Below are 1,020,030 nucleotides of genomic sequence, written 5' to 3'. Positions count from 1 at the left end.
GGTTGCCTTTAAATTATATAAGGAAAGGTCAATTTTATGCTCACTCCAATTAGTTAGTCAGGCTGCCAGCATTGGTCACACTTCACCTATTTAACGATTTGGGAAAAGGAGATAATATCATACTGCAGGCATGTGTGTACCTTGTTTAAATATTGTATGAAAATTAGGAGGTGTGTCAAATTTTCTGACTTGCAATTAAGTTCTGTTCACAGCATGTCATAGAGTCAAAGAGTTATAGAGATGTACAGCATGGAAACAGACCCTTCGGTCCAACCCGATATCTCAACCCAATTTAGTCCCACCTGCCAGCACCTGGCCCATACCCCTCCAAACCCTTCCTATTCATATACCCATCCAAATGCCTCTTAAATGTTGCAATTGTACCAGCCTCCACCACTTCCTCTGGCAGCTCATTCCATACACGTACCACTCTCTGTGTGAAAAAGTTGCCCCATAGGTCTCTTTTATATCTTTCTCCTCTCACCCTAAACCTATGCCCTCTAGTTCTGGACTCCCTGACCCCAGGGAAAAGACTTTGCCTATAGCGACTGACTGTGTGGAGTTTGCACGTTCTCCCCGTGTCTGCGTGGGTTTCCTCCGGGTGCTCCGGTTTCCTTCCACAATCCAAAGATGTGCAGGTAAGGTGAATTGGCCATGCTAAATTGCCCGTAGTGTTAGGTAAGGGGTGAATGTAGGGGTATGGGTGGGTTGTGTTTCGGTGGGTCAGTGTGGACTTGTTGGACTGAAGGGCCTGTTTCCACACTGTAATGTAATGTAATGTAATCTAATCTAATTTACCATATCCATGCCCCTCGTGATTTTGTAAACCTCTATAAGGTCACCCCTCAGCCTCCGACGCTCCAGGGAAAACAGCCCCAACCTGTTCAGCCTCTCCCCACAGCTCAAAGCCTCTAATTCTGGCAACATCCTTGTAAATCCTTTCTGAACCCTTTCAGGTTTCACAACATCTTTCCAATAGGAAGGACACCAGAATTGCATGCAATATTCCAAAAGTGGCCTAACCAATGTCCTGTACAGCCGCAACATGACCTCCCAACTCCTATACTCAATACTCTGACCAATAAAGGAAAGCATACCAAACGTCTTCTTCACTACCCTATCTACCTGTAACTCCACTTTCAAGGAGCTAATAACCTGTACTCCAAGGTCTCTTTGTTCAGCAACACTCCCTCGGACCTTACCATTAAGTGTATAAGTCCTGCTCTGATTTGCTTTCCCAAAATGCAGCACCTCGTGTTTATCTGAATTTAACTGCATCCGCCACTTCTCAGCCCATTGGCCCATCTGGTCCAGATCCTGTTGTAATCTGAGGTAACCCTCTTCGCTGTCCACTACACCTCCAATTTTGGTGTCATCTGCAAACTTACTCTCTGTACCTCTCACGCTCGCATCCAAATCATTTATGTAAATGACAAAAAGTAGAGGACCCAGCACCGATCCTTGTGGCACTCCACTGGTCACAGGCCACCAGTCTGAAAAACAACCCTCCACCACCAGCCTCTGTCTTCTACCTTTGAACCAGTTCTGTATCCAAATGGCTAGTTCTCCCTGTATTCCGTGAGATCTAACCTTGCTAATCAGTCTCCCATGGGGAATCTTGTCGAACGCTTTACTGAAGTCCATATAGATCACATCTACCGCTCTGCCCTCATCAATCCCCTCAAAAAACGCATTTAGGTTTGTGAGACATGATTTCCCACACAAAAAAACATGTTGACTATCCCTAATCAGTCCTTGCCTTTCCAAATACATGTACATCCTGTCCTTCAGGATTCCCTCCACCAACTTGCCCACCACTGAGGTCAGGCTCACTGGTCTATAATTCCCTGTCTTGTCCTTACCGCCCTTCTTAAACAGTAGCACCACGTTAGCCAATCTCCAGTCTTCCGGCACCTCACCTGTGATTATCGACGATATAAATATCTCAGCAAGAGGCCCAGCAATCACTTCCCACACAGTTCTCGGGTACACCTGATCAGGTCCTGGGGATTTATGCACCTTTACCCATTTCAAGACATCCAGCACTTCCTCCTCTGTAATCTGGACATTTTGCATGATGTCACCATCTATTTCCCTACAGTCTATATCTTCCATATCCTTTTCCACAGTAAATACTGATGCAAAATACTCATTTAGTATCTCCCCCATTTTCTGCAACTCCACACAAAGGCCGCCTTGCTGATCTTTGAGGGGCCCTATTCTCTCCCTAGTGACCCTTTTGTCCTTAATGTATTTGCAAAAACCCTTTGGATTCTCCTTAATTCTATTTGCCAAAGCTATCTCATGTCCCCTTTTTGCCCTCCTGATTTCCCTCTTAAGTATATTCCTATTTCCTTTATACTCTTCTAAGAATTCACTCGATCTATCCTTACATATGCTTCCTTCTTTTTCTTAACCAAACCTTCAACTTCTTTAGTTATCCAGCATTCCCTATACCTACCAACCTTTCCTTTCACTCTAACAGGAATATACTTTATCTGGATTCTTGTTATCTCATTTCTGAAGGCTTCCCATTTTCCAACCGTCTCTTTACCTGCAAACATCTGTCCCCAATTAGCTTTCAAAAGTTCTTGCCTAATACAGTCAAAATTGGCCTTTCTCCAATTTAGAACTTCAACTTTTAGATCCGGTCTATCCTTTTCCATCATTATTTTAAATCTAATAGCTTTATAGCCGCTGGCCCCAAAGTGCTCCCCCACTGACACCTGTATCTTGCCCATACAAAATGGAGAATGTTGGGGCTTTGCTTTATTAAATAATCATTTGTACGTAAATCATCGTATCATTCTTTGGTAAGTATAATTTGTTTTATGTTTTTAATTACACTTTTCTGTATATATTGTTTGCTTTTCTGACTAACCTTCCATTTCTTTTGCTGACAATATTTTCCTTCATTATCCTTTGTTTCTACAAACATTTTAGTTACAAGGACAGAATTCCTTTGGGAATTTTTCTTCAAGATGAGCAAGAGGTGTCCCTTAAGGAAAAACCATGTGGGCGTAGAAAACTTGCAATGTATGTGCTTTTATGAACTTTCTAAATTGTTCAAATAAACCCGTCAAATTATAATTGTTAAACTATATCTCATGTTCTGAAGAAAGTTACCTGCATCAGTTAAATCGTCAAAGAACCAGTAGAATTCATAAATAATAATTTTTAAAAATTGTTTATTCCTTCTTATATCCATTAAAATGTAAGTCTTGTTGTATTTAGAAGTGGTATCATGTTGCAGTTTTATTAATTCCGTTGAAAGTAGATTTTTCACCAAAAGTATGCATCTTTGAATTTTTCTTGGTCCTTCCCTTGTAGTTGTCTAGTTTAAAATTACTTGAAATTATTTTAATAAAGATACTGAGATAATTAATTTCATTGCTTTACATTAATTGGGTCTTAAAACTTTTAAAATATGTATACCAATGTGTACTTAAGAAAATGTACACAATTTGAATCACCATACCTTCCCAAGTGAATACAATTTGTGAAATTGTGCAAATTTATATTGGGGACATGGCTTATTTGGTATGCATGGACTAATGCAGGCAAATTAAACTACAGCCAATGTGAAAGATTGTGTAAATCAAAATGATAAGTGGTCTTAAATCTTCTATCAATTTTATAAAATGTTTCTAACATTTTCCAATATTTTGCAATGAGTTTTACAAATTCTTCCTGGGTTTTGTTGATATTTTCAATAGAATCTCTCCTCTGAGGTCCTTTGTTTATAAACCAATTCACATGAATAGTAACATTTTGTGACTTCAACTTATTTAGCTTGCAAGGCATTTGATTTTCATTCATATTATGCTACAGGGAAGGTCAAACGAATTTATAAGTATTATCTCCCAAAGATACTCAAGACATTTTGAATGTCAATTGGATAGTTCCCAGGGTTGGATCCCAAACAGGACAGCCATCAAGCAATGTACCCATATCAATTCCCCCAGCCTCCCAGTCACCGCCCATTTCAACTCCCCCAACCACTCCTTTTCCGACATGACCATCTTTGGCCTCCTCCATTGCCAAACCACAGCTCCTGTTGAAAGAACAACACCTTATCTTCCGCCTGGGCACCCAACAGCCCAGAGGACTCAATATTGAGTTCTCCAATTTCAAATAACCTCTCTTTCCAAACCCTTTCCTTCCATTCCACTGGTCCCTGCCACTAAATGGATTAATTCCTCCCATTGGCCAACCAAGTCGTATCCTTTACCTGTCTTCACCTATCCCCACTTCACCACCCTGCCTCCGCCACTCTCTTTATCAGCAGTTCCTCCCACACCCAACCCCACTCCTGAAGAAGGGTTGCAGCCAAAATGTCGACTTCTGCACCTCCTGATGCTGCCTGGCTTGCTATGTTTTTCCAGCCTCCTGCCTGCCTACTTTGGATTCCAGCACTTGCAGTTTTTTTTGTCTCTTTTTCCATTCTACAGCAGCTTTGAGATATATGGCACATCCTTGAATAAATTTATAATTTGGATTCACTTTTATGAATAAGCTACATTTGTACACACTTTGTGTCAGATTTCGTTTTGTGCTACAATTTTGTTAATTTTTTGCTACTTCTAAGGATGCCTTCTTCTCTATACATGCCTTTCAATCCTCCTACACTAGGTGGCGGTGCAACCATTCTCTCACTTGACCATATTTCAATGTATTTTAAATGGCCTGTAAATGATTTATCAACTTTATAGTGCTCACAACAAATATTCCATTTCCACAAACTGCCCCAGTTTTCCAATATTTTTATGACACTGATATATAAATCAATGGCGCGCTATTGCAGTTCAAGATACAGTTCAAGAAAGGCTCATCAGCATTAAAGGATTGCATAGTTTAATTTTATTGTATTTTATATAATCTGTGAAAAAAATGTACCTAATATTACTTCAGTTTTTTTAAAAAGTACATGTGCAAGTTCTAGTAAAACATTCAAACTTTACCTGAAAAACCTTTGAATCAACAACTTTATGGGTGGCACAGTAGTTAGCACTACTGCCTTACAGGACCAGAGACCCAGGTTCAATTCCTGCCTCAGGTGACTGATTGTGTGGAGTTTGTACATTCTCCCCATGTCTGTGTGGGTTTCCTCCCATGTTTCAAAAATGTGTAGGTTAGTTGAATTGGCTATGCTAAATTGCCTGTAGTGTTAGGTGTAGGGGAATGGGTTGGTGTGGCCTTGTTAGGCTGAAGGGCCTGCTTTCATGCTGTAAGTAATCTAATCTAAAACTTGTATTTACATAATGCCTTTAATGCAACAAAATCTAGTGGGATTCACAGGGGTATCATAAAATCACATTTGACACCAAGCTGCGTACGGCAATTCTAAAGCAGATAACCAAAACGTTAGATTTTAAGTAGTCTTAAAGGAGGAGAGAGAGAGAGAAAGAGCATGAAAGTTTAATAGAGGGAATTATGGGTTAATTGACAATGCATGGCCACTGATTGTGAAACAATTAAAATCACTGATTTTCACGAGGTCACCACCATGGAGTTGCAGGGTTGTAGCTGTAGGAGATGACTAAGTTAGGAAAGTGGAACACGATGGAGGAATTTGAACATGAATGAGAATTTTAGCATTGAGGCACTTTTTGAACAGAAGCTTATGTAGATTAAGAAACAGAAGAATGAAGGATGAATTTGACCTGATGCGAGTTTGGACACAGCCAGCTTTGTATGACCATACTGAAATATAGCATCTAGATCACAGTTCAGTGTATGCCATGCGAGTAGAAATACCTCCATATTGATCTTTGAATATTCAAACTAGCAGATAGAAGTAATCAAAAGTTTTATTTCCTGATTCCTTTTAAATCAAGTTACATTTTTGCCACATTTATGTATGATTATCGATAGCATTTTATTTGTTTATCATTTGCTAATTTGATCGACTGACAATTTGCCTCAGTTGAATAGTTAAAAATGAACTGTTAGAATCATTATTGTGTTATTCATTGCAGCTAAAATGAAATGTTCCTTTACGGGACATCTTCATGACATCACAGCATCTGATCTAATGGCATAAAGGCTCAGTCTCTACCATACTAAATCCTCCTGCAGCATGACATGCGAGGGAAATGTGCTACAGTTTATACATATGAATTGCTTAACCAGACATTCAAGTACAATATATAAATAGATACCAGGAGATGTAATAAGGGTCAATACTACATTGTCCAAGTGTTGTTCTTTAGTTACAGGAGCTAACATAAGTAGCATCTCTTTTGCTATGAATACTTGCTTAAGTTAGAAAGTCCCTCACTTCATCTGCGGGAGATTGACTGTAGAAAAGATGTGGGTTAACATCAGTGGCCTTTTATATATAAAAAAATCTCTCAGACACCAAATCATAGTAGCAGCAGTCACATTATGGTGGCAGTGTGGTGCTAAGTAGCAGTAGCTGCTTGGAAAAGACTCCTTGATCTTGTTGTCAGATGTTTTCAAACCTAATTAACATTAGTCAGCTCTGGATCTCAAAGTATTTGCAAGACTAAGAACAGCATGGTTGTGAGTACTCATCTGCATATTAAGTAATCAGGATGCAAACCTACCTTCTTTCTGCCAAAGGCTAATGCGGTTGTGACTGGTTGAGCATGCAAAAGACAATTAGACAACCCTATGATTGGATCTTGGGCAAATGGATAGCTTCGAGTGTGAATGATACAGTGAGAAACTGTCTGACTGCGAAAAGGGCAGGTGGTGAGTGTCTCTCCCTCTCTGTAGCAAAAATACCTGAAGCAAGCCAGTTTTCTTTCTCCATTTCACACGCCCCACCCCGCCCCACAACCAGTTGCTGTAACCTATTGCCTTAAAGCAATAACTAAAAGATTGCATAGTTGTGTATCAACTGCCTCCTGTGAAGAAGTGAAAGTAACATGAAGAAAGAATCATCTCTGTGAACCCTGTGGACTGGTGCTATTGAACTACAATTCATAGTTTTTTTCTTATCCACCTACAAGACTAATGACTTTTGTTTTTCTGTGTCTGTCTATATGTGTGATTGTTGGTTTTACAAGGGGGTTAGTGTTTAAACTAGTAGAGCCATATGTTGATAGTTCATAGCTGCTTATTTGTGATTAGAATTTATTTATTTACAGTAAACAGTCATTCTTGTTAAGTCAATGTTTTCTGTTAGTTTGACTTCAATAGGCAGTTAGAAATTAACTTTTGTGGTGACACCTGTAGAGGGGTTTGGAAATCAGCACATTTTCTTAAATGGATCATAACACTTCATATTTCAACACATTCTTCAATCTACAATTACCATCAAGTCGGATTTTTAATGAGGAGTGTAGCACAGCATGAAGGGCACAACCAAAAATGAGGGGAAACCTGCTGAAGCTACAACTGGGATCTACATGCATACTCAACAGTAGAAGCAACGGGTGATGAACAGGATGGCTAAATGATTCCAAAATGAATAAATCCTGTCAAAGCTCAGGGGTATGTGCATTTTTGAAAGTCCAGGAAGGAAGGAAAGGCTGGTGAGGTAGCATTGGTCATACAGGATGGAATAAGTACAATAGCAAGAAACAATCTTGTATCAGAAGATGTAGAATTCATTTGGCTGGAGGTAAAAAAACAAAAGGGGAAAGCAGACACTGATTAGAATAGACTGTAGGCCCCCTAACAGTAGCTATATGGTGGAACAGAGAATAAATCAGGAGATCATGAGAACATGTAACAAAAGGAGTACATTAATCATGGTGACTTTAATCTTTGTGTAATTTGGAATGGTTAGATTGGCACAGGAAGCCATGAGGAAGAATTTATAGAGTGTATTTTGTTTCCTCGAACAACATGGTGTGGATTTAACCAGAGATCAGACCATTTTGGATCTGATATTATTCATTGAGGCAAGTTTAATAAATGATGTCAGAGTAGATAATCCTCTAGGAAACAGTGAGTATAACATGGTAAAATTTAGCCTTCAGTTTGAGAGGGAGGAACTAGGTTTGGAAACAACAGTGCTAAGCTTAAACAATGGAATGAGGGAAAGCTGGTCAGACTGGGAATGGGGTTTAACAGCAATGATGGTTGAGGAACAATGACAATTAAGAAAATTGTTCATGGCTCACAAAAAAATATATTCCAATGGGTGAGAAAGATTCTGAGAAGGGAATAAGCCGACTATAGTTAACCAGGGAAGTTAAAAATAATATCAAATTGAAAGAAAAAACATATTTTGTAGTAAAGACTAATGGTAAGCCAGAGGATTGAGAAACTTTTAAAAACCAACAAAAGACAACCAAAAAAAATTATTAAGAGGTAGAAAATAGGATCAGGACAGACAGCAAGAGATTCTTTAAATATATAAAAAGGGAAGAGCAAAGCCAAAAAGAACATAGGTCTTTTGAGAATGAGGCTGGGGAAATAATAACCGTGAACCAGAAAATGTCAGAGAAATTAAATAAATACTGTGCATCAGTCTTCACAGTAGCAGACACCTGCAGCATTCCAAAATCACTAAGTATTCAAGCGGCAAAAAAAAGAGGAACTAAATAATAACTATTGTTTAAAGAAAAAGTGCTAGGGAAACCAATAAAGAGTGATATGACCCCTGGTCCTGATGGGATGCATCCGACACGTTACAGGAAGTAGCTACAAAGGAAGTGGATCTGATAGTAATCTTCCAGAATCCATAGATTCCATAAATTCCAAGATTTTGGAACAGCAAATGAAACACCTGTACTTAAAAAGGCAAAGAGACAAAGATGGGTAATTATAGGCCAGTTATCTTAATGACTGTTGGGAAAACATTGAAGTCTATTATAAAGGATGTGATAGAGCATTTGGAAATACGTTATATGATCAAGCCGAGTCAGCATATCTTCAAGAAGAGTAAATCAAGTCTAACAAATTTAGTAGAAGTATTTGAGGAGGTAACAAGTAGATTAGATAAGGGATACACTGTAAATGTGATGTATTTGGATTTTCTGAAGATGTTGACTGAACTACAATAAGCTGACATCTATATTCAGTGGATATGAGGTAAGGAAAGTGAAATTTTGTCTTTATTTCATAGGAAATTAGATTAGATTCCTTACAGTGTGGAAACACGCCCTTCGGCCCAAATAGTCCACTCCGACCCTCCGAAGAGTAAACCATTCAGACCCATTCCCCATATTTACCCCTGACTAATGCATCCAACTCTATGGAAAATTTAGCATGGCCAATTCACCTAACCTGCACATCTTTGGACTGTGGGAGGAAACCCACGCAGACACAGGGAGAATGTGCAAACTCCACACAGACAATCGCCCAAGGATGAAATTGAACCTGGGTCCCTGGTGCTATGAGGCAGCAGTGCTAACCACTGAGCTACCATGCTGCCCTGGAGCATAAAACAAGGGAGGTTTTGCCAAAACTATACAAATACTGGTCAGAGCATAGTTGGAATACCATGAACAGCTTTATGTGAGAAACGATATACTGGCATTGGAATTAGTCCAGAGAAGGTTCACTTGGCTGATACCATGTATGGTAGGACTGTTTTATGAGGAGAAGTTGAGGAGGTTAGGCCTATACCTATTGGAATAGAAAGTGATCTTATTGGAACATACAAGATTGTTAAGAGACTTGACAGGGTATATTACTTCCCATTGTAGGAAGATCTAAGACCAGAAGGCATATCTCAGAATAAGGGGTTCTGAGAATATACAGCCCAGTACAGGCCCTTCGGCCCTCGATGACCTGTGAAACCAATCTGAAGCCCATCTAACCTACACTATTCTATTTTCACCCATATGTCTATCCAATGACCATTTAAATACCCTAAAGGCAGAGATGAGGAGGAATTTCTTCTCTCAGAGGGTACTGAATCTGTGGAACTCATGGTTGCATAGGGTTGTTGAGGCTGGGTCATGAGGTATATTCAAGGCTGAGATTTATGAATATTTAATCAGGAGCAAATTACAGCAAAATGCTGGAAAAATGCTGGAAATCACAGCAGGTTTCGGTAGCATCCATGGAGAGAGAGCAAGCTAACATTTTGAGTATAGATAGTCATAGTCATAGAGATATACAGCATGGAAACAGACTCTTCGATCCAACCCGTCCATGCCAACCAGATATCCCAAACCAATCTAGTCCCACCTGCCATCACCCAGCCCATATCCCTCCAAACCCTTCCTAATGCCTCTTAAATGTTGCAATTGTACCAGCCTCCACCACATCCTCTGGCAGCTAATTCCATACACATACCACCCTCTGCGTGAAAAAGTTGCCCCCTAGGTCTCTTTTATATCTTTCCCCTCTCACCCTAAACCTATGCCCTCTAGTTCTGGACTCCCCAACCCCAGGGAAAAGACTTTGTCTATTTATCCTATCCATGCCCTCATAATTTTGTCACCCCTCAGCCTCCGACGCTCCAGGGAAAACAGCCCCAGCCTATTCAGCCTCTCCTTTTATGCAACAGTGGGCTGTTGGAGTGCTGGGGGAGAAAGGGTGTTGAAAGAGCAGGTTAAATTTTCAAAATGTGAGAATGGCAGAACAATGGTGTGTTTAACTGCCAGACTTGAAAGAACAGACAGCCCCAGTGGAGTGGGGTGAGGGGAAAGAGGACATCATGACAGAGAATATAACAAGTAAAGCTAGAAGTAAAGGAAGGAATGAGAGTAGGTTCACAATCTGAAGGTGTTAAACTCAAGTTGAAGTCCAGAAAGTTGTAAAGTGCTAGTCTGAATGTGAGATGTTGTTCCTCCAGTTTGCGCTGTAAGATTGGAGCATTGCAGCATGTCTAGAACAGACAAGTGGGTATGCGAGCAGGATGCTGTTAAAATGACCCGCTATGGGAAGGTTGGGGTTATGCTTGCGAATGGACCAGAGGTGTTCTGTAGTCACCCAGTCTGCGGTTGGTTTCTCCAATGTAAAGTAGGCCATATTGGGTGCAGCGACTGCAATACACCAGGTTGGAGGAGGTACAGGTGAAATGCTGCTACACCTGGAAAGACCGTGTGGGCCCTTGGATACTAAGCAGGGAGAAGGTGAAGAGGCAGCTGTAGCACCTTCTGCAGTTACATGAGAAGGTGCTATGGGAAGGGGGACTGGTGTGGGTTGCTGAAGAATAAATTAGGGTGTCCATTTTCAGTCAGTATTTGAATCAAGGGTTATAGGGAAAAGCCAGGAAAGCAGACTTGAGAATTATCAGATCAGTCAAGAACTCATCAAATGGTGGAGAAGACTCAATGAAATAGTCCTGTGTTTTATGGTCTCTGCAGACCTAGCATAATGCTGATGATGGATAATTAGGATTAACACTTCCAAGGAATGTGAGGCACAATCTAGTGTAGTGGCTCTAAACCTGTCGGCATATTTACAATTTTAATTTGTACATGCATACTCATTATGTGGTCTGCAGCTTGTGTATTGGAGAGGTCACTTAGTGCACGTGTATGCGTGACAGTGTCAAGTTTTCCATGTCCTGTTACATGTTGGGAAGAAAGTTATTAATTTTCTTAAAATTTACAATCACAAGAGGTCTTGTTGTTAAATGCTGGCTTTTTAAAAATTCCATGTTGCAAAGTGACATAACTTACAGAGCATCAGATGACCTTTAAAAAGAAGGTCTTTCCCTAAGTTTTTGTGGCAGCATAGATGATATGGGCTGAATGACCTCTTCAAACCCAAATTTTTTATGCTCTTTTGGTGTTGCACTTTTGGAAAAGTGGGATGACAACAGATGTTTTGGAAGGGGAGAGAACGGTTTCAAAGAGCTGGTACCATTTTCAGTATTTATTCATAAACCCTTAAGAAGTTGTTCAGTCAGCAGTTTAGTAGGAATGGAATTATGTCAGTAGCAAACAACTTTCATGAACTGGAGATGCTGGTGGACTGGTGTGGACAAAGTTAAAAACTCACACATCAGGTTATAGTCCAACAGGTTTATTTGGAAGCACTAGTTTTCTTCATCAGGAGAATCACCTGAAGAGGCAGTGCCTCAAAAGCTACTTCTAAATAACCTGTTGGACTATAACTTGATTTTGCGTGATTTTTGACTCATGAGCATAACCTTGGAGGGCACACAAGAGAAGATAAATGAAACGGAGATGATAAAAGTTTGGGTCTTGGACAAAGGAGCATCTTAAGGAAGGCTGAGGAATATTGCGCATATTATAAAATACTGAGAGGCCATTGCATCATTGAAGATGTGCTCTTTCCTAGAAGACATTAAACTACCTGCTCCTATTGGATGTAAATAATGGCTTGCCACCATTATCCTTGGTGCTAATACTTATCTTATCAACAGTTGAAAAATGTGTTCCTGGAAAAGCACATCAGGTCAGGCAGCATCCAAGGAGCAGGAGAATCGACGTTTAAGCCCTTCTTCAGGATCAATACAAAAACAAATCAACTGGTGATCATGACACTGCTTGTGAAAGTTTGCTTTGCCCAAATCCGCCGCTACATCTCTGCCACTACTAATGACTACATTTCAGGAAATAGTTCATTAGAAAATAGCAGTCGAGGTACGCACAAATATAAAAACTCCTACATAAATGCAAGTCTTTCTGTATACCATTTATTACACAAAATCCTTGCACTATTTTTCACATTAGGCTGCTCTTGCACAACCAACTTTTTTTTAAAGCACTAGGCAGTTTTCAGAAGCAGCACTATTTGCATTTTCTTTTTTCACATTGAGCGAACAAAGAATCTTTTTCCATTCTCTTGTTTCTGTTCCCCGACGCCGAAGGAGCCAACCATTGCGATGTTTACCAAACGTTGGGCACTTCAGCTCCCAGAAACCCCAGCCCGTTTCCGGTCCTGCGGAGGATGTGACGTCTGGTTTATCGCCCCTGGCCCCTTCCTATTGGCCGAGAGCTGCTCAGGAGATGCCTGACGCTGCGGAGCAACCGAGAGCGACGAGCGATGGGGCTGTGAGTGGCAGCGGCGCCTCGTACTTGAAAGGCAGCGCAGTGTGACGAGAAGTAACGGCCTCTCCGTCCGACAGGTAATGGAAGCCGCCGGGCTCAGTGTCTGTTAGCTGCAGTCAGGCCACCGGGCTGCGGGGGGAGATGGGGGGGCCGGTTCATTGTTGACCGAGAGTGACAGCTGCCTCGGGAAGAGCGAGCCAGAGCCAACCGGCGAACGGTGGCTGTGTGTCCGGGCGGCGGGTCAGGCTCAGCTGGCGGCCCTCTCTCCCTGGGGGGGGTGTGTGTGTGTCTATGGGGAATGGAGGGTGGTGTGAGCGTGTCTCAGGGAGTATGGGGCTTTGCAGGAGGGAGAGCCCTGTGTCCGTGGGAGGGCGGACTGAGCAGGTGCTGGCGCCTCAGGGAGGGCAACGTCCATCCCAGTGCAACACAAGTCAACTCGAGTACGGTTCCCATTCCTTCTCCTGGAGGATGGCACCCCAAAGTTTTTAAGGGATGAGTCAATCGGATCCTGCCTGTGGTCAAGAAATCCAGTCGATGACTTAATCTGACCGCTTACTGTTACGAAAACTAGAGCGTTCAGACAAAGCATGGTGCGAGCCCTGGTGCCCATGAGAAAGTATGTGATCATTCTCATACTGTCAAATTCAGACTCGAATGGCTGACAGCCTGGACGCACCTCAGAATGTCAGTGGACTTTTTAGTGGACTATGAGCCAATTTTGTTCCAGCAAACACAGCATTGATTGGTAAATGGGATTTGCCGTGAATCAGGATACCTGCGGCAGTGTTCCAAAAAAAAACAAAATAACAAGAGTAGATGATAAGCTGGGCCACCCGCACCAACCAACCAACCCACCCAACCGCCCTGTGGCTGAACACTTTAGCTTCCCCCTCCCACTCCGCCAATGACATGCAGGTCCTTGGCCTCCTCCATTGCCAGACCCTGGCCACACGACACCTGGAGGAAGAGCGCCTCATCTTCCGCTTAGGAACCCTCCAACCACATGGGATGAATGTAGATTTCTCCAGCTTCCTCATTTCCCCTGCCCCCACCTTATCTCAGTCCCAACCCTCGGATTCAGCAACTTGACCTGCAACCTTCTTCCTGACCTCTCTGCCTCACCCCCTCTCCGGCCTATCAACCTCAACTCCTTCCACCTATTCGTATTCCCAGCGCCCCTCCCCCAAATTCCCTCCCCCTACCTTTTATCTCAGCCCGCTTGGCACACCAGCCTCATTCCTGAAGAAGGGCTTATGTCCGAAATGTTAATTCTCCTGCTCCTCGGATGCTGCCTGGCCTGCTGTGTTTTTCCAGCACCACATTTTTCAACTCTAGATGATAGGCTGCCCTATCAATCAGTACATTGCATTAGCTTAGATTTCCTATGGAAACAGGCCCTTCGGCCCAACAAGTCCACACTAACCCTCTGAAGAGTAACCCACCCAGACCTAGTCCCCTACCCTATATTCACCCCTGACTAATGCACCTAACACTATGGGTAATTTAGCATGGCCAATTCATCTGACCTGCACACCTGTGGATATGTTCATGATTGATCATCTATAATTGCCTATAAGAAACAGGGCAAAGTCAATCTGACCAATTACGCCTCTTAGGGGCAGCCTGGTGGCTCAGTGGTTAGCACTGCTGCCTCACAATGTCAGGGACCCAGGTATGATTTCCACCTCAGACAACTGTCTGTGTGGTGTTTGCACATTCTCCCCATGTCTGCATGGGTTTTCTCTGGCTACTCCAGTTTCCTCCCACAATCCAAAGATGCGCTGGTCAGGTGAATTGGCCATGCTAAATTGCAAACAGTGTTAGGTGCATTAGTTCAAGGATTTTAAAAAAGGGTAGGAGAATGGGTTACTTGTCGGAGGGGTGGTGTGGACCTTTTGGGCCGGTTTCCATACTGTAGGAAATCTAATCTAATCTACGGTTTACCTTTTGATCAGCAAAATAATGGAAAGGCCATTAATAGTGCCATCAGTTGATACTTAGCTGTTAGCTGACGCTCAGTTTGGGTTCCATCAGGGTCACTCAGCATCTGACCCCATTACACTCTTGGAACAAAAATGGATAAAAGAGCTGAACTTGAGGTGAGCTGAGAGTGACTGCACTTGATTCCACACTAAGTTAAACATTGCCTTGGTGTAAAAGATCGCTGGCAAAATTCAAGCCAGTGGAAATTGGGGAAAATTGTACATTGGATGGAGTCATACTTCACAGAATGATAGGTTGTTTGGTTGTTGGAGGTTAAATATCTCAGTTCCAGGACATAATTGCAGGAGTTTCTCAGAGCGTTGTCCCATACCCAACCATCTTGAACTGTTTCATCATAACCTTCCCTCCATCACAAGATCAGAAGTGAGGTGTGCCCTGTTGCATAAAGTTTTGCACCATTCATGAGTTATACTGAAACAGTCATGTCTTAAATGTAGCAAGATCTGGATGACATCCTGGTTTTAGCTGACAAGTGGCAATGACTGTTTCCAATAACAGAATTCAAACATTAGCCCATAATATTTAATGGCATGACCACTCAAACCCCATCAATATCCTCAGTGTTACCTTTGATCAGCAAATGAACTAGACCAGACATATAAACCTATCTGCCGCTACAAAGCAGAAGTCAGGAGTGATGGAATATACTTGATTTGATTGGGTGAGTGTAGATTCAATAACACTCAAAAGCTTGATGACATCGAAGGTGAAATAGGCTAGTGATTGGCACACCATCTAGACCTTAAATGCGCACTTCCCCCATGACCAGTGGTAGTGGTGTTTGGCATTGAAAAGTTGTACAGCAGTAACTCTCAAAGATTCCTTCATTAGCACCTACCAAATACCACCACATCCAAGTTTCCACACCAAGACATAACACTGTCCTGGCTTAGAAATATATTGTGTTTCTTCACTGTCACTGGGTCAAAAAACCTAGATTTCCCCCTACCTAACAGTTATGTTGGAGTACCTTCATGTCATTGTTTGAGGTGGTTTGTGTAGCTGATTTTGTTGATGGGCCACAACCCATATTGTTTGGTGGGAGGGAGGCGGGAGGCAGGAGGCAGCATGGAGACTATTGTAAAGATGAATCCTCCCACTTCCTCCAGACCAAAGGGGTAGCCATGGGCACACGTATGGGCCCCAGCTATGCCTGTCTCTTTGTTGGCTATGTAGAACAGTTGATCTTCCGTAATTACACCGGCACCACTCCCCACCTCTTCCTCCGCTACATTGGTGACTGCATTGGTGCCACCTCGTGCTCCCGCGAGGAGGTTGAGCAATTCACCAACTTCACCAACACATTCCACCCTGGCCTTAAATTTACCTGGACCATCTCTGACACCTCCCTCCCCTTCCTGGACCTCTCCATCTCCATTAGTGATGACTGACTTGACACTGCCATTTTTTACAAACCCACCGACTCCCACAGCTACCTGGATTACACCTCTTCTCACCCTATCTCTTGCAAAAATGCCATCCCGTATTCCCAATTTCTCCGCCTATGCCGTATCTGCTCCCAGGAGGACCAGTTCCACCATAGAACACACCAGACGGCCTCCTCCTTTAGAGACCGCAATTTCCCTTCCTACGTGGTTAAAGATGCCCTCCAACTCATCTCGTCCACATCCCGCACCTCCGCCCTCAGACCCCATCCCTCCAACCGTAACAAGGACAGAACGTCCCTGGTGCTCACCTTCCACCCTACCATCTTCACATAAACCAAATCATCCGCCGACATTTCTGCCACCTCTAAAAAGACCCCACCACCAGGGATATATTTCCCTCCCCACCCCTTTCCACCTTCCGCAAAGACTGTTCCCTCCGTGACTACCTGGTCAGGTCCACACCCTCCTACGACCCACGCTCCCATTCTGGCACTTTCCCCTGCCACCGCAGGAACTGTAAAACCTGTGCCCACACCACCTCCCTCACCTCTATCCAAGGCCCTAAAGGAGCCTTCCACATCCATCAAAGTTTTACCTGCACATCCACTAATATTATTTATTGTTTCCGTTGCTCCCGATGTGGTCTCCTCTACATTGGGGAGACTGGACGCCTCCTAGCAGAGCGCTTTAGGGAACATCTCAGAGACACCCGCACCAATCAACCAAACTGCCCCGTGGCCCAACATTTCAACTCCCCCTCCCACTCTGCTGAGGACATGGAGGTCCTGGGCCACCTTCACCGCCGCTCCCTCACCACCAGACACCTGGAGGAAGAACGCCTCATCTTCCGCCTCGGAACACTTCAACCCCAAGGCATCAATGTGGACTTCAACAGCTTCCTCATTTCCCCTTACCCCACCTCACCCTAGTTTCAAACTTCCAGCTCAGCACTGTCCCCTTGACTTGTCTGGACTTGTCCGACCTGCCTATCTCCTTTTCCACCTATCTACTCCACCCTCCCCTCCCTGACCTATTACCTTCATCTCCTCCCCCACTCACCCATTGTACTCTATGCTACTTTCTCCCCACCCCCACCCTCCTCTAGCTTATCTCTCCACGCTTCAGGCTCACTGTCTTTATTCCTGATGAAGGGCCTTTGCCCGAAATGTCGATTTTGCTGCTCGTTGGATGCTGCCTGAACTGCTGTGCTCTTCCAGCACCACTAATCCAGACTATTGTAAAGATGTTGGACTGGACATTTAATCTAATATTGTGCCTATCACACCTCTGTCAAAAACCTATCTGGTATAGGCAGTTAAAATTGAGCTCATGGAAGCTGACTCAGTCCCATTTGCTAGCACTTTGCCCATATCCCTCTAAACCCTTCCTATTCATATAGCCATCCAGATGATGCTTTAATTGTACCAGTCTCCACCACTTCCTCTGGCATCTCATTCCATATACGCATCTTCTGTGTGGGAAAAGTTGCCCCTTAGGTCTCTCTCTTAAATTTTTCTCTCTTGCCCTAAACTTATGCCTTCCAGTTCTGGATTCCCCCCACAACCCTTTTCTACTGACCCTATCCATGCTACTCATGATTTTATAAACCTCTATAAGGTCACCCCTCAGCCTCTGACACTCAAGGGAGTGTCCCAGTGGTTAGCACTGCTGCCTCACAGCGCCAGGGACCTGGGTTTGATTCCAACCTCGGTTGACTGTCTGTGTGGAGTTTGCACATTCTCCCCGTGTCTGCATGAGTTTCCTCCCACAGTCCAAAGATGTGCAGGTTAGGTGAATTGACTGTGATAAATTGCCCATAGTGTTCAGGGATACCTAGATTAGATTAGATTAGATTAGATTACTTACAGTGTGGAAACAGGCCCTTCGGCCCAACAAGTCCACACCGCCCCGCCGAAGCGTAACCCACCCATACCCCTACCCCTACATCTACATCTACCCCTTACCTAACACTACGGGCAATTTAGCATGGCCAATTCACCTGACCTGCACATCTTTGGACTGTGGGAGGAAACCGGAGCACCCTGAGGAAACCCACGCAGACACGGGGAGAACGTGCAAACTCCACACAGTCGGTCGCCTGAGGCGGGAATTGAACCCGGGTCTCAGGCGCTGTGAGACAGCAGTGCTAACCACTGTGCCACCGTGCCGCCCACGTGACTAATTAGGTTCATTAGTCAGGATAAATGTCGAGTAATGGGGTAGGGGTCATTGTAGACATGTTGGGCCAATTGGCCTGTTTCCACACTGTAGGGATTCCATGAAAACAGCCCCAGCCTATTCAGCCTCCCTCTATAGCTCAAATCTTCCAACCATGGCAACATCCTTGAAAATCTTTTCTGAACCTTTTCAAGTTTCACAACATCCTTCCTATAGGAGGGAGACCAGAATTGTGAAATTTGGAATACAAATAGATCAGCAATGATTTATTTAGTAGCAGAGCAGCCTTAAAAGGCTTTTCCTAATTCGAATGTTCATGTGTTTCTATTTGAGGATGAGAACCTTGCAAAAGTTCCTCAAAAAAGGAGGGATAAACCTGATAGCAACAGGCCAATTAACCTAACTTCAGTGATGACAAAATTACTATAGAGCAGGGGGAGTGATGAAAAAATGCATAATTTTCCCAATCTGGATCTTATTGTCCCTTTTATTCCCAATCACTTTTAAGTCTAGATCACATTTTCCCTTTCTCCTAACTCCACATCCTATTGATCTCCTTCCTTTTGTAATTTTCTGTTTTCTTTGTGACCAGTGAGTCACATGGGAGTGGTTGGAATGAGCACCATGGTTATAGTTTCATTGAGTTGGGCACCCCTCCATACTCTTGTTGAAGTGGCCATATCTGAGCTGTGTTTGTTCGATTGCTTAGCATGGTGTGGAGTGGTGTCAAAGCAGAACAAATTCTCATTTGAACACTTTCTGATAAAATAACATTGGTGCATCCAAAGTGATTCTATTGTTACAGATTGCTAGGGGTCCACGTTGTTGTGGCATCATGCACTGGCAAATCATAGTGTCCACAACCTCATGCCCCAGAAAAGTCTGTTTGTATTATAATAAAGAAGGTGGAAAGTTAGCAGTGCTTTGTTGCAGTGATTGCATTTTATTTCCAGTGAGAAACTTGATTTGAGAGCAGTGAGAACTCAGTCCTGCAGTCCAAACAATCATTCTATCACTAATTGATAACATAACTTCAATGCTAATGCACGTATCTTTTAACGTCCCAGTGTTAGAATTAGAGTTGACTACAGAAGTTGTTTAGGTTGACTCACCTGACAGCCAGTAAAGTAAATTACTTTTGAGAAACTTGTATTTTAAAATGTGATTAGATTAATCAGAGCAGTGATCATTCAAATTCATCAAACACCCTCTAGTCCATAATAACAGTGTAGACAAGCAATGTACAATAAACTAACAAACTAAATGAAAGAACCTAAAGCCTTGTACTTCAGCATGTTGAATTTATCTGTTTCAATTTTGCTTGTAGCCAGCATTTCTTCTGGGTGTAATTAAATGCACCTAATTTTCTGAAAATTTAACTTGTGAAAAGTTAAAAGAATTTATTACTTCAATTGATTAGAGCTCAGATTTATATTAGTAACCAAATACCATGCAGTGTTCAGACTTTTAGCCAATTTTATTTGCTACTTTGTACGTTTTATATTACAATTAGAAAACATTTCATCGAGAGAACTCAGTAAGGAATTGTTCGGTAATGACTTTGTTAACATTAGAAGATGTAACAACACCTGTTCTGACATTTTGTCTGGAGGCTGTCCTGTATGTGATTGGATCACTGACATTAACAGAACAAGGTAAAAACAATAACTGCAGATGCTGGAAACCAGATTCTGGATTAGTGGTGCTGGAAGAGCACAGCAGTTCAGGCAGCATCCAAGTAGCTTGGAAATCGACGTTTTGGGCAAAAGCCCTTCAGGAATACAGGCAGTGAGCCTGAAGCGTGGAGAGATAAGCTAGAGGAGGGTGGGGGTGGGGAGAAAGTAGCATAGAGTACATTGGGTGAGGGGATGAAGGTGATAGGTCAGGGAGGAGAGGGTGGAGTAGATAGGTGGAAAAGGAGATAGGCAGGTAGGACAAGTCCGGACAAGTCATGGGGACAGTGCTGAGCTGGAAGTTTAGAACTAGGGTGAGCTGGGGGAAGGGGAAATGAGGAAACTGTTGAAGTCCACATTGATGCCCTAGGGTTGAAGCGTTCCGAGGCGGAAGATGAGGCGTTCTTCCTCCAGGCGTCTGGTGGTGAGGGAGCGGCGGTGAAGGAGGCCCAGGACCTCCATGTCCTCGGCAGAGTGGGAGGGGGAGTTGAAATGTTGGGCCACGGGGCGGTGTGGTTGATTGGTGCGGGTGTCCCGGAGATGTTCCCTAAAGCGCTCTGCTAGGAGGCGCCCAGTCTCCCCAATTTAGAGGAGACCGCATCGGGAGCAACGGATACAATAAATGATATTAGTGGATGTGCAAGTAAAACTTTGATGGATGTGGAAGGCTCCTTTAGGGCCTTGGATAGAGGTGAGGGAGGAGGTGTGGGCGCAGGTTTTACAGTTCTTGCGGTAGCAGGGGAAAGTGCCAGAATGGGAGGGTGGGTTGTAGGGGGGCGTGGACCTGACCAGGTAGTCGCGGAGGGAACGGTCTTTGTGGAAGGCGGAAAGGGGTGCGGAGGGAAATATATTCCTAGTGGTGGGGTCTGTTTGGAGGTGGCGGAAATGTCGGCGGATGATTTGGTTTATGCGAAGGTTGGTAGGGTGGAAGGTGAGCACCAGGGGCATTCTGTCCTTGTTACGGTTGGAGGGATGGGGTCTGAGGGCGGAGGTGCGGGATGTGGACGAGATGCTTGGAGGGCATCTTTAACCACGTGGGAATGGAAATTGCGATCTCTAAAGAAGGAGGCCATCTGGTGTGTTCTGTGATGGAACTGGGCCTCCTGGGAGCAGATACGGCGGAAGCGGAGAAATTGGGAATACGGGATGGCATTTTTGCAAGAGGTAGGGTGGGAAGAGGTGTAATCCAGGTAGCTGTGGGAGTCGGTGGGTTTGTAAAAAATGTCAGTGTCAAGTCGGTTGTCATTAATGGAGCTGGAGAGGTCCAGGAAGGGGAGGGAGGTGTCAGAGATGGTCCAGGTAAATTTAAGGTCAGGGTGGAATGTGTTGGTGAAGTTGATGAATTGCTCAACCTCCTTGCGGGAGCACGAGGTGGCGCCAATGCAGTCATCAATGTAGCGGAGGAAGAGGTGGGGAGTGGTGCCGGTGTAATTATGGAAGATCAACTGCTCTACGTAGCCAACAAAGAGACAGGCAAATTTGGGGCCCATACGTGTGCCAATGACTACCCCTTTGGTCTGGTGGACGTGGGAGGGTTCAAAGGAGAAATTGTTAAGGGTGAGGACCAGTTCGGCCAAACGAATGAGAGCGTCGGTGGAAGGGTACTGTTGGGGACGTCGGGAGAGGAAAAAACGGAGGGCTTAGAGGCCCTGGTCATGGCAGATGGAGGTGTAATGGGATTGGATATCCATGGGGAAGATGAGGCGTTGGGGGCTAGGGAAACGGAAGTCTTGGAGGAGGTGGAGGGTGTGGGTGGTGTCTCGAACGTATGTGCGGAGTTCCTGGACTAGGGGGGGATAGGACAGTGTCGAGGTAGGTAGGGATGAGTTCAGTGGGGCAGGAGCATGCTGAGACAATGGGTCGGCCAGGGTGGTCAGGCTTGTGGATCTTGGGAAGGAGGTAGAACCGGGTTCCCGGACTATGAGGTTGGAAGCACCTAACCTCTCTCCAGTCATCCCTGCCTCAGCTGAGGGCCACACTCTCTCAGAATTGCAAAGGACCCACTCTGTACTACATCCTCAGGAGAATTCATACTCTCAACAAACAGTATTTCAATTTCATCTCAAACATCAAAAACTGTAAGTACAACAAAGTTTTATCTACCCACCTCCATAACCAGTGTTCCTCAAACATTCCAGAAGATTCCCCTGGCCTCGGAATTTACTCAGACGCCATTAGCCATGCGGCTGATGCAGCTGCCACCCCCACGCTAATTGATGATGTCACTTCCGTCCCCATCATGGCCACTCCCACAACCACTTCCACCTCTCACAATTCCTCATGCATCACATGTGACATCGCTTCCGCCCTTCACATCATCGCTAATGCCACATGCTCAGTGACTTCCGCCACCCCTACTGCCGTGGTCACCACACTTCCGCCCCCACCAGCGCCACTCACCTGCATTCTGCTGACATGCCCCCCACAGACCCCATTTCACTATCCCCACCCCCCAGAACCCTGAGGGGACCACTACCCCTGCTCATGTCTCCACCCCCATTCCCCACCATCACATCCACTCCAGTTACAGGTTCCGCCCCCACTCCCAGCTCTACACCCACAGCAGATCTCAGCTCCCAGCCCTGTCGGGTTTTCACCATCCCCCCCAGACCTCCCCCTCACTGAGGACGGACGAACGAATAGTCCTCAGCAAAGGACTCGCCCTCATCCCCCTCAATGAATTTAATACACGCCGTGATGTCGAACAATTCTTCCGTCGCCTCCACCTCAGAGTTTAGTTTTACAGCAGTTAAGATGTCAATTCGGACAGTTGCATGTTCCTTCTGCAGGGTGTGAGAGTTCAGGGAGACTTCCAATGTCCCTGATGACTACACCTGGGGGAAGTGCACCCAGCTGCAGCTCCTGGGAGACCGTAGCTGGAGCTGGGCTCACTCCAGGTCATCTGAGGTGCTGAGCGTTTCATAGATAAGAGTTTTAGTGAGGTGCAGACAGAGAATAGCTGGGTGGAAAGGCAAATGAAGTAGGCAGAGCATGTAGGAAGTCCCTGTGGCCATTCTCCTCGAAAACAAATATACCATTTTGGACCGTGTTGGGGGGAAATGACCATTTGGGGAAAGCAGCAGTAGCTAGGTTGATGGCACTATGACTGGCTCTGGAGCACAGCAGGAAAGGGTGAACGTAAACAGGACCTTAGTGATGGGAGACTCGATAGTTAGGGGACAGAAAGGTGACTCTGTAGCTGCAAACGGGAATCCAGGATGGTGAGTTGCCTTCCAGGTGCCAGGGTCCAGGATGTCTCAGAGCAGCTGCAGAACATTCTCAAGGGGGAGGGTGAGCAGCCAGAAGTCATTGTTCATGTTGGCACAAATTACATGGGTAGAAATAGGGATGAGGTCCTGCACAGTGATAAGAGAGCTAGGAAAAAAAGTTTAAAAACCAGGACCTCGTTGGTGATAATCTCTGGATTACTTCCAGTGCCATGTGCTAGTGAGGGTAACAACAGGAGGATGTGACAGCTGAATAGGTGGCGAAAGAATTGGTGCAGTGGGCAGAGATTCAGAGTTCTAGGTCGTTAGGATTTCTTTTTTTGGGGCATTGGTGGCCTGTTCAAGAGGGGCAGGATCAGTTGCACCAGAACTGAAGGGGACCCAATATCTTGGTGGCCAGGTTTGCTAGTGCTGCAAGAGAAAGTTTAAAGTAGATTGGAAGGTGGGAGGTGGGATCCTCAACAGCAGGGAGGCAAGTGCGAGGCTTGAAGGAGATACAGTAATCAGAAATAGGAGGTTGAAGTGACTGGTCAGGCTGGAACACAACAGGGAGCAAGGAATGCCTGTTGGATTAGATTGCATTTATTTCATTGCAAGAGGACTGACAAATAACGCTGATGAACTCAGGGTGTGGATAGATACGTAGGACTGGGATATTATAGCCATTACAGAAACATGGCTAAGGGAGGAACAGGACTGGCAACTTAATGTGCCAGGTTACATGTGCTTTAGGCACGACAGGAGTGGTGGAAGCGGGGGGTGAGTTGTAATTTTGATTTAGGCGATTATCACAGCAGTAATCCGATGAAATTACTGAAGGATCATCCAGTGAGGCTTTGTGGGTAGAGTTAATAAGGGATGGTGACATTATTGGGGTGGTACTATAGACCCCCAAATAGTTTAGAGAATTAGAGGAAAAATTATGTAGGGAGATTGGGAAGATTTGCAAGAGGAATATGGTTGGGATTTTAATTTTCCTAACATAGACTGTGACTGCCAGACTGTTAAAGGCTTAGATGGGATGGAATTTGTTAAGTGCATTCAGGAAAGTTTTCTCAAGCAGTATATAGAGGGCCCTACTCAAGGAGGAGAAAAACTGGACCTCCTCTTGGGAAATAGGACAAGATGGTGATGGAGGGGACAGTGGGGGAGCACTTTGGGACCAGTGACATAGTTCAGTTAATAGTTATGGAAAGGGACAAAACTGGTTCACGTTCTAAATTGGGTCAAGGGGAATTAGACAGGAGCTTATGGGGTTGATTGGAGTGGTTTGTTTGCAGATAAAGGGATGCCTGGCAAGTGGGAGGTTTTCAAAAGTGAGATAGCTAGAGATCAAGGTCTATATGTTCCTGTGTGTTTGAAGGGCAAGGTTGGCAGGAATAGGCAACCCTGGATGACAAGATATTGAGGCTTTGACCAGAAAAAGGGAGGCATGGCTTAGGTACAGCTGAGATCAAGGGAATCTCTGGATTATATAGGGAATACAGGGAGTTTACTGAAGAAGGTATTCAGGAAGGTGAAAATAGGGCACGAGATAGCCTTGGCTGAGAAGATTAGGATGAATCCAAATATGTACTTTTAAGTATACGAAAGGGAAAAAAAACTAGAGAGAGAATAAGGCCCCTCATGGACAAAAGTGGACATGTATATGTAGAACCGTAGGAGGTGGGTGAGGTTCTTAATGAATATTTCTCCTGTATGTTTACTGTGGAGAAAGACTTGGAGACAGTCTATATCACAGTAGAGGTGGTGTTGGATGTATTAGAATGTATGAAGGTTGATAAATCTCCTGATTCTGACCAGATATATCCAAGAACACTGCAGGAGGCTAGATAAAAAGTTATGGGGCCCTCGCTGATATTTTTGCACTATCGTTCGTCATGGGTGAGGTCCCGGACGACTAGAGGGTAGCGAATGTTGTGCCATTATTCAAGGGCTACAAAGAGAAGCCTCGGAGAACCCGAGGAGCAGGAGAATCAACGTTTTGAGCATAAGCCCTTTGTCAGGAATGAGTTTTGAGCATAAGCCCTTTGTCAGGAATGAGGCTTGTAGCCCAAGGGGGCTGAGAGATAAATGGGAAGAGGGTGGGGCTGGAGGGATGGTAGCCAGGAATGCGATAGGTAGATGAAGGTGGGGGTGAAGGTGATAGGTCGGAGAGGAGGGTGGAGCAGAAAGGTGGGAAGGAAGATGGACAGGTAAGACAGTTCAAGAGGGCGGTGCTGAGTTGGAAGATTGGATCTGGGATAAGGTAAGGGAAGGGAAATACGGAAACTGGTGAAATTTACATTGATCCTGTGTGGTCAGAGAGTCCTAAGATGAAAGATGAGGCGTTCTTCCTCCAAGCTTTGGGTGGCCCAGAACTTGCATGTCCTTGATGGAGTGCGAGGGGGGTGTTAACCATCCTATGGCTGAACACTTTAATTCCCCCCTCTCACTCTGTCAAGGACATGCAAGTCCTGGGCTGCCTCAACTGCCAAACTCTAACCACCCAAAGCCTGGCGGAAGAACACCTCGTCTTTCGTCTTGGGACCCTCCGACCACATGTGGTCGATGTGGATTTCACCAGTTTCCTCTTTTCCCCTCCCACCACCTTATCCCAGATCCAACCTTCCAACTTGGCACTGTCCTACCTGTCCATCTTCCTTCCCACCTATCTGCTCCACCCTCCTGTCTGACCTATCATCTTCACCCCCACCTTCATCTACTTATCACATTCCCAGCTACCACCCTCTGCCCCCAGCTCTAACACTCTCCCATTTATCTCTCCGTCCCCTTGGGCCTCTTCCCCCTTATTCCTGATGAAGGTCTCATGCTCTAAACATCAACTCTCCTGCTGTTTGGATGCTGCCTGACTGGCTGTGCTTTTCCATCACAACACTCTTCAACTTAGAAGGATATGGGCCAAGTGCAGGGAAATGTGATTAGCATGGACAGACATTTTAGTCAGCGTGGACCAGTTTGGGTCAAAGGGCCTATCTCGTGCTGTAGGACTGTATGGCTGTAAATAATATGTTGACAGTTTCAAAGGCGTCTCTGTTAAGAGTCTCTATCAGTGTGTTACATACCAGGAGGGCATGTGGTCTGGATTACTGGACTGACTGATCAAATAGGAGTTCTGATAAAGGGTCCTCAAGTATTTAGCATATCCATTTTGTTTCAGATGCTGAGCGATATATTCTCCATTTTTGACTTTTATTTGAATTAAACTTTGTTAGTTTTGGAATTTCCAGATGCTTTAATAAAATGTGCTAATTTACTATTTGGAAACATTAAATATTGATGTTTAAAGATCTACTGATACAGGTGAAATCATGTCTACGTAATAAGATTTTTTAGATGTTCTTATAATTCAGTTGTTTTTGTAAGTTTTTTTGTAGGATTGTCTGTCAGTTGCATATGCATTTTTGTAATTTTTTGATCAGGATGATTCTTAGTAATGGAGCGACAAATGTTTTACTTTGTAGCAGCAAGCAGTTGACATTAATAAGCTCGTATTGCAGAGGAGGGAATAGGTATGAAATTTTAACACTTTATACAAAGTAGCACAAAGGTAGGAGACAGAGTGGTGGTGGAGGGTTGCTTTTCAGACTGGAGGCCTGTGACCAGTGGTGTGTCACAAGGATCGGTGCTGGGTTGACTGCTTTTGTCATTTATAAAAATGATTTGGAGGTGAACATAGGAGGTACAGTTAGTAAGTTTGCAGATGATGATGATGTGGACAGCCAAGAAGGTTACCTTGGAGTACAATGGGACCTTGATCAGATGGGCCAAGGTGTGGCAGGTGGAATTTAATTTAGATAAATGGGAGGTGCTGCGTTTTGTAAAAACAAATCCGAGCAGGACTTGTACACTTAATGGTAAGGTCCTGGAGAGTTTTGCTGAACAAAGAGATCTTGGTGTGTAAGTTCATTGTTTCTTGAAAGTGGAGTCACAGGTTGACTGGCTAGTGAAGAAAGTGTTTGGTATGCTTTCCTTTATTGGTTAGTGTATCAAGTATAGTGGTTTGGAGGTCATGTTACAGCTGTACAGGACATTGGTTAGGCCACCTTTGGAAAACTGCATTCAATTCTGGTCTTCCTGTTGTAGGAAGGATGGTGTGAAACTTGAAAGCATTTAGAAAAGAGTTACAAGGATGTTGTCAGAATTGGAGGGTTTGAGCTATCAGGAGAGGCTGAATAGGCTGGGACTATCCCTTTCTCTGAAGCGTCGGAAACAGAGGTGTTTCAAAGTTCATCAAAACCTGAGGGGCATAGATAGGGTGCATAGTCAAGGTCTTTTCCCCAGGGTAGCTGAGTCCAGGACGAGATGCATAACTTTAAAGTGAGAGGGGAAAGATATAGAAGGGGCCTAAGGGGCAGCTTTTTAATGCAGAAATTGGTGCGTGTATGGCGTGAACTGCCAGAGGAAGTGGTGGAGACTGGTACAATTATAATACTTAAAAGGCATCTGGATGGGTATCTGAATTGAAAGGCTTGAGAAGAACATGGCAAAATGGAGGCAAATGGGTCTAGATTAATTTTAGGTTGTCTGGTTGGCATGGATGAGTTGATAACGCTAACTTTAACTTGGGACTGCAATCTTAGCTTCAGAGTTGGATTGATGCCACATTAGAAATGAAAGCAGCATATGGTAAAGTAGATAAAATATTATTTTAAGATAGCTGACCAAGGCGTAAACAAGTATCCTTTTGTATTTGCATCTGTAGAGTGTTATTTGTGGCTGGGCCAGATTTAAAGTTTTATTATTATTGTTCTTGTGAACCACAGCTAGTTTGAGTGTATATTTTCCATTCGTACAGCAGTCTGCCTGTCCACGTGTTGCTGTCTTTTACAAGTGAGTATGAAAAATTAATTTCTCAAGCTTTGTTCCAGAAGTATCAGAAAGTTAGGAGCAGTCTTGCCTGAATGAATTTTTTTTCAAAGTTTGAAAGATATGAAGGAAACTGCAAGCAGGGAATCAACTATATAGTCTTGAGAGTAGGAGCAGAAGGAAACTGAGTCTGAATTATCTTTTCTAGAAAGAGTAAGCTCCTCAACTTGAAAATAAGCTTTTTCTGAAAAGCAAGGTTTGGTTTAAATAGAATCAGAGTTCATAACCAAGTGGGCAGGAGGGAAAGGCTAGATGCAAATAGTATGAAATAAAGGTACTCAGTACTGGTGAAACTTAACAGCTCTGGTAGCATCTTTGGAGACAGAAATCGAGTTAATGTTTCAAATCTAAACTCAAAACATTAATTCTGTTTCTCTCTGCACAGATGCACCCAGAGCTGTTGCATTTCTCCAGTGTTTTTGTTTTGTCTTAGATTGTCAGCATTTGTAGTATTTTGAATGTTGGATGAATGTTTAGAGATGAGTAGAATGAGAGTTCAGGGCCAGGCAACATGTATAATGAAACTAACAAAAAGATAATGAAATTTAGACAAATGAAATGAGGACCTGTTCTTCCAGTGGTGATGGGGGCTGTTATCTACAACGTAATAAGAACTATTTAAAAGGGATTCCCATTTCAATAGTTTTCAATTTTCTCATTATAAATGTTTATGGAGACAGCTACTATTTTAAATGAGGATATGTGGATTTATAATATTGAAAATCTGTTGGAGAGTTTGTAAAAATCTTGCATTTTGCAATATTATAGACTCCTTTTATAGTGTTAGTCAGTGAGTCAAAAGATTTGATAAGGTTGTTGTGCTATACCATGAGATCACAAATTGATGGTAAATCACACCCGAGAGCAGGGGAAATTGAACCACAGCTTTCAGTTTGGTTGGTGGGAGCCCAATTTAAATTGTGTTCTTGTATTTTACTGATACTTTTGGGATTTGAATTTTACCACTGTTGCCCTTTGTAAATCTCACAACACCAGGTTATAGTCCAACAGGTTTAATTGGAAGCACACTAGCTTTCGGAGCAACGCTCCTTCATCAGGTGATTGTCAGGTGACTATCACCTGATGAAGGAACAGTGCTCCGAAAGCTAGTGTGCTTCCAATTAAACCTGTTGGACTATAACCTGGTGTTGTGAGATTTTTAACTTTGTACACCCCAGTCCAACACCGGCATCTCCGAATCATGCCCTTTGTAAAAGCATGGAAACAGAGCATAGAAGAGAGCAGTAGGAGTAGGCCATTTGACCTGTTGAGACAGCTCTGCCGTTCACCGTGATCATGGCTGGTCATTGAACTCGATAGCCTAATCCTGTTTCCCCCACCCCAGATCCTTTGATTCCTTTAGACACACGAAGTTTATCTACCACTTCCTTAAAAGTGCATAATGTATCGGCCTCAACCCTGACAACATTTCTGGCAAAAATGCATTAATAGTTTTGTTTTATATATACTGTTAACCTATGTATTCTGTTTTCAATATTATATTTAAGGTTAAGAATATACAATAAGTATTTGGGAGAAATGATGTTCAGCAGATGATATTAAGGAGTCCCATAAGATTTGATAGCTTGGACTTATGAGCTTTTTTTAAAATCTGAGATCTCTATAGAGGGATGCCCAAATGTTGGGAGAGCAAAGAATATGAGGCTTGTCTTGTTAAATTCCCAGACTCTACACAAAGTGAGGCAAAGTGTGGTAATGGACCTCAAAGCAGTAAGTGAAAATTGCTTTATGGTTTCTAATGGATCTCTTTGGACATTGAATTTGGTATTTATGATTGGCTCTTCATTAGGTGTGTTATGTTTTCTTTCCTTTATTTTCTCCAGTGCAATACAAACACATGTTGATTGAAAATCTTAAGTTTGATTCTGGCCTTTTGGTGATAAGGGTAATCTTATCATATTTGGTCTAGCATGCAGCTTGACTGTTCCTGGATAAGCATGAGAAAAATAAGTAGGGTCCTTTTTCTTAATTCATTGATGTATGTTGGCAACTGTTGATAGAAGCTGCAATATCCTCCAAAGTTGCACTAATATGTTGACACTCAGCATGTAGGTTTACATCCAAAATACTGCAAAGTTCCATAAAGCTGCTAACATTGGAACTAAACGGCAACATTGGGAAGAGAGACCTTTTAATTGAAAGTAAATAAACTCAGTAGTTTGGGCCCCCTCTTCACATTGAAGAATGCATGAGAAGTTTGGACTAAAATCAATGTTTTTCTTGTCCATGATTAGCAACAATAATTCCCGATACTAATACAGTATTAACTTACTGTGTATGTGCAAAATATGGATGAGAAGATTAATTTGCGTACTCTTCTTAAACAGGTTTTTGAAATTAACAGCATTCTGAACCAAACAAAAACACCAGTTATTTTTAAAGAACAACTTTATATTGTTAACAAACTGGAAGGCCTACGGTTAGAAGAGAGTCTAAGCTCAGGCTTAAGGCATCGGAGAGGAGGAATAAGAGACCTGATGTCAGCGCAAGAAAAACTATGTGACACTCCAAGTTCAGAGTTGAAAGAAGTGAATCCAAATGTAATCCATGAACCTGACTTACTGAATGTAAGTACTGTATCAAATTTAAAATGTTGAGTAATGGATTAGGGGGTGGTGGGGGAGAGGGACCCGTAGCTCTCTTTATTTCTATAAATGCTATTTTTCAGTGTAGTTTAATACTGGGGCAGTTCAACACAAGCTTTCTTGAGTTCTGATTGAAATGTTCTTGTAAGGATGAAATACACCTGTCTGACAAATTCAGTATTGCGCTATGTATCAGTCATTCAATAGCTTAATACTAAAGCAGGAGACAAGTCTGGTTTACGTGAAATTTGGCATATTTCTAATATGTTCTTGGGTATAAAATTAGATAATTTTATAATTATTATTTTTGAATAAGGATATATGTAAATAATTGACTAAATAAATTGCAGTCCTTTTGAAAATGGTAAATTCCACTTTATAAGAGAAATTTGGGTGGACTTGTTTCTTTTAATGATAGTATTCCAAAAGGAAAAGTTGCATTATAAGTAAGTATATTTTACATCTTAGTTAAGCTCTTTGTTGAACATTTGAGTTTTTTTTTAAACAAGACTTTAAACGTGCCTTTCGTAAGTCTTTATACATCATCCCTCGCAGAGTATGTGCTTCTAGATCTGTCATTGCTGCTTTGGAGCTGCCTCTTGAGGGTAAATGGGAGTAGCTGAGGGTTACTTTTCAGTTCCAGAGGATAACTATCTGGACTTCACCTTTGCTCCCCAAATTCTGTACCTGTCTTCAAGAACTTATGTTTGTGGAATATGTTGCTACTGAGGTTCTTTATTTGATACTTAGTTAAACTCTTTCTTGTTCTGAAAAATCATGTGACTATATGAATAGCTGAACATAAAAGGATCATCTTAGAGATGTAATCTAGATAGTCATCAGACTTTCGATAAAATGTAGTGAACTAAGGTTTGAGCTTATGGAGTGAGAGAATATATAGAATGACTAGAAAGTTGAATGCAAAACAGAATAAAGATTTAGTGTAGTTAGACTGACAAAAGTGGAAATGGTGTTCCAAATGCTTTAAAGGCAATTGAGTGCATTTGAATATTGTCTATTTATAACTTTAAATAAAGTGGAGGTGCTGGTATTGGATTGGGGTGCACAAGGCCAGAAGTTGCACAACTGTTGAAGTCAAAAAGTGTAGCCGGTCAGGTGGGGAACAGAGGAGTCGACGTTTTGAGCATAAGATCTTCTTCAGGAATGTGGAAGGCCCCAAGAGGGCTGAGAGATAAATGGGAGGGGGAGTGGGAGTGGGGGGAAAGGTAGCTAGGAATACGATAGGTGAACGAAGGTGGGGGGTGATAGTGATTAGTTGGAGTGGAGGGTGGAACAAACACTGTTGTTGTCCAACAGGTTTGTTGAAATCACAGACTTTCGGAGTGCAGTCCCTTTGTCAGGTGAAGTGAAGAAAAACATATAGGCACAGAGATCAAAAGATCATACAAATGGTGTGAGTGCACTGATGTATAATAAGTCTCTTCAGGTCATTGAATATATCAGATGGTGAGAGTAAAATGTCAACAGCTGAATATTAGGTGAAGAAGGTGACCTGTAATCCAATTAATTGAGGCAAGGAGGTAACTACTAAAATTTAAAAATATGTTGGTGCTGGAGGCAAATCAAACAACTGGAATAACATGATAGGTAGAAGAGTCACATGCTGAGGGTCTAACCAAATTAACCAGTAATCCAAAACTGTACAACCTAATTAAGTTAGAGAGATCATAAGTTATCAGGGTGGTGGTGTTAAAACAAGACAGTAAGGAAGCTTTTACAAATACAGTAAGGAAGATTTTGACAGGTGCAGAACAGTATGGTGGTGTTACGTATAGTGCGACATTAATCCAAGAAATCGGTTGAGGCCATCTTCATGGATTCGGAACTTGGCTATCAGTTTCTGATCAGCGATTCTGCATTTTTGTGTACCTCGAAAGCTGCCTTGGAGGACTCTTACCTGAAGATTGGAGGCTGAATATCATTGACCGCTGAAGTGTTCCTTGACTGGGAGGGAACAATCCCGTCTGGCAATTGTTGCATGCTGTTCATTCATCCCTTGCCATAGCGTCTGCATAGTCTCACCAATATATCTCCGTAAGAACGGAACACGATGCTCAACTCATCAGTTGCTAGTTTTGATGTGCCACAATGAAAAACTGCAATGACTTTCTCAGAAGACAGACACAGCACGTGGTCTATAGAGCACCATTCATTGTCCAGTATTTGCCAAAGTGGAGAAACTACGTCATGTTCTTTGCTGCCTTCAACATGTCATCGATGAAGATTAAAATCTCAGCAAGATCATCCTTATGCCCTCACTTCTCACCCTCAAACAGACTATTGTTAGCAGCAAAATACCCAGCATTCAGGAGGACAGTGACTACAGCACCACTGAACTCCTCCATGGCAACATCTGCAAGACATGTCAGATTGATGGTATGGATACTACCATCAGGTGGGAACACCACCCACCATGTACATGGCAAGTGCTCATCTGACCCAGCCAATGGTCTCTCTCATGCTGCAGGTGAGGATGTCCGAGGCATGGTATATTGGCGAGACTATGCAGACACTACAGCATTGGATGAATGGTCGCTGCGCAACAATTGTCAGACAGGAATGTTCCCTCCCATTTGGGAGGCACTTCAACTGTCAAGGGTACTCAGCCTCTGATCTTCGGGTAAGCAGCCTTCAAAATACATTACAACAGGATAGTCAAGTTCCCTACCCACTAAGACAGCCTCAACCATAATCTTGGGTTCGTGTCGTATTACATGTGACCCCACCACACTATTTTGCATCTGTCAAAATCTTCCTTGCTGTCCTGTTTAACACCATCACTTGGATAACTTATGATCACTCGACCTTAATTAGTTTGTACATTTTTGAATTACTTGTTACTTTGATTAGACCCTTGGCATGTGACTCTTATACCTATCATGTTATTCCAGCTGTTTGGTTTGTCTCTAGCACCACCTTATTTTTAATTATTTATGATTATCTCTCTGCCCCAATTAATTGGATTGAGGTAATCCAATTTACTTACCATTCAGCTGTTGACACTTTACTCATGCCATCTGATATTTTTGATCACCTGCATAGACTTATCATTCGACACTCCACCTAGGCCATTTGTATGATCTTTTGATCTCTGCCCATAAATTACGTGCCTGTATGCTTTTCTTCACTTCATCTGGCGAAGGGGCAGCGCTACAAAAGCTTGTGATTTCACATAAACCTGTTGGTGTTGTGTGACTTCTGATCTATAGTTTTAAATCTTAGGATGCAATCTTTGCACAGCACTCTTACAGTGAGCTTTTTTTCCTCTGTGGTGTTGGATCGCTGTTCTCCTTAAGGCTGAGTAGTTTGCTGCGAGCGATGGTCTGTTTGAGGGCAGGAAGTGTGGGCATGAGAATAATGTGGCAAGATCTTAATTTTCATTGGTGACATGTTGATAGGTGTATAAATATCAGTCATGACAATTATTAACGCCTCTGCTCCTCTTTGATGTGGTACATGGAGCCTTTTATGCCCACTTGAGATAGCGTATAGTGCTCAAATTTAATACCTCACCTGAAAGACAGCACCTCTTGTGTTATCTCCTCGACACAGCACCAGAATAATGGCTGGGACTTTTGTTCTTGCATTTCTGGAGTAGGACTTGAAAGCACAATCTCTTGGTATGAGTTTGAGTCCTAATAACTATTATGTTAAGATTGGTAAAAATGTCAAGTAGTGAAGACAATAGGTGAAGCTACAAGAATTTAATGTTTGCATTGTTGATTTGTATTAGATCAAAAGGTAGAATTCAAAATAAACTGTCACTAAAGAATCCAACTGGAAATAGATGGTTTCCCACAGGTAGCAGTTGGCTTATTTTTGATAACTCGATGATACAATATGGTATTTGTACTGGATTGGTTCTGACTACTGCATATGTATAATGGTCAACAAAAGTACGCAAATTAGAACATGATTTTTAATACAAGCTTGTTTAGGAATAAAGTGTGACTGTCTGGGTATTCATGTTCACCTTTGTTTCAAATTTTCAGCTACAGGAAATAATGCAATGCTGATTGTACAATTAAATGAATGTCTCTTGCATTTTTAAAGTTGGTAAGCTGTATTTAAACCCCTGCTCCACAATTTTACCCATTTCCAGCAATGTTTAGAGTTACTTCCATGCTTGGTCAAACTCTTGAAAAGAGAAAAGAGTAATTTATGAAAAAATAGATCCATGCAAAACTTATCAATATAATCTTACATTAATTGTTTAGTACGCTTGTGTCATTGCTCAGAACATGGAGAATAGGAGGTGGAATGTCATTTTGAAGTTGTACAGGTCATTGGTGAGGCCACTTTTGAAGGATTATGGGCTGTTCTGGTCATTCTGCTGTAGGAATGATATTATTACATTGAAGAGGGGTCAGAAAAGATCTGCAAGAATATTGCTGGGGCTGGAGGGTTTGACTTGCATTGGAAAGGCTTTTTTCAGTGGAGTGTAGGAAGTTGAGGGGTAACCTTATTGAGATTTATAAAATCATTAGGGACATAGATAAGATGAATAGGGAGGGCCTTTTCCCTCTGGTAGGGGAGTTCAAAATTAGAGAGCATTTTTTTTAAGGCGAGAGGAGGAAAGATGTAAAAGGCACCTGAGGGTGGTTTGTATGTGCAATAAACTTCCTGAGGAAGTTGTAGATGCAGGCACAATTAAAGCATTTAAAAGGCACTTGCACATGGATAGGAGTGGTTTAGAGGAATATGGGCCAAACACGGGGACTAGTTTAGTTTGAGAAACTTGTTTGGCATGGACGAGTCGGACTGAAGTGTCTGTATCCATGCTGTATGACTCTATAATAAAAGTTTCCTGATTTCTATCATGCATTTCTCAAGATACCTAACAACTTTTGGCATGCTAAAATGTTTGTGTCTTGTCAAAGGAATTGGGCATTGCTATTTGTAAACCTGGCCCCAATAGTTATATGGGTCCTAAATTTTGTTTTTGTTATGCAAGCATGTGGAATGACAAATGTGGTCCATCACACATCTGTTCACAAGTGTGCATAGATTATGCAGCTAGGTTGTATTATGTTAATTTGCAATCAGAAATTGTTGAAAGCTGCCATTGTTTCAACTTTGTCAGTTGCAGGCTATATTCTGAATTTGCACCTGACCTGTGTGTACATGAAGTGGGGATATATTGGGAGAGGGAAGATTTGTTTGTTCTGATCCACAAAGATTTAGGAATGGTGTTCAGTTTAGAGAATTTAAGGAGTTATGCTCCAAATTCTAATCGAGAGCCACAGTGGATTGCTATTTAAGCCATGTCCTCATTGTCATAGCAGCTTAGAGAATTAAATATGTGGTTCAAGGGATGGTGTGGCAAGAAGGAATTTTGAAGGGACTCGATATGACGCAAATTGAACATGAAAATAAGCTGTTTCAATTATACAAGGCAATGGTGAAACCACATCTTGCTACCAGTGTTGCACTCACCATTGCTTATTTAAGGAGGGATATAGGTGTAGTGGAGTGTTTTCAAAGAAGGTTTACGAGATTGACACCTGAAATTGAGTTGTCTTATGATACAAGATTGATCTGGTCAAGCATGTTTGGACTGGTGTTTAGAAGGCCAAGGGATGATTTGATTGACGTGTATAAGATAACGAATGGTCTTGACAAGGTGGAAGTGAAAAGGATGTTTACTCTTGTGTGCGAATCTAGAATTAGGGGACTCTGTTTTATAATTAGGGGTTGCCTTATAGGATGAGGTGAGTTTTTTTCTGAGGTTTGGAACTGTTACAGAAGGCAAAGAGACTTGATCATTGAGTATGTTCAAGGCAGATATTGATTCCCTTTCCCAACAATAATCTAAGGTTATCTGGGGTAGATAGGAATGTGAAACTTGAAACAAATAAATTGGAAATTGCCATGATCTTATTGAATGGCGGAGCAGGCTTTCAGGGTCAAATGGCCAACTCTTAGTCCTCGTTTATATGAACATGTGCTCGTATGAATAAAGGGAGAAAGCAGGAGCAGTTCCTTGGTGACAGGCACCACTGCAATGAATTATATAACTAGAGCAATGGATAGGGTCTTAAAATTAAAAATAAACATGTTGGGGGTACAAATGAAAGGAGTATGTTTTTGAAGGAAAGGAAGTTTAGAGGAAAAATAAATTTACATAATGTTGAGGCAATAGAACACGACGGTCATTTGAATAGAGAAAAATGTCCAGTACTAGAGGGCATAGGTTTAAGGTGAGAGGGGAAAGATTTAAGAGACCAAAGGGGCAACCTTTTCAGGCAGAGCGTGGTGCATGTATGGAATGAACTTCCAGAGGAAGTGGTGAAGGCTGGTACAATTACAACATTTTAAAGGCATCTGGATGGGTGCGTGAATAGGAGGGATTTAGAGGAATATGAGCCAAGTGCTAGCAAATGGGACTAGATTAATTTAGGATATCTGGTCGGCATGGACAAATTAGACCGAAGGGTATGTTTCCATGCTGTGCATTTCTATGATTCTAAAACTAGAGTTTGAAAGGAAGGGACAGAGATCTAGATCTTCATGGTATTGTGGATCTCTGTGAGAACTCTTCTTCTTTTTTGAAAAAAACAAAAGTGGCATGTGGATCTCGAAGTCCTGTGCATTCTTATGAACATTCCCTTTGTTGGGTTGAAACAGACTTCACTTCTGTGATAACAAGGGCCTTGTGTGGAAATTGCATCTTTTAAGAGTAGATGTAAATACTCTTCAAGGGTAGATAAAGGGTAAAGAATCAAGAAAGTTATCTAAATGCCCATTCCTTTCTATTTAAAAAAGGTTTAAAGATAGCCCGCCTTTGTCTGTGATAATTGAAAATAATTCTGTTCTAGCAACTACAGCTATTTGTTGATATTACTCTAAGAGCTATCATTATTCATGCTTGGCTACTTTTCATAGCCAATTAGCTCAGTAAAGCGTCCAAGGCTAATAGCTTCAAGAGGTTATTAAAGGATTATCTATCTGAAATTATGAATACAAAAATGTTTTGATTTTATAGGGAATTATGTATTAAAAGAGATTTTGTTGATTAGCCTCCTGTGTGGACCTTACATTACATGCTTTTTGAAAATCCAAATTCAGCACAACCAGTGGTTCTCCTTTATATGCTACAAACAGCGTCTACTAGAACTGCAATAATTTTGTTGAACATAATTTTCTTTTCACAAATCTATATTGAACTTTACCAATTTTAATATTTTGTAAATTGTTTGTATCACACCCTTTTAACAGGTTCTATCAATTTTCCCTGCTGATGATATCAAGCTGACAGGCTTGCAGTTCTCTATTTCCCCCTTTACTATAATTTTATCGTAGTGGTTGTTTGTTCTTTTCAATTTGATAAAGTGATTTGCATTTTTTGTCTGGCTATGGTAGCGTAATGGTTGTAACTGAGCTAGTAATCCAAATACCTGGACTAATACTTGAGCATGTACTAAAATCCTAGTTTTAATTCAATTGGGGGAAAAAAATGGAAATGAAAAACAGATTAGAGAAAGTGTTTCTAAGGCAGTCAAATTTGACGTGTCTTTCAGGGGAAAAACATTGCCTTCCTTATTTGGTTTGGCCTATATATGACTTCACTCTAGAGGATTATGATTGTCTCTCAGTTACCCTCTGAAGTAGCATAACAAGCTACTTCGCTATTCAAGCTGCTTTCAGGTCAAGTTGGATTGAACAATAAATAGCTATTTTCCAATGACTTGTTCTATTGAGGATCAATGATACATTCTCAATGCATGTAATACACTCTTCAGCTTGCATGTAATTCTAAACCTCTTTAAATTCATGAAATTGGATTCCCAACAAAATACTTAACCAGTCAGATTCCGTGGATGAAGGCTATTTATTGAAACATATCTGCCTTTATTATTGATAAGAATATGGCATTATTTGAAGCTTTGATGGTCCGTTAATTGTTGCAGCTCTGGGAACTCTCATTGCCTGGATGGTCAATTTTTGTAATTCAGTGTATGTACTAATGCTGGATCATAACCCTACTACTAGGTCTATTTATACCATTCAGGAGATGTTTTGGCATTATATTAAGCATTTAAACTATTCAATATATTTGTGGTTTTCTCCTATTTCTTGTTGCTTTTAATGCTTTTTTTTTGCCAACGTCCCCAATTCTGACTCTTTAATGGTTCAGATTGTTGGCTTTTCACAAGACTAGTTCCATCCGAGCACTGATCAGAGTTGTAGGACAGAATGTTTTGTACTTAATATGCACCTTGGAGTCTTTTTTTAATAAAACACAATCTATTTGGCTGTCCCTGTTCTATAATAAAAATACTTTGTAAATCGGTTTACATGTTGACTTCAAACTGAATTGCACATATTCTGTAAGTAAATTATAGAATATGTTTATTCAGTCTTTATGTTTACTGTCATTGTATGTTCATGTTTTTATATCCTTGATCAGGCTCAAATAGGAAACAATTGTACACCGCAGCCATATTATACTTTATTGATCATGTGTGTTTAAAATGGATCTTAACAGCTATGTCAACAGACTTGGTGATGACAGATCCTGCTATAGTCCTTTTTTTGGTGTTAACAAGTTTGCTTTGCACTAACAGTTAGTTTTCCCACTTCATTGTGTTGATTGTTCCCAATAGTTTACTTGAGTTGCATCATTAAGCCTTTGATGACCTTTATACATAGTGAACTTTGTTTCTGAAAAAAATCGTTAGTGCTGTAATCTGCATGCTGTGTGTTATGTTCAACTGAAGGTATTTCAGTAAGCACCAGTGATTTGAGATTTAATTTTGTCTGACTGATACATTGAAATAAATGCAGTTTAAATTTAAGAGGTCTAACAGGGAAGGTAAATGAACTCAGGACATGGTTAAGAACAGGGAACTGGGATATCATAGCAATTGCAGAGACATTGCTTAGGGAGGGACAGGGCTGGCAGCTTAATGGTTCCGGGATGCAAATGCTATAGGAAGGATGAAAAGGGAGGCAAGAGAGGAGGGGCATAGCATTTTTGATGAGGGATTGCATTATAGCTGTACTCAAAGAGGATAATCCTGGGAATATGTCCAGATTACAACAGGATCTTGATCAGATGGGTCAGTGGGCTGAGATATGGCAGATGGAGTTTAATTCAGATTCATGCAAGATGCTGCATTTTGGGAAAGCAAATCTTAGCAGGAATTATACACCTTAATGGTAAAGTCCTAGGGAGTGTTGCTGAACAAACAGACCTTGGAGTGCAGGTTCATAGCTCCTTGAAAGTAGAGTCATAGGTAGATAGGATAGTGAAGAAGGTGTTTGGTATGCTTTCTTTTATTGGTCAGAGTATTGAGTACAGGAGTTGGGAGATCATGTTGCAGCTGTACAGGACATTGGTTAGGCCACTGTTGGAATATTGCATGCAGTTCTGGTCTCCTTCCTATCGGAAAGATGTTGTGAAACTTGAAAGGATTCAGAATAGATTGACAAGTATATTGCCAGGGTTGGAGGATTTGAGCTATAGGGAGAGGCTGAATAGGCTGGGGCTGTTTTCCTTGGAGCGTCGGAGGCTGAGAGGTGACCTCATTGAGGTTTGTAAAATCATGAGGGGTAAATAGACAAGGTATTTTCCCCAGGGTAAGGGAGTCTAGAACTAGAAGGCGTAGGTTTAGGGTGAGAGGGAAAAGTTTAAAAGGGATCTAAGGGGCAACTTTTCATGTAAAGGGTGGTGCATGTATGGAAAGAGCTGCAGAGGAAGTGGTGGAGGCTAGTACAATTACAACATTTAAAATTCATATACTCGAATGCCAAGGAAGGGTTTAGAGGGATATAGGCCAAGTGCTGGCAAATGGGACTAGATTAGGTTAGGATATCTCGCTGGCATGGATGAGTTGGACTGAAGGGTCTGATTCCGTGCTGTACATCTCTATAACTCTGTGAATTAGTGAAGGTATATAATATCTAACTGCACCAACGAAGAGCCTCTGATGTCTATGTTCAGAACGTGACTTATTCAAAAAGTTTCTTATGCAGACTCCATTGACCTGTTTTTTGTCTTGTGAAGCATTTATTTGAACTTGAAAGCACACATGAGGCTCATGAGTGCGTTGTGCTGTTGAATGAGCTGTCTTTTGGACCTTGGATACTTGGACCTTTTCTTAATCAGTTTTCATATGGCTGTTCTTGAGATATGAATGTTGCTTGCTAGAATGGCATTTATTGGCCATTCTTAATTGTCCTTGAGTTAAGAATATGCTGATTAGCCCCCTCCTTGAACTGTTGCAGTTTTAGGGTTGAAGACAATCCCACAAAGATGTTAGATAGGGAATTCCAAGGTCTTAACACAGAAATCATGCAGTAGACCCTTCTCCTTGTTTGCAATGTGCTATCAGTGCTTCTCATAGAAGGTGCACACAGCAGCTGTGGTAATCTGTTAATGGAAGGAGTAAATGTTTAAGGTTGTGGATGAGTGCCAGTTAACCATCATGTTTAACAAAAAGAAATTACAGTAGATGCTGGTGATCGGAAATAAAGTTAAAATCACATAACACCAGGTTATAGTCAAATGGATTTATTTGGATGTCCGAGCTTTTGGAGCACTGTTCCTTCATCAGGTAGCAGTGCTCTGAAAGCTAGTACTTACAATTAAACCTGTTGGACTATAATCTGGTGCTATGTGATTTTTAACTTTGCCCACCCCATTCCAATACTGGCACCACCTCATATGAAGTAAAAAGTGTTGAGAAATTCAGGAAGTCTGGTAGCATCTATGGGGAGAGAAGCCATGGTAATGTTTGAGTCCAGTAACTTTATTTGAATGAAGAGATGTGCACAAGTTGAAGGCTTTATGCTGTTCAAAGAGGGAGATGTAAGTGGGACAAAAGGGCAGGTCACAGAAAGGTTAAGGGCAATTAGAGATCAAAAGTGTTGCAGAACAAAAGATAAGATGAGACACAGATGGTTGTTGAGGGTTGGAGCAGGGTATTGTCAATGTTCCATTCCACTTATCAGCTCACTTAGAATCATAGAGATATACAGCATGGAAACAGACCCTTCGGTCCAACTTGTCCATGCCGATCAGATATCCCAACTCAATCTAGTCCCACCTGTCAGCACCCAGCCCATAACCCTCCAAACTTTTCCTATTCATATACCCATCCAGATGCCTTTTAGATGTTGCAATTGTACGAGCTTCCATCACTTCTTTCTTGAGCTGCCTGGGGAAGTCATAGAGATGTACAGCATGGAAACAGACACTTCTGCCCAACTCATCCATGCCAACCAGATATCTCGACCCAATCTAGTCCCACCTGCCAGCACCCTCTGAACCCTTCCTATTCATATACCCATTCAGATGCTTTCTAAATGCTGCAATTGTACCAGCCTCCACCATGTTCTCTGGCAGCTCATTCCATATGCGTACCACCCTCAGTGCAAAAGTTGCCCCTGAGGTCTCTTTTATATATTTCCCACCTCACCCTAAACCTATGCCCTCTAGTTCTGGACTCCCGCACCCCAGGGAAAAGACTTTGTCTATTTATCCTATCCATGCCCCTCATGACTTTATAAACCTCTATAAGGGCACCCCTCAGCCTTTGAATGTTCCAGAGAAAACAGCCCTAGTCTATTCAACCTCTCCCTATAGCTCAAACCCTGGCAACAACCTTGTAAGTCTTTTCTGAACCCTTTCAAGTTTCACAACATCCGTCCGATAGCAAGGAGACCAGAAATGCACACAATATTCCAACAGTGGCCTAATCAATATCCTGTACAGCCGCAACATGACCTCCCAACTTCTATACTCAATACTCTGACCAATAAAGGAAAGCATACCAAAATGCCGCCTTCACTATCCTATCTACTGCAACTCTGCTTTCAAGGAGCTATGAACCTGCACTCCAAGGTCTGTTTGTTCAGCAACACTCCCCAGAACCTTACCATTCAAGTGTATAAGGCCTGCTAAGTTATGCTTTCCCAAAAAGCAGCACCTCACATTTATCTAAATTAAACTCCATCTGCCACTTCTCAGCCCATTGGCCCATCTGATCAAGATCCCATTGTAATCAGAGATAACCTTCTTCGCTGTCCACTACACCTCCAATTTTGGTGTCATCTGCAAACTTACTAACTATACCTCTTATGCTCACATCCAAATCGTCTATATAAATGTTGAAAAGTTGTGGACCCAGCACTGATCCTTGTGGCACTCCACTGGTCACAGGCTTCATGTCTGAAAAACAACCCTCCACCACTGACTCTATCTTTGAGTCAGTTCTGTATCCAAATGGCTAGACCTCCCTGTATTCCCTGTATTCCTTGCTACCCAGTCTCCCACTGGGAACTTGAAGATTAAAAAAAAGCGAATTACTTGTACCTCATTCAATAACATTAATCGTATTCATTGTTTAAAATGCAGTCTCCTCTACATCAGGAAGGCTAAATACAGAACACAAATGTAACTCAGTCATTTTGTTTCTGCTTTTATCCTCCTCCCTAGAACTTCCCTTTTGTTCTTCCTTTCCAATGTTCCTTAAAGCCTGTCATATCCAACTTGCCCTAGTTCCAAAAAAAGGTCATCAATATGAAAAGTGAGTTCATTTTCTTCCTCCACAGATGCTTTTTGGTTGGTGACTATTTCCAGAACATACTGGTGCTTCAACTTTTCTCTTTACAGGTGCTGACTGAGCTGTGCATTTCCATTCTTCATACTGAGTCCTTAAGTTTTCAGCTCACTAACATTAAGTGATGAACCTTTTTGAAAGCCTATCCTAAAGCAGGATTAAGTTTTGTCACCAGCAAGAAGAATTTATTTACTTATTTGCTGTGCTGCTATCCAGTTCTGGAGTCTCGTCCAATGCATGGCTGTCAGAATATGTGCAACATGCAGATTTAAAAAGATCACAGGATTAGTGTTTATTGTATTCAGCACTGCTATCATAATTTGAAACCAACTCCTATTATGTGATACTTACCCTTTTAATGGGGCCATAGACCTCAAATTCACGCCTCAGTTTGGACTCTGTTGTATTATAGTTCACCCTGGCAACAAACTGCTTCACTATCTGAGAAGTTGTGAATGCAACTGAGTATTGCAGTCATGAATGAACATCACATTTCTGATCTTATGATGTAAAGAAGTTTATTGATGAAACAGCTGAAAACATTTGCGCCTATGTCATTGTTGAAGAAATCCTCCCATTGCAAGCTGAGTTGAGATGATTGGCTTCAAACAACCAAAGCCATTTTTATGGCTGTAACCAGTGAAGAGTTATAGTCGGGGGTAAATGTAGGGGAATGGTTCTGGGTGGATTGCATTAATTTTTTTGGCATTTGGTCTTCTACATATTTACTGAAAACTGTATGGTAGTAATGGCATACTCGTTTAGGTTGGTTGCTCAGAGATCATAATAGAATCTTTACGGGGTGGAAGCAGGCCTTTCAGCCCATCGAGTCCACACCAACCCTCCCAGATTAACTATTGTGAAGAAATAAATTTTATAGATCAGCTTCCATTCCCTCATTTCGTATTCAGAATATTTTAACTTACTTTAGGTGCATTCAGCTTTTGTGAAAGAACATCTATTTGATTTTGGAGAAAAGTTGTTGCACTCAAAAGACAAAATCTGTTTGGTTAATACACAAAATATTGGGTGTTTTCAGGGTATCTGATTAAATTCCGAGTGGAAAATAGCTTTCTGAAATTTGAACTGCATTGCTTCACGTGCAGGGCTAAAGGTGACATCTTGAAGTGAAAATAATTATAACTTCACAAATCTTCATTTCGTATTCCAGAATTGTTTCCATAATAATGTTCCTTCACTTTGTTTACGTTGTGGGTCTGCTTTGGCAACAGTTGTAAAATTGGTGCATATACACAATGAATTGCTGCCGTGCCACACGTGTATATAACATTGTTGTGGTTCTGTTCGTCGAGCTGGGAATTTGTCTTGCAAACGTTTCGTCCCCTGTCTAGGTGACATCCTCAGTGCTTGGAAGCCTCCTGTGAAGCGCTTCTGTGCTGTTTCCACCGGTATTTATAGTGGCCTGTCTCTGCAGCTTCCAGTTGTCAGTTCGAGCTGTCCACTGTAATGGCCGGTATATTGGGTCCAACCGGAAGCGGCAGAGACAGGCCACTATAAATGCCGGTGGAAACAGCACAGAAGCGCTTCACAGGAGGCTCCCAAGCACTGACGATGTCACCTAGACAGGGGACGAAACGTTTGCAAGACAAATTCCCAGCTCGGCGAACAGAACCACAACAACGAGCACCCGAGCTACAAATCTTCTACCAAACTGTGTATATAACGTATGCAGAGCCTAGATATCAAACTTTAAACTTCTTGAGTAAGCTGAGAAATGGTTAGAATCCTGTGATTGGCTGTGAAAATTAAACATCAACTATTAAATATTTCAGTTGAAACTTGCAATTTAAAAAATTGCACAACTTCAAATATCTTTGAAACCCCAAAACTGGTTTTGTTTTAGTTTATTCTGCCAAAATCCACAATGGTGTTTTGGGAATATGTTACCAGTTTATCCTTTGCAACAATCAAGATACACTAGGTGAAGAAAAATGAATTGCTTCCAAGAATGATTTTTTAAAAAAAAGTAGTCTTTTGTATCTTTTAAGATCTAATTGCTTTTGCTTAAAAGGAAAATACTGGCCTTTTGTCAAGACCACATTCGCTTTAAGACACTGATCATTGGTTTATTGTGTTTGTTTCCTTGCTCTATTCTCTTTCACTTTTTCTCCCCACTGCTCATCCATCTCCAAATAAAGTGAATAACTGGCTGCTTAAACTGAATATAACTTTTCAAGTTTGTGATCACAATACATAATTTTTTTCCAGCGTAAGAGGAAGTCCTGTTTTAGTGATAGTCATAGAGAGATGAATAGCATGGAAACAAACCCTTTGGTCCAACTCGTGTGTGTCAATCAGATATACTAAATAAATCTAGTCCCATTTGCCAGCATATGGCCCATATCCCCCTCAATCTTTCCATCCAGATGCCTTTTAAATGTTGTAATTGTACCAGCCACCACCACTTCCTCTGGCAGCTCATTCTGTACTTTCTGCTGCCACTTGTGTGGACCAGCATTATCAATTTTAAGCATTTACAAGTTGAGATGTTGTAAATAATCATTTTTGTTTGTTGTCCCCCCTTTACAACCTGTATTTGCAAAAATGCTTGAAGTAATAATCAGGTCAGGCAGTGTTTATGGAGTAAGAATAGAGTTAATGTTCTGACATTAGAACTGGGAAAGTTTAGAAATTAAGTTTTTAAGCGAGTGAAAGGGGGAAGAGGGTGAACAAAGAACACAAAGGATGGTATGTACTCGTGTCATAATGAGATATTAAATGTCAGAAATGTTTGTGTTGTGAGGCTGAAGTGGTAATGAGACAAATTTTAAGAATATTTTGATGTGAATTGCAGAATGATGAACAGCTTCCATCTAAAAGCAGAGGGAAATTTAGTATCCCTGAATTTGCAAACAAAAGGAAATAGATGTGTACAGAGATTGTTTATACTCTAAAATAGCTGACCTCGATATTGAGTCCTGAAGACTGCAGAATATCTAATCTAGCTTATGTTGAGTTTCATTTGGAACATTGCAGAAGCTGAGGACAGGGAGGTCACCGTGAGAGCCAAATACAGAATTAAAATGACAGGAGATGGAAACCCATGGTCATGTTTACAGACTGAACAGGGTGATTACTATTCTGCACTTGTTTTCCCTGGTGTAGAGCAGATCTCATTGTGAACAGTAAATGCAATATAGTAAATTCACTGTTTTCAGCCGAAAGAAATGTTCGGGGCATTCTGTGAGAAGGAGGTTTTTAAAAAAAACAAGTATTAATCTCTGAACTTGCATGGGGAGGGGTGGGGTGTTGGAGGTGATTGGCGAATGCAGAATATTGAATAAACAGTAGTGGAGGGGCCAGTTTATCAAATAGGAGTGGACTCCTCCATTAAGGAAAGAGGAAGAATCAGAAAGATTGCATCATCACTGTGATAGGTTCAATTGGAAAGGAATAAAGAATTTTTCACCTATTCTACAAAATCAAAGCTGTAGCTAGAATCATGTGATTATCCCTAACAACAGCTTGATTTGGAGAATGCTGTTTCAATCTTCATAAAGGAAGTTGAAAATCACAGAACACCAGGTTATAGTCCATCAGGTTTATTTGGAAGCAATAGCTTTCGGAGCACTGCTCCTTCAAGTAGCTGTGGGTCCCGATAAAGGAGCAGCTCTCCGGAAACTAGCGCTGCCAAATAAACCTGTTGGACTATAACCGGAGTGTTGTGAGAGTTTTTTAACTTTGTCCACCCCGGTCCAACACCTACCCCTTCACTTCATAAAAGGAGAGAATGACATAAGTATTATGGTTCAATAAGGGAGAGCTGATTTTGAATAGAAGTAGTTGGCATCACTCAGGAAGTTGACCGATCCATGGATGCATCCTAGATTATTGAAAGAGAGCAGAAATTCTGATCTTGATCTTTCAGTCCTCTTTGGATATTGTATTTGCCAGAGGACTGGGGATCACGGATATTACAAGTCTAATCACAAATGTGAATTTTAGTAAACCTGGTAATGACAGGTCAGTCATCTAATATCCACTCTCCAAGCAAGCATCGTGACTTAGTGTCATTCTCCTGCCATTTTTTCCATGTCTTTCACTTTTTATTTTTGTTTAATTAATTGTCTGATACACTCTTGTATTAATCAGTGGGCTCTCCCTCCACCACACATTCAGGCATTTCATTCCAGACCTGAATCACTTATAGTATGAAAGTTTCTCATGCCACATTGGCTCCCTTTGCACATTACTTAAAGTCTGACCCTCTATTCTGGATCCTTTTATGAACAGGAATATTTCCTCCTCTCTACCCTATCCATTCCCTGTACAGTTTTGAAAACTTCTGTTTGACCTCCTCTTCGCTTTCTCTCCAAGGAGAACAGTCCTCTCCCTCTTCAATATGTCCTCGTAACTGAAATCTCTCATTTTGGAACTATCCTTGTAAATCGCTTCTGTACACCGTCCAGTGCATTAGCACCTTTCCTATATTGTGGCCTCCAGAAATGTGCACAATACTGTAACTGAGGTCTTAAGTGCCTTTTAAAAGTTCAGCATAATGTCTTACACTCAATGCATATGTGCCTAGGATACTGTATGCTTTTGTTAACTGCTATCTACACCTGTTCAGCCACCTTCAATGATCTATGCACATATACACACGGATCCATCTGTTCTTTTAGACCCACTTTAGCCTTGTACACACTTGTGTTGTCTGCTTATGTTCTTCCGAGCAAAATGCATTCCATTGGACTTTATCTGCCACCTTTCCCTGCACCCACTCTAACCTGTCTATGCCCTGTCAAATTTCTACAATGTCCACAATTTATGGTGTTTCCAAGTTTTGTGCATCTGTAAACTTTGAAATAGTTTCTTGCACACCAAAATTCAGAATGTTAATATATATCAAGAAAAGAAAGGATCCCAGTGCCAACCCTGGTAACTTCACTATGACCTTCCTCTATCCCCAAAAAAATTGTTAAAGATTTTTATTTGAAATGTGGGTTGTGCTGTCATTTATTGCTCATTCTAATTGTACAGAGGCAAATTACAATCAACCACATTACTGTGGGTCTGGATTCCCGTGTAGGTCAGATCACATGCTGGAGGACATTGCCGATCCAAGTCATTTATCAGTGTTGAACCATGACCTCTAGCAGTACAACCTCCCAGCAGAATACCCTGCAGTTGCTCTGTAACATTCTTGATCCTGGTACTCGGGAAGCAACATACCATCCGACAGATATGTGAAAGACCACAGAAATGCTTATCTGCTGTTCTATCTAACTAATCTCAAATTTGTATTGCTGTTCTTTCTGCCCAGCTGAGTTCTCATTCTACTAGCATTGTATTCAAAGGACCATCTTTCACCATTCTCACCAGCCCCAAAATGATATTTTCATCAAACGTGTCTTCACCTAACAGAACGTGGCTCTGACTGCACTCTCTTGGTGATCCAGTGCCCCCATCAACTTTGAAAATGGAAAACTGATTTGTGGGCAGGACCCCAGGGGATGCCTGTTTTTCTTGGACTAACTGGCTCCTAAACTGTGGTGTAGTCAACTCTCTCTGAATGTGTTATTAATGTAACTCAGTCTTGAAGGTGCAGCACAGTGACTCCACCTGCTTCTCAAACTCTGAAATCTGCACATAAAGTTTCTGTAGCTGCATATCATCTTGGTCACAAGCTGCATTTTAGATTTGATCAGGCTATTTTGCCATGTCTTAACTTTACTTCCTTTACATAAATTTTATTCTCCTTTGGCCTTAGGTTAGGTGATGGCCTAGTGTTATTATTGCTAGACTAATAATCCAGAGAGGAGAAAGTGAGGACTGCAGATGCTGGAGATCAGAGCTGAAAATGTGTTGCTGGAAAAGCACAGCAGGTCAGGCAGCATCCAAGGAGCAGGAGAATCGACCGTTTTGGGCATGAGCCTGAAGAAAGGCTCATGCCCGAAACGTCGATTCACCTGTTCCTTGGATGCTGCCTGACCTGCTGCGCTTTTCCAGCAACACATTTTCAGCTAATAATTCAGAGACCCAAGTAATGTTCTGGGAACCCGAGTTTAAATTCTGCATTTGAATTCAGTAAAAGTCTGGAATTGAGAGTCAAATGGTGACCACAAAACTGATGTTGGAAATATTTATTATTGGAAAATTCTATCTGGTTCACGAGTGCCCTTTTCAGGGAAGAAAACTTGTCCTCACTGTCCCGGCCTACATGTCACTCGAAACCCATGATCATGAGAGTGCCTCTTAACTGCCTTCTGGGCAGTTAAGGATGGCCAAAAATGTTTGCCTCACCAGTGATGCCCACATCCAATGAATGAATGGAGGAAAAAAAAGATTACTTGTATTTGCTCAGCTTCGGGATTGATCAAAGTGTTGCACAATCAACAAAGGCCTTGAAGTGCAGCCACCATTGCAGTGCATGGAACATGGTAGACAGTCTGCACTAACTTTCTGGGTTATGAGGGAGAAAGCTGGATATGGGCACAAATAGTGCTCTCTTGTTTAAGTACTGGCACAGGCACGATGGGCTACATGGCTGTTTTTCTTGTCTTGGTATTTCTTTGTGAATGAAGATTTTTAGGAAAGTTGTGCACATCATTTGCAGGTCTTTTGGTGCCTGGTCAGGCTTATCTGTGACTGACTAATTCTCCCACAGTGGATATAGGTGAAGGTGCAATTGCTGCTGGAGGCAGTTGGATTATCCTTCCCTCTTTTTCTGTTTCACAATGGCTCCTTGCTCTTGGGCAGTCAACTATCTTTTATCTGGGCAACGTGACCATTCAACACAGCTGGCTTTGCAGGAAAATAGCTTTAATGCTGGTGATATTAGCTTTATCCAGGATTTTTAGGTTTGTAAAACACTCCTGACACTGGATTTGGAGTTCACTGTGGAGACAGACTGGTGAAGTACATTGTCAGTAGTAAAAGACCTATGCCATGACTTGGCACAATATAGAAAGTTGGCGAGGACTGTGGCTTTGTCCATTTTGAGTTTGGTCTGCGGTTTGAGGCTGTGAATGCCTCACATTTGTAGATTCACTGTTTTTGGAGCCTTATTGTCTATGGCGGCTTCAATACAATGATGCTTCCCAAAAAAGTTCCCAGCTGGTTACCTCAATGACACTGCTTGGTGAATCTGTATTCTTCTGTAGGTGCATGCTAATGCAGGACATTGGACTAAAATTTAATGAAAACTGATGAATTGTACTACCTCAGAAAAACATGTTGTTAAATGTTGCAGGTCTGACTGGGCCAGGAAATGTACATTTATCAGTAAGAAGGTCACAGATGAGTGTTTCTCGTGTGAGCCTGAAGAAACCGGAGGTTGTAAAGATTTCCATCAATCCAGAAGCACGCACAAATTCCCTCATCAAGGTCTTTGGTCTTTTGTGCTATAAGATTCTGTGATGATCCAATGACATTCCAATAAAGTACTGATTTCTGTGGTGTGCCTGGTGCTGACTTGCAGGTTAATCATTAAGCCCAGTTCTGCCTATCCTGGTGATACAGGTGACTGATCCAACTTTTGTGATGCTTTTGAAGATAATCAGCAAAATACCATTTTGAAATGTTTGCCAACTCAAAAATAAGTCAATTAGTCTCTCGGCTCATTGTTTATGGAATATTGCTAGGTCCAAAGTTGCTGCCAGATTTGTCACATAGTAGTAACATGGCTCTATGAAAGTTCACTGATGGAAAATAAACTTTGTTTCTCTCTTCACAAATGCTGTCATACCTGTGGAGCATTTCTAATTTGTTTTGATTTTTAATTCAAATTTCCAGCATCAGCTATTTCTACTAAGAGTTTGGCCTGGCACCTTTTTTAATATTGCATAAAATGTTGCTTATTGAGTAACTGCCTGGCTGTTTGCTTTGAAATGGATTTTGTGACTTAGACTATCCATTTTTAGTTTCACAGCAAATCAGGGCTAGCTTCCAAGTCAACAGTCACTTTTTAAACTGAACACTTAGATGTTTGCCAGGAATTCATAACGCTAAGTTTTTAATTGTGAAACTAATTTTGTGACAGATAGTAGAGGTAGGTGTTTGTTATTCAGACATATTTCTGGAAGAGTTTAATGTTACAATAATTAATTCCATTACAAAATATATTTGGGTAATTAAGGTCTTTGCACAATAGCAATCCTCCTGTCTACAGAAAAATTATAGCCATTGGCAGTACAGTACTCGCATGCTGTTCTTCTGAAATACTGCAGCCCCAAGTATTGTATTTCATCTTACTGACTCACTAAATATGGCGTATATGCTGTAAATTTTGAAACGTGTTTCTTTGCTTTAAATAAAATCCTGCTGAACATTCTTATTGTTTCTGTACCCCAATGTTATTCTATGCTACTTAGTGTCGTAACAGCTAAATCTTGTGGTGATTTGAGAGTTGATCAATAATTCTGCCTTGGTGAACGAACATTTTGTTAAGAAGAATCCATAATAAGCTGGATCTCCAATATGTGTTTGAGCATACCTGAAACTTGTTAAATGACCAGGTTTAATAGGCTGCAACCAATGGTACAAACTTGGCCAGAATTTCCAAGGCAGCCAAATTAACTACAGCTTAGGAGGATTGTCACTTCATAATTTTTTGCAAGATTATATAATTTAAATGTGTGGGCCCTTACTTTTTTTATATGATCATAGACATGCAGTGAAGTTACTTAAAGGAGCTGATCTGTGCTTGGTTTGCATGGGAGCTTGCAGCTTATTTTGTGATAATGAAGCTTGGAGGAGGACTCCCACGTGAGTCTCAAACTCCAGTGGATTTGCAGAAGTAACATTCGGGGTTGAGTTTACCTTTTTTAAGGCAACAAAGATGACTTTGGAAGAGGATTGATATCCCAGTCTGGAATCCCTGACAAGAATCCTGGGCACAATGGATTGATGCCATTAAACTTCAGGCAAATGCTAAACTGTCAGTGATTTGATTTCGGGACGAGGTTGACCATTTAGGACTGAAGTGAGGAGAAATTTCAGGTTTCAGCAAGCTCTATTAGTCAGTTTTTTGTAATAAATAACATTATGGTTTAATCAAAATAAATCTTGTTCAAGTTCGATGCAGTAATTGGCTAACTTGCATATAGTTTTATATATATGCAAGAAGTATATAGGCTTATTTCTCTAAATTTCCTGAACATAGCTGTGCAAGGAAAGAGATAAATCACTGATTTTTTTGTAGATTTTGACCTTTTAAATAAAAAAACTTCTGCCAATAATATTCTAAAGTGTAAATAAATAAACTGAGATGTTCTAAAGTTAGCAAACCTGTCTATATTAAAATTAAAACAATATATTGTAGGTGCTTGAGTTATGATATAAAAACAAGGTGCTGGGGAAACTTCAGAACTGAGGTTTGAAGAAGAATCATACCAGGCGCAAAGCATTAACTGTTTCTTTCTTCATGGATGCTGCCAGACCTGCTGAGTTTCTCCAGCATTCTGTTTGTTTTCCTTTATCCAACCTGTCATTTCTTTCAGAAAACTATCATGACTTGGATAAACTTAGCTCTGTGAAAGGGAAATTATGTTGACTCTGCCAGATCTCATTGATTTTCTATGTATCTAACCATAACAATAATGGATTCTAGCGATTTGCTTATGAGACATGCTGAACTAATTGACTCATTGTTTCTTGTTTTTTTGTTTTTCTTGAATAATTATTACATTAGGCCTTTTCTAGTTTATGGAATTTTGGGAGATTTTAATCATGCAGCTACTTTCTCCAGAGCTGCTGCTTTTTTTTAGACCTGGAGACACGGGTCATCTGGGCCTGGGGGGGACCCTGTCAGACCTTCCGTCTAATAGTTTCCTAATTATTATTTTAGTGATTATTTTAGGTTCCTTCCTACCTCTTGATTTTCAAGTGACTTATAGGAGATTTCTTAGGCTTCTATGGTGAAAAGACACAGAATATCTGCTCATTCTTTCTGCTATTTCTTTCTTTTATTATCTGGATTTATCCTGTTTAATTTTAAACTTTGTGGTTTAGAGTAACTTACTAAAACTGTTTATATCAAACACTGTTTTATGTAAACTACTTGATGTTGTGTAAACATCGGCATTGCAAGGAAATCTCTTCCTTGTTTTTGAATCATTATTGCATCAGCATAGCATTTCAACATGTAGAGCAACTATCATCTCATAGTTAGCTCAATTGGCTAGATGGTTGGCTTGCAATGCAGAGTGATGTCAACAGTACATGTTCAGTTACTGCAATGACTGAGGTTACTATGAAGGCCCTGCCTTTTCAACCTTGCCTGTCTGAGGCATGGTAATCCTTAGGTTAAGCTCACCACAGTTGTCTTTCTCTAGTGAGAGAGCAGCCATAGTATCCTCTGCAATTATGACGACTATACCTTAGTATTTTCCAAATTCAAACTGTTCTGATTCAGTAAATAGACCGTAACTAGATGAACGAAGGAAAAATGACTTGCACAAAATGTAAAGATAGAACTAGAAAGGGGCTTACTGGAATTAATGTAGGAAAATGCTGAAACAATTAAAATGACAGTCATAAGGAAAATGTGTGTCCTGGTTAAAAAGACAAAACAACTGAAGCTAATAAGAATCAATAAATGAACCAGTGGCGCTGAAGCTGTTGTAGCACAGAGGAAGTGTCGCTACCTCTGAGCCAGAGGTCATATTCAAATTCCACCTGCCCCCTCAGTTATTGTAACATGACTGAACATGTTGATTAAAACACCAAGCCAGTAGTGATCTGTGGAAATATACTTTTAGGCAGTGAATGGTCATCTAGAATGCACTACTTTCACCAAACTTTCTGACAATGATAAAACTTTGAATGGAAGGGAATTGGATAAATAATAGGACATAATTTACAGGGCTATAGGGAAAGTGCAGATAAGTGAGACAAATTTGAGTAGTTCTGTCAGAGAGCTGATATGGGGAATCATGGGTTGATTTATCTCCTTTGTTTCAACATTCTGTAATAATACAATTCGCTGGGGTAATGTGTCGGAACTCGAGCGATACAGTTCACTGGGATGGTGTGCTGGAAGTTGAGCCCTACTCCCAGAGTTGTCACAAAATTAAATATTTTGAAGTAAAGAATTCCCAAACTTGTCACATTTTTAGATACAGATTGATGGAAAGTATGGACCAGATCTTTGTACTGAACAAGAATTGTTATTTATTACAAGTAATTAACCTACTTAGAAGTAAAGAGTTGTAAACTGTCAGTGTATAACACTGCAAATTAAAAGGAATCCCCTTAAACTCTAACGTATACACGCACAGGCAAACAGATAAGGAAAAACAGTTTATCGGTAGAGAAAACTGGGAGGTAGTTCAGTGGACCCTGTTCACAGGGTGCTGAAGTGCTCCTTTATAATTGTAATGCTGGTCAGAATGTTGCTTTTCAATCGTTTGTCTTAGATCCTTCCACTTGTTTGCAAGAAACACATGCTGGCTGATTAGCTTATTAAAGGTCTCTGACTTAGCAATCTAAAAATTGCAGCTTGCTTACAACTGCTGAAGGAACGGTGAACTGGTTTTCTTAAAGTTATAAAGTGAGTTTTGACTGCAAAGTGCAGCTCTTGTGCTGATAGAGATCAAAACTCCTGTCCTTACAGGTCGTTCTGCTACAGTGTGACATCTGTATTCTTCTGCACCCTCGCGGTATAGAACATCACGCTGTAGAAGATTGCTCATAGAAAATCACTATACCCATTCAGTAGGAAGTTTGTGTTATCCAAATAACATCTACAATTCGTCAATCATGTTATAGCCAATTCAAACTGATGCGTGTTATAGCAGAATGACCTGTACTTTGTTCCCAGCCCCAAGGTGTTCAATTTCCTGAGAACCAATTATGTGGTTGTTGGCAGGCAGAAGGATTTTGTCATCAATAATTTTCACTGTACAGAGACCAATCAACTACAAGTTGCCACCTAGCTGTATCTATGCACAGAACTCCTTGGCTCCAATTTGCCTACAGCCACTTTAATTATTGCTTGCTTAAACAGCATTTGCACAGTACTTGCTATGAGTATTGGGTTATTTGTTTCTTTTTCAAGTTCTTTCTCATTTATGTCTGCAATTTTATAAAGCTTAAAAGTAAAAAGACATGGTCTTCACAATAGTCAAACTAATCCTTCTGTAATTGAACAGCAAGAGGGCAAATGAGTAAAAACTAAAGGATGAAAATTGGCTTGAAACGGAAGCTGAGCATAAAATAATGGCAGATCACTTACCAAGGGGAATTCATGAGTAACATGAATTATCTCTAGCATAATGGGTGAATTTGCTGTTAATGACATGAAGTCTCAGGCCAAATATGTACAAAATCAATTAATCCATGAGCATGGATGATATTTAGTGGTTGAGTGATGGTCGTAAACCAACTATTGTAGCAATAATGTTGTGTTACTTCGATTCCTCCCCTGGAATTTGTCATAACTCCCATAAAGAACTGGAACAAAAAGCAACATTTTGGTTGGAGCTAACGTACTGAATTTTCTGCTCAGGGCAGGCATTCAGGTGCTGGTGTACTTCTGTACCTAGTTAGTGACTTTCTGCCTTAAGACTGTGAAGCAAAGCTCTTCTGTTGAGTATCCTCCAAGATGGTGCACTATGGTAGTGTATTTCTTCCTTCAGGGGTGTGGCCTCAATTATAAAGTACAGTATCTGTCTATGAAGTGAACTTGCATATTTTCCCAGGTTTTGCCTGTACTGTATCTGAACCTGATCAAGGTTTGGGGCAAGATTATTTTGCTTCAAAGCTCTTCCCCCAGTAGGGGTGGTGGTGGTTGTAAGGAAGCTGCTGCTCAGGAACGTGGCCTTTGTCAGTGGTGTTCTAGGAGCCTAGTGGAGGAGAGAGGTCAAGGTGCTGAGGATGACTAGATTTCAGGTGCTGAGGGTGACTAGATTTCAAACTTTTTGGATATTGGAGGAACAAGCTGAATGACATCACTTCGGGTGTCTTCATTTTCGTCTTTGGTCAGCATCTGCTACACAACCAAAGCCATCTGGGCTCTCATGACCATGGTACTTGGCTCCAAAAATACACAAGACTGAGGCAGCTCAGGAGTGCAGTGAGCTTTCAGGTCACCTGACTCCAGTCTATATGGAACTTGACATTGACCCCAGGAAATGAGTCCACCCTCTAGAACCTGTGCAGTATGATCTGAAGTGTCTTAAGGAAATTTCCTTTGTGTCCACAAATAGCACAGAGACACTTTCTATCTGGGCTGCTGCAAACTTTCTATTTCCTCACCTTAATCCATTGTCTGGAGATGCCCCGGAATAACGTCCCATTTTCTGGTAGCAGAAATTCCCAGTAGCAGGCTTGCTGGAGAAGTTCTCCTTCACATCTGTGATGTGCCATGGGGTGTGCTCCATGCAGTCATCGTATGCGATAGATATTTAAGTATGTGCTAGGCCATGTGTTTTGTGGCCCAGAGGCAATAATTTTTCTTGTTAGTTTTGAATGTTTTTGTTTGCAGCGCTTGTTTAATTATTAAATGTTTTTACATTTTTCGTCACATTTCAACCCCATGATGCTGATTTCTGGCCAACCTGTATATGGTGGGGTGGAGGCGAGGAGAACAGATTGAAAGATCTTTTGCTCTTGGACCCGGCAAGTCTAGATCAACAGATCCAGGCAGCAGACCATGATGGAAGTTGGAGCACTTGACTGTCTGTCTGTCTTGAGGTTACATGTACATTAGAGAGACCATGGCAGGGGAGGGGAGAAGAATGTGGAATCACCTGCACAATTGAAACCTTTGAGTGCCATAGGCCCCCAGGAACTGGCGTGCTTCAGCATCCTTGGTAATAATATTTTGATAAGTTTCTGTTGTAGTTTTCCACTATCCTTTTCATTTTTGATTTTGTCGCAGTGTCTGAGGCTGTTTGATTTGAAATCTATTTGTTTAAATGTGCTGTGTATCCCAAGGTTCTGTATTCTGGGCAAGAGATTTTAAGGTATTTAAAAGATGGTGATCATAACTCTTAAGATTTAAGGTAACTATGCAAAAGGACAAAGATGGACTAAAAAAAAGGTTCTGGATTGGGGAAAGGCTGATTTTTTTATATAAGGCAGGATCTGGCCAAAATGAACTGGGAATAGCTGCTTGTAGGAAAATCACAAAAGTCCTAGGAAAATACCAAGTGCCAAATGAACTTAGGAGAGCAAGGAGGTGGTATGAAAAAATACTGGCAGGTAGAACAAAGAAGATCCAAAGATGTATGAGTATATTGGGTGAAGAAAATAACCATAGAGTAGAAACCAAAGTGGTCATCAGTGTGTGGAACTGGCAGACATTGAGGTTTTGCATCTTATTCACTGTAGTGAAGGATAATGTAGGTGTAGATATCAGGAAAGGTGACTGTGATACACTGAGACGGAGGTTTTAAAATTGGATAAATGCCCCAGATCCAGAAGAGAGATAGAATTGCAAGGGCCCTGACCTTTAATTTTTCAAATCCTCTCTGGCCACAGGAGAGGTGCCAGAGAACTAGAGGACGGTAATGTAGTACCATTGTTCAGGGAGGTTTGTAGGGATAAGTCAGGGTACTGTAGGCTATTGAATCTAATATCAGTGGTAGAAGTAGGAAAATTTTTTTTAAAAAAAAGCTGATAGGTAGAATTAACCTCCTCCTGGAAAGGGCAAGGATAAATCAAGGATAATCAGCATGGCTTTTTCAGGGAGAGATTATATCTTACAGGTTTAATTGAGCTTTTTTAAGGAGGTAATTAGGTATGTCGGTGAGGATGGTGCAGTTAATGTAGACTACATGGACTCTAATAAGGCTTTTGACAGTGTTACATTGGAACACTCATCCAGATGGTAAAAATCCATGGAATGCAGGACAATGTAGCAAATTAGATCCAAAATTGGCTCACTAGCAGAGGGTAATGGTGGAAGGTTGTTTTTGTGAGTAGGAGTCAGTGTCCATTGACTTGGCGCTAGGTTATTAACTGTTTGTAGTGTACAAGAATGATAAAGTAAGAAATCACATGACACCAGGTTATAGTCCAACAGCTTTATTTGAAATCACAAGCTTTCCGAGTATAGTGCCTTCATCAAATGAAGTGAGAGGGAAGCACACAGAACATAGAATTTATGGACAGAGAGATCAAAGATCATACAAATTGTGTTAGGGGAGCGTTGATTGATTACTAAGTGTCTGCAGGTGACCAAGAGTGTTAGATGGTGTGAGTAAAAAGCCAATAGTTGAATAGGGATGACCGATAATCCAATTAAATGAGGCAGAGAGATAATTACAAAAAATTAAAAATAAGGAGACAAATCAAGTGAATGGAATAACATGGAACAAAAACAGAAGCTTTTGGAAAACCAGCAGGTCCAGCAGCGTGAAGGAAAAGCAGAGGAAGGATCACTGGATGCGAAACGTTTTCTTCACAGATGCTGCCACACCTGAGCAACCCCCCCCCAACCTAACCAACAACCTCTGCTCCTGATTTACAGCATCCACAGTTCTTTAGGTTTTCATTTGAGTGGAATAACATCTTAGGAATAAGAGTTTCATGCCTAGAGTTTAATCAGAATACTTTGATCAGTAAGTTTGCAAATTGCATCAAAATTGGTAAATAGTGGAGGCTGAAAACCTTAGGCTACAGGATGGGCTTGTCAGATTGGTAGAATCATGGCAAATGCAATTTAATTTAGAAAAGAGAGGGGTATTACACTTTAGAAAGACGAACTAAGCAAGGGAGTACACAGTGAACGGTAAGACTCTCGAAAGTACATCAGGTCCATAGCTCTTTGAAGGTGGCAGGTTAAGGAAGCATATGGAATACGTGACTTCATTAGCTGAGGTTTTGAATCCAAGAGCAGAGAGAGTTTGATGGAGCTATATAAGTTGCACACCTCTGTGCAGTTTTGATCGCCACATAATATGGAGAATGTATCACTAGGGAATCTTGTGTAGTGGTAGTGTCCCTATCTCTGAACCAGGAGGCCTGAATTTCAGTCCCTCTGCTTCAGCCGTGAAGAGAGACAAGGTAGACTAGGATTATTTGTCTGAGAACAGTGATGGTTGTGGGGGGTCCACTCGAGGTGTACAAAATTGAGTGGTGTAGATAATTAATGGAACCTTGCCTCTACCACGAGTTGTTATTGATATTTGAGTGTTGCTGTTGTGCTTTCAAGAAAACTGTATAAACCTGCAATTTGAAAGTAATTGCAGTTTTCAACACTTATATACTCACCATTAATTCAGTGTGATGCTTGTACCTTTGGTAAAGATAACTTATATATTTGTCAATATGGTACTCTCTACAGTTAGGACAAAATGGAATTTCTGACTCTAAGCAAGGAAACTTTATTGTGATTCTGAAGGATTGGGGATATATTGTTTAATAGGCTAGATGGCCCATAAATGGGATTTAGTGAGCTGGCTAAAAATCAGGGTTTCAGCAATATGTTTGAATGTATGCTGTTTTCTTTCAGGATAACATGGAATCTGAAGAAAGGGAAATGGTTGAAGAAGAAGGGTTCATGGGCATTGCACCACTTTTACCGGCATATCATGCTATGGAAAAGATGGAAGAGTTTGTTCACAAGGTGAGTTAATGTTAGGAATGTTTGAATTCTATCGCTGAAAAAATTTTGTCGTCTTTGTATTTCATGCTGTTGATCCTCCTTATAAATCTTGACTAAACCCAGTATTCATTCTAAATTTACTTGGCATGGTATTATCACCTCAAAATATTTGTTACGTAATCTTCATAGCAAATTTGACTTTAAACAAAATTAAATCTTAACATATGTCATTTTGCTGTGTGTTACTAGAGAGATACTCAGATATAGATGGATGGAAGAGTTTTATGAATTCTTTATTAGTGTGGTATTATTTGGTGGGCAAACAGACTGAAGCAGTCAAAGGGATGAAAAATGCTGGCACCAATAGAGAAGTATTTACAACACAAAATCTGTCTTATCCATCTATGCTTCATTTGTGATTAGTCATAATGGCAGTTCACTTTTGTTACTAGAACTTCATTGGCATTTTATTAAAAGGTGCAGTCTTTTAATGTATAAACTGTTGTTTAGTCCAATTATTTTATATCTGTTGATTAATTCATATCTGATTGTTGCTCATCATTTTTAAAAAAAATCTGATGTTGATCAATAATTTATAGAAGCCAGCAGCCAACCTAATGAAAAGATAAACTTTTAGTTTTTAGGCTTGCAGCCAGTTGGTAGTGTTTCAGTTTCTTTCATGCTTGCAACAGTCTCAAGTTAATTGAACAGATATTCCAAAATGAGTCTAATTTTATTTAGTTGCTCTGCAACTTGACTCACTGGTTCTAAGATAAAATAGTCTGCTATTGCTTTCCTATGTGTATTGAAATGCTCCAAAGTAAGTCTTACAGCTGGGCACTATTTATTTAAAACTGTGGGAAGTAACATGGCGAGATCTAAAAGAGCCAATAGCTGAAACAAGTCCACCATTTTAGTGTAATCAGGCCTTTAATAACTGCACTTCCATGTGCTTTATTATTGATTTGTGCAATGTGCAAGTGTTCTTCAATGTTTGGACTTCTTTTGGTATGACAGGTAGATAGACATAACACTGTCACAATCACAGGAAGAAATCGATACCTTGATTTCAAGACCAAGGTGAAATAATTCATATATTTCACAAAGGTTGTAACTGTAGCCTCCTTTTCTCAGGTAATCCAATACAAATAAATAAAGGCAAGTCTTCTTTCACTAGAATAGGAAGTAATTATTGTTGAACTTTATTTTGAATTGTTCAGCTGTGCCAAAACCATGGAATCAAATATAGGTGTTACTTAAATCTATGCACTACTGCATTTCAAATTTCATTCTGTTAAAGTAAAACTTGGATGCAAATAATTTTAATTTGACTTGCCACATTATAGGTTTGATTTCCAAGAGGTGCTATAATCGATAATAAAATGATCTGTCCTGAAACAAGGTCAAGAGAATATATCACCCATATCGCCTATTATCAGAACTCTTAATTCGTCATATAGTAGTACAGAACTTGAATTTTGATCAGACTTTTCATTTTTTGCTCATAACAATTGAAGGGGAAATCAACATGTCTCCTGAATGAAAGGAGTGTGCTGATTGGTTAGTAAGTGGATGCCGATTGTTAGAGAGATTGCAATGGAGAATTCACCAGATAGATATGACTAACTGTTAATTACTTTGTTTATGTTTTAAACGAGCCACGTTGACTCTGATCAAACATTGTTTTAGAAATGAACTATCACCACACTCTAAACAGCCTGTGCTTCCAAAATTCTTAATGTGGTGTCCAACATTAGATATAATTCCATGATTGGATGCATTTGTTGGATAATACAGAGTATGCAAATAATTAATCTCATCATTAATTTAGGATTGTCAGTTGGGTTTGCAATGTGGTGCATTTGTATGTATTTAAATCTGCATATATTAATACCCAGGGCCCTGTTCTTTTTCAGACAGAAAGAAAATGTGTATGTACTGCACTTGTTTCAATTCAAAATAAGTAACCGCTATTTACTGGTTCATTTCTCAGGGGACTTGGAGTCAACTTGCCTGGTTTAAAATTTAAGCAAAGCCTGGTGATTTAACTGTCTGCCACTATTAAGTTGTGCATTTTCCATTCAAATGCCTCAACCATTCAGAATCCACTTGATAACCAATCAGCACTGTTCTCTCAGACATAATAAACGTTGGTTTCCCCTTACAATGGTATTTTTTTGTGAATCATCCTGAAAAGTGCAAGGTGAAAAGATTTGACAAAATATGTATTCTTCAAAAACGCCAAGTATTGATTCTATGAATCCTCAATCTATACAAGTACAACTTTATATGAGAGTGGATACTGGCAAAAAGTAGATTTATTCATGGTCCGGCCCAACTACATATACCTCCTCATCTGTGTAAATGTTTATGAAGAAATAACATGGCAAAGCTTAGTGGTAAACTAGATGATTGCGTAACGTTTAAAAATCAATTAAAGACTACCAAAAGAAACAAAATAAACTCTGAGGCAAGGTTTGCAAATAATATCAAGACAGCCAGCAGAGCTTCTTAAATATATAAAAAAGAGGAGAGAACATAGATCCCTTAGAGAATGAGATTGGAGAAATAATCGTGATGAACCAGGAAATGTTAGGTGTTGAATAAATGCTGTGCATCAATGTTCACAGTAGAAGACACTAATGGAATTGAAATATGGATTTCAAATTTGTGCCTATGGGGCTTTTGTTAAATCCTCTTTCTTCTTAATTCCTGCTCCAGTTTACTCGGTCTCTAAACACAGGATAACTCCTCTCACTCTGGAATCTATTTTAACCAATGCTAGCCCTCTCTCATGCATACATATCCTTGGTCCAATATAGCAATTACATATGCTCACAGTACTCCAGGACTGGTTTCACCAAAGCCAAAGGGCAGTTGTAGCTGATAGACTGAGATTCCTCTTAAGTTGAAATGCTGCTGATGCTGTGGTGTGCATGATTTTGGCTTTTTGCAACTTAATATTAATTGACTGTGATATTTCTAAATGCTTATTAAAATGTGAATGTTATGAATCAGTCAAAGCTGATAGCCAACTAATTTTATAGCTCAGGCAAAAATGAGGACTGCAGATGCTGGAGTCGAGTGAGGTGCTGGAATTGCACAGCAGGTCAGGCCGCATCCGAGGAGCAGGAGAATCGACGTTTCAGGCAAAAGCACTTCGTCAGTTGATGAGATGACTGGTTTGCAACAGTGATACCAACAGCATGAGTACAAGTCCCATACTGACTGGGGTCATCTCAGCTTCTCCCTTTATTTTAGACTTGGTGACCCTAGTGTTAAACTTGTCACCAGTCATCTCCCTCAAATAAGGAAACCTTTGACCCTGGGACTTTGGCAACTTTTAGTTCATTTTAACTGATGTGTAAATTCTGTGGTTTATCAGTTCTCTTTTCCTGAGCAATTTTATTTTGTTGCTGATCTTCAGTAAGAATGACATAATTGCATATTGAAGGAAGATTAGAAATTGTGGCAAGAACCTGTGCTGTCGACACTCTCAATCTAAATGGTCTAATATTTGTGCCCTTCAGGTCAAGTGACTCCTCTATCACTATAATTTTTTTCTTGCCATCATTTCCTTCCAGCTGTTTCTGCATTCCCACCCGGTACATTATATTGATAAACTAATGCAGTTAAAGGCTGACAAAGGACCTGGACCTGATCATATACATCCCAGCCTGATAAAAATATTGCCCTAAAAGTCATGACCTGTAAACGTTAGATGGGTTAGTGATCATTTTCCAAACTTTTATCGACTCTAGAGCAGATTTTACAGGTTGGAAGGTGGAATATATAACCTCACTGTTTAAAAAGGGAGGAAGAGAGAAACAAGAAGTACAGACCCATTAATCTAACATTAATATTGGGCAAAATGCTAGAGTGTAATGACAGGAATGTTGAGACTGGGCATCACATGGCAGTTGAGGTACAACATGACTAAATGTGAAGTTATGCACACTCGTGTGGAAACCAGAGATGAATAGTAGTATTAAACGATAATATATATATCCTCATACCATCTTTGCTGTAAAGACTCTATTTCATTCACCCACTTCCTCCATCTCTGTCTCCATCTGTTCTGATGATGCCAGTTTCAACAAGGAAGCGTCTGAAATGGCAGCCGCCTTCCTCAACTGAGGATTCTCCAGCAGCATTGCTGACCGGGCGCTGAGCTGGGTCCAACCCATCCCCCGCACTTTGGCCCTCAACCCCTGTTCTTCCATCCCACAACAGCGATACGGTTCCCATGTCTTTATCTACCATCGCATCAGTATCTACAGCCAGACGATCAATAGCTGTTATTTCCACTACCTCCAGTGAAATACCACCACCAAACACACGTGTCCCTCCCCTCCCCTCTCTTCCATCCTTCCACAGGGACTGTTCCCTCTGGGGCACTGAGGTCCACTCTTCCTTCACTTCCAAAAGACCCTCCCCTCAAACAGCCCCACATCTTCCCCTGCAATAGCAGAAGGTATAATGCCTGTTTACTTCTCCATCCTCAGTATCCAAGGACACAAACACACCTTCCAGGTGAAGCAGCGCTTTACCTGCACTTCACACAACCTAGTTTATTGCATTCTTTGCTCACAATGTGGTCACCTCTACAGTAGAGAAATGAAATGTAGACAGGGTGACCACTTTGCAGAACACTTACATTCTGTCCACAAAAAAGACCCTGAACTTTGTTGCCTGTCACTTCAACAGTCCACCTTGTTCCCTGGCCAACATCTCTGTCTCAGGCTTGCTCCAGTGTTCCAGTGAAGCTTAGTGCAAGCTGAAAGAAACAGCACCTAATTTTTCTGTGTGGGAACTCTACAGCCTTCTGGACTCGATATTAAGTTCAATAAGTTTAGGGTTTGAGCTTTCCCATGTCCTTACCCCAAACCCCACACACCAGGCCTTGTTATCACATGGTCTGCTGTTACTTACAACCCATTGTTAGCCATTAACAATCCCCATCAACAGCTATTCACCCTTCTAGCCAGATTGTTGTTCACTTCTTTGTCTGTACAACTGTTCTTCTCTGTGGGCTCTAACCCCCTCTCCACCCTATCTTCTTTATAAACTGGCATTTTCTTAGCTACCATTAGTTCTGAGGAAGGGTCATTGGACCTGAAACGTTTACTCTGATTTCTTTCCACAGATGCTATCGGGCCTGCTGAGCGTTTCCAGCAATTTCTGCTTTTGTTTCTAGGGATCTCGGTGCCTTTGTATACTAGTCAACAAAAGTAGACATGCAGGCGCAGGAAGCAATTAGGAATAAAAAAGTGATATATCGGCCTTCATTGCAAGAGGATGAGAATTCAGAAGTAGAGGTATCGTGCAGCACTTGTATAGGACATTGATGAGGTCGCGCCTGGAGTGTGACATGTAGCTTTGGTCCCCCGAGTTGAAAGAATAGACTTGCCATAGAGGGAGTACAATAGAAGTTCACTAAGATGATGAATGGATTTGGCAGGACTGTCCTATGAGGACAGCTTGGATTGACTGGGCCTGTCTTCTCCAGAGTTTGAAAGGATGAGAAGGGATCTGAGAAAATTTTACATATTGCAAACAGAGTTGAATAGATTAAATGCCGAAAGAATACTTTCCCTGGCTGGGGAGTCTAGAACAATGCAATAGAGTTTGAATATTTAGGACTGAGAGGAGAAACAATTTCTTCACTCACAGTGAATCTGTGGAACACTTTTACTGCAAAAGGCTGTGGAGACTATATCACTGAATATATTCAAGAAAGATGAATTTTTAGATTTTAAAGGCATAAATGTTTATAGGGAGAAAGTGGAATTCTTGCACTGTGATGCAGGATCAGACATGATCGCATTGAAATGCACATTAGGCTTGAAGGGCCATAAGGCCTATTCCTGCTCAGAGTTTCTACATTTGTATCCTCCCGCCCCCCCCCCCCCCCCCCCCCGCACTCACTCACTCACTCATTCTCTTTTTCTGTCTGTGTCTCTCTCTCTCTCTCTCTCTCTCTCTCTCCATGTGCCTACCAGTTAGTCTCATTTCCAATGAATGCAGGACTAATTATAGCAGGAAGCCAGGACTGCAGCACCAAGGAAGTCTGAATGTTTTAATTACTGTGCACATAAGCCAATATGAGGAAGTTCACATTTTTCACCTTTTAAGAAATGAACTCCCAAGTTTAGCTACTGTTATTTTGAACTTAAATATGCTTTACATGTATCTGTCGAACTTTATTTTTGCAAATGTCTCTGGTCTTTGCAGAAAATTGGCTGATGGTAATTGCTGTTTCTTCAGTTTGTAAAACTTTGTTTCCTGAGTTCATGTGCATTTGTTTAAAATATGACTGTGCAACTTGCAAAAAGTTTGCTAACTTTGGTGATTTGTTTTAAATTTTTAACTTCAGATTCTTAAGCTAATTTAATTAACAAGAATGAAAAATTAACAAGATTTTTTTGATTCATGGATATAATTTTTAACGTAATGCCTGGATGGCAGCCTGGTGGAGAGGATTTAGAACAAAGAAACTTTACAGTCCAGGAACAGGCCCTTTGGCCCTCCAAGCCTGAGCTGATCCAAATCCATTGTCTAAACCTATTGCCCAATTACTTTGCTTCTGTATCCCTCTGCTCCCCACCTACTCTTGCATCTGTTCAGACTTACCTTAAATGTATCTACCCTGCCTGCCTCTCCTATCTCTGCTGGCAACGCGTTCCAGGCACCTACCACCCTCTGTGTAAAGTACTTTCCACGTGTATCCCCCTTAAACTTTTCACCTCTTAACTTGGACATGTGACCTCTCGTTATTGAATCTCTCACCCTGGGAAAAAGCTTATCTCTCTCCAACGTGTCTATACCCTTCATTATTTTGTAGATCTCAATCAGGTCCCCCTTCAATCTCCTTTTTTCTAATAAAAACAATCCTAACCTACTCAACCTCTCTCCATAGCTAGCACTTTCCATACAAGGCAACATCCTTGTAAACCTTCTCTGCACCCTCTCCAAAGCGTCCGCATCCTTTTGGTAATGTGGCGACCAGAACTGTACACAGTATTCTAAATGGGCCGAACCAAAGTCTTGTACGATTTTAACATGACCTGCCAGCTCTTATACTTAATACCCCGTCCGATGAAGGCAAGCATACCATAAACCTTCTTGACCACTGTATCCATCTGTGCAGCCACCTTCAGGGTACAATGGAGTTGAACTCCCAGATCTCTCTGCTTATCAACTTTTCCCAAGGCTCTTCCATTTACAGTATAGTTCGCTCTAGAATTAGACTTCCCAAAATGCATCACCTCACATTTGCCTGGATTGAACTCCATTTGTCACTTCTCTGCACAACTCTCCAGTCTATCTATATTCTCCTGTATTCTTGTACAGTCCCCTATGCTTTTTGCTACTCCACCAATTTTTGTGTCGTCTGCAAACTTAGTGATTAGACCAACAGTGCCCTCTTCCAGATCATGGTCACCTTTCTCCATTTCGAGAAACTCCCATCAACTACTACTGTATCTCCTGTTGCTCAAGCAGTTCTTTATACATCATGTGACTTCACTTTCTCCATTAGTTTACCATGGAGTTTATCAAACACCTTACTAAAGTCCATGTAAATGACTTGTTTGCCTGAGATTTGATTTTGTTTTGTGATCTACTCTACCTGTGTAGTTAAAAAATTACCCTTGTTCTCAAAATTAGAACTTGAATATTAGGCTTTGAAATGAGCTGCATTAACATCATAATGTTGTTTATGTAAAATGTTCCTGTTACAGGTATGGGAGGGGCGATGGCGTGTCATCCCCCATGACGTGCTTCCTGATTGGTTGAAGGATAATGACTACCTCCTGCATGGCCACAGGCCACCAATGCCATCTTTTCGTGCCTGTTTAAGAAGCATCTTTAGGATCCACACAGAAACCTTAAACATTTGGACACATCTCATAGGTAAGCTAAATAGAAGAACAGCTGATTCAGCACTTAGCTACTAGGTGTTGGTGTATAAATTAGAAGTGGCAAATATAAGAGTTTCTTGACTAAGTTGGATTTGGTTTGTGTTGTGGTTGATGATTTAATCCAAAATGCTGCTTAAGGAGTTTTAAGGAAGAATATTCTGTGTTGCATCCCTTAGGGTGCCACTTAACTGTTACATCTGCAGTAGTATAAGAAAATGACTCTAAAGATGGGTGTGTCTTCCATATGAATTTAGAGAAAGCTGAGGGGTGAGTCTTGATGCTGGCCTTATGGTGCACTGGAAGAAAAGATTATACCCATAGATGTCGCCTGAGGGGAAAGAATTCATATTCATCTTTAGTTAGACTTCAGTTAAGGGTACAGCACTGTACAGTTTTGAGCATCTCTTTGTAGAAAACATATTAAAACCAGAGAGGGTTGAGCATAATTACACCAAATGCAGATATTGTAGTTTGAGATATTACATAATTACTGATGGAGATTCTCACTTGACATATGTCTGTTTCAGGAAATGATCGACTACAGCTGAGCTGCATGTTTTTTTCTAGATCTTACACTATGGACGCCAATTTCTGAGTGTCCATTTCACCAATGAATGGCACTGACCTTACATTGACTGTTTCTTTCCACTGCTGGGCTACCTGCCATCTGATTTTTGTTTTTGTCTTATACTCTTCCTGTGTCCTTCCTATATATTTGTTTATTAGTACTCCAGAAAACAGCCAGAACTTGTCATATTATTGACTCTGACCCCAGTTAATTTGATCCTTTTGATGGCAGGCTCACCGTGGAGTTTGTTTGGGGATGTAGCAGTTGTCCATTTGGCTTGCAAGATCCAGTCAATGGAGTTGCCACTGATTTGAGCGCAATCATTGAGGGCTGGGGATTCTTCCCACTGGTGTACTTAAATATTCAGTACTCATACCTTGCCATAAAATGTCCAATACTCACCTCGAGCAGTGGAGATGTAAGGTGTTCAGCTGCTATTCTTTGCTTGCATAAGTTTAGATTACTTACAGTGTGGAAACAGTCCCTTTGGCCCAACAAGTCCACACCGACCCTCCGAAGAGCAATGCACCCAGACCCATTCCCTACATCTAACACTATGGGCAATTTAGCATGGCTAATTCACCTAACCTGCACATTTTTGGACTGTGGGAGGAAACCGGCGCACCCGGAGGAAACCCACGCAGACGCTGGGAGAATATGCAAACTCCACACAGGCGGGAATTGAACCTGGGTCTCTGGCGCTGTGAGGCAGCAGTGCTAACCACTGTGCCACCCTTTGATGTAAAGGAGACTGATGAGAAATACCTGATACACACACTTTGTATTTTCAGTCAGTTTGCTGTTTGTCCACGCTTGAATTTTCAACCCACAGACGTGACTCCCATGGTATTAGAAACCCTGGTGCTGATTTACAAAACATGGTGAATGTTGGTAATTGTTTATCCAAGATGTGTAAAACTATTGATGATGTCAGTGTTAATGGAGCGAGGAGCCTCTGTCCTGGTCCACAAAGTCTTGACACTGATTGGTTCTCCTGGGCCTGCAAGGAGTTTGGATTTACAATCTACAAGCTATGGTACCATCAATAAATAGGACTTCACGGACTTGGACATTATGCACTTTGGTCTCAGCACATAGTTTTGTCACTTTGAACAGCTTGCTTTCATCTCTGGCATAATGGGTTTTACTGAAAACATACAATAGCAAGTGAAAAATATGCCAAAGAGAGTTGGCATAAGGATACTGCTTTACCCTGCTGCTGATCTTGAGAGTGTCTGATGATGCTGTATTGTAAGTGATGGAAGTGTGTGTGTTCTCATGGAAAGAAGAATTTAAGTGCAGATGGACAGCTCTTTGTAGCAGCTAAAAGAATTGTTTTCTGTTATTGAGCTCCAAGGCTTTGAGGCCTATGAAGCCAATGTAGAGTGGTCAGTGTTGTTCACAGCACTCCTTCTGTAATTGTTAAAGTGAGAATATTGTGTCAACCATCGATCTTTCTGCACTGGAGTCATATTATGTATCCAGTTTGGGTGGCACAGTGGTTAGCACTGCTGCCTCACAGCGCCAGAGACCCGGGTTCAATTCCCGCCTCAGGCGACTGACTGTGTGGAGTTTGCACGTTCTCCCCGTGTCTGCGTGGGTTTCCTCCGGGTGCTCCGGTTTCCTCCCACAATCCAAAGATGTGCAGGTCAGGTGAATTGGCCATGCTAAGTTGCCCGTAGTGTTAGGTAAGGGGTGAATGTAGGGGTATGGGTGGGTTGCGCTTCGGTGGGTCGGTGTGGACTTGTTGGACTGAAGGGCCTGTTTCCACACTGTAATGTAATCTAATCTAAACATAACATTAGGGGCTGCAGTCTGGTCATAGCAATATGGATAAAGATCTTACCCATGTGACTTAGCAAAGAGATGCCTCAGTAGTTGTTGAAATCACTGAAATGCCCTTTTTTTTCCCCCCAGGGGATAGTATTTGATTCACATGTGGCTTTGGGAACAAATCTTTGCTTCCAGCAGAGGTTCAAAAACACATAGATGTGCTGCAGCAATTCTGGTTTTTCCCTTTTTCAGATTTGTGGTGGAATGCCACTTTTTTCTAGAGCTGTACCACTGATAAGACGGAGAAAGATCTTTGAGCTCCACTACAGTGAACTTGCTGTTTCTTCAAGTCCTCCATGGGAGGCATGCCTGCAATCGTGGAGATATTTTTCAGTCTACATTATATAAAGTTTGTGGTTGTGCTCCACACCTTTCTATCTCCTAAATCAGTTCAATGATGATCCTTGCCCTTTAATTGACTTCAAGGGGGCCAATTTGGTTGTTGCATGACTTATTGGTTTTTTAATTCCTCCATATGTCATTCGATTAGGTTCCCTAGTGTGGAAACAGGCCCTTCGGCCCAACAAGTCCACACTGACCCTCCGAAAAGTAACCCACCCAGACCCATTCCCCTACATTCACCCCTGACTAATGCATCTAACTCTACGGGCAATTTAGCATGGCCAGTTCACCTAACCTTCACATCTTTGGACTGTGGAAGGAAACCCACGCAGACACTGGGAGAATGTGCAAACTCCACACAGACAGTCGCCCAAGGCTGGAATCGAGCCTGGGTACCTGGCGCTGTGAGGCAGCAGTGCTAACCACTGAGCCACCGTGCCACCCCAGTAGCAGATTTCATAATGTTGCAGCGTTTCGACCAATGTTGGTTGTCTGCTGAGTATGGGTAATGGCAGCTCTGGGAGTATTTTACTTTTTATTTGTTGTGGACTGACTTGTTGCATGAGAGGTTTTCTCTTGGTCCGTTTCAGTCCAGTAAACCTCCAGTAAACGATCTGTTTTCCTCTTGTGACAAATTAGGCTGGAGGATTGGTAAATATAACTCCAGTGACAGACATTTAAGAGAATATTCTAAATACACAGAATAAATGCATTCCAACAAGTAAGGGAAGTTACATGGGCAGGCCCACTATTTGTTGTCAACTGAAAAGGTTAAATTTCAACTTAAAATTGTACTAAGGCAGATGGCAAGTCAGAAGAATTGACAATGTAAAACATTTTTTTTTTAAATTGAGGAAAATATTAGCATTTGAGAGCAAGCTAGCCATAAATATAAAAAGATAGTAAGAATTTCGAGAAAATTTTATGAAAGAAAAGAGTTGGTGAGCTTTGGTCCTCTAGAAAATGAGTTTAAAGAATTGATTATGGAAAAATGGAGATGGCAGATGAACATACATTTTGCATCAGACTTCACAATAGAAATTACAAATAATATTCAGAAATAATTATAAATTAGGAAACTGAAGGGTGGGAGGAATTCAGGAAAATCACAACCACCAGAGCAGTGGAACTGAGTGAATTGTCAGTCTGCAGCTCCAACACATGGCCATCATAGAGTCTTAAAATAAGTGGCGAGTGAGATGACTGTTGCAATGTTTTCAATCTTCCAAAACTCCCTAAATTATAAGAAGGACTTATTAAATCAAAGATAGCAAATGTCACGCCTTTCTTCAAAAATGAAGCGAGCTGGCAGGAAATTACAGACCGTTCAGCTTAACGTCTGTCAGAGAAAAAAATGTTAGAATCTAATGTTAAAGAAATTAGATTACTTGTGTAAGTTTAAGGTAATCAGGCATATTCACCATGATTTTGCAAAATGGAAATCGTAGTTTAACTAGTTTATTTGAGTTCTTTAACATGATGATGTATTCTACTTGAGTAAAGTACAGATACTGCAGATGCTGGAAAAACTGGTATTGTACTTCAGTATTTGGTATAGTGCAGCATTAATGATTATTGCGGAATATTCAGCTTCATAGTGTAGAGGACAGTGTATTGGCATAGGTGGAAGATTGACTGGCAAACTGGAAGCAGAGAATAAGCACAAATGGATCCTTTTCAGGTTAGTAAGACCTAAGGAGTGGGGTGTCGCAGGGATTGGTGATGTGACCTCAACTATTTACAATTTATATAAATGACTTGAATGAAGGGATGGAATGTGTGGTTGCAAAATTTGCTGATGACACAAAGATTTAGATTGGTTGAGTGCCACAAGTTGTGGCAAATTGAGTGTAATGTGGGAAAATGTGAAATTGTCCATTTTGGCAGGAAGAATAAAAAAGTGTTTATTTAAATTGTAAAAGCTTGCAGAGCTCTGTGATCTGGGATTCAGTCACTCGGTCACGTGTCTCGTTTCTTTTACCCCCTCCAATCATTTCATTCAATGAAGCGTGGAATGCTTCATTGAGATAGTCTGCATTGTTAGCAACTGCCTATTTTTTCTGAAGTTGCAAGATTCTTTTTTTTACTAGCTTGTCCTGTTTCTAGTTCAGATCTTCCTCATCTTTCAACTTGAAATCAAAATTCTGTTCATCCAAGAAATCTGAAATAACAAAAAAAATGCTGAATATATTCAGAGGTCTACTGCATGTGCTGTTTGCTCTTTGTGTCTCTTAAATGTCTTTAATCAATTGAACCACTTCATTTATTATTTGCCTTTAAAGACCTTGCTATAAGTTGTTCTGTTTCCTCTCGTGTTATGTTTTCCTCCTCCCCTTCATGCTGTTTCTTTATCAATACCATAATTTTTCATTTGTAAATACCTTAAAAATTATGAAAATTCGATGAAATCTGAAGAAAAGTATGCCTGAAATATTTAACTTGTGTGTTTTCTGTCCAGACATTGACTGACTGGCATTTTCTGTCTTTGTTTCATATTTCCAGAAATTAATTTTTTACTTTGAATGAACTTGGTTTTACTTCCTCTCTGCATTCAGGTGCTTTGTAAATAAACTTCTTTATGAATTTCTTTTCATCACTTTTCACTGTATATTTTCCTTTTATTTGTCTTTGCTTCTCTTTCTCTCTTTTGAAGGGCTCTGACATACATGGTTTGTTGAGAGTAACGAGGCTTGCTTAATCCCTGAGCTTTGTTTCCAACGATGGTGGAAATTAGAAAGAACTTAGAGACCAAGGTCCAAGAACTGAAATTGTGTTGTAGCTGAACCACTGAGGCTGGGTACTTCACATTTTAACCAGGCCCCTTGGATACTTTCAGCTCCCTACTCAATTACCGCAATCATCTCATCAGCCTCCTCCAGTTGCTCAGGTTGAGGAATGGTTGTCACCACAGCAATGGTTGCCTACCCTGGCACCTATGCAGCTGATGTCTGAAGAATCTTACTGTTGGATGCTTGAGCATGGAACAAGGAAGAGAACACTATTCTGAGTGAGGAGTGATAGATAATACAGCTGGGAGGATGAGAGAGGGAGACCCCAGTATAAAACGTAAGAGGTGGTCCCTGACTCTCTTTGACCCTGTTTCCCTATTTGAGCCAGAATTAGAAGATTGAAAGATTCCAGAGTAAAATGGTAAGAGGGCAAATTACTCAGTCTTTGTTAGACATTCCCTAAATATGGGGCACCCTCCATTAGATTAGAAGATAGCAGATGTCTTTCTGATGTAAACCAGCAAAGTTGGACCCTGACTTGGAGGCCATGAGAAACCCTGGTGCTGTGAACAAATTTGCGATTCATGTAATACTGCACATGCCTATATATGATTTATTATATATAAAAATGCTCCTAATTACACCATTTATTTTTCTTAGAAATTCCTGAAATCTGTCTCCCCTATAATCAGAGCTATGTTATTAGGACTGAAAGTATGAAATTTCAGTCCACAAAAGTTATAATGTACCACAGAACATTAATTGACTAATTAATTTTACAGTGTTCATTGATTCATGCTGCCACTTGTTGTTATTTATTTCTAAGTGTTTTTGTTTGTATCAGTTTGTTATACATATCGATCTTTTCTTTCTCAGGTTGTCTTTTCTTCCTGGGTCTTGGAATTTTCTACATGTTTAGGCCGAACATATCCTTTGTAGCTCCTGTGCAGGAGAAAGTAGTATTTGGGGCGTTCTTCCTGGGGGCCATACTCTGCCTGTGTTTCTCTTGGTTATTTCATACGTTCTACTGCCATTCAGAAAATGTTTCACGTGTATTTTCCAAGTAAGTAACCATGTGTAAAAGAACAATATTCAACTGATAACCTAGCATTCAAAATTTTAAGTAGCATTTTATAACTACTATAAAGGGTATTCTGGATATCTTGGAAGAAGTAAGGATTTTTTAAAAAATCCATCTCGAATTGAAAGCAGAACTATTGATTATAATTGATTACTAAAGCAAAACATCCATACAGATCTGTGGTCTCATTTACTTCTCCCCTTCCTTTCCTCAGTTTCCAAGAAAAAAATTGGAGTATGGACATCATGGAGTTTATATTTAATCAGATATGGGTTGCAACTGTTGGTTATTGTTGCCTGACCTTTCAATGCAGCTCTCAATATTAATTTTTCACCCTTGAATGTGCAAGTGCGTAAATACAGCATGCAGACTAAAATCCCCTTAATAGGTGTGTGCAAAATTAACGTGAGTTATGGAGATGAGCATCACGAAAACAGACCCTTTAATCCAACATGTCCATGCCGACCAGATATCCTAACTGCATCGAATCCCATTTTCTCTCACTTATTCCTCTAAAACCTTCTTGTTCATATACCCATCCAGATACCTTTTAAATGACACGAAGATTGATGGAGTAGCAGAAAGCATAAGGGCTGTCAGAGAATACCAGAGGATATAGATAGACTGGAGATTTGGACGGAGAAGTGGCAGATGGTTTTCAATCATGAAAAATATGAGGTGATGCATTTAGGCAAGACTAATTCTCGAGCGAATTATACAATGAACCGAAGAGCCTTGGGAAAAGTTGATGGGCAAAGAAATATGGGAGTGCAGGTCCATTGTACCCTGAAGGTTGCTGCACAGGTGGATAGAGTGGTCCAGAAGGCATATAGTATGCTTGCTTTCATTGGACAGGGTGTTGAGTATAAGAACTGGTAAGTCATGTTAAGATTGTACGTGACATTGGTTCAGCTGCATTTAGAATACTGTGTACACTTCTGGTCGTCACATTACCAAAAAGATGTGGATGCTTTGGAGAGGGTGCAGAGAAGGTTAACGAGGATATTGCCTGATATGGAAGGTGCTAGCTATGAAGAAAGGTTGAATATGTTAGGTTTATTTTCATTAGGAAAAAGAAGATTGAGGGGGGAACCTGATTGAGGTTTACAAAATCATGAAGGATATAGACACGGTGCGTAGAGACAAGCTTTTTCCCAGGGTGAAGGATTCAATAACGAGAGGTCACGCTTTCAAGGTGAGAGGTGGAAAGTTTAAGGGGGATACACGTGGTAAGTACTTCACACAGAGTGGTGGGTGTCAGCAGAGGTGGTAGAGGCAGGCACGGTAGATTCATTTAAGATGCGTCTGGACAGATGTATAAGTAGGTGGGGAGCAGAGGGATACAGATGCTTAGGAATCGACTGACCGGTTTAGATAGTACATTTGGATCGGCTCAGGCTTGGAGGGTTGAAGGGCCTGTTCCTGGGCTCTAAATTTTCTTTGTTCTTAAATGTTATAATTGTACCAGCCTCCACCACTTCCTCTGGCAACTCATTCCATACGCATGCCATCCTTACTGTTTAAAACGTTGCCCCTTGGGTCTCTTTTATATCTTTCCCCTCTCACCTTAAACTGATGGCCTCAAATTCTGGACACCTCCACCCTGGTGAAATGACCTTGTCTATTTACCCCATCTGTGCCCCTCATGATTTTAGAAACCTCTAAGGTCACCCCTCAGCCTCCGACCATCCAGGGAAAACAGCCCCAGCCTGTTCAGTCTCTCCCTATAACTCAAACCCTCCAACCATGGCAACATCCTTGTAAATCTTTTCTGAATCCTTTCACGTTTCACATCATCTTCCATATTGGAGAGAGACCAGAATTGCACACAATATTCCAAAAGTGGCCAAACCAATGTCCTGCAAAACCACAGCATGACCTCCAACTCCTACACTCAACGCTTTGATTAATAAAGGGAAACATACTAAACACCTTCACTATCCTATCTAGCCGTAACACCACTTTCAAGGAACTTTGAATGTGCACTTCAAGGTCTCTTTGTTCAGCAACACTCCCCAAGATCTTACCTTTAAGTGTGTAAGTCCTGCCCTGATTTGCCTTTCCAAAATGCAGCGCCTCACATTTATCTAAATTAAACTGCATCTGCCACTTAGTCATAGAGATATACAGCATAGAAACAGACCCTTCGGTCCAACTCATCCATGCCGACCAGATCTCCCAACCCAATCTTGTCCCATTTGCCAGCACCTAGCTCATATCCCTCTAAACCTTCCTTTTCATATACCCATCCAGATGCCTTTTAAATGCTATAATTGTACCAGCTTCCACCACTTTCTTTGGCAGCTCATTCCATACACTCACCACCCCATTGCCCATCTGGTCAAGATCCCGTTATAATGTGAGGTAACGTTCTTTGCTGTATGCTACACCTCCAATTTCCGTGTCATCTGCAAACTTACTAACTATACCTCCTATGTTCACATCCAATAATGACGAAAAGCATTGGACCGAACTCTGATCATAGGCCTTCGGTCTGAAAAGTAGCCCTCCACCACCATCCCCTGCCTCCTACCTTCAAGTGAGCTCTACTTCCAAATGGCTAGTTCTCCCTGTATTCCTTGTGATCTAACCTTGCTAACCAGTCTTATCACAAGGAACCTTGTCAAATGCCTTACTGAAGTCCATACAGATCACATCCATTGCTCTGCCCTCACCAGTCCTCTTCGTTATTTCTTTAAAAAACTCCATCAAGTTAGTGAAACATGATATTGCATGTACCAACCCATGTTGACTATCCCTAATCAGTCCTTGGCTTTCAAAATACATGTGAATCCTGTCCCTTAGGATTCCCTCAACAACTCATTCACCATTAATGTCAGTCTCACTGGTCTGTAGTTCCCTGGTTAGTTCTGACCATCCTTCTTAAACAATGGTACCATATTAGCCAACCTCCAGTCTACTGGCACCTCATCTGACTATCGATGATACAAATACTTCAAGGAGCTTCTCCAGCTTCCCACAGAGTTCTAGGGTGCATCTGATCAGATCCTAGGGATTTATCCTTATTTATGCATTTTCTGACATCCAGCACCCCCTTGTCTGTGTAATGTGGACAGTTTTCAAGATGTCACTATCTATTTCCCCACATTCTATATCTTGCATGTTTTTATCCACAGTAAACACTGATATAAAATACTCATTTAGTATCTTCCCCATCCCCAGCAGTTCCATTCAAAGGCCATCTTGTTGATCTTTGAGGGGCCCTATTCCCTCCCTAGTGACTCTTTTGTCTTTAATATATTTATAAAATCCTTTTGGATTCTCCTTAACCTTCTTTGCCAAGGCTGTCTCTAGTCCTTTTTTCCCCTTCTGTTTTCTCTCTCAAGTACACTCTGACTGCCTTTATGGCTCTTAGAGTCATAGAGATGTACAGCATGGAAACAGACCCTTTGGTCCAACTCATCCATGCTGACCAGATATCCCAACCCAATCTAGTCCCACCTGCCAGCCCCTGGCCCATACCCCTCCAAACCCTTCCTATTCATTATACCCATCCAAATGCCTCTTAAATGTCGCAATTGTACCAAATCCTGTGGCAGTTTATTCCATACACGTACCACCCTCTGTGTGAAAAAGTTGCCCCTTAGGTCTCTTTTATATCTTTCCCCCCTCACCCTAAACCTATGCCCTCTAGTTCTGGACTCCCCGACCCCAGTGAAAGGCCTTCGTCTGTTTATCTTATTCATGCCCCTCTTAATTTTGTAAACCTCTATAAGGTCACCCTGCAGCCTCCAACCCTCCAGGGAAAACAGCCCCAGCCTGTTCAGCCTCTACCTATAGCTCAAATCCTCCAACCCTGGCAACATCCTTGTAAATCTTTTCTGAACCCTTTCAAGTTTCACAACATCTTTCCGATAGGAAGGAGACTAGAATTGCACGCAATATTCCAACAGTGGCCTAACCAATGTCCTGTACAGTCGCAACATGACCTCCCAACCCCTGTACTCAATAATCTGACCAATAAAAGAAAGCATACCAAACACCACCACCACTATCCTATCTACCTGTGACTCCACTTTCAAGGAGCTATGAACCTGCACTCCAGGGTCTGTTTGTTCAGCAACACTCCCTAGGACCTTACCATTAAGTGTATAAGTCCTGCTAAGATTTGCTTTCCCAAAATGCAGCACCTCGCATGTATCTGAATTAAACTCCATCTGCCACTTGTCAGCCCACTGGCCCATCTGATCAAGATCCTATTGTAACCTAAGGTAACCTTCTTCGCTGTCCACTACACCTCCAATATTGGTGTCATCTGCAAACTTACTAACTGTACCTCTTATGCTCGCATCCAAATAATTTATGTAAATGACAAAAAGTACAGGACGCAGCACCGAGGAAATTTAAGGATTTACTCAATCTCTGCTGTCTGTGCTTGACATATTAAATTAGATTATTTAGTGTGGAAACAGGTCCTTCGGCCCAACAAGTCCACACCGACCCGCCGAAGCGCAACCCACCCAGACCCATTCCCCTACATTTACTCCTTCTTCTAACACTACAGGCAATTTAGCATGGTCAATTCACCTAACCTGCACATTTTGGACTGTGGGAGGAAACTGGAGCACCTGGAGGAAACCCAAGCATTCTCCCTGTGAAAACTCCACACAGTCAGTTGCCTGAGGTGGGAATTGAACCTGGGTCTCTGGTGCTGTAAGGCAGCAGTGCTAACCACTGTGCCACCATGCTGCCCACATATGCTTCCTTCTTTTTCTTGACCAAAACCTCAATTTCTCTAGTCATTCAGCATTCCCTTCATCTTGCTTTTCATCCTAACAGGAAATCTTGTCTTTGGACTCTCATTATCTCATTTTTGACGGCTTCTCGTTTTCCAGCCGTCCCTTTACTTGCAAACATCTGCCCCCCGTCAACATTTGCAAGTTCTTGCCTAATACTGTCAAGATTGGCCTTTGTCCAGTTTAGAACCTTAACTTTTAAATCCAGTCTGTCCTTTTCCATTACTCTTTTCAAACTAATAGAATTATAGTTGCTAACTCTAAAGTGCTCCCCCACTGACACCTCAGTCACTCGCACTGCCTTATTTCTCAAGAGGATGTCAAGTTTTGCACCTTGACATATTAGTACCTACATATCAGTAGGTACATTGACATATTGAATCAGAAAATATTAGTCCCCTTCCAATTTAGGTGCAATCTGTCCTTATACAAGTCACTTTTATTCTAGAAGAGATTCTAAGCTCCAAAAATGTGAACCCTTCTCCCCTGCACCAGCTCCTTCGTCACACATTCATCTGCTGTATCCTCCTGTTCCCACCCACACCTGCTCGTAGCACGATGAGTAATCCAGGTTGAGGTACTTAATGTTCTTTAATTTTTTTCTGGTCTTCACTGGTGCAAAAAATTTGAAGGTGAACTTGTAGTCATCATTTATATACTAAACTAAGCTTTATCTCAAGGGCCAGTGTTGTATCATGTGCAGAAATGTTCACAAATGTTTCTGAAGTTTGCTTCTGTTCTTTGAGGGTCAGTTAGCTTGGTTGACGAGACAGTCTTTGCAATGCAGTGAGATGGCAGAAGCATGGGTTCAATTACCATAATGGCTGAGATCACCATGAAAACCCCACCTTCTCATCCCCTTCCCTCACCTGAAACATAGTGACCCTTATGTTAAACTCAAATGAGAGAGCAGCCCAAGACCCATCTGGGACTATGATGATTTTACCTTTTATCTGATTCTGTTCTAGTTGTTCTGACTATTTTGTGTTAAAATAATGAGTTTATCTGTAGACTATATCCAACATCAAAAAGGTTTTCAATTTAATAGATAGGTAGAATTTAATAGAATCCCTATAGTGTAGAAATAGGGCCTTCGGCCCAACAAGTCTACACTGACCCTCCGAAGAGTATCCCACCCAAACCCATTCCGCATTACTCTACGTTTTACCCCTGACTAATGCACCTAACCTACATGCATGGCCAACTCACCTAGCCTGCACATCATTGGACTGTGGAAAGAAACTGAAGCTCCCGGAGGAAACCCATGCAGACGTGGGGAGAATGTGCAATCTCCACACAGACAGTTGCCTGAGCTGGTATCGAACCTGGGATCATGATGCTGTGAGGCAGCAGTGCTAACTGAGCCACCGTGCCATCCAATTTTTAATTGGTTCTTGCTGCCCTTGTTTTGTGGCAGATTTTGCAGGGAAACCCCAAGCTTTGCTCAGATCCAGAAATGTGACTGTAGTCTTGCCTGTTATTAGAATCTCCTGCCCTTGTTCCTCAGTAAAGCAACCTTCAACTTGTATGTTGTATACTATTTAACGTTTGGTGTACAAAGGATCTTGCTATGTCCCGAAGGTTTGCCAGCTTGTTTAACAAATGGAGTAGGATTCAACGCTTAGTACCGCAACCTGATCTCCCAGCAATTGTAAATGTTGGCTTCTCTGATAGAAATGAACTATCTTCAGTGGACTGCTTTATCAGTAATTGTGACTTGTCATTTAGTGAGAGATCATAATGTGTTTTCACTTTAATACCCACTATTTTTGATTGTGCTTCATAGCACTTTGTGTTTATTTGTGCTTGCTTTTCATGTCAATTTATCACCTATATGAATATTGTATTGCTACAATTAGCCTGATATATGCCCCATATCTTGTTTCCTCAGATTGGACTACTCTGGTATAGCACTTCTAATAATGGGCAGTTTTGTACCATGGTTGTATTACTCCTTCTACTGCAATCCCCAACCATGTTTCATTTACTTGCTTGTTGTCTGTGTACTCGGCATCACAGCAATTATAGTGTCCCAGTGGGACTATTTTGCAACACCACAGTACAGAGGTGTACGTGCTGGTAAGTTGATGAGTTTCATGCAACGTTTTACACAACTGTTTGCTGAAGTAACTTTTAGGCTCACTTGTTTTTTATTTGTAATGTTTTTATCTAGCTGCTCATTTTGAAATCAGTAGTTTTCTTTGCTATTTAGCTGTGCTTCAAAATAGTGTGCTAAATTTGTTTTAAAGAGAAAGCATATAGATAGATCATTGAGCTTATCAGTGCGTGGTATAATTTTGAAATGCTTAACTAAGTGTAATGTATGTAAGCCCTTTCATCCCTGGAGTATGATCGCTTGTTAGTTATGTTACCGGGCTTGTAGTCCAGAGAGATTTGGACTAATGATCCAGAGACACGAGTTCAAATTCCACCACAGTGGCTGTAGAATTGTATTGAATTTAAATTACTTAATTAGATCTGAAATAAAAAGCTAATATTGCTATTGATAACCATGAAGCTACTGGGTTATTATTAAAACTCATCTTGTTCAAGAATTTCCTTCAGAAAAGAGAGTTTGTCATCCATCCTTGCTTATATGTAGCTACAAACTCATAGTAATAGAATTGACTTTTTAACTGTCTTCTGAAATGATCTGCTAAGCTCAGAATTTGGGGATGAGCAATCAGTGCTGGTTTTACTGGTGACCTCTGCATCCCACAAATGAATAAATAAAGAACATGTGCGTTACCTTGTCGAGTAATCTTTTATAACAGTTGCCTATTTTGTGCTGGGTTTTAAGTACCATGCTGCACCTTGTATTTCTGTGGCTTGCATCATTGTCAAATATGCAGGTATACTCAATTTAGGAAAGAAGTGTTAGTGCAGTTGACTTTATCACTAACAACTGCTTTACCTCTGTGTAACTGAAATGTCCCTGCTGTGTCACTGTCACACCCTCCTCTTCCCTGCTCTCCCCCCCCCGCCCCACCCCCAACTTCACAGTTGCTTCAATGTCCAAAAACGCTGGTAGCCTGGAGGTAACAGTGCATTTGATAGTGAGTGTGAGCAGCTGGCGCTGGTCATATTGAATGGTGAAGCAGGCGCAAAAGGGCCAAATGACCTTCTGTTCCTATTTTCTGTTAACTTCAGCTTTGCTAAATACTACTTAGACATACTAATTGTTATGGATCAGATCAAACCCCCTTCACATATAAAAAGGAGATAGCCTAGACCCTAATTTTTTTCTTTATAGGCAAATGTATGGTGCTATTCCAGATGTAATTTGATTGATTATGCTGCTGTGCTCTCAGCAAAACACATTTCATTTTTACTCTATAGAAGAACTAATCTAACTTTAACTCTATTGGAAAACCTAACAGAATCATAGATTATTTAATTACTAAATCGTAATTGTTCTAATATAGTAAAATTCCATAAAAATTCCTTTGACAATGGCAAAGTCAATAAAATAGATTGCATGTGAGACAATGTGTTTGTAATCCAGAAGGAAAAAACATCAAGAGAAAATTCTGGTAGAGAGAGAGAACTCTAGCTTTTAGCTGTAGCTGAGAAAAATGTGTGGCAGCTTCAAACCCTGAAGAACTACTGCAAGCTAAACTAAAACACGAGTCCTGTGTGAGCCTGACTGTACCCATTCCAGATTCCTGATGAAGGGCTTTTGCCCGAAATGTCGATTTTCCTGTTCCTTGGATGCTGCCTGACTGCTGTGCTTTTCCAGCACCACTCTAATCTTGACTCTACCCATTCGTGCTGTGTTTATTGTTCCAACTTATAAGAAAACAAACCCAAGGCCTCTCAAGCTGTTTACTTTATTGGCTTCATGTAGACCACTCTGTTCATTTCTCTCAACCTCTCTTCATAAAAGAAAACAAGACAAAATATGCCTCTTAAGGCCATAGTATTGTCACGTAATGCAGATTGGGTAACACTACTGGAATCATTTACAGATATCAAGTATTGATGTTGCTTAAGTAACAGTAGTTTGTCATATATAGTTTTAATTTGCATTTAAATCGTGACTGATTGATTGTGTGTTTTTTCTTTTACAGGAGTATTTGTGGGATTAGGTTTGAGTGGAGTTGTACCTACTCTGCACTTTATGATATCTGAAGGATTTTTCAGGGCTGCTACAATTGGACAAATTGGCTGGCTATTCCTAATGGCAGCATTGTATATCACAGGTGCTGCCTTGTATGCTGCCAGGATTCCAGAGCGTTTCTTCCCTGGGAAGTGTGACATTTGGGTGAATAACTAGCAATTACTTTTTTTGGCTTTCTGTTCAATTTCTTTGGTATATTGGAGAATCTGCTGTTAGAATGTAATGTGTAGGCACTGTACATAAAAAAAAATTCAAGAAAATATTTTTAAACTGTTTGACATTTTAGTCACATGCTCCAAGCAATCAAATTAGTCCTTCTGACCCTCAACTTGTGTTTCCGATTCTTTTAAAAGAGCATTACTTCCTATCTTTACAGAATAACCATAAGCTTTTGATAGTTCTGTGTTAATTCCAACTTGTAATATCATTAGAAAAAAGATGGGAGTTCCTCACTTTTTATCAGGTTTATAATTGAAAAAAAAACAGTAAGCTAGTATTGTCAATTATAGCAGTAACAAAGATATCTCGATTCTTGTAACATATATGTTCATATAAAAATTCAGACGCTCTCTCTTTGTAGACATTTGGAAAGTAACATACCAGTAGACGTGTTGCTGAATGCTAACTGTGGGTTAGGTGCATTAGTCAGGTGAAATGCAGGCTTTCAGAAATTTAACAGGGATAGGGTAGGGGGATGGGTCTGGGTGAAGTGCTATTCGGAGGATTGGTGTGAACCTTTTGGGCCGACTGGCGTGTTTTCACACTATGGGGATTCTATATAATAAAATCAGTGCACTGCGTGATAAGCTAGATATTTATATATGGTTTATATTCTTTAAACTAGGTTGTTTACTTTGCTTTTTATTTCCACAGTTCCATTCCCATCAGTTGTTCCATGTTCTGGTTGTAGCTGGCGCATTTGTCCATTTTCATGGTGTCTCGAACCTTCAGGAATTTCGACATGGTGTTGGTGGTGGATGTGCTGAAAATGGCTTGCTATGAGACTGATCTTTAATTAGATGTGCAGAGAAACTATAATCAATGGAACTGGTGATAGAAATACTGAAGACCTGTTCTGATAATTCTTACCACAGTTGTAATTTGGGTCAGTCAGTCCAATATTGCGTGTTTCACAACTAGTGATCAGTTTTCTCATCTGTTTTGGATGATGCTATCTACACCTGGAAACGAATGGTAATCAGATGATCTGGGAACCAACTGGAAGAGTGCATAACTAGTTTGGGCTTCATTGGAAATACAGGACTACAACTGCATCAGAATGGTGTTTTCCACGACGACCATGGGTAGCCAAAGGAAGTAACCCTTGTAGTAGAGATGGACAAAGCCACTATGCTTGAAGTCAGCAAATGAAGGGTTATCCATGCAATTGTCTAACTAGTTGTAAAATCCCAATTAAAATATGTAAATTATAAATTATAATCTAGTATGTAATTTACATAAGTGCTGAATCTGAAGCAAAGTTCTGCTTTTATTGAATACCATATTTATTTCTATGAAAAAATATAAAGTGGAAGAAAATTTTGAAGGAATTAGTACTTCTGGCAGGGTCTGCTGCTTATAACAATAAGGTCCTTGTAAATAAGATTTCTAACTTTCAGTTAATTAGAAAATTTATATTATGAAAAGACTTTTGTACAGAGAGCATTTGCAAGAGTACCACACACTGTTAACTTACATTGCACAAATATTAGTAGACATCACTTCAGGTAGTGGAAAGATGCTAGTATACGAAGCAATGCAAAAAGCCTTCCTTGCGATGGCTTTCCCACTAAGTGTGCTGTGAGGCCTGGTAATTTTATTTTTTATTATGCCGTATGCTATGCTAATAGACAGCAATGATCGGTGAAATCAACTTGAAGCAGGAGTGCAGATTTCTACTGATTGTGCACCCAGTTCAGCTTGTAAGGAATTACATGCCTTTATATGTATGCATATGTTGTATAGACATATTCATTCATATACAAAAATTTAATTTTGATTGTTGTGATGTCCTTTGCATGGGTTGGGGGTAGGACTTGTCACTACATTTTGTTGGTTAGTTTGTTAGTCGTTGACGTAAAGTGATTCAACTGGATCAATGCAGTTTGCTTTCGGTTCAGTTAAGATTCGAAATCATCAGCTTTAAAACATTTTTAGCTTATTTTGTCCCCATGGATATTCCAGCAAATCTAAATTATTGAAATAAGCAGGTCTTTTATGGTTTCCATTATTGTTGTAGGTGCAAAATTGATTCCTTCCTCATTTCTGACTAGAGTAGTAGTAAAGAAACTGAACACCGCAGTTTCTATTTGAGATTCATGTTTTGAAATAATAAATCTACCCACTATAAATCATTTAACTTATTTATTACACTCCTATTGCATTCAAACATGATAGCTTCTGTTATCTACACAGCTGTAATGACAGCTACTTTTTTATGGTTGGATATTTTCAGTAGAAATAATGAAATTTTTAATTCTGACAAAGGATAGTCAAATTACTCCATATTGATTTAGTGCTTGCTTTGGCATTGGGCTACCATGAATTTTTTTTTTCATTCCCCCACACTCTTCCCCTTTTCCTGAATTGTTAAAGTTGATTTGGTGTTTAGATTGGTTCAAGTTGGACAGTTGATTCAAGTGCTTAGCATAGAGGAAGAAAAATGCACCTTGATTCAGTTGGCTGAGCGTGACTATTGGCTGAAATTATGAAGAAGCCTGAAATGCTAATGTGAAAGTAATGCATTATTGGCAAGGAGAGAAAAAGTGTAGTAAAGAACTGAAGTCTCTGCTCATGAGCTCCAGCAATCGAATGTACTTTCAGCTCGAGCCACTTGTACTTGACTCACCAGGTGTTGGGTTCATGAACCTAAAATAAAAAGCTATAGTGTTCTTTAAGGGAAATTTATTTTGGTTATTCTTACCTTTAATATTGCTTGATCTTATTGTTTCCTTCTCCACTCTATTTGTCAGAAGACCAGTATGTCATTCTGTCAGGCAGCTAGAATGAGTGCTGATAATAGTATCAAACGAAGAAAGTGCTCCTAGAGGCTGCAAAGTTTGTAGCGGTTTCTTTGACAAGACCAGATATGACATTAAATTAAACATTAAATGTAATGGGTCAATTTCTTATGTTTTACATAATATGTTTGGAGTTGGTTCAAAAAATAATTTGCGGGATAAGTAAAAATGTTCATGATATGTTCAAGCGTCAAGAGCCTATATTACCAAAATGAGAAACTGACTAAAAGCAAAATTTTATTTGTTTATTGAGTATTAAATGCACAATACTTGCTGCTTAGCTCAAATAAGATTTCCTAAGAGTTTGTCCAATGCCTTATTTGAATCAATTATTTTGCTTGCTGTGGGAATGTTTTATAGTCAAGAACATTTCATTTTCAAATACAATGAGGCCTTGTTTATTTTATTTTCCAATGCTTTACTTCGTGTCTCTAGATTATATATTGGCTGAGGGTGCATAATTGTATTTTTACTTGATGTAACATTCAATTCATCTAATAAAAAAATTATAATTTTTGGTTTGGTTTTGTCTCATTTTGACTTTATTGGCAGAGTTCTTCTCTTTCTCTTCCCTCTTCCAAGTCTGACTTGAGTATACGGCTACAAACTGAAGCAAGAAATTACTTCTCAGGTCCCCATTTTGCAGTGAGGCGTGGAGTGACTAGTGGCATTAGATTGGATACAAATAGAAAGTGGTGCTAAATAGATTGACATTTCTCAAAAGTTAATAAATCCAGATGGGGTTCATGTTAGGTTGCAGAAGGCATCTAGATAGACAGATCAGAAGCTGTGACCACCATTGTTTAATCTCTTTCTTAATGGGGAGTGGTGCCATTGGACTTGAAGGATTACAAATGTTTACATATCTGTTCATAAAAAGGGAGAAGGCTAAACCTTATACTTTCAGTTTGACATCAGTGGTGGAAAATCATAAAGCTGCAACATTAATCCAGAGGTGGTCTCACCAAAGCTCTGTATGATTGTAGCATGAATTTATTCTTGTGCTCCAATTCTCTTGCAATAAAGATAAACAAGTATTTTGCCTTCCTCATTGCTTGCTATACTTACATACTTGATATTCCTTGTACAAATATATCCATACCCCTCTGTATCAACATTTTGTAAATCAACATTTACAAAACCTTACTAGCAAAGAGAATAATCTCAGTTTCCATGTTATTTTCCCATCTGGTACCATGTTGTCCATTAAGTTAACATGGCTGTTTATGTTTGCAGTCTGTGTTCTCACAGCTTGAATTTCCACTTCAGTACCTTGTGTGCCATATGATTCAATGAAGCTACATTGTGATTCTGGATTTTTATTCTCTTCATTGTCTGAAGCCAAGTGCTGACAAAGTGGTGCTCAATTATTGTCTTGTTAACTGTATCCCCTTTTTAATAGTATTGGGAGTTCCTGCAGGGAGAATTGCTTTCATAAGTCAATGAGATGTGTTGCTTCAGTAATAAATTATTCTATAGATCACTCCAGACCCAACCATTCAAAAGCATCTGTGTGAAGTGCATGGTTGTTAATATTGACCACTTGCATTAACATTAATTTCAAAATTGCCAGTTACAGCTTGTAAAATGGCCCAGTTATTTTGGGCAGAAGCAGTTTTTAATTAATCTTGAAATATTTAAGACGTTGGATTTCATTTCAGATATTCGAGAAGCAAAATGAGGAATGTCGATTCTAACACTGAAAAGTTAGTGCAGGGAATTCACCTGCTATAGACCATGAGTTGCTGGATTAGCATTAAAAATCTAATGAGTCTGACTGGTTGTTCCTTCACAGGGTTGACTCCATTCAATCCCTTCAAACATCAGAAAGAAACAGAACAAAATTGCACACTGCCACTGTGGCATAGGCATTCTATCAGGATTCAATAATGTCAAAATAAATGCAGTTGACCCTATATGGTTCTCCTCATTAACATCTGGGGACTGGAATCAAAGTTGGGAGAACTGTTAGAGGAGTCAACCAGCTGTTTGTCATAATTTTATTTAGAAAACCATACCCATTAACAGGGCACACTCGCAGAGGAGTGCGCAGTAAGGTGGAAGTGATTCTAGCTGTCCTCAATATTGACACCTGAGCCATGAGGTTGCATGATGTTAGGCTAAACATGAAGAAGAAAATCCCTTGCTGGTTAGCACTGATTGTTTTCACCTAGTTATATTTGATGTTAAACCTTAGGGCAGCACAGTGGCTCAGTGGTTAGCTCTGCTGCCTCACAGCACCAGGGTCCCAGGTTCGATTCTAGCCTTAGGTGACTATCTGTGTGGAGTTTGTACGTTCTCCCCGTGTCTGCGTGGGTTTCTTCCGAGTGCTCCGGTTTCCTCCTACAGTCCAAAGATGTGCAGCTCAGATGAATTGGCTGTGCTAAATTGCCTATAGTGTTAGGTTCATTAGTGAGAGGGAACTGGGACTGGATGGTTTACTCTTTGGAGGGTCGGTGTGGACTTGTTGGGCTGAAGGGCCTGTTTCCACACTGTAGAGAATCTAAAGAATCTAATCTTGTGAGAGTAGCCAGGGCACAAAATGTGCTGAGGGGTGGACAATAAATACCAGCCTTGCCAGCAAATGTTATGTCTCAGTAATTATTTTTAGAAAGTACAGATTTCAAGAGCATGTTTAAACATATTTTTAAATTATGGGATCTTGCACCATAGAAAGAGGCTGTTATGCCCATGCATGTCCATACTGGTCATTTGCAAAAGCTATCCAACTTGTATCACTCCTCTGCTCTTACCCTATCGTTCTTTTAGAACATGAGAACGAGGTGCAGGAGTACGCCATCTGGGTCTTCAAGGCTGCTCCACCATTCAATAAGATCATGGCTAATCTTTCATGGCCTCAGCTCTACTTAGCTGCCCTCTCACCAAAACCCTTCATTCCTTCGCTGTTCAAAACATTCTTGCCTTTGAGAACATTCAATGAGGAAGCTTCAACTATTTCACTGGCAGGGAATTCCACAGATCTACAATCCTCTGAGTGAAGAAGTTCCTCCTCAAGTCCTAAATCTGCTCCCCCTAATTTTGAGGATATGCCCTCTTATTTAGTTTTACATCCTCCTTGCTTCTATCTTATCTATCTTTATATCTTTCTATAAGCTCCCTCTCATTCTTCTAAATTCCAATGATTATAATCCCAGTCTACTCAGTCTATCCACATAAGCCACTCCTCTCAACTTTGGAATCAACTAGTGAATCTCCATACCCAGCATCAGAACAAGTGAATTTTCTCTGGACTGCCTCCAATGCCAAAAATCTTTTCTTAGATTAGGGACTCAAAACTATTCACAGTTTAATTCCATAAGATGTCTATGTGAGTTCCTCAGAGAACTTTTATTTAACTAATGTTTCTAAACAACCTGTTCGGAGATGTTACCCTCCACCTAAATCCAGACCTCCCTGTCCGGGGATAGGGTCATCACCACTGTACAACAAGAGGGCCCCATGAGTTCTTCAGGGTAGTAACCTAGGCCCATACATCTTCAGCTGCTTCATCAATGACCTTCCCTCCATCATAGAGTCGGAAGTGGGATATTTGTGCTGATGATTGCACAGTGTTCAGCATCATTCACGACTCAGACACTGAGTCCATGCTCAATTACAACAAATCTGGACAATAGCCTGGTTTGGGCTGATAAGTGGCAAGTAACATTTGTGCCATACAAATGCCAGGCAAAGATCATCTCCAATAAGAGACAGTCTAACTACTGCCTCTTGGCATTCACTTAATCCCCCATTATAACAACTGGAGGTGGGGGGGGGGGTTACCATTGACCAGAAACTCAACTGGACTCACCACAAACATAATGGCAACAAAAGAAGGTCAGAGGCTAGGCATACTGTGACAAGTAACTTGCCGCCTGTCCACTTTCTATAAACCAAAAGTCAGGGGTGTGATGGAATACTCCCCACTTACCTGGATGAGTGAAATTCCAACAACATTCAAGAAGTTCAGGAGTGGAGGAGCCTCAGCCCTTGACCTTGTCCAACAGGTACGAGATTCTTGCTCCCTGTTCGGATGAGGAAAAGGGCTCTGGACAGGATGAGCCAACTGACCAAGGCACCATGGTGCAGAAGGCCATTCAAGAGGGGGGAGCTAATAGACAGGTAGTGGTTATAGGGGATTCTATAATTAGGGGGACAGATAGTATCCTTTGCAAGCCGGATCGGGAGTCTCGCATGGTGTGTTGCCTGCCCGGTGCCAGGGTGCGAGACATCTCTGACCGGCTTGAAAGGATATTGGAGCGGGAGGGGGAGGATCTAGTTGTTGTGGTCCACGTTGGTACCAACAACATAGGCAAGACTAGGGTGGAGGACCTGTTTGGGCATTACGAAGCACTAGGCAGGAAATTGAAGCACAGGTCCTCAAGGGTCATAATCTCCGGATTACTGCCCGAGCCACGTGCCAATTGGCATAGGGACAAGAAAATTAGGCAAGTAAACACGTGGCTAAGGGATTGGTGTGGGAAAGAGGGATTCCACTTCATGGGGCACTGGCATCAGTTTTGGAACAGGGGGGATCTGTACCGTTGGGACGGTCTCCACCTGAACCGATCAGGTACCAATGTTCTGGCGAAGAGGATAAATAGGGTGGTCAGTAGGACTTTAAACTTCTGAGTTGGGGGGAAGGGAAAGTGAAAGCAACAGGGAGTATGGAGGTAAATGGAAAGATAAGCAGCAGGATAGCATGTTTCCAGGCGGATTTAAAATTGAGGCAGACTGAGAATGCAGAAAAAAGCAAGGATAACTTAGGACATATGACTTACAACATCTCTAATAAGGAAGTTAGCATTAAGGCACTTTACCTGAATGCTCGTAGCATTCATAACAAAGCCGATGAATTAATGGCACAGATAATAGTGAATGATTATGATGTAGTAGGCATCACAGAGACTTGGTTACAGGGGGGTCAGGACTGGCAGTTAAACCTCCATGGTTTTTCGACTTATCGAAAAGACAGAGAGGTGGGCAGAGGGGGTGGAGTTGCCTTGTTAGTTAAGAACAAAATTAAATCTATGGTATTGAATGACATAGCGTCGGATGATGTGGAGTCTGTGTGGGTGGAATTGAGGAACCACAAAGGCAAAAAAACCATAATTGGAGTTGTGTACAGACCTCCTAACAGTGGTCAGGACCAGGGACGCAACATGTACCGGGAAATAGAGAAGGCATGTCAGAAAGGCAAGGTTACATTGATCATGGGTGACTTCAATATGCAGGTGGACTGGGTAAATAATGTTGCTAGTGGATCTAAAGAAAGGGAATTCATGGAATGCTTACAGGATGGCTTTTTGGAACAGCTAGTCATGGAGCCCACAAGAGAGCAGGCTATTCTGGACCTAGTGCTTTGCAATGAACCAGACTCTATAAAAGATCTTAAAGTAAGGGAACCCTTAGGAAGTAGCGACCATAATATGGTAGAGTTCAGTCTGGAGTTTGAAAGGGAGAAGGCGAAATCTGATGTAATGGTGTTACAGTTGAATAAAGGTAATTATGAGGGCATGAGAGAGGAACTGACTAAAATAGACTGGAAGCAGAGGCTAACCGGGAAGACACTAGAGCAAAAATGGCAGGAGTTTGTAGGTATAATTGAGGACACTGTACAGAGGTTCATTCCCAAGAAAAGAAAGATTAACCGGGGAGGGATTAGACAACCTTGGCTGACAAAGGAAGTCAGGAAATGTATTAAAGAAAAAGAGAGATCCTATAAAGTGGCTAAGAACAGTGGGAAATCAGAAGATTGGGAAGGATACAAAAGCAAACAGAGGATAACAAAGAGTGTAATAAGAAATGAGAGGATCAAATATGAAGGTAGGCTAGCCAGTAATATTAGAAATAATAGTAAAAGTTTCTTTCAGTACATAAGAAACAAATGACAGGCAAAAGTAGACATTGGGCCACTTCAAACTGATGCAGGGAGCCTAGTGATGGGAGATAAGGAAATAGCAGGAGAACTTAACAAGTACTTTGCGTCAGTTTTCACAGTGGAAGACAGGAGTAATATCCCAAAAATTAAAGGGTGTCACCGGGCTGAGTTGAGTATGGTTGCCATTACGAAAGAGATAGTGCTAGAAAAGTTAAAAAGTCTTAAAATTGATAAATCTCCTGGCCCCGATGGGATACACCCTAGAGTTCTGAGAGAGGTTGCTGAGGAAATAGCAGAGGCATTGGTTGAGATCTTTCAAGAGTCACTGGAGTCAGGAAAGGTCCCGGACGATTGGAAGATGGCTGTAGTAACCCCCTTGTTCAAGAAAGGATCAAGGCAAAAGATGGAAAATTTAGGCCAATCAGCTTAACCTCGGTTGTTGGTAAAATTCTAGAATCCATCATTAAGGATGAGGTTTCTAAATTCTTGGAGGAGCAGAGTCTGATTAGAACAAGTCAACATGGATTTAGTAAAGGGAGGTCATGCCTGACAAACCTGTTGGAATTTTTTGAAGAGGTAACAAGTAGGTTAGACCAGGGGAACCCAGTGGATGTGGTCTATCTGGACTTTCAAAAGGCCTTTGATAAGGTGCCACACGGGAGACTGCTGAGCAAGGTGAGGGCCCATGGTGTTCGAGGTGAGCTGCTGGGATGGATTGAGGATTGGCTATCTAACAGAAGGCAGAGAGTTGGGATAAAAGGTTCTTTTTCAGAATGGCAGCCGGTGACGAGCGGTGTCCCGCAGGGTTCGGTGCTGGGGCCACAGCTGTTCGCATTATATATTAATGATTTGGATGAGGGAACCGGGGGCATTCTAGCGAAGTTTGCCGATGATACAAAGTTAGGTAGACAGGCAGGTAGTACTGAGGAAGTGGGGAGGCTACAGAAGGATCTAGACAGGTTGGGAGAGTGGTCCAGGAAATGGCTGATGGAATTTAACGTGAGCAAGTGCGAGGTCTTGCACTTTGGCAAAAAGAATATAGGAATGGACTACTTTCTAAATGGTGAGAAACTTAATAAAGCCAAAGCACAAAGGGATCTGGGAGTGCTAGTCGAGGATTCTCTAAAGGTAAACATGCAGGTTGAGTCTGTGATTAAGAAAGCGAATGCAATGTTGTCTCTTATCTCAAGAGGGTTGGAATATAAAAGCAGAGATGTACTACTAAGACTTTATAAAGCTCTGGTTAGGCCCCATTTGGAGTACTGTGTCCAGTTTTGGTCCCCACACCTCAGGAAGGACATACTGGCACTGGAACGTGTCCAGCGGAGATTCACACGGATGATCCCTGGAATGACAGGTCTAGCATATGAGGAACGGCTGAGGATACTGGGGTTGTATTCGTTGGAGTTTAGAAGATTAAGGGGAGATCTAATAGAGACGTACAAAATAATACATGGCTTTGAAAAGGTGGATGCTAGAAAATTGTTTCTGTTAGGCGAGGAGACTAGGACCCGTGGACACAGCCTTAGAATTAGAGGGGGTCATTTCAGAACGGAAATGCGGAGACATTTCTTCAGCCAGAGAGTGGTGGGCCTGTGGAATTCATTGCCACGGAGTGCAGTGGAAGCCGGGACGCTAAATGTCTTCAAGGCCGAGATTGATAGGTTCTTGTTGTCTAGAGGAATTAAGGGCTACGGGGAGAACGCTGGCAAGTGGAGCTGAAATGCGCATCAGCCATGATTGAATGGCGGAGTGGACTCGATGGGCCGAATGGCCTTACTTCCACTCCTATGTCTTATGGTCTTATGGTCTAAGTTTGGGACCACCAGGACAAAGCAGCCCACTTAATTGGCACATTGATAAGCATCCACTCCCTCCATCATTGATGCTCAAGTGTATGCGATTGCTACTATTTACAAGATGTACTGCAGAAATTCACCAAAGATCCTTGAATAGCTCCTTCCAAACTGACAACCACTTCCATTTCGAAGTACAAAGGCAGCAGATACATGGGAACATCACCACCTACTAGATCTCCTCTAAGCCACGAACCATCCTGACCTAGACATATATCATCGTTCCTTTGCCTTGTGCAATTGACTAATATTCAGCTCCTCTGTCCTTCCAAAGTGTATGACCTCACATTTTCCCTTTTATTCTCATTCCAAATATTTGTCCACCTACTTAACTAGTCTATACCCCTCAGCTAACTCTTTGCGTAACTCTCACCATTTGCCATCCCCACATATTTTTGTATCATTGATAAACCCAGCTACAGACCATTTACTTTCCTCTTTCAAGTCACTGAGGTATATTATAAATAATTGTGGCTCCTGCTCCGATCCCTGTGGCACACTACTAGTTACTGGTTGCCATCCTGAAAACGACCCCTTATCCCAACTCTGTATTCCAAAAGTTAGCCAATTCTCTATCCATGCCAATATACTACCTCCAACACCATTATTAAGTAGCTTTATGCATGATACTTTATGAAACACCTGAAAATCCAGTTTTATTACATCCACTGCTTCCTCTTTCACTATCCTGCTTTACTACCACCTCAAAGAATTTGAATAACTTGGTCAGGCATGACTTCTTCTTCATGAAGCCATGCTGACTCTGCTTGATTATATTATGTGTTTCTAAATGCTATGATATTGCATTCTTTATAATAGGCTCTAACATTTTCCCACTAACATGGTAAGTTAACTGATCTATTACTGTCAATTCTTTTTTTGGTAGTTCCCTTTTTAAACATAGATGTTACATTGGCTATTTTCCAATCCTTTGAGATTTACCAGAATCTAAGGACTTGTTGATCTTTAGCCTCACTAGTTTTTCTAGCATATTTTCTCCACTGACAATTATTGTATCTATTTCCCTTCTTCCTTTCGCCAGTTGATTGTTAGTAATTTTGGGAACGCCATTATTGTCTTCTTCTATGAAGACTGATGCAAAATTTTTTTTCATCTCCACTGCCATTTTGTGGTTCCCCCATCATTATTTCCCCAGCTTAGATCTCTAAGGGGCCTTTTTATCTATAGCCTCCCCCTAAGGTATCAATCTTGCTTCTTCCTGAAATGTATTTCAAATTTTGGTTTTATCAACTACAGTATGCTAAAATTTTGTTTGTCAGTCTGACAGAGATCAGAAGAAAATAGTGATGTCCCAAGCTGTCTATAAAACAGAGCAGCACGTTATATTGTGATGGTGGAGATAGAGAGCCAAACCTCAGTTCATAGGTTGAGATTATAGGGTTGTATAACTTGATAATGTAACAATACATGAGCAGTGATGCAGTGAAATAGCAACACATGCCTTCTTCGTGACCAGCTGTTGGTATCTATTTGTTGATTGTTCAATGAAAGAATGGGTCAGGTATAATTAGCATGTTAACTGGCAGCCAATAAAGAGCCACAAATGGTGCACTGACATCTTTCACCAAAGGGCAAATACAGATGGTTCGATAATACGATAATACCCACAGCCTTTGTCAGATAACTTTGTACAAGATTGGAGCTCCCTGTATTACAACCAATGTATTACATAGCTTGAGGATTGGTTAACACATAGAAGGCAGAGTTGCGATTAATGGGTCTTTTTCAGATTGAAAAGCTGTCACTCGTTTTTTTTCTCTGTACTCATAGTATGTGGATGTACCTGGTTGGCCAGCATTTATTGCCTGTCCCTAGCTCCCCTTGAGAAGATAGTGATGAGCTGCCTTCTTGAACTGCTGCAGTCAACCCACAGGGAATTCCAGGATTTGAACCCAGTAACACAAGGAGTGCCATGAGGATCAATTCTTGAACCTCAATTATTTACTATCTTTATTAAAGATTTGGAAGAAGGAGCAGAGTACAATGCATCTAAATTTGCTGATGATACAAAAGTAGCATGTTAAGATAAAGAGATGGAAATCTGCTAGGTCACATGTCTAGGTTGTGTGAGTGGGCAAATACCTGGCAATTAGAGTTTAATATTAGAAAGTGTGAGGTCATGTACTTTGGTAGGAAGAATTAAATGCTGAAAATGTGTTGCTGGAAAAGCGCAGCAGGTCAGGCAGCATCCAAAGAACAGGAGAATCGACGTTTCGGGCATCAGCCCTTCTTCAGGAATGTGGCTGAAGAGCTTCTGTGCAGAGGAGATGACCTGGGGTGTGCAGTGAGAGAGGGACTCACTGAAATCCTTGTAGAGGGAGGAAGGGAGCTTCTTCAAGGAAGGCATCCTTGTAAGAGGATTCGCAGTAGGTTAAAATCTTCGAGGAGAAAGTGAGGACTGCAGATGCTGGAGATCAGAGCTGAAAATGTGTTGCTGGAAAAGCGCAGCAGGTCAGGCAGCATCCAGGGAGCAGGAGAATCGACGTTTCGGGCATCAGCCCTTCTTCCGGAAGAATTAAATGGCAAACTATTATTTAAATGGCTAGAGCTTCCAATAAAAGGTACAACACAAGGGCATTTGAATGCTCTTGTGTATGAAATGAAACAAAATATTTACCTGCAGGTTCAACAAGTAATTTAGAAGGCAAATGGAATGTTAGCCTTTATTGTCAGATGCATGGGAACATCACCACCTGCTAGATCTCCTCCAAGCCACAAACCATTCTGACAGGGAAAGTCATTTTACAACTGTGCAGGATATTGTTGAGGCTGCAACTGAAGCACTGGGTACAATTTTGATCCCCATATTTAAGGGCTGGATGTAGTGGCATTGGAGGCAATAGTTAAACAGATTAGGCCTTTATTCCTCAGAGTTTCAAAAAATAAAGGGAGATCTTACTGAAACAAACCAGATTCTGAGGGTCTTGATAGGGTTACATTGAGATGATGTTTCCAGTAGTGGGAGAATCTCAAACTAAGAGATATAGTTACGAAATAAAGGGACACTTATTTAAAACAGAAATGTGGAGAAATTTATTTTCTCAGAGAGTAATGAATGTCTAAAATTCTCTTGTGGAAGCTAGCTAACTGCAAGTATATAATGAGAAGCTAGATAAAACATAAAATATTGGGAGCTGAAGTGAAAAGAGTTGAGGCCTATACATTTCAGCCATGATCTCATAGCATGACAGGATTCAAAGGCTGAAGGGCTGAATGCCTATTCCTTCTCCCATTCTTTATGTTCTTAGATAGGCTTAAGCCTGCAACAAATTGTTTTAAAAATTGACCTTTAAAAAAGGTTTCACGTTTGCCAAGTTTCAGAGCTCTAAGAATATCACCTCATAGGAAATAGAGGAAATCTGCATTTCTTCAGATATGTCCCATCTCAAACCATAAGAAACTCTACTGCGGAGAGTTGGAAGTGATTGTAACTGTTAATTTTGTGTTAAAACTTGTTACTGTTTCATAGGAGCAACTTATCACATTGTATTATAAACTATATCAGTGCAGTCAGGTCAGGCAGCCTTTATGGAGTGAGCAACAAACTCTGACTTTTCAAGATTACATACTTGGGAGGTTAACTCCACTTCTCTCTTCACAGGTACTGTCAGATCTGTTGAGTACTGTACTTCCTGTATTTTCTGTTTCTTTTCAGACTTCCAGCACTCAAAGTATTTTGGTTTGAATTATATTAATTACATTTGAGCAAATAATCAAAAGTGGAGTAGTTCTGTGAAATGAATACTGGAAACAGAATTGTAAGAATTGTTAGCACTGCTGCCTCACAGCGCCAGAGACCCGGGTTCAATTCCCGCCTCAGGTGACTGACTGCGTGGAGTTTGCACGTTCTCCCCGTGTCTGCGTGGGTTTCCTCCGGGTGCTCCGGTTTCCTCCCACAGTCCAAAGATGTGCAGGTAAGGTGAATTGGCCATGCTAAATTGCCCGTAGTGTTAGGTAAGCAGTAAATGTAGGGGATTAGTGGTGCTGGAAGAGCACAGCAGTTCAGGCAGCATCCAACGTAGGGGTATGTAAATGTAGGGGTATGGGTGGGTTGCGCTTCGGCGGGTCGGTGTGGACTTGTTGGGCCGTAGGGCCTGTTTCCACACTGTAATGTAATCTAATCTAAAAGACCAACAATGGTACATTGCTCATTGTACTTTATATGTCAACAACCAAAGCTAATGATGTGGAGGCACAAATTTGCAGGAAATAATAGAGATGCAAGACTTATAATGTATTTGTAATGGAGATTTTATCAAAATGGAGACTGGAAAAGCAGTTGTGTAAAAGGCAGAGAGAGGGAAGTGTTTCAGCAGTATTGAGGAAAGATTTCTATGGTGACATGTTGCCAGTCCAACAAGAAAAGTTCTGCAGAATCAGGTGTGTTAAGTAACAGAATATTTAGGGGATAGTTATGCTTGTATTGTAATGTGGAAATAATATTCATAATGTTGGCTGTGGTAAAGGACAATGAACAATCCAGAGTAAGGATAATTAAATTAAAGAAAGCCAACTTCAATGAAATAAGACTCAATTTGACCTCAATAAATCAGAATCCAAAATTGGCAGGAAATACAAGAACTGAAGAACAGACTTAAAGAGGAGATGATTTGAGCACAGTCAACGTACATTCCCATCGAGTTAAGAAGTAAGGCAAACAAATCTAGAGCTCCTGTGGTAACAGGATAGATGGAAATTAAAATGAAGAAGGAAAAGAAGTGGATTAATGAGAACAAGGCTGCATATGAAAGGGTTGGAGAAAGAATTAACACTGTAATATCTTCCACCCGACCCCTTCTCTAACCAAAAATGAAGGGACTCTCGTGTGTGCTAAGGTAAGGAGTTTCAATTTATATTTCTTGTGTATGGTGTGATGGATTAAAAGTTTACTATTAGTTGGTTAGTTGAATAAGACCATAGAGAAGTACTAGAAATTATTTAACTCATAAATCTGCATAAAGATGGCTGGACAGGTGATGTGCTATAAGCTGTATGACGTGAACAACAGTGATCACATCTGCAGCAAATGTTGGTTGCTGGAAGAACTCCGGATCAGAATTGATGATCTGGAATCTGAGCTTCAAACACTGCGGCACATCCGGGAGGGGGAGAGTTACCTGGGCGCTTTGTTTCAGGAGGCAGTCATACCTGGTAGATTAAGTAATTCAAACTCAGTTAATGATCAGGGACAACAGGGTGTGACTGTAAGTGAGGCAGGTAGGGGAATTCTGAGTTCAGGAGTGCAGGAGCCTCAGCCCTTGGCCTTGTCCAACCGGTATGAGATTTTTGGTCCCTGTACCAATGAGGGTCAGGGCTGTGGACGGGATGAGTCAGCCATTCAAAAGGGGAGAACAAAAAGACAAATAGTTGTTATAGGGGATTCTATAATTAGGGGGATAGATAGTATCCTGTGTGAGCTGGATTGGGAGTCCCTCATGGTGTGCTGCCTGCCCGGTGCCATGTTGCAGGACATCTCTAAGTGGTTTGGAAGGATATTGGAGTGGGAGGGGGAAGATCCAGTTGTTGTGGTCCATGTTAGCACTAACAACATAGTGAAGGCTAGGAAGGAGGACCTGTTTGGGGATTATCAAGCACTAGGAAGGAAATTGAAGAACAGGTCCTCAAGAGTCTTTCTGGATTACTGCCTGAGCCATGTGCTAATTGGCATAGGGATAAGAAAGTTAAGGAGGTAAACACATGGCTAAGAGATTGGTGTGGGAAAGAGGGATTCCATTTCATGGGATATTGGCATCAGTTTTGGAACCAGAAGGATCTGTACCGATGGGACAGTCTCCACCTGAACCAATCTGGAACCAGTGTTCTGATGAAAAGATAAATAGGGCGGTCACTAGGATTTACACTAGTGAGTCAAGTGGAAGGGAAAGGGAAAGCAACTGGGAGTATGGAGTCAGGTAGAAAGCAGCAGGTTAGCATGTGTGCAGGATTTAAGTTCAAGGCAGGCTAGGAATGAAGCAACAAGGAATGATAACTTAGGACATATTACGAGAAATGTTGGAAATCATGAGGATAAGACAATTAGTATTTTGAGATTAGATTCCCTACAGTATGGAAACAGGCCCTTAAGCCCAATCAGTCCACACTGGCCGTCTGAAGAGTAACCCACCCAGACCCATTTCCCTCTGACTAATGCACCTAACACTATATGCAATTTAGCATGGCCAATTCACCTGCCCTGCACATCTTTGGACTGTGGGAGGAAACAGGAGCACCCGGAAGAAACCTATGCAGACACAGGGAGAATGTGCAAACCCCACACAGACAACCACCCGAGGCTGGAATCAAACCCGGGACCCTGGTGCTCTGAGGCAGCAGTGCTAACCACTGAGTCACTGTGCCGCCCTTAGGCGTTTTATCTAAATGCTTGTAGTATTCGTAACAAAGCAGATGAATTAACAGCACAAATCATCATGAACGATTATGATATGGTAGGCATCACAGAAACATGGTTGCAGGGGGTTCAGGACTGGCAGTTAAACATCCAAGGATTTATATCTTATTGAAAAGGCAGGGAGATGGGCAGAGGGGGCAGCGTTGCCTTGTTAGTTAAGAATGAGATTAAATCAATGGCTCTGAATGACATTGGGTCAGATGATGTGAAGTCTGTGTGAATGGAGTTGAGGAACCACAAAGGCAAAAAAACCATAATGGGAGTTATGTACAGACCTCCCAGCAGTGGTCAAGACCAGGGGTGCAAGATGTACCGGGAAAAAGATAGGGCATGTCAGAAAGGCAAGGTCATGATGATCATGGGGGACCCCAATATGCAAATGGACTGGTTGAATAATATTACTGTTGGATCCAAAGAAAGGGAATTGATGAAATGCTTACAGGATGGCTTTTTGGAACAGCTTGTGATGGAGCCCACAAGGGAGCGGGCTATTCTGGACTTGGTGCAATATAATGAGGCAGACTTTATAAAAGATCTTAAAGTAAGGGAACACTTAAGAGGCAGCGATTATAATATGGTAGAATTCAGTCTGCAGTATGAAAGCAAGAAGGCAAAATGGTGTTATAATTAAATAAAGGTAATTATAGGGGAATGAGAGAGGAACTGATGAAAATCGACTGGAAGCAGATCATAGCGGAGAAGATAGTAGAGTAACAATGGCAGGAGTTTCTGGGTGTAATTGAGGACACAGTACAGAGGTTCATCCCAAAGAAAAGAAAGATTATCCAGGGAAGGGTTAGACAGCAATGGCTGACAAAGGAAGTCAGGGAATGTATCAAAGAAGAAGAGAAAGCCTATAAAGTGGCCAAGAGAACTGGGAAATCAGAAGATTGGGAAGACTACAAAAACAAACAGAGGATAACGAAGAGAGAAATAAGGAAGGAGAGGATCAAATATGAAGGTAAGCTTGCCAGTAATATTAGAAATGATAGTAAAAGTTTCTTTCAATACATAAGAAACAAACAAGAGGTAAAAGTAGAAATTGGGCCGCTCCAAATTGATGCTGGAAGGCTAGTGCTAGGAGATAAGGAAATAGGTGAAGAACTTAATAAGTACTTTATGCCAGTCTTTACAGTGGAAGACATGAGTAATATCCCAACAATTAAGGAGAGTCAGGGGGCAGAGTTGAGTATGATAGCCATTACAAAAGAGTAAGTGCCAGAAAAGCTAAAAGGTCTAAAAATTGCTAAATCTCCTGGCCCAGATGGGCTACATCCTAGAGTTCTGAGAGAGGCGGCTGAGGAAGTAGCGGAGGCACTGACTGTGATCTTTCAAAAAATCACTGGAGTCAGGGAAAGTCCCAAATGATTGGAAAAACACCATTGTAACCCCCTTTTTCAAGAAAGGATCAAGAGAAAGATGGAAAGTTACAGGCCAATTAGCCTAACCTTGGTTGTAGGTAAAATTTTAGAATCCATCATTAAGGATGAAATTTCTAAATTCTTGGAAGTACAGGGTCAGATTATAGCAAATCAGCATGGATTTAATAAGGGGAGGTCGTGCCTGACAACCCTGTTGGAATTCTTTGAAGAGGTAACAAGAAGGTTAGGCCAAGGAAACCCAGTCGATGTTATCTTTGTAGACTTCCAAAAGGCCTTTGATAAGGTGCCTCACAGGAGGCTGCTGAGTAAAGTGAAGGCCCATGATGTTAGAGGTGAGCTACTGGCATGGATTGAGGATTGGCCGTCTGACAGAAGGCAGAGAGTTGGGATAAAAGGTTCCTTTTTGGAATGGAAGCTATTGACAAGTGGAGTCCCGCAGGGTTCAGTGTTGGGGCCGCAGCTGTTCGCATTATATATTAATGATCTGAATGAAGGGACTGGGGGCATTCTGGCGAAGTTCGCCAATGATACAAAGTTAGTGGACAGGCAGTTAGTGCTGAGGACATAGGGAGGCTGCAGAAAGATTGAGACTGTTTAGGGGAGTGGTCCAGGAAATGGCTGATGGAATTCACTATAAGCAAGTGTGAGGTCTTGCACTTTGGAAAAAAGAATACAGGCATGGACTATTTTTTAAACAGTGAGAAAATTCATAAAGCCAAACTACAAAGGGATATGGGAATACTAGTCCGGAATTCTCTAAAGGTTGATTTGCAGGTTGAGTCCGTGAATAAGAAAGCAAATATAATGTTGTCATTTATCTCAAGAGAGTTGGAATATAAAAGCAGCGACGTGGTTCTGATACTTTATAAAGCTCTCATTAGGCCCCATTTAGAATACTGTGTCCAATTTGGGCCCTACACCTCAGGAAGGACATACTGGAACTGGAGCATGTCCAGCGGAGATTCACACAGATGATCCTTGGAAAGGTAGGCCTAACATATGATGATCAGCTGAGGATCCTCGGATTATATTGGTTAGAGCTTAGAAGGTTGAGGGAAGATCTAATAGAAACTTACAAGATAATGCATGGCTTAGAAAGGGTGGATGCTGGGAAGTTGTTTCAATTAGGCGGGTAGACTAGCACCCGTGGGCACAGCCTTAAAATTAGAGGGGGTCAATTTAGAATAGAAATGAGGAGACATTTCTTCAGCCAGAGAATGTTGGGCCTGTAGAATTCATTGCCATGGAGCGCAGTGGAGGCCGGGACGTTGGGTGTCTTCAAGGCAGAGATTGATAAATTCTTGATCTTGTAAGGAATTAAGGCTACGAGGAGAGTGCCATCAGTCATGATTAAGTGATGGAGTGGACTCGATGGGCCAAATGGCCTTGCTTCCACTCCTATCTCTTAAGGTCTTATGGTATTATAATCTTACTCTCGTCATTCTTTTATTCCTGATATATCTAAAAAAGGTCTTAGGGTTTTCTTTGATCCTATCCACCAACAACTTCTCATGTCCCCTCTTGGCTCTTCTTAGCCCTCTCTTTAGATCCTTCCTGGCTAACTTATAACTCTCAAGCCCCCTAACTGAGCCTTCACGCTTCATCCTCACATAAACCTTCCTCTTCCTTTTGACAAGAGCTTCAACTTCTTTTGTAAACCATGGCTCCCTCTCTTGGCAACTACATCTCTGCCTGATAGGTATACACTTATCAAGGACCTGCTGTAGCTGTTCCTTGAATAAGCTCCATGTTTTAAGAGTGTCTATCACCTGCAGTTTCTTTCTCCATCCTATGCATCCTAAATCTTGCCTAATTGCACCGTAATTGCCTTGCCCCCAGTTATACCTCTTTCCCTGTGGTGTATACCTATCCCTGCTCATTGCTATTGTAAACATAACCAAATTATGGTCACTATGGCCAAAGTGCTCACCTACCTCCAAATCTAACTCCTGCCAGGTTCATTCCCCAGTACCAAATCCTATCTACATGCTGTGTCAGAAAACCCTTCTGCACACCTTGAACAAAAACTGACCCATCTAAACTACTTGAACTATACTATTCCCAGTTAATATTGGGGAAGTTAAAGTCCCCCATAACAACAACCCTGTTACTTGTGCTACTGTCGAGAATCATCCTTGCTATCCTTTCCTCTACATCCCTGGAACAATTCGGAGGCCTATAGAAAATTCCCAACATGGTGACCTCTCCTTTCCTGTTTCTAACCTCAGCCCAAACTACCTCAGTGGATGAGTCCTCTAGTGTTACCTTAGCTGCTGTAATACTACCCTTGATTAACAATGCCACCCTGCCCCACCCCCACCTTTTACCATCATCTGTTCTTGCTGACATATCTAAATCCTGGAATCTGCAACAACCTTTCCGGTCCCTCCTCTACTCTAACATTGAAATCCCAGGTACCAACCCATGCTGCAAGTTCACCCACCCATTCTTCCCTCTGTTTCGCAGCTGAGTACATAGCCCATTCAAATTATTTGAGCACAAAATATAAAATGACACTTCATTGCATAACGAAGAAGTACTGTTGTAAGTGCTAAAACATTAAACTGTGACCATATCTATCCCCTCTGTGAATGATCCCAAGATCAATAAAGAGGAGGGATTTTCCCATGTTAGCCTCATTAATTTATTTTTCCTTCGTCTAATTCACTAACTTTGATTGCCTAGTAATTTTCTTATTGCTGTTTGTAGGATGACACTGTACACAAGTTGGCTGCCACATTTCCTGCTTTACATTACCGGTTTCATTTTCAAATTAGTTCATGAACAGTAAAGTACTTGGAGATATCCTGAGGGCATGAAAGGTGCTAAATAAATTTAAACAGTTGGAAGTCTTCTTTTACTCCTTGTGCCTAATACTCTGAACTTTTAACCTAACCTCTTGCTCCTATGTGTGGCCTTAGTGAAAGATTTATGATTGGGACATAGCTCTGGAGGCTTTGATGAATGAATTACGTGTTAGGAATGCTGGCAGGAAAGATTATAATTTCATCTTCCTTTTCAAAAAACAGTTAGCCTGTCTAGAATCTGCCGAGATTAATTTTCTGGACAATGCCCCAAAAAATCAGCACTTATTTCCAAGGTGATGTGACCCTCAGGGAGATCCATCCAATGTGTTAAAACATAGAACATAGAAAATAGAACATTACAGAGCAGTACAGGCCCTTCGGCCCTTGATGTTGAGCTGACCTGTGAAATTAATCTGATGCCCATCTAACCAACACCATTCCATTATTATCCATATGTATGTCCAATGCCCATTTAAAAGCCCTTACCGTAAATGAGTCTACTACTGTTGCAGGCAGGCCGTTCCATGCCCCGACTACTCTCTGAGTAAAGAAACTACCCCTAATACCTGTCCTAAATCAATCACCCCTCAATTTAAAGCTCAATGTCCCCTCATGTTAGCCTTCACCATCCGAGGAAAAATCTCTCACTGTCCACCCTATCTAATCCTCTCATTATCTTATACATCTCAATTAAGTCAGCTCTCAACCTTCTTCTCTCCAACAAAAAAAGTCTCATTTCCCTAAACCTTTCCTAGTAAGACCTTCCTTCCATACAAGATAATATCCTCGTAAATCTCCTCTGAACGCTTTCCACATCCTTCCAATAATGCGTGACCAGAACTGTACATGACACTCTAGGTGCAGCCTTACCGGTGTCTTGTACAGCTGAAGCATGACCTCGTTGCTCTGAAACTCAATCTCCCTGCCAATAAAGGCCAATGCACCATATGCTTTCTTAACAACCCTATCAGCCTAGGTGGCAACTTTCAGGGATTTATGCACCAGGACACCGAGATCTCTCTGTTCATCTACACTGCCAAGAATTTTACCATTAGCCCAGTACTCTGCATTCCTGTTACTTCTTCTGAAGTTAACTACCTCACACTTTTCAACATTAAACTCCATTTGCCACTTCTCAACCCAGCTCTGCATCTTATCTATGTCCCACTGTAACCCACAACATCCTTCGGCATTATTCACAACTCTGCTTACCTTAGTGTCATCCGCAAATTTACTAACCCAATCTTCTGTACCCACATCCAGATCATTTATAAAAATAACAACCAGCACTGGTGGCACACCATTAATAATTGAGCTCCAGGATGAACATTTCCCATCAACCACCATCCTCTGTCTTTTTTCAGCTGCCCAATTTCTGATGTAAACCCCTAAAACACCTTCAATCCCAAAACTCCGTAATTTGTGCAATAGCCTACCATGTGGAACCTTATCAAATGCCTTACTGAAGTCCATATACACCACATCAACTGCTTTACCTTCATCCACCTGTGTTGTCACCTTCTTGAAGAACTCAATAAGGTTAGTTAGGCACGACCTACCCTTCACCAAACTGTGTTGACCATACTAATCAAATAATTCCTTTCCAGATGATAATAAATCCTATCTCTTATAATCTTTTCCAACACCTTACCCACAAATGGAGTAAGGCTCACTAGCCTATAATTACCAGGGTTGTCCTGACTCCCCTTCTTAAAAGGGAATAAGATTAGCTATCCTCCAGTCTTCTCATACTACTGCTCTCAACAATGATGGCATAAAGATCAAAGCCAAAGGCTTTGCAATCTCCTCTCTGGCTTCCCAAAGAATCCGAGGATAAATCCCATCTGGCCCAGGGGGTCTTATCTATTTTCAGATCTTCCAAAATTGCTGAACTTTGTCAACCTCAATCCCATCTAATCTTGTATGCTGTATCTCTGTATTCTCATTAACATTGCCCTTTTGCAATATGAATATTGACGATGACTATGTTTTATTAAAAATATATTTTTATTGAAAAATCATTTTTTAATATTACAGCAAATATACAACAATACAATTCAAAACAATGCAAAGAAAGATCACCAAAAATAAATGTAAAAAACCCAAACCGTCCTCATATACAAATGTATAAATATGTATCTTTAAAAATATAATAAATCCCCCAACTACTTAACTAAATAAATAATAACAAACAACTAATAAATAATAATAATAATAATAATACAGCTCAGCCAAACAAAATGCTAACTTGTGAATATCGGGAGTATTAATTTTCACCTATCCATACGTTCACGGTTCCCCCTCTCTGGATGTTGAACTTGTAAGCACAATCATTACGGCTATATAGAAGCCCTTATTAATGTGGCAGACAAATCTGTGTCCAGGTATTCCGAAATGGGCTGCCACATCTTATAAAAATTATTAGTTTTGTGGTGTACCATACTTGTGAGAAATTCCAAGGGGATATGCTCCATAACAATCTTCCACCAACCCAACAGGCCTGGGGGACTTTTGGATACCCAACTTAACAAGATATTCTTTCTTGTGTCGAAAAGTTTTTTCTTGTGCGCATCTGCAGGGAACACACTGGGCAGACGAAGAAGTAGAGAGATTGGGTCCTTCTCCATCCTTACATCCAAAATCCCCTCCATTCCACCCATCACAGCACTCCAATATGTTTGAAGCCTACCACAGGACCAGGGACAATGAGTAAGAGTGCCCATACCAACTCTACCCTTAGGATATGTTGAAGATACTCCTGGTTTAAATTTTGACAAATGGTCCGGAGCCAATCGGACCCTGTGGAGAATCTTTAACTGTAAAGCATGGGGCTTATTGAAAATTGATATCTTTCTTGCGTTTTCCCAAATACCTTCCCATGCCTCTGAGGAGACTTCAACACCTAGCTCTCTCTCCCACATACTGCAGAATCAATCAAACTCATCTGAGGGGGCACCCCCCCCCCCTACTGATGATATAAATTGCTGACAGAAAGTGTACTCTCAGCACTGAGCACTCTCCTCTCTATGTCGGATTTGTAGGGATCAATCAAAAGTGCAGTCTTTTTTTGAATAAAGTCCCTAACTTGAAAGAAAAAGAAAGATGTCCCTGTTAGATAGCTCGTATTTCCATGCTAACTGATCAAAAGATATCATTGTGTCTCCTTCAAATAAATCGACCGTGCAAGACACACCCTTAGCTGCCCAGTGTTTGAATCCCAAATCCATCATCCCCAGTTGAAAATCCGGCATACCCACTAAGGTGTAAAAAAAGATGTTTTGCCAATATTGCCTTCCCTCTGCCGAGTTGCCCTCCATGCTTTAATAGTATTGATAACTATTGGGTTATGGCAATATTCCCTAACTGTCCTCATTTTGTCCAAAGTCAGCAAACCAGTAAGGGGACACCTTCCCTAGGAGGTTTTGATATCTAACCATATTGAAAGAAGGTCTCCACAGGCCCAATCACTCACGTAGGATAAAAGTGAGCTTAGTTGATAGCTTTTAATGCCCGAGAAATCCATTCCCCCCCAATCTGTGAGGCAATTGCAGTTTAGCTAATTTAATGAGGGGCCACTTATGATGCCAAATAAAGGAGCTGAACCAGGCTTTCAGTCTCCTGAATGTTTGCTTATTGAAAATCAGGGGGAGCATCCGTATAGGGTATAACAAGCGGGGGAGAATATTCATCTTAATAAGCGCTATCTGACCCAACCACGAGACTGGAAGTGCCTCCCATCTTTGAAGATCTTGTTTGATTTTGTCAAATAATTGAACAAAATTAGTTTTGAACAGCTGATCCAGAACTGGAGTAATTAATATGCCCAAATACACAAAATCCCCCTGTGATCACTTAAATGGGAATCGAGATTCCCCCTTAACAACTAGCACCTTCGTAAGACTACTCATAGGCATAGTCTCTGATTTTGCAAGATTAATCTTGTACCCTGAAAAGGTGACAAACACACTGATGCATTGTATCAGGCGAGGCACCGAAACTGCTGGATTTGACAAAAAGATGAGGACATAGTCCATGTACAACGAAATCTTATGTAATTTTGACCCCACTTCTGGAGCTGATATTTTGGGATCATTATGAATGACCTCCGTCAATGGTTCAATCACCAATATAAAAAGCAGTGGTGAAAGGGACAACCCTGCCGGCTACCCCTAGAAATGTTAAAATTGCTAAATCGCACCCCATTGGTGATGACTGCAACGAAGCGGTCACTGTAGAGAACCTTTACCCTTCTTATAAAGACTCCACCCAAGTCAAACCGCTCCAGAGTACAGAAAAAGTGCAGCCATTCAGTTCGGTCAAGTGCCTTCTCTGCATCTAGAGAAATCACCAATCCTTGTATTGACTGTTTTTGACACACTTGAATTACATTAAGCAGCTTGCTAACAGCTCTTCATGAAGCCCATCTGGTCCTCTTTAACAATAGAGGGTAACACAGTCTCCAGCCTTAATGCAAGAGTCACTGTAACATCCTTAATCTTAACCAACAGGTACACTGGAGCGTGATCAGAGATGGTAATATTATCAATCATACAAGATGCCACCAAGTCCAGGGTTGCCACGGGGGTCAGAAAAAAATCAATCCTGGTGTGACATCTGTGCAGATTGGAGCAAAATGTAATATCCCTGCCTGTAGGATGGAGACATCTCCAGACGTCCACCAACCCGAACTCCACACACAGATCCACTACTTGTTTAGTTTGTACAGAGGACACTGGGGAGACTTTGGGCAAGCTGGCTACCGTGGAATCCATAAGACAATAAAAATCTCCCCCTATAATGATATGCCGGGACTAGAGACCGATCAGTTTAGAGAACACATCTACCAGAAATTTGAGGGGATGGGTTGGAGGGGAATAGACATTTCAAACACCATATTCTTCCCTGTTTATCAGGGCTTTGAGAATTACAAACCTCCCATGTGTGTCTTTAACACTCTAGTAACTTAAATGAGAGATTCCTCCTAACCAATATAGCCACTCCCATATTTCTGGCATTAAAAGATAAAAAGTAAACCCGATCAAAGCCATTCTGCTGTAGTTTCAAATGCTCCGTATCATCCAAGTATATCTCCTGTAACAAGCAATATCCATCTTTTCCTTTCTAAGACTCAAAAGTATCTTCTTCTTCTTAATTGGTGAGTGACCCCCCCTTGATGTTCCAGGTATACCATTTAATCAAGTCATTAGCCATAACCTTCTGCAGTAACACTTCGATTCTAGAGAGGAGGAACTCGAATTATAAATCGCCGAGCCTTAGTGTCACAAGATCCATTGAACATAAAAACTACATAAACTAAACCCACTACAATTAGCAAACCTACAAAGCTATCAAAGATTACATACAACAAAAACCAAAAAACAAACAAACATATAAAGCACCAATGGTGCTGAGTAGGGGAACTCACCCCCTGCCCAATGGGGGCATCTACCCATCCCATAACCCAACTTCCTATCCCGCTGCCAAGACTGTAGCCCAGACATTTTTAAATGCCTGAACAGGTTATAAACTACCCCTAAGTAGGCATCTAGCCATCCCAACCATTTTCCCTCCTCCTAGGTTAAGCCGCATCACAAGCACAAGCAGAAAAGCAGAAAAAAAAGAAAATGCACCATGAAATAGCAATTTGAGCAAAGAAATTTTGAAACAAAAGGGTAAGTACCCCACCCATTGCAGGTTTGTGAAGGTTTGTAGCTCAGGTTGAGGTTTAGGATGTAGCTTTGCTTGCTGAGCTGTAGGTTTGATATCCAGACATTTCATTACCTCATAGCCCTACATACGGATGAAAAAAAACCACCATTTCAACTGGGACAACACATCTATCCTGGGACAGGCTAAGCAAAGACATGCCAGAGAATTCCTAGAGGCCTGGCACTCCAATCACAATGCCATAAACAAGCACATAGATCTAGATGCCATCTATCAACCCCTCAGAAAATGAACAGGAAATGACATCACCACAAACCCCAGGAACCCCATCCAGGAGAAAGATATAAATAGAAAGCAGGAGACAACAGCTTCACTTCACTTGGAGGTCGCCACTGATGATGTTACCTAGCCAGGTAATGAAACATCTGGATATCAAACCTACAGCTCAGCGAGCAAACTTACACCCTAAACCCCACCCATTGTTTGGTGTAACATAACTTAGAAATTGAAAGTATACATCCCAACTGCCCCCGAATATAGTTTAGATCAGATTATTACCAATAGAAAAAGGAAAAGAAAGCCCGACTGGACTTCCCCTTTTTTTTTAAAGAAAAACAGAGACATACCCAAACAACTCAGATTAAGTTAATTTGTCCACAAAGTCTCTTGCCTTCTCCGATGTGTCTAAGAGATGTACGGATCCATTAAAGATGACCGTAGCACTGCCGGATACCTCAGAGAGCACTAGATCCCAAGCTCCCTGTCTTCTCTTGACCCTGTCATAAGATTTTCTTTTCTGAATCACCGTCATTGAGAAGTCCTGGAAGAACATGACCTTAGAGCCCTTGTAAACTAGGGCCTTTGGATCCTTCCCCTGGATTCTGAAAGCTTCCACGATTCACTCCTTATCTCTACCGTGATGAAACCGCACCAAGAGAGGATGAGGACATTGGTCCAGACCTGACTTCTGCGCCATGACCCGGTGAGCCCTCTCAATCTTTCATGCCAGCCTCCAAGTTAAGGAATTTTGGCAACTAGTCCTCAATAAATTCCGAAGGCCGCTCACCTTCCTTACCCTTCAGCAGACTGATGATCCAACTATTTTTTCTCCTGCTCTCGTTCTCAAGGTCATCAACCTGGTCAAGCAAATAAAGGATCTGCGTCTCCATGGCTTTGATTCTATTCTTGGAGGAACCAGTATCAGCTTCCACCACTGTGACTCTGTGTTCTACCTCATCTGTCCTTTTCTCCAGGTCTCTGAGCTGCTGATCATGCGACTGCAACATGATAGAGATTGAGACCAGCTTCTCCTCTATCTGCTTGCTCAACATCATGTGAAATTTTGCAAGTCCCTTCACCAGGACATGGTACAAAATAGAGTCCAAGCATCCTGCAGCCTGGCCTGTGGGCCCGGTCTCAGATGTACTTTCTCCCTCCTTCAGCATCTTTGGATGGCAAAAACCAAGGTAAGTTGCTCTTGAACAGTTTCTTGGGACTCCAGTGTTCTAGGATATTGTGGTGGTCCGGGTAGGGCAGGCTAGGACTTTGTCCCGCTTGCGATGCGGTGTGGAGCTCTGCAACATGATCTTCCTAGATTGCCGCCATCTTGGATCCCCCTGTTTATTGTTTCTGTACATGTAAAGAAGCAAGAGTCCACTTATTAACTCCTAACGTGACTGACATCACATCAATAAAGTGATGAAATAGATTAAACCACATAAGCACGATGGTAAAATCATAAAATACTATATGTAGTGCAGTGACCTTTAAGTTGTAGGACAAAGGTGAGAGAATTGTAGCTGAACTCAGCAATTGAATCATTTCATCTTGCAAATTCTAAACAAAAGACTGCATCATCTCTGGCACAGTGACAGTAGCTCACAAACATGACCTCAGTGAAATTTCACTGCCATGAGCACATACTCACTGCATACAGCCCTTGTAATGAGCCAATGATCTGCAGGAAAACATGTTAAGTACTCAAAATAAAAGTTCCCTAAACGAGGCTGCTCTTTTGGCTATCTACTGGAACTATTTCCGCAGTCATTTTGGAAGGAACCTCTTTGAAACAAGTTGCTGATGATGTTTCTGCTAGCCAGTAGCATCAAGTAGAAATATCATTGCTAACTTGGCAGTACCTGGGCTAAACTATCTTTTCTCTGAAAGTTATATGCTCAGGAAGTTCATTCTTTGGAATCGTCAAATTGGAGAAGATGTACCGGGTAATTACAATTCTGTTCTGAGCCACTCTTGTACAGAACTACTCCCATTGTTGTGTATTTGGTCAAATGTAAATAAAAACAACTAAGAAGGAGTACAGTATGAATGACTGCTGTCAGCATAAAAACTAAATTCTGGGATTGCAGGAGATCTGAAATGAAAACAGAAAATGGAACGCCCTAATAGGTCAGGTAGCATCTATAGATTCTTCTGACATCTTGAGGCTGAATTAATCTCCTGACTGCCTGCAGTAATGTAATATGAATTCACTCAGCAATGTAAATTTGAGATTCTTCCAAAAGCTTTTATGTCATTCATGCAAAATAATAGAAACATTCATTGTAATGAATCTGCTTAGGAAAAAATATTAATTCTAATGAATTTTCGTACAGTTTATTGTTAATTACATTTCACTTTGGAAGGAGATCAAATATCCTGCTCATAATTATCAATCCAGAGGACTTCAATCCAAATTCCATCATTGCAAATTGGAGAATTGAATTCAATAAATCTTATAGTTTGTGTCAACCCCTGCAAAATACACAAAAAATTTCAGGATTGTCTAAAACCTAACTGTTTAACTATTGTTCGTGAGAGAATGAAGGATATAGGCTTATCCACTATAGGCCTATAGGATAATCCAGTCAGACACTACTGAGCTTGACTTTTAATTTTGGATATACAATAAAAACTGTTTGATCTGCATCAACCATATTCCATAAAATAATTAAAAATAGGATTGGACCTGCAGATAGGAAACACAAGTGATGAATCTGGTATTAAGGTTTCCTGATTTAAAATAACTTTGACAACTGCCTGCAGATACAAAGGATAAATTTCCAGTACCGACTGGACTGGGGAGAAGGTTGAAAGAGTCAGAACTGAACAGCACCTTTTGGTGTGCCAGTACCAGTGCTGTGAAGAAATTGGAACTGAGTGCTACTTCATTCACAAAGCTGGTAGCCTCATTCTGTCCATGGTCATGGCCTAGGCCTCAAACAAGTTCGATATTTGACAGCCAAGTGGCTAATGTGTCTATTTTCTCAGAGCGCCAACTACCGAGTCCAGTAGTTCGCTTTATCTGGCCAAGCAGCCCGTGATGTAATGATTTACAGTGAAGCCAGACTTGGTTCCAACTCAGTTTCCAGACTTCCATAGTTATCCAGTGAATTCACACTAAAGTGTATTACTTAGCCACTGCAGGTTTATAACTAGCCAAATAGCACAATAAACTAAAGACATCTGTAAACATTCCTGGAATGGCAAACTCTTTTTGTGGTCTTAATAGAAACAAAAGATACACAGCTAATAGAACCATATAGAATTCATTGCAGCAAAAAAAAAAGCCTGAGTGGTGGGGCAAGAGGAAATGTACTGAGTTAGAGGAGACTGTCTCTAAAACAGCATCTGAAATAGTAAAGAAACGCATTACTGTTTTCATGCAAATCAACTGCATAAGTAGCATATCAAGCACAATTGCAAAATGTTTTGAAAATTCAAATTCCAACCGAAATGATTTGAAACACACTGTCCTGCAGCACCTAGCAACATACACCAAAACTGCAACACCTGAAGATTGCAGGCATAACTTATAGTTTATTTCATTTAATGGCAATAGCTTTGGCCTTTTGACTGGTGCAAATGCTTCCAAATAAATATAATGAAGGCTCTTCAACAATACTTCTTTGCTTCAGTGAAATAAGTCTTTGCAATACTTGATTTTGAACATAGAGATCTGAATGTGTGATACAATATAAAGTAAGAGGCAAAATATTTGAGAATCCATTCTGAGCAACATGGATCATTGTTTAATCAAAAGAATGACATCAGCCATATCGTATTTATTAGCGTTGCTCGGATTGAATCATGTAACTTGTTTGATAACAACATGGGTGTGTATGTGACCTTGGTGCACACATTATGGATCATGTTGGAACCAACAAAGGAACTGAGTAAAGTCTTGCAAATAGGCCATTGAAATAGATAAAATAGCAATGCTTCGGGTAATTATGTAAAGATTTCTATTGCTACTAAATACTTCTTAGTCCATGAATAGTATGATATCTATATTGGAGAGATAAGGTCATAGAGTCATTGAGATATACAGCACTGAAACTACCTTTCAGTTCAACTCGAAAATGCCAACCACATATCCCATGTAAATCTTGTCCCAATAGCCAGCATTTGGCCCATATCAGTCTAAACCCTTCGTATTGATATACCCATCCAGATGCCTTTTGAGTGTTGTAATTGTACCAGCCTTCACCACTTCCCCTGGCAGCTCATTCCATACACACCACACTCTGTATGAGGTCCCTTTTTAATCTTTCCCCTTTCACATTAAACCTATGCCCTGTCATTCTGGACTCCCCCAACCCAGGGAAAAGACCATCCCTATTTATCCTATCTATCCCCTCATGATTTTATATACCTCAGTAAGGGTTACCCTTCAGCCTCTGAACCTCCAGGAAAAATAGCCCCAAGTCTATTCAGCCTCTCCCTATAGCTCAAACCCTCCAGTCCCAATAACATTCTCATAAATCTTTCCTGAATCATTTCAAGTTTCACACCATCCTTCCTATCGGAGAGCAGAATTGCATGCAATACTCCAAAAGCAGCCGAACCAATCTCCTGTACAGCCACAACATGACCTGCCAACTCCTATACTCAAAGCACTGATCAATAAAAGAAAGCATACCAAATGCCTTCTTCACTACCCAACTACCTGCGATTCCACTTTCAAGGAGCTATGAACCTGCACTTCAAGGTCTCTTTGTTCAGCATCACTCCCCAGGACCTGACCATTAAATGTATAAGTCCTGCCTTGATTTGCCTTTCCAAAATGCAGCACTTCACATTTATCTAAATTAAACTCCATCTTCCACTCCTTGGCCTTTGACCCATCCTGTTGTAATCTGAGGTAACCCTCTTCACTGTCCACTACACCTCCAATTTTGGTGTCACCTGCAAACTTTCTGACTATACCTCCTATGTTCACATCCAAATCATTTACATAAATGACAAAAAGCAGTGGACCCAGCACTGATCTATGTAGAAATAAATTCTTCAGATTTCTGATATAAGACTGGCCTGGGGGAAAAGAAAAAAACATACAGCCTTAAAGCTGAACACTGTTAATTGTAGGGGAGAATACAAAATGAAGAAGCAGAGAGAGGGTGCTGTTAGAGATTGAATAAAACTCTACAAACCTTTGATGGTACAGGAGGTGAGGGACAAGCTGAATTAATTTAATGAGAATAAAGAAAGTAAAAGGAACTGCAAATTTATGGAAGTATAATTTGAAGATGAATTATACCTTCCACGTAGTAACTTACCCAAAGATTTGATATTTTCCCAACCAAATAGTGAGATTCCGATCAATTGTAGCACAGACAACTTTGACGCTGATATTTAAACAAATGGAAACTTCACCTAATCCTCACAACATCTGAAATTGTCTCAGAATATTTTACTTGAAAAAAATAATCGACTCAGAATCCTTAATATGTTTTGAAAGAGATGTTTAAGACTTTTTTTTTAAATCCGTGCATTAGAGGAAAGGAACTAAGAGACTATCATTTCGAGTGAGGAACAGTCTAATGTCTTGAAGACCCTCCTTAGCTGTAAAATTCTATGATTCTAATTTTGATTTAATTTTATTCCACCTCACTTGGTAGCATGCATTTAGAATCTACCCATGTGCTTTAACTGGAATTATGCAATGGAAACAGTCATAATGGCAATAGATTTAAGATTGCCTAGTAACTGAAACATGAGACTGTGCAACTCAGAATTTTGCTTTGTTACAAAATATACATCTGGTTGAGGGTATAAAGGAAGATTATTTGACTATAGTTTGATCAAAATGTTGTTACAGACAATAATCAACAGTTACACAGTATACACTTTGTTCACAGAAATTGCTCAACACGATCATTATTTTGTGAAAATTACTGAATACTAGAATAAGAAGAACAATAACAAAGGAAAATACTGTTCTCCTTTTCAGAAAGCTGTTTATGTCATTCCAAGGAATTCCGCCAACGATGAGGTTACTGTGGGACGTCCTAACCAAAACTCCAAGGTTCATGATTCAGAACTTTTGTTAAATTATCAGTTGAGGCCTTTAGCTCTAGAGGTCCAGATCAATCCCAGGTCTGTACTAATTTGGATAATTAATTTTATACCAAATGATAAGATATAATGTAAACTTCATTTCAGTTAAACGTATTGGGTGGTATAGTGGCTCAGTGGTTAGCTACTGCAGCCTCACAGCACTAGGGACCTGGGTTCAGTTCCTGCCTCAGGTGACTGGCTGTGCAGAGTTTGCATGTTCTCCCTATGTCTGCATGGGTTTCCTCTCACAATTCAAAGATGTGTAGGTCAGGTGAATTGGCTATGCTCAATTGCTCATAGTGGTAGGTGCATTAATCAGCGGTAAATATTGGGTCTGAGTGGGTCACTCCTCTTCAGAGAGTTAGTGCTGACTTGCTAGGCCAAAGGGCCTATTTCCATGTTGTAGGGAATGTAATCTCAACTATGCTTTTGAGTTTTGTGATTAAATGCTAAACACTGGAGTAAAAGGGAAACACAATGATATGCACAATGTTGAAAACTGCCACCTGGTGGTCGAAATGGAACTGATACAAAAACAAGAAGGAGGCAATTGATGCAATTGCAATGGAAACCTCCAGCTGCTACAATGGTAATTCTATCACTTCCAGACATTAGGTGGTGGCCTACACACTGTACTATGGTCAGAAAGATACTAGTATGGACATGGACATGTTATGTATATACTGGAAAGAGAGCACAAGGTGTCTAATTATATGCTTCAGGTCTCTTAAACTGGTGGGCACACAGTGGGCTGCATCACCTCCCACCAAAACGAACTTTGTCATTATTATGGAGCCCCTAAGTGATTAGATCTTTAATCAATGAGTTAATTTCATTATTTGTTTTCTTTGTTTTCTGAAATAATGTGTTTAATTCAAGAATCCACAAGTATCCTTTCAGGTCAGAATTAGTGCCATCGCAGAGTGTAATGCTGATTTGGGGGGTGCGTATGGAGTACACAAGCTAAGGCAATGTCATAGTTTTCTCTTGAACAGGGATATAGATTTGCCAATGTATCAGGCTTCCCAACGAAACAAGGAACCATCAACTGCACTGATATTGCTTTGTAGTTGTCCACTTCAATGAGAAATGCATCAAAACTATGAGGAGCTGCAATCCTTAAAGTGTAATTGCTGTTTCACCATTAACACACTAGTCAATGCCCACATGCTGGTCAATGCCCACCACCTTCCTTTTATGATTTTATCATGGAACAGTCAATCATTCCCACTATATTTAATTCACCATAATGAATTGGAAGTTGGTTGCCTGGTAATATGCTCTTCTTGCTGTGTGTATAACTTGTCTGCCCTTTGATACCAGACTACATGTGGACAGTGTGTACAAACCAGAAAACATGCTGCCACCATGAACCTCATGGAACAAACTTTAACCAGTGGATTACTCATGGAAAGTAGCCCAACATTTGTTTGATGCATCTCCAGATTTACAGTGTCTGCTGCATCTGCATAACCATTGATTTTCATTTAAGTGCAGACCGTGTGAGAGTACGTTGTAAGGAGGAAGAGATATAAAGACACAGTTGCTCTGCGTGGGTTACCAGTGAACAACTAATCAGACCGTGGTTCCTTAGAAAACATTTCCATATCACCACCACTTCTCAATTTCCCACCTTTTCATCCCAAGTTTCACTTGGCCAAAGTACAGAAATGGAAAACATCATATGATGAGCACTTCATCCATTGAATCATTCTTGGAAACCTCCTCTGGAATCACCCCAACACCAGCAGATCCTTCCTTAATAGAGCCCAAAATTGCTCTCAATATTCCAGTCTGATCAAAGCCTTATACAGTTTGAGCATTACATCTTCAATCTTGTATTCTGACCCTCTTGAAATGAAAGCTTAACTTTGCACTTGCCTTCTTAAATGTCAACTGAGCCTGCGTATTAACCTAAACAGAAACCTGAACTAGGATTTGTAAATCCCTTTGTGCTTCAGGTTTCCAAAGCCTTTCCTTGTTTAGAAAATTGTCTACACCTCTATTCTTCCTCCCAAAGTGCATAACTTCACACTTCCCCACATTGTATTCCATCTGCCACTTCTTTTCCCATTTGCCTAGCCTGTTCAAGTCCTTCTGCAGTCTGCCCATTTCCTCAACATTACCTATCCCTCCAGCTAACTTCGTGTCATCTACAAATTTAGCAACATTGCCCTCAGTTCCTTCATCCAGATTGTTAATAACATGACTAGTTGTGGTCGCAACATTGACCACTGTGGAACTCCACTAGTCACCGGCTACCATCCTGAAAGAGACCCCTTTATCCTGACTGCCAATCCTGCCTTTATCCTATTCTCTATCCTGCCTTCTGCCAATTAGCTAATCCTCTATTCATGCCAGTACCTTGCCCCGAATACCATGGCTTCTTATCTTGCAGCCTTCTCCGTAGTACATTGTCAAAGGCCTTCTGGAAATCCAAACAGATCATGTCCATTGGTTCTTCTTTGAATAACTGCTCATTACCCCCTCAAAGAATTCTAACAGATTTGTCAAGCATGACCTCCCCTTATGAAACAATGCTGACGCAGCCCTATTTTCCCATGAGATCCAGGTATTCCACAGTCTCAACAACCAAGATCAGGCAAACTGGTTGAAAGTTTCCTGTTTTCTGCCTTCCTCCCTTTTTAAACAAATGTGTTACATTAGCCATTTTCCAGTCCTCTGGGATCTTTTCCAACTTCTGTGATTCCTGGAAGATCGCCACCAATATCTCTACAATCCCTCAGCTATCTCCTTCGGAAGTCTGGGGTATAGTCCATCTAGTCTGGATGATTTATTCACCTTCAGACTTTCCAGCACCTTCTACTTAGTGTTGGCCACTACACTCACCTTTGCCACCAATTCTGTTAAAGTTCTGATATGCTGCTGATGTGTTCCATCATAAAAAGCTAATGAAAAGTATCTATTCAGTTCCTCCACCATTTCTTTGTCCTACTTCTCTAGCATAATTTTCCGGCAGTTCAATGTCCACTCTTGCCTCTTTCTTACTTTTGAGATATCTAAGGAAACTCTGACATTCTCCTTTTATGTTATTAGCTAGCTTACTCTCATATCTCATCTTCTTCCACCTTATTGCTTTTTTATTTATCTTATACTGGCTTTTCAAGGCTTCTCAATCCTCTGGCTTCCCACTAGTCTTCACCACATTGGATGATTTCTCTTTTGCTTTTTGCTGTCTCTGACTTCCCTTGTCAGCCAAGGTTGCCTCATCTTCTCCCTAAATATTTTTTCTTCTTTGGGATGAATTTCTGCTGTGCCCCCCAAATTACCCCCAGAAATTTCTGTCATTGCTGCTCCACTATCTTCTCTATTAGGCTTCCCTTCCAATCAACTCTGACCAGCTCCTTCCTCATGTCTTTGTATTTATCTTTACTCAATGGTAATACCATTACAACTGATTCTAGCTTCTCTCTCTCAAACTGTGGTCACTACCTCCTACAGGCTCCTTCACCTTAAGTTCTCTACTCCAGTCTACCTCATTGTACATCACCAAATCCAGTTCTCTAGACAGCTGCTCCAACGGAACATTGCATAGATGTTCCAGGAATTCCTTTTCTTAAGGTCACTACCAACCTGATTTTCCCAGGCCACCTGCATATTGAAGTCCTCCATGGTGCTTCCTTACATGCATTTCCTACCTCCTAATTTATTTTCTTCCCCCACACCCTTACTACTGCTAGGAGGCTTGCACACAACTCTCAGTGTATTTTTATCCTTTGTGGTTCCTCAACTCTACAGATTCTACACCTTCTGACTCGACATCACTTTTCGCTACTGATGTAACAAGGCAACTCTGCTCCCCTTTTGCCCATCTGCCTGTTCTTGCAATAGATTTTATCCTTAGAAATTTAGTTCCCAGCCCTTGTAGCCACCTCTTTATGACACCTAGAACATCATACCTGTCAATTTCAATCTGTGCCACAAGATAATTTTCCTCATTTCCTAAACTGAGTGCATTTACGTACACCATGCCCTAATCCTGTGTTGACTACCACCCCCAATCTCAGAGTTGTCCCCTTACCTGCTGTGCTTGAAGTTAGACTCCTGATCCATTCTATACTCTGTCCTGTTACTTGTTTTGGAAACTGTAATGACCTCTTCTGAGAAACTGACCCCGCCCTTAACATTTTCCCAATATTTTTCATGCAGCTGAACCCACCTCCCCACTGTTTAATTTAAAGCCCAGTCCATAGCTCTAGTTGTGCCATTCGCTGTGACTCTGGTCCCACCATGATTTAGGTGGAGTCTATCCCATTGGGACATCTCTCTCCTTCACCTCTGAATTTCCACCCTTCTCCCACACTAATCTTTTCACCATGTGTTTAGCTCTAACTTTCTTGACCCTGTGCCAATTAGCTCATATTCCAGAGATTATTATCTCTTTGGTTCTGTATTTTAGTTTAGCCCCAGCCACTCACAAGCCCTTAACACAACTATATGGACAACACCAACTGGATCTTTCTATTCCCATTCTCAGCAGTCCAGAGGAGATTCCTGAACTGAAAACACGTATATAAACAGAGATGGTTAGGTAAAGGAAGGTGGGATAGGGCAAAATGTAAGAAGCCCTTACCCACACCATCTGCATGAATTGTGGACACTGATATGGAGAACAGAAATCATCTGCTGCGTTTGTAGAGGTTCAATGCTCTTTTCACATGCCTGTTAAGTTACTAAATACTGCCAGATTCTAATGGTATTCATCAAAAACCTGCACAGACCCCTAGAGTTTAGTTGTTAAAATCAACTGATTCCAGAAAGATTTTCCAGACCTTCACCAAAACCTCATCTTTTCTTGTAAACAGAAAATGTACGAAATACGTTACTTATGTAACATGCTTTATGAGTCTTATCGATGGAGAAAGGTCAGATCACTTCTCCATCTCTTCACAATGGCGCAGGAATCAGATCACACTAAAGGGCTATAAACCCCTATACACTAATCATGATATACTGCAGTGCACTTGGGCACTGGTCTTAAACTAATTAAGATACAAAAGCAATTCAACTTGACAATTAAATATTCATTAAATACAACATAGATCCAGATTTTAATGCAGAATAGTTCTTAGACAATAAACGGTACCTCATTAGTATCATTCACATCCAGATAACAACTTCCGGATCATATAAAACCACTTTGCTCTCAACCAATAATTTAAATTTATTTGTTCTTTTCCTGAATCTGCCCAATTCCTAATTAGCATTGAATGATCCTCTTGTCAAAGCACGCTTTATGTTGTGAGGATTATTGAAAATAATTTGTAATTTATATTGCTGGAGTAAAACAATTCTAGAATTCAGCACCAAGGCACGCAGAGTGAAGTCTATTTTTAGAAGTGACTGCTTTGTGGGCACAGCTGTGTACATGCAGAGACATCCACTCACAGTTTATTTTTGCTCAAGCACATTGTAACTGCACATTCTGATGTCCTCTTTGGAAGTGGATATTCCTGCCATAGATTCCAACAAGTTCATTGTCAAGAGGCAAAGGTTCTACTTGACTTCACAATAATTCCAGGAACCAATTCCTACATCACATTCAGGAATATTGTTTATTTCATTTCCAAAACACCAAAAGTTAAATTTCTCACATGGATTCATAACTGCTCAGATATTTTGCAGTTCTATGTGGGTAACTTGCAGTTGGTGTTAACTTCACTCATAGCTTAAATCATTAAAACAATTATAACAACATTAGTGGCCAGTTCTATTGCATTACTAGGTGAATGGAAGTATAGGTTGCAAAGTATCTGCCCACTCTTTAGCACACTGGAGGTGGAAGGAAGCCAATATCTCCTCCAAAATTTGAAAAAAATGTATTAATAATCAGACTATCAGTAATAAATTATTTAGTGCGTAGTTATGGGTAGGCCATGGCCTAGTGGTATAATCACTAGAGTATTAATTTAGAAAACCCAGCTAATGTTCTGGCTACTCGGGTTCAAATCCCACCATGACAGATGGTGGAATTTGAATTCAAGAAAGAAGCTAGAATTAAGAATGTAACAATGACCCTGAAACCATTATTGATTGTTAGAAAAACTTATCTGGTTCACTAATGTCCTTTAGGGAATGAAATCTGCCATCCTTACTTGGTCTGCCTATATGTGACTCCAAACCCACAAAATCTGGTTGACTTTTAATTATCCAAATCCTCTGTACAATTAAGGATGGGCAATAAATGCTGGCCAAATCAGAGATGCCCACATGCCTTGAGTGAATAAAGAAGTTACTCTATCATATGGCAATATATTTGACAACAGATGTACCATTGTTCACTGTGCAAATACAATCCAGAGAATGAGTTCAAACCCTAACATAGGAGTTATGAAATTTACATGAATAATACAACTAGTCATTTGTGAACATGAATCAGATAAAATATCCGTGACTTTATAAAATCACAAATTAGTCTAATGTTACAAGGTTGGTGACTGTTAGAATGATGACTGTAGGAGGAAAACATTTAGGAATGTGACGTATCAGGTAAGGGAAGGTTGAGGTTATATGCTGGGACAATACTGATCCCAAGAGGATAAGTGCAACGGAAAGATGAAGATCTGGACTTTCAGATAGTAGACATTTAGCAAAGTCTACCCACCTCAGCTGTATCGAGTTTTAAATCTTGGATTGGTAACTCTGCATTTGCCAGAAGAGACTTGCAGTGTTTCAGTGGTCAGTACACCGTTGGCTGCTAAACAGACACAAGAAGATTACAAGGCTCGAATCACAAGTCTTAGATGTCTTCCTATTGAACATCATCTCAAAGTAGTTAAGAGTACAAGGCCAACACCAATGTTTGAGGTGTAGTGGATAGTGAAGAAGGTTAGTGGCAGTTGAAGTTTAATTTAGATAAATGTGAAGTGTTGCATTTTGGCAAGGTAAACCAGGGCAGGGCTTATACAGTAATGGTTGAGCACTGGGACTGTTACTGAATAAGGGGACCTAGGGGTGCAGGTGCATAGTTTCTTGAAAAGGGAGTTGCAGGTAGCCAGGGTGGTGAAGGTGGTGTCTGGTACACTTGCCTTTATTGGTCAGTGCATTGAACATAGGAGCTGGGAAGTCATGTTGCGGCTGTACGGAAAATTAGGCCACTTTTAGAAAACTGCATACAATTCTGGTCTCCCTGCTATAAGAAAGATATTGTTAAACTTGGAAGGGTTCAGAAAGTATTTACAAGGATGTGGCCAGGATTGAAGGGTTGGAGAAGCTGAATACACTGCTTTTCTTCCCCTGGAGTGTCACAGGCTGAGGGGTAGCCAAGGGCTCTTCCCCTGAGTAGGGGAGTCTAAAACTAGAGGGCATAGGTTTAGTGTGAGAGGGGGAAGATTTAAAAGGGACCTGAGGTGTAATTTTTTCATGCAGAGGGTGGTGTATGTATGGACCAATCTTGCAGAGGGGGTGGTGGAGGTTGGTACAATTACAATATTTAAAAGGCATTTGGTTAGATAAATGAATAGGAAGTGTTTAGAAGGATATGGGCCAAGTGCTGGCAAATGGGATTGGATTAGTTTAGGATATCTGGTAGACATGGACAAGTTGGACTGAAGGGTCTGTTTCTGTGCTGTACAACTCTATGACAATATGAGACCATGACTCTATAATTCAATGTCTGTTGGTGAGAGTTCCAAGTACCGTCAAGTCCAGCTTGAAAGACAAGACAGAGGAATTCACAATGCGATGGTCACAGCAGGTCTCAGTGAAATTGAGAAAAGGTAAGAAGGCCAAGCAGAAGAGGCAGCTATCACAGAACAGTACTATTTAAAAAAAGATTAAAGAAAATAATTAAACAAGAAGAGAAAGGTATCAATAAAGATGCCTGAAGTCAAAACATAGGTCATGTATCAACAGCAACAGAACTTCCTGATGAAGGGCTTTTGCCTGAAACGTTGATTTTCCTGCTCCTCAGATGCTGCCTGACCTGCTGTGCTTTTCCAGCACCACTCTGATCTAAACAGCAAAAGAACTTCACCTGGATCCTGACAAGGTCAGAGCTGGAGTAGTGCAAGAATTTGTTGGATTCATGAATTATTTGCAAAGTTCTTGCCTAATTTGATATCAGGATGTGAACCTCTATGTAAATTCACTTCTTAAGTTTTTGGAATGGTCCTGGGGCACAGAACAGGAAGCAGTTTCCACTCAAATCAAAAAATGAGCAGTGACAGCTTGACATGTCGTGGAAATCATTAATCTAAGCAAAATCATTGAATCGGAAAGACAAACGTCTTGTGATGATCAAACATTCACTGCAGGAACAACGTTCTTCAGGGAAGAACAAGTCCAAGAATGAGTGCATAGCAGACAAGCTGACAACAACATCTCACAGCATGTCAATAATAGCACTCTGAATGTTATAGACACAATGGACCAAATGCATGTGCAGAGACTGATGGACATGGGACGGACTAAAATTAAGGCAGTGCTTTTCATGAGTGATCATTTTTGATGATGGATTATATACTGTGGGTAATTTAGGAAACTTCTAACTATAAATGATGGTACTTGCAAACTTTTGAATTATAAGAGGCATGTTTGAAGAACTGCATTTGTAGACAGCACACCAGCTGACTTGCTGCAGATACTTTCCTAATCAATCTATTCAGAGAAGTTATTATTTATCTCTGGAGTAGGTGGGACTTGAACATAGGCCCTGGATTAGAGTGGTGCTGGAAAAGCACTGCAGTTCAGGCAGCATCCGAGGAGCAGGAAAATCGACGTTTCGGGCAAAAGCCCTTCATCAGGAATAGAGGCAGAGTGCCTGAAGGGTGGAGAGATAAATGAGAGGAGGGTGGGGGTGGAGAGAAAGTAGCATAGAGTACAATGGGTGAGTGGGGGAGGGGATGAAGGTGATAGGTCAGAGAGGAGGGTGGAGTGGATAGGTGGAAAGGAAGATAGGTAGGTAGGACAGGTCATGGGGACAGTGTTGAGCTGGAAGTTTGGAACTGGGGTGAGGTGGGGGAGGGGAAATGAGGAAACTGGTGAAGTCCACATTGATGCCCTGGAGTTGAAGTGTTCCGAGGCGGAAGATGAGGCATTCTTCCTCCAGGCGTCGGGTGGTGAGGGAGCGGTGGTGAAGGAGGCCCAGGACCTCCATGTCCTCAGCAGAGTGGGAGGGGGAGTTGAAATGTTGGGCCACAGGGCGGTGTGGTTGATTGGTGCGGGTGTCCCAGAGATGTTCCCTAAAGCGCTCTGCTAGGAGGCGTCCAGTCTCCCCAATGTAGAGGAGATCGCATCGGGAGCAACAGATACAATAAATGATATTGGTGGATGTGCAGGTAAAACTTTGATGGATGTTGAAGGCTCCTGTGGGGTCTCGGTTGGAGGTGAGGGAGGAGGTGTGGGCACAGGTTTTGCAATTCCTGCAATGGCAGGGGAAGGTGCTAGGACGGGAGGGTGAGTTGTTGGGGGGTGTGGACATGACCAGGTAGTCACAGAGGGAACGGTCTTTGTGGAAGGCGGAAAGGGGTGGGGAGGGAAATATATCCCTAGTGGTGGGGTCTTTTTGGAAATGGCGGAAATGTCGGCAGATGATTTGGTTTATGCAAAGGTTGGTAGGGTGGAAGGTGAGCACCAGGGGCATTCTGTCCTTGTTACGATTGGAGGGGTGGGGTCTGAGGGCGGAGGTGCGGGATGTGGATGAGATGCGTTGGAGGGCATCTTTAACCATGTGGGAAGGGAAATTGCGGTCTCTAAAGAAGGAGGCCATCTGGTGTGTTCTGTGGTGGATCTGGTCCTCCTGGGAGCAGATACGGCGAAGGCGGAGGAATTGGGAATGCGGGATGACATTTTTGCAGGAGGTAGGGTGGGAAGAGGTGTAATCCAGGTAGCTGTGGGAGTCGGTGGGTTTGTAAAAAATGTTGGTGTCAAGTCAGTCGTCATTAATGGAGATGAAGAGGTCCAAGAAGGGGAGGGAGGTGTCAGAGATGGTCCAGGTGAATTTAAGGTCAGGGTGGAATGTGTTGGTGAAGTTGATGAATTGCTCAACCTCTTTGTGGGAGCACGAAGTGGCGCCAATGCAGTCATCAATGTAGTGGAGAAAGAGGTGGGGAGTGGTGCTGGTGTAACTACGGAAGATGGACTGTTCTACGTAGCCAACAAAGAGACAGGCATAGCTGGGGCCCATAAGGGTGCCCATGGCTACCCCTTGGTCTGGAGGAAGTAGGACGATTCGAAGGAGGAATTGTTAAGGGTGAGGACCAGTTTGGCCAAACAAATGAGAGTGTCGGTAGAAGGGCACTGTTGGGGACCTCGGGAGAGGAAGAAACGGAGGGCTTGGAGGCTCTGGCCATGGTGTATGGAGGTTTAGAGGAATTGGATATCCATGGTGAAGATGAGGCGTTGGGGGCCAGGGAAACGGAAGTCTTGGAGGAGGTGAAGGGCATGGGTGGTGTCTCGAACGTATGTGGGGAGTTCCTGGACTGGGGGGATAGTATCAAGTTGGGTAGAGATGAGTTCAGTGGGGCAGGAGCATGCTGAGACAATGGGTCAGCCAAGGTGGTCAGGCTTATGGATCTTGGGAAGGAGGTAGAATCGGGCAGAACACAGGCCTCCTGACTCAGAGATAGGGACATGACCACTGAACTACAAGAGCTATTAGCTGGATTTCTGTAGTTATGCAACCTCTAAATGTTTATTGTAAATGTTTTTATTTCAATTTGTGGCCATTAAACATACTAAATGAAATAAATAGTTCCCTAATTTTATATTTGATTTCCTTTGGAATAAGTACCAAATTCCATTTGAGTTCTTAATCAGTTGCTGCACCTATGCACTAGCTAGTTGTAACTCAAGTTTCAGGATGTCCAGATCCCCCTGTACCTTTAAGTTTCTTTCTTTGTTTAAATAACATGTTGCTTTTCTATTCTTGCTGATGAAGTGGACAAATGCACATCTCACATTGTGCTTCATCTGCCAAATGTGTGGCCAAAACATAACCCAACTTAATCTCTTTCTCATCCTGATGTCCACCAGCAAGCTTAGCTTCCTATTTATCTTTGTATTATCAGTAAACTAGTCACTATCATTTTGAACCTTTGTCTAAGTCACTGATAAAGATTGTGAATAGTTGAGTCCCAGCACTTATCCTTGTGATACAACATTAGTAACAACTGTAAAATTTTAGGACCTCAGTAAATAGTATCTTTCAGTATGGTATGGATTTCTTACAATTAAAGCTAGTATAATTTCATACTTCCTATCTTTGGAGAAGTCTCACTAATTCTACATTAAAAAAAAGATAAAAATCATTATCACAAAGATTAAGCTCTCAATATTGACCTCACTAGATTCCTGAATCAATGTCAGGGAGTCTTCTGGCGTCATGTGTACCCCCATGTCTACACAAGTCTTTAGAAAGGATCGGGAAATAGCCCTCATCATGAAGTAAATTGAAATGTTGAACTCGAGCTGAATGGATGGACATGGAGTGAAGTAATCATCCAGATGTCTGGGGTACCTGTCCTGTATTCATTGATTAGAAAGTTTCAAGTAAATTGTTAATATTGGATAAATTACCCAGCCTTACGATAAAATATATTAATGAGTGTTTGGAGACAGGGTCAGTCCTCATTAGATGGCAGTCCTTGTCAGGTAAACACCCTCTTCAGATAGAAGATGGACCAGGGAAGAGGCATAGGCGATTTATGCATGCCAATTGGCAAGTGGATGGGTTGGCTTCCCATTCCTTGGAGGTCTGTGCAGGAAAAATGAGAGGAAATGTAGGTTGTAATTGTCTTAGCAAATTATGGCAAAATTTCTTTATTGGTTAGACTGGAGTAGTGTGGTCTCTTTAAAGTTTAATGCGATCTTTGGACCTATGCATTCTCCATTTTCCAGGTTGTTTCACTCTCCCAACCAGGAGTCAGACTCGTTTATTTCCAAAGCAGGCATTTATAAAATGTCACATTGACTGACTGCCAACAGATTGTGTGCTTTTTGAACAAAATAGGTTGAGATACAGACAGACTCCAACCTCACACCTTTAATGCATTGTCTGAGCTGTCACCTTTTTTTAAATCCACTGATAACATCTTAAATTATCATGCGGCTGTGACTTGAAAGAAATTCTGGGATTAGTCGAAACTTGCATCCCCATTCAAAGTGATTAAAGATTTAACAGCCATTTAAGCTTGTTTAATACATTACCTCAGTTGTATGACACTTTGATCTTTTGCTATAAATTCTGTGGCCTATGTACCTGTCACTAATCTGACAAAGGAGCAGCGCTCTGAAAGCTTGGTACTTTCAAATAAACCTGGTGGTCTATAACTTGATGTGGTGTGATTTTTAACTTTATCCACCCTTTTCCACCTCCACATCATGGCTACTTTTAGATAAGACAGTGCCACCCTATTGTTTAGTGTAGAGCAATTTATCAGAATCATTGTGCAGCATCCCTCCAGCAGCTACCATTATAGGCCCATATTGCTTCTTTTCAGTCAAACAACTCTATGCAAAGTCATTCAGTTTCTCCCAGTTTAACCTCTGCTTTGCCCATCTTTTTCTTTCACATTATATCCTCTGCAACATTGACATCCTATTCTCTGTTTCCAGGAAGGCCGGGAGAAAGATCAAAGACAATCTTCCTTCCTTTCTGAGTTTTAATGTTAATCACGTACTACTCATAATTAACAGTAGAGATTTCAAATGGGTCTTCAAGGCCTTCACAATTTCTCCATTTAGCTATTACAGTCCTTCCCTAACACTGATAATCTAAGAAAATTGATTTTGTGTTCAGGTTTTCTGGTTATCTCCGGGATTATTTCATAACTTTGCCACCATGATTGGAAGAAACTTGAATTCTGCCTCACACCACCTTTCATCTGCATAGAAACAAGGACTAGAACATGAGACCATAAGGCCATAAGAAATAGGAATAGAGGAGGCCATTCAGTCCCTTGAGACTGTCCTGCCTTTCAATGGGATCATGGCTGATCCAACATTCCCCATGATTACTTTACTGCCCTTTCACCTTAATCTTGACTCACACTGTCGTGCAAAGTTACAGATTGCAGTTCTAATGATATCTCTGATAGGAACAGAATCACTTATAGCCTGTTGTAAACACCAAGCTTTCCTTGTTCTTCAGCAATATTTAATTTTCCTCATGAAAATGTCAGTTGAATATTCCTCTAGGCCCTATCATTGCTTGACTCATGTCCCTGCTCTGTCAATCATCCCTCCTAATCGAATGGAGAATGTGAAGGTGCCCTGTTAATTGGCTGTGTCTGAGAAGATCTCCTGTACTGGCTCACTGCTGAGCTGAGCAAGGTCCCGATACCTGAAAATATTTAAAGTCTAGAGGTTTGCAGCCAGTAAATTCTAGCTATTCCTTACAGTGAGGAATAAGTGAGGACTGCAGATGCTGGAGATCAGAGTCAAGAGTATGGTGCTGGAAAAGCACAGCTGGTCAAGAAGCTTCCGAGGAGCAAGAGAATCGATGTTTTGGGCATAAGCCCTTCATCAGGAAAGAGACTTGTGGGTTGGGACTGAGAGATAAATGGGAGGGGGGTGGGGTTGGGGAGAGGTAGCTAGGAAAGTGCTAGGTGGATGGAGGTGAGGGAGAAGGTTATAGGTCAGAGGGGCAGTGATGGACGGGTCCGGAGGGTGGTGCTGAGTTGGAGGCTTGGGACTGGGATAAGTGGGTGGAGGGGAAATGAGGAAGCTGTTGAAATCCATGTTTATCCCATGTGGCTGCAGGGTCCCAAGGAGGAATATGAGGTGTTCCTCCTCCAGGAGTCGGGTGGTAATGGCTTGGCAGTGGAGGCAGCCTAGGGCCTGCATGTCCTTGATGGAGTGGGAGGGCGAGTTGAAGTGTTCAGCCATGGGGCACTAGGGTTGGTGGGTGTGGGAGTCCCAGAGATGTTCTCTGAAAAAATTCGCAAGAAGGCGTCCTGTCTCCCTGATGTTGAGGTGACCATAATGGGTGCAACGGATGCAGTAGATGACACCTGCACCCACCAACCCCACCGCCCCATGGCTGAACACTTCAAATCCCCCTCTCACTCCAACAAGGCCATGCAAGTCCTGGGCCTCCATTACTACCCGACACCTGGAGGAGGAACGCCTCATATTCCACCTTGGGACCCTGCAGCAACAAGGGACAAATGTAGATTTCGACAGCTTCCTCATTTCCCCATCCCCCACATTATCCCAGTCCCAAGCCTCCAACTCGGCACTGCCCTCTGGACCCATCCATCACTGCTCCTCTGACCTACAACCTTCTCCCTCACCTTCATCCACCTATCACTTTCCCAGCTAGCTCCCCAAACCCACCTCCTCCCATTTATCTCTCAGCCTTAACCCACAAGCCTCTTTCCTGATGAAGGGTTTGTGGCTGAAACATTGATTCTCCTGCTGCTCGGATGCTGCCTGACTTTTCCAGCACCGCACTCTCTTTACAGCCATTGGCATTGTACCCAGGGAGGTATCAACAAACTGAGACATAGATTTTGAAATATTTGCAACACTGTCAATTTGTTCTGTTCTGCTCCAAATTCAAGAACCCATCAATTTTCATGGTTGCAACATTCCTTCATGGACTAGAGCTCAAATTGATTATACAGTTGTCATCACATCCACTTAACCAAACTTGGTAAACTTGGAAATATTACATTAAGTAAACAGCAGGGACCAATGGATAATGTATAGCTCCTGGATTGTGTGTTACCAGACATGTCCTGCGCCTCTTCCATCGTTTGGTTGTGTTTAGAGTATATTTAGTTGCTGGACGTGATGTTGTTGAGCTCCATGGAATTGTTTGCAGGAATTCATTATTTAGAGCTTGATCCATACATATTTCAGGCAGAGTCTTCTACATTTTGGTCTAGTTGTGGTCATGGGTGTAAAACTGACCCCTAACACTCCATCACTGTAAGCAGGGAAGCCCACACGGTGATGTGTCCATCAGGGGCATGCATGGCCACTGGTGGGCTTTCTGCTGTGATCAGGACCCCAAAGCAGTCATTTCCTGTCCTACCTGAAGCACTTGCATCTCAGACATTTGCCACCATTGAGCTGCAAGGACTGTGTCACAGATGTAGGTGCTGGCAACCCAGAGGGCTAGAAACAATGGGCAAGGAAGGGAACTTTTCTGAGGGGATTGTGATGGGTCCCATTGGAAGAGGGTCAAAATTGAAGGAGAATTTGGCAGGAAAGTGATGGGAATCTCTCCGACAATGATACTCCTGATTTTTTCTCCTCCTGCTTTTTGGGAGGGACGTATTCTGCCTATTCTTGTCTCACTAGGTTAGAATGTCAGCTTCCTTACAACTCAACACTCCCTATGGGAATCATGTGCCTTTGATATCATCATCATTACTATATTAGGTTTCTGATGTTAATCCCACTATTCCACAACCACTGCTCCCTGTGTGTTGATAAGTTAAAATCCAGCCTAAAGCTCTCAGTTAAATTGGAGTCAGGGCTTCTTTTACAGACTGACAGTGATACTGGGTACATACCAGTCTTTATTTGGATAAAGTGAACATAGAACATAGAGCAGTGCAGCACAGTACTGGCCCTCGATGTTGTGCTGGCTTTTTATCCTACTCTAAGATCAGACTAACCTACGTACCTTCATTGTTTTATCTTCCATGTGCCTATCAAGAGTTGCTTAAATGCCCCTAATATATCTGACTTTACCATCACTGCTGGCAGTGCATTCCAGGCACCCACCACTCTCTGTGTAAAGAACCTACCTCTGACATCTCCCCTAAACCTTCCTCCAATCACCTTAAAATTATGCCCCTCGTGATAGACGTTTCTGCCCTGGGAAAAAGTCTTTGGCTATCTACTCTATCTATGCCTCTCATCATCTTGACACCTCTATTGAGTTACCTCTCATTCTTTTTCGTTCCAGTAAGAAAATCCCTAGCTCCCTCAACCTTTCTTCATAAGACATGTCATTTGAAATGGGAGCAGAATTGGTTTGGTTGTTTCAGACTGAGTTTACTTCTTTAGAGGTTAAAAAAAACAAGTCGCACTTTGGATAAGCCATTGGTGCAGAAACCCAAAGTCAGCTTTTGTTTCCTTTATCGCAGCAATACCAGGACCTGGCCTCACTCTCACTAATGTCAACAAACTCAGCACAAGGCAGCTATTGAATCTGGGACTTTTATCTATCAGTCATCCTATTTACCGAGTGAACTTTAACACAAGAATATGTTCATGGAAATGATTTAAGTTCCTTAAAATAAACCCTAATCATAAACATGTGTTTGTTTTTAGCCAAAAGAAAAAGCTTAAAAGGAAACATCTGGTCAAACCATACATTGGAAACTTAATGATAGGATGTGGGATTACAGATACACACTAGCATCTCAGCATGATTATCTCAATGAGTTTCACTGCAGGTTAAAGCTGTCTGTTCCATTGTTAATGTTGTTGACATCAGTGATATCCATGTTAGTAAGTTTCTGAAGCAAATTCAATCTAGTTCAACTAAGAGGTATTGAACTGGAGACTACAATTGGCTTAACTTTATTTAATGGGATTTTATTTCAATATTGCTCCCAGTTATTATGACTAAAGAGTTCTGTCAGGAATTTGTGCTCAAGATAAAATAACTAAAATATTTTTTTAGTGAGGACTGAAGGAATTTGCTGCTGAGCTGAACCCGGATGATGGACTACCTCAACCTGAAACAGATGTCAGAATACACTATTTCTAATCTAACTTTGTCCGTCTGTCCATCTGTCTGAATGCTCTACCCCCATCCATCTTTGTCATTATTACTGTGCAATGCTGAGGCCTGAATGGCTAACTAATAAGCTGTCTCTATTCACTGGTCTCTGTTTCTGTTCATGTGTTAATGTGTTGGAATACCTGAAAGATAACTTTTCCAATACAAGATTGCATGCACATCACGTGGTTTACTTCAAAGGGCTGCAATGTCTCTGTAAAGTGCTGTAAGACAATTTACCTTATTAGCAAATGAATCACAAGATTTTAATATTACGTTGTTTCCATTTTACACTTGGCAAGTTTTCTCATGTGGGTGACAATCCTTCATTGGGTGATCTGCAGATCTCAACTGTAATACCAGGCAAAAGTGAACAAGAAAGAAAACAAAAATTTGAGGCAGAATCGTTATCAAAGTTCTATCTCTCAGATCCTGATAGGTTTGCAAGCCCTGGAGGCCAGGATGCTGGGCTGTACAGTATAAGAAACAATTCAATATTACTTTTGGAGAACTTGAGCAGCTTTTAATCAAATAATTTCTGAAGACTAAAGCCTTCAAAGAGTCAGGTAATTTCTATCGCTCAGTTCCAATGTTCGCATAGTTTGTGGCTTTAGTTGAAACTTGTGATGTTGTTCCCTGTGCGTCTCTGTGTCACTCTATGTTCTACATTCCGATTGTCTTATCAGTATAACCAAAATGGTCTTATACCAAATAATTTCTTAGTAACCAGGAAATTGTTATCCTTGTATGGGAGCTATGAGTCGCACAGAAAACTGTGTCCAGTTTTAGACCTCTTCTTATGAGGCTTTGGAAAAGGTGCAGAAAATGACTATTACACTAATTCCTAGGTTTAAGGATCTTTATTGTCAAAATATGCTCAAAGAGTTGGGACTTTAGACTTTCAAAAATCACAAACATAGGGTGATCTGATCAAAGTATATAAGGTGATGAGCGGAATCGATTGTTTTTCAGTTGACAGTTTGGTTCAATTGAACAGGTTTGACGGAAACGAGAAACCCAATTTTAAAGGTTATATATGGCCAGAAACAAGATAGATGGCATGGCCACGATAAGCTAAATGGCCCCTTTCTGAGCTATAATATTTTATACTTGCCAAGTGCTAGTAGAGATTTGATGGGCTAAATAGCCTGATTTAATGTTGTAGCCATTCTATGATTCTATGTCAGGAAGTAGTTCTTTTCTCAAGAACCCCTGTAACCTGCTGCTGGCTTGTGTGGTGCATGATGTTTCACATAATCCATTGAAGTTTTACAGGAAAATAGTGAATGAGAACAGCTACCAAAAGCCTTTTTTGTTGTTTGACTGCACAGAAGGGAGATAGATTTAAATGTTTTCTCTCTTCAGGCTAGAAGATTCTCCTGGATTGTCCAAACACAAGGCTGTAGCCTCTTGAACCAATCATAAAGTTGTTCCTATGTTGATGTCTTTTGCACCCACACAACTTGTCCTGATTTAGAAAGCAATCAAATATCTGATTAGGGCAGCTTTGGCCAGAGGCACTCATTTGGTGATGATGCATTTAACATTCTCCTCCATTGCTTGAATAAGACAATATTATATATTCAACTCATAAGGTGTTCCAGTAATTGCTAAAAATAATTGCAAATACCTTCTTACACAGTTTTCTGAAGCAACAGTTTTTAAACTTTCTGATAATTTATTTCAGCCAAGTCTAACAAATATTTTGGCTGAAAGATTAATTTCCTGCAATTCAGGTTCAAAGCATTTCCTACATTTTCCACCTGAATGCAAGTTCTGCTTTTCTTCATCAGAGCCATGAGGGAATTTCAACACTTCAAAACGTACACTAAACACTCTAAGAAACACTGATATTTCCAGATGATGGTTGAACAGATCTACATTGGATACTAAAAAAGTATTAGTAGGAGGATACTCAACAACCATTCTGCATTCTTTAAGTTGTGAAAAGACTATCTTCTTACCTTTGGTCTCTCCCTCACTGGACAATGTTATCATTTACATAGCACAGTTTGAGAAATTTAGTCATGCTACGGCTGTGGACGCTGTTAAAGGATGTTCTATTCTATCTCATTCATTAAAATCTACCAAGTTTAACTGCATTTTAATATTCTTCTGCACATTGGGCAGAAATACCACTTTGAGCATCAGAATTTTAAAAATTTAAAATCAAAATTTAGACCTGATAGGATAGATGAATCTGTGATAGGACACTGAACAGTTGTTTCATATTCTGTTAATTGAATAAACCTTTGTTCACTTTTTTAATGACAGTGCACATTCCACATTATTTGATTCATTTCTTTTTAATCCCTTGCTTCAAAATATAACAATGACTTTTTAAATCACAATTAACATTTTCTTTTGAATGAGCTATCACCTTCTCTGCACCAACAAACTTTTCTTGCAGAGATCGTTACTGAAGTTTGTATTACAAATCTTCTTGAACAAAGTGGTAATATTTCTCCAAGGAATAGCTTCTGGAAATCGGGTTGTCATCTTCATAATTTCTAAGAGTATAATGATGTTGTGTTCATTTTGCGTAATTGTCTGACACAATCCATTAACACCTATTGTCAAGTACTTCACAAACTGCTTTGGATAATAAATGTGTTGGTTTGATTGTATCTGGCACCTATGACACATTTTTCAGAACTGCTCCATGTCTTGAAGTAGTCTTGGCCATGTAAAATACCTGCTTATCGATGCTTGAGTTTTCCCTCTTCCGACAAGTCCTGCTATAGGAGTTTCATGTGCCATATGTAATGTCATCTTGTGATATCTGCCTGGTCCAACTGTCCATTCCTTGTCCACAGTTCTGTGAGGGTGTCTCCACTTCCTCATCAAAACCCTGTTTTAAATACAATAACACTCTGGAACTCCTTCAGCCTTAGCTTCAACTTGAACTGCCTGTGCTAACTAATACAACTATTGATCTGCTTCCTGAGCTTCAATTAGTAAGGATATGCCAAACACTTCTGTTCCATTATCCTTAATCTTAAATAGAGTTTCCATTATCCTAACATCTGCTTGCAGTATTACTGCGACCTTAAGTGAAGGAAATTATTTAGTCATTTCTCTAGTTATACACATAATAGAAAAACACTTGGAATTTGTTCTTGTAATTGTTCTGTCTCTTTAATCTCATTCAGACATTCCATGATAATGGGTGAAAACCATTACCTTAACTCCAGCCAAATCATTATTCAGGAGTAAGCTGTTTACAGCTAATTTCTTAACAACTTCTACTAACAGTGTTCCAGGACAATAAATCATACTTGAATTGCACTTTGTACAATGGGGCTGGGATATACTGTCCACTTATTTTGTTTAATAATGCTTTGGCTTTCATCGTACTCTCTAGAGAAATATTGAACCTTTGTTGGCAAATGAGTTTGAGTATCTCCTGTGTCCTTTAATATAGTTATGGATGTAGCTGCATCATTTAAAGAGAAAGGAATTATCTTCCCTTTTGACTAAAACCTTTCATATCTCTCATCTACCTTATTCACCCTAACTGCTTCAGCAGTTTTTACCTCCAGTTTCCTGGTTGTAGTTGAAGCTACAATCTGATCCATAGTATTTTGTTTTGAGTTTCCTTTACTCTTTCACACATACAAACTTTAATAAGTCATAGCTTCATAGTCATAAAGTCATACACCACGGAAACAGACTCTTCAGTCCAACCAGTCCTTGCCGAACATAATGCCAAACTATACTACTCCCACCTGCCTGCTCCTAGCTCGCAGTCCTCTATACCATTCCTATCCATTTAATTATCCAAATGCCTTTTGAATGTTGTAATTGTACCCACATCCACTATTTCCTCAGGAAGTTCGTTCTAGATGTGAACTACCCTCTGGGTAAAAAAAAAATGCTCATGTGTTTTTAAATCTCTGTCTGCTCTCATCTTAAAAAATATGCCCCCAGTCTTGAAATCTCCCATCCTAGGGAAATGACAACTACCATTAACTCTATCTATACCTCTCCTTATTTTATAAACTTCTATCAGGTCACCTCTCAACCTTCTATGGTCCAGTGAAAAAAGTCGCAGCTTATCCAACCTTTCTTCATAACTCAAACTTTCCACAACCAGTAACATCCTGGTAAATCTCTTTTGAGCTCTATCCAGCTTAATAATACCCTTCCTATAATTGGGTGACCATGACTGGACACAATATTTCAGAAGAGGCCTCACCAATGTCCTATACAACCTCAATGTGACATCCCAACTCCTATAATCAAAGGAATGATCAATGAAGGCAAGTGTGCCAAGTGCCTTTTTAACCACCCTGCCTATATGTGACATAAACTTCAAAGAATATGTACATGCGCCCTTAAGTCCCTCTGTTCTACAACACTACCCAAGGCTGTACCATTAATTGTAGAAGCTCTATGCGTGTTTGTGTACAAAATGCAATATCTTGCATTTATCCAGTTTGAACTCCATCTGCCATTGTTCAGCCCATTGATCCATTTGGTTAAGATCCCTTTGGAATTTTAGAAAACCTTCGATGCTGTCTACTGTGCCACCAATTTTTGGTGTCATCCACAATCTTATAAAGCATGCCTTCTGTACTTTCATCTAAATCATTTATAGAAAAATAACAAAACAAAAGAGGACCCAGAACTGATTCCCGTGGAACACTGCTGGTGACAGGCCATCAGTCTGTAAAGCAACCATTCACCACCTGCAGGATGCTGGTTTGCACTCAGGAATTTGTTGATTTTAGGTGGTTCGAACCACCACCAGATCCCTGGTTCTGGACTCATTTAGGGAATGTGAAATTAAGAAGGTAGTAGACAGGTACTTCACAACAAAAGGACTTCTGCATTTATTTAAATACAAAAAGGTAAGTATAATACAAGAAATAAAAGGTAAATACAATAAACAATGAAATTAACATCAATTATGCAGAGTACAGCAATGAAATACACTACATATTACAACCTAAAACAACAGTTTCATCATGAAAACTTTAATTAGGCTGCCTACCCTTGGGGTCCCATGTTCTGTCACCACCTGTATTCCCCTCCTTGTTAGCTAGGTCGGAAACTTTGGGAGTTTAAGCTCACCACTGAGGAAAACGTGATTTTGAAGTACAGCTGGCTGTTCCCACATGCCATACTTAACACCTCGATGAAGACTTCAGACTGTGAAGGCCTTTAGGCTGGGTTGAATCCACTGATACGGTAGGAAGTTTATTGGATCAATCAGGTAAGTACAAGGTTTTCCTTAGTCTCTAGTAGTTTTGCAGGGCTGGTTTTCACCTCAGGATATGTCAGTGATCTTATAGTGTTGGTCAGGTCAGTGATATTTAGGAGTTTTTTGGTTCTTAGGTCTGCTGGTCATGGTCAGTTGCCTTTGGTTCCCCTGGCTCAGAACAGGCCTATGTCAGTAGTTCTTGGAATTGCTGTTGGGATTCCTTTTCTGGAGATAGCTGCTGGAATTAGCTGCTGGAATTCTTCTTTTGGGGATCACTGTTGGAGAATATCTGCTCAGGTGACATCAGGATCTGCATTTATACTGATTGAGGGACCCTTATTTTCATATCAAATCTGTACTTGCCATTGTGTTTGTCGAATTCCCTTTGAAGTCACTTGGTTTCCTGATTGTAAAGAGTTGTGTTAACGTATTTTAATTGACTTTGAATGTCTGGTATCTCTGTGAATGGATTTTGTTGAAGTTCAATGCGTGTGTAAGCCTCAAACTGTCTGCGCTGGGTAACCGGAGGTGTAAAGGTTAGTTCTGGATCAAAGTGTTAGATTTGGTTGATTGTTCTCCTAGAGGTGCAAATTAGAATTCCAGGTTGAACAATGGTCTCAGACTGAAATCATTCTGGCTCTGTGTGTATTTGTTGCAACCAGAGCTCAGGAATTTGTCCAGCATTTTAGATGTTAGAAAAGTTCAGAGTCTTCCCCATTACAGAGGAACCTTGATTATCTGAACGAGATGGGTGGACACTATTTCATTCAGATAATTGATTATTTGATTAATTGATTCAATGCCTCTCCTCTGGAGCTCAGAGTTTTCTGAAGTTTCCTTTTTCCTTGCTCTGCCTGCCTTGCTCCCTCTCTGCGTCAGGGTTTGTTTCTGAGCAGAGACACACTTGTGTCTAAGGGATCTGCAGCATTGTTGAAGCCTCCCTCCCGGAGGAATAATGTTCTGATGCAGCTTCGTTTGTGGATGTTGGGGTAATTGCTTCCGTAGTCCAATGAGTCACCACACACTGCAGCACAGAGGAACTATGGACAGCAGAAGAAAAACACCTATACAGTGTATTCAAAAAGACCGGGTACCCAATGAACACAGTCCACAGATTTCTCAGCAACAAACCCAAACAAGCAGACAAAACACATCCAGAAACCCTAGCCACTCTCTCCTACATCAAAGACATCTCGGAAATGACTGCCAGACTACTCAGACCCCTTGGCATCATGGTAGCCCACAAACTGACCAGCACACTAAAACAGCAGCTAATAAATTTGGAAGACCCTATACAGGCAACAGACAAAACTAACATCATTTACAAAATACCATGCAAGGGCTGTAACAAACACTACATTGAACAAACAGGCAGAAAACTAGCCACCAGGGTCCATGAACATCAACTAGCCACAAAACGACATAACCCTCTCTCACTAGGACCCTTAGATACGGATGAGGAAGGACACCACTTCGACTAGGACATCACATCCATCCAAGGACAAGCTAAACAGAGACACACACAAGAATTCCTAGAATCATGACATTCCAACTGGAACTCTATCAACAAACACATTGACTTAAACCTGATTTACCACTCATTGAGAGTAAAAAACAGGAAACGACATCACCATAGGAAATGACATCACCACAGAAAACAACATCACCAATCCAAAGAAATCCAAACATATAAATAGAAAGCAGGAATCATCAGCAGTACTTCGTCCGGAGGCTCACTGAAGATGTTACCTAGTATGGTGACGAAACGTCTGAAAATGAACCTTCCAGCTCAGCAAGCAAAACTACATCCAGATATCTGGTTTCCTCTGGTCACTTCATCTGGTTTTACTATTTTCTCACTATACAAAGATTCCCACCACATCCCTTTGCCTCAAATTTTGATAAGGTTTGTACAAACTTACACAATTCTTTACAGGACTTTAGATTATGGCTAGCATTTTCCCCCTATCAGAACTCTGCACAGCTTCTGAACTCTCCTTTTCAACTGTATCATTTTACACCAGCATTTATCACCTTTCTCCTGAAATACTCATTCTCTCTTTTTCTCTTCAAGCTCAGTTGTTTAAGTTCTCATTGTCTTTTTATCCCCCTTTCCTTATCTTTCTCGGATATCTCTGGCTTTTTTATTTCTTTTTCTATTACAAGCTGCTTTAATTTTTCTTAATGTTCAAACCATCATCACTTCAACTCAATATGATTTGAATATCTCATTATTCAGAGAACCTGGTCTCTCCTGTTTCTCTTTTAAACATGAAGACCATGCAAGTTTTTCAATTCTTTTCTTCTTGGTTTTGACAGGCAATTCCACCTCAAAATCACTTACCCATTCAATTTTGGGATCACCTTTGAGTCCATTAAGTAAGGCTATTCCATCTGCAGTTTGGAGTTAGAAGCTTCTAATGGTCCTTTTTTAAAAAATGTACAAAACCTGGCATTTATCCTTCATTACTTGCTTTAATTCCACATTGAATCCTATGTTGTCTTTGTTTCAAAATCTTAGCCAAGAGCCACCAAACTTTGTCAGAACTCACCAGGTTGGTGCTCTGAAAATCAAACCTCACTATTACTGAAGTAGTCATTAATATGAAAGTTTGATTAGACAATGGAATTGACCTAATTGTTTAATTCATGCTGAAAGAATAGAATTTTTTTTATTAACAAGAAATTAATTACTAAATCAAACTTTTAAAATCAATGGCAAAAAAGAAGCATTAATTGGTAACTTATAATTCCTCAACTTAAACTCTACCCCTTTTATTGTTCCCATATACGTACAAACAGACATACAAATTGGCAAGGTAAGACAAGTATTATTGGTGGAGAAGGAGAAATGATCAGAGATGCACAATTCTAGCACCAGGTTGGATCACAGATATCAATGAGTTATTTTCTTTTGGATTTCTAATAACTTCTGATTCTTTGCAAAGTCATGGATACCTTGATTCTCAGTCTTTCAGTCACTGGTTGAAGATTTCCCCTTTCCTTTCAGCAAGGAAAATTCAATTACTTCAGTTCAGGAAGGAGAGAGACAGATAGAGACAGGTAAAGAGACAGAAAGAGAGAGACAGAGAGATAATGAGACTTAGATGCCTTTTTAATTTTAAAAGTGTGGCTGCCTTGAGGAGCCCAATGTTCCTGCTGCTATTCTTATGGTCTTCCCACAGACTAGAAGCTTCACCTGAATTGTTCAAACACAAGGTTGTAGACACCAGCCTAGGAACCAATTGCAACATTTTTATTAAACATACACAGATGCACATATACTGCATACACCACATACTTACACAAATGTGCACACAGTGCTTATGGGTGGAAATTCCTCTTGCTGGACTTGATAGAGCTGTTACCTTAACCTCCCCAAGATGTATCCACTGACCTGGCACCCTTCCCACATGGTACTCTAATTAGCTGGTGCCCTAATCACAGAGCACCCTATCCATTTGGCACTTTACTCACCTGTCATTCCATTCCATGAACCCTGGTACATTACACATAGTCACCATATCCACCTGGTGCTCTCCTTACCTGGCACTCAGCATTTCTGGTACCCTGACATCTTGCCCTCCAGCACCTTACCTATCTAGCATTGTAGACACCAGGCATCTACTTAACATGCATCCTACCAAGCCAGCAGAGTAGCTACATAGCACTTTAAATACCTGGAACCCTACTTATCTGAACCCTGACTTTCTACCCATCTGGCATCCTGGCATCCCAGCCCACCTAGCACTCCATTCACCTGTCACCCTACCACTGGCACACTGACCGTCTTGTTACCTTCCATATTAGAAACATCACAAAGACTGTCTAAGTTGCTCTTTTTGCTGCTGCACATTTAGAGAGAGAAAAAATCACAGAATACAGCAACGATTGCCATTAAATAATGTGTGTGTTTGACTTCCCCCGACAATCCTGCAGTACCAGTTGGAAAGTAGGATTGACATGGCAATCCTAGTGTGATTGGTATTGCTCAGCAAATCTGGCCCATCATGTTACTGGGGAATTCTGTTCAAGATCAGTTTGGCACTTGGCAAACATGTGAGAAAAGCAATGATGGATAACAAAGCCTCTTGTGCTGCCTCAGAAACCTGGAAGCCTGTTGTTTTTATCACAGTGACTAGCCCATTTTCAAAGAACCACAGTTCTACCAAACAATTTGGTATGAATGACTCCCATTTAGGATGGGGCAGGTTGCTTGTGAGAAGTGCTGACTTCCTGTATGTCATGCTAGCAATGCCTGCACCAGATGTGCCTGGATGGCATACAGCCAGAGAGCAGAGTGTTCAAGGGAGCCTGCCAGTACAATCTCTGTGTGCTTTCTGCTATAACTCTCCTGGGCATGGCAATTGTCATCTCTGCAATTGCAAACAGGTCTAAATGCATTTTTAACACTTGGTTTATGACTGTGAATTAAAAACTTTCTCCACATAAAGACATCTTCCTTATCTCTGACCATACTTCTTTTGTATCTAATTTATATCACTATGCATTACTGATTCTGTTTTTAGATTTGTGCAATCATGAGATTTGCTGGTAAATACATTCTTGCTTCTGCATCTATTAAGATTGCAGAAAGCAAGAGGGATCTGTGAACACCCCCGTTTCTGCACAATCAGGACTTTTGCTTCTGAGGACCTCTGTTGGTGAAATGAAGACATTCCCAATACCTGTATGAGTCTGTCAGGCTGGGAGAAAGGACAACATTTATTTCTATTGAATTATTTACATTTACACACTTTAAGGTCATTCCTCTTTACCAAATACATACTAAATGTCAATTTTCACAATAATGTTACAACTGTCTGTAGAAACACCTTTTAAGCAAGAACTCCAAGGATGGGCTATAGACATACTGGGTTCAGCTTCTGGTCAAAATAAAACAGTAAACACAGTAGAAATAAGATGATAAAAAAAACTTTGTTTCAACAATTTCTTTCTTCTTGTTGTGGTTTAATCCCACTGGATTTGCTGAACAAATCCACTGTCGACTGAGTTCAGGGAAAACCAGATGAATAAAGACATTAGATCCCTTATTAGCATATGCAAAGAACCTCATGCCTAAATAGGTCCTGTGAGCTTCTTTTGACACCAGTGCCAATATGGTGCAGCACACAGTGCTTAGTCAGAATGGTATGCAACATCTGGCATATTGGCTGTTCCTGCATCCTTTATTACTCCTTTCAAATGGCCATAACATAATCAAATTTCTCGGCTGTGTGTTTTGGGGGGTTCACAGTTTGAATAAAGGATAGCACACCATCAATCTAAAACTGCATCATGTAATGTGGAAGGATCTTCCATCACTAATATTAATCTACAATCTTTTGTTGTGCTGGTTAAGACTGCATTCACCTGGTTCCATTTCTCTCCACCTTAACCAGGAAACTATCAACAATGTCTTCACTTCCCGTTCCGAAATCAGTATCTGTTATGTCCCTCAAGGATATATCCCTGAGCTCTTCCTATTGTTCATCAGCATACTGCTTCTCAGTGACATTTATAAAGACAAAACATCAGTTTTAAGATATACAATGAAAATGCCCAGCTTTAACATACCACCACCACTTTGGATCCCTCTCCTGTCTAAAATACCAGACTGCTTGTCTGACACATGGTACCTGATGAGAAAAAGAACTTTGTCAGTTAAATTTGGAAGGATTAATGTAATTTCCCTTCATCTTTAACACCATCAGTCTTCCTGATACTTGACAGAGAATCGGTGTACTGTATGCAACTTTAGTGTCACATTTGATCGTGACATGAACTTACATATCTATGGCATCTTAAAACTACCTTTTTCCAACTTCATAATATTGTCTGATTTCACCCCTGTCTCAGCTCTGCTGCTGCTGAAAGCCTCATTGTCTCCAAAATTAACTATTCTCATATTTCTGACTGGCTCCCACATCCTACCCTCCGGAAACTCGAGTCCATTCAAAACTCTACTGCCTATGTCTTGCACCAAACCTTTTTCACACATCAGACTATTGTTTAACCAACACTCTGATTTTAAAATTCTCATTCTTGCTCCCAGGTCCCTCCATATCTTCATCCTTCATATTTCTGTAATCTCCTCCAGCCCTGCAATTCCCAGGGGTTATCTCCCTTCCTCTAATCTGGAACAATTTCAGTCTTAGTCATTACATCACTGATGACTGTACTTCCAACTGCTTGGGGCCTGAACTCTGTAACTCCCTCCATAAAACCCTTGTCTCTCTGTCTCACTTTCTTCCCTGAAGAAATTCCTTAAACTTAATGTTGACTAGATTTTTTGGCCATCGTTCCTAATATCTCCTATGTGGCTCAGTGTTAAATTAATGACGCCTCCTTGGGGTGTTTTATGATATGTGAATGTAGGTTGTTGTTAGCGAAGTTGACACGTAAATTAAACTTTGCCCTTAAATGTAAGGCCAGAAGCCAACCTACTTTTGGGTCAGTGCTTCTATTGCTCAGAGACTGACAGGAGATAGAGTCATAGAATCATAGAGATGTACAGCATGGAAACAGACCCTTCAGTCCAACCCGTCCATGCCGACCAGATATCCCAACCTGATCTAGTCCCACCTGCCAGCATCCGGCCCATATCCCTCCAAACTCTTCCTATTCATATACCCATCCAAATGCCTCTTAAATGCTGCAATTGTACCAGTCTCCACCACTTCCTCTGGCAGCTCATTCCAGACATGTACCACTGTCTCTGTGAAAAAGCTGCCCCTTAGGTCTCTTTTATATCTTTCCTCTCTCACCCTAAACCTATGCCCTCTAGTTCTGGACTCCCCAACCCCAGGGAAAAGACATTGCCTATTTACCTATCCATGCCGCTCATAATTTTGTAAACCTCTATAAGGTCACCCCTCAGCCTCCGACGCTCCAGAGAAAACAGCCCCAACCTGTTCACCCTCTCCCTATAGCTCAAATCCTCCAACCCTGGCAACATCCTTGTAAATCTTTTCTGAACCCTTTCAAGTTTCACAACATCTTTTTGATAGGAAGGAGACCAGAATTGCATGCAATATTCTAACAGTGGCCTAACCAATGTCCTGTACAGCCGCAACATGACCTCTCAACTCATGTACTCAATACTCTGACCAATAAAGGAAAGCATACCAAATGCCTTCTTCACTATCCTATCACCCTGTGACTCCACTTTCAAGGAGCTATGAACCTGCACTCCAAGGTCTCTTGGTTCAGCAACACTCCCTAGGACCTTACAATTAAGTGTATAAGTCCTGCTAAGATTTGCTTTCCCAAAATGCAGCACCTCACATTTATCTGAATTAAACTCCATCTCAGCCCATTGGCCCATCTGGTCAAGATCCTGTTGTAATCTGAGGTAACCCTCTTTGCTGTCCACTACACCTCCAATTTTGGTGTCATCTGCAAACTTACTAACTGTACCTCTTAGCTCGTATCCAGATCATTTGTGTAAATGACAAAAAAATAGAGGACGCAGCACCAATCCTTGTGGCACTTCATTGGTCACAGGCCTCCAGTCTGAATAACAACCCCCCACTGCTGCCCTCTGTCTTCTACCTTTGAGCCAGTTCTGTATCCAAATGGCTAGTCCTCTGTGTATTCCATGAGATCTAACCTTGCTAATCAATCTCCCATGGGGAACCTTGTTGAACGCCTTACTGAAGTCCCTATAGATCACATCTACCGCTCTATCGTCATCAATCCTCTTTGTTACTTCCTCAAAAAAGTCAACCAAGTTTGTGAGACATGCTTTCCCACGCACAAAACCATGTTGACTATCCCTAATCAGTCCTTGCCTTTCCAAATACATGTACATCCTGTCCCTCAGAATTCCCTCCACCAACTTGCCCACCACTGACGCCAGGCTCACTGGCCTATAGTTCCCTGGCTTGTCCTTACCACTCTTCTTAAACAGTGGCACCACGTTAGCCAACCTTCTGTCTTCCGGCACCTCACCTGTGACTATTAATGATACAAATATCTCAGCAAGAGGCCCAGCAATCACTTCTCTAGCTTCCCACAGAGTTCTAGGGTACACCTGATCATATCCTGGGGACTTATCCACCTTTATGCATTTCAAGACATCCAACACTTCCTCCTCTGTAATATGGACATTTTGTAAGATCTTGCCATCTATTTCCCTACAGTCTATATCTTTCATATCCTTTTCCACAGTAAATACTGATGCAAAATACTCATTTAGTATCCTCCCCATTTTATGCTGCTCCACACAAATGCCGCCATGCTGATCTTTGAGGGGGTCTATTCTCTCCCTAGTTATCCTTTTATCCTTAATGTATTTGTAAAAACTCTTTGGATTTTCCTTAATTCTCCTTGCCAAAGCTATCTCATGTCCCTTTTTTGCCCTCCTGATTTCCCTCTTAAGTATACTCCTACATCCTTTATACTCTTCTAAGGATTCACTCGATCTATCCTGTCTATACCTTACATATGCTTCCTTCTTTTTCTTAACGAAACCTTCAATTTCTTTAGTCATCCAGCATTCCCTATGGTCAAGAGTAGTCCTGCATATCTAAACTCTGCTCTGATTTGGAAGAGCCGCTCCTTCCACAGATTGCTGAACTAATGCTGTCACCTTCTCACTAGGTGAAAGGCAGGAGCAAAACCCACGCCCGAGGTATAAGCTGAGAAGAAAACAAAATAGCTGAGCAAACAATATTTGATTTATTTAGCTGGCTGTAAGAAACACTTCACAAAGGAGTTCCCTTAGTTAGCTCAGCCGCAGGGAAGCTAACAGAGCACTTTACAGCAGGGTCTCTGTGTGAGTTTACACAGTCCCTTTGTTTAAAGCACATTCGCATGCTTTCTGCCAGTTGGCTTACGAGCAGCTCCTCCCTTTCAAACAGCCTTACGTTATTCTACCATAAATAGCCAGAGGTTTGAAGAGAAATCAGATCCTCATATCATTTTTAAAGACCTGAGCAGCTACTTCTCAACAGACTTTGAAAAACATTGGTGGAACCTGAACTACATGGCTGAAATTTTTGAGTTTTATTAACCAAATCATATTGGCTTCCTGTTATTCTGCAACTAAAATGTGCATCATTTAATCAGGATTTTTGGAAAAACAGGCAATGTTTGTCAGTCAGGGATTATTGCCTTCAGCAGACACATGCAGTTGTGGCATCACCGTATTTCCAGAAGACCAGGGACAGAATTAGACCATTTGCCCATCGAGCCTCCTCCATCATTTGATCATGGCAGATATGCTTCTCAACCCCACTCTCTTGCCTTCTCCCTGTAACCCTTGATCCCCTTACTAATCAAAAACTTATCTCTCTTAAATATACCCACTGACTTGGCCTCTAAAGCCTTCTGAAGAAATGAATTCCATAGATTCACCACCCTCCAGCTGAAGAAATTCCTCCCCATCTCAGTTTTAATGGGGCATCCCTTCACAGAGGCTGTGCCCTTGGATCCTAATCTCTCCCACTCGTGGAAGTATCTTACCCATGTCCACTCTATCCAGGTCTCTCAGTACTTGAAGTTTCAGTGAGAATTCCCCCCTTGTCCTTCTAAACTTCAATTATAGATCTAGAGTCCTCAACCATTCTTCATATGACCAGCTCTTCGTCCCAGGGATCATTTTTGTAAATCTCCTCTAGAGTGCCATGAAGTGCATCCTTCCTCAGGTTAGAAACGGCTTACAATATTCCAAATGCAGTCTGATGAGAACTTTATAATATCCTCAGCAGAATGTCTCTACTCTTGTATACCAAGCCTCTTGAAATGAATACCAACATTGCATTTGTCTTCCTAGCTGCCAGCTGAACTTAAATGTTAATGTAAGAGAATTCTGAACTTTGTGTTTCAGGTTTCATCAATTAGAAAATAGTCTGCACTTCTGTTCTTCCTGCCAAAGTGCATAACCTCACACTTTTGCATATTGTATTCCCTCTGCCACTCTCCTCGCATGTCCAAGTCCTTCTACAACCTCCCCACTTCTTCAGCACTACCTATCCCTCTGCCTTTGAGTCATCTTCAAATGTAGAACAGTGTATAATGTGAATAGTTGTGGTTCCAATCCTGATCCCTGTGGAATCCTGATCACTGGCTGCCATCTGAAAAAGACCCTTTTATTCTCACTCTCTGTCTTTTGTCAGTCAGCCAATCCTCTATTTGACCAGAAACTTTCGAATAACAAGTCCTAGAACACACAACTGTTAGCTCTCAAAAACTGCACTGTTACTGACATTAGGCAAAATACTTCTCTACTTAAAATATGCAGACGCATTGGTAGAATCAAAAGAGTAGGATGACATTCGACTGGTAGACCAGAAGCCCAGGCCAATATTTTGAGGACATGGTCTCAAATCCCACTTTGGCAAATGGTGATACCTAAATTCCATAAAAATCTGGAATAAAGAGCTGTACTAATGGTGGTCATGTGATGATTGGTGATCATTGTCAAAAACCCATCTGGTTCACTAATGTCCTCTAGGACAAAAATCTGCTGTTCTCACTTAGTCTGACCTACATGAGATTCTAGACCCACAGGAATGTGATTGATTCTTTACTGTCCTCGAGGCAATTAGAGATGGGTAACAAATGTTGTTTACCAGAGCGGTGAGGAGAGAAGGAGTGGTGAAGCGAGAGTTGCCGGGAAGGGTGAGTTTTCCCGCAATAAAAGGGACTTACCTCAGGAGTTGGGCCTCCATTTGCTGAGAGTTGCGAGGGAGGAGTGAAGGACTTCTGGGAAGTCATATATTTGTGTGGTTGCGTTACGTGAAACTCTATTCGGGTAGTGTCTCCCACCTATCCTCCTCCTCTAACCAAAAAAAAGGTTCTGTGTGCCAGATTGGTAAGGTAACGAGTTTATTTTTTATTCCATAGTTTTTCAACAGTCTCTTTGGGAATTTAGAATCATGGGAATGGAGGTGAGGGCAGTTGAATGTTCCTCATGCAGAATGTGGGAGGTAAGGCTCACCATTAGTTTCCCTGCTGACTACATCTGCGAGAAGTGCACCCAACTCCAGCTCCTCGAAAACTGCGTTAGGGAACTGGAGCTTTGGATCATTCGGGAGGCAGAGGGGGTTATTGAGAGGAGCTACAGGGAGGTAGTCACTCCTAAGGTACAAGAAAAAGGCAGATGGGTTACAGTCAGGGGACAGAAAGGGAACTGGCAGGCATGGCAGAGATCCCCTGTGGCCATTCCCCTCAACAATAAGTATACTGTTTTGGATACTGTTGGGGGGACGACTTACCGGGGAAAGCAGTGGGGCACAGGGCTCTGGCACAGAGTCTGTCCCTACTGCTCAGAAGGGAAGGGGGAAGAGGAGCAGAGCGTAGTCATTGGGGACTCCATAGTTAAGGGGACAGATAGGAGGTTCTGTGGGGACGAGAGAGACTCACGGTTGGTGTGTTGCCTCCCAGGTGCCAGGGTTCGTGATGTCTCTAATCGTGTTTTTGAGATCCTTAAGGGGGGAGGGGGGGCAGCCCTAAGCCGAGGTCCACATTGGCACCAACGACATAGGTAGGAAGAGAGATGGGGATTTAAGGCAGAAATTCAGGGAGCTAGGATGGAAGTTTAGAGCTAGGATGAACAGAGTTGTCGTCTCTGGTTTGTTGCCCATGCCACGTGCTAGTGAGGCGAGGAATAGGGAGAGAGAGGAGTTGAACATGTGGCTACAGGGATGGTGCAGAAAGGAGGGTTTTGGATTCTTGGATAATTGGGGCTCTTTTTGGGGTGGGGTGGGACCTCTACAAGCAGGATGGTCTTCATCGGAACCAGAGGGGTACTAATATCTGGGGGAGGAGGGGTGGGGTGGAATTCACGAAGGCTATTGGGGTGGGTTTAAACTAATCCAGCAGGGGGGTGGGAAACAAAATTGTAGTTCGAGTATAGAAAAGGTTGAGAGTAGGGAGGTCTAAAATCAAGATTCAGGGGTGCAAGATGGCACCAGCAAGCAAGACGTTTGTTTGAAGTGTGTCTACTTCAACGCCAGGAGTATCCGGAATAAGGTGGGTGAACTTGCAGCATGGGTTGGTACCTGGGATTTTGAAGTTGTGGCCATTTTGGAGACATGGATAGAGCAGGAACAGGAATGGTTGTTGCAGGATACAGGATTTAGATGTTTCAGTAAGAACAGAGAAGATGGTAAAAGAGGGGGACGTGTGGCATTGTTGGTCAAGGACAGTATTGCAGTTGCAGAAAGGATGTTAGTGGATTCGTCAACTGAGGTACTATGGGCTGAGGTTAGAAACAGGAAGGAGATGTCACCCTGTTGGGAGTTTTCTATAGGCCTCCGAATAGTTCCAGAGATGTAGAGGAAAGGATAACAAAGATGATTCTCGATAGGAGTGAGAGAGACCTAAGATAGGAGTGAGTGAGAGAGAGGTAGTTGTCATGGGGGACTTCAACTTTCCAAATATTGACAGGGAACACTATGGTACGAGTACTATAGATGGGTCAGTTTTTGTCCAGTGTGTGCAGGAGGGCTTCCTGACACAGTATGTAGACAAGCCGACAAGGGGCGAAGCCACATTAGATTTGGTACTGGGTAATGAGCCAGGCCAGGTGTTAGACTTGGAAGTAGGTGAGCACTTTGGTGATAGCAATCACAATTCTGTTATGTTTACTTCAGTGATAGAAAGGGATAGGTGTATACTATTGGGCAAGAGTTATAGCTGGGGGAAAGGCAATTACGATGCGATTTGGCAAGATTGAGGAAGCATAGGATGGGGAAGGAAACTGCAGGGGATGGGCACATTAGAAATGTGGAGCTTATTCAAGAAAAAGCTCCTGTGTGTCCTAGATAAGTATGTACCTGTCAGGCAGGGAGCGTGGGAGCTGTGGTTTATGAAGGAAGTGAAATCTCTGATCAAGAGGAAGAAGAAGGCTTATGTTAGGATGAGATGTGAAGGCTCAGTTAGGGCGCTTGAGGATTACAAGGTAGCCAGGAAAGACCTAAAGAGAGAGCTCAGAAGAGCCAAGAGGAGACCTGAGAAGTTGTTGGTGGATAGGATCAGGGTAAACCCTAAGGCTTTCTCTAGGTATTTAAGGAATAAATGAATGATGAGAGTAAGATTAGAGCCAATCAAGGACAGTAGTGGGAAGTTGTTTGTGGAGTCAGAGGAGATAGGGAAAGCACTAAATGAATATTTTTCGACAATTTTCACTCTAGAAAATGACAATGTTGTCGAGGAGAATACCGAGATACAGGCTACTAGACTAAGTGGGATTGAGGTTCACGAGGAATAGGTATTAGAAATCCTGCAGAGTGTGAAAATAGATAAGTCCCCTGGGCCAGATGGGATTTATCCTACGATCCTTTGGGAAGCCAGGGAGGAGATTGCCGAGGCTTTGACATTGATCTTTAAATCGTCATTGTCTACAGGAACAGTGCCAGGGGATTGGAGAATAGCAAATGTGGTTCCCCTGTTCAAGAAGGGGAGTAGAGACAACCCTGGTAATTATAGACCAGTGAGCCTTCCTTCAGTTGTTGGTAAAGTGTTGGAAAAGGTTATAAGAGATAGGATTTATAATCATCTAGAAAATAATAATTTGATTAGGGATAGTCAGCACGGTTTTGTGAAGGGTAGGTCATGCCTCACAAACCTTATTGAGTTTTTTGAGAAGGTGACCAAACAGGTAGATGAGAGTAAACCGGTTGATGTGGTGTATATGGATTTCAGCAAGGCGTTTGATAAGGTTCCCCACAGTAGGCTATTGTACAAAATGCAGAGGAATGGGATTGTGGGAGATATAGCAGTTTGGCTCAGTAATTGGCTTGCTGAAAGAAGACAAAGGGTGGTGGTTGATGGGAAATGTTCATCCTGGAGTCTAGTTACTAGTGGTGTACCGCAAGGGTCGGTGTTGGGTCCACTGCTGTTCATCATTTTAATAAACGACCTGGATGAGGGCGTAGAAGGGTGGGTTAGTAAATTTGCAGATGACACAAAGGTCGATGGAGTTGTGGATAGTGACGAAGGATGTTGTAGGTTACAGAGATACATAGATAAGCTGCAGAGCTGGGCTGAGAGGTGGCAAATGCAGTTTAATGCGGACAAGTGTGAGGTGATTCACTTTGGTCAGAGTAATCGGAATGCAAAGTACTGGGCTAATGGTAAGATTCTTGGTAGTGTAGATGAGCAGAGAGATCTTGGTGTCCAAGTACACAGATCCTTGAAAGTTGCCACCTAGGTTGACAGGGTTGTTTAGAAGGCATATAGTGTTTTAGCTTTTATTAATAGAGGGATCGAGTTCCGGAATCATGAGGTTATGCTACAGCTGTACAAAACTCTGGTGTGGCCGCACTTGGAACATTGTGTACAGTTCTGGTCACCGCATTATAAGAAGGATGTGGAAGCTTTGGAAAGGGTGCAGAAGAGATTTGCTAGGATATTGCCTGGTAAGTGGGGGAGGTCTTACGAGGAAAGGCTGAGGGACTTGAGGCTGTTTTTGTTAGAGAGAAGAAGGTTGAAAGGTGACTTAGTAGAGACACACAAGATAATCAGAGGGTTAGATTGGGTGGACAGGGAGAGCCTTTTTCCTCAGATGGTGATGGCTAGCATGAGGGGACATAGCTTTAAATTGAGGGGTGATAGATATAGGACAGATGTCAGAGGTAGTTTCTTTACTCAGAGAGTAGTAAGGGTATGGAATGCTTTGCCTGCAATGGTAGTAGATTTGCCAACTTTAAGCGCATTTAAGTCATCATTGGACAAATGTATGGACGTACATGGAATAGTGTAGGTTAGATGGACTTCAGATTGGTATGACAGGTTTGCACAATATCGAAGGCCGAAGGGCCTGTACTGCACTGTAATGTTCTATGTTCTATACCCAAGCTGGCAAACAAATCAGTACAGGAAGAAGAAAACAGAGTAACCAGTGGGGCAAAGGAAGAGGAAAGTAGAGCAGTGAGGGGAGCCCTGAATTATGTCAAGAGAAGGAAGGAAAGTGATGCAATGAGTGTGTTGTGGGGAAAATCACCAGTCTCAAAGTCAGAATTGGGATTCAACCACAGGGTTGATTGTACAAAGAAACCGGAGATCCGTGGAGATAGAGAGAGAGAGAGAGAGAGAGAGAGAGAGAGAGAAGTCCGGTAGCATGGCTGTCAGCTGCGAACCTTCTCTCACTCTTGGAGCACATGTCATGATAGTTTATACATTTCATGGTATAATGGTCCAGATATCGAGTCTTTGTGCAGCATGGTTTGTTTACTGAAAACATTACAGAGTCATTGTCAGTTTCATAGGAATGTTACAGAGTCACTGTCAGTTTCAGCAGCTACACAGAAGTCCCTTGGTCATGATCGTTCTTCCTGAGAAGGAAGATCATTTTCCATTACTGAAAATCTAAGTTTTTAACACTTGTATACAAGCAGTCTCAGGTAGTTAACATTTCTATTGAAGGTGGTGGCTGGACTCAGACACTTTGGTGGGCAGTAGACATTACTGATGTGTATTCTCTGTCTCACCAAACTTAAACTAATTATCTGTGCTCTGTGTCTATTATGCTGGTATCTTGTTGGCCTCAGGCAATATCCATGTATGCTTCGCTGAACTTTTCCATGTAATGGCTCAGTGGTCATTTTGTGTGCTAAGGGGCCAATTTATGGCTCAGCGGCCATCTTGTGTCTGAATGCCTCACGTCAGCTCCCACTTCAGGTGGAGCAGAGAATGGGCCAGCAAGGCAGAGGCAGCAACAACAGGCAGACTACTTCCAGATCGAGTTCCAATTTCCTCTTCCAATGTGGTACGGACACAATGAAATTATACATGGAAATGACTTCCTGTTCAAGTGCATTGGCAGGAGATCCACAGGATGAATGATGAACAAATAAAAGCAATTCTCAGAGAATGTTCTACACTGCTGCCTCACAGCACCAGGGACCCAGGTTCGATTCCTGCCTTGGGCAACTGCCTGTGTGGAGTTTACACATTCTCCCTGTGTCTGCGTGGGTTTCCTCCGGGTGGTCCGGTTTCCTCCCACAATCCAAAGATGTGCAGGTCAGGTGAATAGGCCATGCTAAACTGCCCATAGTGTTATGTGCATTAGTCAGGGTCTAAACACAGGGTAGGGGAATAGGTCTGGGTGGGTTACTCTTTGGCAGGCCAAAGGGACTGTTTCCATATTGTGGTGAGTCCAAAATTCACAATAGTAATGAATGGGATCAGTACAGCCAAACAGAAACCTATTTACCTTCAAATGGACATACAGAAGATGAAGGGACTGCAAGAAGTTTAACAAAGACTAAATGTAAGAAGTAACTTCACAATAGCTAAGATTTAGCACTGTCCAAAAAGGTTATGTTTGATCAATACTGAATCTCCCGCAGGGCTAAAAGATAAATGACTCTCTGTCACGAGTCTGTAGACTGCAGTCTTTCAAAGTAATATGATTTTAAAAAATTTTCCTATCCCCAGGAAAGCACTATTAATGCGGTGGAAGATGACATTGTTTGTATAACCCAAGAGGCTAATTCAGTCACTTATTCAGCCTATTCCTACTTGTCAGTTCAACGACTGATATTTGATAGCTTACCCCATTGATTCGGTTTGAAAGATCCATATAAGAGACAATAGTACCTTTATAATTGTAATTAAAATGGAAATAATAAATCCTAACAAATGACAGCACCAGTGTCGAATTCAGAGCTGTTAATAAGCAAAACCAATGAGAATTCTTCATGAATTGGACATATAACTAAAGGCATCCCCCGTGTGCCAAAACATGAAAATTATGAAAATAATCAACTGGATTTACCACACATTTCAAGAAAAGACTGGTGGTATCTAAATCTCTATTCTGTGCCTAGATTATGTTAACACAATCCCAATACTTCCAACCAATTCTAAAGGATTAGGAGCAGGAGTAGGCCATATGCCTCATCATTAATTCAGATAAGTGTTTATTTACTGTACATATAAAACACTGTTAGAAATAATAATAATGTCACATTGAAAATCATGTTATATGCTTCTCTTAACGCATTCAATTTTAAAATAACTTGCCTTCACTCTCCCATCCCAAGCCTCATAATTCTTCCGGATAATATCTTGAAAAATTGGATTGATATGGGTTTTCTTTGTCAAATAAATGGCATATTAACCATTATCATTAGAATAGAACATATTTACTGTTTTGTATTGAAATGTTGTGCCTAATGTCCAAATCTAGCCGTGGTACAAACTCGACACCAGTAGATGGTGCTGTAAAAAGAAGCAGAAGAAACTGTTCTTAAAAAAAGACAGCTATTGGGCTGCTGTACTATTTGTATTCTACTCTGCCTCTAGCTGGTTAATACTGGATTAGTGGTGCTGGAAGAGCACAGCAGTTCAGGCAGCATCCAACGAGCAGTGAAATCGACGTTTCAGGCAAAAGCCCTTCATCAGGAATAAAGGCAGTGAGCCTGAAGTGTGGAGAGATAAGCTAGAGGAGGGTGGGGGTGGGGAGAGAGTAACATAGAGTACAATGGGTGAGTGGGGGAGGAGATGAAGGTGATAGGTCAAGGAGGAGAGGGTGGAGTGGATAGGTGGAAAAGAAGATAGGCAGGTCGGACAAGTCAAGGAGACAGTAACTGAGCTGGAAGTTTGAAACTAGGATGAGGTGGGGGAAGGGGAAATGAGGAAGCTGTTGAAGTCCACATCGCAATTCTGAGAGAGTGTGGCCCTCAGCTGAGGCAGGGATGACTGGAGAGAGGTTAGGTGACGGCGCATTGCTGCAAGCGTGGAGCGGAGGATCCTGAAGGAGAACTGTTGCTGGTGTTTTTGAATCTGTAGTCTGTACTGTTTGTCCTGTTCGGGTCCGAACTCTGCTGGTTTAAAGGTGGTCTGGAGTCCGTGTGGGATGAGTTGGTTACGGAGGCATGCACTGAGGAAGCAAATGTGGCTGTGGTACCAAGTTTGTTTCACAACATGGTTGAAGAGCTTCAGAGCAGAGGAAATGACCTGGGAGTTGCAGTGGGAGAGGGACTCCCTGAGATTCTTGTAGAGAGAGGAGGAAAACTTCTTCAAGGCAGGCATCCTTGCAAGAGGATTCGCAGTAGGGTTAAAATCAACAAGGTAAAAACAATGACTGCAGATGCTGAAAACCAAATACTGGATTAGTGGTGCTGGAAGAGCACAGCAGTTCAGGCAGCATCCAGCGAGCAGTGAAATCGACGTTTCGGGCAAAAGCCCTTCATCAGGAATAAAGGCAGTGAGCCTGAAGCATGGAGAGATAAGCTAGAGGAGGGTGGGGGTGGGGAGAGAGTAGCATAGAGTACAATGGGTGAGTGGGGGAGGAGATGAAGCTCTAGCTGGTTAAGCCCCAAGAACCCCAGACCAACCAAGAATCTAGAATACTTCTGTATCTGCACTTCTTATCCAACTTAGAAGTTTGGGCATTTGGCCTTGGAGAGAGAAAATTGATCAGCTAAATAACTGCAGTCCACTGATGATTCTGGATTTTAAAAAAATCAAGCTCATAATATTTAAGCATGACAGCATAGAAAGGAGCAAAGGCAATGAACATGGGGGATAAACAATGTGACTTCAGCTTCCTCTGAAGACCACCCACTCCCTCCAACCACCTCCAATCCAAATTCAAACAGTTTGGTTTATGAAGAAATAGTCCCAGAGAACATTAACATACTGCCATAATAATGCTACAAATCATGCTGTATTACAGAGGAACTCCATTATGGCATGTGCTTCTTTACATAAGCACTCAAAGGCAGGTATGCTAATCTGCTCCAAACAAAGGGAAAGGGTGGGTAGCGTTACAACAACAACTAAGCCTTGAAGCAGGGAGAAAATAAGACAGACTTGGGGCATAAGAATATAAGAACTAGGAGCAGGAGTAGGCAATTTAGTTCCTCGAGCCTGAACCACCATTTGATATCATCATGGTTGATCTCATCTGGGCTGCAACTTCACTTTCCTGCCTGCTCTCTATCACCCTTCAACATGTTACTAAATTAAAAATCTGTCTGTTCTATCTCCTCCTTAAATTTACTCATGTCCCAGAATCCATCACATTGGGGTATTGAATTCCATATATTCATGATCCTTCAAGAGAAGCAATTTCTCCTTGTAGGTTTTAAATCTGCTATCCTTTATCCTAAAACTCTGAATATCCTTTCCTCATCAACTTTGTCAATCCCTTTAGTATCTTAAATCACTGAATTAGATTTCTTTTCATTATCCTAAATTCCAGAGAGTATAGGCCTAAACTGTTCAGTCTGTCTTCATAAGACAAATTCCTCAACTTTAAATCAAAGGATACAGTCAATGCATTAGGCCAGATGTAAAGCAAAGATTTAAAAAAATTTATTTGTGAGATGTAGGCACTGCTCTCTGGGCCAGCAATTATTGCCTATCACCAGATTCCATGGGTTCAAGTTTCATCTGCTTCAGCCATATATCATAACATGCCTGAACAGATTGATTAAAAATATTGATACAAAAATTGGAGAAACTAATTAGATTTAATAAAAGGTAAAACATGGAAATTAAAGAAATAAATATTATTCAATGCGTCTTTATGTACTAAAAGGATTCGGTGAGGAAATTGTTGAAACAGTATTCACATCTTCTAAAACACTTTGAATTCAGGAATTGATCCTTTGCATTAACTACAAGTAGTAAGAGAGATAAACTGTGAAATTATTGACTGATTTATTGGGGATATCAGTTAAAGATATGTTATTAAAATTGATTTCTATGTACAGATCATTGGGACTAACATTAGCTGGTCAGCAAGTGTCAGCATAGATTTGTAAAAGCTAAATCATGCCAATTAATCTCATTACGTTTTTTGAGGAGATAACTAATATGATGGATAGACCATCGTAAAGGATATTTAAATGGAATTAGAAATTAAACCCAGTTTTGTAAAGAATGATTGTTAATAAAAATGAAAGCACCTATTGGTTTGAATAGGGAAACAATTAGAGTGGGGATAATAGGTAAATCATTCAATTTGCTCATATGACTAATAGAGCTACACTGGATTCACATGTTTTCAATATGTTTACAAATGAAAAGGATCAAGGAATAGAGAGCCATATATCTAAGATTCCTGACCAAGTTACATAGTACAGCAGATTGGACCAAAGAGTTGCAAAGGTAAATTGGTTAAGTAAGTGATCAAAACTAGCAGATGGAGTTCAATGAGCAGAAGTGAAAAGTCAGTCACTTTGGTCATAAAAAAATCAATTAAAGTATTTTTCTAAATATTGAAAGTTAGAAAATGTGATAAACAAGAATTTTGGAGATTTTTGTTGTTTCTGTATCACTGCCTTGTTCATTCCTTCTCTTTCCCAATGTACTACCTCTGAACTTCCTTAAGCATATCTGTAACAGTCTCTAGTTCTGGTGGAAGGTGCTGTCTGAGCTGATCAGTACTTCTAGCATTTCTGACTATATTCTAGAAGACCTTGAAGTGGGTGGAGACAGATATACCAGAATAATACCTGGGCTCAATAAGTGGCTCAAATGAGGACAGAATGTATGGATGATGCTTGTGTTCTCTTTAAAAAGTTTATGTAAATTTGAGTTGTAAGGATTATTGAGATGATTGAAGGACCTGGTAGGTTTCAGAGCAGCAGGCTATTTCAGCCTTTGTGCCCATTCTGCAGAGAAACTATTTTCTCTGGTGTGGGTGTCTAGGACAAAAGGTTAAACTCTTAAATGGGCCATCCAGGCTTCTGTCAGTCACTGTTTTAATTCTTCATAAAGGCAAGTGGAAATCTAGAACTTTTGTCCTAGAAATGTGTAGATCAATTAAGAACTTAAATGGATTGATTAAAAATTGATCAAGCCATAGTTTTAAAGAATATAGAATGAAGAGCTGCCTAGAATGAAGATACAGATCAGCTGACTTTCAAATGAATAACCTATAAAATGTTGCAGAAGTTTTTAATGTGAAGTGAATGTCCCATCTGGGCAGCTTCAGTTTACAGCAGTCAACATTGTCACTCTGTAGCCAAGTTTTTAAATTGGAACTGATTGATGTTACTCCTGAACTTCAAGGCTGAAGATGTGACGCTCCCCTTTAATGTTAATCTTCATTGGGCAAATCATTTCCAGCTACACCTTTTGTGCACAGTGAGAATTGAATGAGGAGGGCCAGAGCTGTCACCATGACCCAATGTCAGGTGTACACTGTTTCCATAAGACACAGGAGCAGAAATTAGGCCATTTAGCTCATTGAATGGCAGAACAGACTCAATCCTGGCTAATAACTTTCTCATTTCTCAACCCCATTGTCCTGTTTTCTCCCTGTAATGATTGATACTCAAGAATGTATCTATCCCCATCTTAAATATACTTAATGACCTGGCCTCCAGTCTTTTGTGGCAGTGAATTCCATAGATTCACTGCTCTCTGGCTAAAGAAGTTTCTCCTCCTCTCTGTTCTGAAAGGTTTTCTCTTTCTCTAAGTCTATGCCCTTGGGTGCTAGTCTCTCCTACCAATGGAAACATGTTCCCAACATCTACTCTGTCTAGGCCATCTAATTTTTCTATTAGATTTCATGGCCTTCCCACCTGCAACCCCACATGCATCCTTAAACTCTGTTGAATATAGATCCAGAGTCCTCAAATGTTCCTTTTTATATGTTAAGCTTTTCATTCCTGGGACCATTCTTGCAATCCTCCTCTGAACATACTCCAGGGCCAGAATGTCCTCCCTGAGGTATGGGGCCCAAAAGTGGCACAATACTCCAAATTTGGACTGACCAGAGCCTTCTAGAACCTCAGAAGTACATCTCTGCTTTTATATTCAAGCCCTCTCAAAATAAATGCCATCATTACATTTGCCTTCCTAGTTACTGACTCAACCTACACATTTACCTTGAGAGAATCCTGGATGGACTAGAACTCTTAAGTTTCTTTGTATGTCAGGCTTCTGAATTTTCTTGTCATTTAGAAAATAGTCCATACCAAACTGCATGACCTTACTTTTCCCACATTGTACTCCAGCTACCATTTCTTTACCCCCTCTCCGAACCTGTTAAAATCATTCTGTTGCCTCCTCAATGCTACCTGTCCCTCCACCTATCATAGAATCCTACAGTGTGGAAACACGCCCTGCAACCCAACAAGTTCACAATGACCCTCCCAAGAGTAACTCACTCAAGCCCATTCCTAGTTATCCTATACTTACCTAACTCTCACCCCTGAACACTATGGGCAATTTAGCATAGCCAATTCACCCAACCTACACATCTTTAGATTGTGGAAGGAAGCCAGAGCATCTGGAGGAAACCCGCCCAGACACTGGGAGAATGTGTAACTCCACACAGTCGCATGAGGTTGGAATTGAACCTGGATCCTTGGTGCTGTGAGGCAGCAGTGCTAACCACTGAGCCATCATGCCACTCCTATCTTGGCATCAGCTGCAAACTTAGCCAGAATGCCCTCAGTCTCTTCATCTAAATTGTTAATGTATAAAAAGAAAAGTTATGGTCCCCAATATTGAGCCTTGTAGAACACCACTTGTTTTCTGCACAGACATCTATCTACCTGCAGCCATGAAACATTGTCTGATGATTCACCAATGGTATTAGTGCCTACTTAGTCATTTAAGTTTACATCAGAAACACTTTATGCATAAACAGGGATAGAGATGATCTGATGGGCTGAATGGCTTATTTCTGCTCCTACTTGTTATGATCTAAGACTCTTTCACCTGTACCAAAATATCCACAATACGTTTTGATTTCTCTCAATACATCTTGCACTCTGTGGTTTTGCAGATGGGGTGGAGGCCCTTTTAACCCAAAAGGTTTGGTAAGGCCAGACATGCTGAGGGTTTTCCTCTCAGGGCAAACTGCCCTTCCTCTTGCCTGAACTTCCAAGAGTTGGAAAAATGCAGGCAAGGTGGAGGTCCCAAACACCTTGACAGTGTCCTGAGTGGAAAGTGAACAGAGGCCAGTGTGTGGCTCCTTTAACTGTGTGTCTGTCACCATGTCTTCGGTCTTGAGTTAAAAATCAAACAACACCAGATTATAGTCCAACAGGTTTATTTGGAAGCGCTAGCTTTCGGTTTTGAGGACTAATAACTGGAGTGGAGACTAGGGGTGTGTGGCCGTGTGCACTTCAGCAGCCTGTGAGGGTGCTAGGCCTGACTGCCAATGACAGCTGCTAACCAGAACTTTGTGATGTCCTCTGCACTATTTACATCCTGTCCTTTCTCTGTGATCCTTCTGGTCTTTCAGCATTAACTATCTTGGCTGAATCCAAACCTGATCTGTTCTGCCATGAATATACTTCAGCTGTTGATTCACTACTAACTGTGCATGCTGACCACTTTCCTAAAGAGCAAGTTTCTCCACAGTTGAATGCCCTGACTATGGGATTCTCTTCACCTTAAGAAATCCTATCTTTTAATTGTATCTTGGTTGCACAAATGTACAGAATTGAGAGCTGTGTTAATGCAGTCAATAAACTAAGTTAATGCAAACATCAGTGAACTCATTCCCACCCTGACTCTTAAAGTCATAGAGATGTACAGCATGGAAACAAACCCTTCGGTCCAACTCGTCCATGCTGACCAGATATCCCAACTCAATCTAGTCCCACCTGCCAGCACCCATCCCTTATCCGTCCAAACCCTTCCTATACATATACCCATCCAAATGTCTCTTAAATGTTGCAATTGTACCAGCCTCCACCACATCCTCTGCAGCTCATTCCATGCACGTACCACCCTCTGCGTGAAAAGGTTGCCCCTTAGGTCTCTTTTATATCTTCCCCTCTCACCCTAAACCTATGCCCTCTAGGTCTGGACTCCCCAACCCCAGGGAAAAGACTTTGCCTATTTACCCTATCCATGCCCCTCATAATTTTGTAAGCCACTATAAGGTCACCCCTCAGCCTCTGATGCTCCAGTGAAACAAGCCCCAGCCTGCTCAGCCTCTCCCTTTAGCTCAGATCCTCCAACCCTGGCAACATCCTTGTAAATCTTTTCTGAACCCTTTCAGGTTTCACAACATCTTTCTAATAGGAAGGAGACCAGAATTGCATGCAATATTCCAACAGTGGCCTTACCAATGTCCTGTACAGCCTCAACATGACCTCCCAACTCCTGTACTCGATACTCTTGACCAATAAAGGAAAGCATACCAAACACCTTCACTATCCTATCAACCTGCAACTCTGTTTTCAAGGAGCTATGAACCTGCACTCCAAGGTCTCTTTGTTCAGCAACATTCCCCAAGATCTTACCATTAAGCACATAAATCCAGCTAAGATTTGCTTTCCCAAAATGCAGCACCTCGCATTTATCTGAATTAAACTCCATCTGCCACTTCTCAGCCCATTGGCCCATCTGGTCAAGATCCTGTTGTAATCTGAGGTAACCCGCTTCACTGTCCACTATACCTCCAATTTTGATGTCATCTGCAAACTTACTAACTGTACCTCTTATGCTCGCATCCAAATCATTTATGTCAATGACAAATAGTAGAGGGCCCGGCACCGATCCTTGTGGCACTCCACTGGTCACAGGCCTCCAGTCAGAAAAACAAACCTCCAACACCACCCTCTGTCTTTTACCTTTGAGCCAGTTCTGTATCCAAATGGCTAGTTCTCCCTGTATTCCATGAGATCTAATCTTGCTAATCAGTCTCCCATGGGGAACCTTAATTAAACACACATCATTCATAAGTTGCATTCACTTGGGGTTCAAACTATACATTCAAGGCCTCAGGCAACTGTCTGTGTGGAGTTTGCACATTCTCCCTGTGTCTGCGTGGGTTTCCTCCGGGTGCATCGGTTTCCTCTCACAGTCCAAAAATGTGCAGGTTAGGTGAATTGGCTATGCTAAATTGCCCATAGTGTTAGGTGAAGGAGTAAGTGTACGGGAATGGGTCTGGGTGGGTCGCTTTTTGGAGGGTCAATGTGGATTTGTTGGGCTGAAGGGCCTGTTTCCACACTAAGTAATCTAATCTTTTAAAAAATACTTTTGAAGTTATTCTTTCTATTCTTCTCAAAGATTTAAGGTGGAATGCACTTTGCAACAGTTTCTCCATCAGTGATAAACGTATAGTTACTCATAGCTGCTCTGATTTGTTATTGCAGTCTGTCACCATTTCAAAGTTTTGCTATTTCAGTAAGATTGAGTTCTGTTTCATATTGTTCTGTCTCATATTGTTTGACTGCTGTTGGGAGAAGATGGTTTACAACTGTTCTGTGATTTACCCAGCGATTCAGCTTAGTTCTTTGTTTACTTTTCCTTTTTCAGTAGTTTTTAGAAACTTTCAATAGCTCTGAACATTTGTGTTGCTCTTCTAGTAGCTTCAGGTCTTTTAACAGTTCCTCAAACTCTCAATTTCATCTCAACTTCTGACACCATGGAACACATTCAAAGAGTACAACATTACTTGCCCTCTGTCTTTAGAACTGCTTGTTAGATGGTTACTTGCAATAAGTGCCTTATGACAGTGGTCACATGACTACAAGCAAACTACAGCATTGTATTTCCATCCAAACAACATGCACACTGATGTAGGCTCATTGAACCATCACTTACAAACACATGTTCAGATAACAATCTACTCCCATAACCCACATATAAACTCTCAAACAGAGTCACAGACACCATTCATCCATTCACACAACTACTTTCACCCAGCTTTAATTTATTGGAATCCTGTCATTAATCAACACTAATGATTTGGCAGCCAATCTTTGCTCCCAGAGACTTCAGCAACCACATGCTATTGATAAGAATCAGCTGCTTTATGAAAAAGCTAAGGAATGTGAACATTTTTAAGCCAGGCCCCACAGGGTTTAATTTACTATAATTTGAGATTTGACACTAATGTTGGTTATAAATTTTTAAAATGAGAAACTATATATAAACCATTTGGGTGCAATTTTTGACAATGCTTGGTTTTAGAATCCCAGGATTAACTTGCCTATAAAGCATGGAATCTGAGCAGCTCCTTAGGTTAATTGCTACAGTTAAAAAAAAAAATTGGAAACTATCAAATAGATTCAAATATATTTCATTGTTATGCATCAGATTAGTGAAACAGACAAACTATATTATTTCAGTGTAAGTTCCCTGATTGTGTGATGAAGTACTGTTTAGCTGGTACCCTTACCCATTCTCCCTTCCTGGTCCTCAGCCCTTTTGTGTCTCCCTGTCACACATGCTGATGGCTAGCAGCTCTCCTTTCCTGCACACCCCCCCATTCTCCTGCCCTCAGAAGCCGAACCCACCTTCCAATGGACACACTGAGCACACGAGGGCTTAATCTGTAACATCCTGCCTTACAAAGACTGATGCTCCTGATATCCCCGATCCTCTGAAAGATTACAAATTCAGTGCCACGGGACCAAAGAACTGAACAATCTCAGCAAAAGACTTTCTCACAACATTATCAGGGTCAGCACTCCAGGAACAGGAAGCTCTGTGATTTATTTCTTGTCGTTCACGACCTGATACTGCCAAAATATAAGTAGAAAAGCAATCGCCAAAACAAGACTGGTCTGAAGCCAACTAATCAGCCTCCATTTCCTAAATCAAGACTGTTTCACATGCTGTCTCCTTTCAGGACTCCATTCTAATCTCTGCAGTTTTTCCATTTTTGTCACATCTGTTCAGTGCAACAGTGTTTCTAAGAGATACTTTTTCCCTCAATGGAAGACTCCCCCCCCCCCCCAGCCATTGGCCATGTCCAACCCATTTTGTATACTTTTGCCCTCTCCCTTTCCCTTACTTCATTTCATGCTGCAGCTGAGTTTCAGTGAGACTCAATGTAATCTGGAGGAACCAACAGCACAGCTTCCAATTAGACACTTTACAGCCTTTTGGACTCATCATTGAGTTAAATAATGTTGGACCATGAACTCTACCCTCCATTGGTTCTGTTTTGCTGCTGTATGTGCATTTGTTTTCCATAATTTTACTTTCAGGGAAGCCTGTTAGTCATTCTGACCATTCACTCTGAACAATGCTTTGTTCCTTCAACAGCTACTAAATGTCTTTTGTTTTTGACGTCATGACATCTTTTTAACTTGATGTTTCCTATCCTCTCCCTTTCCATTTTGTTCTTCCTTCTCCCACTTTCAATGGCCGAGAACCCATGAAATTGATACCTTTTCAATAACAAAAAGAACTATGGATGCTGGAAATCTGGAACAAAGACAGAAGTTGCTGGCAAAACTCAGCAGGTCTGGCAGCATCTGTGGGGAGAAAACAGTTAAAGATTTTGAGGTCAGGTGACTTTTCATCAGGACATGTCAGTTCATCACTTCAGAGTTACCAGACTCCGTGTTGGCTGTTATCTTCCCACTGCCCAAACCTGCTGGGTTTCTCCAGCAATTTGTTTTCATTGCAAATTGATATCTTCCTTCAGTTCTGAGGGTGAGTTGCATCTGAGCTGAAGTATTACTCTACTCTTGTTTCTCATTCTGCAGTTGCTGTCAGACCTGCAGAGCACTTTTGTTTTGATTTTTAGATTGCCAGCATGCACAGTACTTTGTTTTTATAACTGGATCCATTGTGATGACGGTCTTATGAATTGCTATTTGTGAAGGTTAATTTTGCTGACTATTTTTGATGTGATTTGCTGTGAGGAAGGGAAGCTTCATGTGGTAAAACAGATTTACCAAAAGCTCAATTGCAGGCTTAAGACTGTAATTACCATATTTAAATGAAGTCCCTGCTTATTGCAGGTATTTCTCACAGATCTTGATGGAGAATCCACATCAATTTGCCCTCAGGCTGACTTCTGGTGTGAGATATTGAGAGGAGGTGCTGGTGTTGGACTGGGGTGGATGAAGTTAAAAATCACAATATCTGGTTATAGTTCAACAGGTTTATTTGGAAGGGCAGTGCTCTGAAAGTTAGTGCTTCCAAATAAACCTGTTGGACTATAACCTGGTATTGTGATTTTTTTTACAGTGAGATATTGTAATGCTCTGTTAGACTGGTTAGGTGCCATTTCAAATCTATCAGGTAAAGGTACAACCTGATATTTACTGAACCTTCTACTTTTAGATCCAGAATTAAATAAGAGAATGTTATTTCAGATATGCCCAAAGAAAGCAATTTGAAAATGGAGAAGTATGAAAACATAGGAGAATGAACAGATGTAGAATACAGAAAAGGTACAGTTTTTAGCCAGAGTAGAGATTACGTAATTATCTGGCTTTAACTTGGCCTTTCTCCTACAATGAATCACCTGACATGAAGGAAGTAATTTATCCTGCAGTATATTTTTGTTTTGTACAGGTGATGAAGCCAGGTTGGTTAGTTTGTGTGGGATGGTGTTGGATCTATGACTAGCTCAGGACTTCACTATTTAATAAGGCAAACAGGCAGCAGCCATACATAGGAAAAATCTCAGGAGTAGTAATATGAATGCTAATATTTTTTCATTTGTGTAAGGAAAGGGGGTGGAGTGCTTCTGTCATCAAGAAACAAGTTAGGAGATTTCCCCAACCCAAGGGGTAATGAATCTATCTATATAAAGCTCTATTCCTTGTTACAAGAATATTAATCAATGACAAAGTCAAGATCCTTTTCCTGAATTCCTGTGATTTTAATAAATGTGCGACATGGATCTTTGAGCAACATATGGCATTAAAAGTTGGATATTATCCAGGGGAAATAAAAAGAAAGTTGTTCATCCAAACTGTTGGAGTATTCCCACTAAACTAAAGAGAAAAAACAGAAGTCAGGGTAAGGATTGAGCAAGAAAACTGGGGCCATGTGCAGGGTGAGTCGCTGTTACGACACCAAGTCATGTGTTAAATGTCAAGCAAAAACTAAATACGGTGGAAGCTGATGTTGTAACTTTTTCCATATATCAATGGGAAGGTTCAAGAAACTTCCTGCCTAAAATGAAACCTCTCCCTGTGACACCACAATTCAAATGTCTGAATATCCAGACAATTATGCAGATTAAAAAGAATCTAGGGTGAAGTTCAAGGAGATTTGTAATAATTCAAGAAAGTGAAATAGATATGGAGCTGAATTTTCTCAAACATTGGCCAATAGGTAATTTTGCAGATTTTCATGAAGGTGTTTTCTCATCTTGTTACTTATGCACCAGACCTGTAACAAATACTCTTAAAGCAACTAATATCCCAGAATTCAAGTATATTAATCCTTTAATGTGTTAATGCAACCAGTAATCTTGCACTACTTACAGACAGATCTCATGATGCTTCCCACAAGATTACATTGTTTTAAGGAAACAGTCCATGAAGACTCCTAGCTTCCAATGGGTTAACTTATTTCAATGATTTCCAATTAATATCAATGGTTGGATATGGGTTCAAATGCGTGGTTGCTCATTTTACCAATGATTCTGACATCAGTAGAAAAGTAAGGTGTCAAGAGGCGGCAAACTGTATGCACTGGGTTGTAGGATGAGTGTTCTGGCAGTTGGAGTATAATGTGGGTGAATGGGAGCTTGTTAACTTTGGCACAAAGAATAAGAAAGCATTTTACTGCTTAAGATCATAAGCTTGAGTAGAAGCAGGCCACCAGCACATCAAGTCTGATCTGACACTAAATGAGATAATCGCTGATCTGATAATCTTCAACTGCACTTTCTCGTCTTTTTCTTGTAACTCTTACAGATTTTAAAAAAAATTTGTCACTCTCAACCTTTTTAATTCTTTTGACAACCCTGTCTCTACAGCCCTCAGTGGTAAAGAATTCCTCAGATTCATTACCCTCCTAAGAAAAGAAATTCCTCCTCATCTGTTTTTCAATGTGCAACTCCTTTATTTGGAGATTATGCCCTCTGGTCCTAGGCTCCTCTCACCACACCTAACTTGCCATGTCCCCTAAGAATCTTGTGTTTCAATCAGGTTGCCTTTCATTCTTCTAAACTTTGGTGAGTACAAGCCCAACCTAGTCAACTTCTCCTCATAAGGTAATTCCTTCACATCCGGTGTCAGCCTAGTGAACCTGCTCTGGTCTCTATCCAATGCCAATACTGTATATCTTTCCTTAGATAAGGAGTCAAAACTGTTCAGTGTTCTGGCTGTAGACTGACTAATGTCTTGTATTGTTTTAGCAAAATCTTCTATTTGTTTCTTCTTTTTCCTGTAAGACAAAGGTTGACATTCCCTTTGCCTTCCCTATTTACCCTCTGATCTTATATGTTCATTTTTTTTTTGTTTTGCACATGAGGACTTCCAAATCCCTCTTCTCTTAGCTTTCTGTGGTCTTCCTCCTTATAAATAGTATTTGGCTCCTCTAATCATCTTGCCAAAGTGCATAAACGTACATTTTCCCACATTGAATTCCATGCATTATCCTTTTGCCCACTCACTTAGCCTGCCTACATCATTCTGAAGACTTGGACATTTTCACAACTTGCCTTTTGATCTATTTTCACGTATTCTATAAACTTAGCTATAGTACATTCACTTTCCTCATCCAAGTCTTTAATGTGTATTGTAAATAATTGTGGCCCTGGCACTGATCCCTTTGGCACACTACTTATTACAGGTGGCCATTGTGGAAATGCCTCCCCCACTTATCTTCTGTTAGTGAGTTTTGAGAAGATTTGTAGCTCAGGTTGAGGTTCAGGATGTATGTTTGCTCACTGAGCTGGAAGGTTCATTGCCAGATGTTTCATCACCCTATGAGGTAACCTCTTCAGTGAGCCTCTGAATGAAGCTTCATTTTGGAGGCTCTTGGAAGATGTTACTTAGTAATGGTGATGAAACATTTGAAAATGAACCTTGGCTAACTAATAGAAGACCAATCTTCTGTCCATGTTATGTATTATCTGCAATACCATTGCGACGATACTGCTTTAACAAGGTTGGGTTGTCCTTGATTTCCTTCAACAATATTGTGCAAGGCAGAGATGCTGAGATGTCTGGTTTGGATAGGGTTTAGCACCAATTTGATTATACTTCACAGATATTGCCTCAAGAAAAAGGCTTTCAAGCTTTTAACAAAGCACTTGTACAATGAAAGGGGAGTGGCCAGTTCTCCCAGCTCAGCTTTTCTTTGGTTTGGTTTGGGTTTGAGCAGTCTGTCTATTCAGAGCAAGCAGTCAGTCATGTTTTGTTTGAGACTGCTGTTCAAAGATACAGCTATATGGAAAAGGGGTTCCATGCTGAATCTGTCTGCCACCTCTGGCTGCCTCTCCTAAGACTGTGTGTTTGATTTTTTACCTCTTTGTCAAGGGGTGTTTATGGGGATTGTTCCAAGAATTTGGAACACCATCATTAAGTTTGGATAGTCTGTTAGATTTTTGGATAGGTTAAGTTATTCTATATTCTGTTCTGTGTTTTCATTCAGTAATCTTGCAAATAAACTCTGTTTTGTTCAAAACAAAATGGTTGGGCCAGCTGTATCATTCCTGGGATATGTGCTTGACACCTGCCCAAAACAAGTAGAAAAGTTAGGGTGTGGGCTACCTTCTTGAAATGTTTTGAGGGGGTCTGGCCTGCTTGATAACACCATGAACTTACATCTTAAGGTACCACACAAGGCTACTTATTATCAAATGTCTTCTGGAAATTATAAAAGATTGCATCCACTGATATTCCTTTCTTGTTACCTCCTGAAAGAACTTTGGTAGATATGTCAAGCATGATCCATGCACCACAGGATATATGAGCAGAATTAGGCCATTGAGCACATCAAGTGTGCTCTGGCATTCAATCATGGTTGATATGTTTGTCAACGCCATGCTTCTCTATTCTGTCTTTAACCCTTGATCCCCTTACTAATCAAGAAACTATCTATCTCTGTCTTAAATACACTCAGTGGCTTGACGTTTACTGACCACCCTCTAGCTGAAGAAATTCCTCCTCATCTCAGTTCTGAAGGGTTGTCCTTTCACTCTGAGGTTGTGCCCTTGGGTCCTAGTCTCTCCTCCTAGTGGAAAAATCATCTCCCTCATCCTTAGACCCCATTTAGCACCCATCCAGAGTCCTCAACAACTCTTGATATGATAAGTTCTTCATCCATGGGATTCTTACAAACTCTCCTCTGGGCACTGTCCAATGCCAACACATCTTTTCTTAGATACAGGGCCCAAAACTGCTTACAATATTCCACATACAATGTGACCAGCACCTTATTCAGCCTCAGCAGTGCACCCCCGCTTTTGTATTCTAGCCCTCTTGAAAAGAATGCTAACATTACCTTTGCCTTCCTAACTACTAATTGAAACTGCATGTTAAGCTTAAGTGAATCTTGAACTAGGACTCCTAGTCCCTTTTTTTTGTGTTCGGATTTCTATAGTCTTTCCCTTTTTTTAAAGAAAATAATCTTTGCCTCTATTCTTCTTCTTGAAGTGTATAACCTCACACCTTCCCACAATATTTTTACATCTACACTTCTTTGCCTTACTCTCGCGTGTCCAAGTCTATCTGCAGCCTTCCTGTTTCCTCAACACTACCTGCTCCTCATATTTCATCTTCTCAACCCCTTATTGCTTTTCACATTATCTTCTGGTGTTTCAAGGCTTCCCATCCTCTGGCTTCACACTAATGTTCGCCCCACATTGTATGATTTTTGTTTTGCTTTTATGCTGTCCTGACTTCCCTTTCTCATCCATGATTGCCTTATCCTGCCCTTAGTGTGTTTCTTCTTCCTTGTGATAAATTTCTGCTGGGCTTCCTGAATTGTCCCCAGAAACTGCTGCCATTGTTGTGCCACTATTTTCCCTGCCAGTCCCCCCTCCCTCCTGACCAGTCAATTCTGACCAGCTCATTCTTCATGTCTTTGTAGTTACCTCTTACTTTATTATAATATTGTTACATCTGATTGAATATTCTCCTTCTCAAACTGTAGCATTTTCTCTTCATGCAGCCATGCTGATGCTGCATGATCATATTATGTATTTCTGAATGTCTGCTATTACATCCTTTATTTATAGACTCTTAACATTTTTCCAATAATAGTTGTTAAGCTAACTGGCCTATAAATACCTGTTTTTTTTTTTTTGTCTCTTTTGCCTTTTTTAAATGAAGCATTTCATTGACATTTTTCCAATCCTCTGGGACATTTCCAAGACCTTGGGATTCTTGGAAAGGAGTTTCTCAAAATGTCCAGTGGTGTTCCACAGGGAGCTGTGTTGGGACCACTGTTTGTGATATACATAAATGATGTAGAGGAAGGTATAGGTGGTATGATTGGCAAGTTTACAGGTGACACTAAGATTGGAGTAGCAGATAGTGAAGGGAACTGTCCGAGAATGCAGCAGAACATAGACTGGAAAATTGGGCAGAGAAATAGCAGATGGAGTTCAAGCTGGGCAAATGCAAGGTGATGCATTTTGGAAGATCCAATTCAAGAGCAAACTGTGGTAAATGGAAAAATCCTGAGGGAAATTGACATACAGAGAGATCTGGGTCTTCCCGTCCCTGAAGATGGCAATGCAGGTCAGTAGAGTGGTGAAGAAGGCAAATGTCATGCTTTCCTTCATCAGATGGGGTATTGAGAACAAGAGTTTGCAGGTCAAGTGCATAAAACTTTGATTCATCCACATTTGAAATACTGTGTACAATTCTGGTCTCCGTGTTACCAAAAGGATGTGGATGCTCTGGAGAGGGTACTGAGGAGGTTCACCAGGATGCCTCCTGGTATGGAGGGTGCTAGCTACAAAGGCAGGTTGAGTAGATTAGGATTATTTTTAATGAGAAAGATGGAGGTCGGACTTGGCAAGATAGCGGCGATTCATTAGAACTGCCGTGGATGGCTCTGCCTAACAGCCAAGGCATATTGGTGACTTTTGCCATTCCTGGCTAACTTCTGAGAGAATTGTTAATTTGAGAACACATTTGTTCCCGTTTTTGTGTGAAGGATGCCAAAGGAAAAGGGAGTGAACAAACAGCAACAGGGAGGGCACTCCCCTACAGCAATGGGTACACCAGAGGCTGCAGCAATGACTTCTCCTGATCCCCTGAGGGACTTCATGGACTCACAGAAATTGGCGGTGGCGATGGCAAAACTTACTGTGAAAGTTAAGGCTGCATTTGAGGAGATTCATGCTCCGATTCAATCCATCACGTTCATACTGCAAAAGCATGAATGGGAGCTCCTGGCCTCATGGCGTGAATGGAGAAGGTGGAGGGTTGAACCATGGCCTCGGCGGTGGCGATTGAGTCCTCGTCGGGACGAATCCAGGCCCTGGAACAGCAAGTGCGGGCCTTGCGAGATCAGGTTGACTACCTCTAAATCAAGGTCTGAGGGTGAATCTGTGAATTGTTGGGCTCCCAGAAGGTGAAGAAGTTAGGCAGCCTGTCAGCTTCTTTGCACACTGGCTGCTGCAGTTCCTGGGGCTTCAAATTGAGTCCAGCCGGCTGTACATTGAAAGGGCCTATCGGGTGGCAGTGTGCAGGTCTGGGCTGGTACAGCATCCCTGCCTGGTCCTAGTGCACTTCCACACATACAAGGACAAGCAAAGAATAATAGAAGCATCCAGATTACTGGGGAAAGATCCACAGGCACTGCTGCACAAGGGGAATCTGAAAGAGGAAGTCCTTCGATGAAATGAAGTTAAGAGGCTGAGAAATCTGGGCGTCCAGTAATCCAAGGTTCCCGGTGGTGCTCCGTTTCAGCCACGAGGACTTAGTTTATATGTTTGACTTGGAGGATAAAGCCAAGAACCTTGTGGATACTTTAAAATAGACCTATTGGTTTGAAGAATATGGTTAATGTTTTTTTAAAATTTTTTTCCTTTTTATTTTATCTTTTTTTCTTCTTAAAAGAAATTTTGGAATATGTTCCTATTATATTTTTATAACTGGGTTTTATCATGGGGAAATTTTATGGGTGCCCTTTTTTGTTTTCCTTTTTTTTGTTTTTTTCTCTCTAAGCAGGTTGGGCAGGTAACGATCCAGGCTCAATATAGCTGGATATCAAGGCCTCTTAGGCAAAGGGCCCTCCTATTAATCTGTTGTTCATGGATAAGATGAGGACATTTATGGACCACTGCAGGAACCCTATTGTTAATAATACGGTCAAAGAATGGAGGGCAATGCATCAGAGTGAATGTTACTTATCCAAGACTTCACCACTCACCCCCATAGATGGTATGTCAGGGTTCCGACGAGGGACACTGGATTCAGGGTTCAAACTATGGGCAGCGAGAGGAATCTCGTTTGAGGGGGAGGTTATGATGTCCTTCAAGCAATTGAGTCGGAAATATGGGCTGCCCAGTTGAGAACTTTTCTGTTTTTTTTGGTTAGGGATTTCATCCAGAAGAAGATTATGCTTCTCACTAAGCCCTATTAGCCTGATAGAGAGGTTATTGCTAAGTGCCACAAGCACACTCTTGGTTAGTGCCTTCTACCACCTATTGGGTGGCAGGCCTGGCAGGATATTAACCGGTTACATAAAGTTTAGGAGCAAGAGCTAGGAGTGGAGATCTCCTCTGAAATGTGGGAGGACATGTGGGAAAATGCGTGAAAGATCTCAATCTGTAATAGGACATGTGCTGTGCAATTAAATGTTCTGCACAGGATTCATTTGGCACCAGACTGTCTGGCAAAGTTTTTAAAAAGGGGCATCTCCAATCTGCCCCAATTATAAAATGTAGGTACTCTTCCCCTTTGCTTCTGCACATGCCACAGGCTCCATGTTTATTGGAGCAGTGTGGCAGGGGAGATAGGGAGGGTATTGAGGAACGAAGTTAAAGTAGACCCAACATCTCTCCTTCTAGGTCTACTGAATTTATCATCATTAGATGGGCATGGGAAGAAGCTATTTAATATTCTAGCACACTGTGCATGGAAGACTACTCTGATGAATTGGGTGTCTGAGAACCTGTCGGACTTGCTGGGATGGCGAAGATTAATGATTAGATTAGATTTAGATTAGATTACTTACAGTGTGGAAACCGGCCCTTCGGCCTAACAAGTCCACACCGACCCGCCGAAGCGTAACCCACCCAGACCCATTCTCGTACATTTACCCCTTCACCTAACACTACGGGCAATTTAGCATGGCCAATTCACCTAACCTGCACATTTTTGGATTGTGGGAGGAAACCGGAGCACCCGGAAGAAACCCACGCAGACACGGGGAGAATGTGCAAACTCCACACAGTCGCCTGAGGCGGGAAATGAACCCGGGTCTCTGGCGCTGTGAGGCAGCAGTGCTAACCACTTATGCCACTGTGCCGCCCACTGCCACCGTGCCGCCCATTCCCTTAAATTTTCTCATAAATATGGTGTACCACAAAGCAGACCATTTTTATAAGACATAGCAGCCCTTTTTGAGTTATTTGGACACGGTTGTCTCTATCTTAACTAGGGCATTTAGTTAACCAGGATGGTTAGGTTTGATGAGCCCTGGGCCCTGGAAGGGGGACTCCCGAGTGAATACGGGTACATATACAATGCTCCTGTTTTTTGTTTGGGAGCTTTGTGCCCAGCATTATTGTTTTGTATTCTTGAGCATTCTTTTTTTTTAGTCACTTATGTATTGGTGGTGTTTTGCACAGTGTTTGGTTTTGTTTCATTTTATAGGGTAGGTTAGTAGTTAGTAGACAGTAATTGCATTAAATTTGTGTTTTTTAAAATAATTTTATATTTTGAGTAGAGTCAAAAAACTTTTGCTAACAAATATATTTACAAAAAAAGTTGAGGGGGAAACTGTTGAGGCCTACAAAGTCGAGGTATAGACTGGGTGGATAGCAAGAAGCTATTGCCCAGAGTTGGGGACTCAATTGCTAGGGGGGGCATGAGTTCAAAGTGAGAGAGAAAAAGTTTTTAAGTTAGATATGTGTGGAAAGTTCTTTATGCAGAGGGTGGTGGGTGCCTGGAATGTATTGCCAGCGGAGGTGAGCATGATAGCATCATTTAAGATATATCCAGATCGATACATGAATGGGCAGGGAGCAGGGGAATACAATCCTTAGAAAATAGGTGACAGGTTTAGATAGAGGTTTTGGATCGGTGCAGGCTTGGGAGGGCCTGTTCCTGTGCTGTAATTTTCTTTGTTCTTGTTCTATTACTACAAATGCATCCATTATCTTTGTAGCTACTTTATTTAATACCTTCGGATGCCTCCCATCATATCCAGGGGATATGTTGGTCTTTAGCCCCATTAGTTTCCCTATCTCGTTATTTTTAGCAATAGTTATTGTATAGCTATCACAATTGTATGTATTGGTAGTTATTTCCTCCCCTCCTTTTGCCCCATATGTAGTAATTTTTGGAAAGCTTTAACATCTCTCTATAAAGACAGATCCAAAGTATTTATTCAACTCTATTTCCTGGTTCCCCATTATTATTTCCCAGCGTCATTCTCCAACAAGCCTATCTTGACTTTTGATTCTCTCTTCCTTTTTCATATATTTAAAGAAGCTCTTGCTATGCATCTTAATATTGCCTGCAAGTTTCCCTTCAAAGTTTACCTTCTCTGTCTTTCTGATTGTGTCACCCTCTGGTTTTTCAAACTTTCCCAATCCTCTGGCTTACCACTTACCTTTGTCAAATTGCTTTTATTCATTACTTTTAACCAGAGAAGTGAAGAATGACCATGTATTTCATACCTAGAATTCTTCTTTCTCACCGGGTTCGATCTTTACATTTGAGCAATGAATTATTTTCTTAAACATCTGCCATTGTTCTTTAACCATCCTCCCACTCCACCCTGCCCCCCAACCCCAGTACTGGTGCAAATGCCCCATGAACTGAAACCCACTCCAACCATGCCAACCTTTGAGCCACTTATTTAACTCTTTGACTTTATTTACCCCCAATTTACCTGTAGCTCAGGTAAAAATCCAGAGATTATTATCTTGGAAGTTCTGTTTTTAATTTGGTTCCCAGCTGTTCAAAATATTTCCTTTTTTGTTTTGCTCCAAACGTTGTGAGCACAGCATGCCAAGAAATTGGTAGCACGCTCTGTCTGAAGTATATTGCAAGTCCCCCCAACAACACAAGTTATTGGGATCTCATCTTACAGCAGGGCTATTATCTGCTTCATGTTGGTCTTGGTTAAAGGGCTACGTCATATCTATGCTCAGTGTTTGTCAGGAGATCGCATAACAGAGTCAGAATTGTTGTGGACTCCCTTTGTCTCTCAGTAACTGTCCTTGTGAAACATCCTACCATTGAAACAAAGTAGGATCATGAGAATTGTCAAGGATATAGGCAGGTCCCAGGGTATTTGGCACAGACTTCTAAGATGTGGTAACAATGATCACAGAGGACTTGACCATTGATCAAATTGAAGCTTTTCTATTGGTTAAGTCAACTGTTATGGAAAAAGCCAGCTATGTTGGCACAGCTTAGTGCCCAGACTGCAGCACTGACCTCCTCAGAGGGTCAAGATGAAGCAGTGTGATCTGGCACAATTGCATCAGAAACCTTTTCAATACATTTGTGGGTTGAAGAATGAGAGATCCCACACAGCACCCCAGCTATCCTTTGAAGCAGCCAGTTACGTCACAAATTGAGTGCAACTGTCACCTTTAATGGCTGCTAGGATTGGGTGGCCACCCACCCCTTCAGGTGGTGTCCTTCACCAGTTGACAGCATGGTTCTATGATGGCGTCCAGGACGTCAATCTCAGGAAGGAATGAGCCTGCCACACTTGGAGGGAATGACATTGATAGACTCTGTATCTCCTGTACCCTCACCTGCTTCAGTTGTGGCTTTTTCATGTGGAGACTCTTCAGCCCCTGGGAATTGCTCTTGGTCCTATGCTTTTTTTTTCTTTGGTCTTCATTCCATTGTGGCCACAATGATTGGCAACCAATACTGTGGGTGAATCCATTGGTCAGAATTCAAATGAGTCTGTATGGGGAATGAGTAGAACAGGTTCTCATGCAGCCATAGGAACTTTCAGTTGTTGGAGACTGGCCTGACTCATATTGTTGTAGGACTTCATCCCAAGGTGCTAGAAAACATGAAAGCCTTGTAGCTCTCACCCTCCCATTTCCTCTTCCCCTATACACCACCCCCCCCCCCCACCCCGCCCATGCACCATCCAGGTCACCTGATGGGCCTCATGCCAAGTTATAGCCCTACTCCTAGCACGTGGTCCATATGCACCCCATGTCATCTACTCTACCTACTCTGTGGGCCCATAATGTTCAACATACCAAAGTATGGCAGTTCCATGTCCATATACAAACTATATACTGGAGTAAAATGATGAATTCTTGAGAGACAGCTGGATACATAAATATAAATGTTAAAATGTGAATAATTTTAACTTTCCACTATTTGAAAAAAAAAGTCCTTAATACAGACAAAAGGAAATGTCAATCATTCCGAGTCTAAGGTATCAAAGGCAATTAGCCCAACTGCTTTTGTGTTTGCTTTCAAGAGCTGATATTACAAGACATTTGGAGCTGTATGTAAAGAGCAGTGTGAAATTGGTAGATATTACGTTGTCAGTACTGTCAATTTATTGGGGCTCGGGTGTTTCAACGATCTAAAAGTTTGTTAACTATCAGCTAAGCCTCATTATATATTCTTTTGTGGTCAGTCCAGACCAGAGAATTGGAAAACCCGGGAATTGGCTCGGCTCAGAATCCCAAATTTGGGGCCAAGTAGCCGTTTTTAAGTGTATCAACCAGGCTCAAAGAAAAGAAAAGGAAAATAGTCTGTCCAGTAAGCCAAACTGCTTTTGTCTTTACTTTTCAGGTGTAAGAAGTTTGCGTTTTTCTGCCAGTAAGTGTTAAACAGGGCACCTCAGTCCTCAATAAAACTCTGAACAGATCACAAGACTCTTTGCTACTACATCTTACTTTTGAATTAAAGATGCATAAGGACCTTTATAAAGCCTCACATATCCTAAAGCTCTCTCACACAGTTACTATCTTTCAATGAGAAAGGAGATGAAATGTGTTCTCTTTGAGCAAAGGAAATGTGCTTTCTTCTATCATCTGTTATGAAATTGCTAATGTAACTTTTTAAACCAGTAAAATTATTCAGATACCATGTTGTTAAAGGTTTCTGTGATCTTTGTGATAAATTTTGGTTTTAGGTCATTGCAAGCAACAAAACCCAGCTAAATATCTAAATCATTGCCTATTCCAGCTAGCGCATTTCTCTAACACATTGATGCAAGTTCCCCTGAGACTGTATGTGCATGATGATGGTCTTGGCAAGTGGAACAGGTGCTTCAGTACACGTTGACCTAGTTCATAATATTCTATTGGTCACATTTTTTCTTCCAGAAAATACAAGGCACTTCCATGGAAAAACCTATTGATACTATTAATGGATAGTACCAATAATAGCATAAATATAGCACTTATATAAAGGTGCCTTCATAGGCAAGTGAAAAGAAAAAACACTTAAATTATAAACTTGTTTTAAGTTCTTAATGCAGTCTTCAAGCAGTAACTTCTTTAGAATCAAAATTATTTTTAAAACTTTGACTCCTGGAATCATGGGCAATGTAACTTTGTAAATAAACAATAACTGTTTGAGAATTGCATGAAGGCTATCGATAGTTGAATTCCAGAAAAAAAGCTTGTAGAAAATTTTATACATTAGTTAAAGTTCAGGGAACTTGTATAACTGCTCTCTCCCCTATCACAAGTGCAGCAGTCAACTTGATGTGGTGTTACCAGAGAAACAAGAGTAAGGCACATAATAGCACAACACTAGTAATTTCAGTAGCACTCCAGAACCTCTCCTCAGCATTCTTGAAACCCCATAATGTATCTAGGATGAATATACAAGCCCTGAAAATTATTAGAGATGCACATAAGCATGGGGTTGCAGACAATGCAAGCAGAATATTTGATTGGTTAACAGGTTTGTTAGTAGAATCAATCATAATGAAGTGAATAGTAACCCTGTTCTTCCAAACGAAATCTACTCAGTGCTGCTTTTTCATCTTCAAATGATGCAAACATCAAGGCCTGTTGCACAATTGAAGCTTCACAGCTGTGTCCTGGATGTGAGTTGCTGATATTGCTAATGATGTTTATCATGAATTAGCTAAAAATTCATGTGGTATAAATAGCTTCTGTTCAGTGAATGGTACAGCACAGAAGGAGTTGTTTGTCCCTCCAGCTTTATAATCAAGTGAGTAGAGGGAATTGGCCCCTCTTTTTTTTCCCCCTCCCACACCTCATTCTTCCTCCTGTACCTCTTCCTCACCTTTTGGTTTTTATTGGCCGTAACTGGCTTTGGATGTAAATTTAATAAATTTTAAAACCAGTGATTTTATTGGTGCCAGTTAATTGCTACACGTGATTTGGTGGTGGGAACAGGTATTCGGTTGTATTTGATAGCACTTTTGGATATAAGTAAACAAAACTAAAAACAGTGCACTGGAGGGGCTCTTGTGGCACACTAGTAGTGTCCTTAACTCTGAGCCAGGAGGCCTGGGTTCAAACCCCACTTGCTCTAGAAGTACATACAGTAATGACCATATCTGAACAGATTGCTTCGATAATATAACAACAGATGGTGGAATTTGAATTCCATATCGGAAATAAGAGAATAATAATAAGCATGAAAACATTGTCAATATTCAGAAGCAACATCCATTTCACAAATGTCCTTGAAGGCAGGAACTTGTTCCTTCTGGGGCTCCTGTGATATGACCATATTGTCCCTACTTCTGGGCCAGGAAATCCCCTGCTCATGAGGAATGTCATAACAGTTGACTGCCCCCCTCCACCCCCACCTCCCAACCCCGCTCCTGGCCTGTCACCATTTACTGTTTCTTGCTGTTATCTTTTAGATACTGGTCCAACTCTGCTCCTAATTCTTTTTGATACCGCCGTGATCTTTCAAAAGTGTTAAAGGCAGCATTCAATGCTTCCTCATTAAACTTGGGGATTAAATTTCAATCTTGAGTACCTCAGCCTTAAGTTTGATTTTAGTCCCTCTTTTCAGCTTGAGTTATTTTCAATTAAACTTCTTTGGGTCTTTGCCTTTCTCTCTTCTTTCCTTTCTTGTTCTTTTCTGTGTCTTGCTCCTTTCCCTTGTGCTCTCTTTCTCAATCCTGGTGTACCATTTCCTTTTTTCTGCTGGAATTCTAATTCTAACTTCTGATTCTGTTATAATATATCTGTTTCATTATCCCCCGTTTCTACATCTAGACATCTAAACATTTTGCAATTTTTGCTTTTCTGGCTTTCAGATAAATTGCCATTTCTATATATACTCTATTCTTCCAAGGACAAAGTTTTAGTTTTTTCATACGTTATTTCTTTCTAAGAAAGCATTAATGTATAATGTTCACAACTTGGCACTTTTAATATTAGAAACTCAAATAAATCTTATTGCAGCTCTTGAAGAAACAATTTATTTCCCCACCTTCGTTCTGTTGCTTGCCTGTGAGAACGTCCCAGCTGAGTCCTTAAACTTTTGAGGAGGTTGAAATGGCTCTTTTCTCTTTTAACCTCCTCAGTTGGCTGAAACAATTTTTTTTTTCTATTTACTGCACAGCTATCACAATTTAATTAAAATGTAGTTTTTTTTTAGAAACTGAAGGAGCCAATTATCAAGGTTCTCATTAGTGAAATAAAGGGGAATTTTAGTATCTATTAACCCTGGGGAAAAATGCAACATGTACAAGCAAACACCAGTTTGTAACAGAGTTGTACAAATAGGAAGAGCAATTTATCACTTAGCAAAATCACTAAGTATTAAGTTAAGACTATAACACTATCATAGTCTCAGCAGTAGTAGAATCTGTAGATGTCTTTGTTATTGGTGAATGTTTCTTTTCCTAAGTTGCTTTTGAATAACTATTGGTTTCAGAGATGATGAAAATGTAAGCAATGAGAGGAAAAGTTCCAGTTCCCATTGCCACAAATTTATTTTCCTTCCTTTTACCCTGCTGCTTAAAAGCAGCTATTGAAATATAATTCACTGTGTATGCTAGAGTTTGGCCCCATTATCATCATCTTGCCTCAAAAACGGCCATTTTAGTTTGATAAACCATTTCAATTCAGGGAAGGTCTCAGGGGTAATAATAAGATGATGGATGCTGAAATTCAGTAGACCATATTTACTATTATCATTACAACTCAAATTGCCACAGCTTTCTGGAAAGCTTTATTTGCCTTTTGGGATGGGCGAATCATATTTTTGAGTATTGTATTGCTGATACATAGAGATAAATAGGTTCTTGATTAGTAAGAGGTTCAAGGGTTACAGGGAGAAGGCCAGAAAATGGGATTGAGAAACATATCAGCCATGATTAAAGAGTGGAGCAGACTGTATAAGCTGTATGGTCTAATTCTGTTCCTATATCTTGTATATAAGTTGAGAAATTGTTTTTAGCATCTATGACCTTTCAATTGTATGCATTAATTCAGTTCCATTACACAACTGGACTTTTTCCTTTGTTTGTTTCCCATGAGGTTATTTCAGATTTAAAAGCCGAGTTACATTGTGCACTTACTGTTGTTGCATGGATCAAGATGAAAGCCATCTTGTGCAGAACAGAATCCTACAAAAAACAATATGACCATAAGCCATGTTTTTATGGCTGCTGGTTGAGGGAGAAATAATTGTCATTTACAAACTTGAATAGAGGTGTAATCATGGATATGGTTTACAATGGAAATCCATTTGCATTGTTTTGTATGGAAAAAGATTATAAAGCAAAACATTATTAAATTAATGTATCACTGGACATTAGAATGCTGAGTCTTAGACCATGAAGTAAGTAGTCAGCACAGTTTCAGGTTGCAGATTTACTTCCCATAGTGAGATGTATTTGCTTTGAGATGGAGAAGCTGCTGCTGACAGTTAATCACAGGTAGAAGTGCTAGTAAGTGCCAAGCAGACTAACTGTCTGCTTTGGCCACAGAAGTGTTTTGGGCAAGGAGAATCCAGGTTGCTACATAGAAGTACCATGTATGATGGTTCCACTTCAGCAAAACGAAAATCATGTTCCCTGCCGAATTGATTGATTCTTAAAGAAATATTAGTAACGTGATTGCACTTATGGAATCGACATTGATACAGATATGTTTGCACACTGCTCAATGGGACAGAGGGCCTGCAATTTGCAAGCATCCAATAACACAAATGAACAACTTAGTGTGGCATTTCCCACAGAAGTATCTGAAAATCTGTGACTGATCCTGACTATGTTTTCAGCATGTGATATCTCTTTGTAATAGACGTTTTGGCAGAACCTTGTTAACTCCGCTTCATAAATATAACTTTTTTTTCTAAACTGTGCCATGCTGAGTGGAGAGTTATCTCCATTTCCTCAGTGTTGAAAACGCTGTTATATTTAAAAAAAGAATTGATTCCTGGGAAAAGCATGACATTCTTAGCAAGTGAAGATTTCATAAATTTTCTCAAACCAAGTAAAGAGGTAGCAAAGGGGAATTTTCCAGGTTTAAGCTGCACTACTGGAAGAACGGCTTGTGGTAACTTCATAAAAGAATTTACACTCTAACAGACTCCAGAAGTAGCACCAGCCACTTATCAAGCAGACCATATCATCATTGACCAACAACAATTAGGAGTCCATCCAGGAGAAGAAATTGATTAAGTTTAATTTTCACTAATTAGAACCATTTGTTGAGATTGTTACATCATGGCAGTACAGCCTTTGTGCTGTTTCTTCAATTATACTATTTTGAATGTAAGAGGGGGAAAAGAAGTACTTTGGTGAACAAGAAAACAGTTTGAAGTCTATCTGAGCGAGTTCTTTTCTAATCTTAGCCTGTTTTGTTGTCCAATTACATATGTTTGCTAACAATTCAATAGAAATAGGCCTGAATGATTGCCTTCTGTGCATCTGTCAGAAAAGCTTCTAAAATAGTGCGTTGCATGTTGGTCAGCACTATGGTGTCATTGTAAAACAGCAACGGTAACAGCTACGCCCACATTAAGTAGAAGCAGCATTCCAGCCAGAGAAATCCCTGATGCTCCTCCACACTCCTCTGCATTTTCCTGTGGAGAGAATATAAATCATCATTAAAACATCTATTTAAGACCCTTTCTTCTGCTTTTAGAATTTGCTTCAGAAGATACTGATGCATGCTGAGTGTCAGATCTGTGCACAATGTCAGCACCTTACCCAACTGACTATGTGGCATTCACAAACCAAAACAGTGAACACTGCCAGTTTATTCAGTCATGAAATATTATTCAAGCCAATTTAGACCCTCAGCCAAGACAATCTCAATGACATTGATATGTAAAAAGAAATTGGTAGTTTAGCAGGTATGGAATGAATCACTTGTTTCCCTGTCAATATTCTGCCATCTCTTGGTCAATGCATATATGTTAAAAAAAATAGAACTTCAGGTTGTAACTGACATTGAAGTGACACCATTCAGACTGCTCTTGGTCTCAGAGAGGTATGACCTATTATTCTACTGCGTGAGCTTGATCTTTAGAGAAAGATTAAAGCACAATGTGCCAAGGAACTGACAGGAAAGGAAATTGTATACTACCATTTTATTGTGTTTAATGCACCAACTTATTGATCCTCTGAATATCCTCGCGTTTTCAAAAACAAATTATGCAAAATTTAAGTGTTTATCATGCACTACTTTCAATGATAGTGAAATTGTGATATTAAAACCTGGTACTAAAGAAACAACTGTAAGATTATAGCATCATTTCACTTTCTAGTACTTTTTTGCAAGTGGATTTTTTGTGGTAGAACAGAGTTTGTCTTGAATTGCATTTACCTCCGGATGGAATGCATAGCATGCATTGGGTCGACGCCTTAACTTTTGGGTTCGCATACGTTCACACTTCACTGATGCATTATTTACACAGGGGTCAAGGAAAGATTATGTAATTTAATGTAGATTATTAGTCACCTCATTTGACAACATTGAGCTCTCTACTGTAGAATTAGTAAATATAAATCTCAGACGTCAGTGAAACGTGCAACCTGCAGCAGATGTTCATGTGTTGCAAAGTTGTCTTGTGCTACTGTATATTACTATCATGATAGATTGACATTGCACTCTGCCTAGAAAGAAGTAGAGACTGGCTGGAGTTGACAGATGGCTGGTGTGTCATTGTTTCCTAGTAGTAGCTGATATTTCCCTGTGGAAAGGCTCTCCACAGTGCTGGACCCTGTTGCCAGGGTCAATGCCTTCAAATACAGTTGGTAATATTTTGAGACATACGGACAAATTGAATTTTGTGATCATAATTTTTTTATGCAGATTTAGCCAAGATGTGATGAACTGAAGTTGACGTAATTCTGAAGAGCCCACCCTAAATTAAGATTAGTTAAGAATTTGCATATTCAAGTAGTGCCATTAGTTCACCTGTAAGTGTTCCTTTTAATGTTATCTGTTAAGACTAGGTCTAGCCATCTCTCTGTCGATACAGTTGCATTTTATTGAAGCTTTTCAATTGAAAACGTTTTTGTGGTACAAGGAATGGTGCTAGTGGAAGGGAAACAACAAAATAAAAAATTTGACAAAGCAACTCCTGAGAATTTAAATGTGAATAGAAAATGAACACTGAATAAATGACTTTTGTCCTCTTGAACCTACATATAGTTTCTTGAAAAATCTGACCACTGATTGTACTCAGCAATTAGAAACTTGAACATACCTTTTTGTTTTCAGACATGGTAATTTTAAAAGAAGTTTTAGAAATTATTTTGAGATTGGTCAACACCAGATGTAAATCCAAACAAAAATCTTATAATAAAGTATGTTGCTCTGGCCTGTATCAGGTAGGCTTTTGCTTAATCTATTCTTCTCCCTCCCAGACCAGTTGAAATGCATATCCTGTGCAAAAGAATATCTTCTAGATTGTCTTTGTCTTTGTGTCAGGACATGGGACATTAAAGAATTGTCTCCACTAGCCATTTAAAGAATTACCTCCTGAGAGGTCTAAAGTAAAGTAAACTAAAGTGACTCCAGTGAAAACTCATTTAATTCACAATTAGCTCATCTGTTAACTGTGACTACCGTTTTAAATTTATTAATTTTCTGATGCAGTACTTGTCAAAGGCATGTCTTTTTGAAAACAACCATCTTATTCAAACATGTTTTGACATACCTGTATGGCAAGTGGGACAGACTAAACCCTGAAGTTCTAGTACTGACAATACTAGGTCTCTACCACATGACCCTACATGTACTTCCTTAAAGAATTGATCAACATGTTTAGTGATATTATTATGTATCTCTATAGTGTCTGGAAATTGAACCCTGGTCTCCTTGCCCACCTGTTGGAGCACTACCACTGCACCATAACAGTCTTAAGATCCTATACTTTTTACACAGAACTCGACCATTTTTTATTAATTTTCCAACCACCTTATTCAGGCAGATGTTCTGGAGTGTGTGGGACTTGAAACTAAGCCTCCTGGTCCAGAGGTAGGGGCATTACAATAATGTCACAGGATCCCAAGACCCTATACCAGTATTCTACTTCATTTCTTTCAGATGTGGAGGGCTAATAAAGGGGAGGTCAAAGTTCTGGCAAGAGTGTACTTATTAAGGAGGTCCGTAAGCTGTCAACTGACCTTTTTCCTTTTATTACAAATAAAGAGTAAGGAATCTTTTGATTTCTTATTAATGGAAGAACAAGGCCAAAAATGTGATCAATTTGGTTGACCACAGGTGGACACAGATTCCATTCCCCTCCTTTGTGCTTTTGCCAGTTTAAATTTAATGTAACATTGTTGCAATATATGTTTTTCTTATAAAGGATATATTTCACTTCATTTGGTTCCAGTGTTACTGGTGGGAAGATGCTGCAGTCACAGTATGCTTCAGTTGCTAGGAGGAGTAGATTACTATTTTCAATGTTCTGCACAACAAATATTCTGGAAAAGAGGAAAGTACACAGCAACTGTGAGGCACACAATTAGAAGGATATTTTCAACATTTTCTCCAGTCAAATCAGGCAAAGCATGCTGATCATTCTCCCTGTTTTAACTCCATCAGTGCACACTGGGGAAGAAAGGGGGATAATTTGGTCTGGGGCATTTACCAAGGCAAGGGGAGTTAAGTATTGAAGGGGATTGAGAAAGTGACAGTGAAATAATCAAATGCATATTATAAGTTAAAAGAAAAATTAAGCAGATGAGGAACATGATTTCAGTGACTATAAGTTTGTTGAGAACTTCCTTTTTGTTTGCCTGTGATTGTTGTGATGCTGTGGCTTTTAAGAGGTCATTTTGTCCAATATCTGCAGTAATTTGCTCCTACCTTATTTTGTCCTGGTTGTTTTTTTTCTTTTGAAGAGTTTTTAAGGCAGAAGTGATGAGCAATCTAGAAAAAAACACTACAGTAAACCGTTTTGAGAGGCCTTGAAGAATTGTTTTAAAATTTGAACCAACAGAAGCAGCCTGGGTAGGTGTGGCCAGATCTCACAAACTAAGATTTGTAGTTTTTAAAAAAAAAATAGGTTTAGCTTTAAGCAGTTGCTATTGTGGGCTTGAAGTAGACAGTTTTTCTTCTCTTGATTACAGTCAAAAGCTGGATTTCTCTTCCCAGGTTACTAGATTCCATGTGAGACAAAATCTGTTTTTGTCAGAGGGAGTGACATGGGATGTTATTATATTGGAACATTTAATTATTAATAGTTACTGTATCTATTATTCTGTTAAGTTTTCCAATAGAGATAAATTTATTCTAAGTGCTTTATTTTGTCCTTTAAATATATTGTTTTAAATAGTGTTTTGCTTCACACTGTGTAGTTTAATCAATCACATTGTATCTGGAACACAGCATGTTACATTTGCCTTTAGAATAAGAAAGTTAGGGTATAGGCTACCTTCTCAATATTTTGAGGGGGTCTGGTCGGGCCCTTAACACTGGCCTAGAAATTTTGTGTGAAAAGGGAGATGTTCTTAACTGTTGAAGTTGGTGGAGTTGACATAATTGATGTAACTTGATTAGTTGATCAATGCCCTTTTTATTTATGGTAGGCAAAATGGATTCATGAACTAAACACTTTATTCAGTACCATGCGATCTCTATATGAAAGATCATAAAGAACTTGCAGCTTGTGAAATTACCATGGATTCAGCTTTTGATTAAATTCTAAAATACTTTTGTTTCTGAATGACCAGATTAGCTAAGGAACCTGTTGGAAGCATTGAGGCCATGTGCTGATAATGGTCTTATTAATGGGGCCATCATCTGACACTTCCTGCATAGACTGCTTTGATTGGCTGAGACCAAACCGAACGAGATTGATGTTGCAGCTGGAATCTTTGGTGTTGCAGCTGACCGTTTTCTTTTTTTAAGACTGTGTGGATTGTTATAGTACATCTGTGTATGCTGGTACCACAATGTATCAACAACGTGAAAGGTTTCAAGTGTCATATTGACAATGAAGATGAATAATGACATTGTAAGTGATGTCAGACCTATCGTAAAAAGTTAGCTTAGCATGTGTGGACTGTATTTCACTGTGTCAACTTCCTGAGTACATCACTTTGTCAGGTATGTAAAAGGATGACCTTGCATCAAAGTCAATATTGGAATTTAGTGCATCTGGTCCATTCCTTTTTAGTGCGATTTCACTTGGATGGAGGCCAAAAGTTCAGCTATTAGGACAACATGTATTTCTCTAATCAACCTGTTCAGGGCTATTATTACAACTTTTCTGGAGCAGGTGGGACTTGAAGTCAGGCCTTCTGGTCCAGGGGTCAGGACACCATCACTGCATCACAAGAGGGTCGTACAGCATCTCTTTCTTCTAGCTGAGAATGGTATGACATGAACTCAACTGCTGAAAATGTGTCGCTGGAAAAGCGCAGCAGGTCAGGCAGCATCTACGGAGTGCTTTTCCAGCAACACATTTTCAACTCTGATCTCCAGCACCTGCAGTCCTCACTTTCTCCATGACATGAACTCAAGCCTAATATCTTGAAATTGACTAGAACATTGTCAGGATTTTTGGACTCTTAAAAAAGAAAAGAGGATTTTACCCTTTTTTTTCATTGTTGGGATGTAAATGTCAATGCCTCAGCTAGCATTTATTACCAATCCCTCATTATCTTTGAAGCTAGTGTGATCTGCTTAAACTGCTGCAGTCCATTTGGTGTCGGTAGACCAATAATGCCATGAGGGTGGGAATTCCAAGATATTGATCCAGTGAAACTGAAGGAACAGTGATATATTTTCAAGGCAGGAGGCTGGGAGGGGAGATGGTGGTCCCATGTATCTGCTGCCCTTATTCTTTTTAGATGTTAGTGGTCACTGGTTTGGAACGTGCTGTCGAGGAGTCTTGGTGAATCTCTGCAGTGCATCTAGCACGTAGTATACTGCTGCTATAGAGTGTCAGGGAGGTGGAGAGTGAATTAATGTGGATATGATGTCAGTCAAGAAGTTTACTTTGTCCTGGTTGGCGTCAAGCTTTTTGAGTGTTTTGGCGATGTAAGTGGGGAGTATTCCATCACAATCCTGACTGGTGCCTTAGAAATGGTGGACAAGCTCTGGGGAGTCAGGAGGTAAGTTACACATTCCAGGATTTCTATCTTTCAATCTGTTTTTGTAGCTAAAGTATTTAAATGGCTAGTGTGGTTAAGCTTCAGTTCATTGGTAACCCTTAGGATGTTGATAGCAGAGGATTCAGCAATGGTAAAGCTATTGAATATCAAGGGGAAATAGTTTGATTCTCTTTCAATGGTAATGGCTGGTGCAAATTTGTCTGCCTGTCTTTTGTCCAAATGGCTTGAAAACAAAGGTTTTTGGATTGAAATCATAGATTATTTGTTGTTTAATCTTGCTGAAGTACAGGAGCAGGGATGTGTTGTTGCAGTTATACAGGGTCTTGATGAGGCCACATCAAGAATATTGAGTGCAGATCTGGTCTTCTTTTCTGAGGAAGGATGCTCTTTCTCTCAAGGGAAAGTTCACCTGGCTGATTCTGAGGATTGTAGGACTGACGACTGAGGAGAGGTTTGACTAGGTTAGGATTGTTTTCGCTGGGGTTCAGATGAGTGAGGGAGTGATCCCATAGAGACTTTTAAAATTTCAACAGGATTAGACAGGGTAGATGCAGGGAGGATGTTCCCAATGGTGGGTGCATCCAGAACCAAGGGGTCACACTGTGATTTTGGGGTGGAACACTTCTCATGGAGATAAGGAGACATTTCTTCACCCAAAGAGTGGTGGATCTGTGCAATTCATTGCCACAAGAAATAGTGAATGCCAAAACATTGAATGGGATCAAAGGTTGTCGGGAGAAAGGAGGATTAGGCAATTGGGTTGGATGACCAGTCACAAATGTGATGAATGGTGGAGCAGGCTTAAAGGGCTGAATGGCCTTCTCCTGCTCCTGTCTTCTATATTTGTGTTTCTTTTTTCCCCCCCAAGTTTAATACATAATTAAATCTTTCGTTTTAAGCTGGAAAATTGGTGCTTCGAATTAACTATTCAGAGTCTGAGTAGTTGTTCCTAAAGTCTGATTTGGAACTGTTACTGTCAATTTTGAGGGACTTTTGAAGGTTTTAATTTTATAATGCTTGTGAATACAGAGATAGAAAGGCTGATTTGGATTTGCTGTCTGTCTCCATGTCTTCACAATATACAAAAGCAACAATTGTCTCAGTTGGTAGCATGGTCACTTCTGAGTTAGGAGAAAGTGAGGACTGCAGATGCTGGAGATCAGAGTCGAGAGTGTGTTGCTAGAAAAGCACAGCAGGTCAGGCAGCATCTGAGGAGAATTGACATTTCAAGCACAAAGCCTCATTCCCCAAGGGGGTTGAGAGATAAATGGGAGGGGGGTGGGGCTGGGGGTAAGGTAGCTGGGAATGCAATAGCTAGAAGAAGATTTACCTCTACACTACTGAAGCCAGGTGCCAACTTGCGGACATCTCCTCCTACTACCCCCTTGAACATGACTTCACTTCCCATCACAAAACCATCATCTCCCAGACCACCCACAACCTCATCACCTCTGGGGATCTCCAACCTAATGTTCTGGGAACCCAATACCGCTCCTACCCAAGCCTTTTCACAAACCTGACTGCCTCGGTTGACCTGTCGTCTCAGCCTGCTCTTATCTCTGCATACCTTGATACCGTGTTGTCCACCTTGGTCCAGGAACTCTCCACCTACGTTCAGGATGCCACTCACGCCCTCCACAACTTTAGTTTTACAGGCCCCAACCCCTCATCTGCACCATGGACATCCAGTCCCTATATACATCTATCTGCCATGACGAAGGACTCCAAGTCCTCTGTTTCTTCCTCTCACACTGACCCAACCAGAATCCTGCCACTGACACATTCATTCAATTGACTGAACTGGTCCTCATCCTCAACAACTACTTCTCCTTCGAATCCTCCCCCTTCCTTCAGACCAAAGGAGTAACCATGGGCACCCACATGGGCCCCTGCTATGCCTGCTTCTTCATTGGGTATGTGGAACAGTCCATCTTCTGCAATTACACTGGCACCATTACCCACTTTTTTTTCTCCACTGCATCAATGACTAGATCAGTGCTATCTTGTGCTCCCATGAGGAGGTTGAAGAATTCAATGTCACAAACACCTTCCACCCTGACCTCCAGTTCACCCTCCTTTTTTTTTCTCTCCTCCCGCCTTTACTTCTGTCCAAGGCCCCAGAGGATCCTTCCACATCTGACAGATATTTACCTATACTTCCACACACCTCATCTACTCTGTCCGTTGTTCCTGATGTGGTGCCCTCTATGTTGGGGAGACAGGATGCCAACTTGCAGAACGTTCCAGAGAACATCTCTGGGACATACACATTAAACAACCTCAGTGCTTTGTGACTGAACACTTTAACTTCCCCTCCCACTCCGCCAAGGACATGCAAGCTCTGGGCCTCCTCCACCACCAAATCCTAAACCCCGACACTTCAGAGGAAGAATGCCTCATCTTCCGCCTTGGGACCCTCCAACCACATGGGATCAATGTGGATTTCACCACTTTCCTCATTTCTCCAAACACCACCCCCTCCACCTTATCCCAGATCCAAAGAATAACTGGGAACTGCCCTCTTGAACTGTCCATCTTCCTTCCCACCTATTGGTTTCACCCTCCTCTCTGACCTATCACCTTCACCCTACTTTTATCTACCTATCGCTCTCTTGGTCCCCTTGGGCCACAAGCCTCATTCCTGATTCTCATGCTCCTTAGATGCTGCCTGACCAGCTGTGCTTTATCAGCACCACTCTTCGACACTTCTGAGTTAGGCTGAGGGCTTAAACATTTTAGCTTAAAATTGAGTGTAATGCTCTTGTGGAGAGCTAAGGAGTTGCTGCACTGTAGGAGATGCTGGATGAGACTTTAAACTGAGGCTCTGTTTACTCTCTCTCAGGTGGACATGAATGAATGAGCTTTATTGTCACATACTTGATGAGTACAGTAAAAAGGTTTATGTCACCACTTATAGTGCCATCTTGGGTATAAAGGCACCTAGGTACAGATTATTTTATAAGATGTTTGTAACTAGAGAGAGAGAGAGAAAACGTGTTCTGCAATGCAGAAATAAGTCCAGAACCAAGGTTTTCCAACCGATCCCATGCTGACATCTAGCCTCCAGTCTGTACTAGGCCCTGGCTCCAGGCCACACTGGGCCTCACTTTGAGGATCGTGAGTCTGAGCAATCACTCCATACCAGGTCAGGAGACTGCCTTGGGAGGTCACTAGACCAGGCCAGGACTCGATGACTGGAGACTAGGAGTCATTGCTGGAGGTCAGGAGTTGTCATAGGCTGGGACAGAGGAAGGCCGAGAAAAGAAGCAGTATGGTGGAGTGGACAAGCTTCAGCTGCAGCATCCTACTCCATCACCATCTTGGACCGGGCATGTAAAACCTGATTGCAGTACTTAGTTTTATCCTCAATCTTCATATACAGGTCACTATTTATCCCCCAGTCAACATTATAAAAATGTCTGGGTGGGATGCTTTTTATTTGAGGTCAGTGCAGACTTGATGGGCTAACCGGTTTCTTTACACACTGTAGGGATTCCATGATCCTACGATGGCTGTACCATAACTGAAAGTGAATTAAATAGTCTTCAACTGTTTTGTCAGCAAGCAGCTTCAGAATAAGATGTTGCTTGGAAGGTGCTCACTAACACAATGTTTTGGTTAGAACATTCATCTACTGGACAGTTCCAGTAATGTTGAACAGGAATAGGCCATTCAGCCTCCTGAGTGTGTTCCACCAATCAATGAAATGGCTGGTCTGTGGCCTAAATCCACACACCTACCTTTTGGCCAATTTTATACCTTAATATGTTTTGCTTAACAAAAAAATTATCTACGTCTGATTTAAAATTCATAACTAATCCTGCATCCACTCTCTTTTTTTTGTGAAAGAGAGTACCATATATTCTCCCACTTCTAAGTGTAAAATTGCTTTTGAACATCTCTCCTCGCCCTAATTTTCAGACTATGTCTCCTAGTTTTAGAATCCTCAACCATTTGGAAATGATTTATTTTTATCTACCCTGGCTCTTTCTGTTAATATCTTGATGACTTCAATCAGATCACCCATTCATCTTCTGAGCCACTGTGATACAAAGAAAATACATTATAACAGGGAACTACTTTGAAAACATCATGGCTAATTCCATAATTGGTTCAAAATACAACCTTAGTTACTGTGAGTAATGAGCAAACTGTACTGGATGCTTCATTTCTATCTAATGAAATAATGTACCAATCTTGTTTTGTCCACAGGCGTGCTAAATCCCTTTAAAGGGTTAGTGAGCCACTATTGATAGAAGCTGACTGTGTTTTCCCTCCAGAAGATGCATGATGTATCTACAAGAGTAGTTTATTTGCATACAAAGAACTGAAATGCCTGTATGAAAGAGGTGGAACATGTGATGGGGTCAGAAAAAAAAATCCTCCTCATGGCTACCATGCTGCAGATATAACAAAAGCTGGCCAATCATTTAAATGTTGTTTCCACTCTGTATCCCCTGTGAAACCAAGTGAAGAAAAGGTCTCTGGACTGAAAAATAATGCCAAATGGAAACACCAATTTGTTCTCCTATAAAACTTAAGGATAAACCAAAGAATAAGTATATAGCATTTTGCCCATACTAGAATATAGCATTAACAGTATGTCATCAGTGTGCCAATTCTGGAACCCAATCTGAATTCTAATTTATTTGACTTATTCCTACCAGCCTATTCATGTAATTTTGAGTGCCAAGACTTGCTCACTACCAGCATGTATTAAAAAAAACCTTTTACCAATATCCCATTGTAGCCACATTTTGTGTAGCATAAGTTTCTTAGAACTCTCTCATTGCTCCAAATGTTCCTTGCTATGGTGTGCTGAGTCACTGACACTGTTTTCTGTTAGTAAACGTTCTCTGTTTCTTAGTTTGAATCTGACACCAGAAAGAAGCCTGTCATATGAAGCATTCCAGAATCCTCAAACTTGGCCAGAAACCTACAAGGAGAAAGTGAGGACTGCAGATGTTGGAGATTAGAGCTGAAAAATGTGTTGCTGGAAAAGTGCAGCAGGTCAGGCAGCATCCAAGGAGCAGGAGAATCGATGTTTCAGGCACACCTTCCTCATTCCTGAAGAAGGGCTTATGCCCAAAACATCGATTGTCCTGTTCCTTGGATGCTGCCTGACCTGCTGCGCTTTTCCAGCAACACACTTTTTTCAGCCCAGAAACATACAACTCAATTCTGAAAGAAACAGTGAGTACCAGTGAGAGGGAGTGGTGGAAGTGGTACAAAAGTGGAGGATGGTTTGGGATGCTGTGGCAGCTGCTAAATAACACATTGCTTTGTACTTTACAGGATCTGTGTGTGTGTGGTTGTACTGACTTAATCAACAGGAACTGTTCAGACAGTCCTCTGGAGAATTTGTGAACTTGTGTGCATCACTTTTGAGAGATTTATCCATAAATGCATGAAGATAGGAGATGTTTTTACTTTTTAAAAAATTTAGCATGGCATATAGACAAAAGGCAATATACCTATGTGGATTGTGAAATGCCCAGGATCAGGCAACTTTGTCATTCTGCTCACCCAAGGCCAACTCCTTGCAGGTCAGTCTGGAGAGGGAGGGACCATCCTTCAGCAAGAAGAAATGAACTCTGACTCATGTGAACAACCATCTCAGGCAGAGAGAAAATGATAATTTATCTTTCCTTGCAAATTTAACCTACACAGAAGCGGAGCTAGAACTGTGTGAGAATGCAGAGACCTTCAATCTACATTCAGAAGGCACTGATCAGGCTAGCAACACTTGCCATATTCATGTCTGGTTTTCAATTTTGAGACTACAGAGTGAAATGGAAATTGAACTGTCATATAACTGAAACACTAAGTAATATGATTTGTCACGTGGAAGGTGTAGAAAATATAGCTGTGCACTTAAATCTTAAAACCATGATAACTTTTTCCAACTGCCTTAAAGGGAAATCATGAGTGCTTTGAAGGAGTAAACGTGCTGCGGATAAAGGGGAGCCTGTAGACATATTCTACTTGTACTCCCAGAAGGCATTTCAGAAGATGCCACATCAAGGGTATTGTAAAAAAAAATGCTCATTTTATAGGAGACAACATTATCATGAACAGAAGATTGGCTGGCAAAAAAGAGTATGTGTATGAGTTTTTGTTGGATTGACAGGATGTAATGTGTGAAGTTCTATGGGGGTCTGTGCGAAATCTCCTTTTCACAAATTGAGTTGATTACTTGGATGAGGGGAGCAAAGGCATGGTAGTTAATTTCGCAAATGATACTTTTCTTCTGTCTTGTGATGTTGTGAAGAAGATATATGGAAGTTACAGAAATAGGTTGTGAGTGGACAAAAAACATGGCAGATGGAGTGTAATGTGGGAAAATGTGAAGTTGTTCATTTTGGCAGGAGAAAAGCAATTATTCCATAAATGGAGAATTCGCAACTGTGGATGGATTTGAGTGTCCTGGTGCATGTGTTACAAAACATTTTTAGTGTGCAGGTACAGCATGTAATAAAGGATCTTACTTTTGTTTTTGTTTAATTACAATAAAAAGGATAACAACATTATGCTTTAGTTGTACAGGGCTTTGAGACCACATCTCGAATATATAAGTAGAGTTTTAGCCTCCTTATTTAAGGATGGATGTAAATGCATTGGGGCAGTTCAGAGACAGTTTACCAGATTGATACCTGAAATAGGCAGATTATTTTGACGATAGATAGAACAGGCTGGAATTTAGATTGAGAGAGAACTTGACTGAAGTGCATAAAATCATGATAAGGTGGATGCACAAAAGATGTTTCCTTTTGGTGAGTCTAGAAGCAAGAAATGCTCTATTAAATGTGGAGGCACTCTTCCAGGACATTGAGAAGATTTTATTTTCTTTCAATGGGTTGTGTAACTTTGGAACTCTGTCTCAGCAAACAGTGCGGATGGAGGTCATTGAATATTTTAAAAACCGAGGTGAATAGACCTTAGGAGAACCAAGTGTTATTGGGGTAAGTGGAAATGTGAAATTTGGAACACAAACAGATGCACTGAGCTTTTGCATGGCACAGCAAGCTCACAGGGCTGAATGGTCCAGGTCGTCTTATGTTTTACCTGTTCATAATCTTCCCTCTTTACCACCTGATCCCTAAGCCTTCAACCTAGTTCTGACAAACATTGCTCTACACTGTTCCCCCACTGAAAGCCAGAAAGGTGGTAACCATCAACACACTCTCCTGCAGTACTCTATGTCTTCCTATGCAATATTGTCTCCTACCATTATCTGTTGGTTGCCTCCCTTCACAATTATAATCCCTTTTGCATCAGAGTGCTCACTCTAATCCCCAGAAGTGACTTTCCCAAACATAGCAGTTACTCTTTTTTTACTTGCATGGAGTAGATCCTCAAGACTGACTGTCGTCCACCCTTGCTGACTGACATGACAGAAAGCTCTGACTAATGACTGGCTAGACCTCTGACTCATACCAGTGTAGCTCCCTGGCTGACATTCCTTTAATCCTTGGACTAGTTACATGGGACCTACTAAATTGACTGTGACTCCATATGGCCAGTTGACTATGTCCAAGTCCCTAGACTGATATTCAGCAAAGCCCTTGACTTACTGTGCCAGTATCCCCTCAGTCATCCTTGGTTTGGCTGAGGATGACTTCTCTGGAGCTTGAGGCATGGCCATTTGCTAGAAGCACATCCAATGTCATACCCTGTGGATGAAGTGTACAAGCAGTCTGTGTCCATGGAGTATGCCCAGAGATGCTGGAGAATGCTGGTCAAGGTGGAGGATTAGAAAAGGTTGTGGCTTCCAAGAACCTGCACAGACTTTCTTATTGGGAATTGTCTCTGTCTGCTTTCTCAGCACTACCTAGAAAAATAGCAATCTACACCTAAATGAGGTGCAATTAGGTAATAATTAATGTTAAAGCGAATAGACCCCGTACTGCTCACTACCAGGATTTTCTTCTTACTGTTAAAACCCAATGCACAAAATTGACCTTTTTATTCCCCTCAATCTTAAGAATTTCATTTTTCTTGCTGCATTTTCTCAATTGGCTTGCCATTTCTCACGTTTTTTTCATGGGGTGGGGAAATTCTAATTTTTAACAAAAGCAATGGTGCAACATGACAAATACTGGGAAACAACTGGATTCTTTACTTGAAGACAGTATGCATAAAATGTTAACTGGAAGGTTACATCACCATGTAGGACCTCTATAACTGCTGCACTCTTCTGTCTGAGTCATAGGCCTAATACATCATGAATTATCTCAAGGGCCTAGCCATTGACAGCAGCTTATGTAATGATTCCTTAATGATATATGTATATCATATCATATGTCTTTCTGTTCTGCAAGACTGTTCAGCAATAGTTATGAAATGATATCAACCAACCAATTATTTAGCTATTGGGAAAACTGAAAACCTTGTTCTTGGTCTCTGCTCCAAACTTTGTTCCCTAGCTACAATTCCATGTCTTTCCCATGCCAATGTAGCAGCCTACTACAGGCTGGTGTGAGGTCTGACATGCGGAAAATGTGACATTGACTTAATCTCTGTGTTTTAATTTGCTGCTGTGAGATCAAAATTGTGCACCCTCCTTAATTCTTTATGGCAGTTGTGGTCTCTGTAAAACTCCTCCCTTCTGTATTTAAAAAAAATAATTTGATTAATGCTTTCCTCTTGGTTATTTTTCTGAAAAAAATCTCAGTCTTCAAATAAACTATTATCATCAGAATAATGATAATGAATGATGTGAAATATTCTAATACATTCTTGCAAGTGATTTTTTTTTTCTGTAAGGAGGGAAACAGCAACTTGGGGAAAAAAAATCCAGCTTCTCTTCTGTCACTTCAGTTTACCAGCTCCAAAACAACAGCAAGTCAAAGCAAATTTTCAGTCAATGAATGAATCCCACTGAGAGGGGAAAAAAAATCTGAAGTTAATTCTATTCATAGTTTTACTTCACTCATGAATAGATGACTTGAAATGCTGAAACAGTTAACAAATTACAAAGACATGGATAGATTCAGAGATCAGCACCATCCCTTCTCATGATAGAGAAATGGTGAAGTGGTAACTGAAACAGACTGGCTTAATGATGTTAGAAATCAGTCTCATCTGAAAAAAATGACATAACCCTAATGCTACCATATTTGAATTCATGTAAGTAGTAGCTGAAAATTGAGGGAGGAAGGATACTGGCTATCCCACTGTAAGCCCCTCAAATGTAGATTAACGGACAACGTTGAACAAATAGCCCATCTATCCAAAACAGGTGCAATGATGCTTAATTATACTAATTTGGGTGCTTTGCTGGCTGTAGCATTCTGACAAATGAAGTGTGCACATGTGTCTGACATTAAGTAGTCCAACCAGCTAAATGGGCCGGAGGCTACTCATAAATACCACTTTTAAAGGTTCAAATACATTTTGAATTATTATTTTTGCAGCCCAGAAGAATGAGGAGTGTCCCATAGCTCCTTTCCTCCTCAAACCTCCAGCCTGATTCTCCTTTGGAAGTGTTCAACTATCATTTAGTGTAATAAACAATGTGGAGGGCTGTTTCTATGCCTGAAAATAAGGGCAAGGTGACAGGCTGTGAAATACTTTTACAATAATTTAGATACAGTATCAGAGGTTTTAGGTAACCTGCAATTGGAAGATGTCAAAACAAGACAAAAGAAAATTACATCAATTGTTATTGGTGGCAGAACACCAACATATAATTGTGTTTATTAAATGACTGACAAAGCTCGCTAAACTGCTTTTAGGAGCTTTCATGAATTACCTTTGCTAGAACTCAACATCTCATGTACTTTCGATTTAAATCTCATTACTACTATTCTCCATTTTTTTAAAAAGTAGTATTTATTTGGGAAAATTTTAAAGCCCATTGAGAAGATGGGTGACAATGCTGTGCAAGAGATGTTGTCGATAAGAATTAGCATTGGTACTGCCAACAACAAAACAATTTAAAATCCAAGCTCTAACCACCTAATTCAAGTCTAAATATTCTACTTTTTAACCAGTTGACAAGGGTAGAAATATATGGCAATTCTTTATTTCTAAGAAGGCAGATCAGAAGCAGTTTGCATAAGAAACTGATATACAGTTGGAGAGCATAGCAACTTTTTCCTGTTCTATGTTGTTTCAGGATTTAGTTGCCAATGTCTCAACTATAAGGTTGAGAAGATCTCACCAAGGCAGCCATGCCTTTCATATAGAATGAAAACTCCACAGTTTTTAAGTGTTTTCAGCTGAAGGAGCAGTAAGAATAAAGACAAGGACTTTCTCTAAAGACATTCTCCTATCTTCTACTTGGCTTATCCGATGTGTGGTGTTTCTTATTTCTCCATTTTGCTGTTTTCTAAATTAATTGAATTTCTGACTAATATTTGTTCTCATCCAGTTTTGTTTGTAGAGAAAAGAAACTGGCTTTGATATGCTGATCAAATGGAATATTTTTTTTGGGTCTCAGATATGGATTGCTGCTTTTCAATACACATTGATACCCAACCTATTGAGGAAGGCCCCTGCAGTCATATGGTGTATCAAAGACTGTCCTGCAGATATAGGTTCAGTTACAGTCCAACCATTCCAACATTACCAAGCTATTGCTCAACAAAAGCAAGACATATCTTAACAGAAAATATTACGTGCCAGTTAAGACAGGTTAATGAATGGAGCTGGAAATGCATTTTCTCATTTTATGTAAGAACTCAATGCATTTATTATTTCTAGACATAATTTTTGCATGCATTGATCAGCACTGGTTGTATATAACTTGACAATTATGGACTTCCATTTGACTCTGAATTGAGCTTCTGATCCTATATCTGCTTTGTCAACAAGATCACCATCTCCATAATGACTTAATTAGATTCCCTACAGTGTGGAAACAGGCCATTCAGCCCAACAGGCCCACCCTAACCCTCTGAAGAGTAACCCATCCAGACCCATTTCCTTCTGCCTAATGTATCTAACACCAAGGGCAATTTAGCATAGCCAATTCACCTAACCTGCACATCTTTGGATTGTGGGAAGAAACCATTGGCACCCAGAGGAAACCCATGCAGACATGGGGAGAATGTGCAAACTCCACACACAGTCACCAGAGGCTGGAATCGAACCCAGGTCCCTGGTGCTGTGAGGCAGCAGTGCTAGCCACTGTGTCACATGTTCATCTCTGCCATACCACAACTCAACTGTTTTTCAAACTTTAGCTGTGCCTCTACGCTTGACTGTTCAAATACTTTGTCTAAAGGTGTGGCGCTGAAAAAGGACAGCGGGACAGGCAGCATCGGAGGAACGGGAGATAGATGTTCTGAGCATAAGCCCTTTATCAGGAATGTGGGTCCAAGGGGGCTGAGAGATAAATAGGAGAGGGGTGGGGCTGGTGGCAAGGTAGATGAAGGTGGGATGTGATGGTGATAGGTCGGAATTGAGGGTGGAACAGATAGGTGGGAAGGAAGATGGACAGATGGGACAGTTCAAGAGGGCGGTGCTGAGTTGGAGGGTTGAATCTGGAATAAGGTGGGGGAAGGAAGATGAGGAAACTGGTGAAATCAACATTGATCCCATGTGGTTGGAGGGTCTCAAGGCAGAAGATGAGGCGTTTTTCCTCCAGTCGGCAGGTGGCTAGCATATTCCAATACTTTCCTGACTGACAACCTACATGCCATTTGCAACAGGATCAAATATTTATTTCCTTTTGGACTCGACCAGCATGGTCAATAGTGGTGCTCCAATCAGAATATATTTGCCACCATCCGTGCTTCCCCCGAGTGATGTTAAACATGGAGGAGCATTGGCTCATCAGAGAAGGTGGGGCTGGTATGTGGTAATCAGCTGGAGGTTTCTTTGCCCGAGTCTGACCTGATGACATGAGACTTTAATATTGAAGTCTCCTAGGCTGACTCCCTCCCAACTGTACACCACTCTACTACCACCTCTCCTCTCCTAGGTCTGTCCTGCCTTTGGGGCAGGATATATCCCGTGATGGAGTTGTCAAGGATATTGTGTGGGTTCTGTAAGTATGTCAGGCTGGTGCTTGAGACGTCCCTGTGACATCTTTACCAATTTTGGCACTAGTTCCTGGATGTAGGTATGGATTTTGCAGGGTTGACCTTGCAAGTTAGCATTGCTTTTTCTGGTGTCAAGGTCAGTGTCAGTTAGTCAATTTCAAGTTCATTCCCTTTAAAAAGTTTTCGCAGCATGCTTCAACCATTTCAAAGGACATTTCATAGTTAACCACAATGTTGTTGGTCTGGAGTTAATGTAGGCTGGATGAGGTAAGGATGGCAGTTTTCCTTCCTTCAAGGGCACTAGTGAATCAGATTGATTTTTACAACAATCAACAGGGGTTTCCTGCATTTTTGTCACTGTCCCTCCCTTCATGCTCCAGTATTACCAGACATGTAATCAAAGTTTCCCATCCAGAATGTGCTGCATTACTGGAGATCCTATAACTACTGCTCCTCTGGTTCAGCATGACCAGAGATGCTGCAGGGGAGCTTGATGAAGATGACCGGGGTCCTAAGCAGCTTGCACAGTTTTTGACTGTCATACTCCTTGAGTGTGAAAGGCCCATTTGTGACTGTGACTGGTGGGAGTTTTTGCCAAGCCTATCCATGGGCCTTCCCCAAATGGCCTCTCCATATTCAAACTTGCTGTGGGACGACAACATAAATCATCAGTTACTATCATTGTCTTCTCCACACATTTCAGTGCGACTGGCAATGTTATTAACTGTCTTTGCTTCAGAAAGTCTAGCATTTTTATGGTCACTATTACAATCCCCTCTCTACGCCGATTACTCTGGGTACAGTCACTGTCCACCAGCACAGTCTGTGTTACTAGATTATTATATTATAGTGCCTTTCCCATGCACAGTGAATTGCTCAGAAATGTGACTCTGATTCTGCATGGAAAGTTTATTTATTGACTTCTTTCTACCATCTGTTTGCTTGCCCACATGCAAATCTGGGACACTACATCTTGAGCAGAATAAACAATGACCTTATACAGAGGTGATGTGTGTTTCCATGAGTTAACATGAAAATCTTAGTCATGAACAATGTAGAAGAGAATGCTATAATTTAAAATACAAATATCTAATCTAATGATGAGCATGAACTGGGAAATCACTTGTGTAATTGTAATGTAATTGTTTGACTTTGATAATAAAAGTTTATAAGCATGTCAGATTAGGCTTTTGATTTAGATTAGATTACTTACAGTGTGGAAACAGGGCCTTTGGCCCAACAAGTCCACACCGACCTGCCGAAGCGTAACCCACCCAGATCCATTCCCCTACATTTACCCCTTCACCTAACACTACGGGCAATTTAGCATAGTCAATTCACCTAACCTGCACATTTTTTGGATTGTGGGAGGAAACCCACGCAGACACTGAGAGAATGTGCAAACTCCACACAGTCAGTCGCCTGAGGCGGGAAATGAACCCGGGTCTCTGGCGCTGTGAGGCAGCAGTGCTAACCACTGTGCCACCGTGCTGCTTCAGTTTTACCCTTCATTGCCTAGCTTTCTGGAATAGAACAGTTGTAACCTTAATATTTCACTCTCAGTGAAAGCATGTGTTCTAAACAAAATCAGTATAAAATAAGTAAATAGGTATTGAAAGTTGATGGCTTCAGAGAAAGAGCAGATACTTTCAAAATTGAGAGAAGATGAAAAAACCTGGATTAACATAGAATCCTATTAACTTTCAGCTGTGAAAGAAATGGGGTACAACTAGCCTCTGTCTGCTGGTTACAAGGGTCCAAATACAAAATAGTAGCACCTACTGTTTTCTAACTACACTGTGTTATACCGAATATGTCTGATACACCACAGCCTTCTGAACAATGGCATTGTTTAAGATGTAGAAAGGCAATACAACTTGAGGATGAAGAGAAAACAAATTTAAAACATGTATATAAGTATTATAGAATAATAGCTTGGTTTAAAGTGAATGTTCTGCTCAATACAATTTTCGAAAGATTACGAGAATGACTAAGGCTTTTGTCTGAGAATTGAGGTTATTTAAATAAACAGAATGCAATATTGATTCAATTAACCTGTTTTAGTTTACTCAACACCTTTATTAATATAAACGGCTGAGTGACAATTACCAGAAGGAGATTGAGTCTCCAATAAATCAAATCCACAATATTTATTCTCAGCCTTGTTTGGGTTAGTGTAGTTATGGCACAATCATTAATGCATTCTTTGATAAATTGCTTATTGAAGAAATAAATTAATTGCACATATGCCTGGGGATTACAGAGAATAAATTTTTAAAAATCCAACAATGGAGCTCTGAAGATAAACTAGCATGCAAAAAGGCTACAGTAATTGAATGATTCTGTATTTGGAAGATGAACATGAATATTACATTGATATATTTTAAGAAAATTCTGCTCTTCACCAGTACAACTTGTGATTTTAAATTACCACTGATATTCTTTATCTCACTCGTTGTTGTATGTTAAAGCATGACATTTCAATGTTTTTTATAAACTACACAATTACATTTTTTTTCACATAAAGCAATTGCTCTTTAATGGTCACTATAACAAAAACTACCATGACATCACAAATCATTGACACAGTTCACAGATGAGCAGGTGGGAAATAAAGCTACTTTTTCCATTAAATTAATGATTACAATCTACTATTTATACCTCTGTACCTCTTTTGTTTTCCCTATCGGTTCTCTTGTGAGATCCACCTTTCTAATAATTCTGTTTTAAGTACTTCAGTCCACAAGTCCCTAACAGCAAAGCTACCTTTTCACAAACCATCGTGATAGCCTATGAGGCAGCAAAGTGCCCCTAGTGTCAGTGAAGTCTCAGATGTGGGAGTTATAAAGAGATCATCTACCATGCATTGGGTCTCAGCACTTTGACATAGCTACATGTTCTGGTCAAGTAAACCTGCCCACAACATAGGCTATACCTTCATAATTGCTAATGCCAATCAGGATATGGTTCTGGTTTCTACCCTTCACTCTTCTCCTTAACACTTGGGTAGCCTTTTCCTCTGCAGTCAATGTCTTCATGTTACTACCCTTTGGAGTTCCATTTACATGTGTCTTATGGAATCGCTCTGCAATATCTATATTATCAAAGAGGAGTGATCTGCATAGGAAAGGCATTACTGCTGATAATGGGTACATATCCCATGGTCAACTATCTACCAAAGGAATGGATGGAAACCATTGTCCATATCCTTATTATTTCCTCTCATGCTTTTTCTCCATGAATGCTGTTGAATCAGTCTTTGTGTCTTCTTTGATGGAGCCTGCTCTTGTACTCACATATTCACAATCTGTCCACAAGCCCTTGTTATTAAACTGAGTCAGCATCCATGTACAGGAGCGCTTCACTGTTTATCTGCTATAATTGAGCAGTTTATATTGATAAAGGTGTTGGGTAAACTAAAACAGAATAATTGAATCAATATTGCATCCTATGTTTATTTAAATAACCCACTGAGAATATAGTTACTTATGTCGCACCGCTGGGGTGGTGCATTGGAAATCAAGCCTTACTAATCCCAGGGCCATCACATAAGTTAAAGATTTGATCAAAGATTACAAAAGTTCCCCAGATTATCTGTCTGTTTCAACTCAGGCAAATGAAAACAAGAGGTGGGGGGAAAAGAGGAAGGTTCAATGGTCCCTTCCGCAGACTTCACTGAGATGATCTTTTTGCAAGCCCAAACTTCCTGTGCTTGAATTTCTCTTCAGCTAGGGGCCTCCATTGCAGGAAGCACAGAATGACTGACTGAAGTCTCTGATGTATTGGTTAAAAGGAACCGTTTTAGCAACTGATGAGAGAAGATAAATGTTGTTTTTCAGGCTTCAGTTAATCTCTATTTCGGAGAGAGACATACCTCCCCTTTAGGAGGTCTGAAGGTTTCTTGTAATACCATCCACCCCACAAGTGATTCAGCTACCCAGGAGACAATCACATAGTTGTTGGCAAACTGATAGATTTTGTCATCAACAACTCGTCATCACAGCACAAACAAATAGTTACTTTTTGCTGGCCAAATTTCAGTACACATACCCTGGTGCCAGCCCATCTGCAATCCGCCATCTTCACTGGTTGAACAAAGCAGCAATGTAAACACTGTTTACAATGAAATTCAGTGTCATGCTTTTAAAAAGTCAGCAACCTCTTCCACAATACTTTTTTTGAACAATCCTTATCATATTTCGGTCTACAATCAAAAGTACAGAAATATAATCTCATTGATGAAATTGTTGAAAAATGAGCGTGCATCATTCTACACTGAGTATATTCCAAATTAGCTGCTTATCAAAGGCATAGTGATTTTCAGTGACAAAATAAAATTTAATGAGAGACAAAAATTGTTTGCCTTTGCTCAGATGTAGAATTTTGCCTTACAGATCACAGACTCAAGCAGCATCAGACATGCCATCTTTCAGTTGAAATGTTACATTCTCAGTTGGCATTAAATATTTCATTGCATTACTTAAAGCTGAGTACAGAAGATTTCCTGATGTCCTGGTTAACATCTATCCCTCAAATAAAACCTAAAACAGATGATTCAGTAATTCTCTGCCAGTTATTGTACGAACTGCAAACCCATTTTGAGGTGCACCACTGTCCCAAAAAGCTGTTGTATAGAGCCATATTTTATTTTCTTTACAAAATATCAATAATACTAGCTCAGAACATGAACCATGATTCTACAGAGGAAGACTATGTTGATTACCTTCCTGAGTTGATTCCTTTCGTCAGATCACTTATATAGTATTTCTATAATGCTGTAGTCATCTTAGTAAAATCTAATTTACCCCGAACGATTGTAATGAGTGTAGGTCACTTCCAAGGAAAGGAACCTAGCTGACATTACACCTGTTTCCTAAGGATAATTATACACAAACTCCAAAACATCTATTTAATGCTGCCAGCTACATGACTTCGCCCTCAGCAGATACTCTTTCCACATAAAAATCTTGTGGGATCATCAGTCAGTATTCCACTGCTGGATTAGTGGTGCTGGAAGAGCACAGCAGTTCAGGCAGCATCCAACGAGCAGCGAAATCGACGTTTCGGGCAAAAGCCCTTCATCAGGATGCTGCCTGAACTGCTGTGCTCTTCCAGCACCACTAATCCAGTATTTGGTTTTCAGCATCTGCAGTCATTGTTTTTACCTTGTATTCCACTGCGTTTATCACATCTTCTACGTGACGTTACAGCTTTCAAACCCATACTCAAATGTGTATTATTTATTTTGTGCACATGGGAGTTAATTTAACAAAAAAAAAGCTCAGTATTATAAGTATCTTCAAACTAACCCACAACCTGAGATATATAAACCTGCATATTTTGGTTCCCAGCTGCTTTTCCAATTTGAAAACAGTGAGATAGCACACCCTGTTGACAGCTCAGTAAAGCTGCAATTCTTCAAAAATATAATTAATAACAATTATATGGACGAACACTTGCATTTACATCATTCCTTACCAACTTAGTCAAATATCTTAAACCACTTCATGAAAGAAAGGAACTTGAGTGCAGTATTATTTTGATTTTTAAAAAATGAATTAACATATTGACTTCATCACACAGCTCAAACAATTGTATATTGCAAAAAGATTCCCAAATATTGCAACATGAAAATAACCTATCAATGAAATGATGATCATATTTGTAATAATGACGAAGAAGGTGTTTCCAAAGTTGTTTTTGAAGAGGAAGAGCACAATTGTTACCAGATTCAATTTGTAGAATGTTACTTTCAGGAGTTTCTCACCTATTTAATCTTGATACACAGCACAATATTTATTTGCTTGATTGAAATGGAAATGAAATTATTATACAGAAAATTACATAGATTAATGGAAGTTAGTGAATTAAAAATATAAAATAATGTTCATTAAATTTGTTTTGATGAAGGAAATCAATCGTCACACTATTATATGGATGAATCTTCATGAGTCTAGAAACAGACAGCAATGTGGTTGATTCTTTAGATGCTCTCTGAAATGACCTAGCAAATATCTCACCCCCTAACTCCCCAAAGTTTGTCCATCATCTACAAGGTAACAAGTCAAGAATGTAATGGAATGGTCTCAATTTGCCTAGATTGGAGTAGCATAAACAAAACCAAAAGTTGGTCACCACCCAGGACAAAGCAAAGTTAAAACTCACACAACACCAGGTTCATCAACCACCTAATGAAGGAGCAGCACTCTGAAAGCTAGTGCTTCCAATTAAACCTGTTGGACTATAACCTGGTGTTGTGTGATTTTTAAAATATTGTACGCTCCAATCCAACACCGGTATCTCCAAATCAGGACAAAGCAGCTTAAATCGAACTCCATTCACCACTTTTTTCATTCATTCCTTTCACCACTGATGTACTGTACCGGCAGCAACTACTATCTACAAAATGCACAATAGCATCCAAACCTGTGACTTCTGCCAAATGGAAAGAAAAAAACAGTAGATAGATGCATGGTACACCGGCACCTGCACATTCACATCAAAGCCACACACTATTCTGCTTTGGAATGATATTGTCATTCCACCACTGTCATGTGATTAATATCCTGGAACTCCTTGTTTACAGTACTGTGGATAGCCTAACACTGCGTGATCTGCAGCAGTTTAAGAGGGTGGCTTGCCACCACCACCTTCAGGTCAATTATGGATGAGAAATTAAGATTGGTCCTGAGAGTGAATTAAGAAAGTTGGATTCCACATAACTGATTTTTTTAAGTGTAAATCATTTGTCTGTTAGATTTAGCTCTCCAGTTGGTTTCATGGAACTATGGCAATGATGTTTGGTCAGGAAATGACATGTTTTATTTGGATGCATACATTCCAATTGAACAGTACTGGGTAACATTTTAGTGATGGCATCAGTACAAATTCAGGAAGAACCTATTGCAAATGTGCAGAGCATGCAGACTGATCCTAAAGTAATTTGGCACTCAATGCTCCTGACTGGGAGACCTCAGTCAGTCCGGATTGGGAATAGCATGAACAACATCATCACACTGAGCACAGGATCCCCCAGCTGTTTACCCTGCTGACATGTAACTGTGCAGAGATATACAGGTCAAACCACATCATTAAGTTCGCTGATGATACGATTGTAGTGGGTCTCATCAGCAGGAACAACGAGTCAGCATAAAGAGAGGAGATGCAGCAGCTAACAGACTAGTGCAGGACCAACAATCTGTATCTGAATGTGGACAAGATGAAAGAGATGGTTGTTGACTTCAGGAGGGCATGGAACGACCACTCTCCTCTGGACATTGATGCCTCCCCCATGGAACTCGTGAAGAGCACCAGATTTCTTGACATACACCTTGTGGAGAATCTCATCTGGACCATCAACACCAGCTCCATAAGCAGGAAAGCCCAGCAGTGTCTTTACTTCCTGTGCAGGCTGAGGAAAGCTACCCACCCCCCCACCCCCCCCCCACCCCCATCCTCAACAAATTCTACAGAGGGTTCATTGCGAGTACCCTGAGCTGCAGCATCACTGCCTGGTTTGGGAATTGCACTGTCTCGGATCGTAAGACCCTACAGCGGATAGTGAGGACAGCTGAGAAGATCATCGGGGTCTCTCTTCCCTCAATTACAGACATTTACTCCACACACTACATCCAAAAGGCTAAGAGCATTGTGGAAGATCCCACATGCCCCTCACTCAAACTCTTCTTCCTCCTGCCACCTGGCAGAAGATATTGGAGCATTCAGTCTTTCATGGCCAGACTGTGCAACAGTTTCTTCCCCTAGCCATCAGGCTCCTTAACATAGCATAATCGGACACTTTCCCATCTGAGATTCTTTTGTACAACTTCGAAGTGCTAGTAGAAAAATGTCTATTATTTATCATTCTTCTATTAAACTCTAACTTGTATGTTTTTCACTTCTTACGCACTTTATGCCATGTACGATTGCGTAATTTGTGCTGTCCATGTAGTACCCTCGGTCCTGCAGGAACACTGTTTCATTTTTACTGTATCAGTTGTATATGGTAGAAATAACAAATAAAAGCTAATCTACTCCACTCTACTCTAAAACCCTGTCTAAATCTTGCAGAACTGAGGATCAGAAAGGAGCCCCTTTCACTAATATTGTTCATATAAATCCCAATTGGAAGTGGACAACTCTAAGTGAGTTAGAGCTATGCAATGATGTAGGTGGTGAAATTGGTACAATTACGATACTGTTATGTTGGTGCTTCCTTTGGAATCATATACACGGAATATGAACAGGAACACTCTATGCACAATGTTGTTAAGATCTCTGTTGTTGTTGCTATCTCTATAAAAGTCATTGGTAGTTTCTAGACTTCAGTACAGTCATTAAGTGCTCTATAAAGAATGGTGTTAGACATATGAGACATTATGTTTTGGTCTCTAAAGAGTCTGCACAAACCATTGCTGCAGATATTATTACAATTGTTTGGATGCACAATGAAGAATGACATGACTGTAGCGATACTATGGTTTGAAGAGGTGTATTTGGTCCTTTTTTTAATGAAGAAAGGTTGAAACAGAGATGCTGAGCAGTTTACACCAAAGCTAACAAAGGAAACAGCTTGTGAGGCCTTGGGTTTTATTTTAAAAGTTAGAACAATAGAAGCAGTCTGGGTGAGTGAAGCTCCACTAACCCGCATTTTCACCATATCCCTTAATTCCTTTATTTTTCAAAATGTATCTATCTTAGCTTTAAAAGCGATTACTGAGGTAGTACCAACTATTTCCCAGGGCAAGGAATTCCATAGACTAACAACCCACTGGGTGAAGAAGTTCCTTCTCTGTTCAGTTCTAAACCTGCTTCCTCTAATTTTGAGGCCATACCCTCTTCTCACTACCAGTGGAAACATCCTATCTGTTTCTATTTTATCAATTCCCTTTATAACTTTGTATGTTTCTATAAGATTGCCCCCCTCATTCTATGAATATAATCCTAGTCTACTCAGCCTCTCTTCATAAACCAACCCCCTCAACTCTGGAATCAACCTAGTGAACCTCCTCTGCCAGTACATCCTTTCTTAAGGAAGGAGACCAAATCTGGATACAATACTCCTGGTGTGGCTTCACCAGCACCTTGCACAGCTATAACATTACCTCTCTGCTTTTAAAGTCAACCCCTTTAGCAATGAAGGACAAAATTCCATTTGCCTTCCTAATTACTTGTTGTACCTGCAGACCAACCTTCTGCGATTCATGCACAAGGACACCCAGGTCCCTCTGCACAGCAGCATGCTGCAACATTTTACCATTCAAGTTACTCATACCAAAATGTATGATTTCACACTTACTAACATTGTATTCCATCTGCCAGACCTTTGCCTACTCACTCAATGTATCTATGTTCCTCTGCAAAGTTTCACAGTCCTCTGCCACTTTGATCTGCAACTCAAATTTTGACACCGTAGACATGGTCCCCAACTCTAAATCATCTACATAAATTGTAAATGATTGTGGTCCCAAAACTGATCCTTAAGGGATACCACCAGTCACTGATTACCAGCCAGATTAATATTCATTTATCCCCACTCTTTGTTTCTTGCCAGTCAACCAACCCTTTATTCATGTTAATACTCTCCCCTAACACTATGCATCCTTCAGCAGCAGCCTCGTGTGTGGCACCTCATGTGCGGCACTTTGTCAAAGGTGTGACGATACTAACAAGGAGAGAACTGGATTTCCAGGCAGCTTTTGAAATTACTACCTCGATTGGAGTTGGTCACCAGCGAAGTAACCCAATGGATGTTACGGTGCATAAAGTAGTGGAAATGCAGCAAAGTACGGTAGCAAGTGTCGAATGCTATGGTGTGGCAAGTGCAGCCATAAGGAGTCAACATGTTGGATTCGAGAAACCAGTGCTACCTGTGAAAGTGGGCAGGTCACGTTGCGTGAAATTGCCGGGTACAACTCAAGCAAGAGTTAAATGGAATCAATCCTGAGGACGAGGTATAAGGTACACATTACCATTCAGGGAATAGGCAGGGAGCCAGCTGGGTCCATGGAAGAAACAAAAGGGCAGAGTCAGCAGAGTTTGTTAGTATGGGGTGAAATTGATTATTTCTTGGCTCTTTCCAAAGTAGAGGGAAAGATAGTAAAAATGAAAGTGGATATGAGCACTGCGGTGTCTCTGATTCCTGAATGAGTCTATAGGGAGAAGTTGAGGGCAATACAACTGAAGCCTTCCAAGATTACACCAAGGATATATGTGGAATAGGTGGTGCCACTGAAAGGCTACATACCGGTGAAAGTACAACCAAGGCACCAAATTGCCACTTTGGTGGTAGAGGGTGAAAACTCTTCAATTCTGAAGCCCCTAGTTATAAAAATTAAGGTTGAGCTGGGGCTGGTTCATAGGCTGGCAGACTCAAAGAAGAAATCCTAGACAGGTACAAAGATGTCTTCAAAGGAACGCTTGGGGGAAATGAATGGAGTTGAAATTAAATTACAGCTGAAGCCAGAGGCTCGTCCAAGGAATCTGAAAGCATGCCTGGTACCGTATGCCATCTGGCCTTAAAACAGGTGGTGTGGTGAGGATTTGTTGTGAGTTTAAGGTCACAATAAGCCCATCCCTGAGTGTGGATCAATACCCACTTCCACTCATAGAAGACTATTGAACGGAGGAATCTCTACTCCCATGAGAGGCTGATTATATCAACATAAATTATGGAATGGTTGTTTTCTTTTCCTTTTTTTGTATATATTTCTGATGATGGAACTAGGTTAGCCATAATACTTGTATAATAGATATAATTGTTGTATATATGTTTATTAAAGAGAGTTTTAAAATAATGGAAGAGAGTTGTTTTGTGTGTAGTTATGATTGCTGCCCCTTTCAGAGAGTTCTTGGATGACCTGAAGAGGTGGAGCTTGAGTCCAATCAAGAATTGTCTGTGGAGATGTGAGCATTGTGCATAGAGTGTTCCTGTTCATATACCGTGTATATGATTCCAAAGGAAACACCAACATAACAGTAACATACTTGTACCAATTTCACCACCTACATCATTGCATAGCTCTAACTCACTTAGAGTTGTCCACTTCCAATTGGGATTTGGAGTGCACAGACACCTCTCAGTGCAATATTGCAGTCAGACAGCTTTGTGCACGGGGAAAGCACCCATCTTACATAGAGCAGAATGTATCTCGGGGCTCTTACTTTGCTTTTGCAGTAATTACTCACTTGAATGCTCACAGCAGCTCTATCTTATCTTGCCTTTTAGCACTTTGCTGCCTCAGTTAGAATTTACAGTCTCATAATAATTCTGTCTGGTCTAACTGTTTAGCACAGAAACAAAGCTAGGTAGCTTGTCACTTTTGCCAGCATCAGTCAAATGGGTAGACAAGTTGCTGTACGTCACCAAGTCGCATTAATGTCCCATTCACATCATGTACCAGGATGTTACACAGCTAACACACTGAGTATCATTCATCCAAGTGGCCATGACTCAAAGTCTAAGGGGACTAGTTCTCAGTCAGGTTAAGGGGGCCATCATCAGTTGGAGCGAGGTCCACCACAGTCAGTCAAGGGCAGTGTCCGATCTCATTCTCTGGGCTTAGACATGGCCGTTCAGCTTCTTCAGGTGTTTAGGGTTAGGGATTCTGTATCATCATAATCTGGGAAATTGACCATGCAAATCAAGCGTCATTATTCATGGTGGGGAGCTGTACAGAGCTATACAGTGGTGTAAATCAGGTGGGGAGCTGTACAGAGCTATACAGTGGTGTAAATCAGGTGGGGAGCTGTACAGAGCTGTAAGGGACCTGGTCACTCATCAGTCAGTTCTGTCCTTCCAAGTCAGTCAATGAGATGGATCATGGTCAGCCCATGGTCAGGGGATATGGTCAGTAAAATTCAAGGTGAACTCTTCAGGGGCCAGTGTTCTGGTAGGGAAATTGGGGAAGTCAATTAGAGGCAGGATGTTGGGAATCAGAGGGGACAATAACTGTGATGGGAACAATTCAACATATAAGGGTGGGAGCCAACAGACCATTGTAGGATAAAACAAAGAATTCTTAATGTTGGATATCTGAAGTAAAAACAGAAGTTGCTGGAGAAATTCAGCAGGTCTGGCAACATCTGTAGGAAGAAAGTAGAGTTAATGTTTCAAGTCTGGTGACTCTGTATCAGAATTTTTAGCAGCTGGGAAAATGTGTATTTATGCTGAAGTTGGGGTTGGGAGTGGGAGAGGTGGAGAGGGGATGGAAGAGGTGAGCTGATGGATGAGATGGAGCCCAGAGAGAGATATATGAAAGGGGTAGGTAAACAAGGAGATTATGGATAGCAAGCCAGGACACAAGAAAAACTGAATGAGTAAGAATAAGAGCTAAGAGTAGGGGAAAATGGACAAGCTGTAATGAATGCAACCCATATAATGTTTTAATGGGAGTACATGTAAACGGGTGATTGTGCTAAAAGCAACCAGAACAGGACCAGGTGTGGGATGGGTAAAAAAACATGGAAGGCTGTAATCAGGCTCTCTTGAACTCGATGCTGAGTCCGAGAGGCTGTAGGGTCCTCAAGTAGAAAATGCAATGATGCCAGACCTGCTGAATTTATCTAGCTATTTTTTTTTTGTCCATTATAGGACAGGGGTTACTGCAGGGGGTACTCAGAGGGGTTAGCTGACTGTCGCCACCATCCTGGCTTGAACAGAAGACAGTGCACCACAATGGTTGGCTATGGCTAAACTGTAGATCTGGGGCTCTGGGGTAAAGTTGGGAGATGAAGATGTAAATGAATGAGTTGGTGGAATGTTACCAGGAGTGTAGAGAAGAAAGGAACATGGAGGTTTAGTTGCGAGGTTTGGATCCTGCAAATTATCAGCCTGAGTCTATAATCCTGTCTGTGAAGCACAAGCTGGCGTTGCCTTCCATCATCATCTGAATTGCAAATGTGCAATGGAAATAAAAAAAATGGCTGCCAGCATGAGACCAGAAGTGGACTGAGTAAGTGGTTTCATTTGTCTTAGCAAGTGGGTGACATGAGACCCTTCAAAGGGCAATCAGGCACTTACACACTGCAGGTTGATGACATCTGTAATTCTCGAGTTCTATATGTGAAATACTGTGTGGGTTGCAAAACCTGTTAACAGCAATCTTGACCATATCCTTGGTCATTGTAGATTGATCAAAGGCATCTCTGTGAAGCAGAAGTAATCACAAGCGACTATTATAGTGTCACCTGTAAGTTACAATTTAGTAAGACAATCCAAAGTCTCATAGGATGTACAAGAGTTGATTTCCACTCACTTTGCACTGTAACTATTTGCCAATGTGCTCTTTTATATGCATTGCTGCCTTTTTTTGGGTGATTTGGTGTTGGAGTCGCAGGTGAGATGCTTTCAGTCCCCTATGTCAAAGGGACATTTACATATATTCTATGGCTATCCTTGTCAGAGTTTTCCATGACCTGCTGTTTAGAGGACTATGCTGTGTGTGATGTGAATGGTGACAGTATCATTCTTAAGGCCCTGTCCTTTTTCTGATATTGCCCACTCAGGTTTATTGAAACTGTGACTAGTGGATCCAGACCCAGGAAAGGTCATGTCACTGTGACCATGATGCAATGAAGATGCAGAGAAATTTAGGATCACCGGATTTGTCAGCAAGCCCAGGAACAACAGCAACTTCCAAGGGCTGTTGAACAGCGTTCACAGGAAGCAGTCATAGTGATGATCCCCTTCGATTGTGGAGGGGTTATAGGAGGTCCAGAGTCTATCTTCCTCAGTGCCATTTCTTCTAGGTGAGTGAGGCAAATTGGCACCACAGAGTAAGCTTGTCTCGGGACACTATACATCTGCTGGATCGTACCTGAGACCTGAGCAGTCACCCTAGCCAGCGGCCTTTAAGGTGACAGTTGCACTCAATTTGTTATGTAGCTGGCGGCTTCTAAGGATCTAGTGGGGACCTGTATGGGATCTCTTATTCCTCTACCCACAAATGTATCTAGGAGGTTACTTATGCAATTGTGCCAGATCACACGGCTTTATCTCGATCCCCTGTGATGAGGCCAATGGTGCAGTCTGGGCACAAGGCTGTGCCAACATAGCTGGCTTTCCCCAGGTCCTGTGCACTATAGACTGTACCTATATTATATTGAAAGGGCCATATCATAACACAGCCAACTTCGTCAACAGAAAAAGGTCCAATTTGATCAATGTTCAAGTTCCTCAGTGATCTTAGTGCACCAGATAGGGCTGGGAGCTGCCTTGCGTACTCTCATATTCCTATTTTATGTTCACTGGTTCAGTGCCTTTCAAGGATAATTACTGGGTGCCTAGAGTCTGCTTTCTGCAAACATGGCTGTGAAATCCATTATACAACCCCTGACTGAAGCTGAGAGTAGATTCAATACAACCCATTCTTTGACCAGGGCCATCCTGGGGCAGATGAATGATCTCCTGAAGGAAAGGTTCTGATGTTTTGATCAGTCTAGAGAAGCCTTACAGTATAGTGTAGGCAGAGTGTGCTGCAAATTTCACAGGCTGTGCTCTATATAATCGGAGCAAGCATAAAGGCAATGTGATAGATTCCGAAGAGATGGGAGAGAGATCGCAGTCTTCCAAGAAGGAAGATGAGGACATTGAGTAGGAGAAACATCACATTGACCATGATAGAACAGAGCAGCATGAGCACATTAAGCCAGACAGGACGTAACTCACAGTCACTGTGAGTTGAGTGCAGTGATCATTCATTAACATAATTTGCTCATCCAGATAGCCCTCCACTGCACTACCTCCATTTCCTGTTCCATGGCTGTAACCCCCCTCCTCTAAATGCAATAAAGACAGAGTTCCTTTGTCCTCACCTCCACCCCACCAGTCTCTGCACCCAACGCATCACCTTTAAACACTTTCGCCAACTCCAACTGGACCCACCATCAAGAACATCTTCCCCTCTACCCCTCTCTGCCTTCCATAAGAACCATTCCCTTTGCCAATCATTGGTTTGCACCACTCCCCACCAAGCCCCCAGAACTCCCAGGCACCTTCCCCTGCAAATGGAAAAGGTGCAAAACCTGCCAGCAACACTACCCACCCCCATCTCCATTCAGAGCCCCAAACGGTCCTTCCAGGCGAGACAGAAGTTCACGTGCCTCTCCTTCAACTTAATTTGTTGTTTTTGGTGCTCCAGATGTGGTCTTCGATGTGGTTTTACCGAACACCTCAGCTGGGCCTGTAGGTGCCAGCCTGACCTCCCAGTCACTACCCATTTTAATTCCCCTTCCCACTCCCTCTCTAAAATGACCATGCTTGGCCTCCTCCATTACCATAATGAATCAAACTGCAAATTGGAGGAACAACACCTCATCTTCTGCCTGGGCAGCCTACAGCCCGGAGGATTCAGCATTGAGTTCTCCAATTTCAAATAACTTCCCTTCCCATCTCCTGACTCCCTTCCCAGTCCCTTCCCCCTCCTTTCCATTCCTCTGATTGACCCTTCCTTCCAGCTACCAACTGGATTCATTCTTCCCATCGACCAACCAGGTCGTACCCTCTACCTGTGTTCACTTATCCCCAACTTACCACCCTGGCCTCCCACCCCTTAATTGGCAGCTCCCCTTACACCCACCCCCAGTCCTGAAGAAGGGTTACATACAAAACAATGCCTTCTCCACCTCCTGATGCTGCCTGGCTTGCTGTGTTCTTCCAGCCTCCTACTTGTCTACCTCGGATTCCAGCATCGCATTTTTTTTAGTCTCTGGTCAAAAGGCAAGCAGTTCTTTCTATTCCCAGAGCCAATAGTTTTTTTTTTCATTTGTTTTTTCTTTGGTTTTCCTCTCATTGAACAAAACTTAACATTTTTAATGTTTGAAGATCTTTCACCATGTGATGCTACCGCATTGAAAAAAATGAGAAGACGTTTTGCTATGCTTGGCATAAAGGAAAGAATAGCTCTTCCTTAGACAGGGGACTGAAGTGGTATGACACTAAGCATGGGTAGCCTGTGCAACTTGATTGTTTTAATTGCAGTTACAATGACAGTTTATCAGACAGGTGATGATATGAAGTGACAATACACAAGTGCACAATCCTTTATCTGAAATGCTCGGGACCAGCTGGTTATCGGAATTCAGAATTTTTCGAATTTCAGAAGAAGTGGCAGTTTCACGGTGAGATATTTTAAAATCTTTCCGAAGAATAGACTTACTGTGAGTAGAATGGGCTGTGAAACAAAATTGAGGCCTGCCGGTGTTGGGCTACACCCCACACGTTGTACCTGAGTTACACTCATCGAGTGGATGTGGACTTGGGTTAACTGGTTGCACACCAAACAACCTTGTTCATGAGAAAAAACTTCACAAAAAAAACCTTCGGACATTGGAGCTTTTCGGATTTCGGGATTTTGGATAAAAGTTGTCTACTTGTACTTCCAAATATGAGTCTATTTCTAATGAAAAGTCACCTGTGCCATCTGTGTGCCCTCACAAATTATTCTTATTTGTGTCCCTCCCACTAATGTACCGTGAAGGGCTACTCATGGCCTGGCAATGAATAACCTGTTATACAGTTGAGGTTTTATATATAGCACCCATGGCATGCATTCTGGAAGTGCCCAACAGTAGTGAGGAGTTCTTCTGCTGGTGAGGCCACAATAGCATGAGAATGGCATGATAGAGGCATGGTACATACAGCATGAGGTGAGCAGGGTGATTATGACATAACTCATTGGGGTTCATGGAGAGGAATCCTCAATGAAACTTGCTGAAATTGTCACTCTGCTGATTTTTGGTAAAGTTCAGCTCTCTGATTCTTAAAACATGCATTTTTGACCAAGCTTTAGGTCGTCCACCCTCATATTGCGTTATGTGTCAAATTTGTTTAGGATTGTCCATACGAAGCGCTCTGTTTTTATTATGCTAAATTACCACTTAACTGCTCTTCTCTGAACTGGCATCTATATTCAGATAAAATGAATACCACAGTGCTAACACCTAGACATAATTCAACCTCGCCTTCCTCGAACCCAACTCACAACTAGTAAAAAATATCATTCAACTCCATAAACATAAACATACAGTCAAAATATAATTCCCTTTCATGCTGCAGACATAAAGCAACCCCTTTACTACAACAAATAATTTTCAAAATGCTTCTTAAAATATGAAAATCACTTCACTCCCTGCATTCCATTCTGGATTAAAGTTCTCATGACAGGCACTGATGAAAAAAAAATTTCCATTCATAGCGCTAGACTTAGACCAGTGAGTACTATTGACTGAAATCAGATTGTACCACTCTCATGGGATTGCATGTGGCTGGCCTCTTCAGCTATTCATAGTGATCTTCCAGCTTAGATTTCAGCCTGCCTGTGGGAACTCAATCCAATGGGAAATGGCAAACATGTGCAGCAGTAATTCTTACAGGCTACAGCTGCTATATTCAAGGTACAACTTCATTCTTGCTGGTGGAAAATCAGAAATAGCTGGAGAGAGGTAACACTGCCTTTCATTTTCTGGGATATGATTGCAGTTGCTTGGCAATGATTTTTTGGATGGTGGGGTTTCTGGCCTTTTTCCTTGAAGGGATAGTGGAACACATTGCTGCCAATACTGGCTGCTTTACAACAACTGAATTTCTGACCCTCAGTTGGGAAATAGACTCACTTAGAGAACTACTGTCCAATCTGATTGTCCAGCAGTCCTATACTCCCAGCAGTGGCAGAAGCTGCAGTGGATGTGATTGGGACTGTAAGCAATCGCTGTCTCTGTGCAGGGATTCAGGGTTAGATAGATATGGGGCTGGGAATAGGAAGTGAGGCTCATGGGTAGATTGGCAGAGTGGGTGTTGGGATGTGGAGGAGAGGCCAGGGACTGGGGAAGACAGCACCTTTGGGGAGCAGATATAAGCAAGGGGAGCCAGATGTTGAAGAAAAGATGTTGATGTGGGCAACCTCAGCCTCCCATCTGAGATATGCGATGGCTGACTGAGCTGAGCTTCATCCCTGCTGCTGAACTTCTACAACCAGTCTGAAAACCAAGGTGGGTTGGGAAACAACACTTAAGTGGCCATTGTGTTAAAGTATGGCCTTAAATTAAGACAAGGGTGAACTGGTTGGCTTATAGTTGTCACTTGTCCCACCATTACATTGAGGAGAAAGGTAAGGTCTGTGGGAGGCCAGTAGGAAGACTACATTGGGAATTTTTCCAGACCTCCCTCAACCCTCAAGGTTGGCGGCATGCAAATGTAAAATTCTGCCCATTGTGAAAAAGGTGCAGGCAAGAAGGTTGTTTATTTAATGTCCTTTAGAAAAGAATAATCTGCCATCCTTACCTTGTCTGGCTTACATGTGACTCCAGATCAACAGCAATACGTTTGATTCTTATAAATCCTCTGGAATGGCTGAGAAAATTGTTCTGTTGATTATAACTGTCCAAAGTTTGATAAAAGCAATTAAATTGGATGGACCATCCAGCATTGGCCAAGGCACCAGAAACAAGAACGGCTCTGTCAACTCTACAAAGCCTCCTTACTAACATCTGGAAACTTGTGCTAAAATTAGGAGAGCTATCCCATAGGTTAGCCAAGCAACAGCCTGACATAATCATCCTTTTGGAATTGTACATTACAGACATTGTCCCAGATTCCAGCGTCACCATCCCTGGGTATGCCTGTGTAACACTGGTCACTGGCAGGACAGATCAACCAGAGGTGACAGCACAGTGCTACACAGCATGGAAGGGAATTGCACTGGGTGTTCTCAACATTGACTCAAGAACCCATGCAATCTCATAGCATCAGGAAAAAATATGGATAAAGAAACCTGATGACAACTACATGCCACCTCAGCTGATGAATCTGTGCCCCTCTATTTGACGCCACTTGAAGGACACACTGGGTAGGTCACCTCAATGTCCATTCACCGAATGGCTTGGTAGCACCACGACTGATTGAATTGGCTAAGTCCTAAAGGACAGAGCTACTAGAATAGTATGTGTTAGGTGGTCAAGGAACCATGAAAAAGGAAAAGAATAATTGACATTGTCCTCATCAACTTATCTTCAGCCTTCAGGAAGGCTAGGAAGGTAAATAGTCCAGCAACTGACAAGGTAGCAGCATGGGAAATAAACCTGACCAAAATGTAGAAATAGATTCATTTTGCTGTTTGCAGAGACATTTGAGAATGTGGAAGGATGACAACAGGCAGAAAAATGGCAGAATTAGAAAAAGAGCTTCTCCCACTATTAAAATGTCTCAGTGTTCATATCATCATTAAATATTGTTCACAAAGTTAAAGAGAAGTTAATGTCTCCAAGATCTTAGCTCACTATGATCTCAAACTACTAACATTTCTATAGGCTGATGCATCAGCAACAGGAGCAGCATTATTCCAGATTCAGAAAAATTGCATAAAGGCTGGTAGGTATAGGGAATGCTGGATGACTAACGAAATTGAGGGTTTGGTTAAGAAAAAGAAGGAAGCATGTGTCAGCCATAGACAGGATAGATCGAGTGAATCCTTAGAAGAGTGTAAAGGAAGTAGGAGTATACTTAAGAGGAAAATCAGGAGGGCAAAAAGAGGACATGAGATAGCTTTGGCAAATAGAATTAAGGAGAATCTAAAGGGTTTTTATAAATATATTAAGGACAAAAGGGTCACTAGGGAGAGAATAGGGCCCCTCAAAGATCAGCAAGGCGGCTTTGTGTGGAGCCGCAGAAAATGGGGGAGATGCTAAATTAGTATTTTGCATCAGTATTTACTGTGGAAAAGGATATGGAAGATATAGACTGTAGGGAAATGGATGGTGACATTTTGCAAAATGTCCAGATTACAGAGGAGGAAGTGCTGGAGACCTTGAAATGGATAAAGGTGGATAAATCCCCAGGACCTGATCAGGTGTACCCGAGAACTCTGTGGGAAGCTAGAGAAGTTATTGCTGGGCCTCTTGCTGAGATATTTGTATCATCGATAGTCACAGGTGAGGTGCCGGAAGACTGGAGGTTGCCACTGTTTAAGAAGGGCAGTAAGGACAAGCCAGGGAACTATAGACCAGTGAGCCTGACGTCAGTGGTGGGCAAGTTGTTGGAGGGAATCCTGAGGGACAGGATGTACATGTATTTGGAAAGGCAAGGACTGATTAGGGATAGTCAACACGGTTTTGTGAGTAGGAAATCATGTCCCACAAACTTGATTGAGTTTTCTGTGGAAGTAACAAAGAGGATTGATGAGGTCAGAGCAGTAGATGTGATCCATATGGACTTCAGTAAGGTGTTCGACAAGGTTCCCTATGGGAGACTGATTAACAAGGTTAGATCTCATGGAATATAGGGAGAACTAGCCATTTGGATACAGAACTGACTCAAAGGTAAAAGACAGAGGGTAGTGGTGGAGGGTTGTTTTTCAGACTGGAGGCCTGTGACTGGTGGAGTGCCACAAGGATCGTTGCTGGGTCCTCTACTTTTTGTCATTTCCATAAATGATCTGGATGCGAGCATAAGAGGTACAGGTAGTAAGTTTGCAGATGACACCAAAATTGGAGGTATAGTGGTCAGTGAAGAGGATTACCTCAGACTACAACAGGACCTTGACCAGATGATCCAATGAGCTGAGAAGTGGCAGATGGAGTTTAATTCAGATAAATGCAAGGTGCTGCATTTTGGGAGAGCAAATCTTAGCAGGGCTTATACACTTAATGGTAAGGTCCTAGGGTGTGTTGCTGAACAAAGAGACCTTGGAGTGCAGGTTCATAGCTCCTTGAAAGTGGAATCGCAGGTAGATAGGATAGTGAAGAAGGCATTTTGGTATGCTTTCCTTTATTGGTCAGAGTATCGAGTACAGGAGTTGGGAGGTCATGTTGTGCCTGTACAGGACACTGGTTAGGCCACTGTTGCAATACTGCATGCAATTATGATCTCCTTCCTATCGGAAAGATATTGTGAAACTTGAAAGGGTTCAGAAAAGATCTACAAGGGTGTTGCCAGGGTTGGAGGATTTGAGCTATAGGGAGAGGCTGAACAGACTGGGCCTATTTTCCCTGGAGCGTCGGAGGCTGAGGGGTGACCTTGTAGAGGTTTACAAAATTATGAGGGGCATGGATAGGGTAAATAGGCAAAGTCTTTTCCCTGGGGTCAGGGAGTCCAGAACTAGAGGGCATAGGTTTAGGGTGAGAGGGAAAAGATATAAAAGAGACCTAAGAGACAACTTTTTCACACAGAGGGTGGTACATGTGTGGAATGAGCTGCCAGAGGATGTGGTGGAGGCTGGTACAATTGCAACATTTAAGAGGCATTTGGATGGGTATGTGAATAGGAAGAGTTTGGAGGGGTATGTGCCTGGTGCTGGCAGGTGGGACTCGATTGGATTGTGATATCTGGTCAGCATGGATGGGTTGGACCGAAGGGTCTGTTTCCATGCTGTACATCTCTATGACTCTAAGACTAGCCGATCACACATCATGGGCTCTAATAGAAACTGAACAGTTATTCAGCCATGGAAAAAGAAGTCTTTGATTCCACATAGGCACATGAGAAATTTTCCGACTATGGTTTGGGATTACAATTTAAGATTGAAAGCAGTCATAGCCATTTATATCCTTGTTAAATGCAAAATAAATCACTAAGATCCTGTTGTGATGCAAGTTTATAATATGGGGATTATTGTTTGTAAACCTCTTCTAAAGTAGAGGTAAATGGTTCTTTTCATTTTCATTCTCTGAAGGTAACTTGTTTTATGAGGATCAGAAATTCATTGTTTTAGGTGTAAGTTAAAATAGTATTTCAAAGAAACCATGTCATTAAACTAAATGAATACAGAAATGTCTTGGTGAGTTAACTGCTGAAGCATTTGCTAAATTGAGCTGTGATAAAAAATAGACCCTACAGATCCTCATCCCCAATTCCCCCTCTTTCCACATCCATGCTATCTCTTGCTCCTCCCCAAAACCTGTCATATCCCTCAAGGTAAGATATGGCACATCCATATCCATTTACCCATTCCATATTGTACTGAAGCAATGACCCTATAGTGGCATTTGGATATATGCATTGGAAAAACCTTTAAGGAAAAGGCCATACCTACCTCCACAATGGAGCAGGTTAAGTTGAGAGTGCTGGGTGTGGCCTTTGAACCTAAACCAGTCATCGCCCTTAAAAGCATGCCTGAAAATATGAAAGCCCAGGAAAGGAGTTCAAAATGTGACTGTGAAGGTTTTCCAAAGATCCAATATGCTAATTTACAGATCGTTCTGGTATAATACATGTTTTGTCAACATGAATTGGCTATAATGTGATTGATGAACTGCAGGTGGTGCTTGTCTACTGTTTCTGTCGAACGGGTATAGCAATGTTCTATTGTGAATTTGTACAGTGTGATTTTCTATAACGGTTTTCCATAGCATGATTTTCTATAGTGCGAGGTTGCAGAGGCATGCAACTGCCCATGTGATAGCAGAACAACCTGTATTGTATCCCCTTGACCCTATGTACTTACTTACATAATGTCAGTCTGTACATGAATAGGTGAAATATACTCTATCAATGTTCAGGTTACCTGCAGCCATTAACACCCAATTATAAAAGTCAAGACACATTTCTACTGGTTTTACTTTCACCTGTTCTTCTGACTCATGGTTATGAAATAAGGCAAAGGGCATAGAAACAGGCTATTCGGCCCAATCAATCAATGACTGCATTTATGCTCCACTTGAACCTCATTCTAACTTTTCTTATCCGAACCTATCATCATAACCTTTTATTTCCTTCTCCTTTGTTTTTTCTTCATATATTTGTGTAGCATCTCCTTACACGTATCCATACATTTCACTTTAACAACTCCCTGTGTGAAAATTCCATATTTTCACCAGTCTTTGGATCAAGAAGTTTCTTCTGAATTCTCTATTTAATTACTTGGCTATTTAATGTAGTTAAGCTCTTCACCACAAGAGAAAGCATTGTCTCTATATATTCATTCTATTAGACTGCTCAAAATTTTAAAGGCCTCTAATAGGTCATCCCTAAGCCACCTTTTTCCATGTGAGAACAGATTCACACAGTCAATGCTTTTTTGATTCATATGTTTCTGGTGACATCCTTGCAAGCTTTCTCCATAACATCTCCAATACCTCTCAATCTATTTTATATAACACGGTGAACGGAATTGCACATAGTTGCATGGAATTGCTCAGAGTGGTCTCAGCAAGGTCCATCACAGGTTTAAGACAAAAATCCTACTTTTCAGTTCCACCAGGGCCTTAGTCTCCATAGAGCTGATGGCTGCTCAGATTGTGTTGTACATGCATGGCCAGTTACATTGTGACACCCAAGAACACCAACTGAGAACCAACATCATTGGTGCCCACTGCAGTGCTTACTGGGTATAGTGAATCAGAATTTTAAATTCTTGGTTCAAATTAGGGAATCCTTTAATATAGACTGATGAGGGTTTCATAAGGACTATTACTACATGGCACATGTTGAAAAATTGCCTTCCTGAGGCCCTAGAAGCAAAAGGCCCAGAGGCACGCAAAAGCAAGAGGAGTGTTTTGGCAGTTAAGGAGAGAAACAAAGGTTGAGTTGGTAAAAACAGAATTTGGGGAGGGGAATAGTGGGAAGTGTTGGCTATAGCATCAGATGCCAAATAGGGAGATGAGATGCCCATAAGAGACTGGTGTGAGGGAACAGGAAGTGGTAAAGAAGGAATGGTAGGCTGGGATGCATAGGAGAAGAGAAACTGCATTGTTTAGATGTGATATTAGGGGAAGGACATACTGGTCAGAAAATAGCAAAAATATATATTTTGGTACTGGGTAGTCCCAGTACCTGGTTTTTGTGGTGGGGCTAGCTTAAGGCAAACAAATATGACTGAGGAGCTTCAAACAGGTGCTTGACCCCTTTATTTGCATATGTAAAGGGCTTTATGCCTGTTTTGTAATATTGCTTTCCCTTTCCAAATTGGCAAGAGGTGAACTCTGGGCTGGAAATATGTCCACACTTTCTGTTTCCCACATTGGGTTCGTGGTCAATCAGTTCGTATCCAGAACATGGGAACTGCATGGCCACATTTATTTGCCTGTGGCTATGAGTCATTTCAAATCTTGCTTTTTTTTTAGGAGATTCAACACTTTGACAAACTATATGGCTTAAAACATAAAACCTACCACAAGCTTTCTTTGATAAATAAATATTGTACGATTACTGTGCTGGAGTATTCAGAATTAGTTTGTAACTTTAAATTGTCTCTAGATTATCAATGAGGAAAGTTCCCTTTTGAAATAATTATTTGGAAAATAAGTGATTTAAATTCTTAACATATAGTAAGGGCATTTTTTTAAAGGCCACAGGTAAGGTTGGAGCTGGGACAGAATCAGTATGTCCAAAAATTTCACTGCAACTTTCTAACTAGTTGGCAATATTAATATGAGAAAGTTGGCTGGTTTTCCCTCTTCCCTGCCCTCCCTGTGGGTATTCTTTGTGTTTGCTTCAGATGGCTCATTTCCTCAGGATACAGTGATTGATGAATCTGGGTCACAACAAAATAGCTTTGATAGTGCATGGTGAAGAAGTAAAATTTATCAGAAAGATTCATTGGAGCAGTATCCAGTAAGTAAAAGCCCTCAAATATTTGTAAACTGATACACAGATCCAGAATGAATAATTGTGTCAAACTGTATCATTTCAGCCTTATAGAAATTATTTAAAATAAATAATTTTGACGGAGTTATTGTCTGCTCGACACAGTTAAGACTCCAAGTTGATGGCGTATCCCATAATACTTTGAAATACTGCAGTAACCTACATTCTTAACACTAAAAGAAGCATGATTTATGAAGCTGCTGCAAAAATAGAAAATGTTAGGGAATCTTTGAATTAAAAGCACTTTGTGGTGTAGTAGTTAGAAAAAACTAAGAAATCATTCAATTAAAAGCACTTTGTGATAGAATGATTTTATTTTCACACTCTGTTAAATATGAAATAAGTAGGTATCAATTTGGCATTAAATTCCAAGTAGAAATCATTCAAACAGTATCCAGTATGGATGCTGTTTCTTTGCAAATTCCCCCATAAAAGGTAACAAAAGGCCATCCAATAAATGTGAGACTCTCACAGTGTCCTGTTCTAAAATATGTCATGGTACATCTTCAAAATGACTTAGGTATTCACATATATTAAAAAAAACAGAAACTCAAATTTATACACAGCCTTTCACAACTTCAGGATATCACAAAAAGTGCTTTACAGATCATGCTGTTCTTTTGAAGTGTTGTAATGTGGGAAGCGTTACAGGCCAATTTACACAAACAGACTGTGATAATGATCAGATAATCTGTGCTGGTAATGTTGATTGAGGTATAAATATTGGCTTGGTCACTGGGGAATATTGCTCGGCTTATCTTTGAAATAGTGTCAAAGGATCTTTTATGGCCATCTATGAAAAAAAACAGGACCTCAGTTTAATGTCTTATCTAAAAGACAGTACCTCTAACATTTCAACTTTGCCTCAGTTCTGCAGTGAAGTGTCAAAGCTTCAATTTTTAAGCATGAGTCTCACGAGTAGAACTTGAACACAATCTTTTGATGCAAAGGTAAAAGTGTTATCAACAGAATCATGGCCGACACCGGGATGAAATCAGTTCCAGACTGAAATCCCAACTGATGAATCACCTGACCTTAAAGCAGAAAATATGGGAAATATTCGGCAGGTTTGACAGGAGGGAGAAAGAGTTAGTGATTTAAAATGGTGACTTTTCATTGTCACAACTACAAAGATACTGCTTGACCTATCAAGTATTTCCAGTGCTTTTCATTATAATTTCAGATTTTCGACATCCCAAGTGTAGGCATGATGGGTTGAATAGCAATCTTCTGCAGTGGAACAATTCTCTGATTCTGTGTTTTGATTTTGTAAACTACATTTTAAGAAAGTGACGTGTGCCATGCACTTTGTTTTCTGTGCCCATCAGTCTAATTGATTATTTATTCGTTTCGTACCAAACATTGATATCCTTGGCCCCTCTCAAATTTCTTCCTGTTCTCAAGGTGTTGATTCACAGTGGGTTCCAGAAACCCAGATTGTTTTTAGTATACAGCATAAATACTATTTCCTCTTTGAGCTTGGACATGACCATTTTCAGGCTGTTCACACCAAAGGGCACCACAACCTGATCATCTGATCATCAGTTCTCTACTTTCCAGCAGAGATCAACACAGAGTGGTCAGGAACCAGAACTCTGGCTTGTGTGCTTCACTCCCGAGTCACTTGATTTATGAGTTGGCAGTTGCAGGAAACATTGAATGTCAAATAACAAAGAATGGAAAGATAAATGTATTTATTATAAAGATGTTGTGAAGCAGTCAGCTTACAAACGAAGTGTTTCACAACTAGGTCATGTGATAAATTCATGCATATGACACAAAATGAAATGTAACAGCATGGATAAGAAACTCTGTTAACAGTCAAGACAAAAAGCACAGATATGAACCTGAATTTTCCCAGCTACTGACTGACATGGGCATTGCCAAGAAAGTTGGGAGAATTGCATGAGATCGGTAGTAAGGAGTTTCCCAGCTAAGTGTTGAACAATGAGATGAGATTCTCACTGGTGAATGGTGAAAGGCCTATTTACATGCATTAGCATCCATTTATGCCCATTTTATTACAACATTCCCATTCGCCCAGCCACTGGATAGAAATGAAACAATTCCTCACCTGAAAGTCAGAGCAGTTACATGGTGACTCCAGCTTGGCATTTGCTCCTGGAGCCCTCCATCCTGACACTAATATCCCAAGACAGTGATCACTTGTGCCCCTTGTTCATCAAAACCTCCAGGTCCCTGGGCAGGAACTATGCAGGGCAGCTGCAGACGATCAGTGTTTGATCAAGAATGATTCAGCAGTACCATGACAGACAAGCTGGTCAGGTCCTAAAGGACATAGCTGCTAGACTGGGTCTGTTGTAGGTCATTAGGGAACCAATAAGAGGGAAAAACAAATTTGACCTCATCCTCACCATTCTGCCTGCTGCAGATGCAACTGTCTATGACAATATCAATAAGACTGACCACCTCCAGGTCCTTGTGGAAACAGTCACATCTCCCCAGTAATATCATGCCAAATGGGACAGACTTCAAACACCTTAAGACTGGGCACTCACAAAGTGGGCCATCAGCAGCAGCAGCAGCAGCAGAATCATACTCTAACGCCATCCACAACCTCATAGTCTGGTATATCCCCACTCTACCATTATTATGAAGGTTGGGATTCAACCCTGGTTCAATGAGAGAGTGCAGGAGGGCATGCCAGCAGCAGCCATGGGATATTTAAAAATGAGGTGTCATCCTGATGATAATTATAGCAAAAGACTACATGCATGTCAAACAGCATTAATAGCAAGAGATAGATAGAACTAAGCAATTACACAATGAATGGATCAGATCTAAGCTCTGCAGCCTTGCTACATCCATTCAGGAATGGTGGTGAACAATTAAACAACTGACTGGAGGAGGGGGATCCACAAATATCTCCATTCACAATCTTGGGGGAGTGCAGCACATCAGTGCAAAGATAAGGCTGAAGCATTTGCAAAAACATGTTAAGCCCAAAGGGCTGAATGATCCCTCTTGGCTTCCTCCAGAGGTCCCCAGTATCACAGATACTATTCTTCAATCACTTTGATTCACACTACATGATATCAAGAAACAATCTCTGGATACTTCAAAGGCTATGGCTCTGATAAGAATCAAGCAAGAGTATTGAAGCATTGTACTCCAGAACTTGCCACACAGCCCTACAATTACAACACTACCATTTACCTTACAATGTGGAAAACTGCCCAGCTATGTCCTGTACACAGAACGCATGACAAATCCAACCTGCCCAATCTGCCTACTCTTGATCATCAGTATAAAGTTCTGAAGGTATCATCAACAATGCTATGACTCCTGACCACATGATAGCCTTGTTTCAAACATGGATAAAAGAGCTGAATTCCAAAGATGAGGTGAGAGTGACTACCCTTGTCATCAAGGTTATCTTTCACGGAGTGTGACATCAGGGAGCCTTAATAAAACAGGAGTGAATAGGAATCGGGGTCAAAAAGTCTGTGCTAATTCAAGTCATACCTGACACAAAGGGAGACTGCTGTGGCTGTTGGAGGTCAGCTATTTCAGTTCCAGGATATTTCTACAGGAGTTCATTAGTGTAGGGTCTTAGGCCTAACCATTTTCAGCTGTTTTATCAATGACCTTCCCCTGTAAATGACCTTCCCTTCATCATAAGGTCAGAAATGGAGATGGTCACCGATGATTGCAAAACATCCAACAAAATCTCAGATACTGAGACAATCGCGTTCAAATGCAGGAAAATGTTGATAATGTTAAAGTTGGGTTGCAAAGTGATAGGATAAAGTTTCCATTGTCTTCCTAGACCATAAGACTGCTCTCTGAAAGGGAAAGAAGACTGGTAGTGGTTTAACCTGAAGGTCACCATGTCTCATGTGAGAGGAAGGGTTGAGAAGGAAAGCCCTTCATTGAAACCTTGACTGGTGCAGGAATTGAACCCACACTGTTGGTACTTCTCTGTATTGCAAACCAGGCATGCAGCCAACAGAGCTAACTGACCCCAGCAAGTAACATGTACATTACCCAAGTGCCACGCAATGGCCATCTCCAACAAAACAAAATTTGGTCATCAATCCTTGACATTTAATGGCACCATATCACTAAAACTCCCCCATTAACATCTTGGACATTAGCATTGACCAGAAATTGAACTGGACTCATCATATTAGTACTATGGCTACAAGAGCAGGTCAGAGGTCAAATCCTGCTTTGCGTAACTTCCCTTCTGACTTCCCAAAGCCAGTCCATCATTTAAAAGGTGCAAGTCAGGAGTGTGATAAAATATTTCCTACCTCCTGGATGTTCAAAAAACCTGACAACATCCAGGACAAAGCGGCCCCCTTGTTTGGCATCATGTCCACAAACATCCACACTCTTCAGCACCAATGCTCAGTAGCATCAGTAAGTACTTTCTACACGATGTACTGTGAAAATTCACCAAAACTCCTTATTCAGCAAGTTCCAAACCCCCAAAGACTATCATCGAGAAGCATAAGGGCAGCAAATACATGGAACACCTTCACTTGCAAGATCTCCTCCAAGCCATTCATCATCCTGACTAGGAAATACATTCTCATTATTTTACTGTTGCTGTGTCAAGATCCTATAACTCCCTCTCTAATAACATTGAAGATATACCAACTGCAAAAGAATTGCAAAGGTTAATGAAAGTAGTTCACCACCATCTTCTCAAATTCAACCATGGACATGCAGTAAATGCTAGCCCAGCCAGTAATGACCACATCCATGAATGAATAGAAAGAAGACCAGAGCACGAATGGGCTTTGAGGTTGCTGGCATCGGGGTTCTGGGAGGTCTCAGCAGTGGCCAGTCAATGATAATAAAAAGCAGGAACAGCAGTAGGTTTGAGTTTGCTTCACTATTCAATGGGATCATGTGGCTTTTTTGATAACCCTTAACTTCACTATCCTGTCTTATCCCCATGACTGTTGATTCACTTACTGATTATAAATCTTTTTACCTCAGCATTGAATACACCTAATAATCCAGCCTCTGTCTGAAATGGTGATCCCTTACTTTGCAATTATGCTCTCCCTAAAGGGGAAATAACCTCTCTGCATCTACCTGTAAAGCTCATAAGGATTTTACATGTTTTAATGAAGTGACCTTTCATTCTTCTAAAGTCTAATGAGTATTGACCCAATTTACTCATTTTCTGCTCATGAAAAAATCCCCATGGATCTCATAAGAATCAACTTGATAAATCCTGTTTGGACTGCCTCTCATGCTAGTATGTCTTTCCTTAGATAAAGGGACCAAAACTGATTACAATATTCCAGGTGTGGTCTGACTTGTTCATATTTTTACTTCTGCCTGTTGTGAGTGGGAGAATATGATACGTAGAGTGCCATTTGGCCTTGGCACATAGGTAATGAAGCAAATTTGGAAGGATTGCTTGAGAAAACTTGGTTAGGTTCACAGAGAGAAATTCTCCATGCAGCTCACTAAAATTGACATTTGTCAATTTTTAATAAAGTGGAGCCCATGTTAACTAGTGAAGGGTTACCCCAGAGGTTAATATTAGATCCACTTTAGTCCTGGTGAATATCAATCATTTGGACATGGGTATATCAAACATAAAGTTAAAAATTGTTGATTGCTTATAATAGACAGTAAGGAGAGTGTAGACATGTTAATTGCATGGGAAAATGGCAAATGCAATTTAATATAGCTGCCGCCTAGCCACCTAAACATAATATGGACACAATATCAATTACCTAAGAAAGTTTTTGAAAATGATGAAGAGCTTTGATAAAGTGAAAAGGGAAATGTTTTCTTAATTGGATAACCAGAGACACAAAGTCATCAATTGAAAATTATCACTGAAAGAGAGGAGAGATGGTTGAACATTTTTGTTGCAAGGAGGATTGTTAGATCCTGGGAGAGGGTGTCATACTAGAGAGTGGCTGAGGCACAGACAATTGCAGTTTTTAAAAGGAAAATTGGATAAATATCTGCTGCAGAAGAAGGGAGTAATATGGGAAGAAAGAAGAGCAACATTTTACTTTTAGGTTGAGTCTGATGAAGGGCTATAGTTGATAGTGTTGATAAGTGAAATGTTGGTGTTTGACAATGTCCTCCTGCAGGGGGCACTGAAAACCAGGAAACCACAAGTTTTTCAACAATGATAACAAAAACAGAAAGATCCTCTCAGCTCAGGTTACAGGCACTAGACAATATCAATTAATATTAAATGAAGACTGCAGAGAGGATTTATGTGTGGGACAGGTTATCTCAGAAGAAATAAATCAATTCTGTCTCCAATTAATTTTTTGTCTCCTAGGTACAAGCTGCCTTCTGCTTTGCACTTTGCTCTTCTTCATATTAGGCAAGCTAAAAACAAACGAGGGCCTGTACTGTCTGATGCTGAATGCAGAGTCTGGATCAGCTACTGTGCTTCAGTACATATACAGCCAACCTGTATGTATAACCATATGTACCACCTCATCTCTATTCAACAACAGCAAGCTATGTTTATATAATGCTTTGAATATAATCAAACATTCTGAATTGTTTCTCAGGAGCACTATGAAAGAACATATGGCATAAAGCTACATAAATAGATATTACTTCAAATGCTCAAAGGTTTTAGCAAGGAGATGCATTTAAATCATGTCTTAAAGAAAGAGAGCTTGTCTTTATGGAAGCTTGTCTGAATCACAGGGCCCAGGCAACTGAGACATGGCCACTACCATAAAATCTGCAATCTTCAAGGTGCTGGAATCAGATAAATATCCGCATCTATGAGGGCTGTGAGATTACAGGAGGAGATTACAGATATAGGAAAGGCTGAAATTTATGAGAAATTTAAAGTCAAGGATAAGGCTTTAGAAATGAAAAAGTTGCTTGATTTAGAGCCAGTGAGTACAGAAGTGATAGTGAACCATATGTCCATGAGAAATATGAGGGGACTAGGACAGAATATCAAGGAACACCAGAATTAATGACAAAAGCAGCAAGAGAAGCCACAATGAGTGATATTCCATCTATGATTAGAAATGTACAAGTGGGACCAGATGAGAGCAGTCCTATTGCGTTGGAAGACTGTAGAGGGAGCATTGAAGAATATTTAAAGGAGAGGGAGAGACAGCACCAGAAGAGATTGAAACATTAATAAGATTAGCTGGAAAAAGGACCAGGAGGAAAAATTAGGCAGTCAGCAGTTTAGTAGGAATGGAGTAAAAGAAGCAGGAGGTTGGAGAGGCCTGAGGAGAGATTGAATTTGGAAAGGGATGTGACTTCAGGGTTAGAAGTATGCCAAACCAGGTAGAACCTGAACCACCTTTCACTCATTAATCCAAGTCAGTACTAGGCGAAGAGCCCATTCACAACACTTGTCATCAAGAACTAAACCTGCCCATCCACATTGCAGAGATACATTATGATTAGTCTTAAATTCAGACGATTAATTCTGAAATACTTATAACATTTTATATGGCTATTCTGAGCACATCTGACAATTCCTAACTGTTGCATTGTAAGAAACTCTTTTCACTGAGTTGAGTAATGACCATGTCCTGATTTTCCTCTGAAGGTCTTTTAAAATTAACAAACATTTCTAAAAATAGTTCATAATCTGCACTCGATTTTCTGTTTACATGCCAGGTACAGTTCAGTGCAAACTAATCTTCTCAATGTTTGGGAGAAGATTTGTAGCTCGGGTGCTCGTTGTTGTGGTTCTGTTCACCAAGCTGGGAATTTGTCTTGCAAACATTTCGTCCCCTGTCTAGGTGACATCCTCAGTGCTTGGGAGCCTCCTGTGAAGCGCTTCTGTGCTGTTTCCTCCAGCATTTATAGTGGCCTGTCTCTGCCGCTTCCGGTTGTCAGTTCCAGCTGTCTGCTGTAGTGGCCGGTATATTGGGTCCAGGTCGATGTGTTTCACTCATCCACAGACTCTATCAACAAACACATCAACACATCGACCTGGACCCAATATACCGGCCACTACAGCGGACAGCTGGAACTGACAACCGGAAGCGGCAGAGACAGGCCACTATAAATGCCGGAGGAAACAGCACAGAAGCGCTTCACAGGAGGCTCCCAAGCACTGAGGATGTCACCTAGACAGGGGACGAAATGTTTGCAAGACAAATTCCCAGCTCGGCGAACAGAACCACAATAATCTTCTCAATCCAAAAAGGGTGTTCTACCTTTAAAGCTGACACTTCAACCCAGAGCTTCATCCTCAAGATGGGAAGAGGAAGTTGGGCCATTTCCCAACATTGCAATTGCTCCAACTACCCAGGCTATATTTACAGATTGACAGCAGGGATAGGCTCGCCTGAAGTTGCCGCCTTTAGAATCAAACTCAAGACAGGAGCAAAAGCAAGTGACTGCTGAGATGGACAGGTTAGCAAGCCCATTGCTGTTCATTGGAACATTGGCCTCCTTAATGAATATTAGGCACTGTGTTGCTCATTCCTCACTTTTACACACCTCCATATCCCCTCCATAAACTTCTGTCACATCATGTCTCTCATCATCCCTCCCTTCGTATCTCCCTTTGCTGTATTTCTTCCTCCATATCCCCTTTGAATGAACTACAACAGATAGCTGTGGAGGCTAAGTCACTGAATATACTTGAGAACTGAATAAATAGATTTCTAGAGGCTATAGGTATCAAGGGTATGAGGAAAGAGTGGGAGTATGGCATTGAGGTATAGGATCATCTATGATCATTTGATTGGCAGAGCAGGCTCATTGGACTGAATTGCCTTCACTTGCTCCCATTTTCTATGTTTCTATATTTCCTTAATCTATGACCGTTCCATACCTCCCATTCTAGTATTCTAGAATACTTATCTAGTATTCACTATTGACAGAACTCATGAGCCGTACAATAACACTGGAAGTCTCTGAAGTGCTCTTGAAGCAGTCAAAATAAACAAAAAAATTCAAAAATCTCTTCAAAATAACTTTATTATTATTAACTATAGTTATAGCTTTAAATCAAAAAAATCTCTCATTCTACTGGACAGCATCATTGCCAGACCATGCTGAGTTGAATCCAGTGGCAGGATCTGGAGCTCAGTCAGGCATTTATAATGCAATTCTAAGGGGCAGCTGTGTCAACAAAACCTCTAGGGCTTAATACATGAAATGTTTGGAGAATCTGGAGCAAATGGCCATCAGCTCCAGTTGTTCTAGAAGCTGAACAGATGACAGGACTGCTAATGTCAAAAAAAAAAGTCAGATGGAGAAATTGAACAATTATAATCTTGATAATAACACTCCTGAAATGTAGAAGAGCTACTTCTAAACAGGGCCCTTTCATTTATCACTATATTAAAAGTATAGTTAACTTACCATGCAGTATTACATGGTGCCATGTGAAGTTGTTAACAGCTTTTGAATTTACTAATTCTAGACTATGCTTTGTCAAGGTTTAGAATTCATTTGAAGTACTGTGAATAACTTCTTCTAACAAAGAGATCCTACGTCATGAAAATAGTGGGAGACAAAAGTTCGTACCCTCACAATGGAATAGAGAAGGGTGGGATTGATTGGTATGGGTGAGTCCCCATTTGTCGATTGCTGGCTTCCTCTCTACTTGCTGCTATTTCTTGGAAGCTTCGCTGCATGAATGACCTTAATAATCTATGAAGTTTGGAAAGCATCCTTTTGTTAAAAGTTGAGCAATAAGATTCAGTTTCTTGAAATCAGCAGTACAGAAATAGGCAATGTCAATGACTGCTGAAGGGTTTGCTGGTCTTCAACCACTTGCCCCTGATTAAATGCCACAAAGCAATGCTGGCTGTCATTAATCCAAGAACCAGGTGCTGCCAGCCATTTTAAATGCCTCCTGTCTCTGACCCCATTGCTAAAGATGTTTACCTTACTCTCTCCAGAGCAACCATCATCTGCTTCATTGGCAAAGAAAGAATAACTCTTTTCAACTTCCTGTATAGCAGCTCCTTACCACAATCAATACAAAATGAATGCTTCCAGTTATTATGCACTCTTCCCATATCCATATGCTTTAAGTGTACATACACATATCCATTTTACTTATTATGAAGTTAAAAAGTCAATTGCATATTCTTTATACCATGATGTTTTGCTGTTACCTAGTTGTACTGTGGTGATGTCCTGATCATGTTGCTACCCATCCTACAACTCTTTCTACATGAACTCCTAACCACAGGGGAGGATGAACTTATCAGATTTCCAAGGCATGAAGCGGAGGTTGAACTATATCTCAATCTCTTGACATATAGATTTCAGAAGGTGTTAGTGTGAAATTTCAACAGCAATAGGAATGACTTAACTCAGTTTGCCCGCTGGCAGGCATTAGGGTAATGTAGAAGTGTTGTTATTTGGGGTCAGTGAGAGAGAGAGAGAGAGAAAGAGAGTCTATTGTGATCTTATTTGATCTCCAGAATGTTTCATTTTCTAATTTGAGGGAGAACAGATAATTTGAATGCCAACATAGAAATCTATCTAGTCTCATGCATATTTGGCCAGGTTGAACACTTTACCCAGTGATGGAATTGCCACTCTTGTCAGTCTGCATGGTCGGTCCCCATTTGTCGATTGCTGGCTTCCTCTCTACTTGCTGCTATTTCTTGGAAGCTTCGCTGCATGAATGACCTTAATAATCTATGAAGTTTGGAAAGCATCCTTTTGTTAAAAGTTGGGCAATAAGATTCAGTTTCTTGAAATCAGCAGTACAGAAATAGGCAATGTCAATGCCTGCTGAAGGGTTTGCTGGTCTTTGGCCACTTGCCCCTGATGTTCCTGAAATGATTGTGTCTGAAGTGATGAATTGGTAAGGTAAACACAGTGGCAGAATGCCAGTACTTCTGTTATTTCCACTGAGCCCAGTTCCAGGAGGGAATGGCTCTGACTCTGTAAGAAGATCCTTCAAAAATTGAAAGGACACACTGACAAGAAGAAGTCTTGGAGATTCATACTAGTGTGACATTGCTCTTTTTCTTCTGGAGAAATAATGTGAAACCCTTTTGATATGATGTGGAATAGGGAGTTATGAAATAATAAACTTTTTGTGCTTATCCCTCTTCTACAATGTTCATTTCTGTTGGATTGAGATGGCCTGAACCTCAAAGGGTCATAATCCATGATGGAGGGGTATCTTCCTTCCATTACTAAGTGTTGTGTTCTGTGATGATCTACTTCATTTTATAAAAGAAAAAGACAATGAGGTTTGTAACATGGAGAGAAATGACATGAGCAGAAAAATATAATTTATGGAGAAGAGACAGCATTGAGAGTTTTTGAGGTGGGTGTATTTGTGCTAGAACAACCAGCCAAGAATAGCTGGTGTGGGAAATGCAATTGCCACACTGATTCAGTGGTGGTCACCCATTCTTAGATTAGGTTTCAGCAAATTGCAAATACAGTATTATCGTGCACTGATTCTAAAGTATGTTATCTTTGACCTGGATTCACTCAAAGCTGGCACTGGAAATAAAAAGGGGAAAAATCTTTCTTTGTCAGGATATTTCAAAAGCAATTAATTAAGATTAGATTACTTACAGTGTGGAAACTGGCCCTTCGGCCCAACAAGTCCACACCGACCCGCCGAAGCACAACCCACCCATTCCCCTATATTTACCCCTTTACCTAACACTACGGGCAATTTAGCATAGCCAATTCACCTGACCTGCACATCTTTGGACTGTGGGAGGAAACTGGAGCACCCGGAGGAAACCCACGCAGACACGGGGAGAATGTGCAGACTCCACACAGTCAGTCGCCTGAGTTGGGAATTGAACCCAGGTCTCTGGCGCTGTGAGGCAGCAGTGCTAACCACTGTGCCACTGTGCCGCCCTTTAAACTTTAAACTACATTAACAGGTCCATCTGCTGTAGTGGGATAAATCTGTTGTAGAGGATGTAATAACATGGAATGAAGTGATTAAGGTAACAATTTACATCACAAAAGAATAAATATAATGCAATTTGTTTGAGAATGAACTGCAGGAACCAGACCACTAACCCCTCAAATCAATATTTTGGCAGAGAAGTTGGGTTGAATTTTAACCAAAAAGATACATTTTGGTCAGGTTGTGGTCTGGGATAACAGTCTCAAAGATTTGTTTCCAGATTCAAGGCTACCCCCAACCCACCCATTTTTCACTTTAATTAAGGCTGACAGGTAGATGGGTGATTAATCTAATCTAAGAAGGCGAATTTGGACTTTAACTAGGATAAGAAGGTTGAGAGCCTCACAGTTTTTTTAATCATTACTTGTAGATTCCTCTGTGTTTCCTGTGCTTCATTGTGATAAGTACTCATTGGATTTGTGTGGTAAGAGCTTTTACACCTACCTCATGAATCTGGGTGTCTGTCTCAGGACCTTCTATGATTGGGTCAGCCCCCTTCTCAATGATAATATCTTCAAGGCCACTGAGCTTATTGCAGGCTCTTTGACCTTTTCCAGCTAAATTAGTCCTCTGAGCATCCCTAACCCAAAATCCCTCATGAGACACCCCAGTCATTCAAGCAATGATTGGCTGCGCATATGATCGATTTGTTGTTCATCCTGCCATCTAATCAGCTTTCCTTCTTTCTTCCTCCAACTATCCCTCCTTTGCCAACTGAATTGTTTTCCTCTTTGCTGCCCCTTCTAATAAATCCCATCACTCTAATAAACCAAGCTTGATGCCTCACAGTTCATACTCTTGACCCTCTCTAGTTGTGTCCTTGGTATGGACCGACCTGCTGCTATGGTGGTCACTGACTTGGATCTACCTGACTGGGCACCAAGTCTGTCTTTGAGGTGGAGTGTCTTTTGGTGAACTGATCAGTGGTGACAATGATGTCAAGAATAGCAAAGCTCCGCATTATGTGAAGACCCTCCGGAATAGCCCAATAAAAATTTTGCCTGCTTTAGGGTGACAACAGATAGTTTGATGTATGCTATTTTCAAAGTTTGGGACTGAATAAATGTCCTATTATAGTCTTATGTTTCTATTATTCTTCTTCCTGACCTACTAATGATCTACTGCAGCTCCAAATGGATATAAAGCCATGAAACGATTTCCTTACTTCTGACAGTCTCCACATTCAATAAATCCATTTGCTTCTTTGATCGTGTGGTCATACACAAAAGCTGGGTACTCTGTATTGCAGGGCTGAAAGGCTTCCACTTTCCGGTGCTTATGACCTGCAAGAATTAAATTAGCATGTCTGAAAGGTTCAGGGTGAAATTCATACCAAATCAGTCTTTTCAAAAAAGGGGATTAACAAGTCAGGCCTGCACATTTTTGAGATTGCTTAGTGTTGGTGGTGGGAGCAACAGATGGGGGAAGATGCAAGCAGTTGCAGATCGGGTGGTGGGATTCTGGTTATGTGAGAAAATGGAACATGGGATGAGTTAGAAATGGTTGGGATGGAGTCAGAGATGAAAAGAATGGGAGAAGTTGGAGATCATGGGTTTGTAAAGGGGTAAAGCTTACCGAGCTTGGATGAAACATTCCTTGTGTGCTTGTCTCACAAGCATTTCTATCAATGTCTCCTTTTACCTACCAGATTTCCCAAGCCCATGAAACATAGCCCTCATGGGCTTTAAATTACATTCCTGTTGAATTGATGGACCTGGTGCCAAAGGATGGATTGGTTACCTTTCTGTCAAAACACTTATGAAAACAGGAAGTGATAGGGTTGGGGGTGAGTCAAGGTTTGGCTTAAATGTTTCTTTCTTTACATCTGTCTCCAACCTGCCTCCCTGGGAATTGAAATTCCCCTCTCAATGTAAGTATTGGCATTTAAAAAAAATAGTGCCAATTAGTAAGCATTGACAAACATTGGTTAGTACGACCTCCTGAGGAAGTACTACAAAACATATTAAGACTCAATCGTAATTGAGTATTCTACGTTCATGTAATTAATTAGAATCTGATCAATTTCTAACTAATGGAAATAGTTTGATTTTATTCTAACAAACTAGGAATGGCAATGACCTCATAGATATTGAATGTACAGTTACTTACCAAAATGGAAGACAGTTTTGGCTGAACAGATCACATCACATGTTAACAAAGGATGACAGCAGTTCATTTGATGATCACAGTCACAGATGGATGATAAAGTAGAGGGTAATGATTCATGAAGAAAATATGTATGAGAGAGGCAGAGACACAGACAAGAAACGATTAGGATCCAAATGATAAACAGACTGACAGCCAGAGGCTGGAGAGAGGATTCTGTGTTTGAGCGTATCAGGAAGACATACACAGCAACTTTTGCTCTTATAGAATATAAATGCAATGATCTTATCCATATGCTTATACAGCCATGAATACTTTTTAGGTTACTTTATTCCTTGCTTGAATTTGTTTCAGATAAATATATTCAAAATATCAATGTTCTGACTGCTGTTTTGCTTTGGGTTCAAATTGCTCTCTTGGGGGGATGGGGGGAATGGGGGTTGGTGAAGTTTGCAAAGAAAAAAAATTTGTTTCAATACTTTCTTGTCTAATTTTGTAGGTATCTGTTTGCTATGTACCTTCCTGAAGAGGAAACAGAAAAAACCCCAGCATTCTCAGAAATGCTGCATTGCCAACTGATGGATCCTTTTTACAGTAGGATTTGCCAGCTTGATGTTAGGTGAATGCTTATCAAGCAATGTTAGGCCAAAGACCATAATGCCAGGATATAAAAAGGCAGTTTGGACATTGTCTTTGTATACACGTATAAGAGATATTCACACTGCTACATACTGCAGTGATTTATGTTAATTAATGCTCACAATATGAAGAGAATAAAACAATAAGAAATAGAGACAGGGATAGACGTTATGGCCCCTCAGACATATTCTGGCATATAGGATGATCATGGCTTACTTTCTTGTCAGGGCATGGAATTTTATCCTTCCTCCCTCTGCCTGCTGCCCTCCTCTACCTTTTCTGGGATCAGGCTGGTAGTGAGAGGCCAAGGTGATAGTAGTGGGGGAGGCATCAGTGGACAGATTCCTGTGAGAGGCATAAGGGTTCAATTAAGGGCTCTTTCTGCTGCTTCTGCTATTTTACCTATAATGGTCAGTGCCCAGGCAAATGGTTAGACTATTTGCTAGCTGGCAGAGGAAGGGGTCTCTTGTTCAGGCACCCTGTGCAGATAGTCCTCCCCATGTATCCTCATGAGCCTGAATGCCATGCAGGCCTGGCCCTCACAAAGACACAAGAAAATGTCCAAGTACGGTGGCTGATAAATGGCAAAGAGCAACCTAGACAAATTGAGGTGGGATTGCCCTGATTTTTAAGACAGAGGAGGGGAAACTATCATGATGTAACATTCACCCCAGAGTCTTAGCTGATTCAATGTAATTACATCTTGTCTTACTCAGCTCCAGAGAATATAAGCCTATTTTACTCAATCTCCCTCTTGGGACAATCCTTCACCCCAGAAATAAATTGACTGAAATTTTACTGAACTGCTATGAGAGGACTTTTTGTATTAATCCTCAGGATGTGGGCATTCTTGGCTGGGGCAGCATTTATTGTACATCCCTAATTGGCCTTGAGATGATGGGAAGAAGCCTCCTTGAAGGGTTATAGTTCATGTGGTATGTGAACAGCATGAACACCTGCTGAAAAGGAGGTACTTCCAGGATTTTGAGGTCAAGGTACTGAAGGAATGGTGATATATTTCCAAGTCAGGATATTGAGCAGCATTGTGGGGAGGTGCTGGTGTGCCTATGTAGCTGCTGCCCTTGTCCTTCTCGGTGGTTAGAGGTTGCTGGTTTGTAAGATCTTGCTTAAGGAGCCTTGGTAAATTGTCGCATCTTGTAGATGCATTTCAGCCTTGTAGGTCCATCGATGCTATTTGAGGGAAGTCTTTGATGACCTTTGACCTACCAAATGTGGGCCACCTCTTTGTGGTTTATTGGTTCTGTGCTTTGCAAGGAACACAAACAAAGCCTGTATCATTCTGTCCATGTCAAATAATTTGAAGCTTAATTAAAGCTATTGGTTGCCCACCTACTTGGACGCCAACTTGCGGAAAGTTTCAGGGAACATCTCTGGGACAGACACCAAACAATCCCACCAACTTGTGGCCGACCACTTCAACTCCTTCTCCCACTCCGCCAAGGACATGCAAGTCCTGGGCCTCCTTCACTGCCACATCAAAACCACCTAACACCTGGAGGAAGTTCGCTTCATCTTCTGCCTTGGGACCCTCCAACCTCACGGCATCAAAGTGAACTTCACCAGTTTCCTCATCTCCCCTTCCCCCTCCTTAGCACCGCCCTCTTGAACTGTCCTACCTGTCAATTTCCCTTCTCACCTATCCGCTCCACCCTCTCCTCCAACCTATCACCATCACCCCCCACCTCCATCCATCTGTCGCCTTCCCAGCTACCTTGCCCAGCCTCCTATTTATCTCTCAGCCTTCTAATCACCACCCGCCCCCACCCCACATTCCTGATGAAGGGCTTACGCCCAAAATATTGAATCTCCTGCTCCTCAGATGCTGCCTGATCTGCTGTGCTTTTCCAGTGCCACACTTCAACTACTTGGAATGTGTTGCCAAATTGACTGGCAATTTGCCCCTGGAAAAGTCACCATGAGGTTGGATAGCTGTGGGAATGTTCCTGATGTGGTTTCCTTCTGCTTTCCTGGAAATCCCCCTTTCCTCTAAACCTGTCCTCCTTAAGGGTTACTTTCCCACTGAGTAAACTGGGATGCAGTGTACTTGATTCCTTCATCTTAGGTAATAATGAAGATTCAGCATCGATTCTGGTGCCATTCCCCTCATACTTACTAAAATGGCCTACTTAATCCTGCTCCTTTTTTTTGTCCTTTAACCAAGTCTTTATCGATGTTGAAGCACTACTCCCAAGCTCAAGAGCTCTTCCCTAACGACCTTTCCTGGCACCCTTTTGAAAATTTAAATCTACTATATCCACTGGTTCCCTTTATATAACTTTCTGGTTTATTTCCTAAAACAAACTGGAATAGATTTGCCTTTCATATAATCATATTCACTCTGTGAATTTTCAAAGTGCCCTGTTGTAACCTTCTTAAAAATGGATTACAGTATTTTCTTTTCTCATTCTTCGATAGCAAAGTTAATTTGCTAACTTCCAATCCATTGGGATGGTTTTTGAGAGGACCTCTGTAGAATACACACAGTATATCCATTATTTCTGGGACCATCGTTTTCAGAATCCTAGGAGATGGGTCATCAGGTTCAAATTAATTATTTGAACTAATATGATTTACATAAAGTTCTCACTCTCACTAGACTCTTGGCTCCACACTACCTCTGGCATGCTTTTTGTGTCATCTGCTGTGGAGACAGATATAAATATTTGTTAACGTTTTTCTCACTTCCTTATTCCTCAGTATAATTTCTCCTGTATTAGCCTCGTAGGAACCCATATTTCACAATAACCTCAAGCATATCAAAATTCTTTGACTTACCATTCACTAAACTTTCCCCATTCCACAGACCACAGAAGTTGAATTCAACAAAAAATCTGCAATATTTAAAGATACATTATTGTTCCTGAAAAGGTGTCATACAAGATTAATTCTTCAGATTATCAAAACAATCAGGCTATTTCAACATTTCTCAAAAGTGAAATTCCATTGTGTTGCAATAAAAATCCAAGTCCTATCATTATACATTATCACTTCCAGAGGGATGGCATGAGGCACTTTGGCTCTTTTCCTTTCCCAAACAATGAAAATCTCCCAGAATTTGGATTCCAAAGAATGTACTTGACAGTTACAAGTCTAATCCTCACACTTTTAACATTATATGGTTCTGTTTCAGGTCCAAAAGGGTATGCGTGCTACATATGCATATTTTTGCCATGAGCTGTACTAGAAATTATTCTGAACTGATCATTAGTGGTAACACTTGGGAGTAAATGCTGGAAGAATATAGAGGTAATAGTTGTTGAATTCAGTTTGTGTGTAACACTGATTTGATTCCAGTGGTGTCAAACTGAATGCTCCCGCTAACACCCTCTCTTAATCTTGTATAGCTGAACATGCATTCAGGAGTAGGAAGGGAATCCAACCAGTGCTATTGAGAAATTTGTCATGTTCTTTGAGTATTTTGAGGTTTCCATTGCTATTCAAAGCTGCCAAAGTCTTCAGAGACTGTTGTGATGGCAAAGGTTTTGTTTCTGATTTCAAGAAATTTTGCTCAGACCCTTTTTCCCCAATGATTGGATGTTGTAGTGTCATTCATTCTTGGCCTATAGCATGACAGAACATACAGAGATGGCATTGAAGACCTTCTTGAAGAGAAGAGGAGGAGGAGGAGGAGAGGGCCCTCAGTAGGGAGCAACTCTCCTACCTCATTCTTGGAGAGGAACTGCTTGCATGGCCTCTTAAACAGATACTCATTGAAATCAGTTATTGATTGCAGTTAACACTTCCTGTCACAACAAGGTAAACAACAGTGACAGACTCTGCAAACCCCTTTGAACATCTGCTGCATTATAAAGATTGCAGAGATTCCTGTCAAAGGAAAATGGCAATGGCATCGTGGAATACAAACTAGTTTTCCTCTCTCAGAATGAGATTAGATTGAAGTTACATGCTCACAAAGGGCTTTACCAGATAGCCACTGGGTTTTAGATCCACTGTCATATTTTGACTGGATGTCCTCTTAACAGAAACACTTTATAATAAAAAAATCAATATGTCAATAAATAATGCAAGATTATAATCTATTGATATAATACACTACATCTAGGTCCTTGAGAGTCCACTTTGTCAATAATCATGTTGGATATCTGGTCCCAATTCATTCACAGTGCCTGTCTGGTGCTTTGTGAATGGATGGTCATTCTTCTCCTGCCCACTTCCTGTACTGACATTTCCAGTGTTGAAGAATCTTGGAACCAGTTCTCGGCCATGTTGTGCCATTCTTGTATTTTCATTGGGTTAAATTAATTCTTGCAATGATTCCTAGCACATTCTCCTGACACAATTCACCTCCTTTTCCAACACATTTGCTAACATGATTTTATTCTGGCTTCTCAAAATTTTGCACTCCACTCAGGCACACAGACATTGTACAATGCACATTATGTAAACAAGCAGGCAGTCAGCCCTTTGTGTGCTGCCTGTGTCAGAAAGAATGAGTGTAAGTCCATCCCCCCACCATATTTAGGTCCGATTGAATTTTGTTTTTTAAACCAGCTAACTGATTTTTCTGAGGTCCGTGGAAATTAGTGGATTGTGAAGGCAGGACAGAAAAAAGAATGATATCTTTTGAGTTTGACATCAGTGTTGTGCTCCTGGATTTTATCTCTGGTGATTTTTGCAAATCTTAGATGATATTTGGCAGGCACTGAAACCTGCTATTGGGACTGCCAAGGTTGGCCCAGGAAGTGAAATCAAAGTTGCAAATGTTAAAGTGTAGTGCATACTGAAGGGAACAGCTGTGCTTTGAGAAAACCTAAAGAGAAACGCATGAATCTGGTTGAATTTTTGGAAGCTGTATTGTGAATGTTCAATTTCACAAACAGCAAGGAAATATTCTGGAATGCTTCAGTGAATGTATTTATGCCAAGTGTTGTTTTGCAGGTGGCAGTGCCAAGAAGGAAAGAGCTGGAAAGCACAGCAAATGATTCAGGTTGTCAAGAAGAAAGAGAATCACAGATGGGCATCCTACTTTGATGATGTGTGATTGAGCAGTGATCACAGGAAGTAAGGTTAAAGGATTACTTCCCTGTTATAGAACCAAACTGTTTTAGTGATGATGTATGCATATACAGACACTTTATGAATAAAATATATTTTTGAAATAAAAATAAGTCAGCATCACTAAGAGGAGTGGGTGAGGTGAAGACCATGTGACAGGCAGTTGACATCGTGCAGAGGGGATAGGAAGGGAGATGAGATGAGATGAGATGAGATGAGATGAGATGAGATGAGATGAGGAGGGAGGAGGGAGGAGGGAGGAGGGAGAGGAGAGGAGAGGAGGGAGAGGAGAGGGAAGGGTGAAGTGAGGACCCTGTGACAGTCAGTCAGTATCACTGAGAGCAGTGGGTGAGGTGAGGACCCTGTGACAGTCAGTCAGTGTCACTGAGAGAGTGGGCAACAGTTCAGCCTTAACACAAGGATAAAGGTGACAACACCACAGATCAATGAGCATAGGGTTTATGGGGAGTTCTATAAACTTTCAAAATGGGTTTTCAAATTGCCACTGTTATCATGTGTAACATTAAATCAACTATGCAATGTGTTGCCAAGCTGGCTTATCTGGCCAACATCCAAAGAAGACCTCCTGTTTCTGACACAGGAAATAGTTGGAAAAATGGGCCAAATTTGGTCAGTGGTTAATGACTGTCACCTGTCTGGCCTGGCTACTCTGTTGCAAGGAGGCAACTCCTCCATCGCCGAGGTTAAGGAGGTGCTGGGTGGGTGCCTCCTCATAGCATACATTTTGTAAAGAAACACTCTCCTGAGACTAATTAATGTGTAGGCCCCAGTGGTAAAGAACGAGCTGCTGGCTGTCCTCCCATTGCTGCTGGTGATGTCTAGGTGGTCATTCTGGCCGGGGAGTTTGTCTGCATCATCCATACAGATGGACGATCCAGAGAGGTTGACAGCAAACCTGACGCTACATCCAGAGTTCTGATGGCAACAGTCAAAGTCCTCAAGTTGCACAACGTCTTCAGCATCCCTGCAGCATAGATACACCTGGCCGCGGCCAGACGGGTCTATCTGCTCAAGGATAGATTTCCTGTTTGCATTCTGCACATTCTCAGTCAGATCCACCAATGTTAAGCTGGTGTCTCTCTCTGACCACTGCCTCCTATGGCCACCTGTCACCTACAGGATGATCAGTGGGCTGGCAAGGGAGCATGGAAGCTGAATGTGAAACCGTTAACCCCAGAAATCATTGAGGAGCTCAAAAGGGATTACACAGGTTGGAGAACTGTGAAGCCTCTGTTTGAGTCTCCAGCAGACTGATGGGAAACAATCAAGGGGAACATCAAGAGATTCTTTACCCTCAAAGGTGTTCAGAAGAGAGAGATGGGGAAAACTGTCCAAACTCCAGAAAACCATGTAGAATCTATTCCTGCTACAGAAAATGGGGATTAATCACACAGAGGATTTTCAGGAGGTGAAGAGCCAGCAAGCTTTTGCCTCACAGGCCTCCAGGATAATCTTCTGGTCTAGGGTTTGCACCGTGGAGCAGCTTGAGATGTAGTCATGTTTCGTCTTCCAGAAGGTGCACAAGGAGAGCTCTGTGCTCAGCAGCCTAAAGGAAGAACATGGTTTGGTAACGTCATCTCAGTCTGACATACTGAGGATCAGCAAATCCTTTTATACCAGTCTGCATGGCATGAAGCCTATAGCCAGCACAGCCTCACAGCCATCCCTATCCTCCATCACAGTGGTCTTTGACCTCAGTTATAAAGAGGCTGGACCAGCTGTTATCTCTAGTTGAGCTGTTCAAGGCCCTTGAGCCGTTAGAAAAGAATAAAACTCCCAGAAGTGACAGCTTACTGGATGAGTCGTATTCAGCTCTTTGGGACTTATTGGCTAGGACCTGCTGGTGGTGTACAACAGTATGGGGGTTCTGTCAGAGAACATGTGTGAATCCATGTGGAAAAGTATCATCACCCTCAGCTACAAGTGGAAGGAGGAGATGAAGGAAATTAGAAATTGGCACTGCTGAATGCAGACTATAAGATCGTGTCTAAGGGTCATAGCTAACCAGGTCAAGTCTGCTCTGGGATTGTGTTTCACCCCGACCAAACTACACTGCACTGCCAGACAATCTCTAAGAGTGAGTGAAGTAAATGTCTTTTTTCTGTCTGAGGAGAAAGCTCTCCTTCTGAGCAATGGGAGGCCCTTCAAGAGGCAAATGCATTAACCTGGCACTGACACAGTACAGGCGAAAAACATCTGTAATCCTCAAGTTTTGAATGTGAAATACATTGAGTGACAACTGTGTGGGATACAAATCTTGATCATAAGAAATCTTGATCATGTCATTGGTCATTACAGATTGATTATAGTCATCTCAGTAAAGCAGAAGTAATTACACATGACCCCAGGACCACTAGTCACAAAGACAGTCCAAGGTCTCATAAATTGCACAAAGGCACAAAGCTGATTTCCTCTTACCTTGAACTCTAGGTATTTGTTAATATGCTCTTACGTGCAATGGTGATGTGTCAGGTGGATGGACAAGGTTTAAATATTCCTACATCACTTACAATCTTCTACTGTATTTTTATGACATGGCTTGCTCTCCATTCTTTGGAATAAGGTCTGCTATGTCAAAGGTCCATGATGAGGTACTCCATGTCCCACATTATCAGAGTTTGTATTGTCCCACTGCATCAAGATTATACTAAGCTGTCATTACTGGATGATATGAGTGCTGACTGTTCATATTACTGAGGGCTATTCTGTTTGTGATAGTCCCCAAACGGATTAATTGGAACTGTGGCCAATGAATCCAGCTACAGCAGGAGTCAATGTCACTGTGGTGCAATGAAGGTGTAGGGGTATTGAAGAGGAACAAAAACTCCAGCCATCTTCCATTTCCATTGTGAATTTGCAATTCAAATATGGATGGAAAGCAACACAGATCACGCTTTGCTAACTTCCCCCCAAACTGTCATGCTCCTTTCTTAGCTGCATTCAGTTTTGACTGCATCAGTTCTGAAATTTCATACATTCCCACCTAATTCTTTCATCTCTCTGAGCCCCTGGCTACAGCTGAGCCATGTCCATAATCATGATGTGCTATCCCCTGCTGTGGTAGTGACTATTAATGAGCACACCTCTTGCAGTATCCCCTGTCTCCAATGCATTATTGTCTCCCATTCTTCTATGTTGAGTTGCATTCTTTCACAATTATTATTTCTTCTGTATTCCTGTGTTCTGCCTCCAGTCCCACAATTGACTTCCCCATCTTCCCAACCATAGAATACTTTCTTATAAAGACCAATGACTTTCAGTGAGCTTATTGTGGCTCTTCCCTCCAACCAATATGCAAGGACAGCTTCCATTTAGTGAGTCACCAGACCCCTAACTGATATCCGGGAAACTTCCAGATTGAGTTACCACTAATCCCCAATCTGGTTGGACTGGATCTGCAGGACTGACCATGGCCCACATTCTGGGCTGTTGTGTTATGAAACACCTGACCCTGACTGTCAAAGCAGCTGACTGACTGAGTCTCAGACCTGGATGAGATGAGATGATGTCTTTGACCTACTATGGTGACAGTCCTGACTGATGACAGTCCCACTTGACTTGATTGAAGATTGTGCCATTGGGCTTTGAGTCATGGCCATTAGGCTGAATCATATACAGTGTGCTTGCTGCATAGGCTTCTGGTACATGATATGGGTGCAACATTGATGTAATGCAATGCTGTGCAACAAAATGTCCACACACGTGGGATGGCCTGGTGGTTCAGTGGTCAGTATTGCTGCTTCATATTGCCAGGGACCCGGTCTGACTCCAACCTCAGGTGACTGTGTGGGTGGAGTTTACACTTTCTCCTCATGTTTGCTTGGGTTTCCTCTGGGTTCTCTGATTTGTTCCCATAGTCCAAACATGTGCACTCTGGGTGGATTGGCCATTTTAGATTGCCCATAGTGTCCAGGAATGTGCAGGCTAGGTGGGTTAGCTATGGGAGATGAATGGTTACAGGGATAGAGTAGTGGGGTGAGTCTGGGTGGGATGCTCTTTGGAGGGTCAGTGTGGATTTGTTGGGCCGAATGATCTGCTTCCACACTCTAGGGATTCTACGATTTTATGACTTACTGATTGTTGCTGATTACCATGACTTGTATCTTGGCTTTATGTCTGCAGGGCAAGACAGAATTACTGGGAGCCTGTAAGTTCTGGATGAGGTAGCAAAGCGCAGGGCTGTGAGCATCCAAGTAGATGCCAAGTGAATCAGTGCCCAGAAAGTAAGCCAAAAGTCATGAGGATCACTCTGGTCCAATCCATAAGATGGCTGTCTGTCCCTGGACATGAAGTGGCCTGGCAACAGTATTGCAATGGAAGGTGGCAGTAAACTCCAAAGTGCAGTATTGAAGTGGAGAACTGATTTTCATGTTAGTCTAAAATGTACGATGATGCAGTGATGAGGCTGGTGTGTATCCATTGCAGGTGGTCACTGCCTATGGAATGTACCTTCAGGAGTTGGGATCCTGGCCAAGATGGAGGCCCAGGGGAACAAGTGGTGAGTTCCAGGCACCAAATATCAACTCTGAATTTCACATTGGGAATTGCCACTATCAGTTTCTCTCCGTAATGTGGGAGAATAGCAAATTCATTATAAATGAGGTAAGAATAGTTAATGATGAGATGTTAATGTATGCAAATAGGTCTCTTACTGCTCACTAGCAAGATCCTCATCTCACCATCTGAAGCCTGGGCGAGAGATCAGACTTGTTTTTCCTCAAGGCCAAGAATTTAATTTTTCTGATCACGCCTTATTGCCCCAACTGACACATCATTGTCCTCATTGCTCAGGGGCTGGGATAATTCAGCCCAACATTTCTCTTCTATCTTTTAGCAGTCTGATTATTGGTACTACAATAGAAAGGTAACCATCCAAAACGAGACACAGAAATTCAATCTGGTCCACAGTTGAGCCATTTTGAGAGTACCTGCCTCCCAAGCATTCATTATTCAATTAAATAGCAAATAATTTAATTGACTGCTTGCTCAAAGAATTCACAGGGAAGACACAAACAACACGACATTTCTTAACCAAAGCCCCAAACTCTGAGCCACAAAATGTGATACAATGGCAAAATTCAGGGCTTTGGGCTTTTTTGATGATGTGCCAATTGTGTCATTTTCACAGAGGGTTTCTCTGTGAGGTCTAGAGAGTTTCCTGCCATATCTTATCAGACACACCTTATTAACCATCTATCCAGTCATTATAGCATCCCTCTTATCCAATTCAAGTCCTATTCTGGATCTACCGAGAACAACTCACCACTGCTGTGATATTCCAGATTAATCTGATGTCCTTGGCATTGATGCCATCTTTAATGGGCAGTTGTGCACCCACAATGGGCGGCACGGTGGCACAGTGGTTAGCACTGCTGCCTCACAGCACCAGAGACCCGGGTTCAATTCCCGCCTCAGGCGACTGACTGTGTGGAGTTTGCCCATTCTCCCCGTGTCTGCGTGGGTTTCCTCCGGGTGCTCCGGTTTCCTCCCACAGTCACAAAGATGTGCAGGGCAGGTGAATTGGCCATGCTAAATTGTCTGTAGTGTTAGGTAAGGGGTAGATGTAGGGGTATGGGTGGGTTGCGCTTCGGCGGGGTGGTGTGGACTTGTTGGGCCGAAGGGCCTGTTTCCACACTGTAAGTAATCTAATCTAATCTAATCACACAAGAATTGCTAGCTAAAAGCTGCCTTGCACAGTTCCTGATATGGCAGAGGGGATAACTTTAGTATCCTGCTTTGTGGACAGTGTCTGAAGGCCACACCCCAATGCTAGCATTAACAGAGGTTGCCACCTGGGTCAGTACAGTCTCAGCCACCTGAAGGTGTGCTGTCGGAAGAAGGTCCACTTCATCAGTGAAAGTGCCACCATCTTCTCTCTGCTACTTCACATTTACTCTATCTCTGTTATCATAGTTACCTCAGCAAAGGCTCATGCTGTACCTTTCTCACTACTGCATGAAACGTCTTCCCTCACTTAGTCTCACCATTGTAAAACCCGCAAACCACTAACCCTGCACACCATCTGGACTGCCTTCTCATTTGGACCTGCACTAACAATAATAGCTACTTACTTTTAGATTACTTACAGTGTGGAAACAGGCCCTTCGGCCTAACAAGTCCACACTGACCCGCCGAAGCGCAACTCACCCAGACCCATTCCCCTACATTTACCCCTTCAGCTAACACTACAGGCAATTTAGCATCGCCGATTCACCTAACCTGCACATTGTTTTTGCACTGTGGATGGAAACCAGAGCACCCGGAGGAAACCCACGCAGACACGGGGAGAAAGTGCAAAATCCACACAGACAGTTGCCTGAGGCGGGAATTGAACCCAGGTCTCTGGCGCTGTGAAGCAGCAGTGCTAACCACTGTGCCATCGCGCCACCCACGGTTCCCTAAATACCTACACCTCCCTCATTTCTGGAGGTAAAGAGCCCTCAAAGGGGCAGAAAGAGTCAAGATGGGTGGTAGACCACTGAATATTCAGCTCCTAACCCTTTACATGGAGACGATCCTGACTCTGACTGTCCCAAGTGGCTGATTGACTGTGTCCAAACCCCTAAACTTGTATCAGAAGCTGTTTCTCCCTTGATGTAGCTGTGGCCCGCTGTTAACCATGACAAGTTTCCTGGCTTTGTGTCTGTGCTAAACAGAATGGTAATACAGCCATACTGTAAGCCTGGTATCATTGACTGAGTGACATGATGCAAAAAGGCAAGTCAGGGATGCTGTGAACATCTAGGTCAGCTCAAAATGAGTGAATGTTAGGATAGCAAGCAAACAACTTGGAAATACAAGGTCCAGTCCATGAGCTAGATGCATGTCCTGAACATAAAGTGTCCTGCTGTAATGATGTTGTCATCGTGCCCTGAGGTGCAATATTGAAGTGCCGAAGCATCCTCTAACTTGGTTGGAGATGTGCCTTGAAGATTTTTCGAAGCTACACATGCTGGATGTCAATTTTGTGGATGTGGGATGAGTTGATTGGTGCCTGTGGAGTAAGCCAAGTGATGTTGCTGTCCACTTCCTTTCGGGTCCTTTGGAGCTAGTGGTGGTACCCTCTCTGACTTCCATGTCAAGAATTCTTGAAACCTTGTTTACTCGCTATGGATGGTAGGATAGGAAGCTCCATATTAATGAGGTGAGATTTGCAGTTAATGAAGGACAAGGGACAAAGGAAAGAAAGCAGAAAGGTTTCTGAGGACAGATAGGTGGTCTGGGTGACATGTCATTGTAAATACATTATAAGGTATGTCCTCTTTTCAATGACATGTGTGTGCAAATCTCTTTAGATATACTATAGATACAGAGTCCAACCATCCTTAGCATTACCTGATTCTCCATAGTCAAAGGAGTGAAGCAGTTTCTGCATCATATGCAGGCAATGGGTAAATTGCATGTATTTGCTGTCCTTCCAGATAACACAAAAATGCTACTGCATTACAAACATAAGTGGAATTAATGAGTAACTTGCAGGCTCGGATCAGGAGTGCTTGGGGTAAAGATTTGGACAGCTCACAGTAAGCTCATACCCAAGGTTCACAAAACATGTAGTGCTTGCAGGTTCTGATGAAGAGTCCCCAGCTAAATCCCAGCCAACTCATCTACCTAAGTCTTCATCTTCCCACTTCATATCCCAAAGACTTGGGCACATCAAGCAAACACACTAGATCTAATGGAGTACTGTCCCCTCATGGATGGCAGGGTACAGCTTGCCGTTGGTGACTCATCACCCATTCCCCAAATCAGTTTTTTCCCTATCATGGTATATTATCTCCTCTCATTTATATATTAAATAACTCCTCTTCAGTAATGTAATACCCTCTACATCCAAGTATTCTCACTCCAATTCCCACTGTCAATTTCCCCAGCCTCTCTCCTGCAGCACTGGCCTCTGATAACCTCCCCTGCCCCTGACTTTTAGTGAACACACTTCAAAGACTGACCACGGCCCAGCTCCTACAGTAACTTAGCCAAACAGGCCTGAATGATAAAGAACGAAATTTCTGACTGGTATCTGTACTCTCCCGAAAAATGTTCCCTCAACTCCTTTAATTGATTGTATTGGATGGACAAAGCTGAGTATTACCCACTCACTGATCTGAAGATGTATGAAACTCCTATATATCCTGCCCTGAATGGTCGACCAAAATTGAAGGCTGTCCTTGACTTTTTGTACAGGTCCTCCTGATTGAAGGGTGTCTGCTGATCTTATCTGAGGACTAATTTCCTTACACTTTGAAACATAGCCACTCAGTAAATGCACATGCAGTATGTTGGCCGTGTACACGACTTGCACATGGTCTAGATGTGAGATTGACATAACATGGTGCTGACTGATTGCTGCTGATAATCATGAGAAGCTGCTGTTTTCATTCCTGCAGCAAACCAATACAGAAATACTTTTATCCTTTAAGATCTAAGTCGAGCGGCCAAATTCAAAAAGTCAAGGCAGGGCAGGGATATTGGGAACATCCAGATAGATGGGGAGAGAACAAGTAAGCAGCTCTGAGATGCTTCTTGGTCCAGTCCATGAGCTGGTTGCCTGTCCCTATGAATAACGTGTGCTTGCCGTCATAGTCCAATGGGAGATGCTGGCTTGATCTAAAATGCAACATTAAAGTGTAGAAGTATACCATAAGTATGGTAGATGCCATGAGAAATGTAGTGAGGCGAGCACTTGTTGATGCCAGTGTCCATGGAGGTGGTGTGTGTGGCTGCTACCCTGGAGTGTGCCCTGTGATATGTTGCTGGGTGCCTGAGATAGAGGACCAAAGTGGTGAGTTGCAGTTGCCAGATACCTGCGCAGACTTTCATGTTAGAAATTCTCAGCTCTTTGTTTTTATCTGGGTGAGCAGGATAATAGGAACCTGCCTATTAATGATGTAAGATTAAATAGTAGTATGGGTGATAATAAGTGATGATCCAAGTTAGTAACCTCTCGCAACTCATTAGTGAGAATCTCATCTCAACACTCCTGTGTGAACTCATGGTATTAGTGGGAATGGAGGAAAAATTGACTGGAAATGTATCTTCTTAGAAGGGCAATGAGCTCTCTGACCTTATACTCATTCAAGTGCTGTCTTAATATCAAAGGTATCAATTCTCACTTTTCCTAAGGCAAAAAAGCTCTTTTTCTTATCAATGCTAACAGAGGTTTTAGTTAATGCTTCTGATGCAAAACACAACAGCTTTTAGAACAAAGGAATATTGCCAACAAAACAAGTTTTATTCCTGCAAAGAACATTTTTATTGTTGTTGACAGCTTCAGCCTTGTTGCACAAGTGAGATGGCATTTCTATCATTGTAAGAGTGGAAAATACAAAATTGGTTTCATAGTCTTTTTCACAGCAAAATACTGGCGTTCACTGCCATTTTGCCTTGGCCACTCTCTGAATCAGGTCAGCACTATGAGTTTTCACTTGTTATCTCTACGTATTTGCCTCACAGAGCCACTTGGAAAAGTTATAAGGATAGCATGCCAAAATTGTGTAGGAGTTGTCCTTTGTTTATTAGTAATATAAAAGGGTCATAAAACAATTCTATTCTGCTTGTCAATATACCAAACAAACATTCAGAAAATGATAGATCAGGTAACAGTAGTAAGTGATGCAACAGGCATTTGGTTATTCTCCTGCAACAGAAGTTTCAATAAACCTCAACAGAGTTTACATTACTGTTTTTTTGCAAACAAGTTTTAGAAATATTTAACAAATAGTATTCCATGAAGGCACTGCCTGTTTTGAACTATGGAAGATAGGTTTGATGGTGTCACACAGAGTGGAATACATAATAGCTTGTGAAGCATGCATTATATCAAGTTTGAGAATAATGAGTACGTACATGAACAAATTGCTCAGGAACCATTTTAGAGCAGCCAAAATAGTGTAGAAAGGCTGAAGAAAGAAGCAAAAAAGAAATTAGGTCCCGCTTTAAAAAATCCTCAGTCTGTAAAATACCTTAGCTGTAAAAGTGCATTGCATCAAGCTAGGAGATCATACTTAATTTACTTCTGTTGGTGAAAGTCATACTATTGAAGAAATGCTTCTTCAATTATTTTATGTGAGGATTGTTTGAGACTGAATCTGAAAGTGAATGAAATTATATTAATACGTCGTGCACAGCTGAAAAACTATGTTGACTATAACTCCCAGTTCTCAACAATTACAAATGCAAATTCCCCAGGAATCAGGAACACTGAATTTGTTCTAATAACTGGTTTGGAAACCATTAAAACACAACAAACCTGCCAGGAATGGATGAATCTGTAAAATCTAATCTACTCCAGGAAAAGTGCCTTACACTGATTGCTGTAGTCGAGAGTCTCGGACCTTATAAGTTATTCAGAAAGACTGGAGCCTATTTGTTTTGGCCTGCACTCCACAGTGCTCTTGGCTTCGCCCCAAACTAAGTACACATTGAAAGAGTTATTAACTATTTGCAATATTTACATTACAATAAACATTCACTGGCTGCAGATCCTAGAACCAGTTTCAGGATAAATTTAGAATTATCTTCACTTAGTGGGTTGTGTATGTGAATTTTGCTGACAAGGTTAGGTGGGAAAGTAAGCTGTGCAGCAAATGTAAAGGCATTGTAAAGAGATTTAGTGATTGGGAATAATGGTGGCAAATGGAGATGATGTGACAAAGTGTGAAGTTATTCACTTTAGTCAGAGGATTGGAAAAACAGAATATTTTGGAAAAGATAAGAAACTGACAAATTTTAGATCAGAGGGATTTGGGTTTCTTTGCACACAAATTACAGGGAGTTTGCATGTATGTGGAGCAAGTGATTAGAAAAGCAAACAGTGTATTGGTCTCTAACTTGAGGGAATTGCAAGATAACAGGAAGTCTTCTGCAATTATATACAGCTTTGGTAAGACCACACTTGTGTACAGGTTTGAATTGTTTACCCAAGAAAAGATAGACAGAGAGAGAGAGAGAGAGAGAGAGAGAGAGAGAAAGGGAGGTTCACTATATCAATACCTGGGATGTGATGGTTGTCCTATAAGAAGTTAGTAGAATAAACCTTTATTTTCTAGAGATTAGAAAAGTGAGAGTTGACCTTACTGAAATGTATAACAATCTTAGAGGGCTTGAAATATTAGTGTCAAGAGGTCTTTGACCCCAGATGAAGAGTGTAGAGCCAAGGGCAGGATAAGAGCTTGGCCATTTAATACTGAAATTAATTAGGAGGAATTTCTTCTCTCAGGAGTTTGTGCAACTGTTGAATTCTGTACCTGCAGATGTTCAATTATCAGGTTTATTTAAAAGTGAGATTGATAGATTTTTGAACACAAAATAAATTAAGGGATGAAAATGTTAGTTGATGTCAAATTCCAACTACGATGCTGATTGATGGAACAAGCTGTAGGGCCTGATGGCCTTATCTTACTCCAATTCCATAAGCTCTTGAGAAGTGTCACTAAGTATAGTGCAAAGAGCTGTGGTTAGCACAGAGGATGCAAAATTAGATTGGATCAGTTAAAAAACATAATTCATCCAACCCCCTTTGTTCAACCTGCATTGATCACAGTGTGGATACTGGAGGCTCTTGAATTACTTCAGAATCCAATGATTCAGAGAATCTGATGTTGGACTAGGGTGGGCAAAGTTAAAAATCACACAACACCAGGTTAAAGTCCAACAGGTTTATTTGAAGGCACTAGCTTTTGAAGCACTGCTTCTTCATCAGGTAGTGCGGAGCGGATTCGAAAGCTAGTGCCTCCAAATAAAACCTGTTGAATTATAAACTGATGTTGTGTGATTTTTTTTCACTTCAGAATTCAAAATGTTAAAAATGCCAAAACCCTTCTCCCTATCAATTTATTTGTTAAACTAGGTAAACTGCTCCTTTGGAGGTCCAGAGCAGACACAACAGGCCAAGTAACCTCACAATTAAATTTTTGCAATGCTCATCCGTCATGGTGCCATACATTTCAGTTGCAGGGATACGATTAGGTGAGTAATGACTAGGGTAGGAATAGGTCCAGTCAAGGATAGTAGTGGGAAGTTGCGTGTGGAGGCTGAAGAGATTGGGGAGACACTGAATGAATACTTTTTGTCAGTATTCACTCAGGAACAGGATATTGTTGCCGATGTGAATATTGAGTCACAATTAATTAGAATGGATGGCTTTAAGGTATGTAGGGAAGAGGTGTTGGAAATTCTGGAAGGGGTGAAAATAGATAAGTCCCCTGGGCCTGATGGCATTTATCCTAGGATTCTCTGGGAAGCAAGGGAGGAGATTGCAGAGCCATTGGCCTTGATTTTTATGACCTCGTTGTCTACAGGAATAGTGCCAGAAGACTGGAGGATAGCAAATGTGATTCTCTTGTTCAAGAAGGGGAGTAGGGATAACCCTAGTAACTATAGGCCGGTGAGTCTCACTTCTGTTGTGGGCAAAGTCTTAGAGAGAATTGTAAGGGATAGGATTTATGAACATCTGGATAGGAATGACATGATCAAGGATAGTCAGCATGGTTTTGTGAAGGGCAGGTCGTGTCTCAAAAACCTTATTGAATTCTTTGAGAAGGTGACTAAGGAGGTGGACGAGGGTAAAGCGATAGATGTGGTGTATATGGATTTTAGTAAGGTGTTTGATAAGGTTCCCCATGGTAGGCTACTGCAAAAAATACGGAGGTATGGCATTGAGGGTGAGTTGGAGGTTTGGATTAGGAATTGGCTGGCTGGAAGAAGACAGAGGGTAGTAGTTGATGGTAAAGGTTCATCTTGGAGTGCAGTTACTAGCGGTGTTCCGCAAGGATCTGTTTTGGGACCATTGCTGTTTGTCATTTTTATAAATGACCTGGAGGAGGGGCTAGAAGGTTGGGTGAGCAAGTTTGCAGATGATACGAAAGTCGGTGGAGTTGTTGACAGTGAGGAAGGATGTGTCAAATTACAGCAGGATATAGATAAGCTGCAGAGCTGGGCAGAAAGGTGGCAAATGGAGTTCAATGTGGGTAAGTGTGAGGTGATTCACTTTGGTATGAGTAACAAAAAGATGGGGTACTGGGCGAATGGTCGGATACTTGGTAGTGTGGATGAGCAGAGGGATCTTGGTGTCCATATACACAGATCTATGAAAGTTGCCACCCAGGTAAATAGCGCGGTGAAGAAGGCATATGGCGTACTGGCTTTTATTGGCAGAGGAATTTGAGTTCCGGAGGCCTGAAGTCATGTTGCAGTTGTATAAGACTCTGGTGCGGCCGCATCTGGAGTATTGTGTGCAGTTTTGGTGGCCATACTATAGGAAGGATGTGGAGGCATTGAAACGGGTGCAGAGGAGGTTTACCAGGATGTTGCCTGGTATGGTAGGAAGATCGTATGAGGAAAGGCTGAGGCACTTGGGTCTGTTTTCATTGGAGAAAGGAAGGTTTAGGGGTGACTTGATAGAGGTGTACAAGATGATTAGGGGTTTAGATAGGGTTGACCATGAGAACCTTTTTCTGCATATGGAGTCCGCTATTATGAGGGGGCATAGCTTTAAATTAAGGGGTGGTAGGTATAGGACAGCTGTGAGGGGTAGATTCTTTACTCAGCGAGTCGTGAGTTCATGGAATGCCCTGCCAGTAGCAGTGGTGGACTCTCCCTCTTTATGGGCATTTAAACGGGCATTGGATAGGCATATGGAGGATAGTGGGCTAGTGTAGGTTAGGTGGGCTTGGATCGGCGCAACATTGAGGGCCAAAGGGCCTGTACTGCGCTGTATTTTTCTATGTTCTGTGTTCTATGTTCTAATGCTCTTAATTGATTGTTTTTGTTTTTGATGTCATTCTGTACATAAACCTCATGCCAAAATTGGAGTTCCCTTTCCCAGTGAGTAAACAGCCCAGTTAGTTGTTCAATAAAATGGCTTGTGGGTGCGTGAGAAGGTGTTTATTCTGCCATTAATTCTAACTCAGCAAGCAAATGCATTTGTAGTGATCTTTGGAAAATAAGAGATAATTTTGCATGTTCAGTTGTTGCATTTGTGTTGGTAACGGTGACACATACCTTTACAATCTTTATGAATACAGCACAACAATCAAGAGTGTTAAATTAAGCACAACAGTGTCATTGTGGGATAGATACTCACACTGAGCATAGGCTGTGATCCACTGTGGTGATTGGTGGCCCCTTTGCACATCGCTTGGTAATCATAAAGTTTCACCCTAAGATTAGAAATAAGAACAGGCTTACTTATCAGCATACAGTTCAAAACAATGAAATAGTGCTAATTTTGTTAAAGCTTGCAGAGAAACTTGAAATGTTATAGGCGGAGACTTACAAAAGACCACTGTGATAATTGTCTATGCAGAACAGCCTGCTGAAAATGAAATAAAAGCAGAAAATGTTGGAAACTATCAACAGGTCAGAGTGTGGAAAGAGAAGGAGATGGAATGGGCAGATTCCTTCTATCTGGCAGAGGACAGGGGTAAAATCTTGATGGTAACACCTGAAGTTGATTTTCCAAATTGGCCCCACCTTTGAGCAAATGTGCCAGATGAGGCCGTGGCTAGCTGCCATACAGCAGCAGTCAGTTAGGCCACTTTAGGAATGAATCAAAAGCAAACGGTTGTTGCCATTGAGATTTCCTTACCTGCAGGCAGGCCAGGGAGCTATCACAGCTTTCAATTAACTTGTCCTCAATTAATTCCAAAAGTGATGGTAATGACTACTTGCTGCTGCAGGGCCGGCAGCTGCTGAGGTGTTAATCCAGCCTCTGCAAGGTTTGCTTGGAGGTGGGAGTACTTTGGAGGAACCAAACCTCCACAATAATGGCCTGACAGGTGTGGCCATGTAATTTAAATTTACACAAGTCATTAGAGAATATCTCCATCCTGAGATGACCTTACCATCCTGGACATGCAGCAGTAATTTGCATCCTTTGTTGGCAGTTCAAATCTTTGTTCCTACTGTTTGACCTTTCCACCTTTGGTCCCTTGCCCACGGTCCTTATTCAGCCACCAAATGCACAAGTGGCCTCTTGGCTGGCCCCATTCCAGAAGGCCACAATGTTACATGGCTAGCCAATGTCACTGAGGTCAGAACTTGCTTTTGTCCCAGTGATAGAAAAAAATTCAGAGTTGATAGAATTCTGCCAAAGGTTTCAAGTGAAAATTATCCGCTTGAAATGTTAACACTCTTTCCATCGCCACAATTGTTGCCAGGCCTACTTACCATTTTCAATATGTTGTATTTTTATTTCAGATTTCCAGCAGGCCTTTGTATTGCTATTGGTAAAGTCTGTTTGGGCAAGTTTAGTGACAAATTTTAATGAAACTTGTCAGTCCAAACTCGCAGGAGTGCTGAATGAAACCTTCCAGGATGATATCAGTGGCAGATAACAGTAAAAACTGTCAAGATTACATTTGTGTTCGACTACTGCACCATCTGTTTGATACCTTTTAAAGGTGCAACTGTGATACTTCGGCTATATTTGCTTTCCCATAATAAATCACTTCCTCCTCTTTTCGGATACAGGAAAAATGTAAATGCAAATAAAAGCAAATACTGTAATAAGGAAAGGTAAAATAACTTAAAACCTGCTGCTCATTCCTGTGAACATTGCTCACAAACATTTTTGCAGAAGTACTAGATGGGTGAATTAAGGTGCAGTATGAAACCTAAGAACAAGGTTAGTAATGGAGTCATATCAAAAGATTTGGGGGTGGGGGTGGGGAGTGGGGCGATGTGGCTGGATCGGTTACATATAGCAATCTATCTTGTCTTTTATAATTCTACTTTAGTAGGGCTGTCTGTGCATCATACTTTGTAAAATTGTGAAAAGCTCTTCTCTGCCTCTGTAATGCCCTTCTGCCTTTGTGTCAAACTGCCAGTTACTTCAATTTGAACATATTTTAAAAGTGCCACAAAATCGCATATTTGTAACAGACAGACTCTGAGTGAGGCTTCCAGGTTATTATGTTTCCAGATATGATACCTAAATTGTTAAGTTTGATAAGGAAGGATTAACTGGCTCCCCTTTATTCAAAATTGGAGGTGTAGTGGACAGCGAAGAGGGTTACCTCAGATTACAACAGGATCTTGACCAGATGGTCCAATGGGCTGAGAAGTGGCAGATGGAGTTTAATTCAGATAAATGCGAGGTGCTCCATTTTGGGAAAGCAAATCTTAGCAGGACTTATACACTTAATGGTAAGGCCCTAGGGAGTGTTGCTGAACAAAGAGACCTTGGAGTGCAGGTTCATAGCTCCTTGAAAGTAGAGTTGCAGGTAGATAGGTTAGTGAAGGAGGTGTTTGGTATGCTTTCCTTTATTGGTCAGACTATTGAGTACAGGAGTTGGGAGGTCATGTTGCGGCTGTACAGGACATTGGTTAGGCCACTGTTGGAATATTGCGTGCAATTCTGGTCTCCTTCCTATTGGAAAGATGTTGTGAAACTTAAAGGGGTTCAGAAAATATTTACAAGGTTGTTGCCAGGGTTGGAGGATCTGAGCTACAGGGAGAGGCTGAACAGGCTGGGGCTGTTTTCCCTAGAGCGTCGAAGGTTGAGGGGTGACCTTATAGAGGTTTACAAAATTATGAGGAGCATAAATAGGATAAATAGACAAAGTCTTTTCGCTGGGGTCGGGGAGTCCAGAACTAGAGGGAATAGGTTTAGGGTGAGAGGAGGAAGATATAAAAGAGACCTAAGGGGCAACTTTTTCCTGCAGAGGGTGGTACGTGTATGGAATGGGCTGCCAGAGGAGGGGGTGGAGGCTGGTACAATTGCAACATTTAAGAGGCATTTGGATGGGTATATGAATGGGAAGGGTTTGGAGGGATATGGGCCGCGTGCTGGCAGGTGGGACTAGATTGGGTTGGGATATCTGGTCGGCATGGACGGGTTGGACCGAAGGGTCTGTTTCCATGCTGTACATCTCTATGACTCTATGACCTGTCCCTTCGACCGGTTGCAACAAGTTCATTTGAAAAGGATCCCTTCCCTTGTAGATACTTTTCCCTCACCCAAATGAGCTTATGTTTTAAAAGGAACCATTCAGAGGAGGCTTTCTTGAGTTGATTAAAGAGTGGGTTTATTGGTTACCAAATGTGAGAAGAAATAAAAATGCCACACACATACACATAGATTGGAAATGAGAAATGAGTAAAGAGAGATAGAAGTTAGAAGATCTATGATTCGGTCTCCAATTGTTCCCTAAGGATAAATAACAGAATGTTAATAGTCAACCAGCTGATTTTCAGATTCATGGTTTTGCTTTGAAATATGACTCCAGTTTAGTTTATAATGCATTTCTCCTTTTTTTAAGTCAATCTATTTGAAGGTTTCTTGCCACCTTGTGAGGTGTGACATTCCATGGTTTCTGTCTCCAGACAATACTTTTAATTTTTAAACTGTCTGGCCTATTATTCCCATGTTACACAAGAATTCTATGGATAAACATTCAAAAGTGCTGGCTCTATAGATTTCAGTGAGATCAATTCTGCAGAGGATTCGTAATTCAAAATCCCAGCTGTAAAGAGCAAAACTGACACATTTGGCTCTGGAGATTTCTGTGTTCTGTGTATTAACATTGTAGGTAAATGTGATCATTATACCCTGGAGGAAGAGCAAAATGTTTCAATTCCCCATCCCATTGCCAATGTTATGGTGTAACTGGATGAATTCCAAGCACATACAACTGTCAGAGATATATTATACAACATATTTTCTGTCATTTGGGTCATAATAACCTGGTGCTGGGATGTGTCTCTCTAAAGTCAACAATACAATGGCAGTCGAGAGAAAAGTTAGTTTGTAAGATTGCAAATGTCAACAGAATTGATTGCTAAATGATTGATTCTATAAGCTGAACATAAACATGATACAACTATTTCTCCATTTTGAAAGTCCAATACTAGGATAAAATAGCTAATTTCCAGAATGAATAAGGGATGTAGCAATGTTAGCTCCCAGCTGAAAAACAGGACCATAATAATTTCAGACCTGCTTGATGGAATACAGTTCCAGAAAAGGAACAAAGGCTGGAATTTTACAGCCTGCCCCTCAGTCTTGTGGTTAATTTGGCTCTAGGGGTTGGTGGGGGTGGGGGCAATGTGACATAAAATTGAATGTACACTACCTCTTGGTGCATATTCATCTTGTTGTAATTTCACCAGCTCACTCGTGGACTCTCAATGAAATGACAGTTTAACTGTCTGCCAAGTTTCCTGATGGCCAGGCAAGGGGGAATCCACTTTTTGGGCTATGTGTCAACCAGACCCCTCCCTCAATGTATTCCACCCATGTTGCTGCTCGTCTATCCTGGCTCCCAACTCCCTTGTTCCCTTCCCCCTCAGTGGGGCCTGAGCCCCAGTGAAACCCCAGACATACAGGCTCCACTGCAACACATGTCCTCCTGGGACACACTGCAGGTAGTACGGTGGCTATTGCTTCCAATGACGTTGTTGGGACCAGAGACCTACTATCTAATTGTTGAAAGATCTCCAGTAAGGGAAAAGCTGTATGATGGTGGTATGGAGGTGGAAATCTTGCCTCGAGGCAATTAAAGAGCTGATGGTCTTAAATTTGCTGAGAGATGTTCTGACCAAGGTGGGCAAACTTGACTTGACTTTTGCACAAGCAAAGACCAAAATTTAGTAGAAAGAGTTTTGCAACTTGGAGTATTTTTCCAATAGAGAGATCTGTGTCCCACTGAATACAACCATATCCAGAAGAAAAACATAGAAAGCAAACATACCAAAGAAGTAACGTCTTTGCTCAGAATACTGACCCTGCCTTCCAGAAAATGTTTTGTTGACCGAGAGCCCACATCCCAGCTGGCACATCCTTAAGTATTGATCACTGCAAAAAAATGTGAGCAAACAATATCTTACTCAGTGAATAGCCCCATGTTCAGCAGTTGTGTCATCACTGACCCATCCACTTCTCCCAGAAACTTCCCTGTCTAAAAGAGAAAGGAAAGAAATGAGGATATTGCTTAATTCCCAAAGCCCTGATTCAGATACTCAGCAGCTTCATTCACAGCTATCCTCATTAAAAATTCATGGTGAACTTCAAACTAATAACCCAGAGGCTTATCCTCTGTAATTAATGTTAGTTGTAAACTTTTGACCAGACTTACATCCTTTTCTCAATTTCTCTTTTGAGCAGTAACCTGTGTTAAATCTATGGGTGGAAACAGCAACACAATGTAGCATCAGGCTGCCACACTTCACAAATGAGTGCCAAGACAATTAAGATGGGCTAGTATGTAGTCATGACAGCTATCATAGTTTTATCAGATCTTGTATTAATCCAACATCCAAAAATACAATTTCCAGTAATGGTCACTGGGGAGTCATTAAGAATGAAAATATTAAATGATCTTGCCCTTTCTAGCTTAGAGGTGCTTAAACTACTTGCAATGTCCAATTGCTGTGTCACCAGTGATTAGCCAACTTAGCAGAGGCTGGGAAACAAAACATGGACCTTCTGGCATGTTTGCCTTAATACAGCATGGTGAAATCATTGTCAGGTTACATGATGCGATATATGTATCACTGATTATAATGCCATCTGCTCGAGTCAGCAGCACCAACTCTGACAAATTCAAAATTTCAACTCCAATTTATCCCCAGTGACAATGCTTCAACTAGAGTGAAGAGTAAATTCAAATTGGGATGTTAATTTGACAAGAATTATTATATACCCAACTCATATTCCTTATATAAATTTAAATTTAGTCTGATGCCTTGTTCAAATTATTTATTAAAAATTAAACATGATTCTGTTCAAATAAACTGCAGTTACTGTAAATCAGAAACAAAAACTAAAAATGCTGCCAGATCTGCTGAGCCCTTCCAGGAATTTCTCTTATGATTCTGTTCAAATAGCCTTAATAAGTACAAGCATTCCTTCAGCTTTCACTGTTATCAAATATACTGGAATATTCTAGATATTTAAAATCAGGTTGAAATCCAGCCCACGCAGAAAGGTAACTGAGATGTGTAGCAAAATGGGATGAGAATGGGGTACAATGTGGTCCATCTTGACATTCGAATCATAGAATCATTGAATACCTACAGTGTGGAAACAGGCCATTGGCCTAACAAGTCCACACCGACCCTTCGAAGAGTGTCCCACCCAGACCCATTTCCCTACCCTAAAACTCTACGCTTTCCCTGACTAATCACCTAGCCTACACATCCATGAACACTATGGGCAATTTAGCATGGCCAATTTGCCTAACCTGCACATCTTTAAGATTAGGACTGCAGATGCTGGAGATCAGAGCTGAAAATGTGTTGCTGGAAAAGCGCAGCAGGTCAGGCAGCATCCAGGGAGTAGGAGAATCGACGTTTCGGGCATGAGCCCTTCTTCAGGAATGAGGAAAGTGTGCCAAGCAGGCTAAGATAAAAGGTAGGGAGGAGGGACTTGGGGGAGGGATGTTGGAAATGCGATAGGTGGAAGGAGGTTAGGAAGGAGATGTGGCTGTGGTAACGAGCCTGTTTGAGAACATGGCTGAAGAGCTTCTGGGCAGAGGAGATGACCTGGGGTGTGCAGTGAGAGAGGGACTCATTGAAATCCTTGTAGAGGGAGGAAGAGAGCTTCTTCAAGGAAGGCATCCTTGTAAGAGGATTCGCAGTAGGTTAAAATCTTCTAGGAGAAAGTGAGGACTGCAGATGCTGGAGATCAGAGCTGAAACTGTGTTGCTGGAAAAGCGCATTGTCTCACTGCACACCCCAGGTCATCTCCTCTGCCCAGAAGCTCTTCAGCCACGTTCTCAAACAAACTCGCTTCCACAGCCACATCTCCTTCCTAACCTCCTTCCACCTATCGCATTTCCAACGCCCCTCCCCCAAGTCCCTCCTCCCTACCTTTTATCTTAGCCTGCTTGGCACACTTTCCTCATTCCTGAAGAAGGGCTCATGCCTGAAACATCGATTCTCCTGTTCCCTGGATGCTGCCTGACCTGCTGCACTTTTCCAGCAACACATTTTCAGCTCTGATCTCCAGCATCTGCAGTCCTCACTTTCTCCTCGAAGATTTTAACCTACTGCGAATCCTCTTACAAGGATGCCTTCCTTGGAGAAGCGCTCTTCCTCCCTCTACAAGGATTTCAATGAGTCCCTCTCTCACTGCACACCCCAGGTCATCTCCTCTGCACAGAAGCTCTTCAGCCATGTTCTCAAGCAGACTCGTTACCACAGCCACATCTCCTTCCTAACCTCCTTCCACCTATCGCATTTCCAACATCCCTCCCCCAAGTCCCTCCTCCCTACCTTTTATCTTAACCTGCTTGGCACACTTTCCTCATTCCTGAAGAAGGGCTCGTGTCTGAAACGTCGATTCTCCTGTTCCTTGGATGCTGCCTGACTTGCTGCGCTTTTCCAGCAACACATTTTCAGCATCTTTAAGATCATCTCACTCCACCTTTTACATTTTCCATAAGTAGAGTGCCATGGTTCTTGTTAGGCAGCAGCAAGACATGAAATTACGCTCATTATTGATTGTTAAATGCTGTGTTGACAGCACAACCCACTTCAGCAATATTCAGACTTCCATTTTACCAAACTTGCCAAACAAGATCAAAATCAGGAAAACTCAACAAGGAAATCATAGCGAGGACCTATTGGATTCAGCTCATCTCTTGTTCTGAGACACCTCCATGTCAGTGACCAAAGCAAAGCCGAGGGCACGATCCTTGGGCACCAGCTGCATGCAGTCCTCCTCCATGGACGAGAGCATCTGTCATTAAAGAATCTATCTCAACCATCCTGACATATCTTATATACATTGGCAACTCTTGAAGCACAGACCTACATTGCAGGATGTACCAGCAACTAGCAATGAAAGGCTACAGCATGGACACTTTGTACACAGGGAATGGTACCCAGTTCTCAGACTGGACCAGACTGCATCTCAGTCTCTTAGTGTTTGCTCACAGTGGCTTCCTACATGTTCACAGCATCTCTGCCTTGCGTTGCCTTGTTTTGCTGTGTCAATTAGCACAGTCAAACAACAAGACAACTTGCTGCGCTGCTAAGCAGTCCTCAGTCTAGGGGTGCCCATCTGGCAGAACAACAGTATATCAACATAAAATCAATATATAAATAGTGATCTTAAACCTGCGCCATGTGCTCAGCAAACAGGCTGCAGAGGCAACAAGCTGACAGCCATCTTTCAAGACAAGTAGCACGGAGGCACTCAGCAGTTCAGGTGCTTCTGGCACATGATGTCAAGGGCAGCCTCTAATACCATTCAAGGGCAGGCATCTGGTGGGGCTGTTCCCAGTCAGGCTGCAGTCTAGGGAGAGGGCCACAACTGGTCCATTGGCTCCATGATGGCAAGTCCAGGGGGTAGGGCTGTTGCACTAAGGGTAATGCTCGTCAGGAGTCTGGGAATGTCTGTTGGTCCTGTTAGTGAAGGGGATAGGCTATGGTTAGTCTGTTGGGTCCCTTTATAGAAATTGAGAGGGAAGGGCAGTGGTGGGGGTGGGTGGGTAATGGGTGTACTGGTAGATTGGCTATGAGACTGGGCATTGTAGGCTCTGGGCAAGGGTACAGTGCAATTGTGAAGGGGGCAGCAGGATTTCCAAAGGGGGAGCAACTCCATCATGGCTGGGAAAGGTGGAATGAGAGAGGGGTCTGGAGTACCCTGGCTTTGGGGTGGGGGTAGGATGTAAATGATTATACTAAGCATGGACACCTTGAATGACAAGGATAGACAGGTTTAAATGAATGTCAAGAGTGTGGGTTGGGTTTTATGGAAGAATGAATCATCTGGGGTTGATGGGATGGGCCTTTAGGAAATGGATGTGGATTTTTGGGGCCCACCAGCCCGGTCAGGCTGAGGCTGTGAGCTCCTGGAGGAGGAAAGCTCACTGTCAACATTCATTGTGCACAACGGGAAGAAAATAGCTTCATATAATCTGGCCATTCTACAACAAGTAGCACCTCCGTGGCACAGCCACTGTGGGAGAAAACTCTTTGGCAGCTATACCTCTGCTAAGGGAACCAGCATTAGGGATCTTTATCAAGAAAGACCAAAGATGCCAGCAGCACTGAGTGTATGTGTGTGGTTTCTTCCTCTGCTTGTCGCTGATTCAATTGATTGTCAGTGCTGACCTGAATCCATTGATCTTTTTGTGACCATGAACTGCTGCTGAATGGTGCGACAATACTTTGAGTGCTGACACTACGAGACTCAAAAGCTAATAAATCTATGTTCACATCATCGACTATGCATAAATTTTGAATCAGAAGAAATCCTTCTTTACCTGTATCACCAAAGTGCTCTTGACAAGTTTTCTGCTATCTCTCCCGCCCACTATGTCTGGTTTTGCAGATGGCTGAAGGGAGCCTGCTTTAATGTGGAGCCTGTTGGCCCTGGAGTTCATTCAGGTGATTCTCAGAGGCATCTGTGTCTGGATGGGTCAGAAAAAGCAAAAGTCTTCTTGCCAGAGGCAAGCTGACCTTTCTCTGCCTGAACTGCCGAGGCCTGGAAGGGAGCAGGCAAGTGGAAGCCCCAGCAATATGTGCAGCCTCCTGCGTGGAAAGTATGGACAGCATCACTATGACCATGTGGTTCCTCCTTTTGGTGGATGATGCCACCCTGTCTCCTTGTGAGGATGGGGCAGCTGGCATCCCTCTCTGTTGCCATGCTTCAGTCCTGGGCAACCAATGACTGTGGTTCTGAGACTGCAGGTGTGGGTACACCTTTATATCAGCCCCTGACGATGCTAGGTCTGGGCCTGGATCTCTATGGTAATCACCAACCCATTTACAGAAGCCAACACAGTCAAATGATTCTTTGCACTGCTGCAGCCCTGGACAAGGAGGGTCATTGTGTCCTATATAACTGCCAGCTCTTGCTGCACCTTCCTGTTCATTTGAAAAAAAATCCCTGGTTGTTGAAATCTCAGACCCAACTCCAGCTGGGCCTGTGCAGGTTCCTAATCTCTAACAGTCCTTTGAATGCCAGCGACCTGAGGCATTTCTTCATCTGCCAGCTGCACAGCATTCACTGTAAAATGCTCACCACGTGTGTAACCCTCATTCTCCATCTTGGCTGTTCCCCCCAAGGTATCAGTGTCTGGTTTAGTGCAGATTGCAGGCACGGCCATGAAGATATTGTCTTTAAGGCTTCAGTACTTATGTCCTTAGAGATCCAGGAGGATGGTTCTTCCATGACCTATCATTTCTCCTATAGATGTTGTTAGAATACTTGTGGAACGTGCAAAATTAAAGCGAAAGAAAGTGTCATGGCCAGATGTTTGAAGACGTGCTCAATGACAGAGTGATAATGATGTTAATGACAGTGATATGCAGAATGGCACTTACCCGTTTGATGGGATATTTCCACATCCTTGCAGGATTGGTCCTGGTTTTGTCCTTCAAGAGCCAAGACTTTCTCCTTGTAGAGTGTGAAGATAAGGATGCTGGGCATCGCCCTCCCCTCCCCATTCTATTCCCCACATTCAGTCCAAATTCTCTTTGCTCTATTAGGACTCTCTTCTCCAGCAATGAGAAACGGTGTAGAATGAGTGAGACGGCAGTGGCTGGCACATCTGTTAGTGCTGCTGCACTTGAAGAAAGGTCTTGAAATATATCAAAGAACTGAGGAGGCAGCATAGAGGGCAGGTCAGGTTAGTGATATACAGGGCTGAGAGAAAACAGTAGATGAGGTAGTGTTTCAGGCAATCGTGAGGGTGGTGGGGCATGTGCCTTAGCAGGAGACTTGTCCAATAGCAGAGACAGCATGAGTGTGAGGTGGCAGAGAGAAGACCGTGTCACTTACCCTGATGGAGCAAAGAGGATCGTTGATTTTTCTTCTGCACTGTTAGCCATTCCTTCACACTCTAGAGATGGCACTGATCTAGGAGATGACCTCAAACCAGGCCTGCAGGGTCTATTGGCACAGCCTTCTCTGCCAGTCCTCTGGGAAGGGGACTCCTCTCCTGGCATTAATCTGTTGACCACGACCTCCAGCACCCTGTCAGAGAATTATGGTGCCATCTTCCCCTTCTCTGAAATGTTGCAACGCTGTACATACTGAGCAGGCAGCTTTGGAATGGCAGCATTCATCCAGGTGCACTACAGCCTGTTAATGGTGGAAAAGGGCATGGGGTTGCTGGTATTTTGGTGAATATTAGTTGAGTGGTGATTTGTGGGAATGGCCGATGGTGAGATGGGTCAGAAATCAAATGTGAGATACTCCATACGGTGTGTTAGACAATTAATGCAACAGTTTTGGTAGGATATGGTGTGAGAATTCACAAATCCCTTCAACAAGCATGGAATTGGCAAAAATAAAGGTGAGATTCAATCCTGCAGCAGTTTGTGAAAGGTAGAATTCTCTTCTGCAAAACTACCAATAAGTGGCACAAATTGGCAACCTATGAGGGTGCTGACTAAACAGTTGAGGAGAAAGGGGAATATAATATTGCTCCACTTGGTAATATTCTTCTGAGATTGAGATAAGGCTAATTGTTTGTCTATATGGAAATATACATCTACACCAACATGTTGACTCACATGGCACTTACTATAGGCTGGAAAGTGCATCACAAAATCTTCCAGTACTTAAGACAATGCTAGTCTAGGTGCATGGTACCTATCTCTGTCATGTTTCCATAAGTTTTGCCTAATTGTTCTTTTTTAAAGTGGAAGAAAACAGAATGTGAGTGAGAACATGAGAGTAAAAAGAGAAAAGTTAGAAGAGATGAAGAAAGAGTGGGAGACAGGAAAAGGGAGAGCTAGAAAAGAGTGAAACCTTGTTCCCAGATTACTCTTATCCCTTTGCTTTACTCAAAGGCAAGATAGATAAGGATCTGGCAGAGGTCGCTGCCTGCTACTTTCTACTCATTGCTTGTGATGTGTCTTTTTATGTTGGGGAAACCAAACACAAATCAAATGATCACTTTGCTGAAAACTCGGTTCTGTCTACTGCTGTGATCCTCAATCACCTCTAATTACTAATTCAATATTTCATTCCACTTCCACTCTAACCTCCGTCTTTGATTTTTCTACACTCTTCTGATAAAGATTAGCATAAATTTGAAAAGCAGTAACTCATTTTTCTCCTAAGAATTTTGTAGTCCTCTGGTCTTGATGTTAATTTCAACAAAGAAGACTTTAACTGCAGCTTCCATTTGATCTCTGGCTGTAGGTGCTAGTAATGTCAAATGGCTTTTTGACATTTTCATTGAGGAGGAAGGGACATGATGGCAATGGGGCCTGGGTTCCCTTCCCTGGGAACACTAATTGGTGGAATGATCCGCATCCTTGGTCTCAACCTGCAATAAGTCTTAACAGATTCCTGGGTCATTGGAGTTGGATCTACCACATAAATTCTCTACATTTTCATTTTACCACTCCTCCTTTAGCTATTAACAAAATTATTCTTATCTATTATTTCTCATTATACTTCTTTTGACTCATATTAGTGTCATTTGTGTAACTTTAATATCCCAACTCACACTAACAGCATTTTTGCTATTTAAACATCTCCATTCACTACTCAAGCACTTTAGAAGTTTTTCTCCATCTTCCTTCCCCTTGGTTGTTTCTTTAAAATGCTATTAATTTTCCAGTGCCGAGAATGAAACAAAGACCTTAAATCTTAATTTCAAATATTACCTGACCTGCTGAGTATTTCCAGCTTTTATTTTAAATACTAACACTTCAGAGGAATATGGGTCAGGTACAAAGTACCTTTCATTCATCCTTTATCTGCTTTCTTTTTGTCAGGAAAAATGTTCTAACAGCCTATTTCTATTTCCAATCTGGCCTACCCTAGAATCCTAAGCAGAATTAGTGACAGTTATTATTGAGTTATAGACAATTTTGCACTATGGTCTTAAACTTACTGCAGTTGACCTATTTTTCTAACTGCAGTAGATTGGATTTGGGACAGGCACATTGAACTTATTAGTGTTCATTTCAAAAAGAGAAGAAAACATTCATTCCACCTACTATGATTTAAGGTCACTGGTGAAAGGACAATATTTTGGCTTTGACACAGCTCATTTCCGTTTAATACATACGAGAGGTCACAGCAAAATTGTAAATGTTTGTGAAATGAAGGCCCTGATAAACCTGCCAAACTTGAGGGTAGGACAATGAGCCAGCAATCCTGTCTTCCAATTGGACAAATTCTATTTCCATTGTTAGGGGTAAGAGTATGGGGTGCAACTCACACATGAAGGAAATTTGAACTTTGCTTGGCCTTTTGTTAAACAAAACCCATTCTCGCTGCAATGTGGGAAAAAATTTAGAGTAGATATCAATCTTTTGAAGAGTGAAGAACATCTGTGACACTATCAAGTTGATTTGTTATTTAAATCCATAGCCCTTTAAAAGTAAAAACAAATTGTGATAGTAAAAGATAAAAGAAAGTTTCATAGTCACAATAACCGTTTATGGATACGATCTTAAGGGATATCATTATGTCATTACTAATGCTTGATTCCTTTTTTACATCCTGAAATTATCCCAGTGGAGGATCCTAAGTTTACATTTTGATTGTTAGCCCAATAATATTATTAAAGAATTAATTGCATTAGATATTTGATTATGAATACAAGTCTGTTAGATTTTACAAATACTAGCAGAGATTTAAAATTTTTGAAAGGGATATGAAGAATGGGAGTGTTTTATTATACTGATATAGATATTAATAGACATCTAGAAATTTATTTCATCGTAACATGGCTCCAGAGCTCTGCCTGTAGGTAAGTTGGCATGCAGGTCATAAGAGTAAAGAATGACGGGCAGGGTGGTGGGCATGAGTTATCATGAGCTACTATCATGGACTATTGGTTCTTAATTCATCAACCAATGGGAACAGTTTCTCTCTCTCTCTACTCTGGCCAGACCCCTCATGATTTGGAACACCTCAAACAAATCTTCTCTCAATCTTTAATTTTTCAAGCTTCTTCAGTCTTTCCACGTAACAGAATTTCCCTATCCTTGGAACCATTCTCATGAAACCTTTCAACATCTGCTCTAATGCTATCATGATATTCCCAAAGTGCAGGAACCAGGATAGGAGACAGTACTCCAACTGAGTCAAATCAGTGTTAAAGATATTTCAAAGTTAACTTTTCTGCTCTTTTGCCTAATGATAAAGTTCAGGATTCCATATTCTTTATTAACTGCTGTCTCAATCTGTCTTGTAACCTTCAAGAATATATACTCATATATACCCAGGTCCTTCCTATTCTGCACTCCCTTTAAACTTTACTTTTTATTTATATTGCCTCTCCACATTCTTTCTACCAAAATTAATGGCATTACATTTCTCTGCATTAAATTTCATCTGTAATTTGTCTATTCATTCCACCAACTTTACCATGCTCCACTCAGTTTACAATACTTAAATACATACATTTCATATTGTATAAACATTTTGAAACTTTCCCTTCACACCAGGTCTAAGTTTATATTACATATCAGGAACAGCAGAGATCCTTAGGCCAATTTCTGGGCAATTCCACTATTAACCTTCCTTCATTCCAGAAAAAAAAATTGTTCACCACGGCTCTATGGTTCCAGCTGCTCAGTCAACTTCATATTCATGTTGTTCCTGTCCTTTTATTCCACAAGCTTTCAGTTCACTCAAAAAGCTGTGGTGTGAACAAGGGTGTAACTTTTCAATGCTCCAGCCATCTGGTACTATCACTGAGTCTAAGAAAGGTTTAATTAGGAAATGCCTTGGAGTTGAGGAGTACATAAATGTGTTAATACAAAAAGGAACTTTTTCTTGATTGTAATAAGTATAAAGAGTATCATATGCAAGGTTTAGTACAACTTAGTTACTTGTTAACTCTATTCCTCTAGATCTTCACTTATTTTATGCCCTCTAGATCTTCACTTATTTTATGCCCTTACTAACTTGTGGCGTAAGTTTTACTAATGAGTGCATTTGAACTCTGCGATCCCTTGTTCCCCTAACATATAGGCTCATGCATGACGTTGTTATATTTCCTATCAAAACAAATTAATCTATGTTGAGCTTCATTTGCCATGACCAGGTATCTAGTTGCATGAATGGTGTGCTCAAGAATGATACCAGGCTGTAAAAACTGTAAATGGTACAATGATTAATCGATCATTGCTTGCTATCAACTGGTATCAGAACATTAGGAGATCCATTCAATGCTCATTCAGCAATAATTCAATCACACTTCCCCTGAACATGAATTCACTGCTAACATAGTCCTATGATTTTAGAAAGAACTGTAGTATGGCAATGCAGAAGCAAGAGAGATGAGATTGTTTCTATGCAATGATATATAACAGGTGGCATTACTCTGCTACACCTTGCATATGATACTCTTTATTCTTATTGCAATCAAGAAAATGTTCATTTTTGCATTTATGCATTTATGTTCTGCTTAACTTCAAGAAATTTCCATGATTCAATTCTCTACCTTCAATATTCTATGGGATTACCATGGACCAAAACTTTAACAGGACCAATAAACAGGCGACTGACTGTGTGGAGTTTGCACGTTCTCCCCGTGTCTGAGTGGGTTTCCTTCGGGTGCTCCGGTTTCCTCCCACAGTCCAAAAATGTGCAGGTCAGGTGAATTGGCCATGCTAAATTGCCCGTAGTGTTAGGTAAGGGGTAAATGTAGGGGTATGGGTGGGTTGCGCTTCGGCGGGTCGGTTGGGCCGAAGGGCCTGTTTCCACACTGTAATCTAATCTAATCTAATCTAATAATGTACCACTACAGCTAGAAAGACATGTGAGAAACTGGGTATTCTGTGGTAAGTACTCACCTCCTGATGCCCCTATCTATGAGACAAAAGTCAGGATGGAATGCTTTCCAATTGTCTGGAAGAATGCAGTTCTGACAATGTTCAAGAAGCTAATTTACATCCAGGACAAATAAACTTACTTGATTAGCTCTCCATACACTAAACTCATGGCCTCCACTGTTGACAAATCCTGGCTGTCACGTGCATCATCTACAAGATGCAGTGCAGCAGCCCACTAAGGCTTCGCTAAAATCACCACCCAAATCTGTGACTTCTACCATATAAAAAGATTGAGATATCAGGAACGGTTTATATGTCTGTTTCATTTCTGTTCTCATAGGAAAATGCAGGAAAATGGAATATTTTACTAAATAGCAATATCATTGTACCTTCAATATATAGACTGCATCAGTTTAAGAAGGCACCTCATCACCACCTTCAAAAGGGCAATCAATACTGACTTTATCAGCAACAAACATATTCCTTGGATGAATAACAACACAAATAGTCAAATATATTGAGAGAGAGAAAATAAACCAACAAATCACTATATAGTGCAAATCAAATTTGAGACAAGAAATTTAGTAATTTTTATTTCGATATGAATCCTTTTAGAGTCTTGTTGTGAATTTGAACACAATATGCGAGGCTTCTCAAATCCTGAATAAATGGCCAGGATTTTGGTGCATTCTAATATACTCTGAGCAAAAAAAACCATGGCCACTCATTGAAATGAAGTCATGTGCTTCTTGTGGATTTTCACAGGCACAGACCCTCAATGATAGTGAATGGATTGTGGCTATAGCACGCAGTAGTTTTTTTGAAAAAGGATTGTTGCTGCTTTCCTGCACTGTTATTGTGGCTGACAACTGTAAATAAGGCAGTTTAACTGCTGCGTGTGTTGTCATGGTGTCAATACTTGTGTTCCTGGGATGAGTGAGCCAATGAGGCTTTTGTTGTGGGATCAGCCGCCTCTGTTTCTTTTGTCTAAATTTCTATTCCCACTCCTAAATGCACTAATGGAATTATCAGAATAATAGAATATTTATGCTGAGCACCTTGCTGGAGTCAGATTCGCAGTGATTGGCAGCAACAATTTTGTAGTCGTAAATCTGCGGTTCAGTATTCCAGAAAAGCAGCAGGAATATTTAGGGGAAAAAATGGTGGCATGCAAACAGTAGCATGGAAAGTCAAGCAGGGAGGCAAATTCCAAGTTATCAAAAAATTGTAAATCCTAAATTCAGAAATTCAAAATCTGAAGAGAGCATAATAGAAAGAGAAAAGCTTTAAATAATAAGCAGCACATCAAAGGTTACAGAAAGGAGACCTATCGGATATCATTTTTATTTAGAGGTGAAATAAGGCTTATGAAGACTGGAATATCAGTATATTGATGTCTGCATATTACAATGACATATCTTTAATTTTCACAATCTGTAAAGCTGTTAGTCATATAAAAGACCATTTTTGACATCTTATATAAGAAACTTGGTTCTGATTTACAAATATTTCTCAAAAATATTTTTAGGAAGATGGAACAAAATCAAGAATTATATGCTTTGTTGTCAAAAATTCACATGGAGATTGGCCGGTATAATTTCTATAGTTGCTGTACTGCCTTTTGAAAGTGTTATCTGCCATAAGTAAACATTTTTCCTAAAGAAATTACTAATGCTGTGCAATTTCAGTGTATCACACTTTGCTGTATTACCATAGCAACCATCAATTAGATATTCCCATTTTGCTACTGTAAAGTTAGTGTGACTAAAAGCGTGAACATTCAGGAAAACTGATTCTAATTTACATGGTTTATGATATGTGGAGATGATGTGTAACCATGGTGACACTATTCAATCCCCAGAAATGCTGCTGACCCAAAGGAAAATCTTTGGAAGTATAATTATCCTTGCTTAAAGCATTCTTCTGTAACTTTTCTCACACATGAGCACACAGGCACTGCATTCCTTTCAATTATATAATTGAAGCATAGCCATTGACATCAGTAAAGGAAAAATATTAATAAGGAGACTGACATTGATATCCTTTTCATTTTTAAATTAGCTATTCTTTATATTAAAGAACATGAAAATCATTAAAACTGGGATAGCTGAAAAATTTAACAGATTTATAGAATGTGTGCTGTGGATGAGGAATTTACATTATCACCTGCCATACTGTAAAATGACCAAAAGTCTGGATTTAATTTGTTCAGTTGTGCAGACATTTAGACATCTAGACATCTAGTTGTATTTGTTATTTTCAGTTCTGATCAAAGAATTTCCTGTATGCCAGATAAAGGTTGTAATAAATCAACAATGTTAAATGTGCACTGTATTGTGAATTGATGACAAAGATTATTAGAGGCAGGAGCTTGGCTTTGTGTCAGAGATGAGACTTATATAATTGAAGAGTGGTGCCTATGGAAATAGATAGAGTGCCTTTAACCTAATAAAATGCCCCAAGGCACTTCACAGAGGCATTATAAAACAAACATAGTACCAAGCCATGTAAGGATATGCAAGGGTAGATGATCACCAGAGGAACTTGGTTAGCGAGATAGGTTTTAAGGCGTGTCTTGAAGGAGGGAACTGAGGGAAAGGATTGCTTAGGAAAGGAATTCCAGAGCTTCAGGGGTTGTATTAGAGTCTGAAAGGGTTAATACTGAGGATTGTCATAATGATGATGTCATACAGACTTATGGGGAAAACAACTTAACTTCTTGAAGGGTTGAGCCCTAACATTTGGTCCTCCTCTAATTCACTGTAAGAATTTCTATCAAATTAATGTAACCTGTAACTAATTGCTAACATGCAATTAACTATATCTTGTTAACAACAAGAGACTCTTCCAGTTGGAACAGGACCAAGTAGACCATGGTTTCCTACGTGTAAAGAAAATGGTAGCAACAACCTTCAGCATAAGCAACAACTCACAGCATAATGAGATGGCTTGCTCACACAGTACAGGGATACCACAGAGGTCAAAATTACAGATGTACAGATATCTGGAGCAGATTACAGTCATTGGAAGAGGTCAGGTCATGTCGGATTTTGTAAACAAGGATGAAATCTTGTTTAACGTGGAACCAGTGAAGCTCAGCAAGTGCAGGATGATGGGTGATTAGAATTTGGTGTGAGTTAGGATATGAGGTGTGGGCAGAGTTTTCGATGCCCTCAAATTTAGAAGGACTGAATATGGGAGATTGACAACGAATTGTGAAGTCAAGACTGAGGCAGGGGCCAAGATGGACACAAGGTGGAAAAAGGCAATTGTTGATGATGTATGGTTGGAAACGAATTCTGAGGTCAAATATAACCCTGAGGTTGTGAATGGTCTGATTCAGCTTCAGATAGTTGCTGGGAAGATGAACAAAGTTGGTTGCAAGGGAGTGTAGTTTGTGGCAAGGGTGAGAGGCTTAAGTTTTCTAAATATTTAATTTGAAGATATTTTTGCTCACTTCAGTATTGGATGTTGAATAAACACTGATAATATAAGGACAACAGAGGGGTTAAGAGAGGTGATAGCGCTGTCAGTGTACATATGGAAACTAATGATGTATTTTAAGGTGATTTCAGTGTGGTGCAGCATATGAAAAAATACTCCAGCAAGTCACAGAATATAGCTGGGTTAAAGAAATACTTCTAGAATGTTGCTGTTTTCAACATAAACCTTGTGATTATAAAACTAAGCAATGGAATCTAATGGCCCAGATAAATACTGTAATTGTCAATAATCTAAAGAATTTCATGAATGGTTAGTTAACTGGCATTTGCACCTCAGTGCAAACAGCATGGCTGACTCTTAGTTCAGGAAAAACAAAACCCTGGATGACTGCACTAATTGAGTGGAAGGTTGCATTAATGGTTGAAAGAGGCTAAAAGATTCATTTATAACGTACCATAGATGGTAATAGCCCAAGAAAGCATGATGAGGGCATTTGTATTGTTTCAACTTTGGAAGTCAGGAGGGTGTTATTGTACTAATAATTTTCAGCATTAAAAATTAAAAAATTTTATGTTTTTTTATACAACTTCGGCAATTTAGCGAATACATTTAAATGTCCTAAATACTTATTTGCATAAAATAATTCTATAGTACGTGTGCATAAGGATCTTGTCTTTCCTGGTTCACATTTGTTTCAAGGTTGTATCTGAGGTCAGAGGTTTCTCTTAGTCACCTCTGTAGCACATAGGAAGGAAGCAGGAGAATGATCACTTGCAAGAAGGATCAGCACCAACAAGGGTAAGTTGAGATGGATCAGCCCAGCAAGGGTAAGTTGCGATGATTGGCAAGTGAATTTGATTGCTATAGAGGATTGAAAATGGATTCCAAAGGAAGACAGGAGGTGGGTTGGTACCACTGAAGGGTGCAGTGAGAATGACATCCTGGATGTGATGAGAAAGGTGGTTTTCATCTGTCAGTCAAGATAAGAAAATGAGGGAATAACCAATGGTATCAGTAATATAGGCCTGTTATGTGGGTGTTGGCTGGCAGAGTCCTTACGAAGTTTTTAGTTCGCCGACAATATTTCAAATATCCCTTCAAAACATATAGGGTGGCATGTTATCGAGGAAATTCAGCATCACATGGCATTGGACCTGAACATGAACATTTAATAAAGAGTGAACAAAGAAACAGAATGCCATTTCTTTCACAATAAAAGTCCCTAACTTCCCTATGACCATTAGTGCATGCTAATTAAGAATTGCACCACTAGCTGACTAAGCTAGTGTCAACATATAATGGTGATGCATACATGAATAAAGTAAATCCAATATAAAGTCACATTTAAATTTTAACCTGAGCACTCTTGTTCACTTAATAAATTTTATATCAATGGCAAATTAATTCAGCAGGAAGGCTTTGGCTGTGATGCAGCACCTTCCTGTTTAACCAAATGCTTTTTTAGAGATCACCTCTGGTTGCACCATTTTGAAAACTTATGGCAGGTTTCACCACTGAAAAGCTTGGGACTCCAGTTTAATTCCACCCTCAGGTCGGTGTGGAGTTTGTACACTCTCCCCATGTCTGCATAGGTTTCCTCCGGGGCCACCAGTTTCCTTCCACTGTCCAAAGATTTGCAGGTTGGCTGGATTGGCCATGTTAAATGTAGGGGTACACAGGTTAGAAGGATTAACCATAGGAAATGCAGGGTTACATGGATAGGGCAGGAGGATGGGTTTGGGTGGGATGCTCCTTGGAGGATTGCTATGCATTCAATAGGCCTAATCGCCTGCTTCCACACTGCAAGGATTCTATGATTCTATGAAATGGGGAAAAAGCAAAAGAGCAGAAGTGATGCACCCTCCAGTTCTGTTTTCAGGAATGACAGGGCATTGGCAAAACTCTGCCATAAGGGCTGAAGTTTCTCAGTCATTTAGTAATAGTTATCTGGGTGTGATTCTAGGATTCCAGCTCTCGTTCCCCACATGGTCAGTTTTCAGCAGATTTAGCTTTTTTTCTCTCCTTGCTGGCTGAGAGTTTAGACCGATTCAGGCATGATTTCAACAGGAATTCTATTTTGATAAATGAAGTAAGTTGTTGACTTTACTTGATTGACATTTTATGTGGTTTTTGTTTGTAATTTCTTTTATCAATGCTTCAATTATTTAATGTAGGATTAAGAATTGTAACTCTCCGCAGTATCTGTTGTTCCCACTTAATGTTCTTTCTCATTTATACTGTTATTGGGTTGCGAAGCATATTTTCACAAAGAACATTTCTGAATGCATTTTTTTTTTCACAGCAGTTCCACACTGTTATGATATGGCTCATTGGTTATTTACATAATGCATGCTGAATTAAGCTATGTAAGTTTGTAATAGGAGCTTTGGGGATTGGGTGGGAGAGGGATGAAGGATAGAGGACCAAGCTAGTTTTTTTTAAGGTTAGGACAAAATTCCAAGGAACCAAGGCAGGCCTTCTAATCTGTGAACCTCAGCACTTCTGCAGCTGCCTTGGACCTGCTTCAAGGTCAACACTCCTGACTCCAGCTCAAACTCAAAGTGAAAATAGCATGATTCTGAACCCTTCAAACTGGGATGTGTCTGCCAGATCAGGAAAATTCCCAGCTTTAGCTACACACACCGATAGCAAATATCCAGCCCTAACAACACTGTAATTTGTCACAATTAGGAGTATGAACCTTGTTCATGCTGCTCCTGAGTCATTACGAGAACTTTCACATTGCAATCGTTGTCAAAGTATTTATTTATTGCTGATCCCCAATTGTCCTTGAACTATTCAGCTCTCTGTGCCATTTTGGAGGACCATATTTCTATGGGACATCATATGTTCATCAGATCAGATGAGGATGGCAGAGTCCCTTTTTCTAAAGGGTATTAGTGGAGCAAATGTATTTTTACAACAATGGTTACCTTTTTGCTATTTGCCACTTTTTTAATTCCAAATTTTATCAGATTTAAATTTCATTGAATTTAAATTTTACCATCGTCCTTGGTAGGATTTGAACTCATATGCCTGGGGCTGTAGATTACCAACCAGTCACATTGGCACTATGCTATCCTTTATAAAAGCACATTGGAGCATCTCGCACCTTCTGCTTATTTATTCTCATCTACTTAAACATTCACTACAAGGTATTTTTTTACCTATCACTGTTCTTAAGTTGGTGAACCAGCTGCATACCCTTGCCCCAAAGAGTTGCCATTCTTTCTATAATATGAGCCCAGGATTCTACCCTATGATCCAACTAACACCTAACCAGTGTTCTGTGAGAAAAATGGTGTGTTCCACTTTCATACTATGTATATTCAGTTATGCTGCAGATCGTGACCCCATGTTAAAATGGCTGCAATCCTATTGCACTGTGTACCCCTTACTGTATTCAAGTCAAAACCACCCCTCCATCTGAACAGAACACTTACCTCTTCCTCTTTCTTGGAGATCAGAATGAACCCATTGTTATCTATTAAGAAACAATTCAGAGCCTGTATAACAGATTAAAAGTTTTTAATTATGTGGAATGTTTTTGGTAGTTTCTCTGTAAATCATTTAAAGAGTTATTTTCTTCCAGTTTAAAAGATTATTGGATACTTACATCATCGTCACAGCTGATGGGGCATGTACCTTCTATGTTGCTGCACTGGAAAATGAGATGAAGTGAAATACGTAATACACAGGAACATCATATTAAATTAATATTAAAACACCACTCTTTTGAGGACATCTGTTTAGCAAATGTTTCTCCCTTTTGTTATAAACAAGGTGTAAATTATATCAAAATTTCTGATTGACATCATGAGAAAATTGGCCAAAGTATAAAAATGAGCATGGTCTTTCCCTGCCCAATTAGACACACAAGATTCTTCTCTGCTGCCAAAATAAACATTCTTGTTTGATCCACTGGCTGTCAAAATATGCTATTCCTTTAAGAGGTGTACTGCCCCATGAAACAAGCTGTCAATGAATGAAACAAGTAGAGCTAGAAGTCAGTCTATTTCATTTCAATTGATCAGGGACCAATTTAATGTTTTAATTCTTTGGACATTATTGTCTTAAGGCAAATTCTACCCCTTTGTGTGAAAGCAAGATCTTAACCATAGTAGTTGAATAAGTTATGTTTTTATTTCACTTTCTCCATTATATTTTCTGGATTTTAGAATAAGTCATCTCCCACCATAATTACCTGGATTTTCGACTCGAGCCAGATTCCATACAGGTCAGGAACACAGGAAATACAAACTTTTAAAAAAAATTCTTTCAGGATATGAGTATTACTGGTTAGACTAATATTTATTGCCTACCCCGAATGATGTGAAGGTGGTGGTGAGCCACATTTGAACAGCTGCAGTCTATCTGGTGTAGGTATCCACAGTGGTGTTCAGAGGGAGTTCATGATAAGTTTTTGACCCAATGACAATGAATGAATGGGAATAATGTTCCAATTCAGGATGGTGTATGTTTCTCTTTGGTATGTGGGCAATAGTTGTTTCTAACTTTAGGTCTGATCCTCATACATACTTTTCAACAAAGTAGTTTACTTACATCTGTATCATTAGACTGTACATGGAATAGTGCATGGCAGCAACAAAGAAGAAGAAACATTAGCTCAATCAGTTGTAAGAATCAGGGCAAATATATTTGTACACTTCAATATAAACCTGCATATTCTATTATACTCGCATACATGATCAGACCCGAACATGCACACATTACAAATCACTGAAGTTCAAAAAAAAATGCTAACACAAACCAAGGTATTCCATCAGACTTCAATAGATTTTATCATATAAAATACACTAACATCTGTTGAATGAAGCAACTAAATGAAACCCACCCTGTTGATTATCATGTTGTATATGCAACTAAACTGTGTCTACACCTCACTGCCAGTATTTGCTTTAAGTCTATGGTGTACAGACCTTTCTTGATCTAACACAATAGAGAAAAAAGAACAACGATGGTCTAACTAGAAGAGGATCTTATGTTGAAGAAGTAGTTTATTGCATGTTAGCAACTAGCTACAGGTTGCATTTAGATGATAGACATTAATACAGAGACTACAAGGAGGACTTTCTTAGACTGAGACCCAGACAGAGTGAATGTTGGGATGATATTTCCATTGGTAGGGGATACTAGGTCCCAAGGGTACAGCTTTAGAGGAAGGGAAAACCTTTTAGAATGGAGATAAGGAGAAATTTCTTCAGCCAGAAAGCGGTGAATCTATGGAATTCACTGCCGCAGAAGGCCGTGGAGGCCAGGTCATTGAGTCTAATTAAGACAGAGATAAATAGGTTCATGATTGTCAAGGAGATCAAGAGTTACAGGGAGAATGGGGATGAGAAACATGATTGAATGGTGGAGCAGACTTGATGGGCTGAATGGACTAATTTCTGCTCCAAGTCTTATCATCTTATGGACTTGGATGTTAGATCTTAATGCCGTGGTGAAGAACCATAACTATGGATCACCTATGGGTGTATTGAATTTTCTTTAGAAATGTGGCTTGCAGATGTAAATCCAATGACTCTCTGAGTGAGAAGCTCTGGAATGTCACATCTGATGAGCTGTCAATGAAGCTTAAAAAGGATGGTCTTAAAAAGTGAAATATGATATTAACTGAGTTGTCAACTCTTGGGAGTTACCTCCATCTTTAAGCATGATGGGAGAAAAGATAACATTCTGGGTGGATGTTTCATGTCTTTTCCTTTCAAGACTTCAAAAGAACAGAGGTTAAAAGCCAATTTAATTGTGGTTTCTAAGTGCTAGTGGGCTGAGATGCTCATGTGTGCCAGAGGGCTGAAGTATTCATGTGTATAAGCCTGGGTTTGAGCACTACTATGATGTGAAGGTCACAGTCAAAGAACCACCCACTAGTTACTCCTGTGTTGCAGGTAAAGTACTCTCCTTAACTGAGTGCTAGAAGTCGGTTAACCAGTAAACCAGTCAAAGCAAAGGACTTGTGAAAATGAGGGATAGAAATGGCAAGATTAGGGAACCATGGATGACTAGCTAAGAGGAAAAATGAAGCCTACATAAGGTCTAGGCAACTGAACATTGACAAAGCTTTGGAAGAATATTGGGAATATAGGACCAATCTGAAATGAGGAATTAAAAGAACCAAAAGGGGTCATGAGATATCTTTAGCAAACATGGTTAAGGAAAATCCCAAAGTTTTTTATTCATATTTAAGGAACAAGAGGGTAACTAGAGAAAGGGTTGGTCCACAAGGACAAAGGAGGAAAGTTATGCGTGGAGTCAGAGAAAATGGGTGAGATTCTTAATGAGTGCTTTGAATCAGTATTCACCGAGGAGAGGGACATGCTGGATGTTGATGTTAGGGATAGATGTTTGATTACTCTAGGTCAAGTCGGCATAAGGAGGGAGGAAGTGTTGGGTATTCTAAAAGGCATTAAGATGGACAAGTCCCCAGGTCTGGACGGGATCTATCCCAGGTTACTGAGGGAGCGATAGAGGAAATAGCTGGGGCCTTAACAGATATCTTTGCAGCATCCTTGAACACAGGGGAGGTCCTGGAGGACTGGAAAATTGCTAATATTGTCCCCTTGTTTAAGAAGGATAACAGGGATAATCCAGGTAATTATAGACCAGTAAGCCTGACATCAGTAGTAGGGAAGCTGCTGGAGAAGATACTGAGGGTCAGGATCCATTCCCATTTGCAAGGAAATGGACTTATCAGTGACAGGCAACATGTTTTTGTGCAGGGAAGCTCATGTCTTGCCAACTTAATAGAATTCTTCGAGGAAGTGACAAAGTTGACTGATGAGGGCTGTAGATGTCATATACAGAAATTTTTGTAAGGCGTTTGATAAGATTCCCCATAGTAGGCTGACGAGGAAGGTGAAGTCGTTGGGGTCCAGGGTATACTAGCTAAATGAGTAGAGAACTGGCTGGGCAACAGGAGACAGAGAGTACTCGTGGAAGGGAATTTCTCAAAATGGAGACCTGTGACCAGTGGTGTTCCACAGGGATCCATGCTGGGACCACTGTTGTTTGTGATAGATATAAATGATCTGAAGGAAGGTATAGGTGATCTGATTAGTAAGTTTACAGATCACACTAAAATTGGTGGAGTAGCAGGTAGTGAAGGGGAACTGACAGAGAAGACAGCAGGATATAGATAGATTGGAGAGTTGGGCAGAGAAATGGCACATGGAGTTCAAACCAGGCAAATGCGAGGTGATGCATTTGGAAGATCTAATTCAAGAGTTAACTGTACAGTAAATGGAAAAGTCCTGGGGACAGTTGATGAACAGAGAGGTCTGGGTGTTCAGGTTCATTGTTACCTGAAGGTGGCAACACAGGTCAATAGAGTGGTAAGAAGGCATATGGCATGCTTTCCTTCATCAGATGGGATATTGAGTACAAGAGTTGGCAGTCATGTTACAGTTGTATAAGACTTTGGTTCAGCCACCTTTGGAATACTGGTTACAATTTTGGTCGCCACATTACCAAAAGGATGTGGATGCTTTGGAGAGGAGCAGAGGAGGTTCACCAGAATGTTGTCTGGTATGGAGAGTGCTAGCTATGAAAAGAGGTTGAGTAGATTAGGATTATTTTCATTAGAAAGATGAAGGTTGAGGTGGGCGTGATTGAGGTCTACAAAATCATGAGAGGTATAGACAGGGTGGATAGCAAGAAGCTATTTCCCAGAGTGGAGGACTCAATTACTTGGGGTCATGAGTTCAAAAGGAGAGGGGAAAAGTTTAAGGGAGATATGCGTGGGAAGTTCTTTATGCAGAGGGCGGTGGGTGCCTGGAATGCATTGCCATCGGAGGTGGTAGAGGCAGGCACAATAGCGCCATTTAAGATGTGTCTAGACAGATACATGAATGGGCAGGGAGCAAAAGGATACAGACCCTTAGAAAACAGGTGACAGGTTTAGATAGAGGATCAGGATCGGTGCAGGACGGCCGAAGGGCCCATTTCTGTGCCGTAAATTTCTTCGAATTTTGTTCTTTGACAAAGAATCTTAACTAATCTGCAAAGGCAAGATTCCCAAATTATCAATGTTGCACTATCTACTCCTCACACACAACCCATAGGGACTGGTCCATATAGAGTCATAGAGATGTACAGCACGGAAACAGACCCTTTGGTCCAACTCATCCATGCTGACCACATAACCCAACCTAATGCAGTTCCCATTTGCCAGCTTTTGGCCCATATCCCTCTAAGCCCTTCCTATTCATATACCTATCCAGATGCCTTTTAACTGTTGCAATTGTACCAGCCTCCACCACTTCCTCTGGCAGCTCACTCCATAACCGCACCACCTACTGCTCCTTAGAATCCTGTTATATCTTTCCCCCCTCACCCTAAACCTACGCTGTCTAGTTCTGGACTCCCCCACCCCATGGAAAAGACTTTGCCTATTTACCCTATCCATGCCCTTCATGATTTTATAAACATCAATAAGGTCACCTCTCAGCCTCCGACGCTCCAGAGAAAACAGCCCCAGCCTGTTCAGCCTCTCCCTATAGCTCAAACCCTCCAACCCTGGCAACATCCTTGTAAATCTTTTCTAAACCCTTACATGTTTATATCTTGTAACTTTCGTCATTTTTTTGGACTCACTTCTTTCTAATTTGTGTTTATAGGTTTTGCATTATTACTTCTTCTTACCTTTAAATAAATTCACTCTTTTATTAAATCAAGTAAGCCAGTTAAAGTTACACCCTTCAATCAAATTCATTGTGTCTGGGAGAAATATATCCATTAGGCAGCCGATTCTTGAAAAATTAACTTTGTCGCAATCAATTGAGAGGATGAGTGGATAAAGAAGGGTAACCAGTTCATTTGTGATTCTTTGGCAATTTGGGTAACCCATCCTGAACTGTAATAACTTCGGGAACCTTGCTCAGGGTCTAGTTGTAACACTTGTTTGTTTGAGATCCGAGGCCATTCAGATCACAAGTCCATACTACATCACCATGGTGGGTGGTACTTATTGCACTCATGCAGGGATCCCAGGTTAGTTTCCACAATTTGTTACATTTCCCAAAATTGTTAAACTCCCAGGTGAGGAGGGATGAACTGGCTTCCTATCTTTATTCACCTCATTCTTGGTTAGTGGTAAAAAAGTTAATTGTGGATACCTTTCTCCCCAAATCCAACTGAATTATATTTTAAAATGAACCATTTTAACGAAGCTTCCGTTAGTTAACAAAGAGACAGTTTATTAATTTCTAAAGCTGATAATTCTTAGTAAGTTAACGCAGACCCAGAATAGAATTAAGTGATAAGTTCAAAAAGATAAAAGTTTAATAAAAACAAATGTACAGATCAGTGTCTGAATTTTTCAAAATTGTTCAAAAGCTTACGTAAGGTGGAGGAAACAAGGGTCTAGCACAGCTTTAGAGGATTACAGGCTTGCTAGAGAGGAGCTCAGAAATGGACTGAGGAGAGCCAGGAGGGGGCATGAGAAAGGCTTGGCAGGAAGGATTCGGGAGAACCCAAAGGCATTTTACTCATACGTGAGGAATAAGAGAATGATCAGGGAGAAGGTAAGGCCAATCAGGGCTAGCGTAGGGAACTAGTGTGTGGATTCTGAGCAGATAGGGGAAGCCCTAAATTAGTTTTTTGTTTTGGTTTTCATTAAGGAAAGGGACCTGGAAGGGAAATGAGAACTTTGAGGAGCTGGGAATCAGGCTTGAACAGATCAAGATTGATGAAGTTAATGTAATTGTAATTTTGGCAAATTTATAAAATTCATAAGTCCCCAGGGCCAGACCAGACTTATCCTAGGCTGCTCCAGGAAATGAGAAAGGAGGTTGCTAAGCCGTTGGCGAAGATCTTTGCTTCCTCACTCTCCACGGGAGTCTAACTGGAGGATTGGAAGGAGGCGAATGTTGTTCCTCTTTTCAAGAAAGATAATAGGGAAATCCCTTGCAATTACAGACCAATCAGTCTTATGTCAGTGGTCATCAAGGTTTGGAAAGAATTCTGAGGGATAGGATTTATGACTATTTGGAAAATCTTAGCATGATTAAAGGCAAAGTTTGTGAGAAGATTTGTAGCTCGGGTGCTCGTTGTTGTGGTTCTGTTCGCCAAGCTGGGAATTTGTGTTGCAGACGTTTCATCCCCTGTCTAGGTGACATCCTCAGTGCTTGGGAGCCTCCTGTGAAGCGCTTCTGTGATCTTTCCTCCAGCATTTATAGTGATTTCTATCTGCCGCTTCCGGAAGCGGCAGATAGAAATCAATATAAATGCCGGAGGAAACATCACAGAAGCGCTTCACAGGAGGCTCCCAAGCACTGAGGATGTCACCTAGACAGGGGACAAAATGTCCGCAACACAAGTTCCCAGCTCGGCGAACAAAACCACAACAGTGATTAAAGGCAGTCAGCATGGCTTTGTAAGGGGCAGGTCATGCCTAACTAATCTTATTGAGTTCTTTGAGGAGGTGACAAGACAGGTTGACAACGGTCGAGCAGTGGATGTGGTGTATATGGACTTCAGCAAGGCATTTGATAAGGTTCCCTATGGTAGGCAGTATGGGATACAGGGAGATTTGGCTATCTGGATTCAGAATTAGTTGGCTGACAGAAGGCAGAGAGTGGTAGTAGATGGAAAGTATTCTGCCTGGAGGTCAGTGTTGAGTGGGGTCCCGCAGGGCTCTGTTCTTGGGCCTCTGCTCTTTGTAGTTTTTATAAATGACTTGGATGAGGTGGTCGAGGGGTGGGTTAGTAAATTTGCAAATGACACATAGGTTGGAGGTGCCGTTGATAGTAACGAGGGCTATTGCACAGACAGAATGCAGAGCTGGGCTGAGAAATGGCAGATGGAGTTCAACCTGGATAAATGTGAAGTTATGCATTTTGGAAGGCCAAACTTGAATGCTAAATATTAGATTAAAGACAGGATTCTTGGCAGTGTGGAGGAACAGAGGGATCTTGGTGTTCAAGTACATAGTTCCCTCAAAGTTGCCACCCAAGTGAATAGGGCTATTAAGAAAACATATGGTGTTTTGACTTTCATTAACAGGGGGATCGAGTTTAAGAGCTGCGAGGTTTTGCTACAGCTCTACAAATCCCTGGTGAGACCACACTTGGCATATTGTGTCCAGTTCTGGTTGCCCTACTATAGGAAAGATGCAGAGGCTTTGGAGAAAGTGCAGAGATAGTTTACCAGGAAGCTGCTGGGACTGGATGGCTTGTCTTATGAAGAGAGGTTGACTAAGATCTGACTTTTCTCTCTGGAGAGAAGGAGGAAGAGAGGTGACCTGATCGAGGTATACAAGGTAACGAGAGGCATAGATACAGTCAATAGCCAGAGACTTTTCCCCAGGGCAGGACTGACTGGCATGAGGGGTCATAGTTTTAAGATATTTGGAGGAAGGTATAGAGGAGACATCAGAGAATTGTGAATGCATAGAATGCGTTGCTAGTGGTGGTGGTGGAAGCAGGGTCATTAGGGACATTTAAGCAACTGCTGGACATACACATGGACAGCAGTGAATTGAGGGGTGCATAGGTTAGGTTATTTTGTTTTACATTAGGATTAATTCTTGGCACAACATCGTGGGCCAAAGGGCCTGTTCTGTGCTGTACTTTTCTGTGTTCTATGTTCATTAAGTTGAATCGTTGGCTAGTTGAACACAATGGCTCTTGCGGTGGAGGTATTTATGTTAGTACTTGAACAGTTGGTTTCATGACCCTAAGTTTTGAAAATTGTTTAAGATTCTGTAGTTTTGAATCCTTTTGTCAAATATTGACTTTCAGCATTCAGGCTGAGAGAGAATCCCATTTCCTTATGTCCATCTGCTAGTTAGCTGACTTTCAGCATTCAGAGGGAAAGAGTCTGTACTGCAACATAGGAGTAACTAGGGAATAGTTCTTCAACTGTGACCTTCACAGCATGCTACTGCTTGAATTCAGGCTGCACTGACGGCTGTGGCATCTCAGATTTCATTATGAGGTCTGAATATTGGGACTAACTCAGGCTACAAAGGTCCAAAAAATGGGCTCTTACAATTTCCCAGGCTTGTGAGTGCATAAGATTTACAATGTGAGAATAGATTACTGAGACAATTGTGTCTCAAAAGAAGGGTGTTATTTTGATTATTCATACTTTTTCCCTCATCTTGTAAGATCTGGAGAAGAAGATGTAATTTGGATATTGCTGCTTTTCTTGTAGTTGGTTCTGTAATTTAAATAACGTAGGTGATAGGACTGATGTGGTCCAAAGCAAGTTGTCGATGCCATGTATATTTCAGTCAGGGTTTTTGCTTTTATGCCTGGGGAGAGAAACTCCCACTCTGCAGTGCTGTAGCCATTACTGCACATCACAGGATCAACCTTATTAACTCATGCACAAAACGGTATCAAATTACAAGGACCTGTTCCCATGGAAACAACTGCTTTTCAAAAGCTAATGTGCTGCATGCCTTAAAGGAGACCTCTATTACCTTTCTTTAACAACATAGCTTTCCTCTAGTAAGATAGTCTTATAATTACTGGAAAAAAGTCTTACAAAACATGAATTTAATTGGGTTACTTCTGTGATTATGTAAATTTCAGGGATTTAAACATTGAAGGTTTTATTTGAGTTACAAATGAACAAATATTAAGCAAATTCATTTTAAATTCTTCCTTATTTACTCTGTTTAAAATATAGTTAACACATCTTAAAATAACAGAGCAAGTAATTACATTGCATTGTGTTAAGTTTGGTAAGCAAAGAATTATAGGACTATGTTTGTCAGCCCTCAAACCAGTGAGTTTATGGGTGAGCAGTATCTTAACTCCCAGTGCACTCACCTTGGCTTCATATTCCTGAATGAACTTGCTTGTTAAAAAAATCATCAATCTCAAACTTAAAATGAGTAATTTAGTATCAAATGTAGTAATTAATTATTTTACTACTTTTTTGTGGGAGATAGGGTGAAACTTTGTGTTAAACAATGCTAAATTTCACTCAAATGATCTGCCTCTGTTTTTAAGGTTATGTTCCCTGGTCCTAGGCACCCCACCAGGGGACATAAATTATTTTCTTTACATACTGTATCAATTATTTTCAAAATCTTAAAAGCTTCAATAAAAACACTACTCAATCTTCATATTCCAGAAAAGCTAGATTTGTTTATATAGTCTCGGCTCTGAGTGAGCTTTGGTTATATTCTAGTGCTCAGAATTGTACACAATTCTTACAGTGGTCAAACAAAGGCTTTGTATTGCTGCAACAAAACTTTTTCCTCTATCTAGATAGCCTTAAAGGAATAAAAACTAACATTTTTGAATTGTTTTCATTCCTGATTAACACATTTTTGTGATCTGTTTACTTGAAATCCTGAGTCTTTTTGGACCTTCACTGTTCTTCACTTCTCACCATTTAAAAAAATATTCAGACAGATTCTTATGTTTGCCAAAATGGATGATCTCACACTTATATTTTGCCGCAGTCATGCTCACTTACTTAATTCATCAATGTCCATTTGCAATTTTATGCTCCATCTCCATTAATTAGTATTCCACTAATCTTTTTGTCATTGGCAAACTTGCTTATATTATCCTTTATCAGACAGATATTTTAAGCATGGTGAGCAAAACAAGTTTAAGTATTGTAAGAAATTCCATATTAATGTATACAATTAGCATAGTGTTAGGTACCAGTATATAATATAATAACATATACTAATACGTCATGGGATAGTTTCAAATTTTTGGTGTAAAAATGCACAATTGAAATGTGAACTGTTTTAAAACAAACACTATAATTACAAAGATTATGTATGCATGATCATCATGTCATACACTGAAGAACCCACTCCCTGTCACATAACTTCAACTCAAATAATTTGTCTAACAAATATATGCAAATCTGTTAAAAAGAATAGATTCCATAGAAGTAGATAAAGTTTTGAATAAATAATTCTTCTTTCTGCTTTGTTGATGGGTTCTCATGGTCTGAATGCAGTGAATATTCGGAGCAAAAGCTCAATAAAGGCTCGAAGAATTATTTGCTGTTTGTTTCACTGTGTGGTTGATTTGTTGTTCTACAAAGATCCTGACATTGCATAGTACAAAATGAGAAAAATCTATTCACCCATCAAGCATGCTGTTTCCATAAATTTATTTATGACTGTTAATAAAAATTAACAGGAATTCTCACATGTTTTCTTATTTTCTCACAGTTTAACAAGGAATTCCAAAGAAACTTGGTGCATCAATAGGCAACCAAAGTGGTTTCTGAGCCAAAATTAAATGACAATGTCCTGTCTCTGACAACTGTATGGATTCAGATTAAAAGGAATTTGGGATAGCATTGAGGGCAGAGAAGAAGCTAAGTAAAATACAATTCATAGAAAATAACCTGAGAAATCACTTATCAGCTAAAATTTCAGACTTTACCTGCTGTGTAGCCATCCAGAATTTCTGTCGCATTAATGAGAGATTAATCTGCACGCCAACAGCTGGAAGAAAAGATGAAATAATTAACCTTATGTTTGAATAAACTAATTGCCTCATTTTCTGGAATGATTTCAAAATACAAGGAGTCTCAGAGTGAAAGAATTAATCCACACTTGGGAAAAGGGGTGGTGAGAGAAATCTTGATGATTCAATAAATGTATATTAAAGCTGTGTTTCTTGTACAGTCATGGGACATACATTCTCCTTGTGCCTTGTTCACATAAACATTGGCATGTTGTTATATCCTGATGTAAAAATTATTTCAGTTAGGCAAACTATTACCTCATGGGAAAGGGTTGTTTGCCACTTACTGTAATAATGCAGCTGAACATAAGTAAACCAGGTGAAAACTTGCAAAAGACCAAAATTGAAAGATTGCAATTGCATAATCCACCATCTGTAGACTGCCTGATCACCATTGAGCAATTGCTGACATGAAACAGGTCTTGGATAATATTCAGACATTTTTTTGCAACTCAAAATGTGAGGTGATAACCATGAGCCAGAAATGAGAATGTCTCTTAATATTCAATGGCATTACCAGCACTGAATCCCCCATCTGCGAGTTATCATGGACAAAAACCTAAATGGATCAGTTAAATCAGTTATATGTGCAGGTCAGACAGTTAATTATCATGAAACTAGGCTCTTGAGTGTACTTCTCCTAGAATTGCACAGAGAGGGGAAGTATTCACTACTGCCAGGATCTCCTACCGTTCTTGCTGTGGGTACCATAATTAAAGCTCAGCAACACATCATTCAGGAACTACAAATCAGAAACTGGCTCTGACATTGTGGTGTCTGTTGGTTACTATGGAGGACACGAGATCCAGAGAAAAGGAAAGCTTTCTCTCTGCTTCACAGACAAAAATTCAGAGGTTTTAGTGGATGAGCCTGGAGAGGAGATTTGTCCTTTTACCTGTGGGTTGTCACATAAGACCTTAACTCCAAATCAAGCCAAACTGGAGGCAAATTTCAACTAGGTAAGTGTTGTGACCCAGGTGAAGCAGGATGTTCAGTAGCACAGTTGCTGGTTAATGTCATTCTGCACTTGCTAAGAGTAAGTGTAATATTGTGTCTGTTACCTCAAATTCACACTCACTCCAACTTTGCTACTGCACATGCCTATCATCAAGGCTATGGTCTCAAATATTGCCTGCATCATGTCAACTCAACAACACATCTACTTTAGACTCCCAAGCTATTAACCTTTCCCACTTACTCACTGGGGACGCCTCACCATTAAGTGCTCTTCAATCCACTTTTATCATAACCAATCCTTGCCTTTGTCAGATAGCAGGAAAGATTGATCCACTTCCAGACTGATGTCTCCACAGTACTTTGACTGATCTACTGCAAATGTAATTCTTAGACTGAGTGGAGAAAGTGTGACCCAATCCTTGGACTGCAAGAAAATAGATCCTGAAAATCTATTTGGGCCAAGCAACTGACAGTGTAGCCAACCCCTGGGATTGGAATCGGATGTTGCTTTGACTGATTGTGACTGTACCTGTCAAACCGCAGGAATTATCCAACGCTGCACAACAGGAAAATCGAGTGCAACATGGACTGAAGCATAACTAAATTCCACCCAGCTGTACACACCTGTCAGTCCCCCGATAGTTCTGAAATAAAGGCAATCATTCCATTTTATCACCACACAGGCCTCTTTATTTATTGCCATCTACAAAATAGCAGGAACCTGACAAGATAAGAGATGCAGTGAGCTATCTTCAAGCCCTCTAGAGGGAGTACTTTAATTCCTTTTCAGTTTGCAGAAATAAATACCTTAAGACAATTTCATGGTATTTTCTGAGGACAAATGATCTTGTCCTTATAGAATTGCATTTTTGAAGGTGATGACATTAAAACAATATATTTCAAAGATTGAGTGATTTAGTTGAGATCTTTGGGATTATACTATAGGAAGTGGCAAAACTGACCTTTCAGTCTCAAGGACTGAAGGATTAATAAGACACAAGTTTAAAAATATTAAAAAAAAGCCAGGTAAAATATTTTCAACTGCAAAGCAGGAATGGAAGACTTGAATTTATAGGTTAACCCTATGTTACAACAGATCCCTGGAGCGGGTGGGACTTGAACCAGGGTCTTCTAGCACAGTAATGGGAGTACTAACACTGTGCCAATGTTCCCTCTAAGCTGCATGGCTATGTGCATATTGCATTTGCTGTTTCCATGATGATCACACATCCGCCTACGTGGATCACACATTTCTAATTCCAGAAGTCCCTGCTGCAAACTGACCTTGGAGGCTCACACGAAAAATAAAGTTAGAGGGAATGCTGCACTGTGTCACAAAAACTTCTAGACTTGAATTTATATAATGCTCTTAATGATCTTAGGACATCCCAAGGAACATTACAGCCAAGGAAGTACTTTTGAATTGCAGTGGCATGGTAATTTGCAAGAAATAGTGCAATAAATTTATGCCAACAAATTCCCACAAACAATAATGTGTTAATGACTAGATAATATGCTTTTGAATAATGACTGAGGGTGAAACATTGACCAAGACACTGAGAATAACACCCCTGCTCCTTTTTTTTTCAAAATAGTGTCAGGATTTAAGTGATAAATGCTCAGGGAAGACAAAAAGTAAATTTTTGTTATATTGTAAGAGACATAAGAGTCGATGTACATGCAGCAAGGCTCTGAAAACAGCAATGAAATACATAGCCAGAGAATCTGTTTTTCTGATTTTGGTGGAGACACGCCAGCAGAAATTGCTTGCTTCTTCAAAATAGTGCCATAGGATCTTTTACACACGAGAGGGCAGGCAAAGCCTTTAAAATGTCACTCGAAAATAAACATCTCTGGAAATGTAGCAGTCCCTCAGTACTCCACTGGAGTGTTAGCCTAGATTTTTCTTGAAATCCTTGGCATGGAACTCAAACGCGAAGATTTTGAGGAGAGAGTGCTATCACTTAGCTATGTCTGACAACTATTGAAACTGTTTCAAAGGATGTTGTGAAACTTGCAAGGATTCAGAAAAGAATTACAAGGATGTTGCCAGGGTTGAAAAGTTTGAGCTATAGGAAGAGGTGGAATAGAACGGGGCTATTTTCCACAGAGCATCAGAGGCTGAGGGGTGACTTCATAGATGGTTATAAACATCATTGGGTGGCACGGTGGCACAGTGGTTAGCACTGCTGCCTCACAGCACCAGAGACCTGGGTTCAATTCCCGCCTCAGGCGACTGACTGTGTGGAGTTTGCACATTCTCCCCGTGTCTGCGTGGGTTTCCTCCGGGTGCTCCGGTTTCCTCCCACAGTCCAAAGATGTGTAGGGCAGGTGAATTGGCCATGCTAAATTGCCCGTAGTGTTAGGTAAGGGGTAGATGTAGGGGAATGGGTGGGTTGCGCTTCGGCGGGGCGGTGTGGACTTGTTGGGCCGAAGGGCCTGTTTCCATACTGTAACTAATCTAATCTAATCTAATCATGAGGGGAATGGATAGGATGAATAGCCAAGGTCTTTTCCCCAGGGTAGTGGAGTCCAAAACTAGAGGACATAGGTTTAGGGTGAGAGGGGAAAGATTGAAAAGGGGCCTAAGGGGCAACTTTTTCATGCAGAGAGTGGTGCGTGTACGGAATGAGTTGCCAGAAGAAGTGGTGGTGGGTGGTACAATTACAACATTTAAAAGGCATCTGGATGGATATATGAATAGGAAGGGTTTAGAGGAATATGAGGCAAATGCTGGCAAATAGGACTAGATTAATTTAGGATATCTGGTCAGCATGGATGAGTTGGACCAAAGAATCTGTTTCTATGGTGTACAGCTCTATGACTCTAAATGAGTCAAAATGCAAGTTGTCAGATATGTAAGAGAAGCAAGAAGGGGTTATTATTGGTCAAGTGGGATTAATCTATGCAAAACAGGAGCTTTTTGGTTCTTCTTATTCTTTTCCTGCTCCCAAAGGTTCTTGTCTTCATTCTAATAGGAGAATTAACTATCACAAGAAATTCCAGTAGCAGATTAGTTAGGCAGAGCAAGGTGGGCTGTTCATGACTAACTCAATAGGAAATCTGTATTCAAGTCTCTTAAAAGGCAAGGAAAACGTTAAATATAGCAGTGATGTTGTCTCGCACCTTAGAATTTGAGAATAAGGTCCATAGAAAATGTGGTTATATTTTCCTGGTTCTATGTGAACTATTTAGCTCAAACGTATGCATTTAATTTAATGAACATTGAGTATTTTGTTTTAAAAATGTGCAATTGTTACTTTTTGACAGAGCTTATGATAAGGAAATGCAGAATATTGTGTTATATGGGACATTTAGCTTCTCATAATATTACTGCATCCAGATGGATATGATATTTTCCAAAGTGCTACTCTCCTTTTGCTGTTCTCTCTTCAAATGCTCCTTACAACTAACCATTCACAACATGGTGAGACACAGCTGTTAAGACTAGGAAAAAATATAAAATTGATGTTGAAATCCATCAAAAGATTTGAGGTGTGAAATCAAAACAGATCAATTAGTTCAATCTTGCCTTGGTTCACGAGTGCATGTTATGTAATCATATTTATTAACTTCATCAGTGATTTGATTTAATTTATTGCAGTCACATGTGCCTAATCACTGGTCTTGTGAAATATGAATAAGGCCATTTCCCAATTTTGGAAATCTAAGCATGTCATCTCTGCCTGTGCTTACTGCCCATATTTTTGAATCATTGAGATTGGAAGGTCAGGAATCAGATTTCCTAATTCCTGAAACAGTTTTGGAGGAATACAAGTGCCGAGGTGGCTGATTGAAAGCTTGCTTTACTTCATTAAGTCTCAGTCTAGATTTCTGTGTTGCTCCTACTCCCCCTAATCATCGCTACTCTCTCCTCATCTCTCCAAGCCCTCTCTGTTCCCCCAATGAATCCTCTATAGCTAGTCGACTAGTATCCACTACGTAAAGACATCAGGTGCTGTGTAGTAGCAACAGAAAGTCCTTGACATGGACATGAAAAAAATACAGTCTAATAGAGTTGTTACAAAAGAACAACCACCATACTTCAAATACTGTAGAACAAATTAAACAAAACACTCAAATTGTTGCTTAGTTGTAAAAACAAGCAGGCATCTAACTGTACCAAACAGAGATAATACTTTAAAACTGTCAATCAAACATGCACACCAAAGTAGATGCCGCTTAAGCTTTTGAAACTAAGTTAAGCTTTCATAATGGCTCAGTTGTCAAAAAGAGCTTTTGGAACTGAAGATAATATCATCAATTGAAAAAGAGAAATAACTGAAAATCTGATTTTTCACAGTTGAAATGAATGGTCTGCTAATCAATACAACTCAAGAACAGATAGGTGGTTTTGTTCTCCAAGTACATTATGCAAATTACTTTCTTTTCAAATTGAAAATACCATAGTCATGTAAATCACTTCAAATTATTAAACTGGAGTTCCCAAGAATGTTTTCTCCAATTCTGAATAATAATATTAATAACATTTTTCCCATTGAAAAATGAGAAAACCCCAGCCCAAGTTATTTCAGTTGTTTATATATAATTCATTTGGAGATTTGGAAAGTATGAATGGGATGTGAGTATGAAGTCAATCTGGTTTCCTTTATGTAAACTGTAAAATACTGACCAAGGCTTTGCCAAATAATCTTTACATAGTTGTATTCCATTTCTTCCCAGTCACGTGAAACAACTTTGTGATTTTCACCGGCAGTAATGCCTTCTTGGCATCAGTAGGCATCTAAATTTGTTAGATATTTCCATTCTGCAGTTTTAGCTTTGAACCTTTACTTTTGTGGCTTCTATCCTTAGAAAAAAATACCTTGTGTGTTTGAGCCAGAAAGAACGATCGGCTGGCAACCTGCATTGTGCCTGATAACTGCATGCCCAGATTGTAAAGGCTAACACCAGTCTAAAATAGTTTACTGTGCAACCGAGGAATTTCAGGCTAGAGTAAATTTGACAAAGTTAGCAATAATTGCAACCATGGAGGGCTTAGCCAGTGATGCTGAACAATTAATATTCAAATATTTAACCTGACCATGTAATACTTCCTTCACCCCTTTTAGCATATATAACCTATATATCAAATTACATTTGAATATTGGACAGTAGCATTGCATTTAGATGCATTAATACTTATGTACTAATAGTTGTAAAATATAATTTAAAGCGCCATTGGCTTTATTATGAAACAAGTTAATAATTTTTTAATGGAAAAAATTATTGCCTCAGATTTCTGCCCAAAGGTAGACCTGATTCACTGCACCACACGTAGGGTAAGGGGTTCGGTTCTGATTTGCTGTGACAATGTGCATTTTTACATGTATATTGTATTTTCGAGGTATGATTAGTAATGGTATTAACTCCAATTTTCTTTCATTGCAAAGCTGAGTAGGAATATTTTTCCCACTCTTACTGCCTGACACTGCCACATTTTGGGTGAAATGTAGACTGACACTGAATTTGTTCTCGTATGAATGCGAATTTCTGGAATATCATGATCTGGAGTTAGACCTGAATGTAGGCCTTCTGCCTTGGAGACGCTACTCACAAGATCTCCACATTATTCAAATTATAGCTATGTTAATACATTTTTTAAAGAGTAAATTGTAGTACACTCCTGATGCTATGTTCTTCATAAGATTAGTCTCAGCATATTAAAATAAATAAATAATTTCAGTGTATACGTTTAGTGTGAATCCACTTCATTAGAATACTTCTGTTTCCTAAGATTCCATCCCTAAAAGCTTTTTAAAATGATACTGACTTTTGGTGTAGGGAGATTAGATTAATTAGATTGCATCTGCGCCAATCATTCCTATCAGGTTTTCTTTGTGGCAATTTAATTGGCTGAGTTGTGTAATCTAAAAACTCTTTCTCACATGATTTGTGACATAGAATAGATTTCAGAAGCTTCTCAGAATACTAAATTGAACTAGTCAGCTATAACAAAAACAACTTGCACTTTTTTAGTATTTTTAACATTACAAATCTTCCCAAGGTGATTTGTGACACATGGTTACAGATAATGGGTCACATAAGAAGATATTAAATGACCATGCTTGGTCAAAGATGTAGGTTGTCAAGAGTTGCTTAAAGCAGGAAAGTGAGGGAGAGAGGTAACAGATTTAGGGAGGAGATTCCACAGTTTAGGCCCTTCGCAGTTTAAGAGATGGCTACCATTGGTAGAATGATTAAAATCAGGAAAGCTCAAGAGGTTGGTAAATGCTGAGTAATAAATATTTAATTGAGTTGCCTGAAATGTGTTTAAAGATATTTAAAGTGGGTCCCTGGGGATGAAACAGTATTTACAGTTTCTGGGATATGTAATGAATTATGCATTCATATGAAATGCAAACACATAGGCTGCATTGAGGTTATACAAAAAATAATTATTTCTTCCATTGGCTCAGATCTTTCCAAATATAATCAAAGAAGCTAAACGCCAAAGATTGAAATATTTACAGTGGACATTTCTGACAGACACTCCAGATCCACCAGGATATTGTCAGAGGTTAATTCCTGACCTTTAAATCAGCTAGATAGAGTTCAGTGTTTCATACACTGATTTTCATTTGTCAAATTAGGCAGCTAAAGACTTTCAGCAAACTACAAAAGGTTTTATTGCGAATCTATAGTATAGCCCTGACATCAGTTTCCACCTTTCATTGTTCAAATTCTAACATGTCACTGGGGTAGAACTCAGCTCTTTATTAGTATTAAACCAATCAGAATCTCTAAATAGCAAATAAAAAACACTGTCAAGGAGGGGCTGTTTAACAAGAACAAAAATCAAAAACTAGAAATGAAAAAAAGCAGGACAATTAAGTGGGGATAAATCAAAATGGTTTTGAGAGGGAGATAATGCACCCCCAGTCCCTGCCTCTTACAGAGAAGAGGTATAAGGATAGCAGAAGGCACAGTGTGCTCCCTCTCTAATGTCACTTGGCTGTGGATGTAAATGCAAACGAGAGGAAAAGAACTCATATTTTTGTGTTTATACAATAAACCAACCATCAAATTAACAAAGCACCTAAAAGGTACTGCTGACAACAATAAAAATCAAACAAAACAAATAGAGAGATGGGATGAACTGAGTCAAAACAGTCTTTGAGGGTTGGACCCCCAACCCACATGACACCCCATCATCCCAAAAGGCTTTCGTGGATACTGGTGGACAGCACATGCATGGGCATAACTATGAAAGAGAGGCAGATAACTCCATTTTATTTTAAAGTACAAAATAGACTCATGACAGAATTTCCAAATCTCAAAATTAACAAAATTACTAATGCTGTCATCAAGGGAAAGCTCAACTTTTCCTTGGTTGCTCACCACCAAATCATCCATTAGATTAATTTAACAGTTAACAAAATGACAAGCACTGTCAGAGGCAGAGAGCTCAAACTTTTTTTTATTGTAAACCTACCAAACAAAGCACTCATTAAACAAATTGGGTCAAGTAATATATTAAGACATCAGCTCTATATTTTTATAAACATCACCAGATCATCCAGATAGAAATAAATTATCATTCCCAAATCAAAACAGGTAGAGCTTTTACATTCTTTGACCCTGTTTTTTATTCTGCTTTGTCCATGGTTAATAAACAGCTTAGCCAATCCATGCACCAAACTGTTATGGGACAGCCACTATCTCATATGGCACATTTAAATGAATCAGCAACTAAGATACTCATGGACCAACATACATTTTCAGCTACTAGCACAATATTTTCTTGTTTTTTATACTGATCATATTCATCCTTGGAACCACTTGTTTTGAGAGTTGCTTCAGACACTTGGTTCCTGATTCTTAGACAATTCCTGACATTGACATTAACAGTCACACTGGTAACACCTATTAATTGTTCCCATGGATTTAAGGAATTCATTTGTTGACAGCTATCACCTTAAACCCGTATTTTCCTTTTTCCTTTGATTTAACAATCTCTTTCAGTAATTTCATCCTTATATAGGTGCCTGAGAGTTAGTAATCAGAGTCTTCTATTCTCTGTATCACTGCAGAACTCTCAACATAGAGTCATAGAGATGTACTGCACGGAAACAGACCCTTCGGTCCAACCCGTCCATGCCGACCAGATATCCCAACCCAATCTAGTCCCACTTGCCAGCACCCGGCCCATATCCCTCCAAACCCTTCCTATTCATATACCCATTCAAATGCCTTTTAAATGTTGCAATTGTACCAGCCTCCACCACATCCTCTGGCAGCTCATTCCATTCATATACCACCCTCTGTGTGAAAAAGTTGCCCCTTAGGTCTCTTTTATATCTTTCTCCTCTCACCCTAAACCTATGCAAACATGACATGTGAGAGTAGCAAGAAATGTTTTCTTTTAAGGCAGAGCCATTTGTTCAAAAATAGAGTCATTGCCAAAAGATTGGAAACCTATCAAAACCAAAGATCTGAGATTTGTGTGCAATCTAATAGTTAAGTTTAAAGATCACTACAGACTGTAAAATTTCTAGATTGAATTTCTTTTGCCTTTTCTATAACCTCTCAAATTCAATGATACACTTCCTTCCAATGGACTGATTGCCCATCTCATTACAAATTTACTTGATAGGCTTCCAACAACACATACGTTTTGTAAACTCTGTCCATGAATCATATTAGAATTTTCCAATCCTGATCAGTATCTAGATCAACGACATCAAGTTCTGAAAATATTTAACTCCTAACTTTCTGGTAAGGATAAAGCAAAAGCCATGCTTTGTTCCTGCTTGGTTTGAGAAGAGACCAGAGACCACACCTCCACTTCATTCTTCCATGACACATCTAGCCCCAACTCCAAAAACACATTTTGTGACCCGACAGCATGACTCAAATATTTCACTTTAAAAAGTCACTGGGACCATTGCTTCCATCAGAAACAGGGATTCCTTCTGCATCCTTGATCATCCCATACCCGAAGTGATCAAATTTAATTTTCTTTTATCATGCTTCAATCACTAATATCCATACATTTTATTAGGCAACAAAGGGCTTTCAGAAGCTCAAATCTATAATATAGTTCTTACATCAGTTTGCACCATTCCCTTCTGTACCGTTTCCTTGTTCTTAAGCCAATTCCTTACTATGGAAGAACTGAAGTCTGAGATTTTCTAATCAACCCATTGGAAGCAGGTGGGACTTGAACCCGTATCTTCCAGCTTAGAGGAAGGAAGAACCAAATTTATTTTTTCATCTTTTTGCCATTATTTTATCTGGGTATTTTAGCACATACAACCAAATAACTTTTCCCGTCACCAGTAAATCACCAATGGAATTTTTCATCTATTAACCAACAGCAGTAAATCAGCTGTGTTTCCAATTGTTCAAATTAAACAACTGAACTGTTACTTTCTCCTCCCTTTGGCTTCTCAGTTTACTGATGCTTCTAAAGCATTCCTCCAAGGTCTCCAGGTGCTGTTTGCCTATTCTAATACCTCATTTGATTCTCCAGCCATCATCTGAGACTCTGGGTTACCGTATCCTTGGATTTTACCATGCTGCAAGTTCTAAGCCTATGCTTCCTTGCATTGATGTTGCTCTCTGCCCCTCTTTCTCTTTATGGTTTCAAGGTCCTGTCCCATTTTTAGCCACACTTTGGGCAGTAGACTCCACTCCATTTATAGCCTACACTCTGGACATCAAGTTCAGGCCTGGACACATTTGTTCCCTCTGCAGACATCAGATCAGTCTTCCTGGGAGTCAACCCAAGGAAAGCAATGGGCCTGGACAATGACCCTGGCCAAGCATCTAGATCCTATGTGGACCAACTGGTGGATGTATTCACTGACATCTTCAACCTCTCCCTCCTGCAAGCCGAAGTCCCCACCTGCTTCAAGAAGACCACCATCATCCCCGTACCTAAGAAAGCATATGCAATGTGCCTTAATGACTACCACACATTGACTCTGAACTGAATAATGAGGTGCTTCGAGAGGCTGGTCATGGCCCACATCAACTCCAGTCTCCCAGCCTACCTCAATCCCCTACAATTTACCTATCAATATAACAGCTCCACAGCGGATGCAATATCCCTAGTCCTGCACTCATCCCTGGAACATCTGAACAACAAGAACACTTACATCAGACTCCTTCTCATTGACTACAGCTCCACCTTCAACACCATTATCCCCTCCAGACTGATCTCAAAACTCTGTGACCTTGGTCTTGGCTCCGCCATCTGCAACTGGATCATCAGCTTCCTGACCCACAGACCACAATCAGGGAAGATAGGTAACTACACCTCTTCCACAATAACACAACACTGGAGCACCACCCACCCCAACCCCTCCCCCTTCCACCCAAGGATGTGTCCTCAGCTCCCTACTGTACTCCCTGTACATCTATAAGTGTGTTGGCAAATTCTAAAAGTACGCTCTCAATAAGTTTGCTGGTGACAGTGCGATAGTAGGACATCTAACAATGCTGAATCAAAATACAGAAGGGAAATAGAGGACTTGGTGATCTGGTGCAATGAGAACAACTTCTCTCTCAACGTTGGCAAGATGAAAGAACTGATCATTGACTTCAGAAAGAAAGGAGGAGAACACGCCCCCATCTACATCAATGGAGCTGAGGCTGAGAGGGTGGAGAACATCAAGTTACTCAGAGTGATGATAACTGACGCCCTGTCCTGGACTTCGCACATATTGCAATGGTCAAGAGGGCATGACAATGCCTCTTCTTCCTCAGGCATCTCAGGAAATTCGGTATGTTCATAACGACCCTCACCAATTTCTACAGATACACCATTGAAAGCATACTGCCCGGTTGCATAACAGCCTGGTACAAAGCACTACAGAGGGCGGTGTGCACAGCTCAGTCCATCATGGACTCCACTTACACAGCTCGCTGCTACAGAAAGGCTATTAATATCATCAGGTACCCTTTGCACCCCAGTAACTATCTTCTACTTCCTCTTCCGTTAGGCAGAAGATACAGAAACCTGAACACATGCACCAGCAGATTCAGAGACAGCTTCTTCCTGGCCGTTATTAGACTATTGAATGCATTCTCTAGCCTCAAATAATGCTGATTGTGCTAATGTTGATCTCTCTTATATGCCCTGCGTAATGTTACCTGTTTGTCTCCATCTACATCTTTTGTTCTGTCCATCCTCACTTATTATGATCTGCATGTACTGCTTGTAAACAAAGCTTTTCACTGTACTTCAGTACAAGTGAAAGTAAATAAACAAATAAATCATTTATAGCCCACACTCTGGGCATCAGGCTGTCTCCTACTTAAAGCCCACACTCGGAGTATCAGGTTCACCATTTTTCAGTCTGTGTTACAGGCAAAAGTTTCAGCCCCACCTCTGTGTCAGGATGTGCCCTTTCCAAGATGTGCTCCAGGCATTAGTTATACCTCTACCTTGCCAAGAACATCACTTTGATGACCAAGCCACAATGTCTCCTAGCCTACAGTGTGCAAAATCAACTGACTCTGTGCCAAAGTCAAACGTGAGCCCATAAGATCATTTAATATTAGAGCAGAAGTAGAACATGTGGCCAATTGAGTTTGTTCTGCTATTCAATGAAATCGTGGCTGATCTGATAATCCTAAAGTCCACTCTCTTACCTTAATTCCATAAACCTTCATTCCCTTATTCTACAGAAATTGGTCTCTTACAGCATTGAAGATACGAAACAATTCAGCCTTGACAGCCATCTGTGATAAAGAATTCCTCCGATTCTCCACCAGCTGAGTGCAAAAAACCTTCTTCCCCATCTCTGTCTTAGATGGGCAGCTCCTCACTCTGACAGTATGCCCTTTGGACCTAGACTTCGTCTTAATAGGAAACAATCTTTCTGCTTCTAAGCTGTCATACCTATTAAGAATTCTATATGTTTCAATAAGGTCTCTTTCCTTCTTGTAAACTTCATTGTATATGAGTCCAACCTACCCAACCTCTCCTCATACGAAGATCCCTTCATACCCAGAATCAACTCAGTGAATCTTTTCTGGGCTGCTTCTAAAGTTAGGATACCTTTCCTTAGATAAGGGGACCAAAACTGTTCGCAGTATTCTAGCTGTGTTCTGATGAGTGTCTCGTTCCAAGGATTATTGGAAGATTATTACCAATGTATCAATTATCTCTGTAGCTATTTCTTTTAAAATCCTAGGATGTAATCCATTCGGACCAGGAGATCTATTGGCCTTTAGCCTCATTAGTTTCCCAAGAATTTCTTCTCCAGTGATCGGTATTCTGTTTTTTCCCTCACCTTTAGCACCTTGATTGCTCATTAGTTTTGGAATGCTATTGTATTAGTATTCTCTGTAGCAAAAACTGATGCTGAATATATATTCAACTCCTCTGCCATTTCCTGGTTCTCCAGTATTTTTTCTCCAGCCTTGTTCTCTGAGTGGCTTATATTGACTGTTTCCTCTGTCTTCCATTTTATACATTTAAAGAAGCTTTCACTATTTGTTTTAATATTACTTGCTAGTTTGTCCTTGTATTTATTTTGTCCCTCTTTATTATTTTTGGTCTTCTCTTGTTGCATTTTTTTCCCCAATCCTCTGATTTACCACTCATTTTTGCCACATTTTATTACTTTTCTTTCAATTTGATACTGGCCTTAGGTTCCCCAGTTAACTCTGGTCAAGTTATTCACACTGGTATGTGCTTTTGCTATGAGTCAAGTGCTTTTTTAAACAAAAATGTGTCATTATTCATCAACGACCTTTTCTGATAAACTCCTTTCTCCCAGTTCACTTTAGCCAACTTTGCTCTCATGCTCATGTAATTACCATTATTTGAGTTTAGCACTGTTGTTTCCGACTCAAAGTTCTCATTCTCAAATTGAATGCTACACTCTAACATGCTCTCATCACTGATCCCTTGGGGATGTTTTATTCTGAGACAATGTGTCAAACCTGCCTCATTGCACATCACTAGATCCAAATTAGGCTGATTCCTGGTTTAATTGATAGCAGAATGTTCTTGGAAACTATGTTGAATGCATGCTATGAATTATTTCTTGTGGATATCTACGTCAGTTTGATTTTCTCAATGTATATGAAGATTAAAGTCACCCATAATTAATGTGCTGAGACACCAATGCCCCACTCACCACCTTGTTCATGAGAGAGAAAAGATCAGAAGGATGTTACGAAGATGAGAAGAGAAAGTGTGGGAAGATACACATGGTACATTAATAATCATGTATTTTTGTGTTGTATATTCTATGTAAATTAATGGATATGTAAATTATTTGTGGAGCACAAAGAGGAGATTTGATCAATCACTATGACAGTACGTTAGACACCCAAAATATATTCAGGCCATTTTAAATTTTAATTCCAAAGTGTGCTGATTTTAAGGGAAAATGCCATTGGAAAATCTGTGGATTTAAATTCAGTGACTGTCTGGCAAAGTGCTGTGTGAAGCATTTGTGATATTGCATATATAATACCTAAACCCGTCAAAGAAGCCTCGAACAGATTCTACTGCGAGGTCTTATGAATACAAAGATAATGAAGGGCTGATGCTCCTTAGCTCAACAGCAAGCCATCCAACTAGACCTTATGTCTCAAACTGTAGATACATTTTGAGATTTTCCCTTGGGTTAAGAGAAAAGTTTAATCTTTACTGGAGTAGACTTGTGGGATTAAATGCATACATATGTAAGCAGGCTAGGTTCAAGTATTCACGAATGTCACAGTCAACTATTTCCAAGTTACCCTATGTTGGTCATCAAGTCCTTCTCTAACTCCAAGTGCTGGAAACCAGTTATTAAAAAAAATTGAATCAAGCCAAAGGAACTTCAATCAGGCTATAAAACCACGAATCTCAAACACTCTACAAAATTAAGATTATGAAACTGACTGTTCATCTATCAACACCAATGCTATCACTAACCTCCAAATCAATAGCCATAATGTTCAAATATATATGCTCTTCACAAATAATTGAGACACTGATCCAGATTTTTTTAAAAAAACATTTAAGTCTTTGGACTCACCTCATTTCCAGTCTATGTGAATGTGTGTTCCACTATTAGCTTTTCTCATGTTCAGCAATTAATAATCTCACTGTTAGTTAATTCAAGAAAGCCTAGTTAAATTGGCTCCTTTTAAAATATAAATATATTTGGGCTGGTAGCAAGGTATCCATGAAGAAGAGGATTCTTCTTAATTTGAACTCATTGCAATCAACTGAGGGAGGGTGGGTGGATGAATAAAGAAGGGGAGCCACTCCATCCCTCCTCACCTGGGAGTTTAACAATTTAGAGTATCCTGCATGGAATAATATCAAATTGGGGAACATCACCGAGGTTCTGGTTGTAACACAATCGTGTCTGCACTGGCTCTTTGATTATTTATTTCACTTAGTGCCATTCTCCCCAAAACCTTACTCATTGTTTCTTTTAAAAACAAAGTCTAATATCCCCTTGGAAATGTCAGTAGAATCTGCCTCCACTGCACTCGAAGGCAGTGGATTCCAGTTCTTAACCACTCAATCCTTTCACAAGTGGGAACAGTTTCTCTGTATCTCGTCTATCTATTATGATTTTGAATCTCTCAATCTCCTCTCAGCCTTCTCTTACCCAAGGAAAACAATCCCAGTCTTCTCCATTCTATCATAGCTATACCCTGGAACTATTCTTATGAACCTCTTCTGCACCCTCTCCAATGCCTTTATATCCTGTCTGGAGTGTAGTGCTCAGAACTTCACACAATGTTCCAGCTGAGGTTAAACTAGCTCTGTATATTTAAACACTTCCACCTTGCCCTTGCACTCACTCAACACCTGCCACCATCAAAGATTTATGTACAAATAAAGTGGGATTCCATAAATCTTTACATTTTATATAGTCTCTCCATGCTCTTCGTAATACCATGAATCACTTCAAATTTATACCAATTATACTTCGCTATCCACCTATTCCACTAGCTTATCTCTGTCCTTTGACATTCTCCATATCCTCCTTATAGTTAACAATGACTCCATATTTAGTATCATACAAAAATTTCAGAATTATATCTTGTACATAAGTGGGTGGCACGGTGGCACAGTGGTTAGCACTGCTGCCTCACAGCTTCAGAGACCCGAGTTCAATTTCCGCATCAAGCAACTGTCTGTGTGGAGTTTGCACATTCTCCCTGTGTCTGCGTGGGTTTCCTCCGGGTGCTCCGGTTTCCTCCCACAGTCCAAAAATGTGCAGGTTAGGTGAATTGGCCATGCTAAATTGCCCATATGGGTAATGGGTCTGGGTGGGTTTCTCTTCAGAGGGTCAGTGTGGGTTTGTTGGGCCGAAGGGCCTGTTTCCACACTGTAAGTAATCTAACTAAGAAAATCTAACTAAGAATCTAATCAATGTTTAGGTCATTAATATATATGGGGAGAGAGACAAGGGGTCCAAAACTAATCCTCTGGAAACTCCTCTACAAACCTTTCTCCAGTTTGAGAAGCACTCCTTGATCATTACTCTCTCTATTTAATGTCACCCACTAAATTTTTAATATCTATTGGTATTGTCCCTTTTATTCCATGAGGTATAACTTTGCTTAAATGTCTGTTCTGTGACTCTAACATCAGTTATGTGATCTAAGAATATTTTTTGAAGTGCACAGGTTCTGTGAAATAAAATATGAAAATATTGATCAAAACTGTGTCAGATGATTGTTATATTTTGAAACTATAACCAATGTTGGGCAGAAATTTAAAAAGATTTCTTCCATCAGCAAATGAATAGAACACAGGAGCAGTCCCAAGGTCATCTGTGATCATTAATGTAAGGTTAAAAATAAATCTTAAACAGATTTTACTCCTGCTGCAATTTGGAAGTAAAAGAATTATAACTTCAATCGGTCTAATAAATGTGATGCTTTTTGTTATCCAGTTCATGTTCTGACCTATGGCTGTAGCAGCTGCTCCTCACTATTAAGTTGAATTATGGTCAGGGTAATTGCTTGCTTCTGTGCAGGGTACTGAGGTCTCATGTTGGAATCACAAGCATTAACGTTTTGTTTCACATTGACCCTCACCACTTCCAAAGAACTTCCCACAGGCCACTTAATGATCATTGCTCTTCTAACATTAATTTTGCTCACTTAATAGAGTATTTAAAGACCTTAAATTGTCAGATGCAAATTGGACTGCACTAGAATTATAGACTGTACAAATGACAATCTAAGTAGGCCATGCATGGAGCTGATATTCCCCTGGGGTGACATTTGTCAGCCTGAGCTTGGCAGTCAGGAGGGCAGCAAAAAAGATCCTGTTGGAAAGCGGATTCCTGAATTCATCTGTTGGTATAGTCGAGTAAAGAAAAGGTGTCAGCTAGATGAAAATTCAATCGTGGTCAGAACCTTCTAATCTTTTGTAAAAGGGTGGTTGAGGTGTAATATTTAACACAGAATTGTGATGGCAAAAGGAAGAAACAATAGCAGAGTATCAAATTTAATTTGCAAAAAGGGTATTCCACTGAATTATACAAATTTTAAAGCTTGCATCACTATAGCTTTAATGTAAGCGATATCAATGTAGCACACGGAACTAGTGTCAGAGCCGAGAATGTCAGATTCAACCTCACTGCAGCTTTGTAACACATTAGACTGTGGGGAATGAAAGATAAGCGCACTTAAAATGTGAAAGTGTTAGGTTGTATCTCCCCAGGTTATTTTATTTGCAATTCTTTGGTATATTTAGCAGCATCTTCCTTCGGCTCAGCAACACAATCAGGAAGAAAAGCTGGGTTTGAGATTTAGGATGAGAGATGGGAGTATGTGAAAAGGTAAGGCAATGCATTCATTTATTAACTTATAAGACATGTACATTGTGTATTTATTCAGATTTAAATAACACATTAAATATCAAAGTAAATCTAAAGTCTAATAAAGAATGACCAAAATGAAAAATGTAGAAATATTTGAAAGGTGTGAGAGGGGAACACCTTAATCAATTATAATCTAATTTAAATACAGGCTTATAATGGAGAGGGTTTGGGAAGGTGGGGGAGGGGAGATGTCATTTTTAACATTTTTCAGCAGTCTGGAGTGAGGAATCCTACATTCTGCATGTGCAGTAAATGATCTGAACAGTCTGTGCTTGATGTCTTAATGTAAAGCAGTAATAACAGGTGTCTTCATTTCCTCAGGAGGCATGCCATATTGATATTGTTGCTCACAGGGGTCAAGTATTGTTTAAATATTGTATTTACGGTGCATTTCAACTATCTCCTGGCATCAAAGTCATATGAGAAAATAAGGTTCACAGAATTCAAAGGAAGACTGATTTGCAATGGCTCTGTATCTCTATTCAAATGAAACACATAGAACATGTGAAAATTTCCTATCTAAATATTCCCTCTCCTTTTTAAGAGTGGATTGTGTAGAGATGGCAAAATTCCAAGTATGCAACCTGTGGCATATGAATTAGCCTAATATGGCATTACAGCCATGAAGGAGTGTGACAGTGTTTGAGATTTCATTCTTTTAGCAAAGCCCCATTTTCCTATTCTCCGATTCAAGTATCCATGAGGTGACCAGTGCACTGTTTATAGCAGGCAGGGAAATCTAATGTCCTAGCCAATACCTCTAACTCAGCCAATGCCACCAGAAACAGATTCCCTGGTCATTCATATTGTGTTTGTCAAAATTTCCATACTAAAAATGAGTCATCCTTTATTCTTATACATCCACCTTCATCCAACATATCTATAGGCACAAGAAGGTGCCAGCAATTTATGATTAACATCACAAACTTAACATAGATCAGAAATCAAGCTTGGGATCTTTGTGGTTCTGTACAATTTCAGGTGATGCATTGACACTGAAACATCACAAGTGAGTCTTGAGTGAAGTTTGGGAAGCATGAGGAAAGCTCAGCAATGTATACAAACCAACCAAAGAGATATTATCCCATCTATGTTCCAAAGCATGACATCCAAACACACATGAGGACATTATTGTCTTCGTTTGAGGTGTAATCTGTTGTATATGAACAGCAGGCAGAGAGTTAATAATTTGTGCTATCTGCTGAATCCCTTTCTCTCTGATCACTAATGCCAAATGAATGCTGCATTAGCAGCTATGATCCACACAATGTGAGAGCATGGTCACTGACAGCAACAGTACTGTAATACTCCCATCTGTCACATCATTGCTTTATATTCATTCTTTAGAACAAAGGAGGATGATATGATTATTTTTATTGGGAGACTCAACAAAACATCATTGGCTTGATTGATTCATCACATATCACTGTGTCAACCTAGCAACAGACAAGTGACTCTCAAAGTTTGGGCAATGTGTTGCTGGGAGATCCTGGCTCAAAGATTAGGAACATGTGAGAGTTATTGGAATATGTGTAATCAGTCAGAGTGATGTAATTTCACTCTAAGTTAAACCATTGGCCAAGTATGTGTAATTTCCAGTGCCAGATATTTCAGGTTTTCAGTTTATTTGTTAAAGCTGATATAGACAATATTCTGGATTAGTGGTGCTGGAAGAGCACAGCAGTTCAGGCAGCATCCAAGTAGCTTCAAAATCGACGTTTCAGGCAAAAGCCCTTCATCAGGAATAAAGGCAGTGAGCCTGAAACATGGAGAGATAAACTAGAGGAGGGTGGGGGTGGGGAGAAAGTAGGATAGAGTACAATGGGTGAGTGGGGGAGGGGATGAAGGTGATAGGTCAAGGAGGAGAGGGTGGAGTGGACAGGTGGAAAAGGAGATAGGCAGATAGGATAAGTCCGGACAAGTCATGGAGACAGCTACTGAGCTGGAAGTTTAGAACTAGGGTGAGGTGGGGGAAGGGGAAATGAGGAAACTGTTGAAGTCCACATTGATGCCTTGGGGTTGAAGTGTTCCGAGGCGGAAGATGAGGCGTTCTTCCTCCAGGCGTCTGGTGGTGAGGGAGCAGTGGTAAAGGAGGCCCAGGACCTCCATGTCCTCAGCAGAGTGGGAGGGGGAGTTGAAATGTTGTGCCACGGGGCGGTGTGGTTGATTGGTGCGGGTGTCCCGGAGATGTTCCCTAAAGCGCACTGCTAGGAGGCGCCCAGTCTCCCCAGTGTAGAGGAGACCGCATCAAGAGCAACGGATACAATAAATAATATTAGTGGATGTGCAAGTAAAACTTTGATGGATGTGGAAGGCTCCTTTAGGGCCTTGGATAGAGGTGAGGGAGGAGGTTTTACAGTTCCTACGGTGGCAGGGGAAAGTGCCAGGATTGGAGGGTGGGTTGTTTGGGGGCGTGGACCTGACCAGGTAGTCACGGAGGGAACGGTCTTTGTGGAAGGCAGAAAGGGGTGGGGAGGGAAATATATCCCTGGTAGTGGGATCTGTTTGGAGGTGGCGGAAATGTCAGCGGATGATTTGGTTTATGCAAAGGTTGGTAGGGTGGAAGGTGAGCACCAGGGGCGTTCTGTCCTTGTTACGGTTGGAGGGGTGGGGTCTGAGGGCGGAGGTGCGGGATGTAGACGAGATGCGTTGGAGGGCATCTTTAACCAAGTGGGAAGGGAAATTGCGGTCTCTAAAGAAGGAGGCCATCTGGTGTGTTCTGTAGTGGAACTGGTCCTCCTGGGAGCAGATACGGCGGAGGCGGAGGAATTGGGAATACAGGATGGCATTTTTGTAAGAGGTAGGGTGGGAAGAGGTGTAATCCAGGTAGCTGTGGGAGTTGGTGGGTTTGTAAAAAATGTCAGTGTCAAGTCAGTCATCATTAATGGAGATGGAGAGGTCCAGGAAGGGGAGGGAGGTGTCAGAGATGGTCCAGGTAAATTTAAGGTCAGGGTGGAATGTGTTGGTGAAGTTGATGAATTGCTCAACCTCCTCGCGGGAGCACGAGGTGGCGCCAATGCAGTCATCAATGTAGCGGAGGAAGAGGTGGGGAGTGGTGCCGGTGTAATTATGGAAGATCAACTGCTCTACGTAGCCAACAAAGAGACAGGCATAGCTGGGGCCCATACATGTGCCCATGGCTACCCCTTTGGTCTGGAGGAAGTGGGAGGATTCAAAGGAGAAATTGTTAAGGGTGAGGACCAGTTCGGCCAAACGAATGAGAGTGTCGGTGGAAGGGTACTGCTGGGGACGTCTGGAGAGGAAAAAAAACGGAGGGCTTAGAGGCCCTGGTCATGGCGGATGGAGGTGTAGAGGGATTGGATATCCATGGTGAAGATGAGGCGTTGGGGGCCAGGGAAACGGAAGTCTTGGAGGAGGTGGATGGCGTGGGTGGTGTCTCGAATGTATGTGGGGAGTTCCTGGACGAGGGGGTATAGGACTGTGCCGAGGTAGGTAGAGATGAGTTCAGTGGGGCAGGAGCATGCTGAGACAATGGGTCGGCCAGGGTGGTCAGGCTTGTGGATCTTGGGAAGGAGGTAGAACCGGGCAGTGCGGGGTTCCCGGACTATGAGGTTGGAAGCTGTGGCTGGGAGATCTCCTGAGGTGATGAGATTCTGTATGGTCTGGGAGATGATGGTTTGGTGATGGGGGGTGGGGTCATGGTCGAGGGGGCAGTAGGAAGAGGTGTCCTCGAGTTGACGTTTGGCTTCAGCGGTGTAAAGGTCAGTGCGCCAGACTACCACTGCGCCCCCTTTATCCGCTGGCTTGATGGTGAGGTTGGGTTTGGAGCAGAGGGATTGGAGGGCTGCGCATTGTGAGGGTGAGAGGTTGGAGTGGGGGAGGGAGGTAGACAGGTTGAGGCGGTTAATGTCCCGGCGGCAGTTGGAAATGAAGAGGTCGAGGGCAGGTAATAGGCCAGCACAGGGTGTCCAGGTGGATGCAGTGTGTTGGAGGTGGGCGAAGGGGTCCTCGGAAGGTGGGTGGGAGTCCTGATTGTGAAAGTAAGCTCGGAGGCGGAGGCGACGGAAGAATTGTTCGACATCACGGCGTGTATTAAATTCATTGATGCGTGGACGGAGGGGGATGAAGGTGAGTCCTTTGCTGAGGACTGATCGTTTGTCCTCAGTGAGGGAGAGGTCTGGGGGGATGGTGAAAACTCGGCAGGGCTGGGAGCTGGGATCTGGTGTGGGTGTCGAGCTGGGAGTGGGGGCGGAACCTGTAACTGGAGTGGGTGTGATGGTGGGGGGAATGGGGGTGGAGTCATGAGCAGGGGTAGTGTTCCCCTCGGGGTTCTGGGGGGTGGAGATAGTGACAGTGGGGTCTGTGGGGGGCATGTCAGCAGAATGCAAATGAGTGGCGCTGGTGGGAGCGGAAGTGGTGGTGATCACGGCAATAGGGGTGGCGGGAGTCACTGAGCATGTGACATTAGCGATGATGTGAAGGGCGGAAGTGATGTCAGGTGTGATGCATGAGGAATTGTGAGAGGTGGAAGTGGTTGTGGGAGTAGCCATGATGGGGGCAGAAGTGACATCATCAATCAGCGTGGGGGTGGTAGCTGCATCTGCCGCATGGCTAATGGTGGAATAGGTTCCGAGGCCGGGGGAATGTTGTGGAATGTTTGAGGAGTGCTGGTTATGGAGGTGGGTAGATAAAAGTTTGTTGTACTTACAGTTTGAGATGGAATTGAAATACTGTTTGTTGAGAGTATGAATTCTCCTGAGGATGTAGTACAGAGTGGGTCTCCTCTACATTGGGGAGACTGGGCGCCTCCTAGCAGACCACTTTAGGGAACATCTCCGGGACACCCGCACCAATCAACCACACCGCCCCGTGGCCCAACATTTCAATTCCCCCTCCCACTCTGCCGAGGACATGGAGGTCCTGGGCCTCCTTCACCGCCGCTCCCTCACCACCAGACGCCTGGAGGAAGAACGCCTCATCTTCCGCCTCGGAACACTTCAACCCCAAGGCATCAATGTGGACTTCAAAATTTCCTCATTTCCCCTTCCCCCACCTCACCCTAGTTCTAAACTTCCAGCTCAGTAACTGTCTCCATGACTTGTCCGGACTTGTCCTACCTGCTTATCTTCTTTTCCACCTATCCACTCCACCCTCTCCTCCTTGACCTATCACCTTCATCCCCTCCCCCACTCACCCATTGTACTCTATGCTACTTTCTCCCCACCCCCACCCTCCTCTAGCTTATCTCTCCATGCTTCAGGCTCACTGCCTTTATTCCTGATGAAAGGCTTTTGCCCGAAACGTCGATTTCCAAGCTACTTGGATGCTGCCTGAACTGCTGTGCTCTTCCAGCACCACTAATCCAGAATCTGGTTTCCAGCATCTTCAGTCATTGTTTTTACCAAGTTGATATAGACAATAGCAGCACCCTAAAATGCAGTAACATGGCAGCACAATTTAGAAGGGGAAGAGGATTCTATATTCACCATAGCTACTGTTGAGTCATTTTGCTTGAATTGATTCATGCCCCAGGTTTCAATTAAGGACAGTGATTCCCTCTCTAAAAGAAGTAGCAGATTGCTCATACAATATAACATGTAAATTATACTGTAAATCCTTCAACTCATTAATTTATGACAAGTATGTTCTTAGTTTTCAATACAACAGCTTTTCTGCAAGGGTACCCTAACATCCTGATGTAAATTAGATGGAAGATGAGTAAAACTTCAGATATTGATGTAAATAGCCAGTATCAGCCATTGGCATGGTAGAATACATATTGGAAAATTATAGTTTATAACTGCAGTGCTTCTAACGAGGTGGACCTCACAGAATATGAGTTCTCTGGTTGGGACTGTTAACTTGGTCCAATCAGGGAGCCCTGGCTGACAGAGATAAAGAGGAGTATCAGAGGTTGTGTTCTCTCTAAGAGCTGGCTCTGAGGAAGCTGGATTAGTGTCAAGAATTCTCCACATGTAAATAAGGGATGACTTAGTGACAGGATATTGGCCTCTGTGGAGTTATTTCAGTGGCGATGATAAAAAAAAAGCATGCTCCTTGAAGAAATTCACTCTCAATGGTCATCTTTGAGTTGGGGCAAGCTTTTCTGGCATCATACTGGTATTTGGGAAGCTTGACCCATTTGATCCTGCTGTCAAATTCACCTCAAATTCACCTGGACCGTCTCAGACTCCTCCCTCCCCTTCCTAGACCTTTCCATTTCCATCTCGGGTGACCGAATCGACACGGACATTTATTATAAACCAACCGACTCCCACAGCTACCTAGACTACACCTCCTCCCACCCTGCCCCCTGTAAAAACGCCATCCCATATTCCCAATTCCTTCGTCTCCCCCGCATCTGCTCCCAGGAGGACCAGTTCCAAAACCGTACAACCCAGATGGCCTCTTTCTTCAAGGACCGCAATTTCCCCCCAGACGTAGTCAACGATACCCTCCACCGCATCTCTTCCACTTCCCGCTCCTCCGCCCTTGAGCCCCACCCCTCCAATCGCCACCAGGACAGAACCCCACTGGTCCTCACCTACCATCCCACCAACCTCCATGTCCAACGTATCATCCACCGTCATTTCCGCCACCTCCAAACGGACCCCACCACCAGGGACCTATTTCCCTCCCCTCCCCTATCAGCGTTCCGAAAAGACCACTCCCTCCGTGACTCCCTCGTCAGGTCCACACCCCCCACCAACCCAACCTCCACTCCCGGCACCTTCCCCTGCAACTGCAAGAAATGCAAATCTTGCGCCCACACCTCCCCCCTTACCTCCCTCCAAGGCCCCAAGGGACACTTCCATATCTGCCACAAATTCACCTGCACCTCCACACACATCATCTATTGCATCCGCTGCACCCGATGTGGCCTCCTCTATATTGGGGAGACAGGCCGCCTACTTGCGGAACGTTTCAGAGAACACCTCTGGGACACCCGGACCAACCAACCCAACCACCCCATAGCCCAACACTTCAACTTCCCCTCCCACTGTGCTCCGATTTCCTCCCACAGTCCAAAGATGTGCAGGTTAGGTGAATTGGTCATGCTAAATTGCCCGTAGTATTAGGTAAAGGGGTAAATGTAGGGGAATGGGTGGGTGGCGGGTCGGTGTGGACTTGTTGGGCCGAAGGGCCTGTTTCCACACTATAAGTAATCTAATCTAATCTCACTCTACCAAGGACATGCAGGTCCTTGGACTCCTCCATCGCCAGACTATGGCAACACGACGGTTGGAGGAAGAGCGCCTCATCTTCCACCTGGGAACCCTCCAACCACAAGGGATGAACTCAGATTTCTCCAGTTTCCTCATTTCCCCTCCCCCCACCTTGTCTCAGTCAAATCCCTCAAACTCAGCACCGCCTTCCTAACCTGAAATCTTCCTCCTGACCTCTCCGCCTCCACCCCACTCCAGCCTATCACCCTCACCTTGACCTCCTTCCACCTATCGCATTCCCAATGCCCCTCCCCCAAGTCCCTCCTCCCTACCTTTTATCTTAGCCTGCTGGACACACTTTCCTCATTCCTGAAGAAGGGCTGATGCCCGAAACGTCGATTCTCCTGCTCCTTGGATGCTGCCTGACCTGCTGCGCCTTTCCAGCAACACATTTTCAGCTCTGATCTCCAGCAGCTGCAGTCCTTACTTTCTCCTGCTGTCAAAGACTGGGCCCAGTACGTGGAAAGAATATGGAATTTTCTATCCGGGCACATGAAAAGTAATAATTAAGGCTCCCAACAGCTTGTGGACTCACAGTTGTTTCAGTTATTAGGAGCCTAATTTTCCCTTAAGCACCAGATACTAAAAACTTTCAAGAGTTGATGGACTTAGTTATAGATTCTGTTGATGAATTTGATTAAGGAATACTACAATTCCAACCCTTCTCTAATTCTGAGATGCTATCAGTTTTACTCGGCAATTTCAGAACTAGGGGAGTCTGCAGGGATTTTTGACAAGGTTAAGATGACTGGCAGAGGCATGTGACTTTGGTTTAACCCTTAATGAGATGTTCAGCGACTATTTGGTATGTGGGATTAATGATGTAACCATGCAAAAGTGGCTACTATTTAAAACCAAACTGGACTTCAAACAGGCACTACCACTGGCATTTTCATTGGAAAATATGGCAAATGGAGCATATGAATTGCAGGGTATTCTGTTGGAAGTGGACACCCTCACCGGTCTGAATAAGCTTAGGGAACACCACTTGAGTGAAGGCAATTGCATAGCCTCACTTAGAACACATCCAGAACAGAGGGACTCTCGGTCAGCCCACAGCAAAACAAAGCCAACACCCCCGGCTAAACAGTTAAAACTTTCTGAAGGGTTTGGACTGGCAAGCCATTATAGTTGCTGCCGGTCTGCAAATTCAAGACACAACAGAGTCCCACAAGCTCTAAATTGAGTAAGAGAATACATAAGCCAGTATCCAGTGGAGTGCACACCCTGGAAAGTCCAGCTACTTCTGGTTTGGAACAGTTAAATGAGAACCAAACAAAATAAACATCTGGTTAAATGTGCACCCGGTTTTAATGGAGGTTGATACTGGCACAGCAATTTCAGTGATTCCAAAACCAGTTTGAATAAAATTTGTTCTGGGCTCCAACCCTTCATTTTATATAAGACCTCGACTAGACTGAGAACCCACAGGGGAACCTTTACAGATTAAGGGAACAACTTCAGTTCTGGTCTCTTATGAGTAGCAGCTGGTTCAGATATCACTGACAGTAGCAAAAGGCTTGGGCCCAAGCTTGGGACAAGATTGGCTCAACATTTTTCAATGAGAAAATGGTTGTCTAAGTGAAGTCCGAGTTAAATTTTTGTAAGATTTTCAGGAAGGTCTAGCCAAGGCCACCTTGCATATTGACCAGGAAGCAAATCCATGATTCTACCAGGCCCACCCAGTGCCATTTGCCTTGCGGGCAAAACTAGAGGAAGAAATCAGAAGATTGGAAATCATCAAACCTGTCCAGTTTGCGGAATGAGCAGGACCAGTCATTTCAATTGTGAAGCCTGATGGGTTGGTTTGCCTTTGTGGGATTTTAAACTAATGATAAATCACTTTTTGCAACTGGATAAGTACCCAGTCTCTTGCATGGAGGATTTATAAGCAAAGCTAACAGAGGAGCTGTCCTTCATGTCGCTGGACATGAGCCATGCATGCTTGCAATTGCAGATAGATAGGGATTCCCAGAAGTATGCTATAACTAATACCCATAAGGATTTGTACCAACATATGAGACTGTCATTTGGGGTACCATCAATCTGTGCCACTTTTCAGCAGACAGTAGAGAATACTTTACAAGAACATCTACCCCAGGTCGCCATTTACCTAGATGACATACTAATAACAGGGAAGACCAATAAGGAGCACTTAGAAAACTTGGACAAAGTCCTTAGCTGTTTCTCCCAGGGGGATTTATATCTTAGAAGGAAAAAAGCTGTGTGCCAGACACTCCAAGTGACTTATTTAGGTTACGAGTCAACGATACCAGGTTACATCCATTGGAAGATAAAGTGAGGGTAATCAAAGGTGTCCTGGCTCCCACGTCTGTATCGGACCATAGGTCTTTCATTGGGTTCGTGAATTATTACTGGAAGTTCATACACATCCTGGTCTCCAACCTGGCATCAACTCTTAAATACGTGTATATAGTTACAAGTTGGAACAGTGTCTGGAAGATGAAGTAGCAAATCCGGATGCATTGAGCCAGCTCCCACTGGCAGATACACTACCACACGGTACTGCCACTGGAACAGTCCGTAATGGCTTTAAATTTTCTGGACACACTTCCAGTCACAGCTGACAACATCAGATTATGGACACAGAAAGATCTGGTCCTGGCAAAGCTGAAACTGCTGATGGTGACTGGAGAAGCCAAAGGGCTGTTACAACCAGTGTTGAAACCTTTTAAGACCTGGACAGACCAGATCACAATAGAGGAAGGTATAATATTATGGACAATGATTGTCTCAAGCAAAGGTTCCCACCAGATACTGGCTGAACTCCACCATGTTCATTCTAGGGTTTTCAAAAATGAAGATGTGGTGCCCAGGATCGGATGCAGATATAGTCGCATTGGTGGGACAGTGCCCAGGTGCCTACAAGGTCAAACATTATCACCAGCATCTCCCTCACATTCATGGGAATGGCTGGGTAAACCATGGACTCAGTTTCACATTGACATTACAAGTCCTTTCATGAACACAGTGTTCTTAGTCCTTGGGGACCCTCCAAAAAACTGGATGTGCATAAAGTTTATTCATCAAACATGGGGATGATGATAGAAAAACTCTGAACATCTTTTGTAATGCATGGACTCTTAGAAGTGTTGGTCAGAGATAACGTTCCAGGAAGGATTTTGAATATTTCCTGAAGTCCTTTGGTATTTGTTAAAAAGGACAGCTCCATACCATCCATTATCCAATGGTCTGGCAGATAGAGCAGTACAAACTTCAAAGGCAGGCTTAAAGAGACAGCCTTCAGCTTCACTAGATACCAAACTGTCCCATTCTTATTTGATTATGGGACCACCCTCATGCAACAACAGGGATAGCTCCAGCAGAGTTACTAATGGGGACAAGACCCTGCACTAAGTTAAACCTGATCTTCTCAGACCTGAGGGAGAGGTGAAATGGCATCAGGTGTGCCACATGAGTTTGGCTAAGCAAGACAGAGAGTTTACTTCAGGGGATGAAGTTTGGTATAGGAATCACGGGAATGGCCCTGCATGGGTTAAAGGCATGGTCAACACAAGATCAGGTCCAATGATATATAAAGTTCGGCTGAGCGTGACAGTCCTGGATGAGTGCGTGCACCACATGAAAGCTGCAAAGTCACAAATGAGATGGGAACCAAACATGCCCAGTGCCTTGACTGTCTTTCCAACTGTTCCGGAACCTGGGGGTTCTCCCTCTCTGTTAAGTATTTCAGATACTTTGGAATCTGAGGTGGTCATAGCAGATGTTTCCACCTCAACCCCTTTGCTGCCTGAAGAAGAGAATAAATTTCTTCTGAGACGATCGGAGGTGAGTTACTGTGTGCTACATGCTGCCCTTACCAGAGGCAGAGTTAGAGGAACCTGACCCGGTGCTAAAACACCTCAGGAGGAGCTACAAAAATAGAACCGGCCCGTGTCCTCGGACACAGAGGGGGAAGGATGTAGTGATTGCAACACAGTCAGCTAGGTGGACCTCATAGAATATGAGTTCCCTGATTGGGGCTATTAACCTGGTCCAATCAGGGAGCCCTAGCTGACAGATACAAACAGGAGTGTCAGAGCTTTTGCTCACTCTGAGAGCTGACTCTGATGGAGTTGGATCAGTGTCAAGGATTCTCCCCAAGTAAATAAAGGGTGACTTGGTGATGAGATAATGGTCTCTGTGACATTAATTCAATAACTAAATGAAGAAACTTCTTATAAAGAAAGTAAATATCTAGAACTTAAGATATTTCAATTTTTTTATAAAGGGTGACTGTAGACATTGTAATTGATACATGTGACAGGATGAAATAATTGTGAACAGTTTTAACATCAATTATTTATGCAGTCAATAGATTGCAGTGGCTAAACAAGGTGGTTCACCAACACCTTCTCAAGGGCAATTCAGCATAAATATGTTGTGATGCCCAGTTATAGGAAGGATATCATTAAGCTGGACAGGGTTCAGAAGAGCTTTACCAGGATGATGCTGCATATGAAAGATTTGAGTTATGAAGAAAGATTGGGACTTTTTTCACTGGACTGTAGGATTTTGAGAGGCGATCTTATGAAGTTTATAAAATAATGAAAGGTATAGATAGAGTTAATGGTGGTTGTCTTTTCCCTAGGATGGGAGATTTCAGGACTACGGGGCACATTTTTAAGGTGAGAAGAGAGAGATTTAAAAAAGACTTGAGGGGCAAATGTTTTACTGAGAGAATGGTTCCCATCTAGAATGAAATTAGTGGGTCAGTTACAATATTTAAAAGACATTTGGATAAGTACATGAATAGGAAAGGTTTGGAGGGATATGGAGCAGGGGCAGGCAGATGGCACTAATTAAGTTTGGTTTTATGTTTTCCATGGACTGATTGGACCAAAGGGTCTTTTTTTTTGCTGACTGTAAGACTCTCTGACTCATTTAGCCAGCCAAGCCAACGTCACATGAACAAATAAAAGACAAATAAAAAAGTAGAATAAAATGTCTTTTGAAGAAAATATTTTAATCATTTTACTTTGCTCAATTAATAGCTAATTGTTTTCTTCTGGAACTATGAAGATCGCCTGAAGCATGGCAGGAGATTTGGAAAAGCCCCCATAGAAACGACAGTCCACATCTGATGTAGAATTTCACTTGGCTTTGCCAGGGAAGCATACCCATAACCTATTGTAGTTGCACATGCTAAATTGAGCCACACTGTCCATGGGGATAGGGCCAACTGGGATTCTAACCTTAAGAAGGACTTTTCTCAAGCAATCTTGGGGACAATGTAATTGTAGCTATTATTTATTCATCATTTATCAACAATTTTCTGGCAATTTTCCAAGAAAGCCATGATCCGGCTAATAGAGTAGAGGTTTATGCATAATCTCCTCAGATTTCCATTGAGGAGAGTGGCATAGAAGTGGAAGAAAGAGGGAAACAAGCCATGGAGAGTAAGAATGGGGAAGGGAGGAGGAAAGAAAGGTGCAGAGGATGGATAAAACAATGGAAGAGGAAGTAGAGTGGGAGATGGAAGAAAGAGTGAAAACAAGAGGCACAAACCTCAAGGAGAAAGGAGAAAGCACAGAGAAAGGGAACTGGAAGGAAGCAAAAAAGGGTACACTAGGAAAAAACAATTTAGATCAGTGGAAGAAGAAGAATAGATTGTTGAGAATATAGCCATTGGAGAAGAAGAAACCAACCACTATGAGTTTGAGAGGTATTGTTGGGGATTGGAAACACAGTGTTTTGTGGTTATTATAAAATAGGAAATGTGAAGTAATGTACAGTCTACACTGGAAGGAAGGATTAGGAATTTGAAATTTTGCTCAAAGGATGTGGATAAAGTATCATAGTCCAAAGTATCTTCCCATCAAATGGCCAGTCTAAAGTCATGGCTCTGAAGAGTTCATATTCTTGCTACATTGGCCCTAATCATTCTACCAATGTCAGACATAATCTGTGGGTGGAGATGACGAGTTCTGCTCTAGTTTCCTGAGGGAATAGATGTGCCAAATACCTGAGGTCCTATTAATTATACCTGAATAATTCTAGCTGTTGTTATTGCTACCATAAACATTGCTATCTAAGAACAGTGCTGTTTCTGTAGGTACTCCAGGCTGGTCTAGCCTCTACCATGAATCACTAAATAGGGGTAAATCAAAGGGAGACTGGAGTGGTGAATTACCTCAAATAACCCTTACTGAGTATTATATACTGATAGAAGTAACAAATGGAGTCATAGAGTCATCGAGATGGACAGAACAGAAACAAACTCTTTGGTCCAACTCGTCCATACCGACCAGCTATCCCAACCCAATCTAGTCCCACCTGTCAGCACCCGGCCCATATCCCTGCAAACCCTCCCTCTTCATATACCCATCCAGAAGCCTTTTAAATGTTGCAGTTGTACCAGCCTCCACTACGTTCTCTGGCAGCTCATTCCATACACACAACCTCCCTCTGAGTGAAAATGTTGCCCCTTAGGTCTCTTTTATATCTTACCCCTCTCACCCTAAACCTATGCCCACTAGTTCTGGACTCCCCCACCCCAGGGAAAAGACTTTGCCTATTTATCCTAACCATGCCCCTTATGATTTTATAAATCTCTATAAGGTCACCCCTCAGCTTCCGATGCTCCAGGGAAAACAGCCATAGTCATAGAGTCATAGAAATGTACAGCATGAAAACAGACCCTTTTGTCCAACCTGTCCACGCTGACCAGTTATCCCAACCCAATCTAGTCCCACTTGCCAGCACCTGGCCCATATCCCTCCAAATCCTTCCTATTCATATACCCATCCAAATGCCTCTTAAATGTTGCAATTGTACAAGCCTCCACCACTTCCTCTGGCAGCTCATTCCATACATGTACCACCCTCTGTGTGATAAAGTTGCCCCTTAGGTCTCTTTTATATTTTTCCCCTCTCACCCTAAACCTATGCTCTCTAGGTCTGGACTCCCCAACCCCAAGGAAAAGACTTTGTCTATTTATCCTATCCATGCCCCTCATAATTTTGTAAATCTCTATAAGGTCACCCCTCAGCCACCGACGCTCCAGGGAAAACAGCCCCAGTCTGTTCAGCCTCTCCCTATAACTCAAATTCTCCAACCCTGGCAACATCCTTGTAAATCTTTTCTGAACCCTTTCAAGTTTCACAACATCTTTCCAGTGAGAAGGAGACCAGAATTGCACACAATATTCCAACAGTGGCCTAACCAATGTCCTATACAGCCGCAACATGACCTCCCAACTCCTGTACTCAATACTCTGACCAATAAATGAAAGCATACCAAACACCTCCTTCACTAACCTATCTACTTGCAACTCCACTTTCAAGGAGCTATGAACCTGCACTCCAAGGTCTCTGTTCAGCAACACTCCTGTTGGGAATATACAATGATTGGTTTCTAGAATCTTGCTAATGGAGGAATGGTTACTGAATAAGCTGTAGTTTATTTCTAGTTTGCTCCCTGGAGGCGCATTGCTTAAAATTAGATCTCGTGCCATCGTGGTCATCCAAGATTATGATAATTTTAGAAATTTGATGTCACTCGCCATTTATAATATTTAATAAATGATTCACAATTCTCTGTGAATTTAGAAAAGTAATAGTGCCGCAGACAGTGTCGTGAAGAAATGATTTGAAAGGATCTTTGGGCTGAAGATCATTACCGCAGAGAGCTACTCTCTGGGTTAACTGGAAATAAAACGTAAAGAGATAGATGCAGTTTCAAATGTCAGGATGCAATTGGCCTAGATGCAGACGTGTTTTGCAACATAAATGTGCAGTGGGGTTGTTTCAAATATGAAAGCACGACATAGCTGCAATACTCACCTATACTTCATGCTGGAATTTTTCAACTTAGAATAATTCATTTTTTTTAGAATCCCTTTAAAGGGTGGTATTTTCCCACCTGAGTAGCAGTAAGGAGAGTAACTGGAAAGAAAGATAATTGAGTAGTCAATTGTGCAGCAAATCAAAGTTTTTAAATCTATACGACCCTGTCAATCTCCATATAAATGCAAAAATGGCGTGCACATCAAAAGTAAAAGATGAGCAACTATTAAGGATTCCAAGTTAAACATTATGCTGACTCTAGGATAAACGTGCCTATGGCAGATGAGGGGTGTGCTACTTTGTTTAAGAAAGTCTGGGCTTGTTCTGTTACAGAACCCTCATTTTTGCTAGAGCTGTTGTTATGATCTCAGACCAGACTGCCAAATTTACATTGTGATCTGGCCAGGGATCAGTAAGAAACTGTCATGAAATATTCCACAGGAGGCTGGAAGAACACAACAAACCAGGGCAGCATCAGGAGGTGGAGGATTCAACGTTTCAGGTATAACTCTTCTTCTGGAATGGAGGTGGGGTTGGGGGGAGTTGCAGATAAAGAGGGGAGGGGAAGGTTATGGGTTGGGGGGGGGGGGAAATGGTGATGTACTTATAGGTGAACACAGGTGGTGGGTACGACCTAGTTGGCCAATGGGAGGAATGAATCCGGTTGGTAGCTAGAAGGAATGGCGGAGGGATGGAAAGGAGGAGGTGGGGCCAGGAAAGGGTGTAGGAGGATGGGTGTGAAGGTTATTGGAAATTGGAGAACTCAATGTTGAGTCGTCTGGGCTGTGGGCTACCCAGACGGAAGGTAAGTTATTGTTCTTTCAATTTGCAATCTGATTTGCTGTAGCAATGGAGGAAAGTGAGGACGAATATGTCGGAGAGGGAGTGGGAAGGTGAATTGAAACAAGTGGTGACCGGGAGGTCAGGCTGACTCTTACAGGCCCGGCTGAGATGCTTGGTGAAACGTTCCCTAAATTTATGTTTAATCTCACTGATGTAAAGAAGACCACATTGGGAGCACTGGATACTGTAAACTAGGATGGAGGAGAGGCAGGTGAACCTTTGTTTCACCTGGAAGGACTGTTTGGAGCCTTGGATGGAGGTGAGGGAGTGGGTGTGCTGGCAGAGTTTGCACCTTTTACGGTTGCAGGGGGAGGTACTGGGGAGTTTGGGACTGGGGGGGGCAATGTTGGTGGAGAGGGTAGCACGAACCAAGGAGTGGTGGGAATTTATGGACAAGAATTTGTCAAAGTAACAGATCACAAACTTCTGCTAGGGTGCTGAAGGAAGTCAAGGCAGTGCCGCCCATAGCTTCCAGTAGAATTCAGTGGCACATAGTACAAGTTAGAACACCATCCAGGAAGCCAAGTGGCTAACACCGTTGCCTTGAGCCATGACCCACTTACAGATACATAACCGGTGGTGTCTCCCCGGAAGACTATGTTTTAGTTTTAAACTTCCCGGACACCCTTCCAGTCACTGCTGTCAATATCTGACCATGAACACAACAAAATCTGGTCCTAGTGAAACTAAAACAGCTGGTAGTAATAGGGGAAACAGAAGGATCATCACGACCCAAATTGGAATCTTTCTGGACCTGGCAAGACCAGGATGGCACATCACAATGGGGAGCAAGGGTGATTATCCCAAGTAAAGGTCACTGTCAGATATTATTTGAACTCCACCAGGGTCATCCCAGGATGAAGATGCTAGCAAGAAGCTATGTTGGGTGGCCAGGGTTGGATGCTGACATACCTGCTTTAGTGGGGCAATACCCAGAGTGGCCAACAAGAACAAAAATTACTAACAGCAGCATCCCCACATCTGTGGGAATGGCCAAGAAAACTCTGGACTCGGTTGCATGTCAACTATGCCAGTCCTTTAATGGGCTCAATATTCTTGGCCATTGTGGACGCCTATTCAAGTGCTCAGATACATAAACTGCGTTTGGCAAACTCAGGGATGATTGAGGAGCTGTGAGCATTGCTTACAATGCACGGACTCTCGGAAGTATTGGTCACTGTCAATGGGACATCATTCATCAGAAGAAAATTTGTATATTTCCTAAAGTTCAATGGCAATCAGCTCATAAGGACAGTTCCATACCATCCATTGACCAATGGCCTAGTGGAAAGAGGTGTCCAAACATTGAAGGCAGGCTTTAAGAAGCAGCTTACAGCGTCAACTGATACCAAACTGTCCCAGTCCCTGTTCGATTGTAGGACCACTCCATGCAACAACAGGGATAGCTCCAGCAGAGTTGTTAATAGAGAGAAGACTCCACACCAGGTTAAACCTGATATTCCCAGACCTGAGGGGGAGAGTGAAATGGGAGCAGGAACATCAATGCCAGCCACATGCTGCTTCTAAGTGAGAGAGACAATTTAAATCAAGGGACAAAGTTTGGTGCTGCAGCCATGGAAATGGCCCTGTGTGGCTATGAGGCAAGGTTGACACAAAGTCAGCTTCTGTCACTTACAAAGTTCGGGTAGCTGATACAGTCCTGAACAAACATGTGGATTATCTTAAAGGGGAAGGAGTAAAACCTACCTGCCCCTCAGAACAGCCGCAAAGTCAGTCTGAAACTATAGGTTCTCCCCCTCCGTCTAGTGTTGAGCAAATCTCGGAGTCCAAGATGAGTGTAGCCTTGATATCATTACCACCAGAGAAAGAGGAGGGAACTCCCCAAGATACTTCAAACAGAAGAGGTGGACCACGATCTGGTGTATGCCACCTGTGTCAGAGTCTGAATCAGAGGAACTGGAATGGGGTGAAAATGTCACAGGAAAAGCTATAAGCCAAAGACTAGGCCTACATCTCCGGACTTGGGTTGGGCGGGGGGGGGGCGGGGGGGGGGGGGGGGGGGTTGAGGAATGTAGCGATTTGAACCAGGTTGATTTTGTTGACTATGAGGTCATTGCTTGGGGTTGTTAACCTGGCTGATCAATATAACCCAGGAGAAACTCTGTCTTGTGAGTGGACTCTGTCGCTTGTGGTTTGCACTGTACCCTTATGTGTTTATTGTGTTTGCACTATCCCTTATCATGTAGGTTGTGATTGAATCATGTCTGCAATGTGCATTGTGTTTTGTGTAACTCTGGGGAGAGATAACTTTGCTGGGGATGTTGACTTGTTGGCACTGTTTTTTGGCTGTTTGCTGTGTATTTATATTTGAAGGATTGCAACGTAGTTTATTTTGTTGGTTCAGTGTGTTGCTCTTCCTCTTGTTTATAGGGGGACTTGAGGCATTTGTTTTTGAGACCCCATTTCTTTGTAGATTTTGTTTGACTGTTAACTGTTAGTGCGTCATGTGTATTGTCAATTTGTATAACATTGAATAAGATATATATAACCCAGGGGAGATTCTGCCTTGTGAGTGGACTCTGTCTCCTTGCACTTTGTGTTGTATCCTTATGTGTATATTGTGTTTGCACTATACTTTATTGTGCAGGATGCAATTGAATCGTGTCTTCACATGTGCATTTTGTTTTGTGTATCTCTGGGGAGAATTAATTTGCTGGGGGTGTTGTTATGTGGGTTTCCTTTTATGCACTATTTTTTTGCCTGTTTGCTTTTGTGTTTTTATTTGGAGGACTGTGATGTGGTTTGTTTTGTTAGTTCTGTGTATTGCTTTTTCTTTTGGTTATAGGGAGACTTGAGGTGTTTGTTTTCGAGACCTTGTTTCTTTGTAGTTTTCTTGCTTGTTTATTGAAAAAAAATATAATCCAGAAGATTAGAATCTGTTCAGTTCAGGCAACTGACTCTGAGCTGGCTGGCTACAGTCAATCTGCTGTGCACATGTAAATAACAGGTGTATTGATGATGGGATACCAGCTTTGGTTCAGTTGTTTCATAAAGTGGGCGGCACGGTGGTACAGTGGTTAGCACTGCTGCCTCGCAGCGCCAGAGACTCGGGTTCAATTCCCATCTCAGGCGACTGACTGTGTGGAGTTTGCACATTCTCCCCGTGTCTGCGTGGGTTTCCTCCGGGTGCTCCGGTTTCCTCCCACACTCCAAAGATGTGCAGGTCAGGTGAATTGGCCATGCTAAATTGCCCGTAGTGTTAGGTAAGGGGTAGATGTAGGGGTATGGGTGGGTTACGCTTCGGCGGGGCGGTGTGGACTTGTTGGGCCGAAGGGTCTGTTTCCACACTGTAAGTAATCTAATCTAATCTAATCTAATAAAATCATCCTTCCACCACTATTAACGTCCTTTCCTGAGTCCATGCTTCCTTGGTCTGTAGAAACTGAACTTCAGCATCCACTCGAGGCTACAATTACAGGTCTTCATGGTTAGCCTAGCCATGCTAGTCTTAATCCTAGGCTTTTTTCCCCTGACTTCTAATCTTACTCAGTTACATCAAGCAAGTACTACTTGGGACTTTACAACCCACATTCTCTCAGCTGCACTTAAGTATTAATGCTCATAGACTTCTTCCAAGGCTCTTATGTCTCCCCAACACAGAACTTGAGACCTTTCCACTTTCTCAGCTCTCCAGGACTACTACTTCTAGTCTCAACTCCAAACGTTGGCTGCCTACTAATTCCAAGAACCACTTCTGAAGTTCTAACTGTAGACTTGGATTCCTCACTGAGCTCTTGCACAGAATCTATGGAGTACTGCTAACTGCACCACTTCTAACATGGAGTCTGCTTCTTTCTCTCTCTCACACATCCTTATTCACTGCCTATAATGTTTCAAATCCTTTTCAGTGACTCCTGAACTGTTCTGTGTGACACACTGAAGACCTAAGTCTGTCCCTTTTGGAACTGTCTGTTCCATAAATTTTAACAGTCTTAGATAACAGGCTTGAGCAGAACTAGAAAAGGTTACAGAAAGAGGGTTTTGTCTCACCACATGACAAAACCAGATTGCAGTGTATAAGTGAAGCTTTGAGGCTTTGAAAAATCCTTCCAAACATGGGGATAAAATTATGTGCTTCTCGCAACATGTAAACTGTTGGTATTGATAGTTGATGATCAGAATTTTGAAATGTGAAAGAAAAGCATAATTCAATTAAATGAATATATCAAATTTTATTCAAACACTACCACACCATGGCAGTCTGTAAAATTTGAATTCAATAAAAATCTGGAATAAAAGCTTACCTTATACAATCCTGTAACAATTGTCATAAAATTGGTTCACTGATGTCTTTTAGGGAAGAAAAGCTTTGTTGGATCTGGCCTGCATGTGACTCCAGCCCCACAGCAGACAGTTGACTTTTAGTTGCCTTCTGGGCATTTATGGATTGGCAATAATTACTGGCACAACCAGTGACACTCACATCCCATGAATGAATTGAAAATAGAAATAATTCTACAAAGATAGTTTGAACCAGAACTACCATTTGGAAGGACAAGGGCAGCAGGTACATGGGAACGCCACCTCCTGCAGGTTCCCCTCAAGTCATATGCCATCCTGACGTGGAACTATGTTCCCATTCCTTCACTGTCATTGGGTCAAAATCTTGAAACTTCCTTAACTAACAACCTTGTGGGTGTAACTACAAATAAGGACTGCTGTAGTTCCAAAGGATAGCTCGTCACCACACTTTTAATGTAATTAGGGATGGGTAATAAATGTTGCCATAACGATGAATGAATAAAAAAACTTTCACATTGAAGCAAATCATCTGGCAAGATAATAATCATCTTGTTGCATATATAAAAACACCTTAAGTTCTTAAATTAGCATACAAATTTATTGCAGCTGCCATCTTCAGCCTTACCACTAAATCATTTTTCCATATTTAGCCATTACGTTAATGAACAACTGAGCCAATAATTTTAAAAAAGCCTATGTTGAATCCGTAAATTGTGCTAATTTTGCTGATCTCAACTGAAGCAGAAATAAGGGTTACAATAGCTTCTGAGCCACGATACAGCAAAGTGGTCAGGATTACTGGCCATGATCACTGTTAAGTCACTTCTGTAAACGTTTGCTGAAGATCAGGCTTAATCATCAGAACATCAGCTGTTCTGATGAAGAGTCACCGGATCAAAACATTAACTCCTTTTTCTTCCCACAGATGCTCCGAGACCTGCTGAGTTTCTCCAGCAATTTCTGTTTTGTTTCAGAGTCCCAGTATCTACAGTTCTTTGTCTGATTTCAGGCCTAATCATGCTTCTTTATTTTCTATACTATTTCCTTCTGGCTAACTTCATTTAACAATTTCAATTTTTTATGATTTGGAGGTGCCGGTGTTGGACTGGAGTGTACAAAATTAAAAATCACACAACACCAGATTATGGTCCAAGAGGTTTATTTGGAAGTACTAGCTTTCGGAGCGCTGTTCCTTCATCAGGAGTATAAGATACTAAACTTTTGCTATAAATTCTGTGTTTTACAATGTGATGCAACTGAAATTATATATTGAAAAAGACCTGGATTGTTTGTTAAGTCTCTCATCTTTTAGAATGACCATGTTGGTTTCAGTTCTTTCATGGGTGAAAATGTGTTGCTGGAAAAGCGCAGCAGGTCAGGCAGCATCCAAGGAGCAGGAGAATTGACGTTTCATGCATGAGCCCTTCTTCAGGAATGAGGAAAGTGTGTCCAAACTTGAGGACACATTTTCCTCATTCCTCATTCCTGAAGAAGGGCTCATGCCCGAAACATTGATTCTCCTGTTCCTTGGATGCTGCCTGACCTGCTGCGCTTTTCCAGCAACACATTTTCAGCTCTGATCTCCAGCATCTGCAGTCCTCACTTTCTCCTCTTCAGTTCTTTCATATGTAAATCCCAGAACTTCTCTTTTAATATTACATTTTCAAGTGAACTTTAACAATAGGTGCCATGTTGTCTCAGATAATGCACTGAAGGTGTGAGTTGCCCTGTGTGAGGCTCTGTGCGCCAATGTTCAGACTGATTCTATTTCTAAAAAAAGATTTATAGAATCCTACATGGATTCTTGCAGTTTTTGAGAAAAATCAAATTTAATTCTGCAAGTACAAATTCATCCCACAAACCTGTGTGTGTGTGGGAGGTGAATATGAGTGTCTGTGAGAGTGTGTGTGAGTGTAAAGGGGTATAAGTCTGAGAGGGTGGGTTGGGTATGACCATGTGAGAGAGGGTCTGCGTGAATGAATGGGTTTGTAGGAGTGTGTGTATAGTGGGGTCACCTGTAGTGTGACATGAACCCAAGGTTCTGGTTGAGGCCATCCCCATGGTACCAAATTTGGCAATCAGCCTCTGCTCGGCCACTTTGTGTTGTTGCCTGTCCCAAAGTCCGCCTTGGAGGATGGTCATCTGAAGGTCTGGGGGGGGGGGGGGGGGAGTACTCCGGCCTGGTGATTGTTGTGCTGTGTCCATTCATCCGTTGCCATAGCCTCTGCTTGGTCTTGCCAATGTACCATGCCTCAGGGTATCCTACACTAGCCAACATTGGCCAAGTCACATACATGGTGGTAACCATGTCAACACTCTGATATGTCTTGCAGTGTCTGTTGTAAACTGGTGGAGATGACATGGCATCTATTGTTACAGTTCACTTGAGAATGTAACTTTAAAAAAAAAGTTCTGTGATTTACATATGAAAGAACCACGGTGGCACAGAAGTTAGCACTGCTGCCTCACAGCGCCAGAGACCAGGGTTCAATTCCTGCCTCAGGCAGGCTGTCTGTGTAGAGTTTGCACTGTGGGTGGCACAGTAGCACAGTGGTTAGCACTGCTGCCTCACAGCGCCAGAGACCAGGATTCAATTCCTGCCTCAGGCAGACTGTCTGTGTGGAGTTTGCACATTCTCCCTGTGTCTGCATGGGTTTCCCCCGGGTGCTCTGGTTTCCTTCCACAGTCCAAAAATGAGAAGGTTAGGTGAATTGGCCATGCTAAATTGTCCAATGTGTTAGGTGAAGGAGTAAATGTAGGGGAATGGGTCTGGGTGGGTTGCGGATCGGTGTGGACTTGTTGGGCCGAAGGGCCTATTTCCACACTGTAAGTAATCTAATCAAACTGAAACCAACATGGTCATTGTAAAAGATGAGAGACTTAACAAACAATCCAGGTTTTTTTCAATATATCAATTCATTTACATCACACTGTAAACGTTTGCTATAAATTCTGTGTCTTATGATCTTATTCTCCACAACCAACTGATGAAGGAGCAGCAGTATGAAAGCTAGTGCTTCCAAATAAACCTGTTGGACTATAACCTGATGTTGTGTGATTTCTAAATTTTGTTGCTAAGTTTTCTTTGTTGATAATGCTATCTCATTTAAAATAAATTGTTTATTGTCAGTCTTTAAATGATGCTGATTGGAAAGTCAAACTGCATGTTCATAGTTATCCAACAGTTCACAGTCTCTGCCAATATGGAGATGACCAACATCAGTCTTTAATTACAGTCAATGTATTACGTCATGGGAGAGGTAACCAATAATGTAATAAAGCTTGATGGACAATAGGCTCATTTCTGTTCAGCTATAACAAGTGGAATGAAACTGCACAAAGAGGAGTGTGTGGATCAAAGGAATTTGTAGGATAGTCGGTAAGGCTCTATTTTTTTCCCTGTTTCAATCTGAAAATGATTAGGTCATCATTATCCCATACTGTTCATTGCCCAATGTGGCCATAACACTGCTAACTACTATTTCACATGATCCTGCACTTAATTGGCAAATATCATGCCTCCAACAAAAAATTGTCTGCCAAAAGTGTATTGTGTATATGTAATAAACATTTCAATAATAGTTGTGGAATTGATGAACAATTTATGTTGGGTTTTCTGATATATGATTTTGTCACATGAACTTATCTGTTGATAACGTCAAGCCAGAAGATTACCCCTCTGTATTTGTATGAAAATTGTGGAGTTGTTGGACAAGGATCCAATCTAGGAGAAAATGAGGACTGTAGATGCTGGAGATCAGAGTCAAGAGTGTGGTGCTGGAAAAGTACAGCAGGTCGGGCAGCATCAGAGGAGCAGGAGAATCAACATTTCGCGCATTCCTGATGAAGGGCTTATGCCCGAAACGTTGATTCTCATGGTCCCCCGATGCTACCTGACCTGCTGTGCTTTTCCAGCAACACACTCTCGACAGGGAGCCAATCTAGGTCAGCAGGTTTTTAATTCATTCATGGGATGGGGGTGGTGTTGACTAGGCTATCATTTATTGCCAATCCCAGAGGGCTGTTAAGAGTCAATCACATTGCTATGGTCTGGAGTCATATGTAGTCCAGACCAAGTAAGGATGGCAGTTTCCTTCTCTAAAGGACATTAGTGAACCAGATTGTTTTTTTAAACAATTAACAAAAGGTTTCATGGTCATCATTAGACTCTTAAATCCAGATCATTTTTTAAATTGTGTGAAAGGGTGTGATTTTTCTCTTTTCTGGAGGTGGCAAGGAAAGGTGGTGAGAAGGTGAAATATTGGGTAAAATGGCCTGTTGAGAAGCTTTTCTCAGCACCCCATTATTTGAGTTATTGATGAAAAAGTCTATGGGCTTCAATTTGCCATCTCCCTATTCACTGCCCAGTGGGGGGAGAAACATGGCTAGTTTCCCAACTGGAAAGCATGGTGATCTGCCTTTGGGTTGTGAATGGGCCTACAACTGCCTGAGTATGGGGATAATCAGAGGCATGGACAGGCAGCAAGAGGATGGCCTCTGAAACCCTCTGACTGGCTGAATTGCCAATGTTGTGACCTATGATTCACCCCAAATTCCACCCATATTTGCCTGTTAACTCTTAATGAGATGATTGGTAGATGACTGGGTGGGCTTTTGGCAGTGATGAACAATAAAGTTAGTCACTAATTCAGAAATCCACTCCTACATGTAAACAAAAGATGGAAAGATTCTGCTTTTATGTCTTAGCACACTTTGTGACTTGTATGTAATGTTCAAAAGATGCCAAACGCAATTTGATACTTAGAATTAAACATAAAAAATCTCTTCTACTTAGTGAAAGTTTATAATTTCAGTTTTTAGACATTTAGAGCACTAAAATGAGTAGATAGTAGAAGGATTACAGTGTACAGGAGTTTTGTGATTCTGAAACATGACTAGTCTCAATGTATTTCAACAGAATTATTGGATCTAAAAACACCTAAAACACTGTTTAAATACAAATAATATTAACAGAACATAGCAATTAATAATTTTCCCCAAATTTTCCCATAGTTTTTTATGGGGGGAGGATGGGAGAGGAGAGGGAAATTCACATATTTGAAACAATGAAATGAACCTTTTGCACTCAGTACTGGCTCAAATCCCACACTCATCACAACATTCTCTTCAACACGTTTAGGACATGGACATTGCTGGCTGGCCGGCATTTATTGCCTTTCAATAGTTGCTCTTGAGAAGGTGGTGGTGAGCTGCCTTCTTGAACCATTATAATCGACGTTCTGTAGGTTGACTCACAATGCTCTTAGGGAGGGAATTCCAGGATTTTGGCCGAGCAACAGTGAAGGATCAGTGATATATTTCCAAATCAGGATGATGAGTGGTTGAGAGGGAACCTTTCAGGTGATGGTGTTCCTATGTACCTGCTGCCTTTGTCCTTCTAGATGGAAGTGGTCATGGGTTTGGAAGGTTATATCTGAGGATCTTTTGTGAATTTCTGCAGAGCATTTTGTATATAGTAAACACTGCTGCGACTGAGCGCTGGTGGTGGAGGGAGTGGATGCTTGTGGATGTAGTGCCAATCAAATGTACTGCTTTGTCCTGAATGGTGTCAAACTTCTAGAGTGTTATTAGAACTGCACCCATCCAGGCAAGTGGAAAGAATTCCATCACACTCCTAACTTGTGCCTTGTAGAAGGTGGACATCCTTTGGGGAGTCAGGTGGTGATTTACTTGCCTCTGTATTCCTAGCCTCTGACCTGCTTTTGTAGCCACTATTTTTCTGTGATGAGTCCAGTTGAGTTTCTGGTCAATGATAACACCAAGAATGTTAACAATGGGGGATTAAATGATCCAATGAATACTAAGACGCGGTTATATAGAGCATGGATCATGACTTTCTGCTTTGTTCCTACAATGTCATTTTAGAAACCAATACACAAGGGACCCTCAGTTAAATTTTAATTTACTGTATCAGCTTACTTTATGGAATCTCGTTGACACATAATCATTTTATGTATTGGACTTGTGTCCTCTTTGAATTGACTTAAAAACTATTCTGAATTTATTGCACATAGGTCCTTACAGTTACCACAGACTGTTTTCATTTACAGCTATTGGTCAGATTCAAATCCAGGTCCTAGACAAATTTATACATTCTTCTTCCTAAACATTATAAAAGAATCGGTCTGTGAATATTTGAGGCTGCATGGATTAGTGTGTGTATTTGCTTTAGAAATATTATGTTAACAATGACAGCTCTGTTTTTTAAGTGCAATCTCTTGCCTTTTTGCACATTGCTTTGTGACTTTACTTTTGACATATATCCCTTTAACAAATCATGTTCTATGGCCTAATGGGGAATTGTCACTCAAATACTTACAAGGTATTGTGAAGATAATTGTTTTCGGTTTAATAATTGTTTTCGGTTCACCTATTACCAGTTTAATACACATTTTAAGAATATACCCACTTGTTCCAAAATGCCTATGAGGCAAAAAGTTATCTACTATTTTTATGACCAAGGCCAGGGCAGGGAGTAATTTCTTCTCCTTTCGTTTCTAAAGTTGATAGAATAAGAGTTTTATTTTTAAAAATGTGTTTTTTCAATTCAATATATACATAACCCTGTGTAAATCCATGAAGCTGGCCAAATCTGTGTTAGCAAGTAGAATTTGTTTTTATTTATTAAACTTACTGGGATAAAGGTATTAACAATAGGTAAAGATAAAAACTGTACAGAATCTTACAACATTTGCACACTGGCATGCAAGAAAAAGTTACAGGGTGGTGTCATGTTCATGATAATGGCCAAATAATCAACTGCTCATCAGGGACTGATTAACTCAGAGGGCTAGTCAATTTTAAATGGTTAGATGCAATATGAATTATGAAGCAGGCATTACAGCAAACAAAATGATATATGTTTGCAAACACAAAATAGATTAACTGCCAGTGAGAGTTGGCTTGGCACCTTCACTATGCTGATGCCACATTTTGACCAGGGCCATGGTGGAGCAGACAATAGAGATGCTAAAGGTTTGCTTCTGCTGTTTGGACCAGTCTGGGAGGGTGGTGGGAGAACTCCAATGTAAAGAGGACAGAATGTGCCATACCATTCTGACGTGCAGTGCTTTGTGCAATATTGAGTAGGCAATGAGACAATGTCATAATGCTGAAGAGTTTGGGGAAAGTGAACAGTCATTCCTCATGGAGGACAAGGACATTCAACTGAAGGAATTCTCCTTATGGATGACAGGATTTGGGTTTTACTTATTTCAAAAACATACCTTATTCATTAAAAAAAATTAACATATATATAGTAACTGGAGGATGTTGATTCTGTGCACAATCTTTACATATGTAAAACAAACAGCCCAAGGCATTTCTTACTTATACACAGCTATATTTATATCCATTTGAGGCACCATTTATATCCATTTGATAACTGAATGGACCCCAGTATAATTTCAGCAGAAAGACCGCAGACAGTAGTCGTTCCCCACTGTGCCTTGGCAGTAGCTGCCCCAAGCATTAGTGTGTCCCTCAGCACGTAGTTAAAAATTACACAACACCAGGTTATAGAGCATCAGGTTTATTTGGAAGCACTAGCTTTTGAGGTGCTACCTCTTCATCAGGTGGTTGTGGATAATAATGAAGAGGCAGCACTTTGCAGTGCGTTAGAAAGTGCTGGTGATGAGGCATTCTGTGAAAAAACTTTGACAGTTTGCTCAGGGAACAATCTAACAGGATCCACCCTCTCCTTTTCCTGCAGAGTCTCAAAGATAGTATATGCTGACAACTTTTGATAGACTTGTGGTCAAAGGTGTTTTTCTTTACAAATTTCTTTACAAATTTCTCCATGAAGGACAGGTGAGACAGAATAGTCCACTGACAGGACTTAGCTGCCTTAGGAGCTACAAGGCAGACAGGCCTGATTCATCCCATACTGGATTAGTGGTGCTGGAAGAGCACAGCAGTTCAGGCAGCATCCAACGAGCACCGAAATCAACGTTTCGGGCAAAAGCCCTTCATCAGGAACCCTACCTTTTTACCTGATTCATCCCATTTCTAGTAGGTATGATCTGGGTACAGAAGATCATCATGGACTGTGTTGGTCAAGATATCAGCATTTGGTTTGAATTGTAGGTGTGAAGTGCAGCCGTATCCAGTTTTTTGTGTTCCCTTTTGATAGCTGTCAATAAATGTTCATGTTTGGACTTGCTCATATGCTTGCTACATGTGATGTTCACCTGATGGACAATGACAAAATGCAAATAATCACTGGGCTTTGGAGAAGGCGTATTGGGGGCTCAAACAGGGTGTTTAGTCAGGAGATGTCTACATCCAGCTAAATGGTTTGTCCTTGTTAAACAGCGACTAGATTAAAAGGGTGGGTTGTATGTATGATGGAGTGTCAGTCATGTTAGATATGTGCCATGAGCATCATGGCTTTGTGACTCCTAGCAATACTGAATTGCGAATACTTGTCTGGATGCACACTGCCTGCTCAAAGGTGACATTGTTGCAAGGGATGCAGGTCTTTTAGTGGATATCTACTAAGTGCTGATTTGTTTGAGGAAAAGTGCTCATTAATATGGGGCTAGAATCGCGTGAAGGAAACCATAGGGGCAAAGTAGATAGTTTTTTGTTAAGATATGATGAAAATCTTGTTGGGCCTCATAATGAGTATCATTCAAATAACTTAATGCAACTTGCACTTTGGCAAAATAATCATAAGATTCCACCTTTTACCTCCACCTAAGTGATATATCCCAAAAGAAAGGGATAAACATACACTAGGTACCAAAATTCACTCTGGTATCAGTGCGGGTATGATTTCTTTATGTATCGATAATTGCATAATTAGATTAGATTCCCTACAGTGTGGAAATGAATGTGTCTCTTAAAGGTATACTCTCTACTGGCTGTGAGACATCATCAGATAGAATCATACAATCCCTACAGTGTAGAAAGACAACAATGTGTGCAATGCAAAGCAAAGTTGACTTGCAAAGGTTTTTTCAGCTTTTTATCATCAAATATTCACTATTTGCACACCTAATTTGGAAATATTTAATCTTTCCTTCACAATCATTGAATGGAAAGTGACTTGCCAAGATTTACAAGTAGATAAGTTATGAGGAGCTACTCCTCCAGGCAATGTTTTGCCATCACCAGCAGTTCTCATATTTGGGAAACAGATCCACACAGTCCCACACTCTCATGACACAACTGCACGTGTACAATGGACTATTGGAAACAAGGATGAAATGGTAGAAAATATGATTATTAAGTTTGTAGACAGTTATCCCAACGTAGATCAGGACACAGCATACAAGTGCCAGTGTTTGCATGAGCACATATGTTCATGGAACGATACAACTTCATAATGTTTAGCATAGGTCGTATAAAGGTGAAATGAGTACTGACCATGTCCTGTGAAGAAACAGACAATGTATTTGAACCACACATTACCAACCACCCATCACTCAAGATGACAACTCAAATATTGAAGCTATCATTTCAGACAACAACAAATGATATACATTCATTAATGATGACAGATAACACACTACAGAGCAAACTGAACCACTAAATTGTGATAATTGAATAAAATCATGTCATGTCTTAAGTCCACCAAGTGATTATCTGAATTACACAGACAACATATGTGTGCATCATTGTGCGTCCTCATATCAGGAAAATTGCTGACCCATTCTTTAAAGGAAAAAGGAGACTTTTTTATGGTATAGATTCCAGACACCAGATGCCTGTACCGTTAAGACCATTACATCTCTCTAACATATGTCAACTTATGGCAGAGATGAGGCCTGAGGATGAAAATAAAACTGTTGAGAGAGAGCGTAGTTGTATTATTATTCCAACTTGATGTACAAATAGATGAGTTTATAATGTTAGTTCTTCCAGATGGAGTTTTAAATATGTAACAGCTGCCTGTTGGGCAAACTATGGAGGCAATCTACAATAATAAAGGATCTCCATTGTCAAAGCTACCAAGGTGCCATTGAAACAGATAGGTCAGCATCCTCTCAGTAGACCTCCTTTGTCTTTGGCTGTTCCTGCAGACAAGATGTCTAATTGCTTCTTGTTGGTTTCAATTATCTTAATAGCAATCAGCTCGTAGCAATGTTGTGTAAGCAGCCATTTTTTAATCGCTTCTGGAGCTTGGCCAGCTTGTGGGTCAGGTGGCTTCTGCAGTTATTTTAAAACAGTGTCCATACTCATTTAAAGGTGTTCTCTCTCAAATGAAAGTTGCAGCCATTAAAGCAATTAATAGAATTCAAGACTAATAGTCTGTATGTTCTAAACTCACATAGCCAATTCTCTTTTGAAGACTCATTTTGAAGATTTCAGTCAGCATATCTTTATTCTCTCCATTTCTAAAAATGGGTGGCACGGTGGTTAGCACTGCTGCCTCACAGTACCAGAGATCTGGGTTCAATTCCTGCCTCAGGCAACTGTCTGTGTGGAGTTTGCACATTCTCCCCGTGTCTGCGTGGGTTTCCTCCCACAGTCTAAAAGTGTGCAGGTTAGGTAAGTTGGCCATGCTAAATTGCTCATAGTGTTCGGTGTTGGGGAATGAGTCTGGGTGGTTTGCTCTTTGGAGGGTCAGCGTGGACTTGTTATAATAATCTTATAATAATTCTATCCTTTCCCAGTTTTGTTGGGTTTTTTCTAAGAACATATCTTTAAGTTGGAATTTCCAATACTGAAAACGCTTTTACAAAGGATTGAATATGGGAATTTAGTCTAACTGGGATGTAATGGTGCCTTTGACGAACAAAGGTATTTAGTGTTTAGAATTCTTTTGTCCTCATTTTCCTCTCTCGCTTCATTTTCAAATTGCCATCTTAGGCTATTTTTGCGACTTCTAGCAGGATACTTCTACCCCTCTCTTCAACTGGGATCATTCTTTCTGCGACAGCCTCAATCACTCTTCAATTCCTCACTGCATGTAACTTCCCTTGCAATCGCCAAAGGTATAACATTTCCTATTCACTTCCTCCTTCCTCATTGTCCAAAGCCCCAGTCACACTTTTCAGGTAAAACGGTGCTTTTTAAATACTTCTTTCAATCTAGTGTGCCGAACATTCGATTATTTGATAAAATGCTCCCTGCCTGTGTCGTTCAGATAATCAGGGCCCTCCTGTCGACTGCTCACAATGTGGTCTGATTTACTTAAGTGAGACCAAATACAAACTGGATGACCAGTTTGCGAAGCACGTCCACTCTGTCTGTAAAAATGACCCCAACCTTCCAGGTGCTTACCATTTCAATAAACCACCTTGTTCCCATCTTAATAGTTCTGTCCTTGGCCTCCCTACAGTGTTCCAGTGAAGCTCAATTCCAGCTGAAGGAACAACTACTTATTTTCTGCTTAGGTACATTATAGCCACTAGGACTCAATATTAAATTTCACAACTTCAGAGTATAGTCTCTATCTCTTTGATTTGTCTTACTTCCCCCACTCTCCTCGTGCTGTGTCTTGTTTGTGAAATGTTGGTTTTTCTCTCAGCAGAGTGGACTCATTTTCTCCTTTTCACAGACACCATTTACACTTATTTAACACCTCTATCTTTTCTTTACTACCCACAAAACCTATTGAATTTGCTCTCCCTCGGTGTACACAGAAAGCCATCATTCTCGACTTCCTGACCAATCCAAAGAAAAGTCATACTAGATTCAAAACATTAATGCTGTTTTACTCTGTACAGATTCTTTAGACCTGCTGAGTTTCTCCAGCCTTTCTGTTTTTTTTATCAGTTTTCTAGCATCTGCATTCTTCATTAATTTTCTGGTGACTATTTAATACTGATGACCTCTAGTTATGATCTTAGATTAGATTCCCTACAGTGTGGAAACAGGCCCTTCGGCCCAACAGGTCCACACTGACCCTCTGAAGAGTAGCCCACCCAAACCCCTTTTCCCTCTGACTAATTCACTTAATTGACAATTTAAGCATGGCCAAAGAACATTTGAAAGTTGATTGGAGGCAGATGTTCGCAGATAAAGGGACGGCTGGAAAATGGGAAGCCTTCAGAAATGAGATAACAAGAATCCAGAGGAAGTATATTCCTGTCGGGGTGGAAGGGATGGCTGGTATGTAGAGGGAATGCTGGATGACTAAAGAAATTGAGGGTATGGTTAAGAAAAAGAAGGAAGCATATATCAGGTATAGATAGGGTAGATCGAGTGAAACATTAGATCGAGTGAAACGTTAAAGAAAGTAGGACTATACTTAAGAGGGAAATTAGGAGGGCAAAAAGGAGACATGCGATAGCTTTGGCAAATAGAATTAAGGAGAATCCAAAGGGTTTTTCCAAATATATTAAAGACAAAAGGGTAACTAGGGAGAGAATAGGGCCCCTCAAAGATCAGCAAGGCGGCCTTTGTGTGGAGCCACAGAAAATGGGGGAGATACTAAATGAGTATTTTGCATCAGTATTTACTGTGGAAAAAGATATGGAAGATATAGACTGTAGGGAAATAGATGGCGACATCTTGCAAAATGTCCATATTACAGAGGATGTCTTGAAACGCATAAACATGGATAAATCCCCAGAATCTGATCAGGTGTGCCCTAGAACTCTGTGGGAAGCTAGAGAAGTGGTTGCTGGGCCTCTTGCTGAGATATTTGTACCATCGATAGTCACAGGTGAGGTGCCAGAAGACTGGAGGTTGGCTAATGTGGTGCCACTGTTTAAGAAGGGTGGTAAGGACAAGCCAGGTAACTATAGACTAGTGAGCCTGATGCCGGTGGTGAGCAAGTTGTTGGAGGGAATCCTAAGGGACAGGATGTACATGTATTTGGAAAGGCAAGGACTGATTCGGGATAGTCAACATGGCTTAGTGCATGGGAAATCATGTCTCACAAACTTGATTGAGTTTTTTGAAGAAGTAACAAAGAAGATTAATGAGGGCAGAGCAGTAGATGTGATCGATATGGACTTCAGTAAAGCGTTCGACAAGGTTCCCCATGGGAGGCTGATTTGCAAGGTTAGATCTCATGGAATACAGGGAGAACTAGCCATTTGGATACAGAACTGGCTCAAAGGTAGAAGACAGAGGGTGATGGTGGAGGGTTGTTTTTCAGACTGGAGGCCTGTAACCAGTAGAGTCCCACAAAAATTGGTGCTGGGTCCTCTACCTTTTGTCATTTACATAAATGATTTGGATGCGAGCATAAGAGGTACAGGTAGTAAGTTTGCAGATGACACCAAAATTGCAGGTGTAGCAGACAGCGAAGAGGGTTACCTCAGATTACAACAGGATCTTGACCAGATGGGCAAATGGACTGAGAAGTGGCAGATGGAGCTTAATTCAGATAAATTCGAGGTGCTGAATTTTGGGAAAGCAAATCTTAGCAGGACTTATACACTTAATGGTAAGGTCCTAGGGAGTGTTGCTGAACCAAGAGTCCTTGGAGTGCAGGTTCATAGCTCCTTGAAAGTGGAGTCGCAGGTAGATAGGATAGTGAAGAAGGCGTTTGGTATGCTGTCCTTTATTGGTCAGTGTATTGAGTACAGGAGTTGGGAGGCCATGTTGCGGCTGTACAGGACATTGGTTAGGCCACTGTTGGAATATTGTGTGCAATTCTGGTCTCCTTCCTATCGGAAAGATGTTGTGAAACTTGAAAGGGTTCAGAAATGATTTACAATGATGTTGCCAGGGTTGGAGGATCTGACCTACAGGGAGAGGCTGAACAGGCTGGGGCCGTTTTCCCTGGAGTGTCGGAGGCTGAGGAGTGACCTTATAGAGGTTTACAAAATTATGAGGGGCATGGATAGGATAAATAGGCAAAGTTTTTTTCTCTGGAGTTGGGGAGTCCAGAACTAGAGGGCATAGGTTTAGGGTGAGAAGGGAAAGATATAAAAGAGACCTAAGGGGCAACTTTTTCATGCAGAGGGAGATACGTGTATGGAATGAGTTGCCAGAGGATGTGGTGGAGGCTGGTACAATTGCAACATTTAAGAGGCATTGGGATGGGTATATGAATAGGAAGGGTTTGGGCCGGGTGCTGGCAGGTGGGACTAGATTGGGTTGGGATATCTGGTCGGCATGGATGGGTTGGACCGAAGGGTTTGTTTCCATGCTGTACATCTCTATGACTCTATGACTTTAATTCACCTAACCTGCACATCCTTGGAATGTGGGAGGAAACTGGAGCACCTGAAGGAAACCCATGCAGACAAGGGGAGAATGTGCAAACTCCACACAGACAGTCACCCAAGGTTGGAATCGAACCTGGGACCCTGATGCTATGAGGCAACAGTGCTAGCCACTGAGCCACCGTGCTGCCCTGAAATAAAAAGATGACGATAAATGCTTGCGCTTGTGGGATTCATAACAGGAGTGCATGTGTTGTCTTACACATTGCCTGTGTTCTATTATTTATACATGATTGTAAATAATAATAGCGTCTGACATCAACTTGCCATGGTACATCTTTGAAATGATATACTTATAACCACAAGAATTCTACGCATTCTCAGTGACTTTCCACTTCTATTATTCATGAATAAAATCTCAAATGTCATGGCAATCTAAATAACCAACAAAAATGGAACTGAGATGCAGTCAAATATCTGACCACTCATTGAATAGAAAATGAATTGAGAGACATTTTTCATGCATGTTTCCTTTCTCGTTCTGTTCACAACCAGAATCTCAATCAAATGTTGCAATTTACAAGTATGAACATTTTCACCCAATTTCATTTTTGGAATAGGGTGTATTTGTTTTAATACTATACTAGAGACTATTTTAATGGCATAATATGGTGCATTTTTGCTATACATATACAACACCGAATAATTGATGCCAATATTGTATCAAATAGACAAAATTACTGCAAAGGACAACTTGATCATATTTCTACCATATGGAAAGCAATACTGATATTGTATAGAAAGAAACAGAATTGCAAAATGATCACATTAACATTGAGAATGCTGTAAATTTAGATAGCAACAGACAGCAACTACACATGGACAGTTTAATTATACATACACAGTCTAAGTATATCCTAATACCGTAATCTGCATTATGCAGTTGTATATACTATAAAAATGATGGTGTTACTGTAATCTATTGATAAAAATGCAAATGCATATAACAGGTAACAGTGCAGTAGACATTGTTCTAATTCTATTAATGATTAATGAGAAGTAAATAAATAATTGAATTTTGTTTGGCTAAATGTGATGAATGGTAGTTTGGTGTTTAAGTATCAATAAGTAAACAATACTCATTGATACATTGAATGAAACAAATAAAAACAGCAACAATGGTAAGTGTTTGGGAACAAAATTCTGAAAAAGCTGTTGCGTGAAAAAACAAAATTGTTATTCCTTTACTTGACTTGGTGCAATCAGTTAATAACACCAATGCTGTGAGAATGATCACAGACATCAGTCATCACATTGATTCTGCTGAAGTTTAAATTCATGATTTATCATATTGCTGTCTCTGTGTCATTGTTTTCACAGGTGGGGGGGGGGGGGTGGGGGGGGGGGTCAGTATTTGGGCTGAGCAGAAAAATGATTGCCAGGCAGGTGAAACAAGAGGAACAAGTATTTTAAAAACTGATTTGCATGCATTCACCAAAAGAAAACAAGAAATGACACCAGGTGGTTAATAAGAGCGAGAAACTTTGAAGTAATAATAATATCAGAGAAAAAGGACTGAATTTCCCATTTTTTTGGTAAGTGTTCTTTTTGGTGAAATTAAAAGCAGGCCATTAACCATGACTCCTGTTGATATTTCTCAAACAATAGTCTACTCTTCAGCTCATCATTTATGCAACCAGCTTCTTTGGTACTCAGCTTGCGCAATCGTATGGCAGCAGCAGCAGCAGCAGCAGTAGCAGTGACACGAGGGCTTTGTAATGTTTGCACCACTAGCACCTATTTAAAGCTCAACTCTACAGCATGTCAGAAACTGCAAGTCTGGATCTGGCCAAGGACCTGGTCCAGAAAGGAAAGCTTGCTTCCCACTTTCATATACATCTCATGTGGTTACATATGGATTGCTTGATGGGAAAAGACCAAAATCACCTTCCATTATCCTGGTTTGAAGATGAGACAAACAAACATGGGGCAAGAAGGACCCCAGTCATGGAAAGCTTTTGACTCATAGGTCATAGATTCAAAGAATAATGGTCCAAAGAATCATAGATTCAAAATTCAATCTCTCAATTATGCTACACTAACAAACATCATGTCTCAAATTATTAATTTGTTCTCAGTACTTTCTTAAAGAAAACTATTTAATTTGTATTTGAATTAATTAATGCTATTTTCTTTCACTGTTTCATGTGGAGTTCCTTCCATAGATTGACCACAGATCAGTTTTGAATTCATGCCCTTCAAGAGCTGACTATGTCTTCTCTCGACAGGTCAGGGTGAAACAACTGGTCATTCTCTAAATAGCCTTATTCATTTTAACTTTTTTTTTTCTTTTAGTTTTGTTTTTCAAAACTGAAGAGTTCAGGTTTCTTCAATACTATGAGTTTTTCAGTACCCTTCATGCATGTAGCCAATTTTTCTTTAAAATCTGATGTGAAATGGAAATTGCTCTCTGCACTATCTGATCAAAATATTTGAAAATAAATGTTACAATTAATTTACCTTTACTATCAAAACTATACAAATTATTTGATAAAGTTACAATGAATTCAGCCAAGGTGAAATTTCAAAATTATTTTTGATTTTAGAATCAGTAGAAAAATAATCTTGCTGTGGACCTCTATCTATCATCACATGGCCCACTGATTTTCATGTTACAAATGTTTTGTTTATTGATTCAATAGACTTCAATAGTTACACTTTCACTATTCTACTGTTGATCCACCCATGAGGCTGTACAACTCCTTTATACATGACTGAAAAACAAGTTTTCTTTTATATTCTTATCTGCTGTGCTGAGAATGCAGACTAATGCTAGGGTTAAATCCCACTAGCACAGCCCGCTCATTAAATTCTTACCCAGGTCACCATTTGTGACGACGGACCTGAGCAGCAAGAAATAGCAGTCTATTATGCAGTGATAGAATAAGGGTTTTAAAACTGAAACTGACTTTACCTCAATAATATTCACACAAAATGTCATCACGCAAGCAGCATCACATGCTTAGCAAGCAAAACCTGGAACCTGAATTTTCCTCTTCCAACCACTGGCAGTGTGACCTAGCTCAGCACCTCAAAAGATCCAACCTCAAGGGACTTCTGGTCTGCATATGGCAACAACAAATCAGGCAATGTTTTACACACCTTGTCATGATTGTATGTTCTTTTTATATTTGTGGAGGAGAAAGTGAGGACTGCAGATACTGGAGATAGAGCTGAAAAATGTGTTGCTGGAAAAGCGCAGCAGGTCAGGCAGCATCCAAGGAGCAGGAGAATCGACGTTTCGGGCTTAAGCCATTCCTGAAGAAGGGCTTATGCCCGAAACGTCGATTCTCCTGCTTCTTGGATGCTGCCTGACCTGTTGCACTTTTCCAGCAACACATTTTTCACATTTGTGGAGGACCCAATCTAGAATGTAAATTTTCATATATCATAAATAAACTATCATATTGATTCACTTAACATACCTATCTTTGATTCATTTATTCTGACAGTCATTAGCTCTGCTTTAGTATTATTAATGTTATAATCTATATAATACAATTCAATAGGTATTACAAACTTAATAAACAGCTATTGTGATGTTTAGAAGACATTCATAACCCATTCACATTTTGTCCAAATGGTTTAAGCCTTCTCACTTCCATAGTACACCCACTAACTACACTCTTTATTCCACTACTTTCAATTCAGTATGCTCTATAACGTATTGTGCACCGTGTGCTTCTTTTACACAATCAACAGCTGTTTTATGTGTGCTTTGCTCATAGATGAATGACCTGCACATATGAGACATCTGAATCACTGATCAAAAGGCAGAGAGAAGTACAACACCACATGGAACATAATCATTTCTGCACATATTTTGATATACAGCTGTAATCACAAGAATACATTTGAAAATCCACTGAATAAAATTATGTACATAAAGCAACAATAAGGAAATAACACTCAGGAGACTGCTTTGACTCACAAATACCAGCTTGGCAAAACTGGGATTCAAAAGGTTGCCATTGATTTTCCATGAATTTTTACTGTATGCTTTAAGAGTATTTCTAAATTGTCTACAATGGAAATGGAGTTTATAACATGGCAAATACATTGAAAATGCACTAGGGAGTTCAGCTTCATTCTGTAGGTGACTGGAGATGTGAATCTTGCAGTTAAGCACATTTATTTAATTTAGGTGAACTACCTTTGGATCCACTGCTGTCTGTCTATCTGGTGAAAAAAATCCCACATTGTTGTTTGTTAGGAAGATTCATGATTCTGACCAAGCAGCAATGTAGAAATCTTAATAGATCACATTGTCACCAAATTTCAACATTTAAAAATGGCACCTGGAATCTGGATTCAGAAGTTCCCACCCTCATGTTGACAGGTTTCAGATGTGTCAAGGAGGAAATGGGGTGAGGTGTTACTCACACGTGATGGATGGAGAAAGTGAGGACTGCGGATCCTGGAGGTCAGAGTGGAAAAGTGTGTGCTGAAAAAGCACAGCAAGTCTGGCAGCATCCGCGGAGCAGGAGAATCGATGTTTTGGGCATAAACCCTTCATCAGGAATGTGGAGGGGGGTTTGGGGAAGGGGGCTATGGGAGGGGGTGGGGCTGAGGGGAAAGTAGCTTGGAAGGTGATAGGTCTGGAGTATTGGGTCTGCTTCAGGGCAGAGGAGGTGACCTGGGGGGGTGCAGTGAGAGAGAAACTCACTGAGATCCTTGCAGAGGGAGGAGGAGAACTTATTCAAGGTGGGCATCCTCGGGAAGAGGCTTTGCAGTAAGGTTACAGTGACTCAGAGAAAGTGAGGACTGCAGATGCTGGAGATCAGAGTTGAAAAGTATGGCACTGGAAAAGCACAGCAGGTCAGGCAGCATCCGAGGAGCAGGAGAATTGACATTTTGAGCATAAGACCTTCATCAGAAATGAGGGGTACTAATGAAAGGCTCCTCAGATGCTGCCTGACCTGCTGTACTTTTCCAGAGCCACACTTTTCGACTCACACATGATGGAAGCCAAACTTAGCAAAGCCTTTTGAACTCAGTGCTGAGTCCATGGACTCCATTTCCTGCAAGGAAAAGGCCTAAGCTGCAGTCTGTGAGACACAATTTTTAGAGTGGATGTAAACATTCATGAAAGGTGGATAACAAATATTAGTATTGCTGGACTGAGGTTATTTAAATGTATTCAGTTCTATTCTTCATGCTGTAGGAAGAATGTTGTGAAACTTGAAAGGGTTCAGAAAAGATTTAGAAGGATAGTGCCAGGGTTGGAGGATTTGCGCTGTTGGGAAAGGCGGGATAGACTGGGGCTATTTTCCCTGGAGCATTAGAGGCTGAGGGGTGACTTTATAGAGGTTTAAAAAAATCATGGATAGGGCAAATAGCAAAGGTCTTTTCCTAGGGTAGGGGAGTCCAAAACTAATTTTGATGAGAGGGGAAAGATTTAAAAGAGTCCTAAGGGGCAACTTTTTTATACAGAGGGTGGTATGTGTATGGAAGCAGCTGCAAGAGGAGGTGGTGGAGCCTGGTACAATTATAACATTTCAAAGGCATCTGGATGGGTACATGAATGAGAAAGACTTAGAGGGATATGGACCAAATGCTGGCAAATGAGACTAGATTAATTTAGGATATCTGATCGGCATTGAAGTGTTGGACTAGAGAGTCTGTTTCGATGCTGGATATCTCTATGACTCCATGACTCTAAATCTCCAGCCTTTAAAAATTGGAAATAGCCTCTGTCAGTGAGATGCCTTGAAGGGGTCATGCATTGACATCTGTTGACTTGGGGCATGGAAGTCACACGCAGCATAATAATGGGGTGTATGGAATGAAGACGAGAGAAAACAAGAAAACAATTGGGCTGGAGTCCAAGAAAACAATCCACACAGCATTCTCATTTGTATTCAGGGTTACACTCCACCATGAAAACTGTGTCTGATTGTTGAGATTGGAACCAGGTGGATCTTGTTGACTATGAGAACCTTGATTGTGGTTGTTAACTGAGGCCAATCAGGAAATCCTTGGCTGACCAATGTGATCAGGGGATTACCTCCCCCAGGAGACTGTGCCCCATAACATGAGCCGCACCTGGAATTTTTGTTTTGTCTCTTTTAAAGATGTAAATTGTTGGGCCCTGTATCAACTGCTGCTGTACACCATCTCTTCTCCTTCATCCACTGCCTGGACACATCTTGGTGTACTCATTTACCACAGGGTAGTAGAGATCTCCATTGGAAGGCTCTCTATGCATGGATCCTCCCTCTTTCACTTGGGATTCTGGGGTGGAGGGTATTGCATGTGACAGTCTCTTTTAACTGCAGATTGCAGTGGTTCATGGACTCCTAGCCCAGCTGTTTGTTTTGTAGTGCTGTGGACCATGTGTATGTTGGGTGTGGGCATTTGCACTCCCTTTTTAGTTATCTGAAGAACCTTCTCCTCTGTATCTGGTTGCACTTCAGCCTTGTGCTCCTAATTTTTGGGTACCCGATGTGGAGGGGAGTGGGCAGGTTGGAGGATCTGCTCCTGGCCTGGCCAGGCTGGCTAATAACAGGTCCAGGCAGTAGGCTGTGGAGGGGATCATAATGGCTGACAGCCTTTCCCTGTTTTATGGTTATGTTCAGGCTCAGGTATCCCTGGAGAAGGAGCACACTGTCCACCAACATCCTTGATACCTTTCAGGAGAGGTGGGCACTGCAAGGAGTGGAATGCTTTATTTCCTCCTCCAATTAACCCTTATGCTACTGACTTTGAGAGTGAAAATCCAGCACATACTTCCAAATCTGAAAGGGCATGACATCAAGAAGAATCCTGAGGTGATGGTATTCCCATCTACCACGGGCCTTATCCTTTTGGATGGTAGAAGTCACTAGTTTGAGAGGTCCAGGTGAAGAAGCTTTGACAAGCCATTGTAATGCATCTGGTAAATGATACTCTGCATCCATGCTGCACCGTTAACAAAAGAAGTTAATATTTATGGTGGTAGAGCTGATAGAGCAGACTATTTTGCTTTGGGTTTTGTTGCTTTTGTTTTGATTGCCATTGGGATTGCATCTACATTGGTAAATAGACAGTATTCCACACTATTCCTGAATCCTACCTTGCAATGGTTTCGAAGAATCATGAGGTGAGTAACTCATTGCAAAATGTTCAGGTTTTAATTTGCTCTACTATCACAGAATTTATGGGGTTGGTCCCATTAGGTATCAGCACAATAACGACTTCCAGAATATTGATGGTGGCAGATTCAACAATGATTGAGCTGCTAAATGTCAAAAGGAGGAGTTTAGATTCTCTCTTGTTTGAGATGGTCATTGCACGGTACTTGTATACAATGAATGCTTCTTGTTCAGGTCAACATTGTGCAAGACCTGCTGCACATAGACAAGGACTGTCATTATCTGAAAAATTACAAATAGCACTGAATGTTGTCCAATCATCAGCCAACATCTTCACATTTGACTTCATGATAAAGGAATAATCATTGATAAAGTGGCTGTAGATTGTTGCCCCCCCAGGATAATGCATTGAATTTCTTTGAGAGATGTGCTGGTGCTGAGGTGATAAGCTTACAACACTGACAACCACCTTTCTTTATGATAGGTAATTAATCAATGAAAAAAGCCCCCTCATCTCCATTGATTTCAGACTCATCATGTCTCTCCTGTGTCATACTAGTTTAAATATGGTCTTGATGTCAGGGGCAGTCACTTTCACCTCTTCTCTGAAATTCACTTCTTTTCTTCTGTGATAAGGTTTGGATACTTGAGAGCATGTTTATGGTGAATTAAGGTAAAGGTAGTGTCATCATAGGTGCTTTCAAATTGGCAAGAGACCTTAAGACCATAAGATAAAAGAGCAGAATTAGGTCATTCAGCCCATCGTGTCTATTGTGCCAATCAACCCCATTTTTCAAACCCATTCTCCTGCTTTCTCCCATAATCTTTGATCCCCTCACTGATCAATAACCTATCTATCTCTTTGTTAAATTAACTCAATGACTTGGCCTCTGCAGTAACGAGCTCTACAGAAACACCACAATCTGGCTGAATAAATGTCTCCTCATCTCAATTTTAAAGGGTTGTCACTTCACCTTGAGGCTGCGCTCCAGGGTCATAGTCTCTCCTACAAGTGGAGACACGTTCTCCCCATCCACTTTATTCAGGCCCCTTAGTATCCTATAAGTTTCAGTCAGATTCACACCTCATCCTTCTAAACTCCATTGAATACAGACCCAAAGTCCTCAACTGCTTCTCAAATGACAAGCCCTTTATTCCCAGGATCATTCTTGGAAACCTCTTCTGGACCTTCCAACACTAGCCCATTCTTCTTTAAATTTGGGACACAAAGCTGCTCAGAATATTCCAAATGCAGTCTGACCAGAACGTTATATAGCCTCAGCAGTATATCTCTGCTCTTGTCTTCTAGCCCTATTGCCTCTAGCCCCCTTTCACGGCACGGTGGCACAGTGGTTAGCACTATAGCCTCACAGCGCCAGAGACCTGAGTTCAATTCCTGCCTCAGGCAACTGACTGCGTGGAGTTTGCACATTCTCCCAGTGTCTGCATGGGTTTCCTCCGGGTGCTCCGGTTTCCTCCCACAGTCCAAAAATGTGCAGGTTAGGTGAATTGGCCATGCTAAATTGCCCATAGTGTTAAGGCGAAGGGGTAAATGGGTCTGGGTGGGTGTGGACTTGTTGGGCCGAAGGGCCTGTTTCCACACTGTAAGTAATCTAATCTAATCTTTGAAATGAATGCCAATATGATATTTGCCTTCCTAACTGCCAACTGAACCTACATGTTAACCTGAAACAAATCCTGAATTAGGACTCCCAAGTCTTTTTGAGCTTCAGATTTCTGAAGCCGTTCCCAATTTAGAAAATAGTCTGAACCTCTATTTTTCCTACCAATGTGCATAGCCTTCCACTTTCCAACATTGTATTCCATCTGCCACTTCTTTGCCCACTTGCCTAGAATGTTCAACTTCTTCTGTAGCCACCCTCCTTCCTCAGAACAACTTATCCCTCCAACTATCTTGTGTTATCTGCAAACTTTGCAACAATGCAGTCAGTTCCTTTGTCCAGATTAAGATAAAATCTGATTAGTTGTGGTCCCAACATTATCCCTTGCAGAACTCCACTCATCACCAGCTACCACCCTGAAAAGGATTCCTTTATCCCTACTCTGTTTCTGACAGTCAGCCAATCCTCTATCCATGCCAATACCTTAACACTAACACTATGGCTTCTTATCTTATTTAGCAGCATGTGTGGCATCTTGTCAAATGCCTTCTGGAAGTCCAAATAAATCACAAACACTGACTATCCTTTATCTAACTTGCTCATTACCACCTCAAAACATTCCAACAGATTTGTCAGGCATGACCTCCCCTTGACATGTTGCCTCCGCCTTATTTTACCATGTACTTCCAAGTACCAGGGGCCTGAACATTTTCGACCACTGCCACACCACTGTGAAAGATGCCTACCACTCCATCCCCGCCCTCATTTTGAGAATTTCGACCACAACGCCATGTTTCTTCTCCTGGCTTACAGGCAAAAGCTCAAGCAGGAGACCTCCTCTCGGATACAGGTCCAGTGCTGGTCGGAGGAGGCAGAGGATCATCTCTGGTGCTGTCTGGAATCGGCTGATTGGGTCATGTCCAAACAGTCCACAGGTACCTTGGACGAGTATACCACCACTGTCACAGACCTTTAATCAGCAAGTGTGTGGAGGACTACATACTGAGGAAGTCAATCCGGGTGGTGTTCCCCAACAGGAAACCCTGGATGAATCAGGACATACAGGACCTGCTAAAAACCAGATGTGAGGCCTTCAGATCAGGAGACCCACTCAAATATAAGGAATCCAAGTATGGCCTTCACCGAGCCATTAAGACAGCCAAGGACCAATACCGATCCAAACTAGAGACCCAGACAGACATCCGGCGACTATGGCAAGGACTGAATGACATCACAGGTTCTAAAAAGAGACAGTGCAAGATAGCAGACGATGTCACATCCCTCCCAGATCGTTTCCTCACCTTCTATGCTATCTTTGAGCAGAATTTCAGTGGAGAGGTACACCTATTCCAACAAGTCCTGATGAACCTATCCCAACAGTCACTGCATCGGAGGTCAGATCAGTTTTCCTTCATTTGAATCCAAGGAAAGCGATGGTACCAGATGGAGTACCAGGCTGTGCACTCAGGGCATGCACAGATCAACTGGCAGAGGTCTTCTTGGACATCTTCAACCTCTTCCTGCAGTAAGCCACTGTCCCTGCCTGTTTCAAGACAGCCAACATCATCCCTGTGCCGAAGGAGGCTCGTACAGCATGTCTCAATGACTACCGCACAGTGGCCCTAACTTCGTTGGTCATGAAGTGCTTTGAAAGGCTGGTCATGGCATTAATGAACTCCAGCCTTCCCACTACTCTTGACCCACTCCAATTTGTCTACCGGACCAACAGATCCACGTCAGATACCATGTTACTTGCCCTTCAGTCCTCCCTAGAACAATTACGTAAGAATCCTACTCATTGACTACAGTTCAGCCTTCAATACTATTATCCCCTCAAGACTGATCACTAAACTTAGCGATCTCGAACTAAGCTTCACTCACTGCAACTGGATCCTCAGTTTCCTGACCCACAGGTCACATTCAGTGAAGATTGGGGACAATACGTCATCCTCACTAAACACTCAACACTTTGGGCAGCACGGTGGCTCAGTGGTTAGCACCGCTGCCTCTCAGCACCGGGGTCCTGGGTTCAATTCCACCCTCAGGTGATTGGCTGTGTGGAGTTTGCACATTCTCCCTGTCTCTGGGTGCTCCGGTTTCCTCCCACAATCCAAAGATTTGCAGGTCAGGTGAATTGGCCATGCTAAATTGCCCATAATGTTAGGTGCATTAGTCAGGGGTAAATATAGGGTAGGTGAATGGCTCTGGGTGGGTTACTCTTTGTAGGGGCGGTGTGAGCATGTTGGGCCGAAGGGCCTGTTTCCATCCTGTAGAAAATCTAATCTAATCCTGATCCAACACTGGAGCCCCCCAGGGGTACGCACTCAGCCTCCTACTGTACTCACTGTATACCCTTGACTGCATCACCAAATACCAGACTAATGCCATTTACAAGTTCGCTGATGACACCACCATAGTCAGTCGAATCTCAGACTACAGACGGGAGGTGGAAGACCTCGAAAAATGGTGCACTGAGAACAACCTAGCTCTCAATGCCAGCAAAACCAAGGAACTCATTATTGACTTTTGGCGGATGGTCCCCCACACATTTTAACAGCACAGAGTGGAACGAGTGGAGAGAGTGTCAAGCTCCTGGGAGTGGTCATCAACAACAAGCTTTCTCAGATTCTTCACGTGGACCCACTGGTTACAAAGGCCCAACAATGTCTCTTCTTCCTCCGGCAGCTGAAGAAATTTGGCACGATGGAGAATATCCTTGTCAACTTTTGTAGATGCGCCATCGAGAGTATTCTGTCTGGATATATCACCACCTGGTATGGCAACAGTACCATTTAAGATCAGAGAGTGGTGAACTCGGCCTGGACAATCACAAAGGCCAGCCTCCCATCTATAGAATCCATCTACCAGCCCTGCTGTCAAGGAAAGGCCGCCAGAGTTCTCAAAGATCCATCCCACCCTGGCAATGTCTTTCTACAACCTCTACCATCGGGGAGAAGTTACAGAAACCTGAACACATGCACCAGCCAGTTTTGAAACAGTTTCTATACTACTGTTAGAATACTGAATGGACTCACAAGCTCTTAACATTCACCTGTATCTGTGTGTTTTGTTTTTGCTGCTGTTTACCTCTTATTTACTTATCTATGCTACTTAATTCTGTGATCTGCTGTATTGCTCGCAAGATAAAATTGTGCCTCAGTACATGTGACAATAAATTCAATTCAATACACCACAATCTCACCCTTAATAATAGACTCTAATATATTACCAATCACCGGCGTCGTCAGGCTAATCAGCCTATAGTTTCCTGTCTTCTGCCTCCCTTACCTGGGGCCATACCTGATAGGTCACCACTAATGCATGTACACTCCTCAGCTATCTCCTTCCCAACTCTGGCATGTAGACTATCCAGTCCAGGTAATTTGCCTTAGACTCTTCAGCTTCCACTACCTTATCATCAGTGATGGCCACCACACTGACCTCTGCCCCTTGACCTTCTTGAAGTTTGAGTATGTTGCTGGTGTCTTCCACTGTGAAAGTTACTGCGAAGGAACTATTTTGTTCCTCTGCAATTTCTTTGTTCCCTATTACCACTTCTCCAGCCTCATTTTCCAGCAGTTCAATGTCCACTCCCATTCCTTTTACCTTCTAGATATCTAAAAAATGGTTTGCAATCTTCTTCTATATTACTGGCTAACTTATTCTCAAATTTCATCTTCTCATTCCTTATTTTTAGTTATCCTTTGGTGATTTGTAAAGGCTTCCGATCCTCTAACTTCCCAATAATCTTTTCCACATTGTATGCTTTTCTTTTGCTTGTATGCTGTCCCTGGCTTCTCTCATCAGCCATGGTTGCCTCATCTGCACTTAATATGTTTCTTCTTCTTTGGGATGAATTTCTGCTGTGCCTCCAGAAACATGTGCCATTGCTGCTCCATGGTCTTCCTTGCTAGGCTTTCCTTCCAATCAACTCCGGCCAACTCCTCCCTCATGGTTTAGTAGTTACCTTTTACACAACTATTGTACCATCACAAAATTCCAGCTTTGCCCTCTCAAACTGCAGAATGAATTCTATAATATTATGGCCACTGCCCCCTAAGGATTCCTTAACCGCCAGTTCCCTAATCAAAGTCTGCCTCGTCACACATCATTGAATCCAGAGTTTTCTATTCCCTTGTGGGATCTACCACAACCTGCTCCAAACAAAAAAATCTGTAGACGTTCCATGAATTCCTTTTATTGAAACCTGATACCAACCTAATTTTCCCAGGCCACTTATATATTGAGGTCCCCCATGATTATTGTAATAATGCCTTTCTTATATGCCTTTTCTACCTCCTCATATATGTTCTTCCCTATATCCTAATTAGTGGTAGGAGGCATTAAACTCTTATCATGGTCATCACGGAGAAGATTGGTGGTGGTTTAATCTGAGGGTTACCATGCCTCAGGTGAGGGGAGAGGCTGAGAAGGAAAGTTCTTCATGATAACCTTCGTGTCTCAGGATAGCACTGTTAATGAAGCCTCCACTACTTTGATGATTGAGAGTGAACTAATGTGTGATCATTGAGTGAGTTGGATTTTGTCCATTTTTGTAGGCAGCGCATTGTTAGGTAGATACCAATGTTATAACTGTATTGGAACAGTGTGGCCAGGAGTTTGGCCAGTTTTGGAGCACAAATCTTCAACTCTTTAGCTGAGTTATAGTTGGGGTCAATAGCCCTGGACGAGACTCAGACCTTTAGCAGGAAGGAAGAAAAGACTTGCATTTAAGACTTGAGACAGGGCAGAATTGAACCATTCAGCCCATCAAGTCTGCTTCACCATTTGATTATGACTGATATATTTCTCAACCCCATTTTCCTCCTTTCTCCCAGTAAATCTTGGTCCACTTATTAATCTAGCTCTATCTTAAAGACCTCAATGACTTGATCTCCACAGCCTTTACTATTTAGATATTAATTTTCATAACCCAAAGTGCTGTACAACTCAAAGTACTTTAGAAGCATAGTAATTGTTGCAATGTGGAAAGCATGTAACAGTTCATTCACAGCTCCACAAACAGCAATGTGATAATAATCAGAGAATCTACGTTTCTTTTCTGACATAGATAAATATTGGTCACAGCACCCAAGACCCAGAGATCCAGGTGTAGCTGTGAAAAGAAGATGAAGAGAAATGTACATACTACATGGATGGTGAACAGCTAACATTTAACCTTATTTTACATCTCTATCACTCCTCCTTTATCGCTATTATCACTGCCTTTGTCTTTTGCTGTGGGCATGCCCACCATTTGTTCTCCTTGGTCCTCCTCCCCCACACCATCCCCCTCCCCCCCCCCACCCCTGCCAACAGCATAAAAAACATAATTTTCCAGCTCCTTCAAGTTCTGAAGAGTAATCATATTCAACTCTAACTGTTAACTCTGTTTCTCTCTCCATAGATGATGCCAGACTTGCTGACTTTCCCCAGCACTTTCTGTTTTTATGCCATACGTCCAGTTTGGCAGCAATGTTATTCCAGATGTGGGAGGCACCATCAGTGGTGATACTCAATCAGTCTTGGAGATCATCACTGAAGTTCTCGACTCAGAATACACTTTGATTTCTTGCTAAACTCAAATGTTATTTCCAAATTAGTTGTTCTGTGTTGAACACAATTCATCATCTGAGAGAAGGTCATAGATGGTAATCAGTAGAAGATTTTCTTCCTCATTTTGACCTGATACTTTGAGATTAACAAAGTCAAATAAAGGACAGCCATGCCTTCCAAATGAGCATTGTTGTGCAGCCATTGGGAGTCTCTCCTGTGGGTGACATGCAGGGAAGGTGAAGGCAGAAACTGAAATGTTGATAAAGGTAGAGCTTTGTGAATATGTTTACATCAGAACGTTACTTGACATAGTGATACTCACATGTCACTGAATCATTTACAAAGTATCACTTGAAACCAGTTCTTCATTTCACCTTCATATGAGCTGGTATTTTATTAATTCGAGTCAAAGAGTTGAACAGCATGGAAAAAGACACTTCGGTCCAATTTGTCCATGCCAACCAATATTCTAAATTAATCTAGTCCCATTTGCCAGCATTTGGCCCATATTGCTCTAAACTCTTCTTATTCATGTACCCAAGCAGATGTCTTTTAAATGTTGTGATTGTACCAACCTCTACCACTTCCTCAGGCAGTTAATTCCATATATGATTCACCCTCTGCATGAAAACATTGGCCCATTTAAATCTTTCCCCTCTCACCTTAAAACTATGCTGTCAAGTTTTGGACTCCCCTAACATGGGAAAAAGACCTTGGCTATTCACCATATCTATGCTCCTTATGATTTTACATACCTCTATAAGGTCACCCCTCAGCCTCCAACACTCCAGGGAAAATTGCCCTAGGCTATTCAGCCTCTCCTAATAGCTCAAACCCTCCAACTCCGGCAATATCCTTGTGAGTCTTTTCTGAAACCTTTCAAGTTTAACAATATATTTCCTATAGGGGGCAGACCAGAATTCAATGCAGTATTCCAAAAGTGGCCTAACCAATGTCCTAGGGGAGAAAGTGAGGACTGCAGATGCTGGGGATCAGAGCTGAAAATGTGTTGCTGGAAAAGCGCAGCAGGTCAGGCAGCATCCAAGGAACAGGAGAATCGACGTTTCGGGCATAAGCCCTTCTTCAGGATTCCTGAAGAAGGCCTTATGCCCGAAACGTCGATTCTCCTGTTCCTTGGATGCTGCCTGACCTGCTGCGCTTTTCCAGCAACACATTTTCAGCAGTAACCAATGTCCTACGCAGCCACATCATGCTATCCCAACTCCAATACTCAATGCATTGACCAATAAAGGCAAGTGTACCAAATGTCATCACCACTACCCTGGCTACCTGTGACTCCACATTCAAGGAACTATGAACCTGCACCCCAAGGTTTCCTTGTTCGGCAACACCCCCAGGATCCTACTATTAAGTGCAGATGTCCTACCCTGATTTGCCTTACCAAAAATGCAACACCTCACATTAATCTAAATTAAACTCCATCTGCCACTCCTCAGCCTATCAACCCATCTGTTCAAGGTTCCATTGTATTCAGAGATAACCTTCTTCCCTGTCCACTACACCTCCAATATTGGTGTCATCTGCAAAGTAACTAACCATTCCTCCTATATTCACATCCAAATCATTTATATGAATAACAAAAAGGAGTGGACCTAGCACAGATGTTCATGGCAAGCCATTGGTCACAGGCCTCGAGTCTGAAAAGCAATCCTTCACCACCCTCGTCTCCTGCCTTCAAGCCAATTTTGTGTCCAAATGGCTAGAATTCCATAGATTCCATGTGATCTAACCTTGCTAACCAGTCTACCATGAGGTACCTTGTTGAGCACCTTGCTGAAGTCCATATAGCCAATGTCTACTGCTCTGGTTCATCAATCTTTGTCATTTCTTCAAAAACTCAATCAATTTAGTGACACATGATTTTCCATGCACAAAGCCATGTTGACTATCCCTAGTCAGTCCTTGTCTTTCCAAATACATGTAAATTCTGTCCCTCAGAATTTTCTCTAACAGCTTACCCACCACTGATGTCAGACTCATCGATTAATAGTTCACTGACTTTTCCTTACTACTTTTCTAAAATAACGTATATCCTCCAGTCTTCTGAAACCTCACCCATGGCTATCAATTATGATTAGAGGAAGGTCATTTATAAAGTTAGTGAGTATAGTTAGACCTAGAACACTATGTATTGGAGCTGAGATAACTGACCTCCAATAACCACAACCATCTCATTTTGTGCAAACTGTGACTGCACACATTGGAGAATTTTCCAATGAATCTATTTAATTCCAGTTTATTTATGACTCCTTGATGACACATTTGGACAAAGGAAACCTTGATGTCAAGGGCAGTAACTCTCACTTTTTCTCACACTGAGGGTTGGGGGTGGGTGGAAACTTGACTCCAAGAATGTTTAGACTGAGGCCAAGAGGACAATAGACTACAGATATTTGAGCAAAATAATTATTGTCCAGCTGAGAAATTCCACTAACAACAGATTTTTACTTTATCCTGAACAAATACTATTTCCACAATGTTTTGCTATTTCCCATAATCCAACAAAATGTGATCAAATTAGAACTGTCTTTTATGCAAAATGGAAATTTCCAGTAGACATGTTTCCTCTGTGTGCTCAAATCCATCTTACATTGCATTGGAAAGCACACAAATGCTTCACATTTCTTGGCAGATAGGTCTGAACCATCACTAACTACGGAGCTATTGATAAGCTGGAAAATAGCTTTAAGGACTGATTGCCTAACTTGCCTAAAGTCAGGCAGACCAATTCAGAAACAGGCCATCTGGCCCAACAAGTCCACACCAACTCTCCAAAGCACAGCACACCCAGACCCATTCCCCTTCTACTCTACATATACCCCTGACTAATGCACCTAATCTATATATCCCTGAACACTATGGGCAATTCACCTAACCTGCACATCTTTGAATTGTGGGAGGAAACTGGAGCACCTGGAGGAAAATCATGCAGACACTGGGGGAATGTGCATACTCCACACAGCCTCGATTCCAAGGCTGGAATCAAACCTGTCCCTGGCACTGTAAGGCAGCAGTGCTAACCACTGAGCCACTGTGTCACCTACATTCCACTTGTCTTTTTCCTTACAAACACATAAGACATTATTTTGCTACCAATGGTGGAAGAGCTGTATCTGTACACATTCTGATCACATTCCCACTCTCGCTCCTCATGGATAGAGGATTAGAGGATCAGTGATCGATTGAAGCCATAACCAACCTCATGATCTCCTCAGACTCAACTCCCTATATAACCTTTTGAAGTAGATCAAGCCCTGTGCAAACTTAATTATTTTCCTCTCTTCTATGTTAATATATATCTTAAAGATTTGGATGAGGGAACTAAATGTACCACCTCAAATTTTGCAGATGACACAAAGCTTGACGGAAGGGTGAACTGTGAAGAAGACGCAGTGATGTTGATATGTGATTTGGATAAGCTGAATGAGAGGAAAAATGCATGGCATATGATGTAAAATGTGGATAAATGTGAGATTATCCAATTTGATAGCAAAGGTCAGAAGGCAGATTATTACTTGAATGTCTGTAAATTGAAAGAGTGGAATGTTCAATGAGATCTAGGTAGCTTCATGCCGCAGTTGCTAAAAGTAAGCATGATGGGCAGCAGGCAGTAAAGAAAGCAAACTGTATATTGGCCTTCATAGTGAGAGGATTTGAGTACAGGAACAAGGATAATTTGCTGCAATTGGTGAGGTCACACCTGGAACATTATGTGCACTTTCAATCCCCTTAACTGAGGAAGGATGTTTTTGTTACAAACGGAGTGCAGCGAAGGTTTACCAACTTGATTCCAAGAATAGTAGGATTTATGTATAAGGAGAGATGTAGTCAGTTAGGATTGTATTCATTGGCATTTAGAAGAATGAAGGGGGTCCCATTGAAACCTATAAAGTTGTAATGGAGTAAATAGGTTAGGTGCAGGAAGGATGTTATGACTGGAGGAGGTCTAAATCAAGGACTCATAGCAAGGATAAGGAGTAAACCTTTTTGGATTGCAATGAGGAGAAATTTCTTTACCCACGGAGTGGTGAACTATCACAGAAAATGGTTAAGGCCAAAATATGATGTGTTTTCAAAAAGGAAGTAGGTACAGCTCTTGTAGCTAAAGGGATCAAAGGATATGGGAGGTGGTGGAATTAAAGTATTGACCTCAATGCTTAGCTATGATCATGATGAATAAGTGAGCAGGTTTGAAGGGTTGAATGGCCTACAATTGCTCCTATCTTCTATGTTTCTCAGATTCCCTATCGTATGGGCCTCAAAGTTTACCATTGTTATTATTAATTATTATTTTTCAACCTGTATTAATTTGTAAATTTACAGTAAGTTTAATAAATTAGTGATGATCAATACTGTATGAAGGGAAAATGTTCCTGTGTGCATGAAACCATGGAAACATCATGCTTCAGTAAGTAATTGATTAAAGATGAATAATGTAGGATGTAAAGTAAGAAGGCTGATCTAGAGTTTCATTCTGATTGGCTTTGTAAGGAATTTTTTTTTCTGGAAATACATAAACCACATGGAGTTCAAAGCAAATTGATTTGTGCTGGCCTGTCTGAAACCTGTGTGCAGCATCTTCAAATGTCTAGGATCAGCCTGGCCCAGCTGATTGCACTCTCATCTGAGTTCAAACAGCACATTAGTGTGGCAATCAAGGACAATTTAGAGCAATTTACATTGTTAGAGACACTGTCCTTCATGTCAGATATACAACTGTGTCCCATTCTACTTGTTCAGGGTAATATAGTATTCAATAATGGTTTGATATATAATTGCCATTATTCCCTCATGCAACACTTTTGGGACAATTTTTTCTGACATTTTCAAGGATCTTGCTGTAAAATATTATCTACAGGACAGGGTGAGTTACAAAAAAGGAGGGGAGGTGGTAGCAATATTGGTTAAAATATAATTACAATTTTGAGAAGGGATGATACACTAAATGGGTTAATGAATAAAGCTTTATGGGTTGAGTTTAGAAATAAAAAAGAGGCAGGCACAGTACTCAGAGTATACTATAGATCCCCAAATAGTGAGAGAGTAAGAGAACATAGATATACACATAATTCTGCCTGTAGGAACAGGAGGGCAATAATCTTAGGAGACTTCAACTATCCCATCAACTGGCTTTCAAAAAAATATAAGGAGCATTGAAGGTGAAAAATTCACATACTTTGTCCAGGATAAAAAAATGTAAACAATGTGTAACAAGCCAAATGAGAGGAGATGCAAATTTGGATTTAGTTTTGGGAAATGAAGATGGGAAAGTGACTGTGGACAATCATACCTAGGATAGTGGCCACTGTTCAGTTAGATTTAGTATTATTATGGAAAAGGACAGAAATAAATCAGGAATAAAAGTTTTAAACTGGGGAAAACAGATTTTCCAAAACTGAGAAGTAATTTGACTGAGGTGGACTGGACCGGACTGCAAAATGATAAATCAATGGTCAAATAGAGGGAGGCACTAAAAATGAGATCCTTAGAGTGCAAAGCAGACATATCCCATCCCAAAATAAGAAGTGTACTGCCAGATCTAGACCCCCATCATTGTCTAGAAAAATACAGAGGAAGATTAAATAGAAAAAGAAAAGGAGGGGGAAAGAACTTAACACTGCAGATGAGAATGGAAAGTAAGGGATCAAGTAAAGAAAAATATAAAGAGATCAATGAAAAGGCATGAAAAAATATTAGCAAGTAAGATTAAGGAAAACTCAAAGCCGTTTTACCAGTATATAAAGGGCAAAAGGATAAGTTATGGAAAATGTGTGACTTATCAAAGATTAAGAACGGAACTTGTGTGCGAGAATATGGGAAGAATTTTAAATGAATTTTTTGTTTCCATATTCACTAAGGAAAAGGATGATGCAGATCTAGTAGTCCAAGAGGAGCACTATGAAATATTGAACAAAATAATCATAACATGAGAAGAAGTGTTAGAATCCTGGAAAGTGGATAAGTCACCACGGCCAAATGGATTGTTCACTAGAATGCTGAAGGTGGTCAGGGAGGAAATAGTAGATGCTTTTCAGATTATTTTCAAATCTTTACTAGATACAGGTGAGGTGCCAGAGGACTGGAGAAATGCAAATGTGGTTTCAGACTTTCAAAAGGTTACAAAGGAAATGCCAAACAATTATAGGCCAGTTAGTTTTACTTTAGAAGTAGACAAATTGTTAGAGTCAATCCTGAGAGATTAGACAAACTGTCACTTAGAAAGGAATGGAACCATTAGGATTAGTCAACATGGCTTTGTTAAGGGAAGGTCATGCCTTACAAATTTGATTGAATTATTTGAGGAAGTGACAAGGAGGATTGATGAGGGTACTGCAGTGGATGTTGTCTACATAGATTTTAGTAAGGCATTTGACAAAGTCCCCACTTGGCAGTCTGGTCAAAAAGGTAAAATCCCATGGAATACAGGGTAAGGTGTCGAATTTGATCCAAAGTTGGCTTAGAAAGGGTGATAGTTGTTGACTGTCTTTGCGAATGGAAAGCTGTTTCAATTGGTGTTCTATAGGACTTGATGCTGGGCCCCTGCTTTTTGTTTTATATATGAATGGATTTGAATGTGAGGGGCAGAATTGGGAAATCTTCAGAAGGCACAAATATTGACCATGTAATGGATAGTGTAGAGAATAGTTGTAAGCTCCAAAATGATGTAGATGGATTGGTGGAATGGGCAGGAAAGTGACAGATGGAGTTCAACTCTGATAAGTGTGAGATAATGCATTTAGGGAGGTCAAACAGTAAAACGAAATTCACAATAAATGGGAATATACTGAGAGGAATAGATGAAGTGAGATGACGTTGGCAAGCAAGTGCATGGGTCCTTAAAGGGAGCAGTACATGTTGATAAGGTAGTAGAAAAAGGAATATGGAATATTCTCCTTCATTGGCAGAAGTAAAGAATACAAATGTAGGCATGCAATGATGAAACTGTATAAGACACTGGTGAGACCACAACTGGAGGACTGTGTGCAGTTCTGGTCACCACATTACAGGAAGGACATAATTGCTCTGGAGAGAATGCAGCAAAGATTTAGTTGAATGTTTCCAGGACTGGAGTTGTAGTTATGAGAGATTGGAGTGGTTGGGATTGTTTTCCTTGCAACAGAGAAGGCTGAGGAGTGACATGAATGAGGTATAGAAAATTGCGAGATGTAGGGGTACATGGGAGGTAACTGTTTCCCTTGGCAGCAAGTTTAAAAACCAAGGGTCATAGGTTCATAAGTGGCAAAAGCATTAGAGGGGACGTGACAAAAATCTTCTTTACACAGGTTAGTGAGTTTGCTGCCTGAGTTGGAGTCAGAGACCTTAAACTCTTTTAGAAAATACCCAGATCTATGCCTATGTGCTGTAAGCTGCAGGGCAATGGGCTGTGTACAGGAAAATGAGATTAGAAAGGGCATCTGGGTCTCTTTGGGTCGGCATGGACAAGATGGGCTGTATGACTCCCTTCTCTGCTGTATCATTTCTTTGGTTCTATGGTTATAAGTTGAAATGTTTAAGGGAAGTGATAAAATGCAATATAAATGTCAACCCAAGTCCTTCTTTTATAAAGGGAAACTGCACATATTCCAAGCAAGCTTTTTCTTTTCTCATTCATGCTTTCTGACATCTTAGAACAGCTATTTAAATGACACTGTACTTTGGAACAAAACGTTATACTTTTGTTGTTCAATAAGAATGCTTTTGGATATTAAAATAAATTGAATTTGAAAATATTGTATTTGGAAATAATATTAGGAGGGGTCATTGTAAAAATAAACAAACGGAACAGAAATATTTCCAATTATATGTCACATTATTTAATTTGACTCATCCATCTCTAAAATATTAGGAAGTGACCAATTCATCTGCCAGATCTCTGCTTTGTCAGCTGATCAGCAGTAAGTAGAGCAGGAAGCAGATCTCAAGTTACTATCTATAACACAGCAGCAGCAGTGGTGAAACTGCACAGTCCCAATACCATCAGAAAGAGAAATGTGCCAGAGGGCTTACTGCTTCCTAGTCAGCACCTTACAATGTGGTAACAACAAAATGGAAACAAGATCCAGCTGAGCAATTAGAATGAGTGAGAAATTGAAAAATCAAGGTGACATGTAAGTGCATTCAAATCTTTTGTTGCAATATGAATGGTTCAGAGAATGGTTTGGAGACTAAACATTAGAACAGGATCTGTGCCTTCCTCTGTATTTTCAAGAGGATTCCAAACAAGGAAAACATTTTGGGTCAATCCACAGCAGATCTCTCCTTTTGAATTATTGTATCACATTTGTTGAATGAGCATGAAGTTGCAATGCAGGGATGAGTGGCAAGAGCTAACCATGTCTTATCAGAAATCCTTTATTCTCTAAATTGTTTGCTACTAATTTCTGCATGCTCCAAAGTATTGTGATATTTCTGTTAAATTGTACTGTCTTTGAAATTCATACACTTCAGTCAATTTATTTGTCCCTGTATAATTCTGTAACTATATTGCTGTAGCATAGAAATCTGTACATTGCATCAAATCTTAGGGTCTATGTGCATATCTTAAATGTTTATTTTTATCTTGACTTCATATTTATGTGTGTCTATTGCCTTTATCCTTCCTATTTTTACACATGGGTTGGATGTTATCTACTGTGCATTTTATAGTTTATGAACAGACAGGCATTTGGATAATCACATTAAATTCAGTGCTGACTGTGCATCTGTGATATAGCTCTTCCCTCACCGAGCTGTATGTATAATGAAAATGGCTCGGTTAGATGCATTCCTTCACACAATATTTAGTTTCATCTTTATTGTCACAGGTGGATGTTTATGTAAATGCAGACCCTGGGCCCAAGCTTGCACTCAATGTATTCCATGTTATTTATCAATTTAACTGACTGTACAAACCAGTTCAACTGTACTTGAGGCTGTCCTTCAATCAGTCTGTCTGTACATATTCTTTTCATTTGTGGGTCCACATACCTGCAATAAGTACTTATCTGTAGTTACTTGCCTGCTAGTTTCTCTAGCTCTCTATTTATAGCCATAACAATTTGCCGGTGGTCATATATATATCTGTTTACTAGTCTGACTACATCTGTGTACGAGCACATCCATCATTCTATGTCTTGTAACTTTGCTCCTTTGTCAGTCTTCTGCTCTTTGCTTGACTTTGATTTTTCTGTGCTTGTGTTTATCTGTTAACGTCTATGTCTATTTTTATCACATCAGCAAGTCTGCTTCACTGCACCTATATTTACCTGTATCAATGTCAGACAGTCTTTCAGGACCTGTGTTTATCTTCTGATTTCTCACCCTCTTTGTACTTGTCTCACAGTCATCTTGTCTGGATGTACTCATGTCTATGTAAGTGAACATCTACTTGATATATCTTTACATTGTGGTTTAGTGATGCTATGTTTCAAAGTGGGGTGCTACAGTGAGGGATGTAATCTAAAGTGACTATTTAAGAAAGGCTGCCATACAGGGCATTAGAAACAGTGGTGTAATGTTAATCTGTTATAATGAGGGCTATCAAACATCATAATGATTAAGTTATAGAATGATCAGTTTATGTTAATTCTCAGTTGGAAGGGGAACAACATGTATAGGCAATTATTTGTTGATGTAAGAAATAATATGAATTATATAAGGTACTACAGTGAAGCAGACAATTACTTTGAATTTCTTTTCAACCAAGTGTACCATATGACTTTTGTATTTATAATCAAGTAAATATGGTCAAGAGCCAGTTAATAGTGATACGGGACTATTCAGTCAGATTCCAGAATACACAAATAAAAGAAATTGAAAGATTTTATCATAAACACGACAAAAAAAAGAAATACTTTTCCCAGTAATATCCTTTACAGACACTCAATCCCAGTAAAGCATCACTCCTATGGTTAAAATGACTTACTCAGCTGAAAAGGTTGCAAGCAGTTTCCTTATAGCAAATTTCTTTACATTCATCAGATCTGATTTTCTGCATTACTGTCTCTCCTTGATACACGCAGACACAGACTAACTCATTAGTCCTTCTGTGGTGGGCGGCATGGTGGCACAGTGGTTAGCACTGCTGCCTCACAGCGCCAGAGACCCGGGTTCATTTCCCGCCTCAGGCGACTGACTGTGTGGAGTTTGCACGTTCTCCCCGTGTCTGCGTGGGTTTCCTCCGGGTGCTCCGGTTTCCTCCCACACTCCAAAGATGTGCAGGTCAGGTGAATTGGCCATGCTAAATTGCCCGTAGTGTTAGGTAAGGGGTAGATGTAGATGTAGATGTAGATGTAGGGGTATGGGTGGGTTACGCTTCGGCGGGGCGGTGTGGACTTGTGGGCCGAAGGGCCTGTTTCCACACTGTAAGTAATCTAATCTAATCTAATCAATAACTGATTACCTTGAGGCTGCTAAACAGCACATCTGCTGTTATGGATCTTTTCTTCTGAATCAAACCTGATGGTGGCCTTTGGCCTCTCCTTCTGTAAGTTATAATATCGCAACATAGCAAACACTTGGGCAATTATCTCACGAGGTGGCTTGACAAGTCATTTTACCTTAAGTCACATTTTTCCTGAAAAGGTTGTTTTGATACAATACAAGATAGGAAAGTGGATTTGAAGATGTTCAGATTAGGTATGATCTCCTTGAATAGCAGATTTCATAGACTTGATGAACTGATTGGCCTACATCTTATGGTCTTATGTAACATTAAACCATATCCTCATTTAGTTGCTTGGGTAAACAATCATGGTACTATTTTCAAGAAGAGCAGAGGAGTTATTCCAATTTCCTGGTCAATATGTATCATACAATCAATATCACAAAATTAATTATCTGGTCACTGTCACATTGTTGATTGTGGGATTTTGTTAGTTGGACACTAGCCACTGCATTTCCCAAAGTACAATGCTGATAAGACTTCAAAGGTCCAAAGCTGTGCTAGTTAGGTGGATTAGCCATGCTAAATTGATTGATTGATTGATTGATTTGTTGTCATGTGTACTGACGTATAGTGAAAAACTTTGTTTACGAGCAGTACAGGTAGATCATGGTAAGCAAGCTGTACAGAACAAAAGGTTTAGACAGAGACATTGAAGTAACATTGCACAGGGTGTAGAAATTACCCATAGTATTCAGTGATGTGTAGGTTAGGTGTACTAGCCATGGGAAATGCAGGGTTACAGGAATAGGGTAGAGGAATGTATCGGGATGGGATGCTCTTCGGAAGGTTGGTGTGGACTCGTTTGGCCAAATGGCCTGTTTCCACACTGTAGGGATTCTATGGATACTTTTATTTGAAATATGAGGTTTATAAGATTGTTATATTTGGCACTTTATCTTTAAAGTTAAGATTAGATGAAGGGTTTCATAACCTTATCTGACATCTGTCTAACAGTAAACTTAAGTGGTTTAGTTGTCAGATATTGAATGGAACCCAAATTGTTTTACTGGGAAGAAAGTGCAAGATTTTTACAGTTACAGTCAATGTGCTAATATTGGATAGTTTGAGAGTTTCCAAAAAAAAGGTGTTGAAAATTTATTTTATTTTGTGAACAATTCACTATGATCTCAGTGGAGATAGCAGCAATCTTCAAAAATAAATTTTGACTTCCAGCTTTTAAGTATAATTTACATTTTAAATAAAACTATTCAATTTTGGAAGGAAAAACAAATCAAGTATCACTAACTTAAACACCATCTTTCAAAATCATTTATTATTTAAGATTAAATGCCACAACAGGACACACCCTGTTCCGCTTTTATTTCATCACAAATTCATCTTTATTTCATAAGATCTTGAGAGTTCTTCAGCTCTCCTGGAACCACACCAAGGTGTACCACAGCTTTCAGGAATTTTGACTCGCTTCAGTGTTGCTGTTATTCTCAGAGATAAGCAATTTCTTTGGGTGTTTTCACAAGTATCCATAGAGATGACCCTCTATCTCACTCTCAACACTAAATATAATTTTTGTCATCCACCTCAATCATGGACTTCACAATACTCTTGCTCAATACTTGCACATCAGAAAACATTTGTTTCCTCATTGTCTTCTGCTAATGACCTACAGCTGTTGGCAGATTCTCTCTCTCTGCTTGTCTCAATGGAGATTCCAGATTTACTTCACTACTTTTCTGTGATAAGGCACACAGATAAACAAAAAAAAAGACACTTCTCTGAAATATATCCCCACCACAAAGAGGCACTTTTTTTGGATGTCCCAAGTAGACATTTAAACTAACTGACTTTACTTTGAAAGTATCACTTTGATTCTGTGACCAAAGTGAAACATTTTATTTGTAATGGGGGTAACTTCTTACCAGATTCACTGACTCCATTATGAAAGAGGACTGACTACCTATTGTTTACTATTTTCACACCTCCAACTCTGACGCCTTTAAATAAACATGGATCATCCTTTGAATTGCAATTATATTAGTGGTGGTTTCCAGTTTCTCAAACCTCGCTTTTTTTTTGTTTATCTTACATTTAAAAGCTTAATTTCCAATATTAACATTTGTATTCCTAATATATGTGCATCATGAAATTACATTCAACATAAATTGTGCTTTAAAGTTATCAATATATTTCTAAGATGAGAGACAGTTGGGGTCTCAAGGATAGCTAATTACAATTCATAATTGGATACAGAGCCCATGAGATTCACTTTATGATGGTGCTGGATTTTAAGAAGAGAAGAAGTTAAGAAAACCCTGACAATTCTCAAACAAGGTTAATCTTCCAGGGCCCAACAGAGGGAGCGCAACTGCAGCAAGCAAAACACTATGGTTCACCACTGAAGAAAAAACAGAAAGCCCCAATTGATGAGGAGTTAAAATGAGATTGGAAGCTTTGACCAGCTTCAGTTACAAGAAGAATCTCTAATGGAAATGTTTCACTGTGAAACACAAACTGAGATAACACAGACTTGGAAAGGAAAAGAAAAAAAAACCCTGGGTATTAACAATGGTTTTAGATTGGGTCCAGAAGAATAGAATGTTAACTTAAAGAATAATGTAAAGTATAACAATGAAGTATGATGTCAGTTGTGATAGAAGAAGAAGTAGAATGCTCAGGTTTGTCATTTAAATCATAAATTGTTTACAAAAGGCAATGTTTAATCAACAGTGTTTTGTTATAGTAAAAAGTCTAAACACATGAAAATTTGTCATGTTATCTATGGAACTATTATCTGGAAGTTTGATTTTTTTAAAAATGTGTCAGATTGTAACACTAAAGTATTTTGAAAAATCAAAGGGCCATAAGAAGTGCTATATAAAAGCAAGTCATTTTTCCCCCTTTAAAACCTGCTCTGCATTCTACCCAAGGAACCAACGTCACTCCTAAAATGTGTTATCTAGAATTGGACAGATTAATTTAGCTGTGTCTGTGGGGTGTTTGATCATAATTTGCCAACACAAGTTTGTCACATTTCTGGATGTTAGAGTGTAATTTGTGAATACATGCAGTAGATTGTTTTCCTTTTTCTAAATTTTTGTAGTAGGATTTAATTTGTTTGTTCAAAACCATGGAATCTATTACATTACTTTCATAATAGGTATGTGGGATTTCAAGGTTGGTTTATTTTAAATAAAAAGAGGGCTGGTCCTTAATCAGAATGAACAAAAATTTAAGTAACTTGTTTGGGATTGTAACATGAATTGGGGGCTCTTGTTAGATTACCAATCTATAGTCAAAACAAATATTATCTCCGAGAAAAAAAACAAGAAAATCAATACAACAAATATCACTGAAGAAAATGTATGAGGGAAAATAATATGGCTAAAGGCTTATAAATCCCTTCGATTTGATAGATTGCAAACTTATAGAAGAGATCAGCAATAAATATGATATCTGTAAAAAATATGAGGACACCACCACAGCCCATAGTGTGTCTCCCATTAGCAACAGGATCTACCAAAGTTGTAGCAATGGAACTAAAATGTATGGGAGAAGGAAAAATGTATTTTCATCTTGCATTTCATAGATAATGCAACTGGATTTATCTAGCCTACAATAATATAATCTGATAGGAAAAGAATAATAAGAGACAAGGCAATGGTGAAATAGTTAGATACCAGGCTGGAGGCACTGGCTAAGTTATTAATTGATAATTAGGGGAATTTCTCAATGATGAATTCAATAATTCAATGAAAATATGAACTTTGAACATAGCAGTAGAATGTCCCTCTAAAAAAAGTGTGTGAAAGAAATCACATAAAAATAAATAAGCTTCATAAAATTCTAACCTGGTGTAAATTAACACTTGCCCTGACATTGGCAGTCTATGCAAGGAATTCATTTCAAATTATTGGGCACGACAGTCCATAACAATTTGTTTCAATGGGAAATCCAAAAATTCATTAGTACTGAGTGATCATTCCCTGGCTTCAAAAGGGATTACAATTTGCACCACTTTCTCTGAGCACTGCAATGCCCTGCAGGCAAGGAGAAGGGCATTCATTAAGACTGAGGTGTCAGAGGAATTTAAGTGAGCCTTGTGGCATTATATAAAGCCATCAGAAATAAATTTTAACAAAGCGACATATAATATTATAAAGAAGAAGGACAGAAAAATTGGAAAGATCTGGGTAAGTTTATAAGCAGTGGTGAGAAAACATTTTTACAGCAAAGAAACATAATTGTTAGAGTGCATTCTTTGAGGTTAATTGACACTGCTTGCACACTTGTTGAATCTGAACAAGTCATAGAAAGTGATGAGGCACATTATAATTCACAGGCACCCATGTAGGATAATAATATGGACCAGGTCATTCAGCTGACTGAATATAGTTAAAAAGACACACAGTTACAGGACAAGGCTTTTTGCCCCAGAGGACAATAACCAAAAGTTGGCACCAAAGTCGCACATATGCCAGAATGGATCAGTGAATGGAGAACTATCCCTGATCTAGGGAGAGCAGGAAAACCCCCTCGCATAAACAAATATTAGCTAAGTGTGCAAGATGAGGAATCCGAGGTAAGAATCCATGGAATAAAATTGTGGAAGGCAAGAAAGTGCAGTACAAGTTCTGAAATGGAACAGGAATGAACATGGCCCTTAGAATAGACTATGATCTTGAAAAAGGAATTCTGATCACAGCAGTGTCTTAATCCTGAATGAAAGGAGAACAGGGAGAGGTTTGAGAAGGTCAAGATTTATGGAACAGACCATGACTACCAAGAAGGTCTTATGACTGAGAAGTTGTAGTGTTTACAAATTAGAAGATGAGTTAATTAATAATGCAAACAAAAAGAGTTGGAGAGGGCGGCATTGTGCTCAGTGGTTAGCACTGCTGCCTCACAGCACCAGGAACCCAGGTTTGACTCCCACCTTGGTGAATGTGTGGAGTTTGCACATTCTCCCTGTGTCTGCATGAGTTTGCTCCGGTCTCCTCCCACAATCCAAAGATGTGCAGGTTAGGTGAGTTGACCATACTAGATTGCCCATAGTGTGAGGTACATTAGTCAGGGGTAAATGTAGGTGAATGGATGGGTTGCTGTTTGGAGGGTTGGTATGGACTTGTTTCTACACTATAGGTGACCTAATCTAAAAAAGCTGGGAAAAATTGGTGTATACAATGCTTTACCAAATAGGGACAACCAGCATAATCATAAGAATGGATATACACAGAGAAAGTGCTGCCTGATGGGGCACATACATTATAGTCAGACTAGCGCTTGGTATTTCAAAGAAAAGCTTGAGTAAATTTTCCTTCTGTAAAAAAAGTGATCTTAGCTCTTAACACCATACTCATGGAAAGGTAAAGCAGTCAAAGCAAAGGCTGCATCTTTTTAGGATTAAAATTGCAAAGCAAAGTATTTTTGAAACCACTTTAAAAACAGGTGATAGAGAAGGGACATTGTGCAAATTAAACAAGTGTACATACAGGTTATATGATGCAGTATTTCTCAGTTCAGTCCAAATTACTGAAGGTAAGTTGCATTCAGCTTAAAATAGACCCAGCAGTGTTCTGCTGATGTCACACAGAGAGACTGGCAGGCAACGTTATGATGCATGTTGATGATTTTTTTTTCCCAGGTAAAGTTCTCTGGAATTTGTATTTTTGTGATCAGTAAATTAAAAGGGAAATTAGTTTGTAAGTGACCCTTTAAATATGAGTTAGACGTTAAGCAGAATAAGTTAGAAAAGACCTCACATCAATAGTTTTACTTAGAAAATGTTAATTGCATTCTGATAATTTGGACCAGGTCCTTAAAGAAAGCTGGTGTTGCAGCCAAGGAAGAAACAGACCAGTTAATAAGTTTGACAATTAAATTGATTGTATATTGAGACTAGACACACTTCCAGTTTGAAGCACTGAAAATGAGTACTATGATGAAACATGACATTGTTAGGGAAGTTTTCAGAGCAAATACAACATTAAAAAACTTAAGGAAAGTGCACACTCAAAAATTTTAGCTTTAGGTGATCCAAGAAATCGTCCTTTGTAAAGATTGGTCAAATCAGTCTTCAAATGTCAACTTCAACTCCAACATTTTCTATTATTATTAAACAAAGCAATACTCTGAGGTACACCTGGGCTGCTCAGTCATTCTTGAGAGCTCATGATACAATTTATGTTCCCAATGGTTTGGTGGAAGACAAAGTATTAATGGAGGTTTTCATGGGAATTATGCCTCTAAATTCTTGTGAAAACTTAAATGGCAATGTAACTCAGTAAATCAAGCTGCTATTATGAGAATTGTTGCACGTTTAGCTATTGAGGGGTATATTTTATATAGGTAAGGATTTATCCAGTAGAGCTGCTAATATGGCACTGACTGTGCTGCAGCAGTTGCTTGATCATGCTAAACTTCCCAAAATTACTGTGGCCAAACATTAGAAGAATATCGCTATTTTTATATACAATTGAAGACAAACTGACCAATATTAAGAACCAATATTCATGCAAAAAAAAATTATGTACCTAATGAAGAGTGGGTATTGGTGAGAATGCTTCAATTAATCTTCAGTTAAAACTTAATGAGCCACAAGGATCAGATATATCATGGAAATACCTTGTGCTGGAAAAGAAACTGATGATAACTCAGAACAGTTGATTGAATGCTGAATTAGAAGCTAGCTTAACAAACTACTGGAACTTTGTCACAAAAAAGAACAATAAATATTTTGAACTCAGTTTGTGATCCAGACAATAAAAATGATGAAATGTGTGGCGAGGAAGACCAGATCCAAACTTTACAGCAACTAAGGACAATCTTAAGTAACAGATTAAGTTTAAAGAGCAGTCAGAATCCATAGAGGAAAGATTACAAAATGAGCAGAATGTCCATGTAAAATTGTCAAACTGTGTAAGAATTCTATAAATGACTTTGAAACAAAAGGCAACAGAACCCATCAAAGTAGTTGCTCAGCTGAATGAAGAGATCAAAAAAGAAACTGGGAAATTAGAGAGTAAGCAAATTTGGAGAAGCTTGAGAAAGCAGTACAGGCGAAGACTCAATTTTGATGCAATAGTTAGAAGAAAATGAAGGCATGCAGAAGGCTGCAGGCAATCTCACATACAAACTAAAAATGACTAAAAATTCCTTTGGCATTGGTTGATTCATCTTGTGCTGTTCAAGTAACAAAATTACAATATTTATTATTGGGGAAGTGATGTGGAAGATAATCTGGAAACTGGTGTCAATCAGATATACATACTTTCCCATTGCAAACTTAAAGAATAAACTGAAGGCATGTTTCCACTAACAGAGGAGAGTAAGTAATTTTAAATGTTATTTTGTATCAAAAGTTTAGAAACCTCGGCAAAAATAGTGTGTCAGAAAGGATGACTAATATGTATCCATATGTGAAGATAAAGAGGCTGTCAGATTGTTGGTTTCTAAAGAAAACTTAATTGTAACTGTTGGCCATAAAAATATTCTGGAAAAATGAACATGCAATCATTGATGTTCTTTCTAGAATTCAAAGGACAGGCATTTAAAAAAATGCAGACTCTGATTTATAGTGTCATGCAGCTTGGATACAGATCCTTCAGTCCATCTAAATTAGTCCCATTTGCCTGCATTTGGCCCATATCCCTCTAAATGTTTCCTATTCAGTTATCTATACAAATGTCTGCTGAATGTTGTGACTGTACCCGCATCTACCACTTCCTTTGGCAGTTTATTCCACATACAAGCCACACTTTGTGTGAAAATATTGCCCCTTAGGCGTCTTTTAAATCTTTCTTCCCTCACATTAAAAATATAGACCTTAGTTTTGAACAATGTTAATGACACTGATCTATGATTAGTACAGCTAAGTACAGCTAAAAATATCTCAGTGAATATTCATTATACAGTTTAGTTAAAAGATGCACTTAATACTGTTAAAGGAAAATGTAACATTAGGGTACAGCCTTGCAAAAAGAAAACATTTGAGCATTAGATGATCCCAAGTTATTGATTAAAACCTGTAATGATTTCCATTCCTATTAAACAAAAACAGTTCCAATGAACCAGGATCTTTAAGAATAAAATAAGCTGCGTGTAATATTAACTTCCATTATTTGTTCAATTTTTGACTTTTCAAATAATTAAACTGCGAAATTTGAAGTCCAACGATCTATCACTATGCTGCAAAGTTTACTTATCATATCTGCTTAATTTGGGCATTAAACGTGAATCCTCTTCCAAGACAGTGATAAATCCGAACTCTTTCTACCTGCAACATTTCCCTTGTTGCTACACATTGACTCCATGGGTTGATTCTAGAGTCATAGAGTCATAGAGATGTACAGCATGGAAACAGACCGTGTGGTCCAACCTGTCCATGCCGACCAGATATCCCAACCCAATTTAGTCCAACCAGCCAGCATCCGGCACATATTCCTCCAAACCCTTCCTATTCATATACCCATCCAAATACCTCTTAAATGTTGCAGTTGTACCAGCCTCCACACTTCCTCTGGCAGCTCATTCTATACACGTACCACCCTTTTGTGTGAAAAGGTTGCCCCTTAGGTCTCTTTTATATCTTTCTCCTCTCACCCTAAACCTATGCCCTCTAGTTCTGGACTCCTCCACCCCAGGGAAAAGATTTTGTCTATTTGTCCTATCCATGCCCCTCATAATTTTGTAAACCTCTATAAAGTCACCCCTCAGCCTCCAATGCTCCAGGGAAAACAGCCCCAGCCTGTCCAGCCTCTCCCCAGAGCTCAAATCCTCCAACCCTGGCAAAATCCTTGTAAATCTTTTCTGAACCCTTTCAAGTTTCACAACATCTTTCCGATAGGAAGGAGTCCAGAATTGCATGCAATGTTCCAACAGTGGCCTAACCAATGTCCTGTACAGCCGCAACATGGCCTCCCAATTCCTGTACTCAATACTCTGACCAATAAAGGAAAGCATACCAAATGCCTTGTTCACTATCCTATCTAACTGCGACTCCACTTTCAATGAGTTATGAACCTGCACTCCAAGGTCTCTTTGTTCAGCAACATTCCCTAAGACCTTACCGTTAAGTGTATAAGTCCTGCTAAGATTTGCTTTCCCAAAATGTAGCACTTCGCATTTATCTGAATTAAACTCCATCTGGCACTTTTCAGCCCATCAGCCCATCTGGTCAAGATCCTGTTATAATCTGAGGTAACCCTCTTCGCTGTCCACTACACCTCCAATTTTGGTGTCATCTGCAAACTTACTAACTGTACCTCTTAAGCTTGCATCCAAATCATTTATGTAAATGACAACAAGTAGAGGACCCAGCACCGGAACTTGTGGCACTCCACTGGTCACAGGCCTCCAGTCTGAAAACCAACCCTCCACCACCACCCTCTGTCTTCTACCTTTGAGCCACTTGTGTATCCAAATGGCTAGTTCTCCCTGTATTCCATGAGATCTAACCTTGCTAATCAGTCTCCCATGGGAAACCTTGTCGAATGCCTTACTGAAGTCCATATAGATCACATCTACCGCTCTGCCCTCATCAATCTTCTTTGTTACTTCTTCAAAAAACTCAATCAAGTTTGTGGGACATGATTTCCCACGCACAAATCCATGTTGACTATCCCTAATCAGTCCTTGCCTTTCCAAATACATGTACATCCTGTCCTTCAGGGGCCCTATTCTCTCCCTAGTTACCCTTTTGTCCCTAATATATTTGTAAAAACCCTTTGGATTCTCCTTAATTCTATTTGCCAAAGCTATCTCATGTCCCCTTTTTGCCCTCCTGATTTCCCTCTTAAGTATACGCCTACTTCCTTTATACACTTTTATTGATTCGCTCGATCTATCCTGTCTTTCCCTTACATATGCTTCCTTCTTTTTCTTAACCAAACCCTCAATTTCTTTAGTCATCCAGCATTCTCTATACCTACCAGCCTTCCCTTTCACCCTGACAGGAATGTACTTTCACTGGATTCTTGTTATCTCATTTCTGAAGGCTTCCCATTTTCCAGCCGTCCCTTTACCTGCGAACATTTGCCTCCAATCAGCTTGTGAAAGTTTTGCCTAATACCGTCAAAATTGGCCTTTCTCCAATTTAGAACTTCAACTTTTAGATCTGGTCTATCCTTTTCCATCACTATTTTAAATCTAATAGAATTATTTTCACATTTTTTTTTCCTCTCAAATTATTCCACTAAGATCAGAAATCCATCCACCAAGGATGTACAACCATAATTTGTTCAATTTCTGTGATGTCATGGATATACCAGTTCAGTGTCACTTCTTCACAGCATAGAACTATTGTGCGTCTCTGAAGTTGGACCGAAAAAAGCTCAGAGGACATCAACTGAAAGGAGTGCCACCTGTTATTTCCAAATTTACGTATTATCTTACACATCTTTGATGTTTGAAAAGTGAGCAAAACAAATACATACAGAAAAACTGAAGTATATTAATCTTACAATCTCAACGCTTTTTACTTGCTTTCATTATACAGGAATTCAAAATGATTAAATCAATAGATACTCCCAGTTAAGTATGATTTGTAGGTGCCAGTCTTGGACTGGGGTGTACAAAGTTAAAAATCACAACGCCACAATCCAACAGGTTTATTTGGAAGCATTAGCTTTTGGAGCGCTGCTCCTTCATCAGGTGGTTGTGGAGTATAAGATCAATCTTTCTCTCCACAACCACCTGATAAAAGAGCAGCTGTCTGAAAGCTAGTGCTTCCAAATAAACCTGTTGGACTATAACCTGGTGTTGTGTGATTTTTAACCAGTTAAGTCTTGCTGACATATACTGCATAGTTCAAGTTTTTTTGTGATCAAAGCTGCTTGTGGTCAAAAGAAAGAAGTATTTGTTCCAACTTAATTCAGTCCCCATTATGTAATAAAACATTTATGTTCAGTTAAGAAATAATGACTTGGAACAATTCGCTTATAAAGCTGTGAAGTTTAAATCCTAACCTGTCATGTGTATTTACTTTGGTTTGAGTTAATATTTTATTAGTTTATTAATATGATACTGTAAATGAAAAAAAAATCCATACAATATACAATTAGCTATTTGTTAGAGGTTTATGATAATAATAATAATAATTAGAATTTTAAAAATCATCAAGAAATCTTCACTAGAGGAACCTCGATTATCTGGCATTCGATTATCCGAAAATCAGATTATCCGACAAGATTGCAAAGTCCCAATGCTTGGCTAAACTGTCATTTGATTATCCAGAATTTAATTAACCGAATCAAATGCTGCTAGCCTGTGTCCATCAGATAATCGAGGTCCCTATGTATATTGAAGAATTCTCTCTTTCTTTCCTCAGTTATAAAGCCTAATTTTGTTTAGTAAAGCATCTCTTGAAACTCATGTCTTTGATAACTGCTTCTTTACTGCAAATTCTTGGTTAGTCCCTATCATGGTGCAACTTCTGCTTTGGAGATTTCTTTTAGATGATGGTCAGCCTGGGGAAGGGAAAGAGCCCCCTCCTCCACCAAGACCTGCCGTTCTGTTTCTGAAAACATTTGTGCTGTGGATCCAGCAAACTCCCAGGAGTCCTGATCCACTCTGAACCTCAGTTGTCCTCCTGATGTGTGGTAGAAGAATCTTCAATAAGTGTTTCCTGAGCAAGCTGGTAAAGATCCCGAAGGTATCTGTCCATGCTTGTGACATCAACTTTTGTGTGCCAGAATGTCATGCTCATAGCTGCCTGGACATTTCACTCTTTATACTTCTTTCTTTGCCTTCAAGAGCTAAAACATATTGGACAAGGGTTTTATTCCCTGATGTGAATCGCTGCAGACAGAAATCCATCTTTTCTTTTACTTCGTGTATGTTTGACTATGTATTTTGGGTTATTTTCATATTACAAACTGAGTGTGTCAACCAGTTTTGTGTTGTCATTGTTTCATTATAAACAATTCTCTTATCCAATGATTGAGTTTTTCTGAAGAAGTGAAAAAGAAGATTAATGAAGGCAGAGTTGTGGACGTTGCTCATATAGACTTCAGCAAGGCATTCGACAAGGTTCCACATGGTAAACTGATGAGCAAGGTTAGATCACACGGAATCCACAGAGAGCTAGCCATTTGGATACAAAATTGGCTTGAAGTTGGAGACAGAGGGTGGTGGTTGAGGGTTGCTTTTCAGACTGAAGGCCTGAGGTATGCTACAGGAACAGTGTTGGGTCCACTGCTTTTTGTCATTTAAATGATTTGGATGTGAATAAAGGAGGAATGGTTAATAAGTTTGCAGATGACACCAAGATCGGTGGTGTAGTGGACAGTGAAGAAGGTTGCCTCAGAATACAATGGGACCTTGATCAGATGGTCCAATGGGCTGAGGAGTGGCAGTTGGAGGTTTATTTAGATAAATGTTGTTATTGGTAAGGCAAATCGCGGCAGGACCTTATGCACTTAATGGTAGGACCTTGAGGAGTGTTGCTGAACAAGGAGACCTTGAGGTGCAGGTTCATAGTTCCTTGAAGGTGAAGTTACAGGTAGACAGGGTAATGAAGAAGGCGTTTGGTAAACTTGCCTTTATTGGTCAGTGCATTGGGTATAGTGATTGGGATGGCATTTTGCACCTATGCAGGACATTGGTTAAGCCACTTTTGGAATACTACATTCAAATCTGGTCTCCATGCTCTAGGAAAGATGTTATTAAACTTGAAAGGATACAGAAAAAAATTAAAGGATGTTGCTGGAGTTGGAAGGTTTGAGCTTTAAGGAAAGGCTGAATAGGCTGGGTCTATTTTCCATGGAGATTTGGATGCTGAGGGAGAGGGTTATAAAATCATGGGGAGCATGAATAGGGTGAATAGTCAAGGTCCTTTTTCTGGGGAACAGGAATCCAAAACTACAGGGCAAAAATTTAAGATAAGAGGAGAAAGATGTAAAAGGGATATAAAGGGCCCCTGCTTCACACAAAGGGTGGTGCGTGTATGTAATGAGCTGCCAGAGGAAGTGTGCAGGCTGGTACAATTACGACATTTAAAAGGCAGCTGGATGGGTATATGAATAGGAAGGGTTTAGAGGGATATTGGCCAAGTGCTAGCAAATGGATTAAATTAACTTAGAATATCTGGTTGGCATGGGAGAATTGGACTGAAGGATCTGTTTTTGTGCTGTACACCTCTATGAGTCTACAGTTATTTGTGTTTATTAAATATATATGTTTGATGGATCTTTTTATTTTAAACATGGGGTTACTTAATATCAGGTTGTAAATTTGCCTGTTGAGCTGGGAGATTTGTTCTCAGATGTTTTGTCACCCATGCTAGGTAACATTATCAGTGAACCTCCATTCAAGTGCTGGTGTACTGTCCTGCTTTCTATTTCTGTGTCTTGGTCTGTTGTGGTGGGTGATATCTGGTTCTTTTTCTGAGGGGTTGGTATATGGGGTCCAAATTGATGTATTTGTTGATAGAGTTCCGATTTGAATGCCAGGCCTCTAGGAATTCCCATGTGTGTCTTTGTTTAGCCTGTCCCAGGATGGATGTATTATCCCAGTCGAACTGGTGTCCCTCATTGTTTGTGTGTAAGGATACTAGTGATGGTTGGTTGTATCTGTTGGTGGCTAGTTGGTGCTCGTGTATCCTGGTGGCTATTTTCCTGCCTGTCTGTCCAATGTAATGTTTGTTGCAGTTCTTGCAGGGTATTTTGTATATGACGTTCGTTCTTCTGGTTGTTGGTACAGCGTCCTTTGGATTCATTAGGAGCTGTTTCAGTGTGTTGGTAGGTTTGTGGGCTACCATGATGCCAAGGGGCTGGAATAGTCTCGTCATCATCTTCGAGATATCTTTAATGTTTGGTCATGTGGCTAGGGTCTCTGGGCATATTGTGTCTTCTTGTTTAGGTTTATTGTGTAAGAATTGGTATATATATTGAATATACCTAAACAACGTAGTCTAGAACAACGGTTACCCGATAAGCACAGTCCACCAATTCTTACACAACAAACCTAAACAAGAAGACACAACATGCCCAGAGACTCTAGCCACATGACCATATATTTAAAGACATCTCGGAGATGACGATCAGACTACTCCGGCCCCTTGGCATCATGGTAGTCCACAAACCTACCAACACATTGAAACTGCTCCTAAAGAATCTAAAGGACCCTATACCAACAACCAGCAGAACGAATGTCATATACAAAATATCCTGCAAGGACTGCAACAAACATTACATCGGAAGACAGTCAGGAAACTGGCCACCAGTCCACATGAGCACCAACTAGCCACTAACAGAAATGACAACCGTCACTAGTATCCTTACACAAGGACAATGAGGGAACTAGTTTGACTGGGATAATACATCCATCCTGGGACAGTCTAAGCAAACACATTCCTAGGGCCTGGCATTCAAACTGGAACTCTTATCAACAAACACATCAATTTGGACCCATTTACCACCCTCTCAGAAAAACAACCGGAAGTGATATCACCCACCACAACAGACCAAGACACATAAATAGAAAGTGGGATAGTACACCAGCACTTCACCGGAGGCTCACTGATGTTGTTACCTAGCAGAGTGATGAAACTCCGAGAACAAATCTCCCAGTTCAGCGAACAAACTTACAACCTGAACCACGACCTGAGTAATTAATCTTCACAAAAACAGTGGGTACTAAATATTTTGAGGCCCAGGTAGATTGATTCTTGTTGAATCAAAGGAATCAAAGTTTATTTATGACAGATGGGAATATATAATTTGAAAGACAGTTCAGCCATTGAGTAGGCTTGATGAGGCAAATGGGCTAATTCCACTGCTAATTTGTGTTTGTAAATTTAATGTATATAAATAAAGCATATGATTTGCCACATCAGGAACTGGGTAAAGTGGAATAGTAGAGCTGGAGAAACTCTGTGCATTCCTCCCATCTCAATCATAATGGTAAAGTTGTAAGCATGGGATTCACACTCAGAAGGAAACTCTATCCTGCCAATATGTCAATCTTGTTCTTCCCCTCATCATATGAATTCCCCATTATAAATATAGGGATCCTCTTTGATGAGAAACTCAGCTGGATTCACCACATAAACACAGTGGCTACAAGAGCAAATCAGAAGCTAGGAATACTATGGCGAGTAACTCACCTCCTGACTCCTCAAAGCCTGACCGCCATCTACAAGGTCAAAACATGTGGCACTGGAAAAGCACAGCCAGTCAGGCAGCATCCAAGGAGCAGGAGAGTCAATGTTTCAAGCATGAACTGTTTATCAGATATGCCCAAAACATCGATTCTCCTACTCATCAAATGCTGCCTGACTGGCTGTGCTTTTCCAGCGCCACATTTTTTGACTCTGATCTCCAGTATCTGCAGTCCTCACTTTCTCCAACATCTACAAGGCACAAGTCAGGAATGTGATGGAATATCCCCACTTGTCTGGATGAGTGCAGTCCCAACAACACTCAAGAAGCTTGACACCCTCCAGGACAAAGAAGCCTGCTAAATCGGCACATCTACATGCAACCACTCCTTCCAACACTGATGCTCAGTAGCAGCAGTGTGTACTATCTACAAGATGTACTGCAGAAATTCAGCAAAGATCCTCAGACAGCACCTTCCAACCCCATGGCCCATTTACATCTAGAAGGACAAGGGCAACAGATATATGGAAACACCAGCTTCTTCAAGTTCCCCTCCAAGCCCCTCACCAACTGACTTGGAAATATATCATGTTTCTTTACTATTGCTGGGTCAAAGTCCTGGAATTCTCTCCCTAATGGCATTCTGGGTCAACCCACAGCAGGTGGACTGCAGTGGTTCAAAAAGGCGTCTCACCACCATCTTCTCAAGGGCAAATAGGGGTGGGCTATCAATACTGGCCAGCCAGTGATGTCCTCAATCCACAAACGAAGAAAAAAAGATCAGTTTCTGAGAATCTCAGCAATTTAAACTTATGCTTTTCCATTTGCCATAAAACTAAAATCTAAGTGGCTATTATATCCAAAATGTGATAGTGTCTTTTGCCTTTAGGCAATCATTCTCTGCACCTATATTTATACTTAATTTGGCAGATGGTGAAGGATAGAATTTTTAGAAGATTTATTTTGCATATTGTATGCTTTAAACCACTCTATTAGTTTGTTCCCCTGTATATTATCACAAGTGAGTCCACTACTTATACCTTGCACCTGAATGACATCAACACCGAATTCATAAATGTCACAGAGAGACAGCTCTTGTGGTGCAGTGGTAGTGTCTATACCTTTGGACCAGGAGATCCAGGTTCAAGTCACACCTGCTCCAGAGGTGTATCACTGCATACATGAACACATTGATTGTAAAACTAAAACATCCAGATTGACACATGTTTAGCTGTGTGTGTTTACATGCAGGCATTTACAGGAACAATGAGCTTCAAATTGTGAGTTGATTGCCAACTCAGTATTGGACACAGACTGGATTCATGAGCTGCCTGACTGGCAGACTGCCCACAGTATGCCTATCCTAACATAGCAGTCAATACAGGCCCAGCCAGAGGTCAGTGGAGCTGACTCCTCATCAATTTTTCATCTCTCGGCTCCTGTTGTGTCAACAGCAATAATAGCCTGATGGAAAATCTTGCAACTCCAGTCTTTAACATTTCCCATAGGCTTAATTCTTAGCATTTTACCTCCCTCCTTCTTTTGACACTATGTACAACACTTACTGCTTCCATTTTCCTGGTCCCATGTCCTGAAGCTGATTGGACAATTGTGGCCAATACCCCTCCAGACTTATCTCCTTTGTGCTATAAAAGACTCCTTCAGAGATAGTTAAATAAGACTATCTACTTCACTACCATTTCCGACACTAAGCATTCTTACATCATCCCTGAGTGACACTGCAAGTTTGGGCTGAATTGTCCAGTTTTGTACCATGAGTAACTATTAGCATTAAGTTTGAACATGGCCAAATTCGTTGATTTAAGAGACTTACAGTTTGCAAACAGAGACTTTAATCCAATTAATTTATGTTCTTAAGCTCTTAACATGGGCTTGATCCAAAACTACCTCTCAAAGAAAAAAGGAATGCTCCTGTGCTAACCCACTACAGAGATAACAGAAAAACTGCAGAGTGTTGAACATGGCTCAGTCTATCATGCAAGCCAACCTTCCATCCATTAATCCATTTACACTTCTTGTTCTTCGAAGAGGCAGCCAACAGTATCAAAGACCCCTCCCATAATTCTTTCTAACCTCTTCCATCAGGCAGAACATGCAAAAGTTTAAGCACACATACCACCAGGTTCGAGAACAGCTTCTTCCCTGCTGTTATTAGACTATTGAATTGACCTCTCAAATATCAAATCTAATATTGATCTTGTTTTTGGTGTACCTTCTTTACAGCCTTCACTTTGTATTCCTCACTCTGTTCTATTACCACATTTTCTTTGTATTTTATGGTCTGCCTGTACTGCATGCAAAACAAAACTTCTCACTGTACCTAAGTACATGTGACAATAACAAATCAAATCAAAGAATAAATCAAATCACTGCATGTTACCCACCGTTCAGTTTATACTATAGAAATTTGAAAACCTGAACTACATGAAAGAAAATTGGGGACAATTTTGAGGTCCTCTGTCAGGCAACAGTAGACATTGGCTGAATATTGCTGCATTAACATTTCCCCACAAACTGAATTCTTAGCATTTCACCTCCCTACTTCTTTTGACAAGGTGCATACATTAACTGCTTCCACCTTCCTGGTACTGTCCCATGTTCCAAAGATGATTGGAAAATTGTGACATTGTGTGCGTACCCCACAATTTCTACCCTGTCTCCATCAGATGCCACTTTTCATGGGGACCCAGACATCTACATGTTTCAACAGGAGCCATATTCAAATATGCTAATAGGTTTCCTGTAAAGTACAGAGCAGTGCCACTCAATTCTTAGGTCTCACACACTTCACATTCTCCACCCATTAACTGCAGGCAATGAGTGACCTAATCAGAGATCCTAAACAAGTTTGCAGAAGGTCAGTCATGAATGTCCATTATTTTGCTTTTTTCTCTATTCTTTTGTGGATCCAGAAGTTCTTTAGAACCCATGACCCCTCCTATATGAATTAATGCTTCTGACTAGGGAATAATATTTATAGTTTCATTCAAAATGGCTTAGATCTATCAGCAGGAACAGTATATAGCCATATAATTGCACTTTTTACCATATGTAAAATATAATATTAACTCTAGCAGCATGGTTTACTGCCTTTGATTCTTCACATTATATTATTTGCATTCACCACATTGCTGTGCAAAGGCCTCTTCCTGGGTTTTTAAAATAGTTTTAGAAAGTACCGGATTGTTTTATATTTAAAGGAACTTTTTCAACTCCAGTCCCCTGCCTTGGCTTACACATAGTATATGGCAATCCAAAACTTCTGCTAATGATGCTTTATAATTTACTGCTGAAAACAGACATGAGCAGACCAGACACAGGCTGGTGAGTTACCTCCTTTTGCTGGCATGGCTGAGATCAGTCACTTTGAACCTGTGGCTAAGGATTGGTGGTTGAGCATAATACAGTTTCATAAATGTCAAAGCAGGAAGAGTTGGAACAGGCATTCATTATTGCAATTTCACTGTATCAACATTTTCTAATTGGGCATAGCTTTACAATTAGCTGATTAAATTACACAGTTGGTTAAGAAAACAAAATACATTTAATAATCTACAAAATAATGTCTTCCTCTAGTTTTGGAGACCAAAGTACTGGTTTTATTACTGATCTGTGACATTGGATACCACTGTGAAACCTATTCCACACAACATCAGTCACAAGACATGAATCAACAACTCTAAGATTGGAAGTCAGGATACCATGTTAAATATGGAGCCTGTGACAAGTGAAGTAATGAAGCTGGGGATGAAGACCTGTTACACTTGTGAGTATACCTCATCCCTTTTGATGACCCTTATTTCACATGTTTCTCATTGTTCCTTGCAATATCCTTGATGGGATTCTGAGAATGATGAAAAGAGGAGGAGCAGGCAAAAGGAATAGAAAACACAATTTCAGCGCAGAAGGTGCTGTTTTCATCATGCTTATACCATTATGAACTTCGCATTTGAACTATCTGTTCTCATAACATTTTTCAGCTGTAATTTTCTTCAAAAGTTACTCTTCTCTCAAATTCGTCTTCATTTCATGATTAACTCAGCTTCAATAGGTGTTTACTTTAAAATAATCCATATAACTTTGATTTGAAGATGCTGGTGTTGGACTGGAGTGTACAAAGTTAAAAATTACACAACACCAGGTTATAGTCCAACAGGTTTATTTGGAAACACTATCTTTCGGAGCACTGCTCCTTCATCAGGTGGTTGTGGAGTATAAGATTGTAAGACACAGAATTTACTGCAAAAGTTTACAGCGTGATGTAACTGAAATTATATATTGAAAAATACCTGGATTGTTTGTTAAGTCTCTTATCTTTTAGAATGGACATGTTGGTTTCAGTTCTTTCATATGTAAATCTCAGAACGTTTAAAAGTTCAAGTGAACTTTAACAATGGGTGTCAAGTCGGCCCAGATAATGTATTGAAGGTGTGAGGTGCGCTGTGTGAGACTGTCTTTACTTTGCTCAAAACTGCATTAATCCCTGTAAGATTCTGTAAATCCATTTTTTAGATTAGAATCAGTCTGACCATTGTGACACAGACAGTCTCACACAGGGCACCTCACAACTTCAATACATTATCTGGTCCAATTTGACACCAATTGTTAAAATTCACTTGAGAATGTAACTTTTAAATGTTCTTCCATTTACATATGAAAGAACTGAAACCAACATGTCCATTTTAAAAGATAAGAGACTTAACAAACAATCCCGGTCTTTTTCAATACATAGCTTCAGTGACATCACACTGTAAACATTTGCGGTCAATTCTGTGTCTTACGATCTTATACTCCACAACCACCTGATGAAGGAGCAGTGCTCAAAAAGCTAGTGCTTCCAAATAAACCTGTTGGACTATAACCTGGTGTTGTATGATTTTTAACTTTGTAGAGTTTTGAAATATCCTTTTAGCTCCCCATACCCTTCTAACTTCTATTCTAAATTTGGACTATTTTGCCAAATCATACACAAATGGGAAAAAATATTTCATAGTTTTGGTCACTTCTTCAAGTCCCTTTTATCCTTTTCAGTTTCAGTGTAGTTCTAAGTTTTGAGGTTGGGAAAAGATAAAGAGAAGAAGCAGGATAAGGGAACACATTCAAGAAAAAAAAACACCAGAAGTCAGCGGATTGATTGAGAGTGTCCTAGAGTCATAGAGATGTACAACATGGAAACAGACCCTTCAGTCCAACCTGTCCATGCCGACCAGATATCTCAAACCAATCTAGTCCCACCTGCCAGCACCTGGCCCATATCCCTCCAAACCCTTCCTATTCATATACCCATCCAAATGCCTCTTAAATGTTGCAATTGCACCAGCCTCCACCACATCCTCTGGCAGCTCATTCCACACACCTACCACCCTCTGCGTGAAAAAGCTGCCCCTTAGGTCTCTTTTATATCTTGCCCCTCTCACCCTAAACCTATTCCTTCTAGTTCTGAACTCCCCGACCCCAGGGAAAAGTCTTTGTCTATTTATCCTATCTATGTCCCTCATAATTTTGTAAACCTCTATAAGGTCACCCCTCAGCCTCCAATGCTGAGGGGTGACCTTATAGAGAATTGCACGCAATATTCCAACAGTGGCCAAACCAATGTCCTGTACAGCATCAACATGACCTCCTAACTCCTGTACTCGATACTCTGACCAATAAAGGAAAGCATACCAAATGCCTTCTTCACTATCCCATCTACCTGCGACTTCACTTTCAAGGAGCTATGAACCTGCACTCCAAGGTCTCTTTGTTCAGCAACACTCCCTAGGACCTTACCATTAAGTGTATAAGTCCTGCTAAGTTTTGCTTTCCCAAAATGCAGCACCTCGCATTTATCTGAATTAAACTCCATCTGCCACTTCTCAGCCCATTGGACCATCTGGTCAAGATCCTGTTGTCATCTGAGGTAACCCTCTTCGCTGTCCACTACGCCTCCAATTTTGGTGTCATCTGCAAACTTACTAACTGTACCTCTTAAGCTCACATCCAAATCATTTATATAAATGACAAAAGGTAGAGGACCCAGCACCAATCCTTGTGGCACTCCACTGGTCACAGGTCTCCACTCTGAAAAACAACCCTCCACCCACCACCCTCTGTCCTTTGAACCAGTTCTGTATTCAAATGGCTAGATCTCCCTGTATTCCATGAGATCTAACCTTGCTAATCAGTCTCCCATGGGGAACCTTGTCGAACGTCTTACTGAAGTCCATATAGATCACATCTACTGCTCTGCCCTCATCAATCCTCTTTGTTACTTCTTCAAAACACTCAATCAAGTTTGTGAGACATGACTTCCTACGCACAAAGCCATATTGACTATCCCGAATCAGTCCTTGCCTTTCCAAATACATGTATATCCTATCCCTCAGGATTCCCTCCAACAACTTGCCCACCACTGACGTCAGGCTCACTGGTCTATGGTTCACTGGCTTGTCTTTAACACCCTTCTTAAACAGTGGCACCACCTTAGCCAACCTCCAGTCTTCCGGCACCTCACCTGTGACTATCGATGATACAAATATCTCAGCAAGAGGCCCAGCAATCACTTCTCTAGCTTCCCACAGAGTTCTCAGGTACACCTGATCAGGTTGTATTAGATTCCAGAAAAGGCTTAAATGATCAGCTATAGTCATTCAATGTTTCCCTGTCAACATAGCCTGCCTGCTGGCTGTAGTATACCTACGTGGTGAAAAATAATTTAGTCAAAGTCTGTAATTGGGAAAGAGGTGAAACACTTACTTTCACTACTTCCTTCCTATTTTCAGCCTGTATGGTGAGTTAAAGTTTTTTCCACTATCAATACATGAGAATGCTTTCATGTGGGTGTATGTCTGATGTTTGAACTCTTTCCATGTAGACAAATTTCACTCTGTGCAGCAATCCATTTTTATATTGCTTGCTATTTATTCTCCTATTCTATTTGTCACCCTTTGCTGGGTTGTGAACTCTCCCAATTCTCAAGCTTAATAAATTTCTGTTGCTTTTTAAAGCTTTTTCTCTTAATTTAAGCTTATCCATATCCTTTCTTAGTTTGCCTTTGAGTTCACATTTTTGGTAAGGCATTGATTTCTGAATGTAATGCAAGTTCATGTAAGGAATATTTCTTTAAATGTTCACTATTGCTTTTCTAATATCATACCATTTTTATCTAATTTCCACATCTAGCTTAGCTAACACTTGCTGCACACCTGTGTAATTAGTTTTATGTAAGCTTAACACTCTAGTTTCAGATGTATATCACTCTCAAGTTAAATATGAAATTCTATCATGTTGTGAACATCTTCCCCAAAAGGTCTCCTATTTTCAGATCACTAATTAACACTGTCTTATTACACAGAGCAAAGTCTAGCTTCTTTCTTGATCAGTTCCATAATCTGTTGTCCCAGGAATCAATCATTATGGGGAAAAGGCAGAAAAATGGAATTGACAATGATCAGATCTGCCATGATCTCATTGAATGGTGGAGTGGACGCAATAGACCTACTTCCGTTTCTACTTTTTGAACTTGCATGCCAATGGTGAATCCTTGAGATACAGTCAGAACAGGTCAAGTAAACTAGGGTGATGTAGTGGGGAGAATATTAGGAGTGTGAAGGTACTCATTAAATGTAATACTTTCCCATTACTGTGTATGAAAGCTTTAATTGTATTCCAAAGTTGTTTTGTTTCTAGGATTTTTGCTAATCCATCAAGAGTACACCAACAGTTCATTGCAACAAACAGCTGTAAAGAGCAGACCTAACTTCTTGACAAGACAAAGATAGGTAGCGCTTGTTCACTAGATTAGTCAAAAATTCATCCACCCACTCTCTGCAATATATGACATTAATAAATTAACAAATACAACCTACAGCTACCAAGATCCCAAAACTTCTTGCTTTATTGTCTCCATTTATCATTCACAAAAGTTGTGATGAGTGAGTTTACATGCAAGAACAACCATCTGTAACATATTTGAGACATTTTCATATTCTCACATACAAAAAGAACAAAATACAAATTGGTTATAAAATTCAGCTTTGAGATTTTATGAAATGTCTGAATTTCTTTTGCTTATGAAGCATTTGAATTATTGCAATTATTCCTGCTGTATCACTTTTGAGTCATCCCTTTCTGTTTGTGAGTTCACATCCAGAAGTATTATCAAATACATCTGAACATGTATTTCATCGCTAGCACCTAATCACTATGGTTTCTTTTCTCTATGAACCACCATCAGTCAATCACCCATGTTTCAAGGTGAATAATTTATGTGCAAAGCCCATTCAGGGCAATGTAAACCATGTTTGTGAGTTCATAACTTCTATTATCCATTCCAATTTCAACTTGCATCCCTGTGTCCTCTTGGTTTGATTGAATGGAATTGAAGACACTTGTGGCAAATTTTTGAATCTGATGGACAAATAACTAAGGTACTTATAAGCCAGTTAAGATCATTTTTTTATGAGGGTATTGTCCCTACCTTTTGGGCAGGTCGATGTTCAAGACCCAGCTGCCCCTGACAGGTTTTACAATGTGTTTGAACGGATTGATTTTAAAGGGAAAACAAAGGCGGCATGGTGGCACAGTGGTGAGCAATGCTGCCTCACAGTGCTAGAGAGCCACGTTCAATTCCCGCCTTAGGTGACTCTTTGTGTGGAGTTTGTACATTCTCTGCGTGGGTTTCCTCCAGGTGCTCCGGTTTCCTCCCACAATCCAAAAATGTGCAGGTTAGGTGAATTGGCCATGCTAAATTGCCCGTAGTGTTAGGAGAAGGGGTAAATATAGGGGAATGGGTCTGGGTGGGTTGTGCTTTAGCGGGTTGGTGTGGACTTGTTGGGGCGAAGGGCCTGTTTCCACACTGTAGGGAATCTAAGTAAAACTCTTAAATCTGTGAATCTTGTATTTTCCACAGAGTACCTCGTTCCTAAATTGTCAGAGGTCACCAAGGTCAGCGTACAGCAGATACAGCTTTTCAGGGAAAGTGAAGAGTTGGGAAATGTCCAGTTATTAAAATTGATGAACTCTATTCTCTGCACTTCTTCTCTTAAAGAATACCTTCACTTCTTGGCAAGTGATTGCCAATTTCTTGTCAATTTACTTGTCTAAGTCTTCAGTCACTTGAGCAACATCGCTGATTCCAGCCTTCAACATAGCAAGGCTGCAACTCATGCAGCTCCATCTAGAGCAGAAACAACACCTTCAGCATCAGCACTAGTAGCAGAGGTAACTCTTCTTCTCAGTTCTAAGATCCTCCACAGGGGGGAAGAAAGGTAATGGACACCAAGATACAGGTGGAGGGGGGGGCAAGCCCCAAGTACTGGGTTGAAGGTAGTGTATCACGACACTTCTGAACTCCAATGCTTCAGGGACTCAGACTGTCAAAGCAGGCAACTTATGACGTCTGTAAGCTCCTGAAACAAGACTTTCTACCCAATGAAGCAGGTGGGAACACATTGCCAATGCCTGATATTTCTCTAACTGGAGAGCCACCACTCACTCAGTCTATGCCTCTGCCAGATTGAGCACTGTCTTCCTAAAGAAGCAAAAGCAGAGAGGTCACAGAACATTTTTTTTTATTCTTTTGTAAAAGTTTGGTGCCATTCATTGGAGCAGTGTTTATTGTCCATTCCTAATTGCCCTTGAGAAGATGGTGGTGAACTGCTTTCTTGAACCGCTGCAGTCCACGCATTGTAGGTACAACCACATTACATGTGCGAGAGGGGGTTCCTGACCCAATGACAGTGAAGGAACTGTGATGTGTTTTCAAATCAGGATGGTGAGCGGCTTGGAGGGGAAATTGCAGGTGATGGTGTTCCCATGTTCTTCCAGATGGAAATGGTTATAGGTTTGAAAGATCCTGTCTAAGAATGTTTGATGAATTTCTGCAGTTCATCTTGCAGATAGTACACATTGCTGCTACTGAGCATTGGTGGAGGAGAGAGTTTGAGGATGTGGTGCTAAATGAGTGGGTTAATTTGTTCTATATGGTATCAAGATTCTTGACTGTTGGTAGAACTGTACTTGCCCAGGCAAGTAGGGTGTATTCCATCACACTGACTTGTGCCTTATAGATGGATTACAAACCTTGGAATGTAAGGAGAAGAGTTACTTGCTGCAGATTTGATTTTTGTGGTGAAGAGGGCAGGATGCTATTTGTGAATGGTTATCCTGTGGCATGGGTGTTGAAGAGAAACAGATAGGTCTGCAGATTATAAGATGCAGATGTAAGGTGGCTGCAGTGAGAGGAGATACATAATGTGTTAATCTAAAAATGTTGTTGAATAGAACACTTGGTGAGTCAAAGTGTGAGGCTTGGCACTTAAGAGTGTTATGTAACACATTTGTCTGATGCTGATTGTCTGATTTTCCGAGATTGGAGGGACCACACTCAGAGGCCTAGAGTCAAAGAGATGTACAGTATGGAAACAGACCCTTTGGTCTAACCTGTCCATGCCGACCAGATATCCCAACCCAATCTAGTCCCACCTGCCAGCACCTGGCCCATACCCCTCCAAACTCTTCCTATTCACATACCCATCCAAATGCTTCTTAAATGTTGCAATAGTACCAGCCTCCACCACTTCCTCTGGCAGCTCATTCCATACACGTACCACCCTCTGTGTGAAAAGTTGCCCCTTAGGTCTCTTTTATATCTTTCCCCTTTCACCCTAAACCTATGCCCTTTAGTTCTGGACTCCCTGACCCCAGGGAAAAGACTTTGCCTATTTACCGTATCCATGCCCCTCATAATTTTGTAAACATCTATAAGGCCACCCTCAGCCTCCGACGCTTCAGGGAATATAGCCCCAGCCTGTTCAGCCTCTCCCTATAGCTCAAGTCTTCCAACCCTGGCAACATCCTTGTAAATCTTTTCTGAACCCTTTCATGTTTCACAACATCTTTCCGATAGGAAGAAGACCAGAACTACACGCAATATTCCAACTGTGGCCTAACCAATGTCCTGTACAGCCGCAACATGACCTCCCAACTCCTATACTCAATACTCTGACCAATAAAGGAAAGCATCTCAAATGCCTTCTTCACTATCCTAGCTACCTACGACTCCACTTTCAAGGAGCTATGAACCTGCACTCCAAGGTCTCTTTGTTCAGCAACACACCCTAGGACCTTACCATTAAGTGCTAGGATTTGCTTTCCCAAAATGCAGAACCTCGCATTTATCTGAATTAAATTCCATCTGCCACTTCTCAGCCCATTGGACCATCTGGTCATGATTAGATTAGATTAGATTACTTACAGTATGGAAACAGGTCCTTCGGCCCAACAAGTCCACACCGACCCGCGGAGCGCACCCACCCCCCTACATTTACCCTGCACCTAACACTATGGGCAATTTAGCATAACCAATTCACCTAACCTGCACATTTTTGGACTGTGGGAGGAAACCGGAGCACCTGGAGGAAACCCACGCAGACACGGGGAGAATGTGCAAACTCCTCACAGTCAGTCACCTGAGACGGGAATTGAACCCAGGTCTCTGAAACTGTGAGGCAGCAGTGCTAACCACTGTGCCACCGTGTTGCCCATAAATATCCTGTTGTAATCTGAGATAACCCTCTTTGCTGTCCACTATATCTCCAATCTGGTGTCATCTGCAAACTTACTAACTGTACCTCTTATGTTCGCATCCAAATCATTTATGTAAATGACAAAAAGTAGAGGACCAAGCACCAATCCTTGTGGCACTCCACTGGTCACAGGCCTCCAGTCTGAAAAAACAACTCTCCACCACAACCCTCTATCTCCTACCTTGGAGCCAGTTCTGTATCTAAATGACTAATTCTCCCTGTATTCCATGAGATCAGTCTCCCATGGGGAACCTTGTCGAACACCTTACTGAAGTCCATATAGATCACATCTACTGCTCTGCCCTCAATCTTCGTTGTTCCTTCTTCAAAACACTTAATCAAGTTTGTGAGACATGTTTTCCCATGCACAAAGCCATGTTGACTATCCCTAATCAGTCCTTGCCTTTCCAAATACATGTACATCCTGTCCCTCAGGATTCTCTCTGACAACTTGCCCACCACCAAGTAATTGCTGCTCCTGGATTTCGAGGAAATCACCTCCAGCACCTAAAATACCTCAAAAAAAGGAGCAGCTGTTACAGCCAGAAATTATTCCCATCCTTCATCTTGAATTACCCAGAATCCTCTCCATAAGACCATAAGACCATAATACATAGGAGTGGAAGTAAGGCCATTTGGCCCATCGAGTCCACTCCACCATTCAATTATGGCTGATGCGCATTTCAGTTCCACTTACCAGCGTTCTCCCTGTAGCCCTTAATTCCTCTAGACAACAAGAATCTATCAATCTCCTGCTGCTTACTTCCTTGGTCATTCCATCCACACCTGCTTGTTTGGAGAGACTATCTTCTTCCTCCTGAATTGGGAGAGTTCACTTCAACTAGTTTCTCAAATATAATGGGATATTTAGGTATAAGTGAGTGTAAGAAACCTTCTTGGGTGCCTCTCAATTCCTCAAAGGTTAAAGTACCACCAAACCCTTGAGAGCAATGCTGTGATCCTTTAAATTAGAACTTTTTCTTTGACAGAAACACATATATCCTGGTAGCATTTCCTGGTTTTTCAGCAATCTCAAATGGCAAGCCAATAACGTGTGAAAAAGTCTTGGCAAAGTCTTCCTGCTCTCTTTTGTCTCAAAGTGATCATTTATGAATACATATCTAAATAATGCCTTTTATTACAAAACTATTAATTAAAAGAAATAATTATTCATTATAATATTATACATTCACGTTATAAATGTCCTAATATTCCTTGGGAATTGCACTATTCTCAAGTACAAAATTGCTAATAATTACCAACACATTTCAGAAATGGCATTGCTCTCTGTTTTATAAAACTGTTCACTATTTTCGTTATTATAACTACTCATGATTATTAGACATAGTGCCACTCGTTTAGGAAAGCTTTGGACCAGCAAGTTTTTTCATTGTCAAAGTTTGAGATTATATGTTTTGGGAATTAGGTATCTCATGATCTCACCCAGTGCTGACTCAGTTTCTACTCTTCCCATCCATAATTCTCCTCGACTTCTTTGTGATGGAGCTCAATGTAGATTCAGTGCAAGTTTCCCTACGGTCATCTGCTACATATAAATGAGAGCCAGCAAGAGTCATAAAGATTTTTTTGTGTAGAAAAGTCTCCCAGAGTTAGTTCTGCTCAGTTGGGCATTAAAGGCAAATGAAACGAGCTCTTAAGTGAAACATGTTCAGAAGTGAAGCAGGGCATTGTTACTTTTTTTTTATGTAGCCTTGCTAAGTTTTTTTTGTTAATAACTACAAGGATTTCAGATAATGTAAAACTTGTATCAGTTTTCCCCTAGCCCCTGTGAACTATTGTCAGCAACTGTTCCAAAACCATTATATTCAATCTCTGCAGTGTTCACCATAACGCATCATCTTATCTTCTCAATTTGCTTCCAAAAACTTCTTAGTTCTGTCGCTGGGCCAAGGAGGTAAGCAAGACATACAAATTGTACTTGGCTAGTGTTCAAAAATACAAAGGAACTTTGTCAAATTTGGATGTGAAATGGAAAATCCTTGCATTTGCTGAAGTTTCTAATTCATTAACACGTGCCTCTGTTTCTCCACAGGTCATTACTGCTTATTTTTTGTGTTGCTAACTATTGTTGAAGCCTTGTTAGCGTGTCCTACACACTGTTCTTGTAAAAACTATGAAGTTGACTGCAGCAATCTAGGCCTTGTGACCATTCCAACAGACATTCCATCAAACATTAAATTTCTCTCACTCAGCAACAATAAGCTCAGCAGCCTACAAGCTCTCACATTCAGTAATGTTACCACATTGGAGAAACTGGATCTGTCTAACAATTACCTGGACCAATTACCAGCAAATGTATTTGATTACATCAGGAACCTGACTGATCTCAACTTAAGAAATAACAGCATTCGAAGTCTGGATAAAAGCATCTTCTACAAGACCACTAACTTGCAAAGATTGGACCTTTCTGTTAATGGCCTCTCTCAGATTCCATTGCTCTTATTTGATGAAATGCAGAACTTGACTTGGTTGAACCTGGAAGAAAACAGGATGCCAAATCTCGAAAGGGAGGCCTTTGAGCCACTTGAATTTCTTCGGCAGTTGCAGCTTGGTGGGAATCCTTGGGAATGTGACTGCAGCCTGAGAGACTTCAAACACTGGATGGAATGGTTCCTTTACAAAGGTCAGTAGAACAAACTTTATCAATTACTTACAAACTTTCTGGCCACACTGGATGTAATTCACATGCACCAAAATGAAAACTGATTTCATTCACAATATATTGAACTTCACTGCAAAAACATCATAGTCTTCATTCTTGATCTGTGTAAAGCTAAATTACTTCTTCCAGAGGTGAAAACAGCTCAACTAACTGACCTTCAGTGACTCTAATCAGGAGACATCTGCCAGGGATTTTGTAGTTACTAAATAAAAATTGAGAAGGGGTTTTGTCTTTAATCCTTGCCACAAAATCCATTCACTTGACACCAACTCTATCCCTTCTACAGCCATTTTCTGAAACTAAATCAGTCTAAAACATTGGTATTTTAATTGGCTCAGAGATGACCATCTGACCCATAACTATTTCATCAGCTGGGCCTCATAACATTATATCTATAGCATTATCTATCTCTGATGCTGCCTCCGCTTAGTTGCTTTTAAAGCAACAACCTGCTTTGTTGTTATCTCTTGACAACTTCAGCAATCTCTAGATAAGCCTGCAATTTTCCATAATAACACCAATAAGTTGGATTTATCATGGTTTGATAGTTAGTGTCTGGTACAGATTGATGCCAGTGACAAACTTAAATCCATATTCCAACGGGTTCATGGAAGAAAGCCTCCTTGCTTTATCTCATACTTACAATCATACAGCATGGAAACAGACCTTTTGGTCCAACTTGCCCATGCTGACCAGATATCCTAAATAAATTTAGCCCCATTTTCCAGCATTTGGTCCATATCCCTCTAAACTCTCTTATTCATATACCCATCCAGATAACTTTTAAATGTTGCAATTGTACTAGCCTCTACCACTTCCTCTGGCAGCTCATTCCATACACACACCACCCTCTCTGCATAAAAAAGTTGCCCGTCGGGTCCCTTTTAAATCTTTACCCACTCACCCTTAAACCTATACTCTCTAGTTTTGGACTCCCCTATCCCAGGGAAAAGACCTTGTCTATTCACCCTATCTACAACCCTCATGATTTATAAACCTCTGCAAAATCACCCTTCAGCCTCCAATGTTACAGGGAAAATAATCCCAGCCTCTTCAGCCTCTCCCCGAAACCCTGCAATCCTGGCAACATTCTTGTAAATCTTTTCTGAACCCTTTCAAGTTTCACAATGTCCTTTCAAAAACAGGGAGACTAGAAGTGTACACAGTATTCCAAAAGTGGCATGACCAATGTCCTGTACAGCAGCAACATGACCTCCAACCCCTATACTCAATGCATTGACTAGTAAAGGAAAGCATACTAAATGCCTTCTTCACAATCCTACGTACCTACAACTCCACTTTTAAGAAACTATGAACCTGAACTCCAAGGTTTCTTTGTTCAGCACCACTCCCCAGGACCTCACCATTAAGTATACAAGTCCTGCTCTGATTGGCCTTTCCAAATTGCAGCATGTCACATGTAAATCTAAATGTAACTCCATCTGCCACTCCTCAGCCCATCTGATCATGATCCCATTGTATTCCGAGGTAGCCTTCTTCACATCCACTACACCTCCAATTTTGATATCATTTGCAAACTTACTAACTATACCTCCTATGTTCACATCCAAATCATTTATATAAATGACAAAAAGCAATGGACTCAGCACCTATTCTTGTGACATACCACTGTCACAGGCCTCCAGTCTGAAAAACAACCCTCCGCCACCCTCTGTCTTCTACCTTCGAACTAGTTCTGTATCCAAATGGTTAGTTCTCCTTGTATTCCATGTGAGCTAAACTTGTTAACCAATCTACCATGAGGAACCTTGTCAAATGCCTTACTGAAGTCCATATATATCATGTACACTGCTCTGCCTTCATTAATCCTATTCATTACTTCCTCAAAAAACCCAATTAAGTTAGTGAGACACAATTTCCCACATACGAATTCATTTGACTATCCCTAATCTTGCCTTTCTGAATATATGTAAATCCTGTTCCTCAGGATTCCCTCCAACAACTTTCCCACCACTGATGTCAGGCTCACTGGTCTATAGTTCCCTGGCTTTTCCTTGCCACCTTTCTTAAATAGCGGCATCAAGTTAGCCAACCTGCAGTCTTCCGGTGCCTCACCTGTGGCTATTGATGATACAAATATCTCAGCAAACGGCCCGACAATCACTTCCCTAGCTTCCCACAGAGTTCTAGGGTACACCTGATCAGGTACCAGGGATTTATCTACTTTTATGCATTCCAAGACATACAGCACCACCTCCTCTGTGATATGGAATCCACACAGTCTGAGGATTCGGGGTAGACCATTTAGGATGGAGATGAGGAGACATTTTTTCATCCGATGGAATTAATTACCACAGGAAGTACTTGTATTCAAGAGGCGGCTAGATATAGCAGCTGGGGCAAATTGGATCAAAGGTTATGTTGGAGAAAGCAGCATTAGGCTTTTGAATTAGACGATCAGCCATGATTGTGATGAATGGCAGAGCAGGTTTGAAGGGCCGAGTGGCCTCCTCCGCTCCTATCCTCTATGTTTCTATGGATATTTTTCAAGATATCGTTATTTCCCACATTCTATATCTGCCATATCCTTCTCCTCAGAAAACATTGATGGCAATTACTCGTTTAGTATCTTCCCCATTTCCTGTGTTGCCACACGTAGGTGGCCTTGCTGATTTTTAAGGGGCCTTATTGTCTCCCTAGTTACCCTTTGGTCCTTAATGTATCTGTAGAATTCCTTTGGATCCTCCTAACCCTATGTGCCAAATATCTCTTGTCTCCTTTTTGCCCTCCTGATTTCCCTCTTAAGTAAACTCCCACTGCCTTTATACTTTTCCAGGGATGCATTTGATCTCTGCTGTCCATATGTGACATATGCTTTCTTTTATTTTGACCAAAACCTCAATTTTGCTCGTCAACCAGCATTCCTTACACTTACCAGCCTTGACCTTCACCCAAACAGGAATATACTGTCTCTGGTTTCTCACTATCTCATTTTTGAAGGTTTCCCATTTCCCAGCTACCCCTTTACCTGCAAATATCCACCTCCAACTAACTTTTGAAAGTTCTTGCCTAATACTGTCAAAATTGGCCTTCCTTCAATTTAGAACTTTAACTTTTAGATCCGGTCGATCCTTTTCCATCACTATTTTAAAATGAAGAGCATTATGGCCACTGGCCCCCAAGTGCTCCCCCACTGACACCACAGTCACCTGCCCTGCCTTATTTCCTGAGAGTAGGGCTGAAAATGTGTTGCTGGAAAAGCGCAGCAGGTCAGGCACCATCCAAGGAGCAGAAGAATCGACATTTCAGGCATGAGCCCTTCTTTGGGCTCATGCCTGAAATGTCGATTCTCCTGCTCCTTGGATGCTGCCTGACCTGCTGCACTTTTCCAGCAACACATTTTCAGCTCTGATCTCCAGCATCTGCAGTCCTCACTTTCTTCTTCCTGAGAGTAGGGCAAGTTTCGCACCTTCTCTATATCTGAGCACTGAATCAGAAAACCTTTTTGGACTTAACAAATTTCTATCCATCCAATTCCTGATGTTCGACTTGGTCCTTTTCCCAACTGTACCAGTCTCAGACTTATTTCTTTCCTCACTATTTCCCTGGGTCCTTCTTACACAAGTGACCTCTACCCCAGAAGAGATTCCAATGATCTAGAAATGTGAATCCTCCTCCCTTGAAACCTCCTCAGCCTCTCATTCATCTGCCCTATTCTCCTATTCCTACCCTTACTAGCTCGTGGGACTTGGAGTAATCCAGATATTATTACCCTTGAGGACCTCCTTTTTAAATTCTTGCCTAACTTCCTATATTCTGTCCTCAGAATCTTATAATTTTCTCTTCCTATATCGTTAATTCTGGTGGGTGGGTGCAATGACTTCCTGCTGGTCCCTCTCCCCTTTCAGAATACTCTGCACTTTCTCCAACACAATTTTGACCCTGGCTCCAGAGAGGCAACACACCATTCTGATGTTTCATCAGCTGCAGCACATCTGTCTATGTCTCTGATTAGAGAGTCACCTATCACAATCAATTGCTTGGAACCCGTTGTATCCTAATTATATTAGAGCCAGCCAGTACCAGAAACCTGCCTGTCAGTGCTACATTTCCCTGAGACTCCATCACCCTATACATTTCCAAAACAGCATATTTGTTTGAGAAGGGGGTCGCCACAGAAGACTCGTGCACTGCCCATTTCCCTCTCCTACCTTTTTTAAAAATTACCCATCCACCTGTCTGTATCTTCAGTTTATTTTCCTTCCTGCAACTGCCATCCATTACACTCCCTAGCACCGTCAATTCCTCATTTCTTCTAACTACCATTCCAACCGATCCATGTGATCCGATAGGATTTGCAACTAAACACACTTCCTGCAGACATAATCATTAGTAACATGGAAACCCTCCCTAATTGCCCACATCCAACCGAAAGAGCACATCTCTCTACTAAAGGCCATCTTTGCATCTTAGCAGTCTACAGACCCAGAAAATAGCACAGTCTTACTGCTGTAAAAACACTGCTCCACACTAACTTAGTACCTACGTTCTATATTTTAAAGGCTTAATCAAGAGATAGATCTCAATAAAACATATAATCAAAAAGGAACTCACTCTACTGACTATTGTAAATTTACATAAAACTACAGTATAGTTACACTTTACAACTAGCCACTTAGCTGCTCCCCTGCTATGTGCTCTCCCACACAGGTTTCTCCAAGGTCAGCTGTGAATTTCATTGGTTGTTAATTTTTCTTAGATGACTCTGATGTTTAGAGATACTTGAAATCAATCTGGAATGTTGGGCCTCAAGCTCTATAACCACTTGTCTCTAACAGAGAGAGATTCCTGGCATGCCTTGTGGGAGCCTATAACTGTTTACCCAGAATTTATATTGCATCAATAACACAGAAAAACATCCCAAGGCATTTCATGGCAGCATTATTAAATAGAACTTGATACTGAACTATACCCAAAAAATATTAAGGCAGAGCTTGATCAAAGATTTAAATTTTATGGATTATCTTCTAGAAACAAAGCAGAGTTGAAAAGCAGAGAGGATTACAGGGGGAGTTCTAGAACATGGGACCTTGCCAGCTAAAGGCATGATGAACAATTATGAAGTATTTAAAATCAGAGGGGCCAGAGTTGCAGGAGTGAATACATATTAGAGAGTTGTAGGGTTGAAGAGTTTAAAGGGATAGGAATACCATGAAGTGATTTGAAAACATATGTGAGAATTTCAGTATTGATGTCGTGCTGTAATGGGAGTCAATGTAGTATACTAGGCAGATGGGTGATGGGCAAATATGACTTGGTGTAAGTTAGGACATGGGTATCAGAGATTTGGATAACCCCAAGTTTATGAAAGGTAGTATGCGAAGCGTGTAACGCAGCCAAGTCAAACATCTATTCCCTCCACCATCAATGCTCAGTAGGAACAGTCTGCACTATCTCCAACATGCACACTAGAAATTCACCAAAGATATTCAGACATCACTTTCCAAACCCCTGACCACTTCCATCTAGAAGAGCAAGGGCAGCAGACACATAGGAACACCCCCACCAGTAAGTGTCCCTCCAAGCAACACATCATCCTGACTTGGAAATGTATTGTTTTTCCTTTATTGTTGCTGGATTGAAATCCTGGAATTTCCACCCCAATGGCATTGTGAATCAACCCACAGCAGGTGGACTGCAGTTGTTCAAGAAGGCAGCTTACCTCTACCTTCTCAAGAGCAACTAGGGATGGGCAATAAATGCTGGCCAGTCAGTGACGCTCACATCCTACAAATAAATTTTAAAAAGGCTCAGTCTCTGAGAATCTCAGCAATTCAAACAAAAAAAAGAGAAAATATGATTAAAAATCTTGAGCAGCATGCCAACAATTTAACATTATACTTCCCGACAGAGTGCCATTACCTACAGAATGCCCAGAATTGTCCCAATAAAGTCCTCGTCCCAATAAAATAACTAAATATGATGAGAGGCGGTTAAAGAGATGGGAACATGTGAAATAAGTTTGCTAAAACTTGCTTAATAAATGTAAACATTGCCTACTTGAGGAAATGGTTACACTGGGAAAATATGATGTACTGTTTTGACTGGCAGAATTGAAGTCCTAATTAATTGATTACTCTGTCTTAAAATCAGGTGGAAAACTTGATGGAATTGAATGTTCTCTACCGAAAGACCTCCGTGGGAAAGATCTCAGAGCTGTTCCCATAGAGATGTTCAACTACTGCATCCAACTGGAGGATGAAAATAAATCCTCAGGAAATGGAAAAGCAGTCACAGGCCCTCCCTGTGTGAAACAGGAGGTCAGCACCCCAAGGCCACATTACTTTCACACTTCAGATTGCATAAGACAACGCTACCGCCCAGTCAGTGTCAGGCGAGCCATTGGAACAGTCGTTGTTGCTGGGGTCTTGTGTGGTATTGTTTGCATCATGATGGTGGTGGCTGGGGCATATGGCTGCATCTATGCCTCCTTGATGGCAAAATATCATCGAGAGCTTAAAAAACGACAGCCGCTGATGGGAGAGGGTGAGCAAGAGCAGGAGGATCAAAAGCAGGCTTCTTCCATGGCATGAGGATTAGGTACAAGATAGCATTCAATGGAAAAAGAGCTGTCTTCATCAGTTTTCTCCAGCTCTGGCCTTTATGTGCTTATTGCAATGTTGATACAAATATTGACTTGTTAGTCTCATCGCAGTATAGGGAAGCACAAATCATTTAATGAAACACATCCTACAGGCCTGAATTCTGCTTATTTGTTTTCTGAGGCTCGACAGGATGCATTAGAATCTAATAAGGAGAAGAATATAGAAAGGAGTATGGTTGTCTTGAAAATTCTTTTGCATGAAATTTATTTGAAAGTATTTAGAATTCAAGGCAAAAAATGGCTGTTTGAATCTTTGTACCTGCAGCTAACTCCAGTATTTGGAGGAACAAATACTGAAACTTTCAGTTTTTTTCTCGGGTTTTGTGTGCATGAAACAACTCTGAATTGCAGCATCAATTGCTATTCAGTATGGGAATCTCATTAAGCCATCTTATATTGTTCAGAAGGAAAGCTGGCCCTCATTCCAGTTGGGTAATATCTTCTGTAATTGTAAAATGTTGTTTGGTACTTAATGATACTTAACAGGTTATTAATAGGATACGCAATCAAACACACTTTTCTAAGAATTTCACTAGAGTATCTCAACTAAACTTGCGAGATATTTATTTGTCACTTTTAATTCATGATAGTTTGTCATACATTCATTTACCTGTCCTGTTTAATTCCAGTGAGAAAGACTTGACAAATGGGAAAGACTTTTCTCATCCAAATGGACACAAAATATTGATATTTGAGTGATTGTGAAGTTATAATCAAGAGGTTCAAAGGCAACATACATAGCAAAACGCTGCAAACAGTAGTGAATGACAGTTGTTCAACTAGGTACTCAATATAATGTGAACAAAATTATTTTTTAGGATTGAACAAGAGGGAACATTAAAAAGTTAATTTCTGACACCATTTAATGCAGTTGCAGAATTTTAATGCAGGGTTTTAGATGCTTTTTTTTCCTGATAATGTATGTAAGGTAATTAATCTCATTAAAATGCCCTAAAATTATGATAATGAAAATGTATTTTGAAGTAATGCATCAATGAAATAACAGAGAGAATTTTAATTTGATATTTTAGGAATGGGGGTGTAGGTGGAGATGACTTGAAAACCTGAAGGCTAAACTACTCTGAGGAGTTTGAAGATCCACTGTCATAACTGAGTGTGGGAATTGTTTGCGTTCCAGCATGTGGCAGGAATCCACTGTGGCATTTTACCTATGATAATTAAGGACTCTGGTCCAACGTGAGAGCTTTGAGCACTTTCAGAGAGCCAGCCCCTCAGCAGCTTTGGCAATGCCAATATTTATGGCTTGTCAATTCTGAGATTGTATCACCAAGCAGTAGGCCCTTTCGTACCCAGGTGCCCTTGAAGAGAGTTGAGATTTTTGAGGAACGAAGGACTAGGCAAATAAGAGCATTCCAGTGGCATCGCCTTGGGTGCAGGAAATATCATTGATGCAGGAGAGCCATTCCATTGAACATGCAGCATCCATCTCTGATAGCAGTGAGAACTCATTGTGAGGTTGCTGCCGAGCTTCCGACAGCCATGGTGGCTGAACTTCTTGAATTTACTTTATGGTTCCATTTCCCTGCCATATTGCCACACTGCTGCTTCCCAGCCCATCTCCAAATGACTAGAAAAATTTAGCCCCAGAAGTCTGTCTTTCCCCAAATGCTGCTTTGCACCATATAGTTTATGTCATGGACTAATCCCCCACCTGGAAGTTTGCTCAATATGTCTGTCTTGGTTTCCAATAACAAGACAAATATTTGAGGTGATATGATAAGGTATCCCACGCAGTGTCCCCATACCTGACACTGGAGAGGGTGTGCAATCCCATAAAATCCAGTTCCTGAGAGAGGGGATGGTCTGATGCTGGGGTTTGTGACTTGTCCTCCTTGCCTTCTGCGACAGAGAATTCCACAGAATAACCCCCCCCCCCCAACCTTTGCGTAAAGAAATTTCACTGTATCTCAGTCTGAAATGCCTACCATATATTCTGAGACCATAACTTCATTCTGGAACCCCTAGGCCAGGTGAAACATTATCCCTGCACTCAGTCTGTTCAGCCTGCTACAATTGTACATGCTTTAATGAGATCCTCTTTCATTCGTCTAAACTCCAGTAAATATAGGCTCAGTTTCCTCAAATGACAAGCCTGCTATCCCAGGAATCAGTCTGGTGAATGTTTGTTCTCCCTCTCTATGGTAAGCGGATCTTTTCTTCAGTAAGGAGATCAAAACTGCACAAAATACTGTAAGTTTGGCCTCATCAACACCCTGCAGCAGCAGGAAAGTATCCTAGTTTCTATATTACCACCCTTTTACAATGAAAGCCATCATACAATTTGCTTTTCTCACTGCTTGTTTTATCTGATGCTTGCTTTCAATGATCAGCGTAGGACTTCCAACTTCAACCTTTCCCAATCTATCACCATTTAAATAATAACCTGACATTCTAGCTTTCCCACTAAAGTGAACAACCTGACATTTATCCATGAAGATATGTGGATGAGGACTAGCCATAACCTCCTGGAATTAATTTCTTGAATCTGAATTGCCCACAATTTTTAAAATGTAGTTAATCGTCATTCTTGGCTGAGCCTCCAGAAATAAAGCATTCCTAATAAAATGATATGATGCCACCTAAGATTGGCATACTGTTGGCTACAAAAATTGTAAAATGATTATTCTCTGCTGTCCTGAGCCCAAGTAACTGTGCATTAAGAAGGGAATTTGGATAGTAGCAGTGCTAGGAAAAAAAATAGGGAGGTAACCAAAAGGATTATTTTGAGAGCCTTTTAAAAGTGATAAAATGTGCAATGGAATGAGGACCTTTGGAATAGATTTCCAGAGAGCAGGACTGAGATGATTAATATATAATAAAATAGATATCTGACAGTGTTGCAGGCTAAAATCTAAAAAAGGGTTTCATATTTGAAGAATAATGAATTACCAGGAATGGTTACAAACCATATAAAACCACATATTTGCTACAAGCCGACATAATCACGAAGACTGATATGAATTGCAAGAATGAAGCAAACATTCTGATCCCGGAAATTTCTATATTAAGCTCTTTGATAGTGTATTCAGATTTCTATATATCTTTCTAATTTCTTATGTATTTGTGATCCAGGACTTAGATTTTGTTGTTCTGCCTGCAGTAGCCAGGAGCATATTGGTAACTGATGTTACATGCAATACCTATGCTGCTGCATTAATGATTGGGACTTCACTAATGTCATTTTGTTGAAATCATTTGAAATTTAATGGCACAAAAGTCTGCATGCAGGAAACATGTATACCCCCTTGATTTCAGCTTCTGTCTCATGTATTTATTTTCCTCCCATATATGAATTGGGCCTTTGAGTAAAATTGTCTTTTTCTCCCAGCAATGCACCTTAAGATAAACCCACCAGTTTGTCACTTAAATTTCCAGCTCCAAGGATTCTTGGGACTTGCCTCAGGAAGATCATCATCAAATCAGACTGAACGTTAGTCCACTATCCATGTGGTACTAATAATGCAAGATGCTTCTTATAAAGGACCAAAGTGAAATAGATTTATTAAGCCTCAAGTTTCAGCTAAACATAGGTCCACAAGGCAACACAACATAGTAAGTTTTCCTTTTAGCAAAACCTAAAGAGTGTTTGATATAGAAAACACAAATACACACATATGTAGGAAAATATACTGTCCAAAGACTGCAGATAAACATATTGTTGGGAAGTGTAATGGGATTTTGCATTGTGTCCATCTTACACCGTAGATGGTGACTAATGTAACTGAGTGACAACAATGAAAAATATAACATTGGTATTTTGATGAGCCCACAATCTTCTGATCTATTTTAATGCTAGCTGCCAACAGAACAGAATAATCATCCAGCTGCTTCTTCCTTTATGTAGGTGTGTAGATGGAATATGGAGAATATCTATGCTGCCTATTACTCATGAGTCAGGAAGGATGCTTTTGGCTAATAATTGAAAGTTTTGTTATCAATTTGAAGTTACGGTTTGCATTCCTTCTTTCCAAGCTCACAGTTACCAGTTACAACTTTTACACCTTCTCAGAATAGAGTTGCCAACTCTCCACGATTATCCTGGAGCCTCCAGGAATTAAAGACTTTTTTGGATACTGCTGTGAGCCATCTATGGAAAAAAAATCATGTTATTAAAAATGTCTTTTTCTTTCTACTTTCTTTGAGCACCTTGTTATCAGCTGTAAAAATATTAAATGTGAGAAAGCAAAGACTGTTTGTCTTGACAGGTTGGCAATGAAAAAGAATCTCCAGAAATGCCCCAAACTGGAGTCGGCAAATCTATTTCAGAGCATACAGTCTCGTTGTAGGTATTTTGTTCACTGATTAGCTGTTTTCCTTTGCTATTAACCTGAAAGAAGATTTTTATATTTTCCTATTGACCAGGGCCCTATAAATTAATCAAACAATCTAAGTAAATATGTAATGGTATACTGACACAATTCTTCAATGTCAAGCTGAATCTAAAAAAAAGTTGTAAAAGAAAGTGCTAAAGAGAAAATGTGTGTGTTTGTAGTGGAAAGAAGGTAGGGTAGATGGAGAAGTTCACAGTATTGTAATTTCCAGCCAGTTTTACAGGAAGAAAACAATTTCTTGCATGTACACATTACACTTGTGATGAATGTTAATCTCATAATCTGCATCTAAAACCTCCTGTCAAAATGGAAATGCCTTATTTCCTCCTTCGAGATTTAGCACCAAAATTCTGACAACTTAATACATGGAGTACTTAATTTTTTTAAATAAATGCTTGATTTAGGAATTAGATCGTACTGTGTGTATATTATGGTTAAGAACTGATTGAGCTTTTTATTCATATGTGGAATAAAATATTGAAGAAATCATTGCTTTAACAAAGAAATTTGGATAAAATGCTATTTTTCTCCATGCTAGTGAAATTGTAAGAAACCCTCTTCTAGAATGTTCTGGATTTTAAAATAAGTCATTAAAGTTTGGATTTGCTTCTTCAAACTTGGATTTGCTTCTTGTTACTTATTCTTGGATCTTTTTTAAAAAAAACTCACTATCCTGTGGTACTGTATGTATGCACTCAGTCCTTTTGTTTCCTTTAAATGAAAAATAAAAAGATGTCTAAAAGAATGTCCTATAATAAAGTGAAGCAAAACTAAAGGAAAAGTCTACAAAAGGGCCTCTCATGGCATTGTGGTAGTGTAGCTTCCAGGTTCAAATCACTGAACAGTTTGATTAGAAAATTAAAAATAGAGATTTCAATAATAGCTTTATTGTCCAGCTTATTTGGAGCACAGATTATTTCTGAAATCTAAGTGTTTTTTGATCTTTTGAAAGCAGTTGCAATGCTGATTTTCTTCTGTTTATGGCTATATTTTCTCCAAGATAGCAAATTCAGTCTTTATAAAGAGCTACTTCATTCTTGTATTCATAAGACAATTAGGACCAGAGTACAATAGAGACACTGGACAAGAACAGGCAAAGAAAATGTAAAACTAGAGATAAACGACTGTAAGTCAATGGTATGTGCATGCATTGGTAGTGATAGTGAGGGTGGGGAGTCCAAAGTCTAATACAGGACCATGGAGTAACATGGAAGCATAATTAGTCGAGAGAAAGGGGAGTGGGGAGCAAAGTCACAATCACTGAGCAGAAATTGGAGCAGAGCATCAAAAGTGAACATTTATTTAAAAAACATCATGGGGTTTGCAGATGGCTGACCCTAAGTCATAAGGTTGAGGCCAGTGAGGCAAAAGTAGAAATTGGCTTTGATGGCAGTCTCCAGCGAGTGGGTAAGAAATAAGTACATGAAAAATTCAATATCGATTCTAAAAATACTGACAAAGTATTAATTGTAAACCCTCATCTGAGAAACAAACCAGGGAGAGAAAATAAAATGAAGTGGTGATTAGAATTCCTTTGCAGTGCTACGTGGTAACCAGAGGATGGAACTGCAGTGTTACAAATTGTTATAGGAGTTCTTATTACATAATTGTGGGCATTACCATTATAGGAACAAAGGATTGAATTTGACTGTAATGATTTTGTTATTATTCAGTCATTCCTTCGAAACAAGTGGCAACATGAATATAGCAACCAGCCAAATAGAATATTGCTCCATTGTAGCGAGAGATAATGCTAAAGTTTGCAGTTACCCTGGATAGTAACAGGACATTGTTTACTTGCTGTTATGTCATGGCATTAAGACTCTCCTTTGTTATAAAGCTTCCTTTGTTATAAAACTAATGCCACCTTTTTGCAGACTAGAAAAGGCTTATTTTAGCTATGTCAGTCTTGTAGTAGGTATGTATTTAGTAGTGCAGCATAAAGCAGGAGCAGAGGGAATAAAGAATCTGAACCATTGAAAACTCTGGATAGATAAAGGGTGGAATCTTATGGGGGTTCTGAATGATATGAGCTAGAGTACAAAATATTGCATTATCATCTGAGAAGTCCAGCGAGGCCTAAATTGACATTGGGAGCAACTCACTCCATCTTTTAATTAAGTTCCAGGTAGCGAGGCAAGATTCTCACTTGGAAGTAGTGAGTTAGCTTTGAAAGAGATTATTGCTTGTCTACAACTCTATTAATTGCAATATCATCTTGCAATATGCTTCTTCCACTCCTATCACCCACCTTGACCAAACTAAACATTGGGAATTCTCAACATGGAAGTTGGAGTGGTTACCGAGCTGCAAAGAGCCTCCATGCTGGTCACCATGCAACAACATCTCACAGCATGATCCACGGGCACCAGTCAAATGCACCCCTCGTCCACCAATATTGGCACCTGATGTTTGCTGATCCCTCAGAATCCTCATGGTCCCTTTCGGATCCCCTTGCAGGACATATTGACCTGTATTCAGGGTGCACCAGCAACAGGCATGGAAAGGTGGTGACATGGGACTTGGCGTGTAACAATAGGCATCCAACTCATAAACTGGATTAGGCTGCATTTTAGGGCTACTTGCCTGCTGGCACCGTGTATATTTTAGATAACACCTAATTGGAGGTATAGATTGTACTGGAATGAATTTCAACAAGACAACGTTAATAAGTTTGTAGAATGGGCAAAAATTCAGGACAACACACCCACCCTAGGACAGGCTAAACAAGGAAACGCATGGGAATTTATAGAGGCTTGGCATTGAATTCTACTCTGACTACAGTTCAGCCTTCAACACTATCATTTCCTTGAGACTGGTTACTACATTTAGTAATCTTGGACTAAGCCCCACTCTCTGCAACTGGATCCTCAGTTTCCTGACCCACAGGCCACAATCAGTGAACACTGGAGACAATATTTCACCCTCACTTACATCACTGGAGCGCACCTCCCCCTCCCACCCCCCCCCCCTCCCCCCCCAGGGGTGTGTACTGAGCTCCCTACTGTACTCACAATATACCCATGACTGTGTCGCCAAATACCAGACTAATGCCATTTACAAGTTTGCTGATGACACCACCATAGTCAGTCAAATCTCAGATGGCAATGAAATAGACTACAGATGGGAGGTGGAAGACCTGGAAAAATGGTGCACTGAGAACAACCTATCTCTAAAAGCCGGCAAAACCAAGGAACTCATTATTGTGGGATCAGTGGGATGTTACTTATACCGCCCTACACATTAACAGCACAGAGGTGGAACAAGTGGAGAGAGTGTCAAGCTCCTGGGAGTGGTCATAAACAACAAGCTTTCTTGGACTCTTCACGTGGATGCATTGGTTAGAAAGACCCAACAATGTCTCTTCTTCCTCAGGCAGTTGAGGAAATTTGGCATGATGGTGAATACCTTTGCCAACTTTTATAGGTGCGCCATTGAGAGCATTCTGTCTGGATGTATCACTACCTGGTATGACAACTGTACCATTTAAGATCGGAGATGGTTACAGAGAGTGGTGAACTCAGCCGGGACAATTACAAAGGCCAACCACCCATCTATAGAATCCAACTACAAGCCCCGTTGTCAAGGAAAGGCTGCTAGTATTCTCAAAGATCCATCCAACCCTGGCAATGCTTTTCTACAACCGCTATCATTGGGGAGATGTTACAGAAGCCTGGACACACACACCAACTAGTTTTGTAACAGTTTTAACCCTACTGTTAGAATACTGAATGGACTCACAAACTCTTAGCATTCGCCTGTACCTGCGTTTTGGTTTTTGCCGCTGTTTACCTATTATTTACTTACCTACGCTACTTAACTCGGTGATCTGCCTGTATTGCTCACAAGACAAAGCTTTTCACTGTGCCTCAGTACAATTGTCAATAAATTCAATTCAATTCAAACTGGAACTCCATCAATAAAACACACCAATTTGGACCCCATTTACCAACCTCTGAGAAAAAGAACCGGAAATGATATCACCCACTGTAATAGACCAAGACACATAAATAGAACGCGGGATAGAACACAAGTGTTTCACTGGAGGCTCACCTGATGATGTTACCTAGCATGGTGATGAAATGTATGAGAACAAACCTGCAAGCTCAGTGAACAAACTTACAACCCAAACCTCAACCTGAGTTACAAATCTTCACAAAAATCTTGAAGTACCATCATTTGTTTCTAATTAGGGTTAAAAAGTAGAGAAGTTACTTTAAACCTAATTGTCTCTTAGTTAGATCACACTTGGAGTACAATGTATAGGTTTGGTTATTGTAACATAACAAGGATATAGAGGTATTCAACTGGGCATCAAAACGATTTACAAGGATGAAACATCATGTGAGGGTAAACATTTCAGCGATGGTCAAACAGACTGGGCCTGCTCTTCCTCTTGTAAAGACTAAGGGTTATCGTAACAAACCTATTATGTAAGGTTTCGGGATGAGCAAATCTGGAGCTCCTCAATTTAATCCCCAATAAATCAAATTTGGTAGATTTGGAAGAAACTTCTTAATGTAGATAGTAGTGAATAATGTATAGTGTATTCACAGTATGGACCCAAGGTCTGCCTCCATGTCATAAAATCACAGCAGTTTGCAGGTTCACAAATAATTATGGAAGGTGTTGTTTCGGGCAGAAGATTCAAGAATAGCTCTTCCAGAATAGTCAAGTAGGCTTGAACCATTAATAAGATTTCACTCTGAATATTGTGCCAAACCTGCTGAATTTTCCAAGAATTATCTGGTTTTATTTCAGATTAGATTAGATTAGATTACCTACAGTGTGGAAACAGGCCCTTCGGCCCAACAAGTCCACACCGCCCCGCCGAAGCGTAACCCACCCATACCCCTACATCTACATCTACATCTACCCCTTACCTACACTACAGGCAATTTACCCTGGCCAATTCACCTGACCTGCACATCTTTGGACTGTGGGAGGAAACCGGAGCACCCGGAGGAAACCCACGCAGACACGGGGAGAACGTGCAAACTCCACACAGTCAGTCGCCTGAGGCGGGAATTGAACCCAGGTCTCTGGCGCTGTGAGGCAGCAGTGCTAACCACTGTGCCACTGTGCCGCCGGAGATATCTCCGGAGATATATGAGGAAATATGAAAGGAGGCTCGAGGGAGCATAACTGACACCACTGATTAATTGGGCCGAATGACCTGTTTCTGTACTGTATTTTTAATGTGAATTTGTGTAACTGAAACTAAACTTCAAAAGTACTTCATTATTATTAAAATACTTTAGGGCATCTTGAGATCATAAAAGGCAGTATATAAATACCTGCACTTGTTTATTTCTTTATGCAACTGACACTTGAATATAGATTCTTGTGTCAGGACTTAAGTAACTCAGAGATCTATAACTTATATTGCAAGTCACAGGGCTACTTGTATAAAATGTAAGAGAGGATGGAAGGGTGATGGAAATAAGTAGAAGATTCATTTATAAAGTTAACAAATGAGCAAGCCAACTTGCATTCTATCTCTTTACAGAGTGCAGGAAATGAGGGGTACAGGGTATTATTAATGCATTAATATCTTAAAGTTATGATCTGTGACTTATTAGCTCAGTTAGCTAGACCACTAGAATGTGGATGTAAATAACTCTAACACCATCTATTTCAATCTCTATTCTGATTGAAGTAGATCCAAGGCCTGCCTCCATGTCATAACAATCACAGTAATTTGCAGTTTCACAAATAATTATGGAAGGCGTGCCTTCGGGCAGGAGATTCAAGAAGAATCTTTCCAGAATGATCATAGTGGACTTGAAAAATTAACCATGTTTTTCTCTCCATATATTTTGCCAAACCTGCTAAATTTTCCAAGAACTTTTTAGTTTTATTTCAGATCTTAAGCATTTGCAGTATTTTTATTTTCCTTTTCCCTTTAGATGTAGTAAGAGCTGTCAATAGGTTAGAAGCCTTTTGAATAATTTCAAAGATTTTCCAAAAATTTCACCACCAACTTTGCTCTGATGATGCTATTGCCCCTTAATTGTCCATTTTAAATTTCAATGGGTCTTTATAAGTGGAGGTATAACATATAAAAGCTTGAAAGTTATGATGATCCTCTATAAAACCCAGGTCTGATCTCAGCAGAATATTGTATTCAATTCTGGGCACCACATTTTAGAAAGAATTGAAGTCATTAAAAAGGATAAGGAAGAGATTAAAGAATTCTAGGGATGAGAAACTTCAGTTAGATGGATACATTTCTGAAGAAGCAAAGAAGAGGAGACTTGATAGGTTTTCAATATCATGAGGGATCTGGACAGAGTAGGTGAAGAGAAACTTTCCATTTGGCAGAATGATTGAGAACCAGAAGGTTCCTGATTGTCAGGCGAAGTAATGGTGTTATGATGAAAATCTGTTTTACACAACCTGTGGTTAGCTGGTGAAATGCTCAGCCTGGCATTGTGCTGGAAGCAGATTGAAATGAGTTTTTTTTTTAAAAAGAAAATTATGTCATTAACTGAAGCAATAACATTTACAGTGCTACAGGGAAAATGATGAAGAGAGACATTTTGAATCAGTACAGATATATCAGACACAATGGCCTCCTTTTATGAGTAATTATTTGATGATTGTAAGACTTACACGTAACTTTATCGTCATATCACAAGAATGCTTCCTGGACATTTAAAATCTGCACCTGTAATTACACATAATTACAATGAATGGATATAAAGAAAACACTTTCATTTTGCCCATCTGGACCCCACTTCTAACTGTTTGAGTGTAAATTATTGCCGATTGAAAATGTAGGCTCTCAACTAATGACTAAGAAATCTCGCTCTACATAAACAAGATCATTACGGGCATTAAAAAACATTTTTAATGCCTTCTGGTAAATGCATTAAACCCTTGTGGACTGATTGAATTGTAACTGTTTTCTAAGCAGTCCTACATTAAGTATCTTGCTGTTTCAATGTAATTACCCAACTTGAAAATAAACATGATTACTGATTTTAGTCTAAATGCAACATTTCAGATTGTGTGGCTTCCTCACACTATTCATGCCTCTCAGTATTTTAAAGATCTTTCTAAATCTTTTCTTTTGCCAAAATACATCCAACTCTGAGATCACTTCTTTTAAGTTAGAATCCCACGTTTCAGAAGTGAAGGTGCCAGTGTTGGACTGAGGTGGACAAAGTTAAAAATCACACAACACCAGTTTATAATCCAACAGATTTATTTGGAAGTACTAGCTCTCGGCGCGCTGCTCCTTCATCGGGTAGTTGCGGAGCAATATCATCAGAGACAGAATTTATAGCAAAAGATTGCCGTGTCATGCAACTAAAACAATATATTGAACAAACCTAGATTGCTGTTAAGTCTTTTATCTTTTAGAATGGGTTGCAGTTTTTGGTTCATTAATATGCAAATCCCAGAACTTCTTTTAAGTCTCATCATGACCTAACTTAAGGTTTTATGAAAAAGATAACATCTCAGCTCAGATAATGCATTAAAAGTGTGAGGTTAGAGTCTGTCTGTATCTCAATCTTGAGTCAGACTGGTTCTATTTCACTTACACTGTCTCTCTCTCTCTCTCATACATGCACACACACTTATAAATTGATGGGGTGAATTTGCACTTGCAGAATTGCATTTGTAGATGCATTCTATTTTGCTCAAAAAGTACACAGTCAGCAGGCAGCCAATCCATGTAGCATTTTGTAAATTCCTACTTTGAAAATAGAGCCAGCTCCTGGAAATAGATCAAGCTTCACAGCTACATGATGAAGGAGCAGCACTCTGAACAAATCTGTTGGACTATAACCTGGTGTTGTGTGATTTTTAACATTTCAGAAGGCTAGAGTCCTGTGTTCTGGTCCCATTGATATTGCTTTTCTCATCTTGTGTTTCATCTTGTGACCGAATAGAAAGGGAGGGCCTTGAGGCCCTACTGTCAGATGTCCTGGTGCTAGGATGGAAGTTTAAAAGTAGGACCTTTCATGTAGTGATCCTGACTTTATCTATCAAAACCATGCATCAGCAAGATTAGAAATAAGAAGATGGTGAGAACCATTGAATAGTTTGATGAATGATCCAAAAAGGAGAGCTTCACATTCTTGGAACACTGAGCCTAGTTCTAAGATGCAAGGCACCAATTCTAAAGGGATCGATTGCACAAGACTGGACAAATGACATGATCCTAGTGAGCAGATTCACTAGTGTGGTTGGGAATGTTTAAAGTTGTAGGGATGAATGCTCCTATTTCAAAGGTGGAAAAGAGGGATAAGGTGCATAAGGTGAGTGCACCTCAAAATACTAGAGACGGGAGAGTTCCATCTAAGACAGCAAACTAAGAAAGACTACAATGAATGTAGAGACATGTTTGCAATGCTTGTAAGTAGATGCTGAAAGTGCAGGAGTTATGGTTGGTGAGTTACAAGCACGAATAGCCTTGTAGGAATATGACGTTTTGGCAACAACAAAATTTGGCTAAAATTGGGAAGGGCTAGATGTTTATTATTCAAAGATACTTAGAAAAAAGTAGGAAGGAGGAAAGGGAAGTGGAATAGCAGTACTTTGCACAAAATAATAATTTAGGATGGATAGAGGATTGGTTACTAATAAAAGCACAGAGTTGGGATGAATTTGGTCATTTTTGAGTTGACAATCTGTTACTCATGGAGTAGTACCACAGAGTTTAATGCTGGACCTCAACTATTTACAATCTATAACCTCAATATAAGTTCCATAAGTTCAAAAAGTTAAATATCCCTATGTTAGGTTAGTGTAATATAAACTAGGATATATAGTTTTTCATATTATTTATTGTAAATTTGGATGTTTAGATTTTCACTTCATAACCAGTGGGTTTTCTGGATGTCCAAAATTAACTAGTAAGTATTTCTGTAGCCATGGTCAGTTCTTTTAAAATAGTTTTGAGACCTAGATTTAGAGTGAATGGGTTTTGCGGACTCCTAATGAACTTTATTTTAGATTAATGTTTGGCTTAGCAAGGTAAATAACGGGCCCTCCAAGATATATTAGAGACTTCTGGAACTTTTAATTTTGTTTCTTTAAAGCAAAAGGACAAGACCCATAGTTTAGTGAGGGGGACCTTTAGGTTTCAGTTTTTACTTTGATTAGAGTAGTTCTGTTAAGTCCTTGTAATTGGATGGCTACATAGACCCATGCTCCTGAGAAGGGAAGGTTATAAAGTGAAGTAGGTTAACTTAGAAAGAGAGTTACGTGTTAGTCCCAGACCAGAAGTGTTGGGATAAAACCATCAAAAGGTAACCTAAAATTGAATACATTGAAGCTTGGGTATAGGTTAGCTCCGTTGAGAAGTCTTCTGCTGTTCTAGTCTAAATGTTAAAGTCACAAGTGATTTATAGAGCTTTATAAAATTATGAGGGGCATAGATAAGGTGAATAGCAAAGGTCTTTTCTCAAGGGTGGGGGAGTTCAAAATTAGTGGGCATATTTTTTAGGGTAAGAGAAGAAAGATTTAAAAGGGACCGGAGAGGCAATTTTTTCACACAGAAGGTCGTTCTTCCATGGAATGAGCAGCCAGAGGAAGTAATAGTTGCAGGTAAAGATACAACACTTGGACAGGTACATGAATAGGAAATCTTTAAAGGAAAATGAGCCAAATGCAGGCAAGTGGGATCAGTTTTGATTTGGGAAACTTGGTCAGCATGGATGAGTTGGCCCGAAGGGTCTGTTTCCTTGCTGTGTGACTCTATGAGTCTATAAATTTGCCCAGTTGATACTTACCAAGACTGACATATTGTACGAGTTGTGCTTTGGATTCTGAACCAGGTGTGTATTTTATTCATTTTCAATGTATAAAAGACTTATAGGATTAATGGGATATTGCTTTTACTTTAAATTTGTATTATAAGTAGATAGTTTGGTTTATTTTATTTAAGCTTCATTTCTTTTGTTAATAAACTTTCTTTAAAAGGACTATGGGCAGCACTGTGCGCTTATGTTTCATCAAGAGACCAATTTGATAAAACCAAAATAAGTCAAAATATGATCAAACAAACTAGGTTTCTAACTGTAATCTGACTTGTCCGGTAATGACAACAACAGGGACCATAATATCTTCAATTGCCATATTCTGCTGAACTACTATTACACCTTACTCAATGTACAACACCCCTATTATTTATCAAAACCAATCATACCTGACATTCATAGCTTTATCTCACATTCACATATGTGGTACATACAGCTTTTGTATATCAGCACCTATTCATTACCCAAATACTATATACTACAAACACTACACTACATACAGTGACATAATTTGCTCTCTCTTGGATGGACAAGGTAAATCTATAACTTCAGTTAGCAGTATGGATCCAGTTGAGGACAGGCACAGTGGAATGTTCTCATGTACATGGGGAGCATTATAGCTGCCGTCACTGGGGCAACTATTAACTGAGGCTGTGGCCAGTGACAGGGCTGTAACCACCAAATACAATGTATTCTCACACCTAGCTCTTTTTCACGCCATATGTTTCCTACATCTACAATTTGCACATTCTCTAAGCAGCAACCTCTTCCTTTTCTCAGTCTCCTCTCACCACAGCCTTTGTTTCTTGCCTTTCTCTTTTCACACTCAAGATCTGCAGTGGGGAAAAACAAAGATGAAAGGAAAAGAAAACGGGGAAAAAGCACAATCACTAATTCCCACATTTGCCATCAGCCTCAGGTGCTGACGTTGCATGACATTAGATAGTAGGTTGTAGAACACATTTCACATGGCCACAAGGCTTTCATTGTACATGCGTGGATATGTTGTCCATGAGTGAATGGGTTATGTACCAAAGTGGTCAGTGGATAGCTCTTGTTGTCTCATAGAAATCTGTTTTGTTAAAATAGCTTACAGGATACAATTTTCTTTTTCCAGTAGCTCCTTTTGAAGGTTACTTTTGAATTTTGGGGACCTATTTATCGATTTTCACAGACTTTTTCATTCTCACTGAGACCTTTATTAGGTGCTGCAGTGATATAAAGTACATTTTGTAGTTGGGTTGGTGCATGGGGAATTTGGATTTGTACAGAGGCAGAACTGGAAGAATTTATCAATATACGGAATAATTATCAATTGCCCATTAAAATTAGAACCACCACACACAAAATGTATATACATTTCCTTGATATCATAGTACCTAATCTGGCACAATGCAACAAACAGAAGGGAGAAACACTTTTCTTCAGAATAACTGATGTACACACCTACACACAAAATCCATCACACTGAACACCTCTTTCAGATTGGTGAGATCGCAGCTATTGCATTTTTATCACACATTCAGAAATCTGGAAGACTTTAACCAAGTATTTATAACCATTTTTACTGACTTTCAGATTTCAATTTCAGATTTAAATTTAACAATTGACACATTGTTGAATACAGGAGAAAGTGAGGACTGCAGATGCTGGAGATCAGAGCTGAAAAATGTGTTGCTGGAAAAGCGCAGCAGGTCAGGCAGCATCCAAGGAACAGAAGAAGGGCTTATGCCTGAAACGTTGATTCTCCTGCGCTTTTCCAGCAACACATTTTTCAACAGTGTTGAATACAATGGCATACACTACATTTTCCTGATATACTATCTTCTGAATATATGTAGCCTTAAACAAGCAGTTCATTATTCATTTGCAAGTAATTCATTACCTACATCATTTCACATTTTCCTCAATCTTAGCAAGTTGCATGGTCCCTTTTGCACAGGTTTGAAATTTTTCACTTCTCTATTCCTGTCAACTCCCAAACCCTTATAGCCTCCCTTTCTTTCTCCCCTGGCAGCCTCTCTCTTACCCATCCCCATTGCAACCTCCCTATCTTCTCCCTCATTTACAACTTCCCTGACCTCTTCCCCCATTGCATCTTCCCAGCTTGCTGCCTCCCTGACTCACATTTCTCACTCTGTCTTTGTTCTTCACCACTCTCCTGTAGCCTTTCCATTTCCCCAACCCCATTTTGCAACTGCCTTGCCTCCTCAATAGCTGTTGTAACCTCCCAAGCCTTTAGACAATTTTGGGGAAGGATGCATCAGCTGCTTCCATGTATTTCAGCATTGATGGCTTATCCAGATGATATAGGGATTTTTTTGTAGAATGAAAGCATCATGACAGCTGCCAGGATCTCATATACACTTAGCTTAATGGTCACACATCAACTTAATGGACACACATTGAGGATATGGAATGCTTCCTGGTTATGGTGTATGTCAGAAATAACATGTAGCATCTGCAAAACAATTTGTGTATATTCAATGACACTCTGCATGCATGAAAAACCTGGAAGTCTCCTTAATGGTGTTTCTCCATCTGTTTATCTCTGGTAAGAGAGAATGAAATGTATTCAGTTCCTTTGGGATGTCGTCACTGTAAGCTCTCTTATGCAACAGTTTATGGGAAAATTATAATGGGGCAAATATTACTTGCTCCAGCTTGGAAGTAGCAAGAAGCATAAATGTTCATGCATACAGTTAACTTAACTTTTATAGACAGTGTGGACATTACCCTCCTTTGGGACAGCAATTTTGGATTCACCAGATGGCAGATTTCAATGAGGTATTCCTAAGGCACAGATGTCTAACATGTGTCCTTACTAAAATTCAGGTGGGAGCATTGTTCCCTCAATATTCTAGGCTGACATGGCCAGAATATTGAGGTTGAAGAAACTTTTTCTCAATTTCCAGCCTTTTTCATTTTGTTGCAACTGTGTTGCAACTGCATTACAACCCAGTCATGCTGTAGGCCAAAACATATGAAAATTATTGGACCATGTCCTGGAGAAAGTGTATGTGCAGAATCCTTGATGGAACAAAATCCTTCAATGCATGCCACACCATTCCTTGTAGATTTCAGGAACATTTTTGATCATTGGAATCTCTTTTTGGGTAGAAATGACCTGCACAAGAAGGACGGATTGCACCTAAATGGGAAGGGGACTAACATACTGGCAGGGAACCTTGCTAGAGCTGCTCATGAGGATTTAAACTAGTAAGGGGTTTAGGGAGATAGTGAAGAAAGAGATCAGTCTGAGATTGGTACAGTTGAGAACAGAAGTGAGTCAAACAGTCAGGGCAGGCAGGGACAAGGTAGGACTAATAAATTAAACTGCATTTATTTCAATGCAAGGGGCCTAACAGGGAAGGCAGATGAACTCAGGGCATGGTTAGGAACATGGGACTGGGATATCATAGCAATTACAGAAACATGGCTCAGGGATGGGCAGGACTGGCAGCTTAATGTTCCAGGATACAAATGCTACAGGAAGGATACAAAGGGAGGCAAGGTGGGGGGGAGGGGGGGTGGCGGGTGGCATTTTTCATAAGGGATAGCATTACAGCTGTACTGAGGGAGGATATTCCTGGAAATACATCCAGGGAAGTTATTTGGGTGGAACTGAGAAATAAGAAAAGGATGATCATCTTTTTGGGATTGTATTATAGACCCCTTAATAGTCAGAGGGAAATTGAGAAACCAACTTGTAAGGAGATCTCAGCTATCTGTAAGAATAATAGGGTGGTTATGGTAGGGGAGTTTAACTTTCCAAACATAGATTAGAACTGCCATAGTGTTAAGGGTTTAGATGGAGAGGAATTTGTTCAGTGTGTACAAGACAATTTTCTGATTTAGTATGTGGATGTACTTACTAGAGAAGATGCAAAACATAACCACTCTTGGGAAATAAGGCCGAGGCAGGTGACTGAGGTGTCAGTGGGGGAGCACTTTGGGGCCAGCGACCATCATTCTATTAGTTTTAAAATAGTGATGGAAAAGGAATAGACCAGATCTAAATTGGAGAAAGGCCAATTTTGACGGTATTAGGCAAAACTTTCACAAGCTGATTGGGGGCAGATGTTCACAGGTAGAGGGACGGCTGTAAAATGGGAAGCCTTCAGAAATGAGATAACGAGAATCCAGAGAAAGTATATTCCTGTTAGGGTGAAAGGGAAGGCTGGTAGGTATAGGGAATGCTGGATAACTAAAGAAATTGAGGGTTTGGTTCAGAAAAAGAAGGAAGCATATGTAAGGTATAGACAGGATAGATCGAGTGAATCCTTAGAAGAGTATAAAGGAAGTAGGAGTATACTTAAGAAGAAATCAGGAGGGCAAAAAGGAGACATGAGATAGCTTTGGCAAATAGAATTAAGGAGAATCCAAAGAGTTTTTACAAATACATTAAGGACAAAAGGATAACTTGGGAGAGAATTGGGCCCCTCAAAGATCAGCAAGGTGGCCTTTGTGTGGAGCTGCAGAAAATGGGGAAGATACTAAATGAATATTTTGCATCAGTATTTACTGTGGAAAAGGATATGGAAGATATAGACTGTAGGGAAATAGATGGCGACATCTTGCAAAATGTCCACATTACAGAGGAGAAAGTACTGGATGCCTTGAAACAGGTAAAGGTGGATAAATCCCCAGGACCTGATCAGGTGTACTCTAGAACTCTGTGTGAAGCTAGAAAAGTGATTGCTGGGCCTCTTGCTGAGATATTTGTATCATCAATAGTCACAGGTGAGGTGCCGGAAGACTGGAGGTTGGCTAACGTGGTGCCACTGTTTAAGAAGGGTAGTAAGGACAAGCCAGGGAACGATAGACCAGTTAGCCTGACGTCAGTGGTGGGCAAGTTGTTGGAGGGAATCCTGAGGGACAGGGTGTATATGTATTTGGAAAGGTAAGGAGTGATTCTGGATAGTCAACATGGCTTCGTGCGTGGGAAATCATGTCTTACAAACTTGATTGAGTTTTTTGAGGAAGTAACAAAGAGGATTGATGAGGGCAGAGCAGTTGATGTGATCGATATGGACTTCAGTAAGGCGTTCGACAAGGTTCCCCATAGGAAACTGATTAGCAAGGTTAGATCTCACGGAATACAGGGACCACTAGCCATTTGGATAAAGAACCGGCTCAAAGGTAGAAGACAGAGGGTGGTGGTGGAAGGTTGCTTTTCAGACTGGAGGCCTGTGAACAGTGGAGTGCCACAAGGATCGGTACTGGGTCCTCTACTTTTTGTCATTTACATAAATTATTTGGATGTGAGCATAAGAGGTACACTTAGTAAGTTTGCAGATGACACCAAAATTGGAGGTGAAGTGTAGAGCGAAGAGGGCTACCTCAGATTACAACAGGATCTTGACCAGATGGGTCAATGGGCTGAGAAGTGGCAGATGGAATTTAATTCAGACAAATGCGAGGGGCTGCATTTTGGGAAAGCAAATCTTAGCAGGACTTATACACTTAATTGTAAGGTCCTAGGGAGTGTTGCTGAACAAATAGACCTTGGAGTGCAGGTTCATAGCTCCTTGAAAGTGGAGTTGCAAGTAGATAGGATAGTGAAGAAGGCGTTTTGTATGCTTTCCTTTATTGGTCAGAGTATTGAGTATAGGAGTTGGGAGGTCATGTTGTGGCTGTACAGGACATTGGTTAGGCCACTGTTGGAATATTGCATGAAATTCTGGTCTCCTTCCTATTGGAAAGATGTTGTGAAACTTGAAAGGGTTCAGAAAAGATTTACAAGGATGTTGCCAGGGTTGGAGGATCTGAGCTGTAGGGAGAGGCTGGACAGGATGGGGCTGTTTTCCCTGGAGCTCCGGAGGCTGAAGGGTGACCTTATAGAGGTTTATAAAATTATGAGGGGCATGGATTGGGTAAAAAGGCAAAGTCTTTTCCCTGGGGTGGGGGAGTCCCGAACTAGGGGGCATAGGTTTGGGGTGAGAGGGGAAAGATTTCAAAGAGACCTGCGGGGCGTCTTTTTCACACAGAGGGAAGTATGTGTATGGAATGAGCTGCCAGAGGAATTGGTGGAGGCTGGTACAAATGCAACATTTAAGAGGCATTTGGATGGGTATATGAATAGGAAGGGTGTGGAGGGAAATGGGCCAGGTCTTGGCAGGTGCGACTAGATTGAGTTGGGATATCTGGTCGGCATGGACAGGTTGGACCCAAGGGTCTGTTTCCATGCTGTACATCTCTATGAACTGTGGAAACTTCCACTTCTTCAATTGCTGAATAAGCCAGTAAAAATCAATTAGCAGCTAAACTTTAAGTCGTAGATGAGCCCTTTAAGTAGTGTTGGTGGCATGTCCTCCCAGCTGATGAATACAAATTCAGCTCTAAGAGGTTAAGATTAGAATTAGCTGGACTCACAAACTTCAAAATGTAAGTACTGTGATCAAATCAGCACTGACATCATGATCTGCCTACTTTCATAGTTTTGGCAGACATTCCCTATGTTTCTACCAAAGTCCTTCCTAAAATGGCATCCAGTGCAGTCAGCTCCAGAAGTCTATATTGTGGAATACCATTGCAGGACAAAATGTCACTTGTAGTACTCAAAATACAGCCACCACACATGCAAATTTTGTGGCTATAGAATTCAAACTAGCTCTGACTAAAAGGATAGAATTCATTCTTAGACTCTATTGTGATTTTGGTACTGTATATAGATTCCAGAGATGAAGAGAAATTCTCATAATGATCAGTACCTGGCTCTATTAATGAATGTTTTGAGTAAATTACCAATGACTAGTACTTTTTTTTTGTTCCCCGCATAGACCCTAACACATCACTGATCCTTAAAGTTCAGTATCAGATAGAATGCCACTGCTCACAGAATTGGGATTTACTTAAGAAAAATAAAATCATTGTCAGTTCTGCATCAGCATCCCAGCTTAACTCGTACACCCAACCCTGTTGCTCTCACACAGCTAGAGCTTACTCTTAACATTTCAGTAGCAATTCAACGTTAGATAAATTTAGCCAACACTGTGAAGTTGTACAATTATCACCCCCTTCCATCCAAAATCCCCACTACCTCTTCCCAGCAAATCTTGAAGTACAGGCATCAATTGCTGCAGCTCACGTATGGTCATTGGAAAACTTAATGGAGAAGGTAATTCTGGTATCTATGAACTGCATCCCAGCATGAAATATGAGAGAGAGAGGGAAAATAATTACCATTATACAAATTACTTTCTGTTGAGAGTGATGGAGCAGTGCTGAGACGTAAGCCATTAACTTGGGAGGCTGAACAAAGAAAAGATGTCAACTGTATTTGGAGTTTGATCTGAGTGTGTTGCTTATGGCATGATTCCTGGAAGCAAATTCAGGAACGGTGGATGCAGGTCAACATCCAGTTACAGAAATCTGAGGTGACAGCAGAACAAACATTTGAAATAACTCAAGACAAAAATTAAAACTGCTATTAAAAATACATCATAGTAGTTTTTAATTATAAGCCATAAGACGTAGCAAAATGCAGAGAATGATTTTGCCTTTTCTGAAGACACAAGGTAAATGTCCAGTCGTGGCACTGGTAGTTCTCCAAGATATTTTCTATACACATCCATTCTTCAGTTATAGCCCAGAGCAATAACCTTCGAAAGTTATTGATTCATGGGTTATACTTCAGTCAAGAGTTTTTCTTTTCTTACCACATACCAATATAAGCATGTTTCCAGCAAAATAATAATAGAGTGAATCTTGGCTGATTTTTTTACAATTCCAAGGCCAGATATATTGGAGCAATTGCAGTGACCTCATTGTGGTCTGATTTTAATATTAAATGCACAGAAGCAGCAGTAAGGAAATAAATTTGTGATAACTTAAGTTATTCAACACCAATGGATCAGATCTAAGCTCTGCATTCCTGCCGCATCCGGTCCTGAATGGTGGTAGACAACTTAACAACTCAATAGAGAAGGAAGCTCTACTAATATCACCATCGTTAATGATGAGGAGTCAGAATAACAATGTTAAAGGTAAGGTTGAAATATTTGTAGAATTTTTCTACTATCAAGTGTCAAATGGATGAACCATGTTGACCTCCTCTCTAAGTCCCCAGCATTACAGATCCAATTCCATTCACTCCACATGATATCAAAAAAGAGCTGAAGGCCCTGGATACTGCAAAGACTATGGCCCCTGACAACAGTACTAAACACTTGCATTCTAGAACCTGCTGTACTCCTAGTCAAGCTATTCTAATATAGCTACAATACTGGTATCTACCCTACAGCATGGAAAATTGTCTAGGTAAGTCCCATACACAAAAAGCAGGACAAATCCAACCTTGTGAATTATTGCCCCATTCATCGTCTCTTGATCATCAGTAAAGTGTCATCATCAATGTTATCAAACAGCACCTGCTCACTGACACCAGTTTGGGTTCCTCCAGGGCCACTCAGCTCCTGACGTCATCACAGCCCTGGTTCAAACATGGACAAAAGAGCTGAATTCCAGAGGTGAGCTGACAGTGATTGCTCTTGACATTAAGGTTACACTTGATCGAATGTAGCATCAAGAATCCCAGCAAAGTTGGAATTGATGGGAATTGAGAAGAAAATTCTCCACTTGCTGGCATCATAACTGGCACAAAGAAAGATGGTTATGATTATTGGAGATCAGTCCTCTCAGTCCCAGGATAGCATTGCAGGAGGTCCTTAGAATATTGTTCTAGACCTAACCATCTTCAGCTGCTTCATCAATGACCTTCTCTCCATCATAAAGCCAGAAGTGGAGATGTTTACTGAAGGTTACACAATGTTCGGTACCATTCTCTATTTCTCAGAAGCTGAAGCAGGCCCTGTACATATGCAGCAAGACATAGACAACACTCAAGATTGGGCAAGTAAAAATGACACCACACATGTGACAAGTAATGGTCATCTCAAATAGCAGTAAATTAAACTGTCTTTTTTTTTTACATTCAAAGGCATCACCATTGCTGAATCCCCTATCAATTCGCATGGCTCTCATTGACCTGAAACTGAAGTGGACCAGCCATATAAATAAAACAGGTTCAAGGTTTGGTCGAGGAATTAGGAATTTTGGAATGAGTAATTCATATCCTTACTTTCCAAGCCTGTCCATCATGTACAGGCAGATGTCAGGAGTGTGTGATGGAATACTCCATACCAGCCTGGATGAGTGCAGCTCCAACAACACTCAAGAAACTCAATACCATTGAGGTGAAACAATTTGCTTGATTGGCACCTTGTTGCCAATTTTAATATTCACTCTCTCCACCACTGGCACACAGTGGCAACAGAATAGATAATCTACAAAATGCACTACAGGAACTTATCAAGGCACCTCAGTCAGCATCTGCCAGATCTGGAAACTCTATCCACTAGAATGGCAAGGGCAGCAGATCATTGGAATGCCACCAACAGCAAAGATCCCCTCTAAGTTACAGATCATCCTTACTTAGGACTACATTGCCAAATCCTGGAACTCCCTTCATAACAGCACTATGGGCGTCCCTAGACCCCAACAACTACAGTGATTCGAGAAGGCAGCTCACCAGTATCTTCTTAAGGACAATTATGGATGAACAATAAATTGTGACCTAATCAGTGATGCTCACATCCCATTAATTAAAAAAATTGCAGAAAATATACTTCTGTGTTAAAGGGAGTCCCTGGAATTTTGTAAAAATATAGAGTGGTCTCATACAAAAAACAGGCCCGAATACACTACTGCTTACCCCACAGATCTGTGCTGTCTTTGTGATATTTACTCAGCAAACTGGATGACAAGAAAAAAAATTCAAAAATCTCATAAGAAAAGAGGATGTACAAATTTCATTTCAAGTCAATGCTGAGGCAGACTGCCTGGGGCATACGTACTGTAAGAGCAAACAAAAATAGAAAATTGTCATTTGTCTGTCAGCATGTAAACACAGTGCATTCAAACTGCTGCATAAAGCAAAATTACTGACAAATTGTTTTCATTTACATTGACCCCAAGCTTCTAACAAACCTGTCAGAGATTCAACTCTGTAAGTTCCCAAGGAATGTGATTGTTCAGAAGTTATTGTACTGAGTTCTTGAGGTTAATTTGGCATCATGCTATTATTTCTCGAAGCATAAACAGCTGATAATTGAATAATATTGTGCGACCCATATCATAATTTGTCTTTAACTTAAATCAAACTTTCATTTTTGTGCCATCTTTGGCTAACAACTCATTAATATTTGGCTGCTGTAAAGAAATGACTACAGAACAAATAAATGAATGTAGGAGAAAAAGTAAAAGCTGATTTTTAAAATACATGTTACTGTATCAGGACTAATGAGTGCTGTCTTACATTTTTAGTAAACCACATTACAAGAATACAAAGACCCCATGCAACTTTTCTCTCCTCCTTTATTTCCTGAATTGTTCAATTAACATTTAAACACAGTTCAATTGCATATGAAAGCTTAATGAATTTGAAGATCCAACTCTCAGCCTAGAAATCAGATGATCTCAGAATATTTTGCCTGATGAGACAGGTGGCAGGACCACAGTGAATTTCATCCCTAACCTTTTCCCTATGGTATTAGTGAGCATGGGTGCCAAATTGCGGTTCAGAAATTACTTGGTAGCAGTGCTCCAGCTGAGGTGAGCTAGGTGTAGGAGAAGGGATAGTCAGGAGGGAGGGAGCATGAACAGTGACTCATGTTAACATTGAGCTGGCTCCACATTAAACAAATTATGCACTGTCTAAACTTATAATTTCAATGCCAATATCTAGTGACATCTTCAAGAGCTGTTAGTTAGGTTATATGCAAATTAGATAATCCTGGATGTGGCAGACATCAACCAACCAATTACCTGTTTGCACCTTAAAACTATTGTCCAGTTAAAGCACATGATGGCCATTTTGAAAAATTGTTAAGGTTTCCTATGGAACACTAGAACCAATTTGGTGACAAATGTATTTCCTCTACAGTTCAAGTATAGGAGATTAGCTGCCTCATTGTACCCATTTTCTGCCCAGAAACTGGCAACAAAAATGGTCCAGTTTCTCCCCTGACTGTTTGACAGCTGTACAGAAACAAATGCAGGCAAATGTGTTATTGAATGTCATTAGATTGGCACAACTTAGTAACGTTTTAATCCTAACTGTAGATTTATTTAAAAAATCATAGTGACATATTTTTTTCCCACCAAATATGGTAATAATAATGATGATGATTAAGAGGAGCACAAAAATGCTACCAGCTTTCTATGTTTTTCTCACCTGGATGGAATTTATGGCAATAAAGATATTCTATGAGGTGATTCACAACTTCAGGGAATAACAAAGGCAGAATTTAACAGGGAGCAAGTAGGTGACATGTGGAAACACAAGTGGGCACAATGTTCACTCTAACCCAGTATTTTCTTTCTGTAAGAAACAGGCATTAGCCATCCAAGTAACAGCCAGCTAGTAGAAACCCTCACATCTGAAAAACTGAGTAGTCTTGGCAAGGGGAATAGGCCGATATATGGAATCAACTTCTAGTCAGCCATTTAAAGGAATAGTGGCAGTGATATTTTGCTTGAGATGGGTGCAGGAGGAGAAGATAGAAATCATTGTATAGAGATCCTGTCAGATCCATTCCGCCTAGTTCATTGCGTACCCCTGGAGGCTCTGAAGAACAGAACTTCACATACTGAAAGGACAGCACAATCGTTTAATGAAACCATCTTCTTTCCCATCTCACAGATGAGAAGAAACTCTCCTTTTCCAACAGGATGCAAGTGGATATGTCCACGTTGACAAAGAAAGCCTGGTTGGAGGTTGTACAAGTGGTCAGCCTGATTATTACCAAGAGCAGTAAACTAATTTATGACTCTCAATGCATCTGTCATTAATTTGATTTAATCATGGGCTGAATATTGTGAGTTTTTAAGCCTTTATTTATTCACTGGATACTTGAAAAGGTGGTGGCAAGCTGCTATCTTCTTAAACCACCACAGACCATGATGTGTGTGTCGCTGCTGTGAGTGAGTTCCAAAGTTTTGACACAGTGACAGTGAAGGAACAACGCTACAGTTCCATGTCAGTTTAGTGTGTGCTTTGGAGGCCAATTTACAGATGGTAGTGTTCCCATGTACCTACTGCATCTCTCTTTCTAGGTGGGAGAGGCTTTGATTTTGGAAATAGCTGTTTAAGAAGCCTCAGTGAGTTGCCACTGTTCATCTTGTAATTAGTAGACACTGCAGTCAGTCTGATGGTGGAGATCATTGGAGGTAGTGTTGGGTGCCAGCCAAATGGGCTGTTTTAGTCTGGAAAATGCAAAGCTTCTTGTGTATTAATTGAGCTGCACTCATCCAGGCAAGTAGAGGGAATTCCACTGCAATCCTGACTTGTGCTTTATGAACAGGCTTTGAACAGTCAGGAGGTACATTACTCACCTCAGAACTGCCTGACCGATTTTGTATCCACGGTATTTATATGGTTGGTCCAGTTCAGTTTTATGGTGGCATTCCACCACATTTGATGATGACCCACACAGTTGGAATATCTCTTTCCTGGAATCAAATTGCAGATGGGAGTTATTTCCTAGACAGTTATTGCCTTATGTGGCTCTGGCGATAAGTAATTTGAAGGTAATTGGAGCACTGCCTCCACACTTTTCCTTCAGGGTCATCTCTCCTCCTTAGATACATATATCCACACTCCATATGCTGACCTTTTGGTACCTTTCTTTACAAATTCTAACATTCCATTATGACCAAGAGACTTAAGATGTCAGATCAGACATTTAGTTATTCAATGAAATCAGGGCTAATTATACAGATCCTCAACATTATTACTCTTTCTCATAACTTTGATTCTCTTACTGATTAAAAGTCTATTTCAGCCTTGACTATACTTAATGACACACCCTCTAAAACCTTCTATGGTAATGAATTTCACAGATTGACTGTCCATTAAGGGAAGTAATCCTCCTCATATCTGTTTTAAATGTGCAATTGCTTATTCAGGGATTATACTTTCTGATTCTAGACTTTCCCAGAAAGGAAACAACCTTTCCACATCTACCTTCTCAAGTCCCTCAGAATCTTATATGTTTCAATAAGGTCACCTCTCATTCTTCTAAATGCCAATGAGTACAGGCCCAATGTACTCAATCTCTCCTCATTAAACACTTCCTCTATAATCAGGAACAACCAACTGAATATTCTCTGGACTGCCACCAACGCCAATATATCTTTCCTGAGATAAGGGGAGCAAAACTGTTCACAGTATTTCAGAAGTGGTCTGACTCATGCCTTATATAGTTTTATACCTCATTCCCTTGAAGTAAAGCCAACAGTCCATTTATCTTCCCTATTACTTCTGGACTTGAATGCTAGTTTTTTTATGGCTCATAAAAATGGCCCCTAAATATTTCTGTGCTGTAGCTTTCTGTAGTCTTTCTTCATTTAAATAACATGGAGCTCTTCTAAATAACATTCTTCCCACAAAAGAGCATAACCTCACATTTTCCCACATTACAGCCTATCTGCAAAGTTTTTGTCCATTCAGTTAACCTGTATCATCTTCACTACTTACCTTCCCACCTATTTTTGTGTCATACACAAATTTCATGATAGATGATGGGAGTCAATGCACTAAGTCGCTAATATATATTGTAAATAATTGTTGCCCCATCACTGATCCTTGCAGCACTCCTTTACTTACAGGCTTTCATCTTGAAAATGAACCCTTTATCTGAACTCTCTGTCTTCTATTAGTTAGCCTTTAGTTGTGCCTCAAAACATGGATCTATATTTATGAATCCTTTTAAACCTCTGTTCCCACATAGAACTTTCATAGAAGGGAAGCAAAGAAATGAAATGTGGATTGAAATGTTACATCATTCCAGCAGAGGCTGAGGAGAAGGCTGCTAATTTTGCCTCCCTAGTTAAACTACACCCCCCTCTATTCAATGATAGGGAGATGTCAAATTATGAAGACTTGGATGTATAAGTTAACAAGAATTTTAATTACCTAAAACTGTCCCAGAGGTACACTTAATGTGCAATAGCATAAAAAATGTTTTTACATAGAAAAGGAGGATTTGTTGGCATCATATGCATGGAAAGCTTGGCTCAAACTCCAAACTCCAAACCATCCAACCTCCTCCACCTGTCTTCCTAAGGGCACAGGTCTAGATGCTTTGCATCTTGTGCACCCAATTGTTTCCTGCGTTGCCCACTGGAAGCAAATGGTATTAACAAAGAGAGTGACTTAAGTTCTATCATTCTTGCATCAATAAAGGCTATGCACTGGCATAGCACTTTATTGTACATGGAAATGCAGACCATTCAGACAATGAATATAGGCACAGTCATGTCTAGACAAAGTAGGATAATGTGGTATAATGAGTAATGGATTGAGGAAATGTCCATTTTGAAGAGGGAAAGAAGGTAGTTGGGCTATGGTGTCAAGGATAAACAGACAGAGAAAACTAATATATTCTCAAGTGCCACCTGCAAGTATAAATTAGAGCACCTCTTGGCACACATCATCCCACCAACATCCACTGAGGTGCCAGGATAGAGAACCAAGCTATCCACATATCTGTAAGAATCCTTTAAAGAGTTATTCTGAGACTCAAAATTCCTAATGCTCGGTGACGAGAAATGGCACCATGACGTAGGCAATCACCATTGGCATCCCTGAATGTTTGGAAATACTTTAGCACCAGATGAAGCTGAAGCACTAGAACATAGATGAATTCATAATAACAACAGTATTTTGCAAGCTGTCTTTCAGCATGGAATACAGGGAGAACTAGCCTTTTGGATGCAGAACTGACTCAAAGGTAGAAGACAGAAGGTGGTGGTGGAAGGTTGCTTTTCAGACTGGAGGCCTGTGACCAGTGGTATACCGCAAAGATAGGTGCTGTGTCCACTGCTTTTCATCATTTATATAAATGATTTGGATATGAACATAGGAGGTATGGTTAGTTACATTGCAGATGACACCAAAATTGGAGATGTAGTGGACAGTGAAGAAGGCTACCGCAGAGTACAACAGGATCTTGATCAGGTGGGCCAATGGTTGAGGAGTGGCAGATGCAGTTTAATTTAGATAAATGTGAGATGCTGCATTTTGGAAAGGCAAATCAGGGCAGGACTTACTTAGTGGCAAGGTGTTGAGGAGTGTTGCTGAACAAAGAGACCTTGGAGTGCAAGTTCATAGTTTTTGAAAGTGGAGTCACAGGTAGATGGGATAGTGAAGAAGGCTTTTGGTATACTTGCCTTTATTGGTCAGTGCATTGACTATAGGATCTGGGAGGTCATGTTGCGGCTGTACAGGACACTGACTAGGCTGCCTTTTGAATACAGCATGCAATTCTGGTGTCCCTGCTATAGGGAGGATGTTGTGAAACTTGAAAGGGTTCAGAAAAGATTTACAAGGATATTGGTATGATTGGAGGGATTATAGGGAGAGGCTGAATAGGCTGGGGTTATTTTCCCTGCATTGTTGGAGGCTGAGAGATGACCTTTTAGAGGTTTATAAAATCATGAGGGGCATGGATTAGGTAAATAGTCAAAGTCTTATACCCAGGGTGTGAGAGTCCAAAAATAGATTGTATAGGTTTAAGGTGAGGGGGAAAGATTTAAAAGGAACCTAAGGGACAACTTTTTCATGCAGAGGGTGGTGTGTGTATGGAATGAGCTGCCAGAGGAAGTGGTGGAGACTTGTACAATTACAACATTTAAAAGGCATCTGGATGGGTGCATGACTCAGAAAAGTTCAGAGGGATATGGGCCAAATGCTGGCAAATGGAACTAGCTTTATCTTGAATATATAGTCAGCATGGGTAAGTTAGACTGAAGGGTCTGTTTCTGTGCTGTACAGCTCTACGACCCTATGACTTTATTTGCAGGCAGGACTTTTGTTTCTTCTTACTTTTCTTACATGGATCTATGCAATAAAATTCACTGTGATTATTCCCAATTATCCTCAAGATTATGAAATATGGATGTCCTGATACTTAGCAAACTCCCCCTACAAAATTATGTCTAAATGAACTGCACAGTATGGACCAATTCAAGAGTATGCGCATAATTACCTTTGTATTGTTCATTTACAGTTTCCAATTTCAGCACTCCAGCTGACATACACATTCTTTTGCTCACTTTCATAGGAACTAAACAGGCTTTGCTGATGTTATTCTGAGATTTTCCATACATTATCAACTATTGTTGTCCTTTACTATGCTCTTACATTTAGCTTGGCCATCATTTCATTTCATGTCATCTGAGGTGTCAGCATGGTCATTATTCTTAAATTTTCACTTCGTAAATGTCAGTTTTATAATGCAATAAGTGGAAATAATCAAATGAATGGATACAGGATATGAAGAAACATCTTTTCCTTTTCAAAGGAGTAGATGGTGTTTTGTTTAGGCACAGTGATTGATGGTGAACACTTGGGCTCAGATTAAGAAAACCCAAACGATAAACTCTAGGCTTTAGACTCTAGTATACATTCACAGTCCAGATCACCAAAGGTTGACTGAGACAGATGATAATTCTACTGAAAAAAAATCTCTAGTTAACTTTTCAACTCAGCAATTATCAAACAATCTGGGCAAATTAATATGCTCACCTCTAAAATTTATAGCTAACACACACAACTGATACTTTCATTATTTTCAGAATTTCATATTTCTCCAAATTAGCAACAGAAGTTGAGAAAATACTTCAGCAAATGATACAATTATCAGAGAAAGCCAACTTGACCTAGAAATGTTTCAGTGTTCCGCTAAAGCAAAAGTACACAGTATTACTGATTCATTTGTAATGATTTGTGAAATTTACTTGTAAGAGTTTGAAACAATTTAATAAGAATCTGTTTTTAAAGTTATTCTGTTAATTATGATGATTTCTCTTGAGCAAACAAATGACAAGCTACATATGTTTCAGTAAATGTAACGATCTGTATAAAAATCTTACAAGAAGTTATTGACAACAAAAACAAAAATCAGAAGATTTGGTATTGCAAAGTCAAATTCACTTATAGCTTTAATCCAAGATTTCCTACCTGCTGCAATGGCCATCCTTTTGCTCACAGTAACACTCACTGCTGTACTTGCTGTTATCATTTTACTTCTGTTCTTCTTTCCTGAAACTAGTAACCAAAACATGACCCTTAAATGGTGGATAAAATTACATAAATATACTGCAAAGAAACAGATCACTTAGGCCAATTTTTTATACAAGACTCTTCCCATTCCAACAATCTTCCCAGCTTTTCAGCACGTCTTTCCAACTCCTTTTGTCTCATGTATGTTTCATTCTGAAAGCAGGTAAGCTATTTGTCACAAGCACTTCTTATTGAGCAAATTCCACATTTTAATCACTCTGAGTAACTTATTTCTTCACTCATTTATTAGGAACCATCTTGCATTTATAGTAAGTGACATCATCTGAAAGCACGACACTGATTTTCACACGCACGCTAACATCATTAGTGACAGCATTATATTGTATACTGTCACTAACTCTCTTGAATCTCCAAAGCTGTTAAATTATCAGCCTAGTTATCCAACATCACAATGTATGAACAGAAATGTCCTCCAATTAAGTATTGGCAAGACTGAAGCTATTGTCAGAAACTGAATCAATCAATATCACGTTTAACCTCAATATGAGTTTCTGACCTCCCATTTGCACCATTGCTAAAACTACGTATTTTCACCTCTATAACATTCTACTACTACGCAACTCCCTAAGTGTATCAACTACTACTTGTGCTGGTCTCCCACATTCTATCTTCCATGAACTTGAGGTCATCCAAAACTCTGTTGCGCATGTCCTTACATGCAACAAGTCTTCTTCATGCAATACTGCTGTGCTTGTTGATTTATATGTTATCGTGATTGGAACCAGGTGTATCTTATTGACTATGAGATCCTTGATTGGGGTTGTTAACCTAGGCCAATCGGGAGCCCTGGTTGACAGATATAAGCAGGGGACTCAGAATCTCCTCATCACAGGGACTAATTCCGAGCTGGCTGGCCACAGCCGTAGACTGTGTGCAAGCAGATAAAGGGTGACTTGGTGACACGATACCAGCCTCTGTGCAGTTATTTCAGTGGCAATGGGAGTAAACAGCCTGTGCCTGAAAAACATTCACTCACGACAGATGTCACTTAGTTGGAGTAAGCATTTCTGGCATCTTCCCTTATTTGGGAAGCTTGATTCGTTTGATCCTGCAGTCAAAGACTGGGCCCAGTATATGGAAAGAATATGTTTTTTTCCAGGCAAATGACATTGGGGCAGATGAAAAGCAACAAGTAATCCTTCTGACTGTTTGTGGACCCGCAGCAATTTCAGTGATATGGGGCTTAAGTTTTCCAGAGGCACAAGACACTAAAACCTTTCAAGAATTTATTGATTTGGTTAAGGAATATTATGACCTCAAACCTCCTCTAATTCTGAGATACTCATGGTTTTATTCAGCTATTTGAAGACTGGGGGAATCAGGACTTTTGATGAGGTTAACAGAACTGGCAGAGGCATGTGATTTTGGGTTAACCCTGAATGAAAAGCTGAAAGATCTTTTGGTAGGTGAAATTAATGACATAACAATGTAAAACCGCCTACTAGCTGAAGCTCAACTGAACTTCAAACAGGCACTACTACGGCTTTATCATTAGGAAATGTGGCAAGTGGAGCATGGGATGTAAGGGCATCCCAATGGAAGTGAACACCCTCACATCTGAGTGAGCTTGGGGAACACCATTTGATTGTAGGCAATTGCAGAGCCTCACACAGGGCATATCCTGAGCAGAGGGGCCCAAAGCCAGCCCACTGCAAAACTCCACAACAAAGCTGAGCCTCGGCCAAATGGCTAATGTGTTCTTCAGGGTCTGGGCCAGCAAGTCATTGTAGTTGCTGCTAACATGTGCACTCAAGACAGCAAAAGAGTCCTACAAGGCCTGAATTGAGTAAGAAAACACATAGGCCGGTATCCAGGAGAGTGCACGCCCTGGAAAGTCAACCTGCATATAGGTTAGAAAAAGTAAATTGCTTAGCAACATCCAAATCAGAACCTATTAAAATTAATGTCTTTCTAAATGGTCACCCAATCCTCATGGGAATCGATGTCAGCACAGCAGGTCTATGGTTGCATAACGTGTCTTTAACAAGATGCACTCTGGACCCCTTAAGTTTGTGCAAGACCTTTCTGGTCATTCTGAGAATGTATATTGTGCAACTGTTACAGATTAAGGGTATAACTTTGATTCCAGTCTCCTATGAGAAACAGCTGGTGGTAATGGAAGAAACCGAAGGACCATCACAACCAGGATTAAAACGTTTCTGGGCCCAGTGAGACCAGATCACTGTAAAGGATAGCATATTACTATGGGGAGTAAAAGTGATTGTTTCGTGTGAAGGCCACCACCAAACACTGTCTGAACTCTGTCAGGGTAATCCAGGGATTTCCAAAATGAAGATGGTGGCAGGAAGCTATGTCTGGTGGCCAGGACTGGATGCTAACATAGCTGCGATGGTGGGGTAGTGCCCAGAAAGCAACAAGGTCAAAATCTACTGCCAGCAGGACCCCACATTCATGAGAACGGTAGGGTAAACCTTGGATGCAGTTACATGCCAACTATGCCGGTCCTTTCATGGGCTCAATGTTCCTGATCATTGTGGATGCACCATTCAAAACACAGGGATGATGACTGAGAAGCTGTGAACATCATTTATGATACACAGTCTCCCAGAAGTATTGGTCACTGACAATGGGACATCATTTACCAGCAGAGAATTCGAGTATTTCCTCAAGTCGAATGGCATTCAGCATGTTCAAACAGCTCTACTCTATCCATTATTCAATGATCTAGTGAAAAGATTGATTCAAACTTTGAAGGCAAACTTAAAGAAGCAGCCTACACCTGCACTAGATATCAACTGTCTCAGTTCCTTTTCAATTATAGGACCACCCGTTATACAATTACAGAGATACCTCCAACAGAGTTGCGGATAGGGAGAAGACTCCAGACCCCAGGTTAAAACTGATATTCCTGGAAGGTGAAACAGCAACAGGAACACCAATGCCAGCCAGATGCTTTCGTTAAGTGAGAGAGACAATTTACTTCAGAGGATGAAGTTTGGTGCTAGAACCATAGAAATAGCCATGCATGGCTATGAGGCAGGGTCTACACAAGATCAGGTCCGTAACTTACAAAGTTTAGGTAAGGAGGTGATCCTGAACAAATATGTGGATCATCTGAAAGCTGCTACCTTGCAAACGGCGCAAAAGCAAAACATATCTGGCCTCTCAGAACAGCCAGAAGGCTCATCAGAAACCAAAGGTTATCCCTCTCTGTCTAGTGTCGAGGAAATCTCAGTCTGAGATGGATGCAGTCTCGATACCATTACCGCTGGAAGAATCTCGAGACACTCCACATGCAAAACTACTACGGTCCAGTACATGCCATCTGAGTCAGAAAAACTGGACCTGGGGTGAAAAAGTTGCGGAGAAGCTACCTGAGAAAGACCAGGTCTACATCCCTGGAATCTGAAGGGGGAGGGATATAGTGATTGGAACGAGGTGGATCTTATTGACAATGAGGTCCTTAATTGGGATTGTTAACCTGCAACAATGAGGGAGCCTTGGCTGACAGATATAAAAGGGAATTTAGAATCTCCTCACTTCAGGGACTGACTCTGAGCAATGTACTGTGCACATGCAAATAAAGGGTGACATGGTACTGGGATACTGGCCTCTGTGCAGTTATTTCACATTTGGTTCCCAGTTAAACAAAAACACAATTTAAAAATTCGGATCCTTATTTTTAAATGTCTTCATGACATTACATTCCCTATCTTATAAGTTCATCCCATCCCATAACTGTCCATGACATGTGTGCTCAACTAATTCTGGATACTTGAACTTCCTGATTTTCATTGCTCTACTATCAGACATTCCATTTTCAGTTGTCTATGCTCCCAAAACCTTTCTCTGCTGTTTTCCTTCAGTAGTGCAGATCTCCCAATTTCCAGATTGTCTGAGGCCAGACAATAGAGTCATAGAGTACAGCACAGAAACAGACCCTTCGGTCCAACCTATCCATGCTGACCAGACATCCCAACTCAATCTAGTCCCACCTGCCAAAACCCGGCCCATATGCCTCATATAGCCATCCAAATGCCTTTTAAATGTTGCAATTGTACTAGCCTCCACCATTTCCTCTGGCAGCTCGTTCCATACACGTACCACCCTCCGCGTGAAAAAGTTGCCACTTAGGTCTCTTTTATATCTTACCCCTCTCACCCTAAACCTATGCCCTCTAGTTCTGGACTCTCCCATCCCAGGGAAAAGACTTGGTCCATTTATCCTATCCATGTTCCTTATGATTTTATAAACCTCTATAAGGTCACCCCTCAGCCTCCTACACACTAGGGAAAACAGCTCCAGCCTGTTCAGCCTCTCCCTATAACTCAAATCCTCAAATCCTGGCAACATCCTTGTAAATCTTTACTGAAACCTTTCAGGTTTCACAACATCTTTCCGATAGGAAGGAGACCAGAATTACATGCAATATTCCAAAAGAGGCCTAACCAATGTCCTGTACAGCCGCAACATGATCTCCCAACTCCTGTACTCATTACTCTGACCAATAAAGGAAAGCATACAAAATGCCTTCTTCACTTTCCTATCTACCTGCGACTCTACTCAAATGTGCAATGGGACCCTTCGGCTGTCTCAACACAAAGGAAGGTTTTTTGGGAATTGTCTGATGGGCAATTCGCTGCTCCCTGTGACCCTCTGAAAAAGTTGTCGATTTGGAGGTAGATGGCCAGTAGGGCCAACATCTCATGTGGCTCAGTGGTATACACTGTTTCATAATTCTACTGTGAAGTAACTTGGGCTGTTTTATTACATTAAAGATGCTATATAAACATAAATCGTTGCAGCTTTGGATTCACCTGTAAGTGGAAACATGATTTACACATCTATTTTGTCCAATCCAGTCATAATTTTAAAAACCTATAAGCTGACCTCTAAGTCTTCACTTTTCTAAACAAATAATTCTCAATTTATAGAGTTCCTGATAGCTATAATCTCAGGTCTGGTACTTGTCTTGTAAATTGAACTTTGTATTGCTCCAGTGCTCCTAAAATTCTTTCTTTAATTTGAAGACCAGAACTGTTCAGGCTGGAAATGATTTTCAGATCAGGTGATAAATTAAGAGCTCACCTGTTTTCCCAGATGGGCCTAAAGTTTCCATAACATTATTTCAAAGAAAATCAGGGGAGGTAGTCCTGGTGACTAGGCCAACACTTATTCCTTAATCAACATCATAAAATTAGATTTGTTAGTCATTATCACATTGATAAAATGGGATCTTGCTATGCATAATTTATCCACATTGCCTACTTCAACTGTGAATAGATCTGAAAGGTATGTTAGTGACTGTCAAGTGCTTTGGGATGTTTGTGGTCATGAAAAGTATCATATAAATGCATTTTATATGAAATCAAGTCCTGGAATATTTTAGTAATATAGGCCACACTTGCTGACACCAAGAAGCATGTGCATTAGCAGTAATATTTCTTTAGATAAAAATAAATACATATACCAATTAATTATACTACTTTAATGAACTGGTATATTGTGGTAACTGTATATTATAATGATCAAATAAAAACTGAAATGAAGTACAACTTTTCTTTTAATTGTCAACAATTTTAAGGTGAGAGGACAGAGATTTAAAAAAGACATGGGGTCAAATGTTTTACATGTTTACGCATGGAATGAACTTCCTGAGGAAGTGGTGAATGTGGGTATAATTACAATGTTGAAAAGACATTTGGGTAGACACATGAATAGAAAAGGTTTGGAGGGATGTGGGCCAGGAGAGGCAGATGGGACTAATTTAGTTGAAGATGCTTATGTTGTTGTGATCATTGCAATCTCTTCCATAGTATTTATGGGTGTATACCATCCACACCTGGCGGTTGATCCTTTATGAGGTTTATTAGTTTGTCAAATAATTTTTCCCTTCTAACTAAACAATATGAATGTTCTTTTTAAGATCATCATCTAGTATAGTATCTGTTTAATGATGTTCTTTAATAAAACTGAGGTGAAACAGCTGTTCATTTTAATTTCACCTTTCTTTAATTACCCGCAACTTTGACTTCATCCTTCTTTATTGGTCCTATTTTTAACGTTAATATTTAATTTGTTATTCCTGTGTCTACAGACATTCCATTTTCAAAGTATTTTTTGTTATTACTGTAACATGTGAATTAATCAAGACCCACCAAATTGCACCTTTGGCATATGTTGAATCAATCACTAAAATGCTAATTGATTCTCTTTTGTACCACCACCAGTATAAAAACAACTGTCAAAAGGTTTCTTTAATGAATTCTAAATCATTAATTTATTCTTACACTAATTTTTTCTTTAAAACAAATGGCAAACTCTAGTTAACATAACATTATAAGCCAGAATTAGTACAATACCACTTTAATCTCCAACACAGACACACACAACATACATAAAAGAAAAAGTCTGCAGAGAGTTAATAATTTTCGCAAAAAAGGAGCAAAAGAGAAAACACCATGTTGGTCAAGGGCCTGGAAGCAATAGATAGAATTTGATTTTTTAAAGTCCACACGGTTTCCTGTTAATAAGGCAAGCAGACTTAAACTAATAGAAAATCTTCAGACTAAAATCAAACTGGTTCCAAGTCTTTGGAAAGTGACCACAGGTCAACTTTTCAAGGTTTACACAGATATTTGGAAACATCAGCCTCCCACAACTTCAATGGAAAGAGAGGTGGAGGCACGTGCAGGTCATGGGGTTTCTTCTTTACTGACTTCAGTCCATAAAACAGGAACTAAGTCTAGAATCATTAGCATTGAGGACCCCATAGACTTTTCAAAGCCAAGTCTTCCAACAATTAAGGACCATAAGGACCTATCTCATCTCCCTCAAAACTTTCTTATCTTTTCTCCAAAGTCACTTGACTTTCTGTAAACAGTAGATAAACCACAGTGCACATTGAGGTGTTGACTTTATTTCCAAGAAACCACACCGTAAACCTTTTTAATCCAGAAAATATGTAAACAGTTCCATATAGAGTCATAGAGATGTACAGCATGGAAACAGACCCTTCGGTACAACCCGTCCATACCGACCAGATATCCCAATCCAACCTAGTCCCATTTACCAGCACCTGGCCTATATCCCTCCAAACCCTCCTATTCATATACCCATCCAAATGCCTTTTAAATGCTGCAATTGTACCAGCCTCCACCACATTCTCTGGCAGCTCATTCCATCCACATACCACCCTCTGTGTGAAAACGTTGCCCCTCATCCTCCCAATATCCTTAATAATTTGATTTTTATAATGTTCTTTACCTTCCTTTATGTGAATTTTCTCATCAGTTCTTCATATTCCCTCTTGTTCATTCTTTTATTATCAAAATTGTAATCCTCTTGAGTTCATTATATTTTCTTTAATGAGAAATGGCATTGCTGGCTAAGCTAGCAGTTGTTTTCTATCCATAATTGCCAAGATGATGAGTTGCTTCCTTGAATTGCTGAAGTCGCAAAGTGCCATTATGAAGGGAGTTCCAGAATGTAGATCCAAAGAACTGTGATAGCGTTCCGAGTTAGGGTGGAACATAATTTGGAATGCAACATGCAGATCATGGGATTCTCATGAGTTGGCTGCCTTTTTCCTTCTAGGTAGTAAAGATTGTGGATATAGACAGTGCTGTTCAGCAGCCTTGGTGAGTTGGTGCAGTACATCTTGTAGATGTTGTACAATGCTATCACTGTGCATCTATGTGGAAGGAGTTAGTGTTGAAGGTGTTAGATGGGAGTGCCAAATCAAGCAACTGCTTTGTCCTAGATGGTGCTGAGCTTCTTGAGCGTTGTTGAAACTGAACTAGGTAACGGAGAGTATTCTGTCACGTACCTGACAAGTGTCTTGTAGAAGGTAAAGAACATTATAAAATCAAATTATTAAGGATATTGGGAGTATATATTTATTGTTAAAAACTATATGAAAAACAGTATAGTATGGAACTGTTTACACATTTTCTGGATTAAAAAGGTTTACGGTGTGGTTGCTTGGAAATAAAGTCAACACCTCAATGTGTGCTGTGGTTTATCTACTGTTTACAGAAAGTCAAGTGACTTTGGAGTAAAGATAATACAGTTTGTCTTGTAACCAGACTTTGGGGAGTGAAGAGGTTATTTACTTGCTGCAGAATTCCTAGACTCTGACCATACTCTTGCAGCTACAGTATTTACATGGCTCATTTAGTTTAGTTTCTGGTCATTGGTACTCCCCAGGATGTTGATATGTTCTTTTATACATAGCCATATCATTAACATGTTTATTTTTACTTTTGAAAGAGTCCAGATACCACTGTCAGGTGGAGGTGGGCAATACAGTGGAAAGGATAAAGACAGACAGAATGAGGATGAAGGCATGTTTAATAGATCTGGCTATTAGCATTGAAGACAAAATTAGAACAGGAATAATAGGTCAATGAATTACACAATGTGCAAGAAACTGATAAGTGGTGTTTTGGATGTATTGGAAAGTATCATTATGTGGTGAACTGATCTCAAAGCAGGTTCCACAGAATTACACATGATGATAAAAATTCTGAGGAAGAGGATGAAGGTAAAGATGCATGTGAAGAAGATAAACCGATCTCAAGGAGTTTTAGTCTTGTGATGAATGTAGACTTGTTCTAATTGTGCAGCAATTGTGCTTGCAGGTCAATAGTATGTGGATTAGTTAAAATATTATTTTAAGTCAGTGGATCTGCAGTTCCCTAAGTCAGACATTACTGCATTCACCAAACAAAACCTTAGGCTTTTATCATTGTTAGAAAAGTAGCAATGGTATATGGTGATAAGAATTGGGGGAAAGAAGCAGACTGCTTTAAGGCTACAGAAACCATTTAACTACTTAAAGGTTTGAAAATCCTACCAAAAATGCAGACATGGTTGATGAAGTGTAAAAGTTGCCAGAATTGTACTGGATCGGTTGGTTATTCTCTCAGAGAGACTGACTGGTAGTGGTTTAACCTGAGGGTAACCATATCAAGTGAGTGGAGAGGTTGAGAAGGAGAGTCCCATGAACTGTATACAAAGCTAATAGAAGCGATCAGAGGAAGTTGTGAAGATTGTGCAAAGTGTCAGTAGACACTGCCATGTTCTAGTATATGCCTTAATTTGACACATGATGTTAATAAGATAGATCTATAGATAGAGATGTGGTCTATCTAAAAGTATCTTAGCAACTACATATCATAAAAAAGAATGAATGGAGATGGATTTCTGGCACCAGACAAAACTTGCCAAGGTAAGCTTTTCTGCCTACACCAGACTTGCGTTCCAAAATACAGAGGGTATATAAAGCACCCACAGCCTATCTAAGCCTGGACAAATGAAGGACTTTAACAGCTTCATTCTGCCTTTACTGCCATTTTATGGGCAACTGAAGAGCAGGTGAGAAAGCCAACAGCAAGACATTCAACAGCCAATGGTCTGATTAATTGTCACCTGCATGGTCATGTGGACAACATGGTATTTCTGCATTGGCTCTATTCTTATGCTTTTCACTGGGGTCATAATCCATCTCCTGAGTTGATATCTCTTGTCATCTAGAATCCAATCATCCAGTTTCTGGGTTGAAAAACCTTGGCACCTGGGAGTAGTTGAAAGATGTAGTAGTCATGATTACACCCAGGGTACCACACACATATGACTGTGTAATGATTTGGTGGAGGACACATTTTGCATTTTGAACAAGTATATCCTCTTGATTTACGAAGGATCAAGGCTAGCCCATATGTGCTCTACTTGCCACACAGGTGTAGTCTATAAATCTCTGCATGTTAGGAAAAGTTTGTAGGGCACAAATGCCTCTCATTCTCATTCTGTGATCAGCTTTGTCTGGTGTGTTGTGAATTTCCCAGCTCCATAAATATGGTACCTTAATAACCTTTATGCTTTCAATATTCCACAGAGATCCCCAGCTGCTGCTTGGAATGATCCTGCTATGTAGAATGTTGAGGCTACTGTCACCTTGAACATTGCCAAACTTGGGTGGCCTCCCAAACATCTGGAGCTTATTTACTCTGCCATCACATCACAGAGCACCATAGCATTTTGGTGAGATAATGCACTGGTGGTTGGACAGCTGTAGGTAGTTGAACCTCTGTAGACTCATTCAACAGGCGATGGTCTTCTGCACCTTCAACCTTGGGGCTGATCGGCTCCACCACATTCTGCAGCTACAACAATACCAACTTTCTCAATGGCTTGACTAAGCCTGATCTACCATTCAGGCAGAAGTGGGCACTGCAGATGCTGGAGATCAGAGTCAAGATTTCTGCTGGAAAAGCACAGCAGCTTAGGCAGCATCCAAGAAGCAGGAAAAATTTACCTTTCAGGCTAAAGCCCTTCATCAGAAATTTTTCAGAGTCAAGATTAGAGTGGTGCTGGAAAAGCACAGCAAGTCAGGCAGCATCTGAGAACCAGGAAAAACTGACGTTTTGGGCAAAAGCCCTTCATCAGGAATGATCAACCATTCATCTCTTCTTCCTTCACTCAAGTTCTCCCTCACTGAAAAATTGCTATTGTTCAACCTTACATTCCAGGACTCAACCAAGTGTGATGGCCACTCAAAGAAACTCAGCATTTATCACATAAATTTGTGATGTCAGTTCAAGTGAGATTTTCCAAAAGAGCAGCAGTATACAATCCTGAACCTTTACTGCAGCACTAACTGCTGCCTCCAACCTCCCTCACATTAAATGCAGTCTGACCTTGTTAAAATGCTCTGCCATCCTTATTCATCTGATAAGATTTACATCACACTCTTCCCTGTTTTGCCTGCACAGGGACCATAAGTTGTAGAAAATAGTGCAATTTTCAGGTGTATTCAATGTTTATAACATCAACGTGCCAACTAAACAGTCTTTACAAAATGTGACCAAGTTCCTGACTTTGGGGAAAGGCATTAATTTCCTTCCTAATGCACACATACATAACAAAAGACATAGCTTTGAGAAACTAACACAAATAAGTGGCATGAGAAGACACATTTACCAATGAGCTATGAGACATAATTACTAATGGTATTTGAAAAGCAATGGTTGAAAAGAACACTCACCCATGTCTTCCTCAAAGGCTATGGAGTAAACAAAATGTCCAGGTGGGTGCTCAGCAGCCCGTCGGTACCAGAGTGGAAAATGGTCCATTGTGAAAATACTATGTTTATCCTGAGTTGTGAAGAACTTTCTGTAAAATAACAACAAGTAGTTAGATTATTGAGATAACAACCCAAACTTTAATTCAGACTATTTGTGCAGGGCCTGTAGTTCATCAAAATGTTTTTGAATGCTGTGCCATCCAAATCTGGTAGGAATATCTGTGACTAATGGCCAACAGTGAGATTTTACACATCAGGAGGTTAGAGAGAACAATCTCTGGCATGTGATACAATCAGACGAGGAAAGGTGAACTGACTCCCTCTTGAACGGTCACAACAAAGGTTTAAGATCTTTTTAACATGAAGCTCTAAATCTCTCCAAGTAAAATAGTTCACCAATTTTTACTGTCATAGTGAGGAACCAATGTCAAGGCTTTCTTGAGTTCAAATAGAGCTGGCTTATTAATTACTAACTCCAAGGAAAATAATAAAGTTACAATGTCAAGCATACAACCTCTTTGCAGTCACTTGTGCCCTAACATCCACACACACACTCATATATAAAAGTGTATAGTACAAATGAAAAATAAAATAAATAGTTTTGACACCTTGAGGTGTTACACAATAGGTCTGCTGATTTTTTTGGACAACAAATATTGCTATATTGCTATATTTTAAGTTTTCTGTTTCCTCATGTTTCTTTCAAATCAGTATTGTTACCAGATATTTTCCCTCTTGAGACACGGGAAGAGAGAAAGAGAGCACTTTCTTCAACCTGTGTTTAGTTCTAAAATCCACCTCATCTTCTCTGTTAAAAAAAATCCCTTGAATATCACCTTGCTAGTATATTCCACCTGCTGAGTTCATTCTGCAGTGTTTCACAAAATCACAGAATTGTTAGAAGGAGGCCATCTGAACCTCATGCCTGCACTGGTTCCACTCCCTAGTGTGAGTTTCCTGACTTTTCCCCATATCCCTATCCAAATAATCATTCAGTGGTCTCCAGAATGCCTCAATTGAATCAGCTTCCACCACATTTCCTAGCAATACTTTCTATTCTTCATTTCCAGCATGTGGATACTCTTTTGACAGTACAAATCAAATAGGAGAGGAGAATCTTTTCACATGTCCTACTGTGGGTGGTTGGCAGGTTCAATTGCCCTTGGATAAAATAATATTTTCAGCTCAGACTATCTTTGCTAACATTGTCTAATTCATACCAATTTCATGAAACTTGGCTAATCTGTGATGCCAATGGCATTTTAGGCTTGCATTTTTAGCCCCATTTTAAAACATCTCAGCCCATAAGAATCCCAGGCATGAAATCAGCTGATAAGATTCAAAAATCAATAGTCCATATTTTATTATCATCATGACATTAACAAAGAGGTGAGAGAGGATATAGGGTTCATCATGGTCAAAGGAAGACATTGGAAGACCAGATCAGTGAAAATTCCTCTCCTGCTGCTGTACGTTCTCATTCACAGGTCACCAAAAAAGTAAAATGGACTAGATGAATGGAAAAATCTTCCAGTGAAACATTGGGAAGATTGAAGCCATTGTTTCTGGTCTTTGTCCCTAACTTCTGTTTCCTGGCTACTGACTCCATCCCTCTCCCTGGCAGTAGTCTACATTAAACCAGCCTGAAATCACACAACACCAGGCTATAGTTTAACAGGTTTATTTGAAATCACAAGCTTTTGGAGCACTACTCCTTTAACAGATGAAGTATTAAGCCAGTCTATTCATTGACTGGTGCTATATTTGATCCCACACTGAGCTTCCAACCTCAGATCTGCGCCATCTATTTCCAACTCTGTAGCATTACGCGACATAGCCCTTGTGCTTGCTCATTTGCTGAGGAAAATCTCATTCAAGCTTCCTACTATCAGTAAACTTGAGGTCATCCTAAACTCTCTTACCTATTTCTTATCTCCCACTATACTCAATCCTCTATTGCTCCTGTGCTCGTTATCTTACATTGGCTCCCAGTCAAACAACATCTTGACTTTAAAATTGTTATCCTCATTTGCAAATCTCTCCTAATTCTTGTAATATTCACCAGCCCCACAAACCCTCCAAACTGAATTGCACTAATTCTGACTTCTTGTGCATTCTAAATGATAATTACTTATAAAAGCCTGATACCGCAATATAGTCATAGTTTTGAATGCAGCAGGAAGACTTTAACTGCAATTTTAACAACATGACTGACCCTTGCCCACTGAGAAAGAATGAGCATGTTTGTGGGAGTGGCAAGGCTAATATCTACCCCTAAAATACTCAATTACTGAACACATTGTATTCATAATGGAACACTCCACATTCTGAACATTACAGCTCCTGCATAATGTCATTCTCACAGGATTGAACTTCATTATATAACCTGTAGGACTGATAGCACATTGATCCTAGAAATATCTCTAATCGTAAAGCTCATTCTTTATCAAAATATCTGATGGATGGATGTAATGTGTCCGAACTCTTGCAGTAATGACGTGAGACGTAGTAAAATTCCAAGTACAATAAGGGGAAGAGATTTGTGTACAAATTGTCTGCTTGTGAATCAGGCAAATTTTGGGATGTGAATGGAAGTGTCCAAGCAGAGTGATTTGGACATGTGTCCAGCTTCCTACGCAATAAAGTGGTATACCAGTGAAAATGAAAAGAACACATAGTCAGCCTTCTTGGTAAAGTAATCAAACCAGTTATTGCTGGGGAAACACTGCATGTGAGATGTATAATAATAGGAGGTGAAGAGTTAAATGTGGAGTTTTAGTTATCTTAAACTGAATGGTCACCATAAACAGAGGCATAATTGAAATGGATTTAACAATTTGTAAGTTTGCTTGCTGAGCTGGTAGGTTTGTTCAGACATTTTGTCACCATGCTAGATAACATCATCAGTGACCCTCTGGTGAAGTGTTGGTGTTCTGACCCACTTTCTATTTGTGTATCTTGGTCTGTTAAGGTGGGTGATATTATTTACAGTTCTTATCCTCAGAGGTGGGTAAATGGGGTCCAAATTGATGTGTTTATTGATGGAGTTCCACTTTGAATGCTAGGCCTCTATGAATTCCCGTGCATGCCTCTGTTTAGCTTGTCCTAGGATGGATGTATTGTTCCAGTCGAAGAGGTGTCCTTCCTCATCCGTATGTAAGGATACTAGTGAGAGTGGGTCATGTCTTTTGGTGGCTAGTTGGTGTCTGTGTATCCTGGTGGTTAGTTTTCTGCTTGTCTGTCCAATGTAGTGTTTGTTACAGTCTTTGTATGTTATTTTGTGAATGACATTTGATTTGCTGGTTGTTGGTACAGGGTCCTTTCGGTTCATCAATTGCTGTTTCAGTGTGTTGGTAGGTTTGTGGGCTACCATGATACCAAGGGGTCGGAGTAGTCTGGTAGTCATCTCTGAGATGTCTTTGATGTGTGTTAGTGTGGCTGGAATGTCTGGGCGTGTCGTGTCTACTTGTTTGTGTTTGTTGTTTAAGAATCAGCAGACTGTGTTTACCGGGTACCTGTTCTTCTTGACTATGCAGTAAAGTCAACTAGAATTCCAGCAATAAACACATCGAATTGGACCCCATTTACCAATTTTTGAGGAAAAGAACCAGAAATGATATCACCACCTTAAGAGACCCAAGACCCATAAATTGAAAGCATGACAGAACACCAACGCTTCACTGGAGGCTCACTGATAATGTTACCTCACATTGTAATGAAACATCTGGGAACAAACCTGCCAGCTCAGCAAGCAAACTTACAAGCTGAACTTCAACCTGAGCTACAAATATTCTCAAAGATCGCATGGAGCTCTCACTCCTATATAATGCAAAGAGAATGTACAGGGTCCTGGTGAGACTGCACCTGGAATATTGTGTGCAGTTCTGGTCTTCAAATTTGAGGAAAGACATTCTGGCTATTGAGGGAGTGCAGCTTAGGTTCACGAGGTCAATTCCTGGAATGGCGGGACTATCTTATGTTGAAAGATTGGAGCGACTGGGCTTGTATACCCTTGAGTTTAGAAGACTGAGAGGGGATCTGATTGAGACGTATAAGATTATTAAAGGATTGGACACTCTGGAGGCAGGAAGCGTGTTTCTGCTGATGGGTGAGTCCCAAACCAGAGGACACAGCTTAAAAATAAGGGGTAGGCCATTTAGGACAGAGATGAGGAGAAACTTCTTCACCCAGAGAGTGGTGGGTGTGTGGAATGCTCTGCCCCAGACGGCAGTGGAGGCCCAGTCTCTGGATTCGTTGAAGAAAGAGTTGGATAGAGCTCTCAAGGATAGTGGAATCAAGGGTTATGGAAATAAGACAGGAACAGGATACTGATTGAGGATGATCAGCCAAGATCATAATGAATCATGGAGCAGGCTCGAAGGACAGAATGGCCTACTCCCGCACCTACTGTCTATTGTCATATTGTCTATAATGTCCTGTTAACTAAATTCCCTGTATTAAGGTTAGGTATATATGTATATGTGTTTATGCTTGGTGGAAGGAGACGAGATATAAGCAGAGAGAGGGTTAAAAAATGTGCAAGTGAAATAGTATGTCAAAGAACCCCCTGTTTTTAATGGTCTCTGCAATCTTTATATCCAATGGTTCATTGTGGGTTCTACACAGCACCTCAACTGTTCATATTTCTAGGTTTGCTGAATTGGGTTCCTTCCAATACCATTGTCACAACATATGCATATACAGACATTTTTATACATTTCTGTTTAGGTTGAAAGACAAAGCCTTTTGTGGGAAATATCAACAGTCATCCAAATCATTACCATTGTTGGGATTTTTTCTGAGTTTTTATCATGTATCCTGCAGATGGAGCCATTGTTATAATGAAATTCTAGAATAGGAGTTGAGGTTCAGAATATTTAATATTGTTACGTAAGCTATTCATGAATATATACCTATACAGGGTTAGCATTTAGACTAATCTCATGTGATTAAGGTTTTTGCTTTGCTTTTACATATAAATGGTTGGGGATTGATATGGCAGCTAGAAATAATGAAATGGTTAGAGCTGTTCACTCCCAGGATGATTTAGGGTTTAATAATGTCAGGGTATAATTTAACTGACTGCACTGTTTACAGTAGTTCTTCTGAGGTGCAAAATTAATTCATGCCTGTAGATTATTTTCATTGCCACATTGTAAGTTCAGAGAAGCAAGATAGTTTCAAGATAAGGAATCAAGACAATAAGTTCAGCTTGATTAGTTACACACCTAGATAATAATTAGATTTACTATCCTAAACTTTGTAGAAACTGTCTCATTACTGGAGTCTTTGTTCACAATAACATTTGTCATGCCATAAATAATTAGTAAGGATAGAGCACATGCAAAGAGATCTATAAAGATCTTAAGATTTCCTTAACAATTTATAGAACATAGAACATAGAACTTGGAATATTACAGCGCAGTACAGGCCCTTCGTCCCTCGATGTTGCGCTGCCTGTGAAACCAATCTGAAGCCCATCTAACCTACACTATTCTGTTCTTGTCCATATGCTTATCCAATGACCATTTAAATGCCTGTAAAGTTGGTGAGTTCACAACTGTTGTAGGCAGTGCATTCCACGTCCCTACTACTCTCTGAGTAAAGAAACTACTTCTGACATCTGTCCTATATCTATCACCCCTCAATTTGAAGCAATGCCCTTTGCACTAGCCATCACCATCCAGGAAAAAGGTCTCTCCCTGTCCACCCAATCTCACCCTCTGATTATTTTATATGTCTCAATTATGTCACCTCTCAACCTTCTTCTCTCAAATGAAAGTAGCCTCAAGTCCCTCAGCCTTTCCTCATAAGACCTTCCTCCACACCAGGCAACATCCTAACAAATCTCCTCTGAACCCTTTCCAAAGCTTGCACATCCTTCCTATAATGCAGTGACCAGAACTGCATGTAATACTCCAAGTGCAGCTGCACCAGAGTTTTGTACAGCTGCAGCATGACCTCGTGGCTCCGAAACTCAATCCCTCTACTAATAAAAACCTACACACCGTATGCCTTCTTAACAGCCCTATCAAACTGGGTGGCAACTTTGAAGGATCTATCTACATGGACACTGAGATCTCTCTGCTCATCTACATGACCAAGGACCTTACCATTCGCCCAGTACTCTGCATTCCTGTTACTCCTTCCAAAGTGAATCACCTCACATTTTTCTGCATTAAACTTCATTTGCCACCTCTCAGCCCAGCTCTGCAGCTTATCTATGTCCCTCTGTAATCTACAACATGCTTCGGCACTATCCACAACTGTACCGACTTTAGTGTCATCTGCAAATTTACTAATTCATCCTTCTACACCCTCATCCAGGTCATTTATAAAAATGACAAACAGCAGTGGACCCAAAACAGATCTTTGTGGTACACCACTCATAACTCAACTCCAGGATGAACATTTCCCATCAACCACCACCCTCTGCCTTCTTTCAGCTGGCCAATTTCTGATCCAAACTGCTAAATCGCCCTTAATCACATGCCTCCCATGCTGCCACGGGGAAACTTATCAAACGCCTTACTGAAATCTGCTTACACCATATTAACTGCTTTACCCTCATCCAACTGTTTGGTCATCTTCTCAAAGTACTCAATAAGGTTTGTGAGGCATGACCTACCCTTCACAAAACTGTGTTGTCTATCCCTCATCAACTTATTTCTATTGAGATGATTATAAATCCTATCTCTTATAACCTTTTCCAACACTTTACCCACAACCAATGTAAGGCTCACTGGTCTATAATTACCAGGGCCGTCTCGGCTCCCCTTCTTGAACAAGGGAACAACATTTGCTATCCTCCAGTCTTCTGGTACTATTCCTGTAGATAATGATGACAAAGATCAAAGCCAAAGGCTCGGCAATCTCCTCCCTGGCTTCCCAGAGAATCCTAGGATAAATACCATCCGGCCCAGGGGATTTATCTATTTTCACACTTTCCAGAATTTCTAACACCTCCTCCTTGTGAACTTCAATCCCATCCAGTCTAGTAAGGTCAGGATCAAAAGATTGACAAAATTTATGGGCAGAATCTTATGAAAGCTTGACAACAATGGGGCATGGGGCAATTTGTAGCAAAATTGTGTAAGAAATCCAGTAAGGCCCATCTTGATGTTGTGAGCTACTCCATGTGCGTTTTTTGTGCGTTTACAATAGAAGGGTGAGTTTCTCATTAGTCAGTGGCTTATAAATCTATTGTAACTTTTAAAATGCTTAATTAATACCACAACCTGCATAATTAATTCAGCACTAAATGTGCTGAACAAGTCAGATGTTGAGAATTATTGACATTGGAAATAGAGCAGGAACTGGGTGACGTCAGTACACTACTGGTTATGTGCAGCCTCCATATTTGCTCAGTACCAAACATATCTCAGGGCACGATCCAATGGCACTAGCTACATGCACCCCTCATCTACAGACATTGGCATCTGAAATCTGTCAATGCCTCATGACCAACATGACACCTTTCCAATCCTCTTGTAGGATGCTTAGGAAGCACAGAGTTGCATTTCAGCAGCATTCCAATGCTGTTGCATTGGGATGCTGCTATAAGGACACTTTGCATTCAAGTGCAGGCACCAAGCTCACAGATTGGGTCAGACTGCATCTCAGGGATGTTCGCTTCCTTTCTTACTCTCCTCCCTGTATACTCACAGTCCATGTCTTGCCTTGTCATACCATGCCTCCAATGAGTTAATACTTCAGTCAGAGCCAACAGATGTCACTGCTGTTGTTCTGAAGAAGAACTCAAAATGTTTCTTTCTTCTCAGATGCTTCCAGACCTGCTGAGTTTATCCAGCATTTCATTGTTTGAATCAGTACTGCCGTATTGAAAGCATAGGCACAGAGGTAAGCTACTTATTAATTAAGATCTGATTGGGAGTTGGGGAAAGACATCTTGCTGCACACTACACTGAGACATCAATCTAATATCTACAGGATGTGACAGCTGCCTGTCTGGTAAACACACGGCACATTCATTCAACAAAATGGCCATGTCATGAAGTGGGTGGAGGCTAGTTGTCAGTCAAGGGGTGGTGAGAGATTGGGTGCTGTCTGTCAGGAGGTCCCAGTACCATCAGTCATGGGCACAGTTTGGCCACCATCAGTTGTCCACTAGAAATGCTCACACTCAGGAGATAAATCCGAATACAGTCTGGAGTTACAATGGTGAGTCCTATGGACTCATCATAAGCAGTCAGGGGAACTGCATATCATTCATTGCGGAGCTGCAAAGACAGCAGTCAGGGGTGTGGTCAGTCATATTTAGGGGCTGATAGACGCCTGGAGCACATACCGTGATGTCTATTCATTGATCGTTGTTGTGAAGTGGGGAGAAGTTGGCATAGAGTGATACAGCATGGAAACAGACCCTTCAGTCCAACCAATCCATGGCAACCAATTTCCCAAACTAGTCCCACCTGCCTATGCTTTGCCAATATCCGTCTAAACCTTTGCTATTCATGTACTTATCGAAATGTCTTTTAAATGTTTTAACTGTATCTGTACCCATCACTTTTTCTGGCAGTTCATTCCACACACAAACTACTCTTGTGTAAAAACATTGCCCATCATGTCCTTTTTAAATTTTTCTTCTCTCACCTTAAAAATATGTTCCCTACTTTTGAACTCCCCCACTCGAAGGAAAATACCCTTGTCATTCATCTTATCAATGCCACTCATGATTGTATAAGCCTCAATAAGGTCACCCCTCAACCTCCTGTGCTCCAGTGAAAAATGTCCCAGCCTTTCCAGTTTATTTTTATATCGCAAACCTTCCATTCTCAGCAACATTCTGGTAAATCTTTTCTGAACCCGCTCTAGTTTAATAATATCCTTCCTATAATAGGGTGACCAGAACTACACCAGAAGAGGCCTTGCCAATGTCCTCAATATGATGTCCAACTCCGTACTCAAATGTCTGAGCAATGAAGGCAAGTGTGCTAAACATCTTCTTAGCCACCCTGCTTATCTGTGATGCAAATTTCAAAGAATGTTTGTACCTGAACCCCAAAGTCACTCCATTCTACAAACACTACCCAGGACCCTACCATTAATTGTATGAGCCATGCCCTTGTTTGTTTTACCAAAATGCAATACCTCACATTTATTCAAATTAAACTCCTTTTGCCATTCCTTAGCCCATTGACCCAATTGATCAAAATTGTTTTGTAATCTTCATTGTCCACTGTACCACCAATTTTGGTGTCATCTGCAAACTTACTAACCATGTTTCCTATATTCTATTATAAAATCATTTATAAAAATAACAAACAAAAGTGGACCCAGTACCAATTCCTATGGAACATTGCTGGTAGCAGGCTTCCAGTCTGAAAGACAACCCTCCATCACCACTCTCTGTCTCCTGCCGTAAAGCCAATTTTTACTAAAGTCCAAGTAAACAATATGTACTGCTCTGCCCTCATTGATCTTTTGGTTGCACCATTAAAAACTCAATCAAGTTAGTGAGATATGATTTTCCTCACACAAAACTGTGCTGACTACCCTTAATCAATCCTTGCCTCTCCAAATGGTTATAAATTCTACCTTTCAGAAACACCTCCAACAATGTACTCACCACCGATGTCAGACTCACAGGTCTACAGTTTCCAGGCTTCTCCTTACAGCCTTTCTTAAACAATGGGACATCATAAGCCACCTTCCAGTTCTCCTGTACTTCACCCATGTTTATTGATAATACAAATATTTCTGCTAGGAGCCCTGCAATTTCTGCCCTAACTTCTCACAACTTCCTGGGATATGCTTGATCAGGTCTCCAAGATTTATCCACCTTTATGTTTTCAAAGATCTCCAGCACTTCTGCTTCTTTAATGCAAACTGTTTTAAAAATATCAATATTTAATTCCCTGAGTTCTCTAGCCACCATTTTTTTTCTCAACAGTAAAAACTGACATAAAATATTTATTTAATATCTCTCCCACCTCCTGAGGTTCAACACAAAGGTGGCCTCATTGATCTATTAGGAGTCCTATTTTTCCTCTAATTGCTCTCTTGCTCTTAATGTATTGTAGGATCTTTTTGGATTATCCTTAAGGTTATCTCATATCCCCAATTTGCCTTCCTGATCTCCACCTTTAAAAAGTCTCTACACTTCTTTACTCTTTAAGACATTCAGTTGATCCTAGTTGTCGATATCTAATATATGATTTTTCTTATTCTTGACTAGAACCTCAATATCTTTATTTATCCATTGTTCCCTAATCTTACCAACCTTGCCTATCATGCTAACAGGAATATAGTGCCTCTGAATTCTCGTTATCACACTTTGAAGACCGCCTACTTCTCAGTCATCCCTTTACCTGTGAACAGCCTACTGCAATCAACTTTTGATTGGGGCAGTGGGGCAATTGTTGTCAAAACAGGTGGTACAAAGCAGAGAGATGTGTAGAGATGAGGGCAAGGATAGAAACAGAGGAAACTCAAGGTGAATGGGATATAGGTGGAACAAAAGTGGAGGGCATGGCAGGCTTTGGAAAGACGTGTTTTTGGCAGTGACAACCACCAAAGCATCCACAGAGGGAATGTAGAGGAACAGAGTGGGCATCATTACAATATAATGATGGTGCTTAGAGTGGAGAGGAGAGAAGAGGCAAAGTTCAGTGTAATCGTAGAAATTGAACATCAGGGCAGGGCAAGTTGGAGGGGACATGGATGTGTATGCGTGAATGTGCATGCGTGTATGCATATGCACACATGTGCATGAAGGGGGGAGATACGTCATGACCAGGAGGAGCTCAGAACCTGTTGCTAACAGTTCCACTATGAGAAGCAATGCCAAATATCTCTTGCCATTCTCTAGATGCTCCCTGCAACTGCAAATGGCTGGGACACTGCAAAGGATTTTGAAATCAGAATCAGTTTGATAGATGAAAGCACAAGATCCATATCTACATTACAGAGGCAAATACATGAAATACACATTTGCAAAATCCAATTACCTTCCATTTGCAAACATTTTTTCACTTATTTGCAATGTAATGGAGTGAACGTGTTTAGGCTTCAAATGTTGGACAAAGGTGCATTGTAAATTGGTACTTGCAAATCTAACATTGCCATTTCAATGCAGTCTTAAAAGTAGGTAAATGCTGGCCATAAGTGTCCCATCACTTGAGGAATTTACATGGTTGCTGTGGAATAAGGGGAACATCACTATGTCATATCTAAGGTTATTATGATAGTAGACTCTACTGAATACAATTATCATTTGAATGATTGAAGTGGGCCTGCAATGGGAAGGGGGTCACAGCGCAACAGGCACTTTTGTTAATGTAATGTTTTGGACACTCAGCTGGCATGACACCTTCACTAAGTTGGTTCACAGTCTGTAACCAGGACCAAGGTGGGATTGGACAACAGAACTCTTTTTGGTATTGTTCCCCTGCTTGGATTGGTTTGGGAGTGGTGCTAGAAAGGTACTTTAGTATAGTCCAGACAGCATGTCATACCATCCTGGCATGCTGTTCTCTACACAATTGCAGCAGGCAATGAGGTAATATGATAGATACTGAGGAACTGGTGGAATGGGAGCAGTCTTCCAAGAAGGAGGATAATATATTTAAGAGGAGCAAGGTCTCTTTAGATGTGACAGAGCTCATCAGCATCAAGTGCTACAAGGCAGACAGGCTGTGATTGGCACCTTGTTATAGTAGAGTACAGTTGGGTTTGGTGAACCATCATGGAGTGTAAAATAGTTTTTGGTCATGATGCCAGCAATTGGTTTGCATTGTGAGGGCAAACTGCAGCCTTTATTCATTTTGATTGAGTTCACTTTCAGTGACTGTATAATAGCTTCTGTTTAGAATTGTGCAATTATTCACTTGCATGTGATGTTCCCTACTGGACAATGACAAGCTGCTCAGTGGGCATTGGAAGCACAGTAATGGTGATTTAGAGAAGGTGTTTGAATGGGATTCAGCTAAAGAAATGTGAGGCCTGGTGGATATACAGCAACTGAGAGGGTGAGTTTGTGTATGCAAGGGAGTGTCAACCATGCTGCCATGTGCCATAGGCAGCATTGGTTTTTGGCTGTTGTACCATTTTGTTGCAGTTGAGGAGTAACACTGGATTGTCAAGGCTGGTCTGGTTACACAGTGACCTTTTAAAGATGGCGTGGAAGCAAGGTATGCCAGTCTTTCGGCAGCTATCTGCTGAGATGAGAGTTGTTTTGGGAATGGCACGTGTAAGGTGCAACCAAAATTAGAAGGTACTAAGTAGTTAATAAGGTGAGTTTACTAGGTTACAGTAAGAAATCTCACTAGGCCTGAATGAAAAATTCTTCAAAATGCCTGTTGCAACTCATATAGAACCAAAAATTATTCAATCCAACGTGTCAAGTTTAGATTTCACAAGCAAAAACAAATGTCTAAATTTCTGCACTCCTTTCATTCTGGAGCTGTTCTTATCCATTCTTTAGAAACTTGCTATTAATGAAAACATAAGAAATAGGAACAAGAGTAGGCCAGATGGCCCCTCGAGACTATCCACAATAAAATCTTGGTTCACCTTTCACCTAACTTCACTTTCCCAACAGATCCTTTGACACATGAACAGAAATTGCTGGAAAAGTTCAGCAGGTCTGGTAGCATCTGCAAAGAGAAATCAGAATTAATGTTTTAGATCAAGTAATCCTTCCTCAGAGCCCTTCCTATATCCCTTGAGTTTGAAAATCCATTGCTTGGAGCATTGATTATCCAAACACTGGGTATCCACAGCCCTCTGGCCAAAAATTCATAGCAATAAAATGTCATTTTACATTAAACACAGAAGTTCAGTTATAATATGACATTTCAGCAGAGATGCTGATTAGGATAAACGTAGTAGCAAATGTTTCAGACATCCAGATGCACAACTTTGACTAGAGACACAACAGCTCAGGATTAAATATTTGAATTTTATCTGAATTTATCTGAGATGGATCACTATTGTTAGTGACCATGAAGGTATCTCTGGTCTGTACAGTCAGAGAACCTCACAGTGGCTGGAAATTAGCAGGAGGTAATTAACCTAGAAATGTATAGAACAAAATCCAATTACATTCTGCAGAGAGAACTAATATAATCCAGTTACCTACGTAAGTATCCAAAATATGAATGGTAAATAGGTACCACAGATCTCTATACGGTGCCTTTATACACGACTGTAGGAAATATTCATCCTTTGTACAGAAGATAAATTACCATTAATACAGTTGATGCACTTTGGATGATTCTAGATAAATTGGGAAAAGTAGGACTTCACATGATAATTAAATACATCAGTCCATAATTAAACGACTACGTCAATCTGACCTCAACACGTTTCAACAGTAACTCTGAGGAACACTGCAGCCAAGAATTAAATCAAGAAGTGCAGTCAGCAGGCTTTAATCAATCCACCTTCAATACATTCAATTTAGCTTCACAGGAAGCAAACCACTGGGTACTAATAAACTCGACAAATGAATAAATACAAGTTAAGCTTCAGAGACAGAGCCCTTCACACAAAGAATGCAACTTTAGATACTTTTTTTTCATGGGATTTGGGCATCACTGACTATTCCAGTATTTATTGGCCAAAAGTTACAGGCAAATAAAATATTTGTGCACTGAACTATTCAAAAAATAATTTTAAATAAAAGGCTTTGGGTCCAGCATAATAACCACAAATGAATAAATGAACTAACTTCAACAATACAGCATCAATGTGAAGGTTTGGGCTGAGGTTTACTAGATTGGCCATAGATAGAGAGAGTTGTTATTGCCATGGTGTCACAATTGATGTTTGGGTGGCCCATCCAGAAAAGGAGCACCCACCCTCTCATGTCATTGGGAGACGACCAGATTTGAATGGCCTTCCTAGGGCATTTTCCGCAATGGATAACCCCTTTGTCACTCCTACCTCCTTGCCCACCGATGTCTTCCCATCTCCCAACCCTGCCCTTAGAAACCTCTGGTTATTGTTGTTATTACTTTCTTCGCAAATACAACCTGATCTTTGATATGTCAAAAACATTCTGTTTTTATTTAGTTTTCCAGCATCTACTGCATTTTGCTCTTGGATCAATTAATCTTGTTGCTTTCCTCCATCAGCATCACACCATACCTACTTTTGTATAAAATCATGGTACCTAACTTTTACACTCCTTCAAGTCAGTAATGGGGTTGAACTGTCCAAAAACAGGACTAGGTCTATTGCCCCTTTGTTGTCATGATGCCCATTGCTGGACAGCTAGAACTATCCCAAGTTAAACGGGGACTGTATGTCACATCCAGGATCCAGTTACAGTTCTTGGACTGAATTGTTGGAACAATAATGAACATCAGATAGTGACTGTGTAGAACAGGAGATTTAAAAATGTGTGTTCACAAGGAGTGAGTTTGCTCTTGATAACACCTCTTGAACTTTCCAATTGGCGACCTCAGATATTTGATCAAAGAAGTAGGAGGTTGTAAACCACATTGTTATTCCACTTGATAAGCTAACTTAGTGGTTGTCACTGGACTCCAAGGCCATGAGATTTGGGCTACTTGTTGCATGTGTGTTCCTTCAAGCGCAATTTGATTTAGTATGGAAATTGAATGTCTACCTTTCCAGTTTAGCTATAAGAGTCTTGTTGAGAAAAGAATATGAAATGTATTGCATATATATTAATATGGAGGATGTTAAGAGAACACTATCCCCAGATCTATTGCTTATAATCTCATTTTTATCTCTTTACAAATTCCTTTCACATCATCACAGTGGATGATGCTTGTTGCACTCAATCAAGTATACACCTTCTGAACCCTCTCAAATCCAAATACAACACCCACACAAGTATTTTTCCCTCTTAAGTATTGTATTGTTATACAGTTGTTTGCATATTGATTATTACTTCTATCCATCTTTCCCATCTCCATTTGCAACCCAGGTATTTGACTTTACAAATTCAGATGATCTGGAAATTCCAATATTCTCCTTAAACATGTTCCCTGCAAATTTGGAACAATGTTAGTTTGATGGATAGAGACTTGAATTATCTTCCTGCTGGTCTGAATTCTGCAGTTCTTTCTTGAACATTTTTTATTTCTTTTGCAAAGCACTTGGGAATGTCTGTCTTTTCTTTCTAGCTGTTGTAGTCCTAGCTGAAGCAGTTGATTTATTTTTGCAATATCTTAGATCTTTGCACATTTGTTGCCTCTTCTTAATTATCCTCCATGGAGTTGTGTGCACCACATTTCAATTTGAATCATGTGGAATTTGTTACCTTTGGAGATTCTTGTAAGATAAGGACATTGGGTATTTTGGTTGAAATTGTCCCTTCTAATCACCTCAGTGTCTAATGTCAGACTTGCATTTGCCATAAAGAGCTATGCATTGTAATGCAGTCTGACTCCATTTAGTTGCAGATTTAATTGTCTGTCTATCACTATACAACCTCTTACATGTTGCTTTTTTGCTTGAACTTCATCTTGAGCTTTGTTGTAATTTGAAATATGAACTTCTTTCTGTTTGATAGCAATGGGAAACATTTAATCTTGACCACGAAAGTCATCTTTTTACATTTCTTTGATAGTGTAAAACCTAATTAATCTTGAAAGATTTTATTTTTTCTTTAAGCTCTAACATGAGTACACAAAATTTTCTACTGGCTTTTACTTTTGTTGTTTAACCTCTTTCAACTATTGAAAGAGATTGAGTTCAATACAAATCACTTCAAGAGTGACATTTTGATTTTGCAGTACATAAAGATTTTCTAGTAACTTACGTCCCTTATGTTGGAGAATTTCTTGTAGAGCACCTTGAGCAGTTAAGTACAAGGCCCATTGGACCATTTAGCTGAACTTCTATCAGCTGTAATCAGTATTTTTCAAGCAAAATTCTATAAAAGACAATAATGTGACACATGCTCCAGTGCCTCAATTGAAATTGATGAGATGCCCATTGATGTAAATGTTTTGTCTGGGTCATTGACTTTCTCAAGGAAAACATTGGGAGTAACCTCCAAAGAGACTGTCATCCCTCATTCATCTCTTTGTGTGGATAGTCGTTTCCTAAAAAAAGTCTTTACTCAGACCAGACTACGTGTTTCTTTAAATTATTCAAACTTAACTCCTTCAAGTATTTTAGTTAGCAATTTTTCCAGTTCTCCAATCCCAACTACACCCTCCACTATACAAATGTTCTCCTGTGGCCCACTTAGTTTCATCGATACAGCCCTGCCTCATGATATCCAGGCATTATGGCGGTGATGCCCAATTGGATTTGCAACTTTTCTTTTAAAATTACAGTTCTTGCAGACTGAATTACTGTGCAATTCAGGATGTTTGGCTATGACTCATGGAATCCTCACCATCTGGTTGACTCACCGGTTTAACTCAGAGTCAGGACCACTCCCATAGAGCACTGCTTCATAATGTGAGCTCTACCTTACACCTGCAGGTTTCTTTTATCCCTGCATAACATCTATCTGGTCGGAAATGCTTTGTATCATTGGCTTCATTCTTCATCTGTGTTGTGTATTGCCATAATGTTGCCACCATTGTGTGTGTGGCTTTCAATAAGTCTGAAGTGCTCTAGTATAAATTAGGATATCCACCTTTTGGCCTCACTGGAAGAGTCTTGTTTAGTAAGCACTGAGGTGTGTCGCATTACTGTAATTATTTACAGATTCCATATGATCGACCTTATGGTGAGGAGCACATTTACATCAGTCCTATCTCCTACAAACTCTTTTTTTACGCTGGCCAAGTCCTCATTACTGAGTGATATTTACTGAAGTTAACTAAATGTTAAGTCTTTCAGACCTAATTACAACAAAAGCCACACAATGCCATATTGCAGTTAATCATCTTATGTTCCTCTGCCTCAGGTAGCATTCAAATGAAAAAGCTGAAAAGAACTAAAAACGCCATGAAGGGGCACCAGGATGGAACACACCGTGAAAAAGGATTTTTTATGAATAGTGATGCATACTTTAAAATGGAATATTTAGTAAATATTAGTGCATCCATTAAGAGAAAGAAGCACTTAATGTAAATACTAATGAGGCCATTAAAAACACAGAAGGAAAGTTCTGTGTTCAGAAGAGTTTGCACTCTTAGGCTATTTTGTTTCATATTTTTGCAAGAATTTTACTTAGCAAGGTTAGATGGTTAAAGGGAAAATGCATGAATGCATCAGAGTAAAATGTACAAGGGACAGTTGCACTTTTATTTATAGTTTGGAGAAGGCAATATTTATCAGATATTGTCTAATTTGTCTTCTTTGAAATCCCATTTGCTTGTTCTTCAGTTGCGCTTCTGGAAGGCCTTTCATTAAACAAGGTAATACAAAATCCTGTGCAGCATCACTATTGTGGAGACTTTGATTGTTTACACAGCAATTCTTCCTCAGTATGCAGAGGCAGTGGAAGATTATGGTTGGTTCCACAATAACACAAGACCTGACATGGATCTCATTATATTTTGCAATACTGAAGGAGGAAATAGACAAGAGTCATTAGTTTGCATAATAGAGGATATCCCTTGTCATAATTAAATTGATAGTGCTTGTATTGTGACAAGCAGCAGATAGCAATCATGGAACCACATGGGAATCAAATAAATAAAGAAGCAGTTTGGTATATTTTTTAAACTTCTGACAGAATTAAAAGTCTTTGCTGTTAATTGTAAAGTTATGGCAAGATAATTGTAAAAGCTTTAAGGAGACTGCCAGTCAAAATTTAAGCACCCTTTTGAATCATGGCATGTAGGAGGGGATCAGGGATACAAATACTTAAGCTGTAGAAAATCCATGACAATTTTTACTGCATCCCTAATAAAGAACAACAGATGTTAGATTGTGTGGGAGGAAAGGGAAATCTGACTGATATCCTCTCCCAGTTATATCCATATGGGTCTACAGCAAATTTATCACTACCTTAATCAAATATTAACAGAGGCTATTTCCTGTCCTTGGAAATGATGATTAAAAAAAGGTAGACGTAAATAGATATCCTTTTACAATTTTGTTATACATAGCAAATACAGAAGGCTTTTTCATTTAATGCTAATCAAGTAATGCCTGAAATGTAAAGTTGCAAGTGTTGCCAACAGCTGAATACTTAATTAACTGCTTTAAAGCTCAATAGAGAAGCTTAACTAATCTTAAAAAACATATTTTGTTAAATTTCCAGTAAATTATGAAACCCTTGCTGCAATTTATCTTACTTTTAGAAGGATGAAATGTGAGTACACATATTGCTATATGATTTTTGTGATTTATACATATCGTATATATGAAATATTATTTATTTAAGTTTGCGTTTTAAATTTTGAGTTAATAATGTGTTTGTTTTCTGCATGCCTGAAGTTAATAGTTAACTGGTAAGTATTTATGTCACCATGGTGATTTCTTTTAAAACAGTTTGCATCTTAATGGGTTTGTGTCTCCTTAAGTACTTTATGACTTAGCAGGGTGAACCATTGAGCTTTAAAGTTTGTTAGAAATGTCAAAACTTAGGGAGTATTTTTAACTTAGGAGAAACACTGCTAGCTTGTTGGAAGAGATTTTGGAGTCAATTTTATTTTGCTTTGGGAATTTCTGTGAAGCACTTGTACAGAGATGCAAGAAAGGAAGAGCACTGCTGAGAAAGGGAGAATATAATGAAACTAGATCATCTCAGAGAAAGGTGTTAGTACTGTCTCCAAGCTTGAAGTGTTGGGATAAAACTCTGAAGAGGTTACTTGAAGGCGAATATATAAGCTCAGATATATGGTAGCTCTTAGCAAAAGCTATCAGCACCTTTAGTTCAGGAGTCAAAGTAACAGCTAAAATGGAGTTAAAGTCACAGTTACACAGTTACATTACATCTATCAAGATGTTAAAAAAAAAGCAATTTTGGTGTGTTTAAATTTTTTTAACTTTTGTGTGATAAGTAAATATTGATTTATTCTATTTTATCTTAATTTGTTTTGCATAATAAACTTCTGTTTTATTGTTAAAACAAAATCTGGAATGCTGCATGCTTGTCTTTCAGTGAGAGACCATCACATTAAAATGAAATCAAAATATGCTCTATCAAGCCAGATATCAGTCTGGAATCTGACTTATCCAGTAATAACATCGGTTCAGATAATACCAATATTAGATTAAATTGCACCTACTTGTTTGAGCTCTTCTCCTTTCCTATAAAGGGGTAGCTTCGCATCAAGCCTGCACGAGTGCCCAGGAAAGCCATTTCAATGCCGTCTTCATTATTTCTGTAAAACAGTCAAAGAAACTTTAGAATGAAGTTGACAAAATACATGTTTTTCTATGCATAATATCAGGATAAAAAGTCGGATTACCCTCACAGTGCATCCAACAAATGTCAGATAATAAAGGGATAATTGCTCAAGCTCTTAAATCAAAGTAAACCTGATTATATCATGGAGGTCTATGCCACTAAACTATAAAGGTAAATATAAAACATAAATCAGAACCTCCAGATTTAATGAATATTTTTCACTTTTTTTCTATTCTACATACTTTATAAAAGTTATTATTTATGATGACATCAAAGACTTAATGAATTAACAGAGCTTCAGACATACAAACAAATCAAAATATGGCAATCAACTATCAATAGATTAATGAAGCCATGGGTAAACTTAGCAGTAGGTACACTGTGAGTATATCTGCACTAGATGGCCTACAGTAGTTCAAGAAAGTGACTCATGCCTCCTTCCCATGGGCAATTGGAGATGGGTAACGAAACTGGTCTTGCCAGTGATAAGAGTGGGGTGCCAAAAAAGCACAGCAGGTCAGGCAGCATCTGAGGAGCAGGAGAATCAGCGTTTCAGACAAGAGCACTTCAGACAAGGATCATGATTCCTGATGAAGGGCTCTTGCCCAAAATGTCGATTCTCCTGCTCTCGGATGCTGTCTGACCTGCTGTGCTTTTCCAGCACCACACTCTCGACTCTGATCTCCAGCATCTGCAGTCCTCACTTTCTCCTTGCTAGTGAGACCCATGTCTCAAAAAAAAAGAAAAAAACAATCTGGAATGGAATAGTTGGCACCAACGATTAATTGGAACAGTAAGTGATAAAACAAATTAATCTAATGGGAACACTAAGAAGTTAATAATTTATTAAACATAAGTCAGCAATTACTCAAGCTATTCCATAACAAGAATGCTGGCAAATACATTCATAGATTGGCAGATACAATCAAATTACAGCAACAATTAATCAGTGAACACACACCTAAATGAATATATTCATGGAGCAGAAGCCCCCCTAATCTAGTCCCATTTGTCAGCACCCTGGCCCATATCTGTCTGAACCCTTCCTATTCATGTACCCATACAGTTGCCTTTCAAGTGTTGTAGCTGTACCAGCCTCCACCACTTCCTCTGCCAGCTCATTCTATGCACACACCACCCTTTGCGTTAAAAAGTTGCTCCTTAGGTCCTTTTTAAACCTTTTCCCTCTCACCCTAAACCTGTGCCCTCTAGTTCTGGACTCCCCCACCCCAGGGAAAAAACCTTCTCTATTTATGCTATCCATGTCCCTCATGATTTTATAAACCTCCATAAGGTCACCCCTCAGCCTCCGACACTCCAGGGAAAACAGCCCCAGCCTGTTTAGCCTCTCCCTATAGCTCAAACCCTCCAAACCAGGCAACATCCTTGTAAATCTTTTCTGAATCCTTTCAGAAAGGGGTTCTAAAACATACTTGACTATTGATGGAACTTTTTGTAATTGTCATACTTACTCAGAAATGTTCATGGCTATGGCTGTCCAGTAAGCTTCAAGTGGAGCAGTTACTACAGCATCAAAGAGAACTTCTTGCAGCAGCTCCTCATCACCTTCATAAATAAATAAAGAGTTAAAATGGATGTGAGCAGATAGGTGGGATAGTAGACAAATTTAAGTAGATAAATACACGGAAAAACAGACTTATCTAAATTGACAAATTGACATAGAGAACTCCATACTAGATTTAAAAATACTTGTGTCAACATGGAAAAATATAGTTCACAACTATTTGAAGGATATTTGCAATGTTGCATAAATATACCGATACTAATGAGACTGATTGATAAAGAACAGGAAGTGAAACAATATATAAATACGCCAAATAAACGGCATTTATGCTTTCTGAGTGTAAAATGCAAATTAATAAACAATTTAGATGCAAAACAAACACTTTTCTTAACCCTGTGATGAACTATGTTAACCAAAAATTTAAAAAATAATGGTTATGAGCAGAATCTTCCAAGCCCCTGTGGGAATTGGTGTGTTAGTTGGGAATATAGAGTGAGCTCGGCAGAAATGAGATTGTTGACATTGAGAATAAATAATCCAATTCTCCAACCAAGTTTTGAATGTCGAGATGAGAATCTTAATATTGAATGATGAGAGAATTATTTGCATCCATTGGCCTACATTAGCCATTAGCACCTAATCCTGCTTTATTGATAAGCCAGTTTCCCATTGTCCCACCAATCAAATAGAAATGAGATATTGATAATTCCCACATAAAAGTCAGAGTGGTATCTAGTGTCCAATATCAGTCCAGGGCTTGGACACAATCAGTCTGCTGCTTGGAACATTCAGGATCTGAGATCTGTAAGACTGCAGTCCATAGAATGGGCCACAGTAAGTCCTGCAGGTGGAGTTCAACCAGTAAGGGAATCATCAGTCAGAGAACTGCATAGGGATCAGTCAGAGATCCATTCAATCTGCAGTCAGGGCTGTCCATCCAAGTAGATCGGGGATGGGCCATAGTCAGTCTTGGGGGGGTTGGCTCAATGAAAGTCAAGGAAGATTATCGGGGATCATTGCTGAGGTAAGGAAGTATTGCAAGGTAATTCCAGGGATTGAAGGCAGAATGCTGGAATGTGGAGCAGACAATAACTTTGAAGGGATGAAACTCAATATATGATGGAATGATTTGAAGACCTCTTTCATATTGAAAAATCAATGGTTTAGTGGGCTTTTCAATCTTAAACCTTAGCCCATAGCACAGTCCAAGAACCTCCCACACACTCATTTTGCTGCAATGTTTCTTTTTCAACAATGGTGTGTCTTTTCTCTGAAACATAATATGTTATCTTTATTACTCAGCTAAGAGTCAACAACATTGCTGTAGGTCTGGGATTACATGTAGACTAGACCAGGAGAAAAAGGGCAGGTTTCCTTCCTTAAAGTACACTAGTAAATTGATGGTGGTTACATGGTTATCATTAGACTAGCTTTTTGCTCCAGCTTTTTCTATTCAAATTCAAATTTCACCATCTGCCAAGGTAGAATTCAAACCCATATCCAGAAAACATTACTGTGGGATTCTGGATTACAAGTACAAAGGCATTACCACTATATCATTGCTTCCCCATTTAAATCAGAGCAGGTCCTGATGGCTACAGCTTGCTAAATGCTGATCTCATCCATTGTGTGAATACTGCTTCACAACAACTTCTCTGCATGTTCCAAAGCCATCTTCACAACTGACCTTGCATCCATGCAAGTTGACTTTGACAAACCATCGACTTGCCACATTATCGTGCCTATTCTTTGACAAGCTCACACTTTATTTATGCAGATACACAAATGCACCTCAATTTCTGCACAGGATGCAATTTATGGGTCTCAGATTGTTTTCTTAGCATTCATTTGCTTTGGATTTGCTTGGATTTGCTTGCTGTATGTTCTTCACATTGCTTTCTTAACACATACTCACTAACTTCAGCACTGACTTACTGACTGCTAGCCTCTGCACATGATCTTGAGAGCTCAGTTACAGGCTACCAGTCTATGTATGACTCATATTGTTTTCTTCGAGCATAAGGCCTTTTTGTGCTCAGTTACAGGCTTCTAGTCTTTGCGGCTTGCTATGCTTTTCAGCTCAGAGGGAGAATCGACAGCTTGTGGTAGGGAGCTTGTGATGGAGGAGCATGACTATAAATTCATGGAAATTCTGAAAACATTGGAGAATGCAGGCCAACCTTCTAAGGACAATTGTGAATTTGCCCTAAATAGGCAATCTATCAGTACAATAGGGGGTGGTATGTCAGCTGTGCAACACCATGCCATGTCAACATCACACCTGGCAGCTTCCATGGCAAAGTCAGAAATCACACAACACCAGGTAGCAATATTGTGAAAATCAAAGGAACAATCTTTAACATCAGGGGGTACCACAACTGTCAGCCAGGTGCATGATAATGCCAGTGACCAGGGAGACATGTCCTTGCAGTACAGGAATTAGGGCACAGTCAGTCCTGCAGGTCAAATATAAGTAGTCTGGCAACTACTGGTAGGTCAGTCAAGGTATAGTGGAGCTATTTGGTCAATAATGGTCAGAGGACCCATCAGGAGCAATCCTTGTAGTCCTGAGGAACGCAGGCAACCTCAAGTCTTGGGAATGGGCTTCATTGTACTGCATCACTGAGAAAATGATGACAGTACCAGGAGTCAATTAGAGATAGTCAGGTGGGATCTCATAGAGAATAGGAGAGAACTGGGAGTGCCAGATGTAGGACAATTCAAGAAGATCATGGTAACTTTGGCTCCTACATGGGAAGAATGTAGGATCAGTGACTGCGTGGGCATTTCCAAGGTCATGGGTTCAGGGGGCAAAGTGGAGACAATAATACTTGCATAAAAGTGCTCAACAGAAATGGGGGAGGCGAAAAGCTCACAAGGGCCACAAGACCAACAATACTCAAGGATGGTGGGAAATTTATACACCACAAGTGGAGCCAGCAAGACACTCACACTGAATAAAAGTTGAAACCTTATCATGTCAGATCAAAAGTCAATTGTACAAAAATTTACAAAATGGCTGGAACAGCATGAAAAGTGAGCAGAATAAGTTGTTGTTACCTTCCTTCAGGGGTAGATTAAAACTCGGAATTGGAAACCCAACTAGGGTCAATTGCAGTAATCATAACTTCACTGATTCAGTAATGGCACCAATCTGGCTTCAATTTGCATTCATCAGTAAATCATCATTATCCAAGAGTGCATGTTAAAAATTATGACTTCAAGCAATCATTACTGTTATATTGTGTATAGCAATTGCCTCCTCTTCACGTCAGCTCAGCAGCTGCAATAAGAACAAGACACTTAAAGTGGAATCTGAATTTCCAGTTTCACAAACACCTTCAATAATGTGGAGGGCAATGCTTTGCAGCTAGATTCACATATGGAACTATAAGCATGTGAGGACATAGTTTATGACATGGAAAAGTGGTCTTTATTTGAGGGAGTAGGTGCTATCATGTTGGTTTACTGCCAAGATTCTATGCCAACAGGAAAACTTTGGTTGCAAAATGTATAGGTGGATAGTATCAAATACCTCAGGGCTCCTTATTAAGATGTGACATTGGGAAGCCTCTGTGGCACTTTGTGCGAGGGCAATAACACGGCTTCATTGTGATGGATGTGATAAGAGTTCCTTCAATAAAACTGTGTTAACATTCCCAAATTCCCCACAGATTATTTGCTGTCACGTGGAGAATGCAGTGGCTAGAGTCATTGTGACCTTGATGTATCCCTCTTGAAGACAATGTAGAAAGAATCAGTAACTAACACTTCATCAATGAACCCCGAAGCATAGCAATGACTAGTGGCTGCTGAACAGCATGCAGAGGGAGAAGCAGCAGGTGAAGCTTCACCAAAGAGGCAGAGGAGATGATTGACATCCTGAATCTACAGATCTTGCTGAGGTTTTTTTCAACTGTCTAAAACACAGTGCATGCACTGATTAAGGATATTCTAGCTATCATCTCTGGACTACATAATTTACTGGGGCAGGGCTGATGTTCAGCAGGATTGGATGGCAATCCCATTCCAGTGGTTGTCAAGGTCAAGCTGTCCTGAACTTTTATGCCAGTGGTTCATTTCAAGGTGAAATTGGGGACCTGTGTGGCACCTCCAATCGTCAACCCATAAATGTATCTGGGATGTAACTGATGCTATTTTGTCAAGAGCACAACTGCCCTGAGTTCCTACTGCTTTCCAATGAACTTGGACCATACAAGGCTAGCTGCTGGAAGACAAGTGCTACCCCCTTCAAACATGGCTAATGCCACCTTTGCAAAACCCTGAGTCTGAGACAGAACTAAGTTACAATTTTGCTCGCACTTCCACAACAGCCATAATGGAACAGACAATTGGCCTCCTTAAGATGGGGTTTTACTGCCTGGATCACTCCAGTGGAACTTTGCAGTATACCCCAGAAAGGATTGCCTGCAAGAAAATGGCATGCAATACCCTTGATTGAAGCAGCCAAAAGGGCAAAATGGGGGAACAACAATCTCCTGAGAATGAAGGTGAAGACAAGGACTTATAAATTCAGACACTTACAGCACAGCAGACATTTAGCCTACTGGGTCCCTGCTCATCAACAAATGTCTCATTCACTAATTACATTTTTCAGCTTTTGGCCCATAGACTGGAATAGATTTGAATGTCTAAATTGTGTTCAAATGTTGAGAGATTCTGGCTCAATCATCCTTTCAGGCATTGAATTTCAGACTCCCACCATCCTCTTACTGAAACAAAGTTCTCCTTAACCCTTCCCTAAGCCTTCTACTTCTCACCTTAAATCTAGACCTCCAGTTCTGACACCTCTACTAATCTTCTTATTCATTTATGCCCCTCATAATTTTATAAAAGATAAAGTTGTCATATCCTAGAAGGCTGCTCTCTCATGAGGGAGAGAAATGACTGTCATCAGTTTAGCCTGATGATCATCACACTTCAGGCAAGGACTGGGTTTGAGGAGGTAGGATCTTCATAGTAACCTCAAGCAGTTCAGGAACTGAACCTGCGCAGTTTGTATCTCTCTGCATTGCAAGGTAGCTGGCTAAGCAACTGATTAACTTATACACATTTAGTGGATTGCTACCAACCTTCACTATTCTCAAGAAAACAATCCCAGTCGATGCAATTTGTTCTTGTGTCTCAGATCCTTCTGCCTGAGCAGCATCGTGAAATTGACTAGGAAAATGGTCCACGAATGCAAAAACAAGTTGAACTCAAGAGGCCAAAAATAACTGAACTGAAACTCACTTGCTGAGTTTGGACTACATCTAATTGTTTAATGTTCCATTGTAGTGGGCCTTCATATTTGGGAAGTGATTGGGAAGACTGCATGTTGCTCTGGATCTCAGAAAGTTACAGGCTTGAAGCTCTGCTGCTCTCCTGTTATTTTCCATTTTGGCACTTTGATTTGCACTGGTTTGCACTGGTTGCTTCCTGGTGAATTTAGAGTCTTTCTTCTTTTGACTTCTATCTTCTGTCAAAGTATTTCTGTGGTTTGCTACCATTCTAGACTTTTCTTCAATACTTACTGTTTTTCTTTAGTTTCTATTTTATCTTTGCTATAATCTGCTGTCACTATGTTTGCCTTGTTATTGGTATGTTATGGTTTGACTCTCTTTCAACTAACTCTTCTACAATCTGTGTTCATTTCAAGAAGACCCTTTCACTTATTTGCTTGCTACTCACGCATTTAGAGTTCTATATAAGCTTACGGCGTCCTCTCCATGACATCATGCTCCAGATTCTTTCCACATCCCACAAACTACAAGCTTTCTGTTTTACAAGCTGCAGATGGTCTAAGCATGCACCTCCTAGTTTTCCTCCTTACCTAACTACACCATGACCCTTGAATCTTATTCCTTTCAGAAACACAGCAATTGTATTCTGATGATGCAGTGGTGAAAAAGCAAGAGGGAAGAGCAAAAAGATAGTCATGCAAGGAAATCCTATCAATTGCTCTAACATTCATAGCCATCAAATATGATAATTACACTGCATGTAATTTAGAAGATAGCTTAGAAATTGAATGTGTCCATCTTCCAAAGGCATTTTGATTTAACCCTTCCCCCCCTCACCTTTGATGGTCTGCATTCCCCTTAATGGGATTTGTTTGTACATTAATCAACCAGAACACATGGGTGAATTACTGATGGTGATTAATTGGAGAAAAAATACTATAGGTAATTTGGTGCTGGAGGGATAAAAACATTCAGTTCTGTGTAAGAGCACTTCTGGATATAAATGAAAGAAATAGAATGTGCACATAGGGGCTCAGATGCCAGATCTCCAGAGGTCAAGATCACACAAGAGTTCCTCATGTCAGAAGATTTGATTGCAATTCCAAGGATCTGACACACTTGCATGGTCACACAGGAGCTACACATTGAAAGAGTGTAATCCCTTGCAAATCATCTACATGTCATACATGTTGATGTGTGACACTCCAAAGCAATGTGTATGCAACTAAGGGATCCTGTACTATGGGGATACCTACAATCTCCACAAAGTCACGTGCCCAATCTGCCTAAAGAGTAAGAATGAAATATTTTCTACTGTATTGGAATACAGAGTCTCAGCAACCTCCTTTTGTGAAAGTTGATGGCAAACTTGGAAATGCTGCAAATGTCATCTCTTCTAGCCTTGAAAGATTTAGGTCCCTAAAATGTTACAGTTATGGTTTCTTCATAAGCATTGGTAATACCATCCTTGTCAGACTGAGGGTGGAACTCTGGCTGCAATCTAGTTCCACACTTCGATGATGATGTTCTTATCAAAGTGCAAATCTTTGACACTCTGTTTCTTACTGATGATCGGGTGGGTGAATTTCTACTTGAACCTCTTGGGTGGATATGGCCACCTCTCCACCTCCTCCCTCTTCTACCAGCTCATCTAGCTTTGTGTCACCTCTGTTCATTATTATGGTGAATTCATGCCACTGTAGGTATATCCAGAAGCACATAGTTTTGTGCAGAGTTCTTGAAGTCAGGATAAAGTCTTTTAGCAAGTGCTATACCACTCTGTAGAGAATTTAGCAACTTCAGAGAACTTTAAAATCAGAAAATTCCTCTAACATTGTAGCTGGTGAAAATCAATCTGCAATCTTCATGTGGAAGTAGACGATGATCGCTCTAAATAGAAATTGTAGGGGAGTCCTTTAAGCTGATTTAAGGAATGCATTAACTGGAGCATTGTTCTCTAAAAAGACAAGGCTGGCATTAAACTAGAACTGCACACTGATTAAGATCACAATCTGCTTACTCTGCATGCTTCAGGCAGAAGCTTCCTGCATGCATGATAATATCCTCTCTAAATTGTCCTTCGAGCAACTCATACTACAAATGTGTCAATGTTTTAGAGCCAAAACGGTATTCACAATAATAACAAAACAAACACTAAGGAACCAAATTCAGCACTCAGCCTCTATAACAACACCACTATTATGTTAATTTCAATATAACAAGCAGAAAGGATCTGGGCGTTCTTGTGCCTGAAATGCAAAATGATAGCATGCAGGTGCAGCAAGTAAATGAGAAGGCAAGTGGAATTTTAATCTATGTTGCTTTAGATTGGTGTTGAAAATAGAGACGATTTGTAACAACTGTACAACGTGTCAGTGAAGCCACACTTAGAATACTGTGTACAACTTTATCCTTTACAGAAGGATATATTGGCATGAGAGGGACTTCAAAAGAGATTGAATGGGTTGATTCCTGAGATGAAGGGATTAATTTATCATTAATAACTAAATGGCTAGGAATTTATTTATTAGAATTTAGAAGAATGAGAGTGATGTTATTGAAACATAGACGATTCTGAGGGGGCTAAATTGGGTAGAATCTTGAACTAGAGAACGCAGTTATAGAGTATGAGGACACTCATTTAAAAGTCAGAAAAAAATTTCTTCTTTTAGAGAGTAGTGAGTCTCTGAAATTCCCTACTCTAGAGAGCTGCAGAGGCTAGATCATCAAAATAATTTAAAGTGAAGATGAATAGATTTTGAAATATGGTGGAGTTGAGGGCTATGAGGAGTTGGCATGAAAGAGGAGTTGACGCTGCAGACACTACAGCCATGATCTTATAGAATGGAGGTTAGAGGGGTTGAATGGCCAACACCTGCTCCAAATTCTTTTGTTCTTATTTTGCTTGTCACACACAGGACCTGCCTCTTCAAAATACATCCAGGCAGTCATAGATAAATGGGAATTATCTATATAATTCTTCCAGACAGAAGGCTGCAGCAAACTATATTTGTAAGCAATATTTAAGGTGTAAAAGCTCACTAGTTATATCTTGTTATTTATCTCCACAATGAGAATGTCAATGCATCATACATCTTGGTTCATAATTTGATGTGAAGACAAACTCAAAGGTAATAGCACTTGTGTTATTTATGCACAAATGATACTACAACATCAGGGGAAGGCAAATGTGTGGCTCAACGTAAAGATCAAATATTTGCAGTCCTAGATATACTACCACACCATTTGTAAAAACAGCATCTATCTAGTTAACGATTGGAATGCATTGAACAATGTGAAACTGCTGTCCTTGCACAACAGAGATAAACTAAACAGAACACAGAAAGTGATTCTTTTCATTTCAGGCTAAGTACTCTTTAACCAATGAAATAAAAGTGTTAATTAATGCCTCTCAGGTACTGAAAATTAACTATTGTCACTACTGAATTGCATTTCTTCAGGTTTTCAAAGTTGTTGCAGATTTCTTAAAAATTCACAATCCTTCAATTGAATTTGTGAGGGGGAAACACAGTTCTTTGCCCTGATTACTCATATGCCAGATGCTGTTTCCTCTCGCTACAATGTTAAGAATGAGCTCAACAAATTGACATACTAAGATTTATAAAACCTAAACATGTAAGGGCAAGCGTAACTAATTGTAGATGCCATTTGATGCCCTGCCATGACAACTAATGAACCCCTGTGCTCTAGAACTGACAGCAGAGCAATGCTAATATGTGGGAGTTACATTGTAAATTCACTGGCAATGCAGAAGAAAGCTATTTCAACTATTCTTGATTTAACACATGAATTTCCTGACTGCTGCTAGATTCAGAACTTTTGTGGATTGCCTTGTTTCTCTGCATGGCACCTGGAAACTAACTGTTTACTGGATACAAAGTAAGGAATATCTTCCCCCAAAGGCATTTACAAGCTTAGATTCCTGTACCACTTTACAATAAGTAATCATTTAACTGACAAAGCTTAATTGAGTCTTTTTATAAATGCAGCTATTTTCAGTTGATGACACTAGACTTTCCTTGTGATGAGAAAAATATAGAGTTTTGCAGACTATTCAGTTGCTGTTGCTTACACCATCAATAGGGTCAAGATATAGATCATGTTCTATGTGATTATACTCACATTCTAAATCTGGTTCCTGTCCAGTAAGATAACGAATTACAGCCTCTTTTTGTGATAGTTTGCGATGGTCTGGATCAATGTCAGTTACACAATAAATCCTATCAGGAAGGGATAAGCAAAGATTCCATCAGTTACATTTACAATTTTCATCAAAGCCTGAGTTTTTAAATCCATTGGTGTTCAAAAATATATTAGCTTCAACTAACTACAAATATGGCATCCCTCTAAATAAATTAACGCATTAAATTACTGGTAAGAATGTAAAATAATACACCATAATTAGCCATGATTCATTGGTAGCTCTCTTTCTTTTGATTAGAAACCCCATATGTATTTTGATTGGTCCGACATTTATTGTTCTAATGAACAATGCTGAATACACTTCATGAACTCAACTTCAAGTCTATCATTGCCAATTTGATGTGTTCAATCTATATGATGATTAAAATTACCCACATTGGTTGGAAGCATCTCTTTTCAAGTTCCCATCTTTGCTTGATTTATGCTCTTGCCTGACTGCTTAGCTATTTTTCAGGACTATATAGTGCTCCCCCAAGTGACTTAATTGTCTTGCTATTTCTTGTCTCCAACCAGACTGATTCTATCTTACTTTTCTGAGAAGATTTTTCCTTAACAATAATAAAACAAAATTGAAACAGACATAAACTGAAATTTCTCTCCACAAATGCTGCCAGACCTATTGAGTTTCTCCTGTAATTTCTCTGTTTATTTGATTCCTCACTAGTGTGCGAATTAAATCTTTTATTATCAAATACCTCAGCCGCTTTTCCTTCCTAGGCAAAAGTGAGGACTACAGATGCTGGAAATCAGAGTCTAGATTAGAAGGATGCTGGAAAAGCATAGCAGGTCAGGCAGCATCCGAGGAGCAGGAAAATCGATGTTTCAGGCAAAAGCCTTTCATCAGCCCCCCATTTTTTCTTCCTGTCTATCCTTCTAAATTGACAAATTGCCTTCTATACTGTCATGTTGAGTAGACACGGCTGTGTTGCAATTTTAAAATAAAAATAACATTAGTGTGCACTATTTTAAAAGGCTAATGTTAACCTTTAAGATAGGTGTCACAGGACACCAAACATTTGGAACTTCAATTGCCCACATTTCTGGAAGCTTCTAAAAGTGGACTACCGAGGATAGCCTTAGACAAACTCTTTGTGGATGTCACATCAGCAAGTTTCAAGAACCATCCCAAAATAAGTAGGGGAATAAGATTTCAGACTTCTTCAGATCTGCCAGGTAAGAAAAGAAAGCTAACAACATTGATTATGCACAAGCAGTTGCTAAAGGCCTCAATATGTCTCTGTTGTATATCAATGGTCCTGACTATGGGAATTGGCAGCTGCTTCATTAATAGGAAAACAACTATTGATTGTTCTCCATGTTGAACCACTGGCTAGAGATCACATAACCAAAACTCTGCTTTTAAAAAAAAACTCTTTTGAGTGATTGTGTATAGAAGGAATAACAGAAGAAACATCACAACAAAAAAAAGGCTGTACATTGGGCCTTTACAGAGACAAAGTACTTAAAGCTTAAAAGCTCTTCAAAACCTTTTCCAAAAGTGATTAGTTCACTTGGAAAAGGAAAATGGCCCTCTAACTACAAGAATTACCAACACTGACTATCCTATCTACTTTGCAGCCCGAATTCCAAGGAATCCAGTCTTCAGGTATCTGGACTCAGATTAACTTCAACTCCAGAATGCAAAAGCTCCCCTCCTTCACCAGATTCATACATTCACATGAAATGTTATTTATGCTTGGTCTAATGCACTATAGCAGTGAAACCCTTTTGTTTTATTGCATCATTCTTGTTTATATGTGGCATGTATAAAATAGCCATAAACTTTTCCAGTAAATTGTGGGAATAAATAATGCTTCTTGTTTGAAAATCTTTTAAGTTCAAAGTCTATGAGAAGATTTGTAGCTCAGGTGCTCATTGTTGTGGTTCTGTTCGCTGAGCTGGGAATTTGTGTTGCAGACGTTTGGTCGCCGTGCCGCCCTAACAAGTCCCCACTGACCCTCCGAAGAGCAACCCACCCCCTCTGACTAATGGACCTAACACTATGGGCTATTTTGGCCAATTCACCTGACCTACTGTGGGAGGAAACCGGAGCACCCGGAGGAAACCCACGCAGACACGGGGAGAATGTGCAAACTCCACACAGTCAGTCACCTGAGGCTGGAATTGAACCTGGGACCCTGGTGCTGTGAGGCCGCAGTGCTAACCACTGAGCCACCGTGCTGCCTTTTCTTCAGCACTTTGTCATTATTTCAAATTTTTAGCACCGACAAAACTTTGCTTTTAATTTACTATTTTAATTCACTGCCACTTCTCTTCCTGGAATGTCTATTTTGAAGACATTCTGGCTCTCTCTCTCTATTCCATTTTACAACTTGTTTTTCTGCATTACTTTCTGTTTCTTCCTAGTGTTCGATAATGCGTCCACCAAATCTTTCATTGGTAACAAATACATCTCCTTCCTCATTGTTTGATTTTCCCCATGTAGTTTCTAACTGAAGTTCTGGCCTTTGTGTTCTGAATTCACACAAGAATGCAGAGTTTTCTGAAACATACAATGTTCATCAGACAGCTGTGCACCACCACTGGAACATTCTTGATCTCTGTTTTCAGCAGTACTGCCTCATGTTATTTCAAAGCACTCGTAGTCCCTAGTTCCATTTCATTCTTCACCACATTTGACAATTCAATAATAACTCTTTTTCTTTTTTTCACATGTGTTAAGGAACACAAGTTCCAACAACTGATGGATACCACTGTGACTCTGGATCTTTCCTCCTCCCCTTCCTTCTGACTGCATCCCTTTTTCTAATTCTTCTTCACATTGCATCTTTACTACACAATCTGACCTTTCACTTTTCAATGACAATTGATTCAGGTTCAGCAAAGGACTCAGGTTTGCCCCTTACTGCCTGCACTTCAATGAATTTCAGGCACAACATGACATTTGACTTGTCTTCTGTCACTTTTCTTTGCCTTTTTCTTTGGGCAGTGCTCCTCTCCTCACTCCATGGACTTATTCATCTATCTCCAATACTTTTCCTCAACCTGGATCTCTCCTTCTGCCTTGATCTCTTCATCAAGAACAGTCAATGTAACATTGGTTGCCTTAAATTCTCTGTTCTCCTCACCCACTCTAATGTGTCACCCTCTGAATTTGCTGCATTCTGTTCTCTCAGATCTAACTCTGGCTTGTTATCAAATCTTCCAATAAAAGTGCTGTAGTGTCATCTGACATGCTGACTTCTTCCTTGCAAAGGCTGAGTGGCAACTTCAGGCACTTTCTCCTGCCTCCTTTTGAACTATACCCTACACTATTTAACATTAAGCTATTTTTACTAGACTCTCAATGACCTCATCTCCTCTGGAACTGTCTCCTGCACAGCTTTCCACTTCATTGTTCCCCAACTCTGTACAGCTTGCTTCAACCTTCTTTCCAAAATACAAAAGCAGGATTGCCTTGGCAGACCATCAGTTCAGCCTGTTCCTGTTCCACTTAATTTATTTTTTCCTATCATGACTCTCTCCTTTCTCTCCTTGTCTAGTCTCTTCCCACAAAACTTGTGATTCTTCTGATGCCTTACAGAGATTCCACAATTTCCAGTTTTCTGGACTCTTCTTCTCAATCTTGGAAGAGCTTGGACATCTCTATCCCAGTTCACAATTGTCACAAAGCTAGACCTTTTTTTCTAAAAGCTGTTCCTTGGCTCAAGGAGACTCAGCCCTAGACTGTCACAGAGAGGTCATAAACCAGGCTGGGTTCTGATCAGACTGGTTTGGTACAGAGATGAAAAGGCTTTTGAGAGGCCATTTGTTTCTATGTAAACAGATAAGACTTCAGACCAAAGTGATCATGTTGTAGAAGTGACCTGTAGAATGAAAGGGGATTGGTCAGCTCTCTGGCTGAGCACTTTAGTTCAGTCCAGAACTGGTTGGGAGTTCAACAGTGAGCTGTGTGGAAATTCTCTCTTCTGCACTTCTAACTTCAACCTGTCAGCATCTGATCCTTTTTTGTACAATGTTTTAAAGGGGTTTGCTTATTGGGACTGTTGTGTATATTCATAACAGCATAATTAGCTTGATAGGCTAAGTTCTGTAGGGGTTCTTTATTCTGTTCTTTGTGTTTCATTGTGTAATTTTATGAATAATGTTTTGTCTGTTTTAAACCTGGTAGTGAACCTCACTAACTTACTCCGGGCAACTTTCACTGTACACTTACTGAAACAAATTGCAAAGTTATGGTCTGGGCTACCTGCTTAAGAATGTTTTGAGTGTCTGGCCTAGTCCATCACACAATGGTCTGAAGACTTGCTGCCTCTTCAATGAAAAAAGCCTGAATAGTCCCTCCTTCACTGGGCTGCGCTCATTCTCACTTTGAACAACTTCTCTTTTAGCTTATCTATTTTTTCTCCAGGTTAAATGAGTACTCACACAGGTCCAAGTTATGCTTGGTGGGGTTTGGGGGGATTGGGGGGTGGGGGTTTCTCCATGGAGTATATGGAATATTCATTGTTTGAGCCGTACTTGGTTCACCTCCCGCAACTCTAGCCCAATACTTTGATTATATCATTGACGCTGCTTCCATTCTTGTCCAGATTTGTAAAAACATCATCAATTTTGCTTCCAATTTCCATCATTCTCACCTTCTACAGAGAAGGGAATTCCACAGATTTGCAAACCTTTGGGTGAAGTTCCTATGCAACTCAGTCCTAAATGTGCTCTCCCTTATTTTGAGGCTATGCCCCCTAGTTCTTCCAGGTGAAATGGTGATTTACTTGTACTGCTTTCAATCTACTGTATTCACTGCTCACAATATTGTCTTTTTTTATACTGGTGAGTCCAAGCATTGACTGGATTACTGCTTTGTGATACACCTGCACTCTGTCTGCAAAAATGACCTCAACCTTCCGGTTGCTTTCATTTCAATACACCATCCTGCTGTCATGTTAATATTTCTGTCTCAGACCTGCTGCAAAGCTCCAGTGAAGTCCAATGTAATTAGCATCTCATTTTCTGTTTAGACACTTTATCGACAGCAGAACTCATCATTGTGTTCAACAATTTCCAACCATGAATTCTGTCCTCTATTTTGATTATTCCTCCCTCCCTCTTTCCAGTGTATGGGTTTGTACTCAGCAGAGATGACCTATTTTCTGCTATTAACACCTACCATTAACACCTCCTCTTCATCTATAGCTTTTCTGTACCAACATTAGCATTCCCTTTGTCTTTTGCTCTGGACATCTTTCTCATCTGTTATATTTGGTCCTCATCCACCTTTTCTCTACAGCATAAATTACATCACTTTGCCAGATGCTTCAATTCTGAAAAGGAATCACACTGGACTTGAAGCATTAAGATTGTTTCTCTCTCCACAGATATGCTCCATTTCTCTAGCACTTCCTGCTTTTATTTCAGATCTCAGCATCCATAATGGTCTGCTTTTATTATTTGCTATTTAAATGGTGGAACCCCCTGGCCGGCGTTGTCGAGTTTGGGCCAGTCAGTTTGAAAACAATCAGATCTTGCTCTGGGTTTCAGTTAACTGCACAAACTGACAGATTGAGAGTTTCTTTTTAAATAAACCCAAAGGTCAGAAAAAAATTCCAAATGACAGATTTCCAAAATCCCTCTGGTGGAAATCTGCCATTTGGTGGAAATCTGTCATCCCTGTTCTTGAATCTAACTCTCTGATCTAAGTGATTCTATGCCAATATGCTGATGATTCAAATTTGTTCTTAGGAATGTCTTTCTCTCTACCTACTCTCAGACATTGAAGATCTTAAGACAGTTGCATCTTGTGCAATAACTAGCTTATGAACTCTGGAGAGTGTCTGTTGTTGTTGGAGTTACAAGGTCTCCATGCTGTTGTTCAGATAATGTTACTTTTTTATTACTTAATTAAAATACACTCGAAATTACTATGCAATATTGACAGCAAGACATTAAGCTTATTAATTAATTAAATTGATTAATTAAACAGTTAATTAAATATATCAATGACCCAGCACTGTTGATAGCATTGTTGGGCTTTAAGAATGAAGTCAGTGAATTTAAATCATACTCCAGAGACTTGATCATTAAGGTAGACAGTCTACTGCCATGTTAAGGGAATGCTGCACAGTTAGGGCATGGGAGCAGGAGGGAGAGAAACAACCTTTCTAATAAAATATTAAACTGTGGCCCCAATTCCTCTCTCAGACTTTCCCAGGACACCATTAAAAGGAATGGGAGTATTCTTCCTTGTGTCAAGATCAACATTTATCCATCAAGTAACACTTAGATCATTAATCTGGCCAATATCAAATTGCAGGATGTGTGTTCTTGTTATGCATAATTGATTGCTATATTTCTATTTTGTATTAAACTATTTCAGAATATCCTGAGTTCTGAAAGGTACTCAATAAATATAAGTCATTTTCTTCTAGTGGGAATGTGTATGCCAATCACAAGTGGATATTAGTATAATAGTCTATTTGGCTGAAGTTCAATTACGTAATTGATCTTACAATTTGGAATTAAAATTATCTTACCATTCGTTTGCAAGTGTCAGGTCAGGTTGGTCTATGTCATGCAACCCTGAAATACAAAATAAAAAAAAATTAATTTGCCTAAATTTCTCGACATTATACTTTTTAAAACGACTCCCAATTGTGATTACTTGAAAATGAATGTTAGTATCTGTGGGTGCCCAAATGCTGCAAAACCTGCTGAGTTTCTCCAATATTTGCTATTTATATTTCAGATTTTCAGCATCTGCAGCACTTTACTTTTATTTTAGGCCTAGAATGCCCGGTGTTAAATATTATTGACTTCAAAGGTTACGTCAATTTGTTGAGAATGAATGTTTAAAATCTTAGTAAATAAGTGTCAGCAACAGTCAAAGGAAAGAGACAACATACAACATAAGAAATGATCGAGAACAATGAAAATAAGCATTTGGACAGCCCATGTTTTCAAGTCACCTCGCTGGATTCAACTCTGGCCCTGACTGAGGGGTGAAAGGTTCCATTATCTGCCATCTGCGCCTACGATGGTCCCCAACCTTTGTTTCTTTCTGCTTACACATGCTTGTGCATTGGTTACTGCGATACATTCAATCTCAGATATCTTAAATTTGTCTTACCACTGGATTCATATGTGATTGGCAAAGAGAGAAGCCTACCTTATTTTACCTTACTCATTTGCTGGTGTCATTCATTTTGTGTGTTACTTTTCAAATTTCAGTATACAAATAACCATTGTAAGAAAGAGCTGAACTTTCATTTGCTAAATATAGTGGTAGGTTATTGATCCAATGAACTGGGTTTCAGTATTCTGATTGATGTAAAAGGATTTTTAATGCTAATAGCCTATGACCTAATGATAATTTACTGTATTCAAGCAGTACATGCTCACCTTCTTCCACAGATATGTTTCCAATGAACAGAGATTCACCATGTCCTCTTGTAAGAACAATACACAGACTGAAAATAAAATAATTAAATTATAAACATGATATTATATCAATATTCTACCCAACCTGATAGTATCTTTATTATGAGCTGTATGAGGTGTTTATGTTTGTACTCAGGGTATGCAGAAGGTACTTGCAAATAGGCCACTATACAATAATTTTGGATTAATGGTGCTGGAAGAGCACAGCAGTTCAGGCAGCATCCGAGGAGGAGCAAAATCGACGTTTCGGGCAAAAGCCCTTCATCAGGAATAAAGGCATAGAGCCTGAAGCGTGGAGAGTTAAGCTAGAGGAGGGTGGGGGTGGGGAGAAAGTAGCATGGAGTACAATAGGTGAGTGGGGGAGGGGATGAGGGTGATAGGTCAGGGAGGAGGGGGAGTGGATAGGTGGAAAAGGAGATAGGCAGGTAGAACAATTCATGGGGACAGTGCTGAGCTAGAAGTTTGGAACTAGGGTGAGGTGGGGGAAAGGGGAAATGAGGAAACTGTTGAAGTTCACATTGATGCCCTGGGGTTGAAGTGTTCCGAGGCAGAAGATGAGGCGTTCTTCCTCCAGGCGTCTGGTGGTGAAGGAGGCCCAGGACCTCCATGTCCTCGGCAGAGTGGGAGGGGGAGTTGAAATGTTGGGCCACGGGGCGGTTTGGTTGATTGGTGCGGGTGTCCCGGAGATGTTTCCTAAAGCGCTCTGCTAGGAAGCGTCCAGTCTCCCCAATGTAGAGGAGACCGCATCGGGAGCAACGGATACAATAAATGCTATTGGTGGATGTGCAGGTAAAACTTTGATGAATGTGGAAGGCTCCTTTAGGGCCTTTGATGGAGGTGAGGGAGGAGGTCTGGGTGCAGGTTTTACAGTTCCTGCGGTGGCAGGGGAAGGTGCCAGGATGGGAGAGTGGGTTATAGGGGGGCGTGGACCTGACCAGGTAGTCACGGAGGGAACGGTCTTTGCGGAAGGCGGAAAGGGATGGGGAGGGAAATATATCGCTGGTGGTGGGGTCTTTTTGGAAATGGCAGAAATGTCGGCGGATGATTTGGTTTCTGCGAAGGTTGGTAGGGTGGAAGATGAGCACAAGGGGACCCCTCCCACTCTGCCGAGGGCATGGAGGTCCTGGGCCTCCTTCACTGCCGCTCCCTCACCACCAGACGCCTGGAGGAAGAACGCCTCATCTTTCACCTCGGAACACTTCAACCCCAGGGCATCAATGTGGACTTCAACAGTTTCCTCATTTCCCCTCCCCCCACCTCACCCTAGTTCCAAACTTCCAGCTGAGCACTGTCCCCGTGACTTGTCCTACCTGCCTATCTTCTTTTCCACATATCCACTCCACCCTCCTCCCTGACCTATCACCTTCATCCCCTCCCCCACTCACCTATTGTACTCCATGCTACTTTCTCCCCACCCCCCACCCTCCTCTAGCTTATCTCTCCACACTTCAGGCTCTCCGCCTTTATTCCTGATGAAGGACTTTTGCCCGAAACGTCGATTTTGCTGCTCCTCGGATGCTGCCCGAACTGCTGTGCTCTTCCAGCACCACTAATCCAAAATCTGGTTTCCAGCACCTGCAGTCATTGTTTTTACCCACTATACAATGACCCTGTCCTCTCTGTTGTGAAAATAGAAAAAAGCTGTAAACAGTCAGAGTGTGTGGGAATACAGGCTCCTTTTTGATGAAGAGCCTTCTACAATCATTAATATTTTTTGCTTGCTCAATACCCATCTCCGGCAACTGTCTGTGTGGTGTTTGCACATTCTCCCCGTGTCTGCATGGGTTTCCTCCGGGTGCTCCGGTTTCCTCCCACCTTCCAAAGATGTGCAGGTTAGGTGAATTGGCCATGCTAAATTGTCCGTAGTACTAGGTGTATTAGTCAGGGGTAAATGTAGGGGAATGGGACTAGGTGGGTTGCTCTTCAGAGGGTCGGTGTGGACTTGTTGGGCCCAAGGGCTTGTTTCCACACTGTAGGGCATCTAATCTAATCTAATAAATACTCATCCTGAGAGTATTCTCTGTGGTTGTTGTGAGTTATTCTGCTAGTTGGGAAATGTGCAGTGGCTGGTAGGTTGCTCAGAGAGAATATTTCAGATTAGTCTATCCTTCTTGCAGATTTTCAATATACTTTCAATATATTTTCAATTAACATTTTGCTTTCTATCCTCCATTGTACTGCCTCAAAGCTGAACCTCAAAGCTGAATTATGAAAAATAGCAGTAGTAATAATGGCCTTGAATTTGATAAAGTTCGGGAAGAACATACTAGACACCTTCTCTCACTCCACTGCAGTTCAATCTCCTGCCTGTTGCTTTCAAATGAAGCCATCAATAAACATTTGGTTTGACATTTTTAGTCACCAGTCCAACAGATCAGAGTATGAGAGTTGGAGCAGTGTCGAAAAGCAGAGAAGACTTTCCTATGTCTTCTTAAATCATTAACACACACTATTGCACTCCATCGTAGTGGGTGGTTAGCCCACATTATTCTCTTTGCTTTTTAAACTTGTTTAAGCTAAAAATATACCTTTATTCATAAGCTACATATTCTAGAAATTAGATAACCACAGAGATGGGAACAGAATGTCACCTGAAAGGCGTGTCATCGATGTGTGTGTAGAAATAGTCATTGGTTAGAAACAAGACACGTTTCTGAAAGAGTAAAAAGATAGATTTAAGAATAGTTGGATTTTATTGAATATTTTACCAGAGAACTGAAGAGACACACTTATATTTGTTACACCACGGAGACAGATAGCTGAATCAATTCAGGCTCTATGCCTCTTTATTTGAAGTGTCGTAAGATTAAACTGAAGACCCCCAAATAGTCACTGTAATGGTTCCTAGCCAGACTTTTGAATAACCAACCCAAATCTTTGGGTGTAATTAATTTCCAGACACCAGTTTCATATCTTAAACAAAAGACTTAACAATTACTTAAATGATTTTCACAATGCAATGTTTCAAGGTATAAATGTGCACTTCTTGGTTGGTTTTCAAAAATGTTGATCAGGGTCACCTTCTCAGTTCACCCAGGCAAAGGCAGCAACACCTGTTACTCAGCTTTCTACTCATTCGACTTCCAGAAGCTGGAGCATCAGATTAGGCAGGAAACTTGCAAATTTTCATGTTGTCTCAGCATAAACCCAGAACCATTTCTCAGAAAATACAGTTTTAAATAACAACTTTAATTGTGGTTCTAGCCTGATTAATTGATTCTACCTCAAGCATCAATTACTATTCAGCAACTGCCATCTGTTTGATTGTGGGGTCTTTTCCAGACATGCCAGAATCAATTACCAGATACTGACTTCGATAATAGCCAACCTCTGATGTCTGTTTAAACTAAAATACACTTCTTGGGGTCACTGGGTCTACTAGAAACTTGTTAATCAAGGTTCTGCCTGAAATTAGCCTCCAGGCTGGCCTTAAAACAAACAAAGCTTGTTTGATCTGTTCTTTTCCTTTTATCGCAGGCTGTTCCTAAAGTCCATCAGTCATTACCAGCTCTTAATTCAAAATTGAAAAAAGAATAAAAATAAAAAGAATGAAATATCAGTGAGGGTTCTAACACATTATGTGTTTGAATATGTACAGAAAGCTTTGCACATTAGCTCATTCAGAATATATAGATATCTTGACATGTTAACCATGTTATCCTCTTATAATTGTCTAGCAATGTACAAAATCAGCTATGTATGCAATTAGAATGACAGCATCGCACTCTTTATCAATGTGTGTTCTGCTGATCAACTTGTGGCAATCATTCTCGCAGTTGAGGTAAATGGTGTCATTTTGCAATTAATGTAATACTAAGATAGCTTTCCATACCACGGAAATTTGACGTTCTGTTAACTTGTTCTGTCAACAGTGGGTGCCTTATTCAGCAATGATTATAGTGACCTTGTAGTTATAGTACTGGTTCAACAAACTAAAAGTTGTGAATTTACTGTCACCATGGCAAATCATAAGGTTTAATTCAATCACTCTGCTCATTTATTGACTTGCATAAGATAATGAAAGTGGTCACATTGTTGTGAAAACCCATTTGGTTTACTAATGTCCTTTAGCAAGGAGAATCTGAAAGTCTACCTGAACTGACTGACATGTGACTCCAGTGTCTCACTCTGACATTAACTTAATATCTGCAGATCAACCAGGATGGGCACACTACACAAGTTTAGCCAGGTAAATTTTAGTGGTATATGCTGATAACCTAGAGATTATGTAAATGCTGTTCACACCTATGGGAGAGAAAATACACTCTAAATGTTTTGCTATTCCTCAGGAGTTTCTTCACAGAAAAGAGTAATATTATGGACCAGACCACACACCCTCAAAAATATACTAAGAAGATAGCCTACTCTCTAACTTTTAATTTAAAGGTAAATTAAAGACATTGTGTTCCAGATACAATTCAATTGGTGCAAAATCTTAACTTTAAGCAAAATGCAACTTATTTTTACACTACAGTTACAATACAGACAAAATAAAAAAAGAATTGACTTAAACTGTAACTCTGTTGAAATGCTTAACAAAATAATATACATTGTCTACTACTAATTAACTGTTTCATCCCATAAACACATCCTTGGAAAAGGTATATTCAGTAAAGTAGATTGTCTTGCATGCAATTCTAGCAGGAGGAAGAGAACCCAAGGTTTTAGATATAACATATAGAGGAATAAGAGTTTCCACATCCAGTTTCAAGAATCCAGCAACTTCTGAAGGCCACAACTAAAAACTCTGGTTCAGTGGGAGCATGACCCCATCCATTCAGGTAACGTCTATTGTTTTAATTTTTTTTAAAAATCCAAGGTTTCACAAGCTGTTTACTTTATTGGCTTTGAACAGACAACATTGCTACACTGTCTTAACCTTTCTTCACACAAAAAAGGACAAACTACATCTTTTAAAGACATAGTGTTGTCACAAGAACCTACTTCAAATGCTTTATCAGGGCCCACATCACTGGTTTTTCACCTTTAAATCAAACTCCAGTGTGAGCCAAACCAAAGCCCATTTGGGACCAATATCTCTCAGATGACTAAACACAGAACAACAACAACAGATCTGTATAAACAAACAAGTTAATGCAACAATTCTATCTTGTGCATCGACATTGCACGCTAAAGTAACTTTTATCATTCGCAACCAAAAATCAGAATTTATCAGTTGGATAAGTTACAATTTGGTGACAGTTACTTCAGACCCCAGACAATGACACAATTGTTAAAGGACACCATGTTTCGACCTCTGCTAGTAATCAAACTTCAGCAATTGCTTTCTGTTATATTTTTCAACTTTTGTAACTCCATTAACAAACAATAAAGTGACATCTGATGTATAATCACAATATTATCAATATATCCCTGAAGATGGAAAATCCTTGGATACCTGGAAGCTTTAGAAAGCTCTGATCTGCTGCAGATACTACGGTAGTGGTCAATTATTCCTGATATAAGGGTAAACTACCAAAGGGTAGAATATTGAAGCAGCTCTCTATTAAGAAGCCCACAAAGTGATAGCTGGTATATATCCCTAGTTCACAATCATATTGATTGGCTGTTATTTCATAAAGTGGGTGGGGTGGTAGAGGAAATAAATGAAGAGATTCTGCCAGTATCAGCAAGTCGGTAATTACAGAAAAATATTGGCAGAAGTCTATAGGTGGGGCACTAAGATGGCCTGCCTGTCATAAATGGTACATGATCAGAAAGGGTAGAAGACATATTATTTCACTTTCACCCTTTAACTCTTGATTGAATCACAACTTAATTTATATTAAATATAAAGTTCTACTTGCATGGTTTGCTGTATCTATTAATTACTAATCATAAAAGTTCACATCATTAGGAACAGTAACTGCTGTGTTGCTGCATTAGTCACAGTCCTGCTGTAGGTTAAAAGGAGAAGTGTGTCCAAATCCAGTTGAGAAGAAAAGCAATGAAACTGCAAGGAGACTTGCAGGAAAAACAATGTTAAATTCTTATGTTGGGATAAATCTACAGTTACAAGTGTATAAGGAAAGACAGTCAGAATTGTTTGGCACAGAAAGGTAAAAAAACACATATGTGCCATTCAGAGCATGCAGCAGAGGGAGGTAACTAAAGCAGTGGTTACCACCTTCATCTGAACAGTTGTCACAAAGCTACTCTTTTTTATCGAAAAGCTGTTCCTTGGCTCAAGGAAACTCTGTCCTGGATTTTTTTCAGAGGGGCAATAAACAGGGCTGGGGTCCGATCAGTCTGGTTTGGTACAGAGATGAAAAGGATTTTGAGAGGCCTTTTGTTTATATGTAAACAGATGAGACTTCAGGTCAAAGTGGTCATGTTATAGAAGTGACCTGTGTAATGAAGGGGGAGTGGTCAGGTCTAGCTTAGCTGAGCAGTTTAGTTCAGTCTTGAACTGGAATGTTCAACAGGGAGCTGTGTGGAAATTCTCTCTCTTTTCTGCCCTTCAATTTCAACTTGTAAGCATATGTTCCATTTATATTGGTTTTTAAAGGGGATTTGCTTATTGGCACTACTGTGTATCTTCGGAACAGCATAATTAAGTCTAGTTTGATAAACTGAGTTCTGTCGGGGTTCTTTATTCTGTTCTTTGTGTTTCATTGTGTAATTTTATGAATAAATTTTTGTCTGTTTTAAAATCTAATAGTTAACCTAGCTATCTTACTCTGGGCAATTTTCACTGGACACTTACCGAAACAAATTGCAAAATTATGGTCTGGGCTGCCTGCTTAAGAATGTTTTGAGTGATCTGGCCTAGTCCATAACACAGTGCACATTGTTGTATTGTTAGTCTTATTGTAGTGATGTACCCACAGTTTATACACTCAGTGGATGTCAATCAGTTAGATACTTCTCAAATTTGTTGCTTTTGCACTGATTTTTAGAGCTGCAGGGCTGGACACCTTAAGTCTTCAGTGCATAAGATCGCTGGCAATTTATTGTATGTACCTTCATTTCCTCATAAAATCATCTTTGACCTTAACTGTGCTGCGGTTGGGCAAGGAGAACATAAACACAGATTGGGAGAGAAATCACCAAACCCTTAACCAGTCTGCTGGTACTTGTAGCTATTCTTGCCAGGAGATTTGCTCTCATAGTATGCTGCAGATGTTCCAAGATATGAAATATCCCTGTGTGGAATTGTGATTTGTAAATCAAATTTGACTGAAGTAAATAAAGTCAAGCCTCACTAAACCCTATCTGGTGAGTGCAAGTGCACTTATTATAATTTCCAAAACATGAAGATGACATTACTTTGCATCCAACATAAATAGAACATGATAAAAATAATTGCATCTCTTACCCCTTCATCAACAGGTACTTTAACATTCATTGAAAATGATCCAGTTTCACCATTCACCATAGCTGTTCTGAGCTACATATGAAAGAGAAATTGCCAGAAAGTAAGTTACTTCCAGTTTTTAACAAACTTTATGCACTCCTGAAACCTGCCAAAGTAAATATACGGTTTTGATAAAGATGGTATAAAGTTGGCAGTTGAGGATGTCTGTATGGTTTAACAGCATCACCTCAGAGTGAAGGAAGAACCAGTAAAATAGCTTCAGCATACCTGGAATCTCATGATTCACGAAGGTCACAGAAACATGTAGAATTCACCTTTCACAATTTGGGAGAATGCTACCATGTCTGCAAACAACAGTGAACTATTCTGCTATTTTCAAATATTCATACAGAAAGCTCAATCAAAGAGCTAGGTATTCGTGTAAAAGCTGCAATAAAATCCCAAGGAAAAGCAACATCTTGGGGATATGGGAAGTTTAAAACAAACAGAAAATGCTCGAAATATTCAGCAAATCAGGCAGTGCAAACAAAAAACACAAAAGGGTAAGTTTGGGATACGATGGAAGCCTGGAAAGATTAAACGTCAGAAGGATCTAATGGCTCAAAAGGAGCGATAATGGGACAAGAAACAAAAGATGAGTCAGGAGCAGAAATGACAGCTGCAATCGAAAAGGAAAAAAGAATAAAAGAGTAAGAGTTAAGACTGAAACGTGCAATGAAAACTAACTAGATTATGGGCAGAAGCTGGAGTGAAACTGTTGAACCTCATATTGATTTGAGAAGGTTGTAAAATACCTACTTGGAAGTTAAGGTACTGTTCCTCAAGCTTACATTTAGCCTAAATAGAAATGCAGAGGATCTGAGGACAGAGAGGTCACTATGAGAAAAAGATGACAAAGTAAAATGACATTGGAAAAAACGGTCATGCTTTTGGACAGCAATATTTTGAAAGGCAGTCAATTAATCTCTCCTCAGTGTAGGGCAGGCTTCCTCTTGAGTAGTGGATACAGTGTATTAAATTTAATTCAACATATAAATCATTGTTTCAGTTGGAAAGAGTGCTTGGTAACTTGGATGGTGAGGACAGAGAAAATAGAAGTTGTAGAATCGGATGTACTTAGACGGAATAGTTCCATGGGAAGGAGAATGGGATTTAGATGTGATTAAAAAGTGGACCAGGATGACTGGGATGGAGTGGTCCTTAACAAATCCTGAAAAGGAAAGAGAGTGGTTTATGTTCTTGGTGGTGGCACATACCAAAAACCATGAAAATTGTTTTGTTACATGTTTGGGATTTAAGTCTGTTTAGCCACTCAAAATAATCCTACTGAAGTCCATGCAATTTTCTGCAAGAATTCATTACACATAGCTTGATCTATGGGTATGTTCCCTTCACTTTAGGTTAGAACTTCTGTTCGCTTCCAGCTCTCTCCACTTAATCATATGCTCTGATATCATTACTACATCATTATGTATGCTTCTGATGTTAATATAATTACTGTTTGCCTCCTCCCTCGCAGGTCAAGACACAAAAGTCAAAGAGTTATACTGCATGGAAACAGACCCTTTGGTTCAACTTGTCCAGGCCGATGAAGTTTCCCAAACTAAACTAGACCTTTTTCCCTGCACCTGGCCCATATCACTCTAAGGAAGAAGTGAGGACTGCAGATGTTAGAGAGTCAGAGTCAAAAAATGTGGTGTTAGAAAAGCACAGCAGGTCAGGCAGCATCTGAGGAGCGGGAGAGTCAACATTCCAGGCAGAAGACCCTCATAAGGAATTGTCAGATGCTGCCTGACCTGCTGTGCTTTTCTAGCACCACGTTTTTCAACTCCCCCATATCCCTCACAACCCTTCCTATTATGTACCTAATCTGCATACTGAGTATGTTTATAGTCTTTTGCTTCCCCAGTGTGCACTTTCAATTTCCAGCACAACGGATGGCTACGGTGAGTCCTCTTCAACTAGTGGTTCCAGCCTCTGCCTCTAGCTAAAGCCCCAAACATCCATATACCCTTCCATGTTGTCCTTCCCATGAGCCCTTAGGGTTTGCACCTCCCCAGGGTCTCCACCCAACCCATGAGCCAACACCTGCTCATCTTTCTGACCAATTAAGTGACCATGGCAGGTGTGATCACGCACTCTTCCCTCTTGAAGGCACAGTGCTCCCACATGTGGATGCATCCCCTTCTAACGGTATCCCATTCCCAAACATGATTTACCAAACTCTCCTTACAAATACAGTTGCCTCCCTTCACAATTGTCATCCCTCCTATACACAACTTGCAGCACCTAGTCTCGGGATTGTGATTCCCATGCCTCCTCCCTCTTTTACCTTAATTTTTGTGGGCAGATCTGATGAACTGACTATGGCCTACCACCTTAAGCAACCTAACTGGGCATCCCCTGACAAGAATTCTTCCTTGACTGGTTTTTGTTCATTGAATCAAAGAATCCCTCTCGTGCAGATATAAGCCATTCAGCTCACCGAGTCTGCCTATCCTCTTAAGAGCCAACTACTCCACCTTATCTCCATAACCTCACATTAGATTAGATTAGATTAGATTACTTACAGTGTGGAAACAGGCCCTCCGGCCCAACAAGTCCACACCGCCCCGCCGAAGCGCAACCCACCCATACCCCTACATCTACCCCTTACCTAACACTATTGGCAATTTAGCACGGCCAATTCACCTGACCTGCACATCTTTGGACTGTGGGAGGAAACCGGAGCACCCGGAGGAAACCCACGCAGACACGGGGAGAATGTGCAAACTCCACACAGTCAGTCGCCTGAGGCGGGAATTGAACCCGGGTCTCCGGCGCTGCGAGGCAGCAGTGCTAACCACTGTGCCACCGTGCCGCCCACAAGGGTTTGTTTCCATGTCATACAGCTCTATGACTGGCTGTATGGAAAGTTTAACGATTTCCCATGGTCAATCCACCTAACCTGCATATCTTTGGACTGTGGAGGAAACTGGAGCACCTGAAGGGAACCCATGGAGAAATGAAGAGAATGTACAAATTCCACACATACAGTCACTCAAGGCTGGAATTGAACCTGGATCCTTGGCACAGTGAGGCAGCAGTGCTAACCATTGTGCCACCGCACCTGATGTAGCAGCGCTTTTTCAGCGGAATTTCGAACCAGGGATCTTTCGCGAATAAGATGAATGTGACAACCACTACTTTATCGAAACTCTCATCAATCTCCCCAACAATGTCCTGCTTCACGGACTGGGTCACTGTGGAATTACAGACCTGAGGTTGAACCATTCCCTGGACTGCAGAGGAATGGAACACTGACAGAACAGCCTCATTGGATGCCTAATCATTGCCAAACCCCTAGACTGGCATTGGGGGATGCCCTTGACTTATTCTGCCAGAATGCTTGACTGACGTGTGCCTCCATTAGCTTCAGCCAGGACTGCTTTTCTAAAACTTTAAGGCTACCTGCTTGCTATGTGTTTGCTGTGTAAGCTGCTGGCAGATATGTAGATGCAAAACTTACTTAACACTCTGCCATACAGCAAGATGTTTGCCCGCTTGATAGGACTGCTGACCGCAAAGCAGATTGGCTGGTTGTGTAACTACATTAATTCATGAAAGCATGGATGCTCTGAGCATGCAAGTACAGTGTAAGTGAGCAAAAACTAAGAGAGTAAGTGTGCAGGCTTGAGATGAAGTCTAATCCAATCTGTCCCTGCACACAAAGTGTTCTTGCAGCAGCCTTTCAATGTAAGTTGTTGGTTGCACCGCAATGCACATCTGTGCTTCCTACGCAGCCTGAGGATTGTGAGGAGTTGGCAATTGTTGGAGGCTTTCTCTCCTTGAGGCCCAGGGAGACCTTACCTACCCTGCTCCTATGGTGGCCCTCCTTGCCAATCCAGCTTAATTCTACTATTCACCTTGGCTGGACAAATTGCTAGTCACCAGACGTTCACTGACATATTTGGCTCTTGCATTATTTTTAAAAGGCCACTGTTCATCCAAGCAAGCACTGGTGCTCCAATGTTGCCATACTCACTGAAAGAGGCTCTTTCTAAAGAAGGCTGAGAAGGGGAAAACGGTGTCGTGATTCTCAGGCAGTGACCTAGAAGCCACAGTGGATGGGCTGATCCAAAGGAGGGCCAACATTTTCCTAGATCACCAGACACTGGCAGTTTAGGTCCAGGCTGCCACTCAGGTTGCGCCATCTCCTTGCACTAGAGAGTCAGCCAACAGTGCCGCAACAAGATCATTGACTTTTCCCATTTTACCAGGGTAAGTGCCACACTTCTCTCACTGTTACATCACACTCACTATCTCTGTTGCTGAACCACCTTTCAAGGCTCATGCACTACCACTATTGCCTGTAATATTGTTGGTAACAACACGTTCAGAAAGTGTGGGACAACAATCTGGTGAGCACCTCACAGTGATGGCTGTCTAAGCCAATGGCACTTGGAGGATCCCTGGATGAAATCAGTCAGGCATTTCATCCACACATGCAGAGGAAGGAATGGCAACAGCTAGCAAGAATGTGGATGGCAATGGCTTTCACAGCCTAGAGCCTGTGAAATGCAGCAATGCTATGCAGATCCAACTGCCTCAAGAGAGAGGTCCAGGAGAGATAGGTTCAGGCACTGCTGGGTACATGTCCACATCTACACTCCACCACTTTAGCTACTGGTCCTTATTATCAAAGGTGTGGTGACAGGGAACCTGGCACTCACTCCAGGTGCTCTTTTATCAAAAGGATATACGGTGGTGTCAAGAGGCCCCTCTGGCCTCTCAGGAGTCTCCTCTCAGCAAATTCCAGAGGTGTTGGCCATCACCCCCACCCTTCTTGTCTCCCTCCAACCTTCAGAAGTTGAAGTTGCGGAGGGGCCACTTGCATCTGGCATGTCCATCACCAAGTCTGGGCCACCAGACATAAACACACCTGAGATCACCACCTGAATCTCTAGATCCAATACAGTCCTCCATTGACCTCTGGCAGTCTCCCTCACCCTAACTGTGGAACCAAGAACTACACTGAGATGTAATGAGCATAAGAAAAGAATCTACAGAGGGGCATTTGGTGGCACTGGTGACAATGCATTGTTTATAAAGTGTCACATTTCCATAAATGTAAGTAGCTTTGCAATGCATCTGCTTATTTGTGTCTCTGTGTAGCTTTGAATATAATTTTGCCAACACACCTGTCTTCAGTTCCATACAGGATGTCCATCTTAAATACTTGGTGTAGCATATGGAAGCAGGTGCATCTGGAGCAATGTGTTTTGCTGACACCATTGACCCTCTAGTCAAACATCTCTCTCATGCATCTGTATATAAAAGTATTGCTGTTTGAACGAAGTAGTCAGCAATAGTTGGGGCAAGGATGTATATTCACACAGGGAGCCAATGCATTAGGATTGTCAAGGTTTAGGGACCCTGCAGATTCTGCTCTTGTACAATACATATGTCTGTGTGTAACGTTCTTGCCCTCTAAATAGTCTCACATCAGTGTAACTTGCAACTCCATCCCTCACAGGTTAAGACACTTACCCAACCACTTCCAGGTGTGGTGACTGACATTTTCTTTTCTACTGCATAATTTCAATTTCCAGCACATGGAAAGTGGCACTGAGCTCTCTGTGGGCTATGTATCCCAGCCGTCACCTCTCAGTGTTGGTGAATCCCTAGAAACCCAGATCACCCTCCATAGACCCCAATAGCTTCACACCTTCCCAGTTCTCCACCCAATCATCTATATGAATTTCCACATGCCCACCTGCCTCTCAGTCCCTGCAGATAAAATGGCCATGCTGGATGTGATTATATATTATCCCCTACCTGAAGCCAGAATACTCCTGAATGTGAACAGAAGCCTGCATCAGCATTATCCTGTTCCTATCCATGCTTTACAATTTCCCAAGCATACAATGTATAGTTGATCAACTCCCCCCAACCCCGAGACCACTGCCCCTTATCCACACAGATAGGTTCCCCAGTCTCCTGTCAGTAACTGCAGCACAATCCTTGTTCCCCTCCATTCCACACTCCCACCCCAAGTTGTCTGGTGGATCAACCGACTGACGATGGTCTACCCCTCAAGTAATCTAACTGGACAGCCCTGAATGAGAAGTGTCCAGTGCCCCGACTGAGGTCTGTATATTTCCCCGACTGCATTAGCCCTACTCCCCAAACTCACCACTTTGGAACCACAGGACTAACCCTGACCCACTCCCAGACTAGATGAATGGACTCCCTAATCGAGGACAGCACAACTGGACCCCTGACTGTCCAATCCCATGGACTGATAAGACAGACTGCACTTGCCTTACATTGAGCTCATCGGAACTCCCTGACTGACTGATGTCCCTAGACTAAGGACTGTTGACCAGCAAGGCAATGTGCCTGGTTGTGTGACTGTGTCAATAGGCACTGCAAGGTGTGGCAGGGATGTTGCAAGCATGTATGGAGACTCTCAGTAAGTAAGTACTAAGAAGACAAGCTAGATACCATGAGATGCAGTCTGGTCGAATGTGTGAGCTGGGTTCCTGGGCCTGTGCACAAGAGTGTTCTTGCAGCAGCCTTTCAATTTTTGTTGCTAATGTGTCCTGAAATTCAGGCCTCAACTTGTGAAGCATCAGAAGTGGATCAGAGAGTTGCCATGAGAATCTTGAGGGATTGGCAACTATTGGTTGCTGCTCTCTGTGGCTGAAGGGTGGGTGCAACTGGTGTCCATGGATCATGCCCTCAAATGCTATTTGGTGCTAAGCAATATGGAGAGTCTTCACAGCCAACAATGAGATTTGTCACTGGGTGCCAATCCTGAATTCCATGTCAAGAATTCTTGGTATCTAATTTGCTCTCAGCAGGTGGCAGAATAGGAAACTGCATATTAATGAGGTGAGATGTACAGTTAATAAAGTCATTAACAAGCAACAATCCCCCTTAAATGGACAACTCACCATTGCAAAGTGAAAATTTTGCCTAGGCACCCACAGCTTAGTTAAAAAAGACAGAGAATTGTTCCTAACATCGAGATAGATCTTGGTCTCTCAAGCAACCTTGTCATATTTCTCTCCATTTATATACCTATAGTATTAATGAGAAAATGGAAACCATCCCAAATACCATCGGATGAGAAATAGGCAGTAGGCCATCATATAATTTTCCAAGATGGAAAATTATAGGCCAATCAGCTTAACCTCGGTTGTTGGTAAAATTCTAGAATCCATCATTAAGGATGAGGTTTCTAAATTCTTGGAAGAGCAGAGTCTGATTAGAACAAGTCAACATGGATTTAGTAAAGGGAGGTCATGCCTGACAAACCTGTTGGAATTTTTTGAAGAGGTAACAAGTAGGTTAGACCAGGGGAACCCAGTGGATGTGGTCTATCTGGACTTTCAAAAGGCCTTTGATAAGGTGCCACACGGGAGACTGCTGAGCAAGGTGAGGGCCCATGGTGTTCGAGGTGAGCTGCTGGGATGGATTGAGGATTGGCTATCTAACAGAAGGCAGAGAGTTGGGATAAAAGGTTCTTTTTCAGAATGGCAGCCGGTGACGAGCGGTGTCCCGCAGGGTTCGGTGCTGGGGCCACAGCTGTTCGCATTATATATTAATGATTTGGATGAGGGAACCGGGGGCATTCTAGCGAAGTTTGCCGATGATACAAAGTTAGGTAGACAGGCAGGTAGTACTGAGGAAGTGGGGAGGCTACAGAAGGATCTAGACAGGTTGGGAGAGTGGTCCAGGAAATGGCTGATGGAATTTAACGTGAGCAAGTGCGAGGTCTTGCACTTTGGCAAAAAGAATATAGGAATGGACTACTTTCTAAATGGTGAGAAACTTAATAAAGCCAAAGCACAAAGGGATCTGGGAGTGCTAGTCGAGGATTCTCTAAAGGTAAACATGCAGGTTGAGTCTGTGATTAAGAAAGCGAATGCAATGTTGTCTCTTATCTCAAGAGGGTTGGAATATAAAAGCAGAGATGTACTACTAAGACTTTATAAAGCTCTGGTTAGGCCCCATTTGGAGTACTGTGTCCAGTTTTGGTCCCCACACCTCAGGAAGGACATACTGGCACTGGAACGTGTCCAGCGGAGATTCACACGGATGATCCCTGGAATGACAGGTCTAGCATATGAGGAACGGCTGAGGATACTGGGATTGTATTCGTTGGAGTTTAGAAGATTAAGGGGAGATCTAATAGAGACGTACAAAATAATACATGGCTTTGAAAAGGTGGATGCTAGAAAATTGTTTCTGTTAGGCGAGGAGACTAGGACCCGTGGACACAGCCTTAGAATTAGAGGGGGTCATTTCAGAACGGAAATGCGGAGACATTTCTTCAGCCAGAGAGTGGTGGGCCTGTGGAATTCATTGCCACGGAGTGCAGTGGAAGCCGGGACGCTAAATGTCTTCAAGGCCGAGACTGATAGGTTCTTGTTGTCTAGAGGAATTAAGGGCTACGGGGAGAACGCTGGCAAGTGGAGCTGAAATGCGCATCAGCCATGATTGAATGGCGGAGTGGACTCGATGGGCCGAATGGCCTTACTTCCACTCCTATGTCTTATGGTCTTATGGTCTTATGGTCTTATATTATATTCCCATGTGAATAACCCAGGTCATTTAGGTATTAGGATCAGGCATGCCAAAATGCTAAAACAATTTTATTCACCAGAATTACACAAGAGTCAGATTTTTGAGGAAATGCCATACATGTCAGGTAAACCTCAATTAAACCTGTGCCTTTAACTTAATTTCAGCTTTTGAAGATTGAATATGACTCCGAACCAAAGACAGGAATAGGAATCAGTGTTATGAATGATTATGCCATAGTATTACCTAAAGCATTGCTTTTTGGAAAAATTACTGACAACGTGATAATAGACGAGTGAGTTTAATGTTTTAGAAAATATGGATTACCCAAAGAAATACAGTCAGATAGCAATCAAATTTTATGTTGCATATATTCAAGGAAATATTGACCAACTTAGAAAGAAAGCAAATTACATTTTCTGCTTATCATCCAAGTTCCAGAAGTAAGTGTCCTACTTTGAGGACTATGGCGAGAGCTTATTCTTAAGAATGTGTTAATGATTGGGATAAAGGAATTCCTTTGTCACTTTTAAGGATACTCCAAATGAATCTGCAAGATTTAATCCTTTTAAATGAACATATTGAAGTGAGGTAAGAATTTTAATTAGTTGTTTACTTAATTTAAAAAATTGATGAAAGCTTCCAGTCGATTCTTCAAATCCGAAGAAATTGAGCAAAACATTCAAGTTGGCCAAAAAGCATTTGCAGACTTTTTGACAATGAATGACAACTTGAGCAAAGATGAAGGCCAAAGTTCAACATTTTATTGTTGGAGAAAAGATGTCAGTGTATCCAGAGATTCATTACAAGTAGGTTTACATAAAATCAAAAAGAAACTCAATGATGTAAATCAATGATTTGGTTGCTTTTAGCCAAATCCAATGACTGTAAACATACTCCCATTAACACCCTGGGATCTGTAGTCACCTGCTTTCAGAAAAATGCTATTTAGGTCACTGTTCCAGAGGGGCTCTTCCACCTTGTTCCTTTTAAATAAAACCCTTCACAGGAATAACCAACAACACTTGCCTCTATTTGAAATCCAAATTCTGAAAATAATATATATCCAAGCCAGTGAAATCTTCTTTGCTGATTAGCACAAGTATGCTTGGTATTTTTTGCTAAGAAAACTAAATTCTTGGCAACTTTGTCTTTCCATTGATGCTAAGGATATGAAATACTTTATGTGAAAGTTACTGTCCCTTTTTATTTGGTAGGTATAAGATGTCAACTACTATAAAGCAATGTGCAGAGGGTACAGGCCTAGCAATAAACATTTCAGTCCTGCAGGTCAGTTTGTTGTTTTTCTATGACAAAATTGGTGGCTGCAAATCCAATAAGCTCTTTGTTAAGAGACAGGTTGGTTGTCACTATATATTTCAGGTGGCAGAATTGCTGACTACTTTCAGTGTTGTTTTGATGAATCAGAAATAATACCCTATCCAATAATAGACTTTCCTTGGCGGTAACAGTGACGGAGAATGTTAATACCATGGAAAATAAAATCCATGAGCCAACATCATCAGTAAGAAAAGTTTGTCTAATCGGGATTGCATGACTTACGATACTAATGTACCAAAATGTTTCACATTAAACCAATGAACATTATTCCTTTTTAATTTTGGTTCATAGAGTCATAGAGATGTACAGCACGGAAACAGACCCTTCGGTCCATGCCGACCAGATATCTCAACCCAATCTAGTCCCACCTGCCAGCACCCGCCCATATCCCTCCAAACCCTTCCTGTTCATATACCCATCCAAATGCCTCTTAAATGCCACAATTGTACCAGCCTCCACCACTTCCTCTGCAGCTCATTCCATGCATGTACCACTCTCTGCGTTAAGAGGTTGCCCCTTAGGTCTCTTTCCCCTCTCACCTTAAACCTATGCCCTCTAGTTTTGGACTCCCCAACCCCAAGGAAAAGACTTTGTCTATTCATCCTATCCATGCCCCTCATAATTTTGTAAACCTCTATAAGGTCACCCCTCAGCCTCCGACGCTCCAGGGAAAACAACCCCAGCCTGTTCAGCCTCTCCCTATAGCTCAAATCCTCCAACCCTGGCAACATCCTTGTAAATCTTTTCTGAACCCTTTCAAGTTTCACAACATCCTTCCGATAGGGAAGAGACCAGAATTGCACGCAATATTCCAACAGTGGCCTAACCAATGTCCTGTACAGCCACAACATGATCTTCCAACTCCTGTACTCAATACTCTGACCAATAAAGGAAAGCATACCAACCATCTTAAATTGCATCTGCCACCTCTCAGCCCATTGGCCCATTTGGTCAAGATTCTGTTGTAATCAGAGGTAACCCTCTTCGCTGTCCACTACACCTCCAATTTTGTTGTCATCTGTAATCTTACTAACTGTACCTCTTATGCTCGCATCCAAATCATTTATGTAAATGACAAAAAGTAGAGGACCCAGCACTGATCCTTGTGGGACTCCACTGGTCACAGGCCTCCAGTCTGAAAAACAACCCTCCACCACCACCCTCTACCTTTGAGCCTGTTCTGTATCCAAATGGCTAGTTCTCCTTGTATTCCATGAGATCTAACCTTCCTAATCAGTCTCCCATGGGGAACCTTGTCGAACACCTTACTGAAGTCCATATAGATCACATCTACTGCTCTGCCCTCATCAATCTTCTTTGTTACTTCTTCAAAAAACTCAATCAAGTTTGTGGGACATGGTTATCCACGCACAAAGCCATGCTGACTATCCCTAATCAGTCCTTGCCTTTCCAAATACATGTACATCCTTTCCCTCAGGATTCCCTCCAACAACTTGCCCATCACTGAAGTCAGGCTCACTGGTCTATAGTTCCCTGGATTGTCTTTACCACCCTTCTTAAACAGTGGCACCACGTTTGCCAACCTCCAGTCTTCCGGCACCTCATCTGTGACTATCAATGAAAATTAATATTTTGCATCAGTATTTACTGTGGAAAAGGATATGGAAGATATAGACTGTACGGAAATAGATGGTGACATTTTGCAAAATGTCCAGATTACAGAGGAGGAAGTGCTGGATGTCTTGAAATGGTTAAAGGTGGATAAATCCCCAGGACCTGATCAGGTGTACCCGAGAACTCTGTGGGAAGCTAGAGAAGTGATTACTGGGCCTCTTGCTGAGATATTTGTATCATCGTAACATAGTATCAAATTCAAATATCATCTCTTCAGTCACTTTGAATATACAAAGGCAGCATATCTTGGTGGAATTTCAACACATTCTGCCTCGAAGAATACTGTGTTAGGTACCCTGGAGTCATTATGGGCAGAAGTAGGAGGCTGAGCAATATGGACCAAGGCATGATTTGTGGCAGAATTGTGTAGGAGTCTGATGAAACCTATCTTGATGTCAGGAACATCTTGCTCCATGTTCTACTTTTTTGAGAAGCATTGTGGTGAGTTTCTCATGGGACAGAGTGAGATGCCAATTAACAGGGATTATTTCTTGTTGATTCTTTGTTATGGCTCAGTTTGCTTCATAATATTTCAGTTTTCTGTCTTACCAAACATGCTAAAAAAGCTAGACATTGCTAGATTTTGACATGAAAATCCGAATGGGTACCTGGCAACTTCAGCTCTTTGCTTCCTGTGAAGGATCTCCATATTGAACACAAGGCAGCAACATCGAAGGACATGCTACATTGGCACTACCAGAGCACCCTGTACCCACAGATATTGGACCTGATAGTGTGCCAACCTTTAAGAACACTCAAGGCACAGTGGCACAGTGGTTAGCACTGCTGCCTCTCAGTGCCAGAGCCCCGGGTTCAATTCCCGGCTCAGGCAACTGTCTCTGTGGAGTTTGCACATTCTCTTTGTGTCTGCGTGGGTTTCCTCCAGATGGTCCGGTTTCCTCCCACAATCCAAAGATGTGCAGGTTAGGTGAATTGGCCATGCTAAATTGCCGGTAGTGTTAGGTGAAGGGGTAAATGTAGGGGAATGGGTCTGGGTGGGTTGCTCTTTGGCGGGTCGGTGTGGTCTTGTTGGGCCAAAGGGCCTGTTTTGACACTATAAGTAATCTAATTATAATTATAATCCTGATTCACCAATAGGATACTTCAGCATTTCAATACAATGTCTCAGATTGCACCAGCAACTATTATAATAAAGCAAAGAACCGTAGGTGCTGGAAATTTGAAACAAAGTATTTAAGAAAATAAGTAGATCTGCCAGCATCTGTGAACAGAAAATGGAATGAACCTTCTGGTTTTTTTTCAACTATCATTATAATGTTGCTGTGAGGACACTGTGAGCTTGGGGACACTCATACCCAGTTCATGGATTGCACCAGATTGCATCAGGATGGGTGACAGCAAATAAGGAAAATGTTTCAGGCATGGTAGATCATGAGTTTTGGTGGCAGATGGGTACAGTCAATGAGACAGAGTGAGTGTAAGGTTTTGGAGACAAGATGGAACTTCAGCTGGCAAAGTGGAGAAGACTATTGACCTTCTTACATTGCTGTGCATTCTTCCAGATGGCTGAAACTGCTTTAACCCAGGTGAGAATCTCAGACTGAGCTAGCATGGTCTGATGCCGTGGCCTCCTCTGCAGGTCATGGGACAATGTGTACCACATTGTCTAGCAGGAACTTCACGTCACTAAATTACCCCTGTCTGCGATGTGCAGGGCAAATGTCAGGCATCATAGCAGGCAGCTCCAGGCTGACTGCGTTTGTCTAGATGTACAATGGGCTTTAAAAGATGGCACAGGCAAAAGGGATGTCAATGAATTCTGGTATATTTGCTGAGTGATGAGTTGTTCCAGGAACAACTGGGTCAGAATTGGATGTGAGACACACCCCAGGGGCATGGTAGATAGTTAATCATAGAATCATCAATAGAATCCCTACGATGTGGAAACAGGCCATTCACTGAATCCACACCAACTATCTGAAGAGCATCCCACCCAGACTTAAGCTATCCCTATAACCTTGCATTTCCTATGGCTAATCCACCTAACCTGCACATTCCTGGATGCGATGGGCAATTTAGCATGGTCAGTCCATCTAACCTGCACATCTTTGGACTGTGGCGGGAAACCAGAGAACCCAGGAGGAAACCCATGCCAACAGTTTCCTAAGGCTGGAATCAAACTTGGATCCCTGGCACTGTGAGGCAGCAGTTCTAACCACTGAGCCATAATAACATCATACCACCCTGACCTGGTTCCCTTGTTGGGATAACCTTGGTAAAATACAAGAAATCCATTTGCCTGACAGTAGAAATCTCTTCAATAAACTTGATGCAATTAACACTTAGTCAAAAAAAGTGAGATTCAGCTCTAAGATCTCATCAATGATATAAGCATGTCAATACTATTCAGGGAAGACAATGTGACACTCAGACAAATGCCCTTAAAAGTTTGCAAATATTATCCCAAAGAATATAAATGACAATGAAAATACACTGAGGTATGCAGTGTTATTAGGAAGTTTAGTAAATAAATTCAAAAGCAGAGTTGGATGCCCAATAGCAGTGTTCTGAAAACAGGATAGCATTGACAATTCTGTGAGTTATTTAAATTTTTGATGATGGTAGGGATAAGGTAACTGGCAGCCAGTGATACAGGAAGTTCTCCTATAACGGTGTAGCTGCGTTCCAGTGAAACCTTGTTTAATAGAAAATGACTTAACAGAAATAATGGGGCCAATGGGAAAAGTGGGGTTAGGGACAGACCAGCAAAAAATATCACTCTCAATCACTCAAAAATCACCCAAACGCCTAACACAAAGTATAACACAGTGTGAATGAAAGTTTAATTCATATTTATTCATGGAACAAAAGCAAATTTAACATATTACATTGAAAAAATATTGTTAATGCCGGGATAGAGGGTCATCATCATCACCAGCTTCAGGTGTAGTTGTGGTTGTGGAAGTGGGTGGTTGTGGTTGATTGAATTCTGACTGTTTCTTGGGGGTTGGTTTAGATTGTGTGACATGCAGATGCAAGAACAAATTAGAAAGGCAAATGGTATCTATCAGGGCAATGCAGTCCTGCAGGAATTAAACAGGACTCATACAAGAATTATACAAGAATATTCTTGTTTCAGAAGGAGAGCAATGAGCATTCATTAATTTAATTTTTATGATGAAGCTGCTCAATGTACCTCTCATGCACTGACAGCAGCTGACATCGGAGCATGCGTAGAAAAAATGTGTGCGGAATGATCGCTGGTGGAATTGTGCTATTGTGAACAGGGGTAAGCGTTCCCAAAATTACCATTACCTAACTCTTCAGCAATGTTATAGCCAAATCATGTTGAGGAAACACGCTTTATACAAGAATTACCTGTATTCGATTTAACATTTTTATGTTCCTATAATACTCAATGGATAATGTTATTTAAATTGAAGAACAACTTCTTAACATCTAAAGCACTTTACAGAAGTATAAGGAGACTAGAATTTGACACAGAGTCAAACGGAGATAAAAAAAAATTTAAGGAGGGAGTTCATGGCAAAGGGTCGAGATATCTGAAAGTAGAACTACCAATGGTGGGGGGAAGACAGTGTGGGCTGCAGAAGATCTCCAAGTTAGAAGAGTGCAGAGTTCATGGAGGACTATTACACTGGATGAGATAACAGAGTTTGGAAGGGCAAACATCACTGACACACTCAAACTTGAGAATAAGAATTTAAATTTGAAGTATTGATGGAGTAGAGGTCAAAAAAACAGGTATGTGCTGTGAGAGTAAGGCAAATGATAGATGAGACTACAAGGAGCAGAATTGTTGAGGTTTAAATACAGGAGCCAAGTAGAGAGAAAATTAGAATAAAAATCTCTCTGAAGGTAACAAATGCTTGGATATAAGGTTTCATCAATAGAAACCTGAAGCAAGGGCAAAGACACCGCTGCAGAGGTGGAAGAAAGGAAAATAAAAACAAAATTACTCACAACTTCATCTGTGTCTTCCCACTCCACCTCTGAAATGTCCACACTGTTGTAATTTGGTTTTGGCTTTACTTTTTTTCCATCTTTGTACTAGAATTAATAAGAATGAATTATAATACATCCAGAGGCACATTTATAGTAGAACAGACAAATTTATGGAAGAAACATGGCACAATGTATTGAACTCAAATGTATTTTGCCACAGTACTACACAATTGTCCTCTAACAATTCCATTTCATACTAAGTTCTCGCCATTTGGTATCTGGATGGAGAAGGGAAGAGTTAAGCAAAGATTCCCCAACAGGAACAAGCGAAAATGACTAAAGCCAGTTTTGTAAATTTCCTAATGGCAGATTACAGAACAATACTGATAAGGACTTGAGCCTTTCTGTTAGTATCTATTTCAAGATATAAGTAGCCTTATACTCCAAAATAGCCCTTACTCTGCTAGTGCACATTTATGGTGGTGAAATGCACTGGTCATGATCATCAGAAGGATGCAAAGTAAGCATGTCATGATGTCAGTATGCAAATGTTGATGTGACTCTTGTAACAATCCCACTTGAAGACAAGTCAGATCTGAGACTGAAACCTAGCTTGATTGATCATAATTTTAATTTTTGCGGATGGTTACTATGGTGGTTCATCACTTAAAACATCTACGCAAAGCTAAAGTTTTTATTTAAAATGAGCCCAAGTTATTGTATAAAAGAAAAGGAAATGATACATAAGACAGTTTAGAAGGATCTTAACATAAAATGAAACAAAGTCAATTTGGTTCTCAGTTATATCCTTTACAGCTGCTCAATGCCAGTAAAGTGGTTTTCCAATCTTAACTCTTCATTTTTTATTGAACTGTCTTTTTCTAAGTTTTAGGCTGACAGCCTTCTTTCCAATTTTGATTACCTAAGCCTCCTAATTTCTGACAGTTTGAAAACTCATATAAATGTGGAGACTTTAAAAACTAAACACTTCTGCTAAGGAAAAACTTCTCTCTTGAATTGAATTTTTAAAAAAATGCCCTCTGATCTGTTTTCTCTATATGTTGTGTCAGTTCAATTTTATAAATATTTTGTCATTTAATTCACAGGTATCCCGCCAGGTACTTGACTTAAATCATGTCTTATTTAGGAATCATGTCTTTGTTCCCTGTTCCAAATGACTTTCTGACGTCTTTTAAACAAAGCTAGCTTCACAGAACTGAAACCCCAATTCTAGTTTTACCTTTACCTCAAAATCCAAATCCCAAATTTTAACAGTAACTCATACTTCCTTAGCACAGTCCAAACAGCCTTTTTAATGACAAACACCTAGCTACTACACTCTTATACTACAACTGAAAAAGTATAAATCAGCAGGACATTTCTGGTATTTTCAGTAATTTTTGTAGCTGTTTCATGCTGTAAAAACCTACAGTACATAGTGTAACAGGTGCTGAAACAGTTTTATTTTGGCAATGTAAAGACTTTTGCACAAATCATTTGAATCCTGACATGGATGCACAAATTGGAATTTCTCTTGCAATATAGAATTATGGAGACATCACACAAACCACAGCAAGTTGCTAGAAGAGTGAGGAGGAAAGCGAGAAGGACTCTCAGCAGGACGGCATCCACAAAGTGTGTTAAGAAGAATGGGAAGAATTTAATGCCACACCTATTGGCAGTGTTGGCAGTGTTGTGGGGAAAAACACCAGTTTTGGAGTCAGAAATGGGGTTCAATGACAGAGTTTATTGCACAAGCAAATACTGGAGCTCTGGGGAGAGAAAGACACCAACAGCACAGTGGTCAGCTGTGAGTCTTCTCTTGACCCGGAGCGCACGTCAAGAAGCTTTTATACATCTTGTGATACAATAGGTCAGTTATGAGATGATTGTCTCTGTAACATGGTTTGTTTATGGCAACCATTGCAGAATCGTTGATAGTTTCGATAAGTTCTTTGACAGTTCCAGCACAGCCTTTGTTAATTTCCATGCGGTCATTGTTAGTTTCAGTGTAGATATTGTCAGTTTCAATGTCTGCGCAGAGGTCCATTGCTGTAGTAATGGGTGCTAATCGCTCTTCCTGAGAAGGATGATTACTGCAGCCCTGGCTATTGGCATTTCGTATTGAGTCTGTATCAAGCTATTAGCATTTCGGCAGGCAGTGTTTGTTACTCATGTGTATTCTCTCCCCCACCCACCTTAAGCTAATCAACTGGGTTGTGAGTGCATTGTGCTGGCATTCTGGTGGCCCCAGACAGTGCCTGTATCTGGTCTGCTGTTTCTCTCCATATTATGATCTGGTGGATATCTTATCTGTCAGGTTGGCCAACTGATGGCTCAGCTGCCATCTTGTGTGTCCGTGTGCCTAGCATCACCCCACCCCGTGCCATCTCCCTCTTCACTACCCCCTTTGTGGTCGAGGAGGCAACTTTGGAGATCTCCCGCAGACCACCCAATTTAAATGTTGAGGTAGGTCATTTCTAGGATCTTGCCCTCCCGAGGGGTCTAATGGAGTGCCAGTTTTGTTGGGGGCTCTTCCGTGGTGACACTCGCTGCTGGTACGGTTCTTGTCAGTAGCAACTTACAGCAGAGCTTTAAACACCCGAGGCCCACACAGACTACCAGCATGAGTGCAATGAGGAGAACTATCCCGTGTGCCAAATAGGGTCCCCAAGATTTACCTATCAACCAATTTAGCCAGCTGTCTGTAATTGTGGATCCCTGTCAAAAACGGTCTCGCCAGTCTTAGATATTCTTGATGGCTTCTGTAATATTATAAGAAGCATCAATAACATGGGCAATACAATTGTCACCAATAATTGTACAAACTTCCCCCTTTGCCGTGATAATCCACCCTGCTGTGTGTAGAATCTGAGTTCTCTTTGTTAATTGCTTCCAGAGCTTTTGAGTACTGTTGCCTAGGATAGTCAGGACACATACAAGATAATTTTGGTTTTTAGTGCACCCAAAGATAGAGATGCCAGAAACCCATATCCCAGTGATGACCCCAAACTGTGGAGGCCTGCCAGTCAGCACGGAACTCCTGACTGATGGAGTGGGTCACTATCCTTCTCCGAATATGTCCCCCAAAGAGGCATGGTACAGTAAGGGGTGCAATTGTCCCTCTGCAAACAGATTTGGAAAGTCTGGGGTTTCTGTTGCATAAGTCCCCTTAAATAGGAAAACAAATCCCATCGCCACTCGGTAACAGATATTGTCCTGCCTACCCATGTCACCCCCGACTCCCTGCGTCTAAAATTCCCTTAGCTGGGTTTTCTCCTATATCCCTGACTATTACCATGGACCAACTTGGAGGTAAAAGAACTATGTCCCACTTTGCCCTTCTCATTTTGGAAACGGCCCTCAGTTTCCCTGTGTTTAGCTTCTCTACTAGGGTACGTTTAATGTGTTCATTACTATGGACTCACTAACCCTAATGGCCAAAACAGCACCTGGGCAACCTGGTGACTACAGGCCCTTCTGTAGTTGAATAGTACCCTACGGGCCTTCTCCTGTTACTGTGGTCATGGGTGACCACTGCGGAGTAAAATCCTGCCTCATTATTACAGTGGATGTGAAACTCCTTGCTGGGATCTGGCAGCCCTAGCCCGGGGTTTGATATGAGCTGATTTGTGAGCTGACTATATGCCTCCTCCTGTTCTGGCCCCCAGGTTACAGGCTCCAAGGAGGCTTCCTTTAATTAATCTCTGGACTGGTTCAGCCAATTTTGCGAACTCGGGTATAAAGCTCCGACTGTAGTTGAATAGCCCTGTGACCTTTCTGACTCCCCTGATAGTGGCAGGTCGTGGCATCTGTTGGATTGCCTTCTTGCAGTCGTTTGGCATTTCTTTAAGTCCCTGGGATATGAGGTGTCCCAGGTATAAGGCTTGTGCTTTGCCAAGCTGTGCCTTTGTGGGGCTGACTTTTAATCCTGTGGTTGCCATTTCCTGTAATACTGAACATAAAGCTTCCTGGTGTCCTGACTCAGACTCTGAGGCAATTACTACGAAGACATGATATCTTCATTCTCCACAATCCACTATGCCAGCTGTACTGAGCCAGCATGGCAAATGGAAAGGTATGTACTGGTGTCTGGGATAACCCTGCTGATGACATAGCTAATGGCTCAAATGTATAAATCATATCTTTTTTTTCCATTTATTCATGGGATGTGATTACTGCTGGTAAGTTCAGCACATCTGCCCAGTCATTGCATTCATTGCAAAGTCTATAAGCAAATAGCAATGCCTATACAGACCTGTGTACATCTTGCAGACAAAGACAACAAGCAACAAAAGCATCAAAAACCATTCTACCATAGAAAAATCTTAAGAAGGAGGGCTGGACAATTTGAGAACACACTGACATGTCACAGTCTTGTGGTCTGGTTAATTGCAAGTGACAGCTCTGATTCAAAATATAGAATTAGCTTGAAGAGGAATGTTCCAAATGTTCTTCATACAGTTCATTGTTCTAAGTAAATGACCTTATTGGTACCTAATCTCAAATTCAGTAACTGTTACTTATACATAAACATATTCCTTTTACACTAAATAGAGTTGTTATTTAAGAGAAGGGAATGTCATAATAATGCAATGTTAATTTGTTAAAATAATCACTTAAATATATGCCCAAGTAGATATTATGTCATCCAGTAAGTGATGCAATATCACGCTCCTTTCCTGTTGTACTGTCAATTACCATGTGCAAGCTGAAACAACAGAAGTCTCCATCAAAACTCTACATCCAACCTTTATTCTTCTCCTTCAGCTTTTTTTTAATCTAGAAAAAGATGATACAGCAAAACCAATACAGATCAGCGAGCCCAGGGGTGATAGCTGAACAAGACTTGGGTGAGTAAGGACACGGGCAAGAGTTTTGGATGAGCTCAAATTTAGAGACCACAGAATGGAGGGATGGTCAGATGGTATTGGAATAGTCAAGTTTAGGGATAACAAAGGCATGGTGAAGATTTTAGCAGCAGATGAGCTGAAATAGGAATCAAGTAAGGTGACTTTACAAAGGGCCCAGGATGTGGAAGTGCCGGTGTTAGACTGGGTGGACAAAAAATGCCTTCATCTGATGAAGGAGCAGTGCTCCAAAAGCTTGTGATTTCAAATAAACCTGTTGGATTATAACCTGGTGTCGTGTGACTTCTGACTTTGTTACAGAGGGAAAAATAGGCAATTTTAGTGATGTCTCATATACTTGGTCAGAAGTTCATTTCAGGATTAAATGAGTTGTTAACAGACTGGTTTAGTATCAGATAGTTAGCTTAGGCAGAAACTGAAGAGAGCTAGGAAATGGAAGTAGGATTAGAGACTAAAATCTACTGTTTTAGACTGGTCAATGTTTAACTGGATGAAATGCATGCATTTCCTTAACTGGATGTTGGGCAAATAAGCTGATAATTTACCAGGAGCAGAGGAGTCAAGAAAGATGGCTCTCAGATAGAGCTGGATTCCATTTGAATGTGAAAACTGACACTATTAATTTGAATAATGCCAGGGAGGACAGCATGAAGAAACAGGAGAAGGCCAAAGAGAACTAGTGGCAGACACCAGAGGTATCAGTAGAGAAAGAGGAGGGGAAACCATTGAAAGAGATAGTTTGGCTATGATTAAACAGATCAAGAATGCAAGCTTGTTAGAAATTTTGCTCTTCTATCGATTATGTGGTTAGCAAATTAGACACCTCAGCCCCTTTAAGATAATGAGCCTCATCTTTGCCCTTGAACCCCACCCCCCCAAATGCAACAAGGACAGAACCCCCCCCAAAGTCCTCACATTCCACCCCACCAACCTGTGGATACATCACATCATCCCCTGCCATTTCCGCCACCTACAAACAGACCCCACCACTAGAGATACATTACCCTCCTCACCCTTACCTGTGTTCCAGAGAGACCATTTCCTCTGTGGCTGCCTTGTTAAGTCCACAACCCCCACCAATCCACCCTCCATTCTGGCACCTTCCCCTGCCACCGCAAGAAGTACAAAACCTGCACCTAAATCTCCCTCCTCACCTCCATTCAAGGTCCCAAAGAATCCTTCCACATCGGACAGAGATTTACATGTACTTCCACACAAGTATCTACTGTGTCCATTGCTCCCGATGTGGTCTCCTCTACATTGCAGAGATAGGACGCCAACTTGTGGAACGTTTTAGGAACATCTCTGGGACACATGCACTAACCAACCACACCACCCCATGGCTGAACACTTTAACTCCCTCTCCCACTCCGCCAAGGACATGCAAGTCCTGGGCCTCCTCCACCGCCAAACCCTGACCACCTGAAGGCTGAAGGAAGAACACCTCATCTTCCATTTTGGGATCCTCCAACCACATGGGATCAATGTGGATTTCACCAGTTTCCTCATTTCCCCTCCCCCCACCTTATCCCTGATCCAAGCTTCCAACTCGGCACTGCCCTCTTAAACTGCCCTACCTGTCCACCTTCCTTTCCATCTAACCGCTCCACTCTCCTCTCTGGTCTATCACCTTCACCCCACCTTCATCTGCCTATCGCATTCTCAGCCACCTTACCCCTAGCCCCACTCCCCACCCTCCCATTTATCTCTCTGCCCCCTTGGGCCACAAGCCTCATTGCTGATGAAGGGCTTATGCTCAAAACATCTATTCTCCTGCTCCTCGGATGCTGCCTGACCAGTTGTGCTTTTTCAGCACCACACTCTTCGACATTGATCTCCAGCAGCTGAAGTCCTCACTTTCTCCTTTAAGATAATAGCCTGATATCAAAAAGAAAACAAAATTGCATTGAAATGCTGTTCTTCATCAAAGCAAGATTTGAATTCTCACATGGTCTGTGATTCACTGTTCCCATCCAGTCAGGGAACACATCAGCGTTCCGGGACATTCAACCTCAGACCTTCAGGTGACCATCCTCTAAGGCGAATTTCTGGACAAGCAATAACATAAAGTGGCCAAGCAGAGGCTGAATAGCAAATTTCGGTACCCACGGGGATGGCCTCAACCAGCACCTTGGGTTCTGGTCACACTATTGCTGACCCCACTGCACTATACATTCTCTCTTTCACACACACAGACACACACACACTTCTACATACTCACACACTCACGCAGACCCTCTCTCATACCCATGTACCCATGCACAGACCGTCTCACAGGCTTGTACCCCATCACACTCACACACACACTTGATCAAGCTTCCTCACATACACACACTCACTCTGTCTCTCCTGCACGTGCACACATATAACTTCATAGGGTGAATATGTATTTGCAGAATTACATTTTATTTTGCTCAAAAACTGCATAAATTTGTGTAAGTCCTATAAGTCTATAGGTCCTACTTTAGAAATAGAACCAGTTTGGCTCAACACTGGGACACAGGCAGATTTTAAACTCACACCTTTAATTGATTGTCTGAGCTGAGATGGCACCTCTTGTTAGAAAAGCTGAAGCTACTTTGAGGATGAAACTTAGATGGAGTACTGAGGTTTACATATTAAAGAATCAAAACTAGCACATCCCATTCTAAAAGATGGAAGACATAATCTAAAATTTGTTTAATATGTCATGACCCTGTAACCTGTTTGCTATAAATTCTGTTCCACAACCACCGGATGAAGAGGCAGTGCCTCAAAAGCTAGTGCTTCCAAATAAACCTGTTGAACTACAACCTGGTGTTGTGTGATTTTTAACTGTGTTTCAGAGGTGATACATGAGCTTAGCACAGATTCACAGCAATGCTTTTTTTCACTCATACTAACCAAGGGAAAGAAAAACAGAAAATACTGGAAATATTCAGCAGGTGAGGTTGATTTGGAGGAGAAACAGAACTAATGTTTCAAGTAAATGATTCTGTCATCCAAACATGAACAAAGGTTGCTTATTCTGCAGAACTTCCCCATGCTTCTGGGTTGTCACAGAGATATTCAATGCTTCTCTTCATAGATTCTGAGTACTGCTGGCATTTGACGTGTATTTCTAATTAAAATTCAGAAGGTGGTGAGCAGTTGTCTTCTTGAACTGTTATAGTCCATGCAGTATATGCGCCCACAATCCTGTTAAGGAGTGAGCTCCAGGATTTTGACCTAATAACAGTGAAGGCATGGCAAGATATTGCAACATAGAAAGGAACTTCAAATGAATCCTTATTCTTCAAGGAAGAACTGACTATGGATTTGGATGGTTTGTCAAGGGATTCTTGGTGGATTGCTGCAAGACATCATATAGATGGTACACAATGCTTCCACTGTGTTGGAGGGCAGAATGTTTAAGGCAGCAGATAGGAAATTGACCACACAGGATACTTTGTCCAAGATGATAGAGCTTCTTGTTGGTTGTTGAAGCTGCACTAATCCAGACAAATAGAGAGTATTCCATCCCACTCCTGATTTATACCTTTTTGATGCCTAAGATTTGCGTATCAATCAGGAGCTCACTAACCGAAGAACTTACCAGTCTCTGATCTCCTCCTGTAGCCACAGTATTTATGTAGCTAGTTCAGGTCAGTTTTTGGTCAATAGTAACTCCCATGAGGTGGGGGGTTCATTGATGGTAATGCCACTGACTGTCAAAGAGAGATTGTTAGATTCTCTCTTGTTAGAGATGGTCATTCCTTGGCACACAAATGTTCCTTGCTAATTATTAGATCAAGCCTGAACCTTGTTCAGATCCTGCTGCATATGAACATAGATGGTTTGAGCATCTGAAAAATGAGCAATTATCAGCAAACATCCCCACTTCTAACCTGAAAATAGAGGGAAGGTCATTGGTGAAGCAGCTGAAGGTGGTTGGGCCGAGGACATTATCCTAAGGGCCCCCTGCAGAGATGTCTAGAGATGACTGACCTCCAATAAGCAAAATCATCTTGATTTTAATTATCTATGACTCTAACAAATGGAGATGATCCCCCCCAAAATCCCAATGACATTAATTTTGCTCAGCTCCTTTATACTAAATTTGGTTAAATGCTACCTTAATGTCAAGGGCAGTCATTAAGGTCTTACATCTGGTGTTGAGCTCATTTATTCTTGTTTAGACATATGCTAGAATGTCAGGAATATAATCAGCCAGATTAGCTTTGCTTTGCTTTTAAACCCTAGCACATTTTTAGGGATGCGCTAGTATGATTTACTTTTTGTACTGGTTGGTCAGGTGCTGGTATAGAAATGTCCTGCACAATGTCAGGGAGGTTACCAGGGCCTTTACTGTAACTAGTGCCTTCAGCTGGTTCTTGACACCATGTGAAATGAGTCATATTGGCTACAGACTGGCATGAGGTTAAAAAAAAATCTAAACCAAGGTTCTTTTTAAGATAAAAAGGATTTAAGTAATGAAAACTGAACTAAGCCACTTTTACAAGTTTAAAGGAATGTTTTATTTGTGCCTCAAAACACACAAGGTCTATAAAAATGACATTCTTTGCACTGTTTTATGTGTTTATGTTCCCTCATCTTCCACGTTTGGTTTCTGTTCCAGATTGTCAGAAATCACAAGATGTTATCCTCCAATTATTGTAATGGGACCATAACCGTACTCCAAACTTTATGCTTATAAACTTCTTTGGCAATGTTTGTTTGAGGCAACATAAGTCTGCAGCACTGCACTGGAAAAAACATTCCAAAAATATCAGCAATAAAAAAGGAACACACTTTATCTCTATAATGAAGCAGTTTGCAAAGGTGATAAATTTGTCACTCACCACCCAACTCAAATTTTAATAAACTTTATTCCAAACTTCACCATATCTGTGAATTCTAACAGCTTCCAATTGGAGCATGAGAGATTGCATTAGAAAGGTTTGGAGGAAACGCCATGATTAAAGTAACGCCTTATGTCAAATAAAATGCACAGAGGGTTAGGATACAGATTGATTGCAGTGTGAATGTCTAATCTCAACCATTAGGGAAACCAGAATAACTGAAGATTCTCACTTACATATGGTATTTGGAAGAGGATATTTGGAACAGGAAAATAATGACTGAGAAATTCTCAGAAAGTATTTTGCTCTGCTTCCCTAGTTTTTTTTGGATGTATGCCAGAAACTGTCTTTTACCAGCACATCCAAGGCAATCTGATTAGCAACAAAAACAGAAGTTGCTGGAAAAGCTCAGCAAGTCTGACAGCATCTGTGAAGAGAAGTCAAATTTAATTTAATGGTCCAGTGACCATTCCTGACTAGCTAGTCAGAAGCTCAAAACATTGAAGTTAAAATAAATACAGAAAGCTATGGATGAATTTGCCCCTCTTTAGTACACATATTGTGATATGCTACCTGGACGTGCCTGGTGAGCTTGAGGTGGCAGCACACCCTCCTTAGTCCATCACTTGAATGATTGAAGCATCTGGCCACATCAGCACCACACTGCTGTTTTCTACTTAAGGTTGCTGGTTGCCTCTTTATTGAGAAGGGGAACCCTATTGTGTTGTTCAGAAACCATATGTAACCAGCTTACTCTTTTAAAAACGTGATGTGAAGGTGCTGGTTTTGGATGGGGTGGATGAAGTAAAAAAATCACACAACACCAGATTACAGTCCAACAGGTTTATTTGGAAGTACTAGCTTTCAGAGCACTACTCTGATGAAGAGCAGCATTCTGAAAGCTAGTGCTTCCAAATGCCCAATGCACCACAAACTCCAGAATTAATGACTCAAGCCTAAAATACAAATTCTGCACATTTGCCTCATACAGCTTACGATACGACCAGCCTATTGTCTTTCTCTCACTGTCACCACAGTCCTCCAGCTATTCAACTGTGGGAGGCTCACACCTAAAATCAATGTAACACAATAACTGTTGCCTTTTTGTCTTTCAGGTAAATGTGGCATAAAATAGAAAGGAGCATAGTAGAACCAGTTGAGGCCAAAGATTTGTGTGTCAGAACCACAGACTAAGTGGGGCCTGCAGAGTTGTCCATAAACTAATAATTTGTAATATTTGTACAACTTATAGATTTCAAGTGATTGGATCTAAAATAGCCAGTAGCTCACCTTTAAGAAAGCTTTTGCTGAAAATGTTTTAAATAAAATTGAGAATGGTATTACCTACAAAAATAAGGTTCTGTAATTTGGATAATATCTGGAGCTGGTGTGCATATAGTGAGATAGCAGGAACAATTGTACTGCAGCCAAAGCAGGGAGAAAGGGTAACAATGATGGAAGCTCAACACCAAGAATAAGGGTGCATATTGGTTGTGATGCAGAATAATCAAATGAAGACTTCACTGGGGTGGGCTACAGAAGAAGGCTGATAGGTGCGTATATAGAATCACTTGATAGATTGGAAGCTTGCCAAATAACCAACCAAATAACATTCCAAATGACCAACCAAAGGTCAGCACATCTTGAAACCATCTTTTCCAGTATGGAAAAGGTAATCACATTGACAAACTCATCTATGGAGTATATCTTGAAGCAGAGTCTGATGACTAATGTCACAATATCCATCACAGTGTAAGGAATATGCATTTGACATGTTGTTAATTGGTGTTCAACCAATGTCCTCAATGTCCTATAATCTCAGCAGCTTCAATAAAAACTCAAACTGCCTAACCATGCCTTAATATAGAAAGAGGTGCCAGTGCATTCACTGCTGTATTTACATTCAACATCAGGATTACAGCAGTAACTATGTCCTCTTTACAATGCTGGGAAGAGAACATCCCATTCCACAAAAGCTAGTTCTTGACTAACCCCACTTCCACTTCTGCCTGATCTGCCTTCACTAACAATACAAAATTTGCTGATCTGACTGAATTTGGAGACAGGAGGAAGTGATCTGCAAGGTGGCATGATGTTGAGCCAAACTCAGATAAATCAACAAGAAGCAGTAGACAAAATGGTATCATAGCACTCTTGGAATCTGTTGTCCAACAGATTGGATGGAGAATTATCTGCAAGTATGGCCTCCTGTTGAGTCATTTTTCCTCACATACTCCTTCTTCTGGCAGTTATACTAGATTTGTGAATCATCCAATCATTCTCCCAATTACCATGATACCAAGAGGCAGGAATACTTGGTTGCTCATCTCTTGAAATGACCACATGTGCACAACTTCTTAAACTATCAAAAAACACTTTAGTATTAAACTCTTGTAAACCATTAAAACGTTTGGTAAGTATGAAAGAGTGCCCAAGACATGTAGAATTACAGAAACAGCTAGGATATATAGTTAATCATCCCTTTGAATGGTGTCAATGGGGTTTTCTTGAATGCACGTTCAAGTATATGAAGTCAAGAGTATACATGTGGACTGGAGTGTGAGGCTTCAAAAATGGCATGCTGGTGCTAAATCAGCATTGTACTCAGGTTGATGCCACCAATTCTGCTGAATTCTAGTGGAACTTATGAGCACATGCAAATCCATTTACCAAACTTTTCACTTCAGAAGTGTGTGCGTTGCGAGGGGCATCCTTTTGGAATTTTAAGAAGCCACTTAATGATCTAAAAGATGGTGGCTATTTAGCCCAATTGTGTGTGCAGTGTAGTGATTGTAATAGCCAGGTGTCCCTCATAGATTATGAGTTCTCTGACTGGGCTGTTAATCTGTCTAATCGGACAGCCCTGGCTGATAGATAAGAAGAGTGTCAGTCATCTTGTTCTTTCTCAGAATTGGCTCTGAGGTAACTGGATCAGTGTCAAGGACTTTCCATGTGTAAATAATTGGTGATTTAGTGACAGGATAGCCTCTCTAAAGTTATTTCATGCAGTATTTCTAGTTATCTCATTTTGGCTTTATATACTGCTATATTCAATTAGAAACCTTTGCCCTCAATTTCAGAATGCAGCCTGAAAAGTCCTTTCTAACTTATAAGAAAGAAATTCCTTAATATACATTTGAATGCATGTATTTACTGATATACAACATACCTTTGCTATTACCTTAATATCCGCAAAGAAAACCCTGGCAATGCTGTATGCTAAACACACATTAATGGGAGGTAAGAAGAAGTAATTTTGTTTGCAAAATATTTATTTAACATAAAATGATGTACCAAAGTCATCCAGCACTGCATTCACATTCAATACCAGGTTTATAGCAGTTACTCTGCCACTTTTCTGCTGAGAAAGCAACATCCCATACCTGAAAAGCTATTTCTTTCAATGAACCTCCTTATACATCTTACTGATCTGCATTCACTAACTTTACAAAACTTACTGGCCTGACAGAATTTGAAGACGAGAGGAAATAGACTTCAAGGAAAAGTGACATTAAGCCTGGCTCAGTAAAATATCCAGGTAACTCTGATTTTGTAAATTTTGCTCTTTCTTTGTTTGCAACAGAGTGTAGAAGATTAATCAACAATTCAGGGAGACCTCTGAACAAATTAGAAAACTTAGCAAGTGTGAAAGGGCTTCCTCAAAGTGCTTTCTGAAACAGATATCCAATTATTTATTTTATTGTTTACTGTCAATATGCACTTAACCCTTTAAATTGCAGTTGAAATCTTTAAAAGATGTCACCACACGTTATTTCCCAGCCTTTGTCATCCGCAATTCTTTAGTGTATGACCAAAGAATACAGACTGTTAAATAACATTTAGTATTTACCCCTTTCAAGAAAGTCAATCTTTCCTTCTCTTATCCCCATTGCACACAATGATTTGCATCAATATAAAATGACACAATTACTTACCAAAGGTCGGAGATCAGGATGGGCCAGTATGTAACCATTATTGGTATTCAGGAATGCATAACCATGGACTCCAAGCTGCAATATGTTAAAGGGAATAACAATTTAAAAAGCAGTATAACAACAATATTTGCTCTAGACAACGTTTTTCGTATTATGTGTCTTTGAGTTCAGTGGGTGCAAGAAAGGAAAGTTGCTAGCAGCGGAACTGGTTGAATGAAAGTAGAATGCCAGCAAAGAAATAAATCTAGTAAGATAGAAAAGTACCAGTATGAACTAAGGGCTAGTATATCAATTTGAATCTCAAGTGACAAAATAAGTTGTAAAATAGATGAACTGGAGAGAAACAGCAACTCAGCTAACTAGTTGGAGTGAAGGGGCAAGTGATTCCGAGGAGGGAAAATTGACTGTGATGCATTTGAGTAAACTAGATCTGATTGGTCTCTTGTAAACCTAAGAAAGCTAAATGCTTTGGATTTCCTAATTTTTGAATGCTAATCCACAACTTGTAAAATGTATGAGTGTTTCTTCAGGACCATGAAGGTGTGTGGTTTATCATAGAATATTTCAGAGATGAAAATGTGTTGCTGGAAAAGTGCAGCAGGTCAGGCAGCATCCAAGGAGCAGGAGAATCGACGTTTCGGGCATGAGCCCTTCTTCAGGAATGATGCCCAAAACGTCGATTCTTCTGCTCCTTGGATGCTGCCTGACCTGCTGCGCTTTTCCAGCAACACATTTTCAGCTCTGATCTCCAGCATCTGCAGTCCTCACTTTCTCATAGAATATTTCAGTCAGGTTGATGGTAGAATATTTAGAATGGTGGACACTTTACGTAATGATGGCTGCTATAGTTTGAGCCAGTGGACCTGGTTCTGTCTCATAAGAGGGTTTTTTTTTGCAATAAAAAATGTATTTGCTTTCCATTAAAAATTCCATACTCTGATGCCCAAAACTGAAAGTCTAAAAGTTGAGTTGCTAAAAAAGTGAAGATTTTAAAGGCTCAAGAAAGATTATAAATAATTTCAACCTTCAGAAAGCTGGCTTTCTGAGAACAAAAGGATATCAATCAAAACACAGCCCGAAATAGTGTCTGTTGGCCAATATTGGAGCAGTGCTATCCTGACCTGGAGGAGACTTGTCCTTCCTGATGCTCAAAGCAACCATCCCCATCATAAAACAGTGGTCAAAGTTTGCCAAGAAGAAGTGATTGGGTTCAACCAGTATCTATTTAGGAACAGATATGGAAGAAAATAGTACACTTAAAGGAATCTAGGAAGATAATGCTACCCTAAAATATCATGTATTAGGTAGCTTTTCAAGTTTTCATGGTGTAAGTCAAAACCTTGCAGCAAAAGTATCCTCACATTGCAACAGGCTGGGCTTCAAGTTGTCAGTTGGCTGAAAGTGCCCCACAGTAAATATACTGTTAAATAATTTTAGCTTTTATGGCCCTAGAGGAAGTATTAATGAATCAGTGTTCTGTGAATAATTGAATATTCAAAAGTCAACAAGTTCATAGCTCCTTCAAACTGGAGTCGCAGGTAGATAGGATAGTGAAGATGATGTTTGGTATGCTTTATTGGTCAGATTATTGAGTACAGGAGTTGGGAGGTCATGTTGCAGCTGAACAGGACTTTGGTTAGGCCACTATTGGGATAGTGTGTGAAATTCTGGTCTCCTTCCTATCGGAAAGATGTTGTGAAACTTGAAAGGGTTCAGAAAAGATTTACAAGGATGTTGCCAGGGTTGGAGGATTTGAGCTATAGGGAGAGGCTGAACAGGCTGGGCTGTTTTCCCTGGAGCATCGGAGGCTGAGGGGTGACCTTATAGAGGTTTATAAGATCATGAGAGGCAGGGATAGGATAAATAGACAAAGTCTTTTCCCTAGAGTTGGGGAGTCCAGAACTAGACGGTATAGGTTTAGGGTGAGAGGGGAAAGATATAAAAGACACCTAAGGGGCAACTTTTTCAAGCAGAGCGTGGTACATGTATGGAATGAGCTGCCAGAGGATGTGGTGGAGGCTGGTACAATTGCAACATTTAAAAGGCATTTGGATGGGTATATGAATAGGAAGGGTTGGGAGGGATATGGGCTGGGTGCTGGCAGGTGGGACTAGGTTGGGTTGGGTTCTCTGGTCAGCATGGACAAGTTGAACCGAAGGGTCTGTTTCTGTGCAGTACATCTCTATGACTCTATAACTAAACAATTAAGGCATAAAGGCAGAGATAGTGTATATGCTCAATGACACCACAATTGTTTGTCAACAAAATGCATTATGAGAGTACAGTGTAAGAAGTGCAAGAAGATAAAAGAACACCTGTTTTTGAAAGGCTCCAGAAACACACAACTCATTGGAACATTGGTTGCATTTATTTACTGCTGAGTTAGCACACTCGATACCTTTTTCTTAAGTCTGACTGGCATTGAAAAATTATGTGATATGTTAACAATTAAGATGCTGTGGTTTATTTACAAATAACTTGCAACTGTTCTTCTGATCCAAACAATCATAACAACTTACCCTCACTGATGAAAAACATTAATGCAGTTTAGAACATACCTTATATCTCGGAGCTAACTTTAACAGCTCTTTCAGTGGGACATCTGTTCCTACAACTCCTAGAAGGATACCATGTGCTCTCTACAGGGAAAAAGAGTGTGTGAAAGGACAGGTTCAGTCACAATAATAAAAAGTTTGAAGTTCAACACTACTTACTTTGTTCCATATTGCTGCTACTATAAATAGTAGTCATCACATTGAGTTTGAACTATCTCATAATGGGATAGAAATTGATTCACAGTGGTCTAAATCTGGGGTGATTGTCAACTTAGAGAAGAGATCCATGTGCACTTAGTGAAATCAGATTCAGGATACAGTGAAGAGGCTGTGACCTGTAATTTGTGGGGTCGGTGTGAGGAAATTGTAGCCTGGGGTCATTAGTAATGTATTAGTGGTGACCTGAAAGCATTAGGGAACCTTGAGGACAAACTAAGACAAGGTTGTGTCTGAAACACTTGGTGAGATGTGAAAGCACTGAGACACCCTGCATGTATGAAACCAATCTCAGAATCGACAGCACCTGGGGATGTCTGAGGTGTGACAGCAATGGAATTCGGCTGAATAGTGCTAACTGAAATGATGAGAAGAAATGCAGTAGAGTGCTGTGTGACTGTGGAAACTAAAAGCAAGTTTCTGAAGCCTGTCTTGTTACATAGGGCTGAAACCTGAATAACATCAAGAGTGGAACAATGACTGAATACTAATGAGATTTGGATGCTGAAATCGATGTGTGAAATGATGAGAAAGAAAAAGATTAGGAACCAGTATGTTGGGGTGATTGAAGTATCAAAGGAAATAGCTGAGAAGAGATTAGACCATAAAACCATTAGACACAGGAGCAGAAGTAGGCCATTCAGTCCATCAAATCTACTTCATCATTCAATGAGATTATGGTTAATTTGATAACCATTGACTGTAATTTCCTGCCTTTTCCCTACAGCCCTGGATTCCCTTACTGATTAAAAGTGCTTCTCTCAGCATTGAATATCCTGAATGACCGAGTTTCTACAGCCCTCCATGGTGAAGAATTCTATAGATTCATTACTCTCAGAGAAGAAAGTCCACCTCATTTCTATCTTAAATGTGCAATCCCTTATTCTAAGATTATGTCCTTTGGTCTGAGACTTTCCCTTAAAGGGAAACAACATTTTTGTATCTTGTCTGTCAAGTCCCCTCAGAATCTTTTATATTTCAACAAGATCACCTCTCATTCTTCTAAATTCCAATGAGTTCAAGTCCAACCTACTCAACATCTCAGAAGACGGATCTTTATACCTGGTAGCAGCCGAGTGAAACTTCTCTTGTTTGCCTCCAAAACCAGTATATCTTTCCTTAGATAAGCATCCAAAATTGTTCACAGTATTGTAGTCTGACAAATACCTTGCATAGCTTTTGCAAAACCTTCTTACTTTTATATTATATTTTCCTTTGAAATAAAAGCCAAGGTTCCATTTGTCTTCCGACTTGGATCATAGCTTTCTGCGATAAATGTACGAGGACTTCCAAATTCCTCTGTTCTGCAGTCTCTCTCTATTTAAATAATATTCAGCTCTTTATTCCTCCTGCCAAATACATAACCTCAGATTTTTCCACATTATATTCCATCTGCTTAAGTTTTTGTCTACTCACTTAAGTATAACAAAAATCCCATATAGACTTGGTGATCCTGACCATAGAATCAAAGAGTCATCGAGATGTACAGCATGGAAACAGACCCTTTGGTCCAACTCAATCATGCTGACCAATTATCCCAACCTAATGTAGTCCCATTTACCAGCACCTGGCCCATTTCCCTCTAACCCCTTCCTATTCATATAACCATCCAGATGCCTTTTAAATGTTGCAAGTGTATCAGTCTCCACCTCTTCCTCAAGCAGCTCATTCCATACATGCACCACACTCTGCGTGAAAATGTTGCCCCTTGGGTCACTTTTCTATCTTTTCCTTCTCACCCTAAACTATGCCCTCTAGTTTTGGACTCTCCCATCCAGGGAAAAGACTTTGTCCATTTAACCTATCCATGGCTTTCATGATTTTATAAACCTCTGGAAGGTCACCCCTCAGCCTCAGACACTTCAGAGAAAACAGCCCCAGCCTATTCAGCCTCTCTCTATAATTCAAATCCTCCAACCCTAGCAACATATTTGTAAATCTTTTCTGAAGCCTTTCGAGTTTCACAACATCCTTCCGATAGGAAGGAGACCAGGATTGCACACAATATTCCAACAGTGGCCTAACCAAAGTCCTGTACAGCCATAACATGACCTTCCAACTCCTGTACTCAATACTCTGACCAATAAAGGAAAGCATACCAAACCTCTTCTTCACTATCCTATCTACCTGCGACTCCACTTCCAGGGAGATATGAACTTACACTCCAAGGTCTCTTTATTCAGCAACACTCCCTTGGACCTTACCATTAAATGTATAAGTCCTGCTCTGATTTGCTTTTCCAAATTGCAGCACCTCACATTTACCTAAATTAAACTCCAGCTGCCACTCCTCAGCCCATTGGCCCATCTGATCAGGATCCCATTGTAATCAGAGGTAATCTTCTTTGTTGCCCATTACATCTCCAATTTTGGTATCATCTGCAAACTTACTAACTATACCTCCTATGTTCATTAGTAATAGAGTCATACCTCACAGAAACAGACTCATCCACACCGACCAAAGATCCCAATCTAACCTAATTCCTTTTGCCAGCATTTGACCCATATCCCTCTAAACTGGGAAACTGGAACTCACTGCCTACATGATTGGTAGAGACAGAAACTCTCATGACACTTAAAAAGTATTTTGATGTTCACTTGTGATGCCAAGGCATATAAGGAAATAGTCCAATGGCTAGAAAATTAGATTAGATTAGTTAACTGGTTGTGCTTGACAGGCGCAGACTCAATGGGTCAAGGGACCTTTTTCTATGCTGTAGATCTCCATGACTCAAATTACCTCTGAAAGGCTAATATTGAATCTGTATCCACGACCATAGCAGGCAGTGCAATCTAAATCCTAATCATGCTTGTGTTATGAAAGATTTTCCCTCATTTCACTTCTGAAACTTTTGCCAGTCACATTAAATTCTTGTTGATGGTTTTTGGTGGTTCTTGATGAATTGGGAATAGATTCTTCTAATTTCATTCTTTTTAAAACATCAATGATTTTGAACACCTCTATCAATTTCCTGCTTAATCTTCTCAAATAGGAGAACAGCCCCTGCTTGTCTACCATTAGAACCATTCTAGTAAACCCTCTCCAAATCCTTTATGTCCTTCCTAAAGTGTAGTACCTTGAATTTAACTAGGCTAACCATAACCTCCTGGCATATACTCACTGTAGGCTTACCTATGCAGGCTGAGACTGAGAAAAATGTATTTGGAGCCTATTTGAATTACAGCACCTAAAGGCTCCTTATTTACCCTACGGCAGCAAAATCTAAAATCTCTTCCCCATTGTTGCCAAATCTTTTGTTATGAGCCAGGACAGACCCTCCTCAAAATATTTTAAGAAGGCAACCTAGGGCCTCACATTTTCTTATTTTAAAGGTAGATGTGAAGTGAGTGTTCCAGGTGTGATGTAACTGGTCAAACTACTCAAATTTAAGTAAAACAGAATTTATTTAAACACTACAATTAAAATACAAATGAAAGAAAGCAGAATTTAGAATAACTTACCTATTGGAAAACTTAACCAACCCAATACAGCAACTATTACTAAGTAACTGTTCCAAACCAGTAACATCCCATAAACACTCCCTTGGCAAAAAGGTAAATTCAAATACTGATTCTTAGAGGCAGGAGGGAACAACATCCAAAGACATTTCAGAAGAAAGTCGGAGGAATTCTTTCCTGAAACTTGCAACTCCCTTGGTCTCATACATCTTGTGACTGCTACAGCCAAAAGCAAACTAGAAAAAACCTAAACTGGGAGAACTGGCCATTCCCCTTCTATTGTTAAACTAGACTCTTCAGCACTTCTACCTTTACACTGCATGTGTCACTTTACACTGCATATGTCACTGCATGTGTCACTGTCACACCTGGCTACTGCCTTTTCTTCTTACTCTCAGAGCTTTTCCCCTTTAATTGCAGTTACCACATGCTGGTTTATTCCCCTCCTCAATTTCCATTGTCGATTACTCATGCCTTTTCCAATACGGCTACGCTAAAGGTCTTTCAACATTGCATAAAATCATCTGATCCTATGCCTTCCTCGTCACTCTCTTCTTAGTGATCTTGTCTCCATCACTACACTTACTATCTGCAACAGATGGCCATATCATTTGAACAGAATGGCAACCTGAAACTGATGGAGTGCCACATGGCTTAATGCTGAAGCTATAATCATTTACAATGTTTATTGACTACTTAAATGAGGAAAGTGAGTGAGCTACAGCCAAGTTTGTAGATGACAGAAAAATAAGTGGAAGGTAAGAGGCATGATTAGTACATTTGCAGATGACACCAAGATAGGTGTTGTAGTGGACAATGAAGAAGATTATTTCGAAGCACAATTGGTCCTTGATCAGATGGGCCAATGGGCCTAGGACTGAAAAAATGTGAGGGGTTGCATTTTGGTCAGGCAAACCAAGGCAGGACTTACACAGTTCATGGTAAGGCTCTGGGGAGTTCTGCTAAACAGACAAACAACTGGATTCAGGTGTACTGTTCCTTGAAAGTGGAGTCACAAGTAGACAGGGTGGTTAAGAAGGTGTTTGGCATGATTGCCTTCATTGGTCAGTGCATTTAGTATAAGAGTTGGGATATCATGTTGCAGTTGTACAGCACATAAGTGAGGTTACTTTTGGAATACTGTGTTCAATTCTGGTCTCCCTGCTTTAGGAAGGATGTTGTTAAACTTGAGAGAGTGCACAAAAGATTTACAAGAATGTTAGTTGGAATGGTGGGTTTGAGCTATAGGGAGAGGTTGAATAAGCTGGGGCATTTTTCCCTGGACCATTAGAGGTTGAGGTGTGACCTTATAGAGGTTTATAAATTCATGAGGGGCATGGACAGGGTGAATAACCAAGGCCTTTTCCCTAGGGTGAGTGAGTCGAAAGCTAGAGGGCATAGGTTTAAGGTGGGAGGGGAAAGACTTTAAAAAGAACCTGTGTATGGAACAAACTGCCAGAGAAAATGGTGGAGGTGGGTACAATTACAACATTTAAAAGGCATCTTGATGGATATCTGAATAGGAAAAGTTTAGAGGGATATGGGCCAAATGCTGGCAAATGGAACTGAGTCAGATTGGAATGCCTGGTTGATACAAATGAGTTGGACCAAAGCATGTTTCCAGCTATATGACTCTATGACTAAACGTCCCCAACCCAGGCAATGTGCTGGTAAATCACCTCTGTACCCTCTCCAGTATAATCAAGCAACACGATGTGAAATGTGCCACGGATTTAGTCCCAAGCTTACTGGTTGTGAAACAATGTACCTGTTCATACATCCATCCAGCTTATACATATGCTCTGCCTTCTGCCTGGGTCAGGATAAATCATTAGATCTTATTCTGCCATACATATACCAGTGAAAAAAGGCCAACAATTTTCCATACCTGAACACTACTTCCCTCCACTACCAAACATATTCCCTGCTTTACAGTAAAACAGTCTTTCACCATCTCCAATCCTGCTAGACTACCTTCCTCCCAAACTCCCCTCCTTCCCCTAACACTGGACTCAACAGTTACCCTACTCTGCTAGACCTTATTTCTCCCACCCATCCCAATCTACCTTAAACAATGCATCATTTATGTGGTCCTTGCTTCCTTTCACCTTGATATCCTACCCACTAGCACCCTACTCACTTCCCATTTGATATCCTACCTATCTTGCACTCCAATCTCTGGTATCTAGTTCCAACCCAGCTGGCACTCTATTTACATGACATGCCATTTTTCATCCTGCTTCTTACCCTCTAGCAGGAATGTTACCTGACACCCTACCACCTGGCACACTACCGACTTTGCACCCTATACCCTATTCATCTGGCATCATACCCTGGCATTCTATTCCTTATCCACCTGACACTCTATTGTTCTATCCATCTAGCACAGTAACCTCCCTTGGTCTTGCCTTGTGTACTCACCACTTGACAGCAGCTTAAAAAACATGGCTAAATGTCAGAATATGGCAACTGATTGCTGTGAAAAGGAAATGTGGTTTACCTTTCCTTGAAATTTCTAAGCTATGAAAGAAGAAGTCTGGTTCCACAATTCTGAAGAAGTCCATATTGGAATCTCCCCTCGAAGTACTGAGCTTACTCCTTTTATGAGTAGAGTGGCAAACTAGTATTCCTCAGAAAATCAAATCCATTACCCACTTTTTAACTTTGCAGATTATTTTTCCAAACTTATACATAAAATATTATATTGTGAACATTAGTAATGCATAAATACCACAATGCAAAAGGTGGGCTTGTCAAATATGGCTGCTTGAAAGACTCAGTAAATTTTATGAATCCAACAGGTTAACAGTGCTGTCAATTCCATTACTGTGTCATCAGTATCAATACTCGTTTTAAGGCTCGGATGAAAGTATCTTTTCTTCTGGATTAAAACAGAGGAATTGTATCCCATACAGTATTTGCATCTCAATCTCTGTCTATTCCTCTAACCTTCAATTTAAGTTTCAATCCAAAAGAGGTTCAACCTGTTTGTACTTTTATTATCTAATGTATATCATACGCAGAGACGGAGCAGAAACAGAAGCTGAATACATCTACTCACAGTTTCATTCTTTCTGCTAAAGACTGGCATTGCCACTGTTGTCATGAGGAGCAGACTATGTGCTGCTGATTGAAATAGCTGTTATAAGTAGATAATCAGTTATTAATAAAAAGGAATGACCACAAGAACAACAATCTACAGAAAAGTTGTATTTATCAAATCAATAGTAATAAATAGTTCTCATATCAATGAATTACATAAAATTATGTCAAATTTATTTTGTGACAATTCTAAGAGGTGTGAAAATATTCAAAAGTAATAATGCAATCTCATACAATTCACGGAAAATGCTATTCAGAAGATGTCAGGCAGCACTTTTTGTGAGATGGGAATACTTCCAATTCATGCAGTGTCTGTAATTATATAAGGGGTGAAAAGGTTTCTCTTTCTTCTAAAAACTTCTCAGGGGAGATGCATGATTCAGATGTACTGGATTGCAAAATGCCACATGAGCTAACAAATCATAGGATTATTTTCTAAAACCCAGAAAAGATCTTTTGGCTCAACAAACTTATTTACACCAAACCTGCATGAGTGAAAGAAATAGAAAATATGACATGTTCTGTAGAATTCCTTTATTACAATACACTTTCTCCAGGAAAAGAATAGCTTGCAACATTGAGTTGCCTACAAAATGTTCAATTTTACTTTCTCATCCCTTAAGTACACAAAATTGCAGTGACGTGTTGTAGAAAGTGTAATGTCTCTGCGAATGAAACACTGCTTCATAATGAAACCCAAAGTTTTTTTTTGTAACTTTTAATTCCAAAAATGTATTTAAAAATAACTGCTACAGAAAAAGAAAAATAATGGATTTAAATCCAGTGACCAATGAAATCCTGTAAGTCCAGTGTGGAACTAATGCAATGCTGCTGCAGTAAAGAGTCAGGGAAACTTCAAACGGGGACAGACTTAATAAGAAGAGATAATAACGTGGCTGACTACACGTCCCCCTTCAGCACTGAGCCATCTTGTATAGGCATATCTGTTTTTACCCTTTGAAAATATACAAAAAAATGGGATTCAAATTGATGCAACACTTGCCTGTGTGTGTTATTCACCAGCTGCCCTACTGTGTGCACTAGAGTGTTGAAAGGGCCATAGCATTTAGAAAAGCCATTTAAATACACTGTACTGCGCATAAAACAAAGAGGAAAGATGTTCTCTCACTTGGTGCTGCCAATCAGTTCAAAAGAAATCAGAACAAATGAACTTCAATCAACCTCCCACTATATGGAGATCAAACATTCTACTCTCAATGTCACTGCTATTAGTACTGTCCAATAAAAACGATAACATCTTCATACTTCACAAACAATTCAAAGACTGATTTTTTTTTTACTTTTATCTTTTTGGACTCACCTCTTATTTCTTCTCTGTATGTATATTTGCTGCATTATTATCTGTTGTCTCAGTCAGTAATTAATGGATTCAGTCTTCTTGTTAATTCAAGGAACCCTGATTAAATTGGCTCCTTTTAAAACATAATCTCATTTCGGTCTGGGAGCAAAGGTATCCACAAGGGAAGAGATTTACGAAAAAAATATTGTTGTGATCAATCAAGGGGGTAGGCAAAAAAACCAAGGGGAGCCAGTTTATCCTTCCTCACCTGGGAATTTAATGATTCAGGATATCCCTTTGGAATCATAAAACATTATGGAACCTCACCCAGAGTCTGGTCATAACAATACAATTAACATACAGCACAATGTCAAATACATACAACACAGCACAGTACAGTACAAAGGAATGACTTCTGAGTTCAGAATACAACACACAATAATGACAGCATATGCTGTGAGTTGTGGTTACCTCATTAGACTGTAGCAGTTAGCAGTGATGAGGTTAGGAATTAGCAGTAGTGTCGAGATGGAGGTAGAACAGAATGATGACAGTGGGAGGGAATAAGTAGATTGCAAGTGAGAAGAGCAGACAGAATAACAGATGAAATTTTTAAAAAGTGATATTAAAACAATAAAAATGACCAATCAAATGTAATGCAATGTGACAGTAAATTGCAGGCATGTTCCATCTATCTTCCTGAGGGAAAATATTCAAATTAGCCAATGATTTTCATGGGCACTTTTGTTTGGCCATGCCATTGATATACTTATAAATGGGCAGTCTATAAAACTCTGTGGGTGACTTTTCTACCACCTACAGGTCTGTGATTTTATGGTCAGTGGATGAGATCTAGGGTGACCTATCAGCCTTTGCCCCAGTTGAGGTTTTTAAGTGATCAATTAATTCTTACTTAGGGTCACTTTAGGCTGCTGTTGCAAAATTGTGACTGGTAGGAGGTGGCTGATGTGGAAGCGAGGAGGGCCAGGGCCAGGGAGAGTGGCCTGGTGAAGTAACTTTTCCCTTACAGCAAAAATTAGGTCTCCTTCACTGCCACTTTCTTGCAATCCAGCACCTCTTTTGAAACTGGGCACTCCTGCTCCACCTTGCTGCCCTCCTCCACCCCAAATGCCTCCTCCCTCATCCATCCACCTTTCCACCACTTCCTGGGACCTCTAGTATTTCGTCTGATTTGAGACTGCTGTACTCACTTCTTAATAGACTGTAGCTTCTTGATGGCTGGGACTGCATGCATTTCCAGCAGTGCAATTACTCCCAGCGTAATTATTGGGATCAGGGATCTGCCATGGTAGCCTTTAGAGATGGATCTTTCTCACTAGCTGAGGGCTCCCATGCAGCTGATTAATCCTCCTCGGAGCACTAATGCTTTACAGAGTGGGAGTACCCTACCAATCTTTCAGATAACAGAGGTGCGGGGAGGGAGGAGATAATTCAAACTGATTCTTTGATTCTGTGCTGTAGAACACACACCTTAGCAATGTTGAACTCAGTTGTATTGGAGCTATCTAATAACAAGATAAATCATCTCTTTAGAGCAAAGAAAATGTTAAAAGGCATTCGCACAAAAGGGACAGCAACACTTGGTGAATAAGATTGAGTAAAATATTCAGACAGATGCAGGAAGGGTCAGTTGAAATTATATGTTTTTGGAAAAACTTTAGAACGTGGCATGGAATACATCAAATTGGAATGATTTTGGAATGGGGTTGACAGGATGGATAGTCAAATGGCTGAATGCTCCTTACCAATAAAAAAATGCAGAGGAAGAGGTACACACCAAACTAAACATGGATAAAAGAGGTTAAAATAGAACAGTTGGATAAAATAGCAGACGTCAAGTTTGATAAGATTAAAAGGGTTCTTGTCGTGCAGTGATAGTGTCCATACCCCTGAACCAAGAGGCTGGGTTCAAGTCCCACCTGCTTCAGATGTATGTATTAACATCTCTGAATAGGTTGATTAGAAAAATAGGTTAGATAAGATCAGAGCTTGGGTACTGTTATGATGCAGTGGCAATGTCCTTACTCCTAGATCAGGAGGCCTGGGTTCAGAGCCCACCTGCTCCAAAAGTGTGTACTAACATCTTTGAACAGACTGATGAGAAACATAGGTAAAATAAAATAAATGATAAGACCAAAATAGGAATTGGTAAATGAGAAATAGAACATTAATGTTAATATATTAAGAATGAGGAATGGTGGAGGTTGGTAAGGACAATTGTGATAAATGATCATTAATTGGCATAGGCTGGAATGAGGACTGTGGAACAATAAGCAGCAATTGAAACTGGGTCCCTCTTGGTCTGCACACTTAAACATCACACAAGACAGAATCTTGGAGTAAACAATGAAAAGAAGCAGTTCTAAATACAATAAGATTTCCACAAATAACATTTGTTTTAAGAGAAGTTGAAAATGACTCTCCCACTATCTCACAATTGCAATTGCCATGTCAAAGCCTTTTCACACCAACTCCAGATCAAAAATTAAAGCATTATTATTATCAGACTTTTTCTATAAATAAATAGTAATCTCCAAGGAAACAAGTGCGTTAAATTCATGGAATGTATCAAATTAATGCACAATAATAGTCTTACACACAAGCTGGTACAATTTAACTCAGTTTATTACAGTACAGGAAAGACTGCTGGTGCTATTTAGCAGCACAGGGATATATTAAATGTATTAAAAGTCACCCTCCTCTGTCACCAGAGCCAAATAATTTGTTCTTGAATGGCATCATTTTTTTTCTCTTTATTCTTTAATGGGACAAAGGGATAACTGGCAAGGCTAGCATTTGTTGTCAATCGCTTATTACCTTAGATCTGAGTGGCATGCTAGATCATGTCACGGGGCAGTTGAGAGTCAACCACATAATGTGTGTCTGAAGTCACATGTAGCCCAGACCAAATAAGGATGACAGCTTTCTTTCCCTACAAGGACATTAGTCAACCAGATGAGTTTTTATAACAATCATAGCAAGGTTCCAACATACGAGACCAGTTAGCTAGGTTAGATCACAATACAGGGAGAGCTAGCCATTTGGATGCAAAATTGGCTTGAAGGTAGGAGACAGAAGGCGGCGGTGGAGGGTTGCTTTTTGGACTGCAGGCTTGTGACAAGCGGCATGCCACAAGATTTGCTACTGGGTCCACTGTCTTTTGTCATTCATATATAAGATATGAGTGTGAATATTTGGAGGAATGGCTAATAAGTTTGCCAATGACACCAAAAATTGGTGCTGTCGTGGATAGTGAAGAAGGTTACCTAAAAGTACAATGGGACCTTGATCAGATGGGCCTATGGGCCGACAACTGGCAGATGGAGATTAGTTAACATAAATTTGAGATGTTGCATTTTGGTAAGGTAAATCAAGGGAGGATTTATACACTTTAAGGTAGAGTCCTGGGGACTATTGCCAAATAGAGAGACGTTGAAGGTAGTTTCACAGGTAGATAGGATAGTGAAGATGATATTTGGCACATTTGCCTTTTTTGGTCAGTGCATTGTGATTAGGATTGGGATGTTATGTTGTAGCTGTAGGGGATATTGATTAGGCTGCTTTTGGAATACTGTGTTCAATTCTGGTCTCCTTGCTATAGGAAAGATGTTGCTGAACTTGAAACTTCAGGAAAGATTTACAAGAATGTTGCCAGGGTTGGAGGTTTTGAGCTACAGCGAGAAGCCAAATAAGTTGGGGCTATTTTCCCTGGAACGTCAGAAGCTAAGGGGTGACCTTATAAAGGTTTATAAAATCATGAGGGGCATGGATAGGGTGAATAGACAATGTCTTTTTCCCAGGGGAGGAGAGTCCAAACCTAGAGGGCATAGGTTTAAGGTTAGAGAGAAAGATTTAAAAGAGACCAAAGGGGTAATCTTTTGCATAGAGCGTGGTGCATATATGGAACATTTAAAAAGGTGCATATATACAACATTTAAAAGGCATCTGGATGTGTACATGAATAGGAAGGGCTGAGAGGGATATGGACCCCATGCTGGCAAATGGGACTAGATTAATCTAGGATATCTAGTCGACATGGATGGGTTGGACCAAAATACTACATGATGCTGTGAAACCGAAGTCTTATGTTGCAGTACAAAATTGCTTCTCTTTATAAATCTGGTATATAATTAGAGGCTGGCTTTGAAATGCGCAATGCTGAATTTTCTTGTTTGTTTCAGTGCTCCTTTAACGAGGTTGTGTCGTCCTTGTTTTTTTTTTAAAAGTCTTTTGCAAGACACAGGTTCTGAAATGTTCGGCTTGATCTACTTGAAGAAGCTGTTAAGTTTTACGAAAACACTTGTACAATGAAAGGGGAGTGGCCAGTTCTCCCAGTTCAGCTTATCTCTGGTTTGGTTTGGGTTTTAGCAGGCTGGCTGTTCAGAGCAAGCAGTTGGTTTTGAGGCTGCTGGTCAAAGAAACAGCCACATGAAGAAGGTCTTCCATGCTGAATCTCTCTGACATCTCTCTCTTTCCTATAAGACCCTGTGTCTGATTTTATCTTTAGTGTCAGCAGGTGTTTATGGAGATTGTTGCAGGAATTTGAAACAGCATCATTAATTTGGGATAGCCTGTTTGGTTTTCAGATAGGTTACGTTATTCTATATTCTGCTCTCTTTTGTTTGTGATTCATTCAGTAATAAATTCTGTTTTGTTTAAAACTGCCCAGTTGGGCCAGTTGCATCACGCCTGGAATATTCACACTACATCTGCTCAAAACAACTAGAAAAGGGAGGGTCCAGGCTACCTTCTTGAAATGTTTTGAGGGGGTTTGGCCTGGTCCATAACATCAGGGCAAAGGTTTGGATAGATATTTGAGAAACTGAGGTCCATTTGCTGAGTTTCACGAATGTATTTTGCAAATTCATTTTCCAACTGCAGCCAAGTACAAAGCTTTCTCCTGTTTGCACATCTATCCTTGGGCATCTACCCAAGCTTTACACAGTACTTCCTCCAGTCTAGAGTGTTCTTCTCCAATATCTAGAATTCCCTAGCAACTGCATAGTTACTTACTCAGTCTCATTTCCCTGCTCTATTAGGTATTAGATACATTGCTGTAAGTTTTACAAAATTCCTTGAATTCAGGAAAGGTTGGCTTGGACTACAGAAAAAGTTAAGGTTAAAAAAAAGTGTGCTTAAGACAGGTATCATGTTGCCAGCACACAGATATAGATAGGTTGAGTGAGTGGACAATTATCTAACAGATGGAATACAATATGGGAAAATGTAAAGTTCTTCACTCTTACAGGAAGAACTTTTAAAATGTGCAATAACTAAGCAGAGAAAAAATACAGAATTCTGAGATATAGAGGGATTTGGGTGCTCTGGTGTATGAGTCACACATAGTGGGTATGTAGGTACAGCACATAACTAAGGAAGCTAATGGGATGTTATCCTTTATTACAAGAGGAATTGAACATAAGAGTAAAGATGTTATGCTTCAGTTATATAGTGCATTGGGCAGAATGCATCTTAAATACCATGTGCAGTTTTGATCTCCTTATTTACGGAAGGATATAAATGAATTAAGGCAGTTCAGAGGAGGTTTATGACATTGAGACCTGAAATTACTGGGTTGTCTTATGACCATAGGTTGAACAGACTGAGCTTGCTTCCACTGAAGCTTGGGGGGGGGGTAAGAGTTGACTTGAATGATATGCCCTAGATTCTGAACAGCCTAGAAAAGGTGGAGATGAAAAGGATGTTTCCCTTTATGGGTCAGAACTAGGGGGCACAGTTTCAAAATTAATTGTTTCCCTTTGAGAACAGACATTAGGATTCTTTTTTCTCTCTCAAAACATTGTGATATTTTGGAACTCTGCCTCATTAGTGATAGAGTCATAGAGTCATAGAGATATACAGCATGGAAACAGACCCTTCGGTCCAACCTGTCCATGCCGACCAGATATCCCAACCCAATCTAGTCCCACCTGCCAGTGCCCGGCCCATATCCCTCCAAACCCTTCCTATTCATATACCCATCCAAATGCCTCTGAAATGTTGCAATTGTACCAGCCTCCAACACATCCTCTGGCAGCCCATTCCATACACATACCACCCTCTGCGTGAAAAAATTGCCCCTTAGGTCTCTTTTATATCTTTCCTCTCTCACCCTAAAGCTATGCCTTCTAGTTCAGGGCTCCCCGACCCCAGGGAAAAGACTTTGTCTATTTATCTTATCCATGCCCCTCATAATTTTGTAAACCACTATAAGGTCACCCCTCAGCCTCCGATGTTCCAGGGAAAACAGCCCCAGCCTGTTCAGCCTCTCCCTGTAGCTCAGATCCTCCAACTCTGGCAACATCGGGCCCTGGTGAGACTACACCTGGAGTACTGTGTGCAGTTCTGGTCTCCAAATTTGAGGAAAGACATTCTGGCTATTGAGGGAGTGCAGTGTAGGTTCACGAGGTCAATTCCTGGAATGGCGGAAGTACCTTACACTGAAAGACTGAAGCAACTGGGCTTGTATACCCTTGAGTTTAGAAGACTGAGAGGGGATCTGATTGAGACAAATAAGATTATGAAAGGATTGGACACTCTGGCAGCAGGAAACATGTTTCCACTGATGGGTGAGTGCCGAACCAGAGGACACAGCTTAAAAATACGGGGTAGACCATTTAGGACAGAGATGAGGAGAAACTTCTTCACCCAGAGAGTGGTGGCTGTGTGGAATGCTCTGCCCCAGAGGGCAGTGGAGGCCCAGTCTCTGGATTCATTTAAGAAAGAGTTGGATAGAGCTCTCAAAGATAGTGGAATCAAGGGTTATGGAGATAAGGCAGGAAGAGGATTCTGATTAGGAATGATCAGCCATGATCATATTGAATAACGGTGCAGGCTAGAAGGGTTGAATGGCCTACTCCTGCACCTATTGTCTATTGTCTATTGTCTATTGTCTAATATCCTTGTAAATCTTTTCTGAACCCTTTCAAGTTTCACAACATCTTTCCGATAGGAAGTAGACCAGAATTGCATGCAATATTCCAACAGTGGCCTAAACAATGTCCTCGTCAACTGCAACATGACCTCCCAACTCCTGTACTCAATACTCTGACCAATAAAGGACAGCATACCAAACGCCTTCTTCACTATCCTATCTACCTGCAACTCCACTTTCAAGGAGCTATGAATCTGCACTCCAAGGTCTCTTTGTTCAGCAACACTCCCGAGGACCTTACCATTAAGTGTATAAGTCTTGCTCTGATTTGCTTTCCCAAAATGCAGCACCTCACATTTATCTGAATTAAACTCCATCTGCCACTTCTCAGCCCATTGGTCCATCTGGTCAAGATCCTGTTGTAATCAGAGGTAACCCTCTTTGCTATCCACTACACCTCCAATTTTGGTGTCATCTGCAAACTTACTAACTGTACCTCTTATGCTCGCATCCAAATCATTTATGTAAATGACAAAAAGTAAAGGACCCAGCACCGATCCTTGTGGCACTCCACTGATCACAGGCCTCCAGTCTGAAAAACAACCCTCCACCACCATTCTCTGTCTTCTACCTTTGAGCCAGTTCTGTATCCAAATGGCTAGTTCTCCCTGTATTCGATGATATCTAACCTTGCTAATCAGTCTCCCATGTCGAACGCCTTACTGAAGTCCATATAGGTCACATCTACTGCTCTGCCCTCATCAATCTTCTTTGTTACTTCTTCAAAAAACTCAATCAAGTTTGTGAGACAAGATTTCCCACGCACAAAGCCATGTTGACTATCCCTAATCAGTCCTTGCCTTTCCAAATACACGTACATCCTGACCCTCAGGATTCCCTCCAACAACTTGCCCACCACCGAGGTCAGGCTCACCAGTCTATAATTCCCTGGCTTGTCTTTACCGCCCTTCTTAAACAATGGCACCACGTTTGCCAACCTCCAGTCTTCCGGCACCTCATCTGTGACTATCAATGATACAAATATCTCAGCAAGAGGCCCAGCAATCACTTCTCTAGCTTCCCACAGAGTTCTCGGGTACACCTGATCAGGTCCTGGGGATTCATCCACCTTTAACCGTTTCAAGACATTCAGCACTTCCTCCTCTGTAATCTGGACATTTTGCAAGATGTCACCATCTATTTCTCTACAGTCTATATCTTTCATATCATTTTCCACAGTAAATACTGATGCAAAATATTCATTTAGTATCTCCCCCATTTTCTGTGGCTCCACACAAAGGCCACCTTGCTGATCTTTGAGAGGCCCTATTCTCTCCCTAGTTACCCTTTTGTCCTTAATATATTTGTAAAGCCCCTTTGGATTCTTCTTAATTCTATTTGCCAAAGCTATCTCATGTCCCTGTTTTGCCCTCCTGATTTCCCTCTTAAGTATACTCCTACTTTCTTTATACTCTTCTAAGGATTCACTCGATCTATCCTGTCTGTATCTGACATATGCTTCCTTCTTTTTCTTAACCAAACCCTCAATTTCTTTAGTCATCCAGCATTCCCTATACCTACCAGCCTTCCCTTTCACCCTGGCAGGAATACACTTTCTCTGGATTCTTGTTATCTCATTTCTGAAAGCTTCTCATTTTCCAGCCGTCCCTTTACCTGCGAACATCTGCCTCCAATCAGCTTTTGAAAGTTCTTGCCTAATACCGTCAAAATTGGCCTTTCTCCAATTTAGAACTTCCAACTTTTAGATCTGGTCTATCCTTTTGCATCACCATTTTAAAACAAATAGAATTATGGTCGCTGGCCCTAAAGTGCTCCCCCACTGACACCTCAGTCACCTGCCCTGCCTTATTTCCCAAGAGTAGGTCAAGTTTTGCACCTTCTCTAGTAGGCACATCCACATACTGAATCAGCATATTGTCTTGTACACACTTAAGAAATTCCTCTCCATCTAAACCTTTAACACTATGGCAGTCCCAGTCGATGTTTGGAAAGTTAAAATCCCCTACCATAACTACCCTTTTATTCTTACAGATAGCTGAGGTCTCCTTACAAGTTTGTTTCTCAATTTCCCTCTGATTATTGGGGGGTCGATAATACAATCCCAATAAGGTGATCATCCCTTTCTTATTTCTCAGTTCCACCTAAATAACTTCCCTGGATGTATTTCTGGGAATATCCTCCCTTAGCACAGCTGTAATGCTGTCCCTTATCAAAAATACCACTCCCCCTCCTCTTTTGCCTCCCTTTCTAATTCGTGGAGGCAGGATCATTGACTGTTTTTAAGAAATTGGTGGGTAGATTCTTGTTAGACCAGGGAATCAAGGTTTATCTGGGGTAGATGAGAATGTGGAATTAGAAACACAAACAAATCAGCCACAATCATATTGAATAGCAATGCAAGTTTGAGGGGCAAAATGGCCTACTTCTGCAATGATTTCATATATCTGTAAATTCACATGTATCCAGAATGGCTACAACCTATTTGTTGCACAACTTGTTTCTTAAATAAAGTCCAAGGTTTTCTCTTCCATTCTGGAAACTACTGTGTTGAATGATCAGACTTTTCATGTTTGCAAGTTCATTGGTAAAACACTGAAAAGAATTCTGGCTTATCAATAATTGACATTAGATAAGCAGAACTCTATTCTGCTTTGGTGCTATCCCAAATTTAGGTCAGAAAGGCATGGGGAATTTTCTACTTGTTTCCCCTTCCATGTCTGAGGTCTGAAAGCTTCAAGCATATCCTTGAAATTTCATTCAAAACATGCTCCAAGTGCCTTAATGGATTTCTCTCTGAGAAGCTGTTTCAGTATTATTAACAGAACCTTCTAGGGTGCATGACCTTGCCCAAATTGAGAACTTGGAAGAGGAGTAGTTCAAGTAATAATAGACAATCTGGTAAATGCATGCAAGCAGTGCATATTTGCCCTCACCCTCAACCTTAGATTGAGATTTATACATAGATTTCAATTTTAAAAAGCATTAAAAAATGAAAACTGTTTACATTGATTTTGGAAGCTCTATGGATGCAGTAATTTAACAGGATGGGGAAGAATTAGAAGGGCTATATAAAAAGGGGGACAAAAGTTGTTTTCCTTTCTTTTCTTTCCTTTCTCCCTGGTTTCCATATATGTCTCAAGGTAATGTTTTTAATTTCCACAGTGCATCAGCTTAATTGTTTTGTATCAGGTTTTACCCACTGAAAATGAAAAGGATTTAAAATGTGAATAGATTTATAGCAGAATCTGGGTCACCACCAAGTTAGATATTTCATTACAAACATTAGCATCTATTTCATTAATATTCAGCGTTATCCTGCAAGAAACAGCTCCTCCCACAATTAGCTTCATATTAAGTTTTAGTGAGAGCTAAAAATAATTTAACAGCATATGGATAAAGCTTGTTTCTTTTAGCTGGTTGAGTGTACAAAACATTTGGCAATGGAGAGCACAACAATATTACGGTCAAAAAGTGTGGCGCTGGAAAAACACAGCAGGTCAGGCAGCATCCAAAGAGCAGGAGAATCAACATTTTGGACATAAGCCTTTCATCGGCAATGTGGTGGGTGGAAGGGGGCTGAGAGATAAATAGGAGTGTGGGGTGGGAATGGGGATGAGGTAACTGGGAAGGCGATAGGTAGATGCAGGTAGAGAGTGATGGTGGTAGGTCAGAGGGGAGTGTGGAGTGGATAGGTGGGAAGGAAGATGGACAGGTGGGACAGTTGAAGAGAGCAGTGCAGAGTTGGAAGGGTGGATCTGGGATGAGATGGGGGAGGGGAGATGAGGAAACTGGTGAAGTCAACATTGATGCCACGTAGTTGGAAGATCCCAAGACAGAAGATGAGACGTTCTTCCTCCAGGTGTTAGGTGGCTTGGATTTGGCAGCGGTGGCGGCCCAGGACAACAAAATTACAGCACAAACTAAAAGTTGGTCGATCAGTTGAACCAAGATGCAGATACAACATAGGTAAATGAGGGTTCTAGGATCATTATCTATTATTGATAACTAAATATAGTAAAATAATTGAGAATTCTACCTCTGATTTGACTCTTCTGACCAAACTGCTTGTGCTTCATGTTTCAGTAGAAATAACAGACCCTGTGATAGTCAGATACAATACCTACAATGTATTGTAGATCACTATGAATTCACATAAATTTATGAGAAGAAATGGTTAGCACTGCTATCTCACAGCACTGGGGACCCAGGTTCAGTTCCAGCTTTGGGTGACTGTGTATGTGGAGATTTCATGTTCTCCCTATGTCTGTATGGGTTTCTGCCAGGTGCTCCAGCTTCCTCCCTCAGTCCAAAAGTTGTGTAGGTCAGGTGGATTGGCCATGTTAAATTGTCCCTAGTGTCCAGGGATGTGCAGGCTAGGTGGACTAGCCATGGGAAATTCAGCTTTATGGGGATGGATCGGCCCAGGTGGGTGCCTCAGAGGTTAAGTGCAGACTTGATGGACCAAATAGCCTCTTTGTGCAATATAGGGTTCTATGATCCTATGAAATAAATTAAAAGCCTTTAAGTTTTTAAAATGAATTACATGTACCTGTACAAAGTCACATTCAAATATTCACATTTATCTGATTGTACAAAAGAAATTTCAGGAAACTTACAGCATTGTCCATGTATGCTTCTGTCCATATAATGTCATGATCATGACTAATAACCATTGGGCGGCTGAGAACATGAAGATATTCCATGACATTCTCTTGAACATCAGCCAATGTTGAGATATGAGTATAATATCCTGAAATTGAGTGACAGATAATTGTGAGTTCACTTTAATAATGACACAAGAAGGTAAAATGGACAAAAAAAAGTAATAAAAACAGCAGGTCTGGCAGCATCTGTGCAGAAAATCAGAGTTAATGTTTTGGGTCCGGTGACCCTTCTTCAGAACTAATTTTGGTTTACAGCATCCGCAGTTCTTTCGGTTTTTAAACCAAAAGTAGTGCTTGCTGCTGAAGCTAATGTTTACTGTGACTGGTCGTGTGATTTTCTTCAGCACAGTGACTGAATATTTGCACTCAAAGGTTTGTGCATACTTTCAATAATAAAGCTAAAGCCATTTTTAATTTGTATTATTGTTATAAATAAAAATTAAAATAATCCACCAAAAAAATCAGTTCTCTGTTCACCCAAATTCTCACCTCAGTCTTCTTCATATTATTGAATTTGTGCATTTGAATTGTTTAACTGTTTAGATTGAACTGAAATGCTCAGGGGGAGAGGATTGCATAGAAATACCATCACTGCCAGAATTTAAAGTAGCAAAGGCTCTACATTTCTCAGCATATTGTTTATTATCCTCCTAAAGTTTAAGAAAGAGCAACAGCGGTGTTTTCTTGTGAAAAATAACTATTTTGTCTTGATAAATGTTATCGATCCCAAACTACAACTGGTCTGAGGGACTTGCTGGGCCATTTCAGAGGGTAGCGTCAACTACATCACTATGGGCCTCAAGAAATTCATAGTCTGGAGTGTGCAAGGACTGCAGCTTTCCTTCCCTACAGGTTACGACTGAACCAAATGTGTTTTTTCAACAGTTGACTATGGTTCCCATTACTGTATATACCTTTTAGTTACAGATTTATTAATTGAATGCAAATTCCACTATCTGCCATTGTGGGATTTGAACACACGATCCCAGACTATTATTCTGGTCCTCAGGATTACTAGTCCAAAGATGCTGCTACTACACCACATATTAGGACAAAAAGAAGTTCAGACTGGAGCAATATTTCTCCTTGAAACCCATTTATGATGATTTTATCAAGAAAAAGAAAATTCCAAATATTTTGGATACTTAATTTGAGTCAGTATTTACAAAAGGGGATGCGATCAGAGTGCCAGACGTCTGAAAGGACACTAATTGAATGCATAAAGGAATGAATGGAGATGGTGATATTGAATTGAGGGCCTACCTCTCCCAGGAACACAGTCAGATAGGTTGTGAAAATATCACAGGCAGCTACCTCTGACTCCATCCTACCTCTAGAAGCAGGACTTGGGATGGATGATGAGTAGCCACTTGGCTCTGTTAATGGTCACCTCACGGCAAAGCAGACTGGGTGGACTGCTGAGCCAACTCAAGATGTGTCTTATTTGTATCTGCCAGTTAATGTGCAACTATAGTTTGACCACAATTTGACTGTTAACTTGTGTTTAAGTATTGTTGATTCTAGGTTTTAGAGTATTGGTGATTATCCAAAACAGGTTGTGGAGATAGATCACAAATCAACTACCATTTATTGAGTGACAGAACTGAGCAACTAAACAGCCAACTCCTTTGAAAATATGCACCAACTAGTCTACTGATTTTATTTTCTTCATTTTAGCAAAGTATTTTCCCTCTTATTGCTTTCCCCAATCAACACAACTGAAAACAGAAAAAAAATGGGACACAAATCCATAGCTGCAACACCATTCTAAAGAAAAGGTGCTGAGCATTTGTATTTTATAAATTGTATTAGATTTTACTACATTTCAAAACACAGGCAAGGAAGATCCCAGTTTTCTTTCTTTAAGCAGAGTTGGCAGAGCTGGGCAAATGGAAGGGATAGAATCTGCAGCCTTCATTGTCTGTGCATCTTCTCATTCTATCAGTACTGTTCTAACCCACTAACAAGCAGAAGCATTTATAATTATTTCTGGCTGTTTTATTTGCACACCCTCCAAACACCTGTCCATTTACAGTACATTGTGTAAATTTACAGGGCTGAAAATGGAGTCCGGCCTCCATTTTGAACAGAGCAGCAAGGAGAGAGGGCAGAGAGAAGTGAGGGCTGCTGGGTAAGTCAGTTTTTCCCACTTAGAAAGGGACTTACCTCGAGAGTTGGGCCTCCATTGTGAACAGAGTGGCGACGACAGAGGACGGAGAGAAGCGAGGGCTGCCAGGAAGTTTTTAAGTGGGTGAGATCTAAACCTGGGACCCTACACCGTATGGCCTTCCTCCCACCCACCTCCTCTAACCCTACTAAGAGTCTGTAAACTCGGTAAGTTTTCAGGTTTTCTTTTTTGTCTTTTCTTTTCTTCCTTGTTTAGTCCTGTGTGAGCTTTCAGATTAGCAGGGTATGGCTGATAGGGCAGTTGCATGTTCCTCCTGCAGAATGTGGCAGGTGAGAGACACAACGCATGCCTCTGCCAACCACATCTGCGGGAAGTGCATCCAACTCCCGCTCCTCAAAAACCAAGTTAGGGAACTGGAGCTGGAGCTGGATGAACTGAGGTTCATCCGGGAGACGGAGGGAGAAATTGAGAGGATGTACAGGGAGGTGGTCACTCCCCAGGCACAGGATAAGGACAGCTGGGTTACTGTCAGGGGTAGGAAAGGGAAGCAACAGATAGAGCAGAGATAACCTGTGGCCGTTCCCTTCAGCAATAAGTATACCATTTTGGATACTGCTGGTGGGGACAACCTACCAGGGGAAAGCCATAGTTGTCAGGTCTGTGGCACTGAGCCTGGCACTGAGGCTCAGAAGGGAAGGGAGGAGAATAGAAAAGCGCTAGTGATAGGGGACTCAATAGTTAGATGGATTGACAGGACATTTTGTGGTCAGGAATGGGACTCCCAGAAGGTATGTTGCCTCCCCAGTACCAGGATCCGGGATGTCGCCGATTGGGTTTACAGGATTCTGAAGGGGGAGAGTGAGCAGCCAGAAATCGTGGTACATATTGGAACCAATGATATAGCCAGGAAAGGGATTGAGGATCTGTAAAGTGACTACAGAGCACTAGGTTGGAAGCTGAAGAGCAGGACGAGTAGAGTAGTGATCTCAGGTTTGCTACCGGTGCCATGAGATTGTGAGGTGATGAACAGTCAGCGACTGCAGCTTAATACATGGCTGTGAGGCTGGTGCAGGAGGGTGCATTTCAGATACTTAGACCATTGGGATGCCTTCTGGGGAAGGTGGGACCTGTATATGAAGGACAGGTTGCACCTGAACTGGAGGGGCACAAATGTCCTTGGTGGGAGATTTGTTTGTGTGGTTTGGGAGAGTTTAACCTAGTTTGGCAGGGGGGTGGGAACCATAGCTACATATCTGAGAGGGGTAGTTGTAGATGGGGGCAGTGACAGGATGTAGTGAATCTATCAGGAACATTTTTTCACGTGATGAAACAAAGGGATGGGTTAAAGTGTGTCTGCTTTAACGCAAGCAGTGTCAGAAATAAAAGTGATTAACTTAGAGCATGGATCAGTATTTGGGACTATGATGTTGTGACCATAACGGAGACTTGAGTTTCACAGGGGCAGGAATGGTTGCTAGATATTCCAGGGTTGAGGACATTTGAAAAGAACAGGGAGGGTGGAAAAAGAGAGGGGCGTAGCATTGTTAATCAGCGAGTGCATAACAGCTACAGAAATGAAGGTTGTTGAGGAAGGTTTGTCTACTGAGTCAGTATGGGTGCAAGTTAGGAACAGCAAGGGAGCAGCCACCGAATTGGGGGTTTTCTACAGACCCCCTAATAGCAGTAGGGAGATCGAAGAACTCATAGGCTGGCAGATTTTGGAAAAATGCAGATATAGCAGGGTTGTTGTTAAGGGTGACTTCAACTTTCCCAATATCGACTGGAACCTCCTTAGCGCAAATGTTTGGATGAAGCAGTTTTTGTCAGGTGTTTTCAGGAGGGTTTCCTTACTCAGTATGTAGACAGACCAACGAGGGGAGAGGCCATTTTGGATTTGGTGCACGGCATTGAGCCAGGACAGGTGTCAGATCCCATGGTGGGACAACACTTTGGTGACAATGACCACAACTGCCGCACATTTACCATAGCCTTAGAGAATGAAAGGTGCAGTTACCGAGGAAAGATATTTAATTGAGGAAAAGGAAATTATGATGCTATCAGACGGGAGTTGGGAAGTACAGATCGGGAACAATTGTTCCATGGAAAGGGCACAGCAGACATATGGAGACTGTTTAAGGAGCAGTTGTTGCAAGTGATGCAGAAATTTGTTTCTCTGAGACAGGTAAGAAGGGGCAAGGAGCCTTGGGTGATGAGAACAGAGGAGCTTTTCGTCAAAAGGAAGGACGCAGCTTACATAATGTGGAGGAAGCAAGGATCTAGCACAGCTTTAGAGGATTACAGGTTTACTAGAGAGGAGCTCAGACCGAGGAGAGCCATAAGGGGGCATGAAAGAGGGTTGGCGGGAAGGATTAGGGCAAATCCAAGGGCATTTTACTCATACGTGAGGAATATAAGAATGATCAGGGAGAAGGTAGGGCCACTCAGAGATAGCGTAGGGAACTTGTGTGAGAAGTCTGAGCAGATAGGGGAAGCCCTAAATGAGTTTTTTGCTTCAGTTTTCACTAAGGAAAACAACATTTTTGTGAATGAGAATTTTGAGGAGCTGGGAAACAGGCTTGAACAGATCAAGATTGATGAAGTTGATGTGCTGGAAATTTTGGCAAATATTAAGATTGATAAGTCCCCACGGCTAGACCAGATTTATCCTAGGTTGCTCCGGGAAGCAAGAAAAGAGGTTGCTAAGTTGCTGGCGAAGGTTTTGCTTCCTCACTCTCCATGGGAGGCATACCAGAGGATTGGAGGGATGTGAATATTGTTCCTCTTTTCAAGAAGGAGAATAGGGAAATCCCTGGCAATTACAGACCAGTCAGTCTTATGTCTGTGGTCAGCAAGGTTTTGGAAATAATTCTGAGGAATAGGATTTATGACTATTTGGAAAAGCAGAGCATGATTAAAGGCAGTCAGCATGGCTTTGTGAGGGGCAGGTCATGCCTCACAAATCTTATTGAATTCTTTGAGGAGGCAACGAGACAGGTCAATGAAGGTCAAGCAGTGGATGTGATGTATATGGATGTCAGCAAAGCAATTGGTTAGGTTCCCCATGGTAGGGTCATTCATAAAGTCAGGAGGTATGGGATACAGGGAGATTTGGCTATCTGGATTCAGAACAGGTTGGCCGACAGAAGGCAGAGAGTGGTTGTAGATGGAAAGTATTGTGCCTGAAGGTTGGTGATGAGTGGTGTCCCACAGGACCCTGTTCTTGGGCCTCTGCTCTTTGTGGTTTTTATAAATGACTTCGATGAGGAGGTTGAGGGGTGAGTTAGTAAATTTGCCGATGACACAAAGGTTAGAGGTGCCGTTGATAGTATTGAGGGCTATTGCAGGCTGCAGTGTGACATTGACAGGATGCAGAACTGGGCTGAGAAATGGCAAATGGAGCTCAACCTAAGTAAATGGGAAGAGATGCATTTTGGAAGGTCGAATTTGAATGCTGAATATAGGATTAAAGACAGGATTCTTGGCAGTGTGAAAAAACAGAGGGATCTTGGTGATCAAGTGCATAGATCCCTCAAAGTTGCCACCCAAGTGGATAGGGTTGTTAAGAAAGCATATGGCGTTTTGGCTTTCATTAACAGGGGGATCAAGTTTAAGAGCCGCAAGGTTTTGCTGCAGATCTACAAGTCCCTGGTGAGACCACACTTGGAATACTGTGTCCAATTCTGGTCGCCCATTATAGAAATATACAGAGGCTTTGGAGAAGGTGCAAAGAAGGTTTACCAGGATGCTGCCTGGACTGGAGGGCTTGTCATATGAAGAGAGGTTGACTAAACTCAGACTTTTCCCTCTGGAGAGAAGGGGGAAGAGAGGTGACCTGATCAATGTATACAAGGTAATGAGAAGGCATGGATGGAGTCAATAGCCCAGGGCAGGATTGACTGGCATGAGGCATCATAGTTTTAAGATATTAGCAGGAAGGTATAGAGGGAATGTGAGAGGAAGGTTCTTTACGCAGAGAGTTGTGAATTCATGGAATGCGTTGCCAGTGATGGTGATGGAAGCAGAATCATTAGGGAAAATGCCCATGGACAGCAGTGAATTGAGGAGTGGGTAGGTTCGGTTATTTTGTTTTAGATTAGGAATAATCCTCGGCACAACATCATGTGCCGAAGGGACTGTTCCGTGCTATACTTTTCTATGTTCCACATTCTATAAATGCAATAATTTTGTGGGGTGTAAACTGGGGCCCAAGAAATTGCTCACCATGATTTTGTGCATATTAAAATTTACAGGATAGGAAATCAGAGATTGAGGAATATAATTTTTGGGCTTTTGCTCCTGGCCTGTTCTAGAGTCACTGAAATAAAACCTTTAACAGAACAAGTAAACAAATTTGAGACCTACTTCTAATAATTTTACAGTTTAGAAGTGTTATTAATTCCAAATGTCTACCTACAACTGACCTTTCATAATTAATTCACTTGAGTGTTATCCCTAATTTCCCTTGAAGGTAGTTGTCATCTTAAATATAACAAAGTGATTTACAGGGTTATTTCAGCAGGCAGTGAAGAATTGACCCCACTGCTGTGAATCTAGAGTCATGTACAGGCTTGATCAGTAAGGACAACAGGTTTCTTTCTTGGAGAACATTGGTAAACTGTTTGCGTTTCTACAACAATCTAGTTGCATAATGCTTGTTCTTCCCTTTACTAGCTTTTTAAACATTTCTTTAATTTTAATTCCCAGCTGCCATGGTGAGATTTGAATTCATGTCACTGAATCATTAGTTCAAGCCTCTGGATTACTAAAACACTAAAGTAATCTTTATGCTACTGTACTCTGCAAGAGAAGTAAAATAGTCATTTTTAAACAAGTTTCTTACCTTTATTGTTACACGCTATCCATTTAACATATTCTGCAAATGTTACCTCCCGGCCAATCAGATATGTAAATACACGCACCTGCCAAAGTAAGTAAAGTGGAATTCATTGCAAAAATCCTTTAATGACAATGTCAAGGGATATGTGTGCTGTGATGATCATTTTGTTGAAGAGTTAAAAATTAAAGAAAAGGAAGAAACTAATTCTCAAAGTTCTTCAAATTTCTCCAAAGTTCTCCAAAGTTCTCTAATTCTCCAAATTTAGAAAGTCTAACTTGCTCTGCTAATTCTTTAATTTTAATCTTGAATTCCGCATTATGCCAATGACAGTTAAGAATTGTTACAAAAAACTGAAAGAACTGCATATGCTGGAAATTGGAAACAAAACCAGAAATTGTTGGAAAATCTCAGCAGTTCTGGCAGCATCCATGGGGAGAAATCAGAGTTAATGCTTTGAGTCCAGCGACCCATTGCAAAGCATTGTTACAATTTTGTTTTCTCCAAATTATTAAGCTTAAAATCACAAAGGGGAGTGTTTTGTAGCGCGGTAGTAGTGTCCTTACCTCTGCGCTGGCAGAATTGGTTTCAAATCTCACCTGGTTTTAAGGTATGTAATTACATCTCTAATGTGGTTGATTAGAAAATATCTAAAATCACAAAAGGAACTTCTAAAATCATACCAATAATCTTAAAAATAGGAAGGAGTCCTTTATGTTAACACACAAGTAATTTTGGACTAAATATCAAAGTAAATGCATAATTCCAGAGCTGCAATAATAATTTCATCTTGTTCCAGTTACCATTATTATTTGGTAAACAGAATGACTACCTAACAAAGGATGCTAACCACAACAATGATTAATCATTATACTGAAAACCCTCGAAAGAAAGATTCAGTTGTCATCATGCTTTCATCCAAATTCTGATAGCATATTAAAATGAAATTCTACTGACTGGGAAAGAATACTACATTGTAGCCCTGTAAAGAGTCGCACATTGCAAGGTCTCATAAACTGCAAACGGTTTGGAGCTGCCTTCTTCACATTTTGAACACTAAATATTTGTAACATGCTGTTAGATACAATTTTACCTTTTACTGGTCTTATGGATGCAGGGGCAGAAGTGTAATTGATTCTACCATATTTATAATCTTCCACTGTAGGGATATGACATAGCTAATAAAGCTGGGTTGAGTATCTGTTATCAGCTGTAGCCATAACACAACAAATGACTACAGAAACTGGCGAAGATCACATGCCCAGGACCAACAAGGAGTCTGTATGTGATTCCTCCTACAGATGCATTCATACTGGTACTACCTTGTCTCCTTGGTAGAATGGGCACCTGAAATTAGGTTGAACACCCTCACCCCCTATCACCTTCGATGCGCTTTCTGCGGAGCCTGGCTCTCCATGGCAACTGCCAACATGTCCATGGAGACAGATGTACACATTCCAGAGGCAGCACTGTACAGACAGCATTAGTGGACTCCTCCAACCTTAGATCCAATTTCCCAAGTGTCTTCAACAAGCCTGCCTGTTGTTTGGACACAAAGTGCTTTCCTCTCCTGCCTGGGACTGAGTCAGTGTCTGGTCTCTTGCAGTCCTCTGAGTACCAGAGACCAAGGCCTTCTTCCTCAGCCAGCAGAGATGTGCCAGTGACTTGTTTACCAAAATGTGGTCCCAATGATACTCTGGCTAATGTACCCACCAAAGTGTCAGTATCTGACTGGTAGAGGATACAAGAGACAGATTTAGCAGTGCACCTTTTGAGGAATCTATGATTTCTTCCTCAGAGGTGGAGGAAGAGTTATATCCACAGGAGTGGCATTCTTTCACCTGCAAAAGACAAGAGGGGGAATAAGTTGTGCAATAGAGCCAGAGGCTTGAGCATGTAAAGAATCCAAAGTGGTGACAATCTGAGAGCAACATAGCACATCACAATGAATCTTACTTGCTTGCAGGGACATGGAGGTTGGAATGGCTTGTGTCCCCTCCCACTAAGGAAATGATTCTCTCCTCAGAGAATGAACAGATAAATAATTGGCACCCCATCACCCATTTTGCCCCCTACCAATCTGTGGCCACTGTTTTCTGGAATGAATGTAGGCCACAGATTGAGTGAGATAAAGTGGCTGGTACAACAATTGATGTTGCTACAGATGGGAAAACAGCGGCAAGGTGTCCAGAGTGAATGATTAGGAAGCATAGAGGGCATTTAGGGGTAATAGTTTGAGGGAGTAGGGCTGGTGAGAGCCATTGAAGGGGGATGGAGGATATAACAGTGAGAGTGGTATACCATGAACCTTGGTGGAAGTGGGTGCAGTTGGCAGTGCTAGAGTGAACATAAGGTAACAGAGACAAGAGGAGAGTTAACTTCTTGTGGTATTGCTGTGCATTCTTCTAGATCATGGAAACAATATTGACCAAAGTGATAGCTTTGGAATAGGCAGGCAACGTTAGTCGTATCCTTTCTCACACAGTGGAACTGTGAAGGGCTGTGCCTGGCATGGAATATTTGAACTGATGCACATCTAGGCTTTAAAAATGGCTCTCAGCATGAATGTCAGAAAATGCACCCACTTTCACCACTGCTGAGCAAAAGAGAGTGCAAGACATTAAGACTAATGCTGTGGAAGCATACTGCCTACTTAATGAGAGAAGCAGAGAACTGTGTTGCAAAACTTGCTACAGCTCATGGAAAAATCCTCCGTGAAGTTGCCTGAAAATTCATCCCAATGTTAAGCCCTAGACAGACCATACGTACTGTGTGCAGGTCTCTCTTATACATCTGGTGGGTGTGATTGCAGAAAATATAATCCAAAGCAAATCTTAGAAATCCTGAGAAATGCTTCTGCTTCATATCAAGTTACAATGGTAACTTCCACACTGAAAGGCATGAAGCACAAATCCATCCACCTAGGGAGTCCTGAAGGAAAACTAATAGGTTAGAATGGAACCATATGGAAGCTGACCAAATTCTTGCTCCATCAGCGATACACTAAACAAGGCATCTGTCTGTTTCTGAAGATGATGGAATGAAAAGTTGCAATGGGTAGTCGCTCTCAAAAGATGACAGATAAATTCAACTGTATGGTTAGCAAAGCGCAGATGCAGGATTTGGGCAATCACAAGAAAGATGGATCGACTTTTACCCACAGCAACAGATGTGTACCAACATTTTGGAGCACCTAAGGTAGTTGGGGCCATGGCTAAGATTGAAGCAATCTGCTCAGCACGTGTGCATTGTCAGATTTTGGGATTTTGAGTGCATGAGCTCCCCAGAGGTGGCCAGCCCCAGGGAGAGCTATGTTTGGCAAGACTCAGCAGTGCACTGTTATACACAGAGTACATGTCAAATGGACCTGTCATTGGCATTGGTGGAAGAGAGATGTTTGGAGGAGATGCTAGAACATTAAATAGTACTTCCTTCCAGAAATCAAAACATTAAGGGTCGAAGCAGTCACCTACGAGAATAAGTGTTCGACAACTAACAGAGCATCATCATCGTTAGTCTGTTTAATCCTTCAAACAGAAGAACCATCTCTGCAGCGGGGCGCAGAAAGAGCTGCTACCCCTACATTGAGGCCAGGACAGCTCCATGAAGAGGACAACTAAACATCAGTTTCAAGTGGAGACAAGCGAGCAGCTTCCTCTCTTATTCATGGTTTTAAAGGAAACACCACATAGGTGACTAACTGTGTGGAGTTTGCACGTTCTCCTCGTGTCTGCGTGGGTTTCCTCCGGGTGCTCCGGTTTCCTCCCACAGTCCAAAGATGTGCAGGTCAGGTGAATCAGGTGAATTGGCCATGCTAAATTGCCCGTAGTGTTAGGTAAGGGGTAAATGTAGGGGTATGGGTGGGTTGCGCTTCAGCGGGGCGGTGTGGACTTGTTGGGCCGAAGGGCCTGTTTCGACACTGTAAATAATCTAATCTAATCTAATCTAAAAAAGTGGTAAAGCAAGACAATGTGTGGGGGGGGGGGGGGGGGGGGGGAGTAGGTGGGGAGCAGCTGAGCACTGTGCAGTACAGTGCAGAGTGCCTCCCAATTGCTTGTGATACCAAAACTGTATTTTCAGAAAGCCAATGGTGTGCTCTGTGGTGGCCTTTATGAGCAGATAACTTCAGCTGTAGCACCTCCACCTCAAGGTCATGTGAAGAGGTGAGTAGCGATCTCTGCACAGTTCATTCATTGATTTCAGGAGATGGAATGGAGAGTTGCAGCATATGCATACCCATAGGAAATTTAATAGTTGCAGGGATGGAAGGTTGGAGTACAAATCCTTCCTGTTGATGATTCCCATTAGATGGTCAGTCATGACTTGATGGCCAGTTTGACACAATTGATTGATGCCCTGCAGCAGAGGAAATCTCAATAGAGATAAAATTCACTTCCTCTATGCCAATTAGGTTATAACAGTTTAATATTGTATGTAGTGTCGAGTTCTTGCACATAAAGCATCAGTGACCTGCAAGCTGCCACAATGATCCCCCACTGATCACTGGGAGGAGCTGGAGGCAAAGAAGCTGAACACAGTAGCTTGTATGACTAATGGCATGGCACAATGAGCTGTGCTCAGAGGTGCAAGTTCATCTGTCACAAAGATGAAAATTTCAAGAACCAGTTGCATTTATAGGTGCAGCTTTCTACAATACTGATTCTCTGACATGTCCAGGTAGTTCAGGGAGGCTATGACCTCTGTTGCCTTCCTGACCATTGTACCTCTCCTCTGCACTCCTTATCTCCAGGGATTGGACTCTGTGCTCTTGAGAATGTTGTTCCTCAAAGCCACTCAGACCAAGATCGAAGAGTTGCATTCCAATTATCTGCTACTGTCTTCCTCATGTGTTCAGTTGTCTTCCTAATACTATTTGGAAATCTAACCCCCAAGTGTCCCTCCAACAGCGGCACACCATACAGTCCTGCATGTCAAAACTTCAGTGTTCCTCTCAGCCACACTCTCTACATTGGTCCACTTATGTTGGTGGTATGGTATCCCCTAATGTTATTCTCAATCTACATATAGCATGTCCCTGATGCACCCCATTAAAATAAAAAAAAGCCCATAACAAGTCAGCAATGAGTTTGTTAATATTAATTGTCCTCATGTCTTAACTGGGCAGGTTACCAGTTCCAAACTTTCCTCTCATGAGAAATATCATGCTAATACAAACTGGTACACTGGCCAGCAATGCCATTATTAATGCCTGCCAGCCTCACTTCTTTCTCCACCGGGACTTAAAAACTTGATGCTAACATCTCCTCTCAAATTCTTTGTCCCAGGAATCTGGAGACACTGACATTAGTTCATTAAGAAAATAACCCTCATTCTCCCTAAATCTTTTCTTCTTTCTTTTCTCTCATTACAGCACTGGCCTGTTCACACACGAGGAATAGTACATTTTGGGTTGTACTTTCTTATCTTTTTTGTTCCTGAAGAACAGTCATTTCAAAGTAAACTATGAAAGTCATATTTCTGTGTATCGCTTCAATATCACTTGCATTCCAAGCTTTCTCATCAGACACTATATTTGACATCCATTTGAACAGGATAATGTGACCATGTAAAAGCATATCCAACTCATTGTATTTCACAGTATAAGCTGCATATCATCTGACATAGTACTGGCATGTCTTGTGTTTAAAACTAGTTAATAGTCTTAAAGAAATATTGAGGATTCATTAATGTGAAATTCTGGTGGACGTGTAGTAAATTAAAATGATACGTTATACAAAATATTAATTTAAAATATCATTGATAGGACATATATCATGAACTCTGAGAAAAAAAAGACATTACAAAGCATAGGAAATTAGATATAGCAGCAAGCAAAGGTTATATTTGTGAAGAACAAGCTGATTGAATGGAGACACAAAGTCAACAATACATAGGAGATAACACATGACTCAGTCTCTGGGACAGAAAAATATTGGTTTTAAGTACAGAGAAAAATTGCCACAAGGGAAGGAATCCTTGCCTTCTCTCTCTCTTTCTCCAAAATCCATCTCACCAATTTTGAGAGTTGAAAACTCACAGGAAAGCCTCATTACTGCAAGTGGGGAATTCTTGAAGGAGAATGTTGAATTTACAACACTGGTTATATAAAAACACAAGAATTCAACCAGTCATAATTGAGCCAGGAAAAAAATCTCAATGTCAACTTGTGTGTGGAAAATGACTTTGGAAAATATTCAAGTATTCTTTTTAAATGAATCTGCAGAGTTTTAAGAGAGTGCAGGGGAGTGTGCATGCAGGAGCAGGCGTGCGGAGTCACGTGCAGATATGGAAACGTGTGAAGGTCAAGGGCACGTCAGGCATAGATGTATATATGAATTTCAAGCATATTGCAGCCAATGGAGGAGTCGGAGATGGAAAGGGATCGATCCATTCTTTCAAATGTGGACTTAACGAATCTGGCTGACTGGTTTCTGATACCAAGCTACATGTAGTCTAATATACAATAGGTATATTACCTTCATTTTAAAATTTCAAGCATGAAAAGGAATCAACCCATTCTTTCGAACATGGACATAAAAATGTGGAAAGTTGTCTTGCAAATGGACAGAAACATTTACTGGCAATAATGGCAATTTCTCTTGCCTCCACCATTGGAAAGGAATGAACAATCTTGTGCTACTTCTACACCTTCACAATAGTGTTGACATGTATAAAGGCTCCACTGACTTCTGTAGTTGATTTGCTATGTTTGTCTTTCAATGAGTATAGCACAGACCATTCAAATATGCACATACCTTACAATCAGGCCAATTGTATTGTTCAAATACAGATTCATAATCCTCAACTGCACCATCTGTAATCAGCATGATGGCTTGGTTACACAGGCTGCCTTGTCCTGTCTCATTAAACTAACAGAAGGAATGTAGATTTCAGTAGCAGCATCAAGAATTGAAGAGAGTCAAAGTTCAAAAATCAAAAATGACTACACGATACAAACAGAAACTTTGTTTTCATAAAAGAATAAACAATTTCAGAATAACTGTACGGTGTAAATTAATTCTGCATCAGGAAAATAATAATCATTCCAATTAGTTGTACAACTTAACACTAGCAGACACCATATCAGCAATTTATCACAGAGTCAGCTATCAAAGGAAAATGTCACATTAATGTTGTACATGTCCTGCTAGAGGGTAGGTGTACAGATTTTCATGCAGGGAATGATTTTGAGTTTCCAACAGAGCATAGCAACCATAAAGTAACTATTTGAAATGTGGGCAGGCTAGTGATTATATTACATATCACTTTGTAGCCCCCAGGATAGGGGTTTTACTTGGATCCCACCAAAGTCTCAAACAAAACCAGCGACTTAACTGGAAAGAGGTGAGTGGGGAGTCTGATTACGGCTGCACCAGGATATCACCCTAGCCCCACAAGGGTTAGCACGGCAAATTAGACTTGGAACTTGGGAAGGTTAGTTTTGTGCAGGCGATGAAGAGAGTTGGCACTCAGACACTGAATATGGTTATTATCCTGGCTTTTCCAAATCATGGGGGGGCAGAAGAGTAAAGGCACAGCTGCCAATCGCAACAAAGCAGCCACCTGTCCAAATTAAATGCTTCAACTATCATTACCGCTGGACAGATTCTGCATGCAGTGACAAAGAGAGGCAATACCCTCTATAGGAACAGTGAAACTCCTGGGCCTCAAGAGGAAAAAGGAGAGAAAAAAGGGAAAAGAAAGCTGTTCCCTCTACACAAGCTCTTCCGCCAAAGATGAAGCTATCTTGAGGTGACTGAGACTGAGTGTCTCGGGAGACTGTGATTCTCCAGGTAGATGGTGTCAGAGATCTATCACTTCTTCACTGAAGAATTTCCACCTCACAGCACTATTTGTCAAGTCCAGTCAAGAGCCTTCAAAGTGCAGTGTTGAACTTCTTCCTTATTGGTTCCTTTCAAGGATCAGCTGCAAACCTTTGTGGCATCCTGCAAATGGGTACACACCACAGTGTCTTGCTGCTTGCTGATGGCCTTTGTGCCAGAACATTCCTTGCCGGACAGTCAGTTTCTTGAAGGAAGAGAGGGAAGTGGATTTCTCAGCCATCCCACCCAACTCCTGCCTCCTCCAATTGCAGAGTATCATTCATTGTATCCATGTGACCAAGGTATCGAGGGATTGAAAAGTGAGTTCATCAACAATAAGGGCTTCTGCTCCTTCAATCCAAAATGTCTGTGAGCACAAGAAGCATTTCCTCTACAAGTGGTCATTTTCTTTGCAGCTGCCATGAAGCCTTCATCTTCTACTGATCCATACTATCTCAGAATTCCCTCAAACTCTAAAGACTTGTCGATGGGTACCAGGGCTGTTGGATATCCCTTGAAAATATAGCAAAGCATCACTCTACATGCATCCCAGGCAGAGGCACAAAGACAACATATACAATGCTACCTGCTCAATTGAAAAAAAAAATCAAACAGCATTTGACTCCAAAAGATGAAAGTCTGGACCAGACAGTATTGCTGTCCAACACACTTCCTGCCAGAATCTTTGGGATTGTTGTGGTCTGATGCACTCCATAGAGCATTGCCCTGCAAACAGCAGTGGGTTTTGAGCATAGTGAGGTCTTGGAGGAGATAATTATTGAGGGCAGAGCATGAGCAGGTGATAAGAAAGGAGAAAGAATTAATGATAGAGGGAGATGAAGTTGGACTGAGTGGCACCACAAGGTGAATTCCACCTGCCACCAGCCAGATGAGGACTTCCTTCCTCTCATGGCCCCCAATATTAGACCCGGTTCAGTATCAATGAAATGAGATGAAGCACTCCAGTAACAGGTCTCTAACCTTTCTGCCACATTTCTGGTGCTTTTATAATTTTGGCACAATCAGCAGATTTCTCCCTTCGAACAATCAACAACCTCAGTCACAGCTGCCATGAGGAGTCTAAATTAGTCCCACACACTATCCAGTCGACTTCTGTTCTTGCCAACAGTGGCTCGAAGTGGGCAGAAAGCTCATCTACATTGGAATTAAAAATTCACCTTGTGGAAAATCTTGACTTGGAAATCAGCAGATTCCCCAACCCCTATAGGCAAATTTCTAATGTGACAGACTCAGCTCCTCTTTTCCATCTGTATGGCAAAAATTCAGCCCTGGAATTAAAGAATACATCAGAAACCACAACAAGCACAATAAAATGGATGTAGTTAAAAAGGACAATTGTGTTTATGTTACATTTCAGGATCCTGTCCTTCAGTGTAATGGTGACTCAGGATGGTAAAGGTTCATTCATAGATTGTGTTTATATCAGACCGTGGGAAGAATGAACCATAAACGTTTCTTCAGGAAGCACTGGCTTTTTACACTGAGTGGGTCTGTATAATTTGTTGACTTCAGTGTGCTGCTGAAGGCCACTTCCTGTGTCTCTTGTTCCATTTGAGTACCCTTCCTCTGTTTCTGCTGCTTCATTTCTTTCAGATCTTCGATGCCAAAAAGATTCAATGAACTTTACGAAGAAACATCAATGAAATGAGTGAAGCTGACTGGACATTATAGACTGGAGTAGGGAGTTTACAAAGAAATGGGTTTTCCAATCCAAATTAAAACTAAGTAAACATAAGTTTTAACATTTAAAGGAGCCAAACATAAATCAAGCAAAGCACAGATGCAATCTGGTTGTGCTGTGCTGGTTATAAGACACATTAAAAGTTTCCTGTGTACACTGCACTGGCAGGTCTACCTCTGTTTGACTTTTTTTATACTGCACCAAAAACCCATTGCATACAATGACACAATGGTCCACAATTTCATAAACGTGTTCCTTTGTCACAATGCTGGTCTTTTCCAGGGTTACTATGCCCTTGAGCTTTTTTTCCCCACAGAGGGGATAATTAGCCAGGCTCTAACTAGGCTGGGTTTGAAATGTTTATTCGGGACCATTTTGTTTACCCCTAACAGATAATGCCTCCGGCCTGAGGCTTTCATGTCTTTAAAAAAGGTAATAAAAGGGGAGTGGCCAGCTCACTGTGTAGCTAGCCTTTGCTTAGATTAGAGTTTTGATTCAGTTCATCAGCAGTGTGTGTGAAGAAAGGCTGCTGGGACAAGTCCAGCCAGATACTCGTTTTCTTTATCTTCAATCCTGTAAGTCCTGGTTTGTTTCATTTATACTCATTATGCTAAGGCGTGTGTTTATTGGGACTGTTGCAAGTATTTCCAGAACAGCATCATTCAGTTGGGATAGTCTGTTGGGTTTTTGGATAGGATAAGTTATACGGTATTCTATTTTCTGTTCTTTGTGTTTCATTCCATAATATTGGAAATAAGTTCTATTGTTTAAAACTTGGCTGTCGGACCAGTTAATTTACTCTGGGAATATCCACTGTACACTTACCTAAAACAAATAGCAAAGTTACGATTTGGGCTACCTGCTTAAAAATGTTTTGAGGAGTCAGGACTGGTCCATAACACCCTTGAACTCATTCAATTCCATATAATAGGAAAACAAGTACTTGACTCAAAGTCCAGATATTCTACCCCCTTTGTTACAACTGTATCTGTGCAATTAGTAGAAAAATCATAATTTCAACCCCTTTGTACAGCATTTCCCAAAATCAACATAGGAAATGAAGGTATTAAGTAACTAAAAATATAAGTGGGATAAGATAGGTTGCCTGGGAACATTAGAAAACAAAGTACCTGAGAACACCATTCAACATTTTAAATCTTTCAGACCTTTTAAAGCTTGCACCATCACTAACTGTTTCCGAAATCACCAAATATCAAAGTAAAAGCTTTTTAACTCACATTATGCAGAGACCCAACAGAACACAACTGCCCATTAATCCCAGTCAATTATTGAAAAAAGCACGAAAAATATGCAAACCTTATTCAAGACTCTGAAGGCCTCGATGAGTGCTTTAGTTACAACTCCTGTTCCTTTGGCATTAAGTTTATCAACCAGCAGCTTGAAATGCTGAAGAGGAATATAAAACAACAGAAAAAAGCAAATATTCAGTGCAACATGAAAATTCATGAAAAACATCAATAATATTGTCTACAATAGGATCTTAACAGCTTGATAAGTTCAGCTAATGAGTAACTGAACCATACCCAATAGTGCAAATCTCCTATGGCACTGCATTCATGGCATCAATTATCATGCAGTATTATCGCAGATGAATTTACAAATGTTGGTCTTTACAAAATGTCTTCTTTAGCTGAAAGTGAAACAACTTTCTGTGAAGGGTGTTAGTGAAGACATATGCAACCCCTCTGCTTGGAAATAAGATTATGAGGTCTAGATGCCAAGAGGCTGAAACTCAAACAGAAACCTATTCAAATTAAGTGAAAGTTTTCACACTTTCTACAATGACTCAATGTATTAGACAGTTTGTGAAGAGGTTAACTGGCATCACAAAATGAGCTTTGCCCATCAGGAGATAACCAACGGTCCCTGGGAGGAGCTAACCAGTGTGTTGTCGTATTCCAGTTGGTCAAATATCTCTAAGTTGTGCAACAGAATGTTTCAATAGCAGTAATGTGTACTTACTCTTTTTAGTTTGGATGTCTCACAGAAACTTAGAATAAGTAATTTAATATTAGTGTAATGTTCAATAAAGCTATTCCCCATCTTCAAGTGGGCATCTTTCCCCATTCAATATCAGTAATTTAGACAAACATCAAGATGTACATTCAGTGGCAGTGAATGTTCCTAGGCAGCCCATCCTATCATGTTTAGATTTTTAGATACTTGTTATCTTCACTTCCAATGTTGATTTTGGGAAATGCTGTACAAAGGGGTTGAAATTATGATTTTTCTACTAATTGCACAGATACAGTTGTAACAAAGGGGGTAGAATATCTGGACTTTGAGCCAAGAACTTGTTTCCCTATTATATGGAATTGAATGAGTTCAAGGGTGTTATGGACCAGTCCTGACTCCTCAAAACATTTTTAAGCAGGTAGCCCAGACCGTAACTTAGCTATATGTTTTAGATAAGTGTACAGTGGATATTCCCAGATTAAGAGATTGTGAAGAAGCAAAAATGGCATTTGCAGTGATATGTACCTCTTGTCAGATGTGGGAGTTTAAAGAGAGTTTAAGGGTTACTGCTGATTATATCTGCCATAAATGCTGTTGGATGCGAATCTTATCAGATCGAGTGGATTGGTTGGAGAGATAGATAGAAGCGATGAGGACTTTGCAACAGCAACAGTGTGTGATGGATGGCAGTTATAGGAAGGGGGGAAAGTCTCAGATACAGTCACATAGATGGGTTAACTCCAGGAAGGGTAAGAGAGGTAGGCACCTAGGGCAGGAGTCTTTTGTGGATATACCTATTTCAAACAGGTATGCTGTTTTGGAAAATGTAAGGGGCGATGGATTCTCAGGGGAGTGTAGCACGAACAGCCAAGTTTCTGGTATTGAGACTCACTGTAATGCAACAAGGGGTATGTCAGCTTCCAAGAGATCAATTGTGTGTAGTCTGTAGTCCGGGATTCTGTAGTCCGAGGTACTGACAGACGTTTCTGTGGCCAGCAGAGAAAAAGCAGAATGGTGTGTTGTTTCCCAGATGCCAGGATCAAGGATGTCTCAGAGAGGGTGCAGAATGTTCTCACGGGGGAGAGGGGCCAGCAAGAGGTCATTGTCCACATTGGAACAAACAATATAGGAAGGGAAAAGGTTTAGATTCTGAAGGGAGATTACAGAGAGTTAGGCAGAAATCTAAAAAGGAGGTCCTCAAGGGTAGTAATATCTGGATTACTCCCAGTGCTACGAGCTAGTGAGGGCAGGAATAGGAGGATAGAGCAGATGAATGCAAGGCTGAGGAGCTGGTGTATGGGAGAAGGATTCACATTTTTGGATCATTGGAATCTCTTTTGGGGTAGAAGTGACCTGTACAAGAAGGACAGATTGCACCTAAATTGGAAGGGGACTAATATACTGGCAGGGAGATTTGCTAGAACTGCTTGGGAGGATTTAAACTAGTAAGGTGGGGGGGGGGGGGGGGGACCCAGGGAGATAGTGAGGAAAGAGACTGGTACAGTTGAGAACAGAAGTGAGTCAAACAGTCAGGGCAGGCAGGGACAAGGTAGGACTAATAAATTAAACTGCATTTATTTCAATGCAAGGGGCCTAACAGGGAAGGCAGATGAACTCAGGGCATGGTTAGGAACATGGGACTGGGATATCATAGCAATTACAGAAACATGGCTCAGGGATGGGCAGGACTGGCAGCTTAATGTTCCAGGATACAAATACTACAGGAAGAATACAAAGGGAGGCAAGAGAGGAGGGGGAGTGGCATTTTTGATAAGGGATAGCATTACAGCTGTGCTGAGGGAGGATATTTCTGGAAATACATCCAGGGAAATTATTTAGGTGGAACTGAGAAATAAGAAAGGGATGATCACCTTATTGGGATTGTATGATAGACCCCCTAATAGTCAGAGGGAAATTGAGAAACAAACTTGTAAGGAGATCTCAGCTATCTGTAAGGATAATAGGATAGTTATGGTAGGGGATTTTAACTTTCCAAACATCGACTGGGACTGCCATAGTGTTATAGGTTTAGATGGAGGGGAATTTCTTAAGTGCGTACAAGACAATTTTCTGATTCAGTATGTGGATGTACCTACCAGAGAAGGTGCAAAACTTGACTTACTCTTGGGAAATAAGGCAGGGCAGGTGACTGAGGTGTCAGTGGGGGAGCATTTTGGGGCCAGTGACCATAATTCTATTAGATTTTAAATAATGCTGGAAAAGGATAGACCAGATCTAAAAGTTAAATTGGAGCTAAATTGGAGAAAGGCCAATTTTGATGGTATTAAGCAAGAACTTTCGAAAGCTGATTGGAGGCAGATGTTCGCAGGTAAAGGGATGGCTGAAAAATGAGAAGCCTTCAGAAATGGGATAACAAGAATTCAGAGCAAGTATATTCCTGTCAGGGTGAAAGGGAAGGCTGGTACGTATAGGGAATGCTGGATGACTAAAGAAATTGAGGGTTTGGTTAAGAAAAAGAAGGAAGCATACGTCAGGTATAGACAGGATAGATCAAGTGAATCCGAAGAAGAAAATAAAGGAAGTAGGAGTATACTTAAGAGGGAATCAGGAGGGCAAAAAGGGGACATGAGATGCTTTGACAAATAGAATTAAGGAGAATCCAAAGGGGTTTTACAAATATATTAAGGACAAAAGGGCAACTAGGGAGAGAATAGGGCCCCTCAAAGATCAGCAAGGCGGCCTTTGTGTGGAGCCACAGAAAATAGGGGAGATACTAAATGAATATTTTGCATCAGTATTTACTGTGGAAAAGGATATGGAAGATATAGACTGTAGGGAAATAGATGGTGACATCTTGCAAAATGTCCAGATTACAGAGGAGGAAGTGCTGAATGTCTTGAAACGGTTAAAGGTGGATAAATCCCCAGGACCTGATCAGGTGTACCCGAGAACTCTGTGGGAAGCTAGAGAAGTGATTGCTGGGCCTCTTGCTGAGATATTTGTATAATCGATAGTCACAGGTGTGGTGCCGGAAGACTGGTGGTTGGCAAACATGGTGCCACTGTTTAAGAAGGGCGGTAAAGACAAGCCAGGGAACTATAGACCAGTGAGCCTGACTTCAATGGTGGCCAAGTTGTTGGAGGGAATCCTGAGGGACAGGTTGTACATGTATTTGGAAAGGCAAGGACTGATTCGGGATAGTCAACATGGCTTTGTGCGTGGGAAATCATGTCTCACAAACTTGATTGAGTTTTTTGAAGAAGTAACAAAGAAGATTGATGAGGGAAGAGCAGTAGATGTGATCTATATGGACTTCAGTAAGACGTCGACAAGGTTCCCCATGGGAGACTGATTAGCAAGGTTAGATCTCATGGAATACAGGGAGAACTAGCCATTTGGATACACAACTGGCTCAAAGGTAGAAGACAGAGGGTGGTGGTGGAGGGTTGTTTTTCAGAGTGGAGGCCTGTGACCAATGGAGTGCCACAAGGATCGGTGCTGGGTCCTCTACTTTTTGTCATTTACATAAATGAGTTGGATACGAGCATAAGAAGTATAGTTAGTAGGTTTGCAGATGACACCAAAATTGGAGGTGTAGTGGACAGCAAAGAGGGTTACCTCAGATTACAATAGGATCTCGACCAGATGGGCCAATGGGCTGACAAGTGGCAGATGGAGTTTTTTTTAGATTACTTACAGTGTGGAAACAGGCCCTTCGGCCCAACAAGTCCACACCGCCCCGCCGAAGCGCAACCCACCCATACCCCTACATCTACATCTACCTCTTACCTAACACTACGGGCAATTTACCATGGCCAATTCACCTGACCTGCACATCTTTGGAGTGTGGGAGGAAACCGGAGCACCCGGAGGAAACCCACGCAGACACGGGGAGAACGTGCAAACTCCACACAGTCAGTCGCCTGAGGCGGGAATTGAACCCGGGTCTCTGGCGCTGTGAGGCAGCAGTGCTAACCACTGTGCCACCGTGCTGCCCACAGTTTAATTCAGATAAATGCGAGGTGCTGCATTTTGGGAAAGCAAATCTTAACAGGACTTATGGACTTAATGGTAAGGTCCTTGGGAATGTTGCTGAGCAAAGTGACCCTGGAGTGCAGGTTCCTAGCTCCTTGGAGTCGCAGGTAGATAGGATAGTGAAGAAGACGTTTGGTATGCTTTCCTTTATTGATCAGAGTATTGAGTACAGGAAAGGGCTTATGCCCAAAACGTTGATTCTCCTGCTCCTCAGAGGCTGCCTGGCCTGCTGTGTTTTCCCAGCACCACATTTTTCAACTCTGGCCTCTAGCATCTCCCGCCCTCACTTTCTCCCAGGAGTTGGGAGGTCATGTTGCGGCTGTACAGGGCATTGGTTAGGCCAATGTTGGAATATTGCATGCAATTCTGGTCTCCTTCTTATCGGAAAGATGTTGTGAAACTTGAAAGGGTTCAGAAAAGATTTACAAGGATGTTGCCAGGGTTGGAGAATTTGAGCTATAGGGAGAGGCTCAACAGGCTGGAGCTGTTTTCCCTGGAGCAAGAGAGGTTGAGGTTAAACACCTTACAGATGTTTACAAAATTATGAAGGGCATGGATAGGATAAATAGACAAAGTCTTTTCCCTGGTGTCAGAACTAGAGGGCATAGGGTTAGAGTGAGAGGGAAAAGATTTCAAAGAGACCTGTGGGGCGGCTTTTTCATGCAGAGGGTGGTACATGAATGGAATGAGCTGCCGGGGATGTGATGGAGGCTGGTACAATTGCAACATTTAAGAGGCATTTGGATGGGTATATGAATAGGAATGGTTTGGAGGGATATGGCCCAGGTGCTGGCAGGTGGGACGAGATTGGGTTGGGATATCTGGTCGGCATGGACAGGTTGGACCGAAGGGTCTGTTTCCATACTGTACATCTCTATGACTCTATGACTTCAAATTAACTGGTCCGACTGCCAAGTTTTAAACAAACAGAATTTATTTCCAATATTATGGAATGAAACACAAAGTAGCCCAGATGGTTCAGGTGGACGTTATAGCCACAACATTAAAGCAATTTACAGTAAAGAGGACCTTTTTTTGAAGTACAGAGAGAGACAGAAAGAGAGAGAGAGAGAGAGAGAGGGAGAGGCAAATACTGCTGTAGACAAACAGGAAGAGTTTAAGAATTTGTTTACTGTTAAAAGGAAGGAAACAGAACGAATTGGATTTTTGGAGATTTAAAAAACAGGGTGTCAGTGAGGTAGGCCTTGTTAGTGCAAATGGGGTCTGAGAGACTCAAGCTGAATGATTTTTGTAGAAGAGTAAAGATTTCAAATTAATGCGATTGGGACAATTAAGCCTGCTAGAGAGCAGAGAGTAATACTGGACTTGATCTCTTAATACTACACCTCAGACGAGAGTGCTATGCCTAGAGAAAGTATTATACAGCATATCTTGATAGCATTTGTTAGTTTGTGTGAAAGCACTTCTCTTTAGTTCAGTGTATTATTTGTCTATTAACTGAAGTTTGATCATACTGATTTTCGCTTGTTAATTACAATGTAACAGAGAGCTGGCTGGAAGCAGGGTAGGAGCGAGTGTTAAATATTCCTGGATAGGAGCATCGGAGGCTGAGGGGTGACCTTATAGAAGTTTACAAAAAAATGAGGGGCATGGATAGGATAAATAGGCAAAGTCTTTTCCCTGGGGTCGGCAAGTCCAGAACTAGAGGGCATCGGTTTAGGGTGAGAGGGGAAAGATATAAAAGAGACCTACGGGGCAACTTTTTCACACAGAGGGTGGTATGTGTATGGAATGAGCTGCCACAGGAAGTGGTGGAGGCTGGTACAATTGCAACATTTAGGAGTCATTTGGATGGGTATATGAATAGGAAGGGTTTGGAGGGGTATGGGCTGGGTGCTGCCAGGTGGGACTAGATTGGATTGGGATATCTGGTCAGCATGGACAGGTTGGACTGAAGGGTCTGTTTCCATGCTGCACATCTCTATGACTCTATGACCCTAAGAAAATGAGGAGGAGCGGAAGCATTGATGAAGGACAGCACTGCAGTGCTGGAGAAAGAGAATGTCCTAGAGAATTCTAGATGGCATTGAAGATAAGGAATAAAAGAGGACCAAATATGTTTCTCAGTGTAGCCTTCAGGCCACCACCTAATGAGAAGGATGTGCAGGAACAAATAAAATTATTTACATGGTAAGGATTGTTAGGCTCTAGAATGCACCACTTGAAATGCAGTGAAGGCAGTTTCAATCATGGTATTCAAAAGGGCATTGGATAATTATTTGAATAGAAACAATACGTTAGTGGGAAAAGGCAGAAGAATGGTACTAAACATCATTTTCATAGGAAGAGTTAGTGCTGACATTATGGGTTGAATGGTCTTTTTCTGCACCATTACAACTAAGCATATGTGGATTTGCTCTATTAGCATAGCCTTGTAGTTTTTCTCCTCAAGCATTCTCTTCTAAATGTCACTCAAAAATCTGCAAGTACCACTATTTCAGGCAGTGCATTCAAGGTCATGATGTTCTACTCTGGAAGAAAATGTCTCTTCATTTTACTTCTGTTCTTCATGGTTTTAATTTCTCTATCAAATCTCATCTCAAATTTCGCTGCTGCAAGGAGACCACCTCAGTACTTCCAGTCTCTGCACAAAGCTGAAGCCTGTCACCACTGGGACCAAACTAATAAGTTTCTTCAGCACCACCCTTTCTTCGACTATGTCATCCCATTTTATAACATGGAACCCAAATTGAACAAATACTTCAGCCTAACCAGTTGTTTTTAAGTTTTGTTTTATTATAACTTCCCTGTTTTTGTACTTCTCCTCTGTACTTTCCACATTAGCTGTTTTATGAATTTTACATTGATCATAAACCTCAGCATTCTGCCTTATTTTATCTTCCAGCTATATATTTTTTAATGTATGTTTGGCAATCCCAGGAGCTCTGGCTCTGGATGTCCTTCCTCTCTCCTTCATGACAACATATCTACTCTGTCTGAGCAAAGTCTTCTTTGGAAGCTCTCTATTGTTCAGTTAGTGTTTTGCCTATTCCGTGTCATTTTTCTTTTGTTTTAATTTATTTATAAGTTACAGAATAAGTTGAAGCAAACTAATAGCTGCCTGGTGGTAATGGAATTTAATATGGTTCACCATGACTTGCTAATGGATCTTGACTGGAGGAAAGATAAATGTTAGTATAGAATGCAGAACAAATTAAAATACGCAGGTTAGCATTTAAGTTAAACAACACAAAATAAATGGTGAAAGAGATGCAAAGAAAAGGTTGGAAATAATTCTTCAAAGAAATTTGTTTGGCATAGAATTCTGATAATCAATAACAAACAAATCCTCAATAAAACTGCCATTATGCAAATCCTGCTGTGAATGCCATCAGGAGTCTTTGGTGCATGGACACATTGGCAGAAGGCATTTGGACCACCAGGAGATATTGGCTGCACAAAAGCTACACCAAAATAGAAAGGAAGCTAAGTTAAAAATCACACAATGCCAGGTTATTGCCAACTTGTTTACTTGGAGGCACTAGCTTTCGAAGCGCTGCTTCTTCATCAACTAGTCTGACTCAAGATTGGGATACAGACAGACGTTAATCTTACACTTTTAATGCATTGTCTGAGCTGAGATGGCATCTTTGTTATAAAACCTGAGATTATCTTGAGAATGTGACGTAAAAGAAATTCTTGGATTTACGTATTAAAGAAGCAAAACTTGCAAATCCATTCTAAAAGATGAAAGATTTAATCTAGGCTTGTTCAATATATAATTTCAGTTGCATGACACTGTAATCTTTTGCTATAAATTCTGTGTTTTATGATCCTGCTTCACAACCACCTGATGAAGAAGCAGCATTTCAAAAGCTAGTGCCTTCACATAAACCTGTTGGACTATAACTTGGTGTTTTGTGATTTTTAACTTTGTCCACCCCAGTCCAATACCGGCTCCTCGAAATCAAACTAAATAATTTAACAGATAATCTATGTATTTCATTTGAAGTAAGCTAATCTTTGACTCATAATATCATTATAAAGTATCTTCCATTCCTGGAACTCAATACTGTGCATACACAAAGTATAAAGTTTTAGAACCATTAATTAGATTGCAGTACACAAATTTAGCCTATTCTGGTATAACACTCAAACTTCTTTCCTATTTATAACTCACTTCAAATTACATTATTCTATTTGGAACCATACAAATCCCAGCTTTTATCTTTCGTCTGGATATCCATTATTCTACCTAAGAATATCAGTTTGCTCCACCAGTACTGAATTAGATTCTAGCTTGTAACTCATTTAAAATATCCTTTAATCCACAAATAACGTTTCAGCAAATTCTTCATGAAATGTTCAGCAACAAGGTTTAATATTTGTAAAATCTCACGTGACACCCACCTCTCGGTTGTCTCTGTCAGCTTGCACGAGTGTTCCTTCGAAGCAGGGCTCGACATAGTGGATGTAATCACTATACTAGCAGAAATACAGAGTAGAACTCACTATTAGATAGGCATTCACATTGTACTCATTCATTATTGAACGGATTCCAAGTATTGGTAGGACATACACAGGGTTTTGTCAGTGCTGGTTGCAGTGATTTTGGAATGAAGAATACGGGTTACATTAGTTACATTCTATAGAGGGTTCATATCACAAGTGCTTTATCAAATTTCTTTGTTATCATTCACTCACAGTGTTTGCAAATACTGCTTTTGCATTGGCTGGGCAATATTAAATAATTGGCCCATACAAGCAACATGCTCAATTACTATCCGTTGATCCTCCATTCATGCCCAACATTTCACAAGATACAAAAACAAGCCAAAGTTTTATGATAAGTCTCCAACACATTTTGAGGAGTAAGTATGTAAAACTTGGTGGGGTGGCCAGGGATATTGTGCGTGTTGGCTATCCACCTTTGCAAGAACATTACTAATGGCTGGGAAGGTGGTGGGTGGCTTGCCTCCTCTTGGCCAACATGATGCTCTGTGGCCAAATCATGTCCAATTGAGGTCTTTTCCTGGTATTTTATCCATGATGTGGAGGTGTTGGTATTGGACTGGTAGGGACAAAGTTAAAAATCACACAACACCAGGTTATAGTCCAAAAGGTTTATTTGGAAGTACAAGCTTTCAGAGCACTGCTCCTTCATCAGGTAGCTGGTGGGGGAGGATCATAGGACACAGAATTTATACCAAAGGATCATAATGTCATACATTGATGCAATGTATTATACAAACCAAGATTGCTGTTAAGTCTTTCATCTTTTAGAATGGGCTGCATTGAAAGACTTAACAGCAATCTAGGTTTGTACAATGTATTGCATCAGGGTACGAAATTATGATATAAATTTTGCTATAAATTCTGTGTCCTATGATCCTACTCCACGAGCTACCTGATGAAGGAGCAGCGCTCTGAAAGCTTGTACTGTACTTCCAAATAAACGTTGTTGCCGTGTGATTTTTAACTTGGTATTTTATCAGTGAGGAACAATGCCTCACCATGTGAAACTGCTAAGTATACTCTGGCAATCCAATTCCTGCCTTTGTTTAAGGCATGCAAAGAAAACCTGCTAGCGAAAGGGTTGTCTCCATTTCTAATCCTCATTTCAACCTAACCAGGGCCTGGAGAATCCAGTCCACTAACCAGCTTTTCAGCATTGTTCTCCATTGTTGTTTCTTGTTTAGACTGGCCACTGCTCCCAATGGCTCTGCTGAAACTGAAGAGCTGTCTGCCCTTTGATTGACCAGTTCAATAGAACTAAAAGTCAGCCAGTTTGGGAATGAAAGAGGAGGACAGCAAATGAAGGATGGAACCACCAACATCGTCCTTCAACTCATCCAGCTCATCCTTCCCTTTTCCGTGCAGCATCACCACCAAGGGGGTTCATAACATCATGGAAAGAATTTTTTTTTAAACTTTTCATGATCCAATAACTGTTGAACTTTGCAAATTTCATTAAAATGCATACTTGTGTATGCTAGCCTTAAGATGAAAATGATAGCAGCTTTTTAGGATTCCTTCCTCCTAAATGTGCAAACTACAGCTTTAACACATTTTCATGTGTATATTGCCTTCAAAATATAAGACCATTTCCTTACAACTTCTTATCGCTACTCTCCACCATATATATCTCAGTTTAAAGCTTTCAAATATTATCTTAGTCAATGTAATGTTCTCCAAAAAATAATGCAGAGGAAGACAGACTTTGATTTTGTTTAAATTATGCAAGAAACACCAAGGTCTAACCAAAGATTTCTGCAATCTCAGTTTAGCAGTTTTTTAAAAAAAACAATATTTGACTTAATTAGCAGATTCTGAAAATCTATGCCTTTTTAGGTAATTGAAGACATTTACAAGGATCAGAATTTAGGATGGGTTGATGCTAACTCCATGACTTACATATGCCTGCCAACAAGAAAACATCACTTCTTGAGCATGTTTTGAGACATGTAAATTTATGCAAACATGTTTCTGAATCAGGAACTGGAGCACTTTCAACACATTTAAACGTCTTCCTCCCTCAAAAACTCAAACATCAATCCACATCTTTGTAACTTCAATGTCAATACTCTTTTCTCTAGTCTTTGGCTGCAGTAACTTTACAGTCTCCCATTGTCTTGCATCAATTCTAATAACCTAAGATCCCTTACTGGTGTGCAGCTTGCAGTTGCAGTTTATGCCCCAAATTCTGATTTTGCATGAACGAACCTTGATTGCTCCAGATAGCTAGAAACCTGCATGATGTCAATATTGTTATTGAGTACTTTTGTAGCGTTACCGGAGATCAATATGACATGCAGACATCTGTCGCATGTCTAAAAACTGAGCACGGAACACTCAACTTTCTAGGTCCTTGATTACTTTACATAAATTTAGTGATAATGACATGGAACTTTCAGCCTAACAGGATGATGAAAGCAGAAATAACTAAATAATTTTAAAAGGAAATTGAATAGGCATTTGAAGAAAATAAACTCACAGGGCTATGGAATTAGAGCAAGGGAATGGACTGAATGGAAAATTCAATTACTCTACACATATATCATTTAGATACCTAAAATACCAGGACAACAATACAACATCAGGCAGTTTGAATTTTGAACTGAGAAGGAAATGTTGAAATTTTCTTGTCTGATTTACTTACAGCAATAATATTGACAAAATCGTTTTCACCCAATGTGTCCAGGATGGTATTGATGGTATGTTTGGCTATCGTCATTCTGAGACCTTTCATACTGCCGCTGATGTCAAACAGTATGATAATGTCCTTTGGGGAAGTTGCAGCCTGAATATACCTGTACATAAGAACAAACAAAATGCACAGGAAGACTGGGTCCTGGAATGAGGTCACTGCACATTTTTTGCCTGTCAGGTCATAATAAAATCTGGCCCAAATTTAAAGATGGAAGGTTTCTGTCTTAACTCGCCATAAAATGTTTGAGATGAAATAAACTTAGGAGGTCACAACTCAATAGTGGCATTACACTTCACACAATTCTGTATTAATCACCAGGCTGGATGGGTTGGAAAACAGGAATGTTACATTAGGGCAGACTGAGGGTTTTTTTAAAAGAAATATTTTTATTAGAGACCTTTTTAATCTTTTACAAAACATCTATATACAAAAAAAGAATAATACCAAAAAACAGAAAAATAGAGGCAGTACAACAGAGTCAAATGCGATATTATTAGTAATGAATGACCTACTATTCTACCAGAACAAACATATCTACGTCACTTAAACTAAACTACAAACAAATTAAATAAAAATTAAATTAAACTGAATTTAAATTAACTTAAATTAAATTATACCTCACTACTTTATTCTATTTCATCATCACACGTTGACTGAGGCTCCCATCCCTGGGAGCACCAGTCATTGTACCCATATTCTTTTCTCCCAGCATCTCCCTCCCACAGCCCCATGGGCACCCAAACTGATTCCCACGGCTGCACCACGGCCCTAATTAATATTATTGATAAGTCTGCGTCAATATAATTTAGAAAGGACCACCATGTCTTGTAGAACTACTCCGTTTTATGGTGCACCATATTTGTGAGGTAGTCTTGAGGGAGATGCTCCATCACCAGCCTGCACCACCCCATAAGACCCGGAGGGGGGAAGTTTCCAACGTTCAATTCATTAAAATATTCTTCCTCACACAGTGGGTAAGAATGTTACACAATCTCTTCCCATGTTATCCCAGAGAGGGCCAATTTGGCAACCCCAGAAGAAGAAATACTAGATCCATGTTAATTTCAATCCCCAGGATGTACTTTAGCTCCCTTACTATAGCACTCCAGTATCTCTGGATCTTACAATAGGACTAGTAACAGTGTGTAAGAGTGTCTATACTAATTTTATATTTGGGACACTACGGAGATGCTCCTCTCTTGAATGTAGCTAGCCTCGGCACGGTGGCACAGTGGTTAGCACTGCTGCCTCACAGCATCAGAAAGCCGGGTTCAATTCCCACCTCAGGCGACTGACTGTATAGAGTTTGCACGTCCTCCCTGTGTCTGCGTGGGTTTCCTCCGGGTGCTCCGGTTTCCTCCCACAGTCCAAAGATGTGCAGGTCAGGTGAATTGGCCATGCTAAAGTGCCCGTAGTGTTAGGTAAGGGGTAAATGTAGGGGTATGGGTGGGTTACGCTTCTGCGGGTCGGTGTGGACTTGTTGGGCCGAAGGGCCTGTTTCCACACTGTAATGTAATCTAATCTCTCTGGCGCCATATGAGCCCTGTGTAAGATCTTTATTTGCATGGCCCAAGCTCTGTTACATACTGAAATTTTCCTTACATTTCCCCATATATCTTCCCAACCTCCAATGAGATATCCACTCCTAGCTCTCAATTCCACATCCTACAGAATCCTTTCACATCCCCTATGGCATGTCCTTTCTGTAATGATACAAAGTACTGACGGAAAGAGCACCCATACACCAGAGCATTCTTTTCTCCATGTCTGACTTGTAACACTTGGCCAGGAGTGTGGTTTTCCTTTGTATATAATCCCTTATCTGAAAGTACAAGAAAAGGTCCCGATTAGACAATCCATATTTCTGACTTAACTGGCTAAAAGACTTCCCCCTCGAACAAATCTCCCAGGCATGAGATTCCCTTATTCTTCCATGCCCCAGGTTGAAATCCTTGGGCTCCCACCAACAGGGTAAACAGTGAAGTCTTAGACCAATTGCCTTTGTCTTGCCTCAACATCCTCCAGGCTTTCACCATATTTAAAATGTTTGGATTCTTACACTGCTCGGTCACAAATTTCATCTTATCCATAAATAATAGATTAACTTGGTGACATCACGACTGTGAGACTTCAACATCAAGCCAAACTGACTCTGAATTCACTCGTACCCAGTCACTAACACATGCTAGCAGGGCACTTATTTGATACCTCTTCAAGTCTGGAAATCCACCCTTCCCTCACACTGCGAAAGCTGTAATTTAATTTTGAGGGCACCTGTGACACCAAATGAAAGACCCTAGCCAACCATAGAGCCTCTGTAACAATCATCTGAGTAGCAACAATGGGAGCATTCTCATGGGGTACAACAGGCAAGGAAAAACATTCATTTTAATCAGGGCTATTCAGCCCAAACATGATAATGGTAACCCCTCCCACCTCTGCAAATCCTGTGCTATCCTCTCCAGTAATTGTGCATAGTTAACTTTATACAGCTGATGGAAGGCAGGAGTAATAAAAATTCCCAAATACAAAAAAACCTTTTGACGACCATCTTAAATGGGAACTGCATTCCATCCTTCAGATCAGGCACATCCACTAATCCCCCCGCCGGCACAGCTTCCGATTTTGTAAAGTTGATCCTGCAGCCCGAAAAACCACCAAATAAATTAATTGTTTGAACCAATTGAGGAACGGACTTCTCCAGATTGGCCAAGAACAAGAGGACATCATCAGCAAATAGGGCGATCTTATGCTCCCCCATTCCCACCCTTGACGCCAGTATGTTAGGACCTTTCCTGATAGCCTCAGCTAACGGATCAATTGCCAAGGTAACTAACAGCAGTATAAGAGGACACCCCTGTCGACTACCCCTCCCAATATTAAAGTTATCTGACTTAGTACCGTTTATGATGACTGCCGCCTTAGGATAATTATACAACACCGCCACCCATTTGGAAAAAGTTGCCCCCAGACCAAACAGATACAGCCATTCTACCTGGCCAAATGCCTTTTTTGTAGCTAGGGAGACCACCAAACCCGGGATCAATCTTTGCTGACATACCTGCACTATGTTCAGTACCCTCTTGGTATTGTTGAAGGATACCAAGGTTTTGTTAACGGCCCTTAACAAAACCCATCTGATCTTCTTTTATAATATGGAGTAACACCTTTTCCAACCTCAGAGCCAGCATCTTGGATAGAATTTTAAAATCTACATTCAACAGTGAAACTGGTCTGTATGAAGTACATTCTTTAGGGTCTTTCCCCTTCTTTAAAACGAGGGCGATATTAGCCTCCCTAAGAGAAGGCAGCAGACAATCCCGTGTATATGAATAGTAATACATCCCCAGAAGTGGGTCCACCAACATATTTATGAATTCATCATAGAATTCACTTGGGAATCCATCTGGCCCCAGTGCTTTGCCACCCTGGAGATGCCTTATTGCTTCCTGCACTTCCTGTATCATCATAGGCACATTCAACAGGGAAGTCTTTTCCGTGTTTATACTGGGGAGGTCTAGATTCTCAAAAAAGGACTGCATTCTCGCTGCACTGTGTTCATCTCCATCTGACCGATATAGCTCTGCGTAATATTTCCTAAATCTAACATTGATCTTCTTCAACTAACGGGTAATGTTGCCAGTCTCTTCTCTAACAGACATAATAAATTGGAAAGTTTCTCTCCTCCTAGCCAGATATGCCAGATATCTACCTGGCTTATCTCCAAATTTAAACAATCTTTGTTTAGCAAAGGAGATCGCTTTTTTATCCATTTGTGTGTGCAATGTGTCGAGAGCTGCCCGGAGGGCTGTGACCCGCTGCAACTTGACCAGAGACGGCCTATTATAATATGCTTCCTCAGCTATCTGCAACCGGGCCTCCAGCATCCGTTGTTGTTCCTCCCTCTGCTCCCTTCTAGTTGCTGAATATGATATGATCAGGCCTCGTAAATATGCCTTAGTGGCCTCCCAAAGTATTGCCAGATTACTGGCTGAACCCGAGTTGATATCCCAGAAGGCCCTGAACACTCTTCTGATGTACTCAATAAATTTGTTATCTCTTAACAGAAATGGTTCCATGCACCAGTGCCGTGCATCCATTCCACCACCCCTGACTTTAACATCTAAATACACTGGCGCATGATCTGAGACAGCTATATTCCCAATTTTGCATGCCAACATTCTGTTCAAACAGTCCAATGGCATAAAAAACATGTCAATTCGCATATGGCACTTGTGTCGGTTGGAGTAGAAAGTGAAGTCTCTTCCATTAGAGTAGAGATGCCTCCACACACTCACTAGTCCCAACTCGTCACACATGTCCGCCAACTGCTTAGATTGCACAGGTGTATTTGCTGGGCCCGTTGGCACCCTGCTAACCTCGGGATCCATTAGGCAATTAAAATCCCCTCCTATGATCGTGCAGCTCACCCCAAGACTCAATAATTTAGCAAATGTATCAACTAGAAATTCAAGACAGTGCACCGGGGACAATACACATTCAAGACGCCATACTCTTCCCCATGTATTCGGGCTTTATGAACTGTCCATGTTTGTCCTTAATTTGCTCAAATACCTGGAAAGGGAGGTTCTTTCTTACCAATATAACCACTCCTCAACTCTTAGAGCTGAAGAGGAAAAGAATACTCTGTTAGAACCCCCCTGCTGCAGTTTCAGATGTCCCTTATCAGTTAAATGAGTCTCTTACAGTAGGGCGATGTCTACCCTTTCCCTCCTAAGGCTTGACAACACCTTCTTTCTTTTAATAGGGGAATGACTCCCTGTTATATTCTAGGTGTACCACCTGAACAAATCACTTGCCATGATTGTCCAGGGCAGCCCATGGTTTCCCAAGAGGAGGAAGCTTATCTAAGGTGTGACGAGCGACAAAGACATTAACTCTATGAAGTCTAAAAACTACCCATATAAAACTACTACAACTAAAAAGCTAATCACTACATTTAACTTAAGCAAACACCCAAATAACCCCCAATTCACTAGAGATCTTCCCCCTTGCCCACAGGGGGCACCTTCTAATCCTCGCTCCCATCCCAACTCCCTCTAGCTGAGGCTGTGCCCTAGCCCCAGGCAATTCACAAATGAAGAAACCTGTTATTTATATTCTGAGAGTTACCAATGGATGCCCATCCCTTGGGTTTCTTGGGTTCAGTCAGAGAATGACTCTGTGTACATATGACTATACCATCAGAACCTGAACATGAATCTCCTGGTAGTTTGTCAAATTGAACCACAAAGCCATTACCCTCATCCTAACAACACTAACTATGCTTATGGGTTATACTCCTCCATCCTAGAAGTCTGGGGCTTTTGTCCCAGCAGCAGCCACAGTTTCCATTATGGCTCTGCTGAGTTCTCTAGTAGCTGGGAATTCCTCACCCCAGATTTAATTCCAGGAAAAAGTCTATTGACGACTAATCAGCTACCTGCCTGGTGGAAGATTATGCAAGCTTTCTCAACTTCATAGACCATTTCCACACTGTAGTGATTCTATGATTCTATGTGTTTCCCATTTCTGGATTTAATCAAAAAAGGGAAGATCCCAGCCATAGTTATGAACATTGAGTCTAGATGGGTTAAATCTCAATGAACATCTAAGGAGAGAAATTAGAATAACGAGAAATCCGATGCAGTAGAAAGAAAAGTTGTAACAAGGAACTACAGATCAACTTTGAAATGTTTTCACTGAAGAGATTAGAAATAGCTTCCAAAGAACAGGACAGCTTCAAACTTCATGCTCCTTTGGATAAAGAGCTGAAATCAAACTACAATTGAAAAAAAAACATATATTGTATGAATGTGACAAAAAAGTAGTGAACACAAATGCATACACAATGCAGTGGCTTCAGCGGGAGATGGTGATCAGGAAGAGTGCCGAGCAAAGAAGCTCAAACAATCAAGTAGCCTCTCTCTGCGAAAAAAAAGGTGTTTTTGTCGAAAGAAAAAGGCTGAATGGAGAGAGGTTATTTTTGCAAACAGATGTGAACTACATGGATAATTCTGTGCAAAAAAAGAGGTTTTCTAGTTCAACCTTAATTTTCCTTTATATTTGTAAAGACCTGATGCCAGTGGAATAAAGAATCTCTCTTTCATGATCTTTGGGCAATCATATATAATGGAGAATGGTGAATCTAAATCACAGGGGATGCAATTGTTACATGCCTGAACTAGGCAATCATAAATGGATTTAGGGTTGTCAGAGTCAATTTCCATTAAAGTAGGAACAACAGAGAGCTTAAAATATACAATTAATATAATTGAACCTGAGAATGCCTCGAGCAAGTCCAAATTCTTAAGAGTGAATGTTCAAGAAAACACCTACATGACTGTTAACTTCAGTGTTGTGGAAAAAAAAGGATATTCTACCAAAACAGTTTCTCTTGCACTCATCAGGACAACTCAAGACTATCAATGTACAGGGAAAACAATGTTTATACCATGTCAGAAGAGAGTACTGATTGGTTGAGGCATTGCCATTGAGAATGCACCAGTTAATGTTGACTGACAGTTAACCACCAAGCTTTGTTTACATTTTAAAGCAGGCAAGTTGACTATGGTTGTCAGCATAATTCTTTACACACAGGTTTATTTTACAAATGTTTTCCAATCAGAATCACTTCTAATGTTGAAGACTGTGTTATGAATTTTGCAAGTATAGCCTAGTTGAGTACAGTCAGTAATTTACATCTTCCAAAGCAATACACTCTTTGAGCTATATGGGCCACATCTCTTGCATTATAGAAGATGTACTGAAGCAACGCTGCTTGGTACTTTAGACATTACGTCTTAAACCTGTGATTTTTATCAACAAGAAGATTGCTGAAACCAGGTGCATGAGAATGCTACAATCTGCAAGCTCCCCTCCACGGTGGCTCTGTGGTTAGCACTGCTGCCTCACAACACAAGACCTGTGTTCAATTCCAGCCTCAGCGATTGTCTGTGTGGAGTTTATGCATTCTCCCAGGGTCTGCATAGGTTTCCTCTGAGTGCTCTGGTTTCCTCCCATCGTCCAAAGATGTGCAGATTAGGTGGATTGGCCATGCGAAATTGCCCATTGTGTCCAGGGATGTGTAAAATTAGGTGGATTAGCCGTGGGAAATGCAGGGTTACTGGGATAGAGTGGGGGTGTGAGTCAGGGTGGGATGCTCTTCAGAGGGTTGGTGTGAACTTGTTGGTCCAAATGGCCTGTTTCCACACTGTAGGGATTCTATGTTGGACGTAATCAAATCACATATTATCCCAATTTTGAACTTGCCATTCAGTAAAATTCCTGGAACTCCCTACCTAACAGCAATGTGGGTATATCTATGCCAAAATAATTGAAATAATTCAAGATAATGGGTCACAAGCACCTCTCAAGGGTAATTAAGGATCAGTAATAAATAGTGGCACTGCCTGTGCTATCCCAATCCTGTGAAGGAATAAAAACTTGATACTACGTGATTAAGAATGTAAGTTCAGTGTTACTTTCAGTTAAGAATGAGAACCTTGTTGTCTTGATGAAAAATTAGTAGTGCTTATCCCTTGAAAGCTATTCAAGCAATCACTAAATAGTGCTTACTTACCAGCCTCGGTTTCTGCAATCAAAAGATATGACTCCATTTCCATCTGGCATCCATTTTATACCTGAGAAATATAGCAAAAACATTGGATAGTGACTGCCATTTACCAAGCAGCTATTGGATTGAATCACAAAGTAGTATGATGTGTAATCTTTCTCACTGTCTCATTCTCTAGCTTTCCTCCTCCCTCATTTCAGCCATAACTTTTAGATACAAAGAATTTATAAAAATAACTATTTATTAATACAAAACGTGAGTATTTCATTTCTTACTAAGGTAGTTTGCTAGACAGCAAGCTCCACTACTTCTGGAATTATCACAATTGTGAAAAGATTTTATCAAAGCTATTCAAAGTCCTTATTTTATCAAATGGATGAAACCAATGTTAAATGAAAGCACTCATCAGATTTCTATACTTAACAAGAAAACAGTTACTCATTGCAAACAAAGTCTTTAAAAATGGATTGCAGAAAGGAAACACAAATTACTAAGTTACCCCTGTGGGGTATGTGCGCTGGTATGTCCTCAACTCCATAGGGGAAATGATGTTAGTCATCTTGAAATGGCAGAAAGCAGGGAGTAGTGGTAAGAGAGTCCTTCTCAGGATGGCAGCTGGTAACAAGTGGTGTTCCGCAAGGCTCAGTGTTGGGACCACAACTTTTCACTTTATATACTAACGATATAGGTGAAGGAACTGAAGGCATTCTAGCTATGTTTACAGACAATACAAAGATAGGTTGAGGGACAGGTAGCATTGAGGAGTTGGGGAGACTGCAGGTGGATTTGGACAGGTTAGGAGAGTGGGCAAAAAAGTGGCAGATGTAGTACAACTTGGGAATGTGTGAGGTTATGCACTTCTGTAGGAAGAATAGAGGCATGGACTATTTTCTAAATAGGGAGAAAATTCAGAAGTCTGAAGTGCAAAGAGACTTGGGAGTTCTAGACAAGTATTGTCTCAAAATAAACTTGCAAGTTGAGTCAGTAGTTAGGAAGGCAAATTAAATGATAGCATTTATTTTGAGAGGAGTTGAATATAAAAGCAGGGATGTACTTCTGAGGTTCTAAAAGGCTCTGGTCAGACCATATGTAGAATATTGTATGCAGTTTTGGGCCCCATATCTCAGAAAGGATGTACTGGCCCTGAAGCATGTTCAGAGGCGGTTCACAAAAATGGTCCCAGGAATGAAAAACCGAACATATGAGGAATGTTTGAGGACTCTGGGTTTATACACGTTGGAGCTTAGAAGGATGAGAGGGGATCTAATTGAAACATACAGAATACTGAATTGCCTGGACAGAGTAGATGTTGGGAAGACATTTCCATTGGTAGGAGAGACTAGGACCCAAAAACATAGCCTTAGAGTAAAGGAAGACCTTTAGAACAGAGATAAGGAGAAATTTCCTCAGCCAGAGGGTAGTGAATCTATGGAATTCATTGTCACAGAAGGCTGTAGAGGCCAAGTCATTGAGTATATTTAAGATTGAGATAGATAGGTTCAAGGGGATCAAGGGTTATGAGGAGAAAGTGGGAGTTGAGAAACTTCTCAGCCATGATTGAATGGTGATGCAGACTTGATGGGCTGAATGGCCTAATTTTTGCTCATATGTCTTATGGTCTTGTGGAAATTGCTAAACTCATGACCAACAATGGAGGCTGAATCAATTAAAAGTGATAATATTCTCATCCCCATCCCTCCTCTCCATAATATATTTTTACGTAAGCGCTGTAGACAATGTAAGCATCCACTCTTTACTTTTCCTCTGCATTCCACCACTGATGAAAGTTGAAACATACTCCAAAACAATGAGTTGGTCAAGCAGAAGACAGCCTGATGATGACAGACTTTTATGAATTTATACTGACAATGTCCAGCTCAAATACTGACCCTGCATAATTTAGAGGATGGCACAGAAGTGGGATGCAAGTGTTGAGATGTGAGGAATGAGAACCTGCAATCATGTCAAGGGGAAAGGCACAAGTCAGGAGTGCATGGCAAGTTCTATTTGGTGGGACTCAGATGAGGACTTTGATGGGACAAGAATCAGAAAAAGGCTGATGGGTATGTATAATGAAAGGTTTAATGCATTGGAAGCCTATGAAAGGTGGCTTGAGAAGTAGCAGTGCTTATTACATTGCAGAAACAGCACGAAACACTTACCTGGAAACATAGGGAGGAGCAGGAGCATGACAGATATGACAGCATAAATGCTACTATCATAATAGGTTCATTCATCGGGGAAACATTGCTCATCCAAGACCGGACATCAAAAACTGTTATTCTGTTGGACTGTTGTGGTGCCCTGGAATCTCCTTTGAACACTGGTATCAGTAACCATAATGAGCTTGCATTTGAGCAGTGTGAACTGGCACTGCAGAAAACTGACCTTTCTTAACTTTTTGTTTGAGCCTGTACTGTGGCACTCAAGCTTATTGTAGAGGTTGCTGGCTGCTATGGAAGCTGAAACATTAGACATCAAATGCTGCATCATGGTTGGATGTACAAATGTGTTAACAAAACAAATGATAAGGGATAATCAGCGAGGCTTTATGCAAAGAAAGTAGTATCTCGCAAACTTGATTGAGGTTTTTGAGGAAGTTACTAAAAAGATTGAGGGCTGAGCAGTAGATGTTACTTACTTAGACTTAAATAAAGCCTTCAACAAGGTTCTGCATGGTAGACTAACTAGGAAAGTTAGGCCACATGGGATTCAGGATAATTGGCTTAACGAGAGGTGAGAGAGTTATGATTTTCAGACTGGAGGCCTGTCACCAGCGATGTTCCACAGGGATCAGTTCTGGGTCCTCTTTTGTTTATCATTTATATAAATGATTTGGATGAGAATATAGAAGGCATGGTTAGTAAGTTTGTGGACGACACCAAAATTGGTGGCATCGCAGACAGTGAAGAAGGTTTTCTAAGATTACAAAACGATCTTGATCAAATGGTTAAATGGGGTGAAGAATGGCAGATGGAGTTCAATCTGGATAAATGTGAGGTATTGCATTTTGGTACAATAAACAGGGGTAGGACTTAGACAATAGATTGGATGGTCTTGGGTAGTTTGGCAAAGCTAATTCTTTGACGTTTACATCACATAATAGTCAGGGTGGTTAAAAAGGTGGTTAGCACGGTTACCTCATTGCTGAGTCCTTTGAGTATAGGAATTGGGAAGTCATGTTGAGATTGTACAGAATACTGGTGAAGCATCTTCTGGAGTACTGCATCCAATTCTGTTGCTCAGTAAGAGGAATGATATTGTTTAGCTGGAGAGGGTTCCAAAGAGATCTACCAGGATGTTATCGGGTTTGGAAGCTTTGAATTATAAAGAAAGGCTAGATAGGCTGGGACTTTTTTATACTGGTTGAGAGGTAACCTTATAGAAATTTATAAAATCATGAATGGTACAGATAGGGTTAATGATTTCTCTAGGATGGGGGATTTCAAGACAAGGGGACACATTTTTATGGAGGGAGGAGAGAGATTTAAAAAAGACTTAAGGGGCAAATTTGTTTACAGAGTGTGACTTGCATATGGAATGAACTTCCTGAGGAAATGATTTGGATGTGAGCATAAGAGGTGTAGTTAGTAAATTTGCAGATGACACCAAAATTGGAGGTGTAGTGGACAGTGAAGAAGGTTATCTCAGATTACAATGGGATCTAGACCAGATGGGCCAATGGGCCGGGGCTGTTTTCTCTGGCACGTCAGAGGCTGAGAGGTGACCTTATAGAGGTTTATAAAATCATGAAGGGCATGGATAGAATAAATAGACAAAGTCTTTTCCCTGGGTTGGGGGAGTCTAGAACTAGAGGGCATAGGTTTAGGTTGAGAGGGGAAAGATATAAAAGAGACCTAAGGGGCAACTTATTCACATAGAGGGTGGTACATGTATGGAATGAGCTGCCAGAGGAAGTGGTGAAGGTTAGTACAATTACAACATTTGAAAGGCACCTGGATGGGTATATGAATAGGAAGGATTTGGAGGGATATGGGCCAGTGCTGGCAGGTGGGACTATATTAGGTTGGGATATCTGGTCAGCATGCACGAGTCGGACCGAAGGGTCTGTTTCCGTGCTGTACATCTCTATGACTCTATCAATGGTGGATGCTAGTACAATTATAATGTTTAAAAGACATTTGGATAAGTACATGAATAGGAAAGGTTGGGAGGGATATGGGCTCAGAGCAGGCAAGTGGGACTAGTTTAGTTTAAGATTAGGGTCAGCATGGACTGGCTGGACTGAAAGGTCAGTTTCCATTTTTTATGTCTGAAAGATTGGATTCAGATCAAGTTGGTCCCAAACAATTGTTCCTTAATATTGACCACAGGCTTCCAACGCATTAAGCATTTCATAGTACATACCCATCAGCCTTTTTTAATTTCATGTCCCATCAAAGTCCTCACCTCGGTCCCACAAAATAGACATCCAGCTCTGATCTGCACCTGGACCCTTGACATGGTTTGTAGGTTACTCATTCCTTGCATCTCAACACTTGCAGATCTCCCCTCTATGCTATCCTCTAAATGATGCAGGGTCAGTATTTGAGCTAGTGGTTGTCAGTTTAAAATTGTAACAGTTTGTTATCATCAGGCTGTCTTCTGCATGGTCATTTAATTGTTTTGGGGTACCTATAAATTTGTCATTTCCAAAATCAAATTGGATAACTAACCAAGAAGAAACAAAATGCAGTGCTTTGGGACAAAGTTAGGAGAGAACATCTAGCTGAATCGCCATGGCAAAGGAGCATAGACACAGTAGTCAAATGGCCTCTCATTCTATACTTTAACATTTCATGACTCTCTATGGTTCATGCCTAGTGGCTCAATGCTGCCACTAGCAATCTCTCTGGCATCTTCTGGGATTTATACCATCAGTTCTTTCCTGATTCTGGAATTGTAAAAGACTAACAGATATATAATTTGCAAGATACAAAATGAGGTTCTGGTTAGGAGGGTCATTGCACATAAATCCAAATTCTCCATTCCTTTGTGAATGCAAACCATTCAAAAATATTAGCATCAGTTTTTTGTGGAATTTTAATGTGTTTACCAGGATAAAGTCTAAAGAAACCCGTGGAACTTCCAAAGTATTGCCAGGTGAGAGTTGGATCTTTCATAAAGTTTTCCGAAAAGACTGCATTTAATGCTTCTGACCAGTACGCTCCATTCAAAATGTCAGGATCTGTAGAAAGAGTAAATGATGAGATACTGATGTGCATTTCTATCACACTGCATTGTTGAGTCATTCATACTGGACTTTTATTATGATCATTCTCGCTGTGACACAAGATGCTACTGATAGTGGAGCTATGCAAAGTGAAGGTGAAGAATATTGTTTTGTTTCTTGAACAAAGTGTGACAGATTTCAGTCAACCTTCACTCCATTCAAAATTCCATCTTATAACTCATGAGGGTTGCTGAAATTTCTCCAATGGTACAGCAATGATAGGTAGCCTGTTATTCAATTCAATGACATTTTCTTTCTATCTGCTCTATTTTACTAAATTGTGCTTTAGTGTATTTATTTTGGAACCATTACATCAGTTGGCTCATTTGACAATAAAGGACTGAACCCTATAAAATTTGGAGTATGGACAATACACATATTATACAGAAATGCTGTTACTCTTATTTCAGAAATATGCACAATATACACGATGGTTCTGTATAAATACTGAAACAAATTCTCTATGGCTTCATGAGCTTGTGCATCATTGCTGCTAAAAGATTCCTCATATCACAAAGTATTGCTCTGATGTGTTGGCTACACAATTTATCCAACAAGTATCTTTTTTCCAGCAAAAAAATTGGTTTATTTAAACTTTGTATCAAATATTTGACTAGTCAGTGGACAGGATTTTGATATTGAAATGTTTCACTAAAAGTGAACCACTTTCAATCATGATAATAACTCCAGAAATTCACAGCAAATCTGACAGAGACTACCTTGGGTACTTGAAAGCTGATGTTAACCAAGAAGCAGTATCAGTCACACTCTCTACCTTTGGCCATTCCAATTAGACAGCAGAGAAAACATTTCACTCATCCATTTCAGGAAGGTGATTGCAACATGAAAATAAGAACTGATGTAGTGCAGATGTCCTGTCACTAGATGACAGTAACATATTTATGAAATATACACTTGTGAAGAATGTTGATGTTGCTCAGACAGTTTTTGGGGAAAAGATATTTACATTGCTGTGTGTTTTTTAAAAACTTATATAATGTAAATTTGAAATTGACCAATGGATTAATGATTACTTGAACATATTTTGAAGTTTTAATTATGATGCTGATTTCATTGTATCGGGTAGAAATTGTGTTCAGACTACTTAGAGTCTCAAATTAGGCTCTTAGAATGCAGGTTAGATTCTGGAGGCCCAAGCTTTTTGTGATATTTCTGCTATGGCCTCAACATTAATTTCAGAAAGCAGGAGGTCCAGAGGCTGTTCTACCATATTTCCTTACCATTTTGCATTGGTTAGGATGGGAAGAGAAAGAGGAAAGGTGGCAAACATAGGGTAGTAGCTACCCTCAGGAGGACAGAGGAGCTAGTAAATGATTAAAAGAAAAAAAATCCATCAACACCCGAAATTAGAAATGATAAATAGCATACTAAGGAACAAACTTGTTTACTTACCTTTATTATACACATTAGTTGGGACTTGTATGTTACTGAGAGAGGTGTTCACAGGCAAATTGTTGAAATGTTCATTTACTTCCAAAATAAACTCATTTCCAAGCTCTACATAATTCCTATTTTCATCTCTCTCATTGATCAGCACAGAATTATAATAATCAAACTGCAGGAAATAGAAGAAATGTTTGTTAATGCAAACCAATGGATAACTTGTTGCTGTAATTTCACTATTCAGTTGGTAAGAGCCACATTTGGAACCCATTCAATAGCTCAAATTGCTGGACGCTGATCAAAAGCAGGAATTTAGATAATTTTTCTCCTCATCAGCTCAACACTCTGAAGGAACACGGTGTGTTTCAACTAATTCACTATAGATCATATATTGAACCTGGCCTGTATATAACTAACCTATGCAATTGATAAATTTACTTCATTTTTGTATATGAGCAACAATATCCTCATGTCATGTAGAGATTTGACAAGTCAAAGATGGGGAATGCAGTGAAAAAGTGAAAGAAGTCACAGGACACAAGATCCTTGAAGTTCTTCAAAGATGAAGATTGTATTTAATGGAGGTGAAAGGTTTTTGCTTCCTTGCTAGTGAGCTGGTAAGAGCCCTTTCCCCTGGAAGACCCAAAAAATTAAGTACCATTCAAGAACGTAATCCAACAGTGGTTGACCTTCCTTGGGATCAAAGACCCTATTGGTGGAGCTCCCACCAGTAGAGACCTACCAGGCAATCACTATTTGTATGACACCCACCTGAGATCTGTGATTATTGTTAGGTGTCAGCAGATGAGTGATGATGGGCCAGAGAGGGATTCATGGACCTGGTAATGTAACAGTGATAGTAAGGGGTGGTTCTCAGTAGGCTTAACTCTGTGCCGAGTGTCTGGCGAAAACATTAATTATATTTGAATGAGATGACGCTACTCCCTCAAACCCTTATTATCTGGAAGTCTGCAAGAAATCCTACACAGATTAGTTGATTTGGTCCCTGCAAAGTAAATTCCTTATGCCATTCAGGTAATACCAGTACAATGTTCCTTAATTGGAGGTTAATTGAGATAAATAAAATTGAGATATAAATCAGCCATTTTCAATTTGGGAAGTGGTACAGGTTTGAGGAGTTGAATGGCCTATTTCTATTCATATCCTCCTTAGTGAATCAAGAGTAACTCTCTTGCCTGAGTCAGTAAGTTGTGGGTTTACAACACTCCAACGGCTTGAACACTTTGGTGTGTACTGAATGGTGCATTGCCTTTTGAATGTTATGCTAAACAGAGGATTCATCAGCCCTCAAGTGGCCTTAGAAAAGGTCTTAGGCCAACTTTGTTCAACTAATACCACTAAACCTATCCGGTCACTATCTCAATTGTTGAAACAAGATTCTCAGGGGACTTGTCAGGATAGATGTAGAAAGGTTATTTCCCCTTTTGGGAGAGTTGACAACAAGAAGGCATAATTTCATAATAAGGGGTCATACAATTAAGACAGATGAGGAAGAATCTTGTTTCTCAGGCGGTAGTGAATCTGTCGAATTCTTTACCACTGAGGGCTGTCGAGGCTGAGTCATTAAGCATTTTCAAGGCTGAGATAGAGTTTTGATCAATAAGGGAATTAAGGGTTATACGAAAAGGCAGGAAAGTGGAATTGAGTTTTATCAAATAAGCCATGATTTCATGAAAATGCAGAGCAGGCTCAATGGGCTGAATGACTGTCTTTGCTCCTGCATCTTCTGGTCTTTATCCTGGAACCAGCCTGAAATTAAGCCAGTCTGTTCACAATCTTTGTCTCAAATTTGATTCTGAGATGAGCTCACATCCATGCCATCATAGTTTATTTTCAGCTCCATGACATTGCTCAATTTCAACTCTGGCCTCAATCGAACTGCTGCTGAAACCTCATACACCTTCCTTCTCTGTAGAATCTATCATCCTAATGCACTTCTGGCTGGTCTGATACATTCTACCCTCCATAAACTTGAAGTCATCCAAAACTATGTGTCTTGTCTCTTGTCAATCTGTTTATTAGCATAATGCATGCTGGGATACATTGGTTCCTCGTCAAAAAAGCTCTTGGATTTTAAAATTCTAATCGTTATTTTCTAAACACTCCACAGCTTTGTTCTTCCCTAACTCTGCCATCCCACCTGCTTTACTTCTAGCCTGTTATGTACTTACAATTATAATTGGTCCATAGTTGGTAGCAAGGCAGCATCAGGAGGTGGAGAAGTCAACATTTCAGGTGTAACTCTTCTTCAGGACTAGAGGTGGGTGTAACGGGAGTTGCATATAAAGCAGAGGTGGTGGGGGTGGGGTGGGGGTGTGGACAGGGTGTTGAGGTAGGGATAGGTGAACACAAGTAAAGGGTATGACCTGGATGGTTAATGGAAGGAATGAATCCAGATAGTAGCTGGAAGGAAGGGTCAATCAGAGGAATGGAAAGAAGTGGGGAGGGCTGGAAAGAGAGTTGGGGATGGGAAGGAAGGTTATTGGAAATTTAGCATAACATTCAAAAGGCAATGCACCATTCAGTACACACCAAAGTGTTCAAGCCGTTGGAGTGTTGTAAACCCACAACTTACTGACTCAGGCAAGAGAGTTACTCTTGATTCACTAAGGAGGATATGAATAGAAATAGGCCATTCAACTCCTCAAACCTGTACCACTTCCCAAATTGAAAATGGCTGATTTATATCTCAATTTTATTTATCTCAATTAACCTCCAATTAAGGAACATTATACTGGTATTACCTGAATGGCATAAGGAAATTGGAGAATTCATTCCTCCTATTGACCAACTATATCATACCCTCCACCTGTGTTCACCTATTCTTACCTCACCATCTCGCCTCCCCTCCTCCCCCCTTCACCTTTATATGCAACTCCTCTTACACCCACCCCCAGACCTGAAGAAGGGTTACACCCAAAACATTGACTTCTTCACCTTCTGATGCTGCCTGGCTTGCTGTGTTTTTCTAGCCTCCTGATTGTCTACCTTGGATCAGAGCATCTGCAGTTTTTTTGTCTCTAACCGTACTTGGTGGCTGTCAATGTGACAAAATACTGTGCTTGCACCTTTAAGGGTTGCATTTTAAACTACTGTCAATCACTACATACCTCCAGAAAGGACCTGATGTATTAGTCTATTCATGTGACTGTTGTTGAAGATCAGCCATCTCAACTGCAGGAGATCCTAAGGATAGTGCCCTCGGCCTAACCATCTTCAGCTGCTTCATCAATGACCTTCCTTCCATAATAAAGGTGAGATGTGGAGATGTTCACTGATGATTGCACGGTGTTCAACACATTATGACTTCTCAAATACTGAAGGAGTCCATGTTCAAATGCAACAAGACTTGGACAATATCCAGGTTTAGGTTGGCATCACACAACTGCCAGGCAATAATCATCTACAACAAGAATCTAATCACTGCTTCTTGACATTCCATGGCATTACGATTGCTGAATCGTCCCCAAACAATGGCCTGGAGCTTACCATTGACCAGAAATTTAGCTGAAATAACCATACAAATACAGTGGCTACAGGAGCAGATCAAGGGCTAGGAATCCCGCAGTGAGTAACTTATCATTTGACTCCCAAAAACCTGCCCATCATATACAAGACACAAGTCATGAATATCATGGAATGCTCCCATTTGCTCAGATGAATGCAGCTCCAACAACATTCAAGATGCTTGACATCATCCAGGAAAAAAGCTGCCCACTCAATTAGCACCAAATCCATAAACCTTCACTCCTTTAATAATTGATTCTCAGTAGTAGCAGTGTGTACTGTCTACAAGATGCACAGCAGAAATTCACCAATACTCCTCAAACAATATTTCCCAAGCCTATCTAGAAAGACAAGGGCAGTAGATACATGGGAACACCAGCACCTGCAAGTCCCTCTCTGAGCTACTCACTAACTTGACTTGGAAATATATCGGGAGAAAGTGAGGACTGCAAATGCTGGAGATCAGAGTCAAGAGTGTGGTGCTGGAAAAGCACAACAGGTCAGGCAGCATCCGAGGAGCAGAAGAATTGATGAGGAATCCTGATGAAGGGCTTATGCCTAAAACATCAATTCTCTTGATCCTTGAATGCTGCCTGACCTGCTGTGCATTTCTAGCACCACACTCTCGACTTGGAAATATACTGCCATTCCTTCAGGTTGATTAGGTCAAAATCCTGGTAATCTCTCCCTCACGGCATTGTGGGTCTACCTGTACCAAATGGACTGCAGTGCTTCAAGGCAGTAGCACAGTAGCACTTTCTCAAGAGCAACTAGGGATAGGAAGTAAATACTGTGACATCCAATGGCTACATCCACATGACATATTATTCAGTCGGAAGCAGCAGCGATAGAGATCAGACGTACTTGACTTGGTTCCCAGTGAACAGTCTCTACAAATGGTCTAACTTTCAAATAAAAAGACACATTGTTGTTTAACCAGTCCTTCTGTATGGTTTGTACATCTACGTCTAAGAGAATAATGTAACAGTGCCTTCAGTTGTCTAGCTCCCAAGATCAGGGTTTCTTCCCGATATCGCTGTAGCTCTGAAAAGAGGTATTGATTTAATAATTAAGATTATAATTAATGGTGGCAATAAGAAACATTAAAGGTGGCAGGCAGGTGGTCTGTGGCAGCTGCAGATTGTGAGAAATTCTAGACAGCAGAGTGATCCAAGGAAAATAGGTCTCCATGAATCAACAACCTTTTGCTCCAGAAGGTGGTCACGCCTCTTAGGATAGTGTTATCTGATTTGGTCAAGTAGTCAATCACAGGACATATGACAGTAAGTGAGGTGGGTATGGGGACTCTGCATGTAAAAGGGAAAGAGCCTAAAATAATGTTTGAGATTTTTGCAGCTTGTATCAATTAAACTTTCAGCTGCAGGGTGGATGAACAAACTGACCAGGATGCTATCATTCAGAAAGTGACTGAAGTGGACAAGTTACTAGGAATATAGTGAAAGTAGGCAACAGTATAGTTAGGGGGTTTAACACAATTCTCTGCATCCGAGACAGACTGCCCAGAGAGCTGTGTTGTCTACCCAGTGCCAGGCTTCTAAACTTCTGCTCTGGACTGCAGAGGAATAGAATTTGGAGGGGATTGCTCATGGTCCATTTGGACATCAACAATATTAGTAGAACTCAGAAAGCACCAATAAGCAGCTAACTTGGAATGTGCTACATTTGATGGAGGTGGTAGTAGAATTAAAGGCCGAAGTCTTCCAAACAGTAAGGAGGTGGGTGTGCTTACATGTGACTATAAATTCACCTATTCACTTATGCTGAAATCTTTGCACTTTCCAGTCCTTGCTCCAGTTTGAATCCAATAGTGAGCAGAGTCAGGAAGCCAAATGGTGATTGTGATTCCAGCAAAGTTATAAATCCCTGTTTTACCATGAACAGAAGGCAAATCCCTTAAGATCTGTCTTCAGTTCAGTAACTCGTGGTTTTTAAAATGATGAAACTGTTAACCTCAAACTCCATCACCGATATCCTTGACAATTTTCACAACTCTTCTTCAATTCCTGGCAATTCTCAACCCCTCTCCACACTTAACAGTTCCTCAGCAAAGGTGCACAGTACTCCAATTATGCTCAGATCCCAACAGCCCCTGACAATGTTTACCATATCCTTTATATCTAGGCAACGGTCACCCCCTGACAATGTTCACCCTTGTCTATTGCACATTGACCTAATTTACTGCTTCCCTCAGTTTCACCCCCACACTTACCCCAAACAGACAACGCTGATGTTATAGCTCACCATCCCCTTCCATTCTAAGCAATTCTCATTTTTCCTCCTGCCTAACCAACAGTGCTGACTCTTCTGACATTAGCTGACAGAAGCCAGGGAAAGGTGAGTTGAGAGGGGATGACAAGCTTTGCTGGAAGGGAGTGAGTTGTTGGGAGGAAGGTAAATCTTGCTGGAGGTAGCAGGGTAGTAAATAATGCATTGTGCAGGAGTGGTGAGCATTTCTCAAAGTGGAATGGATTTTATTGGAAGCAGAATGAGCATTCCTAAGAAGCCACAGGAAGGAGGGGTTGTGAGCATTCCGGGCTCAGGAAAAGATTGAACATTGCTTAGACATGGTGGACATTGGATGTTGACTGATTTGGGGTAAACATTGCCAGGAAATGGGGGGGTGGGGGTGGTATTTGTGAACATTGTGAGGAAGCAATGAGCATTGTCGCGAAGCAGGCTGTTGAGTACTGCTGTGTCAATTCTGTCACAAATATTGTAGGCATTTTGAGAAGGAGATGAACATTGCTGAAGAAGTGTGTGAACATTGTCTGGAGTGTGATTGAACATTGTTAAGGCTGTTTGAACATTGTAGGGATTGGGGTATAGGTAATATCAGGCACATTGCAGGCAGTAGGTGAGCATTGCCAAGAGGGGAGTGAGCTGGATTCAGCAGGTCTTACGTGTACAAGAAATGGTCTTAAGCAAATCTATATTAGAAAGTTATAATGGACCAGGCCAGATCCCCTCAAAGCATTTCAAGAAAGTAGCCCAGACCCTAACTTTGCTAGTTGTTTTCAGCAGGTGCAACACGAATATTCCAGGAGGGATGCAGTTGGTCACTTAGTTTGAAACAAAAGAGAACTTATTTAGAAGATTACCGAATGAAACACAAAAGAGGACAGAATACTGAATAATTTAACCAACCAAAAACCGAACAGATCATCCCAACTTAATGAGACTGTTCCAAGTACTTGCAGCAATCCCCACAAACACCCCTTGGCACAAAAGGTAAAATCAAACACAGGGTCTTACAGGAGTGATGTCAGAGAGATAGGAGGATCAGCATGGACCTGTTTATTTGAGTTCAGCAGTTTTTACAAATGCCTGACTGCTTTCAGCGAATAGCCAGACTGCCAAAAACCAAATCAAACCAGAGAAAAGTTGAGCTGGCAGAACTGGCCACTCCCCTTTCAGTGTACAAGTGTTTTTTTAAACCTGAAAGCCTTTTGCCTGAGGCAGCAACTGTTAACTATAATCAAATCGGTCTTAAAACCCATTCAAGCCCAGACCTTTCCAAACCTATGTTTTTACGACCCCCTGAGAAAAAAAACTAAGCACAACATAACCTTCTCAAAGGAGCAGCATCATCATACTCCCACATGAATCGTCAATATTCAAAGATGGATGCATTTAAAACACCTTACCATTAAACTGTTAATACACTACAACACACACATACATTACATTGACTACAAACAGGCAAACATGCATGACTTTGTTTTGCTTCAGTCTGTTTTAATCCTGCCATTGAACACCTGTTTCTCATTCATATCTTGATAATGCATCAGCAAACACGTTTTCTTGTCCTGCCACATGCATAATTTTCAAATTGAATGTCTGTAATAACAAACTCCACCTAAACAAGCATTTTTGTCTTTAAATTTCTCCACAAACTTGAATGGGTTATGTTGGTGTACATGATTGTCTCAGATGTGTTACTGGTAAATTAAACATTGAAATGTTGTAATGCCAACACCAAGCTCAAAGTCTTTTTTCTCAACTGTTGAACATTTTTGCTGATGAATGTTCAATTATCCGATAGGTCTTTCTATCTTCTTGTTGTGTTCCGACACCCACATCACTCACATCAGTAGTCAGCTTGAATGGCTTTGCGTAATTAGGCGTGGCTAACACAGGGACAATGGTTAACACAGCTTTCAGGCTGTGAAATGCCATCTGACAGGTCACTGTCACTGAAACCTCTTGCCTTTCTTTAACAATTCAGTGAGTGGAGCAGCCACACTGCTAAAATTTGGTACGAGTTTTTAATAAAATCCACTCAATCCCAGGAATCGTAGTACTACTCTTTTTGGTGATGGAACAGGAAATTCCTCAATTACCTTTGGTTTTGCATTCCGTGGGTCCATGTCCAATAACATGGCCCAGGAAGGTGACTTGGGGTTTTGACAAACCTGCCAAACCTGCCTTCCAAAGTCGATTGAACAAGTCGGATAAATGATGCAAATGTTCTTTCTATGTGTGACTAAAAATCACCAGGTCATCTATATGCATGACACAATTGGGTAGTCCAGCAATGACCTTACTGGTTAGTCTCTGAAATGCAGCTGGCGCATTTTCATACCAAATGGCATGACTTTAAATTGATACAGTCCATTCGGCATTACAAAAGAAGAAACTGGCTTCGCTTTTTCGGACAAAGGTACCTGCCAGTATCCTCTGAGCAAGTCCTACTTAGAAATATAAGTTGCTTGTCCCACCTTCCCAACACAGTCTTCCAAATGTGGAATCAGATATGCATCAGTCTTTGTAACTGCATTGACTTTGCGATAGTCCACACGCTTTGGCACTATTACTATGGGTAAGCTCCAGTCACTGTAACTTACTTCAGTTATGTCATCTTGGAGCATGTGTCCAATCTCCTATTGAACCTATGCCAACTTTACAGGGTATGCTGATAAGGATGTTGCTTAATTGGAACAGCATCTCCTATACCTACATCATGCATAATTAGGTGAGTATTTCCCAGCTTATTTCCACATATTTCCTATGTGACATTAATAACTATTTCAGGTAATTTCAATTTTCCTCTGGAAGGTAACTCTAATGTTTTCCAATTTTTGACAACTTCCTCATTGTCCAATTTAATTTGAAGAATGTCCAATTCAGAAACCTCTGAACTTGGTTCTTCCCTCTGTGTTGTAATCAAGAATACAGCTCCCTTTGGCTTTCCTTCCTGTCAAAATACCTTTTGAGCATATCCACATGACAGACTCTGTGAGATTTCTTTCTGATTGGGGTCCTTATCAAATAGTTCACTTCACTCAATTTCATTTTGACTTGGTAAGGTCCACTCAAATCTTGCTTTAAAAGTTTCACCTACCACTGGAAGTAACACTAACACCTTATCCCTGATAGCAAAATTGTAAGGTTTGATTTCTTGTTTGCCTCTCATTTTATTGCATGCTGTGATATAATGAAGTGCTGTCAAGCCAACTCCCCCACTCTATTTAATTGTTTCCAAAAATTTAACACATAGTCCAAATATGTGGTCCCAGGATTATGACTTCCCAGTTTCTCTTTAAAAAACTTTAGTGGTCCTCTCACTTCATGCCCAAAATCTAATTCAAGTGATTGAATTTGGTTGATTAATTTGGTGCATCTCTGATTGCAAAAAGCACAAGCAGAATTCCCTTATTTGAATCATCTGGATGGTCGTGACTGTAAGCCCTCAACATGGTCTTTAATGTCTGATGCCATCTTTTGAGCACTCTCTGTGACTCTGGATGGCATGCAGTAGATTTGAATTGTTTTATTCCTAAGCTGTCCATAACTTCCTTGAATAAACGTGATGCAAAGTTTAACCCTTGATCTGATTGTATCTCTGTGGATAGTCCATATCTAGTGAAACATTTGAGTAACTCCTCTACAATCATTTTAGCTATGATATTGTGTAATGGGATGGCCTCTTGAAATCTAGTGGATACATCCATCATTGTTAACAAATACTGATTCCCATATTTTGTTTTAGTAGGGGTCCTACACAATCAATTAAGACGCTTGTACAAGGCTCTTCAAACGTAGGAATAGGTGTAAAAGATGCGGCTTTTATTACTGCCTGTGGTTTTCCAATTACTTGACATGTATGACATGTCTGGCAAAATTCAACTGCATCCTTGTGCAATCCAGGTTAAAAAAAGGTTTTGTATTTTAGTTTGAGTTTTTCTCATTCCTAAATGACTCCCTGGAGGTAACTCGCGCACCACTCACAACACTTTCTTTCTATAACCCACTGGCAATACAACTTGATGAACTTTTCCATTTTGCACCCGTCTGAATATGTGATTTTCTCATTGAGGGATTATCTTTAAGATTTTAACATTCAGGGATACATTCAAATTCTTTTTATGTGTATGCCATTTGATATAATTCCTTTAAATTTTCATCTTTCTGCTGTAACTCAGTTAATTTCTCTGAGCTAAAGGTGTCTGCTTTGTCATCTATCTGCTCTGTTTTATGTCCACCATCTAATCAAACACATGTCTCTGCTAATTCCACTTCAACGTTCTTATCTGCCCTCTTTGATCACTCCTGTTTCTTTGTGACCTCGTTACCACAGTCGGGAAAAATCCCAGGACATATGTCCTGCAATAGTTCAGTTCTCTGAGTTTCCACTGGCTTTTCACCCACAGTAGGCAGCACTCCTATCTGTGAACCAGCTATATTGTTAGCAAGGACAAATTGTATCCCTGGAGCTGAGAGTTTGTCCAGTACTACTCCCACGATGTCTCTGCTCTTCACTGGACATTCTAACCTCATTTTACATAATTGAGTGCTGCTTGTCTCACTGAGTTCCTGTTACAAGCACCTTTTCTGGCAATGGTCCTTCAGAGATACATATCTCCTCATCTTTCAACATCACAGATTGAGAGGATCCTGTATCTCTTAGTATTGTAACCTCTTCACCTGCTGCTCCTGGTCTATGTGAGTAAACTTTACCTGCACAGGTATATGGTTTAAGAAGATCTGGCACTTCCTCCCTAACCAACCTCCAACCAGGTTGTACATTGTGGTGCAGCATTTTAGCCTCCACTGTGCTTTCCGTTGCCACTCTAATAAAATTCATTGGCTTATCCTGTTTTTCTACAGCTGGCTTCCCAGTGCTTTTCCTATCCCGCCAACACTGTGATTTCATGTGGCCTACTTTATTGTAGTGGAAACACCAGAGCTTTTAACTTCCCTTTCCCCTATAAGGATTTCTTTTTCACCCTATGGTAAGTTATCCTTATGATCTTCACTGAGATCTGCCTTTCCCTTTCCATGCAAGGATTTCTCTTTTCGCTAATTCCTATCCCTCACTGATTGAAATTGATTTTGGAAGCCAAACTTCAATTTATGGACCAACTCACTAATCATCAGCCACTTCAGCTGCTAATCTTGTCACTTTAACTCTCTACGTTCCTAAATGAGTTTGCACTACTTCAGAAAGTGAATTTATGAACTCCTGTCTAAGTGCCAATTTCTGGAGTTCAAACTCCCTCTCCTTCTCTCTCTTTCTCTTTCTTTCTGTTCTGCTAAAGTGATTCGTTCTTGTTCTTTTTGTTCTGTTAAAGCAATTTATTCTTTTTCTCTTTCCTCTGCTTTTACTCGTAATTCAAACTGTTTCACTTCTGTTGCCCTTTCCTTATCTTTTGCCTCTAACTCAAGCTGCTTCATTTTCAATTGAACTTATTAAGATTCTCATGGAATGTCCACCAAATTTAAATGCTGTAATTATCTCTCCTTCCTTATGAAAAGAGGCAATTCTAGCTCGAACCCCAGTTTGTCTGCTAATTCCAGCAGCTGGGCCTTTTGCATCTTTTGCAAAACTGCTAAAGTCACTTCTTCCACCCCCAGAAGACACTTGGCGACTGAAAAAGCTATTGTTATCCTAACCACTGTTTAAACCAATCAAAATTAACAACTGGAACACAAGACACTAACACCTACCTTTGAGTCCAACAGCCCTAATCCCAATTTGTAACTATAGAACAAATTCCAAAAAGAGCCCCCAATTTGTTATGTACCAGGCCAGACCCCCTCAATACATTTTTTAAAAGTAGCCCAAACCCTAGCTTTGCTGGTTGTTTTAAGTGTATATTCTAGGAGAGATGCAGTTGGTCAAACCACAGTTTTAAACAAAATGAAATTTATTTACAAGATTACCGAATGAAATACAAACAGAAAAGAACAGAATACTGAATAATTTAGCCAACCAAAAACCCAACCAGTCATCCCAACTTAATGATGCTGTTCCAAATACTTGCAACAATCCCCTTAAATAGCCCTTGGTACCAAAGGTAAAATCAAACACAGGATCTTACAGGAGTGATGTCAGAGAGATAGGAGGATTAGATTAGATTAGATTCCCTACAGTGCGGAAACAGGCCCTTCGGCCTACTGTGGGAGGAAACCGGACCACCCGGAGGAAACCCACGCAGACACGGGGAGAATGTGCAGACTCCACACAGACAGTCACCCGAGGCTGGAATCGAACCTGGGACCCTGGTGCTGTGCGGCAGCAGTGCTAACCACTAAGAACATGGAACACCTGCTTCTTTGGGTTCAACAGCTTTTACAACTGCCTGACTGCTTTCTGTGAAAAGCCAAATTGCCAAAAACCAAATCAAACCAGAGAAAAGCTGAACAGGGAGAACTAGCTACTCCCCTTTCATTGTACCAGTTTTTTTTACAATTTAAAAGTCTTTTGCCTGAGGCAGTATTTGTTAGCTATTATCAAATTGACTTTAAAACCCATCCAAGCCCAGACTTTTCAGAACCTGTGTTTTTACAACCTCCAGAAGAGAAAACCAAGGACAACATAAAAGAGCAGTGTCACCACAGTATACAGTGCAAACAGTCCTGGTTTAGGACTAACTGAATAACACTTCCAAAGAGCGAACAGCTACATGATGGGCTGGATTTGTTAATCTGTACTATATGATTCTGTAATTCAAATCTATTCAAGTTTTACCAAGGGGCTTAGTTCAATAGAAACCTTTGCTAAATCTCTGTACCAAACAGAAAACAAGTTGGTTAGAGTTTATCAGTGTAAGTTCAGGCTATGATGCTGAAGTGCTGTTTTTTAATACAATTTTAAAATCATCTTTTACCTTTGGTGCTTGATCAGTGCACTCACCTCAAAATTCATGTCATACTTGTGATACAAATCAGCTTCTTCAGCAGCATCAACCAATCTCTGCATGGAAAAAGAAAGTTTATTGCTGTCTTCATTTTATATCTGCGCTAATCAGCTCCACATGAGAATGAGAACACAAAATGAAAACAGAAAGCGCTGGAAACAATCAGCTGCCCAATGAACAAGATAACATGCTTTCTCCAGAGATGTTGATTGTTTACAGCATTTACAATTTTTAATCTCATCATTTAAAATGAAGACCTAATTTTAACCAAATTAAAGTAACAACTAACTTAATAAGAAGTGCTGAACTAGATTGAGAACTGACTCATCAGGAATAAATAAACCTGATTGGGTGAACAATAAGAAATACTGGAATGAGTTGCTGCCATTAACTTTAAGTGAAGGTATAACACAAGTAGTATCAAACACAACAGACTAAACAGCAAGCTTAGTGGCAATATTTCTGCTCAAAATTCACCAAATAACTGATTTCACCTAAGTACATATGAACATACGAAACAGGAGCAGAAGCAGACCACTCAGCTCCTCTTGTTTTAAAGCATTAACATTATGCATGATACATTCAACCTCAGTGGAAGACATAACACATCACCCATGACTGGGAAAAAACTTGTTTTACCATAAGCCTTCAAATCAATAAAAACATACTTTCATATAAGTAAAAATCATGTCCAAATGTATCAGCAGCAGAAGAAATGATCCAATAACTAACTTGTAAGTAATCATGATTTATTTGAACAGTAAAGGCAAGAACATCCTGCATTTCTGTTAAGTATTACACAAATGTGAAAGGTTAATATAGGGAGCAGGCTGGAATGCGGTGATTGAGTTTGGCATGGTTGATATTAGATCAGCATTGTATGCTGATTCACAGTAATCCAGATATTCATTGTACTTCTTCATAGCAGAACTTTCACCAATTATCAAAATAGGAGGTCTTTTATTAACAATCAATCATCACAATTGGTTTCCTCCTCACTTTGTTATGGAGGGAAAAGATCAGAAAGCGTTCTAATTCTTCATTACTATTCATTGTTGCTGATAATTTAGTATGTAGGGCATGCTCAGAGATCAGGATCTGGCTCAGCTATTGTGAATGACAATTAGGTATATAACTAACACTTACTGTCTCGACTCTCATATTAAAAAAATTAACATAGACAATTACTTTGATTTATACAGTACCTTTAAAGTAGTGAAACCTCCAATGGCACTTGAGAAAACTGCTGTCAGAACATTGAGTCATATAAATATAGCATGATAGGTGACCAAAACTTATTTAAAGAGTAAGATTTTAAGTAAATATCTTAAGGGGTGAGAAAAGGAAAATAAGGTAAAGGCGTGTTAAGAAAGCTCAAGGTCTAGAACTGGGCATCAACAGTCAATCAATAAATTGAAGGTGAGCAAGAGTCCAAAATGGAGAGATGCAGACTTCTCAGTGAGTGTAGGGGTGGAGAGACTGAGGGCAACTAACTCAGAGTTTATAATGTGCTAACACTTGCAATTCCTTCCCTCCTGGCAATTTCCTAAATTACTTACAATGCCTATGATTGGCCATTAATTTCAATTTAACAACATCAGAACAGGAAATGTAATTATTTCCACTCAGCAGAAACCAAGCCAATTGCTGTTAAAAATACACTGTTCCAGGGAGTCGATCTCGGTCATGCTGCAGAAGCATGACTGAGAGATCGAGAAACTCGAGCAGCACGTCGAGGGGGATGGAGCAACGTGTCACAGCCTCTGAGACTGTTGCTGAATCCTCTGCGGGACAAGTCCAGGCTCTGGAGCACTGACTCCAGGCCTTAGAAGAACATATCAACGACCTAGAAAATCGAGATCGTCAGAAAGATATTCGGTTGCTGGGCCTTCCCGAAAGGGAGGAGGAAGGCCAGCATGTCGATTTTCTGGAGCAATGGCTCCCACAGCTGCTGAAACTGGAGTCGGAGCTAGGCCGGGTGCAGGTTGAACGGACCCACTGGGTTGCTACACACAGACCCAGGTCGGACCAGCGCCCCTGCCCAGTCTTAGTTCGACTTCAACACTACAGGGAAAAACCAATGCTGCTGGAGGCCTCCAGAGTTTTGGGGAAGGATCACCCTGCCATAGTATACAAGGGCTCCAAAATAATGTTGTTCAAGGACTTCATTCTGGTTGTGGTTCGCAAGAGGAAGGCATTCAACGAGGTAAAGAAGCATCTGAGGGACTTAAATATTCAATATTCGATGTGATACCCGGCAATGCTGTGCTTTAGTCATGGAGGATCTGTGTACAACTTCGGATCACCAGACAAAGTAAAAGAATTCCTGGATGCTCTCAAATAGACTGCAGGAATTGAACTATATGGACAATGATTTTAGTTTACCCCTCTTCTGTTTTTCTTTCTCCTCCTCTTTCCCTCTTTCTCTTTTCCATCCTTCCTCGGGGTGCGGGGGGGTGGTGGGGGGGGGGAGGGAGCGCATTCATTCTTTCTCCTTTCTTTTGACTCTTATTTATAATTCACTCAGTTTATCCGATTATTGGGGGATGTTTCTGGGTTGCTTTTTTATTCCTTAATATTTGCTGGGATTGTAATTTGGTAATTTTATATATCTTATCTAATGTTGTTGTTTTGTTAAGTGTGCCTCGGTAATAGCGTGGAGGAGATGGGTTCGTCACCCACTTTTAACTCCTGTATTATAAAATATTCGCATTTGTTTATTCTACTTTGAAATGTCTGGGCCAAAGGTATGGCTCTAGTTGGGAGATGTTATGGTGGGATTACTGGAAGGTAGGAGTGCCTCCTGTGTACAAGGGGGAAGGTCTCCTTTTAAATGTATCCTATGCTTTTTTTAGGAGTAGTTCTTAGTTGTTTTGAGTTAGTTGTTTTAAAAGGTGTTTTATATGTGAATTCTTTATAGTTTCTACCCAATGTCTTTTGGGTGGTGTTTTTCCTCCTGAGAGGTCTCGGACTTGCTTGAACAATCAAGGCTCGTCATTTGTTTAAGTGGTGCATCTGGAATGTCAAGAGGAGCCACTCGCCAATCAAAAGGGAAAAGATATATCAAGTCTTAAAAAAAGAAAGGGTTGATGTAGCCCTCCTGCAGGAGACACATCTACTTGATCAGGAGCATTCAAAGCTGCAACAGGGAGGATTTGGCCAGGTGTTCTTTTCATCTTACAGCTCAAAAAGTAGGGAAGTGGGCATTCTTATTTAGAAGAATCTTCCCTTCCAAATGCTAAGCCCGATAAAAGATGAGTCTGAGCGGTATACATTACTTAAAGCCCTAATATATGGAGAGGAATATGGGATCTTGAATCTTTACTGCCCCCTGGCACACCCTTTTAAATTTGTAACAGAAGCATTCTCCAAGCTGATGGCTCTCGGGGTGCATCACACAATTATAGGGGAGATTGTTTTAGTAGATATTTTTATTGAAAAAGAAGATTTTTGAGATTTTTGACAAAATTACAAAAATAGTACACGCTAGTGTATTCCATTTTACACCAATGACACCAATATAAGATTAAAAAAGAAAAAAACCTAACTACTAATCTATTCTACAAAAAAACAAAACATAAAATAGGATATCATACATTACTGACAATAAACAGAAGGAGCAAAGAAAACAAATAAGTATACAAATAACTAAACACATATTCAAATTAGATTTATATCAAGTCATAACAAAACCCGTATTTATATGGGATCCTTCCTCCCGGGGATCCCCGAACCAGCCAGAACCATTACCACAGCCAAGCAAAGGCCTTGAATAATATAGCCAAAATATCTGTGTCAATGTAGTTCGAAAAGGGCTACCATGTTCTATAAAATAATTCTGTCTTTTGGTGCACCATATTCATAAGGAAGTCAAGGGGGATATATTCCATGACTATCCTATGCCAACTTAAAAGTCCTGGGGACCTTTGGACATCCAATTCACCAAAATATTTTTCCTCACACAAAAGCAAAGGATAGTGATTCATTTCCTCCCGTATACATCCAAAGCGGGGAAATTTGGGAAGCCCAAGAGTAAAGACAGTGGGTCCAACCCAATCTCCATACCCAAAATCTTTGTCAAGGCATTCGCTACTCTGTCCCAGTACCTGCGGATGTTATAACATGTCCACAGACAATGAGTGAGAGCACCAACTTCGATTTTGCATTGAGGACACATTGGCAATGCTCCTGCCTTGAACTTTGCAAGTCGTTCAGGTGCCATGTGAGGCCTGTGAAGTATCTTCAATTGAGTCGCCTGAGTCCTATTACAGATAGAGATCTTCCTGGTGTTTTCCCAGACATCCTCCCACATTTCTAAGGAGATTTCCATCCTCAATTCTTAACAATTGACAAACGGTTTTATCTAACTGTTCCATGTCCTTCAATACCTTATTACATGGTAAGTAGTAGAGAGTACTGACCAAGGGCGAACCCATCGCCCGAAGCACTCTCCTTTCCCTATCAGATTTATAAGGCTTAATTATCAATGTGGTCTTCTTTTGTATAAAAGTCTCATATTTGAAAATACTGAAAACGGTCCTTGCTGGGTAGCCCTAACCTCTGACACAGCTGCTCGAAGGACATTAAGACCTCCCCATCGAACAGATCTCCCAAACAGGAGATAGCTCTGGACTCCCAGATTTTGAATACAGCATCAGTCAGCCCTGGCTGGAGTCCTAATGTTCCCACTATAGGGGTACAAAGGAAGGTTTTTTGCAGGTTACCCTCATCCTGTCACATTATCCTCCAGGCTTTGGTTGTATTTAATACAATAGGGTTTTTACAATAATCCGTTATAACTCTAATCTTGTCCATAAACAGTGGATTGATGAGGGAACATTTTGCTTGGGAGGCCTTAATATCTAACCAGATTGATTGTGGGTCACAAGAGACTCAATCAGTTACGTAAGATAATAGGGAGCTCAATTGGTACCTCCTGAAATCTGGAAAGTCCAGCCCTCCCCTTACTTATGGGAGCTGCAGCTTTTCTAATTTAAAAAGGGGATGTCTTTGATTCCAAGTAAAGGAGCCGAGCCAACCATAAAGCTGATGCAGCACCTGTCTCGGCAACATCAAAGGAAACATTCTCATAGGGTATAACAGGCGATATGGAATATTCATCTTAACTAAAGCTATTCAACCTAGCCAGGATATTGGGAGATCTTCCCAGAATTGAAGGTCCTGTCTTATTTTCTCTAATAATTGTTTATAATTGGCTTTATATAGTTGACCAAATGCTGGAGTAATAAACATACCTAAGTACAGAAAACCTCCTAGTGACCACCGAAAGGGGAAACAGGATCTGTCCGGAAAATTGGGTATACTGGCAAGGCCTTCCAATGGCATGGCCTCCGATTTATAAAATTGATTTTGTAACCTGAGAACATAACAAATAATTTAACCACTTGAATTAAGCAGGGCACAGATGTCAAAGGATCATTTAAGAAAAGGAGGACATCATCTGCATAGAGAGTAATTTTGTGCTTGCCCTGTCCAACCTCCGGAGCCGTTATGTTAGGGTCAGTTCATATAGCTTCCGCCAGCAGCTCAATCACCAGTGTAAATCATAATAGTGAGAGAGGACATCCCTGATGACAGCCTCTGCCAATGCTAAAGCTATCCGAACTTAAACCGTAGGTAATCACCGCTGCTTTGGGATCATTATATAATCTTGTAACCCATTTAGCAAAGACCTCTCCAAAACCAAACCATTCCAGTGTATAAAAAAGAAATGGCCATTCTACCCGATCAAATGCCTTCTCTGCATCTAGGGAGACAACTAATCCTGGTATCACTCCCTGCTGGCAGGCTTGTATCATATTTAAGACTCTTCTAATGTTATTAGTTGATCTGCGACCTTTTATAAACCCTGACTGGTCTTCTTTTATAATGAATGGGAAGACCCTCTCCAGTATTAATGCGAATATTTTTGCGAGAATTTTAAAATCCACATTTAACAAGGATATGGGTCTATATGACGATCAGTCTTCAGGGGCCTTCTTAAGAATGAGAGAAATATTTGCTTCTCTCAGAGAAGGCAGGAGGCAGCCCTGACTATGTGAATGATTATACATATTTACAAGTGGCCCAGCCAGTTCCCCTAAGAATTATTTATAGAATTCAGCCTGGAATCTGTCTGGCCCGGGCACTTTACTGCTATGGAGCTGCCTCACCACTTCCTGTACTTCCTGGGTTGCCAAGGGGCATTCAAGAACGACACCTGCTCCGAGGTTAGGTCCGAGAGGGCCAAATTTTAAAGAAAGACTCCAACTTCCTCATTCTATCCCCACAGTCCTGCGATTTATACAATTCAAAATAGAACATCTAAAGGCGGCATTGATCTTTTTACGATCAGAAGTCAGGGTACCAGCACTCTCTCTAATAGACATAATGGCTTGGGGAGCCTTTTTCTTTCTGGCAAGGTACACTAGATACTTGCCAGGCTTGTCACCGTATTCAAATAATCTCGGCTTCGCAAATAATATCTCCCTCTTTGCTGTTTCAGTAAGTGCGGTATTCAAGGTTGCCCTAAGGGCAGTGATCCACTGTGGTCTAGTAATGGAGGGCCTATCAACATACACTGTCTCAGCTGCCTTCAGGCGAGCCTCAAGCAGACGCAGTTGTTCTCCCTTTTGTCTTTTCCAGGTCGCAGAATATGAGATAACCAAGCCTCGTGCATATGCGTTAGCAGTCTCCCACATCGTCGAAGGGTTACTGGCCATGCCTGAGTTGATATCCCAGAAGGTTTTAAATTCCTGCGAAAAATATTTTATGAACTTGCTATCCTTCAATAGAAAAGGGTCCACATGCCAATATTGGGAACCTATCTCATCATTACTAGTCTTAACCTCCATATATGCTGCAGCATGATCATAAATAGTTATATTGCCTATTTTACAAACAATATCGAGTTCAGAAAGGTTGAGGGGACAAAAAACATATCAATTCTGGTATGGCACTTGTGTGGATTAGAATAGAAAGTAAAGCCTCTACCCTCAGGATGAAGACACCTCCACACATATACCAGCCCCAACTCCCTAACCAGATCCGCCAGCTGCCTAGATCTCAAAGATATGCCCTCAGAGCTCCTAGGTATCGTGTCCTTCGCTGGGTCAATGATACAATTACAGGGGGAGATTTTAATTGTATGGCACATCTCAACAACCTTCAACTTGGAGAACGCTTCCGTTACAAGTTTAAAAGGGTGCGTCGGGGGGCAATAAAGATTCAAAATCTCGTATTCCACTCCATATATTAGTGCTTTAATTAATATATACCATCTTTTATCTGGCTTAACATTTGGAAGGGAAGATTTTTCCGAATAAGAAAGGCCACTCCCCTACCTTTTGAGCTGTAAGATGAAAAGAACACCTGGCCAAATCCAGCCTGTTGCAGCTTCAAATATCTTATAAGACTGAGGTATCCCTGTCTGCTGCAAACTGCGAGAGCCTTTACCCTTGGTCATTTTAAAAAGCATCAAACAGTTAAAGTTTGATGTAGAATGGCAAGGACGCTGGGCAAAAACTATTTTAGGTAATTTAGCAGATGATGTGAGGATGGGTACCCCACTTTGCCTGAGTCTTGGGCAGAGCTCTGCAGACTCAGACCTACTGGGTTGCCGCCATCTTGGATCTTACAGGGGGAGATTTTAATTGTATTATCGACCCTGAGGTGGACAGGATACCTAGCAGCTCTACGGGTATATCTATGAGATCTAGGCAGTTGGCAGATCTGAATAGATGGTAGATGTGTGGAGGTGTCTTCACCCTAAGGGTAGAGATTTTACTTTTTATTCTCAGCCACACAAGTGCCATACCAGAATCATATGTTTTTTGTCCCTCTGACCTTTCTGAACACGATATTATTTTGTAAAATAGGTAATATAACTATTTCCGACCGTGCCGCAGTATGTATGGAGGTTAAGACTAGTGACCGCGAGATGGGTTCCCAACATTGACGTATGGACCCTTTTTTATTGAGGGATAGCAAGTTCATAAAATATTTTTTGCAGGAATTTAAAGCTTTCTGGGATATCATTTCAGGCATGGCCAGTAACCCATCGGTGATGTGGGAGACTGTTAAGGCTACATGCGAGGCTTGATTATCACATATTCTGCGACCCGGAAAAAACAAAAGGGAGAACTACAGCGCCTGCTCGAGGCTCACCCGAAGGCAGCTGAGACAATATGTGTTGACAGGCCCGCCATTACTAAACTACAGTGGATCATGGCCCTCAGGACAACTTTGAATACAGCACTTACTGAAACAGCAAGGAGGGAGATACTATAAGCGAAGCAGAGACTATTTGAATACGGTGATAAGCTGGGCAGGTATTTAGCATACCTTGCCAGAAAGAAAAAGGCTCCCCGATCCATTACATCTATTAGAGAGAGTGCTGGTACCCTGACATTTGATTGTAAAAAGACCAATGCAGCCTTCAGAAAGTTCTATTTCGAATTGTATAAGTTGGAGGGCTGTAAGGATAGAACGGAGAAGATGGAGTCCTTTTTTTAAAAATCTGGCCCTCTCAGGCCTAACCCTGGAGCTGGTGTTGTTCTTGAACATTCCCCAGACAACCTATGAAGTAAAGGAGGCGGTGAAGCAGCTCCAGAGCAGTAAACTTCCCAGGCCAAACGGATTCCAGGCTGAGTTCTATAAATAATTTATAGGTGAATTGGCCAGGCCACTTATAGATATGTATTATTACACACATAGTCAGGGCTGCCTTCCACCTTCTCTGAGAGAAGCAAATATCTCTCTCATTCTCAAGAAAGGAAAAGCCCCAGATGACTGCTCTTCATACAGATGCACATCCTTATTGAACGTAGACTTTAAAATTCTCTCAAATATGTTGGCATTAAGATTGGAGAGGGTTTTACCATTTATTATCAAAGAGGATCAGACGGGGTTTATAAAGGGTTGCAGATCAACTAATAACATTAGGAGAGTGTTAAACATGGAACAAGCCTGCCAGCAGGGAGCGATACCGGGAATCGTTGTCTCCCTAGATGCAGAGAAGGTAGAATGGCCATATCTCATTTATACTTTGGAATGGATTGTTGTTGGAGAGGTCTTTATTAAATGGGTTACAGTATTATATAACGACCCCAAAGCAGCGGTGATTACTAATGGTGTAACTTCAGTGTTGGCAGAGGTTGTTGCCAGGGATACCGTCTCTCACTATTATGATTTACACTAGTGACTGAGCTGCTGGCGGAAGCTATATGAACTGACCCTAACATAACGGCCCCAGAGGTTGGACCGGGCAAGCACAAAATTACTCTCTATGCGGATGATGTTCTTCTTTTCCTAAATGACCCATTGACATCTGTGCCCCGCTTAATTCAAGTGGTTAAATTATTTGGTATGTTCTCAGGTTACAAAATCAATTTTATTAAATCAGAGGCCATGTCATTAGGCAGTCTTACCACCATATCCAATCTTCCGGATGGATCCCACTTCCCCTTTCATTGGTCACTGGGAAGTTTTCTTTACTTAGGTATTTTTATTACTCCGTCATTTGGTCAGATATATAAACACACTTCTGAGAGAAAATAAGACAGGACCTTCAACGCTGGGAAGATCTCCTGATATCTTGGCTAGGAAGAATAGCTTTAGTTAAGATGAATATTCTACCTCGTCTTTTATACCCTATAAGAATGCTTCCTTTGATGTTGCCGAGACAGGCGCTGCGTAAGCTTTATAGTTGGCTTGGCTCCTTTATTTGGAATCATACACGGTCCCTTATTAAATTAGATAAACTGCAGCTCCCACAAGTAAGGGGAGGGCTGGATTTTCCAGACGTCAGGAGGTACCAGTTGAGCTCTTTGTTATCTTATGTAGCTGACTGGGTCTTCTGTGACCCACAATCAAGCTGGTTAGATATTGAAGCCTGCCAAGCAAAATGTTCCCTCATCAATCTAATATTTATGGACAAGATGAGAGTAATTACAGATTATTGTAAAAACCCTATTGTATTAAATACAATCAAAGCCTGGAGAATAATGCGACAGGATGAGGGTAGTCTACAAAAAACCTGCCCTTATACCCCTATAGTGGGAACGTTGGGATTTCAGCCAGGCTTGACTGATGCTAGATTTAAGATCTGGGAGTCCAGAGTTATCTCCTGTTTGGGAGATCTGTTCGATGGGGAGGTCTTAATGTCCTTCAAACAGCTACGTCAGAAGTTCGTGTTGCACTGCAAGGACCTTTATCAATATTTTCAAAACGAGACTTTTATACAAAAGAAGACCACATTGATGATTAATCCTTATAAATCTGATAGGGAAAGGAGAGTGCTTCGGCCGATGGGTACGCCCTCGGTCAGTACTCCCTTCCACTTGCTGCTACGTAATAAGGTATCGAAGGACATGGAACAGTTATATAAAACCTGGAATCAAGAACTGGGGATGGAAATCTCCTGAGAGATGTGGGAGGATATCTGGGAAACTGCTAGGAAGATCTCTATCTGTAATAGAATCAGGTTTTTCAATTGAAGATACTTCACAGGGCTCACATGGCCATCTGAATGACTTGCAAATCTTAAGGCAGGAGCATCTCTCATGTGCCCTAAATGCAAAATAGAAGTTGGTACTCTCACACATTGTCTGTGGACATGCCATAAGATTAGTAGATATTGGAATAGTTTAGCGAATGCCTTGACAAAGAATTTGGGAACGGAGATTGGGCTGGACCCAGTGTCTCTTCTTCTGGGTTCTCCAAATTTTCCCTCTCTAGATGTATACAGGAGGAAATTATTCACTATCCTTTCCTTCTGTGTGAGGAAAAACATCTTAGTGAATTGGGTATCCGAAGGTTCCCCCAGGACTTTCAAATTGGCATAGGATGGCCACGGAATAGATCCCCCTTGACTTCCTTACGAATATGGTGCACCAAAAAATGGAGTTATTTTATAGAACATGGCAGCCCTTTTTGAATTACATTGACACGGATATATCGGCCATATTGTTTAGGGTCTTTACTTCGCCGTGGGGATGGTGTTGGTTGGTTCGGGGGCCCCTGGGAGGAAGAATCCCGTATAAATACTGGTTTTGTTATGACTTGATATACATTTATTTTGAATGTGTATCTAGTTATTTATTTACTTATTTATTTTCTTTTTTTTGGTCATTGTGAATAATGTACGCTATCCTATTTTGTGTTTTGGTAGTCTATAGAATAGATTAGTGTTAGTTTTTCTAACGTTATACTGGTGTTGCTATTATATTGTAAAGTGGAATACACTATTTTGTACTAATTTTGTATTTTTGTAAGAAATCTCAATTTTTTTCAATAAAAATATTTATAAAAAAATACCCTGTTCCACTTATTACTCTTTTTTTTCACCCTGTTCCCATCTTAAAACCAATTGGTAAGGCATATGACTCATTTGAGAGCTTCAGGAATTCAAGATAAATATGTCCAGTCTGTGTATTGGCCAAAATTGTAAGATATGATTGCAGCTGGCACATGGTTATCCTAGGATCTTCATTAGATAGGTTTTCTTTACTCACTTGTGGGAGTTGCTACTTGACCAGTATTTATTGCTCAACCATAGTTGTTGTGGAGAAGGTGATGGTAACCTGTCTTTGTGATCAGGATCTATGGATAGAAATCAGAGTTAATATTTCGGGTGTAGTGACCTTTCTCAGAACTGATGGTAGCTTGGAAAAGGATGGTTTTATACAGAAGACGTGGTGGGGAGAGTGAATGATACGTGGAGATAGCCGAGGCCAAAGAGAAAGAGAGAAAAACAATTAAACAGACAAAAGACTGGTTATAGATCAGTCTGTGGGAATGAATAGCTGCTAATGGGAACAGTCTGTGGCTGACAAAGGGTAGTGCGTGGTCACAGCCTTTGTAATAAAAAGGCCTGGTGTGTGGAAGTGGGGAAAGCATGTGGAAAGGTGCTCAAGCCTTAAAATCATTGCACTCGAATTAAATCCAGAAGGTTGCAAGGTTTTCAAGTAAAAAATGAGATGCTGTTCTTCCAGTTTGCGCTGTACTTTACTGGAGCACTGCAGCAAGCCTGAGACAGAGATGCTGGCCAAAGAACATAGTGATGTATTTAAGTGGCAAGTAACTGGAGGTGCAGGGTCTTAGGTGTTCTGTGAAGTGACCGCCTAGTCTGCACTTGTAGAGGAGACTACATTATGAGCAGCAGATACAGTAGATTAGATTGAATGAAGTGCAGGTAAAACGCTGCCTCACGTGGAAGGTGTGTTTGGCATCTTGAATTATGGGGAGGCTGGAAGTAAATGGACCTTTTGTGATTGTAGGGGAAGGTGCCATTGAGGTGTGGGACATGTTAGGAATGAAGGAGGAGTGGACCAGGTATCGTAGGTAGAACAGTCTGCAGAAGGCTGATAAAGGAGGGAGGGGAATACATGTCTGGTGGTGGCATCTTGCTGTAGATGGTGGAAATGGTGGCTAAAGATTCTTTGGAAGTGGACGCTGGTGGAATTGTAAGGAAGGACAAGGGGAACCCTATTGCTATTATGGGAGGGAAGCAAGGGAAGTGAGGGCTGAAGTGCGGGAAATGTGTTGGACCTGGTTGAGGGGAATATCAATCATGATCTGGGAAATCCTTGGTTGAGGAAGTAGATGGACATTATCAAAGTTGGCATCATCAGAATACATGCAACAGAAATAAAGGAACTGGGAGAATGAAATGGAAGCTTTACGGGAAGCAGAGTGTGAGGATACATAGTGTGGCACTGGAAAAGCACAGCAGGCCAGGCAGCATCCAAGGAGCAGGAGAGTCGACAAATGACACATTCCTAATGAAGGGTTTATGCCCAAAACATCGACTCTCCTGCTCCTCAGATGCTACATGGCTTGCTGTGCTTTTCCAGTGCCACACTTTTCGACTCTGATCTCCAGCATCTGCTGTCCTCACTTTCTCTTGTGAAGATGTATAGTCAAGGTAACTGTGGGAGTCAGTGGATTTGTAATGGTTATTGGTGGCCAACCTATCCCTGGAAATGGAAATAGAGAAGTTGAGGAAGGTAAGGGAAGAGTCAGAGATGAATCAGGTGAAGGTAGGATCAGCTTGGATATTGGAAGCAAAATAAATAAACTTTTCTAATTCTGAACAAGAGAAGGCAGCAGCACCAATGATATCATCGATATAGCAGGAAAAGAGCTGTGGGTGGGGCTGGAGTAGGGCCGGAACAAGGAATGATCCATGTAGCCCTCAGGGAGACAGGTGTAACTGGGGCCCTTGCAGGTATCCATGGTCACTCCTTTGACTTGAAGAATGTGAGAGGAGTTAAAGAGGTTGTCCAGAGTGAGGATGAGCTCATCCAGGCAGAGGAGAGGGGTGATTGATGAAAACAGTTCAGGCCTTTTTTTTCCACACAAAAGGTGGTGCATGTACGGAATCAGCTGCCAAAGAAAGGGGTGGAGGCTGGTACAATTACAACATTTAAAAGGCATCTGGATGGGTATATAAATAGGAAGGGTTCAGAGGGAAATGGGCCAGGTGCTAGCAAATGGGACTAGATTAATTTAGGATATCTGATCAACATGGACAAGTTGGACTGAAGGGTCTGTTTACATATTGTCCATCTGTATGAGTCTATGACTCGAAGTGAAGAGCCCTAAGACCATACTAATAGGGGTGGACATATGAAGGGATTCCACATCCATAGTAAAGAAAAGGCATCTGGAGCCCACTGGAACTTCTGAAACTGACATAAAGCATCAGAGGAATTGCAGATGTAAGTGGGAAGGGTCTAGAAGGAAAGAAAATATGCTCTGTGAAAATGTGTATTTTTTCTTAAATAATTACTCCTTTCTGGAATAATATTTCTGCAGCTTATAATAATTTTGGAGACCAAAGAAATGCTGGTTCGATATATTTAGTGATTGAAGCCTCCATTAAAGTAAATATTTTCACCACTCCTCTCAGGGGCTGACCATACTTCTGTAGACCATGTTGATTTTTATTTCAGATCACAACTTGAATTTATCTTCTTGTAGCTTCTGAGAGGCTTTTTCTGGCCCACACAAGTTCATTTTAATAACTTTTTCAGACCAATTTAATCCTAAAAAGATAGATTTACATCTGCTAAATCTTTTCCAGCTCTGAGCTGCTATTGTTTCTTCAGGAGCAGACTCGATCTGTGCACTTTAAAAGTTGTTGAATTTGTAAACATTTAACTGATTTTATATAGATTTATTAAAACTCTGTCTTCTTTGGATTGCTATAGATTGTTTGCATTGCTGGTATTTTCTTCACTTTAGGAAACAATCCACACTGCATTATGTTTTAAGAGAAGCCTGGAGCTAGCACTTAGTTCTGTTAAATGCTCTTTTGCATCAAAATGTTGCTAGCAACTCCTCTTGTAATACTGTACGACTAATGTTAAAGATGAAGGATTCACTATAAATAAATCTTCAGCAGCAAAAGGCGAGTGTTTGAGTAAGATCAATAGTTTATTGCATTATAGTAAGATAATAGGTTTCAGTAGATCATGTGAGAGTGAAAGCAAGAAACAGCAAACAGTACTTTACTAACCATTTGCACAGGATTTCAGTAGCCTAAACAGTGGTCTTTAAACAGTACACCAGAGGCCCCTCAGAAAAAACACCAAGAAACTTAAAGTTTATTTTGATAGGGCCAGGAAGAGTGGTCTGCTCCTAATAGTTTTATAAAAAAAACTCTAGTCCATTGTCAGTTCTTGCAAAGCCCTTCCCAGGATTGCTTTCCAACCCAGAGTTAACAGGCAGCTGGAACTTCAAGAGATTTCACTCATTTCCTATCATCCTAGCCACATTTAAATAAAGGCTGATTTCAAAAATGTCTCGCATCTCATGTAGCAAAAATGAATAGCTGGCATAAATCATTATGCCTGGTCCACAGCTGTTTTGTTTTATGATTAGCCACCTAGTTTTAATTCTGATTGAAAATGTTGTGCAGATTGTCTTGTTAATGGCCTTGTGGCTATTAACAGAGAGTTCAGATGGGAGGAGGAGATACAAGAAGGACCCACCCAAAAACTTGGACTGATTTGATCGGAGTCTTCAAGATTTTAACAGGAATAAACAGGATAAAGAGAAACTGTTTTCATTAGTTGGGGATTCTAGAACTAAGGGACTATTGTCGAAAAATGAGCAGCAAACTGTTCAGGAGAGATGCTAGGAAGCAGTTTTACACACAAAATGTGGTAGAGATTTGGAACTCTCTTCCAAAAAAGCAGTTGATGCTGGATCAATTGTCAATTTTAAACCTAAGATAGGTAATTTTTTGTTAAGCAAAAGTATTAAGGATATGAAGTTCGGCTAAAGATCAGCAACAATTTCACTGAATGATGGATCCGCCTTGAGGCACTGACTTGTCTGGCTCCTGTTCCTATGTTCCAAACTGAAAAATGTAAGTTCAAGAAAACAGATGGAAGTCTGATTGCCTAATCTCTTAATGATTACAGACACTAAATTACAAAGAGTTTTGATTGGAAAGGGAAAATTCAAGGATAATATCGTAGACTGCAGATGCTAACAGAGCTCATGAAGCTACAAAGAGGTACTTCATCACGCAACAGTCCAAAACTCCGATTATTGTCTTTAAGTTTATCTATCACTTTAAAGTACTCCCACCTTGGATGGTAACATCCATTTATCACCATGAGGTGGCAATGAGTTTCTATACATATATTGGTTTATCATTGATTATGTTATTTGGCAGAATTAATCACCCCTTTGTGAAAAGTAAATGTCAAAAGGTGGGGTAACATGATGGTCATAGCACTTTACTGTGTCATATATCATCAGCTTCCACAGCAAACACACTGTACTTGCATGAAAACCATAGCAAAAGGTGAAAGGTAAAGTGGACATCTGAGGTAAGGAAGGACCACTGTCAGTTGGGAGGCGCTGCCACAGTCAGTTCAGGTGCCAGGCCATTTCAAGTCTGGGGAATTTGTCATGATCCTTTAGTCTGTTGGTCCAACATAAATCACTGCACTGTTGCAGTCTGTGGACTGGATCATGGTCAATACTGGAAGTCAGGTAAAATCAGTTCTGGCCTTGGTCAGTCAGTCTGGGACACCTTGCAAATTCAGATCAGGGAATGGACTGTAGTCAGTCAGGTGGAGTGTGAGTCATATATAATCTGGGGAGTTTTAAAGACAATCCAGGATGATTTCAAGGTTGCAGGAATCTTACCTCTAAGGATTGACCTGATTGTATTTTGTGGCTGAGGAAATAATCACAGTGATTGGGGCAATTGTCGATGATAAGGCGCATCCTAGTAGGTTACCAGAGAGGACTGTGAGATTGTGAAGGGGGAGGAAATCAAGGCATATCATGGCCACTCTGAACTCGATACAGTAAGGGTAGAGGGCCTTTGAGGTAATTTGATAGTCAAAGCACTGAACCAACGTTAATGCTAAACCTGTTGTGATATAATGAGTACTTCCACTATCTTATGTGCCTGGATGTTAGCAATGAAATGTTTTTAGCACCAAACACAAATGAGTCACATCAGAGAGTCCAAATTGTCTCCCCCCTCTGATTGCATCTTTGACCCTCATTATTACTTCAGAGCCCTGATGTAATGATCTTCATTATAATCTTACAATATAAGCATCCTCTTTGACACTTCCACTGCTATGGCTTTGAATAGTTAATCTGATCTCTCAATTGTGCTCCACAATAGTGATAGGTTGTCTAATTTAGCAATTTGAGTTAATCATTGGCCATCTTTGTTTTGATTAGGACAAGTTAGATTCCTCAGTTTTAAAATGATTACAGTAATTTACTCTAACAAAAGTGAAAAAAATTGAAAGGAGGGAAAATAAAGTTTCCTTATTACAGTGCTCTGTGATATTACTCAGAAATAGTAACATCATAGCTCCTTGAAAGTGGAGTCGTAGGCAGATAGGATAGTAAAGAAGCCATTTGGTATGTTTTCCTTTATTGGTCAGAGTATTGAGTACAGGAGTTGGGAGATCATGTTGCGGCTGTACTGGACATTGGTTAGGCCACTGTTGGAATACTGTGTGCAATTCTGGTTTCCTTCCTATTGGAAAGATGTTGTGAAACTTGAAAGGGTTCAGAAAAGATTTACAAGGATGTTGCCAGGGTTGGAGAAGTTGAGCTGCAGGGAGAGGCTGAACAGGCTGGGGCTGTTTTCCCTGGAGCATCGGAGGCTGAGGGATGACCTTATAGAGGTTTATAAGATCATGAGGGGCATGGATAGGATAGATAGACAAAGCTTTTCCCTGGGGTGGGGGGTGGCGGGGTCCAGAACTAGAGGGCATAAGTTTAGGGTGAGAGGGGAAAGATATAAAAGAGATCTAAGGGGCAACTTTTTCACGCAGAAGGGTGGTACATGTATGGAATGAGCTGCCAAACGAAGTGGTGGAGGCTGGTACAATTGCAACATTTAAGAGGCATCTGGATGGGTATATGAATAGGAAAGGTTTGGAGGGATATGGGCCAGGTGCTGGCAGGTGGGACTAGGTTGGGTTGGGATATCTGGTCAGCATGGACGAGTTGGACCGAAGGGTCTGTTTCCGTGCTGTACATCTCTATGACTCTATGACTCGATGGATCTTTAAAATAATGTCTTGGCACTTTACATGAGGTCACATTTTATTACAAAACAAAAAAAAAGATGAACCACACAAGGAGTGTTTAGGTCAAAAGTTTAGTCAAATGAGAAGATTTTAAGGACTGTTTTGGAGAAAGCAAGGTAGAGAGGCAGAGATGCATGGAGGTCTTCCAGAGCATACCAAAAATAAATTAGAGTGCATGCAGTGATTTTGAAATGTAGGCGCTGTTGTTATTCAGTGAAATTCTGGTGGGGGGTAGGGTTAATGGTTGAGAGAGGACATTGGAAGAACTTTCAGCTCTTTGAGTAATTTCATGGAAATTTTAATGTCCAACTTAACCACTGTTTAACATCTCATCCACAAGACAGCAATTTCAACAATTGAACATTAATTATTTTAAACATCAGACTAGATTATGTGTTCAAGTTCTCCAATGAGGTAGAAATTTCAAACAAGGGTACAATTATTTTGGAACTTGTTGTTAAGTTGTCTGTTTTTTCTGTTGAATCATGCAACATTTAAAAATCCCACACTAATAGAAAACAACTGCTGGGATACGAATTATGTGTGAGTTGAGTAAATTAGTTTGTACCTTGACTGCCTCAACTTTCCTTCCTAACATCTCTTTCATCTTCTCTCCAAACTGCATTACCAATTCCACGCCATCCACTTCTTCAATCCTTATGAAGGGCTCTACATCTTTGTATTTCTAGACAGGGAAAAAAAACAATTATAACAAATTGCAGTGAACCACAAGGTAACAATCATTCACATATTCTAAGCCTCTATTTCAAAGTTGGATCTCTTGAAATAGTAAATGTGCAGCACAATTACAGACATTGTAAATATTATTACCAATTAAAATGTCAATTTTCAGTTCACTAGTAGATCTCTTGTTGCAGTGCCTAACCCCGCTGTTCTGAAGCTAAGAGGTATTCACCTCTTTATGGGAAATAATGTAATTTACAGTGATTCAAAGTATTCAGCTATAATCTTTATTAATTGTTTACAGCTGTTTTGGAGACTGAATTACATAACTATCCATTATTCTTTCAAAACTGGAAATGAGAAACATGTCCAAAGTGGGGGTAGCAAAGTAGGATGCTTCAGGCAGAGCTTGCCCACTCCATCTATTTCTTTCTTGCTTCTCTCTTTTTTTTTCTCTCTTGATGTTTATTTTCTTCTTATCTTTACTTCCAGCCTCAGCATGGACCAATTGCAGTCTCTTAGCAACACATGATGGTCTCTCAAACTGGCATGGTGGTACCTTGGCCCCTCGTCTCTTGGCCTGCTCTGGCAGTATCTTGGTGTGCAAGTAGGTCCTGCCTGGGCATGTTGTGGTGGCAGGAGGAGATCAAGGAGATGGCAACTTCAACAGCAGCAATGACATTGCGGTCCAAAGTGGGAAGAGTGTGCAGTGAGGGAGGTCCCCTAGCGGTGGCATTGTGAACAGGCTGTTGAGGTCTCCTGGAAGGTGAACTAAGTGTAGGATTCATCAAAGACTGTTGAATTTTAACTTTATTCCTTTATTTTTCTAATTTAAAATAAGAAAGACTATTACTTTATTTGTTTATTTTTGACTTATGCTAGTAATGCTTAATTTTTAAAAGTTTGTTTCTTTTACTACTTTGTATCTAAGTTTTTTGTACCTAGGCACCTTTGTACCTAAGATGGTGCCATGTGTGGCAACATTAAACACTTCTCTTGATACTTCTGTACTTCTGCACTTGGGTAAACATGGCAATAAAATCTAAACTTAAATCTAAAGATTTGATTATTTTTAAAAATTTTTTAAAGAAAGAAAATATACATTAAGATGGGTGTATCAAGTGTCCATCAGACATTACTATCTAACAGTTGATAATACTGGGAAGAAGTGTGGAATTTAGTTTAATACTTCCCCATTCCATTAAGTAGGTACTTGCTATTGGAAATTCATAGTTTACTATGGTAGAATCTAACACCCCATGGCCTATAGCATGGAGAAGAGCAGTAGGAACCAAATGTAATATATTCACATGCCAGTTGCGTAACATTTTGACTTGATCATTTTTTTTTCCTACAATAACTGGGTCAAAATCCTGCAGTTCCTTAAGTACTAGCAATATGTATACTAGCAATATACACTGCTTTTTCTGATGGAGAGGGCAGTAAAAAGATATGGCCATGCCAACAGCACCTACATTTTGGAAACATTGGCTCCTGTATTTGCATGCGATCCTTTGCTTTCTAAGGAATGGGTAAATCCCAAGTTTGCCTGACAATGGAACATTTTCCTGGCTTTGCTAAAACTGAAGCAGGGTCCTGGATTTGACTGAATTGAGGAAGGATCCTGGAGTTTGATAGTACTGCAAAAGTTGCCAGAATCATTGCAGATGGTGAATTAACATCTGACAAAACAATCAGATGCAAACCTAAGGTTAACACAACTAAAATACATTTTTGAAGTTTATTATTCTATTGACTTTGTTATGGAATTCGTCAGCTGGGTGAATGCACTAATAGTAGTGATGATGAATAAGAACGTGATTCAGAGCGTTTGCAACCTTCTCTACAACACTGAGTTGCATTGGGAAAAATCAAGAATACCAACATGCAAAATAGGAACAGAACTAGACCATTTGGCCCATCAAGCCTGCTCCACCATTGAATAAAATCACAGACGATCTTTTCGTGCTCTGAATGCCACATTCCCATCCAACCACAATAAAGCACAATTCCACATGTAACAAAAATCTATTAACTGTTGCGTTAAAAGCATTCAATGATTCCATCTCCATCACCTTTTGAAGTAGCAATTTCCAGAGTTACATAACCAAAGAAAACATTTTGTCTCATCTGTCTTTAAAAGGTTAACAGTGAATTTTCTAAACAATGCCTTCTTCTTCTGGACAAATCCACAAAAGGAAACATCTTTTCCATGTTCACCTTGTTATAACCATTCAAGATCTCATCCACTTCAATCAAGTCAAGCCGTCACTCTTCTCAACTCCTGCAGAAACAAGCCAGCCTTATAAGACAACCTACTCAATCCCGGCATCAATCTATTCAACATCCTCCAAACAGTCTCCAATGCATTACACCCTTAGTTAAATAAAGAGACCAAAACTGTACATAAGTATTCAAGATGTGCTCTCACCGATGCCCTATATAACCTAAATGTAACATGCTTCTTTTAACTTTCAATTCCTCTTGTAATGAAAGGATAGCAATCCCATGTGCTGTACCTCCAAACTAAAGTATTGTGACTCAGTGACAAGAATGCTTAGATCAGGTTGGAATTTTGTCATTCTCCATTTAAATAATACTCTGTTTTTTATTCTTCCTGCCAAAGTGAACAACTTCAGCTTTTCCCACATCATTCTCCATTTTCCAGCTGTTTACCCACTCATTCAATCCATCTATATCCTTTTGCAACTTTGTTATGTCTTCTTCACAACATATTTTCCTTCCTAGTATTATGTCATTTGCAAATTTAGTTGTTAAGCATTTGCTCCCCTCATCTAAGTTATTGTTGTAAATTGTAAAAACTTGTGGCACCAACACAAACTGTTGTGAGACTCCATTGTCACACATATTTAAAAATTCTATCTTAACTGAATCTTTCCATATTTTGGCCGTCAATTTCAGGAAGTTTGAGGGAGGATTTTTCCTTGTGATCCCTCGTAACCTTTCTCATACAATTCTCCTTAGCTCTCCTCATTAATTATGCACCTTTCTTCCACAGTGTTGCACTTGTGCAATCTTGTGCTCAGAAATGGTAGACAGTCACTGACTGTCCAGTAACTAAGTTCCAGGCACCATGTTTCAAACACAGCTGCATATAATTTCAAATTGCTGTAGACCAGGGTTGCCCTTACTGTGTTTCTGTAAAATTTCAAAAGGACAAGCTTGACAGGAATGTTCTGCGTGGAGTTTGCACGTTCACCTTTTAGATAGATAGATTCCCTACAGTCTGGAAACAGGCCCTTTGGCCCAACAAGTCCACACCGACCCTCTGAAGAGCAACCCACACAGACCCATTCCCCTACATTTACCCCTGACTAATGCACCTAAAGCTATGGGCAATTTAGCACGGCCAATTCATCTAATCTGCATGGACTGTGGGAGGAAACCGGAGCACCTGGAGGAAACCTACGCAGACATGGGGCAAATGTGCAAACTCCACACAGACAGTTATAGAGTCATAGAGATGTACAGCAGCAAAACAGACCCTTCGGTCCAACCCATCCATGCTGACCAGATATCCCAACCCAATCTAGTCCCACCTGCCAGCACCTGGCCCATATCCCTCCAAATCCTTCCTATTCATATACCCATACAAATGACTCTTAAAAGTTGCAATTGTACCAGCCTCCACCACATCCTCTAGCAGCTTATTCCATACACGTACCACCCTCTGTGTGAATAAGTTGCCCCTTAGGTCTCTTTTATATCTTTCCCCTCTTACCCTAAACCTATGCCCTCTAGTTCTGGACTCCTTGACCCCAGAGAAAAGACTTTGCCTATTTACCCTATCCATGCCCCTCATAATTTTGTAAACCTCTATAAGGTCACCCCTCAGCCTCCGATGCTCCAGGGAAAACAGCCCCAGCCTGTTCAGCCTCTCCCTATAGCTCAAATCCTCCAACCCTGGCAACATCCTTGTCAATCTTTTCTGAACCCTTTCAAGTTTCACAACATCTTTCCGATAGGAAGGAGACCAGAATTGCATGCAATATTCCAACAGTGGCCTAACCAATGTCCTGTACAGCCGCAACATGACCTCCCAACTCCTGTACTCAATACTCTGACCATTAAAGGAAAGCATACCAAACGCCTTCTTCAGTATCCTATCTACCTGCGACTCCACTTTCAAGGAGCTTTGAACCTGCACTCCAAGGTCTTTGTTTAAGTTGTCCGAGGTGGGAATTGAACCGGTGCTGTGAGGTAACAGGGCTAACCACTGAGCCAAGGGCTCAGCAAGGGCTTTCTTCAGGTGTTCCAGCTTTCTCCCACAGACCAAAGATGTGCAGGTTAGGTGGAGTGGCCATGCAAAATTGCCCATAGTGTCCAGGTTAGGTAGGTAGCCATGAGAAAATGTAGGGTTATGGGGATGGGGTAGGGGGGTGGGATGCTCTTTGGAGGGTTGGTATGGATATTATGGGCTGAATGACCTGCTTCCACACTGTGGTGATTCTATGATTCTATGAAAGCTTCACTGGCAGGGACTTAGATGTCCTGGTGGTGAGGACAGCTGTCCTGTTTCCACTGGGTTGACAAAGGAGACCATAGCATCAAATGCTGTCAGTCTGTCCCAAGTTACTCATGCAGGTCAGTGCAGTGTCCACAGTCTGGAGGAACATGAAGCATTGCCATTAGAAGGTTCATGACTTTCTGCACTTTGCATGGGCAAGTGTCGCCATCTATCCTCTGCTACCTCACATCTACTCACTGCCTCTGTACTGTATATACATCCCACTAAGGCTCATGGTCTACCACTCCCACTATTAAATGCAGCATCTTCACATATCTACTCTTACCAACCCATCCACACAAACCACTAAGCCTTCTTGCTTTCTGTGCTTTCTACTCACCCACTCTGAACACCTCACTGCCTTTCCTGCACGTATACCATCAATAACTTCTGATCACTTTCAACTCCCCCATCCTTCCCTTTCTCTTAATGCAGGATAAAATGGCCCATGACAGGGCTAGAAGAGCCACAACAGGAGACAAAGTGCTTGTCGTTTGTCACCCCATCCCAATAACAAGAGAATTCTTGCCCACAGGACAGGATCATGAAAACCCATGTGGTGGTGACAAGACCCAGAATCCCAGCAACCAAGCAAGCTTTCTTGTGATATGCCGTGCTGCTCCCCTTTAAGACTGCTGTGAATCGATTCTTAAATTGCACAATCTTCTACTCCTTCTGCAAAACTTATTACCTTTTATCTTCTGTAGGCACAGCAACACCCCGGATCATCTATCTGCAAGAGACTAGTACCTCCAGATATTAACTCCTTTCCGCCTTTGAGGAAAAAGCCACAGACCTCTTACAGGTTGTACTGTCAAGGCTGTATCCTACATTTTCCCCCCAGCCCAGATACTTTCACCTCAGTGGGTACACAAGCTAGACTGGACTTGGGAGCACATTCTGATGAGTACAAGTTTCCAACCTGGGTCACCAGTATTCAGAGTGCTTCCACAGACCAGGCATCTGCTCAGTCCCAATCAGCAGATGACTCCATATGTTGACCATTAATAATTATGCATACAGGCAAATGTGTACAAGACATTTAGCAAACTGGATTGAAGGTTTGATGTATCCATCAACGTTATTAGTACGGTGCTGGCCTCAACATTCACGTACCTAGTTGCCTCAATGGACAGGTTGGCAGCAGCCTTCGAGAAAGAGATTCAGCAGAACAGTCAATATCTATTGAAAAGGCACACAGATTTGTAATCAAATGTCTTAGCCATTGATGCTCAACATCAATGGGAAAGTGAGAGAGGGGTGAGGAACCTTGATCTCAGTCCTCCTCCCATGGTGACAGAGAAGGCACCAAGTCAGAGAAAGAAGCATACATCTGCCACCACAGAATGCCATGTCAGGTCACTCCAGAGATGCACAAACTTTCAACTGTATGTTGCCTGGACCCACCAACCTTGTGGAAGTTACAGCCAAGGACCTGGACGGGCCACTTTCAGCATGTTTGGGCCTCTAGCCATAAACATCATAGGGTCACCTGCTCAAATCTTCAAAGCTGATAGGATCCAGGGAAGCTCTCTCTACTCCAGCTGCAGACCCTTGGACTGCTCCATAACTTGGTGAGAAAGCAAGGAAAAAGAAAACTTTCCTCAGGCACATTGCAAATAGAATATCACATATGCAAATACATTTGCACTCTAAATCAGTAGTCTGATTGTCATTTTTGCTGTAGGTTCAAGAATCAGGCAACTGAAGCTATCCTTGTTCAGCATCAGACAATGTGAGAACTTTGTCTGAAGGTGTGTCATTCTTTCCCTAATACCTGTTGTAACATAACATATTGTGGGAGCATCAGTTGCTTTGAAGCTTTGAAACAGTTGGCTATATTAATTGTTAAACAATAGGAAAAGCCAGGAAAGAACAAATAAATAAAGTCTGTATTTGTTTTTGAGACTAAAGAAGGGCTGCTTGCATTTGGATCAGCAATAAAACTATGGCCAATAAATGGTATTTTCAACTAATTAATGTCTCTTGAAACAGATATCTCCTCTGGTTTGTTGCCCCAATACTAAATTGCTCTATTACGGTAAAGGTGATATTCCTTTCGCTCAATGCTCTCATCTCTCACCTCAGAACACTGTGCTGCTATCCCAGCTCTTCAGCATCCATCACATCAGCTCTTTCCCTGCTCTAGCTTTACATAGCACAGGATGCTAGGATCATGCAGCATGCTGTTTCTGGAGTGTGCTGCAATGCCACCTCATTACAACTTCATCTTGAAGAGGCCTATCGTCTGCTCCAAATGGTCCTGCTGGAAGAATGGGCTATATTGTATCCACATTCAGCCTCAGTCAGGGGAGTTGTCTAATGGAGGAATTAGATATATTTGGAGAGAGTAGCCATTGGCTCCCAGCAGCCAGACATATAAGGCATGATGACAGATTAAACTTTTAAGTTTGATCGACATTTTTCAATTTTTTTATTCCAAATTGTGTGTTTTAAAGAAGGACCGTTACAGACAAAGAAATGTAAATACAATGCTGTTTGGCAAAGAACTCATGGAATGTTGCACTTGTAGGATGAAAGAAAGGATGAGAGAAAGGAAAATAAATAGGAGAGGAAGACAGAGAGGAAGACAGAGAGGAGCCCTTCCTGGAATATGATGGCCATCATGTGCAGAACTGGCTATGAGAAGCTATCTTCAGAGGTAAACAATTTGTAATTAACAAAATTTACATGAAGGTGCTATATATAAGGTGGCATGGTGGTTCCCATCTGCCACAGCAATACCTGGTGCTGTAGACCTGACCAGACCTTGGCTTGCATAGTTAATAAGAATTCAGATGTTGGGTCTTTCTATCATCTCCTCTGTTCATATGGAGATGGATTCTCTTCTAGTTTGGCATCTGCACTTTTCACAGTTCACTGCCAATTGTTAGCACTACTGCCTCACAGCATCAGGAAGCTGGGTTCAATCCCAGCCTTGGGCGACTGTCTGTATGGAGTTTGCACATTCTCCCCGTGTCTGCGTGGGTTTCCTCCGGGTGCTTCAGTTTCTTCCCACAGTCCAAAGATGTGCAGGTTAGGTGAATTGGCCATGCTAAATTTTGCATAGTGTTCAGGGATGGGCAGGTTAGTTGCATTAGTCAGGGAAAATGTAGAGTAATAGGACAGGAGAATGGGTCTGGGTGGGATATTCTTCGTATGGTCGGTGTGGACTTTTTGGGCCAAATGGCTTGTTTCCACGCTGTACAGATTCTATGATTCTATGAAACCATGTAGGTACAGAAAAAGAAAAACAAGAGTTTGTACATGAATTTCCCTACTGACTAGTCATTAAGGACATCAAAAAAACTAATCAAGGTATGTGAAACTTGAAAATTTTATCAATCTCAACTATCGAGCAATTTCATCCATATACAAAATTCCTTCTGAGCACTGGTACCAGATTGCAAATAATATTTTCAATGTTCAATTCATGATTCTATTCTGATGACTGCCTATTTAACTCTATTTCCTTTGTGTGCCAAATCAATGATACTGTGTGCAGCAATGATTGATGTATTGGCAGTCATATTCAGTACGTTTGTATCTCAATAAATTGAATCTGACAAAGTTCAGCAGTACACTAGTGTACTAGCAGTACACAGTACCTGTTCAATATGTTACTACTTCTTACTACCCTCCCAATGGACACTCAAGGCACTATTTGTTATGTCTTGCAGCAGGTATGCAATATACCTTAAATTGATATACTCATGAGGGTCACTGCCATGATATGGTGAATGACTTGATAATCTAAAGTTCTGTCTCCATCTTACTGAGCTCTATTCAGTTGTAGCATGACATCTTGAGGGAAATGTGCTGGAGTATATCAAAATTGCTTAATCGCGGTAGTAATTATGACTCTCTTGGATGGATCTCCTTTGGGAGTCTTGCCTAGTTAGTTATGGTAGTTTTTACACAATTTTGTTTGCTGCAATGAATGGTCATTCCTCCTTGAAGTTCCTGCTGGAAACAGCGATAGCTTCCCGCTCAACTATTAGCTGACTAAATATGACTGAGAAAAATTGCAAGATGGCTGTTTGAACCACATGGATCATGATACAAGGTCCAGTCAGGTCTACAGCACCAGGTATTGCTCTGGCAGATGGGAGCCCTGTCGTAGAAAAGAGGATGGTCCACCGTGCAGATCAGGCTATTACAACAGAATCTATGACATAAGGGGAAGCAAGTATATGAATAGCAGGGCACCGAAACATTAGATATGACAACTTACATTGAGCCAGTCAGAATCAAGCCCTCAGAAAACAGAACAGCTGGTAAGGAGGTAGTGATCCATTATGCCACAGATGGTCTGCTTTGTGCAATCTGCAATTCCCTCCTCCCTACTGTGAGGAATTTTAGAGAACATATGGCCAAGATTCATCAGGTCAAGAACTAGGTGCTCTAAATGCGAGAAGAGTGAAGAATATCACTCTATAGCCGGTTATTACATGAAATGTAACAGCACTGGGCCTTCTAAACCACCAGGGGCCTTTGCAAGCTCAAGATGTAAGTTAACACTTACATCTAAGATTGGTCTTAGCCAACATGAATGACAGAAGCATGCAGAAATTCACAATGAGAAGTGCCTAGAAGCCCTCAAGATGACGTCTAAACCAGGAAGGAAGGCTATAAATGGATGGAAGAAAAGGCAACTCCTCCATGAGTTAGAGTAACAATATGCAGGTTGCACCTTGTATCCACAAGAAGATAGTCAGTATCCTAATTATAAAAACAAATCTCGGATAAGAATAGGATACTGCAGAACAGTCATGTGGAACTTCAAGCCCCAGTGTCAAAACCCCCAGAGGCCACCCTATAGAAGACCTGAAAATGAATCGTCAGGTGTCCAGCAACAAAAAGGAATGATCAGACCACCCGCCCATACTCCTAAACATCGAGATATTGATAACTAAATTACATAGGCAGAAGAACTCATAAATAAAAAGGGGGACCATGGGTTAGATCCCTGGGACTTGGGCTTATCAAAATTATCACTGACCACCTTATTAATGGAGAAGAACCCTCCCGAAGGACTGTAGATAGAAGAAAAGAAGAGAAGAAGAGGAAGACCGAAGAGGAAGAAAAGAAGAGAATAGGAAGGAGAGAATTCTGGAAGGACTCAGGATCGAGAAAATGCTGGGTGGCAAAGATAACCAAATTCAAGACAACTCGACAACTTTACAAGCAAGACCAAAGACAGCTGGCTCGACAGATTATGGGAGCCCCAGCTATCACTGCGTATCCACTCTCCAAGGAAGAGCTAGAAAGAAACTTTGTTTCAAACTCCCACACCACCAACACCCATTCACAACGACCCCCCTCCCCACCCCCCTCCCCATGTTAGGAGTCTCTATGGTATTAGACGAAAGAAAGATTAACTGTTCCACCCTGGCTTTCACAGATGACATTGGGCTCTTGAGTGACTCACACAATGCAATGACAAAGAACCTGAAGATTATCCAATCATTCTGTGATAATACGGGATTTACCATCAATATCATGAAGATGTAAGGCTCCCACTTACATATAAAGGAAAGACATTCTTATACAACCATGAAAAGCATTGGTTGCTCAAATGAGGTAACATCTATTATATTCCCCTGGGAAAAACAGAAAACTACTTGGGAGTCTGCATTGATCCATGGGCAGGTGTGACAGGAGAGTGGGGAGAGAAACTTAACACATGGATCTTCAAGACACTGCTCTCTGCCCAATACAAAGAAATCCTCAAGAATATTCTTCAGAAACTGGACGCTATTATTTGCATCAAAGATATTCTACGTTTCCCGGCCCATACAACCGACAGCATAATTTATTCAAGGAATTGAGACAGAGGACTGGGTATGCCTAAACTTGAAGTCCAAATTCCAGTGGCCATTATTCATAAATGATAGTCGCTTGAAAAATCTAAGGATATAGTGATCTGAGCTTCCTTCCAGTTTTTCCAAGAGAACAACAAGGGACAAAGTGAAGGACGGAAACTTAACAACAAAAATAATTCAAGCAAAAACTGGATAGCAGAGCAGAAGGTGCCCCCAGATCCATCAATCCTGAAACACTCTACATTAAACGCTACCAACTACAAGGCTTGGTGTGACTGGGAGTTTGCCAAGTGTTTGAACCTTAAGTCATGATTTAGAATTCAATACTGTAAGAATGACATTGTATCCAACTCATGTACAAAACCCTCAATCCAGATTAAATCATCTAGGTTTATCAACAGCTTACTGCTTAGATCCACCTTTTATCCCACCAGGACAACCTTAAACTAGAGGTAAACCATACCTACAGAAAAAATGCTGGAGATCCAATACTCTGCAGGAAACACTTCAAACATTGCAGAGAACTGTCCATTTGTTAAGTATGCCCACATCAAGCCTCAAAATCTTGGAGAAGCTTCACCAATTTGTTGGAGAATATGGATGGACTGCCTACCTGAAACCAAGAATGAAGGATAAGAAATGGAAATCTATGGAAGACTGACCTCATCTTCAAAATGGATTGAAGAATCATCATTGTGGATGTGACAGTATGTTTTGGAGATGAACAGAAGTCCTTGGAGAGGGCTGGACTGAGAAGACCTTGAAGTATAAACATCTGGATCAAGAAATCGAAACTTTGACACAAGAAACCAAACCCTCGTTCTTTGGATTCACCTTAGGTATACAAGGAAAGTGGTTTGAGGAAAAAGAACAGTCTTGTATGTTTTTTGGGCATACAAAGGCACACCGAGACTTACCATCTCCCTGATGCTGGAATTTCTGCAGATATTAAGCCACAGGTGAAGACCAAAGAATGCCATCCAGTGCAAGTTGAGGATGTCCCTCACCCATCACTGGTGTCAAGGCATAATAGGCTGCCCAAGGCCACATTTTGGTGTGGGCATCTATACAAGGTATGTTTAATGGTGATGAATTTGATAGTTATTTTAGTAGGTTAAGTTTGAATAAAGTTTCACAGTTGTACTGTTGTAAGGTTTTACTACACACAAATGAGGTTTTTGGCCTTGGCAAACTAACCAGAATGATCCATCTGTTTCTACATTTCCCATTGCACAGTGATTGTTTTAGAGCATCATTGCTTGGTGAATTAACCCAGACCCTTGGATGTCCCTAAACCATCCTTCTTTAGACCCTATGGCTATTATCTCACAACATGAAGGCTTTCAAAACTTTGACAAATGACAGTAAAAATTGGATAAAGTACGCATTGAGTGTTTCAAAACCAGCCCAAACACAAAAGGACCTGTGACTGCAGTGTACATGCGTGAATAGCAGGAGTTGTAGTAAGTTACATAATTCTTCAGTACTATGTGACCCACATCTAACATTTTACGTTGCCGGAGCTAATGGAATTATCACACTGATGATCTCCTCACCTAATGTTATAATGGTAGCTCAGTAACAATAAACATAAATATAAAAGAATCATCACTGAAAATTAGATAGCCGTGGATTGTAAAACATTCAAATGACTAACTACAATAGGCTTATGTAAGGATAGATCACCAACTTAAATAGCCAGGAAGTAGAACTGTCTCATTTCTACTTCAACTTATTAAGCTAGAAACCCTCTATCTCTATCTTCTTATAAAATGAAGATTTAGCTTGTTTCCTGACATAAGACAGTAATCAAAATGTTTATTCAGGTTTAAAGGTGTAATTGGGAACCAAAACCTTTCTACAGGTTTAAAACTAGTATGGGCAGTCAAAGATTACTGATTGGAAAAAGTTTTTTTCAGTACAGTTGGTGATTTTCTAACGAGGCATAACTACTTGTGGTCAGACAATTCCACCATTTTGTTTCCCTTAGTTTGGTGCCAAAGTGTCAAAGCTGATATGATGTTACCAAGAAAATGTCATCAGTATATATTGCTATGTCATGTCACAGTTCACACAATAAAATCTGTGACCATTAAACATACCGGAACTTATTAAAATTGATGTGCTATCACTCTAGGCAATGGCTTAGCCTAACCAGCAGTGCTCATATTTGGGAGACAGATGTGCATAATTCTTCCTTCCTACACTCCCAATTATAAAATGATGTGTGCTTGGGAATGCCAAACAGTCACATTGGACTCAAAACATTAACTGTGTTTCTCTCTCCAAAGATGCTGCTAGAACTGCCGAGTTTCTCCAGCACTTCTTAAAAATTCAGATCTCCAGCCTTGACAGTGCTTTTATCTGTGATATTATAGCCATGTAAATTGCTATTACAATAAAATTCAAGACATCTCTCTACAAGAACTGAAGTCTCTATGATATATGTTTATGTTAACTAATATAGAGTGAACAACAAATGGTATCAAGGGCCATTATTTTGCACTCTGGAGGCAGACCAGGCATTTAACCCTGTTGAATGGGTTTTCCAGCACTTGACAAAGGTGTAGGTAAAAGAAATTGGAGGGTTAGATCCATCAGGAAAATGTCTTTACAATATTATTTCAGATCAAGGAGGAACAGAAATGTTTTCTTCACACTCACCAATTTCACTTGTAACCCACGCAAACTAACATAAAGGCTCATTCTCCTAACTTCTCAATTTTATGGATGTAATCCTGAGGTATGAGCTTTGCATCAGCTTTTCCTTGCCCATTAGACAAATAACCAATCAGTAATGCTGGCTTTGTGAAATGTGCAAATTCTGGAGTTAAAATTGGGAAACCTGCAATTACAGGTTTTGTGATTATTAGTTTTGTTGGGCCATTAAGAGGAGCACATAACTCTATATGAATCATTTATGGGGTATCAGGGTCTTGGAGATTCAGGAAAGCAATGCTGGGAATAACTTGATTTATACAAAATTTGCACAATAATTACACATGTGCACAACCATTGCTACATCACCAGACCTCCACAACATTTTTGGATTATATACATAGTCCTCATTGTCTCCTTTTTTTAGTAAGCTATTAATCTGCTAACTTTAGCACCTAAAATAGTTTGGGGAGCAGAGTCTCTCACACTTGTCACTGAGTACTGGTGCCAAGGACATCATGGGAGTACAGGCATCAATATAACAGCCTGATATACCAAAAATACTGATCCAGCACTACTTTGAAGGACTTTGGTTGCAACTGCACATGTCTCAAGTATATTTGCTGAGGACCAAGGGAATTATGGCCCTAGAGTGTACAGTTTGGGTGCTCGCTGTGCTTGTATTTGAAGTTATGTTCCAAAGAATGAGCACAATAGATATAAAGGTTCACATGTGTGTTCAATAAAGCAGTATGAAAAAGCAACGCAACTCATTCAGAATTAATTACTATTACCCTATCTTCTCTCTGGTCATTACAATATGAGAAACATGGAGCATTCACCCATGACATCACCAAAAATATCTCTATTACAAACAACCAGAGAAACATTTTTTTTATTATTAGGTGGTGATGAGATGCCTTCTTGAATCACTGCACTCCTATTGTGTAGGGACTCGCTATGCTGTTAGGGAGGGAATTCCAGGATTTTGACCGAGCTACAGTGAAGAAGCGGTGATATTTCCAAGTCACAACGGTGTGCAACTTGGAAAGGATTAATTATTTTGTTCTTTACTCACCAAGTCTCTGTGTGACACCTGTAAGCATTATCTGCCAGTGCGTTGAAGTCTGGGTTTTAGTTTGAGACTGCTAATCAGATATAGTTCATCAAATGGGTATCCGTAAGGCGAGTGTGATACTTGGACTTGATTATTCAGATTTGAGAGAATGCTGTCGCTGAGGTATAGGAAGCCAAAGTAAGCTTTCACTTTAATACACAGGATGGCAGAGGCTGTTTGTCTGTTTTCAGTCCCCAAAAATCACTGTCCCTTGATCATTTTGAACAGTAATTATCTCTGTATCAATTCCATTGCTTTAGGTCAACCACCTGATTGGTGAATCTGTCACCAAATTGATTGTCTATTTAAGGGAATTAATATAGAGTCATAGAGATGTACAGCATGGAAACAGACCCTTCAGTCCAATCTGTCTGTGCTGACCAGATATCCCAACCCAATCTAGTCCCACCTGCCAGCACCTCGCCCATATCCCTCCAAACCCTTCCCATTCATATACCCATCCAAATACCTCTTAAATGTTGCAATTGTACCAGCCTCCACCACTTCCTCTGGCAGCTCATTCCATATACGTTCCACCCTCTGCGTGAAAACGTTGCCCCTTAGGTCTCTTTTATATCTTTCCCCTCTCACCCTAAACCTATGCCCTCTAGTTCTGGACTCCCCCACTACAGGGAAAAGACTTTGTCTATTTACCTTATCCATGCCCCTCATAATTTTGTAAACCTCTATAAGGTCACCCCTCAGCCTCCAACACTCCAGGGAAAACAGCCCCAGCCTGTGCAGCCTCTCCCTATAGCTCAAATCCTCTAAACCTGGCAATATCTTTGTCAATCTTTTCTGAACCCTTTCAAGTTTCACAACATCTTTCCAATCGGAAGGAGACCAGAATTGCACGCAATATTCCAACAGTGGCCTAACCAATGTCCTGTACAGCCGCAACATGGCCTCCCAACTCCTGTACTCAATACTCTGACCAATAAAGGAAAGCATACCAAATGCCTTCTTCACTATCCTATCTAACTGCGACTCCACTTTCAAGGAGCTATGCACTCCAAGGTCTCTTTGCTTAGCAACACTCCCTAGGACCTTACCATTAAGTCCATAAGTCCTGCTAAGGTTTGCTTTCCCAAAATGCAGCACCTCGCATTTATGTGAATTAAACTCCATCTGCCACTTCTCAGCCTATTGGTCCATCTGGTCCAGATCCTGTTGTAATCTGAGGTAACCCTCTTTGTTATCCACTACACCTCCAATTTTGGTGTCATCTGCAAACTTACTAACTGTACCTCTTATGCTCGCATCCAAATCATTTATGTAAATGACAAAATGTAGAGGACCCAGCACCGATCCTTGTGGCACTCCACTGGTCACAGGCCTCCAGTCTGAAAAACAACCCTCCATCACCACCTCTATCTTCTACCTTTGAGCCAGTTCTGTATCCAAATGGCTAGTTCCTCCTGCATTCCATGATATCTAACCTTGCTAATCAGTCTCCCATGGGGAACTTTGTTGAATGCCTTACTGAAGTCCATGTAGATCATGTCTACTGCTCTGCCCTCATCAATCTTCTTTGTTACTTCTTCAACAAACTCAGTCAAGTTTGTGAGATATGATTTCCCACACACAAAGCCATGTTGACTATCCCTAATCAGTCCTTGCCCTTCCAAATACATATAAATCACATCCCTCAGAATTCCCTCCAACAACTTGCCCACCTCCAAGGTAAGGCTCACCAGTCTATAGTTCCCTGGTTTGTCTTCATTGCTCTTCTTAAACAGTGGCACCACGTTTGCCAACCTCCAGTCTTCTGGCACCTCACCTGTGACTATCAATGATACAAATATCTCAGCAAGAGGCCCAGAATCACTTCTCTAGCTTCCCACAGAATTCTCGGGTACACCTGATCAGTTCCTGGGGATTTATCCACCTTTGCCCATTTCAAGACATCCAGCACTTCCTCCTCTGTAATCTGGACATTTTGCAAGATGTCACCATCTATTTCCCCACAGCCTATATCTTCCATATCCTTTTCCACAGTAAATACTGATGCAAAATATTCATTTAGTATCTCCCCCATTTTCAGCGGCTCCACACAAATCTGCCTCCAATCAGCTTTCAAAAGTTCTTGCCTAATACCATCAAAATTGGCCTTTTTCCAATTTAGAACTTCAACTTTTAGATCTGGTCTATCCTTTTCCATCACTATTTTAAAATGAATAGAATTATAGTCATTGGTCCCAAAGAATATGAGACAAACTTGATTTGTTCCATCACATCTGATTCTTGAAATTGCATGTTGAATTTTCTGTTGGCTTTCTTAGGTGTACACAGAGTTTTCAAGTAGGAACCATTTTTCTTTGTCTTTGATTTTCTTTTTCTAGTATTTTCTCCAGCACTTTGTTTTTTTAATTGGGAGGACCACAGACCCAATTTCAATTCCTATGCTTTCACATAAGTCTCTGGCCTTACCCTGCAATTCAATTTAGCTCATTCAATTTTGATGTTATGTCTGTAAGGAACCAAAAGTCAATCAACCTCTTATTGCCTAACAGCTCACTGTACACCTCATTCCTTGACTTAAGACAAGTGGTGATTTCAGGCATCAGCCTGAAGAATATTTGCAGGATCTTCCCTCGACTTAACCACCTCACCATCCGCACAGACAATGAATTCACTGTGGTTAGCACAGTGTTTGAATAAAGATCTAAAATAGCGCTGAAAGCTTTTGCTTGAATTGAGTTTACAATCTTAACTTTCATGAGAACTATCCACAACTTTACTCAATAATGCTTGCTGGTGGATATTGCAATAATAGCTTGATAACAGAAAACAAATCAGGATCATTTCTGCAAAATGCAACAAAATCGACATTTACACATAGCTGGTGAATCAGTATTTTTGATGGCAACCAGTTTCTCAATTGGAATGTTTTTACTCAAGCACATTCCTTTTGAATTTGTCAAAATTATCCTCACCCTCTTGTTCTCTTTTCAAAAGGAAAAGGGATGAGAAAATCCTGTTTGGTTGTTTTTGGTTGCATGGCTTTTAAGGATGTAACAATCAACTGGCCTGAGTTGGTTATGTCAATTGTTATGGACTAGGCCAGACCTCCTCAAAACATTTTTAAAAAATAACCAAGAGTCTAACTTTGTTCATTGTTTTAAGCAGGTATACAGTGGATATTCCAGGAGCAATGCAGCTGGACCAACCACTTAGTTTTAATCAAAACAGAATTTATTTGCAAGATTACCAAATGAAACCCAAACAAGAGAGAACAGAATATAGAATAACTTAACCTATCCGAAAATCCAACAGATTATGGATGTGGGTTTGCTCACCAAACTGTAAAGTTCATTTTCAGATGTTTCATCACCCTATTACGCAACATCATCAGTGAACCTCTGGATGACGCACTGGTGGTATGGCCCTCTTTCTATATATATGTTTAGGTTTCCTTGTGTTGGTGAAGTCATGACCTGTGGTGATGTCATTTCCTGCAGTGATGTCATTTCCTGTTCTTTTTCTCAGGGGGTAGTAAATGGGATCCAAGTCAATGTGTTTGTTGATAGAGTTCCGGTTGGAATGTCATGCTTCTAGGAATTCTCATGCATGTCTCCGTTTGGCTTGTCCTAGAGTGGATGCGTTGTCCCAGTCGAAGTGGTGTCCTTCCTCACCTGTATGTAAGGATACTAGTGAGAGTGGGTCATGTCTTTCTGTGGCTAGTTGATGTTCATGTATCCTGGTAACTAGTTTTCTGCCTGTTTGTCCAATGAAGTGTTTGTTACAGTTCTTGCAAGGTATTTTGTAAATTACATTAGTATTGCTTGTTGTCTTTATAGGGTCTTTCAAGTTCATTAACTGCAGTATTAGTGTGTTGGCAGGTTTGTGGGCTACCATGATGCCAAGAGGTCTGAGCAGCCTAGCAGTCATTTCTGAGATGTCTTTGATGTAGCGGAGAGTGGCTCGGGCTTCTGGGCGTGTTTTGCTTGTTTGGGTTTATTGCTGAGAAATCGGCGGATTGTGCTCATTGGGTACTCATTCTTTTTGAATACACTACAATAGGTGAATTTCCTCTGCCCAGCGTAGTTCCTCTGTGCTGCAGTGTGTGTGGTGGCTCATTGAAATAATGTTCTAATGCAGCTTTGTTTGTGGGTGTTGGAATGATTGCTTCTGTAGTTCGATATTTGGTCCGTATGTGTTGTTTTCCTGTAGACGCTGGTTTGAAGCTCCCCATTGGCTGTTTAATCTACTGAGACATCTAGGAATGGCAGTTTGTTGTTGTTTTCCTCCAATTTAGTGAATTTTATGCCAGAAAGGGTGTTATTGATGGTCTTGATTGTTTCGTCTAATTTTTTTTGTTTCGTGATGACAAAGGCGTCATCCATGTAACGGACCCAAAGTTTGGGTTGGGTGGTTGGCAGCGCTGCTTGTTCGAGTCTCTGCATTACTGCCTCTGCAAAGAACCCTGATATTGGTGACCCCCAAGGGTATTCCATTGGTTTGTCTGTAGATTTTGTTGTTGAAGGTGAAGTGGGTGGTAAGGCATAGATCCACTAGCTTGACGATATTGTCCTTGCTGATGAAGTTGGTGGTGTTTGGTGTATGTGTCTTTGGTTCTTCTAATAGTGTAGCCAATACTTTCTTGGTCAGGGTGATGTTGATGAATGTGAACAGGGCTTTTACATCAAAGGAGACCATTATTTCATCCTCTTCTATCTTGGTGTCTTTGATGGTCTTCAGGAACTCTTGGTGGAGTGGATGAAATGGCGTGAGTCTTATACTAAGTGTTTTAGCCTTTGGTGTAGCTCCTTGGCCAAGCTGTAAATTGGTGTTCCAAGTAACGAGACTATGGGTCTGATGGGGCCGCCTGGTTTGTAAATTTTGAAACATTCCAACACACTAAACACACCTGAGAAAAAGAACAGGAAATGACATCACCACATGAAACGACATCACTGCAGGGAATGACATGCCCAACCTAAGGAAACCTAAACACATAAATAGAAAGCAAGCCATATAACCAGTGCTTCATTCGAAGGCTCATTGATGATGTTATCTAGTATGGTGATGAAACATCTGAAAATAAACCTTGCAGTTCAGCAAGCAAACCAATATCCAGAGTCTCAACTTGAGCTATAAATCTTCTCAAAACTTGCTACTAACAGACTATAGAAGAAAGTGAGGACTGCAGATGCTGGAGATCAGAGCTGAAAATGAGTTGCTGGAAAAGCGCAGCAGGTCAGGCAGCATCCAAGGAGCAGGAGAATCAAGGTTTCGGGCATGAGCCCTTCTTCAGGAATGAGGAGAGTGTGCCAAGCAGGCTAAGATAAAAGGTAGGGAGGAGGGACTTGGGGGAGGGGCGTTGGGAATGCGATAGGTGGAAGAAGGTCAAGGTGAGGGTGATAGGCAGGGGTGGGGGCGGAGAGGTCAGGAAGAAGATTGCAGATTAGGAAGGTGGTGCTGAGTTCAAGGGTTGGGACTGAGACAAAGTGGGGGGAGGGGAAATGAAGAAACTGGAGAAGTCTGAGTTCATCCCATGTGGTTGGAGGGTTCCTAGGCGGAAGATGAGGTGCTCTTCCTCCAGCCGTCATGTTGCTATGGTCTGGCGATGGAGGAGTCTAAGGACCTGCATGTCCTTGGTGGAGTGGGAGGGGGAGTTGAAGTGTTGAGCCACGGGTGGTTGGGTTGGTTGGTCCGGGTGTCCCAGAAGTGTTCTCTGAAACGTTCCACAAGTAGGCGGCCTGTCTCCCCAATATAGAAGAGGCCACATCCGGTGCAACGGATGCAGTAAATGATGTGTGTGGAGGTGCAGGTGAATTTGTGGCGGATATGAAAGGATCCCTTGGGGCCTTGGAGGGAAGTAAGGGGGGAGGTGTGGACGCAAGTTTTGCATTTCTTGAGGTTGCAGGGGAAGGTGCCAGGAGTGGAGGTTGGGTTGGTGGGGGGTGTGGACCTGACGAGGGAGTCACGGAGGGAGTGGTCTTTTCGGAACGCTGATAGGGGAGGGGAGGGAAATATATCCCTGGTGGTGGGGTCCGTTTGGAGGTGGTGGAAATGACGACGGATGGTACGATGTATATGGAGGTTGGTGGGGTGGTAGGTGAGGACCAGTGGGGTTCTGTCCTGGTGGTGGTAGGAGGGGCAGGGCTCAAGGACAGAGGAGCGGGTAGTGGAGGAGATGCGGTGGAGAGCATCATCGACCACGTCTGGGGGGAAATTGTGGTCTTTGAAGAAAGAGGACATCTGGGTTGTTCGGTATTGAAACTGGTCCTCCTGGGAGCAGATGCGGTGGAGACGAAGGAATTGGGAATATGGGATGGCATTTTTACAGGGGGCAGGGTGGGAGAAGGTGTAGTCTAGGTAGATGTGGGAGTCGGTCGGTTTTTTAGTAAATGTCCGTGTTGATTCGGTCGCCCGAGATAGAAATGGCGAGGTCTAGGAAGGGGATGGAGGAGTCTGAGACGGTCCAGGTAAATTTGAGGTCGGATGGAAGGTGATAGTAAAGTGGATGAACTGTTCAACCTCCTTGTGGGAGCACGAGGCAGCGCCAATACCGTCATCGATGTAGCAGAGGAAAAGGTGGGGGATTGTGCCAGTGTAGCTGCGAAAGATGGACTGTTCCACATATCCTACGAAGAGGCAGGCATAGCTGGGGCCCATGCGGGTGCCCATGGCTACTCCTCTGGTTTGGAGGAAGTGGGAGGATTGGAAAAAGAAGTTGTTCAGAGTGAGGACCAGTTCAGTCAGTCGAAGGAGGGTGTCAGTGGAAGGGTACTGGTTGGTACGGTGGGAAAGGAAGAAGTGGAGGGCTTTGAGTCCTTCGTGATGGGGGATGGAGGTGTACAGGGACTGGATGTCCATGGTGAAGATAAGGCGTTGGGGACCGGGGAAGTGAAAATCATGGAGAAGGTGGAGGGCGTGGATGGTGTCCCGAGCGTAGGTGGGGAGTTCTTGGACTAAGGGGGACAGGACCGTGTCGAGTTATGCAGAGATGGGTTCAGTGGGGCGGTAGCAGGCTGAGACAATGGGTCAGCCGGGGCAGTTAGGTCTGTGGATTTTGGGCAGGAGGTAGAAACGGGTGGTGCGAGGTTGTGGGACTATGAGGTTGGAGGCGGTGGATGGGAGATCCACTGAGGAGATGAGGTTATGGATGGTCTGGGAGATGATGGTTTGGTGGTGGGAGGTGGGGTCGTGGTCAAGGGGGCAGTAGGAGGAGGTGTCCGTGAGCTGGTGTTTAGCATCAGCGGTGTAAAGATTGGTGCGCCAAACTACCACCGCGCCTCCCTTGTCTGCCAGTTTGATAGTGAGGTTGGGGTTGGAATGGAGGGAGTGGAGGGCTGCACGTTCTGAGGGTGAGAGGTTGGAGTAGGTGAGAGGGGTGGACAGGTTGAGGACAGAACCCCACTGGTCCTCACCTACCACCCCACCAACCTCCATATACATCGTATCATCCGTCGTCATTTCCGCCACCTCCAAACGGACCCCACCACCAGGGATATATTTCCCTCCCCTCCCCTATCAGCGTTCCGAAAAGACCACTCCCTCCGTGACTCCCTCGTCAGGTCCACACCCCCCACCAACCCAACCTCCACTCCCGGCACCTTCCCCTGCAACCGCAAGAAATGCAAAACTAGCGCCCACACCTCCCCCCTTACTTCCCTCTAAGGCCCCAAGGGATCCTTCCACATCCGCCACAAATTCACCTGCACCTCCACACACATCATTTACTGCATCCGTTGCACCGGATGTGGCCTCTTCTATATTGGGGAGACAGGCCGCTACTTGCGGAACATTTCAGAGAACACTTCTGGGACACCCGGACCAACCAACCCAACCACCCCGTGGCTCAACACTTCAACTCCTCCTCCCATTCCACCAAGGACATGCAGGTCCTTGGACTCCTCCATCGCCAGACCATAGCAACACGACGGCTGGAGGAAGAGCACCTCATCTTCCGCCTAGGAACCCTCCAACCACATGGGATGAACTCAGACTTCTCCAGTTTCCTCATTTCCCCTCCCCCCACCTTGTCTCAGTCCCAATCCTTGAACTCAGCACCACTTTCCTAACCTGCAATCTTCTTCCTGACTTCTCTGCCCCCACCCTCACTCCAGTCTATCACCCTCTCACCTTATCACCCTCACCTTAACCTCCTTCCACCTATCGCATTTCCAACGCCCGTCCCCCAAGTCCCTCCTCCCTACCTTTTATCTTAGCCTGCTGGACACACTTTCCTCATTCCTGAAGAAGGGTTCATGCCCGAAACGTCAATTCTCCTGCTCCTTGGATCCATACTAACAGATTATCCCAACTTTATAACATTGTTCCAAACTTCTGCAGCAATCCCCATAAACACCTCTTGGCACAGGGTCTTACAGGAGAGATGTCAGAGAAATTCAGCATGTAACACCTTCTTCCATGTAGCTGTTTCTTTGACCAACACCCTCAAAACCAACTGCTTGCTCTGAACAGCCAAACTGCTAAAACGTAAACCAAACCCAAAAAAGCCAGAGTAATGCTCAGCTGGGAGAAGTGGCCACTCCCCTTTCATTGTACAAGTGTTTTCTTTTAACTTAACAGCTTGTTCAAGAAGACCAAGCCAGACATTTCAGAACCTGTATCTAGTAAAACACTTTTGAAAAAAACCAAGGACATCATAACCTTCTTAAAGGAGCAGCATCATCACACCTCCCCACTTAAAACTAATGATCAATATCCAAAGATGGCTTCATTTTAAAACCCCTTAATCTAAAATTGTTAGTACCCTACAACACCCATATACATGATGTTGAGAATAATCAGAGCTGAAAATGTGTTGCTGGAAAAGCGCAGCAGGTCAGGCAGCATCCAAGGACAAAAATCATGCAAACATGCACATTCTGTTTCAGTTTGTTTTACTCCTGCCACTGAACACCGCTGATTCTCATTCAAGTGTCAGCAATGCATCAGCAATCACGTTTTCTTCCTGCCACATGCATAATTTTCAAATTGAATGGCTGTAACAACAAGCTCCATCTAAACAGTCTGGAATGTTTGTCCTTAATTTCTCCACAAACTTCATTGGGTTATGATTGATGTATACAGATACCACATGAAATGACTTCACCACAGGAAATGACATGCCCAACCTAAGGAAACCTAAACACATAAATAGAAAGCAAGCCATACATTGTTTCAGATACATTCCTGGTAATATAAACATTGAAATGTTGTAATTCCAACACAATGTTCAAAGTCTTCTTCTCAATTGTTGAAAATATCTGCTGATGGAGGTCCAATTTCCTGGAGAAATACCCAATAAGTCTTTCTATCTTCTCATTGTCTTCCTGTAAGAGCACAGCACCGTCACTCACATCACTTCATTTTCTTTTCTTTAAAATCTGGAGCATGGCAGCGGCTGAAGCCAAGTGAAAGATGAAAGAGGAGGAGCCTGCAGGAACAGAAGCATTGACAAAAAGGATGGTGGAGGACCCTGATGACCAATGGCAACATCTGGAAGAATGTCGAATAAGGAACACGACATATGGAACCCATGCATCCCCAGGCTGATAGCTCCAGCTTGGACAGAACATTCGAAGGAGTGGCCGGGTGGAAGGCCTGTAACTGAGACCCCAAAGCCCATTACGGGGACCCAGGAGTCCATTCTACAGATCCCAGCCAATATCAAGCAGTGACTGGAGGCTCAGCAAAGGAGGAACAAGAAGAAGAGGGAAAAATTAACTCTATTGCAGTAAAATCTTATCTTGCAATTTATTTGATATTTCAAGGTGGCATCGGAGCAGAGTAACACATTGTGTATAACACGCAAGAAACCATTTTTCACTTGTATTTACATAAATGTGACAATTAATCTAAATCTTTCTGTTTACACCACAACAGTCTGCAGTCACCTACTTGCTGACAAATGTTGAATTTGTTCCAGAATAACGTTTTGACCTCGTTTTTTTAAAAAAGTGAAACCTTCTCAGAAGTAACCAATGGATGTCTGCTTCTAACTTGAAATCCAACTTCTGAAAATTATATTCATGTATAAATTATACATCTTTCACTATAGTTGAGAAAAGATGGGAAAAGGGATCGGTGAATCTTAAAACACTGTGAAGGTAGCGAATGAAGGCACACCACATAGTAAATCTTTTGAAAAACAAACTGAGGAACAGACCAGGGAAACAGTTGGCTCTGCTGTGATTGTGATACAACGTCAAGCACAGAAAAGTAGTCCTTAGGGGTCAAACGGTTAGAACATTGTCAAAGTCATCCACTTTTACGAAGCATGCACCACATGTAATGTGATCATTCACTCTCTCGTCAAATAATTCTCATCTCTTTCTTTCTCTCTCTGTTGGGAGGGCAACTGCATCACAATCACTAATTTGGCTATTCTTCTTGTGAACTAATTGTGTGTCACCTATCATTTCTAGCTGTCTGCTTCATCCAGTGCTGCTATTACTCCAAGTTTCAACATGTTTTATATCCTATTGATGCACTAGGTCTCAGCCTACTCATGGCAATCATTCAGGAATTCTCTGGACTCTAATGCTAGTTTACCCTCTTTTTTTGTGGCTGAATAAAGTTTTTGTTTTGATCATATTCTAATATTCAGGGATATCTGATTGCATTCAGCAATTTACATTTTTGATATACAGTACAGATTAATTGGTTTTGGTGAATTGTTGGTTTGCAGAGCAGCGTGATGCCAACAGTGTGGGTTCTCCTTCTCAACCTGTTCCCTCGCCAGAGGTCTGGTGGCCTTCGGATTAAATCACTGCCAGTTGCTTCTCTCTAATGAGAGAGCAGCTCTTATGGGGTGGAAAGGCTATGGCAACACGACAACAGATTAGTCATATGGAAAATGAAGAACTTAGTCTTGTCATTAGGAAAGCATAAGCCTTACTCCTTCATCTCAAAGCTTGTGACAAAAGTGTTACATATTAAGCCCTTGCTTTCATATAAGCACAGCTGCCTTTCAAAAATGTTCAGTTTGTTTCCACCAGCTCTACCCCGTGTTTTCCACTCTTCCTATTGGCTAATGTCTTTGAATACTAGTATGGAAATTCTTCTGCTACAGCATAAAAATATTTACAAAACATTTATGAGAAAATGTTCAGTATGTTAATCGTAGGACGCTAGAATTGGGCATAGGGACCGTGCAGACTACCTGATGCAGCTTACTCTGAGAGAGTTGACTGAGAATTTAAAAAGTCCAAAGAGCAATTCCACTGCATAGGAACTTTCTGAGAAAGCTCTTTAAAATCTGAGACTTCAAAGGGCTCCAATTTATTAAGCTTAATAATTACTCAAGAAAAGTTAGAGAATTAAAACCCAAGTCTAACTCCTGGCTAACCATAAAAGCGGAACCTGACTCACTATTGATCCAATATACAAACTCCCTACTCAACACCACCACCGCCCCCCGCCCCCCCCCCCCCCCCCCCCCCCCCACCCCAACGAACAACTGCACTTCCCAGCTTGTCCTAACCTAGGCACCCATCCACTCACATAACTCCTTGGCACTCAACCCACCTAGTCCTTGCTCTCAAAACCCATTTTGAACTCCACCTCCTATTTATCTTGAACACTATACCCCTCACCAATGTGGCACTTTACCCACCTTTCCTAACCTACCCATTCTCCCAGTATCTATCAAGTTATCTTCTGGGCATTTAAACTTCAGCATTAAGTATTGTAAAGAGGTAGTTGGCTCTACAATGATCTTCTTCACTACTGGATTCATAGATTCCTGGACAGGTTCATAACAGGAGACCCTGTTCAGAAAACTGCAGGACAGAAGTTATCCAAAGGTAAGTGGGTATTTTTAAATCTGTTCAGGGTTGGAATTGAAATTTCTGATTGTACGCTTGCTCGCTGAACTAGAAGGTTTGCTCAAGGACATTTTGTCACCATGCTAGATAACATTATCAGTTGAAGTACTGGTGTACTGTCCCACTTTCTATTTATGTGTCTTAGTCTGTTGTGGTGGGTGATATCATTTCCGGTTCTTTTTCTGAGAGGTTGGTAAATGGGGTCCACGTCGATGTGCTTATTGAAGTGCTTTTCTCTGGCATCTCATAGTTCCTGGGTGCTGCAGTGTCGTGGCTCATTTAAATAATGTCGTGATGCAGCTCCGTTTGTGGGTGTTGGGGTGGTTGTGACATCTAGGAAGGGGAGTCTGTTGTTGTCCTCTTCCTCCTTGTGAACTTTATATCAGTAAGGATGTTTATGTGCTTGTGGGTTTCTTCAAATTTGTTCAATTTCGTGATGACAAAGGTGTCTCCAAATAGTGGATCCAAAGCTTGGGCTGGATTGTGGGGAGGGATGCTTGTTTCAACCTCTGCACAACTGCTTCTGCCAAGAATCGTGATATTGGTGATCCCATGGGTGTTCCGTTGATTTTTTTGTAGTCTTGTCATTGAAGGTGAAGTGGGTTGTGAGACACAGGTCTACTAGTTCGAGGATGCTGTCCTTGGTGATGGAGTTGTGCTGACTGGTATTTGTGTCCTTGGTTGGTAGGTGTCAGTATCTTCAAGTAGTGTGTTTGCTTTTTCAATGTATTGTGTTCTGTTTAGGATGATGCTCTTGCGCCCTTTGTCTGCTGGTAGGATTACAGTATTTCTGATTTTTTAAAGTATTTCCAGGGCTTCCCTTCCTGTGTGTTGAGAGTATTCCCTTCTTGCTTTGTGTTTAATGTTGGTGCTATTGTCTGTCTGATGGCTTGCTGGATTTCTTCCATAAGTCCATTGTCTTTCAAGGTTGATTCCAGTGCTGCTAGGAAATCCTTTTTTGTCTGTGTTCCTGAGGTTAAAGTTCATCCCTCATACTAGGACTGCTTTTTCCATGTCTATAAGTGGCTGGACACACTACTCGCAGGTTCTGACATCTACCAACAGGTAGCGATGGACCCGACTCCAAAACTAGAAAACGGTATTACAACATCATTGAAGAAACTCCACAAGGCAGGTGAAATTAATAAAACAGACCTCCAAAGAATGAAACCTGAAGGATACAACACACCCCGTTTCTGTGGATTACAAAATTTATGCAAACCAGAGCCCCCCCCCCCTCAGACCCATAGTCTCACTTCCTGCACTCTGACATACATACCACCAAAGGAACTTCAACACAAACTAAAATATCTAATAGAAGACTCATGCTACTCCATCTGCTCCACCCAGGAATTCCTGAACATCATCAAAGACACCAAGATAGAGGATGATGAGGTCATGGTTTCCTTCCATGTGATGGCCCGATTCACATTAATAAACATCACTCTGGCCAAAGAAACGCTGGTTACACTATTACACAGACCAAGAACACAAATACCAGACAGCACCAACTCCATCACCAAGGACAGCATCCTCAAACTAGTAGACCATGCCTCACAATCCACTTCACCTTCAATGACAAGACCTACAAACAAATCAACTGGACACCCATGGGATCACCAATATCAGGATTCTTGACAGAACCAGTTTTGCAGAGGTTGGAACAAGTAGCCCTCCCCACAATCCAGCCCAAGCTTTGGATCCACTATGTGGAGATACCTTTGTCATCACGAAATGGAACAAATTTGAAGAAACTCACAAAAACATAAACAACATCCTTATTGGTATAAAGTTCACAAAGAGGAAGCTGTCACAGTCGAATGAAAAGCCAATGGACAGCTACAGGAAAGTGACCCACACAGACCAGATACTCAACTACAGGGAGCAACCACCCCAACACCCACAAACGGAGCTGCATCAAGACATTATTTAAACAAGCCACAACAGGGCAGCACTCAGGAACTATGAGATGCCAAAATAAAACAATGTATTTGACAACATCGGTTACCCGATAAGCAGAGTCCGCCGAATCTTACACAATAAACCTAAACAAGAAGACACAATACGCCCAGAGGCTCTAGCCACATGACCATATATTAAAGACATCAGGGACATGACGACCAGACTACTCCAGCTCCTTGGCATCATAGTAGCCCACAAACCTACCAACACACTGAAACAACTCTTGATTAATCTCAAGAACCCTGTATCAACAACCAGCAGAATGAGTATCATATACAAAATACTGTGCAAGAGCTGCAACAAACATTACATCGGACAGACAAGCAAGAAACTAGCCACCCAGGATACACAAGCACCAACCAGCCACCAAAAGACACAACCAACTATCACTAGTATCCTTACACACAGACAATGAGGGGCACCAGTTTGACTGGGACAATGCATTCATCCTAGGACAGGCTAAACAAAGACACACACGGGAATTCCTAGAGGCCTGACATTCAAACCTTAACTCCATCAACAAACACATCGATGTGGACCCCATTTACCAACCTTTCAGAAAAAGAACTGAAAGTGATATCACCCACCACAACAGACCAAGACACATAAATAGAAAGTGGGACAGTACACCAGCGCTTCAGCAGAGGCTCACTGATGATGTTACCTAGCAGGGTGATGAAACATCTGAGAGCAAACATTCCAGTTTAGCGAGCAAACTTACAACCTGAACCACAACCTGAGCTACAAATCTTCAGAAAAATCGCAGTGAAACTTCTGACCAATATACATTTTTTGTTTTCATAACTCTATATTAATATCAATTTTTGTAGTACATAATTAAAAGAATCGTTTTTATCATGAAATTCATTATATTTCATCATGTGAAATTCAACATGATATGCAGACTAAATATGTGCAATGTCATATTGCTTTTACTATCTAGATTGCACCATCATGTTCTAATTGAAAGACAGACAATATTTAGTGTTGTATTCAATTTGACATTTACTATTCATTATGATGTGGTATGATATTGTTTTTAGATGATCATTGTTAAGCAGTTAGAAATTTTAATGCATTCCAATTAGTACATAGCATTTAATCATTTTAACAAGCATCTTGAACATTTATTTTATGTTTACTATTTAGTCAAATGCATTGCTGCCACTGTCTATACAATGATATTGACATTCCTGGTTTTCTGATGCACATTATTGCCAATGTCACCAGGAATCCAGCTTCAAATCAGTGGTGCTCTACTTTCAACAACAGGGATTATGCAATATCTCTAAGCCCATAAGACCATATTAGCCAGCTACAGTTGGCAACATATCATGCAAGCGCAGGTCATAAAACAAATAAAATAATTCAACACCTGATTTGTTGGGATTTCTCAAGGGGTGATGAGTGAAAGTTTTAGTACTTCGTGTGACAATTTAAATTAATTACAGCAACTGTTATAATATAATGCAATATCAAGATCCTGGGAGTCTTAAAAAAGGAATGTTCATGCTGCTAATAATCCAATAAAGTGAAACAGTTCAAGTTCTTAACAGATCAGTCTGATTTTTGAAGGACATTGTTGATTAGTGAGTCCACTGCAGTCCTGTAAATTATTTTTGCCAATTATGTCTTTTTAAATAATGAACACCACAGAAGAAGGAGATTTAGAGGCAATGTAATCAGAGTCTCTGACAAAATGTGTGGATGAAAGGACAAACTAAAATATATAGACTAATTACAAGAATAACTTTATATTGATGATATCAATGATACAAATACCTAACTTATTATAGGCACCTCCACTTTACCCCCAACAAAATTTCAAAAATGTGAGGAACATCCAGGTAGGCAATAGGAAGCCAAATACTGGATTTTAAATGCCACTCCCATATATTCAACCCCATCAATGAGAGGGCATAACATCCAGTCCCAGGGCTTGAAATATGGTGATTGCTTGTAGTGCTCATCCTCTCACTGCTAACTACAGAGTTGCAAACCTATCGGATCCAGGTTAATTGAGGGACAGATGCCCCATTTCCAGGCAATTAATATCCCTTCTGGTGGAAGGATGGGAAACCCAATCATCTGAAAAATCCTGCCAAATGTAACTTATACTATAAATACTAATAGAATAAGGTGTGAGATGGTTCATTTTGGTCATAGAATTAAGAAGGCTGCTTGAATGGTTCAAGGTTCAGATTCAGGAGCAAAGAGTACCCTGAATGTAGATTGATAAATCATTGTAAGTAGTCGTGCAAGTTTAGGCCATAAATAATACAAACAAATCATCAAGTACGATTTCTGGAAAGTAATATCCAAGAGGAAATTAATGTTAGATTTATATAGAGTATTCATCACATCACATGGAGATATTCTTGTGGGGGAAAAACAGTCAGTGTTCATCCAATTAAAATTAGTGAGCTTTTGGAGGTACATCTCAACCTTGGACTGATACTACAACCCCATACACAAATCAAACGTTTATAAGGTACAGAACTGCTTTGGGATTAGCAGAGAAACTTCACAAGTACGTGTTCCTATGCTAAAGTACATTAGTGACACAGCAAAGATGTCATTGTAGAGACTATGTATTTTCTTTTTGGAACTTTAAACTGAAATGCAACTTGAACTGCTAGAACTGAAAATCCAGGAGAGTGTTGAAAGTTGAAAGTCAGGTGTTGCACTTTGTTGTATCACATAATTCAATATCGCGTTCAGAGGCATTAGAAGGAACAATTAAAGACTGACAACCCTGAAACTGGTAGCACTGAGACTTTCTGAAGTTAAGGAAATTTTCCTGACAACAAACATCTGATTGGTTGAGCTCAAGAGTATTAAAAGCAATAATTACAGAGCAGAGGGGAAAACATCCAGAAGGTGAAAATAGAAAGCATAAGACAACAAGACATAGGATCAGTTATAGACCATTCAACTTGTTGAATCTGCTGTTATTTATTGTGATCAGGGTTGATCTGATAATCCTCAACGACATTTCCTGCCTTTTCCCCTTAACCCTTGAATCCTGAACTGACTAAAAATCTGTCTGTCTCAGCCCTGAAAGACTTTATGACCCTGCCTCAATCACCCTCTGTGGTAAAGAATCTAATAGATTTTCCATCCTCTAAGAGAAGAAATTCCTCTTCATCTTTTTGGTTCTAGACTCTTCCAACAAGGGAAAGAACCTTTCCACATCTATCTTGTCAAGTCCCTTAAGAATCTTGTTTGTTTCATTCTTCTAAACGCCAATTCTTATTCTTCAATTACTCATTCTTCTAAACAAGCCCAACCTACCCAAACTCTCCTCATAAGAGAATCTTTCCATGCCCAGTGAGTCTGCCTTGCTGTCTGCCTCACTATACAGGAAAAAGATGCACAAATGAAAAAATTCTAGTCCCAGATTCACCTGATCAACTATAAAATCGAAAAATGATCACCACACTGCAGACTGTATGTCATCATTGCAAAAATCAAAAGGACTATGTAAAAATAACTTTGCATATTGTGGTCTGGACTTCTGATCTTTGGAATTTTGTTACCTTCTATATTCTCTTCTACCCATAGTGTCTGTGTTAACCCATTTGTCTTTTGTCTGTCTTAATCCTAATTGAATGTGCATATTTGGGGGCTTTTTAAGGAGTCTGGCTTAAGTAGCACAGTAGTCAATTAGAAATCCTTTTTTCTGTGTTTTAGTTAAAGTTGTACGATAAATAGCTAATTTCTGTTAATAACAAAACCTGGTATGGATTGTTCCTACCCTGATCAGCAGTCAGGCAAATTTGTATGTTTTGCCACAGCTTATAGAACAATCTGGCATGATTATTGGCACACACTTTCCGGTTAAACTGTGACATAACTACAAACAGCAAAATTCAAGAGACACAAACAAAGAACGGGAGGGAGCTTAGTTCTTGCACAAAAGATTTATGGCAACTAATGGAAACTGAGTATCAAAAGACAAATTAATTCAGGTTTGCATTGTGTTCAGTCTTAATTAAGAGAGACAATATTAGATTATTTTACAATCAAAGGAGGATTTAATGCTGTCAAAGTAAAACCACATTTTACTCAAGGTAGCGACTGACTTTGTGAGTAAAACATCTGAGGCAGTGCAGTGGAAGCACAAAATGTGGACAAAGTATAGTAGCAGCCAAATGCAATGTTCTTGCTCAGGCAAGAAAAGGTTGTATCAACCCATAGATTGGCACTCTGTATGTTTTAATATGAGATTCATCAAAGAAGAAAGGACATTTTAAAACTGCAGCAAAATGAGTCAAACTCAAAACCAAAAGGAAAACAAGCAAAAATATGTAGAATTCAAGAAATTGATGCAAAAATAATTAAGTTATATTCCTGAGAGAAATGTCGAATCGAATGGAAATTATTGGATTTCTATAATTGTGATAAATGGACATGAAACAAACTTCAATTTAGATACTGTGGCAGGAATATCAGTTCTTTCAGACTCAAGTGGCTAATACAAGTCTTCCTTCAGCCATCCACTGATCAACTTGATGGAGCAGGAGACATTCAATTCAAATTCAAAAAATAGCTTACTCTGACATTTTAGTACAATGGAAGAAAAAAAATCACAGAAATTCTGCAGATGATTCAAACCCAGACTGTTTACTTTAAAAACCAGAAAACTTTCATAGATCAGCAGTTCATCTATAAAGTAGACAAATTGGAAAGCCATGGAGATCCTGGGCCTCCTTCACTGCTGCTCCCTCGCTACCAGACGCCTGGAGGAAGAACGCCTCATCTTCCGCCTCGGAACACTTCAACCCCAGGGCATCAATGTGGACTTCAACAGCTTCCTCATTTCCCCTTCCCCCACCTCATCCTAGTTTCAAACTTCCAGCTCAGTTACTGTCTCCTTGACTTGTCCGACCTGCCTATCTCCTTTTCCACCTATCCACTCCACCCTCTCCTCCTTGACCTATCACCTTCATCTCCTCCCCCACTCACCCATTGTACTCTCTCTCCACCCCTACCCTCCTCTAGCTTATCTCTCCATGCTTCAGGCTCACTGCCTTTATTCCTGATGAAGGGTTTTTGCCCGAAACGTTGATTTCGCTGCTCGTTGGATGCTGCCTGAACTGCTGTGCTCTTCCAGCACCACTAATCCAGTATTTGGTTTCTAGCATCTGCAGTTATTGTTTTTACCAAATTGGAAAGCCATGGCAATCCCAAAAGGACTCAGGTCAGAATTCCCAAAAGTATTTGGAGGTTGTGGAAAGCTGAATACAGTTTCTCATATCACATTGAGATCAGATGCCAAATCAGTGTATTTATTCACCCGAAAGAAGGTTCCACACAATAAAAGACAAAATTCTACATCAGAGAACAGCCTCACCAACAACCGCACCGGTGCCATTATCTAAGACAAAGGCATATCTTAATTTAAATGGTGAAATTTTATTCTGATGTCATTTGGAAGCACACATCATTTTAACTGCATCTCTGCATCATAACTACAAAATCTTCAAATCAAAAAGACAGAAACAAAACTCTAGTTAGAGTCATAGTCATACAGCACAGAAAAGACCCTTGCCAACTAGATTTCTTAACCCGAACTAGTCCCATTTGCCTGTGTTTGGCCCATATCCTTCTAAAGATTTTCTATCCATGAACCAATCCAAATATGTTTTAAATGTTGTAATTGTACTTGCCTCTACCACTTTTTTTAAAAAAAATGAGCCTGTGGAGGGACTGCCGGAGTCAAAATAGGTTGCCTTCCCTCCAGACATGATTAGAGACCTCCACACAGACTTCTGACCGACTTTTAGAACAGACGAAAAGCATTGGGTAAGTCTGACAAACATTTTAAAAAGTGTTAAAAGTTAGCCTTCCGGGACCTCTTTGGCATGCACCCAGACCTGCCATTCAAGTGCTCTGCCCGTGAAATGACTTTTTGGATGCCTTTTAAAGTGGTCCTGTGCCACCAAGTTGTTCTAAAAATTGTGTTCCCTTCTAAAATTCATGTTTCCTCTGGCAGATCATTCCATATATGCACCACCTTCTGTGTGAAATAGTTAACCCGCATGTCCCTTTTAAATCTTTCTCCTCTCATCTTAAACTGTGCCCTATAGTTTTGCACTGTGCTATGCTGAGGAAAACACCTTTACTATTCACTTCATCTATGCCCTTCATGATTTTATAAACCTCTACAAGATCATTCCTCAGTCTCCTACGCTCCAGGGAAAACAAGTTCCAGCCTTTCACATAGTCATAAAGTCATAGAGATGTACATCACGGAAACAGACCCTTAAGTCCAACTCGTCCATGCCGACCAGATAACCCAACCCAATCTAGTCCCACCTGCCAGCACCAGGCCCTTATCCCTCCAATTCATATAACCATCCAGATGCCTTTTAAATGTTGCAATTGCGCTAGTCTCCATCACTTCCTCTGGCAGCTCATTCCACGCACGACCCTCTGTGTGAAAGCGTTGTCCCTTCGGTCTCTTTTATATCTTTCTCCTCTCACCCTAATCCTATGCTCTCTAGTTCTGGACTCCCCCACCACAGGGAAAAGACCTTGTCTATTTGCTCTTTCCATGTCCCTCATGATTTTATAAACCTCTATAAAGTCACCCCTCAGCCTCTGAGGTTCCAGGAAAAACAGCCCCAGCCTATTCAACCTCTCCCTTTAGCTCAAATCCTCCAACCTAGCAACATCCTTGTCAATCTTTTCTGAACCCTTTCAAGATTCACAACATACTTCCAAAAGGAAAGAGACCAGAATTGCACGCAATATTCCAACAGTGGCCTAACCAATGTCCTGTACAGCCGCAACATGACCTCCCAACTCCTGTACTCAGTACTCTGACCAATAAAGGAAAACAACCCAAACAGCTTCTTCACTAACCTATCTACCTGTGACTCTACTTTCAAGGAGCTATGAACCTGCACTCCAAGGTCTCTTTGTTCAGCAACACTTCCTAGAACCTTACCATTAAGTGTATAAGTCTTGCTAAGATTTGCTTTTCCAAAATGCAGCATCTCGCATTTACCTCAATTAAAATCCATCTGCCACTCCTCAGCCCATTGGCCCATCTGATTAAGATCCCGTTGTAATCTGAGGTAACCTTCTTTGCTGTCCACTACACCTCCAATTTTGGTGTCATCTGCAAACATACTAACTATACCTCCTATGTTCACATCCAAATCATTTATATAAATGACAAAAAGTAGTGGACCCAGCACTGATCCTTGTGGTACTCCACTAGTCATAGCCTCCAGTCTGAAAAACAACCCTCCACCACCATCCTCTGTCTTCTACCTTTGAGCCAGTTCTGTACCCAAATGGCTAGTTCTCCCTGTATTCCATGAGATCTAATCTTGCTAACCAGTCTGCCATGGGGAACCTTGTCAAACACCTTACTAAAGTCCATATAGATCATGTCTTCTGCCTCTTTGTTACTTTTTCTAAAAAAACCCAATCAAGTTTGTGAGACATGATTTCCCATGCACAAAGCCATGTTGACTCTCCCTTTTTTGTAATCTCTCCATTCTGGAGGCTTCTTGCCTCTATTCCTGATGAAGGGCTTTTGCCCGAAACATCGATTTTCCTGCTCCACGGATGCTGCCTGACCTGCTGTGCTTTTCCAGCACTCTAATCTAAACAAATCAGTCCTTGCCTTTTCAAATACATGTACATCTTGTCCCTCAGGATTCCCTCCAACAACTTGCCCACCACTGATGTCAGGCTCACCGGTCTATAGTTCCCTGGCTTTCCCTTACCGCCTTTCTTAAATAATGGTACCATGTTAGCCAACCTCCAGTCTTCCAGCACCTAACCTGTGACTATCGATGATACAAATATCTCAGCAAGAGGCCCAGCAATCACTTCCTTAGCTTCCCACAGAGTTCTAGGTCCTGGGGATTTATCCACTGTTATGCGTTTCAAGACATCCAGCACTTCCTCGTCTATAATATGAATATATTTCAAGTTGTCACCATCTATTTCCCAACATTCTATATCTTCTCTGTCCTTTTCTGCAGTAAACACTGATGCAAAATACTCGTTTAGTATCTCCCCCATCTCCTGTGGCTCCACACAAAGGACGCCTTGCTGATCTTTGAGGGGCTTTATTCTCTCCCGAGTTACCCTTTTGTCTTTAATCTATTTGTAAAAACCTTTTGGATTCTCTTAATTCTATTTGCCAAAGCTATCTCATGTCCCCTTTTTTGTCCTCCGATTTCCCTCTTAAGTATACTCCTAGTGCCTTTATGCTCTTCTAACGATTCACACAATCTATCCTGTCTACACCTGACATATGCTTCCTTCTTTTTCTTAAGCAAACCCTCAATTTCTTTAGTCATCAGCATTCCCTATACCTACAAGTCTTTCCTTTCACCCTGACAGGAATATACTTTCTCTGGATTCTTGTTATCTCATTTCTGAAAGCTTCCCATTTTCCAGCCGTCCATTTACCTGCGAACATCTGCCCCCAGAGCTTTTGAAAGTTCTCGCCTAATACAGTCAAAATTGGCCTTTCTCTAATTTAGAATGTCAACTTTTAGATCTGATCTATCCTTTTCCATCACTATTTTAAAACTAATAGAATTACAGTAGCTGGCCCCAGAGTGTTCCCCCACAGATACCTCAGTCATAAGCCCTGTCTTATTTCCCAAGAGTAGGTCAGGTTTTGCACCTTCTCTGGTAGGTACATCCACATACTGAATCAGAAAATTTTCTTGTACATGCTTAAGAAATTCCTCTCTGTCTAAACCCCTAACACTATGGCAGTCCCAGTCTACATTTGAAAAATTAAAATCCCCTACCATAATCATCCTATTATTCTTACAGCTAACTGAGATCTCCCTACAAATTTGTTTCTCAACTTCCCGCTGACTATTAGAGGGTCTAATATACAATCCCAATAAGGTGATCATCCCTTTCTTATTTCTCAGTTCCACCCAAAACGCTTCCCTGGATGTATATCTGGGAATATCTTGCCTCAGTACAGCTGTAATGCTATCCCTTATCAAAAATGCCACTCCCCCTCCTCTCTTTCCTCCCTTTCTGTCCTTCCTGTAGCATTTGTATCCTGGAACATTAAGCTGCCAGTCCTGTCCGTCCCTGAGCCATGTTTCTGTAATTGCTATGATATCCCAGTCCCATGTTCCTACTCATGCCCTGAGTGCCTGAACTGTTAGGCCTCTTGCATTGAAATAAATGCCATTTAATTTATCAGTCCTACCTTGATTTCTGCTTTGTCCTTGCCTGCCCTGACTGTTTGACTTGCTTCTTTTCTCAACTGTACTAGTCTTAGATTGATCTCTTTCCTCACTATCTCCCTGGGTCCCACCCTACACACAAACACTTCCCCACCCACTCCCGCCACTTCACTAGTTTAAATTGTCCCAAGCAGCGATAGCAAATCTCCCTGCCAGTATATTAGTCCCCTTCCAATTCAGTGGCAAGCCATCCTTCTTGTACAGGTCACTTCTAACCCAGAAGAGATTCCAATAATCCAAAAATGTGAATCCTTCTCCCATACATCAGCTCCTCAGCCATGTATTCATCTGCTCTATCGTCCTATCCTTACTATCACTAGCTCGTAGCACCGGGAGTAATCCTCATATTATTACTCTCAAGGACCTCCTTTTTAAATTCCTGCCTAACTCTCTATATCCTCCCTTCAGAATCTTATCCTTTCCCTTCCTATGTCGTTGGTTCCAATGTGTACAATGACCTCCTGCTGGGCCCTCTCCCCCGTGAGAACATTCTGACCTTCTCTGAGACATCCTTGATCCTGGCACCATTCTGATTTTTCACTGCTGGCCTCGGACGAAACAGCCCTCTAACACAACTGATGTCTTGGAACCCGACATATCCCTTAATGCAATAGAGCCAACCTTGATACCAGAAACTTGGCTGTTCATGCTACGTTCCCCTGAGAATCCATCACTCCCTACATTTTCCAAAACAGCATACATGTTTGAAATGGGGATAGCCACAGAAGACTCATGCACTACCTGCCTAACTCTCTTACCTTTCCTGGAGTTAGCCTATCTGTATGACTGTATCTGTGATTTTTCTCCTTTCCTATAACTACCATCCATCACATCTCCTTGCTCTTGTAAATTCCTCATTGCCTCTAACTCTTGCTCTAACCAATCCATTTGATCTGATAGGATTCGCAACCAACAGCATTTATTGCCAATATAATCCTCAGTAACCCGCAAACTCTCCCTAAACTCCCATATCTGACAAGAAGAGCACATCACTTTTTTGCTTCTTTCAATCTACAGACTCAGAAAATAGCACTGTCTTTTTCCTCTACAAAATATTGTTCCAGGCTAACTTACTACTTACGGTTTATATTTTTAAAGTTTAATCAAGAGACAGATCTCAATAAAACATATAATCCCTTGTCAATGTTTTTTTGCATGCTTTCCAGTTTAATAACATCCTTCCTATAGTAGGGCAACCAGAACTGTATGGTTTCTGTAGTTCAAATGGGCCTTACCAATGTCTTGTACAGCTGTAACATGATGTCCCAACTCCTGTACTCAAGGCTCTGACTGATGAAGCCAAGTATGCCAAATGTCTTCTTCACCATATTGTCTACCTGTATCACCACTTTCAAGGAGCTATGTATCTGTACCTCTAGATCTCTCTGTTCAACCACACCCTAGGGCTTTACCACTTGCATTTATCTAAATTCAACTCCATTTGCCATTCCTTGGCCTACTGGCCCAGTTGATCAAGGACCCATTGTACTCTTAGATAACCTTATTTACTGTCCACTATACCACCAATTTTTGTGTCATCTGCAAACTTACTATCCATGCCTCCAATATTCTCATCCAAATCTTTTGTATAAATGACGAATGACAGTGGATCCAGCACTGACACTTGTGGCACACTGCTAGTCACAGGCCTGCAATCTGAACAACAAACCTCTACCACCACCCTCTCTCTCCTACTGTCAAACCAATTTTGTATCCAATTGGCTAGCTGTCCCTGGATCTCTGGTTTCACCTATTTTCTTCATCATCTCTTTAAGAAACTCAATCAAGTTATGAGATACAATTTCCTATGCATAAAGCCATGCTGACTATCCTTATCAATCCTTGCTTTTCTAAATGTATGTAGATCCTATTCCCTCAGAATCCCCTTCAACAACACAATAACGTCAGGCTCACCAGTCTGTATGTCCCTGGCTTATCCTTGCATTCTTTCTTAAATAATGGCACAACATTAACCACTGTCCAGTCCTCCGGCACATTACCCATTGCTATCAATAATACAAATATCTCTGCTAGGGGCCTTGCAATTTGTTCCCTACCTCTCCACTATATCCTGGGATACACTTGATAAGGTTCCAGGGATTTGTGCGTTTTACGATCTCCAGCGCCTCCTGTACTATTATGTGAAATCTTTTCAAGATGTCTCTATTTATTTCCCTGAGTTTCCTAACTTTCATATCTTTCTGTTTATGCTGTTTAGTAGAAACTGTAAATATTCTCATCAATGAAAGCTAAGACTGTGTGTGTGTATGTGTGTGTGTGTGTCAGAAAGGAATAACGTGGCACAGAGGACTTGGTTTGACCCCTAAATATGGGTACTTAGTTTGTACAGAAGTTAAAAAAACAAACCTGAACTTACCTTTCTCAAACATCTCAATGTCAGTTTTAGTGAATACAAGGTGAATGGTGGGCTACAGATCTACCCTTAGAAGGTGGGCAAGTCATGGGAAGCAGGGAACAGGAAAGTTCAAGTAATTGGGAAGAGTCAGCTTGGTTTTGTCAAAGGCAAATCCTGTTTAACCAATGTGCTATGTATTTTAGGAGTCTGTGAAGGTGCTATATTTAGATTTACAAAAAGCATTTGATAAGATAACTGCAAAAGGTTACTGAAAAAAATGAAAACTTGTGGTATAGCATGGCAGCATGGTCAGAAAATCGGTTGGTTGGTAGAAAACTGGGCCGAAATTTTCCAGCATTTGAATGATGTGAACAATGACAAAGTTGGGAAGTATGGTGAGAATTTTTTTAAAATTACCTTCTGGATTTTGAGAAGAAAAATCTTATTTTTCTCCTTCAGATTTCACTGGCAAGATCAGAATCTTGTTAGTAAGTGGCAAAGACCTAGTTCCATATATTTGCATCTCATTATTAACTAATTTTGCGTCAGTTCTATGTAGGTTGCTAATATTCTAGATTCCAATGAGAAACTAAAATGGTGCCAGTTCCTGATTTGTCAGTTCGTACCTGATAGCTGCAGGTCATGGATATCTTTTTCTGATTTTCCATGTTGTCCACAACATCATGGAGAAATTCCACTGCAGTGACCACCTGCACCCTCTGTCCACAGAGGTTTACATCAACAACATAGCACCCTCACTACATCAGTATGACACATCTTACATTAACTTAAATGGCACTTCAGCCCTTCACTATTGCACTTTGAGCTCACTGACACCTTACATTGCAATGCTGCTGCCAGGTTGCTTTGCAAGCAGGGACATACATCTCATGTATCAGAACAGGATGCATCTCAGGACCCTTTGCTTATTCTCATAGAACTCACTCACCTTGCACTTTCTTGGATGTTCATGGTATCTATCTTTTCTTGCCTTTTGTGCATTACCACTTCATTCAGAACATACAGTCTCACAGTAATTCTATTTTGACTTGCCTTATAGTACAGATAAAAAGCCAGGCAGTTGTCATAGTCCCCAGCAATGAACAATCAAGGGGTGAACATGTTAATGTACAGCAGTGTGCTACATCATTGCCATATGCACACAATGTGCCAACACCTTACACAGCAAACACACTGCATGTTGTTCAATCAAATGGCCAAGTCTGATAGTCCACTGAGAAGGGGAAAATGGTCAGTCAATGGGGAGCAGCCACAGTCAGTCAAGGGCATCATTTATTCTCTGTTCAAGTGCTTAGCTATGTTCTGTTGGACGTTTAGTAAGAATAGGTCTGAGGGTCCAGTCCTTTTGGAGTGGGCAATGATCTGCAGGTCAAATTCAACCAGTCGGGTGATTACAATTTCTCGATTGAGATGCTCCATCGATATTAATAAGGGAGCTAAGATATTCTTAGTTGGGGCTGCCCTCTCAAGTTGATCTGAGAATGGATCAGGGTCAATCTTAAGGGTTTAGGGAGTAAATGTCAAATAGGGTTATCAGTGGATATTAATAGTTAACAAAAAAGGGGGTTGGGTGAGAACATGGGAAGGTTTAAAGCTGATTGACAGAGATTGTTGTGTAGAACAGAACATGGAAGTTTGGTGGTCACATAGAATGAAGGGCAGACCCTAAATCTGAATCTCACAAGCGTGATCTGGAAAATATTCCATCTTCAAACTAATGTCAACCGTGCAATAGAGAGGAAAATTGGCTTTCAGTAAAGCCAGACTGGGCAGGATAAATTTGGCCTGTCTGTGGGAACAGAGTCCATTCGGGGATGATGTGAGGTCCTTCAAGGCACTATTGCATTAAACTAGCACTCCTGGGTTTGAGTTAATGTGCACCTGCCATTACAGTAAACTGCAGCTCCAACAATGTATAATACAAATCCTGGAGACAGCAAACCTGACTATGTCATTGATCTTTCAAACTAATCCTAGTAATCTCTCTGAAACACAAATAACTACATATAACTACATACGACTTTTAATATATCAACTATGGGACCAAATTGCCAAGCACATTGCAAAGATTTCATAGCTTTCACAAGGGCACAGTCCTGCTTTCCTCTCTCAAAGAACTGTAAGTAGTGGTAATATGAATTCTAATATGAAGCACTGCTGTTCTTAGATGACTTGGGAAGAAGTGTGCAAGGTGGTAGTAATCATACCATATTTAACATATCCAAGTGATCTGTGTGACATGCTGCATACATCTGAATATGCTTTAATGTGTCAGAGTCTTTGTAGAGGCATCCCAGCACACGAATGCTCAAACCCAATCTAGTACACACCAATCTCAGTTTACTAGCATGTCTTCCATTGGCATTCAATCCGCTTGTATCCTCCCCTCCTCCCCCCCCACTGCCCATATTGATGTCCATCAAGGTCACATGAAATATATGATCTGATGTGTATTCTTCATAGCTGAGCTGTCCTGCCATACCTTAGGGTAATTTTTAGGCTATTTACTATAACCTGGAGATTACAGCTTAGAAAGAAGGATATGAAGGGGTCACACAGGTACCGCCTTCTTGAAGCACAATTTACACCAGGGTTATGCTGTAGTGAACTCAGTTGAACATTTTAATTGGGTAGTTTACAGAAAAAAAAGAATGATCAGCATGTACGAGGAGTGTTTGCTCCAATGTTACAGCTGTCAGAAAGCTGACTGGATGCCAGACAGCAGAGAGGAGCCTGATGGCAACTTATCATATAATGCAACTTATCATATAATATGGAACCCACTTTACTGTGGAAGTGGTGGTACATTTGTGGAATCCATTGTGGTACAGCTTCTTACAGATGATGTCTCAGCTTTCATTAACACAAGTAGAAGCCACGCAATGTCTTAATGCTATATAGTGGAAACTAAGACCCTGTTACATCACATAAAAACAGCTGGCTTCCACATAAACTTGCACTGTTGCCTTCACTGAAGTATTCAATTGCTCAGTGTTTGATTTATGTGCATCTGGTATCTATTCTGTGGGACTAGTCACACCTGGATGTGGTTACTTAAAAAAAGTAACTGAATTTGGAAAGGCTGCCATAAGCAGAACAGCAGACATGTAAAGCATGGAATAAAACTCCTTCTGCAGCCATTAAACCTAGAGTGTATCTTCTTGTTTTAATTTAAAAATTAATAATTTGTATTGATTTTTCTAAAAAAAAACCCAACAGAACAAGGTGTAATCACAAGCAATAAACAACAGTAAGTACTAGAGTGTATTTTTTAAGGAGTTCCTTTGAAGCATAAAACAACTGGTAATGATGAAAGAGTAGTCCTCTTCTTGCTTCTCACCTTGTCCTCCTCCTCCTCCTGCACCTCTTCCACCTTAGCTGCTCACTGATTGGGATATGCCAGGTCTTGCTCAACAAATCAGGAGACATTCCAATGAATGTGGCAGGGCATTGCTTGAACACATCAGCAGTCTACTCATATAATAACAGTCATGCTGCCATAAGAAAATGTTTTCTATGTGGGGTTGTGTTGCATACTGCAACAGGTGGTCAGCAAATAATCTCTGGTTGAAATACCATGAACTTTAAAACAAAGACATCATGACTACTGCCAGGATACTGCATGATTTGTTGAACATGATCACACATCACCCACGCATTCACAGAGAGCAACCTTTGCTAATCATAGTACATCTCAGTTTTTGGATGTGGTGCTCATAAAGCCATGTGTACAGTTTTGTTCTGTACCTTGCATTACAGGGGAAACTAATGATCCTGGTGAAGGCATATGCATTTCTACTTTGTTTGGTATGACTATAATATAGAAAAACTGAAAATAGAGCAAGTACAGGCCATTAACCAATTGAGCCCAGTGTGCCATTTAACAATCATGGCTGATCCTCTATTTCAAAGTCAAAACTCCCACTCTCTCTCTCCTAATACCTCATTTATTTTAAAGAAATATACCTTTTAACCATCACCCTCCTGATTTCAAATTTGCAACCTTCTGTGGTAAGCAAATCCATAGGTTCCCCACCCTCTGGAGTAAAGAAACTTTTTCTCAGAAATGGTCTACCACATCTCTCAAGACTGAGATTTCTTGTTCCTCTTGATGGCAGAATTATGCTGGTAATCAAGTCCAACCAATCAATCAATCACATCATTAGTATAAAACATGCTGATTCAAAAAAAGTGAATAGATTCTCTGTTGTACTGTCATCACAATGGCTTTGAACTAAAAGTCATTTGTTTATTGCAACACAGAGGTTATCCTTAAAATATATGGCACACATTGGTTAATGGCCAAGTTATAATCTGGAACTGAAAGATGATCCTTCTAATCCCAAACAGACAAACAACCAAAAGCAAAATCTCTGCAGTTTTTTTTAAAAGATGGGGTTACAAAAGCTAAAACACCCCATGGGCCGAGGGTCTGAAAAGACAGCACACAAAGCAATCACTTCTCATGGTCAACAGTATTTCTTGATGATGATATTGCATTGCTGCCACAAACTGATGGAAGATCTTTAGTTTTGAGTCTTTGGAAATACTGGTGTGTAACCTTTCAGGTTATCAAATTTCTGCTGAGAAAGAGACAGACTTGCAGCTCTCAGGGTTTCTTCCTAACCAAATGGATAATGAACATAAAATCTTAAACTCTGAAAAAGGGTTGAAGAGTTACTATTGGCATAGAGGCCCCCCATAATTTTTCAAACACAAGTCTTCCAGTAATTAAGAGCCATAAACCCTCTGTCATCCCTCTAAACTGTGTTGGTCTTTTCTCTGAAGTCACTTCAGGTTCTGTAAACAGAAGGTAAGCCACAGCACCAAAATTATTGACTCCATTTCCAAGGAACAATATGGTGTAAAAACTTTTCAATCCGGATGATGCTCAAAGTTCCACATCTTCCAGATTTTTTTTCCAGGTCCTCAAATATAATGTATGCACAACACTGGTTAGAAAACAAAAAGGTAGCATACTCCCCTATGCCAGAACCACAATCAGCCATTTCACTTGTACACCAATGGATTAAAAAAAGGGAGATAGTATCATTGTCATTTGCTCTAGCCTGGAAAGATTCTGATGTCACAGGTTAGTTTCTCAGACACTGACAATGTCATCTATACCTTGTTTTGAGGCTGAAGATCTGCCTGCAGGTGAAGATAGATTTCAATGAATACCTCTTGCATGAAAATGGAAATGTCATGAAGATTGATCCCAGTTTAGGATTAGAAGTGTTGAAGTGCCTGTCTGAATAAGGCATCAGTTCATCATCTAAGTTCCTCAATAAGCAGCTTGTCTTTTTCTTGTTATAGTTAGGCTAGAGACCATATGAACTGATAACTACAGCACCCATTCCAGAATCAGGCCAGAATCCTTGAATTAAGAACGAAGTCTCCTTCACCACATGCAGTACCACTCATTTCAGACTTTACAGCAAAGAAAACCTCAACACTTACACAAACTTAGCCAGAATGAGTAAATAAAAACTAATCTACCAGCAATTGGTGATCTGTTTACATGCCACTGAGAAGGGAGGCCAAAATTGCAATGTCAAAATTGGCTATATGCCTACTTTCAGTGTTCAGACTTAATGTCAGTTATCATCCGCAGCAAAATGGCACCAACTGCAGATACAGTGAAAGATTATGTGGACCTCATTACAACCAAAACCACAGGTGCTATAGATGGTAAATTGTGTGATCAAAACTGCTGAATTAGATAAGTGCTGGAGCAGGGTGGAGGAGAGATGATCAGCACTCAACCACTATAAGCACCTTCTTTTCCTAGGGAAAACATACTTCTGAAGATCAAACAGTCCATATCACAAACAAAGTGTCCAGAACTTCAGCTCCTTTTATTTTAGTGTTGATGACTTGTTTTGAAAATTTAACGTATTTTTATAATCAACCTGTTCAGAGATGCAATACAATGCAAGCAGGCAGGACTTGAACCAGGGCCTCTGGTCCAGGGCTAGAGACATTAGCACTGTGCCACAAGAAGGCCCAAACATTCCTATAACATCTTATATACAGATCTCAAACATGCCAATAGGGCAATGATTATTATAGACACTGCAGCCTCACAGCACCAGGGTCCCAGGTTCGCTTCCAGCCTTGGGCGACTGACTGTGTGGAGTTTGCACATTCTCCCCATGCCTGTGTGGGTTTCCTCTGGGTGCTCCCATTTCCTCCCACAGTCCAAAGGTGTGCAGGTCAGGTGAATTAGCCATGCTAAATTGCCCGTAGTGTTCGGTGCATTAGTCAGAGGGAAATGGGTCTGGGTGGTTTTCTCTTCAGTATGGACTGGTTGGGCCGAAGGAGCTGTTTCCACACTGGAGTGAGTCTAAGACATGGAAACAGATACTTCAGTTCATCTCGTCCACGCCGACTTGACATTCCAATCTGACCCAGTCCCATTTGCCAGTATTTGGCACATATCCCTCTAAAACCTTTCCTATTCAGATGCCTTTCAAATGTTGTAATTGTACCAGCCTTCACCGTTCCCTCTGGCAGCTCGTTTCATACATGCACCACCCTCTGCATGAAAGAAGTTACCCCTCAGGTCCCTTTGAAATCTTTCCCCTCTCACCTTAAATTCATGCCTTCTAGTCTTGAACTCCCCATTCGCGAAGAAAGATCTTGACTATTCACACTATCCATGTCCCTCATGAGAATGTCAGAGCAACAAACTCCAGAATATTCCATGGCTTTGTCTTTTCAACGTCATCAATAAATCAATCGTTAGTATTTTTCTTTTTCAGAAAGCCAATCTCTGTAGAGATACCTGTTCCTTTTTCCTTTGTTCCCTGAAAAATGTTTCGGCTTTGTGTGTTGAATGAATTTGAAGTTGTTTTGATGGGATGGCCTCCACTTGAATCATGCTGGGACCAGAGTCCTGGTAAATCACATAACTAGGGCTGTGAATAGGGCTTTAAACTAAATCATGGTAGTGGTGATGGGGTGGGGCGGGGGGGGGGGGGGGGGGCGGGGGGGTGGAGGAAAGGCCTCAGCAGAATCTATTTAAGTTTCCAGAACAAGTAATAGAACAGACATTATGGAGAGGGTCAGGAATCTAACTTCATGCACAGCAAATAAGGGGACAACTATGAGAAACAGGGCAGTCAATACAGGATTGCAGAAGTTGTACTTAAATTTACACAACATGAGAAATAGGGTAAATGAACTCGTATCGCAGATTGAAATTAGCAGGTATGATGTTGTGGGTATTACAGAAACATGGTGCAAGGAGATCAGTGCTAGGAAAGAAACATCCAAGAATACATATCCTATCAATAGGATGGGCAGAGAGGCAGACTGCCTAGTTAGTAAGAAATGAACTTAAATTGATAGCAAGATTTGATATAGAGTCAAAAGGCATAGTATCTGTGAGGGCAGAGTTGAGGAATCTCAAAGGAAAAAAAGAAGAACAGGCTGGAAGTTATGTAAAGGTCACCCAGCAGTAATATAGTGCTTATGGGGACTTCAATATGCAGGTGAACTGGGAAAAGCAGGTTGGTGGCAGAGCTCAAGAAAAGCAATTCATGGAATGTCTGTGAAATAGTTTTTTTGGAGCAACTTGTGGTAGAATCCACTAGGGAACGGGCAATTCTGGATTTGGTGTGTGCAATGAGGCAGGCTTGATTAAGGAGCTTAAGGCGAAAGAACCTCTAGGGGATAATGACCACAATGTGATAGAATTCATCCTGCTGTTTGAGAGGCAGAAACTGGAATCAGATGTAATGGTATTGCAATTGAGTAATTCTTCAATTTAATCCCTGATCAGGTGGAATTGGTCTTATTTTGTATGAGACTGGAGTTTTATTTTTGGTCTATTCACTCAAAGCGGAAGAAAGATAGTTTCTGTTTAGTGGAAGTGGATGTAATGTTCTCAGCATACTGTAGCTTGACCAGAGGGCTGACATCAGGCAGTTTTTCCTCACCTCAAACTCCTAGTGCCACTCTTATATACTCGAGTCAATTGCACTGCTCCAAAACAGCCTTTTTCAGCTAAAAATGTTCGCTAGTTGATGTTTGAAGTTTCAAACTTCCTGTTACTTCAGCCATATAAAAGTGTCTAATTTCATTCTATCTGATACTCCAAAAGGAAAAACATGAATTCTTTTGCACATCTCCATCCTTAAAAAAGATAAACATCATTTTAAAATGTGCTTTATCACTAAGTAAACACAAGAAGAAAATTACATTCATTCACCTTTACTGTTTCTGTACACAGGATTTCAACAGCGAATGAGTCTTCAGTACATGAAAGAGGTTGCCTAGTCTGTGGGGTCTAGATGGTCAGATATATGCTTGTAGTCAATGACAGCTTGACAGTCTGGGGATATCTAGCATTGTGTTGGCCCTGAATCCTATTTTGTTAATTCATTCATAGGATGAGGGTGTCACTGACTAGGCCTGCATTTATTGACCATCCCTAATTGCCCAGAGGGCAGTTAAGAGTCAACCACATTGCTGTGGGTCTGGACTCACATATAGACCAAACCAGGTAAGGATGGTAGTTTCTTTTCCCAAAGGGGTATTAGTGAACCAGATGGATTTTCCCAACAATCGGCAATAGATTCTTGGTCATCACAGACTCTTAATTCCAGATATTTATTGAATTCAAATTCCACCAATTGCCGTGGCAGGTTTTGAACCCAGATCCCCAGAACATTACCTGGATCTCTGGGTTAAAAGTCCAGCGATAATACCACTAGGCCATTGCCTCCCCTTTCTAGTTCCTTATCAGCCTAGCTATTTTGATCAGTCAGAAATGCATGTATTGTTTGACATCCTGAACATGCCATCAGTCACCGTCTTGATGGGAATGAGTGATATCTTAGGTGTGGGTGGGTGGAGAAGGCAAGTAACATGGAACAGGTAGGTGGGTCTGCAACACAACAGAATGGGAGGCATTAATAATAACAATCACTGCGGTCTCCAAGAAGAGTGTACAGGACCACGGTGCACATTTAAAAGATACAGTGCCAGGGTTCACGGGTAAAAAGGAAAATTGGAGGTGAAGCTTTGTGTGGTGGGTTTCCGCATGATGGGGTTTGAAGGAAATAGGCCAAGTAAAAGGATACTTAGACTCTGTAAGCACACCTGGTGACAAGGCCGAGTGCCCACCATGAGCTGCGTTCCTTGTCATCACTGGCCATTTGCTCAAGGTAACTGCTAGAAAATGTCTGGGCTGATAGATTGAGTCAGTGTTAGTTCAATGGATAAAAACAGGCTTCACTTCTGCTGAAAGCAAAACCATCAAAGGGGCAAAGGCAATGGTGCTCTTTCAAAATGCAACTAGGCTTCATATGGAATCATATCAGCATTCATGAGACCTTTCAGTATAAAGAAGTGTTTGGTGGGTTTAAATGCTGATCAGAGATGATATCCACCATGGCATTGGTCCTTGCAACTTGTACCCATTTAAATGATACAGATTTCATCGTTAACTTCAAAAGAGCCAGATACTGGCCACAATAGTACTCGAGCAACTTCAAGAATGCTGAGTATAATGATGGGAACTACTGTATGCAGTGATAATTTCTTTGGTTGTTGTGGGGCTGAGATGAGAAGGGTTCATAGCACACAGAATAGTCCCAAGCAACTATTATGTTGCCCACTCAGTCATTACAGTACCTCTACCAAGTAGGTGGCACTGCTTGGGCGCAGCATGTTTTATTGTAGAGGAGTATAAATAGCCATCACCTGCAGAGTATGCCAGCATGGAGGTTTCAACGAGCTAAGAATTTGTTTTTGACCCAACATAAGTCCCAGCCAATAGGAAGCCATGTAGATTAGATTAGAGTAGATTCCCTAAAGTGAGGAAACAGGCCCTTCGGCCCAACAAGTCCACACTGACCCTCCAAAGGGTAACCCACCCAGACCCATTTCCTTCTGACTAATGCACCTAACACTATGGGCAATTTACCATGGTCAATCCACCTGACCTGCACATCTTTGGACTTTGGGAGGAAACCGGAGCACCCAGAGGAAACCCACACAGACACGGGGAGAATGTGCAAACTTCAAACAGACAGTTGCCTGAGGTTGGAATCAAACCTGGGTCCCTGACGCTGTGAGGCAGCAGTGCTCACCACTGATTCGCCGTGCCGCCAGCAATATTAGGCATTTGCAAGAGGGGCAAACTTACAAGAAGCTTGGGAGCTGCAGCAAGTCACTGCAGAAGCTAAGAAGCATACAGTTCAGACAAAGGTCACATCTGCGGAAACACTCAGGATACACACAGCTACAAGAGGACCAGAGCTTTTCAACTTCAATTTTATTTTCTTGGGATAATAAAGGTGCAGTGTTGATGCAGCTTCTGTCCTGGGATACTGCAATAGAACTGTGCTGGATCAGGACCTGAGACCAGCAGGAGTAGGAGGTCATTCTCTCCTGGTGGATATAAAGGTCAAGGCAGCAGTTTTCAGAAGAGGAAGACGACACAAGAGCAGGACAAACCAGATGGGATGAGTAGATGGGAGCTGGGTGCAGACTGTCATTGAAATGTAAAATAGTTATTGGTCATCATGCCAGCTTTGCATTTGCATTGTGCCTCTCAGTTTGATGACTAAATGAAAGCTCATTTTTGGAAATGCCTGAATGCTTGCTTGTCTGTGATAGTCCATCATTGGAAAGTGAGAAGATGCTGCCTTCAGTGACCACTGGGGCACAGACTAGCAGTGAGTTAGAGGCTAGTTGATGGGATGTGGCTCAGGACAAGTAAACTGTGACCTGGTTAGTAAACAGATTGGGACAAGAAAGTGGAGCTGTATTTGTTAGAGTGCATTTGCCACATCAGCTATGGATTGTGAGGAGCATGTTTGGGCTGCTGTGCGATTACATTGCAAGGGCAACTCTACAATTTCCAAACTTGGCCAGAGTTTAAAGATGGCACTGCAACATTTGAAACATCCAGTGAGTGGTGATTACTTTTGGCATCAAAATGTGGTTGAATTGGGCTAGCATTTGATGATGACAGAAGTGCCATCCTGAAGTGGGAGGTAATTAATGAGGTGAGATGAGACAAATATTGTGAGAAAAATCTTACACTTCATGGAAAAAATATCCGACAAGACACTGGATGAAAAGTTGATTTAGTCAAAATATTATTAAGGTTCAGTCCATGCTGTCTGTAAAGCTTGCAAGATGAATAGTCCAGAGATGTTTGAGCTTTAGGAGGTAGAGTTAAATTTGTTTAAAGAACATTTTAGTGAAGACTGAATTGTAGTTTTCCTCATCAGATCAAAAGAAGAAAGTGTAAATGAGGGATAATCTTTTTGTTCAGGTGGAATACAGGAATAGCTGGCTGGGCCAGCATTTATTACCTATCCCTGGTTACCCTTGATGTTGTGGTGGTAGACCCATATTGCTGTTAGGGATGCAATTCCAAGATTTTGACCCAGTGACAATGAAAGAATTGCCATATATTTCCAAGTCAGGATGGTGCATGGCTTATAAGGGAACTTGTTTGGTATGGTGTTCCTATGCATCTGCTGCCCTAGTCCTTCTGGATGGAAGTGTTCATGGGTTTGGAAGTTGCTGTCTGAAGATTTTCGATGAATTTCTGTAGTTCATCTTATAGATAGTATACACCACTGCTACAGAGCATCAGTGGTGGAAGGAATGGATGTGGTACCAATCAAGCAAGCTGCTCTTCCCTAGGTGGTGTCAGCTTCAAGTGAATATTAAATCAACAGTTGATGTAGCCTGCGCTGGAATGTTCTCAGATCATGAATTTTAGGGAGGTTTGCAATTTTTATTGTTCATGCTCTCCCCTTGAAATAAAAAGCAGATTTTTGATTTTGTTTTGTGAGAAGATTATCCAATCTAAAACTAGAAGAATTTAGTGTTCCTCGCGGAGTCTTATGGCAGAAATAGCAACAAGCAGATTAATATGAGCTGTCATTTTTTTCTCTGGCACTCTGTTAAACACATTTTAACAACTTACTTTTACTAACCTCCCAAAACTAAAAATTACTCTTAAAGCTATTAACATGGATGGTAAACTAGATTTCACGTTGGTAGTCAATGTTATAATGTGGAAAAAACAGCAGTTTGTTTGCTCAGAACAACCGTTCCTAAAAAGCAATATTAAGTGTTGCAAAAAATAACTAGAAAGGCATCCGCAGCCCTGGGATGGTGAAAAAAAATTCTGAGAATAGCTGGAATAGAGAAAAAGTTTCTATAAGACTTTAGCATAATTATGGCTTTTTTTAAATAGATGTAATAACTTTAAGATTGATGTGACTGAAGAGAATTGTTGGGACACAAATAGAACAGACTGCATACTATACATGGTTATAATTACTAAGATTAACTTAGTTATTTGCTTTGCTCCATATACAATCAAGCTTTTCATTTTAAGAATTAAACCTTGTTATGCAATTCTCGTGGGTAAAGCATATTATTTGGATGTCTTTTTAAATATGAATGATCTAAAGCCAGAACATAGTACTACACCTCAAACGTACTTAATTGGTTGTGAAACAATTTGTTGCCCAGAGGTCATTCAGTCATAGACCATATAGCGTAGAAACAGACCCTTCAGTCCAACGAGTCCATGCCGACCCGTATTCCCAACATGCCTACATTTGTCCCATATTCCTCCAAACCTTTCGTATTCATGTACATACCAAATATTTTTTTAAATGTTGCAACTGCATTCACCACTCCCTCTGACAGTTCATTCCATATACATCGAATCATAGAATTCCTTCAGTGTGGAAGCAGGCCATTCAGTCCATACTGATCTTTTGAAAAGCATCCCACCCAGACCAACCACCTACCCTGTCCCTGTAACCATACCTTTCCCAAGGCGAATTCACTTCACCTACATATCCCTGGATACTGTGGACAACTTATCATGGCCAATCTACCTAACCTGCACATCTTTGGAGTATGGAGGGAATCCGGAGCACCCAAATGAAACCAGCATGGGGAGAATGTGCAGACTCCACACAGTCGGTTGCCCAAGTCCCTGGAACTGTGAGGCAGCAGTGCTAATCAATGAGACAACTGGCTACCCAATCAAACTACTCTCTGTGTTAAAAGTTTTCCATGAAAGGCGTTCAGGATTGCAGGTTTCTCCCCTTTTTTTGAACAGTTATTGGACTCAAAACATTCTTTTTTCCTCTCCATAGATACTGCCAGGATAGAGTTTCTTCCCATTTACTGCCCATCTTTTTAGTTCCGAACATACCTATGCTAGATGAGGGCCATATGGAAAATTCTAAAATTTTAAAATTCTAGAATCTAGATACCAATTCAAAAAATTATTTTGTTCTGCTAAATCTTGAGTCACGTGATGGAGACATCAACTGTTACATTTATAATTGAAGTTATATCAAAACAAATAGCTATAGTCAAACCTTCTGTTCATGTACAGTTATCTAGTTCCAGATTTTAAGACAGACAACATTTCAGAACTGCAAACTCAGCAGAATGAAGGGATAACTGTTGTAATGATAACCATTAAAACTTAAACGATGCATTGTCTCTTAAAAGGCAAACACAGACTTGACAATAGGAATGGAAAGAGCTTCAAATAAACAATGAAAATGAATTAAATGCTCCAATTGTATTACAAAGTGTTAACGGTAATTAACAGTTTAATTTACTGCCCTGGATGGTTGATGCCTCAGTCCCTTGTTTGTACATGTTGTACTTTCTTCCAAATGTTTTGATCGACACATGGCAACATGGACCATAATTCCTTAAGCAACTGTCATGATATCAGCTGATACTATATGTGGACAAGTCAGATCACTGAATGAAACATTGCTTGATAGGCTAAATGTTTAGTTTTGGTGGGGTTTTTTGCAAAAATCATTTTCATCATTATCAGACAGAAATTTAAAATTTTTGTCCTACAGCTCCACTTGTTTGATGATCCATTAGTCACAAATATATAACATGAAGTTGTACATCATTTAGCAACAGAACCAAAGTTCATCATACAAAAGAAGCAAAGGAACAAACCAAATTCTTGATATTATCATTAGAAAGATCTTAACAAACATCAAAAACAAAGTTTCTCTTTGCTCCCAACACTACAGACATGCAAGTCCAGAGAAACTGTATTCTTAAATCTAAGTGTTTCCTTACTTTTTCTAGTTTCTTTCTTGACTTAGAGACAATTTTATGATTGCCTGAACTTTTGAAGTCTAATAACCTGAAGATTTCCACCCTGAGCTTTCCTGGCTTGTACACTTGGCTTTGGAAAATAACACTGCCACTGTAGAGACTTAGTTCCAGTGAACTGAACCAAAACATGCTAAAACGATACAAAAACATTTGTTTCTAAACTCAAATCTTGATTCTTAACTAAAACTGGTATTTCCTGAACTGAACACAAACTAATGATTTAATGTGCTTCTATTGTTATAAACCCAGAACTATAAATATTTGTTCTATTAACACTGCATGGGTTCTCCCAAACTTTAAAAATTGTAGTCACATCTTCTGAGAACATTTAAAAGATTTTATGATCTTTATAACACTAACCTGTAGCCCTATACCTTATTGTAAAAACAATTCAAGTTCGAAAGCTGATAATATTTCACATATTTCTGATATGTTTTCAATGTAAATAAGAAAAGAATATGAATAAGATAGCTAAAGAACATTAAGCATAAACTAAGAAATCTTTACCAACAATTTCTTCCATCCCGGAGGTAACATGTGCAGTGTTGTCTGCTGTGTTAACAGTAGATGGCTTTCTAAGGACATAGCAAATTCAATGATTTACAGCAATAATACCTAATATTCTATTGCATTAGAGCCTATTACTACTTTCAATTGAAGTTGACTGCCCACATTTTGGCTGTTTAATGTCAAATTACAGCAATTTCTGAATCAGGACCTGGCTTAAGATCATATGAGATATTACCAATTAAACGATGCACTTGCTGGTCATTCATATGTTGAAGTGATGAGAGATTTCACCAATGAATCCATTGTCAACAATAGTTGAAAATAGAATGAAGGTAAGTTAAAGTTAATTAAGGCTGAAATACAAAATTTAACTTACGTAATTATACATTTTTTGGACATTGTTTCAAAATTACCCCATTAATACTCCAGGCTATTGGTATATGTCACTCACTGAATAAATTAAATACAATATTCATCACAAGGGCTTTTTTAACAAATGTTCAAATAGCCTATGAAATCTTGCATGAACCCCATAATCACTGATCTTGTCGACATGTACTGTTTAAGGTCTTGTTTCATGTAACTGTTTAAAGTCTTGCTTATGTCCTGTTTAAAAATATATAAAATATTTGATTCTGTTTACTGACCTTCTGTAGCAATAAGGAGCCTGAATATTTTGTAACAATGGAATTCAGCTCTCCACCAAATTCTGAAGCCCACAGTTGCACACTAACAAAGAAAAGGATATTTAGAATGGGTTCTAACTTACAATAGGAAGAGTATTTGTTTAAAGAAAGTGAAATAACTTCAAAAACCATTTATTAACACTGGGCAACTAGTTAGATACTACACATGTTGAGGAAACTCTTGAAAAAATACATGCTCTTGAATGGGAATTTTTGAGCAAACACTGGCAAGAGGTTTCTGAAATTAAAAATTAAAAATACATTTTCATCATGTTAAGTAGAAAACTTTTGGACAAAAGATAAAAAAATGAAAATCAATCATTAAGGGATTTAACTTAGTGCTCCCTTAAAACAATATATGCATTTTCAGTTTAAAATGCTAAAATGCAATGAGGCTGGGCACTTACATCTCAGTTGGGATCCTGCTTTGGGCTTTGACAAAACAAAGGAGGCAGCAGCTGGAGCAGATAATCCGCAAAATAAAGTATAGCCTCAAACCGTTCTCAAAGCACCATCGGAGCATTCTCTTTTCCATCAAACCAAAATAAATAGAATTATATGAACAAAAACAAGCCACTTGATCCAACAAAGTTGCAGGAACGTTGTTCACATAATGGCCTGAAGTAGTGTCTTCTCAGTGAAGATTCTTCCTATAGTAAAGAAAAAAAGCACTAAGTGCTGAGTATCCATTTTATTTCTATTTACTGTCATGAACAGCGGAAATATCCCTGTCTCTGAAAGTCAATCATGAACATTTCAACAAGCTCTGAACAAAGAATCATTTGTGCATATGCAAACACGCAATTGAAACAGCATCCATTCTTCTCCACAAGATTGCAAAAAAATGTCAGAAAATGTTGTTGAGTCCTGATTAAGGTGGTCTTTAGTGTTCAAAGCGCCCAATGACCTGGTCAAGTTCAAGTGAAAAAATGAGAGCAAACTGGTGTAACATCACAGCTGGTGTATAATCCAACCAGATTTAATCTTTAAATGGTTGCAGATTTATGATGGTGGCGGTACAGGGGGAAGGGAATCACACCGGATTATTCTGATTGCTGGAGACAGGTCTCTTTATCCAATCAGATGATAGAAAAATAAGTCTTTGCAATGACTGAGTTAATGAGAGGTGGTGCTAGCCATGTTCGGCTCTCTTTTTATCCATTTACTCCCTCTTCTTTCTCCACATTGATTAATTCCCTAAAATCAATTGTAAAAAGTGGCAAAATAAATGCATTTTGATTTCAACAACCCAATCGATAAAAGTCAAGAAGCAGAACTCATGAAAATCTGAAGCATACAAAAAGTATTGACCTTTCTAGCAGACTTCAGAACAGATACCAAATAATGTTGCATAATGAAATAGCTCTAACAGATGCCAACATGTCCAGAAAAATAATATTTTGTAGACAGGTGTATATTCAATTTAAACAAAACAAAACTGCAATAATATACTGATTTTAAATTAGTTTCAGTGAGGAATTTTATAATTACAGTGGTGATAAAAATGTGGGCTGAGATTCTGGTGGTTATTAAAGCATAAAACAAAAATGACCAAAGGCTGATCAAAGTAGTAAGTTAGAGCTCTGCTGAAAGGTCACAAACCTATAATATTAACTCTCTTTCCCTTACTACATGTTACCAGACCTGAGTATACTCTAGAAGGAAAGGCATGGATCACTGGATCAGCATGGATGATTGGAAGCAAGGAGAAAAACAGGCAGTGTTAAAGATGCAGAAATGTGGCCTTAGCTATGGTACAATTATCTGGACTGAGGTTTATCTCAGGGGTTAAATATAAATACCATAGCTGTGAACAGTTTGGTTATGTCATGGAGAGAAATGAAGGTATTCTGTCAACAAAGAAAATTCATTGTTGGGATCAAAGATGATTGCTTTGATTTCCCAATATTAATTGGAGAAAGTGGCTTTTCATTCATAAATGCATGTTAAACAAGCAGTCTGACAATTTAGCAACAGGAGTCAAGAGATGCTAGTGAAATACAATTGGGCTTTGTCAGCAAACATGAGAAAACTAACGATGGGTTTTGGAAGATGTCACTGAGTTGTAATATGTAGATGAGATATAAAAAAGAATCTTAGGGGTACAATGGATAAGTGTTAGGAAATGGAAAAGGGAAGCCATTAAGTTATATTCAAGCTACAAATTAGATAACTAATAACTGCTATTTGTTACTTGATAACAATACATGTTGCATTACAAAAAGTGCAGTTGTTCATTATATGCAATTTAAAACAAAATTATTATGTTGCACATATTAATAACATTCGTACTACCAACGCTTGCCATGCATAACTCTAAGAACACAGATAGGTGAGGGATCAAACCACTTGATTGACTGAACAAGTAATATGGCTAAAACATGAGCATCAACTCCACTTTTTGTTTAACTAGCCAGTGGCAAAACATTGACCCCTGTGGTACCACCAGTTACATGATACCATTTTAAAAATTATCCATTCATTCCTCCTCTCTGCTTTGTCAAGTTAACAATTCCTTAATGCCAATATGTTTCTTCAGTTCCATGAACTCCAGTTCTGTTTAATGTGGCACACTGAGGTTTTTATTTAATAAGTTTTGAAAATCCAGATGTTACATTTTCTGCTTTCCTTTTGGTCACAAACTTGTTCACAGTGCAAACAGTCAGTGATTTATGATCTGGAGCTTGTTTAGACCTTTGCATCCCCATTCAAATATAACCAGCAGGAAAGATCTCATTTTAAAGCAAGATCAAAGTTCATTGCATAACTATTGCAGAAGTCACTAAGCAATAGATACACAATTATTAGAAAGAACATAGATACAGATTAAAAATTGATAAAGAGCATTTAAAAATGTGAAAACCATTTCAGTTCATTAAGCATTGCAGCCTATTATTTACTTGTAGATTTCTCTTTCCAGACAAAGGAGGTTCAAAATGTGAAGCCAGAATTCAACAGTTACAATGGCTAATGCAGTTACAATGGCTTATTTAGTTGAAAAATTGGATGTTGCTCCAGGATAAGGCTCTGTAGGTAAGGCAGGCGTTGAGAGAAAAAAAAATTGTTCCTATTTATCACTGGTTCTGTGGTAACAGCATCTGCATCAAACTCTTTAGGCAAAATTATGGTTGATTTATAAAGCAATTGCTCGGGCTGATAACTCACTTTTTGAGAGTGTCCCCTCATATAAACTTGAGAGCTCCGATTTTAAAATGGTTTCTCCCAGCTTCATACAGATCAAACTCAAGATTGGCTACTGTATTAACTTCAGAGGAACCAGTGTCCCACAAAATCACTCAATACTCCAGAAAGTGTGTGTGTGTGTGTGTGTATGTGTAAGATTTTGGGATTCAATATAATTATAAGAGCTAAATCAATTACAATTATACAGTGAGTTGAGAATACCAAAAGGTTCACTCATTTTGAATAATTGCAAGCCCCATTACAGGTGCAAATAAATCATCACAAACTTCACCGTATTTATTACATTTATCAGAGCAAGTACAAAATAATTGATATTTAATAATGCAGTGGATTTAGTCAACTCCCAATGGAAGACTGGCTCTCAACTTTCAACTGATTCGAGTTCTGCCCCTTGTTCTGCAAGCTGAGGTTCTCCTGTTTTCATTGTACACACTCTGCATCTAAAACCAATCCTCTCGAGTCAGTACTTCGGGGCATGATCAGGAGTATCCTGGGCTCTAATTAGCTTATTAGTACAGGTCATTCTTGGATTGGCAGTGTAGTACCTGTCCAATTCATGACTGATTTATTTAAAAGTAATAGCCATCTTTAATGATTTGGATGTGAACATAAGAGATATGGTATGTAAGTTTGCAGATCTCACTAAAATTGGTGGTGTGGTGGACAATGAAGAAGGTTACCTCAGAGTACAAAGGGACTTTGATCAGATGGGTCGATGGGCTAAGGAGTGGCAGATGGAGTTTAATTTAGATAAATGTGAGGTGCTAATTTTGGAAAGGCTAATCAGCAGGATTTATACACTTAATAGTAAGGTTCTTGGGAGTGTGGCTGAACAAGGGCACCTGGAGTGCAGGTTCATAGATCCTTGAAAGTGGACCCACAGGTAGACAGGATAGTGAAGAAGGTGCTTAGTATGCTTGCTTTTATTGGTAAGTGTGTTGAGTATAGGAGTTGGGAGGTCACACTGAGGCTGTACAGGACATTGGTTAGACCACTTTGGAATACTGTATGCAAATCTGGGCTCCCTGCTACAGTAGGGATGTTGTGAAACCTAAAAGGGTTCATAAAAGATTTATAAGGATGTTGACAGGGTTGGAGGGTTTGCGCTACAGGGCAAGGCTGAATAGGCTGAGGCTTTTTTCCCTGAAGCTTTGGAGATTGAGGGGTGACCATGTAGACATTTATAATACTGTGAGGGGCATAGATCGGGTGAATACCCAAAGTCTTTTGCCCAGGATAGTGGAGTCCAGAACTAGAAGGCATAGTTTAAGGTGAGATTTAAAAGGGACCTAAGGGGCAACTTTTTCACACAGAGGCTGGTGCCTGTTTGGAATGACCTGAAAAAGGAAGTAGTGGAGGCTGGTACAATTACAACATTTCAAAGGCATCTGGATCAGTACATGAATAGGGAGGGTTTAGAGGGACATGGGACAAATGCTGGCAAATGGGACTAGATTAATTTAGGATATCTGGTCAGCATGGATGAGTTGGATTGAAGGGTTGGCTTCCATACTGTACAACTCTATGCACTATACCCAGCAGCCCCAGATAATTAATGTTAGATTACAAGATTACAAAAAAGAAGCACATTATTGAAATGTTGAGATGTTGCAGAGCTCTAAGATGCAGAGGGATCTGGGTGCCTTAATGCATTGAATAGTATACAGATACCAGAATTAATTAGAAAAACTAATAGAATATTACATTTTATTGCGTGGGGTATTGAATGCAAGAGTTATGCTTCAGTTATGCAGGGCGTTGGTGAGACTGCATTTGGAGTACTTTGTACAGTACTGGTCACTATATTTACTGATGGATGTTAATACATTGTAAGCACTTCAAAGAAGGATTACTAGACTAATACTGGAAAATGCATAATATATTATGAGGACAGGCTAGACAGACTAGGCTATATCCTCTGGCGTTTAGAACAGTCAGAGGTGACTTAATTGAAATGCATAAGATGCTGAGGGGACTTGACCACATGGGGGTTGAAAGGATACTTCCTCTTGAAGGAGAATCTAGAACTAGGGATAATAGTTTAAAAATAAGGGGCATCCATTTAAAACAGATAAAGGTTGAGACTCTTCAGAATATCCTTCCTCAAAAAGCAGCGGATACAGAATCTTTACTTTTATTTAAGGTAGATAGTTTTTTGATTACCAAGTGGGTGAAAAATTTAACCAGGAATATGAGGAAGGTAGAGGTTAAAACCAGATCAACCATGATTTCATTGAATGGTGGAGCAGGCTTGAAGGGCCAAGTGATCTATTCTTGTTCTTTGTATGTTCATATGTGTGAATTAATCATGTGGTGCATACATGTCCTCCATTGATAACAATCAAGCAAAATATAAATTTAATTTCTTGCTTGCTTAATCAAGTGACCATTATTATCAAAAAATGACTCAACCTTACAGATGCTTCTTCCAGTCTCGTATATTTCAGAGGCATTCTGTTTTCATACTTTCTAGGCCAAATTTGTGTTGTAAGTGGGTTAGTTAGTTGATGTTGAGATACAATACCAGTTTGTCTGAATTTGGTTGGCAGTGAATTATCAGGAACAGTGATATGACTCCCAAATGTTATTTTTACATACTATGTTGGTTATTTAAAAGTTCAAATTAGCAGATCAGTGCAAGAGACAAGACTGAAGCAGAGATGGTTACTCATTCCACAGTGTTCAGTACCATTCTTGGTTCCTCAGATATTGAGCAGTCAGTATCCACATACAATTAGACCCTGGACATCATTCTGGCTTGGGCTGAGAGTGGCAAGTAATATTCACACTACACAAGTGCCATGCAATGACTATCTTCAACAAGATTGAATCTGAGCACCTCCTCTTCACAGCCAATAGTCTTTTCATTGTTTAATAGACCATAAGGCCATAGGAATTAGGAACAGGAGTAAGTCTTTAGGCCTTTTGGGCCTGCTCTGCCATTTGATAAGATCATGGCTGATCCAACATCCAATGTCACTTTCCTGCATTTTCCCTACAACTCTTGATTCCCCTACTGAGCAAGACTCTATATATCTCAGCCTTAAATATACACAAGACTCTACCCCCACAGATCTCTGTAGCAAGGAGTTCTAAAAACTCAAAATACTCTCAGAGAAAAAGTTCCACTTCACAGAATCCCAACAGTGTGGTAAAAGGCCATTCAGGTCCACGCTGGCCTTCCGCAGACCACCCCACCATATTCCTGTATCCCTGCTAATCCACTCAGCCTGCACATCCCCAGATGCTTTGTGCACTTTAGCATGGCAAATCCACCTAACCTGCATGTCTTTGGACTGTGGGATGAAACCAGAGCACCCGAGGGGACCCACACAGTCCCAGGAAGAATATGCAAAGTCCACACAGCCAGTCACCCAAGAGTGGAATTGAACCCAGGTCCCTGGTGCTGTGAGACAGTAGTGCTAACTACTCAGCCATCATGTCACCCTTCGTCTTGGTCTTAAATTTTGTATCCCTTTATTTAAAACTATGCCCTCTCGTCTTAGACTCTTTTATAAGAGGAAACATCCTCTCAGCATTTACCTATCAAACCTCTTAAGGATTCCATATCTTGAATGAGATCACCTTTCATTTTTCTAAATTCCAGTGAGCAGGCTTTGAAGCTACTTGGCCTTTGCTCATTAAACAATCCCATCATACTCGGAAATCGTCCTAATGAACCTTCTTTGAACTGCCTCCAATAAAACAATATAGTTCCTTAAATAAGGGATCAAAACTGCTCACAATACTCCAGATGTGGTCTCGCCAGCACCCTGCACAGTTGCAGTATGACTTCCCTACTCTTATACTCCACACCCCTTGAAATAAGGTTAACATTCCATGAGCCTTCCTGATGACCTGCTGTACATCTGTGCTTGCTTTCTGTGTTTGATGCACAAGCAGCTCCAAGTCCCTTTGCTCATAAAACAATACCTCCATACCAAGTAACATTCTGGCAAACATTTTCTGAACTGCTTCCAATAAAATTATATCTTTCCTTAAATAAGGCGACCAAAACTGTTCACAGTATTCATCATCAAGTATTCATCATCAAGCACTCACTGTCACTTTCTATGATACTAGATGTCAAAGTATGCAATGCAGAGGAAAGTGGCTGCAAGCACACTTGGAGTAGTCGGGGTAAGTGACTCAACATGTGAGGGAGGCCTTGCAGCACATAGTTCATAGGGCTTTTAAAAGGAAAGAATGTCAGTCACAGGCCCATCCAATATACAGCACACAGACATTCCGGCTGCCTATACCCTGGCATTCTACAGCATTGACACTGCCTATATGCTGTGCATCCCTTACATAGCAACTGCTGAACAATTCTTTGATAGAGAGATTCAAACATTGAATATTGAATGAGGAAGGGACCAAAGATATCATCATGACCCAATGCCATGTGGGCCATGTATACACATTGCTACTCCTACTTCCAGTTGGTGCAATAGGCTCTCACCACAGATCTCCATGTACGAAGCATCATCTGTGGCTATGAAATGTTACCAGAGAGTGTGAAGATGCATTTAGTGCTTAAACAGAGATTCATGAACTGTAGTGGTAAGCTTACAAAATAATGTCTTCAAACCAGAATACTAAGGGTTAATCATTAAGGGTTAATTGAACATGATAATGAGAAATTGAAGGAACGTGGAAAAGTGCTAGAAAATAGGCCTAATGCGAAAACAGCCTGTTTTGACTGAAGAGTACTCATGTCACAAATTTATCAGTCGTAACTGTTTTGATGATGTTATTCAGCATTATGGAATTCTGGAAAAGTACTGAAAGTACCACAGAATGATTATACAACATGTAATCTTAGATTCAGAATAGTATTAACATCTGGAACTGTAGTGATTGGAACGAGGAGCAGGTGAGATCCCTGATTGGGGCTGTTAACCTAGTCCAATCAGGTAGCCCTGGCTGACAGATAAAATCAGGTGTGTCAGAGACTCTGCTCACTCTGAGAGACCCCTATCAATGTCAAGGATGCTACATGCGTAAATGAAGGATGACAGTGATGGGATACTGGCCTCTGTGGAGTTATTTCACCCAGAAAGAATGTGAGTTAAGTTAAATGTCTAGATAAGCTACAGAAGGGAAAAAAAGAAAAAAAGTAAACAGGAGTCTGAAAAATTCTCTTCATTCGAGGAACTGGTTCTGAGTCTATGTACTATACATAGGTAAATAAAGGGTGACTTAATGATGTGATACCAGCCTCCATGGAATTGTTCCAGGAGCTTTGCCCTAATCAGGGGACTTCACCTTGGGCAGGGATTGCAAGTGGTGCCAGGGACCTCAAGTTCATCAGACTAGCTGTTGTAAAGCAGGATCCCTGACAGGCAGGAAACAGTGAGACTCATTGTTGAACATGTCTAAAGTAGTTTTAGCACTCGTTAGTTCCTAATATATCTAAAGTAGATTACTGCTTAATATATATTTATTGCTATATGTTCATATTAACTGCTGAATGTCTACCACTTAATATCATTGCTTGATATACAAATTAACACTAATAATTAGTATCACTTAACTCAGAGTATTTTGTTACAGCCCATCGAGCCTACTATTGAACCATAACATGAACATGTGAAAGCTAATATCAAGAACATTTAGGCATAATTGGTTCTGATGGATCAATTTTTTTCAACCCCGTCACCAAAAAGCCCTCAACACATTTTGCTCTTTCTCTCCATCCTACTACACCTAAATGCACTCACTGGGTCCATGACTGGGTAGAGGAAGCCTGTATGGCATTGAGCCCATTGGTCCTGAACACTTGGTGGATGACCCAAAACCATGAGGAGCATGGATAGGGTGAATAACCAACGTATTCTTCCTAGAATGGGGGAGTCTAAAACAAGAGGGCATAGGTTTAAGATGAGAGGCAAAGAATTATAAAGAACTTGAGCAGTAACGTTTTCATGCAGAGGATGGTATGAGTATGGAACAATCTGCCAGTGGAAGTGGTGGAGGCAGGTACAATTACAACATATTGCAATTACAACAAAAGGCATATGGGTATATGAATAGGAAGGATTTAGAGGGATAAGAGTCAAATGCTGACAAATGGGATGAGGTCAGTTTGGGATACCTTGTTGGCAGGGACTGAAGTGTCTTTTTCTGTGCTGTGTGACCCTCTGATTCCATGTTCCCATAGATGTATATGTCTAGGTAAACAAGATATGCCAAGGGTTTTCTTACCAGAGATAAGTTGACCCTTCTTGGCTTGAATTTCCAAGGATTGGGAGTGAGCAGGCAGGTTCAATTGTTGTTGTATGGCTCCAGCTGCCATTGTTGTATCCTAAATGAAAAATAGAGTCTTGTACAGATGTGCATGGTTCCATCACTGGCTCAAAGCCTCCTGCCACTGCCCAGTCTCCTTGTGAGGATAGGCAGCTGGATTGAGCAGCCAGACAGTTGCATGATTCACTTTACTGTTGCAGCTTCTGGGCAACAAGGGCCATTGCCTCTCAGATGTCAGTCCGCTGCACCTGTTCTTCCCTGTGCATGTGAATTATCAATACCTCTGGAACCTCTCCTACCTTGGACTGAACAGGTGCCTGGTTTCCAACATCCTCTGAATGATGACTGCCTGGGCACAGCAGTTGCTCTGAGGTTCTCACCAGATTGTATATCTCTTCTTTCTATGTGGTCTGTTGGGGTGTCAGTACCTAAATTGGTGGGGTGTGCAAGAGGTAGACTTGCTGATGCTTATCCTCAGAGATCAAGGAGGGCACTTCTGATGGAGCTGGCAGTTTCTCTTTAGACATCCTGATCGTGTGTACCTGAAAAGCAAAAGAGAAAATGTCGCAGTCAATGTTTAGAAATGGTGTGCAATGATTGAGCATGCCAGCAGGGTGAATATGAGAATGAAGTGGTACTTATTCACTTAGTGGGTGAATCCAAAAATGATATTATTTGGACCTGGCAATAAGCAAGTGATGGAGAATAGAAAAATATGTAAGAATAGGCTGATTTGCAAGAAAACGAACTTGGCGTGAGAACAAGTTGTTTCGTAGCAACACTTGGATTTATTTTTGATAACCAATCACAGAGAAATGCTTGGGAAAAGTGCACAGAACAGACACTTGATCATGTAACATCAAATCCAGCATACCAATAATATCAGGGACTTTTCAGTTTGTTGGACTGCACCATTGGACCTGGTTCATGAACGGTATCATAGAAATTGTGATCGAGCTCCAAGTGCCAGCATCACTGAAGGGTTCCCATTGAGCAAAAGGACGTCTGACTTACTTGTTGAATATGTGAAAACCAGTTTAAGTGAATAGATTCACTCATTAATTTGCATACGTCTCAAATAGTTTAAGCTAATAATAATTTGATCCAATTTATCTAAAATAGATTAAGATTAACATAGCCCTGTTATGGGCTGACTTCTCCTGTAATGAGAGAAAAGAAGGGGATGCGTGAGATTATTTTGGCTCACAGGCTACATCCAAGCTGTATTTTTTGGATTTAGTTAAGTGTAGTTAAAAGAAGCTTCGATAACAGCAATTTGCTTAAATATGAATATTAGCTAGGAAATTCAAGATGGCGGCAGTCTGAAAAGTCTGTTGGGTTGGGCTCTGTGCCATACCCCAGGAAAAATGGACTTCTACCCACCCCCCCATCCTCATTAGCCACCCCTAAGAAAGATTGTTAGTATAAAGCAGGCAGAACACTTTTACATTTGGATTTGGAGGTTCTGGCATTGAGATGAAGACAAATTGGGGCAAAGGAGCAAGAGGACCACAGCAGGCTAGGCATTCTCCTACTGTGTTGGGTACACACATAGCCGCTGCTTCAACTCCCGTGGCAGTGCCTCTGAAATCAGCGGAGCAGCAGCATCTACTACTGGAGTACACAAAACTCTGTGAAAAACATTGAAACAGCGCTAGACTGATTTCTGCCGTGCTGGAAAGGCATGAGCAAGAGATTCAGTCACTGAATCGATACATGGAAGCGGTCGAGCAAAGGACCGTGGCGAAGATATGTTCTTTATTCCATTGGTTTGTTTGGACTTGGTGTTGGCCTGCAGGATTGGGAACATAACTATTTCGGACCCTGTGGCAGTGTACTTGGACATTAAGACTAAGAGTAGTGGAACAGACACACAGATCCGTTTCTGCTGAGGGATGGCAACTTTGTATAGTACTTTACAAGGGAGTTCAGGCCTTTCTGGGACATCAATTGGAGTACAGCCAGTAATCCATCGGTGCTTTGGAAGACCACCAAGGCGTATTTAAGGGGTTTGACTATTTCATATTCAACAACTAGAAACAGGCAGAGAGGAGGGCAGCACCAGACGCTTGAGGCCGGTCATATTATAACATAGTTAAGTTACAACGGGTCATGGCTCTTCGGGTTGCTCTGCACTCAGCGATCATACAAGCGGAGAAGAGAGGGGTCTCCTTTGCAAAGCAAAGGCTGTTTGAACATGGACATAAGCAAAAGGTAAATACCTGGCTTTAACCCATATTCGAACAACCTTTGCTTTGCAAAGGAGTGATAGATACCCTGCTTATCTGGCTAGGAGGAAAGGTGCTCCGCTGTCCATTGTGTCTAATAGGGAGAGAACTTCTAACATCACATGCAAGCTGAAAAAGATTAGTGCCAGGTTTCAGGGATTTTATGCAGAGTAATACTGATTAGAGGGCTGTGGGGATGGAGTAGTGAGAATGGAATCTATTTGAGAAAACCTCCCTGATATAAATGCAGGGCAGGCCTCCCTTTTAGATGCACCTCTGACGATACAAGAGGGGCAAGAGGTGGTAAGGCAGCTCCAAGTTGGCAAGGCACCTGGTGCAGATGGGTTCCCGAATGAGTTTGACAAGGAGTTTATGCACATGAACCATTTCTGGAGATGTACAGTCATTTGTATAGCCAGCACTGCCTTCCACCCTCCTTTAGAGAGGCCAAAGTCTCCCTTATTTTAAAGAAAGGGAAAGACCCCGGGGATTGCACGTCGTACAGACCCATCTCCTTGTTGAATGTAGACTTCAAAGATTTATCAAAATGCTGGCTCTAAGGTTAGAAAAAGTGCTGCCTGTTATTATAAAAGAGGACTAGACGAGTTTTACCAAGGGCTGCAGCTCTTCCAATAATATCAGGATGGTATTGAATATAGTGCAAGTATGTCAGCAGAGATTGATTCTGGGCTTGGTGGCCTCCCTGGATGCAGAAAAGGTGTTTGATCGGGTGGAATGGTCATATCTCTTTGATGTTCTAGATCATTTTGGTCAGGGTGGGGGGTGGGGTGAGGTCTTTGCTGGGTGGGTTACAATGTTATAAAGAGACTCCAGGTGATGGTTATCACGAATGGTGTCAAAGTCACCAATTTTAATGTGGGAAGAGGCAGTTGACAGGGATGTCCTCTCTTGCTGCTGCTATTTACCCTGGTAATTGAGCCACCTGGATGGACACTGAAATAGGTGGGAATTGGGGAGCACAAAACTACTCTTTATGTGGATGATGTCCTTCTGTTTCTGGCTAATCCAGAAAAGTCCGTATCCTGGTAAATTAAACTATTCTGCAGTTTTTGGGATACAGGATAAATTTTACAAAGTCAGAAGTCATGCCTGTGGGAGGATTGGTGGAAGTGCCGAGGCTGGAGGATGGAATGCTGTTTCCTTTTCAGTGGTCGCAGGAAGGTTTTCTCTACCTGGGAATTTTTATTACCTCTACCTTCCTTCAGCTGTATAGAGCTAACTTTGTACAAATGTTTGAGAGGACGAAGCAGGATTTGCAGCGGTGGGAGGGGCTAGGCTGTATAGCCCTGATTAAAATGAATGTTCCTCCTTCGCTATTATAGACTATGAGGATGCTCTTGTTGTTGTTACCTAGACAGGTGCTGCAGAGGTTTACTGGATGGCTTGGATCCTTTATTTGGTGCTGTTAGCGCCCCCTAATTAAATTTACCAAGCTGTAACTTCCTCAGGATATTGGGGGAGGGGGTGGGGGGGTTTGAACCCCCAGATCTGAAAAGATAACAAATAGGTGTCTTGCTGTTATATGTGGGTGACTGGGTGCATAATGATTCAAGGCCAATACGGGCTTCAAGTTGAGGCATTGCAGGTGAAGTGTCCTCTTGTCAATTTACTGTTTATGAACAAGATGCGATCCATGGCTGAGCACTATGAGAGCCCAAATATCTTAAATACAGTGAAAGCATGGAGGATAATGCTGCAGGGTGAGGGAAATTTGCTTAAGACTTCACTGTTCACCCCATTAGTGAGCCCCAGGATTTAAGCCAGGATCAATGGACTCTGGCTTTAGAGCATGGGAGAGTAAGGGAATCTCCTGTTTGGGAGATTTATTTGAAGGCGAGATCTTGATGTCTTTCAACTAATTAAGTCAGAAATACAGGATTTCTAATCAGGACCTTTTCTGATACTTTCAGATTAGGGATTAGAGACAGTAGACGACCACACTCTTGGCTTAGCTCTACAAGTTGGATATAGAGAGAAGAGTGCTCCAGTGTGGGGCTGCTCTCTTGGTTAGTACCATATGCCATCTGCAGAGAGGGAGCACCTTGGGGGATATGGAGAGACTCCATGGGATCTGGAATCAGGATTTGGGGGAAGAAATTTCATCGGAAACACGGGAGGATATGTGGGAGAATTGCAGTGACCTGTGGGAACCAACCCTTCAATATATATCCCATGTCTGACATTCGATTATGGCCATGGTGAAATTAGCAAGTCATGCCATGTGCCTGTCTTCCTCCAATGATCTCAAAATTGAGGGGAGCCCACAGAAGTAGAGTATTTCATGCTTACGCTAATAGCAATAATATCCTTAATTACAGTTGAAGTGCAACCGTGCCACACGCAGCTTAATCTATTCTGACTCCTGTCCTGGAGTTGAGGATCCTGTTCCTGCTGAAGGCCCTTAAAACCTGCAAGAAGGAGAGAGGGAAGCAAAAAGTGTGCCAGATTAGCTGGCTGTTAGTCAATTTTACATTTTTCAGTTAATCTATTTATATAATTTGCTCTAGGATTCAGTATATTCCAGATTCAGATTCCTTAATTTGTGCTACTTTTTATCTTTTAGTTCCCTATCCACAGATTACCTCACCTCAAAACAGTAAAATAACACCATAAATGGACTCAAATTTCTCCAGGTCTCTTCATCTGTATCCATCTTGAGGATGCTTCTTTGATGTTTCCTTCCTTGCCAATTTAAAGAATGTATATTGAGTGGTAACTACCTCCATATGCAAGTACCCTCATTGAGCTGCAATATATATGCCATCAAACAATACAGCTCTAACATTCATCAGGCTTTGCATTCAGCTTATGCTTTCCACTTTTTACTTTTCCAAACTCCTACACCACCTGAGTCTTAGTCCAGCCTTGTTTCACATACACTAACTGTCCAAACACATTACAATTTCACTTGCTGGTTTAATAATACAAACGCTCAAGATGGGGCATCTGTATGTCAGTCAATGGCCCCTTTCACTCAGTCCACCATTACTCCTCCCAGAGTCCATATTCTTTCATTCCTGCAACATTTTGACTTAATAACCAATCACACATTATACTTTGATCATAATTCTTCTGACATTTCTTTCACATACTACTTTCATTGCATTAAAATCTGTTTCTCTATGGATTTTATGACAGTACCTTATCATTTAAGCTATGTTTTTGTGCTCTTCTAAGCTACTGATTCCTTTGTCAAATATGTGTACATGTCTGAGACCCATTCTTCAATGCATGTTTTTGTACCGTCTCTTGTTTCTTACCGCTGAGGTAACATTTACTTTTGCACACTTACATCGGTGTCCCAAGACCATGTCACATGTTCTTGACTCCCATATAATCTCATCAAATGATGTATGAGATTTTACTTATCTCTCCATGTATGGTCACGATGCCTTGGGTAGTGGCTTGATCACCAATTCAGTTTTCTTAAAAAGAAAGACAAGGACATAAACATCACCAAGAGAAAGCTATCAGTTTGGTGCTCTCATCTAAACTTCCTCTTCACCAAAATGCATTTTAATTTCAATTGCCATTTCAACCCATTATTCTATTTGTTTTTTGTCTTTCTTTCTTTGCCACCAACCGCCATCCCTAATTACTTTGTCTCATCCAATTTTTCAATTTAACTATTACCATCATATCTAATTCCAAACATCTGTTGAGATTTGTAGTCCATGGAACATAATCTTATAATATTTTAAAACAGAAGTTAAACATTTCTGTTTGATTCAGGCACAACAGACTTCGGTTGTTCTTTCTCTAAAATGACTCAGTTTTTTAGCAGTTACTTGATAACTCATTCTAGATATTTGATATATCCCTCTGTAAATTTGTCCAAATTCAATAATCTTTTTACTCCCTTAAAGTCACTTTTGTACTTTTGTATGCATTGAAACCACTAAGACTGTGTGCATGCACTTTTCATTTCCCAGAATCCTTTAAATTTTCAGGTAACTATTCCATTTAACTGTTTTAGAATACCAGGGAATATGAGTCTTAATATAGTTTTTGTCATGATGCACTTAAGTATACCTAGGCTCAGTGGTTTCGAAATTCTTGACACTCGCTACAATTAATATTTCCACAGTACTTCCCCAATACTGAAATGTGTTATTGATGAATGGCTTAATAGGTTGAGGTTGCCTCATCCATCACTGTGTTGTGACATTGAAAGTCTGCAAATGGGTTCGGCCTTCAATGTCTCAAATTTCTAAAAAAACAAACAAGCTCCATCCATTCTACATCAGGCAGAATTGGTTAGTTAGTAATATAGATTTAACAAAGGGGCTGGGATAAATTCTTGTACATAATTACATCATTTATCTCTCCTCTTTCTTTGATGGAATCAGTGTGTAGACTTTCAGCAAAGGAAAGCCTGGTCTGAAGTTGTAATCTCCAGGGTTGGAGGAAAGGACACAAAAAAGGTCAATTCTCTGTCAGAATAGGTGTCACACCCTTCTGACTGCAACCTCAAAAAAGGACAAGCCCACCCTTTTGTTAAATTTGCCTTTTCTCAATCCTTCGCCCACAGTTACATTTTCAACATTCCAATTTCCCTATCAATGGGATATTAACAATGATTCAATCTTATCATCCGGAATTAAAGATTCACTCGTGTCAAAACAGAAATTGGAAGTTCACGCTGGCCAGAAAACAAAATTCCAAACATGGTAATTTCTGGAATTAAAATTTACCCAAGTCCAAACATATCACAGAGCCAATTCCAAAAGGTACATGTTTACCAAGTTTTACAAATCAAATATTTGAATCAATATTTCACAGATTTTTCCTTTACACAACCACTGATGGTTTCTTAAAAGGACATTACATTAACCGTACATATTCCACATTAATACAGCCACACGCAGGCACACACCACATTTTCAAATCACCACACATTTCCAAAATGCAAACTAACTTTAAAGTATCCCCAGATACTCACTCCATCTTGTTACTACAACGATCTCCTACCAGAGCTCCTGGACTGCCACTCTTACTATTGAATGCAACAGTTTCCCTCACTTGTTTCCCACCACCTCTCCCACATCCCAACACTCCCCACCTCCACTTTCACCAAACCCATATGGTCTCTGTGCTGCTGCACAGTTCTTCGGGACACCTTTCCCCAGCATGCACCAGTTGTACCACTCACTATACTATGTGAGGTGTAGGATGGGCTGAAGGGCTAAAATTGTTGATAATATTTGACAGCTGCATGACTTTCAATGAGTCTTGTGAACATTCCAGTACGTGCCGCAGAATGCACAATCAAAACTTGATTTCTGCACTTGCAAGCAGCTTATTTTCAGTGTCTGCTTTTCTGTGCTGGCTGCTTGTTACACTGTATAAGAGAGAGAGTTTTATTTCAAGTTTTTGGATTTCACCTCGGACTGGGATCATGAACAGTGCCAGGAACAAAGCTAAGCCTCCACACCAGCCATCGATCAAGGGGTCCCCGACATGCAGGAGGATATGTGGCTCATTGCTTTGTTTTCCTTCCTTTTTACATTTTTTTTATTACTTAATAGATGGTCATTGTTCAATCTTTCATTTTTCCTTCCTTTTCCATCTTTTATTATTACCCAATAAATGTTCATATTTAAGCAAATTGCTGGTTGTCAAGTCTTCTCTTAACTACATTTAACGAAATCTGAAAAGAACAGCTTGGATACACCCTGTGAGCCAAGACATTTTTAGCGATGAGGATGGGATTCAGTAAAATGTGTAAGAGAAGGGAAAAGCAACCTGATGCACTGGAAACCTTCTGTATTCCAGGATGGAATGTGGCAGACTCTGGATTTGGGTGTGTTAGCACAATTAGGACCCTCAGAAAGATGGAATATGATAATAACTGGAGAAAGAGAGAACTGGAAGCCAGGTTCCTGAACTGTGCCAATGTACTGAACCTTGTAAAGTGTTAACTCTTTGTGGTCTGGTTTAAATTTTGTTTGTTGGTTGTTAAATGTTGTCTTGTACAATTTGTGTGTTTTTGTTACCTGGAGCTTGAGATTTGGCAATACTTTGAAGTTAGTTTGCATTTTGGGAATGTATGGTGATTTGAAAGCGTTGTGTGTGCCTGTATTAGTGTGGAACAAATACGGTTAATGTAATTAAGAAACAATCAGTGGTTGTGTAAAGCTAAAATCTGTAAAATGTTGATTCAAAAATTTGGTTTGTAAAGTTTGGTAAAAGTATATCTTTTGCAATTATTGTATTTAGACTTGGGTAAATTTTAATTCCAGAAATTACCATGTTTGGAGTTTTGTTTTCTGGCCAGATTGACACAAGTCAATCATTAATTCTGGATGATAAGACTGACTCGTTATTAATATCCAATTGATAGGAAAATTGTAATGTTGAAAATGTAACTGTCTGTGGGTGAGGAGTTGAAGAAAGACAAATTTAACAAAGGTGTGGACTTTTTTGTTGAAAAGAAGTTGCAGACAGAAGGGTGTGGCACTTATTCTGACAGAATTGACCTTTTTTCTGCCCTTTCTTCCACATCTAGAGATGGCAAACTCAGACCAGGCTAGAAGGGTTGGGTGGTGTGGCCCCCTCTGCCAATTCTCCAAAGAACAGATTGCATCTCTTCTGGTCAAGCCCATTCACCAGGACCTCCAGGTCCCTGTCAGAAAATCACTGTGCCATCTTCCTTTCTCCAAAATGTTTAGACTCTGTCCTTGACAGGGAGGGCAGTTTTGGAAGGTCAATGCTCACCCATGTGCACAACAAGCTTTAAAAGATGATGTGGGTCCAAGAGATACCAAAGTTTCAGCGGAGATCTGCTGAGTTTGAGTTGTTCTGGGAATTGTGAGTGGTAAAATGGGTGGAATTCGAACATGGGAGATATCATACAGAGGGAGAGGTAATTAATGAAGCACATTTGTGAAGATAAGGCAGGAAATCCCACCAGGCCTTACCATAACCAATCCTCCAAAAAAAATGATACAGCTCAGCCAAAATAAGAAGCCTTTGATTTCCCTCAATTTCTGAAGTGTTCTTTGTGTCATCTATTCTGGAGATAGACACAAATGATTTGTTAGTCTTCTGACATTGTGCTTAGCATGACTATTCCAGGGGACCAGTGAATGGTTGTCCTGGACTTGGAAAAGCGGACCATCTGTGAAGGGACAAGAGGCAAGAGACACGTAGGTGCCTCATGCATTGGGCATTTATTTGTGACTTAAATGGAACAACCCCCTGAACAACTTGGAATACAGCAATATGCCTTTCAATTCAATAAGAATTTATTGAGTTAATGCCACCTCCTATATTATGATCTGTAAATTATATTGAAGAACAATGCTACTTTTGTCTAAGGAAGCTATAGATCAAATGACTTGAGAGCTATATTTAGATTTTAACACTATCAGCTCATTTCAACTCAATTTTTGTCAAGCAAACGTTTCATAGGGCAACACACATGACAATACTTTTGGATGGTAGAAACAGCTCAAGTTGAGCCATCGTTTCCATCTTGCTGATTTACAAAACAGTGCAGGATCTCATTGGTGATATCCATGTGATTATCAAGATGCAGATCAACAAATCTATAACAAACTGTATCAGAAAGTATCTTGTGTGGTCAATTTTCAGATTCCATCTCCAGTTAGAAACTTGCCTGCCTTTAAATATTCCTATACTACTGTGAACTATTTTAAAGTGCTGCAAAGAGAGTGTCTTGTATGGCTTAGTTGCTAAATATATCATACAAGATCACAAAGGTTTTTTTCACAAATCGATGTTGAAAGCTACAAGTGGCCTTACAGTCTCTTGGTTATTTCCTGTCCCTAATTGCTTCTGAGTGTCAGCTGGAGAAAATGGTCTGTTGATGCAATATTGAAAGTACAGATTGGATTACAAGCTGTTGCTGGCTGCCAAATACTTATCAAAATGGCTATTTGGAAATGGTTCCTAGCAAAGAGTTAAAGCCTTTAGGAGAAGATAAAATAAATATGTGGAGGCTGACAAACAGCATTTATTTTTCTGTTTCTCTTTTGTTAGGTCTGATTATAAGGGAGCAGTTAGGCTTGTTTAGGCTGGCTGCAGGACAGAGATGTAGGGCCCCGATTGGTGGAAAGGGCTCTAAAGTGTGGGAGAGGGATCAGGTCTGGAATAGGAGAGTGGGGTTGGATATGGCAACAAGGCATAGGTGTTGGACACAGTGTGGGGAAATGGGATTTGGGTTCAGACTGGGGGAGTCAGCACCAGGTCATAGAGCGCAGGGGCTTTCAGGTCTGGATTAGGAGAAGGGGTGATTGAGTCCGGTGGTGGGCAGGGATTGTCTGGTCTGGTAGCAGGAAGGGATTGTCTGGTTCAGAGCAGGGACGGGAAGGTCCCAGGGGGATTTACAGGCCATGGGGCATAGAGGAAGAATGCTGGATCTTGGGGTCTGTTTGGGTCTGGAGTGAGAGGGAGTGTCAGGGAGATGTAAGGCTTCGAAGGCAGGAAGTTTTGGAGTGTTTGAGGTAAATTGGAGATGCAATTTTACAGTTACTGAGGGTTACACTAGGTATGTAATAACTTTCCTGAGAAACTATTTACTAATCTTCATCAGAAACCTCTGAATTCTCTAATTTAAATGGAGATATTCAGAGGTTCCAGGCATAGAGGAACTGCCCTGTAGAATCTTCAATTTCTACAGAGTCTGCTACAATGGGAATTCTGCATGGTTGAGTAACGACTTTGCAGTACTGACTATCAAAGAATCTGGGCCATTCTGCATTGTTAGTTTATTTTAAATTTGTATAGTTGCTAAGTAATCATTTTCGCCTTCTATTTTTAAAGTCAAAAGAAATTACAAAAGCACAAACACGTTTTATGGAGAATTTGAAGGAGCAATATTATTAAAATATCAAAATAGATATTGTGCAATAAAAATTAATTTTATAAAATAATGTACACTTTTCTAGAAGATTATTTTTCTTTTCATAATTGAAAAATGAGTGCACCTAAGTCGAATATTGCAACCGACCTACTTACACGGTTTACTTACAATTCATTAGCACTCCCTTTACCATTTGCTGTGAGGTACCTTGACCATCTGTTCCAGCTGCTCCTGCTACTCACTTTTTCTACAGCATAAAACCCACAAACTCATTTTTCCATTACACCCGTCAGATCCAAAGAAGTGTCATATTGAGCTTCAAAGATTAACTCTGTTTCTCCACAGATGCTACCTGCCTGCTGAATTTCTTCAGTGCTTTCTGTTTACATTATAATGGATTCCTTATTTCTTCAGTAAAAAAGGCTAAATTTTAAAAAAGTGAACAAACAAAAAAAAATGAAAAATGAAATAAACCTGTCTCTTACAAATTATATAGTCACTTAGGTTAAAGAGAAGACATTCAAAAAGCATATTTGCAGATTCAAATATAAATAGTTCTTGTTATGGACAGCACAAAATTTCACTCCCCAGTCATTGGTACCAACAACTCCACTTCCCACAGAACATTTTCATGCAGGCACAGCAGATGCAAATTTACCCCTTGTATAGGATCACAAAACTGTTACGTCACAGAAAGAGGCCATTTAGCCTATTCATCTGCAACAGATCTCCAAATGATCATTTTGGCTTGGTGCTATTCTCCTGCTTTTTCTCCATAACCATGCACATTGTTTCTTTTTACATAATCATATAATGCCCCTTTCTATAACTTATCTGAACCTGCTTCCAGCAAACTTCCAGGCTGTACATTCCAGACCTGAACCATTCTTTGTGTAAAAAAAGAACTCTTTTCACATCACTTTTGCTTCTTTTGAAAATCATTTAAAATGTATGCCCTGTCATTCTAAGTCCATTTATGAGTGGAACAGTTTCTTCTTCTTTATTCTACCTAGCGTTTTCTTGAAAACTTGAAAACGTCCATCAGATTTCCTTTGAGCCAGCTTTCCAAGAAGAAAATATCAATCTCTCCAATCTATTCCCATAACTAATATTTATTATCCCAGGAACTATTTTTGCAAATCTCTTCTGCATTCTCTCCAATGTATTTACAACCTTCTTATTATGTGGCACACTCCAGAACGGTATACCGGCTGAGGTCTAGCAATTGTCTTATTGAAGTTCAGCATTATCTCCTCTATCCTGAATTTTTGCCCCTATTAATAAATCCCAGTATACTGTATGCTTTAGTAATTGCCACCATCAATCATCTATGTACATAAAACCTCAGGTCCCTCTGCTCCTGCACCTGCTTTAGGATTGTACCTCTTCTTATATGTTGTTGTTTAACATTCCCAGGCCATTTGGCCCATTTGGTTTGCTCCACCATTTGATCATAGCTGATAGATTTCTCAACTCCATTCTCTTACCTTTTCCCCTGAATCCTTGAACCCCTTGAGGATGGGTCGGTTGCTTTTGTTTTTATTTTGTGTGGTCTCACTAGTGCAGAGATGAGATATGTCCAATTACAGAAGGACATCCTCAGCATCATTTATCAGTGCGAGAAAATTTTACCATTATTTACAAAGGTGGCACATGTTCTGCTAACAAGTTATTGTCCTTTCACATCAAACTTTGACTTCTACACTAGGACTTCCCAACGGCAGCCAGTCAGCTTCAGAATGGGCTCTACTCCTCTTGTAGCACTCGCACAATAAAATATAAAATACAGACAATCAGAACAAAACACAAAAGCAAATGCATTGTCCAGGCTACCCCTGCCTTCAAGTGCAAGGAAATCTAGTAGTGGCTTGAAGATTCTGATGATAGTGGCATAAATGAGGAATTAAGAAAAGATCCTGTTTTAAGCCAAGCGATGGATGTGATCCGAAGAGGCAGGGTTTTGGATTAGATTCCCTACAGTGTGGAACTTCAGCCCAACAAGTCCACACCGACCCTCTGAAGAGTAACCCACTTTGCTCTGACTAATGCACCTAACGCTTTGGGTAATTTAGCGTGGCCAATTCACCTGACCTGCACATCTTTGTACTGTGGGAGGAAACCGGAGCAAACCCATGCCGACACAGGGAGAATGTGCAAACTCCACACAGACAGTCACCCGAGGCTGGAATTGAACCCTGGTCCCATGAGACTGCAGTGCTAACCACTGAGCCACCATGCCGCCCAATTGGCAGGAGCCACCAAGCACCCATTCACGTCCTGTTGAGGGGAGCTGTCAGTTTAGAACAGCTGTTTACTATAAGGAACGAGGCTGACCATCATCTGAACATATTAAAGAAGGTGTGGAACAGTTGCTTCAGTGCCAGACAGGATGGTGAGGTTGAAACAGCTTGCAAGGGCTATTTTTGGCAGCCAAATTGAGAAAAAGCAGCTAATGCCACTCATGCCAAAAGTAGAAATATGCAGCCATTGTTGTCATTAGATGCTGGAAATGACCCAAAATGCCATGGCAACATGCCCACATTTACTTTGCAGGTCCCTTTTGAGGGCCAAATGCTGCTGGTGACAGTCGATGCTCATTTTAAGTGGTCAGAGGTGATGGTAATGAAGTTCACCTCTGCAAACCTGACCATCGAGAAACAGGACAAAATATAAACAAGGTTCTGTAATCCTGAGCAGGTTGACAGTATCAACGGTCCTCAGATCTTCGAACAGGAATTCACTGACTACATGGAATGGAATGGAATTGGCAAATTAAGTTTGGCCCTTACTACCCCTCATCTAATGGTCTTGTGAAAATGTTCATGTACTCCTTGAAAGCATGAAGTGGGAGGGGTCACTAGTTTGTCAAATCAAAGTTTTCTGGTTATGTACTGAAACACACCTCACGCCATTTTCCAGAATATGCCAGCATACAGGGAGAAAGTGAGGACTGCAGATGCTGGAGATCAGAGTTGAAGAGTGTGGTGCTAGAAAAGCACAGCTGGTCAGAAAGCATCTGAGGAGCAGTAGAATTGATGTTTCTGGAATAAGCCCTTCATCACACATACTGTTTAAAAACAAGTTGCAAATGTTGTTCAACCTGTTGCTGCCTGAAGAAACATACAAGATTGGTAGGAAGAATCAATTAGTGGGGCGCTGGAAAAACACAGCAGGTCAGGCAGCATCCGAGGAGCAGGACAATTGGCATTTTGGACAAAACCCCTTCATCAAGAATGAGGCTTGTGAGCTGAGGGGGGTGGGGAGATAAATGAGAGGGGGGTGGGGCTGGGGGGAAGGTAGCTGAAAGTGCTATAGGTGGAGGTAGGTGGGGATAATGGTGATAGGTCAGAGAGGAGTGTGGACCAGATCGGTGGGAAGGAAGATAAACAGGTAGGACAGGTCATGAGAGCAGTGCAGAGTTGGAAGTTTGGAACTGGGATAAGGTGGGGGGAGGGAAAATGAGGAAATCCACATTGATTCCGTGTGGTTGGGCAGTCCCAAGGCGGATGATGAGGCATTCTTCCTCCAGGCGTTGGATGGTTAGAGTGTGGCGGTGGAGGAAGCCCAGGACCTGCATGTCTTTGGCAGATTGGGAGGGGGAGTTAAGTGTTTGGCCATGGGGCAGTGGGGTTGGTTGGTGCAGATGTTTCAGAGATGTTCTCGGAGGTGCTCTGCAAACAGGCGTCCTGTCTCCCCAACATAGAGGAGACTGCATCAGAAGGAACAGATACAGTAAATGACACGTGTGGAAGTGTAGGCAAAACTCTGATGGATATGGAAAGCTCTTTTGGAGCCTTGGACAGAGGTCGGGGGAGGTGTGGGCACAGGTTTTGCAATTCCTGCAGTGGCGGGGGAAGTGCCGGGAGGAGAGGCTGGGTTGGTGGGGTGGGGGGGGGGGGGGGGGGCGTGGAATTGACTAGAGAGTCGCAGAGGGAATGGTCTTCACGGAAAGTGGATAGGGGAGGAGAGGGAAGGGAAATATATATCTGGTGGTGGGGTCCGTTTGTAGGTGGCAGAAATGGCGGAAGATGATGCCATGTATATGGGGTTGATGGGGTGGAAGGTGAGGACCAGAGGGGTTCTGTCCTTGGTAGAACTGGGCAGTCAGGGGTTCCCAAACTATGAGGTTGGGAACTATGTGTGGGAGATCCCCTGAGGTGATGAGGTTGTGTACAGTCTGGGAGATGATGGATTTGTGATGGGGGGGGTGAGGTCATGGTCAAGGGGACAGTAGGAGGAGGTGTCTTCGGGTTGGCGCCTGGCTTCAGCAGTATAGAGGTCAGTGCACCAAACTATCACTGCACCTTCCCCTTACACCCCACCAACCTCCGTATACATCGCATCATCCTTAGCCATTTCCACCACCCAGTTGGAATTGGCCCAGTGGGAATTGGACTCCAAGAGGTGCTCTTTCATCTGAGTGACCAAACGCAGGCTCAGAGCTTGTGATGATACTATGGCTTCAAGAGGTTTATTTTGACCTTTTCTTTATAAAGCAAGGTTGAGATGGAGATGCAAAGTAGTCATCTCAAAGTCGATAAACAGCTTCTGAGGTCTTAGGTTCTTTTTTTAATTTGGAACAAAAGAGGTAGTCTGAATGGGTGGTGTCAAGCTCCCACAGAACCAGTTTTTAGTTTTAGCTTTCAGCACTTTTATAATCTTGAAGTTGGATGTGCAAGCTGTTATACTATTCTCTGTCACAGCTAAAAGCTGGGATTCTCTTCCTGCTACTAGAATTGCATGTAAAATAATCAATTTTTCTGAATATGTCTTTGCCAAGGGTGTGTTTATGGGATGTTACCATAATGGAACAGTTAATTAGTTGTAGTTAACATATATTATTTTGTTAAGCATTTCAACAGAGTTAGTTAATTCAATCCTTTTCTTTTTATTTTGTTTGTATTTTAACTGTAGTTTAAAAATTAAAGCTTATTTTGCTTAAGGTTAGGTACTTTGAGCAATTGAATTGAATCCCTTGCTCTTACCTTGAAAATAAACGTTAGGATCGAGGCTATCTTCTTAACATATTTTGGGAGATTTGGTCTGGTCCATAATAAATTGAGTGCTCTTGTTGGCATCAACGTGTCAAATTCCAGGTTGGGTTTAGGATTATTGGACTCAAAGGCAATGAATAATGTTGGTGTTTCTTTTATTTCAGTTGTTGGATTTGGTTCGTTTAAATGGGGTATGCCTTGTGTAATAATGGCTCTTTCAGTCACTAAGAGGTTGCTGGGGGTGGAAGAAGTCACTTCGAGCGTTTACAGCAAGTGAGCAAGGCAAAGCTTTTGTCAGACAAGCTGGAGTTAGGGTTGCCTTTGAAATTGCAGCAATAGTTTGGCATTTACAATTGCCAGAAATGTCACTGGAACCATTGGAAATGGCAAAAATTCAGTCACAAATGAAGCAGTTTGAACATGAAAAGGAAATGAAACAGTTTAAATTATGATTGAAAGCAGAAGAAAAGCAGCAGGAGAGAATAGCTCCAGCAGAGGAAATAGTAAAGGAAGGCCCTAGCAGAAGAAAGGAACATGGAACATAGAACATTTCAGCACAGTACAGGCCCTTCAGCCCTTGATGTTGCACCAACCTGTGGAACCAATCTGAAGCCCATCTAATCTACACTATTTCATTTTCGTCCATATGCCTATCCAACGACCACTTAAATGCCCTTAAAGTTCAAGTGTCTACTACTGTTGCAGGCAAAGCGCCCCACACCCCTGTTACTGTCTGAGTAAAGAAACTACTTCTGACATCTGTCCTATATCTATCACCCCTCAAGTTAAAGCTGTCCATTGTAGAAGTAGAGTGAATAGCTTTGACAATGTCTGTTTCTTATGGCACCAGCTTAGGGTACAAGTACCTAGGTACAAATATTGGATACAAAAGGGGAATAAAAAGTAGTTACATTACTTTACAGAGTTTAAAAAATAAGTTAGAAATAAGACATCATTAAAGGATTGACATTACAGCCAGGTTAAAAAAAAATCAAATAAACATTATATCACAGCAGCTCAGCGCAGTGCCTCCATATATAGTCTGATCACCCGTGCCAGACTCCAGTCCAACGGCCATCCCCACTCCACTCCATGCCTCCAGTCTGTTCCATGCTGGCTCTCAGCTGCTCTAATGTTAGCTCCAGGACTGTCTCCCCCATGTCAGTCTCTGCCCATATTGCTCTGGGGATGCTCTCTCATGCACTGCTTCAGGTGCTTGCAGTCTGTGTGCCGGTCCAGGACTTGCTGCTGTGGGGCTGCTTCCTCACATGCTGCTCTCAGGGCTTACTCCCCTCGCATTGGTCTGGGACTCACTGCCCGCAATGCTTCAGGGCTGCTTCATCACACGCTGCCCGCACCTGCTAGTGCTCCAGGATTTGCCTCTGGGCTAAGGGGAGAGAAAAAGAAAAAGAAAAAGAGAAAAAAAAAGAAAGAAAGAAAATGAACAGGTAGAGCAAAGGAGCTCCGGCAGGAGCATCTTACTCTGCCATCGTCTCTGGTGGTAAGGGAAACGGAGATCTCACTGGATTGGTCAACAATGCTTACCACAAGGTAAAAAGGAAATCCATGAGGATGAAAGAAAAGTAAAAAACCTCAGGTGTTTTCACTGGAATAAAGTAGGCCACACAAAGTCACAATGTTAGTGGTTTAAAAAATGCACTAGGAAGACGTGGGAAACAGGATAAGTTTTGTTGAAATAGTAAAGGAAAGCACAGTGGAAGCTAAAAAGTTGTAAAATAATTTACAACTTAATCAGGGATTGGATGAGAAAGAAGTGCCAGATCTCTTTTTATTTAGAGTCATAGAGTCTTAGAAATGTACAGCACAGAAACAGACTCTTTGGTCCAACTCATCCATGCCGACCAGATATCCTAAATTAATCTAGTCCGATTTGCCAGCATTTGGCCCATATCCCTTCCTATTCATGTACCCATCCAGATGCCTTTTAAATGATGTAATTGTACCAGCCTCCACCCCTTCCTCTGCAGCTCATTCCATACACTCACAATCCTTTGCCCCTTAGGTCCCTTTTAAATCTTTCCTCTCACCTTAAACCTATGCCCTCTAGTTTTGGACTCCTCCACCCCGGGGAAAAGACCTTGGCTATTCATCCCATCCATGTCCTTCATGATTTTATAAATCTCTATAAGGTCACCCCTCAGCTTCCGATGATCCAGGGAAAATAGCCCCAGCCTATTCAGCCTCTCCCCTCTCCTTATCGTTCAAATACTCTAACCTGGCAACATGCTTGTAAATCTTTTCTGAATCCTTTCAAATTTCACAACATCCTTGCTATAGCAGGAAGGCCAGAATTGCATCCAATATTCCAAAAGTGGCCCAACCAATGTTCTGTACAGCCGCAACATGACCTTCCAACTCCTTTATTCAATGCACTGACCAATAAAGGCATCCACACCAAACGCGTTCTTCACTATCCTGTCTACCTGGAACTCTAATTTCAAGTAACTATGAACCTGCACTCTTGCATGGGTAAAGTTTACTCATGTTTACCAGGAGGAGTAAGTGAAGAAATTAAAATTTTAAGAGATACCGGAGCAAATCAGTCTTTGATAGTGAAGCATGAGGAGATATTCTATTCAGAAGGTGTGGAATTCATGGTGAGAAGAGCAGTGTTCCATTAAATAAAGTGAAGTTGGAGAGTCTGGTAAAAGTGGTGAGGTGGTAGGAAGTAACAGAGAAATTCTTGATTCTGGAAAGACAGTTTATCCTTGCTAATGATTTAGCTGGATCACAACTGGGAGTGATGATGACTGCAATTGAAAAGCCAGTGGAAAATCAAGCAACTGAGGTGTTACAGGAAGTATATTTTGGGATTTTTCCCGATGGTGTGGTCACAAAGCCACAGGTTGAAGCAAGGAGATAAATCAAGGAGTAAAGATAAGGAAGTTGAAGTTCAATTATCAGAGACTATGTTGATCGAATTGTTGAGAAAAAAACAAGAGATGGAGAAGAAAGTGGATATTTTTAGTTCAGAGAAATGAGTTGAATTACAACAGAAAGAGGAAAAAATAAAGCAGTTGTAGCAAAAAGCATACACAAAGAAGAAGAACCTGAATGTATCCCAGAATGTCACTATTTTAAATACAAAGTCTTGATGGAGAAATGGAGAACATCACATATTCAAGCAGATAAAAAATGGGCAGAAGTTCATCAAGTTGTGATACTGATGAGTTATGGAAAATAGGTGTTGTGGGTAGCACATGAATTACCAATAGGAGGTCATACTGACCCAAGATGGCACCGGATATGGTTGACTCCTTGCCAACTCCTGCGTGGAGACCTAAGTTTCCAATTTCCTACAATCGTTCTACACTCTTTAAACTTTACAGCACACTTTAAAAAATTACTAATGCCTATGTTTTATCTAAACTCACAGCTTTGAAGCTCCCCCAATCCTCAAAGCCAGCTTACTGGATGAAGGCAGCAGACCACGTGGTACCCATGATCCATCTGACCACCCCGGAAGAAGGCCAGACCAGCCGGAGGCAGCCTACACGAGCCCTAGGCTTGGGGCCTGCCAGAAAATGGGAGGTGCCTGAGAAACCTACCCCAGGAAGGAGAACCAACAGGAAATGCTCCCAGCTCCATAAGACGCCTGCCTGACATGAAATCTATCAGAACGTACCTGGAGCGCAGCCCAAACTCTTCTGCAAAAAACGTGGCTGGATCTGGAGCTGCAAATTGGCAGCAACTGAAACCAGGAACTTCTCCAATGGGTCCTAAGCAAACCCCCTCCAGTAAAAAAAACACACAGTAAATTACTTGCTACACTGGGTCCTAAGCAGACCTTCTGTAAAAATACACTAAACTGCAACCTACCTGCTCCTAGGAAAGATCACTTAACTGGAAGCAGTCCCAATTCACTCCACCAGACCACCGGACCACTCAAATGTAAGAAATCTGCGAGGCAGTGGACTAAGCGTGCCGGCCTGCTAGTAAGATTGAGACTACGCAGTTTCAAGATCTCCCTTCCTAGCTTACTCCTACCAAATGTACAATCTCTGGAGAACAAGATGGACAAACTCAGATCACGGCTCAGCTTCCAGCGTGAACTGCGGGACTGCTGCCCACTCTGCTTCACAGAAACCTGGCTCAACCCATCCATTCCCGACTGTGCACTTCAGGCTGATGGTTTTTCTATCCATCGTATAGACCTCAGGTAAGGTAAAAGGTAGAGGGGCTTGCTTTTTAATCAACAACTTGTAGTGCACAGACATGGCAACCCTGGACAGCCACTGCTCCCCAAATCTTGAATTCCTCACCATCAAATGCCGCCCCTTCTATCTACCATGGCAATTTACTGCTGTTATATTAACTGTGTACATACTGCCACAGACAAAGGTGAGGAAACTCTGGATGTGCTGTACTGCACCACTTACACCCTGGAGACAGAACACCCTGAGGCCCTGTTTACTGTAACTGGCAACTTCAATCAAGCCAATCAAAGGAAGGTGTTGCCCAAGTACCACCAGAACATGATCTGCCCCACCAGGAGCCCGAACATTTTAGACCACTGCTACACCACGATGAAAGATTCCTACCACTCCATCCCCCACCCTCATTTTTTTTGGGAACTCTGACCACGACGCCATGTTTCTTCTCCCAGCTTACAGGCAAAAGATCAAGCAGGAGACCTCCTCTCGGATACAGGTCCAGTGCTGATCGGAGGAGGCAGAGGATCAACTCTGGTGCTGTCTGGAATCGGCTGATTGGGACATGTTCAAGCAGTCCGCAGGTTCCTTGGATGAGTATGCCACCACTGTCACAGACTTTATCAGCAAGTATGTGGAGGACTGCATACCAAGGAAGTCAATCTGGGTGTTCCCCAACAAGAAACCCTTGATGAATCAGGACATACAGAACCTGCTAAAAAGCAGGCATGAGGCCTTCAGATCAGAAGACCCACTCAAATATAAGGAATCCAAGTATGGCCTTCGCAGAGCCATTAAGACAGCCAAGGACCAATACCGATCCAAACTAGAGATCCAGATAGACACCCAGTGACTATGGCAAGGACTGAATGACATCACAGGTTCTAAAAAGAGATAGTGCAAGATAGCAGATGATGACACATCCCTCCCAGATTGTCTTAACTCCTTCTATGCCCGCTTTGAGCAGGATCTCAGTGGAGTCCTGATGAAAAGTCCTGATGAACCTATCCCAACAGTCACTGCATCAGAGGTTGGATCAGTTTTCCTGCATGTGAATCCAAGGAAAGTGTTGGGACCAGACGGAGTACCAGGCCACGCACTCAGAGCATGCGCAGATCAACTGGCAGAGGTCTTCTCAGACATCTTCAATGTCTCCCTGTAGCAGACCACTGTCCCTGCCTGTTTCAAGAGGGCCAACATCATCCCTGTGCCTAAGAAGGCTCATGCAGCATCCCACTGCTGCTATTTGTGGGGACAGCACGGTGACTCAGTGGTTATCATTGCTGCCTCACAGCGCCCAGGTCCCAGGTTTGTTTCCAGCCTCGGGCGACTATGTGGAGTTTGTGCATTCTCCTCGTGTCTGCGTGGGTTTCCTCCGGGTGTTCCAGTTTCCTCCCACAGTCCAAAGATGTGCAGGTCAGGTGACTTGGCCATGCTAAATTGCCCATGGTGTTAGGTGCATTAGTCAGAGGGAAATGGGTCTGGGTGGGCTACTGTTCGAAGGGTCGATGTGGACTTCTTGAGCTAAAGGGCCTGTTTCCCACTGTAGGGAATCTAATCTAATCTAATCTAATCTCAATGACTACCACTCAGTGACCTAACGTCGGTGGTCATGAAGTGCTTTGAAAGGCTGGTCATGGCATTAATCAACTCTAACTTCACCACTACTCACTCCAATTTTCCTATTGGACCAACAGATCCATGTCAGATGCCATATCACTTGCCCTCACTCCTCCTTAAAACATCTTGACACCACGAACAACTACATAAGAATCCGACTTGTTGACTACAGTTCATCCTTCAACACTATTATCCCCTTGAAATTGATTACTAAACTTAGTGATCTCGGACTAAGACCCACTCTCTGCAAATGGATCATCAGTTTCCAGACCGATAGGCCACAATCAGTGAAGACTGGGGACAATATTTCACCCTCACTAACACTCAACACTGGAGCCCCCCCAGGGGTGTGTACTCAGCCCCCATTGTACTCACTGTATACCCATGACTGCATCACCAAATACCAGAGTAATGCCATTTACAAGTTCGTTGATGACACCACCATAGTCATTTGAATCTCAGATGGCAACAAAACAGACTACAGATGGGAGGTGGACGACCTGGAAAAATGGTGCACTGAGAACAACCTAGCTCTTAATGCTAGCAAAACCAAGGAACTCATTATTGACTTTTGGCGGGATGTTACTCATGCCCCCTACACATTAACAGCACAGAGGTGGAACGAGTGGACTGTGTCAAGCTCCTGAAAGTGGTCATCCACAACAAGCTTTTTTGGACTCTTCATGTGGATGCACTCATTACAAAGGCCCAACGTCTGTTCTTCCTCAGGCAGGCTGAGGAAATGTGGCATGATGGAGAATATCCTTGCCAACTTTTATAGGTGCGCCATCGAGGGCATTCTGTCTGGATGTATCACTACCTCGTATGGCAACTATACCATTCAAGACCGCAGACTGTTACAGAGAGTGGTGAACTCATCCTGGACAATCACAAAGGCCAACCTCCCATCTGTAGAATCCATCCACCAGGCCCGCTGTCAAGGAAAGGCCGCCAGCATTCTCAAAGATCCATCCCAACCTGGCAATGTTTTTCTGCAACTTCTACCATCGAGAAGAAGGTACAGAAGCCAGAACACACGCACCAGCCGGTTTCGAAACAGCTTCTACCCTACTGTTGTCAGAATCCTGAATGAACTCACAAACTCTTAATATCTGCCTGTACCTGTGTTTTTGTTTTTGCCACTGTTTACCTATTATTTACTTACCTATGCTACTTAACTATGTGATCTGCCTGTATTGCTCGCAAAACAAAGCTTTTCACTGTGCCTTGGTACACGTGACAATAAATTCAATTCAATTCAGTTCAATTCAATTTGGAAGCAAGGAAAACTCAAGCCAAAATACAAAATATTTTTATTAGCCTGCACTGCATAAGGACGTGGTTGAATTTTGCCAGACATGTTATATGTGTCAGGTGACAGAAAAACCCCAAGCAATGATAAAATCAGCATCCTCAATACCCATTCCCATATTTTAAAGAACCTTTTACAACAATCATAATTGATTTTGTAGGATCCCTATCTAAAAAAGTGGTAGTCAGTATTTGTTGACCATAATGGATGTCTCTTCTAGATTTCCAGAGGCCATTCCATGGCTAAAATGATTGTAGAAGCAAATCTTCTACTAAATATTGACCACCCACAGAGATACAATTGGACCAAGAGTCAAATTTCATATCAAACTTATTCAACTTTAAAGATGGCGGCGGAGTAAGAGTGCAGTTTGCAGGCTCCCACCTGGATCCCTGCTCCATCCATGTTTCCTGATTTTTCACTTTCCTTTTCTCTCTTTCATTACTTATCATATGTCTGTCTGTACAGTGTGGAAAGACTGAGCAGCATAAACAGTCAGGCCGAGGAAGCTGGTAATGAGAGTGGGACCCAACGTGTAATCGGAATTGGAGGCTGCCACTGGGTCTTGCCCAAGTATGTTCTGGGCACAGGGTGATCAGGGGTTGCAACTGGATACTGCCTGAGCATGTTCCGAAGGCAGCAAGAGGGAGGTGGCAGCCTCAGCAGCAGTACAGTGGCAATGGCATTGCGGATCCAGAACATTCAAAATAGAAACCAATGCAGAAAGAGTGAGCAGTGAGGGAGGTCCCCTGGTATCTGCGACATTGAGAACAGACAGCTGAGGTCTCCCAGAGAACGAATTAAGCAGAGGAGGTTAGGGCTCCATAATGGCTAAGCACTCTAGAAAGATTACTGAACTTTTAACTTTATTTTTCTAGTTCATATTAAGACAGATAAGTGCCACGATTTTCTGTCTGCTACATCACCCTCTCTCTAGCTTTACGCTTGCATATTCCACCAGGCTAAGTAGCTGACAACTCTCACTGTTGTATGCAGCATCACCACTCAATGACTCTCACTCACCTCATTCCCTCCACAAAACTACTATCCTTTCTGGCTTCTGCACTTCTTGCTGATCCTCTTGTGACACCTCACCATCTCTTGCTCCTATACCATCACAGTCTTCTTCTAGCCACTTTTATCTCACTCAATTCCATCCTTTGGTCTCACTGCAGGGGGAAATGTCACATAACTACATAGAAAAGGCCAAAACTATGTCCTCATCCTAAGAAAATCTTCAAAATGGTTGGAGAGGACTATGCTTGCACATAGAGTCATAGAGTTGCACAGCACGGAAATAGTCATTTCGGTCCAATTTGTCCATGTTGACCAAATATGCTAAATTAATCTTGTCTCATTTGCCAGCATTTGTCCCATATTCCTTCCTATTCATGTACCTGTCCAGATGCCTTTTAAATGTTGTAATTGTATCAGCCTCCATCCTTTCCTCTGGCAGCTCATTCCATACACACAGCACCATTTGCATGAAAAACTGCCTCTTAGGTCCCTTTTAAATCTTTCTCCTCTCACCTTAAATCTATGCCCTCTAGTTTTGGAGTCCTCTACCCTGGGAAAAAAAAACCTTGGTTATTCACCTTATCCATGCCCCTCATGATTTTGGAAACCTCTATAAAGTCACTCTTCGGTCTCCGATACTCCAAGGAACATAGCCCCAGCCTATTTAGCCTCTCCATATAGCTCAAACTCTCCAACTGGAAACATCCTTGTAAATCTTTTCTAACTGTTTCAAGTTTAACAATATTTTTCCTATAACAGGGAGATCAGAAATAAATGCAGTATTCCAAAAATGGCCTAACCAAAGCAGTGTACAGGTGCAACATGATATCTCAACTCCGATACTCAATGCACTGACCAATAAAGACAAGCACACCAAATACTTTCTTCACTACCCTGTCTACCTGCAATTCCATCTTCAAGGAATTATGAACCCTATCCCAAGTTCTATACATTCGGCAAAACACCCCAGGCCCTACCATTAAGTGCATAAGTTCTTCCCTGATTTGCCTATCAAAATACAACAATTAAATTAAATTCTATCTGCCACTCCTCCATCTGATCAAGATTCCATTGTGCTCTGGGATAACCTTCTTCACTGTCCACTACACCTCCACTTTTGGCGTAATTTGCAAACTTAATCATACCTCCTATATTCACATCCAAATAATTTACATAATGGCAAAACACTGGACCAAGCACCTATCCTTACGGCACACTACTGGTCACAGGCCTCCAGTCCAAGAAACAACCCTCTACCACCACCCTCTATCCCCAACCTTCAAACAGTTTTTTATTCAGATGGCTAACTGTCCCTGGATTCCATATGATCCAACCATGCTAGCCAGTCTACCATGCAGAACCTTGTCAAACACATGGGAATGCTGAAACCGTCATGTCTGGGCAGCGAGGTAAGCTTCGCTGTGCTGTGCTGCTCTGCCATGACCACCAAAGTGAATGTATTTTAAGATTTTCAAGTTTCTATCCTACTACTGCACATCTAATAGATTCTCTTCTTTTGTGCAGGCACCAATGGCACACACACACAAACTCTACTCTGAAGAGGCCTGTCCTTAACTACATCAGATCCTCCTCCACCTCTGGGGGAAAAAAGTGACAGATCCCTCAGACGATCAGACAAAGCTGTCTCCTCCACCAGCTCAAAGATTTACAGCATGGTGATTTCTCTCTCTAGATTAGATTCGGCAGCATTTTATAGTAAGCATATTAGTGGCACATCACCATAATTGATTAAGGAAGTAATGATCCAGGTCTGTGGCACTCGGAAGACAGGCACTTGCTCAGCCCCAGGTGGAAGATGACCCCATCGTGCCAGCTGGGAAAAAATTATATGCATTCATCCTATCTATGCTCCTCATGATTTTCTACGCTTCAATAAGGTCACCCCTCATTCTCCTATGTTTCAAGGAAAAAAGTCATATCCTGGCCAACCTTTCCCAATAACTCACGTCTACTAGTCCTGGCAACATCCTCGTAAATCTTCCTGGCACTCTTCCCAGGTTAACTATGTCTTTCCTATCACAAGAGGATCCATAACTGTACACAATACTCCAAGTGCAGCCTCACCAATGACTTCCACAACTGTAACATAATGTCCCAACTCCTATATCAATGCCTTGACCGATGAAAGCCAACGTGTTAAATATCTTCTTCACCACCCTGTCTACCTGTGACGCTGCTTTCAAAGAACTACGTACTTGTACTACAAGGTCCCTCTGTTCCACAACAATCTTCAGGACATTACTATTTACTGTATAAATCCTGCCTTGGTTTGACTTTCCAAAGTGCAACACCTCACACTTAGCTGTATTTAATTGCATGTGCCAATCGTCAGCCCACTTTCTCCACCCGATCAAGATCCCTCTGTACTTTTGGTAACCTTCCTCGCTATCAACAATATCTCGTCATCTGCAAACTTATTAATCATGCCTTGTACATTCACATCCAGATAATTTATGTAAATAACAAATAACAAAGGTCCCAGCACCATACCATGTAGCACACCACTAGTCAAACCACAGAAACAACCTTCAATCATCACCCTCCGTTCCCTACCATCAAGCCAATTTTGAATCCAATTAGCTAGCTCTCCCTGGATCCCACGCCCACATATATTTCATGACTAGCCTGCCGTGTGGGACCATATCAAAGGCCTGACTAAAGACCATAGGTGCAACATCCACTGCCCCACTCTCATCTATTTTCTTGGTTACCTCTTCAAAAAACTTGAAAAGACTTGTCAGACATGACTTCCCATGCACAAATCCATGCTGACGATCCCTAATCAGACCTTGACTATCCAAATGTTGGTTGACCTGTCCCTCAGAATCCTCTCCAACTTGCCTATCACTCCTGGTTTGTCTTTGCTATCTTAAAGCTTCTCTTCTTAGCTAAACTGATTCATCCAAGGTAAATCTCTTCTGCATCCCCTGCAGTGCAATCATACCCTTCCTGTACTGATGAACTAATGAAGGGTCACCGGACTCGAAACATTAACTTTGCTTTCTCCGAATAGATGCTGCCAACCAAAAAGAACTCCTGCTTTTACTCTGTAATAGGCCCTTGCCTCCAGTCAAATTCCGCACTTATAGCCAACAGAAAGTGTATGACTATGTGATCATTCAAAAGTGCACACTTCTAGAAGGGCAAACATTTATCCTACTTCTGTGATTAACAAGCCAGAGCACATACATTCAGTGATGATTGATGACTAATGCTCAATTACCATCCAGATTCAGCCTCAGCTCTCAGAGGTACACCCAACCCCTGCAGACCAAGGTAACAATGAAATATACTCTCAGCACTAAAATTTGTTGTCAGCCATTTTTCTTCCTTATATACAGATTGAGGTTTGGTGGAACATAGTACGCAATTCAGGTTGCATTCTCATGAGACTGTTCCAGTGTCCACCAGAGCACCCTTTTATTTAGCATATTTCTGTCAATCCCACAAGCTTTTAAGCTCCCCACTTTCCCATCCAGCCCTCTTACTTAATGGTCAATAGACCAGATTTTCTTCTTTGGCCCTTCATGTTCCTACGCATGTCTGCTTTACACTGACCACCCATATGCCTTCCTGCAGTTTCTCATGCCCTCTGTGCTGAAATTCTACTGTTATATTTGGAGTTGCCCCTTCATTTTAATTATTCCCTCTGCACTTCAGCAAATTACATTTCAACCCACACTTGAGTCTCCCACTTTCCCCAAAACAATACGGCTTGTTGCCTGATAACCACATTTACTGCTCAAACTCCCAGAACTAATCGTGAGGACAGCTACCTAAGTGATATCTTTACAGCTGCCCAACTGTTATCCAAGGACTGTTGGACCTGACCTGCAGGGCTGACTGTGATTTGGTCCCTGGACTGGAAGGACACAGATTCTAATTGCACCAACTGCTTGGCTGACTGTAGCCAAACCCCTGGATTGAGATCAGCCAAGCCGCTAACTGACCATAGTCATCCTTCACTTTACTAAGGACTGCTACCTTTAGACTTTCAGACATGGCCATGTTTAAAACACACGCAGTATATTTGTCATGTAAGCAGCTGGCATATGCCATAGGTGTGATATGTAGTATAATGCTGACAGCCTTCACTGTTCAATGCTAGTATCCATGGAAAGCTGCCTGGCTTTCTCTCTGTGCTATGACGCAAGGAGAGGCAGAGATGTCGGCAGACTGGAATTTCTTAACAAAGTGGCAAAGACTTTAAAGGCAAGCAAGACGGAGATGCTGTGAGAGTCCTAGTAAACACAAAGTGAGTGAGCACGAAGAAAGCGAGCTGAGAGACATGAAGTGCATCCTGTGTAGATAGCTGTGTGCCCCTACAGGCAGAGTGAGCTGGCAGCAGTATTGAAATACAAGATGTCAGTGAGCTTCAAAGTCCAGTAATGAAGATTAATTCAGTCTGAAGTATGCCATGGTGATGTGGGAAGGTTTTTTTTTTGCCAATGCCAACTGGAGGAAGTATGGAAGCAGTTGTTGCTCATGGAGCATGCAATGAGATACTGTTGAATGGACATAAAGATAGCAACAGGATCTTGATTAGGTGGGCCAATGGGCTGAGAAGTGGTAGATGGAGTTTAATGGTGGATGGTGCTGCATTTTGGGAAAGCAAATCTTAGCAGGATTTATACACTTAATGGTAAAGTCCTAGGGAGTGCTGCTGAACAAAGAGACCTTAGAGTGCAGGTTCATATATCCTTGAAAGTGGAGTCACAGGTAAACAGGATAGTGAAGAAAGCATTTGGTATGCTTTCTTTTATTGGTCAGAGTATTGAGTACAGGACAGTTGGGAGGTCATGTTGCGGCTGTACAGGACATTGTTTAGGCCACTGTTGGAATACTGCGTGTAGTTCTGCTCTCTTTCCTATCAGAAAGATGGGAAACTTGAAAGGGTTCAGAAAAGATTTACAAGGATATTGCCAGGGTTGGAGGATTTGAGCTATAGGGAGAGGCTGAACAGCCTGGGCTGTTTTCCCCGGAGCGTCGGAGGCTGAGGGATGACCTTATAGAGGTTTATAAAATTATGAGGGGCATGAGTAGGATAAATAGACAAAGTCTTTTTCCTGGGGTGGGGGAGTCCAGAACTAGAGGGCATGGGTTTAGGGTGAGAGGGGAAAGATATTAAAAAGACCTAAAGGGGCAACTTTTTCACACAGAGGGTGGTATGTGTATGGAATGAGCTGTCGGAGGAAGTGATGAAGACTACTACTACTGCAACATTTAAAAGGCATCTGGATGGATATATGACTAGGAAGGCTTTGGAGATATATGGGCCGGGTGCTGGCAGGTGGGACTAATTTGGGTTGGGATATCTGGTCGGCATGGACAAGTTGGACCGAAAGGCCTGTTTCCATGCTGTACATCTTTATGACTATGACTATGACACCTTCGGCTAGATGAGAGTTGCATCTGTCAAGTAATCACTTTTAGTTAAGCAATGTGCAGCAATTAGTTTCTCAGTTATACATGGTAGAATCTTAATCTACATATAAATGAAGCAAGATTAGCTAAAGTGTATTCTCATGAGCATAGCATTCTCTCACATTTCTTGTCATTGACACTACCACTCAAGGGCTGGGAATATTCCAACCCATTGTATGGTGTGCCAATACTGAATTGATTGTTACTAGAACTCAATCTGGTCTGAATTGATTGTTACCAGAACTCAACCTGGTCTGGTTACATACATTAAATGAAAAACTTCAGATTCACAAAACAACTACGTTATTTGCACAGCTGATCTTTAGATAATGAAATGCTGTTGGGCAGAAAGGGAAATATAAAGATATACCAGAATTCAACATTTAAACAAAAACATCATTGGCAGTTCTTTGCAGATGAGGATGACTCTCTTTCTCATTTAGGGTGGCAGTACAGACTGATGCAGCTTCTGCAGGCTCTGTTACACTTGGGGCAGAAGGTGGTCATGGGAAGGAGTAGGGGGGGTGTTAGTGTGGCAGCACTCTCCTTATGCTGACTTCCCCAACTTCCGCTTGCCCTGACAGCAAGTCTCGAGGTTCTCGACACCTCGCAGCATGTTCCTTCTCCACTTTGGATGGTCTTGGGCCAGTGATTTCCAGTTGTCTGTGGGAATGCTGCACTTCGCCAATTAGGCCTACGGGCTGTCACTGAAGCGCTTTTTCTGTCAGCCTCGGGCTTGCCTGCTGTTTCAGAGCTGGAAGTAGAGCATCTGCTGGGGGAGTATTGTGTTAGTCATGCGGCGATGTGCCAGCCAATCACAGTCAACCAAGGGTGGTCAGTGATTTGATGCTGGGAACGTTGGTCTGGTTGAGAATGCTGGAGTGGTGAGCCCTTCTTCCCAGCAGAATCGCAGGATCTTGCGGAGGCAGCATTGGTGATACTGCTCCAGTGTCTTGAGGTGTCTACAATCCACATCTTAGAGCCACATAGGAGAGTTGGAACCACCACAGATCTATAAATCAAATGCTTGGTCTGAGATCTGATGTTGTTGTTCTTGTACACCCTTTTCCTCTGTTGACCGAAGGCTGCTCTAACATGCTTGTGGCTGAGCTGGATCTCTTCAGTATTAACTGCTTTGGCTGACAGGAAATTCCTGAGGTATTGGAAATCTGTAAGGTCTCCCCAAGGACGTTGATAATCAGGGGCTCACTCCACAATGCCAGGCCAGATTGGTGGCGGGCCTTCATTTTACGGATGTTCAGGGTGAGACCTGTGCTCTCATCTGCCTTTGTAAACTGCTGACAATGGTTTGGAGTACATATTCAAGAGATTGCACATATGCAAGCATCATGTGTGTGTTGCAGCTCAATGACACTGTTTGGGATGACTTTGGTTTTGGCTTGAAGGTGGCGGAGGTTGAACAATTTCATGCTGTTGTAAGACAGAATTTATAGCAAAAGTTTACAGTGTGATGTAACTGAAATTATATATTGAAAAATACTTTGATTGTTTGTTAAGCCTCTCATCTGTTAGAATAACCATGTTAGTTTCACTTCATATGTAAATCACAATTTTCTTTTTAAAAGTTACATTCTCAGGTGAACTTTATCTGGCTGTCACCAATTGTTAATGTGCTGAAGGTATTAGCCCCTGTACGCTGCGGTCTGTGCCATTATGTTTAAACTGATTCTAATCTATAAAATGAATTAACAGAATCTTACATGGATTCATGCAGTTTTTGAGCTAAGTACAATGTAACTCTGCAAGTACAAATTCACCCCACAAACGTATATGTGTGTGTGTACGCGCGCGCCGGTGTGTGGGTGGGGTGGGGGGTGTGAGTGTCTGTGAGAGAGAGTGTGTGTGTGTGTGTGTGTGTGTGGTGCAATGGGGTCACCTGTAGTGTGACATGAACCCAAGGTCCTGGTTGAGGCCATTCCTATGGGTACCGAACTTAGCTACCAGCCTCTGCTCGGCCACTTTTCACTGCTGTCTGTCCCGAAGTCCGCCTTGAAGGACGGTCACCCGAAATTCCGAGGTCAAATATTCTGGACCGCTAAAGTGCTCTCCAACTGGGAAGGAACACTCCTGGCGGTTGATTGGTGAAACAGAGCAGAGGCTACAACAACGGATGAATGGGCACCACACAACAATGTACCATGCCTCAGGGCATCCTTGCCTGCAGCTTATGAGATAGACAATGTTGGTTAAGTTGCATGAGTACCCGCCACGTACATGGTGGGAGGTGTCCCCACACATAATGGTGTTATCCACGTCCGCACTCTGACATGTCTTGCAGCGCTCATCGTGAGAGGGTCATATGGAGTTGTCTTGCAAGCTGGGCAGTTTGCTACGAACGATGATCTGTTTGAGGTTAGTGGTTGTTTAAAGGCAAGCAGTAGAGGTGTGGGGAAGGTCTTAGCGAGATGCTCATCCTCATTGATGATGTGTTGCAGGCCGCAAAGAACATGGCGCAGTTTTTCAGCTCCTGGGAAGTACTGGACAACGAAGCACACTCACACACTCACCCTCTCACAGACGTAGACCCCTTTATACACACACACACACACACACAGTTACAACAACCACCATACCCAGTAAAATCAATGTTTCGGGCATCAGGAATAAAGGCAGAGAGCCTGAAGGGTGAAGAGATAAGCTAGAGGAGGGTGGGGGTGGGGAGAAAGTAGCATAGAGCACAATAGGTGAGTGGGGGAGGGGATGAAGGTGATAGGTCAGGGAAGAGGGTGAAGTGGATAGATGGAAAAGAAGATAGGCAGGTAGGACAAGTCATGGGGACAGTGCTGAGCTGGAAGTTTGGAACGAGGGTGAGGTGGGGGAAGGGGAAATGAGGAAACTGTTGAAGTCTACATTGATGCCCTGAGGTTGAAGTATTCCGAGGCGCAAGATGAGACGTTCTTCCTCCAGGCATCTGGTGGTGAGGGAGCGGCGGTGAAGGAGGCCCAGCACCTCTATGTCCTCGGCAGAGTGGGAGGGGGAGTTGAAATGTTGGGCCATGGGGCGGTGTGGTTGATTGGTGCAGGTGTCCTGGAGATGTTCCCTAAAGAGCTCTGCTAGGAGGCGTACAGTCTCCCCAATGTAGAGGAGACCGCATCGGGAGCAATGGATACAATAAATGATATTAGTGGATGTGCAGGTAAAACTTTGATGAATGTGGAATGCTCCTTTAGGGCCTTGGATGGAGGTGAGGGAGGAAGTGTGGGCGCAGGTTTTGCAGTTCCTGCGGTGGCAGGGGAAGGTCCAACATGTCTACTGAGGCCAAAACGCCATGGAACATTGCTACACAACCAAAGACACCTACCGTTCCATCCCATGTCCGCATTGTGCTCCTTGTCCTGGCTTAAAAGGTTCCAGTACAGAAAATTGTACAGTACTGGTCTGAGGTAACTGATGAACACCTACATGACTGCTTGGAGTTGGTGGAATGGGCAAAATTCACGAATTCCACTTTCAAACTAAATGAGAATGCCACTACCATAACAGACTTCATCAGTAAGTATGTAGAGGACACACATGCCAAAGAAGCTAATCCCGGTGTTCCCCAATCAGAAGCCATGGATGTACCATAAGATCCACTCCCCATAGAAGTATAGACCTGACGCATTCAAGTCACGATCTTTACAATGCCATCAAGGACACCAAGAAAAATACCAGATTAAACTAGAGTCCCACACTAACCACATAAACACACATCGACTGTGGCAAGGCTGACATAACAAGCAATAAAGCCAAGTTGAGTAGAATCACTCAAAACAGTGCATCCATCTCCGATGAGTTCAATGCATTCTGTGCTCGTTTTGAACAGAAGGTCAGTGAAATGATACCACCTGCCTTGACAGCCTCGGGTGCACCTGTATCCACAGTCACCACTGCAGATGTCAGATTAGTCTGGATGAGAGCAAACCCATGGAAAGCAACTGGCCCAGATGGAGTCTCAGTTGTGCACTCAGATCCTGCGAGTATTTGCAGACATCTTAAACCTCTCCTTACTCTGATCTGAGGTTCTCACCTGCTTCAAGATCACCACCATCAGAACTGTGCCAAAGAAACATCAGGCAACATGCCTAAATGACTACCACCTAATGGCTTGCATCATTATGAAGTGCTTTGAAAGGTCAGTAATAATACACATCAACTCTGGTCCCCTACATTGCTTTGATCCACTACCGGTGTCCCACAAGACTGTGTACTCAGCACCTTACTATCCTTCTTATATAGCCATGACTGTGTGGCCAAATCCAGTTCTAACTCCATTTACAAACTTGCTGATGACACCACCATAGGGTCAGATCTCAAACAATAGATTATAAGAAAGAGATAGAGAGCTCAGTTGCATGGTGTAAGACAATAATTTCTCCTTCAATATCAGCAAAACTAAGCAGCTGGTCATTGACTTCAGGAATCAGTGGAAGACAGCCTCCTGTCTGTATCCTTGGTGTTGAGGAAGTGGCGGTCGAGAGCTTCATGTTCCTATGAGTAAATATCACCAATAATCTTTTCTGGTGCATCCACGTCAGCGCTACAATCAAAATCTCTACTTCTCAGAAAGCTAAAGGAAATTTGACATACCCTCTTTTACAGATGCACAATAGGAAGCCTTCCATTCAGATGCATCACACCTTACTCTGCCCAAGACTGTAATAATTGTGAACAGAGCCCAATCCATCACAAAAACCAGCCTTCCTTCCATAGACTTCATTTACATTTCCTGCTGCTTTGAAAAACAGCCAACATAATCAAAGGCCCCTCCCACCTCGGTTATACTCTCTTCCATCAGGCAGAAGTTACAAGAGTTTGAAAAGCATTAAGAATCGTTGTTGTTAAACTTATAAATGGAACTCTCATATATTAGAGTTGATTTTTCTCTGCATCTTCTCTGTAGCTGTAACACTATATTCTGAATTGTGTTCTATTTCCCTGATGTACTTATGTAAGGTACTATTTGTCTGGTTAGCACGCAAAATAATGTTTTTCACTGTATCTCGGTACATGACAATAACAAATCAGTTCAAAAGCCATACAAGGATGGCAGGTTCCTCCACAAAGGAAATTAGTGAACCATGCATTCATAGTCATCACTAGACTTTTAATTCTAGATTTTTGATGTAGTGGTTAAGTGGGGATATATCAGATTATGTTGTTGCAGATTGTAGTTGAGTATACCTCTGCAGCTGGGCATCTGGATGCTCAGTCTTTACTCACTAGATCTGTTCAAAGTCGATCCCTCTTAGCACATGGTAGTGGCACACAGCATAATGTAAGGTATTATCGATATGAAGTGGGACCTTGGCTCCACATGAACTGTGTGATGGTCACGCTTACTCATACTGTCCTTGACAGACACATCTGTGGTAGGCAGACTGGTGATGGTGAGGTTAAGTATGTTTTTCCCTCTTGGACATTCCCAGACTACCTGCTGCAAACAGTCCCGCAGCTACACCTATAGCAATCCATCAGACTGTCATGCTGCTTGATGTCAACAAGGTTTGACCATCAATTATCACTACCTATTTAACCTGATGCCATGAGACCTCATGGGGTCTGAAGTCAATGCTGAGGACTTCAAGAGAAATCCCCTCCCAACTGAACACCACTGCTGCTGCTTCTGCTGGATCTGTCCTGCCAGAGGTCATATCCACAGATGGTGATTATTTTGTTGGAAAAGTGTATTAATGGAATAATTCTATAAACATGTCTATAGCAGAATTAGCAACATCCTGATTTTGACAGTAGACCCCAGGTGTTGACAAAGAGGACTTTGTGGGCTGGACTAAACTGCATTTGCTATTGTTATTTCTAGTGCCTAGGTTGACCCCCAGTGATCCATTCAGTTCTATTCCTTTGATAAGAATTTGATTTTCGCAATTTGACACAAAGACATGACTTTTGAGGCCATTTCAGAGAGCAGTCAAGAGTTAACCATGTTGCTCCAGGCCAGACCAGGATAGGACGGTAACTTTTTTATACTTCAAAGAATATTAGTGAAATAAGTAAGCTAAGCAGAAAAACATAGACTGAGGAAAGCAAAAACGTGCTTAGGGTTTTCGTGCTCTGTCTCTTTAGAATTGCTATGTGTGACCAAAAAGCTCAGCAAATTTTAAAATGTTTTCTTTTGCTAAGAACCTATTTTAATATGTTATGACACAGAGACAGACAGCCAAATCAACTCATCCTCCTTATACCTATTTGCAATACAACAAAATTAAAATACTCAACGACTCTCAAAACTGCTCCAGTAGCTTCAACCCGGCTTTTAAATAACCAATACCAGACTTTGTGAAGAACTAGTACCAGACACCAAGTTTATAGCATGAAAAGAAATTAACAATTTATTAATAATACAGTAGCTTTAGTAGAGCAGGTTAATTAATAAGGTAATTCAGTTAATGTCTATAATCACAATCTTCTTTGATTCTAGCCCCCACTTTCATGAAGACAGACACAGTTAAGGGATGGATTAAAAGAAAAATGAGAGACATGTAATCAGCCAGTTCACTTATGCAGACTCCGAAATCAGTAATATTTCAGGCACATAGGATTGTATCTTGCTTTGTTTTTGAAGACATTGGTTAATGCAAACAGCTTCTTCCAGTAGGCTCCAAGGAATAGTCACTTAATTCTTATAACTGAGATTCTACTCTTCAAACATTAAGGTGATAATAAGAGGATAATGAGGGTGCAATTAAATTTCTGTTCTGTAGCTTTGGCAGCCACAATCCTTCTGACAAAAATAGACGATAAAAAACTGCTGCAAAAATGGCTTTCTCTTCTTTTCCTCCCCAAAATTTTCTTTGTTGGACTGATTGAGACCTCACAGGGTGTTACGGTGCCAGTTAACATCCAAGCATCTGCCACTTGTTTTTGTACAATGTATCTATGGACCAAAATACCTACAAGTGCTTTGAACAACAAGCAAACTGTAAATTAACCACTAGTCCTGGCCTCAAAACAATATCAAATTGCTTGTTCTTTTCTTCTAAAAAAAAACTGCTGTTCATAGTCCAGAAGTCACCATTAGCTCTCAGTTCACAGGTCTAAAACAAAAATGATAAAAAATAGAGAAAAATAAGTAAGGGTTCTAACAATAGTTTGAGGGATATTTGGGGATTTCTGCAGAGGTGCAAGCTTCAATATGATCCCATGGCTAATAATGTTACATCATTATGGTTCATTTAAAATGTCACGTTAATTTGGCATATGCGCAATTTGTTTTTGGTAACTGATGCAATGGTAGGGCTTAAGACTTGTGAGGGTGGTTTCGAATTCATTTTTGCGTAGATGTATAAAGATGAATAACTTGTGAGGTCATCAATGACTTGGTATACAAAATTCTGGCTTTAAAACATGTCTGCTTAATGCTTCTAAGTCACAATTTGGAGTTTGATCTCTCAGAATCTTATGATTTTTAACTTTGTACACCCGAGTCCAACACTGGCATCTCCAAATCATTCAGAGATATTATTACACACCTCTCAAGCAGCTGGGACATGAACCCAAGGCTCCCAGTCCAGAGGTAGGGACACACTGCCACTAAACCACAAGAGGTCCTCAGCTGTCCCTTGAAAGGATAGTTACTCATTCCCAGCAGCTGCTGATCAATTAGAGTACTATTAACTTAGCAATTACATCAAGACTACTGGGAATGGGGCCTACTGTTAGGTCTGTACTAGGAAGATGATGATGCCATTTCAGGATGCTAAGCAGAATCTGAGAGATCTGGAATCAGCTAGCAGGCCCTGGCAAAGTTGTGCTGGAAGCTAGTGCCTTCTGGGAGCCTCTCTACAGGCCATAAGTGACTTGAAGTGGAGATCTTCCACTGACAGAGACCACCATTGTTCACCAAGTAGTCTCCCATTTACTAACAACTATTGTGGAAAGAGACATTTAATTGGTCACTTAAGTGACATAATTGGTTTCTGGACAGTAGGACTGCCTCTACACTGACAAAATGGAATGGTGGTGGGAAAACTGAACCCTTCACCTTCCCTCAATTTACATAGTCTATAGAGACAGAGAAACAGAACTAATATTCAGAACACTGAATCAAGGTCCCAATTCTGAAACACTGTTTCACTCCAGTTACTATCACATCTGCTGAGTGTTTCCAGCATTTTCCTTTTCTATATTGGTATATATCATTGTCAAACTCTACAAATCCATTGGTCCTCAGCACTGACTTGTTCCACCACATATGTGATGCAGAATATTGTATGATGACCAATTTGGAACAGCCGAATTAATGAGATCAGTAACACCTGACTTTGGAAAGAGATTGTTTATGTCTCTCTATTTTCTTGTTGGTCACCTGGGATACACAGAGCAGCTGCTCATGACAGGCAAGTCTGGAAGCATGGTACAAAGGCAGCATGTAACAATAACAAGCTTTACCAATATGCATTTTTAAAAAAAACATTGGTCATGACCATCACAGATTGTGAATGGGCTTTTCTGTTTTGCAGAGTGCTGGAAGACTTTTTGTTTGGATTGTCCGGAGAGCAGAAATAGAAATTGAATGATGGTGAAGGCTCAAAAGGGTCAAATGGCCTACTCCTGCACATATTTTCTAAGTTTCTATGGCTGCTAGGTTAAGGTATGGGTCCTTCATCTCAACCTACAAGGACCATTATGCCCCATGCAAAGGTATATCACCCCAAACATCCCCATGGTCTCTCATGCCACCATGCCAATGAATTTCCCCAAACATTATCACCATCCCTAACACTGACTCTCTTACAAAGAGGTGACATTCTATGCCGACTCACTCACTATAAACTGTTACATGAATGGTTGTGTTGAACATATTCGTAAAATCTTTTTAAAAGGTATTAATTCGTAACTTCATTATAAAAAAAGTTCTTTCCACTGCAAGGCAATATTTGTCAATTGTCCAATCCCTTTAAATTATAACACCTGAAACTACAAAGCACTGAAAACAAACATTGTGAAATGGAGCAAACAGTCAAGGCTGTCAAATCAAACGGGGGTACAACTGTTTCAATAATCCAGTTGTTGTCTTGACCGTTAGTGATGAATGAAAAATGAGGCTCGACTGAGAGCTGAGACAAATACTCTAGGTGTGAGTATCGCACTTCTTTCTTAATAAGTCAACTTAGACTCCTTCTGAACTTTTCACAACCAACTCACACAAGCCTGCTGACTGGCAAAATATAGGACAAGTCATGAGAGCTTCTACATTCCTCCATTTTATCTTAAAATTGAAGACAACGTCCCAAAATATAATCTGACAAATTTCATATTTGTAATAGCTAAATTTATTGTAAACATAACAGACAGAACAATGAGTGGGCACATGCAGGAAGGCAGCTTCCTGGCCAACCCACTTCACTAGCTCCTGCTGCCCATTCACCAGTGGCCAGTTGAGTCAGTTATGATAAGATGGATCAACTCAGTCCTACCCCACATTTAGTCTGATTGGTTCGAGAACCAGCCATTTGCCTTCAGTCCTGTTCTCTTTTACGACTGATCTGGAGCTGCTGTCAATTAGCCAGCCCCTAATTTTGAGGTGATTGGCAGGAGCAGCGTTTACAAATCTTGGGAGCAGCCAGAGCCTAATCGGAAACATTAGCATTCTCCGCTCTCATTATCTGCTGTTTGTCGCTTCTTTCAACTGCTACAAACACCAAAGTCCCCAGGATACTCCATGCACACATCACAGATCTGGCTGCAGGTAGAATGGTTTCTTCGACGTATAGGTCCTAATTGGTTAATATATCTCATCAATTTCAAAGAAATTCGATAGCTTCAACTTTAACAGTAATTTTCTAACAGATGAACATGGAACTATTTACTGGAACTGTTACTGATTTACTCAAATTTATTCCTACAATTATGAAATGAAAATGCAATCCAGTGGCCATTTCAGAAACAGAGTTTAGGATTAGGATTTTTAAAAACAGACAGACATTTTACTAGACACTTGGGAGACAAAACTCTCTATCTACATTCCTCTTACTCCCACCATTCCTCTACCTTCCCAGCCCTCTCATCAGCCTGATAAGATGAGCACACATGTAAGCTGACACTTTATGACTATGACCTGTCACACAGCATCCTAGAAGCATCTGCGCAGAGTCAATTTGGCATTGTGGAGAAGCAATCCTACTTGTTAACAAAGTTTCCTTCCAGATCAAATCAAGTTAGGCTTCATTTTAAACGAAGTAAGCGATACCCACGAGAAGACCTATACAAAGAATTCATATAGCACAATCTGAAGTAGTGGGAAAGAAAACAAGGTAGTTATGTTTTTTTTGTCAGGCAAATAAAAGTGAGTTTTGCTTTACCAATATTCATTTTTGAACATGGACAACAAGTTGTTGGCGATTCAAATAACAGACTAGTATTGAGTTTTTATTTTGCTGAATCAATGGAAAAATACAATACTAATATCTCATGAAACAGAAGTGGTCTTCAGATAAAATTATTTTTCAGATATTGCAACTCCTTTTTAAAATGATCATAATTTTAAAACAGCTTAAAAAGTAGCCTGAGCAGCAGTAAAAGTTATCCAGTGTGAAAGGTAGCCCTTTAAGCTGTTCTAATCAAAGCAAGCATAACTTTCAAAGCAAAAATACTCTTACAAAATAAGAACAAAAATAATTATTTTAGTAGTATGAACCATCGACTATCTTCACTAAATTATATCTACTTATACATCTTGCATCAAACTTTCAAGTTTTCTTCTCTGCTGAGGTGTTTGATTGGCTTGTGAGATAAGCTTCATAAATGGTATTCACAAAGTTGGGATCATTCTGAAATTCAAAGTAACAAAAATTGAAAATTTAGAGAATATTCAGAAGCGAATGTTTAAACATAAGGAAAAAAAAACAAAATACTTCATTAGGACTACAACACAATCAGGAAATAATACCTAACAAATAAATATTTTAAAAAAAGATCCTAATTGGTTAATATATCTTGTCAATTCCAAAGAAATTCTATTGTTTCAACTTTAACAGTAAGTTTCTAACAGATGAACATGGAAATATTTACTGGAACTGTTACTGATTTACTGTCAAATCTATTCTTACAATTATGAAATGGAAACACAGTATTAATCTTTGCCTTTTATCTTTCAAAAGTTAAAATTACCACCAATGAATTTACTTGAAAACTGCACCTGTGACTAAATAATATACTAATACAAAAACGCACAGTTGAATTCTGTTTTCTTAATAAAGTACTTTGAATCTGAACACATGGATAGGAATTTGAATTTTTTTTTAAATCCAAGTTATTGGACCAGTGTAGACTCAGTTGATATTTTAATTACTTTTAGATTTAGAAAGGCTGTTTACTTTATACATTGATATTAAATTTGGACTTAAAAGCAGCAGAGAAAAGAATTGTTACAAGCTCTCTGTACAGTGACAAAAGCAATATATATTTTTAACAATGCAATACATGCAATGACCAGAACAATTCTTCTTCCAGAAAGCCAGAAATTGACTGATAAAAATTATACCTGCAAAAGATACAAAAGAGTTTCCTGGAACTGAGTCTTGGTAAGCGCATGTGGTTTTTTATTAGTCAGCTCTGCCATCTGTGCAGATGAATGCAAACCACTGTGTAACTGTTTAGGAGCCATAATGGTATCTGTCTGTGGTAAAAGTATGGCACTTGCTTCTACTCTCATCATTGGCTTTCCCACTGAAGACTGGGTGAACACTGTCGGCGACATCAACAGAGATGGTATAACTGTAGCTGGAATGCGCTGTGGGGAGATTGCCTATCAAGAAAGAAAACAAGCGGTTAAGAAATACACCAATATAAAATTCTAAATTAAAACTACAATTTCAATTCAGCTTTTCTAATAATTTACCACTTTGTCTCATATAGTCTTTTTGAAAATAATTTCATTTGTTGCCTTAAGGGCTTCTCCTTATCTCATTGGTTAAAACAACAGAACACGTTTTCAATTTCAGGACTGGGGGACGAGCGAGGTTTGAGAAGATTTGTAGCTCAGGTTGAGGTTCTGGATGTAGGTTTGCTCACTGAGCTAGAAGGTTCATTTTCAGATGTTTCATCACCATACTAGATGACATCTTCAGTGAGCCTCCTGATGAAGCATTGCTGATGATTCCTGCTTTCTATTTATATGTTTGGATTTATTTTAGGTTGGTGATGTCATTTCCTGTACTTTTCTCAGGAGTGGTAAATAGGGTCAACAAATGATCTGCCGACATTTCCGCCACCTCCAAAAAGACCCCACCACCAGGGATATATTTCCCTCCCCACCCCTTTCCGCCTTCCGCAAAGACCGTTCCCTCCGTGACTACCTGGTCAGGTCCACACCCCTCTACGACCCACCCTCCCATTCTGGCACTTTCCCCTGCCACCGCAGGAACTGTAAAACCTGCGCCCACACCTCCTCCCTCACCTCTATCCAAGGCCCTAAAGGAGCCTTCCACATCCATCAAAGTTTTACCTGCACATCCACTAATATCATTTATTGTATCCGTTGCTCCCGATGTGGTCTCCTCTACATTGGGGAGACTGGGCGCCTCCTAGCAGAGCGCTTTAGGGAACATCTCCGAGACACCCGCACCAATCAACCAAACCGCCCCGTGGCCCAACATTTCAACTCCCCCTCCCACTCTGCCGAGGACATGGAGGTCCTGGGCCTCCTTCACTGCCACTCCCTCATCACCAGACGCCTGGAGGAAGAACGCCTCATCTTCCGCCTCGGAACACTTCAACCCCAGGGCATCAATGTGGACTTCAACAGTTTCCTTATTTCCCCTTCCCCCACCTCATCCTAGTTTCAAACTTCCAGCTCAGCACTGTCTCCTTGACTTGTCCAACCTGCCTATCTCCTTTTCCACCTATCCACTCCACCCTCTCCTCCTTGACCTATCACCTTCATCTCCTCCCCCACTCACCCATTGTACTCTATGCTACTCTCTCCCCACCCCCACCCTCCTCTAGCTTATCTCTCCATGCTTCAGGCTCATTGCCTTTATTCCTGATGAAGGGCTTTTGCCCGAAACGTTGATTTCGCTGCTCGTTGGATGCTGCCTGAACTGCTGAGCTCTTCCAGCACCACTAATCCAGTATTTGCTTTCCAGCATCTGCAGTCATTGTTTTTACTTCCAAGTCAATGTGTTTGTTGATAGACTTCTGGTTGGAATGCCATACATCACCATAGGAAATGACCCAAAAAACCCAAACATAAAAATAGAAAGCAGGAATCATCAGCAGTGCTTCGTCCAGAGGCTCACTGAAGAGGTTACCTAGTATGGTGACAAAACATCTGAAAATGAACCTTCCAGCTCAGTGAGTAAACCTACATCTATTGGGAGATGAGATTACAAGAGTAGGGCAAAAGGGTGATAACTGAAGAATTGCACATAGTGACATTCAGAATAGAAATAGGGAGATAAAGGTGGTTCAATGCTTAGCTGAAGATTGCACAGGAGTGAATGGATCAGATTGTTAGGATATCAGGATCAACCTTTTCCAGTTATGTTCGCTATCCTTTTCAGTGTCATCAGCTAATTTTATGATTGTGCTCTCTATAACAAAATACAGATCATCCATATATACAAGTGGCGAAAATTAATTTGTGTTCTACAGAGAAAAACATCAATGAGAAAATTCAAAAGATATGAAGATTTGTCTGCAATTAGGTAAGAACTAGGAGCAAGAGTAGACAATTCAACCCCTTGTCCTACTATTTGATTCAATCATGGCTGATCTCAGCGCCATTTTGCTGCCTGCTTTCTGTAACCTTTCAACCCATTACTAACTGAGTAAATGTAAGGAGGAAGCAAATTTTTAATGTGTCCACATCCACCACTCTTTGGTAGTGAATTACGAAGATTCACAAACCTTTGAGAGTTCATTTCTGCTCATGTCGGTTTTAAATCTGCTATCCATTATCTTAAAAGCATGACCTGTTCTGGATTGCTCCACAAAACACCTTTACTACATCTACTTTGTCAATCCCCTTTAAACATCTTACATACCTCAACTTCTCAACTCCAGAGAATACAGATCGAAACTGCTCAATTATTCTTTGTAAGACAATGCCCTCATTGTTGAAATAAATCTAGTGAACCTCCTCTGAACTATCTCTATTACAACTCCTCAAGGAAGGGGGCTAATACTCCAGACACTGTCTTACGAATGCCTTGCACACAGGAATTGCATCGATGGTGACATTGGTTAAAGTACACCTTTGGGATTCCTATTGACTGCCTGAAACGAATTAGGAGTGCTAAAAATATTCAAATAGGGGCCTTGGATTTGCATGAAAAATACTTAAGAAACTGCTGCTTATTCCAAACACACAGGGATCAAACATTTAAGTAATGAGCCTGATCACCATCTGGTTGCAGGTTCTTTCACTCAGAATCTTCACTCCGTCAGTTAGTTAAAGCTTATGGTTGAGGTCTTGCAGGTCTTTGATGCATTACTCATTGATACTGCCAGCATATCGCACATGTTTTTTGTTGGATTGTGTTATATTATGGCCTCTGGCTATATTTTTGGAACTACATTCCTTGTACAGGCCTTTTTTGCCACATAACGTAGAAAAGGCTTGTAACGCAAGGCAGCTTTGAGACAGGTGTAGCACATACCGCACTTCCCACATGGCTTGCTTACTTTATTGTCCTGCAAACTGCACCAATAAAGAACATGCGTATATATATTGTTGTCTGGCTACAATTACTTCATCTTGTCTACCATCTTTAAAATGACATGTCAATGTCATGACCTTCCTATTACTTGAAGAGATCTTTCTTGAAAGCTTTGATAGGTGTTGAAGCTATAACCAGCTTCATTATCTGCTCAACATCTGAAAAATCAGTCCTCAGCCTTGTCATGGCACTTACTGATAAACTGATTAAACAGATTCTTGTGACGGTTGCCTTTTACACATCATCTCTACAGGATCTCTCCATTTCTCCAAGATGAGCCTTAAGTGTTGACTCAGTGCAATCCTTTGTTTTCGAACGGCTCTCTTTATTTTCATCACTTCCTTGTCTGGGTCTGAAATGGATAAATCTAAAAAACATAACTCCATCCTTAGTGTAATCAGCCTGATTTGAGAAGGGACATCTGGTCTTCCAATACATGCTAGTGAATTTGATATTCATCTTTATGATGCTCTGTCTTTAATAAATAATTGATTCTAGGATATATACGGTAGTCTTGCTGCTTTAAGATTACAATGGTGTGTCGGTCCAGCAATGCAGCTGATTTAAAAAACAATTCTACCATGTGCCGTTTTTGGCTGCAGCTTATCTTTACTATCTCAGACTACAAAATGTATTTACAGATAACTATGAATGCAACTTGCTTCTCGCATGCTTATGCTGGAGTATATATGGCAGTTAGTCATGTGATTTTATCTGGTCCTTGCCTCATTAGCACATCCAGCCCTTAAAACAATAATTCAATCATGACCAGGTTGCCTGTACAGGCAGTTTCCGGGTCATGACCAGGTTAAATTCCAGAGTCTGTGCACAAGTCAATTTGTATGCGAGTTGGAACACAATGCAGAACAATATGAAGCAGCCATTCCTAAGTATAGAAAATGTTCATCGGTCAGATGTTTAAATTACCCCCATGAATGGAACTGCATACGTAAGCATGAGCTTTTTTAAAATCATGATCCAGTGTATTGTTACAGTTGTCCAATGGATAAATATTGACCAGAACATAAAATAACTCATCTTCTCTCCTTTGAGAGAGTGCCTGAGATATTTAAACATCAACCAGTGCAGGAAAACAGGGCCTTTGTTTAACATCTCATTCAAAAATCTAATGCTCCAACAGTGCAGCACTCCATCAGTGACTACATTACAACGTGTGCCTCGATTTTTCTGTTCAAATCCTAAAGTGAGATGTGAATGTGTAATCTTGTAAGTCAGAACCACAGCTAGTACCTGAAGTAATGGCTAGGAAGAAGATGTTTTTATCATTTTCAAAACTGTGATATGTTCAAGCATCATATAAATGCAAGTCTTTCTTCCTTCTTCCATTTTAATGTTTAAATTGCTTCAACTTTTGAAAGTGTGCCAGTTTGCTCAAAATGCAATAGCTGTCATGGACGTTAGTGAAAAAAAATACACCTAATTGGGTTGTTTCAGATTTGGCCCCAATCATAGCATTACAAACAACTTTGATGTATCGTCATTTCTCTACATCAATGTGATCACTTGCACTAACATAAAATTCAGGAATCTACAACAATGCAGCAAATTTCAAAGATATCATAGATATTGCAGATGCACAAAATAAAGAATATAGAATAGTTACAAATTGAAACAGGTCAGAATATTTAGTATTTCATATCTTTATTTCAGCTTCCTGCATTCACAGGAGTTTGCCCACCCTTTGAATCTTTAAGGCTTGCTAAATGCTATGTTCCAAGTTTAGGCTGTGAAAAGGATAGTGATTAATAATTTAGACCGTATTGAGGTTCATGAATAACTGTTATCTTGTGACTTACCTTGTAATGCTATATATTCCAGAATATAAGTTGTGAGCCACCCTGAAATGACAAGAGCTAGAAGAGATCTATGTCTGCATTAAGTGATAGAGGGTGGAATTTACTAAAATAATGAATATTGTGCTTGAGGGTCAACTACAGCAGCAAAGTATCTTAATTACAAAGGCAAACTATTATTAAAGTTATATTTTAAACTTTAATGATCAAAGATTAATTTCACTGCACATTATTCAGCATTAGGAAAGCTCAACACGCATAGGTACAGAGGAACCTACATTAGTGCTTTGTTCTAACTGGTAGACATTTGAGAAAGGAATCTTCAAATGCACATCAAGACCATCAGCTCATACGAAATCCACACCACAATGTTTGATGCATTCTTTCTACTTGTTTATCTTGGAATCTCGTAATGCATTTTATATTGGCGAGGTATTGTAGTGCCATCTATAGGTATAGCACCTTAGCCACCACTAAAATTTATAATGGCTACAATTAAACTGAAAATCAGGTGAACAGAGTCTGTTGACAGCTTCTCCATTACTTTTTGGATTCTTAAGAATATTTCAGCAAAACAAAAAGATTCCTAGGCCTTTGTTTTAACCCTAGCAACTGCTTTGCTTGTGAGTGCAACCAAGAGCTTTTATGAACTGTAAACCAGAATATTTTTCCATGGTTTGGACAAGATCACTTTCCACAGCTCCTGTTTAAATTTTTTAAATAAATTGGACTAGTTGTTTTAAATTGTCACTTTTCTGGTCTAAGCTCGACATGAGACTATTCCTAAATGCTTTCTTATGTATCACCAGGGCTGGGAAATTATTTAATAGAGTATTACTGGTACAGCTTTTATCCTAAGAACATGCTAATGAAAATGTGCCTGCAGAGATAAAGAAATGCTGAAGGATGAAAATCAAAAAGGACATGTGAAAGAGAACAGGGCCTCACTTAAAAATTGTTGTTGAGGCCTTGAAAACTGCAACTTTAAGTGAAGCAACTTGAAGCAAATCTGGTTTTCCCATCAAAATCAATGTAAAAGCTGTAGTAAGGTTGTGCAAGGCCCTTCTCAGTAGAAAAAAAACAAACATTATACAAGCTGAAATACTTTACATTGTTAAATTCTAGTACAAGCAAAGGAAAGAACTTTCCTAATTAAAATAATTAAGAAATATGGACGATGTGATATTCATAAGTGATATAGATGAGGATATGATAAGTTTATGGATAACAAAAAGATTGGTTAGGTGGTTGACTATAAGGAGGAAGGTGTTAGGTTACAGGAAGATATAAGCACTTTGGTCAGATGGGCAAATCAGTGACAGATGAAATTGAACCCTGATAAACGTGAGGTGACACACTTTGGAAGAAGGAACATGACAAGGTAGTACTTAATAAATGGCAAGACAATAGGAAGCACAGAGGAACAAAGGGATCTTGGAGTTCACAGATCCCAGAAGGTGGAAGGATAGGTTAATAGGGTCGTTAAGAATGCATTTGAGATCCTTCATCAGTCATGGCTTAGATTATAAGAGCAGGACTTCATGTTGGAACTGTACTCCGGTTAGGCTACAGCTGGAGTGCTGTGTAGAGTTCTGGTCACCACACTATAGGAAGGATGTCATTGCACTGGAGGGGTACAAAGGAGATTCACCAAGATGTTGTCTAGGTTGGACCATTTCAGCTATCAAGAGTGTTATGACAAGGAGGTGAACCACTCTCAATTAAACTAAAACACCCAGAAAAGCTCACCTCGCCTCGTAATCTATTAAAATAGGAGTGACAGAGAACTCACAAGTTCCACTATTTACAGAAAGTAACATCAATTTTTTTAAACTCTAACAGTGAACATTAAAAGAAACTATTCACAATTCTAAGCCACCCTTTCTCTTAACTGCTTATTATCGGCTTCCAACTTTTTAACAATATGCTGTACCAATAAGACACTTATTAAAATGACATCAACATTAATTTCAAAACCACACAGCTGCTGTAGTCTTGTGTGTCTTTCTTCTTCTGGCTGAAGATCTCCCTGGATTACCTTCTTTCTTTTCACTGAGTATGTTTCATATGAAAAGGTACCTTCGATAGAGAGCGTTTCCTAATTTCTTGGACAGCAAGATGTTACCTCTCCCATGAGTGTCTGTCTCAATGGTAGCTGCTCTCTCTCCAATTTTCAAAATGTCTGCATTTTTATACCCCCAACATCAGACGGTTTCACTGAATTTATTGTTTTGCCAACATCGAACCAAACTCTATTGGGTTTTTGTATCCTGAGGCATAAGTTAAACTGATTGGTTAAATTCGAATTGTTGTCAAAACTGCAACCAAAACTCAGGGTAGCCATTTCACACCCAAATATTACATATTTTCAATTTTCCAGTACATTCTGGGACTGCCATGTAGTCATATACACAAAAGCTTGTTATCTCAGTTCAGAATAGCATTCACTCACTCTTTAAAGGTACAGTATATGCTTTCTACTTCATAACAAGAGAGGCTGGATAAGCGCTCTGGGTTGTTTTCTCTGGAGCTTAAAAAGATTGAGGGGACACTGATAATATTATGAGGGGCCTGGGTAGAGTGAAAAGAAAGCAACTGTTCCCTTTAGTCAAAGGATCAATAAAACAGAGGCATAAATTTAAAGTAAAAAGCATGATGTTTAGAGGAGATTTGAGGAAAAAACGTTTTCACACAGATTGTCATGGGGGTCTGTGAGGTACTGCTTGGGAAGGTAGTTGAGGCTGGAAACCTCAAACACTTTGCAAAGGCTGTGAATGAGCACAAAGTGTAATAGCATGCAAGGCTATGTGGGCATATTGTGGGAAAGTAGGCTAGCATAGGCGGTGGTATATTTTTGGTAGTATAGACTCAGTGGGCTGAAGGGTCTCTTCGGTACTCCGATTCCATTAGATGTGCTAACTTTTTACTTACATCCTAATCACTGCCAAAACCTGCTTGTGGAACATTCAACTTACAATACCCCACCTCCCTGAACAACACTCTCACAGCTAATGCTCCAGCTCATGGTCTTTACTACTGTGACCCTCCCATTCATTGATGACCCTCTGGTTCATGGCCTCTTATTGATCAGCCTCCTTCCTTTGACTGTCCAGTTTGTAGCCTCTGCCACTCTCTAACTCCGTGCTCACTGCCAACCCCCCAGGGTCCCTTCCAATCCCATATTACTTGGTCACTGCAGACCTTTTTTCCTGTTGAACGTCTTGCTCATTGCTTCCCTCTCCAGTCCTCATCAGAGACAGGAAGAACAGTGATAACTTTCAGAAGGTAAGGTGAGAGTTGCAGGGCGGCAAGAAAAACCAAGGGTTACAGAACAGATCACATGGGTTCACATGGTTGAGGCAGCACCAAGGTAATCAGCATGGAGAAGAGCAAGACATTGGACAGATCAGTGGGAGAGTGAACAATAGAGATTTACAGGTGAGGAAACATTTCCCTCCTTCTTGTTTTTTTTCCATTATTCACAGGATTGCTGGATTGCTCGTCCTGGATTGTTCAGCCTCCAATTAAGAGTGAACCAAATTGCTGTAGGTCTGGAGTCACATGTTGGCCAGAGCAAGTAAGACGGCAGTTTATTTCCCTAAAGGCCATTTGTGAAACAGATTGGTTTTTCCAACAATTAACAATAGTTACATGGTCATCATTAAATTCTTCATTACAGATTTTTATTGAATTCAAATCCCACCATTTGCAGTCCTCAGTGCTTTACCTGGGTCTCTGGATTGATGGCCAACATTTATACCACTGGGCCATTGCCTTCCCTCTTGATTTACAAATCACCATGTAAAAGCATTTTATTTTATATATCTAGCCCTTTGTAAGTCCTTTAGTGGATAGGTTTCCAGAGGCCTGGGAAAACCAACTAACATATTCGAAGTAAAAGGCTATTAATGGAGAAGTGCAACCTCCTGAAAGGTATTTCCTTACCCACCTGCTTCCCAAATTCCTAGTTGCCATTCTGACCCATTTTAACTTCTGACTTGGTCTTACCAGGATCAAAAATCACTTCCACTATTCTGACAACTTACATTTGGAAAACAGTTTTGTAACAATAGCTTTGCTGCAAGGAATTTTGCATAAATGGAGCACAATACTTTTGAACATACAAAACCTCAATGTAACATTCCATGCTCAAAAACATAATTGTCCAACTATAAAGCGAACCTGTTACTCATTAATAAAGATTAGCTTAAAAAGCAATCTGGTTATTTAAAAATCATTTATGTTCAAAGTTACTCTGGTAAAGGACTTGGTCAATTTTCCATAGCAAAATCTTAAAATTCCTTTCAGTTAGGTTTTCTTACCTGAATAAGTAGGTTTGGTTTTTCTGAACTGATAAATTTTTCAGTTTGAGAATCAAAATGTTTCATTGCAGAATCAGACTGATTGACTAATGGTGGCGGCTGAGCTGAAAACTTAGCTGCAAGAGTCATTTTTCCAGCATGATGTTGCTGATCCTGCTGAACTATCTGCAGCTTCTGAAACAATTCATGAGGGGGTATGATACTGGAGGCTTGTATTTGATTAGTACAACTATTTGAGGCAATAGTGCTCTTGGACTTGTCTATTGTTGGAACATGGTGCATTTCAGGTTGCACTTGTAGGGTGGAGCTAAGATAGGCAGACTGAGACTGTGAAACAGGCTGCATCTGGGAACCATTCGGAGTTCTGCTGAAGAGGAGGTCAGAGTGTATAACAGTAGGACATGATGTGGAAATTGATGCTTGGGTACAATGTAGTTTCTGAAGCAACTTGTGAGTACCTTTAGGGAATAAGGAACTGGATTTATCCAAGCGAGTTTGCTGCAGAGAGATACTTCGCGTTGAGGATTGAGATTGGAACAGTCCTGCTAATGATTCTTCCATACTTTTTTCACTTTGGTTTTCACAAGAATGATTTTCTGGTAACTCAGATACTGGATGCAGGTCAACTCCACGACTCATTAGTTTCTGAATAGCAGGACAAAACTGCTTTTTGACACTTTGGGAAGTTTCAAGCTCGAGCAGTTTTCTGGGTTCCTCATAAGACAGAGAACGTACAACAGCTGGTCGACTGGAAGCTTTACTCTTGAATTCCTTTGTTTCATTTGGCACATTAGTTAAAGTAGATTTTTCTTGTGTTCCAAACAAGACCGCCAAATTCAAATGCTTTGTTCCCAATTCTGTGCTCTATATAAAAAAAAACTTTTATGACTAGAATATAAACTTCACAAAACTCAAAGAAGTCAAAGAAACATGAGATTAAAAAAATCAGTAGAAGAAGCATAGTAAACTTATGAAGCACCAGATAATTTTAACAACCATATATCAGGTATTGTCCAACATTATAGAATTTAAAAAAAGATTTCAACACAAAAAGAAGCTGAAGAATTAGTGGGGACAGTGTTGATTAAATTTGCTCCCAAAAAAATAAACCATAGGTAGAGGAAATTGTTTGCTCTGGAATGCAGGCACTATGTACGGTGCAAAGGTATGGTCTACAAAATGGTGGATTGTCCACCTGCGGCTGGACTACATTGAGAAAAAGTTAAAAAGGTGCTGTAAGAATCAGAACAGGATCCTCTACATGTAACCCATCCATATCTTTGATACATTTAGGCTTGACAATTTCCATAGTCTTAGCCAGTCTTCTAACATGCACTTATGCTTATACAAGTTCTTGCATGTATCCTAACTTGCACCAAGTTCCACTCACTAATTACTTCATGTTACAGTCCTACATTGACCCTATTTTAGAATTCTTGGACTTGTCTATTGTTGGAATATGGAGAATTTCAGGTTGTACTTGTAGGGTGGAGCTAAGATAGGCAGACTGAGACTGTGAAACAGGCTGCATCTGGGAACCATTCGAAGTTCTGCTGAAGAGGAGGTCAGAGTGTATAACAGTAAGACATGATGTGGAAATTGATGCTTGGGTACAATGTAGTTTCTGAAGCAACTTGTGAGTACCTTTAGGGAATAAGGAACTGGATTTATCCAAGCGAGTTTGCTGCAGAGAGATACTTCCTGTTGAGGATTGAGATTGGAACAGTCGTGCTAATGATTCTTCCACACTTTTTTCACTTTGGTTTTCACATATAACTTGATACACATGCCCATTCTCCATCCACCCCACAACCCCCCCATGAATGTCAGTAATCTCTTCCAGGCCTGTAACCCTTCAAATATTTGCACACTTATGTTGACTAATTACACAATCCTGATTCTAATACTGGAGGCTAAAGCCCCATAGCTCTGAAATTTTCTCCTTAAATCCCTCCACCTCTCTTTCCTCTAAGACATTCCTTTATATCTCCCTTTAACCTCAGAGTATCTTAATAATACTCTGGTGAAGCATCATGGGTACAATTTATATAATGGGGCACCTTTAATAATGTAAATTATTGTTGTGGAGGCCTTAAAAGGAACATTGGCCAAATTTAGCTCTCTCTACCAAAGCCTTGCAATGCAACAAGTGAACGTAACAAAGTCTCAGCTTCCCTTTGAGTACTTCTTATCCACTCCAATCCTCAAAGTTCCCCCAAAACTCTGACTGCAATCACATTTGAGGAAAAGTCTAATTACACTCTCACAAATGGGGAAAAGTGAAAGCAACCAAAGCTAGAGGTCCCTGTATGACAAAAGAAAACCATAAGATGAAGCAAAATATAAAATGATTAAATTTTTACAATTCTGAGAGGAGGTAAGAAAGGATACAAGAGGAGCAGTTTGCATACAAAAAAAGACTTACATCTGGTATTTTAAAAATCCATAATCTACTGGAAAGACATATAAATAGCAAAAAGGTTATAAGAAAATTGGGTGGAGGTATTGATGAAGCATCAAAAGTGGATCTAAACATGGAGGCAGAAGGCTGAGTGACTAAGTGCATCTGGCCTTCTGAAGGAAGAAGTTACTATCAAAGTTATTATGAATCAGTTGAAATACTAAATTGGCTACAAGTTGGTAAAGGGGAGATTGTAAAATGGTTAACTGTACTTAAAAGTTGCGAGGTAACCAGAACTAGGTGGGATACATTCAAAGATGATGAAGAAGTTAAGGGTGGAAAGGTTATGGTGACAGGGCAGGTGTTATGGTGAGAGAGCGGGTAAGTGGAGCTGAGGCCATGAAAAGATCAGACATGATTTTATTGAATGGCGGTGCAGGCTCGAAGGGCCAGATAGCCTATTCCTGCTGCTAGTTCTTATGAAATCAAAAGGACTGCTAGCTATAATTTTCATTACATATAGTGATATTACAGCACTAAAGAAACCTTGTTCAAACCCTTGTTTGGAAAAAAAAGACTTTCAAAATGGAAAATATTTGCATGCCTACTGGGAAAGGGTAAGGGGTAAAACTCACTCAACTGCTCTTCTAGAGTTAGCAGGGACTAAACTAGCAAAATGATCTCTTCCTGTGCTGTAACCATTCTATGATTGTATTTCCTAAGATCTCAATGCTCCAAATACCCAAAGTAGTAGGACCACCTTGATCTATTCACACCCCAGTTCAGGCAAAGTTTTGGCACCTCAACTCTCTGCCTTTATTAGGTTAATCGTTATGTTCATAATCCTTCTCAGATCACCTACATGCATAACTCCGAAGCTCCATTTTAATATTTCCTGCCTTTTATCTTCCCACATTACTCAAGTCTGAAGAAGCAACAGATCGATAACGACCAGAAAAGAAAGAGGAACAACCCAGTAAGGGAGGGAGTTGAAGGAGACCAAAGCTAGAATAATGGTGCACAGCTGGATAGCATGATGAGAGTGAAGTATGGCAGAAAAATGAAAAGTCAAAAGATAGGCTGTAGAAATAGAATAATTAAAATTATTGGTAGAGATACCTAATATTTGCCCAATACACAATTGCCATATGAGAATATACACATATTTATGTTGCTATAAAAATGTATCCTCAGACACATTAAAAAGAGAACAGTACAAATACTGTCACAAAGTCATCAGTGAACTTTAAACCCAATACCTTGTTCTGTTGCTGTACTTGTTGGTAATGAGTGTCTGTTCCAAACTCAGTCAATTTAATTGGAATTGGCTTGATCAAATTTGAACTATTGCGAATCAGATTGGAACTGGTCATCTGTTTTGGCTCAGAAGACAGCTTAACCTGAAACAAAAAATTAAATACAGAGGAATGAATAATGATCATGCAAATTCAGAGGCAAGTTTCGTTTATTATTTTATCTTACTTGAGGACAATGTGGAGAAATGGGAGGTCACCCACTCTGGTAGGAAAAAAATCTAAATGGGAGCATTTCTTAAATAGATGCTGGGAAGTGCAGAGTTTCAAAAGGGACTTGGGAGCCCTTATTCAGGAATCACTGAAAGTTAACATACATGCATTTTGGTCTCCTTACCAGTGGAGAGCTAAATTTACCACAGTTGAAGTGCAATGAAGATTCACCAAACTAGTTTCTGTGATGAAAAAATTATTTTTTGAGGAAAGATTAAATAGGCGGGACCTGTATTGTCTAGAGTTTAGAACAGTGAGAAGTGATCTAATTGAAACATACAGAATTCTTATAGATGCAGTTTCCTTTAGATTGTAATATCTAGAGCTAGCAGTTCATTACAGAACAAAGAGCATGGCATTTAAGACAAGAGAAGGAAGATTTTTTTCACTGAGAGGGTTGAGAACCTGTGGAATTCTCCACCCCATAGGGTTGTGGAGACTCACTTGTTGAATATATTCAAGACAAAAATCAACATATTTCTACATATTAATAACATCAGAATTATAGAGATCGCGCAGGTAAATGGTGTTGAAGTGGAAGATCAGGAAGCTAGACAAGTGATTGCTGGGCCCCTTGCTGAGAAATTTGTATTATTGATAGCCACAGGTGAGGCGCCAGAAGACTGGAAGTTGGCTAATGTGGTGTCACCATTTATAAAAGGTGGTAAGGAAAAGCTGGTGAACAACAGAATAGTGAACCTGACATCATTGGTGGGCAAGTTGTTGGGGGGGGAAATCCTAAGAGACAGGATTTACATGTATTTGGAAAGGCAAAGACTGATTAGGGATAGTCAACATCACTCTATGAGCCAATATTTAAATGAATTATGAAGGGCTGACTGGCTTACTCTTGCTCCTGTTTCTTACATTTTTATGCCTTTGGGTGAAAAGCGGATGGTAAAGGATTATACCAATAAATTTTCAAACCAGATTATAGAGAACATAACAGTGCATGATTAACCTCAAGTCACAGATGCTATATTAATGGATCAGAATTGATTACAGAGATAGTAAAGGATGAGCCAGAACATTATAAGATTAAACTCAAGGCTAAGAATTTTAAATCTGAAGCTTTGTAGTGGCTATTGAGGATTGGAGGCTGTTCATGACAGCACCAAATAGGCAAGTCTGGAACAGATGGCATGAATGCGTACTTTTGAAACAAATGAGTTGGGGCAGGGGTGGGTGGAGATGTAGAGGTGAAAGTCATTACAAAGTACTAGCCTCATTAAATACATACAGTGTGAGAAGACTCCTGCAGGGAAGAGGGAGGTGAAGAGAGTAAGTCAAACGATGGGCTTTGACGGTGAAAAAATAATTCAAACTTATACAAGAATTACATGACAAACTACAAAATTTTAAGCTAAAAGACATGGGTCAACTTTCACGAGATTTGCCTTTACAACGGGTATACACGGTTCATCACATATTACATAGAAGTTTATGAGCTGGACTTTATGATTGCATTATGTTAAAGTTTGAATTCTTGGAGATGAAATCCAAGAACAGGCAGTATTCCCACTCTTAATAATGACTGGAGAAGATGAACTGGTTTGTTCTTGTGTTATTATTGTAATTTGTTAAGCAGTAGTTGGTTGAGCTTAGCTGTCTGCATGAAACTTATTTTAGACATTTCAACTCCAGTTATACTAGGCCCATTACATATTTGACCAAGGAAGACGCATGAAATACAACCCACTGGAGTGGCTTCAAATACATTTCTAGAGTTTTCTGACATATTTATATTTTACTCAAAATTGCTCAGCATCCCCAATGAAACATTAAATAGAAATTGAACAAGGTTGCAACAAGATTAAACTAGGTTTACAATATACTTCCTACTCTATTTACATTTAACCATCAGAGACTGTCCAAATATTTCCTTCAATCTTTTGTTTGTATCTTGGTTAGTGTTCACCACACTCACCTTGTTATATTCGTGTTCAGCCTTGAACAGCATCTGAACAATGTCCACTGCTTCATTTTGGTTAGAGATTGGTGATCCAACTTCTTGTTGTGCCTTCAACTGCTCCAGCTGAGTTAAACTCAAGAACAGAAAGGAAACAATACTGGAAGTAAAACTTAACAGTGTACAACATAGGTTTTACAATTGCACTATATTCTTTTAATATCTGATCCAGGATATATGCTATGACAGCCAGAAAATATTTTGAATAGTTCCCAGGAGACATCAGATTTCCAAGAATATGCCACATTAAACTAGCATCTCAGAAATGCATGCTGCAAGCATTAATTCAACTATACAATTCCTTTGCTCCTTCCTGGAGAACCTAATCCACAGTAACTGTTTTTAGATTTTAGATTTAGATTTCCGACAGCATGGAAACTACTCATCCTTCAACATTTCCTTTTCTCTTTGAAATTCTACAAATGTCTGTTTAGGTTTCTTTTTCAAACCCTCTTTCAGGGATAGGCTCACAGGTATTGAACTTTGCCCTTTGGTCCAAGTATCTTTTGGTCACTTCAGATTCATAACTAGCTTTTCAAATAGGTGAATTGTCATTCAACTCTCCTCTGTAAATTCAGATACTAACCAAAGAATTTTAATTAAATTACTTAACAGAATCAAGATCATTCTCTGATCATCTCTCTCCTCTTCTTCCTTTACTCTGATTTCCTGTAGTCAAATCAAGTTTTGAGTTTCCTCTATCATTGCATTTCAAGTGTTTTTTTAAAATTCCATTCTCCTTTCCATCACTCATTCTTTATCTTTCTCCTCTATTGCCAATCTAAGATTTCCTTTTTTTCACTCTTTTCCATCTTTTTTCATTTCTCCTTTTTCCCTGCAGTTCAAGGTCTTTCATTTCTCTCTTTCCTCAAATTAAAGTTTTGTTTTTCTTTTGTAAAAGAATTTTAGCTAATTCTAGGTACAATACATCACTTTCAGGAGTCTCTTCTTCTAACTCTAAATTCTGAGTAATCACTATTATGTTATGCTCAAGAGATCTTGTTTTTATTTCTTACATCATTTTGTCTTCTAACTCTCTCAGGTTAGCCTTCGCGAAAGGTTTCAACACTTTCACATTTACATCATCTACCCAGGAAGGTTTTTTGCAACAGTCAAAATTTACTTATAATTTAAATCAGTGTAATTTATTTTCTCTTGTTACTATGCAGTTATATCTTTAAGGATTCAGATTCATCTTGAATTCAATGAGCTTTGATCTCTCAAAAGCCCCCACTTTATTATGATATTGGTTAATGTTAATATTGGACAAATCAGTTCCCGAATGAAACCTGGCTTGTTACACCTTAACTTTGCCGTGAGGTTTTAAATCATGGAGATCAGTTACTGAACATATTTACAGGGGACTGCCAGTGTATTTTTAAGACAAAGAACAAACCATTTATTAAACAAGGAAAAGAAAACTAATTACAATAGATTAAAAGGTTGCAAAGTTTTCATTAATCATCAGAAAAGGACTCAAACTCCGTACTCTTTTATCCCCAGCAATATTCTAACAAACAGAAAAAACTCAGTTTAAAAAAAAGTGTTACCACTGCTTCCACACTAAGGCTTCTTGCTTAGACTGGCACAGCTTCCTTTGAGTAAATTTCTGTGCATTCATTAGATCGATTTTTGTTCCAGCTCATATATTCCTTAAGACACCTAAAGCAAAGTACAGACTACACTCATTGTTGCTTTATTTTAACAGGTCCTAGGACTCAGTTTCCAGTAATATTTCTTAGATTTCTTGCTGGAGAGTTCAACATTCCTGTTTCCATTTGTTTAACCCAACCATATAGAGACTGACTGCTTTATAGACTATTCTGCCTTTCAGTGTGCCATTCTTGTCACTCAACAATAGCTCAGTTTATTTTCCTATACCTTTGGGAAAAACAAATCTGTTAACAGTTTCTCTATTACAGGGTTATGAAAAACCTTATTAAAATTCAGGTTGCTTGCTCACTGAGTTGTAGGTTTGTTCTCAGATGTTATGTCACCATGCTAGGTAACATCATCAGTGAGCCTCCGGTGAAGCGCTGGTGTTCTTGACTGCAACAAACACTACATCGGACAAACAGGAAAGAAACTAGCCATCAGGATACGTGAGCACCAACTATCCATCAAAAGACATGACCCACAGTCACCAGTATCCTTATACATAGACAAAAAAGGACACCACTTCGACTGGGACCACATATCCATCCTAGGACAGGCTAAACAAAGACAGGCATGGGAGTTCCGAGAGGCCTGGCATTCAAACCAGAACACCATCAGCAAACACATCGATTTGGACTCCATTTACCAAACTCTCAGAAAGAGAACCAGAAATGATATTGCCCACCACAACAGACCAAGACACGTAAATAGAAAGTGGGACAGAACACCAGCACTTCACTGGAGGCTCACCTGATGATGCTACCTAGCATGGTGATGAAATGTCTGAGAACAAACCTACCAGCTCAGCAAGCAAACTTACAACCTGAGCTACAAATCTTCAAAAAATAAAATCACAAATCTTATTAAAATGCATCTTGACAAAACCGATCTCCAGACTCCCTGCCAACAAGATTCCTAGAATGCTGAAGCAACATCTTCCCATTAACACAACATCTCACCAGCTACTTTCCCAAAGTTTGTCCTGCATCTTAATGCACAAGTCCACAATGGAATTCTTTCCACTTTATTGGAGCAGTGCAGCTCGAGCAATACTCATGGATCTTGATTTCATCCAAAATAAACAGTATGTTTGATTGGCATCTCATTGCGTAGCTACATCACATGGACTGACAGTGGTTCAAGGTAGCTCACCACTACCTTCCCAGGGGCAATTAGAGGCAAATAACACATGCTGATCTTACCAGCAAAGCCCTGATACTGCAAAAAATTTCTTAATGATTGCCAAAATACTGATTCAAAAATTCAGTGTATCCATTTTTTGGGTCTGCATCAGGTGCAGGATCAATCTTGAACAGTAAAGACTTGGTTCTGACTTTCATTGAGCTAGTGAGCTGTACAAACTAGAGAAAGGTCATCACTGTGATGTGACTGAAGATCTGACTGTACCTAGCATTGCACAGGACCTCAGATTCATGAACAATTTAACATCCATGCCAAAAGTGAGCTCAGAAGTGATACTAATGAGAAATAATTGGCTTGTGATCTTATGTTCAGAGCTTGCATTTATTTAGCATCTTTCGCAAAAAGGGTTCCTAAGGCACTTTAGAACTGATGAAATACTTTTGAAGTATACTCATTAACATGGAAAATGCAGAATTCAATTCGCACATTGAAAGACTGAAGAAAAAGCACAGCAATGTCCACATGATCTGTTCCTGAATGTTTGTTGGACATTAAAAGTTGATTGCTATTCTAAGCAAAACTAGTTTAAAAAATTTATTCTTGGAATTAGGAATTGCTGACTAGGTCAGCATTTATTACCCATCCCTAATGATCGTTGAGAAAGGTGGCAGCAAACTGCCTCTTGAACCATTGCTGTTCATGCATTGTACATACATCCACTTTGACTTTACAGAAGGGGTTCCAGGATTTCGACCAAGTGACAGAAGAAATGGTGATATATTTTCAAGTCAGGATGGCAAGTGGCTTGGAGAGAAAATTGCAGGTGGTAGCATCCCCATGTATCTACTGCCTTTGTCCTTCTAGATGGAAGTAGATTTGGAAGGTGCTGTCTGAGGAGCCTTGGTGAATTACTACAGTGTGGCTTATAGATGGCACACACTGCTGTTACTGAGCATTAGTGGCTCTTTTTCAAAATAAACTCACAAAATCTTTTAAAGCCTCCAAGAGAGCCGACTGGACCCTGCTTTAACTTACAAAATTAACTAGCCTAATCTTAGCACTATGGTCAGGACGTTTCAAAAACAGTTGTTGGCTGATGTTAATTGAGGTCAATTCCATTTATGGACTGCCTGTTTGGTCACAACCAAAATGGAAACTAAAATTGCTCTTCAGTAAAATTCTCAGAAAAGCCTTCAACACATATAGAAACATTAAATAATAGTATGCATGTAGCAAAATGAAATGCAAGTTTTAGAATGACAGTGCAGACATGTTTATTTTCTCACTTTACTCCAAAACCATGTGTATCACTTTTAAAAAATAGCATCTTAATATTTTTTATTTTTTAATGTCTCGACATTCAAGCATTAATAAGGTTCCATAACGAATTATTTAAGTCACAGTTAACTTCACGTATAATTATCAAATTTTATAACAGTCATGAACTGTGAAATTTAAATCTGCTTGTCATATTTGCTCTGCTCAGTCCTTGAATTGGGCGAATAAGAAAATGTGTAGACTTCAACAGAATGGGGCAAAAGAAACAGAAAGCATAAATTTGAATGCTGGTCCAACCAATTGAGGATGTGGCAGAGGGCTCTATTTCCATTATATTGAGACAGCAAGAGAGAGAAAGAAATACTTACTTCTTCATAAGTTCTGCAATTCTTTGACATTCCACCTCATCATAGAACCAGATCCCATAGATTGACACTGAAATTAATAATATAAAACAGGCATATGACAGCATGCAAACTAAAATTTCCTCTTAAATTTTCTCATTTTCAGCACTCACATTATAAATGTTAAAAATATTATCTTGGGCTCATGAAGAGGAGGCACTATCTACAATGAGAAAAAAAAAAGGCAGGCATAGCACATGCTAAAAATTGCAACTCCTGCCTGATGAAAAGTAGTAAACAGACTGATAAGAATTTATCATCTTTTCTGTCTAGCAGTATGATATTAGTTTAAAATACAGGACTCAAAATTGATACACAATTCAGCTTGTAAATAAAATATAAATAACTGCTCCACCATTAACAGTACACTGGCTGAATATTTAAAAGCTACACAGGGATGTACTGGAGTAATGTATCAAAAAGCCCACACAAAAAAAGTCGCTCCTCGTGCCACAGCCTCTTTGGTTTGTTGCTGAATTTGCTTGACAAAAACCAGCATGCTACCATTAATTTCAAGCAGAAATATTTTGAAGCAGTAAAAGGCTAACAGAGTGCCCTGGATCGGCTCTGGGTTATTCAGTTTTTAACATACTCTAATGTATGTATCTTTGAATTATGGAGTATCCCTCACCAACAAAAGCATTAACAGGTTTACTCCAAAGTGGATTAAGCTACACCATTTGCAAAATTCTAGCTATCAAGAATCTGTCTGCCTAAATGGTGCCTCACAGTACCAGGGACCCAGGTTCAATTCCAGCCTCAGGTGACTGTCTGTGTGGAGTTTGTACATTCTCCCAGTGTCTGTGTGGGTTGCCTCCGGGTGCTCCAGTTTTCTCCCACAGTCCAAAGACATGCAGGTCGGGTGAACTGGTCATTCTAAATTGCCCGTAGTATTAGGTGCATTAGTCAGAGGGAAATGGGTCTGGGTGGGTAACTCTCCGGAGGGTCGGTGTGGACTTGTTGGGCCGAAGGGCCTGTTTCCACCCTGTAGGGAATCTAATCTAAATGTTGCATTGGAGTGTCAAGACAATAACTGAAATAGATTCAGACCATTTCTCAATCACTACAGGAATGTAAAGATGGGTATGATATATATTATTGATTACCTGATCAATTAAATGGTATATGCTCCATAAGAAGCTAATCATGAAGGACATTCAATTTTGTAAACTAATTTGCTTGTTTTTAGAAATGGCTGCACAGAATTTAAACTATTTTCACAGCTTCATGTGCCTAGCTCCTTTTAACCAAAATCACTAACTCTAGTTTGTACATCGAAACATTTTCATTTCAAAATGGTTCCTATAAATTGGATTATTAACAGCATAATTGTTGGGAAGTATTGTGCAGTACAACTTGGACTTCAACTAGCAATGTTTTGTCTTTATTTTGATGACACAGAAGTCACAATAAAGACCATAATTCTAATTTTAAAATTTTAATGTCAGAAGTAACACACCATCAGGTTACAGTCCATCACAGGTTTATTTGAAATCATAAGGAGCAGCGCTGCTCCTTCACCAGTGTTTTCACAAGCTTTTGGAGCGTTGCTCCTTTATCAGGTGAAGTCCCCTGTTGAAGGAGTAGCACTCAAAGCTCGTGATTTCAAATAAACCTGTTGGACTATAACCTGGTGTCATGGCACTTCTGACCTTGTCCTCTACAGTTCAACACCGGCACCACCACATCATAATTATTAGTCAAAGTGATTAAAATTTTATGATTAAATTGTCAATATTACATAGCAATCATGAGCTGCAAAACTATATTTAGATCCTGCTCTCCTGTTTCAACCTCACTTTACTATTTTAGGAATATTGCATTAAATTTGAACAAGACACTCGAGATGGAAAAGACTTTCATCTACTGAGCACCGCGTGGTTCACCAATACCACCACTGCACTACATTTTGATGCCAGTCACAATAGTGTCACTTCCACCATGAATAAAGACAATTTTTGACAACTTTAGTCTTTTATGCAGCCTAAATCTTTCCGCAAGGAAAATTAAGTACAGATTATTAACCGTATTATCTTCACATTCCATGACTGCAATTACAACTTGCAGATATTTTGCAACTAGTTTCAGAGAAAACTAAAAATTAACAACACAAATGAAGACTGTGCCTTTTGATTTGCCAAATTCTACTGTATGCTCGAATGCATAAGTATTACTCTTAATTTCTATAGAATTTACCATACCAAGCTACTGAATCCCAATTGTGTGATATAATCAAAACTTTTTACAAAAGATGACATGATTAAGTGCAAACAGACTTGTTTGAGTAATACAGGGAGAAATCCAAGCATATTTTGACTGCTAGCCAATGGGCTACACTGGATGCATGATTTAAGAAAGTTGTATAAACCAGAGGATTTTGAATGGTGGAGGAATGGGGAGAAAAGGTATTTTCAACTGTAGTAAAAATATTTTTCTCCTCAGTGCAATTGTTCATAGTAGGCCTACAGAATCAAATTGAAGGCTTAGTAAAATAACCTGAGACAAAAATCAACAAAATAATTTTAAAGTACTGAAAGTATATTTTTAATTGATTCTATTAACAGCCAGAAACAAATGGTTGAATTGAATAAGGAGAGCCTGACACTCAGAGATGGCACTTCTGCTGGATTGATCTCAGAATGCCCTGATAGAATTAAAACCTTATTTGGGAGAGGGAACAAAGCTGCAAGGATATTTAATTACTGTCCTCCTCCAGTAGGGCAGACATTCCACTCCAGAAAACTTTCAACAAAGCAGTAACACACTTGGCCTTTCAGCAAAGTTTATCACTAGAGAACCTTAAAGTGACAGTGATTGCAGGATCAACAGGTTGCCAATTTGGGGTAGGGAATGGTAGGGGGTTGGGGCTGGGGCTGGGGCGGGGGGGGGGGGGGGGGGGGGAGGGGGAGGAAGTGGAGGTGGGTTTGGATCTGGGAGTTGGAAAAGAGCAGAGGTCAGAGGAAAAGGGAGGGGATTAACTTCCCGATTCACCGTCCCCAAATCAGGGACAAAATGCCTTTGAAAGACAGCCACCCCACACCCCATCTAGACAGGAGCAAATTCAACAATTGGTCATCTGTTTGGCATTGGTGAAATGCAATTCCTTCTCTTAAGGGCCTCAACAGGCATCTAGAAAAGAAGACCATCCACATGGCTTCTCACCCTGGATTAACCCAAGTGAGGCAGGGAGACAACATGGTCACCATCCCACTCAAGGAAGACAAAATGTATTTGTCAACTGTGGTTCAGTTCATAATCACTTGCCCGTCTGAGTTTCAAGATCCCACTTCAGAAAATCGAGCGCACAAAAATTACCAAGGCTGTCACATAAGTGCAGTACTAAGGGAGGTGTACTATTGGAGTTGCCATCTTTGGCATGCTAAAAACGTAGGGTCCATCTGCTCTGAGGTAAAAGTACAAGATCACATGACACTATTTCAAAGAAGCAGGCAACTTATCCTGGAACAATATTTGTGTGACAATCAACATCAAAAAAATTACCTGCTCACTATCACACTGCAGTTTGTGGCAATTAGCTGTGTACAAATTGGCTGCCATGTTTCCTATATTACAACAGTGACTACATTTCAGAAAGTACTTTCTTTTCCACTTAAATTGAATTGCACATTCTAAGACTGTAGATCTAATTGCAAATACAATGGTAAAATACCTGAAAGTTAGGAATGATGCATGAATTATTGACATGTTTCCATGCAGCTGATCGTATCTTCTGTATGAAGGTTGTAGGTTTGGGAGGTAACATAAGAATTTAAGAAACATGATGGAATGATCCATTCAGTCCCTAATGCCTGTCCTGCTCTACAACAAGGTCATGATTGATCTGTCCCAGACCTCAACGCCTGTTAAGGAAGGATCATTGATAAATTGATGCGGAAAATTGTGTAGGTGATACAGATTGCAGTCCTAGCGTTTTAGGCACGGTAGAACAATGGCTGAAGTGTTGGTAAACTGAGCAAATGTGCTGTGACAGCTGAACCAATCCAAGCAAGCAAAGTATTCCATCACATTTGTAAGTAGTGGAGGTTGGAGGCATTGGGAAGCAAGCTATTCATCATAGAACATCCAGCCTCTGATTTCCAGTAATTATAGTGCAGATGGCTGGTCTGTCAGTTTCCAATTAAGACGTTGATGCTGGTACCTCTGATGGCAAAACCATTGCATGTTACTGAACGTGCTGAGGTTCTTACTGGTGATTGATTACTATTGATCAGCTAAGATTTTTCAATCATGATCTTGTGATGGATAGCTGAATGTCAAACCCTGAATACCCACAACCTTATGACTCAGATGGGAGAGCAATTCATGAGACTAGCTGCCATGACATTTAAAAATATCTCAATTTCATCTGGCTTTTACAAATAAATGATTTATGGTATTAACTCAAATAGAACACAAAATAACTCTTCATAGTATTGTGTTATAATTAACACAGTTTAATGACATGGTCCATCAACAATACCAACATTACACACAATACTGACTTGAAACCTAATTTCCATATACTTCCCTTGCAATACGAAAAATACTTTACTGATGTTCGTTCTAGGAGACTCCAGAAGAAATATTAATAATTACTTGCTTCAAATAATGTCCATTTTTCCCTCTTTTTCTCTCTCCCTACCTGCTCCCACACACAGCTGGGTTAAAAATGTAGAGAATGTTTTGAAAGTTCATCACAAGATCGTGACAAATTCTTGGGAGAATTTTATAATCTTAACGGACTTGTATTTCGAGCATGGCTGAAGCTTTTATCTTTGCTTCCTCTTAAATGAGATGAAGGCCCCATATCAAAATGTCAGCACTGATGCATGCCACAATTTAACTCCTTAGAGTGGAGGACATCAACATATAAAGCCACCGTCCTTCTCCACCTCTCACTTTTGGACATGATTCATTAGGAAGAATAAACATTCTAACCCCAGCTTTGCCACAATGGACTGATCTTCAAAGAAATAACTTTGAGATTGATTTCAGCAAAAAGTAATAAGAATTTTCAATGAACACAGAATTATTGCCATGGAAGGTAAAAAGCTTCCATCAGTTCTTCATCAGAAAGCCACCATACAGTTGTCCAAACAACCAGCACAAGGAATGGATAGCAAATACAAAGGCATAATTGTGAAGGAGACACGGCTGAACTGCTTCTACACTTGTCCAGGAGGTAGGATTTTCTCATGTCTTTGCCCATGTCAACAATAACAACTTAAGACAATATTTTTAGAAAGTTGTTTTAAAAGCTGCATTTCAGATTTGGATCCAAAATTGGAAGATGACTTAACTGCATTTCTTTGCCCAATGATCAAATTTATGTCACCAACCTTTACAAGTACCTAAATACTGATATTTCCTGGTCTTAATTTCTGTTATCAATAACAAAAACATATCACAGATTACATTTATTTTTGCAAAAGATGATTGTAATGTTTAAAATTATAAAATAAACTACATGCAATACAACTATATTTTCCAAAATACTGTGAAATTTACAGTAATCTTATGGAAAGATATAAACATAACCAAATTTATCTTAATTTTCTGATAAAAACAAAGCAAGTCTTTCAAGGTCTAATATATTATTGCAATGCAATGTAAAAATTTGTTTAGCAAACTGCTTTTCAACACTTTTTGATTCAACACATTTTGATTCAACACATTCATTTCGTAATGCAGTGCAACAGAAATTCATCAGGTTATTTAAAATTGTAGTTCTAAAATTCTTCAGTCTGCTTAGTTTAATACATGTAGATAACATTTGTTGAAGAAATGATTAAACAGTTGCAACTATTCATAGTGGCTTCATTTTATGCATGCATTAATTTTAAAGTAATTAGAATCAAAATTAAAACTTAGTAGTACAATTAAAACTTACATGTTGGCAACAAAACCTCAATGTTGCAAAACAACTTACAGCCAATTAATTACCTTTGAAATGTAGTCACTACAATGAAAGAAATATGCAGCCATATAGCAAAGAATTAAGTGATTAAGTTATCTGTATTTAGGTTCTGAATTAAATTTAAATATTGACAAAGACGTAAGAACTTTGATGCTCTAATTTGAATGGAACAATGACACATAGGGAGTTGAGGCCTCATTTTACTGTCTCATCCAAACTATGGCACACACAACAACACTTCCTCAAATTGCAATGAACTGCTAACTTGAATGCTCAAAACTCTATGTAGGGCTTGAGCCACAATCTTTAACTCAGAAGCAAGGGAGCTACCACTAAGCCACAACCATAAATGGTCATAAAAATTACCAAATTGGAGATCAGGATGTAGATTTCCTAGGTAGGCGCTGTAGATCAAATCTTTTCATCACCTTGCTCTGTTCTCCCTCCCTATCTGGCAATATCCATTCCCTTTGCTAAAATCCAGTTTCAATAGCTGTGACCAACCTCTGGAACCTTGTGCCCACCATCTAGACTTTGCCTAGTTGACTACTAATCAAAAATAAACACGAAAGGCATGTGGCAATATTCTAACAGCAGACAATTACAGTTCAGTTCACCTTATCTTCATCCCATCCGAAAAAAATATATTGCATCACACTGTCCATTACATTCCATCATCCATTGTGTACGTATTCTGGATTTCTATGAACAAGTGTGATATTTGCACAATAATGTTCCACGTGAGCATAATGCAGGAATCCAATTCATATACTGCAACACCATTCTCGCTAATGATCATTACTGTGGATGCCATTCACTTTAGTTGTTCTCACATCTTATTTTATACTGTCCAAAAGAACACAAATTGACCTAGTTTTAAAAAAAGACCAAACTTCCTTGATAACAATGCTCATTTAGCACCCTGTGAAATTTCAACGTACTCTTTCTCGGTATGGGTTCAGCAACAAAAGATAATTAAATGAGTGACTGCTGTTCAAAGGTCTGCTTAATTATTGGCTTCTTTATTCTATTACAACATAATGAGGTGTAGCATGAGCAATTTGTGACTGCCTCCACCACTGTTATTTGAATTGGATAAGCTAGACAAATAGGTCTGCACTTTAACAATTAGCAACCTCATCATGTTTACCAGTATCCAGGTTAGCTCAGTTATTAGAATATAAAACCTTTTGTGGGCTATTTGGGCTCAAATTGTTCAATTGCTTTAAAACAAAAAAAGATTCTGCTACAAGGATCTTGTGGCGAAGTGGTAGAGTTAGAAAACCCAGTTCCAGTCCAGTCTGCCACAGAAATATTTCGTAAGATGCCCAAGCAAGTCGATTATCCAAATATCTAATCCATGGCATTGGTCCACCTATTCTAATGGCCAGAATCATTGCAGCAGAACCGGCTGAAATTGCATGTTGGGACTTACGTTGCAGGTGCAATTGCCTCTGGAGAAAATGCCATGGACACCTCAAAGATGATGACAGAAATAACAGGCATCTTAATCAGATGTATTTACAATACAGTAAGCTATCTCCATCTCACCCTCAGGGACAAAAAAAGGCAGCAAATTGTAGAAGTGGGCATGAATACAAAGCACCTTTAGTGTACAAACTAATTAAGGTAATCCTGTATCCGTGAAGGCGGCCTCAACAGTGATCTCGGGTTCATGTCCCACTACATGTGACCCCCACCACGCTGTTCTGTATCTGTAAAATCTTCCTTACTCTTCTGTTTTGACATCATCACCTTGATAAATTATTATGACCTCTCTACCTTTATTAGTTTGTACAGTTTTGGATTACTTATTACTTTGGTTAGACCCTCGACATGTGACTCTTCTACCCATCATGTTATTCCAGTCATTTGGTTTGTCTCCAGCACCACCTTAATTTTTTGTAATTATTGCTCTGCCTTATTTAATCTGATCATAGGTCATCCCTTTGCTTGTTACTCAGCTGTTGACACTTTACTCACATTGTCTGGCACTTATGATCACCTGCAGAGGCTTAATATTTGGCCTGTTGACACTGTACTCATACCATTTGTATGATTTTTAAAAAAAATCTCTCTGCCTGTAGATTCTTTGCCTGTGTGCTTTTCTCTCCCTTCACCTGATGAAGGGGCTACACTCCGAAAGCTTGTGCTTTCCAATAAACCTGTTGGACTATAACCTGGTGGTATTTAACTTCTGCGGTGTCCACCCCAGTCCAACACTGGCACTAATACACAATGAAGTAACACATCCTGACTCCCCAAAGCCTACCCCCACCATGAAAAATCTCAATTCAGCAGCATATAGAAGATTCTCTTCATGCCTGAATGAGAGAGATACCAACACTGAAGAAACTCAAAACCATCCTAGAGAATTCAACTTGGTTTGATCATGAATCACCTGCAAATATTTACTGTGCTGCTGTAGTGTATACCATTTACCAGATTCTCTGCAGCAATTTGTCAAGGCTCCTTCAATAGCACCTTCCAAACACATAATATCTACTACCTAGAAAGACAATGGCAGCAGATGTTTGGGAAATCCCATTAACAAATTCCCTCCCGAGGCACAAACATCCTGACTTGGAAACGTATCCCTATTCATTCAAGGTTGGTGGGTCAAAATGTCAGAACTCCCTTCAACACACAGCAGGCACCACGCTGCTTAGGTATCCTATCTGGATTGCAGTGGCTCACCACCACCTTCTCAAGGGCAATTAGGAATGAGGAACAAATAATAGCCTTGTCAGCAATGTTCACATGTCAACAAAATATTAGAAGTATTTCTATTTCTGATGCATCTAGTTCTTAGCCTTACCTTAGTACACAAATTATACTTCTTTTAAAATGTAATGCCTTTCATGACTTCAGGATTTTACAAAGCATGACATAGCCAATTTATTACCTTTTAAAGATGTAGACACTGTTGTCAGGTGGTAAATGAGTGACCTCACTAAAGCAATCAAATGACAACCACTTGAGGAAGGACAAATGATATAATAAACATGCCAAAATATGGTAAGGGAAGTATATTTTTGACTGCATGATCACTATGAATTATTTAGATATTGGACAGGTAATGGCACCCACTGCCATTATCCAAAAACAAAAAGAGCAAGGATCTGGTGACCGTTTTTAAAATAAGATTAATTTTCACATTCTAGGAAGTTAAGCATGTTCAGGCTAAAATTTGAATGCCTTCAGGTCCATGCCTCCTTATTTTGCAGTATCTTAAGAGTTGGCCCTAAATCTTGTCATAACTTTAAGAAGTTGAGACTACAAATAGCGTTAAAAAAACCCTAAGTCTTCCAACTGTCAGTCATTTGAGAGTAGTTCTATTTTGAACTCTCCGTGTGGTTTATACTTACCATAGAAATGTCAGGAATAAATGGAAAATCATAGTATAAAAAGAATTCAGCCTTGTGGTATCTACAATTCACACAGCACAAACAAGGTATTTTGCTTCTATGCAGGCTTTTTCTTTGGCAACTTGATTGATTGCACTGATTGTAGCTACAGGAGGTAAAGTTTTTAAACTTTAATTAAAATTGACTCAACATGTATTTTATAGATTACAAGACAAGGTGAAAAGCGCCAGAACAGGTAATGGGTGATCTGTTTGTGGGTCACTAGGACAGAGGTAGACGGAGAGTAAACTAGAACAGGGAGTACTTTATTGGATGCCTGATAGGCTCCACAGGCAGTTCTGGACTGCCCCTCTAGCTCCCACCTCTAAGACACCACTCTCAAAGAGGCAACAAACACACAACTACACACATAATGAGGTGTCAGATATTCTGACTTCTTTATAAGTTCAAACTTATTAATTGACTCAACATATTTTACAGTTTACTTAAATCAAATAAAAAAATAAAGATCAACTTTTAATCCCTAAATTACTAAAATAGTTATGAGGTAGAGATTCTTTTCATTCAATGCATTTAATTTGATTAAATCAACTACCCTCAAGACTAAATTATACTATGGGCTTTACCTTACGACATTTTGATCAAAATGTCAGTTTCACAGAGTTTCATGGAGGGCTTTTCTCCATAAAGACTCAGTTTTTTTAAACTACTGTCCAAAACACACCTCATTCACTCCGATAAAAGGTTCCTATGGTGCTCCTCTCATCTGATGCTAACCCGAATCTCCCACTCACTATGGGCAGAAATACTGACCACTGCTGGGATAGACAATCACCATATGAGACTGTTGGACACCAGGTCAAGTGTTGGCAATCTGGAGCTGTCCTACATGCTTGCAGACATTTGCATGAGAAGGAGAAATTGGTGTCTTATTTTACCAACAAGAACCTGGAAGTTCTGGCGGAGGACGTTCTGCAGAACAAGGCCACCCTATTTCCCCAGAACTGGCAATGAAGGCCATGACACCAAGCCTTGCCAATCTGGTTCAGAGGTTGCCATGGTCTGGAGGATTGTTCAGCTGTGTCAGAAGAACTTTCTCCACTTGCGAAAAGTAAATACCACCATCTTCACTCTCTCTGCTACTGTACTCAACTTCTACCAAGACTCATGCTCTACTACTCTCACCATTATTTGCAATAGCCTCTCTAATTCACTCTTGCCCATCCCAAACTCATTCTGGACTCCTGACCCTGCACGTCTGTGCCACATTTCCCTACCTGTAGCAGGACTAATGGCTATGTTGCCAATATTCTACGTCTCAGTATAGGAGAAAAAGGCCTAAGACAAGGTGAAACGCCAGGACAGGTCATGGGTGATCTGTTTGTGGTTCACTGGAAGCAGAAAAAGAACACAAGGTAGATGGAGAGTTAACTAAAACAGGGAATACTTCATTGGATGTCCTTTTGGTTCCACGGTCGGTTCTGACTGCCCCTCTAGCTCCCACCTCTGACACACCACTCTCTTAAAGGAGCAACAAACACCCAACTACATAATAATGGGGTATCAGATATTCTGACTTCTCATGCCCTATAAGGAGAGGGTCTTGATACTGGCTGGTGAAGACTTTGATGTCTCCTGTGGGTTTCCATGTCCTGGAAATCAACTAAGAACCATTATTAATTGTTACGTTACTCCCAAATTATCACCACTGTGCATTTGATGTTAACATGCCACAGCTTCTACACCTTTTTCTAAGCCAGGAAGGCACCAGTGGGGTGCCCATGTTATCTGCTGTCACAAGACTATGCATTATCCCCATGGTGTCAGCAATCCAGGACTTCAGGCAGGTTTATCGGGGGTACTGGACAACATAATACAAAGCCTGTAGGAATGCAATAACGGGGTTAGGACTGCTGACTCAACCATGCAGCATTTGGCTGCCTCCATGACAAGTTGATGCCTGCAATGGACAGCTGGTCCAGCAGTCTCAGTCAACTGGATATGTGCACAGATCTTCACTGCATCGTTCTTGCTCTTGATGCTCAATGCCATCAGCAAGGTGACAGGGGATCAAGGAATACTCAGAACAGAAATATAGGAGTACAGTGAAAAGTGTATGAAATTGCCATGCTCTGGTGCCATCTTAGCCAAAACAAAAGAAAACAAAACATTCAGATCGCTCTATGACTTCCTTGCCTCCACCATGAGTCCTTGCCGCCAGAAAAACAAAGTCTATCCCCTACTCTGCAAACACTCAGGTGTCCTGAGTCCCCACATGCCATTGCAGTTAGGCACCCAGGTCCAGTAATGTTCTGGAGGCATGCTCACCAGATGTCTCCTTTCAGGAAACTCTAGGAGGTGGCTGGGTATTCTACTACCACTAACTGACACCCTCAGCTCTGTGGAAGGTCACACTAAGGAGTAAGCACAGATACCATGCCTAGGCCCTCGAGACAAAAATGCACACAGGATCACCTGACCACACCTGCAAGATCAACAGGTTCTAGGACAGGGTCTCTTCACCCCAGCTACCAATCCAAGGAATGCACAGAGATGTAATAGACGGAAAGAAAGAAGACAAGCAGGTAGTATGGGAGACACATTGCTGTAAATGTGTTCTCTTGACGCCATCATGTGTGCACAAGTTTCTCTTTAGCTACAACACTATAGATACAGAGCTCTGGGAGGGTGAACAGTTCCTGCACCATGTGTAGACAATGGGTAAAATGCATGTGACTGTAACTTAAAGAACTATGCTCTACCTTTCTTGAAAAGACAAAATTGCTACTCATTACAAACATTAGTGGAATTAATTTGTAACTTGAATGATGTGGTCAGGAATGTATGGTAAAAGAACTTTGGCATGAGCTTACTGCATGCTATTTAAGGTTAAAAGTTCACAATGCATGTAGTGCTTGTATGTATATTTCAGCTTCAGTGAAGAGATGTCTGCCTATTGCTGTTGAAGGGCCTCACATTGCTTAAATTTGAAGACTATCCATTCACAGAAGAAAACACATCCTTCCCACTCCAGGTGTGGTCGCAGTCATTTTTAAATGAGTAGTTAGACTCCTCACTGATATATGTACAGCTCCCAGATTGTGACTCCTCGGATTGGTTGCACTTGGGCTCACAGGTCTGACCATTGCTCACTGGACCTGAGGTATGAATATGACAGCCTTGACTAACCAACTGACCAAGCCCAAGCCCTGCATGGATACTGGAGGCTGCCTGTGACTTACTGAGCTTAAACCCTTGACTGAAGACATCTCCCTGGACTAAGGGGATAAAAGTCTAAGACTTTGAAACAGAGAGCACATTTCTCATGACAGACGCAATTGGCCGATACGTGGCTGGCAGATGGTGTAGGTGTAAGACTGAGGTAGCATTGTGCCACTCAGCAACACATCCACCTCCCTGACTGATAACTGCTGACCAGCATGACAAGCAAGCCTGGCTTTGCTTGCACGAAACTGCAAGGCAAGTCTGGTGAGTCATTAAGTGTGACTGGGCATCATTGGCAAGACAAAGCAGGGATCTAAGCTTGGATCCAGTCTTGAACATCCAAGTAGGTGCTATATAAATGTAAGCTAAGACACTTAGCAAGCAGCCCAGAGATTTAACCTAGTCCAATCCACGAACTGGGTGCCTGTTCCTTCACACAAAGTGAACCTTGCAGCTGCAGTCTCGTGGAAGTTGGTGCACTGCAAAGTGCAGTATGGCAGGGCAAAAGCAAGTAGACTGGAGAAATAGCATGTTGGGCTGCAGGGGATGCCAGTGCTCATGTATGTGATGTGCATACAGCTGCTGGCAATGAAATGTACCCAAGGTGGAGACTTGACGGAAGAAGCGGTGAGCTGGAGCCGGAGCCATTTCCCTCCCGCTCCGACTTTCACGTTTGGAAATCTCATTGTCTAGTTTTTATCCATTAAGGGATACAATAAGAACATGCATATTGAGAAGGCAATTTAAGTCATAATCAGTGTGATAACAGCAATGATTTATGGTCAATAGGTCTCTTCCTGCTCACTAGCGAGAGTCCCACCTCAATATCTGGAACTTAATTGGAACATATGGCTTGTGCTCAACACTGACAAAAGCCTTGCTTGACTTTGACAATTCTTCAAAATGTCTTACGAGAGCCCATATCATTTGAGGCCAGAGAAAGATTCATCCCATTTATAACTCAGCTTCACAAAATAAAGCCACCTCAATGGTATGTGAAACTAGATTACTTGAAAAGATACTGAACATTGTAGAATATAGGAGTTGAAAACGAGCTAGATGGGAGGAAAGTATGAAGAAAGTTTCTTTCACCAGAAATATTTTTAATATGTTCAATATATTAAAAAAGTGAATTTAAGTCTTTTGGCTTGCTTGATATTAGAGTTAAGTAATAACGGAGTTAGAAAATAAAGATATTGATAGAGACCTTCAGATTTTGATCCTGTTAAATCAGTAAAGTCCAAAGCTTTCCAGCAACTTGTTTTAATGCATGGAATTGCTTCACATCCACACGGAACTCTATCTTATCTTAAAGTTTGCTAGAACACAGAGTGTTGGCAGACCACTCTTCACAGTCAGTCACAAAGACAGATCTATATGCAACCCAGACACAGCCAAAGCTTCCTTTGACTATAAAAGGCCTGATTAGATAGCAGACAGGAGACACATATCTACTCTCATTCTTAATAGTATTTTTAAAATTCTATTTATAATCTGAAAGGGATGAAACCTCCAATTTGTAATTAGTATCTGCACTAGTCTGTATTATGTATAAGTCCAAAATAGGCTTTAAAAATACAGTTTTACAATCTGACATTTTACAGAAGTAGTCTGTCAATGCAGATAGACAACTTAGGGAATGAAATAAAGAATGGCCACTATACAAATGTGCACACAGTCTCATGGAAATTGGTGCACTGCAAAGTGCAGTATGTGATCACAGACAGGAAAAGCTATGTATAAACACATGGCTTTCATTTGGATTACCAGATTTGATCAGTTCCATTCCCAATTTCAATTATTAAAACACTCATTTAATATAGTTAGCAATTTTAATATAGGGTTAAAACAATTGGTTGAAGGCTCTTGTTATGATAGTGTACTTGATAACAGATAAAGTGAATGATTTAAATGCCTGATTATACAACTAGTCATCACCAGGGAGTGACAAAGTCATGTAATGTAGTCACCATCTTAGCTGATAAATCCACTCATCAGGAGTGCTAAGAAGACACCTCCATTGAAGATCTGTCTTAAACCTCTAAACCAATATCCAGTTCATTTACATTAATGTAGAAAAAGCTAAACTAGTAATTCTAAAATTCAGTTGTTTCGTTGCATTGTCAGAATTAGTCTTTGGAATTCTTTACCACAGAGAACTGAGAGGGCAGAGTCCTTATGCATAGTTAAGGCTGAGATGGATAGATTTTTGATCAGTAGAAGAATCAAAGATTATGAGGAAAGGGCAGAAAAGTGGACGTAAGGAATTTCAGATCAGCATTGATCCAATTGAATTGTACAGCAGGCTGGGGATACTGAACAGTCTAATCCTATTCCTTACAGTTTTATGGTTCCCTGATCTAAAATCATTAATAGATATTGTAAATAGCTGGGGTCCACTACTGATTCCTATGGTATCCTATGTATCACTGCCTGCCATGTAGAAAAAAAATCCATTTCTTCAGACTCTGTTTCCTGTCAGCCAACCAGTGATTTATTCATGTCATTACAAAGCCCCCAATTCCATATGCTTTAGTTTTACATTTTTATCTCTTACGTGGGACCTTAGGAAAGGTGTTTAAAAAATTCAAATAAATGACATCCACTGGCTTACTCCTCATCAACCTTACTGGTTACATTTTGGAAACAGTCTTGTCAATTGTCAAGCATGATTTTCCTTTTGTAAATCCATGCTGACTCCGTTGGATTCTTTCACTATTTTCTGAGTTATTAAATCTTTAGAACGGATTCTAGCATTTTCCCTACTACTGATGTCAGGCTAGCTGGTCTTTAATTCAGATTTCCCTTCAACCATAAGAACTGTTCCAGATTAAACATTGGCAGTCATATTTTAAGATTCTGTATCTTTTATTTCTAGGGCTAATTCTTTCAGTATTTTGGAAGCGATTTCATCAACTCCATTTCCTCAGTAATACAGATTTCCTTCAGTTCCTTACTCTCATTAGATTATGCTCCCCAACAATTTTTGGGATGCTATTTGTGTCCTTCTTTGTGAAGACAGAACCAAATATATACTTAATGGTCTCTTTGTTCTCATTATAACTTCCTCTGTTTCAGCTGAGGCTATGGTGTAATATTCTAACTAGTTCCCTAAATTCTGATTGGAGAACCACATTTCCCTTCCTACCAGTCATGGGTACCAAAGTGGATCACAATCTCTGGCTGTTCACCTTCTCCCAGAAGAATGCCCTGCAGTTGCTCTATGACATCACTGACCCTGGGGCCAAGTCTACAGCCACAGAAACATTTGTGTGTTTCCTCAGCATATTACTCTTCCTTTCTTTCTCCTCCCTATCACTTGCTCTAACATTCCCTTATTCCTGATGTGCCTTAGTTAAATTTAAGTATCAGTAGTTCTTTAAAAATGAAATGTTCTTCTAATTGACAGCAATTTAAAGACAGTCCCAAATAGCAGTTTCTTACCAATGAATGAACTTACTGAAACATAAGAAGAAAAAAGTGCCTCCTCATTACCATTTGCCAAACTCCCCACTCCGTAAACATTCATTCTTGCAGTAAACAGTTTTTTGCCTCTGCTAGAATTTCCATTTGGAATCAAATTCCCAAATACACTCACTACAGTCTCTGTTTCACTCAAGGCGAGTCTATTTCATACTAACCAGAGAGACAGAGATGTACAGCACGGCAACAGACCCTTTGGTCCAACTCGACCATGCGACCAGATAGCCCAACCTAATCTAGTCCTACTTGCCAGCACTTGGCCGACATCCCTCTAAACCCTTCCTACTCATATACCCATCCAGATGCCTTTTAAATGTTGTAATTGTACTAACCTCTACTACTTCCTCTGGCGGTACATACAACACTCTCTGCATGAGCAAGTTGCCCCCTAGGCCCCTTTTGTATCTTTCCCCTCTCACCCTAAACCTATGCCCTCTAGTTCTGGCTTCCCCCACCCAGAGAAAAGACTTTGTCTATTTATTCTATCCATGCCCCTCATTATTTCATAAACCTCTATGAGGTCACCGCTCAGCCTTTGACGCTCCAGGGAAAACAGCCCCAGCCTACTCAACCTCTCTCTACAGCTCAAATCCTCCAACCCTGGCAACATCCTTGACAATCTTTTCTGAACCCTTTCAAGTTTCACAACATTCTTCCTATAGGAAGACGACCAGAACCACATGCAATATTCCAAAAGTGGCCTAATTAACGTTCTGTACAGCTGCAATATGACGTCCAAACTTCTATACTCAATACTCTGACCAATAAAGGAAAGCATACTAAACGCTGCCTTCACTATCCTATCTACCTGTGACTCTACTTTCAAGGAGCTATGAACCTGCACTCCAAGGTCTCTTTGTTCAGCAACACTCCCTAGGACCTTACCATTAAGTGTATAAGTCCTGCTAAGATTCGCTTTCCCAAAACTCAGCACCTCTCATTTATCTAAATTAAACTCCATTTGCCACTCCTCAGCCCATTGGCCCATCTGGTCAAGATCTGGTTGTAATTTCCAGTATCCTTCTTCGCTGCCCACTACACCTCCAACTTTGAAGTCATCTGCAAGCTTACTAACTATACCTCCTGTGTTCACATCCAAATCATTTATATAACTGACGAAAAGTAGTGGACCCAGCACCGATCCTTGTGGCACACCACTACTCACATGCATCCCTACTGGATAAAGACTCAGTTTGGGCCAAGATGAGTAACAGTAGGGAAAATAAAAATCACTCAGGAGTGTGGTCTAGGGCCCCTAAAATGTAACCAAAAAGTTGGACGCTGTATCTAAAATGATATATTGGGTGCTTGTGATAAAGAACAGTAATAATCATGGGTGAGTTTAATCCATCTATAAATTGGAAAAAGTAGATTGCCTGCAGTAGCCTGGATGATGAAATTATAGAACATTTGAGACAGTTTCCTTGAACAGCTCATTTTTGGAACCAATCAGACAGTAGGTTCTCAAAGTATAGCCTATCAACACCTGAAAACTGTGTGGCAAGTCAGGAAATGATCAATTTGTTACAGTATTTAAAGATGCAGCTACATACTTGAAGGATTGATTCAGGTGACTTTTCAAAGTACATAGATAGAGCTTTGATAGAAAAAGTAATAACATTACTCTGAGGTTCACCATTCAATATACTGAAGAATTACCTAGTTTCTGGTTGTATACTTGTAATGTTTTATTTCCATTTTTTTTTCTACATATAAAAAGGGGTTCTTGGGAGCAGAAACTGACATCAGCTGGTGGAACATGCAGAGGCCATCAGCTACCTTGATCACGACATCACCTAATATCCAATTTAATAATCCTGAAACAAGTGTAAGAAGCTCCCTCTAAAAAAACACCTACTCTCATTACAGAACAAACAATTTTGCATTCATAATATTTGACATATACACACAATGTATATAGAGATACTCACATAAAAGATGACACCATGAATTTTGACTGAAAAAAGTTTTTTTTAAAATAACATAGCTCATTATAAGTTTAACCCTAATATCTCAGGGATTAAAAAACATGTTGATTATGATTTAATTAAATATTTAATTAAATTAAATATATTATGATTTAATTAATAAAGAATCTTTTGAGTTTCTCTCTCCCTATACCAGCAGCAATCCCACAGCCAATCTGCAAGGCTAACCAGTGTCCTCCTGATCCACCACAATGCATTTAAGAACAACAAGAATACAGCTCAATTCAAAATAAAAATTGTGACATTTACCATGAAGACTAATAGTTGTATAGCAACGGGAAAATGTAATGTTTCCAAGAAAATAATTTGAGGCGAGAAAAAGATATCCAGTAAACTAGAAACGAGAGAAAAAGACTTAGCAAGTGACATCATTTGAATATGGCAGAATGTATCAATGAGTATAAGCAAAATGGTCATGTTACCTACAGAATTTTCAATTCAAAATCCTTAGTGAAGCGAGGAACCTTGAATTCTGAGTTAGCAAAGTAATGTGGATGCTGCATAAGATTCATGAAGAGGCACACTTTCGTAATTAATCAGAAAAGAAAACATTCACAACATCTTTACAATGTCAATAAACTTTACCATATCAACAAACAACAGCTAACAGGATTCAACAATGTCCACACAACGAGTCACAAGACGTAGATCACAATGTTTTCATCTTGATCAGCAGATGGCAAAATTAAAGCCAATGATGATAATCAAGTACAAAACTCTCAAGGAGTTTTGGAAAGACATTGTCACTCACGTTCATGCAAAGGCTGGATGCATAAAAGCTATTGTGAAAAATAAAGACTAGAGAAGATTGGCACTTGAAACCATGAGCACTGTGCAAATAAAAACATAACCCACTTTGCCAACGAACCAGCTTGTGATGAGGTTTACCAACTCCAATGTGATATTTATTCTCACTGGGCATATTTAATGGGTTTGATAGTTCATGAAACTTCACCATTGCACAAGTAATCAACCTTTGTACTATTAATGATGATTTTATTTATACTGTGTCAAATTAAATGGATATCATTTGCAATGTTGGAAGGTAAATAAATGTTAGAGAATTAATGCAATTTCATTAGTACTATTGGCTTTTACTGTCACTTTGGACCCAAATCAATCATGCATGACAATTCCTGAAGAACATTATCCATTTCAAAGTCAAAGTCAATCTCATGAGTTTGGCCTTAAAATGTCGAACTTTGACTTTCACATGGATCTATCCTGTGATTCCAATACAGGCAGAGATAAGGACAGAAACCCTTTCTGCCCCAGTTGTTGGGTCTGATGTCAGCTCTTGTCTCAGGGGCCTGAGTACGGACACTACTACTTTGTATTCTACAGAAGCACAAAGTACGCCAAATATTTATATTTTTAATGGCTCAACACACTGAATGTCAGTCAGTCCTGTTATTCATCTTTCATTTGTTAATAACCTCTTCAAAAGTAGTATTTTTTAACCAGAGTTATTAGATCACCATATTGTTATAAATAAATTAGCAGTAACAAGTATTTAAAAATTTGTAATTAGGAAACAAGGTCTAAAATACTCTGATTCAAATAAAATATTAATTATTTCTGTATTCTAATATGATGGCATATGACCGAGTCAAATTTCAAAATGAAATGTGGCTTAATAGATCATTTCTTTTTGTATAGTTGGTTAACATGGTGGTTAGTCACTGAGGCATATTCACATGAAACTGCAAAATTTCCTTTAATAAACAGAACAGTTTCAAGAAGGCAGCTCACCACTACCACCTTCAAGGACAATTAGGATGGGCTACAAATTTTGGTCTAGCTCTCATCCCATGAGTGATTAAAAAACAAATTGAGAATGCCACAGATACCATGACTAAAATTGATGTGCTTTTACTAATTGTCCAAGACTATGACAAGTGTTATCACTACCATAGCTCTAATTAATAGACCAGGAGGAAAAGAAATAGTTACAAAAAAAAAGCTGGAGAAACTCAGCAGGTCTGGCAGTATCTCTGAACAGAAAGCAGAGTTCGTGCTTCTAGTCCAGTGACCCTTCTTCAGAAAGTATATCTGACCCCCTTTCTCCACAGATGCTACATCACCTGCTGAGTTTCTCCAGCAATTTCTATTTTTCTATCCAGAATCTTTTGCTTTATAAAAGAAACAGCTACTTTTGTTCAATTCAAGTCAGTTTTGTTAGTTCAGGAACATGAACAGGCAAGCTAAACTGTATCGAAAAGTTTAAACAATGTCCGACATATCAAATACAATTTTAACAGATATGCACAATTATAAAAAAATCTCTCTCAATCTTACACTGTGCATTTCTATAGAGTAGAAAAGGGTCTTGTAACTGAAAGTCCAAATCCTTGGTAATTGGTTCAGTCCTGTTCTCCACATTAAGTCTGTTCATGATGGTAAAGCCATGCCTTGGAGAAGCAGATCTGGAAACAAAAGCAGAGTCAGAAGAGCATTAACAAATAATTGTAAAAATGACCACCTCATACTTAAATTCCACTCCTATTAATTAATCCAAGTACACAGATTATGAAAAAATATCTACAAATAGAAATATTATGTGTGTAGATTTTTTTTTCCCAAACAACCTGTTCTGAGACATCTCTGAAGCAGGTGGGACTTAAAATTGAGCTGTACACTTGATAAAAAACACAATCTGCAGTCATGTTAAAATATGTCGGTTTCTATGCTGTATGACTCGTGTGACTGTCGGTCCAGGGCTACGGACACTACTACTTTGCATTCTACAGAATCACTCCACTGCTTTGTTGATTGTTAAACCAGTTTATGCCTTTGCAATCTTGCTTTAACCTTTTTTAGGACTAGTTTTGCCACCACTGGAATGGAAAATTAATAATCTCTAGATGTCAATGTTGTTGAGTTTGAGCAAGTCAGAACATTTAAATCTCTTGACTGTAAAACCTCATTAATTTAGAAGGCACGTAAATTCTGTACTTTGGATTAAGTTTCAAAACTGCATTGAAATCTGACCCCGGTGCAAAAACAAGCAATCCAGAATTTTTCAACAAATGGATGACCAAAACACTCTTCTCATTATTATGCCAAATAATTCTATAACACTGATGATTTTTTTTAGAAACAAGCGATATTCAACTGCAATCTACAAACCACGGTGGCACAGTGGTTATGACTGCTGCCTCACAGCGCCAGAGACCTGGGTTCAATTCCCACCTCAGGCGACTGTCTGTGTGGAGTTTGCACATTCTCCCAGTGTCTGCATGGGTTTCCTCCGGGTGCTCCGGTTTCCTCCCACAGGCCAAAAATGTGCAGGGTTAGGTGAATTGGCCATGCTAAATTGCCCATAGTGTTAGGTGAAGGGGTAAATCTAGGGTAATGGGTCTGGGTGGGTTGCGCTTCGGTGGGTCAGTGTGGACTTGTTGGGCCGAAGGGCCTGTTTCCACACTGAAATTAATCGAATCTAATCTAATGTTTGAGTTCAAAATGGTCAAGTAAAAGCTAACAATTTTCATGATTTGTAACAGGACTAGGGAAATAAAACAATTCTCCACTCCATCACAGCACCCAGTAGTTTTGTGGCGTTGGAAGTCTGCCTGAAATCTACAGAAAGAAATCAATGGCATTACTGCTACTCCAACCATAAGACACAAAAGGTTTCTTCAAAAACTGAAGAATGAAAAGAATACTTACGTGAAGTACTAAAACCAAGTACAAAAAAGCCAATATGCTCATACTAAATATGGCATATCAAGGCAAGTTTGGATGATATACCATGAAGTTACACTACAAGAAATGCTTACTGTGAAAAACAATTTCTGAAAAAGAATTGCTGTATTATTCATGCTAACATTGGCCAACAATCACATAATCCATTCAGCAAGGGAGGAAAGTAGAATCCAATGTCAACTGTTTGTGGCATTGTAACTTTATGCTCTTCACAACTGAAACAGACACATTAGACACGCATACCGTCAACTCTGCAGCAGCAGGTAATTCTGATTACACATTCCCTCAGCTGACAATCTATCGATGGAGTTGATAAAAGGAAGCATGTGAAAATTATTGATGCCTTGTGAAAGGATACTGTTGCTCAGGAAAGTAAGAATGAGGAAGACGCCTGAGCAACTGGGTCCAAATGAACAAGTGAAGACAACCAACTCCATTATGGGCTCTCACTCTTTTGTGATTTCACAATACAACTGACAATATTGTGATCACATATGCAGTCAGCAATAAGAAAATCTCATTAATGAGATACTTAATGAAAAATAATAGAATTTGCATTGCATAGCTTATGTAGTGTTCATGCTTCAAAAAGTCTGACTTGAAACATATTGAATATTTGTTTTGCAACAAAAACCTTTCACGTTGATAGAGTATCTTGCCATGAGTAAAAGTGAAATTTTGTTTTAAAAATCAAGACGTTTGATGGAACTTTAGTAATTTATTCACTTTACAAACTAAGCAAAACATACTCTTAAGTATAAAAGTGTAATTGTTTAAAGGTTTATATTTTATTCCTTCATAGCAAGCTCAGATATCAATTCTTTGACAGGGTATTATTCTTTAACATAGATGTTAAATTTCTTTATATGCCTATTACAAAAGTCAACTGCAGTAAGAATGGATATGGCATCTAATCTCTACTAAACCTTTGAATTTCTACATTGAGTATTGGGGGGTAAAAAATCAACAAAGTTGCTGCCTCTAAATATATATGATGGCGGCATGGTTAGCACTGCTGCCTCACAGAGCCAGGGACCCGGGTTCAATTCCCGCCTCGGGCAACTGTCTATGTGGGTTTCCTCCCACAATCCAAAGATGTGCTGGTCAGGTGAATTGGCCATGCTAAATTGTCAGATATAGAGTAAATATAGGTCTGGGTGGGTTACTCTTTGGAGGGTCAGTGTGGACTTATTGCGCCGAAGGGCACGTTTCCATACTATAAGGAATCCAATCTAATATAAAATGATGTTTCACACTAGAAAAATTTTATCTCTGGGTGATATATATCTAAAAGTCAATTATTGCAGAAACAACTTTGTTCAGTTTACAAATATCATAACTGAGAATTCTAACTTAAAAATCCTGGATACCGTATTGTTATATCCAGATGTGAGATCAAAATATAATTGAGATGACAATTTTAAAGATATATTTATTGTAAAAATCAGTTCTAAGATGTAGTATGATATTGAATACTGTATCATAAAATCTCTACAATATTTCAAGTCATTTCTGGGATGTGACTGTTGTTGGCTAGGCCAGCAATAATCCCTAGTTGCCCTGGGAAGGTGGTGGTGAGCTATTTCCTTGAACTGATGCAGTACATTTGGTGTAGGTGCAGTTGAATCCACAATGCTGTTTGGGAGGGATTCTGGAGCTTTGAACCAACAAGACCGGGGGTGGGAGAAAAACCCATTATATATGGTGAGTGCTCAGGAGAGAAGCTTGCTGGGAGTGGTGTTCTCATGTACCTTTCCCTTTTGTTCTTCCATATGGTAATTGTAGTTGGTTTGGAAAGTACAGCTTAGGGCAACTTGGTGAATTTCTTCCATGCATCTTTAGCTGGGACAATGCTGTTGTAGTGCTGCTACACAGTCAGTAGTAGTAGAGAAAGTCAGTGTTTGTGGAAATGGTGCCAGTCAAGCAGGTTGCTATGTCCTTGGTGGTGTCAAGCTTCATGACAGTTGTTGGAGTTGCAGCAATCCAGGCAGGTGGAGAGTTTTCTATCACTCTCACTCTCGAGTCATGCCTTGTGAACAAGCTCTGGGGGAGTCGGAAGGTGAGTAACTTGCTGTAACATTCTTAGCCTCTCACCTGCTCTTATGACCACAGTTAGTTCATTTCAAGTTTGAGGTCAATGGTAATGCCAGGGTGTTGATTATGGGGATTCTGTGATGGAAATGGCATTGAATGTCTTGGGGCAATGGTGAGATACTTGCTTGTTGGGGATGGTTATTACCAGGCACCTTGGTGGAACTTTTTCTTCCCATTTTTCAGCCCAATCCTAGATATTGTCCAGGTCCTGTATTTGTAAATTAATCTGACAAGTTTCAGTATCTGATGAGTTACGAATGGTGCTGAACATAGTGTAATTATTAATGCACATCCTCACTTCTGACCTTGAGGTGGAGAGAAGGTCATTGATGAAGCTGCTGCAGGTGGTTAGACCTAAGAAACTACTCTGAGCAATTCCAGCAGAGATGTCCTGGGGCTCAGATGACTGATGGTCAACAACCACAATATAACCAATAGAGTTTTCCCCTTGATTTCCATTGATACTCATTTTGCTAGGCCTCCTTGATGGCACATTGTATCATTGATTTCAAGGCCATTCATTCACACATGCCTCTAGAGTTCACCTGTTTTGTCTTTGTGATTCAAGTCTGCCATTAAATCACAAACTAAGTGGCTCTGGTGGAACCCAGACTGAAGAGAAGCAATAATCTGCTCACTTATTAAATGCTCTTGACAGTGCTGTTGATGACACCTTGTACCACTTCACTGATTTACTGAGAGTATACTGAATGGTAATCAGCCTAGTTAGATTTGTTCTACTTTTTGTGTACGTGACATACTTGGGCTATTTCCACTTTGTTGTGTTGATGCTGGTACTACAGCTGCCATAGAACAGCTTTGCAAAGGTGTAATAATTTCTGGAGCACAAGTCTAAGTACTTTTGACATAATGTTGTCAGGAGTCAATCCTTTGCAGTATTGGGACCTTTTTATACATTTCTGGATATCATGTGAAGTGAATCAAATTGGCTGAAGACTGGCATCTGTGATGCTAATGCATCAAGCACTTCTGGCTGAAGATTGTTACAAATGCTCAAGCCTTCTCCTTTTCGAACTGTTGTGCTAGGCTCCTCCACCTTTGAGAATGGGGACATTTATAAAGCCAGTACGTTGTTCAGATGTCCACCCATTAATAATCTGAATGTGGCAGGATTTCAGAGCTTAGATTTGATCTGCTGGTTATGGAATCACTTCACCCTATCACTTGTCTGCTTATACTACGTGGCACACAAGTAATACCTCATTCTTAGGTCAGCCTGGTGTGGTTCCAGGTATGTTGTCCTGCACACTTAAAGTCATAGAGATATACAGCACGGAAATAGACTCTCGGTCCAACTCGTCCATACTGACCAGATATCCCAACCCAATCCAGTCCCACCTGCCAGCAACCGGCCCATATCCTTCCAAACCCTTCCTATTCATATACTCGTCCAGATGCCTTTTAAATGCTGAAACACTGTTTTTTCCTGAGGGCTGTCAAAATTTCTCAAAGAAATGTTTTGATTATTGTGGCTACTATTTCATTGTCACTAACTCCTTTATTTATGAGATGCAGTCATCGTGTCTGTATGTCTGTTGACCTATAGGATCTTTGCAAACATAGCAGCAGAATTAGAAAAATTCATCAAATCAACTCTCCATGAAACTTAATGCCACGTCACGCAAGGGAAGCTTAAAGTTCAAAAGTATCACAGTATTTAAATTGGCCCAAGACAACAGCCCTAACATAGCAACAGTAACTGACACACAGTTCATTAAAACAAACACAGTAATTTGCAAGGAATTCATTACATGTGACTTTAAGTTTTCCTGGATCCAAGTTAGGTATTTGTTGTCAGGTTTCCCTTCCTTTCCACTTTGCACCCACTGGCTTCTCCCCATTTCCTCTCCCATTCTGAGCTCACCTGGAAGATGTCCACTTTTACCAGCCTCACCCTGCAAACTGGCTCCATCCACCAATGATCCCTGGCCTTGCTCTGCACATCTACTGACCAACTCCCTCGTTCCCCACACCTGGTCACCATCTGTAAATTCATTCCCCCCACCTAGCCGGAGGAAACTCGCGCATACACGGGGAGAATATCTGTGTGGAGTTTGCACAGTCGCCCAAGGTGGGAACTGAACCCGGGTCCCTAGTGCTGTGAGGCAGCAGTATAACCACTGAGCCACCATGCCGCGCGATTCTTTTCGGGCAGGATGATGGAAGCCAAAAAAAATGTGTAATTACATGGTCCAGTACATTGCTGGTAAAGCTTACCAAGTTCCTTTAACAATCTGAAATCTCTTGGTTGAGATTTTATGTTTGCAAAACATTGAATAGGTAAGTTCATCTTGATGAGGGATTAGGATAGTAAAACAATTGACACATGAACCTTTGTTTCAGTTCTAATGGCCTAAATCTCTTTTCAGTTCTGACAACTTAGTGCCTTTTTCTCCAACACTGTATACTTCTTGAGGCATTTAGTTTTTCAAAAAAAAACCTAACTTACTGGTCACTTGAACTGCATCTCAACTTATTGTTGTGAAATGGCACCCATAGGTATGTCACTGACATCAGTTACAAATTTCAACGGTTTCTTATAATTTGATGCTGCTAAAACCAGTGCAGTTGTCCACACAGCATTCAAATTAATTTCTCCACCTAAATTGTTGTATTTCATTAATATTCAAAACAAAATCCCAGTAAAATCTACTCATGCAGAATTTTGTATTTTGGCTTAAGCATAAGAAAATACAAGAAAACCCTTCTTTTTTCCTTCTCTGGATGTATCTTTGGGCCCCTAGGTGGCACAAAAAAAGAAGCTGCGTCTGCTTTAGCAAATTCACTTTTAGTTAGATTTTTGATCAAATTGGCTCCTTTTATCTCATCAGTTTGCTGAATTAGTATAAACACCCTTGCCAGTTTTAGCCTAATTCAACCAAATTATCTATACTGTTCCATAATCCTTCATCAACTTTATTGATTAATTGTTAAATGTCGCTGGTGCACATTTCATTTCAAGCAGCATTACAAAAATATTTGGCTTTAGCAGTCAATGGAATTTGCCAATATCTTTAAGTATTCCACATACGTGACAAATCTTGCTTGCCAACTACTCTTAATTTAACTTTCCAATCATGGAACGAGGTATTAATTGGTTCTTGTTATCGTATTGAATTGGCAATTATCCATTCCTTTTGAAACATGCAGTCTCAGCATCATCACAATAGGTGAGCTCGAGCTACTATGTTCAGTAACAATAGTGTCCATCATGAACTTAATCTCTTCCATTAGAGGAGGATATCCCAATTGAGTCTGGCAGGGCATTGTTTTATGGGTAACACATCAACACCACTTTTAACCAAAAATGATTTTGCTGGTGTAATCACACCAATCAACTTGGGAGTCTTTTATAACTTTTTAAGTCAGTTTCATTGTTTCAGAGGAGATAGCATAATATTCTAAAATTTTAATAAACTTTATTATGAAACTGGAGGGTTATCATTTTAATTTTTTATTTGATTCTCTCTTCAACTGTTTTGATACTTTCAGTTCAATTTCTACACCCTTTGCAACTATGAATACATTTCTATCAGACTATCATAGTATCTCTTGAACATATTAAAAAAAAACTTATTTATCCACCTGTCTAAAGTTTACTACATAATTCACGGAATAACATCCATGCTGGGGTAAAAGTTCTGTTCTGAATTCGTGATTCTTCTGAACTGAAGTCAAATCTGAACTTTAGCCCCTAATATACATTTTTCCTGTCATATGTTATCTGTAGTATAACATTCATTCATTTGGATCAAAGTTCTGTGAGGCACTTGACAGGAACACATACAATTTTGGAAATTATTTCTTTAGGTCATTATTCCAAAATGGCTTCCTAGCAAAACAGTTATCTTCTCAGAACTGAAGCCACAAAACTGCCTATTTTAAAATTCCAAATTCCCAAATGACAACATACAAGTCATTCTTCTGTATTATGATGGTTGTGTTCTTGTGCAACTACACATTACAGAAAAATCACACCTTAGAAACAGCACTGAAAGTGTGGCAATGTAATTATGTTACAGCCAACACATGTTTTAACAGTTCATGCTTTAGAAACAGTGTCCCCAATTAGTCAATCGCATTATAGTGAATTCATTTAACAAAACATTATAGCAGAATGACCTGTACAATACATCTTTTCTCACACAGTACCAGGTTCAAAATTATTTTCCTGGCAATAAACAACATTCTATTTCACTCTTGACTGTGTGTTTCTGTAGAGAAGTATGCATGCATTTGTATGTCCATGCACAGAGTCTTTAAAAAATTGCTATCATATAGATCATAATTTAAATACTGAAAAATATATATTTTTCTAAACTTGCATAAGATGATTTAACAAATTGGCCCATTATGCCTACAGCAGTGTTTCTCACTGCACTTCAATGCTTTTTTTAATCCCTGTATCCTCCAGCTGACAAACGTGTTGCATCATCATTTGCTGAAAGTGCAAACTAGTAACAGTATGGCAAGGATAACTGGATATCTAGGATGTCAGTGAAATCAAGATTGTACCTGTTTGCCAAATAAATCTAAGGAACAAGAAAGAAACAGAATGTGCTAGGAGAATATAAATATGACATTTATAGAAAAAAAGTCAAATTTTAAGTGACATTTTGTAAAATCTTAAACAATCTGCCAACTGAATGAGTGAGATTCTACAGGCTTAACTGATTACTTGCCAACCACAGCTCAGCTGCCACAATATTAATTATCATATTGCTTAAAATAATGTTTTTTCTAATTTATTTGTGAGTCATGGGCGCCACTAGCTGGCCAGCATTTATTGCATTTCCTGTGGTATCCATGAACAGAGTGCCTGACTGGCCATTTCAAAGGATAGTTGTGAGTCAACCACAAGGTGGTGGGTCTGGAATCACATGTTGGCAAGTACAGATAAGAATGGCAGATTTCCTTTCCTGAAGGACATTAGTGAGCCAGATTTTTTTTCTGATAATCGGCAATAGGGTGGTACGGTGACACAGTGGTTAGCACTGCTGCCTCACAGCGCCAGAGACCCGGGTTCAATTCCCGCCTCAGGACTGACTGTGTGGAGTTTGCACATTCTCCCAGTGTCTGCGTGGGTTTCCTCTGGGTGCTCCGGTTTCCTCCCACAGTCCAAAAATGTGCAGGTCAGGTGAATTGGCCATGCTAAATTGCCCGTAGTGTTAGGTAAGGGGTAAATGTAGGGGTATGGGTGGGTTGCGCTTCGGCGGGTTGGTGTGGACTTGTCGGGCTGAAGGGCCTGTTTCCACACTGTAATGTAATCTAATCTAATAGTTTCATGGACATTAGTAGATTCTTAATTTTTTAAAAATTAAATTCAAACTCCATCATCTGCCATGGTGGGATTCAAACCTTGTCTTCAGGACATTAGCTGAATTTCTAGATTAAATAGTCTACTGATAATACCACAAGGCCATCAACTCCCCTTATTACTAGGCTTAACATTCTATGGCAAATTTAATGTGAAATTTGCAGCAAGTTAAAATTATCATAAAAATTTAGAAAAAAAAGAGGCTCAAAGCAGGAAACTAGTTGGGTAAAATGACCAGCAGAGGCTGAAAGGTATGCAATGTATGGCAGATTCTTGAAGAACCACACGTTCAGCCATGCAGCTTGGAGGGCACATGTGCAGGAGACAATTTGGTCTATCCAGGCTACTTCTGCAATTGAAAAAGAAAGTGGCCAATCGCTTTTCAGTTTTAATTCCTGCCTACCCTCCATAACCTTTGATTTTCTTGTAGACCAATAGTCTTTCTAGTTGTGTTTAAATGTCTCCAGCAGTAGACATTAAGTCGCTAGTCACCTGAATCCTTATAAATAGGCTCTGTGTGCAACAGTGTTTAAGAGACTGGTGGTGTTCACTTATCAATTGAGCTCTATGAGTAACTATAAAATGGCATAAAAGATTAGTTTCAGTTCTGTCATTTGCTAACTGATCTTTGAGAATGTAAGAAGTTCAGCAAATTGATGGATGATTCTCTACTTCAAATCCTCCTTCCCATGTTATCCAAATATCCCTTGATTTTGTTTTTTCCCTAAAGATCCATTGATCTATATCTTGAACATAATTTAAGATAAAAGATCCGCAATTCTCTAGGTAGAAAATTCCAAAAACTTTGTTTCATAATATAGCATTAACATTGGGAAATTATGTTCGAAAGTAGAATAGATGCCTTTTTGGATTTAGTTCTTTGAAGGTGAAAGGTCAGAGACTACTTTGTCAGTATTAGACAAAACAACACTTCTAACAAATTAGGTCACATGTGTTACAACAAGTGATTTCCAAGCTACCCAATGAGGTGAATGCTGATGTGTTAATTCAGCTCGGCTTTTATAACCTAGGAAACAGAATTTAGATGAATGGATAGTTCAGAAGAAAGATCCATACCAGCTGTCACTCTGATCTAGTGTGAAAAATAGAATGTAAATATGGAAAAAACCTTTAAATCAGAACAAAGATTTCAATCCGAAACATTAAATCTGTTTCTCTCTACAGATGCTGCCTGACCTGCTGAGTGTTTTCAGCATTTTCTGTTTCAGTGTTAAATTTCCAGTGTTTGCAGAGTTTTTCTTTTGTATTAAAGGTCAATTTTTTTTAAAAATGTCATTACAACTTTTGTCTGGTGTTTTAATGAAGAATTCTGAAATGTCGAACCTGTGCAGAATCAGGAAAAAGGAAAGGTTAAAAATGGAAGTGATAATGAGAGGTTGACGACTCAACAACCTGGGCCATTTCCCATAGATATGTTTTAAACCTGTTGGAATGTAGTGGTGTCCTGATGTCTTAGTGAGGGTGAAGATCACAACTTTGAGAACAGCCAATAAACATCTCTGCTCTGCAAGTGAACCAAGGGAAAAAAAATCCTCTCACTGAGACACTCACCAACCACTGTCAAAAGGAATAAGGACAAAATAAATTGTAATCAACCTGCGAAGCCAAGAATCTCAAAACTGACAGTTCAACTACTAACATCAAACCAACCAGCAATATCCACTGGAACAGCTGCAATGTTCTATCATCTACACTTCACAAACTACTCAGGGATTGATCAACTTTTTTTTAAACATTTGTACATTTTTCTTGGGCTCATATTTTATTCCTAATCTGCATGCGCATGTGCTGCAACAAAGCATTAGATTGTGTTCACGGCTCTAATATTAAGTTCACATGGTGGTAGAACTTGTGTTTCACAAGTTAACCTAAACCTTTATTACAACTTCTAACATTCCTATGCATTCATTAATCATATGCAGAATTTTAATTGTAATTAAAAGTGGACCAGGACTCCTACATAGCCACTGTATCACTTGTGCGTTGATTATTCTACCAATTTATACCTCAGTTTGCCCTCCACTGCCTATCTGTAGTTCCATCAGAGACATATCATGACCATGCTTTTTCTAAAATTTAGAAAAACCTCCCATGGTGCATTTATTATGGTGTTCTTAACATTTTACAGATAAAAATCTGAAATCAGAACCAAAACTGACTCTGTGATGTAGCACAACGAGATGTCCTGATCCAGGTACTTTGATAAGGTTCAAATTCCGGACCAAGATTTAAACAGCAAAACGTTAATTTGAGCATGAAACTAACTGACATTGCTACTGTACTGTAAATACACCTCTAATCACAGATTCATGCAAGATTTTCTGGTTGTGAATTTTATGGAATGTTGACATAGTTAAGGTGCAAGACAGGACTGACTGACTGACCCCCATATCCCTTCACACCCTGAAGAAAGAATAATCTCATGTCCTTCTTCAGGTGCTTATTGCACATTTAAAAAAAAATACATTTTTCACAACTTTTGCAGTCAGCAATGGGATAGTGCTCACTGCTGACCTCAAAAGAAATGTTTCCCACAAAGACCAAGAAATCTCAGTGCCATGGATTTCACCTTTCTTTGACATTCATTTGAAATTGGTGACATATCCAGGTGGTTTTCCAGGCATTCAGCAACAATGATGTTTTGAAGCAAGACAAGCAGCCAATCTCGAAGTATGGACAGCAAACCTGAAGTAAAACTCACTGATTATTCCTCGTTTAGAAACTTTAATGTACCAAGAAAATGGACAGACACATCTGAAGTTGAAATATTAAAAAATATTTTTGATATTAGAAATCTTGGAATTATCTACTTGACATAAAATAAAATAAAATAGAAGCTTCCAAGGTCAGAGAAGTCCTTGAGGATTAGCACATAGTTAAAATTTGCTACTAGACTCGAACCCCAGTACCCCACAAAGGACTCTCACCTCTGCCTGCCAGCATGCTTGTGAAACTGTCTCTCAACTGCACTAATTACCATTCGAGGAGTCCATACAACAGAGAGAGAGGGGACCATTTCTGGCACACAGGAGTATCAAGAGGGACCAAGGTCTAAAATCTTACCTTGTGGGTCCGTCCTTCTCGAGACACCGATGTTCCGGGCGGGCGCTGATATCGCCCAATTGTAACTATTCATTTGGATCCTGCTGACTACACCAAAATTGTTGTCCCGCTCCCCCCAGCTCAGAGACAGTACAGTTTTACCTCCATCATCTTTATTCCAGGCCCTGGAGGGAGAGAGAGAGAACAATCGCCCATGTGTACAGGGACACAGGTTCCCAGTCTTCTCTCTCGAACAGCAGTTTCTTAATGAATTACATAGTCATTTTACAGGAAGGAGCATCCAGAGAAGGCAACATACATATTGATTGGGCGACTGTTACATTCAGCGAGTGTCAATAGTGGAGTTTAAGCCAGGTACTGTTTTACAATGCATGTTCCTAAACTTAACTAGCTTCACATATAATGTATACTTTTCATTTTTTTAAACTGACTTTACATACTGAATACTTCCAATATTGCAAAACCACCCTAGACCTATGCCCTCTGGTTCTGGACTCGCCCAACCAGGGAAAAGACAGTGTCTATTTTCCTAGTCCATGCCCCTCCTGATTTTATAAATCCCTGTAAAGGTCACCTCTCAGCCTCTGACGGTCCAGGAAAAAAAAGCCCAGTATATTCTGCCTCTCCCTATAGCTTAAATCCTCCAACCCTGGCAAAATCCTTGTAATTCTTTTCTGAACCCTTTCAAGAATAGGAAGGACGCCAGAATCACACACAATATTCCAAAAGTGGCCTAACCAATATCCTGTACAGACGTAACATGACCTCCCAGCTCCTATACTCAATCTTGTACCAACAAAGGAAAGCATACCAAACGCCTTCTTCACTATCCTATCTACCTGCAGCTCCACTTTGAAGGAGCTACGAACCTGCACTCCAAGGTCTCTTTGTTCAGCAACACTTGCTGGGACTTTACCATGAAGTGTACAAGTCCTGCCCTGATTTGTCTGTTCAAAATGCAGCACCTCACATTTACCTACATTAAACTCCCTCTTGCACTCCTCACTCCATTGACCCATCTGATCAAGATCCTGTTGCACTCTGAGGTAATCTTCTTCGGGGTTACAATACACCTCCAATTTGCGCGTCATCTGTAAACTTACTAATGATACCTCCTATGTTCACATCCAAATAATTTATAAAAATGACAAAAGGCATCGGTCCTTGTGGCATGCCTCTGGTCACAGGCCTCCAGTCTGAAACGCAACCCTCCACCACCACCCTCTGTCCTCTACCTTTGAGTCAATTCTGTATCCAAAATGACGAGTTCTCCCTGTATCCAATGTGATTTAACCTTGCTAACCAATTCCCTGTGAAGAACCTTGTCAATCACCATACAGATCACATCCATCTCTCTGCCCTCGACTGTCTTCATTACTTCATTACTTCTTCAAAAAACTCAAATCAAGTTAGTGAGACATAATTTCCCACACATAAAACCATGCTAACTATTCCTAATCAGTCCTCGCCTATCCAAGTACATGTAAATCCAGTCCCTCAGGATTCCCAACAACAACGTGCTGACCACTGATGTCAGTCTCATTGGTCTATAGCTCCCTGGCTCTTCCTTACCACCTTTCTTAAATAGTGACACCACGTTGGCCAACCTCTAGTCTTGCGGCACCTCACCTGTGACTATCGATGATCCAAATACCTCAGCAAGAGGCCCAGCAATCACTTCCCTAACTTCCCAGAGAGTTCAGGGGTACACCTGATCAGGTCCTGGGGATTTATCCTACTTGGTCAACATTTCCTGCATTTTCAGCAGCTCTTAATAATATTATTAATGTAATAATATTAGTGTAAATGACAATACTTTGACAGTTTGGCTCTTCCCAATTAATTGTAGTCTGTAAGACTTCAGCCACTCAACGTATGGAGAAACACTACCACCAAGAGCAACTTCTGGATTTGTACAACTAGTTGTGCAGGTGCAGATGCAGAAAGTCCCATAAATTCAGAGGTATAACAATGGCCAATATTTACGGTTCCTCAGTTGCTACTACTGCAAAACGTAGGGTACTACTTTGTGAAACTTACTGGCATCACATTATAACCTAACTGAAAGCAATTATTCTTCTCAACAATAAGAATACTGTACAAGAGTATAAGATGTATCATGAATTTAGTTACTTTTATCACAATATCCAATCAAACAAAAATGATTCATTGCATACAATTCATTAAGTTTTAGGGTAAATCTTTGAGAAGTGGATAGCATGTTCCTGTAGGGATGTATACTTTTACATCAGAGTTCTGGGTTGAAATCTAACCCAAACAGATATCATGATGGTATGAAGAAAGTCTGAAGTTCTGAAGAAGGGTACCAGACCCAAAACATTAACCCTGCTTTCTCTCTATAGATGCTACCAGACCTGCTGAATTTCTTCAGCAATTTCTGCTTTTGTAGTATGAAGTTCCCGGTTCTACAGACGGTTATAGTACAACGGGAAAGAAGTTTGAGCATAATCCACTTGAGAACAAGTCAAAAAATGCAGCACAGAACTGTGCAATCTCAAATGCTTTACTTTGCACCTGGGTGTGCAATTTTATCTGTGGATATTGAAATGGGGCTGTTTTGTCTGGATGATGTCAAACTTCAAAGTGTTGTTGGAGTCACACTCATTCAAACAATATTCCATCACATTCCTGACTTATGCTTTGTAGATGGTGGACAGGCATTGAGAAGTCAGGTTATAAGTTACTCACCGCAGGATTCCTAGCCTTTGACCTGCCACAGTATTTATATGGATAGTTCTGGCCAATGGCAACATCAAAGATGTTGATGTGGGGATTCTGCTATGGCAATGTCATCCTTCCTGAGATATGGGGCCCAAAACAGCATACAATACTCCAAATGTGGCCGGACCAACATTTTTATTTGTCTTTTTAGGATCATATTTGGTACTCCTAACATAAGCAAAATTATTTCACTTAATCTTGCTATCCCATGAATTTGAACATGTCTAAACCTTAGTATTTCAGCTTCTTATCCATTATACAATATACATAATAAACCAAGACTATGTAAACTATAGTCTTCTCTAAAGCTCTCAAACTCCCATTAGGCAATCAGATTTCAGGACATGTTGCTCATTATGTTGTTCTATATAATTTTTCAGCCATCTTTATAAATGAGTCTTGCTGAATTAAAAAGATAATGCTCTGTAGTGTTTGGTATTTAAATAGGAGCATCTTGTTCAGCATACTGAGATGCAAACAGTATTTTCCACCATTGTTACAATGACTTAGCAAGCTTTTATGTACATGAAAAACTGATAAGAAAATTAAAACTGTATCATCTCAGATGTACAGAGAGTGTTCAAAACATCTTTATTAAGAGTGGTCACATGTTGCTCCAGAAGAGGTTTAATTGATGATGCCAATCCCTAGTAGCCCTTGAGAAAGTGATGGTGAGATATGATCTTGAACCACTGCAGTTTGTGTGCAGTGTGTAAACCGACAATGCTGAGAGGGAGGAAATTCTAGAATTTTGACCCAGTTACAGTGAATAAACAGCAATGTATTTCCAAGTCAAGATGATGAGTGGTTTGGAGGGGAACTTGCAATTATTGGTGCTTCCATATATCTGCGGCCTTCTAGACTGAAGCTATCATGGATTTGAAAAATGCTATCTAACAGCCTTTGGTGAATTCTCAAGTGCATCTTGTAGATAGTACACGGTTGCTACTGAGCATCATTGGGGGAAAAGAGTGGATGTTTGTGGATGCAGCACCAATCAAGTGGGCTGTTTTGTCTGGATGGTGTCAAACTTCAAAGTGTTGTTGGAATCACACTCATTCAAACAATATTACATCACATTCTTAACTTATGCTTTGTAGATGGTGGACAGGCATTGAGAAGTCAGGTTATAAGTTACTCACTGCGGAATTCCTAGCCTTTGACCTGCTTTAATTGTCACAGTATTTATATGGATAGTTCTGGCCAATGGCAACATCAAAGATGTTGATGTGGGGATTCTGTTAAGGGAATGTCATCCTTCCTGATATATGGGGCCCAAAACTGCATACAATACTCCAAATGTGGCCTGACCAGAGCCTTATTGAGCCTCAGAAGAACATCCCTGCTTTTACATTAAAGTCCTCTCAATAAACGCTATCATTGCATTTGCCTTCCTAAATATTGACTCAACCTATGAATTTACCTTGAGAGAATCCTGGATTAGAAGTGCCAAGTCTCTTTGCACTTCAGAATTCGGAATTTTCTCCCCATTTAGAAAATAGTCCATGTCTCTATTCTTCCTACCAAACTGCATGACCTCACACTTTCTCACATTGTACTCCATCTGCCACTTCTTTGCCCACTCTCCTAGCCTGTCCAAAATCTTCTGCAGTCTTCTCAATGCTACCTGTCCCTCTACCTTGGGTGGCATGGTGGCTCAGTGGTTAGGTCTGTTGCCTCACAGCACCAGGGACCCAGGTTCAATTCCCAACGCTGGCGTCTGTCTGTGTGGAGTTTGCACATTCTCTGAGTCTGCGTGGGTTTCCTCCGGGTGCTCAGATTTCCTCCCACAGTCCAAAGATGTGCAGGCCAGGTGAATTGGCCATGCTAAATTTCCAATAGCATTAGGTGCATTATTCAGGGGGAAATGGGTCTGGGTGGGTTACTCTTCAGAGAGTCAGTGTGGACCTGTTGAGCCAAAGGGCCTGTTTCTAGAGTGTAGGGAATCTAATCAAATCTACCTGCATCATCTGCAAACTTAGCCAGCGTGCCATCAGTTCCTTCATTTTAGATTGTTAATGTACAAAGTGAAAAGTTATGGTCCCAATACTGAGTTTTGCAGAACACCACTTTTCAGTGGCTGCCATCCTGAGGAGGACCCTTTTATCCCCACTGCCTGCTTTCTGCCAGACAGCCAAGCTTCTTTCCATGCTAATCCCTTGCCTCTGACACCATCAGCCTTTATCTTACTCAGAAGCATCCTGTGTGGCACCTTGTCAAAGTCCAAGTCCAGATAGCTAACATTCATTGGCTATCGTTGGTCTAATCTGCTCATTACTTCCTCAAAGGAATTCTAGCAGATTTGTCAGGCGTGACCTCTCCTCAATGAAACCATTCTGATTTTGCCCTATTTTACCATATACTTCAAGTATTCAGAAATCTCATCTTTCACAAAGGATTTCAGGATCTTACCCACAATCAAGTTAGGCTAGCTCGTCTATAATTTTCAATCTTTTGCCTTACTCCCTTTTTAAAGGGAGGTGTCATGTTAGCGATTTTCCAGTCCTCTGGGAACATCCTTGATTCTAGTGATTCTTGAAAGATCACCACTCATGCCTCCACTATATCATCAGCTGGAGTGTAGTCCACCTAGTCAAGGCAATTTATCCACCTTTAGGCTATTCAGTTTTTCTAGCACCTTCTCCTTTGTGATAGCCACCATACTCAGCTCTGCACACTCTCGCTCTCTCTCTCTCTCTCTCTCTAATTTTTAGGAAATTATGCCAGTCTTCACAGTGGAAGACATGAGTAGTTATTCAGTTCCTCAGGCATTTACTTGTTCCCTACTCCTATCTCTCCAGCACCATTTTCCAATGGCCCATTGTCCATTTTTGCCTTTTTTTTGCCCTTTATATCTAAAGAAACCCTCAGTCTTTCTTTATATTACTGGCTAGCTTACCCTCATATTTAACCTTATCCCTCCTTATTTCTTTTTCTGTTGCCCTCTATTGATCTTTGTAAACTTCTCACTGCCCTTCACCACATTATATGCTTTCTCTTTTGCTTTTTATGCTATCCCTGACCTCCCTGGCCAGCCAATTGAGAGAGAAACTTAGTAAAATTAAGATTAAGAGGGAAGTAATACAAAACAAATTGAAAAAGAGTTGCAGGTTGACCAGTGTCTGGGTCCTAATGAACTTTATTCTAAAGGTCTTAAAAGAATTGGCTCAGGTTGCAGCAGCTTTAGGTATTAATTTTCCAAAGTTCTCCAGATTCAAGAAAGATTGCATTGGTTCAAGCAGTAGCAAATGTAGCCCCTCTATTCAAGAGAGGGATTTGTAGAAAACAGGGAACCGTAGGCCAGTTAGCTTGACATCTGTTGTGGAGAAAGTATTGAAATAAGTCATTAAAAAAAAATTGTAGCTGCACACCTGGAAAGGTTCAAGGTTATCAAGAAGAGTCAGCAAGGAATTTACCAAGGAAAATCTTATTTGATTTATTTAAAGGAACTGTTAATAAAGGGAGTCTATTTAAATGTCTGAAAGACAAAAAAAAAAATCGGTGAGATGCCACAAGAAAAATTACTAAGAAAAACAAAAGTTCACAATGTAGATGATAATATATTAGCATTAACACAGCATTGCTGTGTGACAGAAATGAGAAATATGCATAAATGGAACTTTTGTCAGATTGACATGATACGCTGAGTGGAATCCTGCAGGGATCTATACTGGTACCGCAATTTTCCTTTTACAATTTACATCAATGACAAAGGCATGGTACCAAATTCACAGATGATACTAAGATAGTTGGAAAGTATGTTGTGAAGACGACAAAGAAGTTAGAGATAGATAAAGAGAGGTTGAATGAGTAGAAGAAAACCTGGCAGACAAATATAATGTGGGGAAAACTTAAAGTTGTTCACTTTGGCTAGAAGAATAAAAAAGCAGAGTATTCTTTCATGGAAAATGACTGCAGAATTCCAAGGTTCAGAGAGAGATTTGTGTCTTCTGGTGCATGGGCCACCAAACATTAATAAGCAGGTACAGTTTATAATCAAGATGACAAATGGGATGCTATCCTTATTGCAAGAGAAATTGAACACAAAAGTAAAGATAACAGCAAAGTGTGGTAGATGCTGCCTCAGAGGTAGGTCATTGAATGTTTTTTAAGACAAGGTGGATAGGCAGGGAAAAAAAAATCAAAGATTATTGGGAATAGATTGATGATTACATTGGATAGTAGAGCAGGCTTGAGGGGTTGAATAGTCCACTTCTTGTCCTATTTTGTATATGTGTATGACATCGAAAGACCAATTCTCTAAAGTGGATACCTAGGTAACATATATTCCAGGGACATCTGGTAAACAGAGAATTGCAACCTTTGTAGAATATGCATGAATAGCGACTGGCAAGTTGAAGTATTGGTTCATAATGATGACCTAAAAATGAGGCCCATGGACTAGCAGAGTGGGTTCATAAGAAAGCACAGTGCAAGTATTGATATTCTGTCCAGATAATACTGTCAGAAAGAGAACATATACCAGAGAAAAAAAAGGTGCTACAACTGTAAATAGAGTTATCTATTAATAGCTGCCATGACAGACATCAAACAGAGGTCATAGCTTAAATGGATTATGCAATGAAATAAAGCTCTCAATAATATCTCACAATATACTCAGAAGTCCTTAGGATCTTAGCATTTTGGTCGCTGGAAATAAACTAATGAAATGCAATTAGATAGTCAGTGATGACTAGAAAAGTTTGTTGCTTCATAGAATTAAAAGGTGTAAAGAAAAATTGTGCCACAGTTTAGCACATTACATGGTAAGTGTATAACTCAAGATCTCCTTATTTTCTACTTTTATACAACCTTGTTTTATATGTAGTCTAGCCATGAAATTTCCTTCGTGAGCACAGCCAGAAGTATGTAAATGTAACCATTCTGGGTGCCACACAGAGCTCAAATTTATTGCTAATCTGTTAAGTATAAAACTAAATATTCAATGGAGACAATAACTGCAAACAATTGGTTTCGACCATCTCTTTGTCATATCATCTGGATGACAAATTTAGGTCGACAATTAAGTGCAATATTCATTGTACACTACACCACAGTCAGAGATAACCACTGCTGACAAAAATGCTAAACCAAGGTTCCATCTGCACTCTCAAGTGGACATCAAAAGGTTCTTGGAAACATTAGTAAAGAGCAGAGGAATGATGTCTAGTGACTTAACTAACATTTATCCCTCAAACAATATTAGTTAAAACAACATTCTTGCCATTGTCGCATATAAGGGCCTTAGAGTATGAAAAGTACTCAGCATGTTTCCTATAGTAAAGCAGTGGCCACAATTCACTATACTTCATTGAATCTAAAAAGTTTAGGACAATGAGATCATTCAAAGCAGTACAGAAATGTAAGTCTCGCAAATTTATTACCAAGGTAGAGTTGCAACTTTCAGTCAGGGGAAATATAATCAAATAGATGGCTGAAACACATCAAGAAATTTGGGGATAGTGTACTTGCACACAAAATTTTGTAATCTTAAAGCAACTGGTGCGCGACCAGATTACACAAGTTTCTTGTCACAAACACAGAGGACATTCAAGGTCAAGTAATTTAGTTATTTAGTGCATTTAACAAAATGAACCATCACAGGTAAATAGAATTATTTCCTAATTGTTCATACCTTGCATAAACAAATAAGGTCCCTTCGACGTCAGTCTTCTCCTGTGATTAAAAGGGAAAATTCATATAGCCTTTAATATTTAAGAAAGTCATGCATCATATGGTACAGGAAATTAGCAGAAACTCAGTGTAAACAAAATTGTGAAAAATCACAATTTAAAACTAAGACGTGGCATAATATTTTGACAAGCCATCCAAAAGCTTCTGCATTAGTGTGCTAAATTTCTCTCACATGAGATAACCTGATTTTGGTCCAGGTATCTAGGGAATAAACCAAACCAAGTGAAGTCCAAAAGAAAGCTAAACCCCATTTCATATTGTCAACGTAAGTATTAACAGAGAATTATACAAGTACAAAAGACAATACGTTTTGAACAAAGTTCACTCAAGGTTTAAGATCAGCAAAGTTAAGGCTTGGGAATAAGTCATCATTCTATCTTTTCCAATAAATAAAATGTGACTCACTTTGTGCTTTGGCTTAAAACTGAAAAAAAAACAAGTTCAAAAGCTTGCAACTAAGTTAAGTTTTCAAAAATGGCTTTTATATGTATTTTGAGCATGTGCAATGTCAATTAAAATGTGAAACAAAAGCAGACGTTGCTGGAGAAACTCAGCAGGTCTGGCAGCATCTAAGAAGAGAAAGCAGAATTAACATTGAGTCCATGATTGTTCTTTACACAGGTTTTGCCAGCGCTGCTGCATTTCTCCAGCAATTTGTTTTTATTTTAGATCTTCAGCATCTGCAATCTTTGCTTTATTTAAGCCAACTGAATTACCTCTTGCAAAGTGTAGATTATGCTTGAAAATAATACACAAAAGGTGCTCAGTAGTTGTAAATCATTCACTATCAGTTCCATCAATGCATCCATATAAGACATAACAGCAGGTTATAATGAAGATGGCCATTTTATTCAACTACAAGCTTAGGAAAAATAAGGTGCTATCAAATATGAGCAATTACTGAAGAAACAGTAATTCATTAAAAGCTGCAGTTGCAGGAAGTCTGGGAACAATATTTGCGAAGAGAACAGACAAATTGATCTTTCAGGCATGGAACTTTCAGAGTAGTATAAGTGTGCACATCTGGCAAAAAGCAAATTCATTGCCAAAATTCTTCTTAAAATTTTGATGAACTCCACACTAATCCTGTGAGAATGAAACATACTTAATGATCATTAACTGAATCAGATATACTGAATGGGAAGAGGATAGTGAGAGGTTATAGTAATTCTTCAACAACTGGAGGTTTATGTATGTGCATACATGCAAGGCAATTAATGTGCAGAAATTTGGAAAATATTCGCTATTGCCAAGATGAAATTGGATGCTTTCTGTTAGCTGGGTAAACCTACAAATTAATAGCATATAAGAAGTGTACCAAATGATTATTGCAAAGAATAGAGATCTTAGTCAAGGGATATCATTTTATCCTTTCTGCACTGTTCTGCAATTTTGGAGAATGAAATGCAATTGCCACGAATGATTCTGTTATTGCCAAGTCCAGCAGTTTTTAAAAAATTCTTTCATGGGCAAGGTCAACATTTGTTGTCCATCGCGAATTGCCTTTGAACTGAGTGACTTGTTTGGCCATTTCAGAAGGCAGTCAAGAGTCAACTCCATTTCTGTAGCTCTGGAGTCACATGTAGACAATATCAGATATGAATGGGATGACTTCCTTCCCCAAAAGGACGAGTGAACCAGGGGAGTTTCTACAACAAAAGACAATGGTTTCATGATTGCTTATTACGAAGATTAACTGAATTCCTGCTTTTATTGAAATTTTTAACAACTGAATTTAAATTCCAACAGTTGTCATTATGAGATTTAAAACCACATTGCTTTTGCAAATAGCCAGGACCTCAGGATCATTAGCCCAGTGGCATTACCAACAGATCACCATCTCAGTCATCTCCACTGGATCCATCTTCTGTTTCTTTACTTTTCTCATTAGCAAACCTTTTATATTATTCTTCTATCATCCTCTGTGTTTGATTCAGCATGTTATGTACACCAAGAAATTAGCACTGAGGGACAATCTACTTGTGTCTCAAAAAGTTATTGCTGAAAGTCATGGGCAGCACGGTGGCACAGTGGTTAGCACAGTTGCCTCACAGTGCCAGAGACCCGGGTTCAATTCCCACCTCAGGCAACTGACTGCATGGAGTTTGCACATTCTCCCTGTGTCTGTGTGGGTTTCCTCTGGGTGCTCCGGTTTCCTCCCACAATCCAAAAATGTGCAAGTTAGGTGAATTGGCCATGCTAAATTGCCCGTAGTGTTAGGTGAAAGGGTAAATGTAGGGGAATTGGTCTGGGTAGGTTGTGCTTTGGCGGGTCAGTTGGGTAGGTTGTGCTTTGGCGGGTCAGTGTGGACTTGTTGGGCCGAAAGGCCTGTTTCCACACTGTCAGTAATCTAATCATTATTTTTGAAACACAAGTTCTTAAAGCTTAACCAAAAAAATCTTTTTTTTAATTTTAAGAGATTGGGAGAATATCATTAGCAATATTTAGTAATTAAACAAATACACTTACATTTTCATGAAAACAATATATAAAAGGGACAGAGCAGGCATCTCAGTGAGAGTGGAGCAGAGAATTAAATTACCAAGTAACTGGAGGCTCAGGAGCATGCTCACCAATTAAAAGGTAGAATGATCGCCCAGTTTGCGTTTGGTCAGGGCTGTAGAAACAGCACTGCAAGCTGTGAATGCATTATATTAAATTTAATGTACAAATAAATGGCTCTTTCACTTGGACAGAGACTCTCAGTTGTGAAAAAGAAAGGAATTAAAAAGGGTTGGTGTTGTATCATGCAGCAAACAAGTCTTCAGAATGCTCAAAAGGAAGGGATTGTATGCTTGGTTATGGCATTGTGGCTTAAAGTGGCAGAAATAATAAGGATAAATATTCAAGAGGGAAGGCTAATAGGATTCCCCATATCCTTAGCTTGATTGTTGTTTTAAGTGGGAGGTGAAGTAGTGAGATTAGAAATCTGGGAAATAAGGTATGCAAGATTGAGGAGCAATGGAGGAGTATCCACAGAAAGACATATAGGAAGTACTAGTGTGAAAGTTAGGATCATCAGAACAGGTGCCATGGACACCAAGAAACTAAGAATAGAATAAAGACCTTAGGGGTATCAAAGTGGGATGCTCAAGAGCAGATAGGAGGCCAAAGTTAAGAAGAATCTGGTTCAGGCATTTTATGGAGAGGGGAAGCCAGCAACATAAATAGGTGATGGAGCGAAAAATAAATTTTCTAAATATTGGGAAGACTATAAAGTTCATTTAAAATTGAAATCCTCTCTCAAAACTCCTCTCAAACTTTTTCCTTTCCAGTGTATCTTGTTATGGGAAGTTCTTATCCCTTTAACCATTTTTGCAACCTTTCCAGTATTTTCTTGAAAGCATTCGCATTCTGCCTGAAGAGTGGTGCTCTGGATTGGACACTTTAGTTGAGGTCAAGCCAATGTTTCAAGAGTTTCATTACAGGAATGTTGTCAGGGCTTAAAAATTATAGCCATGACAAAAGATGAATACGCTAGGGTCATTTACCTTAGAACAGAAGAGATTAAGAGGTGAATTAAGTGAGGTGGTCAAAATATTATGGAAGTTAAACAGGGTGCTGTAACTTTTCTATGGTTCTAACATCTTTGAATTGTTTTGTCCTGTATGCCTCTGTATATAATGCCCTGGATCCCTTATGCCTTTTTAAGCAACTCTTCAATCTGCCATTCCATCTTCAATGGTTCATGCATATGTACCTTCTTCTATGGGGTCTCATGGCATAGCGCCTGTAACTCTAAGCCAGAAGATCCAAGTTCAATTTCTACCAGCCTTGGAGAGTTTTGATCTAAATTAGTTTGAAGGAATGTCTGAAACCTAATGGAATGAGGGAACTAATGGAAATATTAATTCAGGCTTGAATTAAAAGTGAATTAGTGTGCAAATTTGAGGGGCTAGTAATCAGTGGGAGTAAAAGGTCTGAAGGTTGAAATGCTTCCCCAGTTCTAGCTTTAAGGGCAGCTCCTTAGGACTGGGGAAAATAAAAAGTGGAAGAAGACATAGGCAGAACTAAAAAAAAAGAAAGTTCTGCCAAGGGAGGAGGAGTAGCTAGGAACTAATGTTTGAAATACTATGGCAAGCCAGGAACAAATTAGTACAATACAAATAAGATGGCTGCATTTATGGGCAACACCATAGCGAGGTGGAGCATTGCGCTGGCAAGTTGTCTAACAATTAATCAGCTTTTGTTGAAATCAGGGACCTGCTGTAAGAATTGAGAAACAACATTTTTTTTTCCCTTTTACATCTCAAAGATATACATGATGTGAGATTTTAGCTTTTTCTTCTCTGCCTTCCGTAAGGGAGAATAGATCCCTTCAGTTCATACTTTTTTGAATTTTTACAGGTCCAGAAAACCAAAAATGTGCCTCAGAAGCTTTTGCTTTCGAATAATGTAAGCTTATAAAATCTCAGTTCAGATAAACTGATGGACAAATTTGTAACTCAGACTATGATTGGTTGTTATGTGCTGGCTTGACAAGACACATGCAAGTGCACATGGACAGTGATCAGATTTTCGTTAGGAGCAACAAACTATCAGATCTCATTTCAGAGAGAATGTTCATGAAAGATCAGCATGGGCAAATGGGTTTGATTCGTGGGACAATGGCACCAATACGGAGGAAAGAAGATGCTGTGCCACTGGGATTGCCTTCACCTTGAACTGTGCAGGAACCAGTGACTAGCAAAACACATAACATGACCTCTAGGGAGTGTTTTACATTAACTTATACTAAATAGTGAGGTGGGTGAAGAGGGCAAAGGCCAGTCTAAATTGCGCTGTTGCATGTGCGTAGCCACTATGCGGTTCCATGCATGGACCGCAGAGGCTCGCACAGCAGGAAGAAAAATTGGAGGGACAGCATGTTTTTTCAGAAGGGTGGTTTATACATGAAATAGAAGGAATAGGCCAATTTGTAGGCTCTCATGCTTGCTCCAAATCTCAACTCCTCTTTCATACAAGCTCCTTATATCCCTGAACTCTTTGATATTTCAAAAATCTACCCATCTCCTCTTTAAATACTTTCAGTGATCTAACATCTGCAACTCTCTGGGACAGAATTTCAGACACCTCTACCCTCTAGGAGAAATCATTCTTTTGCATCTCAGTTTTAAATGAGTGCCCCCTCATTCTGTAATAATGTCTCCTAACTTGAGACTATCCACATGCAGAAACAAATGTTTCAATATTTACCCTGTCAAACCCTCTCAGGATCTTGAATGTTTCAATAAGATCATCCCCTAACTCTGATATTCTAAACTTTAATTATTAAATGCCTAACCTGTTTAGTCATTCTTGATAAGTCAACTCATTCACCCCAGGAATCAACCGAGTGAATCTCTTTTGAATAGCCTCCAGTGTCACTGCTTGTTTTTAAAGATAAGGGGACCAAAACTGTACACAGTACTTTAGGTGCAGCCTCACCAACAGCCTGCACAGTTGTAATAAGACTTCGCCGTTTTTAAAACTCCAAACCCCAAGCAATAAAGGACAACATTTCACTTGCTGCCCTTAATTACTTACAGTACCTGCATGCTACCTTGTTGTGATTTATGCACACTACCACCCAGATCTGTCTGCACTGCACTTTTTTCCAAGTCTCTCTCCATTTAAATTTTGATTTTTCTATCAGAGTGCATGACCTCACATTTTCCTGCATTAAAATACATGCACTCACCCATACCCATATCCCCTTATGTTCTCATCATGACATACCTTCCCACTTATATTTGTATAATCAGAAAATGAGGATATATTACACTCTGCCCTCCTCCAAGTCATTAATATAGATAATAAATAGCTGAAGCCAGAGATCTGATCCGTGTGGCATCCTACTAACTACATCTTTCCAATCTGAAAAAGAACCATTAATCCTGACTCTGTCTTCTGCATGCTAACCAATACTATCAGCTCCAACTTGGGTAGTAATCTTATGTGGCATTTTATGTAGTGCCATCATAAATACACTGCATCATCAGTTCACGTTTACCAAATGTTTGTTATATCCTCAAAATAATTCTAGTAAATTTTTCCAACATGATTTCCCCTTCAAAAAACCATGCTGACTCTGCTTCATTGTGTTGTGCTTTTGTAAATATTTTTCTATTTCTATTTTATTCCTTAATAATGGACTCAAGCCTTCCCAAACATTTGGCTAACTGGTCTATAATTTTCCTAATTTATGTCTCTGTTCCTGATTAGGGGAGTCACATTAGCAATTTTCCAATCTGCTGGAATGCCCCAAGGATCCATCAAGTTTTGGAATATTTTGAAGATTGTCTCCACGATCTCTGTTGCCACCCCCACTAAAACCCTTGGATGGCCTTCTCCACCCAAGCTTTCAGGCCCTGTAGACTGTTCTGTCTTGAGATTCATTATTTTATCAAATACTTCTTTCCTCATGTTAGAGACTGTTAGAATATAAATTCCCCCCATTAGCATCTTATTGAACTGTTATCATAGAATCCCCAACAGTGTGGAAACAGGCCGTTAGGTCCATGTCTACACCGACCCACTGATGAGTACCCAACTAATCTCCATTTACTCCTGACTAATGCACCGAACCTACACATCCCTGAACACAATGGACAATTTAGCATGGCCAATTCACCTATCCTTCACATCTTTGGATTGAGCAAGGAAACCAGAGCATCCAGAGGAAACCCATGCAGACACGGGGAGAATGTGCAAACTCCACGCGGAGAGTTACCAGAGGCTAGAATCAAACCCGGGTCCCTGGCATTGTGAGGCATTGGGAAGTTTATTGCATATTCCACCATGAACAACAATGCAAAATGCTGGCTTCAATTAGTTGTCATTTCCCCATTCTCTATTATTAATGCCCCCATTGAATTCTCCAAGGTGCCTATACTTGCTTCAGCTACTCTCTTTTTATATGCTCAGGAGTTCTTGCCATCTGTTTTCACACTTCTTGCCAATTTTCTTTTACATCCAATTTTCTCTTTTTATTCGCTTTTTAGTCATCTGTTGCTGGCTCCCCCCAAAAAAATCCAATTGTTTGGCCTACCACTAGTTTGTGTCACTTTGTATGCCTTTGTTTTTTGATTGAATACTTTTTTAAAATCTGCTATGTTAACTATGGGTAGTTCACCCTTACTGACAGAAATAAACATTTGCTGAGTGTTAAGAAACATCTGATTAAGTCTTTACAATGACTCATCCACTGACTTGCCCTTCAGACTATTTTCCCAATCTGTACCTCCTTCTTCATACTTCTCTAACTGCTTGAGTCTATTGGTTTGAACCAGAGCTGTTCTTCAAGAAAAAAGATTTTGAAGTTTGACCAAGTTGTGATTGATATCCTTAAACAGGAGATCTCTTCTTAAATCCTACGTCATTATATATAACCAGGTCTAAAATAGCCTATTCTAGGGGATGCTTCTGCATCTTACTACAGAACACATCACAGAATATATTCGACAAGTTTGCCTTCCATGTTACCCATGTTCATTTGGAAGATTTTGCTCAAGAGAAAGTACAAGGAGTGGTGCAAGGTAGTGATAACCTGTGTGATTGAAAGAGATAAAAACAAAAAAAAATTCAGCAGGTCAGATGAAACATTATCAGCCCAAAAGGTCAACCTTGCCTCCCTCCACAAATGATGTCTCACCCTCCTGAGCTTTTCAGTATCATTATTTTTCTTTCAGACTTACAGTATTCACAATATTTTACTTTTGTACTGTGACAGGAAGTGACAAAGAAGCATACAAATGCACCAACATATAAAGTCAGAGCCATAAAAAGACAGAAATAAGAGCTTTCGATTTGAATATACAGAGCCATACAATGGATGAGTCAAATGGAAATAACTAAAATGCTATGACAGCCTCTCTGGAGAAATACTGCAACATGGCGACAGCTGGACACCTGAATATTAAAAAGGAAGACAGGAAAATCAAGAGGATGGGTGGCTCTGTTAATCAAGGGTCAATCACCTGGAATGCATGGATGATGGACTATACCCCAGGGTTCTGAAGGAAACAGACGGTGACACATTGGTGGTGATCTTTCAGGAATTACTGGAGTCAAGAAGAATCTGGAAAATGGCTAATTTTAAAGGGTTTAAAGGTGGAAGGAGACAGAAGATGGGAAATTATAGGCTTATTAGTCTAACCTCAGATGCTGACAAGACTTTAGAATCTATTATTAAGGATGAGATTGCAGAGTACTTGGAAGTTCATGGTAAAATAGGTTGAGTCATCGCGGTTTCATCAAGGGGAGGTCATGCCAGAGAAATCTGTAAGAATTCATTGAGGCAATGAGCAAGTTAGACAAGAGAAGAACCAATGGACATGATCTATTTGGATTTGCAGAAGGCCTTTGACAAGGTGCCACTCAGCAGGCTGCTAAATAAGAGAGTGTCCATGGTGTTAGAGACAAGGTACTGACGTGATTAAGAGGATTGGTTGACTTGCAGAAGGCAGAGAGTGGGGATAAAATGGTCTTTTTCAGGATGGCATCTGGAGACTAGTGGAGTTCCACAGGAGTCTGTGTTGGGACCACAGCCAGTCACCTTCTATATTTAAGATATGGAGTCAAAAAATGTGGTACTGGAAAAGCACAGCCAGTCAGGCAGCATCCGAGGAGGAGAGTCAACGTTTTGAGCATAAGCTGTTTTCATGTGCTCAAAATGTCGACTCTCCTGCTCCTCAGATGCTGCCTGACCAGCTGTGCTTTTCCAACACTACACTTTTTGACTCTGATCTCCAGCATCTTTCTCCTACATTAAAAGATAAAGATGAAGAAACAGAGGGCATTATTGCTAAGTTTTCAGAGGACGAAGATAGGTGGAGGGACAGGCAGGAGCAGGAAGGTTGAAGAATTTGGACAGGATAGGAGAGTGGGCAAAGAAGCGGCAGATGGAACGTAATGTGGGAAAGTGAGAGGTTACGTACTTTGGTAGGAAGAATAGAGGTGCAGACTATTTTCTAAATGAGGAAAAGGCTTCAGAAATCTGAAGCATAAAAAAGGATTTGGGAAACCAAATTCTCTTAACGTGCAGGCTGAAGTGACAATTAGGAAGTTAGCATTCGTTTCAAAAGAGGTAGAATACAAGGGTAGGGATGTACTGCTGAGGCTGTCTTAGGCTCTGGTCAGACTACATTTTGGCTACTGTGAGCAGTTTTGGCTCCATATCTATGGAAAGATGAGCTGGCCTTGGAGAGGGTCCAGAGAAGGTTTACAAGAATGGCCCTGGGGACGAAGGGTTTGTTATATGAGGAGCGGTTGAGGGCTCTGTCTGTACTGGATGGAGTTGAGAAGGATGAGGGAGATCTCATTGAAACTTACAGAATGGACATGGAGAAATCGAGTAGAAGAGATTCAGACTAGAGTGCATAAGCTTCAGAGGGAAGTGACGACTCTTTAGAACTGAGATGAGAAAGAATTTCTTCAGCCAGAAAGTGGTGAATGTATGGAAGTCGTTGCTGCAGAAGGCTGCGAAGACCACGTCATTGAGTGCACCTAAGTCAGAGAAAGATATGTTCTTGAATAGTAAAGGGATCACAGGTGACGGGGAGAAGGCAGGAGAATGGTGCACACTTTTTGGACTGAATGGCTTAAATCTGCTACTTTATCTAACCTTATAATCTAAGGTCGATATGAGTACATCAGTGAGAAATGAGAAATCAAAATGAATAATGAGGTTGGGTGGTAATACGAAATAACAAAAACAAAGAGAGAAGCTACTGATGACAATTGATGTTCAGCTACATTATAAGACAGGGTATAAATAATAAAAATAATCAGTTCTTGTAAGAAAGGGACAGCAATAAAATTGTGGGAAATTTTACTCTTCCAATAAAGTGAATGAATCAAGGACAAAGATAGCCTAACAAATTGAGTTCACAGAAGGTACGTGGGCCAGTTTCTTAAAACTGGAGATTCTGAAACCAGCCAGGGAACAAGCCACTGTTAATTATCAGATTTAAAGGTTGTATGTTTGCTTGCTGAACAGGCAGGTTTGTTTTCAGACATTTCATCATCAGTGAGTCTCCAATGAAGTGCTGGTATTCTATCCCGCTTGCTATTGGTGTCTTGGTCTGTTGTGGTGGGTGATATCATTTCCAGTTCTTTTTCCTCAGAGGTTGGTAAATGGGGTCCAAATCGATGTGTTTCTTGGTGGAGTCCATCAATTTGGACCCCATTTACCAATTGCTGAGAAAAAGAACCGAAAATGATATCACCCACCTTAACAGACCAAGCCCCATAAATAGAAAGCAGGACAGAACACCAACGCTTCACTGGAGGCTCACTGATGATGTTACCTAGCATGGTGACAAAACTTCTGAAAATAAACCTGCCAGCTCAGCAAGCAAACTCACAATTTGAACCTCAACCTGAGCTAAAAATCTTCTCAAAAATTGCAAACACCAGATTAAAAATTAAACAAGATTAATAAGTGAAGGATCATTACCTATAAATGTTTACATATAATCAAACTTCAATTTGAAATTTGGAAACTAGAGTCCCTCACTGGATTCTTAAAAGCAATATAAACAGTATAAAGAGAGTGTAAGCTAAAGTGGACTGGGAAACTAAGCTACATAACTTAAGAACATTAAAAAACACAGTGATAGACATTTAAGGAGACCCTTGATAGCTCTTAAAACCATTTTCCATTGAAAAAGACACAAGAAGAATGGACCATCTGTGACTAATTAAGTTAAGGATAATATGAATTTGAAAGAAAAGATGCACAATGCTATAAATATTAGTGATCATTAACTTTTAAAACAAAATTCAAACTCTGAATTATATGAAAATAAATCATTCCACATTTTACACGAAACTTTATACAGATATGAATGAAACAAAGCATATACCATTAACTTAAAAGCATATTTTGTAAACCCATATTATTTAACACAACTGCAGGAGATGCACTCATCACATATGCAGTTGCAGTGACTGTGATATCACTGTCTTCTAACATAAGTTTTGCAAATGATTACTCTCAAATATTGCACTGCTAACAACACGGAGATAGCCATACCCACCATATTCTCAACTTTTTAAAATATTGTAGGTGCATTGTTTAAAGTGTGGGAATTACTGTGATTAAGTGCAGGAACTGGTGTATATTTTGTATAAAATAAGGCCAGCAAACAAATCACCAGGGAGGAAGAAGAAGCAGGGTAGTGAGAAATGCAATGAAGAAAAATGAATGAAGCACCATGTGGGGCAGCAAGAGGAAAGCTGTGAAAGCATGGAATATGGACAGAAAATGGGGCAGCAATGAAAAGATAGCAACAACAAGCAAATTACTTTTGGCTCCAATGCAGTGTTAGTGCAGAGATAACGTAAACAGCACTAACTTCCTGTACAGGTGCATTGGCAGGAAATCCACCAACGTTTAAGCTCAGAAGTCCAAACAGACCTTTTATTTGTTCTGAATTTGATGCAACAGCTTTCTATACATTAGAAATCTTGAGGGTTCTCTCAGTTCTTCATGAACCAATTAAGATGTGCCACAGCTCTTAAGAAATCATTTTTACAATTCTCAGTTTCCCAGTTTGGCAAGTTGACTTCCAGAGTATTGTCTCTCTCTGCAAGGAATCCACTACTGATCTCTGACTGACCTGTGCAGGCAGATCTGACACTTCCTTCCTCATTCAATCAAACTTTTACATAAAAAGGGTAGTTCCCTGCAATCTAATCCATGGCAATATCACAAGTCAAAATCCTGGAACACTCTTCTTAACAGCACAGTGGTCTTGCAGCAGTTCCAGAAAGCAGCACATCACCCTTTTAGGTTCAATAAGGAACGTCCAAATCCTAGAAACAAATAAAAAAAGTCCCAGATAGCGATTTAAACAAAGGTATCGTTTACTTTCAAAACAGCTGTTTGATTCTGGGAACTGCATTAATAATTTTTATTCCTCAGAGGGTTGGAGGGTTTAAGCTAGGGAAGAGGCTGATTAGGCTGGGGCTATTTTCCCTGGAGCGTCACAGGCTGAAGGGTGACCTTATGGAGGTTTAGAAAATCATGAGGGTCATGGGTATGGTATATAGACAAGGTCTTTTCCCTGGGGTGGGGGACCCCAAAACTAATGGACATAGGTTTAAGGTAAGAGGGGAAAAATTTTAAGAGGCAATATTTTCACGCAGAGGGTGGTGCATGTGTGGAATGAGCTGCCAGAGGAAGAAGTGGAGGTACAATTACACTTAAAAGGCATCTGAACGTGTGTTTGAATAGAAAGGTTATAGAGGGATATGGGCCAAATGCTGGCAGTGGGCCGCGATTTAGCACGGATATCTGCTCGGCATAGACAGGTTGGGCTGAAGGGTTTGTTTCCATGCTGTATATCTTTGACTCGATGACTAAATAAGAAGTCTAGTAAGACAACCATTATTTTCACAGTAAAACCAATGTTTACAATGTTTTTAACTTCCTTTGAAGAGGGAACCAACTATGTAATAGAAACTGCACAGGTTTTTAATGCAACTTCAACAGCATTTTAGTCTGAATTTATGAGAAATGCCACTGTTAGATGAAGAAAAATAGATTTAACCAACATAGGAGTACAGAAATCCAACATGTAAATGCTGGACATCTCTGAAAACAAGTGCAAATGCCCAAAAAGCTGCCTTTGAGGCAAATCTCTAACTATTGTGCTTGATGCACACAGTCACAGTGGAAGCTTGCAATTTTGTCACCAACAACTTGGAGCTCTGACAGTTGTAGAAAAGGTCAATTCATGTGACTGAGTTATTCAATAAATAACATTTACATTAGGATAACTGAAGTGCACTGCTGTTACCACTATTATTCCTGCACCTCTAACAGCTCAGGAAACTTGCTTCACTATCTTTGCACCTAATTAGTGACCTCTCGAATGCAACAGTGAATGTAATGACAACTTTATTGCTTCTTATCTCTAAATAAATTCTGTATTTGATTCTTTTAAGATATCTCTCTCTAACACAGTCGTTTCCTTCAAAGTAAACACAGTGACCAACTTCATGTTTGTCTTTCCCCATCCTTCCTGTGTACCAAGTAACCAGGCATAATTAGTATGCAGTCCTTCCTCTTTCAGCTAAGCATCTGTCATCATCAAAACATAACCACCCTCATTATACTATGAATTTTCATACAAGCAGGGTCAAGGAGCCAAATGGCCTATTCATGGTGATCATGTAAACCTGAATTAGATTTTATTGCATTTCCTCTGGGCCTGACCCCATGCAATACCTTAATATTTTTACAGTGCAATTTATTTCTCCAACCAATTATGCACCTTATTTTTCTTTTTGCTACATCCTTGTTCCAATTTCCCAGAAAATTAGTTAAAGACACTCTGCAGTACAAACTGTTTCAGGAGGACAATAACTTTAGGACCAAAGTACAGCTCATCTAATCTGCAGTTTCACCTTTCCCTAACTAGTCACAATCTATTTCATGGAATCCCTACAGTGGGGGAAACAGGCCCTTTGGCCCAACAAGTCCACACCGAACCTCCAAAGAGTAAGCCACTCAGACCTATTCCCCTACTCTAAGATTCTACATTTATCTTTTCCTGATCCTGAGAAAGAGCTTTTGCCCCAAATGTCAATTCTCCTGCTCCTTGGATGCTGCCTGACCTGCGGTGCTTTTCCAACACCATATTCTAGAGTCTGATCTCCGGCATCTGCAGTCCTCACTTTCTCCTACCCTATATTTACCCCTGACTAATGCACCTAATCTACACACTCCTGAACACAGTGAGCAATTTAGCATGGCCAATTCACCTAACCTGTGCTTCTTTGGACTGTGAAAGGAAATCAGAGCATCCAGAGAAAACACACGCAGACACTATGAGAATGTGCAAACTCCACACAGACAGTCACCAGAGGCTGGAATGGAACTAGAGTTCCTGGCTGTATGAGGTAGCAGTGCTAACCACTGAGCCACTGTGCCACCCACAGTGCACATCTGCAGTCATACAGTAATCTGCTTTATGCTCCTATTTCTATCCTTAGTAGAGATATTAACTGTTTACTAGTCTCCTTCCTGGCTCATGAAGTCTTCCTACTGGGTCTTGATTAGATTCCCTACAGTGTGGAAATAGGCCCTTCGGCCCAGCAAGTCCACGCCGACCTTCCAAAGAGTAACCCACCCAGACCCATTTCCCTCTGGCTAATGCACCTAACACCATAGGTAATTTAGCATGGCCAATTCACCTAACCTGCACATCTTTGGACTGTGGGAGGAAACCGGAGCACCCGGAGAAAACCCACGCAGACACGGGGAGAATGTGCAATCTCCACGCAGACAGTTGCCAGAGACTGGAATCGAACCTGGGGCCCTGGTGCTGAGAGGCAGCAGTGTGAACCACTGAGCCACCATATCGCCCCTCTAAATATAAAATTGATTAGCTAGCATAACACTACAATACACTTTCCCCTCCTCTACCATTATTCCTCTTTTTACCTATGTTATTGGTACCACTGTCAACCATGGCCACACTTAAACTAAATCACTGCAGACACCAAACAACTATTTTTTATGTTAACTGCTTCTTTTTCTTCTCCTTTAACATTTACCCAACCCTTATCCCACTATTCCTATAGGAGGACTGGTCACCTGTTGCTCAATTTAAACTCAATTCTCTTTGTTCCATCCAAGGTAGTTTTCACTGAGACCCATATCTAATGCAACAGAACCTATTTTTACCAACTTTCTAGTCACCAACTAGTCAACTTGTCCAAATGGCAGCTGACATAAATGGCACCCTCCAGTATTTTCAGACTTTGTAATACACTCGGGTTTTATTCATTATCTCACAATCTTCCAACTCCACTTTTCAACTCTAATTCACTCACTTTGCTCTATTAATTAGCTGATCATAAAAAATGCATCTATAGCTATAGTTTCTATGCCAATGCTGATATATCACTTCCAAACTCCAACAAAATTCCATTTATGATAGTCTTCTCTTCATTATTCATACGCTGTTTGGCAAGATTACATACAGACATTGCAATTTAAGGCCAATGACACTAGTTCTACTTGCCATCACCACCTTTAATATCTCAATTACTTTAATTGTCTCTGATTATACAGTAAATGGCAGAACCCACAGACATGAACAGAGGGTGGTGCAGGGAAAAAATAAGCACTACCGCAGTTAGGTGGTAGTGTGAGGGTAATATGAAAACAAAAGAGAAAGATCAGGAGTGTCAGACGTTCTGTTCAGTCAGGAAGCTGCAGAAAAAAAGTTTTAAACAAAAGATTAAAAAGAACAACGGGATTTAGGTGTACGGATCCACAGTTCCCTGAAAGTAGTAACAAAAGTGGATAAGATGATCAAGAAGGTATATGACACGCTTGCCTTCATCGGTCAGGGCACAGAATATAAAAATTGACAAGTCATATTGCTGTGGTATAGAACTTTAGTTAGGCCACATTTGCAATATTTTGTTCAGTTCTGGTCGCCACACTACCAGAGGAGGTAGAGGCTTGGCGAGGGTACAGAAAAGACTACCAGGATGTTGCTTGATTGGGAGGGTATTAGCTAGGAGGACAGATTGGACAAATTCAGCTGGTTTTCACTTGAACATCAGAGGTTGTGGGGTTGCCTGTTAGCAGTTTACAAATTTATGAAAGGCATGGATAGAACGGACAGTCTCTGAGTCCTTTCACCTCGGTTAGAAATATAATTTCTAGGGGTCATTGTTAGAACATGGGGTAAACCCCTCTGCTAATTTAAACCAGCCACACAGGAAAGATTTGCCATGTGCTGTAATCTGTTAAAAGTCAAGAGGAAAAGAACTATCTCTCCCTCACCTCCGATACATTATCTAAGTGTGAGATCTCAGACTTTGGTCCTGACAATTTCTTTTCAATTAATTTCAAATTAAAGGGCCTCTCTCTTCATGCCTGAATATTAACTCGAAGGGAGTGAACTAAGTAAATTTGTCTGGGGCATCTCTCATGGCAAACAATACGAATGGGATACTTCATCACAGTCATTCGGTAACCCTGACAGTATGCTCTCAACATGGTCTTCAAGGTCTGATGCCAACTTTCTTAAGCTCCCTGGGATTCAGGATGATATGCACTGGATTTAAAAGTGCTGTATACTTACGCTATTCATAACCCCCTTAAATAGCCTAGCAGTAAAATCTGAACCTTGGTCTGACTGAATCTCTCTGGGTAGCCTACATGGCGTGAAAAGAGCTACTAACTCCTCTACCACCTTCTATGCCTTGATAACCCGTAATGGAATTACCTCCAGAAATCTGGTAAACACATTCATTATGGTTAACAAATACTGGTTCCCACTTTCAGTTCATGGGAGGGGACCGACATAATCACTTATAACCCACGTGAAAGGTTCTTCAAAATGTGGGAATTGGCAACAAAGGTGCTGGTTTATGTATGACACATATGACAAAAGTTAACCACATCCTCGTTCATTCCAGGCCAATAAACATGTTTTTGTACCTTGGGCGAGTCTTTTGTACCCCTAGGTGACCTCCTACAGGTAGTTCATACACAACCTGTAACACCTCCTGTCTCTATTCTACCGGCAACACAATCTGGTGCCCTTCTGCCCATTCCTCCTCTGCACTAACCTGCCCTGGTCTCCATTTCCATCTTAGAATTCTATCTTTCAGATAATAACCCTCAGAAATACTCTGTCTCTTTTGCGGAGTATGCATCCACATACATATCTGGTACCGTGTTGTCTATCTGTTGCAAGTCCCTTAGCCTTTCAGGACTAAACACTTCTGTTTGACCCTCTACCTGTTCAGGTTTTTCCTGCATCATTACATCAAACAGGGTGTCCATTAACTGAACCTTAACTCCATCTTTCTCTTTAGCTTTTGCTTCGTGCTGGGACTTGTAATAGTGGGATCTGGTGACTACACAGTCTGAGAAAATACCAGGACATTTCTGTTTTAATTCCTCAGTTTCTTGGTCTTCCTTGAGCTTCTCCACAACAAGGGGTGTCGCTCCCACCTTGGATCCTGCCAAACCATTCTTAACAACAAACTGTATTCCTGGAACTGACACTGTCAATCATTCCTACTGTAACTTCCCCAGTCTTGAGTTAGCATTCCAACATGATCTTACATACGGAAATGCTACATTTCTGTCCATCTATCCCACAAATTACCACACTCTCAGGTAACAGATCAGGAAGAGTGCAAACTCGTCCAGCTCTTACTATCAGTGACTAGTTAGATATTGTAGCTGTCAGAAATTGTAACTTCTTGCCCTTCTCCCTCTATTCTTCTGAGAAAACTTTACTCACAGAGTTGAATCCTTTGTAGAGATCAGGTACTAACTCCATACCCAGCCCCTGCCTAGGCTGTGCACTCTCCTGCAGCTCCTTGGCTCTTCTTGGGGTTTCCTTCACAAATGCCACTGGCTTAGCTTTTTTTTAAAAACCACATCTTCTGCCACAGTGCCATTCTTGAATGACCAGCAACGTGACTTTACGTATCCCACTTTACCACAGTGGAAACACCAAAGGCCTTTTACCTCCCTTCCACCCTCTTGGAATTCTTTTTTATCCTGTGGTAAATTCTTACCAGTGCTCCCCCTCTCCCAAGTTGTATCACTCACAGGACAAAATTCTGGCTGGAAGCTTGTCTTATGCACCAACATGTACTCATCTGCTAATTCTGCTGCCCTGCTCACTTCCTGAACTTTCTGTTCCTCCACATGAACCCTTACCATCTCTGAAGGTGAGTTTTCAAACTCCTCCAGAAGAATGCTCTCTCTTACAGCCTCATAAATGGGTGCATGCTTTAAAAATAGGACCTATCAAAATGACTACGTTAACTCTTTTGAACTCAACTTAAGTCTGACCCGATTCCTTCTTTATGTTTCTGAACTGCTGTCTCTATGCTTCTGGTAGCAATTCAGAAGCATCTAAAATAGCCTGTTTAACCTCTTCATTATCTCTTGACCCCTCATCTGACAGTGCTGCAAATACCTCACTAGCCCTGCCTACCAGTTTAGTCTGAACTAGCATTACCGACAAATCCTCTGGCCACTCCATCTGTCGAGCCAATTTTTCAAATGAAATAAAGAAGGCTTCAACATCTTTCTCATCAAAACATGGCAGAGTTTTGACATTTTTATACATCACTACTGTCTCTTTTAATCTCCATCCTGCTGTTAACTCAACTTTGCTGACTAAGTTGCAAGTTCAAGTTCAAGTTCTCTCTTTTTGTCTCCCTTTCTTCTCTCTCTTTGCTCAAACTTCATCCATGTGGTATTGCAGCCACCATTTGGCTTCTGGATAGGATTAAAAACATTTTTTTAAAGACTTGCCATCCTCCTCCTATTACTTTATTATTATTTATTTATTTATCTATCATCATCATCCTTCTGCCATCCTATTCCACATCAAATCCTAATTATCTATCAACTTCACATTTACCAATCTGCCTGGCTTCCCAACACACCAACATATCAAATTTAAACTTCTAATCCTTGTCTTCAAATCTCTTGAACCATCTTGCTGTTTCTAACCTTGTCAACATCTTAAATCATAAATATATTTTCTGTTCTTCTGATTCCAGCCTCTCTGCACCTTCCATCCCTTCAGCTCAGCCATTCCAGCCAAATCCCATGAAAGAATAAATGAAATTAGATAATGGCTGCACTTAGTTGTCCAGAAATCCCACTAATTAATTTCCTTAAGCTCCCCATCTTTCATTCACCCTGATACCTCTTAAGCAGAGCATTTGTTTACTCAATTAAATTTTCTACCACACCTCTGGAAAACAGCTAGTGATTTTCTATATTTTAAAAAAGATATTATTTAGAGGTAAATTATGTATCGCTATCATTAAAATCTTCTTTCAGACATCTTCAGTTGTCAAATTAGCACGAGAACAGAAAAACTGAATAAGCTGCCAATTAAATAGGTTATTAATTTCTTAGTAGTGTGATTTAATAATTGAGGAGTATATAATACATTTTGACAGCTCTAACTCATTGTATAGTTAAATCTCTATACAAATAAAACATTATTACTGATTACTAACACTACTCTGTACTTTCATGACTGTGGGACAAGCTACTAGTTACTTTAATGCATATCAATGTGGTAATCTCTTTCATATATCTAGATTATGCTTTGTGCAAATGAACTGATGGGCTTGACTACATGACAATGCTTGTATGTCACAATCTATTGATTGTGAAGCACTTTGCAACATCTCATAGCTACACAAATACAAAACCTATTCATTCAATGTTGGCGCCAATAAGTTGTGTCTGAATTGGTCACCAGCTTTAAACTACCATGAATAAACGTGATTTAAAATTATTTCCTTCAAGAAACTACAATATCAATGGTTGATGGGCACAACAGGGAACTGGTTAGATTCAAAGGATGGAATGAAAGATTTTTGGCTTTTTGACTACAAGGAGCTGACATAGAAATGCTACAGTAAATTGGATAAGAACGGCTTTTCAGTATAAAACTGTCTTAAACTTCTCAACAATTAGTGTGAGAAATTTTCCAACTCCCAAAGCTGGCACTCCAGGGAGGTTTAACACCATCAATTTAAAATGATGCAGTACAGATGCTGATCTGCATGCTAGATTTGTTTTGTATTACTGTTTGACTTTATGTATAAATCACACACCTAAAGGAATTAAAACTGTGCAGAGTGGCAATCACACCCCAGCATAAATATAGTCTGAAAATAAAAAATCAAAATTGTACTCTAGCCTACACATCAACACAGTAAATAATATGACTACATTTGGTTTTAGACATTTAGTTCTAACACTTGCACATGCTGTCAGAATACAATTAACTATCAGAATTTCAGCCAACAGTTTTAAAAACCCTGATTGACTTAAAATGAGCAAAAGCAAACATCCCATGGTTACAACTGACATTCAATGGCATTACCATCACTGAATCTCCCACTATCAACATCTTGCGGTTACCATTAAACCAGAAATTGAACTGGTCTATCCATATAAATACTGCGGCTACAACAGCAGGTCAGAAGCTAGGAATCCTGCAACTAGTAACTCAACTCCAATCTCCACAAAGCGTGACCACTATCAACATGGCAAAAGTCAGGAGTGCAATGGAATACTTCCCACTTGTTTGGATGAGCGCAGCACAAACAACTAGAGATCTTCTCACCTTCCAGAAAAAAGGAGCCAATTGATTGACACCAGATCTAGAAACATTCGTGCCCTCCACTATGCAGAGGAGCCTCAATTATCCAAATATCAATTATCTGAGGATGATTTCAAGGTCCTGCAAAAACATTACATCAACGAGGTAAGTGTTTTCGATTTACCTGTACTGAAGATGAGGAAACGCAAGCAAAACTAAATGCAAGCAGCTCAAGCATCAATGACTGGATATTTTTTCAGTTAAAGGTTGTTAACTGAAACAGTCCTTTGCAAAAGTAAATGTTTTAAATGCGTACAAGACAATTTTCTGTTTCAGTATGTGGATGTACCTACTAGAGAAGGTGCAAAACTTGACCTACTCTTGGGAAATAAGGCAGGGCAGGTGACTGAGCACTTTGGGGCCAGCGACCATAATTCTATTAGATTTAAAGTAATGATGGAAAAGGGTACACCAGCTCTAAAAGTTGAAGTTCTAAATTACAGAAAGGCCAATTTTGACGGTATTAAGCAAGAACTTTCAAAAGCTGATTGGAGGCAGATATTCGCAGGTAAAGGGATGGCTGGAAAATGGGAAGCCTTCAGAAATGAGATAATGAGAATCCAGAGAAAGTATCTTCCTGATAGGGTGAAAGGAAAGGCGGGTAGGTATCGGGAATACTGGATGACTAAAGAAATTGAGGGCTTGGTTAAGAAAAAGAAGGTATAGACAGGATAGATCGAGTGAATCCTTAGAAGAGTATGAAGTAGGAGTATACTTAAGAGGGAAATCAGGAGGGCAAAAAGGGGACATGAGATAGCTTTGGCAAACAGAATTAAGGAGAATCCAAAGAGTTTTTACAAATACATTAAGGACAAAAGGGTAACTAGGGAGAGAATGGGGCCCCTCAAAGATCAGCAAGGCGGCCTTTGTGTGGAGCCCCTGAAAATGGGGGAGACACTAAATGAGTATTTTGCATCAGTATTTACTGTGGAAAAGGATATGGAAGATATAGACTCTAGGGAAATAGATGGTGACATCTTGCAAAATGTCCAGATTACAGAGGAGGAAGTGCTGGATGTCTTGAAACAGGTAAAGGTGGATAAATCCCCAGGACCTGATTACGTGTACCCTAGTACTCTGTGGGAAGCTAGAGAAGTGGTTGCTGGGCCTCTTGCTAAGATATTTGTATCATCGATAGTCACAGGTGAGGTGCCAGAAGACTGGAGGTTGGCTAACGTGATGTCACTCTTTAAGAAGGGTGGTAAGGACAAGTCAGAGAACTATCGACCAGTGAGCCTGATGTTGGTGGTGGGCAAGTTGTTGGAGGGAATCCTGAGGGACAGGATGTACATGTATTTAGAAAGGTAAGGAATGATTAGGGATAGTCAACATGGCTTTGTGCGTGGGAGATCATGTCTCACAAACTTGACTGAGCTTTTTGAGGAAGTAACAAAGAGGATTGATGAGGGCAGAGCGGTAGATGTGATGAAGGTTAGATCTCACAGAATACAGGGAGAACTGGCTCAAAAGGTAGAAGACAGAGGGTGGTGGTGGAGGGTTGTTTTTCAGACTGGAGGCCTGTGACCAGTGGAGTGCCACAAGGATCGGTGCTGGGTCCTCTACTTTTTGTCATTTACATAAATGATTTGGATGCGAGCATAAGAGGTACAGTTAGTAAGTTTGCAGATGACACCAAAATTGGAGGTGTAGTGGACAGCAAAGAGGGATACCTCAGATTACAACAGGATCTTGACCAGATGGGCCAATGGGCTGAGAAGTGGCAGATGAAGTTTAACTCAGATAAATGAGAGGTGCTACATTTTGGGAAAGCAAATCTTAGCAGTTATACACTTAATGGTAAGGTCCTAGGGAGTGTTGCTGAACCAAGAGACCTTGAAGTGCAGGTTCATCGCTCCTTGAAAGTGGAGTCGCAGGTAGATGGGATAGTGAAGAAGGTGTTTGGTATGCTTTCCTTTATTGGTTAGAGTATGGAGTACAGGAGTTGAGAGGTCATGTTGCCGCTGTACAGTTCATTGGTAAGGCCACTGTTGGAATATTGCGTGCAATTCTGGTCTCCTTCCTATCGGAAAGATGTTGTGAAACTTGAAAGGGTTCAGAAAAGATTTGCAAGAATGTTGCAGGGTTGGAGGATTTGAGCTATAGGGAGAGGCTTAACAGGCTGGGACTGGAGCGTCGGAGGTTGAGGGGCGACCTTACAGAGGTTTACAAAATTATGAGGGGCATGGATAGGGTAGATAGACAAAGTCTTTTCCCTGGCATCGGGGAGTCCAGAACTAGAGGGCATACGTTTGGGGTGAGAGGGGAAAGATATAAAAGAGACCTACGGGGCAACCTTTTCATATAGAGGGTGGTACATGAATGGAATGAGTTGGCTGAGGAAGTGGTGGAGGCTGACACAATTGCATCATTTAAGAGGCATTTGGATGGGTATATGAATAGGAAGGGTTTGGAGGGATATGGGCTGGGTGCTAGGAGGTGGGACTAGATTGGGTTGGGATATCTGGTTGGCATGGACGTGTTGGACCTAAGGGTTTTTTCCCTGCTGTACATCTCTATGACTCTACAGTATTCCTGACACTTTACTGGGCCATTCGTTTAAAAAACATAGGCAGAGAACATAAACACATGCGCAAGGCGGGGCTTCCATTTTAATATCTCGAGACTGAGTTCCCGGAAACTGATACTGTAAATGGTCGTGCGATCACCGATGTTGTTTGGGACTTTGTCTAATTCTGGGGTTTCATGCAAAGGTTTAGCTCTTCTCATTTTAACCTGTAATTTGCAGATTGCAAAGATTAGCTTGTTTAAATGGCAGACTCATTACAATTATTAATTTAAACAAATTCTCTGGTATAGTACAATGTTAGATCACTGTGGCTTACCCTGTTTAACCTAAAATTGATTATCAATCATCTGAACGAAATAGTGCCTGCCCATGTCATTCAGATAATTGAGGTTCCTCTGTATACACTAAGCAGCAGTGCTGTGTACCACCTGCAAGATGCACTGCAATAATCCATCAAACCTCCTTATACAGTATTCTCCAAACCCACAAGCACTACCATCAAGATAGAGAAGGGCAGCAGATACATGGGAAGACTGCCACCAGCAAGTTTCCCTTCAAGCCACTTCGTATTCTGACTTGGAATTCCCTCAGTATTGCTGGGTCAAAATTCTGGAACTTCCTGCCCAATGGCATTGTGGATATACCTACACCAAATACATAGCAGCAGTTCAAGAACACAGCTCACAACTACCTTGTCAAGGGCAAGTAGGGAAGGGCAATAAAAACTGGTCCAAACAGTAAAACCCATATCCCATGAGTGATAACAAAATAAAGTGACACTTGGCAATGACAGAATTGTTTCTAAAGGCGAATACTGATCCTAAATACAGTTGGGGGAGGGGCACTTATGTGGCAAGTTAGTGAAAGAGAAGCTTGCATTCTTTCTTGACCAGGGTGCCTCGGTTATCCAGTATCCACTCATCTTACAGATTGAAACTTGCCTTTACAGTAAAAAAAAGCAATCACAATATTAATGGAGAGTTGCACCCATGTCAGCATTTGGAGATTTATCAAAATACTACGCTCTAATATTTGTACATATGTCCCTGCTCTTTCAAAGAATAACATAAATGTTATTCCAATCACGAATGAAATGTTCAATTTTTAGAAGTTGGAAGTCACAGACAACATAATGTTTTACTAAACTGCACTATAAATTACACATTCTATTACTGCACGCCGGTTAAGTTCCACCTAATGAAGAAAACAATTCTGGAAGTAGTCAAAACAAAAATTGAACAAAAGGGCAAATGTACGAAATCAATGATATTTGAAAGCTTTAGTCCTAAATTCTCGAATTGGCCAATGTTTTAGCATCCATTTTCTTACATAACTTTTTTTTTAAAAAAACCCTTTAACATTCCAGGTACCAGTTCCAGCTGCATTAAATATTTCGGGAGTCGTTTACACACAATGATTTTTAGCCCAATGTTATCGCATCGCTCAACATTTTTATATTCATTTCATTTTGAGCCGTTAGAAAATCAGAGAACCATCTACAAAGATCTCGCATCTCTCAATACGTATCTTTTCAAGCGCAACCTGAACGTGCGCTGTTAAGTTGCACAGGAAAGCACTACCCACAGTTTGATGTACAAAGTTCATCAATGGTTTTCGAAATATAGTAAAGTCAAATTCAGCACCAGTCACCCATCGTTTTGCCTTCCTGTAGGAACAGTAGCAACTTCACTGGAGGACGTTACAGAAAGTCTCCATACACATCAAACTCACCCATTCATTGTCTCTCTGACTGAAGGTGTATAGCGCTACCTGACTAGCCACATCCACAATACGAAAAATATACGGATCCTGCCTTTGTAAGGCTGCGAGGCTAATATCCAGTCCTCTGCTCCCCGGTACCGCCGCCATCTTACCACAACAAACAGGCAAGAGAACAGCTCGGCGACATCGAGGCAGTCGGCACAGTCGCCTCCAGAGCCATCGAACACTGAAATCAAAGATGAGCTCTGCTGGCAGCATGGAAGTTACTGCAGTAGATAGGGGTTAATGTATATTCGAGCCTACACATGGTGTTCGTGTCAAAACAGGTTTGAAGGCAGGGTCAAATTGTTTTAAGATCGTTTCAATGTTATTTAAGTTGAAGGGTATTTTTCTTCTTGCTTACCATTCAGAAAGAAACATAAGCAGAAATAGCTGAAAAAACTCAGGTCTGGTGGCGTCTTTGGAGACAAAGCAGAATTAACGTTTCGGGTTCGGTGACCCTTCTTCAGAAAAGCAAGTTTTGCCTCTGACTGATTCTGACTTATGAGGAAGCAATAAGTTGAAAACTAGTATCAAATTCTACCACAATGTTATCCTTCCCATAATTAAAACAGGAAGTGCCGGAACTCAGCAGGTCTGGCATCTTTAGAGAAAGAGAAACAGATTTAACGTTTCGAATCAGACATGATTCCTGTTTGACATTGAATATCGTGCCTGATGTACTGGAGGTCCAACATAAGCATTTGATGGAACACCTAAAGCACAAAATAAGGATAAAGTTACTATAGTGCAGTTATCCTATTAGAAACAGTGGATCGTGATTTAACCTAAGGGTGACCACACATCAGGTGAGAGGCGAGGTCAAGAAGGGTGTGATCTTTACGGTAACCTCAAATAGTGTGGATATTGAACCCATACTGTTGGTATCACTAAGTAGCCATTCAGCCAACTAAGCTAACCAACCCACATCCCATATAAATAGTAACCTCCTCTAGGCTCAACTTGATGGATTTAGCAGAAAGGGTACCGACCTCCAGAAAGTTCAATGTAAGGTGGACAGGCCATGTATTGAACTAATTACAGAATCCTCAATCAAATATTCTAAGGGGAATTGTCTCCACGTAGAACACATCCAGACTTGTCACTATAAGCAAATATAACAAAACTCCAAAGAAAGAGCTTTATAAGCATCTATTGCAGACCACCTTATTGGGGAAAACAGTGCAATCCACCAAACCATGTGGGGTAATAACTTAAATTTGGTTCTGCAAATTTTGAGGATGATATATGCCAAATTGCAGCATCCAATATGCCCGAGAAAGACTCGAGGTGACACAGCTTTAGCAATTTCCCCCCAAGCACCACAACAGCAGTATGAATTACCAGATCTGTCGTTATCCATGCAAATACTAGAACAGTAAAGAGAGAACTTAGAGCTTAAACAATGGAAGTCTACACCACAGCAATTAGTGATGGTTGTACAGGTCCACTTAAAATGCTGTTGACTCCCTTTCCAGCTTTCTCTCATACCTGGTGCCCCTGAAATATGTTTCAAGTTGTTCAACCCTGATAGTGAGCTGTCCTTGCTGAACAATGCTGCAGGAACATTAAGAAAGAGTTAACGTTTTGAGTCATGACCCTTTATCAGAACTGTTTTGACAAAGGTTCTCTGGATATAAAATGTTAAATACTTCTGTTTTTCTTTGAGAATCTAACCATTTCCATTTACTTTTTATTTTTCAAAGGCTGTGAGCATCACTGTCAAACCCAGCATTTGTTGCTAATCATTAACTGGCCTTGAAAGGTTGTAATGAGTTGTCTTTATAAACCATTAAACAAAAATCGAATAACTGTGGATGCTATAAATTTGAAATAAAAACAAACTACTGCTGTCCCTCAGATATAGGTGAACCCACAGAACTATAGGAAGAGAGCTCTGGGTCTTTCACCCAATGACAGTGAGGAAACAGTAATACAATTCCAAGTTAGAATGGAGGAGAATTTTAACAACATTACCATTACTAAAGATCTTCATTATCTACATCCTGTGGATAAACATTGACTGGAACTGAACAGGACTGTGGCTTTAAAAACAGTTCAGACAGTGCAAATTCATTAGTAACTAATTCACTTCCCAACTCCTTTAATCCTGCTCATCTTCCACAAGACATAAATCAGGAGTGTGATTGAATAATCTCCACTTACCTGGATAAATGTAATTGCAACTTTAAAAGGAAAAACCTCATTTGATCAGTATCCTGTCAACAATCTTAATCATTCACAACCAGTGCACAAAAACAACAGATAAATGGCAAAACCATTATGCAAGTTCCCCTGGAATGATGCATGCCATCCTGATTGAAACTATCTTGCCAATTCTTCTGTGACAATATATCAAAATCCTGGAATACCTTCCCCAATAACACTGTGAATATACCGATACAACATGGACATCAACTGTTCAAGAATGTGGCTCACCACCACCTTCAAAAGGGCAGTGAGGGATGGTCAATAAATACTTGCCTTACCAGTGAAACTCACATCCCCAAACAAATTTGAAAAAGACCCTGTTAATTCTGGAGCAATAGACTTAGTTCATTTAAAACATTCTGGTTTTTAAAAATAATTTTGTTTAAATCCTCAATTAATGTAATGGATTCTAAGTATGAGCAGTAAGCAACAATTTGCATTTATATCGTGCCTTTAACAGTACAGCGGGTCCTAAAATGTTTCATAGTCTCATTATAAAATACAATATGGTACCAAACTGTATAAGGAGATTGCCAAAAGCTTCATCAAAGTTATGTTTTAAGGAGTGTATTGAAAATAAATAAGGTTGAGTGGTGAAGAAGTTAAAGAATACAATTCTAGAAGTCAGAGCCAAGGCAGCTTAAATCCATGACCACTAATGGTGGAGCAGTTAAGAATAGAAATATTAAAGCTGCCAGAGTTAGAGGAATCTTAGGTTATGGGGATGGAGAGATTATTGAGATAGGGAGCAACACAGTGAAGGAGAGATTTGAAATCATAGGCAAAAGTTTTAAACTCAAAGTTAGCAAGCATACAGGTGATGTTTGAATGGGATTCCACATGAATTAGAGCTTTGGATCACTTCAAGTCTGTGGAGGTATAACTTGGGAAGTCAGTATGCATTGAATTAATCACACACAGAATTAACAAAGGTATGGATGAGGTATAGCAGAGATGAGGATGTAATTAGGCAACATCTGAGTTGCAAACACCCAAATTCAGCTTCAAGTAAGCAGAGCAAGAGAGTTGGTGTCTCAGGAACAAAGTTTGTGGCTTCTGAAAGAGAGGAATAGAATCTGAGGAGAGAGAACTGTTACCAAAACCAGGTGGCCAATGGGGCCAGGAAGAGAAACTGGGATGTCAGTAATGTTGTCTGTAAATTGTGCGACCATGTTGTAAGTTTTAATGAGCTGTACAGAGGCAAAGCAACAGTTGGAAAAATAGTTATCCATTAAGATTTGTAGCAGGGATAAAGGCAATAGCTTTGGTCTTCCCAATATTTAATCATAGATAATTTCGAGTCATTCAGTACTACCTGTTAGACAAGTAGAGTTACAGTTTAGAGGAAATGGAAGAATCTAGAGAAGTGGTGGCGAGGTCGAACAAGGTGTCATCAGCTTATATTTGGAAACTGGTATCATTGAGGGGTGGAAAACAGGTAAGATATAGAAGGATATAGGATATATGCAAGAGTCGATCCATGGGGCATCAGTGTTAAATTTACAGGAGTAGGAAATTAAGCTGTTGTAAATGATTCCCTGGCCATAATTAGATGGATAAGATGATATCAGACGAGTCCACTCCCATTGAGCTGCATGACAGTGGACAAGTACTAGAGATGGCTGAAAGAAGTGTGGATGCTGGAAATCAAAACCAAAAGCAGAAATTGCTGGAAAAGCTCAGCAGGTCTGGCAGCATCTGTTCAGAAAAATCAGAATTAACTTTTCAGGTTGAGTGACTCTTCCTCAAAACAGTTAACTCAGATTTCTGTCCACAGATGCTGCCAGACCTGCTGAGCTTTTCCAACAATTTCTGTTTTTGTAGTAGAGAAGGCTGCTTTGATCAACCATGTTTGTGACTATAGACAGGTCAAGAGAAGATGATAGATATCATACCTTCATCAGAGATATTGTTGGATGTCAGTTGGGACTTTGATTAAGAACTGTTTTAGTATTATGACAGGGAAAGAAACTGATTTAATGGATTCAAATGAATGAGATTTGGAAATCAGACACAATTTTGGGAGGCTATAGCACAAGCAAGAACTCAGAATAAAAAGAGTTTTGACCTAAGGAAGTACTTTACAACGTTCGAAGGGTTGAAGATTATTTGATAAAGGAGAGGAATTATGATAGCAGCTTTGAAAGAGTGAGAAACAGAACCTAAGGAGAGAGAGAACCTTTAACAATAGTAGTTCGACTGGGAGCCAGGAAGGGAAGTCAGGAGGTTTCTAACGTTCCTTAAAGCTATATGGCCATCCAACCATTTCAAATGCACTGCACAGAGACAAACAGTTCATAGATAAACACTGATTCCCTTACTTGTGGCACATGGCATTCCTAAAGGGGCCTTATATTTCAAGACTGGACCAATCGCAATGAATGAAAATTGGAATAGTGGTGATCAGTCATTTAATACGAGAATAGTGTTGAGAGAGCCAGGTGTTGTGTGAATGGATAAAAGAGTACATTAGGAGAGGATGCAAAGAAACTGGAGAAAGAATCAAATCCAAAGCAGGAGTGGAGTCAATCTTAGATTGAGGTTGGCCCAATGGACTAATTGGAGTCAAAGGTAGCAGATAGAGAGAGAAGGGTTTAAAAGGATACATGGTAATTGAAAAAATAAGCCACGTTTACTTTTGTATTCCAAGATGATCCTGGAACAGTGAGTCATGTTCATAAGCAGGCTCCATTAGTGCTTTTAGTACACAAATCTTAGGTGAATAGTAAAACCACTTTATAGCATATCTGTTCAAATCAATTTCTTTTGAATTTAAGAAAATGTAGATGAGGAACATACAAGGGGGGATGGCTAAGGTGAGAGAGAACAATGGATTGTATGAGAATAAGACTATCAAAAATGGAGGTGAGGTCATAGTGGATGAAGTCTGTAACTACAAAAATAGGAATCAAGTAGAGGAGCTGAATATCATTTAAATGAAGACTCCAGATTGAACCCATCTCACAAAAAAACAGACAGACACGGTTAAGAGGTAAATCAAAAGAAAAGCAAAAGTGATGTAACTGACCAGTTTACATAAGCAGTTTTCATGATTGGTTGAATCATAGGCACATAAAATTGTACTTCGCTTAGTTTCTGAAGACATCAATCAATATAAATAGCTTCCAGTAGGCTCCAATGACTAATCATTTGATTCTTATAACTGAGATTCTATTCTTCATACTTTAAATAAACTGGTAATAGGAGAATAGTCGGAGAGCAAGCAAACCTCTGTCCTGTATTGTTGGCAGCCACAATCCTCTGACAAAAATATACAGATCAAAATCAGTCCAAACTGTAGTTTCTCTTTGATTTTTCAATATTTTCTTTTTGAGACTGATTGGCACCATGAGTTTCTGAGGCCCCAGTTAACATTCAAATATCTGCCACCTGTTGAGCATAACACCTGTCCAGTGTGGAAATGTCAATAGCATTCTTTGGACAAGAAACAAACCCTGCAGTTTGACTTTATCCAAACAAACCAAAGACATCTCTTATGCAGACAAAACTATATTTACATGCATTGAGGCATCAAGTTCTGATAACTGAACGAACACCACCACCCCACCACCGCCCCCCCCCCCCCCCCTTCCCCCCCCCCAACACACACGCACACATTCACCTTCAGCAGGTAGACCTGAGACAGTGATCTTTTCCCATTGCACCTTGGCGGCAGCTGCCCAAGCTTTAGTGCATCCCTTAACATGTAGTCCTGGACCTTGGAATGTGCCAGTCTGCAGATCAAGATCAACTCCTTGTTCTGAAAGACCAACAGGTTTCGGGCAGACCCAAGAGCATCTTTCACTGAGTTGATGGTTCTCCAGGTGCAGTCAATGTTTGTCTTGGTATGCGTCCCGGGGAACAGACTGGAGAGTATAGAGTCCCGCATCACAGAACTACTTGGGATGAACCTTGATAAAAACCACTGCATCCTTGTCTCGACTTCCTTTACAAAGGCACATTCTGGAAGGAGATGAGTGACAGTCTCAACCTTTCCGCAGCTGCGTACAGTGGAACAGACCTAAGCTGGGCTTACATGAAGGATCTCACAAGTAGTGCCCTTCCCACCACCAGCCAAGAGATATCTTGGTGCTTGTTGGAAAGTTCTGGTGGTGTTGCCATTATTGTTGATCCTGTCCCCTGTCCCCTTCCCATGGCTCACATGACACTGTGCTTGAATAGGCACAGGATATTTCTTTTTCTTATCTTACCTTCTCAGTATCGCACACAAAGCAGAACTTGGGTAGACACAATGACTGAAATAGTTCGGGATTCAGCGGAAACGAATGTTGTGCATTGTATGTTCGCTTTTTAAAAATTTAACAGACAGGATGGGTGGCTCTGGGTCCTTATGCATGAAAGTGACAGGAGTTTCTTTAGACACCGCCACAGAGTTAGAGGTCAGCACCAGGAGGTCAGATTATTGCAGGAGTTTCATCAGGCAGCACTACAGGTCACAACCAGGTGGTCAGGGGTCAGCATTTGTGGGTTACAGGTCAGCACCAAACAGCAACTGGCGTCAAGGGTCAACACCGGAAAGTCAAGATTTGCAGGGATTTCATCAGGCAACATCTGGAGCTCAGGGATCAACACCAAGAGGATCAGGGGTTAGTACTAGGCTGCATCTGGAGTTTGGAGTATAGTAGTGAGATTCATCAGGCAGCATCAGTGTCTCAAGGATTGGCAGAAGCTGGGGGTAGGTCAACGGTCAGTGCCAGTTTGTTAGTGCATACAAATGCATTTATGTTCCCTCCATGGCTGAAAACACCCAAAATGTGTTGTGAAACTTGAAAGGATTCAGAAAAAGGTCTTTTCCCTAGGAAAGGGGAGTCAAAAACTAGACTAGTTTAAGGCATAGTTTTAAGGTGAGAGGGGAAGATTTAAAATGCACCTAAGGAGCAAATGTTCCATGTGGAAGATGGTGTATGTATGGAATGAGCTGTGAGAGGAAGAGTTGGAAGCTGGTACAATTGCAACATTTAAAAGACATCTGGATGGGCATATGAATAGGAAGGGTTCAGAGGGATATGGGCCAAATGCTGACAAATAGATGGCTCAGTGATTAGCATTTCTGCCTCACAGCACCATGGACCTGGGTTCGATTCCAGCCTCGGGCAACTGTCCGTGTGGAGTTTGCACATTCTCCCCGTGTCTGTGTGGGTTTCCTCCAGATGCTCTAGTTTCCTCCCATGGTCCAAAGATGTGCAGGTTAGATGAATTAGCCATGCTAAGTTATCCATAGTATTCAGAGTTGTATAGGTTAGCTGCATTAGTCAGGGGAAGTGCAGGATAATGGGTCTGGGTAGGATACTGTTTGAAGGGGCAGTGTGAACAATTTGGGTAAAAGGGCCTGTTTCTATACTGTAGAATTCTAATTCTAATGAGGCATTCTGCAAAATGACGTTGACAGTCTGCTCAAGGGACCACACGATAGGATCCACCCTCTTCTTTTCCCTCAGGGTCTCAAGGATGCTACATGCTGACTACTTCCTGATGGACCTGTGGTCAAAGGTGGCTTTCTTTTCAAGTTTACCAAGAATGACAGGTGAAGCAGAACAGTTTAATTATTTGGAGTGTTCCACAGCAACAAGGCCAGACCAATCCTTCACAACACCAGGGACAGGTAGAACCTCAGTACATGGTAGACACTTGGTGTTTGCTTCCTGAGGGTCTTCGTACAGCTTGTTGCAGCCGAACACAAAGGCGGCAATCAGGACGAGAGCAACATTGGGTACATTCTTCCTCCCCTTATCCAGAGTTTTGTACTTGGAGACACAGTCCATCTTTGATCTCAGATGACTGCAACAGCTGTTTTGGGGAATGGCCCAGAGGTGCGCCAAGTACAACAACAGAGAATGCTTTATACCTGATTATCAGGTTTCTACCCACAATGGAGGGATTTCTGCTCCACCTTGGCGATGTGCACCTTTCAAGATTTTGTGCACACCCCACCTCCCCTGAACTATATTCCCAGCACCTTCTGGTAGTCTGTCCTGACGGTTAAGGGGATCAAAGATCCGTCAGCACAGTTCCCAAAGAACATGACCTCGCTCTTGCCTCAATTTACCTTTGAACTGGTCACAGATGCTCATGAGTTTGTGCACTGACAGCAGATCTGAGCAGAAAATGACAATTGTTGTCCATGCACTGGGAAGCTTTGACCAGCAAGCCTTCACTGCCTGGAATAGTCACCCCTCTCAGGCTTAGATCCTTCCTGATGGACTCAGCAAAAGGCTCCATATACCACACAAAAAAGGCAGGAGTGAGTGGGCAGTCCTGCCTGACTCCAGATCTGATCAGGAAGCTTTCTGATTCCCACCCATTGACTGAAGCTACACTAACATTGTTGGTGTGGAGCAACTAGATCCAATTGCAGATTCCTTCCCCAAAGCCCATTTTGGAGAGTGCTGGGTGCTGGCAGGTGGGACTAGATTGGGTTGGGATATCTGGTCGGCATGGATGGGTTGGACCGAAGGGTCTGTTTCCATTATTGTACATCTCTATGACTCTATGTACAAGTGTGATATCCTCCTGGTCCAAGCTGATGAGGCAGGTGTCCACCTCACTGTCCTATACATCAGTGATCATATCCCTGAGGAGCACAGGGCGATTAAAGATTATCCTGCTCAGTAAAGCACTAGTTTGGTCGGGGTGAATCACTGATGCCAGAGCAGACCTGATCTGGTTAGCTATGACCCTTAGAGAGGCTTTTGTAGTCCGCATTCAGCAGTGAAATTGGTTGCTAATTTCTAATTTCCTCCTTCTCCTCTTTCTGCTTGTAGCTGAGGGTGATGATATCTTTCAGCATGGATTCACATATGTTACCTGACAGAAGGATACTGTTGTACACCATCAGCAGGTCATGGCCAATCAGGTCTCAAAGAGCCGAATACAACTCGACCAGTAAGCTGTTGCTTCTGGAAGTTTTATTGTTTTCTAAGGACTCAAGAGCCTTGGTCAGCTCACCTAGAGATAACACTGGTCCCACCTCTCCCGTGTGCTGTCATCTGATGGAGGATAGGAAAAACTGGGAAATAGCACTGTCTGTGGGCTTTGTGTCATGCAGACTGGCATAAAATGATTTGCTGATCCTCTGTCAGACTGAGATGAATTACCGAGCCATGTACTTCCTTTAGGCTGCCGAGCACAGAGCTTTGTTTGTGCACCTTCTGGATAAAGAAACATGAGCATGTCTCATCCTGCACCACAGTGTGGATCATGGACTAGAAGATTATCTTGAGGCAAGACTGAGGCTTGCTGGTTCTTTATCTCCTGGTGATCCTCCATGAGATTACCCCCATCATCTGCAGCAGGAGTAGGTTCTGCATGCTCTTCTGGAGTTTGGATAGTTTTCCCCGCCTCTTTCTCACCTTCTGAATACCTTTGAGGATAAAGAACCCTTTGATGTTCCCCTTGACTGTTTCCCACCAGTCTGCTAGAGACTCAAACAGGTATTTCATGGTTCTCAAACCCGTGAAATCCCTTTTGAGCTTCTCAATGTTTTTAAGGGTCAACGCTTTCACATTGCTGGCCTGCTGGTCATCCTATAGTTGACAGTTATTCAGCAGGAGGCAGTGGTCAGAGAAGAACATTGGCTTGATGTTGGTGAATCTGACTGAGAACGTGTAGGATACAAACAGGAAATCTACGCTGTGTTCCAACTGCGGGTGCACTGAAGAGATCGTGCAGCTTGAGGACTTTAACTGTTTCCATTAGAAATCTAGATGTGGAGGCCAGGTTTGCTTCCAGCCCCTCTAGATCGTCATGTGCATCGATGGTGCAATTGAAGTCTCCGGACAAAATGATCTCCTGGATGCCACCAGCAGCACTGGGAACTGCTGCAGGTTGGCCAGCTGCTCACTCTTTACCACCAGGGTGTACACATTAATTAGTCTGAGGGAAGTGTTTCTGTACATAATGTCTGCTACGAGAAGGCACCCACCCACCACCTCCTTAACTCCAGATATGGTGAAGATGCTTCCTCACAGCAGAATATCCAGGCCAGAGGAACAGCTATTGTTTCCCCCTGACCAAAAGGCCTGTGAGTCCATAAGCTCGAACATTTCCTGTAGCTGCTGTGATGTGGTATCCCGCAGTCCTTCAGAAACAGAGATCTGCTTTGACATGGCCAGGTAAACCAACATGCAAGCACATCACGCAATAGATATAACGCAATACATGTTAATACTGACGATTTTAAAACTCATTTTAAGAGTTCATTCACCCACAGTCTTGTCACTGAGTGCCTTTTGCATCCCTTTGGTGTGGGTGAACTGTTGGACACTCTCTTGCGGTAGCTGTCCTGTTCCTCCTTGAGGTGGGAGTTGCTCTGCTCCAATGTCATCTGGTGAGAATAAAGCCAGGAACATCCAGCGGGCTGTAATTGCACAGCTCCTGATTCGGAGCATTGTTGCTCCTGGTTGCCCAGAGCTGCGGTGCGGTGGATTCCCTGTGGTTCTCAGTGGCTGGAGGTTGGCCTTCATAGGGCCTCTCGGGTCGTCTGACATTTCCCGGTCAGGGTGGATGCCCTTCTCCTTCTCCCTCATACTGCTCTACCTCTTTTTTTTGTTGATGACTATCCTGCTTCATGTCTTTGTTGTCAAAGGAGTTGATGGTGTATCGTTCATGTAGCTGTTTCTTTCCATTTTGCTGTGGGGCTTTGGGGGCCTGATGTGTTTTTGTTTGAGTTGTTTCTGACTGTCATCCATTTCCCCACCTCCCCTTCATTTCCTCCTCCTTCATTGACTCCGTCTGTTTAGATGCGTGTTGGGTCAGTTGTGCCACTGCAATGACTTTCCTTTCATCCTGTATGGCCCGTTCCTCTTTCTCGGTGCCCCTCGTGTCAGGTTTCTTGCTGTGGGGTGGCACCTTCCTGTCCTTTGGGGGTCTACAGCCATCTAAGCAAATGTGGTGCCGCCCCTCCCCTCTTCCCCAGTCTTGGGTAGACCTTATATGGGTGGCCTGCTTCCCCACATAGACTGCAGCTCTTGGAATCCTTGCAGTATTTAGTCAGGTGTCCTTTCTATTTGCAGTTCCTGCAGGTCACTTTGCAGTGAGCCGCCATGTGTTTTTTCCTCATGCAGTTTTAGCACACTCTGGGCTGTGTTGCATACGTCCAGTAGCCTCAGCTACCTCCGATCATAAAGCTGGTGGGTAGGTTGAGGATGTTCCATTGGTCACCTTGGCCTTCCACTTGCTGGTTCAGACTCTGAAGGGGTCCACTATGTCAGTGCTGTCGCCTTCAAGCTGTAAGTACCTTCGTAGGAAGGTCAGACTGTCTGCTGCCAGGAGGTGAGGGTTATACATAAGGATTGTAACAGCCTGGTTCCTCAGTGCAGGGAGAATGAACAATGGTGCTGCAGATGGAGAGGGGACCCTCATCTCCTTTGTCCTTCACGAGCCACTCAATTGCTTCACACTTCCAAAGGTCATGTTGAAGTATCCCCTACTGGGAAAATGCTGCAGGCACAAAATATCTGCTGCTTGGAAACTATAGCAATCCAGGAGGAGTCTCTTCACAAAGAAGGTCCAGTTGACTGGTAATCTATCCTCCATCTTCTTCACAGTCACCCTGACACTATTGTGGAACCCCTGGCCTGGGGTGCGGACACTAGCAGAGGCCATAGCTCTGGTTGGCTGGTCAGTCATTGAATTGGCACTCGGCCAAAACCAGCATTAAGATCGCTCTCCATCGCGGGTAAAAACCTGGTCATCAGGTGTGAGGCACTGTCAGTGCTGTTATATGTGGCACAGGTCTGGTCTATTCCCAGAACCTGTGCCATCCCAGTCACCCGAGCCAGCTTCCATTTTATATGGAGATCAAAGATGGACCAGGTCCAAAGGGATTCGATGTATAATGATCTGGGCAATGGGGGATAAAAGACACCCAATGCCACCCTCACCCTGATGGCCACCTTTGTGTGTGGCTGCATCAAGTTGTGCGTGGATCCCCGGTACGCAAACACCAAGTGTCACTACATACTGAGGCTCTACCTGACCCCGGTGTTGCGAAGGATGGGCCTGGCCTCGCTGCCGCAGAACGCTCCAAGTAGTTAAACCGTCCTTCGTGGAGAAATTTATGAAGAAAAACACCTTTGATTACAAGTCCATCAGGAAGTGGTCAGCACGTAGTGTCCTTGAGACCCTTCGGGAAAAGGAGAGGGCGGATCCTGTCCAGCGGTTCCCTGAGCAGACTGTCAAAGTCATTTGGCAGAATGCCTCATCGCCAGAACTTTCCAACAAGCACCAAGACATGGCTTGGCTGGTGGTGAGAAGGGCTCTGCCTGTGAGATCCTTTAAGCATGCCTGGACCCTCTGCTGCACCACACACTGCCCTCAAAGTGGCTGTGGAGGGGATGAGACTGTCACACATCTCCTTCTGGAATGTGCCTACGCAAAAGAAGTCTGGAGAAGAATGCAGTGGTGTTTGTCAAGGTTTGTCCCGAGCAGATCCGTGACACCGGACTCCATGCTCTACGGTCTGTTTCCCGGGACGCACAACAATACACAGTTCAAGTCCGCACTGACAAAATACTTATTTATTCATTTGAGACTGTAACTAACTCAGCGAACTCGAGACAGTCTAGTGATGTAAGTCAGGAAATATTGAATAACAAAGGTATTGCTTAACAAAACTACGCAATAATCTTTCTGGCTCAACACAGTTCTTGCTTCCCGAACTAGTTGAGAGCGCATGACATATGGAATTCTTTCTTTCTCCAATACTTGTGTGGTCATCTGACTCCTGACTGTAGAATAATCTCCTGTCTTCATTTTCAAATTCAGTGCTGACTTTGGCCACTGAAAACTGGCGTTGCTTAAATTTTTCCAAACCATAACCCATGTATATGATCATTAATATTTGCAAATTCTGATTCATCTGAGTTGTGCTTGATTTGTTTCTATTTATTTTCTTCAGGGTGATGGTCGTCTATATGTCACTTTCCATTATCATTTGCTCAACTGGGTTGTTAACTCCTCAATCCTTTCTGGGGTTGTCCCTTTCATTATAACTTTCCTCTGTCATCATTACACTTGATGACTTTCCACTCACATAATGGAGCACAGTCTGTTTGTTTGTTTTTACTCAGGCACTTCTTAAACACTTAAGTGATTTTATTGTTGATTTGTAAAATAATAATGACCAAGCCTTAAATTTACGAACAATTTAAATAATGCATACCAATTAATGTGTACTGTTTGATGGGCAAACTTGTCGGAACACTTGTTCAGATATTGATTTATTTCTTTGCATTATCCAAACTAGAGAATGCACTCTTATATTTTTTATATGTATTAATAAGCTTAGGCACACAAGGATGCAATTTATTTGTTATTCTATGGTTGTACTTAAAACAATATTGTATCCCTTAATGGATCTGACTAAACCCTATGTGGACAATCAAAGTAAAGTTTATTGAGCTGCTGAATTATTGATGTTGACAGGGTTATTAATTTAGGATCAGCATGGTAAACAATTAGACTATTCTAGCATTTGATGAATTTATCACAGCAGTGATGTATCACTTACTTAAGAATCATGAGTAATTAAGTTGCTTAAAATGTATCATGCTGGAAGACATGCTGAGGGAAGCATTTCAATGATTGATTTCATTGCATAGCTCTTAGTTAAACTGCATCTGTGGTTAATAACGACTGTGGTTAATAGCACGTCTATTTCTTGATATCCAGTCTGAGATAAGTTAGGAGTATGAAAGTAACACAGAAAATACTGAAGAAACACAACATATTTGACAGCATATGTGGAGAGAGAAGTAGAGGTAACATTTTCAATCCGGTATGACTCTTCAGAACTGAAAGATTCACTTCAGTGTCAGACCACTTCAAAGGTTCAATAAGTGCAATTAGAAACCAGCAATTTTTCAAATATGTTTGAATACCTTAGCAAGGTTCTTTCAGTTCTGAAGAAGTCACACCGGACTCGAAATATTAACTGTTCTTTTCTACACGATGTTGCCAGAACTGCTGAATGTTTCCAACAAAATTCTCTATTTTTGTTTCAACTTATAGTATCTACAGTATTTTGATTTAAATTAGAGAGTACACTGTTTTGTCAGTAACTAGTTCATGTTTTAGAATATAACTTAGAGATGAAGAAATAAAATGTGAAGAGTAAGATAACTAGAAACACTTGGTTATGAAACTGGCATGCATCTAATACATATGTAAAACACACGTTGATTTCATTTAAAACATAACTTGTGTTTACCTTACAATGTTTGAGGTGAAAATTATGAATAATTAATTAAAAACCGAAAAAAATTGCAGATGCTAGAAATTAGAAACAAAAACAGAAATTGCTGGAAAAGCTCAGCAGGTCTGCAAGCATTTGTGGAGAGAAATCAGTGTTAATGTTCTGAGTCCAGTGACTTTTTCTCAGAACTGAATTACAGTTCAAGCAATGAATATTTTATTTCTGGACTCATAATGGACCCAGGTGTATCCTTGTCTCAAAAGAAAGCTTTATTTGTGTCCATCCCAGATGAAAAGAATCTATAAACTGTAGTTTAACAAGGGAGTCCCTTAATAGGAATAATAAGTCTGGAAAGAGGCAAATTATACCCATTAGAAATATAAATGACTCATATGGTTAAACAAATCAAAGAGTTGTACTGGATTTTTAAAAAAGTATACATTTCTTTGTAGGAATATGCTTTTCATATGTTTAGATGATTTGTTTAGATTTTCCATGTGTGTTTTTGCTCACAAAAGCAGCAGCCAGCAGAGTCTCACAGAGAGAATGCATCTGCTTGAAACTAGGAATCAGATGTTGGATCAGTTACTAGAAACATTAAAGGCATAGAGGACCATGAGGCACCAACACTTTTCTTTGTATGAATAGCTAAGCAGGAAGGCAGTGAAGTTAATTCTTGAACTGAATGGCCTAAAGTCAAGAAGTATTTGAAGAAAAATAGCAAATCACTTAGCCAAACCAAGAGCCATGGCATATCTTTGTTTTTACCCCAGCAACAGTGAATGAACATTATTATGATCTTAGCTGATGGTAATATTGGACAAATCAGATTTCAAAGTGAAACCAGCTTGGTAGACCATAAGGCTTATTTTTGCAATTTCGTTCCCAAGGTGGAAGTATTTTTCCAGTCTTCATTCTTTAATTTCTTACTTCACTGCCAATTTTGGAAGCATTTCCTTTTCGTATATTTCTGACCAGATGATTCTCTTCATTATTGTCTTTCCCTGAAACACACAGATTATAGTCTAATCACTGGCTTCTCTCACTGAACCTTACGAAAAATACTCTACTTTTAGCGTGCTAAACAACATACCTGCTGGTGTGGATCTTTTCTTCTGAATTGGACCCATTTGTGGCCAATCTCCACCTGTCTCTCTCTGCTTCATTAAAAAAAAGACCTCTGCTAAAAAAAAAGGTTCTGACCCTAAAATAATTAATCTTCACAAAATTGAACATCAAAACCCAATTACTTCTAGAATATAACTCTAATAATATATTACAAACCTTAGACAAAACATTCAAAATTCTTGCAACATTTAACAAAACTCTGATTGAGTGGGGGGTATAACAAGTAAAGTTGGATTTATAGCAAAAATCTTTTAAAATTATAGTGTTTGATTAATGGTTTTTGCTTTGTATAATTTCTTTGCACGTATAATAAAATTTGTTTTTATTTAAAACTGTGAAATCTTGTAGCATACTAACATTTCTTAATTACTGATTAACAGATCAAAACAATTATGTAAGGAAACAAATATGTATATGGCATAGTTTTAAATATATTACTTATAATAGAACATAGAACAGTACAGCACAGGAACGGGCCCTTTGGCCCATGATACTCTGCCCACCATGACACCAAATTAAACTAATGCCTTCTGCCTGCCCCTGGTCCATATCCCTCCGTTCCTTGCATATTCATGTACTTACCTAAAAGTCCCTTAAATGCCCCTATCAGATCTGCCTCCACCACCATCCCAGCAGCACATTCCAGACTCCCACCACTTTCTTTTTTTAAAACATCAACAACAGTAAGGCCTGTGGCCTTACATCTCCTTTGAACTTTTCCCCTCTCATGCATGGTTAAATGCATGTCCCCAGTATTGGGCATTTGCCCCCAGTTTGGACATGTCAACTCTGAGAAAACAATTCTAACCTATCAGTGCATTTCATAAATTTACAGACTTCCACCAAGTCTCTTCTAACCTCTGCCACTCTAGAGAAAATAATCCAAATTTTTTCTAGCCTCTCTTGATATTTCATACCCTCTAATCCAGGCAGCATCCTGGTAAACCCCTTCTGCATTCTCTCTCAAGCCTCCACATCCTAACAAGCTTGGAGAAGATTTGTAGCTCAGGTTGAGGTTCTGGATGTAAGTTTGCTCGCTGAGCTAGAAGGTTCGTTTTCAGATGTTTCGTCACCATACTTGGTAACATCATCAGTGAGCCTCCGATGAAGCACTGGTAGTTATGACCTGCTCTCTATTTATGTGTTTATGTTTCCTTGGGTTGGTGATGGCATTTCTGTGGTGATGTCATTTCCTGTTCTTATTCTCAGAGGGTGGTAAATGGGGTCCAAGTTGATGTGTTTGTTGATAGAGATCCAGTTGGAATGCCATGCTTCTAGGAATTCTTGTGCATGTCTGACTGTCTCCCTGAAGAATTTCATGCAACTGCTCAGAGACATCCTTGACCCTGGCACCAGGGAGACAACATACCATACTGGAGTCTCGAATGTGCCACAAAAATAATGTCTGTACCCATAATGAGCACGTCTCCGACCACCATCACTCACTTTGCCTGACACTGGTCAAGAATAGAGCCAGTTGTGGTGCCACAGGCCTTCCTGCTGTTGCTATACTCCTATGCGAGGCTATCCCCCTAACAGTACCTAAAATGGTATACCTATTAGAGAAAGGAATTGCCACAGAAGACTCCTGCAGTATCTGCCTGTGATCCTATGGTATGACCACCTCCCCATAACTATTGTGTTCCACACTCTTTGCTCCCTCTGTGTCCCTCAGTGTATCTAACTGCTGCTCCAACTCAATGATGCAGACCGTGAGGAGCTGCAGCTGGTCACATTTCCTGCAGATATAGTAATCGGGAACGTGAGACTGCTCTCCGATCTCCCACATCTGGCAGGAGGAGCACACCACTGCCCTAACTGCCATCTCTGCCCCTTTACACTAAAAATGATAAAAGAATCTTACCTTGCCTTTACTTGCCTTACTCACTGAAGCCCATTATTTACCTCAGCCAGCAGTTACACGAACCAGCACTTTCACCTTTCACCCTTGTAAGGTAAATAACCCTAATGCAGCAGCCCCTGTCAAACTATTTTGTTGGTAATTTCCAATTAACTGGTTGCTTATATTGCAATGCAATCTTTACAAAAGACCAAGTACCTCCACGCTACAACAAACTTTCTAACAGCCTCTTTGAATACTTTTGTCCTTTTTTTTGTTTTAAGGAGGTAAGGATGGAAACACTGCAGTAATGTAATGTTTAGGAATTACTATTCCTTGACACCGGGTTCTTCCTCAATTTGGTGTTCAGTCATGGTGACTAAGCTGACTTCTCACAGAATGCACTGCTTTACCTATTTATTAATTGTACTTTCTTGGAGCCTCTATATTTATTCTGACAATTCCACAGGTTACTTGATGCTACTGAAATATATGGTTCATCAAAACTGTTAATTCACACATTTATTTAAAAATAAATCACGTGAAAATGATCTAGTGCTGTTGTTTCTGGATAGAAGAAACTGTTTTGATGTAGAACCATAAGAAAGCAAAGAATGAAATGCTTTTCAGCAGTCTCAATTCATATCATGAAACAGCTAAATTAGGTGTCTATGAAAAAGTGAAAGATTCAGTATGTGAAATTATACCTGCATTTTTCTTTCACAGTTGTTAAATTATCTAAGGAAGTGAGTTTTGAGAAGATTTGTAGCTCAGGTTGAGGTTCTGGATGTAGGTTTGCTCGCTGACCTGGAAGGTTCATTTCCAGGTGTTTCGTCACCCTACTAGGTAACATCTTCAGTGGGCCTCAGGCGAAGCACTGCTGAAAATTCCTGCTTTCTATTTATATGTTTGGGTTTCTTTGGGTTGGTGATGTCATTTCCTGCAGTGATGTCATTTCCTGTTCTTTTTCTCAGGGGGTGGTAGATGGGGTCTAACTCGTGTTTGTTAATAGAGTTCTGGTTGGAATGCCATGATTCGAGGAATTCTCGTGCGTGTCTCTGTTTGGCTTGTCCTAGGATGGATGTGTTGTTCCAGTCGAAGTGGTATCCTTCCTCATCCGTATGTAAGGATACAAGTGAGAGAGGGTCATGCCAAACAGAGACATGCACGAGAATTCCTAGAAGCATGGCATTCCAACCGGAACTCTATCAACAAACACATCAAGTTTGACCCCATCTATCACCCCCTGAGAAAAAGAACAGGAAGTAACTTCACCACAGGAAATAACATCACCACAGGACATGACATCACCAACCCAAAGAAACCCGAACATATAAATAGAAAGCAGAAATTTTCAGCAGTGCTTCGCCTGAGGCCCACTGAAGATGTTACCTAGTAGAGTGATGAAACATCTGGAAATGAACCTTCCAGCTCAGCGAGCAAACCTACATCCAGTATCAAAGGAAGTTTTTTGGATGAAATAACAGATCTGCTAAAATAAAAATGAGGCATTATTCGAATAAAAGCATTCAATGTTAATATTGCCAGTAGTAATTTCCTCACATTTAGGTTTTTAATTTTCAATTTTACTGCTGTGAACAAAATAACCATTAATACCAAATTTCACTGTTCAGCGCCATTCAATTTGTTCTCTTGAATAGATTTAAATTTTATAAATCTGACATTTTAAGAAACAAAGTGTAATTAGCGTAAGAATATCAGAAAAAGCAAGATTTGCATTTATATTGTGCTTTTCACCATTATCAAACATTTGTATGCAATGAAGTTCTCTTTAAACTGATGTGGTGTAGGAAATGCGACAGTCAATTTGTGCACATGAATCACCTACGTATAGCAGATATTGATTAAAGAATAAATATTGGCCAGGATACCTGGTACAACTCCCCAACTGTTCTTTGGAAGAGTGCCTTGAGATTTTTTTAATGTCCATGTGAGAGCACTAAAAGGATTTCAGGTTAACATCACAGCTGAACAACAGCACTTCTGAAAATGCAGCACTCACTCAGAATTGAAATGAGTTGAAATTGAAGTTAAAATCAAATATAGGGAAAGGAATTGAAACTGGAATAAAAACAGAGAGCACTGGATAAATTCAGTCAGCCTGGTAGCATTTGTAGAGACAAACAAAGTTAACACTTAAAATCCAAATTGAGTCTTCTTCAGAACTGAAGGAAGCTAAAATGCAATAATTTTTATGCTTTTGAAAAATAAAGGCAGGAACAAAAGCGAAGGTTAGTAAAGTTTAGAGGGTGAGGGAAATTAGGGACTGAATTTTCTGAGGAATATTCAGTCTCATGCAGATTGCTCTATTTTATGAAAGGAGCAGTGTCTGCAATTCTGACAGGAGAGTTTGATCAGGACACTTTCAGCAATGTGTAGCTATACTTCCAGTCCTTTTCAGCAGAAAGGCAGGCTTGAGGTCTGGGACAATGAGGTAAAGAAGCAAGTGTTACATAACTTTGAACTTGGAACTTCCAAGCTGACAGTACTGTCCAACTGCATGAACTACTACAGCTGAAACCAACAGGATAATTAATTTGTTCTAATACTGTTACCAAATGAATACATAAAATTAAATTCTACACTTTTCCCTCAAGAGTACATATCTTCTTTTTTATAACTTTACACGAAAGTAAAAATTCCTAGATTCGGGAGCACACTAAGGGTAATCCACTTTCGTGTAGTTTGAGTAGATCAAAAAATCTTTTAAACATCTTACTCCAGAAATCCCCTGACATAAATTCCTTTGAGTTTCAGAGCAATTGAAGAATTGCTTATCCTCCGAAGACAGTACAGAGATTGTATGACATTACATTACCTTTCTAAGTTCAATTATTTGCACCTTCCTATCTACCCATGCACCTGAAGGCTTGATCCAAGGAGCTGCCCTCTGAAGTCACACAGGATGGAGACTTCAATGGTATGCATGCTGGTAAGGGATGAGGCCAAGTAGTGAACATTACAAGCTGAGAGCTGAAAATGTGTTGCTGGAAAAGCGCAGCAGGTTGGGCAGCATCCAAGGAACAGGAGAATAGACGTTTATGCCCGAAACGTCGATTCTCCTGTTCCTTGGATGCTGCCTGACCTGCTGCGCTTTTCCAGCAACACATTTTCAGCTCTGATCTCCAGCATCTGCAGTCCTCACTTTCTCCATTACAAGCTGAGAACATACCAAGTACATCATTGAGCATTTTTGCAGGGCAAACATCAAAGAGTGACATTATTTGCATCCAGAAACTGCCTTCACAGATCTCCTGAAACTGATAGCATGATGGCAAAGATCAATCTCGCTGTTCTTCTGATTATCTTCAGCTGAGGACAACAGCACAGGAGACATGAGTAGAAGCAGCAATCTCAGGCTGTGGTCCAGACTGCAAAGGCACAACACGAACATGGGAAGCAAGACCACGTGAATGATAAGCATTGACCAGAAACCACATTTAGAGCCATTCTAGCAGCTATCTGCAAATGACAAGTGTCACAAGGTATCCTGGAATGTTGTTTCCCACATCTGCCAGCTGGTAGATGAGGAGCTGCAGCCAGAAGAACTGGGAAGCAATCCCATACCATTCATCTAAATGTAACAGCAGCCATCAAATTTTATGCAGTGGATAGTTTGAGGGAGCCTCTGCAGAATTTCACTGTCAGTTACTCATAGATATATACAGGAAATGACAGATGTTTTCCTTGCTAAAACACACAAAACTGTGCCCTTCTTCTTGGATGCAGGGAGTCAGGCAGTCAAAGCTTTGCTGCCATAAACAGGTGGAAGGTACAATCAATTGCACACACATTGCTATCAGCAGCAAAAAAACAAGTTGTGCATGTCAATATTCCATTCCATTATGTGCAGATCAGCTGTGACCACACCAACAAAATATTCCAGGTGTGTCCCTAATATTTAGGGAGATGTCTTGATTCTTACATTCTGGAGCATGCACAATGACTGAAAACAATGCTTCTTGTCACATATAGGGCTGGCTACTGGGAGATAGCAGCAATACCTCAAGACCTGCTTGATGACAGTCATTAGGAATCCTCAGACTAAAACTGAATAGACATACCAGACTATACATGAAGGCCAACAAGGACCATTTTTGAGCAGGCCATAGAAATGAGGAAGGAAACTGGTCCATTGTGACTTAATAACAAAATAATTTCAGAGTATTCAGCTGTCTGTATATGTATACGGCTATGATATGCCTTTTGGAAACCAGTTGTCTTGGGGTCCATGACTTGTTGTTTGGGACAGAGATCACTTGATTGAGAACCATTTCACTTTTCATGATTGAAACTGAATTATATTATTTGAAACAATATGCTGTTACTTATGATCACATAGAGTCACAGAGTCATAGAGATGTACAGCATGGAAACAGACCCTTCGGTCCAACCCGTCCATGCCGACCAGATATCCCAACCCAATCTAGTCCCACCTGCCAGCACCTGGCTCATATCCCTCCAAACCCTTCCTATTCATATACCCACACTACTTCCTCTGGCAGCTCATTCCATACACGTACCACCCTCTGCGTGAAAAAGTTGCCCCTTAGGTCTCTTTTATATCTTTCCCCTCTCACCATAAACCTATGCCCTCTAGTTCTGGACCCCCCCGACCCCAGGGAAAAGACTTTGTCTATTTACCCTATCCATGCCCCTCATAATTTTGTAAACCTCTATAAGGTCACCCCCCCCCCCCCCTCCCCCAGCCTCTGATGCACCAGGGAAAACAGCCCCAGCCTGTTCAGCCTCTCTCTATAGTTGAAATCCTCCAACCATGGCAACATCCTTGTAAATCTTTTCTGAACCCTTTCAAGTTTCACAATGTCTTTCTGATAGGAAGACCAGAATTGCATGCAATATTCCAACAGTGGCCTAACCAATGTCCTGTACAGCCACAACATGACCTACCAACTCCTGTACTTAATACTCTGACCAATAAAGGAAAGCATACCAAACACCTTCTTCATTATCCTATCTACCTGCGACTCCACTTTCAAGGAGCTATGAACCTGCACTCCAAGGTCTCTTTGCTCAGCAACACTCCCTAGGACCTTACCATTAAGTGTACAAGTCCTGCTAAGACTTGCTTTCCCAAAATGCAGCACCTCGCATTTATCTGAATTAAACTCCATCTGCTATTTCACATGTAAGTGATTTTTAGAAGCATCAAACTGTTAAGACCAACCTAACCTTTTCTCTAATTGAATGCAGCTATTGTTGTTTTACAATGTATACTCATGCAACTAACAGCTCCAGGAGGGAAGCATGATAATGGGCCTTGGTTCAAGCAATGAAGAGGGTGGTTAGGGGACATTTAGCCTTAAATATGTTCCCCAGTTGTCCTACATCATAGATAAGGATTCTCGAGGGGGTAGTTATCACAACATAGTGGAGTTTCAAATTCAATTTGAGGGAGAGCAATTTGAGTTTCAAGCCAGTGTCCTCAACTTAAAGAGCAAGTACAGAGGTATGAAGAAACAGTTTTCTTAGGCAGGCTGAGAAAATAGATTAAGGGGAAAGTTGCTACTTATGAAGAAATCTCACAGACAATCAAATATTGGAAAAAATGATTTGAACTTTATTGTGTGTAAGACTCTTCAAGTAAACAAGGTAAGCCTCATAACCCAACTTGGCTTTTACCTGATTAATAGTGGAATCTGGCTAGGATTTCAGCTAACCAGGCTTTGTTTCTGGACGTGTACAGGATTCGATCCTGATGCAAAGTTGTTCTCTGGAATTCTACTAAAGGGGGCTTCTGGTATTCAATCCTTAATCCTTCCTCCAATTTTCATCCTTCATCTCTGAAGTGATATATTGATGATTTCTTAAGAGTCATCTGAGTTACTGCAAGACTGCAACTGGCCTTTTTATCAAAAATAGTTTCTTTGTTTCTTGTTACATCTGGTGTTGACTATCTGTTCAAAGTGGAGACAGTGAGGTCAGCAGATGGAGGAGCAGGTAAATCAACATTTCGGGCCAGAGCCCTTCCTCCTCCTTGGATGTTGCCTGACCTGCTGTGCTTTTCTAGCAACACACTCTTAACCCATATCTGTTCAAAGACACAGCTTTCCTGTGATTAACTCTTGACATTCTTCTGCAGGACAATCCTTCTCCTTTGTGGCCATAAAGCATCCAGTTTATCAGATAGATGTCAAAACAGTTTTGTTTATGTAATCTTGTCAAGACATGGCTAATTTCTTGAGTCTCTGTGCTAGTTGTCTTTGTTCCTTAACTATCTATTCCAGACAGAGTTATTGCTGTGTTTAATTGTTTATCTTTCATTTATTCATTCAATCCATGAACAGTTATTAAAGTTCTGAGGTCTATAATATCATAATAAATAACAAGTGACTTATTCCTGTCAAAAAGAAGGACTCAGTATTAAGGATGAACTACCCAAGTATAACAAAAGTGCTCAAAGAGAGTTTCCAATAAAATAAACAAAGCAGGAAAATGCTCGTGGTGGACCTGAGGCTTTGGGTTTTATTTAGGAACTAGCAGTAGATGACTCAAAAGCCAATAAAGCGGGAGAAAATTGATGATGAAAGTAAATTATTAAGAAATTTAAAAACAAGTAACAAGAGCTTCTGTAGAGAAAATAGCTGAAGTGAGTGCGGGACCCTTGTGATATGGAATTGGAGAATTAATAATGTGGAACAGGGAAACAGCAGCTAATTTAAATCAATATTTTGCATCGGTCTTTACGGTGGATGAAACTATGAATATCCTAAAAAATAATAGATCAGCAAGGTTCTCGAGGGAAGAGAGATCTTGAAATAGTCACAAGGGATAAAGTATTTAACAAACTAATAGGACCAAAGGCAGACAAGTTGCCAGAACCTGATGGCCAGCGAGCAAAGGTTTTGCAGGAAGTGGCGGCAGAGATAATACAGGCAGTGGTCAAGATATTTCAAAACACACTAGATTCAGGGAGGGTTCCAGTAGACTGAAAAATTGTTAATGTGATTTCCCTGCTCAAGAAGAGAGGAAGACAAAAAATAGGAAGCTATAAGTCAGTTAGCCTAACATCTGTCATTGAGAAAATTTCTGACTTCATTAGTAAGGAAGTTTAACACAATGGAACAGAGTCAACATCGTTTTGAAAAAGGGAAATCATGTCTGACAAATTTTGAGACTTCTTTGAGAATATTACAAGCAGGGGATACAGAGAATCTAGTAGATGTAGTATATTTGGATTTCCAGAAGGCATTCAAAAAGGTGCCACGTAAAAGTTTATGACATAAAATAGGAGATAATATATTAGTCTGGATTGAAGATTGGTTAACACAAAGCAAAGAGTCAGAATTAATTTTTCAGATTGAAAACGATTGGAGTGCCAGAAGGTTTAGTCTTTGGGCCTCAATTATTTCCAATCTATATTGGAGGAGCAGGCAGAGTGTAATGCATCCAAATTTGACGATGATACAAAAATAAATAGCACGTTGCAAATAAGAAAATGTTTCAATGAAAACATAAGGATGAAAGGATATAGATGAGTTGAATCAGTGGGCAAAATCTTGGTTTTGGGGTTTAATGCTAGTAAATGTGAGATCATGCACTTTGGTAGGCAGAATCAAAAGGCAGACTATTATTTAAATGGAGAGGGATTCCGGAAAAGCATAGCCAGAGGAATCTAGATGTTTTTGTATGTGAAACACACAATATTAGCATCCAACTGCACGAAGTAACTAGGAAGGCAAATGAAATTTCGACTTTTATTGCTAAGGGATATGAGTTTAAAAATAAGTTAGTCTTGTTAAAACTGTACAGGATGTTGTTGAGGCTGCACCTGGAGTACTGCATACCATTTGGTCCCTGTAGTTAAGAAAAGAAGTACTGGAATTGGAGGTAGTTCAAAAGAGATTCACTTGGCTAATTCCTGGGATAAAGGGATAGATTTATTTAAGGACAGCTAAACATGATAGGTCTTTATTCATTGAGAAGAATAAGGAGTGATCGTATTGAAACATACATGATACTGAGGGGACTTGAGAGGGTAGATGTTGATTCCAATAGTGGGGGAATCTCAAACTAAGGAATATAGTTACAGAATGCGTATTGCAAATTGAGATATAAAAGTATGTCTTCTCCCAGAAGGCAGTGAATGCTTAGAATTCTAATCCAGAGAATTATGCAAGCTAGATCACTGAAAGTACTGAAAGAGGAGGAAGTTGAGTGCTATGATGAGTTGGCACAAAAGATGAGTTGAGACCAGGGGCAGTTCGGTCATCTTGTTGAATGGCAGGGCAGACTTGGTGGACTTGGCTCCTGTTTCTTATGTTCTTATATACATCTTGCCTTATTTGAGTAGTTGCCTTAAACCATCACTATGCCAACATCATAGAACATGGAACATTACAGCGTAGTACAGGCCCTTTGGCCGACCTGCAAAATCAATCTGAAGACTATCTAGCCTACACTATTCCATTTTCATCCATATGTTTATCCAATGACCATTTAAATGCTCTTAAAGTTGGATTCTTCTTACTACAGTTGCAGGCAGGGCATTACACACCCCTACTCATCTCTGAATAAAAAAACCACCTCTGACATCTGTCCGATATCTATCACCTCTCAATTTAAAGCTATGTCCCCTCATGCTAGCCATCACCATTTGAGGAAAAATGCTCTCACTGTCCATCCTATCTAACCCTCTGATTATTTTATATGTCTCAATTAATTCACCTCTCAACCTTCTCTCTAATAAATCAGCCGCAAATCCCTCAGTCTTTCCTCATAAGACCTTTTTTCCATGACCAGGCAACATCCTAGTAAATCACCTCTGAACCCTTTCCAAAGCTTCCATATCCTTCCTATAATGCAGTGACCAGAAATGTACACAATACTCCAAGTGCAGCCACACCAGAGTTTTGTACAGCTGCAGCATGACCTCATGGTTCTGAAACTCAATCCCTCTGCCAATAAAAGCTAACACACCATATGCCTTCCTAACAACCCTATCAACCTGGGTGGCAACTTTCAGGGATCTATGTACATGAACACTGAGATCTCTCTGCTCATCTACACTGCCAAGAATCTTACCATTAGCCCAGTATTATTTAATCCTGTTGCTCCTTCCAAAGTGAATCACCTCACACTTTTCCACATTAAACTCCATTTACCACCTCTCAGCCCAGCTCTGTAGCTTATCTATGCCCCTCTGGAACTTGCAACATCCTTTGGCACTGTCCACAACTCCACCAACCTTACTGTAATTCACAAATTTACTAACTCATCCTTCTATGCCCTCATCCAGGTCATTTATGAAAATGACAAACCGCAGTGTACCCAAAAAAGATCCTGGTAGTAACTCAACTCCAGGATGAACATTTCCCATCAACCACCACCCTCTGTCTTCTTTCAGCTACCCAATTTCTGATCCAAACCGCTAAATCATCCTCAATCTTGTGCCTTTGTATCTTGTGCAATAGCCTACCATGGGGAACCTTATCAAAAGCCTTACTGAAATCCATACACACCACATCAACCGCTTTCCCCTCATCCACCTGTTTGGTCACCTTCTCAAAGAACTCATTAAGGTTTGTGCAGCACGACCTACCCTTCACAAAACCGTGTTGACTATCCCTAATTATTCCTATCTGGAATATTATAAATCCTATCTCTTATAACCTTTTCCAACACTTTACCCACAGCCGAAGTAAGGCTCACTGATCTATAATTACAAGGGTTGTCCCTACTCCCCTTCTTGAACAAGGGGACAACATTTGCTGTCCTCCAGTCTTCTGCATTAGGAACATAGGGGCATGAGAAGGCCACTTGGAGCCGACTTTACTATTCAGCAATAATAATGTCGTAAAGTCAGAATAGTCCCAGAGGGCTACAGGACTCCTCTCTCATTAGAGAAAGATGACTGGTGGTGCTTTATCCCACAGTCATCGCACCTCAGACAAAGGGAAAGGTTGAGAAGGAGGAACCTTCATGGTAACTTCAGCAAATGTGAGAATATTTATAATTCCATTTAATAAGATTATGTCTGATCTCATTGTGATCTCAGCTCACTTTTCTGTTCACATTCTCTAATGCACGATTCCCCTGTCGATCAAAAATCCAACTTGGCCTTAAATAAATTTACAGATCTGGTCTTTTGGGGAACAGAATTGACACTCTTAATTCCTTTCCTAGTCCACTGCAACTAATTCTGCCCTCATTCCTTTGTAATTAACTTTATTTATATTTTGTACAGTTGTTTCTGAACCAGGTTTCTCACAGTCAAACTGAATGCTAAATTCTACCATGCTATAGTTACCATTTGCCTTTACTCTGAGATAATTTATTAAACACACATTAATGCATATTCCCGGATCACTGCTTAGATCTGCAACATATTGTTCTTGGAAACTGTCCTGAATACACTCTACGAATTTTTCCTTGTGGGCTACTTCAGCCAATTTTACTTCCCAGTCTACATGAATATTAAAGTTAACCATGGTTAGTGAACTAATTTATTAGATGCCCTCATTACCTCTGTTCTATGGTATAGCTACTCTGAAGGAGCCTATTGACTGCTTCTAACAGTATCTTCTACACCTTTGTTATTTCTTACTTCCACCTTTGTGGATTCTACATTTTCTGATCCAAGATCATTTCTTGTTTTCGTAATATTCTACCTTGTCCTAACAAAGCTACCACACCGCATCCTACTTTCACTCTGCCTTTTCAAAAAATCATATACCTTGAATATTTAGTTCCTAGCTTTGATCTTGTAACCATGTCTTTGTACTGGCTGTGACATTAACTCAGGATCTTTAAGGGGTAAGGCTGACCATTTGTGTCTTGCTCAAAGTTTGCAACCATATAACTTCCATATAACTGCTAGCATGCCATAAACTGAATCTTGTTTAAAACAAGAGCCGACCAAGTGGCTTCCTTCTACCATAATAGATTAAGGAGGCCCTGTAGACGTCTACCAGGAAAGAGGATGGTGGCAACAAACCTACTAGATAGCTCATACACTGTGATGAACAGTAGTTAGCATTCATCTTTCAACAGCTTCTATTTGCCATCACTTGGGAAGAGGATCTCCCTTCTTTCATGGATACCCAGGACCAGAACCTTGAGCAAGGCATCACTTAATGATGGGGCCAGTTTCTATCTTCTCTGACAAATTTCCATGAAGAAGGCACATAGAGGACACTAAGGTAAGCAAAACTGCCAACAATGATGCTGCAGATGTGCAGTAAGTGAAACCTTGTCCAGGTTGCCTTTAAATATGGGACCAAAACCTTTGAATCTGAAAGATCACAGCATAGGTGGTAACCTTCTGGCTGCCAACCTCATAAGTTTCAATGTTCAAGTCATGCAACAACTCACATACATATGCCATGAGTTGAAAGCACATGGTCATGCAAGAAAACTTTTCCAAGGCTTGAGTGCAAGTGACGGCTTTTAATATGCTCAGTCCCATACTTAGAATATAAAATGGAATGCTGTCCTATCTTTGTTCTAACTTAGCCACAGTTCCTACTCCAAGTCATCCTGTCACTTTAGTAGGGAAATATCAAAGAACATTGAATGGTGAGAAGTTGGTAAATGTTTGCATTCAGAAGTGTCTGGCTGTTTTGATGCATAAACCACAGAGAGTGAATGTGCATATATAGCAGGCAATTAGGAAGGTAAATGGCATGTTATCTTTTGTCACAAGAAAATTAGAGTTTCCAGGTCATGGATGAGGCCACATCGCAGTTTTGCTCTCCTTAGCAAAGGAAGAGTGTACAGTACTTATGGCTTGTATAACAAAAGTTATACAGTCATAGAGATGTACAACATGGAAACAGACCCTTTGGTCTAACTTGTCCATGCTGACCAGATGTCCAAACCCAATCATTCCCACCTGCCAGCACCCGGGCCATATCCCTCCAAACCCTTCCTAGTTGTACACTCATCCAGATGCCTTTTAAATGTTGCAATCTTACTAGCCTCCACCACTTCCTCTGGCAGCTCATTCTATACATGTACCACCCTCTGAGTGAAAAAGTTGCCTCTTAGGTCTCTTTTATAATCTTTCCCCTCTCACCCTAAACCTATGCCCTCGAGTTTTGGACTCCCCCACCTCAGGGAAAAGACTTCGTCTATTTATTCTATCCATTCCTCTCATGATTTTATAAACCTCGAAAAGGTCACCCCTCAGCCTCCGACGCTCCAGGGAAAACGGGCCAAGCCTATTCAACCTCTTCCTATACTTCAAATCCTCCAACCCTGGCAACATCCTTGTAAATCTTTTCTGAACCCTTTCAAGTTTCACAACATCTTTCCGATACGGAGGCCAGAATTGCATGCAATATTCCAACAGTGACCTAACCAATGTCCTGTACAGCCCCAACATAACCTCCCAACTCCTGTACTCAATACTCTGACCAATAAAAGAAAGCATGCCAAATGCCTTCTTCACTATCATATCTACCTGCAACTCCACTTTCAAGGAACTGTGAACTTGCACTCCAAGGTCTCTATGTTCAGCAACACTCCCTAGGACCTTACCATTAAGTGTATAAGTCTTGCTAAGATTTGCTTTCCCAAAATGCAGAACCTCACATTTATCTAATTTAAACTCCATCTGCCACTTCTCAGCCCATTGGCCCATCTGATCAAGATCCCATTGTAATCTGAGGTAACCTTCTTCGCTGTCCACTACAGCTCCAATTTTGGTGTCATCTGCAAACTTACTAACTATAGCTCTTATGCTCACATCCAAATCATTTATATATAAATGATGAAACATAGTGGATCCAGTACTGATCCTTGTGGTACTCCACTGGTCACAGGCCTCCAGTCTGAAAAACAACCCTACACCACCATCCTCTGTCTTCTACCTTTGAGTCAGTTCTGTATCCAAATGGCGAGTTCTCCCTGTATTCCATGAGATCTAACCTTGCTCACTAGTCTCGCATGGGGAAACTTGTCAAACGCCTTACTGAAGTCCATATAGCTCACATCTACCACTCTGCCCTCATTAATCCTCTTTGTTACTTCTTCAAAAAACTCAATCAAGTTTGTGAGACATGATATCCCACACAGAAAGCCATGTTGACTCTCCCTAATCAGTCCTTGCCTTTCCAAATACATGTACATCCTGTCCCTCAGGATTCCTTCCAGCAACTTGCCCACCACTGACATCATGCTCACTGGTCTATAGTTCCCTGGCTTGTCCTTACCACCCTTCTTAAACAGTGGCCCCACGTTAGCCAACTTCCAGTCTTCCGGCACCTCACCTGTGACTGAATGATACAAATATCTCAGTAAGAGGCCCAGCAATCACTTCCCCGGCTTCCCACAGAGTTCGAGGGTAAACCTGATCAGGTCCTGAGGATTTATCTACTTTTATGCTTTTCAAGACATCCAGCACTTTCTCCTCTGTAACATGGACATTATTCAAGATGTCACCATGTATTTCCCTGGGATGATAGGATTTTTCTTAAACCGACTAGGCCCACATCCTGTGGAGTTTAAAGAAATGAGGCATGAACTTATTGAGGGAGAAAGTGAGGACTGCAGATGCTGGAGATCAGAGCTGAAAATGTGTTGCTGGAAAAGCGCAGCAGGTCAGGCAGCATCCAAGGAGCAGGAGAATCGACGTTTCGGGCATGAGCCCTTCTTCAGGAGGGCTGAAGAATTCCTGAAGAAGGGCTCATGCCTGAAACGTTGATTCTCCTGCTCCTTGGATGCTGCCTGACCTGCTGCGCTTTTCCAGCAACACATTTTCAGCTCATGAACTTATTGAAACATGTAAACCCCAAAAGTGGCTTGACAGCAATAATGCTGAAAAAATGTTTCTCCTTGCTGGAAATTATACATCATGGGATCACTGTCTCAGGAAAAGGCTTTTAGCTTGTGCCGATTGAAGTGAGAAGAAAAGTCTTCATTTGAGGGTTTCTGATTTATGGAATGGAATTTTCTATCACAGAGGTTGTTGATATTCAATCATTGAGTACATTTAAGACAGAATTGAATAGAGTTTTAGTTACTAAAAGAGCCATAAGATATGGGAAATATATAGCAAGCTTTACAGTTCAGGTTACAGATCAGCCATGACCTTGTTGGATGGGGGAGCAGGCTTAGAAATCCAAATGGCCTTCTCAAACTTCTGTTTCTTATATTGATAAGGCCCACTGTGTCAAATCAAGGCTTTTTCTTATGATTTGAGTTTAAATGTGAGAGGTTTATTGTTGATTATTCTTTTCCTGTTCTTCATAGAATCATAGAGATGTACAGCATGGGAACAGACCCTTCGGTCCAACCTGTCCATGTCGACCAGATATCCCAACCCAATCTAGTCCTGCCTGATAGCACCCGGCCCATATCCCTCCAAACCCTTCCTTTTCATAACCCATCCAAATGCCTCCTAAATGTTGCAATTGTACCAGCCTCCATCACATCCTCTGGCAGCTCATTCTATACACATACCACCCTCTGCGTGAAAAAGTTGCCCCTTAGGTCTCTTTTATATCTTTCCCCTCTCACCCTAAACCTATGACCTCTAGTTCTGGACTCCCCCCCCCCCCCCTATCCAGGGAAAAGACTTTGTCTATTTACCCTATCCATGCCCCTCATAATTTTGAAAACCTGTATAAGGTCACCCCTCAGCTTCCGACATTCCAGGGAAAACAACCCCAAGGCAGTCAGAAATAATATAGAACATCGTGAGACATTTCAGATTCATTGTTCTTTAGGCACAATGTTAAGTGTAGTATATTTTCTTCAATAATATTGATATGTTTTTATAGGGTTCGTACTGATTCCATGATACAACATATTTTATTTTCTCTGTTCTTGTTTCATGCGTGATAACCTTAATGTTTGCTTCTCCCAAGTATCGTTCTCAGTTAGTCCTTCTTAACTTGCCTGTCAAGCCCTCTCTTTAAAAAGACTTTTTTAACATTAATCGATTATCAAATAAGTGAGTGATATGATGAGTGTTTATCTTTGGTGCTATTCAAATGTACAGCATCCACTGTGACGATATTGTGATTTTAAGATGCTGTCGCTGTCATTTTGTCCTGTTTTTCTTTGAAGAGAGGTTTAAAGCAGAGGCGCTGAGCAGTCTACCAAAACCACTAGAGTAAACAGCTTGTGAGGCCTTAGGTTTTTTTACAAGTTGGAACAATGGAGGCAGCCTGGCTGGATGTAACCAGCTCTTGAAGGCCAGGCTTTCTATTTTCTTTTTGTTTTAGGTTTAGCTTGAAGCAATTGCTGTTGTGGGCTTGAAGAAGTAGAAGCTATCTTTTTCCTCTCTCAGTTACAACTAGAAGCCAGGTCTTTTCTCTGCTGCTGTGTTACCTGTGAGACAAATCAATTGATGGGTGAGTCCCGAACCAGAGGACACAGTTTAAAAATAAGGGGTAGGCCACTTAGACAGAGTTGAGGAGAAACTTCTTCACCCAGAGAGTGGTGGGTGTATGGAATGCTCTGCCCCAGAAGGCCGTGAAGGCCAAATCTCTGGATAATTTCAAGGAAGAGTTGGATAGAACTCTTAAGGATAGTGGAATCAAGGGTTATGGGGATAAGGCAGGAACAGGATACTGATTGAGGATGATCAGCCATGATCATAATGAATGGTGGTTCTGGCTCGAAGGGCAGAATGGCCTACTCCTGCACCTATTGTCTATTGTCTATTTTTCTGAATTTTCCTTTTTACCAAGGGGTTTATTTATGGGTTGTCACTATATTGGAACAGTTAATCAGTAATAGTTCCTGTATCATTCTGTTAAGTTTTCCAATAGAGCTAAGTTATTCTAAGTTCCTCTTTCTTTGGTTGTATGTTAACTATAGTGTCTAAATAATTGTGTTTTGTTTAATTTTGAGTAGTTTGGCGTGTCGCGTTGTATCTGGAACACAACATTTAAAATTTGCTTTAAAATAATAGAAAATTAGGATCCACGCTACATTCTTAAAATATTTTGAGGGGGTTTGTCCATAATGCCACTTTCTTCGCTGCATTGAGCATAGTGAAATTGAAGAATTGCTGGGTATTCTGAAGGAAATATTTATGGGCCTGATGAGTAACAATGGGGAATTGGAGCATTTAGCATCTATTGGTCAGTCTAAATTCAAGTACCTTGTAGCCCACAGAATTCGCCGGTGCAGTGGAGATGGCCATCAGAACATCATAAACCAGTAACACAATCAGTATTAGTCTTCACCAGCTCATCTATTTTCTATATGTCAGCTTTCTTAAGATCTGGATTTATTCTTCAAGTAAAGCATTCCAGCATCCGATTAACCTCTTGATTCTTGGAGATGTGTAATAATGGATAGTAATATTGTGCACAGAAGTGGGCAAATAGCAAAAGGTTGGCTTTAGATAATGCAGCCTAACGAGATAGTAGAGTCTGCACAGGCATTACGCATTGAATGACCTCCTTCTGCACCATAATGATGCCGTGATTCGATGTAGAAATGTTTTTCCATATCAAAGCAATACAAGTTTTGCCCACTTCCGCTGGAAATGTGATCTACTATTGTTCTCTACTCTTTAACTCCATAATCCAACTCCATTGATTAAAAACTCAACCCCAGACAATCTCAACTAAATTTTTAAGGGCTTTAATTCATTAGGTAACCAAGTCATAGAAGGGTTGTTGATGGTGCTAATTAGCAGCATTTGCTCAGTTAAAATCTGCTCAATCACAGCCAGTTTGGGTTTGTACAAAACCATTCAGCTCCTGATCTCATTGAACCCTTAATCCAAAGATGAACAAAAGACCTGAGGTAAACTGAGAGTGATTTTCTGAATAACAGTACAGTTGTGATTGAGTATAGCATCAAAGCTGCTCAGCTAAATTAAAGTCAGTGGTTGTCTGGAGAAAACTATTGCCTGATTGTTGTCATGCACACTATATAAGAACATAATTGTGATGTTTGAGGTCAATCTCTCAGTCCCAGGTTATCACTTTATGCCTTCATTAAGGTAATGTCCTACCCCCAACTATTTTCAGTTGCTTAATCAATGAGAACCTAGCTATCTTCCTTTGACATTCAATGACATGAATATCATTGAGTCCTTTACTATCAACATCCTGGGTTACCATTGACCAGAAGCTGAACGACACCAGTCATGTTAATGCTAGGCATGCTGTCATAAGTAACTCACCTCTTATCTCACTTGTCCATTTGAAAGACACAAGTCAAGTTCTTTTTATGGAAAACTGACCCCTTGCCTGGATGAATGCCATTCCAACAACATTCAAAACCCTTGACACTAGAATAAGCAGTTGTCTGGAATGAAGTTCATCCTGCACCTTTAATGTATGTACAGTCCCTCCATCAACAATGCAGTTGCAGCAATTTATACAATCTACTAGATGCACTGCAGCAACTTGCCAAGGCTCTTTTCATAGCACCTGCCAAACTCGCAAAGTTTACCACTCACAATGCCAAGGATAGTGGATGTATGGAAGCACCATAACCTGCAAGTTCCTCTCCGAGCCAAACACCATCCTAACTTGGAGATACATCACTATTCTCTCACATTCACTAGATCAAAATCCTGGAACTTAAGTGTCCCTCTACACATGGGCTAGAGCAGTGCAAGAAGATGGCTCAAATCCATCTTCTCAAAAGACCTTGGTGATGGGCTATAAATGTTAGGCCTAATTAGCTGTGGCAACACCCATGAATGGATCTGTAATATCTGTGAAAGTATGAGATTAAAAACATATCTCTGTTCTCTTTCAGTATGGTACTGGATCTGTATAATTTAAGTGTAAAGTCTCTGATGTGCCATTATTCAGATGGGAAGTTTATACTTGGACCTTTTGATTTGGCCGAGGCCAGATTCAGTTGGGCAGGAATAAGGCAATGGGCCTGTTGATACTAGATGTCCTGGTGCAACATTGACCATGAGTAACAACTGTGTAACATGAACAATCCAACAAACAGAAATATGTCTCCCAATTTGATACCTGCTGTGACGATGCTAACATTTTAAAATGTTATTTTGTCCTGGTTTATTTTTGAAGAGAGGTTGTGAGGTAGAGGTGCTGGAATGGCTACTAAATACAACTTGAGTAAACAACGTGTGAGGCCTTGGGTTTTTTTTCAAGTTGGAAGAATAGAAGGAGCCTGGGTGTGGTCAGCTCTCACAAACTAGGCTTTCTAATTTTTTTTAGCTTTCAGCGACAAGTTGCCTTTGGACCTCAAAAGTGTTGGAAGATTAAATGAATGGTTCTAACTGCTATTCTCTCTGAATCTTCTCTTGATGTTTTTTCCTCATAGATTGCATGCCAGAATCTGTCTGAATTTACCTATTGGAACAATTAATTAGTGATGGGTACTCTATCTATTATTTGGTTAAGTTTTCCAATAATCAAATTATTCTAAATTCCTCTTTGTTTGTATTTTAATGATAGTATTTAAATAAATTGTGTTTTGTTTAACATTGAGTAGTTTGACCATTCAATTTGCATCTGGAACATGGCACTTTACATCTACCTTTAAAATAAGAAAAAGTTAGGGTTTGGACTACCTCCTTAAAATATTTCAGGAGGAACTCTGGTCTGGTTCATAACACTGCATAAAATCAATTATTTTTGAGGAATGACAGTCATTTCAGTTTGGCAATAATATGATACAAAGCCTCTTCGTGGAGAATAATTGAAATATTATTCAATTTAAAGGGAGGCAGAAACTCCTTCCCTGGCATACAATCTCTTCTATATAATGTTACTTCAGATTCCATATTAATTATATTTGGAGTCTACTGAACCAGTGGCAGTGTAGTTTCCATAGAACCCTGTTTATTGATGCTTCCCTGGTTCACTAATTAGCATATCATGATGGTACCTCTTGACTGGTTACTTCATGCTCATTGACCTTTACTCTATATGTGACAATTTGCTGTCATCGCTTGCTGATGATATTCCAAATTATGAGTGAGAGGTTTACTTTATGCTGTACAGAACCATTGCTTTTGCAAGGTGGACATGTACTCTGAGCGAACTGCACTCAAGTGCACTGTCATATCACGTTGTAATATTTCTCATAACGATTTGGGCAGCTGTAAGTATGACATAACTTCAACATTTTGGGCAGAGTATTGACATAGGAATTAATGAGGATATTTTGATTGTCCTCTACAATCCAGCATCCAAACTTGAACCACCCATATCAAACTAGTGGAATCCAGTGGGATATTATTTTAATAAATACACTGCAGCCTCTTCTGTTTTACAGAGATAGGATACTCTGTCATTCATAACATATGTATAAATTGGTACCAGTTGGAGTGTTGGACTATAATGCATTTGCTTGCAATACCATGATCCATTATCTCCATCACTTTGGGGACATTCTTTTCATTTTTCACTGGGGTGTGAGAGTTATGTAAGATTCATTGATTAAATACAAATATTCAATGTGCTTTTCTGACCAACAGGTCACCAAGATTAGCTTGGTATTCTACTTATATCATCTCTCCACAGTATCCTTCAAAGCTAAATTGCCTCTGCAATCTTGTATTTGTACCGCAGTCATGCACTATTTTGATTTTGCAATCTCCATGATGACAGAATTGAAGGATCAGGGCCCCACTAGGCTAGTGTTAATAGTTTTTAAAGGTTTCTGTGTACCTGCAAAGCTCAGTTTTCAAGAGTATTCTCTTAACTGGAATTGTCCTGCAGATTATGAAACAAAGTGTCTGTTATCTCACTAAAGCTTTCAATAAATTCCCTATAAAATATCACAATACAAAGGAATGACCACAAAGTTGTAATTGAAGTGATCTTGATATTAATCTGAAAATAATACCTTGGCTGGATTTTGCCTCCTTTTTTTGATTTTAACATTCAAAAATGTGGGTTTCATTTAAATCTGGCTTTCTTTGGAAAAATCTGAAATCCAGCCAAATCCATCGTCCAAGCGAATGTAATATTTCTGTAAGATTGTAGGTGCAAAATAGCTGACTACTGCTTCAAGAGATGTGAGTGTCACTAGAAATGCTATTGTTTGTTGCCATTCCTAATTTAGATGGTAAAGGCATTTACCAAACATGCCGAATCATATCCTCCAGTTGTGAGGGGAATCACAACACATCTGCCATACTCGGATAAAATAAGGGAAGAGTTTTGAAATCCTTGAGATAAGCCTACTGAAGTGTACTGCAGTTCCCTAAAAGTTCTCTGTTCCCTCCAAATTTATATTGACTGTCTGAATGCACTGTTTCAGAATCAAATGTAATGTCTAGCATTGATTAGACAATGACATACCCAGCAACCTGAAACATTGTATCAGGATGTGGAGGAGCCAGCGTTGGACTGGGATGGGAAAAGTTAAAAATCACACAACACCAGGTTATAGTCCAACAGGTTTATTTGGAAGCACTAGCTTTTGGAACACAGCTCCTTCACCAGGTAGCTGATGAAGGAGCAGCGTTTCAAAAGCTCGTGCTTCCAAATAAACCTGTTGGACTATAACCTGGTGTTGTGTGACTTTTGACTTTGTATCAGAATGGTAGGGAGAATTGGATTGCAGAAAGGGTTCATTTTTTTAACTGAAAATTAATTAATAGTAAATCACCAAGAGTCAACGGGCTTCTTTACAGGCCAGGGTATGTATTATTTGTGGATACACAGTATTGTCTTCTGACAGTATATGGTACAACTTCCATGGCTGTCTGTTCTGCATTCTTATCCTATGAATACTGTTTCTGAGTTGGGGCAATTTCATTGTTTACACTTGTAATCATATTTGTAAAGCTGACATAATCTTAACTTCTGCATTTTTTATCGTCCCATGTACTCAAGTACAAAACTACAGGAATACAGTGAAAAATGAACAATGTTGCCACACAAGATGACCCTTTAGATATAAGTACCTAGGTACTGTATTAAATCTTAAGAACAAGGTAGAAAGAAAGAACAAAGTTAAAAGGTGAATATTGCAGTAATTATAGCACAGCATAAAAAATACAAAATAAGGTTAAAAGCTACACATGGCAGACCTCCTTTGTTTTAAGTAAGAAATAAAGCTGAAAATTCAAGCACTACAGTCTTTCTTCAGTGCTTAGGGATGGTGGGACCGCACTTCGAAGAATCAGGTCGAGACCGCAAGTCCATACTGAGACCACCCTGGGCCAATAGACTGCCATGTTGGACCACTAAAAGATTGCCATTCTAGGCTGAAAGGTCACCAGCCAGGCTGGGAGAGCACCTCATTGGGTCTGCGCTGAATCCATGGCTGGGAGAAGAAGTGAGAAGGTTAAAAAAAAACAAAAGAGGGAAAAAACAAAGATAAGAAGAAAAGGAAATTGATGGAGTAGATGAGCTCCATCTGAAGTGTCCACCTCCACCACTATCTTGGACCCTGCTGTACTCAGACCTTTCAGGGTTTCCAAAGAATAACTGCCATAAGTTGATTGGATCTATGTAACTACCAGGATAATGTAAGATCTATTCCTTCAACAGTAAAAACTAAGTATTCATCATGTATTGATATCATATTCATCATGTTGACATACTTAAGTTATAAGTTGGATCAGACTCATACCAAATCAACTTTTTGCCACATTAAGAGTCCACTTTCATTTCTAATACTGAAACACAAACTGACAGATTTATGTATTTTTAAAATATCTTTATTGCCAGTTTGGGTTATCAGATTCTGGGTTAGTAAGAGACATGGATTTTTGTGTGCCTGAAGTTAATAATTAACATGTAAGTATTTCTGTAGTCAGGGTGCTATCTTTTAAAATATTTTTTGAAGCCTAGCCGAAGAATTAATGGGTTTTTGTGTACATTGGTAGGATTTTTATGACTCAACAAGATAAACAAGCTGCATTTAGAAGGTCAGGAGAGAATATTTAAACTTAAGGAAAATGCCTATAACTTAGAAAGAGATATTGCTTCTTCAGTTTTATTTTGAGTTTTGGATAGCCCTATGAATCCTTGGATGAAGATAGCTGTATAAATCAGTGCTCCTGAGAAGGGAAGAATATCATGAAATTAGGTTCCCTTATCATAGAGTTAGTGATGGTCGCAGACAGAAGTGTTGAGATAAAATCCTGAATAGGTTAATGAAAGCTGAGTGTGTTCAATCTCAGGTGCATGAATAACTTTTGGAAGAAGCTATCTGCAGTTCCATTCTATAAGTTAAAATCACAAATGACCTAAACCTGTCGCGATGTTAGAGACAAGGACTCTGGTGTGAGTATTGTACCAGGGGTTTTTTTTGGTACTATGTAATGTGTATTTGGGGTGCTGTACTTGAAGTGTGCTTTGGGAATTATACAAAAGATATTGTTTTTCTTTTCAATTTAAAAAGGAGTGTTTTTGAGATGAATGGGATTATACTTTTACTGAGTGAAATGCTAAAGAGGTCTGAGAAATGTGGGCTATAGTGAGATTTATGGCAGAATCAGATGAGAAGTTCAATGAAGTCCATCTTGACATTAATAGCATCTCATATTATTTTCTACACTTTTCACAAACTGAGTGGCAATTTTTTCATGAGGCAATGGTGAGTTGGCAGTTGAGGAGATGATTGTTTGTTAACTACCTTGTTGATCGCTCAACTTGCCTGATTAATATATAGCTTCTTATCTTATCAAACTTGCCAAACAAGCCAGATATCAAGAAAACTCAAAATGGAAAGCAAAGAGTGTACTTGGTGTATTTAACTCACTGCTTGACCCAAACACCTTCAATGTTGCATTTGATCAAACTGTAGTTCAGGGCACAATCCATGCCTTGTCCTGTTTTGCCATGTCAGTTAGCGTAGTCATATACCCAGGCATTTTGCCTCCCTGCTCAATAGTCCTCAGTCAAAGAAGTGCACATTTTACTATATGGCAGTTTGCTACGTCAATCTCACACGTGCACCATGTGCAAGGAAGCAAGCAGCCATGTCCCAAAGCTTCATGGAAGTAGTCCTCACTGAAAACTATAGAGGTACCTGTCAGTCAAAGGGTCCCAACAAGGACAACCTCTGTACAGAAGATTGGCCACGGTCGCATGTCTTGTCTAGTTTTTCTACAAGGTCTGTGCCTTTGCAGTCCTGTGCCTCGATAGTAGCCAGTGTTGCAGATAGGACTAACATGGACTGGGAATTGTACAGATACCATACAAGGTTTTTGGGTACTTACCATCAGGGGCTGTCCAGTAAGATCGCTAAAGAGGCTACAGTCAGTCCACAGGGTCCATCCACAGGAGCTAGGTGAAAAAAAGGGTTAGGGACAGGCCAGGGCAGCTTGCTTTGGGAATGAGACTTGGCAAGTGTCTTCAAGAGAGGGGCTGCAGACTGGGGAAAAGGGTGGATGAGAGTTGTGAAGGTCGAAGGGGGTGGTGGAGACAGTATATGCAATGGGGGTGTTTTGGGAAAGCATGGCTGGGAAGGCTGTTTATGTGGGACAGGCATTCATCCAAATTCAGAGCACCCTGGCTTCAAGAGAGAGGAACAGTGAATAACCACACTAGGCATGGTCACTTCAAATGCCAGGGCTGGTTCGGAGAGGTAGGTAGGTACAGGTACATGTAGATGGATTGGCTGGGAAGAAAATAACTGTGACCATATTCAAAGTGAGTGGGCTAAATCATCTGACCTGTCAAGGAGGGGGCTACAGCAACCAATGATGTTGGGTCATTAAAGGTAAAGAACAGGAGAGGTCCCAGCCTTCTGCAAGGGCCAGAATTCTCTCCTTGCAAGCGTCCACTTGTGTGGATTTTCCCTGCCTTACTTTGGACTGTCTACTCCTATAATGAAAGAAAGGGAAGAATTGAGTGAGGAGCAAGTGATGTTCTGACATGTTCATATTCTGACCATCAATGAGAAGGCAGCATTGGAAAGCCTGTTATCATCCAGTGCATAGTGGCCTTTTAAAGGTGGCATAGGTGAAAGGGATGCCAGCCTGTTGGCAAATATCCAATGTATAGTAAGTTGTCCTGGGACTAGTGCATGGTTACAGGGGGCTGGGACCAGACATAAGATCTACCATAGTGGCAGATAGGTAGTTAGTTCAGTGAGTTTTGTAAAATAAGGCAAGAGAACTCCCTAAATCTCGCAGCAAAATTCCTTCCAATAATTTCACGCAGCTTGAAATTCAGCCCCATGTGTTTAAAAGCTCTGAGTTTGTGTTATTAGTCAATAGTTTGGTTTGTTCTATTTTATCTTAATTTCTTTTTAAAATACGAAACAAAGCTTCTGGTTTGTTGTTCAAACAAAATGTGCAGTATTGCGTGGGATTCAAGATGGCGACGATCTAAGAAGATCACATTGCAGAGGTCCGCACCGCAGCACAAGCAGGATGAACTTTCAACCGGCCCAACCTGGATCATCACGATATCCTGGGACTCCAGAAAGATCATGGAGTCCCAAGAAACTTTTAAATGTTAGCTTACCTGTGTTTCCAGACTCTTTCAGATGCCGAAAAAGGGAGGAGGACCGTCTGGGACCGGGTCTGCAGCCCAGCTTGCAGGATCCTCGGACTTAATTACTTTCCAGGCCTTGGTGAACAAGCTCGCAAAATCTCGTGAGATGTTGGGGAAACAGATAGAAGAGAAGCTGGCTCCAGTCTCTATCATGCTGCAGAAGCATGAGCAGCAGCTGGGACACCTGGAAAAGAGGACGGATGAGGTTGAGCAGAGGGTCACATTGGTGGAAGTTGATGCCAGTTCATCCAAGGATAGGATCGAAATCCTGGAGACGCAGGTCTGTAATTTGCGCAACCTAGTGGATGATCTGGAGAACAGGGGTAGGAGAAAAAACATTTGGATCATCGGTCTGCCTGAGGGTAAGGAAGGAGAGTGGTCTGTGGAATTTATTGAGAACTGGCTGCCGAAATTTCTTAACTTGGAGGCTGGCATGAGAGGATTGAAGATCGAGAGGGCTCACTGGGTCACGGCGCGGAGATCGAGTCTGGGTCAATGTCCTCGTTCTCTCCTGGTGCGGTTCCATCACCATAGTAATAAGGAGAGAATCATGGAAGTTTCTGGATCTGAATTTACGAGGGCTGTAAGATCATGTTCTTCCAGGATTTCTCAGCGGCGGTGATTCAGAAAATAAAATCTTATGACAATGTCAAGAGAAGGTTGAGGGAGCTTGGGATTCAGTACTCTCTGAGGTATCCAGCGGTGCTTCGACTCACCTTAGATGGATCCATACCTCGGTTTGACATGTCAGAAAAGGCAAGAGGCTTTCTGGACAAATTAACCTAATCTGAACAATTTAGTATGCATAAATAGTAGTATTGTTTGGGTATATCTTTGTCATTTTGTAAAAGAAACAGAGGAAGTCTGGTTGAAGCTTTCTTTTTCTATTGTTAAACAATGATTGGCGGTGGTTGAGATGTGTATTTTCAATTTCTAAGTTAAGATATGCCAAAGGATGGGTGTGGTATTTACCCCTTTTCTTTCTTTAAGAGCTTTTAATTTTATTCATATTGGTATTTTTATGGTGTGTTTACTTTATTTTCTGCTTGTGTTTGCGGTGCACTTCTAGCTGGGAAAAGTGAAGGTGAGTGGGATGGTTAGAATGCCTACTTATGGGCAGTTAGGGAAAGGTAGTTACCTCCTCGGGGAAGGGATGAGTTCCCTTATTCATCGCCATTGGCGCTTTATATGTTGTTTTTTTTTGGTTTTCATTGTTTTTAATTTTTAATAGCTTTGTACATTTGTTAAATGTAGTGGTCTTAGTTTATGTAGTTTCTATGTTTGGTGGATCATGTGACATGAAGGCTCAGCAATTTGAGGTTTGAGTTCCACCTCTCTGGAATTTAAATGCTACTGCAGAAGTTTATGGCTAATGACTTGATTAAATGGTGTACCTGGAAAATCAAGGGAAGTCACACACCAATTAAGAGAAAGAAGGTACTCGAGTTTTAGAAGGGAGAAGGTGGACATTGCTTTATTACAGGAGACACACATGGATGACAGGGATCATTTGAAATTACAGCAGAATGGCTTTAACCGAGTTTATTTTTCATCATTTAATACCAGAAGTATGGGAGTGGCTATATTGGTTAGGAAGAATCTCCCATTTAAGTTACTAGAGTGTGTTAAAGACACACACGGGAGGTTTTTAATTCTTAAAGCTTTGATAAATGGGGAAGAATATGGTGTTTTAAATATTTATTTCCCTCCAGCTCATCCCCTTAAATTTTTGGTAGATGTGTTTTCTAAACTGATAAATCTCGAGCCCCGGCACATCATTATCGGGGAAAATTTTAACTGTCTCATGGATCTCACAGTAGACAGGTTGCCCAAAGGTCCCTAGATACCCTGTGTACAAACTAAACAATTTGTGGATCTGTGTGTGGAGTTAGGGTTGGAGAACATCTGGAGGCATCTCCACCCTACAGGCAGGGATTTTACGTTTTTCTCTAATCCACACACATATCACACCAGGGTTGATTTTTTTCTGACCTCTGTGGCAACCCTGGACTTGGTAATAATACAATCTCTGATCAAGCTCCAGTGTACCTGTTGGTTAAGATTAAGGATGTTACAGTGGATTCGAGGTATTGGTGAAAGGATCCCTTTATCCTCAAGGATAATAAGTTTGTTGAGTATTTCTGTAGGGAATTTTGGGCTTTCCTAGACACTAACTCAGGCTTGGTTGGTAGTCCATCTGTCCTTTGGGAAACTGCCAAAGCCTATGCTAGGGGGTTAGTTATTTCCTACTTTGCCAGTAGGAAGTGGCAGAAGGGTCAACAGCAATGTTTCCTCGAAGCACAGTTGAAGGCAGCCGAGAAGGCTTACTTTGACAGATCCTCGTTGGTCAAACTACAGAGAATTACGGCGCTGTGATCTTCATTGAATTCTGTTTTCACGCTGACAGCAAAGAAGGAGCTTCCTTTTGCAAAGCAAAGGTTATTTGAGTATGGTGACAGGCCGGGCAAATACTTTGCATATCTCAATAGGAAAAGGGGTGCCCCACAAGCCATTATGGCAATCAGGGAAGGGTCTGGAAACCTAACATGTGACTCTAAAAAGATTAATGTGGCGTTCCAGAGATTTTACTCTTAAGTTATACCAATCTGAGGGTTGTGAGGAGGGGCGGACCAAAATGGAATTTTTTTTTAAGGATCTGAAGCTCCTGGGCATGACCCCCGAACAAGATTCCTTTCTCAGTGCCCCCTTATCAGAGCAAGAAGTGCAGGAAGCTGTGAGGCAGCTTCAGAGTGGAATGGTGCTCGGTCCTGATGGAATTCCCAGTGAATTCTATAAGGAATTTATAAATATACTGTCTCACCCGATGCTCAATAGGTTTAATGATTCATACAGCCATGATTATCTCCCGCCATCTCTGAGAGAGTCCAATATTGCACATATTCTTAAAAAAAGGGAAGGCCCCCGAGAACTGTGAATCTTACATGCCCATTTCACTCTTAATTTCACTTTAAAATCCTCTCTAAGACTTTCGCATTAAGGCTGGAGACTGTGTTACCTTCTATTGTTAAAGAGGACCAGATGGGCTTCATAAAGAGCCGCAGATCCTCCAATAATGTTAAGAAGCTGCTTAATGTAATTTAAGTGTGTCAACAACAGTCAATACAGGGATTGGTGATTTCTCTGGATGCAGAGAAGGCATTTGACTAAATTGAATGGCCGTACTTTTTCTATACCCTGCAGTGGTTTGGCTTGGGCGAAGTCTTTATAAGGTGGATAAAGGTGGCTGTCTCACAGCAGTTGTCACCAATGGGGTATGATAAAGCAATTTTAACATTTTTAGGGGCAGCCGGCAGGGCTTTCCCCTTTTGCCACTGCTTTTTACGTTGGTGATTGAACCATGGCAGAAGCTATTTGTGGGGATCCCAATATATCAGCTCCAGAAGTGGGGTCAAAATTACATAAGATTTTGTTGTATGCAGATGATGTCCTAATTTTTTTTTGTCAAATCTAGCAGTTTCAGTGCCTTGCCTGATACAATGCATCTCCACGTTTGGCACTTTTTCGGGGTACAAGATTAATTTTGCGAAATCATGGGCTATGTCAATGGGTGGTCTTATGAAGGAGCTAGGTCTTGAGGGCAAATATCGATTTCCATTTAGGTGGTAACAGAGGGGTTTTGCGTGTTTGAGTATATTCATTACTCCAGTTCTAGATCGGCTTTCAAAGCCAATTTTGTTCAATTATTTGCCAAAATTAAACACGACATTCAAAGATGGGAGGCACTTCCGGTCTCGTGGTTGGGTCGGATAGCACTCGAAGGGCCTGTTTCCACACTGTAAGTAATCTAATCTAATCTAATCTAATATTCTCCCCTGTTTGCTAATACCCTATACGGATGCTCCGCCTGATTTTCAATAAGCAAACATTCAAGAGACTGAACGGCTGGTTCAGCTCCTTTATTTGGCATTGTAAGTGTCCCCTCACTAAATTAGCTAAACTGCAATTGCCTCACAGACTAGGTGGAGTGGACTTTTCAGTCATTAAAAACTACTAACTAAGCTCGCTTTTATCCTACGTGAGTGATTGGGCTTGTGGGGATCCTCTTTCAATATGGTTAGATATCAAAGTCTCCCAGGCAAGGTGCCCCCTTACCAGTTTGCTGTTTTCGGACAAAATGAGGACAGTTAGGGAATATTGCCATAACCTAATAGTCATCAGTACTGTTAAAGCATGGAGGGCAATTCGGCAGAGGGAAGGCAATATTGACCAAACACCTTCTTTTACACCCATAGTGGGTATGCCGGGTTTTCATCGGGGGATGATAGATTCAGGCTTTAACCTTTGGGCAGCTAGGGGTGTGTCTTGCATGGTCGATTTTTTTGAGGGATACACAATGATGTCCTTTGATCAGTTAGTACGGAAATACGAGGTATCTAATAGGGATCTTTTTCATTTCTTTCAAATTAGGGATTTAATTCAAAAAAAGACTACACTTTTGACTGATCCCTACACATCTGATATAGAGACGGGGGGGGATCAGTGATAAGAATACACTTTCTGTCAGTACTTTATATCATCAATTGGGGTGTGCCCCCTCAGCTGAGTTCGATTGACTTTGCAGGGTGTGGGAGAGAGAGCTAGGTGTTGGAAGTTTCCTCAGCAGCATGGGAAGATATTTGGGAAAATGCAAGAAAGATTTCAATTTGTAATAGGATCTATTCCTTGCAGTTGAAGATTCTCCACATGGTCCACTTGGCCCTGGACCATTTGTCAAAGTTTAAACCAGGGGAATCTTCAACATATCCCAAGTGCAAGGTCTCTACTGGCACTCTTACCCATTGTCTCTGGTCTTATGGTAGCCTTCAAACATATTGGAGTGCTGTGGCAGGTGCAATGGAGAGGATTTTGGATGTAAGGGTGGAGAAGGACCCAATTTCTCTTCTTCTGGACCTGCCCAGTGTATTCTCCACAGATGCGCATAAGAAAAACTTTTCAATATCCTAACTTTCTGTGCAAGGAAGAATATCTTGCTAGGTTGAGTATCCGAAAACCCTCCGTGCCTGTCGAGTTGGCAGAAGATTGTTATGGAGCATATTTCCTTGGATTTTGTCACAAGTATGGTACACCACAAAGCTGAGAATTTTTATAAGACATGGCAGCCCGTCTCGGAATACTTGATCACAGATTCATCTGCCACACTTAACAAGGGCTTTTATATAGCCATAATGTTTGTGTTTTATGAATGCATTGTCCAGGGAGGAGGAAATGTGAATGTATGAGTGTCTTGTTTGGCTGAGCTGAGTTATTACTGTTTATTATTTTGTTGTTAGTTATTATTTATTTAGTTAGTTAAATAGATAGATTTTTTTTTACTCTATATTTTCTATTTATGTTTTTACATTTGTACATGAGGGTGGGTTGTTTTCTTTTACTTGTGTTTTTTGTACTGTTTTGAACTGTATTGTTTTGCATTTGTTGTAATATTTAAAAAATCCATTTTTTCAATAAAAATATATTTTTAAAAATGTGCAGTATTGCAAGAGACTTCATTAAAACCCATACAAATGAAAATATGATCTATTAAATTAGGTTTCATTCTAGGGTCTGATACTATTTGATTCTAAAATTGATCTCTCATGTATGGGCCATACCTAAATAATTCAGACTTCGTGATTTCAGTTTTGAACTGACAGGCAGCAATCATTTCTATCAAGAAGTCTTTTCTTGCCCATGTCAAATAACTGAAGCCAGTTTCCTCTGCAGGTGCCCCCATTGTGAGTCTTGAGTGATAAAACAAGCAATCCCTGTGACAAATTTTCTTAGCAGCCTCTTCCCAAGGTTAGAGCAGAATGTCTATTTCTATAATTTTGAGCTGACACACTGCAATTACTGAGGTTTGTCCTAGTCAATTTTCTTAAAAGGATATTTGGATCAATGACTTTACCCTAATTGCTCACTTCTGTCATGTTCTATAGGGGCTGAAAAGGCTTTAAAATAAAGCTTAGGAGGCAGAAATAAGACTCACTGTTTCCCAGCCTGCCTGGATCCCTACATAAAAGGCTTCTCTCCACTTGGCCAACATTGAAAACAATCTTCCTTACTTGCACAGATAATACTGGATTCATGCAGACAGCTTACTACTTGATGAAGTACCACATAAAATTTGAATACACAAGATAAGAGTTCATGTTGATGTGAGTAACATGAGCGAGGGTAGGGAATTGGCGAATGAACAGAAGGTAATAATTGGGTAATTTTAAGGTTAGCAAACTGTAACTAGCAGAATGCCATAAGGATAAGCACTGAGATTTCAACTGTTTACAATCTATATTCGTAGCTCAAATGAAGGGACCAAGTGTATTGTAGCTAAATTTGCTAATGATACAAAGAGAGTGTAAGAGACCATATACTTTTCATTTTAAGAACGATAATGAAATTGGCCTGCCATAGAACTGATATAGGGATACAGTTTTACAATATGAGTGCTTTTTGAAGAATTTTGTGACTGAATGGTCCAAAATGTTATCGAGTTATAACACGGAAATAGACCCTTTGGTCCAACTCATCTATGCTGAACAGATATCCGAAACTGATCTAGCCCCATTTGCGAGCATTTGATCCATATTCTTCTAAACCCTTCCTCTTCATGTACCAACCAGATACCTTTTAAATGTTGTAATTGTACCATCCTCCACCATCATCTCCAGTTAGTTCCATACACACACCACCCTCTGCGTGAAAATGTTGATCCCCCGGTTCCCTTTTAAATGTTTCCCTTCTCATCTTAAATCCATGTCCTCTAGTTTTGAACTCCTCTACTTGAGAAAAAAGACTTTGGCTATTCACCCTATCTCTGCCCCCCCATGATTTTATAAACCTCTTTAAGGTCAGCCCCTGAAACTCCAGAAAAAAAAAAGCTTCAGCTTATTCAGCCTATTCCTAAAGCTCAAACTCTCCAATTTCAGCAACATCCTTGTAAATCTTTTCTGAACCCTTTCAAGTTTAACAACATCTTTCCTATAGCTGGGAGATCAGAACTGAATGCAATATTCTAAAAGTGACCTCACCAATGCCCTGTACAGCCGTAGCATGACCTCCCAATTCCTATACTCAATGTTCTGACCAATGAAGGCAAACATAACAAATGCCTTCTTCACCATCCTGTCTAACTATGATTCTACTTTTAAGGAACTGTGCATTTGCACCCATAGGTCATTGTGTTCGGCAACATTCCTCAGCTCCTTACCATTAACTGTATAAGTTCAGTCCTGGTTTGTCTTAACAAAATATAACACCTCACATTTATCTAAATAAAACTTCATCTGCCACTCCTTGGCCCATTGCCCCAAGACATTTCTGCCTGATGACAGCCCTCTGGTTGAGCTGTAGACTGTTAAAAGCGTTGAGTGTCTAGCCAGTTGAGGAAAACATCCAGAGGCTGCAAAGTGAAAGGATCCATTTCTCCCTCCCTCTCTTTCCATGTAGGGAAAAGATAGAAAATGAGGGGAACTTAAAAGGAAGAAATCTAACAAGAAAATACCTTGATCCACCTAACTATCAAATCAAAGAATGACCATCAGCCAAAAGAAAGCAGCATGCCACATGTCCCCCAGATTAAAAATGACTGTGTGGGATAAGTTGATTCATCTTTAAGCTTTGGACTTTAAACTTTCATAATTTTGTTTATCTTATCAATGTGCTTTTCTGACTCATAGTGTTAAACCATTTAACTTTGTCTTAAATGTGAATTACTGTGTGTGTATTTGAGGTTTTCAAGGGATTTTTTTATTCACTCACAAGGGCTGTTATCATCACCTCACCTCTGGAATTCAGCTCTTTTGTCCATGTTTGAATTAAGTCTGTAATGAAGTCCAGGAGCTGAATGACCCTGGCAGAATCCAAACTGGGCATCACTGAGTAGGTTGTTGCAGAAAAGGTGCTGCTTGACAGCAATGTGGATGAGGGATAGAAAAGGCTTGGAGGGATATAGGCCAGAAGCAGACAGATATGTGCAGTTTAGTTTGAGATTAAGTTTGGCATGGACTGGTTGGACTGAAAGATTTTCCATGTTGTATGACTCTGTGGCTGCATGGAATATGGGCATCACTGTTTGGGCTAGCATTTATTGCCTATCCCTAGTTGCCACCAAGAAGGTGATGGTGAACTGCCTCTTGAACCAATGCAGTCCATGTGCTATAGGTAGACCACAATGCCGTTAGGGAGTGAATTCCAGGATTTTAACCTAACACTGACGGAATGGTGATATATTTCCATGTAAGGATGGTGCATGTTCTGGAGGTGAACTTGCAAATGGTGGTGTTCCCAAGTATTTGCAGGCTTTGTCCTTCAAAACTGTAGTGGTTATGGGTTGGAAGGTGGTATCTAAAGAGCTGTCTAGCTGGAGTATTTCTAGTCTCTGACCTGCTCTTGCAGCCACTGTATTTATATGGTTTGCCAAGTTCATTTCTGGTCAATGGTAACCCCAGGATGTAGATACCTGAGATTCAGGGATGGTAATGTTATTGAATGTTAAAGACGATATTTAGAGTTTCTTATTGGAGATGGTTATTGCCTGGCATCTGTGTGGCATGAATGTTATGTGCCATTTTTCAACCCAAGCTTTGTTATTTATACCTAGTGCTATGGACCAGACCAGACCCCTTCAAAATAACTTAAAAAGATAGCCTCGACCCTAACTTTTTCTTATTTTAAAGGTATTTGTTAAATGGGTGTTCCAGACATGATGCTACTGGTTAAACTACTCAACATGAAGCAAAACACAATTTATTTAAACACTATAGTTAAAATACAAACAGAAGAAATAAGAATTCAGAATAAGTTAACTGTTGGAAAACTTAACCGAATAATAGATATTGTACCAATTACTAATTAATTGTTTCACTATAGTAACATTCCAGAAACACACCCCTTAGCAAAGAGGTAAATTCAAACATAGATTCTTACGTGCAGTTTCCAAATTCAGGAGGAAACAACCTCAAGAGAGATTTCAGAGAAAGTCACAGTTAGGAATCATTTATTAAAGCTTGCAACTCTTGTGGAACCCAAACAACTTTGGACTGTTACAGCTAAAAAAAACTAGAAAGCCTAATTTGTGAGAACTAGCCACTCCCCTTCCATTGTTACAACTGTTTTTTAAAAAAACCTAAAGGCCAATTAACCTATTGATTTAGGCAGGCCGAAAACCACTTCGGCACCTCTGCTTTTACAACTTCTCTTCAAAAAAAACCCAGGACAAAATTACTTTTTTAAAGTGACAGCCTCATCATACTGGACTGCTTCAGTATCTGAGGAGTCATGAATGGTGCTCAATATTATGCAGTCATCAGCAAAAATCCCCACTTCTCACCGAAAGATGGAGGGCAAATTGTTAAAGAAGCAGCTGAAGGTGGCTGGGCCTTGGACACTACCCTGAGGAACTCCTGCAGAAATTTTCTGGAGCTGAGATGGTTGACCTTCAATAACGATAGCCCTCTTCCATTGTGCCAGGTATTAATCAAATCAATCCCTTGATTCCCATTGATTCCAATTTTGCTTGGGCTCCTTGATGCCACACTCAATCAAATGCAACATTGATATCAAGAGCAGTCATTCTCACCTCATCTTTAAAATTCAGCTCTTTTGTCAATGTTTGAGCCAAAGCTGTCATGAGATCAACAGCTGAGTGGCCTTGGTGGAATCCAAACTGGGCATCAGTGAGCAGGTTAATGCTGAGCGAGTGCTGTTCATAGCACTGTTGATGACACCTTCGATCACTTTACTGGTGATTGAGAGTAGATTAATGGGGCAGTAATTGGCTGAGTGGAATTTGTTCTGCTTTTTGTGTACAGGACACACTCGGGCAATTTTCCACTTTGTCTGATCGATGCCAGTGCTATAGCTGTATTGGAACAGCCTGGCTCGGGGTGGAGCAAGTTCTGGAGCACACATCTTTTGTGTTGTTGTCAGAATATTATAAGAGTCCATAGCTTTTGCAGTATCCAGTACTTCTGACCGTTTCTTGACATCAAGTGGAATGAATCAAATTGGCCCAAAAGCAGCATCTGGTGGGGACTAAAATGGATCATCACCGAGGTACTTATGAAAATTCCCAAAGATACTTCACAGGATCATTCTAAAACAATGTAGAGCATCCAGCCACATAACTAGATATGAAAGTATAATTTTTTGATCAGACAGGCTTGTACCTTTCAGACAATTACTTAACATCATGGCAAGTGACATTCTGTTAAAAAAGTTGACCATTTCACCTTCAGTCAAACTCTCTGTGTGATGGAATCAGTGTCGTCAGTCAGTTAGTTGTATGTAATATATAGAAACATCAGAACGCATGGAACTCAGAATATGTTTTAAGTCAGTGACACTTTAGCCTTGTAAATAGTGACTGTTGAAAATAAGCTTCAAGATATTTGACTCACAAGAACTTCACTATTTGTGGTGTATGTTATACGGATTAAAATAAAGAAAACCACAAAGCACATCATGCTATCATTGTTGGTGGCAGTAACTGGGCAGTAAAGGCTAATCATAACAGCTAGCCAGTGGGAGTATATAGACATCAAAAGCTGAAAAGGTGACAGCAGTTGTTAAGTGTTTTGTCAAACAGTCATTATTCCTCATCACCTACATTAGTTTTGGTTGTTAACTTAAGCTCGAAAGTCAAGTATCACAATTAAAATTACTGATGCAATGGAAGTACTCTACATTTCTCTCTTTTTAGAGAAGTGGCAGTTTACAAAAGGCCCAGCATTTTAAAAAGGGCAGTTAAAATGCTGGAGAACAGTTCCAATCTAAGGAAATGGTACTAATACAGACAAAACACTGAAAAAGGTTTAGTGTACTAAAGAAGCCTTACCTGAGTCCAGAAGTCAGTTGCATGCCAGTGAATTTCAGGATATCTGCTGAGTGGTGAAATGCTCTGGAAACAGCACATGATAAAATGGACATGATGAACGCCATAGTTGCAAGAGAGGCAGCTAATGAGACAAGTTTGGTAAATATGGTGAGAAATGATGGTAGGTCTTACAGAGGACATGCCTACAAAAAATGCCCGTCACAACTAAGACTTAGCTAGAGAAATGTATAATTCAGCTTATTGTCTTGTTCAACAGTGGAAAATGTTAAATCAACACGAGCAGAACCAATTTCTTCAGTTTCACCTACTCATCAACTGGTATTAGACCTGATCTATTAAAACAGAAGACACACTGAAAGGAAATGGTGACTTACAAAGATGTCTTGGTTTCTTTGATTTTTTATTCCTATATGTTCTGAATTTTGTGACCAAGGTATTCCCTTATCAAGATCTTCTCTGTAAAAACATAGTATATATACAGCAAGAAGAGTACCAACATATTTTTCAATCTCTTCAATCCAGGAAGTGCTGGATGTCTTGAAATGGTTAAAAGTGGATAAATCCTCAGGACCAGATCAGGTGTACCTGAGAACTCTGTGGGAAGCTAGAGAAGTGATTGCTGGGCCTCTTGCTGAGATATTTGTATCATCGATAGTCACAGGTGAGGTGCTGGAGGACTGGAGGTTGGCAAGCGTGGTGCCACTGTTTAAGAAGGGTGGTAAAGACAAGCCAGGGAACTATAGACCTGTGAGCCTGAACTCTGTGGTGGGCAAGTTGTTGGAGGGAATCCTGAGGTACAGGATGTACGTGTATTTGGAAAGGCAAGGACTGATTCAGGATAGTCAACATGGCTTTGTGTGTGGGAAATCATGTCTCACGATTGAGTTTTTTGAAGAAGTAACAAAGAGGATTGATGAGGGCAGAGCAGTAGATGTGATCTATATGGATTTCAGTAAGGCGTTCGACAAGGTTCCCCATGGGAGACTGATTAGCAAGGTTAGATCTCATGGAATACAAGGAGAACTAGCCATTTTGATACAGAACTGGCTCAAAGGTAGAAGACAGAGGGTGGTGGTGGAGGGTTGTTTTTCAGACTGGATGCCTGTTACCAGTGGAGTGTCGCAAGGATCGGTGCTGGGCCCTCTACTTTTTATCATTTACATAAATGGTTTGGATGCGAGCATAAGAGGTACAGGTAGTAAGTTTGCAGATGACACCAAAATTGGAGGTGTAGTGGACAGCGAAGAGGGTTATCTCAGATTACAACAGTCTGGACCAAATGGGCCAATGGACTGAGAAGTGGCCGATGGAGTTTAATTCAGATAAATGCGAGGTTCTGCATTTTGGGAAAGCAAATCTTAGCAGGACTTATACACTCAATGGTAATGTCCTAGGGAGTGTTGCTGAACAAAGAGACCTTGGAGTGCAGGTTCATAGCTCCTTGAAAGTGGAGTCGCAGGTAGATAGGATGTGAAAGCGGCGTTTGGTATGCTTTCCTTTATTGGTCAGAGTATTGAGTACAGGAGTTGGGAGGTCATGTTGTGGCTGTACAGGACATTGGTTAGGCCACTGTTGGAATATTGCGTGCAATTCTGGTCTCCTTCCTATCGGAAAGATGTTGTGAAACTTGAAAGGGTTCAGAAAAGATTTACAAGGATGTTGCTGGGGTTTGGAGGATCTGAGCTACAGGGAGAGGCTGAACACGCTGGGGCTGTTTTCCCTGGAGCGTCAGAGGCTTGGGGGTGACCTTATAGAGGTTTACAAAATTATGAGGGGCATGGATAGGATAAATAGGCAAAGTCTTTTCACTGGGGTCGTGGAATCCAGAACTAGAGAGCATAGGTTTAGGGTGAGAGGGGAAAGATATAAAAGAGACCTAAGGGGCAACTTTTTCACGCAGATGGAATGAGCTGCCAGAGGATGTGGTGGAGGCTGGTACAATTGCAACATTTAAGAGGCATTTGGATGGATATATGAATAGGAAGAGTTTGGAGGGATATGAGCTGGGTGCTGGCAGGTAGGACTAGATTGGGTTGGGATATCTGGTCAGCATGGACGGGTTGGACCAAACGGTCTGTTTCCATGCTGTACATCTCTATGACTCTAATTAAATGCTTCAATTTTACAATCGTTCCAAGCTCACCATATTGGCAGAAGACACATCACAAAAAGGCCTTGGTATATATTAAAGGATAGTAAGTCAATTGCATTTGGTTCTAATGTCCTTATAACAGCTCAATGAAGCTATTTCATCATTAAAAGAGGAAGCCTTGCTCTAGTTTTTGGGTTAGAGTGGTTTCATGCCTCCTAATTCAGCAAGCATTTCACTGTCCATACCAATTGTAAACCATTATAAATAATGTCAAAAATCTTTGACAATGCACCTCACTTCCACAACTACTTGTAATTTTGAAGATTCAAGGATATGATTTAGTCATATATACAAACCGGGTTCTCAATGACTATCTCCATACTAGCCAACTTCCAAACTCTACTAAGAATGAAGAAAATCCTGTAAACCCACAAGTGGATATTATTATATCTCTGCGAGAGATAATCTTTACATCAATCTCATATATTTTGGTTACTGTTAAGTAGAGTAGATCCATCAGGTGATGAGTAACTGCAGCCGCTCAGGTGATAATCATCAATGAGTGGGCCAAATGCAAACAACTAATCTCCAATCTTGGATTTTTTTCTGATCATTCAGAATTTGAGCTCGGACTGTCTGCGTAATTAATCTTTAAAGGTAGACAAGAAGTAATTTAACAAGCTGTATGTTGAGACAGCTTAGATCACATACATATAGGTTATATAGGCATAAAATAAACTACAAGAATGCTACATGAATCCATATATTAGCCCAGCATTAATAAGGATCAAACTTATCAAGTCATGTGAAACATGTCAATTCCATCAACTCACCAATCAAGAGAGCTTTTCCTTCCATAGGAGATACCTTCTGAACCATGACACGTGATCATCATTGATATTTTCCATGGCTAAGGACACAGTTACATTCTGGTGACTGACATTTTCATCAAATTTCCCTCCATGTGACAGATTAAAGATTCCATTCGTGCAAAATTGACACATTGACTATCATATTCAGCCTGTTCAATGTACCTTGACAAACTGTGTCCAAAAATGGTCCCACAGTATGCTCATACAACCTTCCATGAAATGTGCAAGAAATGGGATATTCAACATTTTATCTCTTCTCACTGCATTTAGTCCAAAGGTCTCACTGAATACATTGTAAATACTGTAGAATTCATGATCATTAAATATAGAGTGACTTCTCAAGATTTCAGATCAGTCTGTTCAAATTATCTGCTACTCCTTGAGGCAATCGTTTACCTCACCAGCAGCTCTCATGTTTGGAAGATAGTTCCACATAATTCTTCCCTCTTACACTATCATTATGCAACCAAATATGCATGAAGCATTGTTGGAAAGAAAGGAAAATAATGGGCAAATAAGGATGGACATTAAATGCAATCAGCAATCAGAGGAGATGTCACAGTTGATGGCAATATGGTGTTGGTATCATCAGAGTACACTTGAAAACTAACATTGCCCCTCTAGTGATATTGCTGAAAGGGGAGCATTTGATGAAGTAGTTGTATGCTAGTGGAAAGATGTTGGAGGAGGATGGTGTGGCTGACAGGAAAGTCTGCAGACAGATTGAGAAGAATAGGAGACAAGGTTTACCTTTGTCATAGGCATATAGAAAACATTTACAATAGCCATTTTGGTGTGTGGCAGTGCAGAAACCTGATTGGAGGGATTCAAACACAGAATTCTGTGAACAATGAGAATTGATTTGGCTGGTGTCAACACATTCAAGGACTTTGGAAAACAAAGGGGTTTGAAGATGTGTTGGAGGTCTAAAGGATTTTTTTAAGGAAAGTGGACAATACTAGAAAGTAAAGATCCATTAACCATGTCAGATGACTTAAGGGCCAGGAAGGGAATTTGGGTGATTAGCAGTTTAGTGGGAAAAGCATTGAAAGAACCAGGGTTTCATGGATAAGGTGGGCACAAAGAAGGCACATGGGGAGATGGGAGAGAGACTTTGAAAAAATATTCAATGTTGAGCACAGGATAGGGAGGAGGAATATTATAGGAAGTTTGGCCAGATGGGCTAGTAGAAGGCAATGATGTGATGGATGCAACTGATCAAATTATCATAACGTTAGTCACAAGAATATTATATTTGTTTCAGTCAATCCTGAAAGGATGTTCAATGCAGAACTTGATTATTTTTCTCAGATCAGTGATCTTTATGATGCTATCAAATGGAAACATTTGCTGGATACTCTGTGGAATGAACTGCCATATTTTGTTATAATCACAAACCTGTAGGATCTAAGTTTACTTGAATTGTAGCTCAGCAGATATAACTCATTATTTTTCTTTGGGCTTGCTTTAATTGTGTGGATGTTGATTAGTAAACAAAGTCTGGTTTGTAGGGAGTGACCACGTGATGTTTCTTGTTGAAATCCGAGCTAAAATATGACTTATTTCTGAAGTAGTTGAAGGCCTAGATAATGTTACATAAGAACACACATAATTAGCCACAGAATGTTGCTTTTGTACCTTTATAATGGTTTAATCTTTGAAAATTTCTATCCCCAGAGAGCAGTTGAAACTGGGTCACTGAAGATATCCAAGACTCAGTTTGACAATTTGTTAATCTACAAGCTTATAAAGAGCTATCAGGGACTAACTTTGTAACTGCCAAGCATAGACAAGACATTCATCCATTTGGCTGTATCTCTGATCACGTGATTTTGTAGATCCGCGCATTAATTTTTTCCTTCCATTACATCAGCTACCTTGGTAAAATATGCATTGATTAGTTAGTTGTAACCCTTAACCTACACCAACAAAAGCTCTTCAGGAAATTTTGCAATATATACTGGTTGTAGGGTCTCAAATCTTTAAAGTAATTGTGACCATTGGTCGATGTGAGATCATAATTGAAAAAAAAAATGAATGTACTACACCATGTGTAATAGCTTGCTCCAATTAATTCCCCTTCATTTTGAAGTCTTTGGTATGGGAGCTTGAAATAATGTACAGTGAAAATCATGAACTTCCTTTTGAAAGGCCGTGCATCTGTTGCAAATTTCAGCATTGAGATCAATGGATTGATGTTGGATAACAGTATAAAGTGATGTATGGCAAGAGTAGGGTAGTGGATTGAGGTGTACATCAGTTACTGATCTAACTATGATGCAACTGGTTTGCAAGTCAAAGTGACGTGGCCCTATAGAACATAGAACAACACAGCACAGTACAGGCCCTTCGGCCTACGATGTTGTGCAGTTGTCCACAATGCTATGGAGCAGTTCAAATCACAAAAGAATATCACTGCCTGAGAAATGGAAGTAGGAGTAGTCCATTCAGCCCATTGAACATTCAATAAGATAATGGCTGATCTGAGCACTTTGCTTTCTGTCCCTGATAACCCTTTATAAGCTTGTAGATTAACAAATTGTCAAACTCAGTCTTGGATATCTTCAGTGATCCAGTTTCAACTGCTCTCTGGGATAGAAATTTTCAAAGATTAAAACATTATAAAATAAGATATCCTTTGAAATGTTCCCACTAGTTCTAGATTTCACAAGAGGAAAAGTCCTTTTGCCATCAAATCTACCATTCTTCAAAATCCAATGACTATTGGCTCCACGCACTCAAGCTTTCATCATAAGATAACAATTTCATTCCAACAATCAAACCAGTGAATATTCACTGAACTATCTCCAATGTAAGTATATTCCTTCTGTAGGGGACCAGTGTCAAGTTTATTCTTGTATGAGATGTTGGCATTGTTACCCTTGAACTGATTGATTCTTAAAGCAGTCATAGTGCTGTAGGTCTGGAGTCACCAGGTAAGGATGGTAGATTTACTTCCTTCAAGTACAAAATAAACTTTTACAACATGATAATCATTTGACAAATTCTTTTTAATTCCAGATTTTTATTGAATTTACATTTTACTACCTGAGATTTGAGCACATGTCCACAGAGTATAAGCCTGGGCCTCTGGATCACTAACCAAGTGACATTACCATTAAGCCATCCCTCCCAGTTGCAATACATCTATACTTTTATATTCCATCCACTTTGCAAAAAAGACTAATATTTCATTCATCTTTCTAATTCTCTGCTGCATCTGCATGCTCATGTTTTGTGATTCACGTACAAAAATACCCAGATTACCCTAAGATTGTGAATAGGAGAGTTCATGTGAAGTTTAGAAATTTGAAAAGAAAAGTCAAGGTAATATGCAGAGAAGCAGTATGGATCATGGTAACCCAGTTGTGACAGGAGGTCCTACAGTGTACAAACGTAAGGATACACCAGAACGTACAGTCAGAGGCAGGAAGAATGTGAAAAAAGTTAAACATTAAATGCCCTTCATGCACTTATCAAAAAAGCATTCATCAAAAAATAGATGATAAAATGATAGAGACGATTAATTGAATATTATATGGAAAATTCAGAAGAAAGGAAAACAATGTGTATTAGCATCGTAATAAACATGATTATTGTACTGAGAAATGATATTGTCTCAGGAGATTGAAACGCAGAATTAGTTAGATGGATTTAAGATACAGCAATGGAAATAATTCACTGGTGAGAACAGTAGTTGCTTTGTAGGACAGGGTATTAATCAAATAGTGAAATAATGGGCATAATGAGAAATAATTAGCAATAAGCATGGAGATTTTCAGCTTTATATTGATTAGTTCAATCAAATTAGAAGTATTCGGGAGAATGACTTCATACAGTGTATTCAGTTCCATTTTTCAGAATAATACATTCTTGAACTAAATAGGGGAACTGGCTAGTTGACATTTGTTAAGGTGTGATGAAAGAAGGTGTGATGAGCTCACAGTGAAGGATCACCAAAGAAACAGTGATCATAACATGACAGAATTCCACATTTGTCAGCACTCTTCTCAATGAACACTTCACATTGATCTCCAAGATGGAAAGGAATAACACAGGTATAGACATCAGGACAGTAAGATAGTAGATGAAATTAAATAGGGAGGAGATCCTAATGGGTTGAGCAGTCTTGAAAGTTGAATAATCCACAGGCCTGGGCAAGATGTATCCTAGGCTGTTGACGAAGACAAAGGGAGGAGATATCTGGTAGTAATTTTCAAATAGAAACATGGAAAATAGGAACTGAATAGGCTATTCAACCTTTGGAGCACCTTGTTCCATTTTTGCCCCGTATCTTTTGATCCTTTTCATCGAAAGAACTGCACATAACTCCTTCCTGAAAATATTCTATGATTTGGCCTCCATCACTTTCTATGGCAGAGAATTCAGTATGCTCACCACTCTCTGAATGAAAAAGTATTCTCCTCATCTCTGTCCTAAATGATCTATCCCATGTCCTTAGTCTGTGACTGCTCGTTCCGAATACTATTTATTGGGAATATCCTTGTGTTTATCTTGTTTAGTCCTGTTAGAATCTTATAGGTTTCTATCAGATCTAACCCATTTTTCTAAATTCTAATTCATATAATCTTAGCCCATCGGACCTCTCCTCATATATCAATCTTGCCATCCCACGAATCAATCTAGTAAACCTTTGTGCAATCCCCTAAGAAGACCAAAACTGTACAAAATTCTCCAGAAGTGGTTTCATCAAGGCCTTGCACAATTTCAGCAAGTCATGTCTGCACTTGTGCTCAAATCTTCTTGCTATGAGGGCCAACACACCACTTATCTTCTTCACCACCTGCTGCACCTAAATGCTTACTTTCAGTGACTGTTGTACGAAGGCACTCTGGTTTGTTGCACCCCCTCCTATCTTTGACCATGGTTGAGGTAATCAGAGTTAGGTCTGCAGGAAGCCAAGCAGCCCAAATAAAAGGGGCATCAGTAGGAGGACTCTTGATCCTGTCAACTCCAAATTTAAATAAATGAATTTACACAATCTACAAAATGTTGAGTTCTTACACAACTTGAGAAACAAAAGAAGTTTGAGTGTTGATGTAAAGGAAAATTAGATTTTTTTTATAAAATGGGAGAAACAGTTAAAAAGCATTTTTTTAAAAAAAGAGGTTCCAGGTTCAGTATATGAGCATTGAGGATAAGAAGATGAATTTCCCGTCTTCTACTAGAATTCCATCCAATACAAGTTTTTGATATTTTCTATCAACCTGTTCAGCAATGCTAATTTACATCTCAGGAACTCGAACACAAGCCTCCTGGCTCATTGATAGGAATACTACCAAAGTGCCACAAGAACCCAATGGAATCTTTAAGGGCCTCAGAAGACCTCTCACCAGCTGAAAGCTGTTCTGCTGTGGCTTAGGAAAGCTTTTACTAATAAAATCAATATTGAAAAGGATTATATTAAAACAAATGTTCCCCCAGCTCCATTAGGAACAACTTATGTCAGAGTCTTAGCCTAATGCATTCAGGATTTCCACAAACTCTATTCCTTTGTCAGAACATTGTGGCACTGCTATTCAGTATGGGTCTAACATTTTCCTAAATTTTTGCAAAAGAAACTACTAGGTATATGGATAGAAATTTACTGTTCTTACAGAGTCTAATCGATATGTGGTTTTCTGCCTGTGTAGTTCCCTTAACTGTAACCTTCCTAGCAAGCCACTCAGCTGGATCAAATTGCTGCAAATGTAATGATTGAAGATTGAAGCTGACCACCATCTTTTCAAGCCAACGAAGGGTTGAAAATAAATGTCAGTCTGAGAGTGTTTTTTTTTTAAAAGTCTGTGTCTGAAACTTCCTCCTATTTATCCTCCTGCCCATTACACTGAAGCTCTGTTTTAATTATTAGAGATGTACAGCATGGAAACAGACCCTTCGGTCCAACCCGTCCATACCAACCAATCTAGTCATTCTTTATCTAACAAATCCCCTTTTCTGGAGTTCATGTTTCTTTAGGTTCTGTATTATTCCTTTTTCTTCTTTCATTCCATGTTCCTCTATCCCTCTTTTGTCTGTGTTCATCTCATTTCTTGGGCTTTAGTTATCACTGTTTTAACCCTTTGAAATTATTAGTATGATGTCTAACATACTTTTTCTACCATTTTTTTCATACCCAATCTGAATATTGTTCTTTGTTTTGTTATAGTATTGCAGGAGTTGACTTAATTTTATCCTTGTATAGCTGAGAGGAGACACATATTACTAAATCTTTTTATCCTCCCCTCAGGACAAAAAAAAATTGAGATGTGATGAAGATGTTGGTGTACTGTACCTTGAAGAAAGTTAAAAGCTAGCAGAACTACCGACAGCATCACGTGTTCTAAACAAGATATAATGTAACCTTTTGGTCCAGTAGCTAGTGTAGCTGGTTGCCTGGAGACATAAACAAATTTGAATTAGGCCAATCAGTTCAAATTATACCCCAAAAAAACAAACTCCAATCAAGTTTGAATTTAGTATATTGATAATGCTTTGGGGGTATAAGACTGGGATAAATTGAACAGTTAAAGGAGAACTGCCAAAAGACCAACAGATGTAGGCTGCTAGTCAGAATTCTCTGAGACTTACTTGTCTTGAGAAGGAGTTTGCACAGAGAAAAACATCAACACTGACCTGGAGAGCAAATCTACAGAGGAAGATATAAAGATAAAATTTGACAGCTGGCTGGTTTTGAAATTTGAATTTTTCAGTAAATCTTTATTGGGGGTTTTATCGGACTAGTATTATAGAAGGCGAAGTAAAAGATAGGTTAGAGGAAGGAGTTGTAAATAATTGTTAGTTAATTATTCTCTCTTATACTTTAAGAAATAAATTTGTTATTTTTTACTTTAAATAGTTATTGGCCCCTCAAATTTTCACAGATTACTGCATGGGATAAATCTTTTTGGTGTTGTTGGTTTAAATTAAGCAGGAGTGTTTACCCCATGATGTAACAGATAATTACTTGAGCTCATAACCTAGACCTTTTACACTTGACAGAAGTATCATTCTTTGCAAACAAAAATAATACATTTATTGTATTATGCAGCAACTTGGATAACCAAAAGTTCACTTTGCTTTCTCCATGCCTCAGCCAGTCAGGGTTGACTTGCCAACCAACTATCATCCTTTTCTCTTGTAGTATGAATTGTTATGTTTGAAATTTGCTATTTCTTTTTGTGCCAATGAATGCAAGATGAAAAGCTTTGACAATTTGTCTCGCTTTTCAAAAATAATTACTAGGAAACAATTGTTTGTCCAATAGTTGATGCTTCATTCTTGTTTTTAACTATTTTGAAGTTTTTCTATTCTGGTTATTAGTACTAGAAATGCAAATCCCTTTAAAAGTAAACCAGACTATATCCAAAGTTGATTAAATGATGCTCAATGGAATTTGAATTTAAGTAATAGGTTCTTTGATTAGGTGATTTGATAATAGTTTTGTAAAATAAAAAAAAAGTGATGGGTTCTTTTCTTTCTTTTGTTATGGCAGGTTTTGTTATTTATCTTTTATAAAGATGAGCTGGCTTCTTACCCATTGAGTGATTTCTAGACAGGGAGAAAGTAAGGACTGCAATGAGACACATTCCTAATAAAGGGCTTATGCCCAAAATATCGACTATTCTGCTCCTCTGATGCTGCCTGACCTGCCACGCTTTTCCAGCACCGTACTTTCAACTCTGATTTCTAGATAGGGAAGGGATGGGTGAGAATTGGTCTTTCTGCTAAACATTAGATTTACAATGAAATCTTTGGAAATCTTTGAAAGGCTTTTGCTGCTTGATTAAGGATATGGATATCGGTCTGTTAAATGCTGGTCTACAGTTTGTTTTGTTGCATTGATTGACTTCCTAACATTTATAGCTATATTATGAAAATATGTAAAAGGCGAGCAGATAAAATGATATCGGATGTTAACTGAATGCATAACAATCATGTGACCTCAACACTAAAATATACAAACTTTTTAACTAATCGGAAATCTTATGCAAAAAAAAGGACTTCGATTTGCATACCAAAGTTTTATCTAGGTTTCTCAACACTTCAGCATTTAGTGATGTCATGTGTAAATAATCTTCACAATTCAGGTAGTACACTTGTACTATGCTTTCTTGTGGTGCAATGGTAGTATCTCTGCCTTTTGAACAAACAGGACTGGGTTCAAGTCTGACTTGCTGTAAAGTTGTGTAACAACATTGTTGAATGGGTTGGTTAGAAAATATCTTGTACTTGACCATTTTGCTAGTTCCTAGAAATTTTGACTGTCATTCCCCAGAAATTGATTAACTAAGGAGCAATGGACATGATAAAAACTCTATATCCAAAGGTTTTAATGAAATGATTTAAAAGTAACTATAGATGTTGAGACAATTGCACCAGTAATATTAAAACACAACTCAGACTAAGTGAGGAAAGAATTCATTTATATCATGTTTATACTGTGCTGAAAGTGGTGAGGTAAATGTATAATCATTATGTCACTGAACTAGAAATCACAATTCATAGGATAATGAATATATTATTTGGAAAAATTGTGTAAGAAGGAAAGCATTAGACTTTTGGTGCAGGGGCATTGGGTCTGGTTCGGGGGCAGACAGAACCTAAAGAAGGGATATTAGTTACAGTTCAGCAGATTGGGATTATCCTGACAGAGATTTGCTAGTTGTGTAATTGAGGGTTTTGCTTGTCAGGTGATGGAAACCTAAGAATTCAAATAGAATAAAAACAAAACTGATTATGGGAAGTAGAAAAGCTATAAATTAAAGTAGAAAGCAACAGAAATCCAAGAATGAACCAGTGTTAAAAAGGCAGTATTAAAAGCACTCTATCTTAATGCATGCAAACTGTGTAACAAGATAGTAAAGTTGATGGTCTATTGGAACAAAAATAATATTATTTAATTGCCATTATAGAGTTGTTTCAGGGTGCTTAAAACTGGGATCTGAATATGGAAAAATACTTGACCTTTGAAATTGCTAGATTTCTACTGACGAATGATATATAAGGAAATGGAAATGGTACAGGAAAGTGACATTGTGGGAGATGGCAGCTATGATATGGAATTATTCAGCAGAATAGATTACTCCTGCTCCTAGTTTCTGCTTTTTTGTGTTTCAAGTATTCTAAGGACATGGCTTTGAATTCAATCACGACAGATGGTAAGCTTTGAATTTTAATAAAAACTAATCTAATGGTGACCAATCTGTCCTAACCTGTCCTGGTCGATCTGTTACCTCAGACCATCAGCAAGAAGGCTGACTCTTAAATAGTCTCTGAAATGGCTCAGCAAACCACTCAGTTACACCATAAAATATTTAAGTTTACAAAAAGAAATGATACTGAAATGATTGTAATGAAGTCAGCCAGATGGACCTAATAGAATGAGTTCCCTGATTGACGTTGTTAATCTGGTCCAATCAGGGAGCTCTGGCTGACAGATGAAAAGGAGAGTGTTCCCTACCCTCCCCTTCACTGTTTTGATCACACAGCATTGCCTTCTGATATGAAGGGCAGTGCTTGTCACTGGCCACTTGGGTGTTTTTCATATCTTCCTGGTGGTGGCAATTGAATAAAGATTCGTGCACTTTGTGTCTTTCACTGTGTTTCACACCTGCACACACACACACACTATGGGTGTTGGGAAAAAAAAATAAGCACTACCGCAGTTAGGCGATAGTGTGGGGGTAAGGAAAAGAAAATAATAAACAGGAGATCCCTCCCCTTCACTGTTTTGATCACACAGCATTGCCCTTTGATGTGAAGGGCAGTGCTTGTCACTGGCCACCCGGGTGTTTTCCTATCTTCCTGGTGGTGGAAATTGAATAAAGATTCGTTAAAAAAAAGAAAAAAAAACAGGAGATTGAGCCTGGGTGTCCTTGGAGAAGGAGCAAAAAAAAAGGGGAGTGTTCACCCGGCGGTGGGGATCCCCAGTGGAGGGCTCTCTACGTGGGAGTCCTCCCCCATTCCCTCGGCGATCTGGGGTGGAGGGTGCTGCACGCAGCAGTCCCCTGCAACCGCAGATTGCGGTGGTTCACGGACTCCCAACACAACTGCTTGTTCTGTGGCACTGTGAAGTTCGTGGACCACGTGTATATTGGGTGTGGGCATTTGCACTCCCTTTTTGATTTTCTTAAAAACCTCCTCCTCTGCTTTTGGTTGCACTTCAGTCCCACACTCTTGATCGTCGGGCACCCGGTACGGAGGTCAGGTCCGAAGACCTCCTCGTGGGTCTGCTCCTGGGCCTGGCTAAACTGGCCATCAACAGGTCCAGACAGCAGGCCATGGAGGGGATCATTAGGGCCGACTGCCTGCCCCTCTTCCGCGGTTACGTTAGAGCCCGATTGTCCTTGGAGAAGGAGCACGCGGTGTCCACCAACACCCTGGAGTTGTTCAGGGAGAGGTGGGCGCCGCAGGGAGTGGAGTGCATTAGGTCCCCCTTCAACTCTATTTTGATTTAGTCCCTACCCTCCCCTTCACTGTTTTGATCACACAGCATTGCCCTTTGATGTGAAGGGCACTGCTTGTCACTGGCCACTCGGGTGTTTTCCTATCTTCCTGGTGGTGGAAACTGAATAAAGATTCGTGCACCTTGTGTCTTTCACTGTGTCTCACACCTGCACACACACACCATGGGTGCTGGGGAAAAAATAAGCACTACTGCAGTTAGGCGGTAGTGTGGGGGTTAAAAAAAGGAGAGTGTTTACCTGCGGGTTCGAGTGGCTGTCAGAGAGGAGGGCCGTGGCAGCGAGGGTGACCAGGGTCGGGGACGTGCTGGGTGGCGGGGGCCTGGGCTGGACGCTGCCACAGGATATAGCAAGCAGGGCAGCGGTAGACATCCGGTACGTGGCCACTGTCATTTGAAGCCTTAAAACGGCGGTGCTCAGACCCGCCGTCGTGCACCAGTTGGAGGATGCTCAGATGTGCGGTAGAATCCCGTCCGCGCTTACCCCTGCCTGGATGGAATTTCACATTGGCCCCAAGGTCCTGTAATTCTCCCAGGAACCTGTGCCCCACAACCTGAGCCGCCTCTGAATTTTAGTTTTGTCGCTGTTAAGGACATAACAAGGTGGGCCCTGTATCGACTGCTGCTGCACACTGTCCACCTCTTCTCCCTAATCCACCGCCCGGACATGGCGTGTCCATTTGCCACCGGGCGGTGGGTATCCCCAGTGGAGGGCTCCCTACACGGGAGTCCTCCCCCTTTTTCTCGGGGATCTGGGGTGGAGGGTGCTGCACACAGCGGTTCCCTGCAACCGCAGATTGTAGTGGTTCACGGACACCCAGCCCAACTGCTTGTTCTGTCCCTGCTGCTTAGAAGGGAAGGGGAAGAGGAGCAGAGCAGTAGTCATTGGGGACTCCATAGTTAGGGGAACAGATAGGAGATTCTGTGGGGATGAGAGAGACTCACGGTTGGTGTGTTGCCTCCGAGGTGCCAAGGTTCGTGATGTCTCTGATCGTGTTTTTGGGATCCTTAAGGGGGAGGGGGAGCAGCCCCAAGTCGTGGTCCACATAGGCACCAACGACATAGGTAGGAAGAGAGATGGGGATTTAAGGCAGAAATTCAGGGAGCTAGGATGGAAGCTTAGAGCTAGGACGAACAGAGTTGTTGTCCCTGGTTTGATACCCGTGCCACGTGCTAGTGAGGCGAGGAATAGGGAGAGAGAGGAGTTGAACATGTGACTACAAGGATGGTGCAGGAGGGAGGGTTTTGGATTCTTGGATAATTGGGGCTCTTTCTGGGGTTGGTGGAACCTCTACAAGCAGGATGGTCTTCATCTGAACCAGAGGGGTACCAATTCCTGGGGGGGAAATTTGCTAAGGCTATTGGGGTGGGTTTAAACTAATCCAGCAGGGGAATGGGAACCAAAATTGTAGTTCGAGTATAGAAAAGGTTGAGAGTAGGGAAGTCGAAAATCAAGTTTCAGGGGTGCAAGATGGCACCAGCAAGCAAGAAGTTGGTTTGAAGTGTGTCTACTTCAACGCCAGGAGTATCCAGAATAAAGTAGATGAACTTGCAGCATGGGTTAGTACCTGGGACTTCGATGTTGTGGCCATTTCGGAGACATGGATAGAGCAGGGACAGGAATGGTTGTTGCAGGTTCCAGGATTTAGATGTTTCAGTAAGAACAGAGAAGATGGTAAAAGGGGGGGAGGTGTGGCATTGTTGGTCAAGGACAGTATTGCAGTTGCAGAAAGGATGTTAGGGGACTCGACAACTGAGGTACTATGGGCTGAGGTTAGAAACAGGAAAGGAGAGGTCACCCTGTTTTCTATAGGCCTCCGAATAATTTCAGAGATGTAGATGAAAGGATAGCAAAGATGATACTCAATAGGAGTGAGAGAGACAGGGTAGTTGTCATGGGGGACTTCAATTTTCCAAATATTGACAGGGAACACTATAGTACGAGTACTATAGATGGGTCAGTTTTTGTACAGTGTGTGCAGGAGGGCTTCCTGACACAGTATATAGACAGGCCAACAAGGGGTGAAGCCACATTAGATTTGGTACTGGGTAATGAGCCCGGCCAGGTGTTAGACTTGGAAGTAGGTGAGCACTTTAGTGATAGCGATCACAATTCTGTTATGTTTACTTTAGTGATAGAAAGCGATAGGTGTATACCACTGGGCAAGAGTTACAGCTGGGGGAAAGGCCATTACGATGTGATTAGGCAAGATTCAGGAAGCTTAGGATGGGGAAGGAAACTGCAGGGGATGGGCACATTAGAAATGTAAAGCTTATTCAGGGAAAAGCTCCTGAGTGTCCAAGATAAGTATGTACCTGTCAGGCAGGGAGGAAGCTGTAGAGCGCGGGAGCCGTGGTTTATGAAGGAAGTGAAATCTCTGATCAAGAGGAAGAAGCAGGCTTATGTTAGGATGAGATGTGAAGGCTCAGTTAGGGCGCTTGAGGAATACAAGGTAGCCAGAAAGACCTAAAGAGAGAGCTCAGAAGAGCCAGGAGGAGACATGAGAAGTTGTTGGCGGATAGGATCAGGGTAAACTCTAAGGCTTTCTCTAAGTATTTAAGGAATAAAAGAATGACGAGAGTAAGATTAGGGCCAATCAAGGATAGTAATGGAAAGTTGTGTGTGGAGTCAGAGGAGATAAGGAAAGCACTAAATGAATATTTTTCAACAGTATTCACTCTAGAAAATGACAATGTTGTCGAGGAGAATACTGAGGTACAGGCTACTCGACTAGGTGGGATTGAGGTTCACAAGGAAGAGGTATTAGAAATCCTGCAGAGTGTGAAAATAGATGTCCCCTGGGCTGGATGGGATTTATCCTAGGATCCTTTGGGAAGCCAGGGAGGAGATTGCAGAGCCTTTGACATTGATCTTTAAATAATCATTGTCTACAGGAATAGTGCCAGAAGACTGGAGGAGAGCAAATGTAGTTCCCCTATTTAAGAAGGGGAGTAGAGACAACCCTGGTAATTATAGGTCAGTGAGCCTTACTTCAGTTGTTGGTAAAGTGTTGGAAAAGGTTATAAGAGATATGATTTATAATCATATAGGAAAGAATAATTTGATTAGGGATAGTCAGCGTGGTTTTTTGAAGGGTAAGTCGTGCCTCACAAACCTTATTGAGTTCTTTGAGAAGGTGACCAAACAGGTAGATGAGAGTAAACCGGTTGATGTGGTGTATATGGATTTCAGCAAGGCGTTCGATAAGTTTCCCCATAGTAGGCTATTGTACAAAATGCAGAGGAATGGGATTGTGGGAGATATAGCAGTTTGGATCAGTAATTGGCTTGCTGAAAGAAGACAGAGGGTGGTGGTTGATGGGAAATGTTCATCCTGGAGTCCATTTACTAGTGGTGTACCACAAGGGTTGGTGTTGGGTCCACTGCTGTTTGTCATTTTTATAAACGACCTGGATGAGGGCATAGAAAGGTGGGTTAGTAAATTTGCAGACAACACCAAGGATGGTGGGGTTGTGGATAGTGACGAAGGATGTTGTAGGTTACAGACAGACATAGATAAGCTGCAGAACTGGGCTGAGAGGTGACAAATGGACTTTAATGCGGACAAGTGTGAGGTGATTCATTTTGGTCGGTGTAACCGGAATGCAAAGTACTGGGCTAATGGTAAGATTCTTGGTAGTGTAGATGAGCAGAGATCTCTGTGTCCAGGTACACAGATCCTTGAAAGTTGCCACCCAGGTTGACAGGGTTGTTATGAAGGCATACAATGTTTTAGCTTTTATTAATAGAGGGATTGAGTTCTGGAACCATGAGGTTATGCTACAACTGTACAAAACTCTGGTGTGGCCACACTTGGAGTATTGTGTACAGTTCTGGTCACCACATTATAAGAAGGATGTGGAAGCTTTGGAGACTGTGCAGAGGAGATTTACTAGGATGTTGCCTGGTATGGAGGGGAGGTCTTACGAGGAAAGTCTGAGGGACTTGAGGTTGTTTTCGTTGGAGAGAAGAAGGTTGAGAGGTGACTTAATAGAGACATATAAGATAATCAGACGGTTAGATAGGGTGGACAGGGAGAGCCTTTTTCCAAGTATGGTGACGGTGAGCACGAGGGAGCATAGCTTTAAATTGACGGGTGATAGATATAGACAGATGTCAGAGGTAGTTTCTTTGCTCAGAGAGTAGTAAGGGTATGGAATGCTTTGCCTGCAATGGGAGTAGATTTGCCAACTTTAAGTGCATTTAAGTCGTCATTGGACAAACATATGCACGTAAATGGAATAGTGTAGGTTAGGTGGTATTCAGATTGGTATGACTGGTCGGCACAACATCGAGGGCCGAAGGGCCTGTACTGCGCTCTGATGTTCTATGTTCTATATACTGGGTGTGGGTTTTTGTACTCTCTTTTTGATTTTCTTAAAAACCTCCTTTTCTGCTTTTGGTTGCACTTCAGTCCCACGCTCCTAATCTTTGGGCACCCGCTATGGAGGGGGGAGGGCAGATCTGAAGACCTCCTCGTGGGTCTGCTCCTGGGCCTGGCCAAACTGGCCATAAACAGGTCCAGGCAGCAGGCCGTGGAGGGAGTTGTTAGGGCCGACTGCCTGACCCTCTTCCGCAGTTACGTTAGAGCCCGGGTGTCTCTGGAGAAGGAGCACGCGGTGTCCACCAACACCTTTGGGTTCAGGGAGAGGTGAACGCCACAGGGAGTGGAATGTATTATTTCCCCATCCAATTCTTTTTGATTTAACCCCTGCCTTCCCTTCACTGTTTAATCACGCTGCATTGCCCTTTGATGTGAAGGGCACGGCTTGTCACTGGCCACTTGGGTGTTTCTTTTCTTCCTGGTGGGGGAAACAGAATAAAGATTTGTGCACCTTGTGTCTTTCACTGTGTCTCACACCTGCACAGACACAATGTGGGTGCTGGGGAAAAAAATAAGCACGACCACAGTTCGGCGGTAGTGTGAGGGGGCAAAAAAAAATAAAACTGAGTGTTAACTATCCTGTCTCTCGGACAGCAAAACAAAAAGGAGAGCATTGGGTGGCATGGTGGCTCAGTCATTATCACTGCAGCCTTGCAGTGCCAGGGACCCAGGTTCAATTCCCACCTGTGTGGAGTTTGCCCATTTTCATCTGGGTGGTCTAGTTTCCTCGCACAATCCAAAAAACGGAGTGTCAGACATCCTGACATTCTAACAGCTGACTGTGAAGGAGCTGGATCAGTGTTAAGGAGCTTCCACATGTAAATAAGGGTGACTTGGTGATGGGATATCAAACTCCATGAAGTTATTTCAGTGGTAACGAGTATAAAGCTGAGAAAATCGCCAATAACACTCATCTTTCACTTGGGGTACACATTTCTAGCATCATGCTATTACTTAGGAGCTTGATCTGTTCAATCCTGCCATCTAATACTGGGCCCAATATGTGGAATGAATGCGTTACTTTTTCTGGGCAAATGAGATTGGGAAAATGCAAAGCAACAGGTAATTCTCCTGACAGCTTGTGAATCTGCAACTTTTTTGGTTGTCAGGAGCCGAAGTTTCCCTGAGGCACCAAATACTAAAATCTTTCAAGAGTTGATGGATTTCGTTAAGCAATATTACAACTCCAAGCCTTCTCTAATTCTGAGTCACTACTGTTTTTACTTGGCAGTTCAAGAACTAGGGAAATCCATATTGGGATTTTTGCCTAGGTTAAGACAACTGACAGAGGTATTTGACATTAGTTTAAACCTTAATGAGATGCTGAGAGACCACTTGCTATGTGAGATTAATGATGTAACCAAGCAAAACGCCTATGAGCTGAAGCCCAACTGGATTTCAAACAGGCACTACAACTATCTTTGTCATGAGAAAATGTGGCAAGTGGATCATATGAGTTGCAGAGTATTCTGATGGAAGTGGACGCCCTCACCAGTTTGTCTGAGCTTGGGGAACACCACTTGAGTGAAAGTCTCGCCACTTGAGTGAATGGCATAGCCTCACTCAGGGCATATTCTGACCAGAGGGACTCAAGGTCGACCCACAGGAAAACCTTAAAGCAAATCCATGCCAAAGCCAAACGGTTAAAACTTTCTTTAGGATCCAAGCTGGCATGTCATTGTAGCACATGCCGGTATCCAGACTTGAAACAGCAAAAGAGTCCTATCAGACTTAAATGAGGGAAGAGAACTCATAGGCCAACATCCAGGAAAGTGTATATCCTGGAAAGTCAACCTACACCTGCTTTGGAATAGTTAAATTGCTTAACAACATCCAAATCAAAATAAACGTTTGGCTAAATAGTCACCCAGTTCAAATGGAGGTCAATATAGGCATGGCCACTTCAGTGATCACAAAACTAGTCTTTAACAAAATTCGCCCTGGACTCCAACACTTACGTTTGCACAAGACCTCGTCTAAACTGAGAATATATACTGAGAAACTTATACAGATTAAGCGTACAACTTTGGTTCCAAATCTGATGAGATGCAGTTGGTTCAGTTACCACTGATTATGGTAACAGCTCAGGTCCAAGCTTAATGGGGCAAAATTGGTTAAGAGATTCACCCATATTGGCTCAACATTTTTTATTTAGAAAATGGCTGCCTAAGTGAATTTCTAATTCAATACATGGAGGTTTTTCATGAAGGTCCACAGACTATTAAAGGAGCCAAGGCCACCTTGCATATTAACCAGGAAGCAATTCCATGACTCTGAAAAGCCTATCCAGTGCCATTGCCTTTTTCTACAGGCAAAGATTAGATCACATGGAATATAGGGAGAAGTAGCCATTTAAATACAGAACTGGCTCGAACGTAGAAGACGTATGATGGTGGTGGAGGGTTGCTTTTTAGACTGGAGGCCTGGGACCAGTGGTATGCCACAAAGGTTGGTGCAGGGTCCACTGCTTTTTATCACTTATATTAATGACTTGAATGTGAACGTAAGAGGTATGGTTGGTGAGTTTGCAGATGACATCAAAATTGGTGATGTAGTGGACAGCAAAGAGTACTCTGATCAGATGGAGTTTAATTTAGACAAATGTGAGGTGCTGGATTTTGGAAAGGCAAAAAAGGGCAAGACTTATACACTTAATGGTAAGGTCCTGGGGAGTATGCAGAACAAAGAGACCTTGAGTGCAGGTTCACAATTCCTCGAATGTGGAGACACAGGTAGACAGGATAATGATGAAGGTGTTTGGTATGCTTCCCCTTATTGGTCAAGCATGAAGTATAAAAGTTGGGAGGTCATTTTGCAACTGTATAGGTCATTGGTTAGGCCACTTTTGGAATACAGTATGCAATTCTGGTCTCCCTCCTAAACAAAGGATGCTGTGAAACTTGAAAAGGTTTGGAAAAGATTTACAAGGATGATGCCAAGGTTGGAAGGTTTGAGCTATAGGGAGAGGTTGAATAGGCTGGGGCTATTTTCTATGCAGTATCAGAGGCAGAGGGGTGATCTAATATAAGTTTATAAAATCATGAGGGGAATGGATAGGGTGAATAGACAAAGTCTTTTCCCCAGGGTAGGGGAATCCAAAACCAGAGGGCCGAGGTTTAAGGAGAGAGGGGAAAGATTTAAAAGGGACCTAAGGGGCAACTTTTTCAATGCAGAGGGTGGTGCGTGTATGGAATGAGCAGCCAGAGGAAGTGTTGGAGGGTGGTACAATTATAACATTTCAAAGTATGGTCGAAGATTTGTAGCTCGGGTGCTCGTTGTTGTGGTTCTGTTCGCCGAGCTAGGAATTTGTCTTGCAAACATTTCGTCCCCTGTCTAGGTGACATCATCAGTGCTTGGGAGCCTCCTGTGAAGCGCTTCTGTGCTGTTTCCTCCGGCATTTATAGTGGCCTGTTTCTGTTGCTTCCGGTTGTCAGTTCGAGCTGTCCACTGTAGTAGCCGGTATATTGGGTCCAGGTCGATGTGTTTGTTGATCGAGTCTGTGGATGAGTGCTATGCCTCTAGGAATTCCCTGGCTGTTCTCTGTTTGGCTTGCCCTATAATGGTAGTGTTGTCCCAGTCGAATTCATGTTGCTTGTCATCTTTGTGTGTGGCTACTAAGGATAGCTGGTCGTGTCGTTTCGTGGCTAGTTGGTGTTCGAGTATACGGATCGTTAACTGTCTTCCTGTTTGTCCGATGTAGTGTTTTCTGCAGTCCTTGCATGGGATTTTGTACACTACATTAGTTTTGCTCATGTTGGGTATCGGGTCCTTTGTTCTGGTGAGTTGTTGTCTGAGTGTGGCTGTTGGTTTGTGTGCTGTTATGAGTCCTAGTGGTCGCAGTAGTCTGGCTGTCAGTTCAGAAATGCTCCTGATGTATGGTAGTGTGGCTAGTCCTTTGGGTTGCAGCATGTCCTCGTTCCGTTGTCTCTCCCTTAGGCATCTGTTGATGAAATTGCGAGGGTATTTGTTTTTGGCGAATACTTTGTATAGGTGTTCCTCTTCCTCTTTTTTTTTAATTATAACATTATAAATTATAACATTTAAAAGGCATCTGGACAAGTATATGAATAGGAAGGGATTAGAGGGATATGGGCCAAATGCTAGCAAATGGGACTAGATTAATTTTGGATATCTAGTTGACAATGGATGAGTTAGACTGAAGGGTCTGTTTCCATGCTGAACAGCCCTATGACTTGATGAAATGCAGAGACAGAAATAATAAGGCTAGAAAGCAAAGGAATTAAAATCAAAATAATCAAATCAGTCCCATCTGCAATGTGCAGCACCAGTTGTAACAATTGTGAAGGTGGATGGGTTGGTTTGCCTTTGTAGGGAATTTGAACAAATGGTAAACCGTGTTTCACAACTGGCCAAATACACAATCATTTGCATTGCTGCAAAGCTGGCGAGTGGGCAATGGTGGGGAAGATGCTGTCCTTCATGAAATTGGATATAGAGTTATAGAGAGTCATGGAGTCCTACAGAACGGAGACAGGGCCTTAGCCCAAACTGGTCCATGCCGACCAAAATGTCCATTAACCCCATTTTCCTGCACTTGGTCCATAATCCTTCAAAGGAGAAAATGAGGACTGCAGGTGCTGGAGAGTCATAGTCATAAAATGTGACGCCAGAAAAAACTCTCCCTTCCACTCCCCCAAGGACATGCAGGTCCAGGGCCTCCTCCACTGCCTAATCCAAGCCACCTGACAACTGGAGGAAGAACATCCCATCTTCTGCCTTTGGACCCTTCAACCACAAGGCATCAACGTTGATTTAACCAGTTTCCAAATTTTCCCTTCCGCCATCTCTACCCAGATCCAACTCGGCACTGCCCTCTTGACCTGTTCTACCTATCCACCTTCTTTCCCACCTTCCATTCCACCCTCCCCACCTGCATCCTAGCCACTTTCCTCCTAGCCCTACCGCCATATTTATCTCTCAGCCCCCTTCCCCCTCCACATTCCTGATGAAGGGGTTATGCCCAAAACATACCTCTCCTCATTTGCAGCCTGACCTGCTATGCTTTTACAGTGCCACACTTTTCGACCCCCATATCTTCTAAACCTTTCCTATCCATGTATTTGCCTAAATGCCTTTTAAATGCTGTTAATGTACCTGCCTCAACCACTTTTGCTGGCAGCTCATTCCACATGTGTACCACCCTCTGTGTAAAATGTTGTCCCTCAGGTTCCTTTTTATTCTTTCCCCTGATGCCCTCTAATTCTTGATTCCACAACCCTGGGAAAAAAGCCTGCATACTTGCAATTACAATTAAATGAGGATTCCAAGAAGTATGCTCAGCTAATACAAAGGTGGCATGGTGGCTCAGTGGTCAGCACTGCTGCCTCACAGCACCAGGGACCTGAGTTTTATTCCTGCCTCAGATGACTGTGTGTGGAGTTTGCATATTCTCTCTGTGTCTGTGTGAATGTGCTCTGGTTTCCTCCCATTATCCAAAAATGTGCAGGTCAGGTGAAGTAGCCATGATAAATTGCCCATAATATTAGGTGAAATAGTCAGGGGCAAATATAGGGGGGTGAGTTACTTTTTGGAGGGTCGGTGTGGACTTGTTCAGCTGAAGACCTGTTTCCATACTGTAGGGAATCTAACCTAAAAAAAAACCCATAAGAGTTTGTACTAATGACTAAGATTGTCATTTTGGGGTATTGTCAGCCTGTGTAATTTTTCAGCGGACGCTGGAGAACAGTTTACAAGCAGGTCATCATTTATTTGGATACTGTGCCATTGGATACAGAACTGGCTTGAAGGTAGGAGACAAAGGGTAGTGCTGAAAGGTTGCAGGGAAGATCAAGAAGGAGCACTTAGAGAATGTGGATGTAGACCTTAGACATTTCTTCCAGGCACGCGTAAGCCTTAAAAGGGAAAAATGTGTGCTCCAGGCACCCCAAGTGATCTACGTGGGCTACAGAGTTCACAAGACTGGATTACACCCATTGGAAGATAAAGTGAGGGCAATCAAAGGTGTCCTAGCTCCCATGTCTGTTCCAGAGCTTAGGTCTTTCCTCAGGATAACCTGGCAACTTTATATCAACTCCTTAAAAAAGCGTCACTCTTGGAAATGGTTATGTTGCCAAGCCATAGCTTTCAGGGAAATGTAGAAGCAGTTACGATCCTCTAAGGTTTTGGCACACTATGAACCCAAGCAAGATCTGGTATTGACATGTGATGCCTCCCCACATGACATCAGGGTAGTACTACCTCATGGATAGCCCAGTGGAGAGGATCGCTCAATAGCGTATACATCCAGGACTTTGGCTAATGCAGAATAGGCCCAGAGAGAGAAGGAAGGTTTGGCGATCATATTTGGAGTCAGGAAGTCCCACCAATACTTTTACAGATGTAAATTTGTAATAATAACAGACCAGAAACCCCTGTTAGGTCCGCTTAAAAAGGAGAAGGCAATGCTGTCCAACTTCAAGGCTGAATTCAGTGGTTGGCTCTAATACTAAGTGGGTATAATTATAATTTGGAACACCATCCAGGAGACCAAGGAGCAAATGCGGATGCACTGAGCTGCGTCCCCCTGGCAGATACACCACTGGTGGTACCACCTCTGGAAGAGCCCATAATGATTTTAAATTTTCTGGACACACTTCTGGTCACAGCTGACAGTATCAGACTTTGAACATAGAAAAATCTGGTGCTAGCAAAACTGAAATAGTTGGCGTTAATGGGGAAATCAAAGTGCTGTCACAACCATAACTGAAACCTTTTGGGACCTAGAGACCAGATCACAGAAGAGCATGGCATATTATCATGGGGAGCAAGAATGATTTCCAGAGCAAAGGTCACCACCAGGTACTGGCTGGACTCCACCAGGATCATCCAGGGATCTGCAAAATGAAGATATTGGGAGAAGTTATATCTGGTGGCCAAGTTTGGATACAGACATAACCACATTGGTGGGACAGTGCCCAGTGTGCCTATAAGGACAAACCTTATCACCAACAGCTCCCCCACATCCACGGGAAAGGCCGGATAAACGCTGGACTGAGTTACACATCGACTATGCAGGTCCTTTCATGGAGTCAATATTCTGAATCATTGTGGACATTCGCTCAAAACAATTGGATGTGCATTGAGTTCACTCATAAAACATGGGAATGATGATAGAAAAACTGCGCACATCCTTTGCGATACACCAACTCCCAGGTGTGTTGGTCACAGATAATAGGCCATTGTTTACCAGCAAGAAATGTGAGTATCTTCTAAAGTAGAGTGGCTTTCTGCATTTAAGGTCAGTTTCGTACCGTCTGCCATCTAATGGCCTGACAGAAAGAACAGTCCAAACTTTGAAGGAACAGCCTACAATTTTGCTTGATACAAAACTGTGCCAATTCCTATTTTATTATAGGACCACCCCTCATGAAACTAGTGATAGTGTAGCAGAGTTGCTAATGGGGAGACAAATCTGCACTAGGTTAAATATGATCTTCCCAGACCTGATGGTGAGAGTAAAATAGCATCAGGAATGCCAGTGCTGGGCACCAGACTCCACCAACTGAGAGAAACAGTTTACTATAGGGGAAGACGTTTGGTGTAGGAACCACGGGAATGGCTCTGAATGGATAAGTGGCTTGGTTGATGCAAGTGCAGAACCAATGATGTGTAAAGTTTGGGTAGGAACAATGACCTTGAACAAGCACATGGATCAATGAAAGCTGGAAACTCACAAATAGTGCAGGAGCAAAATGTGCTCTGCTCATTGGAACAGTCAGAAAGCTGGTTGGAATTCATAGGTTCTCCGTCTCCAACAAGCAAAGAGACATCTGAACCTGAGATGGACATAACGGATATCACCTCATTGATGCTTTTGCCAATGGAAGTAGAGAATAAATTTCTCCTGATGCTTTGGGCACAAGAGGTAAACCCTTGTGCATTACTCAATGCCCATATGTGATGCAGAGTCAGAGAAACTTGACCCAGTGTTAAAATGGGTAAAAACAAGGACTGCAGATGCTGGAAACCAGAGTCTAGGTTAAAGTGGTACTGGAAAAGCACAGCAGGTCAGGCAGCATCCGAGGAGCAGGAAAATCGACATTTTGGGCAAAAGTCCTTCATCACCTTCATCCCATGCATTCTCAGATCTTTTCACTGGACAGTTGCCAACCTTTCTGCATCCTTATGGTTCATTCCTGATCCACCTAAAAAATGCTTTTGCACTTTAAAACTGCATCTTGGGATGCACCAGTAACAATGCAGTTGCAATGTTGCTGTAAGGACACCTTATATTCAGGGATAGGCATGCAGTTAACAGATTGGATCAGGCTATGTCTTGGGGTTGTTTGGTTGCTCTGTTAGTGCTCACTCACGTTGAGCCTCTCTGGGTGTTCACAGCCTGCTTTGCCTTTTTCTCCTTTTTACCTTCACCAAAAACATCAGGATCACAGTATGTCTGTCTTACATTGCTATTTAGTGCAAACACAAAGCCAGGAAGCTTATCATGTTTGTTAGAAGTCTTCAATCAAGTCAAGGGAGACACCCTTCAGTAGATTTCAGTGTTCATGACACAGGAAGTCAAGGCTTTCATGGGCTCGAAAATGGTAAGTCAGCCACTTGGGGTGGTCAGCATCAGTATCCTCTCCTCATAAGGCAAGCAACCACTAGCAGAGACTCTTTCTGCTCTAATGTGGGCTATTCTGCACTAAGAAAAAAAAAGGTATTGAAGGAGATAAAAGTGACTGACACACAGCTTTTAGTGCTGGTACAAGTGGAGGAGAAATGGGAATGGCAATGGAGAGATCATCGATGCTTCTTGCACAAACCCTTCATCAGGAATGAGGCTGGGAGCCTCAGGGGTGGAGAGATAAATGGGAAGGGAGTGGGAGTAGGAAGAAGGTAGCTGAGAGTGCAATAGGTGGATGGAGGTGAGATAAAGGTGATAGGTCAGAGGGGAGGGTGGAGCGGATAGGTGGGAAGGAAAATGGACAGGTGGGACAGTTCATGAGGGCATTGCTCAGTGTGAAAGTTGGAACTGGGATAAGGTGGGGGGAGAGGAAAAAAGGAAACTGGTGCAATCCACATTGATACATGGGGTTGGAGTGTCCTAAGGCAGAAAACAAGGCATTCTTCCTCCAGGCATCGGGTGATAAGGGAGTAGTGATGGAGGAGGCTCAGGATCTGCATGTTGTTGGCAGAATGGGAGGGAGAGTTGATGTTCAGCAACGGGACAGTGAGGTTGGTTGGTGCGGGTGTCCCGGAGATGTTCTCAGAAGCACTCTATGAGTAGGCGCCCTGTCTCCACAATGTAGAGGAGATCGCATTGGGAGCAATGGATATAGTAAGTAACATGCGTGGAAGTGCAGGTGAAACTTTGATGGATGTGGAAGGCATCTTTGGAGCCTGGGATGGAGGTGAGGGGGGAGGTGTGAGCACAGGTTTTACAATTCCTGTGGTAGCAACGGAAGGTGCCTGAGTGGAGGGTGGCTTGTTGTGGGGGTGTGTGCACTTGACAAGGCAGTCACGGATGGAACGGTCTTTATGGAAAGCAGATTAGGGTGGGGAGGGAAATATATCTCTGGTGGTGGGGTCCGTTTGTAGGTGGCGGAAATTGCGGAGGATGATGCAATGTGTACGGAGATTGGTGGGGTGGAAGGTGAGAACCAGGGGCGTTCTGTCCTTGTTACAGTTGGAGAGGTGGGGTTCAAGGGGCTGAGGAGCGGAAAGTGGATGTGATGTGCTGGAGGGCATCATCAACCACATGGGAGGGAAAATTGCGGACAAAGAAGGAGGCCATCTGGTGTGTTCTATGGTGGAAGTGGTCCTCCTGGGAGTAGATGCTGTGGAAACAGAGGTATTGGGAATAAAGGATAGCATTTTTCAGGTGGCAGGGTGAGAGGAGGTGAATCCAGGTAGCTGTGGGACTGGTGGGTTTGTAGAAAATGTCAGTGTTAAGTCAGTCACAGTTGATGGAGATGGAGAGGTTCGGGAAGGGGAGGGAGGTGTCACAGATAGTCCAGGCGAATTTCCACCCTGACCTTAAATTCACCTGGACTTTCAAAAGTCGTAACGTATGTGATGGTTAAGGTAATTTATTTCCAGGAAATAATATTGGTCTATTAAAAATGCAAATGTTACTTTAATATTCCTTTTTCCGTCCTTTCAAAACATGTGAAATAATTTAGAATACCTACAATTTGTTTAAAAATCTCACATAACTACTGGATTCACATAACATGATTTGCAATTACATTTACAATTGAACAATGACGATCAGTTTTTAGGGTGGGGAGGAGTTGGTGGATTTTGGTTAAGCATTTCAATTTGACATGCTGGAGTTCACAGTGAAGTGAACTTGGATGGAGAGGCTATCTGAGGACGATTCCAGTTTGTCCCTTGGAATCATTCTTTCTGGGATGACTTGGCAAGTATAGAAATGCGAGAAAATAAATCATACCTTAGATTTGGTATAATTGATAGTAGTTAATATATGATTGATAACGTTTTGAACAACTCTAGAGTGAAAAAGTATTTCTAGAATCACAAGCAACTCATCTATTCGCTGAATCACCCGTGCATTGTTCTCTTATCTCTCGGTGATTTCACATGCGACTGAGCAAGCTAACGGTCACGGGCACAGCCAACGTTCGCCCTGCGCAGCGCGTGGCAGCCGCTCGCCCCAAAGTGCGAGGCACTTGCTCACCCATCGTTCGCTCTGCGCATCGCGAGGCACCTGTTTGCCCATCGTTCGCTCTGCGCATCGCGAGGCACCTGTTTGCCAATCGCTCGCCCTGTGCAGCACGTGGTACCCGCTCGCCCAACGTTCGCCTTGTGCAGCACGTGGTACCCGCTCGCCCAACGTTCGCCTTGCGCAGCACGTGGTACCCGCTCGCCCAACGTTCGCCTTGTGCAGCACGTGGTACCCGCTCGCCCAACGTTCGCCTTGCGCAGCACGTGGTACCCGCTCGCCCAACGTGCATCCTGCGCAGCGTGACGGGGAGGGCGGCCAGTCGTCAATCGCGAAATCGGGACAGCTGTTCTCCGATTTCTATAACGTCGACTGTAGGATTTATTCCTGATCTCTTAAAGTTGTGTAAATTTATCAAAAGGGGTTGCGTCGATTTTTGTTGTATTGGAGGAAACTGAACGTCGTGAGCGGTGGGGCATGAGAATTACTTAGCTCACAAGTTGCCCTCTTTTAGCTTATTGAAACAATTCGTACATTTGGAAGAGAAAGACTGGGTTGGAGACGGGACTTTTTTTCCAACACAAGCAAAATTAACTTCGTACCGTGTGTGGAAACCGTAAAAAACGATTCTTTGGTAACCCCCGTGAGGTGCTGCAGAGCTTTACTGCATCCTTTAAATTCGAAAAATGATTGTAAGGCATAGGATTCAAACACAAAATAATTAATTGTTTTGCGATTTATCATCAATTTTATTATTTATAACGTAAATTCATTATACCAATTTATTAAACTTTTTCTTACAATTTTCTACATTGCTCTGAGTGGAGCGATAGGTTTTTTTGTCCGATTTAGAATACTCTTTGATTTCTGACATTTTTTGATTTTGTAAAACTCAGTTCTAAAAACTTGACAGAGTTTGAGCGAAATCTGTATAATTTGCAAAACGAATTTGATAGGAATAAATGGACGTTGTTTTCACCTGAATAATTGAAAGATTGTTTTTACAGTGAAAGATTCAGCGTCTTGGCTCTGGTAGTAAAGATGTCGTTGCTTCTCATAAAGGAGAAAGAGGCAAGTTCGAGAGGCAGATTTTCTGTTGGCCAGACAGTATTTAATAACGTAGATTGGAGTTACGCACAGTTTTAATGAAATTAAGTACATTGTCTATGTATTAGACAATTACATAGAGTCTAACTCCTGAGTATTTATTAAACTGACCCATACTTCACACACTCTCAACTGCACCTCCCCCACACCCCTTGCACTTCCCAGACTCCGATTTACTCAGATTCCCCTGGAATCTGCTCTCCAGGACCCAACGCACCTGACTCTAACCGTCTCCCAAGATGCGGCATTTCTTCCACCCGCCCCCAGGACCCGATGCTTCCTCTGCCCCAGGACCTGAGCCCAGCCTCCATTGCACCCCCATAACCTGACATCCACATCCCAAGAGCCTAAACAACACTCTCCTTTTTACGATCCCCCGCCGCAGAACATAATGGCCTCCCGTTACCCAACACCACCCGCCAAAACTGATTCCCCCCAACGACAATTGAACCTGATACCCCTGCTGACGGACATGATCACTCATCCACCTTTGCTGCCAGAACTGAACACCCAGAATCGACACACACCTTCCCTAACCACGACCAAACCCAATTTCTCAAGCCCACTCCAACCTGCTCTGAATACTTATCTGGTCTTATGCCACCTTGCACTCTGCCACCCTACTCGGTTGGCACCCTCGCCAGTTGTCCACTACTTTCCAGGCATTCTGTCCCCTACCGACCTGACATCCTACTTACCTGGCACCCTACCGTCCCACCAGGCTAACATCATACTTATGGTTTTACAGCAGTTGTCAGTGTAGCTGTCTGGACCTTTACATTTCAAAATATGTCAGCTGCTGACATGAAAAAGGATGTGGTTTGCATTCCTCTGACAGTTCCACAGGAACGAACTGTGATTGGAATGGAAGTAAGACTCTGTATTTCGGAGAGAGACCTCAGCCAAATCTACGCAGAATTCAGAACTCCCTTCTTTTGTAGAAAAGGCACGAAATTGCCACTCCACAGAAAATCTGGCCCAAATGTTTCTTTCCTCATCCTAATTTTAAAAGAAAATGTTTTGATGGAAATTGACAGAAGAAGTGAAAATGGAAATAAGGTTGAAAAAAGCCACTGATGTTTCATCACTTTGGGAATAAATGCCCATAATGATGGAGTATATGTATGGTTTAGGGTAAGGTGACAGATTGCAGATGAAGGTGATGGAAATTACAAAGAGCTGGGCTGGTACTTTGAAGAAGAGGTAGAAATGATGAAAATAATAATCTTTGTTCAGAAAGGAAATAAGTAGCGGAAAGGTGAAAGGATTTAAGATGTACAAGTTAATACATGGCTTGGAAAGGGTGGATGCTAGGAAATTGTTTCCGTTAGGTGAGGAGACTAGGACCCGTGGACACAGCCTTAGAATTAGAGGGGGTAAATTCAGAACAGAAATGCGGAGACATTTCTTCAGCCAGAGAGTGGTGGGCCTGTGGAATTCATTGCCGCAGAGTGCAGTGGAGGCCGGGACGCTAAATGTCTTCAAGGCAGAGATTGATAGATTCTTGTTGTCTTGGGGAATTAAGGGCTACGGGGAGAGTGCGGGTAAGTGGAATTGAAGTGCCCAGCAGCCATGATTGAATGGCGGAGTGGACTCGATGGGCCGAATGGCCTTACTTCCACTCCTATGTCTTATGGTCTTATGGTCTTAAGATGTTGGTAGCAGAGGGTAGGGAAAAGTACATTATTGTGAGAAGGAAGAATGCTATTTTTCTATAACCTGAATACTTGCAGGCATAATTGGCTTTTTTCTTCTCTGTCATCTTTTTTCTCTGCCTGAAGGCAGACCTGACCCACAGCACCATAACATCCATAATAACAGGACAAGAATCAGGTCCAGAATCCTCCACAAGTGAAATAAGAATTGATAAACAGATGAGGGTATTTGCTAATGTCTTTTGGTCAGCCAGTTCCTTGATTTCAAAAGTTTATCCTTTTATTCAGATCCTTTCAGAAACTTGCCCCTCTTCTTCCAATTCTCTGTATTGGCCTTTTACATAACCATCGCTTCCTTTTCCCACTGCCACCACCACCATCACAATCTATAACTGGGCTTTCAGACATCTAGGCCATGAGCTCTGGTATCCTTTCCCAAGCCGTGTGACCTCCATCTGCTCCTTTACATTGTTTCTTGAAGACTATTTCATCTACGAAGCTTTTGGTCACTCGACAAAAGCTCTCTTTCTTTGGCTCAGTATAATGTTGAATGACGACGTGCCTTGAAACACTTTGTGAAATTTTACATTAATGAAGGTAGCATATAACTATGATATGAAAATTGTGGCTGGTGGATGAAAAACATCTGGCCTCTTGCCAACTACAATAGGCCAGCTATTGGAAAGGGGAATAATTAAATTAAACTGATACTGAAGCAAGAGACAAGAACAGGAACAGGGATTAAGCTGTTTAAAAGAGGAAAGTGGATTGAGTGAATAGTTAGAGGCATAAGGCTTCTGGAAAAGTGAAGAAAGCAGAGAACTTGAATTTTATAGTTTTGCGCAAAGCAGTGACTCAAATTCCAGAAAATCTCAATATACCCCACAGCTGCTAAAGGCAAAACCAGTGAAATTAAACGTTGTTCCTTTCACCAGACTGATAAATACCGAGCTCAAAATGATACATTCTGCAAAGATTCTTATTGCTTCAAAAATTACATGAGTAAAAATATGCAGCAAAAGAAGTATTTGGAATTTATTTTTCAAAGAATTAAAATTGCTGAATAATAAGTAGTAATTAGAATTTGAATTATTGTTACTATAAATCAGTGGTCTTGATGCTACTGCTGAGGATTAATTTTGCCTTAATTCTTTCTGTATATAGGGTAAACCAATTGTAATGTGATTCAACATACTTCAAACTTGCTTATAACAAGGAGGTCTCTTAGTTCCGAAAAGGAATAAATTATTGTTTAAATCTTAATTTTGCTCTTTAAAAATAGGAGAATTTAGGTTTTTTTTACTTGTGCAGTTTAACTATAGACAGTGCATTTTTGGATGCCAAAAGCCAAATTATTACGGAGCTCAACTGTATACTATCAACATTAATAAGGAGGGAAACTAAAGGTCAATATTTTAGCATTACATCCTATTGATTAACAAATCAATTCACAAAAAAGTAACAAATTTTATCTCTTTTTCCCACTAAATTTTAGAAAATGGTAATGACTGTACAAGTTATCACATAATTAGCTTTATTTGTGATTTTTTTCATTATCTACATTAAATTAAGTGGTCTATCATTAGATAAACAGGCAGTTCAGCTAAATGGTCTATTCTGTATGTATGCTCCACATAAATCTCTTTGAGTAGTTATTCATTGAAGCATATCAGCAGAATTTTTAAAATGAAACATAGAACTGCAGCTGTTGAAGATGTGAAACAAAAACAGAAATTGCTGAACAAACTCAACACTGGGTCAGTGGACTTGAAACATTAACTCTGCCTTCTCTCCAAGAATACTGCCAGACCTGCTGAATTTCTACAGAAATTTCTCTTTCTATTTCAGCAGAATCACCCTGCTATAGGAAGGATATTACTAAATTGGAAAGGACCCAGAAAAGATTTAAAAGGATGTTACCAGGATGGGAAGGTTTGAGTTAAAAGGAGAGACTGGATAGGCTGGGACATTTTTCCCTGCGGTGCAGGAGGTAATGGAGTGGCCTTATAGACGTTTTTAAGATCAAGAGAGGCATAGGTAAGGTGAATAACAAAGGCCTTTTCCCTAGGGTACGGGAGTTCAAAATTGGAGCATAGGCTTAAGGGAAGAGGGGAAAAGTTTAAAAGGGACTTGAGGGGCAATATTTTCACATAGTAGGTGGTGCATATATAGAATGAATTGCCAGAGGAAGTGGTAGATGCAGGTATAGTTCCAATATTTAAAAGACATTTGGATAGGTATATGAAGGAAAAGGTTTAGAAGGATATGGGCCATACGCAGGCAGATGGGACTAGTTGGGAAACCTAGTCGGCATGGACAAGTTGGACTGAAATATCTGTTTCTGTGCTGTAAAACTCTATGACTCTAATGCTAATCTAACTTCCACTTCAATGGCTCTGCCATTTGTTTCAACTACTCCATGTTGTAATGCATTCCTCATTCCTGCTACTCCTTAGGTAAACATATTATTCCTGAATGCACTATTGGTTTATCACTAACTAACTTAATAGCTTCTTGTTTTGCTTTCTCCTGCAAATGGAAACAATTTCTCCCTATCTAACCAAACAAACCCCTCTGTTATTTCAAAAGTCTCCATATATCTGACGAAACACCTCTACTCAGTAACCCACAGCTTTTTATTTCTTGGAAAAAGAGCAAACTTGTTCAATATATCCTCATAAATATAAACTCTCATCTCTGATATCAAATCCTGTATATCACTTTTGCATGTTCTCCAATGCCTCTATGTTCTCATAATATATATCACAGAACAATGTTAGTATTCGAGTTGAATTCTAAGCAAAGTTCTAAACAAGGTTAATGTGACTTTCCTACTTTTCAGTTCTAGTCCTCTAAAAGTGAACCCAGTACTTGATTTGCTTTGTTTATGGTCTTATCACCTGTTTTTGTTTTTAGTGATCTGTATATTGGTGCCCAGTGATCCCTTTGCTTCCCCACCTGGTTTAGTCTATTCCTGTCTAATCAGCATGTGGCCTTAATTTTCCGAGCAAGAAATTCATTTGTGGCTCAGTTGGTTGCACTCCTCTGAGTGACAGTGTTGTGGGCTCAAATCCCATTCCATGAGATAGCATGAAAATCAAGGTGGAAAGTGCACTGAGGGAATGCTGCAATGTTGGTGGTGCTGCCTTTAGCAGGTGAGATTTTGCAAAGGAGAGCATTTGAACTATTCCCGGTATCCTAGCCAACATTTATCCCCAAACAGCTTATCTGTTTACTATTACATTACTACTTGTGTGAGGTTACGATGTACAAATTGGCTGACCCTTCATTGGCATACATTCAAAAAATATTCCATTGGTTGTACAGTATACTCTGATGTCTGATGGATGCAAGTTTTTTTTTCATTTTCAAAATGCAGCAGTCATACTTATTTATAACAAAATTCATTTGCAATTGAAAGCCAAGTTTGTAAATTTTTAAAAAAGTTTTTACTTCAGGATCATAGCCTAAACTTCAATTTGAATATTTTTCTATAAAAGTAGTTGATTTAAATTCAGTCAAAATGTGTTTTTGAATTACTTATCTTTGTAACCAAAACTTTTCACATCCAAAAGATGTGGATTTAAAAAAAATCTTACATCATAACTAAGTGTATAAATTTTCACACAACATCCGGGATCTGAGCAGTATTTTTGCAGAACTTGCCAATGTGCAATCTGTGCCATTTTCACAATGGCATAATTTCAAAGGGCACATTAGTAAATTTAAGGATTTATGATTTTCTTCATTGTTTCAAGACGTTTGAAAAGGATGGGTAATTTAACTCTCAATACTATAGGTATATCTCAAATTGAAATTAGTAACTGCCTTTTCTCTTTGCTCCCATGTTTGATACATCAGTAGTTTTATTTTCATGACAGGAAAAAAATACAACTTCCAAGATATGAAAAAACTAAGCTTGTTTTTCTGGTTATTTGAACATGTCAGGATAATAAATCTGACTTTTTATGGTTTATTTGTTTTATGTTAAATTCATTACTGATACTCTAATTTTAAATATATGGTTAGTCAAGTAAAGTATCTTGCTTGGCATGAATAAAAAATGCTATTACCTTTAAAATTCACACAAGAACATGAACTTCCAAACTGAATAGTGCAACAAAATAGTTTAGAATTAAAGATTAGTCAGCTACCATTGGAAATAAGTAAGCAACTGCCATATAAATAAATAACTAAAAATAGCAGTACAGGCAGTGTGGTAACATTATAGAATATGGGTTTCTGCAATATATTGAAGTGTGTAATTTAGCGAGGTTATACCTAAATTGAGATAAAATTTACAATCTGGTAGAGTTTGTCATCAAACTTTGGGTTCCTATCCCAATGCATTTATTTACACTTGATTGATTGTGAAATAAAAATGTAGTTAGCTGCATAAAATAACTGAAGGTTTAAACTTATCTCCACCTGTTTCAAGTTCAACTTACTAATTAAATTATCTATAATGGATCACGAATACAATTTACCCAACCTTATTTGATTCCACCCAGATATTTATTTGTTTCTTACTAATTTATAAGTAACAGTCATAATTATTTACTTCAAGCATCTCCTGGGCCGAAGGAGCTGCGGTTGCTTCCAGTTCTCTTGTCTTAGTTTAGAGAGAAAATTTCATCATAGCTATGACCTGGTGACCTTTGCTTAAATTGAATTTACAACTCAGGACAACAAAGCTTTTAATGGATAGTAATTACATTTCCAAGCATTTGGCTGATTAACAGATTTCCTTGAGTTTTGGATTCTAGTTTTTTTTTTCATTATAATATGACACTATTTTCTTCTATGGTTTATACTCACCAAAGGTCAACTGTATAGTTTTGTTTTCTACGACTTAATGAAAATGTATGTATAGAATCTTTTATTCAAAGTCAGTTGATAGGATGACAAAGAAATATTTGTGTCTTTCTATAAGCTTCGGACACGCAATACAAGATATCAACAAGTTGAGTAGAAGGATAATTAAGCCAAAAAAGGGAAACAGTTGGCATGAGCTTTTTGTTTTTTTTGGCTTAGGGAGACATTGTCCACTTGCTTATTTTACGTCATGATTCCATAGACTGTTTCCAGGCTCTGGAGACAAAAAAAAACTGTGCTTAGTTTATTTTACACGTAAGAACATCTGGAAACAGTCAGGAGATAGCGCTCAGAGAGCTCTTCCAGCGAACGTAGGGAATGGCCTGAAAGACTGCATGTTTTCTTTTGTCCGTCTATTTTCCACGCTTCGTTAGGACCTTCCTCCGCCCCCCGCTTTTAACCGTTCCTTATATACTGAAAGACAGGATTTAACCCTCAGAGAGTTGCCCTGGATCTTTTCCCTCCTCCCATAATATCCACTGAACAGAGTGAAAGCGAGCTTGGAATGTGTATGATGTGCTCTCTGTGAAGCCCCGGATGTAGTCAGGATGTGTTGTGAGAAAGAGGGAGGTATAGAGGATCAGTTACTTGCGTTTTATTGTAATAATGGGGATCAGGTAATCGCCGTTCGTGGAACAAAAAAAAATTGGCATATTTAAATGGTGAATGAAAAGGAGAGGATGTATATTCCCGAGGAAAACCATCAAGGTAAGTACTGTGAAACAGAGGAATGGGGAAGAGAGAGAAAGAGGAGCATCGCAAATCTTATTTCCTTAAATATAACCGGTGGGCGTTTAGGCTGTATAGCATTATTTAACAGGCAGTTTGGGAGAATAATATGTTTTATGCACCGTTTTACACTTTTCCCCGCAAAGATTAATATACATGTTGAAACATTCGTTCGAAGCAATGCTGCTGCACATGTATTGTACATGAAATTAACATGCGATCAAGTTGTCCGGGCGTTTTATTTAAAGGAAATGCTCTATGGTTAAATACCATAATGCTATTTGGGGGATCTTTTGGATGGTATCGTAAAGGTAATACGAACGATATCTAAATTTGGCTGTTTTTGATCGAGCTCCCGGATGATTCATTATTTTTGAACTATGGACGGAGATTTTTTTTCTTCAATTTTTCTGTTAGCATTCGCGAAGGAAATGGCTCCACCATCTGTGAAGTCATTATTTCAGGTTGCAGTTTTTCCTTTTAATCTCAAATCTTGGAGTATTTAAAAATCTGAATGATGTTCTGTACTTTAATAGTTTTGTACACATTTATTTGTGATTTTCAATATTCTGCTGATTTGATTCGAATTTACTAAGAGACTTGCTTAAAAATCTACGAATTATCAGAGATTGGCAGCAACTACTTGGAGAAAGGAATACTAGAGGCTACATTTTATAGCATAAAATGGCTAAAGTATTATACATTTTTTTTCTAGGCGCCAACTATGGTAGCAGCCGAACTGTATTTGCCCATGGCCTTCCAAATGCCAGGACGGACGGTCTGGCACCAGAGCACATCCCAAGTCCTGGAGCTGCCTTGTCGTGGCAAGCAGCCATCGACGCAGCCAGACAAGCCAAAGCCGCTGCGATGATGGGCAACAATATGGTCTCTACGGTCAACTCAGCCCAAAGGAAAAGGCAACAGTATAGCAAGCAGAAAAAACAAGCTAACGCCGCGACCACACGTCCACCACGGGCTCTCTTCTGCTTGACACTCAAAAACCCTCTGAGGCGAGCATGTATCAATATTGTTGAATGGAAATATCCTTTAAAATATGAAAATATTCGAAATTGCAAACTGTTAAATATAAAAATGTTTGCAAGCATTAAAGTATGCTGATCCATGGGTACAGCTAGATTGCGATAATTTTATATATATAAATGCAAACGCGCTTTCAAGAAATGGGGAGTAAGAGACCAGACAACCTTTCACGATCTAAAACATGTTTGCAAAGCTCCTTTAACTCATTAATTCATTCCAACGAGGTTCATCAAACTAAATCGCATACGTAGACACTGGTGAGACGTTTGGATAGGTGACAGACCATGGACGAATGCGAAAACAAGGATGGGATTTCTAAAATTGAGAGTCAATGCAGAAAAGCAAGCCACGGGGCTAATAAGTGAATGGAATTTAATGCGTATTAAGGTTTCTGTAGCAGAATCTTCAATGATCTTAAGCTTATGAAGATACAAAATGGAGGGGGGTGGCATTGGAATAGTCACGTCGAAAGGTAGCAAAAGTGGGAATGAAATTCAACAACACGTGAGCTTAGTAGGGATGTTACCGAAGTCTTCCTGGTGGAAAGGATACGAGTTTGTAAGATGAGTTTAGTGCAAGATTGAAAATAATTTAGCCCCGTGTCCCAATCTTCAGCCGCCCACCAAGGTATAGAGTTGGCAAATCAAATCTGTGGCATGACTGGAGAAGATAACTTCAGATATTTAATTGAAGGAAAGTTCTAATTCAGTACTGAATGATGAACAAGCAAAGAGATAAATGCGGTATTCTCAGTATATGTGTCAGCATTTGTGTTTTTTGGGGTGTCTTTGCAGCCGAGCAGCATGCAAATGAGAAATAGGGAAGAGCTGAAAAAATTCTTGCCAACGTAAAGTGCCAGAAGAAAGTCATTGCGGGAGTTTTCTGGCTATGACTTGATTGGAATAAAACGAGACAGGTCATATTCACGTCGTCATATGTACACTGGGAGTGGCCTGATAATGAATGGACGTTGACATATATAGGAATACAACTTCTAATTTTTGTTCAAACTTATTTTCCAAACATACTTCCACAGAAATAATTATTTTATTCTAAAACTATCCACGCGCATAAAAAATTTAAGATTCCTGTCGGGGCCACTTTATTAACTTAAAAAAAACTTGCAATATCCGAACGCAAAGTGCTTGTGCCTTTCTCGTATCTGGAACTTTCTGGTGAACTTCAAATTACATTCCAACCATATCATTTAACTTGAAACAAGTAAGATATGTATCTTTGCTTTTGGATTGTGATTTTTTTTAATTACAACAGTTCCTTAACTCTTAGCCTCAGGCCCTTCGAAATAATTATTCTGCTAACTATTTTCGCTAATTGTGTGGCCTTAGCCGTCTATATACCTTTCCCAGAGGACGACTCGAATGCAACCAATTCCAATCTGGTAAATTCAAAATACTTGTAGTGTTGATCTATTAGCATGCCCGGTGGTATATTTTGAAATCAAGAAGCATGTGGCTTTTGGAAACGTGTGAGTGAGTTGTAAATGGTTGTGATGAGCTGTGTAATACTTTAAGTTATATTGAAAATTTAGTAATGTTTGCCCTCCTTAGGCAGTGAAGGTAAATGATTTCTGTTGGCTGGATGGGTGGTGTTGACTTGTCTGACCCCGTGATGACCCCCCGCGCGTTTATAAGAGTTTGACTTTTAATTTGGCATGCGAACCAAGCTGGTGGTTAGGTTGACACATTACGATGACTAAAACGGAATTAGATGTGTTTTATCTATTATGTTTTTTATGCTCATAATGTCACAATCACTTACTACTACTTTTGAAATTTGTGGTTATATTTGAATTATATGAATGATGCATAGGTGATGTTATCAAACTTCCTCTGTTGTAATCCGATCATCATCATCCGATTGATAATGAGTTTGTTCGTGCTCTGTAAAATGGCGGACTGTTTAATCGTGTCTAATCACGACCGGCGCTGCATTGTTAGGGGGCATGTTGGAAAAATTGTGAAGGTAGATTTGTAGACCTAATCTCTTTTAAAAAATATTAGTATACTACCACTGATCTGAAAGTAATTTTGTTTCATGGTTTCACTGTAATAGCATAGATGATAAATGGTAAACATTGTCGACCAATTTCTTAAGGGGCCAATATTTCTAAAGAAGCCACGATTAAGATGCTTACCTATATCCTGCGACTATGCACTGTAGTTTGCCTTTAGTATATAAACTAGAACATTTTAGTTTGTGTAAAACGGTTATATTTAGGATATTTAGCATATTTTATAACATAGTGTGGGAACTGCTTGCATAATGTTGTGGAGCAGGTGTATGTGTTTAAATCTTAAATGGACAAGATTGTGGCATTGTCAATTAAATAATTCTCTGTAGAAGTACTTGCCATTTGCTGTTTAAAAATTATTTCATTGTTTAAGTTAACTGACTAATGAAAAATCAAGTGGCACACACGAAGAGCACCACTAACTTTAATTGTATAGAATATCTTTGGTGTATGTCTATCTTCCAGTTAGCTGTTAATTTTGGGTAACTTTATTTTTGGACCTAATTGATGCCACAGATCACGTGAATGCAAGCTTTAATGATTTAGCCATGAAATCTGGAATCACTGTTCCACCTTAACATAGGTTTCTGCATTCTAGGTACTCTTATTTTAGTTTGTAATGCGTTCAGTAACTTAAAATACATGGTTTCCATGGCTACTCAATTTAATTTGCGTGTGAAGAAATCATTTTGAGATAAATAGCACTAATGAGAATTGAGCAAAGTCATAAAGGCAATTTTTAAAAATTGGTACTTGCACGCAATATTGCCCATTTCTGGTAGCTAGTTAGAAGTGTCAGACACTGCAACTCAAATGAGCTGACATTTTTGACTGCAAATACTCCAGAGGGCCAGAAATGAAAGTCCCTAGTATGAGCACTGTTGTATTTCTACTAGTAAGCAAATCATAGAATTTGAGGCATTAATATTCAGAGCTGGTGAAGAAAATTCCAGATTTCACATGAAGAATAATCATCCATTTTAGTAATATTTTAAAATGATTTTAGCCTTTGAATTTGGAATTGGCAGGCCATTGGGGAGAAGAATCTCGTCCTTTTGATGGCAAAAAATCCTTTGTGGCATCTTGGTTTAGGGGAAACGGGTGGATACAATCCATGAAAATCTGAAAATTAGCATACCTGGGAGATGATAATGTGAAGATTATCTGTCATGTGGATCCCTTGTGAAAGATGTTCCTGTTCTTCTACTTGAGGTTATTGAGTCCTTTGGACTCGCCATCTCCAGAAAATCAATGATGTGTTATATTACCCTAGTTTCGTGACATCTGCATTTTCTTGTGTTATACTGTGTATTCACCCATAAGCTGCCCTTTCCTTTTTTTTAAGTATCCACGATTTACTCAGTATTCAGTATACAAATATTTGGGCCAGATGGTTTCATGCTGGTATTAATAATGAGTTTCCTCACACTCTTTCTTGACTATAATGTGTTCTTGTATTCCGGTTATCGGTTTGCTCACTGAGCTGGTGGGTTTGTTCTCAGACATTTTGCCACCATGCTATGTAACGTCATCACTGAGTCTCCAGTGAAGCATTGGTGTCTTATCCCGCTTGCTATTTATAGGTCTTGGTTTGTTGTGATGTGTGTTATCCATTTTGACCAAGCAGCAAGGAGAGAAGGTGAAGTGAGGGCTGCCGGGCAGGGTATGTTTCCCGCTTTAAAAGGGACTTACCTTGGGAGGCGGGCCTCCATTTTGACAGAGTGCCGAGGAGAGAAGGTGAGGGCTGCTGGGAAGTTAAGGGCTTAATTTATATTTGGGCAGTGGCTGAACCTGAGATATTACATGTGTAGTATCTCCCTCACGTTCCCCCTCCTCTAACCGGAAGAAAAAGACTCTGTAAGGTAAGGCTTTTATTTCTTTCTTATCATTCTTTTTCATATATTTAAGTGCATTGTTTGATTTTAATTAGTTCATATAAAGCTAAGCTTACAATGGCAGGGGACCTCAGACCCGTAGCATGTGCCTCTTGCTTGATTTCGGAGCTTAGGAATTTTTCTGACATTCCTAATTCTTACACTTACAAGAAGTGTGTTCAGCTGTAGCTCTTATTTGACCGCATGACGGCTCTGGAGCTGTGGATGGACTTACTGTGGAACATCTGCGATGCTGAGGAGGTCGTGGATAGCATGTTTAGTGAACTAGTCACACTGCAGGTTAGAATTGCTGAGGGAGACAGTTAATGGGTGACCAAAAGACAGAAAAAGAGTAGGAAGGCAGTGCAGGTGTCCCCTGCTGTCATCTCCCTCCTAAACAGATATACCGTTTTGGATACTGTTGGGGGAGATGGCTCACCAGGAGAGGGCAGCAATTGTCATGATCATGGCACCATGGTGGGCACTGCTGTTCAGAAGGGTGGGAAAAAGACTCGTAGGGCCATAGTCATAGGGGATTCTATTGTGAGGGGAGTAGATAGGCAGTTCTGTGGCCAAAAACCGGACTCCTGGATGGTACGTTGCTTCCCAGGTGCTTGGGTCAGGGATGTCACCAACCAGCTGCAGAGCATTCTAAAATGGAAGGGTGCACAGCCAGTTATCTTGGTGCATATTGGCACCAACAAAATAAGTAAGAAAATGAGATGAGATCCTGAAAGAAGAATTCAGGGAGCTAGGAGAGAAGTTAAAGAGGAGGACCTCAAAAGTAGTGATCTCGGGATTACTACCAGTGCCATGTGCTAGCCAGAATAGGATGAACGCGTGGCTTGAGAGAGAGTGTAGGAGGGAGGGGCTCAGATTTGTTGGACTTTGGGACTGGTTCTGGGGAAAGTGGGACTATTACCTAATGGACGGTCTACATCTGAACCAGACTGGAACCAATGTCCTTGGGGGAGTTTTTGCTACTGCTGTTGGGGAGGTTTTAAACTAATGTGCCAGGGGACTGGGAACCAGCAGACAAAACAAGTAGGCAGCGAGATGGAGACTGGAGACTGTAAGAATCATGAAGATAGCATTAATAAAGGGAAGAGTAGGCAGAGAGCGGATAAGTGCAAAAGAACTGGTGGCCTGAAATGCATCTACTTTAATGCAAGGAGTACAGTGTGTAAGGCAGATGAACTTAGTGTTTGGATTGGTGCCTGGGAGTATGACGTCATTGTAATCCCAGAGACTTGGTTGAAGGAAGGGCATGATGATTGGCAATGTATGTTCCAGGATATAGATGCTTCAGACAGGACAGGGAGGGAAGTAAAAGGGGTTGGAGTTGCATTGCTGGTCAGGGATGATATCACTGCTGTGCTAAAGGAGGACACTATGGAGGTGAGGCATTATGGATGGAGCTGAGAAATAAGAAGGGTGCAGTTACATTGTTGGGGCTGTATTACAGGCCTCCCACCAGTGAGCGTGAGGTGGAAGAACAAATAGCTAAACAGATTATGGAAAGACGTAGAGGCAATAGGGTAGTGGTGACGGGAGATTTTAATTTTCCCAACATTGACTGGGATACACTTGGCATCAGAGGTCTGGATGGGATAGAATTTGTAAGAAGCATCCAGGAGAGTTTTCTAGAGCAGTATGTCAATAGTCCAACAAGGGAAGGAGCTAAATTGGACCTGGTACTGGGGAATAAGCCAGGACAGATGTTAGAAGTGCGGTAGAGGATTTCTTTGGGAACAGTGGCCACAATTCTTTAAGTTTTAAAATACTTGTAGATAAAGATAAGTGGTCCTAAGGGAAGAGTACTAAACTGGGCCAAGGCCAATTATATCAAAATTAGGTGGGAGTTTGGAAATGTGGATTGAACACAGCTATTTGAAGAGAAGTCCACATTTGATATGTGGGAGGCTTTCAAGGATAGGTATATCCCCTTGAAGGTAAAGGCTAGGAAGGGCAAGATTCGTGAAATGTGGATGACAGGAGAAATTGTACGACTAGCCAAGAGGAAAAAGGAAGCATACATAAGGTCTAGGCAGCTGAGAACAGAAGCCCTGGAGGAATATCGGAAGAGTAGGACAAGGTTTAAACCAGGAATCCAGTGGGCTAAAAGGGGTCATGAAATAGCTTTAGCACGCAGAATTAAAGAGAATCCCAAAGCATTTTCTTCTTTTATAAGAAGCAAATGGGTAACTAGAGAAAGGATCGGTCCACTAAAGGATAATGAAAGAAGGCTGTGTGTCGAACCTGAGAGAATGGGTGAGATTCTGAATGATTACTTTGCATCAGTGTTCACTGAGGAGAGGAACATGATGAGGAACATGATGAATCTTGAAATTAGAGATAGAAGTTTTGATTAGTCTGGATCATGTTGGCATAAGTAGGGAAGATTTGTTAGGTAGGCTAGAGGTTATTAAGGTGGACAAATCCCCAGGACCGGATGGGATCTATTCCAGGTTGCTGAGGGAGGCGAGAGAGGAAATAGCTGGGGCCCTGACAGATATCTTTGCGGCATCCTTAAATACAGGTGAGGTGCCAGAGGACTGGCAGGTAGCTCGTGTTGTCCCTCTGTACAAGAAGGGTATTAGGGTAAATACAGACCAGTGAGCCTAATGTTGGTGGTGGGAAAGTTGCTGGAGAGAGTAGTGAGGGATAGGATCTATTTATATGTAGAAAAGAATAGGCTTATTGGTGATAGGCAACATGGTTTTGTGTAAGTGAGATCGTGCCTTATCAATTTAAGAGTTCTTTGAAGAAGTGACCAATTTGATAGATAAAGGAAGGGCTGTTGATGTCATATACATGGACTTTAGTAAGGCGTTTGATAAGGTTCTCCATGGTAGACTAATGGAGAAAATGAAGTCATATGGTGTGCAGGGTGTTCTAGTTAGGTGGATAAAGAACTGGTTGAGCAACAGGAGACAGAGAGTAGTAGTTGAAGGGAGTTTCTCGAAATGGAGAAAGGTGACCAGCGGTGTTCCACAGGGGTCAGTGTTGGGGCCACTGTTGTTCGTAATATACATGAATGATCTGGATGAGGGCACTGTTGTTATGATCAACAAGTTTGCAGATGACACGAAGATTGGTGGAGTAGCAGAAAGCATAGGGGACTGTCAAAGAATACAGGAGCATATAGATAGACTGGAGAGTTGGGCGGAAAACTGGCAGATGGATTTCAATCCAGACAAATGTTAGGTGATGCATTTAGGCAAGACTAATTCTAGAGCGAATTATACAGTGAACAGAAGAGCCTTGGGAAAAGTTGATGGGCAGAGAGTTCTGGGAGTGCAGGTCCATTGTACCCTGAAGGTTGCTGCACAGGTGGATAGAGTGTTCAAGAAGGCATGTAGTATGCTTGCCTTCATTGGACAGGGTGTTGAGTATAATAGTTGGCAAGTCATGTTAAAATTGTACAGGACATTGGTTTGGCCGCATATGGAATACTGTGTACAGTTCTGGTCACCACATTACCAAAAATGTGCACGCTTTGGAGAGGGTGCAGAGAAGGTTTATGAGGACGTCGCCTTGTATGGAAGGTGCTACCAATGAAGAGAGGTTGAGTAGGTTAGGTTTATTTTTTTCATTTGAAAAAAGGAGATGGGGGGGGGGGGGGGGGAACCTGATTGAGGTTTACAAAATCGTGAAGTGTATAGACAGGGTGGATAGAGACAAACTTTTTCCCAGGGTGAAGGATTCCATTACGAGAGGTTACGCTTTCAAGGTGAGAGGTGGAAAGTTTAAGGGGGATACACTCGGCAAGTACTTCACATGGATGGTGGTGGGTGTCTGGAACACTTTGCCAGCAGAGGTGGTAGAGGCAGGCATGGTAGATTCGTTTCGGATGCATCTGGACAAATACATGAGTAGGTGGGGAGCAGATGGATACAGGTGCTTAGGAATTGACTGACAGGTTTAGACAGTACATTTGGATCGGCTCAGGCTTGGAGGGCTGAAGGACCTGTTTCAGGGCTGTAAATTTTCTTTGTGCTTTGTATCATTACCAGTTCTATTTCTGAGAGGTTGGTAAATTAGGCCCAAATCATAGATTTGGAGTTCTAGTTTGAATGCCAGGCCTTTAGGAATTCCTGTGCACGTCTCTGTCCTGTCCCAGGATAGATGTACCCTGTATTGTCTGAGTCAAACTGTCCCTATTTGTTTGTGTGTATGGATATCAGTGTTTGTTGGTCATGTCTTTTGGTGGCTAGTTGGTGCTCATGTATCCTGGTGGCTACTTTCCTACTGGATTGTCCAATTTAATGTTTGGTGCATAGCCAAACAGGTCAAATAGAGATACGTGTGGGAATTCTTAGAGGCCCATATCCCCCTCAACCCTTCCTATTAATATACACATTCAGGTGCCTTTTAAATGTTGTAATTGTACCTGCCTTCCTCTGGCAGCTCTGTACAAGCACTATTCTCTCCATGAAAAACAACCCCTCAAATCCTTTTTAAAATCTTTACCTTGTTAGCTTAAACCTATGCATTGAGTTTTGGACTCACCCCCACCCCCCCAATCCTAGGAAAAAGATCTTGGCTCTTCACCTTATCCAAGCCCCTCATGACTTTATAAACCTCTATAAGGTCAACCCTCAGTTAATTTTGGAAAATTATAATTTAAGTCTGGTTGGGGCCTTACCATATTGTACCACAGAAGCCCAATTTGCTCTGCTGTTTATATTACAGCCCCCTTGAGTTAAATTCATTCCATCAATCCCTTTTGATTACCTTTAATAGATACGATACTCTTGACTTCCATGTATGTGTTTGCAGTTTTGGAAGAAAATTTTAAGGGACGTTTGAAAAGCCAAAATAACACACTGTTAAGCATTGCATCAGTTTGCTCATAAGAACTGTTTTAGGAATGTGGCAAAGAAAAGTTAGCAACTGTTCTTTTTATAACTCAAAATTTTTTTAAAAATAAATTATACTTGAATGTGCAGTAGTTTAATTGTGGAGACTAATTTTACTTTTATATGAAGCTCCTTTTAATAATTGTAGACAACCAAAATTATTGTATAGTCAATCAAGTGATTTTAAAGTGTGGCAAATGTATTTTTGGGAGAGATGTTAATTGTACTCTATTGCATGGCAAGTATTTCATCTTTTTCCTTTACGTGCATGAAAGTTTTGAGAGCATTGAGTATACTTCAGAATTTTCAGAATTTAAAAAACTTTGTTTTTTTTCCTGATCTGGAAACAAAAGCTAATGATTTATCTTCTGGTCAGTAAACAACAAGTGAACATTGACCGACTTGTCTTTTTTAAAATCAAAAAATTCACTTTATGACCTTGGCAGAACCTGATAACAACATTTCTCCAATATTTCAATGTTGCTATTTTAGTATGTTTTTGATATACTTCTGATGTCAAAAGTAGCATTACACCTAACTTGCCAATGAGAAGGTTACGTTTTTCAGCATTCTTCTATTCAAATTTCAATAAGCAATTATTAGATGTTAGTAACTAGCTGTTTTACTCAAGAAATGTTTGAAGCGATGCCACAAAGTTTTAGATTAGATTACTTAGTGTGGAAACAGGCCCTTCGGCCCAACAAGTCCACACTGACCCGCCAAAGCGCAACCCACCCAGACCCATTCCCCTATATTTTACCCTAACACTACGGGCAATTTTAGCATGTCGAATTCACCTAACCTGCACATTTTTGGACTGTTGGAGGAAACCAGAGCACCCAGAGGAAACCCACGCAGACCTGGGGAGAATGTGTAGAGTTTGCACAGTCGCCTGAGGCGGGAATTGAACCCAGGTCTCTGGCACTGTGAGGCAGCAGTGCTAACCACTGTGCCATCATGCTGCACATAAACTCTCCTGGGTCAGTTTGGACATGGTAAATGTACAGAGTAATCACTCTTGAGATGGTGATAAAACTGTAATTTTTCTGAGTTAATTTGCAAAATGTGGAATGCACTGTCAGATCTGTTGCTGACATTAAGCTCTATTCTGCAAAATTGTTTAACTCTGAGAGCAGGAGGAGCGGCTCCCTGTTGAAGCTTCCAACCCACAGGTGTTTATTATGAGATATTTGCCAGCTTTAATCCAATGAACTGCATTAGGATGTCCATTTGAATTCTCAAGTTGGCTAGTTTAATGTAATTAAAGCTATGGCCTTAAAGATCAGTGCCCTTTGGTATTAATACCAGAATTTCTTACTGTCATCCTTAAGAGTCAAATTTGGAGAATATTTTGTATGTTTTCCAGTCAATTCCAGGGCTAGAATCAATCCATGTCCTTTAGTTTTAACCTTTGTATTATCTGGTCAGTAACACACACAAATGCTGAAGTTCAGGAAGTCTGGAAATATCTATGGAGAGAGGAAAAAGTTTGTTTGCAAGTTGAAATGTTAATTTTGTCACCCAGTTTCTCTTTTCATGGATGGCCCAGACCAATTGAGTTTTGTTCTAATGTTTTTATTTCAAATCATCAGAATGTTCATTATTTTCCTTTTATTGAACATAACTATTATTCTGGCATATAACATTGGAAAGTTCATCTAACCCACAGTTAGCTCTGGTTTAACAGTACTTTCCAAAACTCTGAATGCTTTCAATCTCTAACATTCTACAGTTTCATAATCTGGCAACATGGTGGTGCTATGGAACAGGTTTTGAACTTCCAGTATACCAGCCACATTGCCTATCTCTGAGATGAATTGTAATATAATTATTTATTTACCTTTTATGAAAAAGAATTCTCACAGCTTTCCCCACGCTGATAAGCCCTCAGATTTGCCCTGTCAAAAAGCCCTCCTTCCCACAACTATAGTCTGCTGTGATTTCCAATTAAGAAGACAAATTTTCCACTTAGGTTTCCTATTTTTATTCTTTTAGCTTCTTAGGACTCTCAAATTCAGGCCTTTGCTTGGAAGTTTCTGGAAAAAAAAATAAAGTATTGGCCTGTACCTGAATCTTAAGTCTTTTGCCAAACAGTTCTTTGATTTCCTATTGTTACGAATTAATTGGGAAGAATGCACTAATACTCAGATCCCACTTCCACAAACTGTCCCAAATGTTAGATTACTAAAATTCCTAATCTCTCTAATTGCTATTCAGGACAAAAGCAATCCACACTAGGTTTGTTCAATAACAGAAAATAACCCTCTTTATTCTATCCCACTTTATCAAAAAGAAGAGAAAATAACGTATTTCTAATCTACTCCAATGCTATTTTAAATTGTTCCCCTTCTAAAAACCCTTAATATGCACAAATTCATTCACAATTAAGATAGACAAAAAATGTGATACTGATATTCATAGTTATTGAGAATCATTAGAATCCCTACAGTGTGTAAGCAGGCCGTATGGCCCTCTGAAGAGCATCCTGACCACACCCACCCCTAACCCAGCATTTCCTGTGGCTAATCCATCCAACCTACACATCCCTGGACACTGGGCAATTTAGGATGGCCAATCCACCTAACATGCACATCTTTGCATTGTGGGAGGAAACCACAACACCTGAAGGAAACCCACTCCAATGGGAAGAATGTGCAAACTTCACACAGCTACCAGAGGTTGGATTCAAACCCGGGTCTCTGATGCTGTGAAATCGCCGAGGCACTGTCACCCCACAGGTCAGTTGCACACTGAAGTGTGTAATGAGAGATCAGGTACGTATAATATCAATAAGCTATGTGCATAGTTCCAGTTATGAGAAGATTCAGCTATGAGGATAGATTGAAGAAGTTGGGACTCTTTTCTTCAGAGAGAAGAAGGCTAAAAGGAGATCTTGAAAATGATTGAAGTTTTCAAAATCACGAGTGGTTGGACAGCGTAGAATGTAGTTATATCTGCTTATAAAAGGAACAAGAACAAAAGGCCATCGGATTTAAAGTGATGTGCAAGTGAAGCAAATGTGATGCAAGAAAAATATTTTTCACACATGAAGTTGTCAGGATGTGGATGCAATGCAATGTGTGGAAGTATGGGAGGTGCATTCAGTTGAGGCATTGAATTTTTTGCTTGGATAGTAACATTGTGCAAGGATGTGGGGAATGGTAGGGAATTGGCACTAGCTAACAATACTGGTGTAGATAATACAGTTGGTGCAGGCATGCTGGGCTAAATGGCTGCCTCTGACACTGATAATTTTCAGTAATGATTGTGAATCTGAGGGGGAATGCATTCAACTTTAGCCTAACTGAAAGTTTGCAATGTCTGAGTCGTCAGTACCCTTCTACAGTAATCAGACCTAGGCAATGTATGCATCTTCATTGTCTCCGATACCTCTTGGCTGACAAGTATGACCTCTGGAGGCTGGAAGGACAGTGCAACAGGCAAGCAGAAACAGCAAGCTCAGTTGTTAGAAAATGGGGTCCACAGTGAACAGACGTCAGTTTACCACCGTAGCCAATTGTCTTCCTTTGCAGCAAATACGGCATGGTTAACCATGCCAGAGTGGAGATCTACGTTATCTCTTTTTAAAAAAAACTGTTGTAGTGCTCAGCCACATGTTATGTGGCAGAGGACTGCCAATGATATCATTTATGCTATCTCATTTCAGTTGTCAAATTTTTATTCTTTGCAAGTTGAGAGAAGATTTTTAGCTCAGGTTGAGATTCTGGATGTGTTTGCTTGCTGAGCTGTAAGGTTACTAGTGATAGTGATAGTGATATCATTAATATCCTTACATACAGATGAGGAAGGACACCACTTCAACTAGGACAACACATCCATCCTAGGACAAGCCAAACAGAGATACGCATGAGAATTCCAAGAAGAATGGCATTCCAACTGGAACTCTATCAACAAACACATTGACTTGGACCTGTTTTAACACCCTCTGAGAATAAGAACTGGAAATGACATCACTGGAAATTACATCACAACTGGAAATGACATCACCAACCCAAGGAAAACTAAACTCCTAAATAGAAAGCGGGTCATAACACCAGTGCTTCACTGGCGACTCGCTGATTACATTACCTAGTATGGTGATGAAACATCTGAAAATGAACATTCCAGCTCAGTGAGCAAATGTGCATCAGAATTTTTGTTCTGTGTCATTTGTGGGTGTGGAGAGGATACAGAGTTTGCGGGAGAAGAACTTTCATTGTCTAAGTCATTTTACAAGCATGTTCCAGTCTGTTTTTGCCCAAATTTATTTCATAAAATAATTAGACTTTGCAACATATCATCTGAGTTGGCTTAGGATATTAATACAATCAATTTACTTTTCATTTCCAAAATGATAAGGTGTGGCACGCTGTCTTTCTTTGTACACATTTCCTGTAATTCTAAAGGAGATGAATTTATGTATTTTGGTCTTCGGATTTTGTTATTCCTTTCAAACACTGAGGTGCACATATGCAAAGGAGAAAGGTAGAATCATTAAATCGAATGAGCAATGGAATTGTTAAAACATACAATGTTATTTGACTTGCTGAATCCGTGCAAGAGCAATTTTGCAAGCATCAGCCCTTTTCCCCTCTTCCTCCCAAGTTTGTCTTTACCTAGTTCACTTTTGAAAGTTAGAATTGAACCAGCCTCTTGGAACACCACATCCTTTCGTTTTCCACTATATCTCTCTCTCCAAAAGAAGACCTGATCCTCCAACCTCTAGTCTTTCTGTCTCAACAATTCAAAAACATGGATTGACTCGTTACAATGGGCTAAATATTTATTAGGTTGGACTGAAGTGCCAATTTTATTGATTCATCGTTATTCCAAAGTATTTAGGACTTCAAAAGACCATTTAACTACTTTCAATTTTATGACATAATTGTTTGAAACACAGGAACAGGGTCTCCTCTTTTCTTTCTTGGGTCTTTTATTGAGTTCAACATTTTAAAAAACTAATCTCTGCTCCCATTTTTTTCTCTTTCTTTTCATGTTTTTGTTTTTGTCTAGTTTTGGCTTTGTTTTTGCATTCTGCTATCCGCACTTCCTCTAGGTTTGGATTCTTCAGATTCATTTTTAAAATTTCTCGTCTCATTATTATTTTCACCCTAGATCAACAATTCATTTTATTTTCTACTTTATCATATCTCTTATTTGTTCCTTTTCCACCTTTCACTTATTTAAAATGTATTATATTTCTAAGTTCTCAGTTCTAATGAAAGATCATTGAAACATTGTTGTCCAAAGATGCTGCCTCATCTGCTGTGTATGTCCAGTATCTTCTGTTTATATTTCAAATAATGCAAGAACAGGGTTTAGTGATCTGCAGAAATCAGTCTTGGAACTGGTGTTGAAGTTATTAATCTCTGTACATCAATTTCTTGTTGCAATTGTATTTCAAAGAATTTTTATATCAGAATCAATAATAAATAATTTCAAGCAGAAGCATGTTGATTTGTATTTGGAACATAACTTCAGGTTTCAATATGTTCTTGGACTGCTTCCAGTTTTGTAAACTGTTTGTTTGAAAATGGACTAGAATTATTCTATTTTTAATGTAAAATTTCATTTTCCTTTCAGCTTTCTTGAGTAACTGTTTTCTATCATTGCTTCTATCCCATATTTTAAATGCTGTGTGATCATTTGGCTTTGTGACATGTTGCTATTGCATTAATTAAAATTCCAAAGATATTACATCTTGTTGTAAACTGGTAGAGGCTATAACTCATTATTGTCTATAAACAGTTGCAAACTTGAAAGAGTACTTGAGTACAGTGTAGAGAGAGAATGCCATTAATATCTGAAAGGATTTCATAACATTGAAATCTACCATAATAACTTTCTAGTCTCAAGTTTTCCAAAATTGTCAGATTTAATGAAATTTTACATTTGGATTTTGCCTTTAAAACTATGCATATACTTGTTCGAGACTCCATATTTATACATTCACAACCATTTGGTTGTTTCCACTTGAGGCTACACGTTATCATATGAGTTACCAGATTCTGAGTTAGAGTTAATTCCATTGTCAAGGGGAAAAACGAAGTGTCATATTTTCTACCATATCCCAGAAAATTTCTAACCAATATCTTCTTTTGTCACTATTATAGGTAACCTAGATCTTGTGGCACTAAGTATTTGCTTTAATTAACATATGATTAATCTTTCAAAAAATGTGAGGAACATCCTTTTATTTCAGTTATACTGATCAGTTCGTGCAAGAATGTGTCAAATTATTTACAGTTTTATCTAGATATTATGACTTATTCCTCAAACTGTCAGTGGTGGGAATGCTATTTTGTTAGAAGTGGCAGAAGGATGTTCAGCAAAGGCCCCATCTACATGGTTCCATGATATAATTGATATAAGTGCTGATTCTGAAAGGATGGAATATTCTGTTAACTGAAATTTCTGTTTCTGACCGTTTCATCCAATTTATTTAAAAAGAAGAAAAACTTTTTAAGGAGTGCTCTTTACTTATATCAGTACTGATATATTCGGAAGCTCGGGGGAAATAGAATCAATAAAGCTCTAAATATTGGCATTTGTGCTCTCACTCTTGTCTTGCTTATCCTCTTATTATCTGTCGTTTCCAGACATTTAATAAACCTTTCTCTTGGGATCAATTTTTGTGCAATATTTTGCCAATAGTGCTGTATTCCTTTCAATCACACATCTCAACAGATCTATTAAGATGAAGGCTGAATGGGTTTGGATATTACGGTGCTGTCTGAACTTGCCAGAATTGCATTCAATCCTTATTGCCAATCATGTAGATTTCTTCATTGCTCAACCACCATAAATACTTGTAAGAACCATACTACCAGCTAAATAAAACCAAATTCTTCAGTCAGTATCTCCAAGTCACTAAACACCTCAAGAAAATTGCAAGAGCACTGTCCTTCTGAAAGCCAGCCCTGCTCTGAATTTTGCAAAGTGATCTGCAGATCTAAATATTTAGTCATCTAGAGGTACTCAAAGGGAACAGGAAGCCTTTGTTTTGAGAAAGTGTCCCTTTAGTTTTCAGATCAATAGAAACCAAAAAAAAGGAATAAAGTTGGATAAATATATAATTGTGGTCTTCTAATGAGACTATTGTCGAACAGTTGCATGTTTGATTACACCGTACACATTTAGGGACAGAAGACATCATAGCAACTAAGTGACTGACATTGAGGCCTACCACTGAAACTTTAATACCAATTCATATTGAGTTGCTCTAAAAATGAACAGTGTCAATTCTTCACATTCTTGACCCAAGTTGTTCTTATGATGCGCGGCGAGAGTACAACAGAGTTTCCGATATTAAGATTTAATTTGGATCTGTTTCAAGAAGGAGTAAGAAGTAGTTCTTAGGGCTAAAGGGACCAAAGGCTATGATGAGAAAATGGGAATAAAAACAAATTGCTGGAAAAACTCAGCAGGACTGGCAGCATGTTTGCAGAGAAAGCAGAGTCAATGTTTTGCGTCCAAGACCCCTCTTCAGAACTGTATCTTGGAGAGAAAGGAGATTTCTAAATTTCAAATAGTTGGATGAAAATCAGCACCTGTCTGTTACGAAATGAAGTGTTTTGTTCAAAGAAATGATTTGGTGAGTGCAGGAGGGGAGGCACGTTGCAGTGCTTTATACAGAATTTGAAGGAGTACGCATGTATCAACTCCTGTTAAATTGTTTATTGTATACCAGGAAATTGTTTAACAGAATGGTTTTTTTTTATTTCTCTCACCAGAAATTTGAATTATACAACTGCCTTTGGAAACACCCACATTAAAACAACTGCATTTAAATACAGGCTAACAAATATCATAAAGCAAGCAGTTGTACAAATAATTCCCTCAATAAATCATGCAGGCTTACATTAGAAGTAAGTAGCTTGACTCTCCTGTTAATCAACAATCAATTGAACATGTATTGAAATATCATTAATTTGAACTTGGATATGCTTTTGTTAGAGAATCTGATTTTTAACCCCTAGGAAGTGACAGAATTAATGAACTAAACAACAAGATATCTTGTGAACAAATGAAGGTGAAGAGGGAGATTACAAGCTCTAAATGATTTGAGGAAATACGGAGTGCTTTTGTAAAGATGTAAGAACAAAAGGTAGAACCACTGAGGGATAAAGGTATGAATCAAATTGTGAAGAATGGTAGAGATTTAAAACTTGTCAAATTTTATAAACTAAGAAATGGGACTATTGATGTATTAGTGGAAGTTTGCAGCAATTGTTTGAGTGACTGAAGAAAAAGAATTAAGTTTTTAACAAAGGTTAACAAAAAGGAAATTGCCTCAATTATGTATCTTTGGAGGGGAGGCAGTTGAATATCTGGCTGTAATTTATCAGTCCTTAAACTTGCAAAAGTGATCTGAGAATCAATACCTGATGTTAAAAATGTGTCGTTTAACAAAGGGGTGATAGATAAGCCAGAGCTGCAAACCAAAAGTTTTAGGACAGCTGACAGAGAGATTTTGTTTAAAGCCATTTTGAAGTAAAACAGATATAAGGGAATGTATTTGTTAGTTCATATTGGATTTTCAGAAGATTATCAATAACTCTTCAGTTTGTCCAAGTTGAAAATCCTACGTTTAGGGCTCAGTGATGCCAAAGGTGGATCTGTTTGATTCTCCTGTGGCCTCCTGAAGATAGCAGCTGGCTGATGGCAGGATCTTCTAGGAACAGGGATTTTACTAATTTAGAACAAATGTGTAAGGTAATGGAAAACTATCTCATGCTTTCCTTTTCCCTAATTAAGTATAGTAAGAACAAATAATTATCCACACAACTGCATGAATAGTGTTGATGACATTCATGTCAATGCCTTTTTTCTGTTAGAATGTGCATGAACTGCAGGTGGACCTGGTGTGATTTTTAAAAAAAATTAGATTAGATCACTTAGTGTGGAAACTGGCCCTTTGGCCCAACAAGTCCACACCGACCCTCCGCAGAGTAACCCACCCAGACTAATTTTCCCTCTGACTAATGCACCTAACACTCTGGGCAATTTAGCGTGGCCAATCTACCTGACCTGCACATATTTTGGACTGTGGGAGGAAAGCAGAGCACGCAGACACTGGGAGAATGTGTTAACTCCACACAGACAGTCGCCTAAGGCTGGAATCTAACCTGGGATCTTTGTGCTGTGAGGCAGCAGTGCTAACCACTGTGCCGTCCTCACAATACTGCACAACACATGTCTGACAGGCGAATTCCTGTTGCTATGATTAGTTTTAAAATCTATGGTCACTTATCCCACTCCTCATGACACTTTGATATCAAAATGTATATGAAATATAAAGTTATCATAGTCTTATCAGATCTGGTGTTTCATTAAAGAAAGACAACTGGTATTTAACCTCCTGCTCCTCTGATGCTGCCTGACTTGTGCATTTCCAGCACTACACTGTCTACTCTGAGCTCCAGCATCTGCAGTCCTGACTTAGGTGAGGCAAGATATTGAGAAGGAAAGTTCTTTATGGTAACTTCAGCTGGTGCGTGAATTGAACCTATGCTGTTGCATCACAAGACAACCATCTAGCCAACTGAGCTTAACCAACATATTGGTTTAAAGGTATTTTTTCATTTCTTTGAGATGCTGGCATTACTGGCCACACTGGCATTTATTGCCTATCCCTAATAGCCTATGAGAAGTTGATGAATTGCCACCTTGAATGGATTGAGTTAACACGCTGAAGGTTAACCCACAGTGCTATTAGGAAGAAATTCGGGGATTTATTCATGGCGACAGTGAAAGAGAAATGGTATAGTTGCAAGTTGGATAGTGTTAGAACTAGTAGGTGTGGATATCCCCATGCATCTGCTGCTCTCTTCCTTCTAGGTGTTCGAGGTTGTGGGTTTGGAAAATGTAATCAATGGAGGCTTTGAGTTGCTGTATTTGTATATGGAAGACACTACTGCCAAAGTGTGCTAGTTGTGAGGGGAATGAATTTTGGAGAGGTGGGTGGAGTATCAATCAAACGGCTGCTTTATCTGGGAAGCTGTCTTGAGTGATTTTATTTTTGATGTTTCACCCATTCGGGCGCCTGGAGGATATTCCTTCACAGTCTTGACTTATGTCCTGTAGATGGTGGGCAGGCATTGGGGAAATAAGAGGTGAGTTACTTGCCACTGAATTCTGACCACCTCTTGGAGTCATGACTTGTCCATTTTGGTTTCACACCATAGGAAATACCCCCCAGCTCCCCCCCCCCAGGATTTGTGGGCAATTTGATGATTGTAATGCTGTTTGAATTTCATGTAGAGCTGGTTAGATTCTCGTTTGTGGATGAAGATGATTATTGCCTGTCTGCATGAATATTACCACAAAACTATCATTCCAAACCTGGGTGATGTGAAGGTTTTGCTATATAGGGATATTGGCTACTTCAGTATCCGAGAAATGGCAAATTGTCCTGAAAACCTGACTTCCAAATGGATGGAAGGACATTGATGAAGTGGATGAAGATAATTGAGCATTTGTGCTAGGTATGATTCCAGAGAAGGGACAATTTTCCTGAATTTCATTGACTTCAGTATTGCTGCGGTTCCTGAATTCAAGTGCAGTCACTTTCACCTAACCTCTGGAGGTCAAAAATTTTTGTCCATGCTTGGACCAAAGCTTGTAATGAGATCAGGATCTGAATGATCCTGACTGAATCATAACTGAAGTATCAGTGTGCAGGTTATTGTTAAGCAGTTGCTACTCAATAGCACTGTTAATGACCCTTTCCATTGTTTTGCTGCTGACAAAGTGTAGATTAGGACAGTGACTGGGTTTTATTTGTCCAGCTTTTTGTAAACAGGACATACCTGAGCAATTTTTCACTTTGCCATGTGGATATCAGGATTTTGGCTGGGCTGGAACAGCTTAGCAAAGGGGACATCTAGTATAGGAGCATGCCTTTAGAACTATTGCCAGAATAGTTGGGTCCAGGACACTATATTCTGAAGAACTCTATCACTGTCGATGCAGCATGGTGGCTCAGTGATTTAGCACTGTTGCCTCACAGTGCTAAGGACCCAGGTTTGATTCTAGCCTCGGGCGACTGTTTGTTTGTTTGTTTGTGTGGAGTTTGCACATTCTCCCTGTGTCTACATGGGTTTCCATTGGGTGCTTCGGTTTTCTCCCACAGATTGGGAGGATGACATTGCTGTTACTGGAGACTGTGTTTTTGTTTGTGGCTAACAATAGGTAGTGTGTAATCTCAGATTATATGATAACAAGGTCTAGTGTGTGGGGTGGGGGCTAAGACTTGATATTGACTCCAGGGGGCTGCAGGGTCCTCAAGTGAAAAATGAGGTGGTGTTCTTCCAGTTTGCATTGGGCTTTGCCGGAGCATTGCAGCAAGCCTGAGACAGCCATGTTGGCTTAGGGAACAGGGTGGTGTGTTGAAGTGGCAGGCAACTGGAAGTTCAGGGTCTGTTTTTGCGGGCAGAACGTAGATATCTTATGAAGTGGCCACCCAGTCTACACTTCATTTCCCCTATGTACAGGAGACTATATTGTGAGCAGCAAATGCGGTAAATTAGGTTGTGAGAAGTGCTGCTTCACCTGGAATGTATGTAAAGACCCTTGGATGCTGAGGAAGGAGGTGTTAAATGGGCAAATGTTTCTGTGGGGGGGAAGAGGGGGGCAGGGGGTTGTTGAGTCACCCTGGTCAAAGGGTGTCCCAGAGAGAACAGTTCCTGTGGAAGGTGTGCAACAGAGGGGAGGAGAATGTGTATGTTGGTGGAATCTCACTGGACAAAGTGGAGATGGTGGTGGTTGATCTTCTGGATGTGTATTTTAATGCAAGAAGTATCAGGAATAAGGGTGACAAACTCAGAGCATGGATTAGTGCTTGGAGTTATGTTGTCACCATTATAGACACTTGGATATCACTGGGTCAGGAATGGTGGCTGGATGTTCCAGGGTTTAGATGTTTCAGAAGGAATGGAGTGGGAGGGAGGGGGGTGTGTGTGGTGAAAGAGGTGGTGGAGTGGTATTACTAATCAGGAATAAGTATCACAGCTGCAGAAAAGGAGATTGTCGAGGAGGGTTTGTCTACAGAGTCAGTATTGGTGAAAGTCAGAGACAGGAAAGGAGCAGTCATTTTATTGTGAGTTTTCTAAAGGACCCCCAATAGCAACATCGAGATGGATGAGTAGATTGAGAGGCAGAGTTTGGAAAAATGCAGAAGTAACAGGGATGTTGTCATGGGTGACCTTAACGTCCCTAATATTGATTGGAACCTACTTCGTTCAAAGATGGAGTAGTTTTTGTCAGGTGTGTCCGGGAAGGGTTCCTGACAACAATATGTAGATAGGCTGACTGGAGGGGAGGCCATATTGGATTTGGTGCTTGGCAACTAACCATGCCAGGTGTCAGATCTCTTGTTGGGTGAGCATTTCAGTGATAGTGATCACAACTTTTACTGTACTCCGAGTGGGATAGGAGCAGACAGTATGGGAAAGTGCTGATAGTGCTGGACAGGTTTGTCCCACTGAGGCAAGGGATGGTAGGTTGAAAGAACCTTGGGTGACAAGGGATGTGAAACACCTAGTCAAGAGGAAGAAGGAAGCTTACTTAAGGTTGAGGAGGCAAGGATCAGACACAGCTTTAGAGAGTTACAAGGTAGCCAGGAAGGAACTAAATGGTTTTAGGAGAGCTAGAAGGGGAAATGCAAAAGCTTTAGTGGATATGGTTAAAGAAAACCCTAAGGCATTCTACAATTATATGAGGAATAAGAGGATGACCAGAGTGAGTGTAGGGCTGATCAGGGGTAGTGGAGAGAACCTGCGCCTGGAGTTGGAGGAAGTAGGGGAGGTCCTTAGTGAATACTGAAGCAAAATATTCATTACTAAGAGGGACCTTGATGTTTCTAAGGACAGCATGAAATAGACATATGCTAGATCAGGTTGATGTTAGGAAGGAGGAAAAATGTAAGTATAGATAAATACCCTGGACCAGATAGAATATACCCTAGGTTACAACAGGAAATGAGGGAAGAGATTGCTGCACCTTTGGCGATTATCTTTGTGTCCTCACTGTCCACTGGAGTAGTGCCAGATGATTGGAGGGTGGCAGATGTTAATTTCTTGTTCAAGAAAGGAAATAGTGATAGTCCTGGGAATGACAGACCTGTTTGTCTTATGTCAGTGGTGGGCAAAGTATTGGAGAGGATTCTGAGAGACAGGATTTATGATTACTTGGAAAATCATAGTTTGGTTAGAGATAGTCAGCATGGCTTTGTGAGGGGCAGGTCATGTCTCACAAACCTTATTGAATTCTTTGAGGTAGAGCAGTTGATGTGGTGTACATGGACTTTAACAAGGTGTATGAAAAAGTTACCCATGGTAGGCTCATTCAGAAAAGTAAGGAGGCATGGGATACAGGGATATCAGGCTGTCGGGATACAGAATTGGCTGGCTCCTAGAAGACACAGGGTGGTGGTAGATGGAAAGTATTCTGCCTAGAGCTTGGTGACCAATGGTGTTCTGCAGGGATCAGTTCTGGGATCTCTGCTCTTTGAACCCACCAAAAAAAATCACAATGTTTGCAGATGACATGAAGGTTGGAGTTGTGGAGAGCTGTTGTAGGTTGCAACAGGACATTGACAGGATACAGAACTGAGCTGATAAGTGGCAGATGGAATTCAACCTGGAAAAGTATGACGTCATTCACCTGGGAGGTCGAATTTGAATGCAGGGTTAAAGGCAGGATTCTTGGTAATGTGGAGGAACAGAGGGATCTTGGGGTACACGTCCATAGATCCCTCAAAGTTGCCAGCCAGGCTGATTAGGTTGTCAAAAAGGGGTATGGTGTTTTGGCTTTTATTAGCAGGGGATTCAGTTTGAGAGCCAAGAGGTTATGTTGCAGCTCTATAGAGGTCTGGTTAGATCACACTTGGAATATTGTATTCAGTTCTAGTTGCTTCATTACAGAGAAGATGTGCAAGCTTTAGAGAGGGTGCAGAGGAGATTTGCCAAGATGCTGTCTGGATTGGAGGGCATGTCTTAAGAAAGGTTGAGGGAGCTGGAGCTTCTCATTGGAACGAAGAAGGATGAGAGGTGACTTGATAAAGGTGTACAAGATGTTGAGCAGCGTCGATTGAGTGAATAGCTAGAGACCTTTTCCCATGGTGGAAATGTCTATCACGAGGGGGCATAATTTTAAGGTAATTGGAGGAAAGTTTGGGACGATGTCAGAGGTGGAAAACACTGCCAGCAGTGGTAGTAGAGTAAGATATATTAGAGACATCTAAGTGACTCTTGGATGGGCACATGGAAGATCATACAATGTAGGTTAGTCTGATCTTAGTAGGATAAAAGGCCAGCACAGTATTGAGGGCTGAAGGGCCTGTACTGTTCTATGTTCTTGTATGCTGGTGGGATGGTAGGTCAAGAGAAGGGGAACCCTATCACTGTTGCAAGAGAGAAGAGTAGGGGTGAGAGACCTGAAGTGTGGGAGATGCTGGGGAATCCTTTGTTGAGGAGAAGGGGTAAATGTAATATTGTTTCCCCTTGTGGGAGAGTCGAAGACCAAAGGGAATACTTTCAGAATAAGGCATCACATATATTTCTTCTCTGAGGGTATTAAATTTGTTAAATTCTTTTTCACTGAGGTCTGTTGAGGCTGGATTGTTAAGTATATTCAAGGTTAAGATTAACTTTTAATCTGTAAAGAAATCATGTTATGGAAAATGAAGTTGAGGATGATCAGATCATTGATCTTATTTAAAGACAGAGCAGATTTTTGATGGGCTGAATGGCCTGAATCTGCTCATGTCTTAGGGTCTGTGTATCCAGGAAGGAGACTATGCTTTGTTCAAATATCTGTACTATAACTATGTTTGTGACTCAATTGATGGCTGTAGCTTCAATGCTAAGGCTCCATTTTCTGGATTAACTCCATTAATTCTCTAATTTAGTGAAAATTTGATCAAAATAAACTCCCTTTTTTTTAATGTTTCATAATTCTCCTTTTGCTCAGCATCTTTTCATTGCTGTTTAAACTTCTTGGAATGTGTTTTACTTTAAACACACCATTAAATTTGTATTTGAGAAGATAGGATTCAAAGAATTAGAGGTGTAACTATCTAATAAAATGTGAATAAAGAAGGCCTGTTTAAAAAAAAATAGAACTCTGATTGGAATCTGCCATGAAGAAGAACAAAACATAAATGCGATGTATTGAGCTTGAAAATAGCAGATGATTGAATAATGGACATTCAAATATGTATTGTGGAAATAGAGTGGAATAGAAATTTGGGTACAGGAGCTATATTTAAAAAAAATTGGAACATATAATATGAGATCATGCATCGTTTGAAAGGTACTTGGCTAAACCGACAGTATAAATACATTTGACATATCCAGTGGGTGTACATAGATTTCAAAGTATTGATTGTAGGTTGCTCGCTGAACTGGAAGGTTCATTTTCAGACATTTTGTCACCATACTAGGTAACATCTTTGTCCGGAGGCTCACTGAAGAGGTTACCTAGTATGGTGACGAAATGTCTGAAAATGAACCTTCCAGCTCAGCAAGCAAACCTATATCCAGAAACTCAACCTGAGCTACAAATCTTCTCAACTTGCTATTTCAAAGTATTGTCAGTGCACCCAGATAGGCACTGTGAGGTTACTCGCAATCTCCAGTTGAGAGAATAGCAGGAATGATCTTGATTGATAGACTAGTGTGTGATACTTTAGGTTTGTCAGTTGTAGGGTTGTCCTTATTATGCTGCTTTCAATCATTTTTGTGCTGTGGAAATTTTAATTTTTCTCAAAGAAAATTACTTAAAAACATAATAGACAGAGGTTATGCTTTTGTATAAATGAGCTCTACTGCCCGAGCAGTTTGTGTTGTGACAGAAATTCTGCATGACCTGACCATTAATGAGATTGATGGATTCATGATTCAAATTTTTGGTTTTAATTTTCAAAATTGCTTTAAGGCTGTGAAAGGTCAGTCTATTGGAGAAATAGCATTTTTCTTGTAACTTAAAACTATTCACTCCACTGATAAATGGAGGATTATGTATTTTATTTTGGAATACAAAATAATTTTTGTGATTTAGATTTGTGGTTTAAAGTTTACAGTTTTATAATTTATATTATAATTGATTCTAGCTTTGAATATTATTTATTGATTTAAAAAAAATAGTCATTCTCCAAAAAATCTCATCCAACCTGCATTCTTTTGGTTGCCTAGCAAAGCAATTGTCTTGGCAGCAGTTATGCCAATGGGAACACGTATCCAGCGAGAATGATTTTCTGTATATGCCCCGATCCATTAGTAACTTGTGACAATACAACTGAAATGAGTAAGTCCCTTTTTGTAATAAATGAATCTTTTGCATATGAAAGTTCATATCTGAAGAAGCACACTTGTTTGCTATTGAGCTACACATACAACTTTTTGTTTTGGTGATTTTATTCAGTGTATTGTAATGGAGTTCTATGTAGTTAGTAATAAGAATATAACCAGCTGCTCTTCTGCATTATTTCTGGTTCAGGCCTTTGCTGTTAACATAGAAGTGGAAAGCAAACAGTGATGATTAACTTGGAAATGTAATAATACACATAATTAATGCCAAAGTTCCTTCTTTATTTATGAAATACTTTGAGGATCTGTATGAAAAAATGTTTAATCTTATTGGATCAGTGGAAAATGTTCCAAAGGGAGCCACTTGTCTTTATTGGGTTTTCCTTTATCCAAGCAATAACCTTGTCCAACTATGTCTCATTTTCTATCCCATACAACATTCATCCGCTAGGGAGTCAACAGCAGATTATTTGGTGTTTGTGGGATCTTGTTGCCTGCAAGTTAGTTATTGTGACTGTGTGTACCATGATAGTGATTACACTCAATACTATTATTTTGCTGTGAAATGCTTTAGAACATTGAGTATGTGAAAAAGAACTGCATAAATGCAGTTAAATTTTTAAAAAAGCTATTTAAAAAAGAGGAAACGCTGGCATCAAGGGTTTATAAAGAAAATATGAACTTCAGTACAACATGTTTGTATTATCTCAAAGGTTGTCTATAAGATTGCTAGATAATATTATAATGTGATACTGTAATATAAAGTTTCTCCATATTACTCATTGGACAGTGAATCAAGTCAAGTGTATGTAATGTAATAGCAATCTAAGTAAACCCATAACCCAAACTAGCGCAGTGTTTGGGTCCCTATCCCTCTCGGCCAGGTGGTCTGGATTCAAGTCCCACTCACCTGAGAGATGTATCATGTCATGGCTGAAAAGGTTGATTTTAGAATTATCTATAACTCATACTGAGCATTTAAGTTGGAGATGTCAGATTTGCATACCGTTGTTAATTAACTTCCGGATATCTGGATTCAGATGAATATAACTCTTTATGGAGTATGTCATGTGGGCCAATGTATGGAAAAGCATCTCCAGTGGTATCATTATTCTCTTGCCTTCTAGATTTTTATTTTCCTTTCTATCTGGTTCAATGAATTGAAACTCTATATACAAGTGAGAAGCTTTGGTGACAATGCAGTTGTGCCTGCACTAGCCAATGCTCATCTTTGACTGTTCAAAAAATAAATAGTGGTCAGAATTTTGAGGGCTCCCAATAGATTTGGAAACAGGGATGTTCCACTTAACTTCATTAGGTGGCCTTTCATTCTCCTATCTGGCTGCCCTTGACCTGTTAGAAATTTATTGACTCCTCCTCCCCCAACGAAGTCCTTGAGGGTTCTGTTGGAGCGTGGTAGAGCCAGAAGATCAAAGTTTATGTCTTGACTGCTCCATAGGTGTGTAATAACAGGTTAATTAGAAAGTAAAGGAAATGACCCTGAATGCTCCATATAATAAAAAGAGCTTTTTTTTTGCTTTCCTACTGTTTAAAGGGCAGCTGGAAGAGGTCAGTGATGTAGTTTTTGGCAGGGGATGTGGTGATTGGGTGGGGAACCTTAAAGGTCTAATTCAGTACTACTACCCAGTGACATGAACAGTAATAGTTTTGACGTGCACTTTCTTCTTCCATAATACCTTTCTTGCTCTCATTCCATGATAAGTTTCAACACTAGGGTAAAAAGATTCATGCATTGCCCATCATTCAGCTCCTTGCCCCTTATGTGGAGAGGATCCCGATTTTTACTGCTCTGAGCAGGTTGTGGACCTTAAGCATCTTTGGCTGTGAGAAGATATGTGGCAGAATTATTTTGACAGGTGCAGCAAGGCTCAATTCAACTTTGAGATCATCTCGCTTCATCTCATTGATCATTAAATACCTTATCACAGCCAAATTCACCTCATTATCTTTCAGACTTAATGCACACCTGACAGATTCAGCTTGTCACTTCATCCCAGTGACTTTGTTGTTGGACCCAATCATGCACATTCATGGACATTGGCATCTGATGTGCCAGTCTCTAAGAACTCAGTGCATTTCTGATCCAGTTACAGTATGTCTTTGTATTTCAATGTGCAGGCAATTACCATTGTAATGCCACAGCAATGACATTGTCCACTGAGGGATGCAAGCTTAGCTTGTGGACTGGATCAAGCTGCATTTCTGGGCTGTTCATGCTCATATGCTCTGAGCCAGCTGGTTGCTGTCTGCATCCCTGTCTTGCATTGCTTTGTCTTGTTTTTATGCATTTTGCCCCCTCAGTCACAGATACCAGGCTCATTTTTCTGGTGTCTGTCTGTGCTATTTCACAGTCTGTGCCAGAAAGCTTGTCATAGTTGTCAACTGGTCTCTATCAAGTAAAGAGGGAGTAACAGTTCCTGACACCATTATCTAATAGACAATAGGTGCAGGAGTAGGCCATTCTGCCCTTCGAGCCTGCACCACCATTCAATATGATCATGGCTGATCATCCTTAATCAGTATCCTGTTCCTGCCTTATCTCCATAACCCTTGATTCCACTATACTTGAGAGCTCTATCCAACTCTTTCTTAAATGAATCCAGGGACTGGGCCTTCACTGCCCTCTGGGGCAGAGCATTCCACACAGCCACCACTCTCTGGGTGAAGTAGTTTCTCCTCATCTCTGTCCTAAATGGTCTACCCCGTATTTTTAAGCCGTGTCCTCTGATTTGGCTCTCGCCCATCAGCGGAAACATGTTTCCTGCCTCCAGAGTGTCCAATCCTTTCATAATCTTATTTGTCTCAATCAGATCCCCTCTGTGTCTTCTAAACTCAAGGGTATACAAGCCCAATCGCTTCAGTCTTTCAGTGTAAGGTAATCCCGCCATTCCAGGAATTGACCTCGTGAACCTACGCTGCACTCCCTCAATAGCCAGAATGTCTTTCCTCAAAATTGGAGACCAGAACTGCACACAATACTCCAGGTGCGGTCTCACCAGGGCCCTATACAGCTGCAGAAGAACCTCTTTGCTTCTATACTCAATTCCTCTTGTTATGAAGTCCAGCATGCTATTAGCCTTCTTCACTACCTGCTGTACCTACATGCTTACCTTCATTGACTGGTGTACAAGAACACCCAGATCTCTTTGTACTGCCCCTTTACCTAACTTGATTCCATTTGGGTAGTAATCTGCCTTCCTCTTCTTGCCACCAAAGTGGATAACCATATATTTATCCACATTTAAACTGCATCTGTCATGCATCTGACCACTCACCTAACTTGTCCAGGTCACCCTGTAATCTCCTAACATCCTCCTCACATTTCACCCTGCCACCCAGCTTAGTATCATCAGCAAATTTGCTAATGTTATTACTAATACCATCTTCTATATCATTAATGTATATTGTAAAAAGCTGCGGTCCCAACACTGATCCCTGCGGTACCCCACTGGTCACTGCCTGCCATTCCGAAATGGACCCGTTTATCACTACTCTTTGTTTCCTGTCGGCCAACCAACTTTCAATCCAAGTTAGTACTTTGCCCCCAATACCAAGCGCCCTAATTTTGCTCACTAACCTCCTATGTGTGACTTTATCAAAAGCTTTCTGAAAGTCCAGGTACACTACATCCACTGGATCTCCCTTGTCCATCTTCCGAGTTACATCCTCAAAAACTTCCAGAAGATTAGTCAAGCATGATTTCCCCTTCATAAATCCATGCTGACTCTGACCTATCCTGTTACTACTCTCCAGATGTGTTGTAATTTCATCCTTTATAATAGACTCCAGCATTTTTCCCACCACTGAGGTCCGACTAACTGGTCTATAATTTCCTGCTTTCTCTCTCCCACCTTTTCTTAAAAAGTAGTACAACATTAGCCACTCTCCAATCCACAGGAAATGTTCCCGAATCTATCGAACTCTGGAAAATCATCACTAATGCATCCATGATTTCTCAAGCCACCTCCTTCAGTACCCTGGGATGTAGACCATCAGGCCCCAGGGACTTATCAACTTTCAGACCTAACAGTCTCTCCAATACCAATTCCTGGCAAATATAAATTCCGTTAAGTTCAGGTCCTTCAGCCACTGTTACCTCAGGGAGATTGCTTGTGTCTTCCCCAGTAAACACAGATCTGAAGTACCAATTCAATTCTTCTGCCATTTCTTTGTTCCCCGTAATATATTCCCCTGTTTCTGTCTTCAAGGGCCCAATTTTAGTCTTAACCATTTTTTTGCCTTTTACATACCTAAAGACAGCTTTTACTATCCTCCTTTATATTTTTGGCCAGTTTACCTTCATACCTTATTTTTCTCTATGTATTTCCTTCTTAGTAATCCTCTGTTGTTCTTTAAAAGCTTCCCAGTCCTCCGTTTTCCCACTTATCTTTGCTATGTTATACTTCTTCTCTTTTAACTTTATATGTTTCTTAACTTCCCTCGTCAGCCACGGCCACCCATGCCTCCTCCTAGGATCTTTCTTCCTTTTTTGGAATGAACTGATCCTGCATCTTCATTATACACTGAAATATCTGCCATTGTTCCTCGACTGTCATCCCTGCTAAGGTATTGCACCATTGAACTTTGGCCAGCTCCTCCCTCATAGCTCCATAGTTCCCTTTATTCAACAGAAATATTATCACTTTCAAATTGCAGATTGAAGCTTATTGTATTATGGTCACTACTTCCCAATGGCTCATTTACTTCGAGGTCGCTGATCAATTCTGGTTCGTTGCACAATGCCAGATCCAGAATTGCCTTCTCCCTGGTAGGCTCCAGCAGCAGCTGTTCTAAGAATCCATCTAACTAAGGTCCACAACCTGCTCAGAGCAGTAAAAATCAGCATCCTCTCCACATAAGGGGCAAGGAGCTGAATGATGGGCAGTGCATGAATCTTTTTACCCCACTGTTGAAAGTTTTCTTCATGGAATGAGAGAGAGCGCGAGAAAGGTATTATGGAAGAAGAAAATGCACTATTACTGTTCGTGTCACTGGGTAGTTGTCCTGAATTTTCTGTTTTCACCCTGCTGTAGGAGTGATGTTATTAAATTGGAAAGGATGCAGAAAAGATTTACAAGCATGTTACCAGGATGGTAGGGTTTGTGTTATAAGGAGAGGCTAGATAAGCTGGGACATTTTTCACTGGAACACAGGAGGTTAAGGAGTGACCTCATTGAGGTTTGTAAAATCAAGAGGCAAAGATCAGGTGAATAGCAAAGATCATTTCCCCAGAGGTAGTGGAGTTCAAAATTAGAGGGCATAGGTTTAAGATGAGAGGGGAAAAATTTAAAAGGGACCTGAGAGGCAACTTTATCACAGTGGGTGGAGCATATATAGAATGAACTGCCAGAGGAAGTGGTAGATGCAGGTCCAGTTACAAGATTTAAAACGCATTTGGACAGGTACATGAATACGAGGTTTAGACGGATTTGGGCCAAATGAAGGCAGATGGGACTAGTTGGGAAACTTAGTCGGCATGGATGAGTTGGACTGAAGTGACTCAGTGAGTAGACCGTGCAGAAGGAATGCAGGATTAATGATGTGTGTTGAGGATGGGTGAGAATGGTTGGGGAAGATGTAAGCAGTAGTGAAATTGGTGGAACACGAGGCTTCGTGGAAGGCTCAGACAGTCGCATAAGTAGTGAGTGTGAGATGCAACTTGCACTAGCAGGATAGAAAAGGATATTAACCATCTGTTTTACAGTACTGTGCAGTCGTCCAGTGGCTGAGGCTGTTTAGGCCTGGGTGGCAATCTTGGACCAGACTAATGTGGTCCTGAGTCGAGGCTTCCACTCTGGTCCTGGGAAGAAGCAGTTCTGCTTGTGTACTTTCCTATTTAGCAGAACTTTAGGACCTACCCACAAAATGTGGTGCTGATTTCCTCCAGTTTGCTGTATCCAGCAATTGTGCAGAACACCTCTTAGATTGGCAGTATTTAACTGGAGCTTAAAAATGTGTTGCTGGAAAAGCGTAGCAGGTCAGGCAGCATCAAAGGAACAGGAGAATCGATGTTTCGGGCATAAGCCCTTCAGGAATGAGGAGGGTGTGCTAAGCAGGCTAAGATAAAAGGTAAGGAGGATGGGCATTGGGAATACGATAGGTGGAAGGAGGTTAAGGTGAGGGTGATAGGCCGAAGAGGTGCAGGTCAAGAAATGAGAAAAATGAGAAAGCTGGAGAAATCTGCATTCATACCTTGTGGTAAAAAAGAATAAAACACAAAAAAAAGACCCGGAGGCGAAGGCGATGGAATAAATGCTCGATGTCTTGCAGCTTTCTCATTTCCCCTCCCCGTCTCCCCCACCCCCCCCACCTTTTCTCAGTCCCAACCCTCCGACTCAGCACCGTCTTCTTGACCTGCAATCATCTTCCCGTCCTCTCTGCCCCCACCCCCCTCTGGCCTATCACCCTCCCCTTAACCTCCTTCCACCTATTGTATTCCCAACACCCCTCCCCCAAGTCCCTCCTCCCTACCTTTTTATCTTAGCCTGCTTGGCACATTCCTGAAGGAGGGCTTATGCCCGAAATGTCGATTCTCCTGTTCCTTTGATGCTGCCTGACCTGCTGTGCTTTTCCAGCAACACATTTTTAAGCTCTGATCTCCAGCATCTGCAGTCCTCACTTTCTCCTAGTATTTAACTGAATGAAGATTAACTGGGTTTTTAAAGATGGCCCTTCCGCAAGAGATGCTGGGAAATTTTTGGATGGTGCGTGGTGACTTGGTCTGTAATGGCACGTAGAAAGATAAAAGTCTGATTTGAAAGGTGTTATTGAGCAGAGAAGGTAATTAATGTGGCAAGATAGGGCAAGAAACCCATTAGGCCTTGAGGTGAGAAACCCTCCAAAATTTGAAGCACCTTGGACTTCGACAAAACAGCGGGAAAGTTCAGTCCTATATCTCCACCTGTTCTTGGAGTACCTCAAAATCTTGAAGTTCCTTCCCGAACATTGGTCTGAATGCACCTACACCAGGTAAAGTGAAGTGGTTCAAGATAGCTCACACTGACACTAAAATAGGTTTATCGTGGCCAGTGAGGAAGGTTATCAGAAATTGTAGCAGGACCTTGATCAGCTGAGGAAGTACACTGAGAAATGGCAAATAGCGTTTAATACAGATAAGTGTGAGGTCTTGCATTTTGGAAAGTCCAATCAAGGTACACGTTTTATGGTGAATGGTAGGGCCTTTAAGGAGTGTTGTGGAACAGAGGGATCTTGGAGTTCAGGTTCACAGTTCTCTGGAAGTGGAGTCACCAGTAGACAGGGTAGTGAAGAAGGCTTTTGGTACACTGGCCTTCATCAGTCAGGTTCATTTGAATATAGAAGTTGGGAAGTTATGTTGCAGTTATGCAGGGCATTGATGAGGCTGCACTTGGAGTATTGTGTTGAGTTTTGGCCACCTTGTTGTGGGAAGGATGCTATTAGGAGTGCAGAAGAAATGTACAAGGATGTTGCCATGCCTTAATGGTCTGAGTTATAGGGAGAGTTTGGACAAACTAGGACTTTTTTCTTTAGAGTATTGGACACTCATGGGGGAACCTTACAGAGGTGTATAATGCACTCAGTCTTTTTTCTGCATTAATAAAATTCAGACAAAAAGATTGTGCTTTGAAAATTTGACTGTCGATCATGCAACTGTTATTCTAAGAATTTTTTTTTCAATTTGTTCACCTGATGTGGGCATCACTGGTTAGTTAACATATATTGCCCAGATGGCAATTAACAGTCAACCTCACTTCTATGGGTCTGGAGTCTCATGTAGGCCGGACTAAGTAAGGATGGCAGATTTCCTTCCCAAAGGACATTACTGAACCAGATATGGTTTTATGACCATTAATGGTGGCACGGTGGCACAGTGGTTAGCACTGCTGCCTCACAGCGCCAGAGACCTGGGTTCAATTCCCGACTCAGGCGACTGACTGTGTGGAGTTTGCACATTCTCCCCGTGTCTGCGTGGGTTTCCTCCGGGTGCTCCGGTTTCCTCCCACAGTCCAAAGATGTGCAAGTTAGGTGAGTTGGTCATACTAAATTGCCTGTAGTGTTAGGTAAAGGGGTAAATGTAGGGGAATGGGTGGGTTGCGCTTCGGCCGATCGGTGTGGACTTGTTGGGCTGAAGGGCCTGTTTCCACACTGTAAGTAATCTAATCTAATCTAATGGTGGTTAATGGTCACCATTAGGCTAACTTTTATTCCAGACTTTTATTGAACTCAAATTTCACCATCTGCCATGATGGAATTTGAACCCATGGGCCCAGAAATTAGCATTGCATGATCGCTACCCAGTGAAACAGATCTGGAAGCTATGCATGATTAATTCTCATCCACCCATTGCTGCTTGGAAAACTTAAACTTAGTTAAGGTCAACTCCTAGATTTCAGAAACCGTACAACTTGCCTGAAGAAACTTTTAGGAGACAAGTTAAGAGAAAAGTCGATTGGATAATATACATAAATTTTAGAAAGTTGTTAATGAATAAGAAATAATGAAGAATGACTACTTGTGTGGCCATAAATAATATTACTAGTGAGTTACCCAAAGGATGATTCAAATTAAGTGGGTTGAAATAATCAAAAGTTGCGTATGTTTTGTACTGGGGGTCACTGTTGTCAAGTTTTAAACAATGAAGAATTTACAATTCACTCCTTAAACCTCCCTGGTGCCTTCTCTTATTAAATGCTCGCAAAATGTAAATTTTTAGTCCTTGATAATCGAGTTGGATAGTACGTTTGCTTTGTTATAATACATGGTATGGTATGGGGCCATCAATTAGAGGTTTGTTTGCTAATTGTGTATTAGTTGGGTGTTTAATTGTACTAAGATGGTGGATGCTAACTGGGGATTTCCTTGAACTGCTGTACCTAGGGGAAGACTGAAATTGTAAAATAGTACACAACTGCAGATGCAGGTGGTCTGAAACAAAAACAAAGTGCTGGAGCAAGTCTGGCAGCATCTGGGGAGAGAACAGAGTTAACTTTTCAAGTCCAGTGATACTTTGTCAGACCTGAGAGTTTCCAGCATTTTCTGTTTTCATTTGAGATAAGTGAGGATGACTGCAAGATGAATGGAGGATGTTGTTGAAGTAGGCCTTGTTAATACAGTGTGTAAAATATTATAGACCAATATATTTTTAATTGACCCAATGAAACATGTCACAACATATCTAGAGCAGGTAGTACTTGATCATGGACTTTTTGGCCCAGAGGTAGGGACACTAACACTGTACCATGAAGGCCTTTCAGAGTTGTAAACTGACAGAAATATTGCAAGACTTTTTTTTTAATCAGTGAATCTTGTCAATGTAATTATTTGAACTTTAAGGTGATAAAAGGGATGACACAGCAACTACATATCTCTTCTGGTGACTGACCAGGTCACGTTCCTTGAATGCAGTACATTTCTGTAAATGCAGTAAATTAATTCATTTTTTGCCCTTTCAGTTGCCATGTGTTCTCTTCAACATGTCATTATTTTACTGGATATAGTTAACACTATTCTGTTTCCCGACTGTGCAGAAATATGCTGAGGAATCACTGAATAGCAGACAAAACATTTTTTTCAAATTTCCGCAAATGTTAAACTTCTGGTGGTTTGCTTTCTTTGAAACTGCTCTGTCCCAAAGTGCAGGATTTAATCAATTAAGGACAATTGCCTCGTCATCTCCAGGTACTGGGTTATCTGATCATCTTATTGCACTCTACAGGGACTGTTCATGATCAGTTTGATTTTTATAATTCTTGCACAACAAACCTCTTGTGTAGTTGCTGTTAATCCAATTTCTTATTCTGCTTAGCAGTCTCTTCGATGTATTGTCTTCTACTACCCTTTGCTCCCACCTTTTCCAGCCAGTCCATCTATTTTGCAAACAAAATAAAGAAAAATCACTTCACCTGTCATCCACAGTAATGTGACAAAAATTGACAACCCTACTTTCATGCATATAAAGCAAAAGCCAGTTATGTCTCCGGGAAGTATGAAGAATAGCCTGCAGAATCAGTTACAAAGAAACCTACTGATTACATACTTAAACATAAAAAAGAGACACTGAATCAAGGGAGGGTAAATAGTAAATATTTGTTCCAAATCTACTGTTGTGTTCGAGGATGGAGAGGAGTACGGGTGTGGCCCTGGAACCACAAGGTTTAATGCCACTGAAAGCACATAGGTCGAGACTTCCTGCTGAGTGTTTTAACTGACAGGGTAGTCTGGCACGGCATATTCAATACCTTTTGAAAAGTGAACTGTATAAGTAGAAGGAGGAGAAAACATCTGTAAGAATATGCAGATGAGCTGGAGAGTAGGGTTAACTTGATTACTCTTCAAAAAGGTTGCTGCTGTATCATTGGCTAACACCTATTTTCCATTCTATAGTATTCTCCAATTCTGTTTGGGGTACCCTCTTGTGGTGCAGTGGTAGTGACCTTACAGCTAGACTGAGAGACCCAGTTTCAAGACCCATTGGTTTCATAGGTGTGTAATAACATCTCTGAACATGCTGATTATAAAAATGGGTTAAATTAAAAAAAAACATAATTCTGTACTGACACCTCTCAACTCCATTTTGATTTAGCCTGTTCCCCTCTCCCTATCTCTATCTCTCCCTCACCTTTTTGATATCGTTCTGGAGTAAGGCTCTTGAAGCGCAGTGGTAATAAACCCTAACTCTGGGCCAGAGAGCCTGGGTTTAAATCCCATCTGTTCCAGAGTTTTGTTATAACCCATTTGAACAGGTTATTTAAAATATAAGCTATTCTGGTCCCTTCCAATTCCATCTTGATTTACCTCCCCTTTTTCTCTCCCGAACTCTTCCAAACCTTTTGTGGTTTGCATTGCCATTATGGGCTTTGCCGATAAATTAAGCAATTGCTAAACAAGGGAGATTTGCTGGTGGTGGTTAATAGATAAAAAGGGGGTCATTTAGCTTCATTGGTTGGACAGTTGTTAATGCAGAGTAATATCAACAAAGTGGGTTCAATTTCTGCAGTGGCTGAGGTTATTATGAAAGACTTCACCTCAACCTCTGCCCTCACCCCTCTCGTACATGAGAGAGTGGCCCTGTGACTTTATCTTTTCCTAATAGATGAAAGCAATAGATTGTCTAGTGGTAGTGTACCTACCTTTTGAGCCAGAATCTCACCTACCCAGAAAATGTGTTATAGTATGTCTGAGTATGTTCATCAAAATGTATACCAGTAATACTGTTCTGAAAAATGGCTCTTCTTTTGCAGTGGTAGTGTCTGTCTCTGTGGACCAGGAGCTTCATAGACAAGTCCTACTTGCTCCAGAGTTGTCATAACATCTCCGAACAGGTTGATTAGAAAAATTTATAATTTTGTTCTGATGGCTGTCATGGCATCCTAGTGATTCTCCTAGCTCTGAGGTAGAAGTCCTTGTTTCATGTTTCACGTGCTCCAGAGATGTGTCATAACACGGCTGGACAGGCTGCTTTAAAAAGTACTTGCATCTTTAATATACTGTTAGGGACACTACCACAACACAAGAGTCTTATCTCTGGACTAAGGCTTGCGTTCATGTCCCACCTGCACCAGAGACAGGTCTGAACATACTGATTAGAAAAACATCTGATTCTATTCTGAGGGCTCTTGTAGGACAATAGCCTTGAATGAAGGCCAGAAAATAACTTGGGTTGTCTGAAGCTCATTTGGCTTTGAAATGTCATTTGTGATCTATGTTGACCAAGTTTATTATGGTCTCTCCAGCTTGCTAACTGAAGTTGGATCCATAGAATCCAGGTGACGTTTAGGAACCATGTTTTAAAATAACTCCTTTGTGTCCAATTTTAAAGGGGATTTCAGTTTCTCATTATAATTACATGTAAATAACATATGCTTTTTCTCATAATTTTATGTACTGTTTTAAATCTTCGTCATAAATGTAAAAGTATCTTAAAAGTAAAGTAAAAGAATCCAATAACCAACTTTCTTCCCTTCAACTTTTGTTTCTTAATTGTAACATAGTTACACAAGGATTAATTAAGTTTTAAAATGGTTTTTCTAATTTTCTGCTGTTTGATGCTAATAGCAGTTAACAAAAAACCAATCAACCTATAGTTTTCCTGTGATATCACTTTGATCTTGTATCTTCAAACATGGTTAGCTCCCTAACTCTTTAAACTGCTGCCAAGTCCTGAATTTTTGTATTAAATTCTGTCACATTCCAAGGTCTCATTAAAAGCAAAATGCAGTTGGAGATTTGAAATAGAGGCATAAAATGCTGGAGAAACTCAGCTGTATGGCAGCATCTGTGGAGAGGGAAACAGAACTAATGTTTGAGTTCTGTACAACTCTTCAGGATTGCTTCAGTTACAAAGAAGAACCATACTGGATTTGAAAGGTTAACTTTTTTTTTCTCACTCCACAGTTGCTACCAGACTCGGTGAGTTTCTCCATCACATTGGTTTTTATTGTTTTGCAATTTTCCTCTGTCTGAAAGTCTCACTGTTTGAAACTGCACTGTGGTTTAAAATCTTGTTGACTTAAACTGTGAAAACAAAAGTTTGTGTTTCAAACTGCCACAAAGACTGTTTTAAACTTCCCTGAAGTCCAACGACTTTTAATCACCCCAAAAATCTCATTGTTTGTTTGAATTGGCCCAAATGTTCACAGTTTTAAATCGTTCCATGGCTTTGTTGCTTTTATTGGAAGAACTACTTTTAAACAGCCCTAAATATTTTATTCTTACTATCTCCAAAAGTCTTGATGTTTTTAAACTGCCTCAAAATTTTACATTACCCTGAAATCCAAAGCTTCCTGTTTTAAAGCTTAACCTGTTTAACCCTTATAACTTATATATTGCTGAAAGAAGGCACTCCCCTCAAAGCTTTTTGTCTTGCGCTCATTAATTTGCAAGAAAAACCAAAGTAAAGGGAAAGCACCATTTATACTGTCTGAGAGGAAAGTACTGATAGTTGGCAAGTGAATTCTGGCAGAGATGTTGCCATGGACGATCCACTCCATTAATTATGACTGACTGTAAACTGCTAGGCTTTGTTTAAACTTTAAACCAATCTGGTTGACTCTAATTGGACAAAACATTGCAGTGAGGAATGAACCAGAGAATGGCTGCCAGCTATGTAGTTGATTTGAAACAGGTGTGTGTACAAATTCTTTGAGTGCAAAGAGCAGGGCACTATATTAATATAAGTAGCTTGTAATGTAATAAAGCCCAATTAACAATTCTAAATTGGTTTTCAGCATAAATCTTTACTTGCAACTTTGTGATTGGCAACATTTGCAAGTTATTATGTATGCAATGTTTGGCACTTGTGGTTCTGCAAACACAGATTGGTTGGATATGGTCTGTACCTTGTTATAAGCAGCTGAAGGGATGTATCATTTGATACAATACACTAGTCTTTGTGATATATGGCCTACATACCTAGGATTACCTTGGTACTGGAATTCGTATACCACTCATTTGTACGCTAGGTATAACTGTTTTGGCATGACTTGACATCTTGCTATTAATGAATACTTCTTGGCTTGCAAATACATAACAGTAGCTTGAAACAGCTAGCTTTACCTGTTCTCTAACTTGTAAGATACTTTGCTCTCCCATAGTCATCTGAGGCAGACCTGGCAGAGGTTTACATGACAGACACACACATGTGCTTCAAGCAAATGGCCATGTGTGTAAATTCGAAGAGCAATTTACAGTTACTGAAGGACAGCAGTGGTCAGTCACGGGTTCTGCTGCAGTCAGTCAAGCACTTATCCTGTTCTAGATGAAAGGATTGGCCATAGCCAGATACTTAGTCATATCAAAGTCTGTCATATAGGTCAAGTACAATCAGTCCAGAGATTACAGTCAGGTTGGTCATGATGCTTTTGAGACATGAGAATTTTTGAGACAATTTCTTCTGCACTGAGACAAAGGGAGGAATTGATTATGATGGAAGTAGATTAAAGAGCAGTTACTGGTAAGGTGTTCCCAATGAGTGAGTGGGAAGTGCAGAGGGCAGAAAGTTTTGTAATTTGGAAGGGTAAGTTGGGTAAGAATGTTCAGTGTACATAATTCATTTAGTATTGAAAGTTGTAGTTCAAGAGCCTTGGTGAGATGCACGTACAGTGAGAGACTTAAGAGTGGTGGCTGTTAGTATGAGATAGCAGAGAAAAGATTGTGTAACTTAATGTTACGGAGCACTGAAAATTATTGATGACCACCTTGCACTGCTGGATGTCATACTTCACTCGGGACACAGCACTCGCCCAGACTGTAATTTGGGGCCAGGCTGGCTTCATCTGGTTTCGTCGTGGTCCACAGGATATAGGACTAACCCCCCACCTCCTCCTGTACACCACCATGTAACACAGGGAGCAAGCTTTCTTTTTCGCTGGACCATTCCCTCAGTCATTGCAATGTGAGTGGCAGTCCCTGACTTGCAGCATCTGGAGTGGTATGTAGCTAGGGTTTAAAAAGGTACATGCAATGTGAATGCCAAAAGATCCTAGTTGTGGCAAGTACTTCCGTATCTCTCGCTGTGTGACTCCTCACCCGCCCCGCCCCCCCCAAAAAAAACGACACCCAAGAGCCAAGTTGCATAATTAATGAGGGGAAGAATGGAAGATTGGGTGAGAAAAGCCAATCTAAGCAATGGCATACCAGACAACACGAATCTAACTTGACAAAGACCTTAAATAAAAATTCTGTTCTGTTATTCCAGGGCAAAGCATGAGAGGTGATGCAGAAAAGTCTTCCGAGAATAGTTAACTTTTTGTTTAGCATGAACAATATGGCAGACTAGGGAAGGCAAGGCATTTAGTAGAAACATTCAGAATTATGAGCATTTGACTGTAGATAAAGATCTGGTGAAGAGGAAAACCGAGGATTCAAGAGACAAAAATATTACACATTGATTTATACCCTGGAATGCATAGCTGGATGAAGAAGATTCAAAAGAGAATTAGATAAACATTTGAAAGAAAAAACTAGACAGGACTTGCAAGTTCAGAGGATTGGAACTAATAATAGCTCTACCAAAGAACTGGCACTGAGCAGGATGAACTGAGTGACCTCCTTTACTGTGCCATTCTTTGATTTTACATAATACTATCTTGTTAACATTCCTCTGTCAGGAAATTTTTTTTTTGTATACTGTTTGACTACCTGATCAGAAGTATTTTGTACCTCCTTTGTATAGGTGTGGGTTTAACATCTCGCTACAAAACCTGCCTTGCTCAATTACTGTAATCGTGAGTACGTTATGACCTCGGTAATATTCTATTCTTTTCACAGCTTTGAGATATTTTTGGCAGCAGTAAAAGAGCTGGAACCCTTCAAGATTTGTAAGGATCAGGATCATTATTGTAGATATATTGTGTATGGTTAGTGTAGGCATGCAATGATTTGGTTTCTGAATTTCCATTATGTTGTATCAAAATGTAATTTTTTGTGAAAATGTTAAACCTTAAAATAATTTAATGAAAACTATGACTATATTGTTCAATGTGATTTTCTCTTTGACTGCAACTAGGTCCCAATGTAATATGACAAAAAGATGTGTTAGTACTGCTTCAACATAAACTTTTTTAACAAAATAGTTAATCTTCTATTCCCTATATATTGTTTATGGCTTTATTGTTGATTTTCTACTGAAATTTTACAATTATTTTCTTGGTAGTTACTAAAGTTTTTTTGTGTATATGTTTAATTGTCTTAATTGTCTGCATCTAGACAGACTCAATTTGAGTAAATTTTCTACTAACTGAAAAAGCAGACAGTTTTTTTCCATATTTTTATTCTGATATCACATTTTGATCAGAGTGGAAAATTTGCTGTTAAAGTGAAAATAAGTGCAATGGTTGGCCATGCATACTTTACTATATAACCTTTAGTATCACAAATCAAACATCAAACTAAAATCTCATAATTCCTTCAAATTTAACAGGTGTATCAGGATATTAGTATTTAATTTTTAATTTTGGAATATTTAAAAAAAACTTCAATTTTAGTACAAGGTAACACGTTTTGTCCATGGAATTGATTCCAGGGATGAGTCACTTGATTCACTGGTCAAGATTAATGATTCATAAGAGAATATTTGAAATTATAATGCATAATTGTGAATTGCCAATCATTTAAATTTCTTTTTCCCCTTTTCAAGTTTTCCATTGTTTCCTTTTACATTTTCTATTCAGAAGGCAGCAAAGATGATTCAATCTAGATTTTATCCATTTGAAGTTGAAGTCCTCTGTTTAATTTTATATGCTGAAAATGCATATCATGAAATGCAGAGTTGAGAATTTCATGGTAGTTTTCAATTTTACCTAATCTGATACACATTGATCTCACCTGCAGTTGATTTATGTACAAGACCGAAGAATGTTGTATTTGGCTAATTTTAATCTGGATTGAAGATTGGTTAACACAGAGTCAGGATCAGTTGGTTTTTTTCTATGTTAGAAATAAGTAATTAATGGAGTACCATCAGGTTCAGTCCTAGGTCTCAATTAATTACTATCTATATTAATAATGCGAAGGTGGAGCATATTTAATCCAAATTTGCCAATGACACAAAAGTAGGTTGGAAGGCATATTATGATGAGGACTTAGGGATATAGATCAGTTGAGTGAATGGTCAAAAACTTGGTAGATGAGTTTAATTTAAGACTGTGTGAAGTTATGAAAATTCATAGGAAGAATCAAAAGACAAACTATTCTATAAATGAAGAGAGATTGCAAAAAGAAGTGCAATCCAGAGGGATCTCTGTATTCTTGTGCATGAAATGCACAATGTTGACATGCAAATGCGGCAAGTATTTAAGAAAGCACCTGGAAGTTTGACCTTTTTTACTAGGGGGTTGGAGCTAAAAGACTAGTTAAAATTGTGTACAAGGTCTTGGTGAGGCTGCACCTGGATTGCTGTGTACGGTTTTTGTCCATGCCTTTTTAAAAAAAAGGATTGGAAACAGTTCAAAAGAGATATGTAGACTGCATCCTGAGATGTAGAGGTTAACTTATCTAGAAGAGCTAAACAAGTTTGGCTGTTATTAGGAAAATACAGGGTGATCTTAATGAAATATACAAGATTCTGAGGGGACTTGACAGGGTTGGTGTGGAGAAGATTTTTCCACTAGTGAGGGAATCTCGAACTATGGAGCATACAGAATAGGGGGACATGAATTCAGTGCTGAGATGTAAAGGTATTTCTTCTTTGAGGGCAGTGAATAGTCTGGTCTTATTGTTGGATTGTTAATCTAGTGACCCAGGTAATGTTCTGCGATCTAAGTTTAATTCCCGCCATGGTGGGTGATGTAATAGAAGCCTGGAATTAAGAGTCTTAATGATGACCGTGAATCCGTTGTTGATTATTATTAGAGAACCAGATGAGTTTTTCTGACGTTTTTCTGACATTTTCCTTTAGAGAAGGAAACTGCTATCTTTACCTCGTCAGGTCTACATGTGACTCCAGACCCACAGAAATGTGGTTGACCTTTAATTGCTTTTTGAGCAACTGGGGACAGGTAATAAATGCTGGCTTAGTCAATGATGCCCTCCTCCCTTGAATGAAGGCTGGATCATGGAAAGTATTTAAAGAGGAAGTAGGTAGATTTTTGAAATATCGGTGTTTTGAGGGCTTTGCAAAACTGGCATAGGTGTTAAGATCTAAGTTAGATTAGCCATGATCTTTAAGAATGGCCAGCTTCTGCTCCCCTTTGTGTACAGGTCATTCAGCCTGTGGAATATGTGTTGAATCTTAAAGTCATAATCCACTGAATATTTTGTTTCAAATATTTATCTAATTTTCTTTTGAAGTATGCTTTTGATCCTGTGTCCACCATTTCATCAGGAAGTGTTTTCCAATTTCTAGCCATCTGTTGAGTGAAAAGCTTTTCTGTGTCACCCATGGTTCCTTTGCCAAACATCTCTATCTGTAAATTTGAGTTATAGACCCTTCAAGTGTTTGAAGCGGGTCCCCTTTTTAACTCATCAAACCATTTATGGTCCTAAATATTTCTATGAAATATTTCTTCATTTTCTGTACCCTCGAAAGCAACCCTGTTTCCTCCAATTTATCCACATAACTCTCAAAACCATCTCCGGTATTGTTCCTATAAATCTTTTTTGTATTCTCTCCAAAGTTTCTACATCCTTTGTAAAATGTGGTTCCTGGAAAATAAACACCCTTTCTGGCTAGAACTAAACTAATACTTTGTATAGCTTTGTAACCTGCTGGCATTTGTACTCTATGCCTCTCCTTATAAAATTTCACATCCCATAGGTTTTATTAATTGTTTTGTTAGCCTAACCTGAAGTTTTCAATGATTGGTAGACAAGCATGCTACTCGTCTTCCACCCCAAACATGAAGCTATTTTTACATGTGTTGCAGGTCAGGGATTAGACAAAACTGAATCTGATATAAAAATTCCAAATACTGGAAATGTTAGTTTAAAACAGCGATTGCTGCAAACACATAGCTAGTCTGTCAATACCTGAGGAGTGAAATAAATATAATGAGCTTAGGTCTATTGCATTTTTTGTTGTGATAGACTTGGTGCATTTGCAGAATTTTTTTGAAATATGTATTTGCTTCTTGCTAGCTGTGAAGATTTGAATTAAAATAAATGGTGACTGCTGGCACAATGCATTGATACAGCATGTTGTAAAACTAGCATCCATCGCCCCATAGTGGAGTGATGCAAGTTAGATTTTCTAACTTTTCTGATTTGCTGATCCTAGCTGGAATGTTGGAATGATGGGTGTAGGCAGCTTCCAATAAAACTGGCGATTAGGTCAGCCTTTCTGTTGTTGTGTGGTGTTTTTGAAGGTATTTAGCATGCACTGCAGTATGAAAGTGATGTAGTCAGTGCCTTAGGAATTATTAATTTATCTTACACTTACCTAGAATGAGTTGTTATAAGGTCTGAATGGTAGCCTTTCTTCAGAGCCTGTACATTGCCATGTGATCATGGCATTATTGACACAGCTTCATATGTATGTGTTCAATAATTAATTCTTTACTTCATGTCTCACCTAGTGTTTATCTCTATACAATATAAGCACATCCAAATCTGAATTCTTAGTGGCATTTTGTGATTTCTTTATTTAGCAAGGTTCCAGGTGGCTTCTGTTTAGTTTTCAATTTTGAACTAAGACCCAAGAGAATGTTTTTGCATGATCATGGCATTTCTTTTGACATCTTTTTGAGTAACAGTGATCCCAGTCATAATGGCTAGTGGTTCAGGATCATAATGAACTGGGATCTATGGGAGTGTTAACATTCCTCTGTTTACAAAGGACTGTTCTTGATGTTCATTCCAGCACCATACCTGGTCTTGACTCAGATTTATCTCAAATGTTCGTTGGTTTGAGCTCTGTATGGTAGCAATTTGCCTTGTTTATTAACTGTTCTCGTGGCACTTTGCAGTTTCATGCAATTTCTGGGTAAGGAAAACTCCTATATTGCTTGGACAATGTGTTCCTTCAAACTTTATTGTAGATTTTAAAATCTTGCACTTTTATTTAGTCTTAAGTCAATATTCTGCAGACTTTCTGGCATTTCTCTCACACTATTTTTGTTAAATTATTGGTCAAGATGTCATCTGTTTGACTATTCCTTTTCAAACGTTAATGCTGGATTCAGCCTATTAAGATATGTAAGATTCTTGTATGCAGCTGTGGGTTCTGATACAGTAAACACATCTGGTAAATGAGATTTACTACATGTTTATGGGCATCCTTAATTGTATTGTCTAACCCCTTTTGCTTAAGTGAGTTTGTGGGCCTGTTTTAATCAGGTACTGTTTCTGCTGCAACCATCTACTGAAGCAATATAGCAGCAAAGATGGAACTAATCAAAAACTGCAATTTTCACATTTTGAATCAAGTGCAGTGTAGGACATGGCATAAATTATCTTATTATCAATCTGTTCAATCTTATCTAGCTTCAATGGCTGTTCAATTGGGGGGCTGCGTCACTTCAAGGAATTATGTTGACAAATAATTTAGGATGGTAAGTTGGGCTTGCAGTGTAGTGTAGTGCTTTGTTTCAGAAGCTACATATATTAATAGCGCCTCGTTATTTACAAACAGAACATGCAATGCACCTGTATCAGTTCATCAAAATAGGTGATCTAGAATTAACATAACTGTAGTAAGTGTTTGCAGTTCGAGGAACTTTGGACCCAATTTGGGGAGCTGGAGTCAGAGTTGCAGACATTGCATCCTATCAGGGATTGGGAAAATTCACTGGGCACTTTGCTTCAACAGGTGGTTATACCCCTCAGATTAGATTAGATTAGATTGCCTACAGTGTAGAAACAGGCCCTTGAGCCCAACAAGTCCACACTGACCCTCCGAAGAGCGACCCACCCAGACCCATTTCCCTACATTCACCCCTGATAATGCACCTAACACTACGGGCAATTTAGCATGGCCAATTCACCTAACCTGCACATCTTTGGACTGTGGAAGGAAACCGGACCACCTGGAGGAACCCACGCAGACACGTGGTAAAGGAAGCCATTCAAGTGAGAGGAGGAAATGAGGATGTAGTAGTGATCAGTATAATTAGCGGAATAGATATTGTTGTCTCAACATTGAATGGCGGTTTTAAAGGCTGTGTTGCCTTTACGGTGTCAGAAAATTAATGAGGGTTTACTTAAATTCATGTAGTATTTGGAACAAAATAAATGAATTTTTTTATATCCATTCCGGAAACATTGTTGCAAGGAGATCAAAGTAGGGAGCTGAATTTTCAGGGATCTGTGGCTTTTCAGAAAGATGGGTGATGTGACTTTGTTAGTGCAGATAGAATAAATACAATAGCAGGAAATAATCTTGGATTGGAAGATATAGAATCCATATATAGGTGAAACTAAGAAATAATGAGGGGAAGCAGACACTAATGAGAACAATATATTGGCTCTCTAATTTACATTATAGGACAGTGTACAAATCAGGATATGAGGTTATGTAATAAGAAAGGCAGTACATTAATCGTATGTGATTTTAGATCTTCATGTAGTATGGAAAAATCAAAATGGCAGAAGTAGCCACAAGGAAGAATTCTTAAAGTATATTTGGGAGAGTTTCTGGAATGATATATTGTGGGTTCAAATGAGAGATAAGGCTGTTTTTAGATTTGGTAATGTGTAATGAAACATGTCTGTTTAATGATATTAATGAGTACAAGATCCCTTAAGAAATTGTGCATCAGATTTAAGAATGAGAAACTTGGGTTGGAAAAAAAAACTTCTTGCTAAACTTAAATAAAAGGTGATTCCAAAAGAATAAAGGCAGAGTTGGCTTGAGTGCACTGAGAAAGGAGTTCAGCAGAAAAGGCAGTTAATGAATAATGGCAGGCTTTTAAGAAATACCTCGTGGAACCCAGTGAGGAAGGAGGATAAATCAACCATTGTTAATCAAGGAGATGAAGGAAAATATCAAAGTGAAGGAAAAACAATTTTTTTTAGCATAGTAAGTGAGAGGATTGGGAAAATTTTAAAGACAAACAAAAGATCGAAAGCACAATGAAGAGGGAGAAAATAACCATTTTAGGGGTAAATCAACAAGTACTATAAAAAGGATAGTATGATCTTCTTTTAAATATATAAAAAAGGAAAAGAAAGGCCAAGGAGAACATAGATCCCCTGAGAGAATGAGACGGGGAACTAATGTGGAATCAGAAAATGTCAAAGAAGTTGATTAAAAAGGGTGAAGGTAGGAATTAATGCATTAACTGTCACTTTTTAAAAAAAGTATTATGGAGACTAATAAGGATAAAAACAGATAAGTCCCCTGTTGCTGTTTAGTTGCATCTTTGGATGTTAATGGAAGTAGTTAAATTCTGGCAAATACCCAGAGGAATGAAAAACTGCCAGTATAAGGGAAAGAGACAAAAACAGGTAATGATGGGCCAGTTTGTCCAACATCAATCATTTTGAAAATTTTGAGTTTATTATGACACTATGCGCCAAATGGTGTACATTTCCTCTTAAATCTTAGCCATTGGTACCATTGTGCCATAGGGATCTACTGGGGCCAAAAATATTTGCAGTAGTTATGATCATGCACTAAATGGACAAGGGAAGTGAATGCCCTAGAGTTAAATTTGCAGGTGACAGCAGGTGGGAAGGCTAATATTGAGGATGATACCAATAGTCTGAGAGGGATATATAAAGGTTAAGTGCATGAGAAAATGTGAGGTTATTCACTTTGGCAGGAAAAGTAGAAGAGTTGAATATGACTTGAACAGAAGGACTACAGAAAGTTGCAGAACAGGGGGATTTGGGGGACCTTCCATCTTCAGGCAGTGGTAGTGAAGGCAAATGGAATGTTGGTTTTTATTTCAAAGGGACTGGAGTATAAAAGTAGGGGAATCTTGCTAAAATGATATAGACAGTATAGTTTAACCCTTTCTCTGGACATCAATGTAATGTTAGAAAGTACAAGTTAATCTTTTAACATTACATTCCACCCTTATATCATTCCATGATAACCACCTAAATGACACTACCAGCTTTCATAAGATCTGACACCCAGTATTTAAGCAAGTTGTTGACACAACATGCAATGGTGATAACAAAAATTACTAGTCCATGCAATAGGTAGAATCTGCAGGATCCTCGTATGTGGGGGAAAAAAGTTGACCAGTAAAGTTCTTAAATCCACGTTTCTTCGTGACCACTCCACCCCCTCCATGTCGAGTGAAAATGAGCCAGTTATCCAAAATCTCCTTCAGTAAAGTCCAACCTGAAAACAAAATCCAGTTCGTCCTTCTGCATCACTGCATGGAAAAATCTGAATTCTTGGATCAGGGCAGTTAAATACTTAACAAAACTGACGAGACTACCATCCTTCCGGAGGTGCTTCAGATAGGGGATACCATTGCATCTGAGCATGAAGTGCGGCAGCTGCAGCAGCAGGGTAGGTGAACGCAGCATTTTTTTTTTGCTGCTTCTGCTCCTGCTGTGCTGTCAGATGTAACAAAGCCAACTGGCTGTTTTGATGTTAGCTTGATCAGTGAACCATTATATCCCGTAAATGATCGAAAGAGAAGGTAAAGCTCATGATGTTTAATGTCCGTAGGAAGGCCACTGACAAAAAGCGTACAGGTCTCCTCTTCACTGTTGTTAGTTTCTTCACTTTTCATGCTCATGACTCGGGAGCTGATTGAATCTGTTGGATCAGGTTATGGAGGGGTGGGTGCTGGTCTGAAGGCATGCTTTACTTGTGAATGGAGAAACTCGACAGACAGTGTTAGCTGCTGAAAGTATCTCTGCATTTCCTCTCATTCCTTTCTTGTCAAGGTGATTATTAGTATGAAGACAGTCACACATTTAACTTGTGTCTGTCCATTTCAACATTCTCAATCGTGTTGAAGTTCCTTACGCTGGTCACGATGAATGACGTTATCAAGTTTTATACAATTCATAAACTTCCAAATTGAACTGCCTAAGCAATTCAGTCAATTATAATCAATAATGAATGGTCATAAAATCAAACCCTTGGGTACCTCATTCAGGTTATTCAAAAGTTAATTTGTCAAAGGAAACTAGTACTTGGCTCATGTGAAAGCTGTCAGGAAAAGTATTTCAAAAATCTGGAACAGCAGGAAAACAATATTTCCTGTGCTTTAGCCATTGAAGAGGCAGTTTCAGTTCAGATTTAAGTTTCAAATATTTGTGGGAAACGAATGCTAAATATATTAAAATATGTCCTCCAAATGAAACGTTCCAAATAAAACAGTCAGAATTACAGTGGCAACTTTGGTAGAGATCAATATTCTTTGAATTTACAATATGAAGGGGGCTAACAAAGTCTTAACAATAATTGAAAAAACTGAAACAGCTCACCCTCCAATTCTAATATTCTCCAAAATCTTAAAACATCAAACTTAAAATGCACTCTTCTTTTTGTGAACACTTTGCATTAAAAACACAGCACTATAGATATTATAATATAATACTCTCATCTGGCTAGACATGACCACTGACAATTTTTTTTAAACAGGTGTTGAAGAATTTCAAGCAACTCAGGGGCTCAAGGTTTTCAATCAATTTGTTTTAAGGTTACATGCTTGATAATTTTAAAAAGGATCTAATGTTGGATAATAATGTAAAAACAAAATCTGCCCAATTACATAGCCCACAAAATACATTGAATTGAGATCCTAATTCAAATTAAGCAAAACAGTTTCTTGGTTTTTTTTCTGAACCGGTATTTTAGCGAACCAAAATATTTAAATATCCAACACTTTCAGTACGGTATAACTTTGTATTGAAACTTCCTGTTTTAACCTAAGTATTAGTACAACCTTAATTTCAGCATTTTTTTAATGCATCCTTTCGATGAAATTACACTTAGAAAAAGAGAAAACCCTTGCAGCGGACCACATGGTGCTACAGTCAAAACCACTCCCTCCCCCAGAAGAATGACTCGCTGAGTCAAGTTCACAGCCCAGAAACTAGGATTTCCACAAAAAAAGACCAAAGAAAGCTTCCCTGGCTTTCAGTGCACTTCACTGTCGGGATCCAAGCGGACCGGATCCACTTTCTCCCCCTTTTCCCAGTGATGCCATGTTGTCCAAAAAGTACTTTTTAAGGGGAGGTGTGGGGGGCATAAGTGATAACTTTTAACAGACAATAGGTGCAGGAGTAGGCCATTCTGCCTTCGAACCAGCACCACCATTCATTATGATCATGCTCAATCAGTATTCTGTTCCTGCCTTATCCCCATAGCCCACTATCCTTAAGAGCTGTATCCAGTTTTTTGTTTTGAAAGTATCCAAAGATTTGGCTTCCATAGCCTTCTGGGGCAGAGCATTCCATATACCCACCACTCTCTCTGGGTGAAGAAGTTTCTCCTCAACTCTGTTCTAAGTGGCCTACCCCTTATTTTTAAACGGTGCCCTCTGGTTCGGGTCTCACCCATCAGCGGAAACATGCTTCCTACCTCGAGAGTGTCTAATCCTTTAATAATCTTCTACATCTCAATCAGATCAGAAGTACCAAATCATCTTTAGATGTCCTTCTTTGAAGTTGTTCCAAAGCCTCCAATCTTGTCTCCAAACTGTTTTTTCCAGGAGGCTTTAAACCCCTTTTATCTAGGGGACCAAACCCCATTCTCACTTTACTTCTCACTGGGTACAAACCCCAATTAAACCCTGGGGGACTAGAACCCCAATTAAACCTGGAGGACTTGAACCCCATTTAAACCCTGGGGGCTTCTAACCTAGTACCTTCGGGGGACTCTAACCTCCTAGCTTCCTGCAAAGCGACTCGTTGGTATGCCAGTGTGTGGGTTACCTCAAAGATTCTGTCACCACGGAGTGTTACGTTTTTAGAGAGGAAAGATTAAAGCGAATAGAGTCATAGAGATGTACAGCATGGAAACTGACCCTTTGGTCCAACCCGTCCATGCCACCCAGGTATCCCAACCCAATCTAGTCCCACCTGCCAGCACCTGGGCCATATCCCTCCAAACACTTCCTATTCATATACCCATCCAAATGCCTCTTAAATGTTGCAATTGTACCAGCCTCCACCACTTCCTCTGGCAGCTCATTCCATACCTGTACCACCCTCTGTGTGAAAACGTTGCCCCTTAGGTCCCTTTTATATCTTTCCCCTCTCACCCTAAACCTATGCCCTCTAGTTCTGGACTCCCTGATCCCAGGGAAAAGACTTTGTCTATTTACCATATCCATGCCCCTCATAATTTTGTAAACCTCTCTAAGGTCACCCCTCAGCTTCCGACGCTCCAGGGAAAACAGCCCCAGCCTGTTCAGCCTCTCCCTATAGCTCAAATCCTCCAACTCTGGCAACATCCTTGTAAATCTTTTCTGAATCCTTTCAAGTTTCACAACATCCTTCCGATAGGAAGGAGACCAGAACTGGTCAAGATCCTGTTGTAATCTGAGGTAACCCTCTTGACTGTCCACTAAACCTCCAATTTTGGTGTTATCTGCAAACTTATTAACTGTACCTCTTATGCTCGCATTCAAATCATTTATTTAAATGACAAAAAGTACCACTCCAATGGTGACAGGCCTCCAATCTGGAAAACAGCCCTCCGCCACCACCCTCTGTCTTCTTGGAGCCAGTTCTGTATCCAAATGGCTAGTTCTCACTATATTCCATGAGATCTAACCTTACTAATCAGTCTCCCATGGGGAACCTTGTCGAGTGCCTTACTAAAGTCCATATAGGTCACATCTACCGCTCTGCCCTCATCTTTGTTACTTCTTCAAAAAACTCAGTCAAGTTTGTGAGTCATGATTTCCCATGCACAAAGCCATGTTGACTATCCCTAATCAGTCCTTGCCTTTCCAAATGCATGTACATCCTGTCCCTCAGGATTCCCTCCAACAACTTGCCCATCACCGAGGTCAGGCTCACCGGTCGATAGTTCCCTGGCTTGTCCTTACCACCCTTCTTAAACAGTGGCACCATGTTAGCCAACCTCACCTGTGACGATGGATGATACAAATATCTCAGAGACCGAGCAATCACTTCTCTAGCTTCCGACAGAGTTTGAGGGTACACCTGATCAGGTCCTGGGGCTTTATCCACCTTTACCCATTGCAAGACATCCAGCACTTCCTCCTCTGTAGTCTGGACATTTTGCAAGATGTCACCATCTATTTCCCTACAGTCTATATCCTGGAGTAGTGGAAATTTATGCATTTGAGAAGGACAGATAATGCAAGGGCTTCAACAATAAACAGGAGGATATTGAGAAGGGTAGAGGAAGTGAGACCTAAGACTGCATGTCCACAGTGTGTGGGGTTCTTTTCATCAGGCAAGGTTTCAAATATAAATGCAGAGATGTAAAGTTAAAGCTATACAAGATACTGGTGTGGCCACAGCTGGAGTTTTGTGTACATTTCTGGTCACCTTACAAGAATCACAAAATGGGCATAGTTGCATTAAAGAGAGAACAAAGGAGATGTGCAAGATTGTAACCAGGATTAAAAATTGCAGATGTGAGGAAGTATTAGATAGACTAATGTTATTTTCCTTAAAACCGAAGAGATTGAGGGGTGACTTAATTGAGGCCTCCAAAATAATAGGATAGAGTGGGCAAGGAAGACTGGTTTGCCTTGGTGGTTAATTACCACTGGGCACAGATTTTAAAGTGATTGTTAGAAGGGGACTTCTGGAAGACTTTGTCATACAGAAGGTGGTTGGTGTCTGAAATTTGCTGCTCAGTTGGCTGTTTGAGGTAAAAACATTTAGCTGGAATGAAAGGACAATGGATCTGAAATTCTGTGACCCACAAGGCTGTGGACCAGATAACAAAAAGGATGAGAGTTTATTGAGGTGGTGCGGACTCTGGGCTGAATAGCTTCTTTCTGTACGCCAAACTTCCTTTTATTTCAAAGACTGAGAGACCTGGAGAACCTACTAATATTATATAAAACAAGTGAATGCATTCTGATTTTGCTGCTTAAGAACTGTATGTAATATCAAGTGGCTGTACAAAATCCCTTTTTGCAAGGTGCCACATGCCTGCTATTAAGAGTGTGTTTGTTAGAGTTGAGCTTCACTGGGTTGGCCATGTGATTCAATTCCTACAGTTCAATTTATATTATTTTATATGTTTATATATTTCAATTTAAAATATTATATTGCTTTCCCATGTTCAAAGATTCAGGCAAGTATAAATTCTTGCAATGCACATTAGGAGGGTCTGCCACACGTGCACAGATTAGCATTGTTTTAAAGAAATTGAGAGTGAGATACTTGATTGGTTTCAGTTTTCCAAAATTCCTTTCATTGAGGGAAGGTTCCATACATTGGATGATAGCAAATGTTACTCCTTCATTAAGAAAAAGGACAGAGGCAGAATGCAAGAAACTGCAGGCTAATGTGTCATTGTCAGAAGCTATTATTAAATATGCTATTGCAGGACACTTAGAACATTTTGAAAAATGATCAGGCAGAATCTGCACAGTTTTATGCAAGGGAAATCAAGTTGAATCAATTTATTGGAAGTCTTTGAAGAAGTAACAAGTACTGTGGATGAAGGAGAATGGCTGTAACCTGAGACGTTTGATAAGATTGTAAATCTGAACCCCCGGGAGGGGTCTCTTGGTTCCGCAATCGGTCAAATAAACATTAACAGCTTGGTCTGGTTCAGCAAGATTTCACAATTTATGACACTGGGCATAGGTTATCCAGTAACAATGGGGTTAAGCACCTCTCTGTACTCTGGAAAAGCTGTGCAAAATAGCTTAAAGCAAAGACATTCTTATATGGTTCTTAAGAAATAGTACAACCTTAATTACAGAGCAAATCTAATAGAATGTAATAAAATGACATTATGAACAGCAGGTTAACACTATGGTATTTTCTGGGAACCAACTTTGTTTTGCACATTTTATCTCTCTGCACTTGCGTCTACAAGGCCAGCTAGGATGGTTAGTAATGTCTTATCTGGCTTGGTTAATTCCATACTGTGAAGGGAGCATTGTCTGTTAATCTATGATTCAATTAGCTCAGAAATGCAGTTCTTGGCAAGGTGAAAAGCCAATTTAAACAGTGTTAATTTGCAGCCTAGAAGCCATTTTATTGTTACTTTATGTTACTTGCATTGAGAAGCCATTTTGTAGTTAATAAAGGCATGCATTAAATGGTTACTCCTCACATCAGCCTAAATCCAGATTTTAGATCCTCAAGATGACACATCATTAGTTATTGTAGAAAATAAAAATTTGTCCTGGCGAGAAGATTAAGTAGCCAACAGGAAGCGGACAGTAGGCATAAATGGGTCAGTTGGCAAGATGTCACAATTGGTATGCCAAAGGATTAGTGCTGTGGCTTCAAATTTCATAAGTTTTGTAAATGATTTGGATACATGAGAATACAGCCACCTACAAGCTCCCCTCCAAGCCACTCACCATCCTGACTTGGAAACAAATCACTGTTCCTTCACTGTTGCTGGGTCAAAATCCTTGAATTCGCTCCCAAATGGCATTGTGCACAAGAAGGCAGCTCACCACCACCTTTTCAAGGACAACTAGGGACAGGCAATTTTAAAAAAAAATGCTAGCCAGCTAGTGATGCCCATGAGTGAGGGAAAAAAAACGATTGAAAGTAAGGTTGCTAAGTTTGCTGATGACGCAAAAAATAGAGAGGAAAGCAAGACGGAATGAATCTAGAAGGCTAAAGCAGGGTATAGACAGGCAATTTGAGGGACAAAAAATTGAAAAAAAAGTATAATGTGTAAAAATCTTCTACTTGAGCGCACAGAATATAAAAGAAGCGTATTAACTAAATATCCATCTCCGAGATTGCAGAGCTCTGAGATGGATATCCTAGTGTATGAATTACAAATGTTAGTATGCAGGGATGACAACTAATTAGGAAAGCTAACAGAATATATAAGTATATTGCTTCAATCATACAGATCATTGGTGAGATCACATCAGGAGTACTAAGTATAGTATCGGTTTCCTTATTTCGCGAAGGATGTAATTGTGTTGAAAGCAATTTAAGGAAGGACAAATCCCTGGAATAGACGAGTTGTCTTGTGCAGTTAGGTGAGACCATCTAGACTTACACTTTTAAACTCCAACAGATTAAGAAGTGACTTGACAAACAAAAATGATCCTAAGCATGGAACGGATGTTTTCTCTTGTAGGAGAATCTAGAAATGAGGATCATGGTTGAAAAGTTAGGGACATCTGTTATGGAGCAGGTCAGATCCCTTCAAAACATTTCAAGAAAGTATCCCAGACCCTAACTTTTATCGTTATTTTAAGCAGGTGTAGTGTAGATATTCCAGGAGTGATGCAGCTGGCCCAACCACTTTTTAAAAAATAAAACAGAATTTATTTGCAAGATTACTGAATGAAACACAAACAAAACAATATAGAATAACACTCTATCTCAAAACCAACAGACTATCCAAACTTAATGATGCTGTTCCAACTACTTTCCAACAATCCCCATAAATGCCCCTTGGCACAAAAGGTAAAATCAAACACAAGGTCTTGCAGGAGAGATGTTAGAGAGAGAGATGGCAGAGAGATTCAACATGGAGCACCTTCTTCCATGTAGCTGTTTCTTTAACCAACAGCCTCAAAACTGACTGCTTTCTCTGAACAGCCAGACTGCTAAAGCCAAAACAAACCAAACCAGAGAAAAGCTGAGCTGGGAGAACCAGCCACTTGCCTTTCATCCTGTAAATGTTTTTTCTTAAAACTTGAAACCTTCCTCAAGTGGATCACCCCAGACATTTGGAACCTGTGTCTTTACGACCTCCTTTTTAAAAAAAAAACCCAAGGACAACATAACCTTGTTAAAAGAGCAGCATCATCACATATCCATTGAAATTGAGAGAGGAGTGCTGTAAAAGCACAGCAGGTCAGGTAGTATTCAAGGAGTAGGAGAATCGGCGTTTTGTTAGTCAGGATGAAGGGCTCTTGCCCGAAATGTCAATTCTCCTGCTCCTCAGATGCTACCTGACCTGCTGTGTTTTGCCAGCAGCCTTCTTTCGACTCTGATCTCCAGCATCTGCAGTCCTCACTTTCACCGAGTTGACATATCCTTTGAAGTTGAGTTGAGACGAGATGTTTTTGCTCAGAGGGTTATGTATCTTTTGAAGTCTCCCTCAAAAAGTGGAGGAAGTTGTGTATTTGACTATTTATAAGGCAGAGGTGGTTTCTCATTAAGCAAAAGGATGATGGAGTAGTCAGATCAACCATAATCTTATTACGTGACAGAACAGACTCGATAATCCAAATGTCTTAATCCTATTCCTAATTCATATGTGTGTTAGACAGTGGTGGTAGGAGATCTATTCAATTTTTATAATTATGTTTCATTTAGTTTTGAATAGTGTAAAGCAAATTGCAGTCATTCTTATAGATAACCTATCATTGGATATGTCAGGAAATCTTGTAGGATAAACAAACCATGAGCTTGCCAGAACATTTTTTTTATTTACTGATACTGATTCTCTATGTACTTAAATCTCCAAACTAGGGCTTCAATCCAAAACTGACTCAGATGAGGTTATTGCTGAGTCAAGACGAGCAAGCCATGAGGTAAAAACTTATCTTGGGCAGTAGTGCTACATGAGCAAAGTAATAGTATTATTAGAGAACTTTTTAATTAACTTGTTCGTGTGTTATGATAAATCTCCTGAGCAGAAAGGACTTGAACCTGGCCTTCTCGCTGAAAGGTAGGAACATTACAAGAGCCCTCAAAATGTAATGCTCTACCAACTAAGCAATCTAGGTTGTACACTTTCTTGATTTTCAGTTATTTGAATAAGGTGAACTGAATATTGGCTGAGCAGTACTTAGTGTCAAGTTAAGAGGTAACCACTTTGGCTTTCCAAGACATGTTGGCAATGTTGGAATATTCCTTGTTCCAGTCCTATTCTGGCCCCCAACCACAACTCTTTCTCTGGTATATCAAGGATATCATTGGTGCTGCTTCCCTGTCTCATCTGGAATTGGAAAAGTTTGTCAATTTCACTTCCCTTTTCCACCCTGCTCTCACCTTCACCTGGTCCATCTCTGACTCCTCCCTTCCCTTCGAAATCTGTTTCCATTCCTAGGGATAGACTGGCCACCAATATCCACTACAAATCAACTGATTCCCCAGTTACCTTGACTATATAACCTAAGACACTTCCATTCTCCCAGTTTCTCTGTCTCTGTTACATCTGTTCTGCTAAAGCCAACCTGACCCTGACAAAGGGGCCTCAGAAATGTTGATCTTCTTCCTCAAACAATGACACCCCAGCATCATATGACCACTGTCTAACCCATCTCCTGCACTTCACCCCTTACCCCCTCTCTTCCCTACCTCCCTTCCAATAACAGCGATGGGGTCCCCCACTTATCCTCAAATACCATCCTACCAGCATCTATATGCAGAGGATCTTAGCAACCATTTCTACCACCTCCAGTAGGATGCCACCACCAGGCACACATACTCCTCTTGTCACCTCCCATTAGGATGTTCTCTCCTTTATTCGCAACATCCCCCTCCCACAGCCCAACGGCACCTACACCTGCCTCTGCAGAAGTTGCCTGTTTACTTCCTTCCTTCTCAAAATCCAACTGCCCAAGTATACTTTACATGTGAAGCAGTGCTTTACCTAAACTTCACTCAATCCAGTCTACTGCATTTGCTGTTCACAATGTGGTTTCTTCCACATTGAGGAAACAAAGCGTAGACTGAGTGATCACTTTTCAGAGAACACTTATGTTCCGTCTGCAAAAAGACCCAGAACTTCCGATGCCTGTCACTTCAATATGCCACCTTAGTCCCTGGCCAACATCTCTGAGGTGATTCTAAAGCATTAGACTCTTCAGCATCAATTGCATAATTATGTGATCTGATCTGAGTTTCCATGTGGTGGAGTGGCTCATGTAGTAAAACATCTTCTCACCGTCTTGTGGTTACTTTCAGTACATTGTATTGGGAATGGGGTAAAACTTCACTCATTTAATTTACTGTTTGTGATTTGTGCCATTTTCTCTAACTGCAGGTTAGCCCTATCACTGGAGTCTGTTCCGAAATTTGCTTATTGTTGGGATATACCTGTACTTTTTATGGCTTGCTTTATTGCTGGCAACTGTCGACTGTCATTTTGCTTCTTGCTAGAATCTGTCTGCTGGGTGTTTGCTGGCTGTCCCTGTCTTTTATTGGTCTAGCCTCCTGTCTGAGACAGTTTGTTGTGATATGCATTCTCCATGCTTGGAGGGAAGGTTTTTTTCACCTTAACTGCAGCCACCAGGTTGTAAGTAAGTATGTTCACAGATCGATGAAGAGCCATCTTTGTAGCCAGACTTTGTTTTGAATTATATATATTGTGTATATTGAGCAGAGAGAATTCCATCTTAGAATAAGATAGGATGAACTCTATGCGTTGAATAACATGTTACCTAACAGATGACATCAGCTATCTGATGGTTTCTTCCTGTGTTCTACAAATCAGTAGACTACAAACCCTAATAAAATCAGTGCAACAATGAAAAGAATTTGGACAGAAAACAATGGAAACACTTAACAAGACGGGCTGAATCTGTGAAAAGAAAAAAAAGGTTACGGAAAGGTATGCTAAAGGTTTTAAAGCAGATATAGAGGCAGGGAAAACTGCTTGGGGGCAAGGTGGAGAACAAACTCGATTGTTAGGATGGAAGGTAGGATAGCCAAATAAGAGACATGGTGTTGCGAAGCAAAAAGAAATAGCAAAGAATGTGTAAATTAGAATAATGACAGAACTATTACCTGTCATGTGTGCTGCCACCTGTATCTTCTATGTCTGTGGATTTATTCGAGGCTTATATGGCCTAGATGTGCAAGGGTAGCCACTTTTTGGTCAAATGCAGAGCAAAGAAGATACAGTTCGTTACAAATCTGCAACTGTTTACAGATAACAACAAACTCTACTTAAGTGCAAAGATGGTTGGGAGGACCGAGGCTTGGGTCTGTCTCCCAAATAATCCTGCTTTACTCTCTCATGGAGACCTCATGACATCAGAGTGGGTAGTACTTATTGATTGTGATCAAGTATTTTAGATGCTTTCAGACCCACAAACAACATGGCCACCCTGATCATTATTAGGCTGCATTTGTTGACACCAATGCTTGTGCACATGCACATTTAAACATTTTAGGGGCACATGACCTTGGACCTGGAGGGGGAAGGGGGTCAGGACCTGCAGGAGAAGGGGAAGGTGTTAGAACCTAAGGGAGAGTGGGAGGAGGGAGGGAGAAGTCCTCTGAGTTCCCTACTCCTCTGTCCTCACTCAAACAGATGCCCTTGCACTCCACTTGTCTCATTCTCTCACTCACTGTTGCTGGACCCTCTTTCAAAAGCACATGCACGTCTCTGCACATGTGCAGTGCTGAATTTGTATAAGATGCACATTGATATAAGACCATAAGACATAGGAGTGGAAGTAAGGCCATTCGGCCCATCGAGTCCACTCCGCCATTCAATCATGGCTGATGCGCATTTCAGCTCCACTTGCCAGCGTTCTCCCCGTAGCCCTTAATTCCTCTAGACAACAAGAACCTATCAATCTCGGCCTTGAAGACATTTAGCGTCCCGGCTTCCACTGCACTCCGTGGCAATGAATTCCACAGGCCCACCACTCTCTGGCTGAAGAAATGTCTCCGCATTTCCGTTCTGAAATGACCCCCTCTAATTCTAAGGCTGTGTCCACGGGTCCTAGTCTCCTCGCCTAACAGAAACAATTTTCTAGCATCCACCTTTTCAAAGCCATGTATTATTTTGTACGTCTCTATTAGATCTCCCCTTAATCTTCTAAACTCCAACGAATACAATCCCAGTATCCTCAGCCGTTCCTCATATGCTAGACCTGTCATTCCAGGGATCATCCGTGTGAATCTCCGCTGGACACGTTCCAGTGCCAGTATGTCCTTCCTGAGGTGTGGGGACCAAAACTGGACACAGTACTCCAAATGGGGCCTAACCAGAGCTTTATAAAGTCTTAGTAGTACATCTCTGCTTTTATATTCCAACCCTCTTGAGATAAGAGACAACATTGCATTCGCTTTCTTAATCACAGACTCAACCTGCATGTTTACCTTTAGAGAATCCTCGACTAGCACTCCCAGATCCCTTTGTGCTTTGGCTTTATTAAGTTTCTCACCATTTAGAAAGTAGTCCATTCCTATATTCTTTTTGCCAAAGTGCAAGACCTCGCACTTGCTCACGTTAAATTCCATCAGCCATTTCCTGGACCACTCTCCCAACCTGTCTAGATCCTTCTGTAGCCTCCCCACTTCCTCAGTACTACCTGCCTGTCTACCTAACTTTGTATCATCGGCAAACTTCGCTAGAATGCCCCCGGTTCCCTCATCCAAATCATTAATATATAATGCGAACAGCTGTGGCCCCAGCACCGAACCCTGCGGGACACCGCTCGTCACCGGCTGCCATTCTGAAAAAGAACCTTTTATCCCAACTCTCTGCCTTCTGTTAGATAGCCAATCCTCAATCCATCCCAGCAGCTCACCTCGAACACCATGGGCCCTCACCTTGCTCAGCAGTCTCCCGTGTGGCACCTTATCAAAGGCCTTTTGAAAGTCCAGATAGACCACATCCACTGGGTTCCCCTGGTCTAACCTACTTGTTACCTCTTCAAAAAATTCCAACAGGTTTGTCAGGCATGACCTCCCTTTACTAAATCCATGTTGACTTGTTCTAATCAGACTCTGCTCTTCCAAGAATTTAGAAACCTCATCCTTAATGATGGATTCTAGCCAAGAATTTAGAAACCTCATCCTTAATGATGGATTCTAGATATGAAGATGTACTGAGTCTGGAATTTTGCACGTCTGTTTGCAAATTAACGTGCGTGCATCATAATTGCCCACAATTGGGGACATCAGCAATCACAATATTTATTATTTATTTATTTATTTATTTTATTTATTTACGTATGTACTTACTTACCACTGTCTCAATACCTGAAGTCTTTGACTTTACAAATTAAAACAAGCTGGATTTTTCACTATTCTGAAATTTTGGAAGAATGGTATTGCATGTAATTCTGGTCTCCTTCCTGTAGGAAAGATGTTGTGAAACTTGAAAGGGTTCAGAAAGGATTTACAAAGATGTTGCCAGGGTTGGAGGATTTGAGCTATAGGGAGAGGCTGAACAGGATGGGGCTGTTTTCCCTGGAGCGTCGGGGGCTGAAGGGTGACCTTAGAGAGGTTTAGAAAATTGAGGGGCATGGATATGGTAAATAGATAAAGTCTTTTCCCTGGGGTCAGGGAGTCCAGAACTAGAGGGCATAGGTTTAGAATGAGAGGGGAAAGATATAAAAGAGACCAAAGGGGCAACGTTTTCACAGAGGGTGGTACGGGTATGGAATGAGCTGCCAGAGGAAGTGGTGGAGGCTGGTACAATTGCAACATTTAAGAGGCATTTGGATGGATATGGGCCAGGTGCTGGCAGGTGGGACTAGATTGGGTTGGGATATCTGGTCTGCATGGATGGGTTGGACCCGTGCTGTACATCTCTATGACTATGACTCTATGTTGGGTGATGGGACAGCCCATGAAATCTTGAGCTGTCTTCCTGATACTCTGAAATCCGAGCTTCTCTTCACAATTGGAGAACCTTTAAACTCCTGCACTTCTTTACAGAAGATATGTCTGCTGTAGCAGGAAAGAATTTTGTTTTTGCAATATCTTGAATATTTACATAGCACTCATCTCATCTTAGTGATGTCTTCCATGGAGCTAAATGTACCATGTCCTCAATTTGCATTAGTGATACTTTGTTCTTCGTCTGCTTGTTGAAGCAGATGGGTCTTTTACAGTCAACTTGATTATTTGGACATGCTTGTTCAGCTTCAGTGACTTTAATTGTTATTAAAATCAATGTGTTCATTTGTTTAATTTTTATCTGAAAGTTCCCGCAGGCTTTGATCTCCATTTTGGTTGTTGAGGATTCATTTTTGGAAAGTAGGAACATCAAATTTTCTACTTGTGATTTCTAAGAGAGCTCAGCATCTAATGTGTGAGTTGGCTCTGTCACAACTAGTTGCTCATTGTACTGTGTTGAAGTCTGCCTCAATTCAGTTACAGATGTTTTGGTTATCTCAAATGGAGTGCTGTGTTCTGTTGTTGCCTCCTTTGTTTGCCAGTAATTGGATTCTGAGCGCTTTCAGTTTTGGTAGCAAAGGAAGCCATTTTCATGTGGTGCAGAAGGTGTTTGGCACACTTGTCTTCATTGAGTATAGAAGTTGGAACAACATGTGCGGCTATATAGGACATTGGTGAGGCCACTTGTAGAATACTGCGTACAATTCTAGTTGCTCTTCTATAGGAAGGATGTTGTTAAACTTGAGAGGGTGCAAAAAAGATTTCGAAGGATGTTGCTGGGACTGGAGGGATTGAGTTTTAGGGAGAAGCTGAATAGTCGGAGGGCATTTTTCCCTGGGGCATTGGAGGCTAAACAGTGACCTTCCAGAGGTTTATAAAAACCATAAGGGGCATGGATAGGGTGAATAGCCAAGGTCCTTTCCCTAAGGTGGGGGGAGTCTAAAACTAGAGGGCATAGATTTACAGTGAGAGGAGAAAGATTTAAAGAGGATCTGAGAAGTAGCTTTTCCATGCAGAGAGTAGTGCAAGTAGGGAACAAGCTTCCAGAGGAAATGGTGGCATTTAAAAGATATCTGAATAGGTATATGAATAGGAAGGGTTTAGAGACATATGGGTCAAATGCTGGTAAATAAGACTAGGTCAGATTGGGATATCTGGTCGGCCTTGATGAGTTAGACCGAAGTGTTTGTTTCCGTGCTATAACTCCGTTCTGACTCTCTAAACCAATATATTCAGTTTTCTATCTAATTGACTATTTGAAATGAGCTACTTATTTCAAAATAATTAACATCAAGGAATTCTGCTTTTTGTTTAGGTTCCAAAATGAGCTTATAAAAGCCCAATAAAATCTTCTCCCAACTTTTTTTATTTCGGCTATGCCTGGTTGGCTATTCATTGGCTTTTTTTTTTGTTGAACTTCTTGCAGCTTTTGGTGAGACTGAAGTTGTCATGTGCCTTTCTACTCCGAATTCCTGGCTGTGTAATGTTATGGACCATATTAGACCCACTAAAAATATGTTAAGAAAGTTGCCTAGACTCTTAGCACTTCACATTTGCCTTTAAAATAAGAAAAACTTGTTCCAGATACAGTTTGAGCAAAACACAATTTTTTCAAACACTATAGTTAAAATAGAACAAAAGAAAGAAGAACTTAACTATTGGAAAACTTAATAGTACCTATTAAGAAGTAACTGTTCCATTATAGTAAATCCCGTAAACACACTACTTGGCAGAAAAGGCAAAGGCAGAAACCAATTGTCCCACATGCAGTGTAACAGCTGAGAGACAGAAAAATAAGTGAAAACTCCACGAGAGTAGCAATCAGGAGACATCTACTGCAGCTTCCAACCCTGTTCAGACTCCAACAGCAGCTGCTGAATCTAAAACCTTTTTATGAAAAAAAACCTAGAAATCCTGGTCCGTGAGATTTGGCAACACCCATCTAGGCTGTTTCTCTTGTTCCAACCTTTATTTTTAAAAAAACCAAGGCCTCTCAAGCTTCTTGATACTTCTCACAGACGTCTTGATACTTCTCATTCGATATCTCTTTCAAAAGAAACCAGGACAAAATGCACCTCTTAAAGTCACAGCATTGTCACAGTAGTACACATAAGTTTTTTTTGTGTATCTAAGTCATAGAATCACTACAATGTGGAAAGATTCAGCCCATCGAATCTTTACTGATCCTCTGAAAATCATCCCACCCAGACCCAGACCCCTACTCTATCACCATATACCCTCAATTACCATGGCTAAACCACCTAACCTGCCCATCTTTGGATTATGGGAGGAAACCCTAGCACCCGGCTGAAACCCATTCAGACACTGACAGAACATGCAAACTCCATAATGACAGTCACCCAAGGTTGGACGTCCCTTGTGTTGGAGAGTTGCTTGTTGCATATCTTTGTCCAATGCCCCAGACTGTGTCATTGAACGTGTGATGGTTGTAAATAGTGTTTGTGAGCCAAGGCTTGGTATTTGATGATATTGTGATAATTGCTCCCCTGTTTAACATGAAATTCATGAGTTGCCTTTTAACACAATTGTCTGCTTACCAAAGTATTTAAAATAAAGAATTGCTGATGCTGGAAATCTGAAACAATAACAAAGTTTTGGATTAGTTCACTGATTTTCCTGAAGAGAACTTCATTTGACAAGGTTCCTCATGCTAGACTGGTTAGCAAGGTTAGATCACATGGAATACGGGAGAATGAGCTATTTGGATACTTTACTGGCTCGAAGATGGAAGACAGAGTCTGGTGATGGAGGGTTCCTTTACAGACAGGAGGACTGTGACCAGTGGTGTGCCACCAGGATCTGTGCTGGGTCTACTGCTTTATTTTATATAAATGATTTTGATGTGAACGTAGGAGATATAGTTAATAAGTTTGCAGATGACACCAAAGTGGAGGTGTACTGGACAGTGAGGAATGTTACCTCAGAGTACAATGGGATCTTGATCAGCTGGGCCAATGGGCTGAGAAGTGGCAGATGGAGTTTAATTTAAATAAATGTAAGGTCCTTCATTTTGGAAAGAACTCGCACACTTCATGGTAAGGTCCCGAGGAGTGTTACTGAATAAAGAGACCTTGGAGTGCAGGTTCATAGTTCCTTTGAAAGTGGAGTCGCAGCTAGATAGGATAGTGAAGAAGGCGTTTTAGCATGCTTTCCTTTATTGGTCAGAACATTGAGTATAGGGATTGGGATGTCATGTTGCGGCTGAACAGGATATTGGTTCAGTCACTTTTGGAATATTGTGTGCAGTTCTGGTCTCCATCCTACAGGGAGATGTTGTGAAACTTGAAAAGATTCTGAAAAGATTTATAAGGATGTTGCCAGAGTTGGAGGGTTTGAGTTATAGGTCGAGGCTGAATAGGGTGGGGCTGTTTTCCCTAGAGTGTCGGAGGTTGAGGGGTGACCTTATAGAGGTTTATAAAACCATGTGAGGGGCATGGATAGGATAAATAGACAAGGTATTTTCCCTGAAGTAGGGGAATCCAGAACTAGAGGGCATTGGTTTAGGGTGAGAGGGGAAAGATTTAAAAGGGACCTAAGGGGCAACTTTTTCACGTGGAGGGTGGTGCGTGTATGGAATGAGCTTCCAGAGGAAGTGGTGGAGGCTGGTACAATTACAACATTTGAAAAGCATCTGGATGGATATAAGAACAGGAAGGGTTTAGAGTGATATGGGCCAAGTGCTGGCAAATGGGAATATATTAACTTTAGGATATCTGGTTGGCATAGACAAGTTGGACCAAAGGGTCTGTTTCCATGCTGTATATCTCTATGACTCTATGTAGGTTTATCTTGTGCTGTTTTTTCCTCATTTATCTCTTCATGCAGATAGTTTACTTTTGGTCTTTGCTTTGCTGTGGCTGTGTCCTGTTTCAATGTGTTTTCGTAAAGTGACCTGTTGTTTCACATTCAGTTTTAATAATTGGGACACTGTTTACACCAGTGAGATTTATTTATTCCTCAGCATTGACAAGGACTTTTAGACTGATATCTGACTTACACATAGCATTGACTTATCACATGACTCTTTTGTAGTTCTGTACCTTAAAAAAAATACATTCCACTGATCTCCTGTATGTTTAATCTTCTCTCCTTAGGATCAATCCCTGATGCTTCCCTGGATATAATTTTGTGTTTTATTTGGCCCACCGATGAAATACAAACTTCCTGGAATAGTCTTCCCTTTGCTATGGCTTCCGTGTGATTAGATATTTTATCTTTTCTTTTAAAAGGACGTTTAGTTTGCAATAATACCAGTTTTGTTTTTGCTACAGTACAATTAGTTTTGCTACTGTCCAGTTCTTCAAGGCTTTAAAGAAGAATGTAATGTGCTTGTGCAAATATAGAAGGATTCATAACTTATGCAGCTCTATTGGAGTTTTCCTTCCATTTGCGGCTCAAATGAAGATTTCCTGTCTTTTACGTAATTGAGAATTCCCAGAAGCATTAGACCAGAATAGCTCGCTTCTATAATTTGTATAAGTTTTTATTCTTTCAGCCTGGATTTCTGTATTGTTTAAATGTTTCCCTTGGTATCAGGGATTTTATTTTTGCTTTATGCACCTGATTTGCTCATTGGCTAAACATAGACTCCAGACTGTTGCTACTGACCACAACCCCTCAATGCAGCTTGTACCTCTACCTCAGTTGTCATTTTGGTGTGTGTGTGTGTGTGTGTCAGTGTCAGTGTCAGTGATGGGGTTGTGGAGGGGGAAGGTGTTCACTATCCTTAACAAACATTCCCTTGAAATCTTCAAAGTTAATCGGCATGTTTACCTCATTGGAACTAGTGTTGTTAAACTAAATCTTCAGATTCGACTGGTACCCACATTGTGTGCACCGCAATCTTGTAAATACTTGCCAAGATGCAGGGTATAGGCATTATATTGTGATCAAAACTCTTGAAAGGACCTAGCCTTAAGCTGATCTGCCGTGAGCTCCAGTTGTAGTTTCTCACCAGACCTCATGTCAGCATCATGGTGGTTGGTACTTATTGCACTCAGTAAAATATTAATACTTGTTTAGATTTAGATTAGATTACTTACAGTGTGGAAACAGGCCCTTCGGCCCAACAAGTCCACACTGACCTGCTGAAGCGCGACCCATTCCCCAACATTTACCCCTTCACCGAACACTATGGGGCAATTTAGCATGGCCAATTCACCTAACCTGCACATTTTTGGACTGTGGGAGGAAACTGTAGCACCCGGAGGAAACCCACGCAGACACTGGGAGAATGTGCAAACTCCACACAGTCAGTCGCTCAAGCTGGGAATTGAACCCGGGTCTCTGGCACTGTGAGGCAGTAGTGCTAACCACTGTGTCACCGTGCTTCCAGATCTTTTCAGAATTGGACAGGGCACTGCCTATAGTTGACCTTCAAAATAACTACAAGCGTGTATTTATGGACTGGGCAGTGGTATTCAGACAGTCACTTAATATACATTTGTATTCTTCATGATCAGTGATATTTCTCCCCCGACTGGCTTAACATGTGAACTGGTAATGATTGGAAACATTGGGGATTTAGTGGTGGAGGATAATGAAAAAAGCAACATGTAATTCAGGGAAAAACATGTTCAATTGTGCATGAAAGCACTTCCAAATATTAAAAACAGATTTTAAAAAAAAGTCATTCATGGGACATCAAAATAGGCCAGTATTTATTGCCCTGAAAACAGTTAGGAGTCAATAACATTAGTGTGGGTCTGGAATCACATGTAGACTAGATGAGTTGAGAATGGCAGGTGTCCTGCCAGTGAACCAGATGAGTTTTTTTAATACCAATCGCCAGTATTCATATGGTCACCGTTAGGCTCTCTTTAATAAATTCAAATTTCACCATCTGCCATATCTTTAGAACATTTGCCTGGGGTAATGGGCCACCAGTTAAGTGATATTACCACAAGCGTTACTACAGAACAACAAACTGAAATGAGTACAGGTAAATCAATGGACAAACTTAAGAAGGCATACAGTGTTTTGGCCTTTATTAATAGAGGGATTGAGTTCCAGAACCAGGAGGTTATGCTGCAGCTGTACAAAGCTCTGGTGTGGCCGCACTTGGAGTATTGTGTACAGTTCTGGTCACCGCATTAGAAGAAGGTTGTGGAAGCTTTGGAAAGGGTGCAGAGGAGATTTACTAGGATGTTGCCTGGCATGGAAGGAATGTCTTACAAGGTGAGGCTGTTCTCGTTAGAGAGAAGAAGGTTGAGAGGTAATAGAGACATGCAAGATAATCAGAAGGTTAGGTGGGGTGGTCAGGGAGAGCCTTTTTCCAAGTATGGGAACGGCAAACACGAGGGGATACAACTTTAAAGTGAGGGGAGATAGGTATAAGACAGATGTCAGAGGTCGTTTCTTTACTCGGAGACTAGTAAGGGTGCTTTGCCTGCAACGGTAGTAGATTCGCCAAGTTTAAGTACATTTAAGTCGTCATTGGACGGGCATATGGACGTACATGGAATAGTGTAGGTGGGATGGGCTTCAGATTAGTATGACAGGGCGGCGCAACATCGAGGGCCAAAGGGCCTGTACTGTGCTGGAATGTTCTATGTTCTAAAACTTAATGTCTTCTCCCTGTGTTGAGTTTGGTGGTGGACATGTTTATTCAGATGGAAAGGCAATGGATGAGGATCTTGCCACATTCCCATCTCTGCCTCCAACTATGTTTGTAATATGTTGGGTCATGGCTGACCACCTCACCCTTCCATCAATTTAAGCTCATATGTGAGCTACTAATTACCATCTGGGGTTACTTGCTGGCTTCCAGTGCCTGATCAAGGGTCCCGGCATTGATCATTGCTGCCAACCCTTTGCCTCACTATCACTCACCTGTGACCTGGCATACAGTGATACTAGGCCTTGGGTAAGTATTGTATTAGTAGCAGCCACTGCTTCCTACTGGTGCTACCATCCATGGAGCTTTTCAGTGGATGGGACCTCTGGCTCTGGTTTCAAATCCTGAATGGTATTTAATTCAGCAGGGACCTCCCTAAAAGAGGAGACATAGTACTCCTGCCACAAACCTTTTGGTGCTGGGTGAGACTTGGGACCAGTTGACAAGAGTGAACTGGCTCAGATCTGTTCAACCTCTTTGGTTAGTCAAAACAAAGATTTATCTTTAGTTTGCACAAGGCTATAACTCTCTCAGGTTAAAAATGCAGATAATGCTTTTGCTGTGAGCAATAAAGAGCCGATCAACAACGTTGTCTTGAGTCAAAGCAAAAACAAATTTATTCACTGTTAAGCGTGAGAAAAATTAATTTAAAAATGTTATCAGGTATTTGGCTTTTGTACAATCACATGAGCTTGCAGATGCACACACATATGAAAGGTATAAGGAGAAATCATGTACAATATAAAGGAAGATGAAAGATTGTGCAAGTTACTTCTCCAAGACACTGAAGGAATTGTAATGTTTTAACCTGATCCTGATGTTGACCAGTTGGTTTCTTAGATAACATCAATCATAACAAATGTTGTAGCCGATTTATTACTATTTCTGTGGGAACCAGGTTGAACTTCTTCAGAAAGGGTAATGGAGACTGCAGCTTATTTTCAATTGTGTCAATGTGTTCTTGGAACTTCCCTTGAAATAGTTCCAATATGTATTTGAAATAAGTTCTCTGACTGGGTCCGTCTGTGCTAGCTATTGTGTCAATGTCTGGTACTTTGTATTTGTTAATGTCTTCCTGAGACTGACAGGTTTCGGCACTTGAAAACTTCAGGCCATCCGGATGTAGGTTTGCTCACTGAGCTGGAAGGTTCATTTTCAGACATTCGTCACCATATTAGGTAACATCTTCTGTCAGCCTCCGGACGAAGTACTGCTGTTGTTTCTTGCTTTCTATTTATATGTTTGAGTTTCTTTGGGTTGGTGATGTCATTTTCCCATGGTGACTCATTTCTTATGGTGATGTAATTTCCTGTTCTTTTTCTGATGGGGTGGTAAATGGGATCCAAGTCAATGTTGTTGATAGAGTTCTGGTTGGAATGTCATGCTTGTGTAGGAATGTCTCTGTTTGGCTTGTCCTAGGATGGATGTGTTGTCCCAGTCGAAGTGGTGTCCTTCCTTATCTGTATGTAAGGATTCTAGTGAGAGATGGTATGTCGTTTTGTTGTGGTTGATATTCATGTATCGTGGTGGCAAGGATTGGGCCATCCTTTTGTTTATTCTTACAAAGTTTGCTATCACAGGTTGGGTGACTTTGGCAGGCTTTTCAACGTGTCTCAGTTCATTTCTTGACTTTCTTCGCTCAACCCCAAAGTTCAGGTCTTCAAAGTCACAGATTTTAAAGATTAATAGTCTATTTTATATGTTTGTGAAAGTCTCCTATCACCTCCATTAAATAACATCTACTGTTTTACTTTGAGAGGTATGTTTGCAGCATTGAACAATGGAAATGAAAGAGCAAAAAAAGAATTCTGTTATACCTCCTCCATGGGAATGTGCCATGTGAAGAAGAGGGAGGTATCATGGTGTTGCCAATGTACTGAAAGTGGAAGGGAAGATGCATTTGATGGCATCGTGCTGGAGGTGACAAATGGAGAATTGGTAGAAAAAAAACAGTAGATAAAACATAAATACTATATCTTGGTTTGAGTTACTTAAAATTCATAAAATTTACTGTTGCTATTTAAACTTAGAAATTCGTAAGAAACAGTCTTGTAACCAGTCCAAGGTATTCATTTCTTCGTATAAACCACTTGAACACACACTCATTTTCAGAGTGACCCCTTTCAGGTATCTACAGTTTAGAAATCAAACTATCTGTACCACTTGAATAGATTACAACATGTAATCTATTTCCTGGCATCTATATTTTCTATTTTAAAACATTTGTGGCTTTAAGATTTTAAAAATCTGATACATGAAAGAAACATGACCTGGCTTTTTCATGTAGTTCTTTTTCATTAGAAAGTATCTTCAGTTACTGTAAAGATTTTAATCTGTCAAATATCTCTGCCGTATCCACAGTTTAGCTCAATAACAATGTTTAATAATTTCAAGGATTTTTCAATATTGGCAAAAGACTACAGTCATTTGAAGATAAAATCATATGTAATAAAAATTCCTGGTAAGCATCAGCTCAAAGTAAGTCTATTGTTTATTGTATGGGTTTCCTATGTTCCAACTATTCTTAGCAGACTCTTTAAAATGGTACATGTGCAAGTGCAGAAAAAGAACTAGAGGTGGCTTTATTGCTTTCAAACTGTAGAACTCTGGGACATTTCTGATAGCTTCATTAGTCTCCCAAATCCCCTATGATTCTGAATTAATTGTACTGCAAACTTAGGGAAAAAGAAACATTGTTTCAACATTATTCACTCACTTCTAATTTTATCATTTCTATATTTGTATTTCCTTATGCCCTTTTGAACCTTGTGACAGAATCAGACCACAATTTGCATTTCAGCTCGATGAATGCTGGTATTAAATATATACCTAGCCAGAGCCCAACCTAGATTTTTAATTCCTGTCCTGCATGGCACTATTCAATTTTATTCTTTGATTATTTTACTTTTTTATTTAGTTCCAGAAAAGAAATTACCCTGAAAACTACCAAAGATTGTAATAATTACATGGTTCACTCACTTCACTTAGGGAAGGTAACCCACACACTGACACTCTGGCCAATGGTACCTGGTGCAAGTCCCACACTATGGACAGTATTTAATGCAAGTGACGGGGGTCCTGCCCGCCAGTTTTAGAGCCAGCAAGTGCTTCTGTTGCCATCGAGGACAATATCAGACTGAAGGAAAATGTCTCTCTCATACTTGTGGTCAATTGAAGCCATTCCCTAGGATCGAAGACCCTTAGAACAGAAATTTTAATCACTAAGACTGCCAACTAATCAGAGGTCAACAGCTGTTTATGGAGAAATGGAGTATTATCGCATGGAAACAGGCCCTTTGGCTCAAACAGGTCCATGCTGACCATGGTTCCCATTCAGCTAGTTCCAATTGCCCGCATTTGGTCCACATCTCTCCAAACCCTTTCCCTCTATGTACCTATCCAAATGTTTTTTAAATGTTGCTATTGTACCTGCCTCAACCACTTTCTCTGGCAGTCCATTCTGTGCATGAAGAAGGTGCCCCTCAGGTCCTCCTTTAATCTTTCCCTTCGCACCTTAAATCTATGCCCTCTAGTTTTCAATTCTCATCCCTGGGAAAAAGACAATATGCATTCATCCTATCTATGCTTCACATGATTTTATGTACCTCAATAAGGTAACCCCTCATGCTCTGATGTTCCAAGAAATAAAGTCATATCCTGGCCAATCTCTCCCTATAACTCAGGTCTACTATTCCTAGCAACATCCTCATAAATCTTATTGGCACTCTTTCCAGGTTAATTATGTCTTTCCTGTAAGAGTGGGGTGCAAAACTGTACACAATCCTCCAAGTGTGGCCTCACCAACAACTTACGTTTTTCTTACACGTAACAAAATGTCCCAACTCCTATATCAATGTCTTGATCGATGAAGGTCAGTGTACCACTTTCACCACCCTGTCTACCTGTGACGCTGCTTTCAAAGAACTATGTACTCTCAGGTCCCTTTGTTCAACAACAATTCTCCGGACCTTACCATTTACTGTATAAGTCCTACCTTGGTTTGATTTTTCAAAGTGCAACACCTCACACTTATCTGTATTTAACTGCATTTGCCAGTCCTTGCCCCACTCCCCATCTGATCAAGATCCCTCTGTAATTTTTGATAACCTTCCTCACTATCAATGATACTTTGTCATCAGCAAACTTAGTACTTATGCCTTATACGTTCACATTCGGATCACTTATGTAAATAACAAGTAACGAAAGTCCCAGCACACCACTAGTCACACCACAGAAACAACCTTCAACCATCACCCTCTGTTTCCTACCATCAAGCTAATTTTGAATCCAATTAGCATGCTCTTCCTGGATCCCACACCCAGCTAATCTTCGTGACTATCCTGCCGTGCGGGATCATGTCTATATTGACTTTAGTAAGGCCTTTGACAACATCCACTGCTCCACACTCATCTATCCTCTTGATTACCTCTTCAGAAGAGTGAAAAAGACTCTTCAAACGTGACTTCCCATGCACAAATCCATGCTGATGATCCCTAATCAGACCTTGACTATCCAGATGTTGGTGATCCTGTCCCTCAGTATCCTTTCGAACTTGCCTATCACTGGTGTCAGGGCCACTGGCCTGCAGTTCCCTGGTTTTTCTTTGCTATCTTTCTTAAAGCTTCTCCTCTTACTAAACTGCTTCATCCAAGGTAAGTCTCTTCTGCATCCCCTGCAGTGCAATCGCACCCTTCCTATCCTGATGAACTAATGAAGGGTCACCGGACTCGAAACATTAACTTTGCTTTCTCTGAATAGATGCTGCCAAACAAATACAGTTTCTGTTTTTGCTTTGTAATAGGTCCTTGCCTCCAGTCAAATTCCACTCTTATAGCCAACAGAAGTATATGACTATGTGATCATTCAAAAGTGCACACTTCTAGAAGGGCAAACATTTATCCTACTTCTGTGATTAACAAGCCAGAGCACATACATTCAGTGATGATTGATGACTAATGCTCAATTACCATCCAGATTCAGCCTCAGCTCTCAGAGGTACACCCAACCCCTGCGGACCAAGGTAACAATGAAATATACTCTCAGCACTAAAATTTGTTGTCAGCCAATTTTCTTCCTTATATACAGATCGAGATTTGGTGGAACATAGTATGCTATTCAGGTTGCATTCTTTTGAGAGTGTTTGTGTCCACCCGAGTACTCTTTTATTTTGCATGTTCTTGTCAACTTCATAGGCTTTCAGGCTCCCCATTTTCCCATCCAGCCCTCTTACTTAATGGTCATTAGACCAGATTTTCCCCCTTGGCCCTTAGCTTGCCACATGTTCATACCCATTGCTTTCCACTGATTGCCTCTGCAGTCTCTCATGCCCTCCATGCTGTATGAAATTCTACCCTTACATTTGGAGTTGCCCCCCTTCATTTTAATTGTCTCCTCTGCATTCCAGCAAATTACATTTCAACCCACATTTGAGCCTTCTATTTTCACCAAACAATATGACCTTCTATCTGATAACTACACCTCCCTTGATATTTACTGTCCAAACTCCCAAGACTGATAATGAGGACAGCTCCCTGAGTGATATCTCTACAGCTGCCCAACTGTTGGATTTGATCTGCAGGACTGACTGTGATTCAATCCCTGGACTGGAAGGACACAGATTCTAATTGCACTGACTGTAGTCAAATCCTTGGATTGAGATCAGCCAAGTCCTTGACTGGGTGTGATCGAGTTTTTAATAAGGAGTGCAACTTTCAGACATGGACATTTGCTTGAAACACATGCAGTATATTTGTCACATGAGCTGCTGGCATATGCCAGAGATGTGACATTGATGTAGTATGGTGCTGTACAGTGATATGTCCATGACGGCCTTCACTGTTCAATGCTAGCATCTATGGAAAGCTGCCTGGCTTTCTCTCTGTGCTATGAGGCAAGGAAAGGCAAAGGTGCCGGCAGACTGGAATTTCTTAATGAACTGGCAAAGACTTTAAAGGCGAGCAAGATGGAGGTGCTGTGAGAGTCCTCGTAAACAAAGTGAGTGAGCACTAAGGAAGCAAGCCGAGAGACATGAAGTGCATCCTATATGGATAGCTGTGTGTCCCTACTAGCAGATTGAACTGGCAGCAGTATTGAAATACAAGATGTCAGTGAGCTTCAAAGTCCAGTAATGAAGATTAGTGCAGTGTGACGTAGGCCATGGTGACGTGGGAAGGTTTTTTGCTAATGTCAACTTTTATGGAGGAAGTATGGAAGCACTTGTTGCTCATGGAGCATGCAGTAAGATATTGTTGAATGGACCTAAAGACAGAGGCTAGCAGTGAGTTGCATCTGTCAGGTAATCACTTTTAGTTCAGCAATTAGTTTCTCAATTATGCATTCAAGAATCTCAAACTACATGTAAATGAAGCAAGATTAGCTAATGTGTATTCTCATGAGCACAGCATTCTCTCACATTTCTCGTCATTGTCAATACCATTCAAAGTCTGGGAATATTCGAACCCAATGTATGGTGTGCCAATACTGAATTGATTGTTATCAGAGCTCAAAATGTTAAATGAATGATGTCTGATTCACAAAATAACAGTTATTTGCCCAGCTGATCTTTATCTAAAGAAATGTTGTTGGGCAGAAAGGGAAATATAAAGATATACCAGAATTCAACATTTAAACAAAAACATCAGCAGTTCCTTGCAGACAAGGATGACTCTCTTCCACTCTTAGGGTCAGCTTCTGCAGGCTCTGTCACACTTGGGGTAGAAGGTGATTGTGGGAAGGAGTGGAAGGTGTTTGGATGATCTTGAGCCAGTGATTCCCAGGTATCTATGGGAATGCTACACCTTGAGGCCTTGTGGTTCATTTGTCTGCCTGGGCTTGCCTGCTGTTTCAGAGCTGGGATTAGTGCACCTGCTGGGTGCCAGTGAAAGCAGTGATAATTAACTGCCAGCAATGCGATTACAGAAGCACAGGGGCAGGGTCGGGATCATGGGATGGGGAGTGGTCAATGGCAAAGTCAGCAGGATGGTGCACATCAGATGCCATCTTATGCTGGGTCTCTTGAATAGGCACTGTTGAATGAGAGATTTGCTCTTCCTGGCATAAACCCCTACCACACCATCCTACCTTGCCAGACTTGAGTACTGAAGACCCTTAGATGGTCACAGGGCAGGAAGGCCATCAACTTTCTTTCCTGCCTCAGTTTTATTTAGGGCAGGAAGGTGGCAGGTCCCTTCACACCAGCCTGTGGCCTGATGCCTCCTATCCATCAAACTTTGAAGCAGGCTCTATTGACAATCTTCTACATCCTTTGCCTCGAAGATATTCCAGACCATATGCTGCTCTTCAGGGAGCAGATGGACCAATGCACAAAACTAGTTACCATTGGCTGCAGCAACCAATTTGGGGAATGAGATATAGGATTGTACACTGTCTTTAAAGGAATGGTGGAGGGGGATGTCTACCAAACAATTACAAATGCTCTTGACTGGTGGATGAGAAAACTGTGAAGTTTGTATGATTCTTTGAGGAGAATGAAAGAGTACAACCACCAAGACACTACAAAAAAACACAGACTGGTGCAGCAGGGCATTTCAGACAGCCCAAGAACCCACTTTCATAACAAGCCTATTCTGAGAAGAGTTGCATTCACAGTAACTTGGAATTGATGTGAGTCTGGAAAAACAAGAGACAAATCCAATATCGAGATTCAGGAGAAATTATTCCAGGCAATAGAATAAGCATGACTGAAGCTTTGGAAAACCATTAACTGGAAAATCAACTTCGAGGTTCACGCAGTAGTAGATAGCTTGGATGACATTGCACAACTGGAAGACTACTCCAACTGGAAGTAGAAGCATAAGGTAAGAGCTTGAAAAGGAACATGAGAATTTCTGCAACACACATGTAGCAACTAAAGAGAAACCACAGAAGAGGCTCCCTACAATCCACTCTGGGGAGAATACCAAAAAGACTACCAAACCTGAGGCAAATATAGACTACATAGTCCTAAGTGAAATTGAAATATAAGCAAGCTCACAGACAGCAGAAGAACCCAGCTGTTTTTCACCAGAAAACGAAGGAGACTATCACCATGGCAGAAGTAGCCCCAATTGCACTAAAGCATCATAGAACAAGGGGTACCCCAAACATTAACACTGCCAAAGAAATAGCACATTACACATCTCCATAAGTGCTTGAAGATAATCCTCCAACAACCGCTCATCAGACAACTAAAACCATGGGAACTCTGTACACAAACCAGATCCGAAGAAGTCTGCTAGATTTAGCCAAATGACAACCTGGGGATTATGACGAATGGTTCATGTGCCAAGACAGAGGATGAAATTCCCTATGGGACATTTCCCCAAAGAAAAATGAATAGACAATACTTCTCTTTGCTCTGATGAGGAAAGCACACACAACACCAGTCACCATTTTCTAGAGACTGAGAACATGGTCACCAGTTGAAGCCTTGCAAGAGGCTTGATGGGAAGGGGAGGGGAGTGGAGTGGGGCGCAGGTTACTTTTTTTTCATTATGAGGATACAAGTTAATGAAGAGGAAGAATGTAAATATTCAGAGATTCAATACTTGGGTCAAGGTATAATATAGAGGAAGCAGCTATCAACAGATTAGTGTTATGACACTGGGTAAACTCTCCCACTTACAGTAAACCTGCAACACAGAAAAGATTTATCCTGTGCAGTAATCTGTGAAAATTCGAGAGGCTAAGAGCTAAAGTAAAAATTAACAACCTTATTTCTTAAAGTATAACTGACAATAATTAAATAACAGCTATTTACAACTCCTCTCTAAACTTTCTTTTACCTTCCCTTCTATAATACTAGTTCAATAAAACTCCGGATTATGGTTTACAAAATAAAACATATTATCTCAAAACCAGGCAGCTTTCAGTTTTCTGTGTTCCTGTTGTCATTTCTTCTTCTTAGGGATTTTGCTTCACAGTGTTACCGATCTATTTAAAGGTACCTTTTTAACAGCTATTTTTCAGACATTCTTTACATGCTGGTTGGTTGGCAGTTCTCCCCTCAACTGTTCAATTTTCCCTGGTCTTATATCCCCAAAGCATCAGTTTGTGTCATTGGCTTTTAAGATTGTCAATATACTAAATTCAAACTTGATTGGAGTTTTTATTTTTCGGGTATAATTTAATCTGATTGGCCTATTTTGTTGCTTCGAGGTAACCAGCTACCTTAGCTACCCCAGTAGCTGGATACATTGTATCTTTTGTTCAGAACAATTGGTGCTGTCAGGTCACTTTTTTGCTAGCTTTTAACTCTTAAAGGTACAGTATACCCACATCTTCATTACATAAGCTAATGAGTCATAGTCATAGAGCACAGAAAAGGCCTTTGGACCATTGAGTCTGTGCTGACCTATGTACACTAATCCTACTGTCTAGCACTTAGCCAAGCTTTGAATGTTATGACATTTCAAGTGGTCATCCATATGGTTTTGCAGTGCATTCCAAACACCCACCATCCTCTGGTGAAAAACAAATCCTCAAATCCCATCTAAATCTCCTGGCTTTCACTTTAAAATTATGACCCTTTTTTTCTTGACCCTTCAAGTAAGGGGGACTATTGCTTCCCACCTACCCTGTCCATTGGCCCTCATAATCTTCTACACCTCATTAAGGTCCCCCAGGACTTCTCTTCACAAAAGAAAAAACAACTAAATAGCTAAAGTGCTCCAATCCAGACAACCTCCTGGTGAATCTTCTTTGCATCATCCTCTCCCTTGCAATCACATCCTTCCAATAGTGTGGCAACCAGACCTGCGCACAGTACTCCAACATAACATCCTTATAATTTATGCTGTGACTCCAAAAGGTAAGTATCCTGTGTACCTTCATAACTGTCATATTTATTAAAATTTATTCATGTGGGCATCACAGGCCAGCATTCATTGGTCATCCCCAATTGCCCAGAGGTGGGTAAAGAGTTAATCACATTGGTGTGGGTCTAGAGTCACATGTAGGCCAAACCATGTAAGAACAATAGTTTCCTTCCCTAAATCAGGTGGGTTTTTCCAACAAATAACAATGGATTTGTGATTATCATTAAGCTTTTAGTTCCAAATTTTTATTGAATTCAAGTTCCTTTATCTGCCATTGTGGGACTTGAGTGCAGGCCACACAGAACATTTTCTAGGTCTCTGGATTAACTGTCCAATGGTAATGGCACTAGGCCATCAACTCCCCATATTAAACTTCCCTGCTACCTTCAGGGATCAGTGAGCAATCACCCTAAGATCCCTCTGTTCCTCTCAGCTTCCTGGTATCCTGCCATTCATTGAGTATTCTCTTGTTTTGTTGCTTCTTCCAAAATACACTATTTCTCAGTTTTCAAGGCTAAGTTTCATCTGCCACAGCTGCTTATTTAACCAACCCATGTATACCATCCTGCAACATTCGCTGCTTCATTATTAACTGCCAATCTTAAGCCAATTTTGGATACACCTTATTGTGTTGCCCTGGATCCCATGTACTTTTACCTTTGTCAGCCTCCTATGTAGATAGGACCTTGTCAAAAGCTTTGCTCAAATCCATATGAACAGCAACCACTAGCAATTTCTGATTTTGTTTCGATTTAAAAAATGCATCAACTGCACTATTATCATCTACACACCTCGTCACCTCCTTTTAAGAATCAGTTAAATTTGTGAGGCATAATCTCCCTCTGACAAACCTTGCTAAGTATTTCTACTCAAACCTTGTCTTTCCAAGTGGAGATTAATTCTTTCAAAATTTTCTCCAATACTGAGATCTACTGGACTTAATTCCTTAGTTTATCCCTATCACCCTTCTTGAAAAGTAGAACTACATTAGCTGTCCTCCAATCTCCAGTCTCTTTTTCCCTGCAGGCCAGAGAAAAATGAAAAACTTTGGGTGGAGCCTCTATAATGCAGCGATGAAGATCTAATAATATTTGGTGTTGTACTTCTCCCTGATTTTTGTGTATTTTGTATATAATTCAATAAAAGGTTCTGGCTACCAAGATTGGCATTCATCAAGACTCGAGAAACAGACCTAGGGCAAAAAGAACACTAATTTTTTCAAGGACGTAGGAGAGTCCTGATCAGTAAAGCTATCTTTGGCATTGTGGTGCAGCAAGATCTGTGAATCTTAGTTTTCAGACTAGAAAGATAGACTCTGAATAGAAAGTGTTTCAGCAGAGATTTTCAGTCTTTGTGACTTTTTTCTCTGAAGAAGATACAATACGTGTCCAAATTCATTTTGCCTATGTGCAGCAAGATCCTGAGTATTAAAATATGTTGTTTCTCTGAGGCACAATTGCATCACATTGCAAGTCCAACTGACGGTCTTAAATTGGACTCTGGTTTAATTCGCACAGATCACATTATTTAGAAAATGATTTGCAAATGCAGACCCAGATCTAGTATTAGACACCTAATTCTTGGGCTTGTAAGCATCGGCTTGTTGAGCATGCTGTCCATTTCAAATGGTTCTTGGAATGTGTAATTTGATATTGTCCACCAAGTGGGACAAAAAAGCCTGGAATCACACTGGCACTAAAATTCATGTCACATAGCATCCTCTTCTCACTCTGTATAAGTTAACATTTTTTTAAAGTCTGTTTCTTGTATTCTAGTTCTGATGAGTGTAACCCTAAAAGCTTCAACTTCTGGTCGTCTTCTAGAAATGCTTAAATTCTGGACTACAAAACTCAATTAGCATAAGTACAAGAGGAAGGGATCAATTCATACAAAGTTGTGGTCAGACTACAGTTGGAAATCTATATGCAGTTTTGGGAAACCCATTCAAAAAGAACATTAGAAAGATAAAGTAGCTTTTTAAATTCATTTATTTAATATGGGTATTGCCAACATTTAATCTTCATTCCCAGATGACTTTGAGATGGTGGTCATGAGTTAACCTCTTTAACTGCTGGAGTCCTGTGCTGGTTTATCTAGGAAGGCAATGCATTTCTAAGTCAGGGTAGTTCCTGACTCGAAGGAGTAACGATCCCATGCGCTCCCTTTGAAGATAGCAGTCACAGATTTGGAAGATTCTGTTGAAGTGCCTAGTGAATTGTTGAATTGTATCCTGCAAATGGTAGACCTTGCTACCATTGTGCACTGGATGAAGTGAATTCTTTAAAGTGGTGGATCAAGTGTCACTTGAGGGCTGCTTTTACCTAGATGGTATCCAGCTTCTCAAGTGTTGTTGCAATTGCATCCGTCCAACCAAATAGGGATAGAGTATTCCATTTAGACAGAATACAAGGTCTGTGGAGTCAGTGCAAGCATAACTTGAATTAGGAACCATGCTCTTAATATTCTTAGAGCAGAGAAGGCTAAGATATGATTTAATAGAGTTTACTTTTTAATAAGACATGGCATTATAGATTTGACAATTAGTAAAGAGAAGTAATTAGTTTGTAATTATCTCTGAAGATGTAGAGGTACTGGTGTTGGACTGGGGTGGACAAAGTTAAAAATCACACAACACCAGGTTATTGATTACATCCGGAAGTACAAGCTTTCGGAACACTGCCTTTTCGTCAGGTAGCTAGTGGGGCAGGATCATAGGACACAGAATTTATAGTAAAAGGTCAAAGTGTCATACAACTGAGGTGGTGTATTGAACAAACATAGATTGCTGTTAAGTCTTTACCCATTTAGAATGGGTTGCAGGTTTCAATTCATTAATATATAAACCTCAGAATTTCTTTCAGGTCACATTCTCGAGATAATGTAAGGTTTTATAAAAATAAAAGACAGCTCAGACAATGCATTAAAGATGTGAGTTTAGACTCTTTCTGTATTCCAACTTTAATAAAAATCTCAACACCAGGTTATAGTCCAACAGATTTATTTGGAATTACAAGTTTTGGAGTGCTGCTACCTGATTGATCCTGTTGGACTATAGCACTGGTGTTGTGTGATTTTTAACTTTGTCCATCCCAGTCTAACACCGGCACCCCCCACATCATTCCAACCTTGAGTCAGACTGGTTCTGTTTAGAAAGGAGGAATTTATAAAATGTCACATGGAATGACTGCCAACAGATTGTGCTTTTTGAACAAATTAGAATGTATCTGCAAATGTAAATTCACCCCATAGACTTAAGTAAGTGTGTCTGTCTATATGAGAGAGAGGGAGTGTGCGCGTGTGGGTGTATGCATGCTTGATAGTGTGTGCACAAGTGTGATGGAGTATATAAAGGATTTGCGGGTGAGGTTTGTTTGTTTGTTTGTTTGTGTGTGTGAGTGAGTGAGAGAGTGTGAGTGAGTGTATAGTGTAGTGGGGTCACCTGTAGTATAACATGAACCTAAGATTCCAGTTGAGGCCATACTCATGAGTACCAAACTTGGTTATGATTTCTGCTTGGTGTCTCTGCATTGTTGCATATCCCGAAGTCCACATTGAGGACGGTCACCTGACGATCTGAGGCCAAATGCCCTTGACTGCTGAAGTGTTTGCACGTCTCACTCACTTACTCTCTCTCTTTCCTCACTCTCCCTCACTCTCCCTCACTCCCTCTCCCTCTCACTCACACACTTTTTTTCTCTCTCTCTGTCTCTCACACTCGCGCGCGCGCACGCACGCAAGTCTATGGGGTCAATTTGTGTTTGCAGATACATTCTATTTTGTTCAAAATGCACACACTCTGTAGGCAGTCAGTCCATGTGACATTTTATAAATTCCTACTTTTGAGATGGAGCCAGTCTGACTCCAGGTTAGGATACAGACAGACTCTAACTCCCACCTTTTAATGCATTGTCTGAGCTGAGATGTCACTTTTTAAAAATAAAACCTGAAGTTATCTTGCGAATGTGACTTGAAAGTAATTCTGAGATTTACATATTAATGAATCGAAACCTGCAACCCATTCTAAGTGATTAAGACTTAACAGCAATCTTGGTTTGTTTAATACATCGCATCAGTTGTATGGCACTTATAAATTCTGTGTCCTGTGATCCTGCCACACCAGCTATTTGATGAAGGAGTAGCACTCTGAAAGCTTGTACTTCTGAATAAACTTGTTGGACTATACCCTGGTGTAGTGTGATTTTTAACTTTATCACTGAAGAGTGATAGCTTTAGGCAAAATTGGAGTCTGGAATACCTTGTCGTAGAAAGGAACTGAGGCACAAAAAACATTTAAAGAGAAATGGATATATTTGAAATCACCAGGCCCTATGCAATTGTACAACAGTATGATTAACTTCAGATTGCTTTGCCAACTGGCTTTCTTCTGTTGTATAAATATCATGGGGCAGCATGGTGGCACAGTGGTTAGCACTGCTGCCTCACAGCTCCAGGGATCCGGTTCGATTCCCTCCTTGGGTGACTGTGTGGAGTTTGTACATTCTCCCTATGTCTGTGCGGGTTTCCTCCGGGTGTTCTGGTTTCCTCCCACAATCCAGATGTGTACAGGTTAGATGGATTGGCCATTCTAAATTCCCCATAGCCATAACCTGCCAGTCATGACCTGTCCTGCCTGCCAATCTTCCTGCCACCTAATCGCTCCACCATCCTCTCCGACCTATCACCTTCATCCCCACCTCCATTCACCTATTGCACTCTTAGCTACCTTCTCCCTAGCGCCACCCCCCTCCCATTTATCTCTCCACCCCGGAGACTCCCTGCTTCATTCCTGATGTAGGGCTTTTGCCCGAAACATCAATTTTCCTGCTCCTTGGATGCTGCCTGACCTGTGCTTTTCCAGCACCATTCTAATCTTGACTCTGATCTCCAACATCTGCAGTCCTCACTTTCACCTAAATTGCTCATAGTCAGGGGTAAATATAGGGTTGGGGAATGGGTCTGGGTAGGTACTCTTCAGAAGGTCGGTGTGGACTTGTTGGGCCGAAGGGCCTGTTTCCATACTGTAGGGAACTTAAACTAATCTATGGAAAATATGTAATTTAAAGTTAATTAGACCTTGGTAGGTGAATAACAGGCACATGGGAAGGAATTTTTGAATTCGATTTCAAAGGAGCTAGGAGAGTCACATAGCATTTGGGAAGAAACAAATAAATAGAAGCAGACGCAGGCCATTCAGCTATCTTAAACTTGTTTGGAATTCAAGAAGATAATCAGATATCTCTTCCTCAACAATCTGAATGTTCCTTGATTTTCATAGCACTAATATTTTCAACAAATAAATATTTCCACCTTTCTGATATAGAGAGTTCCAACAATTCACAACCCTGAGTGCTGAAATTTCTCAACTCTGTTTGAAATTCTGAGACTGGAATGCCTTTGAGGGGAATTTTCTTCTCAACCCTGCTTCAAGTTTTGCTTGTTTAAATGAGATCACCCCTTTTTCTTCAAAATTCCAAGGTTGTCAACACTTTCTTAAGCTTGGACTATTGTCTGGGAGCGGGATAGAGTTGACAACTGCAAAGTCGATTTTCAAGCCAGATTTTTAAAAAGAAATTCCTTTTGTCTTTAATTTGGGATATTTCTGATCATCCAGTGTGGGACATCAGATTAAGCAACTGATAATTTGCAATAGTGCAGTCATGATATTATGATAAAGCTGGATGTCATTAGTGCACATTATCCTTTTGGATGATACAGCTAAAGGACTGTATGTGTTTGAGAAATAGGAAAGTGGTAAAGGATAAAATCTTTCAGCTTTGGGAACAAAAAGAGAAGTAAGTGAGTCTCTGTCCATGTTTAACTACAAAGGAATGAAACCAAATGAGAGCAGTTCCAGCTAGCTGGACGGTCATGGAGAGACATTAAGGATAATGGTGTGGCCAAAGATATAGACAGGTCAGGAAGAGGATAAGTTTACTAATGTAACAGTTGCGCTACATTGTCAAAAAGATATTTGGGCATTATGGTAAAGGAGGAGGGGAGATGGTTGGAGCAATCCAAACATAGAGGTCTGGGAAAGGTGGGAAGAGATTTGAGAGGCAATTATGCATTCAGGTGTTTGAAGAGCAAAAGGAGGTTGATTTGGAATGCTCGTTTGCAATGTTGATGGGGTGAGGAATGTGTTAGCAGAGATACTCTAATACTTTTCATTACAAAGATTATATCATTGTTTTAGCACCATGATTAGGGTCTGCATGCCTTTGATAGAAAAAAGCTGGAACCTGTGCTGCTATAAACAAATAAACATTTACTGGCTATTTATACTATTGTAGAACTTCATTGGAAACTTTCTCAAATTGCAGGGTAAATTCCACTTTTTGTTTTAGATTGTAGATTTAATTTTTTTTAGGAAACTACTACCTTAAGTTAAGGACACTATGGAAGAAACTCATGATGAGTGTACCTACAATGTTAGTTTAGATCAGAGTGTTGCTGGAAAAGCACAGCAGGACAGGCAGCATCCGAGGAGCAGGAAAATCGAAGTTTCGGACAAAGCCCCTCATCTACAATGTTACCTTGCTCAAGCAGTACAGGAGGATGCTAAATCCATTGGCTTAGTATCTGTGTGAGCATTCAGAACAGTTTTGTCCAGAAACAGGCGAGTGACCAGTTGTTATGGGCTTGATATGGCTTGACTGGCCCCTGAGCAAGTGACGACAGCCCTGTATATGAACAAAGTGGGAGAAACTTGCAAAAACGAAACACCTTTAACCTCTCCTCCTCCCTTTATGTGAAGTAACAGAAAATCTTTTGGTAGCTGCTTTCAGTGACCATTTTCTCATAATGGAAAAGTGGAAAAGTGTTACGGTACAAGAAGCATAAAGGTCAAAGTGTTTAATAACCGGAGCTTTATTGGGAGGTGTTCACTATGGAGTCAGTGAGGTAGACGAAGTCATTTCCCTGTAAAGTGGCTGATGACTGAAGTCTTTATGACATCATGTGATAAGATTCTTAAAGCAATTATCCATACTTACAAAAAACATGCGGAAAACCACATTCAAAGAAACACTGAAAGGGCAAAATCCTTAACCAGTTAATGAATGACTGTGAATCAAGGAATCCACTATCCTTGTAATGTTAGCAAGAATCGAATGGAGTTGAATGAAAACAGAGAAAATAACTCATCAACATCTGTGATCCCAATTGGTGGTATAACTACATCTGTGACATTTTTTCCTTTCCTCATTCATAATACCTGTGTACTGTCTTGTCTGTTCTGTGTTTGGGAATTTAAGTTTAAACTAAGAGAATTATAGGTGAGCAATTCGTTCTTCTTGACATTGATTAAAAACAGTTTGATTGTAATAAAGTTATTTTAATGAGAAAAGACGGGTGTGTGTGTGTTATTTTGACCGGAATTAATCCATTAGGTAAAATTGGGTAATTTGATGGTCTTAATCAGACTTTCACATGTGATGGCTCCAGAAATAGTGGGCTTGGTTTCCAGTGCGCTACCTTGGTGAGTCATGACATCCCTATGTGATCTGATATCATTACTGATGCATTCTAACAATTAGTATAATAATATTGACACCTTATCCCCCAAAACTTACTTTATTATAAAATATTTACACTTTATCCTACTCCTATTCTCCCCTACTCCCCAAAAATCACTATCAGGACATCTGAGTCAGAGCAAACCTTTGATGCCTTAACTGATCTGCCTAAATGCGCCCTTGATTTTTTTGGGAGGAAGAAGAGTGTGAATATTTGATGGGGGCATCTTCCCTTTAATCTGGGCCTTCAATACAGGTAGTATGCAATGCTGATTGGTTACTTCTGACAATGCCATGGTCAATGTTGACTAAGAACAAGATTGAACCAAAGAACTCAAAACTTAATCAGGTTGGTTTTGGTCCCAAATCCAAACTGACTGCCTAGGATACAGTGCAGGCTGTTCCTGAACCTCATGGAGGCATTTGAAGAAGAGAACCCAGTATAACAATAGTGAATCTCTTTCTTTTAAGATCATATAAAATAAAAACTGCTGGTCAGAATGGACCAGGGTTTGGGTAGACATGTCCTTTGGCATCAATTTTGGTCCACTTTTAAAAATTGTCTCTGGAGTGCATTGATGTGTGCCAGATTGGGCAGAAACTTGTTCAAATGGTTGGTCACAGTAAGGGGTATCAGAAAATTCTGGATATTTGCTATCTTTTTGGGGATCTTAACACCTAATATTGCCCAGGGAAATTATGTAGCATAGAATCATACAGTACAAAAGAATCTGTAATTTGCACCAAGTCTGTATTGCCAAAACTATGTTAAATCTACACAACTTCTACCTTCCAGCCCTAGGCCTATAACCTTGAATTTTATGGTAATTCAAGTGCTTAGTCAAGTCTTTTTTTAAAGGTTATGAGGTTACTGCCTTAACAATCCCCCCAGCCAGTGAATTCCAGAACTCCATCACCTGGGTGAAAAATGTTTTCTCAAGTACCCTCCTGCGTTTCACCTTAAAATTATGACCCCTGTTACTGACTTATCAAATTAGGGAAACCTCTGCATTCCATTCACCTTGTCAATGCCTGCCGTAATCTGAAATACCTTTCTCAGGTTTCGCTCAACCTTCAAACAAAACAACCTGTTTAACTAGCCTCCCATCACAGCTGAAGTGTTCCATCCAAGGCAACATCCTGATGAGTCTCTGCTGCACCCTTCCAATGTGTTGTGCAGGAACATGGGGCGGGGGTGCGTGGACGGGGCTCAGCATGGGGGCAGGCGGGGGCAGTGTTGGGGGCGGGCGAGGGCTCACTCATTCTGTGGTGCTGCTAGTCTCCTGAATGGGGAGTAGACTTAATAGAAAACTCTGAGCCCCAGAGGAAAGGCATTGAATCGACTAACCGAATAATCCATTATCTGAACAAAATAGTGCCCACCCATCTCGTTCGGATAATCAAGGTTCCTCTGTACTGGGAACCTAACCATTGAACTGTTATAACACCTACATTAAGCTCAAAGTCTCCAACTGTTGAATATTTCTGCTAGTAAATGTTTAATTTCCTGGGGAACTACCAGATAAGTCTATCTTCTCGTCATTGTCTTGTAAGAGTACAGCACCTGCACCCACATTACTTGCATCGATAGCCTCCTTAAATGACTTTGCTTAACTAGGTGTGGCTAATTCTGGGGCAGTGGTTAATATAGCTTTCAGGCTGTCAAATGCTTTCTTCCAGTCCACCATCCACTGAAACTTCTTGCCTTTCTTTAGTAATTCAGTGAGTAGAGCAGCCACGCTGCTAAAATTTGGTACAAATTTTCGAAAACATCCACTCAATCCCAGGAATCATAATACTGCTCTTTTTGTCGATGGCATAGGAAACTCCCCAATTACCTCTGTTTTTGCATTCCCTGGGGCCATTTGTCCATGTCCAGTAATATGGCCCAAGAAGGTGAGTTGGACTTCAGCCTGCATTCCGAAGTCAATTGAGCAAGTCTGAAATATGTTGCAAATGTTCCTTGCATGTGTGAGTAAAAGTCACCCAGTCATCAATATATATGACACACTTGGGTAATCCGGCAATGATCTTATTGTTAGTATCTGAAATGTGGCTGGTGCATTTTTCTAACCAAATGCATGACTTTAAACTGACACAGTCAATTCAGCATTACAAAAGCCAAAATTGTCTTCGTTGTTTCAAAGGTACCTGTCGGTATCGTCTGGGCAAGTCCAACTTAGAAATACAAGTTTCTTGCCCACCTTCTCGACACAGTCTACCAAATGTGGAATTGGATATGCATCAGTCTTTGTAACCGCATTGACCTTGCGATAGACCACATGTATCCATTGGGTACAGTCTGGTTTTGGCACCACTACACTCCGGTCAGTGTAACGCACTTCAATCACATTGTCTTGGAACATGTGTTCGATCTCATTTTGAACCTGTGCCAACTTTAGAGGGTTTCACTTATAAGGATGTTGCTTAATTGGAATAGCATCTCTGATATCTACATCTTCCATAATTAGGTTAGTACTTCCCAGCTTATTTCCACATATCTCCCCTGTGATAGTAATGACTTTTCCAGGTCATTTTGATTTTCCTCTGGAAGATAATTTATCTCTATTTTTGACAACTTCCTCATTGTCCAGTCTAATTTGAGGAATGTCCAATTCAGAATTCTCTGAATTTGGTTCTTCCCTCTGGGTTGTAACAAATAACACAGTCTCCCTTGGCTTTTCTTCCATGTCAAAATACCTCTTGAGCATATTCACATGACACACTGAGATTTCTTTTTGTCTGGAGTCCTTATCAAGTTCACTTCACTCGCTTTCCTTTTTACTTGATGAGATCCACTAAATCTTGTTTTTAAAGGTTCACCTCTCATTGGAAGTAACACTAACATCTTATCTCTGAAAGCAAAATTGCAAGTTTTTGTTTACTTGTCTTGTTCCATTGTGTGCTGTAATAATTTTAAATGCTGTTTAGCCAACTCCCCAGCTCTGTCTGATCATTCCTGAAAATTTGACACATAATCCAAATTGTGGTCTCTGAACTATGACTTACCAATTTTACCTTCATCAATTTTAGCAGTCCTCTCGCTTCATGCCCAAAAACTAATTGAAATGGACTGAATTTGGTTGATTCATTTGATGCATCTTGCAAAAAATACAAATGGAATTCCTATTTCAGTCATCTGGATAGTCTTGACGATAAGCTCTCAACATGGTCTTTGATGTCTGATGCCACTTTTCTAGCACTCCCTGTGATACTTGATGGTATGTAATAGATTTGAATTGTTTTATTCCTCAGCTATTCATAACTTCGTTGAATAATTTTGATGTGAAGTTTGACCCTGGATCTGATTGTATCTCTCGGTAGTCCATATCTTGTGAAAGATTTGAGTAATTCCTCTACAATCTTTTTAGCTATGATATTCATGACGGAATGACCTCTGGAAATCTAATGGACACATCCATTATTGTTAACAAATACCTGATTCCTACTTTTTGTTTTAGGTTGGGGGCCTACTCAATCAATTAAATTCTTGTGAAAGGTTTCTCAAATCCGGGAATAGGTGTTAAAGGTGTGGGTTTTATTCCTGCCTGTGGCTTTCCAATTACCTGACAGGTATAAATGGCATGTCTGGCAAAATTCAACTGCATCCTTGTGCAGTCTAGGCCAGTGAAAATGTTTTTTTATTTTAGTTTGTGTTTTCTCACTCCTGCAAAACCTTTCTATAACCCACTAACAATACGACTTGATGAACTTCTGCCCATTTCTTATCTGCCTCATTAAGACATCATTTCTAAGATAGTAACTTTTAGTGATACATTCGGAGTCTTTTTCCGTGTATGCCTTTGATAGTCACTTTAACTGAGTTACAGCAGAAAGATGAAAATTTAATTTTCTGAGCTAAAGATGCCTGTTTTGTCATCTATCTGCTTGGGGTTTGTGTCAACCATCTGATCAAACAGTGTGCTACTAATTCCATTTTGACTTTCTTATCTGGACTCTTTGCTCTCTCTTATTTCAACTGGAGACTTTGTAACCTTGTTACTCCACAATCAGGAAAGATTGCAGGATATTTGTCCTGAAAAGCCTGAGTTTCCACTGGCGTTTCAATCATAGTATGCAGCACTTCTACCTGTGAACCAGCTATATTGAAAGCAAGTACAAAATGTATTCCTGGGGCTGAGAGTTTGTCCAGTACTCCTACCATAACTTCTCTATGCTTCACTGGACGTTCTAACCTCACTTTACATAATTGAGCACTTCATGTTTCACCATTAATTTCTGTTTCTGGCACCATTTCTGGCAATAGTCCTTCAGAGGTACATAGCTTTCGACATCTGGCACCTCCAAGTCGAATCAGCCATTTCAACTGCTAATCTTGCCATTTTAACTCTGCTCTTCCACATGAGTTCTCACTACTTCAAGAAGTGATTTTTTGAACTCCAAAATAATCGTCTCTCTAAGAGGGTCATAAGTTTGCTCTATTTTTAATGCCCATTTCCATCTATCAAAATTACCTTGTTTGATCCTTTCAAACTCAATATAGCTTTGACCAGGGTCTGTCTTAGTTCCCTGAAACATTTTCTGTGGACTCCTGGCACAAGCTCATAAGCACATAAAATGGCTTTCTTTACCTCCTCATACATCCCAAAGAACTCATCTGATTGTGATGCGAATACCCAACTAGCTCTCCCTGCAAGTTTTGTTTGGATCAACAAACTCCACATGGTCACTGACCACTTCATCTCTCTAGCCAACTTTTCAGATGAGATGAAAAAGGCTTCCACATCCTTGTCATCAAATTTAGGTAATGCGTGAATATATTTAAACAGTTTATCACTAGGCCTTTGCCCCCCCCCCCATGGATTTGAGGAGCAGGAAAATCTATGTTTCAGGCAAAAGCCCTTCATCAGGATTGAATTCTTGATGAAGGGCTTTTGCCAGAAATGTCGATTTTCCTGCTTCTCAGATGCTGCCTGACCTGTGCTTTTCCAGCACCACTCCAATCTGGACTCTAATCTCCAGCATCTGCAGTACCCACATTCGCCCACCATGGATTTGCTCATCCTCACTCTCTTCCACACTAAGCTTACCTTCAGCCTCCATCTCCATTCTTCCTGTCTAAGTACCAATTTCTGAAGTTCAAACTCTCTCCCTTTCTTCCTTTCCCCTCTCTCTCCTTTTCTATTCTTGTCTATCTTTTTCTTTTTATTCTGCTTAAGTGATTAGTTCTTTTTCTCTTTCTTCTTTTAATCGTAATTCAAACAGTTTCATTTCTATTGTCCTTTCCTTGTCTTTTTCCTGGAACTCAAGCTGCTTCAGTTTGATTTGAATTTTAGCCATCTGTAAAGATTCTGATGGCATTTCCAGCAAATTTAAATGCTGAGCTTTTGCTGTCATTATCTCTCCTTTCCTCACCGAAGGACACAACTCCAGCTCCAGTTTGTCTGCTAAATTCAGCAGCTTGGCCGTAATCATCTTTTGGAAAACCCCTGAAGTCACTTCTTCCACCTTTTTAGAAAACTCTTGATGACCGAAAGAGCCATTGCTATACCAAGCATCCAACCAAATCCAACATCCAGGACAAAAGATACTAATATCTACCTTTGAGCCCAGCAACTCTAATCCCAAATCAGAACTAAAGAACAAATCCTGCAGAGAGCCCCCAGTTTGTTATGGACCAGGCCAGACCCTCAAACATTTCAAGCAAGTAGCCTGAACCCTAAATTTGTTTTAAGCAGGTGTGTAGTGGATATCCCAGGAGGGATGCAGCTGGCCCAACCCTTAGTTTTAAACAAAAAAAAAATTCATTTGCAGATTACCAAATGAAGCACAAACAAAAGAGAACAGAATAAAGAATCTTGACCTAACACATATACCAACTTAATGATGCTGTTCCTAATACTGGCAAAAATCCCCATAAACACCCCTTGGCACAAAAGATAAAATCAAACATCGGGTCTTATAGGAGAGGGAGAAGGCAGAGGGATTTAGCATGGAGCACCTTCCAATGGTGGCAGTTCCTTAGACCAGTAGCCTCAAACTGGCTGCCTGTTTTCAGTGAGCAGTTAGATTGTTTAAAAATAATCAAACTGGAGAAAAGCTGAGCTGGGAGAGCTGACCACGCCCCTTTCATTGTACAAGTTTGTTTTTAAAACTTGAAAGCATTTTTCTTGAGGCAGTATCTTAGCTATAATCAATTTGATCCTAAAATCCTCCAAAGCTAGACTTTTAAGAATCACTGCTTTTACAACTCTCTGAAAAAAGTGAAGGATAGCATAACCTTGTTAAAGGAGCAGCATCATCACACTTTAATCTGATGTTGTGTTATCAATGGTGGAACCACAGATGCAAATGCCATCCGTATTATGGATGGCATTTTCAAGGCCTTCTAAGGTGTCTGTCATACCATGTTGGAAAATTTTGGTGTAATGGAAAGTAATTAAAACAGTCTTTTCTAAAGAGAATGTGATTCTTTTTCAAATACAGCAAACTTTTTATTAACTGGCATGTCTATGACCAGGATTATGCCAGTTGATCAAGAGGTCCACATAATCAATGTACAGATATACACTAAGTAATAGAAACACAATGCATGCAATATACTCATCACTGTTATACTTTATTTACAGTATAAATCACTTAAATATGTAACTTTTCCTTAAATAAAGCTTATCGGCAAAGAGTCTTCTCACTCTCACCCTCAACTGACTACTGGACATTGTGGAAGTTGTAATAATACAGTAAACTTTATTTTATGTATATCATTTTTGCCAGCTCATCAATCGTACTGGTTCATAAGGTCCCATTTAAAACAAAGTCTGCTGTACTCTTTATGTTGAAAGCCAGCATTCTGTGAAATGACAAGTTTGTAATTTTGCAAAGCATTCCAATGCTACTCGGTTTAATAATCAATTTGCCCTGTGGTAGATGCATGGATTATTACAAAGTTTTTGATACAACATTCATGACAATGTGGCACTCACTGAAAAACAGTCACAGGTAGATTCAGAAAAGCTGGCAGACTCCATGTTAGGAGTGCTGATTTTTAATTGTTCTGCAAGGATGCTGTATAGAGCAGTTTTGAGGCTCTGTGCTATTAGAACAAACTCAGGAAGAAGTTGTAAGAATTAATAAGAAGCTAAGAGTTGGAGTTAGGAGTCAGAATTATTCTTGGGAAATTGTAAATGTGGAAAGGTAATTGGCTCTGTGTTCAGAGAAGCTATGAAGGGCTCAGAAGAAGCCTGCCAGCAATAATGATTTTGCTTAGCAAATTCAGAGTTCAGGAGAAGCCCAATGATAGGTAGCATCATAAAGCTAAAAAAACTATCAGCAAAATGCTCTAGTTGTGCCTGTGGATAAATACTGGTGTGAAAGTTTGAGTTCAGGGGAGCATGGACCCAGGAAAGAAGTGATCAAATAGACCAGGAGGCAGTCATTTGAGGCTGTCTACAATGGAGTGGCTTTTGAGAGGGAGTTTTGAGACCACATCGGCAAAAGTGATGAATTGTAATCTCTTGTGATGTCTATTGAAATTTGATGACTTACTGCATTAATATTTGGAGGGAGTTTTTCAGAAATCTCTGGGATCTGACCTGTATTTAACACTTTTATGAGTACTGTAAATTGATGAATCACAGTATAGTATCTGCATTTATCACATTAATTCTCTGTTCCAGAAATAAGTTGTGCATGTATTACATAGCAACGAGAGTAGGCCAGTCAGCCCCTCAAACCTGTTTCACATTCAATGAGATATGGTTGATTTTTTGCACATTTCACTTCATACCTTTTGCTTAACAAAAAAGTATCTATTTCAGATTCAAAATTAACAATTGATCCAGCATCCAGTGCCACTTGTGGGAGAGTTCTAAATATCCACCACCTATTTGTGTATAGAAGTGTTTCCTAACATCTCTCCTGAATGGTCAGGCCTTAATTCACAGACTATGTTCCCCAGTTCTAGAATCCCCCATCAGTGGATATAATTTATCTTTGTCCGCCCTGTCGTTTCCTGCTTGAAGACTTCAAACAGGTCACTCCCTAACCTTCGAAATTCTAAAGAAAACAGACCTAATTTACGTTACCTCTTCTCATACCTGGACTTCAGGGGTTAAGTTATCATAGAAACCTGTGTTGAACACCCCCCAAGACCAATATACCCTTTCTAAGGTCTGGGACCCAGATCTGCAGATTGTATTTCTTTTTTAACTTACATAATAAAGTCTCCTGGAACTCCTCTTCTAGCTAGTTTGAAAATAGAGATTACTGTTCCTGAACCAGATAATAACAAAGTTTGTAGTCTGGTCTGAGATTGTAACAGTAGTAATACAAAGTACAGTTGTGTTTGTATTCTTTTATTGCTGGCTGCCAAATTGCAATGTTGTCATCTAATTTAGTGATGCCTGAGCTCTCTGCTAGCTTTGCCAATATTCCGTAAATAGGATGAATTTTTTTTCTATCACAACTCTAAGTTGTGCAAAAAATAAAGAAAAGGGCTATTAGGTTTGGGCCCGGGCTTCTTACCTGAGCATCAGAAAGTGGGGTTGGTGACAGATGATTTAACCCCTGGTATAACATGGCATCTTTCTCCTTTCTGACCTTTTGTAAGAAAGGGTGTAGAACCTCCATTGAGGTAAATAAGTACACTAGTTTAAGAATTGATTTCAAGGTGCTGGATATGCTGTTTATAGTTTTTTTTTCCAATATTGTTAACAATTTAGGGACCTATTTCTTAAACTTGTCATGTGTACCTTGATTGACAGATAACATTTAAGTCAGTGCAAGTTTGTGGTTCAGTAAGGACCTAATTGTGAAAGGTAAAGAACTTCAGTGATGTTTTTCTCCCTTTTATAATGAATAGTTGCTATAATCTGATCTCGCACCATCAATGAGTGCTTTCTGGAGCCAGATTTTGGACAGTTGGATGGACCCAACTGTTGTCAGGGTATATTATCAGAGAATGTGGACATTTCTCTCCTGTGATCAATTTAAAACCCATCTTGTTGCCATTTACCATTATTTCAGCAGTCCAAAATTGCCTTTGGATCTTTTACCCATAGCCAAAAAAGTAGTTGATATTCACCCAAGGGCTGTCTGTTGCTTTTACTATTCTGAGTAATTGTCTTTGAATTTTGGACCTAGAGCTGAATGTTTTCTGTTGCAGTAGGAGGTTTAATAATGCCCTTTGCTGTGGCAGGGGTAGAACACTGCATTAATAGTTGTATAGGTGTAGTGGTGATATGATAATTTCCCTTAATAATGGAAATGCCGAACAAAGGCTGTGATTTCATAATATACATATCTATGACTCTATATGTCCCTGACTCTTCCTTCTCAGCTTGTTGACAGCTGTTCTGGGCACTCTCCTATTGTCTGTGAATTTGCAGCCAATAATCATTTTGAAAGGAATCGATACTAACTGCAGAGATTTGAATAATTCTGTCCAACATTTCCCAGTCTATATTGGTATCACATTTGCTACTGATTTTGTATACTGTACTTACCACTGTGACATGATCCTTGTTCTGATTTCACAGTATACCTGGAGGCTGTGCATTGATGGTTGAAGTGCCAACATCAGTTATTCCACTGCACGACCTGGTCATAGACTTTAGCAGGGGTTGTAGGGATTTGGAGAACGATAGGCATTCTCCATATTTCTGTACATCTGTTTTAGGCTCTCCTGGTTCTCTTGCAATAACTCATTACTTCCTTTGCTGCTGTGGGCTTTTCTTGATTGTGTTGTGTCAAGCTGACTTCTCACCATTACTGCCATGGTCACCATTGAAAAGTGGTTTGCAGACTGCAGCCGTCATGCATTATTTCCATGATTGGAATCTGCACGTCTTTGATAGAAAAGAGCTGGAGACCATACCATTGTAAACTAAAAAGTACTTGTTGGCAAGGTAGGCTACATCCAAAACGTCATCAGAACCTTCCTCAAGTTCCATCTACATGTGATCTGACATTAGCTGACAATACAAATGATGCACTTTAGCAATTAACACGATAGCAGATAAACCTTCCTATCATAACTATTTGCTTCCTTCTTTGCTTTCTTGCTTGTTTACTTTGTGATTGTATACAAGAATTTTCAGGTACTTCTGAATACATCATTTTCCACTCTCACCATTTACAAACTATACTGCTTTTCAATTTTTCCGATACTAGTGGATAATTTCACATCCTTCCAATTATATTCAACCTTTCATCTATCCACATTCTTGCCCATTCACTTAATTTATATAAATCTGTTAGTTGTCTATTTCTTTCCTCTTCACAAAATCAGCTTTTTCTGTCAATCATCAGCAAATTTGGATGCTTTGTACCTGGTCCTCCCATCTAAGTCATTGATATAGTTTATAAATAGCTGAGGCCTAAATGTTGAATATTATGATGTCCCACAAGTCTACTAACCAAAAAAATGACCTTTTGTTCCAACCCTCTTTTTCTCCATTAACTAACATATTCTTATGCTCCTAAAGAGGCCACATTTTGAGACCATAATTACCTCCTTTATACATCATCAGACTGAATGATTTTTCAAAAATCTAAGTAGATTGCATTCATTTATTATTTAACTCTTTAATAACTTCTAATTAAAACTTAAAATGGTTGTTAAAATAAATTTTGCTTTCAAAGTTTCATGTTGAACTTTGTTCAATAATGTTACGCCTCTCCAAGTGCTTTATTGTTATCTGGCCAATAATAGATCCTTTTTACAGATGTCAGTCAAACTCCTCTATTGTGTCCTGTTTTCACTCATTATTAAATTAACAATACACTTCTACAGGTGCCATGGGGTAGATTATAAGTTCCAGGAACCTTTTTGATACTTAATCTCATTCATTTATTCTATACCATTACTATTTTCCCGAGCCTCTTCATTTACTCCAGACTTTTGGTTCTCCACTACTACAAGATGTTTTTTCAAGTGTTTTTGTTCTGACATAATGGTCGGAATATTACGTTGATTTTTGAGTGAATCTGAATGGCATCGCATATTTGCAGGCATTTACACTAAGGCCTAGCAGATTTTCTTACTGTACCTTACCAAACATGCCTCATTAACTACCTACTTTGTCCTTAAGGTAACCGTCATTTCCAATTCTGGCTCCATCTTAAGTATGCTATTCTGGGACCAACCCGTCAGCCAGCATATATCCATTGAAAGACCTGCATCTTTGAAAGGCCATCCAGATAAGCATTGGTGATCCACCATTGTACTTCACTGGCAATGTTATGGCATGACAGCTATGAAGCCATGCTGCTCATGGCACATAAGCAGCATGACTGACACTCCATTACACTTACAGGTCTTATTCTCTCACCATCATCACTATTCAGCCACTACACTATACACTTTATCTGTCTTTAACTACATCCGTCTGAAAATCCTCTAAGTCAGTATTCCCATGGCTCCACTGTCCATAATGACCTGAATCTTCGTCATTGTCCAGTCAGGGAACAGCACAAGGAATCAGACAAATACAAACGTGAGTTTTTATTTAAAGACAGCAAACATGTTTGTAAACCAAATCAAAAGAAGCTAAAGTTTGCCCTGAGCATACAAGCTAGATTGCAATATCATGAGCAATGAATATTTTACGGTCCATAATGGTCTGCTGCACCCAGCTCTCATCTGTTGAAAGTGGATGTCAGTAAGGTTCTCATTGGTTTGTAGCACTTGATGGAGCTGAGATCTATAATGGACAAGGACGGCCGCCTCCTCTCTAATGCACTTGTCCTAATCCTTATCATTCAACAAATCACTTTAAGCGTGTGGGACACAGCATGCCAGAATGATGTAACATATTCTGTCCAAACGATACTGGAAGGGTTAGACTGGTCCAAGCAGTGAACTGCATCTTCAACATTGGTCTACTTTCTATTGGAAAGATGTTGTGAAACTTGAAAGGGTTCAGAAAAGATTTACAAGGATGTTGCCAGGGTTGGAGGATTTGAGCTATAGGGAGAGGTTGAATAGGCTGGGGCTGTTTTCCCTGGAGCGTCTGAGGCTGAGGGATGGCCTTACAGAGGTTTATAAAATCATGAGGGGCATTGATAGGATAAATGCACAAAGCCTTTTCCTCTTTATGGTGGAGGAGTCCAGAACTAGAGGGCATAGTTTTAGGGTGAGCGGGGAAAGATATAAAAGAGACCCAAGGGGCAACCTTTTCATGCAGAGGGTGATCTGTGTATGGATTGAGCTGCCAGAGGAAGTGGCGGAGGCGAGTACGATTGCAACATTTAAAAGGCATCTGTATGGGTATATGAATAGGAAGGGTTTGGAGGGATAGGGGCTGGGTGCTGGCAGGTGGGACTAGAGTGGGTTGGAATATCTGGTTGGCATGGACAAGTTGAACCGAAGGGTCTGTTTCCATGCTATACTCGACTCTGATCCTCCATCTCCCTGGTTGAAGTATGATCTTCAATCTGTGAAGTCTATGTTCTGCATCAGTCAGAATTGTGCAATGGTGTCATGAGTTTTGATCAGTGTGTAGCCTTTGTCGCCCAGTAACCAGCTTTGTAAGGCAATTGGACTCTCAAATGCACCAGGTACACAAGTGTGGTTCACGTTTAAGGAGACATGGCAGCTACCAAGGCTGTAGGCATATATCTGCAGGAGGTGGCAAAGATGACCTTGGATCAATTGAACATGAATGGAATGGAATGCTTTCTGTTATTGAATTCTGCAGCATTGTGATATGCCCCCTCAATGCCACATGTGTACCATACATCCTGCACCTGGGGAAGCCAACTATGTTCCTGATTTCTACTGCCCAGACTGCAGCATTGCCCTTGTCATGGGGAGTTAAGTTAACCTTGTGACCTTGCATAAATGGCACCAGCCACTATCCTGATGCATTTGAGGATACATGCCTTGGAGAGCTCACAAAGGTCATCTGTTGCTCCCTGGAAGGAACCAATAGCATAGAGATTCAGAGCAGCTTGTGATTTTTGAGAAGATATGTAACTCAGGTTGTAAGTTTGCTCGCTGAGCTAGTAGGTTTGTTTTCAGACGTTTCGTCGCCATGCCCAGTAACATTATCATTGAGCCTTCATTGAAGCCTGGTGTTCTGTCACACTTTCTGTATATGTGCCTTGGTTTGTTAAAGTGGCTGATATCACTTCTGGTTCTTTTTCTCAGAGGTTGGCAAAAATCAATGTGTTTATTGATGGAGTTCTGGTTTGAATGTCAGGCCTCTAGGAACTATATGCGTTTGTTCCTTCATTATCCTAGCATCTAGCAAATGTGGATCCCGCACTTTGATCCGTCAAAGAAACACTTACTCTGCCTACCTTTTGCATTGTCCCAGCCATTTTCTAGCAGTACTTTGCATCTGTACCATAGAAAGTGATGGCAGAGAATGTGTCTCAATGGTGGATGTTGTCAGCTCTGAGTCCTACTGGCCTTAGTTAGCCCCTGCAAAACCTCCTTGTCTTTCCTTTCATCTTGCACTACCCTTTCAGCACATTTTGACCTATTCTCCCAATATGGAGACCCACCACAACAAATTTCATCTGCACTTGTGCTTGCTACACCCTGAATCCCAGCATTATACTTTAACAATGCCTACACTTCTCTATGCTCCATGGTGATAGTCACTGTTGCTGACACCCCTCTCCCATAGCCTGTTATGTCCTCTTGCTGTTCTGGATATCTCCCTTTCACCTTGAGTTTTCCCTGACACCATCCTTGTCCCCATCTTTGCAAATGCCTCTGCATTCTTTCCCAGACTTTGAAGTCCCCACCGCTATAGCAGAGATCTGTTGTTGCTGTACCAGCCACCTCCTTGAATTTCCCTGATCAATGAATAGACTCCAGGATGTAATCGCCTCAGTTGCATGACCAACTTTAGTGGGCAGCCTTCAGACATGACTGACAAGATTCCTGATGGTTGTGTTTACAGCTCTCTGCCTGACAATATGTGATTCCTCTTCCTGCTTGTGATGGCCTTACCTTTTGATGAAAAGTGTCCCAAGCGAACAACTGACCATGGCTAAGCCCTGCAATGTGGGAAGATTGTGCATGTGACTAACAGAACTGGGAACCATGAACAGCAGTGGATACTCACCCATCCCCCTCCCCACCCCCCTACCCTCTTTTAACTGGACTGAGTACAAGATCCCTGGGAAAGCACAGCCAATCAGGCAGCATCTGAGGAGCAGTAGAGTCGACGTTTAGAAATTAAACTCTTCATCAGGAACTCCTTCCACTCAGGAGAATTCCTTTCCCCTGAGTGCGAGATCCCAGCAGGCACTGACATGGCCATTTGGTTGAATGAACATTTAGCATCTTTGTCACATAGGCAGTTGACACTTGAAGTAGGTGTTAAGTTGATATCTTGATATGATGTTCATCAAGATTACCCAACCCCTGCTATGATGAGTGTTACATGCAGCCTGTGTGTGTGTGTGTGTGTGTGTGTGTGTGAGAGAGTGAGATCTAGAGTACCTTAATAAAATAGTGTAAATAATCTTGTGTACCTCAACTGCCAATGCATTAATAGGCATGGCAAGACAATGCAAGCAGTGGATGCAGTGAGAATGGAGCTAAACACCAAGTGAACAACTATGTGACAGCAAGTAAGTCTTTATTCTGGTGTACAATGCCACAGGAGATTAACTAGTATTAGATAACATGAAGCAGAAAAGTAGACTTCAGATCAATCATTCTATACTTGCACAACAAAGCCAAAACCAATCCAAATGTAAGTAGCACAGTTGAAAGGAATGTTTACATTTCCCATATGGAGCTTTGCAACATTCACCATTTATTGTTTAAAGATATTTCCAATTCCAAATTCTTTCTAATTGTTAATTTGTCAGAAGACTCTACTATATACTCTACTGTAAAGAAATTGGGCTCAGTTTTACACCCTCCCATCCCACCACTGACTTCCACCTTCAAATGGACCAAAGCAGCTGTATTAAATGTACACATTAACTTATGGTACATGCAGTCACTATCAGTCTTAACCATTGTTGATATTAAGGAGATTTGAAATTATTACTCAGATTTCCTGGGAGTCATGACACTGTAGTAACATTGGACATAACTTTGTGTGGTTAAAAATGAAGATGCCCAATTTGATTAAAGATTGTGTTCCCAGACAATTCTTCAGTTTCTTCCAGGTCATAGGTTGGTCACAGTCATCACTGTGAAATCCATCAGCAGGCTGAAATCACATTTCAAGTGCCTGGACAGGTCTGAAGGCATTCACCAGTATTCATTATTGATGGCTTCCAGCAAAATCCAAAGAGAGAAAGAACAGATGGGAATTAGAAACTTACTAAAGAGTGAAATTGGAAGAAGGGATGGGGTCAGAAGAAATTGAAGATAGAGAAATATTCAGAAGGGTGTTGGTATCCAAGAATTAGTTAATGGTTGCATCTTTGACAATTTTTTTGTTATAGCATTAGATGAGATGAAGGATGACATGGAATTGCTCACCAAGTCAGAATTTAACTTGAGAGAGTCATTGTTGCAGAAGAGAGAGATTGAGAGCAAGCATGAGGTGTTGTATGGCATGAGAATGGATCTCAATCCCTGATCCTCAATATTACCCCTCATCCCCAGCCAACCTCCACCTCAAATAGATCAAAGAAAATTAAAAAAAAATTCTTTAATTTAGAACTGTTGGGATATGGTGTCAGCCATCCCAATTTTTTTTTAGGGGAGAAAGTGAGGACTGCAGATGCTGGAGATCAGAGCTGAAAATGTGTTGCTGGAAAAGCGCAGCAGGTCAGGCAGCATCCAAGGAGCAGGAGAATCGACGTTTCGGGCATAAGGCCTTCTTCAGGAAAATTTTTCCTGAAGAAGGGCTTATGCCTGAAACGCCAATATGTTTTAGGGCCAGCTCGTACATGAAAATGAAATTTTTGACCCTTGCTTGGATCATAGGGAAGGTATGTCTGAAATTTAAACCCTTAACCAGCCAGAAGGTCCGTTCCTGAGCTTCTAAGCAATTTCTATGGACGCAGTATCAAGGTATGCATGCAGTAGGCTGATCAAGCACATTAAAATCCTGATTGAAGCCAATTAAACTAGAATTTTACAGTGGGAAAAACTTAGTTTTTTTAGCAAGAAGTATCTGCAGTACACTAGGGGCACCGACATTCCAGGCTGACCCAGAGGTTCCCACTGCCTGCTTGGATACAACAGCAGCACGCTGCCCTGTAGAAGTGTTCCACCCACCCCTGCTTCCTTCTGACAGGCTAGAGAGAGGTGGCTCCCATTTTCTTAAGTTTCCCCTCTCATCTATCATCCGCAACAACCAACTGCTCTTTTCATGTTCCAAGTGGCTGTCAAGTGTTTGAGACCATACCTGCCAACTTTAAGTGGACAGTGGGTCTGCACTTTGGCCGGCAACTAAATCTGCTGACAAGTATGCTGTTTGGTGAACTGACATCTGTATGTTGAGGCTGAATGCCAACTCTCTGAACCTCCTGTTATCTACCCTTAGACTATAAATTCAACACTGAACTTCAAGCCAATTTTTCCTTTTTTTTTGCATCGTCTCTGTAGATTTTTCCTCAATGCACTCTAGTCTTATCTCCCAACACCACATACCCATATTTAAAGTGCATTGAAAATCTACAAAAAAAGACTGCCCTAGTAAATGCACTATCCCAGTCTGTTGTTGCTTGATAGAACTGAGTCTTTCTACTCTTGCCATTCTCTGCTCACTTACATTCAGTTTCAATATTTTTTTTTCCAGTTTCATAATGCTAACAATGACTTTCCGCCCCTAGAGATGACATTCCTAGAAGGACAGTGCTTGCTTAGTAGAGCACGTTCATTCAGCCCCATATGTAATTTCCAGTCTTCTGGTCGCATGTTACTTAACTCTGCCATTCTCCCACTCCAACCAATCTTCATCAACCTCTTAAATTGTTGGAGATAACCTCCAGGAATGATGCAGCATATTTCAGTGAGGCAATGTATAGCTTTCAATTGAACTCAACACTTTTAGAATCAACGTATCTCTGGTCTCATTTTTCTTTGCACTGCAGCAGTTAGTGATAATCCTGTTTTGTTTTATTTTCACTTATTCTTTGGGAGGGAGTGAACACAGCTAACAGGAGTTTCACCTATTGGCTCTAGAGTTGGCGTGAGCTGGGAATTAAGTGGACGGCTTTATGACTTCCCTCGAATCAAGGATGTGGGAATGGATATTTCATACCCAAGCCAGTCCATCAGAAGCCAGCAGTTGTCTATTGCAGCTAATGTCAAGGAAGCAGTGGCAACTGCTGGTGTGCCCCCACCAGAGGTGCCAGACTGCTGACAGACTTCAAGGTCAAAGATAAATGAAGGCAGGATCGGGATCATAGGGGGATGTGTGATGGGGGTTTTGGAAGTTGGTTGCACTGTTAAGGGCACATTCCAGATGCAGGTTGTTGTATTCAAAGGCATTAAATCTCCTCCTCAGGAGAGGACAAACAAACCTGTCAGGGCTAGCTTTTTGGACTTTCTTTATGGCATTCCCCCAACCGCTTCTAGTTGAATCCTGGAGTTGGTTGGGATGAAGTTCCATTCCATACCTAATTCGTAGTGAAATGGGACAGCAATTGTGTCTCCACCTGTCATGCATGAGTTGGCCCTTTAAACAGTCAACGTGAAATCATTTCAAGCCAGTCTGTATTAGATCTGATCATGTAGAGATACAAAATTTGGAAGTTAAATGACGACGTGACATCCTTGTTGAATTCATCCTATGCATCCCACAATATTGTTTATTATCTTAACTTTGTGCCTTTTTTTTAGTGGGATTTGGTCATTGTTAGTTCAGTCTTCATTTGTTGCCCGTGCTTAACTGAATAACATGCTAAGCTATTTTAGAGGGTGATTAAGAGTCAACCATGTTGTTCTGGATCTGTCGTCTCATCTAGGCCAGACCAGGTAAGGCTAGCAGAGTTCATTGCCTAATTTGTTTTTACAATAATTGATAATTTTGTGGTATCATTATTGAAATTAATTTTCAATTCAGACTTTTTATTATAGCAAGTGGATTCATTAATTAATTGAATTCAATTTTTACCAATACTTATCCAGTGATATTACCATTATGACACTGACTCCCCATTCTAATCTAAAACCTAGTCTAATTCCTAGTGATAGGGAAAATATTTAAACTTTTGATACCATAAAGACCAAACGAGACCTGGGTTTCTTTGTGTTAAGTATTTATTCATGCATGTAAGCAAAGTGCGCCCATCAAAGATGGTGCACAACTCTCAGACCTGTTATGAAGCAATGGTTTTGTTCATTTTTTTTACAGCTAACCATTTTCCAATGAAAAGATTATGCAATTACACATTCTTATTTATATCCAACAGTGTTTGTTCTACCTTACATTTCAAGTTTGCGCACGTGACTGTTATCCAGTTATATCCAAATATTTACATGTGATTTGTACCAATCACATCATTACATGTTCACATCTACTGACTAAGAAGGTACTTGGTGACTGTCAAAACTCTTTAGCACTTCTCACCTGGGTAACAATAAAACTGATCCCCTCCCTCCATTGACTCTGGCCCCAACCCAACTACTACCCTAGCTGGCTGACCCATTTCTCCTACCACCTTATCCTGACGTTGTTCTACTCACATGTCACCATATCCAGCTGCCACCTTAACTGCTTATTCACTGAACTAACTTATTAACACACCTAAGCATTCTTCCATTCCCTCAACCATTTGCACATGTGCTCATTCACAAATGCACTGAGAAGCAGAATAGAGCAGTTAGTGCTATCAAAAGTGGGCACAACATTGCATGGATTTCTTTTACTCCTGTCATTGCTACACTGAAGGAGCCCTCTAATGAAAGCTTGAACTGAAAAAAAAACTTGTAGGAGGGGAAGTGGGAAGTTTTTTTCCTGACCATAATGAGATAGAGGGGTTGAGTTTAGGCAGGCAGAGGAACTTAATCAGGTTGGAGGCAAAAATTTAGACTTCCTGAAATAGGTTAAAGTGTTGCTATTAAGTTTTCAGAATTTTTCATGTGGGTCAGCTTGACCCATCAACATGTTTTGCATCATTAGCATGTTATAGATATTCAATAACACCCAGGCCAACTGGAATTACATTCACATGCAATCCTGGTAGGCAAAAACAGGAAACGTGTGACAATAAACTCAACTATATAAGTGAGGCATGTATCTGGTGGAGTAGACTACTTTTTCTATGTTTCAGTGTGCAAAAAAACTTCCTCAGTTTTCTCTTTCATAACCAAAATGTTTCTCTGTGCAGTAGCTGGCAGTATTAGTTATGAAGTCTCTCCATGTTGATCAGGTCATGAGGTGAAACACAAATAAAAACACCAAAAAATCTCACTGCTCACGTCATGATAATGTTAATATGGTTGTTTCAATTAAGTTTAGTTTTTGGTTCGTGGTGACACCAAGTTAATTACATGGGACTCAGCTTTGATGATCCAATTCCAATCGTAAATTTTGTAAATTGTAAACACGAGCTACCAAAAACAGCAAGATAGAATCATCAGTAGTCAGATCCAATTACTGGGAAGGTCATTGGTGAAAGAACTGAAAATAGGTGCAGTCTCTGTAGAAATCATTTGCTTGTTTTTCAGGTTTCTGCTTTAGAGGAGCTTCAGAGCAATTAATTGAAATCCTGCTTTATTGCTAGTTCACAAAGCTGTCGTAGGTGGACAATATTGAATTTGCAGGACTGCTCTGTCTAAAAATTATGTTTCTCACTCTCTACAAGCAGGGATGCTCACAATAAGAAATTTTTTTCCAAGAATTTGTAATGTATCAGTGACGATACTGTGCCTTTAAGAGAGATTTGTTCTGTGCTGTTTCCCTTGCAGAGAGTGTTGCCACAGTGGTGAAAAATGGTGTTTCAGAAATAGGGTGTAAATAACTTTAAATCTCTGAATTAAAAAAAAAATTAGACAAAAGAAGTATGAGTGGCTAGAGTCATGCTCCCACAGACCCAGGGTTTTAGTTTTGTTTTCAGCTGGGTGTGGATTTGGTTGTTGAAGTTTCTAGATCCATCGCTCTCTCGCTGTCTCTGCTGCAGCAAAAAAACTTGAGTTCTCTCTTTGTTGGTCGATTATTTCTTTTGGTGTTCCTTTCTCCTGGACTGGGGAGAAAATGGCACATGAGAAAATCTATTTTGATGAATTTGCCTTTGCCAAGGATGTTTTTATGGGATGCTGCTATTTTGAAACAGTTGATGATAGTAGTTAAATAATACATCATTTTAATAAGTATTTTGATAGAATTAAATTTGTGTTTCTTTTTGTTTGTATTTTAGCTGTGTTGCAGGAAAGCATGTTTTGCTTAAAGCCCAGTAACGGTTCAATTGAATCACATCTGGTTTTGTACTTGCCTTGAAATACAGTCAGTTCTTCTATAATGTGATGGTTGTATTCTTGTGCAACCCTGCATTGTAGAAAAATCACACTTTCGAAACAGCTCTTAAAGTGTTGGCGTCATAATTACGTTACAGCCAACACCTATTTTAGAAGTTCACACAATAGAAGCAGCGTCCCCAATTAGTCAATCATGTTGTAGTGAATTCACATTGAAACACGCAATATAACAGAATGACCTGTAATATAAAAAGTTAGTATCTAGATATCTCCATGATATATTCTAAGGGGGTTTGGTCTGGTCCACAACAAACTAGGGGCACTTGTCAGGTTCAAAATCTCTAATTCCAGGTTGGGTTTAGGATTATTGGACTCTGAGACAGTGAGTGGTGTGTGTTGGTCTTTTCTTTTCAGGTGCTGGATTCAGTTGACTTAAATGGGATGTGTCATATGTAACAATGGCTCTTTCAGTGGCTAAAAGGTTCCTGGATGTGGAAGAAGTCACTTGGGGTGATTTAGAGAAGATGAGAAAGGCAAAGCTTTTGGAATTGTTAGTGCAGCTGACAGAGTTGCCTGTGTTTGCGAGGAAAGAGATAATTGCAGCAATAGCTCAGCACTTACAATTGCCAGGAATGCAAATGGAACCATTCAAAATGGCTAAAATTCAATTTCAAATGAAGCAGCTTAAATTAGAGGCAATGGCAAGGGAAAAAGAAAGAAAGCAAAAGAGATATAATTGCAGCGGAGCAAAGCAAAATAATTAAAATACACAAATATGAAAAGGAAATTAATCAGTTTCAGTTATGATTGAAAGCAGAAGAATAAAAGAATAGCTCTAGAAGATGAAAGAGATAAAGACAGGAGAAAGAGAACTTTTGAACTTCAGAAGTTGGCACTGAAAAGTGAATGTCTGCTTAAAATAGCAGAATTAAAGGTAAAAGGTTGATTGTTGATGAAGAGCAAACCTATCGAAGCCAAAGGCCTTGTGGGGATCTGTTTAAATATGTCCATGTGTTGACTGGGTTCAATGAGAAGGATGTAGAAACGTTTTTCATTTCATTTGAGAAAGTGGCTAAACAAGTGAAGTGGCTGGTGATCATGTGATTATTATTGATTCAAGCAAAGCTATTTAGGTCGAGCTAGTGAGGTGTTTGCATTGCTATCAGAGGAGATATGTGGTGAGTATGATGAGATGAAACAAGCCATCTTAAGTGCATATGAGCTTGTACCAGAGGCCTGCAGAAAACCTTTTAGGAATCTAAGAAGGGAACCTGGCCAAAGATGTATAGAATTTGAAAGGACCAAATAAAGTCACCTGGATGGGTGGAAAAGGGCATTGAAAATAGCTCAAACATATGACACTCAGACTGTTCTTTTAGTGGAATTCAAAAATTCACTTCCTGAGTTAATGAAAACTCATGTGGAAGAGCAAAGAATTAAAGCTGCAAGAGTAGCTGTAAAATTGGCAAATGGTTATGAGTTGGTTCATTAATCAAAGTTTGGTTTCCGACATTAATTTCTATCCTTCATAGATTGAAATCGGGTACAAGAGAAATCTTCAGGTGGTAAGGGAAAAGGAGATCTTATCGAAGATAGGAACGATAGTTCACCACAGATGGGTTTCTTTATCAATCAGGAGGGAAGAAAAATAAAAAAAACCTCAAATGCTTTCACTGTAATAAAGTAGGCACCGTGAAGTCGTAGTGTTGGTGGTTTAGAAAAAGCATAGGGGAGACTGATGTGGTAAAGTAGGATAATCCAGTGGGGTTTGTTAAAATGGTGAAAGAGATCACAGTGGAAGCTAAAAGGCTGTAAAAGAATGTATAGCTTAGTCAGGGATGGTTTGGCAAGAAAGTCTCAGATCTCTTTAAAGAATTTACTGGCATGGTTAAGTTTTATGCCCCCGTGTACCAGTAAGAGTTTGTAAAGAAATTTAAGATTATAAGGGAGCAAGTCAATCTTTGGTGAGAGATGAGGAGCTATGTAATTCAGAAGGAATATTGCCTGAAAAGGTGGGGCAATATGTGGAATTCCTTGAGAAGTGTAGTGTTTCATTATATAAGGCAAGGTTGGAGAGTCCAGTGAGATGTGGTGATTATGAGTAAAAGAGAAATTCTCTGTTCTAGAAATACGGTTTATCTTTGATAATGATATAATTAGATCACAGGTGGGAGTGATGCCTACAGTTGTTGAGCAGTCAGTAGAAAATCAGACAGCTGAGGTGTTACAGGAAGCATATCCTGGGATTTTTCCTGGCTGTGTGGTAACACGCTCACAAAGCGACAGGGTGAAGCAGGAGGATAAACCAAAGAGTAAAGCTAAGGAAGTTGAAGTTCAATTATCAGAAACTATGTTTGATCAAATGGTTGAGAAGAAACATGAATAGGTGGAGGACAAAGTGGATTTTTTAGTTCAGAGACGTTAGCTGAATTACAACAGAAAGAGGAAAAAAGACTAAAGCAGATGCATCAAAAAGCATACACGGGAGATTCTGAGTGTATCCCAGAATGTTACTATCTTAAAAATAAAGTCTTGCTGAGGAAATGGAGACCATTACATATTCAGGAGAATGAAAACTGAAAACTGTGCAGAAGTTCATCAAATTGTATTATGGGTGGGTTATAGAAAGGAAGTAATGTGGATAGCACATGAGTTATCAGTGGGAGGTCATTTGGGAGTAAGGAAACTCAAATTGAAATTAAAAAAGACATTTTCATTGGCCTGGCCTGGATAAGGATGTGGTTGAATTTTGCTGCATATGTCATACGTGTCAGGTAATAAGAAAATCTTGGGCAGTGATATCCACATTTAATACCTATTCCAGCATTTGAGAAATCTTTTAAATAAGTCTTTATTGATTGCATAGGAACCCTCCCTTTAAACAAAATGGGAATCAATATCTGATTACATGATCTCCAGAATCTGCAATCCTCACGTTCGTGATTTTAACCTTACTGCGAAGCCTCTTCCAAAGATGCCTACCTTGAAGAAGTTCTCATCTGCTTCCCAATAAGGATCTTGGTGAGTCCTTCTCTCACAGTTACCCCAGATCCTCTCCTGTGCCCTGAAGTAGACTTGCTACCACAGGCACATCTCCTTCCTCAGTGCCTGCCTACAGAACCGTCTGATCCCACATGGACTCTGGACCACATTCAGACCAACACAATTTCGACCTGAACAGGATACCTAGTGCACACAACAAATCTGAAACTTTCAGTGACAATTCTCTTTCTGGATCCTCCACTTCACATGAGCAGCCATGTGCCGCGACCTACTCTACCTGCAATCAGCCCTACCTTAGCTCAGGGCCATACTCTCCCATACCTGCACCAGGATTCCTGATGAAGGGCTTATGCCTGACCTGCTGTGCTTTTCCAGCACCAAATTCTCGACTGTGATCTCCAGTATTTGCAGTCCTAACTTTCTTCACCATGATGGATGTGTCCACTAGATTCCAAGAACCCATTCTGTTCTGTAATATCACAGCTAAAAGGATTTTAGAAGAGTTACTCAAATTTTTTTTAACTGCATATGGACTCCCTACTGAGTATAATCGGATCAAGGATAAAAGTTTATATCAAAGTTTTTAAGGAACTTATGGACAGCTTTGGAGAAAAGCAATTTAAATCTATTGTGTACCATCTGAAGTCCATTAGAAGGGTGGCATCAAACTTTAAGAAGCACATTGAGGTCTCATAGTCAAAGAGTATCCAGAGGATTGTGATGAAAAAATTCCATTTATACATTTTATAATTAGGGATGCACCTAATGAATCAACCAAGTTCAGTCCATTTGAAATAGTTTTGGGCATGCGGTGAGAGGAACACTGAAGTGGTGAGAGGAACACTGAAACATTGAGTCAGAATTCAAAGACTGCATTATTAGACTCTGTGTTAAATGTTAGGGAGAGATTAAATAAAGTTGGTGAGTTGGCGAGATACCATTTAAAAGTAGCACAACATACGATGAAACAGGAAGCAGATGAGGTCAAAAATTTGTAGTTTCACTATCAAGAATAAAGTGTTAGTATTACTACCAGTGGTAGTTGAACCTTTAAAGGCAAAGTTTAGTGAACCTTACGAAATCAAAAGGAAAAAGAGTGAAGTAAGTTATTTGATAAAAATTCCAGGTAGAAGGAAAACACACAAGGTGTGTCGTAAATATGCTCAAATGTTTGGTAGAGAAGGAGAGCCAAAGGCGAATGTTTTACTGGTTATAACAGAGTGTGAAGGACCAAATCCAGATGATTCTGAATTTGACATTCCTTAAATTAAGTTGGACAATGACGAAGTTCTTAAAAATTGGGATAAATTATTGAATTCCCTTCCAGAGGAAAATCAAAATGACAGGAGAGTTGTTACAATCACATGGAGAGATGTGTGGAATAAGATGGGAAATATTGAACTGGTTATGCATGTTGTAGCTATAGGAAATACCATTTCAATTAAACAACATCCTTACAAGCTTAACCCTCTAAAATTGGCACAGGTTCAAAAGGAGATTTATGTGCTTGGTCCGATTACATAATTAAAGAGAGTTGCTAAGAACATCTAATACTCAATGATTATGTGTGGACTATTGTAAAGTGAGTGCGGTTACAAAGTTCAATTTGCACCCTAATCTATGATTGGAAGACTGTATTGAGAAGGTAGAATAAGAAACTTCTATTTCTAAGTTGACCTTACTGAGAGGATACTGGCAGATCCATTATCCAAAGGAAATGTCACCTTTCATGATGCTGAATGGACTTCACCATTTTACAGTAGCGTCATTTGGTATGAAGAATGTGCCAACCACATTTCTAAGACTAACCAATAAAGTCATTTTGGGATTACCCAGTTGTGTGATATACATAGATGATTTGGTGATTTTTAGTCTCACGTAGAAGGAACATTTAGAGATCTAGAAAAATTTTTGATTGACTTTGGGAGGCACGTTTGGTGATAAACTGGGCTAAGAGTGAATTTGCAAAAGCTCAAGCCACGGTCCTGGTCCATGCCAGTGGACATGGAAAGATAGCCCCTCGGGATGTGAAAACAAAGGTTATTGGGGAGTTTCCTATACTGTCAACAAAGAGGAAAGTACTAAAATTTCTGGGACTGAATGATTTTTTATCAAAAATTCACACTGAATTTTAGCAGTGTGGTTGATCCACTAATTGACCCATTGAACTGCAGAAAACTTCAGTGGATGGAAGATTATTGGAAGGTATTTGACAGCCTGAAATCTGTGTTGACCACTGCCTGGTGTTAGTTACACCCAATTACATAGAAACATAGAAAATAGGTACAGGAGCAGGCCATTCAGCCCTTTTGAAACTGCACCACTATTCAATATGATCATGGCTGATTATGCAATTTCAGTATCCCATTTCTTCTTTCTCTCCAGTCTCCTTGATCCCTTTAGCTGCAAGGGCCACATCCAGCTCCCTCTTGAACGTATTTAACAAACTGGCCTCGACGGCTTTCTGTGAGAGAAAATTCCACGGGTTCTACAAAGTTCCAAACTCTCTGAATGAAGAAATTCTTCCTCATTTCAGTCCTGAATGGCTTACCCCTTATTCTTAGATTATGACCCCTAGTTCTGGGCCTCCTCAACATTGGGAACATTCTTCCTACATTGAACCTCTCCAGTCCCATCAGGATTTTATATTTCCCAAGGAGATCCCCCTTCTTCTTTGAAATTCCAGCAAGTACAAGCCTAGTCGGTCCAGTCTTTCTTTGTATGCCAATCCTGCCATCACAGGAATCAGACTGTTCATTGGACTCCCTCAATAGCAAGAATATCGTTCCTCTGACTAGGAGACTAAAACTGCCACAGTACTCAAATTGTGACCTCATCAAGACCCTGTTTAACTGCAGCAAGACATCCCTACTCCGATACTCAAATCCTCTTGCCATGAGCTTTCCTTAATTCCTGCTGCACCTATATGCTAGTCTTCAGTGGCTGTTCTACCATGACAGCCAGATCTCGTTGCAGCTCACCTTTTCCTAAACTGCCATCACTCAGGTAATAATCTGCCTTTCTGGTTTTGTGACCAAAGTGGATAACCTCAGATTTATCCACATTATATTGCATTTGCCAAGTATTTGCCCACTCAGCCAATCTGTCCAAGTCACCCTGCAGCCTCTTAGCATCCTCCCCACAGCACACACTGCAACATTCTTGACCTTTGCATCAGGTAGGCATCATACCATGCTGGACTTACGGTTGTGGCTGCAGAAACACCTATCTATTCCCCTTACAAATTAATCCCCTATCATTATAGCTCTGCCACTCTTTATCCTCCCCTCCTGTGCAACGGTGCAATGAATTTGGCTGCTGTCACCTTCCCCTGGTGAGCTATTTCTCCTAACAGCATCCAAAACAGTGCATCTATTTTGGAAGGAAATTACCACAGGGGACGTAGAGCCATTCAAGGTGGCTATTGATGTGAATGGTCTGGGTGTTGGTGCTGTACTCTTACAAGAAGACAGTGAGAGTACAGAAAGACCTAGTGGATATTTTTCCTAATACTTTTGGTCTTGGTGTTGCAATGTTTCTACATTTATTTTGCCAGTAATGTATCTAAGAAAATTGTGTATACTGTTTGTTGCGCCTACCACACTCTTTTAACTCATATCTAGCAAAGACGCTGTGAGTTGACTCTTAATAGTAACAAATGATCATATTTATTTAGTTAACACAATATTATAATAATAAAATAATCTGCAAGCTAACAATTTAGACTATAAATCTAATCAAATAGCTGTGTTTTAAATTAACTCTGGACGGTCATATATCACCACACGAGATCTTGGCCTTGGTCCATGTGGGGATGATCTTCTCCGGTAGTCCCAGGGGTGTTTTTTCTTCTTGGTGGTTGGTCTTGAGTTACTGCCCTGAGGATGGTGTTGCAGCAATTCTTATACCTCGAAGACTTAGTGCCATTTTTGGGAGGCTCTTCAATGTCCTCTAATAAATCAATTATTGGAGGAGTCGATTATCCTGATCGATTATACCAACCGGGTGTTGACACATCAATGCATGTTGAGCATCCATTCCTGGAGGGGTGGGCGCACATAGGTCAGATAGCCCTTTCCAAATAAGGGTGTGAGCGCTCCTGTATCTGCTAAACAGTTTGATATTTCCGATTGTCCTGGGGATAGCATTCAGGTTGATTCTATTCTATTCTAATCCAATTCAAATATATTTTTTATTGTCTACAGCTACTGGGTCAGTTGCATACTGTCTGTTTGTATTCTGCAGCATGTTTATTCCAGAGTCTTTGAGCACAGTTACTTTTGGTCAAGGCTCGTCTCAATCTCCCATCATGCTTCATTTATTGTCCTTTTTCCATCATTTTCATAAATCCGACATTTTGAGTGGTCCATCTCCCCGGCCACATGACCCCCATCCCTTCATGTCTTTAAGGACATTTAAGGATATAAAACCAGACTGTTTAGATGGTGTTTATTGTAACAGCAAAGCAACTTGAAAATTATGTAAATGGCAGGATGTGAGCATGTAATTGCTGATGCATTGTCATGACTTTGATGAAGGAAGATGGAGATGGTTGTTGGTAGAAGAAATGGACTTACATGGACTGTAATATTTAATGTTTGCATACTTAGGTTTGGTGTAATGCGTGTGTGTGTGTGTGTGTGTGTGTGTATATATATATATATATATATATGTATAAATAATGCAGTATGCAAATAACATGACACAAAATTCTTTGAAAATGAAGCGTCTTTGTGTATTGACTGTTCATTATTTTTAAGCGGGGGGAGGTAAGACAGTACTGTGTCTTTCAAAGATGTTTTTCTGTGCTGTTTCTGTTAGAGAGAGGTGTTACTGCAGTGGTGCAGGAATGTCTGCTTCAGAAGCAGACGGTAAACAGCTTTGTGCTCCCTGAGTGATTTTTTAAAAAATGGACAAAAGAAGCATGAGTGGGTGGAATCAGGCTCTTACAGATCCAAGGTTTTAGTTTCATTTTTCAGTTGGGGTTTGGAGTCAGCTATTGAAGTTTTCTCTCTCTGCTACAACTAAAAGCTTGAATTCTCACTCTGCTGCTGTTTCTTTCGGTGATCCTTTTCTCTGGACTGGGGAGGAAATAGGACATGCGAATCTGTTTTGCTGAATCTGCCTTTGCCAGGAATGTGCTAATGGAATGCTGCTATTTTGGAGTAGTTGATGATCAGTAGTTAAGTAATGTATTATTTTATCAAGTATTTCAAAAGAGTTATGCTAATTCTATTTTGTTTGAAAATTAGCTGTGCTGTCAGGAACTGTGTTGTTTAAAGCCTAGAAGTGGACCAACTGAATCACATCTGGGATGCAGTACCTGACACTTGTCTTCAAATAAAATAAAAGATTAGTGCCTTAGCTATCTCCTTGATATATTTTGAGGGGGTTTGGCCTGGCCTATGATATAAGACACCATGAACATTTGTCATGGCTCTTCTTTTACCGATGATGAAGTTTGCATAATGTACCAACAAGAGAAAATTAAAAATCGTAAACAAGGAACTCTGTTCAAATTGATTTAAAAATCAGTGAAAATTTGTACAGGAAATTTTATCTTGCGGAAAATGGCCCTTTGTGGCTGATTGGATAGATGCTTTGCTGTGATTTCTTCTATGTCCCTTAGAACCCACTCAGGCCCTGAAAGATTTCTGTGGTGTCACTTCTGCAGACATCTCTTAGAATATATCCAGCCACATTTGGAAACTCTAATTAAAAAGGTCAGCAAACCTGCAGTAATTTGTTTTTTCTGTACCCTTGATCACACATTGTGTCTTACTTGCAAAGTCCAAGAAAAGAATGATAAAGATATGACTGTGTCATTGAATTGACCTATTTCTTTCTAAGCATTTATTCTACCTAATGAATGAGGATTCAATCAGTGAAGGACATTTGACTTTCACTTATCATTGTTAATCAGAGGAGGATACACTCAAAATTGAGGAATAAAGGGCCTGGAAGTAAAAGATGCATCATGGTCCATTGTTTGTTCCCATGGCCCTATGTGACTAGGCCCTTAGGTTGTTTGCTTGAGGAAATACTTTAGCAATAGTCTGAAGCTCCAATTATTTGCATCTGGCAATTAAAACAATTTAACTATGTAATTTATTTCTTGTTTGCCAATGTGCCACTTCCAATTACCTTTGTCTTGTTAAGAATTCTTAATCCTATACTTAATTGAGTGCTTCTTTTCAGTGAGGATCATGCACGTGAGGTGCTCACACATCTGTATTTCTACTTTGTCATGTAATGGTAAAAGATTAATGTCCAGAGAGAGAGAGTTCCATTTAATGTAATATTAAAGGGTTAAACTGCATCGTCTTTAGGTGGGACAAGAGCCATGAAAGAATGCGGATGGCTATCCATTGTAATTTATACTTCATTTAGACATTTCTCCCCTGTTATTGTCAAGTTAAGCTATCAATTCAGTCTTCTCCATTCAGAAATGCTTTCTGGCCAGAGGTTTATCGCACCTGTATTGTCTTGGAATCACCAAGTCAGGAGATTGTGTCTGCATAACAGTTCCCCAGGATTAGGGCATTAGCATTTGCATTATCTCTGAGATTATTTCATCTGACCATTGCACCTGGGGTAACATGTGACTGTGAGTGATGAAGGTGGAGGAGGAGAGGGGGTGTCTTGAGTCTCATGTGACTGTCTGGGAGTAGCCAGAGCATCTGTAAGCATTGCAACTTATCTGTATAAAATGGATATGTTTTCTTTGTTGATTGTCTCACTTTGATCCAACTTTGCATGCCTGTGAAGGGGGTCAAAGGTGGTCACCGAGTTTGTACAAGTTATATAAACTTTAACTGTTTCCTTTATTTCCGAGAGAGTTTTTGCCATGACCCCGTAAGCTCTGAGAGGTGTGTGCTAAAGGTTACTCCAGAAAATTTGTACCGAACAGTGCTTAGTAAATTTATTCACAGAAGTTGGTGAGTTGCAGCTGCATTAAGTGTTTAAGAACCTTGGGAGTAAAAAAAGTTAACATTTGGTGGCAGCAGTGGATTGCAACATACACAGAGCTTCCAGGTGGACTGAATAAGTGATCACCTGAGTGCCGGTTGCATGAGACAGATGGGCCCACAAGGTAAGCTTCACCTTGATACTTGTCTCTCTCAAACTACCACTCAGATGACCCCTTATCTCCTAGGACTCAGTGGTGACAGAATCTTTGAGGTAATTTGCACACTTGCACATCAACAAGTCGCTTGGCATGAAGCTGAGTTTTAAAAAGTTTTTAAAAAGGGTTGGATAGGGGTTAGAATCAGTGTTGGATCTGGCTTAAAGTCCTCTAGGTTAAAAGGAGCTTAAACCCCTCTCCAGACATGAGGTTTGCGGCTCCAGGAAAAAAGTTGGAATTTGGTACTTCCTAGAGTTGTTGCCTTTGTCTCCCACACCTCCCCTTAGAAGTAGTTTTAGACAACATGGTGTCACTGGGAAAGGGGGGGGGGGGGTGGGCAACTGGAGCCCGTCCACTCAGATCCTGACAGTAAAATGCATTGACTATCGAGGGAGCTTTGTCCTGGTTTTTGTTGTGGAAATCTCAGTTTCTGGGCTGTGGACTCGACTCAGCGAGTCTCTCTTCGGGGGAAGGGAGTGGCTTGGACTGCAGCACCACATGATCCGCTTCGAGGATTTTCTCTTTTTAGAAGTATAATTTCATCAAGAGGATCCGAATAAAAAACGAAAAATGCTGAAATTAAGGTTATACTAATACTTGGGTCCGAAAAGGCAGCTTCAATGTAAATTGTGCAATGCTGTGAGTGTTTGATATTTAAATATTTTGGTTTGTTAAAATACTAGTTCAGAAAATACTTTTAAGTAACTGTTTTGCCTTGTTTGAATCAGGATCTCAATTCTGTGTTTTGTGGGCTATGTAATGGGCTGATTTTGATTTTACATTGAAATTGTACAACATTATGTCCATTTTATAATTATCAAACTTGTAATCTTAAAACAAATTGATTGAGGATGTTGAGCCCCTGATTTGTTTGAAATTCTACAATGCCTGATTTTTAAAATTGCCTATTTTAAAAAAAACAATTGTCAGTGGTCATGCTTTAGCCAGATGAGGGTATTATATTAAAATATCTTTGCTCCTGTGTTTTTAATGCAAAGTGTTCACAAAAATAAGAGTGCGTTTTAAGTTTGGTGTTTTGTTAAGATTTTGGAGAATCTTAGAACTTGAGGCTGAGCTGTTTCAGTTCTGTTAATTATTGTTAAGACTTCATTGCCCCCCTTCATATTGCAAATTCAAAGAATATTGATCTCTACCAAAGTTGCCACTGTAATTCCGACTGTGTTATTTGGGAAGTTTCATTTGGAGAACATATTTCAATATATTTAATATTTGTTTCTCACAAATATTTGAGATTTAAATCTGAACTGAAACTGCCTCTTCAATTGCTAAAGCACAGGAAACATTTTGTTGTTTTCTTGCTGTTCCAGACTTTTGAAATACTTTTCTGACAGCTTTCACATTAGCCAAGTATCAATTTAAATGAAAATAATTTTTGAATAACCTGAATGGGGTCTCCTGAGGGTTTGATTGTAGGACCATTGATTGTTGTTTATAATTGACTGATTTATTTAGGCAGCCCAATTTAGAAGCTTATAGATTGGTATAAAACTTGATAATGTCATAAATAGTGAACAGAGTAACATACTTCAAGGCAAATGTGAATGTTGAAATGGGCAGGCACAATTTAATGTAGTTAAATGTGCGACTGTCTTCATATACTGATGATAACCTTGGCAAGGAAGGAATGAGTGAGGAAATGGAGATACTTTCAGCAGCTAACATAGTCTATCAAGTTTCTCCATTCACAAATAAAGCACACTTTTGGACCACCACCCAACCCTCCACAACCTGATCCAATGGATTCAATCAGCTCCCTAGTCATGAGCATGAAAAGTAAAGAAACTAACAACAGCAAAGAGAAGGTCTGTATGCGTTTTGACAATGGCCTTTCTATGGACATTAAACCATACGAGCTTTACCTTCCCTTTTGATCATTTAAGGGATATGATGCACTTATCAAGCTAACATCACAACAGCCAGTTGGCTTTGTTACATTTGACAGCAGAGCGGGAGCAGAAGCAGCAAAGAATGCTATGTTCACCAACGCTGCTGCTGCTACTGCAACTGCAGCACACTCTGATGGGCTGGTATTCTCCAGCTGAAGCATCTCTGGAAGGATGGAAGTCTCGTCATTTAGGTGGGGATGAAAGACATGAATGAATGTGGATGATTATCCATTGTAATTTATATTTCATTTCGACATTACTCCCCTGTTATTGTCAAGTTAAACTATCAACTCAATTTCTTCCATTCAGAAAGTGCCAGAGATATGTTGCACCTGTATTGTCTTGGAATCACCGAGTCAGGAAATCATCTGTGTAACAGTTCCCCAGGATTAGGACATTAGCATTTGCATTATCTCCGAGGCTGATCTCATCCTACCTTTGTACCTGGGGTAACATGTGGATGTGAGTGACGGGGGTTGTCTTGAATGGCATGTGACTGGGGGAGTGGCCAGAGCATCTGTAGGCATTGCGACTTACCTCTATTTAGGGGACGCGTTTTCTTTGTTGAGTACCTCACTTTGACCTGACTTTGCATGCCTGTGAAGGGGTCAAAGGTGACCATCTAGTTTGTACAAGCTTTAATAAACTTTAACTGTTTCCTTTGTTCAGAGAGTTTTTGCCATGACCCTGTAAGCTCTGTGAGGTATGTGTTAAAGGTTCCTCCAGAAAGCTTATACTGTGCTGTGCTTAATAAATTTGGTTGCTTGTTCACAGAAGTTGGTGAGTTGCAGTTGCATTAAGTGTTTAAGTAAAAGAACTTTAACAGTCAAAACACCTTCCTTCAATTGAATTAAGTAGACCTAAACTGGGAATTATAATGGTGTGATACCACCCATTTGGGCTACAACTAAATAAGAGTTTCTGTCATTTCATGGTTAGCACAGAAGTTTCACGTGTTCTTAATTTTTGACAAATCATTTATTGAAGATAGAATTGTTAATTATATCGTTATGTCTTTAATTTGCCAATATGTTTGTAAATTTAATTTCATTTCCCAACAAAAATGGTTGTAAACTATTTCATGACGCAATTTTGAAGAGGAGTTCTCCATGTTGTACCAACCCATATTTATCCCTCAACCAAAAATAGAAAACTGATTAATAATTAATTGTTTTTATGTGACATTGCTGTGTTTAACTTCGTACTATGTTTTCTATATTACAACAATAACTACGTTTCAAAAGTGCTTAATTGTTCATAAAGCATTTTCAGATATTGTGTTCACAAAAGTTACAGTACAAATGTAAGTCCTTTCTTTCATTTTGTAGAATATGTGTGCTTTAAATAAATTGAGTATTTATTTTGAATGGAAATTGAAAATTCCAAACCTGCTTTCAACAATTCCTTTTATACTCCGGTAAGATTAAGGAATTATGATCTCTGTCCAGTTAAGGATAGTATAACTTAGAGGGTAGTTGAACATGACCGTATCTTGCTATAGACTGTATAGTTTTCCTAATATTTTGTTCTGAATTTCTGACAAATGAATACCTGAGTCCAAACAATTAGAATCAGCAATCACACTATTAAAACTGATTGTAGGAGACTTTGCTAGCTTTACATGACAGCTTTCTAGTCTTGAAGCAAAACAAATACTGGAGACCAGAAATCTTTGCGCTCAATGCAAGGAGGATGCATAGGGTCTTATTGCTGAACTGTGCTTAGTCTTGTCCCTCCATTTGATCTTCCTCCATAATTCCTGAGAAAAGACAATGTGATGCAGCTGCAAAAATTAGATCATCTTTCAGCCTATGTGCAAAGAAAAAAAAACAGAGTTAAAGGGGTAGAATTTCAGTACTTTTCTAATAACTTCTTATTTAGAAAGGGAACGGGACATGTGTACTTAGATATTCTTTCATCCTTAGCAAGGTCCTGACTACTGGCAGAACAGTCATCAAAATTGACAATTATGTTCTTTCTTGCTTCTGTTTCAATAGTAGAATTTAGAGATCTTTTTGCAAGAATGGATTTATTCAGCAACTTCCACCAATTAAATGGCTTTAAATGGGTTATAGCTTTAAATGGGTCCAGTTCGTAGTTCTGACCCCTACCTCACTTAACATGCTGTCCTTAAGGCTTGATTGAGCACAAAACAGACTGCTTTTTAAAACTAGTTGACCATCTTCCTGCTGGCAGTTGGTAATTGCCACAACATGCTTTATTTCATGTGGTAAAATGGTGGGGGCAGGACTGAGCGTAACATGCATTCCTATATCTGCCTCACTCCCTCCACCATGTGGCATACAATTCAATCTATTAACCTCTTTTTGATCAGAACTTGTTCCTTCACAGACTAAGGAAACAAAGTTTAATCTTGCTTGAGGCTTGATACTTCTGCTCTTTAAGGTTTTACTTCTATGAGCACAGTTAAACTACATACATTTGATTGCTTTTGAATTTTTGAAATGGTTGTTTCATAAGTTCTCAATCATTTTCACTCCATTGAAAATTGGTCTAGTTTATTTTTCTTTCAGCTCCTCAACTGGTCTTCAATAACTTGGCATGAAACAAGCAGCTAATTCACTCGCATTAGCTCCTCACCAGGCAGCTTGAATCCTAAGATTTGATTTCTGTTGCAAACTCCTCTGCGCATTATTTAACTAGAACATTAAACAATTTAAAATAATTGAATTTCATATAACTGGACCCCATACACTAATACTGCACCAAACGAATTGAATTGAATTGGCTTTGGTACTTCGGTACAGATTCTGAAGAATAAATTCTCCAGGGAAAAAAAAATTTAGGAAAGTAAGAAATTAAGAAGTCCAGCATTACACATCATGGGATTGAATTAGAAAAATAAAGTTCAGAATAACAATCTCTCTAACCCAATCCACACTGGCACCTAGCCTCCAGTGACTGGTAGAGAGATGTCTATTGCCTTGCTGCCCCTTGCACCGGACAAATCAACATAGGTGTTGCCATACTTTAGGTGCCATCTCCTCACCACTGGGCCCACCTCACTGACACTGCTGAACCCACACTCTCCCTGCAGCCAGAGGTCCCCAGCTCTGCTGCTGCTGCTGC

The 1,020,030-nt window shown here is 40.6% G+C and overlaps 5 protein-coding genes across 32 annotated transcripts in view; 3 read left to right on the top strand and 2 right to left on the bottom strand.

The window, feature by feature from the left end:
* The first annotated feature begins 12,843 nt into the window (after positions 1–12,843).
* On the top strand, positions 12,844–86,791 carry LOC140458139 (adiponectin receptor protein 2). Of its 2 annotated transcripts, XM_072552275.1 has the most exons (8): positions 12,844–12,970; positions 30,581–30,820; positions 59,846–59,959; positions 67,681–67,852; positions 74,209–74,395; positions 81,062–81,249; positions 83,241–83,434; positions 84,164–86,791. In XM_072552275.1, the coding sequence occupies exons 2-8, from the start codon at positions 30,731–30,733 to the stop codon at positions 84,290–84,292; spliced, it is 1,074 nt and encodes a 357-aa protein (XP_072408376.1). In that variant the 5' UTR covers positions 12,844–12,970; positions 30,581–30,730; the 3' UTR covers positions 84,293–86,791. The 2 variants fall into 2 exon arrangements, with proteins under 2 accessions (XP_072408376.1, XP_072408377.1); XM_072552276.1 differs by lacking the exon at positions 30,581–30,820 and having other exon boundaries at positions 12,849–12,970.
* A 96,157-nt stretch (positions 86,792–182,948) lies between these two features.
* On the bottom strand, positions 182,949–674,563 carry LOC140458136 (voltage-dependent calcium channel subunit alpha-2/delta-4-like). Of its 6 annotated transcripts, XM_072552257.1 has the most exons (39): positions 674,009–674,563; positions 673,563–673,644; positions 618,644–618,760; positions 600,490–600,549; positions 587,814–587,976; positions 586,224–586,355; positions 581,174–581,234; positions 573,541–573,691; positions 570,792–570,866; positions 561,765–561,854; positions 557,678–557,791; positions 550,929–551,007; positions 543,913–544,046; positions 531,040–531,117; positions 524,308–524,388; positions 521,750–521,824; positions 508,142–508,228; positions 492,650–492,721; positions 487,923–487,984; positions 485,293–485,360; positions 484,428–484,473; positions 477,856–477,953; positions 468,417–468,510; positions 466,823–466,918; positions 447,648–447,775; positions 436,517–436,603; positions 292,619–292,680; positions 282,792–282,806; positions 281,845–281,889; positions 281,672–281,734; positions 263,913–263,983; positions 259,168–259,243; positions 254,931–254,983; positions 242,823–242,878; positions 239,391–239,411; positions 238,447–238,564; positions 186,114–186,226; positions 184,116–184,198; positions 182,949–183,369 (listed from the first exon to the last, which is right to left on the bottom strand). In XM_072552257.1, the coding sequence occupies exons 1-39, from the start codon at positions 674,134–674,136 to the stop codon at positions 183,268–183,270; spliced, it is 3,336 nt and encodes a 1,111-aa protein (XP_072408358.1). In that variant the 5' UTR covers positions 674,137–674,563; the 3' UTR covers positions 182,949–183,267. The 6 variants fall into 6 exon arrangements, with proteins under 6 accessions (XP_072408358.1, XP_072408359.1, XP_072408360.1 ...); XM_072552258.1 differs by lacking the exon at positions 239,391–239,411; XM_072552259.1 differs by lacking the exon at positions 531,040–531,117.
* LOC140458138 (leucine-rich repeat and transmembrane domain-containing protein 2-like) lies at positions 260,627–410,307 on the top strand. Of its 11 annotated transcripts, none has more exons than XM_072552267.1 (6): positions 260,685–260,709; positions 310,338–310,422; positions 380,811–381,018; positions 388,064–388,253; positions 398,111–398,701; positions 404,855–410,307. In XM_072552267.1, exons 4-6 carry the CDS (start codon positions 388,190–388,192, stop codon positions 405,292–405,294), a joined length of 1,095 nt encoding a protein of 364 aa, XP_072408368.1. In that variant the 5' UTR covers positions 260,685–260,709; positions 310,338–310,422; positions 380,811–381,018; positions 388,064–388,189; the 3' UTR covers positions 405,295–410,307. The 11 variants fall into 11 exon arrangements, with proteins under 11 accessions (XP_072408373.1, XP_072408368.1, XP_072408370.1 ...); XM_072552269.1 differs by lacking the exon at positions 260,685–260,709 and adding an exon at positions 309,893–309,989 and having other exon boundaries at positions 310,341–310,422; XM_072552268.1 differs by lacking the exon at positions 260,685–260,709 and adding an exon at positions 309,957–309,989.
* Positions 674,564–719,013: 44,450 nt separating the features above from the next.
* dcp1b (decapping mRNA 1B) lies at positions 719,014–809,445 on the bottom strand. Of its 11 annotated transcripts, none has more exons than XM_072552248.1 (10): positions 809,343–809,434; positions 796,126–796,321; positions 784,464–784,504; positions 764,164–764,291; positions 743,849–743,915; positions 739,362–739,503; positions 737,168–737,308; positions 733,508–734,371; positions 724,194–724,457; positions 719,014–723,480 (listed from the first exon to the last, which is right to left on the bottom strand). In XM_072552248.1, exons 2-10 carry the CDS (start codon positions 796,156–796,158, stop codon positions 723,400–723,402), a joined length of 1,761 nt encoding a protein of 586 aa, XP_072408349.1. In that variant the 5' UTR covers positions 796,159–796,321; positions 809,343–809,434; the 3' UTR covers positions 719,014–723,399. The 11 variants fall into 11 exon arrangements, with proteins under 11 accessions (XP_072408349.1, XP_072408354.1, XP_072408353.1 ...); XM_072552253.1 differs by lacking the exon at positions 809,343–809,434 and adding an exon at positions 808,949–809,104 and having other exon boundaries at positions 795,862–796,321; XM_072552252.1 differs by lacking the exon at positions 809,343–809,434 and adding an exon at positions 808,949–809,104 and having other exon boundaries at positions 795,924–796,321.
* Positions 809,446–898,010: 88,565 nt separating this feature from the next.
* Positions 898,011–1,020,030, top strand: part of LOC140458133 (voltage-dependent L-type calcium channel subunit alpha-1C-like) — a 703,829-nt gene continuing 581,809 nt past the window's right edge. For both annotated transcript variants that reach the window (XM_072552243.1, XM_072552244.1), the window contains exons 1-3: positions 898,011–898,409; positions 899,146–899,470; positions 900,765–900,870. In XM_072552243.1, coding sequence (XP_072408344.1) covers positions 898,361–898,409; positions 899,146–899,470; positions 900,765–900,870 — 480 coding nt within the window. In that variant the 5' untranslated portion in view covers positions 898,011–898,360. The remainder of the gene's footprint in view (positions 898,410–899,145; positions 899,471–900,764; positions 900,871–1,020,030) is intronic.

Source organism: Chiloscyllium punctatum, chromosome 32 (assembly GCF_047496795.1).
Source record: "Chiloscyllium punctatum isolate Juve2018m chromosome 32, sChiPun1.3, whole genome shotgun sequence".
In the NCBI taxonomy this organism is placed as follows: domain Eukaryota; kingdom Metazoa; phylum Chordata; class Chondrichthyes; order Orectolobiformes; family Hemiscylliidae; genus Chiloscyllium; species Chiloscyllium punctatum.
Note: the sequence above shows the minus strand (reverse complement) of the source record. Positions and strands in the feature narration are given on the sequence as shown.

Coding starts and splice junctions, on each gene's coding strand:
- LOC140458138 (XM_072552272.1), top strand. CDS start 388,190: ATGTTAAATATGGAGCCTGTGACAAGTGAAGTAATGAAGCTGGGGATG. Junction 388,254..398,110: donor GATGAAGACCTGTTACACTT/GTGAGTATACCT, acceptor GTTTCTCCACAG/GTCATTACTGCTTATTTTTT. Junction 398,702..404,854: donor GGAATGGTTCCTTTACAAAG/GTCAGTAGAACA, acceptor TCTTAAAATCAG/GTGGAAAACTTGATGGAATT.
- LOC140458136 (XM_072552257.1), bottom strand. CDS start 674,136: ATGGAAAAGAGAATGCTCCGATGGTGCTTTGAGAACGGTTTGAGGCTA. Junction 447,776..466,822: donor AAGGAGAAGAGCTCAAACAA/GTAGGTGCAATT, acceptor GTTATTTTACAG/AAAGTTCTTCACAACTCAGG. Junction 239,412..242,822: donor TGGGGAAAGTTTAGTGAATG/GTAAGTCAAAGA, acceptor TGATCTGTTCAG/CCAAAACTGTCTTCCATTTT.
- dcp1b (XM_072552246.1), bottom strand. CDS start 809,086: ATGGCGGCGGTACCGGGGAGCAGAGGACTGGATATTAGCCTCGCAGCC. Junction 764,292..784,463: donor ACCTTATTTGTTTATGCAAG/GTATGAACAATT, acceptor TTTTGTTTCCAG/ATCTGCTTCTCCAAGGCATG. Junction 743,916..764,163: donor ACTCTATAGAAATGCACAGT/GTAAGATTGAGA, acceptor TATTAATTTCAG/TGTCAATCTATGGGATCTGG.
- LOC140458139 (XM_072552275.1), top strand. CDS start 30,731: ATGTCAGCGCAAGAAAAACTATGTGACACTCCAAGTTCAGAGTTGAAA. Junction 30,821..59,845: donor ATGAACCTGACTTACTGAAT/GTAAGTACTGTA, acceptor GTTTTCTTTCAG/GATAACATGGAATCTGAAGA. Junction 59,960..67,680: donor TGGAAGAGTTTGTTCACAAG/GTGAGTTAATGT, acceptor TTCCTGTTACAG/GTATGGGAGGGGCGATGGCG.